Here is a 1,153,433-nt window from a genome sequence, read left to right on the forward strand (position 1 = left end):
GAGGAACACATTTATAAGGAGATTACAGATATGTGTAATAAGCATAAGGTGGTAGCTGTGGGAGATATCAAATTTCTGAATATTATCTGGTAGAGTATTATGAGGTAGAGTTTGTTAAGTGTGTTCAGGAAAGTTTTCTTAACCAATACATAGAAGAACCGACTCGAGAAAGGGCAGTATTGGATCTTTTATTAAGGAATGAGATAGGTCAGGTGACAGAAGTTTGTGTTGGGGAACACTTTGGGTCTAGTGATCACAATACTATTAGTTTTAGGCTAGTAATGGTAAAGAATAGAGATGAGCCAAAGGTTGAGATTCTTCACTGGAAGAAAGCAAATTTTGAGGGGATGAGAAAAGATTTGGAGGGTGTGGATTGGGATATGATATTTTCAGGGAAGAATGTAGCAGATAAATGGAAGATATTCAAAAGAGAAGTTCTGAGAGTTCAGAATTGGTATGCCCCTGTGAGGATTAAAGGAAAGGTTAGAGACTGTAGGGAGCCTTGGTTTTCAAAAGATATTGGAAACTTGGTTCGGAGGAAGATGGATGTGTACAACAGATATAAACAGCAAGGAATGGATGAACTGCTTGAGGAATGTAACAAAATCTTAAGAAAGAAATTAGAAAGGCTAAAAGGAGATAATAGGCTGATTTGGCAGGCAAAGTAAAAACAAATCCAAAAGGTTTCTATAGGTAAATTAAAAGTAACAAAAATAGTGAGGGATAAAATTGGACCCCTTGAAGGTGAGGGGGGTAGGTTCCATGAGAAGCCAGAGGAGATGAGTGAAATTTTAAACATTTTTTTTTCTTAAGTATTCACTAAGGAAAAGAAAATTGAGCCATATAAAGAGAAGAAATATGGTAGGGAGGTCATGGATAATATAAGAATTAATGAGGAGGTAGTGTTGGCTATATTGAGAAAGATCAAGGTGGATAAGTCTCCAGGTCCTGACAAAATATTCCCTAGGACCCTAAGGGAGGTTAGTGAACAAATAGTGGAAGCGTTGACAGAAATATTTATAAGTTAAGGCCACGGGGGAAGTGCCAGAGGACTGGAGGGTGGCTCATGTTGTTCTGCTGTTCAAAAAAGGATCCAAAAGTAAAGCTGGTAATTATAGGCCTGTAAGTCTGATGTTATTAGTGGGTAAGTTAATGGAGAGTGTTCTTAGAGATGGTATATACAACTATTTGGAAATACAGATTGATTAGGAGTAGTCAGCATGTTTTTGTACGTGGTAGATCATGTCTAACAAATCTTATAGAGTTTTTCGAGGAGGTTACTTAAAAGGTTGATGAGGGGAAGGCAGTGGATGCTGTTTATTTGGACTTTACTAAGGCTTTTGACAAGGTTCCCCATAAGAGGTTAGTAAGGAAGGTGGAAACATTAGGTATTAATGATGAAGTAGTGAAATGGATTCAGCAATGGTTGGATGGGAGATGCCAGAGAGAAGTGGTGGAAAATTGTTTGTCGAATTGGAGGACAGTGATGAGTGGAGTGCCTCAGAAATCAGTACTGGGTCCACTGCTGTTTGTCATATATATTAACAATCTAGATGAGAGGGTGGCAAATTGGATTAGTAAATTTGCAGATGATACAAAGGTTGGCGGTGTTGCGGACAGTGAGAAAGATTACTAAAGCTTATAGGATGATATAGGACAATTAGAAGAGTGGGTCGAAAGATGCCAGATGGAGTCTAATACTGATAAATGTGAGGTGCTACATTTTGGTAGGACTAATAAAAGTAGGACATACATGTTAAATGGTGGACAATTGAAGAGTGCAGTCGAACTAAGGGATTTAGGAGTCAAGGTACATAATTCTCTGAAAGTTGAATCACACGTGGATAGGGTGATGAAGAAGGCATTTAGTATGTTGGCTTTCATAAATCAGCGTATAGAACACAGGAGTTGGGATGCTATGTTAAAATTGTATAAGGTATTGGTGAGGCCAAATTTGGAATAATGTGTACAGTTTTGGCTGTTGAATTACAGGAAGGATATAAATAGTAAAGAGAGAGTGTAGAAGAATGTTGTTGGTGGAGGTCATGGATAATATAAGAATTAATGAGGAGGTAGTGTTGGCTATATTGAGAAAGATCAAGGTGGATAAATCTCCAAGTCCTGACAAAATATTCCCTAGGACCCTAAGGGAGGTTAGTGAACAAATAGTGGAGGTGTTGACAGAAATATTTATATTTATAAGTTACAAAACTGTTGTTGGTGTTTCAGGGTTTGAGTGTCAGGGAAAGACAGAGTAGGCTGGAACTTTATTCCCTGGAGTGTAGAAGGTTGAGGGGTGATTTGATAGAGGTATTCAAAATTATAAGGAGAACAGATAGAGTCAATGTGGATAGGCTTTTTTCACTGAGAGTCGGGGAGATTCAAACAAGAGGGCATGGATTCAGAGTAAAAGGGGAAAAGTTTAAGTGAAACATAATGGAAATTTCTTCATGCAGAGGGTGGTGAGGGTGTGGAATTAACTTCTGGCAGTGGTGGTAGAAGCGAGAACAATTTTAATATTCAAGGAAAGGTTGGATAGGTATATGAATGGTAGAGGTGTTGAGGGTTATGGGACAAATGCGGGTCAGTGGGACTAGGTGGGAGAAGATGTTCAGCACAGACTAGTAGGGCTAAATGGCCTATTTCTGTGATGTAAATGGTTACATTGTAATATGGATTTTATTGGGCTTTATTGTCCAATTTTATTGTCACGTATAACAAGATAAAGTGAAAAACTTTGCTTTGCTTGCTATCCAGGTGAGTCAATCCATGCGTAAGTGCAACCAAAAGAACAGAGCATAGAATTACTGAGGAAAAAGTTCAGTTTAAAACGTGTATTATTTTACAAATGAAAGGCCCATTGAAAATAATCCAAAAACAGAAGGGAAGAAGTTGTCCTTAAACTGCTGTATGTTTTATTTTCCACCTGAGGGATGGGGTGAAGGGGTTATGACTGGGGTGAAATGGGTCTTTTAATATGTTGCTTGGTATCCCAAGTTAGCAGGAAGCGTGGATGGAGTCAATGGAGGGGAGGTTGTGTTGTGTGATGGCCTGAGCTTCAGTCACAAGTGGCTGCAATTTCAGAGCCTCCTGGGCAGAGCAGTTCTAGTACCAAGGGGTGATTCATCTGGTCAGGATTCTTTCCGTGGTTCATTGATAAACATTGATAAAAAACATTAGGGACATGCCACATTCCTTTCGGCTTCCAAGGAGGTCGAGGCGATAGTGTGGTTTCTTGGCCTCAATATCAATATGGTTAGACCAGGACAGATTGTTGGTGAAATTTACACCCAAAAACCTCGAGTGCTCTACCATCTTCACTTCAGCACCATCGATACAGAACAGATTCAGAGATCGATGAGTGTTTGTTTGTTTTTTATAAATATATTGTATATTTGATGTTTTGGAGTCCATTTGTCCCTGCATTCCAACACCAGTTGCATGCAACAGTATTGGCACCCTGTATGATGAGCTGAGTGTGGTCAGAGTGGGAAGTAGACAGTTCAAGGCATTGCTGAGGCCAAATTTGGAATACTGTATGCAGTTCTGGTTCCCAAATCATAGGAAAGATATCAATAAGGTAAAGAGGGTGCAGAGAAGATCTTACTAAAATGTTGCTGGATTGCAGGATCAAGAATACGGGGAAAGATTGAGTAGACTGTGTCTTTATTTATTGGAGCAGAGAAGGTTGAGGGAAATTTGATAGAGGTATTTAAAATTATGAGGGGGATTGAAAGAGTAGATGTGAATAGGCTTGAGGGTAGGTGAGATTGGAATGAGGGGTCATAAGTTAAGGGTTAGGGGGAAAAAGTTTAGAAGTAACATGAGAGGAAGCATCTTGACTCAGAGAGTGGTGGCTGAGTGGAATGACCATCCAGAAGGTCATTTAAGAGAACGTTGGATGAGTGCATGGATTTGAGGGGAATGGAGGGTTATAGACAGGTAGCATGTAGGTGGGACTAGAGGAGATCTGTTAAATCGGTGCAGACTAGAGGGGCCGAGATGGCTTGTTTCTGTATTGTAATTGTTATATGGTTAATATTTAATTCTGGTGCCTGATGACAGCTTTCATTATAATGAAAGGAAGTCAAGGGGCTCCCTGCTGAGTACTTTTGCCAGTGCTGCGATAACTGGTTTTCTCTCCTACTTTTCCAAGTTTCTCACCAGCTTATTCTTTGTACTTTCCTTCTCTTTCTGGCAAATAGAGTTGAGAATCCGAAATCAAAACTCGAGTCCTTCCATGTGTGAAACACAAATGATTTGTTCTGCAACAAGTCCACAATTTGTATCTGCATTCTGCTGTAGTGTATTATTATTCCTGCTGACCCTGTGCTGTCAGGCAGCAAACAACACCTAATAAAAATGCAGTGTGGCAGCATGCTCCTTCACTCCGGTTATAAACAAATGTTAATTCTGACTAACATATATTGTTAATCCTACCCAAGTGTCAAGCCACGCAGGCAAAACGTCATTTCGCATCACTTTTTTAAAAAATATGCCATGTAAGAAGAGATTGCAAGGTGACATGTTGATTCACCAAGGAAAAGTTGCTGTAAAATCTTTGTGGTTATGGGGATACTTCTGCACTGGGCTGATGTACTGTGAAGTAGCAGCAAATATGACAGTTTAATGATCTTAAGCATGTGTTTGCTTACCAAAGGGTATAGCAGAGAGTTATAGCCTTAAAAGCATCTCTCATCACTTTGGGATCTGTTACTGCCAATTATCCCTTCAGCATCTATGGGCTTTTGGTAATTTAGAGAAAGGAAGTGAAAATTTGATGAACTATGTTAGCCTTGTTCATCAGTCTAATTTTTCCATTGGACTGTGGAAAATGGGGACTTGACGTGGTGTGTACAAAGTCCCACTCTTTGGCAAACTGTTGGAACTTTAAATTGGCATGGCTGCAATAATAAACCAGGCGATCAGTGAATTATGGCTCCTATAATAACCTTGGTCTTTCATGGCTTGGTTCAGCATCATGCTGAAGAAGATTGAAAAGAGGGTTGGTGCGAGAACACAGCCTTGCTTCACGCCATTGTTAATGGAGAAGGGTTCAGAGAGCTCATTGCTGTATCTGACCCGACCTTGTTGGTTTTCGTGCAGTTGGATAACCATGTTGAGGAACTTTGGGGGGCATCCGATGCGCTCTAGTATTTGCCAAAGCCATTTCCTGCTCACGGTGTCGAAGGCTTTGGTGAGGTCAACAAAGGTGATGTAGAGTCCTTTGTTTTGTTCTCTGCACTTTTCTTGGAGCTGTCTGAGGGCAAAGACCATGTCAGTAGTTCCTCTGTTTGCGCGAAAGCCGCACTTTGATTCTGGGAGAATATTCTCGGCGACACTAGGTATTATTCTATTTAGGAGAATCCTAGCAAAGATTTTGCCTGCAATGGAGAGCAGCGTGATTCCCCTGTAGTTTGAGCAGTCTGATTTCTCACCTTTGTTTTTGTACAGGGTGATGATGGTCGCATCACGAAGGTCCTGAGGCAGTTTTCCTTGGTCCCAACGAAGCTTGAAAAACTCATGCAGTTTGGCATGCAGAGTTTTGCCGCCAATCCAAGAAAGACCTCAACAATGAAGACGCTGTTTACATCCGGTACCGCACGGATGGCAGTCTCTTCAATCTGAGGCGCCTGCAAGCTCACACCAAGACACAAGAGAAACTTGTCCGTGAACTACTCTTTGCAGATGATGCCGCTTTAGTTGCCCATTCTGAGCCAGCTCTTCAGCGCTTGATGTCCTGTTTTGCGGAAACTGCCAAAATGTTTGGCCTGGAAGTCAGCCTGAAGAAAACTGAGGTCCTCCATCAGCCAGCTTCCCACCATGACTACCAGCCCCCCCACATCTCCATCGGGCACACAAAACTCAAAACGGTCAACCAGTTTACCTATCTCGGCTGCACCATTTCATCAGATGCAAGGATCGACAACGAGATAGACAACAGACTCGCCAAGGCAAATAGCGCCTTTGGAAGACTACACAAAAGAGTCTGGAAAAACAACCAACTGAAAAAACTCACAAAGATAAGCGTATACAGAGCCGTTGTCATACCCACACTCCTGTTCGGCTCCGAATCATGGGTCCTCTACCGGCATCACCTACGGCTCCTAGAACGCTTCCATCAGCGTTATCTCCGCTCCATCCTCAACATTCATTGGAGCGCTTTCATCCCTAACGTCGAAGTACTCGAGATGGCAGAGGTCGACAGCATCGAGTCCACGCTGCTGAAGATCCAGCTGCGCTGGGTGGGTCACGTCTCCAGAATGGAGGACCATCGCCTTCCCAAGATCGTGTTATATGGCGAGCTCTCCAATGGCCACCGTGACAGAGGTGCACCAAAGAAAAGGTACAAGGACTGCCAAAAGAAATCTCTTGGTGCCTGCCACATTGACCACCGCCAGTGGGCTGATATCACCTCAAACCGTGCATCTTGGCGCCTCACAGTTTGGTGGGCAGAAACCTCCTTTGAAGAAGACCGCAGAGCCCACCTCACTGACAAAAGGCAAAGGAGGAAAAACCCAACACCCAACCCCAACCCTGCAACCGCTGCAACCGTGTCTGCCTGTCCCGCATCGGACTTGTCAGCCACAAACGAGCCTGCAGCTGACGTGGACATTTACCCCCTCCATAAATCTTCGTCCGCGAAGCCAAGCCAAAGAAAGAAAGAAGAAGAATAACCTTGGAACAACAAAGCTGGAGGAAAGCTGTGTTTGATTCCAAGGATTATCCTAAGAGGAGAACAGAGATCACTTTCTTGGGAGGTAGAATAAAACAACAATAACAACCACAACTCAGGAATGTTGTATCAAAAAAACAAATTCTTGGAGGAAATAGGTGTGTCAGCAAACATCTGTGGTGACATGAGCAGAGCATGCTAGTATACCACACAACGCCGCTCGAGTGTGGCATGTCACCAGCACAATTCTTTATGGGACGTTGGCTAAGATCAAACCTACCCATTCAGGAAAACCACCTAAAAACAAAAGAGGGGGAGAAGGTGAGGAAGTTCAAGGAAAAACAGAAAGAAAAGCAAAAGTATTACTTTGACAGAGGAACAAAAAACCTTCCGGAACTGCACCAAGTAAGGCTAAAAGACAACATTAACTTATAGACTCAGAAGAGAACTGTCCTTAGTGAAGTTCAACCATGACCATACGCCACTCAGACTGATGAAGCTGCTGTTCTGCGAAGAAATCGTCGAGATTTTCAAAAATATAGATGGAAAGATCTATAATAGATGGAAATAGTTGGAAAGATAGATACTGTTGGTGCAGGGATAGTGCACCACGTCAAGTCCCCATTTTCCACAGTCCAATGATCTAATGGAAAAATTAGACTGATGAACAAGGCTAACATAGTGCAACCCAATCAAACCTAACATTACAACATGTGGAAAATGAGTGCTCATCTTAATAATGATGTTGAAATATCAGCTATAATTGTCAATGTGGAGGCCCCGGTCCGGGCAGAAGTGAGGGGGAGACGGCGGCCCCAGCCTCGGTCAAGTGAGGGAGGTGGAGGCCCCGGTCCGGGCAGAAACAAGGGGGAGGCGGTGGCCCCGGCCTCGGTAGAGCAAAGCAGGTGGATCAAACTGCGCTGGGTAAGTCACATCTCCAGAATGGAGGACCATCGCCTTCCCAAGATCGTGTTATATGGCGAGCTCTCCACTGGCCACCGCGACAGAGGTGCACAAAAGAAGAGGTACAAGGACTGCCTAAAGAAAGCTCTTGGTGCCTGCCACATTGACCACCGCCAGTGGGCTGATATCACCTCCAATCGTGCATCTTGGCGCCTCACAGTTCGGCGGGCAGCAACCTCCTTTGAAGAAGACCGCAGAGCCCACCTCACTGTCAAAAGACAAAGGAGGAAAAACCCAACACCCAACCCCAACCAACCAATTTTCCCTTGCAACCGCTGCAACCGTGTCTGCCTGTCCCGCATCAGACTTGTCAGCCACAAACGAGCCTGCAGCTGACGTGGACTTTACCCTTCCATATATCTTCGTCCGTGAATCCAAGCCGAAGAAAGAAAATAAATTGTCAATGTCTCTTTCTTCTAAGTACAACCATGTTTGATCGTAAGAATATTTGTTTTGAAGAGTTTTCATTAAACCTGAAGTTCAGAGCCAAATCTTTCAGAAACATTTAACAATGATTAAAAACCAATAATAGATAAACATTTTTAAAGACTTTAATTTTTAAAAAATTATCACCTGAAAATAGTTAAACAATTACACCAGACAGCATTTTTTTTTCAAACGGTTTGCTTCCTGAAAATAAATGGGAGATTATGATGGACAACTTCAAGCTGAGCACAGACGTCATTTCAGATTGGCTGTATCATGTAAGAAGTTGGAGAAACATTAAATTAACTTTTATTAAATTGAGAATTAAGTGTATACTCACCACAAATGTAACAGAATATATACAGCTGTTGCAACATTGATGAGACATTTCTGCTGTATTGAAGACAATAAATGCTATTGTTAAGTACACTCACTGTGCTATTGATTGAAGAACATGTGCATCAACATGCATTCAATCTATAATCAATGTAATGCACAGCATCTGTATATGTGAGCTGCATCTATCCTGGCTAAGCATGCCCAGTCTAAGACAACATTTGCATAGGACCTGCACTGAGTGCTGGCTTGGACTGACCAAAACACCTTGCTTTATGGACAATATACAAGCAGACTAAAGATATGACAGGAAATAATAAAATAGGTTATATATAAAAAATGGTACATGATAGGAAAATGTTAAGATAATTTTCATGATCAGTAGCCTAAAATCCATAAAATACACCCAAAAGTGTTCAGGAAAAAATATTTTCATTGTCCACTGTTGTCAATGCATAGGCAAATAATTAAAAAATGTAACTCATACTCAAGTCACTATGAAGCTTCCTGTTCTGCTAATCTCTCCCTAATCCCTAGTGCTTTCCACTGAAATTGCAGAGAGTACAACATTTGTTCTTCCACTTTCTCCCTCACCACTACTTAGAGACCCAAATAGATTCACATGTTCCTCCTATAACATTGCCCACTGCTTTCAGAACTCCTGAGGTGGCCTCTACAGTGAGACCCAGTACAGGCTAGATGACCATTTTTCCACCTCAAGCTCCCAGCTGCATTTCATTGCATCTCACTGACCTGTCCATTCTCAATCTTCTATACTGGTATGGTAACACAAAGTGGAGGAACAACACTTCATATTTTGCTTTGATAATCTACAACCCAATGTTAAGGATGTTGAATTTTCCATCTTCAGGTAAACCACATCTCCCTCTGATTCATCACATCTTTCTATTTTGTCCCCTTTCCCCTTACCTCCTACCCTTCAGTTTTCCATCACCGATTTCCAGCCCAAACCCCTTCTTATTTCCATCTACCTACTACCCATGTGTTTTACCATCTGGTTCCATCTGCCCTTCATCCCTTCCAGAGTAGTCCCCAGAATCACATTTCTTACTTAGCAGTTCCAGCACTGGCACCCTTTGTGTTCCTGCTTATTACCTACCAAAACACATACAATACCCTCTGTAATTCTCTGGTTCACACATCCCACCCTGACTGCCCTCCCCCCCTCCCCGATCATTCCATCTATCCCTTTTAACCTTTTTGTTTACTTCTACCAATCACCAACCTGCTTCCATGTCCCAAGTCCCTACCTTCCTGTGACCCCACCTATCACCTGTTGTCCCCTGTTTCTTCATCTACTCTTTATACCGGCCATCATTCCTCTCCACTTTCAGTCCCAATGCAGGATCTCAACCTGAAACATTGATCAGATCACATACTATTTATTGTCATGTACTAAAAGAAAAATGTAATATTACATGAAATTGCCTTAATTAATTTTGGGCTTGTGTGGTGCATTCTTGGTGCTCAAACTCGGTGGACAGTTGGAAGGAGATGCGTAAAATGGCCAGAGATGCTGCTGCTGGTATCACTGCTGGGACGAGATGTATCACAGACTTACGGTTGGAAGAACTCAAATCTGGACTGAACAGCAGGACCTAGATATTAGTGGTGTCAAAAGCGTTCTCGTTGCGATGCTGAAACAGGGATTTGGTTTGGTTGATGGGAATGAAGATCCACTAAAGAAGACGTTGACTGAATTTAAACTCAGCAACTTGGGAAATGGCTGAAAATGTATCACTAAATGGTGGTGGAGGATGAAAAAGCAAAGGATGTGCAATTCATACTGGAGAAAGAGTCAACATCTGACATGCAGGATGAACAACAAACCAGGTAACAGTGTGTCAAATGTGGGAATCAGGAGAAGCAAACAAAATACTTTTGGATCAAGTACCAGAGTTTCCAGTACAACATCTTACACATATAAAGGCTGAAGCCAAAATGGCTGCTCTTGTATATGACAAAAATTGCTTAAGAATAAATATGTCTTGGAAGAGTAGGTGGACCATCTAAGTAGGGAAAAGGAGCAGCTGGAGCTGGAAGCAAACATTGCTGATACTAGGGCCAAAGTGAAGGTACCAGGAGCCTCAAAGGGATCCAGTGTTCATTGTAACTTATCTGAAGTGTCTGATGGTAGGGAGTCAGATCTTGAGAAAGGACAACAGGAAAAGAAAACACAATGCTAAAGCAGATCTTTTTGTACCACATTTACAAGACATATGCACATGGACTAATCCTCTTAAAGCACGGCATTACCAATCCACAAACACCAACAATAACAACTGCCGACAGAGCTGTAGCTCAAATCCAATCTCTCATCACAGCTCCCTTGACACTCCAGTCAAGCATCAGAAATCCGGGTGAACGGGGGACGTGGCAAGATGGCGTAGGGAGTAGACATTGGATTCCACCTCTCCCCAGCTGAATAATTAATACCTGAATTTTAAAAACTGTTTTTACTTTAAAAGTATTCTATAAAGTTTTAAAGAATTCTGATAGCCATAATGAGAAGTACTAAAACCCAAACTTCAATAAAGGCACAGATTAAAAGACCAGAAAGTGCAGAGGAATTGAGGCCGACCTCATTGAAGGATCCACAGAGGTCGATTTTTGAACAGCCGAAGACTCAAAGGATCAGCCAGGCGAAGATATCTTTAACACCTGTGCCCCAACACAAGATTGCGCCGCTATTTGCCTTTCGCTGGAGGAGAGTCGTGCCCGCAACTCAGCGTGTGCTCTCAGGGACAAGGGACCTTCCGCAAGCGGGGACCTGACAGTCGATCATGGTCTCATGCACTTCGGACTAGCTCCTGACATGCTTAGCCCAACTATGGAAATATCTGACCTTCGCCACGGAGCCCAGTTTATACTGGGCACGCGCGAGGATTCGTGCGACGTCCAAACGGGCCCACTCTCTCCCGACAGCCTGAACATGTCAGGCCTGTGTGGGAGGGGATGCTGACCTGGAGTCAGGAGGCCCGGGTAGCAGCTTCCGTTTTAGAAACTGAAGAAGGGGAAGAAGAGGAGTTAGAGGAGCAATCTGAAGAAGACGTGGAATTAATATTGAAAGCAGCGGAACTTCTTCAAGATAGGCCTCAAAAGTTTCAACAACTTACAAAAACACCTGGAACTAAATCTCTCACTTTGCAAACTTTTAAAACAGTACAGGTGGAGGAAGATACCACTTTGTCTGTTTCAGAAGAGTTTATGTGGCCTATGGATAATATGGCAGTTCAAGTTACTCAAGGTTTTCAAGGCTTCAATTTATTGAATTAAGAGGTGAAGTGGCATCGATGTGATGTGATTAAATGTTTAAGAGAAGTAGATCTGGTCCAGGGGGAATTTAAGGATATCAAGCAAAACTGTAGATCGATATACCGAACGAATAGATTATTTGGAACATTGTCTTACAGATTGGAATGTTCAGAAGCGTGAAATTCTTCAGAAGATTGTTTCGTTGGAAAATCAAAGTAGATGTAATAATGTTAAAATAGTGGATTTGCCGGAAGATTTTGAAGGAACGGATCCAGTGAAGTTTTTTCGGAAATGGATTCCTGAGGTGTTGGGAAAGGATGCTTTTCCAGAAGGATTGGAATTGGATAGAGCACATAGGGCATTAAGAAGAAAACCTTTTCCTGATCAACCTCCATGGGCAATTCTTATTCGATGTTTAAGATATCAAGATCATGAGTTAATTTTACAATTGGCAGCCCAGAATCAGGGCCCCTATGATGATTCAGGATGTAGGGATTTTTTTCTATGCAGATTTAAGTCAAGATGTGATATGACATCGGAAGGAATTTAATGCAGCTAAGACTGTGTTATGGAAGAAGGGTTATAGGTTTGCTTTTATGTATCCTGCTGTGCTGAAGGTGTTCTATGGAGACTTTGAGGCTAAGAAGCCTTGTCTTTTGCTAATTCTTTGCCAAATAATTCTCATAGTTCTGAGTTGCAGAAACAACTGAAGGGTTCTCTGAAGCATATTGGCAATGGGAACGGGATAAGCAGGAGAAATGGTCAAGATCAACATTCGACCCGAAAGGGAGAAGAAGATTTATCTGCTGTTGCAACTGGTGCTCAGGATTGATCTGGTGGAGTTGTGGGGGTAGTGGATTGAATTAATACTGTTATTTAGGTGATGTATCGAGATATATGAATATCAGCTGGGGGGGGGGAGCGGGTGGATGGCACTAGTGGTTTAGGCCACACCCGGTCAGAGGAGAGGGGGATACCACTTTCATGGGGTTTTTTTCTTTCTTTTTTTAGAGGGTTTAAAGAGGGGAGGGGAGGTTCTTTTTTCCCCTTTTTTTACTGTTTATTTGTATTTTATTTAGAGTAAGGTAAGGGGGTGGGGTTTTTCTTTAATCAGAGCTTTAGTGTGTCTGTGGGTTGGTTGTGTTGAGAGTTATATGTTAAGATAAAATGTGTAAATTTAATTTTGTGACGTTTAATGTTAAAGGGATGAATCATCCGATAAAGAAGAAGCGGGTCTTGGATTATATCAAGAAGATGAAGGTGGATATTACTTTTCTACAAGAGACACATTTGACAGAAAAAGAACATTTGAAATTGAAGAGAGACTGGGTCGGACCATGTTTTGGCATCTTCTTTTAATTCTAAGGCCAGGGGAGTGGCGATTTTGGTACATATAGGGGTATCTTTTATTTTAGAATCTGTTTTTGAGAATGCTGGAAGTATTTTAAAGGTGAATTATAAATTGTTTTCAGAAGCCTGGACTTTATTGAATTTATATGCACCGAATGAAGATGATGTACAATTTGTAACTGATACTTTTTAAAATTTGAATCAATCAAATGAGAACATAATGGTAGGAGGGGATTTTTATTGTTGTTTGGATCCACTGTTGAATAAATCTCCAAAAATTGTTAAGAAACTAAGATGGCTAAAAGGGTGATAGAATTGATGGAGGAATTAAATTTAGTTGAAATATGGCAACGTATTCATCGAGAAGGATTATTCATTTTATTCTCCTTGTCATGACTCATTTTCTAGAATTGATTTTTTTTTGGTCTCAGCTCATTTACAGGGAAGGGTCAACTATGCAGAATATAAGAGTAGAATATTGTCGGATCATTCTTTATTGTTGATTTCTTGTGAGATTGTGGAGAAGGTTAAAATAACTTACTGTTGGAGGTTTAACGAGATGTTACTTACATCCGGTACCGCACGGATGGCAGTCTCTTCAATCTGAGGTGCCTGCAAGCTCACACCAAGACACAAGAGAAACTTGTCCATGAACTACTCTTTGCAGATGATGCCGCTTTAGTTGCCCATTCAGAGCCAGCTCTTCAGCGCTTGATGTCCTGCTTTGCGGAAACTGCCAAAATGTTTGGCCTGGAAGTCAGCCTGAAGAAAACTGAGGTCCTCCATCAGCCAGCTCCCCACCATGACTACCAGCCCCCCCACATCTCCATCGGGCACACAAAACTCAAAACGGTCAACCAGTTTACCTATCTGGGCTGCACCATTTCATCAGATGCAAGGATCGACAATGAGATAGACAACAGACTCGCCAAGGCAAATAGCGCCTTTGGAAGACTACACAAAAGAGTCTGGAAAAACAACCAACTGAAAAACCTCACAAAGATAAGCGTATACAGAGCCGTTGTCATACCCACACTCCTGTTCGGCTCCGAATCATGGGTCCTCTACCGGCATCATCTACGGCTCCTAGAACGCTTCCACCAGCGTTGTCTCTGCTCCATCCTCAACATCCATTGGAGCGCTTTCATCCCTAACGTTGAAGTACTCGAGATGGCAGAGGTCGACAGCATCGAGTCCACGCTGCTGAAGATCCAGCTGCGTTGGATGGGTCACGTCTCCAGAATGGAGGACCATCGCCTTCCCAAGATGGTGTTATATGGCGAGCTCTCCACTGGCCACCGTGACAGAGGTGCACCAAAGAAAAGGTACAAGGACTGCCTAAAGAAATCTCTTGGTGCCTGCCACATTGACCACCGCCAGTGGGCTGATATCGCCTCAAACCGTGCATCTTGGCGCCTCACAGTTTGGCGGGCAGCAACCTCCTTTGAAGAAGACCGCAGAGCCCACCTCACTGACAAAAGGCAAAGGAGGAAAAACCCAACACCCAACCTCAACCAACCAATTTTCCCCTGCAGCCGCTGCAACCGTGTCTGCCTATCCCGCATCCGACTTGTCAGCCACAAACGAGCCTGCAGCTGACGTGGACTTTTACCCCCTCCTTAAATCTTCGTCCGCGAAGCCAAGCCAAAGAAAAGAAGACTTAGACGATCTAAATTTGTTTTGTTTTTGAGAGATCAGATTTAATTTTTTCTGGAGATGAATGAGAGATCAGTACAAAGTAAATTTACATTGTGGGATGCTTTGAAAGCATATTTGTAAGGTCAAATTATTAGTTATACAGCTAAAGTGAGAAAGCAATATAAGGCGGAAGTTTTGGAGTTAGAGAAAGAGATTGCAGAATTAGAGAAAAAGTTTCAAGAAAACGCAATGGAAGATAAAAACGATACAGTTATCTAATCTGAAACTTCATTACAATACGAAGCAAACTTATAATTATGAGAGATTGCTTTTGAAATCAAAACAGCGTTATTACGAATTAGGGAAAGAGCACGTAATGTATTGGCATGGCAGTTGAAAACTGAACAAACTTCTAGAATAATTAATGCAATACAGGGAAAAGCAGGTGTCACCTATAAACCACAGGAGATTAATGAGGAATTTTGTGATTTTTATCGAGATTTGTATGCATCTGAACGGAACGTAGATACTGAATAGATTGATAAGATTTTGTCTAAGTTGAATTTATCTTCTTTGGAGGAGAATGATATAAAATTGTTAGATGCCTCATTTACGGATTTTGAACTTAAAGAGGCACTATAATCTATGGCAATTGGTAAATTACCTGGTGAGGATGGATTTACAGTAGAGTTTTATAAAGAATTTTATGATTTGTTGTTTCCAGTATATATGGATGTATTGAAACAGGTTACAGATACGGGGTTGTTTCCTGAATCATTTTCAAGAGCATTGATAACAGTCATACCAAAGAAAGATAGAGACCCAATGAAGGTTGCATCTTTATTGAATGTAGATTATAAGATTATAGCAAAAGTTCTACCAGAACTCGATAGACTCAGGATCAGTACCCATGGATTGGAGAGTAGCTAATGTTACCCCACTATTTAAAAAGGGGGGTAGAGAAAAAGCGGGGAATTATCGGCTGGTGAGCCTTACTTCAGTAGTGGGCAAAATGACAGAATCCATTATTAAGGATGTAATAGTGGAGCATACGACTAGCAGAGAAGGGATCGGACAGAGTCAACATGGATTTATCTAAACCTAAGAATTCTTTAGAACCTTTACAGGATTTGTTAAAATTTTATGGATCAATGTCGGGCTATAAGATAAATTGGGACAAAAGTGAAATATCACCTATACCTATGAGGACTATTCAGATTGTATGCAAGTTACGAAATTTAAATGGTCAGACAAGATTAAGTATTTACGTGTAATTATTGATAAGGAGCATAACAATTTATATGGTTTAAATTATTTACCTTTGTTAAATAAGATTAAGTCAGACTTAAATCGATGGAATGATTTACCATTAACATTAATTGGTTAGGTTAATTGTATCAAAATGAATATATATTCAGTATCTGTTTCAATCAATTTTATGTCCTGCACCAGGGAAATTTTTTAAAGAATTAAATAAAGTGATACATTCTTTTTTGTGGAAAGGTAAATGATCTCAAGTATCGATGCAAAAATTGACATGGACGTATTGTGATAGTACAGATTCTATCACCAATGTGTATATGTACAAATTGTAGTGTAGGATGACTGTGATTGGCTTAGAGTGTAGCCACACCTACTGGCAGGTCTTAAAGGATTGCTCCTAGTCAGACCAGGTCATTCTAGACTGGTTGACCTACTTGTGATATGCTCCAGTCTTTTAGTTAATAAAAGCCTTGGTTTGGATCAACAAGTCTTTGGTTCTTTCAACACGGTCTACACATATGCATTGGTAAGTCTCCAGTTACCACATTTTCAAAATTATTACCAGGCAGTGCAGTTGAAATTTACTAGTAGATTGTTTGATATTGATCAACCACTGATGTGGGCTTATGTGGAAATAGATCAGATATGGGAAAGATCAATACATAATTTTATATATAAATGGAATTTATTACTTTTACAAACATATAAGTTACCCGTATTGTGTCATTTGTCTAAAATATGGAGTAAGTGAAACCAATTTATAGGTTCAAAGGACATTTGCTCAATTAAAACTCCGCTTTATCAAAATCAGTTGATTCCCCTTTCTATGCATAATCCTTATTTGAAGGAATGGGACTCAAAGGGTTTGGTATTAATCAAAGATTGTTTTGAGGCAGGTTTATTTCTTTCATTTGATAGGCATAGAGAGAAGTTTGGAATATCACAAAATACATTGTTTACTTATTTTCAAGTACATAATTTTGTAATGAATAGTTCTGGTCGGGAAATGATATTACCAACACAATCAAAATTTGAAATATTACTTATGGATAAGGGAAAGAAAGGTTTTGTTTCTGAAATGTATTCATTGTTACAGGCAAAAATGAAGAAGGTAGGTGTATTGAGAATGGGAACAGGATAAATGGGAACAGGAGTTATCTACTTCTATTTCTAAGGAAGTATGGTCAGATCTATGTTTGCATAGTGTTTCAAAATTAGTTAATGTGCGTTATAGTCTAGTTAATTATAATTTTCTGCATCAGTTATATTTAATTCCTGAAAAATTAGAGATATAGTTTTAGTGACTGGTTTGTGTTTTTGGTGTGGAGATCAGATAGGTACTTTTGATCATTCTGTGTGGAATTGTGTAAAGGTTAAACTTTTTTGGGAAAAGATTATAAAATTTTTGTGAGATTTATTTCAAGTAGATTTGTATGTGGATCCATGGTTGTGTTTATTAGGATATATGAATCCATTAACAGCGCATTCGGTTAAATTTTGGATTGCATTTATTTGATTGAGTTTGGCAATGGCTCGGAAATGTATAGCAGTAACCTGGAAAAATGATGTGGAGTTGAGTATACAGAGATGGCATAATGAAATTCAATCATGTTTACATTTAGAAAAAAAATTACATATAATTTGTGAAGTAATTATACTTTTTTTGAAAAAATGTGGACTCTCCATATTTGAAATGTATGAATTTAGATGTTAAGTAATTTTTCTATTCTTGTTTGGATTGTTGAATTGATGAATTGCAAACTAACCCACTCTGTTTGTTTGTTTATAAACACTTTTCTTTGTGTATGTTAAGCTCTGAAGGGGGGGGGGGTGATAGTAGGGGGTGGGACATTGGGATGGAGGGTGGTGTTGGGGGATATAAGGGGTAGATCTAGATTTTTTTTGTATTTTTGTATTTTACATTTGTATTTTGTAAAATTTTAAATAAACTTTTTTAAAAAATCCTGGTGAACATTCACATGTGACATCTCCAGCGATGTTACCTGCTGCAACAGTGAACAGAGCCAATTCTCAGCCACGGAAAGGCAAAATGAAATCATTGCGCTATTAATCCAGCTACAGGGTCCCTCTTCCATGCCCAAGAAGGAGATTCAACTTTTCAATGGTCACCCACATCAGTACCAAGTGTTCATTAAATCCTTTGAAAATGGTATCGAAAGCAAGAACAAAAACCCTAGAGATTATCTCTATTATCTGGAACTGTACGCAATAGGACAGCCAAAGAGTAAAGAGTAAAACACATGGCCTCGGACAAAGGATACAGGAAGGCTAAGTCTTTACTACAGGAGCATTATGGCCACATCTCCTCCCTCACAAGGGGACCAGGAGACCTCAGGAGTCCAAGGCCCCCCTGTGCTAAGGTGCTTCATTAGGATCTCCAGACCCATGGACTGCTTAAATATGTAAGTAACTGTATATTTTTTACCACTTGTTTCACCCATGTTCTCTGTCTTCATTCACAGAATCTAAATTCAACAGGAAGGGGTGAATGTAGTGAACTGGGATTCACTGGAACTGTGTTGTGCTGATGGCTGGCCCCGCCTCCTGGCCCCGCCCCCATTTGGCCACATATAACCTGGGTTTCTCGCTTAAACCCAGAACCCTACCTTTAGTTATAAGCTAATAAAAACATTTGGTGGCCTGTGATTTCCGGGAAAAACACAATCAAAGAGCTACCTTTAAGGATATGGTGAATTTCCTTGAATGGAAAGTGCAGATTGCAACAGATCCAGTACTTGCAGATACCAAAGACACTCCAAGAGTGAGCAAAGATGTGAGAAGGTCCAAGTCACAGACTTATCCAAGAATAAATGGAAGCATCTTTGCCATCACTGTGACAGTGGCAGATAAGGAAAATGATAAAGGAACTAAGGAAAAAGGGAGTTTGCCTGCTGTGAAGAGCTGTTGGTTCTGTGGAGGTGGACATGGTTTGGAGATGAGTCCACAGTTGGAAAAGAGGCCACATAGGGAGAAAATCGCTTTCCTAAAAGAAAAGGATGTATGTTTTGTCTCTCTGTGTAGAAGGCACAGCAGCAAAAACTGCAGGAAGCAAATCAGGTAAACATATTCGGTTTAAAGCATCCCAGAAAGCTGCATATCCACCAAAGAAAGAAGGAAATGGATGGAAGCAGAAAGAAAGGAAATAGCTAAAAACTGTGTGGTAATTTCTTTTCAGGCAAGTGGTCTTAACGGGGCTGGTGAAGATATCTACATACTCTCAGTAGTGCCTGTACAAGTCAAGGCCATGAAGTGGAATGCAACAGTGCATACTTATGCATTTTTCTTGACCCAGGTAGCACTGCATTATTTTGCACAGTGGGGATAATGAACAAGCTTAATGTTCAGAGAAAAAAGGCAAGTATTCTACTGAGAACTCTGGATGAAAGGAAGGTTGTCAAAACCAGAATTGTTTCAGGCTTAGAGGTTGCTGGACTGGACATCAGTGGTTTTTGTGATTTGCCAGGCATATACAGTCAGAGACAATGCCTGTGCACAAAGGAAACATCCCACGTCAAAACTATATCTGGAACTACAAGATATAATAGAGTGTAGGAGTCGGACCTTGCACTGTCAAAACCATGCTTGGTTGGACGGCTAATGGACCATTAGGGGGAAAAATGATAATGCTCAGGAGCGGTCAGTAACAGGTGTCAAAGGAGATCAGTTGTGAAACTTGAGCTGTGTGAACAGCAGTTCAGGATAGACTTCCCTGAGGGTCTCAGTGATGACCAACAACCTTCGAGAGAAGGCAAGCAGTTCTTGGATTTAGTCTCAAGATCTGCCAAGCTAATCGATGCCTGTTATTGAATTGGATTACCTTTAAAGGAAAGATAAATATGCATGCCTGACAATAGAAATGTTGCCGAACAACATACATTGGATCTAAAGAGAAGATTCAAGTGGGATTCTTCCTTTCATTCAAACAACACCAACTTCTTGTCTGAATTGATATCCAAAGGTTATACAGAGAAAGCAGCTGATGGTATCTTGGAATGTAGTGATGGCAGAAAATGGTATTTACCCCATCAGGGGGATTGGCATCCACAAAAGAAAGTATTTTGAGTGGTGTTTGATGGTGGAGCGACATTTCAGGGTATTTCACTAAATTCTCAACTCTTACAGGGGCTAGAGCTGACCAGTAAATTAATAGGAGTCTTTGCTATATTCCATAAAGAAAACAACTTGCATGCCATTAAGAAACAGAAATAAAATAGAGACAAATTTCTGAACAACCAAATTTGAGGCGGGTGCTCCATCAAAGAAGTGAAAGGTTTTTGTGAGATCCATAAGGCGATGAAGAAAGGTGGTTGACAACACCCTGCATTATCTGGAGGATCACAGCACATTTAAAAGAAACAGATTCCACAATGAGATTGGGGGAACAGCTCTGTAACCAAAGGGAGGTGGCAGCTGAGGAAGAGGCTAATGATGACATTCCGTGTAACACCTCTGCATTTACTGCAATCTGATTGGTTTCCTTTATCTCAACATCTTCTGAAATCCTTTAACATTTCTTCTTCTTTCCACACATCGGAGATGAAATTGTGAATTTGTGACTGAGGTTGTTCTCTGCCAAGCTTCAGAATTTTACCAGGAATGCCATCTGTTTCTGAGGCCTTGTTGTTTCTTAGTTGGTAAATGGCTTTTTTGACATCTTATCAATTAGGGGCAACATTTAAGCTGATCTGAATGGAATCAGTGAATTTATGCCAATGACATTTTATGAAGCCTCAGTCTTTCAAATTGCGAAAAAGAACAAAAAACCTGTCTAATTGTGGGTCTTAAAGGCCAATTTCTTTATTAAATGTAGATGTTAAAATTTTAGCCCACAGATTAGTGAATATCATGTCATCTAACAATTCAGAAGACCAGGCAGGTTATATTGAAAATCGTTACTTTAATATTTTTTATTTCATATTTCCAAGTCCAGAGTATTTACTTTTGAAGCATTATGTCACTTATCTTTAAACATACAATTAAACATTTAATTTCTATGTCAAAACATTTTTAACAACCAAATGAAGTGTCGTGGCGCTGGACATATTAGGTGGCATCCTGCAATTAGGCATGACTTAGGATTCGTAGATGACAGTAGTCCATTCCATGTTGTACAACATTGCCCTGCATTGAATCAAATTAAAAATGTTGGAGCGTGATGGTTGTCATGCAATCTTTCTTCAAGGCCTCCTCCTCACTGACCATCCACACAAGTGTCAGATTGTGTGCTTAGTCTCTGCTCTATTGTCTCTACCCTTATGATCCTTACTAGAGTTTTTGCAGACATTGTTAACCTCTCATTTCCTCCACCTGCTTCAAAATGATATCCATCATATCAGTGCCTAAGTAGAGCAAGGTGACCTGCTTCAACAGCTATCAGCTGATGGCACTTATGTCAACCATGATGAAGTGCTTTCAGAGGTTGGTTATGGAGCAAATCAACTCTTGTCTCGGGAAGGACCTGTTAAGAGAAGATGCCATTTTGCTGGCCCTCCACTCTGTGTTAGATCAGCCAGATCACCTATGTCAGGATGTTCTTCATTGACTACAGCTCGGTGTTCAACACAATCAAACCAGCAAAACTCATGATCAAACATAGGGATCTGGGAGTATATTGTTGCTTCTGTAAATGGATCTTCAATCGTCTCGTCAGCCCCGAATCAATACAGATTGGTGACATCACTTCCTCCTCACTGTCCATCAACGCAGGGGCACCCCAAGGATGCATGCTTAGTCTCCTGCTCTATTCCTTCTGGATTCAAGATAACAACTCAAATTTTGCTTCAGCGTTGGCTACATAATATGTAATAATGAGTCTGAATACAGGACGGCGAAAGAGAATTTGATGTGTGGTGCCAGAATATTAATCTTGCTCTCAAAGTCTATAAGATGAAGGAGCTTGTTGTTGGTTTTAGGGCGGTTGATGGACCATGCACTTTTATTTGTTGATTGGACGGTGATTGAGATAGTTAGTGACTTCAAATCCCTCAGAGTCCACATAGCTGAGGACCTCTCCTTGAGTCATCACATAGAGGCATCCGTGAAGAAGTCTGAAGAGTTTTGACATATTGTCTAATATGTTGGAAAATATAATGACTGGCTACATCATTGCCTGGCTTAGAACGTCTAGTGCCCAGAGATGTAGAAGGCTGCAGAAAATGGCAAACCTAGCTGGGTCTATCATGGGCAACAATATCCTGTTCATTGAAAACACTTATGTGAGATGCTGCCTCGTGAAGTCAGAAAACATCATAAAGGACCCTATCATCCCAAACACAAACTCTTCTTGCAACTAAATGCAGACAGCAGATACAGAAGCCTGAAGTCCAGCACCTCTGAATTCAAGATCAAATTCCATACTGCCCTAATCCTAACCATAAACATCTCTAGGACCAGCAAAAGATTTGTCTGCACTATTGAAATATCACTTTTATTTCTTCACTGACTGCAACTATGAATATCTATCTGTCTATTTATTCATTTATCCAATGATATTATCTCTCTTACTGCAGCCAAACAGGTAAATATATATGCAACTCCAATAGTATAAATTCAGTTATCACAATATGCCAAGACAGAAATGAATTTCAGTGCATCTGTATATACTGATACTTATGTAATGATAATAAGCTCTCAGCTGCACTGTGAGCAGCTCACACAGAAGCTTACAAGCAGTTTGACGAGGTGGTGAACCATTTATCAAACTCTCATGTAGGATTTCTCCATTTAATTAGAAAATATCCCCAGTGCATTAATGTTCCTGCCCACATCCGTGCATCAAATATACATTCACTTCCACACATCATTAATCTCCTAATCAGGTCACTCGTCTGAGTGCTACTGGTACTATGTAACCCAGTACTATCTGTCGCATAGTCGGGTGGTTGGCGACTAAACTGGCTCCCCCACCAGGCTTATCTGGTGCAGAGGGTGGCTAGAGACCCTGCCGGATGAAAAACAAGACCTGTCAAAGGGTGGATAAACCCTCTCATAGGGTTCAACAGTCATCTTTAAAACACATGCTGTAAAGCACAGAAAGAGCATCTCTTGCATCAATGCTTGGTCTGGCCATTCACTGCAACAGAACTTCTTCCAGCCATCTTGGACCTCACTATCCCGCTGGATCCGGGAGGCATTGGCGAGAGGGTGGGTCTGGACATGTGCAACCCCCTACTCACCTAAAATCTATTCATGCACATGCTGTTCCTTTCTGAGGAGTGGGGTATCCTCATATCAAACCCCACAAACTGACTGAAAGGAACCATCATTATCCTATGGAATGGATAGCCAGAAGAACCATATCACCTTGCAATGAATAATCCCAAACCTTTCCATGAACATTATCTGTTAACGCAACAACAGTATCATGCCATATGAATTTTACCTGTTTATTTTGACATTGTTTTCTTTGATGACCATGTATTTTGAGAGATAATATTGTGAAGTGTATAGAATGCTGGAGAGAGTAGTTCTAGTTACACTTTCAGGTCAATGACATTTTATTGAACAAGTTAAAAATAAAGTAGTTTATAACCTGCAGAAAGGGGAAAATGAGAGGAATAAAAGGGGAGATCTTCGGTAGCAAAAAAGATTAATTTTTGAAAGGGTGATAACGCACATTAAAAGTGTTAACAGGACAAGGGAACAATAAGTTAGTCTGGAGCAGAAGTAAGTACAGGGTTACTTTCTGAAGGTACTGTTGAACTCATTATGGAAGGCTGTAATGTAGCCAGTAGGATAACAAGGTGCTATTTCTTAAGCTTAGATAAACTATAAGTGTAGGAGAATTGGGATAAAGATACACAACAGGAGTATTAAATGTTTAGGCAACTGAAAGTTTGGGTCCTTCTTTGTGGACTGAATGGACATGTTCCACACAACAGTCATCTGAGCTTATATTTGTTATCTTCAATGTGCAAGCTAACACTCTAGAATAATTTATAAACACATTGATGGGGTAAGAGGCAAGAAACTATCCAATGACAAATGTCTATGACCAGAGGGCAAAGACTTAAGGCAAGGAGACAGAAGATCGAAGGAGATCGGAAAAGGAATGTTTTCACCCAGATGATGGTTGCAATCTGGAACACACTGCCAGAGAAGATGATGGAAACAGGTATCCTAGCAACATTAAAGAAGCACCTGGACAAGCATTGGAATTGCCAGAGCATGGTAATTTATGGATCAGTATAGATAGATACTTGATAACAAGGACGGGATGGGCTGAAAGGTCTGTTTTGTGCTGTATGGCTGCATAACAAAGGAAATTGTTGCCTCACATGGAAAGCTTGTTTCAGGCCCTGGACTGTTGAATGTGGAAGACCCAAAAAGAACAGGTGTTGTATCTCCTCATTTGCATGAAGGGTCCCATCACTTTCTGAAGAGGATTTACATTTTTGAGATGAGTGCTGGTCTTAATGGTGATACCTTGTTGTCTAAATGAATCAGATGTAAGCAGCCCTGAATAAGACCATATGATGTAAGAGCAGAATTAGGCCATTCAGCCCATCAAATTTTATCTGCCATTCAGCTCATGGCTGATATATTTTTCCTATCATCCCCATTCTCCTGTCAATTTTGAGACTTTTACTAATCAAGAATCAGTCAACTTTCACTTTAAATCTAACGAATATCTTATACATGTCTGAATTAGCAAAAAGCCTCAATGAGTTGGAAGGCAGATGGCATCAGTGAAGGCTTGATGCTACTTTATCTAACACTGCAAGGTCAATGCCTGTTGCATTCTTTAGTGGTGCCTTTACCCCAAGAAAAGTCAAGGCTTGCCAGCCGAACGTTCTCAGTTTCTTTGTTGATTAGGAGGAAGAGCAAGAATGTCCCATAACCCCAGAGTGTCCTCATCTCCTTACCCTTATTTCTGTCACTACACCTTCCACTCACTTCATGTCCCGGATAACTTCCAAGGTGTTTGTTTCAAGTTGCTTGACACTTTTTCACCTGTCTTCTATTATGAATAAGATGCAGATGAGATTCAACCTCATTCAAATGAAATATTGTCATATACATTGTTCAGATGAAATGAAATTCTTACTTTCTGCAGTTTCCCAGGTATCAAAATGACAAGCCCAGTAGGCACTTCAGAGTCCAGGTTATTATAGATGAAAGAGCTGCCAATCAAGAATTCACAAGTGCTTTCAATGGCAAAACTGGATGGAGACACTCTGGCAAGGGTGAAAAGGATTTGGTTTTGGGGTTGAAGTTTCCACTGAGGTGGAATCATTGCCCTAACATCTGAGAGTCAAAGGGCCAGGTAATGCTTTATTGTGCAGATTTATGTGTGCTTGTGAAGTGTCTTACGGTTCTAGCACAGAAATAAGACACACACAAGGAGTGCAGTTGACACTGATTTAATGAACAGGCTGTTCCCTGGCTACCATGTGACTGACGGGCGTAACCATGTCCCTTTTCAGGCTCAGATTGGTGTCCTTATGACCAGCCATCCATGATTGGCTGGATCACCCTATTTTGCTGCAGTGTCATCGATGGATGTGGTTTGTGTCACCCTGGGTGCTAATTGACCCTTTTGCAATCCATTGCCAGCAATTGTTTGGCAGAGCATATTTAGCAGTGGCCTATGGGAACAGGGTGCTGACACCTTGTGCAGCCCGCTCAATTGCTGTGTTTGAACAGCATCTTCTGTGTTGGCCTACAAATACGGTCGCAGGCTGATACATGCTCATGAATATGAGTGTTGGTCAGATCTGATCACCTCAGTATAAATAGGCTAGGAGTGATCCTCTCAAGAGTTAAATCTGGACCAATTCATCCCTCACTGGTAACCTCCATGATGCAAGTCAATGGATTAATTGACTTGTTACCAAATGTTCTCAGAGCAATCAACTTGGCCATTAAGTTTGGTGAGGTGATAAAACAAAATGTTACCTGAAGAAAACTCCAAAGAAATTTGCTGACTATTAATGTGGATAAGATAATTCCCCGACCTCTTATTCTCTGCAGGCCTACACACAGATCTATCCAAGACCTGTGTCAGACTCTAATGGCTGAAGATCCATGTTGAAATCCAATAAGAATGCAAAAACCATACATTGCTAACTTATTCCATAATAGCCTACATAGACCCCAGCAGAAGAAGAATGGAAGACATTGGAAGACCATGGAGTGCACGACTGTGTTGTGGAATGACTCGGATACTAATAGTCATAGTTCCAGAGCATGAAGATCATACATCTCTGCAACAATTATAGAATAGCCCTGATTAGATCAGTGAATAATGAATGATCCAAAGCAAGGTGACTGTGAGACTCAAAGATCTCAGCAGACTTACTGGTAAATTCATCTTCAAAGAACTTCTATGCCTTCATAGATGGCAGGGCATTCCTCATAATATTTTCAATCAAGATGATAAAATACAATAAATCAGAATGACCACCCCTTTATCTGATCCCCTATCCTACCTCCAACACCTCACCTGACACTCCTCCCTACCATCTCTTCCCGACCTACACTCTACTAACCTCTTCCTTTCAGATCACCATAGAGTTCCTTTTTGTTGCTCTTATTTCAAGTGAAACATTAAGCAGCCTGTCCTCTCCTCTTTTATGGGCTACAAGGGTTTTGACTAGGCTGAACTAAGAACTCATAACCTGTCTTCAAAATGGGGGTTTTCCACAAGCTTTCCAGCTTGTCATGTTCCAGTCCCAGCTGCTGTTGTTGAACTGTAGAACTCAATTCTCTTTTTTTTTCTCTCTCTCTCTTTCTCAGAGAAAACCACACAATCCTCTTAGAACACCCAACTGGACTCAGACAGAATGCAAGCTCCAGACCTAATCTTCCGAGTTCGTTCATCTGTTGCTTTCCAAAACAATAATCCATTACTCCACGGCATGTCCAATTAACACCTACTTGTGAAGTCCTTATAGGCATTCTTCAAAATTTGTGCAAAGGCACCCAGAGCCTGGACTGTCTGGCTTGAGCAGAGCTCTGGCATTTTAAATGAGATCTGTTTTGAAGTGTTTGAATGTGACCTACACTGCAAAGCCTGCCACAATTTATCTCCTTTAAAACATATCTATATATAATATAAAGTACAACATAATCTGTCACAGATGCCATTCTTTACTCTCATTTTCTTCATCTCTAATGACATCTGTTTTCAAAATGAGGCTTTCCATTCCGGGATATCAGAAATATCCTGGTCTTTCATGAAGCATGGCTTCCCCTTGACCTTGTTTGATAGAGTCTTCACTTACATTTCCATCATTTCCAGGATATCTGCTCCCAAGCACCTCTCTCCAGACAGAACAGATCGAGTATATTTGAGGCTCACTACACTAGATGCCTCATTCATCATATCTTTCTTTGCCAGACGGAATGTGATTCCATCACCTGTCATATTTTTCACCTCTCCATCCCTTTCTGCTTCCTACAAGAACCATTCTCTCTGTGACTCCCTTGTCTGCTCATCGCTCACTACTTATCCCTCCCTGGCTTCTGAAGTGCAACACTTATCCCTTCCCCTCCTCCGTCACCTCCCTCAGTGATTAAACTGCCATTTCATTCGAGGCAGAGATTCACATACACCTCCTCCAAACTCGTCTATTGCATTCAGTGCTTTAAAATCTGCTTTGGTGAGATTAACTATAGACAAGCAAACATTTTTTAGCACACCTAAACTTTGTCCAGCATGGCCACCTTGAACTTCCAGTTGCACATCATTTCAACTCCTCTTCCCATTCCCACATCGATCTGTCTGACTTAGCCTTCTCCATTGCCAAGATGAGGTCACAAATTAGAAGATCAAAATCTCTTGGTAGCCTACAACCAAATGGTATGTTCAGTGAATTCTCCAATTTCAAGAAATCCACACCCTCTCTTATGTCGTAACCCAGGTAATCTCTCCCTTTGTTTACCTTTTCTAACCCTTCACTGCTGCTTGTTACCTAGACACATTCTGTCTCAACCTGATCCATTTGCTTTAGACCCACATACTAATCCAGCTGAGTTTTTCCTTGGTTCACTTTTCTTAACCCCTCTTCCACACAGTTCTATCTCCCCATCATCCCTCTCTTATCTGGTTCCTCTTATCACTGTAGACCTAGCCCTCCCACTCATTTCTACATACTAAATTCCTCTGTACTCACAGTCCTGATGTAAGGTCTCTATTTGAAATGTCGCAATCCATGTTGTGTCCATAGATACTGCTTGAGCCACTGAATTCATCCAGCTGTTTATTTTTTTACTCCAAGTTCCAACATCTGAAGTCTCTGGTAGCTGTAATAAAGATGATGTATTGATTGCCAGAGCATCTAAGGAAAAACACCTGAAAATGCTTAAATAGTTTCTCCAGTGGCTCCGGTGTTAATCTGTCATAGAGCCATTGTTTTTTTCTGACAAAGAAAGGGCATGCATTTTGTCCTGACAGTTGAATGGGAAAAGAATACAAATGGTCAGACATAAACAAAACAATCTGCAGATCCTGCGATCGATCGAGTGCAGTACACAAAAGTTCTGGAAAAACTCAGCATGCCATGAATTTGTCATGGAGATCTGTGTCCTTCTGATGATGGGCAATCAACAATTTGGGCTCAAGTCCTTCCTGAAGCTGGATGCTGTGTGACCTGCTGAGTTTCTCCAGCATTTTTGCATACTGCACAGGCTGCTGGGGAGAAAGTGGCAGCATACTTAAACATCTACAGGCTGGGAAACATTGCAGGTCTTACACTCTCCCTTGGCATACCAGAATGATATGTTAAGTTCCTACCTTGCCACACCATTAATATTTTTCTGAGCCAGAAGCCATATAATAATCATAATACAGAACAACTCTTGAAGAATCCGCTCAGTGTTTTATGTCTCAAAAGAGATTTTCTTTGCTAATGTTATTCACTCATGACAAATCCATCCTGAAGATATTCCATTCCCATTATCTCGCTATCTCATGACCTTCCAACTGGCAGTAAAGATATTCACCATGTGGCCTGTTACATTCCTGAATTGTTCCCTGAGAGAAACGCTCTCACCTTTAGAATCATTTGCTTCATGTGAGTGGGTAAAATTTGTAAGGCCCATCCTTGCACAAGCGACTGTGGCACACACTTCTAACTGCAAGTTCTCAGTAGTGTTTTTCAGACCAATGTTGGAAAAATCTGTGAAACATTTAACGTAAATTAACATAATTACTCACCATGTGGTCATTTACACTGCCTTAAGTTCCTGTGCTTTTACATGGAGCAATGTCATCAGTTGGACGTCGGATTCATGAGGTGAGTTTTGTGGTGCGATTTATCCTGCAGGTTTCCCCTGAAAAGTAATAGGGGTCCTGCAGGATAAATCGTGGTGTAGGAATTGATTAAAAAGTCCCACACTTTCCTTTTTAGACTGCCCATGCAACGGCAAATTTTGTTGATTGTGCCTTTATATGCCTGCAGTCTATAAACCTGAAGAGTCAAATATTTCAACTTTTTTTTACATTATCCATTATATACACAAAGCAATTGATCAAAAAGCAATCTTCCAACACCCAATCTAAAATGCCTGTAAATTCCATCGTTTTGCTGATATTTTTAACTTGACCACATGTTCTTCAGCCATGTTCTCTGGTCTCTTGTGGCATTTGTCAAATTTGCAGACCTCAATGATCTCTGATGGCATGGAACCAAAATTCCCTTTCTCCATCTTCATGACTTCATGACATTACTCCCATAGTTCATGGTGCATCATTCCATCATCATAAATGTTTCTGACCATATCACCAGCAAAACTATTCCCAGACCCAACATCAAGAAATTAGTTACACGCTTTCATTTCCTTTGGTCAAGCCACATCCTGTGCGTGCCCATCATCAGAAGGACACAGATCTCCATGACAACTTCCTAGGTAACCTTCAGCATGGAGGGTCATCACTAGTCATGGAGGTTGAGTTGGAATGGTTGATCTCTGTGGTTTCTGTGGGAAATAAGGTCTGCAGTAGTAATCCCTTCCATCCCTTTGATGCCCCATCCTTGCCCAAAATCCTTCCAATGTCTACGGTTCAGTTCCAAGTCTTCAAGGAAAAAAAAACAAGAGAAGCACCACTCAAATGCACACTTACCTGTGTTTCCAAGTTCTAAGGTTGTAGTGGAGGTTAATAAAAATCTCAGTCCTGGTTTGTAGCAGGTTTTAGAATGTGTAGGCAGTGAGTTGTACTCCAGTAGATGCAGGAATTGCACAGAAAGGTGCTCTAAGTTGCAGAGCAGCAGAAAAATGGCAATCTGAAAACTTGGGTGGCTTGTGAGGGAAGATTTGGGGGAAAAAATCACTGATTTTACCCAGCAGAACTACAAAACAGTATGTCATGTGAATTGACCTCAATCACTGCACATCTGACCCCAGGAAAATATCACTGAAATAAATGTGATTTAAGTACCTGGTCAACTTTCTGGAATGACTTGAGGCAATTTGGAGATAATCACCGTTGCTTTTTACTCCCCAGAAGATCAACTTTCATCATGTAGTGTTTAACTCAGCTCCACAGATGGCAGGGGAGGCCAAGGCATGGGGTGAATTTAAACCAGTGGTTGACAGGTTCTTGATTAGTAAGGGAATGAAAGGTTATGGAGAAAAGGCAGGAGAATGAGGTTGAATGGAAAAATACACCAGCCATGATTTGAGTGACTGAGCAAACTCAATGGTCAGAATGGCCTAATTCAAATCCTAAGTCTTATGGATTTTCAGATTTCTGATCTGGACCAAAGTAAGCATGGTTTCCTTGTACATAATTGCTGGATTTATGTCTGATAATATTACACAGACCTTACAGCATTTGGCATGATTATATTATGAAAGGAAATAATTTAAATAAGATTAAACTGACACAAAGGGCACGTGAAATCCAGTTGACTTGCAGTACTATGGTTAAAAGGAAGCTGAAATTTTGGACACAAACTCAAGCAACTGTGCATTAACTACAAGACATTAAAACATTCATGTGCATTTAAAACAAACATCATTGCAAAAATAAATGAGAAAAAGAGCAAGATAATGCTGCTTAAAAGTTCATTTTCATTTCAATCAATTATTTGTGAGCAATGACGAACTGGGATCTGAAGCATTAAACCTATGCGTGATTTGTCCTCGGCAAATATTCATCCTAATTTAGTAAGATACTGTATCTTATGGTTGTGGATCACTTGTTCATTAGTCCAAAAATATCACATTAACATGTCATTAACTTATATTTGTAAATGATATCTTACTCCTATTTGCTAAAGGTCAAGCCAATATAAATGCCCACAGTACTGAATAAATTGTGTCTGTATCCTGATAGAGTGCCAATTTGAACTTAGGCATGTGTTTTAACAATAGCAAAGAAAAATCATGAACTGAATTGCCTGTGATAACATATAATTCTACAAAGTTTTTGTACGCAGAAATAATTAAGATGGAAGAATGTTGGTGACTATAACATATGTGGTAATAAGATTTTTCTCCATTCATAATACGAGGAGATACAGAGTGGACAGAACCAGCCAGGATTTCGACAGCAGTAATCAATCAGCTGAATTTGTTCGAGTGCGTGGAATTTTGTTTTATTCTGTTACAAATGACCCTCATGAGAGCTAGTAAACAATATAGTATTTACTTAAGAATGGCATGCTCTTCCTCATAATACATTTTCAGGCTATTATTTCTATGTGCCAGCATTATCATGGAACAGCCATTCTATGTCCACAGCATATTTAAGGGGAGACCACGGACTGAAACCATAAAATATTTTTAATGTTTTTATGTAGTCAATGGAAAGAAGTATGGAAGAAACCAACTAAAGATTCAAGATCTTTTTGTTGTCATGTAATAAAACTGCATGAGGTTTTCATGCTCTGCTGGGACCAAGAAAAGCTGCCTCAGGACCTTCGTGATGCCATCATCATCACCCTGTACAAAAACAAAGGCGAGAAATCAGACTGCTCAAACTACAGGGGAATCACGCTGCTCTCCATTGCAGGCAAAATCTTCACTAGGATTCTCCTTAATAGACTAATACCTAGTGTCGCCAAAAATGTCCTCCCAGAATCACAGTGTGGCTTTCGCGCAAACATAGGAACCACTGACATGGTCTTTGCCCTCAGACAGCTCCAAGAAAAGTGCAGAGAACAAAACAAAGGACTCTACATCACCTTTGTTGATCTCACCAAAGCCTTTGACACCATGAGCTGGAAAGGGATTTGGCAAATACTAGAGCGCCTCGGATGCCCCCCCAAGTTCCTCAACATGGTTATCCAACTGCACGAAAACCAACAAGGTCGGGTCAGATACAGCAATGAGCTCTCCGAACCCTTCTCCATTGACAACGGCGTGAAGCAAGGTTGTGTTCTCGCACCATCCCTTTTTACTAGATTCTTCAGCATGATGCTGAAACAAGTCATGAAAGACCTCAACAATGAAGACACTGTTTACATCCGGTACCCCACGGATGGCAGTCTCTTCAATCTGAGGCGCCTGAAAGCTCACACCAAGACACAAGAGCAACTTGTCCATGAACTACTCTTTGCAGATGATGCCGCTTTAGTTGCCCATTCTGAGCCAGCTCTCCAGTGCATGACATCCTGTTTTGCGGAAACTGCCAAAATGTTTGGACTGGAAGTCAGCCTGAAGAAAACTGAGGTCCTCCATCAGCCAGCACCCCACCATGACTACCAGCCCCCCCACCCCCACATCTCCATTGGGCACACAGAACTCAAAATGGTCAACCAGTTTACCTACCTCGGCTGCACCATTTCATCTGATGCAAGGATTGACAACGAGATAGACAACAGACTCGCCAAGGCAAATAGCGCCTTTGGAAGACTACACAAAAGAGTCTGGAGAAAGAACCATCTGAAGAAACACACAAAGATCAGCGAGTACAGAACCGTTGTCATACCCACGCTCCTATTCAGCTCCAAATCAAGCGTCCTCTACCGGAATCACCTACGGCTCCTAGAACGCTTCCATCAGCGCTGTCTCCGCTCCATCTTCAACATTCATTGGAGTGACTTCATCACCAACATTGAAGTACTCGAGCTGGCAGAGTCTGCAAGCATCGAATCCACACTGCTGAAGACCCAACTGCGCTGGGTGGGTCATGTCTCCAGAATGGAAGACCATCGCCTTCCCAAGATCGTGTTATATGGTGAGTTCTCCACTGGCCACCGAGACAGAGGTGCACCAAAGAAGAGGTACAAGGACTGCTTAAAGAAATCTCTTGGTGCCTGCCACATTGATCCCCGCCAGTGGGCTGATATCACCTCCAATCGTGCATCTTGGCGCCTCACAGTTCGGCGGGCAGCAACCTCCTTTGAAGAAGACCGCAGAGCCCACCTCACTGACAAAAGACAAAGGAGGGAAAACCCAACACCCAACCCCAACCAACCAATTTTCCCTTGCAACCGCTGCAACCGTGCCTGCCTGTCCCGCATCGGATTTGTCAGTCACCAACGAGCCTGCAGCAGATGTGGACATACCCCTCCATGAATCTTCATCCGCGAAGCCAAGCCAAAGAAGAAAAAAATAAAACAGGTGTAATATTACATGAAGTTGCATTTAGTCTGCCATAAGGCAGGTAAAGATTTGCCATCAGAAGAAATTGCTAGATTTCCTTTACAATCCGAGAAAGAGAAGTCAAAGAGAGTCTCTTCAGAGTGTCCATGGATTCGTCCCCAGTGTTCCCATGACACGATCAGGAATCCTTCAGTGCCTGAGGCCCCTCAGGAGCCTCTCCTGCCATTGGCATCCCCTTCAGTCAGTCTCAAGCCAATCTCCAACAGTTCACAGAGTCCTTTGACAACAAACTGCATGGGTTCCTTGCCTTGAGTTACCCACAACCCCTCGCCTGTTTTTTACAGCCGTAGAGCCCCTCATTGGTCCACCACCATGGTCACCGTCCCTCTTTTACAAATGAGGGGTGTCCTCCCTATTTTCTGATGCCCTACGCCAGCCTTCTCTTCCCTAAAGTCTGTGAGTCCCTCAAGGCCGCTGCCAGCACAGGCACTGCCATCTTGGGCACAAATCTTGCCGTTACAAGATCTTAAAATTAAATATCGTTGGTTCCTTGATTGGCTGCTGGTGTTGTCCTCTGACAAGGTAGGGTCAGTGCTGACCACATGACCACAACAGCGCTTCCCAATACAAACCACCCCTCGGAGGTCACACCACTCACCAATCATGAGACAATCAATAAGTCTATGTATATATTTTAAGTAAAAAAAAAAACATTTTTTAAAAGAAACAATACTAATCAAGTGGGTCAATATATACACTAATGCCTTTCAAATGCTGGACAAGGCACATAGTCAAATTTAATGACCACCACCGCCAACCCCTGGCCCAACAGGGTCGTTGTGGGAGCTGCTCCTCAGAGTCGGAGGGGAGGGTAGAAAAAGGAATATGCCCCAAACCCTTCCCAATACAGCGTTAGCATCCCACAGGAGTAAGCTGAGTCTCCGCTCCTTGTTCTCTCCGGGTTCGCACCAGCATCTCCAGCAGCACCGCCATTTTTTTCCTGTTTTTTTGACAGCTTCAAGGGAAGGGGATCCATAAACTTTGAGGAGAGTCCCTCAGGGAGCCATAGACAAAAAAAAAAGTTGAGAAAGGCTGTCAAAGAGTTCTGCAGCTGGTTAGTTAAACATTTTAATAATGAGAAGCTCTTGCATTATTCTTGCAGCAAAGGTATTAAAATGACCCCTGGCAGTATTACAATGGAAATTCCTGAAGATCAGGCTGATATTCCTCCCACAATTCACAAACTTTACAGTTATTATCCCACTGTTAATCCTGGGAAGTGGTGTCTGCTCACACTAATCATCCAAGACTCCTATACGCACAGAACAATATTTATTTATTTATTGCATAGATGAAATACTTGCCCTGCATATGTATGGTTTGTCTATATCTGTGTTATGTATCATTGCGCTGTCTGCATGTTTTTGCACCAAGGACCAGAAAACACTGTTTCGTTAGGTTGTTCATATACAATCAGATAACAAGACTTGAGTGAAATCAACTGCTGTGTTCCCTGCAGTTCACTTCAAAAAAAGCTTCACTTTCACTCTAAAACTGCTGAGAAAGGCATTTTTTACTTGCATCTTTCTCAAAACTGAAATTAACACCATTTCTTGCAAAAAATGTAGAATAAAACATCCATCTAACAAATGTTTTATGCTGAGTTGCAGTCAATTCCCATTAGTCTATTTTGGATTTCTGTGAACCAATTTTCCTTGCAGGAAAATTTACCCATGCTGTTGAGAGGGTTGAAAGCAATATAGCAAGGGAATGAGACACAGGGTACATGTAGCTGGGAGGGAGGTACAATCAAATATAGTAGAATAAGGCATGAGGAGAATGTATAAACTAAATTCCATCCAATGTAATTCAAGGTCCCTTGCTGGGTAAGGAGGATGAAACTTGAATGCTGATTAATACAAAAGATATATACTCAAGGACTGACAAGATGTATCCCTCATTGTTTTAGGAAGCAAAGGTAGAGAGATATTTTTAAAGCAATAGTGAGGTGCCAAAAGATTGGAAACATGACTGAAGGTAGGGCAGGTTTGGCAGCTCAACGTTCCACTCAATGGAATCATCAGGATTGGTGGGGGAATTTAAGAGGAGATGGCATTGCAATGATAATTAAGGACCCCATCACAGTGTTAACGAGGGAGAAAGTCCTTGAAGGGTAGAGATTAGAAACAGTAATGGGACAATCACTTTTTTGGAATTAAGCCATCGGCCTCCCAAAAGACAGAAGAAGAGGACCCTATGATTAAAATTACAGAGATTTTAAAAATGAAATGATGTCAACTTCCCCAATATTAGCAGGGATCGTCTTAACGTTCAAAGATTAGATGTTGTGGAATTTTTTAAGTGAACTCAGGAAAGCATGAGGCAGCTTTTTAACAGCCTTGAGCAAATGAAGAATTGCTGGACAAACACAGCCAGTCAGGTAGCATCCATGGGTAGAAATGGTCAGTCAATGTTTTGGGTCTGAATCATTGATCAAAATTTATGTGGTTTGGCATAGTATTAGACTTAATCCTAAAGTCTAGGGAATGAAGCTGGATAAGTGGTTGAAGTGACAGAGGGGTTTTGGAGAGAGAGACCATAATTCTAAAAAATTTAAAGATAATTATAAAAGTTGGATAGTCAGGAAATTTACCTTCTGAATTGGGCGAAGGCTAATTTCAGTGTTATTGGACAAAGCCTAGCAAACTCAACTAGGAGCTCCAACGTACAAGTCTACACCTGACAATTGAGAGCCTTTTAAAGGTAAAATGTGTTCACATAAGGGTGAAATGCAAGAACAATGAGTTCAGGAAACTCATGTTCCCTGGATGATTAAGAAACATAATAGAGTATATAGTTGGTGTAAAGTACTGAAAACAGGGAAACAGCATGGCCCTTCAGCATTATAGTGTTGGGTGGGTGGGGGAATTAAATTAAGAAAGAAATTGGAAGGGCAAAGAGGGGACATGAGATATCACTACCATTTTAAGACTTTAAAAAATCCCAAAGCATTTTCTAAGATTGGGGCCAATGAGGGATCAAAGGGAAGTGCAGAATGTCATCGAGGTCCAAAATGAATATTTCTCTTCAGTGTTGTTGAGCCCAGAGGACCCCAAAACCCAGCAACAATAGATATTTACTAAGACAAATGGTTACTTAAACAAAAGTTGCTTTTAATTATCTTTAAATATGTAAATAGGATCTTTAACTTATTACTATTAACTTTACCTAACTTAACCCCTTCTAATTCTAAGCATATGTGTATGTAAGTTCCAAAAAAGTTCTTTGATTCACAGTCCAATCTCACTTCTCATTCCTCCAAGTTTACTGGTTGCAGGCAATTCTTATACTGTGCACAGAATTTAACATTTATGAATTTCACCAGGCTTTGGTGCTTTAAAGTTAAATGGTTACCGCTTAGGAAGGTGCTTGTCAGTTTTCAGAGAGAGATTTGTTGTTCGCTGGACAGCAACAACTGATTCCTTTTAATCAGCCATTTCAGTGTCTTGCCAAAGAAACATGACCCATCAGGTTTTCCAGAAGATAACCTCTTTCTTTCAGGTCACCACAGAGTTCCTTTTTGTTTCTCTTATTTTAAGAGAAGCATTAGGCAGCCAGTCCTCTCCTCTTGTATGAACCACAAGGACTTTGACCAGGCTGAACTAAGCACTCACAACCCATCTTCCAAATGGGGTTTTTACACAAGCTTGCCAGCTTGTCCTGTTCCAGTCCCAGCTATTGCTGCTGACTGTAGCACTGCGGAACTGATCTTTCTCTCAGATAAAAGCCTGTTTTTCTCTCTCTGCTTTCAAAACCACATGACCCTCTTAGAACAGCAAGCAGCCCTCAGACAGCCTACTGCTCAGAACCTAATCCTCTGAATTCTTTCATCTGTTGCTTTTCAAAACAATAATTCATTAGTGAAGTTTCTTGGGCACTCTTCAAAGTTTTTGCAAAGGCTCTTGGGGCTGGCCTCTCTAGCATTAGCAGAGTACCAATATTTTAAATAAGATCTGTTTTGAAGTGTTTGTAGGTGATCTACACAAAAAAAAACCTGCCCCAATTCATCTCCCAAAATCATATCTATATACAATACAAGCACAACATATTCTGTTACAGTATTCACTTAGCTGGAGATCTTGGTGAGTGTTGTGGTGGTACTCTGGAACATATTACAATTAAAAAGGTGTAAATATCTTCATGTCCAATAAGGTGGATAAATCCCTAAGGCTTGATAAGATATATCCCATTCTGTTCAGGGAACCAAGGGTAGAGACAAGAGATGTTTTTAAAAAGCTTAATTGAACAAAAGTGGGTCCTAAGAGACAGGAGGACAGCAAGAGTGGTTCATTCATTACAGAAGAAAAGTAGAAAATACTTTTTTCCTATTTTTTCTAAGTAATTCAACCAATATATCTTTATGGTTCAGACCATAACATTGACCATTCTTCTCCCACTGACCTGCTGAGTTCAAGGTCAAGATACCATTATTGTCATGTACACTAAATCTATTTTGTTTGTTTGTTTTCCCTGTAAAATACATAAAGTGATACTATTAGCCTGGTAAGACAAGAAAGAAAAGCAAAAGTGAGTCATTTTGGATACATCATGTGTCCCTAGATTCCACTGCCCCCCTACATCCTAATAACCTTCAGTCACATGGCCTCCTGTCTGGTGCATCAGTGAACTGAAGTTCAAGGGATTTTCCCTTCACCCACTGGATCTGAAACTCAAAGTGATGAGCAAACTGTCAGTGCCCAAGGCCCTTCGGGAACCCTGCTCACCAATGATACCCTCACAAACCATGGTCCCAATACATGGTTCCCAGTAGCCAGTTGCAAGCCTGGTATGAGGCCTTTGACTGCTGAATCCTGGGCTGGAGACTGGTCCACTGTGGTGATTTGCAATTGTGTGGGGTACTTTCCCAGTTTTCTCCTTCCCGGCAGGGGTAGGGGTGGAGAAGGGTGGAGAGGGGTGTTCTCCAACTCTGGTGCTCTGTACTGGTCTGCTGCTTCCTCAAGCCCATTATTCATGAAGTCTGGGCTCCTGAACACTGGATAATGATAATGAGTTTACTCTCATACTAATAAGTACAATATACATAGGCACCAAAGTTCTTACTTGCTGTAGCCAAACAGGTATTTTTGTGAAAAAATAAAAGCAACTCCAATGTTGTACATTAAAAAACTGCTCATAAAGAGATAATAATATTGACAGCAGTCCATCAAGAAAAAGTGGTGTTTTAATAGAGTAGATGGGTGGTGCCCGAGTAGTTTAGGGTTGGGTAGTAAAGGGAAGTTCAAGAGTCTGATAGATTTTGGAAATAAACTGTTCTTGAGCCTTGAGGTGCTGGTTTTCAGGATTCTGTATCTTCTGGTCAAAGGTAACAGTGACAAGGGGTTGTGACCAGAGAGATTTGGATCCTTTATCCTGATGGCTGCCTTCTTGAAGCAGACCCTCAAATACATCTGGGCCTCCAAGGATTTTTGTTGTCAGAAAGCAACCATTGGTCCTGTTCCACCGGCAACTTTGACCTGCTCAGGTCTGTTGGGTGGGACGCCAGAACAGCAGTTCCTCTGGAAAATTGTTATTTTGGATCTCTATGTTATATCCTGATGCTTTATACTTTTGAGTGAAACCAGAGGACATAGGTCAGATATGGGTGCAAACACAGCTTTATTCACACACACACACACACACACACACACACACACACACACACACACACACACACACACACACACACACACACACACACACACACACACACACACACACACACACACACTTTATCATGCAATATGTAATGATTACCTTGAAGAAGGGCCCAGGCTGAAACATCACTTATTCATCTTTGCTTCTATGGATGCTACATGTCCTGTTGAGTTTCTCCAGCATTTGTGTTTTTAACCACAAACCCAGCACCCTGCAGATTCTGGTGTTTCACTCTATACCTAATGATTTGTCTGAATTCTAATCAATATCCCTTGTCACAGAGTTCTGCACCAGGCCACTGAGCTCAGGTTTCTCTGCTCTCCACGAAGGTTGGTCTCCTGCCACATGTGGGGCGATGGCTGTCTTAACTCCCTCTCTGGCTTCAGTGGCTGCTTTGGCAGTTCCTTGCTTCTGCTCACCAGGCTAGAGTTATCACTCTCCATGTCTTGCTGATAGTGGATCTGTTTTGGACTTCTAGAAATGTCTTTCAATTTGTCCAAATGGATGCAAGTTGGCAAGGTACCCTGCCATTAAATTCCCGAGTTTAGGGGGAAGCTTTTAATTCACCTCTCCAAGACTCCATTCAGTCCTCCTCACCACTGTTCAACTCTCTCTAAACTGATGTTTGTGTTAAATATTCAATCTCCAATTAGTGGACCTGTATGTAATCAGTAACACCTATTCTTGCCACAGTATCATTAACCCCAGTTTATGTCTGGCTCAGCTGGTTTTGTGGATTGTTTTTTCCAGGAGTGTTCAAGGACATCTTACCAACCTTGCCATTGATCCCAACCCCGTTTTCTCATGAGCTGCTTCTCCACATGATAAATTATATAGGCCATTTCAGACAGCCCAAAGTTGAGATGTAAAGGCAGATAAACTCCGCCAAAATGCATAATCACCTACCTTTCTGAATGTGCGGAGATAGTCTCCGATCTACATATTTCCAAGCCCTCACCGAGAGGGATAATATCCACAGTGCAGCCCTCCGCTGATCATTCTGAATGTGGGTGGGCTGTTGATGCCGTCAGCTTGCGACCCATCTCCCTACTTACCCCTCTCCCTTCCAAGTCAGGGGTGGCAGGGAGCCCTCAGGGCAGTCGGGACACTGGCAGGACAGCAGAAGCCATCAGACAGCCACACCAGACTGATTTAGCCTTTGGGCCATTCTCTGCAGCTCAAAACGTGGCAGAGCAATGGTTGTCTTCCCTACCCATAATCCCCTATGCAGCTGGAACTGTTCTGGGAACCATAGAGTGGTTTCAGCTGCGTGGGGGATTATGGGTAGGGAAGACAGCCATTGCTCTGTATTTATGACAGGTGGCACTATGGTATATCGAGAAGGGTGGTTTTCTTAGTTGATGTAGTCTACATCAACTTTAGTAAGCCATTTGATAAATCCTAGATACAAGAGCAGTCCAAAGGGTTTGAGCATATTTGATCAAAGGCAAAATGGCAAATTGGATCCAAAGTCGGCATGGTAAATAGGAGACAGAGGGTGATGGTGGAGGGATGTTTTTATGACCAATGTGGTACACAAGGATCAGCTCTGATTCTTATGTAGGCCATGCCCACTTTATGAATGCTTGACTTATAGACACTCCTATATGTGAACAAGCACATATAATACTACAGCAAGTGAATTTTGTGGGTTTTCCAACTTATGGGTTTTCTCCAGGCATTTGGGTGGCACGGGCTTGGGGGCTGGAAGGGCCTGTAAGATACAGATGACGTCAGATAAATGGAATTAGTGTTGAAAGATACTCAATAGATCTAGGTGGCCAAAGACCTTTCTCTGCACCAAAGGCTCCATGACAAGCTAGTGGCCTCAGAGAAAATCTCCTCTGGTCATAACATAACTAAGGATAACTGATACACGATGTATCCAATGCTACTGAGAGTAATTGGCTTCAAAATATTCTCTGCAAAATAGGATGCAGAGGTTAAAACTGCAAATTTAGCATTGAAAGCCAATGAATTCCCATCTTAATCAGCAATGAAAGACCCCTTGCACAACTGACTTTGCATCATGAGATTCATTGAAGCTATTGAACTAGTTGAATAGTCCAAGATGCACAATGGGTAGCTAATGACAGAGGCCACTTAGAAGCACATTGCAGTTATCTATGCACATCAATCAATGACGATTATTCCCATCACATAATGCAGGTTAAGGAATCACTACTGACTTACAGAGTCTCGTTTGCTCAAGTTACTTCTAAGAATAACAGAAGATCAGGTCTGGGCACGTGTTGCATCTGATCATGATGTCTTCTTCAGGTCCTTCATCTCACAGAAATTATTTTTGGTGAAAATTTTATTTTTCCATTTGCATCAAATACAAACATATCTTGAACTTCACCTTGAATAAATCATTATAATAAAAATGGAACAAAATGATACATAGTTTAATTTTTATCCCCCCATCCCTCCCCCTCCCCAAAAGAAAGAAGAAAGAGAACAAAAGAAAAACACCTAAATAATTTTCCATCAATCAATATTTATATTTTCTAACATATTCTATCTTGAACATATTAATTGGGAGGAGAGCAGGTGTAGTGGATGATATGGATGGACTTTTATCAACAGAATCCATATATGATTTCCAAATCTTATAAATTTTTTTCTGGTTGGTTCCTTAAATTATAAGTATTTTTTTTCCTAATGGTATACAATTTTGTATTTCCACATGCCTTCCATCCAACCCTTCAATATTGTCTGATTTCCACGTTACCACCATACACTTCTTAGCTTCTGCTATTGCTACACTCAGAAATGTTCGATGATACTGGTCTAGCTTCAATTTAGTATCTGTTTTATATAATACACCTAGCAAAAATATTCTGGGATCTTTTGGTATTATTCATATCTTCATAATTCATCCCAATAATACACACAAATCTTCCCTAAACTTTCCAACATTTACTGCATGCAGTAAAGTACCTATTTCCTTGTTGCATCTGAAGCACTTGTCAGAGAAATTTGAATGAAGTCTATGTAATTTATATGGAATAATAATGGTGCGAAAAATTATATTGTACCATTTGATATCTAACATTAATTGTATTAGTTACACTCTCTTGACATATTCTTGGCCATACCTCATTTGAATTTTTATGTTTAAATCCTTTTCTCACTTTTGTTTTGATTTGTATAAATCCTTTTTTTGCACTGTATCTTGTAGATTTTATATACATATTAGTAATAAATGCCTTTATAAATTTCTCACAGAAATTCTTCATTCATAGATTTCCATTGAAAATCACCAGAACACATCAAGCAGAGAGAATGACAGGACTGGTAAGTGGCTAGATATTTCACGGTCTGAAATCATACGGGCCTTGCTATGTACTAATTGATCTTCTCATTGTAACACCACACACTATAATGTGCTCCAGCTTTGTACTGCTATAATATTTTAGGTTTGATTTGCTGAACTGCTCATGAAACAAACCAGGTATAAATCAACAAAAAACTTAATTTGAATTGAGATGGGTCAACCTGCTCCCTCTCCATATCACCAAAAAGCTTTCACCCTTGATTCCCTATTGTGCATGATTACTGCTCATTAATGCCCAGTGTCTCTATTCAGAACATAGCTGCCTCGAAACCTCCCTTGAACCCATTTTGCCCTTCCCTCACCCTGTCGATCTCTGAAGAAGCCCATGTGTTTCAATCACAATGACAAATTGTGCTTCACCATTGATCTCTCCATCTGCTCTCTCCATTGCTTGCTCTTACTCCTTTATTTCCTCCTCCCACTTCTGCTCCTTTAGCTCTGAGTTTGATGGGGAGAGGCAGGGACACGTGCCCCTACACTGCAATGAGGACAGAGAAGTGGAGAACATGTAAGCTGTGACCAAGCTTCCTCTATGGAAATGGGACTGCAGATTTGTTAACAAAGATTTTTTTCATTTCAACAGTACAAAGGAGACAGTTCAGGCAATGTGAAACATTGGTAATGAGCATATTCACTAGTTTTTTTTTTCAGTCTTAGTGGTACCTTTGGTGGTGAAGTGTGGGATGATCTCCTCCAGTCTAATGAGGTGCTACACTCCTATAGAAGTGAGGTGGCCTCTTTCTTATTGCTGCCATTTTTGACTAAATGTAGAGAATAAGGGATAGTCAGTGAGTGTGATAGTACAGATCTATCATCAATGTATATAGTGTATATAGTTACAGCATCGAGACTGTGCTTACAGCGATTGGCTGAGAGCTAAGCCACGCCTACTGTCTGGGCCTTAAAGGGTTGTGTCCCTAGCCAGGTCGGATCATTCCGGACTGGTCGGCCACCTGTGAAGAGCTCCTGTCTTTTGCTAATAAAAGCCTTGGTTTGGATCAACAAGTCTTTGGTTCTTTTGACGAGCTCGACAATGATAATCTTAATATTTGATATTTGTAGTTTTTATTTGTGCAGGGGATAATTATGGGTATCAGTGTGGAAGAGGAGATGGGGTTGCTTAAAAAAGGATTAGGATTATGTGGCATTTTTCTGGTATTATTATTTTCTATTTAACATGCCAAATTTTATCCAGGAAAGCTGGATTTTAACCTCAATGTCTCAGAATTTGTTTTAATTGTACATGGCTATAAGAATTTATAAGTGAATGGCTTTGGTTTTAAAAGTCTATCAGACAATAGACAAACTGAAATAAATTAAGCGAGCATAGATTTTCAGCCATAGACTCTGATAAATATTTCTTCACTTTTGTTCCTTCCAAGATTGCTGAACTGTATTCAGGATTGGTCAGTCTACTTTAATAAGTTACCACAATTGTACCCTTCATAATTTATATATATCTCTCTTGTTAAATTATCCTGGAATTGGTATCAATGACACAACATTTCTCTTAATGAATTACTCCCAAGATAAATTCACCCAAGTTCTACTTATATATTTAGTGACTCAGAAATCCCTCCTGGAACACTGGCCATTAAAAAATGGGTCTCACACTCATGCATCTTGACATCGATATGCTTTTCATAAATCTTTCTCTTCCTTTCCTCTTATATTTATGTTTGTATTTTTTAGAGTAGGGAGAGAGAGAGAGAGAGAGAGAGAGAGAGAGAGAGAGAGAGAGAGAGAGAAGCACACCAGCCATATTTCTAAAACTGAACCTAAATTAAGGACAAACATTGTATATTTCTGGATTGCATTTTCAACCATCAGCACTGGCTGACAGAAGAGATGGAATCTGGGGCACAAAGCTGCCTGTTATTTTCCAGGCTTCTTGAAATGTAAGTTTTTGCTGTCTGGTTTGCATGCATTATGCAAATAAATGCACAGCAAATTGTTGGGTGCTCCATTCAACTGAATCTGGCCCCATGGGAGCTGTGCAGATTTAACACATTATTCAGAGTTAAACCAGCATTATGCTATTTCCATCATGTTTTTGATCAATCTCATGATGTTATGCAGGGAAGCAAAATTTGTTGCTTTTTTTTTGCAAGGAAGTTGGAGTTTTAAATGTAAATGAAGTTGTCTTTATAAGGCCCAGCACTGATCCCTGCAGTACACTTCTCATTGTAGATTTTCAGTGAGCAAGCTCAATCTGCCTCCTTATAATGTCCTTATACTAGCTTGCTCACACACCTTGGTCCCTAATGCCTTAATTTCCTGGATAATGTAGCACCTTTCTGAAATACATGTTAACCATTATTCTTTCTTTAATTTTGTGGCTATATCCTCAATAAACTTAATCAGATTTTTGAGACACGATCTTCCTTCACAAAATATACTGACTCCAAATCAGTACCCCCATTTCCAAGTGAATATAAATGCTGCCTTTGAGAATCTTCCCCAGCAACTTCCCTGCGGCTGATGTGAACCTCTGAATGTTCATTTCCACACCTCATTCAGGTTTAAATTTTAAATTTAGACATAAAGTGCTCTAGCAGGCCCTTCTGGGACATGAGCCCGTGCCACCCAAAAGCTCCTAATTGACCTATGACAAAATTGACATTTTGAAGGGTGGGTGCCATGGGAAGCCCAAACAGGCATGGGGAGAAGGTACAAACACCTTACTGACTGCGGCAGACTCAAACTCAGGTCACTGCTGCTATAACAGCATCGAGTTAACCGCTACACTAGCTGTGTCACAAATGTAATGATAGAGATTGTGGTTACAATGAAACTAGCAATGCCTTACCATTTGATTAAACTTGGCTGCCAGCAGGGGGCTGACACAGAGCAAGAGACAGTATGTAAGATCTGTAATGGAGGCTTGCAGCCTCATGGCATGCCTCATGATGCAGTTTACATTCACTTTAAAGTAAAGAACCTTTTCCTTTATCCATGTGTTGTTTAAGAACTCACACATATGAATAAAAGATGAAACATGGTGTCAGAAGTGAGACGAAGGAAATACTTTTAAGGTATAATCTAAAGTCAGTAATTGATCAATGAAGAGAAGCTAACAAAGTGAAAAATGGAAAGATAACATCCACCAGTGAAACTTCAGCTGACAGATAATGTGGTTGAAAATTGGAACAGATTTAAACAGCATTTAGGATTGCATTTAGTGGCAGTTGGAGCTGATGAGAAAAGTGATGAAGTGAAAGCATCAGTTTCCTTACATCTTGTGGGTGATGAAGCTCTGGAGGTCTATAATAACTTCACATTTGTTGCTGAAGGTGACAAAATGAAGCTGAAAAAAAAATGGAAAAGTTTGAGGCATACTGCATACCTAAACATAACATGACATTTGAGAGGCACAGATTTTTCACATGTATACAGAAAATGGAAGAAAGTATTGATCAGTATGTGACTGAATTGAAAAAAAGAGGCAAAACATGTGAATTTGGTGGACTGACTGATTCGCTGATAAAAGACAGACTTGTATTTGGTATTTCAGATAATAGTCTAAGGGAAAGACTGCTAAGAGAGGAAAATCTAGACCTGGAAAAAGCCACAGCACTCTGATGAGCTACAGAAATTGTAAAATTGCAGGCAAAGGAGCTGAGGCAACAACTCAGATTCAAGGACAATCAATCAGGAGATCGTCAAAACACATGAATCCTCCTAAGAGACTGAGTGAGCAAATTTAAAGACTCCTGTTATAGAATGAAGTCATGCTATCTTATTCCCTCTTCAAGTTTTAATGCATGTAAATATGAAAACACAAAATGTTAATGATGCTGATAACAATGACAATGTAAGTTCCTGGTGTTAAAGTTAAAATTGCAGAGTTATACAAAGAAAACATGTTAGTTAAAAGTAAACTACTTTTGTTTTAAGAAAGGGAAATGTAATGATAGAGATCATGGTTGCAATGCAACTAGCAATGCCTTAGATTATACTTGGCTTCCACCAGGGGCTGAAACACAGTATGCAGATCTCTCATGGAGGCTTGCAGCCTCGTGGCCTGCCTCATGGTGCTGTTCACATCAACTTTAAAGTAAAGAACCGTTTTCTTCATCCATGTGTTGTCTAAGAACTCACTCATACGAATACAAATGAAACTGCATATAGCCCTACTTTTGATTCTCAAAAATATTATGATTTTCCATTTTAATATAGAAGAGAGAATTATAATCTTTGTTCAGATAAAATTGTGAGTTTGTAACGTGTTTGAAATAATGGTAAATTTGAATTATTTCAAAGTCATCCATGATGAAAGCAACACGGTGTACATGATTGAATGTTCTTAGTAGGTTTCAAGGGTTTTTAATAATAATTAAGAAAGGAAAGGAGGAATAGATTTTGTTTTGAATAATAATGTATCGGAATCAATTTAACCTGGAAGTGGTAATTTGGAAAAAAGTGTCCATGCACTGTTTTAATTGAAATGTAATAAAAGGAGTCAAATGTTTTTTTTTAACTTGAATTTAGTGGACTGCAAGACCATCTAGCTAAGATTAATTGGATAAAAGAAACCGATCAATCAATAAGTGGAAGATTTCTAAATGTGAAGCTGGGTAAACATATTCTCACGACTGATATAGAGTTACAGATATAAATAAAGAAATAATAATTAATCAAGGAATAACATCAAAATCATATTGATAAAATGAATAAAATTAATGGCTTATGAATGAGTACTGCAAACCAAATAGCAAATATTTTTAAACACAGTAAGAAATTAAAGGATGGTAAAAGGAATAGCATTACCAAAGGCAAAGTGAGGTTTTCTTGGACTGAGAAAAGAATAAAAAAATGCTTTTTACATTATTTCTGTTTTTGGAAAGATGTCAAACTAGGATTGTAGACATACCTGAGTACAGTCTGAAAATTAATATTCAAAAGAAAACTGGCCATATTTCCTCTATGGGATGAATAATATAATGAACTTAGATAATTGCTTGGGCAAAGCAGTGATGATTTTTTTTTCCATGAGAGGCTTGTACACTTCAATGAGGTGTAAAATTAGTCAGGGCGTTTATGATTAATTCTGCAGTCTGACTTACTTAACCATCTTGGATTTTGTATGGGATGATTATTTATGATGACACCTGCACCACTCAATACATTAGAACCCAATAACATATTAAAGTATCTATATCAGCATTCTAGATTGCAAGGAAAGTAATTTATCCAGGAGTATTATATATCAGATACAAACAGCTATCACCATTAATTGAGCTTGATATGGTGATATGTCTTGAGACCATAGCTTACACAGTTCATTACCGTCATGGGAACAATGCTCTCAATATTATTAATGCATAATACCACTCAAGAAGATTGATAATTATGACATAATTAATAAAATATTAAAACAGCAAGGTGAGTATATTCTATTAAAATAAGTAATATGGAATATTGGGCTTGTCACTGATGAAGAGGGTAATAAATTTTTGTGAGCATTCTATTAGCACATTCCTTTATCCTCGAGAAGAATTTTTTTACTATTTGACCCGATAATTATTGAAAATCTAGCAGAATCATCAGTTATAAAAGCCGAATGGTAATGTTTATAATGTGGAACTCTGGAATTTAGTAGGTAAGAAATGCTTCAGTATAGTAAGAATTCAAAATATTATTTGAAAGTAAACACTATCTATTTCTTCCCTAGAAATTGATATGCCAGTCAAATCTTTCTTTTAGGAAGTGTTAAAATATACAACATTTTCTTAGTTTACAAATATTAATTTTCTCTGATTCTTTTTACAGCAATCTTTTTAAATACTGTTACAATTTATTTATAGAGTGGCCCACATCTAATTTGTGTTGACATTAATTCACTTGTTTTATTGCTGTGGTAAAACTTCATTTCGTTACCCTCATTAAATTCAGATTAAGACTAAATTGCTCACTTTTAGAGTAAGTATTTATTCGCCAGTCTCTGTTGTAATTGCATCTATATGGTTTCTGACACATCAAAGATAAGTGAAACACAAAAGTCTGCAGTCTAGGATTGGCCCATTGTGGTCTTCTCTATACAAGATAGACTGGGTGCAGACTGGGAGATCATTTCATTGAGCACCTCGGCTCTGTCCATTGTCAGAGCATGCGTCTCCCAGAGGTCACCCATTTCAATTCCCTAACTCATTCCCTTGATGACATGTCTGTCTATAGTCTTATGTACTGCCAGACTGACATCACCCGCAAATTGGAGAAACAATACCGCATCTTCCATCTGGACACCCTCCAAATGGATGGCATTAACATCAACTCTGGTTTCCATTAGTTCCCCCCCCCCCCCACAATTTTCTTTCCCCTGACTCCTTCCCTCTCTTTCTGTCTCTCTATATTTTCCTTTTACCCCCTGTCTCCTTTCACAGAGCCAAAATCAATTCTCACCTATCCTCTTATCATATCCAATCAACACCTTTTGGCTGCTGGTCTGGACTCCTCCTCCCATTCTTCCCCCCCCCTCTCTCTCTCCAGTCTGATTTAATCGTACCTAATTAACTCGTTATGTGCACGGTTTTATAACTCCAAAGGAAATAGGCCAATGACAATTTTTCTCAAGCAAAATATTTCAGTAACAATTGGGTCTAGAGCAATGATCATCAACCTTCCATTCGCACCCACATACCACCTTAAGCAATCCCTGACTAATCACAAGAGCACCTATGGCATAAGGATTACTTGAAGTGGTATGTGAGTGGAAGGAAAATGTTTGAAAACCACTGCTATAGATCAATACTTGCAGTAGAGCCACAGCTCCCAATGATCAGGGGTCCGGAAGTGTGTGCATACCCATGCTGGTACCGTGTGTACAAGGGCTACTTCCCACCGATCAGGGGTCTGGGAAGGTGTGTATACCCCTGCGTAAAGTGGTACTAGAGCCAGCTCCCAACGATCAGGGATCAAGGAGAGTGTGTATGCATCTGCGTTAAGTGGTACTAGAGCTGCTTCCTATTGATCAGGGGTCAGGCTGGGTTTATAGAAGTCCTGCTTGTGCAAATGTCTACATCATCTGTGTCAATTAGTAATTGTGTACTGTTTAACATTCTCCCCCGTTTTTTTCCCGTAATGATTTCCCCATGCCCTTTTATAAATTGTGCATGTGTGTGTTTTATTCTGGCTATGATTTTCCCATGCTTTTCAATTAATTGTTGTATGTTAATAAAAATTATGTTTGATTGCAAATCCTTGTATCCAGACTCATCCCTCTCGAATCTGACGCAATAATGATCAGTGCGGGGACTGACAATAGGCCTCCAGGAGAGTCTCCCAATAGTCCGCCACCTGCCCCCACACTGATCCCACCACCCCGCTCCCCCCGACAGCCTGTCAACGGCCCCGAACAATAGATAGCGGCGGTGCTAGTGAGCCAGGCAGCATTGATGATCACTGCTGGCATTACTCACTATTATCACCTAATTTCAATGGCGCATATAAGACCCGGGGCATATTGTTGAGCTTTTTTGGGGAAAAATAAGAGCCGCATATAAGAGCCGTCAAATACACTATGTTATATATCACATTAGACGCTGACACTATTGTATTTCACATCCCACCTCATTTGCTCTTGGAATGCCAGCTTGTTGTGTAAAATGCCACACTGGCCCAGCACTATGCCAGTGTTGTTTGGTTCAGTGTAAACAAGCAAAGCCAACTTGATGGCAGGTCTTCTTTACAACAGTATGGAGGGAATCTCTGGGTAAAAAGGGCTAATGTTTCTAGTCAATTAAACTCTCCTCTTCCTGCAAAGGTTCTGCCAGACCTTCTGGTGCTTCCAGAATGTTCTTCTATTTCCAGCATCTGCCACATTGTTTTTTCATCCATCTCCTACAAATTAAACTGAGCATCATTCAGTTAGCTGCGAACTAATTAACAGGGATCATTTCTCACTGTCATTGCAGTCACGCAATCTACTTACCTGCGGCTTGTGAGCAAGGAGTTAGTTGGTTATTGTGATCTTGAAGGATGACCACAAGCAGCAATGGTCAAAGGAAGATCAGCTTCAAACTGTAGCTTCTTGGTATTCTAGCTATAGTCTGGAGAAGCTGTTTGACAGGCAAATCAAGGGTAACTGCTGCAAGCGTTGTTGTGCTGAGAAAGGATAGGAATCTTGTGCCCCATGGAGCTACTGTGGCTACCCTTGGGTAGTACATTCACATTCCTAGCAGTCTGGTGGAATAATGTAGCTTCTGCAAGTTGCTGGTGTATATAGCCTTGCTAGCAGTGGTTCATACCTACCCAGCAGGACTTTGTTCTTTTACCACAACATGAAAATGAATGTTTAGGGTTCAATGGAGGATGAGAACTGGTCATCAGAAATGGCATTATGGCAATGAAGGCATTAGGAAATTTGAGAATATTTTCATCAATTTTCTGGTTTGATGGCATGCATTGAAGGTTGCTGAGGGAAATAGGTGGTGTGATGATCAAGGAAATCATTGATAATTTAATGGAAATGTTTGAACTAATGAAAGATATTCAGCATAATTTTTCCAAAACCAAAATGTTTTTGATAAATCAGACAGATTATTTTTATTAGATCACATCATGTTTTAATGGTAATGCAGTAGATATTGTCTATATATTCACTGAGTGGGCAATAAATGCTGATATTGATTGAGATAAAATTTTCAAGAATTAATACTAATTTAGTTGATAAGAATTAATTAACATTATAAACAGATAAATGGCAGATAAAACGGGGAAAATGTGAGAAATTATTGAAAATGAATTAAAATAATGAGGAATGCACAACTGAAATTTGTGGTGTATGGAGGTGTAATGGAAACACTAATAAATCTGCGAGTCAAGGTATATATATATCTATCTATCTATCTATCTATTTATTTATTTATTTATACAAAAAAAGTATAAGAATTTATGGAGTGAAAGATGAAAGTCTGCAGATGCTGCGATTGTAGTAAAAGCACTGAAATGCGGGAGGAACTCAGCCAGTCTTGCAGTGACTATAGGAAGGCTCATACCTCAGATCTGTTTCTCCTATGGACTCAGTGAGACTGGCTGAGTTCCTCCAGCATTTCTTTATCATAAGAAATTATGGAGCAGTGAGAAATTATAAACCAGTAATGTAGCTTTGATCTCCTAGCTATGGTGGTCTCACACTGCTAAGTATAATACTCTGTGTGTGTGTGTGTGTGTGTGTGTGTGTGTGTGTGTGTGTGTGTGTGTGTGTGTGTGTGTGTGTGTGTGTGTGTGTGTGTGTGTGTGTGTGTGTGTGTGTGTGAGATCATACACACATATTTATTTATTTCACCACAACAGACAACAAAGTATTTTTAATAAATCATCCAAATTAAATTGATTATAAATAATATGTAAAGTCAAAAATTCTAATCAGCATTATTGGTTACAGGAGTCCTTTATTATTGTAAACTATACATTAACAGTAAAAAAAATGCAGCATAGCTTTTCCATTTTGTAACTTAAATCCAGTCTATAAAGGAAAATTAATTAGAATGAGCTACATTATTCACGATTTTCCTCTAGCTCAGATTTTAGGAGAAACATTTAAGACCAACAATCTTATGCTCTAAATAAACAGCACAACAGTATAAAGTTATGTTAGTTACTACAAACAATGTTAACCTTCATTGATAAAGGACTTAAAAGTCTCTACTCCAGTATGCATCAAAGCGGTGGAATTTCAATATATCCATTCAATCAATTAACATGCTAACATAAATACAGGGGAATTTAGTCTATAGCAAGATTGTTAAATGCTACTGCTACACGATACTGGTATATACTTAGTCCATATGACGACTGCCATAACTATTGAAAATTAATTTAAAATTATTTTTCTCTAATGCATGTTTGCAGTTGAAGTAATAATGCTGTGATCAGGTATGCTTAAATATTACCTGAACTCCTATCTTTAATACACAAAGAAAAAATATTTCTATTTTTAATTTGAAAGGCACATCACCATGTGACTTCTATTTTGTTTAAACTAGTGTTCGAAATCATATATACTTTTGAAAAGATCTTTTTTGTTTGTTTGAAGAAACACAAATCACTCGTGTAGTCAAGGCATCCACATTCTTCAACAATATTCAGGTGGAGGCAAGAATGTTCTGATGTCAACTACAGCTGCCTAAAAAAACATTCCAATGGCCTGTACGTTGTGCCAAATAATTCTTAAGAAATATCATATGCTCATATATAAAACCTGATTAATTGTTGTCCAAAGTTAAATTTCTATTTTGATAGCATAAGTTTATTTTAAGCTTCACAGCTGGATCAACCAAAAGTTTTGAAAACAAATACACCTCACTATTATTTTTAGTGTCAGGATCAATGCGCAATCTGGGATAGTCATTAGTGGAAAATGACCCCCGTTCTACTCTGTCACAATGAGACCACGTACGACGACAAAACACATTTCAAAAGAAACCGATCTTTGAACAAAAATAGATGTTTTCTCGCTTGTTCTAATATTTTTTTCTTTTGAAAGAATTGCAATTTTAAATTTGTTTTCAGAAATGATGCAGCTAAAAGGAGAACAGCAACAATTATTTTTAAGAGATGCTGATTTCTTTCTGGAGTAATCTTGTTTGAGAGTACAATTGTACAAAATATACACGCTGATCGAAATATTTTTGATCGTTTTTAATATGACTAGTAACTCATGAGATCTCACTATAGAAACGTGCAAAAGATTAAAGTTCATGACATTTCCAGACTACCATACATCACCACCCGCATCATACTCATCATCGTCGTCTTCATCATCTTCATTGTCAACTCCATCAACTTCTTCATCAATGACATCGTCCTCATCTTCCTCATCATCCGACCATTCACGGAAGTCAGTACTGCCAAAGTCACCTGAACTCTCTTCTTCACCCTCTAGATAATGAGTCAATAATATAATATTTAATTACGGAAACATATATTTGGTTTGCTTTTTGGATAAAAATTAATATTGTGAAGCACAGTAACACAATTTGTAAAAGTCCACTAAAGATTTGCAATTTTCCACTTCAAGCTTCTCAAAACATTGTTGTCAGTTTTTCATTTATACTGATGTATTGTCAGTTTCAATTGTGCTACTTGTTTCATCCCATTGCAAGATTTCATCATTTCCCAGACGGGACTTGCGTCCGTGAGCCAAAGGGTCGGTACTTAAAGTGCACTTGAATAATACAAGCAGAATTCTTCCAACTACTCTATTGGGAAGTGTTGCTTCTCCAAGGAAGGCCCCTGCAATGATGTAAGAATGGAAGTAAATTGTTCTCAGGAATTCAGAGGTCCAGAAGGAGATCAGGCTAGTGGAGACCATTACCAGGTAAAAGCTTGCTCTTTGTGCAAGGGAGTACAGAAGTCTTTCAAGACTGAAATTGATAGGGTGGTCTCCATGGAAATTAATTCTACATGAGTCCACTTTATTAGTGCTTGTTCTTTCAGGAAGCAAATATATTGATTTCACAATGCAAGAGGTAAAAAGGGATTCAACATTTCTATTGAGCCCTCAGTGTGGAGCTACCAGTTGTCATGTCTTTGCTGCACGCACTGAAAGCTATGATGTGAGTCAGCACTGAAAAAATTCTATCAGTGGCAGCCACAGTACTGCCACGGAATTTGATGCCTCTCTGCCATGGAATCATGAAGGCAGAAAGCCTATTCAGCCCACACATACCATATCTGCTCTCCTGAGAGCAATCCAAGCAATCTCCATAACCCTGCAACTATATCTCCTCCTGAAAAGTCCAATTTCCTTTTGAAATCATTCTTCACTACTTCTTGCCTGCAAGTTCCAAATTTTTACCACTTTCTGAATAATACGTTCTTTACCAGACATCTCTTACCCAATTTTTTCCAGTGATTTCGTGTCACCTCGTCATACAATCTGCTAATGGGGATCAGCTTTCCTTTGTCTAACTGATATTAACTGACATTATCTTAAATATTTAAGTTACCTCTTAACCTCCTCTAATCCAAGGATAACTATTTTAGTTTTTTTTCCAATTTAACCTTGTGGCTAAACTCTCTTACTCCTGAAACAATATAAGATATGTTTTCTGCAGCATCTCAAAGGTCTTCATAACCTTCCTAGTGTATGCTGACTAGAACTGAACATAATCAATGTTGTTGTCAAAACAGACCTTTAGAAAGGTTCAACATAACTTCTCTGCTTTTGTACTTAGTTTATCCTTTCATAAAGTCCAGGATCCCACAGGTTTTGTCCAGCCATTTACAAGACCTAGACGCATGAATGCCCAAGCCCCTGTTCCTTCACACCTCTTTAGCATTATGCCATAAGTCTACTTTGCTTCACTCCAATACATCTGTCAAAAAAGCATCAAGCTGCACTTCGTTAAAGAAATTCCCTCTGCCACTTGTTCCTCTCTCCCATTTGGGTTCTGTTGCAGTTGTACCCCACCTTTTAGCACATCTTCAGGTTTGGTACTTGCTGACCATTTTTGAAATTTACCTCTGCTTCCCTGTATCAGAATTGTTTCACTTTCTATAAAGGCAGTTGTCCTGATGGGGAAATACCTTTGGCTATCATCTGGAAAACATTTACTAGGATTTGCTGTTTTCTGTCACCAAAGCCATTTTTTCCAAACCAATTTGAGCATTTCAATTCAATCTATTTTACTACATCATAATTTCTTGCACATCTCTGTAATTTCCTCATCAGAAAATCTGCAGGGAGTTAATCTCAGTGGGGACCTGTGTCAAACAAGTATGATTCACTGCATAATCTTCATAACTAATGGAAAATTCTTTCATAGAAGATAGGAGCAGGAGTAGGTCATTCGACCCTTCGAGCCTGCTCCACCATTCAATGAGATCATGGCTGATCTTAAAGTTCAGTACCCCGTCCCCGCCTTCTCTCCGTAACCTTTAATACCCTTATACTGAAGAAATAGATCTAATTCCCTCTTAAATATATTTACTGAACCTGCCTCTACTGCCCTCTGTGGCAATGAATTCCACAGATTCACCACCCTCTGGGTAAAGAAATTCCTCCTCATCTCGGTCCTAAATGGTTTGCCTATTATCCTCAAACCATGGCCCCCGGGTTCTGGATTTTTCCATCATTGGAAACATCCCATCTGCATCCATTCTGTCCAGTCCTGCCAGAATTTTATATGTCTCTATGAGATCCCCTTTCAATCTTCTAAACTCCAGCGAGTACAATCCCAATTTGCGCAATCTTTCCTCATAAGTCATTCCTGCCATTCCAGGTATCAGCCTGGTGAATCACCTCTGCACTCCCTCCATTGCAAGAACATCCTTCCTTAGATAAGGTGACCAAAGCTGCACACAATACAGGTGGGGTCTCACCAAGGCCCTGTACAGCTGCAGTAAGGTATCCTTGTTCCTATACTCAAACCCTCTTGATATGAAGGCCAACATACCATTTGCCTTTTTAACCACCTGCTGTACCTGCATGCTCACCTTCAGAGACTGGTGTACAAGTACCCCTAGGTCTCTCTGCACTTCCCCATCTCTTAATCTATTGCCATTCAAATAGTAATCTGCCCTCTGGTTTGTATTACCAAAGTGGATAACCTCACATTTATCCACATTGTAGTGCATTTGCCATGTATCTGCCCAGTCCCTCAATTTATCCAAATCACACTGGAGCTTCCTGACCCCCTCTTCCGTGCACACAACCCCTCCTAGCTTAGTGTCATCTGCAAATTTGGAGATATTACATCCAATCCCCTCATCCAGATCATTAATGTAAATTGTGAACAGCTGGGGTCCCAGTACAGATCCCTGTGGCACCCCACTGGTCACCGCCTGCCACTCAGAAAATGAGCCATTTATCCCAACTCTCTGTCTTCTACCTGCCAGCCAGTTCTCAATCCACATCAATACTTTGCCCCCAATCCCATGAGCCTTGATTTTGGAAGCCAGTTGTTTATGCGGGACCTTATTGAAGGCCTTTTGGAAGTCCAGGTACACCACATCCACTGGCTCTCCTCCATCTATTTTACCTGTCACCATCTCAAAGAATACCAATAGATTTGTCAAGCACGATTTACCTTTTGTAAATCCATGTTGACTCCGTCCGATCCCTTCTCTGCTAGTCATATGCTCCGCTATTACATCCTTAATAATGGATTCCGTCATTTTGCCCACTACTGATGTAAGGCTCACGGGCCTATAATTCCCCGCTTTTTCTCTACCCCCCTTTTTAAATAGTGGGGGTAACATTAGCTACCCTCCAATTCATGGGTACTGATCCTGAGTCTATCGAGTTCTAGAAAATAATTCTTAAAGCATCTGCTATCTGAATGGCCACTTCCTTAAGTACCCTAGGATGTAGATTATCAGGCCCTTGGAATTTATTTGCCTTCAATCCCATCAATTTCCCCAAGACCATGTCCTTAGAGATACTGATTTCTTTCAGTTCCTCCCTTGCATTAGTCTCTATGTTTCCCAACATCCTTGGGAGGTTATTTGTATCCTCTCTTGTAAAAACAGAACTAAAGTAAGAATTTAATTGGTCTGCCATTTCCTTATTCCCCATTATATATTCCCCTCATTCCGACTGCAAAGGACCTACTTTGGATTTCACCAATCTTTTCCTCTTGACATATTTATAAAAGCTTTTGTAGTCGGTTTTTACATTTGCCGCAAGCTTACTTTCGTAATTTATTTTTGCTCTCTTGATTAATCCCTTCGTCCTCCTTTGGTGCATCTTGAACTTCTCCCAGTCTTCAGTTGAGGTACTTTTTTTGACAAATTGATATGCTCTCTCTTTGTACTTAATGCTGTGTCTAATTTCCCTTATTATCCACAGTTGAGTCACCTTTTTTGGTTTATTTTTATGCCAAACCGGTATAAATGATTTTTGCAATTTCTCCATTAGATCTATGAATGCTTTCCATTGTCTATCCACAGTCAACTCCCCCATAAACACCACCCGATCAATCTGACTCAACTCCCATCTCATACCATCATAATTCCCTTTATTTAAATTCAGGACCTTAGTCTCGGTTTTAATTTCATCACTCTCCATGTCGAGTGAGAATGCGATCATATTATGATCGCTCCTACCCAAAGGGCCTCGTACAAGATTGTTGATTACTCCCTTATCATTGCATAATACCCAATCTAAAATGGCCTGCTCCCGAGTTGGTTCCTCGACATATTGGTCTAGATAACCGTCCCGTAAACATTCAAGGAATTCCTCCTCCTCAGTATTTTTACTAATTTGGCTAGTCCAATCTATATGCAAATTAAAGTCTCCCATGATGACAGCTGTTCCCTTATTGCACGCTTTTCTAATTTCTCTTTTAATGCCTTCCCTCACCTCTACACTACTATTTGGAGGCCAATATACCACCCCCACTAACAATTTCCGCCCCTTGTTATTCCTCAGTTCTACCCATATAGATTCCGCATCTTCTGAGTTGATATCATTTCTGTCAATTGTGTCGGTCCCTTCTCTCACCATCAATACTACCCCACCCCCTTTTCTTTCTTGCCGATCCCTCCTAAATATCGTATACCCCGTGATGTTAAGTTCCCAGGCTTGCCCACCCTGCAGCCATGTTTCTGTAATCCCAATCAAATCATATTTGTTTATCTCAATTTTCACAGCTAATTCATCGATCTTGTTCCAAATGCTTCTTGCATTAAGATATAAAGCCTTCAGATCTGCTTTTTTCACCCTCCTTGCTCTTTCTGATTTTTTACTTTCGCTGCCTAACCTAACTTTTCCTGTTTTATCTTTTCTGTCCTTTGCCCTATCATACAGGTTCCCACCCCCCCCTGCCAAATTAGTTTAAACCGGACCCGACGGCTGTACCAAACCTAGCTGCCAATATATTGACCCCTTTTGGGTTTAGGTGTAACCCATCCTTCTTGTAGAGGTCATGCCTTCCTTAAAAGAGATCCCAATGTCCAAGAAGCCAAAACCCTGTCCTTTACACCAGCCCCTCAGCCACACATTCATTTTTCTTAACCTTCCATTTTTGTCCTCCGTTGCACTTGGCACAGGTAGCAAATCAGAGATCACCACCCTGGCTGTCCTATTTCTTAGTTTCTGTCCTAGCTCTCTGTAATCCTTTTTCAATACTTCCTCCTTCTTTTTATCTATGTCATTGGTACCCACATGTACTAAGACATCAGGCTGTTCGCCTTCCCCTTTTAGAATACCCTGGACCTGATTTGAGATATCCCGCACCCTTGCACCAGGGAGGCAGCACACCATGTGGGCATACCTATCTGGCTCACAGAATCTCCTGTCTGTATTTCTGACAATGGAGTCCCCAATGACCACTGCATTCCTCTTTACCTTTTGGTCCATCATGCCAGGCTCAGTGCCAGCGACCTGGTCACTGCTGCCAGCTTCTGTCAGGTCATCTCCCTCAACAGCATCCAACAAAATATACCTGTTACTGAGAGGGATATTCACAGGTGTGCTCTCCATTTTCCTGGTATTTTTCTTCCCTCCCCTGACAGTTACCCACTTACCTGACACATCTGGTCTTGGGGTAACTATGTCCCTGAAAGTTGAATCTATCAACTCCTCACTCTCCCTTACCAGCCGTAGTTCCTCAAGTTGCAGCTCCAGTTCCCCAACTCGGTCCTTAAGGAACTGCATCTCGGTGCACCTGATGCAGATGTGGCTATTTGGGAGGGTGGGACTCACCCATGGTTCCCACATCTGACATCCAGTACAAAGCACTAACCCCACAGGCATGACTGAGCTAAAATAATGCCACTTACCTTTCTCCTCACCTGCTTTTGCCTAAGCCTGTTGAGCCAAAGGCTGGAAGTCCCACTCCTTCAGTGCCCCACTCACTCAGTGTGCCGCTCCTCACCAGCCGCTCCCTCCCCTTTTACTCCTTTTACAGGCCCCTTGACCAATTAACCTTTCACCATTGTTGATTGATCAAGGGGTCCTGAAGTAAAGTCAATTTAGCAGTCGCAGTTGAGCTGCAACATGCAGATGGCTCTTGAGATTTTCTGCATGTGCTCTAAGCCACTACTGTCTTACTCACTAAATTATGAGAAGATGAGGCTCACTCTCAACACTAATAAGACAAACAACTTGTACCATCCTTCCCATGGTGCATAACACTGCCTTCTGATGATTAAGGTTCATGCTGAGATCCTGGAAAACATGGCCAATGTATCTTTGAAGTAATTTCTCAACAAAGGCAATTATAGATGATATGACATCTCAGCCTTGGGACAGTGAAGGATATGGGTGTTCAAAAATCAAGATTTCAGATTCTAGCCAATTCTCACGATCTACAGGGTAATGCAGACTCTTGTCGTCCTATGTGCTTTTTGAGACCTTGACTATAAGAGACTTTAGCATCAATGTTGCCTCTATATAATCCACCAAATCCACGGGAAAGATGAGAATCAATATCTCCGTCTTCTCAGAGACCAACATCCCAACATTGAGACCCTGCTTACTCTAAGTTGGCTCCATTGGGCAGGCCATGTTGCCTGACACCAGACTCTCATTACAGACTCTCTACTCTAAAGTCTGCCATGGAAAAGTACTACCAGAAACAAATTCCAAGATATGCTCAAAAACTCCTTGAAGAAATGCATCATTCCTGCTGCCTCCTGGAAATCCCTGACCTATCACTTAGAGTATAAAATGAACATTCAGGATGGCACAGAGAACCTTGAATCTGAGCACGGAATATTTTTACAAACAGTGGAAGGGGTGCACCTCCTCACAAACCACCTGCCTACCTACATCTCCTGCCAACTCTCTCCAAGAATCAGCATTTTTGTTGTTGGCCTCATCAGTCACTTCAGAACTCAGAGAGCTGGAATGGGAAAGACATCTTTATATATCTTTACCTTGTATGAACACAGCGAAACTGGCTGAGTTCCTCCAGCATATCTGTTTTTGCCAGTCCCTATTCCCTTGATCCCTTAAGCCACAAGGGGTCACAACCAACTCCCTTCTGACCATACCAACAAACCAACGTCAACAGCAATCTGGGGCATGGAGTTCCACTAGCTCACAGCTCACTGAGTAAAGAAACTTCTCCTCACCTCAGTCCCCAAATGCTTCTCCCTTCTCCTCACACTCTGGTCCCTTGATCTGGACCTTCCCCCTATATCAAACCTCACACGAGTTTAGCGGAACCTGCAGACCTCTGGTTTTGGTTTCAATTGCACTTAGAAAGCATAGAACATTACAGCACTGTACAGCCCCTCAATGCTGTGCCGACCTATATGTTTCTACCAATAAAAACAGTACTCAACCTTTCCTACCCCCGTAACCCTCTATTTTTCTTTCATCCATGTGCCTATCTAAGAATCTCTTAAATGCCCTTAATGTTCCACTTTCACCACCACCCCTGGCCTGGCAAGGCATTCCAGGCACCAATAACTGCAGGTTTGCTGCTCTTTCTCCAAGTTTATAGAATCTTCTCCCTCAGTGAGATCTACTGCACAGATAAGGATGTTGAAGTGTTCTCCCTTATGAGGGTACCAAGTCATCTTTCATGAGGGCCTCTCAATAACAACCTCACTCATGGCCCACAGCCAGTAATCTCAGACTATTCCTCCAGCAGTCTGAAAATTGGCCCAAATGGATCATCAAGAACATTTCTGACTCAGAGTGGGAGCAGCTTTACAGCAACCACGCAGAGCACACCAACAAAATAATGCTGGGATAATGGCCAACACAAAATGGATTCATGAAGTATTAGTTTTAAAATAAGCATTTGATGATCAGCATGGACCCGGTGGGCCAGAGGGCTTGTCCATGAGATGCATCTCGAGCATTGTTTGGCAAATCACATCCTTCATTTTGCAGAGATAAATTCTCTGGTTTGGCATTGCCATCATGAACATGTACTGCCAGCGGTGACATAATTGAGGCATCCAATGAATGAGAATGACATAATCTAAATGCTGGTGAAAGGAGTCGCTGATAGCTTCAGAATAATCTGGAGTTTGGAAAGGTTAGAACAGGCTTCAGTTAAACTTGACGCTACTCAATTTTTATGAACAAATTAAGTTTATATTCATTAAAACACTCCAGTAACTATTTACCAATGGATCAATGACCTTCAGAAAAGTGACCAGACTCTGTGTAACTCTTTTATGTGGCTATTTATGCTTATTTTCCAAGCAAAAGCTGTTGTCGATTGGCCAGTGCACATTTCCCTCACTCCCAGTGGTAGATGGAATTTCCAGTAGGGGGACACTGACCTGATGTTACAAGAAAATATTGAACATACCACAATCAGATAGTCGACTTGATCTGGATCCTCCCAATTCATTCCCATATCGGTCGACACACCAACATTGTCCCACACTACCATGGCACTGGGTGGGTTTATAATATCCATCTTCATCACAGGTCGGAAGAAAAATACCTGGAGTAGCCAAATTCATATTGTGAGATATACGTGTGAGAAGATTGGAACCTACTTACATTTTTGTATCTTCTGGCATCTGCTCATTTACCATCCTCTTAAAACTACTGTGATAAACTTTTCCAGTCATTTATAATGTCTGTTTTGACATGAATTATTTGTAGAATACTTAAACAGCTAAGCTAGTGGCTGCTACTAGCACTGCAAGGTGTACAAAGCAGTTATGGAGCAAATTTATTCCCAGAAGTAAGGAATTGTCATCTAGAGAGAAAGAAAATGGAAATTGCTATGACTCCCTGTGGCACACTTAAGCTGACTTGAAGCCATACAATTAATTATGATGGCAACGAGGAAATCTTATGCATCTCAATTTCTTCAGCATCCAATACATTTTTATTTTCTCATTCAGTTCAAAACAGATGGCGAAACCTAGAGGCAGGTCTTCCTTATTGCTTAAGAAAGAATTTTTTGCACTAATTATATCAAGAAATGTGCTATGCCTCCATGAATGTGCTCAGATGAACCCGAACCTCAAAAGGCAATTTGGAAGAATGGAGATAATAGAAGAAATGTGATTTCAAGGAAACCTCTAAGGAAATTAGGCAAATGTTGTAAAGGTAACAGTTAATATGGAAGGCTAATGAAATGGTGACCCTCATTTCAAAGTGGTTGGAATATAATGGAAAGCAAACCTTACTGCAACTGTAGTCAGTACGAGTAGGACATCATTTAGGGCACTGCAACACTTGGGTCATTATTTAAGGAAAGATTTCTTTTTTGAGGCGGGCTGGAGAAGGTTAACTGAGATGAAGTTGGGTATGTGGGATATGTCTTGTGAGGTAAGGTGAAGCATAGTCGAATTCTACTCACTGGAGTTCAGAAGAATGAAACATACATGATTTATTGGGAGCTATACAAGATAAGCCCTCACAGGAGAGCAAAGAACCAGACGATCTGCTCTTGGAATGTGACTGCCCATTCAAGACTGTGATAAGAAAGAATCACCTTGCATATGAGCATAAGAAATAGGAGATGGAGTACTCCATCTGACCTGTTGAGCCTACTCTGCCATTCAATAAGATTTTGGCCGATCTGGCTGTGAACTCAGCTCCACCTCCCTGGTTTTTCCCTATAATCCTTAATTCCCTATGATGCAAAAATCTATCCAAATATGTATTAAATATATTTTATGAGTCCACTTCTACCACCTCTTCAGGTGGAGAATTCCTTAGACTCACTACTTTCTGGGAAAAGCAATTCATCTTCATCTCTGTCCTATATCTACGCCCCCCCCCCCAAATATTTATCTTATCTATCTATCTATCTTATGTATTTATTGTCTCGATTAGATTACTATTATAGTATTTTTTTTTAACAAATACGTATTAGGCTTCAGCAAGTAAGAATTTTATGTACACATACATCATACATTGTCTGACAATAAACTCATAATCATTATCAATACCAAATCTTGAAGTCATGATCCCTATTTCTCGTCTCAGCTACCAGTAGAAGCAACTTTTCTACCTCTATCTTACCTGTACCTTTATTCATTTTATATTTCTATCAGATCCTTTCTCGTTCTTCTGATTTCCAGCAAGCATAGTCCCAGCCAACTCAACCTCACTTCATTGGATAAATCCCTGATCCTCGGTCAACTTAGTGAATGTCCTCTGCATTGCCTCCAAAGGCAGGACATTCTTTTTCAAGTAAGGAGACCCAAACTGCCCACAGTATTCCAGGTGTAGCCTCATCAATATCCTTCACAGTTGCAGCAGGAACCCTCTGTTCTTGAGTTCAATCTCTCCAGAATTGAAGGCCAACACTACATTTGCTTTCTTAATTGCTTAATGTTTCTTATCACAGTAAGTCTTGGTTGCAGAATCTTTATGAATACTTAAGACTGAGGAAGAAAGATGTAGAAACATTAAGGAAAACAAGGGAAATGGGGAAAAGGCAGGGGAGTGGACTTGAGGAATGGCAGGGCAGACTCAAGCAGCCGGTTGGTGTACTCCTGCCTCCAAATCTTCTGCTCTGGTGATTGTGCAAAGATATTTAAGGAGTGAGGAACATTACCAAATTATTGATTGACTTCTGCCAATGATGCAGGATCTAAGAGACCTGTCACTTGATGGAATGAGGAATGATTGTGAAAGCTGAAAATATGAAGACAACAATCATAAGGTTGCCTGGCTGGGCTGCACGTATTTGCAAAAAAGATGATGAAGGTGATGTTGTTCAGACAACTTGGTCTTGTTGCCATAAATGATCATAAATTTATGAAAGATGGTGTGGGAGACTAGGGAGGTGACAACTTGAGAGGTGGCAGAAGGTTTTGACAAGTAGCATGCATTTGTGAGATATTGGGGTAATAACCAGAAAACATTATGATAAATGAGCTTTGAGGAACTTTGAAAGAAATGTGTCTTTTTATAGAGACACAAGAAACTGTAGATGCTGAAATTTAAAGTCTAGATGTCTACAGCCCACAACATCACAGGCAAAATCCTCCTCATACATTGAGAACATTTACAGGGAATGCTGCTATCAGAGAGCAGCAGCCATCGTCAAAGATCCACACTACCCAGCACACACCCTGCTGTGACTATTTTAACCATTACGTGCTCTGTTCTCACTGCTACCATCAGGAAGGAGGTAGAGATCCCATAAGACTCACACCACCAAGTTCAGGGACAGCAGCCATCCTGCCACCATCAGACTCTTCAATAACAAACTCAATCAGGGACTCATTTAAGGACTCTTACTTTTGCACTTAATTAATTTATTTCTCTCTGCATTTCTTTATTTGTTTACATGTGTACATTGAGTACAGATTTTTTAGAACTACCAATAAGTGGTAATTCCGCCATGCCTGCACAAAAAAAAAGTCTGAAACCTGAATCGGATACGTCAATCTCGATGTGTCTTTTAATTACTTTCATTACTTTAAGCTCTCATAAGGCATTGTGTCTTTTACATAACATTCTTGAGGTGCAGTTCCTGGCAAAATGCAGGAAAGATGAGGAACCAATAGTAAGAGTTACTAAATTATTTAATTCAGTGCTTCAGTTTGAAGAAATAAGGTCAAGAGGAGGGGAAACAGGGACTCACTGAAGCGACACACAAAATTCTGGATGAACTTTGTGGGATCAGGCAATATCCATCGAAGGCAATTTTTTAAAAAAAAGCTAGTGCTGCCAGAGCTGTTGTAACGGCAGTGCTGCCTGCTGCTGGTGCTGTGGACTAGGGGAGAGTGGGGAGTGCAGACTCAGTGCTCCCCTATGGGGTTCAAACTCTCAGTCTGACTGCCAAAAGAACATATTAATTTTCTCTCAATACCATTACTTGCACTGTTTAGTTTCTCAGTGAGAATCTCTCCAAGAACCTGGCTGGAAGAGGAAATGGTGATATGTAAGAGTAAAGGAGGATGTACAATGTCTTGACTGACCCTGTAAAACCTGCTTCTTTTGGGAAGGAATTGTGGGTAAATTTTCACCCAAAATTCCTAGATGTGGGAATGAAATGGGAAGAACTAACCACTGGGCATTTTTATGCAGCGTGAAGTTCTGCGCATCTCTCTTCTTCATGTTTGCTGGCAACAATCACCACCAGCTTCTTGACTAGTTATATTTCCAGTGAAGATACCTTTATCTCTGATTCAATGCATTACAATGGCAATGATAAGCTCCAGAAAAATCAAATCCATCAAATATTTGTTTTGGGTATTGCCATGACAAATATACAACAGATAGTGCTTTGTTTGATCAGCATACAGATCAGAGCACATTGAAAAATAAATCAAAAATTCCTTTCAAGTTTGTAAATAATCTCATTGCTGATCATTTACATCATTCACATTCTATAATACTAGTTCAAAAAATAATTTAGCTCACCAAGTGGTTTCTTTCCAACATGTTGCCTTTGAATATTGGTGAGTTGCATCAGGCAAGGTGGATCTGGAATGAGTTCAACATGCTATAAAGTTATGCCACACACAGAAACAGGTTATTTGACTCATAACTAGACCAACCATCAGTGAATAAGTAATTGGTGAGTTAGTATAGCTTCCACCACTTCATAGTGCTCTTTGGTCTTTCCTGAGAGTAAATTGAATTGGTGATAGTTAACTGAATTGCTTAATATCATCTGTACTGACAGAGTGAAAGCTTTGTTTTGCATGCAATCCTTTCAAGTCAGCCTATCATTAAGTACAACAGATAGTGCAAAATGAAATAAAAGTGCTGAATATTACAGAGGAAAAAGTTCAATTTAAAACAGTTCAAGGACAGTATCATTTAACTAATGAGAGATCCATTCAGTGGTCTGACAATGAGTGGCAAAAAAATGGAAGGAGTCAAATTTGAATAGTCATGTCTTTTGTGAACAGGATATACCTGAGTAATTTCCCACACTGCTAAGTAGTTGTTAGTATATTAACTGTATTGGAAATGCTTGGCCAGAGGTGCAGCTAACCCCTTAATGCTGATATTTAACACAACATCTGGAATGGTATGTGGTCCCATAGTTTTGAGATATCCATTCATTTTATATCACATGTTTTCAGTATCAGTGGGTTTCTCAGGAGGAAGGACTGAGACATAAACTTATGTCTTTGCTTCCTTCAGTGTTTCTTCCAAGTGATGTTCAATGCGGACATACACAGATCTCATCATCTAAGTTTCCTTGCCCATGTTTGATCTGATGCCTAGAGATTACAGGCAATATTGAGGACTCCAATGGATGATCCATTATGCCTGTAATCCACCATGTTGCCTCCAGTGGGCGTATCTTATAGTTGCGACAGGTGGTACCCAAATCTTGCAATGAATGAATTTGGTGCATTGTCTATAATGTCCATCAGGCTATTGCTTCAAAACCTTGGTGGAAAAGCTCTCCCAATTTACTCCCTCATCTTCAGATATCTGTGAGTAAGGACCCACATAATCTACTAGGAGTGAGTTTGCCATGTCTGAATTTGGTGACTAAACTAATGCTAGTGATCTGTCTTTTTTTCTCTCTCTAGTTCAACATAGTATTTGAACTTATTAAAACAATCGAGTGGCTTTTCAAGCATTTAAGAGTCCACGACGTGGAATGGTTCGGCAGTCACATACTGACAGGGTGGCAGATTTCCTTCCGTAAAGGACATGAATGAGCTGGATGAGATTTTTTTTTACAACAATGAGGTTGGCTCCAGGATTATCACTGCTAAGACTAGTTACTTGGCTAAGAATACTATAATTGCTGGCAGCAGCAGAGCTAAAGCTTTCCTGAGGTATTTTTATGCTGATCTTTGATTAACGACTTTGCACAAGCAGAACTTCACAACATTATAAATACTGCATATATTTTTAAAATTTCTTCAGATCATACTTCAACATGAAGGCTAAAGTGATTGAATGAACATTATTTGAAGCAGCATTATATTCTTTCAAAGACACAGGATTTGCTCCAGTTGAACGGTGCCAGTTTTGAAAGATAAATACAGAATCACATCAGAAACATCCAATTTAAAGTGGCAAATAAATAACAGATGGCATTGCTCATTTCTTGTGAAATGTTTTCCAATTTAAAATCAGCATTCAAGTCTTTGATGAGAAACAAATAACCAAATCATTATATTGCTTACAGCAAGCAGAACACAACTTCTGGTTTCTGTCAATGCAATATGGGGAATATATTGGAAGACCTGTCATGAGTCATCGTTCTCCACTATGCTCCGCAGGTACGTCTCATTGGAAAAAAAAATGAAGTGTACATTTCATATGTTGTCGTGTAAATAAAGGCTTTATTGTTGCCCAATGGATTTTAGATTCTTTTTTCTCTTATCACTCTTTTCATCAATTGTGATTAATCCTCAGATCCAACCCCAGATCAGGGCGAAGTACAAGGCTGTGCTAATTTTGGATCTAATTTCTTGACTTGTGTGTTTATTGGTAATTATTTATGATATAATTCAGTAATGGAAAGGAATTTACGTCTGTTTTAATGAATTATTTAAATAATTGCATGTGAGGTTAGAGGTTCATGTTTCGAGCTGAGGTGGCATGCAAGTGTGAATGATACTTAGCAAGGTTGTTTGCTTTGGTGTGAGAAGAGGACATGTTCGAATTAAGTGATTCATTCTGATTTAGAAAAAGAGGATAGACAGTGGTAATGTTGAAAGGTGTGATCAAATAATATTAAACATAGCCAAGCACTGTGTGGCTATCCAGATGTCCTGAATTGATTATGTGTAAATGAAAGAAAATTTATGAATGTTCCAAACTCACAGGCACTCAAGGTCCAACTGATATTCTGTTATTCACCATGCTAAGCCATCCAGTTTATCTGGGCATAGGCCCAATAAAATGTTCCCTTCAAAATGCCACTCAATTCAAATTGGAACATTTTTTCTGAAGCGACTGATTTCAAAGACAGCACACGATAATTCAGATTCATGACTGCTTAATGACTATTAATTTTAATTGAACATTCATGACATCCATTTTTTTGCCTTTTATTAATAAAATATCCTTATTCATTTATTCTTATCATCCTCTGCTGTCAATTCTTTTTCTCTGCAATCTTCAATTTCAATACTGAGTTTATTCAGCATCCACTATCTGCTTGCTGCTAATTCTATCTTCTCCTGTGAAATTCTACAAGCATTTGAGGCTTTGGATTTATCTTCATCAGCTTGATGGATGCACATAAAATGCCACTGCAGACCTGGACTCACTTGTAGAACAATACAGGCTCTGGTTCTCAAAGGCTGTTGTCATAGTGATTAGTGAAATGTTACACAAAACTTTCAGCTACACTCCCACATCTGGATCACATTCTCCATGTAGGTCAAAGTCACTTTTATTCTCAAATTTCTTGCATTAGGATCATTCCAAGCAGTCACAGAAGATCACAGTCATCTCTACCAATTTATTGCCCACTACACTATTAGTGAGGTCAACAAAGTTGAGTTGTGAATCATGTGACCACAATAATTCATGTTAATAGCTTAGAGAGAATGAATTTCTACCCCTGGAGCAAGGGAGAGAAGTGCAGGGATGATCAGAGGTGGAGTTTTTCATTCAGAAAAATCTTAGATGAACATAATTGAAATAGCCAGGGTACAGTAACTGGTAAGAAGTCCAGAGAGAGTGGGAGATGGAGTAATCAGAGGGTGAAAGGGTAAACTGAAGATCTGGGAAGAGGTGTGGTGGCAGTTAGCTAATTGGAAGTTGGCAGATCAACAAGGAAGGGAAAGAGACCCATTGTAATATAGATGGCTTGAACGTGGTTGGAAAACTTGGATTAGGGACAACACATGAAACATTGTTTCCTCCAGCCATAAGCATTGCTGGAAAGATACTTGTTCATTGAATCCAAATGTTCTTGCCCTCCTTTATCTGCCTAGTTTAATGATGCCTATGAAGTTTTGTCGGTCAAGTGTTATATTTAAAATATAACATATCTGAGCTACACAGCCTTACTTAGTGTATAATATTAAAAAGAGAAATAGAGCAGGTTGGCTTCTCATCTCACTTTTGTTACACATGGATGTGGCCAAGTTTAGTGAGGTGGATTGGGTAAAAGAGGTTGAGGCCCCAGAAAGAACTAATTTAAATGATGAGCTGAAATGCTCTGAAAGAATGTAAAAACTTAGTGTCCACGGCCGTCTAACTGAGGTGGGATGCAGGCTGCTATACATATGGATTTAGAATGTTAAATTCAAAACAACAGCAAAATGGACTAAAGTTTCCCAAGAAATTCACATCATGCATACAGTGTTTGTTTCAAAAGAATTTTCTTGGAGTACAAGTTCCATTGCAGTAATGAGGAACTGTTAGTGATGTGGAAATGCATATAAACTAGGAAGGGGTTCAGCCTTTCAGTTGGTTAAGATTCACTTTATCTGCTTTTGTTGGGTCAATACATTACTTTTAGGAGGACAGAAACACTATTAGTGAGGTCAACAAAGTTGAATTGTGAATCATGTGACCACAATAATTTGTTCTGTTTTGATTTTTTTTTAATATGCATCTGGCCATGAATTTCTGTTCTCAGTGTGTTCTAGCCCACTGACTGGAGTTCTCTAACAGGAGTGTCAACCACTCAAAAAAAAACCAAGCTCAGGAAGCACATCATCCATGATAAAACTTCTGGCAGAAACAAATGGCTTCCTACTTACGATAAGTCAGTGACTGTCTGCTTTGTTTCAACTAAGAGAGGCAAAGGCACAAGTCTCTGGTGTAGTAAGTGTATTATAGTAGTGTACCAAGACAGACCCATGGCTCATTTTGGACTTCAGCTTCTCCTTCAAACTTCCATATTAACCAGGGTCTGTACCACTGATTGATTGTGCACATTTTTCTTACTGTGCCTGCCACTGAGGCCAAAGAAGCGATGTGTTGTGTGTGTGTGTGTGTGTGTGTGTGTGTGTGTGTGTGTGTGTGTGTGTGTGTGTGTGTGTGTGTGTGTGTGTGTGTGTGTGTGTGTGTGTGTGTGTGTGTGTGTGTGTGTGTGTGCGCGTGCGTGCGTGCGTGCGCAGGCATATATGTACTATACTCATATGTGTGTCTGAATGCATCTGTCTCTGTGCACATGTCCATGCCTATTTGTGTGTGTGTGTGTGTGTGTGTGTGTGTGTGTGTGTGTGTGTGTGTGTGTGTGTGTGTGTGTGTGTGTGTGTGTGTGTGTGTGTGTGAGAGCGACAGAGAGAAATGTGATCAGGTGCTTAATAGGGCACTCCTATAACAGTGGAAGGTGGAGGAATGGACTTAAAGAAAGGAAGTAAATAATGGGGTCTGAATAGCATTGGGTTCCAGTCTGTGTGGCACTCATCCCGATAATGACTAATAGTAGCTGGCCCCAGGGCAATATGGAACATTTTTCCTGGCTGTACTTTAATTTTTTTTTCCATGAGTAATGATATCATTTAGAGCACATCTGATTTGGAAATTGCATCTGTTGAGTAATTGAAAATTTTAACCAAAATTGCTCCGTAAAATGAATGGAGTTTGTGATTTGGAAATTAGCACAATCCTGTTCAATGCTGGAAAATAAATCCACCTCGAAACTTGGTGCTCAAAAATACACAACCAAAGGTCTTGGCCAAAGAATGTTAGCATTCTGTTGTATTTCTCATAAACTGTTGCTAACACCAACATGTTATTTTGACTATTCAATTAGCCAGACTTTTCCCCACCACGGATTTATTCTTGGATGGTAAATTTAAATACTGAATCTTGTTCGAGGAATACCTTGGTATCTAACTGGAGTTCAGTGCATAAACATTCCAGAATTACCAACAGTGATTCATTTTTTTCAGGATGTATCCTGGTGAATTAAGCATCATAACCTTCTATTTATGTAATACCAACTTATTCCTCACTGTGATTTCAATAAACTAAAAGATAAGGTAGATTGTGTAAGAAAATGAACTCCTCCTGTTTATTTGCTATTCAAATCTTAAGTTCTGTTCTGCTTGGCATCTTGGTCCAGATTCTGCAGCAAAACTGATGGCAAAGCCATTAATGCTTGTCATTATCATTTTGAGAAATCTTCAGAGTTTCAATGCATGAGCTTAAGTAGGAAATCTCAGTTGTTGAAAGTGATCCTACACTCCTTCACATCAACATTTCTCTTCCCTGCAATTGATTGGCTGGAATTGCAGATATGCATTTACAAATTTGTCGAAATGTGGAAAAAAAACCTTAGTTGCTACTTCTGCTCAAAAAGATCCTCAAAACTGAAGATAAGCAAATTCAATGCAAGCTTTGTTGGTTTTGAAGCGTCTATTGAGGCCATTGTGGGGAGGAGGTGGTTGATCGTTAGGCTTGGGTAGCTTGTGAGATGGTGCATTCCTTTCACTGCTTCTGCAGGAATTTTGATACATGATCTGAAGGTTCTTGATACCATATTGAATGTTGCTTCTCAACTTTGAGAGGTCAGAGGCCAAAGATTCCCAAGAGTGAATGGGAATGCTGCATTTGTTCAAGGAGATTTTAAGCACATCCTTAAATGCTTTCCTAGTTAGCTTTTCACATGACAGAACTCACAGTGGTATGTTTATCACAGAAACCTGAAATCGAATATGTGAATAACATGGCCTACATAACTTTGCAGCTTGAATGTGAAGTGGAAGTGTTAGCTTTGGGAAGCACAGTGACATTGTTCTGTTTATCCCTCCTGTGAATTTATAGATTTTGGATATAGAGCCAATGCCATGAGATACCTACTGTTGTGTCCAAATCTGAGAAGTCAAGTCAAGTTTATTGTTATCTGATGCACAAATACCAATGAAACACTGTTCTTCTGTCCTTGGTGCAAAATATGCAGACCTACAACCAGACATAACACACATACAATACATATGCAGGCCAAGTATTCATCTTTACAAATAAATAAATATTGTTTCATGAATATGAGAGTCTCTGATGTTTTGTGCGAACAGTTCTTCTGGTCGTTCAGCACTTTGAAAGCATAAATCATGAATCTTTGGTCTTGCCTTGTGAACACCTTTCTCCTCATTCAACCAAAGGCTCTGCTGGGCGGATTGAAGGTGGACTGAATTTTATCACCAATGTTTGTCTTCACCTGAGGTGGCTTCTGAGATGTAGATTTCACTTTAGTGATTTGTTAATTAGTATCAAAACATAATTATTGCTCAGTTAATAATCTATGTCCTTATGATTTATTTACATATTTCACAATATAAAGCATTTTAATTCTCAATATATTCATTTCATCTTCCATCTTAATTGATTGTACGCAATCCTTATAATTGAATTTGCTGTAATGGTTGAAATCAATTGAAAATAACTTCCTGATTTCCAGTCATAAGCACATTTATATGTGATTAGTTTTTCAGTTCTCTTGAGGTTGCATCAATTGCTGGATATCATGAGCCACTTGTAATGACATGAACACAAAATAGGCACCAGAAACATGGAAGTTTCTGGCAACAAGACTGTTGTGCCTCTGTGAGAAACTTTTATTGAACTCACTAAGAGCTCTTGGCCCTAGTTCACACTGTTGATGTTTGCAACTTGCTAAATTTGTATGTAATATGATGTGAATGGCAGCTTTTATTCTTCCACTAAATTGACATTAGATCCAATCCAATCCATTACAGATTAGAGTGGAAACATTACAAAATGAAGGATTATTTGGAAACGAAAGAAAAAAAAAGTCTGATCAGTCGACATCCATGGAAACAAAATGCATGCCATCCATCCATTTCAATCAAATCTCATCCATTGGAACTTTCGAAAAACGCAAGGTTCTTAAGAATAATAAAAAAAGGACATAACATATTTTAACTTCAGTCACGCAATGTTTGCTATTTGTTATTAATCTTATTTTACTGCATAATAGCAAAACTGCATTGTGATTTTAATTTAATGGACGATTATCCTTCACATAGCAGCCAATTAAATAGTGATGTAGCAAAGCATCTGTATCATATATAAAATAAAGGACAAAATCTATCTTTTTTACGTTTTGAAATTGAAAATTCTAACTGACTAAACCCAGATTTTACAAATTCTGCTTTACAACATTTTACAAAAAAGGTACAGGTGTTTCAAAATCAGGACTCCCAAGCAGGGAAATAACTTCTTCCTGCAGGCTGTGAGATTGATTAATAGTATCCTGTAACTGAGTTAATCATTCCAAAAAAAAAATATATATATACTTTAAATTATACCTTTATGTATATATGTGATAATCATTATGCACTTGGGTATATGTGTGTGCACTGGGATCGGGAGAAAAGCAGTGTGTCTGGTTGAATATGTACAGTCAGATGATAATAAACTTGAACTTGAAAATTTTAAATTGATTTATTGAAATTAATGTCTATTGACAATTAATTTGCAAGATGGTTAAAAAAAATTGGGAAATGAAAAGATGAATAAAGAAAGCTTTGTGGAGACCAAATAATAAAAGTTCATCTGCAAATTGTGTATTCAAGGAGCACAGCTTGGAAATCTAAAATTACGACCGTTATACAAAACAAATCTTATGAATGCTTACCTTGATGTCTCTGAAAGCAGTAGCACCATTCATTGTTGGAAATACGACCATCTCTGTATGTGTCACATGAGTTGAAAAATGGTCTCATGCATAGATCATAATTATCAAAGTAAATGCTTCCTAGCTCTGACTGGTCAAGTAACAGATCATAGTTTGTGTCCAGTCTGTTAAACATCCACCCAAGTGAGTCCTTGCATATGGGAAGGATGCTAGTATCAAATCCTAAAGAACAGGGGGAAATGCAACTGGTTACTTAGAGAATAGATCATTGTTTGAAAATTAATAGGACAGTTGGATTAGTGATAACTACATATGTTCAACGGATCCCTTGTAATCTGTTGTACAATAAGATTCAACCAAGATCAAATCAAAGTACTTAAGTACTTTGCGGTATTTATATTTACATACATACTTCCAAAGAGGATGAAATCTATAAGCATGACATCTAACCCAACTAAGAAATAATACATTATAATCTTGTGAAATCTATGGCAAATGCACAACATTTTATTCAGCCATTAGCACTTCTGACCAGAAGGTTCAATTTGTCTTAAATCCAAGCATTTAAACAACATTGCATGATGGTTTTAAAAGTGGCCAAGAAATGTTTTGTTTATTAAAATTATTTTAAATAGAGACAGCCATTTACATGTAGCCTTTTGCAGTTTTGAGTATTTCCTGACTTTTAGTTGCTCAGCTACAAGATTAGAGTTAAGGTCTTAAGGAAAACTGCACACACACACACACACACACACACACACACACACACACACACACACACACACACACACACACACAACCTTACAAAAAAAATGGCTTGTAAAAAATCACAGTGAGTCAGGAGAGAAAAGGCCATATTCACAGACAGAGGACTTAAATCATTTGAAAGGTATCCACTCGGGGAGAGAGGTTCCTCGTGCAGGTGTGCTGGTGCTGGCAGAGGATAGAAGGGGCAGCAATGGTGGTGCAGAAAGCCATCAAATTCATTAGCTGCAAGCAGATGGCAGTGGACTCCTCCTGGAGCACAACAGCCCAAAACAATACTTCAAATCATAGAGATCTCTCCACACAAACTTTGCCCTTTTATCAGTCAGTCAGATAAGTGACAGTGAATCCAGAAGTGACTGTTCGTACAGATACTTCAGAATTTAGCAAGACTTGACTAGTTGAAAAGTTTGAGCTTGGAACATATGAACGGTGAATTTGCCAATAACTAATATTGCCATTGTGATTCCATGTAATTAACAATAGACATTATTCTATGTGTTACCACACTGTGGAATATAAATAAAAACACCTATTCCCCAGCAGTGAAGCTGGAGTTGTGACTCAAGCTCATGGATTACTGAAGTCTGTCTCCTGTTCCATGGAAATCTGCAGGGTCGTTTACTTACGCACTATCCATCAACAATGCAGGTTGGTACATTGATGCATTTAGGACAGGAAAACTCAGGGAAAGTAATAAAAGCATATGTGTCATTACTATTGCCATGTGTTGGTATTCACTTACAGCTACATCTTCATCACAGAAGAGAAAATGTATTCTTATTTTTACAACAAAAACGTTCACTGTATATCACTTTTAATCATAAAACTGTTCCAAAGCACAGTACAGGAACATTATCAATAATTTTAACTCAAGAGTTGCACATAAGACATCCAGAATACACTTCAGAAATATAAACTACAGTACTAACTTGATTACAGGTTAGAAACATTATTGTCTAAACAAGTTTAAAATGAGCTTACTGCTAATTGTTTTATATTTTTAAGGGTTACAGTGTGGTAACAGGCCATTCCGGCACACAAGCCATTACTACCCATTAAACCCAGGTGACCAATTAACTCTCCAACCCCACACTTTGGAAGGTGGGTAATGGGGAGATTGTACAAACTCCTTACCAACAGCATCGTATTTGAACCTGGATCCTTGGCACTGTAGTAACATTGCACTACCCTTACACTAACCCGTTCCATATGATTATGAATTATATTAATTCTTCCGTTTGTGGCATAACTGTTCCTTTCTTTTCAGTAAATAAATAAAAAATAACCTGATATTTTTAAAATGAAATAATTAAATTATGTTGGACGTGTTTATTAAATTAATTTATATTCCACAGTCATGCAATAGCATCATGGGTTTTAATGGACTGATCACCTCTGATTTTCCAACTTAAATGTATCTTTTTTCTAGTTTGGTGTTGTTTTCGAAGGTTCTGTTCTGTACACCATACACACATTTTACTCCTAAGAGTTCCTTAATAAGAAAATAACAATGTGTCACCTTCATAGGTTTGAAAGGGGGGATGTTTTCAGTTTCTGTAGCCTCCCTTGATTCACTGGACAAGTATCAAGGGAATTCATTACCATTGAGACACATCCCACTTTTAGTTGGGTGGTGTTATCTAAGGATATGCAATTATTAGTGATAATGCCACTGAATTGTTACTATATTTTTCCACATATTCTAATGCTGTTCACATTACAACTACATCTCTCTTAAAATTATATCTGATTTTTTTCTGCATTGTAATTTTTGAAAATTAAGCAATCTTGATAGCTTATTTCTATCCATTGCACTTTCTATTGCCATCAGCATGCCTTGTATGGAAACAACTTAGGCTTTTTACATTGGTAAACTGAGACAACTCTTCAGGAACACATGACATTTGTGTCTTGTAAGTAATATTCAGTTATAAAATCCCACTTCCAATATTAATGCCCTGTGTTCACTTCTAACATCATTCTCAAGTTTAAAATTCCTTGATGAATATCTCAGTTTTCACAAATGCTCAGGGAATTTTAAATATAATCCAACACCTAAATTTGTGATTTCAACTGTGTTTCTGTTCTCTTTTATGCTGCTTCAAGACTGAACTTGCGTAAAGAACCTGGTGATTATCCTTAATTACCATGTGATAACCATCATCCACAAGATACTCAACTTCTCTTTTACATTCAAAGTCATTAAGTTGCAATCTAAACTTCTGAACATCCATCAAGGGTATAAAGGAGACTGGATAGAAAAACTATGCTAAAGAGCTCATAGGGTATTGCCCAAATTGACATTTCTGGCAGCAAAACAATTCACTGGTGTGATGAGTTGTTGTGCAGGCTGGATCTTCTGCATTTGTCTGTTCCTGCAGTTTCTCTTGCGTTTTCAGCAGGCTCTTTTGATTCCTTCTCAGTATTGACCTCCTTTTGTTCTATCAGTGAAGAATCTTGGATTTACTTCCTTCAGAACAGTAGCCTTTTTGCCCAAGTGTTGGAATCTCTGAGTTTCACTGTGTTATGTTATGCCAGTGGCCCCAAGATTCTTGCTGACCTCTCATAGTTTGTTTTTTTGACTCTCTTGCAGATGTTTTTGTTTCTGTTTGACATCTCAGATCTTGTTTGGGGCTGCAGACTAGGGAAGTGTGGTGTGTAGTCTATGTCCCATCTGAAGCTCAGCATGGGACATGCCATGTTCAAATGGCAAAGCTCTTTAACTCAATAGAGCTTGATATGGATCTGAGGCACTGTCTAGTGCTTTCTTGAGCAACTGTTTAACTATGTGAACTTCTTTCTCTGCTTTACTGTTTGACTGTGGATGCAGAGGACTTGAAGTCACATGTTGGAAATTATATTCTTCTGCAAATTTCTTGAATTCTCGACAGCTGTAGCATTGTCCATTGTCACTGTAGTTAATTTGAAGATTTCCATGTCTTGCAAAGATCGATTTCATGTATATGATCACACAAGCAGCAGACACATTAGGAAGCAGAACAATCTCCAGATAGGTCGATAGATAGTCAATAACCAGCAAATAATTATTTCCATTCATGTGGAACAGATCAGTCCCAACTTTCTGCCATAGTTCTGCTGGTACATCAGTTGCTATCATGGGTTCCTTTGTCTGCTTTGCGTGATGTTTTAAACAGGTCTCATGGCTTGAAACCATCCTGTCAATATCAGCATTTATCCCTGGCCAATAAACAGCAGTTCTCGCCTTGCTCATGTATTTTACAATTCTAAGGTGCCCCTCAAGCTCCCTTTCAGCATCTCTTGTCACAGAGATTGAGGAATGATAATTCTGCTCTAACTGATAGAAGCCCATTGACAACACTCAGCTTAGCTCTAGTATGGCTGACATTCACCTGTAGGCCATCCTTCATTCAGATTCTTGATGACCTTCTGTAGAACTGTGTCCTTTTCAGTTTCAACTTCGACCTGCTTGGATTTCATGTCAGATACAGGAAGAGATTCAATGACCAGGTTCACTTGGAGATTCACATTTTGTGTCTCATTGCCCTGGATAATGCATCAGCTAACACAATAAGTTTCCCTGGTGAGTACACCAGTTCAAAATCATAACTTTGTAGCTTCATCATCGGTCTTTGGATTCTTGGCGACATTTCACTGAGATTTTTCTTGATTATTGGTACTAATGCCTTGTGATCTGTCTCTGCCACGAGTGTTGGTTGACCATACACATAACTGTGGAAATTCTCAAGTTCATAGACCAGACCTAGACACACTTTCTCAATCTGTGTACATTGACATTCAGATGTTGTCATTGTCCTTGATGCGTTTGCGACTGGCCTCCAATCTTCTCCCACTGCCTGAAGTAGTTTGGCACCTATTCCTTCTTTTTGAAGTGTCCATGGATATTTTTGTCCTTTTGGATGCAACAAAGAATGTCAAAAGCACTGGTTCTGTTTAGAATGACCTTCAGTCATCCCCACTCTTCCTTGTGGTTGGCTGTCCACTTGAATTCACATTTGTCCTCTAACAACTTCCTTAGGTACAATGTTTTCAAAGACAGGTTTGATATGAATTTACCAATGGAATTGATCATTCTCAGCACTCTTAATAGGCCTTTTTGTCAGTGGGTCTGGGCATCTCTAAAATTGCTTTCACCTTGCTCTTGTCTACCTCTGACCGTTTATCTCCCAGAAAGGCAATTTTCTTCACACCACTCTGATGTATTTCTCTGTTTAACTTTAGTCCATTCATCTGGATGCATTTTAGCACTTTGATGAGCTTCTTGTGTTGTTCTTGTGTGGATCTCCACAGGATCACATCATTCACTTACACACATACCCCATTTATGCCTTCCATTGGCCCGTGGAACACTTCTGGACCTGAGGAAATGTTTTCGAGGATAAAGCTTAGATGTGGCTTTATACAGGAACATAAATAACACAAAGCTACACAATAAGTTGCTCCTCTTGCTAATTTAGGTAATATTTGTTAATGTGCTTCTCTATATAATTGATTTCTGTCAGACATTAAGAATTATATCTCCAAGGAACACAAGAGCTGTAGATGCCGGAATCGTGAAGGAACAGTAGGTTAAGTCCTATTCATTGATGTAGAGAATGGGGTTGTCCTCCTTGGGCTGCTCAGGAGAATTAGCCAAAGGGAGTCAGGGAGTGATAAGATTTTGAAACATAGTACCTGAGCTACAGACAGTTGACAAGAAATATTTCAATCAATCACGGTAAAGAGAGAGAGATTGGGGAAAAGAAAATCACCGTTCATTGCCATTGCTGGGAACATAGGCAGACCTATGAGTTTTTTGACTCCCAAACCAGTGCAATGATGAAAAGTATAAAATAGTCCTATTGTGCTGGACCTCAGGGCATTCCCTCTTCTTTCTTCTTTGGCTTGGCTTCGCGGATGAAGATTTATGGAGGGGTAATGTCCACGTCAGCTGCAGGCTCGTTTGTGGCTGACAAGTCCGATGCGGGACAGGCAGACACGGTTGCAGTGGTTGCAAGAGAAAATTGGTGGGTTGGGGTTGGGTGTTGGGTTTTTCCTCCTTTATCTTTTGTCAGTGAGGTGGGCTCTGCGGTCTTCTTCAAAGGAGGTTGCTGCCCGCCGAACTGTGAGGCGCCAAGATGCACGGTTTGAGGCGATATCAGCCCACTGGCAGTGGTCAATGTGGCAGGCACCAAGAGATTTCTTTAGGCAGTCCTTGTACCTCTTCTTTGGTGCACCTCTGTCTCAGTGGCCAGTGGAGAGCTCGCCATATAACACGATCTTGGGAAGGCGATGGTCCTCCATTCTGGAGACGTGACCTACCCAGCGCAGTTGGATCAGCGCATTGGTTACTACCAGAATATCAACTATACTTCAGATAATATGATAAAGGATTCCAATCAGGCATGGCATTACTGGGTGGAGAGAGGTGGAACAAAAACTTGAGGAAGGGATAAATGCACCACATCCACGGAGGGCTAAGAAGAAAAAAAATTATATGAGTGGAATAATAGCGGGGAAGCTTCTGGGATTGTCATTAGAACAATATGAATGCAAGAGAGTAAGTGGGAGTCTAGGATTATGTGGAATCAATTAAAGGATATTTTGACAGGAATGAACAAGACAAAGAGAGACACAACTTGAGAATGAAATCAAAATCACCTTAGTGAGGTGCATCTACTTGGATGATTAAAATGAATTCCGTATAAAGTTATGTGGGATAAGGGGCAGCAAAGGCAAATACCTCTAAGGCCACTGAGTGTGCTATTTAATGGAGTCATTCACTTGATTAGAGACACAGTGGCTACAGTGATAGAGAAAACTATTGAATCCTACCTTTTGGAAATGTCAGTATGATTGAAAAGCAGTTTGCTGACAATTGCAATTACAGGGGGAGAGGTGGTTGGAAAGTACAAGGTCATTAGATCAAGGATATCCATACAATTTGATCCCCAACATCTAACCTCTGTTTAAATATGAAAAAAAGTCTGGAAAGATGAATATTAAATACTGAAGAGCGTATCTGAGTGTACTGACAGACAGTCCTCGAGATTCTGACTAGGAGCACCTGATAATGTGTGGTATGTCTGCTTATGCAAGGACAAACACTGTGCCACCACTAAAGCTCAAGTAATGAACCACGGGAACAAGAGGAATCCAAAACCACAAAACCTCATTCAGCTTTTAGCATTTTACATTGCTCCTCATCCAAGCACATAACATCACAAGATTGAAGATCAATGTCCTCAGGAAAGATGAATCCATTGAGGCAGTTATCCCATTTGGCCACCCCATTCCCCCACTTAATCTTCAATGGATTCTAGAAAGAACAAGCACATTTGTGAAACCTATAGTGAGCATGATCCAAAATAATGCAATAGATGAAATTTAGGAGAACACATAGAGTACAAATATACTACACTCATCAGCATTCGTGGTTGTAGATTACATTGTATAGATATTTTGTGTTCTGAATTTTGATGGCTTCAATTCTTCTGATATCGATATTTTGTTTGAGATGTTTAATTATATAAATCATTCAAATGTATTGGAATTCATGAACATACATACTTGAAAGAATATTGGGTAGTGCAGACCCACACCTCGCCATATTTGAACCATTGTAAATGGTAGGCCTGAAAGACAGTGGAGGCAGCACTATGGAGGTATCATCCTGCACGCAAATTGTGAAAGAGGAAAACAAGCTTCAGCTTCAGCTCTGACAAGAACCTTGGATTGTTCAGTGTAATATCAAAATGAGGTAACTTTTGACGTGTTTTTTTATTTGTTCTTCAGTCTCTAGACATCACTGGAAAGGGAAACGTTTATTTCCTCTCCCAAATTATCCTTTTGTGCAATTGAGAATTGTGTTTATCCATTTCAGAGGGCAATTTGCTAGACAAAGCAAGGAAGCCACATTTCCTTTTCTGCAGGATATCAGAAAAATATTTTTTTAATAACAATTCAGTGGCTTTTATAATATCATTTCTAAGATGGGTTGTACAGTTTTTTAAAGTCCTGCCGTGGTGGGATTTGAACTCTGGTCCCTTGATTGTCAGCGCAGGACTCTGGATTACTCATCAGGTAATTTAACTGTTGTGCCGTCATTGTACGCATCACACACACAAAAAAAAACAGGGCATCAGACACAAGAGGATATCACCTCCTGTAGTTTCTCCTGTGAGTTGCTTGCCATCTTAAACTGGAAATTTATTGCAGTTCCTTCTTAATCTAAATCCAACAACAAGGGAGTATGTTGATCAGAAGGTCGACAGCAGTTCAGGAAAGTGATTCATCACCTTTTTCTCATGGGCATTGGGAATTGGCAATTGAAGGATGGCCTTACCATCCCAGAAAAATTAATAAATAGAGAAATGGGGTGAGTATTTGTAGCTTAAAAGTAGAATCAGCATGAGTGCAACATAGCAATTTGTTTTCATATTGTTATAATTTTTTTCCTTATGATGGCTGAAATAGTTTATTTAATTATATTTAAAATGGTCAGCTAGATCTTTTCAAATTGTCCCTTCAATTAAAAAATATATTGAATTCATGGGCCATGAATCTGAGGATTTTGCAATTTGATTTCGAGGTAACACTAGATACCAAACAACCTATTTGATCCATTTAGCACTCTTGCTGTAGTATACCGGTAGTTCCATGTTCAATTCATTACCATTTCATCCACACAGTGGAAATAAGAACAAGTTAATTTTTATGTAAAGAATGACTGGAAACTTCTTGCACATCACATTGCTCCAGGGTTCACATTTAAATTTCATATTTAAACTCATATTTTGCATTAATCATCAAGGCAAATAAGGTCATTTTCAAACTTGGAATTCATTTCAGGTATCCATACACAGCCAATACTTTTTAAAGTGTTTTATACTTGTTGATTAGTTTTGCAAGTAAATATTATGAATATGTTTTAGTTTTTTTTTTAAATAAAGTTGGTTTTAAAAGAATTACATAGACAATTACAAGATATTTTTAAAGTTGTTAAACAAGAAAATCTGCAGATGCTGGGATCGAGTGCTATGCAAATATGCTGGAGAAACTCAGCAGCTCACCCACCATCTAGAGCAGTGGTTCTCAATCTTTTCCTTTCCACTTATATACCTCTTTATGTATTCCCTATGCCATAGGTGCTTAAGGTGGTATGTGGGTGGAAAGAAAAAGTTTGAAAACTACTGTTTTAAACATACCTAATTGACTCATTATGTGCACAGTTTCATAACTCCAAAGGAAACGGACCAATTTTTCTCAAGCAAAGTATTTCAGTAAGCAATCCCTTAACAAACACAGAACACTTATGGCATAGGGATTACTTAAAGTGGGATGTGAATGAAAAGAAAAAGATTGATCTGGAGGAAGGGTCTGAGCCCTTTTTCAGGAATAAAAAGGTGGAGGAATGGGGAGGAGAAGAGGGAGAAAGGGGAAGGGGGAGGATCACAGGCTAAGGGTAAAAGGGAATAGGTGGATACAGGTGGGAGGCTAAAAGAGAAAGAAGCTGAGAAGTGGGGAGAAAGAAGAGGGCTATGAAAGGTAGTTCTCTGATAGAAGGAAGGGAAGGGAGTGGAGAGCAGGAGGAAAGGAGACAGGGAGATAGGAAAAGAGAGAGATGAAGGGGAGGTGTTACCAGAAATTGGAGAATTTGATATTAATGCCAGGAGACTGTTGACACTGAATATAAGCTGTTGTTCCTCCAACTACAGATGGCCTCAGTTGGCAGTGCATAAGGCCACAAATAGATATGTCGGTGTTGAAATGTTGTGTGGAATTAAAATATTTGGCAATAGGGAGGTTTTTGTAATTGCAACGGAAAGAGCGAAGGTGATCAATAATGTAATCTGCCAGTCTGTGTCCCATCTCACTAATGGAGAGAAGGCCACATCTGGAGCACTGGATGACTCCTTCAGATTCACAAGTGAAATGTTGTTGCATTTTGAAGCAGCGTTTGGGGTCCTAAGTGGTGGTGAGGGAGGAGGAGTAAGTGCAATTGTAACACTTGTGGTCATAAATTTATACATGGAGACTTGATTTGTGGGAAGGGATGAGTGTATGAGGGAGTCTCGGATAGGGTGATCCCTGTGTAAAGCAGAGAGGTGGGGGAGAGGGGAGTGGAAGATGTGTCTGCTGGATAACTTGCAGATGATGGAAATTGCAGAGAATAATATGTTGGATGTGGAGGATGGTGGGGAGGTAGATGAGGACAATGGGAATCCTATCCTTGTTATGTCTTGGGGCAGAGGGGGCCAGGGCAGATGTGTGGGAAATAGAGCAGATGTGGGTAAGGGATGCACTGATGGCAGGAGAGGGCAAGCCATTTTTTTGAAGAAGGAGGTTTTCTCAGATGTTCTTGAATGGAAGACCTTATGGAGGAATTGAAGGAAAATAATAGAATCCTTATTGGAGACAGGGTGTGAACAGGTATAGTTGGGGTAACTGTGGGAGTTTATAGATTTATAGAATATATCTGTAGAGAGTTTGCCTTCTGAAATGAAGACAGAGAGCTTAAGAAAGTAAAGAGTATTTGGCAGAGATGAACCAAATGAATTTGAGACTGGGGTGAAAGTTAGCAGCAAAGTGGATAAATTGACATCTTGAGTCCTGGAGGCAGCACCAATGTAGTCCTCGATGTAGCAAAGAAAGAGTTGAGGAGCCTTGCCTGTGTAGGTTTGTTGCATGGATTGCTCCGTACAGCCAACACAAACGTCCTCCCAGTGACCAAATATTTTAATTCTACACACCATTCCTGCAATGATATGCCTATCCTTGTCCTCATGCACTGCCAAACTGAGGGGACCTACATATTGGAGGAACAACATCTTAAATTCCATCTGGGGTCCCTCTAACCAGATAGCATGAGCATCAGCTTCTCCAATTTGTTTTGATTCCCTTTCCCAAGTCTCTCTCTTTCCCTATCCCTCTGTCTCCTTTCCCTTGGCTCCCTCCCCTTTCCCCTTCCCTCTCCTATCAGAGAGCTACCCTCTCTCACATTACTTTTTAGCTTTTTTTTCTTCTATACTCCTACCTGTATCCACTAACATCCCTCTTACCTGTTGGCCTCTGCTCCACCCCTTGGCCATTCCTCCCTCCTCCTCCCACCTTTTTATTCAGATGCCTGTCTGATTATTTGTGATGAAGGACCTAGGCCTGAAACATTAGTTACCCTTTACTTCCTATCGAGACTGCATGACCTGCTGAGTGTCTCCAACACATTTGTGTACTTGATTAATTTTCCAAAAAAAATATTGAGAATAAACCTTCCTATGTTTGAAAAGAATTACATTGCCAAATATAAGGATATTTTTTGTTGGTTATTGGGATTGCTTCATCACTGACTATGATTTATAATACTCACATTTTTCACTGATTTCAAACAGTTTACATCCTGGCACTTAGAATAATGCTATTGTAGTGACCGTAACCTGAGTTTGAACTTGGCACTGTCAGTAAGAAGCTTGTACATTCTCCTTAAGTCTGTGACAGCTTCCAGTGGGTGCTCCGGTTTCCTCCCATGTTCCAAAGATGTATGGATTTGGGTTAATTCGTCATATTGATGTATTTGGACAGCACAGTCTCATGGGCCTGAGGGCCTGTTATCATCATATATCCCTAATGTGAATTAAAAATCTGATTGAAAACACAAGCAAATATTTCTAAAATTGTGGATAACATTGGCTATTATGTGGTTTAACCAGAAATGATTCTTAATGAAATGGATAAATGTGAAAAGCTAAGCCCAAAGAGATGATGAATAATTGAAAAGATATAGAGATGGCTCTGAAATACAAAATAATCTAATCTATTTAATTAATGCTGGCAGAATTAGACATACAATTTTTTATTATTATTGCAGCATTAAAAAAATTTACAATTGCTGGCAGAAACATCGGACCATGTTTTACAGCAATGATTATGGATGGATAACTTGTCACAAGAACAATATCTAACCCAGTGGTTCTCAACCTTTTTCTTTACACTCACATCCCACTTTAAGTAATCCCTATGCCATAGGTGCTCTGTGATGGCTTAAGATGGGATGTGGGTGGGAAGGGAAGGTTGAGAACCATTGCTCTAGACCCAATTGTTACTGAAATATTATGCTTGAGAAAAATTGTCATTGGCCAATTTCCTTTGGAGATATGAAACCGTGCACATAACGAATCAATTAGGGGTGATTAAAACAGTGGTTTTCAACCTTTTTCTTTCCACCCACATCCCACCTTAAGCAATCCCTTACTGATCATAGAGCACATATGGCATAGGGATTACTTAAAGTGGGATGTGAGTGGAAAGGAAAAGATTGAGAACCACTGCTCTAACATAAAGATAAATGTTGCACGTCAGAACTGCCCATGATGTCCGTTGACTTTTTTCATTCTGTTTCTCCACAGGGAATTCCTTATTGGACTCCACTGTGTGGTGAAGGGTATTCAAAAATATCAGTAAAGAATGAAAGGACGGAGGAAGAAGCAAGAGCAGGATTCTGAAGTGGATGATTTGCGATGATATTGCTGAATGTGGAATAGGCCCAAAGATTAGTGATCAATTTTCTCTGCTCCTACTTATCAATATTACATGGGTCAGGGGAATGGACAAGTCAAGCTTGCTCACAAAAACAGCATGGAAAAAAATAAGATTGGCCCATGCTTTCTATGACTTAAATTTTCCAAAAAAAGATTATGCCTTCCTCAATTTCATTTGCAACTCAAAAACAATGACGTCAACTCAAACAATGTAAGAATCTAAATTAAATGACAAGTTAACGATTGCTTGTCACCATCCTCCATTGAAATTAATGGAGAACTGTTGTTCAGTGTGCTGGAGACACACAAGAGACTACAGATGCTGGAATCTGGAGCAACAACCAATCTGCTGGTGAAACCAGGGGTTCTAATCGCTCACTGATATTTGCTTAATCCTCTAAATTCCTGCAGCAGCTTGTTGGTCCTCAATTTATTGGAGGTTGTTCAAGTACATTCCCCACCACCCTCATTAGGGAATTGCTGCAATGTTGAGCAAAAGTGCAGAGTTGGAACTAATTTTTGAAAACATCTGAAAGAAATGACTTCAAGTGGAGGTCTTTAACTTTGCATATTAAATGTACAGGTTATGCTTTAATGAAATTGTCCCACCCTTGCTCTATTTCTAATCCATCACTAAAGAGGTGGGACTGGAAAAGGTTCAGCAAGGTTATTTTTATTTGTATATTTATGTAAGGCAAACATGGAACTTCTGTGGTTAGGCACTTCTTCCTTTATCCTCACAAATGCCAAGGATTCTGATTGCCTGTGATTGGCTTTTGTGAGGAAAGATTCTAATCCTGGCTGTCAAAGGCTTCTGGCCATGACTGTGTGGGAGGCTGACAAAGTCTACTGAAATTTCAACTTTATACAAGTGGCCAGGCTATTCAACATCCATCACATCCAACACCAGTACAAAAATGTTTCAGTCTCTATAGTGAGGTTCAGACCATGATTTTGAGACTCCAAAATCAGAAATGCTGCTATTGACACACACGCAACAATATAATTCTTACAATCCAAAGGCTAAATTCTTTCATTAGGGTAGAGAGCCATAAGTGATCTATCTTGCAAAGATTAATTTGGGGCTTGGAAGATTGGTAAATGAGGGCTGGGAGACCAGCTCAGGTAGCTGGGGAATGTTAGGGGCAGACATGTGAATGGGTATATGGGGGCCAGTGGAGCCTGAAACTGGAGAGCGGGAGACTAGAGAATGACTTGGGAAATTGATACTGGAAAATATTCAAACCAAAAGAGACTGGAAAAATAGTACAAGAGGCAGGAGGCTGGAAAAGGCTCGAGACTTCACAACGTGGAGAATATGAGTTTGTGAGACTGGATGTGGGAGGGACCCAGATAGGGTCAAATTGGGAAAGAGTGACTGAGAATACTTGGAAATGGGGCTTGGAATACAATGTATTTGAAAATTCATAATTAAGTAGCCTAATTTTTTGTTTTGTTTTGTGCATTTTTGTTTGTGTTGGTGTCACAATTATACATTAAATCATTTAAACACAGAATAAGGGAACACAGAAATGAGACTTTAAGACTGAGCTCCTCTATGCTGACCAGGATGCCTGTCTGCATTAATCCTATTTGTCCTTCTTATGACTAGATTCCCTACCTGCGCCTCCATAACCCCCACCCCCCCCCCCCCAACCCCTTTCTTATTGAGGTATCATTTATTTTGCCAGCTTGTACAACCTATCATTGGGTGCAAGTCCATAGCTTTTCAGATCTTTAAAGAACTTTCTCAGTTCTCACTGCTACCATCAGGAAAGAGGTATAGGTGCCTCAACACTTGCACCATAAGATTCAGGGACAGCAGCTACCCCTCTACCATCAGCTCCTCAACAGCAAATTCAACCAGGGACTTATTTAAGGACTCTTACTTTTGCACTTTATTGTTTTTTTTTCTCTCTCTCTCCCTCTGTATTGCACTTTAGTTTACATTTTGTTATTTGTTTACACAAATCATTTTTTTTCACTGCAGTAGTAATTTAAGAATAAGTGTTACTTCTCCCTTGCCTTAATGAAAAATAATCTCAGGGTTGTATGTAACAATAAATCTGAAATCTGATGTGAAATATTTATCCTCCAATCTTACCTTGTGCTTTCTAGCTTTACACTTCCCTAGGGAAAAAATAATATTCTTTCAATCTATGCACCTTATAATTTTACAAACCTCAGCTTTTCACATTTCAGTGCAAATAAACTCAGCCTGTCCAAGCAACATCCTGTTGAACTCTCCCTACTGCGATCATGTTCTTCCTGTAGCCTGGCAACCAGAACTATACTCAATGTGATCTAGCCAAAGTTTTATACAGCTGCAGTATAATGTCTCAACACTTACACTTGGCCTTTACAAGCAATCATACCAAATGGTTTCTTATCTGCTCTATCCACTCACTGACTTGTGCTCCAAGGTCCCTCTGTACATCAATGCTTGTGAGGTCTCTGGCATTTAGACTATATATCCATCAAGAACTTGACTTCCTAAGTGCAGTACCTTGCACTTGTCTGGAATTAATTCCATCTCTCACCACTCCCACCGACTTTCCATCTTATCTATTTCCCAGTCATCTCTACCAATTTTTGTCATACCAGCAATCTTACAAATCAAAACATTTGCATTCTCATCCAAGTCATATCATCACATTACAAATAACAAAGATCCTAACACTGATCCCTGTTGCATATCACTTGTTACAGAATTTGAGTCAGAAAAAAAACACCCTTCCTCCTCATATCACCAGGCCAATTTTGGATCAAATTTGCCAACATTGAAACTTAACCTTATGAACCAACCTAAAAAAGTGGAAGTTAATTCATTCAAAAATAGTCACATGACAACTGGTTATATGTGGTGGAGTTTTTATTACCTTTCTAAACTTTTTGAGGAATTCAATTAAGAAACAATAATGAAAGCACTTACTAATTCGGTCCTTTTCCTGTCTTTGAAACGCACGAGTCTTTTTGTTGTGGTTTCCATTTTCGTGTAGCACTTTGAACCAGTCCTTTAGCCTTGATACAACCTCTCTGAACTCCTTCTCACTGCATTCTGCTACAGAAATAACATGAAATTAATTATTAAAAACACGTAACCAAATTTTCTCAAATATTCTGTTTTTTAAAATTTTCTTCATGTGCTCCAAATGTTTGGTTTCAAGTGGATTTTGGAAATGAAGTACAAAGGACATATTCCAGTTTTGCATGTTTAGCACATGGAACCAAGCACAAATCTATTTTCATGGAGCTGTTAATAAAATGAAACACTTACCCTTTGAGTTTTCTTGGAAGATTAAAAAATCCTTTGTAACAATTTCCAGGGTGAGAACACAATACTTTATGAATGCTATGAAGATGAAATTTACTTTTCACTAATGACCTTTACATTCTTAAATGCTTTATAGCCAATTAAATAACATTTGCTTTATAGTCGCTGCTAATGTACAGAGAAAATACAGCAGGAATCTCCCATAAACCATTAAAATTAACAGATTGCTTGATATAATTTATGTTCATCTGAAATGTCTTACTCAATAAATGTTTCATAAAATGTTGGTTTACTGGCTCAACTAAAGAGTGGATTCAATGATACAGCACACTCTCATTATTGCAGTAAGATGTCAGCATACTTTCTGTGTTCATCCTTTATTTCAGTAAGGATTAGAAGGAATTTCTGGTCAAGACATTTAAGAAGAAGCCAAAAACATCACAGGTATTTCCTCACTTTCTCAGCAACACCTTTAATCTGGAGACTAAATTCATGATCAGGGTTATGTTTTATAATTGCTTAACATTAATCAATTTTCCTGATATTACCAGAAACAAATTATATGTTCACACATTTTTTAGGCAACCCAGTTAAGTATATGTTTAACTGGGCCTTAGAATGGCAAGATTTAACCATATGCTTGTGACACTGTAGATGTATTTTTTAGGTTCAATCAAATGAAAAAAATAAACAAATGAGTTTCAATAACACCAAAGCATTTTTCAATTTAATTCTCACTGCATTATTTTCTATGGCATGTGAACTAATTATAACCCAGCTCTCCAGGTAGTCTTATGTATTTAGTGCTCGAAGGTGCTAATAGGTTTTACACAATGAGCTGCAGTCAAATGTAAAGAAGTAGGCCGGGATTATCCTGTGTCATGAAGTATTACCACCACATTGCTTTAGCAGTGTAATTCTTCTAGAATTAATCCCATTTTCTGAATAATTACTGTCAGTTTGCATTTCTCACAATTAATTAAGCATGGCCTAATAAATTAGCACACAGCAACTAAAACATTAATTAAACCAATTACCAGGGATTTAACTAAGATAACCAGCCATTTTCCACATTAAATATCTATATTAAGTAAGATGCACAGAATATAATCATGCATATTTATGACAACTTGAAAAGCTGGAACCAACTTGGTCTACTATGGATAAAACTTGCTTCACCATTTCCCCCCATTCCCAAGGTCCCAAGTCAAATCCGCAAAAGGTGGCAGGTCATTGTTACAATTAAGATCGTATTAGATGTGGAAACTATATGAAATTTTGATCTTATTTGGTTACATCTGAGTATTTTCCTGCAGTCCACTGTGAAAAAGTAAAAGGCTAGATTTATAACAGGCTGTTTCTTGAAAATCTATCATGTTCAGGGACAGGTAAATAGCCCAAAGATAATTCTGTAAGGCTTTTATTGATGTATTGAGCCTCACCATCTCAGAATACCCTGAAGAAAATTAAAAAAGATATAGCACATGGGTGCCTGCCTGGAATCTGCAGATACTGTGATTGTAGTAAAAACACTCCGAAATGCTGGAGAAACTCAGCCGGTCTTTTCAGGCTCCATAAAAAATAAACAAAGATATATTACTGTCGTTTCAGGCCTGAGCCCTTCTACAAGGAATAAACAGAATGAGCCAGAAGCAGGAATCTCAGAATTCAGATAATGCCGGCTGGGGGAGGAATCCAGACCAATATAAGGTGTTAATTGGATATGATCAGGGCCGAGGAAAGAATTGATCATGTCTGTGCATAAGGAGACAGGAAAGGAAGAGACACAGCTGGGGGAGGGCGACGGGGGGAAGAAGTGAGGGAGCGGGGGGTGGCTCAACGAAAGGTAGAGAAGTCGATATTATTGCCATTTGGATGGAGGGTACCCAGTCAGAAGATGAGGTGTTGTTCCTCCAATTTGCAGGTGGTCTCAGTCTGGCAGAACCTGAGACCATGGACCATGGACCATGTCAGGAAGGGAATGGGATGGGGTCTTGAAATGGATGGCCACTGGGAGATGCACGCTATTGTGACAGACAGAGCCGAGGTCATCAACAAATTGATCTATCAGTCTATGTCAGCATCAGTCTATGTCAGCATCTCCAATGTAGGGGAGACCATAACTGGAGCACCGGATGCAGTAGATGACCCCTGGAGATTCACAAGTGAAATGTTGCTTCATTTGGAAGGACTGTTTTGGGCCCTTGGAACTCCCCATATTTGACCAGGTGTTTTCAATAATTTATGACATTACCCAAGGCTCCTGGGTCTTCTGGGTGATATCGTGATTGGGCCTCACCTCTCCCACAGCAGGCAAAAATTTCACTGAGGATCCCCCACACAGGGAAGCTGAGAGTGAAGAGGATAATTCAGGTACTTGGTGAGTAATGAAAAAGATATTTAAAGGTGTTTAGCAATTCATAATTTTTTTCCAAATTTCAGTTATACTTAAATAAATACACTTAACTTACATAGTTTTTTTTTTCTCTATAGCCATCAGGCTATTCAACCACTCCTTACTATTCTTATCACACTTTCAAATGCAATGAAGCAACATTTCGGGTTCCTTTCATAAGGTATTGCTCACAATAGGCAAACCTAAGAACCAAGTTTTTCCCTAAGGTACAAGCAGCTGAATCTAATTAACAAAGCTACCTCATTGCCTAAGTGTCTTTATACACAAGATTGGAGCTGTTACCTACATCCCCATTGAACAATGCTGGGGTAGAATGTCATCTATTCCTTTTACTTACAACATGACTGCATCAAAGTATGTAGGCCTATGGCTTTCTATACATTGGACATTGATGGATACAATGACTGCCGACTCTATATTCACTTGGCATCGATTAAGAATTGCAAGCTTACCTCCCTAGAGACAATAGCATCTATGACTCTCAACACAGGTCCCCATGTTGGCTCCGACTGCCTGCCTCCAGAGTTCCCTGGTACTCTCACGGTGACACTCACCTGGACCCCTTCCAATCTTGGGCCAGAGCTTCCAACGCAGACTCTCACTATGTGGCTCCTAATGAAGCAGGCACTCACTGCAGTCATGGCCTCGCTGCTGGATCCCACAGGCTTATCATTTCCCCTATTATCATTTCTTAACCTTCCCTATCCCCTACATCTCTCCCTACTTTACCCCCTTTCCCCTCTGGCCTCTCCTTTTCTTCTCTATCCACCAATCCACAGACATTTTCATCTCCCCTCGCTTCAATACTCCCCTACCCTCCACCTCCCTGATGGCCTCTCAAATCCTTCTCCTCCCCCGATCTCCCCTACACTCTCCCTCCCCCTGACCTCCCCTATCCCTTCAATGCCCCCTCTGACCTCCTCAACCCTCTGACTTCCCAAATGCTCCACCTCCCCCTCCTCTGACCTCCCCTACCTTCTGACCCTCTAATCCTCCTGCTCCACCACACTGGCTCCCATTCTGGCAACTGCTTTGTCTTTACAATCCCTCTGACCATCCCCCATGAGACCAAGCGCTCGGTCCTCAGTAGTGACCTTACTTTTGTCCCCCCACATCCACCCCAACCTTAATGAGTTCTGCACACGCCATGATGCCAAACTCTTCTTCCATTGCCTCCATCTCCAGACCTAGTTCCATGACCGTGACTCTCCACCACCCCCCCCCCCGCCCACCGAAGACCACTTCTCCCACTTTAAGCCTTCTTTCTCCTATTGAACACCTTGTCCTGGCCAGCTGCCCGCTCTGGATCTTTTTATTTCTATTTGCTGCCGAGACATCAACCGTCTCAACTTCACCTCTCCCCTCTATTATTCTAATCTTACCTCCATTCTCCCCTCCACTCTCTCTACAACAATCTCATCTTCACCATCAAACCCACAGATAAGGATGTATTGAGCCTCACCATCTCACAATACCCTGAAGAAAATTAATGCTAAAGCCAAACGACACCTCCCAGACATATTCTCTTACTTACCCTTTCCACAGGACCCCACCACATCATATCAAATCACGGTCTGCAACACCATCTCCAACCTCATCACCTCTGGTCACCTCCTTCCCACACCCTCCAACCTCATTGTTTCCCATCTCCGCACACCCCGGTTCTACCTTTTACCCAAGATACATAAACCCAATGATTCATGCAGACCCATTGTTTCCATTTGATCAGGTCCTTCCGAACATGTTTTGTCTAAACTTGACTCTAGCTTTTTTCCCCTGGTTCAATTCCTCCTTAACTACATCTGCAATATCTCCATTCCCTCCATCTCTTTAATTAATTCAAATTCCCTGAACTGGACAGCTTCATTTTTATTATAGACATCCAATTCCTTTATGTCTGCATTCCCCACTCAGAAGGTGTCAAAACACTTGGTTTCTTTCTTGACAAGAGACCCAACCAGTAACCCTCCACCACCACCCTCTTCAGCCTGGCAGAACTTGTTGTCACTCTTAATAACTTCTTTGACTCATCTCACTTCCTTCCAGTCAAAGGAGTAGCCATGTGTACCCGCATGGGTCCTAGCTATACCCACCTGTTTGTGGGGTTTGTGGTGCAATCCATGATGCAAGCCTACACAGGCAAAGCCCCTCAACTCTTTCTCCGCTATATTGATGACTACATCGGGGCTGCCTCGTGAATCCTTGATGAGCTCGTCAACTTCATTCACTTCCAGACTCATCTTCCCCTCTCCTCCCCTCTCTGCTTTCCATAGCCACTCCTCCCCTACCTCCCTCGTGCACTCATCTCTCCACACCAATTTTCCCCTTGGAACCTTCCCCTGTGCCCACAGGAAGTGCCACACTTGTGCCTACACTTCCTCCCCCACCACAATTAGGGGCCAAAAAGAGACCTTTCAAGTGAAGCAACATGGGAATGATCTACTGCATCCAATGCTCCCTTTGTTGCTTTTTTCACATCGGAGAGTTTGGGCGCAGACTGGGAGATCACTTCACTGACCACCTTCACTCTGCATTAGTGACTGTGATCTCCCAGTGGGCAACTAATTCAATTCTGCATCTCACTCCCAAACTCATGTCTGACCATGGCCTCATGCACTATCCATCAAAATCACCCATATGTCAGAGGAACAACACTTGATTTTCCGTCTGGGCACTCTCCAACCAGATGGCATTAACATTGATTTCTCCGGTTTCTGCTAACCTACTCTCCATTCTCCCTCCCATTTGGTTTGGATATTTGGCAACATTTTTCCATACCTTGATGAAGGGCTCATGCCTGAAATGTTGATTATGTATCTATCTTTGCTATATCAAGGACACTGTTCAACCTGCTGAGTTTCTCCAGCATTGTGTTTTTACTTCAGCCACAGTGTCTGCGGACTTTTGTGTTTTACTATGAGTGGATATGAGGAATTTGCTTTAGTTGTGCTATTGACACATCTGGGGAAACAATGACATGACAACTGTGGCTTGTCTTAGAGCACACATGTCAAACTCAGGCCTACTGGCCAAATTTGGCCCGTGATATAATTATATTCGGCCCGCAAGATCATATCAAATATGTATTAGAGCTGGCCCGCTGGCTGCCGCGCCAGTATAGCGCATGCACAGCGAATACTACAAATCCCAGAATGCTTTGCAAATGCATTGGCGCCAGCCCGTCAGCCCGCTAATCGCCCCCACCTCCTCTCTTTACTTTCATTAGCATCTGTGACCTGTCGCCCAACTCACATGTAATAAACCCCTTACGAAAAATGGCCAAACGAACTACAGAAAACAGGACCTTTCAAGACAGGTGGGAGGCAAACTCTGACCCCAGAGTTTGATGAACTTGCATCTAAGAAGAGATGCCAAGTATCTGGTTTAGACCCAGGTGCATCAGAGTAAATCACAGTGTAGCAAGCTAAGCTTGGATTCATATTTTCTTTGGTTAACTTTGAACTGTTCATAGTTGAAAGATTGGATTTTCATTGAAGCAAGTTGTTATTTTTTTGACTTATTGGCTTGTGAAAAAAAATACATTTAAAAGGAGCTTAAAGGCTATAGAGAAATATTATTTATTGAATATTTTATTTCTCATTTGTTAATGCTTCTTCTGGAAAGAGTTTAACCAAAACTTTATTATTAAACATTTATTTTAATAAGAAAAAGTTTAATATTACATATGTTGAAAGAAGAGAAAACATGCAGATGTTGTTGAAAATTTTCAATAAATATTTAGTTTGGCCCACGACTTAGTCCAAGTTTTTAATTTTGGCCCTCTGTGAATTTGAGTTTGGCACCCCTGTCTTAGAGCATAGTCTAGACACTATGTAACAAGTGTGCACCTGAAATAATCTTTGGAAGTTGGTCCTCAGGACCGTAAAGTGGCATAAGCTTCTGGGGTTGAGCTCATTCTCATAATCAACCTGAAATAATGAAGGAATTAATTTTGTATCACATGCCTTGCAGGCATGATTCTCTGATCCATTCCCAGAGTGAAATTCAATAGAAAATTACATTTCAGTATTCCTCTAACATGTTCCCACGTTCAGTCAATGGGAATTAAAGGATTTGCTATTAGAGTGCATCTCAAAGCCTGACCAACATCAAAAAGCGTTATGAAATTGACTTAATTTGAAAATTAAAACACAGTTAATTTGGGATGGAAAGAGCCTTACAACTGGGGAAGTGACAAGTCATTTTACGATCTACTGAGTTACTAAAGCGAGGTGCCCGAGAATTTTATCAGAGGTGAAAAATATACACCAATGTAAAGATGCAATCCTCTGCCATGCTCTGAAGCTTTGGCTGCTCTTTGATGTAGAAGAAATGAAACTAGATTTAGAATCCAGTAAACAATCAGATGATTTCTAGTTCAGTAAAACTGTTCCAATTGCTACAGTGAATGAAAAGCTAATAAAAGTAATCCTGGTATTATTGATTCTTGATCTTTCTGAAGACAAAGAATTAGGGAAAGGAGAAAAAAATATATAATTCTTTAAAATTTTCTTTGCAATTCCAGAAATATTTCTTTGTTCTACTGTGCCACATTTAATGCTTACACACGATTAGAACATCTTTACAATATTCAATGAAGGTAGTAAGTTTGGCTAATCCAAATCAATAGGCTTCAGGTAGGTAGAGTTTCTTATGTCCAGGAAGCAAACTATTAGTGATGAATTGGTTAATAGCCTGGGTGCAATTTTTTCCATTGCATTACAAGATGGTCAGTTAAACAGTACGACAACAACACCATTTACAAATTCAGTTGCAATACTAAGGTAGTGGGTGGTATATAAATGGGTGATGAATCAGCATACAGGAGGGAGATTGAAAACTTTGCTGAATGCTCATCAATTACAACCTCACATTCAATGTCACCCAAATCAATTATTGAATTCAGGAAGGAAAAACCAGTGATGTACGATCATTGGGGGGATAGAGATGGAGAGGGTGAGCAAATTTAAATTCTTGGGGGTCACTATCTTGGAGGATCTTTCTGGACCCAACACATGAATGCTATAATGAAGAAAATGCATCAGCACCTCTACTTCCTCAGGAGTTTGCCAAGGTTTTGTATGACATCAGAAACCCTGGGAAATTTCTACCGAGATATGGTGGAAAGTGTGCTCACCGGCTGCATCACGGTCTGGTATAACCCTGAGGGCTAAAGCCCCTCAAAAGGTAGTAGTGGACACACCTCAGGAGATCGCAGGCAAAACCTTGCCCACATTGAGAACATCGACAGGGAACGCTGCCTCAGAGAGCAGCAGCAATCATCAAAGATCCATACCGCTCAGCACGCTCTGTTCTCATTGCTATCATTAAGAAAGAGGTATAGGTGGCACAAGGCTCACACCACCATGTTCAGGAAAGGCTACTACCTCTCCACAATCAGACTTCACAACAGCAAACTCAATCAGGGACACATTTAAAGACCCTTACTTTTGCACTTTATTGATCTTTATTTTATTTCTAGGACATTTTTCCTTTTTTTTTCTCTACAGAGCGAAACAAAAACAGTCAATCAACGCAAATCCTCCATTACCTGCACATCTGCCCTGGCCCGCTCCACTCACACGTGCTACAAGGACAGGGTTCCTCTTGTCTTCATCTACCACCCAACCAGCTTTGAATCCAACACATTCTCCTCTTCCTTTTCAGCCATTTTCTACAATGATTCCACCACTAGATGCATATTCCCCTCTCTTTCCCTTTCTGCCTTCCGTAGGGACCACTCCCTCCTTGACTCCCTTGTCCACTCTTCCATCCCCACCAATTGTCCCCTTGGGACCTACTCCTGTGACTGCAGGAGATGCTCCACTTATGCCAACACCTACTCCCTTAGCACCATTCGAGGCCCCAAACATTCCTTCCAAGTGAAGCAACATTTCACCTGTGAATCTGTAGGGGTCATCTACTACATCCATTGCTACCACTGTTGTCTTCTCGACATCAGAGAGACTGGACACAGACTGGGAGATCACTTTGTTGTGAACCTCGGTTCTGTCCGCCACAATAGTGTGGATCTCCCAGGGGTCACCCATTTCAATTCTCCATCCCATTCGCTTGCCGACATGTCTGCCAGACTGAGACCACCTGTAAATTGGAGGAACAACATCTCATCTTCCAACAGGGCACCCTCCAACTAGATGACATTAATATTAACTTCTCTGGCTTTCATCAAAACATACACCCCCCATCCCTTACTTCGCTGATGTCTCTCCATTCCCTGATTCCTTTTGTACAGACATGATAAATTCTACCTCGTCCCTTATCACATCCAATTAACACCTTTTGTTGGTCTGGATTCCTCCCACATTGTTTGAAATCTGAGAGTTTCTTCTATATCCTGCTTCTGTCTTTTCTGAATTTTCCTTGAAAAAGGGCTCAGACCCAAAATGTTGTCAATATATCTTTATCTCCTATAGATGCTGAAAAGACCAGCTGAGTTCCTCCAGCATTTTGGTGATTTTCTTGGAGAGAAACAGTTAGTCTATTTACATGTGTACATAGCTTCTTGATTACAGTTTTTTGCACTACCAATAAGTGGCAATTCTGTCTTGCCTGCAGGAAAAAGAATCTCAGTGTTGTATGTGATGTCATGTATGTACTGTGACAATAAATTTGAACTCTGAACAGGTAAGCATGGTATGGAAAGATAGAGAAGAAATATAGCACACTAAAATATAAACATACTCAGAAAAAAAAATTAGAATAAAAACAAAATAGGATATAAATGGCTATGCAATAGCAACTTAAAGAACAGGAGTGTACACAAATGTCAAACTCAAGTGAAGAATGATCATTAAGAATCCAATAAATGGTGCTTACAGAACAATAGACAAAATTATCAGGCAAAAAAACTAGATACGAGAATGCAGCTGGAGTGATTAGTAAGTTTGTGGGTGACATGAAATTTGGCGGAGTCAGAGATCGGCTGGAAAGTTGAATGGAGTGGTGGCAGATGGAATTTAGCTCAGACAAGTGTGTAGTAATTCATTTTAGGATGTCAAATACTGCCAGAACATATACTGTCAATAGCAGGAATGAGGTGCATTTTCATGGTTCTCTGAAAATAGTGATTCAGTAGGATAGAGTATTGATGTCTTTATAGACTGAGTATAAGATTTGAGACATTATGATGCAGTTCTAAAAAATATTTACGAGACAGCACTCGAGGATATTGTGCATAATTCCATTTGCCACAATACAGGAAGGGCAAAATAGCAATAGAATTAGTGCATAAGAGATTTACCTGAATGATGTGTGAAATGGAGAGCTTTAATTACAAGAGAGATTGGATAGACTGGGTTTGTTCTCAGTGGAGTTTAGAAGGATGAGGGATAAAGGAGAGATTGGACAGGCTAGGTCTGTTTAGTGGAGTACAGAAAGTTGAGGGATAACCATAAAGAATTTTATTAGATTCTGAGAGGTATCGATAGAGTAAACAGTCAGTCTTTTTCCAAACAAGAATCTAAAATTCTCCTACCTGAGAAAGGTAAAGCGGGAACATTTAAAGGAGATCTGAAGGGCAAGTATCGCATGCAGAGGACGGTAGTTAGTTGAAATAAGCGGCCAGAAAAATGAAAGAGGCTAATGCAGTTACAACTTTATAAAGCCAATTTGAAAGGGACTTCAATGGCAATGGAATATCAGAATATGGGCCTGATGCTGGCAAATGGGTCTCGCTTGGATGAGTTAAGCCAAAGGGTCAATTTCTATGTTATATAGCTTAATTATTCTAGATAGTAGGGATTACTAAAATAACTAAAGAAGAATAAGGGTTGGTAATTAAATATTGGAGCTATGACAATGGACTTTGAATTTCTATGCAGACTGGGCATAAAGAGAAAACACATAATGCAATTGAACTTAGAGATAACACAATAACAATTAAAACAAAAAAAAACATACTTATCAGAATAACAGACCTAAATATGTTTAAATGTGACTAAATTGGTAGGGTTCTTACTCTCGAGTTATAAAGTTGCAGATTCACATCTCAGTTCTGAAAGTTGAGCATAAAAGTCCAGGACAATTTTTTCAGTAGATTGAGAGGGATCAATATATTATCACTGACGCTATCTTTTATTGAGAATACACTTCAAGCTTTGTCTGGCTGGTGGATATAAAAGGATCCATGATATTATTACAAAGAAAACTAAGGGAGATAAACCTCATTTTCTTTATATCAGCCATTCTCAACTATTTTTTTAGCTATGCCCCCACCCCACCCCAACCCCCCTTCCTCCAGGACTCTGCTCAAGTTTATGGGCCCTCTTCCTTGTGAATCAGTTATGTTTTGGTTTCTTCTGTACTTCTTTTTACTTTTGAAAATTTTATTTATAGTTTTACAGACTTGTATTAACCAAGTGTAATAGGGGAACAATCCTCCCCTTTTACAGATCTTTGTTTGCTGAATCCTTCCTTTTTGCTACCCCATCTTTCACCCTCCCTCCCATTCAACCCAAGCAAAAACATAAAAATCAATTATTAAAAATAGAGATACAAATATACAAAGAAGGAAAGAAAGAAAAAAAAGGAGGGGGTGCTGGCAGGATTTCCAAGTTCTCAGTGCTTGTAAGATCCAATTATTCCTGTTGAGAAAAGCCCTGGGGAGGCTAATCACACAGGTAAGGCTGCCACACCTCAAGGAATGTGCCACATCTCCCCCTTAAGTTGTAAGCAATTTTCTCCAGGGGAACACAGCTCTTGCATCTCCATGTTCCATCTTGCTGTACTTAGCTGAGAGTCAGATTTCCAGCTAATCATTATGAATTTCCTGGCCACCGCCAAAGCAACCTTCACAAATTGAATTTGACGTTTAGACAATCTTGGACACACATCCGCAACGTCTCCTAGCAGGAACGAGGCTGAGTCTTGCGGACATTCCACCCCTGTGGTTTTTTCAAAATGTGCCCTAATTCTACCCAAAAGGATCTCACCCTGGCACATAGCCACATCGAATGCACAAAAGTTCCTGTCTCTATGCCACATCTAAAACACAAGTCTGAGATTTCTAGATTGACCTTATGGGATCTTTGCAGCGTGAGATATAAACTGGTGCATAAAGTTGTATTGGACAAGTCTATTGCTGTCCCAGCAAAGGTCGGACCAGCATCGTCCAGGAATTGTTGTTCCCAAATCCGGCTCCCATCTTTGCCTCGCCTTATGGAGACCCAGTTTTGGGCTCTCATTTTGGAACAGGATTTACATGGCTGAAATAAATTTACGTGTGATCCCCCTTCGAATTAAAGCCTCTCCGTCACTACACAGTGGTAGGACCATAGATGATCCTAATTTGTCCCTCAAAAAAGATCTTAGTTGAAGATAGGAGAAGAAAGTCCTGTTTGATAAATCAAATTAATTTTTTTAGTTGCTCAAATGATGTAAGCTGCCCCTTCTCGTAGCAGTCCTCGGCATACCTGACCCCATTCTGGTGCCAGATGCCCCGGATCTTATTACCCATAGTCATACGGATTAACTACTCTCCTACCAACTACATAAATTTCATAATATTTGTGTTACGTGAGGTGAAAAGAAAACAAGGCTTTAACTTAAACATGTTTTGGTTTCCCAGGTGGGCCATGGGCCCCCGTTGAGAATGACTGTGATTTAAATGGTTAGAGAGGGATGTTTTCGTGAGTTTGACAGTAGGGTTGAACGAAATGCTGCTCCTGGTATATTTGTGAACAGAGATAAAGGCCATTTGCACAGATTGCCATGAAAATGTCTGCTGCCAAGTTGTGCAAATGATTGAGGGAGGTAAATTAAAAACTATCAACAATTTTAGGAGTCTTGGACTGCCAGAAGATTAGTTGTCCAGAAGTTTGTAAAAAGAAACAAGAAAACAGAGTTCTGTAATCTGTCACTTGACCCCTTTTTAACTTAGTTGGAAGAAGCCAGAGAAGGATTTGTATCTGAATGGAGTAATGTGAATAATCCAGGCCAAATAAAACCAATTTAAATTCTGGGGCAGTGAGGTAAAATAATAGTAATTGAGAGGAATGTAAATATAATAAGACCAAAATAATAAATTATAGGAAAGAAAAATTGTAGTGACTGGAAATAGAACCTTGCGAAAATAAAATGTTCAAGAATACTAGCAATAGTGATGTAGAAATGGAGTGAAAAATAAGAAAACAAATTCAATCAAGCACAGGGAAATTATAGCCATCCAAAAAAAGGTGAATACATTGAAAAGTAATTGTATTCTTTCCAGGAATTAAGATACAAATGAATAAAGAAGAAGAGATATTTTAATAGAATGAGCAACATGGGAGAGGATAGGCAAAATATGGAGAAAGCATCAATTAATTTGAAGGAAATGAGCAACTATAAAATTAATTAAGAAATTTGGAAAGAAACTGCAAGTCAATCAGTAATGCAAGGACAGGTTATAAAAGTAAATGATTAAGCAACATCAGAGAAAGTACCTATTGGAGCTAGCTTACTTCAAGAAAATAGATTGCTGTGTTCCCTACATGCTCTTTGAAAACACATTGGGAAGATCTGAAAGGAACAAGTGCCATGAGCCCAGGGACCCCAAAACCCAACAGCAATAGAAATTCACCAAGACAAAATGGTTACTTAAACAAAAGTTGCTTTTAATTATCTTTAAACATGAAAACAGGATCAAACTTTAACTTATTACTATTGACTTAACCTAACTTAACCCCCTTCTAATTCTAAGTGCAAGTATATATAATGTGGGTGTCGGTTCAGAAAAGTTCTTTGATTCACAGTCCAATCTCACTTCTCATTCCTCCAAGTTTACTGGTTGCAGGGAATTCTTATTTTGTGCACAGGAAGTTCACCAAGCTTTGGTGCTTAAAAGGTAAATGGTTACCACTCAGGAAAATTCTTTTCAGTTTTCAGAGAGAGATTTGTGGTTCGTTGGACACCCACAATTGATCCCTTCTGATCAGCCACTTCAATGTCTTGCCAAAGAAACTTGCCCCATCAGGGTTTTCCAGATGATAACCTCTTTCTTTCAGGTCATCACAGAGTTCATTTTTTGTTTCACTTATTTCAAGTGAAACATTATGCAGCCAGCCATCTCCTCTTTTATGGACCACAAGGGCTTTGACCAGACTGAACTAACAACTCACAACCCGTTTTCCATAATGGTGTTTTTCCACAAGTTTGCCACCTTGTCCTGTTCCAGTCCCAGCTGCTGCTGAACTGTAGAACTGAATTCTCTCTCTCTCTCTCTCTCTCTCTCTCTCTCTCTCAGAGAAAACCACATGACCCTCTTAGAACAGCCAACTGCGGCTTTGGACCTAATCTGAGTTCATTCATCTCTTGCTTTGCAAAACAATAATCCATTACTCCACAGCTTGTCGAATTAACACCTACTTGTGAAGTCCTTATAGGCATTCTTCAAAGGTTTTGCAAAGGCACTTGGAGCCTGGAATGTCTGGCTTGAGCAGAGCTCTGGCATTTTAAATGAGTTCTGTTTTGAAGTGTTTGAATGAGACCTACACTAAAAAACCTGCCACAATGTATCTCCTATAAAACATATCTACAGGTACATGATCCTTTATCCGGAGTTCTAAGATCTGGAAAGCTCCAAAATCTGGTAAGTGGGGAGAGAGGTGGCTAGCACTTGGGGGAGGCAGCCAGCATTTGGGGGAGGTGGCTGGGCAGCCAGTGCTTGGGGGAGGCGGCTGGTGCTTGTAGGGGCGGCCAGCGTTTGGGGGAGGTGGCTGAGGGACCAGCGCTTGGGGGAGGCAGCCGGCGTATGGGGAGGCAACCGGGTGGCAGGCGCTTGGGGGAGATGAGGGACTGGTGCGTGGGGGAGGCGGCTGAGGGACTGGCGCTTGGGGGAGACCCAGGTGGCCGAGGGACCAGTGGTTGGGGGAGACGGCCGGGCGACTGAAGGGGGTGGGGGTAGATACCACAGCACAATTCGGGTGGGCTTTCCGAAATCCAGAAAAATCCAAAATTCGGAGCACACTGTCTCCCAAGGGTTTCGGATAAAGGATCGTGTTCCTGTATAAACAATATAAAATATAAAATAATCTATCACACAAGTAAGTCACTCCATAAATCCTGTATTGTTAAGAGGGAGGGGCAGGGTTTCAGCTTCTCATTTGTTACAAAACAGCAGACTTTCTGTGATCATAAATGCAAAATGTTATTGCTACCATGCAGAATCTAAAAAAAAGGTCTGGAACCCAGATCTGCAGGATATCAGCTTCTGTTGTGCTGCATTACTCTGCACACTCACTCCATTTACACCAAATCCCCTGTCTGGTGTTCCATAATCTCATGATGTTTGAGGGAGTGTTCAGTAAATCTCCCTGGTCGTCATAAATCTTGAGCTCACTAACCCCTCCCCCTGATTCTACACCTCTTCAAGCAGCGTGCAGGATCCATTCTGGATTGAAGCAGCTCGCTGAGGTCAAACCATAGACAGCTGCTGATCTCACATTTGCAAACTTTAGACATTTGAGACAGGTAGAAATTATAGGAGAAGGGCGTATGCAGGAGAGCTCAGACCTATGGTTTGATTCTCCTGCTTTATGTGTGAGATTGAGGACACTTTCACTCTCTCTGCTGTCCACATGTGCGGGAAGTGAATACAGCTGCAGCTACTTGTTGAACTCATTACAGAGATACCGATGTAGATGTATTTGCCACAGAATATCCAGGATTGCGAGATGTATGAAGGCCATCGCTGAAGTAAAGTGGCAATTTTGAATGAAGCTAGAGAGAGACAGATACATCCCAACTATGGCAGGGAGTGCAGGCCATTCCAGCCTACAAAGTGAGGGCAAACACTACAGATGGCTGTGATCCTTCATTACCCAATGAGCTGAACACCTTCTATGCCCATTTTGAGAAGAGCCAAACAGTGCCTACTAGAATCCCTGAAAAGGCTGAGGACCCTGTGATATCTGTCTCTGAGGTTGATGTCAGAACATCATTCAAGAGGGTGAACCCTCGCAGCCCTGATGACATATCTGGCAGGGTACTGAAAATCTGTGCTAACCAACTAGCCAGAGACATTTTCGACCTCTTATTGCGGCAGTCGGAGGTTCCCACCAGCTTCAAAAAGGCATCAATCAGAAAATAAAATAAAAGGGATAAAAATAAAAGAGAAGGAGTATAAAATCAGTCTATTTGCAGATGACATCATAGTATACTTAACAGAACCAGAATTATCAATAAAAGAATTACATAAGAAATTGAAGGAATATGGAGAAGTATCAGGGTACAAGATCAACGCAAATAAAAGTGAAGCAATGCCTATGAATAATGCGGATTTCACAAAGTTTAAGAAAGAATCCCATTTAGATGGCAAACACAAGCAATCTGATACCTAGGTATTCGATTAGATAATAATCTAGGCCATCTATACAAATTAAATTAATGAAGAAATTACAAGATTACTTAGAAATTTGGAAAGATTTACCACTAACACTGATAGGAAGGGTAAATTGCATTAAAATGAATATCTTCCCAAGGATACAATACCTATTTCAATCATTATGAATTCCCTTAACAGAGAAATTCTTCAATGAGCTAAAGAAAATAATAAGGAAATTCTTATTGAAAGGGGGAAAACCGAGGATAGCGCAAGATAAATTAACAGAATGGTACAAACAAGGGGGCTTACAGCTACCAAAATTATTATAGAGCAGCACAATTAAGATACCTATCAGTCTTTTATCAAACAAAGGAAAAACCAGTTTGGACCAGATTAGAGCTAGATAAAATAGGGGAGAAGGTACCTGAACATATACCATATAAGTGGGATGACAAGCTGGTGCAATGTAGGAGTTCACCAGTACTGCACCATCTGCTCAACATTTGGAAGAAGATTCACGTAGAAAGGAAAAAAAAAACAAATTACCAACTACCAAAATTATTACTGATGCAAATTCAACTAATCCCTTTCACAATAGATAAGCTTTTCTTTAGAGAATGGGAGAGAAAAGGGATCAAAAGAATAGAAAATTGTTTTTTGGGAAATAATTTATTATCTTTTGAACAAATGAAGTACAAATATGGTATAACTCACAGTATAATGTTTGCATACCACCAACTGAAAACCTACTTGAAGGACAAATTGGGAAGCAAGCTGAGGTTACCAGAAGGAAGCAGGTTTGATAATGTGATTACAGACACAATGATAATTAAAAGATTTATAACAAACATGTACATCAAACTGCAAGAGAAAGAGAACGATGAAATAAGCTGTAAACCCAAACAAAAGTTGGAACAAGATCTAAACATAAAGAAAAAAAATGAAACATGGGAAAAGCTATGCTCCGGAACTAAAATAAACACGAGGTTACGTATGATACAATATAATTGGTTACACAGGCTATACACCACACCCCAAAAGTAAAATAAATGGGACCCAACAGTATCAGATAGATGTTTTCGCTGTAAGAAGGAAATGGGAACAACAATTTGGGCATGTGAGAAAGTGGAAAAGTTTTGGGAAGATCTAAATCAGGTATTAAATAAAATCACAAAAAGCAACATACCAAAAATCCAGAGATATTTCTTCTAAGTAACATAAGAAGTAAAGAACTAGGTCTCGATTTGGATGAAGCACAAAAAAGATTTATTATGATAGCCTTAGCTGTAGCAAAAAATCAGAAGAGAGCCTGAGAGTACAATGGTACATAGAAGTGAATAAATGTATTCCATTGGAAAAAATAACATATAATTTAAGAAATAACGTCAAAGTATTCAAACAAATTTTGGAACCATACATGGAACACAACAGAGAGGGCCTACCGCAGACCTCCACCCCCTAAAATGACAGAATGAGAAGAAGACGAAATGAACTGACCCAGTGTGTAAAAGTAGATGACACAATTTTCTTGTTTATTTTCATTGTGTGATGACATTATTTAATGGGTTTATTGTATTGTATATGTTGAACATCCGGTACCGCACGGATGGCAGTCTCTTCAATCTGAGGCGCCTGCAAGCTCACACCAAGACACAAAAGAAACTTGTCCGTGAACTACTCTTTGCAGAAGATGCTGCTTTAGTTGCCCATTCAGAGCCAGCTCTTCAGCGCTTGACGTCCTGTTTTACGGAAAATGCCAAAATGTTTGGCCTGGAAGTCAGCCTGAAGAAAACGGAGGTCCTCCATCAGCCAGCTCCCCACCATGACTACCAGCCCCCCCACATCTCCATCGGGCACACAAAACTCAAAACGGTCAACCAGTTTACCTATCTCGGCTGCACCATTTCATCAGATGCAAGGATCGACAACGAGATAGACAACAGACTCGCCAAGGCAAATAGCGCCTTTGGAAGACTACACAAAAGAGTCTGGAAAAACAACCAACTGAAAAACCTCACAAAGATAAGCGTATACAGAGCCAATGTCATACCCACACTCCTGTTCGGCTCCGAATCATGGGTCCTCTACCGGCACCACCTACGGCTCCTAGAATGCTTCCACCAGTGTTGTCTCCGCTCCATCCTCAACATCCATTGGAGCGCTTTCATCCCTAACGTCAAAGTACTCGAGATGGCAGAGGTCGACAGCATCGAGTCCATGCTGCTGAAGATCCAGCTGCGCTGGGTGGGTCACGTCTCCAGAATGGAGGACCATCGCCTTCCCAAGATCGTGTTATATGGCGAGCTCTCCACTGGCCACCGTGACAGAGGTGCACCAAAGAAAAGGTAGAAGGACTGCCTAAAGAAATCTCTTGGTGCCTGCCACATTGACCACCGCCAGTGGGCTGATATCGCCTCAAACCATGCATCTTGGCGCCTCACAGTTCGGCGGGCAGCAACCTCCTTTGAAGAAGACCGCAGAGCCCACCTCACTGACAAAAGACTAAGGAGGAAAAACCCAACACCCAACCCCAACCCACCAATTTTCCCTTGCAACCGCTGCAACTGTGTCTGCCTGTCCCGCATCGGACTTGTCAGCCACAAACGAGCTTGCAGCTGACGTGGACATTTACCCCCTCCCTAAATCTTCGTCTGCGAAGCCAAGCCAAAGAATGTTGAACATTTAGTGGGTGTGGAGGGGGTGGGAAGGAGGAAGGGAAAGGAGGGGGGAAAAGGGGAGAAAATGACACTGTGTATATTCAAGAGGGAAATATTTGTGTGTATTTTGGTTAATATGGTTCATAGCGTGAAAAATAAAAAAAAATTAAAAAATGGGCATCAATCATCCTGGTACCCAAGAGAAGCAGTGGGAGCTGCCTCAACAATGACCGCCTAGAAGCACTAACTTCTACTGTGGTCAAATGCTTTGAGAGGGTGGTCATGGCCAGAACTAACATGCACCTAAGCAAGGATTTAGAACCACTGAAATTCAATCATCGTCACAATCGCTCTACAGCAGATCGCCACTCAGCTCGAGATCACCTCGATAACAGCAACTCATACAGCTGCTGTTCATCAACTACAGCTCGGCCTTCAATACCAATATTTCTCAGTGCTGGTGAAGAAGCTACAAACTCTAGGTCTCTGTACCCCACTCTGCAACAGGATCCTTGACTTTCTCATTGGAAGACCACAGTCAGTATGAATTGGAAACAATGTCTCCTCCTCACTGATTATCAACAGGTGCACCATAAGGATGTGTGCTTAGCCTATAGCTCTACTCATCATACACCCATAACTGTGTGGCCAACCACAATTCAAAAGCTATCTATAAGTTTGCCAATGATGCTACAATTGTCGGTAGAATCACAAGCAGCAGTGAGGAAGCATCGAGGAGGAAGATAGATCAGCTCATTCAGTGGCGAAACAACAAAAGCCTTGCGCTCATCGTCAGCAAAACGAAGGAGATGATTGTGGACTTCAGGAGGAAGTCAGGAGAATATGACCCAGACCTCATCTAGGGCTCATTAGTGGAGAGGGTTAAGAACTTGAAATTCTTGGGTGTCAACATCTTCGAGGATCTCTCCTGGAGCCTCCATGTTGATGCAATCATGAAGAAAGCTCACCAGCAGCTATATTTGTGAGGTGTCTGAGGAGATTCACTATGCCACTTAAGGCTCTACAGGAGTACTGTGGAGAGCATTCTGGCTGGTTGCATCACTACCTGGCATGGAGGTACCAACTCTCAGGACAAGAATAAACTCCAGAGGGTTGTTAACTTAGCCTGCGAGATCACAGGCACCAGACTTCACTCCATCGAGGACATCTACATGAGGCGGTGTCTTAAAAAAGCATCTCTATCCTCAAAGACCCCCACCTCCAAGACTATGCCCTCTTCTCTTTGCTACCAATGGGAAAAGAGTACAGGAGCCTGAAGACTAGCACTCAGCAGCACAAGATTAGCTTCTTCCCCACTGCTATTAGATTCCTGGCTGATCAATGAACCAAAGACACTGCCTTACTTTGGTTTTTCATGCACTATTTTTATTTAATTTTGTAAGATGGTTTATATGAATATTTACACTGATGCTGCTGCAAAACAACAAATGGCATAACTTGTTTATGACATTAAATACTGATTCTGGAGTATTCTTTCACCTTCACTGCGGTGACTTAAAGAAAAAGTCATTAAACCCAGCAACAGCCCTTGGAGTACCAAGGTAGAAGTTGTGCGAGGGGGAGAAAAGTCCAGGCTAATAATTGACTATAGCCAAACTATTAATCGCTTCACACTCCTAGATGCAGACCCCCTCCCCTGATTCTCAAAGCATGCAACCTGCCCTTCTCTATTGAAGACATCATGGAGATGACGGGGTCATGCCAGGACTGCACTGAGTGCAAACCACACTTCTACCGCCCCGACAAAGCGCACAAGATAAAGGCTTCCTGCCCATTTGAACGACTCAGCTTCGATTTCAACGGGCCCCTTCCCTCCATTAATGGAAATGTGTACTTTATTAACGTTATTGATGAGTACTCACGTTTTCCATTCGCTAGCCCCTGCCCAGACATCACCACCAGCACAGTCATCAGAGCTCTACACTCCATTTTCACCAAGTTCGGGTTTCTCAGCAACCAAGGCTCATTGTTTATGAGTGAAGAGCTACACCAGTACCTGCTTGCAAGAGGCATTGCCTCCAGCAGGTTGACCAGCTACAACCCCCGGTGGGGGGGGAATAGACAAGTTGAAAAGGAGAACGCAACGGTCTGGAAGGTTATAAAACTGGTCCTCCAGTCTAAAGGTCTTCCAGATTCATGATGGCAAGAGGTTCTGACCACTGTGTTCCAGTCCATAAGGTCACTCCTCTGCACTGCAACCAATGAGACTCCTCATGAGGTAATGCTTACATTCACAAGGAAATCTACATTGGGGATCATTCTTCCAGCATGGCTAACACCACCAGGATCGGTCCTGCTGATGTATCCGCTGGTTGAGAGAGTGCATCTAATGCACTCAAATTCGATGTATGCCTATGTGGCATACCCAGATGGCAAGGAGGACACGGTCTCGATCAGAGATCTGGCATCTTCAGGAACTAAGGTTCCGTCACCTACAGTGGGACTGGAATCTCCAAACACCACGTGCAGGGTTATGGATGACATGGTTCCAGTGGAGCTACCACTAGACCCAGGCCCCCAATCAGGACCTCAAAGTCCCCCTCTGGGCCCCATGATCCAAGAACCACAGGAGGCACTGGAAATTCTGGAAGAGCAAAGTCCACCAGTGCTAAGGCGCTCGACCAGAATAACCAGGCCCCCAGACAGACTCAACTTGTAAATAACTGTAAAAACATTTTTCTCATTCTGTCAGTTCGGTGGATTACATTTCCGCTCTTGTATAGCAGGGTGATATTGTATTTCTGAAGCATGAGCATCATCCTCTGTAACCCCGCTGATTCTGCCTGTATGGGCTTCTTCAATATTGTCACCAGGGGTTGATAATGGGTTTCTATGGACACTGGCTTATCTCAGATGTAGTCATTAAATTTAGAACAGGCAAAAACCACCACCAACAATTATTTTTCAATTTGTGTGTATCTGGTCTCTGTATCAGTGAGTGACCTGGAAGCATAGACCACTGCTTTCTATCTTGCAAGCATGCTGCACAGAGACAATACTGAGAGGCGTCACAGGTCAGCATTACTGGCTTTCGGACATCGTAATATGACAAAACTGGTCAGCATGACGTGCTTCTTTAAAGTGTTAAAACCATTCTGTGCTGCTCATGCCAAGTCCACTCCATATCCTTGTGCGTAAGCAGCTTCAATGGAGCTGTGAGTTCACTTGACTTCGAAATGAACTTTCCCAAGTGGTTAACCATACCAAGAAACCTCTGTAGGACTGCAACATCCCCCAACATCGGCATCTCGCTGACTGCCTTTGTTTTCAAAAGGTCAGCTTTCATGCCTTCACTGGTAAAAACGGCCAACATAGCTGAACCGGTTCAGACGGAACCTACACTTGAAGGGGTTGATCCTCAGGTTCACCTTTCTGGCATGGTCGAGCACCTTTTTTAAATTGGGATTATGTTTCTCTATGTTCTTGCCATCCACAAGTATTCATTGACTATGATGGCACTGGGATACCTGGCAAAAATCAGTTCCATGGATCTCTGGAACACTTCACTGGCCAAATTAATTCCAAATGGCACCTGCAGAAATCTGTACCGACTGAAACAAGTGCTGAATGATGATTTCTGATCGAGTGTGATCTGCCAAAAAAGGAGTTCTTGGTATCTAGGACTGAGAATACGGTTGTGCCAGCCATTTGTGCAGTAACCTTTTCCATGGTGCGCATCGGATGGTGTGGTCTCTTCAGGGCTATGATGAGGTCCTGCAGGTTAATATATATCCAGATTCCTTTCCTGTCTTTCTTGTTGAATGGAGGACATCCATTCACTTGGCTCTGAAACTGGGGTAATTAGATCCAACTCTTGCATTCTGTCCAGCTCGGCCCTGACTTTGTCCTTCATGGCCAAAGGTATGTGATGCACTGGATGAACCACAGCTCTTACTTCCAGATAGAGCCTCATGGAACACGTTACTAGCAGCCTCCAAAGCTTGTCTGAGAAGAGATCACTGTATTCCAAGAAATATTTCTGCGACAAATCGACTTCAGAGAGGCATACTTGGTGAATGTCTCTACTAAACAAGACAAATCCCATGTCTATACTTGCACTTAGGCCAAGCAGAGGCAGAACATCCTTGTGGACAATGAAGAACATCTGTAAATATAACTGTCCTTGTAGGTAGCACCACAGCTTCACCTTGACAATGGTTTTGATCTTGCTGCCCCTGTAAGCCACTAGTCTTGTTGACTTGATGTATGGCTTGATCTGTTCCCCTTTTCTTAGTTGACTGAATGTCTCCTCCAACATGACATTGCCTTGGCTCCTGTGTTGACTTTCATTTCCGCTGCCTTGCCATTGACCTTTATGGTCATGAAAACTTCATTGTTTCCCTGTGTCCATGTCTTCATTGAGTTCACTGCCATCAGCAATGTCAGCCCATCGACAAAATATGTTTCTTCAGTGTTGCTCTCACCCTGTTCAGGCTCTAGTTAGTCAATCGTCCTTCTAGGTCTGGGCCTAGCATTGACCTGCTGTCTGCATCTTTTGAAACAGTTCCACTTTCTGCCGGTTTGTACTGCTGGCCGAAAGCTGGAAATATTTCCTTTCTCGCTGAATGGTCGCCTCCACAGTTGTTGCACTTTGTAATGGATGATGATATGGTTTGGTCTGGCTGGCTCTTTCCCCTGGACTCCAGCCATTGTTTCTTTCAGATCCTGCCTGGACTGCATCAACATTCATGGTAGGCCAGTTTCTTGCTGTTCTCTTCAGTCATTTCATGAATCAGGCAGGTAGAGATGGCCTTCGCTAACGTTAAGTCACTATCAGGCAGAAGAACCTTCCTCGTGCTGTCATTATAAATGCCACAGATTAGCCTGTCTCTGATTAGTTCCTCACAGAGCATTCCAAAGTTGTAGGTCTTGGCTCTTATATTTAAATCACTGACTTATGAATTGATCGATTCGCCAGGCATTTGATCTCTTGTATTAAATTTGTGCCTTTTCATCGTGCTATTCTTCTGTGGATTGCACATTTCTCTATATTTCTTAGGATTCTCTCTTGATTCTGCCAGGCGGAGAATCAACTCCCTTTCACGCACTTCACTTGCATAAACAAATGATCTCTCCCTCTCTATGGCTTCCAGACCTGTCAAATTTAATAAAATGTAGGCTTGTCACTATGTTCCGCTGTAAAAAATATATCATACTCTTGCTCAAGCAAGGATAGTGGGTCAGGTCATCTGAATCCATCCACCATGGTGCTGGTTCCTCATATGCAAGTCGACCAGGAAGCCTCAAGCTCGGGACACTAGCCATCTCACTTCTGACACCTTGTATGTCGATGTGGTAGTAACGACACAACTCAAGAGGAGAGGTTATAACAATAACTATTTACTATCATCTACAGGTAAATGGGAGCTCTGTACATGGTAGCTGTACCGCGCCTGGACTCCGCTGAACTCCAGCCCACCTATCCAGAGCTCGCACAAGCGCAGACTACTACAGTGAGTACGGTGGCTGCAATATGATTGCAGTGGGTCCCGAGTGACTGGTCTACAGTCCCCACAAAATTTCTGTTGTTCCACGTAATAATATAATTTAATAATATGCAATAATGACTGAATGATTCATTCCACTAATGATGAAAGAGAGATAAATATTGACAAGGACATCAAAATTAGTTCTCGGGATCTTCCTTGAAACAGAACTTTAACATCCTCTGTGAGAGATGATGGGGCCAGGGGCAGGTGTATCATCCAAAAGGCAACATATTCACTAATGCCTGATCACTGAACTGGAGCATCTACCAAGCTTTTGTGCTTGAATTCTTAGTCTTCTAACTCAGCCTCTGTCAATTGGTCCACAGTTAACACTAAAATATGTTAACTTAATTTTTAATTCAACTTCAAACTTGCAAATCATATCAAGTAGAAAACAAAACATTATTTAAAAATCACATGGCATAAAATTATAAATACATTCTCAATGCCATCATGTGCCAGTAATTTTGATAAGTATTCCCAACATTTCAAATAAAGCACGGTGAAGATCTTGCTGGCCACCCGCTCAGAATTTTTCTTCTATCCATCACTCTATTATCCAATTTCATGCCTTATATCACATTAGAGATATAATTCCACGTTCCAGTGCTTTCAGGTAGCAGATCTTGAAAAATAATAAGCAGAACTTACTATATTAATTCAGTGAATTACTTTTATCCTTTATTAGTCTAAAGAGAATGACATTTCCTTTCGGGCTTCAACCATCAATTTGCGCGAATTTATTTTCTCATTGGGTCTCTTGATTTGTGAACTAAAAATCAGGAGGCAATCACAAAATTTGGGACTTTTGACAGATCCAAAATTTAAAACATTCGATTGTTTATCAGAAGAGAATTTTGTTGCAATCATTATGGACCAGATCCAAGCTTAGGCTGCAGGGACAAAGAGTGTGGTGAAAAACTTAGCAGAAGTGGCTGTGGGCAACTTAATAGCACAGCTCAGGTGCTCTTGTTGCCTTCCACATCCATAAGCATGCTGTTAAGTTACATGACCACTATAAATTGTCCCTATGAGTAGATGAGTGGTAAAATGTGGGAGAAATTGGTGGGGGAAAAAGGGATTAGTTTCTATGGTTCTGGGCTGTTTAACCTTATAATCCAGCAAAATGCTTTTAGTTAAACAGGAACATAGAACATAGAAGATTACAGCACAGTAAAGACCTTTCGGCCCTCAACATTCTGCCGACCTATATATTCCTCAATATAAAGTACTAAACCCTCCTATCCCATAACCCTCTTCTTTTATTCCATCCATGCCTGTCTAAAAGTCTCTTAAATGCTCCTCATGTTTCAGCCTCCATCACCACCCCTGGGAAGGCATTCCAGGTACCAACAATTCTCTGTAAAAAACCTAGCCTTCATGACTCCACTAAACTTCCATCCCTTCACTTTGTACATATATTCTCTGGTGTTTGCTGATCTTGCCCTTGGAAACAGCTACTGGCTGTGCACCCTATAAATGCCTCTCATAATCTTGTACATCTCTATTAAGTCTCCTCTCACCCTCCTATGCTCCAAAAAGAAAAGTCCCAACTCTGCTAACCTTGCCATATAAGGCTTGTTTTCCAATCCAGGTAACATTTTGGTAAATCTTCTCTGTACCTTCTCCATAGCATCTACATCCTTCCTATAGTGAGGTGTCCAGAACTGAACCCCAGAGATTTATAGATTTATGACTTCTCTACTCTTGAACTCAATCCCTCTATTAATGAATCCCAGCATCCCATAGGCCTTCTTAACTATCCTATCAACCTGTGTGGCGACCTTGAGGGATGTCTGGATTTGCAGTCCAAGGTCCCTCTGTTCATCCACACTCTTAAGTAACTAACCATTAACCTAGTACTCAGCCTTCCGGTTTGTCCTTCCAAAATGCATCATCTCACATTTATCCAGATTGAACTCCATCTGCCACTTCTCTGCCCAACTCTACATCCTGGCTATATCCTCTTGCAACCTTCAACAACCTTCAGCTTCATCCACAACTCCTCCAACCTTTGTGTCATCTACAAACTTACTGACCCATCCTTCCACCTCAACATCCAGGTCATTTATAAAAATCACAAAGAGCAGGGGTCCCAGAACAGATTTGTGCGGTATTTCACTGGTCACTGACATCCAGACAGAATACTTGCCTTCCACTACTACTCTCTGCTTTCTTTCTGCAAGCCATTTTTTAAATTCACACAGCCAAGGTTCCTCTGATCCCATGCCTCATGACTTTCTGAACGAGTCTCTTATGGGCGACCTTGTCAAATGTATTACTAAAATCCATATAGACCACATCTACTGCCCTCATCAATTTCTTTTGTTACCTCTTCCAAAAACTCAATTAGGCTTGTATGGCACAACCTTCCTTTCACAAAGCCATGCTGAGTAGACTGTTCTCCAAATGCTCTCCAATAGTTTGCACACTACTCATGTAAAGATTCACCGGTTTATAATTCCCAGGATTCTATCTTTTACCATTTTTAAACAAAGGGGACTACATTTGCCATTCTCCAATCTTCTGGCACTTCCCCTGTGGCCAAAGAGGACTCAAAGATCATAGCTACTGCCCCAGCTATCTCTTCCCTCAATTCCCACAGCAATCTGGGTATATCATGTCCGGCCCCATGGACGTAATAGTCTTGATGTTTTTAAGACGATCTAACCCTTCTTCCTTAATCTCCACACTGACCAGCACACAGCCTGTTCTATTCTGAGCTCACCCTGATCAAGGTCTTTTTCTCTTGTGAATACTGATGCAAAGTATTCATTTAGGACTTCCCCAACCTCCTCCATCTCCAGGCACATGTCACTTCCGTCATCCTTTAGCTGCCTCACCTTCATTCTCATAGTCCTTCTGTTCTTCACATACGCATAAAACACCTTGGGGCTCTCCTTAATCCTTCATGCCAAGGCATTCTGAATTCCCCTAAGTCCCTTCTTTAGCTCTTACCTGGCTACCAGGAAGCCTGAAGTCACTTTGACGCACAAAAGTGCTACAGGATCTGAGAAAGTCATGCAGCGCCCATAGGAAGCAAAGGTGGATACCCAAACCTTGGGGGCCTGAGCCCAAGTATGAACAGAAATTAGGCCAGCACCTAAATAAAAATGTTGGGGGAAGAGGGAAGAAGGGGAAAGGGGAGGAGCAAAGGCCAATCTGCAAGAGGTTGCAGGTGGATATAGGTGGAGGGCAAAAGATGAGCAGTGCTAGAGGAAAGTGGAAGCTCTCCAAATTGACAAGGAAGGATATGTGAACTGGAGAAAAAGAGACAGAGATGTAGAGTGAAAGACTGGGAAGGGGACTAATAGAATTTGGAGAAATCAATGTTAACGTTAATGGCAACAGGTTGGAAAGTGCCCATGTTATTCTTCCAATTTGTGTGTAGTGCTGGTTTGGCAGTGCATGAGGCCATGGACACAGATATCAGCATGGGACTGGGATGTGGAAATGATTGGCCACTGGGAGGCCCATATTAATATTTCTGGCAGAACAAAGGTCTAGAGTCTGCATCCAGTCTCTCCGATCTGAAGGATGCCACAACACAAGTATCAGATGGAGTACGTGATCGCTACAGATTCACAAGTGAAATGATGCCTCAATTGGAAGGACTGTTTGGTGTGCCAAATGGTGATGAGGGAGTAGGTGTGGGCTCAAGTATGGCATTTCCTGCGGTCGCAGGAGTAGGGACTAAGGGAACAATTGGTGGGAAGGGATGAGTAAATAAGGGAGGGAGAGAGGGAGCATTCCTTGCTAAAGCAGAGAAGAGTGGGGGAGGGAGAAAATGTGTCTGAAGGTGGAATCATGTTGTAGGTGGCAGAAATTGCAGAGGATAATATGTTGAAGGCGGATGTTGATGGTGGGCATGTGGAGTAGGGGAATCCTGACCTTGTTGCGCCTTGGGGCAGATGGAGGGTAAGGTCTGAGATGAAGTCAGTCAAGAGGAAACCACATTGTTTGAAGAATGAGGACATCTTGGATGCTCTGAAATGGCGGATGTCATTTTGGGAGGAATTGAAAGAAAGGAATAGAATTCTTACAGGGGACAGTGTGTGTGACGAGATGTAATCGAGGTAACTGGCAGTTGCTAGGTTTGTAGAAAATGTCCGGAGAGAGTTTGTCTCCCGAGATGGAGACAGAGAGCTCAAGAAAGAGAAGTGTTGCCAGAGGTGGACCAAGTGAATTTGAGGTGAGGGTGAAAGTTAGCAGCAAAGTGGATAAAGTTGAAGATCGCATCATGGATGCAGGAGGCAGCAACAATGTAGTCATCAATGTAGCGCAGAAAGAGTCAAGGGGTCTTTCCTTTGTTGGCTTGTAGCATGGATTGCTCCACGTAGCTGAATCCCATGTGGCTACCCATGGCTACACCTTTGATTTGGAGAAAGCAGAATGAGTCAAAGGAGAAGCTATTGATGGTGGGAACAAGTTTTGCCAGGCGGAGGAGTGGGCTGGTGGAGGGGGACTGGTTGGTTCTGTTATTAACAAAAAAACAAATGGCTTTGAGATGTTTGGTATGGAGGATGGAGGTGTAAAGAGATTGGACATCCATAATGAAAATGAGGTGGTTGAGTCCAGGGAACTGAAAGTGGCTAAAGTAATAGAAGCCATGTGAGGTAATGGAACTGCAAGTAAAGAGTGAATGGACCAAGGGGGGATAAAATGGAGTCAAGGTAAGATTATATCATTTTGGGAGGCAGTGCAGACTGGGAAACAATGAGATTGGAGGTTGTGGGAGGGAGATGACTGGAAGTGATGAAGTTAAAGATGGTCTGTGAGATGGTGGTTTGATGTTTTTTCGTGGGTTCCAGTTCAAGGGGAAATAGGAGGTCTCTGAGACTTGCCTTGGCAATGTAGAGGTCAGAGTGCCACATTAAAACAGCACCTCCCTTGTCTGCAGGTTTGGTAGAGAGTTTGGGATTGGTGTGGAGAGAGTGGACGACAGAACATTCCGAGAGGGTGAGATTGGAATAAGTGAGGTGAGTGGTGAAGTCGAGATGGTGGATATCTCAGTGGCAATTGGAAATAGAAAGATGCTGAGCACGTAGAAGCCAGAAGGAGGTGTCCAAGTCAAGAAAGGGGGTTCAGGTGGAGGATGGGGATGCTAGCAAGGATAGGTAAAGGATTAGGATGGTTAGAGGGAGAAGGTGGAGGGTTGGGGAGGTCAGAGGAGGGAGTTGGAGGGTAGAGTTTCAGAGGGGTGGTGGAAGGTTGGGGAGATCAGGGGGGTTGTAGAGGAATAGGGAGGTCAGAGGAGGAAGGCAGAAGGTAGGGGAGGTCAGAGGGGAAGGTAGAGAATTACAGAGGTTGGATGGGAGCTGGAAAGGACATGAGAGGGTCAGAGGGCTGGGATGCTGGGTAGAAATTGGAAGCTTAAAGGAATAGATGGGGTGAGTATGGTGGGGTGTAAGGAAATGGGAAAGGTAAGGAGTGGTGGTGGAGGAGAAAAGGCCATAGGATCCAGAACTATACACCTTTCCTACTTCTTGGTTCCACCCAGAGAGCCTCAGTAGATGAGCCCTCTCATATGTCCTCTCTGACAGGAATATCCGTCCTTCCCCTTTCATCTCTCTCCCTCTACATCCATCTAAAACAATGGAACCCCAGAACATTGAACTCCCAGTTCTGCCCCACCTGCAACCAAGTTTCACTAATGGCTACAATGTCTTAACTTTACAAATCAATTCACACTCCAAGCTTGTCTGTCTTTCCTACAATACTCCTTGAATTGAAAAAGAGGCAACTCAGGTCAGGATTCCCACCGCATACAAACTTTTAATTTCTATTTATCTATGCAGGCTTAACATCATACTTTTCTGCAACCACTTCAGTCTATATGCTCTAGCTCTCTGGTTCCCATCCCCTGCACCAGTAAATCTTACCTCAGGAATATTAGTTCCCCCTCCAGTTCAGATGCAAACCATCCTGCACCTTTTCTAGAAAAGAGCCCAATGATCAAGAAATCTGAAACCCTCCATCCTGCACAATCTCTTTAGCCACATAGCAAGCTGTATTATTCTCCTGCCTTCCTCCTCCCCCCCACCATTTTGTTCAGACACCTTGCTGAAATTTTTCCATAACTTGATGAAGGGCTCAAGCTATAAGTGTTGATTATGTATCTTTATATTTGCTATATAAAGTATCCTGTTTCATCTGCTGAATTTCTCCAGCATTGTGTTTTTACTTCAACCACAGTCTCTGGAGTCTTTATTCCTTGAAATACCAGTTTCTTGTGATTACTGAGCTCACCAGTACTGTCTTTCTTCACAATAATGTTCCAAACAGTTATTTTTTGTAATCTTAAGGTTTGGGCGATGTCTCTTACTGTTTTATTCTTATTTGTCAGCCTCATAATAGGTTCTTTGACTTTCATTAACACAACTCTGGTCCTCATGTCGAAAAATGGCAACTACATACTCCAAAGGTGAACAGAATCTGAGAAGCAAGCCAAACTCTCATATTCCTGCACCAATGAAGCAATTAAACATACCTGAGTACTCACAAATGACTGTGAAGCCACAAGCCCCAAACATTATGATGGCCTGAAAAGAGAGAACTGTGCTTAAAAAGTGCTGTCATTTCTACGAGGTCAAAAAAAGTGTATACAAATAACCTTGAATAAGATCTGGAATGTGCACTTTAATTAAATGTGAATTGTTTGATTACAACTTTAAAACTGTGGAGCCTGGGGGCAAATGAAGGAAAAAAAAGCGTCTTTGTCCCAAACATTAAGAGGGCACTGTATATCACCTTTTCTCTCTCCTTAGTTCCATCCATATCCAATTACAGTAGAAGCCAGAAATCTAGATGGCAGAAATCCGGACTACCCGAAAATCCAAACTTTTCGTAAACTCTCAAACATTTTAAATTTAGCGGCCTTTTGTGTGCATGTATAAGTGTCACAGATGCACAGCGGCAACAAGTGACTATTTTATTTTATTTTTTTAAATTGTTCATTATGATAAATGAAGCATGCTGCATTGAATAAACCAACAACATTTATCTGTTCATCTTTTCTTTATTCCTCCTTAAATTTCAATTTTAAAACCCAAGAATCCAGAAAGTCTGAAAATCTGGACTGACCCAATCCCCGAGCTGTCTGGGATTTTCAGACTTCTACTCTAACACCTTTTGACTGTTGGTCTGCACTCCTCCCTTGCCCATTCTTCCCTCCCCACCCTTTTAATTCAGTCATCTGAATTACTCATACCCTGAAGAAGGGTTGGGCCCAAAACATCAGTTACATATCTTGACTTCCAATGGATGCTGCGAGACCTGCTGAGTTCCTCTAGCATTTCTGCAATATTATACTACACTAGAGTTAAGTTTCAAGAAAACAGTATACTATAAAAATATAGTTACCTAATTCTATCTTAAATATAAGACTTTGAAAGAATATGGTGCATTGATCAAGAAAGGAAAGCCATTGTGGATTCACAACAATTAAGGCTCATGCCATGATCGAATGGTTCACTGGGGATTCTCCAACAAGGTGAGCCAGAAATCTGTTGTAGCAGTAAAGGCAGCCTGACTGCACGTGGCTGAGAAAATCAACTTAATTATTCCCAAAGTCCTAGAACGCAGTCCGTGTAAAAGGATCGGAATGGAAATGAGTGACTCATTCCCATTCCAAAATTTTACCTGTGGCACGCCAGATCTTTTTTGGGACCTCCTGAAGTCTAAACTGAACTCAGGCAGTCCGCAACGATAGTCTAATGAATACGACACAATGATGATGTGTGATGACGGCTTCAGCTCACGACATGGCAACACGGGAGATCTAAATGTGAATCAGGGAGACACTTACTTACCAGCAACAGTCAGCCACTATGTCAAGTCATTGGAGTGATGCAATGCATTAACAGAATCTGTGGATCAAGAGCAATTTTTCTCTTCTGCTTGGAGGCTTTTTTGGTCATAGGTGAATGACACCACTGACAACGTCGCTGCAGAGACGTTGTGCATCACTTTAAAATTATACATCACAGTGACCCATGCCCAGCCTATGTAAATACCACACCTACTGTACTTTCTCTAAACACGCAGTGATATCCATAAACAGGTCATTCTGTGTGAACGGCCACTCCATGATGGTTTAATAGAGAAAGCTCTGTAATGAATTACTTAAGGCAGGAAAGAAAAACATGTTTGCCACATCCAGAATGTACTGTATATAAATGCCCTCTCTTCCCACCCTCTTCACTTTGCAGGGCTGCTCCACCACATAACCTCTCACACCCAATGGCCTCGCAAGAATCTCACATTTTTATTTGAAGCACTTACTAATTTTCTCATCTCATAATCCACCTTTGCCCATCCGCCTCTTACCTCATAGTTTGTTGAGTAATTGCTCAGAATGAAAATGTGAAAAGTGGATTGGTTCTGGATCAAACACAAAACAGGGATGGAAAGGGCACATTCAGACAACAGTTATCTGCTTTTGGTGAAATGAATGTAACTGAAGAATCGCTTTTTGAGACTTTCAGTCACTTTGCATAATTAATGGAACATTTTTTAGAAATAAATATTACATGTAAATATTGATTAGATATTAATTAATTATACAGCTTTTATATAATGCAGTCCAGAATGAGCCTCATGTCAAATATACATTATCATATATAATCCTCAAAAAAAGTGAAAAATCCTTGAGAATTTCACCTCATATTTAAATAGAGCAATCTCTTCTAATAGTAGAAAAAAAGAACAAAAGAGAAAAGAAAAAAAAGGAAGAAAAAAACCCATACTGATCTACTCCGTCACACGAAACATGGTCACCAGCAAATAAATTCTAAAAACTTGAGTATTGGCTCTTGGACATTGGATAGAAAACCCCCAGAGCACTGCTACCTAAGTAATCACATTACGATCATGGTCCATGAATGGCCCCGTATCTTGTTAAAATCAACCTTGATCCCTTTAACATTGTATCTAATTTTCTCCAAACTCAAGCAAGACATTACATCCTGTAACTATTGCATAAGAGTTGGTGCGACACTGTCCTTCCATCTTATCAAAATTGCTCGTCTGGCCATCAGTGAGATAAAAGCTACCATTCATTTTTTAGTTGAATTCAAGGAAAAGCTCTCTTCTAGAGAATAACCAAACAAAGCAATAAAAGGCACGGTTCAAATTTAATCTGATCAATCTGATTAAAGTTTTAAAGAATTGTTCCCAATATTCTTGTAGTTCTGGACACGCCCAGAACATATGAATCAGAGGCCTCAAAAATTTTACATTTGTCACAGTGGATCCACATCAGGATGAAAATGATATAATCCAACTTTGGACATGTGTATTCTATGTACAAATTTAAATTAAATTAAACAATGTCATGCACAGAATTAAGTTATACTAATCTGATCAAGTGTGTTATCCCAGTCTTCATCTGAAATTGATGTATTCAAATCTCATTCACATTGACACACTTTTATAATGTAGATAGTGCAAGAGAGACCTGAAGGTGAGATTGGATAAAATTGTAACCTATAATGATGTTGGTTGAAGGATCTACTGATGAAGAGGAATTTGAAAACTGCAATGTTTGACATCATAGCAGAAATTGTTAACAGAGTAATGAATGTTCTTTTCATGAACCCAATCAACATTTTCATAATATAGATGAATGTTTCAAATGGAGAAAGTGGCTGAGGTTTACTTATTTTAATTGTAAAAATTATACACTTGACAAAGAATACCAATTACTGAAAAAATTGGCAAAGCTGTGAAAAGAATTTTGAGAAGTGGATAAAATAATTGATTAGTGGAGCATTCAATAAATGATAAATAGGATCACTGGAGTCTCCCTTCCCACCATCGACGTGATCTACCGGGATTGTTGTCTGAAGAGGATGCCCAAAATCACTGATGACCCTTTGCACCTTGCCTACAGCATCTTTCAATTGCTCCCGTCAGGGAAGAGATACAGAAGTATCACAGCCAGCACCAACAGGCTGAGGAACAGCTTTTTCCCATGGGCATTGAAAATGCTGAATGACCAAAGGAACTGCTCACACTAACTATCTGAGACTCTCATATGTACAAAACAATATATATTTATTGTTTAGATGAAACACTTGTCCTGCGCATGTATTGATCTGGAAATTGTGGAAGCACTAGTTGACTTTTTCCAAAGTTCTTTAGATTCCGGGGAAGTGCCTGCAGACTGGAGAGTGGCTGATGTTGTACCATTTTTTAAGAAGGGAGGGAGAGAGAATACGGGAAATTATAGACCGGTCAGCCTGACGTCGGTGGTATTGGAATCCACCGTTAAAGGAGAAATAGCAGAACATGTAGGAAGGAATAATAGTATCGGTGCTCGTCAACATGGGTTCCTTATAGGAAAATCTTGTTTGACTAATCTCCTGGAATTTTTCAAGGACGTAACAAGGAGGGTGGACTCGGGAGAGCCAGTGGGTATGGTGTACTTGGACTTACAGAAAGCCTTCGATAAAGTCCCACACAGGAAGCTAGTTTGCAAAATCAAGGAGCATGGTATCGGGGTAAGGGTGCTGTCATGGATAGATAATTGGTTGAGAAATAGGAAACAAAAGGTTGGGATAAACGGGTCATTTTCTGGATGGCAGGATGTGACAAGTGGGGTCCCGCAGGGGTTGGTGTTAAGCCCTCAGTTGTTTATCATTTATGTAAATGATTTGGATGAGGGGATAAATAACTACATATCCAAATTCGCGGATGACATTAAACTGGGTGGGAGTGTAATGAGCGAGGGGGTTGTCAGGAAATTGCAATGGGACTTGGATAGTTTAGGGGAGTGGGCTAAAAGATGGCAGATGAAGTTTAATGTGAGTAAATGCGAGGTTGTCCAATTTGGAGGCAGAAACCAGAGAGCAGAATGTTATTTAAATGATGTTAAGCTGGGGAGTGGGGTAATGCAAAGGCATCTGGGCCTACTTGTTCACCAGTCATTGAAAACTAGCATGCAGATTCAGCAAGCGGAGAAGAAGACGAATGGTATTTGGCTTTCATAAAGAGGGGATTGGAGTATAGGAGTAGAGAAGCCCTCCTGCAGTTGTACAGGGCCATGGTGAGACCTCACCTGGAGTATTGTGTCCTGTTCTGGTCCCCATATTTAAGAAAGGACATACTTGCTAGAGAGGGAGTGCAGCGCAGGTTTACAAGGTTAGTTCCCGGGATGGGAGGATTGTTATATGCAGATAGGTTAGAAAGACTTGGACTATATGCGATGAAGTTTAGAAGGATGAGGGGAGACATGATTGAGGTATTTAGGATGAACAAAGGGCTTGACAGGGTGAAATCTGAGCACATGTTCCCAATGATGGGTGAGACCAGGACTAGAGGGCATAGTTTAAGTATACAGGGAAGGCCATTTAAGACAGAAATTAGGAGAATTTTTTTTACCCAGAGAGGTGTGGGTCTGTGGAATGCATTGCCTCAGAGGGTAGTGCGGGCAGATTCATTAGATAAATTTAAGAGAGAGTTGGATAAGGCTCTTATGGGTAGGGGAGTTAAGGGTTATGGGGATAAGGCTGGGATTAGTTATTGAAAGGGAAAGATCAGCCATGATCTGATAAATGGCGGTGCTGTCTCAAAGGGCCAATTGGACTACTCTAGCACCTATTGTCTATTGTTTGTCTGTATGTGTTTTACGTCTGGTTGTGGCTCAGATCATCACACACATGGCCCTCCTCACTATCAACCCTATAACTCCAGCTGGCTTGGAAAAGCAGTCAACATATTGAAAGACTCATCTCACCCATACCACACCCTCTTCTGTCAGGAATAAAATCAATGGGAATGAGATCACACACCATCAAGGACAACTTTTTTCCCGCCATTATCAGACTTCTGAATGAACCTCAAAATAATATTATGCTGCAGTTGCTCTGTGTCAACTGATTTCTCTCTGTAACTTTGCACTTCTGTACTGTATCTTACTTGTACTATGTATGAGATGACTAGCTGGTCTGCTCACAAAACTACCTCTATCACTGCATCTTGGAACATGGCATAATAAGCTTGAACATTTCTGAATCTATTCAAACCCTCACCTAACTAGTAATAATCTCAAACAAATGAAACTGCCAAAAAAATGCTCCAGGATTTCCTTTACATAATCTCTAGACTGCAGTGCCACTCTCCTAGTTACAATTCAATTCAAGACAATTCCTCACCATACTTCAATAATATACCCTTATTCTTATTAGAACTTCCAACTCATTGCAATGAATGCCAGCAATTAGCTAGTATTAAAAAGGGAAAATCTATTTTAAAAAATCAATATATCTTAATTTTATATTTCTTTGGCTTGGCTTCGCGGACGAAGATTTATGGAGGGGGTAAAAAGTCCACGTCAGCTGCAGGCTCGTTTGTGGCTGACAAGTCCAATGCGGGACAGGCAGACACGATTGCAGCGGTTGCAGGGGAAAATTGGTTGGTTGGGGTTGGGTGTTGGGTTTTTCCTCCTTTGCCTTTTGTCAGTGAGGTGGGCTCTGCGGTCTTCTTCAAAGGAGGTTGCTGCCCGCCAAACTGTGAGGCGCCAAGATGCATGGTTTGAGGCGATATCAGCCCACTGGCGGTGGTCAATGTGGCAGGCACCAAGAGATTTCTTTAGGCAGTCCTTGTACCTTTTCTTTGGTGCACCTCTGTCACGGTGGCCAGTGGAGAGCTCGCCATATAACACGATCTTGGGAAGGCGATGGTCCTCTATTCTGGAGACGTGACCCATCCAGCGCAGCTGGATCTTCAGCAGCGTGGACTCGATGCTGTCGACCTCTGCCATCTCGAGTACTTCGACGTTAGGGATGTAAGCGCTCCAATGGATGTTGAGGATGGAGCGCAGACAACGCTGGTGGAAGCGTTCTAGGAGCCGTAGGTGGTGCCGGTAGAGGACCCATGATTCGGAGCCGAACAGGAGTGTGGGTATGACAACGGCTCTGTATACGCTTATCTTTGTGAGGTTTTTCAGTTGGTTGTTTTTCCAGACTCTTTTGTGTAGTCTTCCAAAGGCGCTATTTGCCTTGGCGAGTCTGTTGTCTATCTCGTTGTCGATCCTTGCATCTGATGAAATGGTGCAGCCGAGATAGGTAAACTGGTTGACCGTTTTGAGTTTTGTGTGCCCGATGGAGATGTGGGGGGGCTGGTAGTCATGGTGGGGAGCTGGCTGATGGAGGACCTCAGTTTTCTTCAGGCTGACTTCCAGGCCAAACATTTTGGCAGTTTCCGCAAAGCAGGACGTCAAGCGCTGAAGAGCTGGCTCTGAATGGGCAACTAAAGCGGCATCGTCTGCAAAGAGTAGTTCACGGACAAGTTTCTCTTGTGTCTTGGTGTGAGCTTGCAGGCGCCTCAGATTGAAGAGACTGCCATCCGTGCGGTACCAGATGTAAACAGCGTCTTCATTGTTGTGGTCTTTCATGGCTTGGTTCAGCATCATGCTGAAGAAGATTGAAAAGAGGGTTGGTGCGAGAACACAGCCTTGCTTCACGCCATTGTTAATGGAGAAGGGTTCAGAGAGCTCATTGCTGTATCTGACCCGACCTTGTTGGTTTTCGTGCAGTTGGATAATCATGTTGAGGAACTTTGGGGGACATCCGATGCGCTCTAGTATTTGCCAAAGCCCTTTCCTGCTCACGGTGTCGAAGGCTTTGGTGAGGTCAACAAAGGTGATGTAGAGTCCTTTGTTTTGTTCTCTGCACTTTTCTTGGAGCTGTCTGAGGGCAAAGACCATGTCAGTAGTTCCTCTGTTTGCGCGAAAGCCGCACTGTGATTCTGGGAGAATATTCTCGGCGACACTAGGTATTATTCTATTTAGTAGAATCCTAGCGAAGGTTTTGCCTGCAATGGAGAGCAACGTGATTTCCCTGTAGTTTGAGCAGTCTGATTTCTCGCCTTTGTTTTTGTACAGGGTGATGAAGGTGGCATCACGAAGATCCTGAGGCAGTTTACCTTGGTCCCAACAAAGCTTGAAAAACTCATGCAGTTTGGCATGCAGAGTTTTGCCGCCAGCCTTCCAGACTTCTGGGGGGATTCCATCCATACCTGCTGCTTTGCCACTTTTCAGTTGTTCGATTGCCTTAATTTTATATAAGCTTATGTTAAATAAACTATAATTTTGATACAAATCTATATATATTATCAAGTCATTAAGAGGAATATAAATTTATCATCTGTTGTGAAGTTAATTAAATATGCTTATTTAAGCGAATAGTCTCCTTTGATCTCACACACTGTGAAGTCTAGATTTTGTTCTTTCATAATTTTAGGTCTAATTACCAGTGCTGTTCACATTAATCTTCTGACATCAGGGTTCTGGACTTCTGGCCAAATGGAGTTCAAATGGATCTTGGCAGGGGGCCTCCATATTGAGAAATGATGGATAACATGGCTAATTCATTATCCACTCTAATTTCATCAATCGATTCACAAGATTTAGTGGAACATCCATTGGTATTCAGCTAACTTGTATCAGAAGGCTGGAAAAATGAACTCTTGAATACTTTCATTGGCATTTTTGGATATGTGCTGAAAATGCATATGCATATAATTCCACTTAATGTGCTTTATATATGATCACAATGTTCATCTATAACTGAAATTAGTGATTATACTGGGACATAAAGGTCTATTACATTACCATATAAACAGTTCACTTCTGGACAAGTCTATTGATAAGATACAGGCTGATGATGTTAAGTCCATTAGACTTAATTTTCGTGATTCTGAATTGGAAGTTTGTCTAATTCCAGTCCTCCAGAATAAAAGCATCATGCAAACCTTACACAATTAAGATTACGCTGGAAGCTCACTAAATTACCTGATGTCAGGAACTGAAAGTGCCTCATGCTATAGGTTGAATCATTTTCAAGGTTGCACATAGTTACATAACCTTGAATTTATGGTCACATAGATGTGTATGCCATGCATAATTATTTTTAATTTAATCTTGTATCAACAAATTTCATTTGAATTTCTTGGCACTTTTACCATTTTCCTATTATGCAGTCAGTTTTTTAAAAAACCTTTATGTTTTAAAATCACTCTAATGAATGTCATAAATCTCAATCACTCATAAACATTCTCAAGTAAATCACAAAAAATTACAGACTTATTTGGAGGGTCAATGCTAAGGTGCAGGCTCTTGCTGGATTCTATCTTCTCTTCACAGAATTAAGTTGAATTCAAAACTATAATGAACTAATACAACAATGAATGCATGAGTGTAGGAAAATGTGTATGAGAAAAACGTCTCAGGAAATTTGCAGAATGTTGTTTCCTTATTGTGGTGTTATGTAATTACACCACTAGGTCACCAGGGGTTATCCTGGTGACCTTGTATATAAAGCAGTCCAAAGCTACAGTCTAGCCTTCCAGGTTTGTCTTGCAGAGAGACAAGACCTCTTAGTGTACATATTAGTTTATTAAAGCTGTCTTATACTCGCATTGCTGGTGTGGTTATTGTCAGTACACTTATAATACACAAAAGTGCTGGAGCAGCTCACGCAGCATCCATAGAAAGCTGGTGTTTTGGGCCTGTGGTGGAACACGATAATGCAGACGGGGACCTCACTGGACTGTTCAGGCTGGCTCGCCTCTGACTTGGCAACTCCTCCCCACAGTTTCCCAATAAAGGCTGAAAGCCCTAGTCTCCTCCATTAATTCCTGCCTTGGATCTAGGCCAGAAGCATGTAGCTGTATGTTGGAGTTCTCAGGACATTAAACCCTTTGACTGTGTGCTTTGTGTCTGCGTGTGGTTATTGATCATGCTACAGGGCCTGAATCCTTCTTTGCACTTGACTGTCTTTACTGTTGAGTTTCACCAGCATTTTTCTGTACTGCACTAGATCCCAGCATCTGCCAATTTTCTGGTTTATCTCCATGCTTCCTTGTAAGGTATTTCTGTTCAAGTTGAGCAATTCAGGCTTGCTAGGGTTGTGATAGTTAAGCCCTGTCAAGATACAAGAAGTACAACCAAACCACAAAGTACAACACAGAGAATTTATTAAGAGTCACGCCAGCGGGAATGAGGAGTAAATAGGGTTGGGTAGACAAGGTCACCTCCCTAATACTGCTGAACCTCCCTAATACTGCTGAACCTCATTCAAAGTACAAGGTTACAGAGTACAATATTTAAGGCATTTTTATTTTTGATTAGGTAACTATTTCCTTGAGAGTATTGTTACAGGCTGAGGTGTTACAGTCCAGTCAGTATTTGCTCATTTCTAATGGCAGGAAAATGGTTATCATCAATTGGCTTTTTATATGTACACGATATAATTAAAAGATATGAATTTGTGATATGCATGATGAAAGTAGTTTAAAAGGTCCTTTAAGACAGTGCAGAACCGTTAGCCTGGCACTTTGCACGTGTAAATAGTTGCTTCCCCAGCAATCTTAACATTCATTATCTTGAACAAGTTTAGCTGAATTCTAATATGAAACAAATCCTCAGTACCCATCGGTGCCATTGGTCACTTTGCAGGCTTTTGACTTTTCTGTATTCTGCTTGACAAGCTTGTAGTGCCATCAGCTGTTTTTGATGGACCATTTATAAATGGCTGCGTTTAACAGCTCGTTATGTGTAATGGAAGGTAATAGTGCTATTGTGTACAGAGGACCAGGAGATGGCTTTATGGAAGAAGTGATAATGAATTGTTGTTAGTTGCAGCTAACCTGTCTATTGTGGGGATTTCTTGACGAATGCCTATTTCTTAGCACAGTCACAGCAATTGTTTAAATGTCTTCTCTATCTTTACTTTATACAGTTATAATAATTGTTTCAAAGTATCCAACATATTAACTCTATTACACTTGTACAGCACATTTATTTCATGACATTATCAACCAATCTCTTTTTTTTCTCTTTGGCTTGGCTTCGCGGACGAAGATTTATGGAGGGGGTAAAAAGTCCACGTCAGCTGCAGGCTCGTTTCTGGCTGACAAGTCCGATGCGGGACAGGCAGACACGATTGCAGCGGTTGCAAGGGAAAATTGGTTGGTTGGGGTTGGGTGTTGGGTTTTTCCTCCTTTGCCTTTTGTTCGTGAGGTGGGCTCTGCGGTCTTCTTCAAAGGAGGTTGCTGCCCGCCAAACTGTGAGGCGCCAAGATGCACGGTTTGAGGCGTTATCAGCCCACTGGCGGTGGTCAATGTGGCAGGCACCAAGAGATTTCTTTAGGCAGTCCTTGTACCTTTTCTTTGGTGCACCTCTGTCACGGTGGCCAGTGGAGAGCTCGCCATATAACAGGATCTTGGGAAGGCGATGGTCCTCCATTCTGGAGACGTGACCCATCCAGCGCAGCTGGATCTTCAGCAGCGTGGACTCGATGCTGTCGACCTCTGCCATCACGAGTACTTCGACGTTAGGGGTGTAAGCGCTCCAATGGATGTTGAGGATGGAGCGGAGACAACGCTGGTGGAAGCGTTCTAGGAGCCGTAGGTGGTGCCGGTAGATGACCCATGATTCGGAGCCGAACAGGAGTGTGGGTATGACAACGGCTCTGTATACGCTTATCTTTGTGAGGTTTTTCAGTTGGTTGTTTTTCCAGACTCTTTTGTGTAGTCTTCCAAAGGCGCTATTTGCCTTGGCGAGTCTGTTGTCTATCTCATTGTCGATCCTTGCATCTGATGAAATGGTGCAGCCGAGATAGGTAAACTGGTTGACCGTTTTGAGTTTTGTGTGCCCGATGGAGATGTGGGGGGGCTGGTAGTCATGGTGGGGAGCTGGCTGATCCATCGGTCCTCCATCAGCCAGCTCCCCACCATGACTACCAGCCCCCCCACATCTCCATCGGGCACACAAAACTCAAAACGGTCAACCAATACCAAAGGGTAAATACTAAGGTTCAGAAAAATATTAACATGGTGTCTGTGTGTTTTTATTCTTTGGTTTGGCTTCGCGGACGAAGATTTATGGAGGGGGTAAAAGTCCACGTCAGCTGCAGGCTCGTTTGTGGCTGACAAGTCCGATGCGGGACAGGCAGACACGATTGCAGCGGCTGCAGGGGAAAATTGGTTGGTTGGGGTTGGGTGTTGGGTGTTTCCTCCTTTGCTTTTTGTCAGTGAGGTGGGCTCTGCGGTCTTCTTCAAAGGAGGTTGCTGCCCGCCAAACTGTGAGGCGCCAAGATGCACGGTTTGAGGCGATATCAGCCCACTGGCGGTGGTCAATGTGGCAGGCACCAAGAGATTTCTTTAGGCAGTCCTTGTACCTTTTCTTTGGTGCACCTCTGTCACGGTGGCCAGTGGAGAGCTCCCCATATAACACGATCTTGGGAAGGCGATGGTCCTCCATTCTGGAGACGTGACCCACCCAACGCAGCTGGATCTTCAGCAGCGTGGACTCGATGCTGTCGACCTCTGCCATCTCGAGTACTTCGACGTTAGGGATGAAAGCGCTCCAATGGATGTTAAGGATGGAGCGGAGACAACGCTGGTGGAAGTGTTCTAGGAGCCGTAGGTGATGCCGGTAGAGGACCCATGATTCGGAGCCGAACAGGAGTGTGGGTATGACAACGGCTCTGTATACGCTTATCTTTGTGAGGTTTTTCAGTTGGTTGTTTTTCCAGACTCTTTTGTGTAGTCTTCCAAAGGCGCTATTTGCCTTGGCGAGTCTGTTGTCTATCTCATTGTCAATCCTTGCATCTGATGAAATGGTACAGCCGAGATAGGTAAACTGGTTGACCGTTTTGAGTTTTGTGTGCCCGATGGAGATGTGGGGGGGCTGGTAGTCATGGTGGGGTGCTGGTTGATAGAGGACCTCAGTTTTCTTCAGGCTGACTTCCAGGCCAAACATTTTGGCAGTTTCCGCAAAGCAGGACGTCAAGCGCTGAAGAGCTGGCTCTGAATGGGTGATATATACACATAATCTATATATCACTCAGGTCACTCGTCTGAGTGCTACTGGTATCATGTAACTCAGTACCACCTATTGCATGGTTGTGTAGTTGGTGACTAAACTGGAAACCCCTGTGCCCACAACTCCTCCCTCACATCAGTCTGGGGCCCCAAACAGGCCATTCAACTGAAGCAACACTCGTTTGTGTATCAGTAGGACTGATTTACTGCATCCAGTGCTTCCTTTGTGGCCTTCTCTACATTGGAGAGACTAGGGTCCACCCAGCAGTCAATCATTTCAGTTCTGTGTCACATTCCCACATTCAAATGCCTTGTGTACTATTCCAACAAGACCACCTGAAAATTGGAGGAACAACACCTTATTTTCCATCTGGACACTCTCTAGCCACATAGCATTAACTGGCTTTTCTGGTTTCTGCCAACCTGGTGCCTTTTTCCCCCTCCCCCTTTCCAGTTCTCCTCCCTCCCTTCCTCCAGCCATCCCTCCTCCCCTTGAATCTGCTGTCCCCTCCCTCCCTTCTCCACCTATCACATCCTGCCTTGTGACCACTCTCCTCCTCCACTCTTTTGTTCAGACACCTACCGAGATTTTCCCACACCTTGATGAAGGCCTCCAGCTGAAATGTTAGTTGCTATATAAAGGACATTGCTCGACCTGCTGAATTTCTCCAGCTTTGTGTCTTTTTACTGAAAGAATAATCCTTGCACAGTATCAGTTTGAGATCTGACAGCGGTGGGAGGTGGTAGAAATTGTATTAGTACTGAACTAATGAAAGTGGTCAAAGTGTCGCAGGACATGGTTTTGGTGTTTCATAGATAATGAATGCAGGCTCCGATGGCTAATTGTACATGCAAGATTCCTGTTTGAATCCTAGAGGGGGAGAATACACTTTAGCACACTTATACATCGCCTCTCATAATGCTTATCCCATCTAATATTAGGCAATTGTTTCCCCTAGGTACATCTTCCTCTTTTGTGGAAATAGTCATGAAGTATCCATCAGAAGCTTGCTCACATCGCCAGAAATAACCAAACACAGGTTACTTTTCAGTTACTACTTTTTCCTCCTCATCTTCATGCACTTAGAAATATCTTTGAATTTTCTTTGATTTTACCGGCCATAAGGACAGAACAATGGTGCAATCAGTAGAGCTGCTGGCTCAACTCCAGAGACCTGGGCTCATTCCTGACCAAGTATAGAGATTGCACATTCTCTTTCTAAGTGTATGGGTTTTCTCCAGCTTCTTCAGTCCCCCTTCACACCCTAAAACCGTGCAGCTGGTGGGTTAGTTGGTACTCTTTCTTTGGCTTGGCTTCGCGGATGAAGATTTATGGAGGGGGTAAAAGTCCACGTCAGCTGCAGGCTCGTTTGTGGCTGACAAGTCCGATGCGGGACAGGCAGGCACAGTTGCAGCGGCTGCAGGGGAAAATTGGTTGGTTGGGGTTGGGTGTTTGGTTTTTCCTCCTTTGCCTTTTGTCAGTGAGGTGGGCTCTGCGGTCTTCTTCAAAGGAGGTTGCTGCCCGCCAAACTGTGAGGCGCTAAGATGCTCGGTTTGAGGCGATATCAGCCCACTGGCTACTAAATCTGTGGTTAATGGCAATGAAGGGAGAATCAAATGGGTTAGGGGATTATTAGTATTAAAATGAGTACTCAATAGCTAATTCTCATGCAAAATCTCTCATTTTTTTAACCAACTTTAATACTTTTTATATTCTTCAATACTTTCTTATTCTCCTTTCATGTTTACTCCTACACTCTCAATACTATTCTGATCTTTATGTGGTATTGTCTGTAGGTTCTTCCCATGTCAGTGTGGGTTTCCTACGGGTGCTCCGGTTTCCTCCCACCCTTCAAAAATATACCAGGAGTTGTAGGTCAATTAGGTATAATTTGGTGGCACGGGCTAGTGGGCCAAAAGGGTCTGTTACTTTGCTGTATGTCTCAATGTAAATTTTAAAATGTGTTAATCTGGGGAGTCTACAATAGAGATACCACTTTTCTTCTTTGTAATACCATAGTTGGAATAATTCTGAATAATTTTTTTCAAAGCGCTTCTATTGCTTTGAGAACTGGATAGACAAAAGCTTGGCAAGGAAAAGAAGCTTTAGGTACCATGTTTTTTTTTCTGAATCACAATGTGGTGATATGCTATTAATTACACCACTAGGTCACCAGGGGCCACCACCTGACAACCTTGTATATAAAGCCGACTGGAGCTAGGCTCCTCCATTCTGACCTAGGCTTGCACAGAGGCAAGGCCTAGCTGTATATATTAGTCTATTAAAATTAGCTTTTAACTTGCACTCTGTCTCGTGTGGTTGATGTTAGTCACGATACAATTTAATATACTAATATATAACCAGGATGGAAACTACTTCTGTCCTTGCCCACGCTCCCAACTCCACCAAAACTCGATCTAAGGACCTGTAAACGGATGAATCCCACGCACGTGCAACCGAGTACGGACTAGACGGAGAGCTGCATGACCAAAATCACGGTGGAGAGAGGGACTCACCCAGTGACCATGGACTACGAGGGGCGCAGAAGAATCCTGGAGCAGGTAAAGAGCGGCCAAGAGCCCCGCCTGTTAGTTAATTCGTCGGAACTGGGACCAGCCATGCAACCCCCTGGATTCCTGCCTTATAATCAAGGATCGCGACAAGCATGGGTAGAAGGCGTATGGCAAGTCACCTACCTGATCACAATCTACCACCAGGACTGCATTGATGGGTTGCTACCCATGAGAAACCCCCCCGATGCGCCCCCCCCCACCCCCAGCCACTGAATCAGAGACTTAGGTTCAGCCAAGTGCTGGGGCCACACAGGCTGGAACTGGACCCCAGAATCCCCGGAGCAAGCTATCCATAAAAAAGCCACTTGGAGGCTAAGTGAGCTCTTTGATGCATTCAAGGAATTTACAACGAAGTCCAGATGAGTTTTAAAATGGTTTATTAATTAGCACAAAAGGACTCATAACATCCACGGTAATGTTCTTAAACTTGGTAAAGATCAATGTCTAATATGTAACGATCAATCTCCTTAGTAACGTTCAACAGAAAATATTGGAGCCTCACTCACCCACCATCTATTTTGCCACTACATTCAACATGGGCTAACTAACTGGTCCAATCGCATGTGCCAACCCCTAGTCCATTGCGTATGTGCACTGGAAGATACTGAATTTGTGCAGCCTCCGGACTCCTCCGACGCTCGCAGCCGAACCAACAACAGTAAACAGTAATGCAATTTCCCTGCCAGAGGGCCTTGCACAACATGGATGTGGGGGCGGGACTGGGACACATTCCTTGCACAATGACATAAGTTGTCAGACACCATCGACATGGTCAGCAAGGTCACAAAATACTCAAATGCAAGGCAAAGAGCTTCCTCCCAGTGTGAAAATTATTTGTCAAGTTGACATTGATGCAGCATATGTTAATTTACGTTTTTTAAATGAATCCTTACAGTACTACTTTATGTAATGAAAGTAATCAACTTGTTTGAAATTGATGTTCATTAGGATGATTCCATATGGCACCACATTGAGACGTTTAGTCCTTGTTAATCAAACCTCAATCTGTTGATGCCAAAGTGACCTGGCACAGTTTAGATGGTCATTTGAAAGAAAAATCTTTTAGCCTGCTGTTATTAGTTCAAATATCCATTGTCTATTCTGTGACAATTTCTGTGCTGCGTATATTGTGACTAACATCAACCACACAAGGCAGAGTGCAAGTTAAAGGCTAGTTTTAATAGACTAATATATACAGCTAGGATAGCAGTCACGACAAGGATTGTGGGTGGGAGGAGTGGTGGTAGTGAACAGAACACTGGGATGATGGGTCACTGAGGCAGAAAATGCAAAGAACATAAGAAATAAGAGCAAACGTTGGCCATCCAGCCCATTGAGCTTGCTCTGCCATTCTGATGTAGGCTAATTTCCACCAATCTGCCTTTTCCCCATATCCCTTATCCAACCTTGTCTTAAATATATTCACTGAGGTAGCCTGTACTGCTTCAATGGGCAGGAAATTCCACAGATGAGAGTTCCTCCTCATCTCTGCCCTAAATCAACTACCCACAGTCTCAACCCTTGGAGAAGGAATCAGTGATCAGGTCTACAAACAGAAAGTATCAGAACATTAAAAAATGATAATTTCTAATCAGAATTTGCTGACCTGAGAAGTTAGTGCTTTCATTTCTGTTGAGTATTTTCTGAATTTTTTTGATTTGAAAACATCTACATTCTTTTACTATCATTTTGTTGAAAGTATATTCAGTGTATAATCAAGTATAAAAGATTTTCACAAATTTGACGTGTAAATTGTAACACTAATATGTTCAGTTCATATTATTGCCAGGATAATGTAAGATTTATGTAAATTGTTACTTCCTTAAAATGGATCCGAACATGTACATTCATCCACAGAAGTTAATGTTCCTCCTTCTGCAAATGATGGTGAATCAGTGAAAGAGCTGTACAGGGCCATCTGTGAAGCCCAGACATCTTCAACCTGATGGCTATTTGATTGTTGTTGGTGACTTCAATCACATCAACCTCAAAACAGTCCTGCTGAAGTTCCCACAACATGTCAACTTTGCAACCAGAGGACTGAATTATCTCAGATCCAGTCTACACAAAAAACTCTCATACATACAAGGTTGTCTCCCTTCCACCTCCCGCGGCCCACTTTAAATACTCAAACCACAGATCCATTCTGTAAATCCCTGCTTATAAACCTCTGCTAATAACAAGTCAAACCAGTTCACAGAGAGAACAGGATCTGGCCAGAGGATGCCAGGACAGTGTTGCAGGGCTACTTCAAAATCATGGACTGGTTTCTATTCGGGGAGATGGCCACGTATCATCATCACATCAACATGGGCGGCATAGCTGGCGTAGCGGTTAGCACAATGCTGTTGCAGTCCCAGCAGCCAGGACTGTGATTTGAATCCCATGCTCTCTGTAAGGAGTTTGTACATTCTCCCCATGTCTGTGTTGGTTTCCTTTGGGTGCTCCGGTTTCCTCCCATCCTTTATAACGTACTGGAAGTTATGGGCCAATTGGGTGTAATGGGTGACAGGGGCTTGTGGGCCAAAAGGGCCCCTGTTTCTGTGCTGTATGTCTAAATTTTAAAAAAAAAGTTGAGTATTCTAGCTACATAGGCAAGTGCATGGTGGTCAAATGCTACACAGTCAGGGCAAATCAAAAACAATAGGTATTCATGGAGCTCATGATGCTGCTTTCAGGTCAGAAGACAAAACGGCATTAATATCAGTGAGGGCTGAATTGTCCTGTGCAATCAGGAAGCCAACGTGTAGCTACCCATTGAAACTACATATGGCTGTGTGACACCATCAACAAAGGCTCATGTAGCAGGGTATTCAAACCACAACTGTATGTACGTCAACCTTGTGAGTTAGCAACAATGATGCCGCCCTTCCTGACAGGTTGAATATATTCCACGCACTGTTCAATGGGAAAAGAAAGGTGTACCAAACAAAGCCTCACCTTCCCCCAAAGAAGAGGTGAGGAAGATCCTTTCCAGGGTGAACCCAAACAAAGCAGCAGGTCCAGATTACATAACTATTCGGATGCTGAAGGTCTGTGTGGCCTAGCTGACAGAGGTCATAATGGACATAAGCAACATCTTACTGCAGCAGTACACTGCCCCTGCAGGTTTCAAGGCAGCCACTATAACACTGGAGACTAAGAGAGCAATCCTAACCAGACTAACTTAACTCCAGCCAGTGGCACTGTGATTTAAGATCATGAAATATCAGATTTGAAGTTAATATACAGGGTCATTAAAACAGCTGAGAGGATCGCTGAGATCACCCTTTCCTCGACTGACAATATTTACTGGGAGCCCTAAAAAGGGCTCAAAGAATTATCGAAGACCTTTTCAATCCAGCACACGATATCTTTAACCCACTACCATCAAGAAAGAGGTACAGGGCTGCTGGGAGGGCAATAGCTTCTTCCCACAGGCTGTGAGATTGATGAACAATACTCCGTATTGATAGACCCTGACTTATGATGTTCCAACATAATATTTCAAATTTATGATGGTCAGAATCTGTACTTTTGATTTCAAGTTCCGATGTTTCCCCACACTTGCGATATGTGACACAGTGACACTTTTCCCAGCTGCCTGCACATCTGAGCTCCCTGCACATCTGAGCTCCCGACCGCAGGTCCTCTCCCTGGCTGCCCATGCATCCAAGTTTTCAGTGTTTAAGTAAAGTTTAATTTTTTTTTAAATTAGTGTGCATTTCTGTAAAATTATTTCCAGTTTAAATTGTGTGGTATAAAATGTTTTCAGCACTTAAATTAAATTAAATTTTAAAAAATGGTAGCGGGCGCTACAGTTTCAACATATGATGATTTATGATTCAAGCATTAAGGTTATAAGGCCAAAATTACATTTAAATATTTATCAAATTGAATGTGTTAATTGCTTTAGCAGGTTTCTAGGAAATGTATAGCAATATCATGGAAGTCAGAAATAGATTTAGGCATGGAAAGGTGGCATGCAGAACTTCGCAGTTGTATAACATTAGAGGAAATGACTTATAATCTGCAAAATAAATATCATTAAAAAAAATATGGAGCTCAGATTTACAAAATTTTGCTTTGTACGTATGATTAACTCTCTGAAGCCCTAACTTCTTGATAACCTCCAAAAGATTTTTCTGTATAAATGTGCTCTTCATGTTTCTGCTCCTCTCCATTGATCCACTGAGTTTGTAACCCCTTGTGGGACAGGGACCACCACCTTCGGCACAGACCTGTGGTTGTAGTGTTTTAGTTTAAAAACACCTTGACTCATCTTTTTCTTTGGCTTGGCTTCGCGGACGAAGATTTATGGAGGGGGTAAAAAGTCCACGTCAGCTGCAGGCTCGTTTGTGGCTGACCAGTCCGATGCGGGACAGGCAGACACGATTGCAGCGGTTGCAAGGGAAAATTGGTTGGTTGGGGTTGGGTGTTGGGTTTTTCCTCCTTTGCCTTTTGTCAGTGAGGTGGGCTCTGCGGTCTTCTTCAAAGGAGGCTGCTGCCCGCCAAACTGTGAGGCGCCAAGATGCACGGTTTGAGGCGTTATCAGCCCACTGGCGGTGGTCAATGTGGCAGGCACCAAGAGATTTCTTTAGGCAGTCCTTGTACCTTTTCTTTGGTGCACCTCTGTCACGGTGGCCAGTGGAGAGCTCGCCATATAATACGATCTTGGGAAGGCGATGGTCCTCCATTCTGGAGACGTGACCCATCCAGCGCAGCTGGATCTTCAGCAGCGTGGACTCGATGCTGTCGACCTCTGCCATCTCGAGTACCTCGACGTTAGGGGTGTGAGCGCTCCAATGGATGTTGAGGATGGAGCGGAGACAACGCTGGTGGAAGCGTTCTAGGAGCCGTAGGTGGTGCTGGTAGAGGACCCATGATTCGGAGCCGAACAGGAGTGTGGGTATGACAACGGCTCTGTATACGCTTATCTTTGTGAGGTTTTTCAGTTGGTTGTTTTTCCAGACTCTTTTGTGTAGTCTTCCAAAGGCGCTATTTGCCTTGGCGAGTCTGTTGTCTATCTCATTGTCGATCCTTGCATCTGATGAAATGGTGCAGCCGAGATAGGTAAACTGGTTGACCGTTTTGAGTTTTGTGTGCCCGATGGAGATGTGGGGGGGCTGGTAGTCATGGTGGGGAGCTGGCTGATGGAGGACCTCAGTTTTCTTCAGGCTGACTTCCAGGCCAAACATTTTGGCAGTTTCCGCAAAGCAGGACGTCAAGCGCTGAAGAGCTGGCTCTGAATGGGCAACTAAAGCGGCATCATCTGCAAAGAGTAGTTCACGGACAAGTTTCTCTTGTGTCTTGGTGTGAGCTTGCAGGCGCCTCAGATTGACTCATCTAATGGGCCATTTAATGCTGTACAGAGCTGTTAACATTAGGACCGTCCAGTTGAACCCTACAAAGCAGCGCTGTGTCACCGCTGTCCACTTTCCTGGGTCCACAGCAGTGGCAACACTGCCATTACATCACCTCAATTTTTTGAGCCACAATTTTAAAAATAATTTTAGATTTCGGATTTATTGTCAGAGTACATACATGACATCAGGTCAAGTCACCTTTATTTATCGTACATACCATGCTCACACCATAAAGACGAGATAGCATTTCTCCAGGACCAAATAGCATATTTACATAAATATAAGTTAAACACATTGAGATATTACGATGTATACAATAAAAGTCTACAGTACTATCCATATATGTTCTGGGAATTCAGGAGCCTGATGGCTTGGGGGGGGGGGGGGAGCTTTTGCCCAAACTGGACATAAGGGCCTGAGTACTATGGTATCTCCTACCAGATGGCAGAAGGGAGAACAGTTTACGCGAGGGATGTGTGGAGTCCTTCACAATGTTTATTGCCTTTTGTTTCCATCAAGTGTTGTAGATGTCCTTCATGGTAGGAAGAGAGCCCCTAATGATCTTTTCTGCTGATTTCACTATACGCTACAGGGTCTTGTGGTCCAAGGTGGTACAGCTTCCAAACCAGGCAGTGAAGCAGTTGCACAAGAAGCTCTCGGTACATCCTCTTTAGCATGTAGTGAGGATGAAGGGTTGGAGATGGACTTTCTTCAGCCTTCACAGGAAGTGGAGGTGCTGCTGTGCTTTCTTGGCAATGGAGCAGGCATTAAGGGACCAGGTGAGATTCTCCACCATTCACTCCAATGAACATGATTCTCTTGAAAATCTCAATGGTCAGCGGACCATCGTTCCTCCCAGATCCCCCTGAAGTTGACTGCCATCTATTTTGTTTTATTAATGTTCAGACCCAGGTTGTTGGGTCTGCACCAGTCTGTTAGTGACATCACCTCATCCTTGTATGCTGTCTCCTTATTCTTATTAATAAGGCCCACCATGGTCATGTCATCAGCGAACTTGATGATGTATTTTGAGCTGTATTTAACTGCACAGTCATAGGTCAGCAGAGTGAACAGCAGTGGACTAAGCACGCAGCCCTGGGTGGACCCTGTGCTCAGTGTGATCGTCTTGGAAGAGCTGTTACTGATGTGGACTGCTTGAGGTCTCCCCAAAAGGAAGTCAAGAATCTAATTGCAGAGGGAGGTGTTTAATCCCAGCAGGCCCAACTTCCTTATTAGGTATGATTATGTTGAATGCCGAACTGAAGTCAATAAACAGCAGTCAAACTGAGTCCTTATTTTCCAGGTGTGTGAGGGCTAGATGGAGGGCAATGACTGTAAATGTTAAAAACCTTGTGTTTTTGATGTGTAGTTAATTTTATGACTTCCAAACCAGGCAGTGAAGCAGTTGCACAAGAAGCTCTCGGTACATCCTCTTTAGCATGTAGTGAGGATGAAGGGTTGGAGATGGACTTTCTTCAGCCTTCACAGGAAGTGGAGGTGCTGCTGTGCTTTCTTGGCAATGGAGCAGGCATTAAGGGACCAGGTGAGATTCTCCACCATTCACTCCAATGAACATGATTCTCTTGAAAATCTCAATGGTCATCGGACTTGTCAGCCACAAACGAGCCTGCAGCTGACGTGGACTTTTTACCCCCTCCATAAATCTTCGTCCGCGAAGCCAAGCCAAAGAATTTTATGACTATCCCTTTAAGAAAGATTGTTGTTTGTAGTGTTACCATCTTACTATGATGTCATATGTAGTAATATCAGAGCGTACGGTGAGGGGGGGGGGGTGTTATTTCTCATTCTTCGAAGAACCATGGAAGAGACCCAAGCATCGAAATACTTTTATTTGATTTCATCTTATTTCATCTTAATAATTTCTTATCTATTAATCAGCTCTTATTATTCTCTTATATTGTTATGTCTTTTAATTAAGCTGAATGCTGTGTTTATACATCATTATGAAAATCTTGATGCAAACTTATGCAAAAAGTTTATATCAACCAATTAAAACTACTTAGCTACTTGCAGCTGCATCTACAAAGTTTGGTTAATAGGAAATAGATAGTAATATGGAATATCATCGCTTACGTTTCTGTGAAGATGACATGCTTTGAAATAGGGAAATATGAAAGATTGGAGAGTGTCATCTACATTCTTATTCAAAGAAAAGTAAAATTGTGAACTTTGGAAAAAAGAATCATAGAAATTTGTCTGAGAGAATTTACAACCAGATTTAAATAAAAAAGCAGTTTACTGTGAGAAAATGTCTACCAGCTCTGTCTGTTTGGATTGCGTGGTTTAAAATTCAAATTAAGAATGTTTGACTGCAAACACCTGTGGCCTTGGAAAAGATAAGATAGAGCTACCAGCCAGAGAATTGGCAGGAAGCACAGAATTTGTTTTGAAAACAACCAGAGATAAGAAAGCCAGTTTGAGATGATCACAGAGACTTCAGCGAGAGAAATCCTCTTAAAGGGACCACCCAAGATATAAATTTGTTTACAGTTCCCAGGTTGAATCAGGAAGTGGCAAGAAGACAGGCTGCAGTGTGAAGAGCCCAAGATGGATAAGAAGAAGTCTCATCGGGCTAGAGACCTTGAACAAGCAGCTCCTTTCAAAGATCTGTTTGATCATGTGTTGAGCCAGCAAGGCAGACCGAGAACACTTGGAAGGAGATTGGAGCCAGCCACCATAGAAGTGGCTTCAACTACCAAGCAAGAAAAGGACCATGATAATGAACTGCGGAACTTATTCACTGACTTAGAGGTTAGTGGAACTGGAACAGATAAATGTACGTTGCAAGGCCACACTAGTGTTGCATCGAGCAAAATACTGAAGATAGAGATCTGAATGTTCAGATGTGAATCCTGATAATCCAAGGGTTATATGGAAAAGTTATTAGAAGATATCTTGTAACGTAAAGATGGTAGAAAATGGTATTTACCTCATCATGGAGTTATACATCCACAAAAGTAGAAACTACGTGTAGAAGTTGATTGTGGAGCATCAGTTCAAGGCGTTTCATTGCATTCTCAACTTTTACAAGGCCCAGACTTAACCAGTACTTTATAGGTGTTCTGATAAGATTTTGCAAAGAGCCTATTGTAATTGCTGCAGATATTGAAGCAATGTTTCATCAGGTGAAAGTACCATCAGAAGATCGTGTTTTTTTATGATTGTTATGGTGGCCTAATGGCAATTACAGTAAAGATGTAATTGAATACAGAATAACAGTTCATTTATTTGGAGCAACTTTGTCACCAAGTGTGCAAATTTTGCTCTTAGGAAATGTGCTGAAGATAATGAAGAGCAATTTCGTTTTCAAGTTCTAAGGAACATCATCTATATTGATGATTGTCTTACCTTCGAGGGATCATTTGAAGGACATTTGGCTATCCAAGATTGATGCCAAAATCGAGATATTAATTGGATTAGATGTACCAGAAGCTCTCAAACCTCTAGAAGTAATAAGGAGTGAAAACAGCAGACCTTTATGCTGTGAGAACGTTGGTTGGATGGACAATTAACAGACCATTAGGAGGAAAGATGAATTATGATCTGGAGTTGTCAAATGTACATGTCAACAGAATTTTAGTTGTCAAATTTAATGATCTATGGTAACAAAAGTTTAAAATTGATTTCCCTGGATGTCTCACAGATATTCAAAAACCTTCGAAGGAGGACAAGCTGTTTCTGGATTTAGTTTCAAATCCTGTTAAACATGTTGATGGTCATTACTGTATAGCATTACCTTTGAAGAAAAGGGAAATTTGTCTGCCAGGCAATAAAATAATTGCAGAACAGCACATGCTGACTTTGAAAAGAAAATTCAAGAGAAATTCTTCCTTTAATTTGGAATATACCAAAGTCATCTCGGATATGATAACCAAGGGGTATCACCTAACATTCCAGTAGGTCAATGGGTACCGCAGCCACAAGAATCAAGTACACTCGAACAAGGACCCACGGGTGGCGCTGCTCGTGCTTGAATGTCAATGACTAACCCTGTGGAAAGAGCTAGCGACTTTTAATCTTTTCCGAGCGCGCAAGTTATGAATCTTCCCGAAAGGAGAGCATTTCAACCAGGTTCAACCACGCGAGTTGATCATACTCAGCAATTGATGTCTCTTCGTGTTGCTGAAGACTCAGTAACACCTATGGTATCAGTTCAAGTTCAGGCAGATCCATTCACAACAAGACAGCAAGTCGTAAGCCATGGTGGACAAGACAATATATGTTTTGCTATGTTAGCGCAGCAAAAAGGTTCACATGGTTTACCTAAAAAGGAAATTCCAGTTTTTAATGGAGATCCATTACAATATCTGACATTCATAAATTCCTTTGAACATCACATTGAAAGTAATACTAAAAACGCCAAAGATCATCTGTATTACCCGGAACAGTATACTGGAGGACAAGTGAAGGAGTTAGTCAAAAGTTGCCAATATATGGTTCCAGAATAAGGTTTTAAAAGGGCAAAAGAATTATTGCATCAGCATTATGGCAATGAACATAAAATCGCAAGGGCCCACGTGGACAAGATTCTTTCTTGGTCATCAATAAATCAGAGGACACAATGGCTTTACAAGCATATGCACTCTTTCTGAGAGGATGTTGTCATGCAATGGGAAGTAGTGTATATTTGCAAGAGCTGAATTTGCTTGCTAATTTATCAATTATTATAAACAAATTTCCTTATTAGCTTAAGGATTTATAAAGAACCAAAGAAGCAGAGCCTAAAATGAGTTCTGGAAGGGATGCCACTTTTGAGGATGTTGTACAATTCTTGGAATGGCAAGTGCATGTTTACCCAATACCAGTATTAGGAAATATTAAAGATGTTTCAATAGTTCCTAAAGATGTAAAAAAGTCTAAATCATCACCTCAACAGAAATCAAAGGGAAGTACCTTTGTTACTGCTGTGTCAGATACAAGCACAAGAAAGAACAAGGAAACAAAGGAAAAAGAAGATCAGACTGTTCAGGAAAGCTGTTCGTATTGCAAAGATAAGCACGCTTTAGAAAAATGTTCACAATTGGAGAAAAAGTCATATGACGATAAATTAACCTTTTTAAAGAAGAATGGAATATATTTTAATTGCTTGTGTAAAGGACACACCAGCAAAACTTGCAACATGCAATTTAGTTGTGATTTATGCAGTTTAAATCATCTGAAGTTACAGCATACTCAACGAAGTAAAGTTGAGAAGGAAGTCAAACATCTGAATTGAAGACAAAAGACACAGTCAAAGAGTACGGTTCAACTTCATTTCAGACAGTCTTACCGTGGCTGGTGACAAAGTTCTCTCAATAGTTCTTGTACAGGTTAAAGCTAAAAAAAAAAGAAAGCTTCATATTGAAGACTTATGCATTTCTTGATTGAGGAAATATCGCATCATTTTGTACTGCTGAATTGATGAATAAACTTAATCTTAATGGCAAAAAATCACAGATCTTATTGATGACAATGAATGATTAAAAGAACACTGAAACTAATATAGTTTCAGGTTTACAGATTGGTGGATTGAATAGCAATGAATTTTGCGATCTTCCAAGTATATATATGTTCAGAAGACTATGCCTGTGAGTAAAGAGAATATTCCATATCAGGATGATATCAAACAGTGGGAGATGATTATTTTGGTCTTTCGCAATTTTAAAACATGTCATCTTCACAGAAACGTAAGTGACGATATTCTGAATTACTATCTTATTTCCAATAAACCAAACTTTGTAGATGCAGGTGTAAGTAGCTTTAATTGGTTGATATAAACATTTTGCATAACTTTGCATCAAGATTTTCATAATGATGGATAAACAAAGCATTTGAATATATTTAAAGACATTACAATATAAGTCAATAATAAGAGATGATTAATAGATAAGAAATGATTAAGATGAAATAAGATGAATACAAATAAAAGTATTTTGATGGTTGAGCCTCCTTCATGGTTTTTCGAAGAATGAAGAAACAAGCTTCCCTGGATATTATGACATATGACACAATAGTAACTATGGTAACACGACAAACAACAGCAATCTTTCTTAAAGGGATAGCCATAAAATTAACTACAAATCAAAAACACAAGGTTTTGTCCTTTACAACGGTGATGACATCATCCATAGAACAGCTGAATCTATACGGAAACTGCAGGGTATCTAGTGACGGGGCCAGCAGGAGCTTGATGTGCCCCATGGTGAGTCTCTCGACGCACTTCATGATGATGGATGTGAGTGTGACACTGTGGTAGTCATTGAGGCAAGACACAGAAGACTTCTTCGGAATGGGGATAATGGTGGTGGACAATCCCAGGGTTACATGTGACAATGATCACATACTACCCTGCGATTCTTTTTCCTGCTAGCGTGACAGAATTGCCACTAATGGTAGGCAAAAACAAACTACACAGCATAGACATGTAAACAAATAAAGAATTGTAAACAGATAACACATTTACTTCAATCCAGAAAGAATAAAAAAGAAAATCAATAAAGTGCAGGAGTAAGACTCCTTAAATGAGTCTCTGATTGAGTTTGTTGTTGAGGAGTTTGATAGTGGAGGGATAGCAGCTATTCCTGAACCTGGTGGTATGAGTCACATACATATGTATAATCAGATAATAATAACTTGAACTTGAATATGCTTGAATTACAACAATTCTGTTTTATAAGTGGAATATTCTGGCTTCAAAACTTCCTGTAACCAAAAATTACCTGTTGAAATAATTGTTGTCAGTACAGTATTCACAATGTCAAGGGAAAAGGAGATCAAGTTCATCAAGTTTTGAAGAGCAAAAGGCATTTAATTATGATTAATGGTCCATATTTGAAAAAAAAAATCACCTTGCCTTTTCGCAACATAGATGCTGACTGACCTGTTTGGTGTTTCTCACATTTTGATTTCAGAGTTGATTCTGCCCCGAGAAGTACCTTACATTTCAAACACTCCAATTGTCTATCTGAAGCAAGTTGGAATGAAGGGAGAGATCTCAAAATAAAGACTGATTTAACACTGCAAAAATAAATTGGGATTATTTCAGAAGTTGCTACCCTTTGAAAAGGCAATAAAGAACTGTAGTTTGATTTCATAAATACTTAGCAAAACATAATGAATTTGTACTTCATTTATCATGTGGTAAAACATAATTAATAAAAAAAGAGATATGGTATCAGGACACTGCAGCTGCTTTTTCATACTGCCACAAAATTAATGTTCTGTGTATCAGGCTTCTCCTGATTAATGTCTCAGAAAATATGGAATGATTTCATTTAAACTGTTTTTTTTGCATAAGATAAATGTAATCTGTTTCTTTCTGTGCAGAACTTTGTGGCAAATGACCACCAATTGAAGATGATTAATGTAATAGTGTACCTAATGGAAAGTTTTATCTATGTACATTCATAAAATAAAAGCCTTTAGCCGCATCTTAATAAAATATATACACTGAAACCATAGGGAAAAATTCAAACCCTCCAAAAAAATGGGAACAGGATTGCAATATGATAATGACAGTCAATGAACCTACCTTATGTTTTTGGGAAATAGAGGAATTCAGAGCACCGAATGGAAATGCATACAGAAGAATACAAACTCCATATATATAGCATCCAAGGCCATGATTGAACCCAAATTGCTGGATCTGTGGGGTAGCAATGTTAACTGCTGCAAAGCCATGCTGACCAATTGGAAGGAAGCATTGGACCTGGATACAGCATTGCAAGAAGTTCCTTATGTTAGTGAAGAAGAAGAATTAATATATCTTCCTCTCCAATATCATATTAAAAGTAATTGGGCCTAATGAAATGTTCAATTCACCTCCCATTTGCTTACCTACCAAAAAATTTTCTGACTGCACATTTGGTTTGTCTCACCCTCAGGAGAGTCAGCACCATTGCAAGCCTCTAATTTACTTCTTAACACAGTCGGGCAGCATGATTAGCACAGCAGTTAGCGTGATGCTATTACAGCGCCAGCAACCCAGGTTCAAATCCAGCGCAATCTGTAATAAGTCCGTATGTTCTCCTTGTGCCTGCGCGTGTTTCCTCCGGGTGCTCTGGTTTCCTACCACCATCCAAAACATATGCGGTGGTCGGTTAATTTGTGTGTAATTGGGCAGAAAGGGTTTAGATATCCACAATTGGCTTCGACTGGGCTGTAAATAATTTAAAAAATAACATAACTGGCCGTGCAAGCATAAAAACTTCATTATCAAAGAGAATGAAAAACACGAACCAACACTGTCCCTGTTACCTGGCGGATCACTTGAATGATAGTTACAATGCATCAATACACCAATTTCTCGAAACATTAACCATTAAGAGAATGTTGGATATTCAACTCTCATGGAGGCAGTTGCCAGTATCAGCGACAGGCCCATTGCATTAAGCCATAGTCACAAGCAGATCCAAACCATTGATGGACATGGAATCTTCAGAATGAATCCTTCTTCTACCATTCAACCCATCACTTTTCTGATCTAAGACAGTGCAAATAATGTGAAATCGACACAAAAGTGCTGTGTTAACTCAGCATGTTAAGGAGGCAAAGAACCAACATTTCTGGCCTGGACCATTCGTCAAAAAGCAGGGAGGCACCTGAATAAAAAGGTGGGGCGAGCAAGAAAGAAGGTGCAAGGAGTGCCAGGAAAGAGCGCGGGCTCAGGCACGAAATGCCAGCTTTATATATTTTTTGCCTCCTGTGGTTGCTGCAGGACCTGTTGAGTTACTTCAGCACATTTGTGTATTAACTGCAATGCAACGTCTGCAGAATTTCATGTTTCACCTTTTACTTCTGTTGCAACTTTACTTCTTTTCATAGTTATGGAACCGGAAGGTTGTACAAGCATTGAAATGGACCCTTCAGCCCATCACTCCTTGCTCTGCTGCCCATCTACTCTAATCCCATTTACTTGCATAACGTTGATGCTATGCTTTGCCCATTAGAGTACCCGTCCGAATACTTGGACTCCATTTTTTTCCCCCCAGGTCCAGTCCCTCCCAACCGACATGAACAATACCTCACTCGCCCTCCATCACTTCATTAACTTCCAATTCCCTGAACTCGACTGCCTCATTTTCACCACGAACATCCAATTTATATACACCTCCATCCCCCATACCGAAGGACTCAAAGCCTTGCTTTTCTATCACAACAACAGAACCAAACCAGTTCATGGGGTTTCAATGTACTCAGCAAAAGCAACAATGTAGCCAGCAAAATGTGGCAGAGTGCAAAAACAAACACCTCGAGACCATCAGCCATTTACAGGAACCTCTAGCCCACAAGGTCAGTAAACACAGCACCCGGAAGCTGATGGAATATGGTCGCCAAGGTGAGCACCAATTAAGATGACGCCACACATCTTCCCCCATACTCCATCCTCCCTTCCTTTTATCCTTTTAGCCACGTACAGGCTATGGAGAATAAAATTGAGGACCTGAGGGTCAGAGAGTAACATGAGGAATTGCTGTGTACTCTGCTTCACAGAGACATGGTTGATGGCCAAGTCCATAAACGGCCCTTCAGCCCTAAGGTTTCTCCCTATGGTTTCCTTAGGTTAAGGAGAAGGCAGCAGTGTCTGGTTCGTGATTGACTTTGTGTGATGCTCAGATGTAGAGATCCTGTCCCAGGGGTGCTCCTCTCAAATGAAACATCTGGCGCTGAAGTACTAACATTTCCACCTCCTGAGGGAACGCATTTCTGCTGCCCTGATTGCAGTCTACGGCCCTCCACAGGCAGGTGTTAAAGCTAGCACTAGAGGATCTACACACCTGATAAGCCAACAAAGCTTTTCAGATGCAAGAGGGGATTTCAACCAAGCCAGCTTAAAGAAGGTCATCCTAAATTATCACCCGCAGGTCAACTGCAAAAGAAAGAACACATTCGATGCTACACCAAGATCAAGGATGCTGACCACTGCATTTTGACGAATTGAAATACCTGGCTGCATTCCTCCTTCCTGCACACAGTCAGATGCTGAAAAGCATGGAAACAGTGGGTAAGACTGTTCAGACATGGTCTGGAGAGAAAGAAGAGCAGATTTGTGACTGTCTGGAGCCAAGAACCTTCACAAACCCCCACAGCCTCAGTGGTCCCAGTCTCAGATGTGAACAGGACCTGTTGAATTCATCCAGCATGTCAATGTGTTTTTATAGACATATTCCTCACAGTCTCTTTAAAACCTGTGTAATCCAAATGTCTGGAGTTTTTGTGGACATTTTCAACCTCTCCCTACAGCATAATTCTCAAGGTGCAGCATACGCCCCACCGGTGGGGTTTGGGAATATTTTGGTGGGGCGTAGGAATATTTTTGGAAATAATTACAAAGTTGGTTTGAAAAAAATAAACTTGTTATGTTGGTGAAAGGTGTGACTTGGCAACACTGACAGTACAACACAATTGTGGTAACTTTTAAGCAAAATCACTTTGTTCTTTTTATTTTCATAATGTGTTTTTGCTCTTCTGTTGTTTCTCTCTTTTTAAACTGTTGTTATCCTTGGTTAACATTATAATAATATTTTTCTGACCAGTCTTATTATTATCTATTCCAAATTATCTCGACAATCATATCTCTGTCCATACCCCTTTACTTTTTCAGTTTAGTGTGAATGAGACTGTATGTATCTTTGTGCACTAGCGTATTGATGGGGGCCGGGGCGGGAAGGGGGGAGGGATGTCCACCCCAGGTGCCAGCCTGAGGATGACACCACAATCAGATAAAAAATAGGGACCCCAGAAAGTAAAGGAAGAGGCTAGCGCAGTTGTATTGCACTTTCTGCAAGAAAAAATGTCAGAAACCGCGCTAGTGTTTTTTTTCCCATTTTTTTTTGGGTCGGTATTCTTCCTTTGATATAATCATTACTTTTATTACATTTTTCAATTCTAAGACGTAATATTGATTAATCTGTTTCAGAGAGCTCGCGCTGTTGTATTAATCTGTTTCAGGAAGCTCGCGCTGTTGTATGTTCAAAATGAACAGACCAAGCAAGCAAAAGGTTCATTAATATTCAGTGGAGTTCTTGAAATTTGGGTTTCTATTTGCTTATGTGATGAACCTGCACCTTTTTGCCAATTATCCCAACAGTCTTTGACAAATGAACAATGAAAGCAGGCCGTCTTGAAGTTCATTTGAAGGTAAAACATTCTAAGCATGTAAATTCTAAATTGGAATATTTTAAATTACTTTAAGAGATGTTTGAAAATAGATCAATAATCACTCATTATTTGCTGCGTAAACTATAGCCCTTGAAGCTCGCTATGAAATTTCTCTGCTGATAGCAAAATATGGAAGAATCATATGACTGGGGATGAACTGATTAAACCCACAATATCATTGTTTCTCAAAACAGTTCTGCAAAAGGATGACAAAGATGTCCGAGCAATGCCATTGAGTAATATTACTGCCTGCAACAGAATAGATGACATGTCAAGACGTTGAAAAACAGCTTATTGAGAAATTGAAATCACAAAGTTCTCAATGTAACTGGATGAATCTACTGTACATGACAGGGAGGCTCTGTTATTGACCTATGTGAGATTTATTGATCAGGAAGTGTTTCAAGAAGAGATGTTGTTTTGTGAATCATGGAAACAACAACTACTGCAGTTGATATCTACAGCAAGCTCAAAAATTATTTGCATGAAAATGAAATACCAAAAAGAAACATTGTATCTTGTGCTGCAGATGGTGCACCTGCTATGATGGGTAGAAAAAAGGATGCTTAAAATTAATGAAGGGTGAAAATCCAAACCTGTTGGTTGTGCATTGTATTATCCACCGAGAAAACTTCATTGCCAAGAAAGTTTCCCTTGTTCTACACGAGATGTTGCATTCTGTGAACAAGTGTATCAATGCCATCAAAGCTAATGCCAAATGTGAACATCTTTTACAGCAGTTTTGGATCAATAAAAATGCAGAACATGTGAGATTATTACTTCACACTGAAGTAAAGTGGTTGTCAAAAGGAAACTGCTTCAAAAGGTTTAATCACCTCAGCGAGTTTTTGAAGGACAAACCTGAAATAAAGCAAAACTTATGTGAGTTACTTAACGGACAGTTTTGAGAAACTAAGTACATTGAACAAGCAACTCCAAGTAGCAAATATGATGCTCATTGATTCAAAAACAAAGATATTTGGATTCATAACACTTAAAGAATTATGCGAAAGGAATATTTCTGCAAGAAATGTCAGTCAATTCTATTGGTTGAAAAAGAGTGAAGTAACTAATGCTGCTACAAATGTCATTGTTGACCATTTGAAAATATTGGTTACTGACTTCAATGATCGATTTTGTGATTTAAAGGCAATGGCTTTTCCCTCTTGGTTAACTCAGCCATTGCTGTGGACTTATCTGAAGTTTCAGTGCAATACTAAGAGGAGTTATCTGAGTTGTAACATGATGAATCTGTGAAAACTTTGTTCAAAGTGAAAGGAGCCATGATGTGACTAATGAGATTGAAAAGAAATACCCAAACTCGACTACTTTAGCAAGGGAATTATTGATACATTTTCCATCATCTCATTTAGTAGAATGTGGCTTCAGTGAAGTTAGTGATTTGCTGCAAGCTAAGAGAAACCGACTGGAAATTGCAAAACGTGGAGATTTAAGGTTGAAACTAACAACCTCAAATAAAAACAACCTGCTCCAATTTATCTCCAAAAGAAATATCTATATACAAAACAAAACACAACACAATCTGTCACAATATACTTGTGTCTCCATCTCAAGAGAAAAATTTAGCTCTTACTACGCTGATAGCCAGATGAGCAATTTTAATGAAATGGTGAGATGAATCTTTACCCACTCATACACAGTGGTAACATACACAGTGGTTACATGATGTAATGTCCTATTTATGCTTGGAGAAAATTAGATACAATATTATAGATAGAAAGTTTAAATTTGTAAAGATGTGGGACCCATTCATAGAATGCTATCACGATTGGAAGATTTAAGTAATTTGGATGCTCTGTCTGGTTTCTAAAGGTCACTATTTCATCCATATCTTTACCTTTTTTCCCCAGAAGGGAAATTAGAGGTAGATTAGATTTAGTCTTAGTTTTTTTGTTTCCTTTTTTTCTTTTTATTCCTTTAATTTAGATTAATTGATTGTATTCGGGTTTAATTATGGTTGTCTTAGATCATATCATCAAATTAGACAGATATTAATCTGTATTTTGAACAAGGGTTGGTGTAATGTAACTCAATTGGTTTCTATCCAGAATTATTTTGATATAATATGCGATATGACTTACTTATTGTTATATTAGTAGACTTTTTATATAGGATTATTATGTTAAAGTCAATAAAAATATTTTGAAAAGAAAAGGATAATGATTGTATTCAGGAATGAAGTAACTATGTGGGTGGAAAGACCTTATACAACAGTTTATCTTGTGATCTTGGTTAAATGGAAAAATATATTTTACATTGATTCATGTCATGAATAATAGTTATATTTTTGCATAGAATATGTTATACGTTTATTCATGATTTCATTTCAAGGATTAGAAAACTTGTTCTAATAATCCTACCATTAAAATATAATTGTGTAAAATCTGAAATTTTCCCATCTTTAAATTATCACTTTAATTGTTTAATTTTCCAGAACATTACCAAAGAAAATAAGTGAAGCAAAACAATACTCATCTTCCTCATTTAAAGTGAAACTCACACAAATGGGAATTAGATAACATGCTTTTTCTCAATACAGTAGACAAAAACCTGGTGCTGAGATGGGATAAAACCTAATAAAAAATGTGAGAATACAGAAACTGAAAATGTTTTGATGACATGTACTAAAATTTGATACTTGCATGTTATTTTCCTTTTTGATTTACTACCTCATATACTGCCACTCGATCAAACTGTGGAGTAAGTATTACCTGTAATTGCTGTGTTTATTCTGCCTGGTTTTATAATCTCACGAGAGAACAAAGAGAGATTAGCTGTGTGGTTGAATGCATTGTCTGGATGTTGCAGATTTAGTAGGACAACAAATAGTTCACCTTTTGTAATTTTAATTCTAGGTGATTCTAGGTCATTTTAATTCCTGATACAAACTCAACTTTTGTAAAACTCACACAACACACAAACAGTATGAGTTTTCAATACTTTATTTCAAGATTAAGGGACGTTACCAGCAGTAAGTTAGCAGCATATCAGCAGTGTCCTGAGCCTTTTGCAAGACCCTTGGACAACACTGTCACAAAGGCAATGGGTTTAGGAGCAGGCAGGGCATCGATTTTGTTAGATTATGTGTTCAGATTGGGATGATTACGAGATATTCCATACTAATATCATATAAAACAATTGATTTCTCATCTAAATAGAGAACTGGCAACTGTATCTCCTGCTTTCATTCTCTTTTCTCTACCTGCTCGTTCCCTTTCCCTCCTTGCCATCTTCACCAGTTCCTTCTCCCTACCTAACTCCCTTTCCATTCTGCCATTCTTTTCATCCTTTTCTCTCATTTCGCTGCCACCATCTTTCTTTGCCCTCATTGGTTTCCTTCTCTGTCTTCATTTCACTTCTTTTTCTTCCTTCAAATATTTCTGGTTGGCATTCATCTCTTTACATACCATTCCTTCCATTCTTGCTCCCTGTGGTGATATGACCACCAGCCTACTGAAGGGGGTGATCTCTATACCTGCAGGAAGACCAGCTAAGGGGCTGACTCCACCTGGTCTGCTGTCAATCAGCCGACCTGAATATAAACCTGAGCCGGCCCCTCCTGAGCCAGTCACATGGGAGCCGTCAAGGCTTGAACTGGTGTTCAGACTTTTACTGGAATAAAGCCTGTTGTACAGTCTTTTGAGTTTTGTTTTTGCTTGTTGCTACCTCAGTGCACCACACTCTCCACTCTTTTTATTTTACAGTCTCACCCCATAATCTTCCCACCTTTCCAATCTATACTGCTGTGGTTAGTGTGTCTGGGGCTTATTCTACTTGCCTGGATGGAATCCCCTGAGTAGTTTCTGGAACTCTAATGACTACCCCTCCCCCTTTTTCCACCATGTCCACCTCACCTTGGGGTATCTAATTAATTTCTGTGGGCAGTGCCAAGCCAACACTTCAGACTTCGAGTAAGAAAAAATGTTTGTTGTGTTTTTCTCCAGCCTTATGTAGGTTACATTTGGTACGGAAAAATCATCAGGGAAATATGGCAACTTGGACTGATCACATATTTCCCAATTAAGGTCTGTTTGCCCCTTTCCCTTCTCCTGCCAATAACCCCTCCCATCTTTTCCTTTCTACCACCCCCACTTCTCACTTGCTTTTTAAAATGCTTTTTAAAATTCAACACAGGTCAGTTAGTATCCCTAAAAAAAGACAAGTTAACAACAACAAACTTCCATATGCAATCAAAACCACTTCTACATATTCAGCAACTGGGGAAAAATGTGGGAAGATTCAGAACAGTTTAAGGAATGGGTTAGTAATTCTGATTAAGTGTAGTAGAGATGATCAGCTGCCAGCACAAAAAAGGCTGACTCTTCAATGAACTTAATGGTTGCATTTTAATAAAAATATAATTCACCTGCGTATTAATTAATGATCCTGCGTACAATTTTGGTTGAATCAGAGTATACTCATTAGGCACTTATTTGTGATTGTACAAATGCGCCTTTAGTTCACAAGAATGCGGCACAGGATGGTGTACGTTGAACAGTTAGTTTGATAAAACCTCAAGTCAAAGAGAGTCAACATATTCGGCAGAACCAGCCCCAAATATCCATGTCAGAGCCAAGGTGGAATATGGAAGTGTGTAACTCAATCACCGCACCAGTCTCAATGGAAATCTTCCACCTCCTTTTGATTCAATCACATTTAGATAGATGCATAAGTTCACAGAACTCACACATAGTAACCTCAGATTTCCACAGGCTGTTGTAATGATGAGTGGGAAATTCAGATGCAAGAAGAAAATATAATTCACTGAGTATAAGTATAAAATAATTAGTGTGGAAAGCAGGGAGCAAAAAGAGATTTTCCATTCCAATGCTCCTAGAAATGCTGAAACTGCACTGTAGGAAAATCTCTTGCTATGATCAATCATTTTCAGTTCATTAATGATAATGAGTGTAAAATCATGCACCAGGAGTATTTTACTTTGTGTTTTGTGTTCCAGCTGATTTTGTTTTGCAATTATCGGAGTTGTAAAGCAGCCCAAGAAAAGGGTTAATGGAGTAACAATATATTTGCCAGAGCGTCTAATAGGTCATAGTCAATTACTTGTAACTTTAATAGAAAAGAAAATGGGGAGGTGTATAAAATTGTTCATCAAATAATGATCAGCCTTTCTTTATTTTAATGGCAGAGATCAATTTTGTGCCTCTGAGATAAAAGGAGTAATGGTTCTGTTGGGTCTTTAGGAAAGTGCAAAATTGTAAGTAAATAAGTATTCAGTTGCCATAATATGGGAATGGAGTATGGGATTATGTGATCAAAAGAGTTAAGTAGAAATCAAAGTAAATATTGAAGCTGGAGAGAGCTTTGTTCAGTACCTAGTCAAAATGTTCCTGCAGTTCTGATCATTTACCAGTATCCAAAATAATAAAGCAGAAACTCAATAGCATGAGGCCTGTTTTTTTTTTTAGCTGTTCAGTGGTCCAATTTTCATCTTACCCAGAGTAGGTCAGGCTGTAGATTATTTCTGAGTGTTATTATTTGCAAAAGCAGGTTGTGCATTTCTGAATATTATTTGCCTGAGCATGGCTGGCATTTTTCTGGCATTAAATGCAAGCTTACTACACATTTTTATCCATATTACTGGAAATGACAGCAGAAAGCTCTATAATTATTGTTGCTCCTTAGTAAAACTAGAAACACGTTGCACTGGTTTCTTGATTTTCCAATTACATAAAGGAAAATATTCATTTCTTCCATCACTGATGACAGCATGTCATCATCTGAAAAATTCATTTCATAGAACGATACAACCAGAGAGCATTACACCAGAAACAGGTCTCTTCACACCACCTAGTCTGTGCCAAACTATTTTTATGCTGAGTCCTATTGACCTGCACCCAGTCCATAGCCCTCCATACCTCTCCCATCCATGTACCTGTCCAAATTGAATCCGCATTCACCACTTCAGCTGGAAGGTCATTTCACACTCCCTGTGAGAAGAAGTTCCCCCTTATGTTCCCCCTAAACTTTCCACCTTTCACCCTTAAAACATTTCCTCTGTTTTTATATTATTTACCCTTAGTGGAAAAAGCCTACCTACATTTACTTTGTCTGTCCCCCTCATAATTTTAAATACATCTATCAAATCTCCCCTTATTCATCTACACGACAGGGAATTAAGTCCTAACCTGTTTAACCTTTCCCTGTAACTCAGTTCCTGAAGTCCGAGGAATATCCTAGTAAATCTTCTCTGCATTCCTAATAGCCTGAATATGCCTGGGACTGTCTGATCTTGGAAATTTAGCAGGCATAGGAATGGTCAATACTTGGAGGGGAGACCGTCCAGATACACCAGGTGCTGTAGGTTTCTGTGAGGGGCGCTGGACAAAGTGGTGACTCTCTGCCTTAAGGTAGACAAAACTTAAAGAATTCCATTTATGTTACATTGTAAATGTAGTATGTGACAATAATGGAACTTTTACCGTTTTACCTTGACCTTTATATCTTATTGATATCTTTCCTATAGATTCAGATCAGATTTCTGATTTATTGTCAGAGTACATACATGGCCACACATACAACCCTGAGATACTTTTTTTCTGCGGGAAAGGCAGAATTACCACATTGGTAACACAAAATAAAACTACATTACATTCACATATAAAAAAATAAAGAACTGTAAGCAGATAACAAGTGTAAATAAACTGACCGCCAGACAGATATAATAAAATAATCAATAAGGTGCAAAAGTAAGAGTCCTCAAATGAGTCTTTGGTTGACTTTGTTGTTGAGGAGTCTGATGGTGGAGTGGTAGCAGCTGTTCCCGAACCTGGTGGTATGAGTTTTGTGGCACCTATATCTCTTTCCTGATGGCAGCAGCAAGAACAGTGCGTGCTGGGTCGTGAGGATCCTTGATGATTGTTGCTGCTCTCTGTAGATGTGCTAGATGGTGAGAGGATTTGGCCTGTGATGTCCTGGGCTGCATCTACAACCTTTCGAAGGGCTTTATGTTCAGGGATATTGGTGTCTCTAAACCAGACCATGATGTAGCCAGTTAGCACACTTTCCACCACACAACTGTAGAAATTTGCCAGGGTTTCAGATGTTATACCAAACATCCACAAAGACCTGAGAAAGTAGAGGTGCTGATGTGCTTTCTTCGTGATGCCATTGGTGTGTTGGGTCCAGGAAAGATCCTACGAGATAGCGACTCCCAAGAACTTAAATTTGCTCACCATCTCCACCTCTGATCCCCAATTAATCAATGGATCATATACCTCTGGTTTTCCCTTTCTGAATTCAACAATCAACTCCTTGATTTTGGTGACATTGAGTGCAAGGTTGTTGTTGGTGCACCATTTAGCTACATTTTCAATCTCCCACTTGTGTTCTGACTCATCACCTTTCTTTATACAACTTACAACTGTGGTATCGTCGGTAAATTTGTAGATCATGTTATTTCGTACCGAATCATGCAGTCGTATGTGTGAAGTGGGTAAAGCAGGGGGCTAAGAATGCAACCCTGTGATGCTCTGGTACTGATGGAGATAGTGGAGAAGTTCTTATCAATCTTTATTGATTATGATCTGGAGTTGAGGAAATTCAGGATCTAATTGTACAGAACAGTAGAGTATTGAAGTCCAGGTCTTGGAGTTTTGAGGGGATGATGGTGTTAAATGCCAAACTCTAGTCGATAAAGAACATACTGATGAATGCATCTTGACTATTCAGATTTTCCAGATCTTTGTGTAGAGCCAGTGAGATGGCATCTGTCATAGACCTGATAAGCGAACTGGAACGTATCCATGCTGCCACTCAGGCAGGAGCTGATATGCTTAAACACTAGCCTTTCAAAACACTTCATCACTGTTTGTAACCTGTCCTGTCTCATTTCCTAATGGGAGATCCAGTATTGCACTCTCTCTGGTTGGTACCTCTTTATATTGATTTAGAAAGCTTTGCGAAACACAGCTGACAAACTCCAAGCCATCTGGCCCCTTTACGGTATGGGAGTCCCAGTCAATGTGTGAAAAGTTAAAATCCCCTATTATCACTACCTTTATGTTTCCTGCAGCTGTCTGCTATAACTTCATTTGTTCACCAAGGCTACTCTGACAGCATTGCTCAGAACTGTAATCTCCAGGCACAAGGAAGATGATGGGAGAAAACACATGGATATACCACCAAGTGAAAGCTTCCCTTTTAAGTGGCACACCATCCAGATTTAGCAATGTATTGTTGGATCTTCAACACCACAGGGCCTGCATCCCGCAACTCCCTATCCAACAGAAGTAAGTAAAAGTTGATGAAGGTCTCAGCCCAAAACGTTGGTTATGTATCTTTATCATTTCTATATAATGCACATTGTATGACCTGCTGAGTTTCCGCAGCATTGTGTTTTTAACGAATCCCTATCCAACAGAACTGTTGGAATACCTTCAGCTGAAGGACTACAGGGGTTTGTGACTCACCATCAACCTCTCAAGAACAATTAGGGATGTATACTAAATGTTGCCCTACCCTGTGATGCCTCCAATCTATATATTAAAAAATGATAAAACATTAAAAAAAAATCTGCTGTCACCTGGAAACCTGACTGGGCAACTTCAGTATCGACTGCAGGCTGCTCAAAAAACATTCTCAAATCCAAAATGTGCTAACACTAACTAACAAGGGGTTTCTTTCCTGTAGAATTTAGTTGCTGATATACTCAATAAATGGATGGCTCAATAATACCATTACCCTTTCAATTTCCTGGTGCATATACCAAGGTATGCTTCTCTCAAAGCAGCTGAATGAAGATGCAATAAAAGCCACACCAGAGATTTTATGATGACAAGACTATGCTGCCCGCATTAGACCAGACCATCTCGCAGTACATTCCAAGAAAATATGGAGAGTTTACTTTTGTCTGATGCATTCTGCACAGATTTGCCAACCAATGACAGCATCTATTCCTGGAGGACGAAACACGAGAAGACTCACAGCCTGAGGACAGAAGAGGGAGAAGGAAGGAGGCAACTATTGGGAGGGATTTCCATGCTCAGCTTCCACAACTCATTTGTCAGCTTCATGGCAAAAACAGACACTGGTCACAAAAGATGCAAAAGACTCCCTCAAATTAAAATTTCCAAATGCAAACCAAATAACTCTCTCCATACTTCAAACCACGGTACCAAATTTGTATACCAATAATTGAGTGAGGGAAGCATCTGTTTTCATCATGGTTTGCAGGTTCCTCTTCAATGAATGCCACACATAAAGGAATGAATCTCTGTTCCAATTATATTATTGATCTTCCTCCACATATTGGTGTATTCCAACTTGTGGTCGTGTGCTTAAAGAATGTAGACTGTATCGAAAGCATTTTTGTCAGCATCTCTACTTGTCAACAGTGGTGTACAGATCATACCTGGAACTTGTAAATTTATTTGCTTTAGTGTGCAGGGGACTTTTGCTTCTATGGAAACGTTTGAGGTTATCTAAACACAACAGCAATCAGGAATGATACTCAATCGATCTTCAGCACAGATTTTATCTGAATATTTAATATTAAAATTCTTCACATTTGAAGCTTTTGTTTGATTGCATTTATTCCTACATTTTTAACTGCAAAAATTCGTACTTAGTTAAAAGCACAACATATCTTTTTTTTGGCTGGGACCCGGAGGTAATATTGCAAAATTTGTACTGATTGCCTCATCCTATTTGCTTTCAGTGCTGATATTAGACCTTCTTGTATCACTGCAATTGATGTAATGATGAAGCCCTGATATTTGTTTGCATGATAGCCTTGAAAATACTTTACTAAGCACCTTTATCTCAGTCACCACAGAACAGCACAAGTGCTTTGCTTGGCTGAGTACAATGAGTTCACAACATTGGACTTAAGCAGTTACTGCAGGAAATTGGAAGAAATTCTGATTATATAAATCAGAATCATAATTACATGCCTTCCCTGAACAATTACAATCACACCAGTTTACTGTCACCAGAGGGAACACTCTGTGCACAAATAATTCTTTACAAGTTCCTTATTTCAATAAATGAATAGTACAGTAAATCTTAGGGCAATTTGGTATAAAACTATTGCAAAAATAATTCCCTCTTCAAACAACAATCTATATTTTTGAAAACAAATTATACTACACATATTTCCTACCAGAAATACCTCCTTTAACACTTTTTTTTAGTAAGTAGCTCTCCGATAAGTGATGAATGAAACATTATGGAAAAATATTTGCAAAGTAATTTGAACATTATACTTAGAAAAAAATTAATAGATAACTTAAATTGGTCATTGCAAATTTACAGTAATTTACATTAGAATACTTGTACTTGTGAGTCCACTGGTCATATTAGTATATTACATTGCAGATGATTGGACTAATAAGCTAGAATATGGGAGTTCAAATTCCGTTGTACCTATTTGAGGACTTCTATTCGACTATTAAAACATGTTGATGCCAATATCACTAACTAGGGAGGTAATGGATTGGCATTGAAAAAAATTATTAAAAGATGTTCTTTACGGAAGGAAACCTACCATCCTTATCCAATCTAGTTTATACTTAGATCAGTAAAAGCAGTCCAAATTTTTGAGCCTAAATTCTGATGTTTTCCGATTTTATTCTTCTTTTTTCTTTGGCTTGGCTTCGCGGACGAAGATTTATGGAGGGGGTAAAAAGTCCACGTCAGCTGCAGGCTCGTTTGTGGCTGACAAGTCCGATGCGGGACAGGCAGACACGATTGCAGCGGTTGCAGGGGAAAATTGGTTGGTTGGGGTTGGGTGTTGGGTTTTTCCTCCTTTGCCTTTTGTCAGTGAGGTGGGCTCTGCGGTCTTCTTCAAAGGAGGTTGCTGCCCGCCAAACTGTGAGGCGCCAAGATGCACGGTTTGAGGCGTTATCAGCCCACTGGCGGTGGTCAATGTGGCAGGCACCAAGAGATTTCTTTAATAAACTTATTTTATTATGCAGGTCAAGTACCACGTATCTCAAGTTCTGAAAACTGAAAAAATCCAAAAACTGAACTTTTTTCTTAGCACGGACATGATATCACGTGTTGAAAAAAAATCACCATCAAGGGTGGGGCTCTGACGCTCTGTGGTGCCATTTTGATAACAACAGAGCTCTGGTGAACAAAGATAGTGTTGAAAATTGCAAAAAAAGGCCTGCAGATAGCACTATGGATTACAGAGATTACAGTGATAAGAAAAAGAGGAAGCATTTATGTTTATCTAAAGATCCGAATGTCAAGCTGTTCGTGAAGGTGGACAGCGGTGTATGTGTGAGACACCTTACAGAAGAATATGGTATTGTAAAGACCTGAAGAAACAGAAGGATAAACTGTTGAAGTTCTATGCTGTAAGTGATGAACAGGTTAACGAAAATAAAGAAAATGCACTGCATAAAGCTAAAAGTGAAGATCTCGATCATGTATTGATGGCGTGGATCCGTCAGCATCATAATGAACGCATGGCAGTTAATGGTTTGCTGATCATGAAACAAGCAAAGTTTTATCATGATGAACTGAAAATTGAAGGGAACTGTGAATATTCAACAGGCTGGTTGAATATATTTAAGAAAAGGAACAGCGTTAAAATTTTTAAAATATTTATGGTAATAAAGCATCTGCTGATCACGAAGCAGCAGAGAAATTAATTGAGAGCTTGCCAAGATAATCGCTGATGAAAATCTGATGCCAGAACAGTCTATAATGCTGATGGAACATCACTGTTTTGGCCTTATTACCCCAGAAGGACACTGACTACAACTGATTAAGACACCCCCTCCAAGAATTAAGGATGCCAAGTATAGAATAATTGTGCTGGGATATGTTAATGCAGCAGGCATGCATAAGCGTAAGCTTGCTGTGATAGGCAAAAGCTTGCATCTTTGTTGTTTCAAAGGACTGAATTTCTTACCAGCCTATTAATATGCAACCAAAGAGGCATGGGTCACCAAGGATATCTTTTCTGATCGGTTTAACAAAGATTTTGTGCCAGCAAGCTGTGTTCTTTGCAGGGAAGCTGGACTGAATGATGACTGCAAGATTTTGTTTATTCCTTGACAACTGTTCTGCTCATTCTCCAGCTGAAAATCTCATCAAAGGTAATGTTCATGTCATGTACCTTCCCCCAAATATGACTTCATTAATTAAACCATGTGATCAAGGTATCCTCAGACCAATGAAGAATGAATATAAAAACACTTTCTTGAACAATGTGGTGTGAGCAGTGTACAGAGGCTTATGTGTGGTGGGTTTCCAAAGGAGTTTAGCATAAAGAATGCCTTATATGCTGTTTCCGATGCTTGGAACACAGTGAATAAAAACATAGTTGTATATGCCTGGCACAACCTCTGGCCTGCAACTCTGTTGTTCATTGATGGTGATGATCAAGGTCGTAACTTTGAAGGATTCTGTGGCTCAGTTAAGAAAAAAAATGTTGTGTGACCTCTTTAGAGTCCATCAGTAAGATGGAAGAAATTGATATTGAAGTTTTTAACATCAATAATGAGGCTCCAGTTGTTCATTCACTGACCGATGGTGAAATAACCGAAACTATTCTGCATCCAGGTGAGCGCGATGGTTAACACTGCAGAAAAAGTGCCTATAGATGACCTGGTGAAAATGTGTGGCGGACTTATTGAAGGACTAGAGCAGCGTGCACTCATAACAGAACAAGAAATCATGACTTCTAAGATAAAAAACCATTGTTAATGATGCAAATAGCACTGAGAGGAAACATTTGAAAAAGATTGGGGAGAATTTTTAGTGTTTGGTGCTGCATTTATCTTATTTTGTAACCAAAGGTTGTTTTTTGTTTGTTAAGTATTAAAGATTATTGCATGTGAATTTTCCACTTGTGACATGATGCCACCACTCAGAGACCCTGCCGGTGTTCGAGATTGCTGCCTAATCGCTGATACAGGTATTCTGCTGGTGCTACACTGTGTTGCTTAATTCCATTGTTCTGAAAAACCGAAAAAAAAAACCCCAAAACCAAAAAAAACATCTGGTCCTAAGTGTTTCGGATATAGGGTACTGCACTGTAATACAATCCTTGTCCTCCTAGGAATGAAAGGATCAATTTTCTCAAGGATTTTTAAATTTCTCAAAATAAATAATGAATAAATCTTTTTCAATCATCTTTGATGTAAGGTAATTAAAGTGAAGAATTAATTCATTTTCTCTCCATTGATTCTAGCTGACAAATAGACAATTTGCCACATTTTTAGTTTTTATTTCAGTCCCTGTTATCAGTAGTATTCCTGATTGTAGGAACATCTTTTGTTCAAATTGGCCATTAGAAATGCCCACATGATTATAAATGCATGTCATGAGTAAGTTACCGTGCTCTATAAATACAAATACATTACAAATATTTGCCTTCTATATTGAAATTAAATGGCCTTAGAGAAAGTTTCATTTATATTAAATATGAAATAAAATAACAGCAAGGACTTCAAAACAAAGTTCATATTGTTGGTTTATGGACTTAAGATGCATCAATCAGTGAATTGAAACACTTTGCTGTATGAACTAACAAAAAGTTCCAGCAGGCAACACCTGCTATATTTTAAACGAAAACGTACTTGAAAATCTAAACCAGTCAACAAGACTACAAAATTAATAATGGAAGACTATTTGGATTATGGAATGCCAATTCTTGTTATTCCTTGTCATTCGTGGCACTCGTAAATTTAGATCTATTAAGCATCCCTGAAGTTAAAGAGTACAATATAGAATTAGAAGCCATACGTTTACATGCATTGATTTAATCTCTTTCATGCCAAATGACATTGCAAATCAAATCACAGCAAGTACAATGTGCTGATACAGTGAAATTTTTGCTTGTTGCAGCCAAACACGAGCATATGATATAACAATAGTAAAAAATAAATTACCCTGTACCAGAATATGCCAAGACAGAAATGGGGATAATAAATAAAAGGATAGAAAAATATTCACAAATGCAGTTAGTGCAAGAAAGAAAAGTGATTGATTTCAGGCATGCAGACAAATCTTTTGATGGCCCTGGAGTAAGTTATGTTAGGGTAGTATAGGACAGCTGTTAGATAAAAACTGTTCTTGAAACTGAATGTGCTGGACTTCAGACTTCTGCCCCTTCTGTCTGAAGGTAGTAGTGAGAAGAAATTATGACCAGGGTGATGAGGTTCCTCTATAATGTTGGCTGCTTTTCTGTGCCAGCATCCCACATAGATATTTTCAACGGTTGAAATGTCAGTGCCCATGATGGACTTGGCTAGGTTTGCCACTTTCATCAGCTGTCTGTGTTCCCAGGCATTTGAATTCCAAACCAGGCTGTGATGCAACCTCTAGAAATTAGATGGAGTATTTGACAACATGCTTGATTGACATGATGATTGACAATTACTGTAGCCAAAAGACCAGGCCCAACAGCAGAAATGACCTTGTTAAAATAGTCCTTTTTTAAAACAAGGAATTTAACGAGGAATAAAAAAATGCTGAAATCATGAACCATTTGCACAACAACATAGTTTGCAGAAACATAGAACATGGAACAGTACAGCACAGTTCAGGCCCTTTGGCCCTCGATGTTGTGCCGACCTTTATATTCTTTCCTAAAAAAATGACAGAACATGAAATTGATTTTTTTTGTACTCTCTGGTGAATCTGACTTCCAAACTTGAGATTGAAATTTACAATTGATTTTTCTGTTATTAATGTCAGGTTAAATATTTATGTTTAGTATTTATAAGGTAATAAATTTGCGAAAATATATCATTTACAATTTACTATTCTGTGAGTTTGCAGAAAGTTTTCGTACTCTGTGTGAGAGATTAAAATAAAAACCATCTTTCTACTTTCCAAGAAGTCTGAGGAGACTGAATGTCGTCAAATGCTCTATCAAATTTCTACAGGTGTATTTAGGAATTTTACTGGCATTTTGCATCATGCTCTGGTCTGGTAACTCGACTGCCCCAGAACACAGTAGGCTGGAGAAAATGGTGAACCTTGGCAGGTCGATCAATGGACTCTGATCTCCCATCCATTGAAGAAATCTATGTCAGATGCTGGCTATAGAGGGCAGCCAGCATCATAAACCTGATCACCACCTCTTCTCTGGTATAGAAGCCTCAAGTCCAGGTGCTCCAGGTTCATCAGCAATTTTTATGCAAAGGCTGTCAGAATCCTGAATGTCCCTTTTCTACCCTAACTGCAAACAAATTCAGAATGACCAAAAGTTCTGCCTGAACTATTGAAACATTATTTTTTGTTTTGCACTAACTGAAACTGTGAATATCTATCCTTTTACATTTATTATCTCTTTTTATTCCTTGGCATGTTATCATCATTTGGTGTATACTATCGTAGCTGGTGTACTTTATGTACCTGTTTGACTGCAGCAAGTAAGAAGTTCGGTGCATGTTAATAAACTCTCATCACTCAACATTGAAAACCTTAGCTGGGTAACAGTGGGAAAAAAAATTAGACTGGTTCCGACCATTTCAAGTCCCACTCTCCAAGTGAAGGCGTTTAATACTGACCATTATGAACCATCAAAAGATTGAAAATTACTTTTAGCAGTTGATGGCTGCCAGAAGGAAAAACCAGCAGAAGGTGGTTGCTGCCTGCAGACCTCTGAATATGGATCTTTATCCACTGGACCTGGTGTGAATGGGACAGACTGAAAATAGGAGGGCCATCAGAACAGGGTGAACGAGTGGCAGAAGGCTGGCCTTAACAGCCCTGGAGAAGATTGGTAACAAAGTGTAAGACTACAATATCGGAAGTCTGATGGGGTAGAGAAAACCATATTTATTGAATTTGGAGAAAGCTGTTGGCTGTAATAATGTCTTTTGCTTAACGCCTGGGAATGTGAATCATCAAAAGTAAATAGATAAACACAAAATCTGCAAATCCTGGGATATTGAGCAAACAAAAAAGTTGCTCTTAGAACTAACTCAGTGGATAAGGCAACATCCATGGATATAAATGGTTAATAAATGGCACGGACCTGAAACGATGACTGACCATTTCTTCTGCCTGACCTGATGACTTCCTCCAGCAACTCATTGTTTGATCAAAATAAATAGTTAATTTTCAGAGAATGTTAGAATCTAATATGTAATAGATTGGAAGGTTCCTTTACACGATTCTCCCCACAACAAAACCCAGCATCTTATTGCGTTGTCCAACAAGACACATAGTGAAAGGGACAGCTACACAAAATCAGAGATTTCCATCATTGCTGTACTTATTGAAGTGACCAAAGATCTCAGAGTAACTTGCTTTTCTTTATCAGTGAATTTTATCTGAAGGTGATAATATATTCCAGTCTTTTTTTTCTGGAATAGCCTTGAATAAGACACGATGTTCCTGAGCAAACTTTGTGCTGTCCACAATACATAGTCTTATGTGACAAGATGGCAACTGTCAACATTGAAATTGAATGCTGGCACAAAATGTTTGCCTATGATGTAAAAGCTATGCAATCTTTGCAAACAACCATCAGCAAACTGTGATCTGAAAATAGCCAAGATTAGCCAAATGCTTAAATTCACACCATTGGATACAGGACTGTGTGCAGGTAGCCTCAGGTCACACCAGTCTTGCATTCCGGTTTCAAGCAAGCCTGTTTTGGTGCAGGTAATTGTTTAAAAACTCGCATTCTACCTTGTAAGGGGTTGCTTAAGGTGGTACGTGGGTGGAAAGAAAAAGTTTGAAAACCACTGTTTTAATCGTACCTCATTGACTCATTATGTGCATGGTTTCATAACTCCAAAGGAAATGGGCCAATTACCATTTTTCTCAAGCAAAGTATTTCAGTAACAATTGGCTCTAGAGCAGTGATTCTCAACCTTCCCTTCCCACTCACATACCGCCTTAAGCAATCCCTTACTAATCAGAGAGCAACAATGGCATAGGGAATATTTTAGGTGGAAGGTGAGTTTTAAAAATAAGGTTGCCTACCCCTGCTCTAGACCAGTTTGGGGCTCTGATCAGCTTGCATTGTGAAAAGCAGTAGCTATATTTTTTGACACCCGCTTAAATTTGACCCTAAATGTTCTGCTATATTTACTAGGGTTTCTAATTTGTACTTAATGATGCCTTTTTCGAGCCTCCATACAGAAATCTTGCAAGAATGCAAGCCCATTATTATGTTAAAGCCCTGGTAATGCTTTTCATGTAGTCCTGCAAAATAAATAGTATCTACTAAAATTGCAGTGATACCAATTTTTTTTATAGTTCTCCTGATTCATTACTTTTGATCTATCATCAAAATAACTCTTTTAAAACTATTTCCACTCAGCAGACTGCAAAGTTATTATGTTTGCTTGTCCTGATAATCTGTCAAATGGAGGGAGGTAGTGAAGTTTTTAAAGCACCTTATGGTAAATAAATCCAAGAACATTGGGGAAAGCCAGAGAAGAATTGGAGTGGCCCTGTCAGAGGTATTTGCATCCTGTTTAGTTATGGGTATGATAGAAAAAGATTAAGGGTGACTAATGTTGTGCCTTTATTATAAAAAGGGCTGCAAAGTCAAGCCTGGGAACCACAAGTGAGGGAGCCTAACATCAGTGATGGGAATGTTACTCAGGGACAGGATCAGTCAGCATTTGGTAAGTCAGACTGTGTACAAAAACAGGCTTTGTGCCAGGGAAAGCATATCTCACAAATCTGACTGTTTTTTGAAGAGGTCATCAAGTGAATTGACAAGGTTAGTGTGGTGGGCATTGTCTGCTTAGACCTTAGCAAGGCCTTTAACAAGATCCCATTTGGTAGGCTGATCAGGAAGGTCAGATTTCATGGGATCTAGGGTGAGTTAACTAATAGGATATAGAATTGACCTGATGATCAGTCAGGCGATGGGAGTGAGAGATTGTTATTTAGATCGAAGGCCTGAAACTAGTGTTGTGCTGCAGGGATTGGTGCCATCCACTGTTGTTTGTCTTTTATGTTAATGACTAAGATGAGAATGCAATTAGCATAATTAGTGAGTTCAGATGACATCAACGTTGGCAGTAGAGCAGACTGTGAAGAAGGTTATCTGAGATTATAATAGGATCTAGATGAATTGGGCAAGTGGGTAGAAGAATAGCAGATGGAATTAACTCAGGTAAATGAGAGGTGTTGCATTTAGATAGATTAAACAGAGTCTGGTCTTGCACTATTTTCTGGAGAGTGGTGTGGAACAAAGGGACCTCTGGAGTCCTGGAACATATTTATTTGGAAGTGGCAATGCAGGTACAAAACATATTGGCATGGTTTGCATCATTGGTCAGGGTACTGAGTGCAGGAGCTATGTCTTCTTTGGCTTGGCTTCGCGGACGAAGATTTATGGAGGGGGTAAAAAGTCCACGTCAGCTGCAGGCTCGTTTGTGGCTGACCAGTCCGATGCGGGACAGGCAGACACGATTGCAGCGGTTGCAAGGGAAAATTGGTTGGTTGGGGTTGGGTGTTGGGTTTTTCCTCCTTTGCCTTTTGTCAGTGAGGTGGGCTCTGCAGTCTTCTTCAAAGGAGGCTGCTGCCCGCCAAACTGTGAGGCGCCAAGATGCACGGTTTGAGGCGTTATCAGCCCACTGGCGGTGGTCAATGTGGCAGGCACCAAGAGATTTCTTTAGGCAGTCCTTGTACCTTTTCTTTGGTGCACCTCTGTCACGGTGGCCAGTGGAGAGCTCGCCATATAATACGATCTTGGGAAGGCGATGGTCCTCCATTCTGGAGACGTGACCCATCCAGCGCAGCTGGATCTTCAGCAGCGTGGACTCGATGCTGTCGACCTCTGCCATCTCGAGTACCTCGACGTTAGGGGTGTGAGCGCTCCAATGGATGTTGAGGATGGAGCGGAGACAACGCTGGTGGAAGCGTTCTAGGAGCCGTAGGTGGTGCTGGTAGAGGACCCATGATTCGGAGCCGAACAGGAGTGTGGGTATGACAACGGCTCTGTATACGCTTATCTTTGTGAGGTTTTTCAGTTGGTTGTTTTTCCAGACTCTTTTGTGTAGTCTTCCAAAGGCGCTATTTGCCTTGGCGAGTCTGTTGTCTATCTCATTGTCGATCCTTGCATCTGATGAAATGGTGCAGCCGAGATAGGTAAACTGGTTGACCGTTTTGAGTTTTGTGTGCCCGATGGAGATGTGGGGGGGCTGGTAGTCATGGTGGGAAGCTGGCTGATGGAGGACCTCAGTTTTCTTCAGGCTGACTTCCAGGCCAAACATTTTGGCAGTTTCCGCAAAGCAGGACGTCAAGCGCTGAAGAGCTGGCTCTGAATGGGCAACTAAAGCGGCATCATCTGCAAAGAGTAGTTCACGGACAAGTTTCTCTTGTGTCTTGGTGTGAGCTTGCAGGCGCCTCAGATTGAAGAGACTGCCATCCGTGCGGTACCGGATGTAAACAGCGTCTTCATTGTTGGGGTCTTTCATGGCTTGGTTCAGCATCATGCTGAAGAAGATTGAAAAGAGAGTTGGTGCGAGAACACAGCCTTGCTTCACGCCATTGTTAATGGAGAAGGGTTCAGAGAGCTCATTGCTGTATCTGACCCGACCTTGTTGGTTTTCGTGCAGTTGGATAATCATGTTGAGGAACTTTGGGGGACATCCGATGCGCTCTAGTATTTGCCAAAGCCCTTTCCTGCTCACGGTGTCGAAGGCTTTGGTGAGGTCAACAAAGGTGATGTAGAGTCCTTTGTTTTGTTCTCTACACTTTTCTTGGAGCTGTCTGAGGGCAAAGACCATGTCAGTGGTTCCTCTGTTAGCGCGAAAGCCGCACTGTGATTCTGGGAGAATATTCTCAGCGACACTAGGTATTATTCTATTTAGTAGAATCCTAGCGAAGATTTTGCCTGCAATGGAGAGCAACGTGATTCCCCTGTAGTTTGAGCAGTCTGATTTCTCGCCTTTGATTTCTCGCCTATGTAGTCATAATACAAATGTACAAGACTTTGGTAAGACCATATTTGAGTATTTTATGGTCACTCAGTGAGAAGATGCAGAGAAGGCTCATGAGGATGTCAGTGGGATTGGCATGCTTGAGTTATGTGGAAAGAAGGGAAAATCTAGGACTTTTCTCCCAGGATTATTGGAGACTGAGGCATGAGCTTATAGGTGTATATAAAATCCTGAGGGGCACTGTTAAACAGGTAAACAATATCATCATACCTCCACTCTATTTTGTCCCACTTGGTCCAGTTCCTTCCCACCTACATCCGGCTACTTCAAAAGTTCTCCATCACTTTGACAACCTTTCGTTCCCTGGCTGGGCTGCTTCATTTTCACCATGGATGACCTGTCGCTATACATCTCCATCATCCATAAAGATGCCCAAGGCTCTCATCTTCTTACTGGTTAACAGACTTAATCAGTCCCACTCCACCACCACCCTCCTCTGCCTAGAAGAAGTTGTATTTATCCTCAATAACATCTCCTTCAACTCATTCAACTTTCTCCCAATTAAAGGTGTAGTGATGAGTATTTGCATAGGCCCAAACTGTACCCATCTCCGTGATGGATATGTAAAGCAATGCATGCTTCAAGCTAACACAGACATGGTTCTCAACTCTCCCTCTGTTAAACTGATGAAGACGTTAGTGCTGCCAACTTCCACCCTGACCTCAAATTTATTGGTTCATCTCTGATAACCTATCCCATTTATCAATCGATCTATCTTCATTTTGGGAGAAACATATTTTATAAAGCTAGATGTCCTCCTTCTTAAGAAAATGTGGTTTTCCCTCTATAGCCATTAACTCAGCCCTCACCTACATCACCTCTGTGTCCTACACATCTGCCCTGGCCCATTCCACTTCCCTCCAGATATAATACGGACAGCGGTTTCCTTGTCTCAATCAGCCTTCGCATCCCTGATGTCATTCTCTGCAATTTCCGACACCTAAAAATGAGATCCCACCAACAGACACATCTTCCCCTTCCTGCTCTGCTTTCTGTTGTGATTTTTCCCCCTGCAACTCTCTCATCCACTCATTCCTTCCCACCCCTACCCCTCCCCCCCACCACTACCTCCCTTGGTACCTACCCTAGTGATCACAATAAGTGCCACACTTGCACGTACATCTCCTCCCTCAACACTATTAGGGGCAAGTGAAGAAATACCTCACCTATGAATCTGCAAGGGTCATCGACTCCATTCTGGGGTCCTGATGTGGGCACCTCTACATCAGGGAAACTGGACACAGAAAGGAAGATCACTTATTTGAGTACATTTGCTCTGCAATGCAAGGACCTTCCAGTGGCCAAACACTTCATTTCTATGACGTCTGCCATCTTCTCACATACTGCTAAGTTGAAGCCCGCCACTAATTGGAGGAACACGTTTTTCTTCTCATCAATCTCCAATCAGATGGCATTAATATAATCTCCAATTTCTGTTAACCCCTTCTCCGATCTCTCTTGTTCCTTCATCCCTCTGTCTCACTTCCTCCACCTCACTACCATTCTCCTTCTCCTATCTTCGCCCTCTTCCCTCTCTCCTATCAATTCTTGGCTTCTTTCTCTTCTACCCTTCCATTTGATATGACCTATTACCGCTTACCTGTTTCTTCTCTTCCTCCTCCCCTTTGTTCTTCCCCACCCTCCCCTTTTTTATTCAGGCTTCTACCTTATTTGTGATACCCATAAAGACGGACTTAGGCTGAACAGGTTGATTATATTTTACTTTCCATGAATGCTGCATGACCTGCTGAGTTTCTCCAATATTTTTGTGTCCTGCACTGTATAAATGGTTATATTTTATCCACAGGGCACAGACCTAAGATGAGACAGGAAAGATATAAAATGGACCTGATGAGCAACTTATTTTTAGATAGAGGGTGATAGATACATGGAATGAGTTGCACATGCCCACTGCCCTCTGTGTGAGAAGTGGATGAGCCATATACAACTTCTATGTTTAAACATCATTTAGAAAGGAAGATCAATTTGAAAGGTTTGTAGGGATATGGGTGAAATGCAGATAAATGGTAGATCACTTGCCCAGCTTGGACAAGTTGGGGAACACGGCCTTTTCCTGTGATTTAATGGAGATTAGTTCACATGTCTTCATGTATAACAGTGGTTTTCAAACTTCTTCTTTTCACTCACATACCACCTTAAGTAATCCCTATGCTATAGGTGCTCTGTGATTAAAGGATTACTTAAGGTGGTATGCGAGTGGGAAAAAAAATCATTGAAAACCACGGTTCTAGACCCAATTGTTATTGAAACATTTTGCTTGAGAAAAATTGTCATTGGCCCATTTTCTTTGGAGTTATGAAACCGTGCACAAAACGAGTTAATTAGGTATGGTTAGAACAATGGCTTTCAAACTTCACACCGACACACCAAATTAAGCAATCCCTTACTAATCACAGAGGAGTTATGACATAGGGATTGCTTAAGGTGGTATGTGAGTGAAAAGAAAAAGTTTGAATACCACTGAGATATAACATCTCATTCAACTGAATTTGTATCTTTATAATTCCTCAAAACCTTTAGTTTTCCTCAAAAATTATCCCTAAAACTAAATGCTTTTTAGTGGAAATTCATGCTTATCTTTGAATTTATAATTCCAGGTGTGCTTTCTTTTCAGAGGCTTAAGTAATTATTATAATCAAATAACAGTATGTTGACAACTGAGTTCAGCTGTCAGGAAGAATGAGAGAATTTAACTCAGCAAAGAAAATGTTAAATATTTACACCAAAATCAAGTCATCTGAATCTTACAGCATTAGTAACAACCCCTTGTGGCCCATGAGCCCGTGGCACCTAAATACACAAATTAACTGGAGTAACCAGCGGAAACCCACTCAGACATGGGGAGAATGTAGACTCCTTACAGAGAGAACTGGATTCAAACCCGGGTTACTGATGCCGCAATAGCATTGCACTAACCTCGACGCTAAATGTGCCGTCCTAGCTATGCTGTTCAGCACTATTCTGAAAGTCTACCAATTGCTTTTTCTCTATTTCACTCATATATAAAGGAGCTCAGATTAGTTTTACAACCAAATTAACAATTTTACTCCTTAAAAAGTGAAAGATTTCAAAATGGCCATTGGTCAATGACGTTTGAGAAACCTGAAAGCATGCCCTGAATTTATGTGAACTTGGTTTTGCCGTAATATTTTCCTCTCGCTCCAGCTGAATTTGTTTGGGAAAATATTTTCCTACCTCATCCTATTTGTAAAGCAGTGGTCATTGTGCATGATCTTTTTTTAAGATTGACTTATCATGCTGTATTGCAAATCTAAGTCCTTCTTGATTTCCCTTTCCAACTTCTAATACCTCACACTTTGGCTCACTCTGTTTGAACTGCTCTTCACATTTCCCCAATTTTCCACCTTGTTTTATTCTATTTCGTCCTAACATGATTATTTATTGATTGCCCTGCAATCAGAGAATATTTGAATGTCATGAAAAAAATATAAATACTTCACAATTAACAGCAGCATCGTGTATACCGTTGTATAGGATGATCTTGGAATTTTTACCTAAAATGTTGGATTGGAGAGATATCCTTTGAATAAAACCATCCCTCCAAATCTTTCTCTTACCACTGACCTGTGGATGCTGCTAAAGGCAAATCACAATATTTTAATAACAAATGATCATTTAAAGTTTTAAATTTTATTTGGATATTTTAAAATAAGCCACTGTTGGCTCCTGTAACAGACCGTTTAAAACTGTACAGAGCCGAATGCAGTCCGACTGGGCAGATGGACCCCACAGAAGAGCACTGAAACTTCACGAACAACTCATGGAGCGTGCGCAAAGTAAGAAGATTACACTTTTCGAATAGGACAACGTGATTTTAAGATGAAATTTTTAAGTTTTGGATTGTCCTATATACTGAAAGGATATTTATACATATGATCAGAAGAAACATGACAACAGCAGATGCTGAAATCTTGAGTGATCAAAGAAACCAGCTCTACAGGTGTTTTTTGGATGATGTCCATCATTGAGCTGACATTAGACCCAAGAACTTGGCTTTGAGCCAGATCAGCATTTAACTATTTACAATGTAGACATATCAAATCTTTACTTAAACCATCTGCTTTGTGAATAAAGCCACAATGCCAGAGACTGCAGGTAATGTTGATTACTTGTTTTATATTAGCAACCACTGGAAATAGCAATCATTTTGTATGACAGTTCTCTCTTGAACTTATGGAAAATTTACCATCATTTAAAATAAAGATAAAACTTGCTTCTTGACAAATGGTTTTCACAATCTTGACTTTTCTAATCAAGTATTTTCATAGCTTTTATCTGTTAGGTCAAGTTCACATTTACTATCACAAATGAAGATACACTCTGTGGACACCATTTACATCTCCCACTGTCTGGAAATGCCACCAACATATTGATGGTCCTATCTTACCTCAGACACACTTTCTTCTCCCTCTTCCATTAGTGAAAAGGCTCCAAGATGTGAAATCGTGCACAATAGGCTTAAACACAGTTTCTCCCCTGCAACAATCAGGCTCTTGGCTGAACCCCACAACAATGCTCTCATGCTGTCCTTGCTTTCTGCTAATTGATCTGTTTGTCATTGTAACTTGGTATTCTGTAATTGTTCTTCTACTCTATATAGCTGTACGATTGTTAACCTGTCAGACAGTGCACAGAAAAAACTTTTCTCATGGTACAAAGTGTAATGTAACAGATAAACTTCAACTTAAGCTTAGCATCCTTTCTTACAACAACAGATTATTTTTATTTACATCTCCAAATGGGACTAATTTAATCATTCTGTCTGAGGACTTACCCACTATTGTGTGCTGCAGTGTGAACAAACAATGAAAGGCTGCACTAAAGGCTTTAATTAGCTTAAAATTTGCACGCAAGGATCTGTATCCCTTCTGGCTCCATGTGCTCTGCTCATGCCTAAGGGCCAGCATGAGCCTTTATATGGGGCCAGTAATTGGCAGGGAGTAGCCAATTTCCCAGCTTACTTCCTTGCATATACAGTGGGTTGTCCCCTCCAGTAGGCAGTGCAGGAGTGGGGACAGACACAGGCAGTCAACGACAGTTTAGAGATTGTATCACCACACCCACCAACCTAGTTTCTGCAGCAATCGATTTTGTAGATGGCCTATGACTCCCTTCCTTTTACCCATGCGCATATTCTCTATGCAACTATCATTCAATCTGCCAGGTTTCCTATCATTTAATTTTGAATACAATCAATGACTGAGCCTCCACAGATCTCTGAAAACATTTAGCATCCCCTGAATGAAAACATTTCTGTTCATTTCAGATCTAAATGGAATACATACACTTCATTTTGAGTATGCATTACCTAGCATCTGGATAAACGTTATCTTTACCTACACTGTCAAGCTTTCCAGGTGTTTAGACTATTTCTATGAGGTCATCCTTCCATTATTCTGATCTCCTGGACAGACTGTGGTCTTTCGGTCAAGAAGTCCAGAATCTAGTTGCAGAGAGGGGTATTTACTCTAAGCAAGGACAGTTTATCCACCAATCTCTGAGGTATCATTGTGTTGAATGCTGAGTTGAAGTAAATGGACAATAGCCTGGCACATGAGGCATAATTCCCATGGTTGGTCAGAATGGAGTGGAGGGTCAAGGGTATTGCATAATGGTTATACATTATGGGTAGAAACCAAATGTCAGAATTAGAATTTATTGTCATGAACAAGTCACAAAATTCGGTGTTTTGTGGCAGCACCACAGTGCAAACGTTCATATTATAAACCATCTTAAAACAATAAATACAGAAAATGTCACTGTATATGTGTGAAAAGGAAAAAGTGTGTATCATGGCTAATGTGATTTATGGTGTGAAAAATAAAAAATTAAAAAAAAATAAAATCTATGCCAATAAATAGTAAAAAAAAATAATGTAAGGCAGTGGCCTTGATTATTTAGGAATCTGATGGCAGTGGGGAAGAAGCTGCCCTTGTGTCATTGAGTGCCACCTTTTTCCCTATGGTAGCAGAGTGAAGAGGGCTTGACCTAGGTGGTGGGTGTCTTTGAGGATAGAGGCTGCATTTTGAACACCCTTTAATGGAGTGAAGACTAGTGCCTGTGATGTTGCAGACTGAGTTAACAACCCTCTGGAGGTTTTTCTTGTCCTGAAATTTGACACCTCCATACTTGAGAGTGATGCAACAAGTCAGAATGTTCTCCACCGTACATCTATTTTTTGAGTCTTCAGAGATGTACCGAATCTCTCAAACACCTCACAAAATATAGCCACTGGCGAGCCTTCTTCGTGATTTCATCAACATGCAGGCTCCAGGATAGATCCTTGGTGATGGTGACACTCAGAAATTTGAAATTCTTGACCCTCTCTAGAATTGAGCCCTCAATGATGGCTGGGCCATGTTCTCCTGACTTCCTCTTGCAGTCCACAATCATCTCCTTGGTTTTACTTGGTTTTGAGCGCAAGTTTGTAGGTGTGAAATCACTCAAAGTGCTGATCTATCTCCCTCCTGTACGTCTCCTCATTGCTGTTTGTGATTCTGCCGACAACTGTGGCATCATCGGCAAATTTGTAGATAGCATTGGAATTGTGGCTGGATGTATAATGAGTAGAGCAGTAGGCTAAGCACGCATCCTTGGGGTGCACCTGTGTTGGTAATCAGTGAAGAGGAGATGTTCTTTCCAATTCATACTGACTGTGGTTTTCCGATGAGAAAGTCAAGGATCCAGTTGTAGAGGCGGGGTTTGGGGTCCAGAGTTTGTAACTTCTTGACCGGCTCTGAAGGAATAATGGTATTGAAGGCTGAGCTGTAGTTGATGAAGAGAAGCGTAATTATAATTTGCTGTTTTCAAGGTGATCCAGAGCTGAGTGGTGAGCCAGCGATATCACATCTGCTGTGGAGTGATTGATGATAGGTGAATTGCAGTGGGTCCAGAACTTTGCTTATGTTAATTCTGGCCATGACAAACCTTTCAAAGCATCTCATCAAAGAAGAATTTAGTTCTACCAAGTGATAGTCATTGAGGCAGCTCACACAACTCTTCTTGGGTACCGGGATGATTGATGCCCTTTTGAAGCAGGTGGGAACCTCTAACTGCAGCAATGAGAGGTTGAAAATGTCCATGAACAGTCTGGCTAGTTGGATGGTGCATATTTTCAGTACCCTTCCAGGTACCCTGAGAGGATTCAGCCCCTCGAATGATGTTCTGACATCATCCTCAGAGATAGATATCACAGGGTCCTCAGCCTTTGGATGGATTCTAGTTGGCACTGTTTGGTTCTTTTTCTCAAAGGGGGCATAGAAGGTGCTCAGCTCATTGAGTAATTAAGCATCACAGCCATCTGTAGTGTTTGCCCTCACTTTGTAGGCTGGAATATCCTGCACTCCCTACAATAGCTGGCGTGTAAATGTCTCCGTCTCTAGCTTCCTCCAGAATTGCCACTTTGATTCAGAGATGGCCTCCCACAGGTAGTACCTGGTCTTCTTGTAGAGAATGTGCAACATTGTAACATATTTATGTTGAAGCCTATTTGTGAAATTTGGTACCACAGAATTTCAGGGGAGGACATTCAGATCTTATACAGCTTATGGCCTTGCTTTAGGTAGAATAAGTGCTTGTTTTAAAAGAGGCTAGTGCTATGGAGCTGCAGGACCCTGATAACTTTGGAACTTCTCACCTACACATTATTCTGTGATGGGTCCCAGTTGTAGGTTGGAAATGGCTCAAAGAATTAAAAGGGCTTGGTGTGAGGATAGAAGTCCTACTTAAGTGACATTTTCAACTTAATTATCCTTTCAATTTTCTGATTCCTTCTGAGCACTCCAGTCACTTGGACTGAGAGTGTACCTTTTAAAATATGTTTTGTTGCATACCTCACACTGTCTTTTTATTTATTCCGGTTAATTGCACATCATTCCATAATCAATCTGCAACCAGAGTGTGAATTATATCATTCATTTGCATCAAGTAATGTTGGGACATAAAACAAACCGTACTACTAGTTCAGGACATTTGTCAAAGAATAGACCTGTACAAGTGCGGCAAATGAAAATCAAAGCAGCATGCTTACATCCCAAGTTTTTCACACATACGGTACTGCAGAACATGAGCAGCACTGAGGTTTTGATTCTGGTCTCTGCAAGAACTGTCCAAGTCATTAACAGTGATGATCTGCCATCTTCTGCAGTGATACTGCTAATTATTACTAAATGTTGAGCTGAGAAATATGCTCATCATTAACATCACAAGGTTCAAAGTTCAACAGTATTTTACATCTACAATGAATTTATATAGCAATCATAACATGAAAACATGAAGTATAGTTGGATTGCTTGAGAAAAGAGATTAAGTTTAAGTATAGGGAAAAGTAGCAACAAACACTATTTATCAATAGACTTGAAGGCTCTGATATTGTGGGGATTGTTCAAGTATATATTAAATGTTCCCATTTACTTCAATGGTTTCACTTTTGCCTGAAGTGTAAATAAAGATAAATGACTAACACTTGGGTAGGCTGCATTCAAATCTAATACTGACTGATTGATTGCTTTCAGAGGGAAGTGGCGCTTGCTGGGAATACAATGCGAGTTCAACACCATAGGTTTCTGCTCATTCAATTTATTGGATGAAAAAAAAGATTCTGTGACTCGGATGTACAATCAATGCAGCTCTCCACAGGAAGTACAAGATTGAGAAATTGTCCATTATGAAATAAGTAACATGAAATAACATGCAACAAAAATTCAATGGGAGAATTCATTCGATTTTTGGGTTGTTACAAATAAATTCACAATTGTTAAATTTGAATGGAAATAACAAAAAAAAATGGTTTGAGAATATTAAAGATTCTTTCAGCCTTTTCTCTCATCCAAGAAGATTAGGGATGATCTTATCATTCAAATCTGCTTTGCATCTGTTTTCTTTCTCCCAACCTTCCTTTAAGGGCTCAAAAAGGTATCAACCATGGTTCTCTGGGCCAGAGAACTGCCAAGCTGTCCAATTTGCTAAGTAAAAATGTTCTCATCTCAGTCCAAAATAGCAGATGCACGCATGAAAATGACGACCCTGAGCATTTGACTTGCAGAAGGAAACAATTTTCTTAACATAGAGCCCTTTTTACCACCTCTCCTCCTGCAATTAGAACCTTAATCTCCAAACTCACAAAAATACAGCAAAAAGGGAGAGGGACAAAGAAGGAGGGACATAATCAGGGAGATGGTGAAATATGGTGGGGGGCTTTGGCCCAAAAAAACCTGAGTTGCAGAGGTGAAGTGAGAATAACTGGCCTTACGATCAAGGCTGTATTCAAGAGCCGCGGCTAAACTAAAGTCAATGGTAATCGGGGAAATCCTACAGGGTTGATGGTAGATGGTTGTAGTGGGTGCAAGTCAATCACCTCAGTTGCAGGACATCTCTGCAGGAGTTCTACAGGGTGTTGACCTAGGGCCAACTATCTTCAGCTGCTTCATCAATGACCCTCCTTCAATGGGAAGGTGAGAAGTAGGCATGTTTTCTGCACAATATTTGCACATGTTCAGCACCATTCACAACTCCTCAAATAATGATGGCAGCAAGACCTGGACTATATCCAGGACTGGGTTGATGAATGGCAAGCTACGTTGATACCTCACAAATGCAAGGCAATGAAAATATCCAACAAGAGAAAATCCAGCTATCACCCCCCGATATTCAATGGCATTACCATCACTGAATCCTCCACTATAACTATTCTGGGTGACCATCAACCAGGCACCGGATTAGCTATATGCACAGTATGGTTTCAAGCAGGAGGATACTACAAATCCATAAAATAAGTGATAAGACAGTGGAGCAGATCTGGGCCATTCGGTCCATCGAAGCTCTACCATCTGAATCATAACTGATCTTTTTCCTCTCAATCACATTGTCCTGCCTTCTCACCGTAATCCTTGACACACTTATAAATCAAAAACCTATCAACTTCCTCTTTAATATACCCAATGACTTAGCCTCCACAGCCATCCGTGGCATTGTGCTCACTTCCTAACCACCAAAAGCCTTAGCACCATCTATAAGGCACAACTCAGGAGGGTGATGAAATACTCTCTACTTGCCAAGGTGAATGTAGCTTCACCAACACTCAAGAATCTCAACACATAGCAGACTGCTTGATTGGTACCCAATCCACAACCATTCACATGCTGCACATTAGCAGCAATTTTCCCCATTGACAGGATGCACTGCAGTTTTGCAAGAATCCTCAGACAGCAACCCCCCAATAGAAAAAAAAACTCCACCAGCTAGAAGGTATGGGAACACAAAAAATGCAGAGGTTGCAATGCTGATAAAACAACAAGAAGCTGGAAGGTCTCAGAGGGTCAGGTGCCCATGGAGAAAAATGGACAATATGTTGGGTTAAGACTATTATGAAAAGCTGATATTAGCTATAGAAAAGGAGAAAGATCCTGGGGAATGGCCAAAAGGTGACATATTGGACAGAAAGTTTGAGAGATGGAGAAAATGGTAGAGGGCAAGACCATTGTAGGGGTGGGGGGTGGGGGGGAGAGAAATTAGACTGAAAAGTAAGAACCTGTTGAGGTAAATGAGATAGAAACAGTTTACCAGATGGAGGTGGGAAGGGGCGGGGGGAGTTACCCAAAATTTGAAAGATAAACAATGTTCTGGCCATTAGGTTTAAAGCTGTGAATTAAATATATGAAGTGTTGCCCTCAAGTTTATGTTTGCCCTCACACTGACAACTGATGAGGCTAAAGATGAACAAATCTATGTTGGAATGCTTAGGGAGTTGAAATGGTTGGCAATAGGAAGACCAAGCTTAGACCCACAGAGTGTAGATGGATGGCAAAGCAGTCTCTTAATCTGTGTGAGGTCTCACTGATATGGATGGTACCATATCAAGTAAATGAATGTAGTCAATTAAGTCGGATGATGCCCATAGATGGAACCCTTCAGTCCAACAGTCCCACAAGCCTCTGTGAGTCCTTCAGCCATTGAGTCCCTCGTTGGTCCGCTGCCAGTCTTTCCCTTTGTAGTGATGGGGGGGGGGCAGGGGGGGATTATTCTCCATGGCTCTGCTGAATGCCTGGAGTTCACAACCCTCATTGTCTGTTTCCAAGCATGGGCACTGCATTTAATATATCCATGGTTTAACAAATTTCAATAAACTGCCAGCCTCTTCTGCAGGTTGTTTAAAAAACTGTTGGCATCATGACCTGGCAGTAGCACCCTGCAGTAAAACCACTGTGTCTCTGGTACCCGCTCTCCCATTTCCGTTACCGGTGACAGAGCTGCCATTCTAGCTGCTGCAGCTCCTATCTCACTTTAAGAAATTTTGTGTCTCCCATTCTTCTTCCATGCTAAATATTTACCTCCAATCCCATTACCCCAATTAACCTACAAGCGCCTCCCCCCCCCCCAATGTTTTTGATGGGTGGGAGAAAACTGGTGCACCCAGAGGAAACCCATGAAAACACTCTATCAAACTTCAACAGGAGTGTGGTGGAAAGTATACTGACAGATTGCATCACAACCTGCGTCGTGGCCAAAAAGAGCTACTATTGGTTTAATTTGTACACTTACCTTGTTAGGTCAGCATCCTGTTGGTTTCCGTGGCTGTCGAAGGCATCCTGAGTGTGTTCTGGCTGGGCGTGGCCGTCTATAGTTGTGAGCATGCTCAGTGCATTCAGGTGTTAGAATGCCAGTTGGAACATGCACGGTAAGACACGACGCAAAGGGGAGTTCAATACAGTTTTAAAGATGGAGCCACAGAGAAGGATCAGTGAAAAGCCCTTAACTTTAGTTGACCATTAACACTGATATTACTCTATTCACAGAGCATCAGTTCCGATATTTTTAATGAATATTTCATGTTAACATTAAAAAAGATAATTTCAAGTTTATGTGTTGAAATAAAGAATTAAAATACATCTGGATGAATTGAAATTAATTGAAAATTTGTCACTAATGGGTATCTCACTTAGCCTTCAAGGCACTATTTATTGGATCAAAGTTGCTATAGCCTGTTTTGGGAATTCAATTTCCCAGGAAGGTAGAAGTCTCCAAAAGGTAACAAACATAGCCAAGTCCATCACAAGATCCGACCTCCTGTCCACTGAATATATCTATGTGAAATGCTGCCTCACAAAGTCAGTGAACATCATAAAGGACCCCCATCATCCTAGTCAATATCTCTTCTACTGCTTTCAGTCGTAAGGTACAGAAGTCTGATGGTCAGCACCTCTTGTTTCAAGGACGGTTTATTTCCGACAATTATCAGGCTCTTGAACCTCCCTTTGTTACACAAATTAGGGTCTGCTCTGACATCACAAAAGGACTGTTGCATTTTCTTTTGCACTTCTTTTGCACCCAGATGTCTATGAATATTTATGATCTTATTTTTGTGTATTGTTTTGTCATTTTAATTCAATTAAGAATTTAGTTTGTTTTTTTTTAGTGTCTGACAGAGTATTTAGAGGTAGCTTGGGGGGAATTGTTAGAGCAGCTTGCACACAAACATTTTAAAATAGAATCTTTGCAGGACTTTTGCAGAATGCTTTTTGTAGAAAGCAACAAAGTAGCAACATTCATCAGCTTGCTTGGGAATATATGATCTTTGCAGAGGGGGGAGAAGAGTTTTGCTCTCAGAGAGGGAGGGTATGAAACAGAGAGGAGAGAGATAGAAATCCTTTCCAGAGGGACAAGCTGGCAAACTTTGGAAGGCTGCCTGGTCAAAGGAAAAGATTGGCGGTGTGAAAGGTGACCTGAAACAAAGAGAATCACCTGGAGAACCCTGAAGGGGGGCAAGTTTCATCAGCAAGACTGATTGAGAAGGAATCAGTTGCTGATGTCCTGGAAAAGGAACCTCACTTTGAAAACCAGCAAGAACCCTCCTGAGTGGTAACCATTTGCCTGTTAAGCACCAAAGACTGGGAAACTTTGTTAATGCTAACTTCTGTGCACAGAACAAGAATTGCCTGCCACCAGTGAGATTGGATTGTGAACCAAAGAACTTTTCTAATCTTAAATATACATTACACACATCTGTGCTTAGTGTTAGAGTGGGGATTAAGTAGTTAGGTAGGTTAAGTAAGTAAGTTAAGTAATAAGTTCAATTCTGTTTTCTTGTTAAAATATAATTAAAAACTACTTTTGTTTAAGTGACCGTGTGTTGTGATGAATTTCTATTGCTGCTGGATTTTGGGGTCCTCTGGACTCCGTAACAAGTGTCTGTTCAGTTGCAAGAAAGAATCTTGGTGTGAATTGGATATTACAATAAATTCATTACGAGAATAATAATTATGAACTCTTAGGAATTTTGGAAGTTCACCTTTTTTTACAGTTGATTCTTTCAGAACTCTAGAATGTAAGTTGTTAGCTGTAAACTGTTGATATCTGAATAACTGAATCAAAGTGACTGAAATAGTAGGATGAGAACATTTATTTAATGTGTAATTTAACAGAAATATGTCAATATGGAGAATGTATGCTCCTCCATCTTTATAATTCAAATCAAATATTAAAGTTGGGAAAACATCTATAATTAAACCAGTATAATATTTTAAATCTTACCTTTTGGTTCACGCTTTCCTTCATTTTTCAATATGTCTGTTGAGCAAGGGCACTGCCCTTCACATTTCATTGAGATCGGCTTCCCTGAAACACATGCTTGATATTCCAGTTTGCACTATGAATAAAGAAATAAATGACATTGTACAAATCTACAATCAGAGACAAATTGTTCAGTAAAACACTTGACCATAAACATAACATAGTATTTAACATTCAGGACTGGGATGATTCCAGATGGTAATGAAACATAAATATTGTAAAGATGAAGCACCATTTTGGAAATAAGCAAACCTCATTTGGAAATATAAGAATCATTCATGTACCATTTCTTGAGATTGCAGGAACATCTTTCAGCTCTCTTGCAATACCAGAGGATGAAACTCATCCAAAAAAACCCAGTCCCAATGTGAAGTGGATGTCAGATAAAATACATTTTCTGAACTTATCACTGGATTCATAACTGGCTACCAACTTACAATGTACACATTTAATATTATTTCAACAGAGGGGGAGTAATTATAAGACACCACAGTGGTAGTTAGCATTCAAATATAAATGAATGCTATGATGGAAATATATGGATTTCTTTTGTAAATAATTTATTGTGAATAAAGTCCATTTTTGGTTAAAAAAAAACTAAACAAAGTGAAATAATTTCCTGACAACAGTACTCAATTACCTTTGACTCGACTTTTTCTAGTTCTACCCTTTTATCCTGGCAACATGGTTAAAATGCAGTATTCTTTTCCATGTGAACATCATCTGACATTTCATAAAGTTCCCTCTTTTTTGTTGTTGAGACCAAAGATTCTGTTCTGAGAACATAAGGATGGCATTCAATTCAAAAGGTCTCCTTCCCCTCCTTGCTCTTTATCTATAACTCAATTTTTTATTTCCAATTTCCTTTCTAAATTTCTGCGAACTCCAGCCTTAATACAACTAACCATATAACCATATAACCACTTACAGCACAGAACAGGCCAGTTCGGCCCTATTAGTCCATGCTGTAGCAAATCCCCACCCTTCTAGTCCCACTGACCAGCACCAGGTCCATACCCCTCTAGTCCCCTCCTATCCATGTAACGATCCAGTCTTTCCTTAAATGTAACTAATAAATGTAACTCTCGAAATGTCTGTCTGCCTTAATTCCTCCAATTATTTTTAAGAGCATCAGCCATCATTGGTGACTCTTCATTCAATTTCTTCCACAAATGGAATTTCTACTCCTCTTCTCTTCTTCAACCCATCTCTTTGAACAAGATTTTGATCTGTGATTTTATCTCCTTCTGCATCACCGGTGTCAATTTTATGTTTGATTACTCTCCTGTGAAGTATTATCACACATTTTGCCACCTTAAAAAGGTGTTATTTGAATACAAATTGCAGTTATTGTTGTTGAAAAATAGAATTCATCTACTTCACTCTTTGTACTCTAGAAGCTAACAATCTCCCATGAAAATTCTTAGTTCCCTCTGCTTCCTTCACCATTATCTTAAATCATTGTCCTCTTGTTTTGGTTCTCAACCTTTATCAATTTCAATGTACTTATTCTTAGTTTCACAAAACCTTTATCATAAAGGTTTCTAGCTAAGCATCATTATAATTCTTTCCAATATTTTACTACTCAATTGACATTTATAAGCATCTCAAAAACTATTGCCCTAATGTTTTTCATATGATTATGTGGTGCCACAATAATAATCCTGCTGTCAATGTCAGCACACCGATAATCTTATTGTGTGGACTTCAGGAAGGGGAAACCAGTGGACCACACATCTGACATCATTTACAGGACAGTAGTGGAGATAGTTTGTTCGGCACCCATATATCCAAGAATATCTCCTGGAGCCAGCACATCAAAGCAACCTTGAAGCATTCAAAACCAATGTATTTACAATTAAAGAATGACAATCAGATTGTCAGTTACTCCATCAAACATCTGCAGGTGTGCTGGAGAAACTATGCTGACTGGTTGCTCCATATTCGCTTTGGTAACCTTCACATACCCCTGTGGTTGCAGGAAGTGCCACACTAGCACATACACATCCTCCCACACCACAATTTTGGACCCCAAACAGACCTTTCAAGTGAAGAAACACTTCACTTGTTCACCCATGGAAGTGATCTACTGCATCCAGTGCTCACTTTGTGGTTTGCTCCACATCGGTGAGACTGGGCACAGATTGGGAGATCGCTTCGCTGAGCACCTTCGGTCAGTCTGGATCAGTGACAGGGATCTTCTAGTGGACAACTTTTTCAATTTTGTGCCCCACTCTCAGGCTCACATGTCCTTCCATGGCCTCATATACTATCCCACCATACCACACGTAGATTGGAGGAACAACACTTGATTTTCCAACAGGGTGGCATTAACATTGACTTCTTCAGTTTCTGCTACCTACTTTCCATTCTCCCTCCCTTCCCTTTCCATTGGCTTCTTTCCTCTAGCTCTCCACCCCCTTCCCTCTCTATGCACAGAGCCATCCATTCTTCCCCTCCTTGCTGCTTTACCCTTCCTCCCTTATCCACCTAATACCTCCTGCCTTTGGGACCATCCTCATCCCGCTACCCTATCCCCCACTACCTTTTTGTTAGACATCTTCCCACATTTTTCCATGAAGGGCTCAAACTCAAAACTTTGGTTAGCATCTTTATCTTTGTTCTATAAAGTAAACTGTTTGACCTGCTGAATTTCTCTAGCATTCTGTGTTTTACTTTAACCACAATGTCTGCAGATTTTTGTGCTTTATTTCTAAGCTAAACTAGTCCTGGACCACAAAAAGATCTGTTTGCACTGTTAAGACAATCATCTTTTTCTCTTGCACTAACTGCAATTGTGAATATTGATCTCCAAATCCTTTCACATTTATTATCTCTTTTCCTGTATTGGCATATTGTGGTAATGTAATGGATACTTGTTGTAGATGGTGCATCCTCTGTCTCTGTTTGCTGCAGCAAGTAAAAAAAATATGGTGTACCCGTACTTTGTATATGACAATAAACTTTCATCACTCAAAGCATGGTCTATGGAATTTTCAGGTGAATTCAACATGTTAGTTTCATATTTACGTTGATTGTGTGGATGGGGGCAGAAAAGTATGCCATCCAAAAATCTAAGAAGCAATCTTCAAGAGCAAGACAATCTAACAAAATCCTAACTTTGGAAATATGATCCTCATTTATTTTTGTTTTGCTAGTTGCTACTGAATAGATTCATTACATTATCTCTAATTCTCTACCCTTCTAAATCAATTAGCACGTTGCCCCGCATGAAAGGAGCAAGTCAGCACTAAAATAATGATGTAGACTTCACCGTCAAAGTTTTATGCCAGTGAACGACATTGAAACTCACATTAGTAGAACAGGGGGCTAAGTACACAGCCCTGAGGTGCTCCAGTACTGATGGAGATTGTGGAGATGTTCTTGCCTCTCTTCACTGATTTGGGTCTGGAGGTGAGGAAATTCAGGATCCAGTATCACAGTGGGTTATTGAAGTCCAGGTCTTGGAGTTTGCTGTACTATTTTGAGGGGATTATTGTGTTGAATCCCAAACTGTAGTCAATAAAGAGCATCATGATTTATGCAGCTTTGCTGTCCAGGTGTTCCAGGGCTTTGTGGAGACCCAGTGAGATAGTATCTGCCATAAATCTGTTACTGAGGTAGGCAAATTGGAATGATCCATGTCAGCACTCAGACAGGAGTCAACGTCTCAAAACACTTCATCACTGTGGATGTGAATGCCACTGTTTGGTCGTCATTTAGGCAGGTTACTACACTCTTCTTGGGCATTGGTATGATTGAGACCCATTTGAAACATGTGGATACCATGCCCTGTTGGAGCGAGACGTTGAAGATGGCCATGAAAATGTCCAGTAGAAATTTTTAGTATTCAGCCAGATACTCCGTCTCAACTGGATACCTTCCTTGTATTCGCTCTCCTGAAGGCAGCCCCACATCATCTTCGTATATAGACAGTGGAGGATTGGGATATGTTCAGTAGTTCTTCCTTCTTCTGGTGGTCAGATAGGGCATATAAGGCATTGAACTCATCTGGGAGTGAAGTTTTGGTGTCTTCTATTGCACTAGATTTGGTTTTGCAGTAGGGATAGTTAGTTATTTCTGATTGCATGCAACTTGTTTTTGTGCCCATATTCCTAAGGTTGGACATGAAACTACTGTATGTTCAAACTGTGGAATTCTTTCTGTGTGCACAGTTGCATGACAGCTTCTCTTACCGTGAATTACTACACTTATAATAACTTTGGTAATGAACTCCAAATTCCACACAAGTTCACATTGGCAGGTCAAGAATGTGAGTCAAGATGTGGCTGTCTGCTACTTCTCCCATACTTGATTTGGTATTCTATAGAATACAACCCCAATGAGATATGAATCAACTGATACATTTCCCTGCAAGGTAGTTATTTGGCTGACCAATGTTTGGACAATGAAACTACATGCAACAAAAGCTAAAATAATGTCTTGTATGGATTGGCTCAAATTTTATCCTTCTGTTGGAATCTTTGCCATTATCTACACTGAATTCTGTCCTTCAACTGATGAAATCACAACCCTATTTAATTAAGTCTGTGAAAATAATGCATAATGCATGTTATCTTTTATCATTGTTTTATCTTTAGTTTGAAGAAGCCTTTCACAGGTTACTCATGTGAGAAAATATTTATGATAAAACATTAATCTTTTCACATCTGTTATGCTTTTTTCTATAGTTCTTTAATTTAATCTTACAATGTTGCAATTCGCTGCAGAGTCCACTAATTCAATTGAAATGCAATGCAAAAATTAGTGCTCAGAAGATTCATGATGATGTAAGTGTGTTTAACGTGATCAGATAGAACAACATTCAAATGAAAACTGTTTTAAGGTTGAATGATAATAATGAAAATTAATTTGAAATGGTAGAACACTTGAATGAATGCTAACATGTTTAATGTCCATCATAATTTATAATGCTTGACATAACCAATGATCATTCCATATTAAAATAAAAACCAAGTGAAAATTTGTGTGCATTCATTACAGTGATGGTTTCTATACATATTTCCAATCGAAGATAAAACAATGTTCTAGCTTCAGGGCTCATTTGTGAATTGTACTTATCTGGATCAAGTTATCAATGAATTCACTAACTGCTAGGCAGGTTCTTGCTTTGGAAAATGAAGATTATTGTTTAAAGCACCAATCCAATAATATGTTTATAACTCATTAGAATATTGAGGAAATGTGTTAGGGTTATTGCCTGCCATGTGATGAGTTAAATTCTTCTCCCTGTTGAGTAGAAGCTGTCAGTCTAGGTGCCAAGGACAGCAGTGATGAATTACTTGATGAGAGGATATGAGAAATAAATTTTGCAAGTGGCATGGATCCATATTTCAATAATAGCTAGGCATTGTAATAGATGTCAAAGTGACAAAAAGGAATTAAGGTCATAAGGTCATTGTAAAGTTGAGTATGATGATGTGACTGTGGGCATTGCACCTCAAAAATGGAGCTGGTTATGTACAACACCAACATAAACCATTAATTGCTCACTTCATTGTTTTGTGCTATTTGAGGGTTAAGTGTTGAGAATGACATTACGAGGATTCTTGTTTTATTCTATAAACTATGGCTGTCGTAAATTTAAATCATCGCTTGTAACTGGACATCATTAAGTCACTGTCGCTGTTGTAATGTGGATCAACACAGGGGCAATGTGGACTCGACAAGCTGCCTCAAAGAGCAATGTTTCAAAGGACCAGTTGATCTGTTCTCAATTTAGGAAGAAATCCTGGCATGCCACGAAAAGAACACCACTGCTTTTTTTCAAAGTCATATAATGAGATCTTTTGCTTGAGATGCTTGTAAGTACCATTATCGATTTAAGCATCCACCTTTCACTTTTTAAAATTGTCTCACTGTGTATATATACTATTCTCTTAAATGTTAGTTGGGAATTTGTCCAATGGGGCACCAATCAAAATTAATATCCAACATCTAACATCAAATGAGTGTAAAAGCCCTGCAAAAGGTCGTGGACACAGCTTAAGATGTCATGGGTAAAACCCTCCCCACCATTGAGAACATGTCAAGGAAAGGCTGCTGTCGGAAAGCAGTAGCAGTCATCAAGGATCCACACCACCCAACACCACTCTTTTCTCACTGATAGAGGTATCTCACAGCACCAGGTTCAGGAATAGCTGCTACCCCACAACCATCAGAGTCCTCAACAACAAACTCAATCAGGGACTTATTTAAGGATCCTTACTTTTGCACTTATTGATTTATTTTCTCTCTCTCTCTGTATTGCAGTCAGTTTGTTTACATTTCTTTATTTGTTTACATCTGTGGTAATTCTCCCACTCCTGTAGGTAAAAGAATCCCAGGGTTGTTTGTACTATGACAATAAAATCTGAAATCCTTTAATATTATGAACAGGAGGCATCTACATCTATGAGGGTAAGCTAAAATCTTTGATATTGTACCAGAAATGTGCCATCTACGGCAAATGCTAAAGGTTGAGAAAAATATATGGGCAAAATTATTCTGATTCTTTTCATAAAATACAATATTGTAAATCCAGATGAAATAAGATTTGTTGCATGCTTTTCAGCTGTCCAGTCAATGGGAATGTTTTTATTTCATTAGAGATAATCAAAAGTGAAATGCTTGTCTCAAACATAATGTTATACGCTGTCACAAAACTATGGACACAATATTGTTTTGCATTATTTGTGGTCATGTTTCTGGACAATATGAATAAAAAGTATGGTTGTTTTTTGATGTAGATGGTTTTGTTACATAGAAAAAAACTACCAAATTTTATATTTTTTCCTCAAGAACTCACCAGAAAATTCAATGGATTTGATTAGCCAAATACATTGTAAACATCATAGCAAATATTTAATACAGGAAGTAGCACAGCCTGGCTTGAGAGATTACACCTTCAGAATCAATCATTTTTGTTTCTCTTTGACATAGGTTATTCTTTAAGAACTGTTTTCTGGCAATTATTACAATTATTTAATCATATAAAAAACATCAGAGCCACCCCATTAAGCTAATTATACAATTCCAGTGAAATAGTGGGAAGGTCTGGGGAGTAATGAAGTGAGTCACTTACCACAAAATTTCCACTCGGACCTGCATTTGTAACCATTATATTTTTGTGGGTGGTGCAATGGGAGTCTTTTATTAAAAACTTTATTTATTCGTTCAAAATACAGATATTAAGAAACATATATAACAATAAACAAAGCATGAACGTTATATTTTATATATAAAAAAAAGAAAGAAAAAAAGGAAAGAACCCCCCTCCCCCCCTTTCAGCCAACTCTCCTAAGGAGAGCCATAAAGTAAAGAGAAAAAAAATAAAGAAAAGTAAAGCATAGTCAATATAAATCAAAATGTCTTCTTCTTTGGCTTGGCTTTGCAGACGAAGATTAATGGAGGGGTAATGTCCATGTCAACCGCAGGCTCGTTTGTGGCTGACAAGTCAGATGCGGGACAGGCAGACACAGTTGCAGCAGTTGCAATGGAAAATTGGTTGGTTGGGGTTGGGTGTTGGGTTTTTCCTCCTTTGTCTTTTGTCAGTGAGGTGGGCTCTGCGGTCTTTTTCCAAGGAGGTTGCTGCCCACCGAACTGTGAGGCGTGAAGTTGCACGGTTTGAGGCGATATCAGCCCACTGGTGGTGGTCAATGGGGCAGGCACCAAGAGATTTCTTTAGGCAGTCCTTGTACCTCTTCTTTGGTGCACCTCTGTCTCAGTGGCCAGTGGAGAGCTCACCATATAACATGATCTTGGGAAAGCGATGGTCCTCCAATCTGGAGACGTGACCAGCGCAGTTGGATCTTCAGCAGCATGGATTCGATGCTGTCGGCCTCTGCCATCTCAAGCACTTTGATGTTGGTGATGAAGTCGCTCCAATGAATGTTGAGGATGGAGCGGAGACAACGCTGGTGGAAGTGTTCTAGGAGCCGTAGGTGATGCCGGTAGAGGACCCATGATTCGAGCCGAACAGGAGTGTGGGTATGACAATGGCTCTGTATATGCTAATCTTTGTGCGGTTTTTCAGTTGGTTGTTTTTCCAGACTCTTTTGTGTAGTCTTCCAAAGGCGCTATTTGCCTTGGCGAGTCTGTTGTCTATCTCGTTGTCGATCCTTGCATCCGATGAAATGGTACAGCCGAGATAGGTAAATTGGTTGACCGTTTTGAGTTTTGTGTGCCCGATGGAGATGTGGGGGGGCTGATAGTCATGGTGGGGAGTTGGCTGATGGAGGACCTCAGTTTTCTTCAGGCTGACTTCCAGGCCAAACATTTTGGCAGTTTCCACAAAACAGGATGTCAAGCGCTGAAGAGGTGGCTCTGAATAGGCAACTAAAGCGGCATCGTCTGCAAAGAGTAGTTCACGGACAAGTTGCTCTTGTGTCTTGGTGTGAGCTTGCAGGCGCCTCAGATTGAAGAGACTCCCATCCGTGCGGTACCGGATGTAAACAGCGTCTTCATTGTTGAGGTCTTTCATGGCTTGTTTCAGCATCATGCTGAAGAAGATTGAAAAGAGGGTTGGTGTGAGAACGCAGCCTTGCTTCACGACATTGTTAATGGAGAAGGGTTCAGAGAGCTTGTTGCTGTACCTGACCCGACCTTGTTGGTTTTCGTGCAGTTGGATAACCATGTTGAGGAACTTTGGGGGGCATCCGAGGCGCTCTAGTATTTGCCAAAGCCCTTTCCTACTCACGGTGTCGAAGGCTTTGGTGAGGTCAACAAAGGTGATGAAGAGTCCTTTGTTTTGTTCTCTGCACTTTTCTTGGAGCTGTCTGAGGGCAAAGACCATGTCAGTAGTTCCTCTGTTTGCGCGAACGCCGCACTGTGATTCTGGGAGAACATTTTCGGCGACACTAGGTATTATTCTATTTAGGAGAATCCTAGCGAAGATTTTGCCTGCAATGGAGAGCAGCATGATTCCCCTGTAGTTTGAGCAGTCTGATTTCTCGCCTTTGTTTTTGTACAGGGTGATGATGATGGCATCACGAAGGTCCTGAGGCAGCTTTCATTGGTCCCAGCAGAGCTTGAAAAACTCATGCAGTTTGGTATGCAGAGTTTTGCCGCCAGCCTTCCAGACCTCTGGGGGGCATTCCATCCATACCTGCTGCTTTGCCACTTTTCAGTTGTTCAATTGCCTTATATGTCTCTTCCCGGGTGGGGACCTCATCCAGCTCTAGCCCTAAGGGCTGTTGAAGGAGCTGGAGCAGGGCGGATTCTTGGACTGAACAGTTGGCACTGAAAAGAGATTGGAAGTGTTCTGACCATCGGTTGAGGATGGAAATCTTGTCGCTGAGGAGGACTTGTCTGTCTGAGCTGCCCAGTGGGTTTTGGACTTGGGGTGAGGGGCCATACACAACCTTTAGGGCCTCGTAAAAACCCCTGAAGTTGCCAATGTCTGCGCTGAGCTGGGTTCATTTGGCGAGGCTAGTCCACCACTCATTTTGGATCTCCTGGAGTTTGCGCTGAAGATGGCTGCATGCGCGATGGAAGGCTCATTTCTTCTCTGGCCAGGACGGCTTTGCAAGGTGAGCCTGGTGGGCAGCTCGCTTCTTTGCCAGCAGCTCCTGGATCTCCTGGTTGTTTTCGTCGAACCAGTCCTTGCTTTTCCTGAAGGAGAAGCCCAGTACCTCTTCAGTGGATTGCAGTATGGTAGTCTTCAGGCTGTCCCTCTGCTGAAAAAGGGTGTTTGTAATGACAATCCGCTGTTCTGCACAGAGCTCCAACAGGAGGCGCCCATTGTCATTGCACTTGCCCAGGATTCCTGGCCAGGTTTCTGAGTCTTTGCCGACGCGAGCGTTGAAGTCGCCAAGGATGACAACCTTGTCGGCTGTAGGGGTGCGTTGAATGAGGTTGTGCAGATCAATGTATAACTTGTCCTTTTCTGCTGGTTCCGCCTGGAGGGTTGGAGCATAGACACTGATGAGGGTGATGCGACACTTCTTTTGAAGGGGGAGTCGCATGGACATGATCCGGTCCGAGTGGCCTGTTCTTGACCATGAAGCCTACACCAGATAGGCGTCGTTCATCCATAGGCTTGCCAGACCAGTAGAGTGTGTAGCCCGCGTCGCATTCTTGGAGGCTGCCTACATCTGCAAGGCGGACTTCACTGAGAGCGGCTATGTCGAATTCAAGCCTAAGGAGTTCATGTGCGATGAGGGCAGACCGACGTTCAGGTCGGTGGCTGTCAGCCTCGTATAGCATGGTTCTGATGTCTGATGGTCTTGCATGCTGGCTTGAGTTTGTGTGCATCTTTTGAGGGGGAGGACCTGGACATGACCTCGGGCCTGCGCAAAGGAGCTTTTAGGTGGAGTGCAGTGTGCGCAGTACTGGCCCCACCCTTTACACCCATGGTTCGTGTGCTGTGGCCAAGCAAGCTGGGACGTGGCAGCGAGATCCTTGGGTCGTAGGTTTTATATCGGAGTGTCCTTCTCCTATGCAGGTTTCTTACCCGGGCTGGAGGGGCCTGCTTCCCCTCCTAGGTCAGACCATACCTGGTCGCAATCTAACCTGTTGGCCTCCGCCTGCTTCTCAGGGCCTCCGCCTGCTTCACTCTACTGAGGCCAGGGCCACCGCCTCCCCCTCGCTTCTGCCTGGACCGGGGCCTCCACCTGCCTCACTCTACCGAGGCCGGGGTCGCCGTCTCCCCCTCGCTTTTGCCCGGATTGGGGCTGCCACTGCCTACCTTCTGCTCAGACTGGGGCCGGGGCCTCTGTCCGGACCCGTCAAAATGTAAATATTCTGAATATAACAACCACCTATTAATAAAAAAAAACTATAGTTATCCGCGAAACATATGTAATTTTTCCATTATTAAACAATATTTCATCTCATTATGCCATCTACTAATATCAATCATATTTGTATCTTTCCACGTACTAGCAATACATTTTTTTCCGCTACAGATAGCGCTAAATACACAAAGTAAATTGAAGTTTATCTAGTCCCAAACCGTATGAAACAAAAATTCCAACAGCGTTACCAGATCTAAAACACAAATCTGATTCCTAAAGACCATATTTTTTCAATTTTTTAGGTGATAAATATAATTGATGTAAAAAATTGTAATTAATCATCGCATAACGTGCATTTATCAGTCTAGTTACACTATCATAACAAATATCTGACCAATCGTCCTCGGAAAAAATAAAACCAATATCGACTTCCCATTTACCTTTAGATTTATCCCAACCCTTTTATCCATATCATCCTGTAATATTTGATACATAACTAAAATATAACCCTTCTCTGGTACCCTCATAAGAAAAGTCTCAAATTTAATCATATCTCTTCCAAAATCATGTTTTACCAAAGATCGAACTTGATAAAAATATGCTTACACTTAATGGGAGAGCATTGAGGAATATAGAAGAGCAGAAAGATTTAGGAGTAACGGTACATCGTTCCCTGAAGGTAGAAACTCACATGAATAGGGTGGCGAAGAAGGCTTTTAGTATGCTGGCCTTTATCAATCATTGCATGGAATATAGGAGTTGGGAGGTGATGTTGAGATTGTATAAGACGTTGGTGCGGCCTAATTTGGAGTTCTGTGTGCAGTTCTGGTCGCCTAATTATAGGAAGAATATAAACAGAGTGGAAAGAGTGCAGAGAAGGTTTACCAGAATGTTGCCTGGGTTTAAGCATCTGGAGTATGGGGAGAAATTGGACAGATTGGGTCTTTATTCTTTGGAGTGTAGAAGGTTGAGAGGGGATTTGATAGAAGTATTTAAGATTATGAAAGGGATAGACAGAATGGATGTGGATAGACTATTTCTGTTAAGAGGAGGAAAGATTAAAACAAGAGGACATGAGTTAAGAATTAAGGGGCAGTGGTTTAGAGGTAACATGAGGGGGAACTTCTTTACTCAGAGAGTGGTAGCCGTGTGGAATGATCTTCCGGGAGAAATAGTGGCGGCGGAGTCAATTGTATTATTTAAGAAAAGGTTGGACAGGTATATGGATGAGAAGAAGATGGAGGGTTATGGGCATTGTGCAGGGAGGCGGGACTAGAAAGGGGTGTTTGGTTCAGTGCAGACTAGAAGGGCCTAATGGCCTGTTTCCGTGCTGTAATTGTTATGTTATGTTATGTTAATCAGACTGTTTAAACCCCGAACATTAAAAGTAGCAAACTTTAACTTTGACATATCCACTAATATTACTAAAAACTAATAATATCAATATATTAAGACTCAGATCAATGTAAATAGGCCCTCCAATAGGAGAAAAAGAAACCACAAATTAAAGTCTAAATGAAATGAAAATAGAAAAAAAGATGAAAGGAAAAATAAACTCCCCCCCCCAAAAAAAAACTACCAAAAGGTAGTAATCCCTAAACAAAACTTGGGTGTGGATCACCCACCAGTGGCTGATGACTAGTAGAACATAGAGCAAATTTCTCCCTCCCCAGCCAAACAAAGAATAACAACAAGATATCATAATGACATAAAAAGAAAGTAAAAATAAAAAAGTTCTTCTATTCATCCAAGAGATTCCAGACTCGGTGGCCCCATTTCAAGGGAACGGACTCTTTCCATTCCCATTTCTGCCATTTCTTCCATTTCCAGAACAACCAGATTTTTCTTTAGGAGACAATGGTGGGCTACGTCTTTGTCCTCTTACATCTGGCAATGAATCAGCAAAACTCATTGCTTCACGCTCATTCTCAAAAAACCGAGATTGAAAATCTCCACAAAACACCTTCAACACTGCCGGATAGTGAAAAGTAGACTTATAACCTTTACGCCACAAAACTTCTTTAACTGGATTAAATTGATGCTGACGCTGAATAACCTCTTGACTCAAATCAGGATAGAAAAAAATCTACTATTCTGAATCATTAACGGGGCTTGTCGTTGTCTCGCGTTTTGCACTGCTAAACGAAGTATCGTTTCTCTGTCCAAATAATTCAAACATCGAATTATCACGGGTCTCGGTGGTTGACCAGACAGAGGTCTTCTTCTTAAGGCTCTATGAGCTCTTTCCAATACCAGACCTCCAGAGAAAAATTCCTGCCCCAGTATTTGTGGAATCCATTCGGTAAAAAATCAAAGACGATCTTGTTCTTCCATACCTTCTGGCAAGCCAACAATCTTCACATTATTCCTTCTACTTTGATTCTCCAAATAATCTACTTTCCTCTCTCACTCCCTCTCACGTTCTCACAATTCTTTAACGAATTTTTCCACCTCCAACACTTTTTCTGTATTAGAAGCCACTTGTTGCTGACATTTCAAAAAAGCAGCTTGAAATTTTTTAAAATCTTCACAAGATGCTTCCACACGTATTTTAACTGTATCAAGTTCCAAACTGAGCCTTTGAGACATTTCATTCAGCATTGGCTGAATGATAAGGCTTAGCTGTTTACATTGTAATTCAGAAAAGCTCAGCCCTGCTTTCTCTTGCGTAGTGGCAGAACCAGGTAACTGCAGCTCCTATTGCATCTCAACAACAGGCAGTTAAACAGTTTTACTGTGGGTCTGGACTCCCAGCGATGGCACCCAGACTTCCTCAAGGGGCCGACGCTGTTCTCCCCCCGCAACCCGTTGTTGCTTCAAAAACTCACAAAAAAGATCAAAATATTCAGATTGGAGTATTTCCTAGGGTATTTCAAGCAATGGAGTCGTCTTCTTGCGTGCCCCCTCCATTAAAGTCGGCAGGCTACCAGGATCAGGATCCACATCAGGGGCACACGCACCTTCCTTCTGAGAATGGGTAATTCCAGCGAGGTCCTTCTCCTGATGAGTAGTAGTCATTTTTTCAGCTCCCACAGGCAATCTCTGTGGTTTAGGCTTGAAAGAAAGCAAACCTGAAGTTGTAGCAGGCTGTTTAGGCCCTAAATCTTCAACACTCCGAAAATGTAGTTTCTTCTGTACTTGAGGTTTAATCTTTTTACCATTAATAGCCATAACAATTCCTTGATACTTTAAATTAAGTTTTAAAAAATTTAAACCTGAAAACAAAGAGTTAAAAACGGGTTCTTAAAAGTCTGGCCAGAGAGCTCGAGATTACACGTCTAGACTCTACGCCATCTTGCCACGCCCCCTTCGTGCAGTGGGAATCTTGTCAATGCTGATTGATGGCATATTGATTATGGGGACTCAGGGAAGGTAATTCCATTAGATAGGTGATCAGAGACACTCTTGATAAAGATGCTCATTACCTAGCATACATGTTACTTGCTACTTATTAGAGAATAACAGAATGTTGTTTTGAGGTTATAGCATATGGGCAAGGGCTGATGCACCTGCTGAAGAGTTGTGAAAAGAATGGAATATTATGCATTCTCAGTAAACACTGCCACTTCTGGCCTTTGGCTATTGATGAAGCAGCAAAAGATGATTCTGTTCAGGACAGTGGCTTTGAAACAATCTTTAATTTTTTTAATACCACAATTTTGCCAAATTAAAAAAATATATTTTCCATAGAAAATGGAATAAGCCTATTTCAAATAAAGGTGTTCTTCCAGACATTAAACCTCTTCTTCCAATCTCCTTATCAAATGTTCAATTAAATGTTTCGGTATGGGTGTTTCTCTATTTGTTGTTAACAATCTTGTATTCCATTTATAAATAAAATGTTGTGAATAGGTTTCTCCTATTTTATCAATTTCTATATTTACCCATGCTGGAACATTATTTAAATCATACATTAATAAATCTCAACTGTGCTACTTTATAATTATTTATAACATTGAAGACCTGTAAACCTTCTGAATCGCATTTCCACATCAATTTCTCCAAAAAAACCCCAGCCATTTTCCCTTTCGATAACAATTTTCTAATACAAACATTTAATTCGATTGAAATAAATACTGCATTTGAGGAAAAATGTTCATCTTAACACAATTTACTCTACCTATCAAAGTAATAGGTAACGTATCCATTTTTACAAATCCTCTTTATAAACGTATCCTTCTTAGAATAAATTTATTTATAGCCAAATGAATAAAACTGTAGCAGTTTGACAATATTTTGTACAGAAAGAGAAAAAAATGTATTACATTATATTACACTCCTCCATTATATTGATGCAATTGGAAGGTAAATCCTGTAAACAGAAACCTGACCTATAAAATTAATGTAAGCAAAATACAGGTAGTGCATATTAAGCACCATTTGCACCTAACTTTCAGGTATACCCCTTAGTGGAAGCTCTACCCTCCAATGTATAATTACAGCAGATATCAACATACTCAATTATCTAGAAATTGTCTTATGTTGTGGTAAGTGTGGGACAAGTTTATTTAGTACATTACAGCACAGAAAAAAAGTTCTTTGGTCCTTCTAGTGTGTGCCAAACTATTATTCTCCCTAGTTCCACTGACCTGCACCTAGTCCATAGCCCTCTATACCCTTCCAATCCGTGCACCTGCCCAAATTATGCCACAAAATTAAAATTGGGCCTTAAACACCATTTCTGCTGGCAGCTCATTCCACACTCCCACCACTTTCTGTGTGAAGAAGTTCCCCTTTCACCCATAACCATGTCCTCTGGTTTGTATTTCACCTACCCTCAGTGGAAAAAAGTCTACCTACATTTACTCTGTCTAGACCACTCTCAATTTTAGGTACCTATATCAAAACTCCCCTCATTCTTCTATGCTCCAGAGAATTAAGTCCTAACATGTTTAACTTTTCCCTGTCCCTCAGCTTCTGAAGTCCAGGCAACATCCTAGCAAATCTTCTCTGCACTCTATCTTATTGCAATCTTTCATGTAGTTAGGTGACCAAAGCAGCACTCACACACAATACTCCAAACTTGGCCTCACCAATGTCTTAAACAATTTTACTATAACATTCAAACTCCAATAATAAATACTTTGATTTATAAAGGTCAATATGCCAAAAGCTCTCTTTACAACCCTATCTACCTGTGACACGACTTTCAGGGAATTAAGTATCTGTATTTCCCAATCCCTCTGTCCAACTGTACTTCTCAGTGTCCTATCATTTACAGTGTATGTCCTACCTTGGTTTGTCCTTCCAAAGAGCAACACAATTGTCTGCATTAAATTCCACCTGCCATTTTTCATCCCATTTTATCAGCTGGTCCAGAACCCTCTGTAAGCTTTGAAAGCTTTCCTCGCAGTCCACAACACCTCCAACCATTGTGTCATCTGTAAATTTGGTGATCCAATTTACCACATTATCATCCAGATATAAATGCCATTTCGGCCCACAAGTCCATGTCACCCAATTTACACCCCATTCCTACACCCCGGTGTCTTTTTGTTGGCAGGCTATCAATGGGATGGGCTGTGTGTAATACAACTACTTCCTTGGGGTACTAGGCTGTAAATGGATCAGCATGGTGCGGTGATTTCCGAGGGGTGGAATGGAGTGTGGATTGTGGAGGGTCATGTGACCTTTATGTCTGGTCGGAATATGGATTGCCTTGTCATGTGACTTCTTCGGCTGGAACCTAATCAGATGCCATCTCTCCTGCTAGTCAAGGGTTAGATCTGCCCACCTGTGAAGCTGATGTGTGATTGGCTCTTTCAGCTGATATGTGATTGGTCCTCCAGGTTAGATCAGCCCACAGGTGAGGCTCATGCACAATTGGTCTTTGCAAGTCACGTGAATGGGCCCTGCATTGAAAAGCCACATGTCGAGCCTGCTTGTCCTCTCTTTGTTGGCTGCTGCCTCCAAGCCATCACTGTAGTCCAGGCTGCACTGGAGGGCTGACTGCAATAAGCCGATCCTGGATCCCAAGCTGACATCGATGCTGGAAATCAGCACCATTTGATAGATATAATTGGAAGTTGTAATTAATTTACTGGTTATTAGTGTGCTGTGTCAGTGGGGTAGATGGGTACTGTGGAAGTTAAATCCTTGTTTATTTGTTACTGCTATGAGTGCATAGTAACTGGCCCTTTTAGACCATGAGCTTGTGTTGCCCAAATTCTTTTGGACCAATTCTTTGGTCTTCAGAATATGGGAGGAAACTGGAGCGCGCAGAAAACCCATGCAGACACGGGGAGAACATACAAAGTCATTACAGACAGTGCTGATTTTGAACTTGCGTCAACATTGCAGTAATATTGTGTTAATCACTACACTAACTGTGCTGCCCAAGTTTATTGTTAAATACATGATACATATGCAGCAAAACTCTTTGTAGCCAAAGAGGTATTTGTAAAAAAAGAAAAGTAAAATTAGTTTAATTTAAAAAAAAAGACAATAAATACATTAAGGTAGATAATAAATATGCATCATAATCCAAGTGCAAAAAAGTGACTTGTAATAAAAGTTCGTCTTACGTGGCTGAAGGGGTGGAGTAAGGGGCAGGGTTTCAAGTTTCTGGATCACTGGGACCTTTTTTGGGGAAGATGTGACCTTTTCAGTAAGGACGGGTTACACTTAAATCCCAGGGGGACCAGAAATCTGGCAGGGGTATTTGCTAGGGCTACTCAGGATCCTTTAAACTAGAATGGTTGGGGGGGGGAGCAAAATAGTACAGAGCAGTAAGGAGAAGGTTAGAATGCAAGCAAAGAAAGTTTGTAGTAAGTATTTGAAAATGGATGGGCAGGTGATAGAGAAAGGAAATGCTCTGGAAGAAGATGAAGGGCAATTGGCAGGAAAAGGAAATAATGTTGTTATTAAAGATGAGGGAAAACAGGGATTAAGAAATGGGAAATCTCTGAAATTCATATATTTTAATGCCAGGAGTATTGTAAAAATGGTGGATGAGCTGAAGGTGTGGATTGATACTTGGAAGTATGATGTGGTAGCGATTAGTGAGACATGGTTGCAGGAGGGATGTGATTGGCAGCTGAATATCCCTGGGTTTCGTTGCTTTAGGTGTGATAGAGTCGTAGGGGCAAGAGGAGGTGGTGTTGCATTGCTTGTCAGGGAGAATATTACAGCGGTGCTTAGGCAGGATAGATTAGAGGGCTCGTCCACGGAGGCTATTTGGGTGGAACTGAGGAGTGGGAAAGGCGAAGTTACACTTGTAGGGGTGTATTATAGACCACCCGGAGGGGACCGAGACCTAGAGGAGCAAATCTGTAGGGAGATAGTGGATATTTGTGATAAGCACAGGGTTGTAATTATGGGAGATTTTAATTTTCCACATATAGATTGGGAAACACATTTTGTGAAAGGGCTGGATGGGTTAGAGTTTGTGAAATGTGTGCAAGATAGTTTTTTACAACAATATGTAGAGGTGCCGACCGGAGAAGGAGCAGTGTTAGATCTACTGTTGGCAAATGGGATGGGTCAAGTGACGGAGGTTAGTGTTGGCGAGTACTTCGGGTCCAGTGATCATAATGCCATCAGCTTCAATGTCATTATGGAAAGAGAGAAATCAGGGCCAAGGGTTGAGGTTTTTGATTGGGGAAAAGCTAGATTTGAGGAGATGCGAAAGGACTTACAGGGTGTGCATTGGGACAATTTGTTTTATAGGCAGGATGTAGTAGAGAGATGGAAGTCTTTTAAAGATCAGATTTTGAGAGTGCAAAAGCTTTATGTTCCTGTTAGGTTAAAAGGAGGGGCAAAAGGTTTGAGAGAGCCTTGGTTTTCAAGGAATATTGGAAACTTGGTTCGAAGAAAAAGGGAGGCGTACATTAGGTATAAGAAGCATGGAATTAAGGAGATGTTTGAAAAATACATTGAATGTAAGAGGAATTTTAAGAGAGGAATTAGGAAAGCTAAAAGAAGGTATGAGGAGACTATAGCAAGCAGGGTGAAAATTAATCCAAAAGGGTTCTACAAATATGTTAATGGTAAAAGGAAAGCGAGAGACAAAATTGGTCCCTTAGAGAATCAGAGCAGAAAACTGTGTGTGGAGCCTAGAGAAATGGGGGAGATATTGAACAGTTTCTTTTCTTCGGTATTCACCAAGGAGAAGGATATTGGGATATGTGAGATAAAAAAAGCAAATTGGGTAAATATGGAAAATATAGTGATTACGAAAGATGTAGTGTTAGGGCTTTTGAGGAATATAAAGGTGGATAAGTCTCCAGGACCACATGGGATCTTCCCCAGGACATTGAGAGAAGTAAAGAAGGAAATAGCAGAGGCTCTGATTGTAATTTTCCAAATGTCATTAGAGATGGGGATAGTGCCGGAGGATTGGCGTATTGCGCATGTGGTTCCGTTATTTAAAAAGGGTTCAAGGAGGAAGCCTGGCAATTATCGGCCTGTAGGTTTGACGTCTGTGGTAGGTAAATTAATGGAGAAAGTTCTTAGAGATAGTACTTATAAATATCTGGATAGACAGGGTCTGATCAGGAGCACTCAACACGGATTTGTGAGCGGAAGGTCCTGTTTGACCAATCTGATTGAATTTTTTGAAGAGGTGACTAGGAATGTGGATGAGGGTAGCGCGGTGGATGTTGTCTGTATGGACTTCAGTAAGGCCTTCGATAAGGTACCACATGGAAGGTTAGTTAGGAAGGTGCAGTCTTTAGGTATAAATTTTGAGATAGTCAAATGGATTGAACATTGGCTGAAAGGGAGAGGCCAGAGAGTGGTAGTGGAAAATTGTCTGTCAGGTTGGAGGCCGGTGACCAGTGGTGTGCCTCAGGGATCTGTATTGGGCCCATTGTTGTTCGTTATATACATTAATGATCTAGATGATGGGGTGGTGAATTGGATTAGTAAATATGCAGACGATACAAAGATAGGTGGAATAGTGGATAATGAAGAAGGTTTTCAAGGATTGCAGAGGGATTTGGGCTGCTTAGAAAAGTGGGCTGAAAAATGGCAGATGGAATTTAATGCCGATAAGTGTGAGGTGCTTCATTTTGGTAAGAAGAATCAGAACAGGACATGCATAGTAAATGGGAGAGCATTGATGAATACAGAAGAGCAGAAGGATTTAGGAGTAACGGTACATCATTCCCTGAAGGTAGAAACTCATGTGAATAGGGTGGTGAAGAAGGCTTTTAGTATGCTGGCCTTTATCAATCATTGCATGGAATATAGGAATTGGGAAGTGATATTGAGATTGTATAAGGCGTTGGTGCGGCCTAATTTAGAGTTCTGTGTACAGTTCTGGTCACCTAATAATAGGAAGGATATAAACAGAGTGGAGAGAGTGCAGAGAAGATTTACCAGAATGTTACCTGGGTTTAAGCATCTAGAGTACAGGGAGAGATTGGGCAGATTAGGTCTTTATTCTTTGGAGCGTAGAACGTTGAGAGTGGATTTGATAGAGGTATTTAAGATTATGAAAGGGATAGACAGAGTGGATGTGGATAGACTATTTCCGTTAAGAGTAGGAGAGATTGAAACAAGAGGACATGAGTTAAGAGTTAAGGGGCAGAGGTTCAGAGGTAACATGAGGGGGAACTTCTTTACTCAGAGAGTGATAGCGGTGTGGAATGCGCTTCCGGGAGAAATAGTGGCGGCAGAGTCAATTTTATTATTTAAGAAAAAGCTGGACAGGTATATGGATGAGAAGAAGGTGGAGGGTTATGGTCATTGTGCAGGTAGGTGGGACTAGAGAGGAGTGTTTGGTTCGGTGCGGACTAGAAGGGCCTAATGGCCTGTTTCCGTGCTGTAATTGTTATGTTATGTTATGTTACTGAGCAGTGCTTTTGTCCTGTCACACAATCATTGCTTTGACCCAGCTGTTCACTATCTATATCATTAATTTAATGAGGAGATTTATTATACATAATCTATCAAAGTTTGCTGTTGATGCAAAACTATATTTAAACGTAGGTAGTGAGCAGGGTCCAAAAAAGCCTCTCAGGTGTACAGTCTGTCTGGGTTGTAGGTAATTACATGACAACTAGAAAATAAAAAAAATTCTTTGTTTCCCCATGTAGCCTCTTGGAATCTTCCTCACAGCTTACATTACCACCAACTTAGTGTTATCTGCAAATTTATCAATATTTTTACATTCAATTTTTTTCATTTAGTTCATCAGTAATATATTTTAAATAGCTAGGGTGCTGGCAATGACCCTTGTGGTGTGCTATTAGTAACTGCCTGCCAATCTGAAAAGGACCCATTTATTTCCACTCTGCTTCCTGCTTGCCATGTATCCATGTCAGTATTTTAGCTAGTAACATTTTTTGTATTCATGTATAACAGGTTAATCCAACCTCTCAGATATTTTCCAATAACATCACTACCACTGTCATTAGATTCATAGGCTTGTAATCTGCTGATCTTCTTGAATAAAGGCACAAGATTTGCTCTCCTCCAGGCACATAGAACCACATCTGTGGCCAATATCCCTTCTGTATTGATATATTCTCTGTTTAATGGCTTTCTATAATTTCACTGTCCCCCTCCCTGAACTGTCAAACAACAACAAAATTCTCCTCAGTTAATACAATTGAGAAGCATTCACATCTCTTTTGGCTTCATTCCCAGATGCCCCTTTGGTTCATAATGTTTCCTTGACTTTTTCTAGTTATCCTCTTCTTCTTAATACAGGGTATATTTTAAATACTTTGGCATTTTTCTTAACCCCTAACTAGACAGTGATATTTTGTGTTCCTCTTGCCCCTCAACCCCGCCCCCCCCACCCCTACACACTTTATATCCTCCTGTTGAGCCTCCCCATTTACAAATTGCTCTACCCATCAACTGGTCTGCCCTTTTCCTTATTGAACTCTTGCTATGGTTTGATATCAAGTGTTTCTTTCATTTATATAGAAGACATCAATTGAGATATAAAATCAAATATTTTCAATGGCACCATTGAAAAATTGAGGTAGGTTTTTGGTTCGCTAAGAACCCTTGCAAAATTGATGTTGATTGTGAATTCTTTGTAATTTGATCAAACATCTATTGATTCCTCTGTATCATCCTCTTTCCAAGGGGTGTCAGAGACGTCTGTATGTATGTTAAAAGAAGCCATCAAGAAGTAAATATTCTAACCTACTATAGTTCTATGATGTTGCCTGGGTACTCTGGTAGAGTATTATCCCTTTCTAAATGCAAGTAACTTTGAGAGCGGAAATGTAGCAATGCTTTTGAGATAAATAAAAGCAATTTTAACAGAGTGTGAGAGCTATAGCGACCAAACTAAAGAACATCTATGGCACTCAGCAATGAGGCTTCAGTAAAGTACACTGGTACCACTATCCAGCACAGCAGTGATTCTCTATAATGCTCTTGGTCCTGCAGTCTGAACATTCACATTTCAACCACAAGATGTGTTCTGCTTGTGCTGCTGGGCTGAGAAACCAAATGCCAGGAACCTGCCACAAAAGCTTGCCCTCTCTCTTGTTATGAGTTGCAATGTGAGAACTGGCATAAATCCTTGAGCTTTCTGCTGGTGCAATGAATACAAGTTGGTGTGGAGTGGCTGTATTCAGTGGGCAAGGGGTAATGGTGTGGCCACAATATTGAGATGTGCGTCTCATTGGTGAAGCCTGGCTGGCGCCATGAACGTGACCAGTGGTGGGGACTGGCAGCCGCCACACACGGGTCCTCATTTCTGGTTGGAGGTGATGTAGGCGGCTGTCTCCCTGGCCTGTTGACATCTCTATGCAACAAGCTCCATGGTGATTGTTGACAAGTGAGCTTGTTACTGCAGATAAATTTTCAAGCTGAGGAGAACATGGTAACCAAATAAAGAGAGGGAACGACTTGACCCCTCAAAGGCAGCCTCTCCACCATGAGTCATGAGGTGCTTCATTGATCCCAAGGATCAAAATTTGTTTTGGATTCCTGGACAGCAGTATGCATCACCTTCAAGGGCAGAGATGTGCACCAGGTTTCTGCAACAACTTTGATGTCATCAGCAACAATGAGTCGCACTACAGAGAAGAGGTTGAAAATCTTGTGGTGTAGTGCAGGAGTAACAAGTTGGGTCTCAATGTGGACAAGACGCAGAAGATGATCATGGGCTTCAAGCGGACCAGAAATGGCCATCCTCCTCTACACATTAATAACTCTGTGGTGGAGAGTACCAAGTTCCTTGGGAGTCCATTTAACTACTGACCTTATTGTGGACTCGTAACTACTCTTCACTTATCAGGAAGACTCAACAACGACTGCACGTCCTGAGAAGACTGAAGCAGGCAAGGCTACTGGCCACCATCATGATAACCTTCTACAGGAGCTCTATTGAGAGCATCCTTGCTGGCTGCATCACAGAGTGGTATGGTTGCTGCAGAGAAATGGATCGGAGGTCAATCGTCCACAGGACCATATGGATGGCAGAACGGATCACTGGATTCTCCCTCCCCACAATCAATGTGATCTACTAGGATTGTTTATCTGAACAGGGCATGCAAAATCATTGAGGACTCCTTCCATCTTTTAGTTTCTCTGTTTGGAAAGAGATGCAGGATTATCAGAGCCAGGACCACCAGGCTGAGAAATGGCTTTTAGCCATGGGCAGTGAGAATGCTGAACAACCAAAGGAACTGCTCACACTAACCATTTATATCTCATTCTATCATACTATGAAACTATTTATTTGTATATATGAATACTTGTCCTGTACATATATTGTTTGGCAGTAAGTAGTCATGTTTATTGTCATCTGATTTTTCAAGTAAAACATAACAAAACAGTGTTCTCTGGTCCTCGGAGCAAAACATGCAGACACACAACCAGACATAATACACATACAGACAAATAATACATATGCAGGACAAGTATTATATGTATACAAATAAATAAATTAAAAAACATTGTTTTGTACAAATCAGAATCTCGGATGGTTAATGTCATTCTCACTGCCCATAGGAAGAAGCTGTTCCTCGGCCCAGTGGTGCTGCTTCTAATACTCCTGTATCTCTTCCCTGATGGGAGCCACTCTTATGGTTCTGTGCATTGACCTCCGATCCATTTCTCTACAGCAGTCATACCACACTGTGATGCAGCCAGCCAGGACACTCTCAATAGAGCTCCTATAGAAGGTTGGCATAGTGGTACCCAGTATCTTTTTCCGTTTCAATCTTCTCAGGAAGTGCTGTCGTTGTTGCACTTTCCTGACAAGCAAGCAGTTGTTGAGTGCCCATGATAGGTCATTAGTTAAGTGAAATCCAAGTAGTTTGTATGTGTTGTGTCTGGTTTTTCACCGAGGACCAGAGAACGCTGTTTCATCAGATTGAACTTCTGCAATCAGACAATAATAAACTTAGCTCACCTTAACTTGATCAACAGATCATTCTGTACGTAATGCTGTTAAGAACCTTGTTAACACTGATTTCACTTATGTTCTCCTTCCTGGGAATATGCTGTGAGTGCTAAGCAAGGTACCAATGTCATCCTCATCTATAGTTTTAAAAGATTATTGGTTCATATTGAAAATCATGTTAGTATTGATCATGTACACCAAATGATTGCTCTAAAGGTATTCCTTTAAGACTCTAAACTAATGTATGACATTGAGTCTATTTTAATGTTGACTAAAGAGTCAATTACATTTCATATCCAAGGCCAGAATTAAATTAAGAGGTTACAAGTTCCTCAGCATCAAAATCAAGTCCAATGTCACAAACATTATGGAATTAAGAAAGTCAAATTTACCATGAAAGTTGATTGAATCAGAAATAACTATTTTCTTTTAAGAAAGTGAGATGTGCAGTGTTTTTAGGTAGTTATTTCATGTCATGGGGTCAAATGGCTCAGTGACTCCATCATGTGCCTGCTACATTTAATATATGTATGAGGTAAGCCTTCTATTTGATGAGAGTTCCTTGCTGTTATAATTAGAAAAAAAAACACCATTCAGAATGCCAATAGTTTGCAGTTAAAAATGTAAGTAAAAATGACCAGAATCCCAACAGTATTCAAGGTTCACAATGGGATAAAATAAAGTCCTAAATTAAAGTAATTTAAACATGTGTCATGATGGCAGATTGGTGGTTAGGCTGGAATTAAATGCAGCGAACTGACAGAATGAAAGACCCCTGCTCTGGAAGGAAATTTAATATGAAATGAGTTGGGTAATCCCAAATTAATTATTTTTATATTTTAGATATAAAAATAAATATGCATGCCATTAGATTAATCAAAGAAGGAAATGGTCTCTTTTGAGTTGGGATCAACACATTGTAGATACGAAGTTTTAAAAAGGAAACTTAGAGGGATAATTGAGTTTGAAAATGAATAGCTAACTAGGTAATAAACTTCTTAATAGCATAATTAAAACTTGTATGTATTATACATTCAAAATTATTGCATCTCTTCTCTGCTTTCAATTTTTTGGAGCAATTTAATCAATTTTAGTTCTTTCCACAGTACAAAAAGTCAATTCTGATTAGTAGAAATATTGTTCTCCTTCACACAATTCTAGAAATCAACTCATGATAACGGCAAGCTCTTTCCACGTGTAATTTTTTTTAATGAGCTAGAACACTGGCAGCACACAAATACACGCATGAATAGATAGTACTGTAATTTGTGTTTGACTTTTGATATAATTATTCATCAGACCATTGATTTCATGTAATTTTGGTTTCCCTGGATCACTGGCTTGGCTCTAGAACGCTGTTAGAATTATAATTTAGTTCTCTTCACTTTATTCCATTCTAGTGACTGAGGTCATTATAAAAATGCTAGAATAAATAATCATCTAAAAAGTTGCTAAAGAAACTGTGACGTGAAAATACATGGTGCAAATATTAATGGAAGTGATGCGGTGTTCCAGTAAACTACATGCATACTCATTCAATGGAATACTAATATATTGCTATACATCAGATTGTTTCAATGGATATCAGTGGAATTAAATTAAACAGGTTTAAGCTTTGTGGAAGCAATGAAACGAACGCCAACTTTGTTATGATGAGTAGTTAAGCAGGATAATGATCATATGGAGGGATTTAAGCTCTCAGAAACTAAGTTCACAGAAACACTTCCAAGAGTATTATTTGTGAAGAGAGAGAGGTGAGGATGTTTACAATGGAGATAGGTTGTTTTCAGTTGCAAATAATATGACTGATTAAAATGTTTTTAGCCAAGACAACAAGATGCAGAAAAGCTTAATTTTTCATGAGATATACTGCAAATTATTCATTCATGACTCCCAAGCTCCATCTAAGCTACCTACAATGACACACATGGCATTTGAAATCTACATGCTTGAACTTCAAAAATTCAATTTTGGCAATGAAACAGCTGAGAAATCAAATGAGTTTTGTAAGTAATCTCAAACAGGCATCCTTTGAGTGACTTAATGCAGAATTGTAGTGGCACAGTTGATAGAATTGCTGCCTCACAGTTCCAGCAACCCAAGTTTAATCCTGACCTCTCTACCATCTCTGTGGAAATTGTATCTTCTCATGACCATATGGGTTTCCTCCAGGTGTTCTAGTTTCTTCCTACATCTCAGATGTGCAAATTGGCAGATTAAATGCCAATTGTTAATTGACCCCCCTGTGTGGGACAGTGGTAGGAATTGGGGAAGGGGTTTGCTTGTGAGGAACTAATGAGAACAAGGGGAGAATAAAATAAAAGAACATGACTGGTTATGTAATAGTTAGCATGTATTCAGTGAGCTGAAGTGCTTGTCAAGGAGACACTCAGCATAGAAACAGGCCCACCTGTCCATATCGCCATCAAGTACTCATTTACACTAGCCCCATGCAATATTCCAGGTATGGCCTCACCAATATTTTACAAAGCTGTATCATCCTTCCTTTTGCATCCTATGCCCCCATTGATGAAGGCCAGTATTCTGTAAATTTTATTTACCTCCTTACCTACCTGATTTACCAAATTCATTCATTTGCACTAAGTACATCATTGTCTTTATATTATATTTTACTCAAGGGCAACTGTAAATGCCATCCAAACAAACCATGGGAGATGTGGATGCAGGATGCTGTGATTGAGTATATAGATATGTTTTAGGGAGATAAATTTGGAAAGGTTTGTTAGGGTAGGTCACATACAAACACTTTAAAACAGATCTTATTTAAAATATTGGAGCTCTGCCGCATGCTAGACATATTGGCTCCACAGCTTTTGCAAGAGCTTTGAAGAGTGCTCAAGAGACTTCACTAATGGATTATCGTTTACAAAAAGCAACAGATGAAATATCTAGTTGGAGCCACAGATTGTCTGGAAGAGAACTTGTTTGTTCGAAGAGAGTCATGTGGTTTTGCAAGCACAGAGAGTCAAACAGGTTTTCTCTCTCTCTCTTTCTCTCTCTCTGAGAGAGAGAGAGAGAGAGAGAGGGAGAGAGAGGGAGAGAGAGAGAGAGACACATACACACACACACAGAGATCATTTCTGCAGTGTTACAGTGAGCAACAGCAGCTGGGACTGGAACAGAACAGGTGGCAAGCTTGTGGAAAACCCCATTTGGAAGATGGCCTAGCCAAAGCCCTTGTGGTTCATGCAAGAGGAGAGGAGAGGTCTGGCTGTCTAATGTTTCATTTGGAATAAGAGAAACAAAAAGGTACTCTGTGGTGACCTGAAAAAAAGAGGTTATCATCTGGAGAACCCTGAAGAGGCATGTTTAGTCAGCAAGATACTTAAGTGGCTGATGGAAGTACATCAGTTGTGGATGTCCTGGAACAACAACATCTCTCTCTGAAAACCGACAAGAACCTTCCTGAGCAGTAACCATTTACCTTTCAAGCACCAAAGCCTGGTGAACTTTATAAATGTTAAATTCCTTGCAGAGTATAAGAATTCCCTGCAACCAGTGAACTTGGAGGAATGAGAACTGAGATTGGACTGTGAACCAAAGAACATTTCTGAATTCACACACACATTACATACACGTGCACTTAGAATTAGAAGGGGGTTAAATTAGGTTAATTAAGTAAAAGTGTGATACTGTTTTCATGTTTAAAGATAATTAAAAGCAACTTTTGTTTAAGTAACCATTTGTCTTGGTGAATATCTATTGCTGCTGGGTTTTGAGGTCCTCTGGGCTCATAACTATGCACAGAGGAACTTTAAAAATTCTCCACTGCCTGAAAGACGCTGATCAACATGGAATTCACAAATACATAAGAGACAACAGGGCAAAAGGTTACGTGAACTTTTGGTTCAACCATCCAAATTCACAACAATTTTAAACACCTAGGTCAAGAAAATGGCCAATTTTAAGACCAGCTAGTTAAATACTTTAACTTACCACAGTAATTATTACATTGAGGGAATAATTAGAAAAACAAACATATGGAGGATGGAAGCATGCAAGGCATAGATGAAGCTTATAACTGGATTACAGTACAATGTATACAGTAAATCTTAAATGACATGGGGTCAGGTGAAGGGATTAGGATAGTGTGTAAACAACTATAGTTAGATATAGCTTAATATCTATAACATTTCCCAAAGAACATTTTCTTAATATCTTTTTATGCTTTTTTCCCCATAGATTTTGAATTGATACTTTGCAATGTTATTTTCTTATTTTGAAGTAATATTCCAGGTTTACCATATTCCATGTGAAATGTTTTATTAGTAGATGGAATCTTTTCCCAGTAAGACCTGGCATAGCCTAATGAATATTCAGGACTCCACCTTGAAAATAATGCACAAACCAGCAAGTCTGATCAGTTTGTATTTTTTTGGAGGAGGATTGTTGCATTAATTGATTATTATTTAATGTAAAACTGTTTACAATGTGTGCTTTGTGTTTAAATTTAAATTTAGACATACAGCACTGTAACAGGGCAATTCAGACCTTTGAGTCCACACCACCCAATTTACACCCGGTACGTTTTTGAAAGCTGGGAGGAAATCACAGCGCCGGGGAGAACGTACAAGCTCCTTACAGACAGCGTGGGATTCGAACTCAGGTCCAGTCATTATCACTGGTGCTAACTGGTGCCAACCGTACTGTCTGTTTATTATATATCTCAATGAGTGTCTTTCCCTTGATCAAGGAGAGTTGCCACACAACTCTTCATTTTGCCCTCACCGTAAGACATATATTAACAATCTCAAGCTATTTTATGGATTGGTTTGTTAGATGCTAAAAAATAATAGACATTACTATTTCTATTAAAAACCAATGCTACATATCTTAGGATTTTATAATAAATGTATGACAAATTGAGGTAATCACAATAATACATTATATAACATGATTTTATACAGATGAACAAAGACATTTTTCACCAAATACCCCAAATTTATTGTTTTTCTTGTAAATTTATTCTTACCAGAGATGAGTAGACATGGCCATCTGTTCCACATACAGGACAAGGATGAACTGCTGGACATGATTTGCAGTTTGATCCTTTCTCTTGTTTGGTGGCTTTCATTCTGCAGAAAAAAATAAGATATAAAGGGGGGGGATTTCTTTTGGATAAGTAACTTGATGCAGAAACACAGCATAATTTGCATAAATGACCAAAAAAATTATCATCAAGACAATTGAAGCTCATGCATCTTTTAATTTTATTTTAAATCTCCAAATGTATTTGAATAATTATTTATTAGCTCTTCCAATTTACATGGCAAATTTACTTTTTCTTCTATCACTCCTTTTCACAGTTTTAAATCTATGCTTTGGTATCTGAAAGTAATATTCCAAGTTTCCATTATGCAATATTTTATAGACCTTGATAAAATCCCCATGCAAGTGAACAAAATATAATGAAAACATGAAACCATTTCAGAGTTTGCTGTATCAGTGGAGAAACATAGGCCTGCATATTCAGGTATGCTAGACGGCAATTAAAATGGCAAAAAAAAACTAAAAGGCTACTGTGCTTGGCCAATGCTAATACTATTTAAATTGCTTTGCCACTAATCCCCAATATAATTTTGAAGTCCCCCTCCCGTGCCAGAACCCCATCCCCTCTCATTATTTGAAGAATGGAAAGAATCTAATACCTATTCAGCCATTGTTTGTTATATAATATCTCAATGAGTGTCTTACTTCTGGCTGGAGAATTGCACAAATTTCCTTTTTTTGGCCATTTTAAGGAATCATATGATTACTAACAAGTGCAAACATTGCTCCATTACTAAATTTCTATACCACAATTTCCAAACTTTCTATCACAGATTGATTATTATGATTTCCTTAACTCTCCTATTGTGACTCCCTAGAACAGTGGTTCTCAACTCTTTCTTTCCACTCACACACCACTTTAAGTATTCCCTATGCCATAGATGCTCTGTGATTTGTGATTTGTAAAGGATTGCTTAAGGTGGGGTGTGGTTGGAAAGAAAAAAATTTGAAAACCACTGTTTTAATCGAACCTAATTGACTCGTTATGTTCACGGTTTCATAACTCCAAAGGAAATGGGCCAATGACAATTTTTCTCAAGCAAAATATTTCAGTAACAATTGGGTCTAGAGCAGTGATACTCATCCTTCCCTTCCCACTCACAAGGTAGAAGGACTTGGTAAACAAGTCCTGGGATCACAGTGTACAATTAACACATGCCAGTTGATCCAGTACAGAACAGTCACAAAATTCGTACTCTGACTTCAGAAACCTGATTTCAATAACCCGTTAAATTCTAAGCTCACTGTTTGTAGGTGTGGTGCACTTTGTCAATTGCAAAAGCAAGTGGAGAAGTTTAAAGCCACGCCTGCATGTCTTAAATGGAAGTGGTAAAGTATTTCATTATTGTCAACTGAAAGACAAGATTGAAGATGAGCAAGAGGTGGCACCCACCTTTTTTCTTTGGCCCTGGAGCCATTGTTGACTGAGATATTGAAGAAGAGGTAGATCCTTTACACATGGAAGAAAAAAGTTCCTCCTTCAGACAATGGGAGGAGACTTGTAGTGAATTGAATTTGAGATGAAAATCCCAAGTATGTGGGTTCAATGCAAAAAAACAAACCATGAAATGGCTTTGAGCAAGTAACTCGCTGCAGTGAAGGTATCATTAAAGCCATTTCTCAGCAAATACACTACCAACCTCACATCCAATTCCATTCAATACAGCCCCATCACTCACCTACCAATGATCTTCATCAAGGCTGGCAACTAGCTTTCAAAAGCAGCACAGGAACCATAGAACATGATTGTTAAGATCACCCCTAATCAATTTTCTCAGATTTCACATCTCTTATCGTCTTTTTTTTTAAATTGATGAGTTTGAGATTGTGTAAACATACATCTAGTACTTCCCCTTATTCAATTCTCAACCATTCTTGCAGTTTTACCCTTCCTACTTTGCCAGGGAACACCCACTTGGCATCTTAATAATAATAATAATAAAATATGGCACTAGGTCACTCTGAGACATCAATTAGGTCGCTGAGATAGCAACGCTTCACTTTCTTAAACTATTTAGAAGTGGGATCCAAACTGAATCCATGAAACAGTTAAGTACAGCCAAACTACCCAAGGTATCATCTCCCTGTCATGTAATGCCACTTATAAATTCTGCTACGGCAGACTCAGTTGAGGACTTTGCCAGGGAAGTCCACAGATGAAGGTGGCAGGGACTTGCATAATTAAATGCAGGACCTTCAGAAACTATGGATGCATGACCACAGTTTGGAACAATTTACTCTGTCACTATGACATAAAGATAATGCAATCATAATATATTTATTGTCATATACAGTGGACAATGTACACATGCACCAGAATTCTTATTTGCTGTAGCCGAACAGATACTTGTAAAGAAAACTACATTAATAAACTTGATTGAATTAAAAAAGAGAACAAATACATAAAACAGATAGATAATAAATATTCACAGTAATCCTGGTGCAAAATAGTGCAGACAGTCCTTTTCTGCTGTTGGAGGAGTCTACGATTAATGCATCAAGGGGAGATTCAAGAATCTGAAAGCTTTTGGAAAGAAACTGTTCTTGAACCTTGAGGCTCTGGTTTTCAGGTTTCTGCATCTCCTGCCAAAAGTTAGGAGTGAGAAGAGGTTGTGACCAGAGTGTTGGCTACCTTCTTGAGGCACTGCTTCACTTTGATATCTTCAGTGGACCTACATTTGCTATCTTCTGCATTCCTGACCACTTGAATTTCCAAACCAGCTTAGAATGCAACCAGTCAGTATACTTTCCATAGTGCACCTGTCGACGTTTGATAGAGTATATGACCATGTGCCAAATCTCTTCAGAGTCCTTAGAAAGTAGAGGTGTTGGTGTTCTTTCTTGACTGTTGCTTCCATGTTCTAGCTCTAGGAGAGTCTTGTGAAAATCTGGACACCCTGGAACTGGGAGGCTCCTATCTTCTCCACCTCCATCTCATCAATTTAGTCAGGTGGATGCTCCCTCAGGCTCTCCTTCCACAAATCAACATTCACTTCCTGTATCCGACAACATGGAAAATCTCCTCACACTACTTAGAAAGTAGAGATAAAATAAAAACGATGGTTTTTGTGATCTTGATAAAGGGGAGGAGATGTGTTACAGTGACTGAAAAATTTTACCTCCTGAGTTCCTTCAGCAGTTCTTTAACTGCTTAAAAACTATGGATCACTAATTTTCAATTTATCCATAATGTCATAAATACGGAATGGCCGTTGGTCAAAAAAGCTGAAAAATAGGGGAAATTATATTTTCTTTTTTTTTAAATTTTTTTATTTTTCACACCATAAATCACATTAGCCATGATACACACTTTTTCCTTTTCACACATATACAGTGACATTTTCTCCCCCCGCCTCCCTCCTCCCAACCCACCCCCCCACCCTCCCCCTCCCATCCATTTAAGGTATACAATCTAGGATACATTAAACCAGTCAGACAATGTTGTCACTCAACAAAAATACACCAGAAATTCTACTGAGTCCATTCTTTTCTTTCCTTCTCCTTCCATCAACTTAGGTAATGATTGTCCCCGGTAGGTTTTCGCTATTGTATTTAATGTAAGGCTCCCATATTTGTTCGAATATTTCAATATTATTTCTTAAACTATATGTTATTTTTTCCAATGGAATACATTTATTCATTTCTATATACCATTGTTGTACTTTCAGATTATCTTCCAATTTCCAGGTTGACATAATACATTTTTTTGCTACGGCTAGAGCTATCTTAACAAATCTTTTTTGTGCATCCTCCAAATCAATTCCAAATTCTTTATTTTTTATGTTATTTAGGAGAAAGATCTCTGGATTCTTTGGTATATTGTTTTCTGTTATTTTATTTAATATCTGATTGAGATCTTCCCAAAATTTTTCTACTTTCTCACATGTCCAGATCGCATGAATTGTTGTTCCCATTTCTTTTTTACATCGAAAACATCTATCAGATACTGTTGGGTCCCATTTATTTAACTTTTGAGGTGTAATGTATAGTCTGTGTATCCAGTTATATTGTATCATACGTAGCCTCGTATTTATTGTATTTCTCATCGTTCCAGAACATAATTTCTCCCATGTTTCCTTTTTTATCTTTATATTTAAATCTTGTTCCCATTTTTGTTTAGTTTTACCATTTGTTTCCTCATTCTCCTTTTCTTGCAGTTTAATAAACATATTTGTTATAAATCTTTTGATTAACATTGTATCTGTAATCACATATTCAAGGTTACTTCCCTCTGGCAAACTCAAACTGCTTCCTAATTTATCCTTCAAGTAGGATCTCAATTGGTAATATGCCAGCGCTGTATCTCCAGTTATATTGTACTTATCTCTCATTTGTTCAAAGGATAAGAATCTATTTCCTGAAAAACAATTTTCTATTCTTTTAATCCCTTTTTTTTCCCATTCTCTAAAGGAAAGGTTAGCTATTGTAAAAGGGAGTAACTTGTTTTGCGTCAATATTAGTTTTGGTAATTGATAATTTGTTTTATTTCTTTCTACATTAATCTTCTTCCATATATTGAGGAGATGATGTAATACTGGAGAACTTCTATGTTGTACCAATTTTTCATCCCATTTATATAATATGTGTTCAGGTATCTTTTCCCCTATTTTATCTAATTCTAATCTCGTCCAGTCTGGTTTTTCCCTTGTTTGATAAAAATCTGATAGGTATCTTAATTGTGCAGCTCTATAATAATTTTTAAAGTTTGGCAGTTGTAAGCCTCCTTGTTTATACCATTCTGTTAATTTATCTAGTGCTATCCTCGGCTTCCCCCCTCTCCATAAAAATGTCCTTATTATTTTCTTTAACTCCTTGAAGAATTTTTCTGTCAGTTGTATTGGCAATGCCTGAAATAAGTATAATATCCTTGGAAAAATGTTCATTTTAATACAGTTTATCCTTCCTATTAGTGTTAGTGGTAAATCTTTCCAATGCTCTAAATCGTCCTGTAATTTTTTCATTAGTGGATAATAATTGAGTTTATATAGTTGGCCGAGATTTTTGTTTATTTGTACACCTAGGTATCTTATTGCCTGCATTTGCCATCTAAATGGAGATTCCTTCTTAAATTTTGAGAAATCCGCATTATTCATAGGCATTGCTTCACTTTTATTTATGTTTATCTTGTAACCCGACACTTCTCCATATTCCTTCAATTTCTTATATAATTCTTTTATTGATAGTTCTGGTTCTGTTAAGTACACTATAACATCATCCGCAAATAGACTGATTTTATATTCCTTGTCTTTTATTTTTATTCCTTTTATATTATTATCTATTCTTATAAATTCTGCTAGTGGTTCTATAGCTAACGCAAACAATAACGGTGATAGTGGGCATCCCTGCCGCGTTGACCTGCTTAAGTTAAATTGCTTTGATACATGTCCATTTACTGTCACTTTCGCTAACAGTCCCTTATATAATGCTTTAATCCAATTAATATACTTCTCCGGTAAACTGAATTTTTGCAATACTTTGAACAAATAATTCCATTCTACTATGTCAAAGGCCTTCTCTGCGTCTAAATCAAATGCTACTGTAGGTGCTTTATTTCCTTCTACTGCATGAATTAAATTAATAAATTTACAAATATTGTCTGTTGTGCGTCTTTTTTTGATAAATCCAGTTTGGTCTAAATTTACCATTTTCGGTACATGCTCTGCTAATCTGTTTGCTAATAGTTTAGCTATTATCTTATAATCTGTGTTTAGTAATGATATTGGTCTATATGACGCTGGTATGAGTGGATCTTTCCCTTGCTTTAGTATTACTGTAATTATTGCTGTTTTACATGAATCTGGTAAGCTTTGTGTTTCATCAATCTGGTTGATTACATCCAGGAGGGGCGGAATTAATAAGTCTTTAAATGTTTTGTAGAATTCTATTGGGAATCCATCCTCTCCTGGTGTCTTATTATTTGGTAATTTTTTTATTATCTCTTGTATTTCTACTATTCCAAATGGTTCTGTTAATTTATTTTGTTCCTCTATTTGTAGTTTTGGTAGTTCAATTTTAGTCAGAAATTCATCTATTTTCCCTTCTTTCCCTTTGTTTTCAGTTCGGTATAATTGTTCATAGAATTCTCTAAAGTTTTCCTTAATTTCTTTTGGATTATATGTAATTTGTTTGTCTTTTTTCCTTGATGCCAATACCATTTTCTTAGCTTGTTCTGTCTTAAGATACCATGCTAGGATTTTGTGCGTTTTTTCACCCAGTTCATAATATTTCTGTTTTGTCTTCATTATATTCTTCTCCACCTTATATGTTTGTAGTGTTTCATATTTTATTTTTTTATCCGCCAATTCTCTTCTTTTAGTTGTATCTTCCTTCATTGCTAAATTTTTTTCTATATTTACTATTTCCCTTTCCAACTGCTCTGTTTCCTGATTATAGTCCTTCTTCATCTTGGTTACATAACTTATTATTTGCCCTCTAATGAATGCTTTCATTGCATCCCATAGTATAAACTTATCTTCCACTGATTCCGTATTTATTTCAAAATACATTTTTATTTGTTTTTCAATAAATTCTCTAAAATCCTGCCTTTTAAGTAACATGGGGTTTAATCTCCATCTATACATTCTTGGAGGGATGTCCTCTAGCTTTACTGTCAATATTAAGGGTGAATGGTCCGATAGTATTCTAGCTTTATATTCTGTTTTTCTTACTCTATCTTGCATACTAGCTGATAACAAAAATAGGTCTATTCTTGAGTATGTTTTATGTCTAGCCGAGTAATATGAATATTCCTTTTCTTTTGGGTGTTGTTTCCTCCATATATCCAAAAGTTACATTTCTTCCATTGATTTAATTATAAATTTGGTTACTTTGTTCTTTCTGTTAGTTTTTTTCCCAGTTTTATCCATATTTGAATCCAAATTCAGGTTGAAATCCCCTCCTATTAATATGTTCCCTTGCGTATTAGCTACCTTCAAAAAGATATCTTGCATAAACGTTTGATCTTCTTCGTTAGGTGAACATACATTGAGTAGATTCCAAAACTCCGAATATATCTGACATTTTATCATTACATATCTCCCTGCTGGATCTATTATTTCCTCTTCTATTTTAAATGGCACATTTTTACTAATTAATATAGCCACTCCTCTTGCTTTTGAATTATACGATGCTGCTGTTACATGTCCTACCCAATCTCTCTTTAATTTCTTGTGCTCCAATTCAGTTAAGTGTGTTTCTTGCACAAATGCTATATCATTTTTTTCTTTTTTCAGTAAATTTAGCAGTTTCTTCCTTTTAATTTGGTTATGTATTCCATTAATATTTAAAGTCATATAGTTCAACGTAGCCATTTTATACTTTGTTTATCTTCCCTTTCCGTTTTTCCATCATTACCTTTCCTCCTTTTCCATTTCTGTTTTCTTATTTTAAACCCTTTATAAGACAACATTCCTAAAATATCAAACATTTTCCTTATTCTCCTATTTAAAACTTCTTTAGCCCCAATCTCCCCTTCCCCTCCTGAGTTGTCCTTTATCTCTTGTCGGACAACCACATCTCCCCTCTCCATTTGGGTCTGCGAATTCACTCGCAAGCGTCAGCTGATTTTGCAGTGACCGCAACTCCTCCCCACCCAGCCCCCCCCAGAAAAGATTTCACTTTTCATATGTAACAAAGGTCACTCTTTTAGTTCCCTCCTTTTCCCTCTATTCCATTTCCTTCCCTTATTAATTCTTGTCTATACTATCTATATTTTCTATAATATCTATAATATACGGATACATTCACGTATGCACATTATACATATACACTCTTATACCTCTTTACCCACATACATATAAATCGTGGTCATTTTTACTCTCATTACACGTCTTCATCCCTCAGTCTATTTTGTAATTGTTCTGCAAATTTTCGTGCTTCTTCTGGATCCGAGAATAGTCTGTTTTGTTGTCCTGGAATAAATATTTTCAATACCGCTGGATGCTTTCGTATAAATTTATACCCTTTCTTCCATAAAATCGCCTTTGCTGTATTGAACTCCTTTCTCTTCTTTAGGAGTTCAAAACTTATATCTGGATAAATGAAGATTTTTTGCCCTTTATACTCCAGTGGCTTGTTGCCCTCGCTTACTTTTTCCATTGTCTTCTCCAGTACCTTTTCTCTTGTAGTATATCTTAGGAATTTTACTAAAATAGATCTTGGTTTTTGTTGTGGTTGTGGTTTAAAGGCCAATGCTCTATGTGCCCTTTCTATTTCCATTTCTTGCTGTAGTTCTGGACATCCTAGGATCCTAGGGATCCAATCTTTTATAAACTCTCTCATATTCTTGCCTTCTTCATCTTCCTTAAGGCCCACTATCTTTATGTTATTTCTTCTGTTATAGTTTTCCATTATATCTATTTTCTGAGCTAACAGTTCTTGTGTCTCTATAACTTTTTTATTAGATTCCTCTAATTTCTTTTTTAAGTCCTCTACCTCCATTTCTACTGCTGCTTCCCGCTCTTCCATCTTGTCCATTTTCTTTCCCATTTCTGTTAAGGTCATATCTATTTTATTAATTTTCTCTTCTGTGTTGTTTATTCTTCTTCTTAAATCATTAAATTCCTGTGTTTGCCATTCTTTAAATGACTCCATGTATTCTTTAATAAGAGAAAGTATATCCTTTATCTTGCCTTTCCCTTCTTCTTCTATTTCACTGTACTCTTCCTCTTCCTCTTCTTCTTCCTCTGGGTTGGCCATCTGTTGTTTCTTTGTTGCCCTTTTCTTCTCTTCTTTCTTGTTTTCATTGTCTTCTGTGTTCTCTTCTTGCTGCAGGTGTTCTGCAGCTGTCGTTGCCGGCTGTGGAGATCGACTCCTCAGCTGGTCACCCCTCCCGTCGGTGTGTTTTTTTTCATGCGCGGTTGCGCACTTTTACTCGGCTCAACGAGCCATTTTTGTAGTCCACTTTCTACCGACCTGAGGGAGCGGGTTTCTCTCTCCACCGCGGGCCTCTTCGAACAGATAAGGCCTTCTCCTTCTTCCTCCGTTGTCTTCTCTTCCTCTCTTCTTACCGTTGATTTTGATTTTTCTTTTTTTGTTGCCATCTTCTTTCCACCTTTATACTCACTTTTCTTTAACTTTTATTTCTGTGCCTTTGTGTTTTCCTTTGTTTTTTCCGACTTTTCTGGAGAGGGCTGGAGTTCACCGTCCGGCCACTACTCCATCACGTGACTCCCCCGGAAATTATATTTTCAATAATTGACAATAACACCAAAGTTTAACGTTTGCATGGATCTGTTGTCAAAAACTGACCAAATATCAAATTAAAAGACAGTTTTATAAATTATTGGAACACAGAATTTTATTTAATTGTAAAAGAGTGGGGGATTCCAAAATTCATTTACAATAACTGCCCTTTGTAACAGTACCTGTCAAAGATTAGTGAGCTGCCTAAATAAAATGTACATTGCAGCCTCATTACCTGACCAATCAGAGAAAAAATGATGGAAATTATAGATCAGTTTAGAGATACTTTGATTAAAATGAGTAGACATTTCTATGTCTATTTGTCCTGTTAACATTTGACTGCTCCACATGCTTTAATACATTTGTCTCTTCACATGGCTAATACATATTAATATTTCATCCCCTAGGATTTGGTCTGAAAATTACAATTTCACACTTGAATGCAAGTTGGGCTCACTGTCCCATGTTATTGAAACCTGGTCCACAAGAAATGAAAGACTGCATCGATGCGTTTTGAAATGCATGATCTATTAGAGGAACAATTGGTTCTCCACTCAGCTCTGGATCACCTCAAAACTGCAATTCATACATATGGCTGCTCTTCATCGACTACAGTTCAGCTTTCAGTACCATTATTCCCTCAGTGCTGGTCAAGAAGCTACAAACTCTAGGCCTCTGTACAGGCCTCTGGAACTGGACCCTTGACTTTCTCATTGAAGGACAACAGTCAATACAAATAGGAAGCAAAGTCTCCTCATCCCTGATTATCAACACAGGCAGAACCCAAGGATGTGTGCTTAACTCACTGCTCTACTCATTGTACACCCATGACTTTGTGGCCAGGCACAATTCCAATGCCATTCTCAAGTTTGCTGACGACACCACAGTTGTTGGCAGAATACAAATGGCAATGGGGAAGCGTACAGGAAGGAGATGAATCAGCTTGTTAAGTGGTATCTCACCAAAACCTTGTACTCGACATCAGCCAAACCAAGGAGATGATTGTGGACTTCAGGAGAAAGTCAGGGGTACATGAACCAGTCCTCATCGAAAGCTCAGTAGTGGAAAGGGACAGGAACTTGAAATTCCTGGGTGTCAACATCTCTGAGAATCTGTCCTTGAGCCTCCATGTTGATGCAATCACAAAGAAAGCCCGCCAGTGGCTAGACTTTGTGAGATGACAGAAGAGATTCAGTATGGCACTGATGACTCTTGAAAACCTCTACAGGTGTTTTGGAGAGCATTCTGGCTGGTTGCATCTCAGAACAAGAATAAACTCCAGATGTGACATCACAGGCACCGAACTTCACTCCATGGAGGACGTCTACATGAGGCAGTGTCTTAAGAAAGTAGCCTCTATCCTCAAAGACCCCCATCACCCAGGTCATGCCCCTTCACTCTGTTACTATTGGGAAAAGGTATAGGAGCCTAAAGATGAGCAGTCAACAGCACAAGGACAGCTTCTTCCCCACTGCCCTTAGATTCCTGAATAATCAATGAACCAAAGACACTACCTTACTTTTCGTGGACTATTGTTTTAATTTTTTTATATTGTAATGGTTATAATATGAATGTTGTAGATCCAGCTGCGCTGGATGGGTCACGTCTCCAGAATGGAGGACCATCGCCTTCCCAAGATCGTGTTATATGGCGAGCTCTCCACTGGCCACCGTGACAGAGGTGCACCAAAGAAAAGGTACAAGGACTGCCTAAAGAAATCTCTTGGTGCCTGCCACATTGACCACCGCCAGTGGGCTGATAACGTCTCAAACCGTGCATCTTGGTGCCTCACAGTTTGGCGGGCAGCAACCTCCTTTGAAGAAGACCGCAGAGCCCACCTCACTGACAAAAGGCAAAGGAGGAAAAACCCAACACCCAACCCCAACCAACCAATTTTCCCCTGCAACCGCTGCAACCGTGTCTGCCTGTCCCGCATCGGACTTGTCAGCCACAAACGAGCCTGCAGCTGACGTGGACTTTTTACCCCCTCCATAAATCTTCGTCCGCGAAGCCAAGCCAAAGAAAAGAAAATTCAGTTCTACCTTTTGATTTACTGAAAATCATTCAGGAAGGTCAAGAGAATACACTGAATAAGGAAAAAAAACTTTTGTTTGATGATTTGGCAATGTTTCAATCTGATCTTATCCTGAAACTAGTTTCTAATTCAAACTGCTACATATTCAGCCTGCCCTTTACACATCTCACATAAACCTATTTTTTGAATATGCCCTTTGGAAAAGCTCACAGCCTATTTTTTTTTAATGCAAAAAATGTCTTCCCATTCCAAACAACCCCCAATACAAATGCATGTTATTTTTATCTTGGAAGGAAGGGTGGTGGACTCTGTGTGGTGGAGTCAAATGAAATATAATGAGAGGGAAATAAAATAAAATGCCTTCTCTGTTTTTGCAAATAAAAGTATTGGGGGGGGTAGATCAAACTGGTGTTAATGATTGTGAACAAGGGCTGCAGAGGGAATTTCCTTTTTGGATGTTGAAAATGGCAGAAAGGTAAAATGAGCTGGGGATCTGTTGAATATAGAATCTACTGTGGTGATTGTTAAGGGCAAATGAATTTCCATTACAATGGAAAATGGTAGGAATATAAATATGGGAAATGCAGTGGTGATAACTGAAGTTCTGCCAAAGGTGGTTTCATGGTAGAGGAGATATCTTGGTCAAGGAAAAAGGAAGACATTTTGGAAGCAGTGTCTGGAACATTTTCAGAGCAAATGAGATAGACATCGAGAAATTGGATCAATGGTTAAGAATTCAGCAACATTTATAGTCTTTCACAGCACCATACAAATGAATGTTTCCAGATTCACTGCTTTCTGTATCATACATTCTTGTTTTGATGTCATTACTAGTGCAACATTTTGAATGTTTCCAAGAGAAATTAAGTCACACTGATCTAAAGCATGCCCTAATACAAGTCACTTATAACCAGAATACTGTTTGTTCTGAATCTATATGATTGAAGAAAATCATCCTGAGCATGACCCTCTAAAATATTGACTCAGGTAGATCTATCTGAATTTATTCACTGACCACCATTTCTTCATGCACACTCCAATCACCATACACAGTATAAACTTTCGCATCTCCTTGGCTCTTCATCCTCATCCAACTACTGTACCCATTAAATGTCTAACTGCCTTGCCATTGTCTACCAAAATACACGCACAGCATACCCACAGACAAACATACACAACAGATAGAGACCCATTCACAAGCACATACATAATATCAGCCAAATCACACCTCACCCATTTACTAATCTCCTGGCCTGACCCTCCCCAATGCACTGTTTATCTAATTTTCCTCCCAACTTAATGATCGCAAGTCTACATCATCTGATAACTCTCCCTAGCACTGGTGTCTGATTGGAAGCCATGTCAATACATATTTCTGGTATCAACTCTGATCCTGCATCCCTTCAATTGGATCCACCCACTACTCATTACTTCCCACTTCCACCATCTTTCTCTGCAAACCCTGCTGTGGGTCACAACAGCAGCACAACGGTCGTGTTTGTAGTACAGATCGATCATTTGGTTTGTATGTCTTTTTGTGGCACTTTAAAGAAGAGGTTCGGCACTATGTGCCGCAGGAACATGTGAAATTTCAAATGATAATCTGTGCCAAAAAAGGGAACATGTGAAATTTCAAATGGTAATCTGTGCCAAAAAAGGGACACTTGGTGTAACATGCAGAAACGGTTTAAAGTACCTCTACAGCGATCAAACAAATTCTAGGCAAGAGGTTTTCAGGAAAGCAAATTGGAGCAATGTTTATTTGTAGCAAATTGGAGCTGTGTTTATTTGTTGGAGTTGAAATTTAACCTCTCTATATTTTAATCCAAACAATTCTTACTGCACTGAGGACCATAGAAACTGCAGATGCTGGACCCATGAGCAAACAATGAGCTTCTGGAAGAACACAGTGAGTCAGGTAGCCTCCATGGGTAGAAGTGGTCCATCAGTGTCTAGGCTCAGGACCTGGCTGACAGACTTGAATCCCATATGCTTCGCATGTTCCTAGCTTGTTGACATAAGCCCATTTCTAAGTTTTCTGGCAAATACTAGAGCGCCTCGGATGCCCCCCAAAGTTCCTCAACATGGTTATCCAACTGCACAAAAACCAACAAGGTCGGGTCAGATACAGCAATGAGCTCTCTGAACCCTTCTCCATTAACAATTGCGTGAAGCAAGGCTGCGTTCTCGCACAAACCCTCTTTTCAATCTTCTTCAGCATGATGCTGAACCAAGCCATGAAAGACCTCAACAATGAAGACGCTGATTACATCCGGTACCGCAAGGATGGCAGTCTCTTCAATCTGAGGCGCCTGCAAGCTCACACCAAGACACAAGAGCAACTTGTCCATGAACTACTCTTTGCAGACGATGCCGCTTTAGTAGTTGGAAATAACAGGAAAGCCCACCAAGGGTGAAAGCACTTGTGCTTTATTGATAATGAAATATTAATGCCAGCTTTTGACATTTAAAATGTGTACTGTGTTAACTGGGGATTATGTTTGCCTTGTCAATTTTTTATTTTACATTCATTTTAACAATCCCTGTATTTATTACCCATTATCACCCTTGAGAAAGTGATTATCAGTGGGTTTTTTTGGCCACGTTCTCCATCTGGTGAAGATTTACCCACAGTCCTAAAGAGGAGTGAGTGTTATGATTCAATCCAGCAACAACAAAGAAAAAAAATGATACATTTCCAAGTCAGGATTATGCGAGTCTTTGAGAGGTGGAATTGCAGCTGATGTGCCTGAAACCTTCTTTTCTTCATGGCTGTGGAAGTTGTAGATTTCAGAAATTTTGTCAGAGTAGCCATGCTGAAAAGCTACACTACACTAACCTAGATGGAGCCCATTTTAGCTAGTGTGGTGGATGAGGTGCCAATTAAGTAGGGTGCACTTCCTGAAAATCATCAAGCAATGTGAAATGTGTTGGAGTCACATTCATCCAGGCAAGTATTCAGTTCTGCTGTGTTTTGTACTTGGGGGCGGTGCGAGGTGGGGGGGAGTGGGGGGGGGGGGGGGAAGCCCTGGGATGTAAGGAGATGTTGAATCACTATAGTTTATGCAGCTGATAACTTCTTCAGTTCATTTTCTCTTCAAAAGGATACCCTGAACTTTGGCAGAGAGAGCAAAGCAATAATAATGTAATTCTCTCATGTGGCAGATTATCAATATTTGCTACTTTTGTAATATGTATTATTTATCATCCATATCTGAATGCCACCAAGACCTTGCTGCATGCATGTGCTAATTGCTTCACATCTGAGGAAATGAACATTGTACTTTAGGAAATTGATCATTCATGGGTAGCCGGAAACAATCATAATGCAAAATGCCAAACGATGATTATCAAGTCCCTTCAGAACTTTGATAATGTCTCTGCTGTAGTTCATGGGATTAGTACTCTCACCGAAGCCTATACATCTTCAGGCCTGTTACCATCACATTCCTATCTTTGTATACGGTCATGTTCCTCTGCTCTGTGTCCTCCCTCGGACTTTGGCAACATTTTCACTCTCAAGGATATCATCACTTGGCCCATACAGAAGAAATGTTTGAGAGAACTTGTGCTTCCCAAGGTCATCAACACTGCCAGCTTGTTTTTTGCCTGCCCTCATTACTGTACAATCAGAAGAACCCTGTTCTCTTTCACCTCACACTATCTTGCTACTCCCTCAAGGAGCTGCATTCTAAATCCATGACTTTCACCACATGCATCAAAAGGTATAGGGGGTCACCTACACTGAAAGCAGTCAACATTTGACTGACAGTGGTAGAGGGTTCAACAGTGTTTCAAAAGTAAATTCAGGTGGTAATGATAGTTCTTAAGATACCTACAAACCCAATATACAACACTGGAGCTGCTCAGGAGACAGCACTTTTTGAACATTGATATTCTGAGACTGTCCATAAGCAAGCTTATTTACCTGGAATAGCTCTTACGCGATCCATAGTGGTCTGTAGGTTTGCTCTAGGTGATCCATAGAAAAGTTGCCTTTTGTAAAATATGTATTTGAAGGAAGTCTTCAGTTTTTTTTGCATGTCATTGTATTTAGGACTACGGCCAAATATATTTTTTATGGCTCTTGATTCAGACATGACTGAAAATAAAACTGATTGGCATCAATGAGTTGGTGTTTGTTTTAATGGAGCCAGAGCAATGATAGGAACACATTGTGGTAACGATGTCTCACATTTGAGGAATTGTTCCTAATGTAATTTGGGTAAATCTGCAACATTCACAGAGAAGACTTGGCTCATAAACATATGTCAAGTGAATTTAAAGATGTTTTGGATATAGCAGTGATAATAGTAAATTTAATCAAGTGATATAAATAGCTGGTTAATTGCTGGTCTTGTGATGAAATGGGGAGTAAACGCAAATCATTTCTTTTGCATACCAATGTTTGTGGCTTCCAGAGGTAAAATATTGGCAAGATTATTTAAGAATTTCTAAGAAGTAATATTTTGAATGTGTTGTCTGCCATTCAATGAAAAATGGCTCATTAAAATGGCATATTTCTCTGATGTATTTTTGAAATTAAACAGCAATAAAAGGCCAGCAATAACTGTGTAGTGCAAACATGCTGGAGAAATCAGCAGATCAAGCAGGATCCATAGGATGGAAAATATAGTCAATATTTTTTTTATGCCTGAGCCCTTCCTCTGGCATGCCAAAAATCAGGCAGATGTTTAAATAAAAATGAGGGAGGAGGGGGAGGAGCACAGGCTAACGGGTAGGAAGTAATAGGTGGGTGCAGGTGGGAGGGCAAGATACTGCAAAGAGATAGGGGAGAAGGCAGAGAGCTAAAAAAAAACCTCTCTAATTGGAGGAGGGAAGGGAAGGGATGGGGTCCGAGGAGGCGAGAGTGAGGCAATAACTATAATGAATGCAAATGATAAAGTTCAAGATTTTATTCGACAGCTTACTTTGTGGATACAACACATTGAAAAACACAATGCTGAATCTTTCTACAATGAAATCCCTTTGGGATGAAAATAATTTACCGTATTTGATGACATATAGGACCTCCCGCGTTTTTTCCCAAGAAATCACCCCAAAAAACCATACTGAAATACAAAGCGCTCCAATTACTCACCGAGCTTCAAGGAGACCGCAGAGGTGCTGCATCTGTCCAGGTACTGGGCACGCAGTTTTGCGGATCACCTTCCCTTGGGTGGCCCGTGGCTTATGGAGCTGCCGCCACCATTCACTTCCCTCATGAGAAAACTGACCAAGGCAGCCCCCACCAGCTGCAAAACGGCTGTGTTTGTAGCGCACACCGATGGTACGATCGATCATTTGGTCTGAGGGGAGTGCTGGACCTCGATGATCAGGGTCCATGCTGAGCCTTTGTTCGACGAGCACAGCCCCCACCCCTCCCCCAGCAAATTGAATGAGGCCCAGTGGTTGGGCATGGCAGTGATCGAGTGGTCTGTTGAGCTGTGTGGCTTATGTGCTGCTGCTGTTCCTCATGTGTGAGGAGACTTTGGGGCATTGAGGTGAGTGAAGGCACACACACTCACACACACTATCTACAAGAAGCCTTGCAGGAGGATCCCATTCACCAATTTATTGGGTACCCATATATACACAAAAACAAATCTTTCCTAAAATTTCTCAGTTAAAAAAGGTGGAGTCTTATATGCCACTGGGTCCTATATGCTGTCAAATACAGTAACTATTCCTTTGGACACGTGCAAATATCTGCTCTCATTCCTTTCATTCAAGCACAAATTCCAAGATTTCTTTCCCAAAAATCAAGACTGCTATCTGCAATCCATATTTATACAACTCTAAAACGGAACATTTTCCAATCAAATTTAGAGTAAGATTTGCTTGAAATCCATACGGATGGAGACCTAAAACTGAAATTCCAAGTACACTTCAAACTGACTTCTGAAGTCAAATTCAAAGAGTATCCAGAATTATCAGAAATCACACCAAAGAATATTTTTGTATTTGTGCAAAACAGGATTTTCATTTTCAGAAGTAATGAAATATACAGATCTTGACCAGATATAGCATAAAACAGAAATCCACATATAACTCAACTTTTAAAAAGAAAACTGCTGCAAACCTCACATTAGACATATGAATACCTGTAGAGCACTAAGTCAAGCAAGCCTTCTATTTATCTAGTCATTTATTTATTTGTTTCTTTGTTTGTTCAAATAAAAATGCCAAGACTTGTACATTTTGCTTTCTTTTCAAATTACTCATTATTTTTTCCAGTGCTACACCCAGTATATTTTTCTGAGTGTGGGGCTGAATAATATAGGTTTTTAAAAAGTTGTAAATTTGACAATGACAACGCAAAAATACAAAATATTTTCTTTGCATAACAAAGCAGAAGTCCTATTGGTGATCTGGGAAAGGGTTCAGACTCACTTGCCCCCCACCACTCTCACCATTGATGTTTACTGTTGTGTGGACTACAATAAATAATCTATGGCTGAAAAAAGTTTCAGAACCACTTTTCTAAGTGATCATCATCTAGGAACGAGATAATTCCATGCACATCCATCAAGCAAATCAAGTGTCTACAATTTGCAAGTTAAGTGGCTTGTTAATTCAATGTGGAAATCCAATCATGCGCCATTCTGGGAATAGTTTCTAGGAGCACTTTAAAAAAAAAAGCATCACCTGGAGGAATTTCCAGACCAATGTGTTCATTTATTTACCATTAAAGCTGAAAACTAGTGAAGTAAATAAGCATTAGATTGCATTTTAATATATAAATTTACCACTCAATTGACAAACTTACACTATTTACTCAATTGAGGAACTTCTCATGCATTATCACAAATCTCAACTAATTGAAACGTGTTTAGAGGCTCTGAGAATTCAGTGAGGATTGAAATATCAATGTTAATTCCTTCAAATACCTTATTGTTAATGCCCAAAGTAGCTTCATTGAATTAATTGTACATTTATGTGTTGATGATAACAGAAAATCAACAAGGTCAAATATGGACTGGCACACTTTTGTGCATGTTCTGGTTGAACAGAAGCGGAGATCAGATGCAATCCATTACAAAGATTAGGAGTTTATTCAAAAGAATTGGCTTCAGTCTTTTCAATATTTTGCTGGAAAAACATATGGCTCATCTGGGACTGAATCTGGAGAAGCACCATGAAAGGATAGCATCCAAGAAGACCAGTGGTGTGGATGTTGATCAAGAAAAGTATATAGGTGAGGAACAGGAATGTATGCATATACAACGCTAAGATTCTTTTTTTCTGTAGGTGAGGCAGAATGACCACTTATAGGTTGGGCAAAAAAAAAAGACTCAATTTACACGTGTAAACAAATAAATAAATGTAACCAGCTGTGCAATACAGAGAGAAAAAAAAATGAACAAAGTGGAAAAGTAAGGAGTCCTTAATCCCTGATTGAGTTTGTTGTTGAAGTCTGATGGTGGAGGGATAGCAGCTGTTCCTGAAACTGCTGGTGCAAGTCTTGTGGCACTGATACATCTTTCCTGATGGTAGTAGTGAGAACAGAGTGTGTGTATCCTTGATAATTGCTGATGCTCTCCAACAGCAGTGTTCCCTGTAATTTTTCTTGATAGATGGGAGAGTTTTGCCTGTGTCCCCTTTTGGATGGCTTTATGTTCAGTGGTAATTGGTATCTACAGACCAGACCATGATGCAGCCAGTCAGCACACTTTCCACCACACATTTATAGAAATTTGCCAGGTTTCCAATGTCATATCAAACTTCCACAAACTCCTGAGGAAGTAGAGGTGGTGACATGTTTTCTTCACAATGCCATTAGCATGTTAGGTCCAGGAAGGATCTGCTGAGATAGTGACTCCCACATCGTACACCTCTGTTTTTACCTTCCTGAAGTCAACAATTAACTACTTGGTTTTGGTGACAATGAGTGTGAGGTTGTTGTTGGTGCACAATCTCCCTCCTGTATGTTGACTCATCACCCCTTTTCATACAACCCATTACCATGGTATCATCAACAAACTTGTAGATGGTGGTGTTGTCGGACTGAGCCACACAGTCATAGGTGTACAGCAAGTAGAGCAGGGGTCTAAGAATGCAGCCTTGTGGTTCTCCAGTCCTGATGGAGATTTTGAAGGAGATGTTTTTACCAATCCTCACTGTTCTGATCTGGAGGTGAGGAAATCCAGCATCCAATTACATCATAGGATGTTGATTCCCTTTCTTGCATTCAACCTGGTCATGCCCTAAAGTTTGGCCTTTCTGGGAAGATTTGGGTAATCTCCTGGGAAAAAAAAAAATTACTGGAATTCGATAACCTTAGGTACCTGAATTATTTTAATGGGAAATTTAGAAGATTTGAGACCTAAAATGAGGCTGTTGAAAAATCAATTAAAATTTGTTAAGCTTGCTTTAGCAGACAACAGGAAATGCATATCTGATTCCCAACTAGGTTTAGCACGCTGGAAGATAGAAATGCATAATTGTGCTCTCCTGGAGAAAATCACCTATAACCTTAGAAACAGGTATGATGTATTTTCAAGAATATGGAATTTATACCCAAGGTACATTGTGGTAAATCTTTAACGATTCCCCCCTCCTGTCTCTTCCCCAAACCCCCCCACCCAGTGCTCGCAGCACTGAGGACCCTAGATATGTCAGGTGATTTGTCCCTTGATGGGAGTGGGGTTTATCCTAGGTGACACCAATCTTTTCTTTTACCTATTCTTTCTCTTTTCTTACTTTTACTTATTGTGTTTTACTTGGAAGGGGGAGGAGGGAGGGTTCCTCTTATTTTGTTCTTCTTTCCCTCTATTATCTTTTTTTCCCTTTGGTTCAACATGGACATTGAATTTGCATTTTTGTAGAATTATTGTAATTTTTCTTTCTTTATAATAATTGAATCACATGTTGACTTTTTTTCCTCAATTTCTTTAATATTGACATGGGGATTGATATTTCAATTATAGTGCAACTCTGATAATCCAAAATTGGATTCTCCAAAATCATCATTTATGCAAAATTTTTTTCAGAGCTGAACTGACCGGGGACCTTGGGCTGGCAGCAGCAGAAGACCTCGAGCTTCCGGCGGCAGCAGGGACATCAAGGTTCTGGGCAGGAGCGGGAACCTCGGGCTCCTGGCACGAACGAAGCCTTGGTGGGGAGGTGTCGGTGATCAGTGGTGGCCAGTATTTTTTTTGGTGAGAATTAAACATTTTAATGCTTAAGATGCCTTCTGTTGTTGCTTCCTGTATAACCACGGTTACAAATGATTTACTGTTCCTACTGGCTGTTTTTTTTTAAAATGACCAGTTCTCAAAAAAAATTTATCCAAAATAGGCCTGGTTCCGACGATTTCAGATAAACTATTGTACTGTATTTTGTTAATATTATTGATATTGATGTTTTTTAAAATTATTTTTCAATTTGACTGCATGTTAATTGAAAATTCTCAAAATAAAATATTAAACAAAAGAAAGTTTGCAGACTCCCAGGTCTTGGAGTTTGCTGATTAATTTTGAGGGGATGATGATGTTAAATGCCAAACTATCGTCGATGGAGAGCATCTGATGTATGGATGTTTGCTATCTAGTTGTTCTAGGGCTTTGTGAGGTGACATTCGCCATAGACCTGTTGCTACGGTAGGTGAATTGGAACAAATCAATGTTGTGGCTCAGATAGAATCCGATATGCTTTCACATGAGCTTTTCAAAACACTTCATCACTGTGGGTATGAGTGCCACTGGTCAACAGTCATTTAGGCAGGTTACTGCACTGTGAGGCCTTGCAAAGTAACCAAAGAAGAGAATCCAGTGCTTGAAATTCATGTGCAAAACAGAGAGCTAAAAATAAAACCTAGCTGTGTAGAATGGAAGAGAAGCAATACAAAAAAATTCTGTCACTGATTGTGTCTACATTTTTGTGATGAGAGGGAAGTTAATATACCATGGATATAATCACAGCAAACATTGTTTTAAGCTTTGATTGGGATCGATTCCTTTCTATAAAAGGAATGGAACCCTAATAAACATTGAAATATTGAAATAAGGGAAAGGCCATTCACTACGATTGTGGCTGATCATCCAATTTCAGTGTACAGGTTCTATTCCTGCATTCACCTCATTGCAAGTCCCATGTTTCCAGTTGTCATCTTAACTACTTTTGTCCACAAAGTGAATAACCTCATATTTATCCATTATCTGCCGACTATATGCATATTCCCTCAACATGTCCAAATCAATGTGGAGCTTCTATGTGTGTCCTCGAGGCTCATTCTTGTGCCCAGCTTTATAATGTCTGCCCTACTTGGAGATATACATTTAATTCTTTCCTTGAAGAGAGTTATATGGATCATGAATATCAGGGGTTCTAGCATGGCGTCCTCGTGTAACCCATTAGTCATTGTTTGCTGCTCAGAAAAAAAAGCACTGTTTCATTCCTCACCTTTTGTTTCCTGTTTGCCAACCAGTTTCCTATCCTCAATCCTATGTGCTTTAATTTTGGATGGTTTTTTTTGTATGGGATTTTGTCAAAACACACTAGATTCACTAATTTTCTCCAATCCATTGTATCAGTTACATTGTCAAAAAATATACACTTCACTTGTGGCCATGTGTCCTTGTCAACTGTAATGACTGAGGGGCTAAAAGGACAGGGAGATTAGAGTAGGAGATCAAGAAAGTGAAAAGTGCAGAAGATCTAGAAACTAGGAGAATGTAAAGAGCACTGAAATAAGAGGATAAGGGAGTGTAAATAGTGGCAGTCAGAGAGAATCAGGCTAAAGGATGCCCTCACAGGTCAGCAGGTACATGACTGAGCTATTGTGACAGAATCATAGAAATAGACCCTTTGGCCAAATCATCCACATTGACCAGGTTATCTATCTGAACTATTGCCATTTGCCTGAATTTGACCCAAATCGCTTGAAACCTTCTCTATCTATGTACCTACCCAAGTGTCCATCTCCATAACACTAACCTCTTATGTAAATGTGGCTCCTCAGGTGACATTAAAATATTTCTCCTCTCACCTTAAAACCTATGCCCTCTATTTTTAGACTCCCTTACTCTGGGGGAAAAGACTGTACATCCAATTTTTTTTCCTGCTCCTCAAAATTTTATAGACCTCTATAAGGTCAGCCCTCAGCCTCTTGCTCTGCAGGGGGAAAAAAGATCTTAACCTATCCTCATAATCTAAGCCCTGGTGACATGGTGGTATATCTTTATTTGAATCCTTTCCAACTTAATGACATCCTTCCTGTTGCAGGGTGATATGCTGCAAATATGGTCTTACCAATATCTTATACTGCTATAACATGAGATCCCAACACTTTCAATGCATTGACTGAAGGCAAATGCACCAAACACCAAAGAAGTTTCCAGAGGCAGTCATATTCCTTAGATTAATTACCTTGACTTTCAACAATGTCGTGAGTATTTAACTAAAACAAAGAGGTAACTAAGATGATTCCAAGATTAGCCAGAGGAATTTCAACCATCGCCAGTTTCTAACAGGCACAAGATTCTCGTTGCCTGTTTAGAGCATGATACAGATTTCATCGGGAAGGGGCAAATCATGGAGCAGGACGCTACTCAACTGGGGGATAAAACTTTTCAAAATGACCATGAAGGGGAGAGTTTAGTTATGGGAAAATATATTTTTCTCTATTGCAAAGCATAGGGTACAAAAAGGCTCCTGGCAGAAGTATGAAGGGCATTTCTTCTTGGGGGTGGAGAGGAATTGGGAGTGCAAGGGAAAGGTTTTCGCTGTCATGGTTCACATAGGCAGCAAGAATAATGGTAGGAACGAGAAAGGCTTTGCTGAGGGGTTATGAGCTAATATCGGGCAACAGTGGAAAAATTGAAAAAGGGTGATCATTCTTAGTTTATTACCAATGCCATATACAAATGAGATTAGGAAAATCAACACATGGCTCAGACATTAAGTTCCAATTCCTGGGCACTGGGATGTATTGGGAGAGTGCATTAACATGGATTGAGGACTGGTTGTTGTGTAAAAGGCAGTCACAATGAACTATTGTGACTGGTTGGAAAGCTGTAACTCACAGAGTGCCCCAAGGATCAGTACATGACCTTTATTTATTATCGATATAAATGATTTTATTTTGCAGGGACAAAGTGTAAGGTATCCAGTTTCACTGATGACAAAAATAGGTGGGTGTGTGCTGCAATAAGAACATTTGGAATCTGAAATGGCATTATTGATAGGTTGAATGATGGGAGGAAAATTTGGCCAAGGGCATATGAAAAGGTGGTTGTACACTTAAGTTAAAGGAATCAAAGGCACATTATTATCCAAATGTAGAGAAACTGCAAATGAGTAGAGCAATCCAGTTCAAATAGTGAGCATTGGAAGAACTCAGTGGGTCAGGCAGCATCCATGGGTAGAAATGGTCCATGAACGTTTCAAGTCGGGGACCTTTATCGAGACTAAGGTAAAAAGGAGGTGATATTATGTTTATTAAAGGGTAAAGGAACTGGGGAAAGGCCAAAAGTTAGGAGAGGTTGAGAGGCACAAGGAAGGAGAGAACAGAGGGCGAGGGGGTTGGAAGGAGAGGAGTTAGAGAGAAAGGCAAGAACAGTAAGTAGAGATGGAAACAGTGGATCCCAATGAGATAAAGATCAGTGAGATTTAAGACTGTTCAAGCAGAATATTATGTGTTGTTCCTCAAGGATTGGCCTGTTTCCGCTCCGTAAATGGTTATATGGTTTTGATTAGCCTCACCTTGTCAAGGAATTGAAATGGGTGACAATCAAGTTTAGACCCACAGACAGAGTGCAGGGGTTTGGCCACGTAGTCACCCAATCTAATTTGTCTCACTGGCATAGAGGATGTCACACCAAGGACAGTGAATTCAGTAAATAAGATTGGACGATATGCAGTGAAAGCTCTGCCTCACCTGAAAGTCATATTACTATAGTTTACTTGTTTTTTTCAAAACAATGTACATGTTTTGCTGTAACAAATGAGAATTTTTGTGTGTGTATATATGTATGTGTGTGTGTGTGTGTGTGTGTGTGTGTGTGTGTGTGTATATATATATATTGTGCAATATTTATGACCAGAAATTCATTTTGAATGATCATGTTGTGGCCCTGCAAGGAAATGAAGGGGGAGATGCAGGGACAGGTTTTGCACTTTCTTCGATTACAGCTGGAAGTTCCTAAGGGGGTGGATGGGTAGTTGGGAAAGGAAGGGTGGACCAGGATAGTAGAAAAAAGGAGTGGGGAGGGGCAGATGTAGCTGATGATGAGATTGGTGCAAGTATCGGAAGACGATGTTTCGGGTTCGGAGGTTAGTGGATTGGAAAGTGAAAACCAAAGGGATTCCGTCCATGGTGTGCTTGGGTGGGGAGTAGGGTGGAAGTGAGGTGAAGGCAGAAATAGGACAAAGGGAAGAGATATAGTAAGGGCTTTATCAGTAATAGTAGGGAATGGAGGGGGTGGGGAATCCATATTAGTAAAGAATGAGAACTGTTTAGATATCCTGGAGTGGAAGGTTTCATCCAGAGGAATTTATAGAAAAGGATAGCATCTGGGAGAAAAGCATTTCATCCTTACAAGGACAGGATAGGGATATAATCATCTGTAATAAATGTCTATGAATACTTTGTCCCCTAAGATGGAGTCAGGGAGGTCCAGTAAGGGAAGAGAGGTTTCAGAAACAGTCCAGATAAATTTAATGGGTGGGTGGAAGTTAGCAGTGAAGTTAATAAAATTGTCGAGTTCTGCACAGGTATAAAAGTTAGCACCAATGCAGTTGTTGATGTAGTGGAGGAAGCAGTGAGAGGTGGAACCTGAGTAGAATTTGAACAGGGACTGTTCACATAACCGACAAACAAGTAGGCATAGAAGATGTCTATGTGTGGGTCCATGACTATAAGCCTCAATGTGGAAGAAATAGGAGTTGAAGAAGAAGTTACCTAGGGTAAGTTCCACCAAGTGGAGATTAGAGTTAGTGGATAGTTCAAGAATGAAGCAGAGGGTCCTGAGGTCTGCTTGATCAGGATTATATGCTGAAAAAAATTGTGTGTCCAGGATAAAGAAGGTAGTGGTGACCAGAGAAATGGAATTCTTCAAAGAGTTAGAAAGCATGACTGGTGTTCTCGATGAAAGTGGGAAGGTCTAGATGAGTTAAACAAGATGGTATTGAAGTAATAAGGAGATTAGTTTGGTGAGGCAGGAGCAGGTAGAAACAATAGGCATGTCAGCAGTTCTGTTTGTGAATTTTGGGTTGAAGGTTTTGGAAGCAGATGGTGTTGGGTTAGGGAACTATCAGGTTGGAGATAGTGTCAAGAAATCACCTGATGTGATAAGGCCCATGATGGACTGGGATATGACATCCTGATGGATAATGGGATCTGGTCCAAAGGTAGATAATGAAGTGTCTGGGAGCTAATGTCTGCACTCTACATTATGGAGGTCAGTATGCCAGAACACAACAATGGACATCCCTAGTGAGTTTGATAGTTAAACTGGGGTTGGTGCAGAGTGTAAGGAGAGCATCGTATTGGGGGTGGGGTGGGGAAGAGGGGGTTGAGTGGGTTGGATAAATCCAGTTGGTTAATGTCCCTTTGGCAATGAGAAGAAAGGTGAAAAGATCAAGAGCAAACAAGAAGAGGAGGAATGATAGAAATGGAGGAAGGATCATTAGTGGGGAGTTGGAATTCCATGTTAAAAACAGACAGCGAGGAGGATGTAACAGAAAATGCCTTCACAAAGATGTAGGGCACAGAGTTCATTGGAGGGGGCACGGAAGTACAAATGTGAGACCTTTGCTGACGATAAACCATTCAGCATTAGAGAGGGGAGATCTCAAGAGACAGTATAGTCTGAGTTGGAGCCTGGATTAGATGTGAGGTCAAAAGGAGTGTGGAGGGAGATCTCCAGCAGGATAAAGACATGGAGGAGGGGTTGAGGTAATCAGTTGTTCTTGACAAGGAACACAAAAAGCTACTATGCAGAGGCAGGAAGCAACTAAGAAGACAAATGGCAAATGAGTTAGGAGCTGCAGGTTATGAGGCAAGGTTCTCTTTGGAGCATAGAAGGATGAGAAGAGACTTAATAGAGGTCCACAAGATTATGAGGCATTGATAGTGTGGACAGCCACTGCCTGTTTCCCAGAGAAATAGCAAACACTGTATGTAGAAAGTGAAGGGAGGGGGGTTTAGGAGGGTCATCAGGGTAAGTTTTTACAGAGTTGTGGGTGACTGGAATGCCTTGCCAGTGATAGTGGTGGAGGCTGAAACATTAGGGGTACTTAAGATAATCTTAGATAGGTACATGGATGGAAGAAAAATAGAAGGTTACAGGGTAGAGAGGTTTAGTATTTTTTTAGAGAATATATGGGTTGGCACAACATCGAGGGCTGAAGGGCCTGTACTTTGTTGCAATGTTCTGAGTTATATGTTGAATGTACATTTTATTGACACATAATAATACATTAAAAATATAACATACACTATATACTTTAACTTCTGGCTGCCATAAGGCAAACCAAGAGCCGCCGTGAGCTTTGGCTGGTGCTCATAAAAAAAGCAGAAAAAGTGTCACTGAGTGTCCGTGGATTCTCCTCCAGTGCTCCCGCAGCCTCTGCAGCACACAGGCTCCTGTTTGATTCATTGGCACCCTGAGCTTCAGTTACAAGCCTTCTTTGCCCGAGGTGTGTCAAGAGACCTATTTGCCCTCAGCAGTTACTAAAATCATGGCTCCGATAACTGGTTCTCATGAGCAATTCTCCAGCAGCCTGCATCCTGTGTTCATTCCCTGACAGCTGAGCCCATTTGCTGGTCTGCTCCCATGCTCACTGTTCTGCAGGGTCCTTCAGCCGCTGAGCCCCTCCGCTCTCCCCCCTCCTGGGTCTGAACCATAGGCAGCACTGCTATTAGAATAGCTCTGGCAGCGCCACTATTTTTTTTAAAGAAAAGACACAATAGCTTTGAAGACAGTTGGGGGAAAAAAAAAGATGAGAAGATTGTCTAATTGTGAATGGCTAAAAAAGTTTAACTCATCTTCTTTGGAGTTTAGAAAAATGTAGATAGATCTTATTGACGCATTCAAGATCCTACTGAGGCATAATAAAGAAGATGTTGAGGTATTTCCACTAGTGTGAGAGCTTTGTTTTTCTTCTCTCTCTTTGGCTTGGCTTCACGGATGAATATTTATGGAGGGGTATGTCCACGTCTGCTGCAGGCTCGTTAGTGACTGACAAGTCCGATGCGGGACAGCCAGGCACAGTTGCAGTGATTGCAAGGGAAAATTGGTTGGTTGGGGTTGGGTGTTGGGTTTTTCCTCCTTTGTCTTTTGTCAGTGAGGTGGGCTCTAAGGTCATCAAAGGAGGTTGCTGCTCGCCGAACTGTGAGGCGTCAAGATGCACGGTTTGAGGCGATATCAGCCCACTTGCGGGGGTCAATGTGGCAGGCACCAAGAGATTTCTTTAAAAAGTCCTTGTACCTCTTCTTTGGTGCACCTCTGTCTCGGTGGCCAGTGGAGAGCTTGCCATATAACACGATCTTGGAAAGGCGATGGTCCTCCATTCTGGAGACGTGACCCACCCAGCACAGTTGGGTCTTCAACAACGTGGATTCGATGCTTGCAGACTCTGCCAGCTCGAGTACTTCGATATTGGTGATGAAGTCACTCCAATGAATGTTGAGGATGGAGCGGAAACGGCGCTGATGGAAGTGTTCTAGGAGCCGTAGGTGATGCCGGTAGAGGACCCATGATTCGGAGCTGAACAGGAGCATGGGTATGACAACGGCTCTGTATACGCTGATCTTTATGTGTTTCTTCAGGTGGTTGTTTTTCCAGACTCTTTTGTGTAGTCTTCCAAAGGCGCTATTTGCCTTGACGAGTCTGTTGTCTATCTCGGTGTCGATCCTTGCATCAGATGAAATGGTGCAGACAAGGTAGGTAAACTGGTTGACCATTTTGAGTTCTGTGGGGAGGCTAGTAGTCATGGTGGGGAGCTGGCTGATGGAGGACCTCAGTTTTCTTCAGGCTGACTTCCAGGCCAAACATTTTGGCAGTTTCCGCAAAACAGGACATCATGTGCTGGAGAGCTGGCTCTAAATGGGAAACTAAAGCGACATTGTCTGCAAAGAGTAGTTCATGGACAAGTTGCTCTTGTGTCTTGGTGTGAGCTTTCAGGTGCCTCAGACTGAAGAGACTGCCATCCGTGCGGTACCGGATGTAAACAGCGTCTTCATTGTTGAGGTCTTTCATGGCTTGTTTCAGCATCATGCTGAAGAAGATAGTAAAGAGGGTTGGTGCGAGGATGCAGCCTTGCTTCACGCCATTGTCAATGGAGAATGGTTCGGAGAGCTCATTGCTGTATCTGACCTGACCTTGTTGGTTTTCGTGCAGTTGGATAACCATGTTGAGGAACTTGGGGGGCATCCAAGGGGCTCTAGTATTTGCCAAAGCCCTTTCCTGCTCACGGTGTCTAAGGCTTTGGTGAGGTCAACAAAGGTGATGTAGAGTCCTTTGTCCTCTGCACTTTTCTTGGAGCTGTCTGAGGTCAAAGACCATGTCAGTAGTTCCTCTGTTTGCGCGAAAGCTACACTGTGATTCTGGGAGGACATTTTCGGCGACACTAGGTATTAGTCTATTAAGGAGAATCCTAGTGAAGATTCTGCCTGCAATGGAGAGCAGCGTGATTCCCCTGTAGTTTGAGCAGTCTGATTTCTCGCCTTTGTTTTTGTACAGGGTGATGATGATGGCATCACGAAGGTCCTGAGGCAGCTTTCCTTGGTTCCAGCAGAGTTTTGCTGCCAGCCTTCCAGATCTCTGGGGGGGGATTCCATCTATACCTGCTGCTTTGCCTCTTTTCAGTTGTTCAATTGCCTTATATGTCTCTTCCCGGGTAAGGACCTCATCCAGCTCTAGACTCAAGGGCTGTTGAGGGACCTGGAGCAGGGTGGATTCTTGGACTGAGCAGTTGGCACTGAAAAGAGATTGGAAGTGTTCTGACCATCGATTGAGGATGGAGATCTTGTCGCTGAGGAGGACTTCGCCGTCTGAGCTGCGCAGAGGGCTTTGGACTTGCGGTGAGGGGCCGTACACAGCCTTTAGTGTCTCATAAAAACCCCTGAAGTCGCCAATGTTGGCGCTAAGCTGGGTTCATCATTTGGCGAGGCTAGTCCACCACTAATTTTGGAACTCCCGGTGTTTGCGTTGACGATGGCTGCATGTGAGATGGAAGGCTCATTTTTTCTCTGGCCAGGAAGGCTTTGCAAGGTGAGCCTGGTGGACAGATTGCTTCTTTGCCAGCAGCTCCTGGATTTCCTGGTTGTTTTCGTCAAACCAGTCCTTGTTTTCCCTGGAGGAGAAGCCTAGTACCTCTTCAGCGGATTGCAGTATGGCCATTTTCAGTTGATCCCAGAAGGTTTCAGGAGATGTGTCCGTGAGGCAGTTTGGCTTTCCGCACTGGGCATGACCCTGCTGTGGAGCACATCTCATTTGTCTCTTCCTCGCACCAGAACGTAGTCCAGGAGGTGCCAGTGTTTGGATCGGGGATGCATCCAGGTAGTCTTCAGGCTGTCTTTCTGCTGGAAAAGGGTGTTAGTAATGACAAGCCACTGTTCTGCGCAGAACTCCAACAGGAGGCGCCCGTTGTCATTGCACTTGCCGACACCATGCTTGCAAAGGATTCTTTGCCAGGTTTCTGAGTCTTTGCCGACGCGAGGTTGAAGTCGCCAAGGATGACAACCTTGTCGGCTGTAGGGGTGTGTTGGATGAGGTTGCGCAGATCAGTGTAGAACTTGTCCTTTTCTGCTGGTTCCGCCTTGAGGGTTGGAGCACAGACACTGATGAGAGTGATGCGACGCTTGTTTTGAAGGGGGAGTCACATGGACATGATCTAGTCCGAGTGGCCTGTCGGGAAGTTTTCGAGTTTGGAGGCAATGGAGTTCTTGACCATGAAGCCAACACCAGATAGGCATCGTTCAGCCTGAGGCTTGCCAGACCAGTAGAGTGTGTAGCCCGCGCCGTGTTCTTGGAGGCTGCCTACATCTGCAAGGTGGACTTCACTGAGAGCGGCTATGTCGAGTCTGAGGAGTTCATGTGCGATGAGGGCAGACCATCATTCAGGTCGGTGGCTGTCAGCCTTGTCTAGCATGGTCCTAATGTTCCACCATGCTAGCTTGAGTTTGTGTGCATCTTTTGAGGGGGAGGACGTGGACATGTCCTCGGGCCTGCACAAAGGAGCTTTTAGGTGGAGTGCAGTGTGCGCAGTACTGGCCCCACCCTTTACACCCATGGTTCGTGTGCTGTGGCCAAGCAACCTGGGACGTGACAGCGAGGTTCTTGGGTCGTAGGTTTTATATCGGAGTGTCCTTCTCCTATGCAGGTTGCTTAACCGGGCTGAAGAGGCCTGCCTCCCCTTTTAGGTTGAACCATATCTCGAGATCTATGACCGCTGTCCACAGGGCTGTAGAAAGTAGGGAACACGGGGATGAATGGGAGAACGAAGGAGAGAGACTGTCGGAAGGGTGTCCACCATTAACGCGTTGGGGACGGGAACGACTACCCTTCAAGGATGGGGAAACCAGTCGGGCGCCACTCGCCTGCCGGATGGGGGTGAAATCCAGGGCGGCTAGAATCTGCACAATGAAAGAGACACTTCACGGATGATCCGACTGATCCCGGGGCCGCGTTCGCGGACGAGGCCTCCTTGCCCAGGCCACCTGCCTATATGGAGATGGTTAAAAGCCTTTCTGCAGAGGAGCGACCTAGCAACGCCACCTCCTGGCAACCGTCGCAAACTCGGCGGGCAGGACGGAACCAATGGTGCCGACTTGAGTACTAACCGCGCATCCAGTGCTGTGGATGCCGAAGTTAGTCCGGCGTCGATGCTGATGCATCACCGTTCATGAGACCGCGCCGGAGCTTTGTTTTTAATAGTTTACTTAATATAAAACCATTTAGCAAACATCACAATATTTCAAACTTGATCCAAATGCATGTGGTATGTTATAAAAAAGAGAAGAAAATAAAGAAATACAAAAGAAACCAAAACCTCCTCTAAATCCCCCCCCGCCAACCCCCTACAAACTTAAAAAAAGGAAAAAAAAAGAAAAAGAGGGCAAGCAAACCACAACAGAAGCACTTCGCTTTCCGATACCTTTAAACCTATAAATTATTTATATAGACCTATAAGAGAAAGGGAATATTCAAGATTCATTTAAATTTTAACACCAACAGTTTGTAAATATGGGCTTCATATTTCACAAAATGTATGATATTTATCCCTTAAATTATAAGTAATTTTCTCAAGTGGACTACAACTCCGAACTTCTGCATACCATCTATCCATTCCCAGATCAGTATCAGGGCTCCAAGTTATAGCAATACATTTTCTAGCTATTGCCAAAGCAATTTGAACACATTTTACTTGCTACATATTCAGTTTTAATTTAGGTTTAATCCCTCTAACATCTCCTAGTAAAAATAACAATGGATCCTGTGGGAATCTTACTCCAGTTATTTGTTCTAATAAATTACCCATTTCAAGCCGCAAGGTTTAATTGTGGAACACTGCCAAGTTGAATGCAAAAAGAGTACCAGCTTCTCCACATCTAAAACATAAATCTGAATAAATAGAATTCATGTAACTTGTGTGGGGTTATATCTATGATGAATAACATTATATTGTACTATATAGTGTGAGAGCTTTGAACAGAAACAAAATTTTATTTTGGGGCAGACAGTTAAAATGGAGGTCCTTTGAAATTTCATCTTGCAGTGTGTGAATCTCTAGAAATCTCTACTAAAAATGATCCATTCTATTTATGACTGATGTTATGAAAATAATTTTAAGGCAAAAATACCAGTTAATATGAAGCACGTCATTTTGTGCCAAAAGGAAAAGTCATAGGAGAATGGAGTATCTTATTTTGTGAGCTATCAGACTGATTTAGAGACACAAATGATTTTCAGAGAATGACCATAAGGAAGTAAATGGCTATTGTTTTCAAAGACCAACATAATAGATTCAGCACCTAGTGTGAAAGCTGAAGAAGGCTGCCACTTATCATGTACTGCAATACACTCATAAGATGCAGTGCCTTGGACATTCCATTAAATTATGTTCCTGTTACATTCACACTTTCTCAAGTACTGCTGGCTAGTGCTCTAAATTGCAACTCCTGTCACAAGACTGAACACATGAGAAATGTATGAGAGAAAAGGGCAAAAAGGACTGCATTTCATCCATGAGCAAAATATATAAAGAGCAGTTACTTTAAACAGTTTATATGCAATAATAAAAATTATTATTTTTAAAGCCAGCTGCGGAAAGTATTTCAGAATTGAATAATGACATTTGCCTTCTGATAAATTAATCATTAATATTTCAAAAAATCAGCAAGATTGATAAATTCATAGAGAGAGAGAGCGAGAGAGAGAGAGAGAGAGCATGGAATCAGCTCTGTTAGCCCACCTAGTCCTCACTGACCATCATTCACCAATTTACAAGAATCCTATGTTTAATGCCATTATTAACTTGTCCTACATTCTTATTAACTGCCCCAGATTCTAGTACTCAACTACCCACTGCTGACAATAGACAATGGCCAATTAACCAATTGACCTCTATGTCTTCATGATATGGACTGGCATGGGAGAATGCAGAAGAAGCCCACTTGGTCACAGAGAAAACATGCAAATTCCACAGAGAGCAGTCAAGGTCTGGCTTTCTGTTACTGTGAGGTAAAGACTCTACTGTCCGTACCACTGTGCCGCACTAAATAATACCAACAGCATTTCATGATTCTCTCAAATCCTGGTTCTTATAACTAGTTCCCATGAGCTAGTCTCTAGCTGCCTGCAGCCTGTATGAATCATTCAACTGCAAGCCGCAGCTGGCCCAGAGCCTGCATGGATCATTCAGCCACTGAGTCCCTTGCTGGCCGCTGCCGAGATCATCATCCTGTCGGTTTATCTCCTATGCTTCTCCTTCTCAACGGGAGGGTGGGAGGGTGCCTATTCTCCCTGTTTCTGGTGATGTGCTCTCCTGAAGTCTATAACATCGTCTGGTCTGCAGGCCAGAACATATGCTGCCATTTTGGGCACAGGCCCCACGGTTGCAGGATTTCAAGAATATATCTTTGGCTCCTTTAACAGGCCATTTAAGCTTGTATGGAGCCGTCAACATTTAGACTGAGTAGTAGCACCCTGTGGAGCTGCGTTGTATCTCCTCTGGGACTCCACCAGAGGTCGTACTGCTGTTACAGCAGTCCCACTATAATATTTTTTGGAGAACTCTCCATACCTTGGTTACTGCCAGGGTATCTGAAATGCTAATTTTATTCCAAATGGACTCTGCATTTTGTTTTTTGCTGATTACTCCACAAACACCCCTAACCCTCAATGTCAATATCCACTACTTCTCGAATCTACTCTCCCCTCAACACCAACCCTCACCATATCTTCCAGTCCAACTTTGTTCCAGATCTTGGAAGAACAAAAGCCTGTTGTTGTAAGTCACAAGCAGTCCTGACTAGAAACATTTACTGACCAATGCTCTCCATGGATGCTCCCTGACTTGCAGAGTCCCTCCAACCTCTCTTTGTTCATTGTGTTCTAGAGCAAGCACTTCAAGACTGATCCCCGACACCTGATCATCTTATCCATGAACTTCACCTCAATCAATTTGCCAGCTGACGTGCCCTCAATCCTTTACCTGACATTAACTTCCAACTGACCTCTTAAGCTCTCAGGCAATTGTCTCCCCTGTACAACTCCCACAACTACTTCCATGATCTTTTCATCTATGAATTCAACACATAGCAGCAATCTATGTTTCACACAAGATCCTGGCAAACATATCAAAATGTCTGTCCTCTCTCTGAGGTAAGAGGGGGCTTAAGCAGTAGGCATTCAGATTTATAGAACCATAGAACTGATCTTTTTTATGCAGAATTTGTCCAGATTTCCTCAGATGTACATGTGCTCCCCAATTATGATGGTCTAATTTATGATTTTTCAAAATTAAGATGATTCGAATCCGTACTTTCAATTTCGAATTCCGATCTGTTCCCACGCTTGTGATGTGCGGTATGCTACTCTCTCGTGATGTTGGGTGACAGCAGAATCACGCGAGAATATCATACAGCACACTCTCTCATGATGCTGACTCAGCCATGCTCCCAGTCTCTCGCGATCACGCGAGTAAGTGAAGTTGATGACCCTGTCGCTTTAGCATCCTCACCATCCAGCTATGAATTTTAGTTCAAGGATTCAAACATTCCGGGGGTGTAGGTTAATTAAATGTAAATTGGGTGACATGAACTCGAGGGCCAAAATGGCCTGTTTTTGTACTGTATGTCTAAATTTAAATTTAATTTATTTCAGCTGGGTACATTAATGGTTTTCTAGTGTGGAATAAAGGTATTCAAAATGTGATTATAAACAATGGTAGGTGCAGTTTTCCTTTTCGACTTTGCCGGAATGTAACCCCATTGTAGGTTGAGGAGCACCTGTATTTTCATTGTATTTCACTGTAATCATGCTTCCTCTAAATCCAGTGCACAACGTGGTAGACCACCTAAAAAATAATCAGTAGTCGGAGGAAGACAAAGAAGTGGCAGGGAAAATAGATTGTAGGATTTGCTACAAAAGAGATTTCAGAGTGGATGGTACCTGCAAATTTGACCATTCTTATAATAGATGTTTTTTTCCTGAACTCAAGACTATAATTGTTCTCTGTTTTCTTACATATAACTTGCAATGATAATAGAAAAATAACTGCACCCTTGAGGAGGGGTAGCACAGTCGAAAAATGAGGCCCAGTGATGAAACTAACAGAGTTTCTGCCTTATACTTCCAAGGATCCAGGTTCAATCCTGGTCCCCAGTGCCTCTTGTGGGCAGTTTGCACATATTCCCTTTGAATGGGTAGATTTTTTTCTGAATGCAAAAAAGGTCAGGACCGACCCAATCTACCCACATTCCAAAGTCATGAGTTGGTCAGTTAATTCGACAGTAATTTCCCTTGGTTGTGAGTGAGTGATGAAATCTTGGTATTTTATGGGAAGGTGGAGTGATTAAAAAAATCAGATTAATGGAGGACACTGTGTAAACAGGAGCTTGTCGTCAGCATGGACTCAATGAGCTTCAGGGCTTGTTTTATGCCTGACTCTATGAAGTAGGTTGAACAGAGTGTTAGGGAAAGGACAATTGCATTTCTGGAAGTTCCCCAGTCAGAGATGAAAAGGAAAACATGCAAGACAGGCTTTTGAGAAAATCAGAAAAATAGGCAAGAGAGTAAAGGATACCCAGAAAAAAAAGAGGAACAGAGAGCGAATAGTCCTTGAAATACTTTCAAAACTGTTTAAAATCGATCAAAATCAATTGATCAATGCACAACTTCCTCAAGTCGACTGGACTAAGTTTTAAGGAATTAATTTGGGGAACAAATATAGGTGGTAGTGACAGATCATTCTGGGGCAACAGCCATAATCCAATCTAACTGTCACACAGTCCACATCTACATTAACCATTACTTCTACAATATTTGCTTATTTCTAACCAATTGTAGGGACTTTGTGTTCTTCTGGATTTATGAATTATACCCAGATGCATGTCTTCAATCCTTTACATAACTGAAGGTAGATTTGGAAATTGTTTAAAAAGAAGATTCATTTTTATTGTCCTACATCTGTATAGGCTTGATGGTGAAAGATCCATAACAATTTTTGACAATTATTCTATTATAAATCATTTCGGCACCTTTGGGTGAAGAATCTACATTTCCAAATATAAATTCCTCAGTGAAGCCAATTTAATATGCCAGTGAATTAAAGTAATCTTAAGCTTTACACCTGAAATTCTACTGAAAAGATTGATGGGAATTTGGAAGTAGCAAGATTTGGCAGAGCACTAACATAATAATTTTCATATTCTCATGATGTAGAATAAGGCTTCAAAGTAATCAACCCTGACCTGTAATTCTTCAGGCCAACATATAGCTGGTTTTCAAACAGAGGTCCACTACAGCAAAAAAAGTAAATGTCTCGTAGGTTTATTAATAACTGAAGGGCAAATGTTGTCAGGCCTGGAAAATATCCCCATCCATTTGAATAATGAATGGGATATTTAAAGACAATTCAATTAAACAGACAAAACAAAGATCTTGCTTACGAAAGAAAAAATGCAGATGCTGAAAATCTTGAATAAAAATAGAAAATGCTGTAAAGGTTCATCAGGTCAGGCAACAAATATGAAGATAGGGAAAGAGTTAATCTTTCAGGTCAATTATTTTTGATTCTTTCATGTTTATGATGATGACAGGTTATTAACTTGAAATACTAACTAGTTTCTCTTCAACAATTCTACTTGATCAAGTGAGCTCCCACCACTTTCTGCCTTTGAATTTGATCTCTCTTTCAAAGACTGTAGAGTAAAAAATGTGATCTACCAATTCAAATGCTAAGCATGTTTGTTGAGTGGTCCTGTTTAATGGGGTGGAAAAAGGATTGTGATTCATGATTGGTAGCATTACATTCTCTTAGCATAGTAAAAGATTGAGTTATGTGGCAAATGCACAGATACCCAACGATCACCAAATATAGCAGCATGATGCTGATCATTATGTAAAACATTACTGAAATTCTTCCTTCAGACTTATTTGCACGATTACAATTCATTTGGTGCAGTAAAACCCCGTTATCCGGAATTCCAGCTACTGGTAGCCTTAGCAACCAGCAAAAAAATTGCAGAAAATAAACAGGTAAACCATTTCAAATCTCCATCCCATTCCCTTGCTGACATGTTTGCCCATGGTCTCTTGTACTGCCAGAAATGAGACCACCTGTAAATTGGAGGAACAATTCCTCATCTTCTCGCAAACCAGATGACACGAATATAGACTCCTCTGGCTTTTGTTAACCAACCCTCCCCCCATATCCCCTGCTTTCCCCATTGGCTCTCCATCCTCTCTCCCTCCTTTCACACAGACATGATCAATTCGACCTAGTCCCTTATCACATTCAATTAACACTTTTGTTGGTCTGGATTCTTCCCCCATTATTTGAATTCTCAGACTTTCTGATATTTCCTGCTTCTGCCTTTTCTGATTTTCTTTCCTTGAAAAAGAGCTCAGGCCCAAAATGTCAGCAATATATCTTTTTGTCTCCTATAGCTGCTGAATAGTCCAGCTGAGTTCCTCAAGTATTTTGGTGTTTTTAAACACAACATTCCATCTCAAGCAGCCAGAAAATTCATTTATCCTGCCCAGATACCAGGGGTCTTACTTTATAAACAATTAGGATGTCATCACAGATAAGCATGAACAAGTTCTGAAAGGGATGCAAGAATATTAACCAGTTTGTTGCGGCATTGGATGAAGGAAAGGTTGTGGGAGTCAAGCTTTCCACTGACATATATTACAGATTCAGACTTCTTGTCAGAGTTTGTACATGACATCACACACAACTCTGAGATTCTTTTCCACCATCTCCCTTGACAACACTTCCTCACACCTGTCCCTTGCAAGGATTCTATTCCCTTCTCTGAATTTCTCCGTCTCTGCTGCATCTGTTCCCAAGATGTGGTTTTCCAGATCAGATCTTCCAAAATGTCTGTCGCCTTCCACAAATGTGGCTTCACCTCCACCACCATCAACTCAGCCCTCACCCACATCTCCTCCATTTCTTGCTCATCTGCCCCCAGACACAACAAACAACATCCATTCCACATACAACACACCATCCTCTGGAATTTCCAGCACTTAAAACAGGATCCAACTACCAGACATCTTCCCCACTACTCTGTCATCCATAGGGACTACTCCCTCATGCACTTATCCACCCGCCAACATCCCACCCCACCCCCGGCACCTTATCCTGTGGCCACAGGAGGTGCCACACTTATGCCCTCACCATAGACCATGGCCCTAAACAGGCCTTTCAAGTGAAGCAATATACTTCACTTTTGTATCTGTGTATCCGTAGGATTGATTTACTGCATCTCATGCTCTCTATGTGGCCTTCTCTGCATCGGAGATAGTTGATGCATACTGGGAATCGCTTCACTGAGCATCTTCGCTCTGTCTGCATCAGTGTCAGAAACCTCCCAGTGGCCAACCATTTCAGTTCTGCATTGCACTCCCATACTCACAGGTCTGTCCATGGCCATATGTATTGTCCCATCAAGACCACCCGTAAAGTGGAGAAACAACACATGGTTTTCCATCTGGGCACTCTCTAGCCAAATGGCATTAACATAGTTTTCCAGTTTCTGCTTACCTGCTCTCCTTTCCCCCTTTCTTCCCTTCCCCTATCAACTCTCCACCCCCTTTCCTCTCTATTCACCCAGCCATCCCCCACTCCACTTGCTTGCTCCTGGGCTCTCCCTCCCTTATCCCCCATTATCTCCTGCAATTGTGACCCTGCCTCCCCCCCCCCCCCCCCCCTTTACCCATTTATCAGGTCACCTGATGACATTTTTCCATACCTTGTTGAAGGTCTCAAGCCTGAATGGTGGTTATGTATTTTTATCTTTCTATATAAAGGACACTGTTGTCTTGCTGTGTTTCTCCAGCATTGTTTTTACAGGTAGTGGATCAATTGGCCAGAACTTTTAAGTTGCAATAATAAGATTTTTTTTCAAATGTGATGAACTATTCATAGTTTCTCTGGCATCTGCATGATCAGAAACGATAGATAAGGAGCTAAGTCCAGTATTCAATAGCTCAGTGGTTAGAGCACTGGTCTTGTAAACCAGGGGTCATAAGCTTGTTCCTTGCTGGGGCCTCGTTTCTGTGAGGGGTGCTTGACAAAGTGGCAACTTTCTGTCTTCCTTACAGTAGGCAAAAGGTAAAGAATTTCATGTATGTTACATTCTAAATGTAATGTTACGTGACAAGAATGGAAGTTTTATCAGAGGAGGAAGGGGATGAAGGGCTCGAGCCAGATGAGTCTATTTGCCTATCTTCCTGGAGAAACACTCTTATCTCTCTATTTGTCTGAAAAACAACGCATCCAGCAGCTCTTATTCAAAAGTAATGGTGAAATCATTTGTCATCCTTACCATGGCAAGAAATAGGTACTGCATTTCATGGTTTGCGGCTCAATGCCAAATACATGAAGTTACAGAAACACTCGCAATAAGAGGGTGACATGGTTGGCGTAGTGGTTAGTGCAATGTCTTTACAGCATCAGCCATCAGGACCAGTGTTTGAATCCCATCCCGTCTGCAAGACATTTATATGTTCTTTCTGTGTCTGCGTGGGTTTTCCCTGGGGGCTATGGTTTCCTCCCACCATTCAATTAGATTAATTGGGGGGCACAGACTTGAGGCCAAAATGGCCTGTTGCTGTGCTGTATGTCTTAATTTAAAATATAAATTTGGAGAAGGGGATTTATTTTCTTCTCTTTGAGAAAAGAGGGATGTTCAGAATAGACACAGCCAGCTTGTAAAGTTTCAGAAGATTGAATGTGCTCTTTCTGTAACAAGGAAGTATGTTGAAATCTCAGCAAATTTCATCCCCCCCCAATAGCAACATCGTGGAATTCATCATCGACTATTTTTATGCATCAATGCAAATCATGGTTGCAGTAGAGAAATGCAGCTCCACCATTCTCTATATATATCTTTAAGTACAGTTTCATAGACACACAAAATCATTTTCACCAAGTCAGCATGAATCAGCATCCTGTATATTGTGTGCTCAAACTGAAGCTGATCTTGAAGCCTCTGTGCTACACAGCTTGAATCTCTCAACAGGAGTGTGAGTTAGTTGGCTGATGGACATTCAACAATGTTGAAGGATCAATTCTGTCTCCTTGAGAGAAGAGAGTGAATTAATATTTCACAGAACTGGAGCCACGAAACTTATGATCAAAATCAACAATCTTTTTTTTTGTAAGGACAAATCGCTGGAGTACCACAGAATCCTCAAAGCTCTGCTGCATTCGTGTTCTGGGTGGCTTCTTCTTTGCTATAAAAGAAGCTATAACCACAGCCTTTGGATATTTCTCACGTTTGATTACACAGGTGTCACAATGGAATTGGATCCACTGACATTCTGGAAAGGGTGAACTTTGGATTACATAAAAATCTGGGGGCAAGGTTAGACCTGGCCTCCTTCATGCTCCTGGATACATCATATAGACCTTCAGGCAGACAAAGTGATGTTGCAGGCATCTCTAAATAGAAGCACATTAGGCTTTGTACAGGAGCTACTTTATTACAGTTTTCAGCATACTCTCCAAGACAGAAGTGGTATGTGAGCTTGCTATCCAAAGACATTCTTTCAGTAACAGCACTGGAACCAAAACTGGATAGGATCCTATCATAGCAGCACCATTCAGTGTAAATGTCTCTCAGTTATATGCTTTAAGTGCAAGGAGAGGTCTTTGGGCTCAATCAAACATCCACCAACAATTGTGTGAAGGGAAGCTCGGAATGTACTCCTTCCAGTCAATTCATCTTTGAATTGCATGCCTGAACATTGACATTAGCCTCTCTTCCACTGGCACTCTGTCCCAGGAATTAATTGGGAATTTACCTGGACAGGGTCCAGTGGAAAAGGAACATTGTCTGAATGCTGGTGTCAAATGACGTCATTTCACGCCAGGGATTAACCACTTCTACCCCTACTCATATCCCCAGCGTTTACTGATGTCGGCATGCTGATAAAACCAATGGAAATGGGACAACAGAAAGTCACCTGTTTCCAGTTGAAGGTAGAACACTCTGATCCACGGGATGAATGTGTTCAGTGGAAAAGCAATTAGTGTCCCAGTTAAGGGTGGCCCAGTGGAAAAGGGGCTCTGGAATAGCTGGAGATCACATGCCCATGCATTTGACCTCCCACTCTAATGTTTTTAATTAAAATGATAAATGCAGGTGATTTTTTATTTCAACCTATTTTAATGATGTTCAAACACTCGAAGATATTCTGGGTTAATTAGTAATAATAATTGTTATTTTTTAAATTATTTAAGCCAACAAAATGTTGGCCAGATTGTTGGAATATAGTGTGGCAATTATGTCTACCTGCCAGCTATAACTTGATCTGGATGCCGAGGGCTCTCATAGTTTGACTAATAATCAGAGATGTTTCCTGAAGAGGCAGTGTCTCAGCATCTGAAGAGGCAGTGTCTCAGCATCTGCCCCCTGAGGTCCAGATGCTCATGATATATTCTGATTCACTGGAAAGTGGTTGAATACAGTCAAACTCTGAGAACCCTCGGCATCTAGATTAAGTTACTGCTGGCAGGTAGACATAATTGCCATACTATATTTCAACAATTTGGCCTACTTATGGAATGAGACCTGAACTCAAAACTGTCTAACACTGCATGATTATTCATTTTCAAGGTTTTGATTTGACTCTAACTGCAAGTCATGAGAACTAAGTTTTCTCTCTGCCACAACAATCTGATGTAAAATAAGTCAGGAAAATTTAAATCTTACTTGTTTCTACAGGTCATATGCCCATTGTTTTTCTAAAAGTGTCTTAATTAACTGGTCATGTTATTTGACAGCAAAATGTTTCAGGGAATCTTGTAGAACAGGTAAAGAACTTGATGGAAGAAATTAAAATACTTTGATGATGTAGACGATGCAGATTCTTGTATCTGTTCAATATCTGACATGATAACCCTAACTCTAATTTTAATCCTGGCAGCTTTAACAAGGACATAAATATACCAAAATATCTAAATGACCACTGCATTATTCACCCTCCTTATATCAGTATTGAAGTAAAACACAAAATGAGTGTTTTAAACTCAGGAGTTTTCAGAGGTTTGGTATGACATTAGAAACCCTAGCAAATTTCTACAGATGTGCAGTGGAAAGTGTACTGACCTGCTGCATCACGGTCTGATATGGAAGCACTGATTCCCCTGAGCATAAAGTCCTCCAAAAGGTAGTGGACACAGCCCAGGACATTACAAGCAAAATCCTCCCCACTATTGAGAACATCTACACAAAACACTGCCGTTGGAGGGCAGCAGCAATCATCAAAGTCCCCCTCCACCCAGCACAGCCTTTGTTCTTGCTTCTGGCATCGGGAAAGAGGTGTAGGTGCCACAAGACACACAGCACCAGGTCGAGGAACAGCTACTTCCCCTTCACCATCACACTCCTCAATGACAAATTCAATCAGGGAATGTTACTTGGGCACTTTATTGATTTTCTTTGCTCTCCCTGTATTGCACAGATAGTTTCCTTACATTTGTTATCTGTTTACATGTTCACACTGGTGCAGGTTAATTTTTACACTACCAATTAGTGGTAATTCTACTGCACCTGCAAGAAGAAGGAATCTTTAAAAGATATTTTGCAGTTTTACATAATTTACTTTTTGCTGAGAAATTTTGATTGCAGCATTTTGAAAGTACCTGGTGATATTGGCCAATGAAGAAATCATCACCCTATATCATTCTAACCATTAATAAAAATGCAATTCCAGAAGTGATAGAACAAAGAATTGATTCTCTTTGAGAAAACTCATTCACACACACAATGACATTTCGCTGGCAACTTCTTGTCATAAGTTTCCACTGGACAAGGAAGCCACGTCCTGCATGCACTGTTCTTTAGAAGCCTGTGAAAGCTCCTCTCTTCACCTGGGACAACTCTGCCATCACTGAATCAATTTGTAGAGGTGCCAATATTTAGAAAAAGTACTGGCCTCCTTTTGGTAGGTCTATATGCAGTTCTTCCTGAGATAAAAGTTATGAGTAAGTGTGTAACCAGTATGGGGAATTCAACACCCAATATTCCTGAAGCAGGACACAAGTACAAAAAGGTGTCCATAACTATATTCTGAGGAGTGCTGATAAATGTTACGATTGCTTTGCAAAACAATGTTAGGAAGATTGAATTGCATACATTAATTTCTAACCTATGATCTGTTTTATAAGAATATTCCATCAGAATTCCATTAAGTCATGTTTGAACAGACATTTTAATTCCAATAAACTGCAAATTTCTGTTGTTCAGTCTGCTTTACAAAATTAACAATGGAAAGCTTGTGGTGACACCAATACACAAGGAGTAAAAAAAAACTCATTGCACGTGGATTGATTGCAGGGAGATTAGCAGAGAGTATTACAATACAAGAATTTATAAATAATCATCATCATCGTGGCCCATCCCTTCACGAGCGAAGATGAACTCGGTGCCTTGTAGCTCTTCTGCCCTCACAGAACTTTTTGTAGTTGTTGGCACATTGTGATGTGCCACTGTGAATCACGGAATGCCATGCAGTGCAATTTTTTGCATGGTCCTCCCAGTCAGTATGGTTGACATGGAATGACTGGACATCGCGCTTGATTACGTCTTTGTAGCAAAGACGTGAGCGGCCAACAGGGCAGGGAGCATCTGGTAGCACACCATAGAGGATATCTTTGGACAATCAGCAGTCCCCATTGGCCCAAACTCAATGCAGTGAATGGATTTCACCAACAAAAATACCACAGGTTACCAGCCACTGAACAACCATCTTTAACAATATTGCATTGATTTGATTTCAATGAAAAGGAGAAAGAGGTTTGCCAATTGCAACCCCAGGTATTTATGATGGAAATATATTCCAACAATTTTAATCTGCATCAGCCCAGGAAGTGTCATTGAATATACAAGAAAATGCAGTATCTTCCCAAGGCTTAGCCAACGTAGATAAAGACACCATCATGCACAAATATTGATATCTGATGCAGGAATGGGTCCTAATATCTAATGTCCCATCAGTATTATAAACCAGCAAATAGGAATACTGGTCTAATGAATGGGCAGCTCAGGCCATTTTAAAAGTCATATTGTTCATCACAATCTGTCTTGCTGTTCAAATAGAACACATGCATACTCTCATAATAATACCAATAAGCAAACATTTTACCCATACGTAGTGTCTGAAATATATCGCCTGAAAAAATGACTTGGTCTTTCAGAAGGGAATTCGATCAGCAGTTGAAAGAAAAAATCTGGGATGAAGGAGAGTAGAACTCAATACACTGGCAGAGGACTGGTGTAAACTCAGCGGGCCAATATTACCGTTCAATGATCCATAGAAAATCATTGCAAACAAAGATATCCAATTATAGGAGCAACAGCTAATCTTGAAAAACTTTTAAGTAAAAACATGAAGTTTTGTAGCAGATGAAATATTTTATAGTGTTGCTAATAACATTTATCCTTACAATCCTATCCTACATTTGATTTACCATAAGATTGACAGAGTGCTTGTCCCAATATCCAGGCACAGAAAAAAATCTACATTTTCCCCAACTAAATCCTGGAAAGATGGAAACCAGCATCATTTAATCCAATATGATCTCTATACCTTTATGAGTGACTCCAACCCTTTCTAGCCAATTACTATACAGGGTACACTGGATACGCTGATAAATTCCACCATGTGAATGGTGAAAGGGATTCTGAAGTTCACTCAAGCTCAGTCTTGTCTGTCAATATTCATGATTCCAGCACCTATCTCAAGATGGAAAAAATTACAACACAAATATCCCTATACGTAAATTCTCAGCAAAACCACCAAAAAGTTATTTAATATTTTCCACAGCCGCAAAGCTATTAAAAAGATGTAAGGGGCTGTGGAACATATCCAAATCTTGTACATGTTTCAGTGCTAGAATATTAAGTTCGAGTTTATTATCATCCAACTGTACAAGTACAACCCAACAATACAACGTTCTCCAGTCCTCAGTGCAAAATCAGGTAGAGACACAATCAGACAAACGAAACATATGCAGTACATATATCCAAACACACACACACACAAAATATTTAATTAATAATAGAGTCTCAGAGACTTTGTAATAGCAGTTCAGTCAGTCATTCAGAAGTCTCATTGCCTATGAGAAGAATCCATTTCTCAGTCTGGTAGCTCTGGCTTTGATACACCTGTACCTCTTAACTAACAGGAGTAGCTGAAAGTTGCGTATGGGGTGGTAATGGTCCTCAACGATTTTGCGGGCCCTCTTCAAACAATAATCCTGGTAGATCACATTGATGGGGGGGAGGGGTGGGGGGGTAGGAGAAAGGAAGACCCCAGTAATTCTCTCTGCTGGTCTTATATTCCTATGGATTGATCTCTGATCCAGGATACTCTTGACTGCATTAAATGTTAAAACAAGGAGCATTAAGGTTTTTTTTCCATTAATTTGATTGTTTTGTACATATCTGAACAACTCTCAGTGATTCTTCAGTGGAGATTCTTGGATTCATCCTCTCTTTAACTCAATGGGCAATGCTCAATAGATGCACAGAAATCATGGATGATATATCCATCCATTCCACAAATAAAATATGTTGGATGTCCCAGAGTTTGTGAATCTTAAATCATGGAACACCCCACATCAATTACACCTCATTTCTTTGTTTGGGATCTCAGGAAGACAGGTACAGGAGTATATATGTCTCCAATCAAGCCTGTTTCATCATTCAACAGGATCATGTCCATTCACCTTCACCTTCAGCCACCATACCACTCAAAGGTTCAAATGTCCATTCAAATATTCCTTTCTTTCTCCATAATAATACATTAAAATTGTGCTGTATATGATATGCTCCAACTTTTGTCTGCAATAAGGCAAACACAAAGTCGCCATGAGCATTGCTTGGGCCCCAAACAATAGGAGAAAGAGAAGCAAAAGAGAGTCCCTTCCAAAACAGAGTGTCCTTGAATTCACCTTAATCGCTCCAGCAGCTTCTGCAGCTGCACAACAAATACAGAGGATTAGAGTGAAATATTATATTGGTGAGGGTAAATTTGTTGAGAAAGAAAATTTTCCAGAGGATAGATTGGAATTGGAGAAATTGAGGGTGGAAGAAGAAAGAGAAAAAAGGAGGGTGTTGAAGGCTGATAAACAGAGAGAGTAGGAGGCAGACCAAGCTGAAAGGCAAAGAGAAGAGGCAGAAAAAACAGAGGAAATATCAGGCAGAGGAAGCTGAAAAACAGTGGAGATATGAGTTAGAATTAGCTGAAAGACACAGAAAATATGAAAGGGACAGACAGTTTAAATTAGAAATGAATAAAATTGAGAGGGAGAAAAGTAAGAGAGCTGAGGCTGTAACTCCTGCGGAGAGGTTTTTGGCTAGTGGTAACAGTTTACTTTCTTAATACTCCAGGTATGGTCTCAGCAGGGGATGACCATCCTCCTCTCACTCAGTCAGTTAGCCAAACATAAACTGCAATTGAATTCATGCATCACATCACATCAACTTGCCTAATAACAATGTTAACATGCAGATTAATTTCAACAGCAGTTTATTATGATCTATAATACTCATATTTGCTGAAATAAAACCATTATCTCTTAATGAAATTCAAGCCTTTGCCATTTGGAACATGTGGCAATGTGCCAATCTGGTTGAATGTTATAAGTTATTTTAAAGTTACCTTGTTGATCAGTATTAACATTACAGGGTGAGGACATTTACTTTCCACCTGTGATATTGGAGAATTAAGGGCACATATGAAACCAAGGAGTTATATATGAAATGTTAAATACAAAATATGCTCCGGGTACTTATGAAATTGATTTGAATCTTTTGGAATGGGTAGCTTGCTTTATTTGATTCATAAATTCTTTGGAGGAGGTTGCCTAAAAAGACTAATATTTTCAAATAATGAAGAATATTGAACAGCTACTTCATAATGCAATGTAAGTCTCAACATATTGAAATATTCAGAGGCCAAGCGTTCAAAGCAATCATCACCATTTCTACTTCAGACAACGCAAGTTTCTCTTTGAAGGAGTCTGCAGATATTTATCCAGTGGCTCTCATAACACACAAATAGGCTACGAAGGAGGGAAGTCTGACAGGCTAAATCTAAGACACTAATGCACAAAGACTTTGAAGGATGAACTTTATGATCTGCAAACACTGCTGACTGCATTTGACTATTAGATATAAATGATTTCTGCAATTTTCTGACTTGATAATTTCCATTTCATTTCCACAACAAAGATTCTTATTTTTGAACTCTTTTGCTTCAGTTTGAGAAACATTTTTTTCTTGTCCTCATGAAAATTACAGAAGTCTTCAAAGGGTTTACAGAGCAGTAGACATCAAAACAAAATTAACATCCAAAATTTCATATAGCTTCAAATATATAGTAATCAACCTGGCTCTTTGGCAGCACATCCAGTTTGAGCAAAATTTTGTTTTCTTACTTCCAGTGTCAGGAACAAAGGAGTAGCGCTGTTAAAGGTTGAAAAGTAATTCGTCGAAATTACTCAGAAATAACAATAACCCGGGGCAACAGAAGGAGCCCCTGGATTGGCTGAGTTTTCATTGTAAGAGGTTGAGGGGGAGTTTTACAGAGTTTTATATATCATGAGAGGATAGAGTGAATGTTCTCCGTCCTTTTCCAAGGGTGGACAATTCTGGAATAAAGTGGAATCAGTTAAAAGTGAGAGGGGACAGCTTTAAGAGGGACATGGGGGTACTTTTTCATTTGGAAGGTAATTGCCAGAGGAAGTTATGATTTTCAAAGGCATTTTCCCAGACATGGATGGAAGGGGTTTGGAGGGATATGGAAAACTACAGGCGAGAAAGCCAAATTGGTCAGCATGGACACGTTGGGTTAAAGGTCCTGTTCCATGTTACATTTCTCTATGAACTGTTTGAGTAGTATTGTAATAGAATTTATTGTAATTTAAATCCTCACATGTAGCAGATACACCAACAATAGTATAAATTAAGAAGTAAGTCACGAAAATCTGTAAACATAATGGTCGAAGTGAAAAAACACAGAATGTTAGAGAAGCTCAGCTGGTCAGAAAATGTCCTTTATGTAGCAATGTTTTGGACTTGAGCCCATCATCAAGGTATGAGAGAATGCATGCACAGTGCGTTTACTAAGGAGAAGGAGAAGACTGATGGGAGGGGGGCTCAGCTGAGGAGCAGGCAAACGCAACACGACCAGCTGAGGGATCCCCGACACCAGGGCTCTCAGCTGGAAGAAGAAGAAAGTGACAGGAAAGGGAGTGAAAGGAAAGAAGAGCAACAGTGAGAGGTCCAACAGATGAGTAGCCCAGAAGAAGATGACCAACAGCAAAAAGCTAAGCAAGAAGAAGCCCAGCAAAATGAGACAAGCAACTCATCAGGAAAGTCAGAAGAAATACAGATACAAGGAAGAGAAGTAGAAGACACAAACGCAGGTGCGGACAGAAGAAGACCAAGATCAGCACAGAGAAATAGAAGGTAAAACAGATGGACAGAATATAGATAAAGTTTTTTTTCAAGAACAAATGAGAGCATTAAAAGAATGGTTGACATTAGAATTTAGTGAAATGAAAATAAAAATGAAAAGTACAGAAATGAATAGAATAAAGCTGGTCATGACAGAAATAAGGAAAAAAGATTAGAAAATGTGGAAGAATGAGAAATGGCTGTAGAAATGGAAGTGAATGACTTAAGAAAATTGGAAGAAAGTGACAAAAAAGTTAAAGAGTCACAAGAGTTGTTAGCTCAGAAAATTGATATGATGGAAAATTATAGTAGGTGAATCAACATAAAGATAGTGGGCCTAAAGGAAGATGAAGAAGGCACAGATATGAAGGAATTTATAAAAGAATGGATCCCGAAGGTCCTGGGAATATAGAAATGCAGGAAGGAATGGAAATAGAAAGGGCACACAGAACACTAGCTCCGAAACAACAGACACAGCAAAAACCAAGATCCATTTTAGTAAAGTGTTTGAGATATACGACAAGAGAAAATATACTGGAGCGGGCAAGAAATAAAATTAGAGAAGACAAAAAACCATTGGAATACAAGGGTCAAAATACATTTTTTTACCCAGACATAAGTTTTGAACTCTTAAAGAGGAGCAAGGAGTTTAAAACAGGAAAATCGATCCTATGGAAAAAAGGTTATAAATTTATGTTAAGACATCCAGCTGTGCTTAAAATATTTATCCTTGGGGAACAAAACAGACTGATCTCAGATCCAGAGGAAGCACGAGAATTTGCAGAACACTTGCAGGACAGAAGGAGAGATGAATAGATGTAACAAATATGAAGAACGGCGATAAAATACATATAAAGATGTAAAAATAATGTATATGTAAGAACTAAAGAAGGGAAAGAGAAGGGAAGAAAGGAAGTAAGGGGGAAAAAGAGGATGAACTTTGTTATATATGTAAAAAAAGTCTTTTTTGGGGGGGGTTGGGTGGGAGAGAATAACCTTCACTGCGAAATCAGTTGACGCTTGCGAGCAGGTTCGCAATCCAAATGGAGAGGGGAGTTGTGGTTGGCTGGCAAGGGATAAGGGAAACTCAGAGTGGGGGGGGGGACATTTGGGGCTAAGGGAATATTGGATGTGGGAGTTGTTGAAGTATTTTATGTTTTAAATGTATTGTCATACATTGAGTTTAAAAAGGGAAAACTGAGAGATGAAAATGGGGAAAAGGGGGATGGTGGTGGTGAGGAAGCAGAAATTAGGTGCAAACAAGGAATGAGATGGCGATGTTGAATTATATGACTATAAATATTAATGGAATACATAACCAAATTAAAAGGAAGAGGCTATTAAATTTACTGAAAAAAGAAAAAAAATAGACATAGCATTTGTGCAGGAAACGCATCTAACTGAAGTGGAACATAATAAATTAAAGAGAGACTGGGTAGGGCACGTAGCAGCAGCATGATATAATTCAAAAGCTAGAGGTGTAGCTATAATAATTAATAAAAATGTACCCATCAAAATAGAGGAGGAAATAATAGATCCAGCAGGGAGGTATGTAATGATAAGGTGTCAGATATATTCAGAATTTTGGAATTTGCTCAATATATATGCACCTAATGAAGAGGATCAAAAGTTTATGCAAGATGTTTTTTCGAAGATTGTAGATATGCAAGGGAATATATTGATAGGAGGGGATTTTATCCTTAATTTGGATCCAATGTTGGATAAAACTGGACAAAAGATGAGCAAAAAGAATAAAGTGGCCAAATTTACGGTTAAATCAATGCAGGAAATGAAACTTATGGATATATGGAGGAGGCAGTACCCAAGGGAGAAGGAATACTAATATTATTCAAGTAGGCATAAAACATACTCAAGGATTGATATGTTTTTGTTATCGGCCCATATTCAAGGGAGAGTTAGGAAAACTGAATATAAAGCTAGATTATTATCTGATCATTCACCCCTGTTATTAGCAATAGAACTGGAGGACATCCCACCAAGAACATATAGATGGAGGTTAAACTCCTTGCTACTTAAAAGGCAGGAATTTAGATAGGTTATTGAATGGCAAATTAAAATGTACTTTGAAATAAATGCAGAATCAGTGAAAGACAAATTTATATTATGGGATGCAATGAAAGCTTTCATGAGAGGGGAGATGATAAGTTATGTAACTAAGATGAAAAAGGACTACAATTGGGAAATAGAACAGTTGGAAAGGGAGATAGTAAGTACAGAAAAGGAACTAGCAACAAGGGATGATATAACAAGAAGAAGAGAATTGGCAGAAAAAAAATAAAATGCGAAACATCACAAACGTATAAGGTGGAGAAGAACATAATGAAAATAAAGCAAAAGTATTATGAACTAGGAGAAAAAACACACAAAATATTAGCCTCGCAACTTTAAAACAGAACAAGCTAAAAGAACTGTATTGGCATCAAGGAAAATGGACAAACAAATTACATATAATCCAATGGAGATTAATGAGAACTTTAAGGAATTTTATGAACAATTATACCAAACTGAGAACGAGGGGAAAGATGATAAAATAGAAGAGTTTTTAGCTAAAACTGAACTGCCGAAATTGCAAGAAGAGGAACAAAACAAACTGATAAAACCATTTGAAATAGAGGAAGTACAGGATATATTAAAAAAGCTACCGAACAATAAAATGCCTGGAGAGGATGGATTCCCAATAGAATTCTATAAAACATTTCAAAACTTATTAATTCCTCCTCTCCTGGAAGTAATGAACCAGATAGAAGAAACACAAACTTGCCAGATTCATGTAAGACAGCAATAATTACAGTAATACCAAAGACGGGGAAGGATCTGTTACATTTGTGCCCCGAAATGTGAAGTTAATAAAACATTAAACACAAGTTTATCAGGTAAACTTCTTAGTGTCTTTTTATTCTCCGGTTTCCTTTGTTCTCCTGCTTGTGTTCTTATCTCTCTCTCTCATACCATGTGACTTCTGGTATATCTCATACATATTCATTATCATGACATCCCTCCTTTAATCAGAAATAAACTTTACCTTCACTTACCAATATCCCTCGGAAACATACAAACATCGTAACTAATGGTAGTACTATAACTCAACTACATAAAATTTACTTCCTACAGCATCCATACATGCACTTTATGATATAAGATTAAAATACTGTCCCAAAGTTCTTATTAAAACTATGGCACAAAGTCTTCGTATCGTTTGGGCGGTTTCCGGTTTCGTTTCGGCCTGCCTGTGATATTTTCGTCACCTCTCGGTTGTTCACTCTTGGCGTCGGAAATGCTGCTCGCCTCGGCTTGAGTGTTTCTGGCGCTCTAGTCACTTGATCAGGAGTGCTGGTAACTGCCTCTGGAACATCATCAGGTCTCTCAATTTCAGCATCTCGTATTGGCCTTTCAACCTCTTCGCTTGATGTATCTCTGGACTGGTACCTTTTTACACCTGAGACATTTCTCTTATACAGTACTCCAGTCGGAGACTTGACTGTCACCATACTGCCACTTCTGGATACGACAGTATAGGGTAGATGGTAATAATGTGTATCAAACTTTCCACCAGTTTCATGCCTCACTACAACATTATCTCCTGGCATGATGTCTGAGTACTTGGCTCCACGTTTCGAATCTGTGTACAGCTTTGCTGCACCTTTCTTTTCAGCATCGTGGTCCCTCATCTCCTGGTCGTCTCGGATTTCCTTTATTTCTGGCATTTTTGTGCGGATTTTTCTCCCAAAAAATGCTTCTGCAGGACTTTTTCCAGTGGTTGCATGAGGCGTTGCTCAATAGACAGCCACATAAGATAGCAATGCTTCTCGCCAATTTTGTCCTTCTGCGTGTGCAATCCTCAATCGTTTTTCAATGGATTGATTTTGTCTCTCTACTTCTCCATTGGCTTGCGGCCATTTCGGAGTTACTTTATGATGGTGGATACCTGTGGTCCTCATGTATTCCGCAAATGTCTCTGAAATGAATTGTGGACCATTGTCAGAGTATAATGTAACAGGTAATCCATATCTTGCAAATATCTCTGCTAACGCTTGTATTGTTTTTTCAGTGGTTGTGGACTTCAACACCACGTACTCATAGTATCTGCTGTAGTAATCTATCACTACCATAATTGATTCACCCGTCGGTAAAGGTCCAAGAAAATCAACAGCTACGTCGATCCATGGTCCTGTCGGGAGTTGCGTACTCCGGATCAGTTCTGGCGGATTACTCCTACTTGTGATTTGACATCCGTGACAAGTTTTAACAAATTTCTCTGCGTCTTTATCACAACCTGGCCACCATACCTTGGTTCTGAGGTTTTGCTTGGTACCAACAATGCCTAGGTGTCCTTCATGCACTAAGGATACGATCTTCGGTCTCAATCTTTGTGGTATCACCAATCTGCAACCTCTTAATACACACTGTCCGATGCAACAAAGTTCGTCTCTAATGGAAATGTAAGCCTTGTGAGTACACTTGTCCCATTGTCCACTCTGTATGCATTCTCTTACTTTCATGAGTTCTGGATCACGTTCGGATTCTCTCTCGACTTCCTTCGTAGTCACAGCTTTCGGTGTTGCCTGAATAGCTACGAAGCGTACAAAGCTCTCTGATTCTGTTCCCAATTCTGACTTGGAATGTGGACCTCCATCCTTCACCAATCTGGACAGCGGATCAGCAATGTTTGCTTTCCCTGCAATGTGGATTACTTTATATTTGTAGGGTTGTAGTCTGAGTACCCATCTCTCTATTCTGGCACATGGTTTGGATCTAGGTGCATAGATCACCTCTAATGGCTTATGATCTGTGATGAGTTCAAATTCAATGCCGTATAAATATGCATGGAACCTCTCACAGGCCCATACAAGTCCGAGTGCTTCTTTCTCTGTCTGAGAGTATCTTCTTTCCACATCTGATAACGATCTGCTGGCATAGGCAATGATTCTTGGTCCTCCATCATGCATCTGGACCAACACTGTTCCTAAACCAACTGGGCTGGCATCCGCTATGACTTTGGTTGATGCCGCCGGATCGTAATATCCAAGAGTTTTTGCATCTGTCAGGCTTTGCTTCAGTGCTGTGAACGCTTTCTTCTGCTCAGATCCAAAATGAAATGGTACACCTTTCCTGGTTAGTTTCCTTAGTGGTTCTGCCACTGTAGCGAAATTAGGAATGAATTTTGCACAAAAATTGACCAATCCTAGGAAACTCCTCACCTCTGTTGCGTTCTGAGGTGCACGTGCCTCTTCAATAGCTTTCACCTTGGCCTCTGCAGGGTTTAGTCCTTTCCGTGTAAGTCTGTGTCCCATGAAGTCCATTTCTGACACACCGAACTGGCACTTGTTTCCATTCACGGTAAGGCCTGCCTCCTGTAGTCTAGATAGTACATGCCTCAACCGTTTGTCATGCTCTTCCTTCGTTTGTGCATGGACTATGATGTCGTCAGAAATGTTGGCAACTCCAGGAATGCCTTGAATCACTCGACGGATTTCATACTGGTAGATCTCCGAAGCTGCATTAATTCCAAATGATAGTCTCTTATAACGATACAATCCACTGTGAGTCACAAATGTAGTTACATCTCGGGAACCTGGATCCAGCTCTAATTGATAATAGCCCCATTTCAGATCAATTTTTGAGAATACCTTGCTGGTAGTTAGTTCTTGAAGTATTTCTTCCACTGTTGGTATAGGGTGTCGTTCTCTAATTATAGCTTCATTGGCCATTCTCATGTCAACACATAGTCTTATGTCACCCTTTGGTTTGGGCACAATTACTACGGGACTGACCCATTGTGTCGAATGTTCCACTGGTTCAATAATGTCTTGTTCGATCAATTCTTTAATTTTGGCTTCGACTTTCCCACGAAGTTCAAACGGAGTTCGGCGCATTGGTTGTGCCTTGGGTTTGACCGTTTCATCTACCGCTAGCTTCAATTGTTGACCTTTCAGCTTTCCTACTCCTTGGAAGACTGCGGGGAATTCTTGCTTCATATCCTCGTATGACTGAATTGAATTGACACAAGCTCCAATATGAAGTATTGCCAGGTCTTGCGCTGTGCTTCTACTCAGCAATGGTTCTCCCCTCTCTTCTATGACCATAAACTCTGCTTCGGTGTACTTATCTCCAGCTTCAACAGTTGCAGTAAAACATCCAATGGTCTGCAATGGCTTGGTTGCTGTGTAAGGATACAGTTTCTTGGAACACTTCTTTGAGGTACAGATGATCTTTTTCCTTTTCAACTTCTCCCATAAATGTCGATCAATCACATTACTGTCACTGCCTGAGTCTACAATGACCTGCACTGTCACTCCACCAATGATCACTGGGACCTTCTCATGACGTACTTCATTCAATGTAAATTGGTAACAACTCTGTTCCTCCTGGGTATCATCATTGTCACCGTCTATCTGGCGAATGGTATCTTTCTTTCCAGGATACTTTCCTTTCCCCCAGGCTTTGCCTTTGGAAGTTGTACTCTTCCTCTTCTGGTCTGCATTGGACTTGCTTTTGCACTTCTTTGCAAAGTGGTCCTTGCCTCCACACTTTCTGCAAACTTTGCCTTTGGTCGGGCAATATGGGTCTTTTCCAAAGTGACCTCGGTTTCCACATCTATAACACTCCAAATCATGTGTCGCCGTATATCTTGGCTGATTATGGCGATGTGAGAGCCTCTTAATTTGCTGGCTTGAGTTGTCTTTCAGGGTCATGATATGAGATTGCCCTTCAACAGCCTCTAATGCAGCAGCAATGGTTAAAGCATCGGTGAGTTCCAACTCACTCCCTCTTTCCAGTAGACGTCTTCTGAGTTTATCTGATCTGCAGTGCTGTACGACTTGATCCAATAATTGGTTGTCCAAATCAGCTGGCATGTAATTGCATCCAACAGCTAGCTGGCGTAGTCTCGTCACGTACTGAGCAATTGCCTGGCCATCTTCTTGTCTCGTTCTCCGAAACAAATGGCGTTGAAATGTAGCATTCGGTGTCACTACATAGTGTGCATTTAATGCATCTACCGCTTTCCGGTACTCATCCTTTCTTCCAGTATTCAAAAGTGTCTTAAATGTTTCCCGAACTGAGGGTCCTGCAGTGAAAAGAAGTAACGCCCTTCTCTGTGCTTTTTGTTCAACTGTACCGGTATCTAGAAATAGGCCACGACTGTCGGTGTAGGATTAAAATTCTTCCAGCCATGCTTTCCACTTCACACTTACAGTGCTTGCATCACCCGTTGGGTCACAATGAACAATTCCACTATGTGTTAGAAAGTCACCGTCTGCACCAGCCATGAGGAAATATTCCAGCCCCAAACGTACTGAGATAAGAGAAAATTCTTATCACCTTGAAGTTGTCTGTAATCCTCTGTAATCTTGTTTAGTCTTTAATTTTCTTCAAGCTTCTTTCATCCTCGTCGCCAATGTCACATTTGTGGCCCGAAATGTGAAGTTAATAAAACATTAAACACAAGTTTTTCAGGTAAACTTCTTAGTGTCTTTTTATTCTCCGGTTTCCTTTGTTCTCCTGCTTGTGTTCTTATCTCTCTCTCTCATACCACGTGACTTCCGGTATATCTCATACATATTTATTATCATGACAGGATCCACTAACACCAGCATCATATAACCAATATCTCTACTTAATTCAGATTATAAGATAATAGCAAAATTATTAGCAAACAGATTGGCTGATTGTGTACCAAAAATAGTAAAACAAGATCAAACTGGATTTATTGAGAAAAAACGAACAGCGGATAATGTCGGTAAATTTATTAATCTAATTCATGCAGTTCAAGGAAATAAAAAGCTGTTGCTTTAGATGCAGAAAAAGCCTTTGACAGGGTAGAATGGAATTATTTATTCAAAGTATTACAGAGGTTCAATCTACCAGAAAAATACATAAATTGGATTAAAGCATTACATAATGGACCATTGGCCAAGGTAACAGTAAATGGCTAATGTATCGAACCAATTTAAATTAAGTAGGTCAACTAGGCAGGGATATCCATTATCTCCCTCACTGTTCGCTTTAGCAATAGAACCATTGGCAGAACTGATAAGAACAGAAAATAAAATAAAAGGGATATAAAATCAGTTTATTTGCAGATGACATCATAGTATACTTAACAGAACCAGAAATATCAATTAAATAACTACATAAGAAATTGAAGGAATATGGAGAAATATCGGGGTACAAGATCAACGCAAATAAAAGTGAAGTGATGCCAATGAGTAATGCGGATTATAGCGAATTTAAAAATGAATCACCATTTAAATGGCAAACACAAGCAATCTGATACCTAGGTATTAGGTTAGATAATAATTTAAGCCACTTGTACAAATTAAATTATCAGCCACTAATAAAGAAATTGCAGGAAGATTTAGAACATTGGAAAGAATTACCGCTAACGTTGATAGGGAGGGTAAAATGCATTAAAATGAATGTCTTCCCAATTATACAATATTTATTTCAATCGTTACCAATTCCCTTAACAGAGAACTTCTTTAATGAACTAAAGAGAATAATAAGGAATTTTTAATTGGAAAGGGGGAGGAAACCGAGGATAGCGTTAGATAAATTAACAGAGAGGTACAAACAAAGTGGTTTGCAGTTACCAAACTTTAAAAATTATTATAGAGCAGCACAATTAAGATATTAATCAGATTTTTATCAGACAAGGGAAAAACCAGATTGGACTAAGATAGAGCTAGATAAAATAGGGGAGAAGGTACCGGAACATATACTTTAAGAGTGGGATGAAAAGCTGGTACGATATAAAAGCTCATCAGTATTGCATCATTTACTCAATATATAGAAGATTCATTTTGAAAGGAAAAAAAACAAATGACCAAATACCAAAATTATTATTGATGCAAAATCAGCTAATCCCTTTTACATTAGATAACCTTTCCTTTAGAGAATGGGAGAGAAAAGGAATTAAAAGAATAGAAAATTGTTTTTTTGGGAAATAATTTATTAACATTTGAACAAATGAAGTACAAATATGGTATAACTCATGGTACAATGTTTGCATACCATCAACTGAAGGCCTACTTAAAGGATAAATTGGGAAACAGACTGAGATTACCAGAAGGAAGCAGCTTTGAATGTGTGATTACAGACACAATGATAATTAAAAGATTTATAACAAGCATGTACATCAAGCTGCAAGAGAAGGAAAATGATGAAATCAGCTATTAACCCAAACATAAGTGGGAAAAAGATTTAAACATAAAGATAAGAAATGAAACATGGGAAAAGTTATGTTCTGGAACTATGAACAATATAATAAACACAAGGTTATGCATGATACAGTATAATTGGTTACACAGGTTATATATCACGCCCCAAAAGTTTATAAAATGGGATCCAACATTATCAGATCGATGTTTTTGCTGTAAGCAGGAAATGGGAACAACAGTACATCCAATTTGGGCATGTGAGAAAGTGAAAAAGTTTTGGGAAGATCTAAATCAGGTATTAAATAAAATCACAAAAAGCAACATATCAAAAAATCCAGAGATCTTTCTTCTAAGTAATATAAGTGAAGAATTAGGCCTCAAACTGGATGAAGGGCAAAAAATATTTATTATGATAGCCTTAGCTGTAGCAAAAAAATGTATAATGTCAACTTTGAAATCAGAAGAGAGCCTGAGAATACAGCAATGGTACTTGGAAATAAATAAATGTATTCCATTGGAAAAAATAACATATAATTAAAAAAAATAGTCACATTATTTGAACAAATTTGGGAACCGTACATGGAACATTATAGAGAGGGCTTGCCTCGGACCTCCACCCCTAAAACGATAAGAAGACAAAATGACTTGATCCAGTGTGTAAAAGTAGATGACACATTTTTCTTGTTTATTTTCATTGTGTGATAACATTGTTTGATGGTTTTATTGTATTGTATATGTTGAATGTTTATTGGTTTTGGAGAGGGGTTGGGAAGGGGGGAGGGAAGGTGGGGGGGGAAAAGGGGAGAAAAGCCATTGTGTATATTTAAGAGGGAAATGTTTGTATGTATTTTGATTGATATGGTTCACAGTGTGAAAAAAAGTTATTAAAAAAAAATGGTATGAGAGAATGCCGGCAGGCATTCAAATAAAACGGTGGGGGGGGGGGTGTGGGTGGCAAAGGCAGCAGATGATGATAGGTGGATGAAGGGAGGGAGGGGACAACAGCAATGAGGGGGAGGGGGGATGGTTGGGAGTGTAAGGGGGAAGGGAGGAGAGAACTGGAAAGACAGGAAAACATAGAAGATAGGAGATAGGAGCAGGAGTAGGTCATTCGACCCTTTGAGCCTGCTCCGCCATTCAATGAGATCATGGCTGATCTTAAAGTTCAGTACCCCGTCCCCGCCTTCTCTCCGTAACCTTTATACTGAAGAAATATATCTAATTCCCTCTTAAATATATTTAATGAACCTGCCTTTACTGCCCTCTGTGGCAATGAATTCCACAGATTCACCACCCTCTGGGTAAATAAATTCCTCCTCATCTCGGTCCTAAATGGTTTGCCTATTATCCTCAAACCATTGCCCCAGGTTCTGGATTTTCTCATCATTGGAAACATCCCATCTGCTTCCATTCTGTCCAGTCCTGCCAGAATTTTATATGTCTCTATGAGATCCCCTCTCAATCTTCTAAACTCCAGCGAGTACAATCCCAATTTGCGCAATCTTTCCTCATGTCATTTCTGCCATTCCAGGTATCAGCCTGGTGAATCGCCTCTGCACTCCCTCCATTGCATGAACATCCTTCCTTAGATAAGGTGACCAAAACTGCACACAATACTCCAGGTGTGGTCTCACCAAGGCCCTGTACAGCTGCAGTAAGGTATCCTTGTTCCTATACTCAAACCCTCTTGATATGAAGGCCAACATACCATTTGCCTTTTTAACCGCCTGCTGTACCTGCATGCTCGCCTTCAGAGACTGGTGTACAAGTACCCCTAGGTCTCTCTGCACTTCCCCATCTCTTAATCTATTGCCATTCAAATAGTAATCTGCCCTCCGGTTTGTATTACCAAAGTGGATAACCTCACATTTATCCACATTGTAGTGCATTTGCCATGTATCTGCCCAGTCTCTCAATTTATCCAAATCACACTGGAGCTTCCTGACCCCCTCTTCCGTGCTTAGTGTCATCTGCAAATTTGGAGATATTACATCCAATCCCTTCATCCAGATCATTAATGTAAATTGTGAACAGCTGGGGTCCCAGTACAGATCCCTGTGGCACCCCACTGGTTACCGCCTGCCACTCAGAAAACGAGCCATTTATCCCAACTCTCTGTCTTCTACCTGCCAGCCAGTTCTCAATCCACATCAATACTCTTCCCCCAATCCCATGAGCCTTGATTTTGGAAGCCATTCGTTTATGCGGGACCTTATCGAAGGCCTTTTGGAAGTCCAGGTATACCACATCCACTGGCTCTCCCCCATCTATTTTACCTGTCACCATCTCAAAGAATTCCAATAGATTTGTCAAGCACAATTTACCTTTTGTAAATCCACGTTGACTCTGTCCGATCCCTTCTCTGCTAGTCATATGCTTCGCTATTACATCCTTAATAATGGATTCCATCATTTTGCCCACTACTGATGTAAGGCTCACCGGCCTATAATTCCCCGTTTTTTCTCTACCCCCCTTTTTAAATAGTGGGGTAACATTAGCTACCCTCCAATCCATGGGTACTGATCCTGAGTCTATCGAGTTCTGGAAAATAATTCTTAAAGCATCTGCTATCTGAATGGCCACTTCCTTAAGTACCCTAGGATGTAGATTATCAGGCCCTTGGGATTTATCTGCCTTCAATCCCATCAATTTCCCCAAGACCATGTCCTTAGAGATATTGATTTCTTTCAGTTCCTCCCTTGCATTAGTCTCTATGTTTCCCAACATCCTTGGGAGGTTATTTGTATCCTCTCTTGTAAAAACAGAACTAAAGTAAGAATTTAATTGGTCTGCCATTTCCTTATTCCCTATTATATATTCCCCTGATTCCGACTGCAAAGGACCTACTCTGGGGGGTGGGGGAAGAAAAGGAGAGTAAGTTTAGCAGAAAGCAGAGAAATCAATGTTAATATAATTTGGCAGGAGAGGGCCCAGATGGAAAATAAGGTGGCGTTCCTCTAAACTGCAGGTGGTCAGGGTGGGATAGTGCAAGATAGACAGTGCCCAGATGGAAGACAGAAGTTAAGCACTATCCCACTCTGACCTTCCGCAGATTGGAGGAATGCTTATCTTTTATCTGGGCACTCTCCAGCCAGATGGCATTAACATTGATTTCTCTGCTTTCTGCTAACTTGCTCGCCTTTTCTTTCCCCTCATCCCATTCTGTCCTTCCAGTTCTCCCCTCCCTTCCCCTTTATACTCCCAGCCATCCAACCTCCCCTCATTGTTGCTGTCCCCTCCCTCCCCTCTCCTGTCTTTGCCACCCCCCTCTACCCCACCCTTTTGTTTGATGCCTGCCATCATTCTCTAATACTTTGATGAAGGGCTCAAGCCCGAAACGTTGGTTACGTATTTCTATTTTTGCTAGATAAAGAACACTGTTTGACCTGTTGAGTTTCTCCAGCATTTTGTACATTTTTAATAGTATAAATTACATATTTTAACTTGTCAAAATTACCCAAGAAAATATACAGGTTTTCATTAAGAAGCATGTAGTTATTGCAATCAAGTAATTATTAACCTGTTGATAATTACCATTTGATTAGAAAATCGTTGACTATTCTTGCTTACCAGTGGATTTATCTTAATTGATTCCAGGGCAAGAATGCTTTTCAGGGTAACCCAAACCTTTGCATGCTTTCCTGAATTCCTTAACTTCAATATAAAAGCAGGTGCTCATTGACTTAAGTTCTTCCAGTCAATAGGCTTATGGGTCGTATTACAATAGCCAAAGCTCTCAGGCTGCCATGAAAGAATTAATTTTCTCTCTGAAAGACTCGCTCCTCCAATAGGATTAGAAACAACCCATTCATAGGAGTTGTCAAAGACATTCAGCATTTGATCTCATTACAGCCTTGGTCCAATCACGAACAAAAAGCTGAATTTCAGAGATGAAGTGAGGATAACTGCCCTTGACATTAGAGCAGCATTTGGTCGAAGATCATATCAAGGTGTCTTGGCTAAAATGCAATCAATGGGAAGGAAAAAATAAGAGGGTTGTGGTAGATGGACGTCAATCATCACCTCAGCCCAGGATACCTCAACAGAAGTTCCTCAGGGAAGTGTCACAGGCCCAACCATCTTCAGCTGTTTCATCAATGATATTCCTTCAATCACAAGGTCAGAACCAGGGATTTTTTCTGTTGTTTTCAGTGTTCAACACTATGCAGTGAACTGTGATTGAGTTGTGCAGATGGCTGGCTCCTCCCCCAGGCTCCGCTCCCATCTATCCATATTTAACCCAGGTTTCCCGCCTGAATCCAGAGCCCTACAGGAAATCCAAATATACAACATCAGCCTATTCCCCTCTATCTACTGCACCCATCATATCCTCAAAGAACTCCACCATTGCAAGACCCTACCATTTGTTATGAGCTAATAAAAGCGTGTGTTCTCCCTCGAGTCGTGAGAGCTTTTATTCGCAATACACACTATTCGCAACTCCTCAGATAACAAAGCAGTTCACAGTCAAATGCAGCAAGACCTGAACAATATCTAAACCTGGGCCAACAGATGAGAAGTAATATTTGAGCCAGACAAGTGACATGCAATGACAATATCCAAAAACAAAAAGATCCAGTTATCATGCCCTGACATTAAATGGCATTACCTGCATGGTTACTCCTATTAATATCCTTGGGTTTACATTCACCAGAAGCTGCATATACAAGATGTTGTTACAAAAAGAAGTTATAGGCCAGGAATCCTTCAGTGAGTAACTCACTTCCTAGTTCCCCAGAGCATGTCCACCATCTCGAAGGTTCATCAGGAGTCTATTTGCCTAGATGAAGGCAGCTTCAACAATACTGAAGAGACTCAATATTATCCAAGAAATAGCAATCCACTGGATAACTGCCCTTTCCTCAACCACTCATTCCACCACTGAAGCATGGTAGCTGCAGGTTGTACAATCTATAGGATGCACTGCAGCAATTACCAAGGCTCTTAGGCATTACCTTCCAAACCCACAACCTCTACCAGCTAATAAGTATTTAGGCAGCAAAACTATTGGAAAAACAATCACCTGGAAGTTGCCAATCAAGCCACACACCATCCTGACTTGAAATATACTGTATATTAAAGTTCCATCCTCAAACTCCAGCACCCAGATAACCCTCCTAGGACCCATGCACTCACTAGAAGTCCCACCGTAAGTCAAATCGCACAGTTCTAATCGCGGACAGGAAGGATGTACAGATGCTGGCCCTGCATCTATGTGGTGCTATAACAAAGCAGGCAAGGGTTTTGAACTTTGTTGTGAGTTGTACGCTGCAAGCAGTGGAGGAACTACAGCGAATATATTCTGAGCAAATGAAGGGATGGATGGAGGAGGCCGAGGAGGATAGGCAGGCTGAGTTGGTCAGTTGCAGATATAGGCTTATGTGTGCTTCTCTGTACGCATGGCGATGCCTTGGTGACGCAAGCATACAAGCGCTGACATCACCAGATTTACCGGGTAAGCCATTTTGTCCTTTCAAATCAGTGGAGGAGGGTGCCCCGGTAAGTTTTCCTGGGTTCCCAGACTACCTCTGAGGTAGGTAGATTTTGGCTGGGCTCGCTTAGTTAGGACCTCTCAAATTGCCCAATCCCCGAGTCATTAACTGGGTAAATTGCCCCGTTAACCCCATTTTTCAGGGCAACGAAAAGGGTCAAATTCTTGGAATTCCCTCCTAAAAAGATTGTGTATTTACCAATACTTCTGGGACAGCAGTGATTTATAAAGGCAGCTCATCATCTCTTTCTCAAGGGCAATTAAATGTTGGTACAGCCTATCAAACCCAGATCCCTTGAATGAAAAGAAGTATCCCCAAAATTTTGCCAATTCCAGCTCATCTGATAAAAATTCTAACAATTTACTTGCTATGATATAACCATGTGACCGTCATTCAAGAGGATTATGCATTTATTGTCATACACATTGTCATACACATTGTTCAATGTACAGATGTGCTGTAATTCTTCCTTGCAGGTACTTGTAACAAAAAAAAACTACAATAGTAAACTAATTGAATTCAAATACAAGAGACAATATATACATAAGATAGATTCATACTAATACCAATGGAAAAAATAGTGCAGGCATCCTTTGGTATTGCCAGAGGAGTCCATGTTTATTGTATCAAGGCAAGGTTCAAAAGTCTGATTGCTGTTGGAAAGAAAGTGTTCTTGAACCTAGAGACATTTAGAGCAAAGGGGTTCCATCAGGCAGATGCAGTATGGATTCATAAAGGGCAGGTCTAAATTGACAAACTTGCTGGAGTTCTTTGAGGATATGATGGGTGCAGTAGATAGAGGGGAATAGGCTGATGTTGTATATTTGGATTTCCAGAAGGTGTTTGATAAGGTGCCGCACAAGAGACTTATCAATAAGATACAGATGAATGGAGCCGGGTAAATATATTGGCATGGATTGAAGATTGGTTAACTGACAGAAGGCAGATAAATGGGTGTTTTTCTGATGGGCAGACAGTGGTAAGTGGGGTGAAGATGGGGTCGGTGCTGGGCCCACAGTTGTTCACCGTTTACACTGATGATTTGTAAGAGGGAACAGAGTGTAGTGAAGCCAAGTTGGCGGATGAGACTAAATTGAGTGGAAAAGCAAATTGTACAGAGGATGTGGAGAGGCTGCAGAAGGATATTGTTAAGTTAGGTGAGTGGGCAAAGGTCTGGCAGATGGAGTACAATGTTAATAAATGTGAGTCATCCACTTTGGTAGGAAAAATAGAAGAGAAAATTATTATTTAGATGGTCAAAAACTGCAGCATGCTGTAGGGCAAAAGGACTTGCGGGGGTGGTGGGGGCTTGTGCATGAATCGCAAAAAGTTGGGTTGCAGGTACAACAGGTTATTAAGAAGGCAAATGGAATGTTGGTCTTCATCGCTAGAGGAATTGAATTCAAGAGCAGGGAGGTCACACTCCAACTGTACAAGGTACTAGTGAGGCCACACCTGGAGTACTGTGTGCAGATCTGGTCTTGAAACTTGAGGAAGGATATACTGGCCTTGGAGGCAGCACAGAGGTTGGTCACCAGGTTGATTCTGGAGAAGAGGGGTTTGACCTATGAGGAGAGACTAAATTATACTCACTTGAATTCAGAAGAATGAGAGGGGATCTTATAGAAACATATAAAATTATGAAAGTGATAGATAAGATAGAGGCAGGAAAATTGTTTTCACTGCCCAAAGGTAGCAGTGAGAAGAGGTTGTGACCAGGGAGGTGGAGTTCCTATATGATGTTGGCTGCATTTTTAAAAAAATATTTAATTTAAATCAACGCACATGATAATTATAACAATTAATATCAAATCACAATGTTACAGTGTTTACAAACATGTTGATTATAAAAAAGAAAGGAGAAAAAACTAAGATACTACTAATACTAAAACCTAAAAGACTAAATAAAAAAACCCTAGTTCTCCCCCATTAAAAAGTTAAAGCTTTTGTACTAGTTCTATGAATAACTTTGATGTTTCTTTTAAGATAGTTATGAATTTGAAAATCCATTCACAAATACAGATTTGTCAAAAATATTTTTGAATATTTTATTTAAATCAACACATATATGATAAATATAACAATTAGTATCAAATCAGAATATTACAGTGTTTACAAATATATGTTGATAGTATATAAAAGGAAAAGGAAAACCGATTACTAAAGAAACTACTAAAACTATAAAAAAACCCTTAAACCAATGAAACCCTACCCCCCCAACCTAATCTAATCCCAATAACGAAAATCTATATATAAAATACAGACAAACAAAACTGTATATTAATTTGGATTGCTTCAGATAAGGATCCCAAAAATAAAATTTTTCCAAAAATTATTACTCACTCAGGAAAAACTTCACTGGTTAGGAGATTTCAAAATAATAAAAATAATATAATTTTAATCTCATTATTCTAGCTTAGAGATTCCAAATTTGTTATCCCTTAAATTGTAAATATTTTTATCTAGAGGAATACAACTTTGAATCTCTGTATGCCATCTTTCTAATGTTAATCAAACATCTGATGCTCCAATATTGAAGCATTTGCTTAATATTTGAAATAAAGCCAAATTAGAAATTGATGGAAATATTAGTAGAAGATCGTTTTAAAGCAGGTTCCCTTCTTTCGTTCAATAGACTTAGAGAGAAGTTTGGTATATCACAGAATACGTTGTTTGCTTATTATCAAGTACGTGATTTTTTTAATGAAGTGTTATGGCTGAGGAATAATATTGCCAAGTTAATCGAAGTTTGAGAAGTTACTTCTGGAAAAGGGAAAGAAAGGATTTGTTTCAGAAATGTATTAATTGTTGCAGGCAAAAATGAAGAAGACAGGTGTATTGAGGATAAGAGATAAATGGGAACAGGAGTTATCTATTCCTATTTCTGTGGAAGAATGGTCAGATCTGTGTTTGGAGAGTGTTACAAAATTAGTTAATGTACGTTATAGTTTAATTAATTATAATTTTCTACATCACTTATATTTAACTCCTGAAAAATTAAAGAGATATAGTTTTAGTGATTCTGATATGTGTTTTCGATGTGGCAATCAGATAGGTACTTTTGTTCATTCGGTGTGGTATTGTGTGAAAGTCAAACCTTTTTGGGAAAAGATAATTAAATTTTTGTGAGATTTATTTCAAATAGAATTGTATGTGGATCCATGGATATGTTTATTAGGTTATAGGAATCCATTAACAGTGCATTTAGACAAACAGAGAATTGCATTTATTCGATTGAGTCTGGCAGTGGCTAGGAAATGTATAGTAGTAACTTGGAAAAATGATGTGGAGTTAAATGTACAAAGATGGCAACATGAAATTCAATCATGTTTATGCTTAAAGGAAATTACTTATAACTTACAAAATAATTATCCTTTCTTCGAGAAAATGTTGACTCCGTATTTGGAATGTATGAATTTAGATGTTAGGTAATTTTTTTCCATCTGTGTTCTGTGGGGCGAATTGGTATATTGTAATTCAACCCATTATGAATTTACATAAATATTTTTTGTATGTATTTTAAGCTCCGGGGGGAGGGGGGGTGAGTAGTTAGAGGTGGGATAGTGGGGTGGGTGTTAGAGGGGGTAGTTTTTTTTAAATTTTTTCTTTGTATTTTATTTTATTCTGTATGTTATATTTGTACTTTGTAAAATCTTAAATAAACTTAAAAAAAAGAAATTGATGGAAATCTTTTATCATTAAAAGTGCCATTAATTAATCCTCTCTTAATTTTTTCAAAAGATAACCTTTTCTTGAATATTTGGAATAATAAAGGAATTTCAAAATTGAGAGATCATTATTTTGATGATAGACTGATGTCATTTGATCAATTAAAAATTAAATATATTTCTCATAACATGTTATTTTGTTATTTCCAATGAAGTGCCTATTTAAGAGAGAAATTAGAATCTGATGATTCTAAAAAATCTTATAGATTTAGAACAAATCATTGTTGATGGAATGACTAAAAAAATCATTTCAATAGATATATGTTGTTACAAGAACAAACAACTAAGTTAAGTTTGTTTAATTCAAAAGAAAGATGGGAACAAGATTTAAATATAATAATAGATCACTAGGCCTGACAAGATTTATGTAAAGAAATGAAAGGTCTAGGTTACTTCATTATAGTTTTTTACATCAATTATATATAACCTCAGAAATTGAGTGCATGGAGATCGGATACATTGGAACAATGTTTTCGATGTGGAAAAGAAATTGGAACTTTTGTTCATTCGACATGGTCTTGTTCGAAGGTTAAACCTTTCTGGATTTCTGTTAGCAAGTTTCAACAACAAGTTACTGGTGATGCTTTTCTGTTAAATCCTAGATTATTATTGTTAGGAAATTTTAAGAATATAGAGTCTAAATTATTTTTTTTTAAATTTATTTATAGTATCTCCATACATTCATTTCAAATTGACTTAGTATAATATTACATAATAGATACTAAATAATTTTCAAATTTTCACCCCCCCCCCACCTCCCCTAACCCCTTAGGAAACCACCTTGTGGTGGTTAATTCCCAAAAACCCAAATGGGTGTGGTATAAACCACAAGTGGCATGTGACTTTCGGGAGCAGAAGTACCACCCCCTCCCCCCCCCCCCAGGCAGACAAAATACACGTATAAACTGAAAAATCATCATTTTTTATATCCATAAAACCCCGGTCCATCAATTTAACCAATCTTATTCATAAACTCTTTTTTTTGAAAATCCAAACTTGATATTAAATTTTGCACCCTTTCCACCCTCCCAACACTGAGTTAAACATTGTTTACAATCAATAAAAGCTTTTTAAAAATTTTTTTTTTCAAGTCTTCCTGAATTTCATCCACTGAATTAAAACACCTCTGAACATCCCAGTTCAACACCGAATCTTCCATTCTTCTCAGTCTCAAGTTGAATTTGTAGCTTACTTTCAAAAAAAAAGTTTTTTCAAATCTTTTAAAATTTTCTTGAACATAATTCCTTCGGTCTTGATCTTCTAAAGCATCAATGTTATTCATAAGTTCTTTCTTCTATGTTTCCCAATTTAATATCAAATTTTCCACTTTGTCAATCTTCTCAATGTTAAGTTGAAATTATTGTTTATTTTCAAGAAAAACTTATTCAAAATTTTTAACTCTTCTTAGACATTGCTCCTTCAACTTTAATTTTATAAATCATCAATCTTGTTCATAGTTTCTTTCTACTGAGTTTCCAAATTTAATAAAGTTTCCGTTTTTTCCAATTTTCTCAATATTAAACTGATCTTGTTGTTTAGTTTAAAAAAAACCTTTCAGAACTATTAAAATCTGTTTGCAATGTATGCATACTCACAGATAATAAATTCACTCTTCCAATATTCCATCCAAAAAAAAATCACTGATAAACCTTATTGCAGGTCAAGGAGTTCCATATATATGTTTATCTTCAGAAAATATTTCAAATATTTCAAATCAACATTCGTCGCCATCTTTCAAAAAGGAGTCCGAAATCAACTTTAATAAGTTCTGTTCTTGAGAAAATTCCAGCACCAACTCCGGCTCTGTCTGGGCAAATAGGTCAAATTTCTTCCAAAGTCAAAGAATGTAATTTTGTTCTGTATTTATAGATAATAAGTTCATCCTTCCGATATTCCATCCAAAAAAAAATCACTAATAAACTTTAATGTTATCTGGATTTTTAAAACTCACGGGCAACCAATGCCAATTACTGCAATTTATCTTCATAAAACATTTCAAATCAATATTCATCACCATCTTTCAGAGGGGTGTCCAAGGCCAGCTTATCCGACAGTCCCATTAATGAGCTCTGTTCTTAAGAAAATTCCAGCCTGGACTCCGTGGTTCTGTCTGGGCAAGTAGGCCGAGTTTCTTCCAAAGTCGGAGAGTGTAGTTTTGTTCTGTATTTGAACTCTATTTTCCTTAATCTTTGTTGCCATTTTAAACTAAAAACAATTGATAAACAAAACAAAGACTTTTAACAGAAAAGAAATATTCTTAAAACGGGTATTTATATAACTGCCTGGGGGAGACTGGGAAGGCACGTCCGCTCCCTACGCCATCTTGCCACGCACCCCTTGTCTAAATTGTCTTTGACAGATTTTCAATTAAAATTAGTTGTTAGTTTTAGTAATAGCAAGGAAGTGTATTGCTGTTACATGGAAATTGTTTGCTGCCTTCTTGAGTCAACACTTCACAGATATCTGCAATGGATAGAATTGTGTGGAATAGCATCTCTGGATCTCAACACAAAAGACACCATTCTGAGTACTTTTTATGTTGTTTCTGCATTATGGTAATAACTTTTCATTTTCAAATTTCCCTTTCCTCATATGAGTCAATATCTCAGTGAGTATAATCATATAACCAAGACACAAGAGCAACTTGTCCGTGAACTACTCTTTGCAGATGATGGCACTTTAGTTGCCCATTCAGAGCCAGCTCTTCAGCGCTTGATGTCCTGTTTTGCGGACACTGCCAAAATGTTTGGCCTGGAAGTCAGCCTGAAGAAAACTGAGGTCCTCCATCAGCCAGCACCCCCACATCTCCATTGGGCACACAAAACTCAAAACGGTCAACCAGTTTACCTATCTCGGCTGCACCATTTCATCAGATGCAAGGATTGACAACGAGATAGACAACAGACTCGCCAAGGCAAATAGCGCCTTTGGAAGACTACACAAAAGAGTCTGGAAAAACAACCAACTGAAAAACCTCACAAAGATTAGCATATACAGAACCGTTGTTATACCCACACTCCTGTTCGGCTCCGAATCATGGGTCCTCTACCGACATCACCTACGGCTCCTAGAATGTTTCCTCCAGCATTGTCTCCGCTCCATCCTCAACATTCATTGCAGCGACTTCATCACCAATATCGAAGTACTCGAGATGGCAGAGGCCGACAGCATCGAATCCACGCTGCTGAAGATCAAACTGCATTGGGTAGGTCACGTCTCCAGAATGGAGGACCATCGCCTTCCCAAGGTCGTGTTATATGGCGAGCTCTCCATTGGCTACCGAGACAGAGGTGCACCAAAGAAGAGGTACAAGGACTGCCTAAAGAAATCTCTTGGTGCCTGCCACATTGACCACCGCCAGTGGGCTGATATCGCCTCAAACCGTGCATCTTGGCGCCTCACAGTTCGGCGGGCAGCAACCTCCTTTGAAGAAGACCGCAGAGCCCACCTCACTGACAAAAGACAAAGGAGGAAAAACCCAACACCCAACCCCAACCCACCAATTTTCCCTTGCAACCGCTGCAACCATGTCTGCCTGTCCCGCATTGGACTTGTCAGCCACAAATGAGCCTGCAGCTGATGTGGACATTACCCCTCCATAAATCTTCATCCACAAAGCCAAGACAAAGAGATAATCATATTTGATTATGATTACAAGTTGTGGGTTGTGACTGGCAAAAAGTCCAGATTTACCAACAGTACTAGAATGGGTGGCACAGTTAGCATAGCGGTTAGTACAATGCTGTTACAGTGCCAGCGATTGGGACCAGGGTTTGACACCCCGCACTGCCTGTAAGAAGTTGGTACTTTCTGCCCATGTCTATGTGGGTTTCCTCTGAGAGCTCTGGTTTCTGCCCACCATTTGAAACCTACTGTGTTTTGTAGGTCAGTTGGGTATAATTGGGCAGCGCGGGCTCATGGCACAAAAGGGCATGTTACCATACTGTATGTCTAAATTTTTAAAAACATTAAATTTAGAACAACCAGTATTGGTGCCTCACATAAAGTTACAACTACAAATTGAATGTGTTGTCCATTCTTGTACTTCAGAACATAGTCACATGCAGGGGTGCAGTGCTAATTTTTAAGTGCCAGAGCTCACCAAAAATGGCCCCCTGAGGTGCCTGGAGTGGCCCTATAAAGTGCTGAAGAGGTGCTCCAGTGAGCTCCAGCAGCAGTGCACCTCTGGTCACATGCAAGCAATGTTTTTGGCCCGATATTTGCACTCTAATAGAGCAAAAAATATACAGCAACGGTTTGGAGTTCTTTAAAAGTCATAAAGTTCCAACCTGGTCCTCTGTTCATGATGGATAAAACTTCTTTGTCCAATTTTCAATATTGTTTCTCTGCTTTCAAAATATCCTTCAGGCAAAACTATTGCATTCTTTTGAAACCAACACACATTCACCATCACAAGTGGAAGGTTTGCGCATTGTGACAATTCACTGAACACATTAATTATCAAGTAGTATTTATATCTTTACTCAATTCAGTCTCCTGATAAGCAAGGAACATGTCAAGTGTTTGAAGATCTTTCTTCGATCTCGATCAATGATTGATAGAGCATTGTCAGTAAACTCAACCAGTTCAATAGTATTAGCTTCTTGCAATTTCTCTAGTTTCATCCTGAACTTGTCCTTCAGACTGTTGCAAATTGTATTTTTAAGAATCAGGGTGTCGTCTTCCCTTTCAGTTGCATCTTGGCATTCATAGCTTGCATGCTTCCAAAGTCATTATGAAACACATCAATTAAGGCACATCCAGTTTCTTCATTCTCTTGGTCTCTCCAAAATTTACCATAATTTTTGATCGTCAGTTCCAGTTCATCAAAGTTGAGTTTGGATTGGAAACACTTTCAGGACTTCATACACTAGCTTCACATTTCCTCTTCCTTGGTCCTTTCTTCAAAGTGAAGGCGTCACCACATCATCGTCACTTAAATTCCTTGAATTTGCTTAGCTTTCAATCAAATTGCTAATGAATATTCCTTGGCACCTTAATTATAGTAAACAGCCTCTATATCTTTAGGCAGCATGGTTGACATGGTAATTAGCACAATGCCTTTTCAGCACCAGCGATCGGGACCAGGGTTCGAATCCTGTGCTATCTGTAAGGAATTTGTATTTTCTACCAGGAAACTCCAATTTCGTCCCACCATTTGAAATGTGAGGGGTATAGGTTAATTGGGTGTAAGTTGGGCAGCATGGACTAATGGGCCAAGATGGCCTGTTACCGTGCTGTAGGTCTAAATCTAAAAAATAATTAAAAATCTGCACATGTTAGTACTACAGTAACATCTCCTCTTCAGGTAGTTATTTCCTATTTCTGAAGTAGCCCTAAACCTCACCCCTTGTTAATACTCTGAATCTGCATGGTGATGTTTCAAATCCTGTATTTGCATTAGCACTGTCTCCATAATCTGCTTTAAATTTCGTGAACAATCTGCTTGATGTACGTACAGCTAGGATTCCTCAAAATATATGCTCCTGCAATGACTTCTCTAAATATTAATCATAGTTGAAATGTTCATCTCTAATCTGCCACGAAATATGCATTGGGTTGTATTGCCTGGAAGCAGCTTCTTGTTGTTAAGTGAGGAGGGTCATTCATGCTGTTTAACATATTTAAACAAATCCTCAAATCTCTTCACTCCTGGTTTGGCAGCAGCCAGCAAAGGTGTTCTAAAAATAGGTCGGCATTTAAGGATGTGAACAAAGTAGACTTCTTCCACCTCTACATATTCAGTACATTATGAAAAGCAATTGATATTCTTCTTCGAGATTAAGGATGGTTCACTTCCTCTCTAGTTCTGATATAAGTGACGAGACTAACGTGGTAACTATACATTCTTCCGCAAATGAGGCAAGAGGTGGTTAGCGAGGCAGGTGGGTAGGAAGATTTTGAGATAGTGTGCTTCATTGGTCATTCATGCAGGACTTCCATGAGCTTCAAAAGGAGGGAAATGACAGAGACTATGGAAAATCCTTTTCAAATTTGGCTCCTAAAAGCACTATGTCTCTGTTCTACAAGTGCTACACGATAATTGGAGCCAAGGAATGATTCCAGCCAATCGGTCCACGATACACCAATCAATAAAGAAAACAGTCTCAAGCAAGGCCATTCCATCTTCACTTTTAATTTTTCTAAGCACAATATTACAACTCTAATAAGTTTCCCACTGGAGTGGATAATTCACAAGAATAAAAAGGGACACTATTCAACCTGTGTCTCCTTGATTCCAGAACCATGACTATCCCTAGATCAAGGGTTTCCAACATTTTTGTTCCTCTGCACCCCTTGGACATTTTTATAGGTTCCCGTGTACCCCTAAAATGAAGGATAAAAAAACACGACATCATGCAATCTGACTGCAGATTATAACACCACATATTGTACAGTAGTAGTTATTCTCTCAGACCCAATGTACCCCCTGAAAAGTGCAAATGTACCACTGGGGGTACATGTACCCAGGTTGGGAACCCCTGCCCTAGATTCTGCCTCTCTGTGCCACAGTGAGCAGATACCCCATTGGCCTCATCAACTATTTCAGAATGCATAGAACTAGAGTGTTAACCAGTTACCTCAGTCCCAAGAGATAGTTTAAGATGTGTAAACAATATTGATAACCTAAAATATTCACCCTGTTTCTATTTCCTTAAACTGGAGAGTTATAAATTTAACTTCTGTAATAGGGCTGCAGGAGTCAAAACGATGAATGGGATATTGGTTCAAGATGAAAACAGGTGGTGTGATTGATGCAGGTGAATGTTAGAATTGGAAGAATTCAAAGCACATCAGGAAGGCTGATATAGATCATTGATATCTGTAAAGACAGAACGAGGTACAGAAATAAATTCTACTCCCAGGAGGCAGGTTGCATTTTAAATATGCCAGGAGTCTGTCATATCACCAGTTTTGTTAGGTTTGCTATTCTCCCTGGCCTTAAAAACCTGGCATCTGGTAAGGAGCAACACAAGCAAAGACGTCAGTTATTTGGATTTCAAAAGGCCTTTGACAAGGCCGCACACAAAGCTGCCAAACAAGCAATGAGATCATAGTATTACAGGAATGGTACTCGCGTGGAGATAAGAATGACAGATGGTAACGAGTCTTTTAGCTGGCTGGGCTGACTAGGGTAGCTCCTGTGTTCACTATTTTTCACAATGCATGTAAATAATTTAGATGATGAGATTGTTGCCATTGTTGCTAAGTTTGTAGGTGATATGAAGATAGGTGGAAGGACTGGAGTGCTGAGGAAGCAAGTAGTTTGCAAAGGAACTTGGATAGGTCAGGTGAGTGGGCAAAGTGGGCAGATGGAATACAACAAAGAGAAATATCTGGTCCTGTACTGTGGCAGAAGGAAGAACAAAGACTATTTCTAAATGGGGAGAACATTCAGAAATAACTCAGGAGTCCGAGATCAGAATTTCCTAAAGGTTAACTTGCAAATTGAGTTGGTAGCAAGGGTAGCATATTTAATGTTAGCATTCATTTTGAAAGGACGGGAATAAAATAGCAAAGGTGTAATGCTGAGGCTTTCTAAAGGGTTGGTCAAACCACATTTGGAGTATTTGAACAGTTTTGGTTCCCATACCCAAGGATGGATATGCTAGAATTGCAGAGGCCCCAGGTTTAAGAAAATGAACCCAAGATTGAGAGAATTAACATACGAGGAGCATTTGGGCCTGTACTCAGTGCAGTATAGATGGAGGAGGGGTGGGAAAATTTTTGAAACATAACAAATATTAAAAGACAGAGAGAGACTGTACATGGAGAAGATGTTTCCAGTAGTGGGAGAGTCAAGGACCAGAAGGCACAGCCTCAGAATAAAAATATGTCCCTTTAGGACAGAAATGAGGGGAAATATCTTCAGCTAGAGCAAGAGTGCCTAAAGTGGTCGATATCGATCTCTGGGAGTTGATAGGACTATCCAAGGAGTTGATAAATGCCTGGGGGGGGGGGGGGGGGGTCAATAAATACCAGGGTGGTTGATTGAATTTTTGGGGTTGAAAGCTTACATTTGTATAGGAAATAAAAGTACATAAAATAAAACTTGCTGATGCACATTTCTATTGATATATAATTAGTTTTTATTGTCCATTTATTTTATATTCAGTTTACTGAAACAATGATAATAATATAGTTATAATATAGTTGGAATCACAAGACAATGGACCATTTTAATACCTATTTCACATGGATGAAGTGACTTGGATTTTCTTTACTCATTTTTTAAAAACTACTTGATAAAAGTATTAACTATATTAGCATTGTAACATTTTTCTTGTAAATATCACCAGTTTTGACGTTAGTTATTTGGTGATATTACACAGTCTTGTAACATTTTAAAATGTTTTAGCTTAGCTTTAGCTTTATTTTCAAGTTCCAAATGAAAATCTGGGTTGTGGCAAAGCTAAGCTGAGAATCCCATCCATGTCATTTCCCGTCCAACGGCGCCAACTAGTTCAGAGACAGCCAGTGCATACTCAACACCCATAGCTATCGGAGAGATGTCAGTGAACTGAGACCTGTGCATTTACTGTGCAAATTTGCCACATTTCTAGTATGCAAAATGGTGGCCGCTAATATTAAGAATAAGTGCCGACAATATTCCCAAGAGTATTCGAAATCTGGATTCGTACCTTCGTTTACTAATGAAACAATGCCTATGTGCCTGTTATGTGAAGAAACTTTCAGTAAATGTTACCATGAACCTGTGAAGATGAAATACCACCTCAAAAGGATTTATTCTGATAAGAAAAAAAGATCTTGATTTTCTTTAAGGAGCTGAAAGAAAAAAAATCAGAAATCGACCAACTTTAAAGACATTTTTATTTAAAGCACCTGCTAGTGTTGATAATGAAGGAGGACTTAAAGCACCATAGAGTATCTCCCTTAATATAGCAAAGAAAAGAAAATAATATATCATTGGTGAGGAGATCATAATATCAGCAATTAAACCTGTTCTAAAATGCATGCCATTAAGTGCAAATACAGTTCAATGACATATTGGTGAGATGGTGATGATGTGGAGAAAACCTTGGCATCTGAGCTTCAACGTTGCAAGTTTTCAATCCAACTCAATGAAGCAACTTTCAATAGTTCAAGTATCCTCATGTCCTATGTGAGGTATTAAAGTCCAAGCAAAAAGTGCATTGTTGATGAGTTTTTGTTTGTCATGTGCGTTAAAGGTGGTTCGAAAGGTGAGACAATTTCAATGTTTGGAATATTATTTGAAGAAGCACAATGTTCTTCATGGGAAAATGACTTCAGTGGCTACCAACAGTGCATCAGCTCTGCCATTGCAGAGGATTTTTCGCCTTACTCAAGGAAAAGGTTCACAATGTACGTACTGTTCACTGTTTATGAAACAGTCTTCATCTTGTAAGTGAAGAAATTCAATGGTGAACTGCATGATGGCTAAAAAGTGTGTATCAGGTCAATCAATAAAATTAAAGCACGTCCTCTTAATTTGCGACTGCAATAATATGTGAAACAAAAATGATAAAACATTGAATCGATTGCTTTCGCACACTGTGGTTGTCAAGAGGCGATAGCTTGCAAAGACTCGTATGACTCAACTGTGAAGTTTCTTATGGATGTGGATCCATTGCTATGTGATGAGATGAAGTACAAAAACAGTTTTCCTTTTTCTGCCCCAATGTTTCTTGAGAGATATTCAGAGGGGGAAAAGGATACAGAACATCAGTCTCGCAGGGCTTGGTATGCAGTTTCCCTCATTGATGCATACAGAAACTGCATCTCTTCTTAATTATTAACATTTATTTATTTGGTACATGCCTATAGGTCAATGAGGGATCAAAGATTCCATGAGGAGGTCAATGGTCTAATAGGTTGGGGGCCCCTGAGCTAAGGTGTGGTGAATCTATGGAATTAGTTGCCACCAATGGTTTGGAAGCCATCATTGAGTCTATTTAAAGCAGGTTCTTGATTACTAAGGGTGAGCAAAGGCAGAAGAATTCAAAGTTCAGATTTATTGTTAGAGTCTAAACATGACATCACATAAAACTCTGAGATTGTTGTTCCTACAGGTCAGGCAGAATTTCTATTTATCGGTAGTGCAAAACCTGTACTCAAGAAAAGATATGCATACAAATGAGAAATGTAAACAAGAAAGATGTCTACATAACAGAAAATAAATAACATGTATAGAAATGGTCCTTAAATAAATGTGCTTTATAGGTGTCTGTTGGTGGTGCAGCGTCTGTTCCTGAACCTGGTGGTGTGAGTCTTGTGGCAACCTATACCTTCTTCCTGATGGCAGCAGTTAGAACAGATCGTGTCCTGGGTTGTGTGGATCCTTGATGATTGCTGCTGCTCTCCAACGGCAGCATTCCATCTAGATTTTCTTGATGATGGGGAGAGTTTTGCCTGTGGTGTACTGGGTTCTGCCCTCTACAATTTACAAGGATTTCCACTCAGACATATTGGTACCCTCTATCAGGTCATGATGCACCTTGTCAGCACACTTTCCACTACACATCTGTAGAAGTTTGCCAAGGTTGTCAGTGTCATGCCAAACCTCTGCAAACTCCTGAGAAAGTTGAGGGGCTGATGTGCTTTCTTCATGTTGACATTCATGTGTTGGGTCCAGGAAAGGCCCTCTGATATAGTAACTATGAGGAATTTAATTTATTCACACTCTTCTGCTCTGATATCCCGATCATCACTGGATTGTACACATCTGGTTTTCCCCTCATGAAGTCCACAATCAGCTCATTGAATGAGAGATTGTTGTTAGTACATAATTCAGCCAAGTTTTCAATCTCCCTGCTATATGCTGACTCATCACCCCTTTTTATACAGCACATTATTTTTAATTTTTTTTTAAATTTAGACACACAGCACAGTAACAGGCCCTTGCAGCCCACAATCCTGTACCACCCAAATGACCTACGACCCCCAGTATGTTTTGAAGGGTGGGTGGAAATGCAGTCAAAGGGAGAACGTCCAAACTCCTTACAGACAGCGTGGGATTCAAACTCCGGTCCCAATCGGTGCTAACCAGTACACTAAACATGCTGCCCTTCCATGGTATCATCAGTAAATTTGTAGATGGTGGTATTGTTGTACCAATCCACATAGTCAAAGATGTAAAGTAAGTCCAGCATGGAGCTAAGAATACAACAGTGTGGTTCTCCAGAACTGATGGAGATTGCGGCGAAGATATTCCTTCCAATCCTGATTGTGGTCAAGGCTGCCTTCTACTGCACCAGATTTGGTTTTGTTGCAGGATAAGTCATTAAGTGTCTGCCACAGCTGGAGAGTAGCCTTTGTTGTTTCCATTTTTGCCTGGAATCTCCATTTTGCCTGGGAGATGGCTATTCTTAGGTCTTACATGTGAAGTGTTTTGGATATCCAGACTTCAATACCTGTCACCTGGCTCTCAGCAGTTTCCAGATTTGGTTGTTCATCCAAGGTTCCTAATTATGGAAAAACCTGAATGATTTGATGGACTCCACAGCTCGCAACAACCCTGGTTTAATCATTCAGATTCTCAGCTGAGTTCTGGAACACTGCCCAATCCATTGACTTGAGGTAGTGCTGTAACCGTTCTTCAGCCTCCTGCAATCACCTGTTCTGATCTCTGGAGCCTCTCTTGGGTTGAGATGAAAAATACATTAGCCATGATATGAATAGCAGATAGAATGGATGGGCCAAATAGCCTAATTCTGCTCCTACATCTAAATGCGTTATGGTCTTTGTGGAATAAAATGACAGCAGTTTCAGAAAGAGGGTTCCATTGTTGCCATGCTAGTAGACTAGAGGAGTGTAGGAGAGTGTGCATGCACACTATCTTCCAAGATTTTCCCCTTCGACCATTTGAACATCATGCAAACAAAAGGTCCTGCAATCAAATCAGGATGAAATCCCCTCTTCCAGCATGGGATCTCAATAGTCTGAGTCAGATTTCTGACCTACCTCACTCTATATCCTTCTCTGGCAAGCTCTCCAGCAAATAAGTGCAAAAAAATGTTCCAATGTGAATGTAGTGAATTAAAAGATACATTTAAAAGAAACAGTACATTTACAAGGCTATAGCTGTAATAATAAATGCAATATCAGTGGCTATAGTATTGTTGAACATAGTTATTTATCTCCTGATGCAACCACAGAAAGGAATGCATTAATAAAATTATGACATAATAAAGGACCATCGGAGTCAAACTAAGATCTGTATGTAGAGATATTTAACTATTTTACTCTCAACAGACAAAGATTTTGTGCATCATTTGTTGATATTTAAACCTTGACATAGCTTACACATGTTATTTTATATAATTACCATATTTGAATGTTATGAGCCCAAAGGACTCCAAAACCCAACTGCAATAGATATTCACCATGACAAATGGTTACTTAAACAAAGGTTGCTTTTAATTAACTTTAAACATGAAAACAGAATCAAACTTTAACAACTCTATTTTTTAACTTAACCCCCTTGTAATTCTAAGCGCACATGTATGTAATGTGTGTGTAAATATAGAAAAGTTCTTTGGTTCACAGTCCAATCTCTCTTCTCATTCTTCCAAGTTCACTGGTTGCAGGCATTTCTTATACTGTGCACATAATTTAACATGTATAAAGTTCACCAGGCTTTGGTGCTTGAAAGATTCTTGTAGGTTTTGTAGAGAGAGATGTGGTACTCCAGGATTTCCACAAATGAGGCAATATCATTAATCACCTCAGTGTCTTGCTGATGAAACTTGCCCCATCAGGGTTCTCCAGATGATAACCTCTTTCTTTCAGGTTACCACAGAAATCCTTTCTGTTTCTCTTATTCCAAGCGAAACACCAGACAGCTAGTACTTTCAGCCATCCTTCACTCTGGAGCTTGTTTCAGTTCCAACAAGCTTCCTGCATCGGTTTCAGCAAGCTTCTCTGTCTCACCCACACTGGCTGAGACAACTTCTTTCACTCCTCTCTCTCTCTCCCTCTCTCACTCTGACTCGCTCAGAGACTGCTTGCAAAAAACCACCTGACCTTCTCCATCAAACAATAGAAGTCATTCTTCTGGTTTATCTGTTGTTTTTGGGTAAACAAGAACCCATCAGTGACCTCTGAGCACTCATGTCAAAAGCCTTGCAAAAAGGTATCAGGAAACAGTATGTCTCTTGCTGTTGCTTTAAAGACAATAATCCATTATTCCTCAACATCAGTTCAATTATCACCTACTTGTGACGTCTCCATCAGTACTCTCCACAATTTCTGCAAAGTCACTATGGATATGAATTCTCCAGTATTTCAAATAAGATCTGTTTTAAAGTATGTGTATGTAACCTACTCTAACTTTTCCCAATTTAACTCCCAAAAATATTTCTATATATTCTGTCACATGAAAAATTCCAAATAATCCTTTGGTAAGTTGTTAAATCCAAAATAACAATAATAGTGGACAAAAAATAAGATAGTATCTTTGGTTTATTGATTATTCAAGAATCTGATGGCAGTGGGGAAGAAGCTGTCCTTATGCCACTGAGTGTTCATCTTTAGGCTCTTGAATGTTTTTCCTGATGGTAGCAGAGTGAAGAGGGCATAGCCTGAGTGGTAGGGGTCTTTGAGGATAGACACTGCTTTTTTAAGACAGCACCTCATGCAGATGACCTCGATGGAGTGAATTCCAGTGCCTGTGATGTCGCAGGCCGAGTTAACAACCCTCAGGAGTTTATTCTTGATTTAAGAGTTGTGCCACCAGCAGCGATGCAACCAGCCAGAATGCTCTCCACAGTACACTTGTAGAAGTTTACGAGAGTCTTTGGTGACATACCAAATCACCTCACAAAGTATAGCTGCTTGCAATCCTTCTTCATGATTGCATCAACATGAAGGCTCCAGGACAGATCCTCAGGGACGTTGACACCCAGGAATTTGAAGTTCTTGACCCTCTCCACTACTGAGCCCTTGAGGAGAACTTGGTCATGTTGCCCTGACTTCCTCCCAAAGTCCATAATCATCTCCTTGGTTTTGTTGATATTGAGCACAAGGTTGTTGTTATTACACCACTTAACAAGCTGACCTAGCTCATTCCTGTACACTTCCTCATTGCCATTTGTGATTCTGCTGACATCTGTGTTTGTCCTCAGCAAACTTGTAGATTGCATTGGAAATGTACCTGGTCACACAGTGATGGGTGTATAATGAGTAGAGCAGTAGGCTAATCACGCACCCTTGGGATGCACCTGATTTGATGATCAGTGAGGAGGAGGCATAGTTTCCAAATCATACTAACTGTGATCTTCTGATGAGAAAGCCAAGGATACAGAGGCCCAGTATTTGTAGCTTCTTGACCAGCACTGAGGGAACAATGGTATTGAAGTTTGCGTTGTAGTTGATGAAGAGCAGTCGTATGTATGAATTGCTGTTTTCGAGGTGATCCAGAGCTGTGTGGAGAGCCAGTGATATTGCATTTGCTGTGGAGAGATTGTATCATGAGTAACAAATGCCAATCTCAAATATACGATTGAAATGTAGAATTGTACAGGAGAGAGATAGCTCAACTCGTTGAGTGGTGTCACAACAATAACCTTGCATTCAACATTAGCAAAACCAAGGAGATAATTGTGAACTTCAAGAGTTGAGGAGAACATGAATCAGTCCTCATCAAGGGATCAGCAGTGGAGAGGGTCAAGGACTTCAAATTTCTGGGTGTCAACATCTCCGAAGATCTGTCCTGGGATCTCCATGTCGATGTAATCATGAAGAAGGCTCACCAGCAGTTATACTTTGTGAGGCGTTTAAGTAGATTCGGTAGGTCACCAAAGACTCTCGAAAACATCTTCAGGTTTACCATGGAGACCATTCTGGCTGGTTGCATCATTGTCTGGTATGGAGACGCCAATGATAAAGACAAGGAAATAACTCCAGAGTGTTTTAACTCGGCCTGCAACATCACAGGCAACAGTCTTCACTTCATCTAGGAGATCTACAAGATGCTTTGCTTTAAGAAAGCTGCCCCTATCTTCAAGGACTCCCACCACCCAGGTCATGCCTGCTTCCCTCTTCCCTCTGCTACCATAAGGAAAAAAGATACAGGAGCCTGAAGATGAGCACTCAGTGACTCAAGGACAGCTTATTCCCTCTGCCATCAGATTCCTGAATAAACAATGAACCACAGGCACTGCCTTACCTTGACTTTTTCTTGGACTTTAAAAAAAATTTGTAAAGTGGTTTATATAAATGTGACGCTGTCACTAAACCACAAATTTTGTGACTTGATCATGATATTAAATTCTGGTTCTGAGGAACCCAAACTCTACCAATCCCATCTCACCTACTATATTCCCCCCTGTGTCTTAGTAATTGAAACTTGCTTAACTGCCCCTTTTAATCCTTGTCCTGCTAATGTCGAATCCGAAATAATGACTGCTTGCACCTCTTCAGTGGTACATTTCAGTGATGCAAAGTCAAAGTACAGGAATAATTTAGGAATGCATAAAATACTTGCTTTCCCCATTCTACTACACAATAACCCTCATAGGAATGAATGACCTCTTCAATTATAAATGTGGTTCTCTAGATCAAACATTTATTTCTGTCAGGAGTTTCCACAAGGAATCTAGTCATGAAGCATGATGACAGGTGCAATGACATGAGTCACTCAGCAAGTTCCTGATGTACAATGAATCTACTTAAAGCAGTGGTTCTCAACCTTTTCCTTTCTACTCCCATACCACTTTAAGTAATCCCTATGCCATAGGTGCTCTGTGATTAGTAAGGGATTGCTTAAGGTGGTATGTGGGTGGAAATAAGTTTGAAAACCACTGTTTTAATCGTACCTAACTGACTCGTTATGTGCATGGTTTCATAATTCCAAAGGAAATGGGACAATGACAATTTTTCTCAAGCAAAATATTGCAGTGACAAATTAGGTCTAGAGCAGTGATTCTCAACCTTCCTTTCCCACTCACATCCCACCTTAAACAATCCCTTACTAATTACAGAACATTGATGGCATAGGGATTACTAAAAGTGGTATGTGAGGACCACTGATTTAAAGTCTAAAAATGACTAATGTCTAAATGGTCCAACAGTAACAGTTCACTTCACCTGTCACAGTCAGCAATATTTAACCAATTAGACACACCTAAGTGAAGAAATGATCTGGTATGATTGGATTTCCTGTATTGCAGGAACTGAAGATGCCATTTTTAATGCATTCGACAAAAAATGAACTACTTCGATCAACACTGTGAGCACCTAACTCAGAGATAGTTTTGTGTTTTTCACCTAACTTTACTTTTTCTTTCCTCACAGGTCATCATTTTATCTGGCCCTGAGTAAAAATGTGCATTTTAACTGTATAATTCACTTGAATTACTACCTTGGAAATGTCATAAACATAGCCGCCGCTACAACAGAAACATTTATTTACTTACTTATTTTTGTACAAGCCTGGGTGTCTATGAAGAATTAAGGATTCCATGAAGGGGTCGATGATATAAAAGGTTTGGGGACCCCTGAACTAAATGATAATTTAAAGCAAACAATACATATATTTGTTTTGTCCATATGAGAGTCTCGGATGGTTAGTGTGAGCAGTTCTATTGGTCCTTTAGCACTCTCCGTGCCCGTGGGAAGAAGCTGTTTCTCAGTCTGGTGGTGGTAGCTCTGATAATGCTGTATCTCTTCCCTGATCGAAGCAGATGAAAGATGGTGTGTGCAGAGTGGAAGGGGTTCTCTTCAGACAATGATTCCAATAGATCATGTTGATGGGGGGTGGGAAATTCCAGCGATCCCCTCTGCCACTCTTATGCACTTGATGATTGACCTCCAATCAATTTCTCTGCAGAAAGTAACCTATCAGCACATCTTTTGTGTAGTGGGAGGGCTATGAAGTGTACTGAGGAAACCTGCATGGTCACAGGAAGAAGATGCAAACTCCAGACAATTGAAGTCAGTTTCAACCTATGTTCCTGGAGCTGTGAGACACGAGAGTTAACTGCTGTGCAACTATGGTACCCTTTAGATGTTCTTCAATGTCCTTGCCAGAAGAATTAGAAATATATTTAAAATGAAAAAAGAAATACTGAAAAATAATTATAATATTTTAAATATAACAAATTAAAGAAATCTAAAGTAACTAACACCTTGATACTTCCAGCCATCATTCAGCACTGAAATGAACTGTTTTCTTACTTGATGCAGATTTTTCAGGACAAGAAAATACACTAGAGGGTTCTTAACTCAGCCTGCAACATCACAGGCACCAATCTTCACTCCATCAAGGACATCTACAAGAGGCGGTGCCTTAAGAAAACAGGGTCTATTCTCAAAGACCCCCACCACCCAGGCCATCCCTTCTTCACTCTGCTACCATTGGGAAAAAGGTACAAGAGCCTGAAGACAAGCCCTCAACAGCACAAGGACGGCTACTTTCCCTCTGCCGTTAGACTCCTGAATGAATAAGAAACCACAGACACAACCTTTCTTTGACTTTTTCTTGCATTATTTTTATTTAATTTGTCAGGTGGTTTATATAAAAGGTTGCACTGTTATGCCTCTACCACAGAACAATGAATTTCATGACATGTTCATGACAATAAATTCTGATTCTTTAGTGAGAAAATTCTCCCATGATGAATGCTACTGATGAAAGGGCAAAGATATGTCAAGAGTTTCAGCACTCTGCATTTCCTTCAAAGTTCTGATATTTCTGACACATGCAAAGGGGGAAAAAACATCAATCCTACATATTTTGCATGAAAATCAGAATTAGGATGAGACTTTTGAAAAACATGACCATTGTTTTTTTTTCCAATTGGTACCATAAGTAAAATGCACAAAGATATTCTACTGCTAGAAAAAAGGTAAATAATCAGTTAAATAAAGTGCTGGTCATAGCTTCATTGGTGGTGACCTTGTTTTGAATCTGAAGATTGTGGGGTGGACTCAAGTCCTCTCCAGGAGACTGGAGCAAAAGAGTCTGTACTGATCCTTCTGGAGTGGAAGAATCGCACTGTTGGAGATGCTGACTTTCAAATGTTCTCTGAAGTGACCATCAAACATTTAATTGTAGTATTTTGAAGAATAACTGGGTTGGTTTCCTTCATGTCTCAAATATATTTAACCCTTAATCAATGTTATTATAACTAACGTTTTTCATATTACTATTTATGAAATTTTGCTTTGCACATATAGACTGCCACATTTTTAACATTACAACTGTGGTCGTATTTCAGTAAGTTCCCCGTCAGATGGAAAGTGCTTTTAAATGCCCTGAGGTCATGAAATGCATTATTTTAATGTTTTTTTTCTTGAGAACAAAAAAACAGTACAGCACAAGAACAGGCCCTATGGCCCACATCAAACTCTGCTGCTTGCATGACAGACATCTCGCCATCCCCTTCATATTGACGTGTTTAAACTAGAAGCCTCTTAAATACTACAACTTGTAGCTGCTTTAAGCACTACTCCTGGTGGACCATTCCAGGCACCTATTACTCTCTGGGCAAAACAAATGCCCAATATATCTCCCTTAAACTCACCTTAAAACATGCATCCTCTGTCCCGTGATCCTTTTAACCCAGGGAAAAGATTCTGGTTTCTCATGACTTCATAATCCTCTATCAGATCATTTATGCTCCCCCCCACCCCCCCATCTCCCTAACTCCTATCCTCCACAACCTTGATTACTTGAAAATCCTTGAGCAACATGGATACATTTCTCATACTGCTTTGAATCATGAAATGGGAACAACAACATGCAAAGCAGTCAAATTTGACCTTGATTTAAAAACTCCCCCAAAACACAACTTTTCCAATGATACAGAAACTTCTCTGTACTTTAGTGTTCCAGCCTTGACTTTGGCTGAAAGTCCTCTGTGATCCTTCAAAGTCATTCCTGGCTATTGTGTTTAAGCTTTTTTTTATTCTAATGTGAGAATACAAAGATGACATCTACGTGACATTGCAGTAGATTTTTAGCTTCCTTTTTGGAAAGTACAAACTCAAGAGTTCTCTTTGGTATATGAATGTGGACTGAGATCCAAACTTTTATTAATTATTATTTCTTTTTTAAATTCTTATTTAAATCTAAATTATTATAAAATGTCTCGTTGAAATCTAATACAGTGAGAAAATCTCATACATGAATAGTCAAAACAAAAACACAGATTACTTGTTATGTTAATGCTTCCTGTACCATTATCATGTTATCTACCAAACAATAATTTGCCCATAAAGAATGCCTTTAATTTTATTTTGAAGTTTAATTTTATTTTCAATATCTGTCCAGACAAGCTTGTTTAACACTGTATTGATAGGTACAAATGCAGGATAGGCGCCTAACCTTTTATCTGGGATTGACAGGACCGGACACCTGAATCTTCTGGATTTTGGAATCATTTTGATTTCTGTCCCTTTAAGCCTGCCTGAGTTGTGTTTCTGTCTCTTCTTTCACCCCCCCCCCACCCCCACTTCACCTGCACGAGTTGTGCTGCCATCTCCCCTCCCCCTTGGCCACCCAAGCCGCACTGCCATCTCCCCCCTTTCCTCAGTTGCTCAAGTCACACTGTCATCTCACCCTCCCCTTTGTCCATCTGAGTCACGCTGCTGTCTCTCCCCCTCACCTGACCAAGTCATGCTGCTGTTCCTCTTTCTCTTCCACCCCCCCCCCCCCACATTGTACCAGAGCCAGGAGAACGGCCCCCATCTCGGTTCCCCTGTGCTGGCACAATGTGTGGGCGATAATGGGTACTGACAACAGCCATTGAGCCACCGCCAGGTCGACTAAAAGCGCCATGGTGCTGGATGGGCATCATTATAGGTGATTCGGAAGCACTTATAATGTAGCACAATGCAACGGGATACACGGGAGTTGAGCTAGGGTCACATTGGGTTATGTTTGGTGCCAAACTCCATCTTTGATGAGCAGATGTCATCTACCAAAAAAAGTGCTGGCTTTTGGAGATTGTCGGTTTTCAGAATTCCAGATAAATGATTAGGCACCTGTATCACATACTCACATGCATTATTCTAAATAGTTTTCACCAATTGCATGGTGTTTATAGATTGAAAAATATTTTAACAATCTATGCTACACAGGTCTCAATGTTTGTTTTTCTCTTGTAATAAGAATATCTTTGAAAATTGCATTCATCTGATTTTAGTTTACTTCACAATCTCCAAAACCCATGAATTGCAATTAGATGATATGCACTCCAGAGAAACCTGACCAGAGCTGATGTAGCAAGTATCTTTGAGTCAAAGATTTCAGATCTTTTTTGGGAATTGTTGTTCTCTCTTGTTATGACTACTGATCATCTACTGAGTTTCTGTAAACTTTGGTAAACAAGAAATTCTACAGATGCTGGGGTCTAGTGCAATGCACATTAGTGCTGGAGAAACTCAGCAGGTCACACAGCATCCATAGGAAGTAAAAGGCCTGAGCCCTTCTTCAGGAATGTGGAAAACCAGTAGAAGCCTGGATACAATTGTGGGGAAAGGGGGAAAAGGAAAAGAGAGAAGGAAAGAAAGGGAAAAGGGAGGAGCATAGTCTAACAGGGTAGATACAGGTGGGAAGGACAGAAAGGAAAGAAGCTGAGGTGATGGGAGAGAGGGAAGAGGGCTAAGATCTATAAGAGAAGAAAGGGAAGGGGCTGGGAAGCTGGAGGAAAGGAGTCAGAGAGATAAGGGAAGGGAGAGGCTGGAGAGGAAGTCACTTATTTGAAATTGGTGACATCAATATTGATGCAGTCAGGTTAGACCCAACACACAAATAGCCTCATCAAAAAAGTACGTTAGTGCCTCTACTTCCTCAGGAGTTTAACGTGACATCATAAATCCGAGCAAACTTCTACAGATGTGTGGTAGAAAGTGTGCCAACCAGGTGCATCACAGTCTAGTATGGGTCTCACTAAGCCCTCAAAAAGGTAGTGGTCATAGCCTAGGACATCACAGGTAAAACCCTCCTAACCATCAAGAATATCTACAGAGAATGCTGCTATCGGAGAGCAGCAGCAATCATGAAGGATTCTCACCACCCAACACATGCTCTGTTCAAGTAAAACCCTCCCCACATCTACAGGGAATGCTACCGTTGGAGAGCAGTAGCAATCAGTTCTGTTCCTGCTGTAACCATCAGGATCGGATAGGTGCCACAAAACTCGCACCACCAGCTTCAATCCCTCCACCATCAGACGCCTCATCAACAAACTCAACCATCAACCAGGGACATTTAAGGACTCTTATTTTTGAACTTTATTGATTGCTTTTCTCTCTCTCTGTATTGCAATTTCTTACCTTTATTTGTTTACGTGTACGTTGAGTCATTTTTCTTTGAACTATCAATAAGTAGTAGTTCTGCCTCGCCCACGGGAAAAAGAATCTCAGTGTTTTATGTGGAAAATGAGGTGTTGTTCCTCCAATTTGCAGATAGCCTTGATTTAGCCATTTTTGAGGCCACCGACTAATATGCTTGTGTGGGATTAAAATGATTTGCCTTGGGAAATACTTGATGTTGCACCAGAGCGACAAAACAATCTCCCAGTCTGCGTCCAGACTTCCTAATATAGAGGACCCCATGACATGTGCTACAGATACAGTAAATGACCCCTACGTATTCACAACTGAAATGCTGCTTCACTTTGAAGGACTGTTTGGAGCCCTGAATGGTGGTGATGGGGGAAGTGTAATTGCAAATGATGCACTTCATGTGGTCACAGGGATAGGTACCATGGGGATGATTAGTTGGAAAGAAAGAGTGGATGAGAAAGTGATCCCCACAGAAAACAGAGAGGACAGTGGAAGGGAAGATGTCCCTGGCATCGCCAGGCCAAACATGGGTTCTCATCACAGTGCCAGTTGACCTCAGCTGGAGGATCCATTGCCTTAGACATGTGTCCAACCTGGCCCCCAACCTCTCCAAGCCAGTACATCCAACATAGATTCCTACCAAGGCTCCAGCTGCACTTAATCCAGCATTCCTAATAATTCTATCACCCATTCCCATCCTGACTCTGGCCTTTCCCCAGCCAGAACCATGGTTGCCACTGATGCTGGATCCTACTACCCTTCTCCTCAACCATCACTCCTTATCTATCTCTACTCTCTCACTCCCCTTTCCTCCTCTGAACCTCCCCAGCCTTGACTCCCTCCCCCACCCTGACCCGCTCACCACTACCCCCTCTTTCCTCTTCAACCTTCAGCACCCTTTGATCCCATCAACCTTCCCAAACTCTCCACCACCCTCCATGTCCCCCGATTCCCCTCATCTCCCCTTCTGTCTCTGACACCCTCCATCTATCTGACTGCAAACTCTAGACTCTGTTGGGTCTTTAATATCCTTTCCAACCTTCCCCTCTTGGAGACAGACACTGTTCTCAGCAGAGGACTGACCTTCATCCCACTTTACCACACCTCAATGAGTCCAATGCATGAGATTATTCTTCTGTCTTCTCTGCCTCAGAGACTACTTCTTCACTCAGGATTATCCACTGAAAACTCCTTCTCCTACCTTATCCTTTTCCCTCCTCTTGAATATCTCATTCTAGCCATTTGACAGCTCTGGATTTTTTCATTTCCACCTGTTGCCGATACATTAGCCATCTCACCTTGGCCACGACACTCGCTTATTCCAATTTTACCCCCTGTGAACAAACTGCCCTCCACTCTCTCTGCACAAAATCCCAACCTCACTATCAAATCTGCAGACAAGGGTAGTGCCATTGTGGACTAGCACACTGATCTCTCCCTTGTCAAGGCCAGATAATAGCTCTCAGATAACTCCTATCACATACCGTTTGAACTGGACCCCACCAAGAAAAACCAGGCCACTGTATTGCGCATAGTCATTGACCAAATCACTTCTAGTCATCTCCCTTACACAGCCTCAAACCTCATTGTTTCCCAACCCTACACTGCCTAGTTCTACCTCCTATCAATAGACAATAGAAAATAGGTGCTGGAGTGGGCCAAATGATCCTTCGAGCCAGCATCGCCATTTATCGGATCATGGCTGATCTTTCCCTTTCAATAACTAATCCCACCCTTATCCCCATAACCCTTAACTCCCCTGCCCACAAGAGCTTTATCCAACTCTCTCTTAAATCTATCCAATGAATCCACCCCCACTACCCTCTGTGGCAATGCATTCCACAGATCCACAACTTTCTGGGTAAAAAATATTCTCCTCATATCTGTGTTAAATGGCCTTCCCTGTATTCTTCAATTATGCCCTCTAGTCCTAGTCTCTCCCATCATTGGGAACATATGCACTGATTTCAAACTGTCAAGCCCTTTGATAATCCTAAATACCTCAATCATCCTAAACTCCATCACATATCGTCCAAGTCTTTCTAACCTATCTGCATATGACAATCCTGCCATCCCAGGAACTAACCTTGTAAACCTGCACTGCACTCCCTCTATAGCAAGTATGTGCCTTCTTAAATATGGGGACCAGAACTAGATGCAATACTCCAGGTGAGGTCTCACCAGGGCCCTGTACAACTGCAGGAGGGCTTCTCTACTCCTATACTCCAATCCCCTCTTTATGAAAGCCAACATACCATTTGCCATCTTCACCACTTGCTGAACCTGCATGCTAGTTTTCAATGACTGATGAACAAGTAGGCCCAGATCCCTTTGCATTACCCCACCCCCCAGCTTAACATAATTTAAATAATATTCTGCTCTCTGGTTTCTGCCTCCAAAATGGACAACCTCGCATTTACTCACATTAAACTTCATCTGCCATCTTTTAGCCCACTCCCCTAAACTATCCAAGTTCCCATGCAATTTCCTGACATCCTCCTCACTCTTTACACTACCACCCAGTTTAGTGTCATCTGCAAATTTGCATATGTAGTTATTTATCCCCATATTCAAATCATTTACATAAATGATAAACAATTGAGGGCCTAACACCAACCCCTGTGGGACCCCACTCGTCACATCCTGCCATCCAGAAAATAACCCATTTATCCCAACCCTTTGTTTCTTATTTCTCAACCAATTATCTATCCATGACAGCACCCTATCCCCAATACCATGCTCCTTGGTTTTGTGGGACTTTATCGAAGGCTTTCTGAAAGTCCAAGTGCACCACATCCACTGGCTCTCCAGAGTCCACCCTCCTTGTTACGTCCTCGAAAAATTCCAGGAGATTAGTCAAGCAAGATGTTCCTTTAAGGAACCCATGCTGACCAGCACCGATACTATTACTCCTTCCTAAGTGTTCTGCTATTTCTCCTTTAATGATGGATTCCAATATCTTCCCCACCATCGATGTCAGCTGACCGGTCTTTAATTTCCCGTATTATCTCTCCCTCCCTTCTTAAAAAGTGGAACAGCATCATCCACTCTCCAGTCTGCAGGCACTTCCCTGGAATCTAAAGAACTTTGGAAAATATCAACTAGTGCTTCCACAATTTCCAGAGCAACTTCTCTAAGCACCTTGGGATGCAGTCCATCAGGCCCAGGGGACTGATCAGGCCTCAATTCTAACAATTTGCTCACGACCACCTGCTTCTGGATCTGAATATCCATCAAATTCTCTGCTTCCTTCGGTAATTTCACCAAGTCCCTAGATATTGCTTGACCCCTACCCCTATTCTTATCATAACCTATATCCTCCTTGGTGAAAACAGATGCAAAGTAATTGTTAAATTCCTCAGCCATCTCCATGTCCCCATTGATAATTTCATCTTTCTCCATTTTCAAGGGCCCAATTTTGGCCCTAACCAATTACTTCCTTTTAACATTTCTGAAGAAGCTTTTGCTATCCCATTTTATATTACTTGCCAATTTGCCCTCTTACTTCATTTTCCCCTCCTGAATGACTTTCTTAGTTTTTCTCTGTGGTTTTTAAAGGCCTCCTCTGTAATCCTCTAACCTCCCACTCTGCTTTGCCATCTTATACTTATTTCTTTTAGACCTGATACTGCACTTGATCTCCTTTGTCAGCCACGACGGCCATTTGCTCTTCGAAGAGCCTTTCCTCCTCTTTGGGATGAATCTATTCTGAATCCTATGAAAAATGTCTAGAGATACCTGCCATTTTTGCCCTGTTGTCCTCCCAGCTAGAATGTCCTTACATTTTATTTTGGCTAGCTCCTAGCTGTATAGTCACCCTTATTTAGTTGTAGCATTAATGTTTCTGACTTCTTTCTCCTCTCCCTTTCCATTTGCAGATTAAAAGTAATCATATTATGGACACTATTACCTAATGGCACCCCTACCTCAAGGTCCCTTATTACCTCCATGTCGTTGCACAGTATGAAGTCCAGAATCGCTTCCCACCGTTAGGTTCCGTCGCAAGCTGTTCCAAGAATGTATCTCTGAGACATTCAATAAACTCATTCACTAGCTTTCCCACACCTAATTGATTTGCCCAGTTTACTTGTAAGTTGAAGTCACCCATAACTAGTGTATCACTACAGGTACACTATCATTTATCTGGACATCTAAAATCCAGAAAGCTCCAAAAACCAGCAAGTGGGGAGAGAGAAGGCAGCGCGAGTGGGGGAGGGGTGGGAGGGAGAAAGATGGCAGTGCATGTCGGAGGGGGGAAGAGACCGGCAGCGCAAATCGGGCAGGCAGGCATGAGACTGGCAGCTCGACTCAGGAGTGCAGTAGACACCAGCAGAGTGAGTCGGGCGGGCAGGAGACACTGGCAGCGTGAGTCGGGTGGGCTGAGGGGAGACACCGGCAGTGTGAGTCGGGCAGGCGAGGAGGGGGGGGAGACCAGCAGCGCGTCAGGCCGATGAGGGGGGGGAAGACCGGCAGCGCGAGTCGGGTGGGCGAGGGAGGGGGAAGACCGGCAGCAAGAGTCGGTGGATGGGGGAGGGAAGACCGGCAATGCGAGTCGGGTGGGCGGGGGTCTGGCAGCACGAGTTGGGCAGGCGATGGGAGGGTAATACAGTAGCGTGACTAGAAGAGGGGTGGGGGGGGGGGTGGATACGGCAGCACAATTCGGGTGGATTTAATCTGACTTTCTGAAATCTGGAAAAATCCGAAATTCTGAACATACTATCCCCCAAGGGTTCCAGACAAAGGATCGTGTACCTGTACCACTCTGACATGCCATTTTAAATTCTTTATTTATACTAATTCCCACATCAGAGCCACAGTTTGGAGGTGTGTATATAACCCCCATTATGGTTCTTTTGCCTTTGCAATTTCTCAACTCTATCCAAACAGACTCTACTCCACCTGATTCAATGTCTTTCCTTTCCATCACCTGAATTTCATTCTTCACCAACAGAGCCACTCCACCTCCTCTTCCTAACTTTCTGTTTTTTTTAATAGGACGTATATCCTGGAACATTAATTTCCCTATCCTGTCCCTCCTGCAGCCATGTCTCCGTTACTCCGATAACATCATAACCTCCAATGTCCATTTGCGCCTCAAGCTAATCCATTTTATTCCTTATACTCCATGCATTCATATACAATACCTTGAAATTGTTCCACCCTGCTCTCTCCCTGACACCCTCTCTGAAACTCTCCTATCCCTCTTTGCTCCCTCCAGCTTTGAGATTTCACAGTCTATCAGAACTACCCTTATGTTCTCCTTCCTATCAATTTCCCTATTAGTCTGGTTCCCCTCCCCCTGCCAATTCAGTTTAAAACATATCCAACAGCATTATTAAACCTTGTTGCAAGTATATTTGCCCCTTTTGGATTTAGGTGCAACCTATCCTTCCTGTAGAGGTCATGTCTCCCTCAGAAGAGATCCCAATGATCCATGAACCCGAAACCTTGCAACCTGCACCAATCCTCCAGCCATATATTTAACTTGCTGATTTTTTCATTTTTGCTCCTTCCCGCACGCAGCACATGTAGCAACCCTGAGATTATGACCTTGGAGGTCCTGCTTTTTAATCTCCGTCCTAGCTCATGGTACTCCCTCTTCAGGATCTCCTCCCTCAATTTGTCTACGTCATTGGTACCCACATGTACCAGGACATCCGGCTGCTCACACATTCCTCTCAGATACCATGAACCCTGTCCAAGATATCCTACACTCCAGCTCCTGGAAGGCAACATACCATGCGGAAATACTTGTCGCGTGCTCAGAACCTTCTGTCTGTTCCGCGATGATGGAGTCCCCAATGATGACCTTGTCCCTCTTCCTTCCATTCTGCACCTCTGGTTCCCTTGATCCAATCTCAGACTGGCCATCATCATCCAAAACAATAAATTTGTTGCTAAGAGGAGTAGCCACTGGAGTGCTCTCCACTGACTGAGCAACCTTCCTCCCACCCTTGACAGTAGACCACTTATCTGACTCCCCCAGTCTGGGGGTAACTACCTGCTTGAAAGTCATGTCAATAACTTCTTCACTTTCCCTCGCAAGCTTCAGATCATCAAGTTGCAACTCCAGTTCCTTAATTTTATCCTTTAATAGTTGCGTCCCAGGACACCCCTTGAACGCATGCACTCTGGGGAGGGTAAAGGTCCTCTCACTTGTCTCCTCGCTTTCCCTGATGAGCTGTTGGTCACAAACCTGGTTTCTAAGGATCTTTACCTCGTTGCACTTGCACAGACATGGCCATTTGGGAGGGAGGAACTCTCCCATGGTTCCCACATCTGAGTATTAACCCCATAGGCATGGCTCAGCTCTTCAATAGAAAACTGACCTATGAAGGGTAAATAAGAAAGCCCACCTTTCTCCTTGCCTGCTTTAGCCAAAGCCTGAGGAGCCAAAGCTTGGAAGTCCCACTCCTTCACCGTGCCACTCCTTTTATTGGCCCTTGACCAATTGACCTATTAACCAATTAATCAAATAAACCTGGCCCAGTAAAAGCCCTTAGAATAATACCTCTTACCTGCTCACCTCTTTCTTCCTCTACTCCCTCGAGTGTTCGATCAGGACCCGGTCACTGCCTTTTCATAGGCCCTTACCTTCCTAGCAGCCTCTCCTCCTCTAACGGTCACCTTTGACTCCTTCCCCTCTCGATTTAATCAACAGGTCCCTAGCTAAGTGTCTTTAAAAAGACTCCTTACCTTCCATCCTCTTTATACTTTACTCCCTTCCTCTCCCGACTTTACCTTACTTTACTTTACTCTAGGCCCAGTAAAAGCCTTTAGAATAATACCTCTTACCTGCTCACCTCTTCCTTCCTCTGGTCCTTCGAGCAGATTCACAGACCAAATTGCCCTGGTAGACACACTGTTTCTGCAACTTAACTCCATTTTGTCCACTTTGGTGCAGTCTCTTCCTACCGAGTTCCAGGACACCTCACATGCCATCCATCACTTAAATAATTTTCAGCTCCCTGGGCTGGATCCCCTTATTTTAACCACAGACATTCAGTCCCTATCCATCTCCAACACCCATAAAGAATGTCTCAAGGTACCCCGCTTCATCCTTAATAACAAGCCAAAACAGTGCCACTCCACCATCATTCTCCTCCGCCCAGCATAACCGTACTCAGACTCAGTAAGTTCTCCTTCTTTGGCTCATCCCACTTTCTCCAAGTCAAAGGTGTAGCCTGGTGTACTCGCATGGGTCCCAGATAGATGAGTTTTGTTGGATATGTGGATCAACCCATGCTATAAGACTACACAGACAAAGCACCTATACTCTTCCTCCATTATATCGATGACTACATTAGTGCAGCCTTCTGTAACCATGATAAGCTCATCGACTTTATCTACTTTGCTGCCAACTTTTTCCCCGGACCATCTCTGGCAACACACTTACCTTTCTTGGTCTCTCTGTCTTCATCTTGGGACATCTTCCATGAACAAATAACTCCCATGGTTACCTCAACTGCACCTCTTTGAACCCTACCTCCTATAAGGATCCTATTCCCTTCTCTCTATTCCCCTATCTCCATTGCATCTGCTCCCAGGATGAGGTCTTTCATTTCAGGATATCTGAGATGTCCTCCTTCTTCAAAAAACATGTTTTCCCTCTACTAACATTAACTCAGCCCTCACCTGCACCTCCTTTCATTCCCGCCCATCTGCCCTTGTTCCTTCTCCACCAGACAATAACAAGGACAAGATTCCCCTTGTCTCGTACCTACCACCCTACCTACCTCCGGATCCAATATATTATTCTCCACAATTTTCAACACCTACAAATGGGTTGAGCCACCAGATACATCTTCCCTTCCCTCCCCACTTTCCAAAGAGACTGTTCCCACCACAATTCCCTCGTCCACTCATTCCTTCCCAACAATCATCCCTTTGGTGCCTATCTCTGTGATCGCAAGAGATGCTACTTTCCCACTTATACCTCCTCTCTCACCACCATTCAGGGACCCAAATAATCCTTCCAAATGAAGCCACACTTTATCGAGGACACTGGATTCAGTATGAGAGATTGTTTAATTGAGCACCTTTACTCTGACTGCTGCAAAAGCAGGGACCTCCCAGTGGCCAACCATTTTAATTCCATACACCATTGCCACATTGACATTGTTCATGAACTCTTCTACTGCCATATGAAGGCCACCCGTAAATTAGAGGAAAGCACCTTACATTCTGTCTCAGTATCTCCAACCAGATTACCATCGACCTTCAATTTCCATTAACCCCTTCCTCCTTCTCCAGACTCTATCTCTCCCAATCCCTCTATCTCCTTTCCTCCAGCACCCCATGTCCTTTCCTTCCTTCTCCTATCAGAGAGCTACCCTTCTTAGCCCTCTCCCCATCACGTAACAGCTTCTTTTTCTTCTACCTGTATCCAGCTATTATCTGTTACTTTGTGCAGCTCCCCCTACCCCTTTACCCACCTTTTCATTCAGGCATCTACTGTTTATGCACATTACCAATGAAGGGCTCAAACCAAAATGCTGAATGCCTTTTATTTCCCATGGATGTTCTGTGACCCGCTAAGTTTCACAAGCACTTTTGTGAATTTCATTAACCTTTCTGGATATTTTCCTCGGGTCACAAGTCAATTCCTTTTCCATGTACAGTATGTAATTGTTTCTTTCCTTTTTGCAAATCCTTGTGGGTTCTTAAACTTACTACATCCATCTGGATGCAATTGTCAAAGCTTAGACTTGTACCAGACTGCCCCTGGTGCACAGTATCTCAAAACCTCCTGCTTATCCCAGTGATGGAGATAATGGAAGAAAGCATGCACAGTGCTTTAGAGCTGTTAGTGGAAAGTCACTGCAGCAACTTGCCAACACTAACCAGATATCCATATGTCAGTCATGGCCTGACTTCACACCATCCCTTGCTGGTCACATCTCCTTTCCTGGTTTTTTTTCCAATTCCATTCAAACAATGAGTCCAGAGAAAGGCCATAGGACAACTAAAACATGCAGAACTCTCATAGAACACCAAAGACCTTGATCACTTTTTTCTGTTAAGACTTGTGTATTTTAATAATTAATCAAAGCAACTGGGGTTTACCATTTGTAAAAACCCAACAGATATACATAAGGTATAAAATTAGACAAAACTGGAAATAAATAGTGTGCTTAAAATAAATATCCTATTAATTATACAATATGTTCATAACATTAGCGAAACAAACAAATCTTGAAGTTTAAATAAAGATAATATTAATTTGCCAATAAGATAGTAAAAAAGTTGTATCAGTTAATTTACCTGTGTGTTAGTCTTCTGTGACTAATGCAAACCACTCGATGGTTGTCTTGAGCAATACATACTTTGTGCCGGCTGCATTTCACATTTAGACAAGGATCTTTCATAGCATCTAATCCTGGAGAAAGTAATTTGAAAGAAGACATTAAATACAGTACAAAACAAGTCAATTGCTGGTGTTTCCAGATTATTGTCATAATAAATGGCTAAAAAAAATAGAAACTAGAATGTCGGGTGTTAATTCCAGTTCTAATCCGAGTTCAACTTTATAGTTTAACTGGTCAGAAAAAAGGGATGGTTAGACAAAAATTTTGTTTGAAGCAGCATCCATAAATATTTTTTTTTTAAAAATCGATAATTTCAGAAGACAAAAGTTATTTGCAATGTACTTTGCTTCAGACTAGGTAGCTCAAACAGAAAAAAAAATGGTGGAGATTCATTTTGATAAAAGATTAGTTTTGGTCATGTAACGTTTTTGATTTCATATAATTCATATAAATAGACCAAATAATGTGTGAGGTACATAAAGATATGTGCCACAGGCACAGTGAATTAGCTGCAGGAATCAAAAATTTTATGGCACTATTATACTTGATAGATCTCACAGAAGAGAGAGAAGTACATTTGCGTTATTGCTTGCTATATGGTACTGCTATCCCTGTCAAAAATAATTCATTATTGTTTTAGTGTAAGAAACCATCAAAAATTATGCTATTATAATTGAACTTCATGCAGACAATACTGAAAACCATGAAAAATTATTGTATATTGCTCACGATCAGACACTCTGAGAACCTTCAGTAAACATCTTAACAACCTGGCACAAAATATGAGTGGATAACTGTTAACTCGTGCTAATTTAGAAAAAGAACAACAAATTTGATTTAGCTTTGACTTCTGCACCTTAAGGAAGTCTACAAATTTTGCTTTCTTTGGCTATGTTCCAAAGAAAATTAGGTTGTCTGTGATAAGATGAAATTTATTATAACTTCCTGTATTTCCCGCTTGTGGGTATGTAACCTAATTGACCAAACTAACAATAGGAGGAAGAATTAGGGAAGTCCCATTGTGTGTTTTTTGTTCCTTCTCAATTTTGCTGGGGATTGCAATTGATGATACAAGGGTGGATTTTAAATTTTTACAGATATTTGAAGAATTGCTGGAGAGTAATCTTCAGTGTCTAGGACTCTCGATCAATATATTAATCAACATCAATATAAATAATGATAGTAAATGCAAGTGTAATAGTAAAAACACAAGGCTGGAGAACTCAGCAGGTCAAACAGCGTACTTTATATAGCAAAGGTAAAGATACATAACCAATGTTTCTGCCTTGAGCTCTTCACCAAGGTAGGGAAAAATGTTGTCAGGTACCACTAATAGGTCAGTTAGCCCAGTGACTTAGTAGAGCTGATGCTTTACAGTTCCACCAGTCCAAATTCAAACCTGATCTTGTGTGGAATTTGCACATTCTCCCCACAACCCCGTGGGTTTCTGCAGTTCCCAAAGACATTTGGGTTGGTAGGTTAATGGCCATGATAAACAGCCCCTTATGTGGATAGGTGGATGAAGGCGGATGTGCTGAGATGACCAGTGAATCTCAATATGGGAAGAATGGGATGTGAACAGTGTTGAATAAGTGTTTGATGGCCAGAACGGTTTCAGTGCATAAAAGGGTACATTTCAAGATTGGATTCTTTTATCTTGGGGCAGCACAGTTAGCGTACTGGTTAGCACAACATTATTACAACGCAAGTGATCTGGGTTCAAATCCAGTGCTGTCTGTAAGGAGTTTGTACCTTTTTCCCATGTCTGCATGGGTTTCCTCCAGGTGCTCCAGTTTCCTACCACCTTACAAAACATACAAGGGTTGTAAGTTAATTGGATGTATTTGGGGCGACACGGGCTCTTGGGCTAGGAGGCCTGTTACTGTGTTGTACGTATGCTGTATGCCTGCAATTATTGTCATGTCATTATAAAACATGTAATATTACACAAAATTGCTTTATGCCTGCCATAAGGCAGAGTCACCATTAAAGTCACCCAGCGCCTCTTACAGAAAGAGAGAAAGAGAGGCAAAAGAGAGCCTCAAAAGGATTCACCCCCTAGCTGTGGGTGATTGTTTCTCGATTCATCGGCAGACCAAGCACCAGATCCAAACCTCCAACACAATCAGGAAGCCTTCAGTGTGCGAGACCCTTTGGAAGGCCTCTTGCCCTCAGCAATCCCAGATCTGATACCTGGATCCCATTAGCCAATCTCCAGCAGCCTGCAGCATGTCTGGGCTCCCCAACCGCAACTCACCCGCCATCTGTGTGTATTCCTCAGCCACTGAGCCTCTCACTGGTCTGCTGCCATGATCACCGACCCTCTATTAGCTCCCCATGACTTAGTGCATTTTATGAAATCTTGTTATCCATAAATTAGTGAACCTTTCCCCATATCACCGGTCATAAAACATCCAAATGTGTCAAATTGGCTGCAAAATTATTCAATACTTTTTACTCATCAGTCTCAATTCTTTCTCCTCAAGACAAATTGATTACCAATTCAGCCAACTCTCTCCCTTCCCAGAAAAGATTGCTCACAACACCATCCATGATAATTCAATCAAGTAGAAGCTTTGGATAAAAGGAAATATGATCTCTGAACTTCATGGCCATCATAATGGGACTGATTGTCTCTAAAATTGCATCCTGTATCTATGAGTAACCAGTCTTATCAGGTTTCTCTTGCTTGTTTCTGCATAAATGGCCCTTCAAATGTACCAGTCAAATTCACATTTCATCAAAGGGATTGTTGGAAGGATGTCAAAGCAAATAGTGTTATTTTGGAGAATTAGATTAGTATCTCTGTGAGTAATTCCTATACCACCACTACTCCCAACCACAGTTTTAGATATCTGTACCATGCTTGCATCGGCACAATGAGTATAATATGGTCTCATTGCGTAACAAAGTGGAAACAGACCTTTGGCTCAACTGAATCCACATCAACCAGCAAGCACCCATTTATCCCAATCCTACACTTATCCCTTTTTATACTCCTAACACTCTCATGAATTTTCCTTCGATTCGACCACTCATCAGGAGCAATTTGCAGTGGAGAATTAACTGCACCTCTTTGGGATGGCTGGAGGAAACGGGAGCACTTGGTGGAAACTACATTGCCTCAGTGAGAATGGGCATAATTCATACCGACACCACCAGAGGTCAGGGTCCGACTCCAGCTGCTGGAGCTATAAGGCAGCAGCTTGACTCACTGAGGACCTGTGCCGCCAACCTAGCAAGATAGTGGAACTGGTATAACTTGAGGAAAATTTGCTGACAAATAATATGGTCATTTTCACCAAGCCCTTTTCTCACTGCGATTATCAGAGCGGAGGTACAGGAGCCTAAAAATGAACACCTAATACCTGTAGCATAAAAACAACTTATTGCCCTCAGTTTTCAGATTTCTGAATGAGCAATGAACAATGAATATTACCTCACTTTTCTATTTTTTTGGGCATAATTTTTTAAAGTAATTTATCGCAAATTTGCACTTGTAATGTTGGCTCAAAACAACAAAATGTGTAAGACATGATCATGTCAATAAATTGTGATTCTGAATCCTCATTCTGATTCTTAATTTATGCTGTTCATTCAATTGAGTTTTATTATGTATAACATTCCAAAATAGAGAGAAACAACACTGTAACATAGAAACATAGAAGATAGGAGCAGGATTAGGTCATTCGACCCTTCGAGCCTGCTCCGCCATTCAACGAGATCATGGCTGATCTTAAAGTTCAGTACCCCGTCCCCACCTTCTCTCTGTAACCTTTAATACCCTTATACTGAAGAAATATATCTAACTCCCTCTTAAATATATTTAATGAACCTGCCTCTACTGCCCTCTGTGGCAATGAATTCCACAGATTCACCACCCTCTGGGTAAAGAAATTCCTCCTCATCTCGGTCCTAAATGGTTTGCCTATTATCCTCAAACCATGGCCCCGGGTTCTGGATTTTCCCATCATTAGAAACATCCCATCTGCATCCATTCTGTCCAGTCCTGCCAGAATTTTATATGTCTCTATGTGATCCCCTCTCAATCTTCTAAACTCCAGCGAGTACAATCCCAATTTGCGCAATCTTTCCTCATAAGTCATTCCTGCCATTCCAGGTATCAGCCTGGTGAATCGCCTCTGCACTCTCTCCATTGCAAGAACATCCTTCCTTAGATAAGGTGACCAAAACTGCACACAATACTCCAGGTGTGGTCTCAACAAGGCCCTGTACAGCTGCAGTAAGGTATCCTTGTTCCTATACTCAAAACCTCTTGATATGAAGGCCAACATACCATTTGCCTTTTTAACTGCCTGCTGTACCTGCATGCTTGCCTTCAGAGACTGGAGTACACGTACCCCTAGGTCTCTCTGCACTTCCCCATCTCTTAATCTATTGCCATTCAAATAGTAATCTGCCCTCCGGTTTGTATTACCAAAGTGGATAACCTCACATTTATCCACATTGTAGTGCATTTGCCATGTATCTGCCCAGTCTCTCAATTTATCCAAATCACACTGGAGCTTCCTGACCCCCTCTTCCGTGCACACAACCCCCTCCTAGCTTACTGTCATCTGCAAATTTGGAGATATTACATCCAATCCCCTCATCCAGATCATTAATGTAAATTGTGAACAGCTGGGGTCCCAGTACAGATTCCTGTGGCACCCCTCTGGTTACCGCCTGCCACTCAGAAAACGAGCCATTTATCCCAACTCTCTGTCTTCTATTTGCCAGCCAGTTCTCAATCCACATCAATACTTTGACCCCAATCCCATGAGCCTTGATTTTGTAAGCCAGTCGTTTATGCGGGACCTTATTGAAGGCTTTTTGGAAGTCCAGGTACACCACATCCACTGGCTCTCCCCCATCTATTTTACCTGTCTCCATCTCAAAGAATTCCAATAGATTTGTCAAGCACGATTTACCTTTTGTAAATCCATTCTCTGCTAGTAACAAATAACATGCCTAGGCATCGGGAGTGTATTGACTAGCAATGTTTAAAATGACAAGTAAGCGCAAATAAGCATCACATAAACTGGTAACTGATGTTGTTGATATTATTGATAATGATCTCACAGTTCCAGCATCTTGGGTTTGATCTTGACCTCGGGTTATGTCTTACGAGTTTCCTGCATATCCACTAGGTTTCCCCAAAGCATCCTAAAAATGCACTGGTTGGGTCATTAATCGGCTGCTATAAATTATGACAAGTGTAAGTGGGAATGGATAAGCATGTGTGAGAAAATAAGTTTCAAGAAATTAAATAATGGGATGGGATTGTTCTGAGAATTGTTATAAACCTGATGGCCTATAGCTTTCCTTGCTATTGTATAGGCCTTCTATATTGTTTTTTCATTTTCACTCTCTTCTAATTTAGGGAGTATCTTTGATTAAAATCCCAACATGGGTTCTCTAGAATGAGGTGATGGCCTGTAGCATGTAGTGAAGTGGTAACTATGGATTCATCCTGAGAGAGTGTGGAGACAGAAATAATGAAAATAACATGAATAAAATAGAAGTTGAATCTATACCACCTCCATTTATTTTATCAATACATTTAGAAATTTATCCTTGCTCACTTACTGTAAATACATATTTTAAAAAACTGAAGACTTTGCTTTATTTTCCGCTTGTGAAATTCATTTCCATTAAAGTTGATGCAACCACATTTGAAGTGTATAAGAAATTTAGAACCAGCAATTAATGAAGGGTTTCTAACCCAATCTTTATATCTAGCCTGAAGTTAAGCAAGGAAGCCTGCAATTGCAGCTTGAGTGCCATGCACAAATATGCTGGAGAAACTCATAGGAAATAAAGGGTAACTAATGTTTCAGGCCTGTGCTCTTCTTCATCAGGTAACAACCTTGTTAATTCCTCCAGCATGTTTGTGTGTTGCACTTTAATCTAATGACAAAACATGTCAAATTAAAACATAACTCAGGTCTAGCATGATCTGATCCTATCTCACTTTCCGTTTGCTTCCAGACTACCATGGTTCAAATGGAAATGTCTGAATTATTTCAGGAAGAAACCTGATCAGGAAGGCAGAGCAGACTAATTATAACATTCATGTCATCAAATTGTATCCATTCCCATTAATTATTGGTGTTTGTTCTAGAGTAAATGCAAATCAAAAATGACGTATTTAAGTACTTTTTTTTAATGTTTATAACTAACTTCAAGCCAGGAATGGATTAATAACCCTTAAAGAGAGTGTTGAAAACAAAAGGAAAGAGAAATATGAATTTATAAGGAGCTTTTAATGACCTCAATTCATCCCAAGATGCATTGCCACTAGAATTATTTTGTTCTGCAGTTACTGATATTGTAGGAAATGGAAGCTTATTTTTGTAGAGTAAATAGTAGGAATCAAAAACCAATTTTGGTAATGTTAATGGAGGAAATGTCCACCACATCAGCTCTTTGTGGCCAGTAGTATATTTACTTTTCTTCCCCACACTGACGTTAAACCATTCTGTGCCCAATGAGGCAATCACTCTTCATTAGCAGATATTTGACTCCAGCCCCTTGCTTATTGTCTTAGCTCCTGACATCCTCTCAGTGTTACTGAACTTTCACATTGCTCTATGTTTTCAGATTTGGGCATTCTGATTAGTATTTTTCTCCAGTATTCCCAGACTTTTTTGATCTAACATTTAATTTTCACAGACTTCAGAATCAGTGTTATGTCCTTTCCAATTCAAATCCTATTCCACAGTACCCTGACTCGAGAACCTCCTTTCCAGTGTTTACAAACTGTAAAACATTATTTAACATTATGCTGTATTTGCTAGATACTCATGTCCATATGAATACCTTTCCAAAGCTTGAATACTCCAAAACTCCAATACTGCCATTTTCATGAAAGAGAAATTAACAAAAAGCCAGATCATGTGGAGTAATTAACCTGTGCCTAATTAAATTTGGTGAAGGGTGCACAAAAATTTCATGCTACACCTCATTAGAAATCTCTCTCTATCCAGGCAAACCAAACTCTCTTGTTCAAAAGTAAAACATCCTGATTAGCTGCAAGAAATGAAAGTAACTCACACCAATTCAACCAATGTCTACACATACTGTATAAGGTGACGGTATTTTTGCTTGCAATCAGTGGAGGGACTGGTTCTAAAGGTTATACACATCGTCAAAGTCAAGACTATGACGAAGAGCAGAAAGCTGGATATTGAATTCTGGATCTGGGCTTCCCCAGTTGGAGCATCACAGAGACCCAGGAAACAGCAAGCCATGTCAAGAAGCAGGAAAGTGCTAAGAGTGAAGTTTTGAAAATATGAACACGTCGAAATTCATTGATCTCAAAGGCAAGATCAAGGACAGGAAATGCATCATCGAATTTCATTTGCCCCTCCTTGTTCTTCATCAATAATTATGTAGAATCGAAGGAAACGTTCTTTCTGCACCCGTTGGTTTTGAGATGGTTAATAATGCCAATGTGTGACCAGTAGATTCTGCCCCACATGGCTTTGGAAGTGCCTGATATGACAAGTGAGTGAGCAGTCTGGGAGATGGTGCATTCCTAACATTTAGCTGGACTTTTGTGTTCTCCAGATGTTTGGTCTTGAGGCTCTCAATCCTTCTCGACTTGAGCTGACATGGGCTAAATGTCAGTCCCCATGTTATACATTTTCCAAGGGGAGTTTGCAAACAATCTCTGTCCAACTGGTAATCTTTTGCCATGGGAGCTGAGATTTTTTTCAAGGATCTAGGGCAGGCCATGAAAACGGTATAGAATTGGCCCTTGGAGTCAGAAGAGTTCATTATAGCCTCCATGCTTAATATGTTAGTCTGAGAGTGACATAATTAATGTTATCTTTCCAGTGGTTTAGGATATTTGCTATGAGTGTGCCTTTAGGATCAGAATCAATGCTGCCAGTAGAAAATGAGTGTCAATACATACAGTTTTTGCCAGGTTGGAGGTTAATCTTCAAACACCCACTTCCTCAACCAGACAAAGAGTGCCCTGAAGCACTGTAGCTGATTATTGATCTACAGTATATGTTTGCTCACATGGGAATCCTGAAACTTGGGAATGGTCAACTTTTTTCCAGCATCTTGTTGTGGACCTTTAATATAAGAGGTCAATGTTGAGGGATAGGTTGGCAGACAATATTCTTTTGCAGGTATTAAATATAAACCTAAATGTCTCATACAGGTGTTAAATATAAACCAAAATCTCTCATACACTTCAATGACTTGGAAACCAGCGTGGAAACACTCGCCAATGTATGTCATCCATATATCACAGCTTAATGTCATAAATTGGAGTGAAATTGGTTCTGAATAGACCTAAATGAATAGATTCTAATTTCTACTATAGAATATTCAACTGCAGAGGGAAGCTTGTTGGAGAGAAGGTGAGGAATTACAGTTTTGGAGTAATGACACTGCCAGCATTGAAAATTAAAGATTATGCTTTGCATGTCATTACAAAGCAGGCATAAGATGTAGATCAGTGGTTCTCAACCTTTTTCTTTCCACTCATATCCCACTTTAAGTAATCCCTATGCCATCGGTGGTCTGTGATTAGTAAGGGATTACTTAAGGTGGTATGTGAGTGGGAAGGGAAGTTTGATAATCTCTGCTCTAGACCCAATTGTTACTGAAATATTTTGCTGGAGAAAAATTGTCATTGGCCCATTTCCTTTGGAGTTATGAAACTGTACACATAATGATTCAATTAGGTACGATTAAAACAGTGGTTTTCAAACTTTTTCTTTCCACCCACATACCACTTAAGCAATCCCACAGAGCACCTATGGCATAGAGATTATTTAAAGTGATATGTGAGTGGACAGAAAAAAATTAAGAACCACTAATTGTAGACAAATTTCAGAGAAGGTTAAACTTCAGACAGTAGCTTCATGATCTCACTCAAATAATGGTTGAATGGCAGAGGCAATATTGCTCCTCCATTTTTTTCTTGGAACTGCTGCATCATAAAGATCCTGTCTACTGCATGTTTTCATGGAGTGAGTCCGTTCTGTGATTTCTGGAACTCAGTGCAGCCGCCATTCTCAACAGGGTCCATACAACCCCCCACCCCCCGCAACCAGGAGCCACAGCACATTTAAGGCTGGCCACAGATTGGAATATTGAAATATTAAATATTTTTGTTATTAGTCAGTAAGAGAGAAGTATGGGAGAACCCAATTAAATGATGCTTCACATGGAAAGGCACCAATAAACTTTAAGGAGTTCAAAGGGGATAAAAGCCAAATAAAAGTTTCATGCTTGTTCAGAAAGTTATGAGGCAATAGGATTCATGGAACCTTGGCTGTGTGATTCAAAAGAATGGCTTGCATGTAGAAAGCAGAGACTAGCAGTGGAAGAAAAGTGACAAGCGGAGTTCTGCCAGGATCTGTTCTGGGGCCTCTGCAAGGATCTGTTCTGGGACCTCCGCAAGGATCTGTTCTGGGACCTCCGCTAGGATCTGTTCTGGGACCTCCGCTAGGATCTGTTCTGGGACCTCTGCTAGGATCTGTTCTGGGACCTCCGCTAGGATCTGTTCTGGGACCTCTGCTAGGATCTGTTCTGGGACCTCTGCTAGGATCTGTTCTGGGACTTCTGCTCTTTGCGATCTTTATAAATGACCATGATAAAGAGATGGAAGGATGGGTCAGTAAGTTTGCGGATGATACAAAGGTTGGAAGAATTGTGGATGGTATTGAAGGTTGTCATTGGATATGAAAGGATATTGATAGATGCAGAAATGGGCAAAACAGTGGCAGATGGAGTTTAATCTGGATAAGTGTGAGATGATGGAGTTAGGAAGGACAAACCAGAAGGCTGAGTATAGGGTTAATGGTCGGTTACTTAAGTGTGTGGATGAACATAGGGACCTTGGAGTCCAAATCCATTCATCCCTCAATGTCGTTGCACAGGTTGACAGGATAGCTAAGAAGGCCTATGGGATGTTAGGCTTCATCAATAGGGGGATTGAGTTCAAGTCAAGAGCTCATGCTGAAGCTCTACAAATCTCTGGTGAGATCACAATTAGAGCATTGTGTTCAGTTCTGGTCACCTCATTGTAAAAAGGATGTGGAAGCCATGAAGAGGGTGCAGAGGAGATTTATCAGGATGTTGCCTAGATTGAAAAATAAGTCTTATGAGGAAAGGTTACCAGAGTTGGAACTTCTCTCTTTGGCGTATAGAAGGATGAGAGGAGACTGAATAGAGGTGTATAATATTATGAGAGGTATTAGTAAGGTGGACAGACCACAGCTTTTTTCCTATGCAAGAATTGCAAATACCAGAAAATGTGTATACAAAGTGAAGGGAGGGAAGTTTAGTGGAAACATCGGGGGAAGTTTTACTTTTTAAACAGAGTTTTGGGTGCCTGGAATTTCTTGCCAGGGGTGGTGGTGGAGGCAGAAACACTAGAGGTTTTTAAGAGACTCTTAGACAGGCACATGGATGGAAGAAATATAGAGGGTTATGGGGTATGGAGAGTTTAGTATTTTTTAAAGAATATATGGGTCAGCACAACATCGAGGGCTGAAGGGCCTGTACTGTGCTGTAGTGTTCTATGAATGGCTGCTCCACAGACACAGAAATTGATAGCTCAGGAGGGGCATGGCAATAATTTTCCCTGCCTCAGAAATCAGAAAGTCCTCTTATGTAATAGGCAGGGAAAGAAACATAAACATAGTCAGTTGGAGGGTTTGAAATCTCTGGTGAGACCACACAGAGTATTGTATCAATGCAAGGAGTATTGGGAATAAAAGAGATGAACTTAGAGCATGGATCAATGTGTGGAATTATGATGTTGTGGCCATTACACAATTGGTTGGTGAAAGGACAAGATTGGTTGATGCAGGTTCCAGGGTTTAAGTGCTTTAAAAGGGATAGGATTGGAGTTCAGAGAGGGGGAGGGGTAGTAGCATTATTGGTCAGGGGTAGTATATCAACTGTAGAAAAGGGAGGATGGTGTAGAGGGAGTGTCTACTGAGTTGGTGCAGACAGAAGTCAGAAATAGGAAGGGAACAATCACTGTATTGGGAGTGGTCTATAGTAGCCAAAATAGCCCCAGAGACACCGGGGAACAGATAAGAAAGCAGATTTTAGAGTGGTGGAGAAATAACAGGGTTGTTGTCATGGGAGACGTCAACATCCCTAATGTTGACTGGCATCTCCTGACCGCAAGTGGGATAGATGAGGCTGAATTTGTAAGGTGTCCAAGAAAGATTCCTGACACAGATTGTGAAACAACTGACAAAAGGAGGGGCCATACTGGAACTAGTGCTGGGCACTGAACCTGGTTAGGTGGCAGATCTCCCAATGGAGAAACATTTCAGTGAAAGTAACCACAACTCCCTAAATTTAGCATAGCTATGAACAAGATTAAACGCAGACAAAAATGGGAAAATGCTCAATTGGGGAAGAGCTAATTATGATGGGGTGAGGCAGAAACTAGGGAGAGTAAATAGGAAACAGATGTTCAAGGGAGAAAGCACAGAAGTAATGTGAATGATGTTTCAGGGCCACCTGTGCCAGGTTCAAAATAGGTTTGTCCCACTGAAACAGAGACATGATAGTAGGAAAAAGAAACCATGGTGGATAAAACAAGTGATGTAGCTAGTTAAGAGGAAGAAGGAAGCATACATTAGATTTCAGAAGTTGGAAAAGGGAAGGGCTCATGAGAATTGTATGGTAGCCAGGTAGAAACTTAGGAAAGGACTTAGGAGTGCTCGAAAGGGTCATAAGAAGGCCTTGGAGAGTCGGATTAAGGAGAACACCAAGGTGTTCTATGTGTATGTGAAGAACAGAAGGATGACAAAAATGAAAGCGGGGCTACATAAGGATAAAGGAGGCAACATGTGCCTAGACGTGGTGGAAGTTGGATAAGTCCTAAATTAATACTTTGCTTCAATATTCACCAGAGAAAAGGGTGAGGTCAGAATAGAACAGGCTTGTGTGCTGAACAATGTCAGGATTAAAGAAGAGGAATTGTTGGATCTTCTTAAAAAAAAATTCAGATTGATATCCCTGGCTTGCTGTGGGGAGGGAGGGATGGAGGGAAGGAAGAGATAGTTGGTTATGGTCTTTGACCACAAGGAGGTGCTGGAGAATTAGAGAATGGGAAATGAGGTCCCTTGTTTAAAAAAAAGTAATAGGGTGAATCCTGGGAATAATAGACGGGTGAGTCTTACATCAGTGGTGTACAAACTATTGGAGCGGATTCTTTCAGATAGGATTTTTGAGCATTTTGAGAGGTACAGTCGACTCAAGGATTGTCAGCATGGTCGTGTGAGGGGATGGTCGTGCCTCATGAGCCTAATTGATTTTTTTGAGGAGGTAACAAAAGAAATTGATGAAGATAGGGTGGAAGCTGTGGTCTACATGGATTTTAGTAAGACATTTGGCATTATCTCCCATGAAAGATATGTTCAGAAAGTCAAATGGCGGCAGGTGGGGGGGGGAACGTGGCAAGATGGCGTAAAGGCAAGACGTGTATTCCACCTTCTCCCAGCTGGAACATTAAACGCCCGACTTTAAGTTGTTTAAAATTAGTTAAAAATAATATTTTTAATTTTTTTTAAACAATAGTAAATTACTATGGCAACTAATATAAAAAAAATCTAAGACTCAACTCCAAAAGAAATTGCTATTTGAAAGTATGGAAGAATTGAGGCCTACCTGTACAGCGGAATCCTCGGAGTCAATTTCAGCAATTCCCAAGGCCCAGAGGACCCCAGCTCGGCCGATCTTGACACTGGCCCCGACCTTGTTCCTGCAAGATGGCCCCGGCACCCTGGTGAGTTTGGCCGCTGCCGATCCGCATGCATGTGAAGCCGCGCGCGCGGATGACATGGTCGACAGAGGGACTCGCAGCCCCGCGATCTTGCCAGGCGGCCTGGGGACACGCGGAGTAGTGTCGGAAGACGCTCCGACGCACCCGTGGCTTTGCTCAGCTGCGTGGAGTGTCGCGGGTCCGGTAGCTCCTTGACAAGGTGTGGGCTGCGGTGGAGCTCGAACGTTGGCGCCCCGAATAGGACGGGGTGCCGGCGTCGGGTGTCCAGACCCGCAGCCGCACTGTCAAGGCATCTACACCGACTTACCTTTGCACAATATGTCAAGCAGGGGGAGCCAGCAACCTATGAAGGTAAACCTCAAAAAGTGGAACCAGAATCTGCAATGGATCCAGTATTTACAGTTCTGGAAGGGATTGCCTATCAGATGGGTAATATGTCAAAACAAATATCAGATCAAATGAATCAAGGAGTTATGGATGTGAAAATGAAGATGCATACTTTATGTGAAGAAATGTCAAATATGAAGCAAGATATGAATGTAGTCAAAAGTGACATTAATAGATGTATAAAATCTGTTGATACTGTACAAGAAAATTGATACAGCTTTTTCTGAGTGTCAAAGTCAAGTGGAGTGTAATAGAGAAAAAGTAGAAAAGTGGAAGGCTCTTTCGTAGATTGGGGAATTCAAAAAAGAGACTTATTGAAGATTGATTCTTTGAAAAATCAGAGTTGGAGAAATAATGTGTAGATGGTCTTCCAGAAGATGTTGAAGGCTCTGATCCTATAAAATTATTTAAACGTTGGATCCCAGAAGTTTTGGTAAAGAGTTCTTTCCTGAAGGTTTGGAGCTAGATAAGGTTCATAGAGCTCTGAGAAGAAAACCGCTTCCAGGACAACCGCCGAGAGCAGTTTTGATTCGTTGTTTAAAATACCAGGATAGAGAAATTATTTTACGTATGGCAGTACAAAAAGCACGACAAAACCAGTCTCCATTAAAGGTTCAAAACAACAGCGTGCTCTTTTATGCTGACTTGAGTCAGGAAGTTATTTGTAGACGGTGAGAATTCAATATGGCTAAAGATGTTCTGTGGCGAAAAGGTTATAAATTTACTTTTAGTTACCCTGCAATTTTGAAGGTTTTTTATGGAAACTTTCAATCTCAATTTTTTTGAAAATGATCATGATGCTTTAGTTTTTGCGAACTCTCTGCCGGAATTAAGAAGAAATGGTCATTCTCCACCTTTGTCTCCTAAAAGGAGATTAAATGGAAATGGAAAGAAAGGGAAGAATGGAAAAAAATGAAAGAAAGAAGAAATACAGAATCCTCTTGATATTGAAGATCCGGAGCAATCGTTGGGTGTGGAGTTACTGGGTTGAAGATATGGACTATATTTGAATGTGTTTTTCTATATAATAAATATGTATCCAGCTGGGTGGTGGGGACTGGATGACACTGAAAATGTTGTTAGTCATCTTCCACCAGTTGGTTTCCCACACCCAGTTTTTTAGGGTAATACTGCCTTTGGGTGTTTTTTTTTGCGTGTGTGGCTTTTTTTTAATTTTTGTTTTTATTTTTTTAAGAGGGTTTTTTTTTCCTCTTTTTTTAATCTTTGAAGGATTAGGAGAGGAGAATTATAAAGGGGGAGCATTATTTTAAAGAGTTTAATTTTTTAGTGTGTGTATTTAATAAGTTAAAATTATGTCTAGATTGAACTTCACAACTTTTAATGTTCAGGGGTTAAATAACCCAATAAAGAGAAAGAAAGTATTGGCGTATGTAAACAAAAAGATGAAAATTGATCTTGCTTTTTTACAAGAAACACATTTGACTGAGAAAGAACATTTGAAATTGAAAAGAGACTGGGTTGGTCAAGTTTTTTAATTCTTCTTTTAATTCTAAAGCAAAAGGAGTAGCGATTTTAATTCATAAGAACTTACCATTTGAATTGGAATCTACTGAAGGGAATGCCGGTAGAGTTTTAAGAGTTAATTGTAAAATTTTTGTGGAATTTTGGACACTGCTTAATTTATATGCACCCAATATAGATGGTTATTTCAGAAGCTTTTTTCTTGTTAAATCAGGCTAATGAGAATATTTTAGTGAGTGGTGATTTTAATTGTGTTTCGGATCCTTTATTAGATAGAAATCTGAAGAGTATAAGGAAGTCAAAAATGGCAATACAACTTAATGCATTAATGAAAGATTTAAATTTGATAGATATTTGGAGAAAAGTTAATCCTACAGCGAAAGATTTTTCTTTTTATTCTTCAAGGCATGATAAGTTTTCCAGAATTGATTTATTTTTGGTATCAGTACATCTTCAGCGTAGGGTACTGCAAACTGAATATAAAATCAGATCATTCATTATTAATCTTCTCTTGTGAAAGTTCGGAAATAGTATGTTCGACATATAGATGGAGGATTAATGCAATGTTATTTAAAAAAACAGTTTGTTACTTTTGTAAAAGAGCATATTTCTTTATTTTTGACCGAAAAAGCTAATTCTGTAAAGAGTCATTTTATAGTATGGGATGTTTTAAAAGCTTATTTGAGGGGACAGATCATTAGCTATTCTACGAAAGTTAAGAAACAATATATGGCAGAAAGTTTACATTTGGAAAATCAGATTGCTGAACTAGAGAAAAGGACTTTCAGAAAGATATAACAGAAGATTAAATAAAAGCCCTATTAACGAAGCTAAAATTACACTATAATACTTTACAAACTTAACAGTTTGAGCACTTAATTAATAGATCTAAACAACATTATTATGAGTTGGGGAAAGGGCTCACAAGGTACTTGCCTGGCAATTGAAAGCTGAACAGGCATCTCAGACCATTAATGCTGTTAAGAAGAATTCAATAATAACTTATAAGCCTCAGGAAATTAATGACCAGTTTTAATCATTTTATCAAAAATTATATACTTCTGAGGGGGAACAGGATAATGGTTCTATTGATTCTTACTTAACTAAATTAACATTACCGGTACTAGATGAGAAAGATATTCAAGAGTTGAAATCTCCATTTACGGATTTTGAAATCAAGGAAGCTATTCACGTAATGCCTAATGGTAAGTCCCCGGGAGACGATGGGTTTCCTGTGGAATTTTATAATTTTTTTATGATGAATTTTCTAATATATTTGGGGAAGTGTTAAATCAAGTTACTGAAGATCAGAAATTACTGGAAACATGTTTGAGTACTTTAATAACTGTTATTCCAAAGAAAGGCAGAGATCCTTTACAAGTATCTGGATATAGACCCATTTCTTTATTGAATGTAGAATATAAAATTATGGCAAAAGTATTAGCTAACAGACTTGCTAAATATTTACCTAAATTAGTACATATTGATCAAACAGGTTTTATTAAGAATAGAAATGCCTCAGATAATATACTTCAAAAGCTTACTTCGATTGATGTTTATCAGTGGCAACCTAATCATCCTATGGTAGTTGCATTAGATGCTGAAAAAGCTTTTGATAGGGTTGAATGGGACTTTTTATTTAAGGTATTAGAGAAATTTAAATTTTTCCCTTTCTATATTGGTTGGGTTAAGGCTTTATATATGAATCTGATTGCTAGGGTGGTGACAAATGGACAGACATCTTTACCTTTTAAATTTTCTCAATCAACTCATCAGGGCTGCCCATTGTCACCAGCCCTATTTGCATTGGCTATAGAACTGTTAGCACAGGCTATTAGACAAAATGAGGATATTAGAGGGATGAGGATTAAGGATGAAGAATATAAAATTAATCTATTTGCAGATGATGTGTTGATATATTTGACAGAGCCTGAGAGATCATTGAAACAGTTACAGGAGTGTTTATCGAAATTTGGAGAATTGTTGGGATATAAAGTTAATTGGGATAAAAGTAAAATTTTACCAATTGGAGTAGAAGATTATTCTGAATTTAAAAAATATTACAAAATTAAGATGTCCGAATAAAATCAAATACTTAGGTGTGTTTGTGGACAATGACTATCAATCATTACATCAATTAAATTATGTACCTATATTGAGTCGGATTAAAGCAGAATTAAATGGAAAGATCTTTCATTAACTTTAATTGAATGTGTTAATTATATTAAGATGAATATCTTTCCTCGAATTAAATATTTATTTCAGACAATATCTTGCTTGCTTTCAAAGAGTTTTTTCAGGACAAAAGTTTTTGTGGAAAGGTAAATTAGCTCGAGTAGCGTTGAACAAACTTACTTGGAAATATGCATTGGGTGGCTTACAATTGCCACATTTTCAAAATTATTATGAGGCAGCTCAGTTGAAGTTTATTAGTAGATTGATGGATTTGGATCAACCTCCTAGATGGCCTAAGGTGGAGATATCATGTTTACCTAGAATGGAGATACATGAATTTCTATTCTGTTGGAATTTGATTTTATTACAGGAATATGATATGTCAATATTGAAACATTTATTAAAGATTTAGATTTAAAAAAATTAGGGTCGAAAGATAAATTACTAATTTTAACTCCATAATATAATAATCGGCTTATTCCTTTTTCAATGTTTAATAGTTATTTAAAGATTTGGAATTCTAAAGGTATAAAAACAATACAGGACTATTTTGTAGAGGGACAATTTCTTTCTTTTATTCATTTGAGAGAATGATTTGAAATACCTTTAAATTCTTTATTTGTGTATTATCAGCTAAGGGCTTTGGTAAAAGATAATTATGGTAGAGAAATGTATTTACCTACTTTGTCAAAATTTTAATCTTTGACTTCTACTATACCAAAGAAGGGTTATGTTTCAGTTATGTATAATTTATTACAAGACAATATGGATAAGTCACATTGGGAAAAATCTAAACTTAAATGGGATACTAACTTAGAGTTTACTTTCCCTGAAGATGATTGGGCGAACATGTGTCAGGACAAAGTAATTAAATTGACCAATGTAAGATATGGTATGGTCAATTATAATTTTTTACATCAATTGTATTTGACCCCAGAAAATTAAAAAAAAAGGGTTTAGTAATTCAGATTCTTGTTTTAGATGTGGTTTATGTATTGGTACTTTTTTACATGCTGTTTGGACCAGTGTGAAAATCCAACCATTTTGGCAAGAGATTAAAATAGTTTTGGAAAAATTGTATAATTTTAATTACCTTTGGATCTAACGATTTTTTTGTTAGGAGATTTGTATTCATTAAAGATTTGTATTCATTGGATAAAGTTCAAATTGCTTTTGTACGTTTGGTGTTGTTGGTAGCACGTAAATGTGTTGCTTGGAAAGATGATGTCAAAATTATTATAATACGCTGGCATAATGAATTGAAAGCTTGTATCATTATGGAAAAAAGTACTTATAAGTTACATGATAATTATTTTTTTTGTTGTTAAGTGGTCTCTGTATTTGAAATATATGCAATTGGATGTATTTTGAACTGTTAATAACATTTATATATTTTTTTATATATATGATTTATAGTTTTAGCTCCCCTTAAAGGGGGCTAGCTGAAGGGGTGGGTGGGGGGGGAGGGTTTTTTATTGTTTTTTTTACATTTTTTTAATGTTTGTTGTGTTTTTATAAAAATATTTGTAAAATTACTTTGTTTGAAAATTTAGATTGTATGTTATACTTTTTACTTATATTTTAAATAATGGTTTTTTTAAAAAAAGAAAGTCAAATGGCACAGAAGCCACAGAAATGTGACTATGTGGATTAACAATTGGCAGGCATGTAGAAAGAAGAGACTAGTCGTGGATGGAATGTATTCTGTTTGGAGGTCTCTGAGATTTTGTCATTTTCAGATAGATAAGGGTTTTTAGATTTCTTGTTCATCAGATATAATGGTGAGTCTAAATCATGCACTTATGTTTGTGGAATGAAGACAAGGGCAATCACATCAAGGTCAGGATGACAGCTGAAGAATTCCTCAAAATGCAAATTCCAACATACGATAGAATGAGGTGGAGGAGAAATGTGTGGCTGAGAGGGTGGAGCAAGGGACAGGAATTCAAATTTCTGGATCACTGGCACCATTTTTGGGGTAGGTGTGACCTGCACAGAAAGGACAGGATGCACTTGAAACCCAGGGGGACTAGGATCCTGGTGGGGAGATTGCTAAGGTTACTCAGGAGACTTCAAACTAGAGTGGTTGGGGGGGTGGGAACCAAATGGAAGAGAACAGGAGGGAGAAGGTTAGATGGCAAACAGAGGAAGCTTATAGACAGTGTTTGAGGGTGGAGAGGCAGGTGATATAGAAGGGGGATGCTCTGTACAAAGATGGAGGGGAGATGACAGAAAATGAACATAATAGAGTTGCTTGTAATGATAGGGGCAAACAGAGTAACAGTGGAAAATCTCTGAAATGCATACATTTTAATGCTCAGAACATTGTAAGGAAGGTGGATGAGCTGAGGGTATAGATTGACACTTGGCAGTATGATGTGGTAGCAATTAGTGAAACATGGTTGCAAGAGGAATGTGATTGGCAGCTAACTAACTATTCCTGGATTTCATTGCTTTAGGTGTGATAAAATCAGAGCTTGTCAGAGAAAATTTTACAGCAGTGGTTAAGTAGGATAGATTAGAGGGCTCATCAAGGGAGGCTATTTGGGTGGAATTGAGGAATGGGAAAGGGGTAGTTATACTTTTCGGGGTGTATTATTGACAGCCTAATGGGGAACAGCGGAAACTGCCAAAATGTTTGGCCTGGAAGTCAGCCTGAAGAAAACTGAGGTCCTCCATCAGCCAGCTCCCCACCATGACTACCAGCCCCCCCACATCTCCATCGGGCACACAAAACTCAAAACGGTCAACCAGTTTACCTATCTCGGCTACACCATTTCATCAGATGCAAGGATCGACAACGAGATAGACAACAGACTCGCCAAGGCAAATAGTGCCTTTGGAAGACTACACAAAAGAGTCTGGAAAAACAACCAACTGAAAAACCTCACAAAGATTAGCGTATACAGATCCGTTGTCAAACCCACACTCCTGTTTGGCTCCAAATCATGGGTCCTCTACCGGCATCACCTACGGCTCCTAGAACGCTTCCACCAGCGTTGACTCCGCTCCATCCTCAACATTCATTGGAGCGACTTCATCTCCAACATCGAAGTACTCGAGATGGCAGAGGCCGACAGCATCGAATCCACGCTGCTGAAGATCAAACTGCGCTGGGTAGGTCACGTCTCCAGAATGGAGGACCATCGCCTTCCCAAGATCGTGTTATATGGCGAGCTCTCCACTGGCCACCGAGTCAGAGGTGCACCAAAGAAGAGGTACAAGGACTGCCTAAAGAAATCTCTTGGTGCCTGCCACATTGACCACCGCCAGTGGGCTGATATCGCCTCAAACCATGCATCTTGGCGCCTCACAGTTCGGTGGGCAGCAACCTCCTTTGAAGAAGACCGCAGAGCCCACCTCACTGACAAAAGGCAAAGGAGGAAAAACCCAACACCCAACCCCAACCAACCAATTTTCCCTTGCAACCGCTGCAACTGTGTCTGCCTGTCCAGCATCGGACTTGTCAGCCACAAACGAGCCTGCAGCTGTCGTGGACATTACCCCTCCATAAATCTTCGTCCGCGAAGCCAAGACAAAGAGAAAAGAAAAGAGAGAAATGGGGAACAAGAACTAGTGGAGCAAATTTGTAGTGAGATAGCTCTAATAAGCACAGGGTTGTGATTGTGAGAGATTTTAATTTTCCAAATATAGATTGGGAAACCCATTCTGTGAAAGAGGCAGTGTTGGATCTACTGTGGGGGAATGAGATAGGTCAGGTGATGGAGGTATGTGTTAGGGAGCACTTCGTGTCCAGTGATCATAGTGCCATTATGTTTCAATGTAATTATGGAAAGGGATAGGTCAGGGCCTAGAGTTGAGATTTACAACTGGGGAAAAGCTGGATTTGAGGAGATGCAAAAGGATTTACAAGGAGTGGACTGGGACAATTTGTTTTATGGGCAGGATGCAGTAGAGAAATGGAGGTCTTTTAAAGGTGAGATTTTGAGGGTACAAAATCTTTATGTTCCTGTTAGGCTAAAAGGCAGAGTCAAAAGTTTGAGAGAGCCATGGTTTTCAAGGAATATTGGAAACTTGGTTCAAAAAAAGATGGAGACCTACAATAAATATAAGAAACAAAGAATCAAGGAGATGTTTGGAGAAATCATTGAATGTAAAAAGAATCTTAAGAAAAAAAAATTAGAAAAGCTAAAAGGTACAGTGTGGTTATAGCAACCAGGGTGAAAATAAATCCAAAGGGTTTCTACAAATATGTTAATAGCAAAAGAAGAGTGAGGGATAAAATTGATCCCTTACAGCACACATGTCAAACTCAGGCCCGCGGGCCAAATTTGGCCTGTGATATAATTATATTTGGCCCGCAAGATCATATCAAATATGTATTAGAGCTGGCCCGCTGGCCGCCGCGCCAGTATAGCGCATGCACAGCGAATACTACAAATCCCAGAATGCTTTGCAAATGTGTTGTTGCCGGCCCGTCAGCTCGCTAATCGCCCCCACCTCCTCTCTTTACTTTCATTAGCATCTGCGACCTGTCACCCAACTCACATGTAATAAACCCATTACGGAAAATGGCCAAACCAAAGACAGAAAACAGGACCTTTCAAGACAGGTGGGAGGCAAACTCTGACCCCAGAGTTTGATGAACTTGCATCTAAGAAGAGATGCCAAGTATCTGGTTTAGACCCAGGTGCATCAGAGTAAATCACAGTGTAGCAAGCTAAGCTTGGATTCATATTTTCTTTGGTTAACTTTGGACTGTTCATAGTTGAAAGATTGGATTTTCATTGAAGCAAGTTGTTAATTTTTTGACTTGTTGGCTTGTGAAAAAAAATACATTTAAAAGGAGCTTAAAGGCTATAGAGAAATATTATTTATTGAATATTTTATTTCTCATTTGTTAATGCTTCTTCTGGAAAGAGTTTAACCAAAACTATTATTAAACATTTATTTTAATAAGAAAAAGTTTAACATTACATATGTTGAAAGAAGAGAAAACATGCAGATGATGTTGAAAATTTTCAATAAATATTTAGTTTGGCCCACGACTTAGTCCAAGTTTTTAATTTTGGCCCTCTGTGAATTTCTGTTTGACATCCCTGCCTTAGAGAATCAGAGCAGACAACAATGTGTGGAGCCAAAAGAGGTGAAGGAGATCTTGAACAATTTATTTTCTTCAGTATTCATTAAGGATATTGAATTGTGCAGGGTAAAGGAAGCAAAGAGAGTAATTATGGAGACTATAGTGATTAAGAAAGAGGAAGTACTGGAGCTTTTGAAGCATGATTTTCCCCAGGACCTTGAGAGAATTTAGTGAGGAAATAGCAGAGGCTCTGACTGTGGTTTTTCAAATGTTATTAGAGATGGTTATAGTGCTGGAAGATTGGCGTATTGCATGTGATCCCTTTGTTTGAAAAGCTTTTGAGGAGCAAGCCTAGCAATCATCGGCCTGTAAGTTTGAGGTCTGTGGTAAGTAACAATGGAAAGCATTCTTAGAGATAGTATATACAAGTATCAGGAGAGACAGGGTCTGATCAGGAACACTCAACACGGATTTGAGCGTGGGAGGTCATGTTTGACCAATCTTGTTGAACTTTTTGAAGAGGTGACAAAGAATGTTGGTGAGGGTAGGAAGGTCAGGTCATTAGGTACTGATTTTGAGATAGTCAAATGGATTCAACAGTGGCTGGGAGATGCCAGAGAGTCATAGTGGATAACTCTTTGTCAGGCTGGAAGCCGGTGACAAGCAGTGTGCCTCAGAGATCTGTATTGGGTCCATTGCTGTTTGTCATATACATTAATGATCTGGATGATGGGGTGATAAATTGGATTATCAAATATACAGAGGATACTAAAATAGGTGGAATTGTGGATAATGAAGAAGGTTTTCAAAGATTGCAGAGGGATTTAGACTGCTTAGAAGAGTGGGCTGAAAGATGGCAGATGGAGTTTAATGCTGCTAAGTGTTAAGTACTTCATTTTGGTAGGAATAATCAAAACAGGACATACATAGTAAATGGGAGGGCATTGAGGAATGCAGTGGAGCAGAAAGATCTAGGAATAATGCTGCATTGTTCCCTGAATGTAGAATCTCACGTGGATAGGGTGGTGAAGAAGGCTTTTAGTATGCAATGCATAGAATACATGAATTGGGAAGAGATGTTGAGACTGTTCAAGGCATTGGTGAGACAAAATTTAGAGTACTGTGGGCAGTTCTGGTCACCAAATTATAGGAAGGATAGCAACAAGGTAGAGAGAGTGCAGAGAAGATTTACAAAAATGTTACCTGTGTTTTAGCATCTAGATTACAAAGAAAGATTGAGCAAATTAGGGCTTTATTCTTTGCATTATTGAAGGTTGAGATGGGATTTGATTAAAAGTATTTAAGATTATGAGAGGGATAGATAGAGTTGACATGGTTAGGCCTTCCATTGAGAGTAGGAGAGATTGAAACAATAGGTCACGAGTTAAGAGTTAAGGGGCAAAAGTTTAGAAGTAACATGAGAGGGAACCTCTTTACTCCGAGAGTGGTGGCTGTGTGGAATGAGCTTCTGGGAGAAGTAGTGGCGGCAGGGTCCATTTTGTCACTTAAGGAAAAATTGGATAGGTATATGGATGGGACGGGAATGGAGGGTTATGGGCAGGGTGCAGGTAGGTGGGAATAGAGGACTAGAAGAGCCAAAATGGCCTGTATTTGTGTTGTCATTGTTATACAGTTATATGTTGACTACTTTTGCCCTTGATAAATTACATCCATTCTTGCTTCTCATTTTGTCTCACGTGTTTTGACCATAGATGTCCATATCATCACTGAAAATTCCATGCATGTCATGGCTATCAGTGAATGGCTGCACTCTCTGAGCTCTTTCAGTCTCCAGCTATTCTTTAGAACAATTGGGGGCACCAGCAGGAGCTGCCATCCATCGAGACAAATTAAAGTAAATAAATAAAATGAAGAGAAGTGGAGAAATGAACCTGGGTTCAACAGTCTATCATGTTTTTGTCAACAGGAGTGGCTGCCAGTGGCTGATACTGCTGTAGATGACAGCATTCTAATTTAGTGAAACACTCAAATCTGCAGACACTGTGATTGAAGTAAAAACACTCCAAAATGCTGGAGGAACTCAGCCGGTCTTTTCAGCATCAATAAAAAAGCACAAATATATTGCTGACGTTTCAGGCCTGAGCTCTTCTTCAAGCAATAAGCAGAATGAGCCAGGAGCAGGAAATCTCAGAAAGTCTCAGAATTCACACAATGCTGGGTGGGGGAGGAATCCAGACCAACAAAAGGTGTTAATCGGATATGGTAAGGAACGATGTAAGAATTTATCATATCTGTGCGAAAGGAGACAGTGAAGGGAGAGATACAGCTAAGGGGAAGGTGACGGGGGGAGAAGTGGGGTGGGGAGGTTAACAAAAGCCAGAGAAGTCAATATTAATGCCTTCCATTTGGAAGATGCTCAGTCAGAAGGTGAGGTGTTGTTACTCCAATTTACGGGTGGTTTCAGCCTGGCAGTGCATGAGACCATAAATATGTCAGCAAGGGATTGGGAAGGGGATTTGAAATGGGTGGTCACTGGGAGATCCATATAATTGTGGTGAACAGAGCTGAGGTGCTCAACAAAGCAATCTTCCAGTCTGCGCCCAGTTTCTCCGATATAGAGGAGACTACAATGGGAGCACTAGATAGGGTAGATGACCTCTGAAGATTCAAAGTGAAATGCTGCTTCACTTGTTAGGACTGTTTGGGATCCCAAATGCTGCTGAGTGAGAAGGTATGGGTGCAAGTGGAGCATCTCCTGCAGTCACAGGGGTAAGTCCCAAGGCAACAATTGGTGGGGAGGGAGGAGTGGACAAGGGAGTTCATGGAGGGAGCGGTATCTAGTGGTAAGATTACGTATTAGGTGGCAGAAATGGGGGAGGAGGATCTGTTAGATGTGGAAGCTGGTGGGGTTGTAGGTGAGGATGAGGAATCCTGTCCTTGTTGCTTATAAGGGTGGAGGGGCCAGGGCAGATATGCGGGTAATGGAGGATTTGTGGGTGAGCGCCGAGTTGATGGTAGAGAGAAAGCCATGTTGTTTGAATAAGGTGGACATCTCAGAAAATCTAGTGTGAAAGTCCTCATCCTGGGTGCAGATACAATGGAGACAGAGGAATTGAGAGAATGGAATGGAATCCTTACAGGGGGCAGGGTGGGAAGAGGTGTAGTTGAAGGTAGATGTGGGAGTTGGTGGGTTTGTAGAAGATGTCTGTCGAGAATTTGTTTCATGAAATGGACACAGAGAAATCAAGGAAAGGAAAGGTGTTGCTAGAGATGGACCAAGTGAATTTGGGGTCAAGGTGGAAGATGGCAGCAAAGTGGATGAAGTCAATCAGCTCATCATGGGTATGTGAGGCAGCATCAAACTAGTCATCGATTTAGCGGAGCAAGAGTTGAGGGGTCTTGCCTGTGTAGGCTTGTAGCGTGGATTACTCCACATAGCGAACAAAAAGGCAGGTATAGCTGGGGCCCATGTAAGTACACATGATTACTCCTTTAACCTGGAGAAAGTGGGAGGAGTCAAAGGAGAAATTACTGAGGGAGAGGTCAAGTTCTGCCAGCCAGAGGAGGGTGGCGGCGGAGGGGGACTGGTTGGGTCTATTGTCCAGAAAGAAACAAAGGGCTTTTATGCCTTCAGTATGGGGAATGGAGGTGTACAGGGATAGGATGTTGATGGAAAACATCCAGCGATCGAGTTCAAGGAACTGGAAGTTGTTGAAGTGATGGAGGGTGTGTGAAATATCCCGGATGTAGCTGGGGAGGGGGGACAAAACAGACTTGATGTAAGCAAAGACCAAGTTGGTGGGGCAGGAGCACGAGGACTGTGTTTGTGCATCCTGGGTAGGTGGTAGGAGGTGCAAGGTAGGGAAACAATAAGATTAGAGGCTGTGGTAGGGAGGTGACTGGAAGTGGTTTGATGAGTTTTGATGGGATCCTATTGGAGAACTAAGTAAGAGGAGGTGACTGAGAGTTGTCATCTGGCTTCAGCAAGAAAGAAGTCAGTGCGCCAGACCCCAACTATGCCACCCTTGTCTGCAGGGTTGATGGTGAAGTTCGGATTGGTGCAGAGAGAGTGGAGGGCCAGGCATTCTGGGTAGGTGAGATTGGAAGGAATGAGGGGAGTAGTGAAATCGATAATTTGAAATATAAAGGTCCAGAGCAGGTGAACACAGAAACAAGGTGGAAGGTTTAAAGTGGGAGAATGGATCTGTAGTGGGGAAGGGAGGGTGGAGAATTGTAGTTGTGGTAGAGGATACGGTGATGGAGCTGACAGAAGAAGAGTTCAGAATTATGGAACGCATGAAAAATGTTGAGGTGTGGGCGAAGGGGGACGAAGGTAAGGCTTCTACTGAGAACAAAGCGTTCGGTCTCTGAGAGGGGAAGATTAGAGGGGATGATGAAGACCAGGCAGCGTTTGTGGAGGTTTAAAGGGTGGAGGGTGTCAGAGAGGGGAGGAGAATGGGGTGGATCAGGAGGTGGAGGGCAGGAAGGGTCCTAGGGGGTTGTGGAGGGTTGTGAAAGTCAGAGAGTGGAGAGAGAGGGGCCTGTGCATTCCTGGAGCCAGGGTGGGTGTTTGCGACAGAGGTTCGGTCCTGTAGGTCGCAGGTGCCAGGTTGGAAATGAGCGCCTGAAGCTCAGTTCTGTAGGTTGCCGAGTTCAGGGAGAAAGTTCATGTTGGAGGCTTCATCCTCTACGTCACCAAGACCAAGGTGGGCACCCGCATCAGGAGCTCAGATCTGTAAGTCAATGGGGCCAGAGTGGAAACCTATTTGGGAGTTCACTGAGGCAGCAGTCTCCAGGGACACGAGCTTCCAATCCTTGATGGATGTCAGGCTTACGTAGAATCAGCAGTTGAATGTGTGGATCCAGCAGAGGATGCAATTTATTCTAATTTATACTGAATCTCACATCACACTTTCCCTTCATATATTACAATACATTTACAAATAGGCTTCAGTTTAAGTAAGTATCCATCTTTAACCTGCTTCCTCTTTCTATAATCAGATGATCAAGAATTCCCACCTGGCTAAGATGTGACTGTAAGGTAGAAGAGAACAATGATAAAGGCACAGCTAATTTGTAGTTCACCTCTAGTTAGTGTCACATCACCACAGAACAGCAGGCTGGTGCAGATCTGCAGCGCATTTGGGTTACACCAGAAGAACGAATATTCAGGCTTCAATCACCTGATCTGACATTCATTCACCATTTTAGGTGCTGATCATTTCCATCTTGAAGATCACAGAATCAAGTGGCAATTTGATGTGTCATGAAGCAAATGCAATGTCTAAAGATAGGTGCACTTTGTGGAAGAAACAAAGGCACAAGCTATTTTCTAAATAGGTAAGGAGTTCAGAATCAGAGATCCAAAAGGGACTTGGGAATCCTTGTGCAAAGTTCCCTAAAGGTTAACTTGCAGGTGGGTAAGAAAGGCAAATTAATGCTGGCATTCATTTTAAGAGGTATTGAATATAAAAAGAAGGATGTAATGTTGAGGCCTTATAAAACATTGGCCAGACCTCACTTGGAGTATTGTGAGCACTTTAGTGCTCCTTATCAAAGGAAGGATGTGTCGTTATTGGAGAGGTTCTCAAGGAGGTTTACAAGAATGCTCCATAGAACAAAAGGCTTATCTAATGATGAGCATTTGATAGCTCTGGGACTGTACTCACGGAATTTAGAACAAGTTAGAATCTCTTTGAAACTTATCAAATACTGATAAGCCTGGATAAAGTGGATGTGGAAAGGATATCTTCTATAGTGCAGGAGTCTAGGACCAAAGGGCACAGCCTCACAATATAAAAATGTCCTTTTGGAACTGAGATGAGGAGGAACCTTTACCCAAAGTCTGTGGAAATTGTTACTGCAGACAGCTGTTGCGGCCAAATCAAAGGGCGAACGACTTGTTCCCAAATTACAACGTATGCAACTTATGACTATCCGTACATACGTCCAAAAAAAAGTCTGTGTGGGTGTCATAGTCACTGTCCCTAAGTTGCCATTTGTTAAGCACATTAAGCTCAACAAAGACGATGGCGAGCAAAAGGAAAAACCTATACCCTCCTGATCGATCTGCCAAGAAGCCAAGGAAGACGCTGGATTTGGAATTGAAATGACTTGTTTTATGATTTCCGCACGTCATGCTGATATACTTCCGACTTGCGACAATTTCAAGATATGATCTCTGACACATGTTGAGGAATGGCTGTATTTAAGATGAAGGTAGATAGGTTCTTGATTAGGAATAAAATCAAAGGTCACAGGGAGAAGGCAAAGGAATTGGGTCAAAAAGGACAGTAAATCAGTCGCAACAGAATGGGAGTACACACAATGGGCGAAATGGCTTAATTTTGCTCCTGTGTTTTATGTTGTGTGTTTAGGTCAAGATACAGTGGTAGAGTGATTAAGAGACACAATGAAGTGCTGCATCAACATGAATGTTCCTGCCAAAAACATGAATGGTGAAACTAATGAGTTAGAAAATCCATATTATAACATTGTGGCCATTAGTGAAACTTGGTTGCAGGAGGGGCAGGACTGGCAACTCAATGTTCTGGACTTCCACTGCTTTAGATGGTATAGAATGGTGGTGGTGGTGGGAATGAAAGGGATAGGAATGGCATTGATAGTCAGGGAAAATATCACAGCTGTGCTCAGGGAGGACAAACCAGAGGGCTCGTCAACTGAGGCTATATGGGTGCAGCTGAGGAACACTCACAGCATTGTATTATAGCCTACTGAAGAAAGCTCCATTTCACCATAACACTTAATAACTTCAGATTGCACAAATATAACTCGTTACAGCAGTGCTGTGATCCAGCCCCTCCTGAAAATAAAACAACTTAGACCCCATCAAACCCAAAAATTACAGACCTGTTTCTAAATTTCCATTCCAGTCAAAGGTCCTTGAAAAAACTGATCTTAGCCAATTGTTGCCCTAACTACATCAAAACAACATATCTGAAAAAAATCCAGTCAGGTTATAAGGCCCACCACACCACAGAGTTGGGCTTACAAAGAGTATATAATAACCTGCACCTTGCCACTGACTCAGAATGCTCCGCAATTCTAATTCTCCTGGACCTTAGCACAGTGATCAATACTGTGGATCACACTATTTTAATAGATCATTTCCAGCAGAGGGTTGGTTTCATGGCACAGCCCTGAACTGGTTTATATCTTATATTAGTAATAGGACTTTCTCAGCCATCAATGGGAAATTTTCATTCTCCACTGCTACCCTTTCATGAGGGGTCCCACAAGGGTCTATTCTGGGCCCCATTCTCTTCTTATATATGCTTCGCCATGGCCATATAATTCAAAAACACAGCATCTCCTTCCACTGCTACGTTGATGATACTCAGCTCTATCTGCACTTGAAGCCCAACGATCAAACAGAGATAATCAGCCTCAACGACTGTCTGGAGGACAAAGTGCTGGATGGCTCAAAACTTCCTGCAGCTAAATGAAGGCAAATCTGAGATCATCCTATTTGCACCACCCCCCCCCCCCCTCCAATTCCACCAAAATGATCCCCAATACCCTTGGTAACTTACCCACCCTCATTAAACCACACATCAAATCCCTTCATGTGATATTTGATTCCACCTTCAGGTTTAACAAGTCATTGCAGTAGTAAAAGCTAGCTTTTTTGAGCTCCACACTATTGCTAAAATGAAATCATTCCTGTTCCTGAAAGACCTTGAGAAAGTTATCCAAACCCTCATTTTCTCCAGTTTAGACTGCTCTAACTCTCTATATTTGGGAACTAGTCAGTCGTCATTATCCTGTTTGGAACTGGTTCAGAATGCTGCAGCAAGGTTTGTGACAGGAGCCAAGAAGAGGGACCATATCACTCCTATTCTGGCATCCCTCCACTGGTTGTCAGTGTGGCTCAGGATAGATTTTAAAGTTCTCCAGTTTGTTTAAAAAGCCATTAATGGACTCGCCCCCTCCTACATCACCAATCTGCTATCGCCCTACTCCACTGCAAGATTGCTTAGATCAGCCAATTTAGGGTGCTTGGTTGTTCCGCGCTCAAATTCCAAATTCGGGTGAGATCGTGCCTTGTTTTAAATGAGCTACATAAATAGACTAAACATAATGTACAAATGGGCTAAGTTGGGGGGAGGGTTGAGTTGGGAGAAAGAGGCAGGTGAGTAACAGAGGGATGAAGAGGAAACTGAACTCGACTCGGCTGCATTAAGAGAGGACACAATGGGTAGAGATCAGAACTAAGAAAGGTACAATTATTCTAATAGGGTTACTTTAGCTCTTCCAATAGCCTCCAGGAGATGGAGGAACAAATATGTAGCAAGATTATTTAAAGTTGTAAAAAAAATAATATTGCTGAAGTGGAAGACATTAATTTCCTTCATTATTGACTGGGACATTCTTCAAGGCAGGGACTTAGATGGGGCAGAAATTGTTAAGTACATTCAGATGAAACAGCAGATAGATATCTAAATCAGGACGGGGTCCATATTCAGCCTTGAGCCTGGCCAAATGATCAGAGTTTCCATGGGGGGAGCAGTTTGGGAAGAGTGATTACTCTTCTTTAATTGTCAAGATTGTTGTGGACAAGGATAAGCTTGGGGTTTGTTGAAAAATAGTAAATTTGTGGAGGATAAATTATGAAATGATGAAACAGATAGATTGAAGGTAGTTAGTATCAGGCAAGTCAACAACTGACATTTGCAAGTTGTTTAATAACCAATTAATTGGAGTCCAGGAACATTATGTTCCAAAACAAAGGCTGTATACAGATGGCAAGGCAAGAGAACTCGAATGGCAAAAGAACCACAAACTTAGGCAAGACAAAAAGGAGATATATGTAAGGTTCAGGTTGCTACAGTCAGAGGGTCTTGAAGGAACATAAATAAATACAGGAAAGCCCTCAAGCAGGGTATTAGGAAGGTCAAAAGGGCCCATGAAAATGTTCTTGGTGACCAGGATTAAAGAAAATCCTAAGGCATTTATACTTACATTAAAAACAACAGAGGGAGAGTATGGGACCACTTAAGGACAAGGGAGGGAATTTATGCTTGGAGTCAAAGGACATGTGAGGTACAAAATGACTACTTTGCCAACAGTGTTTACCAAGAAAAAGGACATGGATCGTGATGGGAGCACAATGTTGAGAATGCTGATGTGTTAGGGCATTTTAAGATCAAGAGGTGGTGCAGTTGAGGGCCGAACAGGCCTCAAGGGCGATCAATGCAGTACAAACTGGGAATGGCACAACCACGTATAAACCAAAAGAGATCAATGAGACCTTCAGGGAATTTTCAAGTGTCTATCTTTGGCTTGGCTTCGTGGACGAAGATTTATGGAGGGGTAATGTCCACGTCAGCTGCAGGCTCGTTTGTGGCTGACAAGTCCGATGCAGGACAGGCAGACACGGTTGCAGCGGTTGCAAGGGAAAATTGGTTGGGTGTTGGGTTTTTCCTCCTTTGTCTTTTGTCAGTGAGGTGGGCTCTGCGGTCTTCTTCAAAGGAAGTTGCTGCCCGCCGAACTGTGAGGCGCCAAGATGCACGGTTTGAGGCGATATCAGCCCACTGGTGGTGGTCAATGTGGCAGGCACCAAGAGATTTCTTTAGGCAGTCCTTGTACCTCTTCTTTGGTGCATCTCTGTCACGGTGGCCAGTGGAGAGCTCGCCATATAACACGATCTTGGGAAGGCGAAGGTCCTCCATTCTGTAGATGTGACCTACCCAGCGCAGTTTGATCTTCAGCAACGTGGATTCGATGCTGTCGCCCTCTGCCATCTCGAGTACTTCGATGTTAGGGATGAAGTCGCTCCAATGAATGTTGAGGATGGAGCGGAGACATCGCTGGTGGAAATGTTCTAGGAGCCTTAGGTGATGCCGGTAGAGGACCCATGATTTGGAGCCGAACAGGAGTGTGGGTATGACAACGGCTCTGTATACGCTAATCTTTGTGAGGTTTTTCAGTTGGTTGTTTTTCCAGACTCTTTTGTGTAGTCTTCCAAAGGCGCTATTTGCCTTGGCGAGTCTGTTGTCTATCTCGTTGTTGATCCTTGCATCCGATGAAATGCTGCAGCCGAGATAGGTAAACTGGTTGACCGTTTTGAGTTTTGTGTGCCGGATGGAGATGTGGGGGGGCTGGAAGTCATGGTGAGGAGCTGGCTGATGGAGAACCTCAGTTTTCTTCAGGCTGACTTCCAGGCCAAACATTTTGGCAGTTTCCGCAAAACAGGACGTCAAGTGATCAGAGCTAACAGGGGGGTCTGATAAAGTCAATGGGTTCCTGTCCAGTTTAGGATAAAGAAGAACAGGATAGCCAAGATCTTTTCTTCATGGAGGAAGAGATAGGGAAAGCATTAAACTCACTGCAGACTAACAAGTCTCCATGGGAGGATGGGTTTCCACCCGAGTGCTATAAGAAATTTTAAGCGGTGGTAGACCAGGCAATAGAGACCCATATCCTCCCAGAATCTTTTGACAGCAACCATTACAACAATTATTAAAAAAAGACAAAGATCCGCTATTGCCGTCCTCCTAGACCTATTTCACTGTTAAATACAGATTACAAGATACTTGCCAAAGCCCTGGCAAATGGATTGATGAAATATTTGCCAAAACTAATAAACAAAGAACAAGCAGGTTTTGTTCAAAAGAGACAGGCAGCAGATAACATTGGCAGACTGTTGAATATAATGCATCTGGTACAAACCAGAAATGAGTTGGGTGTGGCTGTGGCCCTGGATGCAGAGAAGGCATTTGACAGGCTCAAGTGTGATTTTTTATTCAAAGTACAGGAAAAGTTGGTGTTAGGGCCAACTTTTACATATTAAATAAAGGCACTGTATCATGCGTCCAAGGCTAAAGTTGTGAACAACGGACAAATTTCTCCAGCATTCCCACTGACAAGATCAAGTAGACAAGGATGCCCACTGTCTCCAACCCTGTTCATATTGGCCATTATCTGATTACCAGTGCTGGAGAATAAAACGGCCACAACAGCATTGCACCCAGTAATGGATGGGGAAACCAACAATGTCATAGAGGCTTTCAAAAAGTTCAAGCAGAAGTGCAACCTAGGTTTCCTCAAGGGAGTTTTGGATGGGGAAGCGAGGACTAGACCTGATTAATAGCTGAAGCTGGCTGAAGAGGAAGAAAATAACCCAGAAAGGATATTTGAAAAGTTTTCCTCTCATCTGGAACCACGATCCAACCGTAGAATAAAGTGATACGAGTTCCAGGGATTTAAAAAAGAGCCTGATGAGTCAGGTAGATAATTTCCTCATAAGGCTAAAGAATATTGCTCATCCCAAAGTGCAGAAAGGTCTCATAGGGAAAGATAGCTTTAAACTAGCAGATGCTGTAGATGCAGCTAGGGCCATTGAGGCCACCAAGAGGTAGATGCAATCCTTCTCCATGCAGGCCAACACGCAGCACAGTTGATAGAAGGGTCAATGTCATAAAGCACTCACAGAGAAAGCTGTAGACATCTGAGAACTGTAGGAGGTGTGGCAGACTACACCCCTTCGAGGACTGCAAGAAATGCCCTGTGTATGGTTCGAAGCGCAGGCCCTGTGGGAAGGTCAATCACTGGGATAAGATATGTCGGTCTGACACAAAAAGAGAGAGAAAACAAGAATACAGAAGGAAAGTACATCATGTCAAGGGAAGCAGTGACTCCGACACTGACGCTCGATATCGAACCAATGCTCCTGCATGAGACATCTAAGAAAGGAAAGGGAAGAAAAGGTGAATTGCACACCATGATCCAAGTGAAAAGAAACATCGGAAACAAACCGACAATATTCAACTTGAAAATAAAACTGGACACTGGATCACAAAGCCACGCCCTCTGGCTCAGACTGTATTGTCAGATGTTCTCCGTGAACGTGGTGAATGGGTACCTGGAGGATGGCACACTAGAAGCCATAAATCTCACTCTCACAGCCTATGGTGGCCCCATGATTAAACAACTAAGAAAAGTCCAAATAAAAGGTAGACATAAAGGAGAGAGCATCATATGCACATTCTTCGTGGTTGACGCTGACGGAGCAGCAATCCTAGGCCTGAACAGTTGTCAGGAATTACAGCTAATCTCTGTAAACAATGAGATCAGGGAGAAGAAAGTGTCCAAGAGGATCAATAGTGATATCCCACTTGAGCAACACTCTCCGATCACAAATAAGGCCGAGCTTTTGGACATGTACCCAGAATGCTTTGATGACACAGTCAGGTGCTTTGGAAATTTTGAATACCACATAACCATAGACCCAGAATGCAAACCAACAATGCATGCTCCACGGAAGGTGCCAATAGAGCTGAAACAAAGACGAGAGCAGGAGCTTGAAGAAATGGAAGAAAAACGAGTGATAGCGAAAGTGGTCGAGCCAACCGACTGAGTGAATTCCATTGTAATAAAGGAAAAACTGAATGTATGTCTGCATTCCAAAGATGTAAACCAAGCAAAGGAGGTCACTATCAAACACTAATTCTGGAAGACATCACTTCTGAACTAGTAGGATCCAAAAGCTTTAGCAAACTCGATGCAAAGAATGGATATTGGAATGTGAATCTGGATGAAGAATTGACACTGCTCACCACATTCAATACTCCATTTGGCCAGTACAAGTTCCTGCATCTACCTTTTGGCCTAAAGATGAACCAAGATGTCTTCCAACAAAACAAAGAGGAGATCTACAGGGGAGGAAAAGGCGCTGTCGATGCAGACGTCATTCAGGTCTTTGGTGGAGACGAGAAAACCCACGACCTTCACCTACACAAAGCCATCAAGAGGGGGTCAGGATCAAACTCAATGCAGACAAATGCATCATTAAGGAGAAGGAGTGCCAATTCTTCGCAATGGTGTACACACCTGATGGGGTCAGGCCAAGCCCAGGGAAGGTAACCAGCCATTGCTGAAATGGAACACCCAAAGGATATAAAGGAACTAAGAAGCTTCCTTAGCCTGGTCCAGTACATGAGTTCCTTCACCCCACACATGTCAGACCACACAGCCAACCTCAGAGAGTTGCTGAAAGAGGATGTGGAGTTTTAGTGGTCACCATCGCATCAACAAAATTTCAACATGCTTAAGGAAGTGGTCTGCAGAGAAATAGAACTGAGCTACTGCGACAGAAAAAAAGCCGTCACATTACAAGTAGATGCTTCCATCAGAGGCCTTGGGGCAGCTTTGGTGCAGGAAGGAAACCGATGGCCTTTGCCTCAAGAGCCCTGACAACAGCAGAGACCCGATATGCTAATATTGAAAGAGAGCTGTTGGCAGTCGTATATGGATGTGAAAAATTCCACAAATTCCTCTATGGGAGACAGTATGTGGTAGAGAGTGATCATCGCCTTCTGGAACACATCCAGAAAAATAACCTCAGCAAGGCACCAGCCAGATTACAGAGGCCACTCCTTCGGGTCCAATGTTATGACATCACCTTGAAGTACACGCCAGGGAAGGAAATTGTGCTCGCTGATGCCTTGTCATGTCTTTCCCCAAAAAAAACAAAACGAAAGACATGGAGATCAAGGTACATCACCTTGTCAGTGTGACCAGCAACAAAAAAACTAAACCTGATTAAAGAAGAAAACGCAAAGGACAAGGTGCTACAGCTGCTCTTGCATAGGTGATACAGGGATGGCCAGAAAGGATAAAACAGATACACCCTACAATAAGTCAGTATTGGTCTGTCAGGGACGACATATCCCTGGAGAACAGTGTACTGCTAACAGGGTCTTGGCTGATAAAACCAAAGACAATGCAAAAATAAATTCTCCAAGGCCACATGGAAATGGTGAAATGCAAAGTCAGCAGTTTATTGGACAGGCATGTATAAGGACATTGAAAAATTGGTAGCTACATGTCCAGCAGGCCAGAAATACAAAAACACACAACAAAAGGAAGAGATGATACCTTTTGAAATACCCACCAGGCCTTGGTACACTGTTGGAGCAGATCTAATTGCAGAAAACCAAGAGTGGTATCCATTGTGCCCTGCTACTACTCCAAATTCCCCTTCATCAGGAAAGTGAAGGACCTGAGAGCACCAACCATCATTGCTACAGTACGAGCGCTCTTCACGGAACAAGGATACCCGAACAAGTGCTATGTGACAACGGGACCCAATTCACATCACGTGAATTCAGAGAAATAGCTGTAGAATATGGGTTCACCATCACTACATCATGTCCATTTTACCCCAAGGGCCATGGATTCATTGAGAGGCATGTACAGACAATTAAATGCACTTTCATTAAGTGTCAAGAGACAAAGGAAGACCCTTACCTTGCTCTTCTGTCACTGCAAGCAACACCCTTGAGGGCCGACATGAAGTCCCTGGCAGAGCTACTGAATGGCAGAAAGTACAAGACAACTGTGCCAAGCAAAATCTGCCCACCAGATGGCCAAGAGGAAATAAGAAGAAAGTTGACTAACATGCAAGAGGGAAGTTATCAACATTATAACAAACATGCACAAATATTACCAGAGCTCTTCAAAGGGCAGCATGTGCATGTTCAAGAGCCAGTGATGAAAAACCTGGAGTCCAGAAAAGATTGTTAGAAAAGCTGAGAGCCCAAGATCATACATCAATGAAACAGAATCTAGCAGGCAACTGAGATGAAACAGGACCCACATTCGCCTAAAACCAGATCTGACACAAAAAGCACCAGCAGCTTCTGTAATTCCAACAACTTGTGAGGGAGCACAAGGCAAAACCCCAACCAACAACACCACAATGACTGCAAAGCAAGCAGCAGGGGAACCACAGAACCAAACAGTTGTTACAAGATCTATGAGATGGAGAAGCAACATCCTACCACCAGTCTAATTCTGCTGAAAAGAATATAGAACTGCAAATGTGTGAATAAAATAGTTAATTCTTAATCACCATTGCACATAAAGAAGCAGTAACGGTTTATTTTTAAATGTTAATAAATCTTAAAAATTTTAATAATAATTGTTTTAAGAAGGAGGGATGTTATATACTGAGGAAACCTGAGACTATTTTATGCTAGAACATGAACACTAACGCTGTAAGGTCGCATTACACTTGAGAGTGGTGCATGTGTGCTGAGAGGCATTGTATCCATACGCGACCCCGTAGCTGAATGTGAGTAAAGCAATGTGCTGTTAAACTTACAAGCCTTTCTAGTGTTTATTAAGACCTCCAATGGTACAACCAGGACACAACACCAGGGATTCTTCCAAAATTTGCTCTCGTGAGTAAGAACATTTCCATGGAATGGAAAGGTGGCCAGTGTCTCTAAGGAAAAATTGACCTGGGATTATAGTCTGGGCAGATTACAAATGACAGATGTCAAGAAATACTATTGGGCAGCCCAGTCAAGATGCATCACCTCACCCTTCAAGGGAGATGTACCATCCTGGGCACAAATCGGCCTACACATGGTAGGTGAGAAGATGGCAGAGATCTTTATTTATAATTAGGATGCTAAATTGTTATCTGGAAAAGGAAGCAGCCCTATATTAAAACAAATCATCACTATTTGGAATAAATTTAACCAATATTTAGGTATCAAAGAGGGGCTGTCCCCAAAAACGCCCCTGACTCCGAATAGATTAATACCATTATTGGAAGGTAACCAGGCATCGGAACGGCATCAGGTACATAGAGGACTGTTAGGAGCGGGACGCAACTTATGTCATTCGAACAAATCAGACATAAGTATGGTTTATCAAACAAGACGTTTCACTGCTACCTTCAGATAAGATCTTTTTTACAGGACAAGTTAGGTCCAAACATGGCTCCGCCAAAATGCAGTGACAGAGAGACCATGATTTGAAGGGGAAACACACAAAGGTCCATCTCGGCAATGTATTTGCTGCTCCAAGCGGAAGGACCCAAACCAGGCCTTCACAAATCAAGACAGAGGTGGGAGTCAGACTTAGGAATAGTGATTGATGAGTGGCGTTGGTCCGACCTGTGCTAGACCAACATGACTACAACTATCAATGCAAGGGTACGAGCTGGTGCAGTACAATTTTCTGCACCAGCTATACCTGACTCTGCAAAAATTGAACAGATCTAAACGAGAATTATCAGATCAGTGTTTCAGATGTGGCGTTGAGACCGGGACCTTTGTGCACACAACCTGAAAATGCACCAAGGTGAGGCCCTTTTGGGTGGAGCTAGGTCAAGTCCTAGGAAAAATCATAGACAAAGAATTCCCACAGGACCATGAGTTGTTCCTGTTGGGAAATAAAATGGACATAAGACTTACAATAAAGCTGTCCAAATTCCAAATCCAATTCGTAATGATCGCATTGGCCAGGAAGTGCATAGTAGTTACCTAGAAATCCAACTCCTACCTGAGCATTACGTGTTGGAATACAGAAATGCAAGCTGTGTTCCCCTGGAGAAAATCACTTACAACTTAAGGAAAAAATACAATACTTTCAAAAAAATTTGACAACCATATTTAAATTTCATGGGAGCAGGACTATAGGTAGATCGTCGTGTCTCACTGTCCCACCTTTCCTGCCTACTCCTCAGCCGTTTGTGGGGGGTGGGGGGAGCCTGGGCTCTGGCCGCTGTGCTGTGACAAATCCACAAAATCCTGTCATATGTTCCTTCCCTTTGTTGTGAATGTGTTTAGATACCGAGTGTTGAATAGGGGGGTTGGGGAGGAAGGGAGATAAAAAAAGCTTGAACTCTGAAGAAACTGTATAAAATGGACAATTGTTGATGGTCGTCAATGCTGACTACGTTAACGTTGATACTGATAATGTTGATAACTATTTGAGTTAGAGACTGGAAAACCATAAATAAAATATTCCAAAAAAAAAATCAAGGGGGACAAGTCCCATGGGCCTGATGGTATATGTTCCTGGTTACTGATAGAGGCAAGTGAGGAGATTGCTGGGGCCTTGACAAAGATCTTTGTATCCTCACTAGTGATAGGAGAGGTCCCAGAGGACTAATGTTGTAGCATTGGCCAAGAAGGAATAAAAGGATAATCCAAGAAATGATTGACCAGTTTTTGTGGTGAAAATATGATTGATGACAGTAAGGCAGTGGATGTTATCTACATGGACTTTAATAAAACACTTGACACAGTCTCTTATGGACGGCTGGTTCAGACAGTGCAGCTGTATGGGATCCATGGGGTGTTGATTGTTTGGATACAAAATTGGCTGCCTCAAAGAAGACAGAGAGTAGTGTGCAAGGCTGCTATTCAAGTTGGAGGCCTGAGTTTAGTGGTATTTCACAGGGAATAACGTTGGGAGTCCTGTGGCTTGTGATATATATAATATATATATATGATTTGAATGAAAAGTGGTTGGGTCAGTAAGTTTGCAGATGATATAAAATTGGTGAACTTGTGGGTAGTGTTAGGGCAATCAATGAATACAAGATATAGATTATTAACAGATATGGGCAGAGAAGAGAAAATGGCAGATGGAGTACAGGTAATCTTCGACTTCTGACCTACGCTAGTTACGTCCACCTGCACATATGACCGATTTTTAACAAAATCTTTATTAAAACTTTTGTACAAGTACATATTTTGTATTAAAATTACTGTATACAGTGGACCCCACTTCTGGCGGCAGCCCAAGGTCCCTGCTCCCTGCGGCAGCCTGAGGTCCCCGCTCCCGGCAGCAGTCCAAGGTCCCCACGCTACAACCAACTCATTGGTTCCAATTACAGTCATAAATCAGGATTGGGAGATGAAATGTATATGGTCAATGGTAGAGGTCTTGAAAGTATGGATATGCAGTGGCAAAGAGGGGTCCAGGTCCATTACTCCTTGAAAGTGGTCACACAACTAGATCTTTCTTTGGCTTGGCTTCGCGGACGAAGATTTATGGAGGGGGTAAAAAAGTCCACGTCAGCTGCAGGCTCGTTTGTGGCTGACCAGTCCGATGCGGGACAGGCAGACACGATTGCAGCGGTTGCAAGGGAAAATTGGTTGGTTGGGGTTGGGTGTTGGGTTTTTCCTCCTTTGCCTTTTGTCAGTGAGGTGTGCTCTGCGGTCTTCTTCAAAGGAGGCTGCTGCCCGCCAAACTGTGAGGCGCCAAGATGCACGGTTTGAGGCGTTATCAGCCCACTGGCGGTGGTCAATGTGGCAGGCACCAAGAGATTTCTTTAGGCAGTCCTTGTACCTTTTCTTTGGTGCACCTCTGTCACGGTGGCCAGTGGAGAGCTCGCCATATAATACGATCTTGGGAAGGCGATGGTCCTCCATTCTGGAGACGTGACCCATCCAGCGCAGCTGGATCTTCAGCAGCGTGGACTCGATGCTGTCGACCTCTGCCATCTCGAGTACCTCGACGTTAGGGGTGTGAGCGCTCCAATGGATGTTGAGGATGGAGCGGAGACAACGCTGGTGGAAGCGTTCTAGGAGCCGTAGGTGGTGCCGGTAGAGGACCCATGATTCGGAGCCGAACAGGAGTGTGGGTATGACAACGGCTCTGTATACGCTTATCTTTGTGAGGTTTTTCAGTTGGTTGTTTTTCCAGACTCTTTTGTGTAGTCAACTAGATAGGAAGGTAAGAAATACTAGTTGGCTTGATTGGACGAGGCTTTGAGTACAAAAATAAGGAGGCCATGTTGCAGGTGTAGAAATCTTTTCTTTAGCCACACTCAGAATAGTGTGTGGTTTGAATGCCCCTAACCTGGCCTTCAGCAGAGAGTCGACCATCCAATTCTGGACTGTTGCCAGGAAGGAGGCTGTGGCATGTGGAATTAGTTACATCTCAATACCTTCCAGCTTATCATCCATTCAGAAGCATTTTTAAAAAAAAACAGAATGTGGCCATGCTGGGATTGCCTAACAATATATATTCTGTTTTATGCATCTTGGTCTGAACCAAAACTGAGGTGGTTTCCATTTTTTCAACATATTTCTATTTCAACCAGTAGGATACAAGTATAGAGGTCAATGCGGGGCATGTTTACTAAAATAGAAAGCTTTCATTCCATGGCAGTCTACAAACTCTTCCATTTTCAGCTCTGAACCAAAGACTGACTGAATAATAACCAAGGCTCAGCACTAATGCCACAGCTGATGACTGAATTATGCAACTTAGGCACCTATGCACAGTATACCTTGCAATGAAAATAACAAAGAAAAAAGTAATGCAAAGAACAGACCACACCTCCAGTACTCAGCAGAATAAATCAAAATTCATGGTGGCCTGTCCTGTGCTGTACTTCTGTGTCATTATGAGGACACAATCTTGTCAATGTTGGATAGCAAGCAGCTGAGAATGAAGTGACAAATGGTAAGGAAGGAATGACATTGGAGAAGAGATGCAAAGCAGTTAAACTGTGCAGCCCCTTTCTGCCAGTCTTCCTGTAAAACACTTGTCTATGTATCTCCACTCACTGAACACCACATTCTACATTCACCAAGTTCAGTACCTTGCATCTGTCATTGACCTTCAGTCTTCACAAATTAAATCATCCCAAATTTCTTACAACAGTTATGCATTTCCTTCGTGTCTTTCTTCCATGTTTCTTTGACTGCTTTAATGTTCCACTTCAGTCCCATCCCTCTACTACAGCATAGATGATGGAAAGCTGCTGAATCTCAATGCAAAAGACAGCAAGTGGCTTTTGAGCTTGATTTCAAGTAGCTCTTGGCCCAGAATATTCACCAGCTGCAGACTCCACCATGACACCATATGTGCAGACTGCAATCCATAGCCTGAAAGCAGCAGATTGAAATTGAGTAATAGCAAGCTGTGCATGACAGCAGATTAAGCTTTCTCTGAAACAGCCAGACATTGTCAAAGTGTAAACCTGTGAGATTTTAGAAGTAGCTATATCCATGACTTGTACAGTGGAAGGGATGAACTCGTTCTTGTTCTTAACAGACTCATCCATACTCTTTGAGAAAGAATGGAAACTTTCTAGTCACTTTCCTAATGTACTAAACATTTGAGTATGCATAGCCATTACCCTTTCTCGATGCTCTTCCCCGTCAAATTCTTTAGCTGAGTCCTCTGCAACAAAATTCCAGCAAGATGACAGCTGCATTGTCCCTGAAATAGCAGAAGCTGCTTGTTGGGGAAGTTGAGGACTGGGGAGAATCCTGATAAGCACGACATGATCCGAGGCACTGAAGGTGAGGCACTAAACTACCAGTGCCATTTCTGGGTAATTACATAGGAAGTTTGATGCCTGCTGCTGGTCCAGGTCATGTGCCATGCTCATTGGGACTCAAGGGGGCCTGGGCTCCTAAACTCATCCTTGTTATATTCCAGTATTCGCCTGACGCCTGCCCACCCCAAGTCACTCAATCAAGGCTTGCGCCTTGCAACAGGGTCTCAGGTTCCACCGGTCCAGTCTCAATGCGACTTGTCAATCAATGCTCAAACTGCACATTTTAAAAAAGCATAAGCATGTCTGAGCCTGAGGTCCGTGGCTCCTGCCTCCTGCTGCAGAGCTTAGCTCATCATGTATGCAGCACCAGCGTCACTCACGGAAAAGTTGGGGACAACTAATTCAATTGGACACTCTGCCAGACTGCCAGCCATGGGAACGGAGTAAGTGATCACTTCAATTATCTTATTCATGTTTAAATTATGAATGACAGAACAGTTTCTGGAAATTGTATTGTACCCAGAATTTGGAAATTGCAGTGGTTGCTGAATGATTGAAAAGCGGGGGTATTTCAACTCAAATTATGTGTGGCTTGTTGTTGTACAATGTCCACTGACCACTGCTGGTGTCCCCATACTTTTACTTCCCTAATTGTTCTAATCATGTCTGTTTCTGTGCTGTAGTAGTGTTATGGTTTACTGATTCTATCATCTGGAATACAAAGTCTCTTATAATTGATTCATATAACTTGTCTTTATTATGCATGTTTGGTTACGTACTAGTACTAAGTACCACATTATACATATTAGTATAGTTGTACTTTTCCTCTAGTCACTCAATCAATGCTCAAGTGACACATTTGCAAAAAGCACACACAAGTCTGAGCCTGTGGGGTCTTCCTCCTGCCGCAGAGTTCAGCTCCTCGTGCACATCTTTACAAACTATTACCGACAAAAAGGCACCTCATTACCAGCCCCTCCTTATGCACCCCTCTCCACATTGGGCTATTGCCACCTGGGACATGGTCAATGAAAGCAGCATGGATGAGAGAACTATGTTGGAAGGTGCTCCACTGTTGGCTTCTGGACAAGCTGATGAAGGCAGGATCGTTCTCAGTGTCAGATGTATTTAGATCAGTGGTTCTCCACATTTATTTTTCCACTTGCATACCATCTTAAGTCTTCTTTTTTTCTTTGGCTTGGCTTCGCGGACAAATATTTATGCAGGGGTAAAGTCCACGTCAGCTGCAGGCTCGTTTGTGGCTGACAAGTCCGATGCAGGACAGGTAGACACACTTGCAGCGGTTGCGAGGGATAATTGGTTGGTTGGGGTTGGGTGTTGGGTTTTTCTTCCTTTGTCTTTTAACAGTGAGGTTGGCTCTGCGGTCTTCTTCAAAGGAGGTTGCTGCCCGCCGAACTGTGAGGCACCAAGATGCACGGTTTGAGGCAATATCAGCCCACTGGGGTGGTCAATGTGGCAGGCACCAAAAGCTTTCTTTAAGCAGTCCTTGTACCTCTTCTTTGGTGCACCTCTGTCTCGGTGGCCAATGGAGAGCTCGCCATATAACACGATTTTGGGAAGGCGATGGTCCTCCATTCTGGAGACGTGACCTACCCAGCGCAGTTTGATCTTCAGCAGCGTGGATTCGATGCTGTCGGCCTCTGCCATCTCGAGTACTTAGACATTGGAGATGAAGTCGCTCCAATGAATGTTGAGGATGGAGCGGAGACAACGCTGGTGGAAGCGTTCTAGGAGCCGTAGGTGATGCCGGTAAAGGACCCATGAATTGGAGCCGAACAGGAGTGTGGGTATGACAACGGCCCTGTGTACACTAATCTTTGTGAGGTTTTTCAGTTGGTTGTTTTTCCAGACTCTTTTGTGTAGTCAAGCGTCAAGCGCTGAAGAGCTGGCTCTGAATGGGCAACTAAAGTGGCTCAAACTACAGGGAAATCACGCTGCTCTCCATTGCAAGCAAAATCTTCGCTAGGATTCTCCTAAATAGAATAATACCAAGTGTCGCCGAGAATGTTCTCCCAGAATCACAGTGCGGCTTTCGCACAAACAGAGGAACTACTGACATGGTCTTTGCCCTCAGACAGCTCCAAGAAAAGTGCAGAGAACAAAACAAAGGACTCTACATCACCTTTGTTGGCCTCACCAATGCCTTCGACACTGTGAGTAGGAAAGGGCTTTGGCAAATACTAGAGCGCCTTGGATGCCCCCCAAAGTTCCTCAACATGGTTATCCAACTGCACGAAAACCAAAAAGGTCGGGTCAGATACAGCAATGAGCTCTCTGAACCCTTCTCCATTAACAATGGCGTGAAGCAAGGCTGCGTTCTCGCACCAACCCTCTTTTCAATCTTCTTCAGCATGATGTTGAGACAAGCCATGAAAGACCTCAACAATGAAGACGTTGTTTACATCCGGTACAGCACGGATGGCAGTCTCTTCAATCTGAGGTGCCTGCAAGCTCACACCAAGACACAAGAGCAACTTGTCCATGAACTACTCTTTGCAGATGAACTACCACCTTAAGTAATCCCTTATTAACCACTGAGCATCTATCCAATGCCATAGGATGTCAGAGGTGCTATGTGGTTAGTAAGGGATTATTTAAGGTGGTGTGTGGTTGGAAAAATGTTGAGAGCCACTGTCAGATAAACTCTAGAAATGAGGGCATAACTTGGTCTTCACATAGCACAAATTCAGCAGGTCAAAAGGCCTTCCCTGTGCTGCGGTTTATGTTAAGGATCCTCTGTGTTTCCACTGGAAGCCAGAGGGGGGGCATGCTGTCTGGAGTCAGAGGTTCTTGGCTCATCATGGTGGATCTGAGTAGAGCAGCCAAAGACCCATGGATCAAGGTGAGCAGCCGATGTGCGGGCAGGGAGGGGGAAAGACGGGCTGTGGGGAAAGCCGGAGGGGCCTTGTGGCTCAGGCAGTGTCCACGGAGAACAATAGCATCAACAAAAGACTGAAGGAGAGGGGAGAATAGCAGAGAGTGTGCATTTAGAATTAATTCACCCATTCTCTCCAAAATGAACAGCAAAATCGCAATACTAACCCAAAAGAGTGGTAAAGCATAGAATAAGTTTAAAGATTGAAATTGACATGACCCATATCCACAAATGGTCAAATCTTCCATTTAAAACACAAGCGTTGGAACTACAACTAATTTCAAGTCATCCTCCCACCACCAACCATCCCTATTTTCTTCCAAAATTAAATTTACCACTACAACACACCAATTTGTCTTTAGGTTTATGGAGTCTGAAAAAATTCCACTAAACTAGCCAAATAGCTGTGGGAGAGGGAAGGAGAGAAGAGAGAGAGAGAAAATGAACAAACCTTGGGGGGCCTTACTAAAACTCAGCTGAGGGGCCACTGGGTACCAGATTTCCATACAAGGATATGGAAAAGCATAAGATCAGAATGAATCGCACTGATTAGAAATTGTTATTAGGTGAGTATAGGTGTTTAGTAGATGCAGATATGGAAAATTTCTGTATTTGTCAGCTGATAAATGTATGCCATAATCAGTTTCTTTGTAAGAAGGTTATTTTTTAAAATATTAAATGGAAAAAAAAACTCATCTGCAGGACTCCAGGATAAGGTAACAACACAAGAAAACATTCTTACAGAGATGTTACCTACTTATTATTTCTTTCTGATTTCACTGTAATTCCTCATTGCAAATTAACATTTTAAGTAAAACAGATACATCTTTCTTTGGCTTGGCTTCGCGGACGAAGATTTATGGAGGGGGTAAAAAGTCCACGTCAGCTGCAGGCTCGTTTGTGGCTGACAAGTCCGACGCGGGACAGGCAGACACGGTTGCAGCGGTTGCAGGGGAAAATTGGTTGGTTGGGGTTGGGTGTTGGGTTTTTCCTCCTTTGCCTTTTTTTTTTAAACAGATACATACTCTTTCAAGAAATAACATCTTTAATGATATCAATTTATAATCTCCACTCCAGAAAGAAACTACAACTGAGCACTAGTGACATTTCTTATATTCCCACTGGATGGTACAAATTTTGGGCACAGTCCAGTCATGGTTTTTAATGGTCTAGACATCATGTGGTAACCACAGAGGGGCCTCCACATAGTCTGTCACAGAGCATGACATAACCAGCGTCCTCTCAACCACCTTTCCCTAAGAGCAGTTTCCCTAATCTGGAGATTCTTGGACATGATCCAATTGTAGATGGTTCTTGGACATGATCATCACCAAGTGGAAACTCCAAAATAAATATAAGGAGTAGTGTCAACATTCATGGCCTTTCCATTATTCAGGAAGAACTGTGGAATGCCCACTTCTATTTCCGTTGACCATGGATATTTATAACCATTTTACGTTGGCTTAATGACAGCATGCCAGCTATGATCCGAACAGTGTATTCCTATGGACGGAAACTAATGCATTATTTATTTCTTCAGCGCTTGACATCCTGTTTTGCGGAAACTGCCAAAGTGTTTGACCTGGAAGTCAGCCTGAAGAAAACTGAGGTCCTCCATCAGCCAGCTCCCCATCATGAATACCAGCCCCCCCCCACCCCCCACATCTCCATCAGGCACAAAAAACTCAAAACTCAAAACCAGTTTACCTATCTCAGCTGCACCATTTCATCGGATGCAAGGATCGACAACGAGATATACAACAGACTCGCCAAGGCAAATAGCACCTTTGGAAGACTACACAAGAGTCTGGATAAACAACCAACTGAAAAACCTCACAAAGATTAGCATATACGAGCCAATGTCATACCCACACTCCTGTTCGGCTCCGAATCATGGGTCCTCTATCGGCATCACTTACGGCTCCTAGAACGCTTCCACCAGCGTTGTCTCTGCTCCATCTTCAACATTCATTGGAGCGGCTTCATCTCCAATGTCTAAGTACTCGAGATGGCAGAGGCCGACAGCATCGAATCCACGCTGCTGAAGATCAAACTGCGCTGGGTAGGTCACGTTTCCAGAATGGAGGACCATCGCCTTCCCAAGATCGTGTTATATGGCGAGCTCTCCACTGGCCACCGAGACAGAGGTGCACCAAAGAAGAGGTACAAGGACTGTCTAAAGAAATCTCTTGGTGCTTGCCACATTGACCACCGCCAGTGGGCTGATATCGCCTCAAACCGTGCATCTTGGCGCCTCACAGTTCAGCGGGCAGCAACTTCCTTTGAAGAAGACCACAGAGCCCACCTCACTGACAAAAGGCAAAGGAGGAAAAACCCAACACCCAACCCCAACCAACCAATTTTCCCTTGCAACCGCTGCAACCGTGTCTGCCTGTCCTGCATCGTACTTGTCAGCCACAAACGAGCCTGCAGCTCACGTGGACATTACCCCTCCATAAATCTTCGTCCGTGAAGCCAAGCCAAGGAAAATAAAGAAATAATATCTGTAGATCATAACCATCTACAATTGTTCTCAGGAAAGGCCAAACAAGTTATCTATTTGGACAAAGACGCAAGAAACTGCAAATGTGGGATAGGGAACAAAAAGCAGAGCACTGGAAGAACTCAGCAGCTCAAGAAGTGTATGCTGAGGCAAAAGATATCACTCGACATTTCAGATTGCAACCCTGCATAAGGACTGAAAGAAAAGAGGAAACATAAGCAGTATTAGGTAATATGAGAGGGAGGGAGGGAGAAATTGGTATGGGCTGGTAGGTGATAGGTGAAAACAGTTATGGAGATGATGATGGGCAAATTGATCCATTTGGGAGAGGAGATGGAAAAGATGAACTAATTGAGAAGAAAAGTCAGAGGAAGTGTGTGTGTGTGTGTGTGTGTGTGTGTGTGTGTGTGTGTGTGTGTGTGTGTGTGTGTGTGTGTGTGTGTGTGTGTGTGTGTGTGTGTGTGTGTGTGTGTGTGTGTGTGTGTGTGTGTGTGGGAGGAGAATAAGCAAGTTACCTGAAATAGGAAAAATCAATTATTATTCCCAAGTAGAATGTATGTTGTTCTAATTTGCATTTGGCCACAGCAACTTTCAAACTTGAGGACAGACAGATTGGTGTGAGAGTGGGAAGTAAGTTAAAATGACATACAACCCAAAACTCAAGAAAATCATTGTGAAAAGAATGTAGGTACTCTGCAAAATTATAGTCTAGTCTCTGCTTTATTTCATCAGGGTAGAGGAGGCTACATCATGTATACTGAAATTAGTAGACCAGTTTGGAAGAGGTGCAGATGAACCTCTGCCTCACCTGGAGAGGTTCAGTACCTTTGCAGGAAACCAGGATGTGCAATAAATGCTGCCCTTGTTGCAACTAAATCCTGAATGATACTTTAATAAAAATAAAGCTGTACTCACACAATATGTAGCTACCAAATGTAAGTGGGACTGGAAAGGAAAAATGAAGATGAAGAAAAGGAAAATTGGTGCAATGCAGCAGTATTCCTAAAAAGGAATGCAGAATATTCACCCAGTCAAACACTAACGGCTGGGTTACCTAAAATCAACTAACTCAATCAGGAATCAAATCAAAGATCTTCCTCATGTTTCAGAAGTAGGCTAGGAATAACTTTCAATTTTTCAACAGCATTTTTGGCAGTCAAATCATTTTACTTTGTTGAGAAAAAAATGACAAGGTAAAATATTAAAATGCAGTAAACTTTAGAGCATCCATTATAAAATGTGAAGCAAAATTCCACTGCTATTAAAACAATGTAATTTCAGTCATGAAATGGCCTTGCATGCAAACATAATTTGTTTTTATGTTCTATTTGCAAAGTAATTTTTTCAACTCTTTTGTAAAACAGATCACCCATTTTCTCAGCAGTATCCAAGGTCGGGAAGATATTGGTTCTGCAATTATACCTGAGTTTGGGGCAGTTGGACAGATTTGTGAACCCCATGCAAATTGGTATTGAAAAATGGGATGGACAAGTGAACATCAAGCAATTTATATTATGAACTACATGTGACTGTCAGCAGTACACAGAGTCTCCCATATATTCTGATCAAGTGGTCAAAATGTGTATTTCATTTTGTTTGAAATCACTGTAAACCACAGCCTCAATGTATGTATGTGTATCGACTGGGTTTCAAACTCATTTGAACAGTAAACAAAAAAAAATCACCTGAGCAATTCTGACCCAATAGTATCAGCTGATTTTCATTAGTATTTATCAAATTTGCAGATATGTAAATACAGTAGATAGATAAATGTTGTAATCTGCATATTTCAATTCCCTCTTTTGTATATGTAACTTGAGATTGGTTTTTTGAAAGACTGGTATGTTGAAATTCTGCCACAGGAAAAAGAATCTCAGGGCTGCATGTGATATCATGTATGTTTTTGACAATAAGTCTGAACTTCAAAATTTCCCCAAAATACTTCACGATGGTTCAGGGTACAATTTGATACCATTGTTTTAAGATTATAAAACAAATCTACAAAAATGTACTTTGCAAACGACAAATAAAAATAATTTAATTATTTCAGAAATATTCTACAGCACACCACATCAATGAGGTTACATGGAACTATTCTGTAGGCAAGCATGTTAAAAAAATCTTTTGGGATAATAACCATATCTTATTGTTCCTGTAGATGGTCCTTGATTAAAAGGGAATACATGTTAGATCAAGCAAACAAAATGGAAAAAGATATTAATGGAGCAAAAACTGGATAATTTGAAAATCTGTTTGTTTCCTGCACATGCTCCAATGAAAAACTAAAAGATTTATCAATCCATATATTGCTCATTTCCTATAGTTCAGAATCATCTACATGATTCAAGATTCAATTTATTATCATAGTAATAAAACAATGTCATATTACATGAAATTTCATTTTGCCTGCTGTAAGGCAGACAGATTCACCACTGGCAGGAAATTACCTAAGCACCTCTTACAGTCAGAATTACAACATGATCGGAACTAAGAAGCATTCTTATTCACCGAAGCCAGAAATGAATAAAATCTCTGTGTATAACAGCCATAATGCATTTACTCTATTTATTACAAAGGACATTTACAATTTCACTGAGTAAAGCAAATAGGAAATCTCCATGGACATATTTTCAATGTCACTTCATTTCGCCAGGAAAATGTTATCCTGGAATGAGGAGTGGGAAAAAAATACCAACTAGAGAATGAGATGATCTTCAAAGTTTGAATTATAGCATGGTCTGCAACACAAAGAACTTTGCACTGCAAATACAATCCCACCTGCAGCTTGGAAGAATAACACCTTATTTTCCAGCTGGGCATTCTCCAACCAGATGGCATTAAAATTGAATTTATTGCTTTCCATTAAACCTGCTTGCCTTTTCTTTCCCCTTCCCCTTTCCTGTCTTTCCAGTTCATCTACCCACCCAGCCATCCCTCTTCCCTACTGTTCCTGCCCTCCTTTCTCCACCTATCACTTCCTGCCTTTGCCAACCCCCCCCCGCCCCCCTTTTGTTCGGACATCTGCTGCCATTTTCTCATGCTTTGATGGAGGGCTCAACCCCAAACGTTGGTTCTGTATCTTTACTTTTGAACATAAAGGACACTGTTTGACCTGCTGAGCTTCTCCAGCATTTTGTTTATTTTACATCAAATACAATGAATCTGTGACATTTTCCTCAAAAATTACACTGTTATCAAAGCATGTTATTGATGTGCAAGCTGGCCATGAGGTTCAGAGAATCAAGAAATATGGCATGAACTGGTTGTTGCAAGACTTGCTGATCAATTTTCATTGCCATGTCTGTCTCACACAATGACAGCTTCTCGTTATTTTTGACAACTTGCTGAATTTGCATATTAATTGCACAATGAACTCACCATTCAAGGTTAAATTTGGCAATTAATCTGTAGGTAACTTTTACAATGTGATGATTGTTAATGGAGTGTCAATCAACCTTTGTGGCCACAAATGCAAACACTTTAATATATTCAATCTCATCCCTTTGTGGAGCCAAGGGTAAAAATTTAATTGTTTTAGGGCATTACCTGACTGACTTATTTCATCTTTTCTAAATCCAATCTTTCTTTCCACGGTCACAAAATTAATATAGAACCAATGGGAAGTAATGTAAAAGATCATGGGAAACAAGGAAGAGCTGTAAGTTCACATCAAAACTGGCTGAATGGCAAGAACAAAAATGTAATGGGCAACAGGTAATTTGTTGATTGCAAGCTTGTTCACAGTCAGGGAACTTACTGGCAGGTCCCTTGCTCTTTGCAGTCAACATGAACCATTTAGATCAGTTGTTCTCAACCTTCCCATCCCACACCCATACCACTTTAAGCAATCCCATACTAATCACAGAGCACTGATAGCATAGGGATTACTTAAAATGGTATGTGAGTGGAAAGAAAAAGATTGAGGACCACTGATTTAGATATAGAGCTAGGACGATTAAGTATGTTTCAGATGATACAAAAATTGGTAACGTGGACAGTAAGGAAGAACGTTGCAGACTGCAGGAAGAACAATGGATCGAAATGCGCAGAATCATGGCAAATGAGATTCCATACTGAGAACTATAAAGAAGATTCGAGAGACAGTATGGCCTACTTTTATTTACAAATAGAGGGGCCATTTTGAATTCTGCATGTGTTTCTAATTACTCTCATACAGAAAGATGTGATTATAATGCACAGACATGCAATACTCAGGCCACAGGATCTGCAAAATAAACATTATTTATTATTTTTTTTCCTCTGGGGACTGAGAAACTGTGAGAGAAACTCCACACAGACCCAATCTTTAGGATTCAGTGCAGAAAAAGACAGGGTAGAACATAAAAGTGCTGGAAAAACTCACTAGGTCATAAAGCATCTAGAGCAGTGGTTTTCAAACTGCCGCCCTCTAACTCACATTCCACCTTAAGCAATCCCTATGCCATAAGTGCTCTGTGATTAGTAAGGGATTGCTGAAGGAGGTATTAGAGTGGAAATAAAAAAGGTTTGATAATCACTATACCTAATTGGCTGTTTCATAACTCCAAAGGAAATGGGCCAATGACAATTTTTCTCAAGCTAAGTATTTCAGTAACAATTGGGTCTGGAGCAGTGGTTCTCCATCTTCCCTTTCCACTCACATACCACCTTAAGCTAATCCCTTACTAATCATAGAGCACCAATGGGATAGGGATATGAGTTTAGGGAGACATTTTGAAAACCACTGATGTAGAGGAAGTAAAGGTAATCCAATGTATTAGGCCTGAGCTCTTCATCGAGGTAGGACCAATAAAGGAGGTTGATCCCTGAATAACTGAGTTGGGGTTGGTGAGGGGAGGAGAGGAGGCAGGAAGGGGCAAGGAGAGGAGCACAGGCTTATAGGTAAGAGGTCCGAGGTGGATATAGGTGGAAGGTTAAAAAAATCTGAGGTGATAATAGGGAAGAGTAGCTCTCTGAATGGAAAGAGAAAGTAAGAGGGTGGGGAGCTGGAGGAAAGGAGACAAAGAGAAAAATGAAGCAGGAGTTTCACAGAAACTGGAAAAGTCTATGTGAATGTCGTCCGGTTGGAGAATGCCCAGATGGAATATTAGGTCTTGATCTTCCAATTTGAGGGTAGCCTTGGTATGGAAGTATTAGGCCATGCATAGACATGTCACTGTGGGAATGTGTGCAGAATTAAAATGGTTGGGTACTGGGAGGTCTTTGATACTGCATTAGACAGAGTGAAGGTGGTATCCAAGTCTCATCCAGTCCCCCTACTTAGAGGAGGCTCCAATATAAGCATTGGATACAGTAGATGACCCTTGCAGATTCACAAATTAAGCATTAATTTACTTGGAACGTTCGAGGCCATGAATGGTGGTGAGAGGGAGACGGAGTGGGCATAAGTGTGACATTTCCTGCGAGCACAGATATAGGTATATAGGGGGTGATTAGTGGGAAAGGATAGGTGACTAAGGGAGACTTGGAGGAATGCAAAGAGGGGAGGAAAGGGGAAGGTGTTTGGTGGTGGGATCAAGTTGTAAGTGGCAGAAATTGCAGAGGATACTATGTTGGATGAAGAGGTGGGTGGAGTGGTAGCTGAGTTCAAGGGGAATATGTCCTTGTTGCAGTTTGGAGCAGAGGGGGCCAGGACAGATGTGCAGGTTAGAGAAAAGATGTGGGCAAGGGCTGAGTTGTTGGCAGTAGAATGAAAGCCATCTTGGATGTTCTGGAATGGGAGACATCATCCTGGGAGCAGATGTGACAAAGATGGAGGAATTGAGAGAAAGGAATGGAATCGTTACAGGGGACAAGGTTTGAAGAGGTGAAGTCAAGGTAACTGTGGGAGTTGGTGGGTTTGTAGAATGGTTTGGAGAAAATTTGTCTCCCAAGATAGAGACAGAAAGATCGAGAAAGGGGAGAGTGTTGTCAGAGATGGATCAAGTGAATTTGAGGTTGGGGTGCAAGTTAGCAGCAAAGTGGATAAAGTTGAGGAATTCACGGGTACACAAGGCAGCACCAATGACATTATCAATGAAGTGTAGGAAGAGTTGAGGCTTGTAATATGAATTGCAACTCATCACCAAGAAAAATGCAGACGCAGCTCTTTTTATCTTGTAGTTCTGAAGGCAGTTTTTGTTTTACTTTTAATCATTCCTAATAAGTCAGAACACAAAAAAAATCATCAAACCCTTCTGTGAAAGCTTCAGGGAAGTGTTGCCTTTTCTCTCTCTGAGGCTTTAATTTTCCCCGCACATTTTTCCTAAGCAGACCACTTATGTATTCCCATTAAGAGCTACCTAATGTTATTCATACAGGACCCAATAAATTACAATACCGCTATAGCCAACTTTTCAAATATTCAAATTATGAAAATTCACATTTACAAAGAAAGCTGTGTTTGCTTTTATGAAAGAATTTGAATGGGTTTTTGCTTTTATGAAAATACCCTTCAATAGTAGGGAATTTTGGCTTACGAGAGGTTTCATAGGAACATTCAGGAGGACAAGGAATGACTACCTTCCACTAAACATCAACAACTAAACTTGGAGAGAGCAGAAAGCTCAAAGTTCCTCGAGTTCAATGAACTAGTAACCTAGACACACAACATCTCCTCACTTGTCAGGAAGGCACAACAATGAAAGCATTTCCTGAGAAGATTGAAGCAGGTAAGGCTACTGGCCATCATTATGTCAATATTCTGCACGAGCTTGATTGAGAATGTCCTTGCTGGCTACATCAGAGTGCAGTATGGTTGCTGCAGAGAAATAGACCAGAGGTCAATCCAGAAGACCATAAGAGCAGCAAAGAACATCTGAAAAGTCTCTCCCACCACCACCCCAAATCAACATGATGTACCAGGATCATTGTCTTAAGAATGAAGAGGATGCGCAAAATTTTTGAAGACCCCTTCCAGCATTTTTCAGCTGCTCTCATCAGGAAAGAGATACAGGATTACCAGATGCAGCACCACCAGGCTGAGAAACAGCTTCCTCCAACAGCAGAAAGAATGCTGAACAACCAATGGAACTGCTCACACTAACCATATGAAACTCTCATATTTATGAAACAATATTTATTTATTTGCATATACGAGTACTTGTCTTCCACATGTATTATTTGTCTGTATGTGTGTTGTGTCTGGTTATGTACCTGCATATTTTGAACAGAAGACCAAAGATTGCTGTTTCATTGGGTTGTACTCGTGCAATCCAATGACAATAAACTTGACTAATTAAATGTGCTTTAAAATACTTGGGTTACAGATGACCTGCCTTATGAAAATGCAACATTGTACATGTTCTCCCATATAATTTTAAAGCATTTTTCTAGATATTGATAACAATAATAAAATATTTCATGGCATTTATTAATTACTGGATACAGTATATATTCCATTAATTTACTTATGGATCTTGTTAGTGTGATTATTCAAAGAAATGAAAGAATTATAGGAAGTGTATGTCAAGCGATATGATCTGGGTAGGTATTGAAGTCTGACATTTCTGACAAATATAAATTGGCTGATGTATAGTTCTCATGAATAAAACCCTACAGACCTTCATGTTTCAAAACTCTATGTAACCTGGGGACAACCTGTATTGTGTATTTATCTGGGGTGCCTTTGACAATGGTCATCTTGTATCTGTTGGAAGGTGCTGCGCTACTTAGGTTATAGAATGGTACCCTTGCTTTTTTTCTATCTATTCCTTCCAATGTTGTCAAAATTTCAGTGCATGTGGGCATTATACAATGTATATGACAATAAATTAATTATTATTACCAAATGATTTGTGTTCATGCATTATCTTTTTCTTTAAATTATATCAACTTTTCATGTTACCAGGGCCTGGCTTGTGCAGTGACAGGATTTGGAGAAGGAAACTGCTAAAATTATAAGCATGAAGTTGATGAAAAGAGATAAAGTCTGGCTGCCTACAGTGGTTAGATAAGTGGCAAATCAGATCCTGAACCATCACTCCGATTTGGAGTGACAATACTAGATGATGCAGGCATGCTCCTCCTGGTTCTGAAACTAAAAAAGAAAAAAACACTTTTGAGTCCAGAGTATTTTTTTCCAATGACTGGTCACATAGAATATTCAGTCAGTCATATTATCTAATAATAATTGCAGTTGCAATAATCCCAATGGTTTCAAAACAGGTATGCAGATGTTAGAAGAACTGCTTTGCAAAATAAAAGTAATGTCAAGTCAGTTCCTGACAGCTCCAGAGCTTGCAAGTGACTTGGGCAAATTTACCACGCAGGTGAGTTAGAAGGTACTTCCTGTGAATTATTCAACACAGCATCACTAGAACTCCCTTTGCAATGTAACAGCTCTCAAATAAGATATTAAATTATGCAAACTAATATATCCCTCTTCACTTCTGCACACATCTCTGCAATTAAATAATTGCACCACCTAGGATATTGGCATCAAATAAAGTAGCATTTGGCCTCATTCTGCAGTTAACCCTCACACAAGGTCCAGATTAATTTAGAAGTATAAAACAGGTAAGGCTTCAATTAAATTTTCTACATATATGTTTCAAATGCATCTTACAAATACAATATCATGACTTAATACAGTCAGTACAGCTAAATGAATTATAAAGACTAGTTCACATCTTCTAATAGTTTCAAATGTTCTAGGTAATATTCAAAAGTCATCTTTGACAAGGATATGGTTTCTGAAGTGTGCAATAAAGATATTTTCATGGAACATCTGCTGTGTACCCTGCAGTGAAGAAATTCCCATCTGGTTCAAATGAATTCCAGACTGGAAGAGCATCACCAATTTCATTGAGCAAGCAGTGTGCAATTTTATTGAAAATGAATCCTCCAGCAAATCTTCACAAGTTTTGCAGTAGCTGCTAAAGATTTAAAACAGTAAGAGATTTTGGAAGAAAAAGTATTCTATTAATATTGTTACTTGCAAAGTATGGCATGGAATGAACAGCTCTGAACTATCCCTGAAAACATTTAACATAAATATTTGTGTATAATGCGTTCTGTGTATAATTCAACCCCCCCCCCCATTTTTGAGGGGAAGGGGGAAAAATGTTACCCCCGTGTATAATACGATCCCCCCTCTCCTGCCAGAGTCGCACAGCCATCTCTCTGGCCGCTCGCCCGCCAGCCCGAGTCGCGCTGCCATCTCTCACGATCCCCCCTCACCTGCCCGGGCCAAACTGCTGACTACCGCTCGCCCGCCCGAGCCACACTGTGAGTTGCAGAATTTTTTTTTAAAATTTACTCTCCTGTATAATGCAACCACCCTATTTTTGAGGGGAAAAAGGGGGAAATATTTTTGCATTTTACTCGAATATTTACAGTAGTTCACTTTTCTCAAATTTCAGGGCAAAAATTTTCTCCATTCTGCCACAATAGAGAAAAAAGTTAGAAGGTTCGATATTCAATTACTGTGTACCCAACCATAAGCGATGTGAAGTATTTTTGAAGAGCAACATGGAAGTCCAAACTTCACAGGTTTAGGTACCTTACGTTTTGTGGACCTTTACTGTTCACATAAAGTACCTTAACTGAGTATACACTTATTTTATGGAATGTAATTTCATGTAACAGCCAGACTCAAACATCTGGCATCTTAAGAAAAAAATGTCTTGGTAAAAGCCAGAATATCATTTTTTTCCTGAATATTTTTGATTTTACCGATTCATGCGTTTCAAACAATACAGGAGAACATTCATCTCTTGAGTATATTATATCATTTTCCCCTCCCCCACCCCAAAAGACTAAATCAACAAACACATATTAGTTACAAAAGAAAATACAACACAACAGAATAACAATGGTTACAAACGGGTCACAGAAATAATCCAAAAATAACACAAGACAAGATTTTTTGCTCACCTGATGGCAGACTTTGTGTTGACCATATTGGATATTTAAAACTTAAATATAGCTTTCTACCCTTTCCTTTATGCTATCTTAATAATCTTCATGGATAGAGAGCATCAAAGTGTTCCCCATCAAAATGATGGTCGGTGAGAATGGTCATGTCAGAAGGGAAGGAATCCTGAAGAGGGCTGCTCTATCTTGCACTGGCAGGCAGCATGGCAAATGTCCTGCTGCACAACAGAGAGTTTAAAAAAATCTCTGCTCCACTAATGGCTGATTAGATCATTAGTAAGGTACAATTAAGAGGAGTGTACAATTTTATTGTCCCATCTGACAATTGCACTGGGTAGTAATAGTGACAAATGTTCATCTCACACACATTCTACCTAATCTTCAATTGCCAGCAATAATTGGGTAGTCAGCAGTTAAAAAATATTGTTAATAAATAAGAGATGATGAGGTACAACAGATTAGTCAGTAAATCGTTAGGCACTTGTTCTCACATTCTACCATCGGTGGAGGAGCACTTGTTCTCACATTCTACCATCGGTGGAGGAACACATTCTCACATTCTACCATCGGTAGAGGAACACTTGTTCTCACATTCTACCATCGGTGGAGGAGCACTTGTTCTCAAATTCTACCATCGGTGGAGGAGCACTTGTTCTCACATTCTACCATCGGTGGAGGAACACATTCTCACATTCTACCATCGGTAGTGGAACACTTGTTCTCACATTCTACCATCGGTGGAGGAGCACTTGTTCTCACATTCTACCATCGGTGGAGGAGCATTTGTTCTCACATTCTACCATCGGTGGAGGAGCACTTGTTCTCACATTCTACCATCGGTAGAGGAACACGTTCTCACATTCTACCATCGGTAGAGGAACACTTGTTCTCACATTCTACCATCAGTGGAGGAAATGGGAGATAGAGAGGGGCACTGCCTAAGAGACTTGTATCAGTAGATTACAAAGATCAGGAAATGGGCATGGGTCAAAACCCCGGAGAACAAATCATCATTTGATCTGAAAAACAGAATCAAATTTTTAATAACTTTGAACCAAAATAGATCAGTAAGGATATGTTAGTTGATGATCAGATATTGTATAAGATACCTGGTAATTTTATTTTGGATGAGATAGAAGAAGAAGAAATGCACAGCAAAAGATCATTAGGTCTGTCAGAGATGGTATTGCTGGAGAATGGTGTTTCACTGGCAGGGTCACGACTGATCATACCCGAGGCAATGCAAAAAGACACTCTCCAGAAAATACATCATAGAAATGGAGAAATGCAAACTTCGAGCACAGTCAGTCACATTTGCCAGATGGATCATGAACACACAACAGAGGGAGGAGATGATTCCCACTGAAGTACCTGCCAGGCCATGGCACACAGTGGGAACAAACTTGTTCATTGATGACCAAGAGTGTATCTGATTGAGGATCTGAGCATCTCCCACCACTTCAGTGGGATGGGCACTCTGCAGAACAGGGAATACCTGAGCAAGTGATATGTGATAATGGGACCCAATTCACAACACATGAATTCAGAGAGCTCGTTGCAGAATATGGGTTCACTATCACAACATCATCCCCACACTACCCTAAGGCCCATGGATTCATCAAAAGACATGTGCAGACAGCCAAACGCACACTCACCAAGTGCTGAGAGACAAAGGAGTACCCTTACCTTCCTTTTCTGTCACTACGGGCAACACCCTTGAGGGCTGACGTGAAATTCCTGGCAGAGATTTTGAATGGTAGGAAATACAAAACAACTCTGCCAAGCAAAATCTATCCTCCAAACAATCAGGAGGAAACCAGAGAAAAGCTGGCTGATGTACAGGAGGGAGGACGTCAGTACTACAACAGACATACTCAGTCCTTACCAGAACTCTTCAGAGAGCAGCATGTACATGTTCAAGAGCCAGTAATGAAAATTTGGAGCCCAGCAAAGGTTGTCAGTAAAGCTAAAATGCCAAGGTTCTACATCATCGAGACAGAGTCTGGCAGACGGCTAAGACAGAACAGGGTCCACATCCGCCCGACACCAGATCTGGCAAAGCAGAGAACCGCAACATGAGTGACATCACTAGAAACACAAGCAACTTCTGCCACATCAGCAACTAGCATGGCCATGCATGGTGAAACCTCAACCACCAGCATTGCAATGTCAACACAGCAAGCAGCAGGTGAAACGCGGCAAGCAACACCAGCACCTACACGCGTACCAGCATCGCAGAGTTCAATAATCCCAACAAAATCTACAAAATGGAGAAACAACATCCTGCCACTAGTGGATTTCACTGAAAATATGTGAAATTAGGATTTGTTTTCATAGTTAAAATGTTTTAATATAGTTAAATTGTTTTTATAATTAAAATGTTTAATTCACATTTTAAATAAAGAAGCACTAACAATTTTATTTTGAGAAGGAGTGATATTGCATATTAAAGATATCCATGATTGTTTTATAGCTGGGATCAGGAATACTCCTGACAGCTGTAATGGCCATATCACACTGATGAGTGGCGCATGTGCATAGACACAGTAATGTGCTCTGCACGGCTGAAACATACTGTTATTAAACTGAGTCTCCCTAGAGCTTTATTATCTTCTCCAAGATATGAAGGTGTCTGAATAGCTAGATATCAAAAGTTATGGGGAGAAGACAGGGGAGTTGGACTGAGTGGGAGAATGGATCAGCTCACGATGGAATGGCAGGGCAGACTTGATGGGCCTACTTCAGCTACTACATCTTATGGAGACTGTAAAACAATCCAGAAATGTTAACAGTGTGTAGAATATCGGAATTACAGCAGCTCTTAAAGGGTTGTTGGGTTTTCTTCAACTAAGATGGGATCTTCCTCAGCATCACTATCAGCTTTTAAAATCCTCCTTGTACCCTTTTTGCTACAAGACTGAGAAATCTTCAATTCTGATACTGCATGATCATCAAATATTTACTTGTTCCAAGAAGTATGAATCAAGCAGCATAATAAAAGAAATAGGGAGCCAAGGGATTACACTCCCCAAATTCTAAAAGATAATGCTCCATGTTTTTTTAATATTTTGCTTCAAAGGTTCTCAATGTTCGTGCAATGTATGCTTTGATATCTCCACAATCTTTCAAAGAAATTTGGAGTAGCGTGGAACAAAATTGGTTTTGAAAGCAGCACTGTGAAAACTGTGTTTTCTATTCTGCAGAAATGATTTGTGCTCTTGTACTGCCTTTAAAAAGAAAGACCCTCATGCAAATCGATGGCAAAATGTCATCCGATCCTTACTCCTTCAATGGGGTGTCAGTTCTCAGAACCTAGGGAGCCCTCTTGGAGCTAACCCTCCAGCCACTGTCACTTCCAGATGATCAAATCCAACAGCAATAAGTCAAGCTGACAGGAAAAATAACACCATGTTACTCAGTCTTAATTATGACAGGGGAGGATCTAAAACAGAATGCTTAGGAAAGATCTTTTTTTTTTACTGAGTTAAGAAAACAAATAGCAAGGGAATGTGTCCAGGAGTTAACAGATACATTGCCCAATTAAATGAATGCTTCTATGGTTTATTTGATATAAAAACAATATGTTGAAAACACTCAGCAGGTCAGGCGACATCTATGGAAAGAGAAACAGTGCTAACGGTTTAGGTCAAAAAGCCTTTGTCAGTACTGGGAAGAAAAAATAATTTTGTTACATAACAAGAAGGGGATGTAATCAATGGGGGAAAAAAACAGGGTGGCCATGGGAATAAACTGTAAACAATGTTATCTGTCAATGAGGAAATGGGAGCAGATAGAGAAAAAAACAACATAGACAAAAAGAATTGCAGATCAGGAAGATGTGGCTGGCAGCACAGGCTGCGCATGTTTCCAACAAAGAGAGAGGGAGGAGAAAGAGATGAAGGGGAATTATCTGAAAACTGTCATGGACTGTCGTCCATTTTAATGCTTGCCAAATGATATGCTGTAATAATGGACTTTTATCCATCCTTTCAGATGTTAGAGATTGCAAACTCCATTAGCTCTTGGATTGTTTTCTCCCCTTCACTTTCCGCAGTTCCCCTCTTCCCTCACTTTCTACAGATCCCCTCCTCTCTCCCCATCACCCCACCCCAACACATATTCAGTATGCATTTGATCTCTCCCCCCAGCCCCCATTACGAAAAATCACATCTCAGCAGATGCCTCAGCTTCATCCCCTCATCCTCCCATCCCAATTGAAATGACACTGAAATTTTCTTCCACCACTTTCATCTCTGTGTCAATTTCTTTGGCCAGGAGCCTTCTTCACCCAAGCTATGGATACCTTCACCCATCCTCAGTACTAGCAACCCACCTAGACTTTCCCCCTGGCCAGATCCTCTTCAATATCGATTCACTGCTACTGCAAATGTGACATTGACCATCATGATCCTTTCACTTCCCTCTTGTACTCCAACACATCCCCTCTGAACTTGCAGCACTCCATTCATTAAGAACCAGCCCCGATATCATCATCAAACCCACTGACAAGGATGTGCTGTTGCAGTCTGGTGAACGGACTTCTCTATGCTGACATCATCCATGATCACCCAGCCAGCCATGAATCTTCACTCCTGAGGGGATTTCCCCCAACAGCTTCCAGCCTTGTAGTCTTGCCAGCCTAAACAGCCCACATCTATCTCCAACTCAATTTCTGCAAAAAAAAAACCCAGCTGACCCATAGTTTCATCCTGTTGTTGCTCCACTGAACATATTTCTTGAGTAGCCAAGGAAATTGACAACCAGGAGTAACAGAGTCAAAACCACAGCAGATGGAATTACACAAGAGGTATTTACTAGGTGGGGATTCACACAGTATTGAGACTGATCAAAGCACCCATTTCACTGCCTGGGTCATGTATAATGTAATGTCCTTATCAGGAATAAATCAGAAATTCCACAAAGTGTAACATCCACTGTCAAGAAGAATAGTTGAAAGAATGTATAGAACCCTGAAAATCATGTTTCACAATTCTAAGCCTTACCCAAATAAAGGCAAGGGGTGGCACAGTTGGTGTAGCAATTAGCGCAATGCCTTTACAGCACCAGCGATCAGGACCCGGGTTTGAATCCCACGCTGTCTGTAGGGAGTTTGTACATTCTCCCCGTGTCTGCATGGGATTTCTCTGGGGGCTCCCTCCGGTTTCCTCCCACTGTTCAAAATGTACCAGGGGTGTAGGTTAATTAGGTGTAAATTGGGCAGCACAGATTCATGGGCTGAAATGGCCTGTTATCATACTGTATCTCTAAATTTATTTTTAAACATTTAAAAAGCTAAATGTGGAACTTTACTGGCAGAAGTACAGTAGGGTCACGAAATAAGACAGAAAACAACATATTATAAAATTTGCAAGCAGTATCAACCATGTATTGATAAGATAAATGTTGGGGAAACAATGCTTTATGGTTGTCACAGATAACCATGCTATTTAAACAGCTATGTATTGTTGAAATTAATTGTAACAGAGTGAGGACTTGAAGGACAATGTTGTGTGGGATGACAAGGACAAGGTTCATTGTGATCCAATTTCCTAAACACTCAATGGATAAAAAGGGGAAATGAAACCATGGAAGATATCAAAGATGTCAAATATCCCAACAAGCTTTGTGAAGGCCCCTCTGCTTGAATGTAAAAAGCTGAAAATCTCAGAAGAGTTAGAACAAAGAAGAATTGTTGTCAATATAGGAAAAGAGATGCTTTGCTCAGAGCTCTGAGGACCAAGTTTGAATAAATGGCTTCATTGTCACAAGGGGCCTGAATCTGTGCAAGAACAACGAAGGCACAAGACAATGAAGGAAAAGTATCTTACAGAGAGAATGATGGAGAAAGAGAAAGGGAAAGAATAAAGGAAAGAGAGAGAAAGTGAGGGAGAGAAAGAGAAAAGGAAAGAAAGGAAAAGAGAGAGAGAGAAAGAAAGAAAGAAAAAAGGAAAGAGAAAAAGAAAAAAACCAATAAGCAGCCATCAGAAAAGGAGATCAGAGTTCAGAACTCAGAGAAGATGACAGCCATCTGAAGTAATCCATGGCCAATTCAATTCACACATGTAATATTTTTCAGTCCATGAATTGATTCTTCTAATTTCATACAAGAAGAGGTAGTTAGAACAGCAATTCAAAAATCTAGTTATTGAAAGTGAGCTGTTTTCTGCATACTAATGGAATTGAAGTTCAAATAAAGATATATAAAAGATATAAAACCTTGGTCTAAAGTTTTTTGCTCAGCACATTAGTTGTCACCCTACAGGGTCAACACTTAGCTCCATTAGTTCAATCCCTTCAGACATCCATTCATGATGGCTCTGATACCCTCTGCCACTTTGAGCATTCCAATTCCTTGGTTCCAAAAGACTCACCTTTATCATAGATGTACAATCCCAGTACAATTCCATATCACATCAGAATTGTCTGAGGACCTTCTGCTTCTCCACTGGCAGGAAATCCAAATATACAACATCCACTGCATTTCCCTTATCAAGCCTGCCTGCCACTTCTTCAAAGAATTCAAATAAGTTTGACAAGTAAGATTTTCGCTTGAAACCATGCTGGCTTTGGTCTATCTGGTCATGTGCCTCCAAGTACTCTATAACTTCATCCTTGACAATTGACTCCAGCATCTTCCTAACCACTGATGTCCAGCTAAACAGTCTATAATTTCCTTTCTGCTGCCACAGTCCCTTCTTGAATTGTGGTGTGACATTTGTAATTTTACTCTCCTCCAGGACCACACCAGAATCAATTGATGTCTGAAATATCATTTCCAAGGCCTCCACAATCTCTTCTTTAAGAACCCGAGGGTGCAATCCATCTGGTCGAGGAGAGTTATCCACCCTTGGGCCATTCAGCTTTCTGAGCACCTTCTCCCTTGAAATAGTAACTGCAATCACTGTTAACAGTGTGCCAGATGTCGAAGGGTATCAGGAAAGTGAGGTGATTGCACTTAGCTCCCCTGCTATCTCCTTGTCTCCTATTATTTCTCCAGTGTCATTTTCTAATGGCCCTATCTCAACTCTCATCTCTCTTTTACTATTTCTGAACTTGTTTTTTTGTAACCTCTGATATAATTTGTTCACTTACTTTCATACTTCATATTTTCCCTCCTTATGTTATTAGTTACCTTCTAAAAAAATTTTAAAAGTTTCCCACCCTCTATTTTGCCACTAATTTTTGCTTCCTTGTATGCCCTCTCGTTTGCTTTTACTTTAATGTCCCTTGTTAGCCACATTTGTGACATTTTTCCATTGGAATGTTTCCTCTTTTTTGGTATGCACCTTCCTCATTCCTCATTTCTTGTAGAAAGTCCTTCAACTCAGCCATCCTCCTACTAGTGCACGCTGCCAATCTATTTTGACCAGCTCCTCTCTCATGCCACGGTAAATGCCTTTACTTCATTGAAATATGGACACATCTGACTTTAGTTTCTCCTTGTTAAATCTCACATAGAACTCAATCAGATTGTGAACATTGACCCCTAATGGTTCCTCCACCCTCATTTCTCAAATCTTCTCTGTTGCTTTACACAAGAATCCAGTACAGACGATCCCCCCAGTAGGCTCATCAAGAAGTTGCTTGAGAAAGCCAACTCATCGGCGTTCTACAAATTCTCTCTCGAGGTCCAGTCCCATCATGGTTTTCCAAATCTACTTGCATTAAAATCCCCCTTTTTTTTAAACTTTGTGTCCCTGTTGCATTGCAACTCATCCCCATGACTGTAATTTTGCCCTACCTGCCTGTCTTCCACAAAATTTCCTACCAGCTTTCCCTGATTGTGCACCAACTACCTCTTCAATTTGGTTCCCACCTCCCTGCAAATCTGCTTTAACCCTCTTCCCCCTCTCCCCCCTCATTTGTCTCCACTGTCTTCCTGCTCTGATCTTCCCTCATTCGTTGCACCGAGAGTAATCCAGAGATTACTACTTTGGAGGTCTTGCTTTTCAACCTCTTTCCTGACTCTGTAAACTTTCTTTGCAGAAGCACTACACCAATTCTGCCTATGGCATTGGTACCAATATGTACCACAAAGTCTGGCTACTTATCCTCCCCCTTAAGAATATTCTGCAACTGCTCAGAGGCTTATTGGAGCTGAGCACCTGGGAGGAAACAGGTAATCCTGAAGTCTCTTTCACAGACTCAGAATCTTCTATCTGTTATCCTTACTATGAAGTGCTCTATAACTATCACTCTACCTGATTTCACCTTTCCCTTTCAAGTCTCAGAGCTGACCAGTGTCCGATCTACATAGGTCATTCCCCAAACAGTTTTGCCAAAGGGTATACTCGTTGCTGAGGGGAATTACCACAGATTGACCCTGCACTGACCTCTTTCTCCCCTTACCTGTCAAATCTACAGATGTCTCCATTACACTTCATCTTCCCCTGTCTTGTGAAGAACTTTATCTTATTCTCACAGTTTCCACATCTCTGTTGTACCTGTATTTGCTCTGACAGGAGACTTCCCACATAGGTGCATCTGAAATGTTTTCATTCTTTCCAAACCATGTTTACAAAGTCCTTGACCATATTTTATCCATTTCCCAGGCCTCTTCTCTCATCCTCTCACTCTGGGACAGATTAGAGAGAGAGAGAGGTAATTCCACATACCATTGTCACACCAACATGTCTGTCCATTGCCTCATGTACTGCCAAACCAAGGCCACTCATAAATTGGAGGAAGAATGCCTTATAATATGCTTGAGCACTCTAGTTGGAGTGGCATTAACATCAACTTTCAATGTCTTTTCCTCCAGCTCCCCACTCCTTCCATTTATTCTCTGAGAGATCTACCATTCTTAGCCTTTTCCCCTCTCCCCCATCAATTCTCAGCTTCCTTCTCTGTTATCCTCCCACCTACATCCACCTATTGGCTTGTTTCAGCATCATGCTGAAGAAGATTGAAAAGAGGGTTGGTGCGAGAATGCAGCCTTGCTTCACGCCATTATTAATGGAGAAGGGAAAGACCTCAACAATGAAGACGCTGTTTACCTCCGGTACCGCACGGATGGCAGTCTCTTCAATCTGAGGTGCCTGCAAGCTCACACCAAGACAAAAGAGCAATTTGTCCGTGAACTACTCTTTGCAGACGATGCCGCTTTAGTTGCCCATTCAGAGCCAGCTCTTCAGCGCTTAATGTCCTGTTTTGTGGAAACTGCCAAAATGTTTGGTCTGGAAGTCAGCCTGAAGAAAACTGAGGTCCTCCATCAGCCAGCTCCCCACCATGACTACCAGCCCCCCCACATCTCCATCAGGCACACAAAACTCAAAACGGTCAACCAGTTTACCTATCTCGGCTGCACCATTTCATCGGATGCAAGGATCGACAACGAGATAGACAACAGACTCGCCAAGGCAAGTAGCGCCTTTGGAAGACTACACAAAAGAGTCTGGAAAAACAACCAACTGAAAAACCTCACAAAGATTAGCGTATACAGAGCCGTTGTCATACCCACACTCCTGTTCAGCTCCGAATCTTGGGTCCTCTACCGGCATCACCTACGGCTCCTAGAACACTTCCACCAGCGTTGTCTCCGCTCCATCCTCAACATTCATTGGAGCGACTTCATCTCCAACATCGAAGTACTCGAGATGGCAGAGGCCGACAGCATCGAATCCACGCTGCTGAAGATCAAACTGCGCTGGGTAGGTCACGTCTCCAGAATGGAGGACCATCGCCTTCCCAAGATCGTGTTATGTGGCGAGCTCTCCATTGGCCACCGAGACAGAGGTGCACCAAAGAAGAGGTACAAGGACTGCCTAAAGAAATCTCTTGGTGCCTGCCACATTGACCACCGCCAGTGGGTTGATATCGCCTCAAACCGTGCATCTTGGCACCTCACAGTTCGGCGGGCAACAACCTCCTTTGAAGAAGACCACAGAGCCCACCTCACTGACAAAAGACAAAGGAGGAAAAACCCAACACCCAACCCCAACCAACCAATTTTCCCCTGCAACCGCTACAACCGTGTCTGCCTGTCCGCATCGGACTTGTCAGCCACAAACGAGCCTGCAGCTGACGTGGACATTACCCCTCCATAAATCTTCGTCCATGAAGGCAAGCCAAAGAAAAAAAGAAAATATCCACCTATTGCCTCCTAGCCATTAGATGGTGTCCCTCACTCTTCCCTTTCCTACTTCCTCGCCTCACTTTATAATTCAGGTGTCTACCTGATCTTTTTCTTATTCCTAATGAAGAGCTCAGGCCCAAAACATTGGTTTACTTCACATCGATGCTGCCTGACCTACTAAGTTCTCTGGAAGATTTGTGTTTTACACTTGACCCCAACATCTGCAGATTTATTTTTTAAATTCATTCTACCAGTCAAAACTTTCAAGATATCTTTCATTCAAAATTAATAAAGACTGACTGTATATATAAAATAAGGTAATATGCAAGATGCAAACCACTAGTTACCCACAGAAACAGAACGGCCAAAATAGTTGGCCACAAAGTATTTAGAAGAGTCTGCAGAATCTGAAAAAAGGTCTTGTGAATAGATGAGATCAAGATTAACCTGTATCAGAGTGATGGCAAGAGCAAAGTGTGGAGGTGTAAAGGAATGGACCAAGATCCAAAGCATACCACCTTTGTCATGGTTTGCATCTTGCAATGTCACGTCTGTATTTCTGTTCGTGAAGTCTTCTGCGGACAATAGTCATTGACGTATCTCCATCTGCCTCCTGAAGAGTGTATCTGGTCTACTCTCATGCATTTGGGGAATTTTCTTCATTTTGGTGATAATTTCTCTGTTATCAGTGGTGAAAATCAACCAGTCTCTTTGCAATTATTGAGCTCACTAATACGTTCTTTCTTCTTAATGATGCTCCTAACTGTTGATTTTGGTAATCCTAAGGTTTGGGTGAAGCCTCTTACTGTTTCATTACAGGTATTGTTTTTCAGCTTCATAATGGATTCTTCGACTTTCGTTGGCACAACTCTGGTCCTCATGTTGAAAAATGGCAAGTATAGATTCCAAAGATGATCAACAGCTTAGAAGCAAGCTCTTATACCTGCACTAATGAAACAATTAAACATACTGGAATACATAAAAACCTGTGAAGCCAAATGTCCCAAACATTATGGCACCCAGAAATATGGGAACTATGTCTAAAACGTCTACATGTTAAAACCAAAATATATACAGATAACCTTGAATAAAATCTGGAATGTGCACTTTGAATTGTTTACATACAAATTTAAAACTGTGGAGAAAAAAAATTGTCTTTGTCCCACACAGGATGGGGGTGGGGAGGGTGTGTGTACGTGTGTGTGTGTGTGTGTGTGTGTGTGTGTGTGTGTGTGTGTGTGTGTGTGTGTGTGTGTGTGTGTGTGTGGGCTGCGCAAAGGAGCTTTTAGGTGGAGTGCAGTGTGCGCAGTACTGGCCCCACCCTTTACACCCATGGTCCGTGTGCCATGGCCAAGCAAGCTGGGACGTGGCAGAGAGGTCCTTGGGTCTTAGGTTTTATATCGGAGTGGCCTTCTCCTATGCAGGTTTCTTACCTGGGCTGGAGGGGCCTGCCTCTCCTCCTAGGTCGGACCATACACATATCTATATATACACATATACTGTATGTATATGTGTGATTGTATCTATATATCTATATATATAGACGCACGCACGCACGCACGCACGCACGCACGCACGCACGCACGCACGCACGCACGCACGCACGCACGCACGCACGCACGCACGCACGCACGCGCAAGAGAAAGAGAGAGATTTATAGCAAAAGTTTAAAGACCCTAAACTCAAAAATTGAAAACCATTACACATCAGTGAAGGAGGCCACTTGGGTCATCATATGGGTTGGCTCTTTGACAAGGATAAATAATTAATCCTCTGAACTTTCTATACAGCCTTTTAATGTTTCCCCATTATGTATTTATCCAGTTCCTTTTTGAATTACCTTGTTAAATCTGCTTGCAGGCAAGATTTTGCAAAGTGTGGCTGCCATATGTTGTTAGCAGGGAGCAGAGTCACAGCACTCCCCGTGGGATTCAACCATCCATTCTGACTGCCGTCAGCTCCATACAGGCTTTAAACGGCCTGTAAATGGAGTCGATGGTGGTTCTATTTAAAAATTCTGCTACCATGGAGTATGCGCCAAAGATTGCAGCGCCTATGATTGGCAGCTGCCTCGAGGAGTTGTAGACTCCAGGGTAGCAGAGGGCTGGCGCAGGGCATCACAAGACAGGGAGAACAACCCCCATTGGAGAAGGAGAAGCAGAAGACATAACTCATGGGATGGTGACCATGGCAGCAGACCAGTGAGGGGTTCTGTGGTTGTAGAAACATACAGGTGGCATACTGTTTGGTGACTCAAAGTGAGCAACCCACGATGGCTGGTGGCTGCTGGTGACTGCGTTTGAGGGATTCACACCAGGCTCCAGACTGCCGGAGACCAGCTCGAGACTAGCTGAAGGGGTACTAGGTATTGGAACTGGGATGTGAGAGGGTGCTGAAGGGTTCCTGATCATGTCAGAGGTTCCGATCTAGAGCTTGGGCTGCTGATGGTTTGGATTAGACTGTGTAGTTGTGGGGACTGTGGGAGCGCTGGAGGCAAATCCACAGACACTCGGTGACTCTTAGGGGGCACTCTTTTGCTTCTCTTTCTCTAACTGTGAGATGCACTGCAGGTAATTTCTGCAAATTATAAATCTGTGACAGACGAAAACAAATTCCATGATATATTGCATTCCCTTTATTTCATGACATTAAATTGAATCATGAATCATTAGTTTGCGTGCTTTTGTTACTGATCCTTCTGCTGCCTTGAACATTTTTTCCTAATTTACCTTATCAAAACCATTTGTGATTATTGATGCTTATCAAATATCCTATTAACCTTCTCTGCTTTAAAGAAAACAATTCTTACTTCGAGGCTCTGCATCTAACTAGCATTGTCAATTTCCAGTAAATCTCTTTAACACTAATCCAATTGCTAGTTATCTTTTATAAACTAGAATGTGAAGAATTAAACATGGTTCTCTAAATGAGGCCTCTTGTATCATTTTAACACCTTAGAGTACATTCATGCCAGGGTCCCCGAAATACAATTACAAAACTGAAATCTGAAATAAAAGCAAAAAAATATTGGAATGAGTCAGCGTATCAAGTAGTATCAGTAGATAGAGAAACAACCTTCCCTGTTCTTCTTGAGTCTCAACAGGTATTCCACAACTGTCCAGCAATTTCATTTACAATAAAACCCGTTATCTAGAATTCAAGCAAACGGCAGCCTCAAGCAACTAGAAGAAAAAAAAATTGCAGAAAATAAAAAGGTGAAAAATATGTAAATTTAAAATTGGAGAAGGTCGCTGTTAGTTCTCCAACCTCGCAACAAGCAATCTCAGGCAACTGAAAAATTAATTTATCTGGTATCTACTAATCCCATAGGTTCCGGATACCATGATTTTACTGTATTTATTTCACACCCAGTTCCTGCTGAATTAATAATTTTGCATTGGCTTGTGTATTAGTGAAAAACGACAGCACATTGGTTATAGCACATGTTCAAATTAAAGTTTCCAATCTCATTCACTTCGAGCTGGCTATGATTTCTTGAAATATATCATTCAGCCCTCCAGGAAGTTTAACTGAGCATAAGCCAACTGATTTTTCATAAATGAGAATATTGTTTGATTGATCCTGCGTAAAGTTAGACATATGATGGGATCTCTAAGTACAGTGATTTCAGTGAGTGTTGTAAGCTGTGGGGAAGGAAGTGAAGGTCTTCCTATTGTTTATTTAAATCATTGCCAGGTGCTTTTAAAATGTGCTGAACTCTATCTTTCAATTCTAATAGTTTTGAGATGTTTCCATGTCAGAGTTTCAGCAAGAAAAAACTATAATTTTTGCTGTCCGTTATAAAAGTGGGGCTTGTTCATTGCCTTTAGTCATATGGGGTGCTCACCATGAAAGCAGGTAGATATGGGAGACCAGTAAATGTGGGCAATGATTGCAGGTAGCAAGGTGTTGCAGCAAAATCCAAAATAATTATTCTAAATGTTTCTATCTTACTATCGTGCAATTCCACTACAGCTCTGGACCCCACACTATTGGAACCTTTATAAATTGCATGCACAGAAAGTGTGTATTTACCATCTGATGGGCATTCGTGGGTGTGCTGGTGCATCACCACCTGTGCAGCAATCATCACACTTTCTTCCTAAGACCATCACTTGACTTCAGCACAATCTCCGTGCCAGGCTTAGCTGCTTTGGCCTTTCCATATAGATAATGTGCTACTCATTTCTCATTCTCCAATAGTGTAACTATGTCTGTGAAGCTTTGGACATTTTGCTTGTCTTGAGCCTACCTGCACTGGGATTGCTTTGGGTGGGCCAATGTGCAAGTGGTGTTCCTCAAGATCTCATCACTGTGCAAGGCTGCAATTCTTTGAAATACATAGTCACCTAACCTAGTTCAAGTGACTTGATCCAAACAACAGCAAGGATTGCAGGTGTACTGCTCTGCCCCATCACTAAAAGGTAATTAGACCTATCAATTTCCACTCACAACTCAACAGTCTTTCTTCCCAGTAACTGGAGAGTTTCACCTTACAACAGTTTACCTCAACATAAAAAACATTTGAGATATTTTCAGTACACATCTTTCCCAATTATTCACAAGCTTGTAGTATTAAGAATACACACACAGATCATGTTGTCCTCAACTGGCAACACATTGCCAATGCTCTGTATATGTAGTGTGAATTCTATGTCACAAACTAATTGTACCCTTTTGCTTCCAAATAGCTTAAAATTAATCCATCTCCGTCCTATATAATACTCATGATTGAGACTCCACTTGCCTTTTAGGGTAAGGAATTCCAAAGACTTAGGGTAAGGAATTCCAAAATCTCTTCTCGTGTATACACATTCAAGTCAAAAGAATCTACCGTGTTGAGCACCTTTAGAATTTTATATGCGAAATGAATGATCAACATTCATTTTTAAATTTCCAACAAAAGTTCAGGGGAAATGATGATAGGAAGAATGTTTTCTGCTTTTGAAACATTCAATCAAGCCAGACTCAAAATTGTTATTAAGTTTCACAAAAAAGACTTTTGTCTGACATTCCTTTCTCGACTATTTTAACAACAAATATGGATCATTTTTTAAAAATCTATAAAATCCATTCTGCAATTGTCATTAAGAGCTTTTTTTTTTTGCTTTTCTAACACTTTCAACGATTTTTTATTATATTCACCCAGCAGTAAAATTATCAGGCACAGTATTTATTTTAAAAAGCCCAATGCCCTAATGAATAAAAAATGGTTTGAGACACAGGCATTGAATTTGTATCCATGTGAACATGAATGGCTTCCTCAGTCTTGCTGTTATGGACCATTATTCTTCTATTATTTATTCATGTAATTCCTCATATTTCCCCACAAAAGATTGACTACTTCCATATGCATCACAAGTGTATCGTCTTAGGCCATTGAAATGGTAACAGCAACCCTCCACCGCATATCCACAAACAAAATGTTTCAGGCCTCCAGTGTGAACTACAGCTCACCTGCAAGCTAGTGTACAGCCAACACCAAACAATGCAAAATGCTGTAAAATCCATTTATTGCTTTGTCTAGTTTGTTGTTTAAAATATTTAGATGTAATAAAACGATCATTTAAACAGTAAGAAGAATCTTAAATTTTGGACAAAAATGGACGCTGCATGAGTGAAGAGATAAAGACGATAGAAAGAAAACTGCCATTCAAGACCTCAGACTCTCCAAAGGTTTATAGCAAATGGCATATAATTTAAGAACAGTTAAGATCTCAGGAATTGCAATGAAAGCCCACACAATCTGCTTCAGTGAAACAGGTTTAGACACATAAACCACAGGCAAATTTCTACACTAACCTTTGGGAAAAAAAATGGCGATGCTGCCAGACCTAATGGCAGCAGTGCCACTAGTGTGGTGTACCCATGGAGAACAGAAACATAGTGCTCCCCAGCAGGGACCAATCACCCAGTCTGATTACCATCTGCTCTCCTTCTTTGGCTTGGCTTCGCGGACGAAGATTTATGGAGGGGGTAAAAGTCCACATCAGCTGCAGGCTCGTTTGTGGCTGACAAGTCCGATGCGGGACAGGCAGACACGGTTGCAGCGGTTGCAGGGGAAAATTGGTTGGTTGGGGTTGGGTGTTGGGTTTTTCCTCCTTTGCCTTTTGTCAGTGAGGTGGGCTCTGCGGTCTTCTTCAAAGGAGGTTGCTGCCCGCCAAACTGTGAGGCGCCAAGATGCACAGTTTGAGGCGATATCAGCCCACTGGCGGTGGTCAATGTGGCGGGCACCAAGAGATTTCTTTAGGCAGTCCTTTTACCTCTTCTTTGGTGCACCTCTGTCACGGTGGCCAGTGGAGAGCTCGCCATATTACACGATCTTGGGAAGGCGATGGTCCTCCATTCTGGAGACGTGACCCACCCAGCGCAGCTGGATCTTCAGCAGCGTGGACTCGATGCTGTCGGCCTCTGCTCTATACAGCCTTTATATGGCCTGTTAAAAGAGCCGACAATGGTTTATTTCAAAATCCTGCAGCCCAAGATGATTGTGCCTAATATCAACAGTGGCCATGAGGGGTTGCAGACTTCAAGGAACCAGAGGTCTAGCACAGGGCACCAGAAAATGGGGAAATCAACCCCCCCCTCCTTTTGAGAAGAAGGAGAAGGAGATGACCCATGATATGGTGACCACAGCGGCGGATCAGCGAGAGGCTCTGAGGTCGAAGAACCCACAGGAGGCAGGCTGTGGTGAGGAACCCATGCAGGCTGTGACTGTGATCAAATGACTCACACCAGGCTGCAGACTGCTGGAAGGAGATTGGTTTGAGACTGATCAGGTTTTGGAAACAAGATGCGAGAAGGTGCCAAGAGCGCTAAGGCTTCCTGATCACATCAGAAGTTTGGATCTGCAGCTCGAGTTGCCAATAGTTTTGGACTGAAGGCTGTGTGGTTGTGGAGGCTGCTTGAATGCTGGAGGCATTGTGGGGACTCTTTTTTTTTGCTCTTTCTCTGACTATAAAAGGCACTGGGGAATTTGTGCTAATGGCAAATCTTTGTCTACCTTATGGTAAACTGCAGGAAATTTCATGTAAAATCACATTTTCTTGTTTTATAACATCGCAAGAAAAAAATAATCTTGTATTGTACCACGAATAAATGGGGCTTTGCTATAACACATAACCTGGAAAATGGCATAATTGGCATTGCAGAACTCCCTCAGTACAAAAGTGTCAGAATGATTTGCAGGCTGAAGTATCAGAAATGGGAGTTCAATCTTTGGCCTTTTGAAGCAACTGCATGTTCCATGGTGGCCATGTCATTTGTCCATTTACAGACCCAACTAAAAAGCACTGTCAAATGGCTCAGAGGAAGCAGGCCAATGCCTTGCCCTGCCATTATCTGCAAACTAAAGCAGAATACAGAAGCTTTATGGTGCCTTTTAAGTAATGCTTCAAGAAGTGTCTGGTATTGTGCTTTCAAAAATTGATGACTCCATCAGCTTTTTATTGATTTTCAGTGGAAAATTTCCTATCCCTATCCCATTCCATAACACAACTTTCACAATAGATACAGAAGATATGAGAGTTTTAGAAATAACTCTTTAGAGGAAACAAACAGTGAGAAAGCATACCTATAATTAGCATCAGATTAGCTTCACATTCTTCTGATTCACAATTATTTGTATCAAGTGGCAGAAAGGAACTGATAATGGTTGCTACTGACATGCACCAGTAACATTCTCCAACCAATCTGACAAATTGTCTTCGACCAACTGTAATTTCATCATCCAAACTACTTGATTGGATGTGACAAGCTCCAAATCATTATCTTAAAATAACTTGATTACTAATCTAGTAATGTGATTGATCAGATTGGATGATAGGAAGAGTACCTAATTTATTTGAAATTCTCTCATCTTGTGATTGAATATCGATTGGCATATATGACAATTGCATTCCAGTGTTTTAAAATATACATTTACCTAAAAGAACATTTAAAAGTAAGGTGAACTTCTGTACTTGATTTCAAGAATTTTAGATTGTCAACGTTGCCACATTTTAAAAAAAATGAAAAGTCCATTTTTAGAGTCGGCTTGTTTCTTAATTTGTTCCATAATTACCTTTTTTTCGAAATCTCTTCATCTGTGCAGCCTTCTACCTAGCCATAATCCTTCCCCTCTATTCTTTCTCCATCTTTCCCTTTAACCAAATATTAATGGGGATCATCCCTAACTTTTTACCAGCTCTGGCAAAGGTTATGAAGTGAAAAAGTAACAATCTCATCTGATCTTGACCAACTAGGCATGATCAGTATTTCTCATGCTCTTCATTTTAAATTAAGATACATTGAAATGGCTCCATTATTAATGGAATGCTATTAATGAATATTTGTCAGAACGATTGGTGTAGCAGTTTGCGGAACACTTTTACAGTGCCAGTAATTGGGACCAGGGTTCGAGTCCTGCACTGATGTAAGGAGTTTGTACATTCTCCCTGTGTATGCATGGGTTTTCCCTGGGGGCTCCGGTTTCCTCCCACCATTCAAGATGTTCGAAGGGTGTAGGTTAATTGCGTGAAATTGGGTAGCACGGACTCGTAAGTCAAAATGGCCTATTATCGTGCTGTTTGTCTCAATTTACATGGTAAACTGAAACTTGCAACAGACATTTGCATACAATTGACAATGTTTCAGATTTATATCTTTTATCAAAAATTTAGACATGACTATTGAAAATATTGATATTAAAATTAATTCCATGATTTTCTATCCCTTCCTTGGCAAGTTCTCCTGATCATAGATGCATGCTATGTGTCATGTTTAATCCCTCATTTCTTTGATCACATGTGTAATGTGTGTTGGGGGTGGGTTTTTTCCAGATGAAAATATCAAGACATAGTTGATTGTTTTCACTGCATAATGGCCAAAATATTACAACTAGCACAGATGTTCCTGATTTTGTGTGTGAAATCCAATTCAGTGAAAACAATAACCCCAATAAAAAAATTTCTCATAACCTACCTCACTAAGCCCTTCTATACAAGGAAAAAAGGCAAATGTAAAGACAGAGATTCTCCATCTTTACATCGCTGCACTTACTTCCATAAGAGGTACAAAGGCAGATGGACTTCCATTTGCTTGTGGGGGGGGGGGGGGGGAACGGTAAAGTTAAAGGTAGAGTACAGTAACTCCTTTTTTCTTTGGCTTGGCTTCGCGGACGAAGATTTATGGAGGGGGTAAAATGTCCACGTCAGCTGCAGGCTCGTTGGTGGCTGACAAGTCCGATGCGGGACAGGCAGACACGGTTGCAGGGGAAAATTGGTTGGTTGGGGTTGGGTGTTGGGTTTTTCCTCCTTTGCCTTTTGTCAGTGAGGTGGGCTCTGCGGTCTTCTTCAAAGGAGGTTGCTGCCCGCCAAACTGTGAGGCGCCAAGATGCATGGTTTGAGGTGATATCAGCCCACTGGCGGTGGTCAATGTGGCAGGCACCAAGAGATTTCTTTAGGCAGTCCTTGTACCTTTTCTTTGGTGCACCTCTGTCACGGTGGCCAGTGGAGAGCTCGCCATATAACACGATCTTGGGAAGGCGATGGTCCTCCATTCTGGAGACGTGACCCACCCAGCGCAGCTGGATCTTCAGCAGCGTGGACTCGATGCTGTCGACCTCTGCCATCTCGAGTACTTCGACGTTAGGGATGAAAGCGCTCCAATGAATGTTGAGGATGGAGCAGAGACAACACTGGTGGAAGCGTTCTAGGAGCCGTAGGTGATGCCGGTAGAGGACTCATGATTCGGAGCCGAACAGGAGTGTGGGAATGACAACGGCTCTGTATATGCTTATCTTTGTGAGGTTTTTCAGTTGGTTGTTTTTCCAGACTCTTTTGTGTAGTCTTCCAAAGGCGCTATTTGCCTTGGCGAGTCTGTTGTCTATCTCGTTGTCGATCCTTGCATCTGATGAAATGGTGCAGCCGAGATAGGTAAACTGGTTGACCGTTTTGAGTTTTGTGTGCCCGATGGAGATGTGGGGGGGCTGGTAGTCATGGTGGGCAGCTGGCTGATGGAGGACCTCAGTTTTCTTCAGGCTGACTTCCAGGCCAAACATTTTGGCAGTTTCCGCAAAACAGGACGTCAAGCGCTGAAGAGCTGGCTCTGAATGGGCAACTAAAACTCCACCTCCTCCATAAAAGGAATCCCACTGAAATTGGCTGCAAAGAGGAGATCTGATGATGTAATCAGCCTGCAACCTAAGCACAATTTTTAAAGTGAAAACACAATGTAGGAGAAACTCAGCAGGTCCATAGAGTAAAAAGACACAATGCTGGATCCATCTGCAAAGTCTGTGCTTTCACTTCCCAGCATGTATGTTTGAGGTCACTCCACCTCCTTCCACTTCAGAAGCCGACTCTGCTCTCCATAAAGGCAACCCAGGTTCTGTATTAAAGGTCGTCACCAAAAAGTTAAAAATCGCATTTTTTTTACTTGAGCTGGCTTTAGAGGGGCCTCGTGTGTGTGTGTGTGTGTGTGTGTGTGTGTGTGTGTCTGTGTCTGTATAAAAGGCATTTAATGTTGGACACTGATAAGCAAATTAACATGTTAATAACCTGTACCATAATAGATGGAGCAAAAATGCTAATGTTGGCTTTTCAGTAGAATTCCCTGTAATCTAAAGGCAAGTGATTTTGTGATAAAGAAAATATTGCAGGCAGAAATCAATGGAATGATAATTGACAGGAAATTGGGAACTTCCATATGAGCAGGATTTCTTTTGACAATGAAAATTTAGTGCCTATACCTGTAAATATCTTTACTGTAATGTTATTTAATTGAAGAATTTACAATGATCAAGTCATTGAATTAATTATAACATAATAAGCATGATATTTTGTTTGTAATTCATTTATTAAAATATGTGTGTATGTATATGTAAAGTATAATTATACGTAAATTGTAATTATTTACTCAATATTAAATTCTTTTACAATTTATCCATCTGTAATTATTTACTCAGTTTTTCTCTTTACATTTATGATTTTGTTTGAAATGTTATTTAATTTGGAATCTACTATACAGGTACTTTTAGATTTTTCTCAGCAAAAACATTCTACCTAATTCAAGTTTATGCAATTGCTTTGTAGAGAAAATTGACTGGATCTGTCACACTTACTTTTAAGAATCCAGTAGGAAACATGAACGAGAAAATGTCAATGGTCATCTTGACCAAACCATTTGGTTGTAAAGGCAATTATCAACACACAGTTAAGAACAAACAGATGCCTTTGTTGCCATGTCATAAAGACAATTCGATATTAAATGGAATTTCATTTCCTCTGCTGTAAGGCAGACAGATTCATCTTCGGCAGATATTGCCTGAAGCATCTCTTACAGTCGGAGAAAGAAGCAAAAGAGAGTGTCAATCCCCCCCCACCACCCCACCACAGCCACTGTGTGTCCATGCATTTGCCTCCAGTGCTGCCACAGCCCCTGCAGCCACACAGTCCAATCCAAACCATCAGCAGCCCAAGCTCCAGATCCTTTTCTTTTTAAAATATTTTTATTAAGTTTAACATAAGCATAAGTACAAAATTGACAATTATCGTATATTTCAGTGACAAGTCGACCGACATGTCAACCCACATTGTTCAGCCTAATTTTAAGGGTTTATGGTATATCCAGTGTACAAGTTAACCCCCATTTTTCGGGCTGTCTGGGCCTCCCAGGAACAACCCAATTTTTTTTTTAAAACACCCCAATTGCAAGTAATAAGAACCCAGACAGTAACAGCGATGGCTCACAGAACTGGAGCACCAACATCATGCTCCTGGTGGGAGCAGGAACCTCAACCAATCAGGCAGGAGCAGCGATGAACCATAGATGTGGAGTACCCATACCATGCTCCCAGTGGAAGCAGGAACCTTGGCCTTGGTGGCCTCAGGGTTCCAGGTCAGAGTGGATATCCAGAGTGGATATGGTGGTGCCCAGTGGTGGGGAGATGTCAGAGAGCGGCAGCACTAGTGGTGGGGAGGTGCTTCCAGCATCGATTTATATGCTGAATTGACATAATCTTGTTTCTTCGGTGAATTTAAAAATATATCCAGCATAAAAGTCGACCCTCCCTAACGTTTTTAGAAATATTTTAGGTTTTCATGACTTGACCTATATGCCAAAATAAATGGTACATAATAATTCATTTGTATAGAAGTAAACAAGAAAAAAGGCAATGAAAAAAATTAGATAAAACTACATCAATAATTGCTTGTAATATCTTGAAAACATTTAATTGAAATGATTCATGCAACCATGTTAAACCCTTTTATTGAAATAATGTTTAAAATAAAGTAAAAAGGAAAAAAGAACTATAAACTAGAGCTAACTCTAATCTAACCCATCCCTCTAATCAAGGCTACCCTTGCATTAATGAAAGAAAAATCAATATTGTGGAATCACTGGTGACCCCCAAAGAATAGGTAATGAATGACTGGAACATAGAACAAATTCTAAAAAAATTCTAAGAATAGGTTCCACAATTTCATAAATTGAAACTTTCTATCTTTAATATTATATCTTATTTTCTCTAAACTTAAATAGGACATTATATCATGTAATCACATGATATGGGGATGAATCATCTTTCCATTTCAATAAAATTGCTCACCTGGCTATCAATGTGGTAAAAGCTAAAACTTTTTCCTGAGTCACCGATACAAATTTTTGGAATGACGAGAAAACCCAAACAAAACAGTTAGCAGGCAAGGTTCCAAATTACTTTTATGAATCAATAAAGTTTTGAAAATGTTTTTCCAGAATCTTTCTAAATTTGGGCACTCCCAAAACATATGGATTAGGGAAGCTTCAAAAATTTTACATTTCTCACATAATGGATCAATATCTCCATAAAAACAAGATAATTTAAGTTTGGACACATGAATTCTGTGCACCACCTTAAATTGTAATAGGCAATGCCTTCCACAAAATGAGGAATCATTAATCAAGCTGAGAGTAGAATACCAGTATTAATTTGAAAAAGTTATATTTAAATCACTCTTAATCCCTACCATGTTATCTGAATTTAAATTCAATAAATCATTATAAATACGTTATGTTAATCCAGCATGAAAATAAAACGGTAAATTAAAAAAAAACAGATCAAGAATATTAGTGTTGGAAATTCACAGAAAATCCGAAAGCTTAGACTGAACAAACCGTCTAATTTGTAAATATCTAAAAAGTATCTATTGGAAAAATTAAATTTAGCTGATAATTGTTCGAAAGAGGTATAATTATCTCGAATAAAGAGATCACTAAAACTTTGAATACCTATTCTATGTCATTCTTTAAAACCTGCCTCCAACAAAGACGGTTGAAAAAGATGGTTATCTACAATTGGACTAGCCAATGACAAACTATTAATTCTGAAGAATTTCCTCAATTAAACCCAAATTCTCAATCCATTTATCATTAACGTTTTATTTTAGAAAAGAGAAAATTGATTTTAAAAAACCCTAAAATTGCCAACATAGAAGTTTCCAGATCTGAACCACTGACACGATCAGAAAACCATCAGCGCCTTTGGCACCCTCTCACGTCTTAGTTCCAATACCCCTTCAGACAGTCTCAAGCCAGTCTCCAGCTATCCATTGCCTAGTATGAATCCTTCAACCACAGTCACCAGCAGCCTGCGTGAGTTTCTCACCTCCAGTTGCCAACAGCCCACCGCCTCTGTGTTCTTCTGCTGCAGAATCCTTCAGTGGTCCGCCATCTTGGTCATCATCCCGTGGGTCATCTTCTTTGTTTCTCCTTCTCAAACAAGGGGTGTTCTTCCCACTTTCTGTTGCCTTGCACCAATCTGCTGCTTCCGTGGAGTCTGCAACCCCTCATGGCCGCTACCAGTTATAAGTGCCATTTTTGGTGCCAACACCGTAGTGGCAGAGTTTTTAAATAAAACCACCGTCGGCTCAATTAAAAGGTCATTTTAAAGCCTGTACAAGGCTGTGGCAGTCAGACTGGGTGGTTGGACCCTGAAGGAGAGCTGTGTTCTCCACGTCCTGCTCTCCGCAGGTCCATACCAGCTGCAGCACTGCCATTACAGAAGCTCCAGCAGCGCCACCATTTTATCATGCGAATAAATCACAATAGATCCCAAGAGAATATGAATTCAAAAGGATAATGAATCACAGAGAAATATCAGCACTACACCCATCATTTTGAAATGATCAGAGATACGCCCAATGAAACAGGTAAAATGTTCCAACAAATATTATTAGAAAATTCATCTTTTTTAGTCCTCAATTTGCCCATCTCCCTCACGAAGCACTGCCTCTTAAAATTCTCTTCCCATTTTAGAATGAGTAAGATAAATGGATCAAATATATTCTCACCAGAATGTATTTTGAACCACAACTCCCTTATCCTCAGCACTGGATCCACTGGCTCTGTATAAATTTAATTCCTACCCAATTCAATGAGCCTTTAAATATTGAAAGAGATGCATTTTAGCATTCAAAGAAATCACTTAGTTATACAACACCGGAGGACACAGAGTATAATGTTTTTCTCTCAGCTTTCCAGAGCAACCCCATGAATCCCATTCCCTCATTCCATATTTCCCCTTATTCCTGCAACTCATTCTCTGTCACATACTATCAATTCCCCTTTTATATTTACCGACAATCAAGAATAATTTACTGCAGCTAATTCACTTGCCTTTGTGAGAAGAAAACCAGGCACAAAATAAAATCAACTTGCCTTCAAAATTATTTTACCCTTGATTGCCAATGACAATTCCTATCAATCTTTCCCCATATTTCATTTCCTTACAACCTAATTTTTTTCTTCATTTTTTTTACATCAAAACCCCTAGTATCTGGTATTTAAGGGGACTGGTAGATGCCGGATAAATGTATTTTCAGTTGCTTCAGACTTGCTCTTACAATGCCTTAACTAATAACCTGCATTAAGAATAAACAGTTTAAAAGACAAAATTCTATAGTTACAATGAACAAATTTCACTTGCATGAATATATAAACTTTAAAGCATTTTACTTTATTTTCAGTCACATTCTTTGAAGACATTGAACTGCAGGTTCTTCCCTCTCCAGGGAGCTGCTTGAACAACAATAGAGATAAATAACCACACCCTCCCCCCCAAGATAAAGCTTCTGACCAGGGCAACTCTTACTAAGCATGGTTAAGGAGACACATGAAGAGAGTCACCCTAACATTGCTTTGCTCTTTTAAACAACTTCATTCAAACTACTGCTAAGAGCAAAGCACAACTAAGACATCTTCACCATACATTTATTGTTATCTCAGAAAACATTTATTTCTACAATTTTAAATGTACATTTTTTACTTATTATTTTATTCTTATTTATTTCAATTCTTTAAAATTTATTTTCCTTGATTTTTTTTTGTGCCAGTGGCTTGAATTCCAGATACCAGGGGTTTTACTGTAATTGAATTCATCATATACTTAACTTCTAAAATTCAATTGTATTCCAAACTATCACCTAATTAAAGTACAAATTTTATTTCACTGGAATTGAAACTGAAAATATTGGAAAAATTGGTTTTGACAGGAGGGGAAGTTAAATTTGCTCTTGCTGGGCACATTATTTATTCATAATCTTCACTGTTAAAGTCTATGAATATATTAACATAATTCAGCAAATAATAATAAAAAAAGTTGGGTGTTCTGTTAATTATTAATAAATATTTGGTTAAGGTAATAGAACAAGCCAATATTTTCAAAATAGCTTTCAAACTATTCTGTCCAAGAAGAGCGTAGTAATTGACTTAATGACTATGGCCCAGTACCACTTACATCAACAGTGATGAAGTGTTTGGAAAGGTTTAGTGTTGAAGCATAACAGCTCCTGTCTGAGCAGTGACATGGATCCATTCCAATTCAACTATCGTAGCAACAGGTCTAGAGCAGATGCCATCTCACTGGCTCCACACAAAGCCCTGTGACACCTAGACAGTAAAGATGCATTCATCATGATGCTCTTTATCAACTACGGTTTGGTTTTTAACACTGTAGTGATACACCACCGGCCTACTGCAGGGGGCAACCTCTGTACCTGCATGAGTGTAAGTGGACAGGTCAACATCTGGCCGGCTGTCAGTCAGTCAGCCTGAATGGATCAAGCCCCACCCGGTCGGGTGCATATCACCCTCTGGGATCTAAGCCTACGCCAGCCTCCCGAGGCCTCACTCCGAGTTGCTGCAGCTACAGCCAGCCTGGCTCTGTGGAAGTCTTTGTGGATTTAAGCTTGCTGTACAGTCTTTACCTTGTGTGTGTGTCTGATTCTGGCTAACAGTACTCCATAAACACCATCATCCTCTCAAAACAGATCAGCAAACTCCAAGACCTGGAACTAAATCCCCCACTGTGTAATTGGATGCTTGATTTCCTCACCTCCAGAGCACAATCAGTGAAGATTTGTAGGAACATCTCCTCCACAATCTCCATCAGTGCCACAGCACCGCAGGGCTACATTTTTAGCCCCTCACTTTACACCTATGACTGTGCAGCTCAATATGACAATACCACAATCTACAAATTTGCAGACAATACCATAGAAGTGAGTTGTATAAAAAAAGTGATAAGTCAGCATTCAGGATGTAGAATGAAAACTTGGATGAATGGTGCACCAACAACAACCTTCCACTTTCTTTCTTCTTTTTTTAGCTTGTCTTCGCAGACAAAGATTTATGGAGGGGTAATATCCACGTCAGCTGCAGGCTCGTTTGTGGCTGACAAGTCCGATGCAGGACAGGCAGACACGGTTGCAGCGGTTGCAAGGGAAAATTGGTTTGTTGGGGTTGGGTGTTGGGTTTTCCCTCCTTTGCCTTTTGACAGTGAGGTGGGCTTCCACTTAATGTCACCAAAACTATAGAGCTGATTGTTGACTTCAGTAAAGCCAGAGGTATATGATCCAGTGATCATTGGGGTATCAGAGGTGGAGAGGGTGGGCAAAATGTAGCTCTTGGGAGCCATTATCTCAAGAGGATCTTTCCTGGACCTAACACAAAAACATCGTGAAAAGAGCGCGTCAGCACCTCTACTTACTCAGGAGTATGCAGAGGTTTGGTTTGACACCAGAAACCCTGGCAAATTTCTACAGATGTGTGGTTGAAACTGTGCTGACTGGCTGCATCACGGCCTAGTGTAGGGACAGCAATACCCTTGAATGTAAAGCCCCACTAAAGGTAGTGAAGACACCCAAGGGTATCACAGGCAAAATCCTCAGTCAAACTTCACAAGCTTTTACGTGTTCAGACATATTTTCTTTGAAGCTATAATGAAGCTGGCATCACATGCATTGTATTGATTGCAGGTCATATACATGAAAATTGGACAAATTGTGAACAGAAATGTCTTACAGATTATTTTGATGCACTCTTCCTACTTATCTATGTAAAATGCCAGAATCAAATGACAGATTTTGTAGATTATATATTAGGCCCCATGCCATCCAAAACAAATCAAAGATGCTGGAAAACTGGAATAACAACAGAGAATGCTGTAATACTCAGCAGATTAGGCAGCATCTGTGAAGAAACAGTTAATGTAGAGAAAATACACAAAAGTCTGAAGACAATGTGGACTGTACCCTATAGGACCCCCTCTCCCACCCCACCATCTGCTCTTTCTTTCCTTCTCCCCAGCCTTTTAATTCAGGTGCCTGTCTGCTTTTTACTCATACTTTAAAAGAGGATCAAGGCCTGAAACTCAATTTTACCTCCTATGGACGCTCTGAGACCTGCTGAGTTCCTCCAGCATTTCTGTGTTTTATGACAAGAGTTAATGTTTCAGGTTGACAAGGTTGCCTCAGAAAGAACATGCATCATCAGTAAATGTTTCGCGAAGGAGTTTCTGATGAAATTTTACCTTGTTTCACGGTGTTTACAATTAAATTTCCATGCCGGTTGGTAAAAATGAAGGTGGGCACTTAAAATACAATGCAAAGTTGAAGGGACACAGCAGGTGAAGCAGCATCCATATAGAACCTCTCTCTCTCTCTCTCCCTCCAGTGGATGCAGACCAACTGAGTTCCTTCAGCTTCTCACTGTGTTTGCTTCAGATTCCAGGATTTGCAGTTTTTCTGTTTCTCTAACTTAAATACATGATTTAAGTCAATAACCCATCTTGTGAATGAAAAGGTTACTCAAACAGCAAGATGCCTTCATTAAAAGAATTTTAATGAACTTTAATGTTACATCAGCTTTAAACTTTTCAATCATTCATTGTCATATTTGGAAGGTTCACTTAGAAAATTATTAAATGTTATCAAGCTAACATAACTTTTTTTAAGAAATGAAAACCACATTTTCATATTTGAAATTATTTTTGTGATAGAGTACCTTGGTCCATGTGTCGGCCTGTGTTCCAGCTCCTAAAATAGTCATCCTGAAAGAAAAAGGAAAATGATTACAATACATATGTTCAATCTGTTTGTGGGTGATTAATGTTTTAACCTTGCATTGGCAAGAGATATACAATTGAAAAGTACAAACCTCAACTTCCTGCAAAGGTAAGCATGTGAAAGAAGAGAAAATAATTTAAGTATAGATACAGAAAATTAATTTGGTCAAAAATGCATATGAACCATAACTGTCCCTGTATTGCATTTGTAAATTCAATATCTTTTACTAAGCATAGAAATTATACAACTTTTTATGTCAAATATATTTCAAATGCTTTTTATGTTAAGCAAATGCAATTTCATGTCATCAGATGCATAATTGGAAAACGTTCAGATGCCAGACAAACATGCTCTGATTCTAGAACAAATCTCATAGAAATATTGTTGATTTATTTTTCACAACTTGACAATCGTGAAAACTGCCATGCTTTCAAGAACAATTAAACTGACCAACTCATCAAATAAGGGCATCATTGATTAGAATCTTATAACAAATGGTACAGCATTATTTTATGCCATGACATTTTTTGTTGTTCTGTATTTTAAAATAATTAGGATAGCCTTTTTTAAAAACAGTTCCTCTACTTCCTCAGGAGTTTACACAGGTTTGGTAAGACATCAGAATTTCTACAGCTATGTGGTTGAAACTGTGCTGACTGGCTGCATCACAGCCTAGTGTAGGGAAATCAATACCCTTGATTGTAAAACCCCGCAAAAGGTAGTGAACACACTCCAGGGCATCACAGGCAAAATCCTCCCCACTACTGAGTATATCTACAGGGAACACTGCCATCAGAAAGCAGCAGCAATCATCACAGACCCACACCACCCAGAACACACTCTGTTCTTGCTGCTGCCATCAGGAAAGTGGTATAGATGCCACAAGACTTACAACAGCAGGTTCAGGAACAGCTGCTAACCCTGTACCATCAGATTCATTAATGACAAAGTCAAAGACATATTTATGGGCTCTTACACTTTATTGATTTTCTTTCTGTTCTGTAACGAGCCCAGAGGACCCCAAAACCAAGCAGCAATGGAAATTCACCAAGACCAAATGTTGCTTAAACAAAAGTTGCTTGTAATTATCTTTAAACATGAAAACAGGATCAAACTTTAACTTATCACTATTAACAACAAACCTAACTTAACCCTCTCCTAATTCTAAGTGCACATGTATGTAATGTGTGTGCAAGTATAAGAATTGCCTGTAACCAGTGAACTTGGAGGAATGAGAAGTGAGATTGGACTGTGAATCAAAGAAATTTTCTGAACTTATTTATGAAGTTCACCAGGCTTTGGTAAATGGTTACCACTCAGGAAGGTTCTTGTCAGTTTTCAGAGAGGGATTTGTTGTTCGCTGGACCCCCACCACTCATTCCTTTTAATCAGCATCTTGCTAAAGAAACTGGTCTCCTCAGGGTTCTCCAGATGATAACCTATTTTTTTCAAGTCACCTGAGTTCCTTTTTGTTTCTCTTATTTCAAGTGAAATATTAGGCAGCCAGTACTCTCCACTCATATGAACCACAAGGGGCTTGACCAGGCTGAACTAAGCACTCACAACTTGTCTTCAAAATGGGGTTTTCCACAAGCTTGTCAGCTTATCCTGTTCCAGTCCCAACTGTTGCTGTTGACTGTAAAACTGCAGAACTGATCTCTCTCTCTCTCTCTCTCTCTCTGAGAAAAGCCTGTTTGACTCCCTCTCTGCTTGCAAAAACCTCATGACCCTCTTAGAACAGCAAGCAGCACTCCCAGACAGCCTATGGCTCTGAACATACTCCTCCAAGTTCTTTCATCTGTTGCTATTCAAAACAACAATCTATTAGTGAAGTCAAAGTTTTTGCAAAGGTTCTCGGAGCCGGCCTGTCCAGCTTGAGCAGAGTTCCAGTATTTTAAATGAGATCTGTTTTAAAGAGTTTGTATGTGACCTACACTAAAAAACCTGCCCCAATTTATCTCCCAAAAACATATCTATGTTGTCACAGTTCTCTCTGCAATGAACAGTTTGTTTACATTCATTATCTGCTTACAGTTCTTTGTTTCCATGTTTTACATTGTGTACAGTTTATTTTTTTTAATTCTGTGTGCCTGCAGGAAAAAGGAATCTCAAGGTTGCTTGTGATGTCATGCATGTATTCTGACAATAAATCTGAAATCTGAATAATTTCAATTTTTTTTGTACTGCCAGACTTTGGGATTTGCCTTAATACAGTGATAAAGATTTAAAGTGTCAAAGTCTTGTTAATATATCCAACATAAAACCAAACAAACGCAATGTCCTATTTTCATGAACACATTGTCATCCACAATATTTATTTCGTATTCTTTTTCGTTAAAAATTAACGAAGTACATGCTTGTCTTTTATCTCCATATTTTTTTCATCCACCACTCTCCTGAAGGTACAGGCCTGACAAGTATATCTCCAAGAGAGTTAAATATTTTCATGTTTTTCTAGGCTCAAATCATTTAGCGAGACAAAGAAGACAAAGTATTATCTTATTCTAATCTTCTGTTTGGTTTATTTTCCAAGATGATCAATTCCTCTTTTGGATTACCAAACTAAAATGTAATACTCTGATTTTGGCACAAGTCCGCTGACACACTATAGATCAATGGATTCAGATTTCAGATTTATTGTCATCGTACATGCACGACATCACATACAACCCTGAGATTATTTTGCCTGTGTGCAAGGCAGAATTACACTTTATTGGTAGTGAAAAAAACTGTTCACAAATAAAGAAATGTAAATGGATAAAAAATGCAAACAAACTGTGCAGTATGGAAAGAATTTTTAAAAAATCAATAAAGTGCATAAGTAAGAATCCTTAAATGAAACTTTAATGAGTTTGTTGTTGTTGAGTCTGATGTTGGAGGGGTAGCAGCTGTTTCTGAACCTAGTCTTGTCACACCTATACCTCTTTCCTGATCGTAGCAGCAAGAAAAGAGTTTGTGCTGGGTTGGTGGATCCTTGATGATTCCTGATGCTCTCCAACAGCAGTTTCCCTTGTAGATGTTCTTGATAGTGGGGAGGATTTTGCCTATGATGTCCCAGGCCATGTCCACTACTTTTTGGAGTGTTTTACTCTTATGGGTATTGATGTCCTCCCACCAGACCATGACTGGGACTGTGAATAGGACTGAAAATTTAGCATTCCTGTTCTATATGGTGCAATTATTTACAAAGTCAAAAATTTAACTTGGACAGAACCACTGAAATAAATGCATTCAATAGGATTTGCTCCTGAACAACATGCTTGTTTTCAATTGGCTACTTATCATAGCTGCCTATTAAAATAAAGTCAAACGCTTTGACTGAACAAATTTAATGCAATAAATTCCATGGAGATTAAACAAAGTTTAACCTAGCTTTGAAAGTAATTCATCAAACTTTGTCAAATTCCCCTCTAAAATTACACTGAGATGACCTTTATTTATGTAGTTCAGCCATTCAACAAGTTAATTGACCACTCAAGGTAATTATAGATGGGCAACAAATTTTGTCGTTGCTACCAATGCCCACATTCCAATAAATAAATAAAAGATGAATCAACTTGAATATTGTTTTTAAAATAAATAACATTATAAACATTAAATGGTGTCTTCTTCTTTCTGGTCTTGTTAGAATATGAGGTTTAAGGTTTTGTTTAAAAGCTTGAACAGCTAATAACTGCAAACCATCACTAAGAATTTGGTACATGATTTTTATAATTCAAAGATCAAGTGGTTTCCTCTTCTCTTGCAAAGTCCATTTCATATTTTACTCACTGTTGTAAAACAAATTATTTGTTCAATTGAGCTGATCCACATTGGAAAAAAAAATTGCTAGAATGACTCAGCTTTTCAACATTGCAATGAAAAGTCTTGTAAAACATTAACTTCTTTCTCTTTCTATGGATGCTGTCCGGCTTGCTGTGTTTCCAACACTGTATTTTTTCTAGATTTCAAGTGTCTGCAATTTTTGATTTTCAATTTGTTTTCTAGATTGTTTAAAATAGAACAAAGGAAATTATGGTTGCAATTATGTATCCCACGAATGCCAATACAAAACATTGCATTTGCAATTCCTAATAAAATAAGGCAGCCCATGCCAGCATGCAGTAAGATCGAGACAACAATCAGGCTTGGGCACATCGGTGGCAGGTAATATTTGCATCATGCAAGTGAAAGGAAATAACCAACTTTACCCTAATGTCTTATTGATCAATTATGCCTTGTTGATACAACAGTCTATTTCTCGGAAAATCATTCCTAAGCATGTCACTTTAACTAGCAGTAAAGTGTGGAAAAAAAAAAGTAATTTCACCACTTCACCATCTCTGAGGTGAAGTGGAGTTTCCAGACAAAAATGGAATCCATGAAGGATATGTGACAGCTCTGGCAGGGTATAAATGACATAATCTGCTACAAAACAGAATCTAATGCAGTAGAAGATGGCAAAGCTTCACTCCCTGATGAACTCTAACTTCTATGCCCTATTCAACCACCAAAACAAGAAAGAACCACCACTGTGCACCCCCATGTTCCCGATAAACCTGTCTGTATCTGAGGTTGACATGCATGCTACGTCCAGGAGAGTGAATCCAAGGAAAGCATCCAGCCGGATGGACTACCCAGCCGATTATTAAAAATCTGTGCTGACCAACTTACCAACATATTCATGGAAATCTTCATTGCCTCACTCTTGCAGGGAATGGTACTGTACCCACATGTTTCAAACAGACATCAATCATATCGGTGCCCAAGAAGAGTGTGGTAACCTGTCAAAATGACTATTGACCAGTGGCACTTACATCAACAGTAATGAAGTGTTTTGAAAGCCTGGTAGTGAAGTATATCAGCACCTGTCTGAGTGGCGACATGGATCCATTTCAATACACCTATTGTCGCAACAGGTCTACAGTGGATGTCATTACACTGGCTCTACACAAAGCCCTGGAACACCTGGACAGCAAAGATGCATACATCAGGATGGTTTTTATTACCTATATTTATCAGCATCATCCCCTCAAAGCTGATCAGCAAACTCCATGACCTGGGACTCAACACCCCACTATGTAATTGGATCCTTAATTTCCTCACCTCCGGACCACAAACAGTGAGGATTGTTAAAAACATCTCCTCCACAATCTCCATCAGTACCGGAGCACCACAGGGCTGTGTTCTTAGCCCCCCTGCTCTACTTGCTTTATATCTATGACTGTGTGGCTCAGTACGACCACAACAGCATCTACAAATTCACTGATGATACCATGATAGCAGGTTGAATAAAAAAGCCCCATGAGTCCTCATACAAAGAAGGAGAATGAAAATTTAGCTGAATAGTGCACTAACAACAACCTCACACTGACACCCAAACCAAGGAACTGATTGTTGATTTCAGGCAGGGAAAAACCAGAGGTATACAATCCAGTGATCTTTGGGGGAATCAGAGGTGGAAAGAGTGCAAAAATTTTAATTTTTGGAGGATCTTTCCTAGACTCAACACACTAATGACACCATGAAGAAAGCATGTCAGCACCTCTACTTCCTCGGGAGTTTACGGAGGTTTGGTATGACATCGGAAACCCTGGCAAATTTCTATAGATGTATGGTAGAAAGTGCGCTGATTGGCTACATGACTTCATCACGGTCTGGTATGGGGATACCAATCCACTGAACATAAAGCCCTGTAAAAGCTAGTGGCCACAGCCCAGTTCATCACAGCAAAATCCTCGCCACCATCAAGAACATCTATGGGCCCCAAAATGAATTTTTTTTGGACTAATTAAATAGATTTTCTTCAACAGGTGAGAAAACCTATGCAGTTTCTTTTGGGGGATATATCAAGGATTAGTCCAGATTTAAAATTAAATTGGTTTGAAAAAGAATTTTTAAAGATCGTGCTGGCAGTTGCCAGGAAATGTATCATGGTATTAGATAGATGGCATGGCATACCTTTGAAAAAGATCACATATAATTTAAAGAACAAATATGATCATTTAAAAAAATTTGATTTCTATATATGCAAAAGATTTGTGTTATAACTTTACAATTATTTATAATGTCAATTAGTAGAATTTGGTATGAATTTTGTCACTCCCTGACCTCACCTTAATGTATTGTAGTGAGAGCCCCATGCAAACAACAGAATTGCGCGCAGCCACTGCAGTTTAGCAAGCGCATTACCAGAGCGCATAGCCTCCAACGATGTCCCAGTCCTCCAGCTAAAAGCCAGGCACCAGCAATTAGGAAAAGCACGTGAGTAAGAGCCCCCGCTTTTTATGGCACCCGACACTGGAAAGTGATGTCACTATCGCATCCCAGAAGGCTCAGCGTGAAACGTGCAGAGGAAACTATAAAAGCTGTGGTTAAGCACAATAAAGGTTCTGATTCCTGACTATACTGTCTCCAGTGTCAGTTATTGCCACTACAGTATTTCATTTTATTTTACTTTATTAGATGTTGTTTTTCTGTTTTTTTTTATTTATTCAATTTTGATTAAGTTGTTATGTATTGCACAGTGGTGTTTTAGTTATCTACTTCATATATAAAAGATATAATGGTAGTTCTGAGAGTTAGAATAATTAGGTCAGAGTTTATTCATAAAGTAATATCCAGTATTGTTTAAAAATCAGTCTATTCTTTCACTTTTTCTTTCTTTGTTCTTTTTTCCCTTTTCTTTGCTTTCTTCTTGGGTTTTTTCCATGTGGGAGGGAGTGGGTGGTTTGGGGGGGGGGTGGGTGGGAGAAGAAAATGTTAAAAAAATATAGAATTTTATTGTTCTGTATGCAATTTTATTACAGGTGCTAATAAAATTAAGTTAGGGGAAAAAAAGGACATCTACGGGGAGCGCTGCCGTCAAAGAGTAACAGCAATCATCAAGGATCCTCACCACCCAGCATATGTTCTATTCTCGCTACTGCCATCAGGATTCACACCACAAGGATCAGGATCAGCTGCTACTCCTCCACCATCAAACTCCTCAATAACAAACTCAATCAAGGACTCATTTAAGGACTATTAATTTTTCATTTTATTGTTTGTTTTTTCCCTCTCTATATTGCATGGATGTTTATATTTCTTTATTTTTGTTTACACATGTATATCATGTACAGTTTTTTTTTGCACTACAAATAAGTGGTAATTCTGCCTTGCCTGCAAGAAATAGAAGCTGAGTTGTACGTGATGTCATGTATGTAATCTGACAAAAAACCCAAATCTATAAAGTAAGAAAAAGTAATTTTAACAACCATTTGACTACAGAAAGTAACTTCAGAAGACTATCTGAAGACAATCTACTGTCACACACAAAAGTGCTGGAGAAATTCAGCAGATAATTCAAAAGCACTGGCATTCCATTCTGCATTGTTCTCAAGTTAGGATGCCCATGTTTATAAGACTATGGTATTCCCAACAGAAGAGAGCAACCTGCAAATGATTCTTTTCTGATATGAAATTATAGTACACTATAAATAACTTTAAAAGTAAATTGCACCAACATCATTTCTCATGGCAGTACATTACATTAAGAGATGAAATAATGTAATCACAGTGTCATGAACATGTTGAACAAAAAGTAAAGATAATTAAAAATATTTTAGCAGATGGATGAAAATAAAATCTTAAATTTTGACAGCAGAGTGAATAAAAGCATTTGGTGATGCAAACTGAAGTAAAATGTAGAGTTCCTTAACAGTTTGCCAGGAATTAATAATAATGAGTTTACAATGTATGTATGCACAAAAATTCTTACTTTAACCTTCATTAAAAAAAATAGCAAATTTAATTGAATTAAAAAGAGAGAAAAAAATACAATAGATATATTTGGAATTATCCTAATGCAATGAAGTGTCTTTACAATAGTGCAGACAGTCCTTTTGTGTTGTTTCAACATTCCACGATTAGCGTAATAAGGGGAGGTACAAGACCCTGATAATCTGCACAATTGGCATAGCTATTAGCACAATGCTTTACAATGGCAGCAACCGGGATTGGAGAAAATTAAAAGTAAACAGATGGAATAAGGCAACAGATTAAATAAGATCTGTTCAAAATTTAGTGCATTTTCTCTGAAAAGTGTATATTTTGTACACTTGGATACAAATGGGAACATTGTTTTAATATCTATATTTCCCTATTGATACCTGCATGCTCCTAAAGTTTTTCCTTTTTTGTAAATTTAGAGATACAGCACAATTACAAGCCCTTCTGGCCCATGGGCCCTTGACTCCTGTGATAGTACAGATTCTATCACCAATGTGTATATGTACATATGTACAGATGGTAGTGTAGGTTGGCTGTGATTGGCTGAGAGTGTAGCCACACCTACTGGCAGCTCTTAAAGGATTGCTCCTAGCCAGACCAGGTCATTCTGGACTGGTGACCCACTTGTGATATGCTCCAGTCTTTTAGTTAATAAAAGCCTTGGTTTGGATCAACAAGTCTTTGGTTCTTTCGACGCGCACTACATCTCCCAAATACAACTATGTAATCAATTAACCTTCTAACCTTGTACATCTTTGGAACCCAACCGGGAAAAAACCCACACAGCACCGGGAGAACATCCAAACTTGTTACAGAGAGTACTGGATTTGAACGTGTACTGTCATCATGCTAACTGCAACACTAATTATGCTAGCCTATGAACTGGAAATAATTTTTAATATATTTTGCCTAAAGGATTTTCTTCATAGCCTGTAATCTGATCAAACATGGTTGTCAGCCTTGCTGGTTTCCAGCATTTTTAATTCATTTAGAAGACCATAAAGAGAGCCAGTCATCCTTTAGCTTGCAAACCAAAAAGACAAGAAAATTTGAAATGGAGCCAAGCTTTCAGGCAGTAAGAGAATCATGTAATCCTCACATAATCTCCATAGATCAAACAAATGGAAATTTAGGCAGAATATTTCTCATTGCACTGGTTACTGAAAACAAATGCAGATTTATCACTAAGAACCAAAATTAGAAGTAGGTTTAATGCAGTTAAAAAAACAAAGCATGCAGGTTATTGAACATGGGTAATCTCTTGAAGAGATATTTGAAATGTATTCCTCTGTCAATTAGATGATGTCAATTGGGAATTACAAAGATTTACAAAACAGGAGTAATTTCCTTGGGGATTTCTCTATTTTTCTGTGATCAGACCAGAGTATATTGTTGAAAGATCATTTGCAGAATTTTATTTTAAACTGAGGATTTAACCTATGAGGGAGTATCTTATCTACATTGCCTGCATGAGCATGTAATGATTTAGAATTGTAGTTACAGATATTCAAAGGATGTGCCGTCTACCAAGTCTTCTGGGTGCAGCAATTACTAAGCATTAAAAAGAAATGCAAGAAGAGGCTGTTGTTGCAAGATGCAGCGAATTTCTAGCTGAACTTGTCCTGACATGAAAAGGGCAAGGGAAAAAAAGAGGAGCCTGTACTTCTGAATATAAATGACTGGAAATACCCATAGTTATCAATTGGACTTATCTACTAAATTAGAATTTCATTCATTTGTTTCTTATGAAAATTTAATATAAAAATCCTCAGGAGTTTTCAAAAGTTCAGTATTGTGAAAGAACAAGTTTAACAAATATGCTTAATTTTAAAAAAAAAGCTCGTATATTAGGTGAGAAAATACAATAGTTGCCTTCTAACATGACCTTTCCCGTGCTGCAGTAAGATTGCAACCAACACCACAAATAATGTAGTAAAAGTAAATAAACCAAGAGTAAGGACACCCTGACATTTCCCAGCTGTCTGCACACGCCACAAGGGAACATGCTGTGAAAAACAAGAATCACCAGCTGTGCAAAACTTTTGTGAAACTTGTAGGGTCTCACGCAGATCCATCCCAAAGGTGTATAAAGTGAAGTTAACACTCTGTATGCTTTGAGTGAGGCTCAGTGGAGAGAATGAGTTACTGAACTCTTTCTTTTTTATACCCCTCACTCCCACTAGCGTTAGCAAGGTTGAACAAGCAAACAGTTGTATGCTTAATTGGTGCTGCTGTTTGTTTTATTACAGCACGGGATGACATTCACAGTATGTCATCAGAAATCTTGGCAAACTTCTGCAAACATGGAATGGAAACTGCACTGATGAGCTGCATGGCCTAGCACCAATAACTCTGAGCAGAAAGCACTGCAAAAGGTAGTGGACACAGCCCAGTACATCACACACAAAACTCTCCTCACCACATGGAATGTTGCCATTGAAGACCAACAGCAATCATCAAGGATCCACACCATTTTGGGGGGTGGGGGGTGGGTGAGAGTGCATCATATGATGCCATAGGGTTAGGAGGTACGTACCTGACCCTCCTGGTAAACTAATATAAAGCACCAAATAAGCCATATTAAAATCTTTGAAGCACTTTTTAAACACTGAAAGAACATTTAAAAAATGCCTCCAAAGAAACAAAAACTGCTGTAGCCCTTCCTGAAGCCCAACGTCAAGAAACCAGAAGAGACTTGAAGCCTACTGCAAGCTTGTTTTTAAATTTTTTTCTATTTTTGCACTATCACATCAATAACAACATCCACAAATGATCATCAACTATCTATATATATAGTAACAATTTTTCTTTTCCCCCACTTCCTCTCTCCCCTTCCCCACCCTCATCAAAAATCAATAAATGATAAAATACTTAAAACAAAGAAATAACCAAAAAAAAGGGGAAAAAGTTGTACTGTCTACTTTCACATATTTAAATCTTATTGTGCTCATAATTATGTTGTTTTACGAGATGGAGGTTTGTGGTTGGGATTCTCCGAGATATTTTATGTATGGTTCCCAAATTTGTTCAAATAATGTACAGGTTGTATGTAATTTTTTTCTAATGGAATACTCAGGGAGCTAGCGTTCGAGCTGCTCCCTGGGTGAGTGACCCTGTGGTGGGATCGTCTGCCGACGACGCTCTCCCACAGCGTCACAGAGATGGCGTCAGAGAAGAAGCTGGAAGAGAACCATGCAGAAAAGCCAGGGCCTTCAGCGACATGACCGAAAGAAGAAGAGTCGGGCTTAGAAGGGGTCAGCAGTGAAGAGGAAGACCAGCAAAAGAAGAGTAGACGTTGAAAGAAGCTAAAACTTTTAAAAGGAAAAGAAAACAAAGTAGAAGATATAAACAATATTGATTCACTAATAAGGAAACTTCATGGAATGAAAATTGAAGTCTTGAAGGCAGTTAATAAAATGAAGAGAAAATTAGATAAGTTAGATGAGAAAACAAAGAAAATGAAGGAAGAAATGTAGCAGTTGATGATGGTCACAAGAGTAAAAGACTCTACTACTGTTTTAACTATGGAAAATCAAAAGCTCCAGCAGAAAGTAGCTATACTGGAGAATTTTAGTAGAATAAATATTAAAATGGTTGGTCTTAAAGAAGGAGTGGAGGAACAAGATCCAATTGTCTTTTTACAAAAAAAATTGATTCCTGAAGTGTTGGGAGGTAAGAATTTTCATCACCCTTCTAAGATTAAAAGATCTCTTAGGGAAAAAAGCACTTTCAAATCAGAACCCGTGTTCTGTGCTAATTCAGTTTCTTCAATTTCAAGATAGAGAGAAGATTTTGACTTTAGTGGCAGAGGCGCAAGAGTAAGACCCACTTGAAGAAGAGAATTTAATCCTGATAAGAAGATTCTTTGGGAAAAAGAATACCAATTTGAACTGTGTCACCTGCAACCTTGAAGATTTTTCTGCCTGGAGATGATATTATGTTCTTTTCAAGTTTTTTGTGCAAGGTTTTCCAAGACCTCAGGTGGATTGAAAAATTAGATAATTTTTGTAGGACTGAATAATTCAGAATAACTACTTATTTTTTGTTGGTCTTTGGAAAATTCTTTATGTATGAATTAACTGATTAAAGATTAAATGGTAAATGTACCAGGGGATTGGGGAGGGGAGTTGAGGTTCTAACTCCTACTGAATCATGTGGGCATGTGATCTTGGTCGCAACCCTTAAAATAGAGGGAAGTAGTGTTGTGTATTATTTAAACAACACTTGTTTTACTTTGGGCGCTTTACTTTGCTTACATATAGTTCTAAATGTGGGAATATTTACCTTTTAATTGTAAATTTATTTTTGTTTTTTTTCTTCTTGGATTGCCAGAGGAAGTGTGCACCAACACAATGGATATTGAGTAATGGAGTTGAGGGAGGAGGGTTCGCAGTCAGAGGTGGAGGAAATAATGGTTTATTAAGAGGAGTAATACAATGAGATCAGTAACTTTTAATGTTAATGGGTTAAACGAAGAAGTGAAGAGGAAAAGTGTATTAACATATATTAAGAAAATGGAAGCTGACTTAGCTTTTATTTGCAAGATACTCATCGGATTGAAAGAGTATACTTGAAATTAAAAAGAGATTGGGTTAGATATGTGGCAATGTCTTCATTTAATTCTATGCCTGGAGGAGTGGCAATTCTGATGAAACAAAAATCTTCCAATTAAAATCCAAACTGCAGTACTGTAACAGACTCTGGAGATACGTGGTGGTACATTGTCAAATATATTTGGGCTTATGGACCCTTTTGAATGTGTTTGCACCAAATGTAGATGATGAGAAATTTATACAAGAAGTATTTCTTAACTTAGCAGAGGCACATGAGGATATTCTAATAGGAAGAGATATTAATTTTGGTTTAGATCCATTTTTAGATAGAACTACAAGAGAAATGACAAGAGCTAAAGCAGCAAATACATTGGTATTAATGAAAGATTTGAACTTAATAGATGCTTAGAGAATTCATCCTTGAGAAAGGGATTGCTCTTTTCACTCAAATAAGCATGATTCTTATTCTAGAAATGATTTTTTTTAAATTTCAACAAAAATACAAGCAAGGATTTTTAGAAGCAGAATAATAGTGAGAATTTTGTCATAATTTGGCTTTATTATTGATGATTGTGATGCCTGATAGAGAGAAATCTCATTATAGATGGAGATTTAATTTATTATTATTATTATTATTATTAAAAGAACAGCTTCTTATGATTTTATGAGGAAACAAATTCAATTACTCTGTGACACAGATTTGAACTCTGTGAATGATAAGTTTGTAATATGGGATACTTTAAAAGCATATTCGAGAGGCCAAATTATAAGTTTTACTTCTAAAATTAAGAAGGAATCCATGAAAGAAATAGACCAATTAGAACAAGAAATAATGGCTTTGGAAAAAGATCTTCAAAGTAGAAGTTCTGAAGATAAACGTAGATAACTGAATAGTAAAAAGCTTCAATACAATAGATTACAAGTCTCTGGAACAGAAAACACAATTACAAGAACTAAACAGATATTACATAAATTAAATACATAATTATTACATAATTAAATACGGAACAGGTTTAAAGAATTATTAATATAATTAAAATGATTTGAATGTCATTAGGAATTAACCTCAAGAAATAAATGAATCTTTTAAAAGCTTTTATTCTAAATTATAGAACTCAGACTTTAAAAGATGAAAATAAAAAGATATTTATCTTAGATAAATTTACCCACATTGAGTATGAAAGCACAAATAGAATTGAGTGCCCATTTTACACAGATAGAAGTGAAGGAAGCAATGAGTTCAATACAAACTACTAAATCTCTGGGAGAAATAGTTTCTGCCTAAATTTTATAAAGAATTTATAGATTTATTTATTGTTATTTTTATGGAAATGTTAGATCAAGTATAAACAACTCAGTCTCCTAGAATCCTTTTCAACAGCAATAATTGCTGTGATACCAAAAAAAAGATAAAGTCCCTTTTAAACCTTCTACTTGTAGACCTCTTTCACGATTAAATGCATATTATAAGATTCTTGGCAAAATATTGGTGAATAGAGTCATTAAATTATTATCTAAATTAATAAATATGAATCAAACAGGGTTTGTAAAAAATAAACAATCAACAATGTGGCACAGATTTAAGGGTTGCTGTGGCTTTAGGTGCAAAAACAATGTTTGAAAGATTGGAGTGGGACCTTTTGTTCAAGGTTTTAGATACCCAGTATTAATGGATATATTACTATTAATGTAAGGTGTAGATTAGTTCTTTTTTTTACATCAACTGTATTTCACACCACAAAAATTGAATAGAATAAAATCAGATTTATCAGATCAATGTTTTAGGTGTGGTAAAGAGACAGGAATTTTCTTGCATTCAACTTGGTCATGTCCCAAGGTAAAGCCTTTTTGTGTGAATTTAGATTTAAAATTTTTAGAACAAATTACAGGTATTGCATTTCCTCAAAACCCAGATTATTTTTATTAGGAAATATAGAAGGAACAAGATGCAGTGAACTGGGATTCACAGGTGGTGTGTTGTGATGATGGCTGGCTCCACCACCAACAGCTCACAAACCTGGTAAGCTAATAAAAGTGTTTGTTCTCCCTCCAGTCATGAGAGCTTTTATTCACGATACACAAGACTTAAGTTGAAACTATCATAATACCAAGTGAAATTTGTTAAAATAGCATTAGCGGTGGCAAGAAAATGTATTGCAATGACCTCAGATTCACATTTAGGTATGGGAAGAAGAGTGCAGAAATTCAAAGCTGTATTCCCTTGGAGATAATTACATCTAATATGAGAAATAATTATAGTATATTTTTCCAAATTTGGAGCCCGCATATGCAAATTTTAGGTATAAATATGTAGTGGTGTTCTTCAAACCTCTTGAGAGCTGTGTTAAACTTCTTCCCAAAATTGATCATCTAAATTTTGCTGGAATCTTGTGTGTTGGAAGAAATCCATGAAACTATTTTTTTTTAACTTTATATTATTATATTACTATACATTTTTAAAAAATATATATAAATTTTCTTTGGGGGTGAGGTGCTTAGGGAGGGAAGAGGAGGGGTTATAACTATCATGTAATGATTTAAACTCTCTTAAATTTAAATTCTTATTGCTTTATTTAATTGATTATTAATTACATGTATGGAAAAAATTTAAATAAAATATTTAACAAAAAGGGATCCACACCACCCAGGACATGTTCTGCTCTCACTGCTCCCATCAGGAAGAGGAATAGTTGGCCATAGGACTCATACCTCCAGATTCAGGAATAGTTAACCATCAGACTCCTGAACAACAGTCTCAGAGACTCTTATTTTGCTCATTATCTATTACTGAATATTTATATTTCTGTATTTGCACCATTTGCTTCCATTTCTTTCTCCTTGAGTACAGTTAGTAGTAATTAGAAATTTGCCTGACCTGCAGTAAAAAGAATTTCAGAATTGTATGTGATATCATTTATGTACTCTGATAATACATTTGAACTTTTAAAAATTTGAATTTGAACTTTGCACAGAATCATTGATAATCCAAGTGAAATGATGAGTGATAGCATTTATATATCAAACGCAGAGAAAACATTTATAATCCACTTAAATTACTGGAATTTCTACTAACGTGAAACCACAGTGATTGATCATGAGTGATACTGGTGGAAATATTAAGATTGTGATCTTTATATATTTTTATAATTTTTATTTCAGTATGTCGGCATTGTTGTAAATGGGAGGCATTGATAGCATTAATCTCTAACGGCCTTTGAGAAGCAGGTGGTGAGCTGTTTTCTAGAACCATGAGAGTCCTTCAGATTAAGGTACTTCCACAATATTCTCATGTAAGCAGTTCTAGGATTTAGATTGAGGAACAATTAGGGAATGGCAATATATTTCCAATTCAGGATAGTCTTTGAGTTGGAAAGGACGTTGCATGTGCAACTGCCATTGGGATGGAATTGTAGTCCCAGATTTGAGAGATGCCATCTTAGTCTCCAAGGCAATTAATTGCAGTGCATACAGATGGTATACAATGTAGCCAAGGTTCATAGAATCATCATTTAGGGTTGTGGATGGGATACAGTTCAAGAAGGATGGTTTTTCCTAAGTGGTACTGAGCTTCTTTAAATATATAGACAGCCAAGCAATTTTGGAGGATTTTATTGCTCTCCTGACTTGCACCTTGTCACATCATAGAAGCTTTAGCATATCAGGAATTTACAGGATATACAGTTTCTGATTTGTTTGGGCCAGTTACACCCCCAGGATAATAATGGTGGGGGATTCAATGAGAGCAATGCCATTAAATGCCAAAGGTGGGTAATTAGATTCTTTAAAGGAGATAAAGTCAGAGTGTCATTCACAAAGAATCAGACTTTTCGCCCATCAAGTCCATGTTGTATTTCAAAAATCCATCTGCGGTAATCCTACCTTCGTCTGTTGAAAATACTTATCAGGCTATTGAACAATTCTACAACCAACATATTCATGGTATTTGAATGCAAGGGTAATAAACATATACCTGGAATTAACAAAAATATTGAATTCACCAATCTAGATTCTGGTAGATTCATTAGGGGCACATTTCTGAGGGCCAAGAAGCAGAATGGAAGTTGTGAGGCAGACTGACTGTTTCAAATGTTTCAAAAAGAGGGACCCTGGAGAGGGAAAAAATGTCTATAATATTTTCAGTACAATGATCGTGGAAACAATGGGAAGTGACGCCTACATGTATAAATCCAGATTCATGAAAAAGGAAGATCAGAACATAGAACATGTCTGCGCTGAACACAATGCTCAAATTAAACTAAAACTCTGCTGCTTGCACATGATCCATTTCCCTTTATCCCTGAGTGGATACATGGCACTAAAGCACTATTATAACATTTGCTTGCTTAATTCCTGAAAGCCTGTTCCAGGCACCCACCGCACACTGTAAAAGGTTTGCCCTGCACACCTTTAAACTCTTCTGTGCCCACCTGAAAGCATGACCTCTCATGATGAATTGAGCATAGACAACTTATCATTTTATATACTTCTATTAGATCTCCTCTTATCCTTCTCCTTGTAACAGTGGTCACTCAGCCCTGGAACTATTCATATACATTTTTCTGAACCATCTCTAATTTCTGCATGCCCTTCCGATAATGAGGTAACTGGAAATGAACAGAGTACTTCAGCTGAATCACCAGTTAAATAATCATATAACCATATAACAGTTTATGGCATGGAAACACGCCATCTTGGCCCTTCAAGTCCATGCCGGTTCACTCAAACAACTACACTAGATCCCCCCACCTATTCTCTGCCAATAACCCTCCAATCCACTCTTATCCATGTATATATCCAGCCTCCTCTTAAATGAAAGAATTGATTCTTCCTCAACTATTTCCTCTGGAAGGTTATTCTATTCAACCACCACTCTCTGAGTGAAGAAGAATCCTCTAATGTTTCTCTTAAAATTTTGCCCCATAACCCTCAACTTGTGTCCTCTTCTGCTCTCAAGGGGAAGAGTCTACTTGCATCTAGTCTATCTATTCCCTTCATAATTTTAAACACCTCTATCAAATCCCCTCTCAACTGTCTACGTTTCAATGAATAAATCCTAACTTTTTCAATCTTTCTCTGTACTCTAGGTATTTTAAGCCAAGTAATATCCTTATAAATCTTCTCTGCACCCTTTCCACCTTATCTATATCCTTCCTATAATTTGGAGACTAGAACTGAACACAATGCTCCTCACCTTAAACAGATGCAGCATCACTTCCCAGCTCCTATAAGCTATGCTATGATTTATGAAGGCTAGCATACCAAATGCCTCCTTAACCACCCTGTCAACATGGGAATCCACCTTCAAGGAACTCTACATCGTAACTCCAAGATCTCTTTGTACTTGTGCATTCCTCAAAACATTCTTCACTATATATGCCCTACTTTGATTATTTTTACCAAAATGAAGCACCTCACACTTCTCTACATTAATTCCATCTGCCATCTTTCAGCCCAACTCTCCAGACAAACCAAATTCCTCTGTAATCCCCGAAAACCTTCCTTGCTATCTATCACTCCCCCTATTTTCGTATCGTCTGCGTATTTAATATAAATTAAAAACAACAGGGGACCCAGCACCAATAAGTTGAAACTTTAAACTTGGCAACTAGTTAAGCATGCACATTTGTTCTTGATAGAGTGCATGACAAGTGTTCTTTCCTTTCGGCTGGAGAGTCTAAATCAAGGATTCATGCAATCAAGATCAGAATGTGTCCCTCTAGGAATCAGATAAGAAGAACTTTAATTAAGCAGATGAGTCTGTTGAAGACCAAAATCAAAACATTCTTGGGAATTAAGGAAATAAAAGATTCGGAGACTGAGTGAGAAGTATTGAGAGAAAGCTTCAGTTATGATCTTATGAAATTGCATACTAAGGTCAATGGGTTTATAGGGTGACCCTAGCTCCTAATTTCTATGTGCTTATCTTACACGACCTTACACAGTATTCTGCATGCTTTACATTACATTCCTTCCCTCTCAAATCGGCTATTGAAATGACTGAAAACTTACATCGCTCCAGAAATTCCACACTCTACATGTTTACTTCCTACCCATTTTCCTTTCATTTGGTGGTCTGAGTTCAAATTCAACTCATATATATGTTAATCAAACAAATTTCCTAAATCTAAATGAAGAGAAATATGTGATGTAAGCCTATCATTTTGAAGTAACAGGCTAAGTACAGAGAAGCCATCAAAAAGGTTAGTACAATAAGACTAGAATACATAGGAGCAGAAATAGGCTCTTCAGCCCAACAGATCTTCCCCACCATTCAATATTGAGCTGATCCATTTTTTACCACTCGCTCCTAATGCCCTGGCTAATCAAGAATCTTTCAATCTCTGTCTTTTAGGATGGAATCCCCATTGTCATCATGGAAATAACATATCAGACTCCATAATGTTATACTTATTAAAACAACAGATGTGATGCAAAGGCGAGGTCATCCTTATTGAAGTGGTACTCAACAAAACAAAGAACGTCAAGGTAAGTTTGTCAAACATAAATACAATGTACAGATGCAGCAAAATTTTTATTTCCATCAACCAAGCAAGGATGTAAGGTGCATGAACTACAATGGTTAAATTAAATTACAACAATATACCGAGACAGAAAATGAGACAATAAATATCAAAGAGTAGATAAATACTGTAAATATTCAGTTGCAATTCGTGGAAAAAAAAAATCTTTTAGTATGCAGACAGATCTTTTTGCAGTCCCACAGTGGATTATGGTTAAGATATTACAGGGAGGTCAAGAGCCTAACATCTGTTGAAAAATAAAAGTTCTTTGCCCAGGAAGTGCTGAACTTAAGGCTTTTGCCTGAAGGTAGCAGTGAGAAGAGATTGTAATAAAGGCAATGGTTTTTTTAAATATTTATTTTCATCAAAATTTAATCTATAATGATTGATAAGTATATTTCTAGTAGATTGCAAGTCTGAAGGAGATGCAGTTAGTTAAAGTGTATTCAAAATTAGACCACAGATAAAGAGTAAACAAACTTATGTGAGAACCAAATTCATCAGAGATTGCAGACGCTGGAATCTTGAGGAAAAAAATTAGCTGGAGGAACTCAGCATGTCAGACAGAATCCATGGGTGGAAATGGCAGTGTCTAAACCCTTTATCAAAACTAAAAAGAAAAGGATGGTATTGTGTGTTTAAAGGGGAAAAGAACCTGTGGGAAGGGCTAAGAGCTTAGGAACAAAGGTATGAGAGGAGGAGAGACCACAAGCAGGTGGAGGAGGGGGGTACGCACAGAGAAAAGTTAAAGATAGAAAAGTTTTGGAGTAAGTACAGAAGAAATAGAGGGAGTTAACTAAAGTTGGAAAAATCATCTTCACGTTATTAAGTTTAAGACAGTTGAACATAGGAACAGAGGAAGTAGGAACAGGAGTAGGCCAAAAATGGTCCATCGAGCCTGCTCCGCCATTCAATACAATCATGGTTGAGGAGGAATACAATGTGTTGTTCCTCAAGTTAGCATTAAGTTGACAATGGATGAGGCTGAGGACAGACATTCCATTGTAGTAATGATTGGGTGAAATAGTTGGCTACAGGAAGCTGAAGCTCAAACTCACAACAGAGAGTAGATGCTGGCAGAAAGTCAGAGGATGTTGGATGAGGAGGCTGCAGGGGTGGAAAATTAAGAATGAAAGAATTCTACCCTTGATTTGACTGTGGGGAGGAAGAGTGAGGGTAGAAGTATGTGAAATGGAGGAAATGCAGATCCAGGCTTTATCAATGACAGTCAGGGGGAGGATCTACATTTATTGAAGAAAGAGGACATTTTCAAAATGCTGGAGTTGATGGGATCATCCTGGGGACAAATGCAACCAGACAGAGGGATTGGGAGAAATAGCCGCCTTCCTTAAAAAAAATCTATCTATTTTAGCTTGCCACCAGAGCTAGGAAATATTAAATATAATTTGATGAGATAATCATAGATAATATGGTTTGCTTGTAAAATCTAACGTAAATTGTTTGTGAGAGGGATTTATTTGTAAATGGTTTTATGCTAAAATTTGAACAATGATTCACTACCCAATGAGCTGAACACCTTTTATGCCCACCTTGAAAAAAAGAACCAAACAATGCCTACTAGAATCTCTGAAAAAGCTGAGGACCCTATGATATTGGTCTTTGAGAGCAATGTCAGAACATCATTCAAGAGAGTTAACCCTCACAAGGCATCAGGCCCTGACAGTGTACCTAGCACAGTACTGAAAATCTGCACCAATCAACTAGGTGTAGTATTCACGGACAGTTTCAACTAAAGCCCCATTGCTGCAGTTAGAGGTTCCCACCAGCTTCCAAAGGGCATCATTATCCCAGTACCCAAGAGTAGTGTGGGCTGCCTCAACCACTACCGCCCAGTACCACTAACTTCTACTGTGATGAAATGCTTTGAGAGGCTGGTAATGGCTAGAATTAACACGTACCTAAGTAAAGATCTGGACCCACTGCAATTCGCCTATCATCACAATCGCTCCACAGCAGATGCAATATGGCTGGCTCCCCATCCATATTTGGAGTTCTGGATTACCTCCAAAACAGCAATTCATACATACGGCTGCTCTTCATAGTCTATAGCTCAGCCTTCAATACCATTATTCTCTCAGAGCTGGTCAAGAAACCGCAAACTCTAGGCCTCTGTACCCACCTCTGCAACTTGATCCTTAGATTTCTTATTGGAAGACCACAGTCAGTATGAATTGGAAATAACATCTCCTCTTCACTGATCATCAACACAGATGCACCCCAAGGATGTGTGCTTAACCCACTGCTCTACTTGTTATATACCATGAATATGTGGATAAGCACAATTCCAAAGCCATCTACAAGTTTTCCGATGACACCTCAGCTGTTGGCAGAATCACATACAGCAATGAGGAAACGTACAGGAGGGAGATAGATCAGCTCGTTGAATGATGTAACAATAACATCCTTGCACTCAATGTCAGCAAAACCAAGGAGATGATTGTGGACTCCAGGAGGAAGTCATAGGAACACCACCCAGTCCTCATCGAGGGCTCAGTAGTGGAGAGGGCCAAGAACTTCAAATTCCTGGATGTCAACAACTCCGATGATTTGTGCTGGAGCCTCCACATTAATGCAATCACAAAGAAGGCTCTTCAGTGGCTATACTTTGTGGGGTGTCTGAGGCCGCTCGGTACATCACTGAAGACTCTCATAAATTTCTACAGGTGTACCATGGAGAATATTCTGACTGGATGCATCACTGCCTATTATGGAGGTGCCAACTCTCAGGACAAGAAAAAACTCCAGAGGATTATTAACTTGGTTTGCAACATCACAGGCATTAGACTTCACTCCATCAAAGACATCTACATGAGAATGTGTCTTAAAAAAGCAACCTCTATCCTCAAAGACCCCACCATCCAGGCCATGCCCTCTTCCATTGGGGAAAAGGTACAGGAGCCTAAAGACGAGCATTCAGCGGCACAAGGACAACTTCTTCCTCACTGCCATCAGATTCCTAATAATCAATGAACCAAAAACATTGTCTTTTTTTGCAGTTATTGTTATTATATACTTTGTATATAATGTAAGATGTATTGGGGCGGCGGCCCCAATCCGGGCAGGAGCAAGGGGGAGGCGGCGGCCCCGGCCGCGGTCGAGTGAGGCAGGCGGAGGCCCCGATCCGGGCAGAGAGTGGGAGGCGGCGGCCCCAGTCCGGGCACAGGGAGAGCAGCGGCGGCCCCGGTCCGGGCTGAGGGTAGGCGGCGGCGGCCCCAATCCGGGCAGGAGCAAAGGGGAGGCGGCAGCCCCGGCCTCGGTCGAGTGAGGCAGGCGGAGGCCCCGTCTGGGCAGAGAGTTGGAGGCGGTGGCCCTAGTCAGGGCACATGGAGAGCAGCGGCGGCCTCGGCCCCGGTCCGGGCAATATGGTCCGACCTAGGAGGGGAGGCAGACCCCTCCAGCCCGGGTAAGAAACCTGCATAGGAGAAGGCCACTCCGATATAAAACCTACGACCCAAGGATCTCGCTGCCACGTCCCAGCTTGCTTGGCCACGGCACACGAACCATGGGTGTAAAGGGTGGGGCCAGTACAGCGCACACTGCACTCCACCTAAAAGCTCCTTTGCGCAGGCCCGAGAACAGGTCCACGTACTCCCCCTCCACGTCCTCCCCCTCCACGTCCTCCCCCTCCACGTCCTCCCCCTCCACGTCCTCCCCCTCAAAAGATGCTCACAAACTCAAGCTAGCATGCTGGAACATCAGAACCATGCTAGACAAGGCTGACAGCCACTGACCTGAACGTCGGTCTGCTCTCATTGCACATGAACTCCTCAAACTTGACATCGACATAGCCGCTCTCAGTGAAGTCCGCCTGACAGATGTAGGCAGCCTCCAAGAATGCGGCGCGGGCTACACACTCTACCTGTCTGGCAAGCCTTCGGATGAACGACGCCTATCTGGTGTAGGCTTCATGGTCAAGAACTTCATTGCCTCCAAACTCGAAAACCTTCCGACAGGCCACTCGGACCGAATCATATCCATGCGACTCCCCCTTCAAAACAAGCGTTGCATCAACCTCATCAGTGTCTATGCTCCAACCCTCCAGGCGGAACCAGCAGAAAAGGACAAGTTCTACACTGACCTGCACAACCTCATCCAACGCACCCCTACAGCCGACAAGGTTGTCATCCTTGGCGACTTCAACGCTCGCGTCGGCAAAGACTCAGAAACCTGGCCAGGAATCCTGGGCAAGCATGGCGTCGACAAGTGCAACGACAATGGGCGCCTCCTGTTGGAGCTCTGCACAGAACAGCGGCTTGTCATTACAAACACCCTTTTTCAGCCTTAAGACTAACTGGATGCATCCCCAATACAAACACTGGCACCTCCTGGATTACATCCTGGTGCGAGAAAGTGACAAACGAGATGTGCTCCACACCAGGGTCATGCCCAGCGCGGAATGCCACACTGACCACCGGCTGGATCGCTGCAAGCTCAACCTTCACTTTAAGCCAAAGCCCAGGAACAGTAAAGCCCCCAGAAAGAGGTTCAATGTTGGAAACCTGCAGTCAGACGAAGCGAGAGGAAACTTCCAGGCAAACCTCAAAGCAAAGGTCAATGATGCAATCCGCCTCACGGACGCGTCCCCTGAAACCCTCTGGGATCAGTTGAAGACTACCATACTGCAATCTACTGAAGAGGTACTGGGCTTCTCCTCCAGGAAAAACAAGGACTTGTTCGACGAAAACAGCCAGGAAATCCAGGAGCTGCTAGCAAAGAAGCGAGCTGCCCACCAGGCTCACCTTACAACGCCGTCCTGTCCAGAGAAGAAACAAGCCTTCCGTCGCGCATGCAGCCATCTTCAGCGCAAACTCCGGGAGATCCAAAATGAGTGGTGGACTAGCCTCGCCAAGCGAACCCAGCTCAGCGCGGACATTGGCGACTTCAGGGGTTTCTACGAGGCTCTAAAGGCTGTGTATGGCCCCTCACCCCAAGTCCAAAGCCCGCTGCGTAGCTCAGACGGCAAAGTCCTCCTCAGCGACAAGATCTCCATCCTCAACCGATGGTCAGAACACTTCCAATCTCTTTTCAGTGCCAACCGCTCAGTCCAAGATTCCGCCCTGCTCCAGCTCCCTCAACAGCCCCTAAGGCTAAAGCTGGATGAGGTCCTCACCCAGGATGAGACATATAAGGAAATCGAACAACTGAAAAGTGGCAAAGCAGCAGGTATGGATGGAATCCCCCCAGAGGTCTGGAAGGCTGGTGGCAAAACTCTGCATGTCAAACTGCAGAGTTTTTCAAGCTTTGTTGGGACCAAGGAAAACTGCCTCAGGACCTTCGTGATGCCACCATCATCACCCTGTACAAAAACAAAGGCGAGAAATCAGACTGCTCAAACTACAGGGGAATCACGCTGCTCTCCATTGCAGGCAAAATCTTTGCTAGGATTCCCCTAAATAGAATAATACCTAGTGTCACCGAGAATATTCTCCCAGAATCACAGTGCGGCTTTTGCGCAAACAGAGGAACTACTGACATGGTCTTTACCCTCAGACAGCTCCAAGAAAAGTGCAGAGAACAAAACAAAGGACTCTACATCACCTTTGTTGACCTCACCAAAGCCTTCGACACCGTGAGCAGGAAAGGGCTTTGGCAAATACTAGAGCGCATCGGATGCCCCCCAAAGTTCCTCAACATGATTATCCAACTGCACGAAAACCAACAAGGTCGGGTCAGGTACAGCAATGAGCTCTCTGAACCCTTCTCCATTAACAATGGCATGAAGCAAGGCTGTGTTCTCGCACCAACCCTCTTTTCAATCTTCTTCAACATGATGCTGAACCAAGCCATGAAAGACCTCAACAATGGAGACGCTGTTTACATCCGGTACCGCATGGATGGCAGTCTCTTCAATCTGAGGCGCCTGCAAGCTCACACCAAGACACAAGAGAAACTTGTCCGTGAACTACTCTTTGCAGACGATGCCACTTTAGTTGCCCATTCAGAGCCAGCTCTTCAGCGCTTGACGTCCTGTTTTGCGGAAACTGCCAAAATGTTTGGCCTGGAAGTCAGCCTGAAGAAAACTGAGGTCCTCCATCAGCCAGCTCCCCACCATGACGACCAGCCCCCCCACATCTCCATCGGGCACACAAAACTCAAAACGGTCAACCAGTTTACCTATCTTGGCTGCACCATTTCATCAGATGCAAGGATCGACAACGAGATAGACAACAGACTCGCCAAGGCAAATAGCACCTTTGGAAGACTACACAAAAGAGTCTGGAAAAACAACCAACTGAAAAACCTCACAAAGATAAGCGTATACAGAGCCGTTGTCATACCCACACTCCTGTTCGGCTCCGAATCATGGGTCCTCTACCGGCATCACCTACGACTCCTAGAACGCTTCCACCAGCGTTGTCTCCGCTCCATCCTCAACATTCATTGGAGCGCTTTCATCCCTAACGTCGAAGTACTCGAGATGGCAGAGGTCGACACCATCGAGTCCACGCTGCTGAAGATCCAGCTGTGCTGGGTGGGTCACGTCTCCAGAATGGAGGACCATCGCCTTCCCAAGATCGTGTTATATGGCGAGCTCTCCACTGGCCACCGTGACAGAGGTGCACCAAAGAAAAGGTACAAGGACTGCCCAAAGAAATCTCTTGGTGCCTGCCACATTGACCACCGCCAGTGGGCTCATATCGCCTCAAACCGTGCATCTTGGCGCCTCACAGTTTGGCGGGCAGCAACCTCCTTTGAAGAAGACCGCAGAGCCCACCTCACTGACAAAAGGCAAAGGAGGAAAAACCCAACACCCAACCCCAACCAACCAATTTTCCCCTGCAACCGCTGCAACCGTGACTGCCTGTCCTGCATCGGACTTGTCAGCCACAAACGAGCCTCCAGCTGACATGGACATTTACCCCCTCCATAAATCTTCGTCCGCGAAGCCAAGCCAAAGAAATATAATATGTATGATCACTTTATTATGCTACTACAAAACACCAAATTTCATGACTTGTTCATGACAATAAATTGTGATTTTGATTGTTCTGATTCTGAACTAATGTTGGATTGCAAAATTCCAAACTTATCTTGACTGCTCACTGTTCAACACTCTTCTACATGTTAAAACTGTATTAATCTCTTTTGCATTGGAATTCTATAATAATGTATCACTCCTATCTCCAGCTCAACAGAGGCAGAATCTATAGCAGATAATGATACCACTCCCAGGAGGTTTGCTCCTTGTTTAAATATTTTAGCGAGGCATCTTTTCAGCTCTTTTCCCCTTTGTTCCAGCTTTCATACAACCCAGCTCTCTGCTACACAGCTTCAACTGAAGGAGCTCAGTTTTTGCCACCTGCTAAATATGAAAATATATGTGGAGTGGCAGGGAGGACTGTTGGAAACAAGTGATGATGAACAGGGAAGGAGTTGGGAATTTTTTCTGGACAGATTCCCTTTCACCAGTTTATCTGAATATCCTACCTGTAAGTAATATCTTAATTCTTCAATCAAGGACATTATTAATCTTATCTGCTCAACATCCACTTGACTATACAGCACCAAAATAAATTCTGAATATTTTATATCAAATTATACATTAAACCAAATCTAAATTATATATGCCCTCTGTGTATTCCCTCAGTGCCTGTCTTCTGCTTATCCTCATCTATCTCTGCAGTGCTCCTGAGTATCTCCAGCTTGGATGGATGTAAAAGCTCGTGTAACAACAGTCAAAAACAATTTTAACTTCAGACTATGCCCACTGAAACTATATCATCCATCAAGCTGTAATCACCTGGAAATTAGCTTCACCATCTGTTGCAACCACAATGCTCACAGGGACCTCCCAGCTGATCAGCCAAAGCTGATTAGTATGAGAATTACAAAAAAAACCCTTGCTCTTTCTGATGAGATGTCCATCCACAGTACAACTGGTTACGTCCAGTTGCTGAAATCAAGATTTTTCGCGAGTATTTTTGTTGCAACGTAAATGTATAAAGCTATGTGGAGATGACAGGGGAATAGATCTAGCTGAATTGTTGTGGCATAATGCAGTAAGGACTCAATAGGCAAAATCATCTTCTGTCATGCGGCATGGTGACAGTGCATGAGACTGGGATCGAATTTTTTAAGGAGTTTTAAGCTCGTTCACCTCGAGCTTGTGTGGGTTTCCTCCAGATGCTCCAGTTTCTTCCCATCCTTCAAAACATACAGCGGTTGTATTAGGTGTAATTGGGTGGCACGGGCTTGTGAGCAGAAAGGGCCTGTTACTGTGCTGTATTTCTAAAAAAAATATTCAGTGCTTCTGACTGCAACAAGTTCACCAGGAGCAGGTTAAATGTACATTCCAGTTTCCAAGTTCACTTTCGGGCAAAATCCATTTATTTAAATTAAACTATCTAGATTACAAAGTTCTGCAATATATCAACACATAAAAATGCAATTTTATTGTATTATTGTTACAATCATGTCCACGTCTTTGAGCGTGAGATTCCCTTTTAGCCATTCCCTAACCTCTAATTTCCATTTATGCACACTGCACCTGTGGCCCTCTGCTGAGCCATGGAAAATTGAGCATTCATCTTTATCAAAACAAGTCCGATGAAAAATACTAATGCACACGCTATTTTTCCTACTGTACAAAGCAAAATTCCTAGCTCCTAAAGTCTCTCCGCATGACAGAAATCATTTTAATAAATATTTTCTGCATTCTTTCTAATGCCTCAACTGTTCCCAAAATATGAAGTATATTCAGTTAGACATAATGGGATGGAAGGGACTCAGCTCTGTGTAGCAGGCCCTAAATAGAAATGCAGGTGATGCATTTACATCTCTGACTTCCACAAATGAAACAGAGAGGAAGTGTTCATGTATCCTATCAAGGAGCTGGATGCATTTCACACCTGGCCTTTTTGTTTTATGTCACTCATGGAAAACACAATCCAACCACATTCATGTGAATGGAGTCACCAACCTTGATTTAAAAAGTGCCAAGATCAGTAACTTTTAATTTGCTATCTCTTAGCTTTTTTGCATTCCATTAGTGTAAAATCCATTTTTTAAACTTTGTAATCATTTGTATCCATATGACATTTAAGAACATTTCAAAGCTTTTTGACAGCAAGGTGGGGGCCTCAGGATCTATCATCTAATGTCTAATCACCACTTAATTTCCACTCTACTCAGCAATTAGACTCTGGTAAAAGAGAAGATCTGCATATCCCAGTTAGGTTAAAGGGGCTGGCTCCATGGTTACCGATATTAGGATCCAGTATGATCATTTTAAACTTATAGCATGGTAAGAAGCTCTTTCAGCTCTCGAGCTCTTACCGCCCAATTATTTTCAATTGACCTGCATCCCCAGTACACTTTGAACAGTGGGAGGAAACCAGAGCCCCCAGGGAAAACCCACACAGACACAGGAGAACATATAGACTCCTTAAGGACTGTGCGGGATTCAAACCCCAGTCCCGATCACTGGTGCTGAAACTGTGGTGCGAGCCGCTCCTCTAACTGTTCTGTCCCAAAAAAAAACCAATGTAAGGAATGGGATTCGTACAGACATCTCCAGGGAGACTGTGACCTAAACGGAATGTCTTAGACTGCTTGGCCAGCCTGACGACAATGTCCTGTGTTCTAGATGATAATCATCCGGACGATAACAATTCCTTAATTTAGTACTTGGTATATCTATTTATAAAGTTGATGATCTCAAATACATCTTAGCAATCTACCAGCCACTTTTAGCTCTTTTCTGGTTTCTCTGATATAATTGTGATATTTAGTTTATATCATCTCTACTCACTGTTCCTTCAAAAATGCATAATTTCACTCTGGTAAATATCATCTGTAGTACACTTGACTATCATCATTCTTTCTACATATTTCTGGGGTCTCTTACCATTCTCTACACAACTAGTTTTGTGTCCTATGCAAATTTTGAACTAATGACTTGAGTCATATCTGAGAGCATTCCTCAATGAATACCTCATCACACCTTTCTCCAGTCTTGAAAATAATCATTCATTACTATCCCATCACTTCCACTTGCTCATTTTTTTAATATTGGTCATCTCCTCTAATTCTTCATCCAGATGAAGAGTAGCAAACTAAAATGGGGACTGTTCATTTCCATCTACAGATGCAACTTGGCTTGCTGAGTACCCCCAGCTGCTTGTGTTTTGATTCATCACTGCCCTGTGTTCTTTATCTTTCAGCCAATGGCTTTATTCATACATGACTTTTCATCCTAGGCACTTCAATTAACACAACTTTTATGATATACCAGATAAAATGTTTTTTTTTAAAGAACTCCATGTACACAACACTATTTAACAAGCTAATCTGACCTGATTGCATTGATTAATCCTAATTTTCCTTCCTTAAGATTGATTTTAAGAGCTATCGGCATCAATAAAATACTGTCTGTTTTATCTTGCATTTTCTGAGAATGATTTTCAGAGCTATCGACTTCAATAAAATACTGTACTATTTTATCTTGCATCAAAATTTACCAGGGTTAAATCTGAAAAAAATTAACATGCTGACACCAATAAGGAAGTAGCCTCCAACCATCATTTCCAAAGCAACTTGAAAGAATGAATGGTCACATGCGTTTAAAGGTCTCCAGAATCACATGAGGTTGGCAGCACCAAATATTTGCCTGTATTTATTAATCACATTGCTTCACTATGACTGCAATAGGTAGTGAAAGTTCTATAAATATATATTTAATCTGGAAAATCATGGCACAAGATGGGAAAGGATGAACTCCAAGATTTTCCAATGCTGAATGGGATGGAGAGAGAATGAGCATTATACAATTGTCGGGGGGGGGGGGGGGTTGCGCAGAAAGCCCTCTACAGATAAAGACCATGAAGACAGTGGATCATAAGGTGAAGGTGACCAAGCCACGAGCTATGTCCCAAATTTGTGGGTCTTCTGGGCAATAATAGTTGACAAAATTCAGCCTAGGTATCCCAAAGCCCAACAAACAGCAGTCAGACAATATTCACAGCCATGTCCCACCTACGAGAAATGTTTATCAATCAGGATTCATATCTAGCATTCCTATTAACCTTACCAGAAGTCACCTACTCACAAAGTGCCAGATCTTCAAACAACATTGCAAGGGCTAATCAGAGGCGAGTGCTTGTGAAGCCACATCTTTGGTGAGGGTGAGGTGTATCTCATCTTTCTTCTTGATCCACTACTCCTCTCAAGAGCTACAAACTGGTCAAGCATGTGGAACCGTAAGCTTTCAATAAGATTGAGGAGACACTCATTCTGCCCACTCAAAATCCTTCTGATTAATTCGGAGAATGGCATTGAAGTACCACAAAATTTGGGAAATTGAGTAGAAGTGGCTGGCAGCCAGACCCAAGCGAGCAGTTCTTCATCATGAGCAACAATTTCTGTCAATTTCATGAAGCTCCAAAAAGTTGATTTGTGGCAACTTCCTAAAGAAATCAATTAGAAAATAGAGCATGTTTGCCTTAAATGGAGCTAATATTTACACGGGTGGGATATCCTCATGTATCATCATGCAACAATATTAGTAGGTAATAAGTTCCAAACTAGGAGTGCAGGAGTCAAATGAGTAATGGACACTGATTGATAAAGTGATCTGCCCACTTCTGAAATGGGCTTCATTGCATCTCCAATACTGCATCTTATTCAATTCCCTTCAGCAAATGTGTTACGGCTTTATAACCAGTAAAGCATAAACATATTTATAACATACACAGTGCTTAAAAATTCTTAGCCACGTATCAGCAATGATGTATTCTCAAAGGAGAATCTCATACCACCTGCCTGGTGGCTATTGTTAATTTTCACAAAGTAGTAAACAAGGCAGGTTAGAACTGTTTATTGGTAGACTGTAAACTATTACACAATTAAATAAATATGAATAAGCCTCACCACACATTGAAATCTAGTAATTTTCTTAACTACTAGTAATATTGGCAAAGTCTTTGCTCGTGCAACTTTGGCACGTCTACAAACTCTGGCAGAACAGGTCTACTGAGTCTCAATGTGGTTTCTGCTCAGGGAGGTCAACTGTCGACATGATTTTCTCAATCCGTCAACTCCAGGAGAAGTGCAGCGAACAAAAGAATCCCCTCTATGTCACTTTCATCATCTTGACCAAGGCATTTGACTTTGTCAGCAGGATGGGCTATCCTCCCCAAGATCAGCTAACCCCCAAAACTCCATAGTATCATCAAGTCATTCCATGATAACATGAGGGCTACTGTTCCGTATGATGGCAGTTCATCCGAACCCTTCAATATTCTGTTATGTACCAGACAGCAGCAGTAGAAATTAGCCCAGTGTTATATTGAAAATAACATTTTAATTATTGATAAATAACACGACCTAATTTAACTAACTTATCTAGTGTGTGTGTGTGTGTGTGTGTGTGTGTGAGTGAGAGTGGGGGGGGGGGGGGTTTGGAATACCCCAACCCACAATAGCTCAAGGCACAATTCTCGGAAGGTAGTTCAAAGTTCAGTTTTGAAAATTCACTGTTGACAAAGAGGCTTGAAATTGATGCAACACACAGGGGTTGGCAAAGCGGTCTATATTGACCCCAAGGGGTTGATAAGACTATCCAAGGGATCAATAAATGTCTAGGCTATAGAGAAATTTATTATTGATGATATTTATTTTACATGCTTGGGGGTAGATGACAGATCAAGGATTCCATGATGAGGTCGATGGCTTAAAAAGTTTGCTGACCCCTGCTTCAGTTGGATGCGACTTGCAGGCTTCAGATGAAATTAGCAGTTCATGAAGTAGGTGAAAGGGATTGGAGATGACAGAATGTTGATAACTTACAAAACCCTTATTGAGGTGCTTCCAGCGAAATGTCCTTTTTAGCAAGTGCCAACCAAGACTCCCCCCTTCTTTAGCATAGGAGACACAAACCAAGTGATGTTCACAAGGCTTCCAGAACCCTTTGTGCGTCAACCAAACTCACTTGACCCTCACTCTGGTCACTAACCAAGCACAGTATTTCTTCTGCCTTCAGAACCCTTCTGTGGGTCAGCCACTCTGTGACCTTCACTCGTTTTGTCACAGAATGGTATTCTCTTTCCAGACAGATTGTCTCTAAGCACACAAAGACAATATGGCCCCTGAGCAAAGCTGTGCACTCAGTCTTGAATCTGTAGGTCACATGGTCTCTGCACCTGGGCTTTTTTCCTCTCTGCAAGATGTATCTAATTTAGGAATATGCTGTTCAAATCCTGCTGCCAGTTCACAGTCACTTTCCAAAAGCCTGCAAGGCCGTGCAAAATGTATGCTCTTAAAGTGGCAGTCCCACACAATTTTTTTTAAACCTGAAAAATGGCAGCATGCAACAAATCAAATAAGAATGCATGTTGGCCCCAACATTATTTGGCATCTTTTTCTCTCTACTATTGAAGCACTTGTCTGGGACATCAACAGAAGGCAGCTACACGCACACCAAGTGTGATAGGCAGCTGTTCAATCCTATGTGCCCGAGAGCAAGTACAAAGGTGTGAAAGAACTTACTATGTGATATGCTCTTTGCTGATGACCACACCAAGCAGCAACTGCAAACTCTTATGGACTACTTCTCTAAGGTATGCAAAGACTTCAGACTTACCATCAACCCTCAGAAAACAAATGTCCTTGCCCACAACATAGTGGAGACATGTGACATTTCCATTGACAACTACAACCTGGAGGTGGTCCATGAGTTCACATACTTGGGGTCAACCATTAGCCACACTCTCACCCTTGATGCTGAAATCATTGTTCTTGCTTGACTCTCCTCACAGTCTGGGAGAATTAGAAACTCACTACAAAGACCAAGACTCCTGTGTACAATGCATGTGTTATCAGCACCCTCCTGTATGGTAGTGAGACTTGGACCACCTATGACCACCTACAATGCGAAAAAGAAACTAGACAGTTTTCATCTGTACAGCCTTTGCTGCATCCTCGGCATCACCTGGAGAGATAAAGTCCCAGATTTTGAGGTCCTCTCCCAATCTGTACTTCCCACAATGTTCACACTTTTGAGACAATGCAGACTGTGCTGGTTTGGCCATGTCCATTGTATGAAGGATGCTAGACTGCCTAAGGACATCTTCTGCGGAAAACTAGTGTTAGGGACCATGGACTGACCTTTAGGACTCTGGACTGTTATCATAAAGGATGGAATTCTGCTGGGAATTCTGTGGTTTGTTTGCAGCTGGGTTGAACTATGCAGAGAGAGAGAGAATGGATCATTCATAACAACAGTTGGAGCAGCCATTGGAGCAGCAGAACTGCAGTTGGAGTGGCAGAGACCAACTGGAGAGCTGTGTGAAAAGCACATGCCTCATAATGAAGGGTTTAAAAACCACAATTTGAGAACTGAATGAAGTAATCTAAGGAAGCCTTGAAAAAGGATTTGGAAGCTTCCGGCAACACAAAATCAGTCATTTCTCTCTCAAACATTCAATACGATGTCCTTTTGTTATTCAGGTTAAGAAGTGAATTTGGACACTGAACTTTGAGATCAAATACTATGGACTATGTAATTGGACTTGCTTCCTTGACTGACTGACCTGGATTTTTTTTGGAGCTATTTATCTCTTTGAACAGTAGGCACAGACTATAATGGTCTGGTGTTTTTTTTGACACACACTGTTTATCTACAACATCTGTATACTTGTTATTGATATATATATATAGAAAGATAGTGGGGTTAAGTGCATTAAGACATTATATTGTCAATAATATATTTAGAGTTAAAATTTAACCCTTTTGAATTGTGTTTTCTGTTGTTGATGGTTGATGGTTTGAGGCATAACAGATTGAGAAGTAACAAAATGAGGGGCTCAACCAAGGGATCCAAGCAAATTTGTGAACTTAGTGATCAATTGAATCAAGCTGGAGTTTGGTGATTGAGGAAATTCCAGTCTGTTTTAGGAAATTTCTTTGGTAAAGATAATTAAAAGCTAGAGTGTGTGTGAAATCAATAGTAACAAACCAGCAGCCATGGATATAGAGGGATTCTTGGCATTATCCTGGCTTGAGAATTTGAAAAAGATTATTAAGCATGAGTTGGTGACTATTGTAAAACCACAAATGAAAGAGAATGAGACAGACAGAGGGTAATTAAAGAAAAAGCTCAAAAAGCTTTATTGAATCCTATTGTGGCCAAAAGGGACTTGTTGGATCTCATCATGTTCTAAAGGGACTTGTTGGATCTCATCGTGGCAAAAAAAAGGGACTTGTTGAATTCCATCGTGGAAAAAGGGGACTTGTTTAAGCGCATTGTGGCAAAAAGGGACTCGTTGAATGCCATTGTGGGAAAAGCAGATTTGGCAAAATGGGACTTGTTGAACCCCACCGTGGCTAAAAGAAAAGGACTCTGTTGGCACATTGCCCAAAGCCAAAGGTGGAAATCAGTATTTGTGTGTAACCACAATCTTTCTTGAGGCCATTCCTCTGAGAAATATTAAAGCAAAGACCATTATGAATGCTTTGTTTAAGTTTTTCAACTTGGTTGGCCTGCCGAGAGAAATTCAGTCAGATCAAGGGAGTAATTTTCTGTCAGGCTTATTCCAACAAGTACTTTATGAATTGAGAGTTAAGCAGATACCATACGGAGATTCAAGATGCCTTGGAGAGATTCCATTCGACCCTGAAAAACATGTTAGGAACCTATTGCTTTGAGAAGAAGGATTGGGATGAAGGGGACCACCTGCTTTTATTTGCAGTGAGGGAGTCTGTCACTTTCTTTTAGACCATTCGAGATGGTTTTTGGGCATGAGGTGAGAGGTTCTTTAATGTTATTAAAGGGATAGTGGATTAATAATGATGTGTTACATTTGTTAGATTATATCTTTAAATTTTAGGATTCATTGCATAAAGCTTGTGAAATGACAAAAGGAGAATTTAAAGGCCACTCAAATGGAAGATTAAGGTTTGGTATGATCGCAAGGCAAAGACGAGAAATTTAAAACCTGGTGACAAGATGTTGGTTCTGTTCCCTACACTTTCAAATCTTCTTAGGCCTAGGTTTTCAGGACCCTATAAAGTTAAGTCTAAAATTAATGAGGTCACTTGTATAATTGAAACACCTGATTGCAGACGAGAAACTCAGGTTCATCATGTAAATATGATTAAGCCATAATTTGACCAGGTGCCTTTCACCAGAGGTGATGGTTATCGACCAGGATAATGACGGACATGTAAAATACGTTTCAGAGAAGGTCATAGGACACAAAAATGGTTGGAAAATTTTATGGTTTTGCAGGATAGGAAACAAAGTTAGCATATCTCCACACCTCAGTAAAAAAAGAAATGAGACAGTTACTTATAAAATTTGAGAATTTATTTCAAGACGTACCTCAGAAAATTTCCCAAACTTACCATGATGTTGATATAGTTGATGCCATTAAACAACATCCTTATCGGATAATTATGAAAAAGTGTAGACTAGTAGATTAGAAAATTGACTACATGTTGAAGAATGGTTATTTGATTTTACAAGAGTATGATTTGATGATAACACACACAAGGGGAAAGATAATCTGATTGCTGCTCATCTTTCTAGATGCTAAAATTTGTAAATGAAATTAGTTACTGTGTGTAATTTCATTTACAAAATTTAGCATCTAAATGAACATGGTGTTTTGTTTTATATTGTGACACCTTAATTAATTACTAAAATTTTGTTCTTACAGACCAAAATTTTCTTTGTGGGTGTGAGGTGTTATGGACCAAGGACTGACCTTTTGGACTGTAGACTGTCGACTGTCATGATAAAGGATGGGTTTCTGCTAAGAACTCTGTGCAACTTGTGGTACCGCTGAGTGCTGACACACCAATTGCTTGGAATTTTCAAGAACAAAGGGAGAATCCAGCTGTGAAGCAGAGAGCAGCGGCTGGAGTGGCAGCAAGGCAGAGGGTAGCTGGAAAGCTGTGTGAAATGCACATGCTTCACAAGTGAGGATTTGTAGATTTACTGCAATGCAATATCAATCATTTCTCTTGATATCCTTTGTTATCAGTTAAAGAACTGAACTTGGACATTGAACTTTAAGATTGAATTCTGTGGACTGTTTTTAGGATTGACTTATCTGACTGACTGACCTGGGTTTTGGGGGATTTTTAATTTTTGAATATTGGGCACAGACTGTAATGGTCTGGGTTTTGCACATTCACACTATAAATATATGATATCTGTATATTTGCTATAGATATAGTGGGGTTAATTGTTTTGAGACATTATATTGTTAATAGTCATTAATAAATATAAAGTTAAAATTTAACCTCTTTGAATTGCATCTTCTTTTGTTGCTGGTTTGAGAGTTACAATTTTAAAAAAAATATTTTCCTTGATTTATTTGCCAGTTGCTTCAGGCTGCCAGTTGTTTGAATTCTGAATACCAGGGGTTTTATTGTGTTCATTGTTTGATTTCCATCATGACTAAATTCTTTTCAGAGCATAAAAAAATATATTTTTAAATGTATTCATTTCTTCAAAAACATATTTAAACATAATTTTATACTGTAGGATAATCATGTAACGCACATTGCTGAGAAACTCCCTGCAGGAAGAGCTCAAGTGACTACACAATGAAATATAGCTTTTTTCTGTTGGGAAATTGATTTTTTGACATTGGTGGTCTACAGACATCTTATCGACTGACCAATTGAAGAACTTAGCAATATCATGTAATTGGTTGTCCTAAAATCAGAATTAATATTTGCATTTTTAAAAATGGTTGGAGTTTCAATCTGGTAGATGTGTAAAGGACAGAATGAGTACAGATGACAACCAATTACTACTTAATGTCCTATTCAGACCACAGCAAGAAAACATTTTTAACTGCAGGAACAAACCCAGAACATACATGTTGGTTATTGTCTTGGAGTAAACTCATGGAATTCTGTATGAGTCTCATTGATTTCCGAGATCTGTAGTGAACTGGACTCCTTGAAGACAGTTGGCTTGCTAAAGGAAGAGGCAGCTCTGTCAAGGAGGGTCCAACCCACAAAATACTTCTGAAAGTCTTCCTTCTCCCTCCATCTATCTAAGGAACAGAGCATTCTGAGGTTAGGTTTTTTAATGTGGCAGTGATAGCCATCAGCAAATTTCTACAACAGAGATCACTGTAGCCCTGATCTTCTGTGCCTCTTGTTTATTCCGGACAGCATCAACTAATGTATGCCTTAAATGAGAGTTCATAGCTCACTGTTCAATGTGGATAGACAAGGCTGTTTTTTATTCAAAGACAGGAGATCCATTTTCTTTTAAAAGGGAAACAAAGATCAACAGTGCAAAGAAATGCCAAGGTAACAGGCAAAGTCTAGGTAAATGTGACAAGTTCCATTGCTCTTCTATGAAGTTTCTTGAGGTGAAACCAGGATTCGCAGGAGAAACTCGCTGAGCGCAATTAGGAGAATTGGCAACCCATGGAAAAATCTTGCAAACTCCCAGCAGATCCACTCTTATTGTAAAATATAACCATTCCACTATTTCTCACCTGCATTCTAACATTTCTTGTATCCCTAAATTAATACTGTAATTGAGCTCTTGTTTATATGACTGCATGCATGCTAACCTGTTAGTCTGCACAAAAAAACAACCCTTCTCACTATACTCAGTATATTGAGACAAATACACTTAAAATCTGTTATTCCCTGAATATTAAGAAAACTCTAAATCTGGAAAATCCATATGCCGCTGAAGTCTGTGGTTTCTCAAGGAAAATTATGGAACAGCAATTTAACTGGGAGAAAGGGATGTCAATCTTACAGGAGACAACATGGGAGGAAGTATAGTCTTGGTGGAAAAACCTACACCAGAGGCAATGCAGAAGTTTAAGCCAGCGATGCACACCATTCCCTTCTCAAGGTCAATGAGAAATTGGCAGTAAATACTTACCTAGACAGTGATGCCAAAAACGATGAAAAATCAACATGCAAAATAAAATGTATCACCGTATCTTGAAAGATTTAAATTAAATTAAACATATAGTACTGTTCCAGGCCAATTCAGCCCTATGAGTTAGTGCTGACCAAATTACCCCCCCCCCCATTAACTGACACCCAAGTAAGAGCTTTATGCCCCATCAAAGAGAGCTGTTGATTTGTTACACCTCAAGTTCAAGTAGGACACCAAGCAACACAATATTTTCCCTTTCTCAAGTGTTCATTTCTTTACTATTTTAAAAGATTTAGACATACAGCACCATAATGGGCTCTTCTGGACCTCAAGCAACCAAAATACCAAATTACCTACAACCCCCATATATTTTGGAGGTTGGAAGGAAACCTGTAGTGATGCAACCACCAGCCTACTGCAGGGGGCGATCTCTGTACCTGCAGGAAGACCACCTAAGGGGCTGACTCCACCTGGCCGGCGGTCAATAACCCAATGTGAATAGACCACCTAAGGGGCTGACTCCACCTGGCCGGCTGTCGATCAGCCGACCTGAATATAGACCTGAGCTAGCCTCTCCTGAGCCAGTCACACAGGGAGCCACCAAGGCATGAACTGGTGTTCAGACCTTTACTGGAATAAAGCCTGTTGTACAGTCTTTCGAGTTTTGTGTTTGCTTGCTGCTACCTTAGCGCAGCACAAAACTGGAGCACCCAGAGGAAATCCACACAGGCACAGGGAGAAGGTAGAAACTCCTTACAGACAGAACCAAATTCAATCATGGGCCACTGATGCTGTAATAATGTTGTGCTAACCATGCCTCCCACTATATTTTAGCTGTCCCCATATAACAATGTCAGAGCTTTCTAATCACAAGAAAAACTGCAGCTCCTTTCTTCTATCAACATGAATTAGGTTTGTAACAAATCATAGCTACCCAGCAATGCTTAGAGACAAAGCTGATAACAAATAAATAAAGTCCAAATGACCATTGTGACAACTTTTCCTGTGTTGACAGCATTCCATTACTGCTGATTGAGTTTGACCATTTATTTTTATACATCCAAGTACAATCAAAGGCATATCATACTTGACTAATCACCCTTGCATATTCCCTTTGTCAGTCTTCAGCATGGCCTAATTACCCCATTTTATTACAGGTGACCTCCACCTTGGTCTTATGATCACAGATGGTAACAACGAGCACCTCTCGGCCTAGATTGAAATTTCTTGCCATCAGTGACAGGCATCTGAGCTGTGAGTGCATTCATTATAGCAGGAGGATTATCTCCCTGAAAAAGAGATGAGATTCTTCTTTCCCTGGGGTTGGGCATCAGATGAGCCAGCAATCTGAAGGGAAGGTTCTTGGAATTCCACAATATCTTTGTACTCTCATGCTATAAAGCACCATCATGGCTGAAAGTTGAGCTTGGCTGGTAGAAGGCACAGCTTCCTCTCTTGAACTCACTTTGGGGGTGGGATTCTTACTATACAACATTGATGTGATCTCCACCCTGCAGAATGGTTAGGTATGCGAGGTTTGACATTGATCTGGCCATAATTTTCATGATGGAAAGGATGGGTTACAAGCTCCATATACATCCATCTAAATGTTTGGCACTAGATTTTTAATGCATGACCAATAAAGTGCCAAGGATCATATGCACACACATGTGCCTTCATGTTTTGGATGTCCTAATAAAATGGTATTTTATGGTACAACAGTTAAATGATCTAAATGGTAATCAGGAAGTCTGGTCTAACAATCTAGAGACTAGAGTTCAAATCCTGCTACAATCTTGAACATGAGAATTCATCTCATTTTATGGACTGAAATAACTATCATAAAACCACCGCATTACAAATTATAATCAGCAACTTTAATCAGCCCTGTCTGAAGAAGACCTTTCCAATTATCAGTAGCATGTAACATGCTGTACCAGAGGCTCTGGTATACTCGATCACTTCTACACTGCAATAACGAATTGATATTGCTCTTTCCTGAAACCACATTTTTGCTGTCGCATAATTTGGCTGTGTTTTTGTGACTTGCATGCAAACATAACCTAAAAAGTGAGGCTCCAGAGATCAGGACAAGCAGGAGGTGGTTGTGAGAGGCTGAGGAATATTTTACAGGATAGCTTCTTGTCAGTGGATTAGACTGTGTTGAAGAAATCAGCTGAAGACCTGAATGATTACACCAGGTAATTACAGACTTAATTAAAACACCTGTATCCCCACAAAATCATTTAGGGTTTTCCCCAATTAGAAGCCCTGGGTCTGTTATTATGCATGTAGACAAGAACTACATTTCCCAGAATGCAATGCATGCATCTGTGTGGAAACTGGAAGTGGTATATTTCGGGAGTCACGGGAATTGTTGGTGGAAGTCGGTTGAAGCAGCTCAAGGAAAATAAAGAGAGTTATGTGTTAAACCCATGTTAAGTCATTATTCTTGAAAAAACAAGCATAACATGGTGTCAATAGTGTCTGAATAAGTAAGACAATAATTCGTAAGCATGGCTAAGTCGTCCCACGACGATGCAGTTTACCGGCATTCTAGACAATAATTGGAAATGCTTCAAACAGCGATTCATCATTTATATAGAAGCTGGAGGAATGGGAGAGACAGATGGAAAACAGAGTGTGTCTATGTTTCTGCATGTGATGGGTGAAGATGCCTTGAAAATCTATAACAATTTTCAAATTGATGAGTCAACTTTCACGTTGGACATTCTGATGACAAAATTTGAGTATTTTGTTCCAAGTAAATTATCATATTTGAGAGATTCAAGTTTTTCTCCTGTGACCAGAAACAAGATATGAGTTTTGACTAATATTTAGCTGAACTTCACATACTGATGAAGTCCTGTGAATTTGGAGATTTGAAAAACAAAAATCACTCAGAATAGTTTGCAGAATCCCAGATAATGGACAGAGAAAGACAGTTGCGTGAAAAAGATTTGACTCAGGAAAAAGAATGTGAATAAATGTACGGCAGCAAAGACCACAAGAGCCCAAGTTAAGGAGCTGCTCAGGATAGATACAACCATGTATGCGATGAAAACAGATAAGCAGAGCACCAGACGTTTCCCAAAGCAACAACAAAGCAAAGTAGTAAGCTCAAAAAAAATAAATGCAGCAGGTGCAGAGGTGGACATATTCCAAAGATGTGTCCTGACTAAGGAAAGTCCTGCTGTAAATGTGGTAAGAAGAAGAATTTTGCAAAGTGCTGAAAAAACAGGGGATACCAAGAGAAAGGTATACACCCTGGATGAAGAAATGGAGGAATTCTTCATGGATTCATTATAGACTGTGCTGTCAAAGTGGAATGGATCATTCCAGTGATTGTGAATCAGACACTAATTCCATTTAAGCTCAATATGGAGCCCAGGTGAATCTATTATCTATGGACATTTACAAGACCCTCACCATAAAGGGCAAAAGGTATCCTGTGAAATTAAAAGTGACAGGCTACCCTGGAGAGACCATTCCAGTAAAAGGGGGCTGTATGGTGACCTTCAAACACAAAGGGTGGCAACTAAAGTCACAGCCTCTGATTGTAGAGGGTGCAGTCAATATTAGGACTGCATGCACGTGAAGAGCTCAATCTAGTGAAAAGAGTTTTCATAGTGGCTTCACAGACTAAAGATAAGCACACAACGTTCATGGAAGAGTACATAGATGTCTTTGAGGGGCTTAGATGTTAACCTGGTGTACACAAGATCCATGTAGATGAGACAGTGACTTCTGTTGTTCATGCATGCAGAAAAGCTCAATTTCCATATCTAAACAGGGAGTAAAGCCTGATCCAAGAATGACATTAGCCATTGAGAATTTTGCGAGGGCCTAAAACAAAGAGGAGGTGTGATGTTTCTTGGGGATGATGACTTACCTGGCTAAGTTCATCCCTTGTCTGTCGACTGTGTCAGCACCACTTAGATCACTCCTTGAGCTGAAAAATAAGTGGATCTGGTCTTGTAAGCAAGAGAGCTTCCAGACTCTCAAAAAAGTTCTATAAGTAGAAGCTGTACTAAAATTTTATGATCCGGTTAGATGCACCAGGATCTCAGCTGATGCATCCCAACGTGGCCTTGGAGTAGTACTAGTGACAACAGCATGAGGACACATGGCAACCTGTGGCTTATGCATCAAGGGCATTAACAAGTGCAGAAACAGACTATGCACTGATAGAGAAAGAGCTTCTTGCCAGCACTTATGCACGCGAAAGGTTCCATCAATACATTTTTCGACAAGATTTTGAAGTGGAGACAGACCATAAACCATTGGTCTCAATTATGTCCAAAACACTGGTCTCAATTATGTCCAAACCACTGAATAATCGTCCCATGAGAGTAGAGCGCATGTTGATAAGAAATACATTGTGAGAAGGATCTACACACCAGTAAAATACATGTTTGAAGCTGATGCTCTGTCTTGAGCCGTTGACAAGAAAGAAAGGTGCGACCAAAAGGTTAATGCAGAGATACAGGCCTATATTGACATGATTATCACCTCACTTCCAGTATCCCAGGATAGAACAGAGCAGATCAGGAAAACAACTGAGACAGATAAAACAATGAAAGAACTCAAATATATAATGCAGAAAGGATGGCTGGCAGCTTCGGGATTACTGAGCATGCAGAGATGAACTGTCAGTTGTGAAAGGTATGGTCTTCAAAGGGAACAGGTTTGTAATTCTAGTGTTGCTACACAAGAAAATGCTCCAGAAGATACATGAAGGACATCTTGGTGAGGAAAAATGCAAATGTAGAGCTCGAGAGGTCATGAACTGGCGAAGAATGAACCAAGACATAAGACAGATCACTGTTTCATGTGAAATATGCCTTACCTGTAGACCAAAGCAGCAAGCAGAACCATTTACAAACAAAGGGATGAGCATCTCTGAGAAGGCATCACATGCATCTATGACCACAAGCTCAAACCTAGTCATGACCCGTCATCTGTCAGTAATGCAAAAGAGTCCAGCACAGGAAGGAAAGGAACATGTAGTCCAGAGTCCACAGAAAGACAAAAGTCTAATCCATAAATGCAAGCAAAACATCAGTTGAAACACATGGCAGACCAAAAAGGACTATTAAACTACCTCAAAGACTAATAGAAAGCTGCTGAGTGGAAAGAAACTGGCCACGGAATGTAGATACTTTTGTTATGTAGACTTATATTGTTCTTTTTAAAAAAGGGGAAAGCTGTTTTATTATGCATGTACATATGAACTACATTTCCCAGCATGCAATGCACAGTTGGGCAGAAACTGGAAGTGGTACATGTAGGGAGTCACAGGCATTGTTGCTGGAAGTCAGTTGAAGCAGCTCAAGGAAAATAAGGTCAGTTAATTGTTAAACCCATGTAAAATCATTCTTGTTGAGAGAACAAACATAACACTGGTTGAACAATGAAATCTAGAACCAGCCAAGAGCCAGTTCAGAGCCACAGGCATGACCTACAGAAAGCTATCTCCCATGTGAAATGGAAATTCAGTCTAGAATGGAAACACCAAGGGATACCTGACACCTGCAACAGGGTTTAAATGACAACCTGCTACAAAGCTAAATTGTGTGACACAGGGGACGGGAAAGATTCACTCCTAGATGAACTCAATGCCTTCTATACCCGATTTGACCACCAAAACAAGGTGGAATAATTACCCCCTAGTCATTTGATACTGTCAGTATCTGAAGATGATGTGTAGGTTACCTTCAAGAGAGTGAATCCAAGGAAAACATCTGGTCTGGACAGACTACTTGGCTGTTTACTGAAAACCTGTGGCCGCCAACTGGGAGTTGATGTGCATGCAAGAGAGAAGTTGCAGAGCTGCAGGGAAATAGGACTAATGGGATTGTTTTCTTGGGAGAAATTCTGTCAGTCGCGATAGTTAGTAAGGAAGATATTACATTCTGCAAGCTTTCATTTGCAAATTAAGGATCTAAAAGTGGGTGCATTAGTCCCAATGTTATTGGAATTTCTTGCAGGAATCAGGAGTGAACAATCTTGAGTCCATCAAATTAGTACATTTGATAAAAGAATTGCTTTCAAAGTATAGAAATCCAGAGTCATTGAGCCATAAAATCCAGCTTTATGCATTTCAGATTTGTTGGCATGCTACCAAATTGAACCATGGTAACCCAGCAAAAAGTAGAAGACTACCCTCACTAGAATAACTTTTCCTCATTCCAGCCCACACAATTTACAGGTATTATGAATTATATCTTTGTTGGTGATTGATTGGAAAGACTGTGGTAATTTGCTCATCCAAGTGGGTTTAATGGTATTATGGCTAATTAAATTGTTTAATTTTTGCATTGAGCAAATACAGTCTGACATGGAGTCTTGATCTTTGGTTTTACGGGAAGGCCCCACAGAAGAGGTCACCCTACCACTAGTGGGAAAGAGGTTTGATTTATGATCTAAAACATGCTCTATAAATTTCAAACTCTAGCTTTATCAGGCTTTTGTCAGAGAAACTGTAATATCTAGCCACTTTCATCTCAGGATTACAAACTTCCAAAGATGCAATGGTCCAGAGACTGTATTCAGATAGCATTAAATATTAACTGAAATGGTAAATGTAGGCTCAATTTTAACAACAAAGAAAAATTTGAACAGATAAATGGATGGAAGGGATATGGACTGTGTGCAGGTCAGGGGGACTTGGCAGAATAATAATTCGACACAGACCAAGAGCCTGTTTCTGACCTTTAATGTTCCATGGTCCTAAAAATAAAAACACTGTTGCCTGTGAACTACAAAATCTGTCCTAAACTTAATGATGATGTATCCCCATTTCATGGAATAATTGTTTGTACCCAGTAACTTTCAACCAATGCATCAGATCAAAGGGAGGCCACCTGAGATCAAAATCTGGTTGATCACATCAATACTTCTGCAGAGGAAAAAATCATAATGAAAATGATTCTACCACTTACAAAATTATAAAGCGGGCAGAGTCCACTATCCTTTTGCTGCATGGATTGTTTAGGAGGTGCATTTCAGTGTAATGGAGAATTGTGCCTCATCAATTATTCAGAGACTGGACTTGCTTGAACTAGGTGCAGGTGATAGTGGAGCGTGCATACAGGGAGGAAAGAAGGAAGCAACACTGCCAGTCGCTTTGCAAATGGACAGTTGTGAATAATAAATTAATCTTCTTCGGAATATATTAATCTATGGCTTGGACTACCATTACTTTCTTCCTGGCTCAATACACAAGTTAAAGACTGTACATCGGATATGTTGGCAGATGAGTTTGATGCCTGTGAGTGTCAGAGTGAGTGATGGATTGCCACTTTCATTGATGTCTTGCTACTCCACAGCCACAGAATCAATTACATGCCTTTTTAAAAAGAGAAAGATGTGAACAGTGTGATGGTGAGGACAGGAAAGCAAGCGACAAGTGCACTATTAACACCTACAGGTAAATCATGTTGTTGTGAGATGAGGGAGAAGTACGATCTGAAAAAGACTTAACATCAGTGGTCTCCATGCTGCTTCGGACCATGAATTCAGAGGTACGAAAAATGAAAGTCTGCAGACATGATCGTAGTAAAAACACAAGAGATGATAAAGGAACTTAGCAGGTCTCAGTGTTCCATGGATGAAATCAGTGGTAGACATTTCAATAATCCTTGACCCCGACACGTCGGTGTTGTTGGCATTGATTATCCACAGCCATTTCCTTCAAGAATGATGCACCGGGGGGGGGTGGGGGGGGGGTGCGGGGCAAGATAGTGTAGAGGCAGACGTGCGATCCTAATCCTCCCCAGCCAGTTTTTTAAACACCCATTTTTAAACTTTAATCTAAGTATATAAACGTTTTACTTCTGCTTCTAAGTATATTAGTTGTCTATAATGGTGGCTAATATTAAAAAAACTAAGAATCAACTACAGAAGAAAAACTACTTTTTAAAAGTGTTGAAGAACTGAAGCCTACCTGTCCAGCTGGAATGGCGGAGCCACTGTCTGGAACTCCAAGCCACAGAGAACTCCAGCTAGGCTAAGTATTACGCCAGTGCTGATCTTGTCCCCGCAAGATGGCGCCGGCTTCTTGACGAAATTGGCTGACGTTGAACCTGCGCGTTCATGATGTTGGGCACGCGGGCGACCTGACTGAACAAAGAGTTCTTGGGCCCGCGCTGCCGTCGGGGGAGTTGGGGACACGCAGGAAGATGCTGGAGACTGCCCCTGCACAGCCCCTGGACCTTCCGGGCATGCGTGGTGCTTTCAGGGTCCGCGATTTATCGGAGCGTGTGTGGTCTGTGGGGGGGGGGGGGGCGGGCCCGAGCGGCAGTGCCCCAATGTGGTTGGGGTGCCATCGTCGAATATCCAAACCCGCAGCTGCATGGGAAAAGCCCTGACAACGCTGGAACAAGAAGACGACTTACCTTTCATGGCCAGTTAACAGGAACAATTGAAGGAGGAACTTGTAGAAGGTGGGTCTCAAGATGTGCCACTGGAATCTGGATTGAACTCTATTTTTACTGTGCTGGAGGAGATTGCTTACCATATGGATACTATGTCTCATCAAATGACTCAAATGCAATCTACAATGTTTAATGTCTCTGAAGATCTATCTACACTTAAGAGAGATGTTAATAAATGCCTTACTTCAGTAGATGTAGTACAAGAAAATGTTAAAAAGCTTGAGACAGCTTTCACTGAATGTAAAGTGCAAGTTATACGTAATAAAGATAAAATAGAGAAAGTGAAGATTCGTTTGTGGATTGGGGAATTCAGAAGAGAGATTTATTGAAAAAAATTGATTCATTGGAAAATCAAAGTCGGAGAAATAATGTAAAAATTGTGGGCCCTCCAGAAGATATTAAAGGTGCCGATCCAATAAATTTTTTTAAGAACTGGATCCCTGAGATGTTGGGTAAAGAGTTCTTTCCAGGTGGTTTAGTATTGGAAAGGGAACATAGAGCATTAAGGAGGAAACCGTTACCGGGACAACCATCACGAGCAGTTTAAATTCGGTGCATGAATTATCAGGATAGAGAAATTATTTTACGATTGGTGGTACAGAAGGTAAGACAAAGTCAATCTCCAATGATGAGTCAGAACAATAAGGTCTACTTCTATGCTGATTTGAGTCAAGAAATTATTAGACATCGACGGGAGTTCAATTCGGCTAAAGATGTGTTGTGGCGGAAAGGATATGAATTGGCTTTTCGATACCCTGCAGTGTTGAAGGTTTTTCATAGCAATTATCAGCTCAAATTTTTGAGGATGATCACGATGCATTGGTTTTTGCTAATTCATTACCGGATTTACGTGGTCAGGGAAGAGTCTCGCCACCATCGCCTAAAAGGCCCAATGGAAATGGACAGAATGGGAAAGATAGGAAGAAGGAGGTTTTGACACACAGTCTTATTGATATTGAAGATTCAAATCAATCTTTGGGACTGGAGTCGCAGGGCTGAATATTTCTATGATGTTGAATTACATTATTATATATATTGTATTTCTGGCTGGGGGGAGGTGGTTGGCACTGATATTTTTGATAGTCATCTGCCACCGGTGGGGTTTACCACACCCAGTTTTTTTTTAGGGAATTACTACCTTTGGATGGTTCTTTTTTTTTCTTTTTTTGGGGGAATTAATTGTATTCCTTTTTATATAAACTTTTTCTATCATATTAGGGGAGGGAGAGTGGTTTTTGTTTATTAGTAGAGCAACTTTTTGCATTAAGTGATTATATTGTTAGTTTATTAAAATGTCTAGTTTGAAATTTGCAACTTTTAATGTTCAGGGATTAAATAATCCAATGAAATGAAAGAGAGTTTTAGCTTATAGTAAGAAAATGAAAATTGATATTCCTTTTTTACAAGAAACACATTTGACTGAAAAAGAACATTTGAAATTGAAAAGAGATTAGGTTGGTCATTTTTTTTTTCAAAGGTGTAGCAATTTTAGGTTCATAACAATTTATCTTTTGAGTTACAGACTGTAGAGGGGAATGCTGGGAGGGTTTTAAAAATGGACTGTAAAATCTTTAATGAACTTTGGACTTTACTTAATATCTATGCACCTAATGTAGATGATGAGTGTTTTATTTCAGATTCTTTTTTGTTATTAAGTCAAGCAAATGAAAATATTCTAGTTGGGGGTGATTTCAATTGTATTTTGGATTCTTTAATGGATAAATCCCCAAAATGTATTATAAGATCAAAGATGGGGATACAAATTGGGGCTTTAATGAAAGATTTAAATTTGGTAGATATTTGGAGAAGGATTAATCTGACAGAGAAAGATTTCTCTTTTCATTCTTCCCGACATGATTCCTTTTCTAGAAAAGATTTTTGTTTCATATCGGCACATTTACAAGGAAATGTATTGCAGGCAGATTATAAGAGTAGAGTCATTCTTTTTTTTTCTTATGAAAGTTCAGAGGTAGTACGTTCATCCTATAGATGGAGGTTTAATAAAATGTTGTTGAAAAAACCTGAGTTTGTTGCTTTTGTTAAGGAACAGATTGATTTTTTCTTAATTGAAAATGCTAATTCAGTTAAAAGTCATTTTGTATTATGGGATAAGTTAAAGGCTTATGTAGAAGGACAAATAATTAGTTATACTACTAAAGTTAAGAAAGGGTATATGGCTGAAAGTCTTCAATTAGAAAAGCAGATTGATGAACTGGAGAAGGAATTTCAGAAAAGAGTGACAGAAGATCAGAAAATAGCTTTGACTAAATTGAAACTGCGGTATAATCTGTAACAGACTTATCAATTTGAATGTTTACTTAATCGATCTAAGCAACGATATTATGAGTGGGGTGAGAAGGCACACAAAGTACTTGCATGGCAGTTAAAGAAGGAACAGACCTCAAGGGTTATTAATGCTGTTAAAAAGAATTCAATAGTTACCTATAAACCTCAGGAAATCAATGACCAGTTTTATTCATTTTATAAAAAATTATATACTTCTGAGGGGAGACAGGACAATGGATCTATTGATTATTTTTTATCTACATTAACATTATCAGCATTAGAAGAAGAGGATATTATAGATTTGGAAGCTCCGTTTACAGATTTAGAAATTAAGACAACTATGTTGGAAATGCCTAATGGTAAGTCACCAGGTGATGATGGGTTTTTGGTGGAATTTTATAAATTTTTTTATGAAGACTTACATTTGGTGTTTGGGGAGGTATTACAACAAGTGACTGAACATTACAAGTTACCAGAATCTTGTTCTAGTGCTTTAATTACTGTAATACTAAAGAAAGATAGAGACCCGTTAAAGGTGTCTTCGTATAGACCTTTTTCTTTATTGAATGTGGACTATAAAATAATAGCTAAAATGTTAGCAAATCGGCTTGCTAAATATTTACCTAAATTGATACATGTAGATCAAACAGGTTTTATTAAAAATAGACATGCTTCAGATAACATTCTTTGAATAATTAGTTTAATCAATGCATACCAGCAGCAACCCAACCATCCAATGGATGTTGCACTTGATGCGGAAAAAGCTTTTCGATAGGGTCGAATGGGATTTTTTTTTATTTAAGGTTTTGGAAAAGTTTAAATTTAGCCCCTTTTTTATTGGTTGGGTTAAAGCTTTATATACAAACCCGACTGCTAGGGTGGTGACAAATGGACAAGTTTCATCATCATTTAAACTGACACGTTCTACCCGACAGGGTTGTCCATTGTCACCAGCCCTGTTTGCGTTGGTCATTGAACCGTTAGCTTAATTAATACGACAAAATGAACAGATACAAGTGATGAAAGCTCTGGACAAAGAGTATAAGATTAATTTATTTGCAGATGATGATTTGATAGATTTAACAAATCCAGAACAATCTTTGCCGCACTTACAGGAATGTTTATTACAGTATGGATCATTATCTGGATATAAAGTTAATTAGGATAAAAGTGAAATTTTACCGGTTGGTGAAGGAGATTATTCAGTTTATAAAAATGTTATTAATTTAAAATGGTCAGATAAAATTAAATGTTAGGAATAATAGTGAATACTGAGTATCAATCTTTATATAAATTAAATTATGTTCCATTATTAAAAAAAGATTAAAACTGATTTAATTAAGTGGAAGGACCTTCCGTTAACTCTAATTGTCGGGTTAATTGTATTAAAATGAATATTTTTCCATGTATTCAATATTTGTTTCAATCTATACCATGTTCTCTTACAAGGAACTTCTTTCAGGACTTAAATAAAGTCACTAGGGAATTTTTATGGAAAGGTAAATGACCAAGGGTAGCATTAAATAAATTTCCTTGGAAGTATGCATTAGGTGGATTGCAATTACCTCATTTTCAGAACTATTATGAAGCAGCCCAACTTAAATTTATTAGTGGTTTGATGGATTTGGATTGGCTTCCAAGTTGGGCTAAAGTTGAGATGGCATGTATTTCTGAAACTGCAATACATCAATTTATATTTCAGTGGAATATAAATTTATTATGGGAGTATAATGTGCCGATATTAAAACATCTATTGATGTTATGGACAAAAAATAATGAGATTATAGGATCAAAAGGTAAATTATCTATTTTAACACCATTATATAATAATCAGCTTATTCCTTTTTCATTATTTAATAGTGATTTAAACAATTGGGATTTTAAGAGTATAAAAATATTGCAGGATTGTTTTGTAGAAGGTCAGTTTCTTTCTTTTATTCAATTGAAGGAGCGTTTTGATATTGCTAAAAATTATTTATTTGTTTATTATGAACTTCGATCATTGGTAAAAAATGTGTATGGTAGAGAGATGATTTTACCTGTATTGTTGGAATTCGGTCTTTGATTTCTTCTATACCTAAAAAGTGCTATATTTCTGTTATGTATCAAGTATTACAAGATAATATGGATAAGCCAGAATGGGAGAAATCTAAGCTCAAATGGGAAAATGATTTAACTTTTGTTTTTCTTGAAGAAAATTGGATGGGTATGTGTTATGATAGTGTTACTAGATTGATTAATGTACAAAATGGAATGGTTAATTATAATTTTTTTGCATCAGTTATATTTAACTCCTGAGAAATTGAAAAAATATGGCATTAGTAATTCAGATTCTTGTTTTAGATGTGGTACATGTGTTGGAATCTTCTTACATGCTGTTTGGTCCTGTACATATGTACAACCATTTTGGGAAGAAATTAAGCTAATTTTGGAAAAATTATATAAGTTTAAGTTACCATTAGATCCATCAATTTATTTTTGTTGGGTTACATGATTCCTTTAAAGGGATTCAGGTTGGACAAATTTCAAATTGCATTTGTATATTTAGCATTGTCTGTCGCTCGAAAATGTATAGCAAGTACATGGAAAGATAATACAGTGATTAATATAATGTGATGGTATAATGAAATGAAAGCTTGTATTGTTATGGAAAAAAATTACATATGTTTTGCATGATAATTATTCTTTTTTGGTTAAAAAGTGGTCACTATATTTGGACTATATGCATTTAGATGTACTTTGATTTATTTTATTTTTTAGTTTTTCTTTATATATTTCTTTGGCTCTCCTAAAAAGAGCTGGCTGAAGTGGTGGGGGGGTGGGGATTTAATTTTTTTTCCTCTTTTTTATTATTTTTTTTCTTATATATCTATATAGATAGATAGATATCTATATCTATATCTATATATATAAAATCTTGTTATGGTCTGTATTTTGTATGATTACTAATAATTTTTCAAATAAAAAAAGTTTTAAAAAAAGGATGATGCACGTGCATTAATTATCTGCTTGATATCGTGAAGTAGCACTTTGAGTCTTCATGTGATAATTACATGAAGTGGTGGGATATTTGCATGTTAAGTTTCTGTACAGATTGATGATGTCTTTTGGTAGATGAATGTGACTTATTGCTTAATATCGATTGCGAGCTGAATGATGCAGTGGTGAAAAATGTTAATGCATGTGAAATCAGGTATATTTTCTAAAGCATTCGGTCCATGACCTCAGAGCTCGATTCCTTTTTGCTGACTTAATTTACTGCCTCTTCTCTGCCTCACACTCCCTGGCCTCCTCGCTAGGGTGGCTAGATGTCCAGTTTTAGGCCAGACAATCCAGCTTTTGAGGCCTCCATCTGGCACCACCTTGAGCTGGATGCTAATTTGTCCTCCATTTGGGGGTGTAGGCCCAAGTGGGAGAAAGGACACTTACCTGTTAAATGCAGGTTGCATGGCCACTTTTCTTCTCATGAGCATGCGCGAGTGAAGAGGGGAAAGTTTGATAGCGACATCACCCTCCTGGGAGATTTTCTGACGCTGACCCTGCATGTCCTCTGTTTTGTTAAGTTTGAAATGGCCACTCCTCGCTCCTTTCTTGCTTACTAACAAATATCTCTGCAGTCATGACTGAAAATCAAGATATCTCATTCCATTTCTGGTCTTGTGTACATTCCAATAACCATTATTTGTCCGAACAAAGCACCTACTCTTTGACAATTTTTAATTGTGGGATTCACAGGCTGAACAAGTGCCTGTCTCTAATTGCCCTTGAGAAAGTGGTGGTCAGCTGACTTCTTATATCTCTGCAATTCTTGAAGTGTGAATATGCCCACAATGCTGTTTGGGTGGGAACTTCAGGATTTTGATCTGACAGTGAACGAAGAAACTTCAAAGTTTGTGTGATAGAGTATATAGAAATGTTTTTAGGAGATAGATTTGGGCAGGGTTTATTCGTGTAGGTCACATACAAACACTTTAAAACAGATCTTATTTAAAATACTGGAGCTCTGCCTCATGCTCGACATGCATGGGCCTCAGAGCCTTTGCAAAAGCTTTAGAGAGTGCCAAAGAGACTTCACTAATTGATTGTTGTTTACAAATAGGCAACAGATGAAAGAGCTTGTAGGAGCCACATATTGTCTGTAGTAGAACTTGCTATTCTAAGAGGGTCATGTGGGTTTGCAAGCAGAGAGAGTCAAACAGGCTTTCTATCTGTGTGAGAGAGACACACACACACAGAAATCAGTTCTACTGTGATACAGACAGTAACAACAGCTGGGACTGGAACAGGACAAGCTGCAAGCTTGTGAAAAAAAAAGCCCCATTTGGAAGATGAGTTGCGAGTTCTTCATTCAGCCTGGTCAAAGTCCTTGTGGTTCATGAAGAGGAGAGGACTGCCTGTCTAATGTTTCATTCAAAATAAGAGAAACAAAATGGAACTCAGTCGTGACCTGAATGAAAGAGGTCATCATCTGGATAACCCTGAGGGGGCAAGTTTCTTTGGGAAGACACGGAAGAGGCTGGGTGTCCATCGTATAACAAATCTCTCTCTGAAAACTGACAAGAACCTTCCTGAGTGGTAACCATTTACTTTCAAGCACCAAAGCCTGGTGAATTTTATAAATGTTAAATTCTGTGCACAGTATAAAAATTGCCTACAACCAGTGAACTTGGAGGAATGAGAAGTGAGATTGGACTGTGAACCAAAGAAATTCTCTGAATTTACACACACATTACATACACGTGCGCTTAAAATTAGAAGGGGGCTAAGTTAGGTTAGTTAAGACAATAGCAATAAATTAAAGTATGATTCTGTTTTCATGTTTAAAGATAATTAAAAGCAACTTTTGTTTAAGTAACCATTTGTCTTGATGAATATCTATTGCTACTGGGTTTTGAGATCCTCTGGGCTCATAACAATTGTTAATTAATTGGCTTTACATATATGGTGCAGAACATGTCTTTACCACACATTCACATGGTGTAAACTCAATTTCTCATGCAGGATCAATACCTTAGCTAGAAGTTAGAACTTCGGCCTACTATGTTGTGGCGATTTATATATACCTACTCAGAAAAACCCAAACCCTCCCTGCCTCATAACCCTCTATTTTGTTTTATCAATATGCCTGCCTGACTTCCTTAAATGCACCTATTGTTCCAGCCTCCACCACCATCCTTACCAATGCATTCCATGCAGCAACAACTCTTGCAAAAATGAAAAGTTACCCTTGATGTCTCACCTAAACTTTCCTTCCTTCACTTTGTATAGATGACATCTGGTGTTTGCTACTCCTGTCCTTGGAAAAAGGTGCTGGCTCTCTACCTTATCTATGACTGTCCATCTTGTAGGCCTCAATTAATTCACCTAACTGCAAAGAGAAAAGCACTAGCTCTTTTAACCTTGACTCATAAGATACATTTTCCAATCTAGGCAATATCCTGGTAAATATCCTCTGCACCCTTTCCATAGTTTACATATCATTCCTGCAATGAGGTGGCTAGAACTGAACACAATATCCATGTGGTCTCACTAAAGATTTGTTGAGCTGCAACATTATATCTTGATTTTTGAACTCAAGCCCCTGACTAATGAAACTCAGCATTCCATAGGCCTTCTTAACTATCCTACTAACCTGCACAGAAACCTTGAGAGATCCATGGATTTGGACTTCAAGATCCCTCTGCTCTTTCACATTGTTAAGTATCCTTCCATTAACCATGTAATGTGCCTTCAAATTTGACTTTCCAAAATGCATCACCTCACACTTATCTGGATTGAACTCCATCTGCCACTTTTCCGCCCAACTTTGCATCCTGTATATAAATATATTTTTGATCTCTACATTCCGATACATACCTTTGGAATGGTGTTTCCTTTTTCTTACCAAATTTGAGGCCATTAATTTTAATGTAGTAAATTAGTTTGAAGTATCAAGCTTTCAGTAGAATCAGGACTTTCCAGATATATGGAAATTTAGAAGTTTCTACCATTTAAACCAAAAATTTCTTGCATTTACCACAGAAGTACCAGCATTTCTAAAGTTCATCTCTTTGATATGAAGTCAAAATAATTATTGAACATGGGTAATTATTCAAGTCATTGCATTAACCACTACCCATATATTTTATTTGCGCACTATATTGGAGGATTATATGGTGCAAATTTCAAAATCTGAGATGCAGATTAAACTTAGACAGAGAATCCCATTTTGTGCGAGAACATTTTAACCATCAATTGAATATGTAGACTCTTGTGGACAGTGAACAGTGGACATCTGACAATGAACGAAGAAACTTCAAAGTTTGTGTGACAGAGTATATAGAAATGTTTTTGGGAGATCAATTTGGGCAGGGTTGTCGATTACAACATTGTGGCTAAAAATGAGCAAGATTTTATGGTAGATGCCCAAGTAGATTATACACATTATCAGTTTTGTATTGCTAACTTCTGATTAAAAATGTTTCCTGATATATCTTCATTATAACAGTTAAGTTTGAGAATCTAACAATGAAACACTTGCACATTTTTACCAAATTTGTCTCATGAATTTCAGTCATGGCAAATCATACAGCTGTCAGTTAATGCATCTGCACTCATTCACATCGGAGTCATTTGGGAGAATATTGTAGAATACAAGCTTTGCAGAAGCGACACAAAGTAAACACCATCATGATTACTTCGACATGCAATCGAAAGGACCCATTAAATACTCAGCAGTGTAGTAGTTAACAGCTTAATAGCATAGTAAGGTGCCACAATGTCTGGCTATATTCCCATTCAGTTCGAGTCCCTATTTTCCTAACCACAGATTTATTAGCAGATCCCCTGGTGAAATAAAGTGCACCATTATGGCCAAAATTGCAGATCATTATAAAAGCAGTTAATTCATATGTATCCTCACAAAGGGGAACAGAAGAGAGACAAGCAGGCAGGTTGATTATAAATTATTTGTGCATTAAAACAAGCTAAAATGATGTTCAGAACAGGATCAATGTTGTTTTGGCCCTGTAATGTTAGTGGATGATTTGAGTGTGCACCCTTATGCAAACATTTGTACACTTTGGAGACTGCAGTCACTCAGCTTTCCATTAAGCACGAGTAATTTCAGCACCAGCTGAACCTGAACAGTGTTAATTGTAATCATGCTCCTATATCTTTAAAGGAATGTGTCTACAAGATATAACCACTGCTCGGGACCACGGTGCAACTTGGATAAAGAGTCAAAGTCAATTGTAGTAGAGTCCATGCCCCAAGATACACATTTGGAAATCTTTGTTGAAGAGAATCAAGGTTCAAGATTAGTTGTTATATAATAAAACAGAAAATCTGATGTCACACAAGACTTCCTTTAATCTATCGCAAGCAGCAAAAGATTTGCTATCAGCAGAAATTGCCCAGGACCCATTACAATCAGAGAAGGAGAAGTAAAAGAGAGTCCTCTCAGAGTCATCTGCAGAAAAACCCTGCAGGTGAGGAGCCAAAGAAGCTCTCAATGATATTTCTCCAAACGGTGGCATGATCAATCACTGCCAAAAGTGATGCCCAAGGACTTCATTCCAATATTACAAGAAAACTAAATGAGTTCACATTTATGTAAAAATATAAGTGGAAATCAATAAATCACAACTAAAATGTGTCACAATGCATTATCCAAAGTTCAAACATTGCATGCACTTAGCTTTATCCAGATAGAGCAGCAATCATTGTATACACTGCAATAATCACACATTTCCTGCTCTTTCAAAAGGTTGCTCACAATCAACGAATGCAGCAGCAGACACACAAGATCCCACTGTGCTCATTTGGCAGAAATGATGTTCAGAACAGGATCAATGTTGTTTTGGCCCTGTAACGTTAGTGGATGATTTGAAAGTACACCCTTATGCAAACATTTGTACACTTTGAATGACTGCAGTCATTCAGCTTTCCATTAAGCACGAGTAATTTCAAGGCTTTGGACATGTCGCCACTACAGAACTGGACATTATGGAGAATGATAATATGCTCTTACCGAATCCTCCTTGTGCTGCAGTTCTCCCTCAACGATAGACATCAGCCAGAGCTTTACTCATAAGCAAACCACATTAAGAAGCCTGGAAATCAGTGTTGTGTGACTAGCAAGGTCACTATCTGCATATTTGATGCCAGGAAAAGATCAAATGCATTTGGTGAGTCATACACAAACAACTAGTGCAGTTCCACCAAAATATATTCAACATAATCCTCTTCCAATCAAACAGATTATTGCAAGATTAGTAGTTTAAAAAAAGGGAGCCAAATCGATCCAGTTGCAAGGCTGTCTGACCTTTGGAAACAAATACTCTGCAATTGTAATATCACCATATCCTCCAATAAAACATCCACTAAATTAATGTTGTTTTTTACCTGTGAGAATCAATTTGTATGAGCTGTGAACATGTGGTTTCCCACATCACCTGATCGGATTGCTTTTTTAACTGTAAATACAGAACTAGCTTTCATTTTCTCCATTATGTGCAAATAGCAATAGCTTTGTTTCTTTTCTCCCTTGTAATGAGCTTTATAAAAAAAATTATCATTATTTAATTTGTAATGATTTAAGGATCTTGCTTGTGGATTTGCTGTGGAAAACCATAATTAATGAAGTGTCTTACTTTTTTCATATGGATTTGAAAAAAATGTTTGAAATTTAAAGTTCACCAACTGTCATTTCAGCCACATCTATTTTCATTTGCTTTGCTTTCCAAACATTTTTAAAGTTTTTTTTTTAAAGTTTATGTCACTTGAAATAATTTTGCTTTAAAAAAATGGAGTACAATTTGGATGGTTCATGTTCAAAGTTGATGACCAATTTCAAAACAAATTGTCAATACTCCTGTAAAATGGAGTCATCTTCATTCTACCAAACTTACATCAAAGAAATCTATCAATCTTAGTGAGAAGTTTCTTCAAGAATTTTTATTCAAGGCACATTTTTGCTATTGTTTCATATCCAGGAGACTTAGTTGATATATAGCAAACAGGAAAGATGTGGTAGAAATTCATCTTGGCTGATAAGCACTGACCACCTGCATAATAAAATAGCAGTTGAGCTTTGTGCTCCTCTCCTATAATTCAGTTCCTTGAATTCAACACACTGTTGCTCCTACTGTACAACTCCAAATATCTGAAATCGGATTGTCCAAAATCCTCCGTTACCTGAATTTTTTTTTTGAACCTGGAAGTGACATCTGCTTGGCTTTGAAAATTTTTTTTGATAATTGAGGATTTCATAAAAATCAGAAATTCTCATTTATTCAAAACAAATTGAGGCTGGAATTATGTCATTTCACCTCTGAGAAGTTTAAAATAAGTGAGGATATCCGAAATAATCAGAAATCCTCAGTTATCCAATTTTTTTTTTCCTCCAGACCTGAACTGATGACACAGATTAAAAAGAAATTGGAATTTTGGAAAAAAAACCTCTGAATAGAATTTTGAGTTTTTGGTGTTAGATTTATCTTAATTTGTTCAGGTTGGGTTTTTTTTTGGGGGGGTGAAATGTAAACATTATTTCATGTTTAAAATTTTTTTTCTTTATTGTTTAAACACTGTTACAGTGATTTGCTGTTGCTACTAGGCTGTTTTAAAAAAATGACCAGTTATCAGAAAATATCATTTATCTGAAATACACCCAGTTCCAACCATTTTGGATAATCGGAGTTATAGGGTACATTGACTGATTAGATGAAGCAACCTGTAACAAATTTCTGGACATCACATTTAATATCTGGTACCTTGTCAAATTAATTGAAAACAGTCAAGTAGGCAAATTGGCATTGATTATATTGTTCTGGCTAAGCAGTGTGAGGTGAAACCAAAAAGCTTCTATAGGACACATAACACTGGACAACACTTTTTTCCCCCAAAAGGTTTGCTTCCTATATTAAAAAATGGGGCTTTTGATAGACAACTTCAAGCTGATACAAAGATCATTTCAGATTTGCTCTATCACGTAGGAAGTTTGAGAAACATTAAATTAACTTCAATTGAATTGAGCATGTTTAATGGCATAATGATGTTGGCATATTGCATTAGTCCAACTAACTTAAAAATATTTTGCCACTGATTTTCAAATGTACTCAGCATCTGATGCCTCTCGTATCAGTGTCCAACAATAGTCGCCCAGCATTGATGGATTTCCGTTGCCCTGATAGCGCTTTTCCATGGTCGCAATGTCCTGGAGAAGCTTTTCACCATGTTCATCGCTAACTGCACCAAGATTTGCAGAGTAGAAGTCCAAGTGGGAATGCAGAAAATGAATTTTCATGGTTTTGTATGCTTGACACATGTTGTCAATCAACTGGAGCTTTAGCCTTAAGCATATATTCACCACAAATGTTACAGTATGTATCACAGCTGTTGCAACATTGATGAGACATTTCTGTATTAAATCTTCCTGAAGTCAATAAGGACAATCACTATGCTATTGCCTGAAGAACAAGTGCCACAACATGCAGTCAATATATAATCATCGTAATGCAGAACATCTGTATATTTGAGCTACTTTTATAGTCTGTCTGCATCTATCCTGACTAAGTATGCCCAGGCCTAAGACAACATTTGCATTGAGTGCATGCCCAGGCTTGGACTGACCAAAACAACTTGCTTTTTGGGCAATATACCAGTAGACTTAAAATATGACAGCATAATCAGAAAAAATAGGTTACATCTAAAAAACAGTATGTGATAGGAAAATTCTTAGGTGATTATCAACTGAAAATCCATCCAAAAGTGTTCAGGAAAAAAAAATCTTCATTATCCAGTGTAATCATTAGATCATGAAATAGAAGCAAGAATAGGCCGTTCTAACACTTGCTTGCATTGCCATTCAATGATTGAGGCTGATCACAAGAACCTCTCTAAATCAATCCCACATTCCTTTAAAATGTAAAATTCAGAACTTACTTGAATATACTCAGCGACTGAGCTACCCTAACAATCTTAGTTTTTAAAAAAAAATTAGACATATACCACGGCACATGAGCCCGTGCCATCCAATTGACCTACAGCCCCTGATACTTTTTGAACAGTGGAAGGAAACTGGAGCAGCCAGAGGAAATCCACAAATACCTCAGTTCTGATTGCTGGTTCTGTAATAGCATCGCACTAACCACTACTCCAGAATGATTCAACAGCTTCTGGATGAATATATTTCTCCCTATCTCAGTTCTAAAATGCCAACCTTATTTTGAGTGTGTGACTCTATCCCATCCAGGGAAAACATTAATTCCACACCTACCCTGTCAAGTATCATAAGAATTACATTAACATATCAATGAAACCACCTCTGATTTATCTCAATTCTCTAGAATATCAGGCTAGTCTCTTTCATAGCTTCTCAGATCACAAATCTCCCATCCCAAGAATTAATGTGGTGAAACTTCAATGTACTCCTTTAATTGCAAGCTTATCATTCCTATGGTCGGGAGAACAGATCTGCACACAGATATTGTCTCACTGGGAATATACAAATGGAGAAAGTCACTTTTACTCCAGCAATCAGATATTAGTGGAATAAAAGGCGTCACACAATTTGTCTTCCTAAATACTTCCTATACTCACAACATTAACTTTCAGTGATTCATTTATAGGTCAATCCAACCATGACATCTTTCAACCTTTCATCATTAAAATAATACTCTGCTTTTTCTATTTTTTTCTACCAAATCCAATGGCCTCATATTTTTCAACATTTCATCTGTGATGTACTCTCCCTTAACTAGTCTACATTTCTCTCTAACCTTCTCACAGCTAAAACTGTCACCTCGATTTGTATCATTAAGCAACTGACAATACATTTCACAGAATTTCGTCATCTAAGTCACTGTTAAACTGATTTCTTGGAAATGGTACCATTCACAGCCTCACAACAAAAAGCAGATAAATAAAGCTTCCTTATATTCAATGGAATTTCTAAGATAGAGGTGAGTTTCCACCTGTTTTCATTAAATGGTTTGCTCCAACCCATAACAACCAGTTCTTGAAAATAATTAAACCTTGGTATGAGACGACATTGCCTGTTGCCATGCAGAACACAATGCAAAATTATGTTGTCAAAAACATTAACCAAAATTAAGGTTTATCCTAGCTTGCCATGGGTAGAGTTTCACAAATAACATTTCAAGAGCAACATCTTGACGTCTGAAATGACAAAGTCAAAATGGCTTTTTGTGGTCCATGTGGCATGTAACTTCTTCACATGTATTGGAAAACATGGCCTTTTACTCCACTTTTGAATTCATTCTAGCAATTATCATATAGATAGTTCTAATGTTTACTCCTTTGAGTGATAAGTTAATTTTACCCAAACTCGAGGCTAAATTGATAGGTTTAGACTGCCCGATGATCTTTATATCCCTTTATTTCATGCGGGCATTTCAGTATCCTGGTTTCATTTGAATAGCTTAATGCTGATACAGGGTAATGAAGAACTTCTTATAGTTGCAATCAGTGCAAGATAAAATATCCATTTTTTTTTTACAAGTTTGAGTTCCAATACCTTCTTCAAATTTTCATCTAATTTAAAACTAAACCATTCATTTTATTTTCCATTATGATTTTTCTAACCAAACCAACAAACAAAAAATCAGATGAGGACCATCTTGATCATGGAAATTATCTGAAAAAGTAGAAAAATATAAAGATGTGAAATTCCTATCCAATTACTGCTTCAATGAATAATAAACAAAGTCCTTTACAGAAATGTCAGCAAGATGGTTTCTAGATGCACAAAAGAATAATAAAACAGAATGTCAAAACAGCAATAATTATTGCACAAAGCAGAAGCAAATAAAATAGGCTAAATGTTTCTACTAGAAACAACTTAAATTGCAAAGCCAAGGAATGCCAGATAGAAAATAAGATCTGATGAGACCAGAGGAAAGAACAAAACAACAACCTACAGCCAAGAATAAAATTATACTTTCCCCCCGCCCCCATCCCAAATTGGATATCCTGGACTATATTTAAACCATTTATAACACTGAATTGAAAGACATAATGAATACAAATAACACAGATATTTACCCAAAATAGCAGAAATATCTATGTCCCTAGTTACTACACAAATCAAATTTCCAATTGGTTTAAAATAATTCCAAGAGGACAATGAGATTTCAGGTTTATTGTTAGAGTACATACATAACAACACATATAACCAAGGCCTGTTTTCAAAATTAATCAAAAATTATTCAAAAACAATAAATTGGTTAGGGATGGGGAGTTGGGAAAGTAGATATGGAAGGGATGATACACTCATTTAATACAAGTTTAAAAGATGAGTGTCACAGAATGTTATTTCACTAGAACTGTTGGAAATTTTCAACTATCTACTCATATTTGATATTTTATTGTCTCCCACTTCACTATTTAAGAACACAATGAAAACAGATATTTTGTCAACTCATCCTGATACTATCAATTTACTTCATAACAACCCAATTTCAACACAGTATCAATCATTCCATCATTTCAGCACCTATGTGTGTTTTTTGCCACTCTCTCTGCATTTACCCTCCATACATTTCAACCTGTGTCCAATCCATCTCAGTCATGATCTCACTGAGTTGGCTATTCTCCCGGAAAAAAAAAGTTCATTTTTTTAAAAAAGAAAACAATTAAACTGCCATGAACTGGGATACTACCAATGCAATCCCAGGGCTCAGATTAGGTTTTGGAAATATCTTAAATGCCTGGACTAATTTTGTCCAGAACTTCTGACAGAATAAAACAAAGAAACAAAACACTAATCCAAGCTTTAAAGTTGGGAAATATCTGTCAGTTTGGATTGAGAGTGGTGCTTCATTTAAAGTATCTGACGGCAATTGACTGACAGCTTTGTAGTAAAGAGAAATGAAATACGAAGGAACTCTCTTGAAGAGTTAAGGGTATGAGGAAAAGCTAGATATGCTACTTCTGATCTGATATACACAGAAAAATGATTGATAACCATATAAACAAATGTGCAACAAGCAGAGATGATACAAACAATAACAGTTGTTTGCCATATCTTTCATCCTAACTTTACACAAGATTGCATCCACTACATATGGAACTTATTTTCTTGTTTGTGACATACAATTGTCAGCTAGGCACTCAAGACAACTTAAATATAATTAACTATTATTCTTCCTCTTCAAGGAGTCTCCTTGGAGTGCAGCCTGAATGGTTTCCTCTCCAGTCTTGTGGGTCCTGAAATGGTCACTAATTACAAACTACTAATAGTTCCAGTTAATAATCCTCATATATCAGAGCAAAAGGAATTAATTTGGAGGTGAACAGCTATGCAGTCAGTCATGGGTTAACAAGGTGACTGAGCATGCAGCTTGGGAGTGCTCAGGTTAATGGTCAATGTGAAGGAGGTGATGTTGTGAATCTGCTCTGATTGGGGTCTGCCAATGAAGAAACCAAGGATTCAGTTGGAGTGGGATGGACGGAGCTCCAGATCCTTCAACTTGGTGGTGAGTCTTTCTGGTAAGATGGTGGAACACTGAGCTTCAGTCAGTAAACAACACATTATAGGTGTTCCTGTGTGCCAGGTGATCTAACAAGATGGCATCTGCTGTTCACATGTCATGTAGATGAATTGGAGTAGGTCCAGATCCTTCCTGACACAGAAGTTTACTCAGTCCACAAGCAACCTCTCAAATCACTTCATCACAGTGAACACCAGTGCCATGAGCAAAATCATTGAGGCTTGTCACTTGCTTTCCATGGGGACTAGAATGATGTGACACCCCTTTGAAGCAGGTGCGGACCTCTGACTGCAATAGTGACAAGTTGAAAATGTCTGCAAAAACTCCACCCAAGTGGTACTCATGGGTTTTAAGGACTTGGCCAGGGACACCAGCTGGAGCTCAACAATTTCTGAGGATTTACCCTCCTGAAGGTTCTGCTCACCTCAGACTGAGAGACTGGCAGCACCGAGTCACCATGGGCTGTGGGGACTTGTAAGGTTCCTTAATTGTTTTCTCTAAGGAAGCAAGCACAGAGAGCATTGAGCTCAACCAGAACCATTGTATTGCCGTTAATGATACTGCCCTTGTTTTGCCTGTTTTGGATGTACTGGCATATAACTCTGTCACAGCATTCATTCATTTGTTTGAGGCTCTAACCTGGTCTGAAATTGTCTCTTTGCATTGGTGACTGTTATCTAGAGGTTGTATCTCCTTTATAATGCATCTTTTACATTCGCTGTAGCTTCTGAACAGAAGAGTGCAAAGCTTAATCCTTGGATGCACTACATGTAGTAAGTAATTGGTCTAGACTGTTGTAGTTAATTGACCCCACTCCAAGATATTTGAAGAACTTCCTTGCCCATTATAGTTGGAGGACATTTCCTCTTCACCTTCTCCATAAGCTTCAACCATAAAACACATTCTGTTCAATCAGGTTCTGGCTGCCATTATGTACTACAGGCAGTGTCAGAATGGAAACAAGCCCTTTGTCCTAACATCCATTTCGACCAAGATTTCTATCTAGGCCAGTCCAATTTGCCTTCCTTTAGCCCATGTGCATTTCATATCCACGTATCTGTTTAAATACACTCACCTCTATCAGTTTTTCTGGCAGTTCATTGTCTATATAAAGCAGATGTGCCTTTTAAAGATTTCCCTTCTCACTTCAAACCTTTACCCTCTAGATTTAGAATCCCCTATTCTGCAAAAAAAAAGTATGTACTTTATTTGGCCTCTTTATTTTACATACCTGCAATAACTTTTTACAATTTTGGGTTCCCCTTGCCTGCATACTTCTAGTATGTTGAGATAAATCAGGCCAACTGAAATCCAGAAATTCGACAGTTAAGCTGCCAGTTGTCAACCATTGAGGTTAAATCATCTTAACCATATTATAAAATGATGCACCATGCTCAAGAATATATGAAGTACAATTTCAGACTTGTATGCATGCCTGGTCTGCCACAATATGCTCTATTAATTAGCAGGTGGCACAAAGTTTAAAGTTGGTATGCAGCCTGTACTAGAAGCAGCAGACAGGTGAGAAATGAGACAATTGAATTTTACCCATTGTGCTAGAGATAAACAAACTGCATGGTTTGATGCTTGTAATCCAAATATTTCATCAATTTTGTTCAAAAAAATATGCAATATTTATTTGTAACAGTTCACATTCTGTCAGATCTTCCTCCATTATCTTGTTTCTCAAAAATATTTCTCCTAATAGTGATACTATTTTCTGTGTGATAAAGTTACACATTAACTAACATATATTATTGGAAACAACAGATGAATAAGTAGAAGATTTGAAAACAAGTTTAATCATATACTTGGACCTGCATGGTGTACTTATAATCTCACTCAAAAATAATTCAGGTCAAGTCATTGTTCAATTATCTATTGTTGTATTCATGACTGCAAATTTCAAAGAATAACAAAGTGGGACAATCAGTTTAATAAAAGTGTCGCAGTAAAAGATGGAAAGTGTGGTGTTCATTTGGCCCTCAGTCTATCATGAAACAAAATAAACATGAAAATTTCTTACCAAGGCTTATTCATCCAACAAACAATGATTTAAATCACTATCTATTCCAATATGCTTGGACATTCCAAAGAAAATACCTGCTTGCTGGTAAGTGAGGCTACTGGGAAAGAAGTACATCTGATATATTAGAATTATATAGTACCTGTGATCAGGAATAGAAACATGAAAGTGTATACATTTCTAAATTAACATTTTTTAATTGACATCTGCCATCCATCTAAAAAGTGACTCAGACTTTATTACCAAGCTACCTTTTTAAGACCAGCATTAATTTATTCATAAATCATTTACATCTGCACCATATTGTTCTACAAAATTAACTTTTAGCAAAAAGGTAACATTTCCACCTATTATTTTTGGGAAAAAAAACTTTTGAGCCTTCATTCATAAGTTTCTATTATATAATGAAAATTATCCTTCAGGAATACCTTGTATAACATGGTTAATACATTCCAAACAAGTTCAGTGTTATGGAAAAAAACACTGTTCAAACCATTATTACAATGTACATTAATGTAATATGTTCCAATCCTATAATTATTTATTCTTTTATCTAGAACTCTTATGCAAACATGTGCATAAAATATTTTAAACGGATATACAAAACAGAAAAATGACAAAGATCTTTATTAGCAATAAGTGGACATTGGACAAATATTTTCTTAAATAAAGTAGTTTGCACCTCTTTAGAGGAGAGTGGAGTCCTCCATCTCAATTAAGGGATCAGCTTTCTGGGGCAGGATTTGGTGCAGGTTGGGGAGATAAATTGCCTGGCGGTGTATAAAGATTGCCACGTCTGGCCTAGCCTACGTGGTCAGTTCACTGACTTGGAAACAGTGGTGGGGGAGATGGGGGCTGGGAAGAGTGAGGTGCTGACCCACCCATGGAGTGCACTGGGGCTCACTGTGTCACAGAGGTACGAGGAAGAGGAGTACACCACGTGGGGCAGCGTCTTCACCTATACCAATGCTACCACAGGTGAGTGAAGGGATTTGGTGGGGGGAGGGGGGGGGAAAGAAAGCACATTAAATTATTGTGCCACTGTTGGTAATGCAGCATTAATAAAATTTAACAATTTTTGGTTATTACTATATTAAAATTATAAACCAGCACTGTTCAAAACTGTGTTATACAAGGTATCCCTGCACTCATTCATGAATATTGATTCTCAATCTGTCAGATGCTGAATTTCACAATTTAGTGTTCGGTATGTCATTGAAAACTTTCAAAAACTTCTACAAGTGTATTGTCAAGAGCATTCTGTCTGGTTGCATCACTGCCTGGTATGGAGATGCCAACTCTCAGGACAAGAATAAACACGAGAGGGTCGTTAACTCAGCCTGCGACATCACAGGCACCAGGCTTCACTCTATCGAGAACATCTACACGAGGCGGTGTCTTAAAAAAGCAGCCTCTAACCTCAAAGACCCCCACCACCCAGTCCATGCCCTCTTCACTCTGCTACCATCAGAAAAAAGGTACAAGAGCCTAAAAACAAGCACTCAGTGGCACAAGGATGGCTTCTTCCCCACTGCCATCAGATTCCTGAATGATCAATGAACCAAAGAGACTGCCTTACTTTTCATGCACTATTAAAAAAAAATTGATAGTAATGTCAGATGGTTATAATATGTTTGCGCTATGTTTTTGCTGCTGCCACAAAACACCAAATTTCATTACTCGTTCATGACAATAAATTCTGATTCTGAGGAACAGGCATCCAGTATTTAAAAATATGTTTCCATAATGTTACAAATGATCAAATTTATACACAAAACAAATCAATGGCAAAAAAGACAAACTATTTAATGTGAATAATTTGACTCATTTTATAGTTTATGAAGCTTCCAGACATAAAATATACAAGAAATATTCCACTCACAGATACCTGCTTATAAGGTGGCAAATAATTAATAGATTATCCACTTAAGAATGAAACTTACAATCCTCAAAATTCTAATGGACGCTAAAAGATGCAGTGATACAGCATTAATGGTCCAAGATGCTGTCTCAGATCATATGCAAATATGACCCATGCAATGCACATTTTCATTTTCCAAAATGGTCCTTCTTTCCTAATGTCAGGCATAAACCTCAAATGAGCAGGAGGTAGAGGGAGTGGAGAGAGGAGAATCATTTGCAGTAGGGGGTGGGGGTTTAATTATGTACTTCAAGCAATGACAGTATTTGTGAGACCAAGGCCAGGAAGACTGACATGTAGACACTTTGGAGGTCATCATGGGTTGGGACTTGATGAAGGCAAGGCAGCAATAATCACACTGTGTTGAAAGAGTTAGAGATTGAATCAAAAGACCAATTGTACATTGCGGAGGGAAGGCTTAGGGGCAGAATTGGGGAACAGTGTTGGTGAAGCGCTGAAAAGATTCATTAAATATTTTATCCTCTGCAGGCTGTTTCTGTGATTTAGATCATACAGTACTGTGAAAGAAGTGCTACATGGTGAATTGCATCATTCCCAGATGTGGAAGCGCATTGATGCTAAGTGTATGACTGATGACAGCAAGTCCCTTGTTGAATTTCCTCGCAAGTACAATTAGATCTCAAAAAGGTCAAAACCATAAGTTAGATTAAAATGATTTTCAACTGAAATTGCTTTTAAAAGCTCAGCGATCAACGATCTCAGTAATAAAATTAGCATTTCCTGTTTACACATCTGAACATGTGAGAACATTCACCATGTTTAGGATTCAAATAAACATTGTTATCACTTTGGCTAAATACTTCAGGATCAAGTAGTATAAATTATGAAAAGCAATCACCATTATCACATCCAACTATTTAGATTTGTAGAGTCCAACTTAATGAATTGACAATCTGCAGTTTCATATACAATTAATGAAAACTGAAAACCATCTGCAAAATCCTCAAGCAATTCAAAGAACACAAATATATTAGTGATCTACAGGAAGGAAATGTAAAAACATGGATTAGTTCATTACAGCCATCTTGTATTGATTCATGCAAGTCATTACTCAATAAAATTTAGTTCTTCAATGAAATAGTGGGAAGTGCTGATGAAGATTGTACAGCTGATTACACACATAAACTTTTGTTATGTTGCCACATAATGAACAGCAACAAATTTTAATCACGAGAAGAAAATTGCTTGCATAATTTCAAAGAGACAGAAAGTAACATTAATTGCAGTTTATCACATTAGAGCCAACCGCTGCCATTTTCACATAATGTACAAGTGTAGGGACAGATGAATGTTGGGGCCGAAGGGTATAGGGTAGGTGCAAAAAAATGCAGAAATAAAGGCTCAGGGTTCATATACACGTTAATGAAGCTTTAAAGCAAAATCACAAGCTATGCTTTATAAATAAATATTTTCGACATTAAAAAAGGTCACGTTATCATTCATACATCACATTCATAATCAGTGCTCCACCTGTTGCTTCAATTTCAGGCACTGGCACTTCAGTATAGATTGACAACCTGACAAAAGTCTGACAAGAGAACTTTGCTACAAAATGAAGTGTTTGTAACAACTATCAGGTTACTAGTTTTGCCTGCTTTTGTCAGTTGCATACAGAGGGGATGGAATCCCTCTTTTTTCCCCATCATGCACTGTTGACTGACAATGGCTGCCTGCACCATGATGAAGCTTGAAATTAGAGGAAAGCACTGGTATTCGGTAAGACGAAATGGCTTGCTCCATGAGAGGAAGCATCAGTGATCTCCCTTTGAGGATGAAAATTGAAAGACCTTGCAAGATGTTGGGTGCCAGCCTGATGCACAAAGTCACAGCCATGGGGAGCTTCACTGTCAGTGCCAATGCAACTGTGGCTGTCCTTAGTGAAGCTCATATTTTTCACAGATTGTTTTCGATTTATGCTCAAATAAGTGCAAAGCCACCTAAAGAGAACCTCAAACCTTCTCTTCATGAACTTTCTTCTATCAACACAACTTGTTCTGAATGCTCACACTCACAGTCCTTCACGTTTCCAAAAAGATCCACAACTGCATCATGCGTAAAGGTTAAAACCTTGTGTCTTTTAACTCGTAGTCAATTTTGTGCCTGTCTCTTTAAGAGAACTATTGTTTGCTGTGTTATCATATAGTGACTATAATGTTATACATCATAATATCTGCCCAGACTAATGACTTGCTCATTATTATTCAACGAGATGTAAAGGAAGTGTGAGCACAAGACATTTTTCATTGGAATTTTTGTCTCTGAATACCGTTATGTATTTCTTTAAGCTAGTATCTCTACATATCTTTTGTATCATTTACATATCTTTTGTATCATTATACAGTAAATGATTTGTTATCCATTGTTATGAAAGTCTTAATACGAAGCTATGCAAAATATTTATCTGTTTTAACAATGAATTAAAGTTACATAAAGCCGCGGCCACAGAGTTTGATTTGTTGAATTAAAGAAATCAAAATTCAGAATATTGTAGCTCATGCTTTTAGAAGACACTTTGAATTTAGGATATATTAGAATAAGGAATGTGCCGTCTACATCATGTTTGGAATAAAGAGACTTGCTTAGTTCCAAAATAAATCTGATCTTGAGGTATCAACTCTTGTCAACCATTCATGGAATAATAAAAAAGACTGCAAACTACCATTTTTCCAGCCCTCCAGAGGAGGCAAAAGTTGACCAAAAATGTATGTCTGATTGTATGCGCCATTTACAGAATAAATCAATTCTTGTAGCATGAAAATTCTGAGGGGCATGTAGACAGAGAAAGGGGAATTTGTGGAAATAACTAATTCGAGAGATTGGAGTGAATAGCATCAGGCAAATTCAAGAGGAAACTGCATTAGATCTTGGTAGAGATGCAAATTTATGAGAAACAGAGCATGTGTTTATGTTTTTTTTAAGCTGTCAGTTCTTCAAGTCAATTGCATTCAGAAATATTAAAATAAAATCAGCAATGAATTGTAATGCCAGAATTCGGTGAAACTACAGTCATTGATTTTAATCAAAACAGATGATAAACAATAAAAGTAGAACATTAACAGATTCTATTAATTACTAGAATAGCAAAATGCAGAATCTAGCAGTGTCTTTCAAGAAAGAACTGCTCAGCCACTGAGGCAAGAATAACTTGGGGAAAGAATAGGATTGGTATCAACAAAATTTTCCTTCCATAGCTAGCATAAATTTAATGGGCTCAGTGTCCTTCATCTCCACCATGTTAATTTTTATGCTTCTTTTGTGGTATTAATGACTCTCTCCCAAACTTGGAGAAAATATTAGTCGTACTCCACTGGAGTATGCATATGTCAATCTTCAGTGTAAATAAATGGTCATAAAGTATTTGCGCCAAGATCAATGATATTTACTCAATACTGTAAAGTGTACTGAAAGATATCAGATAGTAGCATCTGTAATGATACTGAATTCAATTATTGGCCATTATCACTACATGAACCTTCTAAGAATTTTATACTGCCTCAACTTCTAGTTGGTGTAGCAAATGACTATCGATAGCAGAATCCATAAAAATGCCCAGCAAATAACTTATTCGCATTGTCTGTTAATTATCAAAATCCCCATATCGCTGCCTTACATGTCAAATAAACAGAATTTCAACATTCGATTCCAAGTGGTGCATGTTTTAGACAACATTAAAATATTCTTCCAAAAATATATTTTCACATTTGTAAACTTAAATCCCTTAATAATTTAATACATAATAAGACACTGAAAATAATCCTAAATTGCTCATTTATCAGCATCAATAGTTGAACAGTGGGATAAAAGTGAAATCTGGTTCTGCTAAGTCTCTACTTTTTCAATTTTTACCTAAATTTATTCAAGCATTTCAAAAGCTGATTTAATTCACAAAAATGTACACTCTGAGCCTCCCTTTCACCTTCTTTAGAGGGGAAATGACTTTGAAATTTAAAAAACTAATGTTGAAACCAGTGCTCCCATTATGTTATTTGATTCATTTTAGAATTTTGTTTTATATCTGAGCACAGAATAAGTGACCCATATTTATCAAGCACCTTGACCATTTTTTATGCACACTGGTCTCAGTAACAGTGCACAATGTATAAATGATGGTTCAACATAGAGATATTCCTTGTTCAATGTGTAGCACATAATCTGTACACCAAACATCAATCCTGGGTAAACTCAATTGCTTGATATCAATATTACTTGATATTTGTAACAGAATTTTTCCTTTATTTCATTAGTAGATTATATTTAATCCTTCATTATATCATTGGAAATTTTTGAGATTGATGAATGTGTCGATTTGTGAAAAAAAAACTTGATTTTTTTTTACGATGTTACCTTCTACATCATAAATTACCTCAATAGCAAAACAAGACCAAACATGGTGGAAAAAACAAAATATGTCAAGCAGCAATAATGGGGAAGGACATTTCAGAACAAAAACCTTTCATTCGAACCCAGAAATATTAAAGAGAGAACTGCCCGGAAATTATTTTGCATAAGACATGATTTGGTGCGCAATGCAAACAAAGTTGTTCAAAAACCCAATGGGAATCAGCCTTCACTCTGTCCACTGCAACAGTGAGAAAATCCCAGTGGAAACCCATTCCCATTTCCAATCCCTGTGCCTTTTCCCTGCCGACATGTCTGTCCATGGTCTCATGCACTGCCAGACTGAGACCAACTCTAAATTAGAAGATCACCTCATATTCCATCTGGGCACCCTTAAACTCAGACTTTGAGTATTCCCTATGCTATAGGTGCTCTCTGATTAGTAAGGGACTGCTTAAGGTGGTATGTCAGTGGAAAGAAAAGGTTTGAAAACCACTGTTTTAATCATACCCAATTGACTCATTATGTGCATGGCTTCATAACTCCAAAGGAAATGGGTCAATGACAATTTTTCTCAAGCAAAATATTTCAATAACAATTGGGTCTAGAGCAGTGGTTCTCAACCTTTTCTTCCCACTCACATACCACCTTAAGTAAACCCATTACTAATCAGAATACCAATAGCAAAGGGATTACTTAAAGTTGTATGTCAGTGGAAAGAAAAAGGTTGAGAGCCATTGCTCCAAGCAGATAGCAGTAACATAGACTTCTCCAGTTTTTGTTATTCCCCCCTTCAGTCATCTCTCCCCTTCCTCATTCCCATTTCTCCCTCTGTCTCCTTTCCTCCAGCTCTGCATTCACAGAGCCACCCCCTCCCCAATCAATTTACATCTTTCCTCTCCTGTCCTCCTAACCATGTCCAATTATCACCTTCTGCCTGTTGGTTCATGCTTCCCCCCCCCCACCCCCTTTTCACTTCTCCTCCAGTTTTTATTCAGGTGCCTGCCTGCTTTTTGCTTATACCTTGAAGGACTCTGGCTGAAACATCAGTAATATATCTTTACATCCTTTTGGCACTGCAAGAACTGCTGAGTTCCTCCTCCAGCATTTTTTTGCTTTTACTAAAACCTGATCTATTGGGTTTCCAAATCTACCCAACTCACTAACCAACTTCAGTAATAAAATATATCACTGGCTGTGTCAAGTTAGAAATCCCCACTGATGATTGCTGAAAAGAGCCATGAATCAAGGGTTCAACATCTCAACTGCATCCGATGCTTACACTGCGGTCTCCTCTGCATTGTAGAGACTGGGCACATGCTGGGATATTACTTTGTCGAGCACCTCAGTTCTGTCCACCACAATAGAATGGATCTCCCTGTGGCCACCTATTTTAATTCCCCATTCTATTGCTGACATATCTGTCCATGGCCTCATGCACTGCCAGACTGAGACCACCTGTAAATTGGAGGAACAACACCTTATCTTCTGACTGGGCACCCTCCAAATGGATGATATTAATGTAAACTTCTCTGTCTTTTGTTAAAAACACCCCCCCCCAACCCTCGACCCCCATCTTCCATTGTCTTTCATTTCCCTGTCTCCTTTTGCAGAGTCCTGATAAATTCTCACCTACCCCCCTTACGATATCAAATTAACACCTTTTGTTGGTCTGGATTCCTCCCCCATTGTTTGAATTCTGAGACTTTCTTCTATATCCTGCTTCTGTCTTTTCTGATTTTTCCTTGAAGAAGGGCTCAGGCCCAAAATGTTGGCAATATATCTTTGTCTCCTATAGATGCTGAAAAGACCGATCGAGTTCCTTGAGCATTTCAGTGTGTTTACTCCAATCACAGCATCTGCAGCCTATCGTGCTTCGTTTCAACAACTCACCACCTAAGCACCAATGAAGAGTTAGTTCAAGTTTGCTATTTGAATAGGAATATCTTCCTCCTATTAGACACTACCTACTGTGCTTTGCTTATTATTCTGTCCAAGCTCAAATTTAAGTGGTATTTAGAAATAAACAATTCCCCCAAAATAAATGAATTCCATTATTTTCAGGACCACCAACCAAGTAAGTAAAAATTTAAAATTTAAATCGCTAAATCTAGTTTGGAAGCTGAGAGTGAACCAAATCTTCAACAGCTTCCAACATCAGTAGCATCCTGTTATGACTGACAGAAGGCAAACTCTCGATGGAATAAAATTAACAGATGGCCTGTCCTTTCTCTAGTGAGACATTTTACTTGGTTGCCAGCTGAAAATTTAATGCAACTCATTATTTATGATGATAGGCAAGTTTCAATCACAGTACCTCAAAGGAACCAAAAGCATGCCATGAAATTTTTGAGACAAATTAATGTTTTTATATAAATGTGACTATCATACTCTTAGGGCAATTTAAAAATGTCAAACTATGCTATCTGATGATTGCTTAGTTCTTAAATAGTGCCACTTAAAAATTACATTAGTATTTTCAACTTTCAGAAATGAATGTCATAAAATATTGCTTTGGAGCATGATTTATTCAGATGATTCTGCCTACTGGGAACAAAAGCCTACAGTGGTGCTAAATGCATCTATCAGTACAGTACTTTTATATTCCTGAATGTAAAGAATGAATGGGAGCATCTTCCAAATTCTCTTTTATAGAAGGCATTTTCCAAAAGCCTGCCAGTGGTTTAGTTTGGCACAAAGACATGATGGGACGTTAAATGAGTACTATGACTTGTCCGTTGGTGTGAGAAAGTGGCCATAAATATGGAGAATTGATGGGCAAGAGAGAATACATTGCAGAGCAACTGGAGAAAAGGGATGGAGATAGATGAAATTACTCAATTAGAACTTGACAAACACCTAAATGGCCTCCATCAGCATCTTAATAAACAAGATGGATAGGATATCAACCCTGTTGCTGCACTTTAAATGCACCGTATACTCAATTAACAGTTCAGCACTTTTATTCCAACCCAGTAATTCTTTATTCATTATTAAATTTTCAGGCTTTATTATTTAAAACAGAAAAAGTGCATTTTAAAAAAAAAACACATTGAGAGATTGGGTAATGTTGAAATAGAAGAGAACCTTGGTATTCTTGTTCACAAGTAACTTACCAACATGCAAGTTCAGCAAATATTTTGTTTATAAATATCTTTGAACAACAATTAATTGAAGTGGATCTTTAATCTTGTGTACAACAGTCATTTGTAGCAGCAATATTCCAAAATGTAACGGCATATCCACCGTCCATCATTTATTTAACATTACTTTCCAGGTACTTAAGAATTTTTAGACCAAGGTCCTTCTGAAAAACTTGTTTAATGTTAATTTACTATTGAAATGGAAGTCTGAGTTTTAAATTAATTCAACATTAAATAGTTGGCCTTGTAACTTTTCAATTCATAGATTAAGGTGCTGTCAAATGAGGTGTTAAATACAATTGCTTATAAATAAATAATGCAATAAAAGGTCAAAACTAATCTGCAATTTAATACAAGATTTAAACATTCAACTATAAATAAAAATGTATTTTGGTGAATGTGTGAATGTGTGAACAATGTAAGAAAGAAACTCTTGATAATAGAGCGTGGAATCCAGCTATCGAGGGAAAATTTTAAGTTTGAAAATTAGAGCAATTGTCATTCACATGATAAATGAGTTCAATACATTTTCCTAACATCCACAAAATACAGTATCTGATGTACAATTTTAATCCATAAATGTACAACTCTTACCAGACACACCAAAACCCATTGAACCAGAACACACTATATTCATGATGGAAACCATTAGTTGAAATAATGGTAATTAATATTATTGAAATCAAACTGTAAAACCAAATTTTATTCAAGGGTTCTTTTTTCCCCAGAAATTAAACTTCCTTTGGCTGTTTATGCACATTAACCTGCAGTGCATTTCAAACAAGTTTGTTGTCAAACCCAGCAGGTTGTTCCTAGCTTCCAGGACAGAGTAAGCATTAGTTATGAGAATTCCAAAGACAGCAATCATTTATCTGCTCTGTCAATAAAGGGTGCTGCTTTGCCTCATCCAAGCTTCAATAGAAGCTTGCCCTCTGAGCTGAGTCCTAACATCACCAAATGTTTCTGTCCCTGCCAGTACCCATGCCCAAACATACCTCTCTTAGCAGAACAGTGAAGACAGAAAAAAGTTTGCAGTCATCAAGACATACATCTCAGAAGCTCTGAGACGAGCATTCAAGATACAGTAGAATAGATTGATACAGATTGTCCGGACACTTGGCAGTACTTGGAGCAGCACAGTTGGCAGAGTGGCTAGCACCATGCCTTTGCAGGGATTTGGATCGGGGTTTGAATCCCCCACTGCCTGTAATGAGTTTATACTTTTAAAATTCAAATTTAAAGAGGAATAAAGAAATGAACAGGTCGTTGTTTATTTATTAGCAAATAGAGCATACTTTTATCAAAAGATGGCACAGTTGGCATAGCCTTTACAGCTCCAGCAATCGGGACTGGACCAGGATTCGAATCCTGCCCTGTCCATAAGGAATTTGTACATTCTCCCCGTATTTGCGTGAGTTTTCTCTGGGGGCTCCAGTTTCCTCCCACCGTTCAGGGAGTAAGTTAATTAGGTGTAAATTGGGCGGCATGGACTCAAGGGCCGAATGTCCTTGTACCATACTGTATGCCTACATTTAAATTTAAAATGAGCAGTTTTAATGAAAAATAAAAATGCCACTGTGCATCTGTGGCACTTACACAAAACCTGCTAAATGTTTTTAAAAATTGAGTTTTTAAAAAGTCTGATTCTTGGGTGGTCCAGATGTTTGGACTTCTATTCTTACAAGTGTTCTGCAAGTTCAGAAAAATATTCCCCATCTCTTTCTACAGATGTGCATTCGGAAACATAAAAGCCAAACACCCTGAAAATACTCAAGTTCCCCCTGTCAGAAGCACCAGCAATGCTACATGAAGCAACCAAGCAGCAGCAGCCAAAGAATCCAAGAACATGACCTGCTGTATTGTGAAGGGACATGTCTGTCACGTGACAGCACTGCCAACTACCTGGTTGGAAGACATAATACATGCCAATCAATGTTTGGCCCCACCTCATCCATTAGTGCACACCTTGCCTTTGGCAAATTTAAATCCCTTTGTGCTTGGCCTTTGTAATCGACAACCTTGCTGGCACTGAGCCACTGAACCCTATAAATTACCTGGGCTGGACCCTCCAGCCCTCCTGTACTTGGCCTTGGGCCATTGGCTGCCATAATCGATTAGGAACCATTGATCACTCTATAAATGGCCTGGGATGGACCCCCCAGCCCTCCAGCACTATAAGGAGTGACATGTGTGCTCGGCTCTCCCTTCTTGCTTGCTTCACTCCAGGCTGAGTACCGTGGAACAGCAGTGGAGAAATCATTGGTGAGGTGTGCACTGTTATAGTGTTGGGAGGGTTTTAAATCATGTCCCTAGTAGGATAAAGCCGTGTCTGCACTGAGTCAAGTGGTAGTGAGCATTGTATTCTTTTTTCCTCGATTCCTGTATGTACCCAGTTGGGGAGGAGGGGGTAGAGAGATTGATCCCCATTGCAATTTTCCCATGCTCATCTTCTATAAATTGTGTGCATACGTGTTTTATTCTTGGTTTGATGTTCCCATACTCATCTATAAATCATTTACTACCAGACAGTGTTTAGAGTCCTTGCCTTTAAGACCCATCGAATCTGTTTTCTCACTCATAACACCTGCAAGTGGAAGATTCTGCAAAATCTGGCAATTAATTCTGTAAAGTTTTAAGCAATTGTTCAGCGGGATTGTGGTCCAGCACGAATCAAATGACATCATGGATAAAAATCCTTATAAAACATAAAATAGCAGTAGAAATTTATTTAGAAAAGACAAAAATTGAAGTTGTGTCTCTTCCCTCCCTCCCCACCACTCACTGGTAAAAGATAAGACATTCATTGCCTACCTCAGCACCATGCCAAAACATTAGCATGAAAGCTGGGCACCCAAGATCAAGACAATTATTGAGCAACTTCAATATATGTTCATAAGGGAGCACCCTCATACTTGGATTCTTTGGCTGCTGCTGCTTGGTTGCTTCATGTAGCATTGCTGGTGCTTTTGACAGGGGGAACATGAGTATTTTCAGGGTGTTTGGCTTTTATGTTTCCAAATGCACATCTGTAGAAAGATTTGGGGAATATATTTCTGAACTTGCAGAACAGTTGTAAGAATAGAAGTCCAAGTCATAACCATATAACCATTTACGGAGCGGAAACAGGCCACGTCGGCCTTTTGAGTCCGCACCAGTTCACTAGAACAACTCCCTTCTGTGTGTTTGAATAAAGAATCAGTTCTCTGGTATTTGGTAATCCTCCCCTGGGAAACAGGTGCTGACTGTCCACCCTATCAATGCATCTCACAATCTTATAGACCTCTATTAATCTACAACCCTGAATCTTGAAAGTGCAGTGTATTGTCGATTTGGAATGAGTGTAATGTAGTCATGTTTTAATAGACTTTTATGATAACTGCTACACTGGTTAAAGATATCTTCATAACAAAAACAGAATATGCTGAACATACTTAGCAGATCAGGCATTAACCCAAGAAGGGAGAGAAAAACAAAGTAATATTTCAGGTCAGAACTGGAAAAATTTGGAAAACAGGCATGTTTCAAGTTGGACAGAAGCAAGAGGGCTGGGGAGAATAAAGAAAATGCCCCCTGAAAGGCTAGAGAGCAAAAGAAAACTAGGGTCACATTTTAGTGTCAAATGTGAGAGAATGAGGCCTCTTGTCAATGGCATCTAATCTGTTGGAGAAGATGCAAGTGCATTTCCAGCATCTACAGCAACTGTTCTGATTTTTGTTATTCCTATTTAGAAGTTTTAGCTTTGATAGAGTTTGGAAACCACAATTATAACACAATCTGGGATTCAAAAATAGAGTATACATTAACTGGATCCCTTGGTTAAAATATACACAATGTCCAAAACTCAGCCAGACGAAAGAACTGTAATAACTTCTCATTTTCCTACTGTTTTGTTAAATTTGTATCTAATTGTGGTGATGTTTCCTCCATTGTATTTAGTTATGACTGACTACTGTATGTATGGAGCTGGCCCACCCACTGATGACTCATACCCTATGACTCCTCCCCCATGGTCCTGGGCCGTAAAGGTCGAGCCATCTCTCCCTTCTCGCCATTCCTATACCTGGATCCGAGCCAGCAAGGTTGTTCTGTACATTAAAGCCAATTGTTCCCTCTGCCTAGTCTTTGTGATTACTGGTAGAGCACAACACTAATGAAGAAAGCACTACTGATTTTCTTCATGCATGCATGGCCTCTAGGCTGTGTTTGGAAAGAACCACAAGTACTGAAATTAATAAAAACAGTGTCCTTTTTTGCATTGACAGTGCTGAGAATACTGTGGGAGTACTTTGCAAACCAGATTGCTGAAAATGGTGCATCTCTCTAACCCTTTTCCACTGGAAAAGTTAATTGGCTGTGCAGTGTCCTGGGATAGGAAGCCCTTTGTGTTGTTTCTACTGGGCCACCCTTAACTGGGACGCTAATTGCTTTTCCATTGAACACAACTGATTCCCAGTGATCAGTGTTCCATCTTCAACTGGAAATGGGTGACTTCCTGCTGTCCCTTTTCCACCGGTTTTGTCAGCAAACACCAGGGATATGAGTAAGGGTAGAGGCGGTTAATCCCGGAGGTGAAATGACATCATTTCACACCAGCATTCGGACAGTGTTCCTTTTCCACTGGACCCTGCCCAGTAAATTCCAGTTAATTTCTGGGACTAGGTGCCAGTGGAGAAGGGGTTTATGACTAGCTCCCTCATGAAACAATTTGTGACAAAAGTGATCTTCAGATGTGACCAAATAGAGATATAGGGATCTGTAAAGAAAGGCAGGCTTATATAATTTTCAGCTTTCACAACTGCTGCATTTGCAAAGCATTTTTCAACCAATGAAGTACAGAACTGCATTTTGCTTTGGTGGGCTGATTAAAGGGTAGAGTGAAACACGAAAGTCTGCAGACACTGTGATTGTAATCAAAACACACAAATGCTGGAAGAACTGGAGGAAGAGCTAAGGCCCTAAATGTTGGTAACAGATCTTCGCTACATCGAGGAAGGGCTCAGGGCCGAAATGTCAGAAAAATATCTTTACCTCCTATGGACGCTACAAGACTGGTTGAGTTCCTCCAGCATTTCTGTGCTTTAGGTATTCATTGGAGCGACTTCATCCCTAACATCGAAGTACTCGAGATGGCAGAGGCCGACAGCATCAAGTCCACGCTGCTGAAGATCCAGCTGCGCTGGGTGGGTCACGTCTCCAGAATGGAGGACCATCGCCTTCCCAAAATCATGCTATATGGCGAGCTCTCCACTGGCCACCGTGACAGAGGTGCACCAAAGAAGAGGTACAAGGACTGCCTAAAGAAATCTCTTGGTGCCTGCCACATTGACCACCGCCAGTGGGCTGATAACGCCTCAAACCGTGCATCTTGGCGCCTCACAGTTCGGCGGGCAGCAACCTCCTTTGAAGAAGACCGCAGAGCCCACCTCACTGACAAAAGACAAAGGAGGAAAAACCTAACACCCAACCCCAACCAACCAATTTTCCCCTGCAACCGCTGCAACCGTGTCTGCCTGTCCCGCATCGGACTTGTCAGCCACAAACGAGCCTGCAGCTGACGTGGACATTTACCCCCTCCATAAATCTTCGTCCGCGAAGCCAAGCCAAAGAAGAGAAGGTATTGGCAAAGGACTCGAGGGATATTTTACCTTTGTTGAAAAGGCAGGGCTTTTGCTCAAAATGTCATCCAAAAGACACAGCTCTGAGTGCAACACTCCTTCAAAACTGCTGTGATACATCAGCTGACATGTTTGTGTTCCATTCACCAGACAGGAGCTTGAACACAAAACTTTCCAATGCAGAGGTAATTGTGCTATCAACTGACATCATGTCCAGCTTGCATGTAACCACTCCATTTTAGTATCCTAACATTTATATTTTTCTTTGAACTCCAGAAGCCATCAATACAAAAAATATTGTGATTTGTTTTAACTATATTGACTAAGGAAGGCATCACCACAACCTAATCCACAGCTTCCACAGGAGCCCAAGATATTTCTTTCTGATGTGAGAATTTCCCGGACATTTTCTTTCCCTTCTGAAAACTGGACTCCCAATAACTTTCACATAATGGTACAATCAAGATAGCAGTTTTTAAATGATAGTTAGTGTTACAGATTTACTGGCCAGGTTTCACCTCACCATTAATTAAATCTGAGAAGTAACATACAAGTATGTCACAAGACTGTTGCCAGGAAGCCCTTTTGATCTTGGTTTAAAAAGTGTACTTGTTCTCAATCATTGAATATAGATACCAAGTCAGTCAGATGGAGTCTTGAAAGCTACTCATAGTAATCAAGCATTCCTTATGGTTTACTCTATTGCAAAGAACAAAATTTCGTTCAAGATGGAAGATTCCCTCATTGTCATGTCATAGGCAAGAACGTAATATTACACTAAACTGCCTTCTGCCTGCCATAAGGCAGGCAAAGAGTTGCCATTGGTGATGCCCAGCATCCCTTGGAGTAGGAGAGAAAGAGAAGCAAAAGAGTCCCTTCAGAATCACTGAGTGGCCATAGATTAAACTCCAGTACTCCTGCAGTCTCTGAAGCTGCAGAGACTCACTTGATCCATCAGCAACCCGAGCTCCAGCTCCAAACCACTGACGTGATCAGGGAACCTTCAGTGCCCAAGGTCTTTCAGGAGCCCTTCCTCGACTTCAGGGCCTGGTCAAATCCTGACTTCCAGTATCTGGTTCCCATGAGCCAGTCTCCAGCAGCCTATGCAGGTCCCCTGACCACAAGTCAGCTGCAGCCTATATAGATATCTCAGCTGCTGAGACTCTCACTGGTCCACTGCAGTGGTTACTGCCCCTTAGGGTCATCTCCTCCGCTTCCACTTCTCAAGCTGCAAGGTTCCTTTTATTGTCAAATAATACATAAAAAGTATGACATACATTTAATTTTTTGTCTGCTGTGAGACAAACAAAGTATCACCATGAGTCTGGCTCCCCTAACAATGGAGCAAAAGAGTCTCCACAGAGTCAGCAAGGGTCTGTGGATTTACCTGCAGCATTCCAACAGCTGCAGACCCTTGTTCAATTCATAAGTAACCCAAGCTCCATATTCAAACCACTGACACAATCAGGAAGCCTTAAGCACCCATGACCCCTTCGGAACCTTTCTTGCCCTCAGCAGCCTCTCAAATCCTGGCTCCGATATCTGGTTCCCGTCAGCTAGTGTCCAGCAGCCTGCAGCGCGTGTAGGTCCCTTAACTGCAAGTTGCCTACAGTCTTTGTGGGTCCCTCAGCTCTGAGCGCCTCGCTAGTCCTCCGCTGTAGTTACCATCCTGTAGGGTCATCTCCTCTGCTTCTAAACAAGTGGTGGGGGAGGGAGGGTACTCCCTGCACCAGTCTGCTGCTTCCTCCAGAGTCTGCAACCCCTCATGGCCACTGCCGAGCACAGGTATCATCATCTTGTCCATGGACCCATTAGCTCCTGTAACAAGCCATTTAATGCCTATATGGATGGCCAGCATTTGGCCTGGGTGGTTGATCCCTTCAGAGAAGTGCTCAGGTCTCCCAGGTCTCCACCAGGAGAAGAGCCACCAAACATCTTGTCATCTACCCATGACCAACATATGCTTAATCATAATATAGATATCTATTCCAATTTGGTTTCCACAATAATTTTAAAGTTGACACCACTATCAATAAAGGTTACTGCTTTTCTCCCTCCCAACTTAGTCTCAAGATAAAGCTTGGACCAAAAACAAAGATGTTGCATGACTTTGCGAGTACTTTTAACTCTTCATTGTTCATTTTAATACAGCATCTTTCACTCTAATAATCTGTTTGCTGCAACCAGTGATTGAAATGTGTCAAGCACGCTCAACAATTTTTTTTGCTTCAACAATTTCTAAAGGTGCTCTTGGAAAATGGGAATTTTCCCAGATCTAAATATTTTCATTAAACTAAATAGACAATAGACAATAGACAATAGGAGCTGGAGTAGGCCATTTTGCCCGTCGGGCCAGCACCGCCATTTTAGATCATGGCTGATCATTACCATCAGTACCCCTTTCCAGCCTTATCCCCATAACCCTTAACTCCGTTACCCACAAGAGTCTTATCTAACTCTCTTTTGAACATAGTCAGCGAATCCGCCTCTACCACCCTCTGTGGCAGAGCATTCCACAGATTCACACTTCTCTGGGTAAAAAAAATGCTTTCTCATCTCCGTCCTAAAGGGCCTACCCTGTATTCTTAAACTATGCCCTCTAGTCCTCGTCTCCCCCATCATTGGGAACAAGTAATCAGACTTCACCTTGTCTATCCCCCTGATGATTTTGTATACCTCAATCATGTCCCCCCTCATCCTTCTAAACTCCAATGGATACAAGTCCAGTTTTTCTAGCCTTGCTGCATATGACAACCCTGCCATCCCTGGAACTAACCTTGTAAATCTGCGCTGCACACCCTCTATAGCTAGTATGTCCTTCCTCAAGTTTGGAGACCAGAACTGGACGCAATACTCCAGGTGGGGTCTCACCAGGGCCCTGTATAACTGCAGAAGGGCGTCTCTGTTCCTATACTCCAATCCCCTCTTTATGAAAGCCAACATTCCATTTGCCTTCTTCACAGCTTTCTGAACCTGCATGCTAGCCTTCAGTGACCGGTGAACAAGTACACCCAGATCCATTTGCACTTCCCCACAAACAATAAAAGCTAAGCTAATGAAAAGTCAAGCTTTGAACTGATTTATTTCACTCAAATTAGAATATATCACCTATCTAGCACATTCATTTAAAAAAAAACATTCATTTAAAAAAAAAATTCATTTACTTCCATATAACCACATTTTCTAACTACTGAATCTTCTAAAAGGGCAACATTAAACAATGAATCTTATTTCATGACCAGTGCACACAATATACCAAAGTAATTGTTCAGTGTTACCATTTGGAATGTTTCAGAGCAATTCTTGAAGTCACAGGTTGTGACCATAATGAAAACACATCTAATCACAGTAAACAGGAATTAGGAAAGAAACAAAATGATGCAGTTCCATAAATAGGTTTTCATATGCTAATTGACAGATTTCTCATAAACAAGTTTTGTTTCCTGTAACTGCTTCCTGTTGCACTCATTTCACATTATCCAATAAATTATGGTCCTTTAAATCAACTTAGTAAAAGTTCAAGTTTATTATTAGAATACATACTGCACATCACATCCAACCCTAAGATTCTTTTTCATGCAGGCCAGACAGAGTTTCTAAATACTGATAACTGTACTCAAGGAGAGAGAAATGGAAACAAAGAAAGAAATGTAAACTAATTGACTGTGCAATACATAAATAAGGATTCAATAATAAATAACATGAAAGGAAGAGTCCTTAAATTAGTCTCTGAATTGAGTTTATGGTGGAGTTTATGATGGTGGAGATTATGCTACGAGTCTTATGTCACCTACACCTCGGGAAAGCTGGGAGTGTTGGGAACCAGCTTGAAGTGATAGGAATTTAAAAGCAAGCAGAGGGCAAGTTAAGGATTAACCGATTGCAGGATGTGAGAAATCGGAGACAACACAATTGTCCCTGATGACTATACCTACAAGAGGTGCATCCAGCTGCAGCTCTTGGGAGACGGAGTTAGGAAAATGGAGCTGGAGCAACTCCAGATCACTCGGGAGGCAGAGGCAGTGATAGAGAGGAGCTTAAGGGAGATAGTCACCCCCAAAGTCAGGAGGCAGGTAACTGGTTAACTGTTAGGAGAGGGAAGGGGAATAAAAGACAGTGCAGAGCACCCCTGTAGCCGTTCCCCTCAACAATAAGTATACTGTTTCTGATACTGTGGGGGGGGGGGGGGGGGGAGAAACAATCTATTAGGGACAAGTTGTGATGGTCTCGTCTCTGGCACAAAGGCTGGCCCCTCCACTCAGAAGGGAAGGGGAAAAGAGGAAAGCTATGGTGATTGGGGACTTGTTGGTTAGGAGAGCAGATAGGAGGTTTTGTGATCAAGATTGAGGCTCCCAGATGGTAAGTTGCCTCCCAGGTGCCAGGGATGTCTTTGAGTTCACAGCATTCTGGAGGGGGAGCAGCCAGATTTTGTGGTCCACATGGGGACCAATGATATAGATAGGAATAGTGATGACATCCTGAAAAATGAATATAGGAAGTTAGGATGTCAAACATGATAATCTCAGGACCACTGCCTGTGCCACAAGCTGATGAACATGTGGCTGAAGAGTTGGTACAGGGGGCAGTGGTTCAGATTTGTGAATCATTGAGAATCTCTTCTAGGGAAAGTCTAACCTGTACAAAAATGGTGGGCTGGACCTGAACTGGAAAGAGACCAATATCCTGGCAGGAAGGTTTGCTAGAGCTGTTGGGAAGAGTTTAAACTAGTTTGGCAAGGGAAGGAACCAGAATGCGCCTGCAGAGAATAGGGCGGAAGGTCAAAAGCATGAAGCCATGTGTTCTAAATTTGTTAGGAAAGAGAGACAGGGGACAAAACAATATGCTGTCAGTTAGAAGGTTTGAAACGTGTATTTCAATACTAGAAGTATTAGGAATAAAGGGGATGAACTTAGAGCATGGATCAGTACGTGGGACTACGATGTTGTAGCTGTTACAGAGACTTGGCTGGAGGAAGGGCAGGATTGGCTGATGCAGGTATCAGGGTTTAGGTGTTTTAAAAAGAATAAGATGGGAGATAGCATTATTGGTCAGGGATAGGATCACAGCAATAGAAAGGGAGGATGTTGCAGAGGGAGTATCCACTGAGTCTGTTTAAGTGAGTCAGAAATAGAAAGGGAGCAACCACTGTTCTGGGAGTAATCTATAGGCCTCCAAATAGCCCTCAGTACACCAAGGAGCAGATAAGCAGACAGATTTTGAAATGGTGCAGGAAATACAGGGTTGTAGTTAGGGTGATTTCAACTTCCCTAATATAGACTGGCACTGCCTGACTGCAAGAGGGACAGATGGGGCTGAATTTTTCAGGTGTGTCCAAGAAAAATTCCTGACAAAGTATGTGGACCAGCTGACAAGAGGAGAGGCCATACTGGTCAGGTGGCAGACCTCTTGGTGAGACTGACCACAACTTCCTGAGCTTTAGCATGGACATGGAAAAGGATAAAAGTAGACAAAATGGGAAAGTGCTTAATTTTTTTTATTTTTCACACTATCAACCATACTAACCAAAATACACACAAACATTTCCCTCTTGAATATAGACAGTGTCATTTTCTCCCCTTCTTCCCCCCTCCCTCCTTCACCCCCCCTCCCCACCCACTCAACGTTCAACCTATATGATACATTTAACCCATTAAACAATGTCATCGTACAATGAAAATAAACAAGAAATTTGTGTCTTCTACTTTTGCACACTAGGTCAGTTCATTTCGGATTCTTCTCCTTCTGTCATTTTAGGTGGTGGAGGTCCACAGTAGTGCTTCTCTTTTGTGTTCCATGTATGGTTCCCAAATTTTTTCGAATACTGTGATGTTATTTCTTAAATCATATGTTATTTTTTCCAATGGAATACATTTATTCATTTCCATGTACCATTGCTGTATTCTCAGGCTATCTTTTAATTTCCAGGTTGACATAATACATTTTTTTGCTACAGCTAAGGCTATCATAATAAATCTTTTTTTTGGGCTCCATCCAAATGGAGTCCAAGTTCTTTACTTCTTATATTACTTAGAAGAAAGATCTCTGGATTTTTTGGTATGTTGCTTTTTGTGATTTTATTTAATACCTGGTTTAGATCTTCCCAAAACTTTTCCACTTTCTCACATGCCCAAATTGCATATACTATTGTTCCCATTTCCTTCTTACAACTAAAAGATCTGTTTGATACTGTTGGGTCCCATTTATTTAACTTTTGGGGCGTGGTGTATAGCCTGTGTAACCAATTATATTGCATCATGCGTAACCTCGTGTTTATTGTATTTCTCATAGTTCTGGAGCATAGCTTTTCCCATGTTTCAAGGAAAAAGGACAAACAAATTACATATAACCTAACGGAGATCAATGAAAACTTCAAGGAATTCTACGAGCAACTATATCGAACTGAGAACGAAAGGAAAGAAGACAAAATAGATGAGTTTCTAGCTAAAATTGAACTATCAAAATTGCAAGAAGAGGAGCAAAATAAATTAATAAAACTATTTGAAATAGAGGAAATACAGGATATATTAAAATAAATTACCGAACAATAAAACACCAGGAGAGGATGGACTCCCAATAGAATTCTATAAAACATTTAAAGACTTATTAATTCCTCCTCTCCTGGAAGTAATGAACCAGATTGAAGAAACACAAAACATGCAAGATTCATGCAAAACAGCAATAATTACAGTAATACCAAAGACGGGGAAAGATCCACTAACACCAGCATCGTATAGACCAATATCTCTACTTAACACAGATTATAAGATAATAGCTAAACTATTAGCAAACAGATTGGCCGACTGTGTACCAAAGATAGTAAAACTAGATCAAACTGTATTTATTAGGAAAAGACGAACAACGGACAATATCTGTAAGTTCATTAACTTTATCCATGCAGTATAAGGAAAAAGACGCAGTTGCCTTAGACGCAGAGAAAGCCTTTGACAGAGTAGAATGGAATTATTTATTCAAAGTAGTAGAGGTTCAACCTACCAGAGAAATATATTAATTGGATTAAAGCATTATATAAGGGACCATTGGCGAAGGTGACAGCAAATGGATATATATCAAGCCAATTTATATTAAGCAGATCAACTAGGCAGGGATGCCCACTATCTCCCTCACTGTTCGCGTTAGCTATAGAACCATTGGCAGAACTGATAAGAACAGAAAATAAAATAAGTGGGATAAAAATAAAAGTGAAGGAATATAAAATCAGTCTATTTGCAGATGACATCATAGTATACTTAACAGAACCAGAAATATCAATAAAGGAATTACATAAAAAATTGAATGTATATGGAGAAGTATCGGGGTACAAGATCAATGCAAATAAAAGTGCCAATGAATAATGTGGATTTCACAAAGTTTAAGAAAGAATCACCATTTAGATGACAAACACAAGCAATTCGATACCTAGGTATACAAGTAGATAATAATCTAGGCCATCTATACAACTAAATTATCAGCCATTAATGAAGAAATTACAAGGCGACATAGAACATTGGAAAGACTTACCACTAACACTGATAGGAATGGTAAATTGCATTAAAATGAATATCTTCCCAAGGATACAATACATATTTCAATCGTTACCAATTCACCTAACAGAGAAATTCTTCAAGGAGCTAAAGAAAATAATAAGGAAATTCTTATGGAAAGGGGAGAATCCGAGGATAGCCCTAGATAAATTAACAGAAAGGTACAAACAAGGGGGCTTACTGCTATCAAACTTTAAGAATTATTATAGACCTGCACAATTAAGATACCTATCAGATTTTTATCAAACAAGGGAAAAACCAGATTGGACCAGATTAGAGCTAGATAAAATAGAGGAGAAGGTACCCGAACATATACTATATAAGTGGGATGAAAAGCTGGTGCAACATAGGAATTCACAGTACTGTACAATCTGCTCAACATTTGGAAGAAGATTCATGTAGAAAGGAATAAAACAAATGATCAACTACCAAAATTAATATTGATGCAAAATCAACTAATCCCTTTCTTCAGAATGGGAGAGAAAAGGGATCAAAAGAACAGAAAATTATTTTTCGGGAAATAAATTATCTTTTGAACAAATGAAGGACAAATATGGTATAACTCACAGTACAATGTTTGCAAACCACCAACTGAAAACCTACTTGAAGGACAAATTGGGAAGCAGACTGAGGTTACCAGAAGGAAGCAATTTTGAATATGTGATTACAGACACAATGATAATTAAAAGATTTATAACAAACATGTACATCAAACTGCAAGAGAAAGAGAACGAGGAAACAAGCTGTAAACCCAAACAAAAATGGGAACAAGATCTAAACATAAAGATAAGGAAAGTGCTTAATTGAGGAAGGTATAATTATGATGGGATGAGGCAGGAACTAGCGAGATTAAATTAGAAATAGATGTTCAAGGGAGAAAGCACAGAACTAATGTGAAGGAAGTTTAGGGACCACTTGGTCTGGGCTCAGAATATGTTTGTCTCACTGGGACAAGGGAAAGATGTTAGGAAAATTGAACCTTTGTTGACAAAACAGGTCAGGCAACTAGTCAAGAGGAAGAAGGAAGCATAGAGTAGATATAGAAATCAGGAAACAGGAAGGGCTCATGAGAAGTAAATGGTAGCAAGGAAGGAACTTAAAAAAGGACTTGGGAGAGCTCGAAGAGGGAAGAGGGAACCCCAAGGAGTTCTATGCATATGTGAAGAACAGAAGGATGATAAGAATGAAGGTGGAGCCGCTAAAGGATGAAGGAGGCAACATGTGCCTGGAGATGGAAGAGATTGGGGAGGTCCTAAATAAATACTTTGCTTCAGTATTCACAAGAGAAAAGGACATTGATCTTCTTAAAAAGATTAAGATTGGTAAGTCTCCAGGGCTGGACATGATATACCCCATGTTGCTGTGGGAAATGAGGGAAGAGAAAGTTGGAGCAGTAGCAATGAGTCCTCTTTGGCCAAAGGGAAGGTGCCAGAGGATTGGAGAATGGCAAATCTAAGCCACTTGTTTAAAAAAAGTAATAGGGAGAATTCTGGGAATTATAGAATGGTGTCAGTGTGTGCAAACTATTGGAGAGGATTCTTAAGGATAGGATCTATAAGCATTTGGAGAACAACAGTCTGCTCAATGATAGCATGGCTTTGTGAAAGGAGGTTTGTGCATCATGCGCCTAATTGAATTTTTTGAGGAGGTAACAAAATAAATTGATGAGGATAGGGTGGTAGATGTGGTCTACATGGATTATAGTAAGGCATTTGACAAGGTTCCCCATGAGGGACTCTCAGAAACTCTTGAGGCGTGGGATCAACGGAACCTTGGCTGTGTGGATTTTTTTTAAATTGGCTTGGAGGAAGAAAGCAGAGAGTAGTAGCGGAAGGAAAGTATTCTTCCTGGAGGTCAATAACTAGTGGAGTACCACAAGGATCTGTTCTGGGATCCCTGCTCTTTGCAATCTTTATAATTGACCATAATGAAGAGGCGGAAGAATGGGTCAGTAAGTTCGCAGATGATACGAAGGTTAGTGGAGTTGTGGATGGAGCTGAAGTTTCTTGAAGGTTACAAGAAGGTATAGACAGGATGCAGATTTGGGCAGAAAAGTGGCAGATGGAGTTCAATCCGGAAGAGTGTGAGGTGATGCATTTTGGAAGGACAAACCAGAACGCTGAGTACAGGATACAGGATTAATGGTCAGTCTCTTGAGTGTGGATGAACAAAGGGACCTTGGGGTCCAAATTTATACATCCCTCAAGGTCATCACACAGGATGATAGGATAATTAAGAAGGTCTACGGGATGCTGGGCTTCATTAATAGGGGGATTGAGTTCAGGAGAAGAAAGGCCATGTTGCAACTCTAGCCCTTTTCCACTGGCATCCAAGATAATTAGCTGTGCTGTGTCCCAGGATAGGAAGCCCTTTGTGCCATTTCCACTGGGCCACCCTTAACTGGGACACTAATTGTTTTTCCACTGACACAACTCATTGCTGAGGACCAGAGTCTTCTACCTTCAGCTGGAAATGGGTGACTTTCTGTTGTCCCATTTCCACTGGTTTTATCAGCTCACAGATGTCAGCAAACACTGGGAATAAAAGTAGGGTAGAGGTGGTTAATCCCCGGTGTGAGATGACACCATTCCTTTGCCACTGAATCCTGTTCCAGTAAATTCCCAGTTAATTCTGGGACAGGTTGCCAATAGAAAAGGTGCTTCTTGTGAGACCACACTTAGTGTTCAGCTCCAATCACTTCATTACAGGAAGGATGTGCAAGCTATGGAGAGGGTGCAGAGGAGATTTACCAGGATGTTACCTGGATTGAAAAATAAGTCTCATGAGGCAATGTTAGCAGAGCAGGAACTCGTTTTTTGGAATATAGAAGGATAAGATGAGAAGTAATAGAGGTCCACAAGATTATAAGAAGCATAGACAGGGTGTAGAGGCTGTGTTCGTTTCCCAGAGCAGGAATAGCAAACATCAGAGGGCATGAGTACAAAGTGAAGGGAGGGAAGCTTAGGGGAGACATCAGATGAAAGTTTTTAAAAAACCACAGAGTTGTGGGTGCCTGGAATGCCTTGCCAGGGATAGTGGTAGAGGTTGAAACATTATGTGCATTGAAGAGACTCCAAGACAGGCACATGGATGGAAGAAAAATAAGAGGGTTTAGTTTTTTTTAAAGGAAGATATGGGTCAGCACAACATCAAGGGCTAAAGAGCCTGTACTGTGCTGTAGCATTCTATGTTCCACCTCTGTCCTGGGTGGTATGGACCCTTGATAGCTGCTGCTCTCTAACGTCAGCATTCCTTGTAGATTTTCTTGTTGTTGGGGAGAGTTTTGCCTGTGATGTACTGGGCTGTGTCCTCCACCTTTTGCAGGGCTTGTTTAGAGAGACTGGTGGCCCTATAGCAGGCCTTAGTGCAGCTGGTCAGCACACTGGCATTTTCTGACATTGCAAAGCTTCAGTTAAGAGTTATTATGGCAAGTATGATAAAAATCACATCTATGAACGTAATGCTACCTAACTTCCATCCTGAAATCTGTTATATAGTATTTATTACCCCTGAACCTAAAACAACTCTGGTAAATAGAATGTCCTGAAGCATTAGTTAGTATTTTTCATACAAATTTATAGAAAGGCTCCCAAAACCGATGCTATGTTTTTCCACCTAAAGAGGTGAAGCCCATTCTGCAAAATGTATTTTCTATTGTGATCACATCTGCCATTCAATGGATTGCATCAACTCCTGCCCTCAATAGAAACACAATGGCAATATCTTTGAGATAGTGTTAGTTACTTCCCCAGAAGTGGTTTGTAAACTTTTAACTCAATTTATATTGTTGCTGCAGCCATAGGTCGAAAGAAGGCATTTGAAAATTACAGGTCAAAAATGACTGAATTTATTTAAATGAGTATGTAGGTAAATGACACAAACTTGAAAGAAAACAAACCAAGTTTAATAACCAAAGGTGTATTCACTGAAATAATTCACCACTCAAACAATTAAAGTGAAACTTACTCCCACAGATCCTTCTCTTAGCTTCTTCTCGGTCAGACACGAGACAACTGATGTAACATATTGCTGGTATCCATAGAGGTGATGCAAAAAAACATTATGCACAAGTACATTATACGATAAGAAACTAAGTGAAAACGGTGATTTACATGTGCCAATTAAATCTGATAAGTGTAATGATATTTGAGCCTTAATTATTTCACATTCTTCTTTATCAAATGACATTTTGTGTCAACCATGTCCCTGCTGAAAAGGGTAAGGAAGTACTTATTATTTATTGGGTCAAACACTAATCAGCTGCTTCACTAACAGAAATACTCATCCCTTTCAATAAGTTGCACCCAATATGCCCTCCAGTCTATGATGTATTTTTGAGGAGATGGCTGCACAAGATTCATGGCACTACTTGAAGTATAGCTGTGAATTAGTCAGGGTTTTGATCAATATTTATCTAACACATTATCCATTAAACTGATTTACCTCATTGCTACCTTTAGAAGTTCACGACATGTTTTCTAAAGTTTGAAGTGGCTAAAAGTATAATATTCAATATTAAATGCTTTCCATTATCCTGATGTAAAATACTTCATAAATACTTTATAAATACTTATTATTTCTTCATGATGCAGATGAATTGATCCATGAAGTGTCAATACAATTAGTATGTGAGCACTAACCCTTAATTTTCATGGGCAATACAATTAACAGATAAGCGCTCTGATGCAATCAGTGCCAGTCATTAATGTTGTAACAGAAAGAAAAAAAATTGCTTCAATTTACAAAACAGTAAAATGCTAGCTTGTTCTTTAACTCTATAAATGGAAAGATAGTATAAAATGAATTTTCTGTAATCAATCATGTAATCACTTGCTTCCACACAATAGGTGAGATTTAATAGTTGAACCGGAATTATAAAATTAATGCAAAGACTGGCAGGTAATACAGGTGAGGGGTGGGGGGGGGGGGGGAAGAGGAGCAAAAGGCTGAGAGAACTGTACTCTGATAGGAAGAAAGAAATGAAGGGCTGGGGTAGAGGAAGGATGGTGTAGGTGATAGGTGTGCAAGGAAATTGGGGAGACGAAAGAGAAGAACAATTGAAAACTATTCTAGAACGTTGTGGTGGCCTCTATGTAAGGCAAAAGGCACATTCACCAAAAATCTAAGATTCCAAACTTTGCCCGATTGCAGAAAAAGGCAAAACTTGCAATAAATGCCAAGTGAGACATATGCCATAAATTGGATGAATCTTGAGACAAAATTTCCAAAAGGAAAGATGATACTAACCTTAAAAGCAGTGGAGTTACTTGTCTGAGACTGTAGTTATAGTTGTAAGAGCAAAAGACAAATCGTATGTAAATGGATAATTTTGACGGTATTGTTCAGTGGTCCTGGAAGGATAATTCCCAAGTTCAGAGATGCAAGGAAAGACCTTTGATGCCATCTTTTTGGTCATCTTGATTATCCTTATCCTTTTTCAAACCAGAGCAAAATCTCAACTGATAATGTCCCTTTTGACAGAACATCACAATTACTGAGGAGGGAGGGTGGAAAGACTGCACATGTCAGAAAACCATTTACAGTATATTTTAAACCAATTAGAGAAAGTTAATTACAGATATGGCTGTGAATATAGTGGACTGTTCCCCAGAGACTATATGGATAAACTTTTATCAGGCTACTAATCACATCTGAGAAGCCATCTGCAACACAAGGTGAAATTAATGCACAGATATGTGCTATGGTAAAATACTGCTTCATGATAAAACAATTGAACAATCTCAAAAGACTTTGCCCATGGCACAAATTGACATGATATTGAGCGCAAAGGATTGGTTTGTTTAAAAAGTAGAAACAAACTTGGTAGGTAACTGTGGCTCAACTTGCGAGGCACAAGGTTGAGTAATTCATCTTGTATGATTATGGATGCTACATCAGGGTTACAGCAATTAAGAGGATTTCACAGAAACATACTATAAAACTCAAGCAATCATCTTCCTGATTTAGTGAAAAATAAAGTGATGGTTTAATTTACTTTGAATTTTTTTTAAAATTTAGACATGCAGTAGAGCTCAGGACACCCAATTAACCCACAACACCCGGTACGTTTCGAACTGTGGGAGCAAACCAGAGCCCCAGGGGAAAACCCACTTAGACACTGGGAAATGTACAAACTACTTAGAGACAGTGAGGGATTCCAGTCCCAGCCCCAATTGCTGGCGCAGTAAAGGCGTTGTACTAACTGCTCTGATAACCATGCCGCCTCCATTAGAATCTGGTTCAGCAATCTGCAGTCTCATTAAACTCATCAGGGTCATAATTCTAAACCTCCTTTTAAATGTAATCAAAATCGCTTTTCCCCTCAACCTCACCGGGTCGCCGAACCCCCCCCCCCCACTCCCCTCAACCTCACCGGGTCGCCAAACCACCCCCCCCCACTCCCCTCAACCTCACCGGGTCGCCAAACCCCCCCCCCACTCCCCTCAACCTCACCGGGTCGCCAAACCACCCCCCCCCACTCCCCTCAACCTCACCGGGTCGCCAAACCCCCCCCCCACTCCCCTCAACCTCACCGGGTCGCCGAACCCCCCCCCACTCCCCTCAACCTCACCGGGTCGCCAAACCACCCCCCCCACTCCCCTCAACCTCACCGGGTCGCCAAACCCCCCCCCCACTCCCCTCAACCTCACCGGGTCGCCGAACCCCCCCCCCACTCCCCTCAACCTCACCGGGTTGCCAAACCCCCCCCCCACTCCCCTCAACCTCACCGGGTCACCAAACCCCCCCCCACTCCCCTCAACCTCACTGGGCCCCCTCCCCTCTCATTATGCCGACCCTGCTGGAAGTTTAATAAATACAACCATGAAATGTGCAAAATAACAGTTTGTTCATCTATCAGTAAGAGTAACATTCACGAGTCTGGAAAATCTGTTGGTCCAAATTCCCCAGAGTTCTGGATTATTGGAATTTTACAATATCTTGCTTTATACAGAAAAAGACTTTATAATAATAAATCATGGTATGTCAGTATCACAAAACAATAGAACAAAAAAGATATCTAGCCAACTGTGCCTGTACTGGGACACTGAACAATCATCCAATTAATCTCATTTGTCTGCTCTTTCCTATGTACTGTGAAGACAAGAATCATCTAAACCTTTTCCTTAATATATCATATTGTCTGTAGTTCTTTAGTCAATTATATTGTGTCTTTGATCATTGGACACTTTTTTTCTCAACCTACTTTTTTTTCCCCGAGAAAACTTCAGCATTTTCAGCTTAGTCATGCAAATAAAACTCATGTGTTCTTGTGTACCTATCCACACAGTTTCTTACTTACCTTCTCAAAGGCCTTGACATCCTTTCTAAATTGCAGTGACAAGAATTGGTCTTTATATTCTTGCTGGGACATAACAGAAGTTTACACAAGCACCTTTCCCATCACCAACCCTCCCAGGAAGCAAGTAAATTTACCAGGCATGCTGCACCCAGGGAGCCTTTTCTACTGCACCAGGATTTACCTGGTTCAATGGCAACCTGGGATTTTAAGGGGGGGGGTGGGGTCCCACCTCCAGCGGTGATGTCGTGAGTGACTGCATAGTTATATTTCACAGCCCGGCCAGAAGTAACATCAATGTGGCCGGCCACATTGTGAAATATAACTGTGCAGTCAGCAGAGCTGTCAAACTGCAGCCGGCCACACTGTGAAATATAACTATGCAGTCAGACACAAGCACGCAGAAACTAATGGTACCTGGTAAGTAGAGTAGACCATTGACATGGCCAGAATTAACTCGGCCAGGGTCTGACACTTGCCCCCACCAAGAGTCAGAGCCCAGTTGATTTTCACTCATCTTACCCAGTTGGGATCTCTCACATCACAAGATTACCCACTATGGACCCGCAAAATTGGCCGGTTCAACCCACATGTACTTGGTAGCATCAAAGGTGCTAAAGATTTACAAAGGCTTAGCATTACCTCCTATTTTGCACTATATAAAATTATGTTTTTTTTTAAACAGCATTAGCTTTTCCTTTCTTCAAAGAACCACATTTTAGTTCTCTTTGTCACTGCTCTGTAACTCTTTTTTGGTTTATTTTACTTCTCAATTTCCAACCAAACCAAATCACACTTATTTTCATTATTTTTAATCTGCTGTGTGTGTGTGTGTGAGAAATTCACCAAGGTGCTTTTCTTCTCCTCCATCAAGTCTTTCAAGGAAAATATTGCTACACCCACACAAATGATATTTCCCCACCGATCAGCAACTTGGGATTTCTGCACAAATGCTTCGCCAAAAATGGCAGTAACCAATGTACTGCTCTTTGCTTGACTGATGCTAGATTTTTTTTGTAGAGGGCAGTAATTGGGCTGGATATAATCACGTGGAAACCTGCAGGCATTCTGCCTCCTTTAGTTCAATAAATGAGAAACACAGAACTGAGATAAATATTATTTAATTCATTCATTTTAAATTCTTTTAAGTGTTTTAGGTCTCTTAATTCACATTATTTTTATTTAAAATTAAGGTTTCAGAGTTGATAAATGTTTTCAAGTGTCTGCAAAATTCAAAAACTGATATTTTGCTATAATAATAATTTGGTTTTCAGCTGGGAGCATTTATTTTCCCAATTTTTGAGGGTTGGACTTGTTCAATCCATCCCAATGTGACTGCACTAAACAATGGTTGCCAACATGCAAGTCATTAGTGCAAGGATACAATCTGAACTGTGCTACAAATACTGGAAATCCAAATTAAAAACAAAATTGTTCAAATACTCAGCAGGTCAGTTAGCATCTACTGAAAGAAATAAAGTTCATGATTGTTTTCATTGGAAATTGAGAAGTAACAAACTAAAAAAATATAGAAACCAGCACAACAACTAAGAAAGAAAACAAGTAGGTTTTATTTGCAGAAGGCGGGGAGAAGGTCAAGTTTGGAAAGAATGAGGCCAATGTTGCCTTAGTAAAATATTAATTTATTTACCAATTATAAATAGTGAGAGCAAGTAGAGAGACAAAACAGAAAGGATATGTAAGAGAAAAAGGCTGATTTATAATTTACATCAGCAATTATGTGCATGATAATTTACCGCATATTTTAGTGTACATGTCGACCCCCTTTTTCAGCCTCATTTTAAGGGCTTGATGGTGTATCTGGCATACAAGTCGACCCCTATTTTATGGCTGCCTGAGGTGCCCTGTTGACCAGCATATACATTGACGCCAAATCTCACGATGCCTAAGATGAGCCGTTGACCTGCATATATGTTGACCCCCCATAGATTGCGCTGATAGAGCTGCTGGGTGTTGGCTGGAGGTGATTTATAGCATAGAGAGTCCATCAACACAGTGCCACATGAGACAAAAATATGAAGCGAGCTTTAAGTTGAAAGTGATTGAAATGGCCGAAAAAGCCAACCATTGCGCTGCTGCAAGGACATTTGATGTGCATGAGAAGTTGGTTCGAGATTGGAGGGAGAAAGGAAAGACTTGAGGAAAAATAATAAAAAAGGCAATGTTCTTTGAGAAATGAAATCACTCGTTGGTCAGAGTTGGAAAAATCACATTGCAGAATGGATGCGTGAATGGAGGCAAGATTGCTACATCGTCACTCGAAAGAAGAACATTTGCACTGCGGGGGGCGGGGGGGCGGTCAAGTCGCATCCAGACTTCAGTGATAATTTTGAGGCTATGGTAGGCTGGTGGAATCATTTCATGAACAGGAAAAATCTGGTATTACACCACAAAAACAAAAATTGTGCAGAAATTACCAAAAGATCTTGATCATAAATTTTCACCAGTTTATTCTACTAAACCAGCAGAAACACCAGTTTTCATTGGGAAATATCACAAGCATGGATGAAACCCCCATGAATTTTAATAGTAATAGAAGAGTGGAATGGAAAGGTGTTACAACTGTGCAAACCTGAAGTACAGGCCACAAAAGGACCAAGTTTACCATGGTGTTATCGCACATGGCCAACAGGACAAATACCCACAGTAATCTTCAAATGCAAAATTTCAACCAAAAATGGAATCCCTGAAGGTATTTTTGTACATTTTCATGAAAAAGGATGAAAATGGTGTAAAACTACTTGTGGAGCAGGCGGCCAGGCAGTTTACACAAAGAACAGAGTTTGCTGGTCTGGGATATGTTTTGTAGCCACTTAAATGAGAACACTAAAAGTCGATTACCACTACATGTGTGAGGAATAGAATACATGGATGTCAGGAGCAGAAAAGTAGTTTACAAAAGGCAGAGCGATGCATGCTGTATCACTTAATATGTTGAGTAACTTCATGCTCAAGGCATGGGAGAAAGTTAAAGTAGAAACTGTTATAAAATCATTTAAAAAGTGTGGTATCTCTTGTGCAATTGACGGCACAGAAGATGATTTATTGTGGGACACTGATGACAAAGCTGAACTCGCCTCATCAGATACAGACTGTTGACTGTTTAAATAGTGAATTATGGATATGCTTGATGTCATCTTTGCTTCAGAGGATGATAGCAAGAGTGATTTTGAAGGGCGCTAATCGCGTTGCTGTTTTCAATCAGAATCTTAATGAAAATCTGTCACAGTTGGGTTTTTAGTGGTTTATCAAAGGATTGGATTTTGATCTGAATTTAAGGCCTCAAAAGTGTAACTGACATATAAATTGACTCTCCCCCTTTTTTGTTTTTTGGGGTTTCACAACTCAGCCAATACACTGAAATATACAGTAAATTAAAGTTTATTTTTAATTTTGTTTCAATGGCTGTAAGGTTCCCAGATTGAAAAGGAGGTGCTGTTCCTCAAGTTCAAATTGGTCCATTATAATTATCACACACAATTAGTTCAGATTAGGAATGGTGTGGAGAATTTGTACAGTTGGCAGCAATAAATTCAAGGTTGTCCCTGGGAGCTGAACAAAGGTTCTCCTGCAAAGAAGTCCAATATACTTGCATTTGGTTCTTTGCATTCCAAAATTATACACACCATATTTAATGTTTCTAATTCACCCTTAGAAACTGTAAGAACAATTCTTTCATGCCATTATCCTAACATCCTGGAAGCAGCACATCAGCAAGATTCACAAATACAACTGCATAAGATTTAGGAAACTCTCAGCCTTTCATCTCCCTAAAGTCATTCTACTCATTTCTCCAGGTTGTAACAGTTGACCATTCAAGTAATTGGTGGCACCTCATCTGAGGCACCGAATGGCACCAGAGCATAGGATAGTAGTACATGGATCTCAGCTGTCCCAACACTGTGTTGAAATGAGTTTGTTTTCAGTTTTGCACACTCTTCTTATGTTTTAAGAATATCCAAATTTGTTGGATGTAATGTACAACCCTTTAAATGTTGGAATCCGCTGTGTGGTTAATTGAGATCTATTTGCAGTAAAACTGACAATCTGCATTTATAATCTCAGAAATCCAATTACTTTGGCATCTGGTTTACCAGTAATGTTTGCAACATTGCTTTCCACTCACTGGAGCCCTGATTTCTGTACTTCCTTCCAACTTGCTTGGGCCTCAGTTCTTGCACTGCCTTCCACTCTCTGGGATCCTGATTTCCATGCTCTTTAAATTGACCAGGGTCCTGTTTGCTTTCTTTAATATTTTGAGCTCCTGTTTCATTTAGTGTGAGTATCACTTTAAGGGGTAGTACTAGCTGCAACCATTCATAGCTGTGGAGAGACTGGGTAGCATCAACTAGTACAGATTACACCCAAAGTTGATTCAATGGAGGAAAAGACAAAGGTGATGAGAGAGTTATATGAGTGGGACTCTTGAAGAAACAGATTATTGACCAGTCATTTCAAGAAGCACTGACCTGGAGTGACAGTGTGTGAAATGGATAATTCAGATGATTCTCCCTGTCAGGGAGATTATGGAACCACACCTTGACCAAAGGAAAGGTCACTTCAACTGACCCTTACCTGGGTTTTGGAAGCAGAATTGCTACATCAGATTGAGAGCAATGTAATGGTCATTTTGATTGACCTGTAACTGGGCTGTGGAAGCATCATGGAAGTCATGTTTCATTTCCCCTATGCAAAGAAAAGGGGAGCTTCCCCTTTAGTCCAAAGGGATATTTCTCAGCAAGAAACTCAACAAGGATTTGTGAGTTTTCAGCAGTCTTGCCACTTAGTCTCTCTTAACTCCTTCATGACTACTTCTGGGCATCAGTTTAAAAGTCTGCATTTCGACACAAGATTTCTTTGGAATGACTCCAGAATTGTGCCCAAATTGCAATGGTTTGGGTATCATACACACACACTTGCACATAGTTGGGGTTAATTTGACTAATGTGTTAAATTAGTAGTTATTAATAAATATATTGTTTTAAAAGAAAAACAACAAGACTGTCTTGGTGAATTTCTATTACTTCTGGTTTGTCGTGGAACAATAAACTTACCAGATTTACTGAGAATGTTAACAACATACATGTAAAAAAATCAATTAAAATGCATTGGGATATTAAAAGGGAATAACATTCTACTGTCCATAAAAATCAGTTAATTTAGCATTATCCAATTCTGGAGCATGCCACAGAGTTTTACTTTTTTTCCTAATCTGAATCATCTATTTGCTTGACTTTAAATGGCTCCATACTTCCTTCACTGAGTGTAATAATATTTTTTAAAATAATTTCAGATAGAACAGCATACAAAACAGTACATAAAACAATGCAACAGATTGTATTGTTCTTTATAACATAATCCAGGCTGGCACGTTGGTTTAAGACAGATTTGTTCTACAAAAATAAACTTTATTCACAATAAATCATTTATAAATGAACCCATTCATATTTCACACGCACGGTGCCATATCCATACATTTCTATCTATGCACCATGGCCCCTTGTATTTATTCTCCCCTGTTGTTTGAAGGACTTCCCCTCATTCTCAGCCCCCAGTGAATGGAAGGATTCAGTATTGTGGTCCTTCCCGACAGCATTCACATTGACAAGCCTCAGCGTGTCCCTCAACACATATTCCTGCAGCCTGGAATATGCCATTTGGCAGCATTCCATCATTTTGCTGGAGGATCAACAAGTTTTGGGCAAACTAAACACCCTTCAGCAGTTCTGGAAGCACCCCATAAATCAGAGTCTTCTGTCACTTTGATGCTGGGGATGAATTGTGACAAGAACCCTTGCATCCTTTTCCCACACTCTCCCAGCAAACCCGTAGTCTTCCAAAGGGTGAGTGGCTGTCTTCACTTTCCATAACTTAAAGAATGGCTCAGGCCTGAAATGTGGGTAATATTCCTTTACTTTTTAATGGACATTAAGAGACCTGTTGAGTTCCTCCAGCATTTCCATCCTTTGCAACACCTGGGATGGGTAAAACATCAGCAAACAGCAGCCCTTGTTGCCTTTCAAGCACAGCCTGATGTCACCACACTCAAAGGTGGTCATCAGGATGAGGGCGACATTGGGTACACCTTTGCCCCCACTATCTGGTGATGTGTACATGGTGATCCTTCACACTTCTTCCCTTTTGGATCCCAATATGAACCGGAAGACTGCTCTGCTAACCATCAGGGAGGTGGTTCAGTAGCTGTACCAGGAGCAACTGGCACCTGATGAAAAGGTTCCTCCCCATTATTAGAAGGGACCAAAATGTCCACAGACCCAATTTCTTAAGGATAAGATCTGTGATCATTTTCAGAAATATAGTCTACTCAAGGATAATCAGCATGAATTTGTGAAGGGAAGATCACAAACCTTACTGAATTTTTTGAGGAGGTAACAAAATGATGAGGATAAGGAGGTAGATGTGGTTTATATGGATTTTAGTAAGGCATTTTACAAGGTTCCCCACAAGAGACTCATTCAGAAAGTCTTGAGGCATGGGATCCATGGAACCTTGGCTGTGTGGACAAACATTTGGTTTGCAGAAAGAAAGCTGAGAGTAGCAGTAGAAGGCAAGTATTTTTCTTGGAGGTCAGTGACTAGTGTAGTACTGCAAGGATCTATTCTAGGACCCCTGTTCTTTGTGATCTTTAGAAATGACCAAGATGAAAAAGCAGAAGGATGGATACATTTGCAGATGATATGAAGGTTGGAGGAGTTGTGGATGAATCTGAAGGTTGCTGTAGGTTACAAAAGGATATAGACAGAATGCAGAGTTGGGCATAAAAGTCCAGATAAGTGTGAGATGATGCATTTTGAAGGTCAAACTAAAGGCTGAGTGCAGGGTTAATGGTCAGGTAGTTAACAATGTGGAGGAACAGAGGTCCAAACTCGTGCATCTCTCAAGGTTGCTGCGCAGGTTAACAGGATAGTTAAGGCATCGAATGAGATGTCGGGCTTCATAATAGGGGAATTGAATTGAAGAGTCAATCGCAACTCTATAAATCTCTAGTGAGACCACACCTAGAGCATTGTGTTCAGTTCTGATCACCTCATTATAGAAAGGATGTGGAAGCTATGGAGAGGTTGCAGAGGAGATTTACCAGGATGCTGCTTGGATTGGAAAATGTCTTATGAGGCAAGGTTAGTAGAGCTGGGCCTTTCTTTCCTCTTTGGAGCACAGTAGGATGTGAGGAGACCTGATAGAAATCTACAAGATCATGAGATGCATAAATAAGGTGGACAGCCAACACCTTTTTCCCAGGGCAAGAATAACAAACACCAGGCGACATTTCTACAAAGTGAAGGGAGGGAAGTTTAGGGGAAAACATCAGAGGTGTTTTTTTTTTAAATTATACAAATAGGCTGTGGGTGCTGGAATGCCTGGTGGTGGAGGATTAAATATTAGGGGCATTTAAGAGACTCAGACACACACAGAGAAAAACAGAGTTACGAGGTAAGAAGTTTTTTTGTACATTTTTTTTGGTAGAAATATATAGGTCAGCACAACATCAAGGGCCAAAGGGCCAATACCGTGCTGTAATGTTCTATGTTCTGGTGGACCTTTGCAAATGCTCCAACCAATTTTTGTGGCACACCTCAGCCCCTCTGAACCAGATCCTCAGCATCCTCTAGTAGATCGGACAATGAATGGGAAGGCAGACTGGTCATACCAGTTACTGAAGAGCATTCCCTCACACTTCTTCCATTTACCCTGACGTTGAATGCTGACTGAAACTGGTCGCAGATGCTGATCAGTCTGCAGACCAAACATCTGTCAGAACAGAAGACAGCGACATCATCCATGTACTGGGAGGCTTTGACCCGAGTGCCTTCACTGCCTGGAAAGTCTCCCCTCTTATGCCCTCGTCCTTCCTGAAAGATTCAGCAAAGGTTCAAATGTTCCTCTTATCGTCAAGTAATAATATATTAAAAATGTTATCTGCATGATCTGTTGTAAGGCAAACAAAGAGTTGCCATGAGCATTGCCCGGTGCCCCTATCAATAGGAGAAAGAAGCAAAAGAGAGCCCATTTAGAAGCACTGAGTGTCTGTGGATTGCCTTCCAGCACTTTAGCTATACAGACTCCAATACAGTGCCTGAGGCCCTTCTGAGGACCTTCTTGCCCTCGAATCGCTGTTCAAATACGTAGATCGCATGAGCCAGTCTCCAGCAATCCCCAGCCTATGCAGATCCTTTGACCATATCACTAGCAGCCCACAGACAGTCTGAGTCCTTTGACTGCTGAGATCCTACAAGGCAGGAGAGAGAGAGAGAGGACAACCCTGCCCAACTACTCCAAATTTTGTTGGGGAAGCAAATTGATTTGTTGCAGTATCGCCAGAGATTCTTTTCAGTAAATGTTAAATTGAGACACCTTCTGCAGTTGCAGAAGTTGTCATTTGAAAAGATGCAGGGGAGTGGTCATATTAGAAAGGAAGCAGGGAAGTTCTCCTGGTGCCCTGTTTTGCCCTCACAAAACCGAGTCATTTCACTCCACTATTTCTGGAACATTATTGTGTACAGATAGGATGGTAATTCTGTTTTTGTCACTCTTTAATTTACTACTTATGAAACAGTAAAAGTAGCTCTGCGTCATGAATGATGATATATTACATCATAATAAAATAGAATTAATCAAGTAAGAACTGGATTTAACCATATACAACCATATAACCACTTACAGCACAAAACAGGCCAGTTCGGCCCTACTAGTCCATGCCGTAACAAATCCCCACCCTCCTCGTCCCACTGACCAGCACCCGGTCCATACCCCTCCAGTCCTCTCCTCTCCATGTAACGATCCAGTCTTTCCTTAAATGTAACCAATGATCCCGCCTCAACCACGTCTGCCGGAAGCTTATTCCACATCCCTACCACCCTTTGCGTAAAGAAATTTCCCCTCATGTTCCCCTTATAATTTTTCCCCTTCAATCTTAAACCATGCCCTCTAGTTTGAATCTCCCCCACTCTTAATTGAAAAAGCCTATCCACATTTACTCTGTCTGTCCCTTTTAAAATCTTAAACACCTCTATAAAATCCCCCCTCAATCTTCTACGCTCCAGAGAAAAAAAGCCCCAGTCTGCAGAACCTTTCCCTGTAACTCAAACCTTGAAATCCTGTCAACATTCTCGTGAACCTTCTCTGTACTCTCTCTATTTTGTTTACATCTTTCCTATAATTTGGTGACCAAAATTGTACACAGTACTCCAAATTTGGCCTCACCAATGCCTTGTACAATTTTATCATAACCTCCCTACTCTTGAATTCAATACTCCGATTTATGAAGGCCAACATTCCAAATGCCTTCTTCACCACACCATCTACCTGAGTATCAGCCCTGAGGGTACTATTTACTACAACTCCTAAATCCCTTTGTTGCTCTGCACATCTCAATAGCCTACCATTTAATGCATATGACCTATTTAGATTTGCCTTCCCAAAAATGTAATGACTTTAAATAAAACAAAATTGGGTGCTCATAAATTGAACCTGAACAAAACCCATATGAAGTTCTTTCTCATGGTTTTGAAACAATGTGACCTTACCATGCTTGTATGCTCTGCATTTACACTGCAGATCTCATTTACTGCTCTGGCCTGACATTAAAGAACAGCTATTGACATTCAAAATTCACTGAACAACTCTATAGTCTTGAGTTGGTGAACAGAAAGGTAGCTACCAAAAGAGACAAGAGACTTTACTAGGAAAGGAATACATCATCAAGGTTCATTCCTGCCTCCCACCTTATCCACTGTTTAGTATGTTTTTATTTAAACTTTATTTATTCGTTCAAAAAAACAAATATATGACATATGCAACAATTAACCATAAACATGAATGATTTTTTATTATAGGAAAAAAAGAAAAGAACCATTTCAGACAACTACTGTTTAGTATGTTGATGTCAACGCTGAAAAATTAAAAATAAACTGAAAATTCAATAAGTCTATAGCCAGGCATCTTTTTGACAAAAACTCTTTATTTATCATTCAATTCCACATTTGACAATGTGGTGATCAGGATTCTCATAAGCACCAAAACCCATTTTTTTAAGATCACTGCCACTCATTCAGTGACCAGACAATATCTCACAATTTAGATAATTCAAGGGAAAAGTGATCATTCAATAACTGATGGGAAAATGGGAGTCCTGATTTTCTATGAAGAGCATCTTAAAATCTAATAATCCTGTTCTTCTCACAAATTGTTCTACTTCTGAAAACATTGAATGATATGGTTGATTTCTTTTGGTATGTGTCAACTGTAGCAGTTAATTACTTGTTGGCTCAAGGCCCACATCTCAGACCACTTCTTCAAAGCATTCCTTCCAATAGCCTACCTTTGCAATGTACAGCAGAAAAAAAGGCAGCAGGTGTCTCTGACCCAATTTAAATTCCAACGTCTGCCTCAGGTGAAACAATACTGCTTTCTCCCAAAACCCCAGAAACTGCACTGCAACACTAAAGACCAGTACGACAATGACATACCAGGGCACACCAAAAATGGCAACAATAGATCCAGATTTATACATACTTACCCTTCACTCTCTCATTTATCTGCAATAGAAATAAATGCAGTATAGTCTTTCTCTCAAGTACAATAAAATGTTTCGGGAGCACATCATCATTTCTCAAAAGCCTGGAATAATTTCACGATAGTCAATAAAAGGGTACAAACTTCTCAGACACCAGCACAGAGTTACTAAATGAAAAACAATTCCAACAGCAAATCTTGTGCTTGTCACTATTCAGTGAATATTATCCATGTCATAAATGTTGAAGTCTCATGCCTGTCACCAAAATTAACAATTGTTCTCTTATTGTCAGCAATGTAAACAATGTCCAGAAGTAGAACTGTTCTCTTTCCATCTGTGCCAATCACTTGTGCTTGCTTTTGAAGCAGTGCTATCCATTATTTCAGCTTGTTATAACAGCAACTGTGCCTATTTAATGTTAGGCAGTAACAATGTGATTCATTGGAAATCTTAAATGAACGTTCACTTGTATTTTTAATTTTATAAAAAAAACATTTTATTGATAGACCACAGTAACAAGCCCTGCTGGCCCATCAGCCAGTGCCAATTAACCTACAATCCCCATACGTTTTGAAGGGAGGTAAGAAACCAGAGGAAACCCAGTAAGATGCAGGGAGAACATACAAACTTCTTTCAGAGAGTGCTGGATCCTTACCCAGGTTATTTGTTCTTTATTAGCGTTGCGCTAACCACTAAGCTTCCCAAGCCAGCCCAGCATTTTGTCATGCTTACATTCTGATATCACATTTGGTTAATTAACTCATCCCCAAATCAGCTAAAGAGAATAAAATAACTGAAAAGAAAAAAAATGTAGATCAAAAGCTGCCAATATAAAAATCACTTTAAACTTTAAAACCACCAATTCTGAACACCAGGTAGAAAAAGCAACACATTTCCAGTTCTTTGAAAAGTTTTGCATTGCACAAAACACATCATAGAATATTTTACTCCAAATCATATTCTAATTCTAACTGAATTTTTTTTATATATCAAGGTTCATCATTTGTTAATCTTATGGAAGATGCATCAAATAAAGCTTTGGGAAGTTCAACTATTTTTTTTCCCCCTCAATGTAATTTGGAAAAAATAAATTAATGAAGCTCACAGCAGGAGTAGAGATGCTTTAAAAATCTATTACAGAAGACTTTTTTTTCTTTGAACAATTAAAATGAGCTAACTCACATTAATGAGTTAACTGCATGGAATACTTGTTAAATATTCAGATTTTTCTTTAAATAAAGCATTAAATCATTTTATCATTTGGTATCCTGAAGTCATACTGCTTCACGCAAACTTAAAACGATTAAGATCACATTTTCAAGGTTCAATTTTTAAAAATGTAAATGTTGCTAACTTTCTATAATTAGAAAAAAAACTGTAATTTGCTTCACTTCTCAAAATTGAATATTCACTCAGTGTAAGATTTAAGAGATATTATTGTTTTTATTTAAACATGCTTTTCAGCATGTTTCAGTGGTGAATGTTTGCCAAGCTGCCTGTCTCCCCTCTGGCGAGCCTTGCTGGACTAACATTGGCTGTGCATTATCTCTACTGTTAAGGACACAACCCTTGCATATAACTGTATATGCCCCTATTGTCTTTCATTATTGCACCATGAGTTTCTGCTAGTAAAAGCCATGATTATTGTTTGACCACATCGTCTTTGTCTAGTTCATCAACTGGCACTTCAGTTTCAAAACTGTTACATCAGTGATTGAGTTGGGACAAGCTCCAAACATTCTTACTGAGTTCATTGCAAAACAAATCTACTGAGACAAGTGATTTTGAAGCTTCATTAATTTCAGTCAAAAACTGTGTTAATAATAGTTAATAAACCATTTTCCTTTCTTTAAATAGACAATTGCTATTTTTTTTAAGATTGTAAAATATCTCATTAAATTTTACTCTAAATCATAATTAACCTTAACCACTAAATTGCAGGGTTTCTCTTAAACCCTCGAGTTGGAATATCACAAATTCATTATGTTTACACAAGTTGCATGAAATGCTGCAAGTTTAATTTGGTTCAAAATTATTTTAGAATAACCAAAGCTGAAACAAAACTATATTTCAAATGCAGAACATTAAAAGTGAAACAAGCTGATAATGGAAAGTGTAGTCTGATGATGTAAAATATGATGACATATTTGCTAGATCTCAAATTATTCAGAACCTGATTTCCCCAGAGTTTCCAGATTTTCTTCATCTCCTCATCCTAAGACTCTTTTAGAAGCAGTCTGCTTTCCAAACAAAGATATTATTTCTTTAAGTATCCACAAACCATCAGAATATTCTCACTAGCCTCAGGATCCTATGGCAAAATCTCATGAACCAAAACTTACTCACACACTCTCAAGGAACCATTGCACATTCTGATCTCTTCCATGGCCAAAGGTATATTTGGTGAAAGTTTCTCATTTCAATCATAAGGACACTCTCATGAGCCAGACTTCAAAGTTTAAAAAAGGTTTAAACTGCTTTGTCATCATTACATGTTTATTCAGAATAATGTGGTACTGATAAAATGAATATTTATTGCAAATAATTTCAGATAGTGTTATGGGCCCAGAGGACCCCAAAATCCAGTAGCAACAGAAATTCACCAAGACAAATGGTTACTTAAACAAAAGTAGTTTTTACTTTTCTTTAAACATATAAAAAGGTATCAAACTTTAACTTACTACTATTACCTTAATTTAACCCCGCTTCTAATTCTAAGGGCACGTGTATGTAATGTGTACAAGTTCAGAAAAGTTTTTTGATTCACAGACCAATCTCACTTCTCACTCTTCCAAGTTCACCAGTATCGAGCAATTCTTATACCGTGCACAGAATTTAACATTTATTAATTTTCAACAAGCTCTGGTGTTTAAAAGTAATTGGTTACTGCTCAGGCAGTTTCTCGTTGGTTTCGGAGAGAGATTGGTTGCTCATTGGACACACACAAACTGATACAGTGTCTTGACGAAGAAACTTGCCCCATCAAGGTTTTTTCCAAATGATGATCTTTTCTTCTGCAGGTCACCACAGAGTTCCTATTTGTTTCCCTTATTTCAGGTGAAACACTATTACCTGTTAGGATAATAGCCCTATCACTCTATTAGGAGTGTCCATTTCCTCTTGTATGGACCACATTGTTTTTTTTCACAGGCTGAACTCAGAACTCACAACCTGTCTTCAAAATGGGGTTTTAAAAAGCTTTCAGCTTGTCATGCTGAAGAAACCAGTTCTCTCTTGCTCTTAGAAAAAGCCTGATTCGTTTTCTCTCTCTCCCTCTCTCTCCCCCTCCCCCCCTCCCCCCCTCCCCCCCTCTCCCCCTCTCCCTCTCCCCCTCTCCCCCTCTCCCTGCAAAACCACAAGACCTTCTTAGAACAGTAAACTGCATTCAGACAGATTGTGGCACCCTACCCAATCTTCTGAGTCCATTCAACTGTTGCTTTCAAAATAATAATTCATTACTCCACAGTATGTCCAATTAATACTTTCGTGTGAAGTCTCTATAGGCATTATTCAAAGTTTTTGTAAAGGCACTCGGAGCCTGGACTACCTGGCTTCAGCAGAGCTTTGGCATTTTAAATGAGATCTGTCACAATCTATCTCCTTCAAAAACTTATCTATATACAATATAAAATGATATAATCCATCACAATCTTTAATCCAAGAAGGGGAGAAGATAAAAGAAACTTATTAGCACTCAGAAGATTCCTTTTTAATATAAATGAATGAACTGCATGGTAGGGCAGTGGTTTGTGCCAGTGACTGACTCTCAGTTCTAGGATCCGTGTTTGCTGCCTGCATGGAGTTTTCATTTTTGGGTTCTCTGGTTTCTGCTTATTGCCCAAAAGTTGTTTGGCTTCTGTAAATTGTTCCTGGTGCTCGTGGATGAGAAGAGAGCAGGATGGGCACGTGCAGGAGAACAGATTAATAGGAAATAACTGGGAGATAAGATAGAATGGATTGTACTAATAGCTACCATAGATTCAAAGAGGTGGTGCCTTCATTCTAAGTTGTGAGAAATAGGAAAATTCCAACAGACAACCAAGTTTCTACTCTCAAATTTATATGCATTTTAAAAGATGAAGAATTTGGCTGCAATTTTTCATAATGTTGAACCCCTGATACTGCAACTTCTCATCAATTACAACAGTAAAACCCCTGGTATCTGACACCTATGAGGATTGGTAGGTGCCAGATAAGTGATTTTTCCAGTTGCTTGAAATTCACTCTTCCAATGCCTAGCTAATATACCTGCATTGAGAATAAACCATTTAAAAAACAAAAATACTCTCCTGTACTTACATTGAACAAAACACATTTGCATGAATATGTAAACCTTAAATAATTTTAACTTTATTTTCAGTCACATTCTTTGAAAACATTTCATCATCACTGTATCTGCAGGTTCATTCCCCTCCACAGAGTTTCTTGAAAGACGAACAATAATATTATAAATAATTAACCCTCCCCACCCCAAGTTTACAGATAAAACATTACTAATATGCTTAGTCCTTTATTAATGAAGTCTCTTACTAAGTGTGGCTAAGGAGACAATTTGAGAGTCACCCCTACAATGAGCGGCATCAAGTTGCTCTTCATCCTGGCCTATGCCATTTTATTCAAACAGCTGCTATTAGCGAACCACAATGGTGTGCAGAATTTAAGGGATTGGCCACTGGGAGGTCCCTGTTTTGTGCAACTTCATAGAGAGAGAGAGAGAGAGAGAGAGAGAGAGAGAGAGAGAGAGAGAGAGAGAAGCAGAGGAGATGACCCATGGAGATGGTAACCACAGAGGTGGACCTGTGAGAGGACTCTGCAGTTGAGGACCAGTGCATGTGGGTGGGCTGCTAGCGACTTCAGGCGAGGAACCCGTGGGCTGCTGGAGAGTGCTGTCGACAGACTTGCTGACTGGCTCAAGCTGGCTGGAGGGACACCAGGTATCGAAATTGGAATGCCAAGGGTATTGGAGGGCTCCTGACCATGTCGGAAGTTCAGGTCTGGAGCTCAGGTTGCCAATGGTTAGGATTGGACTCCGTGTGGCTACGGGGGCTGCGGAAGCGCTGGAGGTGAATCTACGGACATTTGGTGAATGGGGGGGTGTGGGGAGGACCCTCTTTTGCTTCTCTCTCTCTCTGACTGTAAGAGGTGCTTGGGTAATTCCTGCCGGTGGCGAATCTGTCTGCCTTGCAGCAGGCGAAAAGGAATTTCATGTAGTATAACCGTTTTATTACTATGACAATAAATTGAATCTTGAATATACGTACAATTTTAAACTTGTATTTTTTTTTACATTTTGCCGGTAGTTTGAGGTTGCAAGTTGCTTGAATTCCAGATAACAGGATTTTAATTTAATTTTTATTTTAATTAATTTTAATTTAACAGGATATTAAATTTGGAAATCACTGATTTCTAGCTAATGTACAATTTTAATTCACCATCATATAATCAATTTTAAATTTGAATACTTTAAATTTGAACTGATGAATGAATCACAAATTCAGCTTTTGTTGATCAAGGTTCAATGTCTTTGCTTACCTAGTGGGAACGTGACATACAAGCTGTGGTTGTTCATCTCCATGGCAGACTCTCTGCCTTAAGGGTTAAAAGAGGTCAATGAAAAAATGCACCAAACTACACAGCAATCTTAGAATGTGAAGATGCCAAATGTATCTATGTTACTTCTTGCTTAGGCTACATTTTTTTTTTTAAGTGAGTGAAGGCATTTTTCAAATTACTTCTGGTGGGCACTCATGCAGAAGATCTCTTTATGGCCATTAATAGAGAAGTTCTCTGTTCAACTTACGTAAATTAATGTGCATATTTCCATTTAAAATTGAATCAAAACACTGAATATTGACTGAAGAACAATGATAAAGAATTATTTTTATAAAAGGTACCCTTATACTCTCTTGAGGCACACATTCTAAAGTGATCACTCTCCATTGAAAGCAATCTGCTTTTTAAACAAGAATTTTAATAATGTTTTTGTTGCAATAATCAGCCTGCATTGATGTTCAAAAAAGTGACATATAATAAATGCAGCATCAAATTATTATGCAAATTGCTGCCATTGGAGCAAAGGGATAGGAGTAGCTTCTTTCAGGTTTGATACTCAAAAGTGCTGGAGAAATTCTGCAAGACACACAGCATCTCTAGAAAGTAAAGAGTAACCAAAGTTTCGGGCCTGGGCCTTGCATCAAGTTATGAACAAAAAAGCAGGCAGGTGCCTGAATAAAATGATGGGGGGGGGGGATTGTGGCACAGGAGCGGACAAAAGGGAGGAGCACAGGCTCACAGGTAAGAAGTCATAGGTGGATATAGGTAAGAGAGTAGAAGAGAGAAGCTGAGAAGTAATGCGGGAGAGGGTTGGCTTCAGAATGGAGAGGGAATAGAATGGGGTGAGGATCTGGAGGAAAAGAGTGAAACAGAGGAGGCGTTAAACAGGAACTAAAGTCTATATTAATGCCGTGTGATTGGAGACAGCCCAATTTGCGTGTAGCCATGGATTGGCAATGGATGATGCCAATGTGAGAATGGTTTGTGGAATTAAAGGCAATGGCAACTGGGAGGTCCCTGTTATTAGAGAGAAGGTGCTCAAAAACAGTCTCTCAAATGTTTATGAATTGGATTAAGACACTGTACAATGATCCTAATGCCAAAGTAGTGACAAAGGGGCAAGTGTCTGCACCAGTCCAGTTGACAAGATCTAGTAGACAAGGATGTCCTCTATCTCTGGCTCTTCTCATTCTAGCTATAGAACCACTTGCAGAAGTAATTTGCCAAGATCCAGACATTAAGGTATTCAGGGCCAACCAGGAGGAATACAAGATAAATTTATTTGCTGATGACATATTGATATATTTGACAAAGCTAGTAACTTTGTTACAGAAACTGTACTCAAAACTGGAATATTATGGGTAAGTATCAGGTTACAAAATAAAGTGGGATAAGAGCCAAATGATGCTACTTATAGAAGGGGATTATACTCAGTGCCAAAGAGACACCAAATTTTAGTGGCTGTTAAATGGGATAAAATATTTAGGAATACGTACAGATACCAATTTAAAGAATTAATATAAAATAAATTACTCAATGTATTTCTTATTTAAAATAGGAGCCCCTCAACAGGGGCTTCATAAGCCTAGACAGATGGGAATCAGACTTAAATGCAAGTATTGATGAGCAAACCTGCTCTAATTTCTATGTACAGTATAACAAATATAATAAATGTAAGGTACAGATAAGTACAATACAATTTTTTGCAGAAATTAAATGTTAAAGTCAGACTTATCAATAAATGTTTTAGATATGGTGAGGAGATGGGAACTTCGACTTGAACCTTTTTGGGTGGATTTAGGATTAAAGAAAAACAGATTATTGGAATTCCATTTCCACAAAACTCAATTGTTTTCACTGAGAAATATAATGGGGATAAGACCAAAATTGAAATTATCCAAATATCAAGTTGAATTTGTTATAATTACATTTGCAGTAGCCAGAAAGTGTATTGCAGTTACTTTGAAGTCTGACTCCCATCTAGGTATGGCACGTTGGAATACAGAACTGCATCACTCTGATCCCCTTGAGAAAATTACTTACAATCCACAAAATAAGTATGACACATTTCAGCAAATATGGATACCATATTTACAGATCTCAGGTGCAAATCTTTAGTTGAGTTTCTTTGAGTCCACATTAACTTTCTCCAAAGAAAACGACTAGTTAAATAATGAATTGAAATCCATGGAGTGAATGGCACTTTTCAGCATTTATTTTTCCACCATCTTTTTCTTTTTCTTCTCTCACACACTTTTTGCAGGGTCTTTTGGATGGGTGAGAGATTGAAGGGTCTGAGTTATGCAATATAAATTTGTCTATTTATGTATTCATTTATTTTTTAATTTTGTATTTGACTACATGTTTGGTCTAAAAAATTTTAAATAAAATGTAAGAGAAAAAAGGTCTCACAGTCTGTGTCCAGTCTCTCAGTTGTAGAGAAGGACATAATGAAGGATACTTGATGTAGTAGATGGTTCCTTAGATACAGAAGCTTTGATTCACTTGGAAGACTATTTTGGGCCCCAAATGGTGGTGAAGGAACATGTGTGATGCAAATACAGCATTTCTTGTTGTCAGAGGTGTAGGTACCAATGAGGCAATTACTGGGAAAGGATCATTAGTGAGGAAGTCCCAGAGGGACCAGTGGCTGTAGAAAGCAAAGAGGGAGATCACTTTGTAGTGGTGGAAATTGTGGAGGATGAGAGGAGTTCGAGTGGAGTGGGAATTATGGGTAAAGAAGATGGCATCTGCTCCCGCATTGAGCTGTTATGGCAGCAATCTCTCCCCCATCCCCAATCATGGCAGCAACCCCCATCTCAATTGCACCAGCAATACATCATAGTGGGGGGGGGGGGTGCAACTGATGGCGAGGCACTAAGGAGAACCCCATTGCTGCCACAGCAGCAGCATGCTGAGGCAGCACTGAGACAGCGCCCTACATTGAGCCAGCCAGGTATTTACCTGTGACACATGCATGCAAATGCTGACATCACCTGATTAACCAGTTCGGCCGTTTCCCCTTTCAAATCGCCAGAGGAAGAAGCTCGGGTAAGTTTTACTGCGATCCCTGACCACCTCTGAGGTAGGTCAGTGACCTGGGTGGGGTTTTGACTGGGTTGACTCAGTTGGATCCTTTCAAATCACCATGTATCTGGTCATTAACAAAACAAATTTCCCGGTTAACCCCATTTTACATGGCAAATTGAAAAGGCCTATGGACTGTTTCTTCCCCCCCCCACCCCCCCACCCCAATACTGCCTGAGCAATAGAGTATTTCAAGCATTTTCCTTTTCAATCTCAGATTTCCAGCACCTACAAGTTTTTTTTATATATCTTAAACAATTGCTTTACTGTCTCACTGAGATTAATAATTGGAGATAAACTATTAAAAGTTTCTTAATTGACATTTTTCCACATAATTTTGAAAAAGAAACCCAAAATGATCAACCAGAGAACAAAGATTATGTGATATCACACAATGATATTTAAAAAAAACTTTTGAGCTTACCAGAGATCAGGAGATAGTGCATCGGAATAGAGATAATAATGGCAAAGAAGCCACACAGGTGTCTGCACAGAAGTAACTAGTTTTTTTTCAATTATTTTTTTTAAAATAATCTGATGCCAAAAGTCACTAGTGATCAAAAATTATATTAAACTAATGAAAATGGTTACAGCAAATCTGATCCAGTTCACCAAAGGAGCAATTGAATATACTTAGAAATAGATTAAATTCACAACACAGCAAGTTGAAATGGTGGTAAAAAACTTGCAAGGGGACAAGTAGAAATGAAAATAATGACATCAGATATTAATGATCTGAGAATCTTGAGTGTCTATAAAATAAAGCCATAAAATCAGATGCTGGGCTATATTAAAAAGATTAACATTGAGTTGAAATTTTCAGGCCCTGATACAGATGTTCTTAGAACGTTTGTGCAGATTCTTGATCAGCATCTTATTAAACGAACTGTAGACATTACAATGTAAATTTAACTATAATGAAACAATTGGATAATAAGGAGCCAATAAATACTTGAGTTGACTCTCAACAAGAATCAAAAGAGTAATTATCATTTTCTGAATGGCTTGATCAACGGCAACATAATTAGTTCTTTTACCTTGTCCAATAGTATGGCATGACCTGTGCTTGAATGAGGTAACTAATAGTGAGTGGTCAATCACTGGGTTAACGTTCTATTCAAATAGTAAAGGAAAAATTATTGGTGGGCTTGTTGTAGTTTCTGGTATGAACAACATTTGGGACAGACAACTTTCTTTTCAGATCTAGGAAGTCCCACACAAAACAGTACTATAATGGCCAAGGAATCAATTCACTCTATCACAAATGCAATTTGAAATATGGGGCTTCTGCTGCAGTATGTAGCATAGTTGGAATAAAAAAAACTGAGTTTTTAATTATTTCTGCAAAAGTCCCCATTCCCATTTTACACCAAGAGATCAATTGTACACCAAGAGATAAATTACTCTATATCACAAATAACTCCATTATCCTATCAGTAGTTCACAAAACATTTCTACAATTCAATGGGGTAGAATTACTCGAGCATTGATTGCGAAGATGAAATTCCTCATAATTGGGTGACATTATGAAACTATGTTCCCTAGTTTCAGATACACTACAAAAATGTAACATTCTATCAGTACCCTGCCAATTCTTTTCTGAATCTTATATCTTAGATCACTTTCATTCTTCCAATGTTTTAGATACCATTGGGGGAATGACCTTTCAGGAGACAGCAGTGAGGCCAGTGTCATAATGACAGGCTTTGAGGCACTGCAGAGAAAGGTGGAGTCAGACAGAGCTATAAGGATAGGTGATTCCTTTATCAGAAGAGCAGATACAGAAGGTTCTATGGCTGCTAGAGAGATATGAGGATGATGTGTTGCCTCCCAGGTCCCATGGTCAAGATGGTCTCTGAGCCATTGCAGAACACTCTGCCCTGGGGAGGAGGAGTGGAGGGGGGATGTGGGAGCCACTAGAGGCTGTTCTGCACCTTGGTATCAATTACATTGGTTAAAAAAAAAAATCCTTCAGTACAAATTTTGGGAGCTTGGAAGGAGTCTAAAATGCAGGTCTTCTGTAAAGAATTATGGGGCTTCTGCTATAGTAAGTAGACTAACAAAGAGTTAATGCTTTAGTATTGTATGCAGCTAAGCAGTTTTCAGTTGCAGAGACATCGTAGCCTTGGACAGGTTGGGAATATGAAGCATGAGATAATAGCATATCAGAATGTCTCTGGGAAAGAGAAAGAATGAATAATCACAAAGTGTGGAGAGGAGTAGCAAATCATTAGATCTTTTTCTTTGGCTTGGCTTCGCGGACGAAGATTTATGGAGGGGGTAAAAAGTCCACGTCAGCTGCAGGCTCGTTTGTGGCTGACAAGTCCGATGCGGGACAGGCAGACACGATTGCAGCGGTTGCAAGGGAAAATTGGTTGGTTGGGGTTGGGTGTTGGGTTTTTCCTCCTTTGCCTTTTGTCAGTGAGGTGGGCTCTGCGGTCTTCTTCAAAGGAGGTTGCTGCCCGCCAAACTGTGAGGCGCCAAGATGCACGGTTTGAGGCGTTATCAGCCCACTGGCGGTGGTCAATGTGGCAGGCACCAAGAGATTTCTTTAGGCAGTCCTTGTACCTTTTCTTTGGTGCACCTCTGTCACGGTGGCCAGTGGAGAGCTCGCCATATAACAGGATCTTGGGAAGGCGATGGTCCTCCATTCTGGAGACGTGACCCACCCAGCGCAGCTGGATCTTCAGCAGCGTGGACTCGATGCTGTCGACCTCTGCCATCTCGAGTACTTCAACGTTAGGGGTGTAAGCGCTCCAATGGATGTTGAGGATGGAGCGGAGACAACGCTGGTGGAAGCGTTCTAGGAGCCGTAGGTGGTGCCGGTAGATGACCCATGATTCGGAGCCGAACAGGAGTGTGGGTATGACAACGGCTCTGTATACGCTTATCTTTGTGAGGTTTTTCAGTTGGTTGTTTTTCCAGACTCTTTTGTGTAGTCTTCCAAAGGCGCTATTTGCCTTGGCGAATCATTAGATACCAATTAATGAAAAACAGGCAAAACTGCACACTGGGTATCGGTCTAAAGGACTATACAAGTTGTACATAAAAGAATGTGAAACAAGAGTGTCAAATATTACAGGAAAGGGGCCTCCTGTATGTGTGTAGATTAATGAAGATTTGCTAGCCTTACAGATAAAGAATCCCAATTAGGCAATAGAATGACAAAAGGTTGCATCTGGATATATTTGATAACAAAATCACAAGACAGGCCTCAATCAATATAGAATAAGCAAAGATGAATCTGTCTAAAGTTAATTAAGTTGCATATCTGTAAAAACCACAAGGATGGATGTTGATAAAAAACTGGAACAATCAGTTGTAACAAATCTATACCATTAACTTTTTAAACAGCACTTTTCCCCTGACAAAAGACTATACAAAATGTACCAAAAGGCTGTATGAGTTGAGTAAGGTTAGGTGCAGGGAATGAGTTACAATTTTTTAAAACTCATTCTTTGTACTTCTCACTCCCACTAGCATAATGCAATAAAGTTGATTGTATGCTCATTGGCTTTGCTGTGTTCTGATGTTTGTTTTATTACAGTGTGGGTCTACTTCGAGGGTAGCAATCTCTAGATTTTTAAATTTAGACAAACAGCACCTTAATAGGTCATTTCGGTCCATTAAGTCTGTGTGCCCAATTTACACCCAATTAACCTACACCCCTGGTAATTTTGAATGGTGGCAGGAAACCGGATCCCCTGGAGAAAACCCAGAGACAAAAGGACAATGTACAAACTTCAGTCCCGATCACTGATGCTGTAAGGCGTTGCACTAATAGCTACACCAACTATTTGACCCGAAACCATATGCAAATTATATTAGGAATAGAAAGATAGGACAGATAAATGCATGGCTGAGGATCAGGTGAGGAGGTCAGGGAGGAAGGTTCTCTTCTGGGGAAGGTGACCTGCACAAGGAAGATTTCAGATTTATTGTCAGAGTACATGCATGACATCGCATGCAATCCTGATATTCTTTTTCTGCACGTAAGGCAGAATTACTACTACTTGGGAGTGCAAAAAAAGTATACATGTAAACAAAAAGATCTGTAAACAAATAATGAATGAAAACAAACTGACTGCAGTTTGCAGAGAGGTTTAAAAAAAAGTGCACAAAAAGTTGCCAAGCTGCTATAATGGCAGCGCGGTTACTAGTGCAGACCAGGGAGAGCGGAGTTATAGCACTGCCACAAAGGCTCCAACCACTCAGTTCCAATGCCAGCAGCTCTATATTAGCTGTTAAAGGAGCTAATGGAGCTTCTAAGTAAAATCCTGCAACCGTGGGATCTCTGCCCAAGATGGAGGTGTCTGTGCTTGGCAGCAGCCACAAAGGGTAGCAGTATCCAGGGGAGAAATGGACTGGTGCAGAGCACCAAAAACAGGGAGAAAAACCACCGTCAAGCAGCAGCATGGGAGACATGACATACAGGACAGCGACCATGAGAGCGGACCAGCAAGGGGCTTAGCAGTTGAAGCCCCAACAGCTGTGGGTGACTTGCATTTGGGGGACCCACATGGGCTGCAGGTGACTGGCTCAGGGGACCAAGGTATTGGAGTCAAGAGGTTGCCAAGGGCAAGAAGGACTCCCCAAGGGCCTCGAGCAGTGAAGGCTTGCTGAGAGCGTTGGAGGTTTTGATCTGGAGTTCAGATTACCGATAGATCAAACAGGAGTCTGACTGGCTGCAGAGGCTTCAGGACCACTAGAGACGAATCCCCAGACACTCAGTGACTATGAAGGGACTCTGCTTTGCTCCTCTTATTGATAGAAGCACCAGGCAATGCTCATGGTGACTCTTTGCTTGCCTTATTGCAGATAAAAATTAAAGTATATCATGAATGTGACATTTTTAGTGTATTATTATGAGACAATAAAAGGAAACTTGAACCTTTTAATATTACTGTGAGACTTTGAATTCCAAAATATTAACTAGCACACATAGACCCAGGGGGCGGGAGACAAAATTGAGGAGGAATTTGTTATATGTGGCCAAGAGAGCTTCCTTAATCAAAATATTTAAGACCCTACATAAGAGGATGCAATATTGGATCTCCTCTTAAAGAACAGAAGTGACTGAAGTGACAGTGAGAAATATTTTGGGTCTTATGACCACAACTCCATGAGTTTTAAGATAGTCCTGGAGAAAGATTCGACTGGTCTGAAAGTTGAAGTCTATTATCAGGGCAAGATTGATTTTGGAGCTATTAGGCAGGGACTTGCAGAAATTAGTGGAGGATATTTGCAGGCAAGGGGACAGATGGAAAATGGGACATTTTTAAATACAAGTTAGCAAGGGTTCAGGCACTGCATAGTCCACCAAATTGGAATTTCTCCAATTTTGAATGTCAACTCCAGGACCAGACTTATCCCACTCCATAAGCAACTTGAACCTAATGATATTATGGTCACTGGACCGAAAATGCTCATCGACACATACTTCTGCCACCTGATCTGCCTGGCTCCCTAACAGAAGATCAAGTATTGCACCCTCTCTCATTGGTACCTCTACATAATGATTTAGAAAACTTTCCTGTACACACATTGTTTTTAAATTTTATTTTATATCAAAACATACACAGTATTTATCCATAACATAAAAATAATAACTACAACACAAAAGTAATACAGTTTTTATGCATTTCTCCCCCCCCCCCAAAAAAAAGTAGAAAGAAAGAAAATGGGATTTGCTACGGCATGGACTAGTAGGGCCGAACTGGCCTGTTCTGTGCTGTAAGTGGTTATATGGAAAGCTTGTCTAATAAACCTATACGTTTTAATTAATTAATTGCAGTGTACATAACAATCTTAAACCATAACTAATTAGGGCAGGTTTCTTGGGAGTGTGGTAGATGCTGCAGGTAAAGTTGTGGCAATAAAATCCATGTAGGGTTTCCAAATCTTATCAAATTTTTCTGGTTGATTTAATAAATTATACGTTATTCTCTCCAATGGTATACAATTTAATAATTCCATTTGCCATCTATTCAACCCCACAATATCACCAGATTTCCTTGTTACAGCTATAGATACTTTGCTATTGCTATTGCCACACTTAAAAACTTCTTTTGATGAATATCTAACTTCAATTGGGAAATATTTCCCAATCACAATACTCTATGTCCCCAGTTGTACCATCAGAGGTCTTAATAAACACTCAGAGAAGCTTGTAAGTTTACAGCACAAACCTTTACTCACATCTCAGGCTGCCGGTCATGTATGAATACACTGTTGCACTGAGCATGCTCACCTCTCAGTGTGATGTGGCTCGTACAATGTGTCTCACTAAGCACACTCACCACTCAAGTGTGATGCGGCACTACGGTCTTGTAGTGTTCATGCTCCAACATAAAATAGTCCCAAGTTTCCAAACTATATAACATCCCTCCTTTAAAAATGTCTAGAAATTAAAAGATTTATTGAGATTTAAATTTCTTAAAAATAAATTGTTACTGCTTCTTTACCTGCACTTGCCATTAAGAATTAATTATTCTAATTACACAATTGCAGTTCTATATTCTTCTCAGCGGAATCGCACTGGAGGAAGGATGTTGCTTCTCCACCTCGTAGACCTTGTTGTGTCTGATTGCTTCGGTGGTGTTAGTACGGTTGTGGGTGGTGGTGTTGTTTCCCTCGATTCTCCTGTTGCCTGCTGTCTTCAAAATTCAGCTTAATAAAAACTTATCTACCTTTTCACATTTCCAGACTGCATGCAGGAAAGATTCTACTTTATTACATCTAAAACATTGATCAGAACAATTCAAATTAAGTGCATGCAATTTATATGGAGTATAATATAAATTATGTTAAAAATTAAATTGTACCATTTGATATCTAACATTAATTGTATTAGTTACACCTTCATAGCATAATTTTGACCATACTTCTTGAATCTGTATCTTTAAATCTTTCTCCCATCTGAATTTGGATTTGAATAAATCCTTTTTCTGAAAAGTCTCTTGTAATTTAAGATACATATTAGTAATAAATCCTTCAATACACGTATCCATTATTCGATATTCAAATGGACTTAGTTCTGGTAATTTAAAATTCCTCCATAATTTTCTTTTTAAACATGATTTAAGTTGATAATAAGAAAAAAATAATATTGTATGGTATATTGTAGTGGCTACTACGGTAGAGCTACTTAAGTAATAGAAAAAACATACGCCAGGGTAGTCAACTCAAGACTGATTTATTCAGGGTTTACAGGCTTCTTTTAAATACTGTGTGTCCCGGGTTCCACAGGACAAGGTGGGACATCACTATGAGATTTATGCTGATCCACGGGACCAGCAGGTTTGAATTTAGCCTTGTAAGTGTCCCGCACCTTCCGGCAGGAGACTCAACAGCTCAACATGCCGTTATTTGGCACTTGGTATCTCTCGCGTGCGGGCCATTAGGTGAGTATGCAGATGTCCATATTATGATTCCGCACGCCGGCGGCAATTCACATTGCAATGGTGTGCATCCACTCGGACCGCACACAGCTGCTACATCATGCCCCCCAGAATTGTCACCGGAAATTAAAACACCAGTGGCGTGTGCCTTAGGCCCCCACGGCGTCTGAGCTGGAAGCATTGAATGGGTGCAGTGGGATCCACATGGACAGTCTATACTAAACAGCTGTGAATGCCCCCTAATGTCCAAAGTAAACATAACTCTGTCCCTCTTAATCACACGGAAAGGGCCCTCATATGGTCATAGCACTCCTGGGACCTATGTGCGTACAAAAACAAAATCAGCGTCCAGGAGCTGTGGGGGCACATGTTGTTTAGGGGTTCCATGCCAGCTGATAGGAACACATTTCCTGCTAGTGATACTGTGTCGAAGTTGCTGAAGGATATGCAGGTCGGAGTTGGTTGCGAAATGAATGTCCCCTGGAACTGTAAGTACCGTACCATAAACCATCTCTGCCGATGATGCAGACAAATCTTCCTTTGGGGCTGTGCGAACTCCCAGTAGAACCCATGGCAAATCATTGACCCAATTGGGATTGGTGAGTCGGGTCTTAAGTGCAGACTTTAGTTGCCGGTGAAAATGTTCTACAATGCCATTGGACTGTGGATGGTATGCCATAGTGTGGTGCAGGTGTGTGCCACAAAAGCACGCAAAGGCAGACCATAATGCAAAGGTGAATTGCGCTCCGTGGTCTGAAGTTTATGTGTATTGGGACACCAAATTTAGCAATCCAATTGACGATGATTGCCCTAGCACATGTTTCAGTGTCACTGGATGGCAACGGGACGGCCTCTGGCCAGCATGTGGAACTGTCCTACCGTTAAAATGTATCTTATGTTTTGAGATACTGGCAATGGTCCAACCAAATCCACATGCACATGTTCAAACTGCTGGAAAAGGATGAAGAGGTACCTGGTGGGCCGCTGAATTTTGGCCGTCTGGCAGGAGGCGCATGTACGTGCCCATTGAGCGACATCTTTTCTTAGTCCATGGCATACTTATTTATTTGACATGAGCTTGACTGATATTCTGATGGATGGATGAGACAAGCCGTGTATCAGGTCGAAAAGGCGTCACCTCCATGATGTCGGAATCAATGGTCTAGGGTAGCCCAAAGACACATCATAAAAAGGGTTGGGCCGCCCTGTTGTGGTGTCACCCATTATATGTCCAGGTTAGTAATGGCCATACTGTACGCCTGAACATTGAGGTTTATGGCCTATGCACTGGCCAATTCAGGAATATCGATTCCACTGAATACGATATACAGTCGGTTTGGACAGCATATCTGCGACAAGGTTGCCTTTCCCTGAAATATGGCACATGCCTGTCATGAATTCTGAAATGTACAATAAGTAACGCTGCTGTCTTGTCAACCATGGATCTGCTATTTTGCTGAAGGCAAAAATGATTGGCTTATGATCCATAAACACAGTGAAATGGCAACCTTCCAAAATATATCGGAAGTGCCGTGTGGCTAGAAACAATGCCAACAGTTCCCAATCAAACATACTATATTTCACTTCCGCTGGCCTTTAATGCCTGCTGAAGAAAGCGAGGGGTCAATAATGGCCATTGACGTACTGCTCGAGAACCGCAACCACGGCCGTACTCGAGGTGTCAGTGATAAGACCCAAGGTAGCCTCAGGGTTGGGATGGGTGAGCATCGCTGTTTTGGCCAATGCCTCTTTGGCAGTCCGATATGCAACCTCTGCCTCTCATGTCCAGTTAACGTCCCTATGCTTGATGGAGACGATCTGAAACAGTGGCCGAAGAACGTGAGCAGCTGCAGGAATAAACCGGTGATAGAAGTTTATCAGGCCCAGAAATTTCTGCAGTCCCTTAACCATGGTAGGTTTGGAAAAGCACGGACTGCATCTACCTTGCAGGACAAAGGAAACATACCGTCGGCCATGATTTTGTGTCCTAGGAAGTTGATGGTGGATCTACCAAACTGACATTTGCCAGGGTTGATGGTAAGAATGAATTTCTCTGCCATTGGAAAAGATGGCACTAATGCAGGTGGTGATCTTGTTCAGTTTGACTGGCTACGAGGATATCATCCAAGTAAATGTAGGCAAACTCCAAATCCCCGCCTAAAGCGTCCATCAGCCACTGGAAGGTTTGAGCAACGTTTTTCAATCTAAACGGCACTCTGAGGAATTCAAAAAGCCCAAAAGGGGTAATAATTGTTGTTTTAGCAATATCATCCTTATGGATAGGTATCTGATAAAATCCCTTGACCAGATCAACCTTGAAATAAATGTGGCAACAGTGAGACAGGCAGCGAAATCCTGTATATGAGGAATTGGGTACCTGACGGGTGTACAGGTACACTAACTTTTATCCGGAAAGCTCCAAAATCCGGCAAGTGGGGACCACCGGTCAGGGCAGGCGGCTGGGGGACCGCTGTCAGGGAAGATGGCAGCACAATTCGGGTGGGCTTACCGAAATCTGGAAAATCCAAAATTCGTTACAGACTGTTCCCCAAGGGTTCTGATAAAGGATCGTATACCTGTAGTAACAATGTTAAGCCTATGGTAATCGCCATAGAGTCTTTATCCACCTGTTTTCTTGGGTACCATATGTGATGGTGATGTCCAAGGACTGTTGGAGCGTCAAATGATACCCAACTCTTCCATTGCCGTAAACTCCACCTTTGCTTGCAGCAGTTTATCTGATGGAAGACGACGAGCTGTAACATGAATTGGTGGGCATGAAGTGCCTATGTAATGAGGCAAACCATGGGCTGTTTTTGAGGCATTGAAATTAGCAGTGAGAATATGGGGAAATTCGTTGAGCAGGGCAGCATAGGCATTCTTGTGCAGCATATGTACCCCGAGCTGGGAAACTCTCCCTTTGCTGCATGCCAGTGGGTATGTCTGAAAAGTGGTGGCATGAACCAATTTCTTCCATTTCACGTCATGGGATCATAAAAATTCTGCACCCAAAATTGGCTGAGCAACAGAAGCTAAGACACAATTCCAATTGAATGTGGTCCCACCGATTCCAATTGAGATCCGTCTTGTGCCAAAGCTGGGAATGGTAGTTCCATTTGCTGCTCGAAGAGCCAGGTGTTGTCTTTTATGAGTTCTTTCAAAATAGGTAGGCGGGAGTAGACGGACCTCAGCACCTGTGTCTACAAGAAACTTGTGCTTACCTGCGTCATCTTGAAGATATAATTGGCCCATATTTGCGCCAGCTGCCGAGGCCATTACTGGCAGCCAGCTCTTTCGTTTCCCCCCTTTTTCCTGTAATAGGTATGTGGCTGGACACATTTATGGGCATTTTCTCCCCCAACAGCGGTGTTAAAAAAAAACACCAATCTCGACGCATGTCAGCATGTTCCTCCTTCTTTGATTGAGCTGCAGGTACAGGAGGCTCGTAGGACATGGGAGATGTATCTGCTGCCAAAACAGACTATTTGAGCAGACTCTTGTGTAGGAGTACAATAGATCCTGTCAACCTACCGTGCTGTCATGAGGATGGTGGAAATCCATGCTAGCGATGGACATGGCGACATGAGCTGGGAGCTTTGAGAGGAATAGGGTTTCAAAGAGTAGGCAATGAGAATGATCATCCGCCATTGCAATCATTTCATTCATATGGTCCGATGGATTCCTTTCACCCAGGCCTTCATATTCAAAAGCTGCACGCTGCGCTCATGCCTTGTCAATTCCAATCTATCCAGGAGAAACTGGCGGAACCTAGTGTACTGGTTTTCCACTGAGGGATTGGCAATAAATTTGCTTACTTGAGATGTGGTAGAGGAACTTTGTGTCCTCTGCTGTTATGCCCCGAAGATGAAACTGGGTTTCAGCCAGAATAAGCCATACCCGAAGGTGATGGGTCCAGAAAGGAGGCAAGTGAAGTCCAACTGCGTTAACTGCCATCGTGGTGGCAGCTGCCGCTACTGCGGTAGCTGCGTCCATTATAACTGTAGACTCAGACTTGGGCCGAATCTTGCAGTCAGGGTCACCAATTGTAGCGGCCACTACAGTAGAACTACTGAAGTAATACAAAAAGCACAGACTAGACTAGTCAACTGAAGACTGATTTATTCAGGGCTTACAGGCTTCTTTTATATACCACATGTCCTGGGCTCCACAGGACAATGTGGGACGTCACATTGTACAAATAGAAATGAATAAGACAGGAGAAAGTAATTCTGAACACATTTTATATAAATGAGGGATTATTAAAAGTAAAATCAGATACACCAATTTTGAAACATATATTTAAAGTATGGAATGGAGTACATGTAGAAAGAGGAATGAAGAATTATCAGTTGGCTAAAATGATATTAAATCAAAATCTTTTAATTCCTTTTACGGTTGATAACTATTATTTTGATGTTTGGTATAATTGGTAAAGATTGAAAAAGGTATTGTATTCTAGGAAAGATATTCATCTTCATACAATTAATCCTTCCTATTAAAGAAATTGGCAAATATTTCCATTGTGGTGGCATGCTGGCGGGGCAGCTGCAGAAGATGGCGCCATCAGGGTTTACCTATTGCCTCATAGCTTAGGCCACTGTTTGCACCCCAGGCCACGTGATGACATCACCACTGTGTGGGGTGGAACTCCCGTTGGCCTTAAAGGGGAACGCGTGAAATTCAAATACACAATTCTACTGGAAAGCCCACCGAGTTCAATGGTGTGTTTCCTATGCTGTAGCAGCCGCTACATAATCGCAGAGCATAGACGTTATCTGGTCTCAAAACATGGATCTATTGGCATCAGTACTGTTACTGTGAAACTTCCCCCCCCCCCGCTGCTTTGGACCCATCGGCCCCGCACATGGTTTAGGCAGGTGGAGGCACAGCTTCAACTTCAGCGGATCACCTCGGACTCCACCATGTTCCACCATGTGGTGAACATCCTCGATGAAGAAACGGCAGCCAGAGTGGATGACCTGATCCACAATCCTCCTGAGGAGGGCAAGTATATCACTCTCAAGACCCTCCTCCTTGGCACCTTCGGACTCTCCTGTCGGTAGCACACGGGCAGGCTGATGCACCTTGATGGCCTGGGGGACAGAGCCCCATCTGCCTTAATGGATGAGATGCTTGCACTGGCAGGTTACAAACCCTGCCTAATGTTTGAGCAAGCCTTCCTCAAACAAATGCCAGAGGACATCCAGCTCCTGCTAGCGGACGAGGACTACTCAGATCCCAAGAAGGTCACAGTCTGCACCAACGTGCTGTGGTGGATGAAGTGAGAGAATGAAGCTACCATGAACCAGATCACCCACCCTTTAACCAGCTGACCACAACCCGACCCCAGACAGAAGGCAGAGCACCAGTCAACCTGGTGCTTCTATCACCAATGCTGGGAAGCACAACCCTGCAAATGCCACCAACCCTGCTTGTATCAGGGAAACGACCGGGCCATCTGCCGCTGATAGCTGGCCATACAAACAGCCTCTTACACGTGGTGGACAAGACCAAAGGACGGCATTTCTTGGTGGACACCAAAGCAGGTGGACACCAAAGCAGAGTTGAGCGTACTGCCCCCGACCACCATTGAGACCCACACGAGACCCGATCCTGCCTGGCATTCGAACAGTTGCGAAAAAAGACCTCCAGGTTTCATCCGTGGAACTCGTCTATGGTGCACTGCTGTCACTACTGGGGGAGTTTCTCATAGCAGACGCCATGCCCAGAGGTGAGACACCGACCCTACTTGTGGACATCCGCAACAAGCTCGCCTCGTTAGCACCCCCACCGCCTTCCCACCACGGCAAGCATCCCCAAAGAGTTGGACTCAGCAGAGTTAGTGTTCGTCCGGCATGGCCCGCACCCGGCCCCCCCCTGCAGCGCCCGTATGAGGGCCCATACAAAGTCCTTTAGCGATTGAGAAAAGCTTTTACTCTGGACATTGGGGGCAGGAACTTTTCAGTCGACCTACTAAAGCCGGCACATGTGGACGGACTTAAACCAGCCCATGCAGACTGCCCAACGTAAATCAAGGAGCCAACCGTCCAACATTTGGATAGTGGAGGACTGGTTGGAAGTACTCAGTAAGCATTTGTGGATTCTGTCAAATTACAATATTGCAATATTATAATATTTTGTAACCTTACTTGTAAATATTTTGGTTTTCCTTTTTGCTTCCTAAGTAGATATTCTCACATTGTTTTCCACCTGCTAACTTTGTTCCCACTCAATTTATCTACCTCTATTCATTTCAGACGTATTAGGCTCTCCTCGCAGTACAAGTACACTCAGGCCATTCATCCAAAACATTAATCTTGGTAATGAATAATTAAGATATAAAACTGACTCCTGTGTGCTCAGCTAATTACTGATAACATTTGATCCTGTTTGTATCAAGTCAAATTCCTGTTCTGTCTAATACTGCTTAGAGACACAATAAATTACTTTGTAAGACATAGATTAATTAATTCTTTATTTTATTCTGATTGGCCACCCAAGATTAACTGGATTATGAAATATTTAGTGTTTCTCACTAGGAAGATTTTTCATACTTCACATTTATATTTTTCAAGACTGTTCTCTTCTACAGAATAGAACAGGTTTCTGCCCCAACTAGTCCATGCCAGTCAATTTGGCATTCTAGTCTAATCCCATTTGTTCAGATTTGGTCCCTATCCATCTAAGCCCCTCCTGTCCATAAATTTTCCCATATGTATTTTGTTATTGTACCCATTTCTACTGTTTCCTCTGGTTTTTACATTATGGCAATAAAATTGCATGACAAACAAGATAAGGTATGTGCTGTATCTGTTAAAATCAGGCCATGCTTTAATAAAACAAACTTTACAAACACTTTAAAACAGATTTATTTAAAATACTGGAACTCTGCTCATGCTAGTCATGCCAGCTCCAAGAGCCTTTGCAAAAGCTTTGGAGAGTGCCCAAGAGACTTCACTAATGGATTGTTGTTTACCAAAAGGCAACAGATGAAAGAACTCGTCAGTGCCACAGGATGTCTGGAGTGGAACTTTCTGTTCTAAGAGGGTCATATGGTTTTGCAAGCAGAGAGAGAAACAAACAGGCATTTTTTCTGAGAGAGAGCGAGAGCAGTTTTGAAGTGTTACAGTCAGCAGCAGCAGCAGCGGGGACTGGAACAGGACAAGCTGGCAAGCTTGTGGAAAAACCCCATTTGGAAGACAGGTAGTGAATGCTTAGTTCAGCCTGGTCAAAGCCCTTGTGGTTCATACAAGAGGAGAGGACTGGCTGCCTTATGTTTTATTTGAAATAAGAGAAACAAAAGGAACTCTGTGGTGACCTGAAAGAAAGAGGTTATCATCTGGAAAACCCTGAGGGGGCAAGTTTCTTCAGCAAGACACTGACGTGGCTGATTAAAAGGGACCAGTTTGTGTCCAGGAACAACAAATCTCTATCTAAGAAAACAGACAAGAACCTTTCTGAGTGGTAATCATTTACCTTTCAAGCACCAAAGCCTGATGGAATTCATAAATGTTAAATTCTGTGCACAGAATAAGAATTGCCTAATACTGGCGAACATGGAGGAATGAAAAGTGAGATTGGACTGTGAATCAAAGAACTTTTCTGAACTTATACACACATTACATACATGTGCGCTTAGAATTAGAAGGGGGTTAAGTTTGGTTAGTTAACTTAATAGTGATAAGTTAAAGTGTGATTTTATTTTCATGTTTAAAGATAATTAAAAGCAACTTTTGTTTAAGTAACCATTTGTCTTGGTGAATATCTATTGCTAATGGGTTTATGGGTCCTCTGGACTTGTAACAGTACTTTTATACAACTTTGGGCAGGGATCTGCATGAAATCCTTACATGTTTCACACATCTGGCAATTTTATGTTTACAATAATATTACTGTGTCTAGAAATGCCTGGGAAATGTCAGAGTTTCCTTTATTCAAGGTATAGTGACATTCTTGTGGAGTTAGCTACTATCTCACTATGGCACATAGAAGGTCATATTAGGAAGGCAATTATATTCCCTCCATCCTAAAGGCAGCTACTGTATTTTAATCACCTAATCCATAAATTTTGTTTAGCTTATTCTTTCACATATCCAAGAATTTTGATGCACTTAAGTGCACATAAATGGATCTTAATTGTACAGCACTGTGAACCAATTTACCTTTGACCCAGAGAAGGCAGCACATGAGATTCATATTTCTTTCATACTTTTCTAAACCAATCTACCTGCACCCCCGTCCCCACCGACCAGACAGTGTCTTAAAGCTTAAAAACACTGTAAATCTCTACACTTGAAAGATAATATTTGTCTCCTCGCATTTCTTACTCATTTCTAGCCTTTCAAACTACGAACCACACAAACCTCCTGTGATCCTCCCTGGTTTGGAAACCAATGCCCAGATGGCTTCAGAAAGTGGCAGACAGGGCAAAGTCCACCATGGGTATCAAGTTCTCATCTGCTGAAGACACAAGCATGAGGTGTTGCTTCGAGAAGGCAACCATCATCGTAAAAAACCACTTCATCCTGGCCATGTTTCACTTATCAGTACTACCTTCAGGCAAAAGGTTCAGAAGCCTGAAGTTCAGCACTTTTCAGTTCAAGAACAGATTTAGTTTCCAACAGCAGTCAGGCTCTTGAACACCCTTCTCCCACTCCATGACCATAATCATAACACTACTCCAAGAGCCTAAAGATCTGCTTGCAACTGTAACATAGCACATTTTTTGCACTACTGGCCAACTGTGAACATCTATTATTGTTTTCTCTTCCTTTTATATTTTTCTCTTGTGTTAATTATAATTAAATTATTGTTGGTGTGTTTTATGCACTGGGGAATCTGCAGCAAGTAAGACTTTCATGGCATTTTTTTTTGTATACAGAATACACTCTTCATTCATTCATCCAATGATGTGATTCCATGGATTTACTGCCACTAAAATTATTTCAGAAGTATTCTCTTCACAAGCCCTCACTGTTATCAATAGCATTCTGCAAGGACATATCCTTAACTATTTCTCTGACAAAAGCTCCTGTGATGCTCCTGGCAGAAACAAGAACTAAGATCAGACAGAATTTTCATTGGTGAGCCTTTATCAACCTTCAATTAAATAAAAGCAATAATCAAATTAAACAGAATTGATGCTAATACCAATACCAAAAATCACTAACTTTTGCTCAATTTCAATCTTTCATACTCATTTCCCAATGTACGACTCTAAGAGTCATACAGTGCAGAAACAGACCTTTTGGCCCACTGAATCTGTGCTGCTCTTGAAATACCTAATAAGAGTTCAGAAATCCTGCTCAGAGAACGGGACAGAGCGCACATAACTAGTGCATTATTGAGTGTAGACTTTTCAAAATATGTCTACTTCAATTAATTTGTAAACTTGTAAATATTTGTAATGTGAATTCATGCATCTTTAAGTCTGAGTGCATTTAAAAAAAAAGATATTCCAAAATCTGAAGCACTTCTGGTCTTGAGCATTTTGAATAAGGGGGCAGTCAACCTGGATTCCCAAATGAATTCACCTCTACCATTCCTCCAACTTCTCAAACACAAGGTGCCTTTCAGCATCACTTTCTGAATGCATCTGGACTGGACAACTACAGCGCCCTCTTACTGGCACTGCTTTCTCTACAACCCACTATTTCAATACTGCTTGACCAACATTGCTTGAGCGGATGAGCAGAACTTTCCTCCAGCTAAATATTTGGAAGGTAGAACTACAATTCCCAACGCATCCTAAAAAACCCCATCTCTTTTCAGTCTGAAGCTGAGCCACAAAACTTGCTGTCACACTTATATAAGAAATGAAAGTGGTGGGAGGCTAATTGGCCCTGCAAGTCTGTTCTCCATTTGGTAAGGTTACAGTTGATCCAGTCTTCATCCCAGCACCTCTTTTCAAACATTCTCCTCCATACTTATTGGCTTGCTTGTAGCTTAAGCTGTCAATCTCTATTTTAAATAAATCCATAACTTCACATTCTCACCACTCAATGTAGTCAGTGTCACAAGTGTAGCAAGTCAGTAGTTCCAATGGTGTCATAACCATTTGAAAGGAGAAATTCCTCCCAAATGGGAGAGCCTTTATTCTAAACCTCTGACCTAGTTACAGCTGTTCCCACCAAGGACAACATTCTCTCTGCATCTACCTTGCCAAACTCCCTTAGAATCTTAAAATAAAGATTATACCATTAATTTAGTTTTTATTAAATTCCAATGAGCTTGAGCACAGCTGGCTAGATTTTTCTTCACCAAATCACCCCAGGAATAAATCCAATGAAATTTCCAAGCACTACCTTCAAAGCAAGGCATCCTTCCTTAAAGAAAGCCATGGACTAAGGAAGCATTTCAAGGCTCTGTCTCTCTGGAAGCACAGTGGTGGTGCAAACCAGAGCATCAACATTGGATCCTGAGTATCACATGGTCAACGGTGTAGTGGCTGAGTACAATGGATCGGCTCCAGGCTTGGCCATGTAGCACCAATCGGCGTTTCTGCCTCCCACTGAATCCATCCGGGGATCACGGCAAGAGCACAGTGGTGTTTGTGGAGGAGAACAAGAAGATTGGTTTAGGAGCTGAACAGGAAGAGCCCAATAACAAGGAGAGGCAGACCAAAGCCAGGACAGTAACAGGACAATGACAGGAGAGATTCCCATTAGGAAGCCACTGCTATTTTTAATTTAAATTTTAAATTTGATTTTTGCTTGGAATGTCAAAATTGAATAATACCATTGTCATGGATTAATTTTGTAACCATTTGATGTGAACTTATTTTTGTGGATGCAGAATGTTGCTGGAGTGTGAAGCCTTTTTGCAAGCTGGATGGCATACAAAGGCAAGCTTTTTACTGTATCTCTGTACATGACAAATAAATCAATAAATTTGAGTTCAAAAATGCCTGCAGTCATCTCATCCATATCCAGCTGCAGCAAATCCTCCCTATTTTGTAAGGCATACATTTATAATGCCCAAAATTCCATTAACTTTCTAAATTTCTTATCATACCTGCATGCCAACATTATTTTGTTCAACAATGCCCTTTTATATTACATTATTTATGTAATAATTTACTCTTTCTCTCTTCCTTCCAAAGTGGGCAAACTCATTTTTTTCCTCAACATCATACTTCATCTGCTAAATTCTTGCCAACTCACCTAACCCATCTCTTTGCATGTTCTTATGTTCCAATCATAAACTATCTATTTTTGCATTTGTGAGATGAAAGAGAGACTTCCTGGTGAATTTCAAACCATCAAAAACTACACAATTAAAAGTAAAAACAAAATGCAGATGCTGAAAATAAGTGTTCAGACAAGGGGTTTTCCACCTGATAACAGCACGTCTGTTCCTCATCCTACAAATGTGGCCTCTCCCGAGTATTTCCACCATTTTCTGTATTTGTAACTGCACAAGTGCTGATTTTTACTGTTTCGAATGTTCAGTGGGTCTGCTCTTCATTTGTATTGATATATTATGAATGTCAAATATTAGAAATACATTGATTGAACAAGTTACTGTTTTTTAAATTCATCAATATGGAGGCATGTGAGTGAGGTCAAAAAAGAGCTGAGTGTGTGAAGTGAACAGCGGGGGTCAAGGGGGCACACCTCTCCTGGGGGGGGGATTGTTTGAGGGACACGCCCCCCCCCCCAATTTGGAAAATTTACATACAAAATTACCAGTTTCAAGCCTCTTATCGCATTTCAATGTAAAAAAAATTACAAAATAATGTCAATATGTCACTGTACACTAATAACATTTTTATTCCTTTATTGAGTTTGAAAATGTTTATCCTTAGAGATTTTTCAATTTATTCTTTCTTTCCCTGTGCCTTTTTGTTACCTTCATGATGTGTTCACTACTTTATTCCACCTTGTTATTGACTTTCAAAAAAATGCTGGCCACTAATGATACCATCCCACTGAGGCCCTGCGGTTCCCACCGGGAGCCTGTGGGGTCCGCTGCACTTCTGATCAAAGGTAGCAGTGTGAAGACTGATAGGCCCTGCTCTGAGCTCCTGAACACAGAAATCATTGAAAATCGCGGAAATAGACTTTAACAATGCGGAAACGTGGAAAATTCACATGCCCAAATAGGAATCACAGTCAGATGCAAAATTTCTCAATAATAAGACAACAGAGAAGAAATAAGCTATTCAGCCCATCGAGTTGGCTTCACCATTTAATCATGAGCTGATCCATTTTCCCCACTCAGCCCCACTGCCCACCCTTCTCCCAATATCCTTTGATGCTCTGGCTAATCAAGGACCTATCCTTCTCAGCCTTAAAAACTAATAACCTGGCCTACACAACCACTAATGGCAACAAATTCCTCAGATGTATCAGAAATATGAATATTCATGCAAAACTATTTGTGAAAAAACTGAATCTGAGATTTTGATTACTATTGAATATTGATTTTAAACAGTGGCTCACTATTTATTTTAAATTTAGAGATCCTGCATGGTAATTGGCCCTTCCAGCCCACAAGTCTGTGACACTCAAATGCAGCCATGTGACCAATTAACCTATCAACCACTTACATCTTTGGAACATGGTTGGAAACCAAAGCAGTCATGTGGAGAACATACAAACTCCTTTCAGACAGCACTGGATTCGAACCAGGGTTGCTGCCATGTAATAGTGTTCTGTTACCTGCTTCACTAACTATGCCACCTTACCAACCCATATACGCAGAGAGGAAACCGTACCATCAAGAAGAAACTAATGAAGTCTCAGGGAGAAAGTGCAAGCTCCCCAAGGTTAGGATTCAACTGCATTGTTGGTAGGGAGAGGCTGCAGCTCTACACTGCACCACTGTGCCGCTCACCAGACTAACTAAATAAAAATATTTAGATTAAATAAAACAATTATTTATGAAAAATTGTAGGCTCTCATTAGAGATGCTAATATATACAAAGAAATTAGCATCAAAATCAACACATTACCTACGATAAATACACAAAGTGCTGGAAAAACTCTGCAGGATCCGCAACATCCACAAGAAGCTCAGATAATATAACCAATGTTTCAGGTCCAAGTCTTTTGTCAGGTATAAGGAAAAAACCAGGCAGGCATCTAAATAAAAAGGTTAGGAGAGAAATGCGGTGCATAATTCACTTAGGAATCAGTAGGGGTTGTCTACTATATCCAGTACTCCCATTGTGGCCTCCTCTATTTCAGAGGAGACTGGACACAGACAGGAAGATTGCATTGTTAAGAACCTTTGCTTTGTCTGCTACAATAGCAGGGGTCTCCCAGTGGCAACCTATTTCAATTCCCCATCCCATTCCCATGCTGACATATCAGTCTATGGTCTCAGGCACTGCCCAACTGAGACCACCTACAAATTGGAGGAACACACCCTCCAACCAGATGGCATTAATATCAATGGGTATTTGTTGGTGGGACTTGTAAGGGATGTGACTAAATGGTTTAAAATTATTAAATATGAAACCAATATGCATGCAAACAATTTATTTGAAATTACATGTCTGGGAAGTACCAAGGCCATTTCTGTAAATTAGGAAAATGACAAGACACTGAATGTTCCTTCTTTTCAGTTTTCAAAGAGGGTCATCAAGTATTAAAGATGTATTCAACTACAGTACCCGAGTCCCATTTTACATGACCTCAAGTGGAAAAAAAATATTTACAGTTCAACACTTCCAGCTCCATTTTGTATATCTGAGAAATAAACTGTTATCAATTAATTGTGTAACAAAGGATGTAGTGAGAAAGAGAGCAATTGCTTGAAGTAAATTGGGGCAACTTGAAAGTCAACTTGGAATTGAAGGTGATGTGTTGAGAATAAAGCCTGATGCCAGAATATGGGTTCAGGAATGGAGAGAATCCTGATGTGTGTTTGTTCAACAGAAGATAAAAGGAATTGGGTCACTTTTTAATGTTATTTCAATGGATGCATTCCAATCTTGGTGCAGCTCCACATTATGGTTTCACTTTGCTGACACTGCACTGTATTTTTCATTTGGGACTTAAACCGTTTTTCTTTGCTTGAGCAAACTCGCTTAAGCAAGCAGCTTGGATTGAAAATGTTTCTCACAGAACTGGCATTGATCACAATCAGAATCGCTAGTAGTGTATTCTGAATGTACCATTAACGATCTATTACTTAAAATATCTACAGAAAATACTCGAGCAGTTTTAAATATAGTAACCCACATTTACAATGCTTGTGCAATTTAAAATAAATGATAAAGCTGAGTGTGGCTACACATTGGTCATTGCCCAAAGCATACAAGAGTACCCTCATGGAGGATGAGGTCAATAGTTACATTCTCATCAACATACAGATAAACAATTCAGGAAAAGTTCCTGAAGATTAGGAACTCCATCTATATTCACTTTTATTCATTCAATTGCTGGAATATTGTATCTTGCAAGTGAACATATGAAGGTGGCACTTGAGTGGGATCTGTACCAGTTTTATCCAGGGCGACAGAAAAGTAATTTTCATGGAATGTGCCTCGTGTGCATAATTTAGAAGTATTTTCCATAGTTATATATTTTAACTAAACGCTACAGTAAAATCCCCGTTATCCAGCACCTTATAGATATCACAGATGCCGGAAATGCAAATTTTCCAGTTGACCAAGACACACTCTTATAATGCCCGACTAATACACCTGCATTAAGAAGACATCACTTAAAAGACAAAAGACAGTGTGGAATGTAAAAGTGATTTGAAAAAAAAAAAGTACTGTAGTCTTTAATTATGAAAAGTTCACTTTAATCAAGGAATTCCTATAACTTAAAAAATTTAAATTTGAACTCCAGGTCACTGGTGCTATAAGTGTTATGCTCGATGTTAGGCTAACTTTGCCTCCGTCATAATTAACTTTACTAATATAATTAATACTAATAAAGATATAGACTCTTACTAGGCAGTGATAGGAGACACCTTGAGAGAGTTGCCCCAGTGGCAAGTGGCATCAACCAGTTTTTCCATCCTGGTGTCCTAGTCAGGCCCTCAACGCCAGTATCCCTGAAGGACCTTGGCTCACCTTCCTTGTACTGACAACCCACCTCACCTCCACACAAATGTTCTAGGCAGGCCCTCAGCGCAACCAGACTCACCTCCAAGCAAATACCCTAGTAAGGCCCTTGGCGCAACCCAACTCATCTCCACGCATGTCGCAGTCACCTTCCCATAATTTCCAACTCCACATGAGAGCACTATATCAGTGTTGCACTAGCCACTTCACTAAATGTGCCACCATCACAATTAACCCCCTCCCCAAGTTTACAGATAAAGCTTTACTAATATACTTAATAGAATAATAAAGATAAAGGCTCTTCCTAAGCAGGATTAGGGAGACACTTTGGGAGAGTCAGCCCTGCAGCAAGCAGCACTGGCTGGCTCTTTATCAAGGGCACTGCCATTCTATTCAAACTTTATTGAAGCTTTAATCAAACAACAGCTGCAGGTGGGGCATGACCGGGGCGCTCTGCTAGCTGAATGTTTACTCCCAGGGGTATGTCCTGCACAGAACATTTACTTTTATAGTTTCAAACATTCAAAAGTTTATTTATTCTTTTTTTTAAATATTTATTTCCTCAATCTTATGAGCCGCTTGTTTGAATTTCCGGTTGAATTGTATGCCAGATAATGGGGATTTTACTGTACTTAAAATCAAAGTACAAAGCATGACATTACCTGCACAATGTTTTATCATAACCAAATTCCACAAAGCAATGGTTTTTAACTGAACTGATGGTGATTTTGGTGAACTACTGCAAGTGTGCAGGAAGGAAAATAAGCTGGATTTTCCACTTTTCTGATGCTTTATAATTAATGTTTGGGACTATACTGTGTTGAATCTGTCAACATATGTTGTGAACTCTCCAATAATAGAGCAGAACAGTCCATCTCTTAACAAGTGCTGAAGAGAACTAACTTCCTTCCACACAGACCTGCTTTCCCGGCCAAGGCTCACACCACTCTATAATTGTACTATCTTATAGCAGAAATATCAAACATGCACTTCATTCTGATCTGCATCACTATGTATGCCTTGGTGTTCATGTTCAGAAGTGCACAATTCTTATTTGCATTAAATTATACTGGGTTTAAGTACAATACTCAAAAGTGCTGGAGAAAATTAGCTAGACACAACATAGGAAGTAAAGAATATCCAATGTTTTGGGACTGAGCCATTTGTATCAAATTTGCATTCTGCTCTGCTGAGAAACTTCAATTATATTTCATAAACACCTTTACATTTAACTATGTACGAGATGAGGAGATTACACAAGTGAATCTCTATAAAAATATGCCTCTTTTACTCTCTGAGACATTTGTAAATTAATGGCTGCTCTGGACTTTTGCCTTAATGTGACCATACCCATTTTTTTTTGCCAGTTAGTACAATTCTGAAATTAAAGCAATATTTTGAGATTCACCCATACAAATAGTAAAGGGATGGATATATTTGTGTGAAGCACATAATTCCTGTATCCCAAGTCTGATTGTGACTTGAACAAATTTCATTTGAAAGTCATCATCTGTTGAATTTCACTCAACTGTAATGGATCAATTTGCCAACTGACTAATTCCTTTGCAAAGGTAGTTCAGAATCTCTTCAAAGCTTTCTTACAAATGTCCAACTTTGCACCTGAATGTGGAGAACTAAAAACACTCCCACTCTAATTTCTCCCACACCAGGCAAGTAATCTGAACTCAAAGTGCTCGATTTTCCCCACTGATAATTTAAGTTGGGAAACCTTGTGGACCACTCATTCCATTTTCAAATGGCTTTAGTTGATGAAACTCCTTTCCAAAAGAAGCATAAAGACCTAGACACTGGTCTAGGACAAATAGGGCTCTTAATTGAAACAGTGCATGGTGGGCCAGTGTATGTTTTATTCAGAACCCACTAGTGCAAAATTCAGCCATGCACAAAGTCCATAGCTCAATAGATCTCGTATGGTTTTAGCCTCTACCAGTACAGCACAAACAAAACTGGATATATATCCCAACCTGCCTATGTTGCAACTCAATAAGATTTTCATATAATAGTTTCATCATGGTGGGTCTAGATGGCACTGTCTTCTCGTATACTACACAAAGGTGCTGGAGAAACTCAGAGGGTCACACATCATCCATATTTCAGGCCTGAAGTCTTCTGAAGAGTGCCGAAGATCAGACGTATGCCATAATAATTGGTTTGTGGGGTGGGGGGGGGGGGGGGGGGGGTAGAAACACAGGCTGACAAGCAAGAAGTAATCGGTCAATACATGTGGGAGGATAGAAGAGTAAAAAAGCTGAGAAGTGATGGGGAGAGGGCAGAGGGTGAAGAAGGATAGCTCTCAGATAGAATGAAAGGGGATGAGGTAAAGAGAGACCAGGATTTGGGTTAACATAAACTAGAGAAGTCTACATTGATAATAGCTGGTTGGAAACTGCCAAGACGAAATACAAGGTGCGTTCTTCCAATTTGCAGGTGGCCTCAGCTCGGCAGTGCACGAGACCATGAACAGTCAGTGTGGCAATGGTGTGCAGAATTAAAATGGTTTGCCAATAGGAGGCCCTTGCTGTTGCAGCAGACAAGAACATCTTTGCTCAAAAAGCAATTTCCCATTCTGTGTCCAGTCTCCCAGGTGTAGAAGTGGCCACATCGGGAGCACTGATGCAATAAGTGACCCCTAAAGATTCACAGTGCTTTGTCTCCAACCATGTCATTCATATTAACATTTTTGAAGAAGCACCAAGGCTCAAAAAGTTGACTACTTTTTACTTTCTATGTATGCTCTGTGGCCTGCAGTTTCTCCAGCACTTTTGCGTAGTGAATCTGCAGATTTTCTTGTTTATCTGCTGTATTCTCACACATCAGCACAAAAACATTTGACTGTAGTACATTTTAAGCCTGCAGGCTTTCTTGAGATTGCTGCATATATGAACATGTGCTAGGTGAACATTAGATATTGCTCTTTAATTGCATGTTAATTACAGTTTAGGAATGTGAACATCTAATTATATATCTTTTTAATTGAAAGAAACATTTTTCAACTACGCATTGGTGTTTGTCATTTCCTACATTATGGATTTCTTTCTCTACTTCAAACATTTCCAAGAAGCGGAAATGACTCTTCACCTGAAAATACCAATCTAGTGTGGCTGTACAAAAGATCATTTCCCAATGTTACCATGGTTTCTGCTCCCAGTGGTCCTATCATTTGCAAATAATAAAATGACTTCTTCCACCTCTTCTTAATATTGAAATACAATAACTTGTCCATAAAAACCGACTCCTGACTAAAACTGTTCAATACAAAAGAATGATTGCACTCAATCCAGCCACAACTGTGTTGGGAAAAGAATCTACTGAAACATGGGGTAGAGGTTCACAAGTCCATTTTTGTTCTGCTCAGTTACAGTTCAGGGAAATTTTAATGTCCTTTGAATTAAGAGCATGGATTAAAAGCTTTTGTTTTTAAATAAATGCGCACAACTCGAAATTCACAACCCTGTCCTTCAGTTATACTACTGTTAAATATTGCATGTAGACAAAAATCCTAAAAATTGTGAGCACAGAAACAAGAAATTCATTAGCTATTTAAAGCAGGATATAATGCACTGCACTGAAAAAGAAATGTGAGTGATGGGAAAAAATTATTCACTGACATGAAGTACCCAAGTTAATTTGGAATGGGTGGTCATACAGAAAATTACAAATTGTTAAAAATCAACATGCTTTAGATAGAGATCAGGAAACCCAGCAGAAGCAACACAGGACCTGCTCCACACTGAATCAGGAGGAAATGAGAATGAAAGCTCATTCACCAGTGGAAAGAGATTCTACATGTTTGGAGTGAAAGAACAAGAACAAAAACTATCATTGGAAAAGACAAATATTTACTGAAACAGATTAAGGGTGAAGGAATTAGTAGATTCCTTCCCTCTTGTTGCTAGCATTTTATTTCATAAATATGGAATAGGTTGTGGGGGTTGTTTGACTTGCCAGGAAGGATTCCATTTGCCCAGAAGATCCTGGGTTATTAAATCTGACATCTCATTCTGCCCTGGGATTGAATCCTTGTAGATCCCTCTCTCCCTCCAAGTTCCTTCCATTTCTTCCCTCCTGAACAAAGTGCATCTGATAGCTAAATGTCAGACTTCACCACCTTCTTCTTCTTTGACTTGGCTTCGCGGACGAAGATTTATGGAGGGGGTAAATGTCCACGTCAGCTGCAGGCTCGTTTGTGGCTGACAAGTCCGATGCGGAACAGGCAGACACGGTTGCAGCGGAAAATTGGTTGGTTGGGGTTGGGTGTTGGGTTTTTCCTCCTTTGTCTTTTGTCAGTGAGGTGGGCTCTGCGGTCTTCTTCAAAGGAGGTTGCTGCCTGCCGAACTGTGAGGCGCCAAGATGCACGGTTTGAGGCGATATCAGCCCACTGGCGGTGGTCAATGTGGCAGGCACCAAGAGATTTCTTTAGGCAGTCCTTGTACCTCTTCTTTGGTGCACCTCTGTCACGGTGGCCAGTGGAGAGCTCGCCATATAGCATGATTTTGGGAAGGCGATGGTCCTCCATTCTGGAGACGTGACCCACCCAGCGCAGCTGGATCTTCAGCAACGTGGACTCGATGCTGTCGGCCTCTGCCATCTCGAGTACTTCGACGTTAGGGATGAAACTAAACTTGTAAAAGAGACTAATTGTGAATGGGCTTATGAATCAATATGTTGGAAGGTCTTGATCATTCCAAGATTTGTTTATTGTTGCCGTTAGAATGGAACCAGAAGTTCTTACTGCCAAATCCTGGCCATAGGATAAGATCTTTTCTGGTCTGGAAAAAGACTTCTTTCAGTCAGGAGCCAGATCTTGAAAATTATAAAGACAAAGCAAGCATTGCTTCATAATCTCAAGGTCAACTTAATTTCCTTTCAAATAAATGGATGTCGTGTATATGTGACCATTTACTGACCTGCCAGTCAGTGTTAAATCTACTCTATTTTTTTTTTAAAACAAGACATACAAATCCCACTGAATACCTCACACGGATCCTATTCTAGTGCAACTGTAAAAGAAAAATTACAGTGATGGGTTTTTAAAAAGTCATGGTAGAGAACAGCACCACCTACGAGTCGAGATTGTGGATTGCAGGTTAGGAGCATTTAGGAAAGAGAATATAAGTGTGACTCTCATTGTACAGGGGCAGGGATAGAAGGACCATTTCACAAAAATCAATAGAAGACATTACCAGAAATTCCAAACAGGAAGGTCACACAGGAAAGACTCTCAATACATGCTTTTTAAAAAAAAGTATTGCACTATTTTATAAAAACGTTACAATTATTTTACTGAGATATTTCGGAAAGACACTTTCATGGTTAGAGAACACAGTAACAGACCTACGCTGACTATAAAGTTTCCATTTATATCAATCCCATTTAGTAGCACTTGATCCATGGCTTATTTGGACTCAGCAATTCAAATGCTCATCCAGACACTTCTTAAATGGTGTTAAGAGTAGCTGACTCCACCAACAAGTGAAAGAAAAATGTTCTCACCTCCTCTCTAAACCATGTATTCCTGGCCTTGCACCTATGCCCTCTGGCCTTGTACACCACTGACATGGGGAAAAATTCTTATAATCTTTCATCCCTCAAATTAGGTCCCCTCTCAGCCTCTTCTCCTCAAATAAATATTTCACCATAGACAACATCCTAGCAAATTTTCTTTGCACCCTCCCCTGTGCACTTGTGTCCTTCCTACAATGTTGTGACCAGAACGGCACAACACATTCAAACAATGGCCCAACTAATACATCGCCATTACCTTCCAGCACATATTTTCTATACCCCTACTAATAAAGGTAACCATTCCATGTAGGTCTTCACCACTAGATCTAACTGTTCAGCCAACATCTCACCAAGGACTCTTTATTCCAGCATTACTCCCAGAGCCTTTTCATCTATGGTCTATGCAGTATGTCCTCTCCATACTAGTCCTCCCAAAATGCATCACCTCAGACCTACCAGGATTAAATTCCATTGGCCCAATTTATCAGCTGATCAATATCATTCTGTGGCACAAGACTATCCTCGTAACAACACCAATTTTCATGTCATTTGCAAACACACCAATTACATCTCTTTCATTCACATCCAAGTCATTAAGCATTCACCAATCTCCAAGGTACATCACTGGTCACAACCTTCCAGGACTCATCCTTATACCATTGAATTGGCAAAAGAAAAAAACATTTCACTACCCAATATTTCAGATTATTTATCCTCATAGAATCAAAGTGAAAAAAATTACATAAAACAGAAAAATTATTTTGTTTTCAAGTTAGCAGGCTTTGATGCATATCGATGAAATCACTTTGCATGATGGGAGAAAAAAAATCATAAGGACCGTTTTCCAGAAATAGAATCCCCACTTAACATTGGGTCACCTGTACTCTGGTTCGGTGGGTTCAAGCCAATAGGAGACCTGCAGACTCTGAAGCAGGGGGTGTGTGTCAGAACAGTCAGGTGGGTAGTTTGGGAGGGGTGTGCTTCTGCTGTGTACCCTGAGCTACTGTATGGTCCCAACAAATACTCAATGAAAAATAAAAATATTTAAAGGTACAATAAATTTGAAACAAAAATAATAAATTCAGCAGGCCAGGCGGCATCTATGGAGTGAGAATCGAAGTTTTATGGTTCTGACCAAGATCACCAATCCAGAACCATGACAGTTTCTCTTTTCTCCATATGCTGCATAACCTGCTGAGATTTTCCATCGTTTTCTGTTTTTGTTCAAGCTTTTCAAAGCCATTCTATATGTTCTTCCTCTATTTTGGACAGTCTCAGGCCAGGGCTTTGTGGTTTCTTAACGACCAAAGGGAAATCCAAGAGGAAAGGAATGACTGCTGCCCAACAGACTACGAGCACCAATCTTCAAACACCCTCCTTCTCAGATGGCCAAAAGCCATCCTGGTATACCAAAAGTGACAACAAATTTCATCAATGCCTGGGTTCACTGGGTTATGGCACATCAAATATGAGATGCCGTCCAACAGTGAAAAGGTCCAAGATTTTGTGATGCTTTCTGTCAGTAGGCCAGAAAACATTGCTTGCATCTAATTTATGAACTAACCGTGATCCCGATCATGCAAATTATAAGATTCCACACAGAAGATCAATTCTGAACACTAATTTGTATTTTTTCAGCTATTATTATTATTATTATTTACAGGATGATAAATCAGTTCACTGAATAGTGCCAAAGCTGAAAACCTATTTTTCCATAAAGTTATATATTTGATACACTGTGCCTCCTTTTTCAAAAGTGAAACAAGGATGTAGTGAATTGGTATAGTGTCATCAATACATCACCATTAGTGAGAGCATGCTGCATTGAAGTTTGTTGCCATGCTTCCTACACTAAAAACAGTAATCTCAGTTCCAACCACAATTCAGTGGGCATTTAAATTGTTTAGGGTATTCTGGAAAAAAAAAGTACAAAATCAATACAAACCTTTTTTTTGGCTATGGGGCAGAAAATGAAGTTATTCCCTACAGCTATTAAAGTTATCAAATAAGAAGCAAGCTCAGCAAGAGGCACAGAGAATAGTGAAAAGCTGGAGCTGGCCTGGGAGGAAACAGAACTGTGCCAAAATATTAAGATGGGTTTAACATGGTGAAGAGCATGTGGGATTGTTTCAGGGAAAAATCAATAGGTGAATAATGTGCTAGAAAACATGTTGAAATGTTATAGTCACATCAATTGTCAGATTGATAATGGTCTGAATATGCACCACAAGAAACATTTCTAGATTGATGCAAACAAAATTAGAGAACAAAAGAGGTGCATAACAACCAAATGAGGAAAAAAAATAAAGCTGTGAAAAGGTGGACTTAAACGCAACTTGAAGATGAAAATTCTTCAAAACGCTCTTGGCATCTCAGAGGTCTGTACAGTCAATGATGTACTTTGTGGCTCTGCACTCACAATAAAACTTGAATATGGGATCCACAGGGGCCAATTTATTCACCAAGTCCCAAAGGCACTCATGTTAATTTGGCACGTTTTGTTTTAGTGTTGTTTGAGATTTCCCACCTCCATCTTGTGTATTGCAGAGGATTGTTTACACTCAAATGGACATACCATATAACCATTTACGGAGCGGAAACAGGCCATGTTGGCCTTTCGAGTCTGCACCGGTTCACTGATTTTGTGCGCCCTCTTCAGGCAATGGTCCCAGTAGATCACGTCGATGGGGGAGGGGGCAAAGGGAGACTCCATTGATCCTCTCTGCCAGTCTTTACAATGGAGTCTCTTATTTCAAACCCTATGCCGAAAGGGAATCATTGACAATGATGACTTTCTAGTTTGTGTATTGAAACTTCAATATCAATTACATATTCAGTCCCTGGAGTGCTGAACAATTTTGCAATCAAGATAATCACCAGCATGCCAAGTGCAGACATATGAAGGAAAGTAGGGCAAGACCCAAAACTCCAATGGTAAACTGGCAGAACCATGTGCCACAAAGGCCAGGATCTAAGTGGAACTTTTATTGGGAAGTTCCTGCAGGTGTAACAGGGGTTGGATTTAATGTTGCTCCTTATAAAGGCATCACATCACAAGGAAAGATTCTTGCAAGAACACAAGATCAAGTAAAAAGCCATTCAGACCCGAGTTTTCTCCATCATTCAATAAAAATTATTTATAAAAACAGCTTTATAAATCAAAACTTCATTGTTCAACTCCCTTAAAAGGCCCCAAAGTGACACAGGAGATTATTTTCCAGAATGAGTGGCCTCACAATGATTTCTGGATAGGCAGTAGTATTTTCTGAAAGGTGAAGTGAATTCAGGCCAGAAGAAAAGAAATCCAAGTGCATTGTGATTAGGTGAAGTTTATAAAATGAGCTCTCACTCTATCCTTCCATCCCATCCACCTTATACTCAAGCAAAGTTCTGTGCATGGAGAGGGGTGAGATGTGTGATACAGGCACCAGATGCATGTGATACAAATAGTTGCCAGTTAAATGGCCCCCACAACTACAGACAACTAGTTCTGTCAATGTTGGAGTACATTGCTAGAATCATGAGCAAACAATGAGGGACTCAACAGGTCAAGCAGCATTCAAGGGTTAAAATAGTCCATCAATATTTTGGGCCGAGTCCTGACCCATTTCAATGCATGGATGATCCATGACCCCAAGACCATCAGCATCTGCAGTTTCCATGGTTACCTGCTGGAATCATAGCTTGCTTTGCCTTTCTCAGCAATACTTTTCAAACCCAAGAACTCTACCAAGAACAAAGATAACATGGAATCTCTACCACCTATACAAGAACTTTAAAATACCTTTGGTCTTTCATTGACATTGTCTAAATCTTGGAACTTCTTAAACAACATGGTGGGGTTACCTTCAAGGAAGCTGCAACGCCAGTAAAATTTCCAAATGTCAATGTTATTGTAGTTTAAGAATCTAGTCAGGCTTTGTCTGCAGCAGAAATTTAAGGAACACATTATTGCCCTCAGCAAAAGCACAAAGCAACTAGACAGCAGTGTCAGGTGACAAATGAAGGAACACTGCTATGCCAAACAAAAACACTTTGGCAATGCTCTTTCATACATTTGTACAGAAATTAGCTTTGTCCAATGCAAGCTGGATTTATAATGGAGGTAATGAATTAAGCCAACAGCATTTTGACCTAGGGAAGGTCCCATTAATTATTGTTTTCCAGCTGGTAACCCATTCTCAGACCATACTGGTATAATATTCCCAATTCCACATGCTCAGATTCAAGTTTATTACCATCTGATTGGTCATACACAATCTGACAAAACAGTGTCGCCCCAGGCCACAGTGCACGTACAAAAAACACACAATAGTATGGGTTTTCCACTGATTCCATTTGCAGGAACAAAGAATGAGAAGCTGGAAGGACTCAAAAGGACAGACTACAGGTGGATATAGACAATCAACATTTTGGGTCACACTTATCTATCAAGACTGCAATTTGCTTGCTCAAGATTCCTGCATCCTTGCACTAACTGCAAATGTGAATAATTATTTATTATTTTATATAATCTCTTTTACAGTCTTGGCGCATTGTAGTAATGTTCGCGCTTGGTGTATGTTATGTGCCTGTTTGGCTGAACCAATAAGAGTTCTGGTGCATCAGTACATTGTACTCATGTGTATGACAATAAACACTCATTACCCATTTCTTCATGGTAATCATTGCCAGTCATACCTATTAATGTAGCTCCTCCGCCTACCATGGCAAACCTTTGCAACGCTCATTGTTTTGTTTTAGATTGAAAATTTCAGGTTGAACTACAGTACTTCAATTTTGAACTTTATTCTTCAACGTTATCTTCACTTTTTCCTTTTATAAGATTACTAACATTGCAGAGTTCAAGATTTCAAATAACCAAGTTGGTTCTTTAACTATGATTTTGAAATCTATAAAGCTTACATTCTTGCTACTTTATGTTCTTAGTACTGGTTTGATTCATGCAGTCTTTATACAAGCCCCTCTAATGCACTAATTTTGAAAATAAATAAATGATAATATAGAAACATAAAACCAAAGCACAATTTAGTTACCAATAGCTTTAAAAATTACAAAAATTTTAAAATTAAAAAAATCAATGATTTGAAATATTAAATTGCTCTTCCATCACACATATTGTCTCACCCTTGAAGATTCTTCCCCCACCAACAAAAAAAAACACACTTTCAGGGTTATTCTAATGTTTCCCACATCCAATAATTTGATTTGTTTTATTGTATTTTTTTACTGGTTTATTAACCATGCTATTTTTTCATATTTAGCAACAGCCGAGAAATGGCAATTTAAAATCAAGATAAACAAACTTCCGAATCATTTCACCTTGAAATAAACTTTGTTTTGGTCCAAACAACCTCTATCGAGGTATTTTCTGAAAGACATACATTTTGTCACTGGAAGCAAGTTGACAGAAAGTAACAAGCAGCCGAGACATGATACCCTTCTGTGGATGCGGGCAGTCCTGGATCTTCCCTAAATGGAATGCGCCGATGTGGATTTAGATCATTAAACCCTCCAGCAACCGAAGTGGCCGCCTTTACGCACCCATGCTACTCCCAAGAAATCACTGCAGTGATTTCTGCACGACAACTGCCCTTCGAAAGCCTGATGCCCATCTCCCTCGTACACGTTTCTGCCTTTCACCTGACACATAACTAATCGGCAAAGAGCAAGATTGCCCTGTGGAAATAGCTCATGCAGCCTTGCGGCGCAGATGATCGCAGCGCAGCTGAATTTCTTTCAACGCCAGTGCACTTCAGCGAAAACCATCCCGCGACTTGAGCGAAGCGTTCTCCAGACCACTTTATTAATCTCAGCCCAAGTGTCGAGAGAGTACTAATGGCAGACAAATCAATCGATTGAAATGGGTGAAAAGCGTCCAGGATGCGGAGGGAGGGAGCACCGTGGATATTGAATGGTCTCGGTCCGGCCAGTCTACTCAGTCCCAATGCCTACTCTTTCCCTTCGAGTTCACATCGGTTGCAACCACCGCCGACAAACAACATTCCGGGGCTCCCGTTGCAGTGGGACACTGCACAGGGAAACTATTCGTTCCCCCCCCAACCCCTGCTCCCCTCCTCACTCTGATGTCAAAATCCAACGCTCTCGCTCGCAGAGAAGGGAAAGTTGAATGAAAAGAAAGGCGTCAGCACAGCTTCAACCCGACTCCACATCTCCACGCCTCCGACTTCCCGAAGTGTTTTGGAGTTTGCAAACAGGGCAGCCAGGTGATTATAGCAAGGGTTGGAGGGGAGGGTAAGTGCGCTGCGCCCGGAGTTCAGCCCAGGCTCGGCAGGAGGGGGCGGGCGCCTGGAGCCGCTGCCGCTCCAACCATCCCGGGGCTGCGCTCAGAGATAGAGCGAGAGAAAATAAAATACGCGAGAAACAGGTACATACGTCTCGAAATTTGTTCCAATGCCCGGGCTCCTTGTCATACTGCGAGACGGTGGTCAGCCATTGTTTATCATCCAGAAAATTGCCGCTGTCCGCTGTTGCTCGCTGCCTGCCTTCTATTTGCAGAAAGGCTACAGCTACAACACAGAGCAGAACCTTTAACATCTGCAAACGAGAGAGAGAGAATTTGTTTTAAACACGCATCAGTTCGGTGGGAGAGTACGTGACCGTGCGAGAGTAAGTATGAACCATAGAGAGTGAATGCAACGCTTTATAGGTCTATACATATAGATCTATAAAGACATTCTCTATCACTAAAGCCGTGACTGTTGTCGATGGACGTGTGCGCTTCACCTTGCCCCTTCGCTGCAGCTGCTGCCAGCTCGGTGCAGCCTCGAGCTTCTCTCGCCGCGTGCCCGCGACTGGCGGGCACGCGCTGCTCGCGCACGTGAGCGGCGGCAGCCAGGCGCGCTCCGCATATTTGCTAGATTGTGTGTGTCTTAAACGATTGGGCGGAATCCTAGCCCCCGTGAGCACAGAGCGCTTGGTCGTCCTCTGCTCAACATGCGCAGCGGCCGACGAACTCCCCCCCTTCGTTCGGTTCAGGAGGAAAGGGCAGGGTCCTGCAAACATTTCGTCCACAGGATATCTGAATAGTTTGCACCTTCTCCGTCACGAAAAGGACATGAGTTGACTTTGATCGCCATATAGTATCACTTCCCCCCCCACCCCCCCCGAGGGCGCACAGCTGTAATGTTTGGAATTTAAAATGAATAATAAGGGCACAAAATAACACCCAACTTTCCTTCATCGCCTCTTCAAGTAGGCGTTAGTTCGGATCGGGAAAGCAAGCTGGATGATGGAGTGGCGGATGTATGAGCTCTGTGTACATTCCAGTTACTTCTACATTATGACACGCCTTGTTACTCATGTTTTAAAATCCATTGTACAGCTGCGAAAGATGAGGTTTTGAAGCAGGGCCCGATAATAGGTGGGCATCTATTGAGATTGGGAAGCAAGGAAGTTCCTCTTGATCTTTCGGTCATGATGTGCCATCAGGATGAGCAGCCGCTCGCCCGGCGCTTGAGCCCATCGTCCAGGACTTTGCTGCCCACTTCCACCTGAGATTCACTTGGTCCGACCATCTCCAGCAATGCTCTCCGCTGCCCTGCATCTCTCTGCCCCCTATTAAGCTCCTATTAATTTTTTTTTAAATTTCCAAACTGTCCGGCGAAGCATTCCCACTCACTCAGCTCATCTTAAATAATAACCAGATTTAATTGTCGTTGGTGGTGCCTCATTTGTACCATGAATGGTTGGCTAAATTAAACTTTTAGCTTAATTAATTACAAGAGTGGAGCTGGGTTCTCCCTTTCAAGGAACCAGTTCGTGGCTCCTTAGACAGCAGCTGCATATTTGGGACCACCTGCAGCGTGGCCTCATTTCCAAAGTGGCACCCAACCCACCGTCCAACTCCCGCTCCTCCAGAACTTTAATCGAGGTTGACAAGACCCGCAAATAAAGGAATCCAGTCATGGATAAGACCATAACATAATAGAATCAAGAATAAGCCCCCCTGTGGCCTCTCCAGCCTAACGATGATAATAGCGAATTCGCTCTGAGCCTGAGCTCCACTGTGAGCCTGTTGCCGATAACCTTGACTGCTCGAGAGATCACGCCTGTCGATCTCAACCTTGAGATTCAACCACCGCGGCCCCAACGTCATTTCCAAAGGTTCACGGCCTTTTTGGGCAAATTCCATCCTATACAAATGTGCCCTTATCCCGCTCTATTCGAGATTCTCCCAAGAAATGCGAGTACGAAAATGAACAGGCTGAAATTTGTTTGAAATGCGGTGCAGTGGTACAGTTCACATTTTTGCGTGGTCTCAAACAATTGACTGGGGAAAAGAAAATGAGCATTGACACTGGCGTACTTGAGTTAAAAATAAATTGTAGTCTTTTCAAGGTACAAATTAGCCACTGAAGACTGTTCGTGACATTTTTAAACACTGGGGAATGTGTTGTAGATTTCCGGGAATGATACCTGTTGATGAATAAATAGTGACTGCAAATGTGCAGTGTTTCTGCCTTAACAAATACTCAGGGAAGAAAAAAACAAAATCCCGCTTGGATTTTTTAATGCGAAACCATGTTCCGTAATAACATTGCAAACCTTATGGATGTGATGAATTCACTTGAAGTAAATAGCGATTCGTGTTTGCCCAAGAATTAGATTAAACGTGCCCTTAAACAGCGCCTTGTATTAATAGGATTGTAGTTTCCAATGGTAAACTAACGATTGATTCCTGGGTTTGTCAACATCCACATTGCAAAGGAGCTGGGCTTTTTAAAACGTATTTTGTTAAACAAAGCTTCCAAAGGCGTGTTGACAGAGCGAAAATTCATGACCCATGCTGGAAATCTTCGTGACTGCAAGGGTTTGTCCTGCCACATCACTCAGCCCCCCGAAGTTGTTCAATCGGCCTGTCGGCAGCCAAGCGCCGCCTCCCGCCGCTCATTCGGGCACACCAAGCAGAGCAGGGTCCATGAGATCCTCCCATACAACGACCCGACCGCTAACTCCACCACGAATGCTTATCATAAATACACAACAGCTCAAACTTCGACCCTCGTAAAGGAGTTCAAAGGGGGCACTTGCTACTTTAATTGTCCAAATTGATGACCAAAAATCGTGAACACGGTAATAAAAACAGACGAATATCAAAACCCCGAGAGGGGCCTCGCTGGTTTCTCAATCCACCGGGTGCTTCGGAATCGCCACGGCGGAGCCAAGGTCCATCAGCGCCTCCCTGCGGCTCACCACTCGGCAGTACTGCGGCTTGTTTCCAGTCTCAAATCGGACGGTTTCAATTTATTTCTATTTATAAAGTATGGCATTAACTTTTCTTAAAACATGCAAAATGGTTGCAACGTCTGCTTCTCACGGTGACCCTTATTGCCAGAGGGAGCAGATTAATTCCATAACTTCAAAAGAACCGATCGTAATGTTTGTAATGTGTGATGCTTCATGAATATCGGATTCAATGCTTATTATTCGCATGGCAAACAATCTTGATGTTTCAAAATCTATCGCGATTAAGAGTTTGCATTCCTTAAAGGAACATTGAAGGGCGTTGGAATAATCGAGTGTTATCTTAAACTCTTTGCTTCCCTCCCAAAATAAACTCACTCAATCTGCATTCATGAAAAAAGCTAAACAAACAAAGTTCTTCTAATCCTATAACTGTCGTTTAATTTGGTAAATTACTTATTTAGGTTGAATGTAAATTAAAGGCAATAACTGAAGGTAACTTCTGTGATTAAATGCTTTGAGAGGCTGGGCCTCGCCAGAATTAACATGCCTAAGATATGGACCCACTGCAATTGGCCTACAATCACAATCACTCCACAGCAGATGCCATTGCTCTGGATGACCTCGAAAACAGCAAGTCACTGGCTGCAGCTCACTCTTCAATACCATCACTCCCTCAGTGCTGGTCAAGAAGCTACAAACTCTGAGCCTGCGTACCTACTCCCCTCTGCAACTGGATCATTGACTTTCTCATTGGAAGATCGCAGTTCTGTGTACAAATTGGAAACAACATCTCCTCACTGATAATCAATACAGGCACACCCGCACGGATGTGTGCTTAGCTCACTGCTCTAGTCATTATACACCCATGACTGTGTGACCAGGCACAATTTCAATGCCATCTACAAGTTTGCCAATGACACCACAGTTGTCAGCAGAATCACAAACGACAATGAGGAAGTACAGTTCAGCTCTGAGTGGTACCACACCAACCCCTAGCAAAACCAAGGGGATGATTGTGGACTTCAGGAAGGAGTCAGGGGAAGATGACCCAGTCCTCATTGAGGTCACAGTAGTGGAAAGGCAGGGTTCCTTTTATTGTCATATTATAATAACATACTATGCAATATAAATTATATACTTCAATTTTTGTATGCCACAAGGCGAAAAAAGAATTGCTATAGACATTATCTGGTGCCTCTAACAATAAGAGAAAGAGAAGTGACAGAGAGAACCATAGAGATACTGAGTGTCTGTGGATTTGTCTCCAGTGCTCCCACAGTTTCTGCAACCACATAGACTCCTGTTTAAAGAGGCAGCCCAAGCTCCAGGTCTAAACCTCCAATACAATCAGGAAACCTGCAGTTCCCAAGACCCTTTAGGATCCCTTCCTGCCCTCAACACATTCTCAAATCCTAGTTCAGATACCTGTTCCCATGAGACAGTCTCTAGCAGCCTACAGCCCATATAGGTCCTTTGACCACAAGTTGGCAGCAGACTGCAGCCTTGCCAACTGCTGATCCCCTTGCTGGTCTGCTGCCATGGTTAGTTTAGCTGTAGGCTCATCTCCCATACTTTTACTTCTCAACAGGTATCTCCCCATTTCCTGGTGCCCTGCATCAGTCAGCTGCTCCCCCAGAAACTGCAACCCTTCATGGTACTCTGCCCAACACAGGCTCTGCTATCTTGGTCACAGTCCTCCACAGTCACAGGATTTTTAGAAAAAACAGTTGAATCCTTTAATAGTCCATTGAAAGCCTGTATGGAGCCCTCAGCATCACCACCGAACAGCAGGAGCCTGCATAGTCGCACTCTGTTTCCGCTCCCTGCTCTCCCGGATCTGCATCAGCTGCAATGATGCCATTTTATCAGCTCCAACAGTGCCGCCATTTTTGTACCCCCCTACTTTCTGCTCCTACTTTGACGAAGGCCTCAGGTCCAAAACATTGGCTATCCTTTATTCCTATGGATTCTGCATTACCTGCTGAGTTTCTCCAGCATATTTGTACATTGCACTTGATGCCAGCATCTGCAGATATTCTTGTTTAACATCTCCTAAATCTACTTCCCCAAATTTTGGAGGCTATGTCCCCTTGCTCTAGTGTCACCTGCTTTTATCTTATCTCTTTTATAAATTTCAGATGTCTCTATAAGGATCGCACACATCCTTTTAAACTCCAATAAGTGTAGTTCCAAGCTATTCAATCTCTCCACGTAAGATAACCCTTTCATTTCTGGAATAATATTTGTATTCACTGCCTCCAAAGCTAGTATATCCTTTCTTAAATAAGAAGACCAGATTGTTACACAGTAATTCCAGGTATGGCCCCACCAGTAGCCTGTAAAGTTGCATCAGAACCCTGGTCTTAAATTCAATTCCTTTACCAATGAAGGTAAACATTCTATTTGTCTTCTTGATTATCTGTTGTGCCTTCATCCACAAATACTTCTAGGCCTCTCTGCAAAACAGCACGCTGCAAAGTTTTCACTTTTACACTTTTCATGCTGATTTTCCGTTTGGGTATATGTGAAACCTATTTTTACTCTTTTGCTAAATTATTCATGCCTTTAAATTTAAACGTAAATGTAAATTTAGACATACAGCATGGTAACAGGCCATTTCAGCCCACAAGTCCATGCTGCCCAATTACACCCAAACGTACCTACACCCCCAGTACTTTTTGAACTGTGGGAGGAAACCGAAGCTCCCAGGGAAAACCCAATGCAGACACAGAGAGAACATGCCAACTCCTTACAGACAGCGTGGGATTCGAACCCTTGTCTCTATTGCTGGTGGTGTAACGGCAATGCGCTAATCACTACACCAACTATGCCTTTATGTCATGTCAAATTAACCTTTGCAATGCTTTTGTGTCTGAGCTTTCCCCAAGAATAGGAGCTTATCTGGAGATTTGTTATCTACATCCCAACTCACACCGAGGCCGTTCACACCCATACTGACTAACCTACTGCACCAACGCATTCCAGTAACTCTTCCGTTTGGAATTTTTCATCATTGTCCTCAAACTCTTCCAACTATTCATCCTTAGAACCATTATAATTTCCTGAAATCTATATCTCTACACCTCTGATTTGGACTTCCCCTGTGCCCTCATCTTTCATTGTGGCCATACCTTTGCCCAAAGTTCAGGAATACACTCTCGATTTATTCCATCCTTTTAACCAGTGGTTTTCAAAAGCACCCCCGCCCCCCCACTCATATTTTGCCGAAGCAATCCCTATGCCATAAGTGCTCCGTGATTAGTAAGGGATTGCTTAAGAAGGTATTAGAGTGGAAAGAAAAAGGTTTGATAATCACTGTACCTAATTGGCTGTTTCATAACTCCAAAGGAAATTGGCCAATGACATTTTTTCTCAAGCAAAATATTCCAGTAACAGTTGAGTCTAGTGCAGTAATTCTCACCTTACCCTTCCCACTCACTTACTACCTTAAGCAATTCCTTACCAAATTATAGAGCACTTATGGCATTGGGATTGCTTAAGGCAGAATATGTGTTTGGGGTGGGGGGGGGGGTCAGTTTGAAAAACCACAGCTCTAAACATTCCTTAACCCTTTGGACTCTGTCCATTTTTAACCTTTCATAATATATAGACACACATTCTGGAATGGGTCCATGGGTCCACCTTTACAGTATGAACACCAGTACGAACCAGGGTATAAAACCCATCACAGAAAACCAGAACTCATAGCATATGCGCTTGTTAGTAGGCCCGTAAATTTGGCACATAGATTACATGCGCTTCCTGAAATCTGGAACAAAGTGTTAAAACATAGCTACTTGACCAGTGTTTTAATTATCTGTATTAATATAGGATTAAATAGATCAATGCAACATCTTGTACAAAATAAATGCTTTGGAACATCTTGCAATGAAATACATACCATGTAAATACAAAATGTCACTTATGTCATTTGCATGAGTTTAACTCATGCATTATCTCACTGTTCAAAATCAAGCATGGTGAATCAAGATGGCTGTAGCACATGTATTCTGAAGTTAGTTTTGTCAGTTTTAACTGAATTGAAGCATTCATAATCCAACATAATCTACAGTTGTATATGGTGATTATAGATTCAGAAAAAAACTGAAGGATATTACAGGAAAGACGTGGAAGCTCTGGAGAGGGTACAGAACAGATTTACCAGGATGTTGCCTGGATTGGAGAACTTGTCTTAGAGGCTAGCAGAGCTATGGCTTTTCTCTTGGAGTGAAAAAGGATGAGAGGTGATTTAATAGCGGTGTACAAGATTATGAGAGGGGTGGACAGCCATCATCTTTTCCCTAGGGTGAGTAGCAGCAAACACCAAAGAACACGTGTACAAATGAGGAGAGAAAAGTTTAAGAGAGATGTCAGGAGTAAGTTTTTTTTTAAACATCGAGAGTGGTGGATGCTTGGAATGAGTAACCAAGAGCAGCAGTGGACTCTGGTACAATAGGGACATTTAAGACTTACACAGGCACATGGGTGAAAGAAAAAAAAAGTTAAGGGTTAGTTTTTCCAGTAGGTTAATATAGATAAGTACAACATCATGGACCAAAAGGCCTGTACTGTGCTGTAATGTTCTATATTAGGACAGCAGGGAAATTAACCAGTTCTCTCCGACCTGGTAAATAATGATTTGTTAAAAATAATGGTAATTATTTCTAAGCAAAAGGAGACTCCCTGTGTTTCTGATGTATGGATTAAATTCTCTTTCTTGTGGACAACTGAGGAACATAATGAGACCCATAAATACACTGTTGAAACCACTGTTGTTGGCTGAATAATAAGTAATGGTAAGTCAGAATTTTAGATGAAGATTGATGATCTGGGTGGGTGGTGCCAGAGTAACAAAGCTGTTCTCAATGTCAGCAAGATTAAGGAAATTATTATAGACTTTAGGAAGGGAAAGAAAAGGGACCACATGCCTGCCTTCACTGTGGAAATTCAGTGGAAAAAAGTTAGAAGCTTTCAATTTCTGGGAGACCACATATCAGAGGGCCTCTCCTGAAGCCAGGACAACTGTGAAGAAGGCACACCAACACCTCTACTTTCTAAGAACCTCTGAGGAGATTCAGCATGTCATCAAATACTTGTATCAAACTTTGACAGGTCACCTGTGAAAAATACACTGACTGGGTTCGCCATGGCCTGATTTGGAAACTCAGGTGCTCAGGATTACAGAAGGCTGCAGAAAATGGTAAGACCTTACCAAATCCATCATGGGCGTTGGGCTCCCATTCATTAAAAGCATATGTGCAAGACAGTGCCTCAAGAAGGAAGTGAATATCATTAAAAATCTCCAGTACCCCTTCTTGCCACCATCTTACACAGAAGAAATTCAGCATCTCCAGATTCAACAGGAACTTTTTATCCAATAACTATAAGGTTCTTGAATCTCCTTGTAATAACATTTCTTCAAGACCACCAAGATCTGTCTGCATTATTGAAACGTCACTTTTGTTTTCTTGTACTAACTGCAATTGTGAATATTTGCATATCCATCCTTTTAAATTTGTTACCTGTTTCTGTCTCATGGAACACTGTGGTAATTAATTTATACCAGGGTAATTGGTATATCTCACTGCACTTCTAAACATGACAATGTCCTTCTACTTGAACGAACAATCTTGCAAAATTTGACCAAATTGGCCAAAAATTGATACAGTTCTGAGGTAAGGACAAGTAAAACTCTGGAAACAGTATGCTGTGGGGCACACAATAATTCTCTGTGCTCCAACTGAAGGATGCTGGTCTCCTTGCAACAGTCTGAAGCTACGGGACTGCTGCTAGCATGAGTCCCAGAGTAACATTCAACTACACTCTCCCAGACCAGGCCACCTGGCATGAGAAGCGAGCTCCATCATTGGAAGGATGTTTTAGAGATAATTCGGGGCAAAAATTCCAAGTCAATTATGTCATTTAATAGAAAATATAAATATACAGCAACATAAACCATAAAGCAAGATGTGAATATTTACCTGCAATAATATACACCACATGTTAAATATTTTAAATCATGGTTCTGAAATAACTGCTAGACCATTTGCATCTTGATAGGTCAAAATGTTCCTTCTCATCATGTGGCTCTTTTGGAATGGACATAAATCTGTATTCTTTGGTTATGAACCTTCGTACCAATCCTGTTTTTCCTTATTTACGTCATCACTGTAATAATATTTTACCCTTAGTTGCTCAAAAGAATCAGACCATTATTCTTGCATGTAGGTTGTGGTACTATCTCAGTAGTTGGCCAGGAATCAAATGAAGAGACAGAATATAGGAAAGAGATTGAAAGTCTAATGGCACAGTGCCAAGATAACAGCTTCTCAACATCAATAAGATGAAGGAGACGATCATTGATTTCTGCAGAGGTCAAGGAGATTACACTCCTGTCCACATTAATGGCACTGAAGTGGAAATGGAAGATAGCCTCAAATCCTGAGACGCAAACATATTCAGTTTCCTGACTGGAGGTAAACACACACAACCCAGCAGCAATAGAAATTCACCAAGACAATGGTTACTTAAACAAAAGTTACTTTTAATTTTATTTAAACATAAAAACAGGATCAAACTTTTACATATTACTATTAACTTAACTTAACCTAACCCCCTTCTAATTCTAAGTGCACATGTATGTAATGTGTACAAGTTCAGAAAAGTTCTTTGATTCACAGTCCAATCTCACTTTGCACCCCTCCAAGTTCACCAAATTCAGGCAATTCTTATATCGTGCACAGAATTTAACATTTATGAATTTTCACTGAGCTCTGGTGCTTAAATGGTTACCACTCAGGAAGGTTCTTTTTTAAAAAAAATATTTAATTGTTTGCATCATTACAGGAAGAAAAATGAATAAAGCATTAATCAAATATCCATAGCTAATGACACAAAAAAACCTATATTTTTCTCCCCATCCCCCCCACCCAAAAATAAGAAAAAGAAACACATACCATTTAACATAGAATAATATTAGCATATACAATCATTAATTGTTATTAAAAAATTACTAATTAAGAGGAATGGATAAGATAGAAGTGATGGATGGAAAATTATCCATAAAAGGTTTCCAAATACTATGAAAGTTTTCAACCCGACTCCTTAAACTATATGTAATTTTTTCCAAAGGTATACAATTTTGCTTCTTATTATACCATCTACTTAATAACGCTTCTCTATCATCTTTCCATGATATCACTATACATTTTGTTGCAGTTGCTATTGCAGTACTTCAAAATTTTTCTTGGTATTTGTCCAAATTCAATTTTATATCCTTTTCATAAATATCACCAAGTAAAAATATTCTTGGATCCTTTGGTATCTTTATCTTCATAATTTGCCCTAATAAAAAAATCAGTTCATTCCTAAACCTTTCCACAAGACCACACTGAAAACAAAAACTATTTCTTTCGTGCATCGAAAACACTTATTTGAATAATTAGGATTGTCCACTTAACTTATGTGGAATATAATACAATTGATGAAAAAAATTATATCGAACCATTTGATATCTAACATTTACTGTATTCGTAGCACTTTCATAATATAATTTTGACCAAATCTCCTCCTGAATTTGTATATTCAAATCTTTCTTCCTCGGATTTTTGATTTATATAAACCTTTTTTCTTTATAGTCTCTTGTAATTTTATATACATATTAGTATATACATATTTCTTAACAACAAATGTCTCTGTTATTATATATTCAAATTGACTTTGTTTAGGGTTACTCCTCATGAAGGTGCTTGTCGGTTTCAGAGAGATTTGTTGCTTGTTGGACACACACAAACTGATTCCCTCCAATCAGCCACTTCAATGTCTTGCCGAAGAAACATGCCCTTTCAGGGTTTTCCAAATGATAATCTCTTCTTCTGCAGGTCACCACAGAGAACCACTCTAGTCAGCCATTTCCTCTTCCATGGACCACAAAGGTTTTCAACAGGCTGAACTCAGAACTCACAACCCATCTTCAAAATGGAGTTTCAATAAGCTGCTAGCCAAAAGCCACTGCAGAAACCAGTTCTCTCTCTCTCTCTCTGTCTCTCTCTCTGTCTCTGTCTCTCTCTCTCTCTCTCTCTCTCTCTCAGAGAACGCTTGTTTGGTCTCTTCTCTCTCTGCTTGCCAAACCACATGACCCTCTTTGAACAGCAAACTGCAACCAGACAGATTGTGGTACCGGACCCAAAATTGACTCCATTCATCTGTTGCTATTACTCCACAAAATGTCCAATTAACACCTACTTGTGATGTCTCTGTAGACATTCTTCAAAGTTTGTGCAAAGGCATTTGGAGCCTGGACTGTCTGGCTTGAGGCAGAGCTCTGGCATTTTAAATGAGATCTGTTTTGTGAAGTGTTTATGTTTGTTTGTGGCCTACACAACCCCCACAATCTATCTCCTTCAAAACATATCTATATACAATATAAAATTATATAATCCATCACTGCCCATCGACATGACAGATATGAAAGTGCATCAACACCTCAACTTTCTTAAAAGACTGAGGAAGTTTGGAATGTTTCGCTATGCCTCAACAACTTTCACTTGAAAGCATACTTGCTGGATGCATCATGGCATGCGGTGGGAGGTACTCTGCTCAAGATAAGAAGGCAGTGAATGCAGCTCTGAACATAACCCAAATTTCCCTCTCCTTCATAGACTCCATCTACATCTCCTGCTACCTAGGAAAGCCAGCTATCACACCCCAGCCACAGTCTCTTCTTCTTCTTCCTCACATCAGGGAGAAGGCTTAAGAATGTGAAAGCATGTACCAAACAGGCATAAAGATAGGTTCTTCTATACAATCATCAGGCTCCTGAAGGAAACTCACAGAAGTGCAATCATGCTGCCTTTGCTTGTCAATAGTTTATCCATCTTTTCATTGTAATTCTATACACTAAATATTTGTATAAAGGTTAAATGTTAGTGATAACCCATTGGACTGCTTGCAGAAGGATCACTCTCTCTCTCTCTCTGTATGTGACAAATAAACTTAAATTAACTGGTCTTATCAGAAAGGATTTAAACTAGCTTGGCAGTGGAATATGGACCTGAGAAGATAAAATTGAATGTAGAAGGTAAAGATTTAATAAATTAGTTTGGACAGCTGAAAAAATAATTTAGAAAGCAGAGAAAGCAAAGGCTATAATTAAGGAATGAAAGATGACTGACTGTGCTTTATTACTTACACTGAAAAAATAACCCCCTATATAATTTATTTATGTTACAAATAATAAATGTCCCAGCAATGACCCCTGTTGAACATCACTTTGTACAGGCTTCTAGTTTTAAAAAAACCACCCATCACCACTACTATCTGCTTCTTATTTGGATCCACTTTGCCAACACACCTCCAATTCCATGTGCCTTAACCTTGTGAACCAGCTGACAGTGCAGTACTTGTCAAAAGCCTTGTCCACAGCTCAGCTCCCATCAATTTTCCTCGTAATTTCTTCAAAAAACTCAGATTTGTTGGGCATGATTTACCCGGTAACAAACCATATTGTCGCCCTCTAATCACATCCTGCTTTTTCACGTGAACATGAATATGTCTGACAGAATCTTTGCCAATAATTTCACTGTTACTGATATAAGTCTCAACAGCCTGGAGTTAGTTATACTACCATTTTAAAATCTTTTTTATTTGTTTTTGTAATAAATACAGCACAATGAAGAAAAAAGAACGAAAATACACCATCACATATGTATATATCAAAGTAAAATTCAAGAAGCATAAGCTCGGTCATCCCTCCACTTCACTTGATGAAGACAGAAAAGACATCAAAATATTATATATTAACCCCACTTAACCTAATCTTTAAAAAAAGAAAACTAACCAAAATAAAACATCTGAGCAGCTTATCCATGAATCAAAAAACAAAGGTAAAACTATATCTTATCTGGAAGAGTGAGTACATCTAATCACATTAAAACATTTACATCAAATGAAAATAAGACAAAAGGTCACCATGTATCTTCAAATTTCACTGATAAATCAAATATATGATAACTATTTTTTTTTTCTGCACTTAGGACACAATATGAATGAGATGGCTCTTCTGGCCAACAATGTAGAGAAGGCCACAACCTGTTGCTCAAGTACAGAAAAAACTCCCTAAGTCTGGTTCAATAATCCCAAAAAGAGTAGTTACTGCATTGGGTCATGGTTCCACCTGAAATACAGTTGAAAAGATATTAAAAATTCATTTCCATTAGATTTCTAAGAATGGACAAGACCAAAACATATGTGTCCATATAGCAATATCAGATTTGCATCTGTCACAAGTAGGATAAATATTAGAAAAGATAGATGCCCTGGTAAGGGGAAGAGAGTGAGTCTGGGGAAAGCTAGCTGCCCTAGAGAATTACAGTAGGAACAACATTAAACTTGTTGGGCTGAGGGGAGCAACCAAGCGGACTTCATCCAGAAATGGATCCCAGAAGTACTGGGAAAGGATATACTGGGGGTAAAGATAAAGGTGGAGAGGAGAAAATTGTTCAAACCAGTTAAAAGACTAATAAAGCAAAAAGGATACGAGTGTGACTTGAGGTACCCTGCCACCCTACCAGAGGGATGTTACAAGATCAAACCAGCAACCACAAAGAAAGCATATCACCACACAGGGGTAAAGATGAACTTTATTAACAAAAATTCACCTTCAAATTTTAATTCAAAATCCTCTCCCCCCCTCCCCCCCCACACTTTTATAACAATGACCCCTGGTTACTATGCAAATTTCTATAACAGTGTTAAACTAATAAATTCCCCAGCCTAAATATTACATATGTAACTAAAGTCTAAGTTATATTTCCAACTAGCCCACAAAAAAACTTGAGACACAAAACACGCAGGACTCACAAAACTTCGATCTCAACTGAAGCAAAGATCAAACAAAATTCAGTTTGTTTGGTAAACTGAAGCCAAAATATCTTTGAGAGAGAGAGGGAGAGAGAGGGAGAGAGAGAGCGCACAAAATTTGAAGTTGTCATCTTGTGTTGCTTGCAGAGGGAGGAATAATGACTTAGTCCAGATCTTTCTGGCTGCTTTCAGAATGTTCATCCCTTTTAAAATGCCAAACATTCTAAACTGCCTCCCACTCAATGACTCTGCTTGGGCCTCCTTCCACTTCACATCACACCCAGTGGTGGTTTGTCTTCCAAAAATTTCTAGATCATCTTCTGCACATGCCCAGTCTGTCTCCCACCCTCTCAGCAGTCCACCTTCATCTTGGCTCTCTAAGGCAAGCTGTCACTTTCCAACACAAAATCACACAACACATAGGTCAATACACAACACAGAACTTGGTAACACCTCCCCTGCTAAAAGAAATTGGTCCACAAGAACAATTTTTTAACAATTAATGGAAGTATTACATAAATAAAATAAAATAAACACTCCATTTTTTTACAGTAAGTATGTGATTAGATTCATATCTACCCAGATTAACATATTGACAATCTGCTATTATGTTATCCATCCCCTTTATGTGTGTAATAATTAAATCATACTCTTGTCAACATTAAGCTCCAGTTCAATAAATATCTGTTCTTATTTTTCATTTTAGACAGAAAAACTAATGGATTATGATCAGTATATATTATTAATAGTTTTTGAGCAGTACAAATAAACACATCAAAATGTTGCAACACTAAAACAAGTGCTAATAACTCCTTCTCAATGGATGAATAATTTTGTTGATGGCTGTTAAACTTTTTCGAGGTACAAAATAGGATGTTCTACTCCATCACCATCCTTCTTCTGTAACAGTACACCACCAACTGCTTTGTCACTGGGGTCCACCGCTAAAGAGAATGGCTTTTTAAAGTTAGGGGACACAAGTACAGGCTGATGGCATAAAATGGCCTTTAACTTCAGAAACGCTTCCTGGCATGCATCTAACCAGATAAATTTTTCTTTCTTTCCAAGTAGTTTTGTTAATGGGAATGCAATTTCTGCAAAGATTTTACAAATTCTACGATAATAGCAAATCATACCTAAAAATCTCTGAAGAGCTTTCTTATTATCGGGGATAGAGAACACAGTGATAGCCAATACATTCGCTCAAACCGGTGCCACCTGTCCTTGTCCTACCACATAAACCAGATAAATTACAGTGGCATATCCAAACTCACTCTTGTGCAAATTCACTGTGAAGTGTGCTTCACCAGTCTCTGAAATAACTGCTCTAATTCAAGCATGTGTTCTTCCCATGTATCCGTACTAATTACTAAATCATTGATATAGACTCCTGTATGCTCTAAACCTTGAATTACTGCACAATTATTCTCTGAAATGTGCCAGGTGCATTTTTCATCCTGAAAGGCATAACATTATACTCAATACAATCCCAAAGGTGTAACAAATGCAGAAATCTCCCTCCCTTTCTCTGTCAAAGAAACACACCAGTATCCTTTTAAGAGATCAATCTTTGTAAGAAATTTAGCCTTCCCCACCTTATCTATACAATCATCTATTCTGGGAATAGGGAACGCATCAGTCTTTGTCACCATGTTTACCTTTCAATAATCTGTACAAAACCTAATTGAGCCATCTGGCTTAGGCACCAGAAGACAGGGTGAACTCCAATTCGAACTTGATTTTCGGATGATGTCATTTTTGAGCATATAATTCACATCTTGATCCAACAATCTGCTCTTTTTCTTATTAACTTGGAAAGGACACTACTTAATAGGCTTAGCATCACTGATCTCCACATCATGACAAGCCACAGTAGTTCTTCTTGGAACATCTGGGAATATATCCTTAAATTTCATAAGTAATATCTTCAATTCTTCCCTTTCTGATTTAGTCAAATGCATTAACTTTGTGTCTAAGTTTTGCAAAACTATAGAATTTTCCAGTCTGAGGCTTATCACTTTCTGTGCTCCATGACCTTCCACAAAACTTATCTCCTCCTTACTTTCCTCTATAACTAGCACCTTGGTTGGAATCCTAGTCTCCTCCTCAGTCATTTTCTCAAAGTAAGGTTTAAGCATATTCACATGACAGACCTGTGTCTCTCTTCGACGATCAGGTGTCTCAATGACATAGGTGACCTGGTTAATTTTTGGTTTCACCTTACATGGTCCTGAAAACTGAGCTCTCAAAGGGTTTGACTGCATTGGAAACAAAACCAATACTTTGTCGCCAGGTTTAATGTCCCTAATTTTTGCTTTTTGATCATACCGAATTTTCATTTTTTCCTGAGCAGTTTTTAAATTTTTCCTTGCCATCTCGCAAGCCTGATGTAATCGGTTTTTAAATTTGAAAACATAATTCAACAGATTTGATTGTATATCATTATGTATACGCTGTCCCTTCAACAATAGTAATGGACCCCTGACTTCATGACCAAACACCAACTCAAATGGACTAAAGCCAAGAGACTCCTGAGTTGCCTCTGTAACAGCAAACAATAACAAATGGATTCCTTCATCCCAATCCTTTTTATTTTCCATGCAATAAGCCCCCCTCATATTTTTCACAGTTAAATGGAACCTTTCCAAGCTCCCTTGACTTTCAAGATGATAGGCAGATGACACAATTTGATGGGCTCCCAATTCATACACCACCTGTTGAAATATTCCAGGCATAAAATTGCTCCCTTGGTCTGATTGAATTTCCCTTTGTTAGCCAAACATTGTGAAAAACTTTAGCATAGCCTTCACAATTGTCTTTGCTTTAATGTTTCTCAGGGGAATAGCCTCTGGAAACCTTGAAGCTGTGCACATGAGTGTTAACAAATATTCATTTCCTGCTTTGGTTTTTGGCAATGGGCCAACACAATCCACTATCACTTTTGAGAAGGGCTTGCCCACCAGTTGACAAGTGTAACAGGTTCTACAAAAGTTCACAACATCCTTTCTTAATTTTGGCCAATAAAACTGTTTCCTTATTTTTCTACCGTCTTCTTCACTTCAAGATGACCTCCCAAAGGTGTACTATGAGTCAACTTTAATATTTAATTCCTGTAAGTTTTGGGAATTACAATTTGCCTTATTACCGCCTGATTTTGACTGGCAGGTATTACTTGTGGTCTCTACTTTCTCATCAATATTCGATCTTGAACAAAGTAACCTACTGGCACAGTTTCAATTTCCTGGTTAGACAGAATCTTATCTCTTATCCCAGCAAGATCAGGATCATACTTTTGTCTGGCTTTTAATTCTTCTCTTGACAACAGCAAAGCTGGATCCTTATGTTTGTCCTCAATGCTTGTCTCCACTACAGGATCAGCACAGACTTTCTCTACCTCTACCTTTTTTCTAGACGTGGCTCTAGTAATGGCACACCCAGAGTAGATTTCCAAATCCTTTTTGGACTCATAAACCAATGGCTTACTTGTGAGTTTCACCGCAGGTATGACTTTACCCTCTGTTAAATCATTTCCTCACAAAAGAGAAACTCCATCCACCGACAGACTTGATCTTATCCCTATCATAACTGGCCCATTAACTAAGTCTGATTTCATTACTATTCTATGCAAATGTATAGGCTCTGCTTCACCACCAATGCCTTTAATTAAATTCACATCTCCAGTATCGGTCTCCTCACCAAAATTCAAAATGTTGCTTAATACAAACAATTGGGCTGCTCCAGTATCCCGCAAGATTTTAACTGACACTTGATTGGATCCTTCTTTAACGGAAATGAAACCTTCAGTCATGAATGGTTTAAAAATATCCCTAACTTTCTCACTCTGAACACAGGCAGTTGGTACCACCCCTTTCTCTTTCTTCCTTTTCAGTACAGGACAATTTGTTATAACGTGCGCAGGCTTTTTACAATAGTGGCAAATAACACTTGAAATTTTTTCCTTCATCCATTTCTCCTTCTCTCTTCCTTTCACTTCACTTCTAAATTTTCTTTCTCCTCTATTTGGTTTATCAGAAGTATTCCTTTGAAAGGTTTTTCCTGGTGTCCACAAAGGCTTTTGGGTTAAAACATATTTCTCTGCGAATTTAGCCAATTCTTCCCAAGTTTTTATATTTTTCTCTGCCAAGTACACTTGAATATTGTCAGGAACACAATTTTTAATCTCCTCAATCAGAATGATTTCCCTCAATAAATCAAAGTTATTTTCTACTTTCATTGCGGCACACCACTGATCAAAACACATAACCTTCCTATAAGCAAAATCCAGGTAAGATTGGGTTGCTGCTTTTTTTAAACTCCTGAACTTTTGTCTATAAGCCTCTGGGACTAGTTCATAAGATCGGAGTATTGCCTGATTTATGAATTTGTAATCAGCTGCTTGTTGTACAGTGAGAAACGAATACACCTGTTGGGCTTTCCCTTTAAGAGCACTGTAGCAGGAGTGACCATTGGTCTGGTGGCCATTTTAAATTTACAGCTACTTTCTCAAAATGCTGAAAATACTGGTCTATTTCATCTTCCTCAAATGGAGGAACTAACCTCACTTCTCTACTAACCAGAAACCTCTCCTCCTGACCAGCACATGGGTTTTGGACTTCTCCCTCTCCTTGGGTTAGGGTCAGCTTTAAGTTAGCTAGTTCTTGCTCATGCTTCCATTCTTTCTCTCTCCCCTCCCTTGCGGCTGCCCTTTCCTCCATTTCTGCCTGCCTTACTGCTTCCTATTTGGCTTTCCTTTTTGCCTCTATTTTTTCCTCTAGTTTTCTCAAAGTAAAATTTACTTCCTCTGAAGTTTTCTCCTTTGGAAACTGTTCTAATGCAGCTTCTTCAAATACCCCCTTTCCTACAGAGTGCTTGACAATCTTTCGGGCAATTTCCTTCTTTTTCATCCCAGTTTTTACTGTAAGAAGTTTTAACTTGCCAACTATAACAATCAGTTCTGACTTTTTAAATTAACCACTGAAGGGTTCGCTATGATCTGGTCAATATTCATAGTTGCTGGTTTTTCTGCTGGTGATTTATACACTCACCATTTATTTTTAATTTCAAGCTGGAGGTTGAGTCAAACTCAGACAACTGATAACTAAGCACAAGTCAATCTCCCCTAAAGCTTCCAAATTGGTTTGATCCCGGACAATGTCCTCAAATTGTGTTACAAGATCAAACCAGCAACCACAAAGAAGGCATATCACACAGGGGTAAAGATGAACAATTACTTTATTAACAAAAATTCACCTTCAAACTTTAATTCAAAATCTCCCCCTTTTATAACAATGCCCACTGGTTACTATGCAAATCTCTATAACAGTGTAAAACTAATAAATTCCCCAGCCTAAATATAACATATGTAATTAAAGTCTAAGTTATATTTCCAACCATCCCACAAAAAAAAGACACAAAACACACAAGACTCACAAAACTTCAATCTCAACCGAAGCAAAGATCATAAACAAAATTCAGTTTTTTTGTTAAACTGAAGCCAAAAGATCTTTGAGAGAGAGAGAGAGAGAGTGCAGAAAATTGGAAGTTGTCTTCTTGTGTTGCTTGCAGAGAGAGGAACAATAGCTTGGTCCGGATCCTTCTGGCTGCCTTCAGAATGTTCATCCCTTTTAAAATGCCCAACATTCTAAACTGTCTTCCAGGCAATGACTCATGTTTTGGGCCTCCTTCCACTCCACAGCACCACCCAGTGGTGGTTTGTTGTCCAACTCCAGAAATTTTTAGATCATTTTCTGCACATGCCCAGTCTGTCTCCCATTCTCTCAGCAGTGCACCTTCACCTTGGCTCTTAAAGGCAAACTATCACTTTTTAACATAAAACCACACAACACATAGGTCAATACACAACACAGAACTCTGTAACAGGGGGAAATATTTTTAAAAAAAATCAGAGCTGAGTAAGGCACAATGGTTCACTAGTGCTGCTGGTGCTTGGGGGAGATAAGAAAAAGAAAAGCAAGACCAAACATGGAGACTAACCCAAGATATTGTACATAGTTGTTGTAATCTTAAATATTTGGGTGTGAATGGAGGCTTTAAAAAATGGTATGTGTGAAATGAGAATGGGAGAAGAGATCTGAGATAATTCTGGGGTGGTGGTAGGGGAGGAAGATGGAAGAGAGTCGCCGATCATCCAGTATGGAGGGACATGGCAGCGGCAGGAAGAAGCGATCGCCAGGGGGGAGAAGTAGGAGGAGGGATAGGATAAGGGAATATGATGATGGGCTGGGGATTGCGATAATGCCACAGGTTATTGTTGTTGTTTTTCCCCTTTTTCTTTTCTTGTTGGATATTTTCTTTCTTACTTGTCTTTTTGGTATGGTTTTCTTTGTATTTGTTTAACTTTCCCAGGGTTTGTCCTGGGCACAATGTGCAGGAACCACAGGCTGAAGAAAGAAGGTTGGACGGAGGGCAAACTTGGAGAGGTGGAGGTATGGTGGAGACACGGGTCTGGGAGTCCTGGGGGCAATGGTTAAGAGTTTGAAATACATTAGCTTTAATGTTAACAGCTTGAATGTAAGAGTTAAGAGGAAGGGAGTCTTGGCACGTATTATAAAAATGGGGGTGGATCTGGTCTTTCTCTTTCTCCAAGAAACACATTTGACAGAGTGAGAGCACCAAAAGATAAAAAGGAGATGGGGTGGGACAGGTAATAGCCTCCTCGTTCAGTTCAAAGTCGGTGGGGGGGGGGGGTGGTTTGGAAATCCTGATAGGCAGGAATGTTCCAGTTAGAATGCAGCATGTGGTCACAGATAAAGCAGGGAGATTTGTAATGGTACACTTTGATGATGGCAAATTGATACAAAGATACCTTTCTAAAATTGGCAGAGGGAAGGGAGGAATTTTGGTTTGGGTTGGTGGGGGGGGGTTGTACAGTGAACTTTAACATTTGTCTGGACCCTATTTTAGATAAATCAACTAAAATAAAAGCTGCAAGGGCTACCATTGGCTCTATGAAGGAGCTGAATTTGATAGATGTATGGAGGTGGAAGCATCCCAGGGAGAGGGACTATTCTTTCTACACTAAACAACATGAGTCCTAGTCTAGAATAGATTTTTTTCTGGCTTATGCAAAATAGAGCATAGGATCATGGAGGCTGAGTACACAGCGAGGCTTCTCTCAGACCATTCACCCAATAAGTAGGATACGGTATATAGGCAGCGTCTTAATACATTGCTGTTAAAGAAGCTGGAGTTTTGAAGTTGTGTAAGAGCACATGTTCTGAAGACCAACACTACTTCTACTCCAGATAAATTTATTTTATGGGATACTCTCAAGGCATACTTGAGAGGCCAGATAATTGGGTATACCAAAACAATTAAAATGGAATATGAAGGAAGTTGATTAATTAGAACAGATTACTTGCCTAGAAAAAGGCTTCCAAATATCAGGTTCAGGACTCTAACAAGTAAGAAATTGAAGTACAGTACGTTACAAACGTATAGTATGGAAAAGACCATAATGCAGTCAAAACAAAAATATTATAAATTGGGAGAAAAAGCCCACAAAGTCCTCTCTTGGCAGCTGAGGATAGAGCAGGCCTTAAGGACAATCAATGCAATACAAACTGTGAGAGGCAGGATCTCGTATAAACCAAAAGAGATTAACGAGACCTTCAGGAATTTTATGAAGGTCTATATAAATCAAAGGTGATGGGAGGGTCTGCTAAAACAGCCAAGTTTAGACCCAGAAGAAAAGATGGGTTAGATCTTCTCTTTACAGAGGAAGAGATAGGTAATCTTATAGACCTGGTATTATAATCTGGGCAGATTGTAAATGTCAGATTTTAAAAAAATACTACTGGGCAGCCCAGTCTAGAAGGTGTACCATCCTGGACACAAATTGACCTGCACGTGATAGGCGACCAGGTAGCAGAGGATTTTATTTATAAATGGGACACTAAATTGCTATCGGAAAAGAAAAGCAGCCCCATATTAAAACAAATAATCCTCATTTGAAACAAAATTAACCAATATGTAGGAATCAAAGAGGGGCTGTCTCCAAAAACACCCTTGACTTCAAAGAGATTAGTACCATTCATGGTGGTTAACAAGATCCTAGACATCTGCATTGTAATGGCATCAGGTCCATAGAGGAATGTTACCAGCAGGTGCTGTTTGAGCAATTTAGGAATAAGTATAATTTATCAAATAAGACATTTCACAGTTACCTTCAGATAGGATCTTTTCTATAGGACAAATTAGGTCCAACTATGGCCCTTCCCACATGCAGTGACAAAGACCATGATTCAAAGGGGGAGTACACGCAGTTGATTTCGGCAATACATTTCTTGCTCCAAATGGATGCCCCCAAACCAGGGCTTGATAAGTCGAGACAGGGGTGGGAATCAGACTTAGGAATTACAATTGATGAGCTGTGCTGGTCCAATTTGTATCAGATCAGCATGACTGCAGTCATCAATGCGCAGTACATGCTAGTGAAATAGAATTTTATGCACCAGTTGTACCTGATGCCACAAAGACTGAACAGATCTAAACCAGAATTATCAGACCAATGTTTTAGATGTGGCATTGTGACAGAGACTTTTGTACACACAACCTGGACGTGCCAAGGTGAGACCCTTCTAGGAGGAATTGGGCCAAGTCTCGGAAAAGAAATAGGCAAAGAATTTCCACAGGACCAAGAGATGCACCTGTTGGGAAACATAATGGATACAATGAAGCTATTCAAATTTCAAATTCAGTTTGTCCTGATCACATTGGCAGTGGCCAAGAAGTGCATAGTAGTTGCTTGGGAGTCTGACTCCTACTTGGGCATTGAACATTGGAACACAGAAATGCAGAGCTGTGTTTTAGAAAATTACCTACAATCTAAGGTACTTTTTTGAAGGTCTGGTAACCTTACTTAAACTACATAGGGGTGCAATTGTAGTGAGCCTTGCCGCCTTGCTCTACCCTCCTAATTCGCCCATCCATTGGTGAGGGAATGGAGGGACTCCATCCTACTCTAACCAGTGAAAGTTGCAGTAAAAGATAGGCAGATTATGTGCTGGCTGCTGCGATGTGACATGACAAAACCATAAATCTCCAAATCTAAGTTTCATATCTTTGTTATGAGCGTTTTGGTTATTGTCTGTAAGTATAATTAGTTGAGTGTTAAGTGTTCAATGTGGGGGGGGAGGGGCTAAAAAGAAATACTTAAACTGCATGAGAAGAATGAACAAATATGAAATGTAAATAATGTTGATATGTTGATAACGATATTGACAATTGTTGGAGTTTTAAAAATTATAAATAAAATATTCAAAAATATTAGAAAAGATACAAGCCAGCTTATCTTTGGACATGTGAACATGTTGGCCATACATTGAAGATACATCTTGCCCCATATATCCTCCAATAAGGGTCTTGCAAGCCTTAGCCTTTTTAGTCTCATCATGAAGTACTGGACAGAATTTCAGTAATCTATCATATATAATTACAATTAATCCTTTCTGAGAAGGATTCAATTGAAAAATATTGTCAACTAGATCTGGTAATATACAAATGGAATATGTTTTTTAAAAGAAATTTCTAATCTTTAAATATCTTTTTTTTAAAATTGGTAAATAATATTTACTTGCCAGCTGTTCAAAAGACAATAAATAACTTTTCTTAAACAAATTTGCAAAATAAATAAGACCTTTGATTTTCCATGGTCATTTTGATGGTCAAAAAAATGAGAAATAGCATTAGATAAAAACAAAAATTTTAAGTTAAAAAATAATTCCTAAATTGAATCCAGATTTGCGATACATGTTTGAGAATTGGATTAGATGCATTCTTATTCATCTCGGAAAAAAAAACTAAATGGAAGAGAGGTACCCAACAAATAGGCCACTGAATACTGTTGTATAGATTTCAATTCTAAATCTGTCCATAATGAATGGTCCAATTTGTCATAATAAAAAATCCAAAAAGTTAGATAATGAATATTAACAGCCCAGTAATGAAATCTAAAATTGGCTAGAGTACTATTTTTGAACAAGGGGATAACATTAGCTACTCCTCTCTCTTTTGATATGCCACTGTGGTTATCAAAGAAGCATACATCTTTGTCAGAGCCCTAGTAATCTTCTCCTCTTAGAACCCTGGGATAGATTTCATTAGCCATTCAATCTAATGTGCTGCAGTATTTCCAGCACTTCCATCTGCCTAACATATTCCAGTATATCAGCTTCCCTGGATTAATTTCAGATGTCACACATATTGTCTGGTTGCATGTAAGATTCACTCTATGGTCCCAGATGGGATCTATTTCTTCTTTGGTTCCCTATTGCTTCTAATATTATTATAACATTGAGGATTTCCCCTTTATCCTTCTTGCCTTTTCAGTTACAGATTTGTTCTAAACATGGTCCAAATAGCTGATCTCCAGAGGCGTGGTGAGAGCAATTGACTTAATATTAAGGCAGCATTTGACCAAATGCAGAATCAAAGAACCATAAAGTTAATGGACATTAAGGATAAAAAAACACTCAAATGGTTGGATTTTGAGCACAAGAGGAATAGTGATTATGTTTTTTTGAAGTGGCAGGCATAACTGCTGGTTTGAGAGTTCAGAGCAGTGTCTGAGGCCTATATATTTTCAGTTTGTTATGGGACATGTTAGAATAGTTATGGATAAAATATGTCTTTAAAAGAGATAGATTGTGGGGGTTTAGTGTAGGTTATACTTCACAGAGTAAAACTTCACAAAAGATATCTCATTTCAAATGCAAGAGCATTGCTGAAGCTAAACATTGAGGCTCTGGTTAACTTTGCAGAAACAATGAAAAATGCTGATTTATTGTGTATGGACAATAATATCCAGGCTCAGAGAGGCTGATAAGATCTTTCAAAGATTGGGTTTGGAGCCCTGTAAGAAGTCATATGGTTTTTACAAGCAGAGAGAGGAAAAACAAACAGATGATTTCTCTTTTGGAGAGAGAGAAGTCAGTTTTACAGTAGCAGTTAAAGCTGCAAAATGACAAGCTGGTAGGCTTGTTGAAAACCCCATTTTGAAGATGGATTGTGAGTTCAGCCTGTTAAAAACTATTGTAGTCCTTTCAAAAGGAAATGGCTGACTATAGTGTTTCTCCTGAAATAAGGAAAACAAGTGGAACTCTCTGGTGATCTGGAAGAAGAGGTTATCATTTGGGAAACCCATGATAGGGCAAGTTTCTTCAGCAAGATATGAAGTGACTGATTGGAAGAAATCAGTTTGTGTGTGTCCAACGAGTAACAAATTTATCTCTGAAACCAGCAAGAACCTTCTTTTTTTTTTATTTTTTTTTTAATTTTTAATTTTTTTATTTTTCACACCATAAATCACAATAGCCATGATATACACTTTTTCTTTTTCACACATTTACAGTGACTTTTTCTCCCCCCCCCCCCCTCCTCCCAAGCCATCTCCCCACCCCACCCCCCCCCTCATCCATTTTAGGTATACAATCTAGGTTGCATTAATTCAGTCAGACAATGTTGTCATTCAACAAAAATACACCAGAAATTCTACAGAGTCCATTCTTTTCTTTCCTTCTCCTTCCATCAACTTAGGTAATGTTTGTCCCCGGTAGGTTTTTGCTATTGTATTTAATGTAAGGGTCCCATACTTGTTTGAATATTTAAATATTATTTCTTAAACTATATGTTATTTTTTCTAATGGAATACATTTATTCATTTCTATATACCATTGTTGTATTTTCAAATTATCTTCCAATTTCCAGGTTGATATAATATATTTTTTTGCTACGGCTAGGGCTATCTTAACAAATCTTTTTTGTGGTAACCATTTAACATTAAGCACCAGAGCCTAGTGAAAATTATAAACGTTGAATTCTGTGCCCAGTATAAGAATTGCCTGATACCAATGAACATGGAGAAGTGAAAAATGGACTGAAACAGAACTTTCCTGAGCATACACACATTATATACACGTACACTTAGAATTACAAAGGTGCTAATTTAGGTTAAGTTAATAATAAGTTAAAGATTGATCTTTAAAGAAAATTAAAAACAACTTTTGTTTAAATAAACATTGTCTTTGTGAATTTCTATTGCTGCCGGGTTTTGGAGTCCTCTGGGCTCGTGACGTTGCATTTTTCCACTTTTCCATCAGATGTTCAGAAGTGCTGAAGTTTCCTGACAATTATACAATATTCTAATCTTTTTGCCTTTCATCACCAAATGAAATAGTTCATACATGCATGGAGTAAGTCTTGGTCACCCTTCAGGCATAGCCTAATAAATAACAAATGATGTGCTAAATACTGACTCTCAAAATAGAGTCTGGACTCTTTCCCTTGATATTCAATGTCATTACAGGTCCTTATCCCTTTATCCATGATTCTGAAAACCTCTGAAAAATGAACATTTTATATTTTTAATGTTCCAGAGAGCGTGAGGAGAGAACACAGCTCGGGTGGCGAGCGACGAGAGAGCGAGGAGAGAACGCAGCTCGGGTGACGAGCGACGAGAGAGAGCGGCTTGGGCGGCAACTGAGGAGAGAGCAGCAGCCTGTCTTGGGTGGCAAATGGGGAAAAAGCAGCAGTCTGACTCAGGTGGGTGAGCAGGGAGAGACTGAATAGAGAACGTGGCTCAAAGATCATGGAGGGCTGGCGGGGGCAAGGAGAGTTGGAGCCTATCCAGCTGCCAGGGCCAGAGGGCGAAGGGACCTGGTGCTGAGCTTCATTGCCCTGGAGGAAGGGATAAAAAAGTGAGCTGGGACTGAGGAGAAGGTGGTGACAGAGGGGCCGCTGGGGAGCAGCTGAACCCAAGCAGCAGCAAGAGCCAGTCCAAAGGGAGGAGCTGGTGATGGGAAGCCCCTCAGCAGTTGAGCTTGTACAGAGAGACCAGATGATAGGAAGCAGCCAACAGGAGCCAGGCTGGAAGGGGGCAGACAAGGGTGCAGCAGAGCCCAGCAGGGTTTGTTTTAATATAGGATCAATGGCTGTATTCATTACCCATCATCCCCCATGCATCTAGAACTACTCTGCATTTCCCAGACCAGTTCCAGCAGCGTGGGAGATTATAAGTAATGAAGATGGCCATTGCTCGTTGAGCCAATGTCATTGTGGTGTCGCTCCATAAAAAAGGCTTATGTTTTGTGCAAATCTCTAGCGTCACCATTTTAATTCCATAATCCAGAATAATCCTATTACCAAGAAGTACCCAGTCCCAAAGATCTTGGCTAAAAGAACAACTACTGTCTCTTACCTCTGCTCCATTAATAGCTTGGAAGTCTCTAAAGACCTCAAGCTCAATGACTGTAGCTACACTACAGTGATGACTAGAGCAGGTCCAAGCCACTGATTTGTAGTGAGTTAAGGTGTGTTTCCACCAATAATAAGGAATATCAGGAGTGAAATGTATATTTCATACCTGCCTGCCGCTCCAACAGCTCCTGTGGCAACTACTGTAAAAAAAAAGTTAGCTTGGAGACTAAGTCGGTTATTTACTGAGACATTATGGAACATATCAAAGTCCAGATGTGTTTTAAAACTGTTTATTAGTGAACCCAAAAGGACTGATAATGTGGTAACGATTAAGAACTTGGTAACAATAACATATAATGATAACATTCCTAATAATATCATAACATCCTTGCTAACATGACTAATGGTCAACAGAAGATATATGTCTTCCTTCTGAAACAGCCCTGGTAGCATCAACGGCATAGTTGTAATGAGCAGAAGATGGTTTAGGGTAAGTGTTTTAAGGTCATTTGGATCTGTAGAAACCTTGGTGATTGTACAACTGTTAAGAATAGCTTCAGCTTCACATAAAACTGTGTGGAGACACTTCCATCAATATTTTGCACATTAGGGATGAAATTGAGAACTTTTTGCACTGATCTAATTAATCTTTCCCAAACACCTCCATGGTGTGAGCCAGCAGGGGGATGAAAGATCCAATAGATGGCTTTCTGGAGTAGTATATTATGGATTTGACCCTGATTCCAGCTTTCAATTGCTTCTTCTACTCATGATGAGTTACCACAAAATTGCTGCCATTGTCAGATCAAAGTTCATTCACTTGACCATATCTGGCTGTAAAGCACCGAAGGGCATTGATGTAAGAGTCTGTATCAAGTGATGATGTCTCTTCGATGTGAATTGCTCTTACAGCTAAATATGTGAAAATAACACCAAAGCGCTTCACAGCACTCCCTCCACACTTCACTTCAAAGGGTCCGAAGTTATTGGCTCCAACATAAGTGAAGGGAAATTCATCAGGAGAAACTCTGTCCATGGGCAAATCTGCATCTACTGTTGTCCAGGAGTGGCATTTAAACACTGACAAACAACACATTTCGACACAATTTTTCTGATTAACACAGTGGCACTAGGAAAGCAATATTTCTGGCATAGACTGGATACCATATGGTTGCGATCACCATGACCCACCTCTTCATGAACATGTTGAAGAATTAGATCAAAATTCTGTATGAAAGGATGTTTTAACTCTTCTGGCATTGCTTCCCTGTGAAGTCACCCACCAACTCTTAATATGTCATTTTCCAAATGGGGTTGAGATACGAATGTGGCTAGTCCTCTTAACATTCATTCCTTCTCTCAGACTTGAGATTCCATCTGCAAATCTCTTCTTCTGACAAAGGCAGATTATCTCCATCTCAGCATTTGTCATTTCTTCAACTTTGAGACCATTGTTTTCCCAAGACTCAAGATTTCCTGTCTCCTTCTGTGGCAGATTTCTCTGATGGATGTTAACTGGATGAAGCTGAACAAGAGCACTGCTTATACAGGGCCCCAGTGAGACCTCACCTGGAGTATTGCATCCAATTCTGGTCCCCATATTTAAGAAAGGACATACTTACTATAGAGGGAGTGCAGCGCAGTTTTACAAGGTTAGTTCCCGGGATGGCAGGATTGATGTATGCGGATAGGTTAGAAAGACTGGGATTATTTGCGATGGACTTTAGAAGGATGAGGGGAGACATGATTGAGGTACCTAGGATTATCAAAGAGCTTGACAGGGTGAAATCAGAGCACATGTTCCCAATGATGGGAAAGACTAGGACTTGAGGGCATAGTTTAAGAATACAGGGAAGTCCATTTAAGACAGAATTGAGGAGAATTTTTTTTTACCCAGAGAGTTGTGGATCTGTGAAATGCTTTGCCACAGAGGGTGGTGGGGGCAGATTCACTGAATAGATTTAAAAGAGAGTTGGATAAGGCTCTTGTGGTCAGGGGAGTTAAGGGTTATGGGGATAAAGCTGGGATTAGTTATTGAGAAAGATCAGCCATGATTCGATAAATGACGATGCTGGCTCGACGGGCCAATTGGCCTCCTCCAGCACCTATTGTCTATTGTCTATTTCCTCTTTCTGTTATGATACAGAAAGAATCCTGTACATCTGAACATTCATGCTATGGCCTTATTCAAACAAGCCCAGGATGAAAAGTAATGGATTAAGTGGGTAACTGAATCCACTTCTTCAGATGTTATCTGAGCAGCATTTACAATTATGCAACTGATTTTAGAGTCCTTTGGTGAGATTTTTTCTAATTCATCAGGACTTTGAAACCATTCTTCCTGAGGCCAAAGAAGAAACTGGGGCCTGGACACACATATTTCTTTCTTCAGAAAAGATTTGACTTTCAAAGCTTGGGAAGCCATTTCTGCTGGATTGTTAACTGTGTTAACATATCTCCATTGTAGGGCATGTGAGACTTTGTCAATTTCAGCAACTCTGTTGACTGCAAAAGTTTGGAATCTTTTGTTGATGTATTTGAATGCAGGGGTGCTATTGGTCCAAAATATGGAGTCTGCTAGCTTCATCTGTAGATCTTTTCTCCCCACTTATACGATGGATAGTGGATGGCTTTAACAGAGCAACTCTTGCTTTTCCCATCACAAACTCACAGTGCTTGACTATGGTTATTATGCAGTAACTGGTAACTAACTAACAGTTCCATAACCATCCTCACACGTATCAGCAAAATGATGTGGTTGAGCAGATGCTACCATTCCAAATTTTGTGGGTTTGAAGTGTCTGTCAACCATAAAGTGTTCCAGTTTATGAAGATCCTGAATCCAACACATCCATTCCCGTACAATCGAGTCTGGTATCGTATCATCCCAACCAATCTATTTCCTACACAAATCTTTCAGGATCGTTTTGGTAGTCAAGACTGTTGGTGCCAATTTTCCTAGGGGATCATATATAGAGCTGACTTAAAAGAATGTGAGGGGTCAGCCTTTCAAGATGACTTTGAACTTGAAAATGTCAGACTGAACACACCATTGTACACCTAACATCCTCTCTACAGAAGGGTTGTCATGGTCCAAGTCCAGATTCTTCATCTCATTTGCTCTCTCTAATTCAGGTATGACAGCCCACACATGACGACTGTTACTTATCCACTTGGTAAGAAGAAAACCTCCCTTGAAACAATTCGCTCATAGCTCATGATAAAGAGTAATTGCGTCTTCTCTGAAGCTGCTAAAGTGAGGCAGACAGCCACATGGAAGTTGTTCATGATCATGCTTAAAGGCTTTCCCTTCTTTAGTTCTTACTTATACATTATTTTTACATCTTTATATGTAGTTTGTCGTCGTTCTTCATTTTTGTTACATCTTTTCATCTCTCCTTCTGTCCTGCAGGTGTTCTGCAAATTCTCATGCTTTCTCTGGGATAAATATTTTAAGCACAGCTGGATATCTTAATATAAATTTATAGCCTTTATTCCATAGGATCGATTTTTCTGTGTTAAACTCCTTCCTCTTCTTTAGGAGTTCAAAACTTATGTTTGGGTAAAAATAATATTTTTTGACCATTGTATTCCAATGGTTTTTTATCTTCTCTAATTTTATTCCTGGTCTCCTCCAGTATATTTTCTCTTGTCGTGTAGCTCAGAAATTTTACTAAAACGGATCTTGGTTTTTGTTGTGTCTGTGGTTTCATGGCTAGTGTTCTGTGTGCCCTTTCTATTTCCATTCCTTCCTGTATTTTTGGCATTCCCAGGACCTTTGGGTTCCATTCTTTTATAAATTCTTTCATATTTTTGTACCTTCATCTCCCTTTAGGCCCATTATCTTTATGTTGTTTCGCCTACTATAGTTTTCCATAATATCCATCTTCTGAGCGGACACCTCCTGTGACTCTTTAACCTTTTTGTCACTTCCTTCCAATTTTCTTTTTAAGTCGTTCACTTCCATTTCTACAGCCATTTCTCGATCTTCCACATTTTCTAATCTTTTCCCTATTTCTGTCATGACCAGCTCTATTCTACTTACTTTTTCTTCTGTACTTTTCATTTTTCTTTTCATTTCATTAAATTCTAGTGTCAACCATTCTTTCAATGCTCTCGTTTGTTCTTGAAATTTTTTTTATCTATATACTGTCCATCTATTTTACCTTCTATTCCTCTGTGCAGAGCTTGGTCTTCTTCTTCCTCTTCTTCTGTGCCTGCACCTGTGTTTGTGTCTTCTACTTCTCTTCCTTGTATCTGTATCTCTTTTGACTTTCTTGTTGAGCTGCTTGCCTCACTTTGCCGGGTGTTTTTTTGCATGGCTTCTTGCTGTTGGTCCTCCTCTTCTGGGCTAGTTATCTGTTGGGCCTCCTGTTGCTGTTCTTCTTTCCTATTACTCCCTTTCCTTTTCTTCCAGCTGAGAGCTCTGAAGTCAGGTGTCTCTCAGCTGGTCGCGCTGTGTTAGTTCGCTCCTCAGCTGGGCTGTCCTCCCGACAGTGTTTTCTTTTTTCTTAGTGTGCGCATTGCGGATGCACGACTCCTTGCGGTTGGGAGGTCGCAACTCTGTGGGGTCGTCACCAACCTTGGGGAGCGGGCTCTTTTCTCCATGATGGCTCCCAGTTTCTTCATGCAGGTAAGGCATTATCCTTTCTCTTCCATCATCTTTTCTTCTTCATTTTCCCCTGTTGTTTTTACTTTTTCCTTCCTGGGTGCCATTTTCTTTCTTTTCTCCACAACTTTATCTTTTATTTGTTGTGTTTTGTGTTTCTTGAACTTTGTGTTTTCTTCACTTTATTTCTTCTTTTCTGGAGAGGGCTGGTATTCTCCTACCAGCCAATACTCCATCACGTGACTCCCATCATGCTTAAAGCCTGAGGGCTAAACTGTTTCATTTAGTCCTCAGCATATTTCCTAAGGGCAAAGTTCACTCAGCTTGAAGAGGAAGTAACTCCAAATAGATGCCCTGCCATTCTGTATTCCACCACGTTCTGACTGTAATCACCATCAGGCCACCAGAGGAAACATAACAAGTCATGGTCTTCATTTGGTACTTTCACCTGGTGGAACATTGCTTCGACGTCTGTAGTGACGACAACAGAGTCTTTACGGAATGTAGTCAAGACTCCTATCAATGTACTGGTCACGTCTGACTCCTGTAAGAGATGAGAATTTAGTGAAATTTCCCGAAATGTCACTCCACAGTTAAACACCACTCAAAGTTTTTTCTTTTGTAGATATGAAACCCCATGGCGGGGTAGATACCATTTTCTGCCATCACTACATTCTTAGACACCATCTGGTACTTTCTTTGTATAACATTTGGATATTGCGTCAGACAAGTTGGTGTTGTCCAAATAAAAGGAAGAACCCCTCTTGAATATTCTCTTAGGTCCAGTGTATGTTGTTTGGCAACATTTCTATTGTCAGGCATGGATATTTTCCTTTCCTTTAAAGGTAATCCAATGAAATAATGGCTATCGATTAGCTTGACAGATCTTGAGACTAAATCCAAGAACTGCTTGCCTTCTCTTGAAGGTTGTTGGTCATCATTGAGACCCTCAGGAAAGTCCGTCCTGAACTGCTGTTCACACAGCTCAAGTTTCACAACTGATATCCCTGCTGACACTTGTCACTAACTGTTCCTGAGCAGTTGTCTGAGACCACTTGTCTGAACAGAGACTACAGCACTGTTTTCAGCTAATTCCATTCTTTCTGTTTCCTTCTTTCTTTGGTGGATATGGAGCTTTCGGAGATGCTTTAAACCGAATATGTGGCAGCTGAGTCGCTTCTTGCAGTCTTTGCTGCTGTGCCCTCTACACAGAGAGACAAAACATACTCCCTTTTCTTTCAGGAAAGCGATTTTCTCCCTATTGTTAGGTCTGCTTTGTTCATGAATGAGTGAGACAAACACCAGGCTGAGTCGAAATCAGGGTTCTTTGTTCTTTATTACCGGATTGTAACACTTGCGACCAACCAGGTTAGTCGGAGAATGCATTCTGCCGTTATCAGCAAAATGGTGATTTTTTATACCCTTGGATACATGCTTAGAACATCATCATATCATTACTTGTCCAATGACTAAAACTGTTGCTATCCTTTCCCTGCTAGCTTCCTGCCTCTCAATCCATCAATGTCTCTCTTATCTTGTAAGTACAAGGATGCATTTACATCTTGTTACAGCCCTGTACATTCCCATCTCATGATGTTTTACCTAACAGGAGTACAAGGACACCTCCCCTTCTTGTTACTGCCCTGTACAGGGTAACTCCCTACACATTCCCATCTCATGATGTTTTACCTTACACTATGTGCCCTCTTTTCCAACTGTGGACTCATCTCCAAACCATGTCCACGTCCACAGAACAAACAGCTCTTCACAGCAGGAAAACTCTCCTTTTCCTTAGTTCCTTTATCATTTTCCTTATCTGCTACTGTCACGTGGTGGCAAAGATGCTTCCATTTATTCCTGGATGAGGCTGTGACTTGGACCTTCTCACATCTTTGCTCACTCTTGGAGTGTCTTTGGTATCTCAAAATACTAGATCTGTTGCAATCTGCACTTTCCATTCAAGGGAAATCCACCAAATCCTTAAAGGTAGCTCTTTGATTGTGTTTTTTTCTGGAAATCACAGACCACAGTTTTCCATGTATCCCTCAGCCATTAACTTCCTTATTACATATTAGCAGGCATGTCAAGCTCATGCATGTAGTTGATACCTTCAATGGCATTACAACATCCCCTTAGAAAGCGGGTATATGCTTGTAGAGATTTTGTCATCCAGTTTTATCGACGACCAGGAAAGAACCTTCTCCATATCAACTGTAGCAGTTTCATGCTCATGTTCCTATAGTAAGGACTTAGCCTTCCTGAATCCTCTGTCCGAGGCCACATGTAGGCAACTCCTTACATTTCCCTTGGCAGTCCTATTGTATACAGTTCCAGATAATAGACACAATCTCTGGGGGTTTTGTTCTTACTTTCAATACCATGTTCAAAGGATTTAATGAATGCTTGGTACTGAAGTGGGTCACCATCAATAGTGCAGTGATATCATTTTGTCTTTCATTGGCTGAGAATTGCTGTTCTTTGTTGCTTGTAGCAGGTAACATCGCTGGGGATGTCACATGTGCATGTTCACCTGGATTTCTGATCCTTGACTGGATTGTTAAAGGAGCTGTGGTGAGATTTTGGATTTGAGCTACTGCTCTGTCTGCTATTGTTATTATTTGTGTTTGTGGATTGAAAACTGAGGTCCTCCATCAGCCAGCTCCCCACCATGACTACCAGCCCCCCCACATCTCCATCGGGCACACAAAACTCAAAACGGTCAACCAGTTTACCTATCTCGGCTGCACCATTTCATCAGATGCAAGGATCGACAATGAGATAGACAACAGACTCGCCAAGGCAAATAGCGCCTTTGGAAGACTACACAAAAGAGTCTGGAAAAACAACCAACTGAAAAACCTCACAAAGATAAGCGTATACAGAGCCGTTGTCATACCCACACTCCTGTTCGGCTCCGAATCATGGGTCCTCTACCGGCACCACCTACGGCTCCTAGAACGCTTCCACCAGCGTTGTCTCCGCTCCATCCTCAACATCCATTGGAGCGCTCACACCCCTAACGTCGAGGTACTCGAGATGGCAGAGGTCGACAGCATCGCGTCCACGCTGCTGAAGATCCAGCTGCGCTGGATGGGTCACGTCTCCAGAATGGAGGACCATCGCCTTCCCAAGATCGTATTATATGGCGAGCTCTCCACTGGCCACCGTGACAGAGGTGCACCAAAGAAAAGGTACAAGGACTGCCTAAAGAAATCTCTTGGTGCCTGCCACATTGACCACCGCCAGTGGGCTGATAACGCCTCAAACCGTGCATCTTGGCGCCTCACAGTTTGGCGGGCAGCAGCCTCCTTTGAAGAAGACCGCAGAGCCCACCTCACTGACAAAAGGCAAAGGAGGAAAAACCCAACACCCAACCCCAACCAACCAATTTTCCCTTGCAACCGCTGCAATCGTGTCTGCCTGTCCCGCATCGGACTGGTCAGCCACAAACGAGCCTGCAGCTGACGTGGACTTTTTACCCCCTCCATAAATCTTCGTCCGCGAAGCCAAGCCAAAGAAAGAGAAAAGAAGGATTGGTAATGCCGTGCTTTGGGAGGATTGGTCCATGTGTGTACTGACAATAACCACAACAGCAGTGCGAGTATAAGACAGCTTTAATAAACTAATATGTACACCAAGGGGTCTTGTCCCTGCAAGACAAACCTGGAAGGCTAGACTGTCGCTCTGGACTACTTTATATACAAGGTCACCAGGATGACCCCTGGTGACCTAGACCTAGTGGTGTAATTACATAACCCCACATTGTATATACACGTCTTGTAACTATAGTTCCAAAGGATCTGCTTTAGCATTAAGTGTTTTCTTTTCCCAAGATCTGGCTCCCTACCATCAGACACTTCAGATAAGTTACGGCGAAGTCCGGATCCCTTTGAGGCTTCTGGTACCTTTGCGTTGGCCCTAGTAGCAGCAATGTTTGCATCCAGCTCTAGCTGCTCCTTTTCCCTACTTAACTGCTCCTTCTGTTCTTCCAAAGCATGTTTATCCTCAAGCAAATTTGTTGTATAAGAGAATCTACTTCAGCCTCAGCTTTTATACATGCAGGTGTTGTACTGGAAACTCTGGAGCTTGATCCAAAAGAAGTTTGTTTGATTCTCCTGATTCCAACATTTGGCACACTGTCACCTGGTTGTATTTCATCCTGCATGTCAGATGTTGCCTTTCTCCAGTTGGAATTGTACATCCTTTGCATTTTCATCCTTTTCACCACCATTTTGTGACACAGCATCAGCCATTTCCAAGTTGTTGTCTTTAAATTAAGTCTAAATCTTCTGCAATGGTGTTAATCGTGCCTCAGTAGTGATGCTGGCAGCAGTGGTGGTGGCCATTTTACGTGTCTCCATCCAAACGTCTGCTGAGCTCATGCCCCATGCATGCACAGCTTGAGTCCAAAATCAACAGTCCCCAGTGGACAAGCAGCAGCACCACCACCAAATAAATACACGAAAGGAATCCACCAACGTTATCCTATCGCCTCTGATGGCTGTGATACACTGCAGAAGCTCTCAATAATATCGCTGTGAATCTCAGCAAATAACTCTACCGATATACATTGGACATTCTGCTCTAGGATTAGAACCCCTGAACCCCTCTGTGGCTAATGCTCAGACCGATGGAGGCTGATTGTTCATGGCCTGCGCATTTCCAACATGGCCACTATATTTTTTTCAGTATCACTCCAAACCAAAGAGGGATGTTTGAACAATTTCCAATTCAATCCTGTTCAATATTTTCTGTTGTTTAAAATATAGCAACTACTATCCATAAAAAAGCCACTCGGAAGCTAAGTAAGCTCTTACCTGTGACGTGTTAGAACAAATTCATATCGGAGTCCAGATGCATTTTAAAACTGTTTATTCGTGAACCTAAAAGGACTCATAACATGGTAATGATAATGAACTTGGTAATGATAATGTCTAACGATGACCTTCCTGATAATATCATAACATCATTTCCAACGTGACTAATGTTCCACAGAAAATATTGCAGCTCTGCTCACTCACCATCTCTATCCTGCCATTGCAGTCAACACAGGCTAATGATTCTGCAAGCCCGTGAAACCCCCACACACACGCACCAACCACCATAGTGAATAGCGCATGTGCACCTATAGAGACAGAACACAAGCACCCTCCAGACACGGGAACTCCCACTGACACCCGTGACTACTATCAACAATAAACTACATGATCAGATGAATTCTGGCTCCTACAGGACTCAAAAAGCCTTATATCAGTGGTTTTCAAACTGCCCCCTTAAATTCACAATCCACCTTAAATAATCCCTATGTCACAAGTGCTCTGTGATTAGTAAGGGATTGCTTAAAGTGGGATGTGAGTGGGAAGGGAAGGTTGAGAACCACTGCTCCAGACACAATAGTTAATGAAATATTTTGCTTGAGAAAAATTGACATTGGCCCATTTCCTTTGGAGTTATGAAACCGTGCACATAACTAGTCAATTAGGTACGGTTAAAACAGTGGTTTTCAAACTTTTTCTTTCCACCTAAGTCCCACCTTAAGCAATCCCTTACTAATCACAGAGCACCTGTGGCACAGGGAATACTTAAGGTGGATTTTGAGTTTAGGGGGCATTTTGAAACCACTGCCTTATACCATCCAGGAAAATGTTGTCCTTAAATTGATACCCCATTTACCCCTCTAAATATTAATTTAATCTCTTATTGACTCACAGTGATTGCAATGTATACTATCTGACAAATGCACTACATTTGCTTGCTCAGACTACTCTGGCAACACCTCCAAAATCTGCCACCAAAAAGGACAAGGGCAGCACAAGTATGGGAATATTGTCATCTGTAGGTTCCCCTCCAAGGCACTCACCTTCCTGACTTCAAGAAATATTACTGCTCCTTCATCATACCTGGATTTACACTTTGAACTTACAGCGCAACATTCTTCTGGAAGAACATTCAACAAAAGGACACAATGGATCAAGAAGGGACTCAATACTATCTTCTCAATGGCAATTAGGGCTGAGGAATAAATGTTGGCTTTGCAGATAAATCTGGATTCTAAAAAAATGAGTGAGAAACAAATTTCTATTGGCTCTCTTATTTATGCAAAATTTACCAAAGGACTACAGTATTAATATTTTTTTCCAATTATGTTTTATAAGAGATTCCATGCAAGATAAAACATAGAAGTCTGTTGTGGCAACTTATTGATCAAACATATTATATTTGTGTTTTCCGGTACCTCACAGATCCCTTGAATGATGCAATTATTGGAATATTTTAGCAAGCCCTTTGCAATTTTTGCTCTGAGCTTCTTGAACAGCCTAAAATGTACCCTGAGCAGCAGTATAAATCAGTATTCATCACTCACAGGTTTATCTAGAGCAGTCTGTATGAATTTATTGAGGAAAGGTCATGTCTGACTAACAACTGAATTTTTCAAAGAGGTAAGGGTTGACTAATCTGGTACAGTTAATAAAATCAATGCCAGTTTCAGAAAAGGCTTTTCCAAATGCTAAATAATCAGGAAAGTTAAAGCTTGTGGGATCCAAAGGAAAGTGGATTACAATTTGGCACAGTGAGAGAAAGCAAACGGTCATGTTTAATGTGATTTTTAATGAAGGAAATGCAAAATGGTTTTCAATATGATTAAGAACTTAGCAAATTATAACAAAAGGGCTATTGACAGTGAGAAAGCAAAGTTTTAGGCTCATGGAAGGCTTCAAAGGACTGGTTTGCAGTGTCAGCAAAGTGACACGTGGAATTCAATTTGGAAAAGAGTGGTGTGATGTCTTTTGAGAACAAATGAAATGCGGGAATATGCAATGAACAGTTGGATACAGTAAAACTCTGATAATCTGCTATCTTACAATTCTGAAGTTCTAATGGCTTAGGATCGGGCTCACCAGGTTATGTTTTGCTCGCTCTGTTCCCATTCACCAGGTCCCATTTCACATGCTCTCCACTCACTAAGGCCCCCATTGTTCTCATGCTCCCTTTCCACTCAACAGAATCCCTGTTCCCACACTCCATTTTTATATACTGGGCCCACAGTTGGCACGCTGCATTTGAACTTGCCTAGTGACATATAATTTTTACCCATTGCATAATATTTAAGAATTGATCAATTTTAAACACGTTGGAATATTAATACAAATGACATCCATTAGTCCAGAAAATCCATAGCTTGGCAGATTATCAGAGAGGTACTAAACTAAGCAATGCAAAGAACAGAGGGATTTTAAATTATAGTATTGCATGATCTGCAAAAATAAACCTGATAGATCATAGGTGAAGGAAATCCATTGTTGAGATCATCATGTTATTGGAATAATGTGGCTTGAAAGGGTGCAGATGAGATTAACCAGGATGTTGCCAAGGTTACAGAATTGTACTTAATTGGAGAAGTTAATTAGGTTTGTAAGAATAACGGAAATTGTAGGGTGATATCATCGATGTATATAAAATATGACTGGTTTAAGTAGTATGAGCAGGAATCCCATATTTCCTTTGAGAAAAAAGTTAATAACTAGATGACATAGGTTTATGTTTATTCGTCAAAAGATTAGAGGAAAGTTGAGGGAATAGAAGTCACTTAAATAATAGTGGAGATATGGAACAGCCTCCTGTTCAATGGCTGCTCTGTTTAATGTGAAAACCAATGTGATGGATTGAAGAAATTAAAATCATTATTGTTGTTGCAAAGAAAAAAATGATCATTGAACAGTTTTGAAATCCCTTGGAATCAGCAGGACGCAGTAAAATTAATGTCCTTTAAACATTAACAATCAAGCCTATATTCAATGTATTTCAGAATGTGTCAAGTATCAGAACAAAAACTTGTCAAAATTAAATTAAAAACAATACATCAATATTTTTTGTGTTCTCTGCTTTATCCTAGTGTGTCATCCACTGGACAGAGTTTCATTTGTCCACTTGCTTCAGGGCATATATCTTTCAGAACCACTTCCTGCCGAAGTTATGTTCTCAACTGAAGTACTATTGCTCTACAATCTGATTCTGCTTACACAACTATTGCATTTCCACTGAGACTTTGATCTCTTTATTGGACTGCTCTTTGTAGTTGGTGTTTTTCTTTGGATTTTGCTTTGCATTTTCTTCCAGAAGAATACTTTATAAATAGAATATCCTTTAAGAACCTAAGAACAAAAATAAATGAACAAGAATAGTTCTAAGAATAAGGGGAGATTTGATCGAGAAATACAAAATTATGAGGGGTATAGATAGAACAAATACAAGTAGGCTTTTTCTTATTGACGTTAAGTGAGATACAAACCAAAAGACACAGGTTAAGGGTAAAAGGCGAAAAGTTTGGAGAAACATTAGGGAAAACGTGTTCACATAGAGAGTGGTAGGGGTGCCGAACTGGTGAATGGGGGTTCAATTTTCACATGTAAGATAAATTTGGACAGGTACATGGATATGAATGGTATGGAAAGCTATGAACTGGTAGAGGTCAGTGCGACCAGGCAGAATGATAATTCAGCACAGTCTAGAAGGGCCAAAGCTCCATCAAGTTTGTATTTTGCTATTCAACAAGATCATGGCTCTACTTACCCACCTTTTCTCCATAACCCTTAAAAACAATGCAAAAATTCTCTGCGTCTTACATATACAGTATTTAATATTTAAAATTTTAACATTGATACATACAGATACAAAACAGACCTTTCTAGCCCACAAGCCCATGCCACACAATTACACCCAGTTAACCTCCAATCCCCATATGTTTTTGAAGGGTGGGAGGAAGCCGAAGCACCCAGAGGAAACCCATGCAGACATGGGGAGAATATACAAACTCCTTACAGACAATCCCGGATTTAAACCCGGGTCACTGGCACTGTAACAGCATCGCGCAAACTGCTACGCTAACCGTGACACCCAAGATGGGGGATACATTCCTCTCTTTCTTTAGAAAGTTTTACCTTGGAGGGTTATGAATGCTCAGTTACTGACTACATTCAAAGCAGAGATCAGTAGATTATCATATTGATAGGGAATTAAGTTGCACAACTCAAGTGCAGGAAGACAGAGATGGTAGAAATAAATATACACAGAAATGATGGATTAACTCAGCTGGTCTCAGTGTCCACAGGAGTGGACATACTTTCATTTCTTGACTCAAAGTGCTGATTGGCTTCCTTCTACAATTGTTTCTTATGTTATTGTCACATGTAATCAACTTAAGCTTGAGAGCTACATTATAAATTGAGAAAAATTGAATTTAATTGTTAATTACCTCCAGGCACCAAATCTCGCAGCAAGCAATGCATTCCTATTATGAGGGATTAAGTGACATGAACCAGGTTATAAAGTGAAAATTTTACACAGCAAAAAGCTCATTATTGTTATTATACATAACAAAATAATTGCTTGGTAGGATTATGGCAGAAGGCATATCTTATTTGAGCTGATGTTAACTTTAGTATGGAAAAGTAAAATAATTCAGTCATAAATTCCTTGCTGTATTACGAAAATTCAGAAGATTTCTTTTACTTTAGTACCTTTGGAACAGACATCATTTAATCCATTCATTTTCCCCTTCAAATATAAAACAAAACTGGTTATTTAAAAGGAATGATTTTCATTCATACCATTGTCATTGACCAGTTTCCTTAAAGACTTACACAGAGTTATATGTAAGAATCTTACATTGTTCATCATTTAATCAGCGCAAACAATGAAAACGATTTTCAATTGCAAAAGAAAAAATCTTGAAATTTCGACTATTCTATTCCTTTTAATGATAAAACAGAGATGATTTCAATATATATTTTTTTTAAATAGAAATGTATTTGCCGGACTCTACTTCCAAAAGATTTGTACTTAACTCTAATTCTAAATATTCAACACTTGCTCAATAATTACACTCATTCCCTAAGTTCACCACTTGCTTGTAAAGAAGTTCACTCCCAGCACTAAACTGAAAAGAATTAAAATAAAATTTGGAAAATATTGTGAGAAGAAATATACATGTGTGGTGAATATTTGCAACTATAGTCAATCAATTCAGAAACCTATTGGAAATTTGAATTCTAATTTTCTTGAAACTTTTGTTTTATTGAATGTACTAGCAGTAGTAACAAGTTTACAGATTTATTAAAATTAAAGTTATTTGCTTTTTACAGGGATACAGTGACATTTGCTGATGCTGTGGTATCAATGGCAATAATCCCTCAAAACCGTTATTGTTTTTAGGAAAAAGATTTTTTGTTCTGTTGGTAAACACAAAGCTGCCTTTAAAGTATTGCTCTTTAGTGGTGTGATATAAACTCTTGCCTACCAGTTCACAGTGTAAACAGCAATATGTTATCTTAGCTGGCGATCTCAATTTAGCCATATATGCAGGAGAGGATCATAATGACTTGTGTCATTCAGCTGATTTTTTATACTTTAAAATCTTTACTCAATGGCAGTTCAATTATAGCTCAAGAAGCTTTTTATTATTTCTACGGAAGTAAAAGCAGCATTTCTAGTTAGTTGCAAATTATATTTCCTTTCAATTCTGCCAGCCATCATTTACAATGAGTAGAGGCAGGACAAATTGGAAATGTGAATACAAAGGAAGAGGGAATTAGGAGAAAAGTAATAAGCAGATGAAAACTATATGTGCCAGGGATGATAATTTAGTATTTACTGCACAACAATATTCAAAATGATATAATCCATTCAGGGATTCATAGGTAGCAATCAAATGCTACCTTTAATTCTTCCAGCTATTCTAATAATCAAGCAACAATAGCAGCTATCAAATGCTTTTGAACTGGGCCTTTCCAGATAAGTGCAGAATGTGCCCTTTTTGCATCACAGCAACTTCAATTTGTCATTAAGGCTTCTATATCAAACTTGCCAAACTTTACGTAAGAAAATTTGAAATAGAAACACGAGTTGGCCATCTGACCCTTCAAGCCTGCTTTGCCATTCAATAAGATTATGGCTGATCTGGCCATGATTTCAGCTCCTCCTACCTGCTTTTTCCCCAATATCCTAAGTTTCTCCTACTATGCAAAATCTGTCTACATGTGTCTTATATGAGGCAGCCTTTGAGAACAGAATCCCAGAGATTCACTACTCTCTGGAAAGAGGTGTTCCTCTTCATCTCCATTCTTAATCTACTCCCCAAATCTTTGTTATCTATCTATCTTATGTATTTATTGTCTCTTTTAATTTCAATCAATGTGTTTACTATAATAGTTTTTCTTTACCTGTTCCTGTTTACCTATAGCAAGTAAGAATTTTGGTCCATATGTATATAGAACAATGTGTATGACAATAAACTCATTATGATTTCTACATCTTGAGGCTATGATGCCAAGTTCTAATTTCAGCTACCAGTGGAAACAACTTTCCTGCATCTCTTTTTTCTATCCTTTACATAATTTTATAAGATCCCCTCTCATCTCGCATTCTTCTGAATTCCAGAAAGTATTGTCCTTGATAACTAAATCTCTCCTCAAAGGCTAACTCGCTCATCTCTGGAATCAACTTGGTGAACCTCCTCTGGATCACCTTCGAAGCAAGTATATTTCTTCTCAAGTAAAGAGACCCAAATTTCACACAATGCTCTAGGTGTGGTCTCACCAGTACCCTATACAGTTTCAGCATTACCTCCCTGCTTTTCAATTCAATCCCTCCAGCAATGAAGGCCAACATTTCATTTGCCTTCTTACTTGCTTGTTGCACCTACAAACCAATCTTTTGCAATTCATGCACAAGCACGCCATTGTCTCTCTGCACAACAGCATGCTGCAAACCTTTCACGATTGAAATAATAATCTGGTTTCTATTTTTTCACCTTTCAAATTGGTTGACCTCACATTTATCAACATTGTACTCCATCTGCCATACACTTTCCCACTCACTTATGCTTTCTATATCTTTGCATTTTCCTCTCAATTTGATGTCATCAGTAAACTTAGGTATGCTACACTTGGGCCCCTCATTATGGGCCTAGCACCAACAGTTTTTAAATTTTAAATTTAGACAAACAGCATGATAGCAGGCCCTTTTGATCCACAAGTCCATGCCTCACAAATACACCTCTTGTACATTTTTAAAGGATGGACAGCAGCTGGAGCCCCAGAGGAAACTCATGCAAACATGGGGAGAATATACAAACCCTTTACAGACAGGATGGAATTTGTACCCCAGTCCCAATCACTGGTGTTGTAACAGCGTTGCGCTAAACGCTACGCGAACTCTGCTTACTACTGATTGCCAACCAGAGAAACACACGCTTACCCCAACTCTCCGCCTTCTATTGGCTAATTAATCATCTATCAACGCTAGTGCAATAAATATCCTCAACTCCATGCACTCTTATATTGTGATGTCTTTTAGGTGGTATCTTATCGAATGCCTTCTGGAAATCTGAGTATACAACTTTCACCTGTTTCCCTCTCTCCACTGTGCTCATTATATCCTCAAAGAACTCCAGTAAATTTGTCAAACATGACGTGCCTTTCATGAATCCATATAGCATCTGCCTGATGGAACAGTTTCTATCCAAATGACTCACTATTTCTTCCTTAATGATAGCTTCAAGCATTTTCCTGACTACAGATTTTAAGCAAACTGGCCTAGGTACCTGACTATTGTCTGTATTATTTTTAAACACTGGCATGACATTAGCAACCTTCTAATCCTCTGGGGTCTGATCAAAATATGGAGAATTTTGGTAAATTATCACAAATGCCTTTATGATAACTTTCATCATTGGTTTCATTTCATTCATGCATTCCATCAGGACCATTAAAAATATAAAACAAAACTTCAAGTGTGGTATGTATAGGGGAATGCACAGAAGAGGCAGATTGCATGAAATTCAATTGATTTCACATATAAACTTAAGCTAATCAAATGGCAAAAGAACAATATGTTGGGTATCAACATATGTCCAGACTTGCATTCAATCCACATTTTATTAACAAATTAAATAAATATGCTAAAATGTCATTTTTAATTTTTTTTAACTAAGTGTGCACTATATTATCCTGTGAAACCAACCAATTAATTCAAATTGAACATTTTGTTTGTATGTATGTTACCTATGAAAATAATGCTTGCCATCAAAACTCATTTATAGAGAATATTGCATGATCCAAAGATGTCCAGAAATGGTCCATGGATAATTAAGTATTTTATAGGATTGCAATAATAATAATGTTGGCAGAGGTTAATACCATTAAAGATCTGTTCATTCTTATTCAACTTGGGTTGTGGCATTAGAAAGGATCAATATTTCAAATTAAGCTTCTCCACCAAGACAAAAAATAAAATTGAGCTATTGTCTAGAAAGCTTCAGAAGTGGTAAATATCATTTCAGACTGATCAATCACTCAAAAGTAATTTGCTATTTTTGAAGGGCCCAGTTTATGTCCATTGTTGCTTGCGGCTGTTGAAAAGAATTCAAAATGAATAGAAGTCATCACTTTGATCAACATGTTGACTGCAATCTCTACTAGAGTTCTGCAATCCCCATTCCTCAGAAAAGTGACACCATGTCTGATTCAATTGGTCATGAATTTTTGAAACTTCATGTTACTGGATTATATTCTGTCAGATAATATTTGAAATGCATTCCTAAAAGGTTTCAATGGAAAATTGTGCAATTACACAATACCCAAGTATCCATTGATAGAATGTCCATTCTGATTGACAGAATGCTATGGAGTGTAAATAAAACTTAACGTATTTGTTGTTAGGATTTGCTTTGTGGGCTTTCCCTTAAAATCATGACCCATTGGCCTATTTCAAGTGTATGATATCTGCAAGAAGAACTGGATTGACTCATAGTCTAACACTTACACTAATATTGATTTTCAAGCACTGCTTTTCTCAGACACCCAAAGATAAAGGCTGGCACACTAAGGCATGGATGACTTTTATCATTGCTGTCTTCCATTTTTAGCGAGGCAGGTCCTGAGCTATGGAATGTGATCCAAGTTTTCCAGGGTCTCAGTATGAAAACTTTTGCTGGAGGGTAGTGTTGTGCACCATTTTCTTGGACACTCCAATAAATAAATTGATTCTGGCCTGGACCATGGTCTCCCATGTGCATCATCTGTGAACACCAGTTCAGCCAGGGAAGCTGGTGAACTTTGGCTTTGAGGTGGAAGTGATGAATGTTGAACCATCTTTCACTCATTCCAATGAAGCTAGCTGAAATATTACAAGATGAAGTAGAATAGGGCAATGAAGCATTCTTCCTTGACCCAACCTGCACTGAAGTTGGGTCTATGGTGGACACATTGGCTACAATCGTGGCTTGTATGTCATCATACAGCAGATTTAGAAGTTTCTGAGGGCAACCAAATTTGGAAATAAATTCTCCACAGTACCTGTTGATTGATGGGAAATAAAATTTTTATAATGTCAACACCATGAGTGATGGTGATTGCTGTCTTTTCTACATACTGGCAATCTGGGGTTTGGAGAGATACAACCAATGCCAAATCTTCTAAATACACGAGGTAAGCAAATCATAGTTAACATCCTTCCCAGTCTCCACACACCCCTTTTTTCCAAATCTCACCCCTAGCCCCTCGATACACAGTTTCTTTGCCACCTGTCCCCAACTTGTTCTATCTTTCTGTCACCCACATATTCTTCCCACTGGGAAACTAACCCCTCCCCCCACTTTTCCCATCTTCCCACCATCCTTTCTCATTTGGCCCTAATATTCACATCCATTCAAGATTCAACATTCAATTTATTGTCATGTATTAAAAAAGTGTCATATTACACAAAATTGCCTTTTGTCTGCTGTAAGGCAGAAGTTGGTTGAAATGCCTCTTACAGTCAGAGAAAGAGAAGCAATAGAGAGTTCCTCCCCAAAGTCACTGAGTGTCCATGAATTCACCTCCAGTGCTTCCACAGCCTCTGCTGCCACACCAGTCCAGTTCAAACCATCAGAAACCTGAGGTCCAGATCCAAACTTCCAATACGATTAGGAACCCTTCGTAATCACAATGTATATCTCAGTATTAGAATATGAGGTGAAATTCTCATAAGTATTTTTCACTTTTTTCAAGAATTATATGTATAAGACAATGTATAATTGATGTGATACATATTCTGTATTGCATTATATAAGTTATATAATTAATATCTAAACAATATCTACATGTAATATTTCTCTATAAAATTAATAAAAATATTTTTAAAAGAGAAAGAAACCCTTCAGTGCCATCTCCCAGTTTTGATACCTGCCACCTCCTTCAGCCAGTTTCTGTAGTACTTTGTTGTTACCCCCACGTCAGCTCCCTTCCTGCTACAACCTCTACATTATTCCATAAATTAATCTACAACATCAGAAAGATCCACTTATCATTCACTAGTTCTTTCCCCACCCCACCCCCTCACCTTTTTATACTGACTATCTTTCCTCAATGCTTTCAGTCCAGATGAAGGGGCTCAACAAGAAACACTTACTGTCCAATTCCCTCCATAGATGCTGCCTCAATGGTGAGTTCCTTCAGTAGCCTTTCTCTTTGCTTTAGATGCCAGCATCTACAATCTTTTGCATAAGTCCATGTGAATGGGGCTATCCATTATTTCCACAATGGAAAGTGGGTTCCAAGTTCTGTGCACAGGCTTACAAAATTGCTGCCAGACACTTTCTTCCTTCATGGTTCAGCTATCCTTACTCTCTATTCTCGATGGTGCATCATATTTTATTTAAACCAACAGCTTTCTTCTGTAGGCTGCCCAAAGTAAGTTCTCATCTGAGGCCTCTGATGTAGAATTCATGAGTATTCTGGCCTCAGGTGAGCTTGAACTTCTTTTTCCTTTCCAAACTTGCAGATCACTTGTGGCAGGACATGAAGACCCACAGATCTCACCTCAAATCTAACTTCTCTCTGTTTGTATGAAATTAGAAGACAGTGAGAATGCATAATCACTTTCATTTTAATTTTCCACCTATTCCCCTTTAACCACTACCTGGCCACTTTTGAGTTTCTGTCCATTTAAAAGAGGAAGTGAAAATGTGAGAGGAAGAGGAAGTAGAGAGAGGAAGTAGTTGGTTAAGGGGAAGTCGCATTGGTGGAAAGAATACAATTAGACAATCAGTAGATTGGAGATCAAGAAACTAATTGGCGAAGTGGATTGGAAAAATAAGCATCGATGTCCTCACGGGTTTACTGTAACCCTGCATCAATTCATCCCCAACTCAAGCTACAGCCTCAGCATAGTCTGTTCCTGTGATGGCATGTATTATATATGGGAGATTCATGCAGTTATACTTATCCCATGCAAATTAGCTGTTGTGGTCTCTTGTTGCTTGCCACCTTTTTGCAAATTAGGCGAGTGTGTTAGAATCAGGTAATGTGCTTGTATGATGTAGTTGAGCAGCTGACATTATGTGAAAACTGTGAGATGAAACAGATGCGAGGTTTGCAGAGGTGGAGGCTTGTCATTCATTATACGGGCACCCTGCTGAATCATGCTTTGAATGAACAATCGAGTTGCACGGTGCACAGAGTAATCGTGTTGATTGGTTGGCAATGCAAAGATGATATTCTGTCCATAGTAGATGCAACATATATTATACAGAGTGATCCTAATGCCTTTTTCCGTGGGAATTGAATTTTAAATCCCATAGTGATTTATTTACCAATGCTTGAGAGGGTAAATATCACAATTATACTCGAAGATTTCTGAATGTTATATGGGAAAACTTTGCCTTTTTTCCTTCTGCAATAGATAAGTATTGATGCAGCATCTTTCAATAAATGTTCTAAAGTCATGTCACTATTTACAATGCGAAAAATACCATTTCATCCTCCCTGAACTTGCTAGGAGTGTTTATGAAAAATTCTTGTTCCTCAGTTATCAGGAAAAATGTATGTGGAAGCTGTTGGTTTAACTTTGCTATGACCTTCATTATTTGAAAAAAAAATGATTTAGGCAAGTTCCACTTCAATGTTTAAATATTTTAAATGGAGCATTCTGTTCTCAGTAATTTTTCATCTATATCGAATTGAAAATGGGACAGAACTTTCGACAACGGATTTATTACATTTCAAATTAAACTTTATTCACAATAAAAATAAATATATAGTGTAAGATCTTTTTGCAATCATAGTATATTTGTTTGTATGTTCTGTTATTGTACATTGTAGCGTTAACCCTGCATAGCCCCTGGGTTACTCTCCCTTCTGTTATTTGAGGTGCTTCCCCAGCATTTTCAATCCCTCAATGGCTGGTAGCAGAAGCATCCTAGACTGTGGTCCTTCCCCACAGAACTCTCGTGTTGCCTACACCATGCTTTAGTCTATCCCTCAGCATTTACTCCAGAAAGCCTGGAACGTACTAATCAGCAGCCTTCCCTTATTGATATCTCACTGTGCTGGAAGGCCAAAAATTTTGCCAAGTCCAAAGAGCTTCCTTCACTGAGTCGACAATCTTCCAGCAGCTTTGAATGTTTATTTCAGTACGCGTTCACAGTTCCGAAATCAGTCATCTCTTATGCTGCTGCTGGGAATGAACTGTGATGAGCACCCTTGCATCATTCTCCACACACTCTTAGCAAATCCACTGTCTGCAAAGAGGTGGGCAACGGCCTGCACTCCATTGCTATTCTCCAGAGGCCAACGTGCACTGGGGACAATATTCCATTGGCACAGGAAAGATCGGACCAGGAGGACGCCAGCCAGGCCAAGTCCTGGTGCTTGTTGGTGAGTTCTGATAATGAGGGATTCTGCCAAATGACTGGTCAATCTACTCAGAGAATAATCTAATATTATCCATTGAGTCCTTGTCCCTCGGTGTCTGCTGGATGTTCCATACAGACCACGTGGTCAAAAGTGTTTTTCTGGAAAAAACTTTTCCATGATGGATTAATATGTGGCAATGTCCAACTAACCAGAGCATTGCCTGGTAATAGGGCCAGATCTTTCCTTCACAGGTCCTGGGACAGGAAGAACCTGAGGACCTAGCTGCACTTTGTGCCCTCATATCTTGGTTCTACACTGTTGCGTTCATAGTAGGTTCGGCAGGTTCAAAGAAAATCAAGGCTGGACACGGGAATTCACAAAGGACGTGCACTCACACAGACTAACATACACAGCAACAATACACAAATAACTACACATTGGATGCAAATAAATCACTGCTAAACATTCTCAATTCCCAGTTGGGAATGCAAGGGTTAAACTCATTATACCCACCCACCCACAGGCACAGCACACTAATGAACAATAAATTAATTACAACTAAAAAATGTATCAAATGAACCTTGTCTCCACCATCGATTGCAGCATGGGATCCAGGACAGATCCATTGCAGTTGGCCCTGTGGGGCAGCCCGAGGCCTGCAGCCTGGACTTCAGTGATCGCCTCAAGGCAGCAGCAAAAAAAGAGGTGAAGCAGGTGCCACGTGGCTTTTCAATGCAGGGTCTAGTCACGTGACCTGCTCGGACCAATCATGCGTCAGCCTCACCTGTGGGCAGATCTAACCATTGATTGACACCTGGAGGACCAATCACATCAGATGCAAAGACCAATCATGCATTAGCCTCACAGGTGAGCAGATCTAAACCTTGACTGGCAGGTGAGGTTCCAGCCAGAGACATCAAATGACTCTCTGCAATCCACATTCTGATGTGGTTCCAAACAGAGGGGACATGATCCACACTGCACATGCACAGCCTGAGGAAGCCACATGAAGTTGGTCATCAAGATAAGGGCCATATTGGGTACACTTTTGTCCCTGTTCTCAAGTGACATGTACATGGTCACCCATTGGAGCTCTTCCATTTTGATACACTAGATAAAACAGAAGTTAACTCAGGTGACAGGGCAGGAATGCAGGGGATGGGCCACACCTGTGCCAGGTATAGCAGTACTGAGAGCATCTTGCACCTGACAACTAGGATCTTCCTTGTTATTGAGAGGGAGTGCTGCTCCCACCGACCCAATTTCTGGTGGACCATTGTGATCCATTCCAACCAATTTTTCTTGCACATCTTGGCCCCTCCAAACCAGAACCCTAGCACCTTCAGGTGGTCAGATCTGATTGTGAAGATGCTGGTTAAGACCAGTTAACAAAGAGAATTGCCTCACCTTTTTTTCTGTTGACACTGGTGCCTGATGCTGGTCAGTCTGCAGTCCCATCGTGTATCTGAACAGAAGATGGCAGCATCATCCATGTACAAGGAATCCTGAGTGCCTCCACTGCTTGGCAACATTGCACCTCTTAAGCTTCCATCCATCCTGGAGGATTCAACCAAATGTCTATGCAGCACACAAGCAAGACATGAGAAAGCGGACAACCCTGCCTGACTCCAGACAACGAGAAAGCTATCCACTTCATGCTCATTGATTTGGACTGTGCTATGGATGTACATGTCCAATTTCTGATTCCCTCCCCGAAGCCCATTTTGGAGAACAAGCCCACCATGTCACTAACACAAAAGACTGCAGATAGCGGAGAGCTGGAGCAATGCATAAATGCTGGAGGAATTCAGTACATCAGACAGAATTCATGGAAGGCAATGGACAGTCAATATTTCAGGATGTAATGCTTTATCAGGAATAGCAAGAAAGATGCTAGAAACCCCAATGAAAGGGTGGGAAATTAGGTCATTATTTTGAAGATGTGCTGAAGAAAAAGTTATTTTGTCTCTTTTTAAGATTCATCTCTCAGTCAAGGGTCACAAGTGATAAGACATTATAGGCCAACACCACAGGGGTGATCAAAACATACTGAAATCAGAACATAATTACATAAGAACATGAGTGTGGTGCGCTGTTAGACAGAATCAGACACACACAAGGTAAAGACTGTACGACAGGCTTTAATCGACAAAGACTTCCACAGAGACAGGCTGGCTGTGGCTGCAGCAACTCTGTGTGAGGCCTCGGGAGACCGGCATAGCCTTATATCCTGGAAGGTGATTGACACCTGACAGGGTGGTGCTTGATCCATTCAGGCTGACAGATTGATAGCTGGCCAGGTGTTGTCCTGTCCCCTTACACTCCTGCAGGTACAGAGGTTTCCCTCTGCAGTAGGCCAGTGGTGTACCACCACAATAAGAAATAAGAGAAGGCCATCCGACCCGTCGAAACTACTCCGCCATTCAATAAGATCATGGCTGATCTGATCACTGACTCAACTCCACCTTCCTGCCTTTTCCCCATATCCCTTAATTTATTTTTAATGTAAAAATCTAACTAACTGAACCTTAAAAATGTTTAAAGAAGTAGCCTCAACAACTTCCCTGGCTAGAGAATTCCACAGATTCATTACACTCTCGGAAAAACAGTTTTTCCTCATCTCCGTCTTAAATCTACTCCCCTGAATCTTGAGGCTGTGTCCCCTAGTTCTGTTCTCAACTACCAGTGAAAACAATTTTTATGCCTCTATCTTATCTATCACTTTCATAATTTTATATGTTTCTATAAGATCCCCTCTTATTCTTCTGAATTTGAGTGAACATAATCCCAGGTGATTTAGACTCTCCTCATAGATCAACCCTCTCTTCTCCAGGATCAATCTGGTGAACCTCCTCTGGACTGCCTCCAAGGCCAGTATATCCTTCCTCAAGTATGGAGACCAGAACTGCACACACTACTCCAGGTGCAGCCTCACCAGTACCTTGTATAGATGCAGCATGACCTCCCTCCTTTTGAATTCAATTCCTCTAGCGATGAAGACCAACATTCCATTTGCCTTCTTAATAACCTGTTGTACCTGCCACCCAACTTTATGTGATTCATGCACAAACATTCCTTCTGCACTACAGCATGCTGCAGTTTTTCTCCATTTAAATAATAATCTGCGCTTCTATTTTTCCTACCAAAGTGGATGACCTCACATTTACTATCATTGTACTCCATCTGCCAGATATTTGCCCACTCACCTAATTTAACTATATCCTTCTGCAGCCTCTCCACATCCTCTGTACAATTAGCTTTTCCACTCAATTTAGGATAATCTGCAAACTTGGCTTCACTACACTCTGTCCCGTCCTCCAAATCATCAGTGTAAATGGTGAACAGCCACAGGCCGAGCACCGACCCCTGCGGCCCCCCCACTGTCTGCCAATCAGAAGAACACCCATTTATCCTGACTATTTGCCTTGGGTCAGTTAACCAATCCTCAATCCATGCCAATATACTTCCCCCAACTCCATTCATCTGTATCTTATTGAAAAGTCTTTTGTGCAGCACTTTATCAAATGTCTTCTGGAAATCCAAATATACAACATCAACTTGTTCTCCTCTATCTACCACATCAATTATATCCTCAAAGAACTCCACCATTAGTCAAACAAGACCTACCCTTCCTGAATCCATGCTGTGTCTGCCTGATGGAACCCCTTCATTCTAAATGCCTCACTATTTTATCCTTAACGACAACTTCAAGCATTTTTCCTGACTACAGACATTAAGCTAACTGGCTGACAGTTACTTCTCTTCTGCCCACATCCCTTTTTAAAAAGGTGTGAGACCTGCCCAGAATTCAGAGAATTTTGGTAAATGACTACCAACGCATCGACTATAACTCCTGTCATTTCCCTCAGTACCCTGGGATGCAACCCAATAAGACCAGAGGATTTGTCCACCTTCAGTCCCATTCATTTGCTCATGACTATCTCTTTTGTAATAATTATTTTACTGAGGCCCTCCTCACCCCCTTTGGCATGCTGGATGTGTCTTCCACTGTGAAGACTGACACAAAATATCTGTTCAAAGGCTTCACCATTTCCTCATTACTCCATATCTATCTCCCTTTCTCATCTTCCAAGGGACCTATGTTGACTCTAGCCACTCTCTTCCATTTTATATATTTATAAAATATTTTTGCAACCTGTTTTTATACTTTGTGCTAATTTACCTTCATAATTCTTCTTCCCTTTCCTTATTTCGTGTTTATTTTGCCTTTTATTGCCTTTTAAAGTTTTCCTAATCCTTCAGTTTCCCACGACACTTCGCGACTTAGTACACATTTTAATTTTAATTTTATACTTTCTTTTATTTCTTTAGTTAAAAGGCTGGCTCTTCCCTCTCTTATTCCCCTTATTTTAACGGGAATATATTTTTGTTGAGCTCTGTGAAAAATCTCTGAAAGTCTTCCACTGTTCCTCAACTGCTCTGCGAACTAGCCTGTATTCCCAATCCACATTGACCAATTTCTCCCTCATCCTGTTGTAGTCTCCCCTGTTCAAGCATAATACACAAATTTTAGATCTAACTATTACATGCTCCATCTGTGTGAGAAATTCAATCATACTATGATCGCTTTCTCCAAAAGGGTCCCTAAATAATAGATCATTAATTTTACCTATCTCATTGCTCAATATTAGATCTAAAATAGTATTCTCCCTTGTTGGTTCCTTAACATGCTGCTCAAAAAAGCTATCACAGATGCATTCTATGAAGTCATCCTCCAGACTACCTTGACCAACTTGATTTTCCCAATCTACGTGAATTTAAAGTCCCCCACGACAAATGCCGTTCTGTACTTACATGTCTCAGTTATCTCTCGGTTAATTGCCTGTGCCACTGTGCTATTATATTTTTTGGTGTGTGATAGACAACTCCCATCAGTGATTTTTTTTTACCTTTACTATTCTTAATCTCAACCTAGATGGATTCAACATTCTGCTCCTTAGATCTTATATCATCTCTCACTAGTGCCCTGATCTCATTACCCCACCTCCTTTACCTTCCTATCTTTTTGTATTACCCAATAGCCTTGAATATTTAATTATCAATTATGATGTTTGGTTTAGAAGGTTATAACATTTAAAACTTAAATGTGTGATCCTTCCTAACTGTGACATGCAGGTATTGTTTTAACAGTGTAGCATCACATAACCAATGTGGGTAGTTCAAAGAAACAAGACATCTGATGAAAAGATGAAAAAGATTCAGCAATTTAGGATGTCCCATCAAGTTAAAATTGCACCATTAATCAATAGGAAAGGAACTGGCTGCAGATTTTGTTTAATCAAGAGTATAAAAAGGGGCTATTCCTTTTGTCGTTGGGACTTCATCCTTGGAATCATACGGTAAGTGCTTAGAGTCAGTGCTAAGAGGCTGACAAATGAAGAAGATATGGGAAAATAATAGCAATACGGCAAGATTGTTTTCTTTGTAACAATGGAAAATGAGGGACAATGTAATTTTGTTTGATAAAATGATTTGAAGCCCAGACAGATGAACAAGAAGGATCCATTTCCTTGACGAGAGAGAACATGATCTTTCGACATAAATTTAAGTAAATTAGTGTCAGGATTAAAGTTGATTGAAAATGTTTTCACTCAAAGAGTGGTGGAAGTTTAGTTTGTTTAATTGTCTACTGGGGTAGAGGAGGCTGAAACCTTCATCACATTGAAAAGCAATGTCAAGATGACAATTTGAAGAGCTTTAACTGATGAAGTGGAGCAACCTCAAAAGGACTATCTTTAGTTGGCATGCATGCAACAAGTTACATATCCTGTATTACCTGGGAGCTCATGATTTGCAAACATGATTGCTTATACTTTCTGTCAAATAAACCCATGAGGATTAAACAGAATAGTTTCATGAGAATTATAATATGCTTTTAACCTAAACACATATGGTGCAACATTGAAATCACGTAGGCTTTATTTTTCCTGATTATTATAATAAGTTATGCAAGCAGTCAGTGCTTTGTGTTGATGTTCTTTGGATACATGCATCAGCTGGTGTATAATATTGTTAACAGCTGACATCAGTAGAAGGGAAAATGCTAAAATCTAACACTCAAAAGCAGTTACAAGGCATTTGGAAAATAATAAGGGTCAATATGGATTTATGAAAAGGAAAGCACATTTGATAAATTTTCATGGAACTTTATGAATTTCTGACCAGTTGAATAGATAAGGAGTTCATTGATAAGCTGCTGCACAAGGGTTTACCAAACAAAATTAAAGCACATGGTATTGAGGACTGCTTAATGGAATAAAGAAGTCATTTTTGGATTTGGATACTATCAAAAGCAGGGTACTACCAGAAATAGTACCAGAACTCCAAGGTTGTGACAGGATTCCATTCCTGAGAACTGCTCATAACTTGAATTGTTCAGAAGTTGCATTTGGAAATGAACAAAAACAATATGTGGGAGAGGATCTCAGAAACAGCTGTGATAGAGACCGAGCAAGAATTGGGAAAAAGCAGCTGCCAGCCAGCCTCGTAAGTGAGTAAATGAGTCTGCTCAGCATTTTCAGCTCGACTCGGTTTGACCTCATACCTAATAGCTGCGGCACAGGAGGGGATGGGGGAGGGAAGTGGAAATCCTCATTCTCTCCTGGCACTATCTCGGAAGAGCTTTACTAATATAATCTTAAAGAAAGTACGTTGGTGTCTCTACTTCCTCAAGAGTTTGTGGAGGTTCAGTATGACATCAAAAACCTTGGCAAGTTTCCACAGATGTGAAATGGAAAGTGTGCTAACCAGCTGCATCATGATCTTGTATGGGAGTACCAGTAACGGAATGGAAAGCCCTGCAAAAGGTGGGGAACGCTGCAATTGGAGAGCAGCAGCAATCATCAAGAATTCACATCACCCAGGACATGCCACCACAGTAAAGAGGTATAGGTATCATAAGACTCATACCACCACTGACAAATAGATTGGCAAAATATTTGCTGAAACTAACAAATATAGACAAAATGGGCTTTGTACAAAAGAGGCAAACCTCAGACAACATCAGTAGGCTACTCAGTATAATACATCTGGCGCAGTCAAGGGATGACAAAAGTATAGCGGTATCTCTAGATGCAGAGAAAGCATTTGACACATAAGAGTGGGACTTTTTATTCAAAGTACTGGAAAAATTAGAGATGGGGCCAACTTTTATAAATTAGATAAGGATGCTATATCAAATACCAAGGCTAAAGTTGTGATCAATGGACCCACTATCTAGATCTAATAGGCAGGGGTGTCCACTATTATCAGCTCTATTCATTTTCTCTATTGAACTGTTGGCTGAGGCCATTCAGTAGAATCCAGACATTAAGGGATGCAGGGTGGGCCAGGAAGAGCATAAAATCAATTTATATTCCGATGACATGCTGGTATGTCCGACAGACCCAACAAACTTGCTGGCTAAACCACACTCTATTCTGGAAGATTATGGGGAGGTTTCTGGATATGATCAACTGGGATAAAAGTGAGATTATACCACTTAATAAAGGGGATTACAGCCAGTACCACCAAAATAGTCAACTGAAGTGGCTGCAAGATGGAATCAAATACCTAGGAGATATACTTGACAACAACTTGAATAATTTATATGTTAAATTACACCCCCTTGATTAGAAAGATTGAGGAAGATTTTATAGGCTTTGCCTATCACACTGGTAGTCAGGGTCAAATGAACGTGTCGCTGAGACTTCGATACCTCTTCCAGACTTTGTCCGTGGTGTTGCCCCAAGGATTCTTTCAAAACCTACATTCACATATTAGAAGATTTCTTTGGAACAGTAAAGTAGCCAGGGTGTCCAAGGAGAAATTAATATGGGAATATAGTCTGGGTGGTTTAAAATTACCAGTCTTTAAAAAATACTATTGGGCAGTCCATTCGAGGTATATCATCTCTCTGTTTGAGAGGAAAGGTGTACCATACTGGATACAAATTGGTCTGTACATGGTGGGCGAGAGAGTAGCAGGGAATTTTATTGATAAATGGAATATTAAATTGTTATCTGGCAAAAAAGACAGCCCCATACTAAAATATGTAATTGTTATTTAGAATAAAATTAACCAGTGTATAGGAGTAAAAGTGGGGCTGTCTCCAAACATGCACCTCACTCCGAATAGGTTAATCCCATTGATAATAGATAACAAGATCCTGGACACCTGTGCCGAAATGGGATCAGGTGTATCGAGGACTGTTATGAGCAGAGGAAACTAGTGTCATGTGAACAGCTTGGGAATAAATACAATTTATCAAATAAGATGTTCCTCTGCTACCTTCAGATAAGATCTTTCTTCAGGGACAAATTAGATCCACTGATGACCTTACTGATGTGCAGTGACATGGAGACCCAGATTCAAAAGGAGAACAAATGAAAATTTATTTCAGCAATGTATTTCCTGCTCCAAACAGAAAGTCCTAAACCAGGCCTCTATAAATCGAGGCAAAGGTGGGAGTTGGATTTAGCTTTAACAATTAATGAGCAGTGCTTGTCAGACCTCTGTGGGTCAACATGACACCAATTATAAATGCAAGATATAGGCTGGTACAGTACAATTTCCTTCACCAGTTATATTTTACACTTTAGAAATTGAACACGGTTAAACCAGAAATTTCAGACCAATGCATTAGGTGCGACGTAACAACTTTTGTGCACACAACCTGGACATGTAACAAAGTGAGGCCCTTTTGAGTATATCTAGGCCAAGTCCTGGAAAGAATTAAAGGCAAAGAGTTGCCACAGGATCCAGAGTTGTTGCTGCTAGTTAACATACTGAGCTTAAGACTTATGATGAAGCTGTCCCAATTTCAAATACAATTCATAATGATCGCATTGGCAGTGGCCAGGAAGTGCATACTGGTTACCTTGAAATCCAAATCCCATCTAGACATTGCGCATTGATACACAGAAATATGGAGCTGTGTTCCCCTAGAGAAAATTAACTATGATCTGAGGAAAAAAAAAGTACGTTCCTTAAAATTTGGCAACCATATTTAAATTACATTGGTACGCAGGTACAGTGTGGGCCTACGTACCTCCACCCCATACTCCACCTATCTATCCTTCCAGTGGGGGGGGTGGGACTAAGGAGGTTGTTCCATCATACCACAATTGACAGCCCGGGTGCCAATTGCTGAGATGTGGTGATTCCTCTAATCTTATTTATTGTTTAATTTCTTTTCCATTTTCTCAATTGTTCCTCTTAGTCTGGGTATAGTGTGCAAATGTGGATGCCCAATATGTTTCTGCCCCTAAACAGATTAGTATGTATAGAAAGAGCCCTGGAGCTAAGAAGCTAATTGAAAGGAATAAGGGGCAGGGCCGATTCCACTGCTGATACCTATGTTGTAGGGTTGGAGGAAGGGGATGTGGGGGAATGACTTGAACTCGGTGATTGATTTTGTACATAGCTCTAATTATATTGGTAAATATTTGAATATGGAACAGTTTGAGTTTGTTTGAAAAATTATAAATAAAATATTCAAAAGCACCAGGTTCAGGAACAGTGGCTGCCCCTCCATCATCTGGTTCCTAAATAACAAACTCAATCAGAGATTCATTTAAAGACTCTTGGACTTTAATGATTTTATATTTCTCTCTCACAGTTCACAGTTTTTTTATATTAGTTTGTGCATTATTTATTACTGTGTAGTGGCTGTGTAGCAGGCCAAGCGGGCGCACAGAACTGCAATGCGTACTGTCACCAGCACAGTTCTGAGGGCGTGCAGAACCCAAATGAGGATGTCTGCCTGCTCACCTAATGGACCGCACGCGAGGGATACTGAGTGCCAAGGAACGGCACGTTGAGCTGTTGAGTGTCCTGCCGGAAGGTGCGGGACATTCACAAGGCTAGATTTAAACCTGCCAGACCCGTGGATCAGCAGTAATCTCATAGTGATGTCCCATCTTGTCCCGTGGAACCCGGGACACACAGTATATAAAAGAAGCCTGTAAACCCTGAATAAATCAATCTTGAGTTGACTACTCTGGCATGGTATTTGTATTACTTTAGTAGCTCTACTGTAGAAGCCACTACAATTGGTGAACCCAACTGCAAGATTCAGCCGAAGCATGAGTCTACAGTCATAATGGACACAGCAGCAGCGGCAGCCACCGCCACGGCAGCAGTTGGTCTTTACTTGTCTCCTTTCTGGACCCATCAACCTTGGGTTTGGCTTATTCAGGCTGAAACCCAGTTTCATCTTCGGGGCATAACGGTGGAAGACATGAAATTCTGGCATGTCATAGGTGCGTTGGACGTCGCTACTGCATCTCAAGTAAGCAAATGTATTGCCAATCCCCCGATGGAAAACTAGTACACCAGTTTCCAGCAGTTTCGTATCAAAGCTCCCAGCTTATGTCGCCATACACATTGCTAACATGGATTTCCGCCATCCCCATGACATAGCACGGGAGGCTGACAGGATCTATCATACTCCTACAAAAGAGTCTGCTCAAATAAATCCTGTTTTGGTGGCAGGTACATCTTCCACATCCTACGAGCCTCCAGTATCTGCAGTCCAAACAAAGAAAGAGGAATGTGCTGACATACGTCGAGAGTAGTGTTTTTACCATCGCCATTGGGGGAAAAATGCCAATAAATGCATCCAGCCACATACCTATTACAGGAAAAAGGCGGGAAGCAAAAGAGCCGGCTGCCAGTAGTTGGCAAATACAGGCCTATTGTATCTTCAAGACGACGCAGGTAAGCGCGGTTTCTTGTAGACACAGGTGCTGAGCTCAGTTTACTCCCACCGATCTATTTTGAAAGGACGTATAAACAACAACACTTGGCTCTTTGAGTGGCGAATGAAACTATCATTCCCAGCTTTGGCACACGATGAATCTCAGTTGGAATAGGGGGGACTACATTCCATTGGAATTGGATCTTAGCTTCTGTTGCTCAACCTATTCTGGGTGCGGATTTTTTACAATCCCATGACTTACTGGTGGACGTGAAATGGAGGAAATTGGTTCATGCCACCACCTTTCAGACATACCCATTGGCATGCGACAAAGGGAGAGTTTCCCAGCTCAGGGTATATATGCTGCACAAGAATGCCTATGCTGTCCTGCTCAACGAATTTCCCCGTATTCTCACTCCTAAATTCAATGCCTCAAAAACAGCCCATGGTATGTCTCATTACATAGACCCTTCAGGCCCACCAATTCATGCCAGAGCACATTGTTTTCACCTGATAAACTGCTGCAAGCAAAGGCGGAGTTTACAGCAATGAAAGAGTTGGGTATCATTCAACACTCCAACAGTCCTTGCGCATCACCATTGCACATGATTCCCAAGAAGATGGGTGGATGGAGATCCTGCGGCAATTACCATAGGCTTAATGATGTTACTACACCCAACAGGTACCCAGTTCCTCAAATACAGGATTTTGCTGCCCATCTGCACCATTGCGACATTTTTTCAAAGGTTGATCTGGTCAAGGGATTTCATCAGATACCTATCCATAAGGACGATATTGCTAAAACAACAATTATTACCCCTTTGGGGCTTTTTGAATTCCTCAGAATAACATTTGGATTGAAAAAACGCTGCTCAAACCTTCCAGCAGCTGATGGACGCTTTAGGCAGGGATTTGGAGTTTGCATACATTTACTTGGATGACATCCTCATAGCCTGATAAACTTCTATCACCAGTTTATTCCTGGAGCTGCTGATATTCTTCGACCACTGTTTCAGATCGTCTCCATCAAGCTCAGGGACATTAACTGGACATGGGAGGCAGAGGTTGCATATCGGACTGCCAAAGAGGCATTGGCCAAAGCAGCAATGCTCACCCATCCCAACCCTGAGGCTACCTTGGTACTGAGCACTGACGCCTCGAGTACGGCTGAGGGTGCGGTTCTCGAGCAGTACATCAATGGCCATTATCAACCCCTTGCTTTCTTCCACAGGCATTTAAGGCCAGCGGAAATTAAATATAGTACGTTTGATTGGGAACTGTTGGCATTGTACCTGGTCACATGACGCTTCCAATATATTTTGGTAGGATGCTATTTCACTGTGTTTACGGATCATAAGCCAATCTTTTTTACCTTCAGCAAAATAACAGATCCACGCTGAGCAAGACAGCAGCGTCACTTATCCTACATTTCAGAATTCACAACGGACGTGTGCCATGTTTCAGGGAAAGAAAATCTTGTTGCAGATATGCTGTCCAGACCGATTGTATATCATATTCAGGGTGGAATCAATATTCAGGCCATAGACCTCAATATTCAGGCATACAGTATGGCCATTACTAACCTGGACATATAACAGGTGGCACCACAACAGGGTGGCCCAACCCTTCTTTGTGACGTGTCTTTGGGCTACCCTAGACCATTGATTCCGGCATCATGGAGGTGACACCTTTTCGACCAGATACACGGCTTGTCTCATCCATCCATCAGAATGTCAGTCAAGCTCATGTCAAATAAATAAGTATGGCATGGACTAAGAAAAGACGTCGCTCAATGGGCACGTACATGAGCCTCCTGCCAGACGGCCAAAATTCAACAGCCCACCAGGTACCTCTTCTGCCTTTTCCAGCAGTATGCAGGAAGTTTGAACACGGGCCTGTGGACCTGGTCGGGCCATTGCCAGTATCTGAAAACATGAGATACATTTTAACAGTGCTGGACTGTTCCACACGCTTGCCATCCAGTGACACTGAAACATGTGCTAAGACATTCATCGTCAATTGGATTGCTAGATTTGGTGTCCCAATGCACATAAACTTGAGACTGTGGAGCACAATTTACTTTTGCATTATGGTCTGCCTTTGTGTGCTTTTGTGGGTCACACCTGCACCACACTACGGCATACCATACACAGTCCAACGGCCTTGTGGAACGTTTCCACCGGCAACTAAAGTCCGTGCTTAAGGCCTGACTCACCGGTACTAATTGGGTTGATGAATTGCCATGGGTTCTACTGGGAGTTTGCACGGCCCCAAAGGAAGATTTGCCTGCATCATCGGCAGAGATGGTTTATGGCCCGGTCTTTACAGTTCCAGGGGACATTCATTTCGCAACCAACTCCGACCTGCATGTCCTTCAGCAACTTCGACACAGTATCACTAGCAGGAAATGTGTTCCTACCAGCTGGCATGGAACCCCTAAACAACATGTGCCCCCACAGCTCCTTGATGCTGATTTTGTTTTTGTATGCAGACAGGTCCCAGGAGCGCCATTGCAATGACCATATGAGGGTCCTTTCTGCATGATTAAGAGGGACAGAGTTATGTTTACTTTGGACATTTGCAGCTGGTTAGTGTAGACAGACTCAAGCTTGCCCATTTGGATCCCATTTCACCCATTCAATGTCCCCAGCCCAGACGGCGTGAGCATCTTCCTAAGGTACACGCAACTGTTATTTTAATTTCCAGCGACAATGGTTCTGCGGGCATGCAGAACCCTAATGCAGATGTCTGCCTACTCACCTAATGGACTGCACGCGAGGATACTGAGTGCCAAGGAATGGCACGTTGAGATGTCGAGTCTCCTGCCGGAAGGCGCAGGAGACTTACAAGGCTAGATTTAAACCTGCCGGTCCCATGGATGGGCAGCAATCTCATAGTGACGTCCCACCTTATCCCGTGGAACCCGGGACACACAGTATATAAAAGAAGCCTGTAAACTCTGAATAAATCAGCTTTTTTTTTAAACTTTATTTAAAGATTTTATCACATGAATAAAACAGAAAAAATTACATTTAAAGAAAAATGAAAAATAAAGTAATTATTACAACACAACATTAATGACCTAACTTAGATTAGTCTAAACCCCCCCCCCCCCATATATACGGCCACTAAAAAAAATTATATATATTTAAAAAAACACCCCTCCCCCCAAAATAAAGAGTGAAGAATTAATAAAGTTAATAATATTATATATTAAAAAAAACTCACAGACAAACAAAAAGAAAAATAACAAGTAAAAATACTAATAAAAAAAGTTATCAAATCTAAAATATTACACATAAAACATATTTAAGTCAAACTTAATTACATGTACTTAACAAATGGAGTCCACTTCAGCTAAAAGACATCCTATCTTAAATTGAAAAGAATATCTTTTCCATAATTAAACAAGACTTCATCTTTAAATACCACCTATCTAAGATTAGTATATTTCTATCTTTCCAAATAAGCGCTATACATTTCTTGGCCACCACTAAGGCTAAATAAATACAAAAAATCTAATAATCAATTAAGCCTAAATCAATTAATGATTGCATATTCCCTAATAAAAATATATCAGGATCTAATACAACATAAATATTATATAAACTATTAAAAATAGATTGAATATCTTTCCAAAACTGTTGCAATCAATCACAAATCCAAACAGTATGTGTAAAAATAAAACAAGTTGATTATTATATAATGGCTTAATTACTCTTGAATACTTGTCCAATAGAGGCTCCAAAACCACATTTAAATCTCCCCCAATCATCACATTAGAATTTACTTATCCAAATAATAAAGACATATCCACAACAAAAGCTATATCCTCAACATTTGGAGGATATACATCAAGCAAAGTCCAAGCCTCGTTAAAGATTGTACAATTCAGTTTTAATAATCTTCCACCATCTTTCTCTTAATTCTGTAACTGAAATAGTAGATTTTTGTACATCAAAATTGCCACTCCTTTTGCCTTTGAATTAAATGAAGAGTAATAAAAAAAACTTATCCAATCTATTCACGTTTAAGTTTCACATGTTCCTTATCTGTTAATTAAGTTTCCTGCAAAAAAAAGCCACATCAACTTTTAATTTTTTTAAGTAAACAAGTATTTTCTTACACTTAATAAGATTATTTAAACCCTGGACATTAAAAAAAACAAACTTTAGTTTAGACCTTTCTTACAACAACACAACAAGAAAAAAAAGAAAAAAAAAGAAAAAAAAACCACCAAGAAAAGAAAAAAAAGACCCCCTTCCCTTATCCCCTCTTAAAACTAAAACAAAAAAAAGGATTTTTTTTTTTAAATAATAAAAAGAAACTTCACTCCTTAATCCAAAAATTAATAAAAAAAACAGGTAAGAGTTTACAGCTACCTCCTCCTGTCTAAACCGCACAATGCGGTAACTCCCACAAAATATTGGGTGTGAGATAACTCACACATAGCTGACGACTTCTGGAAAATAATGCCCACTCAGTTCCCTCTCCTAACTCCCATTTCACATTAAACTATCATCATTATTTAAATCTTCTTGAAAAAAAAATTCTTTTTTTTAAAATCAGCTTTGTCACTCCGACCACCATTGCTTTCATTTCTTCTTGAAATTCGATTCCCATCTTGTGTCTCTACTCTCTTTGGAGACCGTGGAGGACTACGTCGTTCCTGGAATTGCGTGATTGGTAACAATTAAGCAAAGTCCATAGCTTCTTTAGGGTTATCAAAAAATTTTGGCTGACATCCATCCTGGAAAATATTCAATACTGCAGGGTATCGAAATGTTGCTTTATATCCTTTTTTCCATAACACTTCTTTCACAAGATTAAATTCACGTCATTGAGACATAACTTCTTGACTCAAATCTGGATAAAAAAAACATGATTGTTCTGGACCATCAAAGGAGATCTACTTTGTTGCACATTTCTAATAGCCACACGTAAAATTGTCTCTCTATCATAATAGTTTAAACAACGAACCAGAACAGGTCTTGGATTCTGTCCTGAAAAAGGCTTTCTTCTCAAAGCTCTACGAGCACTTTCCAATATTAAGCCCTCCGGGAACTTATCTTGTCCTAACACTTGTGGAATCCATTCGGTAAAAAATTTTCTTGGGTCTGGTCCTTCTATATCTTCTGGCAAACCAACAATTTTTACATTGTTCCATATAGACTGATTCTCCAAATAGTCAACCTTTGTCGCTAAATTTTTATTCTGGATTTGTAAAGTTTCAATTGTTTTATTTACGTCTTGTATTTGATCTTGTACCTCAACTATCTTCTTTTCTTTCTTTGGCTTGGCTTCGCGGACGAAGATTTATGGAGGGGGTAAAAAGTCCACGTCAGCTGCAGGCTCGTTTGTGGCTGACCAGTCCGATGCGGGACAGGCAGACACGATTGCAGCGGTTGCAAGGGAAAATTGGTTGGTTGGGGTTGGGTGTTGGGTTTTTCCTCCTTTGCCTTTTGTCAGTGAGGTGGGCTCTGCGGTCTTCTTCAAAGGAGGCTGCTGCCCGCCAAACTATGAGGCGCCAAGATGCACGGTTTGAGGCGTTATCAGCCCACTGGCGGTGGTCAATGTGGCAGGCACCAAGAGATTTCTTTAGGCAGTCCTTGTACCTTTTCTTTGGTGCACCTCTGTCACGGTGGCCAGTGGAGAGCTCGCCATATAATACGATCTTGGGAAGGCGATGGTCCTCCATTCTGGAGACGTGACCCATCCAGCGCAGCTGGATCTTCAGCAGTGTGGACTCGATGCTGTCGACCTCTGCCATCTCGAGTACCTCGACGTTAGGGGTGTGAGCGCTCCAATGGATGTTGAGGATGGAGCGGAGACAACGCTGGTGGAAGCGTTCTAGGAGCCGTAGGTGGTGCCGGTAGAGGACCCATGATTCGGAGCCGAACAGGAGTGTGGGTATGACAACGGCTCTGTATACGCTTATCTTTGTGAGTTTTTTCAGTTGGTTGTTTTTCCAGACTCTTTTGTGTAGTCTTCCAAAGGCGCTATTTGCCTTGGCGAGTCTGTTGTCTATCTCATTGTCGATCCTTGCATCTGATGAAATGGTGCAGCCGAGATAGGTAAACTGGTTGACCGTTTTGAGTTTTGTGTGCCCGATGGAGATGTGGGGGGGCTGGTAGTCATGACATCAAGTCTTTCATTCATTTCAGCTTAAAAGCTCCATAATCAACCATCTGTTGAGTATTAATATCCACCAAGGTATTAAGCTTAGTATTAACTTGAACCAAAAATTTACCTATCTCTTTGATTGAAGTAGATAACTTAAATTCAAGATTCTTGATAAGCATATCAACTGGAATAGATTCAGGCAAAATAGGATCCTGCTGTTTCTGGGTAACCAAAAGATCATCTTTTCCTTCCCTTAGTTTTAACTGCTTTTCTTGCAGTATGACTACGTGTAGAAACCCCTGCCACAACCTCCTCAGCAGTATCAGAAGACTGATAGTCAGGGTTATCCTTAACCCATATTACATCAAAAGCCTTCATTACATCAAGATCTGTTGAAGTCTTCATAACTGGTGGTGCATTTCGCAGCGCCACCGCTACATCAATTGGCGGACGTCTCTTTAAAGTCGGGTCTTCAGCTGGCGGCGTCCCAGCTGTTTCAAGTGTATAAAGTTCAGTGACAGCGCTCATACCGGGCGTTGATTGAAATACACGCGCCTGGCTAGCCCTTTGTTCCAAAGGCTGCCGGGCGCCATTTTTAAAGAGCCCTACCGGTACAGAGCGGAACTCCTTTGCCGAATCCTGCACTTCTCCTCTTGGATTCATTCCACGCTGAATCCTGGCTTCTTGTAAACAGGTAGGCTCAGATAACTTCGGAAAATGTAATTTCTTAGCGATCTGTTGCCGTTTTCTTTTACTTTTTTTCAACAATTGTACCATTAGAAGCTAGTTCAACACCTCTACCTATTTATAATTTTTTTAGAAAATTTTAACGGGCACTTATAGACAAAACAATAACAAAGAGTCAGGAGAGGACTGGAAGGCACGTCTATTCCTTACGCCATCTTGCCACGCCCCCTGAATAAATCAGCTTTGAGTTGACTACTCTGGCATGTGTTTGCATTTCTTTAGTAGCTCTACCGTAGTAGCCGCTACAAATGAGTATTTATTTCTGTATTTGCATCATCAGTTTGTTTACATTTCCTTCATTGTTTATATTTCTCTTTTGTGTAAGTTTCTTTTTCTTGAGTACAGTTTACTCTACTGATAAGGAGAAATTTTGCCTGGCCTACAGGAAAAAGAATCTTAGGGTTGTATGTGATGAAATTTTTATATTTTAAAAAAAATTTAGACATACAGCAGGGTAACAGGGCATTTCGACCCAGGAGTCCATGCAACCCAATTTACACCCAATTAACCTACAACCCCTGGTATGTTTCAAAAGGTGAGAAGAAATCAGAGCCCTTGGGGAAAACCCACTCAAACACAGCAAGAACATACAAACTCCTGACAGACAGCATGGGATTCAATCCCTGGTGCTGATCACTGGTGCTCTAAAAGTGTTGCACTAACCACTACGCCAACTGTGGTGCCCTACGCTGACAATAAATTTGAACTTTGAACTTTGAAGAAGATGCCTGCAAGTCCATCCCCATCCATCCTACAGTCTCCTAAATGCTCACTCAAATGTATAGGGCGCCCTCAAGACAGGCTTTTATATTCGGGAAGGACTTGTAATGATGCCTCAGATATTATGAATAGATGAATGGATTAAGTGTAATATAATCTAATTTGTTGATGATATAAACATGGGTGTCAGCATCTGCCATGGAGGGAATCCAGGGAGGCTTCAGGCTGATGTAGAGAGATTAATTAAATAGGGAAGTGTTATGTGTGAGAAAACAGATTCGATGGGTCTCAAAAGTAAGGTCTCTGAACGCATCTTGTAATAAATGATTTTATTTATAAAAGGCAGGCATGGGAAAATGGAAATGGGGATAACAGTCACATGCACACAGTTTATCATGAGTGGGGGAAGTGGTAGCAGAAATAAAACACATAAGCAGACAATTTATAGTGAGTGTAGGAAAGTCACACTGACAATAAAATGCATGTGCACAATTTATAGCGAGCATGGGAAAATCACACCAGCAATGAAACACAAGTGTACAATTTATAGATGAATGTGGGAAAAATGCAGTGGGCCTACCACCCCTTGACTCAGTGCAGACAAGGCTCTATGCTACTAAGGACACTAATTAAACATGTTGTCATGGCCGATACCCTGCTCCTGCAATAATACACACAACCAGACGGGTTGAGCTCAGTGAGCAGACTAGTTTATTGCAAGCGCTGGGCTGCACTTATACTCCCAGCCCGGACCTGGCTGAGAACCGCGCTGGAGGGCTCTGATGTCACCTGGGCGTCACGTGGTCCCCCAGCGTGGGTTTCTGAGTCCCGTGCTGGAAGGAAGGGAAACCCCTGATGGTGCCATTTTGGCCAGCTGCCCCGCCCCATGGCTTACAAGTGGGGCAGATTCGCCTGCCTTGTGGTGAGCCACCACAATGCTTCCAATCCTATAAGAATGCACATATTAGATACAATTATCCAGTGCTGTTTCACAGTTCTAAGCCTTAAGTGAAGCAGGGTGGTCCAAAGATCACAAAGAGAAAGAACCAAGCACACGTGGTGACTTTTTTAGTGCTGGAGGGCTGGGTAGATCCACCCCAGGTCATTTACAGGGTTTGCCAGCAAGGTTAAACTGATTATAAAGGCCAAAGGTCCAAGGCCATGTACAAAGGAATTTAAATTGGCCAATGACAAGGTGTGGACTAATGGGTGGAGCCAACCCTTGATTTGCAGGTGGTGTGTCCTCCGACCAGGTAGTTGGCAGTGCTGTCACGACCATTCACAATGCAGCAAGGTTGTAGAAAATGGAATACAAAGTGAAAAGATATGACGCTATTGACTTCTGTGACAAAATAAGAGGAAATTATTTTTAAAATTCAAATTTGAAAGGTATTAATATTTAGAGAGACCCATCTTCCCTATACACAGATAACTGAAAGTTGCACATATATACAACAAGCAATTAGGAAGAAAGCCTTCTTGCACAAAACTCAGTGCAAGAATAGATATCTTGACACAATTATATAGGAACTTAATAAGACACTCAGGGACCTGAATTCAGTGGCAGAAGAAATGTAAATTTTTCAAACTGATCAGATTCAGTGAATACAAATTTAAATGAGATACCAGTGGTCATGGGTACTGTTCAATTCACAACACCATGTCATTCACACACCAATAGTCTCTATTGGTCAGTTCTCATTACAAATATTCATGAGTTCTGCTATTTTTGCATTGTGACTAGGAGGATACATTATCTTCAACAAGATTATTAGTATCACTCTTGAATTAGTTTTGAACAAAAGAGCTGACAAGGTTCCACTCTTCCTGTTTTCTCCATATTCTAGGATCTTCTCTTCCTCATTCTCTCCTTTCATATCCTTTTTGTGTTCCTTTTCCTTTCCTTCTCACCAAACTGATGGGGACATCTGTAATTTTCTCATATGTGCACTTTGCCACATCCAAGCCCAATTCTACTGAAATACTGTTCCAAATATTTCAATCTCTAAGTAGAGCACAGTTGCAATCTAACAACTGAGAAATCAAATATCACCTTCAAATTCAGATTTTCTAACAATCCAAATTTACTGTTCTCTGACAGTAAGGATGAAAGTCTATCTAATAACACTGAAGAACAAATTTTCTCAAAAGGTTTGCTTCCTAAGAAAGAAATTATGCAAAGATAATTTCAGATTTGCTGTATCAAGTTGGAGAAACATTACATTAACTTTTATGCAATTTAGCAAGTTTAATTGCATAATGATGCTGACACCGTGTGTTAGTTCAACTGACCATATAACCATATAACCATTTACAGAGTGGAAACAGGCCATGTTGGCCTTTCGAGTCCGCACCGGTTCACTGATTTTGTGCGCCCTCTTCAGGCATTGGTCCCGGTCGATCTTCATTGAATAATGATGAGCGAATTCAATGCAGGTGGAATCAGTCGTAGAAATGTTTGTGAAACGTGCAGTTCAATACTTCTGGGCACATTCAATACAGGGTCAACTCCTAAAATATTTTGGTGTTGATTTTCATTTGTATTCAGGATCTGATGCCTCTCCTGTCAGTATCCAGCATTGATGGATTCCAATGACCCTGATACCGCTTTTCCATGATCGTAATGTCCTGGTGAAGCCCTTCACCATGTTCGTCACTGGCTGCACCAAGATCAGCAGGGAAGACGTCCAAGTGAAAGGCAGAAAATGAATTTTCAATGACATTGCACTTCATGGTTTCGTCGGCTTGAAGCTGACTTAAAATATGACAGGAAGTCACAAAAATAGGTTACATCTAAACAATGGTTTGTGATAGGAAAATTTTAAGATGATTTTTGTGATCAGCAGCCCAGAATCCATAAAATACACCCAAAAGTGTTCAGGAAGCAAAATCTTCATTGTCCTGTGTAATTTATGGAAAGTTTAGCCAAAATGCAAAAAATGGACCTCTCTACATATAAATGGTTTATATTACTGGCTATATTTCAATGATCATTCTCTTATGTCAATTTGTATTACTTTTTAAATATTGTTTTATCCCACGGATGAGGTACTGATTGATGACCGATTGATATATATTTTAGGAAGAACCAAGTGCACCTTATACATTATTCATGTCTCATCCAATTAGCCCATGCTTCACATGAACTACTATCCCCAGAGTACCTGATAATATATTAAAGTTAAATAGAGCTAAAATAAATCAAAAACCTAAGAAAAAGCCTTTTTAATATTCTAGTCTTGACTGCACAGGCTGATAGTTCTTCTTGGAACTAAATTAATATGTAAAAGTAACATAGTTGGTATTGATTCACCTTCATGCAGGCCTCTTTATAGCTTGGAAATTGCATTTTGCTTAATTTCCTACACCATTGGCAATCCATGTAGGGAGAGACAATACAGTTCCTGACCTCGTACCTCTTTCCTGCTGCATTTAATGCTGAAAATTCGAATCAGGTTTGCTTGTCGGTGATGCAGCTTGACACACAGACTGTGAACTCACTTGATTATCAGTTCAAATATGTTTATGGATATTAGTTAATGGAATTTACTGTCTGCAATTTTCCTGCTGCATCACCAAGCCTTGCTATTTCATGCTGAGAATTAAATTCTAACAGGGTTAAGGAATGAAGTATGAAAGTCTGCAGACGCTGTGATTGTTGCAAAAACATAAAAATGCTGGAGGATTTTTTTGTGTTTTTCTTAACGGGGTTAATTTGTTTTATCTAGCAAACATATGTAAGAAGCAGAGATTATTGCAAGTATTCCCAGTACCTGAAAAGGGATAAAGAAGAATAAAAAGGAAATAATACCAAAGGTTTAAGGTGGCACTGGACAGAATCTTGCAAATCCTTTGAATAGATAATTACCCACTGACGAAAGGGGTAATTTTGCCTTTGCAATGAGCGATGGCAAAACAGAGATGCTCAAAAACTGCAGATGCTGGAATCTTGAACAAACAATGAAAAACCTGGAGGTACTCAGCAAACTAGGCAGATTCCATGGGTTCAAATGGTCAACCAACCTTTTGGAGTAAAACATGAATGTCTGCAGACTCCGTGATTGAAGTAAAAACATAACGCTGGAGAAACTCAGCAAATCAAACATTGTAGTTTATATAGCAAAGATAAAGATACATAACCAACCATCTGGGCTTGAGCCCTTCATCATTCAACCTTTTGCGTTGAGATCCATTATCAGGACACTTAGTCCATTTCATGACCACTGATTTTTAATTCCTACGCTTTTCTCTCATATTTGAGTAACTTGCTTCGAAGAGCAGTAAGCAATGCATGAAACAATTTGAGAGAGCAAGCAACACAGTGCCACCTACTAGAATAAAATTTGCAGTCCACTTTTTCTTAGGAATGACATCTGTGGTCTCGAAGTTCATCATGACCCCGAACATTCTCAGTGGCAGCCAGACTGCAGGGGAAAGGGAGTCCATTCTCAGATTTATTCAGAGGGAATAATAGAAACCTGGTCATTGAGTTACGAAGCAGGGACTAGATGTGTGTGCCATGAGATTACCTCACAACCAATGTCAAGGTGAGTTACACATGTAAAATATTGCTAGTTCATGCAGATACTTATCTCCATAAGAGCATGTATGTATCAACGCACGCAGTTACTACATGCATATCCCAACAGCATATTTCATCTTTCCTTAACCATCCTCAACTCTCAACACGCTAGTGATATTCAAACCAATCCAGCGTTCAAAAAGCTCATGAGTCCAAAGATAGGAAAATTAGTTAAATGCCCTGCATCTTCTTCATTTAAGAGAAGACAGAGAGTAATCTGAGGGAAGCCTCCTTTATGTGAGATGGGAACTATTGTGATTGCAGCACCTTCTAATGGAGGAATCCATCTCATTATCATGGTCATAGAATCATAGGACATCAAACCACTTCACGAGTAGAAAGTTTATGGAAGTGTGGAGGGTAGCAGACAGAGATGCTGTCTCATAGTGCTTGAGTCCCTAGTTCAATCCTGGCCTCGGATGCAGTCTTTATGGAGTTTGCATGTTCTTCCCGTGGCCATGTGGTTTCCCTGCAGGTTATCTGGTTTCCTCCCACGTACCAAAGACATATGGGTTGGTAGGTTAATTGGTCATTATAAATTACTGCTTGTGAATCTTGGAGGAACTGATAAGAATATGGTGAAAATTTAAAAAAAGATCAGTGCAGGATTAGTATAAATGGATGGTTGATGGTCAGAATGGCCAAAGGATCTGTTTCTGTGCTGGACTTCTCTCTGACTATAATCTGCTTGAGAAGTTCCTAATCATGTCCCATTGTAATGTTACTATCCACTTGGTTTAATTAATAGCAACATTACCTTCTGCACTACTAATTATCATGAAGATGTGTTAGGTACAGCTTTAGTGTGCAGTTTTTACCTATTTTGTTTTTGCTTCCCTATCAGTATGTGTGTGTGTGTGTGTGTGTGTGTGTGTGTGTGTGTGTGTGTGTGTGTGTGTGTGTGTGTGTGTGTGTGCATTTTTGCCTGTCTATGTGTGCATATATATTATTATATTTGTGTCTGTCTTGTGTTTTGTGTGTGTGTGTGTGTGTGTGTGTGTGTGTGTGTGTGTGTGTGTGTGTGTGTGTGTGTGTGTGTGTGTGTGTGTGTGTGTGTGTGAGAGAGAGAGAAAGAGAGGGAGAGGTGTAGGTGTGTGTGTTGGGTCATTTGTGTATATGTGTTTATATGTGCGGGCATGGCTTTTGTGTAGGGGTGTCTGCATCTGCCTATTGTCTTTATGTGCATGCATGTGTGTGTCTGTGTGTCTATATGTGTTAATGTGTGTTATTACATTTGTGTCTGTCTTGTATTATTGTGTGTGTATGTGTGTGTGTGTGTGTGTGTGCATTTTTGCCTGTCTATGTGTGCATATATATTATTATATTTGTGTCTGTCTTGTGTTTTGTGTGTGTGTGTGTGTGTGAGAGAGAGAGAGAGAGAAAGAGAGGGAGAGGTGTAGGTTTGTGTGTAGGGTCATTTGTGTATATGTGTTTATATGTGCGGGCATGGCTTTTGTGTAGGGGTGTCTGCATCTGCCTATTGTCTTTATTTGCATGCATGTTTGTGTGTGTGTGTGTGTGTGTGTGTGTGTGTGTGTGTGTGTGTGTGTGTGTGTGTGTGAGAGAGAGAGAGAGAGATACCCAAACCATTACAGCTTAGGCACAATTCTGGAAAGTCCTTCCAATGGATTAGAAATCCATTGTCAAAACGCAGATTTTAAACTCTTGCACAGAATTAATCATGAAGGAGATTGGAGAGACTGAGTGACTAAACTGCTGAAAACTCACAAATCCTTGTCGAGTTTCTTCCAGAGAAATATCCTTTTGTATGAACAGTTGTCACAGATTCCCTTTTCTTTATGTAGGGAAAACTAAACATGTAGCTTCCACAATGCTTCCAAAACCCAGGTATGGCTCAATCAAAGTGATCTTTCCTTTGGTCATGGTGGGGTTCAGTATTTCCCCAAACATGGAAAATCAGCTGAATTGTCCATTGCCACACAGAGTAATTCCTGCTCCGTGTTCGATGAGATGGCTGCTAGACATTTTTCCAGTGATACTAAATTTGAAGCCGAATGTTCCTGTCAATGTTCAACCCCCTGTTCCTGTCTCAGAGATGCTTGTCCCAGAGAAGTTAATGTGTCCAAATTCCCCAAAATCAGAAAAAAAATGTCCTTTGGCATCTGGTATATCACTCCCTGAATACTTTTGGAACTGCAGTGAACTCCAGAGACCACCAAATAAATGCGGAAATGTAACAACAGCCAAATTTTAAAAATCAGCAATTAATCTGATGGTTGCAAGTCTTTTTGACTAGATCTGCAGAGGTGCAGGGACAATTGCTTCCTGGCTGTGCTGTGTGGCATAGGAGTTAGAAGGGACATAGCTCTATTCTAGTGATCATAAAGCATGTTAAGAATGTTTGCATATGATGAAAGAATCAATTGGTGTGTGCAAGTCAGAGTTCTGTTTGAATTTGCATTCCACACAAAAGTGATGGTGTTTCCATAATCTTGTTGCCTTCATTATTCCTTGTGGTAAGAAGAATATAATTTCAAAATATCGACCAACTAAATCAGCAAGTTTCTGTAAAAATATTCTGTCGTAAATCCAGAATGCAGCCATATTCCTTTGGCATTGAGTGGCAGTAGCACAAAATTGGCAGATTGTTCTCTCCTTAATGCCATGACAAACCAGAGAAACAGCTATATTGTTTAAGATGACAGAACTACTTGAATTTTAATGAACCTTCAGCCTATCTGGCTATTCTATCACAGTTTATCTTGAAGTTTATAGATAGTGCAGAGGAATTGATGAGCAGAACGTTCAGTTTTTAACCTGAACTGTCTTGAAGATATGATAGGTTCTTAATCTTTTGATGATTGGTGGCATCAGGTTATTGATGACATTGTGAGTATCTCAAATCATGATATTGTTGAAAGCCATGAAAGTGGTCTGACCATTTGATATGAGATATGACATTTGTCTGGTATGTTTCCAATATTTCAGCCAAATCCATGCCTTTGCCAGTTGTGGAGTGCTCTATCAATGTGTCCACCGATGAAATATTACATAGCAAAAGAGCAAAAAAAACCTGCTGGAGGAACTCAGCAGATCAAGCAAGCTCAGTGGGAGAAAAAGAATGGATGATATTTAGGGGAGGAATCCTCCATCAAAACTCTTTCTTTGACACCCAGTGCTGCTGTTCAACCTGCTGATTTTTTTTGGACTACATTACAGTTCCTAGTGTGTCTCCAGGTAGGAGGTTGTGAAGACCTTCCTCAGGGCATGTTGATCCTGAACAATATTACAATTCAAAGCTGACAATCTTCAAAACAGCCAACTCTATGTTCACAAAATATACTTTAACTAGGATCTAAATTGGAACCATTGATATAACTTCCATACTTTATCACTGCAGAGATGTGAAGAGCATACTTGGGAACATAACAAGAGAATTGCACTTACAAGCTGGGTTCGTTATATTCCAGAAAGTTATTAACTTTGAGGAGATTTGATTGCCTGTTTTTTTAAAAATTTTGAAATAATTACTTCTAAGATGACAATATAAAAATTGCAAAGTGTGTTCTTGTTAGAATGGTCCTGATGTGTGCTTTTGTAATAAGGCCTCAAGGAAATTAATTGAGGTTGTAAAATCCTGATCTGGAGAGAGTTTGAGCAGGAATTACACAAGGAAATGTGAAACTGTGTTGAATTAATTTAAGTTTTAACACAAATGAGAATACTTGTATTGATTTGGCACCTCATCAGCTCAAAATAGTTCACAGATAATGACCGAATAATAACCACTTTTAAACAGATAAATATGGTAGTGGTTTCTGCAGCTCACACAACAATGATGTGATATTTTTGGTTGAAGTAATAATAATCACCTGTGAAATGGGAACATTTCCTGTACTCACCATAATAGTGGCATAGAATCCTGTATATTCACTTGAAGCAGGAAGTGTGGGGACAGACAGGAAGACATTCGCCTTTGTTTGTTGGAGTGTGAGTGAGAATGGGCCACTGGTTATATTCATGTCAGCTCCTGGCACCTTTGTTCAATGGATCTGAATCTGTGGAGGTGAAGATAACCTATATGTGATGAGAATTACAGCCATAAAAACCCATGGAACTCATAAAAAGGGTTGCATTTTTTTTCCCAACACCACATTGGCATGTCAGCTACAATCTGAAAGTTAAAGAATTGTTGAGGACAGAAATCTGAATAAAAACTGAAAGTGCTCAACCAGCCAGGTAAACAATATCAACCTGAAACATCAACTCTGCTTTTTTTTCTCCACAGATAATATGAGCGATCCCAGTATGGGCAACAACTGTGTGACCTTCTGGTGCAAAGACAAACATGTAGGAACTGAACTAAGGAGTAGGTGCAAGTTTATAATAAAAGTGAAAGCAGAAAGTTCACAAGTGAATTATGGTGACTGACCCGTTCCCTAAATTTTGAAATTTTGTCATACCTCTCCCAGTAAATGTTAAAGTTAATGAATTGTCAGATTTACTATTGGTTTGTCATGAATTATGTAGATTCGACAGTTTGAGAAAGGTTAATTTAATTATGAACAGCAGGGATTAATATTCTCAAATGCAGCTATGATCTTTTAAGCTGTAATTCATTACTTAATTAATTAAGCAAACGTTGTGCTGCAATACTAAACAAAATAGTTGTTTCCACTGAGCACTCCTAGTTATCTTGTATGAGCTGTTGACCATTATTATCTGTATTTTGCAATCTCCTAATTGGGTTCCACATCATTGGCAAGAGCCGCAAATGAGAAACCTTTCTTCATTCCACCCAGGTGTGTTCCAATTTAATGGAAATAAGCTCTTCTTACAGCTTGGGCATGTAGCAAAATTATTAACATGCACAGAATGCTCCTTACCACATTCACTAAGTTCACATTTCTTTTTCTAAACTTATACTTTAGAGGATACCAACACAATTTAAATCAAAATATATTCCACTTGATTTGATAGCTTGAATTGTAGAAGCTTCCTGTTCCAAGTGCAATCTTAGGATGTGTGCTTATATTCTATTTGAGATAAATTTAATCTACACGAGGTAGCGATTGAGATTGTTTTACTCTCATCTCTCCTTCATAGAATTAAGACATAAATAGATTGCTAGTGTTGATATTTGCACCTTTGTAACAGTTCTACAAGTCTTAAGCCCCTTTCACACTTACAACCCAGTAAATTGGCAGTTCAGTGTCTCGGGATAGGAATGGGGCTATGGCTTTTCACGCTAGACCACTTCTAACTGGGACACTGAACGCTTTCACACTTGCAAGGGTTTATCCCCGATATTTGGTCTGTTCTACCTTTAATAGTAATTGCCTGCCATGCCATTGCCCATTTCACACTTGCCTGATCTCAATGTCGGCATCTGCAGATGCTGGGGATTGCACTAGGGGTCGAGGCTGGCAATACTCGGTGTGAGATGACGTTATCAGATGCTGGCATTGAGCAGGTTTTGCTTTCACACTTGCCACTTTAAACGCTGATTGGCATTCGATTCTAGGGCTATTAATGATCCAAGCAGATAAGGCACACCAATACAACAGAAAAGAGTACAATTTTCTAGAAATAGTAGACCATGCATAAACTTGTACGACTGTAATTTAAACATTATATCCAAAAATAAAGCAAACACTCACAAGCTTTAGCATCCATAAAATGGGGTATCTGTCTTGCTTTATTTCGCTCTTCCAACTGTTTTTAATGGTCCCATTTCCTCCTCCCAGCTCTCCCCTTGCACCACTTACCTTGCCTACATTTTAGGCTTATTCACATGCACATCATCACAACTTCTCGCTCTGACTATGCATGCATGTTACTGACAGCAGCTGACTTGTGTATGCACACCACCTCCCGCTTTCATCACTCCAAACGAATACATGCGGCGCCAGGTCCAGGTAGGTACATGACCGTGACAGCCACACCCTCCCCTCTGAGCCTCTGAATCATGTGAGGAGGTGACCGACTGGATATACCTTGCTCAAAACAGTCTGGTAGGTAGACAATGCATCCTGATCTACTCCAGTATTGCCAGGCAGGCATTGGAGTATCCGACAGTCAGGGGTTCAAATGTCTCTCCCATGTTGACAGTCTCAAAGTGAATGGGGCATTGATATATGCAGGCTTTAAACTAGCGATGGAAACAACCAGCATTAACATTTCACCGGATCATAAAATATTTAGGATGTCATTCCATGACCTCATAGGGGCCTTTACATACTGGCTGGAGTGGCTTGAGAACCCTGTCATTTGTGTGTAGATTTGCAAATCATGCGGTACATAAACCGTGGTTGACGAACATCAGGTAGGAGTTGGTCTTAAGGCCCTCATATTCTCCCGAAGACAGTGGGCATAACTTGATGGTCCATACAATGGAATCTCAATGCATGGCTCCACAAATTCACCAGGTAGAGTTAGTGTGGTTTCATACACTAATTCTGCAGACAAACACCCAAAGTCCTCTTTTATAGCTGTTTGCACGCCAAGGAGAACAATGGGCAAACACTCGCTCCAAAGAGACACATTGCCCCCTGCCATTAATATAGCCTTCAACTGTCAGTGGATGGCAGATGGTAGGGCTGTAGTACGAATGTGGGTGGTGTCCAACAAATATATAAGAGCTCAAGAATGCACTGATTCAAACTGAGTCCCTCAAACTGTGGAAATAATGTCTGTGACACTGAAAGAAGGAACCCAATAATTAGCGAAAGCCTGAGCCAGAATCTCCGCAGAGATGTTGGTAATAGGAATGGCCAGCTGCCTTGTGGTACTTTGGCCTTCTTATGTGAGAATATAAGTCAATCTTCTGAATGGAGGGAGAGGACTGACCAAATCCGTGCTCATGAGCAAAACGACCATCTGGAACAGAAAAGTCCCCAAGTTTAGACTCAAGATTTCCTTGCCCATACTCTAATATCCTGCTTGACAAGAGGTCAAGAATAGTGATCCATAATCATCCTTATCGATGCTTTTATGTCTGGGTGGGACATGTTATGGAGGGTCACAAAAACCTCCTGCTGCATTGCAGCAGGTACAAAAAGCCTTGGTTGATCTGTGGAAAAGTCACAGGCCAGTGTCTCACTAGAATCGTCTAGTTGCACATCTTTTAGGCGCAGACTTGTGTTGACCTGTTGGTATTGAATGAGATTGAGATCATTGCACCGCACCTCAACCATTTTCATAAAATAAATGACCGCCATTGTCTCGTCTCAATGTATTGTCTGGCCAGCGCAACAGCCATTGAATTTGCCTTCCCTTTAATGTGCTGAATGTCCGATGATAATTGCAGAATGAAACCCAAATGCTGTACCTCAAGGGGGAGTTAGTGGTGCTTCCTGATAAGCGTAGTTTTGTAATAGTCGGTGGTCGGTATAAATGAAAAAGAAACCTCGTTCTTCCAACCAAAAATAGAAATTCTGCACTTCAAGGTAGATCACCAGGAGATCATGCCTGAAAGAACTGTATTTTGGCTAAAGAGAACACCAGCAGCTCCAATGTCTGACCGATATTTTGGTCTAAAGCAGCTCCTGTTGCACTCTCAGGATGTCCATGGTGGGAGAGAGGACAGCATTGGGCTTCTGATGGACCTGCATTGTAGGTATTGCCTGGGCAGTTTTCACCTCAGTGAAAGCCCGGGCGGCCCTGTTGCCCAAATGCAATGGCCTTTTAGAAAATGCCTTATCAGACCCCTTAAGTAGGTTGGTCAGGGGCAAGAGGGATGCAGCCGCTTTAAGAACCAGCAGTAGAAATTAACCATATCTGAAAACCGCCACAGCTGGTCCAACGTAACAGGTGTAAGAACATCTTGAATCTCCTGTACCTTCACTTCCTCTGGCAAAACACCTTCTTTTGTAAACGTGCCCAAAAAAAATGTAATCTCAGTGGCCCCAAAAATGCACATGGATGGACTGATGGACTTATTAAGTCTCTGGAATAGTTTCAGAAGATGATCCTTGTGTTCCTGTTCATTGACACTCGCCACAAGGATATCATCAATCTAAGTAAACACAAAATTGAAACCGGAGAGGATGTGATCCATAAGTCGCTGAAACCTTTGAGCTACAATCCATAACCGGAACGGCATTCAGAGAAACTTGAATGTCCTGTAAGGAGTATTCACCACCATCTGGGCAATATCTGAAGGTTCCACTGGAATCTGCTAGTAAGCACGCACCGTCTATTTTAGTGAATACCCATTTATCATGCAGGTTGGCTGAGAAATTTTTCACATTCGGAATATTATGCTGATTGGGGATGGTGGCATTATTCAGCACATGGTAATCAACACATGTTGCCAATCTCTCAGAGACTTCTTCAGGACCATATGCATTAGTGATGTCCAACAGCTACAGGACGTACAAACAATTCCCAGCTTCTGAATATGATCGAATTCCATTTTTGCTATCATGAAGCAGTCCGGGGGGAAACTATGTGCATGCACTGAAACTGGGGAACTATGGGTTTCAATATGTTATGTTTTATATTCCTGTGCCAAAATGATGTGGTTACCATATGAGGGAAATACTTGAGCAATCTCTGAAATGGGCAGCTAGATGGTTGGAGATGTGAGATGGGTGGCGACCTTTGATGGATGAGAAAGGCAGCTCATTTGCAAACAAGAATGGGGGCCCACTACACAGCTATTTTTTTAATCTATGAGGAGGGAAAAATGTGATAGAAAATCCACTCCTAAAATGGTATTTGCTTCTTCTTCAACTCTGAAAACCCAACAGAAACCCAAAATTCACCTTAAATAACCACTGGCCACAGGGCCGGATTAAGCTAGTGCAGGGCTTGTAGCATATGTTATAAAGGGACTCTAAATTAAAAAAAATACACATAAATATTAAAACACATACATTTTTTACTTGAATAATAAAGTTTTTTTTCATTTGCTATGCAGCTAAATAATATAACAAATATGTAATAGTATTACTTACATGTGAACTTCAGGAAATGAAAAGGTATGATTTGGCAAGTGGCAAGCCAAGACCACATCAACAGTTTATATTCCAAAATCTAAGTAGCAGTATTAGCGAAGATTCGTGAACAATGACAAGTTTGTGACTAGGAGCGCGTATGAATCACATGCACTCAAAAAACAACTAGGAACAGTGTTCTGAAAATTATCTGAATAGTTGCTTATTGAAACTCATTTAAATTGGGAAATAGAGGATGAACCTTTAATCTGAATGGTTCCTGAGCTGGTTCGGACTACTGAAAATCAAGGAGAATAACAAGGAAATGAAAATATCATGAACTGGGTCTTACAATATAAAACTGTTGAAACATCCACAAAACCTTCTCATCATTAACCACATCCACACCACTCTCTCACATCACACCAACATTTACGTTACACTCATCAGTCTAGACCAGGGGTTCCCAAAATCTTTAGCTCACAGACCCCTTTTGGGGAGCACTTGGAAATCTCAGAACCCCGTAGTTAAGAACCAAAAGCCGGCCTTCAGCTTTGAGTATGGTTGAGTCTAATTTAAATTATTTTTCTTAAATAATGATGCAGTGCTTACAAAATTCCACTTCTTCAGAATTTGATTATTTTGTTTCAATTGAATATTAACCAAATTGCAAGTACAAATTTCACTGACCTCCCAGAACTCCCACCATCACTGACCTTCCTGAAATGTGTTTCCAACCTGTCCCTATCCATCCACAGGACGGATCTCTGAACGCCTCTGATGTGGATATCCAGCTCGGTCCCAGCTGCCCGCAGGTGGAGATTCTGATGCCTCCGACATGGGTTTGCAACCTGGCCCCTGCTGCCCACAGGCCTGAGGTTCCAACACCTCCATCTCTAAGCCCTTCATCCCCGCCAACAAGGTGCTGGAGCCACCGTCACCTCTTCCCGTGATCCCAACAACAAACATACTGTAGCTCCCGATGCCTCTATCGACGCAGGTCCTGGTCCCGACCAACACCATTATGGCGCACATGCCGACTCTGTTACCAGTTCCCACATCAACCTCAGTGAGAGGGAGCTAGTGAGCAAGTGAGCAAGAGGGATGGAGGGGGAACACAAAACACAGAAAATCAGCAAAAGCCATTCCTGTTAGACTGCATATCTTTCAGTTTAATTTTTTTACACTTCACACTCAAAGAAATCCAAGGCTCATTGATTGAAAATGGTGACTTGCTGATATCAGGCCTCAAGATGCCATTTTGTTTTGTTAGGGTCGAAGCAACTGTTTACTGCCATTGCATAAACACAGAGATTTAAAGACACAGGTAAAAACAAATTTAATAAAAAACAGGTCGAATGATAGATAGTTATTACTTCCCATTTCTTCCGCTGAACACCTATGGCTTTCCGCAGTTTTGGAAACACTGGTCTAGAACTAGCTCAGTAAAATTAAATTTGAATAAAATTATTTATTCGTATCATGTTACTAATATCGTTCGTAATGATTACGTACCTTGCAGCATGCAGCTCCCCCGACATGTAAACAAGCCAGCCAGCTGATTGAGGGCCTGAGGCATTTTCACTGTTCAGTTAGGTGCATTTTCATTTTCATTTTCTCCTTTGTATTTATTCGTCATATATGCATCACATAGAGACAACATTCCCATTAATTAGTGTTAAAATAATAACCCTGATTAAAGTGGATAATTGGCCAAAATCGCTAACCTTAAACACCCAGTCATTCATTAAAGTTGAAGGCTGTAGAATACTGTAGTAATAGAGCAAGTGTAGAATCAGTGAAACTGAACTGATAGCTTGCAAACAATTAGCGTGGGGTCCTTGAAAATGTGGGGTTCGTAGCATATGCTACTTTTGCTTCTAAGTTAATGGTTAAATCAGCTTTGGTTGACCCTACATCTGAATATGGGAGTTATTTGTGGTGGATGGAGTGCGTGACATGTTAAGGTGCCTTCATTTTTGAGACATGATCGCCCATGCCAAACGGCAAGGCATCTAAACAATTCTTGAGAAGTAGGTGGGACCACAGAGACTGCATCAGAATCCACCAGTAATTGAGTACCCGAGAGATGGTCTTTGAGGAACAGATGGCGGCTGATGTGCCCATAAGCAATAATCACCTCTACCGGTGGACTTCTTCATTTTCCAGGCATTGTTTATAGAAGTTACAAGGTGCTGGCATGACTAAGCTGCAGTTTCAAATCTACGGTGTCTCTAACAAATAAGCTGTCCGTTGCCTCTTCCTCATTCCCATCCAGAACGATTCCAATTAGACTGGAAATGAGGAGAACATCACTGTGTTGATAAAGCTCGTGCCTGCACAATGAGTGCTGCCACTAGCTGCTGGAGTTCCATTTGCCTCTTTTAAATTGGTGTGGTAGCCTGTTGCCCTAATGCTGCTTGGTGACTTGCTTGAGGCAGCTGCTGAAGATTCTACCTGCATTACAGTGGTCATGGCCATCACAAGATCAACAAGTTGATCCAGAGTGGAGATTTGATTGACTCCTAACAGGTGTCCTTGAATTTGGGAAGGCAAACAATGGAGAAATCTCTGCTTCTAATCATCTCCGACTTCACCAGCCAGTATGCCTCATTTTCTGAGCATCTGCGCTGGCTTCCCGTCACTGAGTTTGTCATTGGCTAGAAGCTTTGCAAAGCGAGACACCTACAACATGATCCCACTACCAGATACATCTTCCCCTCTCTGTCTTCCATAGGGATTGTTCCCTCTGTGACTCCTTCGTGCACTCATCCCTCCCCACCAATCGCCTGCCTGACACCTTCACCTGTGGCTGCAGTAAGTGCAACACTTGTGCCCACATCTCCTCCCTCATGACAATTCAAGGCCCCAAACAGGCCTTTAAAGTGAAGCAAAACGCAAGTTGTGCATCTGGGGGCATGATCTACTGCATTCGGTGCACTCTTTGTGGCCTTCTCTATATCGGAGAGACTGGGTGCAGACTGGGAGGTTCCTTCACTGAGGACCTTCTCTCTCTTCGCTTCAGTGACAGGGATCTCCCAGTGGCCAACCATTTCAATTCTGCATCCCACTCCCATACCCATGTGCTTGTCCATGGCCTCATGTGCTATCCCACCAAGACCACTCATAAATTGGAGGAACACACTTGATTTTACACCTGGGCACTCTCCAATCAGATGACATTAACACTGAGTTCTTTATTTTGTGCTACCTACTTTCCATTTTTCCTCCCTTCCCTTTCCCCTTCTTTCCTTTAGCTCTCCACCAGCTTGCCTCTCTATTCCCTCTGTCCCCAACTTGCTTCTGTCCCCTCCCTCCCTTATCCACCTGTCTTGGGTAAACTTGTACCTTTCACTTTGTTCGTTTTAGATTGGTCACAGTGTTTGAGCTATGGAAAGAAAATAGAGACACACACCGAGAGCAGTTCAGTCTACACAAATGTTTATTACAAATATAAAGCAGGTTTCAAACTACAATATGCAAGCCTGCCTAATCATACTTAACAACGCCTGGACTGGTCCCAACTGCCGAAGCGAGGCAATGACGGCACACTTGTAGAAGGCTGCCGGGGCGCCGGTAGCAGCTCCTTCACCTCCCCCGACCGGGACGTTGCTCGGACTCTAGCTGTTCTTCCTTCTTGACAAGGGATGTTCCCATCCCTCGGAGAGTCTAAACTTCAGCAGCAGGACCACAGACTTTTATACCCCAAAAACAATTAATCATGCACCCACTCCCTCTAACATTTGTCAGTCAAAATCAAAGCTGAGCATACTATTCTACAATTTAGAAGATTAATTATTATGAACCAGGATGCTATGATTTCCTGGTTTATCTCGTAGATACAAGGACTCATTAAAACTTCTTGAGCAAGACAGGTTGTGACCAATACGTCAATTTCAGAGTGTCGTATTTGACAACTGGAGGAGAAGCTTCTCCTCCAGGAAAAACAAGGACTGGTTTGACGAAAACAGCCAGGAAATCCAGGAGCTGCTGGCAAAGAAGCGAGCTGCCCACCAGGCTCACCTTACAAAGCCGTCCTGTCCAGAGAAGAAACAAGCCTTCCGTCGCGCATGCAGCCATTTTCAGCGCAAACTCCGGGAGATCCAAAATGAGTGGTGGACTAGCCTCGCCAAACGAACCCAGCTCAGCGCGGACATTGGCGACTTCAGGGGTTTCTATGAGGCTCTAAAGGCTGTGTACGGCCCCTCACCCCAAGTCCAAAGCCCGCTGCGCAGCTCAGACGGCAAAGTCCTCCTCAGCGACAAGATCTCCATCCTCAACCGATGGTCAGAACACTTCCAATCTCTTTTCAGTGCCAACCGCTCAGTCCAAGATTCCGCCCTGCTCCAGCTCCATCAACAGCCCCTAAGGCTAGAGCTGGATGAGGTTCTCACCCTGGATGAGACATATAAGGCAATCGAACAACTGAAAAGTGGCAAAGCAGCAGGTATGGATGGAATCCCCCCAGAGGTCTGGAAGGCTGGCGGCAAAACTCTGCATGCCAAACTGCATGAGTTTTTCAAGCTTTGTTGGGACCAAGGAAAACTGCCTCAGGATCTTCGTGATGCCACCATCATCACCCTGTACAAAAACAAAGGCGAGAAATCAGACTGCTCAAACTACAGGGGAATCACATTGCTCTCCATTGCAGGCAAAATCTTCGCTAGGATTCTACTAAATAGAATAATATCTAGTGTCGCCGAGAATATTCTCCCAGAATCACAGTGCGGCTTTCGCGCAAACAGAGGAACTACTGACATGGTCTTTGCCCTCAGACAGCTCCAAGAAAAGTGCAGAGAACAAAACAAAGGACTCTACATCACCTTTGTTGACCTCACCAAAGCCTTTGACACCGTGAGCAGGAAAGGGCTTTGGCAAATACTAGAGCGCATCGGATGTCCCCCAAAGTTCTTCAACATGATTATCCAACTGCACGAAAACCAACAAGGTCGGGTCAGATACAGCAATGAGCTCTCTGAACCCTTCTCCATTAACAATGGCGTGAAGCAAGGCTGTGTTCTCGCACCAACCCTCTTTTCAATCTTCTTCAGCATGATGCTGAACCAAGCCATGAAAGACCCCAACAATGAAGACGCTGTTTACATCCGGTACCGCACGGATGGCAGTCTCTTCAATCTGAGGCGCCTGCAAGCTCACACCAAGACACAAGAGAAACTTGTCCGTGAACTACTCTTTGCAGACGATGCCGCTTTAGTTGCCCATTCAGAGCCAGCTCTTCAGCGCTTGACGTCCTGCTTTGCGGAAACTGCCAAAATGTTTGGCCTGGAAGTCAGCCTGAAGAAAACTGAGGTCCTCCATCAGCCAGCTCCCCACCATGACTACCAGCCCCCCGACATCTCCATCGGGCACACAAAACTCAAAATGGTCAACCAATTTACCTATCTCGGCTGCACCATTTCATCGGATGCAAGGATCGACAATGAGATAGACAACAGACTCGCCAAGGCAAATAGCGCCTTTGGAAGACTACACAAAAGAGTCTGGAAAAACAACCAACTGAAAAACCTCACAAAGATAAGCGTATACAGAGCCGTTGTCATACCCACACTCCTGTTCGGCTCCGAATCATGGGTCCTCTACCGGCACCACCTACGGCTCCTAGAACGCTTCCACCAGCGTTGTCTCCGCTCCATCCTCAACATCCATTGGAGCGCTTTCATCCCTAGCGTCGAGGTGCTCGAGATGGCAGAGGTCGACAGCATCGAGTCCACGCTGCTGAAGATCCAGCTGCGCTGGATGGGTCACGTCTCCAGAATGGAGGACCATCGCCTTCCCAAGATCGTGTTATATGGCGAGCTCTCCACTGGCTACCGTGACAGAGGTGCACCAAAGAAAAGGTACAAGGACTGCCTAAAGAAATCTCTTGGTGCCTGCCACATTGACCACCGCCAGTGGGCTGATAACGCCTCAAACCGTGCATCTTGGCGCCTCACAGTTTGGCGGGCAGCAACCTCCTTTGAAGAAGACCGCAGAGCCCACCTCACTGACAAAAGGCAAAGGAGGAAAAACCCAACACCCAACCCCAACCAACCAATTTTCCCCTGCAACCGCTGCAACCGTGTCTGCCTGTCCCGCATCGGACTTGTCAGCCACAAACGAGCCTGCAGTTGACGTGGACTTTTTACCCCCTCCATAAATTTTCGTCCGCGAAGCCAAGCCAAAGAAAAAAGAAAATTTGACAACTGCTTTCCCTGGGCCTCACGGTGGAATTCCATTTCAAAGTGTCTCTTCAGATAAATCCCCATGGCTGAGTTTAATTACATCTGCTAATTCTGAAAGTAAGGTGACCTGAGTGTGGCCCCAGTGTTGTCAGTTTCACATAAGCAAGGAAGCATCTGAGCACATGGTTTTAACCCTCCATTACATTCCACCCCTTGGTCACAATCTGTCATTTGCGAGGCCCAACCAGTATTCGAGTACAGAGGGAGCGAAAAAGAGAAATTAAAACAACAACAATTACAAAGATAAGCAATGATGCGAGCAACCATCGGAGGATAGTGTGGTCCACTCCCCCAAGTGTAGCAGTCAGCCATGAGAAAGGATTCCACCCGAAGCTCATACTGTCCTTATGGGCCACAGTACCCAGACGCTGAAGCTCACGAACAGATTTGGAAACATGCTGAACAATATTAGAAACATTACTAGATACATCAGGGACATATGAGCAACATTCAGAGCCGACAACGGTGCATGTGGCACCTTGTTTTGCTAAAAGAAAATCCAGGGCCATACGGTTCTGTAAGGCCACCGTCCTAACTGCAGAGAGTTCGTGATTAAGGTCATCCAGGCCCCGGTTGACAGATGAAAGGGCAAAGGATGTCTCATTGGCAATAGAGCTCATTAGATTATATAATTTATGAACCTCTCGGGAAAGGCGAACAACGCCGTAACCTGGGATCAGGGTGCCAAAGAAAAGTTCGGCACCTGAAAGGGCACGCCTATGCCGCAGGACAGAGGACACACACATAAGGGAGGGATGGTTCTGTAAACGGGAAATATGATGCATGTAGGGCACAGCATATGCCAGGTAGCAGCAACCACCCCAGGTAAGGGGTAGCCATGCGTAGGCGCGGGACCCACACACCCAATATGTTCCATTCATCGGGTGCTTGGAAATAAAAGAGGAATATGCTGGACAATCGCTGTATCCCAAAGCATCAGCAGACCTGTTAGGGAACTTACAGAACTCACATGTTTAGAAACGGTAAAATGGGGGGGTACCATATTATAAGGAGGGGTCGGAATATGCCATCCTTGAAAAATACCCAAAATGTCACGTATATTAAAAAACTGGGCCTCCTCAAGCGCAGGCTCAGTTTCATCAATTTCAACCCTGCCTGTGGAGGGATCAAAATATTTCCATGCAGCAACCTCCTTCCGGGTGAAAGGGATGGGGATCATGGGAATACCTGAACCGGAATGCAAAGGGCCTATGGTACAAACCCAACAATCAGAAACATTCAATCGGTGAGCGTACGCATAGGAAACAAGAAGAAAGGAATTGTCGGACAAATTTGGAGGAATGTTAATGTTTGATGATGAAGGCCACCAATCCTTCACGGACCCGGAATCTGCCCACCATTTAGTTACAGACGGTGCAGAGGTATTACAGGATGCAAAGTGGATACATACACGATCATCACAGAAGTAGGGGGCGACTCCATCAGTCGGTCCATCCACAAACAAAACAAAGGAACCGTGATCGGCAATAACATATTTATACAAGCTGCACTTGAGGCGGGTGACCGAGGACTTCTTTGGTGTAACGCATTGGGCCGTGTCCCCCACAGGCAATTCCTTGGGAACGTCTTCCACATTGCAAATCCAATTGCTGGCACCAAAGCAGCTGTTAAGCCAGATCAACAAGAACACAGGACAGAGAACCTGGAACAAAGAATTCTGACACAAGTCACTCACGACGCCGTAAGCGTTCAGTATTTGAACACATCAAGTCATCCTGTCCCGCAATAGCAACCCACCGAGTGTTACCCTGGGCCGGTGTCACTATTTCCCCTTTTACGGGAGGGCCACTAACTGCTGGTGCCACCCATACCTTTTGTCCAGCATTCTCTTGTTCTGGAATGGGGGAAGGAGGCACTGACCGTTCCTCTGGAATAGGCTGTAGTTCAGAAGCGTGAAGAAGTCGGTGGAAAGGTGTACCTCCCTTTAAAGGGCGATGATTCAAATTATCGACTGCCTGCTGCAGCACATGGTACCATCCCTTCAGAGTTCCCTGTGGTGTTAACAAACGAATTTGTTCCTTCAATAAGCCGTTCATCCGTTCAACTAAACCTGCAGCCTGTGGGTAATAAGGAATATGATGAACCCATAGGATACTGTTGTCATTTGCCCAATCACAGATTGTCTTCCCGGAGAAGTGCGAGCCATTATCAGACTGAATTTCCTCTGGTACATCATAACGAGAAAGTAGATGGTTTAGTCCTTGAATAGTGCTAGCTTGGTCAGCTGTCTTGGTGGGAAAAGTAAAGACCAAGCCCGAAAAGGTGTCAACCATTACCAGGACGTAACGCTTACCCATACATTCTGGCAGGGGACCGATATAGTCAATTTGCCAGACTGCAGCAGAGCGAGCTCCCCTACTTATTCGGCCATGCGGACCAGGCGGAACGGTGCGGGACTTTGCTAGCTGGCAGGCTGGGCATGTACGTACGACCTCGCGGACATCATCCTGATGGACGGATAAGGCATGGGTACCGGCCCACATAGCTGATCCCTTCTCCCCCAGGTGGCCACTCTGTTCATGTGCCCATCGAGCCAGGGGAACAGTATCGGTGCGACTGATCGTGGCAAGCTGATCTGCCACCGCATTATGTTGGGCCATGTTTATCATTGCAGTAGTATGGGCGTCAACGTGGTATACAGTTATCTCCCGATGGTGGGAAGCATCCCACAACAGCTGCCACAGTTGTTTGCCCCATACAGGACGGTCATGTATCAGCCAGTCATTCTGCTGCCAATCAGACATCCATACCACAAATCCATTGGCCACAGCCCAGGAATCGGTATACAGGTGGAGAGGGTGATCATGGGGGTCTAGTGGTAGGGTGACCGCCTTCAACTCGGCATACTGGCTAGAGCCACCATCCCCCTCCTCTGATAAGTGAGTTCCTGACTTGGGGTGGTATGCTACTGCCTTCCACTTCTGCTTTCCTTGCACCCACCGGCTGCTACCATCAGTAAACCAGGCATCCTCTTGTTCAGCTGGAGTGAGTGAATCATATGGTTTACCCCATTGAACTGGTGAAGGGGGTAAAGGAGGGGGCAGGGCGGGTTCAATGTCCTCACGAAGAGACGGAAGTTCAGCCACCTGTTCGTGTATGCGGCTCACCCCTTCAGGCCCACTGGTGGCGCGACTCTGAATGTACCATTTCCATTTAACAATAGAAGACTGCTGAGCCCGTCCAATCTTTAAATTAGCATCATTAGCCAGGACCCAGTTCATTATGGGGAGCACAGGTCGCAACTGAATACCTGCATCGCCCATCATTCTTTCCGTCTCCAGCAGGGCCCAGTAACAGGCTAGTAGCTGTTGTTCAAAAGCAGAATAACGAGTGGCAGCCTTGGGCATAGTTCGTGACCAGAATCCCAGCGGGACTCGGCGACCCTCTTGTTTCTGCCAGAGGCTCCAGGATGCCACCCGATCAGTGACGGAGACCTGTAATTCAGAGGGGGTATTTGGGATGCGGGGGGAGATGGGCAGGGCCTGAAGAATAGCCTGCTTGGCGGACTGGAATGCCCTCTCCTGATCGTCACCCCATACAAAGTCTGTTTTCTTTCGGGTAACCTTATACAGGGGACGTAAAAGCAATGCCAAGTGTGGAATATGACGTCGCCAGTATCCCAATAACCCCAGGAAACGCTGGGTCTCCTTTTTATTCGCAGGCCTGGCTAGGACTGCGATCTTATTGCGAACCTTATCAGGAATCACCTGTTCTCCAGCATGCCACTGAATCCCAAGGAAAATAACCGTCTGGGACGGGCCCTGTATCTTGGCGGGGTTAATGGCCCACCCCCTCTGCATCAGGGCACCTTGGACATTCTCCATACCTTCTCGTACCATCTCTTCTGAGGCGCCTTGGATCATCACATCATCAATGTAGTGGTGGATCGAGAGGGAGGGCGGCACTGGTACTGCCTCCAAATCACGAGCAATTAGGCCGTGGCAAATAGTGGGAGAGTGTACGTAGCCCTGAGGGAGGCGGGTGAAGGTTTACTGGCGCCCCTTCCAGGTAAAGGCGAACTGATCCTGTGAGACTTCGTCTATAAGAATACTGAACAAGGCGTTAGCGAGATCAATGACAGCATACCATGTTCCTGAGTTCCCAGTAGCAATGTTTTCAATAAGGGTAACAATGTCCAGAACTGCCGAAGCAAGTGGTGGGGCATGTTTATTTAAAAAACGATAATCAACCGTCATTCTCCAGGAGCCGTCCGGCTTCTGGACAGGCCAAACAGGGCTATTGAAGGGCGACGTTGCAGGCCTCACTACCCCTTCTTCTTTCAAAGCATCAATGGTGGCGGTAATCTCCTCCTGCCCTCCAGGGAGGCGATATTGCGGAATGCATACAGGTTTTGAGGGGGGTGGCACCACCACGGGATCCCACTTGGCCTGACCCACCACTAATCTTTTTGTAATAGTCCGAATTCCGAATGCAAACCCCCCTTGGCTAGTATTAAGGGCTGTACCGGCCAACATATTAATACCCAGAATACACTCGTCAGTGGCAGCTACCAACGCATGTAACCATATGGGGGAAGGGCCATCACCCACCGTGGCACGGACTTTTATTTCCTTCGCCAGGGTGATTGCCCCTCCCATTCCTTCTATTCGAAATGTGGGTCCTTTCCAGAGGTCGGGGTTACCAGGAATCACCGAGTGTTCTGCACCGGTGTCAACCAAAGCCAAGTATTGGCGATCATTACCCCCACCCCAGTGAATTGTTAACGGTATGTAGGGCCGCGGATCCCCGTGTGTGCGCCGTGTCTCGATGGAATAGACACGGGAATCCTGCCCACACCTTCAGGCTTCAGAAGGGTTCGGGGGCTTCCAGGACCACATGCTATTGTTATCCTTAAGAGCCTGTTTAACCCATTGTTGTACCTCATCACGGGTGACTGGGGCAGGAGAAGCTGACTCAATAGAAGCAGCAGTGGGAGCAGAAGGCACAGCTGGGCCGGGAGGACCCAGCATCTGGGGATGATGTTCCCCTGCCTTCCTCTTATAAAGGGCATACAGGACTGCAGTAGGTTTCCCATCAATATCACTTTTAGGTACGCCTAACTTTAACAAAGTTAGAAAAAGGTCTTTTCTGGTCAGTCCATTATTAACAGCAGCCCCTCTCCTTTCATCCTGCCTGTCTGCTTTAACCTGGGTTGTACGTGAGTGGATTTTACCTCCCAACTCCAGTTCTTTGAGCCCAGATAGGGCGTGCACCGTCTCAGACACGAGGTGCCCAATTAGCGGACTAGTTACGGACAGGACCAGTCCCCGTATAGTAGGTTGGGCTGAACGAACCAATCGGGTATGCATTCCAGCTGTGAATAATTCTTCATCAGGGCTCCCCCCATGCATCCACAGCCTCAGGCGCCCCGCATACAAAGCAGAGGCCACGGCCTGTTGGCGAATCACTGCTATACCCTCCTCTGGTGTGCCCCAATGGTTCTGCAAATGCAAATCCCAATCTACTGGTGACGGGTACACCCGTAACAGGGCTTCTCCTAGAGTAGCAAGTAAATAGTCTACATCTCTCCTTCTGCCACGTAATTCGGCAGTGACTCGAATATCAGTAGTTAATGATCCTAACCACAACAATTCCTCAGGGGTCAGATATATGCTACCTCCCCCTTGCTCCCAAACCCGCAGAAGCCAGGCCGCCAAAGTTTCTCCTGTCTTTTGCCTAAAACGATCTCCAATGGCGGCCAGCTCTTTTATAGTGAAGTCACGTATTGTTGTTGACTGTTCCCGAACCCTGTTACCACTCTGGCACATAGGGCCCTCTACCCAATGGACGGGAGTCTGCTGAGACCATCCCATTGAGGGGGGAGCCCACCTAGCATAAGCAGGGGTTTGGGAGCCTTCGCCTGGGTCCGCTTGGGAGATCGGGGCACCTGTCCCTTCAGTTTCTACACTTACATCATCCCCCCTTTCGCCTTCATCTGCTTGGACAGTCCGCTGCCTTATGGGGCGGGCTTGAACAGCGGAGAGAGAGGGGAGTATGCCAGGCACATGCCGGGGGGTATCTGCATTATTACCATTATCATCATACCAGATATTCCTGTCCCAATCATCAATTACATCAGAATCATTGCCATTCCTTATCATGGCACGAATACGATGTGGATCAGGTTCTACCCCTTGCTTTTCCTTATTCGCACAGAGCTGCTGCCTGAGTTTAATATTACGGCAAATTGTTTGAACATGCTTATCCTCCCATTCTTTGGCTCGATCCTGACTGGTGCTAACAATTTCGCTCATCATCGAGCAGCGCTGTCGCAGAGTCTCTACTTCCTCCTCTAGTTGTTTTCTCTTATGTTCAGACTTCACTTGCTGCTGAACTAATTCAACTTCACGCTGAACGGAGTGGCGTAAGGCTGTGGCCAGAGGCCAAAAACCGTCCGTCAGCGTCCCCCGTTTTTTTGGAAATTTACTTTCTCGAAGGAGAGTGGCAACCCACTCTCCCAGAGGCACACTTAAGGGTTCTAACCTTTCATCCCAACTGATGGGTGGTCCCAACAAAGACAGGGTATTAGCCAGCATGCCAAACCCATCATCTTTGGAAGTCCATCCCGGAATCAAAAACTGCTCAGGGCTCACCTCTTTCTTTCGGCGGAACATCTTGAGACCAACCCTGCTCGCAGCGCCAATTGTCTTGGGTAAACTTGTACCTTTCACTTTGTTCGTTTTAGATTGGTCACAGTGTTTGAGCTACCGAAAGAAAATAGAGACACACACCGAGAGCAGTTCAGTCTACACAAATGTTTATTACAAATATAAAGCAGGTTTCAAACTACAATATGCAAGCCTGCCTAATCATACTTAACAACGCCTGGACTGGTCCCAACTGCCGAAGCGAGGCAATGACGGCACACTTGTAGTAGGCTGCCGGGGCGCCGGTAGCAGCTCCTTCACCTCCCCCGACCGGGACATTGCTCGGACTCTAGCTGTTCTTCCTTCTTGACAAGGGATGTTCCCATCCCTCGGAGAGTCTAAACTTCAGCAGCAGGACCACAGACTTTTATACCCCAAAAACAATTAATCATGCACCCACTCCCTCTAACATTTGTCAGTCAAAATCAAAGGTGAGCATACTATTCTACAATTTAGAAGATTAATTATTATGGAGCAGGATGCTATGATATCCTGGTTTATCTCATAGATACAAAGACTTATTGAAACTTCTAAGGCTTTAGCAATACCGTGCCATCCTGCATTTAGGAAAGAACAATTAATCATGCACCCACTCCTTCTAACATTTGTCAGTCAAAATCAAAGCTGAGCATACTATTCTACAATTTAGAAGATTGATTATAATGGAACCAGGATGCTATGATTTCCTGGTTTATCTCGTAGATACAAGGACTCATTAAAACTTCTTGAGCAAGACAGGTTGTGACCAATATGTCAATTTCAGAGTGTCGTATTTGACAACTGCTTTCCCTGGGCCTCACGGTGGAATTCCATTTCAAAGTGTATCTTCAGATAAATCCCCATGGCTGAGTTTAATTACATCTGCTAATTCTGAAAGTAAGGTGACCTGAGTGTGGCCCCAGTGTTGTCAGTTTCACATAAGCAAGGAAGCATCTGAGCACATGGTTTTAACCCTCCATCACACCACCTACTACCTTCTGCCCTTGGGTCTATGCTACTCCTCCCACCCCTCCCCCCTACTATTTTGTTCGGACGCCTGCCTACGTTTTTCTGTACCCTGATGAAGGGCCCAAGCCTGAAACGTTGGTTATGTATCTTTATCTTTGCTACTGTTTGACCTGCTGAGTTTCTTCAACATTGTGTTTATACTTCAACCACGGTGTCCACAGATTTTCATAATTTACTAATGATCTACAAGGCTTCTTTTCTACTTGCTGCTCATAAAATATCGGCAGACTGAAGATTTAAGGTTAAGATATCTGAGATCCCATATGTGTCTATTATCATCCATTTTGGCTTTATTATCAATTCTTAGTGTATTCAAATTTCTACATACATCATCCTCTGTGTTGTGATGGTGGCCCAGATCTTGCTCAATCCAGCCCATGATTCACATTGCCCTTCCTATATAATCCCCATAGATGCATTAACCTTTTGCAGTTACATGGATTTATGAAAAATAAACCAAAACTAAAGTACAGGATAAAGCAAGTAAGATATTTAAAAATAACAATAATGGTTTCTATGGATATTTTAAACAAGAAAAAAGTTAGCAGAGCATTGTTCCGAAAAAGAAAGTGGAGAACTAATCATGGAAAACAAGGAGATAGCAGATAAATTAAACATGTATTTTCCATTTGTCTTCAGTTCAGAGGATATAGAAAATGTTCCAGAAATAGTCGTATGCTAAGAATTAGAAGAAAGGGAGCCACTCAAGAAAATTTTGGGAAAGCTAAACCAAATGCTTTTTTTTTGGAGCCGTGGTGTAACGAGTCTTTTGAGAACAGGAATTAATTTTAGGGTCTTAATATAAGTAGCTCATGAGTTGGTGAAAGCATTGTTTTTAATTTTCAAGAATTCCCTAGATTTGAGGAACTTTCCATCAGTTTGGAAAGTACCAGACATTCAAAAAGAGACAGAGACAGACAGAAAGCAGGAAACTACAACCCTATTAGTTCAATAGCAGTAATGGGATAAATATTGGAAGTTATTAGTAAAGATGTTATAATATGGAAGTTAGAAAAAAAATCAAGGTTAATAGGCAAAGTTAATGTGATTGGACATTAAAGGATTGTGTTTAACCATTTTTAGAGTTCTTTGAAAAAAAAAGACCTACTGTGAATCATCCCAGAAGGCATTTGATAAGGTGGCTATATCAAAAATTTATGTAGGAAATAAAAGCACCTTGTGTAGGTGGTAACGTACCGATATGGATAGAAAGTGGCTAAAAGGAAACAAAAATTGCCATAAAAATGTGTCTGCCTAGTTCGCAAGCGGTGTTCAACAAGGATCCATAATCGGAGTTAAACTATTTCCAATTCATATAAATAACTGTCAAAGATATGGTTGTTAAATTTGTTGCCAACATACAAAGAAGAAATTAAATAGTGAAGAGGATATAGAGAGGCTACAAAGGGTTGGTTACAGATAGATTGAGTAGGCAAAGTTCTGGTAAATAGCAAATACCATGAGAACATGTGACTGGCTGGAAAAATTAAGTAAAAATAATGCAGATTATCAAAATGGTGAGAGATTATAGTGTGAAATGCAAAGGGAACTGAGTGCTCAAGTGCAAATCTTATAATGGCATTTGTACAGGCGCGGCAAGTACTTACTAAAGGCAGTTATTGTTTATTGCTGATTGATTTGAATGTATGAGTGTGGAGAGTATAGCATGCATGAGTGAAACCATGTTTTGGGAACCATATATTGTATTGGAAGCAAACAGAAAATTCTGCAAAAGACTCAAAAAGTCAAGCTGAATTTGTGGGAGAAACAATTAATATTCTGCGGGGAGTTCAGAGGAAAAGTGTTGGAGGCCCACAACGTTAACTTATTCTCTTTCCACAAATACTTCTTTACATTTCTAAAAATAATTGCTTTGTTACAGATTTACAGCATCTGCAGTTTATTTTTTTTTAAACATTTCCTGTACTGAATGGGCTTCCATATTTGTAGGAAGATGTTAAGGCATTGGAAACAGTTGAGATAAAGTTTAGTAGGCTAACTACTGGGAAAGTCAGGTTATCATATATGGAAATAGTTGAACAGATGAGACTTTAGTTTAGAAGAATGAGAAGGGCCTTGACTGAAACATACAAGCTCCTGAGTGGTTTTGACAAGGTGAGTATAGAGTGTCTCTATTTACAAATGATCAGTTGCTATTTCAAGGCAGAGATGAATCAAATTGTCTGTTGGGTTGGGAGTCATAGAGTCACACAATGTGAAAACAGGCCTTTGTCCCAATATGTTCATGTCAACCAGAAGTCCCACATTCCTCTGTAGCCCATATCCATCTAAACCCACCCTATCCATGTATCTGTCCATTTTTTGCTTAAACATTGCAATAGTACCTGCCCCAACCATTTCCTCCAGTAGCCAACTCCATCCACTCACCACCCTCTGTGTTCCTCATTTACCTCATATTAAACTTAAAGACTCTCTGCATTCACCTTGATCTATTCCTCTCATGGTTTTATATGCTTGTGTCAATGTAAATTTCTTCCTCAAAGAGTAAGCCTTATCAGTGAGCATTTTTAAGACAGAGGTAGATGGATTTTTGATAAGCATGGAAATGAACAGATACCAAGAAGTGAACAGAGAAGGGGAAAATGAGTTGGTTACAATCAAATCAACCACAATATTATTAAATGATGGAGGAACACATTAGAAGGGCCAAATGTTCAAAATAAAGGTACTATTTAGTCTCTTGATTCAAATTCATAGAACTTTTCATCTCCATTGAGTGCTCAGTCAGCCAATAGAATAGATCAGATGCATGAGCACCTGACCTTCAAAATATTACTGACCTCCAAAGGTCAGAATGGAGTCAGAAATGTGCCAAACCATCCTGGACACTTTGCACCATAAGGGTATCAAGTGTATTGAGGATTTTTATGAACAAGGACAATTTATGTCATTTGAACAGATAAAAGATATATATGATTTATCAAATAGAACTGTCTTCTGCTATCTTCAATTAAGATAGTTTTTAAGAGATAGTTTAGAACAAGCCATGACCTGCCAATGTAGTGACATGGAAGCTCTTCTTTGAAAGGGGATCACAAGTCAATGTAGATGTATTTCCTATTGCAGAGCAATAGCCCAAAACTGGGCTTGCACAAATCGAGGGAAAGGTGGGAGATGGACTTGGGGCAAAGTAGCCAAGATTAATATTGGTCAAAATTGTGCTCTGATAATATGACATCATATATTAAATGTCAAATATAGATTGGTTCAATACAATTTTATGCAACACATGATTACATGGTTTAAAATCTGAAATTCCGGACTTGTGTTTGAGGTGTGGAATAGAGGTTGGAACATTTATACATTCAACCTGGCTATGCATGAAATTAAGATCCTTTTGGTATGACTTGGCTGAAATTTTGACAAAAATTATAGAAGTGGACTTTCTATTGGAACCAGAACTGTATTTATTGAGCAATCTTATGGTTATTAGCACAAAAGTTATTAAAATATCACTATAGAAGGCTATGATGCTTCACTACCCAATGAGCTGAATACCTTCTATGCCCGGTTTGAGAAGAAGAACCAAACAATGCCTACTAGAATCCATGAAAAGGCTGAGGACCCTGTGATATCTGTCTCTGAGGGTGACGTCAGAACATTATTCAAGAGTGTGAACCCTTGCAAGGTGTCAGACCCTGATGGCGTACTTAGCAGGGTACTGAAAATTGGTGCCAACCAACTAGCTGGAGTGTTCACAGACATTTTCAACCTCTCATTGAACAGCCATAGGTTCCCACAGGCTTCAATCATCGCGGTGCCAAAGAAGAGTAGCGTGAGCTGCCTCAATGACTACCGCCCAGTAACACTGACTTCTACTGTGATGAAATACTTTGAGATGCTGGTCATGGCCAGAATTAAAATTTATATAAATAAAGATCTGGACCCACTGCAATTCACCTATTGACACAATCCTCCACAGCAGATGCAATATCACTGGCTCTCCACTCAGCTCTGGATCACCTCGAAAACAGCATTCATACATACGGCTGCATTTCATAGACTACAGCTCGGCCTTCAATACCATTATTCCCTCAGTGCTGGTCAAGAAGATACAAACTCTAAGTCTCTGTAGCCCCCTCTGCAACTGGATTCTTGACTTTCTCATTAGAAGGTCTGTCAATACAAATTGGAAACAATTTCTTTCCTCACTGATCATCAAAACAGGCACACTTCAAGGATGCATGCGTAGCCCACTGCTCTACTCATTATACACCCAGGCACAATTCCAATGCCATCTACAAGTTTTCTGATGACACCACAGTTGTCGGCAGACAAATAAATGGTAATGAGGAAGCGTACAGGAGGGAGATAAATCAGCTCGTTGAATGGTGTAACAAAAACAACCTTGTGCTTAATGTTAGCAAAACCAAGGAGATGATTGCAGCCTTCAGGAGAAAATCAGGGGAACATGACCCAGTCCTCATTGAGGGCTTAGTAGTAGACAGAGTCAAGAGCTTCAAATTCCTGGGTGTCAACATTTCCGAGGATCTGTTCTGGAGTGGAATCACAAAGAAGGCTTGCCAGTGGTTATAATTTGTGATATGTCTGAGGGCGGTTCGGTCTGCCACCGAAATCCTTGTAATCTTCTAAAGGTGTACCCTGGAGAGCATTCTGGCTGGTTGCATCACTGCCTGGTATGGAGGCGCCAACTCTCAGGACAAGAATAAACTCCTAAGGGTTGTTAATTCAGCCTGTAAAATCACAGGTTCCAGACTTTACTCCTTCGAGGACATCTAAATGAGGTGGTGTCTTAAAAAAGAAGCCTCTATCCTCAAAGACACCAACCACCCAGGGCATGCCTTCTTCATCCTGCTACCCTCGAGGAAAGGTACAGGAGCCTAAAGACGAATACTCAGTGGCACAAGGACAGCTTCTACCCCGCTGCCATCAGATTCCTGAATAATCAATGAACCAAAGGCACTGCCTTACTTTTCGTGCATTATTAATGTTATTATTATTAATTTATTTTCATAGTAGTGTCGTAAGATGGTTATATGTTTGCTCTAGATGCTGCCGCAAAACACCAAATATCAAGACTTGTTCATGACAATAAATCCTGACTCTGATTCCGAAATACAGTTTGTGAGGAGATATACATACAGCTGTTAAATGGAAGTCCGACTCCCCCCTACTTATTACTTGTTGGAATACGGAAATACAAAGTTGTGCCCCCTGGAAAGGATAACCTATGATCTTATAAAGAAATATGATGTGTTTGTTAAAATATGGCAAACTTATTTGAATCAAACTGGTTTAAGGATATGATTAACTTCCAAGAAAAGTTTTAAATAATATAGTTAGGTTAATAGCATTGAATTCCTGAAGATCTAGATACGAACTAATTAATGAGGGCATGCTCAAACACCCCTTCTTTTTTGTTTTATGTTTTTCTTTATGTTAGCACTTGGGAAGGGGGTTGAGATTTGGGGAATCATATGAGACTCAACAATTTAAAAATACTATTTATATGATGTATGTAATTATGTTCTATATGATTCTTGAAAAAATTAAAATAAAATATTTTAAAAAAAAGAAAGTGCTAAACCATCCTCCAAAGATGAGTATATTTCTGTGTTCATGCACAGAAACAATCTTAAAATTGTAATTGGAAAGGGACTCTTCTTCCACATTTCCTAAGGAATCTATCAAACATTCTTTTTTATATGAAGTTACTATATAACTAAGTTCTGGGTTCAATAAATGTGCCTGAAATAGATCTCAAGTAGATATTGCAAGAATTAAAGGAAGATTTTCAGTAACATCTTTTAAGACTCTTCCACTGTGAGCCTATGACATCAATATTTAGATTCGACAGTCCTTATATTTGTTATTTAATTTAATTTGACAAATTGTGTTAAAATAATATAAAATGTCACTGCAATTAAAAATGAAGTGGCATTATTGTCTCTATTTTTTGAGGAGAACTTTTCTCTTTTACTCTTTTAATTAATGAAAATGTTGAACATAATTTTGTCATAGGGCACTATTGTACAAAAGGAGATGACTATGGAAAGTTGACAATCAGCTATTGTGAACCCATTATGATATCACAAATATGGCTTCCACTTTATCCTTGAATCTTCTTATTCATTGCTGAATCTTTGCACTACAACAGCAGATAGATTGTTTTGAAATTCCTTGGATGACTTTTATGCCCCTAAGCTCTCTTCCCCTTCTGCTGCAGCAGCCAATAATGGCTATTACACACATACTATTGCAGAAAGCTCTTATATGCTATTCATGTTTGGTCAGTGTTATGACATTTCAAAATGTTGCCCTTCACTTTCTTGAATAATACCACCAAATGTTACGGGATTGTTATCAGTTTCTATTCTTTTTTTCTTCCCTTCCTAGCCACCTGCACATACCTTATTAGCAATGAGGGGAAAAAAAGCACTCTCACCCGAGGCTCAACATTTATTGCCATACATCTATTTTTACAATATCTCTATGTGCTCTGTTTTCAATTTGCAGAAAATAAGTAGACTGACGTGAAGTTATCAGTGAAATTGATTGGGCCTAAGTATATGTTCTTAGTCACTCATAAAACTGATTGGCCAGTAATTTACAATATGAATTGATTTGCAGCTTGAGTGAATGGGTGGATTTCCTGGGATTTTTTTTTGATTTTGTAAACTGCCCATTTATATGTTGACATAAGACTGTAAATTCATAATTATTACAAAAAATGATGCATGACATATTGCCATGGAATTAGTCTTTTACATTGTTACATCCACTTATTTGGCTTGAATTTTACGTATGATATGTAATCATATATTGAGTACATGCTGCATTCTGAGTCTGTCATCCCTAGAAAGGCATGTGCAAGCTCATGCAACCCAGAAACAAGAAGACCAAGACATTAATCCTCATTTGATACTGGCTTGACAACAGCTCTGCCAAATTGGTCCTTGTGGCTGTATTAAAGTATCTGACTAAACCTTGTTACAAGCCCAGAGGACCCCAAAACACACTAGCAATATATATTCACCAAGACAAATGGTTACTTAAACAAAAGTTACTTTTAATTATTTTTAAACATGAAAACAGAATCGCACTTTAACTTATCACTATTGACTTATCTAACCTAACTTAACTTACTTCTAATTCTAAGCGCAAGTGTATGCAATGTGTGTGTAAGTTCAGAAAAATTCTTTGATTCACAGTCCAATCTCACTTTTCATTCCTCCAAGTTCACTGGTTGCAGGCAATTTTTATACTGTGCACCAAATTTAACATTTATAAAGTTCACCAGGCTTTGGTGCTTGAAAGGTAAATGGTTACCATTCAGGAAGATTCTTGTCAGCTTTCAGAGAGAGATTTGTTGTACGATGGACACCCAGCCATTTCAGTGTCTTTCCAAAGAAATGTGCCCCCTCAAGGTTCTCCAGATGATGACCTTTTTCTTTCAGGACACCACAGAGTGCCTTTTTGTTTCTCTTATTCCAAGTGAAACATTAGACAGCCAGTCCTCTCCTCTTGCATGAACCACAAGGGCTTTGACCAGGCTGAACTAAACACTCAGAAACTGTCTTCCAAAATGGGGTTTTCCTCAAGTTGCCAGCTTTTCCTGTTCCAGTCCCAGCTACTGTTACTGACTGTAACACTGTAGAACTGATCTCTCTCTCTCTCTCTCTCTCTCTCTCTCTCTCTCTCTCTCTCTCTCTCTCTCTCTCTCTGAGCCAAAGCCTGTTTGACTCTCTCTGCTTGCTAAACCACATGGCCCTCTAAGAACAGCAAGTTCCACTGCAGACAATCTGTGGCTCCAACAAGCTCTTTCATCTGTTGCCTTTTCGTAAACAATCCATTAGTGATGTCTCTTGGGCTTTTGCAAAGGCTCTAAGGCTCTGATATGTCTACCATTAGCAGAGCTCCAATATTTTAAATAAGATCTTCCCCAATTTATCTCCCCAAAGCATATCTATATACTCTGTCACAACCTATTTACCACATCCCCACCCCAGCTGCAGTATTGGTTTTCTGGATTTGTTAGTATTGGATATTTGGATAAAATTATATTTTGAGTTTTGTCGAACAGAGCTATCTGGAGAATTGAGAAAGGGAGAAGCTACAATTTTAATAAGAGTCGCTGAGCACGTTGGTATGTCTAAATTAAAATTTTTATTTATAACAATTTGTTTTTTTCAATATTTTTATCAGTTTCATCATATAAATGTTACATAGGTACATAAGAACAAAATAGAATATTAACAAATGTTATAGAATAAAATGGATGGTATTGTAACCTATGTTACATTAAAAAAAAGTGGAAAAAATTAAACTACTATTTTATTTATCTAACCCCACCCTAAGGAGGCTATTGGGTTAACATGAATAGATCACTACTGATAATTTTTAAAAAAAAGGTAGCCCATGGGGTCATAAACCCATGGGGTTTTTGAGGTTCTCTGGGCTCATAACTAAGTATAGCTAAATTATTTCAATTAGCGATCAAGCCAACAGTTTAAGTCACTGCCTACTATCAAAGAATATTAATCCAAATCCAGTAAAAGAGAGAAGAGATATTCAAAAAATTTGGATCATCAGTATTAGGATCATAAAGTTTATTATATAGTTTACCAGTCAATATAAAAAAATGACCCATTTGGGTTGTTGATAACCTCATTTAATAAATAGCACTGATTTAGCCAAAAATGCTGAGTGAAATTTCTGTCCCTTCTAAAAATTCAGAAATTGTGAGGTATCAGGTAAACAAAATTGTGTTTCTTGTAAGAGAATTATCTCAGGTTATACATTCTAATATGAGAAAATACTTTATGGAATTTAACTGGATGGTTGAACCCTGCAATATTCCATGATAAAACTGAAATATCTATAGCCACCAAAGAAATTAGACAATTAAAAAAGTTATGAGTAATGTTTCTCAATTTTAAATGAATGGTCCATAAAGGACAGCCACAATAAAATCCTTTCTACTGAGTAGAAAGCAACAGGTAGAGTAAGCAGATTGGTTCTTTTGCATCCACATCAGAAAAACAAGAGAAATGTACAGATTCTGCAAGGTATTTCAATCCCGATGCATAACTTGTCTTTGCCCATTTGCTAAACATTTTGACTGTCCCTTTACTTGGGAAGTAGCCAATATTTGTTTATGTTGGAATAGTATATTTTTAAACCATTTTGGCAACTAAAGAGTGAACTACCTGATTGATGGATAACCCCAAACACCTGCATCTGTGGCTAACAAATGCTGTAAAGCAGGCCATCATGCAGTATTTCTGGTCTGCTCTCATAGTATTTTACAGTTAATTGCTGAAGATGCTTTAAGATGCCTTGTGAGATGTTGAATCCTTTGGATCCCACTGCACAGCGTTTTTATTACCATCAACATTTGTAGGCATTTAAGAAGGAGATAGTGAGGGTTCAACTTCAGACCAAATCTTGTCCAAAAGGCAAAAAAAGAAAACTCCTAAATCTATGTTCCATGGGTATGACGGTCATAGGGGAGAGGATAAGATGAAAAAGGGAAGCACGAGCAATCTGGAGCTCAATTCTGGAGAAGGTAGGAAGGACATAGATGGAAGTTTAGAGGTCAAGGCACAGAATGAAAAGGATTGAGAGATGAAATCAAGGAAAACCCAAAAATGTTTATGAAAATGTGAAGGAAAGAGGATAACAAAGGAAAAAGTATTAGAGGTGGCAATGCATTTAATGTGATTGCTCTCACACAGGGGAGAGGACACAAAGTTTGATGATAAGGATAAAAAATATGAAATAATAGAAATGATAAACAGAGAAAGAGGAAGAGAGAAGACATAGCAAAGGTAATAGTAGCATTAAATTACTGGACATGGGGGAAATGTTTTGAGAAACAGAACGTATTGACCTTTAGTGAGGTTCTGAATGGTGAAGGGCATTTAGAAAAGATTGTTCCTGAATAGTTTTTTGAAGTTATTGAGGAAATTCCCATTTATATCTGCACGGATTTTCAGATGCGTTTGACAAAATCCCACAATGCAAAATCGTTAGAGAAGTAGAAGGCCAAGGGACCTGAAGGAAAGTGGTAAGCTGAATTTTAAAAATTAGCCAAGTGGAAGGAAGCAAAATTTATGGTTAACAGGAGTTTAAGGAACTGGTGACATTATTTGCAGTGTGGCAACATAAATTAATTGTAGAGTTCAAACATTTTATGGTGTATCCATGGACTTAAAATAGAGCTGCACGATTCAAAGTCTGTGGATTAAATCAAATCTGGTTATATGATACATAGAGAGCAAAACAGTTGAAGGTTGCGATGAGATACCATTGGACTGGCTAAGTGGACACAAAAAAAGGTTACAAATAAAATTCAATTGGATGAAGTTTGAGGCAATACATTCGACCAAAGCAAACATAGCAATGATTTTCACAAATTATCAATGGATACTGATTGAGATAAAGGAATAGAAGGATCTAGGAGAGAATGTCCATAAATCCCTGAGAATAACAGGGATTAAGAAGGTATATGGAATACTATCATTTATTTTCATCCTTAATCGTTCACAAACTAGCATTTACTCCCCTTTACCTTTTGCCCCTGAGCCAATGAAGGTGAGCTGCCTTCTTGAGCTACTGCAATTATCCTGGTGAATCTACTCATGGTGAATCTACTCAAAGGCTGTTCTAAGATTTGAACCCAGTGGTGATATATTTCTGAATCCGAATGATGTGCATTCCCATGCACCTGCCTCCCTTTTTATTCTTGATGATAGAGATTGCAGGTTGGAGTACTGCTGCTGTAGTGGGTTAGGTGAGTAACTGTAGTGTAGTTATGAGAATACATAAAGACATTAATTCTCTTGAGTTTACTGTATCATCTATTAGGATTAGGCCAGATCTGATTGTAACTTCAACTCTGCATTCCAGTGTACCTGTGACAGCCTTTCACTCCTACTTTGTGAAGGTACAGATGGCATTCTCTATGATAGAGGAGTGGATGGTTTGTCAATCAAACAGATGCCTTTGTCATGGATGGTTTCAAGCTTCTTGAGAGTTGCTGGAGTCATCCAGACAAATGAAAATTACTCCATGATTCTCCTTATGTTTATTGGAGATTATGGATAGCTTTGGAGTGCGAAAGAGGAGAGTCACTCACTCCAGGATACCCAGTCTCTGACCCACTTTTGTAGCCACACTATTCATATGCCTCCCCTCATCCACCTATTATCCCTTGCATTTGTCATCCCCCTCCCTCCACCATTTTGTTCGGATGCCTATCAGCATTCTCTCATACCTTGATGAAGGGTTCAAGCCTGAAATGTTGGTTATGTATTTCCATATTTGCTACATAAAGGACACTGTTTGACCTGCTGAGCTTCTCCAGCATTTTGTGTTTTTACTTCGACCACGGTGTTTTCAAATTTTCATGATTTACTATTCTACTGATCTATTTGAATTTCATCTGCAGGACTTTGATGGTGGGGCACACAGTGATGTCAATTCCATGTGTTTCAACTCTTTCTGGCGATGGTCATTGTTTCTTAGTTGATGGATATGGTGTAAGAATGGAAAAGTCATGTTAGAACTGCATAAAGCATTAATTAGGCAGCAATTAGTGGATTGGTTACAGTTTTGGTACAATTCTACAAGAAATTTGTAATACATTGGAGAGGGTGAATGGAGGTGTAAAAAGATTTTAACAGGGCTGGGGATTTAGTATGATGTCAACAAACTGACCAGGCTGGGACTTTAACCCTAAGAACAAAGAAAACCAAAGACAGATTTAATTTAGGTATTTAAAGTTACCAGAGGTATAAATGGGGTAAGAAAGAAAAGTTTGTTTTACTTAGCAAAGTGGTCCATATCCAGAAATATCAAGGATTTTTTAAAAATCTACAAGACCACAGAGAGTGGGGAGTGAAATGAACCCAAATACTCCTTGGCTGACTTGCAAGGATCCCATCAGGTCAATGACCTTCATCTCTGTCATAAAGGTTTCTATGGCTTTACCAAATGCTAATTATCTAAGCATTCACCCGTACCGAATATGGATCATTATTTCACAGCATGTACACATCAAATCATCATCGGAACCTTTGACCAATCAGCTTTTTATAGTCGGAATAGTCAGCACTGTATTTCTAATAAGACTACTAATGGAAGACAAGGCTTGCCTAACATAATTACAAGGAAATCATTCCTGTGTTTCCTTGAAGTTCCAGCTTTAAGAATTGCTTTGAAGTGAGGTTAATTTTTTTTTAAATTAGATGTACAGCACAATAACAGTCCACTCTGGCCCATGAACCTATATTGCCCAAATATCCCAATTAACTTACAACCCCTATACAGGTGGAAGGAAACCAAGCACTCAGAGGAAACCCATGCAGTCACAGGCAAAACGTGTAAACTCCTTACAGGCGCCACCGGATTTAAACCTGGGTTGTTGGTGCTCTAAGCTATTGCACTAACAGCTACATTAAATTTTCGCAAAACATAGAAGGTAGCAAGTTAGCCCAATGAGTTAACGGTGCATTTTCAGACTATTTCCATCAGTGCCCTTCCCCCTCTTATTTCCCTATAAACTATTTTCTCACTTGCCAATAAACTCCTGCCTAGCCTTTTGCCATTAGGAGTAATTTAGAATGCAGGAAGAAACCAGGACACTTGGGGGAAAATCCCATGCAGTTATAGGAAAATTGGGTAAAATCCACATCAAGGTCAGGGATAAATTTGGGTCACTGGAAATGTGAACGTGAAAACAAATTTCTTTTGTCAACTAAGGGCAATACTTGCAAATGAACACAAAATTCTGGCTCTTTCCTCTGTCAAATAATACTGGGACAAACAGTGTCTGCTTGAAACTGGCCAAATAGTTGACATTCATGAGCTGGATGCAATAGTTGAGGAAATTATATCAGAAAAGATGCATAAAGTATTAATATTGTGTGAGATAGCCAATTTCCTATTTAAATATTCACTGCTGGACTTTTGGCATTTATCCATGTATTCTCTCAATGTCTGTCCACCAGATGAATTTGCCTTTCTAGTGATAATTGAAGTACTTCCCATTATGATTGTACATATCTGGTTACTGAGTTTCAGTATAGGATGGTGCTGTCAGCATTGCAAGATGGCCTCAGGCAGCTCTATATTTTGAATGCTCATTTAGGGTCTGTGCCACTAGCTATGAATGACACTGACTGAGAGCCAGAGCAAGAGCACTGCTAGTGGGAGAGGGATGAGAGCCCAGACACTATCAACCTGAGACTCCATTAAGTATTTAGAGACACAGTGGAAACAATCTGAGCTTGGATGGCTGGAAACTGAGGATGTGAGAAGAAGCATATGCCATCATTGTCAACAGTCTTTGTTCCGATGCAGACCATGGACACTGACCAGTACTCTGACAATGGCCTCCAGGCCATCCTAGTTAGGGTGTGAGCTTTTGGAGTTGCCCTTCTGGTTTGCTGTTGCTGTTACAAATTAAGTGTTGCCTCTGCCTGCAACAAGGTACGAAGTATATTAGTGATGCCTTGCAATTTTTTTTACTGGATGGGATTGGTTGCGCGTAGAAGATGTGAGATGTGGGAGTGAGACTTGGTGTACAATTTATTATGTGAGAGTATGGAGGGCATTTGAATGTTGTACACACCTGTAATTGAAAGAAATTTTAGTTTGGTGAGTATAGGAAATATACTGCACATAGCATACGTTATGAAAGGTGTGATTTAATGAGATCGCCAATGACATTGACCATTTGCATGAGCTTATTACATTTGTTATGGCACTATCTTTTTGTTCTTATATGTGTGATCATTTAGTGCTTAACCTCTCAGGTAGCCCATTGAAACATAGACATGAAACACAATGAAATCACAGAGGATGCAAATTATTCAAAGGCTCTTCACAGGTGACTTTAGAACTTTCCATAACATTTGTTGAAATCCAAGAGAAGTTAGACATGGCACAATCATTAAAGAGGGGAAGGTCTTAAAGTAACACCAATTAAATTACAAATATGGTAAAAGCTCAATTATCCAGGACACTCTTGAAATTTGCATTTCAGATGATGGAGTAAGAGAGCATGCACCCAGAGCAAAGAAATGGCTGAGCTGATCGAAGGGTTGTACATAGAGAGCTGACAAAGGATCTGTATTGAGCTGACTTTTAATTTTTGATTAACTGGCAACAACCAAATCCCAAATAGTATTGATAACAGAGCTTTAACAGTACCACACTGTGAACCTTATCTGTTAGATCCTCCCATTGTCCTTGATTTTGGGTCTTCTGTTGTCCTTCCACTTCATCTCATTCACTAAGTCCTCCAGGGCCCACTCTCACCACTGGTCTTCCATGAAACTCCTGAGTGACCTGTGACAGGTGCAGAGCACTTCCCCTTTTACAGCTCCTGTCAGAGCTTTGATCTGCGAAATTGGTGTTGGATGTTCTCAAAATTGGCCTCAGTGCTGATGTGCAAAGACCAGCAACAAAACTGTTAGTGTTGGCTTGTTACTGAAGGCATATTAACAATATGGGAACCCATTTTTTAACATTGCCTGCACTGGGTTAAGTGAGCATGATTAATTTTGCATGGAAATCTCAGCATCCATTCTCAGGATTATCTAGTGAAATCACAAAATTAATAAACTGGCACTTTTGCCAGTCAAGTCAACAATTACCATGTCATTAAAATGTCAATAAGCATGGACTGTTGAATGCAGAGGTCTGAGAATGACTATGAACAATTTTATATCTGTCACTTTTGCTTGACTCCAAATTGTATGCAACAGTCTTGCTGAAGAATCCCCACCCAGATCTCACCCTGGTGAAACCTGGTGCAGGGCCAGAGACCCATGAGATTTCCAAGGTTTTTCTCAACTGTAGGCATGGGTGTATCTGTGGCTGCAAACACAAGACAAAGTTATTAAAAATTATTTCACTTTAGCATTTCTAAGTGCCCTTGTATGTTTTAATTAATCATTTTTTACATTTTTTTGATTAATAGCATTCTTTTTATATTTACTTCAACTTTAATTGTTTTTATTAGAGATCCTCACAACTTCTTGGAAGAAAAAGCTTTGCCCTCTGCTGTGCCTTCTTTTAAAATCCAATGGATCCTCATTAGTCCACAACCTGAGGTCATCAGCTGGTCCTTGCCATTTGATCAGAAAGTTTGGAGGACCAACAAATGTCCCTCTATATCTAGATCAGATGACTGCAAATGGGTAGGGAATGTGATGACAATGCTGGATACCAATAGCAGTCAGCACAACTTGGCCCATTGCAAGAACATTTGTCCAATGGAAGTATAATTTTAAACCTCATTTTATTAATAATTATAAATGTGTTTATTTATGCAATAATAAAGTCTACATGTATAAAATTTAAAACTCATGTTCCATTGTGTAATTTATAATCAGCTAAACCATGCTGCAGTTGTGAGACAAATGCAAATTTGAATTCTTTTTGCTGACATTTTATTGGCTGGCTAGTTTCAGGCAAAGAAGGAGAATAAACAAGATTATGTGCTTAATAATTTACATGAATTTAGTTGAATGCTACCTCAGATGTCATGACTGTTATTTAAAATGCATATCCTCAGCAATTTGAACTGTCTGATTACACAGCTGCAAAGCAGTAGAAGAACAAAATCCTTGGCAGGGATATTTTTGGTTCTATGAGGAAATTAAATTTGTGCCCTCCAAGTAAACCCAGTACTGTCTTGGGAAAATTGTTGGCATGGATTCAGTTTTAAAGTAATGATCCATTTTTGGTGCTTTCCTTTTACAATCTGTAGATTTTAATTATGTCAAAAATTGATTTTTATCACATCTTACTAGCTAATGTAAATATGTGCATAACACTACCACATTGCAACAGAGGTTTGCTCTTCTTTGATTCACTTTCATGTCTCACTCAAGCATCTCTAATGTTCTTTCAGCGAGGCGATTTGTAAACATCGATGGACTAAGATGGATTTTGCTTATGTAAGAACTGACGTCCATTCTAATATGGATATCATGCATTAAAATTTGCACAATTCTGAAAGAATTTAATCAAATCCATCTGCTGAATATCAATATATTTCATGGATCCAAGTATACAAAGCAAAGGAAAGAAAGTCAATGACAAAAATTGAAACATGGACAAGATTATGATTAACTCACATCGATTGAGAGTGAGAGAAGCCACACATTAACTGTGCTGTTCAATGGCTGAGCACTTCAGCAAGCAATTTCATGAGTGGTGAGGATCAGTCGGGGATAATTCACATTGTTTCAAGCTAGTCTATCTCTACTAAAGTGGACCCTCAATTTGTGGGTGGGCAAAACTAAAAATGTATCTAAGCTTATCATAAGGAACAGCAATGAGATGATGTTTAAGAAGTTGTGTTTGGAGAGATTGATTCTAAAGTACATGACAGCAATGTGCAGAAAGTGGAATTAGAATATGCTATTGGACTCGAGTTGGATAAATCTTTACGAAAGTCTAAGAAGAAACATCTTTCTAGTTGCCTCCATTCTTCTTCTTTCATTTCTTTCTTCAAATTTTCATCTCGTTCCAGCACCTCATTATTCCAGAGCACCTACTCTATAGATGCCTCAATATAACTAGTGGTAAGAACTGAGCATTCATGATAATTAGATTGTACAAAATACAGTAGACTTCTACAGGGATTAATCAACTAGAAAAGACCCACTTACAGAATAGCCAGGTAGTGGAAACATTGCTTAAACATGCCAATTATGTGCCCTATACCATTTCATGAGGCACAGGTGGAGTGCTGGAATCAAAAATCTTTTTTGGCCAATTGTCATCTCATTTGACTCAAATAGAGCAGGTGCAATGAACTCTCATAGAATAAAGAAATCATAACTGAGTTCAGGATTCTGGAAATTTTCTGAGATTATTTTCTGCTTAAATTCACATAACATCCAGTAACTGACTGAGTAGACTTCTTGGTTTTTGCGTTGGACGTGGTTGTCATGTGAGATTTATAAAGCAATCTGCCCACAGCCAATGAAACCCTGTACCACGTGAATTTTACGATGCTTGTCTCACTATCTTTTAAGTTCCAGAAAGAAAGAATCAAACCTCGTCAGCTCTCTTTGATTGGATGGTAAACTGCAAAATGTGGCTAATATTTCTAGCTGTAACATGGAATTAGCCAGACACAGAGATTCATTGCCCCGCAGCACCAGTCACTGCCCGTGCACTACCATTACATCCACACCACACTATGTCACAGTTGTGCCTCTTATATATGGATAACTTTGGTGAGAAAGTCTTTACTGCCCTGTTGAAAAGCCATTCTTTACCTTCCCCCCCCTCAATCAGCTGCTTGTTCTGCTCTACATATCCTCTGCTCTATGCCTCAGACACATGGTTTTGCAAGAGGAATGACCAACACACTCAGAAGTCAGGTAAAGACTTTGCCATGTCTCATCTTGTGATCTCTGCAATTTACTACAGCTTGAAAGATCATCAAATGCATGTGAAATCATGGCAAAAGTCGACAGAATAAATATATGACTGACTTATGTGGCTAACATCTTTAAATACGATTGTTTTGGCTGCAACCCTACCTGGTTGGTGCTAAAGCATTTTTCATCCAGTAAATGTTGTTAGGTTGGCCATTCTGCAGTCAATTTGTAGAAATCAAACTCCCATAGGCCGCGAATGAAAAACAAACTGCTGGAGGAATTCAACATGTCAGGCGGCACCTGTGGAGGCAAAAAGATGGTCAACATTTCAGGTCTGCCTGACTGACTGATATTCTCCAGCAGTTTGTTTTTCTTCTCTATTCCAACAACTTCTGTGTCTCCCACAAGCAATGAAATGATCATCATTGCACAATTTGCCTAAGTTGTGGTGACTGATTGATGCATTAAAAAAAATTGGCCAGGATGCCAGGAAGAAATCCTTTGTTCCTTTTCAAAGCAATGCCATGCAGACGATTGGAGTATTCTGTATAATATCCCTCCTTATAGTTTAAGAATGATGTTGCATCACAAACAGTTCACAGAACTTTTATTAGATAAAACCTGGAATGGGTGAGGATATCCCATGAGGAAATGTTGGGCAGACTGAGAGTGAAACCCAAAAGTTTAAACAAGTGAGAGGTGATTTGATTGAAACATATAAGATCCTTAGTGAAATTTATTTTTAAATGCAAATGTTGGAGATTTGAAACAGACTGAAAATGCTGGGGAAAAAAAAAACCTCCTCAGTAAGGCAGGCAACATCTCTGAAAGACAAGCAGTCAATGTGCAAATAGGAACAATTGGTTACTGATGAAATAGAACATTGGCTGTTTCATTTTTCACGGATACAGGATAAAAGTGGATGGAGAGGGTGTTTCCTCTTCTGGGAGAATCAAGAAATAGGGGTAGCACTTTTATGTTCAGATGACTCCACCAGCCTCTGGTCTTCCTGTAAGATACTGTCAGGCAGAAAGAGGTGAGATTATCACCTGCATGATGTCAGTGGATGTGGCCATGAGAGCTTGGAGCACAAAGAACAAATCAAGATCCACCAATCTCCATCATGTTATATTGTTTTGCAGGGATATGGAGTATGATGCCATCTTTTACAATTTCATTTAGGAATTCATCAACTCTGCTAGGACATCCATTTGCTTCAATTATACAGTTGAAATCACCATTTTACACAACTGGTCTGGGCTTTGCCTACGTCAATGGGAGCTGGAGAGAAGAATGTTTTTTTTTAAGTTACAAGTATAATGAGGAGCCAGCCACCTCTTTGACCAGGGATGGTGAAGTTGTGTGCTCACAGAGAACAGCAGAGTAGCCTGGGTAGGGCATTAGCAAGAATTGCCTCCTGAGAATATAAATTACCCATTGAGCCACCATCAAGAACACACTCATTAGTTGCTGAGTTGCCACAAACTGCACTCATGCTTTGACCACAATCGCAAGGTCACATGTGCATGTTAATGGGGTAAAGATGCTGAAGGAACTCGACAGGACTCACAAAGTGCATGGAGATAAAGCTATATTACCTATGTTTTGGGCCTGAGCCCTTCTTTGATATGAATAAAAAGCATGTAGGCACCTGAATTAAAAGGCTGGGAGAAAAGGAGAATGGGGAGTCGGAGGAATACAGACCAACAGACAAAAGGTGTTAATGGAAATGGATAGGAGACAGGAGAGAATTGACTGGAGGAGGAGGTATATTTGGCTCTGTGAAAGCAGAGTTGGGGGGAAGATATAAGGTGTTTTATGCTGGGCTTCTGCATTGGGGCTGGTCCAACCACAGAGAAAAACTCACCTTTTTATGAAGCAGCCCTAAGAGGCTGCTCCTGCACCACTTTTATAAAGAGGAATGCCTCATAGCACCCTCCGGAGCATATGGAGGTGGGACCAGTGGTCCAGTAGTGCCCCCCCCCGTCGCTGTGAGGTCGAAAGTACGCACCGAACAATGGCCATCTTCATTACCCACAATCCCCCATGCAGCTGGAACTGCTCTGGGAAACAGAGAGTGGTTCCAGCTGTGTAGGGGATTATGAGTATCAAAGACAGCCATTGATCATTAATCCTTCTTCCAGCTCTATAGTGATTTTTATTGATACAAGTTTGGAGAAAATTAGATGCAATATTAAAGATTGAAATTTCAATTTGTAAAGATTTGGGGCCCATTCATAGAATATTATCATGATTGGAAGATTTAAGATGTTTGGATGCTTCAGCGATTTTCTGTCTGGTGCCTGAAGGTCGCTATTTGATCCATTTCCTTTTCTACAAGGTAACCTTGATTAGAGGGAAGCGATTGATTAGATTTAGTTTTAGGTTTTTTTTCTGTTTTTTTAGATTAACTTGTTAAATATGGGTTTAATTCTGGTTGTCCTGGTGATATCATTAGAGAGAACCTACCCTTTTAGATCAAGGGATAGTCTAATGTAGTTTTATTTATTTTCTATCCATATGTATACGATATGACCTGTTACTTTGTATGTAGGATTTATATGTTAAACTCAATAAAATATTTTATAAAGAAAGAAAAGAAACTAAAGGATGAAAGTCATTCTGCAGTACTCAGCTACTCTGTCCCTGTGTGCACTTGTTGAGATGCATTCCAATCTTCCTCAGGAGCTGAATTCTTCTGCAATGAAGCAAGTGGTATTACTAAAGTTTGTTGTTCCAGGAGTAGCCAGAGGGGTTGCTCCAATTCTTCAATCAATTCTTCTGCAATCTCAAACCACGTTCAGTCTCACAATGAGCCATTATTTTCTCCTATCTTCCACTTACTTCATAAAGACCATCTTCCTCCATCCCTCTGTTGTGTATGTCTCCCTTACAATATCTGGCTCTGACCTTCACTATGCTCCCCATCCCCACTGCCCCCACTCCCATCATTACCATCCTATTTCAAGTGATGAACTTGCCACCTAATTTCTCTGCTCACTTCTCATTCTGCTCCTCCATGGCGACTCCACCCACTTGTTCACTGCTCCAAATTTGACCCTAGTTCACCTTTTTTAATGTTCTGTACTCTCAAACTTTATTCAATGAGAAGATCAAATATTCATAGAGTAGGAAAATAGGTACTGTGGCTCATTGAGACTGCTCTGAACGTTAAAGACCCAAAAATCATCCTACAATTCATTATGACCTCAGATGCTCAACAACCTTGTAGCTGGATGACCACATTCAACAGAAAAGGCATGTCCTGGGATGCCATTTGCTGGTCCACTACTGTGGCACTGTGTCATTTTATTAATCACAGGTCTACAAAAGTTCATGGTGTTTTCTCCAAGCTGTATACATTCAACTTGTTCCTGGTAGCTATTACAAATTTATTTATCTGGAACAGAATTTTGAAATTCAAGAATGCATGTAAATAGAACAAGAAGGTTAGAGAGTCCTGAAAAATAATGAATGGAAAATTCTGCAGAATCGACTGACTTCCAATTTCCAGAACTGTTTCCAGTAAAACAGTTTCATACTCTGAGTTTTAATTGGTAAAATCCACTGTGTTGTACTGACATCCACATTTACCTCGTAGTAAAATAATAACATAAGAATGATGTAACGGAGAGGGCAATTGAAGAACTATGAATTTGTCATGTCATCATTACCATTACGTGGTCTAATCAGGGGGAGAGTTTAATTTCAATGCAGAAAAATTAATGTAGGTTCATTAGATCCTTGACTGACAACATTTAAGGTATGGGGCAAATTCCTTCTTGGATTTCTGTATTCTTCTTGGTTCTGGGACGAATGAAATTATCTGAGACACTCTTCATTTCTGGAATGATTGATTTTTGTGTGACTGTATTTACTAAAGCCACTCTATTAGAACATAGAACATTACAGCACATAATGTGTCAACCTATATACACCTAAAATAACTAAACCCTCCCTACTGCATAACCATCTATTTTTCTTTCATTCATGTGCTTGTCGAAGGGTCTCTTAAATGTCCCTATTCTTCCAACCTCCACCACCCCTGGCAATGCATTCCAGGCACCCACAACTCTCTGTAAAATAAAACTTAACCTGAAGTCACCCCTAAACTTTCCTCCCTTCACTTTGTAGAGATGATTGTTACTCCTGTCCTGGGGAAAAGGTGCTGGCTGTCTACCTTATCTTTGCCTCAACATTGTTTAAGAAAATATATTTAACACAGGTATTTAATATGTTGTAAATTTCATATACCATTTGTTTAATTAATTAACTTAAATACCACATACTACTTAATTGGAATAAGTTAAATATATTTGTAATTCCTCTTACAGATACTAAAGGCAAATTTCCAGATATTATCTTGTCTTTGTGGTGAGATCTGCTGTCTGATTCAAGCTATTTGTGTCATCATTAATGTTGACTGTTTATATGATTGGCAGTTATATTTGATCTCTTTATAAGAAAACTTTCATTGCTGTTGAATTTTCAATATTAAAGCATTTTGCAAAAAAAAAAGAGAAATAAAGGGAAACCATTAAAAAAATTGATATCAAGATAATGATTTTCAAAGGCTAGAGCTTGCAGCAAAATTCATCATGTTAAACAGTCTTCATATACTACTTTCAAAATTAATATTTTTGATCTAAAATATATTGTATTTCAAATGAAAATGATATGTTTTCATTATGTTGCTAAAATTTATTTCAACATCATAAATCTTAATCTTTCCTTTTCCAGGACTGATCTATCTATCAAAAATATTCCAGTTGAAAAAAAATCATTATTACTCTAGGAAAAAAATACATGATATTTTTATGTATTATTCTCAGTCAGCATGCAATAAATAATAATGAATTGAAAGCATGAATAAAACAGACATTAAAAAAGTAGACCTGGATTATTAGAGTTAAAGTCTGCAGATACTGTGATTATAGTGCAGTGCACAAAAGTGCTGGAGAAACTGAGCAGACATGTAGAATTTATAAGAAGTAAATGGTAACCAACATTTCGGGCCTGAGCTCTTTGTCAAGTCAAGTTTATTGTCATCTGATTGTACAAGAACAACCTGATGAAACAGCGTTCTCCGGTCCTCAGTGCAAAAACATGCAGACACACAACCAGACATACTGTATATTTTAGTGTATAAATCAAGTCGTAAAACCCTCAAAAAATCACTGAAAAAAAGACATATGCCAGATATACTTTTGAGAACTTAAATTCACCAAAAAAAAAACAGATTAACGTCGATTTGGCGTATAAGTTGGAAGCACCTCTTCACCGCTGGCACCACCACTCCCCAACACCTCCCCACTCCAGGGTACCACCATAACTGGCTCCTACCTGGGACCCTGACGTTGCTGTCATTGCTCCTGCCTTGTAGGATGAGGTTATTTTTCACTTGCTTAATTTACAACTTTGTTACTTGCGACTGGGGTTGTTTTTGGGAAGCTCAGACAGCCTGAAAAATGGGGATCGACATGTGGCAGATATATCATAAAACCATTAAAATGAGGCTAAAAAAGGGGGATTGCCCTATCTGCCAGTAGATTTGTTTGCCAAATATATCTGGAAACACATATATAGACAAGTAATACATATGCAGGACAAGTATTATAACTAGTAAATAATATATTGCTTTGTACAAATGAGAGTCTCGGATGGTTAGTGTGAGCAGTTCTTTTGGTCATTCAGCATTCTCCCTGCCTGTGGGAAGAAGCTGTTCCTCAGATTGGTGGAGCTGGCTCTGTTACTCCTTCATCTCTTCCCTGTCAAGAGCAGCTGAAAGATGCAGTGTTCAGGGTGGAAGGGGTCCTCAATAATTTTGCCCACCCTCCAGACAACGATCCTGATAGATCATTTCAATGCAGGGGGTGGGGGGGGGGGGAGGAGACTCCAGTGATCCTTTCTGCCATTCTTATGGTCCTGTGGATTAACCTCCAATCCATTTCTCTACATCAACCATACCACACTGTGATGCAGCCAGACAAGATGTTCTCAAAGAGAGCTCCTATAGAATGTTAACATAATTGTGGCTGGTAGCTTTGCCCGCTTACATCTTCTCCGGAATTGCCTTTGCTGTTGCACCTTCCTGATAAGTGAGGAGATGTTGAGTGTCTAAAATAGGTCACTAGTTAAGTGAACTCCAAGGAACTTTGTGCCCTCCACTCTCTCAGTTGTTGATGTATAGTGGAGGATGGTCATTCCTGGTCCTTCTAAAGTCTATGATTCTCTACTTTGTCTTATCCATGATGAGACTTGGGTTGTTGCTCTTGCACCATTTCACGAGATTTTCCACCTCTTCTCTGTAGTGTGACTCATCATTGTTGCTGATGAGGCCAAGTCCAGTTGTGTCATCTGCAAACTTGATGACACTGTTGGAGCTGGATTTGGTGATGCAGTCATGAGTCAGTAGTAAGATAGGAGCAGGCTGACTACACAGCCCTGAGGCGTGCCAGTGCTCAGCACAATGGTGCTTGATATTCTGTTATCAACCAAGACAGGCTGTGGTCTTTCCTTTAAGAAGTCCAGGATCGAATTACAGAGAGGGGTGTTGAGTCCTAGTGAGGACCAGCATTTGGGGAATTATCATATTAAATGCCGAGTTGAAATGTTGAACAGCCAAGTGTATGAGGCGTTGAAGTCAGGGTATGAGTTAAAACCAGGCAGGTACCAGAATAAAAAGTTGGGGGGGTGGGGGGGAAGGGAGGGTAAAAGAGGAATGGGCATGGAACACAGGATAACATGTAAGAGGTTAGAAATGGATACAGGTGGGAGGGTAGAAGAGAAGAAAACTGAGGTGATGGGGTGAAGGCATAGCTCTCTGAATGAAGACGGAAGGAAATGGGGTGGGGAGCTGCAGAAAATGAGTTAGAGGGATAGATAAAGAGAGAGACTCATAGGAGATTAAGGGAGACTGGAGAAGTCTATGTTAAAGCCATCTGTTTGGAGAGTGCCAGACAAAATTCTAAGTGTTGTTTCTCCAATTTTCAGGTAGCGTTGGTTTGGCAGTCATGAGACCGTGGACAGACATGTAAGTGTGGGATGGTATGTGATATTAAAATTGTTGGTCACTGGGCAGCCCTTGTTATTGGAGCGAACAGAGTGAAGGTGCTCACTGGTCTGCATCCAGTCTCTCTGATAAAAAGGAGGCCACAACAAGAGAACTGGATATAGTAGAAGATGGCCCTGTTGATTCACAAGTGAAGTCTTGATTCACTTGGAAGGACTGTTGGCCCTGAATGGTGGTGAGGGAGGAAGGGATGCATTTGTTGTCCTTTACATCCATATAAATTACTATCATAGTTCTTTTCTTTCACAAGTAGAGTAGAATCCCCATTATCCGGAATATTCAATCAACCAGAAACCCAAACAATTGGCAAAAAAAAGGAAGAAATAAATAAACAGGCAAATAGACAAATAATTAAATAATCAAGTAGATGGATCGAGAAATAAATAAATAAATAAATAGATAGATGGAATTAAAAATGAATAAGGATAAATAAAATTTTAAATAAATTTTTATAATTGTCAAAGTAAATGTTCTCTGAAGCAAGAACACAACCCCTTGGTAAAGATGTGAGCAAACATTCATCCAGCGAAGCACCCCTGTCATTCCCCACCCGCAGCAGCTGTTTGAATAAAGTTGTATTTGAATAAAATGGTGGTGCTCATGATGAAGAACTGGCCAATGCTGCTCACCGCAGGTTCGACTCTCCCAATGTGTCTCCCTCTCCCTGCCTAGTAAGGTTTTTTACTTTTATTCAAATTAGATATATACTTGGGGGAAGATCAGTTAATTATGATGGAGGTACAGTTAGCATAGCGGCTAGCGCAACACCGTTACTGCGTCAGTGAACGGTGTTCAAACTTAAAATTTGGAGTTTATGGGTATTACCTGATTAAAGTGAACTTTACATAATTAAAACAATAAAGATTTTTTTTTTAATTACTTTACATTTTTTGTCTTTTAAACTGTGTATTCTTAATGCAGGTGTATTAGTTAGGCATTGTAAAAGTGTGTGTCAGTTAACCGGAAAATTCTCATATGCGGCATCCACGATCCCCACAGGTGCCGGATAATGGGGATTCTACTGTACCTGTTTAGCTTCAGCAAGTAAAAATTTTAATGATAATATACATATTACAATGCATATGGCAATAAAGTTATTGTCAGTATCATTAGAATGTAAGTTGAAATACCTCATACCTTGAATCACTGAATTGCTAATATCCTCTTGATAAGTGAATCAAAGACCATATATTATAATATTTCCTGGATTCAGTACAATCATTCTTATACAAGCATGAAGTCAGTTGGAATGTATAATCTCCTATTAACCATTTCAACTGGTTTTGACTATCATCTTTTGTGACTCAATGAGCCAGCCACAGTATTGTCTGAATAATTCCATGTTGACGGCATTAGATGTGAACACACTTATAGATAAATTGGGCAGTGTTCGGGATGGATGATGAACACAAAACTAGGACAACATCCAGATTTTAAAATATCTCATTGGAATTAATATCAATGAACTTACAAGCAGGAGGGTAGTCTTCACTGAAGTCAGAGAAAAATCACAAGGAGAAGTTATGGTTGGAAGTATAAGCAGAATGGTGGAAGGATTGTTGTTTACAAATCATGTACACAATGTGAGAATTGTTTAATAATCCAATCAAGAGAGGGTAAAGTGAACACATTTGCTGATGCAGCATATCTCACTAAGGCCCCAGCCTTCAACTTGAATACATTTCATCACCTATCTACCCCACACAACACACAGAAATTCTGTGTAACGGTCAAAAAGGAACACACCACCTCACAAATCACACCTGCTCAGACTGACAGATACCCTCAGCCCTAACTGTGGAACAATCCCATTGACCTGATCAATCATTTCAGAAACCAGAAAAGCAGAGTGGAAGCAAGTCATCCTCAATCTCAAGGGGCTGCCTCAGAAAAAGAGGATTTGCACATAATCATTAGCCCCTTTCACACTTGCAAGCCATCCCAGGAATCAAATACCATTCAGCCTTTAAAGTGCTAAGTGTGAAAGCAAAATCAACTCAACGCCGGTGTCAGATGATGTCATCTCACGTCGGGGATTTCTGGCCTCAACCCCTAGTACAATCCCCAGCATCTGCAGACACCAGTGTTGCAATCAGGCAAATGTGAAATGGGTAATTGCACCAATAGAGTGTAGAACAGTTCTAACCCAGGGGATGGCTTCTTGCAAATGTGAAAGTGTTCAGTGTCCCAGTTAGGAGTGGTCAACTGTGAAAAGTCAACCCCCCATTCCTATCCCAGGATACTGAACGCCCGATCTAGTGGGATGCAAGTGTGAAAGGGGCTATTGATACTTCTCTCAATCCTGATGTAAAGGGGCGTATGTGTTTCACAGTGTCCTCACTGGGCACACTGCAGAAATCTGAGTACTTAGCTCAGTTACCCACAGCATTGTTTTTGTTACCTTTTGTAAGAAAGGAGAGCATCAACCAGTGGTGTGGTTGAGAGGATTAGAAGTGGACCTTGGGGATTATGTGGCCCACTGACACAAAAAAGGCGCTCGCTGGGGCAGTTTGTGTAGAAGGGTTTGAAAGATAATAGGTGGCTCAAAAGGAGAAAGTTATTAAGGTGAGTTTTTCCAGTTCAGAATATATGAAAATTCCTCCTTTTTCAGGAAAGTGGCTACCCCTTGACTCTAGTTGATGCTGACATCTCCATCTTCTTCATTTTCCACAGCTCTGCTCTCACTGTGAATGCCTCAGTCAGAGTAAAGATGGAGATCCCTTGGTCCTCACCTGTCACCCTAATTTAGAATGGATTATAATAAGGCCAGTCAGAAAAAATGTTAACCAAGGATAACAACAGTTAAAATAAAAGAAACAACAGAGAAACATCGGAAGAGCAAAAATACGTTATGAAAATAGGCCTGTATTCATTGGAATTTAGGAGAATGAAGGGGGATCTCATTGAAACGTTTTAACTGATGAAAGGCATAGGCAGAAAAGAGATGCAAAGGTTGTTTCTCATGCTGGGAGAGTCTAAGACAGTGGTTCTCAACTTTTGTTGTTCTAGGCCTCACTTTAACTTTTCCAAAAAAAATCTATGCCCCACCATTAACACTGAAGCCACACTCTACTAAATAAGATGATGGAAAATGTATCAAGAGTTTCCTTGCTAAAGTAGTCGAGTTTGGGTATTTCTTTTTGATCTTGTTAGACAGCCACATCATGATTTCTTTCACTTTGAACAGAGTTTTCACGGATACATCATGTTGCAACTCAGATAACTCCTCTTGGTATTGCATTGGAACTTCAGATAAGTCCACCAGCAATGGCGGAGTTAACCAAAAGAGAAAATCCGTTGCCTTTAAATCACAAAATCGATCATTGAAGTTTATAACTAATATTTTCAAATGGTCAACGATGACATTTGTAGCAGCATTAGTTACTTCACACTTTTTCAACCAATAGAATTGACTGACATTTCTTGTGTTAGCCTCATGCTTTACTTTCTGGGGTCTCTATTTATTTTTCTGATTTTGGCATCCCCCTTAGACTGGGGCCTGGGACAGACCCCCCCATCAAAACACTAGTGCTCAAAGATACATACAGATACACTCACTACTAAACTGAAAAAGGGGTATTGGCGGAGACATGATTATTGAGGTAATTTGGAATGGATGATAATAAGGCCAGTCAGAAAAAATGTTAACCAAGGATAACAACAGTTAAAATAAAAGAAACAACAGAGAAACATCGGAAGAGCAAAAACACGTTATGAAAATAAAAAGAACAAAGTGATTTTACTTGGAGGTTACCATGATTGTGTTGTACTGACAGAGTTGTCACATCTTTCAAACCAAGATAACAAGTGAATTTTCTTCAACCAACGTATTAATTATTTCTCCAAATATTTCTACGTCCTACTAAAATATTCTTAAGCCCCACCAAAATATTCTCATGTCCCACCTTGAGAATTTATGGTCTAGGACAAGGGGACAAACTTCAAGATTAAAGAGTATCCACTTAGAACAGAGGTGTGTCGGAATTTCTTCAGCCAGTGGGTGATAAATCTGTGGAATTTGTTGCCACAGGCAATTATGGAGGCCACATTATTGATTGTATTTAAGACAGAGATTGATAGATCCTTGATTAGCCAGGGCATCAAAGGTTATGGGGAGAAGGCAGGGCAGTGGGAATGAGTGGGAAAATGGCTCATGATTAAATGGCAGGGCAGACTTGATGGACTGAATAGCCTATTTCTGCTCCTATGGCTTATGGTCTGGACAGCTGTCTGGAGTGTACCAATTTCCAGTTGTTGATTATATAGAGAACCACGTGTGTCTGTTTCTGACTTCTATGCCTGAGCATTGTAAAGCAAAGATTTAAAGGTTCCTTCTATTGTCATGTAATATATTAAAATATATTAAAAATGTAATATAGATGATAAACTTGTAGTGGAAGAAGTTGCTTGCTGTAAGGCAAAGAGTCACCATGAGTATGGCCCAGTGCCATGAACAATGAGAAAGAGAAGCAAAAGAGAGTCCCTTCAGACTCACAGAGAGTGTCTGGATTTGTCTCCAGTCCTTCCACAGCTTCTGTAGCTGCACAGACTCTAATTCAATGTGTTGGAAACCCAAGTTCCAGATTCAAATCTCTGATACAAACAGAAAACCTTCAATGCCTGAGGCCAATCATGACCCTTCTTTCCTTCAGCACCCTCTCGACTCCCTGTTCCAATACCTGGATCCCATGCACCAGTCTGCAGCAGCTCGTCGCATGTGTGAGTCCTTCGACCATGTCACCAACAGCACACAGCTGTGTGGGTCCTTCAGCCACTGAGTTCCTCACTGGTCTTCAGCCATGCTCACTGTCCTGCAGAGTGGCTCCTATGCTTCTCCTTCGCAATGGTAGGTGTTTTCTCCAATTCTAATGCCTGCACCAGTCCACTGCTCTCTTGAAGTCTGCAACCCATCATAGTAACTTTCCCAGTACAATCATTGCCATCTTGGGTACGGTCCCTGTGGTTGTAGTATTTATTTTAAAAACGGCCATTTAAAGCCTGTAATGAGACATGGGTATTAGGTCTGGGCGGTATTAGTGCCTGAAGTGGATGCTTCAGAGATGTCAAGTGCAGCTTGCAGTGAAGAGTTCAGTGAACAAGTAGAAGAAGAATTAACTTTTTAAAATATTGCAGAGAAATGCCGTGTCTCTGCTCTCCAATTTCATGGGTCTACACCAGTGGCAGGATTGCTGATACACCAGCTCTAGCAGCGACACCATTGCTTTTTGGATGAAATCAGAGGTAAACCGGAGGTCAGTTGCTTATGCATTGGACTATCCACTCTAATACTGGACTCAATACATTCAAATGAATGTGAGTGCCTGCATTAAGTGAAAAATTAAATCCAGAAAATCATTTGTTTTATTTATTTTACATAATGCTTTTGATTAAGTACTATTTTTAAGTTTTTTAACATTATTTACACTTCTCTCAACTGAATATAAATATTTCTGTACCAGTGAACTGTCAAATGGTTATGAGGGCAATCAAGGGATGGGATCTTAGACAATTGGGATTGATGGGATTATTCTGAAAACTGCAAGGACTTGATGGACCAAATGCCCTCCTTCCATGTCATATGGGAGATCTTACAGTCTAGCACCTGAGGCCAAGTCACTATCCATATTTTGCTCCACCTCATGGCATAACTGTGGCAGAATGAGTTCAAAAATGTTATGCCGAAAGAATATAATTCTATCAAACTAGTATCCAGGATGACTGATGAAAAGCTTGAAAAGACCATCTTAATAAAGGAGTATTCCTCTTGTGGATCTCGCTAAACTTGTAGTGGAAGAAGGTAGACGGGAAGTAAGAAGATGGTGGAATGCTGTTGTAAGTGTGGAAAAGAGATTTGGCTTTGTGCCATGTTGTCATCACAAATCATTTATTAAGTAGTAATAAAATAACACTTAGGGGAAATATATGGAACTAAATTGTTGAAATAAAATTATTTGTTGGGATATTTAATATTTTAATGAATATTTGTTTTGTTAGGTAATCATTTATTGCAGGCAAATTTTAATAGCTAGTTTCTGAATTTTTTTTCAAGGTTTATTTAAAACCAGCAGTCACACAGAACACCAATATTAAACATGCTGTCCTGACATACCCTGCAGACAGAATAAAACATAATTGTGTGTGATCTAAACATTGTGGGAAATTATGCTGATATTAAACGACGTGTGCACTTACTTGTCTTTACGTACTTTTGTTATCTGAACAGGGAAAATCAGTCACTAGACAAAGAACACATTACTTTTATTTCAAGGGGAAAAAATAATAATTGAAGCAGGTTCTCTGGGATTTTGGAATTCTTTGTGTACAGTATCACAATCATTTATGGGTACTTCATGTTGCATTTGGTATTGTGCACTGAAATTCAGGAGTTTAAATTAATTGTGAAGGATGACCAGCTGGGTTAAAGGATTAAATAATGAGAAGAGATTGGATAAATGAGATATTATGTTCTAGTGCTTAAAAAATTGAAGAGTTGCCTGATCAAATGTTTTTTCAAATGATAAAGGTATTTAACAGAGTAGATACAAAAAAGCAATTTTCAAGAATCTCCTGAAAAAAAAAGTTCCAGTACGAGACCAAATCAATTGAGGGATAGAATGTAAAATCTCATTTGAATGCAAGGTTAAGTTAAAATCTGGAATTATTACCCCTGATTGATCATTGACATTTTAAATATTGAGATTAATAGACTTTTGGTAGAGAAACAAAAATTGCAGATGCTGGAATTTGCAAAATGAAGCTGGGGCAGGGGATGGGTGCTCAACATGTGAGCTAGCATCCTTGGAGAGTAATCCACAGTTAACATTTTGGGTCTAGATGCTTTTTTTTGAGACTTTTGTTAGGTAACATTATCAAGGAATAAAGAGAAAAGGTAAAGAAGAATATATAGTAGCTGTGGTCAAATTGCAGAAAAGGCCCTGGAAACTAACTTAAGAGGATGTGAAGACAGATGAGGTCTATCTGGGAAAATGATCCATGGGAATTGTTAGTGCCTGAAGTGGATGCTTCAGAGATGTCGAGTGCAGCTTGCAGTGAAGAGTTCAGTGAACAAGTAGAAGAAGAATTAACTTTTTAAAATATTTTTTCTGTTTTCCGCATTTCACTTTACAAAGATAATCTCAACAGTCCTGGAATTCTTTAGGTAATACACCTCACTTAAAAGTACTCTGATAATGGTATTCAAAGTTTACTAACAGTCATTTGTAAAAATAATTGGTTCCTTATATTGTTTGCAGGCTTAAGTGTATAGCTGTTTGCATAACCATGTGAACAAAGATAGAGCTATAAAAAGAATATCTTTCACGAAAGGCAGTAATTTTCAGCAAAACAGGTAGAAAAATATATCAAAGTCATTCTGCAAGGTGTATTTTGTTCTTAAAGATGTAACATACATGGATACACTACATCTTTTTTTAAAAAAGGAATGCATCCATACAAAATATGCATGCAAAATTGGACAATTGGGTGATGCCATTTTAGGGCGATGGAAACCTTGCACCTGAACATGAATTAAGTTGGATGGCACTTTTGCACAGACACAATGGGATGAATGTCCTTCTTCTACTTCATAAATGTTCAGTGATCATCTGTAATCGACTGAGACTAGGGAGGCCAACTGGGGAAGTGAAAGGGATACAAGGAATTCCAGGGATGGGATGGTTCCAATCACAAGAGACACATCCATTGGTGAGGGGGAGGTCTACTTAGGTCGAAGATTTTTTGTACCCAAGGACACTGTTTCATTGGGTTGTACTTGTACAATCGAATGTTAATAAACCTGAAGATAAAGTCGAACCCAAGTTATAAGGAGGGATCCAATGGAGGATGAGAGAAACTTCTTGTAATTAGAGGAAGGACTTCCACTCCATTTGATGCAGAAGCAGTGATAGAAGGTTGGTTTCATGAGGCCATAGAAGTCATGACTTAGAATTTGTTCCTTGTCAATATAGGCTCAAAGTGGCATTGCATATGAGGTGCATAAGGAAGCATCTGTCATTGGGGATGGACACTGATTTCAAGAGGTGAGGATGAGAGATAACTGCAGGCTGCCAGAACTGGGTGGGTGAATGGATTGAACATGAGGAGATTATGTATGATAAAGAGGGAAGCTCATCAGAGAATTCTCCCCTGGAAAGAAAATGGGAAAAGCAATAAAAGACTCTCACAGGTTCAAGAAAGGGTTGATATTTGGCATGAAGGCTCAAAGGAATCTAGGATCATCAGGACTTCAAAAAAGTGGTACTTTGGGCATCAGGGCCTTGCAGTACCATTTAACCATTTGTGCTCCGATCAATGTCCTCTGCCTCTGCAAGTAGGTTTTCAATATTATCAAAGCCCATGGATCTGTTGAAATTAAGAGAAAGGAAGGAGCATGAGATGAGATGAATCTGGCAGTTTAAGGTGGTGAATCTTTATTAAGGTGGTGAATATTTATTACAGGCAGAAGAGTATCCAGGGAGACAATAGGGAAGGTTTAATAAATATGTGTGTGTGTGTGTGTGTGTGTGTGTGTGTGTGTGTGTGTGTGTGTGTGTGTGTGTGTGTGTGTGTGTGTGTGTGTGTGTGTGTGTGTGTGTGTGTGTGTGTGTGTGTGTGTGTGTGTCTATAGAACCAGATGAGATGGATGAGGTCCAAAATGAATACTTCTCACCATACTTACTGTAGAGAAAAACATGAAAGCTAGGCAACATACAGAAGTAAAGCGTGACATCTTGAAGTGAGTCTATGTGAAAGGTAATGCTGGAGGTCTTAAACCCATGGGTACTGGTTAAGTGTGTTTTAGGACATTCTGAAAATCTAGGGAAGAAATTGCAGCATCTCTGATATTTGCAACATTATTAGACATGAGGTCAAGTTCTGGAAGGGGATTACAACACGTGAACATCACATCCGTTCTAAGAGATAGGTTCTACTTGTATTGGATAGGGACGGACTGATAGTCAACATGAAGTGTATTTGTGCGTAGCAAATCATGATAAAATTTGATTGAATTTTATGAAGAAATAACCAAGAAGATAGATGAGTGCAAAGACAGAGCCCTGGAGAGTGTCACAGAACAGAGAGACGTGGGTATATAATTCCATGAAAGTGGTGATACAAGCAGTTAGGGTAATGAAGAAGGCATTTGGAACAACTTGGCTTCAAGGTCTGAGCCTTGTGTACAACAACAGGAACATTATGATATAACTGTACAGGCATTGGTGAAACCACACATGAATATTGTTCTCAGCTATCGAAAAACTATTATTAAGCTGGAAACAGAGAAAAAAAAAATCACAACCACGTTACCTGGACTAGTGGGCTTGGATATAAAGAGAGGCTGGATAGGCTGGGACATTTCTCCCCAGAACCTTACAAAATTTTATAAAATCATGAGGTTTATAGATAATAGTCATTGTATTTTCCCCAGGGGTGGGAAATCTAAAATGAGAAGGCATAGATTTAAAAGGCACATGATGGGGAAACATCTTCAAATAAAGGATATGGGTACATGAAAGGAGTTACCAGAGGAAGTGGAAACAATTGTTACATTTAACAAACATTTAGACAAGTACATGCATGGGAAAAGTTTAGAGGTATATGGGCCAAATGCAGTCAAATGGGACCAGCTTCCTCAGTCTGGACAAGTTGGACTAAAGGGTCTGTTTCCATGCTGTAAAACTTTATGACTACAACTCTGAGAGCTCAGTTAAAACTCCCCTTAAACGCCATTGTTCTGAGAGCAACCCCAGGCTTTCTAGGAGCACACATCCCAGAAATCTTTCTGGCATCAGTTAGGTTCCTTTTATTGACATGTAATATACAGTAAAACCTCTGGTATCCGGCACCTATGGGCGTTGGTAGATGCTGGATAAGTGAATGTCCTGGTTCCTTGAGATTACTTGTTGCGTGAATGGCGAACGAGCGGCGAGACGCACCATTTCTAAACTTTCATATTTTTTATCTAATTATTTTCCGCAATTTGTTTTGCCTGTTGATTGAATTCCAGATAACTGGGGTTATACTTTAACATTTGTCTACTATAGGGCAAACAAAGAGTTACCATGAGTATTGCCCAGTGCCCCTAACAATGGGAGAAAGAGAACCAAAAGACTATCCCTTCAGTGACATTGAGTGTTCGTGAATTCACCTCCAGCACTCCAGCAGCGTCATTGCATTTGAGGATGGGATGCAAGCAGTAGGGCCTTTTCAGACATAATGGATCAATAACTAAAAATGTTGTGTTATGAATAGTGTGAAAGTTGTGGGTTCAAGTCCCATCAAAGAGGATATGTTTTTAACAATGTAGGGTTTCAGTGTTTGCAGTTCATTTTATTGTTCAATACACTCAACTTTTATGCAAATCCTTACATCACATTGCAAACACCCATAGAGCTAATTTATAGTCTACATAAGTTTTCATAATGGCACAGTTCCAGCAAGCCAGGATTAGTCCTTACCTCTGGTTTGTTCTGTATGACTTGTGCATGTTTTCCCTGTGACCACAAGGGTTTCCGAAGGGTGCTCCAGTATCCACCCATCTCCCAAAGCCATTCCAGTTGTAGATCAATAACTCTTTGTGAACTATCCATAGGTTGGGAAAGCAGAATGGAATTGATGGTCATGTGAGGGAGAAAAGGTCACAGAAATAATTGGGAAAATGTGATACATGGCATTTGTACCCACATTATACATTAGGTACTGAAAGTTGGACCACAAGAGGTATCAAAAGATCATAATACGATGACTGATTTCACTTTGTTTGCAATGATGAGAAACATAATAATTGTTGTTTTTTAATATGTGCATGATGTGCCATAATATACATTTGGCATTTAATAATGTGCTAGTATTTTGTTTATTGAGGGTGGTGAATCTATGAAATTTGTTGCCACAGATGGCTGTGGATGCCAAATCATTGGGTAGATTTAAAGCAGAGGTTGATACATTCTTGATTAATCAGGGTATCAAAGGTTATGGAGAGATGGCAGGAGAGTGAAGTGGAGGGGAAAAATCATCAGTCATTATTTGAATGGCGGAGCAGGCCTAATTCTGGTTCTACGTCTTGTGGTCAATTACATTTCAGCTGGATGGAGACCTTAAAATCGCTCTCCTAATAACACCTAAAAGAAAATCGATAGCTGGTTGTTGGAATAGGGATAAAGCGATTTAGAAGAGCAGGCACAAGGGACTTGGTCTCAAGAACAAGTTATATAAGGTGCTTGATTTTATTAAGTTGTTCTAAAGTGGTATATAGCCGGTGATTATTTTCATTGGATGTGATACTCAAAGTCTGAATTACAAAGTTCCTCCAGCAGTGCGGAGTAAATGACAAGATAATCGGTTTTAAATGTTGTTTGTTGATTAATTCTGTCTGTTCCAGTGAGAATTCACCTGCTTTTCTCAAGCAGTGAAATGAGAAGATTTAAATAGCAGGAAGTTGTAAGAGATGCTTTATATGATCATTTCATGGACTCAGCACACCTGAACACCTATATATAAAAAAAAACTTTACTTCACATACGACAGAAAAGTTCTCCTGCATGTCTGGCTTTATAGATAGCACCTCTATTGTGTGCGTCGAAAGAACCAAAGACTTGTTGATCCAAACCAAGGCTTTTATTAACTAAAAGACTGGAGCATATCACAAGTAGGTCAACCAGTCCAGAATGACTTGTTCTGGCTAGGAGCAATCCTTTAAGACCTGCCAGTAGGTGTGGCTACACTCTCAGCAAATCACAGTCATCCTACACTACCATCTGTACATATGTACACATTCACATTGGTGATAGAATCTGTACTATCACAACCTCAAAGCCCACAGAACCACAGTGGAAGCTCAATCCCCAGAGGATATCTGAGAGAGAAATATTGTACAATAGCAGAAACAATGCCAGTCAGTGACTCCTTGTCTTGTAGCTACCTCATCATTGCTTCAGTTCCAGTCAATCAGCCTTCTCATTCTACAGTAGATATCAGATGTTATAGCGACAAAAGATATGTTGGATTCCTTTGGAGCAGAGGAAAGTGGAAAATTGTACCAAAGCAAGCTGCAGATCATGATTCCTCTTCTTTGGCTTGGCTTCGCGGACGAAGATTTATGGAGGGGGTAAAAAGTCCACGTCAGCTGCAGGCTCGTTTGTGGCTGACCAGTCCGATGCGGGACAGGCAGACACGATTGCAGCGGTTGCAAGGGAAAATTGGTTGGTTGGGGTTGGGTGTTGGGTTTTTCCTCCTTTGCCTTTTGTCAGTGAGGTGGGCTCTGCGGTCTTCTTCAAAGGAGGCTGCTGCCCGCCAAACTGTGAGGCGCCAAGATGCACGGTTTGAGGCGTTATCAGCCCACTGGCGGTGGTCAATGTGGCAGGCACCAAGAGATTTCTTTAGGCAGTCCTTGTACCTTTTCTTTGGTGCACCTCTGTCACGGTGGCCAGTGGAGAGCTCGCCATATAATACGATCTTGGGAAGGCGATGGTCCTCCATTCTGGAGACGTGACCCATCCAGCGCAGCTGGATCTTCAGCAGCGTGGACTCGATGCTGTCGACCTCTGCCATCTCGAGTACCTCGACGTTAGGGGTGTGAGCGCTCCAATGGATGTTGAGGATGGAGCGGAGACAACGCTGGTGGAAGCGTTCTAGGAGCCGTAGGTGGTGCCGGTAGAGGACCCATGATTCGGAGCCGAACAGGAGTGTGGGTATGACAACGGCTCTGTATACGCTTATCTTTGTGAGGTTTTTCAGTTGGTTGTTTTTCCAGACTCTTTTGTGTAGTCTTCCAAAGGCGCTATTTGCCTTGGCGAGTCTGTTGTCTATCTCATTGTCGATCCTTGCATCTGATGAAATGGTGCAGCCGAGATAGGTAAACTGGTTGACCGTTTTGAGTTTTGTGTGCCCGATGGAGATGTGGGGGGGCTGGTAGTCATGGTGGGGAGCTGGCTGATGGAGGACCTCAGTTTTCTTCAGGCTGACTTCCAGGCCAAACATTTTGGCAGTTTCCGCAAAGCAGGACGTCAAGCGCTGAAGAGCTGGCTCTGAATGGGCAACTAAAGCGGCATCATCTGCAAAGAGTAGTTCACGGACAAGTTTCTCTTGTGTCTTGGTGTGAGCTTGCAGGCGCCTCAGATTGAAGAGACTGCCATCCGTGCGGTACCGGATGTAAACAGCGTCTTCATTGTTGGGGTCTTTCATGGCTTGGTTCAGCATCATGCTGAAGAAGATTGAAAAGAGGGTTGGTGCGAGAACACAGCCTTGCTTCACGCCATTGTTAATGGAGAAGGGTTCAGAGAGCTCATTGCTGTATCTGACCCGACCTTGTTGGTTTTCGTGCAGTTGGATAATCATGTTGAGGAACTTTGGGGGACATCCGATGCGCTCTAGTATTTGCCAAAGCCCTTTCCTGCTCACGGTGTCGAAGGCTTTGGTGAGGTCAACAAAGGTGATGTAGAGTCCTTTGTTTTGTTCTCTGCACTTTTCTTGGAGCTGTCTGAGGGCAAAGACCATGTCAGTGGTTCCTCTGTTTGCGCAAAAGCCGCACTGTGATTCTGGGAGAATATTCTCGGCGACACTAGGTATTATTCTATTTAGTAGAATCCTAGCGAAGATTTTGCCTGCAATGGAGAGCAACGTGATTCAGTTCCAGTCAATCAGCCTTCTCATTCTACAATAGATATCAGATGTTATAGCGACAAAAGATATGTTGGATTCCTTTGGAGCAGAGGAAAGTGGAAAATTGTACCAAAGCAAGCTGCAGATCATGATTAGAAACCACATTAAAGCCTGAGGTTGGGAAGATTGACCTTAAAAGTCTCTTGTTTATCAAGGTGCACAACATGAGCAGCAGCGCTTCCAATAATTTAAGAGAGCTCAACAACTAATTGGAAGAAGCAGTTTGTTCCTACTGAAAGAAAACCATGATGCACTAAAGCTGTGAGCGGCTGTGACCTCTGGCCCTAACATAAGTAGCAGGACTTCACTGCCTCTGGCTGTGAAGTGGATAATACCCCTATTCACTCATCCACCCAAATGCTGGAGGCTGCAATGCTTTCCAGAAGTCAAAAGTGGGCAAGAAAGTCATTCATCCAGGAGTCAGAGCTTACTTTGTTCAACAACTTGTGAAGGGATTCACTCTGGTGGTTAAATTCATTGAAAGAGTGAAACATTCCAAGGGAGGAATGATGTGCAGAAATATCATTGTAGAGTCTTGGCCTGAAGCGCACTACGCTTGCACGGTGATGACATTGGGGTGGGTGAGCTATCAGCGACAAGTTGCGGAGGCAGTGGCATCTGGTTGGAGTCAGCGGTGAGCTGCGGAGGGGTGGTGCAGGCAGGCCGACAGGGTCTGCCGGTGCAGGGACCCGGTTGGAGTCAGTGGCGAGCTGCGGAGGTAGCGGCAGACGTGGTGCAGGTGGTCCAATGGGGCCTGCTGGCGTGAAAGTCCTGATGGGCAGGGGGGCTGAGTCAGGGAGCAGCGTCACAGCGGCGGGTGTCGGTGGTGGCGTAAGGGCCAAAGGTGGCTGCGTGCCATTGGAGAGCAGCTAGGGTGGAGCATTGCATGGGCGGTGCCTCCTGAGTGCGGCGCTTGCGTCGCGACGTCAAGCGTTGCCGTGCGATCGGTTCCTCGCTCTCATTGGATGAGAGTTCTGAGGATGAGTAATTTGAATTTAGGGAAGGCGGTTGGGCCTCGTACGAGGCACTGTTCTTTGTGGTGGCCATTTTGGACTGGCAGACAGTGGCGAAGTGGCCATTCTTTTGGCTCTTCTGGCATCAGGCCTTCCTCGTAGGGCACAGGGATTGGCTGTGCTTCTCCATCCCACAGAAGTAGCACTTCGGGGCCGCGTCGGGTAGTGTGGTGGCGGCAGTGAGGCCATCGACAGGGTGTGGGGAGGCTGGGTTAAAAGCAGACGTTTTACTCACATTGTAACGGGGGGCCCTGCCCTGTGTGTGGGCATTCATGCTTAGGGCTGCAGCCTCCATAGTTTCAGCGATTTGTTCAGTTTCCTCTAGACTGTCTTACCCATGCTCCAATAGTCATTGCCTCATGTAATTGGACCAAATCCCAGCCGCATAAGTGTCCTATATGAGGTTGTTAGTGATCCCGACTACAGTTTTGTCAGTGCACGCACAAGCTCTACCCAGTAACCTTAGTGCCTGGAGGTAGGCTCTGTAAGACTCACCCAGCTGCTGCGTCCTGGTCGCCAGCATGTGCCTGGCATAGACTTTATTCACAGGCTGCTCGTAGAATCCCTTCAGCACATTCATGGCAGCCATGTAGGAGGTCGCGTCCTGGATGTTTTCAATGTGGACACATTGGACATCAGGACTAGCAGTCTATCAGGACATCATGATTATCTCTGTATTGCTCCACGATGGGGTCTGAGCGCTGCAGGTATGCCTCAAAACACCTCATCCAGTGCCTGAAATCCCTCTGAGCAGTAGCTGACTGTGGGTCGATGCTGAGGCGATCTGATTGCAACATTTGTTCCATTCGTTGAAACTTTTTGTTAATAAAATTGAAGCGCATCGAATGACCCAAAGACTTGTTGTCTCAAACCAAGTCTTTTATTAACAAAAGACTGGAGCGTAGTACATCGAGGTCGACCAGTCCAGACTGACCTGGGTTCTGGCTAGGAGCAGCCCTTTATGACCTGCCAGTAGGCGTGGCTATGGCTCTCAGCCAATCACTATTGCTATATGTAAATATATACAAATATATACAGTGGTGATAGGATCCCATACTATGACACACTCATCATTGCTTTCACTTTTTCCCGGACAGGTCCCTGCCCAGTGTTGTTAATGTTAAATCACAAAAACACAAGTTCAGGCTGTATAAATATGTCCTTGTTTGCTTTTGCCTGATATTTTGTTTCTCTAACTCACTGAGCATATTACAGGATGGCAAAGAGGATATCTACATGGCCTGTTTCCGTGCTGTAAACAGTTATATGGTTATATGGTTACTGTATAGACACGCAGGATGTTTTGTAGGCCCTGGCCCATTGAAAAAAACTGGCTTCATCCCGCATTGAAACTAAGTGTAAACATTAAAGCCCTTTGTGTGTATTAATTCCATAAATAATAAAATAATGGATAACTAAATTTCCAGGGACTTTAATTGAGTGTGACTCAGATCTCAAATATATTTAGTGAAAACTAATCCCATGAACAAATCTTGCAAGGCAGGCAGCAGGTGGAATCAAGGATTCTGTTTCGGGTTACCATGGTGTGTAGAGGCTTGAGGTAACAGCTTCAAAGCATTTGAGGAGTTTCAACCCTGGATATGTGTTAGTATCAAAATACAAATTTTCTTAACAAGCAAACACAAAACCAGAGACAGAATGCCTACAATCGAATTGATTTTGTGATTGTGCAATTCATTAAACCATAAATACCCAGAGAAGGTATTTAGATCTACTGAGGGTTAAAACAGAAATACCTTCTACATTTCTCCTGATATATATACATGGTACACAGATTTAAGAAGTTATCGAACTATAGATTCAAATGTACTATTACAAGCTCATGTTTCAGTAAAATGGGATTATCACTGTAAGGGGTAGTATAATCAGTAGGAACTGAATGGTTACAGTTAACATTTAACATTTCACACAAGTACCATCACAACACAAGTCACAATTTGATACATTGGAAGAACTGAGGGAAGGTCTGTCACAGTCTGTTCTAGAATTCGATATGTTTGCAAAGACATTGTGATTTTGCAGAGGGAGAACCATTCTGGCTACTGAAGAGAAAACAACTTTTGAAACAGCTCTTGTGGCCAGCCATTTTTGTGGAATTCAGAAAGTCACTTGGAGAGACCAGTGTCAGGGTTTTGGAAACTTTGTGGAGGCCGCCCAGTTCGAGTCTCATTTACAAAAGGACCAGGAGTGTTATGACTACAGCTCATGTGGATGGATGTTTCTTCAAAGGTAACGCATCCACAACTCCAGTCTTCCATCAGTTCATCATTAATTCTGGCCATAAAATTTTAAAGGCCTACACTTCAACACTGAATTTAAAAATCTGAACTTTGAAAGTAACTTTCTAGATTTTGGCCTAGACTGTAAAGATTTGGGTATCTTTTTCTCTCACACACAGACAGACAGACAGACAGACAGACAGACAGACACACACACACACACACACACACACACACACACACACACACACACACACACACACACACACACACACACAATCACACACACACACACACACACCTCCCTGGAACCTAGGAGGGTAAGGGGCATGGATAAAGTTAATGCTTATTGCCTTATCCACAAGGTAGATGATACTAGAACTAGTTGGCATTGATTCAAGATGAGAGGGAAAGTCTTAAGAGGGACCTGAGGGGCAACCATTTCATTCAGAAGGCTACTCCAAATGTAGAAAAAGTTGGGAGAGCAGCAAGTACAGTATCTGCTACTACAATGGCTCATTATCATAATGTGTGGTAATCACTGTTCTTCAAGGTGCCCTAAAGCTTGCATTTTTTTTCTTAGAGTGGGGTTGGGGAGTTTGGGGTTCCAATAATTAGACATTTTCAGCAGTCTGGGAGAGAAAACATTAGTGATTAGTAGCGTTGGAGACATTGATAGTTAGGGATTTGGGAATTTAGTAAGTTGGGGGGGGTAATGGCATAGGGGAGATGGGAAGTGGTGTGGATGATTGAGGTGTGTGTGAAAGGTCAGATATGGGTTTGTTAAGAGATAGAGCACATAGAAGCTCAGACGTGTTTGTGTCTTCATAATGACATATGTGATCTGTTTTTGGGCATCACCTCTTCTTTTTCCCAGAAAAGCTGACCCACATCTTCTGGTGGCACTGGTTCAGGTATATGCATCCTTGCTTCTTAATCAAAACTAATTTTCTGTCCCTCTATCAGTACTGCACCTCCTTGCTCTCTTAGCTTTCCTTGGCATTGTACTGTAAGCAGTTGTTCACAATCAAATTAAAATCTTCCTCAAATTGGTCAAATGCCCGATATTAATAGCTTTCAAGCTGTTTCTTTGGTGCAGTTTTTCTCCTCAATTCTCTTCTGCATTTCTGCTGTACAAGTTAGTAACTGAGATTGCAAGTAGGACTGTAAACGCCAAAGGAGAGGAACACCATTTCTTCACTGTCACCTTAATGTCCAATAGATATGGGTTTGCTAAGAGATAGAGCACATAGAAGCTCAGACGTGTTTGTGTCTTCATAATGACATATGTGATCTGTTTTTGGGGACCACTTCTTCTTTTTCCCTGAAAAGCTGACCCGCATCTTCTGGTGGCACTGGTTCAGGTATATGCATCCTTGCTTCTTAATCAAAACTAATTTTCTGTCCCTCTATCAGTACTGCACCTCCTTGCTCTCTTAGCTTTGCAAGAATATGGTCGCCATGCCTATCATTGGGTCCCTGGGGTCTTCTTTTATCACCTTCTGTTTGTTAACCATTTGGTACCTCACTCTACTCTCATCCTCTCTCCATTTTTTATCCTGATTGTCATGCTACTCACACTCAGCCTGTAAGACTTCCCAATCTTTGGGTGCACCTTCCTTTGTACTCAACACTTTCTCTCTATGACTTGTATTTCTTTCCTACAACTTTTTTCCATAGTAGTTGTTCTGCTTTTTCTATCTCTCATGGACCATATTCCTCCAACTAGCCATGCCTTTTTTCCTAGTCATTAATGCTGCTGACAACTTTCAAAATTATTTGCCATATTTCAGATACAAATAACACACTTGGGGATTCTCATCAGTTTTATCCATATTTTTTTTCTCATGCCTGCCTTACAAATTGACTTTTTATCCAAGCCTCTCTGGCCAACCAATCAAATTAATATTTAACCTCAAGCAATTCTGTATCCATTTATCCGTATAACCACTGCAGTCACAAAACCTTAAAAATTATACCATATCTTCCACTGACATGTACACTTTGTCTATCCTGGTTCTTTTCTGGATCTCGGCAGGGAGCCAAATCAACCTTGGACGAGGAACCACAGTGTTCCCAGAAACTGGGGTTGGAGTCAGATACAATGGATCTGAAGGCGCCTCTTCCTCCTTCCCACATCCAAAATGCTGATATCTTCCTACTCTGTCTAAAGTGCTGTCCTGGTGAGTTCCTGCCGACTATACCAATGTTAAAGTCAGCCCACGTTGTAATAAAACAGAACACAGCAGAACCAATCAAGCATACAACAGTTTTCTTTATTCAACCTTTATAATGCTAGTGGAAGGAATACAAAGAAAAAGTTCATTAACTCATTCTCCACACTGAGCACCACTCAAAGCATGCAGAGTGTTCATTCCACTTTTATAAACCTTTTGGGTAGGGGTCTGTGTGAGATCCTACAAGTTTCATGAGTTTCCACAGCTAGTGTTCCCTGTTTTTGCACAACATGTTCCCTTGTGGTGTCTGCAGATAGCTGGGAAATGTCAGGGTCTACTTATTCTTAGTTTTGTTTACTTATTATATTCTTTGTGATGTAAGTAACTATCTCACAACAGCACAGGAAAGGTCATGTTAAAAAGCAATTATATTCCCACCATATTACAAGGCAACTACTGTATTTACTCAACTAATTCATTAACCCTTTGTTAAGCATATTCATTAAACTTATTCTTTCACATGTTGACCTCTGGAGAGTTGAGCAATCAAGTCATTGGGACCATAGGAAATTAGTGGAGCTGTGTTAGTGGACATATGACATCATGGAGGAAAGATGACTACAGTTATTTTGGGAGTCATGAAATCAGGGGTTGAGGCTGAGGAATTGTGAACTCTTGTAAATTTGGGAGAGAGGGAGGAAGACAGGACTGGTGGGTTCAGAACTGAGGCACTTGGATGGAGAAAGCCAGTGGTAGTTAGGCAGTTGGACAATCAAGTAAAAACACAAAATGGTGGAAACACTCATTATAGCAGGACACATCAATGGAAAGAGAAACTGTTCACTTTTCAGAGAAAAAAATCAAGTTTGCTTTTAATTTCTGTGTAGGGCGATTAGGGGTATTGGGGCTCAGCCATTGGAGGGTTGGGCATGAGGTAGTTACAGATTCATATGAGTTGGGGTTAGTTTGTGGCCCGAAATGTGAAGTTAATAAAACATTAAACACAAGTTTTATCAGGTAAACTTCTCATGGTCTTTATTTTCCAGTTTCCTTTGTTCTCCTGCTTGTGCTCTTATCTCTCTCTCATACCACGTGACTTCCGGTACATCTAATACATATTCATTATCATGACAGGGGCAGGAATTGCTAATGACTCAATCAAAAGTATTGGGCACCAGCAATTGGAGAGGTGAACCAATGCAATCAAAGAGTCCGAGTTTGGGACCAGGATAATCGAGGAGGATGGAATAGAAGGAGTTTCGATTTTGTAGGGTGATGTTGGTGGGAGGGAAAAGATTGAGCATTATAAGCCAAACAGTGGGATTTTTATAGTCTTGCATCATGTTAAAATTATTTGTTGCCCTGGGAGTGTCCAACAATTACACACCGAAGTCTAGTTTTCCCAACACCTCAGCTCCTGGCTGTACTTTGCTGGAAATCATATCCCTGTGGCTTTTAGAAATAATATACTGATTTAATGTTTCAATGTATATTTCAACCAATTCACTTGCTGCCGCTTTCCTCTTAAGACCATAAGTGTAGCTGATTGAGACTGAATTTTGATTTCGAGGCTGCAGAGCAATTTACTAAAAAGTTGGATCTTGTAGTCTCCTTTACATGTGAGTACACTGGGCACCAGTTATCTTTCCACGCTCCCTCAAGCAACCATATTCTCCCTTGCCTCAATTGTTAACTATACCTCTTGTGCTCCACCTTCTTGAAAACTTGAGGCAATTCATATGAAGAAATGGCTTATGGTTAGTCAGAACCCAAGGGAGATAAGGGAATGCAGGTGTTGAAATGGAACATGGTATAGTTGAGGGATTTGGTAGGCATTACCCACTGACTGCAGAGCAAACAAACGTCAAACATCTTCTCGTGAAGGGAAGGACATTAGGTGCACATGTATGTTCTGTGTGACTTCTCCCAAGATGTACAGAAACGTTTGCCCCCTATGGTGCATCATCATTTTATAGGGGTTAAATTGAATACAGAGAAACTTGGAGAAAAGAGGGAGAACATCTTCAAGCCTACTTTGTGAAAGATTTAGACCAACCACTTCCACTTGGAGGCACTGAATGAAGGAGTCCTGGTCTAAGGAGACCACTGCCATGTTCAGTGTGAGGACAGAATGCATTTCTGCACGCTATATTTGATTGCAAAATATGTTCTGATTGAAAGATAGTTGACTAAATATTTCTAAAGGATAATAAGTTATTAAGTTTATTGTCATATACTGTACATTATACAATGTACATATGTGCTGACATTCTTGGAGAAGCTGAACTGGTAAAGATAAGTTATAGTAGTAAACTAATTGAATTAAATTAAAAGAGACAATGAGTACACAAGATAGATAATGAATATTAATAGGAATCCTAGTGCAAAAAAACTGATTTATAAACCTTTCTGTTTCTATTGGAATATATTTTCTACATTATGGAAGAATTGACAGGTTGTGTAAAAGATGGAATTGGCAACTGTTTTATGTTATAAACAAATTGTCTGACCTGCAGCTTCTCAGAGGGAGTATATTTCTTTTTACCTTGTGAGCAGTAGTGAGCTGCCCAATCCCATTGAGGATACAATAAGCTGCTGGAGAAACTCAATAGCAATAGGTAGAAATAGTCAGACAATGTCAGGACTGTCAAGGCTAAAGTAAAAAGGGAGTGACTATACAGAATGTATATATTTCTGGAGAAATGCTGGGGAAAGATAAGAGGTAATAGGATATTGGTCAGATGGTGTGGGAGAGGTGGCACAAGTAGAGAAAAAGGCCACTGTGAAAGGGGAGGAGGGAGTTAGAGAGAAAAGTATGAAGAGGAGCAGGTACTGAAGATACAAAAACAGTGGAATTAGATGCAGGTGGGAGTTACTTAAAATTAGAAAAAAAATATGTGCATGTAAGGCTTTTATGGAGAAATATGATGTGTTCTTCCTCAGCTTATGTTGGACTTCATCCTGACAATAGATGATTCTGACGGCAGACATACCTGTGTGAAAATGATTGAGAAGTTGAAATGGCCAGCTGCAGGAAGTTCAAGCTTAAATCCATAAATAGAATGTAGATGTTCAGCAAAGCAGTCACTCAATGTGGGTTTGATCTCATTGACGTAGAGGAGGTCACAAATAGACCATAAGACCACAAGACATGAGTAAAATTAGGCAATTTGGCACATCGAGCCTGCTCTGTCATTCATATCAGGCCTGATTTATTTTTCCTCTCAACCCCATTCTCCTGCCTTCTCTCCATAACCTTTGATGCCCTCACTAATCAACAACCTATCAAATGCAGTAGGTTAGATTGGACAACGTGCATACAAAGCTCTCTCTCACCTGGAAGGTCACTTTGTGACCCCGGATGGAGGTGAGGGAGGAGATTATTGCATGGGAAGGGAAATAAGTTTGGTGGGTTCACAGAGCAAAAGTTGAACACAGGAAAGATATTTATTGAAACACATGTAAAGGGATTGCAACAAGGATAACACATGCTAGTATTCTCAATCACACAGCACAGTATAATCAGTCACATCGGACTCAACACTACCGATATAAGCAACTGCTTGCACTCATACAAGCACAGTACAAACCAGTCACATCGGATACAATTGCTGATATTAGCAACTGTTCATACAGACTTATCACAACAAGGACTACAATACACTACCCACCATTCATCATCTAGCTCATATACTATCTCAGCACTAATGTACAACAGCACTGATCCCTATGTAGTGCATACCTTACCAATGAATCCTCTAGCCTTGTCCACAATTAGCAAGCTGGACTGGAGCAGGATTTGACCCAGGGCCGAAAAGCAAAAGAGGAAGAGCAGGTCCACGTTGACCTTATAGTACAGTAAGCTGGAGGGACTGGCCCAGGTAATCACTGGGTGACTAAAGGGGCCAATGACCAGATATGCACTGATGGGTGGGTGGAGTCCAACTTTGAATGGCAGATATTGTGACCTCCGACTAGATATTCTCCAGTAAGGTCACGTGACAGTCTAGATTCTCAACACCACATTCCACCCCTCAGAAGTCACACCACTCGGCAATCATTAAAAATGTAAATACGCTATTACAAAAAAAATACATGGTTACAAAAGGTTAATACATTGTTCCAGTGCACTTGGCCTTGTGGATAAATGGATAGGCATAACAGAAGGGTGAAGGTATTGATTCAGGTATTGATTCAGGTACTGACAAAAGCCTACCAACTCCCCACAGATCGAAAGAGTAGCTGTTTTCTGTTCTCCCTATGGAGTATTGTGCTGCGGGAACTGGCCCCCTCTATGTTATGGATGTGTCTGCTATTTTTAATCTGTTACTGACTCTCACATGTGGTCTCGTAAACTTGCCCAGGATGTTTGTGCAGTCAAAACTACAATGGGTGGAGTAACATGGTACTCGGTGACATAAGTTGTTGCCAGTAGCCTAAGAGGCAAACAAAAATCTGTGCTTTTAACTTTATTGGTGGCTACCGCCATGTTAAGGATTTTATTTCTGGCGGTGCCTGCGATGTCTCTTTGGCCTGAATGGCATTATATACTCAGGCACAGGACTGTCTGACTGGGGCCTGCTCTTGCTCAGCGTTAATGGTCCAGCCATGTGTATGAAGTACAGTTATTAAAGTGTGCAGGTCTTGTGTCACAGTGTTTTCTGAGAGGCTTTGGAGGAAGATATCATGAATATAATGTGTGGTATCGATGTCCAGGGGAAGGCTTATCTTTTTTAAATCTTGGTCATTTAGGCGTTGGCATAATGTGGTGCTTTGAACATAGCTCTGGGGTAGGTGACAGAAGGTTTATTGGCTGCCCTCCCAAGTAAAAGCGAATTGGTCTTGTGACTCTGAATGGAAAAGAAAGCATTAGAGAGGTCGATTACTGCATACCAGTGTTTGGTGTCTCTCCAACCATTATCTTCTAGCAAGGTGACCACATCAGGGACAACGGCAGTGAAGGGGGGGGGGTGGGCAATTTTATTTAATTTCCTATAGTCAATAGACATGTCGCATGTACCAATTTTCTTGTGTATGGGCCAGATTGATCTATTAAAGGGGTAAACGGTGTGCCAGAAGACTTCTTATTGTAACAAAGCATCGATGGCCTCAGCGATCTATTTTTGCCTACCTCCTGGCACCCGGTATTGTCGGGAACTGATTACGTTGTAGGGTGGGGGGGATGGGGAAGGGAAATTACAATTTGTGCTCATTTAGCAGCTACAACCACAATGGTTGACTGAGCGACCCCAGAGGTGGGTCTCCCTTTATTGGTAGAGAGTGACTGCCCCTTGAGGACATTTATGCTGGAATGCACTCACGGGAGGCTGCGACTAAAATGGGCACGGGTTTGGGTCGTACATTGCCTATGGAGAGGTGGAGGGTAAACTCTCTGGTGGGAATAATGAATCCTCTAAACCCCTCTACATAAATATGTGGTTCCCTCCAACCTGTGGGATTATTGGGGATGATGGTGTGTTCAGCACTAGTATCTACCAGTCCTTTTTTCCAGTGTACGGCTACTGGGGTATATGGCCTCGAGACACCTGAGTGGGACTGGAAGAAAACTGAATTTTTAACCTATTATTTCACATTCAGCACTTATTGAGTCTTAATGTCTTGTCAGGTAGACAATGGAAGGTCAAGGAGGACTATTGCTGGGCTGTGCTTAGGTCATCAGTTGGCCTTAATCCAAACCTGCACCAAGGCACCAATCACCCTTGTGTTCTCAGGAAAGAGGAGCTTGCAGGTGCTCTCGTTTCTGCCATGATTAGTGCCATCCCTAATTACCCTTGTCCCTTTGCTAATGGTTTGCCACTGCAGCCAGCCATGTTCGGCCCATTCCAGAAGGGTAAGGATCCTGGCCTACACCGCTATCACCACCTGTTTCCTTTGTGTAGTGTCACACGACACCTTCTGGTGGTGCCCGCAAGTCATTGTTAATCATCTGTGGTTCATTCAGGCTGCCTAGGGCACTTTCTTCCCAATGAGAGAGGTGGATACTGGGGCCCCCTTCATCCTGCAGCTCTAGCAAACATGCAGCTAAGTGTTTGCCTGGCTGCTGGTGGTATTGATCCCCTTGATTAGCTCCTCGATAGAGTAGTCCCAGGTCTCTGGAATTTCAAAGTGATCGCAGGCATGCCCACCTGAGGACCCCCAATTTCGGCTAACTCCCTGTTTTGATGGTTGGTGGGATGCCCTTATGGCAGGTCTGCAACCACGTGGTCACTGGTCGGGCTTGAAAAGGCTTGGGCACACAGGGTGGAAGATGTGTGTGGTTGGTTCAGTGGGTTCACAGAGAGATGAGTCTCGACACAAATATTACAATCCAAAGTAATGATTGAACTCATGGGAGATATACAGGGGAAGATTTCAAATGATACTTAATTTTTCTTTTTCTTCTTTGGCTTGGCTTTGTGAACGAAGATTTATGGAGGGGGTAAATGTCCACGTCAGCTGCAGGCTCGTTTGTGGCTGACAAGTCCGATGCGGGACAGGCAGACACGGTTGCAGCGGTTGCAAGGGAAAATTGGTTGGTTGGGGTTGGATGTAAGGTTTTTCCCCCTTTGTCTTTTGTCAGTGAGGTGGGCTCTGCGGTCTTCTTCAAAGGAGGTTGCTGCCCGCCGAACTGTGAGGCGCCAAGATGCACGGATTGAGGCGATATCAGCCCACTGGCGGTGGTCAATGTGGCAGGCACCAAGAGATTTCTTCAGGCAGTCCTTGTACCTCTTCTTTGGTGCACCTCTGGCTCGGTGGCCAGTGGAGAGCTCGCCATATAACACGATCTTGGGAAGGCGATGGTCCTCCATTCTGGAGACGTGACCTACCCAGCGCAGTTGGATCTTCAGCAGCGTGGATTACTCTACTACTAAACAACTATATAGACATTCATATCGGACCCAGGTTAGACTCTGATACCAATGCCCGCCTATCTTCTACACGCCCCTCATGTGTGCACACTTTGCAGACAGGGACTTTCAAACAAACTCCCGATTCCCTGTACCAAGAGAAGTGTGGTTCTCTGCAATCACTGATCTATCACAGCACAATGGCTCAACTCAGGGTAGTGCACACCTTACCCATGAGTCTTTTCTGGCATGGAGTGAAGTCTGGGTTTTTGGACCAAGAGGCAGAGAGAAAGAAATTGTCCTTCCACACATGCCCATACCCTGACCATGTGTCGACCCCTTCCCCCACGGGACAGGGATTCAATTTGGTCCAGCTCTCGTTTCCAAGATGACCCTATGCCTTTCATCTCCAGATTGGTCACTTGAATTGGGCAGTCTGCGCTGCTTCCTGTCACGCACAATAGCGATGCTGAGGGATTCTAACTTCCTACCTTTCGGGGCACTTTGTTGGCCTAATTCACCCATAATTGCCCATTAGTGTATCAGGAGAGATGCCATAAGCCAAAGGGACCTGCCATAGTCTCAGGAAATCCCGACTTCTCAAAGAGAGGCACCACATGGTGGCCAATTTTCTCCCTCGCAAGTCCAAACTGTCAGCCGGTCTACTCGTCTTCTCTGGTCTGCCAGAGATGTGGGGACAAATTTTACACCTATGGTGGTACACCACTGGCCTACTGCAGGGGGTAACCTCTGTACCTGCAGGAGTGTAAGGGAACATGACAACACCTGGCCGGCTGTCAATCAGTCAGCCTGAATGGATCAAGCCCCACCCAGTCATGTGTCATTCACCCTCTGGGATATAAGCCTGCATCGGCCTCCCGAGGCCTCACTCAGAGTTGCTGCGGCCACAGCCAGCCTGGCTCTGTGGAAGTCTTTGTGGATTAAAGCCTGTTGTACAGTCTTTATCTTTGTGTGTGTCTGATGCTGGCTAACAGTGCACCACAATTTAATCCACAAAATTTTCCCACGACGGCTATGGAAAAATTCCTGTGCGCAGGGAGTCTTGAAGTTGACCCTCGCCACCCTGAAGCCTAGACACGCTTCGAGATCTGGCAGCACGCGGTCGAGGCAATCATCGAGGCACATGAGGGTGACATCCTAGACTCCGATCGGAAGAGGTTGGTCCTACTCTGGTCAAAGCTGGGTACCTGCGCCTTCCAGGTAACCAAAGGCTCTCCACGTACAAGAGCACAATGGACACTCTCGAGAACTTGTACAAGCCCCCAATGAATGTGGTCTGTGCAAGGTACCTCTTCAACACCTGAGCCCAGTAACCTCTGGGAGATGGCTGAGTCTTACCTGGGACATTTGCGAGAGTTTACCCGACCGTGTCTGGCTGAACCTGGAGTAGGTGTAGAGGAGGTCGAGAGACTGATCCAGGATGCCTTTATCCAAGGGCTACATTTGAGGGCTGTCCGGAAGAAGCTGCTGGAAGACAACATCTATGCTCTAACCAGGACTGTGGAAGTGGTCCAAACCCTGGAAGCAGCAGCCCTTCACATCGAAGCCTTCGATTTTAGGTTCCACGAGGCTCCCTCATGGCCCTCTCACACTGCAGCTGCAGCTCCAGGCCGAACTGGGGAGGAGAACATTGCTGTGGCAGGCGCCAGGCGCCCCTGTAAGTTCTGTGGGTCCTGGTGTGGGTCAGATCGACAATCGCGGCGAAACTGCCCAGCTAGGAACCAGTATTGATCCCAGTGCGGCAAGAAAGGCCACTTTGCAAAAGTGTGCCTCTCTAAAGCTGCCGGCAGCTCAGAGGCCCTCTATGAGCTCCCCACCTCCCCCACGGATCCCCCCACGTGTGCTTGCCGGGTGGCGCCATTGTCCCCGTGATGACTTCCCCCTTCCCCAACTTCAACCGGGCAACATCCGGCACCACCAGCGAACATCACAGCGTGTGCCCTGAGCATCTGTACCAGGCCCCGCCCTTGCTGGCGCTGCTCACTGAGAACTGCAGCGACTTCACTTCCGGCTCACGGTGTGACGTCACTTCCGGCTGACATAATGACATCACTGCCGCCGGTGAATGTGGTGGTACACCACCGACCTACTGCAGGGGGCAACCTCTGTACCTGCAGGAGTGTAAGGGGACAGGACAACACCTGGCTGGCTGTCAATCAGTCGGCCTGAATGGATCAAGCCCCACCCAGTCGGGTGTCAATCACCCTCCAGGATATAAGCCTGCGCCGGCCTCCCGAGCCCTCACTCAGAGTTGCTGCAGCCACAGCCAGCCTGGCTCTGTGGAAGTCTTTGTGGATTAAAGCCTGTTGTATAATCTTTATCTTTGTGTGTCTGATTCTGGCTAACAGTGCACCACAACACCTTCTTGGATTGCAATGGGAAGTAACTAAGGGGATTACAATCATCCCAACAGGTTTTGGAGATGCCAATCCATGCTATTATGGGCTTTATTAATGAGAATATGGGGAACCAATTTATTAAAAATAGATGATACATTCAGAGAAATGGGTTTTAAATCAGTCATGTGATAGCGAGCAGGAATGGTGTAGGGCAGATTTCTGAGATGTTATGCTAAGTTTTTTCAGAAAACTAATTTGAGTCAATCTTTTCCCGTTTCTTAATTTCTTCCTCTTTCTTCCAACATATGGGACCTGAATAATTAAACTAATTTTGCATATTGACCTGTGATCCTGGCTCAATAATTATTTCAATATACAGTGTTTCAAGAATATTAAAGTATTTAGCAACTAAGAAACATCTAATGCCTTCAATAATTTCCAAAATATAACCTAACGTACTCACAAACAGCTTTGTTTTAACAATTTCAGCTGTGACTGAATACAGGCCAACTCCAATTGTACGCAGCAGCACACATTCATTTGGTCAGAGAGGGAAAAGTTTATGGAATTGAACATTGGTGACACCATCCTACATTAACTCTATTTTTTGTAAATTATCAAGAGTGGGAACTTTCCCAGCATGCCCTGGAACTTCACAGAATCTAAACTAGTCATTTCTCAACCAGAGCTCCTGAATACTTAAATTAAGTTGTCACTTTCTGATTCCTGACACATTCCTCCCTCCACTCTACTCTCACCTACTGATAAACATGCAGCCTCCAGCCTTCCAGAGGCTTCAGCAACTATGCTTTTTTTTCACACTGTTCCCCTTTCTTCTTCATTTGTTATTCTCTTCATATATAGTCGACAGCAGTATAATATTTTTCAATTATTATTGGATTTATAGATCAATAATGCAATTGTGAGCAGATGTCTTCAACATTTCACGGTGTAGGTCAGCTTTCTGAGAAGTTATGAGAAGTGGGCTAAGAAAACTCACCTGAGTCAATATTTTCCACTGGATGAGAATGTCAAGATACTCTCGGTCTTTATCCCTTTCCTTAGAGCTTCCTGGTTCTTCATTTCTTCCTCTTTCTACCAACATATGGGACCTGAATTGTGAAATCCATCTCGCTATTGACTTGTGATCCTTTTTATCTGTTCAGATTGATGTTCACAGATGTAGATTCGTTCAGCAAGGAGAATGGCCCACTGAGTGTGCACTGACCATTGACCATCCATTTAAACTAATCTTACACTAATTCCATTTTATTTGCCCCACACTCCCATTAATTCCCCTCGATTCTGCCAAGAACCTAGACATTCAGGGTGACTTGCAGAGGCCTTTTGACCTACCAGGCTAAATGCCTTTGGGATGATGGAAGAAACTGAAGCACCAGGAGGAATCTTACAGTCTCAGAGAGAACCTTGGAACTCCATACAGGTAGAACCAGAAGTCATGACTGAACCCAGGTCACTGGCGTTTTGAGATAGAGTATTTTATTTTTGGTCTCCCTGATTCCAATCACTCTCAAGCAAGACTCTTTCAAAGAAGGATGCACTAGGCCATCACTGTGATTCTCATAATTTTGCTGCCTGAAAAATTGGCTGTTATCTTTGCCCACATAAAATTCATTGCATTTTGAAATGATTCATTATGTACATTGATTTAAAGTGTCAGCAAGAGTGATAAGCCTTTTGAAAAAGGTAAACGGATCTTTGGAAGGGATGACTGTCTTCTTTTTTCTCTGAATTTTGCTCAGGTTAAATAAAGGAACTGCAATAACTTCCAAAAATTATATTTACAGCATGAATATTGTTTTCAGCAAGTTATTCAGTAAAGAACATAGTGTGGCGGCCCCTCATGGCCCCCTTGGGGTGCCTCACAAAAGGAAGGATGAACACGATGATCCAGCAGGTTGTATGAGGCCCGCAGCTCTGTCCTCCACTTGGCCACAACTAAAGGAGCCTAACTGGCCTAGCAAGGAAAGTGGATCGCAGATGCACCAATCAGCGTTGAGGGGGCTTTTACCATGCCCCTTAGCTTGAGAATAAATGGAGGGCTGTGAGCCCAATAAAGCTCAGTGTTAACTACACTTAACTGATGATCCAGCAGGCTGTACGAGGCCCGCAGCTCTGTCCTCCACTTGGCCACAACTAAAGGAGCCTAAATGACCTAGCAAGGAAAGTGGATCGCAGATGCACCCATCACGTTGAGGGGGCTTTTACCATGCCCCTCAGCTTGAGAATAAAGGAAGGGCTGTGAGCCCAATAAAGCTCAGTGTTAACTACACTTAACTGAGGTTCATGCCATTCTTTCTGGGAATAGCATGTTCTTTCTGAGCTAACCTGCATGCAGCTATAACCTCTCCTGTGCTATAGGCTCAACAGAGCCTTAGCTTGTAGCAGCCAACCACAATAGCCTGGGGTTTTTTTTCTGAAATCATCCTGGATTCATGGTAAGTCTGACTTTGTCCACCTTTTATCACCTTGACCCCAATGTTCCTGTGATCCTACCTATGGAGAACTTCCTGTAGTAGTTGTGTGCTGCTCCTTCACCATTTTTGAAGGAGGAACAGAAAATGCCGTAGATTTTCAAAGACACCCCCCCCCCCACCCCATTTTAAAATTTCCAAAATGGTGTTAAATGCCTCCATTGTCTTAATATGGACTATAATATTAATGAAGACCATTGCAGGAATGTCTTAAGGGTGCCTGCCATTTCCTCACACGAGCAACTAAATAGGATCTAATGTTAGCTGAGTAGGAAAAGTAATTGCTGACTTCTGTCAGAATTTTTATGCTATGAATACCTGGCACTTGGCACAAAAGATTGAGTACGAATATGTTTCTTTGTGCTAATAAATGTTATTGAAGTGACAGAGTCAGTGGGACTGCAGGCACTTTGGAATATAATTGGTTTGATAATATGCAAATGGCGTGCAGCCCTGCATTAGTTTCAATTGAACTCTTCGAAAGGTGGTGTAGTATCTCAAAGAATGTGAAGAGTGATTATAAGGTCTCAGCATCATGTCAGTGGGATGGTTATGGGATTGTACAAATCAGCATTGATGTGTGGCAAATTGCCTGAGTGCCATCACTATATTTAGAGTGCAATGTTGCACATTTCAAACTGAGAATATCGAGAACACAATACATCTTCCATGACCTAGCCCGTTATGAAAAAAAAAGTTTAAGTGGTATAGCCATTCGAAGCTGTGCTTGGTGCCCCATCTCCATTAGTCACATTAATTTTGGGTCCTTAAATACTCAGCTCATAGTCATGGATGCAGTGCTGCCGGACGAGGCTCACTGGAGCGCTGCTCTGGCACCTCTGTTAAAAAAAAGGCAAAATAAGCAAGCAAGGAATTTTAACTAGTAGGGAATTTAACAGCAGCCGCATATTAAATGGAGGGGATTCAATGGAAATGGGTGTTGGGGTGGGAGGTGGGGGGTGGCGAAAGAGGGTGGTGGCTGGTGGTGGAAAAATACCACTAATAACATTAGGATATTTGATTGTTTTTGGTGAAATCCCGGAGCTGTGTCTGTCTTTTTGGCATTTGTGAAATTCCTCCTCATTCGACCCATTGTGCTGGGAAGCTGTGAATTACAAAAGTATGAGGATTTTTCCGCTCTTTCCAAAGGTTACCACTGGATTCCCTGTCAGAGTTCTATTAAGCAAAGTTAAAAGTCAAAAATAATGAAAGGAAAATTCACTCCTCACTTATCTTCAGCCTGATTTTGATGAAATATTCAAAAGTAATTGTCCAAAATCAACTTCTACACCTGGATAAATGTAGGTTTTTTTACAAGTCAAATGAGGAAAAAAAATAATTCTCAGGTATAAGCTGGCTTTACATCATTTCAACTACCATTAATAGCAGATAAACCCCTTGGCTGAGCTCCACCAACTATCATTAATAGTGGATCAACCCCTTGGCTGAGCTCCACCAACTATCATTAATAGCGGATCAACCCCTTGGTTGAGCTCTACCAATTATCATTAATAGCGGATCAACCCCTTGGCTGAGCTCCACTAACTATAGTTGATTGAAAAGAGTCTTTTTTTCTCTTTGTGTTGATAGGAAAAAGAATAATTTCGTGAGGCAATGAACAAGATCAAATGCATTTCCAAACCTCCCAAATGGTTGCTCTCCTTCACTATTAATATTTATCACTTCCAAAATACAATATTTTTTATTCATATAGATACGATAATAATTCATGTAAAGATCCAAACTTCTTTAACTTTCTATGTATTTAAAGACTATATGGGATTTGTATTGGTCTAAATCATGTAATACCCGACAGTGAGGATATCATGAGTATCAACACTCACAGGTACAGTTCCTGTCTAACCATTTCTGCGGGAGAAACCGTACGATGCAGAGTTGCCAACCTACCACTTTTGATATTGATATTCAGCGATATTCGTGGCTTTACCAATAGTTCATTAGATGTTCTTTTATAATATCACTTAGTTCCAAATTAGGTGGCCACAAATGCAAAAAAATTATTTGCTTTATTTCTGTTATTTTTATACCTGCTTAGGAACATTGCTAAGCGCTATGGGCCCTGCTGTCTGCTCTGAATCAGTCGCATTAGTAAGGCTACATCTGTGTCTGTGGATTACTCACTAATATAAAAGCACATTTATCTCACTAACAACCCTATGGCTTCTAAGCAACAATGTTAACTTCTTTCTTTCATAAATAAGTTGAGGAGTGTAACAAGAAAAGCTTACAAGATATTGATAGTGTTAACAGTAAAAGTGACAAAAGTTATGTCTCGCTTGCCTCTAGTTCAAATTTGCTAACTGGGTCCAAATGCAGTTCTGAAAGTAATGGTGCTTCGAAGTCAGGCTTGCATCCCTGTTCAGGTGTTTGGACTAAAGAAATGTGAAAGAAAAAGAAGGAAACTTATCCCTGGTTAAAAGACTTTAATGATGATAAACTTGGGTGTGAAGTATGTGCAAACATAAGCAATCTGACACTTTGCACTTCTAATGGTTTGAGGCTGTCAGATGAATGACAGATGTACGAAGTATCCTATAATGGAGCTAATCAAAGTACATGCTTGACATCTCTCAGAGAAAAAAAATTGTTGATCACAAACTATCAAAAGTTACGTGTTGAAAATATAGCTAATGAAAATGCTCTTGGAAAATTATGTGACACCATCTAAAGGCAACTTGTTCAATTTTTCATTCTGGATATTATTTAGTTCGGAATGACAGATCCTATTCTGATCACTTTGGCTTACTGGAACTTCAAAAACAAATGGTATTGACATTGGAATTAGACTGCATTCCCGCACTATTGTTACAGAGATATTAATCACATATCCAAACAAAAAACAAAATTTACCAGCATATCAAGCAGATAAATGGCAAAATTTCTGTCCTCATTGATGAATCAACAAGACCGCCCTAATAGTTTATTTAAATGTATTTAGATCTACTTGAACTATCTGATCAGAATTCTGCAACTACTGCTAAGCATCTTTTGAATTGTCTCAATAACCATGGATATGATGACTCTTACTTGAAACAGAACTTTGAAGCATTGGCTAGTGATGGGGCGAGCGTAATGCTTGCTGTCAAATCTGACGTTGCTGCAATTCTCAAGGAACATTACCCTGATGTGATCATTTGGAACTGTGTTAATCACAGATTAGAACTTGCAATAGGTGATTTGGTGAGCGAAGTTCATGAAATTAATCATTTTGAATCATTTATGGACAAATTGTACTCTGTTTGCAGTAGATCATCTCTAAATCAAAAGGAACTCTCTGGATAAGCCTCTCAACTCGAAAAACAAATTTGAAAAATAGGCCGTGTTCTGGGTTAGCTCGTTTCGAAGTTTCAGCAGTGCGGCAAAATTATGAAGCACTGTGTTTTCATTTTGAAAAAAAGCAATGAAGGATGAAACAAGATCTGGGATTGACAGAAAAAAAAACGATGACGGTCTGTTGAAAAGACTCTCTTCAGAACAGTTTCTATTGGACTTCATTCCAATGTATGACACATTGCAAGAACTTGGTTTCCTGTCAGAGTGTTTACAGAAATGCACTACTGCGATGGTTTATGCAAAGTGACCCAATGGAGTACAAGATCACTGCATGTACTGAAAGAGCAACCTGGTAAAAAAAAATCTAGAAGCTCAAGAGGCAGCTAAAAAAGGGAAGTCTGGAGAAATTACCTTAACAAGCAACCACAAAATTTTCTCCACTAATTACCTACAGTTTCTTACTAGTCCGATAAACAATTTGCAGCACTGTATGTTTTCGACAACATCCTTGTAATGTTCTCAAACTTCTGAACCTCAAAGTATGTATAGATCCCTGCTAAATGAAATGTGTGTCCTTGATAAAGGCTTCCGGCCTGCTGAAGTATTGCCTAATTATGGAGAAGCTACAACATCATCTCTTTGTAAGATGTTTAAGCTTTCTTTTTCCTCTGTAATTAATGTGTTCAGAGATTATGTGAAGGATCATGGATGCTGCATCCCAAGATTTACGCCCATTAATGAGTTGTTCACAAGTTATTCTTATTAGTACTGCTGAGTGTGAAATAATAACAACACACTCAAGAAGTCTCATAAATCATGTATCAGCACTTAACTCTTCTAGTTCAGTGGAATCCTGAGCCATACGCTATATTATGGCAGCGGTACCACAGATCAGCAGATGACACCAGGACAAGAGTTGCTTCAGATCCCCCAAAACATATTACGCCTGACCCTGTGTGGAAACTATTGTGAAACTTCTCATTGGTGACATTTGATAAGTAGGTAATTGTTTCAAATTGGTAAAACACATGATTGCTGTCTTCTTCTTTATTTGTTGATCATTATATTTTATGATAATTAGTGAGTTCAACTGTGCAATAGTTTGTTATATTATTGATTTAGTTATATATTTTTGTACTGTACACTAAAATGTAGTGATAGGCTATCATTTTATTAATGTCTTAACCATATTTATATATAAATATATCACACTATTTCTGTGGAGCTCTGGAATTCATATGTTTCTTTCATCTTGGTTTAGTGCTTGACATAAGAAACCCTATTCATTCATATAAATATGTGTGTGTGTGTGTGTGTGTGTGTGTGTGTGGTGTGTGTGTGTGTGTGTGCGCGCACATTACACCCAATTTATGCACCTGCTTATTTCATGTACTTGCCAACTTCATTGCCTCATTCATGTAATGAACATGTGCACAAATTGGATGTGACATATATAGAGAGAGAGAGGATGTAGGAAATGGCAGGCATTTGGTCAGCTCTGGCTCCTAAAATTTAACATTGCACCCCTGCTCATACTAGATGCACATAGGAGATGAATGGACAAATTGCAATTGCAATTGAATGGCTTTGTGACTCACATAGCAGGGACTGAGTAGCCTTTAGAAGCCAATAACAAAAATGTCATGCTTGACACGCTTCAGATGGCACAATTGCATCATCATTTGTTTAAAGCTCTCCATACAAACTTTAAAGTCCATTCCAGCACTGGCTTGTTTTATCCTACAGTGTTTGGCAGATGAGTGTTTATAGATAAGCTGCCAATTATCAATGCTGCCAATTCATCCTTTTCATTGAAGTCAAGCTGAACCATTAATCCATTGTCACCATTTTTAAGATAGATGGTTACGCTCTACTTTTATTTGTGAATCTTTGCTGTAGAATTGCTAAGAGGTTTAGTTGTGCTCATTCAAAATTAGATCCGATATTATAAATTTAATTGCTTCTTTGAAGGAAAAAATATGAAGCAGAAATAGAAACAGGACTATAAGAGAAGAACATGGTGAGATTAACTATGAGGAAAGGTTAACATGTGAACATGGTACTGGTGTTGATTAATCTGCTTTGAGTTTTCATTTTTAGTTGTGGGTTTTTTATTACACACCAGCAGCATCAATGGTCATTTTTGTTGTCACAGAAGTGTTATTTTTGAATTGTTTCATCAAAAGCTGGTATAGATACCATGGGTAAATGGACATTTTCAATCTGTGAAGATCTAGTAAAAAAAAATCTTGAAAGTTTTACCATGGAGGCAGCATGAAACTCACTTGAATCGATCTATCAGTAATTTAATGAAATACAAGCACCATTTATGGAATCACTTGACATACAATAACTAGATAATAATATGAAATGTTCTTCCTATCATTTTATATCTCCAACATATAATAATTAATTAATTTGGAGGTAAAATATGCAGTTTAATGATTTGGGAATAAAATATGCTGTTAATGAAATAAATTAAATAAATTATGCCATATCCATACGATTGTATGATTTGCATATGTAGGGATATAGGTAGATAGATTGATGGGTACTTTATCTTTGCCTATCTGTCAGTCTATTTAAATTCTTTCTAGAAACACTTGATCTGTTATGCGAATCAGAGCAGCTTCTTCATTAACTTTTCATCAATATTTTAAGATCTTCAAAAGAGGATTTATCACCTGAAATTAAGGCTACAATTTCATTCCAACCCTCCCAGCAATGAATGAACGGATGAACGGTTTGTAACCCAGGTTATTTAGCTGCTGCCCAGGATCATAAGCATGGGATTTTGACCTAGACTTCTGGAGGGGTGGTTAAACTATCTGCTCTCAGTTGTGGATCTTCATGGACAGATGAATATCAAAGTCTCATTATTCTGTGTAAGTCTGACAACTTCTTTGAAGCAAGCTGACTGTGAAGTCCCAGTTGATGGCATTAAACTGAAAAGCACACCACCCATGAAAGATTTTTGACTTGAGCATTTTCAGAAGGAAAAGAAATTGTCAACCAAATTTGACTGAACACCCATCAGCCCATGGTAATATTCCCTCTCACAGACTCTAAATCTTCCAATTCACTGAAGGTGACATGTTCATCTAGTGCCTTTTTCTGTAAATAATTTAATTGGGGGATTGATGGTCGTTTCTGAAAGCTTTCTTCCTTCTTTATAATCCCTTGACTTTAGAAATGATGAAGTTCTTCATAAAAATCCTTAAATAGCGGTCCCCTGAGGCAATACGATATGTTAAGCACTTTATCTGCAATTTTGAGACAGTCCAGTCTTCACATTTTTCTCTTGCATTTACTGCTTCTGTAATATATTTTTTTTTACCATTTCCATGCAATTTGGGTAAATCTATGTTGTGCTGTCCAAGGTACATTCATCTGTTTCAGTTGTGATGCAATAATTGCTCCTTCCATCTTTCCATTACTGCTTTTCATTCCAGCCATGAATATATTCTTCCCCCTGCAACCACTCACATCCATTGAACGCTGACAGCATTTTAGTTAATTGATGGGATTCAGCTTATCAGATTCCAATCACAAGGTGATAAGATAAGAAACAAGGATTTTTTTCCAAATGTTTGTACCATAATTATTATGGAGGAACACCTGCAGAAATCCTTCTCTTGTCCTTATCTCTTATCTTTTGTTATCACTACTCTAAACATTCTTTTAAATTACAGTTAGGTTTCTTTAATATTCCGTGCATCAACATCAATCTGACTCAAGGGACTGATTTACATTTGTCAGGACCATATATGAATGTGAGTAAAATAGCAATCCCTCTATGATTGAAAGTGAAATAAATAAAAGATCATCCAGCACATCAGCAAAAAGTACAAGACACATGAGAAAGGGAAAACACCTTGGTCTCTGGAGCTTAGTCAATCATTCATATGATCATGGCTGAACTTCCACCTCAGAGCCCCATTCACTGCCTTATCCTCATCTCCAATGATTTCTTTAATTTTCAAAACCTATCAATTAGGTTGGAATTAAAACAGCCCTTCAGTGTAGAAAATATCAGATTCAAAATACCTTGTGAGAAGAAATTTCTCTTCATTTCAGACCTAAATGGCCTGTCCCTTATTTAAAGCCCACTGTCTGGATTCCTGAACCAGAGGAAACATTCTTTCTGTGAACCCTCTAAGAGGGTTTCAATGAGGTCGGCTCTCCTGCTTCTAAACTATCAATGGATATCTACCCTATTCTGTTCAATCCATTAAGAGTTGTCCAAAGTGCATTTGCTTGAAGCATTTCAAATGAAATGAATACATCATGTTGTGTGGCAAGTTCCTTTGTTTCTTCATTGCTCCACAGCAATGCAGTTTTGTACTCAAAATAAAATATGAATTTAATTATATTTTTCATATTTGACATACTGATCATTGTAAAATGCCTTGTTTCTTTTGGTTTTACAGAAACTAGAACATTATGGCACAGTACAGACCCTTCAGCCGTTGATATTGTGCCGACTCATATATTTGTTTAAAAAAACTAAACTCCCTACCTGTGACCCTCTATTTTTCTTCCATTCATGTGCCTCAAGAGTCTCTTAAGTGCCCCTAATGTTTCATCCTCCACCATCATCTCTGGAAGGGTATTCCACGCACTGACTACTCTCTGTGTATAAAAAAACCTACCCCATAAGTCTCCCCTAAACTCACCTTCCTTTGCTTTTTACATATGTCCTCTGGTATTTGCTATTCCTACCCTAGGAAAAAGGCACTGGCCGTCCACCTTATCTATGCCTCTCATTATCCCTAAGACCTCTATTAAGTCTCCTCTCATCCTTCTTCACTCAAAAGAGAAGAGTTCCAGCTCTGCTAAACTTGCCTCATAAGACTTATTTTCCAGTCCAGGTGTGGTGCAACCACTATATAGGTATTAGCACTGTCTGTATGTATGTACTGTATGAACTGGCCTACCCCCTGAAGCTGTGACTTGTCCCTCCTGGAAATCCCCATAAAGGCTGTTAATGCCCCAACTCCTCCCTCAGTACCTGCCTTGGAACCGGGTCAGCAACATGTGAAATGGTTAATGTCTTAAGTTGATTAAAGCCTATTAATCATGACTCTTTAATGTGGTTGATCAATAGTGCTACAATTTAATCATCTTAATTTTGGGCCAGGAACAAGGCAATATGCATGGATAAACTGGACACCGACCCGAAAGATCCGGAGGCTTCCATCAAATTCGATCAATGGCTGCAGTGTCTCAACGCTTTCATGAGATGCAACGACGTGCAGAGTGAAGAAGACAAATGAGATCCACTCTTCACTCAGGTCAGCCATCACATTTTTCAGATGATAAGGGACTGTACTATTTACTCAGCTGCAATGGAGCTCCTGCAGAAACAATATCGGACCTCGACAAATGTTATCTATGCCAGGTACCTTCTGAGCAGTCGTAGACAAGCATCTGGTGAGTCAGTGGATGAGTATATGCATGTCTTGTGGGAGCTGGGGCGAACCTACGACTGCAGAGAAATCTCTGCTGCTGCCCATCTAGAAGACCTGATATGCAATGTATGCTGGATTCAAGTCTGGTCATGTCAGACAGAGAGTCTTGGAAAAGGGCGATCGAAGCCTGCAAGAAGTAGTTGAGCTGGCTAAAGAGCCCGAGACAGTGCAGCTGAGCGCAAAGGTCTTCTCCTCAGGAAATTCAGCCACCATGTGGGGAGCACAGGCGCTGTCATCTTGGGATGCTGGGTCCAAAGCACCTAAAGTACTACTTCTGCTGCCATGCGAAGCATCCCAGAAACACTACATGCTCTGCCTGCGGGAAGGTATGTAGGTCCCAATCCTACTCCAGCAGCGCCATGTATGGTGCCACTTCCAGCTTCATCTCCAGCGTCACTTCCAGTCACGGGGAAATGGCTCAATGGCTTGATAGGACCACGGTGGTGACAAACCGGGATGCACGACTTCTGGTTGCAAGGAACAGCAGAGTGTGTGTGGCATGGAGGCAGCCATCTTGGAGGGCACCCCCAAACCAGTACCACAACAGTGATCCAGACAGTGACCAGACATTGGCCTTGATTACCCTGGGTCAAGACAGCCCATATCAACTGGCCATGGCCAGGATGGACATCGAGATAAACAGTCACATCATTCACCTGGGCACAGTGCAGCGCTACTCCCTTGCAGAATCCCTGATAAAGTGTAAAGTCTCCCTGGCCTCCAAACCCCACTTGAGTGAGATGCAGGGCAGCTGCACCGTTGCATTGACTGGGGCACAGAGTATAAGAACTTTATGCTCCTCGTCATGCCACAGCTCTGTGGACCAGTCATATTGGGACTGCTCTTCAAGTGCCATCTCAAGAGCATTCAAATGCAGTTTGAGGGGCCACACCCACCCCCCACACTCTGCAACTACCAATTTTTAAACCACATGATTCCCCTCCACTCCAAACATGACCTGTGGTCTGTCCACCCTCTGGGTCCCACCACTACCCCTGTTCGAGAACCTCACCCCCGACTGCAAGCAGGTCACCACCAAGAGCAGGCGATACAGCCCCAGGGATAGAGCCTTCATCAAAGCAGAAGTCAAATGGCTTCTGGCAGAGGGGATCATAGAACCCAGCACCAGCTCCTGGAGGGCACAGGTGGTGGTTGTTAAGAGCAGAGAGAAACACCGCATGGTCACTGACTACAGTCAGACCATAAACTGTTTTACCAGCAGGATGCCTACACACTTCCCCACATCACCGACATGGTAAACGAGATCACCCAGTACCAGGCCTTCTCAACCATTGACCTCAGGTCAGCCTACCACCAACTCTCGATCCACCCAGAGGACGGTCCATACACTGCCTTCAAGGAGGACAGATACCTCTACCCTTCCTCTGAGTCCCTTTCGGGGTCACCAATGAGGTCTCTGGCTTCCAGAGAGAGATTGACCAGATAGTGGATGACTGCGGGCTAAAGGCCACATTTCTCTATTTAGACAATGTGACCATCTGCGGCCATGACCATGGCCAAAAGCCTCAACCTCACATATAACCAAAATAAGTTCATGTTCAGCTGGTCATACTCGGTTGCGTGATGGAGAATGGAGTCATTGGGCCAGACCCTGACCACATGCGCCCCCTGTTGGAACTCCCATTACCCCATACCCTCAAGGCCCTGAAAAGGTGCTTTGAGGTTTTTTTTGTATAACGCCCAGTGGGTGCTGAATTACATGGACAAAGCGTAAGCAGCGTTCACACACATCAAGTGCGACATCGCCAAGGCAGCGATGTCTGCTGTAAATGAATCCATTGTTACAAGCCCAGAAGTCCCCAAAACCCAGCAGCAATAGATATTCACCAAGACAAATGGTTACTTCAATAAAAGTTGCATTTAATTCTTTAAACATGAAAACAGAAATCACACTTTAACTTATCACTATTGACTTAACTAACCTAACTTAACCCCCTTCTCACTCTAAGCGCACGTGTATGTAATGTGTGTGTAAGTTCAGAAAAGTTCTTTGATTCACAGTCCAATCTCACTTCTCATTCCTCCAAGTTCACTGGTTGCAAGCAATTCTTGTACTGTGCACAGAATTCAACACATAAAGTTTTCCAGGCTTTGGTGCCTGAAAGGTGAATGGTTACTGCTCAGGAAAGTTCATGTCAGTTTTCAGGGAGAGATTTGTTGCTCCATGACATCCACAACTGATGTACTTCCATCAGCCACTCCAATGTCTTGCTAACGAAACTTGCTCCTTCAGGGTTCTCCAGATGATGACCTCTTTCTTTCAGGTCACCAGTGAGTTCCTTTTTGTTTCTCTTATTCCAAGCAAAACATTAGACAGCCAGTCCTCTCCTCTTGCATAAACCACAAGGGCTTTGACCAAGCCATCTTCCAAATAGGCTTGCCAGCTTGTCGTGATCCAGTCCCAGCTGCTGTTTGCTGTAACACTGTAAAAGTAATCTCTGTGTGTCCCTTTCTTTCTTTCTGCTTGCAAAACCACTGACCCTCTTAGAACAGCAAGTTCCCCTGCAGACAGAAGGCAGCTTCGACAAGTTCTTTCATCTGTTGCCTTTTTGTAAACAACAACCCATTAGTGAAGTCTCTTGGCACTCTCCAAAGCTTTTGCAAAGATTGTTGGCCCCGACACGTCTAGCATTAGCAGAGCTCCAGTATTTTAAATAAGATCTGTTTTAAAGTGTTTGTATGTTTGTATATGACCTACACTAACAAACCTTTCCCCAATTTATCTCCCAAAAACATATCTATATTCTGTCACACCATCCTCTTCCAGGTGGAGAGTGATGCGTCTGACTTTTCGCTGGCTGCCACACTCAATGTGGGGTGGGGGGGGGGGGTGGGGCAGGCCCGTGACATTTTTTTCCAGAACCTTCCAGGGCCCCAAACTCTAGCACTCAGTCATCGAGAAGGCAGCCCAGGCCAAAGTGGAAGCTGTGAGCTACCTGGCCGGAATACTGTTAACCCTGCTGACTGACCAATGTGCAGTCACTTTTATGTTTAACAACAAACAGCAAGGAGAAATTAAGAAGAACAAGATCCTGAGGTGGAAAATTAAGCTATCCACCTACAACTATGTGTACTTGTACTGGCCCGAGAAGCTCAACAAGCCTCCCGATGCCCTGTCCTGGGAGATGTGCCTACATGCAGCTGAATCACCTCTAAGTCTTCCACAACAACATCAGCCATCCCGGTGTCACCAGGCTATACCACTTTGTTAGAACCCATAACCTCCCCTACTTGGTTGAGAATATCAGGGAGCTGACCCGGAGCTGCCCAGTCTGTGCCGACTGTACACCCTAATTCTATCAGCCAGACAAAACCCACCTGATTTAAACCACCTGCCTTTTCAAATGCTTGAGTATGGACTTCAGGGGCCCCTCTCTTCCACTAACAGGAATGTATACTTCCTAAATATCATTGACAAATACTCCAGTTTCCCCTCCCAGACATGAGCACGGCCACAGTCACTGCGCTGCATAGTCACTCTGTTCAGATACCACTGTTATATCCATAGCGACCAGGGATCCTTGTTTATGAGTGATGAGCTGCAACAGTACCTGATGTCCAAGGGCATAGCCACGAGCAGGACCACGGGTTATAACACCCAAGGGAATTGCCAGATAGAAAGGGAGACCACCACCATCTGGAAGGAGGTCCTCCTAGCCCTCAGGTAAAAAGGCCTACCCAACTCCTGGTGGCCACGACCTCTCTGAGGCACTCCATGCCATCAGATCCCTCCTCTGTTCCACTACTTGCATGACCCCACATGAATGGCCCTTTTCCTTCCCCAGGAAGTCGGTGTCGAGAACCATACTGCAATCCTGGCTGAAGACCCCTGGACCCATCCTGCTCCAGAGGAATATCAGATGCCACAAGACTGACCTTCTGGTCAAGAAGGTCCACCTCCTCCATGCAAACCTCCAATATGCTTACGTGGAGTACCAGGATGGGCGGCAGGACATGGTTTACATCCGAGAGCTGGCACATGCAGGGGACTGCCCCCCCAACCAACCAATCAACATCCACCCCCCCCCATGGTAACCCCAGCCAACTGGCCCCACTGATTATCCCTGGTGTCCCACCCCAGCCACAGACTGAGCAACCCCCATGGTCCTACTAACCACCCTCAGCCACTATAGACACAGCCTGTGACACAAAACACTGCTCAGGAACCAGCAGCTGAACCACAGCAAACCCTACGATGATCACAATGACAGACAAGACCAACGGATAGGCTGAGCCTGTAATGAACATTGACTCACTTCACGCCGCCAGACTTTGTTTCAAATGAAGGGGGGAATGTGGTGCAACCACTATATAGCTATTAGCACTGTCTGACTGTATGAGCTGTCCCACCCCGAACCTGTAACTCCTCCCCCCAGAAATCCCCATAAAGGATGCTATGAACTCCCTCAGTATCTGCCTTGGAATCGAGCCTGCAACATGCGAGTTGTGTTGCTATCTTAAGGTGATTAAAGCCTATTAATCATAACTCTCTGTCTGATGTGGTTGATTGATAGCGCGACACCAGGCAACATCCTGGCAAATCTCCTCTGCATGGTCTCCATAGTTTCCACATCCTTCCTATAATGTGGTGACTAGAACTGAACACAATACTCTAAGTGTGGTCTTACCAGAGATTTGTAGAGTTGCAACATGACCTCACGATTCTTGAACTCAATCCCGCATTAATGAAGCCCAACATCCAATACACCTTCTTAACTATCCTATCAACTTGTATGGTGACCTTGAGGGATGTATGGATTTGGACTCCAAGGTCCAACCTTCAGCACCATCCACAACTCCTCCAACCTTCATGTCATCTGCAAACTTACTGACCCAGCCATCCACTTCCTCAACTAGGTTATTTATAAAGATGACAAAGAGAAGGGGTTCCAGAACAGATCATTGTGGAACTCCACTAGTCACTAGATATTCATTTTCTACAACTTTCTTATTTGAAGCTTGGATAATTATTTTTCATGAGACTTGTGCATTCCATTCAGGGTAATGGAACCCTTCCACACACATTTCACAAGTATGCAAAGTAGGGACATTGTTACATCAATCTTTTCCCAATACTGACTTGATGTCAGTTTTTACAAATTAGTCAATGATGATCCAGTTAGTGCTGGAGATCCACTGATGGGAAGAGTTTCTTTTGTAATGGACTCCTCAAGGATTTACGGTGATTGACTCAAATTCTTGATGGAACATTAATTTTCATAATTGGAAACTATTGGAGAATTCATAAAGAAGACTTGATTTTGTTTTTTTTTCACTTGTACCTGCTTCAGTCTGCCTGAAATGTCAACAGGTAATATTGGCAACACCACTCAGCCTTCAGAATGAAATGGAAGGGGTGCTAGGGACACTTCCCTACAACAATAACAAAGGAAGCCAAGTTTCTGCCTCTTCAGGGTGATCCTCAGAGAGATTTGCCACATGATGCATCCAGGCTTGTAACTGTTTGACAAGAAGAGCACCGCTCTGTCTGTGTTAATCAATGTTTTGGTTAATGTCAAGTTTTATGTCCAATTCCTTACCAGCTGCTCCAGAATAGGTGGGATAGGAGGCCTTGAATAGGTAAGAGGGTGGGTGGTGTGGAAGGGGTGAGGATATTTCTGATGGCCTGCTCTCTACTCCCATAAGTCAGAGGGACTGTTGCATTTTTTCACAGAGGGTTTATGAATATCCTTGAAATGTCTCCTTTGTCCACTTTCAAATCTCTTGTCATGACAGTTCAGAGTAGAGATTGTTTAGAGAACTTGATGTTTGGTATGTGAACAACGTTTCCTGACAAGCAAAGCCAACTGAGTGTAATTGGATCATCAATACTGGGGCTGGGGAGAGAATACAAATATTGGTTTGGTTATTCTGCAGTTGTTTTGGAGGGTTCTGCAGAGACTGTATAGGTGGGCATCTTGAAGTGTCTGCTGTAGGTAATGTAAGTTTCAGAGGCATGAGGGATTGGAACAGCCTGGTGGACCCTAAGTGCTGGGCACAACTAAGGGCTTGATCTTTTCCTCAGATGCCTCAGAGTGTGTTGGTCCAGTTGAATTATGTAATTGTGAATCTCCTCATAAATAGCTGCCTTCATTGAGAGCTGAGGAATGGGAAGTGCTCCTTGTTTTCCACGATCATTTATTGTTGCAAGCAGCAGAAGGATAGGTTCAGATTGAGGACAGTTGCTAAGTGTCAGAGGATTTATGAATACAAAAGCTTCTGCAGATTTACAAAAGAAGCTGATTCTTACTGTATATCAGGAAACTTTTACCATTTCTCTGAAGAGTTATAATTATGGAGACTTTAAAAGCATTACACTTTTCAATAGAACTTGCAATTGAAGAACTGTACCAGTTTGGTCAATGATTTAGCCTGAATGCATAAAATGACTTAACAAGGCAATGCTAATGGTTTAAACACACAGAAATCCTTCAACCAAACTCACACAAGTGATATATTAAAATGACGGGCAGCTGTGACATGGTGCTAATTAGACCAATGGTGCTTCCATTTTCTAAATGGCAAGATCATCAATATTTCATCAGTGTGACTGGTGAAAAAAAATTAACAACTGACAGTTCGAGCTCAGCAAATGATCTGATAATGATGTGTGTCTGCCGGCTGACATCAGTATCCTTCAGTTTATAGAAGAAAATGTGAAAATGCTATTCACCTTTTTATGGCAGCAAAATTAGAAGGATCAGAATTAATGTTGTAAAAGTTTATCAGTATTCTAATACTGTAAATGGTCATCAGCACGAGATATTAATTCATAGATGCTGCCTAACCTCAAATCTCTGGTAACTTTTTTATTTTCATTTCATCTTTCCAACATCTTTCCATATTTCTCTATTTTGCTTTTGTTTTATCTTTTATCTTCCTATGAAATGTTTTCCTCACTGATATATTAATTAACTCATTTATTCATCTATTTGCACCTTGAACTGTTTTAATCCATGAATATGTGGCCTAATATTTTTTCCGAAATACATTTTGATTCGGTATATTCTTTTGGACATCTCACTGCTCGCAGAACTGCAAGCAGATCTCATTTTAGTATTAGAAAGAAAATATTCAAAACAGGTGAAAAAAAACAGAATCAGGATAAGCTAAGGATTTTTCTCTATTCAGTGTAAGAACAGAAGAAGAACAATTAGTTATTTATAATTTTCAATCTCTAGAAAGTTTTCTTGGAAAAGCTGATAAATTTGTAAAAGGGTGGAACTTGAATTGTTGGGCTGGTCATGGGTGACTTTATCTTCGATAAATATATTGATTTCCCTTCTTTGAGCCTGTCGCATTCTCATGTTCGTTTAGTGGAAGTTATATTTATCAGGAAGGATTGAAAGGCTAGTGGACAGAACAGAAAAGGCCAAAGGATGACCTAACTGAGGTCATTAAAATAATAATAAGTTTTAAGCTGGCAAATACTCAGAATTATAAATGTTATTTGTACAATATCTACAGTGCAGCAAAACATTAAATGCAACTCTGTGCATCACAAGGAGATATTAGAGCAGATAACCAAAGGCTTGGCTGCAAAGAGACAGGTTTTAAGGAACACTTTAAAGGAGGGGGAAAAAATTACAGAAAAGGGAAAGGGTTTTAAGGATTGAATTCTTGAATTTTGGCCACTGAGGAGAATAACCTGTCAATGATGAGGCAGTTAAAAGTGAAAATGTTCAACGTGTGAATACTCAGGGGTTAGGGTTCAAGTGGTGAAAGACGTTACAGAGATATGATGGGACCTGGCTATGGAGCAGGTCGAAACCAAGGCTGAGTATTTTAAAATCAAGATCCCAAAATATTGGAACCATTAATCGCCCCTCAGAAGATTTGTTAAGAATCAAAACAAATTCAAGAAGGAAGATCTTAGCATGAAATAAGTTAGAAGGCACAGAATAAGGTACGTTCACTGGCATGAATTTGGTGATAGCACAAATAAATGTACAAAAGTCATATTGAGATTTTTTTTAAAACTAGCCAGCAAACAATCTGATTTAATCTCAGGCAGTTCCTGGGGCAGGAATGGCAGTGGCCAGGGACAGAGGTTGTGGCGGGACAGATAAAATCATGAGGCTTGCATCTTTGAAAATATGTGAGGGATTTTCTTCTGTAGAGTATAAGAATAAGAACTGAGCTTGGTGTTCTCTGCATTTGTAAATCTCTTGAAAATATTTTCCTGGAAAAGATGGAGGCTGGACAAACTGTGATAATCAAGTGAGTGGATGAGATTTCACAGAGAGGTAGACCTTGTTCTTGTCAGTGCATATTTATCACTCTTCTTTAATTTCTCCTAAATTATGTTCTGCGCAAGTTAACTCCAAGCTTTTCTCATTAACATGACAGCCAGAATTCATTCGTTGTAGACACCACACTTCAAAATTTCACTCTACTCTGATCTTGTGAAACATCTTCTATAGAGGACACATGAGGATACTATCCATATCTTGGCTCGTCTCTCCAACTTGGCTTTTAATTGCTCCTTTGAGCTAATGGAACATGATTTGATTGATATACAGTCTGTTGCTCCATCTGATTGAGGAAATTATTGTATTTGCATTCTTGTTTCCTTGAAGTGATTTCCTGAATAGTATTAATGAGTTAGAACAACATTGTTAGAGTGCCAGCGAGCTGGACCGGTGTTTGAATCCTGTACTGTCTGTAAAGAGTTGGTAATTTCTCTCCGTGTCTTCATGAGCTTTCCCCGGGGGCTCTAGTCTCCTCTCACCTTTCGAAAAGTGTCAGGGTTGTAGGCTAACTGGGTGTAATTGGGCAGGACAGGCGCGTGAGCCAAAATGGCCTGTTACCGTGCTCTGTCTAAATTTAAAAAAATTAAATTTAAAATTTCTGATGTTGATATGTGCACCTTTAGCAAGCCTAGCTACTGTACTGTAATTCCAAGAATAGATGTGACATATTTTCCATTAACTGCAATTAAATCCACAGCTTAGTTTCCTTGTTTCTTTGGGTTAACCACTTTAAGACTGCATCTCCCAGCCAGCTTAATTTTCATCTTGTACTTTGAAAGTACATGACCAGCTAGTTTTAAAGACACCAATTTTATCAATAAAATTGATGACTTGGTTCAGTAAGATATTTCAGATTGCTACTAAATCAAGCTGAAATCTAATTTCTTATCTTTGCACCTGTACCTCAGGTACCTATGGCTCCTATGGGTATTTTTTAAAATAAAACTGATATCCTTTGACACTAGGTACATTGTGCTCATCTGAATCTGACACTTGCACAGCTGGTTTCATCCACTCCATGAATTTTTGAGTCTCAGTCATTGGTATTGTTCAATATTTGTAAAAAGTAATTTTCCAATCCATACCATACATACTTTCTCCTTGTATCCAAGTTATTTATTTCTTAAGCTCTTATGCTGTCATTCACCATATTTGATCAAAGCCACCCATTATTTCCTGATTCTGCTTTTTCTCTTGCTCTTCACCAGAGGTTCTTCCTTCTGTTTGGTATTCTACATTTCGAGTTGGTCATTTGATAGCCTAATGCTCTGCTTGACTGAATGCAATTTACTAGCATCAATGTTGTTTCACATTGGAGTTGTTACTCCAGCTGGCGTTCCAGATTCCATAATCTGATTTCCGTAAGGGAGCCTGACAAACCTGAGAAAACTGGAGATATATGCCAACTGTCAGAAGATTATCAAAAGTTGTTCTCTGGTCCTCATTGACTGCACCAAGAAGTTGCTGCAAAGACTGGACACAGGAGCAAGGAATGTTCAACTGTTTTATTTTTAGATGTGTCACAATGTGCATGAAATACATTCTTTAGAGTCTCACTTCAGGGTTTTATGGTATGAAACAGCTCTATGACCTTGTACCAATGAAAACTAATAGCACATTTCAGTTTTTTTTTTCAGTAAAAGTAAAGTTTTCTTTAAATTCTTTCCATACTTTAGACAGGTTACTTGAATGGAAATCCTCCCTTTATTCCATAGATAGCATCTTGCCTCAGTCACACAACCTGCTGTTTCTTATTGTGCACCCATGACAGTTTTCGTGCATAGAGTCTGAACTTCAAAGTTTCATTCACCAGCACTTCTGAAACCAAAAATAATGAATGAAGATTGCCATTAAGTTAAGCAAAGAGAGTTTTATTCAACAAGATAATGTACAGAGAAAGATAGAACATTTTCTTTGTTGTGCCTTTTATTTTAATTCACTTTTCTGGTTGTGAATGGCGGGCATTTCTTGTTCATCTATAATTGCTCTCGAGAACAGCATGTTGAACTGAGTCACCTTGAACCACTAGAGTGGTTCTGACAACACAGTCACAGAAATAGAGAGCTGCAGAATTTTGTCACAGTGATATATTAAGGAACAGCAATGCATTTCCAAATCAGAATATGTTTAATTTGGAGTATACTTCCGAGATACCTGCTGTCTTTGCCGTTTTTGGACACAGAAGTCGTGAGATGGGATACTCCATCAGAAAGCGTCAGAGGAAAATCTGTGGTGCGCTTTGTACCATGGTGAGAGAAGCAATTGGTTCAAGTAATTTAATTACCCACACTGTAACTAGATTCCCAAAGGAAGAAGATGATGATGATACAATTTTTAAAGGGCCATACATCTAATACCTTTGGCTGTGGAAGGTGAAGTAATGTTCATTAAGGCTTTCCTTTGGCAGATCACCATAGGTTTCAAGTCTGCATTCCTTGAATGAGAGGGGATTAGGGTGAGGGTTGTACCAGGATGGGTGAGGTTCAAAATGAGTAATAATCTTAATGCAGGCTAGAGCAACCAAAGTGCAGGGTTTAGAACCAGTTTTTCAATGGTTTGTGGATTCAATAGTGACTAATTTGATGAACGTGGGAATGAAGACTCTCTCACAATTGGAACAGCAGCTATATGGGTGGGTAATTTGTGAAATGGTGTGCTGTGGATCCAAGATCTCTGTATGTACCTGAAGTGTGACCTCGAGATTCAAAATTCCATCATTCAAGACAGCCACCATCATCCCAGTACCCAAATGGGCGACAATAAAAGGCCTCATTGATTATTGCCCCGTGTCATTGTTCTCCATTATGAAGTGCTTAGAGCATCTGTTGATGTAACACATCAAAGCACACCTCACAGAGACACTAGGTCCATTTCAATTTAGCTGTAGAAGAACCGTTTCACAGACGATGTTATAGCCTTGTCACTTCGATCTGCCCTGGCCCAGCTGGAGGACAATGCCTCATTTACCAGGCTGTTGTTCATTGACTTCAGCTTGGCATTTAATACAATCATTCCTTAGAGACTGGTGGAGAAGCTGTCCTTGCTGGGACTTAACACCCCTCTCTATAACTGGATTCCCTATCTGAAAGATCACAGTCTGTCTGGGTCGGTAGAAGAATATCAAACACTGTTTCACTAAGCAGTGGCGCACCTAAGGGCTGTGTTCTCAGCCACTCCTGTTCACGTTATTGATCCACAGCTGCATCACCAGATCCAGCTCCAACAGTGTCATCAAGTTTGCAGATGTTGGCCTCATCAACAACAACAATAAATTGCACCAAAGGGGTGGAAAATTTCATTACATGGTGAGAAAGTAACAACCTGAGTCTCAACATGCACAAGATGAAGGAGATAATCGTAGACTTCAGCAGAAACAGGAACATTCACCCTCACTAACATCAACAACTCTGTAGTAGAGAGAGTGGAGAGCACGAAGTTCCTTGGAGTTCACTTAACTAGTAACCTGTCGTGGACACTTAACATCTCCTCTCTTATCACGAAGGTGCAACAGCGACGGCAATTTCTGAGAAGACTGAAGTGGGCAAGGCTACCGGCCACCATTATGTTGACCTTCTATAGGAGCTCTAGCGAGAGCATCTTGGCTGGCTGCATCACAGAATGGTATGATTGCTGCAGACAAATGCATCGGAGGTCAATCCTCAGGACCATAAGTGTGGCAGAGAGGATCACCAGAGTCTCCCTCCCAACCACCCACCACCCGCCATTGATGTGATCTACAGAAAATGCACAAAATCATTGAGGACCCCTTCCACCCTGCACACAGCATCTTTCACCTGCTCCCTTTAGGGAAAGAGATGGGAGTATCAGAATCAGCACCACCAGGCTGAGGAACAGCTTCTTCCCATGGGCAGTGAGAATACTGAATGACCAAATGAACAGCTCGCACTAACCATCCGAGACTGTCACTTGTGCAAAGCAATATTTATTTATTAAGTTATAATATTGCTCTGTATATGCATTATTTGTCTGTATGTGTGTTATGTCTGGTTGTGTAATTGAATGTTTTTGCACCGCGTACTGGAGAATGCAGTTTTGACAGGTTGTATTTGTACAATCAGATGACAATAAACTTGACTTAATCAACAGTGATGAAGTGTTTTGAAAGGCTGGTATTGAAGCATATCAGCTCCAGTCTGAGAGGTGACATAAATACATTCCAGTTCGCTTATTGTACCAACAGAAATACAGTAGATGTATGCTCACTGCCTCTATACCAGTAGTTCTCAACCTTTTTCTTTCTACTCACATACCACTTTAAGTCATCCCTATGCTATTGGTGCTCTGTGATTAGTAAGGGATCATTTAAGGTGGTATGTGAGTGGGTAGTGCTCTAGACCCAATTGTACTGAAATATTTTGCTTGAGAAAAATTGTCATTGGCCCATTTCCTTTGGAGTTATGAAATATTGCACATAACGAATCAATTAGGTATGATGAAAAGTGGTTTTCAAACTTTTTTCTTTTCACCCACATACCACCTTAAGCAATCCCTTACTAATCACAGAGCACATATGGCATAGCGAATACTTAAAGAAAAAAGTTGAGAACCATGGCTCTACTTAAAGCCTTGGAACACCTGGACAGTAAAGATGCATTCATTAGGATGCTTTTTATTGATTACAATTCAGCATTGAACACCATTATCCCCTCAAAACTGATCAGCAAATTCCAAGACCTGGGACTGAACACCCCACTTTGTAATTGGATCCTTGATTTCCTCATCTCCAGACCACAATCAGTGAGGATTGGTAAGAACATCTCCTCCACAATCTCCATCAGTACTGGAGCACCACAGGGCTGCATTCTTAGCCCCTGCTCTCCTCATTTTATATATATGACTATGTAGTTCTGTTCAACAATATCATCTACATATTTGCTGACAATACCACGATAGTGGGTTATATAAAGAAAGGTGATGAGTCAGCATATTGGCAGGAGATTGAAAATTTGGCTGAATGGTGCACCATTGACAACCTTGCATTTAATGTCATCAAAACTAAGGAGCTGATTGTTGACTTCAGGAAGGGAAAACCAGAGGTCTACAATCCAGTGATCATTGGGGGATCAGAGGTAGAGAGGGTGAGCAAATTTAAGTTCTTGGGAGTCTCGGAGTATCTCTCCTGGACCAAACATATTAATGGCATCAAGAAGAAAGCACATCAGTTCCTCGAATTCCTCAGCAGTTTACGGAGGTTTGGTATGACACCAGAAACCCTTGCAAATTTCTACAGTGGTAAGTGTGTTGACCAGTTGCACCACAGTCTGGTATGGGGACACCAGTACCCCTAAGCATAAAGCCCTTGAAAATTTAAAGTGGGCGCAGTCCTGGACATCACACGCAAAACCCTCTGCACCATCGACAACATCTCCAGGGAGCACTACCATCAAAGAGCAGCAGCAATCATCAAGGATCCACACCACCTAGCACATGCTCTGTTTTACCTGTTGCCATCAGGAAAGATGTATAGGTGCCACAAGGCTCACATCACCAGGTTCAGGAACAGATGTTACCCCTCCACCATCAATTCTATCAGGGACTCATTTAAGGACTTTTAAATTAAAAAAAATACATTTAGACATACAGCACTGGAATAGGCCAATTCAGCCCTACAAGTCCATGCCGCCCAATTTATACACTATTAACCTACACCCTGATATGTTTTTGAAGGATGGGAGGAAACCAGAGTCCCCAGAAAAAACCCATGCAGATACAGGGAGAACATACAGACAGCATGGGATTAGAATCAGTTCCGGTCCTGATTGCTAGCACTGCAAAGGTGTTGCGCTAACCGCTATGACAACCGTGCTGCCCTAAAGTACTTGTGCATTTTATTGATTTTTAAAAAAATTCTCTCTGTATTGCACAATCAGTTTGTTTACATTCATTATCTATTTATAGTTCTTTTGTTTGTTTACATGTATACAAGCAGTCCCCAGGTTGTGAATGTCCAGGTAACGAACAACTTGTACTTATGAACAGGCTGTTCCCCATTTCACTCATGTGCATAAATGCACATGCATATTGTGTGAACATTATGCCCCAATTGATGCAGGTGAATACAATGTTACCTCACGAACACTAAATAAGAACTGTAAGCACCTGTTTCACCTTACATACAAATTTGGCGTATGGACAGACTCAGGTGACACAACTCGATCGTAACCTAAGGACTGACTGCATGTACACTGCGTATAGTCTTTTCCACTACCAATAAGTGGTAATTCTGACTCTCCTGTAAGAAAAAGAATCTCAGGATTGTATGTGATATCATGTATGATACCTGATTTGGAAATCTGGAAGGGTGATATTGTGTGGGCATTATGATTGATTCATGGAATGTTAAATTGTCCTAGCCTCCTTACCTATGGACAGAAATTATCAGTAAAACTGGTACAAAGGATTCTAACACTAATCCCGGGAATAAAGGTGTTTGGTGAAAGAGGGAAATTTGAATAGAATGGCCTAAAACCTTTGGAGTTTTGAAGACCAAGTTTCACAATTGAAGTATATAATATTTTAGAACAAAATAGGTGCGGAGAGACTATTTTCTCTGGTCAGAGACTTGAGGTATAATTTTAGGAAAAGGGGATTAGGGCTGAGGATATTTTGTTAAAAATGCATCTGGTCGATAATTTAATTGTGCAAATAGAGAGAGGTAACAGGAACAAGGGAACATGGAATCTCTGAAATTAGAGCTGATAATGGTAACTCTGGTCTCACACTATCAGAGATATTTCCATTGTCCTATCCATCCTCCACTGACCCTCTCTTCTGATTAAACTTGTGTCCTCTTTTTCTCATACTGAAATCTTACTCTACAACTTTTCACAGATATGGCTTAAGTTTTTGATCAACCAATTGATTGTTTCCAGCTTTTTCTGCTTTTATTCAAGGAATATGAAGATAAGGATCAGGCTTGAGGATCACTTGGTCTCCTCCTGCAATGAATTGTAATCCTGCTATAAATATTGGAAGTCAACTCAGTCATTCAGATTTGTAATTCCAACATATTTAAAGCAAACAACAAACTGATCAGAGTTAAACATGAAAGTCTGTAGAGGCTGGGGTTGAGTGCAGTACACCAGTGTGCTGGAGAAAATCAGGTCACACAGCATCCATAAAAAGAAAACGGTAACCAATCATCAGGTATGACTGATGAAATAAATGGGAGGGCAGTGCCTGTGAAGGACCTTGCCATATTTGCTACTTTTACAGTCATTTGCATGCTGGGCACTCAAACCAGGCCACGATAATTAGTATACTTTCCACAATGTACCTGTCGAGGTTCAATAGATTATTGGACAGCATGCCAAATCTATTTGGACTTTTGAGAAGTAGGGGCATTAGTGAGTCTTCTTAATTGTTGCCTCAGTACACTGGCTCAAAGAGAATACCTCTGATATCTGAATTCTCAGAATTTGAAGGTTCAAACCCTCTCCAACTCCATCCCATCAATGTGGACAGATGTATAGACTCTTGCTCTCCCCTTCCTAAAATCCACAATAAGCTCTTGGGCCTTGTTAATGTTGAGAGTAAGATTGTTTTGGCACCATCCAACTAAAATCCCATTATCCATCCTGTATTCAGACTCATTATCTCCTTTTACCTGGCTAACAATTGTATTGCCATTGAAGTTGTATTTAGAAGGAACCAATGTCTGTCACTATGAAAGCACTTTCTGAGATCAATGAAGGTTCTGATCCAGATCACGGACTCAGTGCATTAGGTCATCCTGACCCAAACAAGAAAGGGAAAGCAAACAGAGCTAAGATAAGCTGGAGGAACTCAGCAGGTCAGGCAGCATCCAGAGTTTCATATCAGAACCCTTTATACTTGTTGGCACATATCTTTAGGCTCAGGTCAACCATCTCCCAGGAAGTAGGTCTATTTAGAAATGATACAGAAATAGGTTTAAACTAGATTCACCATGTTCTCCACACCCCATAATACCCAATCACTCAGAGGGGATGAAGAATGATTCCAAGGAAAAGAATAATGAGCTGCTTTTCTTTTTGCCAGCTCTGTTGCACAATACCACCATCATTCTGGTGGTCACTGAAGGACAGCCCCAAAACTATCTCAAGATACTGCCATCTTCCTTGACACAACTGATGCACACATAGCTCTCATTAAGTTGTTTCTACAGATCAATTGTGTCATCATCAACATCATGAATCAAGCAGGGAGTTCAATTTCTAGTGTGGAGAACACATCTGCTAAATATTGGGAGAAGAATTGCAGACTCCGGGAAGCAGCAGATTAGGGCACCAGAAATTGGGAGAGCACACCCCATTGAGAAGGAGAAGCAGAGGAGATTACCCTAGAAGATGGTGACCACAGCAGTGAACCATCAAGGGGCTCAGCGGCTGAGGGACTCACACTGCTGCAGGCGACTTGCGGTCGGGGAACCAGTACGGGCTGTGGGCTGCTGGCTGATGGGTACTAACTATGAGTGCTGGCATTCAAGAAGGTCTTGGGTGCTGCGTATGTCCCAGAAACCTCACAATCAATCCAATTTGATCTGCTACACTGATACCTGAATTTAATTTATTATTACAGAATGTTAGAGAACCAAGATGAAAATTTCCTCACTGAGAGTCCTTTTAAAATGTTGATTTTATAAACCTAACAAACTGCTTTCTAACTTACATTATGAATCTTAATGTGAATAATGCAATATTAAATCCAATTACTTATTTTGATGCCTTGAGGAATTAAGTTGTTTTGAAGAAAGTTCTTTGGGATTTGGGAAGATGGTAAATAAATCACATTTACGCTGAACTAAGGTGGGTAAAAGGGCAAGCAGCATTTTAATGAGACTGTCAATATTTGATTTAGATTGCATAGCTTGCTGAAAGGAGGTGAACAACTTTTTGGAGAGAGGATGATTGATTTTATCTGTCCCACCACATTGTTTCCTTAGACTGCCCAGAACCCTTCCCCAGATCAAAACTCTAAATCCAGTATCTACTGGGTTGGAGATTGGAAGTTTCTCCTGCCAAACTACCCCAATCTCATCAGTTTGGGGATTAGACAATAGCAGCCAACTTGAACTGTCAGCTGAAACTAAAGCCTGTTTTAGTCCGGCTGATCTTCAGGTGAAGATGTGACCCACATATGCACTCCAAGTTCAAGTTTATTATCATCTGACTGTACATATACTATCTTTGTTCTCTTTGGTTTGGCTTCTTGGACGAAGATTTATGGAGGGGTATGTCCACGTCAGCTGCAGGCTCGTTGGTGACTGACAAGTCTGATGCGGGACAGGCAGGCACGATTGTAGCGGTTGCAAGGGAAAATTAGTTGGTTGGGGTTGGGTGTTGGGTTTTTCCTCCTTTGTCTTTTGTCAGTGAGGTGGGCTCTGCGGTCTTCTTCAAAGGAAGTTGCTGCCCGCCGAACTGTGAGGCGCCAAGATGCATGGTTGGAGGCAAGATCAGCCCACTGGCGGGGGTCAATGTGGCAGGCACCAAGAGATTTCTTTAAGCAGTCTTTGTACCTCTTCTTTGGAGCACCTCTGACTCGGTGGCCAGTGGAGAGCTTGCCATATAACACGATCTTGGGAAGGCAATTGTCCTCTATTCTGGAGATGTGACCCACCCAGCACAGTTGGGTCTTCAGCAGCGTGGATTCGATGCTTGCGGACTCTGCCAGCTCGAGTACTTTATGTTGGTGATGAAGTCACTCCAATGAAGGTTGAGGATGGAGCAGAGACAGCGCTGATGGAAGTGTTCTAGGAGCCGTAGGTGATGCCGGTAGAGGACCCATGATTCGGAGCCGAACAGGAGCGTGGGTATGACAACGGCTCTGTACATGCTGATCTTTGTGTGTTTCTTCAGGTGGTTGTTTTTCCAGACTCTTTTGTGTAGTCTTCCAAAGGCGCTATTTGCCTTGGCGAGTCTGTTGTCTATCTCGTTGTCAATCCTTGCATCAGATGAAATGGTGCAGCCGAGGTAGGTAAACTGGTTGACCGTTTTGAGTTCAGTGTGCCCGATGGAGATGTGGGGGGGCTGGTGGTCATGGTGGGGATCTGGCTGATGGAGGACCTCAGTTTTCTTCAGGCTGACTTTCAGGCCAAACATTTTGGCAGTTTCCGCAAAACAGGACGTCATATGCTGGAGAGCTGGCTCTGAATGGGCAACGAAAGCAGCATTGACTGCAAAGACGATGTACTATAGGTTGTATATACTATACTATACAACCTGACAAAACGGCTCTTCTCCAGACCATGGTGCACACACACACATAATAGACAGGACATCATGCAGGAAAATACATCTGGGCTCTCTGATGAAAACTCTGGCATCTTTGCCAAAGCAACCGTAACCCTAACCCTAATCCTTGCCTCACATCAAGATATCAACCTGGTTATTACACTGTCAATTTGACACTTTATCAGATATTCTCACTTTAGATTTATATTCTAACAAATGGGTAAATGAACATCAAAACAAATAATTCTTCAGAATCAGAACTTATTGTCATGAACATATCACATGTGTGGCTTCTTCTTCTACTTCATGAAAATTAATTTATTTTACTATTAAGTGATTGGCAACTTTTTGTTTCAGTGCTTCAGTGAACTAGAATTTACCATGTATTGTTCAGATGGCTGGCTCCTCCCCTACCCCAATATAAACCCTGGTTTTCCCATCTTACTTCAGATTCACCTGAGGCCTATTGTGTCTACTGACCATTGATTGTAAGCTATTAAAAGAGTGTTTGTACTCCTCACTTGTCTCTGAGTGCATTTGGTCACGTTACAATTTTAATAGCTTAACTTTGAAACAGGGTGGAAGACCTGTTGAAGCCAGGCATGCTCCAGATCGACCCTTTGTCCCCTGAGCTCCCGGAGGAATTCGTCTACTGACTGGAGTACTTCCAGTCCTAACTGATGGCCACACAAGACTTCTTCAACTCAGATGGTCTCTGGAGATTGGCACTTCTCTCTCAAGTCAGCCCCAAAGAGTACGCTATCAGAGACTCTGCTACCTATGAGTTGGCCATAGAAGGCTTGCTACATGAGGTCCCAGAATGATGTGCTGGTGAGGCACAAACTCTCTCAATGTTGGCAGCATCGGGTGAGTTGCTGGGCCTTGACCAGAAAGTGCCACTATGAAGTGCCCACAGCCCGCGTGAGAGAGGAAGAACAAATCTGGGACACCCGCGTGGCAGGAGTGAGGTCAAGGTACATGAGGCAGTGACTGCAGAAACTGATGAAGAAAGACTTAGCCAGCACCCTGGAGCTGACAAAATGCTTGAGTGGACCCAACTTGGAGCTGACAACCTCACAGGCAAAAGCAACGTCCTTTCAGAGGACCAGGTCGTAAGGGCAGCTGTGACCCTAGCAGCCCCAGCGTCAACTGTTGCTGCACATGCAACCAGGGATGCTACTTCTGTGGGTAGGCACAGCATCCCCGCGCCTGATGCCCCGTGAAGGACTCCGTGTGCACTGGATGCGGTAAGCGAGGGCACTAGGTGAAGGTCTGCCAGGTTCAAGGGAATCCAAAGAGGGTGACCGCATGTGCAACCCCTGAATCATTGCTCGACCCATGCCCGAGCCCCAAGGGACTGGCCCCCGCCTCTCCGTGCTGTTTGCCGCCATTGTCATCTTGCTGTGGCTCGTGGCAGGACCTACCATCTGAAGCAAAGCATCACGGGAAGCTACGGCAGCCATATAGTGGTGTCTCGAGGTCGGCACCACCTAGTCTGTCATCGGATCAAGATGGAGGGTGGCCATCTTGCTGCGCCTCGTGGTCAACACCACCTAGTCCTTCATTGGATCAAGGTGAAGGATGGCCATTTTGCTGTGCCTCGTGGGCCAAGAGGAGAGTGTTTACATCAGCAAAGGGAGCGATGGGAATTCCAGAGAACTGGCATCGGTGGTCCTGGATCAGGCAATACCTCACCAATTGAATAACTCAATGATGGAGGTGAGGGTAAACCGACATTTGACTGATTGCTTAGTAGGCACTGGCTCCACTGAGAGCTTTATAAATTCTGCAACTGCTCTGCAGTACAAGTTAAGAGTGTACCCGATGGACTACCATATGCTCCTAGCTTTGCACTCGCACTCTGCGATGATCCAGGGATATTGTATAGTACATCTAACTGTAAAAGGGATGGAATTTTGTAAGCTCCTATTGTATGTACTGAAGGATTTGTCTGTTTCTGTGTCACGTTAAAAACATGACCATGAAGTACTCTGGCCCACTCTGATTACTGTGCAGAATGGAATGTCCCAAAAGCCGGACACGATATGCGGTTTCTCCACCGTAAAGATTGATCCCTCCCGTAACGCAAGACTTCTGAGGAGCACAAATGCACTTTTATTAGCTTACAACTAACGGCCAGTATTTACAATGGTCTTCAGGTAAATTTGAGCTGAGGCAGGAAAACAGGGTTTATGTTGGGACTGACGGGGGCGTAACCAAGAGAAGGGTTGACCGTCTAATCTATACATAGACAGTGAATTCCAGTTCACTACACCCCCTTCCCCCCACTATTTTGAATCTGATTCCCGATTGCAAGCCAATAGCTACAAAGAACAAGCGATACACTGTCGGGGAAATCGGGAATTTATCAGAGCCGAGACACAGCGGCTACTCAAAGAAAACATAATTGAACCTAGCAATAGCCCTTGGAGAGCCCAGACGGTAGTCTTGAAAGGGGAAGAAATGTCCAGGCTAGTGATTGACTACAGCCAAATAATTTATAATTTCACATTGCTGGACACGTGTTGTGTATGCACTCACACAATTAAGATTCGGAGACATGATGCAACCCAACAGAACTAATGTTTGGCCACACCCTGAGGACCAGGCCATCCACAGTTCATTCAGATCTGGGTCTCCAATTGCAAAAAAAAAGCAGCATTACCACAGACCTCACCTCGAACATTGGAAGTGGGCAAGAGTGTTCTGGTACAAGATTATAGACAATATAAAGACACATGGGTGGTAGGAGTCATCTTAGAAAAATGGAATCCCTGCCCATATTCTGTTCAAGTGGGGGGATGATTGTAGAAGCGACACATTGACCAATTATGAGCATTGACTGATACTAAGGTCCATGAACTGCCTCATGAACTGGAGGAGGTGGAACCAGACATGCTGTGGCCGCCCCAACCATCCCACACCAAGTAAGGGTGGGGGGGGGGGGGGCAGAGATGTTCACGGAGCCAAGCAGTCCAGTGAGGAGTCCAGTAACTGAGACACACAGACAGGAGGGCAGCGAAGATGGGCAGTCACTGCCTATGGTCAGAGAAGGCGGGCAGTTGCCGCCGACACGACTGCCGACCCGAATGTCGACAGGTCCTGAGCAAAGACCGGCACAGCAAACCACGCTGAGGTGGTCCAAAGGAGAAAGAAGACCACCTGAATGCTTAAAGGACTATGTCTCCTGATAATTATTAAATATTTTCCCTTTTATAATTATAATTACTCATGAGATGTATTCTAATTCTCACGTAGTCCTGGGCCCGATGTAATTTTATTCGTTCAAAGGGCCCCAGTCAGCATTTACTGCATGGGGGGTGGGGGGGGAGAGTGTTGGGTACAAGTCCGCCCTCCATTTATTGCTAGGAACAATTCTTCTGCCTTGGGCATGGGGTGTTCAGGTATTTTGAGTGATGGATTGATAGTGACTTTATAATTGCCGCAAATCTGAATCTCACTGCTTTTCATACGGGTACAATGGGTGCTGCCCAATCACTATATTGTATTGGTTCTAATATGCCTTCATGCTTTAGTCTGTTTAATTCAGCCTCAGTTTTCCCTTTCATAGCAAATAGGACTCTCTGGCTTTGAAGAATTTTGTTTCTGCATTGTCTTGTAATTGCAGTTTGGCTTGAACACCTTTGGTTTTCCCCAATTTTTGTGGGAAAACCATTGCGTGGTTGTTGAAGATTTGATTGAGTTCTGGCTGGGAGGTGGCCATGTGATTTACATTAAGCATTGATCCGATTTCCAGCCAGTCTAGGGAAATGTGTTGTAGCCTTTTCCTTCTGAAAAGTGCTTGTCTCTGGGTATCTACAATGTAGAGAGAGTATGTTTTTGGTTGCTGTTGTTTGTGTTGTACTTGGACTGTACATTTTCCAAACACTTTGATTCAGTTTCCTGTAACAGCTCTTACAGCTATTTCAGTTGTTTAACTGGGAGGCATGGTAGCAAGCATTCCTTTACATGTAATGGCATTGGGGACACCTCTGCCCCAGAGTCTAACTCCATCTTCACGGGGTGTTCATTTATTTTTAGCTGTATAAAGATTACAGTGTTTCCTCCATTTATTCCATGGATGTGTAATATCTCAGGAGCTGAAATTTCAGGAGCTTGAAGGTCAGCCGTTGGGCTGTAATCATCATTGTTGCTAGGTTGCCTCTCTCTCTCTGCAATTGTTTTGACTTTAGCTGCCTGTTTATTTGCAGGCCACCTGCACATTAGAAGCAGAAATTTAGCTTTGATATGTCCTTCTGTAATGATTAACAAGTCCTGTAATTCCGATTTTTTGGTTGGAAGACTTCCCGACCTGGTTGACCCACATTCAAGTTTTTAACTTCCCATTATACTGAGAAAGAGACCACGCTTGCAGTTTACTGGACCTTCCACAATATTGTGGGCTACACAGTAGTGGTTAAACCATTCTATGTAGTTATCCCAACTTTCTTCTACTTTATTGAATTCCCCAAACTTTCCCTCTGCCACCTTGGCGTATTTTCACCTTGATCTTTTGACAGAAATTTGTTAGGGTTGTTAGGTAGTCATTTCCTAATTTTCTTCTGTTGTTTTCCCTCTCATGGTTGGTACATGGGGTATGTGTAGAGTTCGTTTCATTATTCCATCCTTGTCGCCACTGTTGTGTATGCACTCACACAATTAAGACTCAGAGACGTGATGCTTTCTCATGCTTTATTTCTATTAGACTAACATGGCTACTGACGCACAGGATATATGGAAGGTGCAGTACTGGATCTATTCGACCATCAACCAGAAAGCTGTCTATCACCAGTTACCGATCCATTCTGAGGACTGCCCCTACACACCATTTGAGGCAGGCAGACAGCTCTATGAATATAGGGCAGGTCCCTTTTTATATCACCAATGGGGTCTCAGATCTTCCAGAGACAGATGGAAAAAATGGTCAACAAGTATGGGTTGAAGGCCACCTTTCCTTATCTCAACAATGTCATCATTTGTAGACACTCTCTGGAAGACCATAATGCCAACCTCCAACGGTTTCTCCACACAGCCAAGGCCCTGAAACTCATATACAACTCCAGTAAGTGCACATTCCAAATGAAACATCTAGCGATCCTGGGCTGTGTTGGAGAATGGCATAATTGGCCCTGACCCTGATTGAATGCGCCCCCGTTAGTCCTCCTGATCCTGAGGACCATGAAGACTTTCAGGAGGTGACTGGGCTTATTCTACTACACCCAGTGGGCCTCACATTACGCGGATAAGATCTGCTCCCTCTTAAAGTCCACCTCCTTCCAATTGTTGGCCGAACCCCAGCTGGCTTTTGACTACGTTCGGAGCTACATTGCAAAGGTCACCATGCATGCAGTGGATGAGAATGTAACCTTCCAGGCGGAAAGCGATGCCTCTGACATAGCTCTGGCCACGACCCTTAACCTGCCGGGCAGGCCAGTTCCCTTTTTCTCCCGCATCCCACAAGGCCATAAGGTTCAGAACCCATTTGTGGAGAAAGAGGGACAAGCCATTGTAGTGGCCATCAGGTACTGGAGGCATTACCTGGCCAGCAGAATATTTATACTGCTTACTAACCAGTGATCAGAGGCATTTATGTTTAATAATGAAAAAAGTGGCAAAATAAAGAATGATAATATTTCTAGATGGAGGATTGAACTCTCCACCTATAATTATGACATAGCATACAGGCCAGGTACTCTCAATGAACCTCCAGATGCTCTGTCAAGAGGAAGCAGTGCCTCTGCACAAACTAGCCAGTTGCAGTCACTGGATGAGCTTTGCCACCGAGGCATCACCTACATGACTCATTCTTTCAAGGCACGCAACCTGCCCTACTCCATTGAGGACATCAGGGAGATGGCCAGGTCTGTGCTGAGTGCAAGCTGCACTTCTACCACCCTAACAAAGCACACCTGCTAAAGGCATCCTGCCCCTTCAACCAACTCAGTGTCAATTTCAAGGGTCCCCTTCCTTCCACCAATGGAAGAGTATTCACATTTTCCCTGTGCCATCCCATGCCCAAACATGACCACCATCACAGTCATCAAAGCCTTGCACTCTTTTCCCCCTGTTCAGGTATCCCAGGTATATCCATAGCGACTGGGGCTCATCATTTATGAGTGAAGAGCTAAACCAGTACCTGCTCGTAAGGGGCATTGTCTCAAGCAGGATGACTAGCTAAAATCCCTGTGGGAATGGACAAGTTGAAAAGAGAACGCGACTGTATAGAAGGCAGTAAAATTGGGTCTCCAGTCCAAAGGCCTACCAGACTCATGCTGTCAAGAAGTGCGACCAACAGCGCTCCACTCCATGAGGTCGCTCCTCTGCACGGTGATCAACGCAACTCCTCATAAGCTTATGTTTACATTCCAGAAGAAATCCATGCCTGGAACTACTCTCCTGGCTTGGCTGATGGCACCAGGGCCAGTCCTGATGAGAAAGCACGTGAGGAGGAGCAAGACAGACCCCTTGATCAAGAAGGTACAACTGATGCATGCCAATCCAACATATGCTTCTGTGGCATACCCTGATGACAGAGAGGACATTGACTCAATCAGAGACCTGGCCCCTACTGGAATGGAGAGTCCAATGCCTCAAGTGCACCAGTAACTACCGAGTACCCCACTCAGGGTGCCGCAGGACACTTCTCGGGAAGAGGACCAATTCACCCCATGAGTTGAGCCAGAGCCCTCGAGACCCACTGATCCTGTACCACAGGGGTTCCAGGAGGTTCAGGAAGCCCAAAGTCCTCCAGTACTGCAGCGCTCCACCAGCATTACCAGACAACCGACCGTCTTAACGTAAATATTTGTAAAGTGTTAAGTTTTTTTATAATGAATTGTCTCTGTTTTTCACACACAGGGTCAATTCTGAAGGAAAGGGTGAATGCAGTGAACTGGAATTCACTGTCTATGTATTGTTCAGATGGCTGGCTCCTCCCCTGGCTCCACCCTCACCTTCCCCAATATAAACCCTGGTTTTCCCGCCTTACCTCAGATTCACCTGAGGACTAATGTGCCTACCGGCCATTGATTGTAAGCTATTAAAAGTGTGTTTGTACTCCTCCCTTGTCTCTGAGTGCATTTAGTCATGTTAAAAGTGCATAAACCTTGCTTTATATTACGTTCTTCATTTTCTTCCAAATTCTGCTGTGAACTGGACACTCCACTTCAATGAATCCCATGGGAATGGCAGCACTTGAGTGGTCATGCACCTTCCTTTCATTGCCTTAAATTAAGGTTTCAACAGACTCATTACCATGGGTGATGAAGTCAGATTTACTCAAGGAATGGGTGCTGTAGGCACAACTCAATAAAGAGCAGAAAGAACAAGACTGTTCACATTGGCAGAAAGGGTCAAGGATATTGTGAAATAGAATGGAGGTAAAGTGATGCCAGGATTTTCCCACACTTCAGAATCAGAATTTATTGTTATTAGCAAGTCATGAAAATTGTTGTTTTGTGGCAGCATTCACAGTGCAAATCTTTGTATAAACCACCTTACAAACAAATAAAAATAGTGCACAAAAAGTCAAAGAGAGGCAGTACCTTTGTTTCACTGATCAGACAGCTATCCTTGAGCTGCTGAATGCTGGGGACTGCAGGGCTCTGCAAGGGTAGTTCTGAAGCCAGATTCAATGGCAGAAATCATCTAATGGATAAACACCTGAAATGAAAAAAAAAGTCATGCAGGGCTTTGAGGGGAGCATGGATAGTTGAGATATTCTGAATTGCTTTGATATAGAGCTGTTAGAGACATGGCTGAATGATTTAATTCTGTGTTGTGGCATTTATGTGATCCCATGAATGCGAACATATTTATCCACAAGCTGACAGTGGAAAGGAAGGAGATTTTATACAAATGCTTCTGAATTCTGTGTGTGACAGGAGGCTGCTCTTCTCTGGTCCCCAAAATTAAACGCTGAAGGACTCTGAACCCCAGGATCCATATTTAGATCCAGAACTTCCACTCCTACCTGGGCTTTGACTGTCATCTCCAGTCACCAAAAAAAAATACCCCAAACTATTGATTCAATTTGGGATTTAGCTTCACTGAAAATATGCAAATTGAGGAGTCTTATGACACAAAGACTGGCTTTAATGAACCATTTAGTTTATTATCCCAGCTATTACTCCATAACTCTCTGAAAATTAGTCCTCTTTAGCTGGATGTCAAATTACAAAGTTCCTCGAGTATTTGAATCGAGCAGCCACATTTTCATCAACCTTCAGTGTGAATCCATTTCTCATTTCCCATTAGTGCTTCTGCAGATAATTTTGCAAGGGTGATCTCTGATTTCCAGTCATTTACCAAAGAAGCAGATAACTGCAGCAGTAAGATTGGAGAGTGTCGAATTATGCATTTTAAAACAAAAGTGATTTAATGGGAACTTCCTGGTAGCATTCAAGATTATGACAGATTTAGCAGGACAAGGCATGAGAAACTAGATGCTTTCAAACTGCTCTGTAAAATGGGGTTAACTGGGCAAATTGTCTGGTTAGCACCCCATTTACAGGGCAGTTTGAAAGGATCTGACATGGTTATTAACATGAGAAATCAACCAGGTCCCTGCCCTATCTCGGAGGTAGTCAGAGAACCCAGTAATACTCACCAAGGTCATGTCCTCCTGCGGCTTGAAACTGAAAATGGCCAACTCGGTTGTTCTGGTGAAGTCAACGCTTATGCACTGGCATCACAGGAGAGCCCCTGGTGAAGTGCCTACCACGTTCGAGAGAGGAGAGAGACGTCATTGCTGCGGGGCCGAGGATTTGCCATGATCAAAGGGAGAGGGGTTGTTACTGCAGTGAAGAGGTGAGGGGTCGGCTATCATGGGGAAGGAGTGAGGGGTTGTCTGCACAGGGAAGGGGGGGTAGGGTGATTGATAATGGGAGGGAGACTGACAGCCGGTAGGGGAGCGACTGGGGAGTCTCGTTTGTGTGATGTGTCACTTACTGTGTCATCACGGGGGCAGGATCCCCCTTAAATTGCCAGGTTGGCAATTTACTGGGGCGATCCAGCCCCAGGTTGAAAGGTGCTGGGAGTACCTTTTTTGCAACCTCCTCATTTTTGTGTCTTTTGCTCCAATTTACAAAGCTAAGAATCTCACACACTTTCACACAAACATCAATGTTTGTGAACTTTGAGCTTGCAGCCCCCTCAATATACAACTATTTAGATTGTATTCTCTTTTCATGCTATTCCTCAAAAGGACATCATGCTTCCCTGACCTCCATTAAATTGTAACACCACTTTGTTTATCTCCTGAAGCTTACTGTAATCTGGCTCAGTGTTTGGCTCATTTTACTTTTATATTATCTGCATACTTTCAATTGGGTTCTCTATGCCAACTTGACGTCAAACACAGAAAAATAGAAAATAGGAGCTGAATTAAATCATTCAGCCCTTTGAAACGACTCCACCATTCAACACAATGATGGCTAAATCATGTATCAATAAAATATTCTCACTCTCCTATGTTTTGATGCCTTTGTGTCTGGAAATTTATCATTCTTTCTGCAAAATATTAAATAATTTGGTATCAACAGTCATCTGTGGATCAATTTGTCTTTTCTCTTGCCTGTAACCTGAGACTGACATCCTTCCCACATCATGTCCATCGAGCCTTGGCAGAATACTATACGTTTCAATTAGATCTCTCCTCATTCTTCTCAGCTCAAGTGAATGCAAAACTAGTTCACGTGCAATTCTCCTTATAATGGCAGTTCTGTGTCAGAAGTTGGTTTGATGAACCTTTGTTGTACAGGTACACGATCCTTTATCCGGAACCCTTGGGGAACAGTGTGTTCCAAATTTCGGATTTTTCCAGATTTCAGAAAGCCAGATTTAAGCCCACCTGAATTGTGCTGCCATATCCACCCTGCCAGTCGCCCTGCTGTCTCCCCCCACCCTCCCTTGCCTACCCGACTTGCGCTGCCGGACTCTCCTCCCTCCCCCACCCCCAATCGCCCACCCAACTCGCTCTGCCAGTCTCTTGGCCTCCTGACTTCACTCTACCGGTCTCCCCCTCCTCACCCGCCCGACTCGCACTGCCGGTTCCCCCTCCTTGCCCACTGGACTCGCGCTGCCGCCTCTCTCTCCACTTGCCAGATTTTGGAGCTTTCCATATTTTAGATGTCCGGATAAAGGATTGTGTACCTGTACTCCTTTTATGGTAAGTATTTTTTTGAGGTAAGGAGACCAAAATTGCACATAATTCACCAAACGTGTTCCACCAAGACTTTGTATAATTGTAGAAAAAATTAAAATAACTAAAAGTTAAAACACCTCTATTAGTAATACCATTCAACTAATGTTAACTTTCTTACAAGAAAGGGTCGAGGAGTCAAATTGAAATGAAAAAGGGTAGCAGATTTTGAGCCAGCTCTAACGTTGTTCAGGGTTCCAACATAAAATATTGTGGGTAATTCCCCAGTGTGACCTTTGGGGAATCTCTCCAACTTACAGCTCTGGTTCTGATGTGAATGTGGATAAACTGACAGATTCAGTGGTCTATATCTGTCAGTAAGTTCTGATTTTCTGTCCTCGACAATGTGATGTAGGTGAAGAAGCCCTCAAGTTGCTTCCATTGAAAAAGATCAATGCTTACAGTTCCATTTGAAGACACTGACATGTCCCAACAAAATCCAAAGTCTGTCATTGTAATTCTGACCTGAGGCAGAACCCACTGCTCAGCTAACATTCTCTGCCTCTTATCCCATAGATAATGTTTCCAAGTTATCATTGAGCCCTTACATACCAGTTTTAATTTTCAAAAAATAAATCTATTGTAACACTTTATGAACGGACTTTTGAAAGTTTATTTTTAAAATGTCTTCTATATGTCCTTCATTGACCTTCTCCTTTAACTTATCAAATGATTCAGATTTTAAAATAGATCAAGCCTCATAAAAGCACAAGCAAGGTACCATCACTGCATATTTTAAATGAACATACAGTAAAACCTCTGTTATTCAGAATTGAAGCAACCATAACTCAAACAACTGGCAAAAAATTGCTGAAAAAAAATAGGTAAAAAATGCAGACTTTTAATATAGGCAAGACTCACTGTTAGTTCTCCAATCACACAGCACACAATCTCAAGCAAATGGAAAATTCACTTATCCAGCATCTACCAATCTCCATAGGTGCCAATACAAAAGTATTGCTCAATTTATTATTCTTAACCATGTTGTCAACCATCATTTTCTATTACTGTAAACTTGTCAGTGATATCTTTGATAATATACCGAATAATTATTTTTTAAATTTACGTTTAAACAATAGTAAGTGAGAAATTCAAGATCAATGTAGATAACAATCTTGGATATACGTGATCCCTTTCTGACACCAGATGCCAGGATTTCATTATCCATAGTAAAATGTATTAAATTATTTTGGGTTCTAATACATTGATTTTTTTTCCCAAATTTCTTGTATATTTTTTAGCATAGGGCTATTTGATTTCTTTGAAACTAATTTAGTATTCCATTTGTAAATAAATTCTCCTGATATCTTTTCATCTATCAGATATAGCCCAATTTGTGCCTAGGACGGGATAGTCCCTTAATAGTTTTTTTTAATTGGGTAATTTTAGCCTCCTTAAATTATAATCCTACGTAAATTTCTCCATGGAGAATCTAGCCATCTTATCATCTCATAGCAACCTCCTGACACCATTGTTAAGTACCTTAACAAAAAAGCTCTGGGATAATGAAATAGGCAATGATTGAAAAAAATACTAAAGTCTTGGCATCACCTTCATTTTGACACAGTTAACCCTCCCTGACAGTCTTATAGGCAGAGCATTCCATCTAGCTAGGTTTATGACAGTTTATGACATTTGAACAATTAAGAAATAAATATGACTTGTCTACTAGGACATTCTTCTGTTATCTGCAACTAAAATCTTTTTTAAGAGGAAAATTAGGACCAGATATGCTGTCACTGCAGTGCTGCCGCTGTTGCAGACCTGTAGGGAGCGAGGGAGCAGAGATAGAGCATAGGAACATAGGAAGTAGGAACAGGAGTAGGCCAAAAATGGCCCATCGAGCCTGCTCCGCCATTCAATACGATCATGGCTGATCTAATTTATGACCTAACTCCACCTACCTGCCTTCTCCCCATATCCCCTAATTCCTCTATCATGTAAAAATTTATCTAACCAAATTTTAAATATGTTTAATGAGGCAGCCTCAACCACTTCCCTGGTTAGAGAATTCCAAACATTCACTACTCTCTGGGAAAAACTATTTTTCCTCATCTCTGTCCTAAATCTACACCCCCGAATCTTGAGACTGTGTCCTCTCGTTTTAGTTTTCCGGCCAGCTCAAAAAACCTTCCTACACCTATCCTATCCATACCCTTCATAATCCTATATGTTTCTATAAGATCTCCTCTCATTCTTCTGAATTCGAGCGAATACAATCCTAGATGATTTAATCTTTCATCATAAGTCAACCCCTTCATCCCAGGGATCAACCTAGTAAACCTCCTCTGGACCATCTCCAAAGCCAGTATATCCTTCCTCAAATATGGAGACCAGAACTGGACACAGTACTCCAGGTGCAGTCTTACCAGAACCTTATACAGTTGCAACATTATCTCCCTACTCCTGAATTCAATTCCTCTAGCGATGAAGGCCAACATTCCATTTGCCTTCTTAATAACCTGCTGCACCTGCAACCTAACTTTTTGCGATTCATGCACAAGCACTCCCAAGTCCCTCTGCACAACAGCATGCTGTAGTTTTTCACGCTTTAAATAATATTCAGCTCTATTATTTTTCTTGCCAAAGTGGATAACCTCACACTTACTAATATTGTACTCCATCTGCCAGACCTTTGCCCACTCATCCAGCTTAACTCTATCCCTCTGCAGACTCTCCACATCCTCATTACAATTTGCTCTTCCACTCAATTTGGTGTCATCCGCAAACTGGGCTACACGACATTTTGTCCCTTCCTCCAAGTCATCAATGTAAATGATGAACAGTTGTGAGCCTAACATTGACCCCTGCAGCACCCCACTTACCACTCTCTGCCAACCTGAAAAACTCCCATTTATCCAGACTCTCTGCCTCCTGTCAGACAACCAATTTTCAACCCATGCCAATATACTTCCCCGGACTCCACTTTCCTGTAACTTACTGATAAGTCTCTTGTGTGGCACCTTATCAAACGCTTTCTGGAAATCCAAATATACAACATCAACCTATTCTCCTCTATCCACCGCACCCATTATATCCTCAAAGAATCCTAACAAGTTTGTCAAACAAGATCTTCCCTTTCTAAAACCATGCTGCGTCTGCCTGACTGAACCCTTACTATTTCACTATTTCATCTTTAATGATGGCTTCAAGCATTTTTTCCAACCACAGACATCAAGCTAATTGGCCGATAATTTCCAGTCTTCTGCCTACATCCCTTCTTAAAAAGTGGCGTGACATTTGCTGTCTTGCACTCCCGTGAGCTACAGCTATCCAGTCGACTGCTGTCAGCTCTCAATGGGCTTTGAATAGTCCATTGAGGGAGCTGACTGTGGTTCTTTGCCCAAAATGGCAGTGCCTAGTGATCAACAGCAGCCACGAGGGGCTGCAGACTCTGGGAGGCAGAGGACCGGAGCAGGGTACCAGATGATGGGAAGATCATCCCTATCTGAAAGGGAAAAGCAGAGGAGATTACTCGCGGGGCCATTAACCACGGTGGCGGACCAGTGAGGGGGCTCTGCAGCTGAGGGGACAGTGCACGTGACAGGCTGCTGGAGACAAGGCGAGGAACCCGTGGAAGCTCTGGCCTGCTAGAGATTGCTGTCGAGAGATTGTGCTAAGCTATGGACAGCTGGAGACTGGCTAGAGGGGTATCAGGTATTGGAACTGGGATGCGAAGAGGTGCCATAGGCGCTGAAGGGTTCCTGACTGTGTCGCTGGAGCTCAGGTTGCCAATGGATTGGATTGGATTCTATATAACTGCAGGGGCTGCGGAAGCACTGGAGTGGAGGTTAATCTATGGACACTCAGTGACTCTGGGGAGACTCTCTTTTCTCTCTCTCTCTTTCTCTCTCTCTCTCTCTCTCTCTCTCTCTCTCTCTCTCTCTCTGACTGTAAGAGGTCCTTAGGCAATACCTGCAGGTGGTGAATCCATCTGCCTTGCAGCAGGCAAAAAGAAATTTCATGTATTATGACACTGTTTTATTACTATGACAATAAGTTTAATCTTGAACAACACGGAGTCTAATTCAACAGGGGAATGGATATAAATTTATATCTAGAATCTATTATATATTCCAAAGTGAGAGTCTGAAATCAAACTTGCATAGATCTAGGGAGAGATGGGAGTCAGACTTAGAAACAAAAATTAGCAAAGAGGAGTGGCAAGACCTCTATATGAATAGTATGACTGGAATCATTAATACCAGATATAAATTGGTTCAATATAATTTCTTACATCACAAAAATTACATAAATTAAAATCTGATTTTTCAGAAATCTGCTGTAGAGGTTGGAACTTTCATCCACTCCACCTGGCTATGTACAAAGGAATGGCCTTTTTGGGTGAATTTGGGGGACATGCTTCAGAAAATTACAAAAGTGGATTTTCCAAAAGATCCAGAGGTGTATCTTTTGGGAGACATTGGCAACATGAATTTTAAGCTGTCAAAACACCAAATTACTTTTGCGAAGATGGCCTTAGCTGTAGCTAGGAAGTATATAGCGGTTTCATGGAAGTCCAACTCCCAATTAACCATCTCACGATGGAATATGGAAATACAGGGTTGCATTCCCCTCGAGAAGATCACTCAAAATACAAGGTAGAATTATGCACATTTGTTAAATATGGAAACCTTATTTGAGTTATATTGCCACTCAGTTTGATTATTTCCCTCGCTTCCAAAGAAGACGCGCATGTGTATGTTTTACAGGAAAGGGTAATTAATTGATTCTGTATTAATATAAGTTTATTGATTGCTTTATATCAACTTTTTATATATGTATATCTCTCAAGTTGATATGTTTATGGTTTGTTGAGTCTGTAAAAATCAAAAATAGAATATTCAAAACAAAAGAAATTCCAGATCAATCTCAAAATCTTAAAGAGCAGCTTCAGCAATGAGTTTCTAAATGCATATAAATCCTAAAACTGCATTATGTTGATAATTTGAGACATTTAAACTGAAACAGATATCTATCTTCTTATTTTCAAATTTCATCCGAGATGAGAATTTATTGTCAATGTACAGATGGATTGAAATTCTTACTTGTTGCACCCACACAGGTATGTAGGATGCAACAAATACAGTAGTATAGAATAAACTACCACAATATACAAGACTGAAGAAAATAATAAATATGAAAGGAAAGTTAAATAAATATATTATACACTGTTGCAGTTGGTGCAAGAAAAAAAAAATTGCCGTTTTAAATAGGGCAAACAAATTTTTGGTGGTCCTGCAGTCAATTAGAGTTAGGGTAGTGGGGAGGTTCAAAGACCTGATAACCGTTGGAAAAAAAACTGTTGTTGTGCTGGTATAAAGTTTCTTCCTGAGGACACAGCAAGAAAAGGTTGTGATCAGGGTGGAGATCCATTTTGATGCTGGCTGCCTTCTTGAGGCAACATAAATGTCTTCAATGGACAAGAGGTCAGTGTTCATGATATATTAAAAACACAAAATGCTGGAGAAACTCAGCAGGTCAAGCTGTGTCATTTATGTAGCAAACCTTTGACTTGCTGAGTTTCTCCAGCATTTTGTGTTTTTACTTCAACTACAGTGTCTACAGAATTTTGTGATTTACGAGTGACCATGATACACCTAGCCAGGTTTGCAACTTCTGCAGCTTTCTGGATTTCTATGGACTTTAGTTTCCAACCAGGTCATGATGCAACCAGTCAATATACTTTGTATAGTGCACTTGTTAAAGTTCAATAGAGTATTCAACAACATGTCAAATCTCCTATGATTTCTTAAAAATTAAAGGCATTGGTGTGTCTTCTTCATGGTTGCCTTCAATGTGTTGGCTCCAGGAATAGTCTGCTGTCATGTGAACTCCCAGGAACTTGATGTTACTCACCTTCTCTACCACCATCCATCAATGAAGACAGGTGTGTGGTCTCTTGGCTTCTCCTTCCTAAAATCCACAATAATCTTTTTTGTCTTGCTGATGTTGAGAGCAAGATTGTTGTTCTGGAACCACACAACAGATTGTTGATGTCCAACCTATATTCTCACTTATCATGACATATTATTTTGGCCAACAACTCTGGTGGCAGCACATTTATGGATTGTATCGGAGCTGTCTTTGGCAGTGCAGTCGTGAGTAGGGGACTAAATATGTAGCTTTGAGCTGCCTCTATGCTGAGGGTCAGCAATGGTATAAAAAGTCATGAGAGGAATATATCGGATGAACAGAGTCTTTTGCCCAAAGTAAGGGAATTGTTAACCAGAAAACATGGGTTTAAGTTTGGCGGGGGGTGGGGGGGTGGGGTGGAGGGAGTAGAGAGATTTATCAGGAATCTGAGGAATTACATTTTTACACAGCATGTGGTGGGTATATGGAATGGACTTCCCAAGGAGATAGTAGAGGCAGGTACCATTGCAATGTTCAAGAAGAAATTAGAGAGATGCATGGATAGAATGGGTTGAAAGCGATATGGGCTATTCACAGGCAGGTATGTCTAGTATGGGTGGGACATTTTGGTTGATATGGTTGGACTGAAAGGCCTGTTTCCATGCTGTATGACTCTATGACTCTCAGGAGGAGGTGATGTTGCTCATCCAGACTCATTGAGAAAATCAAAGATCGATTTGCAAAGGAATGAACAATCACAGATTCATGAATATGATTATTAGTTAAGGTGGTATGGTGGAGTTAAATGCCATGCTGTCACCAATGAACAACATCCTGTTGGTGATGCTCTTGTATTCCAAATGATCTACTGCAGAATGGAGGACCAGTGAGCTAGCAACCACTGTTGTCCTGTTGTGGGTCCAGGTTCTTCCTGAAACAAGAGTAGCTCCATAACCAGCCTCTCAGACCATTCATCACAGGAGCCATGTGCCACCCACCAAAAGTAATTGAAGTAGGTCACCTTGCTCTTCTGGGTCACCAGTAGGAAGATGTCATTTTGAACTGGGTGAGGACCTCAAACTGCAGATGGGAACTGAATGAATTCAATGAATAGTTTTGATGTGGTGAATGCTAAGGCATTAAACTCTGATCCTCCAACTTACATTTCAGAGCAGCCAATTAGAGGCTTCTCGTGTTAATTTCTGTGACTTCTAATGAACCTTCACCACAGAATTTGCAAACCCAAGACACAGATTGAATCACTCTAGTGGTAAATAGTGGATCAGGGTCAGACACAGTCACAGACCTGACAGACTTAGTATGACATATATTACATTGTGACAAAATTATGCTAATACCACAAGGCTCAAGAATTTTCCTTTTGCCTTCATCAGCTTAGAAAATAAATAATTTATCAACTGAAATGAAGCATGGTAAAAAGTGGAATTAAATTTTTTTCTTCAAATAATGACTTCTTGGCTCAAAATCAATAAGAAAAAATAGCAAACAAAAGTTGCAAACTTCTCTTGGAGTAAAAAATCTGCTGGTGAGGAGGACGTGAAAGAGACAGAAAATGCTAGAAGCACACAACAGGTCAAGTGACATCAATGGGGAGAGAAACAGGGTTGACATTTTGGTTCAATGACCCTTGTGTGGAATTGGAGAAGTGAGAGGACAAGTTTGTTTTAAGAAGCAGAGATGTCAAGGCAGTATTTTCAAAATGGGTAGCTGCAGAAAAAAAGAAAAGTGCATATCTATGAAAGGGAAGGAAGGTGGTGGGGGGGGGGAGGGGGCTACTTTAAACTGTCAAATTCCTTCAGTGCTGTAACAAAATTTAATGAGAAGTTGTTCCTTGAGCTGATGTTGGCGATCATTGAGAGTACGCAGGGAGCTGAGAACAGAGAGAGCAAAGTAGAATGGGATGGATAATCCAAGTTCCAGGAGACAGAAAGCTTAGAGTCACGCTTAACAGAACTGACCGAAGGTGTTCTGCAAAGTGAATAGCCAGGCTACAGTTGGTTTTTCAATGTGAGTCCCGGTGGCAGTACTAGAAAAGGCAAGTGAAATGAACTTTTACATGGAAGAATTATTTGTGGACCTTGACAGTGGAAAGGGGCAAGGGGAAAGTGCTGTGAGAACACTTGCCTCAAAAGAGGTGAGAAGAGGATTTTCATCTTTCAGCTGGAAGTTGGGAACTCTCAAAACTTTTCTCTTATTAGATGTGCATTCCACATGGGGCACAGTTAGCATAGAGGTTAGTTCAACACTATTACAGCACCAGCCACTCAGGTTTGAATCCAGTGCTGTCTGTTTCCCCAGTAACCTGCATGGGTTTTCTTCATGTGCTCCAGTTTCTTCTCACCCTACAAAAACACACAGGGTTGGCAGGTTGATTGGCTGAACAGGTTTAAATGGCTAGGAAGGCTTATATCAAGTTGTATTGTTAAAATACATTTTAAAATATTTAATTGACAATATGTTTAAGCACAGAACTTATTACCTTTGTTTATATCAATGTATGTATTTGTATGATGACTATAGAACAGCAAAGTCATTCGTGTATGACCTCCTCAAGGCCATAGGAGATGTCAAGATGCAGTATGAATCAACCAAACATGTTTTAGGTGAACCTCATGGCTATCAGATGACAGTGGCAGGATATGCATGCTATCAGTGGCTACAAAGTGAAGCTAGCAAGCCGTGGTGCAACCCTCCTGTACTGGAGAATTTAAACCATGCTTTTGCTCCTGCAAGGCTGAGAATCAGTAACCTGGTTGAGACTCAGCAGACATAAGCTAAATTCCACCATGGGGCCCAGAGATGCAGTTATCTGACAAAAAGACATCTGTGTACCAAGAACATTTAATCTTCCTGCTTGTTTTGGTCACAGTCTTTCAGGCAGAGATCTCACCTTGACGCAAAATAAACCATTGTATTCAAAGTGATAAATTGAAAAGTTGTGTTATTCGATAGAAGCCTGGGCATGCTAGCTTGCTCACTTATCTTTTTGTGCTGGGAATAGGTGGTTTGATAAGCAGTTTTTGGGTAATATAAGCCATGGCCCCGCTGCTGAAGTTTGAGACTCTCCGAGAGGTGGCAACATCTCTCAGCAAGAAGAAGAACTTCTAGAGTCCAGCCAAAGTCCCGGTCGGGGGAGGTGGAGAAGCTGCTACCGGCGCCCCGACAACCTACTACAAGTGTGCGGTCGTTGCCTCGCTTCGGCAGTTGGGACCAGTCCAGGCGTTGATAAGTATAGTTGGGAAGGGCTAGCATACTGTAGTTTGAAATCAGCTGATGTCTTGGTCTGTATCCATACCTTTTGGAGGATTTTATTCTCAGGGTATTGGTGTTCCCATACCAGGCTGTGATGCAGCCAGTTAGCACACTTTCCACCACACCTCTATAGAAATTTGCCAGTGTCATATCAAACTCCTGAGGAAGTAGAGATGCTGATGTGCTTTCTTCATGATGCCATTGGTGTGTTGAGTCCAGAAAAGATCCTCCAAGATAGTGACTCCCAATAACTTAAATCTGCTCACCTTCTCTATCTTTGACCACTCCCAATAATCACTGGATTGTATAACTTTGGCATTTTTTTTTCCTAAAGTCAACAACTTTTCTCCTGTCACTTTTAACCCATGTCCTCTGGTTTATATCTCACCTACCCTCAGTGGAAGAAAGTCCTAACCTGTTTAACCTTTCCCTGTAACTCAGTTCCTGAAGTTGGGCAACATCCTAGTAAATATTCTCTGCACTCATTTTATGTTATTGATATCTTTCCTGTAGTTAAGTGACCAAAACTGCACACAGTACAGTATTTGGCCTCACCAATGTCTTATACAATTTTGCTATAACATCCCAACTCCTATAATCAATACTTTGATTTATGAAGGCCAAAACTTCTCTTTACAACCCTATCCACCTGTGATGCCACTTTCAGGGAATTGTGTATCCATATTCCCAGATTCCTCTGTTCTACTCCACTCCTAAGAGCCCTACCATTCACAGTGTTTGTCCTTTCATGGTTTGTCCTTCCAAAATGCAACATCTCATTCTTCTTTGCATTAAATTCCATCTGCCATTTTTCAGCCCACTTTTCCAGCTGGTCCAGATCCCTCTCCAATCTTTGAAAACCTTCTTCACTGTCCACAATGCTTCCACTCCTAATATCACCTGCAAACTTGCTGATCCAATTTAATACATTTTTTATCATCCAGATCATTGATATAGATTACAGATAACAATGGTCTCAGTATCAATCCCTGAGGCACACCACTAATCACAGGTATTCAGTCTGAGAAGCAATCATCCACCACTACTCTCTGGCTTCTCTTATCCAACCATTGTTGAATTCAGTTCTCTACTTCACCTTGAATATCTCGCATCTGAACCTTCCTGACTATTCTTCCATGTGGGACCCTGTCAAAGGCCTTTCTGAAGTCCTTTATAGACAATATCAAAAGCCTTTCTTTTACCAACTTTCCTGGTAACCTCCTTGAAAAACTCTTTAAGATAGATTAAACACAAAATACCAGGCACAAAGCTATGTTGACTATCCCTAATCAGTTTCTGGCTATCAATATAATTGTATAATCTGATTTCTTAGAACACCTTCCAATGATTTACCTACTATTGATGTCAGGCTCACTCACCTATAATTTCCAGGGTTACTTTTTGAGCAATTTTTAAACAACAGAATAACATGAGCTACCCTCCAATCCTCCGGCACCACACCTGTGGCGAAGGACATTTTGAATATTTCTGCCAGAGCCTCTACAATTTCTACACTAGCCTCCCTTAATGTTGGAGGGAATATCTTGTCAGTCCTGGGGATTTATCCACCCTTATTTGCTTTAAGACAGCAAGCACTCCTCCTTTTTAATCTGTATAGGTTCCATTAACTCAGTGCTTATTTTCCTTACTTCCCATGATTCTGTGCCATTTCCTGAGTGAATACTTATGTAAAAAAAATCTAACTCTGATGAAAAAAAGATAAAAAAACACAAAAACATAAAAAAAAGTCAATCCATTCTGAGACTAATTTCAAAGTAAGTAGAAAAGATATTGTTCATGAGTAAACACAGCACTTTGGAGAGAAAATTGGTTCAATATTGTTTATTAGTTTGAGTCACATGAAAATATTGAATAAATGGTCACCAGGTTTTCAAAGTTAAAAGGTGTTTTCAAATATCCAAATTTTTTTATATTTCTAAATTAATTTAAAGACTCTAAATGACATAATTTAAGCATGATGTAAAGTAGGCAGATTGCAATCTTTCCATTTGCCATCAACATTGAAAAGGCCACTGGGCTGAAGCAGGTGCAAAGCCTGATCCCAAAACTGTAATTCCCAAAATAGCTGTAAGTAAGTTTGGCTGTAAATCTAGGCCCAACACTTTAGCTAAAGTTTCATAAATTCCTTGGCAAAACTTTGTACTGGACCAAACCACGAGTCAAAATGGCCTCTATGTACTTATACCGATCACAAATGGGAAAAAAAAATACAAACCAATCTGTCCTTAGACGTATGTGCCCTATGTGCCACCTTGAATTGAATCAGAGGGACGGGCACAAGTTGAAGAAATATTGACAAGTTGAATAATTCTTTCCTGTGTATCATCAGAAAGTAGCTGCTCAAATTCCAGCTCCCAAACATGCAAATTAAGTAACCTGTAATAAATATTACCCACCAATCCTTTTTGGAAAGAATTTAATTGAAGAAGAGATTCAATCAAATTAGTTGAAAGGGCAAATAGAAGATTTGGCAGAAAAGAATAAAGAAAACTCCTAATTTGAAAATATCTAAGAAGATGTGTTTTATCCAAATGGAACATTTCAGAACATTTAAGTTCTCTCCCTCCCTCTTTTGGCTTCATAGAAACCCGACTACTCTGATCTTCAAGCGGACCAAATTTATCCCTTTTGCTCTTATGTACCTGTAGAAACCCTTAGGATTTTCATTCACATTATCTGCCAAAGTCACCTCATGTCTAGCTGTTGCCTTCCTGATATCTTTCTTGAGGTTTTCTTTTTTTATACTCCTCAAGTACCTCATTTGCTCCATGTTATACACCTCTCTTCTTTTGAATCTGATACCCAATATTCCTCAAAAACCAAGATTCCCTATGCCGACTAACCTTGCTTTTAATTCTGAAAAGAACATACAAACTCTGTACTCTAAAAATTTCACCTTTGAAGGTCCTCCACTTAACTTACACATTCTTGCCAGAAAACAACTTATACCAACCAACACATTCTAGATCCTTTCTCATTTCCTCAAAATTAGCCTTTCTCCAATTTGGAATTTCAACCCGAGGCCCAGACTTGTCCTTCTCCAAATTAATTTGAAACTAAAGGCATCATGATCATTGGACCCAAAATGTTCCCCTACACATACTTCTGTCACTTGTCCTCATTCCCTAATAGAAGATCCAGTATTGCACTCAATCTGGTTGGTACCGCTATCCGCCATATATTAATTTAGAAAACTTTTCTGAACAGTATGGGAGTCCTAGACAATATGTGGAAAATTAAAATCCCTACCATCTTATTGACTATTGGGCAGTCTATAATAGAACCTCATGAATGTGGTCATACCTTTTCCATTCCTCAGTTGCACTCATTGAGCCTTAATAGATGAGCCCTTTGGTCTGTCCAGCCTAAGCACAGTTGTGATATTTTCGCTGATGAGCAATGCCACTCCTCCCCCTTTCATTTCCTGTTCTATCATGTCTAAAGCAACAGAGCTGCCTGTCCTGCCGCACCTACAACTAAGTTTCACTAATAGTCACAGTGCATTAATTCCATATGCCAATCCATGCTCTAAGATTGTCTGCCTTTCTTGCAAAAGAACATCTGGTATAGTCAATCTCTTCCACAGAACCTCTTATCTGTTCCCTCTAATCATAGAATCCCCTATTACTACAGCTCACCTCTTCTCCTCCTTTCCCTTCTTAGCTACAGGACCACTCTCTGTGCCAGAGACCTGATTGCCATGGCTCATGCCTGGTAGGTGCCCCCCTCCCACAGCAGTATCCAAAATGAATTACTTGTTATTAAGGGGAACAGCCACTGCCTGCCTATTTCCTTCCCTCTCCTGGCTGTCACTATCTATCCTCCTCTTCCCTTATAGGCATGGTAGTGTCCCCATAACTCCTGTTATCACCCCTCTGCCTCCTGAATGATCCGGAGTTCATCTAACTCGAGCTCCAGTTCCTTAACTCAGCTTCTCAGGAGATGCTGCTGGATGCACTTCTCGCAAATGAAGTTAGCAGGGATACTGCTGGCTTCCCTGATGACCCACATTCTGCAGGAGGGACATTCCCCTGCCTTGGCTGCCATTCCCTCTGTTTGCAACTATAGGAACAAAATATATGATATATAAAACCTGCCCTTACTTGTGTCTATGTGATGAATCTTTTTTGTTCCTTGAAAAAGGTGGGTCTTTCATACTTCAACTCCTACTATTCTTCACCTCTTACCTGTTCTCACTAAAGCCTGTTGAGCCAAGCTTTACCCCTCTGATTCAGTTCACTCTGACGATGACCACTCCTTCCATAACAAGATGGAATGTACAATGTGCTGGAATTATCTAGTGGTCTGGGGCTAGGACAACAACCTCTCCTTCAATGTCAGCAGGAGAAATGAGTTTGTTTTAGACTTATGGAAGGATGATGGTGCTCAGTTCCCGCTCTGGACCTGTGATGAAGAGGTGGAGAGATTTGTCAGGTTTATGTTGTTAGGCATAAGTATCTCCAACATGGTTTGCTGGCCCAACCACGTGGAATCAATAGCTAAGAAAGGACCGCCATTCACTTCTACTGTCTCAGAAGCTGGAAGAAATTCACCACAACCTCTGTGTCTCTCAACAACTTTCTTAGATGCACCATAGAAGGTTTCCTGTCAAGGTGAATCACTGTGTGATATGGGAACTGTTCTGCTTAAGACTGCGAGGAACTGCAGTGAATGCGGCTCAGACCATCATACCAACTTCACTTCTCTCTATCAACTACATCCACTGTTCCTGCTGCCTTGGATGAGCAATCAGCATCCCAACCCAGTCACACTCTCTCCTCACTGTGGGAAGAAGTGTGAGATCATGCACAGATTCAAGGACATTTTTATTCCCATTGCTATCAGACTCCTTAATGAACTTCATATTAGTAAAGTGACCCTTGCTCCATTCCAATGAATCTCTCTTGGTAACTCTGCACTCTCTACTGTGTTTCATTTGCTGTGTTACGAGCCCAAAGGACCCCAAACCCCAGCAGCAATAGACATTCACCAAGACAAGTGATTTTTAAAACAAAAGTTATTTTCAATTAACTTTAAACATGAAAATAGAATCAAACTTTAACTTAACTCTATAGTTAACTAACCCAAATTAACCCCCTTCTAATTCTAAGCTCATGTGTATGATGTGTGTGTGTAAATTTAAGAAAAGTTATTTGATTCACAGTTCAATCTCACTTCCAAGTTCTCTGGATGCAGGCCATTCTTATACTGTGCACAGAATTTAGCATGTATAAAATTCACCAGGCTTTGGTGCACAAAGGGTAAATGTTTACCACTCAGGTAGGTTCTTGTAGGGTTTGCAGAGAGAGATTTGTTGTTGCAGGATTAGCACAACTGAGGTATAACAATTATATCAGACAGATAGCACTTCCAGCTATCCATTGCTCTGGAATTTTTCATCACACAAACACACACACACACACATACACACACACACTCTCTTGCAAAACCCCTGCCTTCTTCAGCAAACAATATGAGTTCTTTCTTCTGCTCAAGCTGTTGATAGATAAATAAAACCCAGGAATGACCTTTCTCTGAGCACTTTGCAGAAAGGGTACTTGTAGCCAGCCTGTCTCCAGTTCCAAACAATGGTCATTCATTTTATGATGTCATTTCAATTAACACCTACTTGTGAAATGTGCTTACATTCTCCATTCTTCAGTCTTTCAAATAAGATCGGTTTAAAAATGTGTGTATATGTAACCCACTAATCCATTACAGCTGCATTTGTGTATGGATTGACTTGCTGGATAGCATACAAAATAAAGTTTTCTCAGAACCTCTGTGCACATGATAATAAATTTGAACTTCAACTGTGCTTTCTTTTCAAATAAGGCAACCGTTTCTCAAATGTTTGATTTTACAGTAAATGCTTAATGATTTACATGTAAACAGAGTCGTGTTTTGCAAAGAATTATCTCTTTGGATATATATTTTCTGTTTCTCACTGCATTGTAAAGATACATTACATGTTCAGATGGGTGCTTTGATTAATGTAAACCAAAGCTTGTTTCAACTGACCGGTTTTATACTTCATGGATCACATTTACTACAGGGGCTTCAGTTAGTTGATAATTTATTACTACAAGGAAACAACAAATTATTTTCATTATTTCCCATAAGAATTTACTTTTTTTTGCCTTGGATATCTACTCCAATTAAGTGATCCCTTATTTTTACATACTCATTAATATACAAATATTTTTAGAACCTTTCCCATGTTACCATTCATTATAATTGAGCTCTATAAAATGTACATCTTCAAGATTTAATTCACCCTATTTTTTTTCAAATGAGGAAAGCTTTGTTTTGATCCATCATAATGATATTTTTTTCAACTGTAGGACTATTTTATTAATTCATAAAGTTTTTTTCCAATGGTCAAGCAATATTTTTATTAACCAAAGAAATTAAACTTACAACATTTTTAATTTGATTGCAAAAGTTATAAATATTCAGGTCAATATTCTGGGGTTGAAAATGCTCTTCTACAAAAGTACCAGCCAGATAATACTGAATTGCCATCTTGTATTTCTTTTTAAAATATTTTTATTAAGTTTAACATATAGACATAAATACAAAATTGACAATTACATAATAATTCATTTATATGCAAATACAGGAAAAAAAGCCAATGGATAAAACTAGATAAACCATTATCAATTATTGCTTGTAAAACTTCAAAAATATTTAATTTAAATGATCCATGCAACCATGTGAACCCTTTTATTGAAATATCTTGTATAAAATAAACAAACTAAAAACTGAAAACTAAAGCTAACTTTAAACTAACCCATCCCTCTAATCAAATTTACCTTTTGAATTAATAAAAGAAAAATCAATAATGTGCAACGACTGGTGACTCTCAGAGAACAGGCAATGAATGACAGGAACATAGAATTTTATTTATGATTGGAGGAATTAACAAATGTTCTAAGAATGGGCCCCAAAATTTCATAAATTGAAACTTTCTATCTTTGATATTATATTTAATTTTGTCTAAACTTAAATAGGACATTATATCATATAACCACACTGTATGAGTAGGGGATAAATCATCTTTCTATTTCAATATAATTGCTCGTCTGGCTATCAACGTGGTAAAAGCTAAAACTTTTTCCTGAGACGCTGATATAATTTTATCTTAATCGCGAGAAAATCCAAACAAAGCAATTAGTGGACAAGGTTCCAAATTAATCTCAAGAATTATTGATAAAATTTTGAAAATGTATTTCCAGAATCTCTCTAAATTTGGGCAGTCCCAAAAAATATGGATCAAGGAAACTTCAAAGATTTTACATTTCTCACATAATGGATCAATATCTGCATTAAAATGAGATAATTTAAGTTTTGACATATGATTTTGGTGTACCAAATTGTAATAAGAAGAGTCTTACACAAAATGAGGATTCATTAATTAAGCTGAGAGGAAAGTACAAATCTCCATCTGGAAATGTTAAGTTCAAATCTCATTCTCAATCTCTCTTAAACCCTGCCATGGGGGGAGCCAAATTTGAATCCAACAAATTATTATAAATACACGATGCTAATCCACCAGGAAAATAAAACTGTAAATTAAAGAAAAACATATCATGAATATTAGTGTTGTATTAATATGAAGAATATTAGTATTTCTTCATATCTGCTCTTCGATATTTGGATAAGTTTCACCACTTGTACATCTTACAATATTATTTGTGGTAAATCTTTTAGGGATTTTTAAACAAGGACCTCTACTTCATGGCCAGCTCTGAAGGAGTTTCATGCACTTGGCATAATCGACTCAATTATTTTCTTTTGCCTGTAGCCTAAGCAGATTTCAATGCTGTTTATTGAGACCTTGTTCGATTCTTTCTGAACTCATTATCCGTACTTCCACTAACAAAATTTGAAAGTGCATGTAACTTTTAACAGCAGAGCAAAGGATTTCTGTAATTTGGGAGAATTGTTAATATCATTATATCAATGTTCTTTATTTGGTGGACATACTTTTCAGTCTTACCTTGAGGAAAACAACTGCAAGGCGGTGGTCACTACCATTATCTGTTCTCCTTTTCACTTTTACATTTGTTAACACGTGTGCCATTTCCATCATCACCTTATCTCTCCTATCTGGAGAATCCATGTCAACTTGTTAATTTCAGCATGTTGAACTAATATTTCATGCATTCATGTCGTAGAGATCAGCAAGCTTCTCTCTATTTTTATTAATGATGTCACACACATATCATCGATTTACTCTGTTGTTCTTATTGACCCTGGTATCTAGGTTTCCTCTTGTGATAGTTGAGACACAATATGTTCCAACTTGAGATAGAATTTACCCCCTGCCTCTTCTTCACTGTCATTTGTCACATTAGAGCACTGAATCAATTGTGATGTTGTAGTGTAGTCTTTTCAGTCTGGTTATCAGAAGACAGCTGATGATGGGCTTCTAATCAAGCAGTAACCATTTAATTTCCTTCTTCTCAAACACTATAACACTTTCATCCTGTCCTGAAATAAATAGTTTTCCCCAAGTCTACTGCTAATCTTCCTGATACTATCCATATACAGTATTTTTCTCCTTGACACCCTAGTCTTAATAACTCTAGTGGCTCATCGCTGCTAAGAATTGAATTAGGATTCCTGGCTTGTACACTCTCTGTAAATCCCATTGTACTTCTGTAAAGCTGAAATGCTGTCAATTTCTCTTCCTACACATTTGGCCTGACCTGTTGAGGATTTACAGCATTTTTTTTTAAAGATCACCCAATTTTAATTGTTTACTTGCTGCTTGTCACTTCAATTGTCACACCAACGGCTTCTTTTTGAAGTTCACCACAAGCACTCTTCAAGCCCTGAAGACCATCACACCCAGAACAGGAAATAAAGGAACAGGTATAAAGCCATGGAGTTCTATAGCACAGATTGTCCACCTGCAGTGAATTGGGATTCACTGGTAGTGTGTTGTGGTGATGGCTGGCTCCACCCCGATCTGCTTACATATAACCCTGGTTTCCCGCCTAAGCCTAGAATCTTACCCATATTTAAAAGCTAATAAAAGCGTTTGTTCTCCCTCCAATCACAAGGGCTTTTATTCGCGCTACACCGCCTTACCAAGCTAGTCCTATTTGGCCCATGTCGCTCTAAATCTTTCCTGTCCATATACCTGTCCAAACATCTTTTGAACATGACCATTTTTACAACAACTACCTCTTTCTCTGGCAATTCATTCTATATATTTAATATATTTACCACCCTTTGTGTGAAGAAGGTACTCCTCAGTTCCCTTTTAAATATTTCACTTCTCATCTAAATTTATGCCCTCCAGCCCCCAAACTTGAGAAAAAGGCCATGACTATTTACCTTATCTATACTCCTCACGACTTAATAAACTTCTATATGGGTTCCTGCCCCCCCCCCCCCGACTCCTCCTAATATTAAATGCTTCAGGGAGAAAATCCAAACTCTCCTTTTAAGTTAAACCGACCAGGCTCAGTAATGCTGTATTTTTACTGTACCTTTTCCGGATTATTGATTTCTTTCCTATAGCTGGTGACCAAAACTGCACAATACTCCAAGTGCAGTCTCACCAATGTCTTGCACAGTTGTAACATAACGTTGCTGCTTTTGTACTCAATGCTCAGGATGATGAAGACAAGAGAACCAAATGCCTTCATCACTCTTCTGGCTACCTGCATTGCATTTTCATGGGACAATACCCACAAGTCCCTTTGTTCTACAATATTCTCCTGAGCACTATTATTCACTGTGTAAGTCCTGTCCTAGTTTAACCTATCAGAGTGTAAGATCTGGTCCTCTGTCCCAATTCAATTAGATATTGTTGTTTTCTTGGATAATCTTTCTCACTGTCTACCAAACCACTATTTCTGATTTACAATTGGAAATTTACAATTCATGTTAACTACATTATCATAGAAGTTATTAATATAGATGACAAACCATTGTGGACCCAGCACCATGATCTATGCCACATCACTGCTCCAATCTCAATAACAATCTCTTGCTACCACCCAGTATCTCCTATGATCAAGCCAATTCTGTAAATATCTGGGCAAGTCACATTGAATATAAAAATCAAAAGGGTAAAACAAATGAGGATTTAAACTTCCCCAATATTGGGATTGAATGGCTGTGAAATGGTTGAAAGATGCAGAAGTTTTAAAGTGTGCCCAGGAGAGAACATTTTGAGTCACTCCATAGCTGGATAGGGGATAGTGGTGGAGCTAATATTTGGGAATATGACCAGGCCCTGAGAATGCTAGTGGAACAGTGCTACAGAGACAGTGATCATAACTTGGTAAGTTTAACAATTATTCAGAAGGACAAGGATGAACAGGAAATTAAATACCCAAATTGGAAGAAAGACTGATTTCAATATGATGAGACAGGAACAGGTAAAAGTGAACTAGGAATAGCTGCTTGCAAGCAATTAAGGTCATTCAAGGCAAATTAATCCTCAAGTGAAAGCAGTTAATAAATTCAAGAATTCCTAGATATCAAGTACTAGTGGGGGTGCAACAATATTAATTAGGTCATATACATTCACACATTTTAAAACATGTCTTATTTGAAAGACTGAAGAATTCACATTGCAGGATCTCTGGAGAATGTAAGCACCTTTCACAAGTAGGTGTTAATTGAACTGACTTCATAAAATGCTTGACCATTGTCTTGTTGGATTCATGCTGTCTATCAGTACCCTTTCTGCAAAGGGCTCATAGAAAGGTCAATTCTGGATATATCTAACAACAGATGGGAGCAGAAGAAAGAACTCCTGTTGTTTTGGTGGAGAAGGTGGGGGTTTTGCAAGACATGAGTCACATGTTCTTTTGGAGTTTCAGTTGGAAAAGAGAGTTATCAGCTCAGTCAGTCAGTCAGTGTGTGGGACACTGACAAGTAACTGAAAAGTCTAATCCAGGTAAAACTGTTTGAAATTGATGAAAGCAAGTTCAAGAGCAGGAGATAGCTGGAAGAGCTATCTGTCTGATGTTTCTCTTGAAATAGAGGAAAGAATTGAACTCTGGTAGCTTGAAGAAAGAGGTTACCATCTAGAAGACCCTGATGGGGCAAGTGAAGTGCCAGTTGATGAAGTAGACAAAGATGATGTGGTCAAACAATAATCATGGCTTTTATTAGCAGAAACTCATGGTACAATAATGAAAGACAATAGATGCATATAGTTATATTCAAGGGGAATGTCCTTGACAGTAGAGATAATGCACAGCCAATGTTAGTATAGCAAGGCTCGCCAGAGGTGGGAGACAGGCAGCTTGGCAGACATTCACCACAATCTCCCCCCAGCAGAAGAAGGGCTAAAATCAAAAGGACAGCTGCTAGGAAAGACTGAAGCAAGCAATACATGGATACCATGTTTGGCCTTGAGATACTCCAACAGCCAAAAATACACCAGTATCTAGCAAGCAATTGAAATATAATGAGATGTTTTATGAATATGGCAGCTTATCAGATTGTTTACGAATTCTGGTGCTTTGTCTTAAAACAGGTGGCTCCTTTGCAACCTTGGGAACTGGTACAGGTCCTGGGACTGTAGTGTGGGAAGGAATGACTTCTGGACCTGCTCCAGAATCGCCAGCATGAGGCAGTGGAGCCTCAGCATGGCCATATGAAAGCTTACTAGGGGTCACAGGCTGGGGGGGGGGAGGTGAGTCCAACCTCTCAGACTCCCTCTGAGTAGGGGTGCGAGGAAGGGGAAAACCAGGCAAGGCCAGATCTCTTAGGGGTACAGTGTCAGTACTCCCGTTTGGGAATCTAACATGTGCGTAGTTGGGGTTAATATGTAGTAGCTGAACTGGTTGGACTAGGGAAGAGCGTGGCTCTTCAGCAGCACGGTTCCAGGCTCAGATAAACAGGCTGGCCAGTCCATCACAGTTCCTGATTTCATAGGAAAGGCAAATATACATTCATGAGGTGTTTGATTTGTTGCAGTACACAATAAAGACCAATTAGAATGTAGTGTCTCAGGCAGGACCTCCTGCCACCGGGTTACAGGGTAACCATGTGTTTTTAAAGCAAGATTACCAGTCTTCCAGACTGTAGCATTAGCCCTTTCAACCTGCCCATTGCCCTGCGGGTTGTAGCTCGTGGTACGGCTGGTGGCAATTCCTTTTAGTAGCAGGGCTTGGTGCAGTTCAGCGCTCATGAATGCTGAGCTTCTATCAGTATGAATGTAATTGGGAAAACCAAAAATGCTGAAAATTCTGTCAAGTGATTCAATGACAGACGCTGACGAGACGTCAGGGCAGGGTATCGCAAAGGGAAACATGGAATATTCATCGATTACAGTAAGGAAATATACATTTTTGTTGTTGGAAGGTAACAGCCCTTTAAAATTTAAGCTAATCTTCTCAAAAGGTCAGGTTGCCTTGATGAGAGTGGCCTCCGGAGCTTTGAAGTATTGGGGTTTGCATTCTGCGCAAACAGGACAGCTTTTCGTCAGTTTCCTGACTTCTTCCAGAGAGTAAGGAAGGTTGTTAGCCCTTATGTAGTGGAAGAATCTCATGACTCCTGGGTGCCACAGTCTGCTATGGATCTCTTTTAGCCTCTCCAGCTGAGCACCAGCAGCAGATCGTGACAATGCGTAAGAGGGATCATTTAACCTGCCCGGTCTGTACTGGATCTCATAATTAAAAGTTGAGAGTTTTATTCGCCAGTGTGCCATCTTATCGTTCTTGATTTTACTTTTGTGTTTAGTACTGAACATGTAGGCTACAGATTTCTGATCAGTGACAAGAGTAAATTTTCAGCCGGCTAGAAAGTGTCTCCAGTAGTGAACAGCTTCAGTAATAGCCTGGGGTTCATTTCCAATGGCAGGATATTTAAGTTCAGGTCCGCATAACGTGTAGGAAAAAATGCCACAGGTCTGCCCTTTTGATTAAGGGTTCCTGCCAAGGCACAATCTGAGGTATCAGTTTCCACTTGGAATGGGACATCCTCGTCAATGGACAAGAGTGCAGCTTTGGCAATATCTGCTTTAATTCTCTTGAAAGCCTTCAAGGCCATTGGAGAGAGAGGAAAAGATTTAGTGTCAAACAGAGGGCGTGCCTTTGTGGCGTAGTCCCGAACCCATATGCAGTCTTAGGAAAAGAATCCCATACACCTTTTAAGGGCTTTTGCTGAGTTTGGAGGTGTAACTTCTTAAGAGGGACCATTCTTTCCGGGTTGGGGTGGATTTCATCCTTGGGGACAATGTAGACCAGAATGGGTAGCTATGTTGCACGAAAAACACATTTGCCCTCGTTTAATGTAAGGTTGAGTTCTTCAGCTGTTGCCAAAAATTTATTTAAGTTGTTGTCGTGCTCAGCCTGTGTTTTCCCACAGATAGTGACATTATCCAGATAGGGAAACGTACCCTGTAACTCATACGTCCTAACAATCTTATCCATTTCCCTTGAAACACCATTAGTGACTCCAAAAGGTATCCTTTTAAACTGGTATGACCCCCATCAGCCTCAAAGGTTGTATAGGGTCATTCCTTTTTTTTTAAATGGGGATTTGGTGGTAAGCTGCTTTGAGATTGATAGTGGAGTACACTTTGAATTGCGCTATCTGATTAACTATTTCATTGATGCGTGGCAAGAGGTAGGCATCCAGGTTAGTGTAACGGTTGATTGTCTGGCTGTAGTCAATAGCCAGTTGTTTCTTAGTGTGAGTTTTCACAACTACCAACTGGGCTTGCCACAGACTCTTACTGGGTTCAATTACTCCCTCTTTAAGCAATCTCTGGGTCTCAGCTTTGATAAACTCACGATCCTCTTTGCTGAAACAAACGGCTCTTAGTGGCAATTGGCCGACACTCAGGGGATAAATCACTGAAAAGGGAGGGAGCTTTGATCTTTAATGTGGACAGACTGCAGTAACTAGTGTAGGGGATGGTAAGGGTAGGTAGTGGCCCACCAAAATTTAACACTACACTGTTCATCTGAGATTAGATATCTAACCCCAGTACCACAGGGGTGCAGAGCTATGGCATAATAAAGAGCCACACATCAGCCAGGCAATGTCCCTGCAAATTTAAAGTAACTTTACACTTGTCCCATACAGTTTTTGTAAGTACACTACAAGCCATCAATATCTTTCAGTTCATTGGATAGCTCCGCAAATTTAAGGCTCTGGCAACTCTGTCGTGGATGTAGCTGTCAGCACTCCCTGAATCTATTAGACAATCAAGAGTCTCACCATTCACCTCCTCCTTCATAGTTGACTGTTCCAGTCTGTAACATCCCCCAAGCTTTACAATCAATTGAGCTATCACAGGGGATCTCACCTCGCCGTCACTTGAAGTGGATTCAGCCTGCTCGTCTGAAGATTCCCCCTTTTCACAGTTGTCTTCCATTCCTGTAGCTCCAGAATGCATTTTCTTGGTGCTTCTCTTCTTCTTATCAGTGGGAGTACTTTTCGCCTTACACGCTTTAGCAAAGTGGCCGAGTTTCCCATAATAGTTGCAGGTAGCAAATCGAGCCAGGCACTTCTGTCTGGAGTGCCAGCTATTATCACAGAAGTAGCATTTTTTCTTTCCTTTGGGGTTCCAGCACTCCTGGATGTTTACTTTTCAGTTTCTAGCATTTCACTGGAACACATGCCACTTCTCAGTGTTTTGGCTAGAGTGACTGCCCAGTCGTAGGTTAACTGCCCTGACATCACATTTATTTGCCAGTGAGTCGCGAGCCAGTACATAGGCAGCATCACTTTCCCCGGGTTTCTGTCGTCTGGTCAGCAACTGGTGTCGAGCAAGCACCACGTTCCGTGGCACCGCATAGTAAGCAGTCAGACGTTCCCGGGCTATAGCCAGAGTGGTAGTTCCTTGTGTTATGGCGAAAGGGACCTCACCCAGCAGAGAGTTCAGGTGGCCCCACTGTATCGCCTCATTGACCAAGTTGTTTTGAGCCATGTAGTAATTGAAATAAGTAATCCAGTGGTTGAATATTTCTCTGGCCCTCAGGGCAGACTGGTTGATTATCAGCCGCTCTGGCTTGAGTGCTGCATCCATTTAACATAACAATTACAGCACGGAAACAGGCCATTAGGCCCTTCTAGTCCGCACCGAACCAAACACCCCTTTCTAGTCCCACCTCCCTGCACAATGCCCATAACCCTCCATCTTCTTCTCATCCATATACCTGTCCAACCTTTTCTTAAATAATACAATTGACTCCGCTGCCACTATTTCTCCCGGAAGATGATTCCACACAGCTACCACTCTCTGAGTAAAGAAGTTCCCCCTCATGTTACCTCTAAACCTCTGCCCCTTAATTCTTAACTCATGTCCTCTTGTTTTAATCTTTCCTCCTCTTAACAGAAATAGTCTATCCACATCCATTCTGTCTATCCCTTTCATAATCTTAAATACTTCTATCAAATCCCCTCTCAACCTTCTACGCTCCAAAGAATAAAGACCCAATCTGTCCAATCTCTCCCCATACTCAAGATGCTTAAACCCAGGCAACATTCTGGTAAACCTTCTCTGCACTCTCTCCACTCTGTTTATATCCTTCCTATAATTAGGCGACCAGAACTGCACACAGAACTCCAAATTAGGCCGCACCAACGTCTTATACAATCTCAACATCACCTCCCAACTCCTATATTCCATGCAATGATTGATAAAGGCCAGCATACTAAAAGCCTTCTTCACCACCCTATTCACGTGAGTTTCTACCTTCAGGGAACGATGTACCGTTACTCCTAAATCTTTCTGCTCTTCTGTATTCATCTATGCTCTCCCATTTACCACGTATGTCCTATTCTGATTCTTCTTACCAAAATGAAGCACCTCACACTTATCAGCATTAAATTCCATCTGCCATTTTTCAGCCCATTTTTCTAAGCAGCCCAAATCCCTCTGCAATCCTTGAAAACCTTCTTCATTATCCACTATTCCACCTATCTTAGTATCGTCTGCATATTTACTAATCCAATTCACCACCCCATCATCTAGATCATTAATGTATATAACGAACAACAATGGGCCCAATACAGATCCTTGAGGCACACCACTGGTCACCGGCCTCCAACCTGACAGACAATTATCCACTACCACTCTCTGGCCTCTCCCTTTCAGCCAATGTTAAATCCATTTGACTATCTTAAAATTTATACCTAAAGACTGCACCTTCCTAACTAACCTTCCATGTGGTACTTTATTGAAGGCCTTACTGAAGTCCATATAGATAACATCCACTGCGCTACCCTCATCCACATTCCTAGTCACCTCTTCAAAAAATTCAATCAGATTGGTCAAACATGACCTTCCTCCCACAAATCCATGTTGAGTGCTCCTGATCAGACCCTGTCTATCCAGATGTTTATAAGTACTATCTCTAAGAATTTTCTCCATTAATTTACCTACCACAGATGTTAAACTTACAGACCGATAGTTGCCAGGCTTCCTCCTTGAACCCTTTTTAAATAACGGAACCACATGCGCAATGCGCCAATCCTCCGGCACTATCCCCATATCTAATGACATTTGGAAAATTACCGCCAGAGCCTCTGCTATTTCCTCCTTCACTTCTCTCAATGTCCTGGGGAAGATCCCGTCTGGTCCCGGAGACTTATCCACCTTTATATTCTTCAAAAGCCTTAAAACTACACCTTTTGTAATCTCTATATTCCCCATATTTACCCAATTTGCTTTTTTTATCTCACATCTCCCAATATCCTTCTCCTTAGTGAATACCGAAGAAAAGAAACTGTTCAATATCTCCCCCATTTCTCTAGGCTCCACACACAGTTTTCCACTCTGATTTTCTAAGGGACCAATTTTGTCTCTAGCTTTCCTCTTACCATTAACATATTTGTAGAACTCTTTTGGATTAGTTTTCACCCTGCTTGCCATAGTTTTCTCGTAACTTCTTTTAGCTTTCCTAATTCCTCTCTTAAGATTCCTCTTACATTCAATATATCTTTCAAACATCCCCTTAACTCCATGCTTCTTATATCTAATGTACACCTCCCTTTTTCTTCGAACCAAGTTTCCAATATTCCTTGAAAACCACGGCTCTCTCAAACCTTTTGCCCCTCCTTTTAACCTAACAGGAACATAAAGCTTTTGCACTCTCAAAATCTGATCTTTAAAAGACTTCCATCTCTCTACTACATCCTGCCCATAAAACAAATTGTCCCAATGCACACCCTGCAAGTCCTTTCACATCTCCTCAAATCTAGCTTTTCCCCAATCAAAAACCTCAATCCTTGGCCCTGATTTCTCTCTTTCCATAATGACATTGAAGCTGATGGCATTATGATCACTGGACCCGAAGTGCTCGCCAACACTAACCTCCGTCACTTGACCCATCCCATTTGCCAACAGTAGATCTAACACTGCTCCTTCTCTGGTCGGCACCTCTACATATTGTTGTAAAAAACTATCTTGCACACATTTCACAAACTCTAACCCATCCAGTTCTTTCACAGAATGTGTTTCCCAATCTATATGTGGAAAATTAAAATCTCCCATAATTACAACCCTGTGCTTATCACAAATATCTACTATCTCCCTACAGATTTGCTCCTCTAGGTCTCGGTCCCCTCCGGGTGGTCTATAATACACCCCTACAAGTGTAACCTCTCCTTTCCTACTCCTCAGTTCCACCCAAATAGCCTCCGTGGATGTGCCCTCTAATCTATCCTTCCTAGGCACCGCTGTAATATTTTCCCTGACAAGCAATGCAACCCCACCTCCTCTTGCCCCTCCGACTCTATCACACCTAAAACAACGAAACCCAGGGATATTCAGTTGCCAATCACATCCCTCCTGCAACCATGTCTCACTAATCGCTACCACATCATACTTCCAAGTATCAATCCACACCTTCAGCTCATCCACCTTTTTTACAATACTCCTGGCATTAAAATATATGAATTTCAGGGATTTCCCAATTTTTAATCCCTGTTTTCCCTCATCTTTAAGAACAACATTATTTACTTTTCCTGCCAATTGCCCTTCATCTTCTTCCAGAACATTTCCCTTCTCTATCTCCTGCCCATCCATATTCAAATACTTACTACAAACTTTCTTTGTTTGCATTCTAACCTTCTCCTTACTGCTCTGTACTATTTTGTTCCCTCCCCCCAACCATTCTAGTTTAAAGGATCCTGAGTAGCCCTAGCAAATACCTCTGCCAGGATTCTGGTCCCCCTGGGATTTAAGTGTAACCCGTCCTTACTGTACAGGTCACATCTCCCCCAAAAAAGGTCCCAGTTATCCAGACACTTAAAACTCTGCCCCTTACTCCACCCCTTCAGCCACGTGTTAATCCTCCACCTCATTCTATTTCTATCCACACTGTCACGTGGCACAGGGAGTAATCCAGAGATTACCCCCTTTGCGGTCCTTCTTTTTAACTCCCTACCTAACTGCCTATACTCTCTTTTTAGGACCTCTTCTCTAATTCTCCCTATGTCATTGGTACCTACATGTACCACGACCTCTGGCTCCTGTCCCTCCCACTTTAGGATATCTGGGACACGAGCAGCAACATCTCGGACCCTGGCACCAGGGAGGCAAACCACCATCCGGTTCTCCTTGCTGCGTCCGCAGAATCCCCTATCCGTCCTCTTAACTATGGAGTCTCCTACCACAATTGCCCTCCTCTTCCTTTCCCTCCCTTTCTGAGCTACAGGGGCCGACCTCGTGCCGGAGGCACAGCCACTGTCACTCCCCCCAACCTTGATGTCCCTCTCAACAGTGCTCAAAGAGGCGTACTTATTGCTGAGGGTTACATTCACAGGGCTCGTCTCTGGCACCTTACGTTCTTTTGTCCCTCTCCTAACAGTTACCCACCTTTCATCCTCCCGTGGCCCTGGCGTGACCACCTGGCTGTAACTCCTGTCTATGACTACCTCTGTTTCCCTAACCAGCCTGAGGTCATCGAGCTGCAGCTCTAGTTCCCTAACACGGTCCCTGACAATCTGCAGCTCGACACACCTAGTGCAGATATGGACTGCTAATAAAACTGAAGTGCCAGTTGATGAAGTAGACAAAGACGATGTGGTCAAACAATAATCATGGCTTTTATTAGCAGAAACTCATGGTACAATAATGAAAGACAATAGATGCATATACAGTTATATCCAAGGGGAATGTCCTTAATGCACAACCAATGTTAGTTCAGCAAGGCTCGCCAGAGGGGGGAGACAGGCAGCTTGGCAGACATTCACCACAGCAAGTTTCATCAGCGAGACCCTGAGGTGACTAGTGGTGGTACCTCAGTTGTGGTGGAAATCCTGGAGCAACAAATTTCTCTCTCTGCAAACCCTACAAGAGTCTTCCCGAGCGGTAAACATTTACCTTTCAAGCACCAATCCTGGTGAACTTTATACATGTTAAATTCTGTTCACAGTATGGTGATTGCCTGCAACCAGAGAACTTGAAAGAAGGAGAAGTGAAATTGAACTGTGAACCAAATAACTTTTCTTGAATTTACACACACATTACATACACGTGTACTTAGAATTAGAAGGGGGTTAATTTGGGTTAGTTAAGTATAGAGGTAAGGTAATGTTTGATTCTATTTTCATTTTTTGAAGTTGATTAAAAATAACTTTTGTTTTGAAAGCCACTTGGTGAATGTCTATTGCTGCTGGGTTTTGGGGTCCTTTGGGTTCGTAACAGTTGTTAGATAAAGAATTAAAGATGATATAAAGGATTGCAAATAGGAGAGAGTGAAACACAAATGTCTGTAGAAACCTTTATTGTAGCAAAAACACAAAGATGCTGGAGGAACTCAGCAGGTCTCGTAGTGTCCATAGGAGGTAAAGACATATAACCAACATCTCAGGCTTGAGCCCAACACCTGGAGGAATGGGTCAGGCCTGAAAAGTTGGTAATATATCTTTAACTCCTATGGAAATTTTAGGATGTATTGAAAATATTAGTTAGATGGGCAAAGGAAGGGGAGAGCTGAATAAATAGTTTTTTCAGGCAAGATTAGAAAAATCAGAAAACATTTTGCAGCAATATTAAATGCAAGAGGTAACCAGAGAAAGAATAATTGGGACCAAGGTGCCAATTTATGCGTGAAACTGGAGGATATGGCTGAGATCTTAATTGAATAATTCTTATGTATATTGACTGCAGAAGAATATTGATCCAGAGAATTTAGGAAGGAATAGTGGAATCCCAGAACAAATAACCAAGAAAAGGGAGGTATTATATACCTTAGCAAGCTTAAAGGCGAATAGATCTAAGGCTGCTCTGGGAAATAAGGGAGGCGATTGCTGGGGTTTTGACAGAAATATTAAATCTTCTCTGGTCACAGAAGAGTTAGATGACTGTAAGAGTACAAAAGTAATACCTTTATTTAAGAAGGGCAGAAAGGATAAATAGGTAATTGTAGACCAATGTGTCCAATATCAATGGGAGAAATATTCTGAAGGATAAGATTAATCATCCTCAGGCTTTTTCCACTGAGGATAGGTGATATAAAAACTAGAGGTCATGGGTAAATGGTAAAAGGGGGAAAAATTAAAGGGAAAATTAGGAGGAACTTAACACAGAGTGGTGGGAGTGTAGAATGAGCCAAGAGTTGTATTAGTGATTGCAGGTTCCAACTTACCATTTAAGAAAAATTTAGATAGGTACATGAATGGGAGGGTCATGGAGGTATATGGTCCATATGCAGGTTAGTGCGACTGGGCAGAATAATAGAAGGGCCAAAGGTCTGTTTCTGCTCTGTGCTGCATTGTTCTATGGTTCTATTTTTCTCATCAGCTTCTTCAAGGGTGCTATTGTATGTAGTTTGGCTGCCATAGGTTTTTGATTCGAACTTCTTGTGCTGCCTGTGTGGAGTGTGCGCACTATCCATGCGACAAAATGAGTTTTCGCTGGGTGCTCTAGTTTCCTCCCACATACCCTAAGATATGCTTGTTAGCCACTATTAATTACAGTTTACAATTGCAGAACATATTTATGTTCACTTTTTATGTCTAATAACATAGTGGTAATGTAATTTGTACTATTCTCGTTGGTGTTTCTTATGTACTTGCATGACTGAGGCAAGCAAGAATTTTAATACATCTGTGCACCGCATATGAAAATATATATGACATGGTTAATGTAGTAGTTAGCATAATTCTTTTTTTAATTTTTTAAAATAAATACAGTACAATGAAGAAAAGGGGACAAAAGTGAAAATACAATATTGTATGTATATCTATCAAGATAAAACTTTAAACCAGTATAAACTCGATCCCACCTCCACTGCACTGGGTGAAGATAGAAAAGACAACAAAAATATTATATATAAGTTTAATGTATCATGTAGGTTGAATGTTGAGTGAGTGGGGAGGGGGGTGAAGGAGGGAGGGAAGGGAGGGGGGAAAAGGGGAGACAATTACACTGTGTATATACAAGAGGGAAATGTCTGTGTGTATTTTGGTCAGTATGATTCATAGTGTGAAAAATAAAAAAAAATTTAAAAAATATATTATATATATTAGAGTGAGTACATCTAATCATATTAAAACATTTACATCAAATGAAAATAAGACATCAAAGCTTTCCATGTATTCAAATTTCTCCAATGAATCAAATACATTATATCTATTTTTTTCTGAACTTAAACAGGACATAATGAGAGAACACTGTTGGAGGTCTGGAGTCTTTCCATTTGAATAAGATGGCTCTTCTAGCCAACAATGTAGAAGGCCACAACCCATTGAACAGGTACAGAAAAAACTCCTTATATCTGGTTCAATAACCCTAAAAAAAATTATTGGATTGGATCATAGCTCCACCTGAAACAGTTGAAAAAAATATTAAAAAAAAAACTTTCCAATAGATTTCTAAGGATGAACAAGACAGTGCAATTATTTTACACCACTAGCCAACCAGTTCAAATCCGACTTTCTCTGTAAAGAGTTTGTATGTTCTTTCTGTGACTGCATGGATTTCCACTGGATGCTCCAGTTTCCGGTCAGGCTCCAGAAAATATATGGGGTTTGTAGGTTAAATGGTGTATTTGAGCAACATGGGCCAGTGGACTGGAAGGACCTGTTACTTTGCCGAATCTCTTAATGAACAACAAATCCCTCATAGCACGTCATAGCATAAACCCTGAGCTGTAGAACCAGGCTGCTTGTTTTCTTTGGGTCTACTAGTAATAAAAATCCAAGCAAATGCAGATCATGGAGTTCATTAGCTATAGTCTGTCTCACCACAGCAATGCACATACAGCATGAGAACCTTGCATTACAATGGTGAGTTTAACACTTATAATCACCACAGGGGTTTTTAAGATGGTCTGTAATAGCAATCCAAGTGAAATAAAAATAATAACTTCATGATTTTTTTTTTGGTTTGATTTTTAAATTTTTTTTATTTTTCACACTATAAACCACATTGATCAAGATACATACATTTTCCTTTTCAAATATATACAGTGATTTTGAGGAAATATTTCTCTATTAGATGCTGAAATTTTTAATTACCTATTGGAGTAGTACCAAATGGAAGTAAGTATTGATTTTGAATGTCAGGTTGGCCTTGATTTTTGGCAAAGTAATGGCATCACAATTATTGATGTTTTTTTAAAAATTACACAGTGAAGTACAGCAAATTTGTTGTTAATGATATAGTGCACCTGTACTTGATGAATTTGCAAATTTTTTTCTAATGCAAATGGGGTTGATAAATGTTTTATTTTAAAAGATACTTCTGAATGATTGCTGCTGGTAAATGCCTTGAAAAATATTTACTTTGTTACATGAGCTTTGAGTTAGTTTTAACTGGTGTTTGAGGTAGCAATTGTTGCTTAGCAAACTATCTTCCTTAAAATAAACATGATATTTCAAAATTTAAAAAAAAAGGTTGATTTATGTTGTTTCAGTTTTTATCTTGTGTGTCAATCTAGATTTAGCACTGAGTATAACGTTGAAAGCTTTCATTAAACATGATCTTTGTTTCCTGGTTCGTTATCATAGAGTCATATAGCATTGAAACAGGGTTTTTGGCCCAACTTGCCCATGCCCATCAAAATATCCCACCCACATGGATTTAGCCCATAACCCTCTTAACCTATTCTGTCTATATATCCAATCAATTTTTTTTCTTGAACATTATCTGTGAGAAATATTTTGCGTGATTCGCAGCTCAATCTAGTTAAGGTTATCAGAGTTGCTAGGTGGCAGGAATCCCTCTGAACTGACAACTGGCAGAAGATGGTATTGGGAAAGGAGAAATTAGTCATTCGGTTTACATAAAGATCCTAAAGACAGGGTAGCACAGTGCCATAGCTAGCAGAGCGACCGTTGCACAACTTCAACTATCCAGTTTCAATTCTCCCCTTTAATGCTGTCTGTTTGGGGGGCTGCATGTTCTCTCTGTGACCATTTGGATTTTCTCCGGCAATACACACAAATGCCGAGTTATTTTCCACAGACACAAAAGTCTGGAGTAATATGTAGTCACAAAAGCACTGGAGTTATGTGCTCTTGCCTTTTCCTGTTTACTTGGTTTTCTCTAGATACTCTGGCTTCCTCTTGCATTCCAAAAATATGTAGATTGACGTTAATTAGCAACTTTGTAGACAAGTGGGAGAACAGAGTTGTTGAGAATGTGGGGAGACGAAATGGGTAAGGGTGCTTGATCATTGACAATTAACATTGTGGGCTGCAGATGCAATTTCTGTACCATATCTCTCTTTGACTTATTTTGTTCAAGGACAGTGATAAATGTGCAATACACAAAAATGCTGGGGAAATTCAGCAGGTCATGCAGCATCTGAAGGAAGGAAAAGGGTGTTATGTCTTTGGTTGTACCATCGGAGGTTTTAATAAACACTCAAAGAAGCTTGTAAATTTACAGTACAAATTTTACTCACATCTCAGGCTGCCGGTCATGTATGAATACACTATTGCACGGAGCACGCTCACCACTCAAATGTGATGCGGCTCTTGCAGTCTTCCAGTGCTCCTGCTCCAGCATAAAATAGACCTGTTTCCACTGTATATAACATCCCCCCTTCTTTAAAAAAAGTCTAAAAATTAAAAGATTTATTAAGATGTAAATTTCTTAAAAATACATTCTATATGGTTAACTGCTTCTTTACCTGCATTTCCCATTAACCATACAACCATTTACAGCACGGAAACTCCATTACAATGTCTGAGAATTTGTTCAGCATTAACCATAGATCACTGTCTTTGTGTACCAAGAGCACACATACAACAGCAAAAGTGTTTCTAGATCAGATTAGGATTTCAAATTGGCTTCCTTGAACTTTTCCTTAATGACTTGATTGTTTTATTGTCATCAATAGAGGATGAGCAAATGTAGGTTCTTGGGAGTCACTATCTCGGAAGATCTTTCCTTGAGCCACACACCAATGGCATCATGAAGAAAGCCTCTACTTCCTCAGGAGTTTGCGGAGGAAAATTAAATATTCTAATTATACAGTTGCAGTTCTCAGCGGTATTGCACTGGTGGTAGGATGTTGCTTCGCCACCTTGAAGACCTTGTGTCTGTTTGCTTCGATGGTGTTGGTATGGTTGTGGGTGTTTGCCTCGGTTCTTCTGTTGCCTGCTGTTCAGTTGTTAAGGTGTTGTTGGTTGGGGTTTCTACTCGCATTCCTTCACAAGTTTCTAGATTATTAGAAGCTGCTGGTGCTTCTGGTGCTTTCCATGTCAGATCTGGGGTTGGGCGAATGTGGATTCTGTTTCATCTCAGCTGCCTGCCAGATTCTGTCTCAATGATGTATGACCTTGGCATCTCAGCTTCTCTAACAATCTTTGGTGGACTCCAGGTTTTTAATCTCTGCCTCTTGAACATGCACATGCTGCCCTCTGAAGAGTTCTGGTAGTGTCTGTGCATGTTTATTGTAATGTTGATGACTTTCCTCTTGTATGTTAGTCAACTTTCCTCTTGTTTCCTCTTGGGCATCTAGTGGATGGATTTTGCTTGGCAGGGTTGTCTTGTACTTCCTGCCATTCAGAAGCTCTGCTGGGGATTTCATGTCGGCCCTCAAAGGCGTGGCTCACAGTGACAGAAGGGTGAGATAGGGATCATCCTCTGTCTCTCGACACTTTGTGAGAGTGCGCTTGATTGTCTGTACATGCCTCTCAATGAATCCATTGACCTTTGGGGTGATGTGGTGATGAAGTAGAGATGGTGAACCCATATTCTGCAGCCATTTCTCTGAATTCACGCGATGTGAATTGGGTCCCATTGTCACATATCACTTGTTCGGATATCCCCTGTTCTATGATGAGCACGTGTGCTGCAGCAGTGATGGTCGATGCTTTCAGGTCCTTCATTTTCCTGATTAAGGGGAATTTGGAGTAGTAGCAGGACACAATCAGATACCATTCTTGGTTTTCTGTGAACAGGTCTGCTCCCACAGTGTGCCATGGCCTGGCGGGTATTTCCACAGCTATCATCTCTTCTTTTCGTTGTGTATTTCTGGCATGCCGGACATGTAGCCACCATTTTTTCGATGTCCTTTACATGCCTATCCAGTAAACTGCTGACTTTGCTCTGTTTGCATTTCTCCATTCCCATGTGGCCTTGGTGTATTTTCTGGAGAGTATTTTTCATCGTCTCTGGTATTATCAGCCAAGACCCTGCCAGCAGAACACCGTTCTCCAGGGATATGTCATCCCTGACAGACCAATACTGATCTATTGTAGGTTGTACCAGTTTATCCTTTCTGGCCATCCCTGTATCACCTGTTAGGAGAGCAGCTGCAGCTCCTCATCCTTTGCGGTTTCTTTTTTAATCAGGTTTAGTTTGTTATTATTTACCCTGATGAGGTGATGTATCTTGATTTCCATGTCTTTGATTTGGTATTTTTCATTTGGGGAAAGACGTGACAAAGCATCAGCAAGCACCATTTTCTTCCCTGGCCTATACTTCAAGGTAAAGTCGTAACATTGGAGCCGGAGGAGTAGCCTCTCTAATCTGGCTGGTGCCTTGCTGAGGTTATTTTTCTGAATGTGTTCCAGTGGGCGATGATCACTCTCTACCACAAACTATCTCCCATAGAGGAATTTGTGGAACTTTTCACATCCATATACAACTGCCAACAGCTCCCTTTCAATATTGGCATATTGGGTCTCTGTTGTTGTCAGGGGTTTTGAGGTTTTCCTTCCTGCACCAGTGCTGCCCCGATGCCTCTGGTGGAAGCATCTATTTGCAATGTGACAGTTTTTTTCCTCAGTTCTATTTCTCTGCAGACCACTTTATTTAGCTTGTCAAAATGTTGCTGATGCGATGGTGACCACTGAAACTCCACATCCTCTTTCAGCAACTCTCTGAGGTTGGCTATGTAGTCTGACATATGTGGGGTGAAGAAACTCATATATTGGACCAGGCTGAGGAAGCTTCATAGTTCCTTTATGCCCTTTGGGTGGTCCATTTCCAATGGCTGTTATCTTCTCTGGGCTTGGCCTGACCCCTTCAGGTGTGTGCACCATTCCAAAGAACTGGCTCTCCTCCACCTTGACGATGCATTTGTCTGCATTGAGTTTGATGCCAGCCCCTCTTGTTCTCTCCATGGCCTCATGTAGGAGGAGATCATGGGTTTTCCCGTCTCTGCCAAAAATCTGGATGTAATCTGTGATGCCGACAGCGCCCTTGCATCCCATGTAGGTCTCATCTATTTTTCGCTGGAAGATGTCTTGGCTCACCCTCACGCCAAAAGGTAAGCGCAGGAACTTGTATCGGCCGAATAGAGTGTTGAAAATTGTTAGCAATGTCAATTCTTCATCCATCTTCATATTCCAATATGCATTCTTGGCATCTAGCTTACTGAAGATTTTGGATCCCGGTAGTTCAGAAGTGTTGTCCTCCAGCATTGCTATTGGATAGGGCCTTCTTTGGATTGCTTGGTTTAGGTCTTTGGGGTCCAGACATATTCTTAGGTGGCCATTCGGTTTTTCTTTTACTACTATAGAATTTACCCAGTCAGTTGGCTCTACAACTTTTGCTATTACTCGTTTTTCTTCCATTTCTTCCAGCTCCTGCTTTAGCTTTTGTTTCAGCTCTATTGGCACCTTCCGTGGAGCATGGATTATTGGTTTGTATTTTGGGTCTATAGCAATGTGGTATTCAAAGTACCGCACAGATGGCAGTGTCTTCAATCTTGAAGCTCACACCAAGACACAAGAGCGACTTGTCCGTGAACTACTCTTTGCAGACGATGCTGCTTTAGTTGCCCATTCAGAGCCAGCTCTTCAGCGCTTGACGTCCTGTTTTGCGTAAACTGCCAAAATATTTGGCCTGAAAGTTAGCCTGAAGAAAACTGAGGTCATCCATCAGCCAGCTCCCCACCATGACCACCAGCTCCCCCACATCTCCATCAGGCACACAAAACTCAAAACGGTCAACCAGTTTACCTATTTCGGCTGCACCATTTAATCGGATGCAAGGATCGACAACGAGATAGACAACAGACTCGCCAAGGCAAATAGAGCCTTTGGAAGACTACACAATAGAGTCTGGAAAAACAACCAACTGAAAAACCTCACAAAGATTAGCGTATACAGAGCCGTTGTCATACCCACACTCCTGTTCGGCTCTGAATCATGGGTCCTTTACCGGCATCACCTACGGCTCCTAGAACTCTTCAACCAGCGTTGTCTCCGCTCCATCCTCAACATTCATTGGAGCGACTTCATCACCAACATCGAAGTACTCGAGATGGCAGAGGCCGACAGCATCGAATCCACACTGCTGAAGATCAAACTGGGTAGGTCACGTCTCCAGAATGGAGGACCATCGCCTTCCCAAGATCATGTTATATGGCGAGCTCTCCACTGGCCATCGAGACTGAGGTGCACCAAAGAAGAGGTACAAGGACTGCCTAAAGAAAGCTCTTGGTGCCTGCCACATTGACCACCGCCAGTGGGCTGATATCACCTCAAACCGTGCATCTTGGCGCCTCACAGTTCGGCAGGCAGCAACCTCCTTTGAAGAAGACCGCAGAGTCCACCTCACTGTCAAAAGACAAAGGAGGAAAAACCCAACACCCAACCCCAACCAACCAATTTTCCCTTGCAACCGCTGCAACCGTGTCTGCCTGTCCCGCATCGGACTTGTCAGCCACAAACGAGCCTGCAGCTGACGTGGACTTTACCCCTCCATAAATCTTTGTCCGCGAAGCCAAGCCAAAGAAAATTCAAAGTTCCCAAAGCACTCGACTGTGTCATCAAAGCATTCAGGGTACATGTCCATGAGCTCGGCCTTATTTGTGATCAGAGGCCGTTGCTCAAGTTGGGTGTCGCTATTGATCCTCTTGGACATTTTCTTCTCCCTGATCTCATTGTTTACAGAGATTAGCTGTAATTTTTGACAACTATTCAGGTCAAGGATTGCTGGTCCATCGGCGTCAACCACAAAGAATTCTATTATGTTTGCCTTTTATTTGGACTTTTCCTATTTGTTTAATCACGGCGCCAGCACAGGCTTTGAGCATGTTATTTGCAGCTTCTACTGTGCCTTCCTCTGGATACCCATTCTTTATGTACTCAGGGAACGTTTGGCAGTACAGTCAAAGTGGGAGGATGTTGCTTTGTGATCCAGTATCCAACTTTATTTTCAAGTTGAATGTTGGTTTGTTTCTGATCTTTCTTTTAACTTGGATCATAGTGTGCAATTCATCTTTTTCTCCCTTCCCTTTCTTGGACATCTTATGAAGGAGTATTGTTTCGATGCCGAGTGCCAGTGAGTCAGTGTCACTGCTCTCACTTCCCTTGACGTGGTGTACCTTCCTTCTGTATTCTCTCTTTCAATGTCAGATCTACACATCTTTTTCCCAATGATTGACCTTCCCACAGGTCCTGCACTTCGTATCATACGCAGGGCATTTCTTGCGGTCATTGAAGGGGTGCATTCTGCCACACTTTGTGTGGTTCTCGGATGTCTGCGACTTTCTCTGCATGCATTTTATGGCATCAACCCCTCTATCTCTGTGCTGCATGTTGGCCTGCACAGAGAGGGATTGCATTTGCCTCTTAGTGCCCTTGAAAGCTCTAGCTGCATCTACGGCATCTGCTAGTTTCAAGCTGTCTTTTCCTATGAGAGCTTTCTGCACTTTAGGATGAGCCCTTCCCCAGATTAGTTGGTCAACTATCCTCTCTTCTATTTTTTTTGAACTTGCATTTTGCTGCCATGTTCTTTAGCCTTGTAAGGAAATTATCTACTGACTCATCAGGCTCTTGTTTTAATCCCTGGAACTCGTATTGCTTTATTTTGTGTTTGGATTTCGGTTCAAGATGAGAAGAAAATTTTTCTAATATCCTTCCTGGGTTATTTTCTTCCCCTTCAGCCAGCTCCCAGCTATAAACAGGTCTAGTCCTCGCTCCCCCATCCAAAGAAGGATGTAACTAACCTTTTCCTCTGGTGTAGCTCCCGAGGAGACTGTTAAATGCTAGGTTGCACTTCTGCTTGAACTTTTTAAAAGCCTCTATGACACCATCAGCTTCCCAGTCCATGACTGGGTGTAATGCTGCTGCGGCCATCTTCTCCAGCTCTGGTAGTTAGGTAATGCTGCTTTTTTTTCCTTTGTTCCTTCTCTTCCTGTTTATTTTAGTTTATAGGGATTTTTTCCTTATCTGATATGGGTTTCTGTCAATCCCACTGCTGCCATCATGTTATGTACTTGGTTGTACCATCGGAAGTCTGAATAAACACCCAGAGAAGCTTGTAAGTTTAAAGCACAAACTTTTACTCACATCTCAGGCTGCTGGTCATGTATGAATACACTGTTGCACTGAGCATGCTCACCACTCAGTGTGATGTGGCTCTTGTAGTGCTCCTGCTGCAGCATAAAATAGTCCCAAGTTTCCATTGTATATAACAGGGTAACCAATGTTTCGGGCCTGAGACCTTTGTCAATGTATGAGCAAAAAGCTGGCAGGTGTTTGAATTAAAAAAAAAACATGGTGGAGAGGAGAGGAGGTAGGAAGGAGCAAGCAGAGGAGCACAATTTCTCCTCTTGGAAACAGATGTGATGGAGGCAGAGGAATTGAGAGGAAGTCCTCTCCCTCCTCTCCTCCCTGCTTCCTCTCACTTTTTTATTCAGGTGCTTCCCGCTTTTTGTTAATTCTTTGACGAAGGGATCAGGCCCAAAACATTGCTTACCCTTTACTTCCTCAAGATGCTATGTGACCGGCTGAGTTTCTCCAGAACTTTTGGGTATTATACTGGGATCCCAGCATCTGCAGTCTTTCCTTTTTAAGTCTGTGATTAAAAAAATGTTGCTGCTTCAGGAGATTGACCAGAAATTCTCAGCTGCTATATGCTATAAGCATTGTAGATATCCTGATGTGGAGGCTTTGGAAAGATTTCCAACAACATTAACAACTGTACTTACTTGAGATGTTGGTCCTCTGAGCGATCTGTCCAATCTTCTAAGGAGTGATCAAGTTTCAGGAGAAAGTAAAAGCAGCCAATTTTTGTAAGTTGTACAGCCAAAGGGCAGGGATGGAGCTGGGGTAGGAATTCTGCTGATCTTTAGCGGAATTCATTTAAAACTATATCAAGAAGTATGAAGCTGATAATCCTGCATCAGAGGATAAAGCCATTGGATACTATAGCAGGGAAGATGTTTTCTTGCTGGTTAGGTGCTTTGAGTTGGGCAGAATGGCCTAATTATAGTGTGAAAAGGATTTATATTATAAGAATATATTTTTAAAAGGAGTTAAACAAACTGCAGATGCTTGGTCGAATGGAATATACAAGAGTGCTGGGCAAACTCATCATCAACAGGAAGTAAAGGGCAACCAATGTTTTGTGTCTGTCTGGGCCCTTCAATGTATGACCTGCTGAGCTTTTCCAGCTCTTTCGTGTATTGCTTTTTTTTAAAAAAGGGATTGTCTTGGACAAGAAGGTCACCTCTGACTTCTCCAGCTTGTACTGCCAGCTGTAGGAGCAAATCTCCATTTAATGCAGACCCTTTGCTCAAAAGGAAGTAACACTGGCGATCCAGGTGACTTTCTTGGGCTGCAGAACCCCTGATAAGTACTCCTTTAAAATATTTTTATCTACCATAAGTGTTCTCATCAGAGATTCTCACTGGAGCTTATGTCCCTCATGATGCTGATTAGAAACAAGCATTTGCAGAGCTTCATGATGTGGTCAGTAAACAAGAGACTATCATAGTTGTGACTTTAACCAGGTCTATCTTAAGAAAACATCATGGAAAGTGTGCTGCCCAGGTGCATCATGGCCTGAAATGGGGTATCAATATCTCTGAGCAGAAAGCCTTGCAAAAGGTAGTGAACACATCAGAGTACATCTCAACCAAAACTCTCCCCACCAATGAGAACATCTGCCTGGAATGCTGCTGCCAGAGAGCAGCATCAATCATCAAAGATCCACACGAGCCAGGCCATGCTCTATACTCACTGTTGCCATCAGGAAAGAGGTAGAGGTGCCACAAGACTAGTACCACCAGGTTCAGGAACAGTTGCTACCCCTCTACCATCAGAGTCCGAAACAAAAAAAACTCAGACACTCATTTAAGCTCTCTTCCTTTGCACAGTATTTATTTTTGAATGTTTATTTTGTGTACTGCACAGTTTATTTGCACTTTTTGCATTTCCATCTTTTGTATGCATTTTTTTTTCTTGAGTACATTTTTTGTACTACAGTCCAATGAATTCCCACCTTAACCACTTTGCATTGTATTATTTAAAATCCACCTGTGGCTAAATAATAGACAATGTAATTATAGACATTGGAAAAAATACAAAATAATAAAACTACTAAAATAACAGGCATGCAGTAAAATCAGCCGATGCAGTAAAATCTAACAGAAAATGTGAAAAATGCGGGCCACCACATTTCTAGAACAACAAGGTATATTTAAAATGGCAGAACCTGAATCCCCATTTTTCACATTTTACATGAAGTGTATCGCATGACTTGGTTCAAAATATTTTGGTAAAGCTCTAAGCTTTGTGGATGGATGGCTTTGGATGACGCAAGAATATAAATATGTCATAAGTTATAGCAAAAACCAATGACAGTTTTGCATTTAGCCATCATGGATTGTGTTGAAATCAAGATCCTTTCTATGATATGGGGGCATGGTGGTTAAGTAACAACAGTTTTATCCAGAGGAATGGATTATTGATTATTGATCAGTGATAGGAATATGAATCTCAAGAGGGAAATGAGGCTGCACAGATTTCATCCGCCAGGAGTGAAACACAAAAGTCTGCAGACAGTGTGATTGTAGTGAAAACACAGAAGTAATTGGAGTAACTCAGCCGATGTAGAGGAGTACTCGATGCAACGTTAAAGATATTTCCTATGATGTTGCGAGACTGGTTGAGTACCTCCAGAATTTCTGTGTTTTCACTTTGGCCAGAAAGGCCTTACACTGTGCTGTATTGTCATAATTTAAAATAAATTAAATTTGCATCTCAAAATCAATGTCATTAATTGAATTAGATTTACTGTCATCAGTATACAAGTGTTTATAGTGGGAATAACACCTCATTTGAAAATATTATTTTGTTTTAGGCTCCCCCCTCCCCCCTCCCCCCCCCCCCCACCCCACCATAAGCATTGATGCCCTGGCTAATCAAGAACCTTTCAATCAGTCTTAAATACACCTGACCTCCACAACTGCCTGTGGCAACAAATTTCACAGATTTACAACCTTGAGAATATCTGGTTTAGAGGTCTTATAACCACATAAATGAAGTTTATTTTACTGTTGCAGAGCTTACTCTAATAATTAAGTGGAGTAATGTGACATTTAGTTTAATGTCCATCTTGAAGCCCATATGTAAACATATGAAGAATCCAACTTTTCTCATGTGCTTCACAGTCCTTTCCTCCTTAGTCCTGTTAGTCCATTGGTTTGCAAACATTTCCTGTGATCAGGCACATGTTGTGATAGTGTAGATTCTGAACATTTCTCTACAGCCCTTAGGTGTTTGCCCTCAAGTCCCTCATACAAGCATTGAGGATACTGGCACATTCATCCAGTGCAGTCAGGATGACTTTAGAGCAGATGTGGCCTACTGAGCAACATCATGTTGACATGAAACTCCCTGAGAAGTGTCAATTATTCCTGAAACACCTGATCTATATTCATTTGACTATTCACGTGTGATAGGTTCAGCTTCCTGAAAATTCCAGCTCCTCAAGTTAGTCCTGGGATGAAAGCAATCAGTTTTTATAATTGTCACCAGTTTTGCATCAGGGTGTTTGCTTAATAATTATAGAATCTTTCATAAGATCATGTACTGTGCTGATCCTTAACCAACATTGCATGGTCCTCCACCTGGACCTGAAAGACACCAGCCAAGCTTGGCAAAAAATTGTGTGTGTGGACTTTATGACCATTAAGGCCACTATATAAATTTTTGAATAAGTCAACATATGATCATTAAAATCCATCTGCTCCTGAATGTGTTGTATATAACAGAAAGTTTAAGGAAAGTTTGCAGCCTGTCCCAGCTCTGTAACATCTGAAAGTGTATAATCTGCAAAACTCAACAGCAATTGAAATTCATCGGTTTCTTGAAAAAGCATACATGTAATTTTTTTTGGCTATCAGTGGTTTCCAAATGTATTCATAACATTGCTACCAGTCACTAGTGTGGGTCTACAGATAATGCAATAGTCTCACTGCTCTAGTGAATCAAGTATAATTCTGAGCTCAGGTATTGTTTGTGCAGAGTTTACATAACCTCCCAGTGAGAGCACAAGTTCCATCTGGATGCCCTGGTTTCTATCCACCAAACAACAGTTTGTTGACCATTAAATCAATTACTACTGTAATTTACTCCAAATTCAGGGAAATGATTGTGGAAACAGGTAGAAATTGATGGGCGTATGTGAGGGAATAACTTACAGGGAAATAAGTGGGAGAATGAGATTCCTAAAATTGTTGTGAGCTGGTATGAACGAGGGACTGCAGATTTCTTTCCAAATCATAGTGGACTATCACTATTTCTAAACTGTTTCCGTGATGGTTAAAAAAATTAGACCGGTCTTCTCCTTTGTTCAGAACTATCAAGAACACATTTTAGTCCTAGATCATTGTATTCGGGGCATTTCCACAAAAAGATTTCTTCAATTTTTTTTTTTAAAAAGCCCAGTTTTCTCTTTTTGAATCTTGTGATTATCATATCCATTTGTGGCCAATAAGGGGGGCTATTCTGGAAGAACTTTATGTGGCTTACTAGTTTCACTGCAATTAGTGCAAGGCCTCCCACACTTTACTTCCAAGGTACCAGGAATTTCATGGCACTATCCTTATGAGATTCATAGGGTGTTCGAGCAGCAATGTTGTTGGAACTTAACCTTTCTTCAAACCTTTGCCACATTCTTTCAGTTCTACATGCTGTTTCACATTCAAGCTCTGATTCATGGAGAACAAGTGCACAGACAAGTATGGATCAATTTATAATGGTACAATAGGCTTCCTTTATTGGCTTCTGCCTCTTGGCCCTATGCTCACTTCTTACAGCCACAACAAAATGACTTAATCTTTTCCTTACCTCAGTGTAACGTAGAACATCCCATATGACAACATCCACTTCTGCCATTGGTAATGCACTCATCTGGATTAAATCTGTTCATGGAATGTTTTGCTTAACAAGGTTTAACATTTACCTGCCTCCATCTTCTGCATGTATTCAATTGTTTGAGTTGAATGTGTGACTTATCGTGGGACAAAGACTCTGATCACATCATCTACACACTTCATGAATGAACGGTTGAGTATATTGTCATACATGGAGGGAATGAAAGTCTTTTTTGCTGCATTTTCCCAGTTATGCAAAACACAATAACAAGAATTTAAGTACAATTAACACAAAAGATGCGACAAATAAAAAGATGGGTAATAACTATAAAAGGAAAATAACTCAGTAATAAATAATAAGTATTCCTACTTGCTTGATTGTGCAAAAAATATGTGTTGTGCCAGAAGTGGCAACAGATCTTTAGTAGTCCTGGAGGTGAGTTAGGGTTAGAATTACATAACGAGTTATCTCCCATTCAGTGAGTCCATGGACTCAGCTCCACCTGCCTGATTTTGTCGTGTGACCCTTAGAATCAAATCTTGCAAACTATCTTAAATATAGTTTACAAGGCAGCTCCTACTGCTTCGTTGGACAGAGAATTGCAGAAATGCACTGATTCATTACTCTCTGGGAAAAGCAATCCTTCCTCATCTCTAATGTAAATCTAGTCCCCTAAATCTTGAGGCTTTGCCTCTGGTTCTAGTCTCGACCACTAGTAGAAAAAAAAGTTCTTGTCTCGATCTTTCATAATTTGCATGTTTCCATATGATCCCTCCTCATCATTCCAAATTTCAGTGGGTATCTGCCCAAGCTATTAAATTCTTCTAAGCTAACTCCCCTCATTTCTGAAATAACCTGGTGAATCTCCCCTGTATCGCCTCCAAAGCCAGTATATCCTTTCTTAAATAAGGAAACTAGAACTGCACACAGTACTCCAGGGGTGGCCTACAAGTACCCTGCGCGGCTACAACAAAACCTCCAGCAATGAATGCCAACATTCCATTTATTTTCTTGATTGCCTATTGCATTTGCAATCCAACTTTTTGTGACTCATGCACAATCACTCCCATATCCCTTTGCAATTTTTAACCATTTAAAAATAATTTGATGTATTATTATTATAGTGTATCAACTCATATTTACATGTGGCCAACCCTTGATCACATACTTAAATTTTCTCTGCAGATTCTCCACAACCACTGTACAATTTGCTTTTCCATTCAGTTTAGTGTCATCAACAAACTTAGGAATGCTAAACTTAGTCCCTTCTTCCACATCAATAATGTTTATTGCAGGCCTAGTATCACCCTTGTGCCATTCTGCTCACCACTGATTGTCAACCAGAGAAACACCCATTGAACCCAATGCTCTGCCTTCTGTTGGTTAACCAATCCTCTATCCATGTTCATACAATATCCCTCAACTCCATAAACCTTTAGTTTGGGGATGTCTTTTATGTGACACCTTATCCAATGCCTTCTGGAAATCCAAGTATACAACATCCACCTGTTCTGCTTTATCCACTGCACTCATTATATCTTGAAAAATCTCAAGTAAATATGTCAAACATGATTTGCCCTTCCTGAATTCATGCTGTGTCTGCCTGATGGAATAGTTTCTATCCAGATGTCTTGTTCTTTCTTCGTCTATGACAGATTCAAGCAATTTTATAACTACAGATCTGAAGTTAACTGGCCTGTAGTTGTCTACTTATTGCCTACATCCTTATTGAAATAGCAGTGCGACATTTGCTTTCTTCCAATAGCCAGGAATTGATCAGATAACTCTGACACTGGAATGCACTCTTTCAGGAGTTATCTACCTTTAGACCCACTATTTTGCTCAGCAGATTTTTGGGTGATAGCAATTGTTTCAAAGCCCTCGTCTCCCAACACATCCTTAACATCTCTCTTTGGCATCTTCCTCTTTGAAGATTGATGCAAAATAGTTGTTCAAGACTTCCGCCATTTCCAGTATTAACGCTCCTTTCTTGTCTTCCAAGGGATGAGAATTCACTTCTGCCAGCCCATTCAGCTTAATTTAATTATAAAATCTTTTACTATCCATTTTTATATTTGTGCTGATTTACTTTCATACCCTTTTTCCCTTTCTGTATTGCTAGCTAAGATTGTCAATGTTGCTTTTCAATGATTTCCCAATCGTCCAATTACCTTCCATTCTTGAAGACTTTGTAAACATGTGCTTTAAATTTAATGCTTCCTTTGTTTCCACAGTTATCCAGAGCTGGCTTTCCCTACTTCTATTGTCCTTGCTTTTAACTGGAATATGTTTTTTTTTTATTGTGCACCAAATTCTTACTTGCTGCTGCTAAACAAGTACAAAGGATACATCAATAACAATAGCATCCATGAAATTACCCCAGTATGGAAGCGATAATAAACATAAAGAACAAATAGAAAATAAATGTTCAGTTTCATTTTGCGCAAGGGGAAGAAAGTGGTATTTCAATAGTGCAGGCAGACAGTAGTTTATAACTCTGGTTGTAAGGGAATTGCCTTAGTCTTGTTATGCTAGCATGTCCACAAAGCCTGATCCTCAGAATTGTAAAGCCTTTTTTTGCCTTGGACAAAAACAGAAAATGTTGGAAATTCTCAGGCCAAGCTGAGAAGAGAAACAGAATCAATGTTTCAGTTCAGCGACCCTTTATCAGAACTGACAATGAGGACCCATCAAAGTTGTTGCCTCTACCCAGTGGCTTCCATCCACATGTACTGATGACATGAAATCACTTAGGGTTTTTAGACTGCAGACATCTCAAGACACAATCAATGAAATTTGCCATTACATAGGCAGTCTAAAAAGGAAAAAGGAGGAATTTTTTTTTAAGTCATTTCCTGCATTGCGATTTATCCTGCAGGACCCCTACTACTTTTTGGGGGAAGCCTGCAGTCTAAATCGCACCACAAAACTCACATTATGAATTCAACATCAAGCTAATGTTGCACCACGTAAAAGCACCGGGACTAATGCGCACAGGAACTTGAGGTGCAGTGTAAATTAAGATAATTATTCACCCTGTGGTTGTTTATGTTAAATGTTTTCACAGATTTTTCCAACATTGCTGTGTAGAAACCACTAATGTCTGGTAGTGAGCTGGATGCACACAAGTATCAGAAAGCATTTGGAGATTAAGGGTTTTGATAATATTTCCATGTATGGAATTTCTTGGTCTGTACCCTAACCTGACCAAAGGCATCGTAGAATGTTGATAGGAAACAGGAAAGAAATTGCAAAGACTCTCGCAAAGATTTTTGTATTTTCTTTTGCCTTAGGAGAGATGCTGGAATACTGGAGCCTGCCTAATGTTGTTCCTTCATTTAAGAAGGGCTGCAAGGACAAGTTAGGGAACTGGAATCTAGTGAGTCTAATATCCGTGATGGAAAAGTTCCTGCAGGGAATTCTGAAAGACAGGATTAATCTGCATTTGGAAAAACAATGATAGTCAGCATGAATTTATGAAAAATAAATCATGTCTCAAATTTAATTGAGTTTTTAAAAATAAAATATCTGCATATCATATAAAATGCTGTTACAGGATTACTGTGACAGAAATTGTACTCGAATGATGCGATGCAAAAATCAAAGGAAAGACACAAATCCCAGAATGACATGGTTGGAGTAATCTTGTTGGTTTATCTTCTGATTCTTTACTTCCTGCAGCCACATTAATGCATTGCATTAATACAGGTTAATTTGTTTATAATGGCTCCAAATGAAAGAGGAACAATGGAGGTGATTATACACTGGGGCAAAAAGAAATGGGGCAGAAATGAACCAAGACACAAAATCTAAAAAAAGTGCATGGATCTCACTGCGAGTGTGCCAGCAACAATGCTCATTCAGGTCCTGAATAATCAGCCAGCCTTTTTTAACATGCAACAGAGAACATGTGCTGAGCATCCAAAGTCTTTTCCACTTCACCTCAATTTTAGATGAAGCATCAGTTGTGCATGAGGATGATGAATGAGTATGTTACAAGGACTGAAAAATTGTAGTCAAGAGGAATGTTTGAATAAATCGAAGGCATTTTATCACACCATGTAGGCTGAGTGGAGACTTAATTAGAAGGAATAACATAATGAGGGAGGCAAAGAGATTAAACTGGAAGAACCATTGTCAAAAACAAAGAAGCACAGATTTAAGATAATTGGTAGAAGGATTAGAGAACTGGTTTAGATGTATTGTTTTCTACCTGAAAGGATGGAAGACAAAAAGCATCTCCACATTTGATAGGTACTTGATTATATACTTAGAGACCTCTCACCTGAGAGCTATAGACATGCTGCTGGCAGGCAGGATTGGATTGAGTTGCTAATTTTCAACTGGCACAGTCACAATGGGCTGAATGAGCTCCTTCTACATCATTATTTTTCCATCATTTGTGTAACTTTACCTTCTTCGACACCCCACCCTTGGCACTACTCAACAAACTTTAAATGTTAAAAACTATTATTCTGGAAATATATAATTAAATCCTATTATGAGCCTTTGTGCATGGGAAATCATGTCTTGTGAATTCGAATGAATTTTTTTGAAGTTACTGAGATTAATGAGGATAAAGCAGTAGACATTGTCTACATAGAGTTTAGCAAGGTCATTGACAAGGTCCAGTAGGATAGATCACAGGGGATACAAATGAACACAAACCACAAACATGACATGTGAGAGAGAGTGGTAGTGGAGTATGGATATGTATTGTGACTGGTCTCCTCATCCACATTAATAGCTATATATTATGAACACCTAGATCCCTGCATTGATCTCTGCAGGGCCCAACTACTATTAGCCTGAAAATAACCCATTTATGTCCCTTAGCCAATATTCAATGCCGCAGATCCCATGTGCACTAAATCGGTTTACTGAAGACCTTCAAAAAGCTTAAATAAACCAGTGCATTCATTCCCCACCCTAAATAGTTACAGCGTCACAAGATTCAGTCCAATGGTCAAACTTGCTTTCCCTTTCAAGAATCCATTTTGGCTCTGTTCATTTCAAATCAAGAGATCCTGTGGCAGACCACTCTCTCATGGCGAACCGGCCCCGTGTAACACCACATGGTGGGGCAGCCATAGGAAGATGGCGCTGTCAGGGTTTTCTCCCTGCCTCAAGTCTCCTCCCCAGCGTGTGCCTGGGGCAGTGATTATGATGTCACAATGCACGAGGTGATTGAGTTCATACTGCCCTTAAAAGGGCGTGTGCTGAATTTGAATAAAAACAGTCATTAATGGCTTTCAATGTGGTGGCTGTGTCCAGTACTACATTGGTGATCCCGTTGAGCCCAGACGCATCTCTGGTCTCAAGAACATGGATCCGGCAGAGATCAACGCCATTGCCATCAAACTGACCGCTTCTGGACCCATCGTCCGCGTACGTGGTTCGAGCAGGCGGAGGCGCAGTTTCAACTGAGGAACATTTCAGCAGATGCCATGATGTTCTACCACGTCGTGAGTGTGCTGGACGAAGAAATGGCAGCCGGTAGGGTGGACGACCTAATGCACAACCCACTAGCCGAGGGTAAATATCCTGCCCTCAAGAACCTGTTCCTTGGCACTTTCGTTTTTTCCCCTCAGCAGCGTGTCTCCAGGCTCCTGCACCTCGATGGGCTTGGGGACCGCACACCATCAAACCTAATGGACGAGATCCTGGCACTGGCGGAGGATCACAAACCTTATTTCCTATTCCTTCAGATCTTCCTCGAGCAGATGCCTGGGGACATCCAACTACTCCTGGCTGAGTTGCAGCCCGAGCAGACACCCTCTGGCGCACCCAGAGGGAAAATGAAGCAGCTCTCAGTCAGGTTGCGCGACCAAGAGCCAGCCGGCCGCAACACTCCGCCAAGCACAAGCCGGAGCACCACCATTGCACCTGGTGCTTTTACCATCAGGGCTGGGGTGCGCAAGCTCTTAAGTGCCGACAACCGTGTGACTACCAGGTGAAACAACCCAGCCAGCCACCATTGATACCTGCGACGGCTGGCCACGTGGACAGCCTCCTTCACGTTATCGAAAATTCCACCGGCCGATGTTTCCTGGTGGACACAGGAGCAGAGCTGAGTGTCCTGCCCCCTCATTGCCCTTGAAACGCGCACCCAATCTCAAGGTCCCACCCTGTGGACAGCCAATGGTTCCACCATCAAGACCTTTGGTACCCGCAGGGCACAGATCAGGAAAGAGAAATTCCACTGGAAGTTTGTGTGAGCCTCAGCAGGTACTGCATTGTTTGGGGGCCGCCTTCCTAAGGGCGGACAGACTGTTGGTCGACATGAAGGGTAAGAGGCTGGTCAACGCTTGCACCTTCCATTTGGTGCACCTGGATGCCACGAGTGCCTGCAGACCCAAGATCGCAGCCATCGCCACTTCCAGGGATGAATATTTGAACCTACTCCATGAGTTCTCCGCCATCCTTCAACCACGATTCAGCACCACTTTACCCCAGCATGGAGTATACCACCATGCCTCCATGCCGGGCCCCCTTGACTTCCGCCCAAGAAGCTGCAGCTGGCAAAGGAGGTGTTTTCCTGGCTGCAGGAGTTGGGGATCGTCCGTCGCTCGGACAGCGCCTGGGCATCCCCTCTCCACATGGTCCCAGGATTTGAACGACACGACCACACTAGACAGGTACTCAGTTCCACCATTCAAGATTTCTCGGCTAATCTCCATTGCGCGCAAGTCTTCTCCAAGGTCGATCTGGTGCGGGAATATCATCAGATCCCGAACCACCTCCAAGGACATCAGCAAGATGGCGATCATCACCCCCTTTGGCCTCTGAATTCCTGCATATGTCCTTCAGCCTCAAGAACATGGCCCAGACTTTTCAGCGGCTCCTGGATGCAGTGGATAGGGACATGTATTTGTGTTTATCTTCCTGGACGATATCCTTATCGCCAGCTGCAACTGCGAAGAGCACAAGGCCCACCTCCATACCCTGTTTGCCCGACTGGCGGAGTTTGGCCTCACGGTCAACATGGCCAAGTGCCAGTTCAGCAAGCAGACACTGCAGTTCCTGGGACACACGATCTTGGCAGCAGATGCTGTCCCGGCGCCAGAAAAGGTCGCAGCCGTCCAGTGGTTCTCCAAGCCAACCACCCTCAAGAGCCTGAAGGAGTTCGTGGGGATGGTGAATTTTTATCATCGGATCATTCCCGGTGCCGCCCACACCATGCAACCGTTGATTGCCACTAAGGAGAAAGTCCTGACCTGGTTGGAGGAGGCAGAGACCACTTTTGCCACAACAAAGGAGACCCTCGCGCCAATGCAACTCTATTGGTGCAACCACGTCCGGAGGCACACACGGCGCTCTTGGTGGATGCCTCAGCCATGCCAGTAGGGGGTGTACTTGATCAGTGGTGCCCACTGGCCTTCTTTAGCAAACAGCTGTGCCCGCTGGACCTTTTGACCAGGAGTTCCTGGCACTGTACGTGGCCATCCAGCACTTTCGATACTTTCTGGCGGGCAGGCCCTTCACAGTGTTCACAGACCACAAGCCCCTCACGATGGCCAAAGATCTGTGGTCAGCTCGCCAGCAATGCCAACTCCTATGTGTTGAAGTTCACCACCGACATCCGACACAGGGCAGGCAAAGACAACGTCATGACAGATGCGCTCTCTCATCCGGTGATCAACACTCTCGCCCCCAGCCTTGACTACACACAGTTGGCCCAGGGCCAGAAGCTAGACAGAGAGACACAGGCTCTCCGAACCACCATCTCTGGCCTCGAGCTCCAGGTCATTCAGTTGCCCAACAGCCTGGACATACTGCTCAGCAAAGTTACCACTGGCTCGCCATGCCCAGTAGTCCCATTGCAGTGGAGATCAAGGGTTTTCAGCTTAGTCCACGACCTGGCCCACCCCTCGTTGAAGACTTTGGTGCTAATGGTATCAGAGTGGTTTGTGTGGCATGGGCTCAAAAAGAAGGTGGCTGAGATGGCGAGGAACTGCACCAGGTGCCAGGCCTCCAAGGTCCACCAGCATACGCAGGCCCTCATCCAGCAATTCAACCAGGCAGTGCAGAGATTTCAGCATAATAGTGTCGACATCGTTGGCCCCCTGCCGGTGTCCAGAGAAGCACGTTACCTTCTCACAATAGTCAATCGGACCACGAGATGGCTGGAGGCCGTTCCCATCAAAGAGGCTTCCACAGAGACTTGCGCCAGGAACCTAGTCAGTCATTCGATCGCTAGGTTCAGAGTCCCGGTGCACATCACCAGTGACAGGGGCGCTCAGTTCACTTCCACACTCTGGGCTCAGCTGGTGAACCTCCTGGGGGTTAAACTCCACCACACAACAGCCTACCACCCGCAAGCAAATGGTTTGGTGGAGAGGTTTCATCATCATATGAAATCTGCCCTCATGGCTCGCCTCACCAGCCCAGGCTGGGCAGACAAACTGGCCTGAGTCCTCCTCGGCATCAGAACAGCACCCAAGGAGGACCTACGGGCATCTTCCGCGTAACTGGTCTACGGCGCGCTGCTCTCACTGCCCGGTGACTTCAACGTCACATCCGAGCACACAAACCTTTTGGCAGATCTCCATAAGAAACTATCCTCACTAGCCCCTCGCCTCCCTCATATCATGGCGACTGGCCGACACATCATCCCAATGAGCTGGACTCAGCGGAATTCGTATTTGTTCGGCGCAGCCCACATACGGCACCTTTACAACTCTCATACGAAGGTCCATAAAGGTCCTCCAGCGGTCCAGCAGGACTTTCACTTTGGACATAGGGGGTAAAGTCGAACTTTGCATGATGGACCGTTTGAAAGTGGCGCACTTAGACCTATCATGGACGGTGCAGACAGCCATGTCCAAACACCGGGGCTGCCCACCCAAGCGGCAGGATGCATAGCCGGCTCTGTGGGGGGGGGGGGGGGTTGTGTGGCGGCACATGCTCTCAAGGTGAACCAGCCCCACATGTAATGCCACACGATGGGGCAGCCATGGGAAGATGGCGCTGTCAAGGTTTTCTCCCTGCCTAGTCTCCTGCCCAGTGCGCGCCTGGGGCAGCGATTATGATGTCACAATGCACGAGGTGACTGAGCTTATGCTGCCCTTAAAAGGGCACGCACTGAATTTGAATAAAAACAAACAGTCATTACGACTTTCATTGTGGTGGCTGAGTCTTTCTTGGCTGTGTCCCACCCTAAATAGTTACAGTATCACAAGATCCAGTCCAATTGTCAAACTTGCTTTCCCTTTCATGAATCAATTTTGGCTCTGTTCATTTCAAAATAAGAGATCCCAGCATTTTCCCTACCGCTGATGCCATGCTGACTAGTCTGAATTTTTTTTTCAGTCATACAGAATAGTAACAGGCCCTTTTGGCCCACTAGCCCATGCCGTCCAATTTCACCCAATTAACCTACATTTTAAAGGTTGGGAGGAAACCGGAGTCCCCAGGAAAAACCCACGCAGACAGAACATACAAACTTCTTAAGAACAGCATGGGATTCGAACCCTGGATCCTGATCATTGGCATTGTAATAGTGTAGCATGAACCGCTATGCTAAACATGAACCCTGTAATTTGCTTTATTCTTTCTTCTTCCTATCTTAAATGGAAGAGTTACTTTTGCTTTCTGTAAGTCTGTGAGAATCATTCCTGTACAGTTACTTCTTTAAAATCCATAAGACCAAAGATACCAAGTTCTGTTTTTTTATGGCTCTCAGACCTATTCCTCTATCCAATATATTTTAATTAATGCTAATTTATTCATGCTCCTCAATCATTCTCGACCTATTGTTCTCCATGATTATATTGAGGTTTATTGTGTTTAATATAAAGCCAGGCACAAAATATTTGTGAAACTCTTCTTTTATTTCTTTATTCCCTAGCATCCCTAGTACAAAAATTGTTGTCTCAGACTGCAAGGGATTAACAATGGTCCTTTTTACATATGGACAAAAGCTCTTAGTCTTTTTCTATGGTTCTTGCTAGAATGGTCTCATATTCTACTTTCTTAATCCTTATTAAAGTTTTGCTCCTCCCTTGTTGAAAAAAAAAATCCAGTTAAACTCTTTTTGGCAATGTCATAGCACTTCTTTTCAGATCTACCATTGTTATTCTCATGGTTATTATCTGGGTTATTCTGCTTTCTTTTCCATTTTGTCTATCTCATGATAGATAAGCATATTGGTCTATTTAATTCCTAACCTTCATGATTATGAGACCATGTTTTAGCTGGAGCTATCAAGTCATTCCAATTTATTTCTAGCTTCCCATCAATTCATTCAAATAAAGAGGATCATATTTTGTCTCTTTACCATTTTCTTGACTCTGGCACCAACTGCAACTATTGTTTATATGACCTTCCTCTATGAAACTGTTGGAATGTCATTAGTTATTTTGCCATCCTGCACTTTTGCCTTTTACTTTCTCTTAACTTTTGAAAATTTTCCTTCACTGAACCCACTCATCCCCACCCCAACTATTTATTTTAAAGCTTTATCTACATTCAGTGTTAGGTGTTCAATCAGTGAGGATGTTTATTCCAACTTAAGAAACCTGTCCCAATGAGAGGACATTCTCTTTCCACTGCAGGCATGGATACCAATGTCCCATGAATTGAAAGTTATTACTCCCATACTAATAAATGAACCGTTCACTGAACTCTCTGATCTTATTTACCATTCACCAATTTGTATGTGGCTCGGGTAATAATCCAGCAATTGTTTTTGTAGTTTTGCTTTTTATTTGGAATCTAATGACTTGAACTATTTCTGCAGAACCTCCATCTTAGACCTAATGCAGCCATCAGCTCCTTCATAAAACAGGGCAACAGTCCGAGAAGAGTACTTTTAAACCTAGAACCAGGCAAGCAATATAATCTTTGACACAGCTAGAATGAACATACTTAATAGGCACAAAATAATTTCATATATCTTTACAATATTTTTTTGGTAATTTTCTTTTGATGCCTTTTAAATGTAGGCAGCACTTTCTGAACCTCCTGCTGATTCACCGGTAAAGTCTCCCAACTTGCATCCTCCACATCAGGAAGGTCAAAGTGTATGTGCATAGAAATACCATCCCCAAGACCCACATCTCTCCTAACTTGATTATATTTTGCTTTTCCTTCATTGCTACTGGATCTAAAGCTTGGGATCACTATTCCACAGCACTCCAGCAGAAGGTTTGAAAGAGTTCAAGAAGACAGCTCAACACAATCAATGCAAGGATAATGGTGAATAGGTAAAAATACTTTTCTGCTCCCAGGATGAGATCTTCCATGCCAGATCATCAGTGATGCCTTGCTGCCAGCGCATACTTACCTGAATTGGAAGCGGTGCTGGTCGCTGCTGATGACGCAACTAAAGTGACGTGCAGGAGTATTAGTGTGCATGTTTGGGTGTGTTAAGTGTTAGTATATGGGAGATTGATCTCAGGAGGAGGAGAGTGAGAGTGTCAGGATGACCCATGTGGTGGTGAGCCAATGAGAAAGTCAAAGGGGTTACGAAAGTAAGTTTGCGGCAAATATAAAAACCGACTGCAAAAGCTTTTATAAATATGTTAAGAGGAAAAGATTGGTGAAATCCAGAGTAGGTCCTTTGCAGTCAGAATCAGGGGAATATATAATGGGGAATAAGGAAATGGCAGACCAATTAAATTCTTACTTTAGTTCTGTTTTTACAAGAGAGGATGTTCCCAAGGATGTTGGGAAACATAGAGACTAATGCAAGGGAGGAACTGAAAGAAATCAGTATCTCTAAGGACATGGTCTTAGGGAAATTGATGGGATTGAAGGCAGATAAATCCCAAGGGCCTGATAATCTACATCCTAGGGTACTCAAGGAAGTGGCCATTCAGATAGCAGATGCTTTAAGAATTATTTTCCAGAACTCGATAGACTCAGGATCAGTACACATGGATTGGAGGGTAGCTAATGTTACCCCACTATTTAAAAAGGGGGGGGGGTAGAGAAAAAGCGGGGAATTATCGGCCGGTGAGCCTTACATCAGTAGTGGGCAAAATGATGGAATAATGACTAGCAGAGAAGGGATCGGACGGAGTCAACATGGATTTACAAAAGGTAAATCGTGCTTGACAAATCTATTGGAATTCTTTGAGATGGTGACAGGTAAAATAGATGGGGGAGAGCCAGTGGATGTGGTGTACCTGGACTTCCAAAAGGCCTTCGATAAGGTCCCGCATAAACGACTGGCTTACAAAATCAAGGCTCATGGGATTGGGGGCAAAGTATTGATGTGGATTGAGAACTGGCTGGCAGGTAGAAGACAGAGAGTTGGGATAAATGGCTCGTTTTCTGAGTGGCAGGCGGTGACCAGTGGGGTACCACAGGGATCTGTACTGGGACCCCAGCTGTTCACAATTTACATTAATGATCTGGATGAGGGGATTGGCTGTAATATCTCCAAATTTGCAGATGACACTAAGCTAGGAGGGGTTGTGTGCACGGAAGAGGGGGTCAGGAAGATCCAGTGTGATTTGAATAAATTGAGGGACTGGGCAGATACATGGCAAATGCACTGCAATGTGGATAAATGTGAGGTTATCCACTTTGGTAATACAAACCGGAGGACAGATTACTATTTGAATGGCAATAGATTAAGAGATGGGGAAGTGCAGAGAGACCTAGGGGTACTTGTACACCAGCCTCTGAAGGTGAGCATGTAGGTACAGCAGGCTGCTAAAAAGGCAAATGGTATGTTGGCCTTCATATCAAGAGGGTTTGAGTATAGGAACAAGGATACCTTACTGCAGCTGTACAGGGCCTTGGTGAGACCCCACCTGGAGTATTGTGTGCAGTTTTGGTCACCTTATCTAAGGAAGGATGTTCTTGTAATGGAGGGAGTGCAGAGGCGATTCACCAGGCTGATACCTGGAATGGCAGGAATGACTTGTGAGGAAAGATTGCGCAAATTGGGATTGTACTCCCTGGAATTTAGAAGATTGAGAGGAGATCTCAGAGACATATAAAATTCTGACAGGACTGGACAGAATGGATGCAGATGGGATGTTTCCAATGATGGGAAAATCCAGAACCCGGGGCCATGGTTTGAGGATAATAGGCAAACCATTTAGGACCGAGATGAGGAGGAATTTCTATACCCAGAGGGTGGTGAATCTGTGGAATTCATTGCCACAGAGGGCAGTAGAGGCAGGTTCAGTAAATATATTTAAGAGGGAATTAGATCTATTTCTTCAGTATAAGGGTATTAAAGGTTACGGAGAGAAGGTGGGGACGGGGTACTGAACTTTAAGATCAGCCATGATCTCGTTGAATGGCGGAGCAGGCTCGAAGGGTCAAATGACCTACTTCTGCTCCTATCTTCTATGTTTCTATGGCTGGGTTGTGTTTGGGGATTGACGAATGCAATATTGTATCTAGTAAATAATAAAGAAAGTTAACTTTATGGTGCGCTGAAAGAAATGAGTGAGTATATTCTTTATTTGTTTGTAAATTGGGGTAAATCAGGGCCAGTGCATCCTCCTTCAAATGACTTGGCTTTCCCTCTACCAACCATCAACACAGCTGCCACCTACATAGTCCCCTCCACCCCATCAATATGACAGGATTCCCCTTATCCTGAGCTGCCATCCCACCAGCCTCCGTATCCAACATATCATGCTCTGCCATTCTGCCACCTACTACATGATCACATCACTGGACACATATTCCCCTTTCGTCCCCTCTGTGTCAGCTGTTAAAATATAGCCCCATCTAAACTCTCAGGTCTGAAAGATCACATCGCAATATCTTTTGAAGAGCAAAAAAGTTATTCTCAGAGGTATTATGGCCACATGCAACAAAATCTCAACATCATCCAGGCTTATGATAGCAAGTAATATTCACATATCACACGTGCATAGATCTACTTTCTCCACCTTCTTCAAAGAGCAAGTCCTGTATGTCATGGAGTACTTCACACTTGCCTAGATGGTTGCACGACAGCAATATCCTAGAAGCTATAAACCATCCAGAATAAACTAACCTGTGTGAATAGCACCCCACCCATCATGTCAAATGCAGAAACAACAGTAACACCACAGCTGTAATGTGCACTATTCACCGAGTTCATAGTTGAAAGTCGGCAAGGCTTCTTCTACAACACCAGCCAAACTTTTGATTGTTACTACCTTGAAGCACAGGTGCATTAGAGTTATGGGAACACCATCACTTCACCTTCTGTTTAAAAGACATTCATGTGGAGATACAATTCGATTCTTTCATCTTTCCCTGAAGTTCTCAAACTACTTTCACTCTGGGTTTATATTTACTGTGGAAACCACAGTGCCTCAACGTTATTTTCTCAAAGACAGCTGGTGATAGGTTGGAAATGCTAGTCCACTCAGCACTGCTCATTTCCTGTGAATTGATTAAATAATATTGTTTAATCATTATCACGTTGGTATCACACAATGCAGAATCAGATCCTTTGGTACATTCTCTCCCTATGCCAACCATTAAGCACCTATTTAAACAAATCCCATTTTATTCCCATTACAATCTCATTGATTTCCTCCAGGTTTTACCACTCATTAGCAAACTCAGGTTAATGTACATTGGCCAATTAACCTAACAGTCTGCATGCTTTTGGGATATGAGAGGAAACCTGAGCTCCAGGGGAAGCCCATGTTTCCACAGGGAGAACATTCAGGATCCAGATCATTAGCACTCAAGGTCAGGATTTGTCCGTCTGCATCTAGAGCTTCAACTTTCTCATCGGCAGACCAATCAGTGCAAATTGGGAACATCACCTCATCCACACTGACCAGCAACACAGGGGCACATCAAGGCTGCATGCTTCAACTGCTCCTTGTACACTCAGAATTGTATGGCCAATTTCAGCTCCAACTCAATCTACAAACTTACTGACAACACCACTGTTATTGGTTGAATAATTGGAAATGATGAGTCAGAACACAGGATGGATATTGAGAATCATGTTGGGTGGTGCCCAACCACAATCTTGATCTTAACATCACCAAGGATCTTATTGTTGATTTTAAGAAAGAGAGGACAAGGAACCACACATACGGAAAACCACCACATAGTTGGGATGGAGATTGAGAGGGCTATAACCTTCAAGTTCCTGGGATTCCATATTTCAGAAAATCCCTCCTAGGACCATCACACTGAGGTGAATTCAAGACACACCACTGCCTCTATTTTCCAAGGAGTTGACGTCCCATCCTCTGAATGCATCTACGTGAGGCATTGTCTCAAGAAGGCAGCTGACATAAAGGACCCCCATCACCATGGCCACAACCTCTTCTCACTGCTACCTTCCGGCAGAAAATACAGAAGCCTGATTACCAACACCTCCAGGTTCAATAATAGTCCAATGGCGATCAATCTTTTGAACTTCCCCTTGTTACACTTTTCATAAATTGCTCTGACATCACAAAATGATTATTTGCATGATTGTAAAGTCAATTTTTTTGTACCAGGACAATTGTGAATATTTATTATCTATTTTTGCTGTACTTATTGTCTTCTTTTGATTTAAATAATTTTATACTATTGCAATTATTCTTAGTTTTTTTTTTTAACAACAACGTTTTCAGCTGCAACAAGGAAGAATTTAGGTGCATGTGGACATTGAACAATGTATATGACAATATCATTTAAGCTAGGTTACTGGAGTTGTAAGCTCTCCCAATTGCACCACTCCCACTAGAATTTTTCCAAAGTAGTTCCTTGTGTATTTGTGAGTCAATTATAAAATGGGAAAATATCATTAAACTATCTTCCACATATAAATAAAAGTAAGTAGGATACCTATAGTTTTTTTTCTGGACGTAAAGGTATTAGAGAGAAATATGCTTCTTAAAACTGCTGCTAATTTTAAATATAGAATTAATTTTCTGAAGGGTGGGATTGCTTTCAAGTTTAATGTCCTAATTAATTCTTCCACTGTCAATTTGACATATTACTTCATTAATTATGTCAAACAAACCTTGTTGGACACTAATATTAAGTAGGTAGTTAATGCGAGTCCATCAGACCCATCAACAGAATGCCATAATTGAAGAGTTCAATAAGGATTTATGTGCTTGGAACATCTGGCTGTATTAAATGTTTCTCATTCTCCCAAAGTGACAAACTTTTCTATACTTTGCTTCCACTTCTTTAATGATAAAACAGTTTTAGCTGTTGTACATCTATTTCATCATTTAATTCATCAGATTTTAGTTTGTGAACCTTTGTCAATCATGTTGTTGAACAGACACAAGCATAAAGTTCTTATCCATTTCAGATTCTGTTCTGTTATATACATTCCTCACTGCAGATGAAGTGAACTATTTAAAAATTTAAACTGGTATTGTCAGTTGACTCAAGATGTAATGTATTTAGACTTGAACTTTGGACCCAATCTTTTTATAGAAAGAAGGGCGACTTGATGAGGTTAGTTAGAACAATGCAGAAGATTTCAAGAGGCTTGAAATTGACCTTGGATGAATTCTGCATGGGGGTTTGCACACTTTCCTGTAATTGCATGGGTTTCCTGTCCTGGGTGCTCTAGTTTCTCCCACAGGTCAAACAATTTACTGGTTGCTAGATTTAGCTTATTATTGTGAATTGCCCATAGTATGTAGATGGGTGACAAGAAGCTTGCTGGAGGAGGATGGGTAGTTGGTTAGGATGGGAGTTGCTTGATTGCCATTGTGGACATGCCAAGGTGAAGAGTCTGTTTCTGAGTGATAAGATTCCGTGACTCCACGCTACAAGTTGTAATTTAACATATAATGCACATGTTAACCTTTATTTTGAAAGCAAATATATAAACCTTAAAAGTTTTCCATTTGATGATTATAGGGATTGGAAATACACCAGATTCAAGAAACCAAACAACATGGTTTTGCCAATTATCTTTGCTTTTATTAAGACATAGCGATGACTGGTAGCCATCGGCTAATTCTGGCACTGGTCACTATTTGGGTATTTCAAAAGGCATTACATCCACTTTAGATAGTACCGTAGCCTTGCTTGATTGAAATGTTAGGCAGTTTCTGTCAAGATTATTTACTTCTCAGCTATTTATTCCCCAAGTCTTATTACATGAATGAGTGGCTGATGTATTCTGCCTTTTCAATAGCCTTTTCTTCAAAACAAAAAGACGACATGATTTTGTTACACACATTTCACAAGTCATCACCAGTGTCCTGTATCATTATAGGGGTAACAGTGTTTCGATGCTTGTAAATAATTCTAAAGAGAAACCACTTACTCATTGCGAATCCTATAAATGGTGGCAAGCTGGCTTTTCAATTCTACATTGGTGGATGAAACTGGTCATTGACTGTCAACAGATACAAATAAAGTCAGAGGCATAGAGCATGGAATAGGCCCTTTGACCAGACTTGCCCATAACAATTGAGATGCTCATTGATGTTACTCCCACTTTCTTGCCTAGATCACTCAATTCCTTTTCTAGCAAGTGCTTGTCCAAATGATTTTTTTTTTTTTTTTAATTCCTGCATCTTGCCCTGCCACTGGCACCTTTTGCCATTATATTTGTCATCCTCAGTGATAAAAAGTTTCCCTCATTGATCTCTTTTGGATATTTCTCCTCTCACTTTCTCTAGTTTTACATACCCCTCCATTTTTTTCCCCAAATAAGAAAAGGATTGTGACTACCTGGTTTATATGCCCTACATAATTTTGTAAACCTCTTCAAGGTCACCCCTCAGCTTCCTGCTGTGATGAGAACAATCCCAGCTATCCAATCTTTTCTTCCATTCTAGTAAAATGAACACAATATTACAAATATGTTCAAATCAATGTCTTATACAACTGCAGCATCATGTCCTAACTCTTATACTCAATAACCTTGCCCGTGACAGCAAACAAGATAAATGATTTCTTCACTATCCAATCTAACTGTGCTTGCCATTTTCAGAGAGCCACAAACTTGCACCCAAGGTTCCTCTATACAGCAACACTTCTATGGTCTCATCTGTTTCCTGTACATGTTCAGCCAGTATTAGACAATACAAAATGCATTACCTTACACTTCTCTTGATTAACATCCATCTGCCTAACTTTCCAGTTGATCAATATTCCTCTGCATTCTCAGACAAGCAAACCTGCTATTTACAACTCCACCAATCTTCATATCAGAAAAACCTACTTAGATCACTAACATTCCTATGCAAGACATATGAACACTGTATAAGAAAATGGAGCAGGAACAGTCTCATTGAGCCTGCCATTCAATAGAATTACAGGTGCTCTGAGTCTACACCTCCCTGTACCCCAAAACCCTCAATTCCTCTACAATTTAAAAATCAATTTAACTTAAGTACATTTAATGAGGCAGCCTTCACTACTTTATTGGGTGGCTAATTCTACAGACCTCTTACTCTGAGAAAAGAAGTTCCTCATCTCTTTCTTGAATAGTAGGGAAGTGGATTTAATAGGTTGGAGGGTGGATAAAGTAAAAGCAAAAGTTAAAAAAAGAGAAAAGTCAAGTGCAAAAGAGGCAAAGATTACAGATTTTTAAAAGCACAACGAGTATTAGGGCACTTTATCTGAATGCCCCTTGTATTTAAAATGTCAGTGAACTTGTGGAACAAATCAGCAAAAATGGGTGTGATTCAGTGGCCATTACACAAATTGCAGGGTGGAGATTATTGGGAATTAAGTAACCAAAGATTATCAGGTGATAAGGAAGGACAGATGGGGAAGTGAGGGTGGTGGGGAAGTGAGGGTGGTGGGGAAGTGAGGGTGGTGGGGAAGTGAGGGTGGTGGGGAAGTGAGGGTGGTGGGGAAGTGAGGGTGGTGGGGAAGTGAGGGTGGTGGGGAAGTGAGGGTGGTGGGGAAGTGAGGGTGGTGGGGAAGTGAGGGTGGTGGGGAAGTGAGGGTGGTGGGGAAGTGAGGGTGGTGGGGAAGTGAGGGTGGTGGGGAAGTGAGGGTGGTGGGGAAGTGAGGGTGGTGGGGAAGTGAGGGTGGTGGGGAAGTGAGGGTGGTGGGGAAGTGAGGGTGGTGGGGAAGTGAGGGTGGTGGGGAAGTGAGGGTGATGGGGAAGTGAGGGTGATGGGGAAGTGAGGGTGATGGGGAAGTGAGGGTGATGGGGAAGTGAGGGTGATGGGGAAGTGAGGGTGATGGGGAAGTGAGGGTGATGGGGAAGTGAGGGTGATGGGGAAGTGAGGGTGATGGGGAAGTGAGGGTGATGGGGAAGTGAGGGTGATGGGGAAGTGAGGGTGATGGGGAAGTGAGGGTGATGGGGAAGTGAGGGTGATGGGGAAGTGAGGGTGATGGGGAAGTGAGGGTGATGGGGAAGTGAGGGTGATGGGGAAGTGAGGGTGATGGGGAAGTGAGGGTGATGGGGAAGTGAGGGTGATGGGGAAGTGAGGGTGATGGGGAAGTGAGGGTGATGGGGAAGTGAGGGTGATGGGGAAGTGAGGGTGATGGGGAAGTGAGGGTGATGGGGAAGTGAGGGTGATGGGGAAGTGAGGGTGATGGGGAAGTGAGGGTGATGGGGAAGTGAGGGTGATGGGGAAGTGAGGGTGATGGGGAAGTGAGGGTGATGGGGAAGTGAGGGTGATGGGGAAGTGAGGGTGATGGGGAAGTGAGGGTGATGGGGAAGTGAGGGTGATGGGGAAGTGAGGGTTATGTTAAGGATGAGATCAGAGTAATAGAGAGAAATGATGAAAGATCTAAGGAGCAAAATATTGAATTCATCTGGGGAGAGATTAGGAATAGTAAAAGGGATCAAAAAAATAATCACTGGCGGAGTTGCTATAGGCCATCCAGTAATAACATTACAGTGGCACAGGCAATAAACCAAGAAATATCGGAGGCATGTAAAGATGGAACAGAAGTTATCTTGGGGAATTTCAACATCCACTAAGACTGGGTGAATTAAGTTGGTCGAGGCAATCTTGAGGAGGACTTCATAGAATGCATACATTATGACTTAATTGAACAGCTTGTTACTGAACCTACAAGGGAACATATTATCTTTGATCTGTGCAGTGAGGATAAAATTAACGATCTTGTTGTTAGGGATCCTCTTAGAAAGAGTGATCACAGCAGGATTGAATTTAATCACACAAATGGAGGGTACAATTGTTGGGTCTAAAACCCAGTGTGTTATGCCGAAACAAGGGAAACTACAATGGGGATGAGGGAGGAGCAGGCCAGGGTAGACTGAAAACACTATGGAGGGACAGTTGACGAACAGTGGGAAAAGTTTCAAAGAAATTTTTCACAGTACTCAACAAAAGTCTTTCTTTGGCTTGGCTTCGCGGACGAAGATTTATGGAGGGGGTAAAAAGTCCACGTCAGCTGCAGACTCGTTTGTGGCTGACAAGTCTGATGCGGGACAGGCAGACACGATTGCAGCGGTTGCAGGGGAAAATTGGTTGGTTGGGGATGGGTGTTGGGTTTTTCCTCCTTTGCCTTTTGTCAGTGAGGTAGGCTCTGCGGTCTTCTTCAAAGGAGGTTGCTGCCCGCCAAACTGTGAGGCGCCAAGATGCACGGTTTGAGGCGATATCAGCCCACTGGCGGTGGTCAATGTGGCAGGCACCAAGAGATTTCTTTAGGCAGTCCTTGTACCTTTTCTTTGGTGCACCTCTGTCACGGTGGCCAGTGGAGAGCTCGCCATATAACACGATCTTGGGAAGGCGATGGTCCTCCATTCTGGAGACGTGACCCATCCAGCGCAGCTGGATCTTCAGCAGCGTGGACTCGATGCTGTCGACCTCTGCCATCTCGAGTACTTCGACGTTAGGGATGTAAGCGCTCCAATGGATGTTGAGGATGGAGCGGAGACAACGCTGGTGGAAGCGTTCTAGGAGCCGTAGGTGGTGCCGGTAGAGGACCCATGATTCGGAGCCGAACAGGAGTGTGGGTATGACAACGGCTCTGTATACGCTTATCTTTGTGAGGTTTTTCAGTTAAGTATATTCCATTTAAAAGCAAGGACATTAAGGATGGGGACAACCAGCCGTGGATAACTTAGAAAATAAGGGAAGGCATCAAACTAAAAGCTCATGTGTACAAAGTCGCCAAGAGCAATGAGAAACTAGAAGATTGGAAAAACTTTAAGAAGCAACAAAGAACCACAAAGCCAGAACTAAATAGAGGGAAAGTAAACTATGAGAAAAGATTAGCACAAAATATAAAAATGGATAGTAAACATTTTTATAATTATATAAAGTATAAAAGGGTGGTTCAAGTGAGGGTTGGTATGAAGGAAGGTGAGAAAGGGAAATTGATATTAAGTAATGAAGAAATGACTAGACCTTGAATGATTGTTTTGTGTCAGTTTTCATGGATGTGATGGGTGCTAACACTAAAGAGGTAGAACTGAGAAAATTTGCAAGTCTAAAGATAGATAAGTCTCCTGGCCCTGATGGCATGCATCCCAAGGTACTGAAAGAAATGGCAAAAGTTATAGTCAAGGCTTTGGCGATAATTTACCGAAATTCCCTGGACTCTGCACAGGTCCTGATGTCAAGCCACTATTCCGAAAAGGATGTAGGCAAAAGGTAACGGACTATAGGCCAGTTAGTTTAACATCTGTAGTTGGGAAAATGCTTAAAGATATCACTAAAGAAGAAATAATGAGGAATCAGTAGCAAAATGAATCTATCAGGTAGATGAAGATGGAGTCAGCAAAGACGGGTCCTGTTTAACAAACGTACTGGAGGTTTGTTTTGAGGATATAATGAGCATGGTAGATAGAGGGGAGCAAATGGACAATGTATACTTAAATTTCCAGAAAGCATTTGATAAGGTGCCACATTAAAGACTTACATAAGATAAAGATGCATAAAGTTGAGGGTGATGCATTAGAATGGAGAGGATTGGGTAGGTCATAAAAGCAGAAATTTGGGATACAGGGATGTTTTTCTGGTTGACAATCAGTGGTGAGCACAGCCCACAACTGTCCACAATATACATCAATGGTATGGAAAAAGGGGACACAGAGTAGTGTATCTAAGTTTGAAACTAAATTGAGTACAAAAGTAAATTTTGCAGAGGATACGGATATATGTTAATTGAACGAGCAAGGATCTGGCAGATGGAGTACATTGTTGGTAAATGTGAGGTTATCCACTCTGGAAGGAAAAATGGAAGATTGGATTATTACTTAAATGGAAAGCGATTGCAGCGCACTGCTGCGCAGAAGGACTTGGGAGTGCTTGTGCAAGATTAACAAAAGGTTGGTTTGAAAGTACAGAGGGCTGTCAAGAAGGCAAATGGAATGTTGGCCATTGCTAGAGGGATTGAGAAGCAAATCCAGGACACCCTTGTGGCAGGAGTGAGGTTGTGTGGTTAAGGTATGTGAGGCAGCGATGCTGGAGTTGGGGAAGAAAATTTAGTTTATGTTCACATTCCAGAGGAAATCCATGTCCGGGACTACTCTGCCGGCTTGGCTAATGGCACTAGGGCCAGTCCTACTGAGAAAGCTCATGAGCAAGAGCAGGACAGACCCCCTGATTGAGAGGGTGCACCTGCTGCACACCAACCTGGCATATGCATACACAGAATACCCTGATGGCAGAGAGGACATTGTCTCAATCAGAGACCAGAAACCCACCAGAACTGATGCCTCAAATGAGCTGGGAACTACTGAGTAACCCACCCAGGGTTCCAGACATCACTGCTTAGGAAGTGGTCCTATCCACTCTGCGACTCTGGTGTTGAGCTGCCGCCAGTTAGTGGACTAAAGGCTACCGCGAAGAGTGAGGACCTTGGGCTGAAGTGAGGAGAGGGGACTTTGATCTGACGCAAGGAGGGGGGAAATTTAGGGTGCCACAGGGAGCAGGGATCTCAGCTACCGCAGGGAGCGGGGATAGTTGTTTTACTAAAAATTAATTTCCCTTAATTGGATCTGTAACTACAACAATTTATTGAAACCCCGATTTAACGTGACCCTGCTTTTTTTCCACAGTGTGATTTTTTTTTTTTTACCCAAACCATTCCATTAGAATGACATTTTACAGTACTAGTTTTGGAGGTAGTGCAAAAGAGATTCACCAGTTGATTCGAGAGATGAGGGGGTTAGCTGATTATTGAACAGCCTGGGTCTATACTTATTGGAGTTTATAAGATTGAGGAGGGACCTTATAGAAACATATAAAATTATGAAAGCAATATATAAGATTGCAGGAAGGTTGTTTCCACAGGCAGATGAGACTAGAATGAGGGGGCATAGCCTCAAGATTTAGCAGAGTATATTCCTGAACCTTTAATTTCTGATGTTAAATTGGTTAGGTATGTGGTAAGAAGTTTATATAATTTCAGCAAAGATTGAGTGAGGATGCCATTTTCACTTTGTGTTAATTAAGGTAATGTTTTTCTGTGTTTCAATTCATTCGGATATCTGGCACCTTCATTTTCCCTGTTATGAGTCTCATCATGAAGTAGCTAATCCCTTTAAAAGATTAATGCTGTGGTAATTGCAAAATATATGCTCCTTGACTTGAAAGCTGCTGCCCATTTTATTGGTAGGAAATTTAAACCTAATGAATGACAGATCTTTGTTAATACTACACAAGAGGCTGAGATTAACCTGGGATAGCTCACCTCTTAATATCTGTAGAAATTCACGAATTTCACTGGAACAGTTTGAAGTCTTGATCAAAGCAGTCGGTGACCTGCAAAATGTAGAGAAGAGTGCTGCATATTTTGCATAAGATCTCAGATCTTTAAAATAACCTTTCTGGCAATGTTTCATTTCTCAAACATTCTAAATTATTCAAAACTCGCTTCAAAATATTTTCCTCCATTCTAGCACTTGACCTTCAAAGAGGTCATTCAGTTATTAAAGGTTGGAAACCTCTTTAAGGTCTTTTTATGGGTTAGACAATTAATTCATGCTTGCATGATGCCTACATTTCCCCCCAGATTTTCAGAAACTGTTAAATTCACCACAGAAAAGCAAAAGAATTTGTTACCTTCAGTTTTATTTTCTTTTATTAGGGGTGCCTAATTTCACTGTCTTAATTTTAGTTATTAATATCAGGGAAAAGTGCAAAACATTTATAATGGCAATATTATCAAAATGTCCAAGCACCTTCGAACATTGAAGTAATTGTAAAATTTGCATTCCATTGTTACCATTTATAATATAATATAATATATAATATCCCAGGGATTTTCAAAGTGCCACAGTATCCTGTGTTGATGAATTGCTTGAATAATTTTAAGCAATCAACAAAGATCAGAGTGCCCATGGATCATGGCCCCTTCTCCAATGCCACTGTCTCCTGCGCACCCTTAACTTCCTTAGCCGGATGACTTCTTGTCTGTTCCAGCATTGAACCAGATCTCTAGATATCCAAGTCACATTCCTTGTCCATGGTTCCAAACCCTCAATACGATTGGGAACCAATCAATGGCTGAGGCCCTTCGGGAGTCCTGCTTGCCATTGGCACCCCCATGAATTCTGTTCCCAGCAACCCTCAGCCTAGTCCTTTGACCATTGAGCCCCTCTCTTGTCCACTGTTATGATCTGCTATCCTATGGGGTCTTCTCCCAGACTTTTTGGTGGGATGGGGTTGTACTCTACTGTGGTGCCTGCAATGTTCTGCTGCTTCCCTTGAGTTTTGGTCTGGGCTGCCAACTTTGGGCACCAACATTTTGGACATGGACCTCTATTAAAAATAAAGAAAATGCTAGGTCTGCTCTTCAGGTGGTTTAAAGCTGTTCAGGGCCATTAGCATCATGATGGGGCTGTAGGACCCTGCAGAGGAGTGCCGGGAGTTGTATCTGCACTCCCCACACCTCCTAGGTCCCCACCAGTGGCACAGTGCTATGTTATTTTCATTTCAAAGCAAATTGAAACACTTTGGAGGCCAATTAAGAAGCAACAACATTGAGATTGGTCTGGAATTACTTTGAGACTGAACTGAGTAAAATTACAGGTTTCCTTTGCAATGGACTTTAGTGAATCTAGTATGCTTTCATTACAACTCAACCAGCAGAAGGAGGTGGTTTTGCTGTCAGCAATATTCTTAGCATAGGCTGGACCAGTCTCAGGAACAAAGCTGTGAATTAAGTGTATGCACCGACCTCCTCCTTCTTCATAAAGCCCCAACCACCTTACATGCTGGTCTTTAGCCAACACGATTAATTCCACGATTCTAAGTGCAATGATGTGACAAAGATCTGACTGACAATCTGACTTGTGCAGAATCAGAATCGGCTTATCTCCAGGCGAACTGCTGCAGTGGCAGTGACTCCACAGAGTGAAATGTTACTGAGCTCTCTCCATTATGAAGTTCCGAATAAAGATATTTATGATTATAATTGCACAATGTTAAGTTTGATTAACAATGCCTCACTGCAAGTTCCAATGACTTGCAAGGATATCAACCATCATATTCAGGCCTCTCCTCTGCCCCAGTTCCACACCGTTCCAGAATATGTGGCTATATCTGTTCCATCAATGCAATGAAATCCTGTTGTTTGATTGATTTCCCTTCTAGAGCTGTCACAGTTCATGGGGCAAGAATACTTACAGTGGAAGTAGTCTTGCTTCATGAATTGCAGCAGCTGTAGAAGGGAGTTAAGATTGCTCTATATATAAAAAAATCAATAGTAACAACAAGAATAGGGGAAAATGAAAAAGAATGATGATTAATTATTTCTCTATCTTTTGTAGAAAGAAAGACTAAACTGAGGGAGCATTGGCATTTGGCTATGTTACTCCATATTCCACTCAATCCTGTCGTGAGAGCCCACACTCAATTAATGATGGCACATGTTCAGAATGTGTAAATTTGACGAACTTTCACAAACAGCACCGTGATAATAAACCAAATAAAGCTCCTGTGGCAATTTTGTCCTGTAACTTGATGGTTACAGCAGAAAAAGTCTGGTGCACAATTTCACAGTCTTTAACCTTCTCCCTGATGGGAGGAGGGGGCAGAGTGCATCCAAGGTGTGATGCATCCTTAACTGTGCTGTTTACCTTTAATAGACAGCAGGAGACATACATGGAGTTTATGGGGAGGAAGGGATTGTGTTGTTCTAAGCTGTATTTATTACTTTCAGAGGCTTCTTCTGGCCACGGGCAGAGCGGCTCCCAGACCATGCTGTGATGCATTAAGCAAGTATACTTTTGATGAAGCTTCAAAGGTTTTTCTGGGACATGGAGGATATGCCAAGCTTCCTTTGTCTTTCAAGAAAGTAGAAGCGTTGGTGTGTTTTCTTTACGATGGTCACGGCTCTGATTACACTTGACAATGAAGATTTTGTTTACTGAACACTTTCTGGGTGTATTTTTTGGATTTTGCACTGCTGATTATAAAAAAATCACCTTAAACATTCAGGTATTAGGTTCAAGTTGTTTAGATACAACCTATTTTTGTGATTTCTGTCATATTTGTAACATGCTTCAAGCATACAAAACCACAAAGTGCAATATGTCAATGCAAATTCATTTTCTGCATTCGCACTTGGACGTCTTTCCTGCTGATCTTGATGCAATCAGTAACAAACGTGGTGAAAGATGACCATGGAACCATTGAAAAGCAGTATCAGGACAAAACATAGAACACTACAGCATAGTACAGGCCCTTTGGCCCACAATATTGTGCCTACACAAACTGAAAAACTAAATCCTTCCTCCCTCATTACCCTCTATTTTTCTTTTATCCATGGAACTAAGAGTCTCAAAGGTTGGTGTTGAAGCAGATCAGCTCCTATCTGAGAAGTGATATGGATCCATTCCAATCTACCTACCGTAGCAACAGGTCTAGAGTGGATGCCATTTCTCTGGCTCTACAAAAGGCCTTGGAACACCTGGAGAGTAAAGATGCACATGTCAGGATGCTCTTTATTACCTGCAGTTCAACATTTAACACCATCATCACCTCAATTGATCAGCAAACTCCAAGACCAGGGACTCAACACCCACTACGATCATGAATTTCCTCATCTCCAGTCCACAATCAGTGAGGATTGGTAAGAACATATCCTCTTCAATCTCCATTAGCACTGGAGCACCACAGGACTGCATTCTTAACCTCCTACTATACACCTATGACTGTGTGGGCTGATACATCAACAACACCATCTACATATTCACTGATGATACTAGAGTAGTGGGTGGCATGAAAAAGGGGTGATGAGTCAGCATAAGGAAGGGAGACTGAAAACTTGGCTGAATGATTCACCAACAACAGCCTCGCATTCAATATCACCAAACCCAAGGAGCTGACTTTTGACTTCAGGAAGGGAAACCAGAAGTATACAATCCAGTGATCATTGGGGGATCATAGGGGGAGAGGGCGAGCAAGTTTGTTCTTGAGAGTCGCAATCTTGGAGGATCTTTCCTGGATGCAACACACTAATAACATTATGAAGAAAGCATGTCAGAACTACCCAGTCAGACGTTTGGTCTGACATCGGAAACCCTGGCAAATTTCTGTGTATTGTAAAGTGTGCTAACTGGCTGCATCATGGTCTGGTATGGTGACACCACTGCCTTGAACGTAAACCCTGCAAAAGGTAATGGACATATCCAAGGACATTACAGGTAAAACCATTGAGAATATTTAAAGGGAACACTGCCATCAGAGAGTTGCAGCAATGATCAAGGATCCACACCACCCAGCAAATGCTCTGTTCTTGCTGCTACCATCAGGAAAGAGGTGTAGGTGTCACAAGACTCACACCACCAGGATCAGGAACAGCTGCTACCCCTCCACCATCAGCCTCCTCACTGACAAAATCAATCAGAGATTCATTTAAGGAATTTTACTTCTGCTATTAATTTTTTTTCTCTCTGTAGTGTACAGTTTGTTTAGATTTCTGTATTTGGTTTGTAGTCATTTGAGATTTTTACAAACATTGAGTTTAATTGTTGAACAATTTGGTTCAAACATTAAGTTTAATAAATCAACAGTTCAGTACAGATGTTGCTGTCCACGGTCGAAAACAAGAGTCCACCTGCCAACTCAGAGAGAGGAAAAGCAACTGGCAAACCTCATGCTGCCAGTCCACTGCTTGGACCCCATCATGCATGGACTCCCCCTCTTGAGAGAGTCTGAACCCTTGAACGATGGTTCGAGAATTAAGTAGCGTGAACCACCACAGGTTACATGTGTACATTGAGTCAGTTTTTTTTTGGCGCTACCAAACAGTGGTAATTCTTCCTCACCCACAAGAAAAAGAATCTCAGCGTTGTGTTCAATATCATGACGTTAAATGTGAAGTTTGAAAAATAAGGAAACAAATTCAAGAGATCCTACTGAATCTCATTCGTCAAGAACCTTCTCCTGTTCTATCCAATAATGTTAAAACTTGCAGATTAATTGCACATTGTGTAAATAGAAACTTGATCAACTAATGACTTGCAATAAATAGATAAGATTTAAAAATAAATAAAATAATAATTGTGATGGGCTGTTGAGCCCATTGCTTTGCTATATAACTCTATGATGCTCTGACCGACCTGTTTTGCACGATTGCAGTGCCACACAAAATGATGGTTAGTATCCAGAGGCAAAGATACAACCTTTCCTCTGTAAGGACCATGAGAAATTAATATTTGAAGCAGCTGTTCTGGGAACAGCAGTGCTTGAGGTGTTAAGTGCTGCGATTGAAAATAGTTGCTAAGGCTTTGGCTCATGAAGCTGAGAAGAGTTGATGGTAAGAACAGGTACGGTTTTTATTTTATCTTTACAAACGGAGCATAATGAGATGTCTGTGTATCAGTTAAGGCAGAGGGTTATTTTTGCCTCTGCAGGATGTGGAACATCAGAGATTTCCTGTGTCCCTGCTGTCTGCACCTGCAGGGAGTAGTCTGCAGTAGCTCCTGACTGAGTCCAGGATTGGAGCTGATGTTGGATGAACTCAGGGTCAGAAAAGAGGCAGAGATGGCAATGCATTGCAGCTATAATGATATGGTGATACCAAGGCTGCAGGCAGTTAAAGGGAGTAGAAAAAGAGTGCAATTTTCCTCATGTTGCCATGCTCCTTAGTAATAATACCATTTTGGATACTGTTGGTAGGTTGATGATATTGGAGAAAGGAGCAGCAGGCATAGCTTTAATGATATGTGACTCCATAGTTAGAGGGGCAGACAGATGTGCCAATGGCTGTAAGCGAGTGTGATAGTACAAGATACTATCACCAATGTATATATTTGTATATATTTACATATATTAGTAGTGATTGGCTGAGAGCCATAGCCACGCCTACTGGCAGGTCACAAAGGGCTCCTCCTAACCAGACCCAGGTCAGTCTGGTCGACCTCGATGTACAGTCTTTTGTTAATAAAAGCCTTGATTTGAGTCATTCGACACACTACAACAAGACATCAGGATGCTTTGTTTTGACGATCAGCAGAAGAACATTCTTGAGGGGGAAGGGGAGCAGCTAGACGTCGTAGTGCACAATGGCATCAATGATATAGGTAAGAAAAGGGGTGAGATCTTGTAGAGTGAATTTAGGGTGCTTCGGAAGAAGACTAAAAAGCCTCAAGGGTTATCATTTCTGGATTACTTCCAAACCCATACTCTAGTGAAGTGTGGAACAGAAAGATAGGCCAGGTAAATGCATGGGTGAGGATCTGGTGCAGGGAGAATATCTTACAAAAGTGCCTACAGAGCAGAGATCATCCAGTGAAGCTACATGGGTAGAACTTAAAAACAAGAAGGGAATGAACACATTGATGGAGATGTCTTCTGTGGCCCAAAATGATGAACATGAAAGGAAAGATCAAATGTGTAGGGAAGTTGCAGACTACTCCAAAAAAAAAAAATAGGGTAGTATTATTGAAAGCCTTTAAATTCCCAAATATACATGCTTTAAATGCAAATGATACAGCATGGTAAAAGGTCACCCTGTTACACCCAATTACTCTAACAACCCATACATTTGAGAGAGACACATATAGTACAAGGTGTTTGGATGGGATGGAATATGTTAAGTGCATTCAAGACAGCTTCCTCAATCAAGATGCTGATAATCAAGACCCTAATAGAGAAGGCACAACATTGGGCATCTCAGGAAATGAGGATGAGCAAGTAACTGAAGTGACAGTGAAGGAACACCTTGGGCCCAGTGAGCATAACCATGAATTTTCTTTAATAGTTATGGAGAAATATGGGATTGGTCTACACGTTAAAGTCCTAAATTGGGGGAAGGGAGATTTTGGTACAATTAGACAGCAATTTGAAGAAATTGATTGGGATAGATATTTGAAAATATGAAGAGGGTTGGAAAGTAGAATAACTTTAAAGGTGAGGTAGTAAGAGTTCAGGCACTGCATGTTTCTGTTTGGGTAAAGGGCAAGGCTGGTAAGTTGTAACCCTGGTTGGTGAGAGTCATTGAGGCTCTGGTTAACAAAAAAAAGTATATATCAGATTTAAGAAGTCCAATCAAACAAATTCCTTGATGAATACAAGTGCAGGGGTATGCTTAAGAAGGAAGGACAGTGAATGTTTATTACTCCACCAATTTTAGTGTCACTCGCAAATATACTAATCATGTTAACTACATCTAAATCTTTGATAAATATAATACCAGAGGACCTACTGTGGACTCCTACTGCACCCCACTGGTCACAGGCCTCCAATCAGAAAAGCATCCCTCCACTACTACCCTCTGCATCCTTCCATTAAGCCAGATTTAATTCCAATGGGCCAGTTCACCTGAATCCCATGTGATTTAACCTTCCAGACCAACCTGCTATGTGGGGCCCCATCAAAGTCCATGAATACAAAGACCACTGCTCTGCGCTCAGCTATCCTCCATCCTCTTTTTTTAAAAAAAAAGATTGTAAGTGAGGAAGAATATCTAAGTTTACAACAGGGAAACAGTAGGGAAAGTGGGCCAAAGAGTGGTCAATGGAATTTAATCCTGACTAATGTGAGATATTGCATTTTGGTAAATCAAACCAGGGGAGGACTTACACAGGCTCTGGCGAGTGTTAAAGAGCAGAGACCTGGGGTTCAGGTGGATAGTTTCATAAAAGTGACAAGACAAGTGGACTAGTTTGCAGCTCAACGTGACGGTGGCATGTTCTCATCACGAGGCTGTGTCCAACAGAAATTTGTAAAATAGCGTTGAAGTACTCGTTTGTATTCTGCATGTTTGTCAGATTTAACAGTGCCTATAACAGCTACAGAAGTTTATCAGTGCTGGAGCAATGCAGGTTGGATTCATTCATGGAGATCATTTAAATTTGATCAAATCCCCCCCCCCCTGGAATTGGAACGGACACCGCAGACATGTGTTTGACTCATCCTGACCAGAAGGATTCTGCATTGGTGACGACACTGTAAGCAATAATGGGGAAAGCGGGGAGTCCTGTGTGCCAGGCTACAACTAAAACTGCCCAGCCCAGCACTACCAAGTACTTTTCTTGTTAATGCTCGGTCTCTGGTGAACAAAGTAGATGAATTGAAGACCTGGGTCCTCACACAGGAAAGGCTCACAGACTGTAATGCAATGGTTTTTATGGAGACACGACTCAATAGTGGGATACAAAATAACATGGAATTGGAAGGTCGAACGATGTTCAGATCTGACAGAATAACGGCAGCCACAGGAAAAAGTAAGGGAGGTGGATTGTGCATCTATATAAATCAACTATGGTGCACTAACTCGAATATTGCTGACACCACTGCCCTGCAGATCTGGAGTGTCTGATTATCAAGTGCAGACCTTTTTATCTACCAAGAGAATTTACTTGTATCATCGCTTAGCAGTATATGTACACCTCCGGATGTGAATCCTAAAGCAGCCATGAAAATCCTTAGTGCTGCTGATATCAAGTTGCAGACATTATTTCCAGATGGTGCTTTTATTGTGTCTGGAGATTTTAATCACTGTAATTTACACTCTGTGTTCCCACGATTTCATCTAAATTTGGCATGTAATACGAGAGGGAATAAAACCTTGGATCAGGTTTACACAAATGTGGCTGATGTATACAAACCAATACCCTCCCTCATTTGGGTCAGTCTGACCATCTTTTACTGTTTATGATTCCCAAGTACAGCCCAGTCATCAAACAGGTTAAACCCGTAACTAAGACTGTAAAGATGTGGCTGCAAGAGCTGACTCTGTTCTTCAGCAACATTTTCAAAATACAGACTGGAGTGTGTTTGCTGCTCGTGCACAGTCGGCAATGTCAATGTAGACGCAAACACTAACCTGGTTATTGAATATACAAATAGTTGTGTGAATGGAGTAACATCACAGAAGAAAATGAAAAATACTTGTGAACCAAAAACCACAGATGAACAATAAGGTTTGCTGTTTGATCAAAGATAGAGATTCAGCCTTCAGATCTGGAGACCAGGAGTTATATGGAATAGCCAGGACCAACTTAGAGGGGAATCTCTTGAGCAAAACATATATACAAAGAGAAGACCGAAGAGCACTTCATATCCTCAGATTCACGGCATATGTGGCAGGGAATACAGATTATCACGGATTATAAATCATCTGGTATAGCTCCTCTTTCTAGCTGTGACCCCCTAAAATTCTCTGAGGATCTTCATTGTTTTTATGCTTGTTTTGAGCATGTTGACATACAGTATTTCAGTGTGGTACAGGAATTATACTGTACAAGGTCATAAGGAACTCCAGCGGTTAGTGAAAACTGCCCAAAGGATTGTTAGATTGCAATTGCCTACCATCAAATCTATCTATAGGGGACGACATTTGGACAGGGCGAGAAATACAGAACACACACTAACCATGAACTATTTTCTCTCCTACCATCAGGCAGATGCTATAGGAGCCTTCCCTCATGCACCACTCGGCTTAAAAAGAGCTTTTTTATGAAGTCATGTGTGGTGAATGTCTGTCAAGCTGCCTGTCTCACCTCTGGCAAGCCTCGCTGTACTAATATTGGCTGTGCATTATCTCTACTGTTAAGGACACTCCACTTGGGTATAACTGTGAATGCACCTATTGTCTTTCATTATTGTACCATGAGTTTCTGCTAATAAAAGCCATGATATTGTTTGACCGCATCGTCTTTGTCTACTTTATCAACTGGCACTTCACCGTGATGAGGTTAAACACCAATTCATGGAGCTGAGTAGTACTGCCCTTGTATTTTATAATCAGTAATTGTGAACAATTCATTTTAGAATGGTACGGTTTTAATTGCATATGGTTTATTGTATGTTGTATGTTTTTTTTATTGTAATGTATGTAACTATATTTTAAATTCTGGTCAATACTGATTGTGTTTCATTGGCTGGTTTACCAGCACAATATCAATAAAGCACATCATCATACCATCAAGAAGGAGTTTAGCAAGCTTGCCATCATTGGGCGGGGTATAGAGTACGAAAGTTTGGATCTCGTGATTCAGCTGTTCAAGTCACTTGTGAGACCGCACATAGAGTACTATGTGCGTTACTGTTTGTCCACTTGTAGAAAGGAGATTGACAATTGGTAGGGGTGCAGACGAGATTCACCAGGATAATGGCTGGGACTGGAGAGATTGAATTTTAGGGACAGTTGGATAGGAAGGTGCTTTATTCCCAAGAGTGAAGGGGGATCTGATAGAGATTTATAAATTCATGAGGAGCATGGATAAAAGTTTCCCATGGCAGAGAATTCTCAAACTAGAGTGCATATGTTTAAGGCGTAAGGGAAAAGATTTAAGAGGGACATACAAAGCAACTTTTTCATTGAACCTGTGGTCTGTATCTTCTGGGAGCTGCAGGAAGAAACTGTAAAAGTGGGCACAATTACAGCAGTCTAAAGCTATTTGGAATTATTTATGGATAGTAGAGAATTAGAAGGATATTGTCCTTGTGCAAGCAAATGGGACAAGTCCAGTAGGAGTTAGGCTGAAGGGTGTGTTCCAAATTGTATGACTCTAAAGTCATTTTGATCAAATGTACTTGAGATCAAGTTTATCCCTCATGTTGATCAGTGATGATTAACTGCAGTAGAAGTCTGGCAGCCATGCCCTTTGGTTCTCAGAATACTCAGCTGACAAATCTACTCATGCTTTCTTTTTCTCCAGTTATTGAAGTTGTTGAATATGGAGCAGTGCCGATTCATCAGCTGGGGAAGGACAAAATAAGGTAATCAGGAGGTTCCTTGCCCATCTCAATCCAGAAGCTATGATATTTCATGGAGTTTGATTTCAATGTTGATGACTCCAAGGTCACCTTCTTCCTCCCACCTGCCATTGTCTGCTGACAATGGGTCAGACAAACACTGAAGTTCCCTGACGTCTGAAAGATATAATGCTCATGGCATGTTAATTTCAGGTTGTTGCTGGTCTGGGCTCTCCCAGTTCAGATGCCAGTCACCAGATGATTGTGAAAAGAGCTTTGCAGCAGCAAATTTGAATTTGGGAGTTTATACTTAGTACCAAGATTAATGCCAAGTGGTCAGTTTCATTTCATTCACAACTTAAAAAAAAACCTCATACTTCCTCAAACCAGCCAAGTGTTGTCCAACTCACAATGCCCAAATCTCATCTACTCTATCAACTACCCATTATTCACTAGACAACTCAATGCCTACTACACTTCACAATGCAACACTACCCATCACTCACTCTTTCTTCTTAAGCTGCCCATAACTTTGTAATGTTATCTTCTCGTGTTCATCTTGTGCTAAGGCTTATATTTACAGCTTGAACGCTACATCTATGCTAGATCAGATAAGGATGAAGCCACCAGAGAAAGTTTTTTGCTTGTAACTTGCAACTTATGACTTCAGTCAGTGTTTTTTTTTATATATAGTGCCTAAGAGGTAACAAAAGTAATGGAACCTTCAAAGTATATAATGAAATATTTTAACAATGGATTTTTTTTCCAGGATTACTCTGTGGCAGGGAATTTGAACAATAAGGTTTGCCATCATTGCACTACCTGATTATCCCATTGGTAATAAGTGAATAGAGGTGGAGGTGGAAGACAAGAAACACTGTCCAAGGAGTTTGTACGTTCTCCCCATTTCTGCATGGGTTTTCTATGGAGCTCCAGTTTCCAACCGCCGTACCAGGGTTGTAGGTTAATTGGGCAGCATGGACTCATGGGCTGATATGGCCTGTTTCCGTGCTGTTTGTCTAAATTATTTTTTAAAAAGTACTCCAAACAGGAGTCTGTAGAACCTCTTGGAAATGGGGGTAGAACTTGAGTTTTCCAATATAGTGAAAGGACATTTTTGCATCTCCAACTCACTCTCTTTTAGACAGAGATCTGAAGCAGTCAGTGGGTACTTAGCTGAAATATTCAGGTGGATTTTGGTCTTCTGCTATTACTTAATATTAGTGGCCTAAATATTATGTCTTTCTCCAAACAGCAGGAATTAATTAGAAAGATCTCTAGTGAGTCCAAACAATAATTGGCGTTGATTGGATTTGGGAGTATGGGAGGATGGGTGTAATGGAGTCTAATCTGAAGCAGTGTATGGTGGAAATTATTGGTGTTAATTTATGGTGCATATTTTAATATATTTATGACAAATGCAATTCTATGTTTTAACCTAAACATTATTGTAGGTTTAGAAATTTGGCATAGGTACCTATGTTGACTGACAAAATTATTAGAAGAGGATTTTTTAAGCAGTTAGCTGTTATGATTTGGACTGTTCTGCCAGTAAGTGTTGTAGAAACAGATTCAACCATGACCTGGAAAAGAGAACAGAAAGAATAAACCTGCAGAATTAAGGGTCAATGTGCAAGACTGGAACTAATTTGTTAAGTTCTATAAATTGTTCCTTTATGATTTAATACAGGCCGGAGTTCACAATGATCTTTCTTTCCTTTCTCAAGTTTAGATACACACAAACTATCACCATGATTGCCCATTATCTTCTCCTCTCTTAAGCTTTGAAACCAAGATAAATGCTCTAGAAATATCCTGTGATTTCCTGAACATTAATATAGGCCACCAAACAATTATTATAAAACATTTAAAATGCACAAATGAAATGCACTGTATATTTTGGTGTTTAAGACAACCCTTGAAGCACCCAAAACACACCAAAAACAGGGCCAAATGCAAGAACGTGACCTTAAAATTCTACTCAAAGTACCACTCGATTAGTTCCATACCCCACTCAAACCTAATTTTTAAGCTTCCGGCATACTAGAAATAAGTTTCTTTGTCAAAAATACACATCTAAAATACTTCAAAATCTCCATTATGATTAGAGGCAAAGAACTCAGCAAGCTCATCCGGAGTTCCCCTGTTTACACCGTCATCACAAAGGTCCTAGTCTGAATCTAATGAGTTAGCTTCCGCTTTGTCATCAGTGTCCCACAGTAAATCCTCCTCCATACCATCCATTGCACGAGATACACTGTAATGGTAGCTACGAGCAATGAGACTCGCAACCACAACATTGGGGGTTTCAACAGTTTAATTCAAAACCCGTGCGTGCCCCTTTATGGGCAGCATGAGCTCCGCCCCTGCGTGGGCAGTGATGTCCTCACGCTGACTGAGATGCGTGCTCAGTTCAAATAATGAGGCAGGGAGGTCCCCCGACGCCGGCGCGGCGGTACAAGCGGGGCCAGTTCGCTACAAGTATGTGCAGTGCCACAACACCACACTTTTTGAAAGATTTCATTGCAGTCTCTACTTTCACTTTATCCCGTGCTTTGATCACAAAAAAAATCACATAGCACATCAAATTATGTCTTTTGTAAAGGATTTTTCAGCACTCATCATCCAATTATTCCATTCTTCAAGCACATTATCTTTGAATGGCCTGTTCAAGCAGACATCCAGTGGTTACAATAGAGAAGTCAAATCACCTGGTATAGCAGCAATTTCAGTATTATTTAGTGCTTATCTATTTTTAGTGTTATCAGCCAAATGGCTGTGAAACATATCCCAGACAAACAAACTCCGTTCCTTGCATATACCACCTGGGCGCCTGTTCCACATATCCATAGTTTTACACCACTTTCATTCATCCATCCTTTTTCACAAAAAATGTACAAAAACACCTACTGTGAATTTTATTTTGGGTTTAATTTTGCACTTGAACGTGACCGAGTTTTAACTTTGCACCATTGGCCATGCATGATGACACCATGGTAAACCAGGTCAGTTCATGGCTTGCACAGCTTTAACACTTTTACATTCCACCAATTTATTGCCTATCATGTCAAAATTCATGTGGGTCTCATCCATGTTTAAAATATTTGACAATGGAAACTAGTGTATCTGCTGCTGAAGTATAATTTCTTTGGCTTGGCTTCGCGGACGAAGATTTATGGAGGGGGTAAAAAGTCCACGTCAGCTGCAGGCTCGTTTGTGGCTGACAAGTCCGATGTGGGACAGGCAGATACGGTTGCAGCGGCTGCAGGGGAAAATTGGTTGGTTGGGGTTGGGTGTTGGGTTTTTCCTCCTTTGCCTTTTGTCAGTGAGGTAGGCTCTGCGGTCTTCTTCAAAGGAGGTTGCTGCCCGCCAAACTGTGAGGCGCCAAGATGCACGGTTTGAGGCGATATCAGCCCACTGGCGGTGGTCAATGTGGCAGGCACCAAGAGATTTCTTTAGGCAGTCCTTGTACCTTTTCTTTGGTGCACCTCTGTCACGGTGGCCAGTGGAGAGCTCGCCATATAACACGATCTTGGGAAGGCGATGGTCCTCCATTCTGGAGACGTGACCCATCCAGCGCAGCTGGATCTTCAGCAGCGTGGACTCGATGCTGTCGACCTCTGCCATCTCGAGTACTTCGACGTTAGGGATGTAAGCGCTCCAATGGACGTTGAGGATGGAGCGGAGACAACGCTGGTGGAAGTATAATAAACTGCTACAAACTGACGTGTTTATGATCAAGATCTTTTGGTAGTATCCAAGCAATTTTTGTTTTTTGTCACATTGCCCGATTTTTCCTGTTTATGAAATGGCTGATCCAGCCTATTGTACCCATGTTCTGGGTTTGACCTCTTCCACTTCAGTGCATATGCCCGGATTTTATTTCTGCAACGTGATTTTACAACTCTGGCCATTGAATGATTTCTCTACTCATCGAACATGGTTTCTTTGGTATTTGTCATAAAAAATCTTCATTCCTTTTCCACTCTCTTACCATCTTCTCAGTTATGTCAAATGTCCTCGAAGCAGCCTAGTTGGTGGATTCCTTGGCCACTTCACTCAAAACTTGCTTCATACTTTCCTCATTTTGCGGGAGGCTCCATGAAAATAACCACCTCCTGGCCACACCCAACAACTCAATCAACACGACACCAGCTCAGTCAACACACATATTTTGAGGGGGTTGTCTCATACCCCAATATATGATAAAACCATGAAATTCAGCCTGAAACTGGGGACCCGTCTTATTTGAAGGTCGTCTTATATGCTGACATAATACGGTATTCATTGTTTGATTGTAATGTGATAAAATATGTGATTCAAAGATAACAAACCAAATTCTAAATAACTGAGGCTGAGTGAACACAAATATTCAGTTCTTGTTCTGGCACCAGAGATATTTTGCTCCAGGAATCATCTTTACATGCTACATTTTACTCCCACAAAACAATATACAGGTGAAAGTTCCATTATTGTCACTTAATACTACATTTAGAATGTAACCTACATTAACTTTGTCTACTGTAAGAGAGTCACCACTTTGTCCAATGCCCCTCATAGAAATGAGACCCCAGCGAGGAACAAACTCACCAAGGCCAGCGCTCTGACACTAAGCTATTGGAGCCTCAGGAAGCTTTAGCTTGAATTTCTACTTATCTATTCACTCTCAATTGAACATGGATGCCTGTGATTATTAAACACTACTGACATTTTCATGGAAGTGATCCAACATTCTTCTTTGAATTAAATTTATATTCCTTACAACAGATTTTACAACTCTGGCCATTGAATGATTTCTCATCGAACATGGTTTCTTTGGTATTTGTCATAAAAAATCTTCATTCCTTTTCCACTCTCTTACCATCTTCTCAGTTATGTCAAATGTCCTCGAAGCAGCCTAGTTGGTGGATTCCTTGGCCACCTCAATGACTTTTCACTCAAAACTTGCTTCATACTTTCCTCATCTTGCGGGAGGCTCCATGATAATAACCACCTTCTGGCCACACCCAACAACTCAATCAACGCGACACCAGCTCAGTCAAGTTTCTGGGAGGATAGCATATCACCTCTTAATCCATCCCCAAAGCTAAATTTCCATCAGTGAAAGGATGTAATCAGTTATGACATCAGAGTCCGAACAGGGAGCAGATAATTTACTGAAAATAGACAACCTCTTGAAATAAAATATCCAAATGAGATGTATTCGGTGAGATGAGACACACGAGAGAATTAAATCTTGCACTTATTCCGAGTGGAAGTTATCAAAACAGTTTTCAGAAAATCAATGGATAATACTGATAAGGGAGTCCATAATGTTGGATGACTGAAGTATCCAGAGCAGGCATAATGACCATAGTGTTGGATGACTGAAGTATCCAGAGCAGGCATAATGACCATAGTGTTGGATGACTGAAGTATCCAGAGCAGGCATAATGACCATAGTATTGGATGACTGAAGTATCCAGAGCAGGCATAATGATCATAGTGTTGGATGACTGAAGTATCCAGAGCAGGCATAATGACCATAGTATTGGATGACTGAAGTATCCAGAGCAGGCATAATGATCATAGTGTTGGATGACTGAAGTATCCAGAGCAGGCATAATGACCATAGTGTTGGATGACTGAAGTATCCAGAGCAGGCATAATGACCATAGTGTTGGAGGACTGAAGTATCCAGAGGAGGCAGATCATCACAAGAAATAGCATGTGCCATTTTGAAATCAGACACTCAATTAACATCACTCCAGTACACAGGACTAAATGAGTAAGAGCCAACAGAGTGGTCCTCTGTGCCATTTTAAGGGTCCATTTACTACTTAGCAGTTCATTGCTGACTTATTTGTCATGTGATCTTTGCACTTCCATATGTATTTGGTGTTCTCCACAGTTGCAGCGGTCTTCCGATAGTGATGAGGTTGTTGATATTTTCAGCTGAATTTAAAGCTTTGTGCAAAGACATTTCTCTCAGTTGTGGATGCTGTTTAAAAAAAGCAGATCAAACTCCAAAAAGATGGAGAAAGAAGTGGGAGAGACCGACTCTCCACTGGAACCTGATATCTGTCCATTTTGTTTAGGAGCAATGATTTTACCTCAGCCTCAAAAAGGAACAGAGGAGAGGATTTCTATGCTTCAGTAAGGTTACAAAGAACATAGAAGGCTTTTCTATTTGGAGTGTAGAAGGATGAGAGATTCTGAGGGACATAGATAAGGTGGACAGCCAGCACCTTTTTCGCAGGGTGGGAGTATCAAACACCAGAGGATAGCTGTACAAACTGAAGGGAGGAAGGTTTGAGGAGACATCAGGGGTAAGTGTTTTTCACAGAGAGCTGCAGGTGACTGGAATACCTTTGGTGGAGGCTGAAACATTAGGGGCAATTAAGTGATTCTTGGACAAGCATGTGGATGAAAGAAAAAATGAGGGGTATGAGCTAGGGAGGATATTGTATTTATTTTGGTTGGAATATATAGGTTGGCACAACATTGAGGGCTGCAGGGCTTGTACTTTGCTGTAGTGTTCTTCTGTTCTATAGCACATTATAACATAGTACTGGCCTTTTGGCCCATGATGTTATGCCGACCTATATAAACCTTTGCCAACTCAATTTTTCTTGCATCCATGTGCTGCATAAGGGTCTTTTAAATGACCCTATTGTATTATCCCCCACCACTACCCCCAGAAATGCATTCCATCTACCCACTACTCTAAGAAAAAACTTAACCGAATTTTCTCTTAAATGCCAGGCTGTTGTTCATTGACTTCAGGTCAGAATTCAACACAATTGTACCTCACAGACTGGTGGATAAACTCTCCTCGCTGGGACTCATCACCCCTCTCTGCAAATGGATCCTGGATTTCTTGATTCTGGTTTGGCAGCAAAACCTCAAACCCCACCACATTGCACCTCAGGGATGAGTGCTCATCCCACTACTATTCATGCAGTTAACTCATGACTGTACTGTCAGGTTCATTTCCAATAGTATCATCAAGTTTGTGGATGATAGTACAGTAGTTGACCTCATTGGCAACAATGATGAGTCAGCTTAAGGAGAGGATGTTGAAAAACTTGAATGGTGGCGGAAGTGCAACAACCTGAGTCTCAACGTGGACACGACATATTATTTTGTTATTTGTACAATCAAATGACAATAAACTTGAACTTAAACTTTCCTCCCCTCATGTTATACAGATGCCTTCTGGTATTTGTTACTGTCACCCTGGGTAAAAGGCACTGGCTGTCCACCCTTTCTATGCCTCTCATAATCTTGTAGATCAGCTTCTACCATTTCTTCTGGCAGCTCGCTCCAAAATAGAAACCACACATTGCATGAATAAGATGCTCAACTCCACCCCCATGTCTCTTAAATCTTTCCCCTCTCATCTTAAATCTATGCCTCCTAGCTTCAGACTCTCCTACCCGGGAAAAAAAAATTACTATTTACTTTATCTATATCCCTCATGATTTTATAAACCTCTATTAGATCCTCCCTTAGCTTCCAATGCTCCAGGGAGAAAATTCCCAGTCTATCCAACATCTCCTTGTTATTCATGCCTGCCATTCTTGATGTAATTCTTGTGAATCCTTTCTGCACCCTTAATTCTGTCTTCCCTATAGATGGATGGCCAGAATTGTGCACAGTATTCCAAGTTTGGTCTCAACAATGGCTTGAACTGTTGTTCCAGCTTCTGTACTCATTGGTAAGCATATCAAATGCATTCTTCATCAGTCTGTCTACCCATGTCACCCTTTTTAATAGAACTATATCTGTGTTCAAGGTTCTTTTGTTGTCATGAAATAATACGTAAAAATGTAATATACTTGAAATGCATCAACTTTTGCCTGCCGCAAGGCCAACAAACCATTGCCTGGCATTCCTAATGATGAGAAATAGAAACAAAAGAGCCTCTTCAGAGATGCTGAGTATCTGTGGATTTGCCTCTAGCACTTCTGTGCAATCTTCAACTGCACAGAATCCTCTTCAAACCATCATGAACCGGAGATCCAGGTCCAAACCTCTGATACAATCTGGAAGCCTTCAGCGTCCAAGGCCTGTGGCAGCAGCTTCGTCAGTGCAGCCAGCTCCCCCTGTCTCTGGTTTTCAAATATTCCTTGTGCAGTGCCACTTACTGAACAAGTTCTATTCTGGTTTAATTGACCAAAATTGCAACATGTCACGTTCAAGTTAAAATCCATCTGACATTTCTTGACCCACTTTCCCAGCTCATTCAGATCCTTTTATGTTCCTAGATAACCTTCTTAACTGTTCACTACACTTCCAATTCCTGTGTCATTTGCAAATTTTACTGACCATACTAACTACTTTTTCATCCAAGTCTTGAATATAGATGACAAATAATAGCAAATTCTGCACTGAACCCTATGGCACAACACTGGTTACAGACTTTTAATCTGAATAATAACCACACTCGGACTTCTACCATCAAGAAAATTCTGAATCCAGTTGAATGGTTCATGCTGGATCTCATGCAATCTGTCTTTCTGGACCAGCCTACCATGCAGGACCCTGTCAAAAGCTTAGCGACAGTCCATGTGGACAATGCATTCAAACCCTTGCCCTCTTCACTCTTTCTGGTCACCTCTTCAAAATTTTTAATCATAGCAGTGAGACTCAATGACGATCCCTGCTGACTATCCCTAATCAGATCTCACCTTTCAAATGCAAGCCATCCCTCAGAATCCTCTTCAGTAGTTTACCTATGGCTGACATTAAACTCACCAGCTTGATTTGTCCTCAAAAATTTTTTTTTTGGGTCACGTACACAAATATAGACACAATTTGTCAACTTCTTTTTGACATAAAAATACACAAAGAGCTACCACTAGCCTGGTGACCCCATCAATAAAAGAAACTAAGGACCGCCCTTCAGAAACACAGAGTATCTGTGGATTTGCCTCCTGTGCTTCCACAACCTCTGCTGGTGCATGGCCTCCTGTCCATTCCAGCAGCAAACCAGAGCTCCTTGTTCCACTATTTTTTTTTTTAAAAAAAACAGACTTAGCAGCCATTCTTAAATAAACAGGCTCATTTGAATGTGGAGGCAGGCCTGATCATGTTATTTTCTTCTGTTGTTGCGGCAACATGTCTGATGATTGTAGGCATGCCTTGTTTTGAAAATATTGCCCCTTAATGAATTGACAGACCAGATCACTGAAGTTATGAAATAACAGGTCTTGCTCTTGAGTTACCATTATGTTTAGAATAGGTTCCATAGGTTCAAAGAGAATCAAGGCTGGACATGTGTTAGTATTCAACTGCAGTCTTTCTTTACATACAGGGGAATTCACAAAAGTACACACACTCACTCATACAAACTCACACAGCAATAACACACAAATAAGTACACTTTGGGTGAAACCATTAAACAATCTCAACTCCAGATTGTAAAACAAAGGTTAAACTTACAGTGCCTACCACCCACAGGCACAGTATGCTTCATAAATTAAATGAGTACATACACATGAACCTGGTTTCCAGTGTTGCCACAGCTCAAGATCTGAGATAGGCCCATCAGAGACAGCTCCTCGCGCTGCCCATGGCATGCAGCATATAGCTCAGCAATGGCCTAAAGGGACCAGCAGAAAAGAGACAGGAGGCTCCACTGTGGGATTTTTCAATGTAGGGCCCAGTAACAAGGACCAATCACATGTTAGCCTCACCTGTGGGCAGATCTAACATTTGATTAGCACCTGGAGAACCAATCACATGCCAGCTGCAAGGGCCAATCATGCATTAACCTCACAGGTGAGCAGATCAAATACTTGATTGGCAGGTGAAGGAACTTCTAATCTTTTGCTTGTTGGAGAGTCATGTGACCCTCCCATTACAGCTACCATATATATATATTCATGCAATAGTTGAGTTTTTGGGACCAATTTTTAGGGTAAAATTTAGGGTGTTGGGAGCTTGGATGGGCAGAAGAGGGTGAGGATCTGTGGTTGGAGCATCAAGAACACAGGTGGTGGGTGGCCGGGGCCTGGATGAGAGTTGGCAGTTGGGGCCTGTGCAAAAGACAACATTCAGGATGTTGAGAGCTTGGATAGGTGGATGGCCAGGTACTTGGTGAGAGACAGCAGTCAGGTTGTTGAGAGTTCCAGTGGCAGACGGCTGTGGCCAAAAATAGATGTGTCAACTTTTATTAATGATATATGGAAAATACCAAAGTTTTGGCCAAAAATAGAGGGTCGACTTTTACACAGTATTGACTATGATACACGTGTATATGGTACTTGAGAGAAACTCTGATGAACTCAGCAAGATTAATAGTTTATAGAAGTGACCTATGGTCACTGTAAGGCAAGAGAATGGACACAGGATGATGAGGCGAAGGGATGGGAAGAAGTGGAGAAGGACAATAGAAGAAAGCCACAGAGACCATTACTTTATGCAGGACATTTTTGTAATGGGAAATCACTTGGGTTTGATTTGAGCAACACAAATATTAATTTTCCACTCAGAAACATTTGCAGTTTAATTATTAATTATCATTACAGTGACTTCCACCACAGCTCTCAGAAACTGGGTGTTTTATATTTGGGAAGAGGGTGAGGGCCAACAACATTGAGGCATTTGCCAACAATTTGTATATTGCTGCCCAATTTCTCATTCATCAACACCACCCATTTGCAACTTCAACACAATGTTGGTCCAAATGTGGTCCAGCAATAAGAATTGCAGAATTAAATTGAGTGACTCTTCTTATCATCAGGGCAGCATAAGTGTGGCATCTGGAGTTGTCTCTAAGGAGATTGAATGTTTTCCTGTGACTTGCATGGGTTTTCTCCTGATCTTCTGGTTTTCTCTCATCCTCCAAAAACATCAACAGCTTGTTGATGGTCATTATTGAAGGCATGTTGGAAGGCATCACGAAGGCATCCGATCAATACCACATGGGCCAAAACATGTATACCAGCTTCATCGATAACATTAATTCCCTCACAAGGTCTGAAGTGGAAATGTTCATTAATGATTACCCAATAATCAGTTCCATTCATAATTCCTCTGTAAATGAAGCAGCACAAGTCCTAGTTAAAATACAGGCACGGATTAATAAGTATCAAGTAATATTTGCATCATAGAAGTACCAGGCAGTAGCCTTTTCCCACAAACAAGAGTTTAAACAACTATCCTTGGCATCCTATGGAATTACCATTGCCACGTTCTTGGTCATCAACATCTGGGGATCATCACTGACCAGAAACTCAACTTGACCAGTCATACAAATACTATGGTGATGAGAACTAAAGCAGGGAGTGGTTCACTTTCTGACTCTCCATTAACTAAAAGACACCGTCAAGAATGAATTGGAATACTCCATACTTGCGACTCTAACAACACTCATGAAACTGGATATAATCCAGGACAAGGCAACTCAATTACTGATATCCAATCCATATCTTGAAACATTAATTCCCAGTACCATCAACACACATTAGCTTCAAGAGTTCTGCAGAATCGACTGCAGTTATTTATTGAGAAAATCTGAAACCATCTGACAAGCCTGAAAACTCTGCCACCAAAATAAACTGAACCTGACAGAGACACATAAGAACACCACTGTGTGGTTGTTCCACTCCAAAATTTGAGCCATCCTTTGTCAGACATTTGTTATCACTGACTCCTGGAACTCACAAGCTCTCCAATGGTTCAAAGAGGCAAATCACCACCACCAACTCAATAGCAATTAAGAACCAGCAGTGCATGTTAATCTGTCAGCATCACTTGGATCATGAAACATGAATGAATTAGAAAAGATTCAGCCTTCTTCTTTAGATTCCCCCCATAAATTTGTTAATCCAAATGCTCTGTGGTTGAGTTTACATGTGACCTGTAGTTACCTGAGACCTGTGCTATCCTGGCCCCCTGTCCTGGCTGCATCACATGCAGATCTTGCCTTTATCATCAGTTCTAGTTGTGCACATTGTCATTATAATTGTAAATTTATGTGAGGTACTGCTGCATGATCTGGCTGGATGTAACCCATGGATCTTTGAAATAAGACTGTGCATCAGAGGGGATGAAAGGAAGAGGTGCTTGGATAATCACTTTCAGGTTGTCAACAAGACCAGAATGTGGTTTAAGGAAAAGGCGGACTATGGGAGGTGGAAGAGGAGAAGGTTCATCTTTCACACTTTCGGCACCATCGCAGCCTCAGCAACTCTGGGAATTCTGAACATTCATCCATCTTTATTTGCTCCCTATTAGCTCCTGCTGAAGGAGGTAGTGGTGTGTATTGGTGAGTTGGTTGTCAAGGTTGAAGGCTGTATTTGCAAGGAGTGAGTTGTGGGTATGAAAGTTGCAGCATGACTCCATGATAAAGGTTGGACATTTTCAGCGAGTGACTGAGAGGGATACAATCGATTGAGGCTAGTTGGGCAGGTGGTCAGAAATGGCTTTCATTCATCTGACCATGTGTGAAGTCATTGAATGCTTTGTGGCATTGCTTCTAGCTCCTTATGGTCTGCTCTCACTTCCTTCTGATCATATATGTATTGGCTTCCTGACTTCTTATGGATTTAAGCCATCTGTGCTCCTTGATCTCTAGTAGTGGAACACCCATACACCAGGAGTCTGCTCTCTCACATGTCTAAGCTTCCCTTGTCAAGATGTCTCCCATGATGTACCACCCCTTTAGCTAGCATAAGGCAGGATGGACTAAGTTTATGGAATAGGGATGACTTGATTTTGTGCATCTTGTCACAGGTTGGACATGACAATGGAGAAAGCCAGCAAAAGCAAAATAATCAGTTCCATTCATAATTCCTCTGTAAATGAAGCTGCACAAGTCCTAGTTAAAATACAGGCATGGATTAATAAGTATCAAGTAATGTTTGCATCATAGAAGTACCAGGCAGTAGCCCTTTCCCGCAAACAAGAGTTTAAACAACTATCCTTGGCATCCTATGGCATTACTATTGCCACGTCCTTGGTCATCAACATCTGGGGATCATCACTGATCAGAACCTCAACTTGACCAGTCATACAAATACTATGGTGACAAGAGCTAAAGCTGGGAGTGGTTCACTTTCTGACTCTCCATTAACTAAAAGACACCATCAAGAATCAATTGGAATACTCCACACTTGCGACTCTAACAACACTCATGCAACTGAATATAATCCAGGACAAGGCAACTCAATTGACTGATAACCAATCCGTATCTTGAAACATTCATTCCTGGTACCATCAGCACACATTAGCTTCAAGAGTTCTGCAAAATCGACTGCAGTTATTTATTAAGAAAATCTGAAACCATCTGACAAGCCTGCAAATTTATCATGCACCAAGATCACAGTTCCTATTCTCAACAGCCATTGAAAAGAGCACATAATGGTTTGTTTTAAAAAAGACCAGTAGATTACAGTACAATCAAAAAAATGGGGAAAAAAGATGGAGAAGTTTATTGATCAGTTCTTCCTTGAAAAATGTATTCTAGATTTTATCAAAACATAGATTAATGCACACAGGAGATTGCAGATGCTGGAATCTGAAACTAAACATGATTTGCTGGAGGAACTCATCAGGTGGGAGAAAAAGATTGGTCAACATTTTGAGCCAACACTCTTCAAGAGCTGAGATCCTCTGGTAAATCTTGTTTAGCCATGAATTGAGGAATTCTTTTTATCAATCCAAATATCCTTTGCACTTGTTTGATTTGACCCTGAGTGAATCCAAAATGAAGTAATATATTTGTTTACTCTATGTGCACAATATTCACTCTATTCACTCTAATTGTATAGTTGAATAATTAAACAGTACTGCTGCATAAAACTTTCTTTCTTTCCCAGTTCTGATGAAAGGTTAAAGACCTGAAGCATTAACTGTTCCCCTTTCCACAGGTAAATGCTGGCCAACAGAGTGTTCCCAGCATTTTTTGCTTCTATTGAAAGAAACAAATGATCTTGTCAGTAATATCATTTATGCCTACAAGGATCTGTTTGCATTTGCCGAGCCAGCAATAGGTACTACATTAGTCAAAAATCATGTCAGATTTCCTGAAAGATGCTATACAAATTATTTCTTTCACAACTACACAAAAAATCTGGATAATAGTAAAATTCTGTAAGCAGTAGAGTGCCTTGTCTCCTTGGACACATATAAAAATGTGTGTACTCAATTTATTGAATATTTAAAATCATGTGGTAACATTACCGTTAAAATGCCCATTACGAATTCAACATAATCGCTGAACAAAGAATGAGTTACGACAGTTTTCTTGATTACCTGCCATTTGTTGGAGATTGATCACTGGAAATTATGTAATAATAATGCAACCCTGCAAAGGTATTTCATTTTCTTCAATATAAAAGAATGATAAACTACTTGATAAACTCATGCTGACAATATTATTTTGAAAATAAAATGCTTATAATTTGAGTGCATCTACTGGTAGTCAGCCATTTGTTTTTCCAGGGTGCTTTACATTATCCATTGTGAGTAATGTACATCACTGAATTCACACTGAAGTGACCTGTTCCTGAGTTCTCCCTGAGATGAATTGGTAATGGTTTGGGTTCACTATTAAACTATTTTGCAAGCTGCCAACTGTACAAAAGGACACTTTGATGCATGTTGCCAGGGAATACCTCAGGCAACAAACAGGTTCATTAATTGTGGGGACACTGTCAGTAGGCCTTAATTCAGAGCTCAGTAGTGACCCAGTATTGCTACAGGCACCACTGTAATGGAAGAACAAGATTATGGTGACATTTTCCAGCAGTTCTGATGAGAACTGCCAATTTGCAGCCAGTGAATTTGAAATAAGTCCTAGACTTCCACATGTACTGTGAATCATGGAAGTCAACAAATTTGGCAAAATTTATGTAAGGATGCAATTAATGTAAGATATAGACTACTTCAGTATAATTTTTACATCAGTTATACCTTATGCCTCAAAAATTGAATAGTTGGAAATCAGACATATTAGACCAATGTTTTAGATGTGGTGAATAAATTGGAACTTTTCTTCATTCGACTTGGTCTTGTTTAAAAATTAAACCTTTTTGTATTTCCATTAATAAATTTTTGCAACAAGTTACAGGCATTGTTTTTCTGTTGAATCTTGAGCTATTTTTGTTGGGGAACTTTGAGCTTATAATTCCTAAATTAGATTTATCAGATTCTCAATTGAAAATTGTTAAATTAGCTCTGGTGATAATGAGGAAGTGTATTGCTGTTATTTGGAAGTCAGATATTTCTTTAACATTAGGAAGGTGGCAAAAAGAAATTCAAAGTTGTATTTCATTAGAAAAAAAATTACATATAATTTGAGAGGCAAATATCCTATCTTTTGTTTTGCAGATTTGGAGCCCATATGTTCAAACATTAGGATTGAATTTATGAATAATTCTTTTGATTCTTCTGGCTCCCTGAAGTCTTTCCTCAATAAATTATGTTTTTTGTGAAAATGTTTTCATGTAGGATCTTCGAGAGTTTCCAATAACATCCAACTTAATATATATATCCATTATATTTCTTTTATTTTTTTTTCCTTTAGTATTTTTAGTTTTTTTTTCATTTTATATATTCTTAGATTTTTTTGGTAGATGTTGGGTGGTTTGAGGGGAGTAAGGGTTGGGAGGGTGTGTTAGATTGTTTTTTCTTTTTTCTTTTTCTCTTTATATAAAATTAACACACATCTAATTAATTTTTTTTGTAACATTGATAAAGGAAAACTGTATTTTTGTATGTGTTTATGTATATAAAATATTCAAAGAAAATCATGGAAGTCGATGGTTTGTCATAAGAGCATAAGCGAAGGGAGTAAGAGTATGCCATCTGGCCCATTAAGCTTGCTCTGTCATTCAATGTGATCACGTCTGATCTAATAATCATCTCCATCTACCCACATTTTCCTCATTTCCCTTAATTCATTTTACGTGTAAAAATCGATCCAATCTTGCCTCAAATATATTTTCTGAGGTCACCTCCACTGCTTCAATGGGCAATAAATTGTACAGATTCACCACCCTCTAAATCTACTATCCTTAACCTTGAGGCTATATCCCCTAGTACCAGTCTCCCCTACAAATGGAAATGTTTTACCAACCTATCTTATCTATGACTTTCATAATTTTATGTGGTTCTATAAGATCCTTTCTTATTCTTCTAAATTCTAGTGAGTACAGTTCCAGTGACTTAATTTCTCTCGATAGGCTAACCCTTTCATCCCTGAAGTCAACCTGGTGAACCTCCTCTGCACCACCTCTAAAGCCAGTACATTCTTCCACAAATAAGGAGACCAGAACCCCACGAATTACTCCAGATACTCTCACCATGACATTCTGCAGTTGCAGAATAACCTCCCTGCTTTTAAATTTAATCCATCTAGCAATAAATGCCAACATTCCATTTGCCTTCTTGTTTGACTGCTGTACCTGCAAACCAGCCTTTTGCAATTCATGCACAAGCACTGCCAAATCTTTCTGCATGGCAGCATGCTGCAATCGCTTGCAATTTAAATAACATTCTGATCTTCCATTTTTCCTTCCAAAGTGAACAATCTCACATTTGCCAACATTGTACTCCATCTTCCAGACCCTTGCTATCTTACTTTCTCTCTGAAGACTCGTCACATCTTCTGCAAAATGTGCTTTTCCACTCATTTTAGTGTAATCAGTACACTTAGATACACTACACTCTGTCCCCTCTTCCAAATCATTTATGTGTATTGAGAATAGTTGTCGATCCAGTATCGACCCCTACGGCACACCACTCACCACCGATAGCCAACCAGAAAAATACCCCTATACCTCAACTCTCTGTTTCTATTGGTTAACCAATCCTCTATCCATGATAATATATCACACCCAACTCCATGCATCCATTTTCTGCATGCATTTTATGTGGCACCATATCGAATGCCTTCTGGAAATTCAGGTAAATAATGTCTACCTGCTTCCTCCTATCTACCATGCTCATGATATCCTCAAAGAACTCCAGTAAATTTTTGAAACAGGATCTCCTTTGATGATTCCATGCTGCATCTGCCTGTTAGATGTCTTTCGCTCCAGATGCCTCGCTATTTCTTCTTTAATAATAGCTTCAAGTATTTTCCCAAATATAAATGTTAAGCTAACTGCCTTTTGCCTACATCCTTTTTAGAATAATGGCATTCATCATTTTCCAATCCATGGGGACCTGTCTAAATTCTAGACAATTTTGGTAAATTATTGTCAAAACTTCGACCATAACTTCTGCCATTTCTTTCAGTGGCCTGGGATGCATTCTATCAGGACCAGGGAATTTATCAACAAATTTTCTGAGTACAACCTCTTTAGTGATAGCTATTACATCCAGGTCCTCACCTCCCATCACTTCCATAACATCTGTCTTTGCCATGTTCAATGTGTCCTCCACCATGAACAATTACACAAAATAGTCATTCAAAGCCTCACTCATTTCCTCATTACCCAATATCAATTCCCCCTTCTCATCTTCCAAAGGACCAACCTTCACTTGAACCACCCTTTTCTATAATTTTAATTTTTTTTACTATCCATTTTTATATTTTGTGCTGATCTTTTTACATAGTCTATCTTCCCTCCCTTTATTGCTTGCTTCGTAGTTCTTTGTTGCTTCATAAAGTTTTCCCAATCTTCTAGTTTCCCTGCTCTTGGCAACTTTGCACACATGAGCTTTTAGTTTGATGTCTTACTTGATTTACTCAGTTATCTATGGCTGGTTGTCCCACCTTTACTGTCCTTGCTTTTCACTGGAATAAACTTTTGTCAACATATTTGAAAAATAAACCTATCAGCCCACTGCTGAGCTCTTGATTAGTTCAATAGACCCAGGTTTGCTGGGTTTCATGCTGTCCAGGACTCCAGCTCTATGGATTTCAATGTAGATGCAAATGGGTGGGTAAATTATTTTACTTGGGTTTAATACTTTTGATTATTTAAAATGTCTTCACTTGTTTTAATTCATTTTTCAGATTTTAATTATTTTTGATTTTTAAATCATTTATTACAGTTTTAAAGCTGTCTCTGAATGTCAGAGAATTTTTTCGTAATAACTATCACAATCGATATGTTTTACAATCAAGAAAGCTCATCTTCCACTTTGTCAGTTATCAAAGACTATCAGATGCTATTTGAAGTGGGGGTTCTGCCCTGTACATCCCAGGACCCAGCAAACATCAGGAATTCTGCCCTTCTCCTATGGAATAGTTGGTCTTTAGATTACAAACACTTACTCGTGTCACCCTAACAGTTTGTTCACATTCAATCTTCTAAGCTGGGTTTATAGCAACCTGTCCTCATAATTATCTATCCTACGAATACAAATAAGTCAATGCAACAGACCAAATCAAATGAATCACAATGCATTACTTTTTTCTGTACTGTGGAATTCAGTTTTGATTTTGGCTAATCATTATTAACAAATTCCCTGGTGATTGTCAATGTCTATTGATGTCAAGATTCACAAACTCTATCTATGAAAAAAGTGCCCCTCAGCTCTCTTACAAATCTTTCCCTTCTCATCATATATCTATGCCTTCCAGTTTTATATTTCCTACTCCTGGGAAATAGACTATGTCTACTTACCCTATCTATTTACCTCATGATTTTATGAACCTCTATAAATTCTCTCCTTGATCTCCCATGCTCCAGAGAAAAAAGAACCAGCCTATCCATCTCTCCTTATAAATCAACCCCTCCAGTCCCAGTAATATTTTCAAGAACTGTTCTGCATCCTTTCCAATTTAATGATATCTTTCCCATAGTTGGGTGACCAGAAATGCACAAAGTACTTCAAGAACGGTCTCACTAATGTCTTATAGGTTGAACCTGCTTTGGTAGCCAATGCCTCAACCCATGAAGGCAAGCAAGACAAATATATTTTCATCATATTGTCTACTTTTATCACCACTTTCATGGAAACGTCCATATTTCACTCAAAGTTGGGGAACAGCTCATTGGTTTGTAACTTTGATTGCTCTCTACCCTCTATTTTGGCCACAGAAGGAAGATGATAATGAAAACATAGATGATAAGGAAGAGTTCTGACACAACTGACAGAAGGCGGCACCTTCATTTTCCTATCTGTCAACAGCTTTTCCCTCCCCAGCAGTAGTTTAATGGAATTTGTTCAAATACAATGAGACAAAATTTATTGGAACATTTAAATCAGAATTATGTGTTTGGAGACATGGTGGATGACTAGACTGAGTGCAGTGAACTGAGATTCACTGCTGATGGGTTGTGTAGATGGCTGGATCCTCCCCCAGGCTCTGTCCCCATCTACCCATATATAACCCAGGTTTCCTGCCTAAACCCAGAGCCCTACTGAAGACCATTGTAAGATCCTATCCTCTGTTGTAAGCTAATAAAAGTGTGTGTTCTCCATCCAGATGTGAGAGCTTTTATTCATGTTACAATTTTATTAGTTTATTAACAAGAAGATGGAGGTGCTGCTCAAGCCGAGTTTGCTCCTGATCGACCCTCTGTCCCCTGATGTTGCCGAGGAGTTTGTTTACTGGCTGGACTTCTTCCAGGCCTACCTGAATGCTACCAGGGACATGTTTAACATGGATGAACTCAAGAGGTTGGCCCTCATTTCCAAGGTATGGACTAAAGGGTATCCAGTTATTTGGAACTGTGCAACCTATGACGGCTTTGAAGACTCAGTATCAGAAGTCGCAAAACGAGGTCCTAGCGAGGCATCGACTCGCTCTACGTTGGCACCAGCCTGGAGAGACCATCGATGACTATCTGCTTGACCTGTGGGCTCTTGCCAAGAAGTGCCAGTATGAAACGGCTTCCGGCCATGTTCGTGAGGAAGAGCAGATCTGGGACACTTTAGTCATGATGGTCCACTCGAGATACGTGAGGCAGTGACTACTTGAGTCAGGTAAGAAAGACTTGGCCAGCCACGTTGAACTGGCCAAGTCCTTTGAACAAGCCCAGCTCGAGACCGACGATCTCGAAGCCAATGACAACACTGTCCCCAGCTAACTGTTCCCAGAACCAGCAGCCCCCACTTCCACAGCCACCTCCATGCTAGAGAGCACTCCCATGCTTGGGAGTGCTGCTTCTGCGGTTGAAGCCAGCATCCTCGTTCTCGATGCCAAGCTAATGACTGTCTGCTCCAGCTGCGGTAAGAGGCAACACTGGGCAAGGGTCTGCCATGCGAAGGGAACCCCTAGCCTTCACAGTTCCCAACTCTGACTCCAGCTCTAAGGCATCATCCTCAGCTCCAAACTCACCAAATCCTACCTGCTGTGCTACTCACCAAAGGAGAGTGGTAATTGGAATACGGCACCAAAAGCCTCAGTGGCTGTAGACAGCTGCTTCTTTTGGCTGTCTGCACCCTCTGCAGCCACTGACGACATTGCGCATGCGCGAGTCCCAGCAAAGCACATTAGTTAAAAAAAGGAGATGGAGCTTGGCTGGTGGTGGATGCCATTTCCAGGGGCTCCCGTTATACATTGTATTGTTGAATTTTTCTTTCTTTGGCTTGGCTTCGCGGACGAAGATTTATGGAGGGGGTAAAAAAGTCCACGTCAGCTGCAGGCTCGTTTGTGGCTGACCAGTCCGATGCGGGACAGGCAGACACGATTGCAGTGGTTGCAAGGGAAAATTGGTTGGTTGGGGTTGGGTGTTGGGTTTTTCCTCCTTTGCCTTTTGTCAGTGAGGTGGGCTCTGCGGTCTTCTTCAAAGGAGGCTGCTGCCCGCCAAACTGTGAGGCGCCAAGATGCACGGTTTGAGGCGTTATCAGCCCACTGGCGGTGGTCAATGTGGCAGGCACCAAGAGATTTCTTTAGGCAGTCCTTGTACCTTTTCTTTGGTGCACCTCTGTCACGGTGGCCAGTGGAGAGCTCGCCATATAATACGATCTTGGGAAGGCGATGGTCCTCCATTCTGGAGACGTGACCCATCCAGCGCAGCTGGATCTTCAGCAGCGTGGACTCGATGCTGTCGACCTCTGCCATCTCGAGTACCTCGACGTTAGGGGTGTGAGCGCTCCAATGGATGTTGAGGATGGAGCGGAGACAACGCTGGTGGAAGCGTTCTAGGAGCCGTAGGTGGTGCCGGTAGAGGACCCATGATTCGGAGCCGAACAGGAGTGTGGGTATGACAACGGCTCTGTATACGCTTATCTTTGTGAGGTTTTTCAGTTGGTTGTTTTTCCAGACTCTTTTGTGTAGTCTTCCAAAGGCGCTATTTGCCTTGGCGAGTCTGTTGTCTATCTCATTGTCGATCCTTGCATCTGATGAAATGGTGCAGCCGAGATAGGTAAACTGGTTGACCGTTTTGAGTTTTGTGTGCCCGATGGAGATGTGGGGGGGCTGGTAGTCATGTTGGGGAGCTGGCTGATGGAGGACCTCAGTTTTCTTCAGGCTGACTTCCAGGCCAAACATTTTGGCAGTTTCCGCAAAGCAGGACGTCAAGCGCTGAAGAGCTGGCTCTGAATGGGCAACTAAAGCGGCATCATCTGCAAAGAGTAGTTCACGGACAAGTTTCTCTTGTGTCTTGGTGTGAGCTTGCAGGCGCCTCAGATTGAAGAGACTGCCATCCGTGCGGTACCGGATGTAAACAGCGTCTTCATTGTTGGGGTCTTTCATGGCTTGGTTCAGCATCATGCTGAAGAAGATTGAAAAGAGGGTTGGTGCGAGAACACAGCCTTGCTTCACGCCATTGTTAATGGAGAAGGGTTCAGAGAGCTCATTGCTGTATCTGACCCGACCTTGTTGGTTTTCGTGCAGTTGGATAATCATGTTGAGGAACTTTGGGGGACATCCGATGCGCTCTAGTATTTGCCAATTGTTAAATTGTTGAATTTAACAGTAAAGCATTCGTCAGAGGTTGCCACTTTGTGTTGTTTGCTTATTCAATGCATCAACAAACATGGTGTCAGAAGTCTTAACCTGAAGCCTTCAAGTGAAAATTGAGTAACCAATGCCATGTTTGCAACACATTTGTGACTGCGCCATAATGGCAGATGGATTCAGAAGGCCTGACCCCTTCGTGTTTGAAGGCAATGTGGCCGAGAATTGGCACATATTCAAACAAGAATATGACATTTTCATTGTGGCAGCACATAGTGACAATTCTGCCTGAGTCAAAGCATACATTTTACTAAATTTAGCGGGCTCTGAGGCCATCGAAAGGGAAAGGTCATTCATATATTTAAACGATATGCATGAAGGGGCTACCGTTATCAGCCCTGGTGAGTCAAGAGAGGACCCCAAGTGTTTAAAAAGAAAATGTTGGGAAATGCGCAATTCACAAAAGAACTTAACGATGGAAAGGCACAGATTAAACCAGAGGCCTGGTGAGATGATACAGTCGTATGTCAGCATCCTAAAAATCAGAGCAAGGACCTGTGACTTTGGAGCGCTCTGTGAAGAGTTGATTAAAGGCAGGATAGTCTGTAGCATCTGCGACAAAGGCAAGAGAAAGGCACTGCTGCGTGACAATGAACTTATGCTCGGAAAGGCCATCTCCACATGTCTGGTTGATGAAACCACGGAAGAGAACAGCAGAAAGCTACCCCTCCACAGCAGCAAGGCGCGACCACAGACGCAGTCCAGGCAGGACCTACGAATAGGCAGTGGCCTGAAGTCAGAAGAGGACGAAGCCAACCAAGCCCTGCTACACTCTCATCCAGGACAGAGTGTGGTATTTGTAGCGGCGACCATGTAGCAAGAGGAGAGATGTGCCTGGAGTTCGGCCAGCAGTGCAAAGCCTGCCGGAAGTGGAACCATTTCAACAGATGCTGCAGAGCTAGGCAGCAACTCACCCCGAGATACAGATACAGAAGGATGATTAACCAGTTGGAACCTGAGCAAGGACAAACCAACTCGGAGGATGAGTATTACGTTGATGGATTGACTCTACAGGTGGCAAGAGACCCAACAAGAATCAGAAGGAATAATGAAGCATTTGTAACAATGAAGATCAATGGTAAAGCAACAGACATGAAAGTTGACACCGGAACCAAGTGCAACGTCAGATCACGAAGAACGTTCAACCTACCGAAGAAGTGGGGGGGGGGGGGGCGTGGCAAGATGGCGTAGAAGGAGGACATGTAGTCCCACCTCTCCCAGTTGGACTTATAAATACTCGATTTTAAAAGTTGAGAAAGTGGTGAAAAATAGTATTTACAGACTTCTGAACAGTGCAGAATCAAAATGGCTGCAAATGCGAAGAAATCAAAAGCTCAGTTACAAAAGAAATTACCTTATAAAAATGTTGAAGAACTGAGGCCTACCTACCAAGCTGAAGCCATGGAATTGTCGACAGGAGCTCCCAAGTCTCAACAGACCCCTGCTCGGCTGAGTATAACACTGGTGCCGATCGCGCATTCGCAAGATGGTGCCAGATTTGTTCTGAGCTCAGTCAGCCCTGATTCACGCTCCCGTGAGCCCAGGTGTGTGGGCGGATCAACCGAGTGGGGTCAATCGCGCGAGCCCACAGTACTGCCTGGTTTAGGGGCGCGCAGTGCAGTGTCGGAAGACATGCCTGTGCGGTCGATGACCTTCCCGGTCATGTGGGGTGCGTCGTATGTTAGGGAATTGCTGGAGAAGGTGTGGGCTTTGGGGGAACCCGAACGACAGTGGGCTCATGAGGTCAGCATGCTGTCGACGGGGATACAGACCCGCAGCCACACTGGAAGAGGTACAATTGTGAATTATTAATGCTGTTAAAAGAATTCAATAGTTACCTATAAACCTCAGGAAATTAATTAGCAGTTTTATTCATTTTATCATAAATTGTATATTTCTGAAGGAAAGCAGGATGCTGGTTCTATTGAATCTTACTTATCCAAGTTAAAGATACCTGTTTTAGGTGAGGATGAGGTTAAGGAATTAGAAGCTCTGTTTACAGATTTTGAGATTAAAGAAGCTATACAAGAGATGCCAAATGGAAATTCGCCAGGGGACGATGTATTTTCAGTTGAATTTTATAATGTATTTTATGAAGACTTATCCTCAGTATTTAGAGATGTATTGCAACAAGTCATTACCGGAATCTTGTACAAGTGCTATAATCACTGTGATTCCAAAGAAAGATAGAGATCCATTAAAAGTATCCTCGTATTGACCTATTTCTTTATTAAATGTGGATTATAAAATTATAGCTAAAGTACTAGACTTGCTAAATATTTACCTCAGTTGATACATATTGATCAAACAGGTTTTATTAAGCACAGAAATGCATCTGACAATATCCTTAGATTGATAACATTGGTCAATGCATCGAGACATCACCCTAACCTGTGATTATGTTGGGTGGAAAAAGCTTTTGATAGGGTTGAATGGAATTTTTTATTTAAGGTGTTAGAAAATTTTAATTTCAGCCCTTTTTTTATTGGTTGGGTTAAGGCTTTATATAAAATTCCAATTGCCAGGGTGGTGACAAATGGTCAAACTTCTTTACCATTTAAATTAACACGATTGACTCGGCAAGGTTGTCCATTATCACCAGCCTTGTTTGCATTGTTTATTGAACCATTAGCTCAGACAATACGGCAGAACGATAAGATTAAAAGGATGAGAATTCCAGATGTTGAATATAAGATTAATTTATATGCAGATGATGTGTTGGTGTATTTGACAGACCCAGAACAATCTTTGAAATATTTACAATATTGTTTGTTGAAATTTGGGGAGTTATCTGGATATAAATTGGGATAAGAGTGAGATATTGCCAGTTGGGGAAGGAGATTATTCAGAATGTAAAAATATTTATAACATTAAAATGGTTTGATAGAATTAAATATTTAGGAGTAATTGTAAATTAAGATTATCAATCTTTATACAATTTAAATTATGTTCCTCTATTAAAAAAGATTAAAATGGATTTGATTAAATGGAAAGATCTTCCATTAACATTAATTGGTCAAGTAAATTGTATTAAAATGAATATTTTTCCCCGTATCGAATACTTATTTCAGTCAATACCATGTATATGTTCAAAGGGCTTTTTTTTCAGGATTTGAATAAGGCAGTAAAGGAATTTTTATGGAAGAGAAAGTTAGCTCGAGTAGCTTTGCAGAAACTTGCATGGAAATATGCACTAGGTGGACTTCAATTACCTCATTTTCAAAATTACTATGAAGCTGCACAATTTAAATTTATCAGTAGAATGATGGATCTTGACCAACCCCCTAGTTGGGAAAAGGTGGAATTGGCTTGTATTTCTGAAGTTGATATACATCAGTTTATATATAAGTGGAATATGAATTTATTGCAGGAATGTAATATGCCAGTATTAAAACATTTGTTCAAGATATGGGTTAAAAGAAATGTGGTTCTAGGAATGAAAGATAAATTATCAATTCGAACTCTGTTATATCAAAATCAGCTTATTACTTTTTCAATGTTTAATAACCATTTGAAGAGATGGAATTCTCAGGGTATAAAAATGGTTCAAGATTGTTTTGAAGAAGGACAGTTTCTTTCTTTCAATCAATTGAAGGAGAAATTTGATATATCGGTAAATTCTTTATTTGTATATTATCAACTCGGAGCTTTGAAAAAAGATAATTATGGTAAAGAGATTAATTGGCCTAAGTTAATAAAATTTGAATCTTTGATTTCTTCTATACCAAAGAGAGGTTATATTTCAGATATATATCAATTGTTACATGGATAAACCAGACTGGGAGAAATCTAGAAATAAATGGGAAAGTGATTTAACTTATATTATCCCTCAAGAGAATTGGGAAATTATGGGTCATGAAGATATGGATTGGTTGATTATAATTTTTTACATCAGTTATATTTGACTCCGGAGAAATTGAAAAAATATGGATTGAGTAATTCAGATTCCTGTTTTAGATGTGGATTAAGTACTGGAACTTTTTTACATGCAATTAGAAAAAACCTACCGAAGAAGTCAAAACAGGTCATACCATGCTCCAACTCCACAAGTCTGGTGGCAGACGTGGGCAGCAAAATTGGAACTGACGGCACAGTGCGACTGCGGTGCTACGTTCAAGGACAGCTGCACATATTAACTTTTCTCATGGTCAAAAAAAACGTCCTGCCTCTGCTGGGCCTGAGCACAAGCATGGACGTAGATCTTGTTTGATTCAGCAGAGAGGTACACCGGATAAGTTCAGCCAAAGATGATCTGGCACACAGAATCTTTTCTGAGTACAGTAACCTTTTTAAGGAGGAATTGGGAAAACTCCCAGTGACATACTCTATGCAGAGTGACCCAGAAGTGAGGCCTGTGGTTTGTCCGACATGCCATATACCGATAGCAATGAAGGATAGGGTTAAGTTGAGCTGGACAGGATGCAGGGCCTTGGCTTGATTACCCCAGTCTTCACGACCACCGAGTGGGCGTCCTCCATGGTGGCTACTAAGGAAAAAGATGGACAGGAGAACTGGATCTGGATCAACCCGAGAGACCTCAATACAGGTTTCAGCTGAACCAGGTCAGTTATATGGGCCATGTTTTCACAGGAGAAGGCCTGAAGGTGGACCCTTCAAAGACCAGAGCAATCAGTGAAATGCTGGTACCGAAAGACGTGACAGCACTACAATGTTTCCTGAGCATGGTCAACTACGTGAGCAAGTTCATTCTGAACATCAGTGATCTCACTGCCCACTCAGGCAGTTGACACATAAAGACGTAGTTTGGTCCTGGCAGGAACAACAAAAAACTCATTCCACGTGTTAAAAATGCATATGTCATGCCCACCTGTTCTATCATCATGCCAACCTATGATGTATCATTGTATGGTTTCGGTGCAGCATGCCTGCAGGATGGAAAACCAGTGACCTCTGCATCCAGGTCATTCACCACCAGGGAGACCAGATACACCCAAATAGAGAAAAAGTTGTTCGCCTGATCAAAATTCAACGACTGCATTTATGACAAACCAGTGACCATAGAGACTGACCACTGACCTCTGGTCACAATTCTGAAAAAGCCAATCCATGCGGCCCCTGCAATGATGACAGAGAATGATATTCAGGCATCTGAAATACAGCGTAACTTTAGTTTACAAGTGCGGAAAAGAAATGCACTTAGCTGATGCGCTATCTCATGCTCCCAGAAAATGCACGATCCAACAAGCTGAGGAAGAGGACACGTTTGATATAATGACAGTAATGCACATCTCCTCTTCCCGAATGGATGAACTGAGACAGCACACGGCTCAAGATACACCTTTGAGGACCCTGAGCACTTTTATCAAGGGCGGCTGGGCTGACAAGCAGTACAATCCTACTTCCCATTCTGGGACGAATTACTCATCGATGATGGAATCATAATGAAAGGCCTGAGAGCAGTTGTTCCGAGTTCACTGCACAACATTTATGTCAACATCTTACACAGAGGGCACCCGGGTACAGAAGCATCCAAAAGCAGGGTTAGAGATGAAATTTTTTGGCCAGGGATGACCGAGGACATAGACCAGGAGGTACAAGTTTCTCAGTGTGCAATAGCACCAAACCGCACCAAAGAAAGATCCGCTGCAGCTTCACATGGTGCCAGACCTCCCCTGATCAACCGTGACAACAAACATCTTCAAATGGCACAGTTAACAGTATTTGGTTCTTGTTGATTCATTCTCTAGATGGCTTGAGATAGACCTTTTACCCAACGTCACCTCGTTGGTAGACATTATCAAATTAAAAGGACACTTTTCAGTTCATGGGGCACCCCACACTCTGTTATTGGACAACGGCACACAGTTCACCAGTGAGAAATTCAGACACTGTAATGGAAGATTCTAACCTGTTTTTTTAAACTTGTAGCTCTGGGTTCTGCAAGGCTGAGAACCTGCTTGTGTTTTAGAATCAGCAGACATAAGCTAAATTCCACCAAGGGGCCAGAGATGCTGTTATCTGACGAAAGAACAGCTGTGTACCAAGAACATTTAATCTTCCTGCTTGTTTTGGTCACAGACTGTCAGAGGCCTAGCCTTGATGCAAAATAAACCATTGTATTCAAAGTGATAAGCTGAAAATTATGTTATTCGTTAGAAGCCTAGCATGCTAGCTTGCTTCCTTATCTTTCTTGCTGCGCTGGGAATAGGTGCTTGGGTAAGCAGTTTTTGGGTAATATAAGCCATGGTCCCGCTGCTGAAGTTTGAGACTTTCCGAGAGGTGGCAACATCTCTCAGCAAGAAGAAGAACTTCTGGAGTCCAGCCAACGACCTGGTCAGGGGAGGTGGAGAAGCTGCTACCGGCGCCCTGACAACCTACTACAAGTGTGCAGTCATTGCCTCGTTTCGGCAGTTGGGACCAGTCCAAGCGTTGATAAGTATAGTTGGGAAGGGCTTGCATATTGTAGTGTGAAATCAGCTTGTGAATTTGTAATAAACATTTGTATAAACTGAACTGCTCTCAGTGTGTGTGTGTCTATTTTCTTTCAGTAGCTCAAACACTGTGACCAATCTAAAATGAACAAAATGAGAGGTATAGGTTTACCCAAGACAGAAACTTTGCAACAACGTGGGATTTCAACCACATCACCAGCAGCCCGGAGTACCCATAGTCAAATGGGTTGGCTGAAAGAGCCATGAGGAGAGCGAAGCAACTCATGGAGAAGTCCCACAGTGAAAATACGGATGTGTTCCTAAACCTGCTGGACCTAAGGAACATCCCCGGCGATGCCAGATTGGGGTCTCCAGCACAACGACTCATGTCCAGGCAGAAACTAATGCCTCTGCCTGTGGCAAGGAGACTTGTGGAGTCTCAGCTAAAGAACCCACAAGAAATTAAATCCCAACTGCTGAACAGGAGGTTAATGCAGAAAAGGTGCTATGACAGAAACAGCTGACTGCTTGTGCCATTAGCAGAAGGGCAAGTCATAAGGATGCAGACTCCACAGGGCTATAACCATATTGACATAGTCGAAAGGAGCTGCCAGGAGGCCAGGTCATACCTGGTGAAATCATAAGGAAGGGTCTATCAAAGAAACCGTCGACACATCCTACTTGTAAGGAAGCCACCCCCATCCCAAACCATTCCTGACTATAAATCAGGATCTGGAGCATGAACCAAGGGTAGGTGGAGCTCCCTCAGTAACAATCCATGAAACAAATGGCCGCAACCCTGAAACCACGGATGGCACATCCTTTCAAGCTGAAGCACCCCAAGTATCTGCTTCCACCAATGGCTTCGGGTGCACTTGTAAGCCCAAACCAAAATATTGGGATTAAACTGGACCAAACTATAATTATTTTTGTAATGTATGACATCTACATGATTGTGGTATGTTGAAGGGGTTGCTCAAGAAAGGGCATGTAGACAGCCGCTTATATTGGCTGTCTGCACCCGCTGCAGCCACTGTACTCACCACAACGCTATTGTGCATGCGTGAGTCCCCGCGAAGTGCGCTAGTTAAAAAAAAGGAGACGAAGCTTGGCTGGTACTGGATGCCATTTCCAGGGTCTCCTGTTATACATTGTGTGGTGGTACACCACTGGCCTACTGCAGGGGGCAACCTCTGTACTTGCAGAAGAGCATGGGGACAAGACAACACCTGGCTGGCTGTCAATCAGCCGACCTGAATGGACCAAGCCCCACCCGGTCAGGTGTCAATCACCCTCCGGGATATAAGCCGAGCCGGCCCTTTGAAGTCACACTCTCAGAGCTCACAGCAGCACAATCTCACAGCTGGCACTGTGGAGTTTTATGTCGAATAATGCCTGTTGTACAGTCTTTTGGTTTTGTGGGTTTGCTTCTGACCGACAGCGCGCCACACATAGTATTTTTGAATTTAACATTAAAGCATTCATCAGATGTTGCCACTTTGTGTTGTCTGGTTATTTGATGCCATCTTGCCGTGATTCAAATTTAGCGCCACCTCTTCAGAGGAGAAAGAAGGACAGCCATCTTGCCTGCCAGTGCATCACGAAGGAGGGGGCTACTCGAGCGAGGAGGAATATAGAGTCCCCGGGGTCCTAGCATCGATGATTCTGGACCAAGAAAGACCACATCGACTCAGCAACTCTATAGTGACTGTCAAGGTAAATTGGACACTCAGCTAGATGTTTAATTGACACTGGCTCTACTGAACGTTTCATAGACTCTCAGACTGTTCAGGAATACAAAGTTAAATGCTATCCTTCTAATTACCATATATTTCTAGTGTCTCATTCACACTCTACTCGTATTCAAGAACATTGTACTGTACGTTTGTCTTTTGAAGGAGGAGAATTTTGTAAACTTCAGTTCTATGTGCTTAATGTTCTGGTGTTGTTGAGTCTTGACTTCTTGTATCACCTTAAAAGTGTGACCTTGGAGTATTCTGGTCCCCTCTCTCCCATAATGGCTTGGAATGGAGGGCCATTAAAATTGGAACGCACATGCAGCCTCTCCACACTTAATATCAACCCTCCCACCCCTCTTCTCAAACCTGTCTCCAGAACGCAAGCCGTTCGCTATGAAGAGCAGGCGGTTCAGTGCTGCTGATTGGGATCCATAAAATCAGAGACTCAACGCCTGCTCAAGGAGAAAATAACTGGAGAGCGCAAGTGCTGATAGTAAAAGGGGAAAATAAGTCCAGGCTAGTAATTGACTATAGCCAAACTGTTAATCGGTACACACTCATGGATGCATACCCCCTCCCTCGAATTTTGGACACGGTGAATTATATTGTGCAGTATCAAGTCTATTTGACCATCGATCTGAAGACTGCCCATCGCCAGCTTCCAATCCATTCTGAGGACTGTCCCTTTATTGCTTTTGAGGCAAACAGCTGACTTTATCAATTCCAGGGGGCTCCTTTCCTTTTGGTATTACCAGTGGGGTTTCTATCTTCCAGAGGCAGGTAGACAGGATGGTGGATGAGTGCAGGTTGAAGGCTACCTTACCTTACCTTAATAACATCACCATCTATGGCCATAACTTGGAAGACCATAGCGCCAACCTTCAGAGTTTTCTCCACACAGTGAAAACCATGAACCTCACTTATAACTCTAACAAGTGCGTGTTCAGGACTAAACGTCTGGCTATCCTTGTTAGAGCTCCATTTTCCAAGGACCATGAAAGCTTTAAGGAGATACTTGGGATTTTTCTCATATTATGCCCAGAGGTTGGTTCCCTCAATACGTTGATAAGGTTAACCCTCTTAAAATCCACTAATTTTCTCCTCTTGGCTGAATCCCAAACACCTTTTACCTATGTCTGAAGCCACCAAGTAGATGGACAAGAATGTACCTTTCCAAGTGAAAATTGATGCTTTGGACATGGCTCTGGCCGCTACCCTTAACAAGGCGGGCAGGCCAGTTGAATTTTTCTCCCAGACCATGCAAAGCCACGAGCTCCAGAATCCCTCTGTGGAGAACGAGGCTTAAGCCATTGTAGATGCCATCAGGCACTGGAGACACCATCTAGCTGGTAGAAAATTTACACTCCTCACTGAACAATGCTCTTGTTGCATTTATGTTCAATAACATCAAGAGGGGAAAAATTTAAAAAGACAAAATTGCTAGGTGGAGGATCGAACTCTCCATCTATAATTATGACATCACCCTTCAGCAAGGTGCTCTTAATGACACTCCAGGTGCCTTATCCAGAGGAAGCTGTGCCTCAGCACACACTGGCCGATTGCAGTCTCTATATAATGAGCTTTGCCATCCAGGGGTTACCTGCATGACTCACTTTGTCAAGGCACACAATCTGCCCTACTCATATGGAATATATCAGGGAAATGACCAGGTCCTGCCAGGTCTGTGCGGAGTGCAAGCCGCACTTGTACCGGCCCGCTAACACACATCTGATCAAGACATTCCAGCCCTTTGAGTGGCTCAGTGTCAATTTTAAGGGACCTCTCCCCTCCACGAACAGGAACATTCTTTCTCTCCATCATTGATGAGTAGTCCCACTTCCCATTCACTATCCCACTTCCAGACACTTCCACCTCCTCAATTATGAAGGCCCTAGATTCTATTTTTGCCCTGTTCAGGTATCCCGGCTATATCCATAGGGACCAGGGCTCATCATTTTTGAGCAAGGAGCTACATCAGTACCTGCTGGCAAGGGGCATCACATCCAGCAGGATGACTAGCTACAACCTCCGGGGGAATGGGCGGGTTGAAAAATATTGCCACGGTCTGGAAAGCCGTCAGATTGGCCCTCAAGTCAAGAGGCTTTCCAGATTCATGCTGGTAGGATGTCCTACCTATGGTGCTCCACTCCATTCAGTCACTACTCTGTAAAGCTAGCAATGCAACTCCTCACGAGCTTTTAATCAATTGTGAACAGAGATCGGTATCAGGAACCATACTCCCAACCTGGCTCACTGCACCAGGTCTGATCCTAAGAAGCAAATCAACCAATTACCTTGTGGAGAGGGTGCGAATAATCCATGCCAATCCAACATAAGCCTATATGGAGTACATGGATGGCAGGAAAGACACCATCTCTATCAGGGACCTGGCACCCACCAGAACAGAGTATCCATTGCCTCAGATGACCCATGAGTTCCATAACTCTTTCTCACAACCTCCATTCAGGGTATCAGGAGATTCAGTTCAGGAGGAAAAGTCATCTCCCTCCGTTATAGAACCAGAGACCCTACCACTCACTGTACCTCCCCTACAAGGGGACCAGGACACCCAAGGAGCCCAAGGCCCACTGGTGCTGAGGCACTCCTCCAGGATTTCCAGATCCCTGGATCATTCAAATCTGTAAATAATTGTATATATTCTGATATTTTTTTTCATTGAGTCTGTGTTCTCTGTCTTTGTCCTCAGACCCTAATTCTATAGGAAGGGGTGAACGCAGTGAACTGAGATTTACTGGTGATGGGTTGTGCAGATGGCTGTCTCCTCCCCCAGGCTCCACCCCCATCTACCCATATATAACTCAGGTTTCCTGCACAAACTCAGACCCCTACTGAAGACCATTGTAAGACCCTACCCTTTATTATGTTAATAAAGCATGTGTTCTCCCTCCAGTCGTGAGAGCTTTTATTTGCGCTACACTGAGGTAGTTTTATCAGGTTGAGAATGGCTAGTATCTTGAATTACATTGTCTTGAAAGTGAAATGATTCAAGTGAGCCATTTTCACCTCACCATATTTCTGCCCCAGAACAATGGATAAGGGTTCCTTAGCACTTGCAGAAGTTTCGAGCATGGAAAAGCTAGAGAGATGATCAACTCGTATGTAAGGAAGTGGCTTGGACTTCTCAGATGCCTCAGCAGCATGAAGCTCAATGGTAAAGGAGTCCTAGAGCTACCCATTTCCAGTCTTTCAAAAGAATACAAGTATGGCAAAGTAAGACTGGAGATTATATTAACAGAGTCGAGTGATCCATTTGTAGCTTAAGCTCCTGTCATCCTGGATACTGGGAGGAAATAGATTCCATCAGAAGCAAATAAAGGCAGCATTCAGGCATATGTATATCATGGGCTGAGTGCAGCAAGGGAGGAATGGCCTTGGTCTTGGGGCCAGTACTCCAGCCTGGAATAAGGCTGCTCTGTCTCAGAGATGCAGGCTTGAGATGGAGGAGATACATCAGCAGGAGGAGATGGCAAGGTATGCAAAGGCCATCACTTAGGCAAAGCAAGGGCAATGAATAAGTGTGGGGAAAAGGAAGATCTCCTGGAAGGAGCTGTGGGAGATGGAGACTTTCAGAGCTAACTTCACCATCAGGGCTGCATACGATGTCTTGCCTTCTGCCATGAACCTCAGCCAGTGGTATAGAGAGGACACCACATGTTTCCTCTGCTCAACTTCAGCAACTCTAAAACATATTTTGGTGGGCTGCAAGACCAGCCTCATTAAAGGCCAATGCACCTGGCAGCATAACAAGGTCCTACAGTGTCTTGCAGCAGTGCTGGAAAAATCAAGGGATGAGTGTTGACGCTCCACCTCCCTCTTCACCCCACTGACCATTTACAGCATTTGTCTGAGAAGGTGAGGAGTCGGAATCACCACATCAAGATCAGATTCTGGGCAGCTAGGTGGTGCATGTGATTGAAAAATGATGGCAGACTTAGGCCAGAGGCTCTGCTTCTCAAATGAAATCGTAGAAACTTACCTCAGATCAGACCTTCGCCTGTGGTCGGTCTCACTCCATCTCATTTATATAATTGAGGTTACAGTGCCCTGGGAGAATGGAGAGGAGAAAGCCTATGAATACAAAAAACTGAGGTACACTGACCTTGCAGCTGAGGTGCAGCAATGTGGCTGGAAGACAAAGGTCTGACAGGTTGGAGTAGGCTGTAGAGGATTTGTAGCCACATCAACATCAAGGCTACTCCCCGCGGGAGCTGGGAGTGTGAGGAAAGATACACTGACAAGCAGTCGAAGATCTCTCCAGAGCTGCTGAAGAGGGTAGTTAATGGCTCTGGATGAGGAGACAGGATTCCACCTGGGCACCCAAGTGATTGAATGGCATCTAGGGGATGAGCCCAGGACTCCGGGATTCACTGTGAACCCTCTGGAGGTATCGTGGGTCTATCAGCGAAACACTGAGGAAGGAGGGTGCCCATTTGATAACCCAGAAGATGCTACCACTCTCTTGGATACCCCACAGAGTCTAGGCAGCAAGACTCAGGAGTGTAATGAGGGATATTAACATCTAGTCCTACATACATAACATAATAAATTTGCAAAACTACACTGCGAGACATGGTAAATATTTAGGGAAAATATTCAGCTTAGAAAGACAAATGACAGAGTTGCTTTATGACATCAAAGGAGGCTATTTATTCTATGCATTCTCATCTGTTGTCTCCAGATTGCTACACTTTAGGGAAACTTATCATGGCCAACCAACCTTCTGTCCTGTGCATCTTTTAGATGTGGGAGAAACAAGCATCTGGGAGAAACCAACAGAGGAAAATGGTAGAAATGTGCTCATCATTGCTCATTTTAAACCTCCCATCTGCCTCCATTTATGCTGGTCTTGCACCATTCCATCTTAGTAAGTTGAAACTCTGATTTATTCAGGGTTGGGGCAAGAGACTGATGGAAGTCCCTTCCACAGTGCAGCTATCCCCTTGGAAAGGTTTCCATACTTCCTGATTCAAGCAATTACATGGAATTCAGGGTAAAAGGACAATTTACTCACATCTCTGCCATATACATAGATACTCATGCAATATATGTCAAATCAATTCATTTTCAAGACAATGTTAATTCAAAGTAGTGGCCATATGCCATATATGCTCATGTTTTGGTCTTTTCTACATTGAGAAGATCAAATACATATTTAATAAATGTGTTACAGAACATCTCCATTCGATCTACAAGAATGACTCTAAACTTCCAGTTGCCTTTTACTTTAATTGGCCATCCCATTCTCAATCTTATCACTCTGACTTTGGTCTCTTGCACTGTTCTAACAAAATTTAAAGTCAGGTCTAAAAGCAGAAACTCCACCTCTTCAGTAGCAGTACATGATAGCATTTGGAGGTCAACAGAAAATTTAACTATCAGCCATTCCAGACTTATTTCTCATGTTCCTAGTATTCATTTTTTTTGTTTCTTTCTTTCTTATTTACACATTCTTCAATATATTGTTACGACCCCAAAGGACCCCAAAACCCAGCAGCAATAGACATTCACCAAGACAAGTGGTTTTTTAAACAAAAGTTATTTTTAATCAACTTCAAACATGAAAATAAAATCAAACTTTAACTTACCTCTATACTTAACTAACCCAAATAACCCCCTTCTAATTCAAAGTGCATGTATATATAATGTGTGTGTAAATTTAAGAAAAGTTCTTTGGTTCACAGTTCAATCTCACTTCTCCTTCTTCCAAGTTCTCTGAATGCAGGCCATTCTTATACTGTGCACAGAATTTAACATGTATAAAGTTCACCAGGCTTTGGTGCTTGAAAGATAAATGTTTACCGCCCAGGAAAGTTCTTGTAGGGTTTGCAGAGAGAGATTTGTTGTTCCAGGATTTCCACAACCATTAGTCACCTCAAGGTCTTGCTGATAAAACATGCCCCATCAGGGTTTTCCAGATGGTAACCTCCTCCTCTAGGCCACCACAGAGTTCCACTCTGGTCCTCTTATTCGAAGAGAAACATCAGACAGATAGCACTTCCAGCCATCCACTGCTTTGGAATTTTTCATCAGTTCTCCCTGGATTCCTGTTCAGATGCCTTTCAGTGTCACACACACACTGACAGAGAGAGCTTGTGTCCTCTATCTCTCTCCAACTGAAACTCCAGAAAAAGCATGTGACTCTCACTTGCAAAACCCCCACCTTCTCCAGCAAACAACAGGAGTTCTTCCTTCTGCTCAAGTTGTTATCTTAAGTATAAACAAAATCCAGAAGTGACCTTTCTGCGAGCACTTTGCAGAAAGGGTACTTATAGTCAGCCTGACTCCAGCAAGACAATGGTCATGCATTTTATGAGCCATTTCCATTAGCACCTACTTGTGAAATGTGAATTCTTCAGTCTTTCAAATAAGATCTTGTTTTAAAATGTGTGTATATATGTAACCGACTCTAAATTTTACCAAAATCTCACCAAATATTACCAAATTCTCCCAAATTATTTATACTATTACAATATACATTAACCATAACTGGAGTTCATGTCCATTCTGGTCTTCACACCAACATCCCACACCAGCCACATTCTCTTCACCACCCATCCCCCACTCCTATCAGGAAGAAGAATCACAAATGTGTGATGTTATCAGATTCCTGATATTAAAATTATGTTGCCTTTACTCTGCACCAAATGACCTCTTCCTTCCACCTTGCATTTTGTACTCTTGTACTGTATGCCTTCATTGTTCACTATGTATTGAGATGCCTGCTAGTTTGATCACAAAACAACCTCATCACCTCATTTTTGATACACGTGACAATAAACTTGAACTCTATGTTCGCTATGCTCCTCACCCTTTCTCTTCAACTTAAAATATGTTTCATTTCTAAATTTTCACAGTTTTGATTGAAACATTAACTCTGTTCTCTCCATTGATATCACCCGACCTGCTGAGAATTTACACTTTTTATTGTGATTTCAGCTCGACAACATCTGCAGTATTTTCCCTCTGGACATGAATGGGTCAGATCTCTGGTGGTTTTGAGATATGAAATGGGTGAAGGAAATTGGAAACTGATGGATAACCTTTCTTTATTCTTTCAGGATCATTGTTGCTGGATGACAGAAATGTCTGTCCAAAAAACAGGTGGATGTGATTTATTAAGGTTTTAAGTACTGTAGCATAATAAATAAAAAAAATTCAGTTATATTGGGAAATCTTCCCATAGAACCATTTGTATATAGTGTTCCAAATGTAATTCATTATTTTTTTAAAGTACATGAAACAAAAGATAAATGCCAACACAGACAGTGGAAATTACCATAGGGCACCATACTTGATTACGCAGATGCTCAACATATTCCTAGGTTTGGAGGAGATTAAATTGATTTAGTCACAAGAGTCTTGGCATGGTATTCATTGTCTTCAGCTGGCCTCCCAATGCAGTTGAAAAATTAACACATACAGTATAATTACAATCCAATTCAATCACAATTCTGGGGTGCTTGGCATCACAGAAAATAATTAAGTCTAACTAAATTCATGAGAATTGATGTGATTTTTTAAAAATCCTTCTTTATTGGACAATCATCTAAAGGCACAATCCACACAGGCATGCCAAGTTATATCTTGCAGTAGTCTATATCGTAAACCTCCTGACATTTGCGGGATCAACATATACATGAGGTAAGTGCATCTGTCTTTTCCATCCTGGGGAAAACAATGGATATAAAATTCTGCCAAGTGTCACCTGTTGTTTGGGCACCTTCAGAGGGAAATTGGTTCCAAGATAATATGAGACAAATGAAGCAGATCATGAGGCCAAGCAATGTAAATGCTGCTTTATTTCTCGAGCTACCTAATTAAATTTTCATACTGAGTTCCATTATCAGGGGATGAGCTAGAATTAAGCAGCAGGAAGAACACACACAATGGAGCACATTAAAGCTATCACCATTTGGTTGTAGTCTATTTGTGATAGATGCATGAAGTGTTGGAATAAAGCTCAGTTTGATGTTTCTAGTCCCTGTTACAGAGGGATGTGGCAGAGGCAATTACTGTATGTTTTCAGTTGAAGGGTTTCATCAAAGCCTGCAGAACTAGAACAGAATTAGAAGAAGTTGCTAAGATCAAGATCCCATATGTGTGACATGAACTCCAATGAGCAAAATTTCAAAAGTTTCTCTTCCCTGAATATAAATCTCTTTATCTAGTGCTGCCTGGAATCCAAGAAGCAGTCATTACCTGTTTCATCTGTATCTATAATTCAGCCTTTCATATTTGAGCTAAAGGACTACAAAAAAAAGAGAAGCATTTAATATCAGTGCTCCATTTGCATTGGTGAGGGCAGTGAATGGACAGCAGAAGATGTTCCGTAAGCCATTATTATTACATTTTAGACCAAGCAAACTTCATAATGTCAAGATCACCTTATGGAGTGGATCTGAAAATCAGTTGCAATCTGAAGCATGTTACATGGCCTTTCAGACAAAGAATATCTTTGTTGACAGCAGTGCTTGAAGAAGAGAAGAAAATGGAAGAGATGGGATGTGGGAGGAGACAATGTAGAGATATCTTTATATGTCATGATGTGATCTCCTTGGCATCATTTATATTGTTTTGTAGATTTCAGACATCATACATTTAATTGTGCATACTAATCATCCTGTTTCTTGATTAAAGTTCCCAGTGAGGCATTTTACAGCAAACTTTGTCAGAAACCTTGCTGTCCAGGAGAAGCACCTGAGTTATTTATTCCTCTGATCCTGGATGCAATAGGCCATTTGTCCATAATGAGTCACTATCTCCAACGCATATTGGCTAGACTGCTTCCCGTCCTACCTGAACGCGACCAGGGATGCCTTCCACATGGATGAGCTCCGGAGGTCGGCGCTCATCTCAAGGGTAGGGATGAAGAGGTACACAGTCATCTGAGACTGTCTGACATATGAGCCCACTGTTGAGGCATTGAAGGTTGGCTACATGAAGGCCCTGAATGAGGTCCTAGAGAGGCACTGGCTCACCTTACGCCACCAACGGTCCGGAGAGTCGATTGATAAATGGATCTCCGGATGCTTGGTAAGAAGTGCAGGTATGAGGCCACTTTGGCCAGCGTCCAGGAAAATGAACAGATCTGGGAAACTCTGGTCACGAGTCTGCTCGAGGTACGTGAGGCAGCGATTGCTCGAATCAGGAAGGAAGGACCTCGCTAGCAACATTGAGTTGACCAAATCACTGGAGAAGGCCAGTCTTGAGAACAATGACTGGAGGCCAGCGAACTCGCAGTCTCGAGTGAGAACCTCCAAGGACTGACTGCTCCCACTATGGCGACCCCTGCTCTAATGGCTACTGCTTCCTGAGCAGCAGATGACAGCATACTTATGCCCGTTGTCCAGCCAAAGGCTTGGGGTGCTCCAGCTGCAGGATAAAGGGACGAGGGTCTGCTGCACAAAGGGAGGTCTGGGAAAGTCCACAGCCTGTGTCACTCCTGGATCAGATTTCAGCCCCAAGCCGTCTGCCCCGGACTTGCCCAAGGTCGCCTGCTGCGCAACCCACCACCTATGGAAGCGGCTCAGCAGCTATCTTGCAGTGTCCTGATTTCAAATTCATCACCATCAACAGAGGAGAAAGGAGAGCAGACATTTTGCCACGCCATGAGTTCGGCACCATCCTACCTGCACAGGTCAACTCAGGATGGAAGGGGCCACTCCAGGGAAGAACACGGTGTCTCTGGCGACCTGGCATCGCTGGTCCTCAACCAGAATAGACCTCACCAGCTCAGCAACTCGATGGTGACATTCGACCAAGTGCCTGATTGACACAGGCTCCATGGAAACTTTCATAGACTCACGGATTGTGCAAAAATATAACTTTAAACTGTACCCATCTAATTACCGAATCTTCCTAGCATCCTAGTTTCATCGGCGCGTGTACAGAAACATTGTATAGTTCATCTGCCATTGGAAGGGGTGGGGGGGGGGCATCTTGTAAATTTCTCATGTACATTTTAGATGAATTGTGTGCTCCAGTATTGTTGGGTCTGAACTTCTTGTGTCACCTTAAAAGTGTGACCTTGGATTTTCTGGTCCTCTTCCCCCGGTAATAGTTCAGAACAGAGGGCCCTCAAAATAAGGACCCACAGCCTCTCCATGCTGAACATCAATCCACCCCCCACTCCTGTTCCCAAACCTGTCTGCCGACTGCAAGCCCGTCACCACCAAAAGCAGGAGGTACAGCAGGGCAGACTGAGAGTTTATAAAGACGGAGACCCAGTGCCTGCTGGAGGAGAGGATCATCAAACCCAGCACCACAACGTGGAGAGCGCAAGTGGTGGTAGTAGAGGGAGAAAACAAGTCCAGGTTAATGATTGACAATAGCCAAACAATGAACAAATACACACTCCTGGACACATTTTGAATATAGTGAACGATATTGTGCAGTATTGGGACTATTTGACCATCGACCTGAAAGTAGCCTATCACCAACTGCCGATCCGAACTGAGGACCGCCCATACGCAACATTTGAAACTAACAGTCAACTATCCTTTCCAGAGGGTCCCTTTCGGTATTATTAATGGAGTGTCTCTTTTCCAGCAGCAGATGGACAAGATGGTGGATGAGTATGGATTTAAGTCTACTTTCCCCTACCTCAACAATATCACCATCTGTGGCCACACCCTGGAAGATCATGATGCCAATATCCAGAGCTCTCTCCACACATCGAGAGCCATGAATCTCACCTACAATTCTGTCAAATGTGTATTCAAGACTATACGACTAGCTGTCCTTGGCTATGTGGTGGAGAATGGCGTCATTGGCCCCGATCCTGATAGGATGCACCCACTGTTAGAGCTTCCCCTCCCTGGAACGACTTTGAGGAGATTCCTCGGGTTTTCTCATATTATGCCCAGTGGGTCCTTCAATACATCAACAAGGTTTTTCCCCTCTTAAAGGCCACCACTTTACCCCTTCTGGCCGAAGCCCAGATGACTTTTAATTACATCCAATGTTACATTGCAAAAGCTGCCATGCATGCGGTGGACGAGAATGTACCTTTCCAAGTGGAAAGTGACACTTCAGACATAGCCCTGGCCACTGCATTCAATCAGGCGGGCAGGCCAGTTGCATTTTTTCTCACAGATGCTTCAAGGCCACGAGCTCCAGAACCCATCTGTGAAAAGAAATCTCAGACCATTGTGGAAGCTGTAAGGTACTGGAGGCACTACCTGGTTGGTCGAAGATTTATGCTCCTCACAGACCAGCTCTCTGTCACATTCATGTTTAGCAACACCAAGAGGGGAAAAAAATCAAGAGTGATGAAATTGCTAGGTGGAGATCCCTCCAGATGCCTTGTCCAGGGGATGTTGTGCCTCTGCACACACTGGTCAACTGCAGACCATACACAATGAGCTCTGCCATCCAGGGGTCACCCGCATGGCTCATTTTGTCAAGTCTCGCATCTTGCCCTACTCAGTAGAAGACGTCAGGGAAATGATCAGGTCATACCAGGACTGCGCTGAGTGCAAGCTGCACTTTTCTCACCTCATGAGAGCGCACATGATTAAGTCATCCAGGCCCTTTGAACGGCTCAGTGTCGATTTTAAGGGACCTTTCCCCTCCATGAACAGGAACATCTACTTTCTCTCGGACATTCATGAGTACTCCCGCTTCCCATTCGCCATCCCGTTCCCAGACACGTCCACCTTGTCTGTTATGAAGGCCCTTGACTCTATTTTCACCCTGTTCAGGTATCCCGGCTATATTTATAATGACCGGAGCTCAGCCTTCATGAGCGACGAGCTGAGTCTGCAGCTGATGGTGAGGGGCATTGGGTCCAGCAGGACTACCAGTTACAATCCCCGAGGGAACGGACAGGTTAAAAAAGAGAATGCCCCAATCTGAAAGGCTGTCAAACTTTTTCTGAAGCAAAAAGGCTTTCCAGACTCACAATGGCAGAACGTCCTCCCCATCGCGCTCCACTCAATTCGGTCGCTATTCTGCACTGCAACCAATGCTACTCCTCATGAGCTCATGTTTACATTCGACAGAAGTTCGGCATCAGGGACTACACTCCCAGCCTGGCTCACTAGTCCTGGTCCAGTCCTTCTCAAGAAGCATGTGAGGAGAAACAAGACCGACCCCCTGGTGAAGAGGGTGAAATTGCTCCTTGCCAACCCCATGTATGGCTACATGGAGTACCCAGATTGCAGGGAGGACACCGTCTCCATCAGGGACCTGGCACCCACCGGAACAGAGGATCTGTTGTCTCAGGTGTCCCATGAGCTACCGCCTCTTTCCATCCAAGGCCTCAAGGAACCCAATTCAGCAGGAGAGTGAACCCCCTTTTATCATTGAGCCAGAGCCCCAGCCCACTACTCTTCCATCGCAGGCGGACCAGGAGTCTCAAGGAGCCCAAGCCCCATTGGTGTTAAGGTGCTTCACCAGGATCTCCAGACCACCTAAATCTGTAAATACTATTGTAAATATTTCTCTTCTGTGTCTATTACCGGTTTCTGATCCTAGTTCTCTTCATCTACAGTCCTTTAATTCTGAAGGAAGGAGTGAATGTAGTCAACTGGGATTCACTAGAAGTGTGATGTACTGACAACTGGTCCTGCCTCTCAGCTCCTCCTCCTGGGGCACATATATAACCCTGGACTCCCGCCTAAACTCAGAACCCAACTGAAGGCTATTCATGAACCCTACCTGTGTTGTAAGCTAATTAAAGCTTTCTTTCTCCCTCCATTTTAGTGTGAGCTTTTATCTACGCCACATTCAGCAGCGGTGTTTTGTTGGAGGAGAGGGGTGTGGAGTTTTGTGATAAGAGGGCACATGTTTGCTTATCCATTTGCAATTTGTAAATAACTGGAGAGGGCAGGATAATGAGATCTGGGATGCTGGGAGGATGACTGGATGAAAACATGCTGTTACCTTCAATGGCTTCAGTCCCACTATTGGACAAGAACTCTTCATAGTCTTTCAAATTCTGGCTGGTCTTCTCTCCCCAATGAAGGGAGATGTTAGGACCAAAAACTGTTTTCATTAAACACAGTCCTAATTCCACTCTCTCACCTTATCTGCTAACTCTTAACAACAGCTTCAAAATGAAATCAATCCCAAATTAACATTTTACATCTTATTATACACTAAATCATGGCAGGAATCACATATCCTGCCCAGTATAATTGCCCAGTATATTTTTGCCTGATGCTGAGTTATACAAAGTTCCAAAACTGCAGATTGTGTTGGAGGGCATTTATCTCAAGTTCATTAAGGCTCAAGAAGAGCTGTCCCATCAGCATCTTCAAGATTCCTTGAGGTCCAGTTTTGCTGGGGTTTATCTGATTCCCTTTCTCTTTCCACCAGCTTTAACTGGATGTGAGACAGATTAGGTGAAGGATTTCACTCAGCATTTTGTTGCTATTGGTGCTGATTGTACGTCACCATGACCTGCAAGAGAGAGGAAAGTATGGTCATAATCATTGCATGATGTGTTTATATTCACTGCGGTTGTGAAGAGTTTCAGCCAGTTGCCAAAAAGAGGGATGGGGTTGATGGCTAAGGATGGAGTTTCTGAAAGAGACTCTAAATAATGGCTTCAATCTTCCATCTCTTTAACAGGAGGAAACTTTTCCTCATCTAATAATAGATGCCAGATAAAAATTCTGGCAATAAAAAAAAACGATGGAAAAAGCAAGAGTGCTGGTAATAAGAATGAAGAAACTGCAGCTATGTTTTTTGAATGATGTCGCCAAGTCGAAGCTTGTCATTGAGTTGAAAAGAACTAAGGAAAGGTAAAGCAAGTGGAAAGAGGAGAATTTCTGTTGAGTCTCTGGTTGGAACTGAAGAGATCAGATAGAAAATATATAAAAAAAAAACCATATATTAGAAATACGAAATGAAACGAAAGTCCTGACTCAACAGGTCAGGTCACATCTGTGGAAAGAGAAGCAAAAGTTAATGTGATGTAATTTATATTGCTGCAGATTCAATAACATTATGGTTTTGGAATTACTTCCAGTCCAGGTATTCTTCAATAATGTGAAAATCTTTCTTAATGCCAAAGAAACCCCTGGACACACAAAACTAACCATATGATGTCCCATTCCTACAGATTTTAATTTCTGTTCAAAATTAAAACAGAATAAAAAATATACAATTTCATAAATGCAATTTGGCAGCAATTTTTTAAAAATCATATCAGTTAAAGGGATATAGAGCTGTTTGCTGAGGATATTTGGTTCTTTTTTGAGGGTGAAATATTTATTACTGTGCAATATACAATAAAGTTTTGCACGAAAACCCCACAAAAGGATTTTTCCATTAACCATAAAACTCAGCGCATTGCTTTTTCTAAAATTTTCAGAGCAGTATCCAACTGAAATAATAGTGTTCTTTCTGTGTTATAAAAGTATATATTTCTATTTCAAAAACACTATTTTCAAATTCCACCTGACTAAGCAACAATTCCATGCCCTCCATGTCAGATATGTGATATTTGGATCATCCCGATCAGAGATCCCAGAAATTTTGCCACAATTTCATCTGTGCTGGAGGACACCAAATTCATCACTTAGCTTGTACTTTCTAATTAATATTGGCAGAAGTCAGTCACAGGTTATTTGCCCGTCTTAATAGTCATGAAATAACTTGTAGCATGTTGTCAGCTATTTGATGATAATGCTGTAGTGTATTTCAGCTCTCCTGGATAAGTCAACATCAGCCAAAATCAAGATTGTCATTTTATATTTCTGCATTCTTATTTTTTCCTCTTTTTCTTTTCTGTTTTATATATCTTCACTATTTTGGGTCAGTAAATCAAATCAAAGTTCTCTGTCCATTTTAACACAGGTAATATTGTGAACAAAGCAGATGACCTTAGACCGTGAATCAATACTTGGAGCTATGATACAGTGGCCATTACAGAGACTTGGATGGCTCAAGGACAGAAATGGTTACTTCAAGTGTCGCATTTTAGATGTTTCAGGAAGGAGAGCGAAGCAAGCAAAAGATGTGGGTGCATGGCACTGTTGATCAGAGATAGTGTCACATTTGCAGAAAAGGTGGATGTCATGGAGGGATTGTCCAGAGAGTCTCTGTGGGTGGAGGTTAGGAACAGGAAGGGGTGTTTTTTATAGGACTCCTAATAGGAACAGAGATAGTGAGGAGCAGATAGCGAAACAGATCCTGGAAATGTGTAATAATAACAAAGTTGTTGTGATGGGAGATTTTAATTTCCCAAATATCGATTGGCATCTCCCTAGAACAGGGGTGGACAACTTTTTAAAAAAAATCATATTTCACTTTAAGTATTCCCCATGCTATAGGAGCTCTGTGACTAGTAAGGGATTGCTTAAAGTGGTATATAAGTGGGAAGAAAAAGTTTGAAAAACCACTGTTTTTATCATTTCTAATTGACTCATTATGTGCAGAGTTTCAAAACTCCAAAGGAAATGGGCCAATGACAATTTTTCTCAAGCAAAATATTTCAGTAACAATTGGGTCTAGACCAGTGATTCTCAACCTTCCCTTCCCACTCACATCCCACCTTAAGCAACCCGTTACTAATCACAGAGCTCTTATGGCATAGGGATTACTTAAGGTGGAATTTGAGTTTCAAAACAAGGTTGCCTACCCCTGCCCTAGAGCAAGGGGTTTAGATGAGATGGAGTTGGTTAGGCATGTTCAGGAAGTTTTCTGGACACAATATGTCGGACATTACTGAAAAGAAATGGCTGGAACAACAGCAGTTCACCCAATGATGGACGGGGAGGCTGAAGACATTGTTGAATCATTTAAAAAGTTTGAACAGAAGCGCAATTTAGCATTTTTGTAAATGACCTGGATGAGGAAGTGAAGTGATGGGTTAGTAAGTTTTCTGATGACACAAAGTTTGAGGGTGCTGTAGATAGTGTGGAGGGCTGTCAAAGAATACACTACAAGAGGAGAGGCATTCTTGATTTGGTATTGGGAAATGAACCTGGTCAGGTGTCACATCTCTCAGTGGGAGAGCATTTTTGGAGATAATGATCATAATTCTATTTCTGTTACAATGGGATTGGAGAATGAGAGGAACAGACTAGTTAGGAAAGCATTAAGTGGAGTACGAGGAATTATGACGCAATCAGGCAGGAAATTGGAAGCTTAAATTGGGAACAGATATTATCAGGGGTAAGTACAGAAGAAATGTGGCAAATGTTCAGGGATATTTGTGTGGGGTACATTCCAATGACTCAGGGAAGTTATGGTAGGGTACAAGAACCGTGGTGGACAAAGGCTGTAATAAATCTAGTCAAGAATAGCTTACAAAAGCTTCACAGAGCTAGGTAATGCGAGATGATTATAAGACTAACAGGAAGGATCTTAAAAAGGAAATTAGGAGAGCCAGAATGGGCCATAAGAAGGCCTTAGCATGCAGGATTAAGGAAAAGGTATTCTACGTCTTTGAAGAGCAAGAGGATAAGACGGATAGGACCTATCAAGTGTGGCAGTGGGAAAATGTGCATGGAACCAGAGGAAATAGCAGAGGTACTTAATGAACACTTTACTTCAGTATTCAGTACGGAGAAGGATCTTGGTGATTGGAATGATGACTTTCAGCAGACTAAAAATCTTGACCATGTAGATATTAAGAGAGAAGATGAGCTGGAGCTTTTGAAAACCAGCAAGTTGGATATGTTGCTGGGACCAGAGGAGATGTACCCCAGCTACTACGGGAGGTGAGGGTGGAGATTGCTGAGATCTTTGAATCATCAACGTGGACAGGAGAGGTTCCAGAGGATTAGAGAGTTGCAGCTGTTGTTTCTGTATTCAAGAACAGGAGTAGTGATAGCCCAGGAAATATAGACCAGTGAGTCTTACTTCAGTGGTTGGTAAGTTGATGGAGGTAGATCCTGAGAGGCAGGATTTATGAACATTTGGAGAGGTGTAATAATCTCTTGGTGCCTGCCACATTGACCACCGCCAGTGGGCTGATATCGCCTCAAACCGTGCATCTTGGCGCCTCACAGTTTGGCGGGCAGCAACCTCCTTTGAAGAAGACCGCAGAGCCCACCACACTGACAAAAGACAAAGGAGGATGAACCCAACACCCAACCCCAACCAACCAATTTTCCCTTGCAACCGCTGCAACCGTGTCTGCCTGTCCCGCATCGGACTTGTCAGCCACAAACGAGCCTGCAGCTGACATGGACATTACCCCTCCATAAATCTTCGTCCGCGAAGCCAAGCCAAAGGAAAACAAAAGAAGAATATGATTAGGAATAATCTGTGTTATATCGTCAGGATAATGTGAACTATTTTGTAACCATGTAAAAATACACTCTTCTCTCTGTAGTGCAGCACTGTGGTGTGTGTGTGTGTGTGTGTGTGTGTGTGTGTGTGTGTGTGTGTGTGTGTGTGTGTGTGTGTGTGTGTGTGTGTGTGTGTGTTTGTTTGTGTGTGTTTGTGTGTGTGTGAACAGTTTCCTGAGAAGATGGAAGGCATCAGTAAATAAAGTCACTTTTGTTATTTGAATCTTGCATCTCTAAGTTATTTAAGAAGCTTCCCAAGAAACACAGAGACATAACATGGTGACAACAAGACTAAAGCCATACAATTGATTGTAAGTCACTGAAATACAAAGGAGAAGAAGAGAGAAAACATTACTGAAAAAAAATGGCTGGAGCAACAGCAGTTCACCCAGTGATGGACGGGGGAGGCTAAAGACATTGTTGAATCATTTAAAAAGTTTCAGCAGAAGCGCAATTTAGCATTTTTATAAATGACCTGGATGAGGAAGTGGAGAGATGGGTTAGTAAGTTTTCTGATGACACAAAGTTTGAGGATGTTGTGGATAGTGTGGAGGGCTGTCAGAGATTATAACAGGACATTGATAGGATGCAAAACTGGGCTGAGAAGTGACAGATGGAATTCAACCCAGATAAGTGTGAAGTGGTTAATATCGGTAGGTCAAATATGATGGCAGAATCTAGTATTAATGGTAAGACTATTGGCAATGTGGAGATCAGATGGATCCATCGGATGCTCAGAGTATCTGAGCAGGTTGATTCTATGTTTAAAAAGGCATGCAGTGTATTGGTTTTCATTAATTGTGGAATTGAATTTAGGAGCCAAGAGGAAATGTTGCAGCTATATAGGAACCTGATCAGACCCCACTTGGAGTATTGTGTTCAGTTCTGGTTGCTTCACTACTGGAAGGATGTGGAAACCATAAAAAGGGTGCAGAGGAGATTTACAAAAATGTTGCCTGGATTAGGAAGCATGCCTTATGAAAACAGGTTGAGTGAACTTTGACTTTTCTCCTTGGAGTGACGGAGGATGATGTGACCTGATAGAGTTGTACAAGATGATGTGCATTGATGGTGTGGATAGTCAGAGGCTTTTTCCCAGGGCTGAAATGGTTGCCACAAGAGAACACAGGTTTAAGATTCCGGGAAGTAGGTACAGTAGGTCAGGGGTAAGTTTTTTTTTTCAACTGAGAGAGTGGTGGGTGTGTGGAATGGGCTGCCAGCAATGGTGGTGGAGGTGGAATTGACACGGTCTTTAAAGAGACTTTTGGATAGGTACAAGGAGCTTAGAAAAAAATAGAGGGCTAAGGGTAAGCCTAGTCATTTCTATTGTGGGAACTTGTTTCAACACAACATTGTCAGGTGAAGGGCTGTATGGTGCTGCAGATTTTCTATGTTTCTCTTTTTCTTTGGCTTGGCTTCGCGGATGAAGATTTATGGAGGGGGTAAAAGTCCACGTCAGCTGCAGGCTCGTTTGTGGCTGACAAGTCCGATGCGGGACAGGCAGACACGGTTGCAGCGGCTGCAGGGGAAAAATGGTTGGTTGGGGTTGGGTGTTGGGTTTTTCCTCCTTTGCCTTTTATCAGTGAGGTGGGCTCTGCGGTCTTCTTCAAAGGAGGTTGCTGCCCGCCAAACTGTGAGGCGCCAAGATGCACGGTTTGAGGCGATATCAGCCCACTGGCGGTGGTCAATGTGGCAGGCACCAAGAGATTTCTTTAGGCAGTCCTTGTACCTTTTCTTTGGTACACCTCTGTCATGGTGGCCAGTGGAGAGCTCGCCATATAACACGATCTTGGGAAGGCGATGGTCCTCCATTCTGGAGGCGTGACCCACCCAGCGCAGCTGGATCTTCAGCAGCGTGGACTCGATGCTGTCGACCTCTGCCATCTCGAGTACTTCGACGTTAGGGATGAAAGTGCTAGCTTGAATGATTCAACTGATTTTTAGATGTTGCCTTGTTAACCAAACAAAACTAAAAACAAGTGGGTATTAATAGTAATCCATAGTATTAATGGTGGTTGACATGTTCCACGACAATAGACTGGATTTTTATCAGAAACAGACCATGTAATTGTGGTCGGCAGTCATTACTCTCCTATATTCATTCAATCCAGATGTGCAGAGCCCACTTTGCACACCAGGAATATTCTAAATTCAAAGAAAAGACCGTAAATGGTGCCAGTGCTCCATCGATGCAGGGAAGACATTTGCCCTTGCTGAGGAGTCTGGAGCCAGATGTCGCACTCTCAGAATAAGGGGTGGGCTATTAAAAGCTGAGATGATGAGAGATATTTTCATCTTGTGCAAAGTGAATCTGGGATTTTCTTCCTTGCTGGAATATGAAAATACAAGCACTGAATTCATTCAAAGCACAGATAAAAATATTTCAGAATATTAAAGGAATCAAGGAAAATTAGTAAAGTGGTGTGGTGGGGGGGAGATCAAACATGATCTTGATGGACTGAGTCAATAGGCTAAACCTATACTGCTCATATTTATTCTGTTAAAGCAATGTTATGAAAAAACGTCTTCACTTCCCAAACCTTTCATGAAAGCTTTGACAGCAGGTCAATTCTATATCTCAATGCCATTTTCCAACTCTCTCCCCATTTCCCTTGACAATTTTTGTGTTAAGAGATCTATTTTTCAAGAGACCTTTTTTGCTTTATACGACAAAGAATTCCCCAGGTTCACTGTTCTCTGAGAGAAGAAATTACTCTTCTTCTCTGTACCCATATCTTAGGCCTATGATTCCCAACTGTAGAGTTGTCATTCTGTTTCCATTTAGGCTGCAGAGACCTTTCAGCATTTTGTATGATTCAACTAGATATCCTCCCATTCTTCTGAAATCTAGTGTATGCAGACTCAGTCAATGTCAAAGTGTCCTATATGACAGGAATCAGCACAGGAATCATCCTGGTGAACCTCCATGCACTCTATGGCCAGTCAATTTTTTCTCAGATGTGGAAACTGAAGTTCCACAGAATGCTAAAGAAAACTTCCTTGTGCCTGCACTCAAATTTTCTTGTTACGAAAACTGACTTACCACCTGTCTTCTTAAATGTTTGTTACGTCTGTATATTTACTTTTAGAGGCCTCTTTTAGAAGGCAGGTAGATCCCTTTGTACATCGCCAATTGCTAATCTATCATTATTTAAGTACAAAAATAGATTTCTTCACATTCATTACACTGCATTTGTCATGTACTTTCCCACTCACTTAAAATGGCACAGTTAGTATAGCTGTAAGCACAACGCTGTACAGCGCCAGCAATGGGAAGTGGGGTTCGAATCCCATGCTTAAGGAGTTTGCACATTCTCCCTGTGTCTGCGTGGTTTTCGCCGGGGGCTCTGGTTTACTCCCACTGTTCAAAACATACCGGGGGTTGTAAGTCAGTTGGATGTAATTGGGTGGCACGGGCTTGTGGGCTTAAAGTGCTTATCACTGTGCTGTCTAAATTTTAAATCAATCAGATTGTCCAAATTACCTTTAAACCTTGCACTATCCTCATCCTATATCATAATCCCATCTAATTTGGCAATATCTGCCAATTTAGAAATACAATGTTTGGTTCACAAATCGAAATGAGTGATGCATTTGGTGCAGAGCTTGCACCCAAACCATGATTCCTGCATTGCCCCCTCTCCATTTTATGTCTCTAAACCCATTTTCAATTAATATTTGCTCCACCTCTGGTGACATTCTGTCTCCATCTTGGGTGATAAACTCTCTACTAATATTTTCTTCAATCCAACCCACTCACACAGTTAACTTGACGACACTTCTTCACATTCTGTCTACTGCAAGGATTCTATTCCTTTCTCAGAATTCCTCTGCCTCTGTCGCATCTGCTGCCAAGATGAGGTCTTCCATTCCAGAACATTTGAGATGTCTTCATTCTTCAAAAAATGTGGCTTCCTCTCTACTGTAATCAACTCAGCCCTTGCCCATATCTCCCCTAATTCGTGCACATCTGCCTTCGCTCCCTCTGCCCTGAGACACAACAAGGACAGGATTCCCTTACATCTCCTACACTCCATCAGGCTCCACATCCATTATATCATCCTCTGAAATTTCTTCCACTTACAATGTGATCTCACAACCAGACACATCTTTCCCTCCCATCCCCTATCCACTTTCTTCCAGGACTCCCGCATCCACTCATCCCTTTTCACTAATTTGGTACCTACCCCTGTATCCACAAGAGATTCTTCACGTGCCACATGCAGGGGTCATCTACTGCTTTTTTGTGCTCCCGTTCTGCCCTCCTCTACATTTAGAGAGACTAGACACAGGCTGGGAGACTGTTTCATTGAGCACCTTCGCTCTGAGTGCCGCAATAACAGAGACCTTCCAGTGGCCAGACATTTTAATTACTCACAACATTCCCACACTGATGGTCTATCCATGGCCTCATTCTCTGCAGGAAAGATTTCATCATTACACTGCAGCATTAGGTATCCCTAGTTCCCTGTGATATGTCCTCAATATTTCTGCCCAATGTACTATTTCCTGTTTTGTTTTGTTGACTAAAGTTTGCATCTTTTCTTTGATGTCTTTCTTGTATTATTTATTCCCTGGTTAGTAAATATTGCTGCCACCTTCCAAGCAGTGCATAGACTGGCTGGCATAATTAATTTTTTTTTTAAAAGGGAAGGAAAGTCATAGTTAAAATGATTGCGAATATATTTGAAATAACTGAAACATTAAACATTAATATAATAACTTACATCTCTTACTTTCTGGCTCTTAATCTGCAGGTTGAAAATCCCCATTGATTGAATGGAGTCTCCAACCCAGTGTCATGTCTGGTATTGGATTGGAAAGGTGACGATTAGCATAATGCTGGTGAATCTAAGACTGGACTCTGTCAGTGGATAATCTGGACTACACTGCACCAGTTGCTTAGCAAGTCTGCAATGTGTAGGAGGCCTGCAAAATAATCTAATATTTATTTCTGTGGAATACCTGAACATCAACTGTTCTCTTGGGGTCACCAACCACAGTTGGGAAGATCTGTCACATTAACAATCCCATTCTAGTCAATTAAAAACTGTTGTAAAAGCCATGCAAACATTAAAAGCCCTATCAAACTGCATTTCCAGATATTCAGCATTGCAGCATTTTGCTTTTGGATTCCAATTTCTATGTGGTATCTAAATGTGCAAAGATGCTTTACTGACTATTCTCTGTGAACAGAATTCTTTCTCCAGTGGAGCCATGGGGACAGGTGGAAATATGCAGTAGCTCCAGGAATACTGATCATCCGAAACCAATAATCATCCATCTGTTCTTTAGTTTAAAGCATCAGCCATTTATTGAGCTCCTCTTTCTTGCCAAAGACCCCAAATGATAATAAGGGCATTTTAGCTGATAACCATTATCCTGAAAGCAATCAATCTTTTTTTTTCGATTCACAATGAATGGTTGCCTGAAGGAACAATTTAAATCCAACCATGAATACTGTGTGTTCCCATTTGAAATCACTTATTTGGATCTGATTGTCATTTACTTAGGCTGTAAAGTCCTGTTATATGTCACTCCTCTTGACAGGCTTTGTGTTTAGATCAATTCTATGTTATAAATAAATATTTCACTACCTGATTCCAAATTTATGTAAAATTGACGGGGCTTCAACTGAATTCAGATTTTTCAAATTAAAGGAACATTCCTTTTTGAAATAAATAGTTGGTGAACTACTTTAGTGCTCAAGTTATAACATGGTTGACTTATATTTGATAAATGAACAACCTTTCAATGCATCTTTCCTGACTTTTAAAAAAAAATTCTAGCACTGACAGCTGTGTGTGCATCTGCCTTGGCTCTGCTTTGGAATTCCCTCCTTGAACTTTTCCACTTCTCAATTTCTCTCCTTTATTCAATTATCTCGTTATCTTCTGAATAAGCAGCTCCAAATTTTTCTTCACACAATTTTCTCAAATAAAGACATTTACCTATGAGGTCCCTACCACATAGTTTTGTATCCTATGCCACACAACGTTTACAAAAACCTGGCTGATAAATGCAATAGGCTCTTACTAGATTCTTAATAGGTTCTGCCATTCATGAGATCTGCTTAAGCGAGGATGCATTCGGACTTGGGAAATGATGTAAAAGGCAGTTCAATGCATGTTTTAATGTTATTTACCCAAAATACTTGTGTATTTGAAAGGCCATAAATGAAAAGAAGCTCTTTAACAGGGAGATTACAGACCACACCCAGAAGGATGCTTTTACATACCACATTAAATTATCCCAAAGTAAGTCTTTTAATGATAATAAGTTTATCATGATTATGCATGAGCCCTCCACGTTTGTATGGTTTACCTGGTTTATAACCACATTAGAATGTTCACATGATCCTTTTAAGATTTTAATTTCCCTCTAATCTCTCCCCAACAGCCCCTCTTGAATATTTTCAGCCTCCTATTGCACCCTAACTGATCTTGTCCCTAGTGCAACCAACAGCCAACCAAGCCATTGGCACACTCACAGCACAATGCTGCCTTTCTTAAGTCCCATGCATAATACCAATACCTCCCTGCCTTTCAAACTGAATCTATGACATAACTTACCCTGCCATGTGCTTCATCCATTATTGACTCTTATTGCCACCAGGAACCTACTAACCCAAGAACTCACTTGCTTTTTTTTACCAGCTCTGTTTGAGAAGGAGGGGTAGAGGAGACAACTTATGGAATGGTGACTATGGTGACAGATTAGTGAGGGGCCTGAGGCTGAAGAACGCAAAAGAGGGTGATTGATTACTCAAGGCAAGAAACCCACGTAGGCTTTGGGCTGTTGTTAACTGCGATCAAAAGACTCACTTGAGACTGCTGATTGCTGGAGACTGGCAATCAGGTATGAGAACCGAGATGGAAGAGGGTGCCAAGAGTGCTGGAGGCTTCCTGATCATGTCAGAGGTGTGTATCTGGAGCTTGGGTTGCTGATGGTTTAGACTGAAGGCTATGTGGTTGTGGAGGATGTGGGAGCACTGGAGGTAAAACCATGGACATTCAATGAATCGGGGGGAGGGTGTGGTCATCTCTTTTCCTTCGCTTTCTCTGGCTGTAAGGAGCACTGGACAATTTCTGCTGATAGCAAATCTTTGCATGCCTTATGGGAGACTAAAGAAAATGTTGTGTCATATCACATTTTCTGTTTTATTATATGACAATAAAAACATCTTGAATTATGAAGGTAGGTTAGACGAAAGCCTTTGCACTCCTTGCTCTATGTGCATAATACATTGGGTGTTATATAGACTAGAATAGAATATAGCAACAGGGCAGAGAGTCACACACAAAATTAGCACTGAGTCACCACGTACACTGGTTTATCAGCCTTTGCTGGTATCGAAGTTATTAATGTGCTATTGCGCATTCGGTGACTTACTGAATGCTTGATTGATCCTGAAGCTGTTAGATATGATGGGCCATAGTGCCCTCCAAACATGAGAAAAAAAGTACTCTCCAATGTCTGCACTAATTTCTCCCTAAAAATTTATGTGCTATCTTCTATTTTCTTGAAACAAATGAGTGCAAATAAAGAACATTACCGAGACACGTAATAAACTAGTTGTGCCTAGTAGCAGTACCTGCAGATTGGGTATATGATATTAAGCAGAAGAAACGGGGTACATTTGTATGGAAGTATATTGCTACATATACACAACTAGACCTGGAGCATCATAGGCTGTGTAGATGATGAATCCTGGCCATTTTAAACTGAAGATAGCAGCAATATAAATGGCATGTACTTTTGTTTAAATGGCACATAACTCCCACATAATATAATTATCACTGTCACCTTTGGCACTGTTTGTACCATGCTAGAGTGTAGGTTCTCTCATAGCACTCAAAAGATACACCGTATCTCCTGGGTCAATAATAACAGTCCCTCACAGCACCAAAGCTGTACTGGCAGACAAAGCTGTACTCTTTAACTTCATAACCATGTCAAATTGCCCACTATAATCAATATTTTCCACAAACTAGTTGGATAAGCAGTTGTGGCAAACAGTTGTGGCAAGTAGTCATGGCAAATTGCCCACTATATCAATATTTTCCACAAACTAGTTGGAGAAACAGTTGTGGCAAGTAGTCATTGACTTGCTTTTCTCACTGTTTGATGTTAATTCTGTTTGCCCACTGTAAGAACAGGTTCCTTTTGAAGTCACAAAACTGTTGTCTTGGCTATTAGTTTCAACATTGCATTGCCCCAGAATCATCAAATAACTCCAGCAATAACAATATCAGTTGCTGCACACTGATCTCAACAGTGCTATTCATTGCAATTTACCCACAGATAGTAATATCTTTTGAGCACTAATTCATGGTTGTGGTTTCAATATTTGAGGGAAATTTGGATATGTGTGAGTGGGAGGGGTATGGACAGGGATGATCTGGGATTAGATTGATGGGACAAGGCAAATAAAAAGTGTGGTATGGACTGGATGCATTGAATACCCTGTTTCTGTACTGTTGTATTTTATAATTCTCTGATTTTATTTTGAAAGGATGATTTTCCAAGTTCTTGGACAACATGAAGGGCAAAGATGAGAGTCGAAACATTTCAGTTGATCTCTATTTCTTATCTTCTCATGGTGTTTGAGCTTCTGAGATCTTCTAGCATTTTGCTTTTTCTTTTGGATTCCAACATCTGCCATTGCTTTTGTCTTCCCTTCTCACCCCTCTGTATTCATCATTCTGTGAGATGAAGGTCCATCTGTGGTGAACACAGTCAACTGCAGAAGAAGCCCCTTTTGTGCTGTAAATATTGACAATTTTATGATTCTAGGAAATACAATAGAAGTGACAAATAGCATGTTTCTGATGTCAAGGAACCCTCTGGTGGAAAGAGCAGAGCCCCCAAAAAAAGTAGTTGCAGCAAATTTGTTGCAGATAGAATAGAAGACTGGAGTCTCCCTTCCCCCATCGACGCGATCTATTAGGATGATTATCTGAAGAGGGCAGGAAAAATCATTGAGGACTCCTTCCACCCTGGACACAGCATTTTTCAGCTGCTCCTGTCAGAGAAGAGATACAGGAGTATCAGAGCCAGCACCACCAGGCTGAGGAACAGCTTCTTCCCACAGGCAGTGAGAACGCTGAACGACCAAAGGAACTGCTCACACTAACCACCTGAGACACTCATTTGTACAAAACATTATTTATTTATTTTAGATAAAATACTTTTCCTGCATATGTATTATATGTTAGTATATGTGTTATGTCTGGTTGAATGTCTGCATATATTTGCACCGAGAACCAGAGAACACTGTTTTGTCGGGTTGTATTTGTACAATCAGATGACATGAAACATGACTTGACAATAAGGAACCTTAAAACAATCAAACATTGCTGAAGAAACACAGAGGGTCAGGCGGCATCCATGGGATCTTAATAGTTCCTAAATGCAAAGCTGAGAGTCCTGGAACAGACTGGAAGAGTTTGCAACTGCTACGAGGCACAGCTGTTATCATACAAATGATAACTTTGACGAATAAATGTGAGAAAGAAGGAAAGCAGGTTATTTCACATGTGTTATGTCTCAGCTTTAGTTTGTATGTGATGTATGTTGCTGCTGGGAGGAGAGGAAAGGAAATTCCTAATGGAGAAAAGAGAGCAGTGAAATAACATTCTGCAGTGAAAATGAGTCTGATTTGTCAAATTATCCCTTTCCCACTTTTTATTTCCTTGGCTCATGGTAGATCAGAAATAATTATCATATTGTAAAAACACATTGCTGGGGAAACTCAGCAGGTCAAACCGTGTACTTTATATAGTAAAGATAAAGATATATAACCAATGTTTCAGGCTTGTATAATTGTCAAATACATAAGTAAAACATATGGATGCACCAAACACTTGCTCCAGCTGCACAATATGGATAAGATAAGAGACTGCAACCACAACAGAATACGTTAAATTCCCACAATATGCCAAGGCAGTAAGAGAGATCATAAATATTTTTTAAAAAAATTAAGTACTTACAATTGCAATTAATACAAGAATGAAGTGAAGTTTCAATGGTGAAGATAGATCATTTAGTGTTCCTGGGGTAGTTCATGGTTAGCAATTGTATAGCACTGGAAGGTAGCTGCTGGGGAAAAAAAAACTGTTGCAGACCCGAGAGGTGCTGGACTTGAGGCTTTCGTTCTCTCTGCCTCAAGGTACCTGTAAGAAGGATGTTGAAGGATCTTTTGTATTGTTGGCTGCGGTCTTGGTTGGTGCCCATGATGGACTTGGCTAGATTTGTACTTTCTGCAATTTTAACATTTCTGAGCACTCAATTTTCCAAACCAGAGCGTGATGCAACTGGCCAGGTTAAATATTATAAATAATATAGCACTGAAAAGTATGAATACTATAAGTAATATAAAGACTGGCAACTTAATTATAATTAAATTGCCATTTAAAAACATTAAGGAGCTGCATATTATAAAAATATTGCTTTACTTGCATTTTTTCCTGTTGTCCTTACAATTATTTGTTCACATCTACTTCATTAACTATGTGTTTTCTAAACAGATCTGGCTCACAAACTCAGTTGCTGCTTCTGCTGTGAGATCGTTGAATGGAATCAAATGAGAATAATAGAATTCAGGAGATAATCATTAGTCAGAGAGTAATTATTTGTGCTTAAGGGAAAGTGAGATAAACACATGAGGAAAAAGTGAATACAGACTAAGTGAAGATGAGAAGAGGCTCTATTGATGCAGAGATGTGAATACATCATTTGGGCCAAATAACCTTCAGTACTGTGGATTATAAATAATCTTATGTACATGTAAATTTTGTACACTCACTGGTGTAAAAACAGACTGATCTTTCAGAGGAAGAATAGAATTCTTCACACATTCTGATGAAAATATAGTTTGCATGTTCGCCTGAAAGTTGCTATCAAACTTTATATCACCCAAACCCATCAATGAACATTAAGTATTTAAAACAAGCTATTATCAACCCGCACACTCATGACTGTCAAGAGGCACGGTGAATGATGGGAGCAGTCCTAATCAGGTGAACTGGCCAAAGTACGCAAATATCATACAGAATCTGTCCTGAAGCAAGGACTGCTGAGGTAGCGGCAACAGAAAAAGGACAGTAGCTCCATTATCTCACAGGAATTCTTTCTGTCTTTACCTCTCCATCAAGAAGAAGATTACAAAATAAGAAATAGAACATGCCTGCTCTGCCATTCAATAGGATCATACAGAGCTCACTGACCACAGCTTTACTCTCCTGCTTGTTCCTCCTCAACTACTGGATGGTCACATTCAGCAGTTTCTCCATTTAAAAAAAAAATTCCCCTTTTCAAATTTTTCATCATTTCTTTCTCACAATAAAGTACCTTTCTTATATTTTCCCACTTTGTACCATGTATGCAATTTTTTTTGTCATCTGCAGGAACACTACAATAATCCACCAGCCAACATTTTGCGAATTCCATTGAGAAACAAATGCTGGAATCTTGAGCAAATAATGAGATCTGGAAAGAGTCAACAGGTTTGCCAGCATTTATGGATAGAAATGGTCAATCAATATTTTGGGTCAGGACCTCAAATTGAGAATAAAGTCTCAATAAAGGGTTTGAACCTGAAAATGGGAAAGTGTTTTAATGGGGAAGGGCTAATCACATGGGATATTGGGAGAGTAAATTGGGATAGATGTTCTTGGAGGTAATGCAGAGTAGAATGTGGAGGATGTGTGGGGACCACATCCATGGAGCCTTGATTAGGTTTATCCCAATGAGACAGAAAAGGAATGGCCGAGAAAAGGGACCATGAATGACAAGACATGAGGATGACACAGGAAGTCAAATTTAGGAAGAGCTCTTGAGAATGATATGGTAGTCAGGAAGGAGCTTATAAAGTCTTAAGAGAGTTAGAAGGGACTTGAGAAGACCTTATCAGGTAGGATTAAGGAAAACCTAATCCATTCTACATGTACATGAAGAACAAATGAACGATTAGAGTGAGGTTAGGACTGATTAGGGAAAATGGGGAAATGTGTCTGGAGGTAGTGGAGGTAAAGGAGGTCCATAATAAATGTGTTGAGTCTGTGTTCACGAGGGAGATGGACCTTGGTGAATGTGCTAGATCAAGTCGAGATAAAGAACAAGGTGGATCTTCTGAAAAATGTGTGGGATCAGATGGGATATATCTCCGGTTATTAGAGGAAGTGAGGGAAGAGATTTGTGGAACATTTGTAATGATTTTTGTGTCCTGCCTGGCCACAGGAGAGATACCAAAGGATTGAGAATGCCAAATGCAGGCCCCTTGTGTAAGAAAAGTAAAATAATGAATCTTGGGAATTGTGGTGGTACACCACTGGCCTACTGCAGGGGGAAACCTCTGTACCTGTAGGAGTGTAAGGGGACACGACAACACCTGGCTGGCTGGCAATGGATCAAGCCCCACCCGGTCGGGTATCAATCACCCTCCGGGATATAAGCCCACGCCGGCCTCACACTGAGTTGCTGCAGCCACAGCCAGCCTGGCTCTGTGGAGGTCTTTGTAGATTAAAGCCTGTTGTTCAGTCTTTACCTGGTGTGTGTCTGATTCTGTCTAACAACACAATTTAATCCACAAAATGTTCCCACAGCTGCCATGGAAAAACTCCTGAGCGCAGGGAGCCTTGAGGTCGACCCACGCCACCTAGAACCCCAGACACACTTCGGGATCTGGCAGCATGCGGTCGAGGCAATCATCGAGGCACACGAGGATGACATCCTGGACTCCGATCGGAAGAGGTTGGTCCTACTCCGGTCAAAGCTGGGTCCCCGCGCCTTCCAGGTAACCAAAGGCTGCTCCACATACAAGAGAGCAATGGACACTCTTGAAAAGTTGTACAAGTTCCCATGAATGTGGTTTGCGCAAGGTACCTCCTCAACACCCGAACCCAGCAACCCGGGGAGACGGCTGAATCTTAATTGGAACAATTGTGAGAGTTGCCCGACCGAGTCTGGCTGAACCCGGGGTAGGTGTAGAAAAGGTTGAGAGGCTGATCCGGGATGCCTTTGTCCAAGGGCTACGCTTGAGGGCCATCTGGCAGAAGCTGCTGGAAGACAACATCGATGCCCTAACCAGGACTGTGGAAATGGTCCAAACCCTGGAAGCAGCAGCCCTGCACGTCAAAGCCTTCGATTCCTGGTTCCCCCAGGCTCCGTCATGGCCCTCTCACACTGTAGCCGCAGTGCCAGGCCGAGCTGGGGAGGAGAACGTCGCTATGGCAGGTGCCCGGCACCCCTGTAAATACTGTGGATTCTGGTGTGGGTCAGATCGATGGTCGTGCCAAAACTGCCCAGTATTGTTCCCAAAGCAGCAACAAAGGCCACTTTGCAAAAGTGTGCCTCTCTAAACGTGCCGGCAGCTCAGCGGCCCTCTATAATCTCCCTTCCTTCCCCGTGGACCCCCCAGATGAGTGCGTGCCAGGCGGAGGCATTGTCCCCGTGATGATTTCCGCCTTCCCCCACTTCGACCGCGCAACTTCCGGCCCCGGCAGCAACCATTGCAGCGTGTGCCCTGAGCATCTGCACCAGCCCTCACCCTCGCTGCTTGCTGAGAACTACAAGGATGCCACTTCCAGCTCGTGATGTGACGTCACGTCCGGCTGACATGATGACGTCACTTCTCCTGGTGCAGAGGACACGGCTGGGGAAAGAGGCCAGCCAGGCAGTGGCTCCCAAAGTGCCACCACCATCTTGGGCCGGGCAGCGCCCGGATGGCCCCCGACGATGTTGAGAATGACGTGGTCAACACGGGCGATGACCAGGCCACCCTATCGATGCTCCCCATGCCTCCGGAGGTCATCAGCTACCGCATGCTGCACCTCACAACTGATGTCGATGTGGTCAACATGGGCGATGACCAGGCCGCCCTACCGACACTCCCCACGCCTCCGGAGACCATCAGCTACCGCATGCTGCACCTCACAACCGATGCCGATGTGGTCAACACAGGCAATGACTAGGCCCCCCTATTGACGCTCCCCATCCCTCCGGATAGCGACATCTCAAACTCTGAGATGGTCCTGGCCGCCACCACACTGACCAGGGACATTTCCCACCATCTCAGGCGCTCGATGATGGACGTGCAAGTCAACGGGCAGGTAACAAAGTGCCTGTTGGATAGTGGCAGCACTGAGAGCTTCATTCAACTGAACATGGCCCACTCCCTAAGATTAAAGGTCCACCCCACCACCTGCTCGATCGCTCTCGCCGCCAAGGATAAGACTGTTGGTACCCTTGGGCGCTGCTTGGCTGATATAACTGTAAGAGGGGAGACTTACACGGGGTTCAGGCTCCTGGTCATGCCCAAACTCTACATACCACTCCTTCTGGGCCTGGATTTCCAGTGCCACCTGCAGAATGTCATCTTTGCCTTCGGGGGACCCCAACCTCCACTCACATTGCACAGCACGCCAACCTACCAGCCCCGGCCAACCAGCGGCCTCTCCAAATTGCACATCACATCACCAGTGCTCTTTTCACATCTTGTGCAAGGCTGCAAGATGATCACCGCCAGAAGTAGGCGCTATTGTGCTGCAAGAGACTTCATCAAGGCTGAGGTGCGGCAACTCCTGGCGGAAGGCGTTAAAGAGCCCAGTAACAGCCTTTGGAGAGCCCAAGTCCTGGTGGTCAAAGGGGGAAGTAAGCCAATGATGGTCGTGGATTACAGCCAGACCTTTAATCGGTACACCCAGCTGGATGTCTACCCCCTGCTGAGGATCACCAACATGGTCAATGAGATTGCCCACTACCGGGTTTTCTCCAGGATTGACCTGAGGTCAACGAATCACAAAATCTCTATCCATCCGAAGGATAAGCCCTACGCCACCTTTGAGGCGGACGGTCGCCTGTACCAGTTCCGCCGGTTTCCTTTTGGGGTCATGAGCGGGGTCTCCGTCTTCCAGTGGGAGATGGATCGCATGATAGACCGGCACAAGCTGAAGGCCACATTCCCATATCTGGATAACGTCACTATCTGCAGCCATGACCAGCAGGACCATGATGCTAACCTGGAAAAATTCATCCAGACGGCCGCGGAGCTGAACCTCACTTACAACAAGGAGAAGTGTGTGTTCAGCACCACCTGCCTCGCCATCCTGGGGTATATCATGGCCCATGGAGTCGTCGGCCCAGATCCGGAAATGATGAACCCATTAATGGAGTTACCCCTCCCCCTAACGCTAAAGGCCCTCTGCAGGTGCCTGGGCCTGTTCTCTTATTACTCACAGTGGGACCCTTTGAAGGACAAGGTCCGCCCACTGGCCCAAGTCACAACTTTTCCCCTCCTACCTGAGGTGCAGGCAGCCTTCACCCGCATCAGGCAAGACATCGCGGACGCTACGATGCAGGCTGTGGATGAGGACTCCCCCTTCCAGGTGGAGAGCGATGCCTCCGTGGTGGCCTTCGCTGCTACCCTCAACTAAGGGGAGGGGGGTGCCTTGTCACCTTCTTCTCCAGGACCTCCATGGCTCTGAGCTAGGGCACTCTGCCATTGAAAAGGAGGCCCAGGCAATTGTGCAAGCGGTCCGCCACTGGCGCCACTACCTGGCCGGCAGGAGATTCACACTCTTCACAGACCAGCAGGCCATGGCATTCATTTTTAATACTACCCACATGAGCAAGATAAAGAACGAATGGAAGTCTTTTAAAGATCAGATATTGAGAGTGCAAAAGCTTTATGTTCCTGTTAGGTTAAAAGGAGGGGCAAAAGGTTTGAGAGAGCCATGGTTTTCAAGGAATATTGGAAACTTGGTTCGAAGAAAAAGGGAGGTGTACATTAGATATAAGAAGCATGGAGTTAAGGAGATGTTTGAAAGATACATTGAATGTAAGAAGAATCTTAAGAGAGGAATTAGGAAAGCTAAAAGAAGGTACGAGGAAACTATGGAAAGCAGGGTGAAAACTAATCCAAAAGAGTTCTACAAATATGTTAATGGTAAGAGGAAAGCTAGAGACAATATTGGTCCCTTAGAAAATCAGAGCGGAAAACTGTGTGTGGAGCCTAGAGAAATGGGGGAGATATTGAACAGTTTCTTTTCTTCGGTATTCACTAAGGAGAAGGATATTGGAAGATGTGAGATAAAAAAGCAAATTGGGTAAATATGGGGAATATAGAGATTACAAAAGGTGTAGTTTTAAGGCTTTTGAAGAATATAAAGGTGGATAAGTCTCCGGGACCAGACGGGATCTTCTCCAGGACATTGAGAGAAGTGAAGGAGGAAATAGCAGAGGCTCTGGCGGTAATTTTCCAAATGTCATTAGATATGGGGATAGTGCCGGAGGATTGGCGCATTGCGCATGTGGTTCCGTTATTTAAAAAGGGTTCAAGGAGGAAGCCTGGCAACTATCGGCCTGTAAGTTTGACGTCTGTGGTAGGTAAATTAATGGAGAAAATTCTTAGAGATAGTACTTATAAACATCTGGATAGACAGGGTCTGATCAGGAGCACTCAACATGGATTTGTGGGAGGAAGGTTATGTTTGACCAATCTGATTGAATTTTCTGAAGAGGTGACTAGGAATGTGGATGAGGGTAGCGCAGTGGATGTTGTCTATATGGACTTCAGTAAGGCCTTCGATAAGGTACCACATGGAAGGTTAGTTAGGAAGGTGCAGTCTTTAGGTATAAATTTTGAGATAGTCAAATGGATTGAACATTGGCTGAAAGGGAGAGACCAGAGAGTGGTAGTGGATAATTGTCTGTCAGGTTGGAGGCCGGTGACCAGTGGTGTGCCTCAAGGATCTGTATTGGGCCCATTGTTGTTCGTTATATACATTAATGATCTAGATGATGGGGTGGTGAATTGGATTAGTAAATATGCAGACGATACTAAGATAGGTGGAATAGTGGATAATGAAGAAGGTTTTCAAGGATTGCAGAGGGATTTGGGCTGCTTAGAAAAGTGGGCTGAAAAATGGCAGATGGAATTTAATGCTGATAAGTGTGAGGTGCTTCATTTTGGTAAGAAGAATCAGAATAGGACATACGTGGTAAATGGGAGAGCATAGATGAATACAGAAGAGCAGAAAGATTTAGGAGTAACGGTACATCGTTCCCTGAAGGTAGAAACTCATGTGAATAGGGTGGTGAAGAAGGCTTTTAGTATGCTGGCCTTTATCAATCATTGCATGGAATATAGGAGTTGGGAGGTGATGTTGAGATTGTATAAGACGTTGGTGCGGCCTAATTTGGAGTTCTGTGTGCAGTTCTGGTCGCCTAATTATAGGAAGGATAAACAGAGTGGAGAGAGTGCAGAGAAGGTTTACCAGAATGTTACCTGGGTTTAAGCATCTAGAGTATAGGGAGAGATTGGACAGATTAGGTCTTTATTCTTTGGAGCGTAGAAGGTTGAGAGGGGTTTTGATAGAAGTATTTAAGATTATGAAAGGGATAGACAGAGTGGATGTGGATAGACTATTTCCGTTAAGAGGAGGAAAGATTAAAACAAGAGGACATGAGTTAAGAATTAAGGGGCAGAGGTTTAGAGGTAACATGAGGGGGAACTTCTTTACTCAGAGAGTGGTAGCCGTGTGGAATGAGCTTCCGGGAGAAATAGTGGCGGCGGAGTCAATTGTATTATTTAAGAAAAGGTTGGACAGGTATATGGATGAGAAGAAGATGGAGGGTTATGGGCATTGTGCAGGGAGGTGGGACTAGAAAGGGGTGTTTGGTTCGGTGCGGACTAGAAGGGCCTAATGGCCTGTTTCCGTGCTGTAATTGTTATGTTATGTTATGTTATATGTTATGAAGCTCCACATTGATTCAAAAGTGAGATAATATGGCAGGTGTATAGGGGATTGCAAGGTGTTGCTAAATTTGGTTTGAAATATTGTGTTGGTCATAATTTTTGCATTGTGGTCAAGTTGTTGTTGAGACATTCAAAGAGATGAGGAGGGACTTTGGGGGAATTGTGGTTGCAGTTATTGGTATATCACTTGGATGAGATTTTTATGGCATCTGAAACTAAAAGGAGGCTGCCAAGCTTCCCTGCATCTCTCCTTCCTCCTCTTCCACCTTGAATCTCCTTCACATCCACCTGCTTTGACCCCTTAGAAGTTCCTCTCGTAATAGTTGTAAAATAAATGGAAGGCCAATCATGGACCCACCCTAGGATCAATAGATTTCTGCGGAGGATGTAAAGTTCTTCCATATCTATATCATTCCCTGCAGACTTTAGCAACTTAAATTAATGAAAATTAGAACTGAATAATGAAGGAACTGTAGCAATATCCAGAGATATTATTTAGGAAATAATCAGTAATAGTGGATGACCTCTTTACATAGTGCTGGTGGGCTGTTCTGCTGGTTGCCATACAGAAAGTTAAGAGATTGCATTCCCTGGTGTGTTGACTAAAGTCACATTTACAATTTCTGTGAGCTAATCTGACGCTCACAGCTGAAGTATAAATTATTTGTACAGAAAGCCTTGAGCAGGCAAATCTGAAAAATATGTCAAGTTCTGTCTATAAAAAAAGGAAGCATAATCTCAACAGAAATAATATTCAGTAGATTGCAAGTTCAGCATAACAGTTTTTTTGTACTTACATTGTTCATTTTACCCCAGCTATTTTATCCTCGGCCTCAATATGAAAGCTGGAAAGATTCCCAATGATATTACAGAAATTGGAGGGGTTGAATTCAAGGGAGAGGATAGATATGCAGGTACTTTTTTTTTTCCCCTGAACATAGGAAGCTGATCTTACAGTAGTATAGAAAATCGTGAGAGGCATTGATAAGGTGATTAGTCATCATCTTTTCCCTAAGGTAGTAGAGTCTGAAGCTAGAGAGTAAAGGTTTAAACTGAGATGAGAAACATTTAAAAGGGATCTGAGGAGTATTTTTTTTCATACAAGAGATGTTGGATATATGGAATGAGCTGCCAGAAGAAACTATAGAGGGAGTATAATTACAACATTTAGACAGGTATGTGGTTAAGGAAGGTATAGCAGGTTATGGACCAAATGCCAGCAATAAAACAATCTCAGAAAGGCAACTCAAGTCCCTCATCACAATTATGGTCCTTAACAGTTCTTCCAAGTGAAGTAGTGCATCACTTGTGAATCTGCAGGGGTCATCTACTGCATCTGGTACTCCCATTGTGGTCTCCTCTACATCGGAGAGATTGCGTGCAGACTGGGAGATTGCTTTTGTGGCCTCCCACTTCAATTCCCATTCCATCCCCTTGCTGACATGGTCTCATGCACTGCCAGACTGAAACCATATGCAAATTGGAGGAACATCTTCCGTCTGGGCAGCCTCCAACCAGCTGGCTTTAATATCAACTTCTCTGGTTTCTATTAAAACTGCCCCCCCCCCCACCACCATCTTCTGTCTCTCTTCCCTTTTCCCTCTTCTCCTTTCACAAAACCAAAATCAATAATCATGTGCCGATACCCAATTAACACTTTTGTTTGTTGGTCTGGACTCCTCCCCCTCTTTCTTCCATCTTTCACTCTCAGTGTTTATTGAGATGCCTGCCTACATTTTGCATGGAGCTTGAAGAAGTGTTCAGGCCAGAAATGTTGGAAATATATCTTTACCTCCTATGGCCACTGCGAGATAGGCTGAGTTCCTCCAGCATTTACTGTGTGTTTTTACTACAGTCACAGTGTCCGCTGACTTCTCTGTTTAACTCAAGACCAAATTCAAGTATATTTTTACTTCATACCTGGTGCAGTGAGAAGGGTGTGTTTATAAGCAGTCTGGCAAGCCAATTCTACCATGCATGCAATGGTATAAATTAGAGCAAGAACACATTGCAGTGGGTACTGTTAGAGTGAAACAATCAATTAATACCTGAAACTTGCTCTACATGGATGAGTTGGACAGAAGGGCCTGTTTCCATGCTGAATAGCTCTGCGTTAATGCTCTATAAAACTCAATGTAGGTCAAAGAACAACACTTCACCCTCTTATAGGCACGTTATCACTTTTCACATGCAATACTGAGTGGACATTCAATCTTGGAAATAACTATTAGCTCCATTTTGCTGAACATCAGTGACCAGATACTTAGTGGTAAAAACAATCCAAAACTATTAATGTAAATGAAACAATTTAAAAAAAGACTGAATAATATTTAACACCCAATGTAAATATAGAACAACTGAAACACATTAAATCATCTTAAAACAACGAAAGAAACTCAAACAGTTCACACAAACTGAAAAAACACATTTATCTCCCACAACCATTCTCCTCTAACGAAATCTTTCAGAGAGTATTTTCTTTTTCTGGTAAAATGGGTTGCATGTAAGTTCATCTTTAGATCATAATGAACAACTGCAAAGGTCTCAGCAAAAGCAGCAGGTTGTTGCTCAACTATCTGCACAGAGTTTCCTATGTCTTTATAAGCAATGTCACACCAGGTGAGGGTGAAAGTTATTTGCCCCATATTGTAATCTATCATAACATAATATCTTGGTGGCTTTTGTCAAAGTGACCACTCCTCTTACCTTCACCAAAGGCTTAGCTAGGATGTTGTTGTCACAGCATTAGGAAGATTATTAATGCCCTGTTTCACAGAGTGAAGTATTACTTGAACTTCAACACTGATAAGGCCAGTTGTCATGAATGATGCTGAGGTCTGTGGTTCTGGATTGGATTCCCAGTCACCAATTAAATACACACAATGATGAAATACCCTCAAGCTGCCTTACTGCTCTTATTAACAAGAAGGATTCCAGTCTGTAACCACTCTTTTGCAAATGAATGCAATTCTTGGGCAGCTGCCAAAATGTCTTTGTCCCACAACAGTCTACTCTCCTTCAAACCTTCAAATGGACACCATTTTGCTGCTCAAGAGAGAACAAACACCCACTTAAGAAATAGATGTGGAACCAAAGCAAAGAGATTCAGCATTAACATAGTAACATATCTGACTGAGTAAGACACTGTCATGGTGAATATCCTAAATAGATACACCATACTTTTCTAATTTTCCATAAGTCAGTCCCATAACATCACTTAAAACACAATGCTCCTAATGCAGCTGAATATTCACTGCCTCACATTCCCAATTGTTCAGTCACTACCAACATTCAAATTTATCCTTTTGCTATATCATGTCTTTATCTCAATGTCAATATCATGAAGTGTTTATACCATCCATTCCTTCAACGTTTGCCACTACTCTAACTGGTGATGCAAAACTACCTGGTCATTGAATTTTATTTAACTAGACAAACTACATAAAAGATATGTGGAGGCTTTAATTCAGCAGTGGATGATAACATGAGTGACAGTTTTCTCCTTTAAGTCACCAATGTGTAGATGTACAGATTGTAGTGTAGGATGACTTGGATTGGCTGTAAGTGTAGCCACACCTACTGGCAGGTCTTAAAGGATTGCTCCTAGCCAGACCAGGTCATTCTGGACTGGTCAACCTACATGTAATATACTCCAGTCTTTTAGTTAATAAAAGCCTTGGTTTGGATCAACAAGTCTTTGGTTCTTTCGACGCACTCTACAGTCATGAAGTTCAGGCCTACTACAGGCTATGTGTCTGGTGTCTAAATCAGGGATGGGCAACCTTTTTTAAAAAAAAATCTCACATTCCATCTTAAATATTCCCTGTGCCATAAGTGTTCTGTCATTGTAAGGGATTGCTTAAGGCGGTATGTGAGTGGGAAAGGAAGGTTGAGAACCATTTCTCTAGACCCAATTGTTACTGAAATATTTTGCATGAGAAAAATGGTCACTGGCCCATTTCCTTTGGAGCTAATGAAACCGTTCACCTAACGAGTCAATTAGATACAAGTCAATAAGTGGTTTTCATACTTTTTCTTTCCACTCACATACCCCTTGGTAATCCCTTACTAATCACAGAGCATTAGGGAATATTTAAGGTGGAATGCGAGTTTTTTTTTAAATGGCTGCCCACCCCTGGTCTATATGCATATTGTAGTGGTACACCGCCGGCCTACTGCAGGAGGCAACCTCTGTACCTGCAGGTGAGTAAGGGGACAGGGCAACACCTGGCTGGCTGCCAATCAGTCGGCCTGAATGGATCAAGCCCCACCCGATCAGTTGTCAATCACCCTCCGCGATATAAGCCTGCGCCGGCCTCCTGAGGCCTCACACTGAGTTGCTGAAGCCACAGCCAGCTTGGCTCTGTGGAGGTTTTTGTGGATTAAAGCTTGTTGTTCAGTCTTTACCTTGTGTGTGTCTGATTCTGGCTAACAGCGCACCACACTTGTATCCAAACATATACTGCAAGTTGTAGGCACATCTTTGTGCATTAGTGCATCAGGCCCATGGTGGACTTGTGAGACTCACTGAATGAACAATTATCCCATGATATTCCTTTGTGTTTGATTGTTGATTGAAAATTAATTGCACTTTGCAAAAAGCATGGTGCAATGCAATCCTTTTTTCTAAGACCCTGCTCTTTCTGAAATTGCTTTGCTTTGTTTATAATGAAAAAGTTATCAGACTGAAGAAAAAAAACAAAATATACATATATTGATTGTTTGTACGATAACAGCATCAATGATAATTGCCAGGTTAAAATGAATTGGGGCAGAGACAAAGTTCATCATAGATCTTTGGCTTTTGAATGCTGATGTGTTGACTTTGGGGCTGCATTTCCCTCAGCTTAAGTGAAACGTGTTTCAAAATCTGAGCACAGGATGTGTCCAGCAGTCATTTGAGGAATTCAGTCTCAGGAATGATGTCTCATTTGATCAGGTGTTCCAGATGGCACCACTTACCTCCCTCTGGCTGCAGTGATATACAATATTGCTCAGAAAGTGAGATATCTTATATCCATGTGGTTGGTGCTTAGCTGTCTCCGCAGAGTTTGCAAAAGGAGATTGAATTCTGAGTACACAAATTATCCATCTCTGCCAAGGGAGTAAAAACTGTTATTCATCATCTAACTTCAGTTCCCTACAGCAATATACACAATTTTAGTCCCAGCCCTGGTATTGGGAAGAAAATCTTTATTTATTATTTAAATGAAGCTACTGTTACAGATGTGAGTTCAGCACCTATCTAAAGCTTAAACTGCAGACATCTTACTCATGCAGTTTCTCCAGTAAAGGGTAACTCAAGTACACATGAAAACTATGACATAAATTTACGATAAGCTTTAGTATATTCAGGAAAATGACCATGAGAACAATATCTCATCAAAGTTGAAATATATTTTTGAATAACCACAAATTCTCCCAATTAATTTGCAATAACAATTCAGACATATAAACCAAAGTGATTGAAATTGTTCACATAGTAGAAATATTATTTTGATGTACTTCCCAGGAATTCGATTGTTGTGCCAGAAAATTTCCTGATAAGTCATTTGTGTAAATAAGTTAATGTAAAGGTATTACTAATTTAAAAATGTAGTCCTGGGTCATTCTAGCAATTTAAGGGTTGTAATTGGCTTTCCCCAATGATGGATTGCATGCAAATCTGAGCTGAGCAACAATTAAAAATACTTTAGGAGTTAAAGTAAATAGGGTCTGAAAATGTGGATAAGCATTGTGATATAATATTGAACTATTACCTTCTAAATGAGAAAATGCAGCTCTACAAATGTGTCCAGCCTATTCAATATCTAAACTTCCATATCCATTTAGTACCAGCACCATTGTCAACTACTCTCATGCATGAACAATTTCAGGTTATCTTACGGCATGAAGTTAGCATCGATTTTTTAAAGGGGAGGTGAGTTGTGGTGGAAATCATTTTGAAGGGAAAAAGTTCAACCGTGGGGATCATAGGTAATTTTTTTTCTCTACATTCAAACAATGTCCCAGATTTGCATATTCCTTTCATGGTCACAGGACTATCACTCACAGGCCATACTACAAAATTAATGTGACTATATCTAAATTTCTGTGCATTTTATAAGCAGATTTATTTAGTAAAAGATACAAATGCACTGGAAGCAGTTGAGAACAGGAGACTAATACCTGGAGTGGTTGGATTTCACAATAAAGAAAAAAATGAACAGTCGGTTTGTATTTACTGGAGTTTAGAACAGTGGTGGATGAAGGAAATGCCTGAAGTATATCAGAGCTTGAGAGGTCTTGGCAGAGTTGATTTGGGCTGGATATTTTCTCACTTAGGAAGATCAACTGATTAAAGATATGGGACCACCAATTTAATTCAGAGATAAACCATTTTCCTCTCAAATGGTTGTGTCCTTGTCTTTGACAAGGAAGAGATAGGTCAATACTTAATTGCCAAGTAGTAAAAGATTATCATGGAGCAGATATGAATGCAGAATTGAGATAAGAATCAATCAGCAACTAATCTGTCAATACTGGATCAGTGATGATATAAAGCTTGGGGATAATTCATCTTCCCCTGAATTCTTTAGATTCCAGGTGAGCTAAACACTAAAGATTAACTGCATCATTGAAACTCTATTTGGCAGCACCTATAATGCAGACTGAAATTTGGCTGTATCCTTACTTCTAGAGGCTTATAGTATTGCATTGAGAAGATGACGGCCACTTAACTCACCTACAAACTGGCACATGCATGTTTGACTCCAAGTTTAAAGTCAAATGAGAACTGTTAATGTGGTCCTTGAGTTGGCTGCCCAAACGGTCATGAATTTTGTATTTTGAATGTTACTATTGAATCTGCTTCGTTCCTTCAATTCAATGTGTTCTTGGTCACAACCACTCACTGGATAAAACAATTTCAATGTAACATGTCACCCAAAATGTACTCCTTCTCCTACCATCAACTTGGCCCTCAGCTGCATATCTGCCCTGGTCCCCTTTACCTCCATGCATAACAATCATAGGTTTTCCCTTGTCCTCACCAACTACCCCTCTAGCCTCTAGATCCAATATATTACCCCCTGCCATTTCCACCACCTACTACATGATCCCACCACCAGACACATCTTCTCCTCCTCTCCCCTCTCCATATTCTACAAGGACTGCTCCTTCTGTGACCCTTGCCCACTCCTCTCTTCCCACTAATCATGGCACATACTCCTGTGAAGGTAAGAAATGCCACATTTGCACCCACACCTCCACCTTCACCACCATTCAGGGCCCAAACAGTCCTTCCAAATGAAGCAAAATTTCACTTGTGAATCTGCAAGGGTTATCTACTGCATCTGGTCCTCCCGTTGTGATTTCATCAATGGACCCAAACTGGGAGATCACTTCCTTCAACACCTTTGCTCTGTCTGCTGAAATAGCAGGGAACTCCCAGTGGCAACCCATTTCAATTCTTCTCCCAATTTCCATGCCGACATGGTCTCATGCACTACCAGACTGAAACCAACCACAAACTGGAGGATCGACACCTCATATTCTGTCTGGGCAAACTCTGACCGGAGAGCGTTAACATCTACTTCTCCAGTTTCCTTTAGCGTTAGCATCAGCCTCCCCCTCCCCCCAGCACAAACCGTCGTCTATCCCCTTCCTCTAGCTCTGTCTCTCACTTTCCCTTTCCCTCTGGCTCCTTTCCTCCAGCTCTGTATTCAAGCCATTCCTCCTTCCACAATAAATTCACTCTTTTCTTCCTATTCATGTTCAATGATCACCTTTTGTCTTTTGGCCTGTGCACACCCCGCTGCCCTTTCTTTTCTTCTTCCCAAACCTTTTTATGCAGGCCCTTGTCTGAATTTTGCTCAGACCTTAAGAAGGGTTCAGGTCCGAAACATCATATATCTTTACTTCCAAAGGAGATTGTGAGACCTATTGATTTCCTCCAGCATTCCTGTGTTTCGACTGGTTCTGCAGACTTTTGTGCTTCACTCAATGTAACATTTAGTTTTCTGCTGACCCTCTTAAATCAATATCCTCCATTAGTTAACAGCTTTGGCACTGTAATGATTTCTAATTGTTTACTGTCAGAATAACCCATGGCTTCAAATATTTCACTTAACCTGACATGTAAACTTTCTGCTCTAAGGAGGACATCTCTTCTTCAATATTCTGTCCATGTATTAAATTCTTTTTCTCTTCTAAGACCATGAAAATAAATCTTTCCTGACCCTTCCTGAAACTATCAAGTAATTTTGACACTTAATGGAGAAAATTAATGACAAGAAAACAGTGTTTGTTTTAAACTGCCTTCACAGTGGTATATCAATATAATACCCTCTGTATGTTCTTCTCTTGCTGTCAACATTCATAATTTTATATTTTGTATTTAAATACTGCAGCCAAATAGCACAGAGAAGGTGCCTCTGAGAGCAATTAGATGAATGACCAATTAATTGATACTGATAAAATTCACTGACAGCATATTTTCTGATTATCACAGCAACTTCCTACTCTTTTTTTTCCAAAAGATGTCATCTTTTAAATCCAAATAGGCAGGTTTACCATTAGACATCTTTTCTACAAGAAGGCACCTTCAGTGTGAGATGCAGCATATACGATATTGTCAAATTTGGGAGAAAATGTTGCATTGGCAATGCTCTCCATCAGCAAAATAACCAGGCCCTAGTGCACCCTACATATCTTGCTGCCGTTCCCAACAGAAGCATTGGATGTTGGGATTTAGGAACAATGCAATCTATTGCAGTGCTTCAACAACTTGGGTCTAAAGGAAATTGGAGAAAATATCACACTAAAACGTTGAGTGTCATCTTCAAAAGTTCTATCTGATCTGTGCTTTACAGAATGGGAATCTTTGAAATTGACAAATATTGTGACATGTTCCAGTTCTCAGAAACCAAAGCACCCTTGTCTTGTGAAGCAGGAAGTCTCATTTCGTACCAAGGTGGGAAATGGCGAAACTATTTTTGACACTTGGAGCAAAATGTTGAATCTAGAGATTATGCATTATATTCTAGCCTGTGGCACTGAAGCAAAAAGAACATTAGCATTCACCCAAAGTAGAACTTTGAATTGAGCTTTGCATGTTTCTAATATCTAATGGAAAAAAGAGATCTTAAAAAAAAGTCCAATTCCATACAACTGTTTTCAAATATTTAATTGTTTAGGCCAGAGCAGATTTATAAAACGAGTCTGACAGAGTATCCCTGACTGAAGAAAAACAAATAGAAGACTTTGTTCAATGAATCTGATCTTGAAGAATTGTTTATTTCTCTACTTATGAATAAAATTTCTTTTCCTAGAATGAAACATAATAACAACCATTTTTTTGTTGTTTCAAGTCACTTCAGAATCCTGGTGATGGGATAAAACAGATGGACATTCAATGTGTCTCGAGACTAAGGGTCCCGACCTTAAACTAAGACTTGAAACCATAGTTGTGGAATTGAAATTCAATTAATAGTCTGGAATTTAAACAAAGATCCAACTAGTCATAAGGAATGATGTTCACCAAACAACTGGACTGTTTGTAAAACCATTTAATTCAAATATGCCCTTCAAAGGAAGGAAATTCACCTCAACAGAAGGAGGAAGCTCTAAATCACATCCTTGTTCTCAATGGCGGCAGGCCCAGCATATGTGTACGAAAGGCAAGGCTGATGCATTTACAATCATAGAATGAATAATTCACTGTGGCTTTCTCTCAGGACATCCAAGAGTCCGGTCTTCAGACAACTTGATTGACTCAACAAGTCCAATCACTGGTCAATAATCAGCAAACTGATAGAACAGGTCATTAGCAGGTGGTACTTGACTGTCTAATATTCTGATCACATGTAGTGTGTGAATTTTTATAGGGCTGGATCATGCTGCTGGATTCCTTGGTGAAATTGAAGTCAATGCAAGTCTTCCAATGGTGGGTGTAGAATTTAGGATACAAAATGGCTGTCATTGTCAGTCAACCATCTCAACACCTAGACATAGTTCCACAGGGAAGTGACCTGGGATGAATCAGCCTCAATTATTTCATGCCAAAAATGAGAACAATAATCGTTGTTCCAAAATATTAAATTAATTTACAATTGTTCATCTAATGAAACAGCTCATGCTTGCGTGCAACAAGATCAAGAGAACATTCAGACAGGAGATGGTTCTTAACCTTTTTCTTTCCACTCTCATACTACTTTCAGTGTCCCCTATGCCATAGGCACTCTGTGATTGGTAAGGGATTGCTTAAGATGGTATGTGGGTGGAAAGTAAAAGTTTAAAAACCACTGTTTTAATCAGACCTAGTTGACTCGTTATGTTCACGGTTCCATAACACCAAATGAAATGGGCCAGTGACAATTTTTCTTAAGCAAAATATTTCATATAACCATATAACAATTTAGGTACGGAAACAGGCCATCTTTCCCCTTTAGTCCATACCGATTTAACTCCTTCAGTCCCATCTACCTTCATTTTGCCCATAACCCTCCAATCCCCTCTCATCCATATACCTATTCAACCTTTCCTTAAGTGACAAAATTGACTTTGCTGCAACCATCTCTTTGGAAGGTCATTCTCTGAGTGAAAAAGTTCCCTCTCATGTTACTTTTAAACCTTTTCCCCCTAACTCTTAACTCGTGACCTCTTTTTGAATCTCACTGACCCTCAAGGGGAAGAGCCTATTCATATCTACTCTATCCATCCCTCTCATTAAATTTAAATACCTCTATCAAATCCCACCTCAAACTTCTATGTTCCAATGAATAAAGACCCAATCTACTCAATCTTTCTTTGTAATCTAGATTCTGAAATCCAAGCAACATTTTTGTAAATCTCCTCTGCAGCCCCTCTACCTTATTGATATCCTTCCTATAATTTGGTGACCAGATCTGTACACAGCATTCTAAATTTGGCCTCACCAGTGCCTTGAATCGTCTCAACATCACTTCCCAACTCCTAAATTATATGCTTTGATTCATAAAGGCTAGCATATCAAAAGCCTTCTTCACTATTTTATCCATATGAGATTCCACCTTCAAAGAACAATGAACCATTATTCCTAGATCTTTATGTTCTTCTCCATTCTTCAATGCCCTCCCCTTCACTGCATATGTCCTGATTTGATTATTCTTCCCAAAATGAAGCACTTCACACTTATCTACGTTAAACTCCATCTGCCACCTTTCACCCCACTATTCTAACCAGTCCAAATCCTTCTGCTATCTCTGAAAACCTACTTCACTATCCACAATTCCACCCATCTTTGTATCATCTGCATATTTACTAATCCAGTTTACCACTCCATCATCCAAATCGTTAATGTAAATGACAAATAACAAGGGACCCAATACCAATCCCTGAGGCACACTGCTTGTAACCGACCTCCATCCTGACAGACATTTATCCACCATGACTCTCTGGCATCTACCTTCTAGCCACTGTTGAACCCATTTGATTCTCTAAATTAATACCTGGCACCTGAACCTTCTTTACCATTATATATATATGTGTAGGCCTCCATTTTTATTCAAATCAAATTTCTAATATCCATTGAAAACCATAGGACTCTCAAACTTTTGACTTTGCCTTTTATCCTAACAGGAACATAGATTCTGTACCCTCAAAATCTCACTTTTAAAAGACCTTCAATTCTCCTCTACATCCTTCCCATAAAACAAATCGTCCCAATTCATTCCTTATAAATATTTTCTCATCTCTTCAAATCTGGCTTTTCCCCACTCAAAAACCTCAATCTCTGGACCAAACCTATCCCTTTCCATAATTATATTGAAGCTAATGGTACTAGGATCACTTGATACGAAATGCTCCCCAACACACACCTCAATCACCTGTCCTATCTCATTCCCCAACAGTAGATCCAACACTTCCTCTTTAGTTGGCACCTCAATGTATTGCCGCAAAAAACTATCCTGCACACATTTCACAAATTCTAATCCATCCAGCCCTTTCACAGAATGTGTTTCCCAATCAATATTAGGAAAATTAAAATCCCCCACTAACATAACCCTGAGCTTATTACAAATATCTGCAATTTCCTAACAAATTTGCTCCTCTGTTTCTCGCTCCCCACTAGGTGGTCTATAATACACCCCTATAAGTGTAAATTCTCCTTTCCCATTTCTCAATTCCACCCATACCGCCTCCCTTGACGCACCCTTCAATCTATCTCGTCTAAGCACCACGATAATATTTTTCCTGACAAGCAATGCCACGCCACGCCCTCTTGCCCCTCCAATTCTATCACACCGAAAGTAGTGAAATCCAAGAATATTTAGCTGCCAGTCACAACCCTTCTGTAACCACATCTCAATAATGACCACCATGTCATACTACCAAGTGTCTATCCACTCCTTCAGCTCATCCACCTACCTTACAATACTCGTAGCATTTAACTAAATGCATTTCAGAGATTTCATACATCTTTTTCTCTGTTGGTCCCTATATTTACAGTCAACTCTGTTATTTCTTTCCATCATCTCCCCTCCATTACAGTATTGATCATTTTCCTTCTCAATCTATGGACCCCCAAACTTTGTCTACAAACCTTCACTGTTTGCAGTCTCACGTTCTCCTTGCTGTTCTCCTTTATTTGGTTCCCTTTCCCCAACCATTCTAGTTTAAAGCCTTCTGAGTAGCCCTAGCAAATGCTCCTGCCTGGTCCTCCTGGGATTCAGATGCAACCCATTCATTTGGTACAGGCCCCACCACCTCCAAAAACGATCCCAGTGATCCAAAAACTTGAATCCCTGTCCCTTGCTCCACACCTCTGTCATGCATTCATCCTCCACCTGATATATTCTTGCCCTCACTGTCGCATGGCACAGGTAGCAATCCAGAGATTACTCCCTTTGCGGTCCTTCTTTTTAGCTCCCTACCTAATCCCTATACTCATTTTTTAGGATCTCTTCACTCTTCCTCCCTATGTCATTTGTACCAACATGTACCATGACCTCTGGCTCAATTCCATCCCACCTTAGGATGTTTTGGACACAGGAAGCTACATCCTGAATCCTGGCACCAGGGAGGAGAACCACCATCCTGTTCTCCTTAATGTGTCCACAGAATCCCATATCTTTCCCCCTGTAACTACTGCCCTCCTCTTCCTTTCCATATTCTTCTGAGCTACAGAGGCCGACCTTGTGCCAGAGGTACAGCCACTGATGCTTTCCCCAGTTTGGCTGTATCCCCCCCCCCCCCCCCCCCCAACAATACTCAAGGAGGATTACCTATTATTGTGGGTTACAGGTACAGGGATCCTCTCTAGTACATTACTCTTCCCCTTCTCTCTCCTAACCATCACTTACTTATCCTCCTCATGTGTCCCTGGTGTGACCACCTGGCTGTAACTCCTCCTATCTATGTCTTCCTCATTCTCTCTGACCAGGGCAAGGTCGTCGAGCTGCAGCTCCAGTTCCCCAACATTGTCCCTGAGAAGCTGCAGCTCAGCACACTTAGTGCAGACATGGATGTCCGGGAGGCTATAAGACTCCATTACCTCCCGCATCTGGCACTGAGAACAGCAAACTGCTCTCACACTCAATTCCTCTCAGTCCCTCACCTCAAAAAGAGAAAAAAAAGAGAATAAAGAGACAAATATACAGGTCTACCTTAATCCAGATGAGCTTGACCTCAGCCTCAGCTCACTGAAGACTCTCGAGCCAAAGCCTCAATACTGTGCCACTCACTCGCTGGGCTGCTCCTTGCTGGCCAGTCCTTTACCTTACCCTCTTTTTATTGGCCCTCAACCAATTAACTCAGTCACTCGCTCCTCATCCCTCCTCCTCTAAACATGGCCAAAAGTCCGACGCCAGCTCCTCCTTCAAACCACTAGGCCTGAGCCTGGGTAAGTTATTGAGTTTTAAGCACTTACACCTCACTCCTTGCCCCTCCTCCTCTGAATGCCACTGAAAGTCTGATGCTGACTCCTTGCTTGAACCACAGTAACAATTGGGTCTAGAGTAGTGATTCTTAACCTTTGCTTCCCACTCACTTAGCAATCTCTTACTAATCACAGAGCACCGAAGGCATAGTGATTATTTAAGGTGGTATGTGAGTGGAAAGAGCACTACTGTGTACTAGACAATAATCATCACAAACAAAAGGACAGCTTTAAAAAAAAAACACCATTACCATTCAATTGCATTATTGTTGCTATGTCTTCATCCAATAGCATTGGGGCCACCAATGACCAAAAACTCAACTCAACCACCCATAGAGATGATGTAGCTAGAAGAGCAGATTAGAGGCTGGGTATTCTGAAGAGAGTGAATCCAAAGGTCTTCCAACCATCTGCAAGGTGCAGGTCAGAAGTGTGTTGGAGCATTCTCCATTTGCCTGGATGAGTGCAGTTCAAATATCATTCAGGATGCTCATTACTGTCAAGGACACTGCTTGATTGGCACTTCATCCTCCGCTCTAAACATTATTCCCACCACTTAAACGGTCTCTGCACTATGCATCATCTGCAAAACACACTACAGTTACTCATTCTTCTTTCTTTGGCTTGGCTTCGCGGACGAAGATTTATGGAGGGGGTAAAAAGTCCACGTCAGCTGCAGGCTCGTTTGTGGCTGACAAGTCCGATGCGGGACAGGCAGACACGGTTGCAGTGGCTGCAGGGGAAAATTGGTTGGTTGGGGTTGGGTGTTGGGTTTTTCCTCCTTTGCCTTTTGTCAGTGAGGTTGACTCTGCAGTCTTCTTCAAAGGAGGTTGCTGCCCACCAAACTGTGAGGCGCCAAGATGCACGGTTTGAGGCGATATCAGCCCACTGGCGGTGGTCAATGTGGCAGGCACCAAGAGATTTCTTTAGGCAGTCCTTGTACCTTTTCTTTGGTGCACCTCTGTCACGGTGGCCAGTGGAGAGCTCGCCATATAACACGATCTTGGGAAGGCGATGGTCCTCCATTCTGGAGACGTGACCCACCCAGCGCAGCTGGATCTTCAGCAGCGTGGACTCGATGCTGTCGACCTCTGCCATCTCGAGTACTTCGACGTTAGGGATGAAAGCGCTCCAATGGATGTTGAGGATGGAGCAGAGACAACGCTGGTGGAAGCGTTCTAGGAGCCGTAGGTGATGCCGGTAGAGGACCCATGATTCGGAGCCGAACAGGAGTGTGGGTATGACAACGGCTCTGTATACGCTTATCTTTGTGAGGTTTTTCAGTTGGTTGTTTTTCCAGACTCTTTTGTGTAGTCTTCCAAAGGCGCTATTTGCCTTGGCGAGTCTGTTGTCTATCTCATTGTCGATCCTTGCATCTGATGAAATGGTGCAGTTACTCATTACAGCTACTCCAAGTCACACACTACCCTGACTTGGAAATATATTGCCAGTCTTACATCGTCATTGGGTCTAAACCCGAGAACTCACAACTCCACAACACCGTGGGAGTAGCTTCACCAGAGGCACTGCAATGGTTCAAGAGGCCACGCACTACCTGCTTAATCAAGGGCTCTTGGTTAAATCCAGATCCTGAAAAACTGAATAAAAAAATCTCTCAATTTCTTCTTCTCTTTGAAGACTGCATGTTCAATCTAAAACCAATAATTAATCAATGAGCTCCACTGCCAGTTTAGTACTTGCACAGTTCTGGCAAGGGGCTCATGTATGGTACTCTCCAGTGTTATTCCAAAGGAATCACCACTTTATTACCTCACTTAGTTAATGGCATAGTAGTGGATACATGCATAGTCTCTTAGTGGATGGAGTCCAGCAAACAGTCAGAAATGTTTAGACCTAAAGTTCAAGAGAGTGTATCAATTAAGGAGAGAATGATTTGAAAGGAGCAACCAAAGAGAATGACAATTTACTCCATGGATCCCAGTGATCTCAGAGCAGCCTTATTCTGAGCCTGTGGAGCAAATGTACAAAGTGGCCTGATTAATGAACATTTTCTTCTCTAGATTGCCAGTGCATACAAGGGAGGGAAGAAGTAGATGGCTTAGTCTAGATATAAGATGGAGTGGAGGTAAGAACTGATTCCTCAAGTGATTGTGGTATATCAAGCTCTCATCATTGCATTTTTTTTTAACATTATTGCTACATTTGCTAGATATCTTCTCTGGGGAACCAGTTTGGTTGAAACTTCTTGCACTTGGCTGTTACCCTGGCTCAAAGTCTGCATGTTCCCTCCACTAAAATTTTAATGCCGTACTCAGTGAAGTATAGGGTTCGCTCTTTCCATAATCCATCCATTTTTGTATTCTACTGTGGGTAATTACTAATTGCAGATCTCGTCAATGTTCGTTGTTCTGTCACTTGAGTGGGTGAAGCCCCAAAGTCACAGCTGTGGGGATAAGTGTTGACAGCTGCACAAAATTCAACTGATGATTCTATTAAGCTATGCCTGGAAAACATTCGTATAAAAATATGCCTAAAATGTTGAGCTAGACCCTGTTTCAAATCAGCTCAAGGACAAGATGAAATGCTGCTTCAACAGTGTTCATTATTTCGCAGATTCATACTTCAGACAACAGGTTTTCGTTTACACTATGAATATATTCAACATTACTCCCACTATGGAAAAGAGGAACATGTGCATTATACTGAAAGAAATAACTTTAAAGCCATATAAGCCCCAATTTCAATCTAATCAATATACCTAGCTAAAATACAGCATCCTCATCTAGGATCCCTATTTTACACCACATCTGATTTTGCGCTTCATTAACCTAAAAGGAATGTAAAATTGAAATGGTGTTTAAGGCTACCAAGCTGAGCCCACTTTATTCCTGTTGAGTGAGAATGGAATCAGACTTACAATTTAAATAAAATGGAAAGACAGCTTAAAAGTTGCTGTTCTTTAATATTCTTATGTGGTACTCTGAGTTATTATACTCCATACTCAATCTATGACTGGTGCTTTCTGGAATAGGCAAATATTTGGCTGACTCTAGAGGGTTAAGTTACTATTTAATGTTTTACTTGATCCAAGAAACAATGCACACATGGTCAGATCCAATATTTTTTTAAAAATTAAGGTAATCTTGATTAGCGGGAGTGAATAGATTAAATTTAGTTTTTAGTGTTTTTTTTCTTTTTATCAATTTTTATTTGGATTAATTTGACAAATATGGGTTTAGCATGGTTTTCATAGACTAATTCAATAACTTGTTTCTCATGTGGATTAAGGGACAGTCTAATATAGTTACATCCCTGTTTTGTACTTGTGCAATATGTACAATATTTTGTACAATATGATATGACTTGTTATGTGTTTTCCTTAAAATTTTGCATACAAGTTTATATGTTAAACCCAATAAAAATATTTTAAAAAGAAAGAAAAATTAGGACTTTAAAAAAAACCTCATCAGAGGGGAGGCAGAGGTTTACCAAAATCTTGTCTTGTCTTGTATTTACAATCTAAAAATGGACATCACATTTAGAGAAAGATGTCAGCTGATCGCAAGTTGTGCTAGAAATAAATTACTGTATTTTATAACAGGACTTCTGGAAATGATCGCTGTGCCTTTGGTTTGAAATTTTGACTCACCGTCGTTCATTGCAAATAGCATTCCAAATGTGTTGGCTTTGACCATGTAAAGAATTCTGAATTTAAAAAAAGGCATGTGAACTAATTTTAATATAATTTATGGGTAAGAAATCTAAGGGACCTGGTTTGATGCTACACTCAAATCCATTCTTTTGTGATATTCAGCCAGACTGACTATTAGAGTGGAACCAAAAGTAACCATGGTATTCATAAAATAACATAATAACTAGAAAAAGAATAAAAGGAATTAGCTTTTCAAGCTAATTCAGGTAGATCATAATTGATCCGTTATGCCATCCACACATTCCATATGATCTCCTTGTCTTTTTTGTTCATTTAATGTTCAGAAATATATAAATATATTGATTTCCACTTTGAATATACTGTAAATTGAGACTCAAAATATCACAAGCATTTAGAAAAATAAATTTCTACCCATCTCAATACCTGACAACATTCTGAGAAAATGGACTATAACCATATAACCATTTACGGAGCGGAAACTGGCCATGTTGGCCTTTTGAGTCCACACCAGTTCATGTTTTAATGTCTGTGCAAAATTATTTCCAGTGCTGTTTTATCTAACTCGTTAACCTATTGGTGTGTACATCCTTTCATTTCAGATAACAAATGTACTTGTGTAATTGTTGACACGCACTTTTATTGGCCCAAAATAAACGGCGTGTTTTCCATACATCCTGTGTAAATGTCAGCCCTCCTATTTTTCACTCCGCCCATCTGAGTTCCCAATGCCCCAACAGCGAACCCTCGCCTTGGCCACCTACCCATCCGAGTTTCTGACTGCGATGCTTGTGCAAGAATCAGAGTTACAGAATCATACAGTGGTAAAGCACAGAAATAGGCCCTTCATGTCGACCAGTCCACACCTGTATTTGTCCAATTTATCTGCTTCTGCCACGGTGCTTATATACAGTAGAAGCTTCTTTCGTATTGTACATGTTCTTGCTCCACCACCTACTCAGGTAGTACATTCCAGGGTTCCAACTACTCAACATATAATTCTTATTCAAATCCTGTCTAAACCTTATTCATTTTGTGTTGAGGACTTCTCCAACTATTAGAAAAAGATACTTATTATCTCTCCTATATATGCCGCTCATAATTTTGTATGCCTCTATAGATCACCCCAGACTTTTCCTACTCAACAATACAACATTCTAGTAAATCTACTCTGCATGTGCAATTACACCTTTCCTGTAATGTGCTGACCAGAAATGCACATTATAGGGGTTAACATATCCACTTGTGCTGCAGTCATGCCTTAAATTCAGTCAACTATTTAACCTTTGTGAGAAGAACACTGGGTAAAGTTTACACTTTCCTTTTTAAGTAACAGTTTATATTTCTATTTTACTGTAGACTTTCCAAAGCTACACAAGAAATCCTAAAAGGAACTCTTTTATTTCTTATTATTGGTTGTGCTTCTAAACAAAGTTGAACATTGCTTCAGGAGTTTTGAGTGCATTTCAAACAACAATAATGGAGCTGAAGATGGTGTTATGCAGCACAGGAAGAGTTTTTTTGGGTGAAAAATTAATGTCTTAAAGGCAAACCAATGACATGCCTGCTCTTAAATTTTCTGCCATGATTATTAAAGACAAGCATGATATGGCTTTTTCACCATCCTATAAACAATGCTACCAGTTTCAGAGATCTACAGATATACCCCATGATCCTTCTGTTCATCAACACTGCTCAGAGCTTTACCATTTACTGAATATATTGTACATTTACAGTAAAACCCCTGTATCCAGCACTTAATGAGGTTGGTAGATGCTGGATAAGTGAATTTTCCAGTTGCTTGAGATTATGTGTTGTGTGATTGGCAAACTGACAGTGAATCGTGCCAATTTTAAACCCATTTTTTTTTAGTTATTTATAATCCATTACTTTTTTTTTTGGTTGTTTGAGGCTGCTGGTTGCTTGAATTCTGGATAACAGGCGTTTTACTGTATTTAACTTTCTAAACTACATCACTTTGCAATTGTCAGGATTAGATTCCTTCTGCTGGTGTTCAACACAATTTCCAACTGATCAATATCATTTTGTAGCCTAAGACAATACCCTGTCCACAGCACTACCATTCCTATGCCATCCATAAAATTATTAATCACACCTTCTATAATCACATTCAAGTCATAATGTTTGTCTCGGCAGCAATCCATGTGGTACCACAGACTTAAATTCAGAAAAGCAACCCTCCACCACCAATCTCTGCCAACCCAATTTTGGATCAAATTAGTTACCATGCTTTGGACCTCATGAGCTTCAACCTGTTAATAACCTAGATGCTACAGCTTCCTGTTGGCAGCATTATGGAGTAGAAGCAACAAATAAGTGCTCCTGCCTACTTTCTATTTTTTTTCACTCCTTCATCTCTTTATTTCACAACCAAAGTGTTTCATATTTTGCTTGTTTTCCTTCTTTTATTCATGTCTGCCTCAAAATGGCTTCAAAAAGTTACAAATCTTGGAAACAAGATGATATGGCAACTAGCCTAACAATGGAGGCTATCATCTGTGCTACTGGACCAACACAGACAGCTGACTTCAAAACTACTTTTAGCTTGCTGGAAATTAAATTTGACCAAGTCTGGTCTATAGTGGATGAGCATAGTCAACGTCTATCATCTCTTATGCTTGCTTTGGATGACCTGAGCTAGCGTGTCAGTGAACTAGAAAATATTCGCTCCAGTCTGTGTGAAAGCAATTTGAAGCTCGGATTTTGGCCAGTGTCTTGTTTTGGGGTGGGAGAGTGGTGGGTGGAATTTTCAACACCACTAATGTTCTCGGACCCTATACAAGCCCTTGCCATGCAGGGTTTATCTCCAATCTAGTAGTTGCTTTATTTTTTTATCTCAAGGCTGAGACCTGGAGTTTTGATACAATTTATGCTTAACAACCTACATTTTCAGTTAAGGATAATGGATAGCCTCTTAAATTTTGTTAGCTGGAATGTTAAGGGTTTAAATCACCCTGTTTAAAAAAAAAGGAAAGTATTCTCACACATCAAACAATTTAAAACATCAATTGCTTTTTTTTTTAATATAAGAAACACACATTTGTAGTTATGAGAAATCTCATGGTGGGGGAGGAGCAGCATTTTCATTCCACTTTCCAGGCAAATGCCGGGGGTCAGGGTTCAATTATTAACCAAAATATTCCTTTTATACATCACAATGTAATATCAGATACAAATAGTCATTATATCATCATTTCAGGGAATATAATAAAATGGTAGTTTTTGCCAACATATATGTCCCTATCACAAATGATGTGGGCGTTTTTTGAACATTATTTTTCTTCCTGATTAGATCTGAGCTCATACTCTCTTATACTCAGTGGAGATTTTAATTGCTGGTCGGATCCTGCGCTGGATTGATCTTCTCCCAACCCTGCCATAATGAATGTCTGCCTCACTTATTCAGTCCTTTCTATCAAATTATTGTATTTCTGATGTGTGCCGCATTCTCCATCCATAAAGGCGAGAGTATTCTTCTCACATGTTCACCATAACTTTTCTAGGATTGATTATATTCTTATTGATAATCAACTGATCCCATTGTCCCGCACTTATGATTATCAGAGTATAGTGATATCAGACCATGCTCTTATTGTATTATTCATTACCCTTCCTAGCCTTGCGCAAATAAAAAAACATTGGCATTTAGATTCGACCCTACTGTCAGATAATGGTTTTGTGAAATTTATGGATGAGCGGATAACATTTTTTTTGTACAAATACCTCATTAGAACCTCCGGCCTGATTGTTTGGGATGCTTTGAAAGCCTACCTTAGGGGGGGAATTATTTCTTATACCATGATATGAAAAGGAGGGCCAATGAAGAAAGATTAGAACTAATCAATCAAATTAAAGCATTAGATCAGCAATGCGCTGAAGTTAAAAATCCAGAACTATATAAAAAGCAAGTGGAACTCTAAACTAAATTTGACCTCCTCTCGACACATCCAGTTGAATGCCAACATTTGAAGAGTAAGATTCTGTTCTATATCCATGGTGATAAATCTGGTAAGCTGTTAGCTAATCAGATGAGAGGATTCAAAGCAAAATGGCAAATTACAAAAATTCAAATGGATGATGGCAACCTTACTTCAGATCACTTTAAGATTAATGGCACATTCAGGAATTTTTATTCTTGACTTTACACTTTTGAATTTCCTAATGATAACACTTTGATGGAGAAATTCTTAAAGCATTTAAATATCCCCATGCTTTCCCCTGATAACAAAATTAAATTAAGACGAACCTATATTGCAAGCTGCAGCTATGTCTTCATTTCAATCTGGAAAATCTCTAGGACCTGACAGGTTTCCTGTGGATTTTTAAAAATTTTTTTCTTCATTGCTTTCACCTCATCTAAGTTCTGTGCTGTCTGAATCGTTTAAGCAAAGTAAACTTCCAGCATCATTCAGAAGCATGTATTACAATTGTTTCAAAGGTAAAGATTTAACAGAGTGCTCCACCTATAGGCCAATCTCTTTATTAAATGTTGATGTCAAAATGTTGGCGAAAGTTTTGGCCCATAGTTTGGAGAACATTTTACAATCAATTATACCTGAAGATCAAACACGTTTTGTTAAAAACCATGACTCCTATTTTAATGTGCACTATCTATTTAATATTTTGTACTCACCCTCAGATGCGGTTCCTCAATGTGTTCTTTCTCTAAACATGGAGTGTGTTTGACTGTATGGAGTGAAAATATTTATTTGTGATTTTCGAAAATTACATTTTGGCCTAAGTTTTATTACATGGATAAGATTACTGTACTTGTGCCCTACTGCTTTAATCCTCAACAACTTTCAAAAGCCACAACCTTTCAATCTCCAATGGGGAACCAGTGAAAGATGCCCTTTAAACCCATTACTTTTTGATTTGGCCAGAGAGCAATTAGCAATTGTGTTCCAAAGTTGCGAGGATATCTCAGGGATTTGGAGGAAATGAGTTAAACATAAAGTTTCTCTTTATGTGGATGGATCTCTTGCTTTTCATATCAAGCCCTGATACCTCCCTGCACCACCCACCACCCCCCCCCGCGTCAGTTTTCAAGATACAAACTAAATTTACACAAAAGTGAACTTTTCCATATGAATACACTCACATCAGTATAAAGTAACCTTCCTTTTAAGATTGTGAAAAATCAATTTACTTACCTTGGTATTTAAAGAAAATTTCCTCACTTTGTTAAAACATGTAAAACCATGCTTATTGCAGTGATCACCCTTGTCTACATCCCTGGTGGGCTGAATTTACTCTATCAAAATGAATATTCAACCTAATTTTTTTATATTGTGAGAGTATTTAGAGGTGGTTTGGGAGGAATTGTTAGAGCAGCTTGCACACACCCATTTTAAAACACAGAATATTTGCAGGACTTTTGCAGAATGCTTTTTGCAGGAGGCAACAAAATATCGACAGCAGCTTGCCTGGGAGAGCATGTGATCTTTGCAGGCAGAAGAGAAGAATTTTGCTCTCAGAGAGGAATGGTGTGAAACAGAGAGAGAGGAGACAGAAATCAGTTCCAGAAGGACAAGCTGACAAACTTTGTAAGGCTGCCTGGTCAAAGGAGGAGATTGGCAGTCTGAAAGGTGACCTGAAAGAAAGAGGATCATCTGCATTTCAAGAATGGCATAGAACAAGTATTGAATGCTTTAAAGATATTTTTATCAATAACAATTTTGCAACATTTGAACAACTTTCTGAAAAGTTCAACCTACCAAATACCCATCTTTTCAGATATCTGAAAATCAGGCACTTTCTCCGCTCTCAGAAACCAAATTTCCCTGTGGTACCTGATAGGAACAAGCCTGATGCAAAGGTTTGATATCCATTATCTATGATAAGATGGTAGGTATAAGATGTTACCCTCTTGACAAAATCAAAACTATCTGGGAACAAGATTTAAACCATTCACTGTTGGATAAGGTATGGGATTCAATCTTTAAGCTGGTTAATTTAACATCCCTCTGTGCCTATCACTGTTTGTTGAAATTTAAAGTCATGCACAAGGCCCTTAGGTCTAAAGTGAAATGAACTCGTATTTACCTAAATGTGAATCCCTGCTGTGACAAATGTAGGAAAGGTGAGGCTTTCCTTACTCCATATACTTTGGATGCGTCCTAGCCTCCAAACCTTATCCCTAATATTCAATTTCTATCTCGACCCCAACCCTTTGGTTGCCTTTTTTTGTACCACTGGAGAGGGTGAAGTTTGCCTGACTCCAATCCAATTTCACATTCTGTCCTGTGACTCTCTTTTGGCCAGACACGAGATATTATTAAGATGAAGGTTTGCTGCCCTGCCCACACGTGCCCAGTGGCTGAGAGATATTATATCCTGTCTAACTCTTGAAAAGATTCATTACTCAATTTATAACTCAAACAAATTTCCAAAAGGTGTGGTGATCTCTCCTGAATTATTTTCAGAACCTTTTGTTAAACTAAGGACTTATTTCTTCACTTGCTTTTTGTCTCGTTTCTTTGCTGATTCCCATCAGAAATGTAATCTGTACAGGCTTAACAGTTGCTTAACCCCTTATTTTATATATTAGCTATCTATTTATTTATTTGTTTATGTATTTTTTCCTTTATTAAATAATAAAACCCAACTTCCAGCACCTTATTGTATTACTCCATGTATGAAGTACACATTTAAATATAGAACTCTGACTTGTTGAAGGGGTTGAAGAGGTGAGGGGTGATTGGGATAAGATTGTATGATGAATTTTTATCATGGATGTGCTCTATAAGTATGATCATTTTTGTTGGACTCTTTAAATTTGGCATCTATGTTGTGTACTTGACATATTTTATGTAAAATTTAATTTAAAATATTCTTGAGAAAAACATTGCCATTACATCAAACTTATGAAGCACCTGATGATCTACATTGTAGGTGTCTTGCCCTCAGGTTTGAATCGGCTAGCATTGTATCAGTTAAACAACAAGTGATGCCTCTTCAACGTTAAATGGCAATCTTCATTCCATATATAATATCCTGAATCCTGTGAAAATTAGGGAATTTTATTTTTTTCTGTCAGATGTGGAATTTTGATTAAATAGAAAGAATATACTCCACCAACACATACACAATGGTTGAGTGTTAATATGTCTTGTTTACATTTAGCAAAAAAAATGAAATGCCATTAAAGAGTCAAATATTAACCTCTAAAAGACATGGGCCCATTTATGTACTATTATCATAATCTAATGAATTAGTGTTGTTCTGAAGCTTTGGTGCCATGCTGTCCATCTCCAGGACGATGTCACTTGATTCCTACATGTCAGCTTTTAACCTTGCTTAATGATGGGAGTCCTGAATTATATATTTTTTCTTCTCTTGAATTATACAATGCAATATAACTGTATTGTTCATTTGTGCATAACATAAAGATCAATAAAAATATTTTAAAAAGAGAATTTTTCTGTGAAAATCAAAGACATACTTAAATATAACACAAGAACATAACTGGGAGAATTTTCCTCCAACATTGCAATGACTTCATTGGATGTACATCAGACACCCCACTTTCAGACATAAACATTACATCCTGTCTGCATATAGCAAGAGCAGGAGTAATTCATGGGCCGATATCCGTTCCTCCATTCTTCCTTTTTCGTTCAAAATTCTCTGACCAGCATGTTAATTTCCACCATGATCCAAATTTCTGCAAGATGTGTTCTGATGGGCATCATAGAACATAGAGTACCCTCCATAATGTTTGGGACAAAGACACAGTTTTCCTTTATTTGCCTCTGTGCTCCACGGTTTTAAATTTGTAATCAAACAATTCACATGTGATTAAAGTGTACATTCCAGCTTTTATTAAAGGTTATTTGTGTACATTTTAGTTCGACCATGAAAAAATTACAGCACTTTTTATGCGCAGTTCCCCCATTTCAGGGCATAATAATGTTTGGACTTTTGGTTTTTATGATTCTCACATATGTTTAGTTGCTTTATTGGTGCAGGTATAAGAGGGCTAGAAAAAGAAAGACTGTACTGGTGAGCTTAGTAATCACCAAGGGACTGGTAGGCCAAAGAAGGCCTCCACTGCTGATGAGAGAAGCATTCTCATCATAATGAAGAAAAATCCCCAAGCGCCGCCGGTCCAACAGATCAGAAACACTCTTCAGGAGGCAATGACTATTGTCTGCAGAAGACTTCATGAACAGAAATTCACAGGCTACACTGCAAGATGAAAACCACTAGTTAGCCACAGAAACAGGATGGCCAGATTATAGTTTGCCAAGAAGTATTTAAAGGAGCCTGCAGAATTCTGGAAAAAAGATCTCATGGACAGATAAGACTAAGATTAACCCATATCAGAGGAAATTATGGAGGTGCCAAGGAACTGCCCAAGATCCAAAGCATACCACTTCATCTATAAAACATGGTGGTGGGGGTGTTATGGCCTGGGCTTGTAAGGCTGCCACAGTTTCTGGTGCACTTAACTTTACTGATGATGTAACTGCTGATGGCAATTAAAAAATGAATTCTTAGGTGTTTAGAAAGATCTTATCTGCTCACATTCATGCAAATGCATCCAAACTCATTGGATGGTGTTTAATTCTACAGCAAAAGCATGATCTCCAACATACTGGTAAAGCAACAATGGAGTTTTTCAAAGCTAAACACTGGAAAATTTTTGAATGGCCATTTCAGTTACCTGATCTAAATATCTAAATTCATTTGAGCAGGTCTTCCATATGCTGAAGAGCAAACCTAAGGGGACAAGCAAGAGCTGAAAATGGCTGCAGTAGAGGCCTGGTGATGACTATGAATCACAAACTTCAAGCACTCATTGCATACAAGGGATTTGCAGCAAAGTACTACACATGACTACTTTAATATATACCATTGCTATGTCCCAAATATTATGGTGTCCTGAAATGAGGCGACTATGTACCTTATAAAAAATGTAATTTCCACATGGTGAAATGAAAATGTATACAAATAACCTTGAATAAATTCTGGAATGTGCACTTTAATCACATGGGAATTGTTTGATGACAAATTTAAAACTGTGGAGCAGAGGGACAAATGAAGGAAAAAAAAGTGTCATTATGGAGGGCGCTGTAGTTTCAACAAGATTTTACCACTATTCTACCTCATTCTTCTTTGCGCAGAGATAATATACCATTTACCTTCCTGATTGCTGAAATAACGCACCAACTTTCTGTGTTTCATGCATGAGAAAAGGTTGATCCTCCATATTGCAGCATTCTGTGTCTCTTTTTACTGAAAATATATTCTGCTTTTGTTTTTTTTCTATCAATGACAATAATCCCCCATTTTCTTAAGATTGTTAAGTCCCCAGGACTGGTTGAGATATACTCCAGGTTACTACAGGAAGCGAGGGAAGAGATTGCTAGGGCATCAACAATGATCTAGTATCTTCCCTGGCCATGGGGTGGGGGGGGAGGTCCTGGAGGACTGGAGAATGGCAAATGTGGTGCCCTTGTTTAAAAAAGGAAATAGGGAGCATCCTGTGAATTATAGAGCAGTGAATCTTATGTCCGTGGTGGGCAAACTATTGGATCTGATTCTGAAGGACAGTATTTACAAGCATTTAGAGAAATATAATCTTCTCAGGGATAGTCAGTAGGGCTTTGTAAGTCAAACTTCAAGAGCCAAATTGAGTTCTTTGAGGAAGTAACAAAATTAATCAATGAAAGTAGAGTCATCAATGTGGTGTACAGTATATTGATTATAGTAAAACATTTGACGAAGTCTACATGGTAGACTCATTCAAAAGTCATGAGATCAATGGAACCTTGGGCTGTATTGATTCAGAATTGGCTTGCCTGCAGAAAACAGAGGGTAGTAGTAGATGGAATGTATTCTGTAGGCATCTGTTCTTGCTCTACTGCTTTGAGATTTTTATAAGTGACCTGGATGAAGAATTATAGGGATGGGTCAGTAAGTTTGCAGATGATACGAGGTTGGAGATGTTGTGGATAGTGTAGAAGGTTGTCATATGTTACAACATGATTTAGACAGGATACAGGGTTGGGCAGAAACATGGCAGATGGAGTTCAATCCAGATCAGTGTGAAGTGAGGCATTTTGGAAGGTTAATTGAAGTCAGTACATGGTTAACGGTAGGATTTTTAACAGTGTTGGAGAAGAGAGGGACTGTTATGTCCTTGTTGTACCATTGGAGGTCTTAATAAACACTCAGAGAAGCTTGTAAGTTTACATCACAAACTTTTATTTACATCAGTACTGGTCAGGCTGATGGTCATGTATGAATACACTGTTGTACTGAGCATGCTCACCACTTAAGTGTGATGTGGCTCTTACAGCCTTACAGTGTTCATGTCCAGCATAAAATAGTCCCAAATTTCCACTGTATATAACATCTCCCCTTCTTTTAAAAAAATGACTAAAAATTAAAAGATTTATTAAGATTTAAATTTCTTAAAAATAAATTTTTACTGCTTCATACCTGCACTTGCCATTAAGAATTAAATATTCTAATTATACAATTGCAGTGCTATATTCTTCTCAGCGGAATCGCACAGCTGGTAAGATGTTGCTTCTCCACCTCGTAGACCTTGTTGTGTCTGTTTGCTTTGGTGGTCTTGGTGGGTGTTTGCCTCAGTTCTCCTGTTGCCTGCTGTTCAGTTGTTACGGTGTTGTTGATTGGGGTTTCTATTCCCATTCCTTCACAAATTGTAGGATTTTTGGAAGCTGCTGGTGCTTCTGGCATTTTCTGTGTCAGATCTGGGGTTGGGTGAATGTGGATCCTGTTTCGTCTCAGCTGACTACCAGATCCTGTCTCAATGATGTATGATCTTGGCATCTCAGCTTCTCTAACAATCTTTGCTGGACTCCAGGTTTTTATCTCTGGCTCTTGAACATGCACATGCTGCCCTCTGAAGAGTTCTGGTAGTGTTTGTGCATGTTTATTATAATATTGACGACTTTCCTCTTGTATGTTAATCACCTTTCTTCTTGTTTCCTTGGTCATCTGGTGGATGGATTTTGCTTGGCAAGGTTGCCTTGTACTTTCTGCCATTCAAAAGCTATACTGGCGATTTCATGTCAGCCCTCAAAGATGTGGCTCGCAGTTGACAGAAGGGCAAGATAAGGATCATCCTTTGTCTCTCAACACTTTGTGAGAGTGCGGTTAATTGTCTGTACATGCCTCTCATTGAATCCATGGCCTTTGGGGTAATGTGGTGATGAAGTAGTGATGGTAAACCCATATTCTGCAGCTATTTCTCTTAATTCATGCAATAGGAATTGGGTCCCTGTGGTGAATCTCAGCTAAGCTGCCTATCTCCCCTCTGGCAAGCCTTGCTGTACTAACATTGGCTGTGCATTATCTCTACTGTTAAGGACACTCCCCTTGGATATAACTGTATATGCACCATTGTCTTTCATTATTGTTCCATAAGTTTCTGCTAATAAAAACCATGAATATTGTTTGACCGCATCGTCTTTGTCTACTTCATCAACTGGTGTAATGGAAGATTTAAACTGTGTCTTTTGCAGTCTTTGATTCTGTAAGGCTGAGAACCTGTTTGGAATCAGCAGACATAATCTAAATCCCACCATGAGCCCAGGATGCATATTTAGTAAACACCTACCATGGGGCCCAGGATGCAGTTGAAGAGGAAGACATTATCTAATTTACACTTATGAGGCCCAGAGCAGTTTACATTTGTTGGTCGCAGACTGTCAGGAGACCTTGATTTGAGGTAAACAACTTTTGGGGTGATTTGAGCCATGGTCCCACTGCTGAAGTGAGAGACTCTGGAAGAGGTGCCCATATCTCTCAGCAAGAAGAAGAACTTCAAGAGTCCAGCTAACGTCCCGGTCAAGGGAGGTAGAGAAGCTGCTACCGGCGCCCTGACAACCTACTACAAGTGTGCAGTTGTTGCCTCGCTTCGGCAGTTGGGTCCAGTCCAGGCTTTGATAAGTATAATTGGGAAGGGCTTGCATATTGTAGTGTGAATTCAGCTTTAGATTTAGTAATAAAGATTTGTATAAACTGAACTGCTCTCGGTGTGTGTGTCTATTTTCTTTCAGTAGCTCGAACACTGTGACCAATCTAAAACGAACAAAATGAGAGGTATAAGTTTACCCAAGACAACTGGCACTTCAATTTTATTAGCAGAAATGGATGCAGCCCTCAGGCCAGAGCAGCTGATAATTGACCAGTCTGCCCCAAGGGCCAGAGAAATTTTCCATCACTGGATTGCTTGTTTCGATAACAGCATGGCTCGAAACAACATGGTCGATGAGGCGATACAGTGGGGCAACCTGGATTCCCTGCTGGGTGAGGTCCCTTTTGCCGTAATGAAAAGAACTACCACTCTGGCTATAGCCTGGGAATGTCTGATTGCTTACTATGCGGTGCCACGGAACGTGGTGCTAGCTCGACACCAGTTGCTGACTAGACGCCAGAAACCCGGGGAAAGTGATGCTGCCTATGCACTACCCTTGACTCACTGGCAAACAAATGTGATGCCAGGGCAGTCAATGTGCAGCAACACCGCAATGCCTTGAAGCTGGATGCTTTTGTCAATGGAATCGATTCCAGTTACATCTGTCAGAGGCTGCTGGAGATGGAGCCCTTAACCTACGACTGGGTAGTCACTCTAGCCAAATCCCTGAGAAGTGCTATGCGGTCCAGTAAAATGCTAGAACCCGAAAGGGGAACATCCTGGAGTGCTGGAACCCCGAAGGAAAGAAAAGGGTGAACCCCTGGCAAATGCTACTTCTGTGGTAACAGCTGGCACCCCAGACAGAAGTGCCTGACTCGATTTGCTACCTGCAGCTATTGTGGGAAACTCAGCCACTTTACTAAAGCGTGTAAGGTGAAAAGTACTCCCACTGATAAGAAGAAGAGAAACACCAAGAAAATTTATCCTGGGGCTGCGGGAATGGAAGACAACTGTGAAAAGGAGAAATCTTCAGACGAGCTGACTGAATCGACTTCAAGTGAGGGCGAGGTGAGATCCGCACAAAGTTCCCCTGTGATAGCTCAATCGATTGTAAAGCTTGGGGGATATTATGGACTGGAACGGTCGACTATGAAGGGGAGGTGAATGATGAGACTTTCGATTGCCTAATAGACTCAGGGAATACTGACAGCTACATCCACGAGAAGGTCGCCAAAGCCTTAAATTTGCAGAGATATCCAGTGAACTGAAAGATATCGATGGCTTGTAGTGAACTTACAAAAACTGTATGGGACAAGTGTAAAGTAACTTTAAATTTCCAGGGACATTGCCTTGCTGATGTTTGGCTTTTTGTAATGCCTGAGCTTTTGTTCCTCTGTTACTGGGGTTGGATATTCAATCTCAGATGAAAAGTGTAGTGTTAAATTTCGATGGGCCACTACCCCCACTTACCATCCCCTGAACTAGTTACTGCGGTCTGTCCACATTAAAGATTAAAGCTCCCTCCCTTTTCAGTGATTTGTCCCCTGAGTGTCGGCCAATTGCCACTCAGAGCCGTTGTTACAGCAAAGAGGATCGTGAGTTTATCAAAGCTGAGACCCAGAGATTGCTTAAAGAGGGAGTAATTGAACCCAGTAAGAGTCCTTGGCGAGCCCAGGTGGTAGTTCTGAAAAATCACACTAAGAAACGACTGGCTATTGACTACAGACAGACAATCAACCATTACACTAACATGAATGCCTATCCCCCTGCCACGCATCAATGAAATGATTAATCAGATAGCGCAATTCAAAGTGTACACCACTATCGACCTCAAAGCAGCTTACCACCAAATCCCCATTTAAAAAAGGGAACGACCCTATAAGGCCTTTGAGGCTGATGGGGGTTATACCAGTTTAAAAGGTTACCTTTTGGAGTCACTAATGGTGTGTCAGTGTTTCAGAGGGAGATGTATAAGATGGTTAGAATATGAGTTACGGGGTACATTACCCTATCTAGATAATGTCACTATCTGTGGGAAAACACAGACTACTTAAAATAATTTTTTTAGTAATAGGTAAAGAACATAACTTTACATTTAACGAGGGTAAATATGTTTTCAATGTGACAGAGCTGCCCATTCTGGGCTACATTGTCCACAAGGGTGAAATCTGCACGATCCGGAAAGAATGGCTCCCCTTAAGAAGTTACCATCCTAGACTCAGCAAAAGCCCTTAAAAGGTGTATGGGATTCCTTTCCTACTCCTGTAAATGGATACGTGACTACGTTATGAAAGGACGCCCTCAGTTTGACACAAAATCTTTTCCTCTCTCTGCTATGGCCTTGAAGGCTTTCGAGAGAATTAAAGCTGATATTGCCAAAGCTGCATTCTCATCCATTGATGGGAATGTTCTGTTCCAAGTGGAAACTGATGTCTCAGATTGTGCTTTGGCAGGAACCCTTAATCAAAAGGGCGCACTGGTGGCATTCTTCTCCCGCACATTATGCGGACCTCAATTAAAACATCCTCCCGTAGATAAAGAATCCCAGGCTATAATTGAAGCTGTTCGCTACTGGAGACACTTTCTAGCCAGCAAAAAATTTACCTTGGTCACTGATCAAAAATCTGTAGCCTACATGTTCAGTACTAAACACAAAAGTAAAATCAACAATGATAAGATGGCACGCTGGCGAATAGAACTCTCAACTTACAATTATGAGATCCAGTACAGACCGGGCAGGTTAAATGATCCCTCTGACGCATTGTCACAAGCTGCTGCCGGTGCTCAGCTTGAGGGGCTAAAAGAGATCCATAGTAGACCGTGGCACCCAGGGGTCACGAGATTCTTCCACTACATAAGGGCTAACAACCTTCCTTACTCCCTAGAAGAAGTCAGAAAACTAACTAAAAGCTATCCTGTTTGCACAGAATGCAAACCGCAATTCTTCAAAGCTCCGGAGGCCACTCTCATCAAGGCAACCCGACCTTTTGAGAGGATTAGCTTAGATTTTAAAAGACTGTTACCTTCCAACAACAAAAATGTATATTTCCTTACAGCAATCGATGAACATTCAAGGTTTTCCTTTGAGATACCCTGCCCTGATATCTCGTCAGCGTCTGTCATTAAGGCACTTGACAGAATTTTCAGCATTTTTGGTTTTCCCAATTACATTCCAACAGATACAGGCTCAGCATTCATGAGCGCTGAGCTGCGCCAAGCCCTGCTACGAAAGGGGATTGCCACCAGTTGTACCATGAGCTACAACCCACAGGGCAATGGGCAGATCGAAAGGGCTAACACTGCAGTCTGGAAGACTGTTAACCTTGCATTAAAGGCACATGGTTACCGTTACCCAGTGGGAGATGGTGCTGCCTGAGGCACTACATCCTATTCGCTCTTTATTGTGTACTGCAACAAATCAAACACCTCAAGAAGGTATGTTTGCTTTTCCTAGGAAATCAGGAACTGTGATGGACTGGCCAGCCTGTTTATCTGAGCCTGGAACCGTGCTGCTGAAGAGCCACGCTCGGACGCATAAAACGGACCCGCTTGTTCTTGTGCATACTAACCCCAACTATGCTCATGTTAAATTCCCAGACGGGAGCACTGACACATCCCTACTCAGAGTGAGCCTGAGAGATTGGACTTACCCCCCCCCCCCCCCCCCCCAGCCTGTGACCCCTAGTAAGCATTCAGATGGCCATGCTGAGGCTCCACTGCCTCACGCTGGCGATTCTAGAGCAGGTCTAGAAGTCCAACCTTCCCACACTACAGACTCAGAACCTGTATCAGTTCCCAAGGTTGCAAAGCCGGCAAGGCCTGCACCTGTTCCTCTGAGAAAATCAACTAGAATTCGTAAACAACCTGAGAGGCTACAGTATTTATAAAACATCTCATTATATTTTGATTGCTTTGCTAGTTACTGGCGTATTTTGGCTGTCAGAGAATTCTCAATGCCAAATATGGTATCCATGTATTTCTTGATTAAGTTTTACCTAGCAGCTGACCTTTTGATTTTAACCCTTCTGCTGGGGGGAGACTGTGGTGAATCTCTGCAAAGCTGCCTGTCTTCCCCTCTGGCAAACCTTGCTATATTAACATTGGCTGTGCATTATCTCTACCGTTAAAGACGGGTATAACTGTGTATGCACCCATTGTCTTTCATTATTGTACTATAAGTTTCTGCTAATAAAAGCCATGAATATTGTTTGACCGCATCGTCTTTGTCTACTTCATCAACTGGCACTACGGTCCTATTGTCGCATATCACTTGTTCGGGTATCACCTGTTCTGTGAAGAGCGCATGTGCTGCAGCAATGATGGTTGATGCTTTCAGGTCCTTCACTTTCCTGATGAAGGGGAATTTGGAGTAGTAGCAGGACACAATCAGATGCCATTCTTGGTTTTCTGTGAACTGGTCTGCTCCCACTGTATGCCATGTCCTGGCGGGTATTTCCACAGGTTTCATCTCTTCTTTTTGTTGTGTATTTCTATATTTCTGGCATGCCGGACATGTAGCCACATGGTGTACTTTCCTTCTGTATTCTTGGTTTCTTTCTCTTTCTTGTCAGACCTACACATCTTTTCCCAATGATTGACCTTCCCACAGGTCCTGCACTTCAAACCATACGCAAGGCATTTCTTGCAGTCATCAAAGTGGTGTATTCTGCCGCACTTCCTACAGTTCTTGGATGTCTGTGACTTTCGCTGTGTGTGCTTTATGGCATCCACTCTTCTATCTCTGCGCTGCATGTTGGCCTGCATGGAGAGGGACTGTATTTACCTCCTCGAAGGCCTTAGCTACGTCTACGGCATCTGCTAGTTTTAAGATGTCTTTTCCTATGAGAGCTCTCTGTACTTCAGGATGAGAACTTCCCCAGATTAGTTGGTTGACTATTCTTTCCTCTATTTCTTTGAACTTGCATTTTGCTGCCATGTTCTTTAGCCTTGTGAGGAAATTATCGACTGACTCGTCAGGCTCTTGTTTTAATCCCTGTGGTTGGATTTTGGTTCCAGATGAGGAAAATTATTCTAATATCCTTTCTGGATTATTTTCTTCCTCTTCACCTCCCAGCTATAAACAGGTCTAGTCCTTGCTCCCCCATCCAAAGAAGGATGTAACTAACCTTTTCCTCTGTTGTGATTCCCTTGAGGAGACTGCTGAATGCCAGGTTGCACTTCTGCTTGAACTTTTTAAAAGCCTCTATGATGTCGTCAGGTTCCCAGTCTATGACTGGGTGTAATGTGGCTGTTGTGGCCATCTTCTTCCCCAGCTCTGGTAGTCAGGTATTGGTGTTTTTTCTTTGTTTCCTTCTCTTCATGTTTATTTTGGTTAATAGGGATTTTTTTTCCTATATGATGTGGGTTTCTGTCAATCCCACCACTATCACCATGTTATGTCCTCGGTTGTATCATCGGAGGTCTTTATAAACACTCAGAGAAGCTTGTAAGTTTACAGCACAAACTTTTACACACATCTCAGGTTGCTGGTCATGTATGAATACATTGTTTTACTGGGCACGCTCACCACAATCGTCCCAAGTTTCCACTGTATATAACAGGGACCTTCGGGTCCAAATCCATAGATTTCTTAAGGTTGCCATGCAGATTGTTTGGGTAGTCAAGAAGGCTATGGTATGTGGGGCTTCATTCATCTGGAGATTGAGTTCAAGAGTTGCAACTCTATAAAACTCTGTTTAGACCAGAATTGGAATATTGTGTTCAGTTCTGGTCACCTCATTACAGGAAGGATATGGAGAACTATGGAGAGAGTGCAGAGGAGATTTACAAGGAAGTTGCTACTTTTGGAGTTTAACTCTTTGGAACACAGAAGAATGAGAGGTGACTTAATAGAAGTCTACAAGATTATGAGAAGCAATCAGAATGGACAGCCGGCACCTATTTCCCTGTGTGAGATTAAAAAACACTATAGGACCTCTGTACAAGGTGAGGGGAGATGTTAGGTACATTTTATTGAGCAGAGAATAGTGGGTGCCTAGAATGCATTGCCTGGAGACTGGTACAATAGGGATATGTAAAAAGTTCATAGACAGGCATTTGGTTGCAATAAAAATAGATGGTTATGAGTGTGAAACATAGAAGGTTTAGATTGTTGAGCAGCTTTATATCAGTTGTCACAACATTGTGGGCCAAAGGGTCTGTACTGTACTGTTTTATATTAGTTTGCAGCTTTACCAAATCATTGCCTACTGAATGAAACAATATCTGCAAGGTGTTTTAGATATGTTATCTTTTCCTGAAAGATTTGGCATCAGAGTAGTTGATCTTTTCAATAAGTCATTCATATTAATAATAAATTATTGAAACCCCAGTGCTGATCCCTGGTTCTTGCCACTTATTCTAGTTTTCCAACAGTTACCCCAATCTTACTTTCTCTTGGTAAACTAATATTCTCCATGCTAATATATTGCCTCCAATTCTGTGAACTTTCTTATCTATATCATTTAGCATTACCTTCTATTTAAAGTATTTGTACTTTTTCATCATTCCCATTCTTTGTCATCTCTTCCAGTCACATTATCCTTCGATATCTCTGCGCTCTTATGATTCTGGGCGCCTTTCCCTTCTCTCTACGGCCTTTCATTTCATTGCGTTTTCAGCTGGAAAAGCTCTTGATTTTAAGGTAACAACCTTGCTTCCCTAAAGACAAACCCAAAAATGTACTCACTTGACCTGCCCTTTGATTGGCTGTTCTAAAATTCCTTCATGTGGCTCAATGTCTCAATTTGTCTGCTTTGGATATTTTAATGACCTTAAAAATGTTCTATACATGCAAGCTGATGTTGTTGCAGATGGATGGATGCAATGGGAAAATAATGAGCGTTAAGTGTCATCGCTGAAGGAAGTTCAGCAGATTCTGGAGTGCAAACTCTCAAGCAAAACTCGAGCTATCAAAATCTTTGTGACATGATTGACAGTTGATATTTTTATGCTATAATCTATGTAATAAATAAGGATTTCCATGTGATTATTTTCTTTTTAAAATATCTTTATTGATTTTATACACAAAAAACCCACTAAACCAGTACGCAGTTCGTATGGAATGCAATACATAAGTAAGAAATGACACAAATCAACATAGTAAATCATAACATGGCCACTGGAATTGCAGTGGACACAATGAAATAACTACACAAGGTGTTGCTAGAGTGAATCGAATGGATTAACTCTTCATCACCCGCGCAACCTTTTAAAAGCCAGAATTATAGGCTCGGCCTTCACTGACATCATCATGCACTGAGGTCACATGGTCAGTATGATGCCTCCTGGGAGTTGCAGTGCTGCCATAGCACCGCTACATGCCCCCAACCCCCGCCAGAACTGGCAGAAAGGTTTTTTTGTCTTTCAGTTTATCAACCTCTGCGATGGACGGCTGCTGCAGTGGGGAAGACTTGTCCTCATGAGATAGTTTAAGCCTGTCAGTAATGAAAGACTGTGGCTTCCCTCCAATGACCAAAATACTGGTCAATTTAGTTTGTCTGCGTATCCTATAAGGTCCTTCGTAGGGCGTCTGTAAAGGTTGACCAAGTGTTCCCCTTCGGACGAAGACATAATTGCAGTTTGTAAGGTCTTCAGGCACAAAAGAAGAGTGTTCTCCATGTGGCAATGGTGGTATAGGGGTCAATTTTTCTACAGTCTCCCTTAGCTTGCTCAACAGTTCCTTAGAATCATCGCTGGAGTTGCAATGGTAGGGGATGTACTCCCTGGAACCACCAACGGTGCGCCATACACGAACTCCACAGATGAAGCTTGGAGGTCCTCCTTTGTTCTAATGCCCAGTAATATCTAGGGCAGCTCATCAACCCAGTTTGGGCCCTCTAACCGAGCCATCAAGGCTGATTTGAGGTGTCAATGAAATATTTCCACCATTCCATTGACCTAGGGATGATAGGCATTCGTATGATGAATTATTGTACCAAGCAAGTGAAACGAGGCCATCCACAGCAAGGAAGTAAATTGTGGTCCTCTATCCAAAGTAATATGTGCTGGTAAACCAAAATGATATCCCCAGAAACTGAGGAACGCTTGAGTACAAGTATCTATAGTAGCATCCACCATAGGCAAGGCATCTGGCCACCGTGTAAACCTCTCTAATAGTGTAAAAAGATAATGGTATCCTCTTCAAACAGGAGGTGGATCAATGATGTCCACATGTACATGAGCAAAATGCTGAGTAACTGCTGGGAAGGACTGTAGTGGTGCCTTAGTATGCCACTGAAACTTTGCTTTCTAGCAGGCAATACAGATCCTCACCATTTGTGCAACATCTTCTTTAAGACTGTGCAACACAAACCTGTTAGAAACCATAGAAACAGTTGATCTAATCAATGGATGTAAGAGACCATACATAGAGTCAAATACTCAACATTTCCTTGATGCTGAACTACTGGGCATGGGTGTCCCATTGATATATCATGGAGGAGTAGTTTGCCATTAACTCTAAACTGGACATCTTTTAATTGCATGTTCATGATTGCAGTCCGATAAGCATTCGTCTCATGGTCATGTTCTTGGGCCACAGCAAAAGCTATGTAGTCAATACATTGATCTACAGATGAAACCTTGAGTAGAGCAGAGTAGGAAAGTGCATCTTTTCCAGAAATATGTAGCATTTTTGTGTAGAATTTTGAAATGAATGATAATTGCCATTGTTGCCATACTGACCAGGGCTCTGCGACTTTGAAAAATGCAAATGTTAAGAGCTTTTGTTCAGTGTACATAGTAAAATTTCTCCACTTCAAATAATAATGGAAATGTCGAATAGACAAGTAAATGGCCAAAAGCTCCTTATCAAAAGCACTGTATTTCTTCTCTGCTTCACCAAAATGGTGGCTAAAGAATACTAATGGTTTCCATTGTCATTGACCTATTGATGAAGTGCACCTCCTTCAGCCATACTGGAAGCATCTGTAGAAAGGGCAATGGCTGCATTTAAAGCTGGGTAGCTGAGCATAGTTTGGCCTGAGTCAGCAATTCTTTTGTCTTCAAGAAGGCATTGTTTCCCTCTTCAGTCCAATGGATATTTCTGGCATTTCTGGACAGTAAATAAAAAAGAGGCTTCATGATATGAACTGCTCCTGGAAGAAACCAATAGTAAAATTTACCATTCCCAAGAATTCCTGCAGGCTTTTAACTGTAGCAGGTCTTGAGTATTTGATAATGGGCTCAACTTTGGATGGCAGCAGAGTCGCATCTTCCCAAGTAATTCTATGCCTCAAGAAATCAATCATTTCTTTTCCAAAAATGCATTAATCTGGATTGATGGTCAGTCCAAATTCTTGAAGATGAATAAAAAATGTACGAAGATGTTCCAAATGTTCTTCTTTAGTTGCACGAAAATGTTGTCAAGGTAAATGAAGACATTGCTCATACCACATCCGAAAGCCATTGAAATGATTGAGTAGTATTTGTAAAAATTCAAAACATCTAAACAGGGTAATTATTACTGTTTGTGGAATGTCTTCTAGCTCTACTGGTACTTGGTGATAGCCACACACCAAGTCTATTTTGGAGAAGGTCTTCACTCCATGCAAATTAGCTGAGAAATCCTGAATATGAGGTATCAGATAATGATTCGGAATGGTGGTGTCATTAAGCTGCCTGTAATCTCCACAATGTCACCAATCATTAGTAACAGGAAAGTGGAGTCCAGAGAAGTATACTGGCCTGGATTGAAAATTGGTTGTCTGACAGGAGGCAGAGAGTCGGGATAAATGGGAGTTTTTCAGGTTGGCAGAGAGTGGTAAGTGGGGTGCCGCAGGGGTCAGTGTTAGGCCCACAACTGTTCATCATTTACATTGATGACTTGGAGGAGGGGACAAAATGTGGTGTAGCCAAGTTTGCAGATGACACCAAATTGAGTGGAAGAGCAAATTGTAATGAGGATGTGGAGAGTCTGCAGAGGGATATAGTTAAGCTGGATGAGTGGGCAAAGGTCTGGCAGATGGAGTACAATGTTAGTAAGTGTGAGGTTATCCACTTTGGCAGGAAAAATAATAGAGCAGAATATTATTTAAAGGGTGAAAAACTACAGCATGCTGTTGTGCAGAGGGACTTGGGAGTGCTTGTCCATGAATTGCAAAAAGTTAGGTTGCAGGTGCAGCAGGTTATTAAGAAGGCAAATGGAATTTTGGCCTTCATCACTAGAGGAATTGAATTCAGGAGTAGGGAGGTAATGTTGCCATGAAGGGGTTGACTTATGATGAAGGGGTTGACTTATGATGAAAGATTAAATCATCTAGGATTGTATTTGCTCGAGTTCAGAAGAATGAGAGATCTTATAGAAACATATGGGATTATGAAGGGTATGGATAGGATAGATGTAGGAATGTTTTTTGAGCTGGCCGGGGAAACTAAAACGAGAGGACACAGTCTCAAGATTCAGGGGAGTAGATTTAGGACAGAGATGAGGAAAAATAGTTTTTCCCTGAGAGTAGTGAATGTTTGGAATTCTCTAACCAGGGAAGTGGTTGAGGCTGTCTCATTAAACATATTTAAAATTTGGTTAGATAAATTTTTACATGATAGAGGAATTAGGGGATATGGGGAGAAGGCAGGTAGGTGGAGTTCGGTCATAAATTAGATTAGCCATGATCGTATTGAATGGCGGAGCAGGCTCGATGGGCCATTTTTGGCCTACTCCTGTTCCTACTTCCTATGTTCCTATGTTCCTAAACTCCATTGTGTTTTGGAACCATATGTAATGGAGATGCATAGGAGACTGTCGGACCTATGAATTATTCTTGATTCCTCTATCTTGTACAATGCTTGGAATCTTATGCTAGAATTATTAATTAAATATCAAATCTTTTCAAAACTTAAACAAAACATAATGTCTTTCAACCACTGAGCATGAGGAGGCAGGGCTGCGTCCTTCTATCAGAGTACTAGAGCACGTTTAGCCAAATGAGAAGTAAAAGACAAGATACGACATTTATTTGAAGTCAACAAAACATCATCTTCTCCCATTTTACTGAAAAGAGCTACCAAAGGATTTGGTTCTGACTTCATAATCAAATATTAAAAATAAAGTTTGGAAAACTTCCTTTCAGTACTTTTCAAGATAGGACAAAAATATGTGAATTAAAAAGGCCTCATCTCTTGCATTTATCATGACACAAAGTTTCCTCTGGATAGATATGAGATAATTTGGCTTTGGAAATATGGGCTCTGTGTACAGTTTTAAGTAGCGACATAGTATTGATTAACCCAAAAATTGAATCCCAGATCTCTTCCAATATGGATAAATTTAAATCCTGTTCCCAGGCATTTTTAATTTTAAGAATCAGGGCATACCTTAAGTCAGCCATTTCATTATAAATAAAGGATATTAAATGTTTACGTGAAGGTTGTAAACTAAAAAATGCATCTGGAACCAGGTATTTGAAATTGGAAAAAAAAATGCCTGATTTGCAAATATATTAAAAACTGAATATTCGGTAAATTGTACTTCTCAGAGTTGTTGAAATGATGCAAAACTATTATTAAAAAAATCTCCAAAATGTTCTCCTTTCTGTGCCAAATTTGAAAAGCAGTTTCTTGCAAAGCTGGTTGGAAAAGGTGATTGAATAAAATTGGACTTGTGACAGAGTATAGATAGGTTTTTGGGAGATAAATTGGAAAATGCTTGTTAGAGTAGGTCACATACAAACCCTTTAAAACAGATCTTATTTAAAATACAGGAGCTCTGCCCCATGCTAGACAGGTCAGGGCCAACAGTCTTTGCATGAGCTTTGGAGAGTGCCCAAGAGACTTCACTAATGGATTGTTGTTTACAAAAAGGCAACAGATGAAAAAGCGTGTTAGAGCTGCCTTCTGTCTGGAGCTGTTCTAAGAGGGTCATTTGGTTTTGCAAGCAGAGGGAATAAACAGGCTTTTTACCCTCTGTCAGAGACAGAGACAGACAGAGATCACTGCTACAGTGATACAGCCAGTAACAGCAGCTGGGACTGGAACAGGATAAGCTGGCAAGCTTGTGGAAAGCTCCATTTCAAAGTCAGCCTGGTCAAAGCCCTTGTGGTTCATGCAAGAGGAGAGGACTGGCTGTCTCATGTTTCACTTGGAATAAGAGAAACAAAAAGGAACTCTGTGGTGACCTGATAGAACACGGTTATCATCTGGAGAACCCTGAGGGGGAAAGTTTCATCAGCAAGACACTGAAGTGGCTGATAGAAGTACATCAGTTATGGATGTTCTGGAACAACAATTCTCCCTCTGAAAACAGACAAGAACCTTCCTGATCATTAACTATTTACTTTTCAAGCACCAAAGCCTGATGAACATAATAAATGTTAAATTCTGTGCACAGTATAAGAATTGCCTGCAACCAGTGAACTTGGAGGAGTGAGAAGTGAGATTGGACTGTGAACCAAAGAACTTTTCTTAACTTACAAACACATTACATATACATGTGCTTAGAATTAGAAAGGAGTTAAGTTAGGTTAAGTAAGTCAATAGTGATAAGTTAAAGTTTGATTCTATTTTCATGTTTAAAGATTATTAAAAACAACTTTTGTTTAAGTAACCATTTGTCTTGGTGAATGTCTATTGCTGCTGGGTTTTGGGGTCCTCTGGGCCCATCACAGTTTCTCCTATTAAACGTTACTTTCCATTGTAATATTTCTCTAAACTTGCATTTTAGGCATACGGGTCCTCCCTTGTTTTGGCTGGAAGGGTCATGAGATTCCCCTCACACACCTCACCTACGTAAACAAATGACCTCTCTGTCTCTCTCAATGGCTTCCGAGTCTGCCAAATTCAACAGAATGTACACTCTGGTACAGGCAGGCTTATAACTATGTGCAGCCACTATAAAAATGTCATACTCCTATTTGAACATGCACCAGTTCTCAGCCATGTTTCCTTCGAACACCATGGGGTCGGGCCATCTGAACACATCAGCCATTTTGAGGTTTCACAAATGTGGTTTTAATTACTCACTGTGGTAGTTCTTCAGTTGAGAGGTTTCACTTCTGACACCATGTTCGTTATTGTGTCTGAAATAATGACTGGAGCTGGCGGGTACAATGAACCAAAGAGTGACCTTTAAGTATAAATCAAACACATTAACATGGTAGGGAGAGAGCCTGCAGCTTGGTGTCTGCTGCCTTCACAGTACACCACTCTAATGACCTCGTAGTACCTGCACATGCACAGTGCACACTTGTAGGTACGGAGACTGCAGTGCAATTGCAGTGGGAGTAGGACCGCTGATAGCAGCGGCTGTCTACACAGATCTTCTGTCCTATCACTTCTAGGCCCCTCCCCCAGCTTCTTTCCCCCTTTATAGTCAGACCATTCTGACTGCTTGCATCCTTGTCTGGTATGAAGGTGCCAATGTACAAAGAAAATTCTTTAGAGGGTTGTAGCTCAGTCAGCGCCATCATGGGCATTAGTCTGCACTCCATAAAGAACATCTTTAAGAGGTACTGTCTCAAGAAAGCAGCCTCCATCATCAGAGACCCTCACCACCCACGTCATGCCCTTTTCTCACTGCTTCTATCAGGAAAGAGGTACAGGAGCCTGAAGATGAATGCCCAGTGGTACAAAAACAGCTTCTTATCTCTACCATCAGATTTTTGAATGGACAATGGATCACAGGCGCTACCATTTATTTTTTCTTTTGCACTAATAATGTATTTTTAAATAATGAATTTACAGAAATGTAAATTATAGCAATTTTTGTACCCAGTAGGCATAATACTGCTGCTACAAAACAACAAATTCTGCGATACACATTCATGAACCTGAATCATATGTGATATCGTGTAATATCATCCTTTTCCTTTCGTCTTGATGAAGGGTCCACGCTCCAAAGGTTGACAGACCATTTCTCCCCATGGATTTCAGATTTATTGTCATAGTACATACATGAAATCACATACAACCCTGAAATTCATTTTTCCTGCTGGCACGGCAGAATTACCACTAATAGTGCAAAAAGTAAACATTTCACCGTGTAAACATGTAAACAAATAAAAGGATGTAAACAAACTGACTGTGCAATGCAGAAAGAACAAAGAAAATCAATAAAGTGCACAAATCTTTAATGAGTCCCTGATTGACTTTGTCATTGAGGGTTTTGATGGTGGAGGGGTAGCAGCTGTTCCTGAACCTGGTGGTGTGAGTTTTGTGGCTGATAGCAGCAGCGAGAATAAAGTGTGTGCTGGGTGGCATGGGTCTTTGATGATTGCTGCTGCAGTGTTCCCTGTAGATGTACTCAGTAGCGGGGAGGGTTTTAGCCTGTGATGTTCACTGCCTTTTGGAGGGGTATTGGTGCTCCCATACCAGACCATGATGCAGCCAGTCAGCACACTTTCCGCCACACAGCTGTCAAAATTTGCCAAGGTTTCTGGTGTCATACCAAACTTCCACAAACTCCTGAGGAAGTCAAGGCACTGATGTGCTTTCATCATGATGCTGTGGTGTGTTGGGTCTCTGATCTGTTGAGTTCCTCCAGCTACTTTTGTATGATCATGGGGATATTTGCTTTGGTTTACTGTATATCCAGAGTGAGCTGTTCTAATACATTTGAGTGTCTGGATTCTCTCTCTTCAAAGCTTCCAGACCATCCTTGTGATTACTTTTTCTCAGCAAAGTATTAACATTCAAGGATAATGTTACTTATAGTGTGCTCCCATTATAAACATGCACTTTATAGGAATAATTTCTCCAACTAAAGTATTGAAATAAACAACGTCATAGTTATTGAAACTTTATTGAATAACCTGCTGTAATCTTCATTTTTGCATGTGTAAAAACTTGCTCTACTTTGAGATTGGAGGATCCAAGAGACTGTCTCCAAGGCAATGAAAGTCTTTTTGCATCTTTACCAGCTTCAATCTCCTCACCCTCCTGCATTCATTTGCAGCTTATCTCCATGCAATCACTAATTTTCTCCTCTCGAGATCATCATCCACAAAGGTGAAGCTGCTGTACTAATTTTTCTTCCTGATTATAAAATTGACCTTGTGGCAACCAGAAAATGCATTTAAAATATAATAAATGTCTTAAGTCTCTGTTCTTAGGTTTACTGAGTTCTTTATTTTGTCTATCCCCCTCATCTCCCATCCTCCTTTCTCTACTTTAAGAACAGAGGGTGATATTGCCAGGCTACAACATTAACAAATATTTTTTCTTCCTATTCCCATTTTATCAAATAGAGACAATTCTAATTTTTAACTCTTGCTCAGATTTTGACTGACACTTTTTCAATACTGAGAATTGGTATTGATTTGACCTGCTAAGGTCCATAATTTAAAGTGAAAGACTCACTTTTCATTCAGATTATTAATTGTCAGAAAGTTGTACTTTTCTTGTCAGTAAAACTCGTTAATAATTGCCCAGAGATACCAATCTAGACACTGTAGATTTGATTACAAAGTCGCAAAGAAAGTGCACGAAAAATCATCGGGAAGTAAAATGAAGAAAGTTGCAAAGATATTTTAAAAATGTATGAAGAGAAATGAATAATTCAGGGAGAATCTTAGCTTTATGGACAGCACCATGTGGAGGCAGAGAAGTAGATATAATCAATTGTTGGATCATCGTAGAAAAAGAGCGAATGATTTTTTTAAAAAGCAGAAATCTGAAATGTTAGTTGAATGGACATAGTGAGAAAAATTAATAATGGTTTTAGCATCTCTGAAAATAATAATATGCTTGAATAAAATTAAGTGATGCTGACAGAATCAAGGGAACAAAGAGCAGCACCTATAATCATTATTTTCTAATTCTCTCTTGCTAATGTAGTGTTGATAAAGAGTGATTGCAATGAAAGTAGTAAAATTGTTCAGAAAACTCTTGAGGGGTCGTATTAATTGTAATGAGCCAAGCAAAATAAGCCTAATATTATTCATAGGAAGCAGTGTCTGATTAATAATTACATGTGAGCACAAAATAGAGAGATCATTTGCAGGATCCGCCATTTGGACTTTTGAGTCTGATCTGCTGTTAAATAGGATCGTGGCTGAAATGCCAGTAGTCTTAAGCATCCTCCATTATATTTCATTCTCTTTCTTTACAAATATCTCTAACTCTGTGTGGCACGATCATTGACCACTCACGGACACAAAGCAGGCAGTCAAAGGCTTTATTGATCAGAAGACCCAGACATGCTTCTACATGCTGCTGGCTCACGTCCAAGGCAGGTGCAAGGGAGGATCTTATGAGGAGGGGGCTACAGGTACAGAAGGTGGGCCAGCCTGCCCAGCCCAGTGAAGACATACCCGGACATGTCCATAGTACCATGTTCCACCACACTCTGCCTTTAGAATATTTAAAAATCCTGCTTCCACCTGCCTTTGAGGAGAATTCTAAAGGTTCAATCCTCTAAGCGGGAAAATAACATTTTAGTCATATTTGCTTAAATGGTTGACTCATTTAATTTTTAAACACTTACTTGTTTGAGTTTCTCCCACAGCAGTAAACATTCTCTTCGCATCCACCCTGTCAAGACCTCTTTGCCTCTTATACATTTCATTCAGGTCTCTTCCCACTCTTCTAAACTCCAGCAGATGCAAACCTTATCAAACCAACCATTCTTCTTCAGGAAACCCATGACTTTTTTTTTAACCCCTGAATTACATTCATTGCACTCAAATAAGAACAAGATTGCTCATAATGTAAACTTATCAATGCCCTGAAAACTGAAACGTAAGTTGACGACTTCAATATTCAATTTTCCTTGCAATAGCCAATAATATTTAATGACATTCCCAAATACTTGCTGAACAAGAATATTAATCTCTTTTTCAATGTATTTATTGAATTTTATAGAACAAGCACACGATGTATAGAGAACACAAGGTTACCAAATATAAAGAATGTAAGTACATTTCCAATCTACCTCTTCCCCATACAATGTTGTCAGAATAATAAAAGAAAACCCCCTGCTGAAAGAAAATATCCTGGGATGTTTTGACATAAAATTAAAGATCTTATAGTTCTGTCGAATCTATAAAACATTACTAACTGAAGGAAAAACCATGTACATAAATAAATAAAATCAATATTCAAGACAAACAAATATAATGACCACAAAATTAGTCCATAAAAGGACTCCAAATTTTATGAAAATTAATGTTAGCATACAATGCAGAACACCTGAGCTTTTCTAAATTAAGGAAAGACATGTCATGACATAACCACCAAGTACTAATGGGTGGAACATGATCTTTTCATGTAAGTAGGATAGCTCTTCATGCGTTATGAGTTGGAAATAGTATGACCTGATGGTCAGAAGAAGAAAATAGCTCATTAATATCATCTCACATTCCAAAGAAAGCCATTAAAGGATTAGATTAAAGATTAACACGTAATATTATTGACAAAATGCGAAAAATCACCCTTCAGTAAGGTTCAAGTGCTCAGCAAGACTAGAACATTTGTATCCCCGCCATTACATTTGTCACATCAGGGATTCAGATCAGGAAATGTACAGGATAATTTGTCCTTTGGCACACAAGTCTGACATGGAACTTTGAACTGAATAAGAGAATGTTGAGCACCTAGTGAAGAAGTGTTAACTAATTTAAGAGTTAAATGCCAATTTTTGTCTGAGGTAGAAAACTGTAGACCATGCTCTTATAATCTTAATTGAGGAAAACCTGATGCAATTTAGAAAGCATATCATATATAAAGTTAATTAAACCTTTCTGGGAGGGTTGTAATTTGAAAATTACATCCAGCATGTTAGATTCACAACCCATGGGAAAATTTGAGAATTGAACCTGTAAAAAACTTTTGATCTGCAAGTATCTAAAAAAAATGAATTTGGTAAAGTAAACCACTGATAACTGTTCAAAAGACAACTGTCAACAAACAAATCTTGAAAACACTGAATACCATTATCTTACCAATTACCAAACATTGAATCATATAGAGGAGGAGGAAATATATCATTAGATGATATAAAACTTGATAAGGAACAACCTTTTAAATTAAAAAATTCCTGACGTGAAACCAGATACGCAAGGAATGTTTTCCCACAGGGTTATATATCATTCTTTTAACATCAGCTAAAGAAAAAGGAAGTGCTACTTCTAAAAAGGATAAAAACAGAAAACCTCTCAGCAGACCTCGATTGCAAAGAGACCCAAACTGGGATGTCCAATCTATTGAATCCAAAACAAGATAAAAACATATTGATTGCCCAGTAATAGTATCTAAAATTCAGCAATGCCAAGCCTCCATTGCTTTTGGATCTCTGCAAATGAAACTTATTCAGCTGAGGTTGTTTGTTTTGCCAAATATAGGAAGATATAGTAGAGTCAAGGAAATCAAAAAATGACTTGAGGATGAAGACTGGAATTGCATAAAAAATTCATAGAAGTTTGGGTAAAATAATCATAATTAGTAGAGTTAATATGACCAACCAATGAAATAGAGAAAAGTGACTATCCAGACAATGTCTGCTTAAATTGTTTTAATAAATTAAGAAAATTGTCTTTAAATAAATGTTTAAATTCTTAATTCTTTGATATAATTCTTTGATAAGTAAACTGATTCTTAACAACCTTAAAAGGGATACAGGTACACAATCCTTTAACTGGAAACCTTGGGGGACAGTGTGTTCCAAATATTGGATTTTTCCATGTTTCGGAAAGCCAGATTTAGGACCACCCAAATTGTGCTGCCATATCACTATTGTATCCACCCCCACACCCTTCCAGTTGCGCTGCCAGTCTCCCCTCCACCCACCCGTCCGACCCGTGCTGCCAGTCTCCCCCCCCCCACCTGCTCGACTTGTGCTGTCAGGTTCCATCTCTCGCCTGCCCGACTCGCACTGCCGTCTCCCCCCTCGCTCGCCCAACTCGCGCTGCTAGTCTCCATCTCTTGCCCGCCTGACTCGCACTGCTGTCTCTTCCCTTCACCTGCCCGACTTGCATTGCTGGTCTCCATCTCTCGCCCGCCCGACTCGCATTGCCATCTCTCCCCCTCGCCCGCCCAACTCACGCTGTCGGTCTCTCTCCCCACTTGCTGGATTTTGGAACTTTCTGGATTTTAGATGTCCGGATAAAGGATTGTGTATCTGTATTAGCATAGATAGGCACCACAGTATTCAGGGAAAAATGTTCAATCTTTTGTAAGTTTAGTTTATACCCTGAAAAGTGGCTGAATTGTCATGGTAATGACCACATAAAAGGAATAGATACTTCTGGATTTGAGACAGATAACAGAAGGTTGTCTGCATATAAGAAGACCTTATAAACCCTACCCTCTCTCGAAATCCCCAAGTTGTCCTCAGAAACATAAAAAGCAATAGCTAATGGTTCTAAAGTAAATCAAACAAGAGTGGCCTGAGAGGACATCCCTGCATAGTTCCGCGATGCAAGTTAAATAGATTGTTGATTATTTGTAACAGATGCAGAACAGCATATTAATCATCTGCAAATTACACTGGAACCATTGCATTCTTCTGTATCTCAGATCTCTGTAATCTCTCCTGCTTCAAATTGATGTCTTTTGTGGACTGGGTTAGGAGAGTTGGTGATATTAGTGCATTTTATGTAGCTTATAACAATTTTAGCAGTGTTTGATGAGATCCCATATGACAAATCAGTCATAAAACAATATCACCCTTATCCAGCTAGAATTTAAAATTAGCCTGTTGGCCAGGAATCAAAGGATGCTTGTCAAGGACCAACTTTGGAACTGGAAATTTTTTTTGAAGTGAAGTTTCCTAGGAGAAGTCAGTAACAGGGCTCTTGCTATTTAAGAAATACAAGACCAAATACTGTATAGGAGACATCATTAAAATGATATCAAATATTGCCATTGAGGGTGAGAAAGAAAGTGTGCATTGCCTGAAGCATTCAAGTGGCTGGTCCGATGGGCAGAAGAAGGGAGGACAACTGATCATGAGAATGATTTTATTGTTATATACATTGCACAACTGAAAAACCTCACAAAGATAAGCGTATACAGAGCCGTTGTCATACACACACTCCTGTTCGGCTCCGAATCATGGGTCCTCTACCGGCACCACCTACGGCTCCTAGAACGCTTCCACCAGCGTTGTCTCCGCTCCATCCTCAACATCCATTGGAGCGCTTACATCCCTAACGTCGAAGTACTCGAGATGGCAGAGGTCGACAGCATCGAGTCCACGCTGCTGAAGATCCAGCTGCGCTGGATGGGTCACGTCTCCAGAATGGAGGACCATCGCCTTCCCAAGATCGTGTTATATGGCGAGCTCTCCACTGGCCACCGTGACAGAGGTGCACCAAAGAAAAGGTACAAGGACTGCCTAAAGAAATCTCTTGGTGCCTGCCACATTGACCACCACCAGTGGGCTGATAACGCCTCAAACCGTGCATCTTGGCGCCTCACAGTTTGGCGGGCAGCAACCTCCTTTGAAGAAGACCGCAGAGCCCACCTCACTGACAAAAGGCAAAGGAGGAAAAACCCAACACCCAACCCCAACCAACCAATTTTCCCCTGCAACCGCTGCAATCGTGTCTGCCTGTCCCGCATCGGACTTGTCAGCCACAAACGAGCCTGCAGCTGACGTGGACTTTTTACCCCCTCCATAAATCTTCGTCCGCGAAGCCAAGCCAAAGAAGAATTGCACAATGCAACAAACAGTTATATATGCTGCCTGCTGCAGCTAAACAGGTACTTTGAAAATAAAAGAAACTACAGTAGTGTATATTAGATTAAATTAAAGATAATAAATGCAAAAAAAATCAGTTACCATAATGCAAGGAAAACAGTGGGATTACAATTGTGTAGATTGTCCTTTTTGTTGAGTCAGAGTAGTCCAAAAGCCTAATGTCCATTGGGTGTTTAAAGTACTGTCTTCCACCATGTTTTCTTAGTTCCTCCAGCAGGGTCGAGGATATGCAGGTGACCGTCATAACATCAAAACTGTCTCCTTCAATCTGCTGGACCTTGAATTTTCTGGGGCAGGCGTTATTGCATTGGCTAAGAGCATCTCCTTACTGCACTTGTGCACCAGAGTGACATTGTCCTTCTAGAGTCTGAGAATCATACGCTGTAGTCTCGCCAACGGTTTTTTGTATTGGTTTGTAATCAGCCTACTATAGACATAGTCATTAAACTTAAAGCAGGCAAAATCTGCTAATAGTTCTTTTTCAATTTGTGCATACTTCGTTTCCGTGACAGTGAGTGACCTTGAAGCAAATGTCACCAGCATGTTGCACCTAGGTCATACTGCAAGACGTCACAAGTCAGCATCACCAGTCTTTGTATGTAGGAGAGGACTGGTGGGCATGATATGTGACTCTTAAGCGTCGACAGCATTCTGGTGCATTTTGTGCCAGGTCCATTCTACATCTGTGTGTCAGTTGGCTCAGTGGGGCTGTGAGTTTGCTCAAGTTGGGGATAAATTTGCCCAGGTAGTTTACCATGCCAAGGAATCTGCAGGTCTGCCACATCCATTGGCACCAGCATTTCACTAATGGCCCTTGTTTTGGAGGGGTCTGCCTTCAGGCCTCTGCTGGTGAACACGTGGCCTACATAGTTGACTTGGTTTAGGCAGAACTTGCACTTACAGATGTTGACTCTCAGTTTTATCTTCTGTGCTCAGTCAAGCACCTTCTTTAAGTCTGTGTCATTTTCCTTTTGAATCTTGTTGCCTACCAATATATTATCGAATATGATGACATAAGGGCACCCTGCAAAAATTTGCTCCATTCACCTTTGGAATACTTTGCTAGGCAAAACGATTTCAAATAGCATCCACAGGAACTTGTACCGACCAAATGCAGTGTTGAATGCAGTCAGTACCGAAGTGTTATAGTCGAGTGAGGCTTGCCAGAATGAGTTTATCGCACCTAGCACCGAGAATACGGTTGTGTCGGCAACTTCTTCTATGGTTAGCATGGGATGACGCAGTCTCTCAAAGCTGTGTTGAGGTCTTATGGGTTTATGCAGATCCGGATCTCCTTTCCGTCTTTCTTCTTGGTGGCCATCATGGCAGACACCCAATTGGTTGGCTCTGAAAATGGGGTGATTATGCCCATTCCTGCATTCTGTCCAGCTCAACCTGTATGGGATGCACCAGACAAACCACAAATCTTACCTCCAGGTTGAGCCGCATGGAGTATGTCACCAGCCACCTCCCCAGCTCGTCTGTGAAAACCTCACCATGTTGGAAAAAAATTCTCTGTGATGGGTCTTCTTCGGAGAGGCTTATCTGGTGTACCTCTCTGTTGAACAAAACGAGTCCCATGTCCATTCATGCACTCAGGCCTAACAGAGGTATGACATCTTTGTGGACCATGAAGAATGGTAATACATGTAACCGTCCATGTATATAGCACCGTAGCTGCACTGTGCCATTAATTTGGATTCTGCAACCTCAGCTTTGTTGTTTCCTCTGATCTGGGTTTCTGTTGGGTTGCTTGGTGTCCATGGGGTCAACCCCTTGACATATTCCAGCTCCAAATGGTTGATCATCCTTCTGGGTCTGGTCTATGTGTTGGTTTGCTGCCTGGATCTGTAACATCTGCTGAAATAGTTCCTTTCTGCAGGTTCTGCACTGTTGGCTGATCGCTGGACACATTTCTCTTCTTGGCATGTGATTGCCTCCTCAGTTACTGCACCCTGTTGAGTGTATTGGATGGCCTGGCCTCCATCCATTGTCTGTTCACCGGTCCCTCCTGGATCATGTCGATGCTTGTGGTCTGCTGTTGTGAAGGAGCCAGTTTTTTACTGTTTTCCCTCAATATTTAAGTAAGCCAGACAGATAGAAATGGCTTTTGTTAGCGTTAGCTCGCTGTCGCACAGAAGCGCTTTCTGCATACTGTCATTACAATTGCCGCAAACCATTCTGTCTTTAATTAATTCTTCACAGAGCATTCCAGAGTTACAAGTCTTCACCCCGATTTTCGAATCCCTGATCTATGAGTGGATTGACTCACTAGGCGTTTGGTCTCTAGTATTAAACATGCCTTTCCATCATCACATTTCTCTGTGGATTTCACAGTTCCCTGAATTATCATTTTAAACATTTGGGGGCCCCTCTAGACTCAGTTGGGCTCGCAACGAATTCCCCTTCATGCATTTTGTCTGCATTTATGAATGACCTCTCTTCCAATGGCTGCTTCTCAGCCCATCAAATTTAACAAAATGTACACTCTGCTGTGGGCAGGCTTGTCACTGTGTGCTGCCACAATAAACATGTCATTTTTCTATGGCTTGGCTTCGCGGACGAAGATTTATGGAGGGGGTAAAAAGTCCACGTCAGCTGCAGGCTCGTTTGTGGCTGACAAGTCCGATGCGGGACAGGCAGACACGATTGCAGCGGTTGCAGGGGAAAATTGGTTGGTTGGGGTTGGGTGTTGGGTTTTTCCTCCTTTGCCTTTTGTCAGTGAGGTGGGCTCTGCGGTCTTCTTCAAAGGAGGTTGCTGCCCGCAAAACTGTGAGGCGCCAAGATGCACGGTTTGAGGCGTTATCAGCCCACTGGCGGTGGTCAATGTGGCAGGCACCAAGAGATTTCTTTAGGCAGTCCTTGTACCTTTTCTTTGGTGCACCTCTGTCACGGTGGCCAGTGGAGAGCTCACCATATAACACGATCTTGGGAAGGCGATGGTCCTCCATTCTGGAGACGTGACCCATCCAGCGAAGCTGGATCTTCATCAGCGTGGACTCGATGCTGTCGACCTCTGCCATCTCGAGTACTTCGACGTTAGGGATGTAAGCGCTCCAATGGATGTTGAGGATGGAGCGGAGACAATGCTGGTGGAAGCGTTCTAGGAGCCGTAGGTGGTGCCGGTAGAGGACCCATGATTCGGAGCCGAACAGGGGTGTGGGTATGACAATGGCTCTGTATACGCTTATCTTTGTGAGGTTTTTCAGTTGGTTGTTTTTCCAGACTCTTTTGTGTAGTCTTCCAAAGGCGCTATTTGCCTTGGCGAGTCTGTTGTCTATCTCATTGTCGATCCTTGCATCTGATGAAATGGTGCAGCCATTTGCTCAAAAATACGCCAGTTCTCCATTACACTTCCTTTAAACATGAGTGGGTCAGGCCATCTAAATCCATTTGGCATTATGGCGACTGTTGCAAACACGATTCTGATTACTCACTGTGACCGATTGGAAGGCCTTAGGCTTGGGACCCTCTCAATCCAACTTCTGACACCATGATGAGTCAGCAGGTGAGGTGAACCAAATTACTTTACTGTACACAATCAAAGAGAGAGCGAGAGAGCTCATCACATGGCATCTCCTTCCTCAATTCAACTAACACACCCTTGTGGTGCTTGCAAGTACAGTGGCTGCAATACAATTACAACAGGTGCATAACAGCCGATGACAGCAGCTGTCTACAGGAGTGGGAGCCATGGTTGATAAGCAAATTGGAACAGTTAGTCAAGAGGAAGAAGGATAACAAAATGTAGGCCTGGCTCTGGAGAATTTATGAGTTAGGTAGGAAGAAATGGTAGAAGAGATTTAAGAGGGTTAGAATCGGACACGAGAAGGCCTTGGCAAACAGGATCAAGGGAAAGTCCAAAACTCCAAGTATTCCATACATATGTGGGGAATAGGAGAATGACAAAAATGAGACAGGGAAAAACGGGTGAAAACATGCCTGGAGGGAAAGTCCTCAATGAATAATTTAATTTTGTGCTTACCAGCAAGAGGGTTAGTGATAAATGTGAGGTAGTGTAGAACAGGATAAAGTGCTGGAGCAGATTTAAAAAGTGGTAGCGTTGGCACTTCTGAAAAACATTAGGATAGATTAGTGCTTGTGGTCAGATACAATAGATCATGATGAGAAGCAAGAGATGAAATGGGTGTTGATGATCCTTCCTGGAAGATTGCAAATGTTGTTCTGTTATTCAAGAAAGGTCGAAGAGCTAATTCTGGGAAAAATTGATAGGTGAGTTCCACATCAGTGGTGGGCAAACCAGTGGAGAAGATTATTGGGGACAGGATTTATGAGGATTTGGGGAAGCAAAATCTTTTTAGGGCTAGTCAGCATGGGTTTGTGAGCAGCAGGTTGTACCTCATGAACTTAAGTTTTTCAAGGTAGGCCAGAGGATGTAGTGTATGTGGATTTTAGAAAGGCATTTGATAAGATTCCCCATGATTGACTCATTCAGAAAATCATGAGACATGATCCATGGAACCTTGGCTGTAAGAATTCAGCATTGTCTGTAGAAAGCAGAGAGTAGTAGAGGTCAATGACTAGTAGAGTTCCACAGGGATCTCCTCTGGGACCCCTGCTCTTTGTAATTTTTTATAAATAACCAAGATGAATAAATCAAGGGATGGGTCAGAAAGTTTGCAGATGGCATGACAGTGAGATATGTTGTGGATAGCGTAAAAGGATGTCGTAAGTTACAACAGGATGTAGAGTTAGGCAGAAAAGTGGCAGATGAAATTCAATCTGGATGAGTGTGAAATGATAGATTTTGGAAGATCAAACTTGAAGGTAGTATACACAATTAATGGCAGGATTCTAAAAAGTGAAAACAGAGGGACTTTCAAGGCCTATGGAATGCTGGCCTTCATTTGTTGGGAGATTGAGTTCAAGAGTTGAGTAATATTGTAGCTCTATAAAACTCAAGTGATACCCTACTTGGAATGCTGTGTTCAGTTTTTGGTAGCTTACAGGAAGGATGTGGAAGCTATGGAGAGGGTGCAGAGGAGATTTACCAGGATGTTGCCTGTTTTGGAGAAGGTGTCTTTGAGGTGAGTTTAGCATAGCTTGGGCTTTTTCTCTATGAAGTTAAGATGAAAGGTGATGTTTAAAAAACTCTTGAAAGAAAAATGAAGGTAAGGGAAGGTTTTGTTTTTTTGAGTAGGTTTATATAGGTCAGCACAAAGTTTTGGGCCAGTATTTTGTGTAATGTTCTATGTTCTCACCAGGTGCTATAGACTTAAACTCATTGGTGTAAGTAATAGAGAAAAGATGGAGATTTTTAAATTTCATCCAGCGGGTGTATGAGACCAAAGCTCACTGATTGAAGATGGTTGGGGCAGAGGAGGAAACTTGCTGAAATATATGCAGAACATGCAAGGTTATCGACCAAAGCTGGAAAATGAGATTAGCCAGGATGGCTGTCATAAAATGGACTGAATAGACAATTTCTACATTGTAAATGAATCCATGAATGTGGACACCACAATGGGAATACTGCTATAGAACTGTCCTATCTCATAATTGACAGAAACAACACAGGACAATTATCTCAAGAACAGAAACATGCCTAGAAATGATCATAAATCATTAGATGTTGATTAACTAATCCAAACCCTTAATAACCAAGCACCTCTACAACTGAAAAGCTTGTGGAGGTTAGTAATCTGAAACATACAAAAAAATGACTCAGCAGATCAGTCAGTATCTCTGGACATAAAAATGGAGTTCAAGATATAGCAGAGTTCATTTCAGAGCAGGAAATCAGAGAGCAGAGGAAAATGTTAAGTGAGGCAGGAGAGATTAATGACATTAAGGATGACAGAACACAAAGACAAAGAGAACAAAGAAAGAAACATGTCTCGATGACATGGCCTGGAATTGTTAAATTCAAGTTGAGTCTGAAAGGCTAAAAATGGCTTGAGCATTATGATAAGGTGTATGGTCATTGCCTTTTTCCCATGGTTGGGAGTGTATAACTGGATGTTGTTGGTTTAAGGTAAGAAGTGAAAGATTTTAAAGGGACCTGATGGACACACTTTTGCACACATTGTGGAATGAACTACAAAAGGAAAGTGTGGAGATTGGCACAATTGCAAGGCTTAAAATATATTCACAGAGGTACAGATAGGAAAGGATAAAAGTAGTATGACATAAACGCAGGCAAAAGGGACGAGCTCAGGTAAACAACTTGGTTGGCATGGACAAGTTGGGCTGAATAGCCTGTTTCTGTGTTGTATAGTTCTACGACTCAATGAAGAGTCTTATTAGAAGGTGTTAGTTCTTCATTTCTGCTGACCTTTACTAGCCCAGAACACCAGTTCCAACAAGTCAGAGTTCAGAAATTAAATGGCCAGAGATCAGAAACTTTGAACTATTTTTGTGGGACTGCACAACTATTGGAAATTGTAGCTGTAATCAAATGAAACAGAAAACTTTTGATTGAGTCACAAGCCTTTATTTTAATAATGAACTGAGTTCATGATTAAACAAATGCAAGAGTTATCCATTGTGTATTTGGATCACTTTTATGGCATTTTACTCCTGAAAATGTATTGGTTATGAGTTACAGTGATTCAGAATCACACCCCCCAACTTCTGTGGTACATTCAAATCAAGATCCATTTGAGTAAATTCTCAGCTGCAAGAATGTTATCCAAGATAGCAAAGTTCACATTGTTCAGAAAATATCACACTAGCATAATACACATTAATTCACAAGATCTTAGCAGTATAAAATTATCCAGCTATGTGCAAAAAGGAGTTTCACTCCATATTCAATCTGGAGCATTCTAAGAAGAATGCTGAGAAATATTTTTATTTTTACACAAAGTATCTTATGACTTGCCCAAATACTTAATTTTGCTCGTATGAATCATTTGCAATTTGTTGAGACATGCTTATTATCTATGCTATAAAACTGTCTGAGTTATACTAAGTAAGATGAGCTGCGAAGTGAATGAATAACATACAGCTTTAGGGAGATAATTGGAAGCCATCAGTGACTTCAGATTAACCAGTTATGACATTTTCTGCTTGGTTTCACTAGTGAGATTAAAGCATGACCTTAGTTGCCTTTTAATTGCCACGGTGCTTTTCATGACATAATGCATTAATTACTTGGTGATTGTGCAGGAAGTTTTTATTAATACATTAGCAAAACCAAAAAAAGACATTTTACAGAAGTTGATCAGATCTGCTTCTTTCAAAGTTTCCTTCAAAATGTTTCAAAGCAAACTCTAAGCATTTAATTGCAAATGGCAGCCTATGCAAATTGTATTTTTTTAAATTGCAATTTTAAACAAGGTTCATGCTAAATTAGCGTCATAGAATATCACCTTCCTGTTTTGCGTGTGAAGGCTGCATTATTTTGTAAGTTTGATCTCCACTGACATACGAACTTTGTGAGAAGGTCCTCGAAACAATCAGAAAGCTAAGCAATTCCAGTTAAGTTACAAATCTACCTGATTATTTTTTTTAAGGTAGATGGTGTTCTGAACATGTGCACCATTGGATTTCTCAAATGAGAGCTGAGACTATCCACTTAATCCCTAATCATGAAGGTGTCCATGACACTCAATTCAATTTTTCCCCAAGGAATGGTCAATGCAATCAGCAAGATCCAGGCTTCAGATGTCATGAGGGTTAGACAGTTTGGACTTGGATTTACTTCAGAATACATGCATGGCATCACATACAACCCTGAGATTCTTTTCTCTGTGGGCCAGACAGGCTTTCTACTTATCGGTAGTGCAAACTGTACTAAAGGAAATGGTTAATATACAAAAGAGGAATTTAAATAAAGAAAGAATTGTAAACTGTGCAAAACAGAAAAAAGTGAATATTCAGTAATAGGACAATTTACATTGGTCATTTAACCTCCCAACCCAAGCATCTTTGTGGGAGGAAATGCATTTGGTGGCAGGGAGAACATGGAAACTCTATTGACGCATCACCAGAGGTCAGTCCTTAACCAAAGTCACTGGAACTCCATGAGCTGCATCACTATTGCCCATTTCCCAACAATTATATTCAATCTAACCGATTCCATAAAGGATAAACTATCTATTTCAAAATATTACCAACCCAGTTGTAATTCAAAATAATCTCCTTGTGGATATTTCTCTGGGATAGAAATGTCAAATTATCCAAGGTGATATTTTTAACCCTTTGTACCAACTCCCTCTAATATCCTTCCTCAGCAAGGCTACTTTTGTGAGGACCATTTGTTGGACTACAGCAAGATGGCTAAAAAGTCAAATTCCAGCTGCTGTTGACACATGGGAATTCTTGGCTGGGATGTCTGCATTTCATTCCATTCCTTTATCTTTCAAAACAGAAGCTCTGCCCCTTAGGGCAATGTCTGGATTGTTATTCCTGCCTCTACAGCTTACCCTATTATTTTCCTATTTCATACAGCCAAAATCTTTAGCTGACCAGCACCCAACATCACTCAATCTCATAGTCATAGACATCAGTTCAAATGCTGAGACTCCATACAAAGTAGAATTAGCTCCAGAGGCTCTGCATAGTGAGAGTCATTGGGCATGAGAGAGTCCAGGCACTAATTCACCTGTGGGTGAGAGAACTTGGTACATGCAGCCCCAATTACCCGTTTATTGGAAAGTATGGACTCCTTCCGGAATCACATTCTACATCACAATAACCAGGAATTCAAATGAATTCAAAGAAGTATTTTCACGATTTGCAGAAACAGTTACAAAAGAGACTGGTGAGTGGCTGCCAGTAATTCTTCCCACTTTGATTGAACTGCTCAGCAGTTAGTTTAGATGTCTACAAAAGCATGTTCTGGGCATGGAACATAAAGGTTGAAAGGATATTAAATCTAAATTGCTGCCTGGCAGTGAAAAATAAATATCAGATAGCAACATAAATAATTAATGAACACCATCTTGCCACAATATGTGAGCAAGCGATTATCACAGATGTACAAGAGAAGCTGATGTTTACCTATTAAAAGGGCCAGCTGACATAACTCATTTGTTCAGAGCCATTCACATGGTCTCAGAATGTAAGGCTTTAAACAGAATATGCTGCCTCGTTATATTAAAATAAAATCACACATAAAAGTTGATGTGTGAAAAAGTTATTTATGATGTTTATGTTAATCAATGTCTATTTTTTCCCTCAGTGAATCTTGAAACCTTGTCATTAAATTTCGAGGTGGCTGTACTTTCAATAATGATACCACCAGAGCTCTTTGGATTAACACAGTCGTGTTGCATATATCCTTGAATACTTCAGCAAAATTTGACTTTAAATGCTGTTGCAGGAATTGGTTGATTCAAGACTATTGCCATTCAAACATTTATGGCACTTTCTCCTCTGGTTGATATCATTATGTTTTAATATCATTCACACCTGCGTGCAGCTTTGGAGTTGCAGATGCTGGGGTTGAGTGCAGTACACAACAGAAACTCAGCAGGTCAGACAGCATCCATATGAATTAAATAGTAGAGTCACTCCTGAGAAAGGGCTCCGACCCAAAATGTCGACCAACTTTTATTTACAATGTATATTGTGAGACCTGATGAGTTTCTCCAGCACATTTGTACACTGCAAATGCTTGAAAATGTTGTGTGAGTTAAGTGGTTAGCCAAAATAGGGTTTTAAAAAGCTATTAAAAAAATAAGTAGAGCTTCTCCCAGACACATCCTGTACTCAATAATTCCTCACTTTCCACAGGGAAAGATCAAAGATTGCGGCAATTAGTCTGAAATATTCCCTTGGAGAATGATAACTAAGCATGCCATTTCAGAGAGTGCTCAACTATTAGTCAGCCAGTTAAAGGCATTCAATCCTCCAGTATTTTACATTATTTGATAACCAATAATATTTACAAATAAGACTAATAGAAAAATACATTTAAAAAAGGAGAAAAGGCCAGACAGGGAGAATTTTGTCTCTTCGTCTAATTACTTTACCTAAAGTTTTAACCTGAACAAAATGTGGATTATTGTCCTTTCAGCAATATTATTAAAAAGCAGAGAATGGATGATATAACCTTGGCACTATATACCCGAGGCTTGTAAAGTGACATTGGACAATAATTTCATGTCAGCTGATTGAACTATTAGTGAATTATCTCTGGTACTTTGAGGGTGATATTTTGGGAGAGGCTGCCTATGTTTATGTTAATTGGATTGCATTTTCTCCTTGTGAATGATTCACTGCTATTGCACTGTCTTCATCTCCTTTAAGACCTTGTGGCTGTTTTTATTCTGGTTATGATGAATAATATTCCAAGACCAATTCTGGACAGAAGGTAAATGTTAGTCATTTGGTTTGAGATGTACAAGTCAGGGGCTTCATGTTGACTGTGAAAGGATTGGACTCTATTACATGTGGATGAACCTCATTATCAAATAAAACTGAGCTCTCCTATTTCAGATCGTGACCTGATGCAGGTTCTCAACCCAAAGTGCTGGCCATCCTTTCATCTTGACAGATGTTGCTTGATCTGCTGAGTTCCTCCACAATTAGTTTTTTTGTTTTAGATCATTTCTCCTCCACTGCAGAGAATCAACAAGCACCCACATGGAAGTTCAAGGAGTAGAATCTGAATATTGTCCCAGGTGATGGGTTCCTCTTTCACAAAGCTACCAAAAGAGCCATTTATTATGAAGTGGTAATATCTATTGGCCTCGATATTTATACAATATGATCTTGATTGGCTTCCTTGCTGCCACAATTGGTGCTCAGGTCTTGTTTCCAGATCTCTTGACATTTTTGTTAACTAATTTATTGCAAGGACATTATCAGGTTTCCTGTGCTGATTTTTTGTCATAGAAGTGTGGATGGTGCCCAGGGTAGACAAATGCTTTACAGGTGTTTACAACAAAGGAAGTATTATGTAATAGCTCAGGATGTATCAAATAAAGAGATAGAATATTAATTGAATTGGCAGAGTGTACTCTATTAGCTGAAAAATTAAAGATTATAATGTTGCACCTTTGTTTGGGATCCATTATTAAGTGATTACATAAATATATTTGAGAGAAATGTTACTGAAATCTCCACACGATTAGATTAGGAAGAGTCAAATGACCATGTGGATTTTCAGTGGCATAGATCTCCAACAGACTTTGAATCATTCCTTTTACATACTAGAAAGATTGACCATTGAAAGAGAATTTCCAATCAAGTCTCTGCTGTTGAGTCATCAGCAGAATTACAGAGGCAATGACGAAGTGTACTGGAGGGAGATAGATCAGCTGGTTGAGTAGCGTCACAACAACAACCTTGCACTCAACTTCTCAACTTTGGTAAAAATAGGGAATTGATTGCTGACTTCAGGAAGGGGAAAGCAGGAGAGCTCACCAAGGGTTCAGCAGTGGAAAAGATTAAGAACTTCCAAATCCTAGATGTCATTACCTCTGAAGATCTATCCTGGACCCTCCTTGTCGATGCAATCATGACAAAGTCCTACCAATGGCTATACTTCATTAGGGGTTTGAGGAGATTTGGTATGTCACCAAAACTCTTGCAAATTTCCACAGATGTTCTGTGTAGAGTATTCATATTGGTTGCATTACTCTCCGGTATGTAGGTGCCAAGGCACAGAACTAGAAAAGGCTACAGAGAGGCATGAACATGGCCAGTGCCATCATGGGCATTAGTTTCCACTCTATTAAGGATATCTAAAAGAGGCAGTGTCTCAAGAAAGTAGCCTCTATTATCAAGAATCCTCACCACTCCCAGCCATGCCATGCCCTCTTCTTACTGCTACTATCAGGTAGGAGGTACAGGTGCATGAATCTGAACACACAACGCTACAAAAAGCAGTTGGGAACTCTATAGAACATGGGGTCAAGTGCAAGCACAAATGAGCTTCAGAAATTCAGCAGGTCGTGCAGAATCCACAGAAAGCAAATGGCAACCAATATTGTGGGCCTGTCCCCTTAGTTAAGGAAAAATACAGGGAGGAAAGGGAGATGTGGACAGGCTAACATGTAAGAGGTGGATAGAGATTAGTTAGTAAATGATAATAAAATCTGAGAAATTAAAAGACAAGAGGGCAGTGGGCTAAAAAAGGGTAGCTCTCCAATCAGTGAAGTAAGGGAAATGGCAATGGTGTGTGGAATTAAAATGGTTGGACAGAGGGAGGTCCTTGCTCCAAGTGAAGTGTTGCATCACTGAGCATCACTGAGAAGGATGATTTGGGTCCCTAAATAGTGGTGAGGGAGGAGTTGTGGGTGCAAGGGCAGCATTTCTTGCAGTCATAGGGATTTGAGGGTGGCCTTGATTTGGATTGGGGATGATGTGCAGATGGAACAAGGTTAGGAGGTGTATTGACAGACTGCAGCTTCCACAGGTTGAAGCCTATGGGGTGTGAATGATAGGCCAATGGAAGCAGATTGGAAAGGGATTGTTGGACAGAGCCCAGCATCTACATATGGAGTGGAAATAATGGACAGATGGAACTAGGTTGGGAAGTGGTTTTAGATATTGCTCAGCTTCTACAGGTGGACCATATGGAGTGGAAGGGATATGCAGATGGAACCAGGTTGGGACTATGGGAAAGGAGAATAAAATGAAGTGGAGACGTGAGTGTGTGTGGGAGGTGAACACTGAGGATGTGGGTATCCTAAAATCATAAAATTCAATATTTACACTGTAAACTATCCAAGTGAAATATAAAATGTTCTTCCAGTTTGCATTTAGTCTCTTTGTAGCAATAGAAAAAGCCAAGAATAGACATGAGAGTGAGAAGTTAAATATCGTGACCAGAAGCTCAAGTAATCCATAGGTAACAGTGAATAGATGTTCTACAAATGGTCACTGTCTATGTTTCATTTCACTAAAGTAAAGGAGGCCACATCGTGAGTATTGAATGAGGTAGATCAGGTCCAAAGAAGTCTCATTTGAAAGAGCTGTTTGTCTCCTTGGACAGTAGAGAGGGAGGAGTTGAACAGGCAAGAACAGAACCTCCTCCAGTTGCAGGGGAGCGTGGGGAAGAAGGGAATGATGCAAGTGGAAAACAGCAGGAGGAAGAAGTGAAGATGTGACTGGTGGGGAGATTATGTTGGAGCTAGTAGAAATGGCAGACGATCATGTGTTAGATGCAGAGGCTGATTAATAGGCAAGGTGGGTGAGATCAGATGCACTGGAAATAAAAGAAATGCATGTCAAGGTTCATTCAACTATGCCAGAGGGGAAAATTCTGGAAGTAGGAGGACATTTCAGAAGTTCTAGAGTAATAAGCTTCAAATCAAGACAGAGAAAATTAGAAACGGGAATGAAATCTTTGCAGGAGGCAGGGCAAGTGATGGTCTAGCTGAGGCTGATGTCAGAGCCAGTGATTTTATAGTGGATATCAGCAGCAAGTCTGTCTCCTGAGATGGAGAGGTCCAGAAAAAGATAAATACCATGGTGTCAGAGATATATTCCATCTACTCATAATCCCCTCCCCATCCGGTTCCACTTCTGACAAGGTTCCATACAAATGACTCCCCACCCTTTTATCTAAATCACAGACATCAGTAATAGTCATCTCTAAACAATTCCAGCTCTCTCGACTTTCCACAAAAACCTGTGCCTTGTTCTTAACGGTGATAGTTTCAACAATTTTAATAAATTTGTAATCAACTAATAACCATGGATGAGTTGGAATTTAGAAAACATACAGAGAACACAGATTGATTGAAGAATTGAACAAGTAGATTTTTTTAAAAATTTCTATTGGTCCAGCTGGTATTTCTGAGCTAAAGCCAATCTATTTAAATTTGTATATTATTTGTAGAAGTGACATAATAAGAATATGCATCTAATCATGTGATGTTCCATCACACTAATGTCACCATCATATGTTGATCAAAAACAAATATAGTCTTTAAAATATTCCAGTAGACACACTGTAAGTTAATAGGAAGGAGCATGGCATCGAGAGCAGTTCAGAGGTAAAAAACAACTCACTTCTTGATACACCAAAGCTGATTCAGTGTCAACAAGGCACAGGTGCAATGGAACACTATCCACTTGCCAGGGTGAATAAAGTTTTGACCGCACTCAGAAACTAGACATCATCCAAGGTAAACAACTCCTTTGATGGGACCCCCTCACCTTCAAGGTTCAAATGTATTGTCAGAGTACATGCACAACATTACATACAATCCTGAGGTTCCTTTTCCAGCAGGCCAACCAGAACTTCCACTTATCAATAGCTGTAAACTGTGCATAAGAAGAAAGATATGTATACAAAAGGTAGAAATGTAAACAAAAAAGAAATGTAATCAAACTGATTGTAGAATGCGAAAAAAAGTAAATATTCAGTAATAAATAATATGCAAAATAAGAGTCCTTAAAAGAGTCTCTGATTGAATTTGATTCTTTAGGTGGAGAGGTAGCAACTGTTCCTGGACCGAATGGTACGAGTCTTATGCCACATATACCTGATGACAGCTTTGATAACAAAGCAGGCCTCGGGTATTATGGATCCCTGATGATTGCTGCTGCTCTCCGATGGCAGCATTCCATGTAGATTTTCTCATTGGGGAGAGTTACATCTGTGATGCACTGGGCTCTATCCACTTCCTTTTGCAGGGATTTTCACTCAGAGTTATTGGTGGCCTCATACCAGGCTGATGCAGTTGGTCAGCACACATTCCACAATACATCTGTAAAAGTTTGCCAAAGTTTTCAATTCCATTCTGAACCCCCACAAACTCCTGAGAAAGTAGAAGTGCTAACATGCTGTCTTCACAATGACATTAGTCTATTGGGCCCAGCATTAACTACATATATCAGTGGCATAGAGTAAGAGGGCAAATGATGAAAGAGTTGCTTCATGCTATCTTCTCAAAGTCTATTAGGGGTATGCATTAAATGTTGTCCTTTCCAATTACATGCAAAATCAAGGATTCATTTTTACCCTGCCACAGAAATACAGTGTCATTAACTTATAGGAATGAACCTTTATCTCACTGTATCCATGCTGACCATTTTGCCTATCTCCAACTTTGTCCAAGGATTGCACAATCTTGTATTCTTGTGTCAACTCAGCCTTCAGCCAAGAGAAAACAATACTAACTTAACCAATCTCTCCCCTTAACTAAAGTTCTCAAATCAAGGCAATGTCCTGTCGAGTCTCCTCTGGAGCAAGCAGATCCATCTTATAGTGCAGTAATCAGAACTGCACACAATACTCCAAATGTGGCTCAACCAGTGTTTGTGAAGTTACAATGTAACATCCTAACTTTTATATTCAACTTCCCCTGTGCCCTCAGGAGGTGCAATGCTTGCACTCACACTTCCTCCTTCACCATGCTCCAGGGCCCAAAACAGGCCTTTCACATGAAGGCAAATATATCTTGTGTCTTCTTCAACATCCTACCAATCTGCGTTGCCTCTTTCAGGAAAACCTACCACATGTTATTCAACCAAAAATTAGATTGGGCTTTGAATATGTTGATTATCAGCCTTTCTGGAATGTGATTTTGAAGATGATTGTCCAATCTTGATTGAATAATGATGAGAAGCAGCCAGCATAATCACTTGACTTCATGTATGTCGTACCTTTTGCAGCCTAATACTTGACCTGTGCTGGTATTGGTCAAGAGACTAAGCTTATTTACTCAGCATGAAATTAATTCACACACCCACTTCTGCACCAAACATGCCCATATCAGTATTCATACCCAATCACCAATGATTTGTCTCATTCCTTCATACACATTTTTTAATAAATTCATGAGAGTACTAGAATACATCGTTTGTAAATTAACTCTATTAGGTACAAGTCCCTTGAACAATTTTTCACATGTTCAGCATCCCAGATACAACTGCTGAAGTTAAATAGACCTGATTTCCCTGTTGCAAATAACTGCAAGCATGGGAGGTCAAATTTCTTCAACGATGCACTGTCCCTGAACCTTCAGTGCCTACATTTATTTGGATCAAGTAAGATGATAGAGTGTCATTAATGATGATGAACATAACAAAGAACGTAGAGCATATCTCGAGAGAAAATAAATTTGAAAGATAATTGCAATCTAAAATCAAATTGGAAATGATTTGGCAAGGTCCAATGTTAATTTTTCATATTTACTCATTTAAGTAGCTACCTTAATGAGAAATTTCATTAAATATTTAAAACAATTTTGTTTGTTTATACTTCAAGGGCTAATATAATATTAATCCCTTTATTATGGGAGGGAAATATATTAAAAACATACCTTATAATCATCCTTTTTCATTCTGTTCTTCTTTTGCATCCCAGAGATTTAATTTGGGATATATGTGCAATAAATAAAATGACACATGGGCTTTAATTACACTGTGCTCATGGGAGGAAAGAACAAAATGCTTCTATTTCTTAAATGCAGTCTGGGGACATGCAACAACTTAAAAATATTTTAGTTCCTCTCATTCTTACAAATAAACTCTGTTTAAAAAACAAATCTCACAATTCTCATCATTAACCTAAATTGGTGTTTATTGGACATATTTTGTTACTGGACAATCCCTTTGAGCTCTGCCTACCACCATCAAGATATTATCGACTCATTATTTATAATTTTTGAGCCATTAACAAGACTGGAAAGAAAATGGTGAAGAGTATTCCCATGAGCTCGTGATCTCTGGTTGTGCTGAGTGACAATCTCTCAGGTGGATCATCAAATCATTTTCTTGAGTTGCAAATTCAAATATAACAACAACTGTTTAAATTATTATTAGGATGTAATCATTCGGTGGCTTTTGGTGATGCTATAAAGGTAAAAGTAAACTTCAAATAAGGTATATACCCGAGATAACAGCTTTATAAAATGATCAATAACTAAAGTTAGCACCATTGCAACAAAACATTTTATGATTTGTTTCTCTACTCTGTAGATTTTGATCCCTCTAAAACTATATTGTATGACATAATATTTTCTGGTTTGCCACAATCATTAAAGATAATTTGGCAACTTTAACAGATTTTAAATGCAATAGAAAGAGAGCAGTGTAACAAGACTGATGCCGTACACTTTCAATTGTATCACCATCATCTGACGACTAAATTTACAGAGGTTTAAATTAGGCAACATGTCATTATAGGTTCAAAGGGAAGTCGAAAGACAGAATTAGAAGATTACCAAATTTTAATAAAAACAAAACACGAAAGTCGAGTAGCTATACATAATTCACATTTGCATTTCCAATTTGATAGAGAATATCTAGACCAATTCAGTGATCCCACCATCCCAGAAAGTTGCTTTAGTTGAAGGAAATCCAAATGAAATTGCAACAGACAGAGAATCCCCCTCATCCTCATCTTCTACCCCACCAGCCTCTGTATCCCACACATAACACTCTGGAATTTCCGACACTTATTCCACCACCAGACACATCTTTTCCGCTCCACTTCTCTCATCCTTCTGCAGGGTCTGCTCCCTCTGCAATTCCCTCGTGCACTCATCCCTCCCCACCCATCACACCACCGGCACTTTCCCCTGTGCCCTCAGGAGGTGCAACGCTTGCACCCACACTTCCTCCCTCACCATGGTCCAGGGCCCAAAACAGGCCTTTCACATGAAGCAACACTTCACTTGTACCTTCAGAGGACTTATTTACTGCATCCGGTGCACCTTTTGTGGCCTTCTTTACTTCGGTGAGTCCGGTCGCAGTCTGGGAGATCCCCGCTTAGCACCTCTGCTCTGTTCACAACCACAGCGACCTCCCAGTGGCTAACCATTTCAATTCCGAGTCACTCTCCCCACGCTTACGCCTGTCCATGGCCTTGTATGCTGTCCCACCCTGACCACCCGCAGATTGAAGGAACCACACCTTATTTTCCATGGCCAGATAGCATTAACCATGACTTTATTGCCTTCCACTAAACCTGCTTGCCTTTTTCTCCCACTCCTCCTTTTCCTGTCTTTCCAATTCCTCCATCCACCCAATCATCCTTCCTCCCCTTCATTTCTGCTGTTCCATCCCTTTCTCCACATCACCTCCTGCCTTTGCTACCCCCTTCCATTCCCCCTTCATCTTTTGTTTGGACACACCAGCATTTGCTCATACTTTGAGGAAGGGTTCAAGCCCAAAATATTGGTTATGTATCTTTACCTTTAACCTGCTGAGCTTCTCCAGCATTGTGTATGTGTGGTTTTTTTAAAGTTAAATACAATTATGCTTTGCCAGTTTTAAAACCTGTTTTTCCTTTGGGAACAGTATATTTTTGGCATTGAAAGATCATTGAATTGGCTTTTTAATGCACTCGGGTGGAAATTGCAACAGCAGACAAAGTATTAACAAGTTCATATACTAATATGGCAATACATTTTATTGACTGGAATAGCTTTCAGACAGCAGAATTTTCATTGCTGTATGTGAAGGCCATGCTGGAGAAATCAGTAATCAATATATCAGTTCTGTGGACAGGCAGTTAATAGATTAGATGAGTTTACTTTTCTTATTGGAATAAAAGATATGTTGAAGAATTGACATTTATTGCAATAATTTTTGATATTTAGATTTTTTGTTCAATATTGTTTTGTGGATGGTCCAACCTTTCTGAGCAGAATCTGAACAATAAAGTTTGATCTAATATGATTGAAAGTAGAAGAACAATTAAAGAGATTTAATTTAAACATCTGCTGATCAATTGGGGAATATTTCCTCTCTGCAAAATATGTCACACATTTTATATATATGCATAAGCAAAGAGTTTACAATTTATTTGCTCATCAGTGGAAGACAGTTTTCATTTTATGTTTAGGGAATGAAGCATAGAAAAATAGCTACATATTCCATAAAATACAATCAAATGCATCTTAATACACATCTTACTTTTTGAATATTCTCCTTGCAACACTCAAGGAATCTGTCTATCCCAAGCTTTGAAAATACTTTCTAATTAGACTCATTCCCTAGGTTTCTTCTTTATTCTAATCATTTTCTCTTCAAGTATGTATCCTATTCCATTCTGAAAGTTCGTATTGATTTTTCCCATCGTCATTTAATCCTTTCCCTTTAGAGTCATAACTCAATGCATCTCTCTTCATTGCATTAGTTCCTTGGCCAATAATTTTAAATCTTTATATTCTAGTTAACAGCATTCCTATAAGTGCAAATACATTTCTTCTTATTTACTCATTCAAATTATTTATTTCTTTGGCCATTACTGTCTAACATGCCTTAATTTCCTTAAGCAGAATAATTCAAACTTCTCTACACGTATCTAATTTAGTGATTCCCAAAGTAGGCGCTGCTGATCCCCACCCCTGCCCTAGAGGGCAGTGGAAAGATCCAAGGGTCGGTGAGCAGAAAGGAGGCAGTGAATGACATGCTCTGGACAGGACACGTACCACATTCATGCCTGGAAAGGCCAAAGCTCCAGGTTTGTAAGAATTTCAAATTATCTTCAGGTTTTAAGGTATATTTAAATTGCACTGACCCCCCTCCTCTCTTATTTTGGCCCCAACCATCCATCCATCAAGCTCCTGATGGCCCGATTGTAGATCCTTGCCCCAATCACCCTCCCATCAAGCACCTGACGGTTGATCTTCGCCCCGACCGCCCATCCAGCTCCCAACGGCTGATCCTCGACCCAGCCACCCGCCCTTCCAGCTCAAGATGGCCCAATCATGAATCCTCATCCCAGTCGCCCATCGAGCTCCCAATAGTCGAATAACGGATCCTCATCCTGGCTGCCCACCCGTCAAGCTCCAGACGCTCAATTGCAGATCCTCACTTCAGCTGCCCTCCTATACAGCACCCAATGGCTGATCTTCACCCTGACCTCCCACCCATTGAGCTCCCGACGGCACAAAAACAATGTAGTTACCATTTCATATTGCTAAATGAATTGGTTTATGAAATTTTTTTCTGTGAAATACATATGCTTGTATATAGTGTTAGATTAATTGTTGTTTGAAATTTGTAGTAGACCTAATACCAAGAAAGGGTGTATGTTCATTGTATGTGTGTAGTGGAGTGGAGGGGGGGCACTAGGGATGTGGCCTGGAGGCTAAGGGGATGGCAGCCCCAAAAAGTTTGGGAATCACTGATATAATTTAATTTAATTTAGATATGGTAACAGGCCCTTTCAGCCCACAAGCCCATGCCGCCCAATTACACCCAATTGACCTACAATCCCTGGTACATTTTGAATGATGGGAGGAAATCAGAGCCCCAGGAAAAACACATGCAAACATGGGGAGAATGGATTCAAACCCTGGTCCCAATCGCTGGTACTTTAACAGCATTGCGCTAACCGCTACATTAATTGATGCAATCACATCAACCATGATTTCCCTCTGATAAATCTCTCCTCTCAAAGGTCCTTACAACTTTCTAAATTCTATCATTCAAAATCATAGGAAGTGGCCATTCGGTACAGTGTGTCTATGGTGACCAAGTTATCTACCAAGCTGGTTCCATTTTTCTGTGCTTTCTCCATATCCTGCCAAATCTTTCTGATCCATATTCCTGTCTAAATGTATTTTAAACTTTGCCATTGTACTGAACTTTATCATTTCTTCCATTCTATATACCCACCAACATCTGTGTAAAAAAAAAGATGCTCCTCGCATTCCTTTAAACTCTTTCCCCTCTCACTTTAAATCCATGACCCTCAACTTAATTCCCTTACTCTGGTGTAAAAAAAAGTGATTATTTATCTTATCCATGCTCATCATAATGTTACAAAGCTCTATAAGGACTCTCTTCAGTGATCTTTGCCTCAGGAAGAAAAGTTCCAGCCTATGCAGCATCTCATTATAATTTAAATCCAATGGTCCTGATAACATTTCAGTGAATCTTTTTTAATGCTTTCCAGCTTCTGATGCATAATGCTCCGTGTGGTCTAACCGGTATATTACACACCAATGTTTTGTATTCAATGTCTTGTCCAATGAAAGCAAGTGTACCTTCTTCATCCCCATGTTGCCATTTTCAAGAATTTATTAGTCTCTTTGTTCACTGCATTCTCCTGGGCCCAGCTATTCATTGCACATCCTATCCGCATTCAACCTAACAAAGTGTAATGCCTCACATTTGTCTAGGTTAAATTCCATCTGCCATTCCTTGGCCCACTTTACCAATACATCGAGATCCTGTTGTAATCTCAAATAACCTTCTAATAGACAACTCATTTTGGTGTCCTCTGCAAATTTATTATGCATGAAAACGACACTGTCATCCAAGTTCTTCATCTAGATGATGAACATCAGTGAACCCAATACTGTTCCCGCAGCACACAGGTCACAGGCCTCCAAGCTAAATAACAACCCTCCACTATCACCCTCTGATTTCTACTGCCAAGCCAGTTCTGCCTCCAATTAGTCAGTTCATTCTGGATCCCATGCAATCTGTCATTGAGGAGCAGCCTGAATTTTGACCTTGTCAAAAACCTTGCAAAAGTCCATGCTAAAAACATCGACCATCCTGCCCTCATCTCTCTGGGCCAATTAAGTCCATGCTATTGTTGTACTCTTCCTTCTCACTCTATGCTTGAATCTTCAGCAAGTCAACTTGAAATTTCCATGTTTAGATTGAGCTTGGACAAATCAGCAATCCTTTTTCCGCAATCATTACTCCTTCCCATCACAATTCAATACCATATCATCATTGCTTTCTTTTTTGCCTAAGTGGTGGTTTCCACCAGGATCTCCTAGTCTTGCAATCCCTACTGCATTAACATTGGATTCCACTGCCCTCCCACACCACTGTCAAATGTCATCTAATCACATTTTGGAAAACTCAACAAAATCTACTTTACCACCCACTCACTCCCCATTTCTTCAAAAAGCTCTTAAAAGCTTAATACAATTATAATGCACTCAGCTCTCTCTCCAATGCATTTTATTGTGGTCTGGTGCTCTGGGACCTTCTTTTATGTGAAGGAAGCTATCCTGCAGCAATATTCATTTCAAATCATTTTTATGACATCCTTTTAAGTGAGTTTTGATATTTCACATCAAATAAATGCAAAACTAAGTGGTGTAAACAAGAAAAATAAGTGACCCAAATCAGTTTGGAATGGAATAAACTATGGGAATGAATGTCCAACAATTTCAGTGCTATATACCGATTCGCTCTTCATGGTTCGCTGCAAATGGTGGTGGCTGTGGGGTGGTGCGGTGCATGCTTCAAGCATGTTGGTAAAACAGGTGGTTATGGGAGTCCTTGTGCAGTGCTAATTGGATGTTAGCTTTTCCATGTTGAGCAAGGAGTGACCAACTAATACATATTGATCATGCACAGGAAACCTGGCAATTAGTAGCAAGAGGAACTATAAGCCTCAGTCCTGCCACCCATTACTAGATTACTAGTTATTTAATTGGAGGTAAAGAATCATCTCACAAATCATTGGAGAAAGGTTAATTTCTGGAGTTTCTGCCATTGTGATGTTTCAACTGAAATATTCAGCCCCATCAATAAAGAAGAATGAGATGACCCAAAGACCAGAACAAGCTATCAGGAAAGGCAGGAAGTTCAGGGAAGAGAAAAGGGTCCATCCCATCAGGATCTTCAGGGGAGTGCAGGGATTTGTGCACTTCTCAGAAAAGCAATGCATGACAGGGAACTTTTTCTGACAGTCAGTGATTGAGACTTGGCACCTACTGCAAGCAGAGATACAGCCTCGAGCCCAGACTTTAACTGTGAAATTCACAAGGGCTTGTTCTACCTTCTGCTCTTTTCAAGGTGAAGAAGAATTTTGTTTTATTTGTTCCTTTTTTCTCTTTTTTCTTTTTTTCTTTATATTTTGTTATTATCTCTTTTTTATATAAAAATATAAAGTACTTGGAATACAAATTATGGATATGATTTACAGCTTGTGTATGTTTTTGATAAACTGAATATTTATTAACTTTGTGTAACTATCCTTATCATTTTATTGAATTGTATTATTCATACATTCTTTATTAAAATCAATAAAACATTTTAATAAGAAAAAGAATATTGTTGACATCCCTCAAAGTGATAGCTGCACTGCAATGGGGGGATTCTCTGCTCAAAGAGAGGCCAGTTCATCTTCTGTGCTTCTCAGGTCCAGGACATGACTGTCAGGTGGCTTTCCCATAGCATAGGACTATATATATAGAGGGAAAGGAAGATGGAGAAATGAGTGGCTTTGGGCAGCACGGTTAGTGCAGCACCAGGGACCCAAGGTTGAATCCATCTGTAAGGAGTATGTACATTCGCCCTGTGTCTGTGTGGTGTTCTGGTTTCCTCCCACTCCAAAATGTATGGGGTTGTAGGTTAATTGGGTGGAACTGAATTAAATGGCTGGAATCGGCTTCTTCTGTGCTGTTAATAAAATGTAAAGAACTATACAATGACCACCTGCACCCAGAGTCATCCAGACAGTTACCATTAATTGTCATTTGTATTGGTGATACATCATAAGTTACCATCAGCAATCACCATTACTGGTTGGGTAATTTATGGCAAATTATGCAACAATCCCTGACCTCATAAAGACCTTACACAGTTTAAAATGAACAAATTAGGAGTGTGAAGGGATATTGCCCATTTGCTGAAATCCATTCAACTCCCACAACACTCCAGAAGTTCAACACTACAAAGGACAAAGCAATGCACTTGACTGACACCCCATTCACCACTAGGCACAGTGCATAGGAAATGGCATTATCCCAGCTAATGGACAAAATGTTTACTTGCCTGGGTCTCGAAGCAAAGTTGGGCTACCAATTGAATGTCACAAAGGCTTTCATAGCAGGTTCTGCTATGAAAGAGGAAGAGATTTCTGGATCTACAGACCTATCAGCTTTTTCTCAATTGACTGTCCCACTGAGGACTTTCTGGCAGCTGGCAACTTGACTAGGGTGTAATCCCTTAGGGAAGCACAAGAACTGAAAATGCTGAAATCTTGAGTGAAAATAAAAGAAAAGCTGGGAAGGGCTGAACAGGTCAGGCAGCATCCATAGACAGAAATGGTCAGTCAAGGTTTCTGGTCAGGATCCTTTCTGGAGATTAGATTAGGGAGGAGTTATATCAAGTATATTAATGGGGAAATAGAGAGGGGAGAGATGGAAAATCAGATAGATGGAGAGACCACTGGGAGGAGGGAATATTAAAAAGAAAAGTAAGAACAGGAGTAGGAAAAGAAGAAATGGAAAGAGTGGAACCAAATAATAGTGGGGGTTACCTCCAATTGGTAAACCTAATCAACTGCATTTGGTGCACTCCGCGTGGCTTCCTTTACATTGTTGGTATCAAACATAGATTGGGTGACTGTTTCACTGAGCACCAGCACTCAGTCTGTGGGTCCAAAATAGAACTCACAGATATTAATGATTATAATTCCCCGAACCATTCCCACATCGACATGTCTAGCCTCGGCCTCATCCAATGCCAGCACGAGGCTAACAGCAAACCTGAGGGACGACACTTCATGTCCCATCTGAACAGGCATAAACAAAAATCAAATGTTTTGTCATGGGGTTTAATTCAGGCAACCCCCACCGGTTATATGGTTCCCTTGCTTCCATTTCCTTCTTTTCTTATCTGATGTTTTATTTCTCATCTTCTCCTCCACCCCTTCCAGTGATCTCTCCCTCTACCTGCCTCTCCACCTTTCTCAGCTTCTGTCCCAATACTTCTTAGCCACTCCCCACCTTCTTCCCCACCCAGCCACTTATTCCCATCCATATAAGTTGCCTGAAAGTTAATGCCTTGGTACATGATTCATGTTCTCAAACCTCTTCATTAGCTCAACACAAGGAATATTTAAAAAAATACATCCAGGATTAGTTGGAATAATTTTTTTTTAATTCATAACACCTATGGCAAGGTTGCCAACATCTTGTGCACCAACCGTAGATTTATAGATCCATTCGTTGATAAAGAAATCAAAAGCTTCTCCTTCAACAATGTTTATAGCGGACACTCATATGCTGAAGAATGCCCTACGAGTAATCAACATCGTTTGACACAGGTCAGAGGAAGGTAATGGGACTTTTGCGCAATTCTTCAATGGGAAGACTTCTTTCTTCTTGTGCAGCGTCAGGGATTTTTCTCACACTTTAGTAGATTGATGAACTATTATGGCAGACAGTTGTGACCCATTTTGCTCCTTCCTATAATTTAAATAAAGGAGTTTGAGTATTTAAATGCACTTGCTTGTCCTTCAGTTTGGCGTAAATTATTAAAATGAACAAATTTTACTTCATTTTTCTCATAATTTTCACATACAGACAGGGTATCAGGTAATATGAAAAGATAGACAAGATGGTAAGGAAGGTGGGGTGATGCTCTAAATTAAGGATGAGATCAGGGCAATAGTGAGAGATAATATAAGATCTAAGGAGCAGAATGTTGAGACCATCTGGATAGAAATTAAGAATAGTAAAAGAAAAAAATTACTGGTGGGAGTTGTCTATTGCCCACCAAATAACAAGAGCACAGTGGCACGGGCAATTAACTGAGAGATAACTGAAACATGTTAGAACAGAACACCAGTTGTCGTGAGGGACTTTAACTTCCAAGTAGATTGGGAAAATCAAGTCGGTTGAGATAGCTTTCTTGAGCAGCATGTTAAGGAATCAACAAGGGAGAATGCTACTTTAGATCTAATATTGTGCAATGAGGTAGGTAAAATTAACGATCTAGTATTTAGGGACCCTTCTGGAAAAAGCGATCATAGTACGATTGAATTTCTCACACAGATGGAGGGTGCAAGAGTTAGATCTAAAATGAGTGTATTATACTTGAACAGGAGAGACTACAACAGGATGAGGGAGGAATTGGTCAGTGTGGACTGGGAGCACTGGCTAGTTAACAGAACAGTTGAGGAACAGTGGAAGACTTTCAGAGATTTTTTCACAGTGCTCTACAAAAATATAATCCAGTTAAAATAAGGGCAGTAAGAGAGGAAAGAGTCTGCCTTGGTTAACTATGGAAATGAAGGAAAGTATTAAATTAAAAGCTCACGTGTACAAAGTCGGCAAGAGTAGTGGGAAACTGAAGGATTGGGAAAACTTTAAAAGGCAACAAAGGACAACAAATGAGAAATAAGGTAAGGGAAGAAGGATTATGAAGGTAAATTAGCACCAAATGAAAAAATAAATAGCAAAAAATTTAAATATATATATATATATATATATATATATAAAACAGAAGAGGGTGGCTGGAGTCAACATCGGTCCCTTGGAAGATGAGAAAGGGAGATTGATATTGAGTAATGAGAAGAAGGCCAAGGCATTGAACAGATATTTTGTGTTAGTCTTCACGGTGGTAGACATGTCAAGCATCCAAAGAGTGGTGCTGGGGATGCAAAGAGATAGTGATGAGCAAACTAATGGGACTGAAGGTGGACAAATCCCCTGGTCCTGATGGGTTGCATACCAGGGTACTGAAGGAAATAGTGGGAGCTATAGTCGAAGCGTTGGTAGTCATCTCTAAAATTCTCTGGACAGGTCCTGGCAGATTGGAAGACAGCAAAAGTCACGTCACTTTTTTTTAAAAAAAAGGATTTAGACAGAAGACAGTTAACTATCAGCCAGATAGCTTAATGTCTGTAGTCGGGAAGATGCTTGAAGCTGTCATTAAGGATGAAATAGTGAGAAATTTAGAAGGAAGGGGTTCCATCAGGTAGACGCAGCATGGATTCAGAAAAGGCAGATATTTTTTGTCAAACTTGCTGGATATAATGGGTGCAGTAGATAGAGGGAAACAGTTGATGTATATTTGGATTTCCAGAAGGCATTTGATAAGGTGCCTCACAAGAGACGTCAATAAGAAACAATAAGAAATGAATGGAGTCGGGGGAAGTATATCGGCATGGATTGAGAATTGGTTAACTGACAGAAGACAGAGAGTCGGGATAAAGGATGTTTTTCTGATGGGCAGTGTTAAGTGGGGGGCTGCAGGGGTCGGTGCTCGGCCCTTGGCTGTTCACCATTTACATTGATTTGGAAGAGGGGACAGAGTGTAGTGAAGCCAAGTTTGTGGATGATACTAAAATGAGTGTATTATACTTGAATAGACGATACTACAACAGGATGAGAGAGGAGTTGGTCAGTGTGGGCTGGGAGCACTGGCTAGTTGCCAGAACAGTTGAGGAACAGTGGAAGACTTTCAGAGATTTTTTCACAGTGCTCCACAAAAATATATTCCTGTTAAAAATAAGGGCAGTAAAAGAGGGAAGAGTCTGCCTTGGCTAACTAAGGAAATGATGGAAAGAAAGTATTAAATTAAAAGTTCATGTGTACAAAGTGGCCAATGAGTTGAAAGGAGATTTTAGAGTATGTAGAGAGGCTGCAGAAGGATATAGTTAAGTTAGGTGAGTGGATAAAGGTCTGATAGATGGAGTACAATGTTAGTAAATGTGAGGTCATCCACATCAGTAGGAAAAATAGAAGAGCAGATTATTATTTAAATGGTGAAAAACTGTAGCATGCTGTTGTGCAGAAGGACTTTGGAGTGTTTGTGCACAAATCGCAAAACATTGGGCTGCAGATACAACAGGTTATTAAGGCAAATGGAATATGGCCTTCATCACTATAGGAATTGAATTCAAGAGCAGGGAGGTCACACTCCAACTATACATGGTACTAGTGAGGCTGCACCTGGAGTACTGTGTGCAATTCTGGACTCCATAATTGAGGATGTACTGGCCCTGGAGGCAGTCCAGAGGAGGTTCACCAGATTGAGCCTGTAGATGAGGAAGTTGACCTACAAGGAGAGATTAAATCATCTGGGATTATACTTGCTCGAATATAGAAGAATGAGATCTGATAGAAACATAGAAAATTATATAAGAGATAGATAAGAGAGGCAGGAAAATTGTTTGCACTGCTAGATGAGAACAGAACTTGGGGACACCGCCTCAAGATTCAGGGGAGTAGATTTAAGAGTGAGATGAGGAAAAACTTCCCCCCCCCCACCCGCCCAAAGAGTAGTGAATCTGTGGAATTCTTTACACAGGGATACAGTTGAGGCTACTTCATTAAACATATTTAAAGTTCAGTTGGATAGATTTTTACATAAAAAAAGTAATTAAGAGATATGGGGGAAAAGGCAGGAAGGTGGAGTTGAGTCAATCATCAGATCAGCCATGATCTTATTGAATGGCGGAGCAGACACGATGGGCCAGATGGCCGACTCCTGCTCCTATTTCTTATATTCTCATAGAACTGTGCTTTGCCCAGTTATCTAGATAATGCAGGATCAAAAAGATGTGCTTTCGCAGAACCATTTAGGAATATGAAAGTACTGGATAATAAATGACGATCTTTCTTCATGTTCTTAACAATTTAATGTACATAAACTAAATTGTAGATGTGAGCTCTAGTGCCAAGATATTTGCATTCCTTAGCAAATATAACATGCTGGATAAACTTAGTGGGTCAAGCAGCATTAGTGGGATAAACTGAACAGTCAGTAATATTAACATATAACATATAACAATTACAGCACGGAAACAGGCCATTAGGCCCTTCTAGTCTGCACTGAACCAAACACTCCTCTCTGGTCCCACCTCCCTGCACAATGACCATAACCCTCCACCTTCTTCTCATCCATATACCCGTCCATTTTTTTCTTAAATAATAAAATTGACTCTGCCGCCACTATTTCTCCCGGAAGCTCATTCCACACGGCTACCACTCTCTGAGTAAAGAAGTTCCCCCTCATGTTACCTCTGAACCTCTGCCCCTTAACTCTTAACTCATGTCCTCTTCTTTCAATCTCTCCTACTCTTAACGGAAATAGTCTATCCACATCCACTCTGTCTATCCCTTTCATAATCTTAAATACCTCTATCAAATGCCCTCTCAACTTTCTACGCTCCAAAGAATAAAGACCTAATCTGCCCAATCTCTCCCTGTACTCCAGTCTGCCTCCTCAGTTTTGATGAATGTTTCAAACTGAACTAATCACCATTCTTTTACTCCAGTGCATTCTTAGCGCAGTGGAAAGGACAACAATATTACAGTGCAGTGACCCAGGTTCACATCTGGCGCTGTCTGTAAGGAGTTGGTACACACTCCCTGGACCGATATGGGTTTTCTCCTTGTGTCCTTGTGTCCCATTTTCCTCTTACCCTCCAAAATGTACGGGTTGGTAGTTTAATTGGGTGTAATTAGCTGGCATGTGTTTCATGGGCTGGAAAGCCTTTCTGCATGCTGTATCAATAAAATTAAAAATACAGTAAAACCTCTGATATCCAGCACCCATGAGGATCGATAGCTACCAGATAAATTAATTTTACGATTGCATGTTGCGTGATTGGTGAATTAACAGCGAGGTGCACCAATTTTAAACTTCTGCTATTTTTTGCCTGTTACTTGAGGCTGCTATCTGGATTACGGGTTTACGGCATTATTTTACTCTACATTCAAGCATGTGGAATATTTTGTGTCTCCTTCTTACTCTCCATATTAATCTAGTTGGTTTTATCTGGCTGAACTGCAAATAATGTAAATAAGGCTACATTTTGTGGGGAGTTCTCTCAGTTCTCTCATATAATTGATTAAAGGTCACTATATATATATATATATATATATAATATATGTTCAGTGAGAATTAATGAAAAGTAGGTGTGTAAATTTCAGTTTTGAGTTCAACTAGGTTTTACAATTGTGTAGCAACATTAAAGTCATCATATTTCATGAAAAACATCTAATATCCTGTTTTATTGAATAAAAAATATTGGTTTTGCTTGGTCTTTCAGAATGGATTATGAGAGATAAGACTACAGTGTATAGTCATGAGATGCAATTATTCTAAGGTCACAAATCTGACTTCTCGATTACTTCTCTGAAGCCTACTTAAAACCAGCCACCAAAGGATCGACTAAATGGCAAATTCTGTCTATAAATGCTGCACACATATGCTGAATGCAACACTTCACAAAGCAAATTATGTGACAGAACACCCACAACCTGACCCAGGCACAATTGCTGAGGGAACAGTAGATCTATGAAAAATGCCAGAAGCATGCTCTACTCCCTCCAGGGCACGTCACTCAAAGATACAACATCCATGTGTTGCTAGGTAATGATTCAAACTTGTGTGCTATTGCTATGCATGACGTTTCCTTCAGTTACTCGCGTGCTTCTCATTCAGTTGTGCAGGTCACAAAAACATAAGCAAATTTTATTTAATTTGTATGGGATGCTCTGCTGGTTTTAAAAATATTTCGCCTCATTAAACAGAATCAATATTAGGGAGAGGGAGGTTACCGCTGCATATTTATCCCTACAGCTTTGTTTAAGATGGACTTGCTTGCTTATTTATCAGAATGTGGTTAAATACCACAATTTTATGACATATACTATCTGACTGGTGCTTCAGCAAGCCAGTCAAATCCATTGGGATCAACACTTGCATATGCTGATTGGGATCCAATATTTTCTCTATTAAATGCCAGAGGCATCTGAACATTGGATTCTTAACCAGACGGAAAATATTTCTTATAATTCTCAGAAAAAGTTAACTAATTATTCTACAAACCATATTTTTTCCTTCTCTGGCCTCCAAAAATATCTGATCTCCCTGCAATTATCTGAGCTCTCAGCAATCTCCTTGGATACTTCCACCCAGCAAAAGATGCCCTTTGACTAGTTACTTTGACCAAGCTTGCTACTTACTTGGACAAGAGATCTTTGGTTCTACCTTAGATCAAGAGCTCCTTTCAGTGTAACTATTGAAGGTATTTTAACATTTGGACTGGAATATCTGTCAGAGTTTATTGCTCCGTCATGACTCTGCAAAAGGAATCTAATTGTTTGCTTGATGAGTAACAAATTGTTCATCTCGAAGATTCTGGTCAAAGATTAAAATGGATGACACAGGCAAGAGCACATAAGGAGTTCAGGGCACTCTTGGGGAGCTTGGCATGGCTAGCACCAGACATGTTATGTCACATCCATATCCCCATCTCAGGTACAAAATGTTCTTGAACACCATAGTGAAATTAAGTCACTTGGGCCACTCAGTGTGAGTGAAGGGGTGGTACTGATGCAGAGTGTACTGAATTTGATCAATTTATGCTTGGATTTTGATGTAGATACCATTTCTTTTTGTTTTCTTCCAATCAATATCAAATTAGTGTGCATCACCTTAGATTCTGACACAGTTAACATAAGAACTGAAGAAATAGGAGTATTTTTTTTTCCCAAAAGGTAAAATTAGAACCATGCCCTAATTGCTCTATTTGTTTTTTTTTCCCCCAAGAAGAGGAAATATTATCAACTTCATCTCAGAAGCAAATTTTAGCTTTTACCTCATTGATAGACGGGCAATTCTAATGAAATGGAAAGTATTCCACCTACTCACACTCAATGGTTACAGGAGGTCATGTCTTTCCCAAGTTTAGAAATAAAAGTCAGACATTATGTCAAAAATGTAAAGGTGAACTTTTATAAGCTGTTCGACCTGTTCATGACCAAAATTTAATGAATTAGAGTGTTTAGATGCTCCTGAACAGTGCTGCCTGGTCTCCGAGCGTCAGCCTTCATTTCCTATTTTTGTTAGATATACAAGTTTGCCTTGTTTAGAGGGAGGAGTTTGATTATTAGGGCTTTTTTTTAAATCTTTTTCCTTTTTTTGTTTTCTTTTTTAATATTTTTTATATAGTGGGTTTGATCTGAAAGGGTGCACACAATTCATGCTATGTATAATCAAGGATAATTTGAAATGTTCAAATTTTGTCTTTTCCTATACTCTAGTAAATGTATTAGATTTATATGTGTATTTTTTATTAACTCAATATATTTTAAAAAGAAAAGAAATAGGAGCAGGAGTGGGCCATCTGGCCCATTGAGCCTGCTTGGCCATTCTGGCTGTGGCTGATCTGGCTGTGAACTCAGCTCAATCCTCCGCCTTTTTAATCATAACCCTTAATTCCCTTATGATGCAAATATCTATCCAACTCTGTCTTAAGTACATTTAATAAGGCAGCATCTACTACTTCCTTGGGCAGAGAATTCCACAGATTTGCTACTCTCTGGGAAAAACAAGTCATCTCCATCCTAAATCTATTCCTCTGAGTCTTGGGTTATTGTTCACTCGTTCCAGTCTCACCTACTAGTGGAAACAACGTTCTGTCTTCAATCTCATCTATCCCTTCCACAGACTTTGACCTCTCCATCTATTGCAGATAGTTAGGTGAGGCACTGCCTCCAGAAGGCAACCAGCATCTAAAGAACCCTAATCACCTTGGTCATAACCTCTTCTCACTGCTATTATTCGGCAGAAGCTACAGAAGCCTGAAAACCAGCACCTTTAGGTTCAAGATCTGCTTTTTTCCAACAGCTATCAGACTCTTGAACCCTCCCCCACCTTGCAACACTAACAATGAACTGCTTCAAAAGACTGTCAGCATGACGTGGACATTACCCCTCCATAAATCTTCGTCTGCGAAGCCAAGCCAAAGAAGAAGAAATCACTATTCTCCCACTAGGATTACTGCGAATATCCATTATCTATATTTATTGTCTCTTTCAATTCAATTAGTCTACTAATAACTTGTTTTTTTTACAAATATCTGTTTGGCTGCATCAAGGAAGCATTTTGATATATGTGTACATTATATAATATATGACAATAAATTTAATAGCATTTTTCTATGTTCCTCTCTCATTTTTCTGAATTCCAGCAAACTCATTCTCTACTCATTGACTAACCTCATTTTCTCCAGCATAAAACTATTAAACCTCTTCTACTCTGTCTCAAAGCTAGTACATCCTTTCACAAGTCAGGAGACCAGAACTACATGCAATACTCCAGGTGAGGCCTCACCAGTACAGATGGAGATGCAGCAGAGCCTCCCTGCTCTTAAATTCAATCCCTCCAGCAATAAAGGCCAACATTCCTTTTGCCTTCTTGATTAACTTTATTCTTGTACATACACTCCTAAGACCCTCTATAAGATATCATGCTGCAATAACTGACCAATCACAATAATCTGATCCACTATTTTTCCTTCAAAAGTGGATCACCTCACATTTACCAACATTGTACTCTATCGGCCAGACCTTTGTCCACTCAATAAATTGAAATCTCCCTTCAGCCTCTGCTTCTTTGCCGCAGTGGTTTTTCTTCAGTTTAGTATCATCAGTAAAATTAAATATGCTACACTCCAGCCCCTCTTCTGAATCATTAATGTCCATCGTGGGCTTAGCACAGACCCCTGCAGCAATCAGTTTACAGCAGATGACCAGAGAAACACTCACTTATCCCAACTCTTTGCCTTCTATTGGTTAATGCATCCTCTATTCATGCTAACATATTATCCTCCACTTCATGTATCCTTCTCTTAGGATAAGAGATAATATGTGTCTTTTGCACAGGACTTAATTGAACATTTGCCAGAAATCCCAGTATATAGCATCTGCTTGTTCCCCTCTATCCACTGCACTCATATCCACTCAGAACTCTAGTAAATCAGTTAAACATCTTCCTGAATACAAGCCGTGTCTGCCTGATTAAACAATTCCTATCCAAATGTCTCACTTGTGGCGGTTGCAGGAGCTGAAGGAAATCACTGCTACCACACCGATGGTCGTTAATGACTTTTTATTTAAATTCAGTGCGCCCCTTTTAGGGCAGCATGAGCTCAGTCATCTGGTACATTGTGACATCATAATCGCTGCCTAGGGCGTGCGCTGGAAGGGATACTGGAGTCAGAGAGAAACCTCTGACGCCATTTCCCCAAGGCTGCCCCACCATGTGGCGATACAAGTGGGGCCAGTTTGCCATGAGGATGTGCGCCACCCACAAACCCACCAGAATCGGCTACGCGTCCTGTCACTTTGGCGGCTGGCCCCGGTGCTTGGGCGCAACCATCTGCACCGGCTGTGATAAGTCTAAATGAGCAGCTTTTAAGTGGTCCACAGTAAACAGTTCTTCCCTGCTCCCTACATCTAAAGTAAAAGTCCCACCTGACTGCCGGAGAACCTTTTATAGCCCTTCGTATAGGTGCTGAAGTGAGGCCCACTGTGGTCCTCTTTGGACGAACACAAATTGTGCCACATCCAGATCTTTTGATCAATGGGATGGTCGGGTGCCGTGGTGCGATGGGGGTGGCAGGGTTAGGCTGTCCAGTCATTTACAGAGGTCCACGAGCCACTCACCTTCGTTGTGCGTAGTCTCGGCCTCTGGGCTGAAGAATTCACTTGGAAGGGAGAATGCATGCTGTAAACCATTTCTGCTGATGAGAATATTTGAATGCCGTAATTACCACAAATATATGTGGTAACTTCTGCCATTTCTTTCATATTCTGGGACAGATTCCATCAAGATCATGGAACTATCTTTAGACCTATTAATTTGTTCAGCACTACCTCAAGTAAGAGTGAAAATTTCAAAGGTCATCACCTCGCATTGCAACTTTAACATTACCCTTCAACTAGTTAAACATGTCTTTCTCTGTGAAGATTAACGCAATATCAATCCTTCAAAGCTTCAGCCATTTCCCCATTATCCAATATTAATTCCTCTACTCATCCTCCAGGAGACCAATGTTCAGTCTAGCCATCCATTTTCTACCTCATAATTATAAAAACATTTAATTTCTTTAGGTGCTAGTTTATTTTCATAATCTATCCTTCCTATCTTTGCTTCACAATCTTTGATATTTTTAAATTTTTAATCTTTAATTTCCCAATATTCCAGTTTCCCACTATTTTTGAAGACTTTGTATTTATGAGCTTTTAATTTGATGCCTTCCTTTATTTCCTTAGATATCCTTGGCTGGCTTTCCCTTCCTTTTGTTTGTAACTGGAATATACTTTCATTGAGCACTGAAAAATGTCTTTGAAAAATTTCAAATGTCTTTCTCAAATTTGTCACCAGCTTGTGTTCCCAGTTTACCTTAGTCAAATCTCCCATCATCCCACTGAAATCTCCCTTGTTTAGGCATAATACATTGGTTTTAGATTGAATTCTTGCACACTCCATGTGTATGAGTGATACAATCACACTGTAATCACTCTGAGAGGATCCCCAACTACAAAATCATTAATTTTACTTATCTCAGAGGACAAGACCAGATCCAAGGTACCATTTTCCCTTGTTGGTTTGGTCACATGCTACCCAGATGGATTCACCATTTTGTTCCTTAGATTTCATGTAGCCTCTCACTATTGTCCTGAAATCATCATTCATTAAGAACACTACCACATCTCCCTTACCTTCCTGCCCATCCTTACGAATTATCTGATACCTGTAATATTGAATTCCCATTTCTCCCCACCCTGCCACCAACTTTCAATGATGGCCACTACATCATATTCCTTTTCTCCAATTTGTGGCACATGTTCATTGTCCTCATTTTCAGCAAGAGAAAAAGAACACTGTAGGATGGTAAATTTGAAGAGTTTAACAGAAGGTTTGGGACTTCAATATACCATAATGATGTTCAGTTAAACAAGCAACAATAACAGACTTTTATCTTAGTACCAGAACAATGCATCGAAAATCAAAATGTATAACCAACATAGTCTTTTTTGATAACAAACCCTTAACAAAAGCTATTATATTTGATACATTTCTATCAATTTATTTATACACAACATAAAACTATACAACAGATCATTTATTACACATAAATGGCTACCAACCATAAATTTAGCTTAACTGAAACCAGTCATTTTCTAATCCCCTAAACCATCAAAATACCGCAATATAGTCCAGACTTAATTCTGCAATATATTCACCTTATATTGACAAAGCTAGTGCATAACATCACTTTAGTTATAGAAATATCAAAATATAGAATCAAAGAAAATTGGTGAAGGGCATTGGGCCCTTTATGTCCATTAGGTAATGAATTTGACAGGCTCACCAGTGAAGAGTGAAGAAATTTCTCCTTAGTTCTGTCATAAATCTTTACCCTGTAAACTGAACATAAAATTCTTTAAAGTTTTCCCAATTAAATTTCTGCCTGCACCTCTGGTCATGCCCTGATTTGAAATAATTTGTCATTGACCACAATTAACAATAGTGATTATCTCTTTCTCTTTGGCTTGGCTTCACGGATGAAGATTTATGGAGGGGTAATGTCCACGTCAGCTGCAGACTCGTTTGTGGCTGACAAGTCCAATGCGGGACAGGCAGACACGGTTGCAGCGGTTGCAAGGGAAAATTGGTTGGTTGGGGTTGGGTGCTGGGTTTTTCCTCCTTTGTCTTTTGTCGGTGAGGTGGGCTCTGTGGTCTTCTTCAAAGGAGGTTGCTGCCCGCCGAACTGTGAGGCGCCAAGATGCACGGTTTGAGGCGATATCAGCCCACTGGCGGTGGTCAATGTGGCAGGCACCAAGAGATTTCTTTAGTATTATATATATATATACCCCAGAGGTCTGGAAGGCTGGCGGCAAAACTCTGCATGAGTGTTTCAAGCTCTGCTGGGACCAAGGAAAGCTGCCTCAGGACCTTCATGATGCCATCATCATCACCCTGTACAAAAAGAAAGGCGAGAAATCAGACTGCTCAAACTACAGGGGAATCACGCTGCTCTCCTTTGCAGGCAAAATCTTCGCTAGGATTCTCCAAAAATAGAATAATACCTAGAGTCGCCGAAAATGTTCTCCCAGAATCATAGTGCAGCTTTCGTGCAAACAGAGGAACTACTGACATGGTCTTTGACCTCAGACAGCGCCAAGAAAAGTGCAGAGAACAAAACAAAGGACTCTACATCACCTTTGTTGACCTCACCAAAGCCTTCGACACCGTGAGCAGGAAAGGGCTTTGGCAAATACTAGAGCGCCTCGGATACCCCCCAAAGTTCCTCAACATGGTTATCCAACTGCACGAAAACCAACAAGGTCGGGTCAGATACAGCAATGAGCTCTCTGAACCCTTCTCCATTAACAATGGCGTGAAGCAAGGCTGCGTTCTCGCACCAACCCTCTTTTCAATCTTCTTCAGCATGATGCTGAAACAAGCCATGAAAGACTTCAACAATGAAGACGCTGTTTACATCCGGTACCGCACGGATAGCAGTCTCTTCAATCTGAGGCGCCTGCAAGCTCACACCAAGACACAAGAGCAACTTGTATTAAAGTGACTGTCAGAAGTACAAATTCTCACACATGAGTCTCTTTAAAGTTGGTGACACGACAAGCTTTATTTACAAGTCTGCAGAGTTGGACTCAACCGGCTTTTTGCCAAGTCAAGCCCTGATACATACAGTGCATTGATTTTTATACCTTTTTTGCTTGTCCTTCCCCTCCTCTTTAACACTGTTTTAATTGGTTAGTTTTTGCAAAATCATTCTAAGTACACTTGCATTTGTAATTATCATGTTAGTCACGTACACTACAAACTCTGCACACACTAAATTCTGTTTTTCACTCTTTTATCAATCTTTGGCTCCTACATGTCTCTTTGTGACCATGAAAGATCTCTGTTTGTTATAACATTGTCCAGCTGAACTTTTATGGTAAGCTCCCTGTCTATTCTGGCTTCCCCTTTTATGATTAATCATCACATTTTAACTTAAGCCCTTTTTAACCTAAATTCTCTATCTATAACAGTAACTATAAACCAGACCTTGCCCTGTCAAGGTTGTGGCTTGTAGAGCATGATGCGAGTTATTTACCTGCTGTGACTCGTGCAAAAATTCTCATCGCCTGTGTCCACTGAGATCAATCCTTTGCATCCTGTTCAGGCTTATTCAGGCTATTCAGGAGTTCTAATTTGTCCCTTTGATAGCTTGTCCTCCTCACTCTTGAACTTCAATTTCTTGGTGGTTTGAAGCCCTTAACTCCACACCCTTTCCCTCCAAGAAATCACTTTCTTATACTTTCCTTACTTTGCAAGGTTTTTGCTCAATTTGCACCAATTTGTTGATACAATCTTGAGCCCTCTTTCCTGTGCCAATTTACTTTACAGCTTTCATTTTATGCAGAAAGCAGATCTAAGTCCATCTATTTCCCATTGCAATTCCTTGTCATCCACAGAAATCTCTATTTTGCCATACATTGATGTTGCTCATCTTCAAATGATCAGCTTGGAGCATTTTGTTTCAACTTAATTCATTTTGTTACTAAACAAAGTCAGTTAATTCCTGTTGAGTCAAGGTTGCTTCTTATATGATGAAAGAGGAAGCCATAAAAGTTGAAGACATTTTCATCCCCTCAGAGGATAATATTGTTTCCGGTTATATTATATTTTATATTATATATAAATAGTTTTTTTAAGAGCGGGATTATGGGGGGTTTAGTGTTGGTCACCACAAACAGAGGAACACTTCACATCTTATTTAAAATGCAAGAACTTGGCTGAAGCCAGACATGCAGGCACCAGTGATTTTGCAAAGACAATGGGACTGTTTTGAAAGGAATTTTTAAAAGCAGGTGCAAATAAATGGTCCAAGCTCAAAGTGCTAATAAAGATTTTTCAAGGATTGGGTTAGGCCTGTAAAAGGTTCTAGTTTTTACTAGCAGAGAGGTAAAATCCAAACAGGATTTCTGTTTGGGAGAGAGAGTGAGAAAGAATTCTGCAGTGGCCTTTGAGGCTGCAAAATGACAAGCTGCAGCCTTGTTGAAAACCCCATTTTGAAGGCAGGTTGTGAGTTCTGAGTTCAGCCTGTTGAAAAACCCTTTAGTCCTTAAAGAGGAAATGGCTGGCTAGAATGTTTCTCCTGAAATAAGGGAAGCAAGAGGAACTCTGTGGTGATCTGAAGAGCTTATCATTTGGAAAACTCATGATGGGGCAAGTTTCTTTGGCAAGACATTGAAGTGGCTGATTGAAGCAAATCAGTTTGTGTGTGTGTCCAACAAGCAACAAATCTGTCTATGAAACCAACAAGAACCTTCCTGAGCAGTAACCATTTTAGCACCAGAGCCTGGTCAAATTTCATAAATGTTAAATTCTGTGGGCAGTTTCAGAATTGCCTGATGCCAATGAACTTGCAGGAGTGAGAAGTGAGATTGGACTATTAAAGCAAACTTACATAAACATATATACATTACATACACGGGTTCTAGAATTACAAGGGGGTTAAGTTGGGTTAAGTTAATGGTAAATGTTAAATTTTGATCCTGTTTTATGTTTAAAGAAAATTAAAAACAACTTTGAAGTAACCATTTGACTTGGTGAATTTCTATTGCTGCTGGGTTTTAGACTTTTAGCAGCATGAAAACTAGTTGGAAAATTTTTCCAAGATTTAATAAATAAATTGTAAATCTGATAGTGAATTATTAAAAATCCTTGCAAAAAGTCCAAGAGCCTTGTTAACTTTAGGGGAGCAAGAATCATATTTCAAGCACTTACTCAGATGTATGAAGGTCAAAGGACAAGTTTAATTCAAATCAAAGCAGAAAATGAGCACTCATTTTCCAAGGAAGAATGCTAATGCTGCCCAAATAAATGAAAGGGACCTTAATGTAATTATCCAGAATGGAAACAAGAGCATGCTCATTAGTACACTGACCACAGCGACTCAAGAAAACATTTCATCATAACCAAGGGTCATTTCTGTCGTTGCTGGTGACCACTACATCCTTTAAATTAATAATCAAAAAGGATGCTTTAAGTTGAGTACTGCCAAATTCAAATAACTCTTCCTTGCAAAATTTAGTTGCATGAATCAATTATTCCCAACTTTGCTGCTAACCAGGTGATGGATTTTAATACTCAGGGCAATCTGAGGAGATGCAATAAAATATTAAAAACAAAAATGTTGTCCAACATTATATTTAATTTCTAGTTTAAAGAGAGTTGTTGAAGGCGACTGGAAGGGTAGTCATGACACATCGCACTCCACCATTCGGATTCAAAGATGTTTTCAGTTGCATCCAAATGGACCTGTTGCTAAAGCCTTTCCCACTTTCAGAAAGTTTTGTCAATTTCCCTGCTAGCTCCACTTGTGATAGATTGGCAGAGTCAAGTTCAGCACCAACTCATTCTACAAATTCACTGATGACACCACATTTGTTGGCCGAATAACTGGAAATGGTCAGTCAGAATACAGGATGGAGATCGAGAACCTTGAACAACAATCACATAAACCAAGGAGTCGATTGTTGGTCTCAGGAAGGAGAGGCCAAAGGACCATGCACCTGTCCACATTGATGACAAAGAGAGTCAGAACCTCAAGTTCATGGTCATTGGTAATTCAAAACTTTCTTGGAGCCAGAACATTGAAGCAACTATGAAGGAGGCACACCAATGCATTCTGTGGAGTTTGAGAACCTTTGACATGTTGTCAAATACTCTATCAAAATTCTGTAATTGTTACACTGTGGAAAGTATACTAACTGGTTGTATCACAGCTTGGTCTGGTAACTAAAGTACTGAAGAATGCAGATGGTAGCCAACATAGCTAGGTCCATCACAGGCTTTGGCCACCCATTTATTGCTCTGATCTATGTAAGGCATAGTTTCAAGAAGGCAGTCAACATCATAAAATACCTCATCACACCTCTTTTCACTACTCTCTTTGAGCAGAAGGTACAGGAACCAGAAAAAATGCACCTCTCATTTCAAAAATAGTTTATTTCAACGAGCCTCTTAAACCACCCTTGGTATATAAACCATAGACTGCTAAACAGCACCAAAGAGCTGACTGTTTTTTTCTGGAAGACAATTTTTACACCAGGTCATCTGTGACTATTTATTATCCTTCTTATTTATTTTGCCTCTTAATTGGATTCAATTAGTTTACGATTCTAGTATTTCCATGCAAGTACCTGTTCAACTCCAGCCAATACTAATTTTGGTGCACATCTTCATTATGCAATGTGTGCAACAGTAAACTCAATATTATCATCATATTTTCACTTCTCAGCATCTTTCTTCCTCTCTCCATCCTCAACCTAGCCCTGAGACATTTGTATCTCATAGGAACTCACTCTGGCCCATTGCCTGCTGTTAACTGGAGTCAGGGACTTAGGACATGTCCTGCTGTACAATTCTTCAGGATCATTGGGAAACTTGCATTTGTGGATTTTGAAACCACTCTCCCTCCCTCCCCCACCTCCTTTTGCAAGATTGCTTCCTCTTCTTTTCCACTGCTATCATATATATGTGAAACTGTTTTATCTATTGGGGTGGTCTCAGGTACGTTGACCAAGGGAGATTCACTTCTATAGTTTCTGTAGTGAATGCTCATTGGTTTCTGGTGATATTTTGGAGACGAGTTCATTATGTGATGACATTTATGTTGTACTTTCTCTGCAGAAAATTGAAAGTCCGTTTGCCCATTTTAGGTGTTTTAATATTTCTGCTCAACTTTTGCTTCCACAGTGGTTCAATAAGCTGCAGATTTGCGATTGTCTTGTTGGCACTGTGAGAGATGGGAAAATTGATCTAAAATTATGAACATGGAAGAAACTAAAGTTCATCAGTAAAATGGCTGTAACCAGTTCAAACAGGATAAGCTTGGGGGTTAGGATGCAGGAAAGCAGAGTCAGAACGATTAACATAAGAATCTTCTAGTCTTTGTGACAAGACCATAAGACTAAGATAAGGAATGGTAAGGTACAATAGAATGTAGGAAGTTGAGGTAGTCTGGATCAGATAAGGGTCTCCTAGCCCTGGACAGAAGTACCAAGTCCTACATATCTAATTAGCTTACCATACACAGATTTATACATATGAAATTAGCCAACCCTAGATAGAATGAGTCAACTCCGCATACCAAGAGATTGTAGCCCCGAGAATCAGGAAGGTGTGAATAAGGACAATGACATGATGGGACACCCACAGGATACCCCCTGGTCCTCCAAGTGTACTGAAACTGCACGTAGGCAGGAAGGATTGCCTATGCCAAACCCATCCAGGGGGCAGAAGAATGTAAGGGGGAGGGCACTCTGATACTGAAATTGACTGTATAAAAGTTGGGTGAGCCCCAGTATGTGTGTGTATTCCCAGGGTAAGGGGAAGCACCCAACTTTGCATTGTTGTAGTAATAAATGTTCTTTGTTCTCAATTTTTGTCTCAAGCAATTTCTTTAAAGGTACTTTAATTTCTAACAGCACAATTACCCAAGGTGAATCGATACAGCAAATATGTTCAATGTGTACTTTAAAGGAAAAAGCTAAAGGCTGTCATTCAACTGAGGTTTCATTCATAAAGTCTGCATAGGCCAGCTTTCAGCAAGGAAATTAGAATATAATGTATTATTTTATTCACAAACTATTGGTACTTCTGGGTTTGGAAATTAATATTTCTAATTACTATTTGCATTTTACATTTTAGTAGTCAACTCCAGCACCAGGTTAATTCATAAAGAAATGCTTCTGGAAGCATTCTTCTGTAGTGATTCTTAAGGCATCAAGCATTACGTATTTTATGAATATAAGCCTTGACATCTCTACTGGTTTAACATCCAAATCAAACCAGCAATCGTGGTACTTTTTGTTAATCTTCCTGTTCTAAACATTTGAAATTAATAAAATATTGCTTTTTAAAACTAATTGTTAATGAAAATTGATAATTTAAAACATTCTCCACCCTATAATTTACCTTGACTGAACCAGGAAAGACTAAAGGCAATTTTAAAAAGGCCAAACTTTTTTTTTTAAATCGAAGCCTATGAAGAAGCAGTAGGGCACTTCATATAAAATACAAATCTGGAGATGCTGGAAATCTGAGATAAATAGAGAAAGTGCTGGAAACTCTCAACAGCACAGACAGCATATAGCAAAGGAGAAACAGAGTAAATGTTTGAGGGTGAGGACCTGGGGAGGAGGGCATAGGTTCTTAGCAGCACCTCAAGAAAGAAAAAGAAATGGAGAAATTTATAAATTTAGACATGTAACAGACCCTTTTGACCAATGAGCTTATGCCCTCCCTCCCCACCCCCCCCCACCCCCCCCACCCCCCCAAATACATCAATTAACCTACAATTCCTGCTTGTTTTTGAAGGGTGGGAGTAAACCACAGTACCCGGAGGAAACCTTTGCAGACTTGGAGAGAATAAACAAACTTTACAGATAGAGCCGGATTTGAACCCAGATTACTGGCGCTGTAAAAGTATTGCACTCAGTGCAATCAAGTAATTGCTGAATCATTTCTCCATAAGACACAGGATCAGAAAAAAGCTATTCAGCCCATTGAGTCTGGATGGTCAATTTTACATTCAGGGCTATAGTTCATGAGCTGAAACCCATTGGCATGTACTCAGAGCAGTGTAATGTCTTTGTGTCATACATTTACATGCATGGTCAACCATGAATGAGTGTGCCTTGACAACAGCACTGAAGCAATATTTATTACAATCTCAGGATTCCATTTCAAACTGACTGACACATTCAGCCACATTCTTCAAGTTCCATGGCAAATTAACAAAACATAAATCAAAAATATTCATGCTATCATCATTTTGTTTGTTTTTAAGCCTATTCCCACACAAGACCTGAAATTGCCCATTGATGGCCTTACCAGGAACCTGTGCTTGAGATTGGTAACTTTAGGCATGACATCTATCAACGCAAGGCATTTTGCCCTACAGTCAAACATTTAAATTCATGGTGCTATGGCCTTCTAGATAAGTAATAACTTGTTGGAAATGTCTGCTGTGTGCAAATGTGGGGAATGCATGTGGTGGGAGATAAGGAATGTATTGAAATTAGAAATAGTTATATCTTACCCAGCAGAGTGTTTTCCTTGGAGGTTTTTAAAATGATTTTTTCTACCTTTCAGTTTTGATAAAGTGGATTCTATTGTATAAGGAGTCTTGTGATGATTGGACTGCCACCACTTTACTGTGTCTTTAATATGCCACTGACAGTCTCTTTGAATTGCAGCCATGCAGCTTCCCTTTATAAGCTGTAAAACTCTCCAGGACAACACCAACAAATCAGCAATAAAAACACGGAAGAGGAATTCAACGTGTCAGACAGTATCTGTGGAGAGGTAGTGATGGTCAACAGTTCAGGTCGAGATCCTACATCAGGACTGAAAATGTAAAGGCGTATCGCATATCTTTATATGAGGTAGATGCTGGCAAAAAAAATTGGTGGACCCAGGTGAGAAGAGGTTGACAGACAGATGGAGCCAGGTGGGGGAAGGGTGGGTTGAGATAGGGGCAGAGCAGAGAGAGGCAGATAATGGAATCTGAAAAGAAAGGAACCTAATGAGAATCCAGATAAAGGAGGAATGGAAACTGGACAAGAACAGTGGAGGGAGGGAATAGTGGAGCCAGTGGGAGGAATTCATGGATGATAGCCAAATGGGGAGGGAGGGGGAAAGTACCTCAGTGGATCAGAAGGAGAGAGAAAGGTACTGTGAGAGTGTAGGTTACCTGATATTTGAGCATTCAATTTTCACTCCACTGGATTGTAGACTGTCTAGGGAGAATATAAAGTGATGTACTCTTTGTTTGCTTTTGATCTTTCACTGGCAGTGGAGAAAAGAGTGAACAAGAGTGCAAGTGCTTGGAAAATTACTCACCAAGTCTGCTTTTGGTTTAGTCAATCTAAGGAGTCCAAATGCAATAGTCAACGTTGGAGCTGGTGCATGTGCATCTTTGCCTCACCTAAAGGGGCTGTTTAGGTCCCCCCTCATTCTGTTGGAGGGGGGAATTGGTGGGGAGAGAGGGAGGGATAAGCAACTAGGGAATCACAGAAAGGGGGATCCCTGTGGAAGGGATGGGGAGAGGAAAGTATGACTGGTGACTGGTGGTGGGATCACCATGTATCTGGTAGAATTGTCAAAGAATGATTCAAGATTCCTTTAATGTCAGATATACTAAAAACTGAAAGCTTGTTTTCCTTTATTTGCCCTGTAAAGGCACACACAGAGGTTCCATTAGTCCAGGATGAGAAAGACAAACATTCAGAGGAGACCAACCAGCATGTTGCCTGGATTGGAGAATGTGTCTTATGACGCAAGGTTGACAGGGCTTTTGTCTTCGCAGCGATGAAGGATGAGAGGTGACTTAGAGGTATACAGTATAAGATTATGAACAGCTTAGAAAGAATGGCAGCCAGCATGCCTTTCATGGGGTGACAATAGCAAATACCAGAGGTGTTAAGATGAGTAGAGGAAAGTTTGGGGGAGATGTCATGTGTAACTTGTTTCTATAGAGTGGTGGTGCCCTGAAATGCATTGCTGGGGATGATGGTTGAGGCTGGTACATTGGAACATTCATATGGCTCTTAGAAGTGCACATTGATTTAAAAAAAAATAGATGGTTGTGAGTGTGTGGCAGGGAAAAGTTAGGTTGTTTTGTGGTAGGTTTCCAATGACTGGCACAACATTGTGGGCTTTAAGGCAATGCACTCTGCTGTAATGTGCTATGTTTTCAAAGAGAGTTCATTCAAAGACATCAGAAATCCACTGATCCCACCACTTCCTCTGATGTCACTGCCTCCAGTTCTCCCATAACCTCTGTAGCTATATGACCTCCTGTCTATTTCAACGGTGAATCTGAGCTCAGGCAACAAGTCACCCTTCTCAGCCACTGATTCAAAGCCCTGATGCAATTAACAATCTGTCAGTGCTCAAGGACCATCAGTAACCTTGTTCTCCTTTGAAATCCTCACAAATCCTGATCCTGATACCTGGTTGTCAAAAGTCAGTTGCTAAAAGCCCATGGACTAGAATTGGTCATACAGCCACTAATCTATACTGGACCACTACTGTGGTCTCCTGACATGTAGAGTCATCTCTCAGGCTTCTATTCCTCAGTAGAAAAGGGTGTTCTCCTGCTCTGGTCAACTGCGCCAGTCACTGCTCCACTGGAGGCTGCAACCTCATGGCCCACACTGCCAAGATCACCTTGGGCTCAGACTTTCATGGCTGTCGATATTTAAAAACAACCACAGTCCTATTCTTGAGACTATTAGATGGGAAAAATCAGGAAGTAGAACCCTGTGGATAAGCTCTGGAAGATGCTTTTCCTCTTCCCACTCCTCCTTGGTCCACATTAACGACAACACTGCCATTATAATGGCTGCAGAAGCTGCCATCTTGACACTTCTGTGATACGGGGGAGGGGGGGGTCGGGTAAAATTTTAGGAGCAAGGAAAGTAACTCGGTACATTCTTGCAGAGGCAGGGCAAAAACAAAAGGATCAGAGCTGGAAATAACTGAGTAATTCAAAGGGCTTATGACAATCAGCATCTTGAGAGGTAGATGAAAGGGTCGAGATCTAACCAGTTCCCCTCCATTAACATTCTCTTCCCTATCCTTTCCCTGTTGGTCTTCTGCACCACTGCCTTGATAAGGCCAAATGCAAATCTGGGGAACAGCACCTCATATTCTATTTGTCTACATCTGGATAAGTTGAAACTTGAATTCACCAAACCTCCACTGTTTCTTTCCCTCTCTTTCTGATCCCTCACATACACATACATTTATTTCTAATTCTCCTGGTGTTGTGCCCCCCTCCCCCTCGTGTTCCCCTCCTCCTCGATCAGGTTCCACGTCACAACTTTTAAATTAGATGCCATGATCAGCAGCCCTTTTGCTTCATCATCTCCCAGCTCCTCTATTATTCCCACTCTTTTCTTCCCTCACTTGATCACCTGCCAATCAACCCCTCCTCACTAGAGGCAGTACCACTCACCAACTCCTGCCTCACCCCTCCCTCTCACCTCATTATACTGATCATCTTCCTTTTACACTCTGTATCCTGATGCAGGGTCTTGTCCCAAATTATTGTCTGTCCATTTCCCTTTAGTGATGCTGCCTGACCTGGTGAGATCCCTCAGCAATTTCTTTTTTGCCCCACTTTCCAGCATCCGCAGTCTAAGGTACCTCAACCAAAGCAAACCAAATTGCCTTATATTTTTGCATATGTATGATAGCAATCTTGAAATCTAGCTAATAGACATCAAAATCTTTGCATTTCTAAAGGGTGTAGCACAGACCTGATTAAAATGAACCATTTTGAGAAATGGGTCTTCAGAGGCTTTTCCGAGGAGTAAAATATAGGTTGTAATACATGTAGTTTGTAATTCTCAAAAGGTTTCAACACCAGCTGAGCATTCAGCTAAGAGATGCCTGCAGCTACAAGTATAAAAAAAACAAATTAAAGACCTGGCTGAGAATTTATTTTCCAGTTATATGTCTATTAGAGTGTTATTTCTTAATTTACAGACCATTTGACAACTAGATTGAAACACTATTAATACAACATTGTGTTTATACACAAGATTAATGAAGCATTCAACATGCAATTAATTTTTCCTTACATGTTTATTATCGAGTATTTCAATTGACTCTCAGGTAAACAATGACAAAATGGCATGGATTTATAGACTGCAGTTTCAAATAGATATAAAACAGCGTGCTATATTCTATAATTATTAAACAAAACTTAGATGAAAATTTTTAGGTATCTGCCTATTTTTGGAATTGAACCAAGAATGTGATTAGAATACAAACAAATGATAATACAAATGCATGAAATAGAAGTCTCAATTGTGGGGGGTGGGGGGGGGCGGTGTTGGCCCTGGTGCCAGCCTGAGGGTTACACCAGACATTGGGGCTAAAAATAGGGACCCCAGAAAATAAATCACAAGGCTAGGGCAGTTTTGATCCACTCTCTGCAAGAAAAAATGTCAAACTGGGCTAGCATTTTTTTGGGGTCAGTATTCTTCCTTTGATTCAATCATTACTTTTATCACATTTTTCAATTCTAAGACATAAAATATTGATTAATTTGTTACAGAGATCTCACGCTATTGTATTAATCTGTTTCAGAAAGCTCGTGCTGCTGTATATTCAAAATGAGCAGACCAAGCAAGCAAAAGGTTCATCAATATTCAGTGGAGTTCTTGAAGTTTGGGTTTCTACCTGCTGTAAACAACAAAAGTGCACCTTTTGCCTATTATGCCAACAGACTTTGACAAACGAATCAATGAAAGCAGGCTATCTTGAAGTTCATTTGAGGGTAAAACATCACTGAAAGAAAAGTTTGAAAATAGATCAAAAATAGCTTATTAAAAGTTGAAATCATGAAAGTGCTCAATACAACTGGATGAATCTACCGTAGAGGACAGTGAGGCTCTGTTATTGACCTATGTGAGATATATTGATCAGGAAGAGTTTCAAGAGATGTTGTTTTGTGAATCATTGGAAACAACAACTACTGAAGTTGATATCTACAGCAAGCTCAAATTATTTGGATGAAAATGCAATACCAAAAGGTATTGCTATGCTGCAGATGGTACACCTGCTATGATGGGATTTAAAAAAAAAACAGGACGTTTAAAATTAATGAAGGATGAAAATCCAAACATGCTGGTTGTGCATTGTGTTATCCACCAAGAAAACTTTGTTGCCAAGAAAATTTCCCCTGTTCTACATGAGATACTGCATTCTGTGATCAAGTGTATCAACACCATCAAAGCTAATGCCAAATGTGAATGTCTGTTTAAGCAGTTTTGTGTCAATAAAAATGCAGAACATGTGAGATTATTGCTTTACACTGAAGTGAGGTGGTTGTCAAAGGGAAACTGCTTCAAAAAGTTTATGGAACTGCTTGATCTCAGTGAGTTTTTGAAGGACAAACCCGAAATGAAGTGCTTGCTAACAACAGATGGCAAAACTTGTGCGTTTCTTGATGGACATTGTTGAGAAACTAAGTACATTGAACAACCAACTCCAAGTAGCAAATATGATGTTCATTGATGCAAAAATAAAGATATTTGGATTCATGACACTTCTAGAACTATGCCAAAGGAATATTTTTGCAAGAAATTTCAGTCAATCCTATTGGTTGAATAAGTGTGAGGTAACTAAGGCTGCTACAAACATCATTGTTGACCATTTGAAAATGTTGGTTACCGACTTCAATGATAGATTTTGTGATTTAAATGCAATGGATTTTCCCTCGTGGTTAACTCAGCCATTGCTGGTGAACTTATCTGAAGTTCCAAGAGGAGTTATCTGAGTTGCAACATGATGAATCTATTAAAACTCTGTTCAAAGTGAAAGGAACCATGATGTGGCTGTCTAGTGAGATTGAAAAGAAATACCCAAACTCGACCAATTTAGCAAGGGAACTATTGATACATTTTCCATAGTCTAATTTATTAGAATGTGGCTTCAGTGAAGTTAGTGATTTGCTACAAGTTATGAGAAACCAACTGGAAATTATAAAACGTGAAGATTTAAGGGTGAAACTAACAAAAATTAGTCCCTCAAATAAAAAAAATATCTGCAGTCAACGTCAGGGACAAGGATCCCACTGAAGTGACAACAATTGTTAAATGTGTGTTTAAGAAGGTTGACATATTGAAGTAGTAGTTGAATATGAAATATGTGTTCCAGTGTATTCCTGACCTTAATTGGATTGAAATAGACTTGCAGTAAATTATTTAATTAAAACTTCTTTTGTATTAGACTTTTTTCACTAATGGTGGGACATACGTTTTTTAAAATAAAGTGGCGCCTAGGGCAAAAAAGGTTGAGAACCATTGCGTTAGAACATAGTCTCAAACAATAAATTGCAGTCTGTACATTGCACTTCTTAGTTTCAACACTAGATGTCACTGCCATTTTAAACAACTATGAGACCAACCGTTGTAATGTTACTCATTGATTAAAACATTTACCGCAGTTAACTTTTTTTTAACCTCAGTTGATTAAACACTGTGGAAGCAAAAGGACAAAAAATAGCAAAAGGGTGCTGTAACTTTCAGATAGTGGTAAACTAAATACTTTTTCACGGAAGTTAAGAGGAAGTATATTTGATTTGCAAAGAATCTGTCAACTCTAATAGTCTATCTACAAATTTATACTTTTCATCATAATTATTACAGTGGACACTTGGGCCATGAAATGTATTCACTGATAGTTATGAGAAAATGTTGGAGACTGACTTCTTCCTTTATCTTTTCTCCTGTTATTATTTTGCTCCCTACTTTTTACTTTGCACTGCCTTTGAATGAGAGTTTTAAAGTTTTATTGTATACATTTAAACTAAAGAGCAGCAGACACAGAAATGCCCACTGCAATATGTGAGCACATCAAAAAACTACTTTAATGCTAACAGTTAAACTGCTCAATCGTGTTGTATAGTTATTTTGATAGACAATTTTCAATGGCACAGGGGTTTTCTGGTCTTGTAGTGGAACTGGCTGAAAACTCTTGGTCTTAATATTGTTTGGCCCATGTATCCTTATATTTTTATCTTTGTGGCCCACAGCCAAAACATTTGGCCACGTCTGGTGTAGAGGTTTGGTCACCTTGCTTATAAAAGGTTTTAATAACATACTTAGAGCGGGAGAACTTATTTCCTCTCTCTGTCTCCACTTTAAGAAATTATTCTCTTTTATTTGTTGTCTTTGATGCCAGTCATTATATATAGGTTAATGTCTGTAAAAATAGAACCTGTTTGTGTTATTATTTTCATTTAGAGATACAGCACGGTAACAGGCCAGTTTGGCCCATAAGCCAGCAATGCTGGCTTATACCCAACTGGCCAATTAACCAACCAGGCCTCTATGTCTTTGGAGCATGGAAGGAGACTGTTGCACCTGGTGGAAACCCATATGGCAACAGTGAGAACAAACTCCTTACAGAAAGCAGTGAATTTGAGCCTTGGTTGCTGGTGCTGTGATAGTATTGTGCTAACCATGCACTATCCAGGTGCAACCTATGCTCTTTTCAACACTAGATGCCACTGCCATTTTAAACAACTATGAGACCAACCATTACAATGTTACTAACCTGAGCTCATGGATGGGTTTTCATTTGCAGTTAAGTTTTAGCAGAAACAATATTGATGATTTCATTTGACATCAATTCAATCAGAATGAATCCATGGCAGGATCTCACTACCAGATTGTGAGGTAACACCAGCATGTTTGGGCACTGGAAAGAGTCTGGCAAAGGTTATAATGACCAGTAGTTGCCATGGTCTAATTTTGTAGAGGATTTATTGAATCCTTTCTGAATGCCCAAAGGAAGGGAAAGGATGTACTAAGGACAGAAGCTCTGGAATTCTTAAAGCAATAGACAGAAGTCAGTGACCCTAGCAGCATCCAAGGAAGGCAATAGATCAGTGGTTCTCAATCTTTTTCTTTCAACTCACATACCACTTTAAGTAATCCCTATCCCATAGGTGCTCTCTGATTAGTAAGGGAATTGCTTAAGGTCATATGTGGTGTTGTGGGTTATACTATGTATAAATATGTTTTTAAAGGAAGTAAATTGTGAGGATTTAATGGAGGTCACTTTACAAACAGATACTTACACTTCACCTCATTTAAAATGCAAGGGCTTTGTTGAAGCAAGACAAGCAGGCACCAATGATTTTGCAAAGACAATGGAATGGCTTTGGAAAGAATTTCAAAAGCAGGTACAAATGGAAAAGTCCAGGCTCAAGTGCTGATTAAGATCCTTCAAGGATTGGGTTAGGAGCCTTGGAAGGGGTTCTGGTTTTTACAAGCAGAGAGAGGAAAGAAAAATAGGATTCTTCAGCATGAGAGTGAAGCGAATTCAACATTGGCAAGCTGGCAGGCTTGTTGAAAACCTCATTTTGAAGACAGGTTGTGAGTTCTGAGTTCAGCCTGTTGAAAAACCCTTGTAATCCTTATAAGATGAAATGGCTGGCAAGAGTGTTTTTTTCCTGAAATAAGGAAAAAAAGAGGAACTCTATGGTGACCTAGAAGAAGAGGTTTTAATTTGGAAAACCCATGATGACCAAGTTTCTTCAGCAAGACACTGAAGTGACTGATTGGAGGAAATCAGTTTGTGTGTGTCCAACAAGCAACAAATCTCTCCCTGCAAGCAAGAACCTTCCTGAGCAGTAACCATTTACCTTTAAGCACAAGAGCCTGCTGAAAATTCATACATGTTAAATTCAGTGCGCAGTATAAGAATTGGCTTATACAAGTGAACTTGAAGAAGTGAGATTGGACTGTGAATCAAAGAACTTTCATGAACTTATATACACATTACATACACGTGCACTTAATTAGAATTAGGTTAAATTAATAATAATGTTAAAGTATGATGCTGTTTCTATGTTTAAAGAAAATTAAAAGCAACTTTTGTTTAAGTAACTATTTGTCTTGGCGAATTTCTATTGCTGCTGTGTTTTGGGGACCTTGTAACATTTTGTGGAAAGAAAGTGTTTGAAAATCACTGTTTTAACTAGAACTTAATTGACTCATTATGTGCATGGTTTCACAACTCCAAAGGAAATGGGCCAATGACAATTTTTCTCAAGCAAAATATTTCAATGACAATTGGGTCTAGAGCAGTGATTCTCAACCATACCACCTTATTAATCACAGAGCACCAATGGCAGAGGGAATACTTAAAGTGGTATGTGAGTGGGGGAAAAAGGTTGAGAACCACTGTAATATTGTTGATATTTTGGACCATAACCTTAGTTTATCTATGTTTGTTGGATGGGATTAATTGAGAAGTGAAGTAAATGCTCATGCCCAACTGGAGCAGCCTTGTGATTTCGAGTACACTGAGACACTGAAGGAAAAGAATAGTTTACATAATTCTCATGTGCTTGTATTTCCTGCTGGATTTGTTATTGACAGATTGAAGTTACGAGGTCTTTAGTCAGAACCCGAGCTAAAATGGCAACAGAAAATATCTGTGCCGATTTACCACTGCTCTCGGCCAGTGACCTGTGTCTTAAGTAAAAAAAAACATCAGTATGGAATTTCTTTCTGTACAATGTTAATTATTACCTCCCAAAGTGACAGGTAATAAATCCTTGTGAAGATATGCAGCATCTCAACAGGCCATTCTACCCAAACTATCCATGACACAGAATGCTGGGCTTGATGGGAGCATAAACTTTTTATCTAACTTTAAATTCTTCCTCCCTCATGTACTTACCTAGCCTTTCCTCATGAATGCACCCTTACAAATTACCTCAACAACCCCCCACCCCAGGGTTGAGAATTCCCACTGTCCTCTTTGATTGCTTGGTGACTGAAGTCCCCTCATTTATCTCTCTTCAAACTTCTCTACTAATCTGAGATGCATTCCCACTGAACCTGGTGACGTTTTTTTTAAAATCTATTTACATTTAAAATATATATATATATATATATATATATATATATATACACATATATATATATTTGTTGCTGAAATGATGAAAGGAAAAAGATCAGAAACATTGGAAGAGCATGAAGTTGTCAAAATGAAATTTTGATTAAGGTGCTGTTTTCAACTGAGAGAAGGTGAGTAGCAAAGACAATGCAGAAGTGCTTTGAAACAATTAATAAGCAAGAAGATGAAAAGGGCAATGCAGTATCTGAAGAGAATGTAGGAAATTGATAATTGAAGGTAAATGCTCAACAATACATCGGCACAGGTTTCGACCACTGACACTTACCTGCATGCACATCAGCATCATTGGGAACTTCACATGAGCAAGGAATTCCCAAAGCTGAGTTCATTTCTGCAGTTATTTTCTCTATAGAGTTCATGTAGAGTTCAGTGGGGTAGTGCAAAGTTGCAGAGAATTATCAACCATGCCCAGTTAAGAAATAAACTGGACATCTTTTGCTGGGTTCTATCGAAAAGAGGATTTTTTTTTCCATTCATTTCAATGAAGGGAAGTGTTTGCATTTATTTAATTATTATTACTCCTTAATAATTTAGATATTTTAAAAAAATATTTTTAAAAATTTTCATGGTAATTTCCTGCATGTTTCAGAAAAATCAGAAAGATTACAAATTTTGACATTAACTATTAATAAATCAATTTTGAAAGCTCTTCTCAGGTGTTTTATGGATGAAGTGGGTAATCTCATTGCATTGCTGAAAGCCCAGCTGTTTCTCAAGATTTTTTTGCAGGGGATGAAAATGGCTGAGGAGCACAGTTTTCACCAGGGGAGCTGTAAGATGGATGCTAATCCCCATCTCCCTTCATTGCAATCTGGAAGATAGAAAGTCTAGGATCCATTTGCAGAGGGGGTTGCTGAGGACTAGTTGCCAAAGTTTGGGAATGTGCTTGCTTGGGACAATTACAGTATCTGGCTCTCATGGGGATTGGTAGATGCAGATAAGTGTGTTTTCTGGTTGCTTGAAATTGCATGTTGTGTGGATTGGCAATCTAATGGTGAGGCGTGCCAATTTTAAATTTCTGGATTTTTAAAATCTATTTATTTTTATACATTTTTTTTGCCGGTTGCTTAATTTTCAGATAACAGACTTTTTTCAGTATTTATATATTTTAATTTTAACAGCAGATGTGAGATTTCTTTTGAGAAAACTCTGGTCTTAAGTATAAAATTAAATTTTCTAAAAGGGGCTCTTCAAATTAAAGTAAAATATTATTGTAACCTCTTCCTTCAATACAGCAGATTAAACATGACGTTAATTACAAGTCATACTTCTATTTTCAGAGAATCTCTGTATCAATCTGTATCAATCAAATTTCAAAGTTTTCACAAGAACATTACTGAAAAATTGATTTTTATCAAAAAATTAATGTGTTTTGAGCTTTCAAAAGGATTAGTCTTGCTGGGAGCAAAGATCATCTGACTTGCAGTTTGCAACATTATAGGAAATCTAAGTGATTGTTCTAAATCAAGGTGAAAGCATATTAAGGCGGCACAAGAAGCCTGATGTTCAAGTGTAGGCTCTTTTGAAAGCACTGTTCAGTTATATAATCTTGAAGGAAAGTTTGCTAAACATTACAATGCCAATAAAGTTTCTCATTCGTGTAATTCCAGTCTTCTACTGCAAGATTGAACTATAAATTGTTCTGTGCCTCCTCATCATGTTTTTTAAAAATTATTTTCTCTCTCTCTCTATCTAGATCTATCTATCTATATAAATAAATAGATATATCTATCTGATATAGATATAGATATTTATATCTATCTATATATATAGCTATATATCTATATAGATATCTATATAGATATATAGATATAGATAGATATAGATTTATATATATATATATATATATATATATATCTATATCTCTATATATATAACCCCTAACCCCTCACTCCCCACCCTTATACAAGAAAAAAGGGAAAGTAGTAAGGAGAATGCCAGAAAAAATATAATTTCACATAATACTGGAGCTAAGGGTTACCAATGTGGCGAGTTTTCAGAGAGTCCTTCAAATTTTCAAACCAACGCATTGTAAGTATGGGCTCCATATTTTCAAAAATAAATTATGTAAATTATAAGTTACTTTCTCAAGTTTAATACAAGAAACAATTCAGTGTGCCATCTCTCCATTCCTAAATCTGTACTTGATTTCCAAGTAATGGCTATGCACTTTCGAGAAACAGCTAAAGCAGATTCATAAAAATTCAGTTTGATACATAGTTAATTTTAATCTAGGACTAAGCATTTTAATACCACCCAACAAAAATAACATTGGATCTGGTGGCTTCTTCATCATGTTGAGATAAAATTGTGAAAGAGATAAATTGATGAATGTGGGGATCCTGAGCCTTACTTTCATGTCCTCATCACACAGGATATTATGGTGCCTGTATATCCTGCTCTGGATAAAAGTCAGACAAGAAATTCTGATGAATGATTTTTATCGAGAGATCATCGATATGAATGCTAAATATAAGGAGAAATGCTTGAAGGACTCAAAAGATTAAGAAACTCCTGTGGAGGAAAAAAAAATCAGAATTAATATTTCAAGCCAGTGATCTTCCATTAGTTCTCGACCAACCAGGGATCTGAGCTTCTTTTCTGCTGACTCTACCTTTGGACTTATTCCTTTGGGAAAAAGTCCACATTGCCCATCAATAGCTCATTCTCATGTTTCCACCACTCCCCTTTCTCTTGGATAACCTCCATCTAATATCCATTCTCAACTTTTAATTGTTGATGTGACATCAGCTACCTTGAATTCTCCACACCCATCCTAACCTCACCGCCTCTGAACATGCAGCCGTCTACTTGCTTTTCATCAACCCTAACTTTGTCGTCAAACCCCCAGACAAGGGTAATGCCACAAGTGGTCTGTCAAACTTCCCTCCACCTTTCAGAGATCAGATGCCAGTTCTAGATACCTCCTCATACCTAGCCCTGGACCACAACCCCACCAACCAACATGAGGCCACCTTCTGCCACACTGTTTTAGATCTTCTTTCTTTCGCATGATTGTGACCCAACCCCACATTTTCCACTTCTCTTTTACCCAAGATCCACAAACAGGACTGTCCAGGCAGGCCCACCTGCTCTTACCCCTCCAAGCTTATTTCCTCATACCTTGACTCCATCCTTTCCTCCTTGTCTAGACCCTTCCCATCCGGGATAACTCACATGCCCTCCACCATTATATGAACTTCTGACCCCCTGGCCCTCACCATCTCATCTTTATCATGATGAACCAATCTCCATACACCTCCAACTCTCATCAGGAAGGCTTGCTCGGTTTCTGCCAGGAACAATGTTCCAGCCAGTTCTCTCCTCCAATACTCTCATCTTCCTGGCAAAATTTGTTCCCACTCTGAATTGCTTCTCTTTTAATGCTTCTTATATCCTGCAATCAAAGGTGTAGCCATGGCAACTTTCAGTTATGCCTGACTTTAGGTTGACAACATGGAATAGTTCTTGTTCCAAACCTATCCTATCAACCCCTCTCCCCCCCAAAAAAACTGTTACATTGATAACTACAGTAGGGCAGATATCCACTTTTTCTCAGTTTTATAATCTTTCATATTAACCTCCACCCTGCACTCAAAATTACTTGGATAATTTCTGACGCTTCACTTCCCTTTATAGATATCGTTTTCTGTCTCAGGAGATAAGCTATCGAATGACCAAATAATGAACTGTTGGAGGAATGCAGCAGGTCAGCCAACACTCATGGGTAGAAATGGACAGTAAACATTTCGTGTCAGGACCCTTTATTAAGAGTGTGCGGAGAGGAACAATGGAGAGACACAAAATCTACAGATGCTGAAACTTTGTGCAAACAAGGAACTGCTGGAGGAAGTCATGGAGTGAAGCTCCATTCACAAGTAAAAATGGTTAATCAACATGTTTCATGTCTCAAAAAAGCAGACCCAACATGAAACATTGATTCACCACTTCAACCATGGATGCTGTCTTACCCATCAAGTTCCTCCAGCAACTTCTTGTCTGCTCAGGATTCCAGAACTTGCAGCTTTTATGTTTCTCTGTTCAATTATCTACTCTAATTCATTCTAAACCCACCGACTCCCACAGCTTCCTCCTCCCCACCCTATCACCTCCACCACATCAGCTCTCAAGGTGAAGACTTCTATTCCCAGGTGACTGAAATGTCTTTTATCAGGGAATGCAACTTCCTCTCGGTCAGATAATAGGGAAGAGTTGAAGGACACATGAGACCATCTGAAACAAAGGGGAGTGGAACCCTGTTGGTGAAATGTGTGTGGAAGTGGAACTGGAAGGGAGAGGGAAATAGCAATGGGTGAAGGTAGATGGAAAGAGGGTAGGGGAAGAACCAAAGTAGATTGAATGAGGAAAGAGGGGACTCGTGATGTGAAATAAAGAAATTCTATGTTTATGCCAATGGGCTATAGACTGTGAAGGTGGAATATAGATTGTTCCTATTATACAGAAATGTGGACTGTTTTGCAGAGCATCTGTTCCTTGTCTGCAAGGTCAATGCGAGCTCATACTTGTTTGCCTGCCATTCCTAAACTGAACTGTTCTACCTTCTTTACTGGTACAGTGGGGCCTAATGTAAACAGGAGGAATAACCTATTATATTCCACCTTCGCAGTCTACAGCCCATTGGCATAAACATTGAATTTCTTAATTTCACATCATGAGTCCCCTCTTTCCTCATTCAATCTACTTTGGTTCTTCCCCTACCCTCTTTCCATCTACCTTCACCCATTGCTATTTCCCTCTCCCTTCCAGTTCCACTTCCAATCACCACATTTCCTCCACCTCTTGGAATTCTCCTCTTACCACCCCTCCTTCTTAACAGAAAAGGCAAAAGGATTTCCTTGTCCTTACCTTTCATCTAACCAGCTTCCACATTCAGTGCATCAACCTCAATCATTTCCACCAGCTGCAACTAGACCCCACCACTAGGCATATCCATCTTTCCACCTTCCACAGGGATCACCATTTCCGTGATCGTCTTGTCTGCTCATCCTTCCCTACCAAACACTCCATGATTCCTGGTACTTACCCATGCAATCACAAATAGTGCATCATTTTCTCTTACACCTCCTCCCTCAGTCCATTCAGGGATACAAACAGCCCTTCAGTGACCCAAAAGTTCACATGCACCTCCTACATTTGGTGCTTCCAAATTAGCATCCTCTGTATCAGTGAGACCAAACACAGAAATGTGGACTGTTTTGCAGAGCATCTGTGCCTTGTCTGCAAGGTCAACGTGGGCTCATACTTGTTTGCCTGCCATTCCTAAACTGAACTGTTCTTCCTTCTTTACAGGTACAGTGGGGCCTAATGTAAACAGGAGGAACAACCTATTATATTCCACCTTCGCAGTCTACAGCCCATTGGCATAAACATTGAATTTCTTAATTTCACATCATGAGTCCCCTCTTTCCTCATTCAATCTACTTTGGTTCTTCCCCTACCCTCTTTCCATCTACCTTCACCCATTGCTATTTCCCTCTCCCTTCCAGTTCCACTTCCACACACATTTCACCAACAGGATTCCACTCCCCTTTGTTTCAGATAGTCTCATGTGTCCTTCAACTCTTCCCTATTATATCTCATTCTATCTCTACTTGTCAGATTGTCTTAATTTCTCAGCTCTCCCATCCATATCCAACCCCAACCTTCTCATCCTACTCCCCCTGACCCCCATTTTTATCTTGCCATTCAACTACCTCAGACAATCATCCTTCAGAACTCCCTGATTCACCAGTCACCTATCGGCCCCTCTCCTACCACACCCACCCTGTCTTCATTGGACTGGTTTTCACCCCTCTATACTCAGTCCTCGATGAAGGGTTATGGCCTGAAAAATCCATCATTCTTCTCCCACTGATGCTGCTCGACCCAAAGAGTTCCTCCACCAGATTGTCTATTGCTCCAAATTCCAGCATCTGTTATCTTTCATACATCTCCAGCTTTCTTCAGGTTTTTAATACATTATCATTAAACTACAGCATTAAATCGGTTTCTCACTCCATAGCGACTACCAAACTGAGTATTTCCAGAAGGTTCTGTTTGTAGATAATTATCAGTATTCTGCTATTTTTCTGCGGAGTGTCCATAATTCTTTGATTTGACAATTCCATCTCAATCCTCCCCCTTGTCGCGAGTCCGCTCCAGCCATAGCTTCTTATTTTGGCCATGCTAACCTTCATCTGCAGCTATGAAAGATGACCTTTCTTCCATTCTTACTTAATGAAGCAGAACGCCCTGATGGGACTCAATGAACTTGAGAGCCGACCTTCATCTCTTCATGGGTGTAATCCTTAGTTTACTTCCTTTACTACCCTCATCATCAATTTTCAGAGAATGTTGTCATTGTGAATTGAAAGCTTAAACGCGGTGATGAATTGACATCATATCTTTTTTTTTTCTTTCTTTGGCTTGGCTTCGCGGACGAAGATTTATGGAGGGGTAATGTCCACGTCAGCTGCAGGTTCGTTTGTGGCTGACAAGTCCGATGCGGGAAAGGCAGACACGGTTGCAGCGGTGGCAAGAGAAAATTGGTTGGTTGGGGTTGGGTGTTGGGTTTTTCCTCCTTTGGCTTTTGACAGTGAGGTGGGCTCTGCGGTCTTCTTCAAAGGAGGTTGGTGCCCACCGAACTGTGAGGTGTCAAGATGCACATTTTGAGGCGATATTAGCCCACTGGTGATGGTCAATGTGGCAGGCACCAAGAGCTTTCTTTAGGCAGTCCTTGTACCTCTTCTTTGGTGCACATCTGTCTCGGTGGCCAGTGGAGAGCTCGCCATATATCACGATCTTGGGAAGGTGATGGTCCTCCATTCTGGAGACGTGACCTACCCAGCGCAGTTGGATATAATAACTAAAACAATAACATCCATATTGGACATAGCCACACTTATTATATTTACACTCACTAAAAGGCACCAAAGTCATCTGTTTCTCCTTTTCAACAACTTGTTCAACATAAGACATTTGTTTTGGTCTTAATAACAAGAGGAATAAAAACAAATCCAGCTGAGTTCAATGGTCAATTTTATTAGTTAAACTGCAACAGCACATAAAGTCAACTAAAACTACCGCCATCCATATTGTTCTATTTATTCCTTGATAGTCTAATGTAAATTTTAAATTAACATGGCCTAATTAAGTACCTGTAATGTATTCATATCTGCTGTATGGTTTACTCAAAAGGAACTCAAATGTACCTAATTGCAGCCTGAACCTGAAATGAGGTAGGCATACGTTTTCTGAGATTGACTGTTCAATGTGAGTTTATCACATACATAATTTATATACATAAATACAATGTACAAATGCATCAAATAATTATTTGCTGCAGCCAAATAGGTACATGGATATACCAACTAAAATAGAACCACAAATATAACACAGATACAATAAAATAAATATCAAAGGATCGATAATATTCATGGTTGCAGATCATCCAATAAAAACGAAGCAACATTTGAGGAGTATGGACAGATCTTTTGGCAGCCCAAGGTTTTTTATGGTAAAGTTGAGAGTAGTACAAGGATGTTCAAAAGCCTGACAGTTGTTAAATCAAAGCTGTTCTTGAAGCTGCAAGTGCTGGACTTCAGGTTTCTGTACCTTCTGCCTGAAGGAAACAGTGAGAAGAAGATGCGACCAGGGTGACGGGGTCTTTTTTAACCTTGGCCTTCATTTTGAGGCAGCCCCTCACATAGATGCTTTCAATGGATGGAAGTCAGTGTCCATGGACTTGGCTGGGTCTGCCACTTTCTCCAATTATGTGTTCCTGGGCGCCACTCAATTTTCCAAACCAGGCCAAGACAATAACTCTCCACAGTATACCTGTAGGAGTTCAGTAAATTTGAGATGTTTATGTGCCGCCTTCTTTCTTCCCTTGATGTACTGACTTCAGGAGAGGTCGTGTGCTATGTGGACTCTCAGGAATTTGAAGATACAAACCCTCTCCACCACCATCCCATCAATGAAGACAAGTTCCCCAGCCTCCCCTTCCAAAAGCCCACAGTAAGCTCTTTGGTCTTTCTGAAGTTGAGAGCAAGATTGTTCCTATGGTATAACCCAACCAGGACTTTATCTCCATCCAATATACTGAATCATCATTTCCCATTAATTGGCCAACAATGGTAGTGTCATCAGTGAATGTATAGATTGCACTGGAGTTGAATCTGACTGCACAATTGTGAATGTAGAGGAGATAGAGTAGGGAAATAAGCAAGCAACCTGGAGGTGGTCCTCTGTTGAGGACAAGCAAGGAGGAGGTAACTTGACCAATCCACACTTAGAATCCCCCAATAGAAAATTGGGAATCCAGAGAGATGAACAAAGTCTCAGGTCCCTTAGTTTACTTGTATGTTGGTGTTAAACACTAAGCTGTAGTCATGGTGTTAAACACTAAGCTGTAGTCAATGAACAACAGCCTAATGTTGCTGTTCTTGTGGACCAGGTGATCTAATGCAGAGTGGAAGACCAGCAAGATTGACCTGTGTGATGCAAAAACTACAGCCAATTGGTGTAAGCAGGTTTTAAGAAAACAACTAGGTATACATTTTTCAAGGATTCACTTTCTTTAAGTTTCTGTTCATGTCAACCTCAAACCAGGAGCACAGAGTAACCTGGGGCTGTGGGGGCTCCTGAAGTTGCATCATTATTTCCCCTTTCAAAGCAAGCATTGAGGTTGTCCTGACGAGATAACCATATAACAATTTACAGTACGGAAACAGGCCATATCGACCCTTCTAATCCGCACCGATTTATGTGAAACTCCACTAGTTCACCTACCCATTCCCATGCCCATAACCCTCCAATCCCCTCACATCCATGTACTCATTTAGCCTCTGCCGCAACTACCTCTTCCGGTAGATCATTCCACTCAGTCACCACTCTCTGAGTGAAGAAGCATCCTCTTATACTACTCCTAAAGTGTTGCCCCCTAACCCTCAACTTAAGATCCCTTGCACCAAACTCCCCTACCCTCAGGGGAAAGAGCCTATTCACATCTACTCTATTCTTTTCATAATTTTAAATACCTTGTTATAGTTTGTCAAATCCAACATAATCCATGTAAACTTTATATTTTTTTCTTTATTTTAAAAAAATTCAGTCATATGTGTAGATGGACACAAGTCGGGAGTACCTGTGAATGATTTTTGTTGACTGTCCCCAGTCTCCTCACTGAGGCCATCAGTATAATTCACCCCCTCCCCATATCATTAGTGTAGGATGACTGTGATTTGCTGAGAGTGTAGCCACACCTACTGGCAGGTCTTAAAGGATTGCTCCTAGCCAGAACAAGTCATTCTGGACTGGTTGACCTACTTGTGATATGCTCCAGTCTTTTAGTTAATAAAAGCCTTGGTTTGGATCAACAAGTCTTTGGTTCTTTCAACACACTCTACAATTTTATTAACTGAAATAAATTTTGAAGAGATGGAGCATACAAGCCCTGCTGCAGTTGCTTAGTGTTCAACTAAAATATGAGGTTAGCCTGGAATTGCGGAATATTTACAGTGATAATAGCCTTACGGAAGTTGTACCCGTGCTTCTTGTACAGCATTAGGACAAAGGAAATAGAAGCAGAAGTTGGTTATCAATGATCCTGTTCACTTTGTCAGTAAATTAAAGTCTGTTTCACTCTTCAATAAAATCACAGCTGATCACAAGTCCATATCTTTGAATCATTCCTACTTTCTTTGATCCCCTTAGGCATCTAAATCTGAATATTGTCCATTGCTGAGCATACATAGTTCTCCTAGGGTGGGGAATAATAATACCCACATCAAAATATTTCTACATATCTCAATCCTAAATGGCTAAACCCTCCCCTTGAAAATATTCTCCACATTCAGGATTCTCCACCAATTCAGTAAGCCTCTCAAAATCTCATACGTCTCAATGAAATTATTTCATGTTCTTCGTAATGCATTGAATAGGGATCAATCCTAGTTTCTCCCCATAGAATAACCTCTTATTGCAGGAATCAATCAAAAGAGTCTGTTCCAGGGTAAGAAAGCATTTCCTTTCAAACAGAAATTAAAATACTCGACTCATGTACCAGTATCACTGAAAATGTGCATCTTCACGTGAACATTTTCCTCACTGTGTACGCCAACCATTACATATTAAAGCGACCACTGCAGCTCCTTATTCTTTGCTGCATCTACATGTTTACTATGTTTCATGAATTATCATATCATAATCCCACCATGTTTTGTGCAGTTAAAAATAATTTCCTTTTATTTTTCCTCTCTTGTATTTTCCCATATCTCAGCCTTTCTGCCTGCTCATTTAAGCTATCTTTAACCTTTAATTTTAACCTTCCCAACTCATGGTCATTCATATTTTTTCGATGTGCATAGATGTGTCGCACAAGCCCAGTGTAGAACTCATACTTCCATCCCATGAAATGCAAACTGCCATGAACAGTTTTATTTGAATATTGATCATGTTCTTTGCTCTAATAGACCACTGCAGTGAATTTTGAAAGACATTTAAATATTACTTGGAAAGGCAATTCTCAAGAAAGGTAAATACCCAGAAAGTGAATATTATTAGTCAAGGAAAATGAAGAATAAGCCATATTTCTTCCAGCTATACAAGAGTTGAAACCCATGAGGACAGAATAAGTGTAATGATGTGAAATACTTCAGAAAGGTCATATTAACTACTATAAGATGATCAGCATTATCTTATTTGTAAATTCACTGGATGACAAGCGATTCAATGTCAGCCCTCTCCAAGGTTGGCAATTTTTAGTCATACCAAATTCCAGTAACACTATCTTTGAGCTCTGTCATTGGGGGAGATTACAGGGCAGAGAGAAACCCATTCACACTGGCATTTTAGCCCAGTAAATTAACTGCCAATCTATCGGTTAATATGCCAGTGTGAACGCTCATGAACCAGTACGCAGGTGTCAGATCACCCTGTATATGAACCACCTGGGGAAGGAGTATTGAATCGGCATACTGGTTAGCCCAGTTTGAAAGGGATGGGGGTATACGGAATGTCACTGCTCAAGGATAGGTACCCTTTTGCTCTGGGATGCTGAGTGGTGAGTGTAAAAGGGCGCAGAAAACCAGTTAATATTGGTCCAGTGTGAACAGAAAAAAAGTTCTTTTGTACCGGTTCAGTGAACTGCCAATTTACTGGTTAGCCAATGTGAAAAGGGCAAGAGAAAAGGAGTCAAGAATGAGCTCAAAACATCCTTGAAGAAGCCATTATCACCACTGGCTCCTGGAAATCTCTGGTAAAAGGACCATTCGAAATGGAGAAGAATTCAGGAAGATTTTAAGATTTCAAAGGTCATCTTTTCACCAACGCACAGAAGCTGTCTGTTGGCAGTTTAAGGAACACATGTCGTCCCTGTCACCCACCTTGTCAGGTGCCTCCTACCCTTTGTACAGAAGAATTTGAATTAATTTAGCCTCATTAGACACATGACAAATTATAAAACATGTCACCAATGCATTGCAAAAAAAGACAGTTATCCTTCAATTCTCACACATTAGTTTGCCACTATACTGTCAATTACATGTCAAGATTTGGTCTCCAATATAAAGGATATATTGGCAAAGAAGACAGTCCAAACAAAACCAGAGTCAAATTCCTGGGATGAAAGTTGTTTCACCAATAGTTAATAACTTAGAACAGTACACTTTGAAATTTAGAAGAATGAAGGATGATCTTTTGAAGTATATAAGACAGGTATGGCAGGATAGATGTTGCAATGTTTAAACCAAAATGGGGATGGGGTCATAGTTACAATATTAGGAGGCAGTTATTTAAAACAGGTGTGTCACATTTGTGGCCCGAAATGTGAAGTGAATGAAACATTAAACACAACTTTTATCAGGTAAACTTCTCTGTGGCTTTATTCTCCCGTTTCCTTTGTTCTCTTGCTTGTGTTCTTATCTCTCTCTCTCATACCACGTGACTTCCAGTACATCTCATACATATTCATTATCATGACATCCCTCCTTTAATCAGAAATAAACTTTACCTTCACTTACTAATATCCCTCGGAAACTTACAAACATCGTAACTAATGGTAATACTATAACTCAACTAACTACATAAAATTTACTTCCTACAGCACTCATACATGCACTTTATGATATAATATTAAAATACTGTCCCAAAGTTCTTATTAAAACTATGCCACAAAGTCTTCGTATCGTTTGGGCGCTTTCCGGTTTCGTTTCGGCCTGCCTGCGATATTGTCGTCGCTTCTCGGTTGTTCACTCTCAGCGTCGGAAATACTGCTCGCCACGACTTCGGGTGTTTCTGGCGCTCTAGTCACTTCATCAGGAGTGCTGGTAACTGCCTCTGGAACATCATCAGGTCTCTCAGATTCAACATCTCGTATTGGCCTTTCAACCTCTTCACTCGATATATCTCTGGACTGGTACCTTTTTACACCTGATACATTTCTCTTATACAGGACTCCAGTCGGAGACTTGACTGTCACCATACTGCCACTTCTGCATACGACAGTATAGGGTTGATGGTAATAAGGTGTGTCTAGCTTACCACCAGTTTCATGCCTCACTAGAACATTACGTCCTGGCATGATGTCTGAGTACTTGGCTCCACGTTTCGAATCTCTGTACAGCTTTGCTGCACCTTTCTTTTCAGCATTGTGGTCCCTCATCTCCTGGTCGTCTCGGATTTCCTTTATTTCTGGCATTTTGTGTGGATCTTTCTCCCAAAAAATGCTTCTGCAGGACTTTTTCCAGTGGTTGCATGAGGCGTTGCTCGATAGACAGCCACATAAGATAGCAATGCTTCTCGCCAATTTTGTCCTTCTGCATGTGCAATCCTCAATCGTTTTTCAATGGACTGATTTTGTCTCTCTACTTCTCCATTGGCTTGCGGCCATTTCGGAGTTACTTTATGATGGTGGATACCTGTGGTCCTCATGTATTCCGTAAATGTCTCTGAAATGAATTGTGGACCATTGTCAGAGTATAATGTAACAGGTAATCCATATCTTGCGAATATCTCTGCTAATGCTTGTATTGTTTTTTCAGTGGTTGTGGACTTCAACACCACGTACTCATAGTATCTGCTGTAGTAATCTATCACTACCATAATTGATTCACCCGTCGGTAAAGGTCCAAGAAAATCAACAGCTACGTCGATCCATGGTCCTGTCGGGAGTTGCGTACTCCGGATCGGTTCTGGCAGATTACTCCTACTTGTGATTTGACATCCGTGACAAGTTTTAACAAATTTCTCTGCGTATTTATCACAACTTGGCTACCATGCCTTGGTCCTGAGGTTTTGCTTGGTACCAACAATATCTAGGTGTCCTTCATGCGCTAAGGATACAATCTTCGGTCTCAATCTTTGTGGTATCACCAATCCGCAACCTCTTAATACACACTGTCCGATGCAACAAAGTTCGTCTCTAATGGTAATGTAAGCCTTGTGAGTACACTTGTCCCATTGTCCACTCTGTATGCATTCTCTTACTTCCATGAGTTCTGGATCATGTTCGGATTCTCTCTCGACCTCCTTCGTAGTCACAGCTTTCGGTGTCAACTGAATAGCTACGAAGCGTACAAAGCTCTCTGTTTCTGTTCCCAATTCTGACTTGGATTGTGGACCTCCATCCTTCACCAATCTGGACAGCGGATCAGCAATGTTTGCTTTCCCTGCAATGTGGATTACTTTATATTCGTAGGGTTGCAGTCTGAGTACCCATCTCTCTATTCTGGGACATGGTTTGGATCTAGGTGCATAGATCACCTCTAATGGCTTATGATCTGTGATGAGTTCAAATTCAATGCCATATAAATATGCATGGAACCTCTCACAGGCCCATACAAGTCCGAGTGCTTCTTTCTCTGTCTGAGAGTATCTTCTTTCCACATCTGCTAACGATCTGCTGGCATAGGCAATGATTCTTGGTCCTCCATCATGCATCTGGACCAACACAGCTCCTAAACCAACTGGGCTGGCATCCGCTATGACTTTGGTTGATGCCGCCGGATCGTAATATCCAAGAGTTTTTGCATCTGTCAGGCTTTGCTTCAGCGCTGTGAACGCTTTCTTCTGCTCAGATCCAAAATGAAATGGTACACCTTTCCTGGTTAGTTTCCTTAGTGGTTCTGCCACTGTAGCGAAATTAGGAATGAACTTTGCACAAAAATTGACTAATCCCAGGAAACTCCTCACCTCTGTTGCGTTCTGAGGTGCACGTGCTTCTGCAATAGCTTTCACCTTGGCCTCTGCAGGGTTTAGTCCTTTCCGTGCAAGTCTGTGTTCCATGAAGTCCATTTCTGACACACCGAACTGGCACTTGTTTCCATTCACGGTAAGGCCTGCCTCCTGTAGTCTAGATAGTACACGCCTCAACCGTTTGTCATGCTCTTCCTTCGTTGGTGCATGGACTATGTCGTCGTCAGAAATGTTGGCAACTCCAGGAATGCCTTGAATCACTCGATGGATTTCATACTGGTAGATCTCCGAAGCTGCATTAATTCCAAATGATAGTCTCTTGTAACGATACAATCCACAGTGAGTCACAAATGTAGTTACATCTTGGGAACCTGGATCCAGCTCTAATTGATGATAGCCCCATTTCAGATTAATTTTTGAGAATACCTTGCTGGTAGTTAGTTCTTGAAGTATTTCCTCCACCATTGGTATAGGATGTCGTTCTCTAATTATAGCTTAATTGGCCATTCTCATGTCAACACATAGTCTTATGTCACCCTTTGGTTTGGGCACAATCACTACAGGACTGACCCATTGTGTCAAATGTTCCACCGGTTCAATAATGTCTTGCTCAATCAACTCTTTAATTTTGGCTTCGACTTTCCCACGAAGTCCAAACGGAGTTCGGCGCATTGGTTGTGCCTTGGGTTTGACCGTTTCATCTAACGCTAGCTTCAATTGTCGACTTTTCAGCTTTCCTACTCCTGGAAGACTGCTGGGAATTCTTGCTTCATATCCTCGTATGACTGAATTGAATTGACACAAGCTCCAATATGAAGTATTGCCAGGTCTTGCGCTGTGCTTCTACTCAACAATGGTTCTCCCCTCTCTTCTATGACCATAAACTCTGCTTCGGTGTACTTATCTCCAGCTTCAACAGTTGCAGTAAAATATCCAATGGTCTGCAATGGCTTGGTTGCTATGTATGGATATAGTTTCTTGGAACACTTCTTTGAGGTACAGATGATCTTTTTCCTTTTCAACTTCTCCCATAAATGTCGATCAATCACATTACCGTCACTGCCTGAGTCTACAATGACCTGCACTGTCACTCCACCAATGATCACTGGGACCTTCTCATGATGTACTTCATTCAACGTAAGTTGATAACAACTCTGTCCCTCCTGGGTATCATCATCGTCACCGTCTATCTGGCGAATGGTATCTTTCTTTCCAGGATACTTTCCTTTCCCCAGGCTTTGCCTTTGGAAGTTGTACTCTTCCTCTTCTGGTCTGCATTGGACTTGCTTTTGCACTTCTTTGCAAAGTGGTCCTTACCTCCACACTTTCTGCAAACTTTGCCTTTGGCCCGGCAATATGGGTCTTTTCCAAAGTGACCTTGGTTTCCACATCGATAACACTCCACGTCCTGTGTCGGCGTATATCTTGGCTGATTATGGCGATGTGAGAGCCTCTTAATTTGCTGGCTTGAGTTGTCTTTCAGGGTCATGGTATGAAATTGCCCTTCAACAGCCTCTAATGCAGCAGCAATAGCTAAAGCATCGGTGAGTTCCAACTCACTTGCTCTTTCCAGTAGACGTCTTCTGAGTTTATCTGATCTGCAGTGCTGTACAACTTGATCCAATAATTGGTTGTCCAAATCAGCTGGCATGTAATTGCATCCAACAGCTAGCTGGCGTAGTCTCTTCACGTACTGAGCAATTGTCTGGCCATCTTCTTGTCTCGTTTCCGAAACAAATGGCGTTGAAATGTAGCATTCGGTGTCACTACATAGTGTGCATTTAATGCATTTACCGCTTTCATGTACTCATCCTTTCTTCCAGTATTCAAAAGTGTCTTAAATGTTGCCCGAACTGAGGGTCCTGCAGTGAAAAGAAGTAACACCCTTTGCGCTTTTTGTTCAACTGTACCGGTATCTAGAAATAGGCCACGACTGTCGGCGTAGGATTCAAATTCTTCCAGCCATGCCTTCCACTTCACACTTACAATGCTTGCATTACTCATTGGGTCAAAATGAGCAATTCCACTATGTATTAGAAAGTCTGCCCCAGCCATGAGGAAATATTCCAGCCCCAAAAGTACTGAGCCAAAGAGAAAATTCTTATCACCTTGAAGTTGTCTGTAAACCTCTGTAATCTTGTTTAGTCTTTAATTTTCTTCAAGCTTCTTTCATCCTCGTCGCCAATGTCACATTTGTGGCCTGAAATGTGAAGTTAATGAAACATTAAACACAACTTTTATCAGGTAAACTTCTTAGTGTCTTTTTATTCTCCCATTTCCTTTGTTCTCTTGCTTGTGTTCTTATCTCTCTCTCTCATACCATGTGACTTCCGGTACATCTCATACATATTCATTATCATGACAAGGTGTACAAGGACTTCTGCAAGATGAATGAACAAGGGTTTATTATCATATCCACAGTACAATGTACAGGTTTTTGTGATGAACTAGAATATTCTACCCCTGAGGGTTGTGGAAGCCAGATCAATCTGGGCATCCAAAAAACAAATACAGAATGGGAATTGAAGACTGTGGGGAAGCTGGCAGAGGAGATGAGGCCAGAGGCAGATCAACCATAATCTTGCTGTATGGAGGGGTAGACAAGGGGCTGAGTGGCCTGCTCCAGTTCTTTTTTCTTGCATTCTTATGCAATGCAAAATATGTGGAGCATAATAATGGAATTGCTTCTTTGTGGCGTTTGGTCAGTTAAAATAGATTCCTTTGAAAGTAACTCAAACGGACAACTTTGCAGTGTAACCGACAAACATCTTCCCTCAGAAGTCTCAGCACATTGTAAAAAGCATTCTAAATCATACCATTGGATGGATTATAGCTTTACTAACTGTGTTCTGAGAATAGTCAGGTGAACATTATTGATAGAGAAAAGTCTTAAGATGATAATTTTAACTCAGGCCTCCCATTGGGAATTGTTGAGAGCAGATTAGCTGCTTGATTCACTTTACCTTTCATTGATTTCAGCTGCATTTATTGATGTGCCCCTGGGTGTATGTTAATTCTCATATAACTGCTAACTAAGGCAAATATGCAACAATTATTAATGCAAATAAGGACTACCATTTTTTTTGGGAGGGGCTCAAACAATATCATGGGTTCTGTACAAAAACAATTTGAAAAATAAAATATAATAATTTCACAGAAATATGAAATGGTCCAGGACCATATCATGTATTGAAATACCAAAACTAGTCTGTTCTTAGTCATTACAATTCTACAGCACCGACTTAAAATTCTTGGATTAAAATACGTTCGCTGCTTAAAATCCATCAGATGGAATGCAAGCTGAACATTTCAGTAAGAATAATAGTGGATAGGATTTAATGTCAAATAGTCAACAAATGTAATCAATGCAATATTTTTAAGCACCTTTTGGGACAGGAGAATGTTACATTTATAAAAGATTGGCTAAACCTCTCTTAATTGGAAGTAAAATCTCAAAATCAAAAGCTTTCCTGAGATTCTACATAATACAAGATATAGTGCATAAATAGCTTTCACACTTCTCTTTGGTGATGTTGAAGCTGGACTCACCCTGGAAAGTGGAGAGTATTTCATCACACACCCGATTTGAGTTTTGTCATCAGGAAAATGCTTGAAGCTATCATTAAGGAAGATACCTGAATAGAAATTATTCAATTAGACAGACACAGCATGGATTCAGGAAAGGCAAGTCATGTTTGATAAATTTACTGGAGTTTTTGGAGGATAGAATGAGCACTACAGATAATAGGAAATAGGTGGATATTGTGCACTTAGATTATCAAAAGGCATTGATACAGTGCCACACAAAAGATATAAGGAAACATGGGGTGGGGGGGGGGGGGTGGTAATGTATTAGCATGGACAGAGGTCCTGTCATGGACCCACAACACCTCATTATTAAGGAATGCTCAGCAGAATCTACACTCTAGAGGAGGGCAAAGCTGCCAGCCTCCATCTTTCCAGTCTTGGGGGGTGGGGGGGAGGGGAAAGAGGGGGGGGTGGCACTGAACACAACCAGAGACTGTAAACTTCAGCCAGCAATTCATCTTTCCACTAGAAATCACCAGCGCCAACCCGAGACCAGATTTGGTCTTCTAGTCCAGCTCTCGGCAGACTGACTTCATCATCGCGTTGATGTTCCCTTGGGAGGGTGCCATGGACGAGGTGCAAGAAGAGAAACCACTATGTTACTCTAATCATGCTGTAAAAGCACAAGAGAGAGGTTGGAAAGTTAACTCCTGTTTGAAGTGGGTTTTAGAGGATTTGTTACCAACTTGGCAGAGTGTGTCTTGTATTTAAAAGGCCAAAACACCCAGTGATGTCAGGGAATACAAGTGAAGATGTGTCCTACACCAGATAACATCTCCTAGTGTTCATCCTTGTGTTGGAAGGGCAACAATTTCAATTGATTCAAAGAAGAGAGTCTAGACATCGGCTCAATGCAGAAATAATCTTGTTTGAAACACATGTAAGAGTATCACAACAGGGATAATATATGCAAGTATTCTCGATCACACAACACGGTATAATCAGTCACATCAGACTTAACACTACTGAAAATAGCATCTATTCATACAGACTTATCACAACCAAGGACTACCCACCATTTCTTGTCTAACATGACTCAGATACTAGCTACAACAGTTCCAATCCCTATGTAGTGTGCACCTTAGCAATAACTCCTCCTTTGTTATTCAAAACAGGATTCATCTCAAGGCTGAAGAGCAAAAAAAAAAGCTACTGCACGTGGTAGACCTTATAGTGCAGTAAGCTGGAGGGTCTGGCTCAGCTAATCACAAAGTGATTAAACGGGCCAAAGTCACCTGTGCACTAATGGGTATGCAGAGTCCAAACTTAATTGGCAGGTGATGCAACTTCCAACTAGTTTCCAGACAGATAAATCATGTGACCCTCTACAATCCACATTCCTTCCAGGTTCTGGACAGAGAGGTCACATGACCCTCCACTATCTACACTACTATTCTCCAATAAGAGGGGATCAATTAAACAATAATAAAATGTCAGAAACTGTTACACCTAATCCTCCAAATTAATAGCAGCACAATTTAGAGTGTCTTGTCTAGCTTCATCATTGTATGGTATGATAGTTGTAAAGTATTGGACTGGAAGTCAATACGGAGTTTCATCAAAGCAGCCAAGAAGTTGTCTTTCCTCTATTGACAACATTTACTGGGAGCATTACTTAAATAGGGCTCAAAGAATTATTGCAGACCCTTTCCATCCAGCACACAGTATCTTTGACCCACTACCATCAAGCAGGAGGTACAGAAGCATCAAAGTCCCAACTTTTAGGGTGGAAAACAGCTTCACTCAGGCTGTGAGATTGATGATTGGTTTCTTGCAATCAAGAAAAAAATGGAAATATTTATATGCATTTATTTTATATTATATATTTATGGAAATATGTGATCATTATGTGCTGTGTATTATGTGTGCACTATAGTCCAGAGAAATGCTTTTACATCTATTTGTACAGAATATGTAATCAGATGATAATCAATTTGAACTTAACAGAAGGTAGGCAGAGGGGAATAAATGTGTCTTTCTCTGGAGGGTCACAGGGGACAGCACTCAGCCCACAAGACATTAATGGCATGGAAGTGGGGATGCAGAGTAGTGTGTAAGTTTGCTGATGACACTAAATTGAGTGGAAAAACAAATTGTGCAGAGGGGATGCAGTGAATCTGCTGACAGGTGAGATGAGAAAGCAAGGGTCTGGAATATGGTGCAAAATGTTGGTAAATGTGAGGTCGTTCACTTTGATCGGGAAAAATAAAAGATCAATTTATTATTTTCATCTTAAAAGATTACATCATGCTGTTGGGTAGAAGGATTTGGGAGTGCCTGTGCAGGAATCACAAAAGGCTGGTTTGCAGGTGCAACAAGGCAAATGAAATGTTGGGCTTCATTGCTAAAGGGATTGAATGTAAGAACAGGGTAGTTCTGCTGCAACTGTATAGGTGAGGCCACACTCAGAGCACTGTGTGCAGTTCAGATCCCCTGACTTGAGAAAGGATTTAATGGACTTGGAAGCTGTGCAGAGGAGGCTTACCAGGTTCATTCCTGAAATGGCCGAAGAAACCAGATTAAGTTGCCGAGGGCTATATTCACTGAAATTCAGTCAATGAGAGGGGATCTCATGGAAACATCAAATTTCTGATTGCAATAGATAAGATAAAGGAAGTGGTTTCCATTGGTAGGTGAGACTAGAACTAAAGGACGTAGGCTTTAGGAAACAGTAGAGGCTGTCTCATGAAATATACTTTAGACACAGTTCAATAGATATTTGCATAGTTTTGGAAATATTTATGTTCTGGGGGAAAAAAAGCAGACAAGTGGGGCTGAGTCCATGGTGAGATCATGATCTTGTCTCAGTGATGAGTCATTCACTGCGGAATTCCTTGCATCTGACCCATTCTTATTGTCACATTCATTCTGTTCAGTTATTTTCAACCTCTATTTTGTTGTTAGTGGGGGAATTCAATGATGTTAATGCCATTGAATGTCAGGTTTGACAGCTGAATTTTCTTTGGTGGGATATCATCTTCACTTGATATTGTGTGGTGCAAGTGCAACATGCCACTGATCAGCCCTGGTTTTGTTGCATTTAGATGTGGATTGCTCTAGAGTGGAGCCACCAGCAGCACTGAACATTGTGCAGTTATCGGGAACATCCTTAATGATGACATTATGTCTGAAGGAAGGTCATTCGTGAAGTAGCTGGAAGTGATGGGGCCTAGAGCACCATCCAGAGGAACTCTGACAGAGATGCTCTGTGGTTGAGATGATTGACTTCCAACCAACACAGGCAACCGCCTTTGTGCTGGATGCGATTCCAATTAGCAAAAGGTTTTCCCCAGATTCTCATTGACTCCAGTGTAGCTAGAGATCCTTGATGCCAACCAAGTGCTACTTTGATGTCAATGGCAGTTATTCTCACTTTACCTCTGGATTCAGCTCTTTTGTCCATGCTTGGACCAATGCTCTAATAGATCAGGAGCACAATGACTTTGGCAGAAGTGTATCTGCCCCCTCCCCATTTTTACCTTTGTCTGCTTCCACCAATTGCCAGCTACAAACTCTCCCCTCACCTGTCTCAAAATGTCTGTCATCCTCCAAGCTACCCTGGCCATCTATCATCCACTGACCTGCACTGCCTTTCCTTTCCTTCATCAGTCCTGAAGCAGTGTTTCAAACTGAAACATGAACTATCCATTTTCCTCCATGGCTGCTTCCTGACTACGGACGTCCTGCAGCAGTTTAAACAGTTGCCCTTACTTGTATCTCCATAACAAAGTCCCTCTATCAAGCAGGATTGAAATCAGCAACACAAAAATGTTTTGTTTAATGGAAGGATTTGGCGATGGACCAAATGAATATGTGAAAGGGAAGAAATATGAAGGTGATGATATTTCCAATTTCCTGAATAAAGCTTAACTTACAGCCTTGTTTGTCAATTACTATTGGATTAGTCATCTTCCAGGGGACTGTGAATGGGGAATTCAGGTTACAAATAGTAAAAAGATGAAAAAAAAATCACTGTGGCTGCTCGATCCGCAGAGTTCCTTTAGCAGATTGTACTTGATTTCAGATTACAGCTTCTGAAACTTCTGTATGTTTCCAGGATGAATTATTCACTGATTTTCCAAGTTTAGGATTCTTCTTCTTCCTCAGATGGAGTGTTGAATCAGACGAGGGAAAATCTGAGGAGGAAATAAAATCTAGAGGTTCAGATTAAGAGACATTACAATAATGCAAGGCAGAGAAAGTGAATGATAAAAGAGTTTAAAAAAAGTACAATAAAATTAAAGGTTAATTTTCTGAATGCATCGATGTTCATGACAAGATAAATGAGTTGAAAGCAGAAATAGATATATATGATCTAATAGCAATCACAGAGAAGTGGTTGGAAAGTAACCAAGGCTGAGATAAAGGCAGAAGAATAGGCAGGATGAAAAGATTATGCTATTAATATGAATTAGATTATTGTAGTGGTAGGGACTTATTGGATCAGAAGCTCAAGGTGTGGACTCAGTTTGGGTGGAGGCAAGGAACTCACTATTGGGACTGATATCTGCATCACCTAACAGTAGCTGTAAATCAAAATAGTATAATGATAAAAACACTAGGATTATGGGTTGTATTTAAGGTGGCACAGTTAGCACATGGCTGTTAAAGGATCAGCAATTGGGACCAGGGTTCAAATCCTGCACTGTAACATTCTCCCTGTGTCTGTGTGGGTTTTCTCAGAGGGCTCCGGTTTCCTTCCGCCATTCAATATGTACTGGGGATATAATTGGGCAGGCACAGGCTTGTGGGCCAAAAGGGCCTGTTACTATGCTGTATGTCTAAAAATTAAATAGATTTTGTACGGATTGAACAATTCAAATAGGCTTGAAGATGAATTAACAAGGAGTATTCAGGAAGTTTTCTTAAAACAATAGGAACCAACCAGTGAACAGTCTTTTATAGATCAGTATTCTGTAATGAGACAGGATTTTTAATTACTTCAAAGTAAATCCATTTGGAAATTGTAATCATCGTATGGCAGAAATCAAGTTTACTTTGATAGCAAGATATTTGAAGGAATGTCTGCATTCAATAAAGGTTCTTGCAATGTTGACACATTTGGTTAAAACAGACTGGAAACATGAAGAAAATAAGATTGCAGATCAATAGCAGCAAATGTCAAGGAGATATTTCATAAAACACTGAAAAGGTATATTGAAAGAATATACCACCATCTTTGGCTATCTTGGAGAGTTTAGAATCAATTGAAACAAAAATAATGCATGCAGTATTGCAAAGGTTAGTTGTTGGCCAAAACATTGGGAAAGTATGAGCAAGTAGCATGCCTAAAACATTTAAAAAAGGAAAAATAGTGTGAGAATAACCCAACATATTATAAACCTAGTCAGAACATCTGCACATCTATAAAATGGAATAGAGCAGCTAAAGTCAAGACTTGAAGTGTTTACCGGCTGAGCTAACATTCTATTGCCCCTCACTAATTGCCTGAGATGGTAGGGGTGAGTTGCTGCCTTGAATTACCGCAGTCCTGGAGGTGTGGGTATGTCCACAATGCTAATGGGGAAAAAGTTCCCAGATTTTGACCCAGCGATAGTGAGGGAATGACAATATATGGGGTTCCCACCTATTTGCTGGCCTTGTTTCATCTTGTTATCGTATGTGTGAGTTTTTACACATGAAGGAAAAGGATGAAGGAAAAGGTTCTTTTCTTTAAAGTTGATATGAACAGCACCATGAGGCTGTATGACTCCATTACAGATCTGCATAATGCAGTCCCCTGCTCTGTGTCAGCCAAGTATAATCAAACAGTACAGCATTGCTAGTTGCATTACAACCATGATCTATATCATTATATCTCCCTTTCTTAAAGCAAAAGTAGCTTACATTTAACTAACATTTTCTTTGTATAACTCTGTAATTTTAACTTTATCACCAACAACTTGCATTTTCATTATTATCAACATTGTTAACTTTTTTAAAACTGGTTTTGTGTTCACATTTCCATACACTAAAACTTGAAGAACGAATAAGATAGCACTATTTAATTCCATAACAGGAGTCTTTAAATTCTGAGTTTCTTAGGAGGATTCATGTGTCTTGACAATCTCCTGACTGATTGTCCTTGAATCCAAGTTGTTGCCTCAGACGATATCTTTTCAGCTGTGTATTCAGGTTGTTCAACAATATCTGTCCTTTGATCTACTGTGGTTGGTCCCATTTGAAGATCGACCATTTCTTCACAGAAGAGCATCTTCTGTCTGAATGATACATGATCTTGGTTGGACTTCACTAAGGACAGTCCCCTTTTGAGTGCATAGGTTTGTTTTGTCTTTTAGTGTTACTTGGTCACCAGGGTAGATTTCCAGAAGAGTTTTTGTTCCTCTGTCAAAGTAATACTTTTGCTTTTCTTTCTGTTGTTCTTTGAACTTCCTCACTTTCTCCCCCCTTTTGTTTTTAGGAAGTTCTCCTGAATGGGTAGGTTGGATCTTAGCCTACATCCCATAAGGAGTTGTGCTTGTGACATACCACACTCAAGCAATGTTGTGCGGTATACTAGCATGGTCTGGTAGAAATCTGTTCCACTGTCTTTTGCTTTGTTCAGATTTTTCACTGTCTGTTGATTTTTCCACGAGGGCATTGGAATGTGAAAAATGAGGACTTGAAGTGGTGTGTACAAAGTCCAATTCTTTGACAAAGTATCTGAATTTTAAATTGCAAAACTGGCATCCATTGTCTGTGAAGACCTTGCTTGCCACACCATGTCTGGAGAATATGGCTTTCATACCTGTTATTACAGCATCTGCAGTGGTGGTGTTCAGTCTACACACCTCTGGATACAGAGTGTAATAGTCTGCGACTACAAGATAGTCCTTCCCTTGGCATTCGAATAGGTCAGCACTTACCTATGGGTAAGGTCTGTATAGTGCTGGGTGTAGCTTTAGTGGTTCTGCAGGATTGCTTGCTTGCTTGATGTTTCTGGCATATTGTACAGTTTGACACTGAATTTTATATCATTGCTGATTCTTTGCCAGTACATCACCTCTCATGCACTTTTTGATTCCAAGATGTCCTCCACGGATCCTTTTTAGCATCTCTTTACTCAGACACTTTGGGATATGGATTTTGCTTCCTTTGCAGATGATGTCTTCAACCACTGATAGTACCACCCTGTAGTTCCAGTACTCAAACATCAGGTGGTGAGCAGTCCTGCTTCATGTTGGGCCATCCATCCAAGATGGTTTTTCTCAGCTGTCTCAGTGTTTCATCTTTGTTTGTCTCTGACTTTGAGCTGCATTTTTGCAGTGCACTTGTGATCATGTCCACAAAGGTCTTCCTGTCTTCTTCCATTTTGGTGTTTGCAGGCTCTCTTGTGTCAACATCTCTAGACATGTCTGCTGTGTACATTCGCTTGCCCGAAGTGTACGCCACATTCCGTGTATAGTGTTGCAGCCTAATTATCTTTTTTTGTATTCTAAGTGGACATTCATTGAATGGCTTTTGGAAAAATGCAATCAAGGGCTTATGGTCATTGATTGCTTGTCCTGACAAACTGTTGAAATCTTTAACAAGCATATATGATGCTGAGCAGCTCCTTTTCAATTTGAGTGTATTGCATTTCTGCGTCTGTCATTGAGCTTGATGCATATGCAATGGGTTGCATGTTATTATATACTTGCAGAAGAACTGCACCAAGCCCACTATGATGCATCTGATGACATCTTGATGGGTCTCGCTGGGTCATAAAACCTCAGAACTGGTTCCTCCGTGAGCAATTTCTTTAGTTCACTCCTTGACTTTTCCTGCTCATGATTCCACTCCCATTCAATGTTCATTTCTGTTTGTCTTCTCAATGGAGCCTTCTTTTCTGAGAGGTTGGATATGAATTTACTTATATAGTTGACCATTCTATGTCCTTTTTGCATTGTGGCCTTGACAGCTTTCTGGGATCTGGCCTGATGCCCTCACTGCCAATAACATCTCCTACAAATGTTAGTTCTGTCACCCCGAGCTGGTATTTCTCTCTATTCAGCTTCAGGTTTGTTTTCTTTGTTGCTTCTAGCACTTTCATTAGTCTCTCATTAAGCTCCATTCTCATAGTTCCCTGTACTATGATGTCATCTATTGAGGTATCAATTGCATCCAGGTGCACATAGACCATATGAATATTTTTGTGATACACCTCAGGAGCTGAGGCAATTCCAAATGGTCACTTTAGGAATCTATATCTGTCAAATGGACTATTGAACTTGTAGTCTTGAACTTGATTCATCCAGTTTTAACTGCTAAAATCCTGATGCATCTAACTTGCTAAAAACATTGCATTTGCAAACTGTGACATGATTTCTTCATGTGTCGGAAACTTAAAGGGTTCTCTCTTTATTGCTCTGTTTAGATCTCTGGATCCAAGCAAATTCTAATTTTCCATTCTTTTTGTCCACAACAATGAGTGAACTCACCCACTCCATTGGCTCATCTATCTTCTGAATCACATTCAGGTTTTCAATCCTATCCAACTCTGCTTTTAGTTGCTTTTGAAGCGCAAATGGAACTTTCCTGCATGGATATATTATTGGTGGTTCAACTTTATCCATTCTGATAGTGTGTTCTCTTGGAGGCAGCCTAGACCTTGAAATAGGTCATTGTACTTTTTCATGAGTTCATTATAGACTCCTTTGCTTTCCACAACAAGGACTCTTTTTACTAGGTTCAATTTCTCACAGGCTGTTAAACCTTGTATGGCCTGTACATCCTTTGATACCACGATGAATGTTTGCATATGCTCTTTGTCCTTGTGTTTCACTTTGACCATGCATTCTCCTTGCATTGGTATATTGGTACCTGAACATCTTGACACTTTTACTTTTGTTCCATACATCTTTGGTCAGGGTCTAATCTTCTTAAAAATCAGTTTCTGATATTACATTAATTTGTACTCCAGTATCTAATTTAACTGAAATGTAAATGTCATTCACTTTTAATCTCGACATCCAATCTCTGTTTTCTTTCTTGTTTTCAGTCACAACATCGACATAGAATTCCTCTATCTCCCTTTCATCTACTACATGAACCTTGCTTTGTTGCATTTGGTTCCTACAGCAACAGGCATAATGTACACATACAGAAAATTTTAAAAAAAGCACCACTTACACAAAAATCAGTACTATTCCCCTCTATTATAAGGGAAGCGACCAACACCATCAAGTGGCTGACAACTTTGGAAGGAAATATAAACAAGCCCACCTGCCCTGAACAAAATACATAAAAAAACAGAAATCATCAAATGTGATGAGCTGCCTCCAGATCCCTATTGACCCAGTTGTCATCAATATCAATTTCAGTTAGTTAATGACACTCCACCTTCTGTGAGCCATTTCTTTTCTTCTCTTAGCTGATCTTAAATTGTTGGGAAGACTGATCTTGATTCCCATTCTACTTATTATTAGGAAATGAATTGGCAAAGAATCAGCAAAGAATTGCGATTGATATTCTGCATTAAAGACCTTGAGTGTAGCAGAATATCTAAAGGCAAATTTGCACCTTTTTTCCCCCCATAAAATAGCATTTACAGATTAAATTTCTTGTAATGTTTAACAATAACTTGACTCAAATATGTATAAAAGTATACCTTGTTATTTCCACCCAGTAATAGGATTTGATGCTTTCTGGCATTCTGATCTGCAATTCTCAATGCCATTTCCTTATCTTGATGTCATAGACATTTAATTAGAATAAAGCATGGCAGTTATCCCAGAAAGGATTTCCTCCTAATAGCTCTAGGAGCTGTGGTGGTACACCACCGGCCTACTGCAGGGGGCAACCTCTGTACCTGCAGGAGTGTAAGGGGACAGGACAACACCTGGCTGGCTGTCAATCAGTCAGCCTGAATGGATCAAGTCCCACCCGGTCAGGTGTCAATCACCCTCTGGGATATAAGCCTGCGCTGGCCTCCCGAGGCCTCACAGAGTTGCTGCAGCCACAGCCAGCTTGGCTCTGTGGAAGTCTTTGTGGATTAAAGCCTGTTGTACAGTCTTTATCTTTGTGTGTGTCTGATTCTGGCTAACAGTGCACTACAGGAGCTTTATCCAACTCCAACCCATTTGGAAAATGTTCAGTTCCCAAGACTTCAGGAAACCATTTCTGAAAATACTATCAGATCTGAACCTTCAAAATCTTCAGGCAAACCCACAATTTTCACATTATTTCTATGGCTTTGATTTTCCAGAACATCAATTCTTTGCTGCAACTCTTCTCTGTACTTCCCAAGCAGGGCAACAACAATATTCCAATTTACCAACCATATCTTTACATTGTTCTACTTCATGACAATCCTAAAAATCTTCAATTTTTTGAATTTTGTCCACCATTTTAGCACGTCTTGAAACATCAGTCTTTATAGTAATTATTTCTTCCTTCATACTATTAAATTGTGATTCAAATTGATCTTTAATTGACATAAATCCTTGATTCATTTGGGTCGACAATATTTGAATTTTTTTGACAATATATCCAATTGACCTGATGGATCCACATATCAAGTAACTGTAGAAATTCCAGCTTTACCTTCCTGGTCAGCATATTGAGATAAGGGCCTTCCCTGTTGTATCAGTGTCTCTTCTCCCTCTGTTACTTGTAAAGTATCTTCTTTAGTTCTGACGTCTTCCTCCTCTTCCTCTGTCCGTTGATCCTGCCGACTCGATTTCAGCTTCCCCTCAATAGTCCAGGAATGCTGGGCTGCAAGGGTTCAACTTGATCCGCAGGCAGAGTCGCAGCTTGCATTAGTGCATGCGTGCTTGGTCTTGAGGCTCTGGCAGCTGAACAAGTAATTTGCTGACTCCAGAGCCATCTTCCTTGGATCCCCAGGGAGGTGGCACTGGAGTCACCTAGAATTTCACTGGGACTTGGTGACTCGATCTCAGAGTGAGAAACAATGAGTGTCCAGGATCCACTTCTGAGGTAGGCCCCATTGATTAAGCAACAGTTGTTACTTTAGGAGTCATATTTTTCTGTTGTCTGTGTTTTAGATTTCTTTATGACTGTAATTATAATATCTTTAGAAAAAGATTTAAAGCTTTTGCTTCATAAAAATTTCTAACAAAATAGGTTTTAATTAATTCTTTTGGGAGAAGCGTCTTCCTCACATCTCCCACCTACACCCCCCCCCCCCCCCCACCACCACCCCGTTGCTGTCTTGACCTGACATTGGCACAACAATTTTTCAATCAAAGGAGCAAAGGGATGTGGTATCTGAAGATGAACACATTCACCTTGATAGATCATGTCTGATCATTGATCTGCTTCCTGTCTAGAACATATATTCCCAATATTGATCTTCACCATTACTTCCTGGTCCTTGATGAGCATCTGCCTCAAAGCCTTCCACTCTCCCCTGCTGGATAATGCATGTCTTACTTTCTTTCTGCATCTTGCAAGAAGACCTCTTGAGCACTGCCAGACACATGTGATTTTGTTCACATGCATGTTTAACTATTTCTATGATATTATACTCCAAGAATATCTTTTCAAAAGATTTCCATTGTTGCTTGGAACCATGGTCCATGCTGGCCACTCAAGAGTGTAGGCTTCATGCAGTCTGCTATTTCACACAGTTTGTTAATGGTAGGTAAATACTGGCTTCATGCAGAAATAATTTAACACAGCCACAGCGCCCTTGCCATTATGCTACCAACAACTTGAGTGAGTCCAAGTTAATTATGTACCACAATCCCCATTCTTGACAGGTAACAGGACTGCAGGAGCCTCTAATCCACATAACCTGTCTCAAACCCTTTGACACCTATTTGATTAATGAATGTTATGCATAAAGACTGTCATTGGCAAGCAACCAAAACGTTATCATATTCACATCTTTGGCATTCAATCCTCTGTAGATAAACTCCTTTCTAAATCTATTTGCATAAGGATGATTATGTTTATTTGAATAATATACATGGAACTGGACTGACAATTTTTTGGAGGAGTCAATGGAAAGAAATAATTGATTGAGTTTCAATGGGCTATCTTGTTCAACATAGCCATTTCTTGACAGGAAATAGAATTTGTTCTTTTATTTAATTGAATAATGAGGGTTTATTTTGAGAAAATACTAAAATATGTGCTAAATGTGTGTTGTGCTAATGAGATGTTGCAGCTTAAAATTTCTCTTGCAGTTTGTAGCATTGTTGATGGCTGTAATTTAAAGTCCCTGGAGATATTGAAACCTATGCCTATATATTTACCACTCATGTCATAGAGAAACTATTTTCCTGGAGCATTATACAGTTGAAGCCCCCGGTATCCGACACCCATGGGGATTAGTAAATGCTGTATAAGTGAATTTGCCAGATGCTTGAGATTGCCTGCCCCTTGATTGGCAAACTAACTACTAGGGGGTATCAATGTTCTCTTTCAATGTTTTCATTGAGTTTTATAGAACAAGCACACTTTGTACAGAGAACAAATGTGAAGAATGCAAGGACATTTCCAAACAAAACAATAGCGATAAACCCATTCCCCATACAATGTTGTCAGAATAATAAAAAAGAAAAAAAAAACCAAAAAGAACTCTAACCCCCTGCCGATAAAACATCTGGGATGTTTTGACATAAAATTAAAGATTGTGTAGTTCTGAATCTGAAACATTAACTGAAGGAAAAACCATCTATATAAATAAATACATTAAATGATCAAGACAAATAGATATAATGAGCACATAAAAGGACTCCAAATTTTATGAAAATTAGTGTTAGCACACAACACCTGATCTTTTCTAAATTAAGGCATGTCATGACACAACATAACCACTGAATACTAGTGGGTAGACAGGATCTTTCCATACAAATAGGAAAACTCTGTGCCTTAAGAGTTGTAAATAATATGACTTGATCAGATGAAGAAAATAGCTTAATATCATCTAACACTCCAAACAAAGCTGTTAAAGGATGAGATTCAAGATTAACACATATTATTGACAAAACATGAAAAATCTCCTTCCAATAACAACATTTGTATCAAAGTTGCTTCCCCGTCGTTACATCATCGGAAATTTAGATCAGGAAATATGCATGATAATCTGTCCTTTGACGTGCAAATCCGATGTAGAACTTTGAACTGAATAAGAGAAGGTTGAGCACATAGTGAAGAAATGTTAACTAATTTAAGAATCAAATCCCAATTTTTGTCTGAGATAGAAAACTATGGACCACGCTCTTTTCTTATTGAGGGAAACATGATGCGATTTGGAAAGCATATCATATATAAAGGTTATTAAATCTTTCTGGTTCTAAATAATTTGAAAATTACATCCAGCATATTAGATTCACAACCCATGGGAAAATTTTGGAATTGAACCTGTAAAAAAGTGTTTTATCTGCAAGTATAAAAAAAATTAAATTTGGTAAATTAAACCACTGACATAAAACAACTGTCAAAAATAAAATTTTCAAAAAAATTGTTTGATCGTATCAATACAAAAAAAATCAATACAACATTAATCATTTAGTCATGCATAATGCTACAATAAAAAGGACTTTTAAATTTTCACCAAACAAAGCAATCTTGAAAACACTGAATACCATTACCATACCAATTGACAAACATTGATTCATATAGAGGAGGAAATATATCATTAGATGATATAAAATTTGATAAGGAAAACCCTTTTATATTAAAAAATTCCTGAATTGAAACCAGATACACAAGGAATGTTTTCCCACAGGGTTGTATATCATTCTTTTAACATCAGCTAAAGAAAAAGTGCTACATCTAAAATAGATAAAACATCTCAGCTAACCTCAATTGCGAAGTGACCCAAACTGGGTGGTCCAATCTATTAAAGTATTGTATCCAAAACAAGATAAAACATTGATTGCCCAGCAATAGATTGCCCAGCAATAGTATCCACCAGCATTGTCTCCGCTCTATCCTCAACATTAATAGGAGCGACTTCATCCCTAACATCGAAGTACTCGAAATGGCAGAGGCCGACAGCATCGAGTCCACGCTGCTGAAGATCCAGCTGCGCTGGGTGGGTCACGTCTCCAGAATGGAGGACCATCGCCTTCCCAAGATCGTGTTATATGGCGAGCTCTCCACTGGCCACCGTGACAGAGGAGCACCAAAGAAGAGGTACAAGGACTGCCTAAAGAAATCTCTTGGTGCCTGCCCCATTGACCACCACCAGTGGGCTGATATCGCCTCAAACCGTGCATCTTGGCGCCTCAGTTCGGCGGGCAGCAACCTCCTTTGAAGAAGACCGCAGAGCCCACCTCACTGACAAAAGACAAAGGAGGAAAAACCCAACACCCAACCCCAACCCACCAATTTTCTCCTGCAACCGAGTCTGCCTGTCCCGCATCGGACTTGTCAGCCACAAACAAGCCTGCAGCTGACGTGGACATTTACCCCCTCCATAAATCTTCGTCCGCGAAGCCAAGCCAAAGAAAAAAAAGAAGTATCCAAAATTCAACAATGCCCAGCCTCCATTGCTTTTAGATCTCTGCAAATAAATCTTATTCAGCCGACGTTTTGCCAAATGTAGGAAGACTCAAGGGAATCAAAAAAATAACTTGTGGATGAAAACTGGAATTGTATAAAAAAAGTACAAGTTTGGGCAGAGGTGTACCAATTTTAAACTTTCGTAATTTTTACCTATTTTCCACAATTTTTTTTTGCCTGTTGGTTGAGGCTACCAGTTGCTTGAATTCTGGATAATGAGGATTTTACTGCATCTCGCCTTTACATGAGCAGAAATCAGCAGGGTGGCTCAGTGATGGGGAAACAGGGGGTTCAGTTGCCAGAAGATGCAAATGGGCAAAGGATAACAGAGGTGCAATTTCTTGAGCCCATAGTGTGAGAAATCAGATGCAGAAGGAGATTACTATGGATACCACAATCAGCAACTTTGTCCCCAAGCACACTGGCTCCAAAGCTGCAAAATGTTTTTTTTTTTTTTTTTTTTTTTTTTTTACAACCTCACTGGAGGATTCAATCTCACATCATTAAAAAAAAAACACCAGAGGGATTATAATATACATTTTACAAAAATTTTTCACCTTTCCTAATTTCAGAAACATGATAGGTACAAACCTGCTAATACACATATTCACAGGCATTTTTTTTTCCTTTTGTGCAAATGACAAGGCATTTTGCTCATTCTTTTTTGAATGAATTAACAATTTATTGATCTACCAAGTGTAATATAAAACAAGATAAATAAATTCCAAAATATGATATGGAACATGAATTTGCTGAGAAATTAGATCAGGCCTTAAACTAAATATGGAGTGGAAATTTATGAAGTTAAAGTGAAAGGAAAAGGTGATATGGGAGTAACAATATGTTCTGGAGTTGGCCAATTGGCCCTTCGAGCCAGCACCACCATTTATTGGATCATGGCTGATCTTTCCCTTTCTATAACCAATCCCAGCCTTATCCGCATAACCCTCAACTCCCCTGCCCACAAGAGCCTTATCCAACTCTCTCTTAAATCTATCCAATAAATCCACCCTCTGTGGCAATGCATTCCAAAGACCCACAACTCTCTGGGTAAAAAAATTCATTTCTGTCTTAAACTATCCTCTCTAGTCCTAGTCTTGCCCATCATTGAGAACATGTGCTCTGATTTCACCCTGTCAAGCCCTTTGATAATCCTAAATACCTCAATCATGTCTCCCCTCATCCTTCTAAACTCCATCACAGATAATCCAAGTCTTTCTAACCTATCTGCATATGACAATCCTGCCATCTCATGAACTAACTTTGTAAACCTGCGCTGCACTCCCCCTATAGCAAGTATGTCCTTTCTTAAATATGGGGACCAGGACATTGGCGCAATACTCCAGGTGAGGTCTTACCAGGGCCATGTACAACTGCAGGAGGGCTTCTCTACTCCTATACTCCAATCCCCTCTTTATGAAAGCCAACATACCATTCGTCGTCTTCACCGCTTGCTGAACCTGCACACTAGTTTTCAATGACTGGTTAACAAGCATGCCCAGATCCCCTTGCATTACCCCACTCCCTAGCTTAACACCATTTAAATAATATTCTGCTCTTTTGTTTCTGCCTCCAAAATGGAGGCACACACCCACTCCCCTAAACTATCCAAGAACCCCTTGCAATTTCTTGACATCCTCCTTGCTCTTTATACTCCCACCCAATTTAGTATCATCTGTGAATTTGCATATGTAATTACGTATTCCTTCATCCAAATCATCTACATAAATGATAAACAACTGAGGGCCCAACACCGACCCCTGCAGGACCCCACTTGTCACATCCTGCCATCCAGAAAATGACCCGTTTATCCCAACCCTTTGTTTCCTATTTCTCAACCAATTATCTATCCATGACAGCACCCTATCCCCAATACCATGCTCCTCGACTTTGCAAACTAGCCTCCTGTGTGGGACTTTATCGAAGGCTTTCTGAAAGTCCAAGTACACCATAGCCACTGGCTCTCCTGAGTCCACCCTCCTTGTTACATCTTCGAAAAATTCCAGGAGATTAGTCAAGCAAGATGTTCCTTTAAGGAACCCATGCTGACTAGCTCCGACACTATTACTCCTTCCTAAGTGTTCTGCTATTTCTCCTTTAATGATGGATTCCAACATCTTCCCCGCCACCGACATCATGTTGACCAGTCTATAATTTCCCGTATTCTCTCTCCCTCCCTTCTTAAAAAGTGGTACAACATCGGCCACTCTCCAGTCTGCAGGCACTTCTCCAGAATCTAAAGAACTTTGGAAAATGTCAACTAGTGCCTCCACATTTTCCAGAGCAACCTCTCTAAGCACCCTGGGATGCAGCCCATCAGGTCCAGGAGACTTATCAGGCCTCACTTCTAAAAATTTGCTCACAACCACCTACTTCTGGATTTGAATATCCATCAAATTCTCTGCTTCCTTTAGTAATTTCACCAAGTCCCTAGATACTGCTTGACACCTACCTCTATTCTAATCATAACCTATATCCTCCTTGGTGAAAACAGATGCAAAGTAATTGTTAAATTCCTCAGCCATCTCCATGTCCCCATTGATAACTTCACCTTTCTCCATTTTCAAGGGCCCAATTTTGGCCCAACCAATTTTCTTCTTTTTAACATATCTGAAGAAGCTTTTGCTATCCAATTTTATATTACTTGCCAATTTGCCCTCTTTCTTCATTTCCCCTCCAGAATGACTTTCTTAGTTTCTCTGTTGGTTTTTAAAGGCCTCCCAATCCTCTAACCTTCCACTCTGCTTTGCCATCTTATACTCATTTCTTTTAGACCTGATCCTCATTTGATCTCCTTTGTCAGCCACGGCTACCATTTGCTTTTCGAAGAGCATTTCCTCCTCTTTGGAATGACTATATTCTGAATCTTGTGAAAAATGGCTAGAAATACCTACCATTTTTGCCCTGTTGTCCTCCCAACTAGAATGTTCTTCCATTTTATTTCGGCTAACTCCTCCCTCATTGCTGTATAGTCATGCTCATTTAGCTGTAGCGCTAATGTTTCTGACTGTCTTCTCTCCCTTTCTATTTGCAGATTAAAAGTAATCATATTATGGTCACTATTACCTATTGACACCCCTACCTCAAGATCCCTTATTAACTCCACGTCATTGCACAGTATCAAGTCCAGAATAGACTTCCCCCAGTAGGTTCCATCACAAGCTGCTCCAAGAAAGTATCTCGGAGACATTCAATAAACTCATTTCCTAGGTTTCCCACACCTACTTGATTTTCAAAGTCTACTTGAAAGTTGAACTCACCCATAACTACTGTATCACTACCACTCTGACATGCCATTTTAAATTCTTTATTTATACTGATTCCCATATCAGAGCCACTGTTTGGAGGTCTATATATAACCCCCATTATCGTTCTTTTGCCTTTGCAATTTCTCAACTCTATCCAAACAGACTTTACTCCACCTGCATCAATGTCTTTCCTTTCCATTGCCTGAATTTCATTCTTCACCAACAGAGCCATTCCACCTCCTCTACCCAACTCTGTCTTTTCAATAGGACATATACCCTGGAATATTAATTTTCCAATCCTGTCCCTCCTGCAGTCATGTCTCTATTACTCCATTAACATCATATCCTCCGATATCTATTTGCGCCTCAAACTCATCCATTTTAATTCCTTATACTCTGTGCATTCATATGCAATACCTTGAAACTGTACCACCCTGCTCTCTCCAGTTTGCTACCAGACACCCTCACTGAAACTCTCTTATACCTCTTTGCTCCTTCCGGCTTTGAGATTTCACAGACTATTGGAACTACCCCCATGTTCTCCTTCCTACCCATTTCCCCATCAGTCTGGTTCCCCTCCCCCTGCCAATTCAGTTTTAAACATATCCAACAACATTATTAAACCTTATTGGAAGTATATTTGCCCCCTTTGGATTTAGGTACAACCCATCCTTCCTGAGGTCATGTCTCCCCCAGAAGAGATCCCAATGATCCATTAACCTGAAACCTTGCACCCTGCACCAATCCTCCAGCCATACATTTAACTTTGATTTTTTTCATTTTTTCTCCTTCCCGCACACAGCACATGTAGCAACCCTGAGATTATGACCTTGGAGGACCTGCTTTTTAATCTCCATCCTAGCTCATGGTACTCCCTCTTCACAATCTCCTCTCAATTTGTCAATGTTATTGGTACCCATGTGTACCAGGACGTCTGGCTGCTCACACATTCCTCTCAGAATACCATGAACCCTGTCCGAGATATCCCACACCCTGTCTCTTGGGAGGCAATATACCATGTGGGAATACTTGTCGGGTGCACAGAACATTCTGTCTGTTCCCCTGATGGAGTCCCCAATGACCACCTTGTCGCTCCTCCTTCCATTCTGCACCACTGGCTCCCTTGATCCAATCTCAGACTGGTCATCTTCCCCAACATCATCCAAAACAATGTATTTGTTGCTAAGTGGAGTAGCCACTGGAGTGCTCTCCACTGACTGAGCAACCTTCCTCCCATCCTTGATACTAGTCCACTTACCTGACCCCCCCCCCCCACCCAGTCTGTGGGTAACCACCTGCTTGAAAGTCATGTCAATAACTTCCTCATTTTCCCTCATAAGCCTCAGATCATCAAGTTGCAGCTCCAGTTCTTTAATTTTATCATTTAATAGTTGCATCCCAGTACACCCTTTGAACGCATGCACTCTGGGGAGGGTTAAAGTCCTCTCACTTGCCTCCTCGCATTCCCTGATGAGCTATTGGTCCAGGGACTGGAGCTCCAGATCACTAACCCGGTTTCTAAGGAACTTCACCTCATTGCACTTGGCACAGACATGGCCATTTGGGAGGGAGGAACTCTCCCATGGTTCCCACATCTGGCAACTTGAGCAGAGTATTAACCCCATAGGCATGTTTCAGCTCTTTAATGGAAACTGATCTATGAAGGGTAAATAAGAAAGCCCACTTTTCTCCTCACCTGCTTTTGCCAAATCCTGGGTCCTACTCCTTCACCAGGCTGGTCCCTAATACCTACCCTCCTTTTATTGGCCCTTGACCAATTGACCTATTAACCAATTAATTAAATAAATCTAGCCCAGTAAAAGCCCTTAGAATAACACCTCTGACCTGCTCACCTCTTCATAGCCAGAACCTGTCAGGGAGAGACAGAACATTCAAGCACACACAGAATCCTTTCAGTTATGCTCAGAAGGAGAAAAGTGGTTAACAGGGGAAACTGAAAGTTCTTTATCCTAGAGCACATATGAATTGCAAAAGAGAAGAGTTATTATTGAAACATAAATGAATGGGTATTTTTTTCTTAGGTATGACAGAGACACGGTTGCAAAATTAGTTTAATTGGGTGCTTGCATCTGGAAAAAATGACAATGACAGGGAAATAAAGATTTTTTGCCTTTGCTTTTGGCACAGATTAATACACAAAAAAGCATCTTAGAAATAGAAGTGAACAACAGGTTTAGATTCAATGAGATGGAATAAATTAGCATTACTTTTAAAATATTAAGTTAATGGGAATGAGAAATGATCAATCCCCGTGACCTGATTATTGCATCTCTCAGGGGTTTGAAAAAGGTGACAATCTTTCAAATTTCTGCAGATTCTTAAGTGCTTCCTGCAGAAGGGGAAAGTTGTAGAGTCTGCTAATACATGATGGGGGAACAACAAAGGGGACATGACCAATTGTCTTCGGGACAAAGCTTGTGTTGACATTTAATTTTTCAGCATCAACCTTCTTTTTCCCAGAAGTCTCCCTAACCACCCATTTGCCTATCCCATTTGCTCTAGACCCGCAGGTAATCATGAAACAAATTTTATCTCCTTCTTCTGAGGCTTGCACATGCACTTGAACCACTATGCTCTTCCTCCTCTCAGTTCAGGCCCGTGCCTAAGCGTAACATTCCCCCCCCCCCACCTCACCAGCCTCCGAGTCATGTGAGGAGATGACTGTCTGGACCTGTCCCACTACATAGTGGTCTGGCGGGTTGATATTCTGGCCTGATTTAGTCTGGTACTGCAACACAGGCGATAGATGATCAGACTGGCAGGGATCCTACAATTTCTTCGGTGGTCGCATGTCATGTTGGCGTTGGTCTATAGCTGGTTGTAGTTGGTTGACATAACTAGTTGGGTCAAACAACTTAGTCACAGTAGCCGGCTCATCAAATTCGCCAGGCAGAGTCAATGTGGTGTCTTATACCAGTTCCGCAGCTGAACCACCGAAGTCCCCTTTTATGGCAGCACGAATGCCAAGGAGGACAAAGGGAAAATGTTCACTCCATAGAAATGCTTTAAGGATATTGTATGGAAGATTGTCGTCTCGATTAATTAGCACGTCTTCCACTTGGCAAGCAATCTTCTCTGAGAGGTGCGCTGTGAGGAAACTGATCTTTGGCTTTTGACTTGTTACATTCAATGAGGAGAAAGATGCATCGAGGATCCAAAACCATGCCTGCGCATTGTTGGTAAAAAAAGGAAAACCCCGACTGCCCCCGCAATGCTCTTATCATCAAGTAATTCCATCCTCACCCAGAAGGAGATGTGAACCAAGGTTTGGGGTGGGGGGGGGGGGGGTGGTCATCATTTGTAGAAACAGTTGGTTACACGATACATGGATAATGAAGAGGAAACATTCTATTGTCTTCAGCCCAAAATCTGTTGGTACACCATCAGTAACTTCAAAGGACTGGAAGTTACCAAACAACAGGCTTTTATTCCCATAAGATTGAACATGCACTCATGTTACTAGCCCAGTTCTAGGGTTTGTACTGGAGGAGGGGCTTGGGCGTAACCACCTTTATTAGGGAATTCAAAGAGGAAGAGACACAGGGTTAATCAGCAAGGAGGCAGGCCAGTCATACACACAGAGACAGTACAAATGGAACAAATAGCATAACCATGGAATCACCACACCTGTGTTGATATTTTATTTTTCAGCATCACCTTTCTTCTTCCCAGAAGTATCCCTAGACAACCCTCTGCCTTTCCCATTCACTCTAGACCCACAGGTGACTGCAACACAACCTTTCTCTTCTCCTTCCAAGCCCCATGCATGTGCTTGGACCATTATGCTCTTTCTGCTCCCTGTTGCAGTTCGTGCATTCATATTAAATTTCCTCAGCTTTGCCACGGATGCATCACCTGCGGCGACTGGTCCTACTCAAGGCCCACATAAATAAACCACCATGACAAAGTACAAGAGCAGTGTGGACAGAGATCAGTACACTGCAAGGTGGAGGAACAGAAACGTAGACAGCATGCAGAAAGTTGAAGAAGTAACAGTGTTGTTATAGTGGGAGACTTTAATTTCCCCAATATTGACTGAGACATCTACAATGGCAGGGGCTCAAATGGTTCAGATGATTCATACAAGAGGGGTCCTTGAAGCAGGAAGATGAGTGTTGTGAGAGATAATAGAATATAGGAAGTAAAACTAGTATGAATGAAATAAGGAATACTAGACTAGACAAGAGGAAGTTAAGCAAGTGCTGAGTAGGGATGAATTCCGATAAGAGTGTGAGGAAGGGTTACGCAAGTATAATAGAATAAGGGTCTTATAGTGATAGACAGAATTAGCAAGTTCTGCAATATAGAATTAGTAAGTCCTGGTGGTTGAGATGAGTGAATAAGGACAAAGGCAGATTCATGAATAAAGACAATGACAATGACATACAGAAACTGCACCTAGACAGACAGAATTACCAAATGCCAAACCAAACCAGGAGGCAGAAGAATGTTTGGGGGGGGAGGGTACGTATACACTGAAATGAACTGCATAAAAGTTGGGTGAGCCCCAGTATGTGTATGTATTCCCAGGGTAAGGGGCAGCACCAACTTTGCATTGTTGTACAATAAATGTTCTTTGTTCTCATTTTTTGTCTCGAGCGAAATCTGTGAAGGTACTTCTGTTTCTCACAGTATCCAACTAGGAAGACGGCCATGCTAGACCTTGTGTTTGCAAATGAGCATGGCCAAGTGATCAGTGGGAGAGAATTTTAGGAATAATGATGACTATTCCTTAAGTTTCAAGATAGTTATGGACAAGCGTGGGACTTACAGAAAACAACTAAATTATGATATTATTAGGCAAGATCTGGAGGCAATTAATTGGGAGTAGTTGTTATCAGCTAAACCCAAACTGACCTGTCCAAGCTTCTTAAGGGCCAATGAGTTCAAATCCAGAACCGACATGTTCCAGTGTGAAGGGACAACATGAAGATCTGGCGCTGTCTGTAAAGAGTTTGTTCATTCTCCCCATGTTTGAACAGATTTTGTCTGGGTGCTCCAGTTTCCTTACTGTTTTCAAAGACATAGGGGGATTGCAGAGAATTTGGTATATTTGGGTGGCAGGAGCTCATGGGCCAAGAAGGAGCTGTTACCATGCTGCATGTCTAAATTTAAAGGATTGGGGTCAGGGTCAGAACGGTTGTGAATTTAGATTAAAAAAAAGAGGCATATGAGAGGTTCAGAGAGCTGCAATCAGACAGCCCCCTGGATGAATATAATGGCTGCAGGTAAGTGCTTGTGGGTAGACCGAACAGGGCCATGAAATGTCCTTGATGAACAGGATCAAAGAAAATCCCAAGGCATTTTATATTTACATTAAAAAGAAGAGCATGATTAGGGATAGGATAGAACCAATCAAAGACAAAGGAGGCAATTTATGCTTGGAGTTAGAGGAAGTGTGTAAATCCTAAGTGAGATCTTAGCATTGGCATTTACCATGGAGAAAGCCATGGATAATAGGGAGCATGATGTTATGAATGCTCATGTATTGACACCATTTTGGGATCAAGACAGATGTGGTGCTGGGTCTTTTAAGAAGCATTAAAGTGGATGTCCTCAGGGCCTGATGGAATATATCCCAGTTTATTGATAGAGACAGGTGAAGAGATTGCTGGGACCTCACCAATAGACTTTTGCATCTTTTTAAATGACTCCCGAAGTCCCAGCAGACTGGAGAGTATTTCTTGGATAATCCAGGAAATTACAAGATGTTGTACCTTTTATCAGTGGGAAAGAAAATATTGAACAGGAAAATTAGGAATTGGAAAGTTATGGGCAGATTAGAGACGGTCAAAAGGGGTTTTGAGGGGCAAATCATGTTTCAAATTTGTTTGATATTTTTGAGGCATTGACAAAGGTAGGGCAGTAGATGTTGTCTAAATGGATTTTCATAAGGCATTTGACACAGTCCCTCATGGTAGGCTGATTCAGAATGTACAGATCAATGGAATCAACAGTGAATTCATGGTTTGGATACAGACTTGGCTAGTTCTGGGAAAACTATTACCCTCTCAGTAGTGGAAGGGTGTTATTCTGAGTGAAAGCCTGTGAACCAATCATCATAATTGTTTCACAGCAGATGCAATATTCAACACCATTATTCCCTCAGTTCTGGTCAAGAGGCTACAAACTCTGGGCCTCTATATCCCTCTCTGCAACTGATCCTTGACTTTCTGATTGGAAGACTGCAGTCAGTATGAATTGGAAACAAAATCTCCTCCTCACAGGCGCACCCCAAAGATGCATGTTTATCTCACTGCACTGCTCATTATACAACTATGACTGTGTGGCCAGACACAATTCCAATAATATCTAAAAATTTGCCGATGTCACCACAGTTATTGGTAGAATCACAAACAGCAATGAGGAAGCGTACAGGAGGGGGATAGGTCATCACTTTGAGTGGCGCCACATCAACAACCTTGCATTCGATGTTAGCAAAATCAAGGAGATGATTATGGAATTCAGGAGGAAGTCAGGGGAACATGATCTAGTCCTCATTGAGGGCTCAATAGTGGAGAGGGTCAAAATTATCAAGTTTCTGGGTGTCAACATCTCCAAGGATCTGTTTTGGAGCCTCCATGTTGATGCAATCACAAAGAAGGCTCGCCAGTGGCTACATAGGTGTCTGAGGAGATTCGGTGTGTCACCGAAGACTCTCGTAAACTTCTACAAGTGTACAATGGAGAGAATGCTCGCTGATTGCATCACTACCTGGTATGGAGGCACCAACTCTCAGGATAAGAAAAAGCTCCTGATGGTTGTTAACTCGGCCTGCGATATCATAGGCACCAGACTTCACTCCATCGAGGACATGTACAAGAGGCGGTGTCTTAAAAAAACCCCAGCATCTACCCTCAAAGACCCCCACCACCCAAACCATACCCTCCTCAGTCTGCTACCATTGAGAAAATGGTACAGGAGCCTAAAGACAAGCACTCAGTGGCACAGGGACAGCTTCTTCCCCACTGCCATCAGATTCCTGAATAATCAATGAACCAAAGACTCTCCCTTAATTTTCATGCACTATTAATTTTATATATTTTTTATATTTAAAGTTGGTTTATAATATGAACGTTTGCACTATGATGCGGCCACAAAACACCAAATTTCGTGACTTGTTCATGACAATAAATTCTGATTCTGATTCTGACCAGGTGTTTTCCATTATTAGATATTGGGATGTTTGTTGCTTATTGTATAAATAAATGATTGGATGAAAAAATGGCTCCATGGGTTAATATACTTGCACATGAAGCTAAGGTGGAGGTATGGGCAGAGTTGAGGGCTATCAAAGAGTACAGCAAGTCTTCGATCAGTTACTGATACATGCAGATAAATGTAAGTTGGAGTTTGCTCCAGATAAGTGTGTGGCTTGCACTTCGAAAGGTCAAATGCAAGAAAACGTACACATGCAATTCTGGTCACCCCATTATAGATTAGACAATAGGAGATAGAAGGAGAGCTTGGAAAAATCTTGGGTTGTTTGTTCTGGCATGTCGAAGCCTGAGGGAATGACTAATAGAAGGTGACAAAAGCATGAGAGGCATTGTTATGGTAGACAGATTTTTTTCCCCCTGGGGTAAAAATGTTACATACAAGAGAACATAAAGGGAGTGTTGGGTGCCTGGAATGGGCTACCAGAAGCCATACTAAAAGAAGATATAATTGTACTATTGAAGAGGCTTCTAAATAGATATCATATGAAGGAGGTGGAGGGATATCTATCAGGTGCTAGCAGTTTAATTAGGAGATGATTTTCAGCACAAAAATGTATCTTAACCATTTAAGCATAGAGAGAGAAAATGGATAATCATAGAGCAGTTAAGCCTGATGTCAGGAGTAGGGAGAATGCTGCAATTTATTAGTAAAGAGGGATTACAAGGCACTTTGGAAATAATAATAGCACTGGGCAGAGACAGCACTGATTTATAGAAGGGAAATTACATTAAACTTTTAAAAATTTCTTGTCACTAAATCTAGAGGAACTAGCTGATGTGCTCTCTTAGAACTTTCAAAAGGCCTTCCATTTGATGCTAACAAATATTTGCTGAATAAAATTAAGAGCAGATGAGTTTGAGGTTAATATATGGGCATGTATTGAGGATTGGTTGATAGGTAGAAAACAGAGAGTGTGAATAAAGAGGTAATTTTTGGCAGGGAGGCCGTGACTCATGTGGTGGCCCCAGGGTTATGGATGCATTCGGTTCTCACCTAGGTTGAAGAATGTGGTTATATTGCAGAAAGTTATTGTTGAATCACAGTGCTTTTAAACGGGGGTGCAGTGCAAAATTTTTAGGTGCCGAAGCTCAGCAAAAATTACGACAAGGAGGTCTTGCAAGACCTGGCCTCGGTGGCCGCCATGTTGTATTTGGCATTGTATAATTGACAGTTAACTGTAGGACTATTGTGAGAGATAACGGAATATGGGAAGTCAAGCAAGTGCTAAATAGGAATGAATTATGATGGGTTGAATAAGGGTGGAGTAAGAATGGAATGTGAGGAAGGGTTAAGCAAGTATAATAGAAAAGAGGTCTTATAGCAAGTAGATAGATTTACAAGTCCTGGGGGTTGAGGTTTATGAATAAGAACAAAGACATGACACTTCCTGGTAAACAAGTTTACAGAAAGGCACATAAACCATGTAGGCAGAATTACCTAATGCTAAACCAATCCAGGAGGCAGAAGAATGTTAAGGGGGGAGGTACCTCTGTACTGAAATAGAATGTATAAAAAGTTGGGTAAGCCCCACTATGTATGTGTATTCCCAGGGTAAGGGGAAGCACCCAACTTTGCACTGTTGTAAAATAAATGTTCTTTGTTCTCAATTTTTGTTTCAAGTGAAATCTGTGAAGGCACCTCTGCTTCTCACAACTATGAAGTAGGATGACCAGTCAGAGTAGATAATAGTGCTCAGCAAAATGGGGCGGGGGGTGGTGGAATGCGACCGCTGCCCTGAATGGACCTGTGAGTTGCCTGAGCAGCCCCGAAGCAGCCCGATGAGGTGCCGGAGTGGCACTCAGGTGTGCTCCGGCTGCACTGCATCACTGCTTTCAAATTAATTCTCTGTTCCACTCCCACCCTTATTTCTCAACACTGTTTCAAGAATGTCTCTCAAGCTTGAGGGACAGAACCTCATTTTCTGCCTGGATATATTGCAGCTTGATACATCATATTAAATGCAACAATTTTATTTATCCACCTCAGTGATATATCTATACCTTTCTGTTCAAATAATTTTCTTTTTCTCTATTCTTTCTCCAATTTTTTTTTTTAAGCTACCTTGAGAACTCAGGTCCTCACCTGATCATGGGCATTCTTCCTGTTGCCTCTATACCCCCCCCCCCCCACCAACCTTCCCCACCCCTACTTCTCTGCAATGTACTTGTTTTCTCACTTTGCCATTTCAGCTGAAGAGTCCTTTATCTGAAACATCAGCTGTTTCACGTCCTATGGATGTTAATTGATCCATCATAGGACTTTTTGTTTGGATTTCATCTGCAGTGTTTCATTCTCATTCACTTCACACATGAGCGGCACAATTATCATAGCAGTTAGCACAATGCTATTAAAGCACCAATGGCCCGGGTTTGAATCTGGTGCTGTCTTTATGTATGTTCTCCCTGTATCTGCCCACATTTCCTCTGAGGGTTCTGGTTTCTTTCCATCCTTCAAAAATGTACAGGAGTTGTAGGGTAATTGGTGTATCTGGTGGGCATGGGCTTATAAGTCAGAAAGGTCCGTTACCATGCTGTACATCTAAATTTAAATGTCATTATCTCTAAGTAGAACCAAGAAGTAAAGAGCATTTTTTCAGGTTTTCAAATGTATGAAATGCCATTTTGTTTTATATTCATTATTGAAATGTGAACTTTTGTTGCATGCCCATGTTAATGCTTGAACTGATTGGTTAAATGCTGCAGATTTGGAGTCACAGAAGGGTAAACCCAAAATTTACAAACTCACTGTAACTAATATTAACTTTATATTTTAGATTTCATTCCATTAACTGAACTTAAATTCCTAAATACCTTATTCAAGTCTCTTTTTTTTCAAACTTTATTTAAAGATTTAATAAAACATAACATACAGTCCAATAATCATCAAAAATTGATTTTACAAAGATAAACCCCAAACACACCCTCCCACCTCTTCCGCCAGCTCCCTTAAGGGGAGCCAAAAAATATAAATTATATATATAAATTATAAATGTTGAGAACAATTCAAAGTATATCTAAATATCTAAGTACTTCAAATACAGAGACCATTTACTAACAAAAAGGGAATAATTATCAGTATATTTTTCCATTACAATACAAGCTTCCAATTCATTATGCCAACGTAATATATTAATCTCTGTATTGTCTTTCCAAGTACTTGCAACACATTTACGTACTACTTATAATACCAAACGTACAAAAGCAATTTGAATTTTATCCAAACCTAATCCCCTCAATGAAATCAAATTACCCAACAAAAAAATTGTTGGGTCTAATGGTAATGTAATACAACTTTTCCAAAGCTACTTTAATTCCTTGCCAAAATTATTGAAGTTTAACACATCCAAACAGCATGTAAAACAGTTCCAATACATGAATCACATCTAAAACATAAATATGAATTACTAAATCCATATTTTTTCAGTTTCTCCAGAGTCAAATATAATTGATATAAAAAATTATAATTAACTATTCCATATCTTACATTAGTCAATTTGATTACCTTGTCCTGACACATATTCGCCCAACCATCTTCAAGAAAAATAAACACTAAATCACTCTCCCATTTAAGTTTTGATTTTTCCCAATCTGGTTTATCCATATTATCTTGTAACAATATTGTACATAAACAAAATATAACCCTTCTTTGGTGCAGAGAAAATCAAAGTTTCAAATCTCGACAAATTAGGTAAATTCATCTCTCTACCATTATTATCCTTTACCAAGGCTCTAAGTTGGTAATACACAAACAAAGAATTTACAGATATATCAAAACTCTCTCTCTTCAAAACAATCCTGTATTGTCTTTATACCCTTAAAATCCCAACTCTTTAAATAATTATTAAACATTGAAAAAGGAATAAGCTGATTATTATACAATGGAGTTAAAATTGATAATTTATCTTTTGATCCAAAAACCCTATTTTTTAAATCCAGATCTTTAACAAAATATTCCAATAATGGCATATTATATTCCTGTAGCAAATTCAACTTCGAACGAAATATAAATTCGTGTTCCTCAACCTCAGAAATACACGCCATTTTCACCTTAGTCCAGCAAGGAGGATAATCTAAATCCATCAACCTGCTAATAAACTTCAACTGGGCCACTTCATAATAATTTTGAAAATGTGGTAACCGAAGTCCACCTAACACTTATTTCCATGTAAGTTTATACAATGCCACTCGAGCTAATTTACCTTTCCATAAAAACTTCTGCACTACCTTATTTAAATCCTGAAAAAAAACCTTTTGAAAGTAAACAAGGTATTGACTGAAATAAATATTGAATTTGTGGGAAAATATTCATTTTAATACAATTGACTGTACCAATCAAAGTTAATGGAAGATCTTTCCACTTATTCAAATCTGCTTTAATCTGTTTTAATATAGGCACATAATTTAACTGATACAATGCCTGATAATTAATGTCTACAAACACACCTAAATCTTTAATTTTATTTGTCCACCTTAATTTTGTAATAATTATAAATTCTGAATAATCTCTTATTCCAACTGGTAAAATTTCATTTTTATCCCAATTTACTTTATATTCTGACAATTCTCCAAATTTTGACAACACTCTTGTAACTGCTTCAACAACCATTCCAGTTCTGTCAAATATATCAATACATCATCTGCAAATAAATTAATCTTATATTCTTCATTCATAGCCTTCATCCCTCTAATTTCATCATTTTGCCTTATAGCCTGAGCTAATGGTTCAATCACCAATGCAAATAAGGCTGGTGACAATGGGCAGCCCTGCTGAGTTGAACGAGTCAACCTAAATTGTAAAGAAATCTGGCCATTTGTTACCACCTTAGCAATCGGGTTCATATATAAAGTCTTAACCCAACCAATAAAAAGGGGCCGAATTTAAACTTTTCTAACACCTTAAATAAAAAATCCAACTCAACCATATCAAAAACTTTTTCTGCATCTAGTGCAACCACCATAAGATGGTTTAAATACTTTGGGTATGCATTGACCAAAGTAATGAATCGAAGAATATTATCAGATGCATTTCTATTCTTAATAAATCCTGTTTGATCAGTATGTATCAGCTTAGGTAAGTACGTAGCAAGTCTATTAGCTAGTACCTTGGCTGCAATTTTATAATCTGCATTTAAAGAAATAGGTCTATTTAAAGACACTTTTAATGGATCTCCATTTTTTTTTGGAAAAACAGTTATTAGAGCACTTGAACAAGATTCCTGCAACTTCTGTTCTTCAGTAACTTGTTTTAACACATCTCCAAATATATTAGATAAATCATCATTAAAAAATTTATAAAATTCCACAGGAAATCCATCGTCCCCTGGGGACTTTCCATTTGGTATTTCCGGTATAGTTTTCTTGATTTCAAAATCTGTAAATGGACATTCCAATTCCTGAATATCTTTCTCATCTAATACCGGTAACCTTAATTTAGATAAATAAGATCCAATAGAACCATTATCCTGCTTCCGCTCAGAAGTATATAATTTTTGATAGAATGAATAAAACTGATTATTAATTTCCTAGGCTTATAGGTAATTATTGAATTCTTTTTAATGGTATTAATAGTCTGAGATGCCCGTTCAGCTTTCAATTGCCAAGCATGTACCTTAAGAGCTCTTTCTCTCAACTCATAATAACATTGTTTAGTTTGATTAATTAAACGCTCAAACTGATAAGTTTGTAAAGTATTATAGCGTTATTTCAATTTCACTGATGTAGCTTATTTGTCTTCAGTCACATCCTTCTGAAAGTCTTTCTCTAACTCAGCAATCTGATCTTGCATCATTAAACTTTCTGCCATATACTGTTTCTTAACTTTTGAAGAATAACTAATAACCTGTCCCCTCAAATAAGCTTTTAACACATCCCATACTACAAAATGACTATCCACAGAGTTAATACTCTCAGTCAAGAATAAAGGGATATGCTCTTTAACAAAAGTAACAAACTCTGTTTTTTCAATAACATTGCATTAAACCTCCATCTATACGACGAACATACCACTTCTGAACTTTCAAAAGAAAAAAAAATAATGAATGGTCTGATAGAACTCTACTTTTATATTCAGCTTGCAATACTCTACCCTGTAGGTGTGCTTATCCAAAAAAAATCAATCCTAGAAAACGAATCATGTTGTGTTGAATAAAAAGAAAAATCTTTCTCTGTAGGATTAACCTTTCTCGAAATATCTACCAGATTTAAATCTTTCAATATTTTGATCTGTATTGCTGTCTTTGATTTCCTTATTCTCTTTAGGGTTTCTGTCCAATAAAGGTTCCAAAACACAATTAAAATCTCCCCCAACTAAAATATTTTCATTAGCTTGAGTTAACAATAAAAAAGCTTCTGAAATAAACCACTCATCATCTACATTAGGTGTATAAAGATTGAGCAAAATCCAAGATTCAGCAAAGATTTTACAATTCACCCATAAAACTACATATATTTCCCTCTGAAGATTCCAATTAAAATGATAAAGTTTTATGAATCAAAATCGCCACCCCTCTTGCCATAGAATTAAAAGAAGGAAAAAAAACACATGTCCAACCCAATCTCTTTTCAATTTCTAATGTTCCTTTTTGGTCAAATGTGTTTCTTGTAAAAAGGCAATATCAATTTTATTTCTTTTAATATAAGCCAATATTTGGCTTAATTGGATTATTTAATCTCTGAACATTAAAAGTTGCAAAATTCAAAGTAGACATTTTAAGTAACTACTAATATACTTACACTCCATAAAATAATGCTCCCCTTTATAATTCTTCAAAAACACAAAAAAAACCCCACCCCTCAATAATTAAAAGAAATTAAAAAAAATTTAAAAATTAAAAAAAAATTAAAAAAATATAAAACCACCCAAAGGTAGTAACACCCTAAAAATCTGGGTGTGGTAAATCCACTAGTGGCAGATGAGAGTCAAAACTTTCAGTGTCATCCAACCCCCACCCCCCATTCAGATGCCTATTCATTATGTAATTAAGAACATTCAAATATAGTAAATATATTCAACCCAATCATTCCAAGTCCAATGATTGTTCCAGATCTTCAATGTCAAGATGACTTTGTGTCAGCTTTTCTTTCTTTCCATTCTTTCCATTCTTTTCAAACACATCCCGTTCCCATTTCCATTTCCGTTTACCCTCCTCTTAGGAGACAATGGTGAAGACCGCCCATTTCTTTGCAATTCTGGAAATTCAAGGCATCGTGATCATTCTCAAAAAATTGAGATTGAAAGTTTCCATAAAAAACCTTCAAAATTACAGGATAACGAAAAGCAAAGTTATAGCTCTTTCGCTATAAGGCATCTTTAGCCGAATTAAATTCTCATTGTCTTCTAATAACCTCTTGACTCAAATCGGCATAAAAAAACCACTCTATTGTTTTGAATCATCAACGGGGATTGACTCTGCCACCCTTTCTGTACCGCCATTCATAAAATTATTTCTCTATCTTGATACTTCAAACAATGAATCAAGACCACCCTCGGTGTTTGTCCAGGAAGTGGTTTTTTTCCTCAATGCTCTCTGGGCCCGATCCAGTTCCAAACCTATAGGAAAAAACTCTTTACCCAATACCTCTGGGATCCAATGTTTAATTTTTTTTTGGATCAGAACCTTCAAAGTTCTCTGGAAGACCAACTATTTTCACATTATTTCTCCAGCTTTGATTTTCCAATGAATCAATCTTCTTCAATAAATCCCTTCTTTGAATCCCCCAATCGACAAAAGAACCTTCCACTTTTTCCATTTTTTCTTTATTGCATGCCACCTGATTTTGACATTCAGAAACCGCTGTTTCAATTTTTAAAAATTATCTTGTACAATATCAACATATTTTATACATCTGTTAATATCACTCTTAACTACAATCATTTCTTGTTTCATAGTTGACATTTCTTCACACAAAATATTCATTTTTGTTTTCACATCCATAAATCCTTGGGTTATTTGAGTTGACATTTGTTTTGACATATTATCCATTTGGAAAGCAATCCCTTCCAAAAGAGTGAACGCTGAGTCCAATCCAGATTGCATAGCCACTTTTTGAGGTCTACTTTCTTTAACTGTAGGCTCCTCCACCTGGCCAAATTCCAATAAGGTAAGTTCCTCTTCACCTTCAGTCACCATAGGTCCTCTGAATGTGCGGGCTGTGGGTTTGGACACCCGACACCGGCACCCCAACTTCATTGGGCTCCCCCACAGCCCACATTTTCTCCAAAAGGTCCTGGACCTGGGATGCTCTGCGCATGTCCAACAGATCTGTCAGATGAGCAGGGGCATCCTCTGACGCTACACTGCGCGTCCCCAGACCACCCAGCAATGTCGCGGGCTCACGGGCCCATTTTTCGGTCGGGCCACCCACGTGCATGGCTTCATGTGCATGCGGGTCAGCTATGAACGAACTCACTGAAGTGCCAGCACCATTTTGCAACTGCAGGATCGGCGCCGAAGTCAAGCTTGAACGGGTAGGAGGCTTCTGAGGTTTGGAGACTCCCAACAACAACTCCGTGGATTCAACTGTGCAGGTAGGCCTCAGATCGTCTACACTTTTATATGGTAATTTCTTCTGAAGTTGAGTTTTAGATTTCTTCACATTGGTAGCCATGATGAATCACTGTTATTCAAAAAAACTGTAAATATTATTTTTAACCACTTTTATACTTTTTAAAATCCAGTATTTAATAATCCAGCTGGGCAAAGGTGGAACACAAGTCTTTCTTCTACGCCATCTTGCCACGCCACCCTTATTCAAGTTTAAAGATATAACCAGCATGCTACCCTCTCATAAATATGTATAGTTAATGAGGTTACAGTACACAGAACTTCCAACCATTAGAAAGAAAGTGAATTTATATCCAAGTGCAGAATTCATGATACTTTCCTTTGTGGTATCACCTATAATGGTGCAGTGTTACCTGAATTTGACTTTTCATGATATTCCAAAGGGGGTTTCCAGTCAATAAGGGGATGCCTACTGACAAAATGGACAACATAGCAGAGAGAAACCCATGTGCATATGGCGAGCTGAAGCCATGCATTCCCAATTTGGATCACTCTGATCCAACCTTGCAGTATTCAGAAGAGTAAGTGGCAATGCCAACGGTGCAATTTCCCCACTTTTTTGCTACTAACCAAGCAAAGGCCAGAAATCTTATGGACAAAAGTGAAAAAGAGGAAGAAGAAATGAGAAGTAAAATCAAGGCAGTACCAAAACTAAAGCTATTGAAAGAACAAATTTCTGAGCCAAGGCTGAAAATGAAATCCTACCATTATATTTTCCAAAATCAACTAGCCGCCCTTGTGCTTCCACAGATGTACCCACATCATCCTGTTCAAATTGTTATTTTTTTCTACTCTGTCTCCACCTACCCTCCTGTCTTCCCTACACCTATACCTGTTCCAGTACTACCACAGTGGGCCCAGCATAGCTGTTCCAGTACTACCACAGTGAGTCCAGCATAGCTGTTCCAGTACTACCACAGTGGGCCCAGCATAGCTGTTCCAGTACTACCACAGTGGGTCCAGCATAGCTGTTCCAGTACTACCACAGTGGGCCCAGCATAGCTGATCCAGTACTACCACAGTGGGCCCAGCATAGCTGTTCCAGTACTACCACAGTGGGCCCAGCATAGCTGTTCCAGTACTACCACAGTGGGCCCAGCATAGCTGTTCCAGTACTACCACAGTGGGCCCAGCATAGCTGTTCCAGTACTACCACAGTGGGCCCAGCATAGCTGTTCCAGTACTACCACAGTGGGCCCAGCATAGCTGTTCCAGTACTACCACAGTGGGCCCAGCATAGCTGTTCCAGTACTACCACAGTGGGCCCAGCATAGCTGTTCCAGTACTACCACAGTGGGCCCAGCATAGCTGTTCCTGTACTACCACAGTGGGCCCAGCATAGCTGTTCCAGTACTACCACAGTGGGCCCAGCATAGCTGTTCCAGTACTACCACAGTGGGCCCAGCATAGCTGTTCCAGTACTACCACAGTGGGCCCAGCATAGCTGTTCCAGTACTACCACAGTGGGCCCAGCATAGCTGTTCCAGTACTACCACAGTGGGCCCAGCATAGCTGTTCCAGTACTACCACAGTGGGCCCAGCATAGCTGTTCCAGTACTACCACAGTGGGCCCAGCATAGCTGTTCCAGTACTACCACAGTGGGCCCAGCATAGCTGTTCCAGTACTACCACAGTGGGCCCAGCATAGCTGTTCCAGTACTACCACAGTGGGCCCAGCATAGCTGTTCCAGTATTACCACAGTGGGCCCAGCATAGCTGTTCCAGTACTACCACAGTGGGCCCAGCATAGCTGTTCCAGTACTACCACAGTGGGCCCAGCATAGTTGTTCCAGTACTACCACAGTGGGCCCAGCATAGCTGTTCCTGTACTACCGCAGTGGGCCCAGCATAGCTGTTCCAGTACTACCACAGTGGGCCCAGCATAGCTGTTCCAGTACTACCACAGTGGGCCCAGCATAGGTGTTCCAGTACTACCACAGTGGGCCCAGCATAGCTGTTCCAGTACTACCACAGTGGGCCCAGCATAGCTGTTCCAGTACTACCACAGTGGGCCCAGCATAGCTGTTCCAGTACTACCACAGTGGGCCCAGCATAGCTGTTCCAGTACTACTACAGTGGGCCCAGCATAGCTGTTCCAGTACTACCACAGTGGGCCCAGCATAGTTGTTCCAGTACTACCACAGTGGGCCCAGCATAGCTGTTCCTGTACTACCACAGTGGGCCCAGCATAGCTGTTCCAGTACTACCACAGTGGGCCCAGCATAGCTGTTCCAGTACTACCACAGTGGGCCCAGCATAGCTGTTCCAGTACTACCACAGTGGGCCCAGCATAGCTGTTCCAGTACTACCACAGTGGGACCAGCATAGCTGTTCCAGTACTACCACAGTGGGCCCAGCATAGCTGCTGCTGATTGTTCACAATCTGCTCCACTCAAGCCCTGTCACTCTATGTACAGAATTGGAAGTAAAGACATTCAATCGTGGTTAACATCCTTTTATAATCATGAACACTAAATTTCAAAATATAATTTCTTCTAATCTGATTCCCATCTACCACTGTGGCAAAATATGTTAGGATACTCCATGCTCTCCTTGTGATTGGTCACAAGGATAATATTTTGCAAATTATTTTCCATTATCCATTTGCTCAAGACTCCACTTTAAACCGTCTGAGCTGGCAAAAACCAAAATGGTCTTGTTGTATCCTGGTCCTTCAGCTGATGGTGAAAGAAGGGGTGTAAGAATAAAAGCTGCTTGAAAAAAATTGTTGTGTATGTTCTCCTGATGATGCTGCTTGGAAGGGATCAACGTGGCAATTTGGAAACTTTGTCTAAGTTTCACTGGACAGATATTCTCCATTGTGTAATACTGTGTTGTGTAAGATAGATTAGGAACGGATATGAAAGCTCAAAAATGGGCACCTGAAACGGAACATTCAACTCCTTCATTAACATCAAGTTTGGCGATCTACACTGGTTCAATGGGTTATGGAAAATAAAATGTTTGAAAATAATGATAAATATTAGGATAGAGACAGATATTCATCCAGCATGCTCTCAGTTCAAACCTTTATGGTTCTGGAACATCCAGTGAAAATTGTGCATCTGATTGCCGGAAGCTTCATGATTATTCACTCCCTCAATGGAGCACAGTAATTGAATATCAAATATGAGGTTGAATGCTCACAATCACATTCAATCAGAACAGGGAAGTGAATGAAATATCTCAACATTCTCTTGACATCCTTGTGAAATGCTAGTCTTCAATTAGTTCATTTAATTTCATGTGATATCAAGTCATTTCTGAATGGACAGAACTGAACAGGAGAATGAGCAATGTCAACCTTCTAGTTATAACACTGAAGAACAATGCTTCAGAACTAAAGCATCTCTAATGAAGTTGTTCCTTCACAGCTGCAACACTGGCATTCACTTGACAACAGGGAAGATGGATTAGATGCATCCTCTCCCCACAAACGGGAACACAAACACAACACAGTATTCTGCCATCCTGTCAGCATGCATCCAATTAATATTTTCTCAAATGATGAATCAGTTTGCCCACAGTGCATTTACTTCACACAATGAATGTCCGTTTGCAACAACTAAGGACTGTGATGTTTCTTTTATTTCAAATCTAGTTGTTTTAAAAAGAACAGAAATAGAGGAAACACCTGTGCTAGACAGTAGTGGGCCAGCAGAGGCGACACCAACACCAGTGTTAAGAAGATCCACACGAGTTGTCAAAGCACCTGACAGGCTAAATCTATAAAGGAAAGAGAACTGCAGACTTTACATTTTATTTGGGTTCTTATTAAAACAACTAGATTTATTAACCAATGCTAAGGACAGAACATATACGTACCTCATGTGGAGGGATTCATCTTGAATCGCCTAAAGATGCAGCAGCATTCCCCAAATGCAGAATTTCCCAGATGCTGCACACTCCATCTCGGACTCTTCCTGGTGGTAGCACTCTATCATTACATCCCATTTCCTTGAGATGTTTAGCACATTAATACAGTATTTTTTCAATTTAAAGTTCAACCCAAATGTAACATGAACATCAGCAGCACAAACTTTAAAGTCTGCAGTTCTTTTTCCTTTATAGATTTAGCTTGTCAGGTGCTTTGACAACTCGTGTGGATCTTCTTAACACTGGTGTTTGTGTTGCCTCTGCTGGCCCACTACTGTCTAGCACAGGTGTTTCCTCTATTTCTGTGCAGACTGAATCCTCTACATTTATCTGGTCCTGGAGTATCTCTGGCGTTTTCAGCAGGCTCCTTCAATTCCTCTTCAGTATTTGACTGTCCTCTGATCTGACAGTGTAGGATCTTGGATTTCCTTCTCCCAGAACAGTAGACTTTTTGTCCCAAGTGTTGGAATCTCTGAGTCTCACTGTGTCATGTGGTGCCAGTGGCCCTAAGCTTCTTGCTGACTTGTGATAGTTTGCCTTTTGCCGCCCTTGCAGATGCTTTTGTTTTCGTTTGACATAGTGCTTTCTTGAGGAATTGTTTAACAATGGGAAGACCTTTCTCTGCTTTGCTGTTTGACTGTGGAAGCAGAGGACTTGAAGTCACATTGAAAATCATATTCTGCAAAGTTATGGAATTCTCTACCACTGTAGCATGGTCCATTGTCACTGTAGACAATCTGAGGAATTCTGTGTCTTGCAAAGATCGATTTCATATATTGCATCACACAAGCACCAGACATGCTAGGAAGCAGTGCAATTAATAATTAGAAAGTAATTCTTTCTATCCATGTGCAACAGATTCATCCCAACTTTCTGCCATGGTTCTGGTTATATGTCAGTTATAATCATGGGTTCCCTTGTCTGCTTTGTTTTAAACAGGTCTCACAGCTTGAAATCATCCTGTCAATGTCAGCATGTGTCTCTGGCCAATAAACAGCAGTTTGGCCCTCCTCTTGTATTTTTTCCATTCCAAGGAGCCCCTCATGCACCCTTTTCAGCATCTGTTGTTGCAGTGATTAAGGAATAACAATTCTGCTCTGTCTGAATAGAAGCCCATTGACAAAATTCAGCTCAGCTCTAATGTTGCAGTATGGCTGACATTTACCTCTAAGCCATCCTTCATTCAGATTCTTGATGATCTTCTATAAGAACTGTGTCCTTTTCAGTTTCAGCTGCGATCTGCTTGGATTTCTTTTCAGATACAGGAAGAGATTCAGTGATCAGGTTCACATGGAAATTCACATCTGTCTCTATGGAACTTTCACTGTGAGCTTTGCTCTGCGTCATTGCCCTGGATAACACATCAACTAACACAATAAGTTTCCCTGGTGTGTACACCAGTTCAAAGTCATAATGTTGTAGCTTCATCATCAGTCTTTGGATTCACACAGTCATTTCACTGAGATTTTTCTTGATGATGGCTATTAATGGCTTGAGGTCTGTCTCTGTCATGGATGTTGGCAGACTGTGGAATTTGCTGAATCCATAGACCAGATCTAGACACTCTTTCTCAATCTATGCATATTGATATTTTCAGGTGTTGTCATCGTCCTTGATGCATATGCGACTGGCGTCCAATCTTCTACTATAGCCTGAAGTAGTTTGGCACCTATTTCATCTTTTGAAGTGTCTAAAGATATTTTCATCCATCTGAATGCATCAAAAAATGCCAAAAGCACTGGTTCTGTAGTTAGAGTGGTCTTCAGTTGTCTCCATTCTTCCTCGTGGTTGGCTGTCCACCTGAATTCACATTCGTCCTGTAACATCTTCCTTAGGTACATTATTTTGGAAGACAGGTTTGGTATGAATTTACCAATGAAATTGATCATTCCTAGCACTCTCAATATGGATGTGATGGTACAGATTCTATCACCAATGTGTATATGTACATATGTACAGATGGTAGTGTAGGATGACTGTGATTGGCTGAGAGTGTAGCCACACCTACTGGCAGGTCTTAAAGGATTTCTCCTAGCCAGACCAGGTCATTCTGGACTGGTCGACCTACTTGTGATATGCTCCAGTCTTTTAGTTAATAAAAGCCTTGGTTTGGATCAACAAGTCTTTGGTTCTTTCGACGCGCATTACAATGGATTTTTCGCATTACAATGGATTTTTTGTCAGTGTGTCTGGGCATCTCTAAAATTGCTTTCACCTTGCTCTTCTCTGGCTCTACACCTGCCTCTGACAGTTTATCTCCCAGAAAGTTGATTTCCCTCACACTAAACTGACATTTTTCTTTGTTTAACTTTAATCCATACTTCTGGATGTGTTGTAGCACTTTGATGAGCCTCTTGTTGTGTTGTTCTTGTGTGGATCCTCATAGGATCATATCATCCATGTACACACGTACCCCATTTATGCCTTCTATGATGTGCTGCATTGTCCTGTGGATCACTTCCAGAGCTGAGGAAATTCCAAAAGGCATCCTCAGACAGGAGTATCAGCCAAATGGTGTATTAAATGTACAGTATTTTGTGCATTCATCATACAGTTTTATTTGCCAGAAGCCCTGGGATGCATCCAATTTAGTGAAAAACTTTAGAATCTTTATATATCCCTCTTTATATTGGCATTCAAGTCTTTTGGGTCCCCTGCATACCCACACACACACACACACACACACACACACACACACACACACACACACACACACACACACACACACACACACACACACACACGCACACGCGCATGCTTTGTTGAAATTCCAATATTTGGATGTTGGAACCCACCTTGGGACATGCATTACTGGCTGTGCATCCTCTTTGAACTGTATTTCATGGGTGAATAGTAGAACTCCAAACCCCTTGAAGATCTTTTTATTTCCTCTATGCTGTTCTGTGCCATGGTCACTGTTAATTTAATTCACCCCTTTGACTAGGTTTTCCCATGCTTTGTCACCAAGCAGTGAATAAGGTCCATCTGGGACTATTGTGAACCTGAGGTGGTGCTCTTTATCTTTAACTTTCACCTTGAGTTTACATGTACATTTCATGTCGATGTTCTGTTCATTGCTTTGAGCAGTACAGGATTTCCATGGATGTATGGCTTTATCTTCTTTGCCCTGATGTCATTCTTGTAGATCAAATTGACCTTTGCTCCTGTGTCCAGCTTGAAAGGAATATTTGTATCATTTGTATGCAATGACACAGTGCACTTATCTTGTTCGACACAGTTCACTTCTTGCACCACCATGCCCATAAATAGTGTATCACTGAGAATAGTTTCTTCTATAGTGTGAAAACTGTTTTTTCTGTTTAGTTTCCCTTTGGAAAATCATTGCTTTGCATAGTGATTCTACCTTTACACCTATTACAGGCTTTCCTATAAGCTGGGCTTTCGTTTGGTGCATGTTTAGTGCTGCATCATTTACAATTGAATGTCTCTCCATCTTTCTGTTGTTTCCTATATCGCATGTATTGATTGTGTGTGTGTGTCCAGACACTGTGGCTATGACTATGCGATCAGTTTCACTGGCTTTTACACTAACACCTTTTTTTTTCACGTGCTGCAGAGCTAATTCACTGGCATGGCATATCTTCTTAGCTCCAGCTAAGTTAAGCTCTGTCTCTCATAGCAACCTCTCTCTCACTTTCTTATCATTAATTCCAAAGAAAATTTGATCACAGATCATTGAATCCTGTAGTGATCCAAAATTGCATGTTCTTGCTTTTAAGTCTGATAAGAAAGTATCAAAGCTTTCTCCCAGCGGCTGCATGCACGAGTGAAACACATACCTCTCAAAGGTTTCATTTTTCATTGATGAACAGTATTCATCAAATATCTCGATAACCTTGTCAAATTTGCTCTGGTCTTTTTCCTCGGCAAAAATAAATGTGTTGAAAACATTTAGTGCTTGAGGTCCTGTCATCAGAAGTAGCAGCGTAATCTTCCATGTATCTGGTTTGCTATCAATTCCAATGGCTTGCAGGTGCAGCATAAAGCTTTGTTTAAATAGCCTCCTCTCATAGTCGACATTTACAGTCCATTTTACAGCATTAGGATTTTTAAACTCTCCATATGTTCACTGCTGATGTCGACTGTCACTCACTATGCACACTGTGTGTTTCTTTTTTCTTTCACTCCTGTGCATAGCAGAAATTTGCTGTTTCTTCCAGTCCTGGTACTATGTAATTGTTATATAGTTAGGATAATGTAAAATATTTTGTAACCCTGTCACATTAACTGTACTACACCACTGTGGGGCATATGTATATGAGTGTGTGAATGGTTTCCTGAGATGGTGGAAGACATCAGTAAGTAAAATCACTTCCGTTGTTTGAATCTTGCATCTCTAAGTTATTTAAGAAGCCTCCCAAGTAACACAGGAATAACATGGTGGCGCAGTACAAGAGAACAAGATTAAAGCCATACAATTGATTGTAAGTCACTGAAATTCAAAGAAGAAGAGATAAAAACATTATTTAAAAAAATGGCTGGGGCAACAGCAGTTCACCCAGTGATGGACGGGGAGGCTGAAGACATTGTTGAATCATTTAAAATGTTTCAGCAGAAGTGCAATTTAGCATTTAAAAGCTATTTTCAAAATGCAACAGCAGAGGAGAAGGTCATTTATCTACTTCTCTGGACAGGGGAGTGAGGCCTTGACTTATTTAATGGCTGGGAGCTTATAGAGATGGAGAAAAATGATCCAGAGAAGATATTTGCAAAGTTTGCTTCTTACCTTGAGCGCAGGTCTAATCATAGAATTAAATGCTATGAATTTCAAGGCTTAATGCGAGAAACTGATGAAACTGTTGATAACTTCCTCACTAGTCTAAAAATTGTTGTTGCAAAATGCAGATTTAAAGATATAGAGGAAAGATTAGTTGATCAACTAATATGGGGGAGTGTCCATCCCAAAGTGCAAATCTCTTATAAGGAAGGATAACTTGAAGCTGGCCAAAGCTATAAACATAGTCAGAGCATTCAAAGCCACAAGTGAAATCCCTATCTATTTAGACCCACCCACAGCAAAGAGAAGGAAGGGTTGATGTTATAAAGAACACAATCAGAAAAGTGCAAACCCCCTAAGACCTTCAGGAAGTGTGGTAGACAACACTCCTTCGATGACTGAAACAAATGCCCCACATACAATTCTGAATGTAGAAACCACTTGTTGAAGATGTGCAAGTCTGGTATGAAGAAAACTGTAATACCAATGAAGAAAAAAGACAAGGAGAAGATCCAGCGCATAAAAGGAATCAACAATGATGATTCCGCTATCCAGATACTGGACATAGAATCCATACACCTTCATGAGATGTCGGGTGAGATGAAAGAAGGAAGTGAGTTGCACACAAGGATACAAATGCAGAGGTCAATCCAGAACAAGCCTATGATATTTAACCCAAAAGTGAAGCTGGATACTGGATCACAAAGCAACATCCTTCCAGTTAGATTTTACTGCCAAATGTTCCAAGATAACATAATAAAAGGTTATCCGAAAGGCAGTGCTATGGAAACACCAAATGTCACATTAACAGCATATGGTGGACCCATGATCAAGCAGCTAGGATCAATGGCTGCCATAAGGAAAAGACCATCCTCTGTTCACTCTATGTGGTATACACAGATGGAGCAGCATTTCTAGGTCTGGATAGCTGCCAGGAGTTGCAATTGATCTCTGTCAATTATGAGATCCAGACGAAGAAGATATCCAAAAGGATCAACAGAAACACACAACAAAAAGAGGAAATGATTTCCACAGAAGTACCTGCGAGGCCATGGCACACAGTGGGAGCAGACTTGTTCACCGAGAATCAAGAGTGGTATTTAATAGTAACCTGTTACTACTCTAAGTTTCCATTCATCAAAAGGGTAAAAGACCTAAGACTGTCAACTAACACTTCAGAAATAAGAGTGCTCTTTGCTGAATGAGGAATACCCGAGCAAGTAACATGTGATAATGGAACACAGTCCACATCACAGAATTCAGAAAGCTGACTGCAGAGTATGGGTTTGTAATCACTAAATCATCGCCATAGGTCATGAGTTCATTGAAAGACAAATGCAAACTGTGAACCACACACTTGTTAAGTGTCATGAAATAAAAGAAGCCCCATACCTCACTCATCTATCATTACGAGCAACACCTTTAAGAGCTGACATGAAGTCCCCAATAGAACTTCTAAATGGCAGGAGATATAAAACAACTCTCCCAAGTAAAATACACCCTCCAGAAGACCAAGAGGAAACCAGAAGAAGACTGGCTGCTGCGCAGCATTATAACAAACATGCACAAACATTGCCAGAACACTTCAGAGGGCAGCCTGTGCATATTCAAGAGCCGATGTTGAAAGCATGGACCCCAGCAAAAGTCATCAGAAAAGCTAAGACACAAAGGACATACATTGTCGAGACAGACTCTGGCAATCAGCTGAGAAGGAATAGAATTCACCTCCAGCCGACACAAGATGTGACGTAGCAGAAACTTTAATACCAACAAAGCCTGCAACACCAATATCAAGTGAGGTATCGAGTGAAGAGACCACAACCACTAATCCAAAACATCAACACAACAGTTGTCAGGTGTGTACTGACAATAACCACACCAGCAGTGCAAGTATAAGACAGCTTTAATAAACTAATATGTACACTAAGAGGTCTTGTCTCTCTGCAAGACAAACCTGGAAGGCTTAGACTGTAGCTCTGGACTGCTTTATATACAAGGTCACTGGGATGACCCCTGGTGACCTAGAGGTGTAATTACATATCACCACATTCACCCCCCACTTAAAAAATTGTTATCCCCACCACCACCGTCCCCCCCATCCTCCTTCCCTTGTTTGTAAGTTCATGTCCAAACTTTTTCATGGCTTTGTTGCCTTCTGGACCTCCCCAGTAGTGGTATAGGGGTGGGGTGTGCGGTCTGCCTTTCAGCCTTTCTTGGTGGAGGTGTGGGAGTGGGAACTACTAGATGGCCATGTGGCTGTGTGGGCTGGGGACCCTCTTGTATGGGATTAGGTCCTGCCATCAAGTCTAGGGTAGTGATATTTTGTGGGGCGGGTGTACCCATGGTCCTGATTTCCAAGGTGGGTGGTATAGTTCTCTGGAGTGACTCGATGGACAGCTGTTCTAGTGACTGCTGCTGCGGTCCTTGTTGATCCGTAGACATCTGTGTTTCCTCCACGTTGTTGGCACATCTGGCTGGTGTGAGATCCCTGGTGGCCACCAAGTCTTCTCTTCCATCTGGGAATGTGACGAAGGCATACTGAGGGTTTGCGTGCCTCAGCTCCACTTGATCCACCAGTGGGTCTGCTTTGTGGGGTCAGCAGTGCTTCCAGAGGAGAACAGGTCCCGGTGTCATCATCCATTTAGACAGCATTGTGCCCGTCGTGGCTTTCCTTGTGAAAGAAAAGATACGGTCATGTGGTGTCACGTTAGTGGCAGTACACAACAAAGAACATATAGAGTGTAGGGCTTTTGACAACACTTCTTGCCATCTAGTAACAGGCAGGTCTTTTGCTTTTAAGGTAAAGAGGACCGTTTTCCAGATAGTGGCATTTTCCCTTTCGGCTTGTCCATTCCCCCAGGGATTGTAACTTGTAGTGTGGCTGGTAGCAATCCCTCTCTTGTGCAGGTACTGCTGTACTTCTGCGCTCATGAATACCAGCACCCCTGTCTATGTGTATGTAGTTCGGGTGCCCAAATATGCTGAAGATGGTTGGAGGCATTTTATAACAGTGGCTGCTGATACATCAGAACATGGGATTGCGAAGGGGAAACGGGATATTTCATCTATTCATCTATTACGTTTAGGAAATAGATATTATTGGATGGGAGCGGGCCTTTAAAATCGAGGCTGATGCACTCAAAAGGTTTGGTAGCTTTTATCAGGGTGGCTTTGTCTGGCCGATAAAATTGCGGTTTGGATTCCACACAGATGGGGCAGCTCTTGTTCACTGACCTCACTTCCTCTACCGAAAATGGGAGGTTTTGGGTTTTAATAAAGTGAAACAGTCTAGCGACCCCTCAGGTGGCCCAGCTCATTGTGCAAGCTCTGCAACTGGGACATGTGGTTAATGATGGCTCATGTGCCTCTGGACAGCATGTCCGGGGGCTCGTGGAGTCTCCTGGGGTGGTATAGAATGTCGTAATTAAATGTAGACAATTCTATCCGCCAGAGCAGGATTTTGTCGTTCTTAATTCTTCCGCTGTTCTGGTTATCAAACATAAAAGCCACAAACCGTTGGTCCGTGATGAGGGTGAAGTGTTTGCATGTCAGATAATGTGGCCAGTGCCTTACTGTTTCCACAATGGCTAGGGCCTCCTTCTCTACTGCTGAGTGTCTTACCTCTGACCCCTGTAGGGTTCGCGAGAAAAAGGCCACTGGTCGTCCATCTTGGTTTAGGTTGGCTGCCAGAGCCAGATCGGATGTATCCGTTTCTACTTGAAACGGGATCAACTCATCTATGGACCGCATGATAGCTTTAGCGATATGGTCCCTAATGTCCCTGAATGCTCTGGTGGCGCTGGGCACAGTGAGAAAACTGAGACTTTTATAAGTGGGCGGGCCCTGTCAGTGTAGTTGGGGACCCATTAGATGTAGTAAGCGAACAGTCCCAAACACCTTTTTAGTGCTTTCAGTGTGTGTGGCACTAGGAGGTCTAGGAGAGGGCACATACGGGCTGGGTCTGGGCTGATTTCCCCGTTCTGCACTATGTAGCCCAGGATTGGCAACTTCCTGGCACTAAAGACGCATTTGTCCCTGTTGTACATTAGGTTCCTTTCCTCGGCTGTCTGGAAGAAGCATTTTAAATTCATGTCATGATCCTCCTGAGCGTGGCCACAGATTGTCACGTTGTCTAAGTAGGGGAACACCACTTGCAGTTGGAACTCATCTACTATTCGGACCATTTCTCTTTGAAACAGGGACACTCCATTGGTGACACCGAAGGGGAGTCACAGAAATTGATACAGCCTGCCGACTGCCTCAAATGCCATGTAAATGCAATCGCTGTTTCTAATGGGCAGTTGGTGGTATGCTGCCTTCAGGTCTATGGCAGAGAACACCTTATACTGCGCAATGTTGTTGACCATGTCTGCTATGCGTGGCAGGGGTTAAGCATCTAGTTGTGTAAATTTGTTGATTGTCTGGCTGTAATCCACTACCATGCGCAGTTTTTCTCCTGACTTTACTATAACCACCTGGGCTCTCCAGGGGGTGGTATTTTGCTCTATGATGCCCTCCTGCAGTAGCCTGCGGACCTCTGTCCTAATGAAGGCTCTGTCCTTCAGGCTATACCTCCTGCTCTTTGTGGATATTGGTGTGCATTCTGGGGTCAGGTATGTGAACAGTGGAGAGGATTCTATGTTCAGGACAGAAAGGCTGCAGTGTTGTTTCTTCGTAAGCCGTAGTGGGGGGTGAGGTCCGTTGTGCACTATTGTAATACTTTCTAACTGCACTGAAAATCTAACCCAAATAGTACTGCGGCACAGAGGTGACGGAGTACTAGTAATTTGAACCCTTCATATTTTGTGCTCTGGATTTACAGAGTAACCCTGCAAAACCGTTTTACCTCAGCCACAAGGCTGCTGGTGTCGGACTCTGGCTTTACCCTACCCTCAATTTAGTCTATGTGTCATCTGAGTCCAGCGTGCTCGTTGAATGAAGTAATAGGAGAAGGTATTTGGTTTCACAATCAGTTTATTACGTAGCACAATAATAAAGCTTAACAGAGCTCTGGTTCAGTCGTTAGTTCATAGGTCACCTGCTCAGTGAGCTATTCCCCAAGACTGACCCCTATTGTCCAGTCTCTTCTGTTTATATAGATCAACCTTATTACATTGACCAAGAGTTGGCTTTCTTTGCTAGATTCCTTGCATAAGATTTATCTCAAGCAATTTCCTGCTCTGCAGTTATCTAGGGTGTAGACCTCCTATCTTAATCCTCAAGGTCAGAACATTCTGTTGTCTTGATCAGAAATCCCAGATATTTCTAATTATTTCTTTGTTCTCGTCTGGCCATAGTCTTCTGTTCTACTCAACACCTCCTTATGACTTAACATTCCTACTAAATTGGTTTATCCATTTTCTTTCTTTTGTATTTGGAGGCAGCAAATTCTACACGTACTTTCATCAGCCAACTTTTCTACATATTATGTCTGTTACTTAATTGCATTACTATTTCCATTAAATGGTATAATTGAAGTAAATAGTAAATTGTTACATAGTAATGGATTAATTAACACATAATGAATAGTACATAGGCATATTTTCCATGATTACTTAACCCCTTGGTTCCAACAAGTTCCCCTTTTGGTCTCATGAAAATGAGACCAACCAATTAAACTTCTCCCTCATATTTTAAAGCGAGTAATTCGGATCGAATTACTACTAACTTAGTACGATCCTCTACTTCAGTAATCAAACCTGTTTCTGTGGCAATCAGCCTTCTAACTCTAATTCCCAATATAAATCGTTCTCCCGCTGCACACATAAAATTTCACTGCGTTCTATTCGTATTCCATTTGGCCCACCCGAATCTGGACGTGAGCCGACTTAGGGTCGGTGTCAGCGTCGTGGCTCTGACTAGGATTGTTGTTATCAGGACCAACGTTATTACAATCACCCGCGTCATTCTATCAGCTACATATATCAATATCCAATAGACAATCGCAGTAATTCAATAATGTCCTTCATAAAATCCATAGAAGTTCTTAGTTCAAAGTCTCTTTAATGGGTCTCAGCCATCTCCGTTCGAGTCTGTTCCAGGGTCCGAGTAGGTGGGTCCATTGCTGCACACTGACTCCAGTGATACCAAGTCTCTCCTTTTCCTTGTAGTCGAACTGCATGGGACGTTATTTCCACCACTCTTTAGGGCCCTGTCCACCTGGGCTCCGACCACTTTCTCTTCAGCAGAACCCACTTAGCAACGGATGGTATTGGGGTTTCATCATTTCGTTCGGTACTTGCAACCTGTTGTGAAAAAGCTGATACCGGAGCCATTAGTTTATCATAATAAAGCTTACATCTCATTGGGTTTACCTCTTCCTTCGTGGTCTGAATCCCGGCTCCAGGTCCCGGAAACTGGTGCCCCGTTTATAGTTCATACGGAGTAAATCCTGTCACGGAACTTACCGAACTGCTTAATGACATCAATGCCAGGGGCAGCGCATCCACCCAATTTAATTTGGTCCGTGCCTGCACTTTCCCGATCTTACCTTTTATTGTTTGGTTCATCCTCTCCACTTTCCCTTGGGATTGTGGATGATACACCGTTCCAAAGGCATGTTTTAACCCCAACATCGCTTCTACCTCCTGTAAATCTTTACTCTTAAAATGACTCCCATTATCTGACCTGATCTTCCTAGGAAATCCGTGTATAGGAATATATTGGTTGATTAGGAACTTAATTACTGTCTTTACATCTTCTCTTTTGGCAGGGATTGCCTCCGGCCAACCTGTGTACACATCTACTGCTACTAAGATGTATCGATATTCCCTTGCCCCCTCTATCGTGTCCGTGTAATCAATTACAATTTCCTGCCCTGGTAACTTAGGAACGGAAACTGTCCTTCGTGAGGTTTCACAGTCGCCTTGACATTATATGTCATACATACCTTACACTCTCTGATATGATTCACCACCATCGCCGGCAGGAAGGGATGCCACCAATGTATCAAATACCTTATCATCTGTTTCTTCCCACAGTGGGTTAACCCATGCGCCTCCTCCAGGAGGGGTTTCATGAGTCCAGATGGTAATACTGGCCTACCGTCCATTGATCTCCACAGTCCTTGATCTTCAGTTGTCCCCCTTTCTTTCCATACAATCATTTCCTAGGGTGATGCCTTCGCTTGTTCCTGAATTATTAGTCCTACCTCACAAGGTGGCAATAAGTCATGTGCCGTTCTATTTGCCTGCATCATAATAAACTGAGGGCCATACTCTGCTGCCCTTTTTGCGGCCGTGTCTGCTTCCTGATTTCCCCGAGCTACCATCATATCTGTTTTATCATGGCCCTTACATTTAATAACTGCTAATGCCCTTGGTTTCAGGAGGGCCTCAGCCAATTTCCTAACATCCTTCTCGTGTTTACTTGGGGTTCTTGCTGCTGTTAAAAACCCATTTCTAATCCATTGACTAAGCTCAACCTGTATTGTCCCTACCACATATGCCGAATCTGTATATATATTTACCTCCTTTCCTTCTGCCCATTCTAATGCTGCTATCATTCCCTGTAGTTCGGCCAGTTGTGCTGACTCCTTTCAACTCACTGTCCCTGTAATAATTTCTTCAAATTCTTCTGTAGCTTTTCGTACTACCGCATAGGTGGCTTTTAATCCATCCGTGGGGTATCTGTAACAACAACCATCTGTAAATAAGGTTTCATCTGGTTCTCTCAAGGGTGTAGCCTGTAAATCAGGTCTTATTTTAATATCCCTTAGAACCCTCTTTTCACAACAGTGTGGCTCTCCCTCTCCCATATTGTCTGCCATGTTAATGACTTCATGGGTAAACATAATATTTGGAGCATTCATGATCTTCTCCAGTCTCGTCTGCCTCAGTGATGTCATTGTAAACGCTGTCGAGCTCACAAATGCTACAATACTGTGTGTTAATACCGTCAGGGCATGTCCCATCACTATGTGTGCCACCTTTAGTAAATTTTTGCTACCCCCGCTGCATGTCTCGTACATGGTGGGTGTCTGTCTTCAGTCGGATCCAGTGTGATACTCACATACATGAGCACACATCTTCCACCCACTTTTTTCTGAAAAAGGACACCATTAATTGTGTGTGCTTTTTCAGAAACATGCAAAAAGAAAGGGTCTCTATAATTTGGAATTGCCATATCTATGGCAGTTGTAAGAGCTTGCTTAAGTAGAATAAAACTCATCTCAGCCTGTGCAGTCCAATCAAGTGTATCCCCCAGATTCCTCATCCCCTGCTCATTCACCAAAGTTCGCAGTGGATGTGTCAACTCACCATACGATGGGATAAACTGCCTACTATAACCCGTCAAGCCCAAAAACAAAAGCATTTCCTTAACTGTCTTTGGTTTTGGATGATGTAGTATCACTGTTCGATGCACAGGGGATATTCCTGTACCTTTTGCTGAGACCATTCTTCCTAAAAAGGAGACCACTTGTCTGCAACATTGCAACTTTAAACGAGAGACTTGCCTTGAACAGCTGCATTAACAGGAGCATTGTGGCCTCCAAACAGGAGACAGGCTCAGGTGCTGCCAATAAGATGTCATCTATGTACTGGATCAGAACTACCTCACCTGGCAGTACTAGCCCCCCTAGCTGTTCTTTCAAAACCTGATTGAAAATCCCTGGGGATAAGATAAAGCCCTGCGGGAGTCAAGTATAACGTAACTTTATACCTCTATACGTAAAGGAAAACACATCTCTAAACTGTTCTGCCAGCGGCAAACAAAAGAAAGCATTTGCTAAATCTATACAAGAGAACCTCTTGTGGTCCAGAGTTAAAGCAGTCATGGCGGTTTATGGGTTTGGTACCGAAACTGTGGGTGTTCGCACAATACTATTGATGTGCCTTAAGTCACGGGCCATCCGATATTTGCCCGTGTCCTGTTTCAGAACAGGTAAGATGGGCATATTCCTACTCGAACACAAATGTTCCAACACCCCTGAATGCATTAGACCATCAATAGTATCTGCCAGACCCACTTCAGCCTCGGGTTTATGGGGATACTGTGTCTGCCAAATGGGAGTATAATCTGAAAGTTCAAAGGTTATGGGATCAACCTGCTGGCAAATACCCACATCTGCTGGTCCCACTGACCAAAGGTCCTCAGGGAGAGAATCTAACATAGGGGCAGAGTTGGGATGATCCATCTTTTCTCTACCATGAAAGCGTTCAATCTGTCTATGCTCAAGGAGGACCCAATCATTTGAAGGGTACAAAATCCTGTATGCCTGACCAGATGGAGAGAACTGCACTGTTGGTATTTGAGTATCAGACCAGTCCCTCAAGGACATCAAGTTCCGACACATCAGTCCCAAATCTTTTGCCTGGTGATTAGTGCCAATTGCAAGAGTGACATGAGGAATGGCCTCATCGGCCATCACATACCACTCCAGCTGCTCAGATGTCAGTGCAACCGTAGCGGCCACTCCCTCCTTTCCTAACACTATATAGTCCAAATTAATTTCCCATTGCATGCCCTCTACCTCTTCATAAAAGGCATGCTGATAAATTTCATCCCCATCTCTATCGTAAAAGATGGTAACATGGAGGGGGTCCGAGGGAGGGGTATTCGGGTGTAACACCTGGATCCATGGCTTCCATAGATTATAAAGCTTTAGCAGCCCTCCCTTCTGTTGGTCCTCCGGTTCCAGCAGCCCCCAGTAAACGTCGGCCCATAGTCCCTCAGACGCGGATCCTCCAGCGACTGACAACAACATCTGAGAACCGGAACGAAGTGTAGTTAACGAACAGTTCACTGAATATCCATTTGGAAAGGTGACCTCTATTCCGCTGGGTCTGCAAAGGACCGAAGCTCCACACCTGACCAGCAGATCTCTGCCCAAAAGATTAGTAGGGCACATTGCCGACAGAATATATTGATGTGCGAAAGTCTGTCCTGCCACAGAAGTGACTAGTGGTGTAGAAAACGGCAGATTTTCTGGAGTATCCGAGAACCCTATCAATTGGACGCTAGAGGATGATTTTTTAGATTGAAACTCAGCGCCGGTAAGTGTTGAAAATCTGGCACCCGTATCTACTAAAAAGGATACTTCCATGTCCATCACTTTTATCTGCAGGAAGGGGTCTGCCAACCCAACCTGCTCTTGGGTGCTCGGGCCCCGTCACTGCTGGTAACATTGCTCCTCCTCCGTCAGCAATGGGAATTGTCCTGTTGGAGCAAGAGTCGCATGGGGTGCCTGATATACCGGGGGTGGCACTGACGATCTCTGGGGCTGGACCCAAGGCTCATCTTGTGGTGGTCCATATCCCCTTCCCCCAGTGCCCTGAAGACCCCATGCTAGGGGGCACTCTCTCTTACAGTGTCCTGGTTGACCACATCCAAAACATACAAATGGCGGCATTTGTGGAACACCCTGACCTCTCCCTCTTACTCGGAATCCCCCCATTGGACCCCCAGTCCTGCCCCCATAGGTGGGACTCGGTGCCCAATTTGGGGCCGGGTGCCAATTCGTATTATTCCCTTGTGGTGGCTGCGGTGGCTGCTGAATCATCTGGTTTGCACACTTTGAGGGATTCTTTTTTTGCCTCATTTGCCTTTTTCCTAGCCTCTTCCAATTGAAGCTTAAGGAGTTGGACTTGTGCAGACTCCATACTTTGTTTGTCCTCCTCTTGCTTAGCCCTATAACGCTTCATGTGATGGGTCAAATGTTTTTCCCATTGCTCAGTCGAGCAACCAGGAATATCAGGGTTATTCTCTAACTCCTCCCTGACTACAGCTGGCAACCCGTTCGTTACGGCAGACCTAAATAGTGTAGTTTGCAAGGGTCCTGTGACCGGGTGTACTCCGGCTTTATCCATCCAACTCTCTTTACACTGACTCAAAAAGGTTGAGATCTCCTCATCCTCCTTAATGGAAAATGTCAAGGACTGCATGACACCAGGGCGAACGGGAAACTTATCCCGCATTGCACCTCCTAGTGCCATAGCATATTTTGCAAATGGTTCGGCATCAGGGCACCTAGTGGTTCCTGCGACCATTTCTACTTGCTGTATTTTCCACAGTCCAAGCTGTTTGCCTAATAATGCCCTCCAGTCTCCCATTGCTATCTTATGTCCCATCATATGTTGGCAGAACTTTCCCATCCACGCTCCGCCTCCCTCAGTAGGAGGTGGCATTTTATCCAAAACACAATTCATATCGATGAACGAGAAGGGTTGATACCTTTCCCCAACTTGCGGTCCCTTATAAATTAGCGGCATCTGTCTATCCCTTTCTGGGAGACGTAATTACTCCCGGCCTCGCAACTCATATCCCGAATGGGAGCGAGCACTTCCCTGACCCTGTCTTTTGTGTGTGATAATTCTTCCCCTAATAGTGACCGGCTGTTCATCATCCTTGCTCTCCACACTTACACTCGCTATCTCACTTTCCTTGTCCTGAACTCTCTCCAGCTGCCATCTTACACTCACTGGGTCACCTCCCCTCATTGCCTCCTCTTCTTCCTGTTGTCTATTGTGAGGAGTGGGGGTGGAGTGATCCTCTGACATTCCTAACGAGAAGGCATTCTCAAGGGTTTGTACTTGCTCTCCCTCATTTGTTTTTTTCCAGTCACATATTAGTTTCCCTTACTTTACATACATCGTTCTGTATTTCCTTCGTTAACTCCTTCATTTCCTCCACCCTTTCCTGCATAACTCTCTTAAGTCTCTCCTTCGCCCTCTGGAGTTCGTGACCTGCTAATTCAGTGACATTCACTATTCCCTCATTTATCTGCATCGCTGGCATCTGGGGAATCATATAAGGTGGTGGCCACGTCCCTGGTAACTTTGGATAGAGCGGAGCTGATGGCTTAACTTCCCCTGTCACCTCCTCCCCCTTCTTCTCCTTTGTGATAGGAGATCCCTTTTTAGTAACATGCTGAAGGTTTATTTCCACAGCCATGCAAGCCAATGTCATGTTATATAAATTTGCCCTTCTCTGTTCCTTCGCTCCCTTCTGTTGTTTAAATTTTCTTCTATTCAAGATAGATCCTTGTCCCTTATTCTCATGTTCCTGTACCTCCTTTGCTGATTCCCTTTTGGCTTCTCCTAGATACAATACAAGCCTGACTTTTTCCAATCCTAGCGGCACCTTTCCCTGACTCTGCAGCTCTTTCCACATCTGATCATACCGTTTCATAACCTTTCCTTCCTCCTCCTTTCGCAGTCCTCCCACCAATTGACTCCTTGTTTTTTCCCACTGCTGGTTCACAGATGGAGGAATCCATTCACATCCCCCATACTCTTGACATTCATCCCCAAATTCTCCTTCCATTTTTCGTTCCTATCTTTTTCCCTTCAGACCTCGTAATTCAATGAGTCTCACATGGTAGAATTTCGCCGCCTGTCAACCTACTGTGAACCTTCACGCTTTCTCGTAAACACAAAAGAAAAACTTAGCACAATACTCAAACAAATAACTCTTATACCATATGTTAACTAAATGACCAAGACCTTTAACTTTTATGTCTATGTCTTTACTAGGGTACTCTAACCCTTATTCCTCTAGACCACACATGTCAAACTCTGGCCCGCAGGCCAAATTTGGCCCGCGATATAATTATATTTGGCCCGCAAGATCATATCAAAAATGTATTAGAGGTGGGCCGCTGGCCGCCACGCCAGTATAGCACATGCAGAGTAACCGCTGTGTCCCAGGGTGAAAGAGAGAGAGAGAAAAATCCTGGTCCTTGAAAAGTAGTGGTGGGTGGTTTTATAAACACGCTGTCGTGTCCCCCCGCCCACCCCCCCCACCGCTGCACGGCCTGGCCGGTGTCAGGGGAAGCCAAGGCCGCTTCCCAGCGCCCAGAACCCCAGTGGCACAGCGATCCTTGGAGCTGCAGATGGAGTCGGGACGCCGGAGGGAAGATTAGGGCTTCCCGCCGAGTGATGGGGGCGTTCCCACTGGACCAGCGGCGGGTGCCCGGAGTACACGTGGAGAGCGAGGCTGGTCGGGCAGGTAGGGTGGAACCCACCCCACCAATCTTGGGAGTGGCGTGGGCTGGATCGGGATTAGCCGCGCTCACCTGCTCCTCCACCGCTGACCGGGATCCCAGCACGGTCCTGAGTTGACTGCCCTGGAAAGGTCCTTGGACACCGGCACGGAAAGAAGAGCTGGGTCCGTAGAACATTACAGATCAGAAACAGGCCCTTCGGCCCTTTGACTCTACCTCGTGAAAACCCAACACTGGAGAAACTCAGCGGGTTAAACCGTATCCTTTATCCAGCAGAGAGGTACCTGACAATGTTTGGCCCTTGATCCCCCTCATCAATGTATGAGCGAAAGTCTGTGGTTCTCGTAAAAACACCAGAAGGGAGAAACTCAGCAGGTCAAAGGGGGATCCGGGAGAAACTCAGCAGGTCAAAGGGGGGTCCAAGAGAAACTCAGCAGGTCAAGGGGGAGGGGTCCGGGAGAAACTCAGCAAGTCAAGGGGGGTCCGGGAGAAACTCAGCAGGTCAAGGGGGGTCCGGCAGAAACTCAGCAGGTCAAGGGGGGTCCGGGAGATACTTAGCAGGTCAAGGGGGGTCCGGCAGAAACTCAGGGGGGCCTGACCTCACCAGGACCGTTGCCCACTCCCCCTCCCTGCCGCAGGCCGACCCATGACTCACGGTGACGGGGCCGCTGATCCGCAGAGATGCCGCCCTGCAGCGAGAGCCGATGCCCCCACACTGTCGTTGTCCAACCTGATCGCCCGCAAACCCCGCCCTCCCGCACACAGGCCTGAGTAAGTATTGTGAACTTTAATCTCAGGATAAAACGATCTTCCAATAGTTTCATGTCACAGTGATAAATATGGTTAAAAATGGTACTGCACCTGGATACAAGCTCATTAGGTATAAAACTTGAAAAGTGTGTAAACCAAAGGATATCTGTACCAATGAAAAAAGGGCATGGCAAATAACCCTGCTAGAGTTCATGCCCACAATCAGTCACCCATTTGATTGTTTCAGGAATCATGTTATTCTCCCACATTCTCAATAGCCCTCAAATTTTACTATTCGACAGCACACTAGCAACATTTGACAAATCCTCTATAGAGAAATATTATTTATTGAATATTTTATTTCTCATTTGTTAATGCTTCTGGAAAGAATTTATCCAAAACTATTATTAAACATTTATTTTAATAAGAAAAAGTTTAACATTACATATGTTGAAAGAAGAGAAAACATGCAGATGTTGTTGAAAATTTTCAATAAATATTTAGTTCGGCCCTCGACTTAGTCCAAGTTTTTAACTTTGGCCCTCCGTGAATTTGAATTTGACACCCCTGCTCTAGGGGGACTCTAACCCCCATTTTTTTTCCAGGGGACTCTAACCCCTGTTTTCCTTCCAGGGGACTCTAACCCCTGTTTTTTTAAGCTTTATTCCTTGGCTTCTACTAGGACTTTTGCAGAGTAGTGACAACATACAATTTTATTGTTGCCAATAGCAGACCTTCGTTTAAACAGGCGTCTGCTTACCTCCTTTTGTTGAGTGGCCACTTGTTGTTTTCACCACACCACAATCGACCGGTGTTTTGTCTCTTTCTCTTCCATCACTTCTCCATCTTCATCACGTCGGGGTCACCAAATTGTCGGACTCTGGCTTTACCCTACCCTTAATTTAGTCTATGTGTCGTCTGAGTCCAGCGTGCTCCTTGAATGAACTGATAGGAGAAGGTATTCGGTTCAACAATCAGTTTATTACACAGCACAAGAATAAAGCTTAACAGAGCTCAGGTTTAGTCGTTACTTCATAGGTCACCTGCTTAGTAAGTTATTCCCCAAGACTGACCCCTATTGTCCAGTCTCTTCTGTTTATATAGATCAACCTTATTACATTGACCAAGAGTTGGCTTTCTTTGCTAGATTTATCTCAAGCAATTTCCTGCTCTGCAGTTATCTAGGGTGTAGACCTCCTATCTTAATCCTCAAGGTCAGAACATTCTGTTGTCTTGATCAGAAATCCCAGATATTTCTAATTATTTCTTTGTTCTCGTCTGGCCATGGTCTTCTGTTCTACTCAACACCTCCTTATGACTTAGCATTCCTACTAAATTGGTTTATCCATTTTCTTTCTTTTGTATTTGGAGGCAGCAAATTCTACACATACTATAATCAGCCAACTTTGCTACATACTGTGGCTGTTACTTAATTGCATTCCTATTTCCCTTAAACAGTATAATTGAAGTAAATAGTCAATTGTTATATAGTAATGGATTAATGAATACTACATAGGCATATTTTCCATGATTACTTAACCCCTTGGTTCCAACACTGGCTACTAACAGGATCCAGTACTCACTCGGGCGTGTGGGGAGGGCAAGGCAGTTGACTAATCCCTGGTCAATAAAACTTTCAGTGCTTCCACTATCTATTATGCAATTTATCCTCACATCATTAATTTTGATGCACACAGTGGCATCAGATAAATTGTGTGGACTCGCCTGATTCATGCGTAAGGAAGCAAGTCTGCGGTGTCTTTCGTGTCCTATCCGATAGTACTCAGCGTCATATTCGTCTCCTGAAGACTGTGTCCTCTGCTCTGTAGCGTTTGTCCAAGATGGCCGACTGCACATGTCATTCTTCTTCTGTTTGTCTGTGGAGAAAGAGCTTCCCCCCCCACCTCATTAGCATGAGAATGGGCCTTGGCTGTGTCCTTGGGGCTTCTGCAGACTTTTGCATAATGCCCACGTTTTATACAGTTGGAACAGAAGTTTTCTTTTGCAGGGCAGAGGGCTCTGGGGTACTTTCTTTGTCCACAGAAAAAACACTTGGGACCCTCAAGGTGCTGATGCTGCTGTGGATTCCTGTGAGGCAACATACTTTTCTTTTCGTGGGGCTAGAGAGTCCAGCTGTGTGATGTTTGTCCCAGCCCCAGGGTCCTGTGAATACTCCTCCATTTCTTTGTTGGTGCTTTCTAAAGCTTCTGCAATAGTCTCTGCCTCATCTAGCTCCACCATTCCTTTCTCCAGCAATCGATGTCTCATTGTTGTTGTATGCCCGCAACAATTCTGTCCCTAATAAGGTCCTCCGCATACGTCTGAGCTGATACTGCTTTATAGTTGCAGCCTCTCGCCAGGTCTTCAGAGAGAGTATAAAGTCTCTGGCAGACTCCCCTACTTGTTGAGACCTGGTCATGACCCTGTACTGGGAGTGGAGTTCACTATGACCCTTACTGAAATGCCTCTGTAAAATTCTCATTGCCTCTTGGTAGGACCTGGCATCCTGTATAAGGGAGTAAGGGTGGTCTCCCAGCTGCACTCTTTGTATTTTTCTTTGGCTTGGCTTCGCAGATGAAGATTTATGGAGGGGGTAAAAGTCCACGTCAGCTGCAGGCTCGTTTGTGGCTGACAAGTCCGATGCGGGACAGGCAGACACGGTTGCAGTGGCTGCAGGGGAAAAATGGTTGGTTGGGGTTGGGTGTTGGGTTTTTCCTCCTTTGCCTTTTGTCAGTGAGGTGGGCTAACACAGCTGCACTAACAGAAGCATTAATAGCTCTATATCTGATGCCTCAGCACCCTCCACGTAATTCAGAAAGCATTTCTGTCAGCGGCCGAAGTGCGTACCGGCTCCAAGATTTCTGGGGTCAAGTTCCAGCCTGTCTGTTTGCAGCACATGGCTTTGCCGCAGTCTCTGGTCCCTTAGGTAAAGTGGAGGCACCCCAGGGTTTGTTTCCTGTCTCCACGTGGTCTCTGGGTCTAGGTGTAGTAAGGGCGGACCCTGGGGTACTCGGAGTTGCTGGTAGAGCCTCTGTGGGGCTTGTGTCTGCTGGAGGAGTAACCTGGGTGCTTGAGTCTCTGGCTTTGGGATATTTGCAGCGGGCTTAGGGGGATCCCAGTGGTTACGTCAGGTCTCTGTGGTAATGTGGAAACTGCTGCTGGGGGAGTGACGATAGCAGTGTCTGCTTTCCCTGTCTCTGGAGTGGTCAAGAATTCTGCACATATGTGGTGATTGGGAGCACGAATTGTGGAGATCCTTCCACCCATGCTTGTAGTGGCCTCTTTCTGATTGGACCGGCATTTAGTGTTGGCAGTGCCTGTACCAGCGAACCCACAAGCAGGCAGGACTCTTGGCCCTTTCTTACCTGCCCTATCATACTTCTGTGGTCTTCCCCGCATTCCACCACGATTCCAGTACAGTGGTCCTTCGCCATCTCTGTCCTCAGATGCACGTGCATGCTGGTCGTCCCCAGATTCCATTCCTCAGGAAGAGTCTGCAGGTAGTCAGGAATGCGCGTTGGAGTATCCTAGTAGCTATGATATTAATTTATTAAATTGTACTGACAATAACCACACCAGCAGTGTGAGTATAAGACAGCTTTAATAAACTAATATGTACACTAAGAAGTTTTGTCTCTCTGCAAGGCGAACCTGGAAGGCTAGACTGTAACTCTGGACTGCTTTATACACAAGGTCACTGGGATGACCGCTGGTGACCTAGTGGTGTAATTACATATCACCACAAGGTGAAGTACAACAAGCTACCTTACCTACATGTGTACCAGCAACACAAAGCCCAATGGTCGCAGTCAAATCCACATACTGCCGCCAGTGTGATATCGATAGAACTATTTAAAAGTAGTTGTGTAAATTAACTAGTGTACAAGTTCAATTACTTATGTTGCTCTGGAAAGAAAGTGATAAAGAGCACTAATTTTTTATTTATCTTGAGAAGGAAGGATGTTATGTAGTCAGGATAATGTGAACTATTTTGTAACCATGTAAGAATACACCCTTCTCATTGTAGTAACTGAAGTGCGCCTCTGTGGGGCCTATGAATATATATATGAATGTGTGAACAGTTTCCTGAGATGGTGGAAGACATCAGTAAGTAAAATCACTTCTGCATTTTGATTCTTGCATCTCTAAGTTATTTAAGAAGCCTCCCAAGTAACACAGAGGCATAATAGTGATGTTTCCTTTATTATAATAAACAAACTTGGGTTCTTTTAACAACAACTAGATTTATTAACTAAGCAACCAGCACTAAGGACAGAACATACACATGCCCGACCTCATGGGGAGGCATTCATCTTGAATCTCCTAAAGATGTAACATCATTCCCAAGATAAAACATTCCCCAGATGTACACACTCCATCACTACCAGGACCTCACCTTGAAATTCAATGGCACAGTCAGTGCTTGTTGTCTCATATCAACAATCTGTTGCTCACTGTTGAATAAAACCAGCTTTGTGAATTATGTGAATCCTCAAGCAGATCAGATGCTGGGTTTTCCATAGTGATTCACTTATTTCTGTCTTTCATACTCCCTCTACTATCCACAATGCACAGGCCAGAATTATGTTTAAATTCTCTCTAATTAACTTTCCATTAAAACTGACATCCTGTTATATTAGTGGACACTGATTGCCATCTTGGTTCTGAAATGATGACCATTCTAACTAATTCCATGAACAATGGAAAAGAAACTACTTTGCAGTTCAGATATTCCCTGAGCAGTTGTCATACCATAATGAATGTTATGGTGGAGTTCCAGTCTCACAGTCCAACTGGGAACATTCCTGTTTCACATAAAAAATACAATCAAAGCCAACCTTAAAAATAGCAGGAGAAACTCCACAATCAGGATTAGGAACTCCTCAATCAAGATGTCAAAATGTCCAAACCAATGTTATTCCAGTCCATTTTTCACTCTCCCCTGTCTTCAATTGCTCGTTATCTTCCACAATATTGATCTCACTATTTCTCAGCCTTGTGTTCAAATCATGCAGTTGCCTTAGCTAGCTCATGACAATGCACTTCTGACCCTGAAGATGTTCTGCACTATTTTAGCACCACAGTTCTCCACACTATACACTGTCTATTCTGTTAAAAGTGCCATTCGTTTTGTTCTCTGTTATTGTCTAATGCTTCTATCATTCTTCATTAACTGCCTCCTTGGAATGAAAAATATTTTCAACCTTTACCTTTAGCTGTGTCTTCAACTGGCCATCTGGACTTTCAGCTTATTTCCTTTTCCCTCATGATTGATGACTGTACAATTGTTTTCCCCCATATGAATTATCTTTAGGAGATAAGGTGTGCTAAGTAAATGCAAATCATTGTTTCTTGGCTTTATTGCCAGTAAGTCATTGCAGGAAAGGAGATTAAAACCAATAGTAGAATGTGCATGAAAGCATTACTTTGATTAATTTGGATTGTTGAAACAAATGATTGCCAACTAGCTTGTAAAACTAGCACTATTGAGTGCCAAAATATAAATCTTACAAATACTTTTATAAATCTGATGGGTTTTAAGATATTTATTGTTATAATTGATAATTTTTAATAAGACTGTAATTATTATTTTTGTGTGAGTTGATATAGAATCAGAAATTATTTCTATGAACATGTCATGAAATTTATTGTTTTGCATCATCGTAGAGCAAAATTGCAATTTTCAAAAAAAAAATTAGTGCAAGAGAAAATGAGGTTCATTGTCCATTCTGAAATCGGATGGCAGAGAGGAAGAAGCTGTTTTTGTGCCACTGAGTGTTTGTCTTCAGGCTCCTGTACCTCCTTCCTGTTAGTGGGACTGAGAAGAGGGCATGGCCTGGGTGGTGAGGATTCTTGAGGGTAGGAGCTGCTTTCTTAAGACACCACCTCTTTTAGATGTCCTTGATGGATTGAAGACTGATGCCTGTGATGGCGCTGGCCGAGTTCACAACTCTCCAATGTTTTCACCAGTCCTGTGCATTGGCACCTCCATAACAGAAAGTAATCCAACCTGTTGGAATTCTCTCTACACCTACAAAAATTGGCAAGAGTCTTTGAGGGCATATCAATTCTCCTCAAATTCCTCTGAAGTATAGCCGCTGGGAATCTTCTTTGTGATTGCATTGACATGTCTGAGTTTACCGATTTTTGGTGTGCACAAGTGAGTGATTAATTTTTTTTTCCCACTTTTGTTTGGGTTTATAGCTTATTTCATCATTTTCCTTCTCTTGCAGCTTGATGTACATCTTCGTTATAAATCTTTTTATTATCATTTTTCTCCAATCACATATTCAAAGCTGCTTCCTTGTGGTAATCTCAGTCTGTTTCCCAGTTTATCCTTTAAGTAGGCTTTCAGTTGATGGTATGCAAACATTGTACCATGAGTTATTCCATATTTGTACTTCATTTGTTCAAATGTTAATAAATTATTTCCCAAAAAAAACTATTTTCTATTCTTTTAATTCCTTTTCTCCCATTCTCTAAAGGAAAGGTTATCTATTGTAAAATGGATTAGCTGATTTTGCGTCAATAATAATTTTGGTAGTTGGTAATTTGTTTTTTTCCTTTCAAAGTGAATCTTCTTCCATATATTGAGTAAATGATGCAATACTGGTGAGCTTTTATATCGTATCAGCTTTTCATCCCACTTATAAAGTATATATTCCAGTACCTTCTCCCCTATTTTATCTAGCTCTATCTTAGTCCAATCTGGTTTTTCCCTTGTCTGATAAAAATCTGATAAATACCTTAATTGTGCTGCTCTATAATAATTTTTAAAGTTTGGTAACTGCAAAATGTCATGATAATGAATATGTATGAGATGTACCGGAAGTCACGTGGTATGAGAGAGAGATAAGAGCACAAGCAGGAGAACAAAGGAAACTGGAGAATAAAGACTCGGAGAAGTTTACCTGATAAAACTTGTGTTTGATGTTTTATTAACTTCACATTTCAGGCCACAAATGTGACATTGGCGACGAGGATGAAAGAAGCTTGAAGAAAATTGAAGACTAAAGAAGATTAAAGAGGATTAAAGAGAACTTCAAGGTGATAAGAATTTTCTCTGTGTCTCAGTACTTTTGGGGCTGAAATATTTCCTTATGGCTGGGGCAGACGGTGACTTTCTTACACATAGTGGAATTGCTCATTTTGACCCAACGGGTGATGCAAGCACTGCAAGTGTGAAGTGGAAGGCATGGCTGGAAAAATTTGAATCCTACGCCGACAGTCGTGGCCTATTTCTAGGTACCGGTACGGTTGAACAAAAAGTGCAGAGAAGAGCGTTACTTCTTTTCACGGTTGGACCCGCAGTTCGGGAAACATTTAAGACACTTTTGAATACTGGAAGGAAGGATGAGTACCGGAAAGCGGTAGATGCATTAAATGCACACTATGTAGTGACACCGAATGCTACATTTCAACGCCATTTGTTTCGGAGAACGAGACAAGAAGATGGCCAGACAATTGCTCAGTACGTGACGAGACTACGCCAGCTAGCTGTTGGATGCAATTACATGCCAGCTGATTTGGACAACCAATTATTGGATCAAGTCGTACAGCACTGCAGATCAGATAAACTCAAAAGACGTCTACTGGAAAGAGGGAGTGAGTTGGAACTCACCAATGCTTTAACCATTGCTGCTGCATTAGAGGCTGTTGAAGGGCAATTTAATACCATGACCCTGAAAGACAACTCAAGCCAGCAAATTAAGAGGCTCTCACATCGCCATAACCAGCCAAGATATATGTCGACATAGGTCGTGGAGTGTTATCGATGTGGAAACCAAGGTCACTTTGGAAAAGACCCATATTGCCGGGCCAAAGGCAAAGTTTGCAGAAAGTGTGGAGGTAAGGACCACTTTGCAAAGAAGTGCAAAAGGAAATCCAATGCAGACCAGAAGAGGAAGAGTACAACTTCCAAAGGCAAAGCCTGGGGGAAAGGAAAGTATCCTGGAAAGAAAGATACCATTCGCCAGATAGACGGTGACGATGATGATACCCAGGAGGAACAGAGTTGTTACCAATTTACGTTGAATGAAGTACATCATGAGCAGGTCCCAGTGATCATTGGTGGAGTGACAGTGCAGGTCATTGTAGACTCAGGCAGTGACAGTAATGTGATTGATCGACATTTATGGGAGAAGTTGAAAAGGAAAAAGATCATCTGTACCTCAAAGAAGTGTTCCAAGAAACTGTATCCATTCACAGCAACCAAGCCATTGCAGACCATTGGATGTTTTACTGCAACTGTTGAAGCTGGAGATAAGTACACCGAAGCAGAGTTTATGGTCATAGAAGAGAGGGGAGAACCATTGTTGAGTAGAAGCACAGCGCAAGACCTGGCAATGCTTCATATTGGAGCTTGTGTCAATTCAATTCAGTCATACGAGGATATGAAGCAAGAATTCCCCGCAGTCTTCCAAGGAGTAGGAAAGCTGAAGCTAGCGGTAGATGAAACGGTCAAACCCAAGGCACAACCAATGCGCCGAACTCCGTTTGGACTTCGTGGGAAAGTCGAAGCCAAAATTAAAGAATTGATCGAACAAGACATTATTGAACCGGTGGAACATTCGACACAATGGGTCAGTCCTGTAGTGATTTTGCCCAAACCAAAGGCTGACATAAGACTATGTGTTGACATGAGAATGGCCAATGAAGCTATAATTAGAGAATGACACCCTATGCCAACAGTGGAGGAAATACTTCAAGAACTAACTACCAGCAAGTTATTCTCAAAAATTGATCTGAAATGGGGCTATCATCAATTAGAGCTGGATCCAGGTTCCCGAGATGTAACTCACTGTGGATTGTATCGTTACAAGAGACTATCATTTGGAATTAATGCAGCTTCAGAGATCTACCAGTATGAAATCCATCGAGTGATTCAAGGCATTCCTGGAGTTGCCAACATTTCTGACGACATCATAGTCCATGCACCAACGAAGGAAGAGCATGACAGACGGTTGAGGCGTGTACTATCTAGCCTACAGGAGGCAGGCCATACCGTGAATGGAAACAAGTGCCAGTTCGGTGTGTCAGAAATGGACTTCATGGGACACAGACTTACACGGGAAGGACTAAACCCAGCAGAGGCCAAGGTGAAAGCTATTGCAGAGGCACGTGCACCTCAGAACGCAACAGAGGTGAGGAGTTTCCTGGGATTGGTCAATTTTTGTGCAAAGTTCATTCCTAATTTCGCTACAGTGGCAGAACCACTAAGGAAACTAACCAGGAAAGGTGTACCATTTCATTTTGGATCTGAGCAGAAGAAAGCGTTCACAGCGCTGAAGCAAAGCCTGACAGATGCAAAAACTCTTGGATATTACGATCCGGCGGCATCAACCAAAGTCATAGCGGATGCCAGCCCTGTTGGTTTAGGAGCCGTGTTGGTCCAGATGCATGATGGAGGACCAAGAATCATTGCCTATGCCAGCAGATCGTTAGCAGATGTGGAGAGAAGATACTCTCAGACAGAGAAAGAAGCACTCGGACTTGTATGGGCCTGTGAGAGGTTCCATGCATATTTATATGGCATTGAATTTGAACTCATCACAGATCATAAGCCATTAGAGGTGATCTATACACCTTGATCCAAATCATGTGCCAGAATAGAGAGATGGGTACTCAGACTACAACCCTACAAATATAAAGTAATCCACATTGCAGGGAAAACAAACATTGCTGATCCGCTGTCCAGATTGGTGAAGGATGGATGTCCACAATCCAAGTCAGAATTGGGAACAGAAACAGAGAGCTTTGTACGCTTCGTAGCTATTCAGTCGACACCGAAAGCTGTGACTACGAAGGAAGTTGAGAGAGAATCCAAACGTGATCCAGAACTCAGGGAAGTAAGAGAATGCATACAGAGTGGACAATGGGACAAGTGTACTCACAAGGCTTACATTCCCATTAGAGATGAGCTTTGTTGCATCGGACAGTGTGTATTAAGAGGTTGCAGATTGGTGATACCACAAAGATTGAGACCGAAAATCGTATCCTTAGCGCATGAAGGACAGCTAGGCATTGTTGGTACCAAGCAAAACCTCAGGACCAAGGTATGGTGGCCAGGTTGTGATAAAGACGCAGAGAAATTTGTTAAAACTTGTCATGGATGTCAAATCACAAGTAGGAGTAATCCGCCAGAGTACGCAACTCCCGACAGGACCATGGATCGACGTAGCTGTTGATTTTCTTGGACCTTTACCGACGGGTGAATCAATTATGGTAGTGATAGATTACTACAGCAGATACTATGAGTACGTGGTGCTGAAGTCCACAACCACTGAAAAAACAATACAAGCGTTAGCAGAGATATTCGCAAGATATGGATTACCTATTACATTATACTCTGACAATGGTCCACAATTCATTTCAGAGACATTTACGGAATACATGAGGACCACAGGTATCTATCATCATAAAGTTACTCCGAAATGGCCGCAAGCCAACGGAGAAGTAGAGAGACAAAATCAGTCCATTGAAAAACGATTGAGGATTGCACACGCAGAAGGACAAAATTGGCGAGAAGCATTGCTATCTTATGTGGCTGTCTATCAAGCAACGCCTCATGCAACCACTGGAAAAAGTCCTGCAGAAGCATTTTTTGGGAGACAAATCCGCACAAAAATGCCAGAAATAAAGGAAATCCGAGACGACCAGGAGATGTTAAGGGAATTGGTAATGATTGAAATAAATATTGTACCTTGGGAATACATTCATTTTATTGCAATTTACCCTCCCTATTTACGTTAGTGGTAATTTTTTTCCAATCTTCTAAGTCTTCCTGCAATTTCTTTGTTAGTGGCTGATAATTTAGTTTGTACAGGTGGCTTAAATTATTATCTAATCTAATACCGAGGTATCGGATTACTTCTGTTTGCCATAATGGTAATTCTTTTTAAAATTCGGTATAATCTGCATCGCTTCACTTTTATTTGCATTGATCTTGTACCCCGCTATTTCTCAATTTTCCTTCAATTTCTTATGTAGTTCTTAAACATAAAGATAAAAAAAATGAAACAAAAGTTATGCTCTGGAACTATGAAGAATATAATAAACACAAGGTTATGTATGATACAGTATAATTGGTTACACAGGTTATATATCACACCCTAAAAGTTAATAAAATGGGATCCAACATTATCAGATCGATGTTTTTGCTGTAAGAAGGAAATGGGAACAACAGTACATACAATTTGGGCATGAGAGAAAGTGAAAAAGTTTTGGGAAGATCTAAATCAGGTATTAAACAAAAGCACAAAAAGCAACATACCAAAAAATCCAGAGATCTTTCTTCTAAGAAATATAAGAAGTAAAGAATTAGGCCTCAAACTGGATGAAGTGCAAAAAAATTTTATTATGATAGCCTTAGCTGTAGCAAATAAATGTATGATGTCAACTTGGAAATCAGAAGAGAGCCTGAGAGTACAGCAATGGTACATGGAAATGAATAAATGTATTCCATTGGAAAAAAATAACATATAATGTAAAAAATAAAGTCACATAATTTGAACGAATTTTGGAACTGTACATGGAACATAACAGAGAGGGCTTGCCTCGAACCTCAACCCCCTAAAATGATAAAATGATAAGAAGACAAAATGACTTGATCCAGTGTGTAAAAGTTGATGACACAATTTTCTTGTTATTTTCATTGTGTGATGACATTGTTTAATGATTTTATTGTATTGTATATGTTGAATGTTTAATGGGTTTGGAGGGGGTGGGAAGGGGGGAGGGAAGGTAGAGGGAATAAAGGGGAGAAAATGCCACTGTGTATATTTAAGAGGGAAATGTTTGTATGTATTTTGATTGATATGGTTCACAGTGTGAAAAATTAAAAAAAAATAAAAAAGAGAGTGATTAAATTGACAATGGCTATAACCGTGATTTACAGCCACTGACTGATTTAAGGTGCTCTGCTATGATTGGAAATTGGCTTAAATAAGTATTATAAGCCAAAAGTGAATTTTTGACACGAAAACTTGAATTGGACAATTTTGGTTGAGATTGAACTGATTGCTATGGCAAGATAAAGATAAAAAATGTAAAGTTCCCTTTCATGATCTGTGTTCATGAGGAATGACCTTTGTATACTAGGTGGTCTGTCAGTGAAGGAGCTTGAATAACAAAACATTGTGGAATTTGTACAATTCCTTTCTGAGTACTGTTATCCAACAGTCACTAGAGCAGAATATCCAATAAGTTTCAGACTGTAACATGGGCTAGATACTATGGAGTTATGTTCTTTTATATATCTGACCCAGGTTTTGGTCAAAAAGCCTACACAAAGACCTTTCTTAATATTGGCGCAAGGTAGCTTCAATGGTTACATGTTGTGTGTGTGAAACTTGTTCCATGGGTCTCAAGGGCAATGAATCTAAACATGAGCTGGTTGAACAGTAGTTTTTATTTACTCATGAAGGGATGTCACGACAGGGCTAAAAGACACACACTTGCAACTACTCATTATATAATTAAGTTATGACATACGACACCTGCCACCCCTTGATATCTGTAGCAGGCATGGTTCTTGACTGATCTAAACTAGGGACTGTAATTTCTAGACACACTAGAGCTCTCAACACTTTGTCTGGGCACACCTTACCAACAACTCTCCAGCATTGCCTATGGTTCCCAACCAGAAGAAGAGACAAATGGCTCACATGTGGTGAGCTTTATGGTACCATCAGCTGGATAGTCTGGCCCAGATATCAATGAGGTAATTAAAGGGGCCACCGACCAGGTGTGTGCTGACCCATGGGCAAGGCTTGATCTTGATTGGCAGATGAGGTGACTTCCGACTAGATGGAGAAGTGACATGCCCCTGCACAATCCATGTTCCCACCATATTACAGACAGAGTGGGTCACATGACCCTCCACAATCTACATTACACTACAACTGGACACATGCAATCCTGACAACAAAAACAACTTCTTGGCATAAATAGAACATTTGGTGCAATATTTTAAAAAAAACCTCGAAGAAGGACATAAATGACAATAAGCGGAAAGAAATCCAGAAAGGAAGATCTGTTGAAAATGGAGGAAATAAACACAATGAATAATTTACTTTCCAGAAGTAGTTGCTGAGTAGTAGCAGTAGGTGACAAACAAGGATGTTTGGGTCCAAAGTGTCCTCTATTTTATGGTGATTTTGTTTCTTTTGAAGATAAGGAGAATAGCCAAATGAGCTGAAGTTCAGGTTGGTTCTATAATGATAAATGATTTCTGCCAAATGGTGAGGTGAAAACATGACTCCATGCGAAAATTCCCTTTCAATTACCTAATTTTTCTCAGGTCCCATAGACTGTGCCTCAGGTGACATCCTTTGAAAACCCTTCTCCATCCAGGAAGATATCTGGGTTCGACTTTAAAGTATCTATATTGTTCCTGGGATAACAGTGATCTTCCTCAAACTTTTATTTCACAAGCATCTTTAGACTTGTGCACAATGGTGGGAATTTGGACCTCACTGAGTAATGAACTCTGGGAGACAATGATAGAATTAAATAAATCACCTAAACACAATCTGCTGAAGGAAGTCAGATGGTTAAGCAGAATCAGTGGGCATAAAAGGATGGATGACTCCATGGAAATTGCTTGATACATTGAATTCCTCCCATAGATTGTGCTAAGCTTCAGATTCCAGCATCTGCAGTCTTCTGTGTATCTCTCAAATAAATACATTGATTAACTCCAAGGTAGGCATGGAGGGGAAGGTGGTCTTGCAGCTCTAGTTGGAGGCAATGGAAACCAATGGACCCATGGTGACCACACCCGTAAATGTCTGCACCGGCAGGAAATGTAATTTGGGATGAATGCACTGGAGTCCAATATTCAGCCAAACCAAAGCATTGTACAGGGGAAAATTTGCCATGAACACTTTGTTCCAGGAGGCAGTCACACCTCTAAGGTTCAGCATTATAAAATTCGACAGGCAAGAGCAAGTGGAGGGTATGACTGTGTGAGACAGACATGGGGATCAAGAAGATTACTCCGGTCTGAGTTTCTATTTGATGAGAGGGGAGACTCCAGTGTGCATGTGCAAGCTCGAGTCAGGTTAGAAGAATGGAAAGGAGCGGAATGGGACGAATGGAGAGTTTAGTGAGGAGATTTACACTGTTCCCTGCCATTGTGAGCATGAGTCCCAAAGGGAATTGAGCATGTTAGAATATTTTGCTACAGCTAGACATTGGTGTGACTGCACCTGGAATATTATGGGCAATTCTGGTCACCACACAATAAAAAGGATGTGATTGTATCAGAGAGGTGTAGAAAAGATTCACAAGAATGTTTCTGGTACTGGAGGGTGTAAGTTATAAGAAGAGACTGGATTGGCTAGAACGGTTTTCCCTGGAGAAGGCATTGTGGACAAGGTGAATTGTCACTGTCCTTTGCTCAGGGTATGGGAGTCAAATACTAGAAAGCATAAAGATGAAGTGAGATGGGAAAGACTAAAATGATAACTTTTTTTTTACACAAAGAATGAGCTGTTAGAGAAAGTGATATAGATGGATGCAATTATAATAAGTTTAATAGAAATTATAAAAGGCACACAGATAGGAGAAGTTTGGAAGTATAGAGCCAAATGCAGGCAAATGGGACTAGCTCAAGAAAACATCTTAGTCAGCCTAAATGACCTGAGCTGAAAGTCATTTTCCATGTTGTTTTAATCTCTGACACTATGGCTGTGGTACCTGTCTAGTGCAAGGGTTAAAGTTCCTATTGCATAGCTGGGGGAGAATATAAAGTGGGAAAGGAGAAGTCCAGTTGCCACAATCTGTGTTGGAATCACAGCATGGAGAGGACAAAGGTAAAGGTTCCACTGAAGGACTATTGACAATTGTGTCCAAGCTAAAAGACGGGCACATAAAAGTAATAATCATCTGGATTGTTACTTAACCAAATGCAAATTGGTACAGAGTGAATAGGATCAAAAATTGAATGTGTGGCTTGAAGATTAGTGTGGGAGGATGTGGGTTTCAATGGATAGGCCATTGACAGCATTTGGGGGAAATGGGTCTTTTCCATTAGACTAGACCACCTGAATTGGGCTTGAATCTGTTTCTTGGTGAATCAATTAATTAATAAGTGGGTGGTAAGTTAGAGTAGGTGATAACAGGTAACTATAACCAGAGTCCGTCAATACAGGGCCAAACCTCTGATTTGAATCACAGCAAGGAATATTACAAAGTTGAATGTTTTTCATCTGCATGCAAAGATAACATAATAAGATGGACTGTCAATGAAGGAGGCTCAAATGTCAAATCAGTGAGGAATTGATACAGTACCTTTCGTAGAACTGTCCGCCAATGGTCCCTGGAGAGTTTATGAAAAGTTGTTTGTTGTTAATGCAATCTAATATATCATTGCTGTTTTAGCCAACAATTTTATTGTTTATCTGTTTCAAAATAGATCCTACATTTGGTATGAAACAATGTTCCAGATTCATTTCATCACCTGACACTGATTTTCAAATACAGAATCTGCTCTTCAAAAGATTGTGAAGTACAATTTGAGACTAAGAGGTGAGACAAGTTGCAGCTTCCTTTATTTGAAGTGACAAGAATCAAATATTATTCCTTCAGGAATTCATCCATGAATTATTATGGAATCAGATGATCTAACAGTACAAAAGGAGGCCCCTATGATCTATTATGTCCCGTCTGGTTTCTTCAGAATCAGAATCAAAATCAGAATCAGGATTTATTGTCATGAACAAGTCATGAAGTTCGGTGTTCTGCGGCAGCATCAGAGTGGAAACATTCATATTATAACCATCTTACAACATCACTCCATATAAAACAAAGTGCACAAAAAGTAAGGCAGTGTCTTGATTATTGATTATTGACATTGATTATTCAGGAATCTGATGGCAGCGGGGAAGAAGCTGTCCTTGTGCTGTTGAGGGCTCATCTTTAGGCTTCTGTACCTTTTTCCTGATGTTAGCAGAGTGAAGAGGACATGACCTGGGTAGTAAAGGTCTTTGAGGATAGAAGCCACTTTTTTAAGACACTGCCTCATGTAGATGTCGTGGATGGAGTGAAGTAACATAACATAACATAACAATTACAGCACGGAAACAGGCCATTAGGCCCTTCTAGTCCGCACCGAACCAAACACCCCTTTCTAATCCCACCTCCCTGCACAATGCCCATAACCCTCCATCTTCTTCTCATCCATATACCTGTCCAACCTTTTCTTAAATAATACAATTGACTCCGCCGCCACTATTTCTCCCGGAAGATCATTCCACACAGCTACCACTCTCTGAGTAAAGAAGTTCCCCCTCATGTTACCTCTAAACCTCTGCCCCTTAATTCTTAACTCATGTCCTCTTGTTTTAAACTTTCCTCCTCTTAACGGAAATAGTCTATCCACATCCATTCTGTCTATCCCTTTCATAATCTTAAATACTTCTATCAAATCCCCTCTCAACCTTCTACGCTCCAAAGAATAAAGACCCAATCTGTCCAATCTCTCCCCATACTCCAGATGCTTAAACCCAGGCAACATTCTGGTAAACCTTCTCTGCACTCTCTCCACTCTGTTTATATCCTTCCTATAATTAGGCGACCAGAACTGCACACAGAACTCCAAATTAGGCCGCACCAACGTCTTATACAATCTCAACATCACCTCCCAACTCCTATATTCCATGCAATGATTGATAAAGGCCAGCATACTAAAAGCCTTCTTCACCACCCTATTCACGTGAGTTTCTACCTTCAGGGAACGATGTACCGTCACTCCTAAATCTTTCTGCTCTTCTGTATCCCTCAATGCTCTCCCATTTACCACATATGTCCTATTCTGATTCTTCTTACCAAAATGAAGCACCTCACACTTATCAGCATTAAATTCCATCTGCCATTTTTCAGCCCACTTTTCTAAGCAGCCCAAATCCCTCTGCAATCCTTGAAAACCTTCTTCTTTATCCACTATTCCACCTATCTTAGTATCGTCTGCATATTTACTAATCCAATTCACCACCCCATCATCTAGATCATTAATGTATATAACGAACAACAATGGGCCCAATACAGATCCTTGAGGCACACCACTGGTCACCGGCCTCCAACCTGACAGACAATTATCCACTACCACTCTCTAGCCTCTCCCTTTCAGCCAATGTTCAATCCATTTGACTATCTCAAAATTTATACCTAAAGACTGCACCTTCCTAACTAACCTTTCATGTGGTACCTTATCGAAGGCCTTACTGAAGTCCATATAGACAACATCCACTGCGCTACCCTCATCCACATTCCTAGTCACCTCTTCAAAAAATTCAATCAGATTGGTCAAACATGACCTTCCTCCCACAAATCCATGTTGAGTGCTCCTGATCAGACCCTGTCTATCCAGATGTTTATAAGTACTATCTCTAAGAATTTTCTCCATTAATTTACCTACCACAGACGTCAAACTTACAGGCCAATAGTTGCCAGGCTTCCTCCTTGAACCCTTTTTAAATAACGGAACCACATGCGCAATGCGCCAATCCTCCGGCACTATCCCCATATCTAATGACATTTGAAAAATTACCGCCAGAGCCTCTGCTATTTCCTCATTCACTTCTCTCAATGTCCTGGGGAAGATCCCGTCTGGTCCCGGAGACTTATCCACCTTTATATTCTTCAAAAGCCTTAAAACTACACCTTTTGTAATCTCTATATTCCCCATATTTACCCAATTTGCTTTTTTTATCCCACATCTCCCAATATCCTTCTCCTTAGTGAATACCGAAGAAAATAAACTGTTCAATATCTCCCCCATTTCTCTAGGTTCCACACACAGTTTTCCACTCTGATTTTCTAAGGGACCAATTTTGTCTCTAGCTTTCCTCTTACCATTAACATATTTGTAGAACTCTTTTGGATTAGTTTTCACCCTGCTTGCCATAGTTTTCTCGTACCTTCTTTTAGCTTTCCTAATTCCTCTCTGGTGCCTGTGGTGTCACAGGCTGTGTTAACAACCCTCTGAACTTTATTCTTATCCTGAGAGTTGGTGCCTCCATACCAGACAGTGATGCAACCAGCAAGAATGTTCTCCTCAGTATGCCTGTAGAAATTTTTAAGAGTCTTTGATGTGTTACGAGTCCAGAGGACCACAAAACACAGTGGCAATAGATATTCACCAATACAAATGGTTACTTATTTTTTAAACTTTATTTATTCATTCAAAAAACAAATAATATATGACATATACAGCAATTGAACACGAATATGAACTTTTTTATATATATATAGAAAAAAAAGAAAAAAAAAGAAAAGAACTGCCCCCGCCCCCCTTCAGCCATCTCTCCTAAGGAGAGCCATAAAAAAAGAAAAAAGAAAGAATATTAAAGAAAAAGTTAAATATACATATTAAAATCTAATCAATATAAATTGAAATGTAAACAAATGGTTACTTGAACAAAAGTTGTTAATTATCTTTAAACGTGAAAATAGGATCACATGTAAACTTATTTCTATTAACTTAACTAACCTAACTTAGCCCCCTTCTAATTCTAAGCACACATGTATGTAATGTGTGTGTGTAAGTTCAGAAAAGTTATTTGATTCACAGTCCAATCTCACTTCTCATTTCTCTACATTCACTGGTTGAAGGCAATTCTTGTACTGTGCACAGAATTTAACATTTATGACGTTCACCAGGCTTTGGTGCTTGAAAGGTAAATGGTTAGCACTCAGGAAGGTTCTTGTCAGTTTTCAGAGTGAAATTTGTTATAGTCCTCTCCTCTTGCATGAACCACAAGGGCTTTGACCAGGCTGAACTAAGCACTCACAAGCTTGCCAGCTTGTTCTGTTCCAGTCCCAGCAGCAGCTACTGATGGTAAAACTGCAGAACTGATCTCTCTCTCTCAGAGAAAAAACAGTTCAACTCTCTCTGCTTGCGAAACCACATGGTCCTCTTAGAACAGCAAGCTGCACTCCCACAAATTCTGTGGCTCCAAACTACAACTCCGATCTCTTTCATCTGCTGTTTTTCAAAACAACAATCCATTAGTGAAGTCTCTTGGGCACTCCCCAAAGTTTTTGCAAAGGCCCCCAGGAGCAACCTTAACTGGCTTGAGCAGAGCTCCAGTTTTGAAGTGTTTGCATGTGACCTATACTAAAAAAAACTGCCCAAATGTATCTCCCAAAATCATATCTATATAAAATACAAACACAACATAATCTGTCACATGTGACATACAGAATCTCCTCAGACACCTCACAAAGTATAGCCATTGATGAAACTTCTTGTGATTGCATCAACATAGAGGCTCCAGGGCAGATCCTCGGAGATGTTGATCCCCAGGAATTTGTTACTTTTGACCCTCTCCACTTCTGAGCCCTTGATGAGGACTGGGTCATGTTCCCCTGACTTCCTTCTGAGTCCACGATCACCTCCTTGGTTTTACTAATGTTGAGCACAAGGTTGTTGTCATTACACCATTCACTGAGCTGATCTATGCTTCTTTATTGCCATTTGTGATTCTGCCAAATGTGCTATCCAGTTTAATCTCATTTCATAATTTTTCCACATAACTCATAAATTTGAACACCTCAAGTCCATACCTATTTTCTTATTTGTAGTTGAATCCAGAAGATAGGAGGAACAGAAGTCTGAAGTCCAGCATCTCTATGTTCAAGAACAGCATTTTTTTTTCCCTCGATATCTATCAAGCTCTTGAGCCTCCCCTCATTGGCAATTGAAATGTCACTTTTTTTCTGGCACTAACTGCAACTGTGAATATTTATTCATCTACCATATTCCATATTCCTAACCTCTCGCATCCGTCTTGATGCCTTTTGCATCTAGAAACATATTTATGTCCTTCCTAACTATATTCAGTGACTGGCCTCTTCAGCCCTCTGCATGAGTAAATTGCACTGGTTTAGCACAGTGTGTATGAAGAAATGTCTCCTTATCTGAGTCCCAAATGGAAACACCTTTGCATTTCCAAGCTGACCAACCCTGTCAAATTTTTTATGAGTTTCAATTGGAACTGTTTCCATTTTTCCACACTTGAGCCAACCAATATTTTTCCATGTGCCAGTCATAATTTCACACTGGAGTTTTTATTGTCCTGAGTGTTGGCGCCTCCATACCAGGCAGTGATGCAACCAGCCTCAATGCTCTCTACAGTACAATAGAAGTTTATGAGAGTCTTTGGTGACATAATGAATCTCCTCAAACACCTCACAAAGTATAGCCACTGGCGAGACTTCTTTGCGATTGTATCAACATGGAGGGTCCAGGATAGATCCTCAGAGATGTCGACAATCAAGAATTTTATGTTCTTTACCTTCTCCAGTATTGAGCCCTCGATGAGGACTGGGATGTGTTCCCCTGACTTCCTCCTGAAGTCTACAGTCATCTGCTTGGTTTTGCTAATGTTGATCGCAAAGTTGTAGGTGTGACACCACTGAATGAGTTGATCTATTTCCCTCCTGGACGCTTCCTCATTGCTGTTTGTGATTCTGTTGATAACTGTGTGTCATCAGCAAACTTGTAGATAGCTTTGGAATTGTGCCTGGCCACATAGTAGTGGGTGTATAATAAGTAGAGCAGTGGGCTAAGCACACATCGTTGAGGTGTGGCAGTGTTGATAATCAGAGAGGAAGAGATATTGTTTCCATTTCATACTGACTGTGGTCTTCCGATAAGGAAGTCAAGGATCCAGTTGCAGAGTGGGGTGCATAGGCCCAGAATTTGTAGCTTCTTGACCGGCACTGAGTTGAAGGCTGAGGTGATCCAGAGGTGAGTGGAGAGCCAGTGAAATTGCATCTGCTGTGGAGTGATTGTGACAATAGGCAAATTGCAGTGAAGATCAATATATCACTTGCCTTCTTAAATACTTACTCTCACTGCACATTTGGTCTCAGTGAGGTGTACAAGGGTATCTGAGTCTTGTTACATATATGAATACTTACCAAATTACTATTAATTAAATAATACATATACTTGTTTCTTTTCTCTCAATGTGGATAGCTTTACGTTTATTTGTTTGCTACATCTGCTAAGATATTTTTCTCACTTTCTTCTTTTGTCTGTCACCTTGAACTCTCTTCAAATTCACAAATCCATTATTTTGTGTCACAAACAAATCTTGAAATATTGTCTTTCTTACTTTGGTCCAGATCATTGATATATATGTGTGTGTGTGTGTGTGTGTGTGTGTGTGTGTGTGTGTGTGTGTGTGTGTGTGTGTGTGTGTGTGTGTGTGTGTGTGTGTGTGTGTGTGTGTGTGTGTGTGTGTGTGTGTGTGTGTGTGTGTGTGTATAATATACATATATATAGATATACATATATATATAGATATATATATATATCTATATATATATATGACATATGTATGTATTATGAACAGTTGAGGCCCAGACAAGGGCACCCTTTAATCTACTAGCTGATAACTTCTAAAGTATAATATGTTTCACCTTTCTTCATTCTTTCCACTAGCTGTGAAAAGATTGTGAATGGAGCTCAGACCATTGCATAATCCTCCCTCCCCTCCATCAACTCGATTTACACTTACTGCCTCCTCGAAAAAGCAGTCAACATATTGTGTCTCATCCTGTATAGACTCTCCATTCATGTAGAAGATTCACAAATATAAGATCACACACCACGAGATTCAAGGACAATTTCTTTGCCACCATTATCAGGCTCCTGAACAAACTTCAAACTAGTGAGATAATGCTACTTTTGCTCTATTCTGACTGATCTCTCCATGCAACTCTGCCCTCTGTACTATCTTTATTCATGCATAGGTATGAGATGACTAACCAGTTTGCATGTAAAGCAAACTCACTCCTGTACCTTCTTAACAAGACAATAAACTGGTGCTTGAATGCTTGGTACATTAAATGTTTGGATCCAGTCATTCCTGATGAAGGACCCAGGCCTAAAATGTTCATTACCTTTCATTTCATATTGATGTCACAAGACCTGCTGAGTTGACCTCAGTATCTGAAAATTTCTTGTTTAACTTAAAGTTTAAATTTAACTTTAGGCAAACAGCATGGTAACAGGCCATTTCGGCAAATGAGTCCATGCCACCCGATTTATATCCCCGGTACGTTTTGAATGGTGGGAGTAAACTGGAGCACCAGGAAAAACCCAGGTAGACATTGGGAGAATGTACCAACTCCTTACAGACACCGTGGTATTCGAAACTTGGTCCCAATCGTTGGAGCTGTAAAGGTGTTGTAGTAACCACTATGCCAAATGTGCCACCCTTGGATCCATTCAATTTGTTTGAGTCAATATTTTATTGGTTAAATCAAAAGTACACACAAAGGTTTGGTCAGAATGGAACTACTGAAATGAGAAAATTCATATATCATGCATTAAATTGTACTTGTCAGGTGTCTTTTGAAATTTGTTAAGATTCTCTTCTCTATTCAGTATTTTATTTTTTGCTGTCTGTGACTTGAAAATTATGCCTGATATGCAAAATCCAAGGATTTAAAAAGTAACAAAAAAAGCTGTGTTTCAAACTAAAACGCCACCCGGCATCATTGTGCCACATTCCTTCAGCCTAGAAGATAATTATTCACTATTATTCTGTCTTCCTTCTTATCCATTTTCCTGACAACACACTTCAAATTTCAGATAATATAAGGAAGAAGATAATGCATTAAATCTGTACAATAGGAAGAATTGGTTTTCAGTGCACTTCTGGTATTCCCAGAATTGTTTTTCTGGAAATTAGTAACAAGGCGAGCATTTATTGTCCATTCCTAATTTCCCTTAAAATAGAATCATTTGCTGGACTATTTGGAGGGCAGTTTAAACTATAATGTTTATGCAGTTTTTTAAAAAACTTTATTTATTCGTTCAAAAATCAAATAATATATGACATGTACAACAATTAACCATAAACATGAATGTTATTTTTATAGAAAGAAAAGAAAAGAAAAGAACCCCCCCCCTTTCAGCCAACTCTCCTAAGGAGAGCGATAAAGAAAGAAAAAAGAAAAAAATTAAGGAAAAATTAAATATACATATTAAGATCTAATCAATGTAAATTGAAATGTAAATATTTTGAATATAACAACCACTTATTAATAAAAAAATTATAATTATCATGCAAAACATATGTAATTTTTCCATTATTAAACAATATTTCATCTCATTATGCCATCTATTAATATCAATTATATTTGTATCTTTCCACATACTAGCAATACATTTTTTTCGCTACAGATAAAGCTAAATATACAAAAGCAAACTGAAACTTATCTAATCCCAAGCCTTTCAGAGGTTGCAAACTACCCAATAAAAATACTGTCGGATCTAAAGGTATTTTAATCTTATACAGGTATTCTAAAAACGACTGAATTTTCTTCCAAAAAGATTGTATATGTATACATGAGCAAAAAGCATGAAAAAAAGTTCCAACCGTATCACCACATCTAAAACACAAATCTGATTTATAAAAACCATACTTTTTAAATTTTTCAGGTGTTAAGTATAATTGATGTAAAAAATTATAGTTAATCATTACATAACATGCATTTATCAATCTAGTTACATTATCATAACAGATATCTCACCAATCATCTTCGGAAAAAATAAAACCGGTATCCGCTTCCCATTTACTTTTAAATCTATCCCAACGTTTATGCAGTTGATCTAAAGTCCACTTGTGCCGTTTCAGGATTCCTGGCTCATGCTATGCATTCCCATCTAGAAGACACAAAGCAGTCTCTTCAGGAAATCAGAGCTATTATTTCTGGAAAAAAAAACTGCTGTTTGCAAACATTTATTACTGAGTTATTTATATGTATGAAATGTTTTGATTTTTTTTCTAAGTTTGAGAAATATCAGATTGTTGTGAAAGTTATTGTCTCATATACATTTGTCCATTGTATTCACATAGGAAGTTACTTAGCAACTTAGATTTCTTGGCCTTATTCACTACTTAGGTCTCCAAAGAAACTTTAACTTGAGCTGCAACCATGACTAAAGAGCAAAGTCAACCGTTGGTAGAGAGGATATCGTCCAATAAACAAGTGTGGAATTTCATAAGAGCTACCTTCATGGAGAGAGACTATGTGCATTAATAATTAAAGTCAAGGGTGTATCTTCCTGCCAATGTCCTGCTTGAGCCTTGCTGTGTCAGATCTTAATCTTCTCCTGAACTGATGGCAAATATACTTTCTATAGTTGATAATATGAATATTTTTAAACAATTTATATTTGGTGGCCTTCTTCTTTGTGTATTTTCTGATTGATTGCATACTTCTTAGTAGAAGGTGGTGTGTTTCTTTATGAGGATAAACAGGAAAATCTGCAGTTGTTATGGATGTAGTGCAATACATAACAGTGCTGCAAAATTCAGCAGGTCACTCGACATCTTGAGGAAATAAAGAGTAACCAATGTTTCAAGCCTGAGCTTTTCTTAATTTCTTTACAATCTGTGTAGGTCGTGTTGTGCTTTTCAATTGAAGGCAGGCTTCTCTTATGAGCTATGTGCTTCCTCAGAGCTGCTATTGTGCATCTTTGGAGTTTCTAGGTAATGCTTTATGGTGTTGTCATGCCTGTAATCATAAAGCAGATGTGAGAAACACATTTCTAGAGGCAGCCAGATTTGAGAAGGATGTGCTAGTCCCTCTCATTTAATGGACCCAAAGGCTTTAGAGAGTAAACAAGGACTTCTATAGTGGTTGCTCCCTACATTGAAGTTGTGTTGTCCACTGAGCCTTAAAGGGACAGAGCCCATATCACAATTCTGGGTCAATGACAGAGACATTACCTGCAGAAGAAAACAAGAACACTCTTTTTGAATTACCATATGTCCTCTTTCTAGAAGATATCCATGATTATGGTAGCTCTAAAGTCCATTGGCCTATCTATCCTTATATGTGGGAGATCAGATTAGAAATTTGTGACTGAAGTTCATTGCTGCAATGATGCACCCACTTCCATTGGCTCCCCACTGCAGTGAAAGCTGCAGGATAAAATTGGAGACTGTGAAACATACATTCTCTCCATTCCAGAATCAAGGCTATGCTAGCTTCAGCTCCTGATCTATAGTTCAAAGACAATGCATGCATATGGACATTTCATGAGACCTTGTGCCAACTCAGTATTGAATTGTGATGGAAGATGCATGACATCTGAAAACAAATAGTCCTCCACCAACCTGTTCCTGCCATACAATGCTGCTTTCCAATCATGTAGATCCACAGTGAGACCCTGTAAGGAGTGGTTCACACTTACCTTCACAATCACCTTCAATATACTGGCGTGGCCTTTTCCCATATGAATATTTGTATATCAATACTTCAAACCTTATCCAAAAACTCATGGCCTGTGGAAAAGCAGTTGCTCTCAAAGTTACCATAGCTTAAGGCATTGCAAAGGTATAGCAAATGCTGTTTCCACAAAATCCTGAAAACCAAGTGACAGGATATGTGAACCTCTCCCAAACACTGAAAACCTGATTGTACATAGACAGCTCTGAAGGGCAAGCCAAACTGATTCTGTACCCAACACATGACACTGAAAGAACACAACTGTTCCAAAAAGAGAAAATCACACAACTGCAGATGCTGGAAATCCAAACTCAAAACAGAAAATGGTGAAACAAGTCAGGGAAAACAGCGATGGTTTCAACTTGAAACCTCTTCATCAAACAAGTTGAAGGAGAGATGGAGAGTTACGTGGATGGGACAAAGGGAATGTTTCTGATAGGGTGAAATATGGTTGTTTTCGGGATAGGCTGTTTGTAAGGCCATTAAGCTGATGGGATAATAGGACAAAGACATGCAAAAGTTATGAGTACAGAACTGCCAGAAGCATCCAGAGGATCAGGCCATGATCATGGAGAAGGAATGCTAAGCCAAAGTTCCTCTGAGTCAATGGAGCTGAAGGCTTTAATGAGGAAAATACAACTTCTGCAGCATTGCTCCCTTCATTTCTCTTGATCATGTGGGAGCTCAAGGTCACCCAGTGGATCAAGCACTGTTTCACTGCAAAGCTGACCCTCCATTGGCTCTTGGTTTTGCCATCCTGGAGCCGAATCACCTGTGAGTATGGAATGCATTGAATGTTGCTTGTCCTCAATAAATGATATCTGTTTAAAATCTCAATCTTGTAACTTGCTTTGTTAAATTGAAATATTGAAAAGAAGCTCTGAACGTTACAGAAGGAAAAAAATCAAAGGACTTGGATTTATATTGCATCTTTCTCTCTTTAATATTTAATATTTTTTATTAGTTTTACACAAATAAGCATATGTGTACAAAACATTTATGGAATGCACAATAAAAGTAACAAATTACATAGTTCAGAATTACTGAATGGTGGGAAGGGAGGGTGTAATATGGCAGCTGATGCATCTCCTGTGTTTACACAATAAATTGACATGAAAGGGGTATAGCAACGTGAGTAAGTTATGAATAGTGTGATACCTTTGTCACTTCAGCTTTTGCCAATGCATCCGCATGAGAAAGAAATTGGGTGGTGGAGCATTTTATTTCTGGATATACCTTTCAGAGCTACGTGCACTATATAGAACAATTTTTTTTGGCATGCGTTGAATGTTGTTTGTCATCAATAAATGATGTCTGTTAAAATCTCAGTCTTGTAACTTGCTTTGTTAAATTGAAATATTGAAAAGAAGCTCTGAACATTGCAGAAGGGAAAAAATCAAAGAACTTGGATTTATATAGCATCTTTCTCTCTTTAATATTTAATCGTTTTTTATTAGTTTTACACAAATAAGCATATGTGTACAAAACATTTATGGAATGCACAATAAAAGTAACAAATTACATAGCTCAGCAAAATACATAGGTGCATAGAGCGCATCCATAATACAAAAGCACATCTGATAATGATTTTATCACAGATAGCTGCGTCTCAAAACTCCATCCCCATACCAATGTTGTATAACTAAAAAAATCTTTGTTCCTGTAGTAAAACAGCAAATTATTGAAATTCAGGATTTATGTTATGCCTAGAGGTTGTGGAAATAATTCAAGAATTGTCCCCACTACATTTGAAACCTTATAGTTGAGTAATTAATTGAGTAACAATTTTTTCTAAATTTAAGCAGGTCATAATATCCCTCAGCCATCAAGCATGAGTGGATGGGGCAGCATCCTTCCATCTAAGCTGTATTGCACATCTGGCCAAAAGAGAGGCAAAAGACATTTGATTGGAGTTAAATGAACATCCTTTCCAGTTGTACCAAAAAGAGCAACCAAAGGGTTAGACTCTAGATTTACATTAAGGATTAAGAATAAAGTTTGAAACACATCCCTCCAGTATTTTTCAAGGATAGGACATGTCCAGAACATATGAATTAAAGAAGCCTCTCTTCTCCTACATTTATCACAACAAGAATTTACATCTGGATAGATATAAGATAATTTAACTTTAGAAATATGGGTCCTACGTACAACCTTAAATTGCAACAAACAATGATGGGCACGTAAGAATGTAGTATTAACCATTTAAAAAATTTAATACCAAACCTCATCCAATAATGAAAGGCCTAAATCCTGTTCCCAGGCATTTTGAATTTTAACTAGAGGGCCATGTCTCAAGCCCACAAAATTATCATAGATAATGGATATTAAACCTTTACGAGAATGTTGTAAACTAAAACTGACATCAACAATGTTTATGTCAGGTGCCCCAGGGAAATCATGGATCTGAGATTGAAGAAATGCCTAATCTGTTGCAAATATCTGAAGAAATAAGTATTTGGAAAATTGAACTTTTCAAAAACCTGTTCAAGTAACTCAAAACTGTTATCAATGAAATCTTTGAAATGTTCAATACCTAATCTGTACCAATCATGAAAAGCAAAATCATGTAAAGAAGGTTGAAAAAGATGATTGGATAAAATAAGACTTGAACGAGATAAACCATTAAATCTAAAATGTTTTCTGAACTGCACCCAGACTCCCACAGTGCGTCTGACAACAGGATTGCTAATTGATTTTGTTACGAGCCCAAAGGACCCCAAAACCCAGCAGCAATAGACATTCACCAAGACAAGTAGTTACTTAAACAAAAGTAGTTTTTAATTATCTTTAAACATGAAAACAGAATCAAACTTCAACTTATCGCTATTAACTTCACTTTTATGCAGATTTAATTTATATCCAGAAAACTAACTAAATTATGAAAATAATGACAACGTGGAAGGTCAGGATGTATCAGGGCTTGATATGAAAAGCAAGAGATCATCTGCATAAAGGGAATCTTTTTATGTTCAATTCCCTTCCTACAAATCCCTGAAATATCCTCACACTCTCGAAATGCAATCGCTAATGGCTCTATGGCCAAATCAAAAAGTATTTATTTCAAGACCTCAGAATATCTCAAGGCATTTTACAAAAAAAAGTGATGCTTTCTGAAGTGTAGTCATTTTCATAATGTAGTGTGGGTGGAATTCAGAGCCAGAATTATAATGACCTCACTTGGCCCCAGTTTTGATGGGAGTTTTGTTCATGAGGGATCGATGAACCTTGAATAAGAATCCAATTGTAAAAACGTCAATAAATGTTGAGGAGGGACAGAAGTTTAATGTTCTGATTTCTACTACCTAGTTTATGAGCTCAATGTTTATTTTTTATTCATACAAAGGCCACAAGTAAGGTCATTGCTTGATCCCCTCTCTAATGGTCCTTGAGAGGATGCAGTGGCTTATATTCTGAATGGGTGCAGTTCTTGTGGTGAAGCGAAGAATTCCAAGACTTTAACACAGCACAATGTAAAAACTAGTAAACCATGTCAGGATGCTGCGGTCTGTGAGTGTGCAGATTATGTTCCCACCTACCTCCTATAACACCGGATAATGAAGATTTTGCATTCTGAAGATTTTTGGGTGTATTTTATGGATTTTGGACAGCTGATCCACGAAAATCGTCTTAACATTTTCCTACAACATACTGTTTCTTTAAATATAACCTATTTTTGTGATGTCCTGTCATATTTCAAGTCTACTTCAAGCTTACAAAACCAAAGTCCAATATGTAATTGAAAATTAATTTTCTGTATTTGCCCTTTGACTTCTTCCTTACTGACCTTGACAAACATGGTGAAAGGTTTCACTAGGACATCGCAACCATGGGAAAGCAGTATCAGGGCAACTGGAATCCATCAGTGCTGGATGACTAATGTTGGACACTGACACAAGAGGCATTAAATACTGAGTACAAACGAAAATTAGCAGCAGAATATTTTTTGGTTCGTTGAATCAACACAAAGTGTCAGCATCATTTTGCAATTAAACATGCTAAATTCAATTAAACTTAATTTAATGTATCTCCAACATCCTGCATGATAGCAAATCTGAAATTATCTTTGTGTTCAGTTTGAAGTTGTCTATTTTAATCCCCTTTTTTTTTCAGGAAGAAAGCCTTTCAAAAAATATTGTTGTCCAGTGCAATTATCCTTCTGAATGATAGAAGTCGCAGTTTTGGAAGGTGCAGTCAACAAAATCTTGATAAGTTGTGGCTATGTGTTGCATAAAGGTGACATATTTTGTCTTCAGGGAATCAATATACAGGTTTGTGGATAGGATTGAAATAAAATAAAGTTGGACTGATGGTTTTGGAAAAGATTGTTTATTTAATTTTGTTGTTATGGTAATCATTGAGCTGGAGAAAATATTCCATCGCACCACTGATTGGTTCCTGGTCAATGATGACTATGTTTCTGGGAGTAGGAGGGTAAGTCAGTCACAACAGAATGCTCAGTATTTAATCTTCCATAGTAATTACACGCTGGCTGCAATTAACTTTAATGACCTCTTAGATATCGATTGAGGTTTACTGATCGCAATGACACTGAAAGTCACAGGAATCTGACTCAATTTTCTTTCATCTTGACAGGTATAATTTAGATGTGAATATGTTACTTCAGATTTCAGATTTATTGTCAGAGTACATACATGACATTCGATGCAATCCTGAGATCCTTCTTTCTGTGGGTGAGGTAGAATTAGCACTTATTGGTAGTGCAAAAAAAAACTACACAATGTACATGTGTAAACGAATAATTAACTGTAAAAAGATAATGAAATATAAACAAACTGACTGTGAAATAGAGAGAGAATTTTTTAAAATGTGCAAAAGTAAGACTCCTTAAGTGAGTCCCTAATTGAGTTTGTTGTTGAGGAGTCTGATGGTGGTGGGTAGCACCTGCTCCTGAATCTCACGGTGTGAGTCTTGTGGCACCTCTTTCCTGATGGTAGGAGCATGTGCTAGGTGATGTGGATCCTTGATTGCTGCTGCTCTCTGATGGCAGCATTCCCTGGAGATGTTCTCAGTGTTGGGGAGGGTTTTGCCTGAGATATCCTGGGCTGTGTCCTCTACCTTTTGAAAGGCTTTACACTCAGGGATATTGCTGTCCCCATACCCAACTGTGATGCAGCTGGTCAGCACATTTTCCATCACATATCTATAGAACTCCTGAGGAATCAGAGGCACCGATGTGCTTTCTTCACCATCCCATTAGTGTGTTGAGTCCAGAAAGATTCTCCAAGATTGTGACTCCCATGAATTTAAATGTGCTCATCCTCTCTACCTTTGATCTCCCGATGATAACTGGATTGTATATCTTTGGCCTTCCCTTCCTGAAGTCAACAATCAGCTCCTTGGTTTTGGTGACATTGTTGCTGGTGCACCATTCAGCCAAGTTTTCAATCTCATCACCTTTTTTATGCAACTCACTACCGTGGTCTCATTGGCATATTTTTACATGGTGTTATTGTACAACCAAGCCACACAGTTATAGGTGTAAAGTAAGTAGAGCAGGGGGCTAAGAACACAGCCCTGTGATGTTCCAGAAATGATCAAAATTGTGGAAGAGAGGTTCTTACCAATCCTCGCTGATTGCGATCTGGGGTTGAGGAAACCCATGATCCAGTTACACAGTGGGGGGCTAACTCACAGGTCTTGGAGTTTGCTGATCAGTTTTGATGGGATGATGATGTTCAATACCTAACTGCAGTCGATAAAGAGCATCCTGATCAATGTATTTTTGCTGTTCAGGTAATCCAGGGCTTTGTGTAAAGCCAGTGAGATGGCATCCACAGACCTGTTGCTATGATAGGCAAATTGGAACGTATCTATGTAATTTCTCAGACAGGAGCTGATATGCTTCAACACCAGCCTTTCAAAACACTTCATTGTTGATGCAAGTGCTACTGGTCGATAGTCATTAGTCAAGTCTATTGTCATCTGTCTGTTCAAGTACAACCCAAAGAAACAGCGTTTTCCAGTCCTCAGTCCAAAATATGCAGACACACAACCAGATATAACATACTTACAGACAAATAATACATGTGCAGGACAAGTATTTTATATATAAACTAATTAAATAAATGTTGCTTTCTACAAATGAGTCTTGGACAGTTAGTGTGAGCAGTTTCTTTAGTCCTTCAGGATTCTCACTGCCTGTGGGAAGAAGCTGATACTCTTGTATCAGTTTCTTGATGGGAGCAGCTGAAAGATGCTGTGTGCAGGGTGGAAGGGGTCTTCAATGATTTTGCACACCCTCTTTAGACAACGATCAAGTTAATGGGAGGGGGGAAGGGAAGCTCCAGTGACCCTCTCAGCCACTCTTATGGACCTGTAGAATGACCTCCAATCCATTTCTCTGCAGCAATTGTACCACACAGAGATGAAGCTGGCCAGGATGCTCTTGATAGAGCTCTTATAGAAGGTTGACATAATGGTGGCCAGTAGCTTGGCCCAATTCAGTCTTCTCAGGAAGTGAAGTCACTGTTGTGCTTTCTTGACAGGTGAGAAGATGTTGAATGTCTACAATAGGTCACTAATTAAGTGAAATCCAAGAAACTTGGTGCTCTCCACTCTCTCTCTACTACAGAGTTGTTGATGTGTGATGAAGGGTGGTCATTCCTGGTCCTCCTGAAGTCCACGATCATCTCTTTAATCTTGATTACATTGAGACTCAGGTGGTTACTCTTGCACCATTTCAAGAGATTTTCCTCCTCTTCTTTGTAGTGCAACTCATTGTTGTTGATGAGGCAAACGACTGTTGTGTCACCTGCAAACTTGAGGCTATTGTCGAAGCTGGATCTGGTGATGCATTCATGGGTCAGTAGTGTGAATGGGAGCAGGTTGAGTGCACAGCTCTGAGATGCACCCGGCAGTGCTGACCATTCTGTTACCAAACCGGATAGGCTGTGGTGTTTCCATTAGGAAGTCCAGAATCCAGTTACAGAGAGAGGTGTTGAGTCCCAGCGAGGACAGTTTCCCCACCAGCGTCTGATCATATTAAACACTGAGCTGAAGTCAATGAACACCAGCCTGGCATATGAGGTGTCATTCTCCAGGTGGGCCAGATCAGAGTGAAGCGACAAGGCTATAGCATCGTCTGTGGAATGGTTTCTTCAATAGATGAATTGAAATGAATCCAGAGTCTCTGGGAGGCAGGTATGATTAATGGCTGCTTGAAGCAGGTGGGTACCACACCTTGCTGGAGTGAGATGTTCATGAATATATTGGTAAGTTGGTCAGCAAAGATTTTTTAATACTGCGTCGCGTTCTTCTGTGGATCAAATTATTTCCTCAGATTCACTCTCCTGATTAGCTACTTATTAGCTCAAATTTGGTTTCCAAATTGTGGTGCATACACCCAAAACTGTTTTGTTCCATGGACTTGCAGATGAAACTGTGCCTTTTGCAGTCATCAGCAAATATTCTCACTTCTGCCTTTTGATGGAAAAAGTTTGACAAGAAACAACTGTTCATGGTTGAGCATAAAACAGTGGGACTGCAAGTTAACTTTTTAAAAAACTTTTAAACATGGAGCGCAATAACAGGTCCTTCTGGCCCACAAACTTACTCCTGTTCATGCTGTTGACCCACAGCTGCATCCCCATATCTAATTCCAACGGCGTCATCAATGAGTCGCACTGCAGAGAAGAGTTGGAAAATCTTGGGATATGGTGTGAAAGTAACAACCCAAGTTTCGTCATGGACAAGACGAAGGAGATGATTATGTCGTCAGGAATACAGGAATGATCATCCTCCTCTACACATCAATAACTCTGTAGTAGAGAGAATGGAGAACACTAAGTTCCTTAGAGTTCATTTAACTAGTGACCTCTCTTGGACACACATCTCTTCACTTGTCAGAAAAGCACCATAGCAGTTGCACTTCCTGAAAAGACTGAAGGAATAAATGAGCTCTATCGAGACCGTTCTGGCCAGCTGCATCATAGTTGCTGTCGAGCATTGGATTGGAAATCAATCCACAGGCCACAAACATGCATAGAGGATCACTGGGATCTCCCTCTCTCCACCAACACACCCCCTCCCCTCCCTGCCCCATAATGACATGATCTACTGGGATCATTGAAGAGGGTACACAAAATCATTGAGGAACCTTTCCCTCTAGCATACAGCATCATTTAGCTGCTCCCATCAGGAAAGAGATACAGGAGTATCAGAGCCAGCACCAACAGGTTGAGAAACAGCTTCTTCCCACAGGGACTAAGAATGCTGAACGACCAAAGGAACTGCTCACACTGACCATCTCTCATATTTATGAAACAATGCTTATTTATTTATTTGTATACATGAATACTTCTCCTGCATGTTTATTGTTTGTCTGTATGTGTGTTATGTCTGGTTGTAGGTCTGGGTGTTTTACACCGACAACCGGAGAAGGCTGTTTCATAGGGTTGTACTTGTGCAATCAGATGACAGAAAAGTGGACTTGACTTGATTTGACAACCCCATAATGTTCAAATACATCAATTTTACTTAACAAAGCCCATACATTTTTTTGGAAGGTGAGAGGAAACCGGAGCACCCAAAGGAAACCCATGCAGACAGGGGTAGAATGTACAAACTCCTTACAGACAGTATCAGATTTGTACCCAGGTCACTGGTAATGTAATAGTATTGCACCTAATGGCTACATTAACTGGTGCAATAAAATTGGGGGATCTAGATAATTCGCCTCCAGCCAGTGGAGAGTTTCCCCTTAATTACCGTGTCATTCACTTACCCTAAGGCCCCCTGATGCCACACTCATTCAATGTTATTTTAAAGACAGGAGCGACCACTTTCAGTTTATCCTGTCAATTCAGCTCTATTGCCAATAATCAGAGCAAGGCTGCAATATATAGAGATCATGGCTGATCAATTCTCCCAATGACATTTTGCTGTTCTATTCCCAGTTCCTTTGATTCACTTAATATCCAGAAATATGTCCATCTCTGTTTTCTATCAACCTCAGTTGCTGCTTCCCACAGACCTCTGAGGTAGAAACTTCAAAAGAATCACTAGGAAAGAAATAGAGATTCACTAGGAAAGAAATAGGTGGAGGAGTCGGCCATCTGGCCTGTTGAGTCTGCTCTGCCATTCAATAAGATCATGGTTGATCTGGCCATGGACTCAACTTCACCCACTTCTCCATTACCCTTAAATTTCCCAACTATGCAAAAGATTCCCCTACTGTGCAAAAGATTCCTCTAATACACAAAAAAATTCCTATTTTATCCTCTGCTTGAAGAAATTTCTCCTCATCTCAGTCCTGAATCGCCTTCCCTTAATTCTGATAGTGTGAAACACAGGGTTGGGAAAACATTCTCCTTGTCTCCACCCTGCCAGGCCCTTCCAAGATTTTATAAGGAAACAATGAGAAGCTGGAGGGATTCAGCGGGTCAGTCAGCATCCACGGAGAGCAACGGTGGTCAACATTCCAGGCCTTGAGTGAGTCCTGACCCTCAAGCTTTACTGACCATTTCTCTCCATAAACTGGCCTGTGAGACCCTCCAACTTCTCAATGTTTGCTCATGATTTCAGAATTTCCAGTTCTTGTGATTCTCTAAGGTTTTTTAAATTTCAATGAGATCACCTCTCCAACTTCTGTCCTCTGGAGTAGCCATTCTCCTCAGTTTAAGGGCCCACTTCCTGTGACACAGTTGAGTTTTGGTTTCTTTCATACTTCTCTCCTACTGGCAACATGAGGTGAAAATAAAACGAGACTTTTTACTTAAATGTGCTGTGGGCTCTGTTGAAAATGGCTCCCCCAGCAAAAGCCCAGCCTCAATCTACCCTCCCTCTCTCAGTCTGTATTCCATTTATGGAAAGTATATCTTTTTTTCAGACAAGGAAGCAAAAACTCTACCATATGTGCTCTCTGCATGTTTGTAATTGCAGTTACACTTCTTTAATCCTGTCTGAATTCCTCTTGCAATAAAGACCAATATTTATCCTTCTAATTATTTGCTGTGCCTGCATCTAGCTCTTTATAAATTGTGCAGAAGGACAACGATATCCCTCAAACCATTTTAAACAATATACTGCTTCTCGGCTTTATACATCCTGACCACATTTCTCCGCATTACATTTCATCTGTCATGTTCATGCCTGTGTCTCTCTATACTCTTGAAACCTCTTTAAATCACCCTCACTATTCACAATCCTGCCTAGATTTGTGCTTAGAAATTATAACATTTGTTCTCCTCAGTCAAATCTTGATCGTGAACAGATGAAGCTTAAATACTAATTCTTATGGTACCTTAGCCATCATAGCCTGCATGTGGTGGTACACCACCGGCCTACTGCAGGGGGCAACCTCTGTACCTGCAGGAGAGTAAGGAGACAGGACAACACCTGGCTGGCTGCCAATCAGTTGGTATAAATGGATCAAGCCCCACCCGGTCAGGTGTCAATCACCCTCTGGGATATAAGCCTGCACTGGCCTCCCGAGGCCTCACACTGAGTTGCTGCAGCCACAGCCAGCCTGGCTCTGTGGAGATTTTTGTGGATTAAAGCCTGTTGTTCAGTCTTTACCTTGTGCGTGTCTGATTCTGTCTAACAGCGCACCACACTGCGAACTGGAGAAAAGATGGATTTTTCCCATTTGTTGTTTACTGTCAATTAAGCAGTTTTCAATTCACGCCAAAACATTACCCCAAGAGCCACAAGCTCCAAGTCTGCTGACCAGTAACTAGGGTAGGTCTGAAAATCTAAATACACCATGTCAACTGGTTTGCATTTATTTGTTCAACTACTCATGACTTCATAGAATAACAATAAATCAGTCAAATATGATTTCCTTTTATAAATCCATGTTGTCTTTTTATCTCTGCTTCACTTAAATTTTGGAGAGGGTTCAGAAGAGGTTCATAAGAGTGATTCAGGGAAAGAAAGGATTATCATATGAAGAGCATTTGACAGCTCTTGCCTGTACTCATTGGAATTTAGGAAAATGAGAGGAATTTCATTGAAAAAAATTTAAATGTTGAAAGACATGGATAGAGTAGATGTAGACTGTTTGCTTCCCATGGTGGGAGAGTCAAGGACAAGAGGGCACAACTTTATGATTGAAGGGCATCTTCTTGCAATAGAGATGTGGAAGAATTTCAAGGGTGGTAAATCTATGGAATTTGACACCAGGTTATTGGGTGTATTTAATGCAGAGATTGATTAGCCAGGGCATCAAAGGTTATGGGGAGAAGGCCGGGCAGTGGGGCTGAGGGGGAAAATGGATCAACTCATGATTAAATAGCAGGGTAGACTCAAGGGGGTCTCCTATATGTTCTTATGCTCCTATATGTTCTTATGGTCTTAAGCATTCAAAATTCTTATAGGGCTTGTCTGGGATGTTAAGAATAAAAGATCTCTATCTCCAAATAAGATGACTGTATTCAGGACAGAGATGAGAAGAAAATTCTTGGCCAGCAAGATACTGAATAGTTGAAATTCTTTACCCACGAGCATTGTAGATGCTCATTCACTGAGTATATTCAAGATAGAGATCAATGGATTTTTCTGTATTAGGGGCTCAGGGGTCAATGCAGGAAAAGAACATTGATGTGGAAGATTAATTGTGATCCTATTGAATGGCAGAGAAAGAATGAAGTTCAAATTATTCTTGATATTTCCTGCTTCTTAGAAATTATGAACATATCATTGAGGTGATTCACCATGTCATTTTACTTTTGCTGTTTATGAAAAAATCACACCATTGATAAACATTACATCAATCACCTCTCTGATGGTAAAAGGCAGCAGCTAAGCTCTAGCGCAGGCCTATCATGGAAGCTACTGCAGCAAATAAATGCTGAAAACTTAGGTCCTTTTAACTATGACCATCAATGTTGTTATTTGTGGTGAAGAATGCTTGTCGTCCTAATGAGGCAGCCAATACAACTGTGTAAGGGGCTCTGAGAGAACCTAGCCTGCCACAGTCTGGTGAACTATGCACAAGGCATTTCTTCTGTGTTCATTTTCCACTGCCACCAGTCCACCTGAGGTCTCTTTCTCCCTTTGTTCACCTTTATTCATCCCACTCCTCACTTTCTACCCAGACATCTCCTTCCCCGCTTGGTCCCAACAGCTCATCAATCACATAGCCATTCATCTGGGTACCTTCTCCCTTGGTTTACCTTCCTTACCCCATCATGTGCTTTAAACCGAGATTACCTGCAAATTGCAGGAACATCTCATATTCCACCTGGGAACCCTCCAACCACTCAGCATTAGCATTGATCTCCAGTTACCATTACACCCCTGCCCCAAATCTCACTCTTCTCTATCCCTCTGTCTCCTTTCCTCCATTTCAACACCACTTTCTCTTCCCTCTCCATTCAGAGCTACCCTCTCCCCCCTCTCACCTCATATTTTTCTCTTCTACCCTCTCACCTGTATCCACTCTGACTTCTTACCTGTTAACCTCTAGTGCCCTTGCCTACCCACTCATCCTCCCCTGCCCCCACCTTTTTATTCATGTGCCCATCTGCTTTTTGCTCATACCTTGATGAACAGCTCAGTCCTGAAACTTTAGTTGCCCTTTATTTCATGTGCTACCTGCTGAGTTTCTCCAGCACTTTTGTACATTGTATTACAATCACAGTGTCTGCAGACTTTCCTGTTTAACTGCTTTTTAATCACTTCCCTCATCCCTCGCTCATTTGGTTTTTCCTATCACCTACCAGCTGTTGTCTCAACAGTACCCCTTCCCCACCTGCTTCCATCTGTCAATCAGTCCCACACCCCCTCCCCCCCACTTGTCTGAGCCACCTATCAAACATTAGCTTCTGCCTCACCCCTCCCTTTCACATCTATATGCTGGTCATGATTCTATATACTTAAAATGGTGACGAATCTTTTACCTTCACAGATGCTTTGTGATTTGGTGAGATTTTTCCAGCAGTTCATCTTTACTTCAAATGATCTGAGAAAGGTACAAGCTCTCAGAGAGTAGCAGCCCCTTTTAAAGGCAGGTAAGTGCCAGGAGTTTGCTTTGTTTACATTTGTTAGAAATTGAGCAGATCACAGGAGTTGGGACTTAGTGAGTAGTGAATAAAAGGAAGGGAAACAATAATTGGAGCAGGATTCAGCATGAAGGCACAGGGAAGGGCAGATAAGATTTATTTTCCTTATTTCACAGAGAGGGCAGTGATAATGGCAGCCAGAGCTGAAATATGCTCCTCTTGCAGAATGTGGATAATTGGGGAAGTCATCAATGTCTCTGGCAACTTCATCTGCACCCAGCTGCAGCTCCTTACAGATCATGTTAACAAACTGGGGCTGGATGAACCCCAAGATGATTCAGGATGCAGAGGAAGTGAAAGACAGGAGTTGCAGGGAGACAGCCACACCAAGGAGGAAGGATGAAGGTAGCTGGGTGACTGTCAGGAGAGGGAAAGGTAACAGTCCATTCAGGATATCCCGTGGTTGTTCCCCCAATAATGCAAATACTATTTTGGATACTATTGAGTGGGATGAATGACCAAGGACAAGCCATGGCAGTCAGATCTCTAGCATCGAGTCTGGATCTATGGCTCAGAAGGGAAAAGGGATAAGAGGCAGGTTTTAGTAGTAGGGATTTGATAGTTCAGGGAACAGATAAGAGGTTTTATTGTCGAGATCGAGACTCCCAGGTGGTATGTGCCTCCCAGATGCTCTCAGATCATGTTCACAACATTTTCAAGAGGAAGGATGAGCAAGCCAATGCCGTGATCCATGTAGGGATCAATGACATGCGTAGAAAGGGTAATGAGGTCCTGCAAAGAGAGTTCAGGAAGTTAAATGCTAAGTTAGAGGACAGGATCTCCACGATTGTGATCTCAGGATTGGTACCCATGCCACAAGATAGTGAGGTTAGAAATAGTAGAATAATGCAGCTTAATATATGGTTATAATATATGGCTAAAGGGAAGTCTTTGAATTTCTGAATCATTGGGCTCTCCCAGGAAAGGTGGGACCTGTACCAGTGGGATAGTTTGTGTGTGAACTGAAGGGGAACTAATATCCTTGCAGGAAGGTTGACTAGTGTTACTCAGGGGGGAGGGGGGGGGGCTCAAAGTAGATTTCCAGGGGTATATAAACCAGTATCCTAAAGCAGATAGTGGAATGTACATGGAAAAGTATAATGCTAAACCCGCATTCAAAGAAGGCCGACAACATCATAAAGGATCCCCATCCCTTATGGCAGAAGGTAAAGCCAGCTGAAGTCCAGCACATCAAGGTTCAAGAATGGTTTCTTTCCAATAGCTACCAGGTTCTTGAACCTCCCCATGTTATAATAATCTGCTCCAACACCACAAAAGGATTTTTTGCACTTCTGCTGTCTTTTGCACTGGGATAAATGTGAATATTGATTATAATTTTTTTTTTTACATTCATTGTCTCTTTTTAATATGATTAAGTATTACTATTCAAGTTACTTTCTGGTTGTTTTATAGTTATTGTTTTTACAAATGCATTTGTTAGCAGCAGCAAATAAAAATTTTGGAATGATTTATCATTATTATCTGCCTTCATAAATTGACATAAATTTACCCATAACATTATTTAAGAAAGTGAAGGGAATTATCCTAGGGTCCAGGTTGACATTTATCTCCCAACGAATGCATCTAACCTACCGGGTATTTAACTGGTTATTAATTTCACAGATCTTACTTTCACGGATTTCTTATATCACATTTTCCTGGCAGTCCTTCATTGGATATTAGGCAGCCTGGGGCATCCTGGGCTCAGGAACTATCTTATATCAGCACAAGATTTTTTTTGTTATATGCTATTAATTTACAAGGGTAGAAAAGTATCAGATTCTTATTTCAACCCACTTCACTACCAGGATCTTCACAAGGCTGGAAGCTTTAATGAAGCTTAATGTGCTTTCACATCCAGACAACCAGAGATTAAACAAAAATCACCCGTAAGTAAATGTCATTGACTGTCACTGTAGCTTTAGTCATATTTGAAAATATTCATGATATTAAGGAAATTGATGATAGAACTGGAAGAATGCCAACACTATTATTAATGTCACAAAGTATCTGTTATTTAGAATTGATTTCTTATTAGTGAAAGTAACAAGGAACCTGTCTGAACTTGCAAATTACACGCTGCTTCATCTTTTTATTTACTGATCTGTACCTCTCTGTAATCTTGCACATGACAATGTTTATAAATGCATTGTGTAGTTTATAGGTCAACTAAGGAATTGGCTGGATACCCAGTTTAAATTAGAGTTACGGATCTAGAGGATCCCAAAACCCAGCAGCAATAGAAATTCACCAAGGCAAATGGTTACTTAAACAAAAGTTGTTTTTAATTTTCTTTAAACACAAAAACAGGATCAACTTTAATATTACTATTAACTTAACTTAACCCCCTTCTAATTCTAAGCGCACATGTATGTAATGTGTGTATCAGTTCAGAAAAGTTCTTTAATTCACAGTCCAATCTCACTTCTCACTTCTCCAAGTTCACTGGTATCAGGCAATTCTTATACTGTGCACAGAATTGAATATTTATGAATTTTCATCAGACTCTGGTGCTTACTGGTCAGGAAGTTTCTTGATGGTTTCAGAGAGAGTTTTGTTGCTCATTGGACACACACAAACTGATTTACTTCTATCAGCCATGTCAGTGTCTTGCCAAAGAAACTTGTACCATCATGGGTCTTCCAAATGATAACTTCTTCCAGGTCACCACAGAGTTCCTCTTGTTTCTCTTATTTCAGATGAAACACTCTATCCAGCCATTTCCTCTTGTAAGGACTACAAGGGCTTTTCAACCAGCTGAACTCAGAACTCTCAACCCATCTTCAAAGTCAGGTTTCAACAACTTGTCATGTTTTAGTCTCAAAAGCCACTGCAGAACTGAATTCTCTTGCTTCAAAGAATCACGTTTTCCTCCCTCTCTGCCTGAAAAATCACATGAAACCCACCCCCCAAGCTTCAGACCCAATCTTATCAGCCTCTTGAGCCCGGACTCTTCCATTTGCATCTGCTTTTGAAATTATTCAGCAAAGCAGTCTCATTGTCTTTGCAAAAGTACTGGTGCCTGAGTAACCAGCATGAGGAAAGTTCTTGCATTTTAAATGTGATCCCTTTTGTGAAGTGCTACTGTCTATTTGTGAAGTGACCTACACACTAAACCCCCACAATCTATCTCTTTTAAAAACATATTTCTATATAATATAAAATATAATAACTCATCACATTAGATATTGCAGCATAAAAAAATAGTTTATTCACAGGTTTATGAAGTATTTCAAGCCTATTTAAAATGAGGATGAGAAAGTAAAAGTTTTAAGTAGTATTATAGCTTCTGATAATGAGCTGCTGGAGGAACTTAACAGGCCAGGCAGTATCCATGGGTAAAAAATGATCAGTTAATGTTTATGGCCAGAATTAAAACTTGATAAACAGGCCCGACATGAAGCCTTAATTGACCATTTCTACCCAAGCTGCCTGACCCACTGAGTTCCCCCAGCAGCTCACAACTTATTCAAGCTCACAGCATCTACAGACTTTGTGCTTAGCCCCCTGCTCTATTCACTTTACACCTATGATTGTGTGGTTCGGTGTGACCATAAAATGATTTACAAATTTACTGATGATACCATGGTAGTGGGTTGAATAAAAAGAAGTGATAAGTCAGAATACAGGAGGGAGATTGAAAACTTGGTTGAATGGTGCACCAACGACAACCCTGCACTCAATGTTTCCAAAATCAAGGAGCTGATTGTTGACTTCAGGAAAGGAAAACCAGATATGTATGATCCAGTGATCATTGGGCGGTAAGAGATTCCTGAGCATCACTCTCTCAGATGATCTTTGGTGGAGCTAACACATTAAAGGCATCATGAAGAAAGTGAAACACAAAAGTCTGCAGATGCTGTGATTGTAGTAAAAACACACAGAAATGCAGGAGGGACTCATCTTGTCTTTTCAGCGTCCATAGGAAACAAAGATATATTGCCGACCATTTGGGCCTGAACCCTTCTTTAAGGAATGAGCCAGAAGTAGGAAATCTCAGAAACTCTCAGAATTCAGACATTGCTGGCTGGGGGAGGTATCCAGACCAACAAAAGGTGTTAATTGGACATGATAAGGGACAAGGTAAGTATTTATCATGTTTGTGTGAAAGGAGATGGAATGGAGAGACAGAGATAGGTAAAGGCGATGAGGGAAGAAAGGGGGTGGGTGTTTATATGAAAGCTAGAATAGTCGATATTAATCCCATCCAGTTGGAGGGAGCCCAGTCAGAAGATGAGGTGTTTGGTCCTCCAATTTGCCGGTAGTCTCAATCTGGCAAGCACATGAAGAAAACATGTCAGCACCTCTACTTCCTCAAGAGTTTGCGGAGGTTTGGTCTGACATCGGAAACCCTGGCAAATTTCTACAGATATGTGGTGGAAAGTGTGCAGACTGGCTGCATCACGGTCTGGTATCCCTGAGTGTAAAGCCCTGCAAAAGGTAATGTACACAGCCTTTGTCATCTCAGGCCTATGGAGAATGCTGCCGTCTGAGAGCAACACCAATCATCAAGGTTCCACAGCACCCAGCACACACTCTGATCATGCTGCTACCGTCACAAAAGAGGTCTAGATGCCACAAGACTTGCACCACCAGGTTCAGGAACAGCTGCTACCCTCCACCATCAGGCCCCTCAACAACAAACTCAATCAGGGACTCATTTAAGGACTCTTTCTTTTGCACTTTATTGATGCTGCTGCAAAACAACAAATCTAAATTTTGATCCTTTGTTCTTTTTCCTCTCTGTATTTCACAGTTGGTTGTTCACATTTGTTTCTTTGTTTACATGTGTACATTGTTTACAGCTTTCTTGCACTACCAATAAATAGTAATTCTGCATGGCCTGCAGGACAAAAGAATCTCATGTTGTCATGTGTATACTCTGACAATAAACCTGAAATCTTTGCACTTGTTGACAATGGGCACAGGAACAGCTTCAATAATAATACATGAAGTGAAAACAACAGTGACTGTATGGGTCAATATAGTCAAGATAGGTGGTTAATTTGGATGAAGTAAATTAAAGTTATATCTGCAAAGTACAGAACATTTACAATGCATAGTATTACAGAAATTTGAGATGTGAGATGGAGAAGCAGAGAGTTTATTAGTTACTGGTGCTAGTTCAGTTTTGAACACTATTTATCTATTGCATCAAAGGAAAACATTCCAAACCTCCACAGATCTAAATGGCTAAATCCCTGCTGATTTGTGATTGACAATTCATCAAGAACCACTGGCTATATTCAGTACACCTGCTAATATATAGTGGACTTCTGGGTCTGCTTAGTGGGGAAATTGAAATGCAAGAAATTGAATAAATATCAGTCTGCCTGAAATTAATGGGTTACCATTGTGTTAAAAGCAGAGAATCTTGGGATCGCCAATGCTTCATTAAAAATGTGAAGTAGTGACATTTTTAAATTAATATTAAAGTGTTCAATTAATTTACATATGAATACTTTTAAATAAATGGATTACTTCTTAAACTCTTAACTATAAAAGATATTTTAATAAATATTTTCAATTTCAGTCATTTTTATGTTTCTTTGATCAGCAATGATGTTTAGAAAAGGTGGAAAAGGGCAAGCTGTCAGAAGCTGCTAAGGTGGGGTCTGGTACTGCAGCCAACTCCTGGATCCCATTGCTGCAAAACTCTCCCCACCATTGAGAAAATGTGTATGGAATCTACATACTACCAGGTTCAGGAACAGTTGCTACCCCTCCACTATCAAACTCCTAAACAACAAACTCAATCAGAGATTCATTTAAGGACTCTTACTTTGCAAATTATTTATTATTGAACATTTGTTTTTTTCTGCATTGAACAGTCAGTTTATTTGTTTACATTTCTCTCTTTTATCTATGTATCTTTTTGTAAGTACTGCTTTTTGCATGACCAATGCCTAGAGATTCTGCCTGTCCCACAGGAAAAAAATATCTCAGGGTTGTGTGTGGTGTCAATAAATCCAATAAATCTGACAATAAATCCGAACTATTAACTTTTAATTTAGAACTTTAGAGGTCTACTTGACACTTGCAGATCAGTTCATCTCTCAGAATGGCCACAGCAGTTGACATCTCCAGAACACTGACAGCCACAAAAGGTTAGTGCATCTGTGGGGAATTGAATGAGATGTGAACTCAAGGTACATCCAGGAGCAATCATGATCCAGCTATCATCAAAACCAATTTAAATTTGAGCCATCCGAACACATATCAGGAAAGATGACAGAGATTAATGTCCACCTGGCATTGTGATTAAGTTACGGTGACCACCAACCAGAGCTTGAATTCTTCTTGAGTTATGACCTCAAATCCTTCACAGCTGGGCAAATATGAAATCAAGAAACTAATTTTTAAAAAAAATGAACTTAAGTATTGAACCATTGCAAATTGTTGCCGAGATCCTCCTTGGTCAGTGTAGTGAACTGGGATTCACTGGTAATGTGTTGTACTGATGACTGGCCCCACCTCCTGGCTCCACCCCCATCTGCCCACAAATAGCCCTGGTTTTCCACCTAAACCCAGAACCCTTTTGAAGACTACTGTTGAACCCTACCTTTAGTTATAAGGAAATAAAAGTGTTTGTCTCCCTCCAATTGTGAGAGCGTTTATTCATGCTACAATTTTATTAGCTTATTCCCTAATGATGGAAGTGCTACTCAAGCCAGGTATGTTACTGATAAACACTCTGTCCCCCAACACAGCTGAGGAGTTCACATACTGACTAGATGGCTTCCAGGTCTACCTGAACGTGATCAGAGGTGTCTTCCACACCAATGAAGTCAGGAGGTCCGCACTCGTTTCGAGGGTAGGAACAAAAGGGTATGCACTCATCAGGGACTGTGCTCTATGTATGGCAGTGCTATCGATACATTAAAGGCTAGGTACATGAAGTCACAAAATGAGGTCCAAGCAAGGCACTGACTCGCTCTACGTCGCCAGCAGCCAGGAGAGACAATCAACTATCTGCTAGATCTGTGGACATTCCATTAAATGCCTAATTGACATGGGCTCTACTAAAAGCTTCATAGACTCACAGACTGTGCAAAAATATAACCTGAAAATGTATCCTTCTAATTACTGCATATTTCTTGTGTCCCATTCACATTCTACACGTATTCAACAACATTTTATAGTACATCTCTTGTTTGAGGGAGGGGAATTCTGTAAATTTTGCTTGTATATTCTTGATGAACTGTGTACTCCTGTTTGTTGGGTCTGGCCTTCTTGTGTCACCTTAAAAGTGTGACCTTGGAGTATTCTGGTCCCCTCCCCCTGTAATAGTTCAGAACGGAAGGCCCCTCAAATCAGAACCCACATGTAGCCTCTCCAATCTGAATATTGACCCCCCTCCTCTCTTCTCAAATCTGTCCCCAGACTGCAAACCCATTATTACCAAGAGCAGGACTACAGTACAACAGACAAGTGCGTATTCAGGATGAAACAGCTGGATATCCTTGGCTACATGGTGGAGAATAGCATCATTGCCCCGATCCTGATAGGATGCACCCCCTGTTAGAACTCCCCATTCCCAGAACCACAAAGGCTTTGAGGGTTTTTCTCATATTATGCTCAGTGGATCCTTCAATGCACTGATAAGGTTTGACCTTTCTTAAAAGTCACTAATTTCCTTCTCTTGGCTGAAGCCAAAACGGCTTTTAACTACCTCCAGAACCACATTGTGAAAGCCACCATGCACATGGTGAATGAGAATGTACCTTTCCAAGTGGAAAGCAATGCTTCGGACGTAGCCCTGGCCGCTACCCTCAGCCAGGCGGGCAGACCGGTTGCATTTTTTTTGGACATTATAAGGCCATGAGCTCTGGAACCCATCAGTGGAAAAGGAGGTTCAAGCCATTGTAGAAGCCATGAGGCACTGGAGACACTACCTAGCTGGTAGAAAATTTATGCTCCTCACTGACCAACGCTTGGTTGCATTCATGCTTAATAATGTCAAGAGGGACAAAATCAAGAATGACAGAATTGCTCAGTGAAGGATCAAGCTCTCCACCTAAAATTATGACGTTGCCTATCAGCCAGAAGCCCTTAATGACCCTCCAGATGCCTTATCCAGAGGAAGCTGTGCCTCTGCACACCCCACTCAGCTGTGGTTTCTGCATTATGAGCTCTGCCATCCAGGGGTCACCTGCATGGCTCATTTTGTCAAGGTGCACAATCTTCCCTACTCCATGGAAGACATGGGGGAAATGCCCAGGTCTTGCCAGGTCTGTGCGGAGTGCAAGCCACACTTCTATCGCCTGGATGACTTAATCAGGTGCACCCTGATTAAGTCATCTAGGTCCTTCGAATGGCTCAGCATTGATTTTAAGGGATCTCTCCCCACCACGAACAAGAACACCTTCTTCCTTTCTGCCATTGATGAGTTCTCCCACTTCTCGTTCACCATTCCATATCCAGATACATCCAAGTCATAAGTTATGAAGGCCCGAGACTCCATTTTCACTCTGTGTATCCCAGCTATATTCATAGCGACCATAGCTCATCCTTTGAGTGACGAGCTACGTCAATACCTGTTGGTGAGGGGCATCATGTCCAGCAGAACTACTAGCTACAAACCCTGGGGGAACAGGCAGGTTGAAAAGTAGAATGCCTTGGTCTGGAAGACTGTCAAACTGGTTCTGAAGTCAAAAGGCCTTCCAGACTCATTCTGGCAGGAAGTCTTCCCTATAGCACTCCATTCCATCTGGTTGCTACTATGTACCATGACCATTGCTACTCCTCATGAGCTCCTATTCACTTCTGAAAGAAGATCTGCCATCCAGGAACTACACTCCCAGTCTGGCTCACTACTCCTGATCCACTCCTTCTCAGGAAGAATGTGAGGAGAAGCAAGACCGACCCCACGGGTGGAAAGGGTGAAACTTTTCAACACCAATCCCACATGTGCCTATGAGGAGTACCCCAATTGCAGTGAAGACACCATCTCCATCAGGGACCTGGCACCCAGCAGAATAAAGGTTCCCTTACCTCATCTGCCTTGCGAGCCATGATGCTCATTCTCACCGCCCCCTGTCAGGGCCTCTTGGGATCTGGTTCAGGAGGTAAGTGCACCCCCCTCTTTCACCAAGCCAGAGACCGAGCCCACCCCTCCTCCCTCACAAGGGGACCAAAAGACCCAAGGAGTCCAAGGCCCCCTAATTCTCCAGAATTCCCATACCCCCAGACTGCTTAAATTTGTAAATTTGTAAATAACTGTATTTTTTTAACCACTTGTTTCTGAACCCATGTTCTCTGTCTTCATTCACAAACACTAAAGGGGTGAATGCAGTGAACTGGGATTCACTGGTAGGATGTTGAGCTGATGGCAGGCCCCACCTCCCAGCTCCGCCCCCATCTGCCCACATATAATCTTCATTTCCCGCCTAAACCCAGAACCCTCCTGAAGACTACTGATGAACGCTACCCATAGTTATAAGCTAATAAAGCATTTGTTCTCCCTCCACTTGTGAGAGCTACAATCAGCAAAGCAGAAGGATACTTACCATCCTCACCCAGTTTGGTGAAATTTTCATGCCAGATTCAACGATGTGGTTTCCTTATGTTTGAAATGGATCCATTCACGAATAGTCAAAAACATAAACTTCATTTCATGCTCTGAATGAAGGAATAGGTTTAGGAAAGTAAATTGAATAGATTTAAGGAGAATCTTCAAGGGGTGCAATTCTGTAACAGTAAGAAGCGACATCAAATTTTGCAAAGACAATTTAAGAGAACAGGGTGAAAGTTGAAAAGTAGGACATTTGAATGTTAATTTGGAGATTACTCCTTGTGTCACTGCTATAGGAAAAGGAGTGTACAAATGGGAACATAGGAAAGCTGAAGGAGTCGCTCAAGAACTTCAAGTATTTGGATCAAATGAGAGGGCTGGCACAAAGGTGATATGTTCAAGAAGGATAGGCTTCACCTGAACTGGAGGGGAAGTTTGCAAGTGTAGCTTCAGAAGGTTCAAACAAATGAAGAAGGGGGGTGGGGTGGGACCCAAAATGACAGTGCAGTATTTGAGGAGGCTGACTCATATGTAGAAAATAGAATGGAGATGTCTAGTAGCCAAAGATAAAGGTAGGGCTGTTCAAGAGGACTAGTGGGGTTAACTCCACTTACTCTGGAAAGACTAGAATCAGACAGAAGATTTGGCCAGGAGTCCCTGTGTCAGCTCGAGCTGCATATTTAATTATCCTGAATGTTCAAGATTATTTGTATAATTTTAACAATCTGTTAATTCTTAGTGCATGTTGATCAAACATTTGGGGGAAAAACGTGGCAATTTCAATTGTTTAAACTCACTCTTGATGTCAATTGTTGTCAAAGATTTTTAATAAGTAAAATTTGTTACATTTATGCTGAATTTTCATTTTTGGCTTTGTTCATTCAATCTCATTTTTGTAATTTGTTGCCTATGTTCATTTACATGTCTGAAAAGGACTGAATTCCATTTCACCAGCCTTCTCAGTGAAGATGGCAAAAACCTGAAAAGTGTAATGGAAGCTTGCTTAATCAGTTCATATCTAGCCCAATGAGAACTGATGCAGCTCTGTATCTTATATAAAGAACAAGCAGATTTTATTTCAGTGGACAAATATCTAGGTACCAGGAATTACACTGGCTGTGAATTTCCTAACGATCAAATGCTTGCCCATATCCCCCATTCCCTTTGCTTCTCATCAGGAAGGCTAATCTTTTTTTTTATAATTTTTTTATTTTTCACACTGTGAACCATATCAACCAAAATACATACAAACATTTCCCTCTTAAATAGTGGCATTTTCTCAACTTTTTCCCCCCTACCTTCTCTCCCCCCTTCCCAACACCCTCCAAAACCAATAAACATTCAACATATACAATACAATAAACCATTAAACAATGTCATCACACAATGAAAATAAACAAGTTGTCAGCATTATCACAAAGGTTGATAGATCAGCTCGTTGAGAGGTGTCACACCAAAACCTTGCACTCAATGTTAGCAAAACCAAGGAGATGATTGTGGACTTCAGGAGGAAGTCAGGAGAACATGATCCAGTCTTACCCGGAGGTTCAGTAGTGAAGAGGGTTAAGAACTTCAAATTCCTGGGTGTCAACATCTCTGAGAATCCATCCTGAAACATCTATGCCAATGCAAACATGAAGAAAGCTCACCAGCAGCTATACTTTGTGAGATGTTTGAGGAGATTCGGTGACACTGAAGATTCTTGAAAACTTCTACAGGTGTACCACAGAGAGCAGTTTAGCTGGTTGCATCACAGTCTCGTATGGAGGTGCCAACGCTCAGGAAAAGAAACTCAAAGGGGTCATTAACTTGCCTGTGACATCTTCATCTTGGACACCAGACCACTCCATCAAGGACATCTAAGCAGCCTCTATCCTCAAAGACCCCCACCACTCAGGCCATGCCCTTATCAATCTGCTACCATTGGAAAAAAGATAAAAGAGCCTAAAGACGAGCCCTCAGTGGCACAAGGACAGCTTCTTACCTGCTGCCATCAGATTTCTAAATGATCATTGAACCAAAGATACTGCCTTACTTCGACTTTTTGTGCATTATTTTTATTTATTTCTTGTAAGGTGGATTATATAAGTTTATGTACTGTGATGCAGTGGCAAGACAAATTTTGTGACTTGTTCATGACATTAAATTCTAATAGAGAGCAAGCCATTTCCATAATTATTCTGACAACTCCATCACTGACAGTGTCACTGTAGGAAACTAGGGAGGAAACATGGAACATAGAGGAAATTGAAAAGACGTCCAAAAAAAACAAAGAGAAGACTGAGCAAGACAATTTCTGTTGGTTGTTCCTGCTCAGTTTCATTGATTGCCTGATGTTTATAATTTGAACTTGTAAATCTCATGCACCTGCAAAGAGACAGGGCCAAAATCAACATGCTTGTGGATGTCTCGGATTGACACATCCCCAGAACACATACATGATTGTGCATTTATAACTGATTGCGCAATAGTCCTCTGCTGTTTCGTCACCAGCAGTACATACCAGCTTCATATCATGCACTGCTGCCCAGCCTGACCGTAGGAAGCTGCTAAAGTCTGACCCCAATCTATTTGATACTGTTTGATGACTTCAGGGCCTTGGTAACAAGCTTGACCAGAATCTTCTAAACTGCCTTCAATATGAAAGCAGTGCAAAACTGGATGACTGGAAATATGACAGTCTTGGAAAAGGCAAAGGAATTTTTAAAAATATATAAAAATGAAAAAGTGAGAATCAAAGAAATAAATGGATATTGTGAAAGATATTAGATATTTATGATGTTTTATTGAAGCATTGTTAATGCAATGTGTTCAAGGTGACGGAGATAATGAAAACACAAAGATGAGGGAGGGATTCAGCAGGTCTCACAGCATCCATAGGAGAGAAAAATATATAACTAACATTTCATGCCTGAGCTATTCTTCACGGTGTGTGCAAAAAGCAGGCAGGGACTGCAATGATAGTGATCATGGTTGCAATGCAACTAGCAATGTTTTAAGGTTTATCTTCTTTGGCTTGGCTTCGCGGACGAAGATTTATGGAGGGGGTAAAAAGTCCACGTCAGCTGCAGGCTCGTTTGTGGCTGACCAGTCCGATGCGGGACAGGCAGACACGATTGCAGCGGTTGCAAGGGAAAATTGGTTGGTTGGGGTTGGGTGTTGGGTTTTTCCTCCTTTGCCTTTTGTCAGTGAGGTGGGCTCTGCGGTCTTCTTCAAAGGAGGCTGCTGCCCGCCAAACTGTGAGGCGCCAAGATGCACGGTTTGAGGCGTTATCAGCCCACTGGCGGTGGTTTATAGCTCCCATTTGATTATACCTGGTTGCCAGCAGGGGCCGACACAGAGCAGGAGACACAGCATGCAAGATCTGTAATGGAGGCTTGCAGTCTCATGGTGCTTTTTATATAATCTTTAAAGTAAAAAAACATTTCTTTCATCCATGTGTTGTCTTAGAAATCACACACACGAATACAAGATGAAACATGGTGTCAGAAGTGGGATGAAGGAAATTAAAAGGAAATACTTTAAAAGGTAAAATCTAAAGTCACCAACTGATCAATGAGGAGAAGCTAATACAGTGAAAAATGGAAGGATTACATTCACCAGTGAAACTTCAGTTGACAGGTAATGTGGCTGAAAATTTGAACAGATTTAAACAGCATTTTGGATTATATTTAGCGGCAGTCAGAGCTGATGAGAAAAGTGATAAAGTGAAAGCATCAGTTTTCTTACATGTCATGGGTGATGAAGCCCTGGAGGTGTATAATAAATTCACATTTTCCGCTGAAGGAGGCAAAATGAAACTGGAAAAAATAATGGAACAGTTTGAGTAACGTGATGTTTGAGGGGCACAGATTTTTCACATGTAAACAGAAAATGGAAGAAAAAATTGATCAGTATGTGACTGAATTGAAAAACAGAAGCAAAACATGTGAATTTGGTGGACTGACCGATTCACTGATAAAAGACAAATTTGTGTGTGATATTCCAGATAATAGTCTAAGGGAAAGACTGCTAAAAGAGCAAAATCTAGACCTGGAAAAAGCCATAGCATTCTGTAGATCTACAGAAACTGTAAAAACGCAGGCAAAACAGCTGTTCAGTGAAACTAGCTGCAACATGGATGCAGTGAGCAAAGACAGACATAACCATTTAACAAAAAGAGCATCAAAGTGGAAAGAGAGGTGTGACCAGCGAACAAAAATGAAAGGGTCAATCGAAAGCCATGTCGTTGATGCAGTACACAACACCTACCAAAAATGTGTGCAGCATGTGGTAAAGCATGTTATATGTGCAACAAAAGCAACCATTTTGCCTGTTACTATAGGATCCAAGTGTAACAAAGCAAGGTTCATGCAGTAGATGAAAGTGAGATAGAGGAATACTATGTAGATTTTGTGACTGAATACAGGAAAGAAAACAGAGATTCGATGTTGGGATTAAAACTGAATGACATATACATTTCAGTTAAATTAGATACTGGAGCACAAATTAATGTAATATCAGAGATTGATTTTAAGATTAGACTGAGACAAAAGATGTATGGAACAAAAGTGAAGGTGACAGGATATTCAGGTACCGATACACCAGTGCAAGGAGAATGCATTGTCAAAGTGAAATATAAGGACAAAGAGCACATGCTAGCATTCATCGTGGTACCAAAGGATATACAGGCCATACTCGATTTAACAGCCTGTGAGAAACTGAAGCTGGTGAAAAGAGTCCTCATTGTGGAAAGCGAAGGAGAGTCAGTCTATGATGAACTCATGAAAGAGTACAATGACCTATTTCAGGATCTAGGCTGCCTTCCAGGAGAACTAATTTGGCAGGGGTATGGGAACCAGAGTAATAGCAAAAAGGGTAGGGAAGATAAAGTAATGGCCAGGAAAAGTAAAATAGGAAAAATAATGTTGGGAGGAGAAAGTAAAAAATCAGATGGTGCAGTAAGTTTTTGGGTCAATGATAGTGTTAAAAAAATTACAAAGAAAAATAGTGGGCAGAAAAATCAAAAGAAAAGGTTACAGAAGTCATTAGATATTAAAAGGACAAAGAGCATAAGGGCACTTTATCTGAATGCCCGCAGTATTAGAAATAAGGTTAGTGAACTTGAGGCGCAAATCGGTACCCATGCCTATGATTTGGTAGCCATCACGGAAACATGGCTACAAGGTGACCCTAAATGGGAATTAAACTTTCAAGGGTATCAGGTGGTGCAAAGAGATAGACAGGATGGTAAGGGAGGTGGAGTTGAACTCTTTATCAAAGATGAGCTCCAGGTAGTGAGGGATGATATAAGATCTAAAGAGCATAATGTTGAGTCCATTTGGGTAGAGATAAAGAATAACAAAGGGAAAAAATTATTGGTGGGTATTATCTCTCATCCACCAAATAACAATCGTTTAGTGGCACAGGAAATAATTAGAGAGATAAGTGAGGCATGTAATAATGATACGGCAGTAGTCAAGGGGGACTTCAACTTCCACATAGATTGGGAAAATCAAGTTGGTCGTGGGAATCTGGAAGAGGACTTCATAGAATGCATCCGCGATAGCTTTCTTGAGTAGTATGTTAAGGAACCCACAAGAGAAAATGCTCTCCTGGATCTAGTGTTGTGCAATGAGATAGGTAGAGTAAATGATGTAATAGTCAGAGACCATCTGGGAAATAGCGATCATAGTATGATTAAATTTCTCATTCAGATGGAAGGGGAAATAGATCTAAAACTAATATATTATGCTTAAACAGGGGTGACTACCATAGGATGAGGGAGGAATTGGGCAGAATGGACTGCGATCATAGGCTAATTGATGAAACAGTTGAGGAACAGTGGAAGATTTTCAAAGAAATATTTTGTAATGCTCAACAAAAATATATTCTGGTCAGGAAAAAGGGCAGCAAGAGAGGAAAAAATCAACCGTGGTTAACAAAGGAAATAAAGGAGAGTATAAAATTGAAGGCGCAGGTGTACAAAGCTGCAAAGAGCAGTGGGAAACTGGAAGATTGGGATAACTTTAAGAGACAACAAGGGGTTAAAAAGCGAGTAATAAGAAATGGGGAAAAAGGATTATGAAAGTAAATTGGCACAAAATATAAAAACAGAAAGGAAAACATTTTATAAATATATAAAACAGAAGAGGGTGGCCAGAGTTAACATAGGATCCTTGGAGGATGAGAAAGGAAAATTGGTAGCAAAAAATGAGGAAATGGCCGAGGCATTGAACAAATATTTTGTGTCAGTCTTCACCGTGGAAGACACGTCCAGCATGCCCAAGTGCGGAGTTAAGGATGCGAATGTTGGGGTGGGCCTTGATAAAATAGTTGTTACAAAGGAAGTTGTGATGGAGAAACTAATGGTACTAAAGCCAGACAAATCACCTGGTCCTGATGATATGCATCCAAGGGTTCTGAAGAAAATGGCAGAAGTTATAGTTGATGCATTGGTGGTCATATACCAAAATTCCTTTGATTCTGGGCATGTCCCGCCAGTCTGGAAAACAGCAAATGTCACATCATTTTTTAAGAAAGGATGCAGGCAAAAGACTGGAAATTATCAGCCAATTAGCTTGTTGTCTGTAGTTGGAAAAATGCTTGAAGCCGTCATTAAAGATGAAATAGTGAAACTTTTGCAACGTAAGGGTTCAATCAGGCAGATGCAGCATGGTTTTAGAAAGGGAAGATCTTGTTTGACAAACTTATTAGGATTCTTTGAGGATATAATGGGTGCGGTGGATAGAGGGGAACAGGTTGATGTTGTATATTTGGATTTCCAGAAAACGTTTGATAAGGTGCTGCACAATAGACTTATCAGTAAGTTACAGGAAAGTGGAGTCCGGGGAAGTATATTGGCCTGGATTGAAAATTGGTTGTCTGACTGGAGGCAGAGAGTCGGGATAAGTGGGAGTTTTTCAGGTTGGCAGAGAGTGGTAAGTGGGGTGCCGCAGGGGTCAGTGTTAGGCCCACAACTGTTCATCATTTACATTTATGACTTGGAGGAGGGGACAAAATGTGGTGTAGCCAAGTATGCGGATGACACCAAATTGAGTGGAAGAGCAAATTGTAATGAGGATGTGGAGAGTCTGCAGAGGGATATAGTTAAGCTGGATGAGTGGGCAAAGGTCTGGCAGATAGAGTACAATATTAGTAAGTGTGAGGTTATCCACTTTGGCAAGAAAAATAAAAGAGCTGAATATTATTTAAAGGGTGAAAAACTACAGCATGCTGTTGCGCAGAGGGACTTGGGAGTGCTTGTTCATGAATCGCAAAAAGTTAGGTTGCAGGTGCAGCAGGTTATTAAGAAGGTAAATGGAATGTTGGCCTTCATCGCTAGAGGAATTGAATTCAGGAGTAGGGAGGTAATGTTGCAACTGTATAAAGTACTGATGAGACTGTACCTGGAGTACTGTGTCCAGTTCTGGTCTCCATATTTGAAGAAGGATATACTGGCTTTGGAGACGGTCCAGAGGAGGTTTACGAGGTTGATCCCTGGGATGAAGGGGTTGACTTATTAAATCGTCTAGGATTGTATTCGCTCAAGTTCAGAAGAATGAGAGGAAATCTTATAGAAACATATAGGATTATGAAGGGTATGGATAGGATAGATGTAGGAAGGTTTTTTGAGCTGGCCGGGGAAACTAAAACGAGAGGACACAGCCTCAAGATTCGGGGGAGTAGATTTAGGACAGAGATGAGGAAAAATAGTTTTTCCCAGAGAGTAGTGAATGTTTGGAATTATCTTACCAAGGAAGTGGTTGAGGCTGCTTCATTAAACATATTTAAAATTCGGTTAGATAAATTTTTACATGATAGAGGAATTAGGGGATATGGGGAGAAGGCAGGTAGGTGGAGTTAGGTCATAAATTAGATCAGCCATGATCATATTGAATGGCGGAGCAGGTTCGATGGGCCATTTTTGGCCTACTCCTGTTCCTACTTCCTATGTTCCTATCTAACCCACAATCAGAGTGGATAAACGTGTGCCACCGATAATACATCCATGCAGAAAAGTTCGATTTGCACTTCAAAATCAATTAAAAGCAGAGTTGGACACGATGGAAAACCTGAACATGATTCAGAAGATAGATGAGTCAACGGAGTTGGCAGTGAGGGCATCAGTCAAGATCCCAGAAAGGTGTCCGCTATTGGGAACATGCCAAGGCCACAATGTAAAAAGGACTTACAGATGTTTAATGGAATAGTCAACTATATGGGTAAATTCATATCCAACCTCTCAGAAAAAGTGGCTCCATTGAAAAGACGAACAGAAAAGAACATTGAATGGGAGTGGAATCATGAGCAGGAAATGTCATGGAGGGATCTAAAGAAACTGCTCACAGAGGAACCAGTTCTGAGGTTTTACAACCCAGCGAGACCCATCAAGATATCATCAGATGCATCACAGTGCAGTTCTTCTGCAAAAATATGATGACTGGCAATCAATTGTGTATGGATCACACTCAATGACAGATGCGATAAGCTCAAATTGAAAAGGAGCTGCTCAGCATCACATACACCTGTGAAAGATTTCCATTAGTTTGTGTCAGGACAAGCAATCTGTGTAGAGACTGACCATAGGCCCTTGATTGCATTTTCCAAAAGCCATTAAATGAATGTCCACTGAGAATACAAAGAATGATGATTAGGCTGCAACACTATACACTGAATGTAGCAGACACTCCAGGTAAGCTAATGTACACAGCAGACACGTTGTCTGGAGCTGCTGACATGAGAGAGCCCGCAAACACCAAAATGGATGACGACATGAAGGTCTTCATGGATATGATCACAAGTGCGCTGCCCATATCAGATTCAAAACTGGAGCTCATAAAGTCAGAGACAAATAAAGATGAAATACCGAGATAACTGAGAAAAAACATCTTGGATGGATGGCCCAACATGAAGCAGGACTGCTCACCTGACGTTGCAGAATACTGGAACTGCAGGGTGGAACTATCAGTGATTGAAGACATAATCTACAAAGGAAGCAAAATCCTTATCCCAAAGAGTAACTTGGGTAGATAATTAATTAAAACAACATTGTGGCAGAGGTATGTTTCTTGACAGAGATTAAGGCTCTTGCTACATTGGAGCCAGGCATAAGGAATACAATTTCTTGGGGGTGGCACGGTTAGCGCAAAGCTGTTAAAGCACCAGCAACCGGGGTTCAAATCCGGCACGGTCTGTAAGGAGATTGTACATTCTTCCTGTGTTTGTGTGGGATTCCTCTGGGGGCTCTGGTTTCCTCCCACCCTTCAAAATGTACTGGGAGCTGTAGGTTAATTGGATGTAATTGGGTGGCATGGGCTCAAGGGCCAGAAAGTTACCATGTTACCATGTTGTATGTCTAAATTTGTCACTAGCTGTAAAAGTAACAGTCACAACGTCAGCTATTGCTTGTAGTCACCTCCCACGTGTTTATTTCCAGGATCACAGTGACTTTGAATTTCTGTATGGTTAGTTGCATTAAGTATAGCTTTAATGTCATGGAATTTTAATCAGGAAGTTTGCAAATTCAGTGTCAGAATCAGAATTTATTGTCATGAACATTTCATGAAATGTTGTTTTGTGGCAGCATTTCAGTGCAAATATTGCTATAAATTACATTTCAAAAACAAATAGGGCAAGAAAATAGGAGAAAGTGAGGTAGTGTCTATGGTTCATTGTCCATTCAGAAATCTGATGGCAGAGGGGAAGAAGCTGTCCTTGTGCTGCTGGGTGCTCGTCTTCAGACTCCAGTACCATTTTCCTGATGGTAGCAGGATAGAGGCTGCTTTCTTAAGACTGTCTCTTGTAGATATCCTCGATGGAGTGAAGACTGGTGCCCATTTTGTTGCTGGCCGGGTTAACAACTCTCTGGATTTTTTTCCAGATCTGTGCATTGGTACCTCCATACCAGACAGTGATGCAGCCAGGCAGAATGCTTTCCACGATGCATCTGTAGAAAATTTCGAGACTCTTTGGTGACGTACAGAATCTCTTCAAACTCCTCACAAAGTGTTACTGCCAGCAAGTCTACTTCATGATTGCAAATTTTGAATGATACATAAGAACATTAGAAATAGGAGCAGGAGTCGGCCATCTGGTTCATTGAGCCAGCTCCTCCATTCAATAAGATCATGGGTGATTTGATCATTAACTCAACTCCACCTACCTGCCTTTTCTCCATACCCCTTAATTCCTTTGTTAGGTAAAATTCTATTTAACTGAACCTTAAATCTGTTTAATGAAATGGCCTCAACCACTTCCCTGGACAGAGAATTCCACAGATTCATCTTCATCTTAAATCTATTCCCTGAACCTTGAGGCTGTGACTCCTAGTTCTGGTCTCACCTAACAGTGAAAACAATTTTCCTGCCTCTATCTTATCTATCCCTTTCATAATTTTATACATTTCTGAATTCTTCTGAATTCGAGTGAGTATAATCCCAGGCGATTTTGTCTCTCCTCATTGGTCAACCCCCTCATCTCTGGGATCAACCTGGTGAACCTCCTCTGTGCTGCCTCCAAGGCCAGTATATCCTACCTCAAGTTTGAAGACCAGAATTACACACACTACTCCGGATGCAGCCTCACCACTACCTTGTACAGTTGGAGCATGACCTCCCTGTTCTTGAATTCAATTCCTTTAACGAATTCCATTTGCCTTCTTAATAACCTGTTGTACCTTCAACCCAATTTTTTGCACCTAATGAACAAACACTCCCAAGTCCTTCTACACAACAGCATCTTGCTGTTTTTCACCATTTAAATAATATTCTGCTCTTCTATTTTTCCTACCAAAGTTGATGACCTCACATTTTCTATCATTGTACTCCATCTCCCAGACCTTTGCCCACTCACCTAACTTAACTATATCCTTCTGCAGCCTCTCCATATTCTCTGTACAATTTGCTTTTCCACTCAATTTAGTCTCATCCGCCAACTTGGCTTCACTACACTCTGTTCCCTCTTCCAAATCATCAGTGTAAACGGTGAACAGCTGTGGGCCCAGCACCGACCCCATCTTCACCCCACTTACCGCTGACTGCCAATCAGAAAAACACCTATTTATCCCAACTCTCTCCCTTCTGTCAGTTAACCAATCCTCAGTCCATGCCAATATACTTCCCCGACTCCATTCATTTGTATATTATTGATAAGTCTCTTGTACGGCACTTTATCAAACGGCATCTGGAAATCCAAATATATAACATCGGCCTGTGCCCCTCTATCTATTATATCCTCAAAGAATTTTAGCAAGTTTATCAAACAAGTCCTGCTTTTTCTGAATGCATGCTGCATCTGCCTGATGGAACCCCTTTATTCTAAATGTCTCACTATTTCATCCTTAATAACAGCTTCTAGCATTTTCCTGACTATAGATGTTAAGGTAACTGGCCGATAGTTACTCATCTTCTCCCTACATCCCTCTTTAAAAAGTGACGTGGCATTTGCTGTCTTCCAATCTGCCGGGACCTGCCCAGAATTCAGAAAATTTTGGTAAATAACTACCAAAACATCGACTATAACTTCTGCCATTTCCTTCAGTATCCTGGGATGCATCCTATCAGGACCAGGGGATTTGTCCCATTAGTTTACTCATCACTATCTCTTTTGTGACAATTATTTTACTGAGGCCCTCCTCACCTCCCTTCGTATCCCTAGCACCCTCCTTTGGCATGCTGGACGTGACTTCCACTGTGAACACAAAATATCTGTTCAGTGGCTTGACCACTTTCTCATTACTCAATATCAACCTCCCTTTCTCATCTCCCAAGGGAGATGTTGACTCTAGCCATCCTCTTCCATTTTATATATTTATAAAAAGTTTTTGTGACCTGTTTTTATACTTTGTGCTAATTTACCTTCATAATCCTTCTTCCCTTTCCTTATTTCTCATTTAGTTGTCCTTTGTTGCCTTTTGAAGTTTTCCCAATCATTTAGCTTCTCACTACTCTTGGCAACCTTGTACACATGAGCATTTAATTTTGTACTTTCTTTTATTTCCAAGGCTGGCTCTTCCCTCTCTTACTTCCCTTATTTTTAAAGGGAATATATATTTTGTTGGCTCTGTGAAAAATCTCTTTGAAAGTCTTTTACTGTTCCTCAACTATTCTGCCAACTAGCCTGTGCTCCCAGTCCACACTGATCATTTCCTCCCTCATCGTGTTGTAGTCTCCCCTGTTCAAGTACAATATACTTGTTTTAGATCTAACTATTACACCCTCTATCTGTGTGAGAAATTCATTCATACTATGAATGTTCTTTCCAAGAGGGTCCCTAAATACTAGATCGTTAATTTTACCTATCTCATTGCACAATACTAGATCTAAAATAGCATTCTCCCTTGTTAGTTCCTTTACATGCTGCTCAAGAAAGCTATCAGGATGTGTTCTATGAAGTCATCCTCAACACTACCTTGACCAACTTGATTTTCTCAGTCTACGTGGAAGTTAAATTCCCCCACGACAACTGCCATTCCATTCTATATGCCTCAGTTATCCCTTGGTTAAATGCCTGTGCCACTGTGCTATTGTTATTTGGTGGGTGATAGACAACTCCCACCAGTAATTTTTTTCCCCTTTACTATTCTTAATCTCTACTCAGATGAACTCAATATTCTGATCCTTAGATCTTATATTATCTCTCACTATTGCCCTGATCTCATCCTTTACCTTCCTGCCTTTTTGTATTACTTGATAACCTTGAATATTTAATTTCCAATCATGCCTCCCTTGCAACCATGTTTCTGTGATGGCCACTAATTCATATGCCTGGGTACTGATTTGTGCCTCAAGTTCACTAACCTTGTTTCTAATACTATGGGCATTCAGATAAAGTGCCCTTATGCTCATTGTCCTTTTAGAATCTAGTGACCTCTGCATCCTTTGCTTTTCTGCCCACTATTTTTCTCTTTCCTAACTCTAGCTTTGGTCTCTATACCTCCTTCCTCATTCTTTCTTTGTAGGTTCCCATCCCCCTGCCCCATTAGTTTAAATCTTCCCCAACAGTACTAGCAAACCATCTCCCTAGGACATTGATCCCGGCCCTGCCCAGATAGAGACCATTTGGTTTGTACTGGTCCTATCTGCCCTTGAACTGGTTCCAATGCCCCAAGAAAATGAAACCCTCCCTCCTGCACCTTCGTTTAAGCCACATATTCATTCTAACTATCCTGCTATTTCTACTCTGGCGAGCTCGTGGCACCAGTAATAATCCTGAGATTATTACTTTTGAGGTCCTACTCCTTAATTTATCTCCTAGTTCCCTAAATTCAACTTGTAGGACCTCATCCCACTTTCTTCCTATATCATTGGTACCAATATAGATCACTACAGCTGACTGTTCACCCTTCCTTTTCAGAATGTTAATTCAAATTATTAAAATATACAATTATAGGAAGCAAACATCAGTAAATGCAAGACATTTATCAGAATCTCTAATTGATTTTTTTTTCTCAGTGACTCATATTTAGTTGTTTGCAGAACTAAACAGTGTTCCTAACAGAAGACCGATGATTAATGCTTAACTTGAAATTGGGGCTGCATCATTTCCAGGAGAATCAATAGCAAATCTAGCCTAATAGTGTTCATTAAATGATGTCATACCTATTGCTATGTGAGTAGACAACCTTTTTCTTTGCTGAGTACTTAACACACTTGACTTCATCAATTTAAAACAAGAGAAGATTAATGTACTCTTTGGAGCATTAGACTTAGTAGTACATCAGCTTTCTAATACTGATCATTGGGGAGAGTGAATTTCTTCTTGTAATGACCTTGACTATAATGATACAAACAATTCATTTACTCTGGTTCCCCTTGTCAACATTCCAGATATTGTGGAAGGTAACAGTACATATCTTCTTGACTTGATAATTTATTAATATATCACATAGATCATTCTCTGTAGCTGTGCCCTTCAGAGTTCAAATAGGTGTTGGTTATTTCACATATTTTGTCAATTCTCTCCATATATTCAAATGAATCAAATGTTCCTGGAAGAGATTTTACAAAAAAGCATGTCCTCTATTAAGAAGGTCATGTAAATTTAGATTCACTTCAAAATATTGTCACAGTTATATTACACAATGGGTTTTCCATATTATTGGTTCACATTTTATCCAAGACGGATGTACCACCATGAATTCTGAAACAAAGTAAATGTCAATCATTTAGTGTTCACTATTATTGCAGAGAATATATTGTTATTCTGTATTTTGTTGATAAATCAGTCATGATGTACTTCATCAGCTTCAATCTCCATATAAAAATAATGTGACTTGAAGGAGAATTGTTCAACAGCAGCAAATCGCTACACCTTCCAGTTCAATAGAGCTATCAAAATGATATGCATGATTCCACCAAATATTTTTAGGAAATAAAAGTACTTTCCAACAGTTAATCCTTGTATCCTTGTATCCTAGCAACATCAATGTGATACAAGACAAATTCCCTTTAGTTCCCTGTGGAATAAATTCAACAATTTCATTCTTGAGTATAGTTCCTTTGACTAGTACCTTTCCAAAGAGGCCATCATCAAATTTCAGGAGGGCATTGAGTCAGTAAATCAGTGATCATGGAAGAGCCAACAAGGTCCTGTCCTCAACTGCGAGCTAGATAGATTTAGTTTCACAAGAAAGCTTAGGGTAGTGATAAGTAGTAGGGAAACAAAAATTTCATTTGCTCCTAAATATAAAGATCAGTTTTAATTCCAATTATTCTTGTAGAAATTATCTAACTTCAAAATAAATGGACAAATGCCTATTGGGTACAAATGTTACATTAAGTTCCTTCATTCGCATTAGACCCATGGTGACATTTTCAAAATGCCTCATGCTTGAGACATCTAAATATATGACCTTATGTATGTAAGCAAAATGCAGCAAAAGTACAAAAATTGAATGCAGTTAGCCTAAAGGATGTTGATTTGATTTCTATTTTATGTTAATTTCTATGCCTTAAATTCAACCAATGTGACTAGATGCTAATTCTTTCATGTAATTGACAACATAACACTTCATTATGGTAGACTTCATTTCATCTGGCTCCAGAAACTCAGCATCCCCATATATTAAAAAAAATGTTCTGTTTCCCTCTTGTTTAGTCACCAATCTCTTCCCTAGGGACAGAAGTGGTTATTGAGTGGAAAGCCCAAGTTTTGCATGTGTGGGTGCATCTCTCCAGCTGATTGACACTTAAAAGGGAAATTTTGTGATGAAATCTCTTGAATTGTTCTTGTATCTTTTATGACTGAAGTCAGAAATTCATGCAAGAGTAAAGCACTGTGAATGAAGTAAAAACACAAAGCTGAAGAAAATCAGCAGGTAAGACAGTGTACTTTATGTAGCAAAGATAAAGATACATGACCAACATTTTGGGCTTGAGCCCTTCGTCAAGGTATGGACAAATGTGGGCAGATGCCTGAACAAAATGGTGGAGGCAAAAGGCAGGGAGGCAAGAGCTGTCCCACAGGTGGGAGGTAATAGATGGATAAAGGAGGAGAGCATAATAACAAACAAGGGGAGGGGGGATGGATTTCAATAGAGGAGGGAGGGAGTGGAGAGCTGGAGGAAATAAGTTATAGGGATGGGGAAAGGGAGGCAGAATGGGGAGAGGTCATTGTTAATACCATCCAGCTGGAGAGTGCCCAGATGCCCAGAATTAGATGCTGCTCCTCCAATTTATGGGTGCTCTTGGTTTGACAGTACACGAGGCCATGGAGAGACATGTCAGTGGAGTGCAGAATTGAAATAGTTGTTCACTAGGAGATTCCTGTCACTGATGCAGATAGAGCGAAGGTGCTCAGCTAAGCGATCTCCCAGTCTGCATCCAGTCTCTCCAATGTAGAGAAGGCCACAAAAAGAACACCAAATGAAGTCTACCATAGTGTTGCTTCACTAGGAAAGACTGTTTGGGGCACTGAATAATGATGAGGGAGGAGGTGTGGGTGTAAGTGTAGCACTTCCTGCAGCTACAGGGGAAGGTGGCAAGGGGGTGATTTATGGGAGGGGATGAGCGGTCGAGGGCATAACAGAGGGAGCTGTTCCTACAGAAGGCAGGGAGGGGAGGAGAGAAGAAAATGTGTCTGGTGGTGGGGATCATTGTATGTGATGGAAATTATGCAGGATAATCATTTGGATGCAGAGGCAGATGGGATGGTAGGAGTGGATAAGGGGAATCGTATTTTTGTTGAGTCTGTGGGCAGAGGGGGTCTAGGCAGATGAGCGGGTAATGGAGGAGATACAGGTAAGGGCTGTTGATCATGGTGGAGGGGAAGCTATGATTTTAGACGAAGGAGGATATTTCAGATTATCTGGACTGTTAGACCTTATCTTGGGAGCAGATATGACAGAGATGGAGGAATTGAGAGAAAGGAATAGAATCCTTGCAGGGACTGGGTGTGAAGAAGTGTAGTCAGAGTAGTTATGAGAGTTGGTAGGTTTGTTAAAAAAATGTCTGTAGAAACTTGTCTCCTGAGATGGAGACAGAGAGATCAAGAAAGAGGAGAGTGTTGCTGAGGTGGACCAGGTGAATTTAAGGTCGGGGTGAAATTTAAATGCATGCAATGTTTGGAGAGTGGGTGCATGTAAAAGTCAATAGATTTTGTTGAGGGTTTGTTGAATGCTAAGTCTGCACCCTGATTGATGGAAGTTAATGGAAGAATGAACATTAAGGAATATTTGAAGTTCATTGTGCAGTTGGGGGAAGATGGTATTCACTAACTTTGATAATACATGTGAATTTTCTTGAAATGTTGCATTCATGCATTTGATGATGTTCCTGGCATGGATATTGAAAAAGTCCTCTGATGTAGCCCCCTTTAGAATTTGCCTGGTTGCAGGTAGAGGACCCTTTTTCTCTGCTCAACCTCATTTGCAAAACTAAGAATATTTGCTTGAATATTGGATTGTGTGTACTTGCTGTGTTAAGCATAGTTTATAACTGTGAGTTTTTTTTACCCATCAATTACTACTCTTTTAATAATAGGGATTGACTTAACTTCGCAGTAACAATATGGGGCTGATGATCACCAATTCTGACACTGGACCTTGTGGATATCTCAACACCAATAAACAGCACTAATATATATGGCTTAAATAATGATTATGGAGAGGGAGCAGAATTTTTTGTATGGAGTCTGCAAAGAATCAAACATAAATTGCATATCATAATCCCAGTACTTATTTCCCATGCTATCCAATTTAGCCCCCAGAGTATATGAATCAGAATGGGTTTTTCATTTTCAGTTTAGTCACTCAGAATAAGGTTCTGTGCTCATCCGTGTCTGAGAGTCATAACCTATTTAAATGAAAGACAAGTGGTGAAAAATCAAATAACCAGAATGATACACAAAGTTATTGAGGGAATAGAATGTGACTGACACTGGGAAAAGGGAACGTGGATTGGTCATAAATCTTCCATCGCATCCAATTATTATTTGTAAATTTAATTTAAAATAATTGAAGTGGGAATTGTAACTCTGAATCTTCAACACCAGGAGGGATCTGAAATGAGTAGGAGTAATGAGAAACATGAATAAGCACTGAGCAGCCATGAGCTACAAACAGAACAAAGCAGGAGAGAGCCTGCTACATATCAAGAAAATGATCAATTTCAAGGCAGTCTGCCCTAAATGCAAAAGAGCTTAAGCTGACAGATTTGCATAGTTCCAGTATGAAAAATAAAAATAGGGAAGGTGGGATGAAATGTGACATGGCAATAGTGCAAATAGTGCAAAATCCAGCAGAATGCAATATGGAGCTTTATTCTCTATCACCATTTTGTTTTTCCATTGGCTGTGAATTTAATTGACAGAGCTGATTGTTGACATCTTATACATTTAAAAGGTGCCAGTACGATTTTTTGCAATATATTATTTGTTAGCAATTCACTGGGATGAGGAATATATGGAGTCAGATCATCTGATTCCCACTATTGCCTTATCAGTACTCATTGATTTTTTAGGTCAGAGGGTGGGGTCTTTTAAAAGTAGCTGTTTTACTGAGCTTCTAAAGGTATCTCAGACATCCTCAGTGAGGCTGAAGAATGAAACTGGATCTCTGGCTCTTCTGAGATTCTGGGGATCAAGAATATGAGAGAGAAAAGGTTACTCTATCATCAGTAGCTAAACAATAATCCATATTTTTGATGATTAGTTTATCATTTTCTTTCTTTGGCTTGGCTTCGCGGATGAAGATTTATGGAGGGGGTAAAAAGTCCACGTCAGCTGCAGGCTCGTTTGTGGCTGACCAGTCCGATGCGGGACAGGCAGACACGATTGCAGCGGTTGCAAGGGAAAATTGGTTGGTTGGGGTTGGGTGTTGGGTTTTTCCTCCTTTGCCTTTTGTCAGTGAGGTGGGCTCTGCGGTCTTCTTCAAAGGAGGCTGCTGCCCGCCAAACTGTGAGGCGCCAAGATGCACGGTTTGAGGCGTTATCAGCCCACTGGCGGTGGTCAATGTGGCAGGCACCAAGAGATTTCTTTAGGCAGTCCTTGTACCTTTTCTTTGGTGCACCTCTGTCACGGTGGCCAGTGGAGAGCTCGCCATATAATACGATCTTGGGAAGGCGATGGTCCTCCATTCTGGAGACGTGACCCATCCAGCGCAGCTGGATCTTCAGCAGCGTGGACTCGATGCTGTCGACCTCTGCCATCTCGAGTACCTCGACGTTAGGGGTGTGAGCGCTCCAATGGATGTTGAGGATGGAGCGGAGACAACGCTGGTGGAAGCGTTCTAGGAGCCGTAGGTGGTGCCGGTAGAGGACCCATGATTCGGAGCCGAACAGGAGTGTGGGTATGACAACGGCTCTGTATACGCTTATCTTTGTGAGGTTTTTCAGTTGGTTGTTTTTCCAGACTCTTTTGTGTAGTCTTCCAAAGGCGCTATTTGCCTTGGCGAGTCTGTTGTCTATCTCATTGTCGATCCTTGCATCTGATGAAATGGTGCAGCCGAGATAGGTAAACTGGTTGACCGTTTTGAGTTTTGTGTGCCCGATGGAGATGTGGGGGGGCTGGTAGTCATGGTGGGGAGCTGGCTGATGGAGGACCTCAGTTTTCTTCAGGCTGACTTCCAGGCCAAACATTTTGGCAGTTTCCGCAAAGCAGGACGTCAAGCGCTGAAGAGCTGGCTCTGAATGGGCAACTAAAGCGGCATCATCTGCAAAGAGTAGTTCACGGACAAGTTTCTCTTGTGTCTTGGTGTGAGCCTGCAGGCGCCTCAGATTGAAGAGACTGCCATCCGTGCGGTACCGGATGTAAACAGCGTCTTCATTGTTGGGGTCTTTCATGGCTTGGTTCAGCATCATGCTGAAGAAGATTGAAAAGAGGGTTGGTGCGAGAACACAGCCTTGCTTCACGCCATTGTTAATGGAGAAGGGTTCAGAGAGCTCATTGCTGTATCTGACCCGACCTTGTTGGTTTTCGTGCAGTTGGATAATCATGTTGAGGAACTTTGGGGGACATCCGATGCTCTCTAGTATTTGCCAAAGCCCTTTCCTGCTCACGGTGTCGAAGGCTTTGGTGAGGTCAACAAAGGTGATGTAGAGTCCTTTGTTTTGTTCTCTGCACTTTTCTTGGAGCTGTCTGAGGGCAAAGACCACGTACATATTTTTGATTATTAGTTTATCATACACTCAAGTAAAATGCACATACAGTATGTGCCAAAATTCTTACTTGCTCCATTAAAAAGGTACTTCTTTAAAAAATAAGAAACTACAATAGATTAAATTACCCCTCTATGGAAAGAGATAACACATATTAAAGATAGAAAAATAAATAAATATTTAGAGTTGGTGCAAAAAAAGTAGCATTTCAATTGTGCAGACTGGCCTTTCTATGGTGCCATAGTAGTTCATCGTTGGGGTAGAAAGGGGAGGTTCAAGAGCCTGATAGCTGTTGGAAACAACTGTTCTTGAATTGAGAGGTACTGGGCTTTAAACCTCTATACCTTCTGTCTCAAGGTAGCAGCGAGAAGAGGCTAGGACTGTGAGAGGTGGTTTTTATGATGTTGGCTGCCTTATTGAGGCAATGGCTCATATAAATAGCTTCAATGGAAGAGAGTTCAGATACTGTGATAGATTTGGCTATGTTTGTTACTTTCTGTAGTTGTGATGCAAAGAGTTAATGCACTTTCCAGATTTTACCTGTTGAAATTTGATAACATATTCAAGACAAATCTCCATAGACTTGGTGGAAAATATAGCATTGGTGTGCTTCCTTTATGATTGCATTGATTTGTTGGATCTGGAAGAGGTCCTCCGATATATGTGGACTCTCATGAACTTGAAGATACTAACCCTATCCATCACTATCTCATTAATGCATGGTTCCTTGGCCTCCCTTCCTAAAAACCACTTTTAACTCTTTGGTCTTGTTGAAGTTGAAGCAAAATTGTTGTTGTGGCACCACCCAACCAGATTCTCAATCTCCCTCCTATATTCTGCCTCATCATTTCCTGTTATGGGTGGAGAATTGAATTTAGGGGTGGAGAATTGGATAAGCAAGTTTGCGGATGATACAAAGATTGGTGGTGTTGTGGACAGTGAGGAAGATTAACGTAGATTAAAAAGTGATTTAGGAAGGCTGGAGGTGTGGGCTGAGAAATGGCTGATGGAATTTAATACAGTTAAGTGTTACATTTTGGAAAGGCAAATCTATATAGGTCAAATGCATTAAATGGTAGGCTATTGAGATGTGCAGAGCAACAAAGGGATTTAGGAGTTGTGGTAAATAGTACTCTCAGGGCTGATACTCAGGTAGATGGTGTGGTGAAGAAGGCATTTGGAATGTTGGCCTTCATAAATTGGAGTATTGAATTCAAGAGTAGGGAGGTTATGATGAAATTGTACAAGGCAGTGGTGAGGCCAAATTTGGAGTACTGTGTACAGTTTTGGTCACCAAATTATAGGAAAGATATAAACAAAATAGAGAGAGTGCAGAGAAGGTTCACGAGAATATTGACAGGATTTCAAGGTTTGAGTAACAGGGAAAGGTTGTGCAGACTGGGGCTTTTTTTCTCTGGAGCGTAAAAGATTGAGAGGGGACTTGATAGAGGTGTTTAAGATTTTAAAAGGGACAGACAGAGTAAACGTGGATAGGCTTTTTCAATTAAGAGTGGGGGAGATTCAAACTAGAGGGCATGGTTTAAGATTGAAGGGGGAAAATTATAAGGGGAACATGAGGGGAAATTTCTTTACGCAAAGGGTGATAGGGATGTGGAATGAGCTTCCAACAGACGTGGTTGAGGCGGGATCATTGGTTACATTTAAGGAAAGACTGGATAGTTACATGGAAAGGAGAAGACTGGAGGGGTATGGACCGGGGGCTGGTCACTGGGACTAGGAGGGTGGAGATTTGTTATGGCATGGACTAGTAAGGCCGAAATGGCCTTTTCTGTGCTGTAAGTGGTTATATGGTTATACAATCACTGTGCGGCTTTTGCGCAAACAGAGGAACTATTGACATGGTCTTTGCCCTGAGACAGCTCCAAGAAAAGTGCAGAGAACAAAACAAAGGACTCTACATCACCTTTATTGACCTCACCAAAGCCTTCGACACCGTGAGCAGGAAAGAGCTTTGGTAAATACTAGAGCGCCTCGGATGCCCCCGAAAGTTCCTCAACATGGTTATCCAACTGCACGAAAACCAACAAGGTCGGGTCAGATACAGCAATGAGCTCTCTGAACCCTTCCCCATTAACAATGGCGTGAAGCAAGGCTGCGTTCTCGCACCAACCCTCTTTTCAATCTTCTTCAGCATGATGCTGAACCAAGCCATGAAAGACCTCAACAATGAAGACGCTGTTTACATCCGGTACCGCTTGGATGGCAGTCTCTTCAATCTGAGGCGCCTGCAAGCTCACACCAAGACACAAGAGAAACTTGTCCGTGAACTACTCTTTGCAGACGATGCCGCTTTAGTTGCCCATTCAGAGCCAGCACTTCAGCACTTGACGTCGTGTTTTGCGGAAACTGCCAAAATGTTTGGCCTGGAAGTCAGCCTGAAGAAAACTGAGGTCCTCCATCAGCCAGTTCCCCACCATGACTACCAGCCCCCCCACATCTCCATTGGCACACAAAACTCAAAACGGTCAACCAGTTTACCTATCTCGGCTGCACCATTTCATAGATGCAAGGATCGACAACGAGATAGACAACGGACTCGCCAAGGCAAATAGCGCCTTTGGAAGACTACACAAAAGAGTCTGGAAAAACAACCAACTGAAAAACCTCACAAAGATAAGCGTATACAGAGCCGTTGTTATACCCACACTCCTGTTCGGCTCCAAATCAAGGGTCCTCTACCGGCATCACCTACGGCTCCTAGAACGCTTCCACTAGCGTTGTCTCCGCTCCATCCTCAACATTCATTGGAGCAACTTCATCCCTAACATCGAAGTACTTGAGATGGCAGAGGCCGACAGCATCGAATCCATGCTGTTGAAGATCCAACTGCGCTGGGTAGGTCACGTCTCCAGAATGGAGGACCATCGCCTTCCCAAGATCGTGTTATATTGCGAGCTCTCCATTGGCCATCATGTCAGAGGTGCACCAAAGAAGAGGTACAAGGACTGCCTAAAGAAATCTCTTGGTGCCTGCCACATTGACCACCGCCAGTGGGCTGATATCGCCTCAAACCGTGCATCTTGGTGCCTCACAGTGCAGCGGGCAGCAACCTCCTTTGAAGAAGACCGCAGAGCCCACCTCACTGACAAAAGACAAAGGAGGAAAAACCCAACACCCAACCCCAACCAAACAATTTTCCCCTGCAACCGTTGCAACCGTGTCTGCCTGTCCCGCATCGGACTTGTCAGCCACAAACGTGCCTGCAGCTGACGTGGACATTTACCCCTCCATAAATCTTCATCCGCGAAGCCAAGCCAATAAAGAAAAGAAGGTTATATGGTTATAACTTTGCTTTTTTTTAAAAAGAATGGTGTTCTTATTGAAACATGCAAGATCTGTAGTGGCAATGCAGGACAGACGTCGAGATATTTAGTAGGAGAAACTCAAATGGGGTAAGATAATTACAAGACTAGAGACCAGCATTTCAAACTGGGTTGGGAACTACTTTGTGCAGAGAATGGATCTCTGGCATTCTGCACCATGAAGTGTTTTGAGGCCAGGTAATTGGACATGGGGAAACAGATACATTTCTTAAAGATCATGGAATGCAGGGCTAAGAGGAACAGATTTCTGTAGGCCATCTCAAATCTTAGTAACTTTAATGAGACTTTCAAGAAGATGATTTAGATGTAACAACTTTACAAATCTTTGATAAGACTACAGTTAGAGTATTGTGTTCAGTTCTGGTCACCTCATTATGGAAAGGATGTGGAAGGCATGGAGGGGTTGCAGTGGAGATATATACCAGGATGTTGCCTAGATTGAGAAGCATGTCTTATGAAGCAAGGTTAGCAGAGCTGGAATTTTTCACTTTGGAGCATAGAAGTATGAGAGGAGTCTTGATAGAGGTCTACAAGAATATGGGAGGCATAGTTAAGGTAGACATCCAGCACTTTTTCCCTAGGAGAGGAATAGCAATCACCAGAGGACAAATGTACAAAGTGAGGGGAGGAAATTTTAGGGCAGACATCAGGGTAAGCTTTTTACACAGCAAGCTGTAGGTGCCTAGAATGCCTTGCCAGGGGTGGTGATGGAGTCTGAACTATAAGGGGCATTTAAGACACTCTTAGATAAGCACATGAATGAAAGAAAAATAGAGGGTTATGAGGTAGAAAGGGTTTAGTGCAGTGGTTCTCAACCTTTTTTCTTTCCACTCACATACCACTTTAAGTAATCCCCATGCTATCGGTGCTCTGTGATTAGTCAGGGATTGCCTAAGGTGATATGTGAGTGGGAAGGGAAGGTTGAGAATCATTGCTCAAGACTCAATTGTTACTGAAATATTTTGCTTGAGAAAAATTGACATTGGCCCATTTCCTTTGGAGTTATGAAACCGTGCACATAATGAGTCAATTAGGTATGATTAAAATAGTGGTTTTCAAACTTTTTCTTTCCACTCACATGCCCCCTTAAGCAATTGCTTACTAATCATAGGGCACCTATGGCATTGGGAATACCTAAAGTGGTATGCAAGTGGAAAGATAATGGTTGAGAACCATTGATCTAGAGTTTATTTTTCAGTGGGAATATTTTGGCTGGCACCACATTGAGGGCTGAAGAGCCTATATTTTGCTGTAGTGTTCTATGTTCAAAAATGTGCTCTCTCCCGAGACAATGACGGATTAGTACAGCGAGTAGAGTTGCTGTCTCCCATCTGCAATATTTAGATTAAATCATGATTTCTGATGCTGTCTTTGAGAAAATTGCACATTGTTCCTCTGCAAGTATAGGTCTCCTTCAGTTTCTTCCTCTATTCCAAAGAAGTGTAGGCTGGTAGGTTCATCATTCACTGAAAATTACCCCGAGCGTGCAGATGAATGGTAGAACCCAAGAGGGGATGGTGGTGGGGAGGGGGTGGTGGGGGGTGAAATTGATAGCAATATTGAGGGAATAAAATGGTATTAGTGTAAAGTATTATTTATCAGTCAGCTTGATGGTTGACAGCACTGTTTTCATGCTGAATTACTTCAATAACAAATATTCTACTGGAGCACAATTAATTGAGCTGCATCATTGTGTAAGTGCAGTAGCAGCAAAGCTTCAAATCAGAAGTCAATGCAAAGGATTATTAAAATAGAGAAGAAGGTCACTGGGTTCTCCCTTCCTCTGTTGAAGACATTCACCAGGAGTGTAGCTTAAATAGGGCTCAAAGAATAAAGTACCTATAACATCCATCACATTGGATCTTTGACCTCCTACAATCAGGAAGGAGGTACAAGAGTATTAAAATCAAGACTGCCCGGCTGGGTAAGAATTTCTTCTCACAGGCTAAGTTGATGAATTATATCCTGTAACCTTGGGTCTCTTAGAAATGAAATAAATAAATTTATTCCAAAATCTTTATATTGTGGCGAAGCACAAATCTGCCGCGACGAATCGGCCCCGCTGGGTTCCACATGATCAGCGAGCAGTCGCGGCTGCAGAGATGGCGACACTCTTCCACTCCACGACAGAAGTTGGTGTGCGCGCTTGTGTCCGCGTGACGCAAGCGGCAGAGCGTATGCGCGGTCCGACCACTCCGCTGAAAAGCAAGTGCGCCAAGTTTAAATAAGCATTCCTACTGAGACTTCAGAGCTCACAGTCTGTGTCTCCAGTCTGTTCACTCGCTCGCATCCAGCACGCTACAATATTATATCTTAATACATACATGGGATTATTATTTGCCCTGCATTCGTGTGTTTGAGTGCACAGTGGTCCAGGGAAACACTATTTCCACTGGTTGTATACGCAGTCAAATAATGATAAACAAACTTAAAATCAAGAAGCAGGATTGGATGAGCAACATCCTATTTCTTAACAATGTTGATTGTTTTTTGGATGTTCATCTTGAATGTTGCTGTTACAGTAAAAGTTATTAGCCTTCTGAAAGATGAAAGGGATAGGGTTAATAAGAGAATGGGTGAGAAATTAAATCATGCGTCGTGGACATTAAAAGATTATGAGATGACAGGCATGAAGGCTGTGAGGAGGAAGAGACTGTATAATAATAGGATCAGTTTCAATGATTTTTGATGTCCTTTGCCATCCCTACTGGTTTAGTTTATTTACAGTCCCATTGCAATGTTGTTGATTCTAAATTGCTTTCTGAATCAAACTACCAAGCCATTCTATTGCACTGTCCAGAAACAGAAAAATGATAAAACCATCCATGCTACCCAGTATTGACCTCAGCATCAAATTGAGGTAAACCAAGTCCCTCAGCCAGTCAACCTGTAACATTTTTGAATATAAACGTCTGAGAATAGGGGGTTATCCCACAGGCCAGTCATGCAAGCCTAACAATGATCATGGAAGTATACTGTAGAGATTATGTGCTTGATTTCTCCATCACAAACTTGGTACTTCATACGCCATTGGTACGTCAGCTCGACGGAGAGTCAATGCGGTGGCCGACGCAGAATGTGATCCTGTATAACTTCATGATTGATATGGACTCCATGAAATCTCATGCATCTCGTCAAATATGGCAAAGAAATCTCTTCCCGATTACGATTTGCAGTCCTCCCTCTGCTGATGAATCAGGGCTGCCGTGCCGAAGAACACCTGGGGAAAAAATCATAAGGATATAGAATGTACATTCTTACCAACAAAGCAATCTATTCTCAGTCAGCCATGGGCACTGATAACATTCCATCAATAGTACTGCAGATGTCCACTCTAGAACCTTTTACACCCATGACAAAGCTGACCTTGTGCAGCTCCAACACTGGGATATATCTGATAATAGAGCTGAATTACAGACATGAAATGAAAGTAAATGCTCTTGACATAAAGGAAGAATTTGATTGAGAGTGGCACCAAGGATCTCAGGCTAAATGGGAGTCGATGAGAATCTTCTGTTGGTTGGAATCCTACCTAGCACAAATAAAGATGGTTGTGTTGGTTGGGCATCACACATTTCAGCCATGGGACATCTTGGCAGCAATGTCCAAGAGCAATTTCTTTGGCCCAAATATCTTAAATTGTTTCATAATAATGTTCCGTCATTCATGAGGGTAAAAAGTAGGGATGTTCACTGATAATTGTACAATATACCTTACTATTTGAGACTTCTCAGATAATGAAGAAATCCACTTCCAAATGCAGCAAGACCTGGACAATATCCATGCCCAGGTTGAGAGGTGGCAAGTAATATTCACACCACACAAGTGCCAGGAGATGACGACATACTACAAGAGAAAATACATCTATCACTTCCTGACATGCCATGGCATTACCATCACTAAATCACCCACTATCAATATCCTGGAAGAGACTACTGATCAGAAACTGAACTGGAGCAGCTATAAACATAATGTGGCTACAAGAGCAGACCAGAGGGCTAGGAATCCTTCATTGAGTAACCCACCCCATAACTCCCCAAAGCCTGTCTACCATGTCTAAGATGTCAAGTCAGGAAAGTGAGAGAATCCTCTCCACTTGTCTGGAGGAGTGAAGATTCAACAACACTCAAGAAGCTTAATACCACATAGGATATAGCAGGTTACATAACAATCACCTTATCAACAACCATTCACTCGTATTACTACAAAGGTACAGTCGCAGCAGTTTGTAGCAGGTACAGTATGCACTGCAACAACTCACAAAGACTCCTTGAACAGCACCTTTCAAGGTCACAATCTCTGCCAGGTAAAAGGACAAGGACAGCAAATATATGCAAATGCAACCATCCAGAATTTTACCTCCAAGCCACTCACCATCCTGACTTGGAAATATATCGTCATTTCTTCACTGATGCTGAATCAAGATCTGGGAACTCCTTCTCCAACAGTATGGTCGACATATCCACACCTCCAGGACTGCAATAATTCAAGGGGCAACTCACCACCCCTTCTCAGGTAATTAGTGAGGGGCAATAGAATGTTAGATCAGCCTGTCAACACCACATCCCTTGAATGAATAACAAAATTAGCAGGTAATAGGTCCTACCATCTGAAACTCACTTACGAAAAGCCTGCTTCCCTGCAATCCATTATTATCCTTAATTTTGGAAATCTTGTGATGTTACTACCATCAAGACCAATTAAGAATAAATATTACAAATTTTTCCTGTCATTAAATCCCAGACTCATCCTCCAAGAGGCTAACAATTTCTTCAGTTGTTCTGTTCCATTGTATAGATGTGCAGAAGTTCTAACTGGTTTTATCATATGCCCTCACATTGGCCTCTCACTTTTTAAATGTTTTAGTTTCTTGTTGATTGCTCATTATTTCCCAAATCTTTGGCCTATGACAAACACTCGCAACACAGCATGCAATTTCTTTCAATTTCAGGACATTCTTAACTTCCTGGGGTGGCCTTGAATTATATATATTTTTTTCCCATTGCAGTCTTTTTCTAACTTCAATGTTCCTTTTGAATGATTTAGGAAATATCTCCTTAATAGCTGCAACTGATTTTCTGTAATCTTATCATTTAGTTCATTTTCCCCAGTCTGCTTTAACCAAATTTGCCACATGTCATTGTCATTACCTTTATTTGAGTGCAGGACACCCCTTTAAGACAAAATATCTTGCTCTCAAAATGAACAGTTTCCTAATGGGCTCACCTTGATGTCATTAAAAAAAAATCATTACATAATTTCTTATCTTATATTACATAATACCAATCTGAAAAAGACTGGTTGGTTCATATTAATCTGAGAAACAATCCTGAATACTTCTTGGAAATTAATCCTCAAGGAGATCTTTAGCTATGTGAATTGTTCAATCTATACAACTAAAAATCATCCATGATTGTAGTGGGTTTATTGTAATACTTTTTTGATTTACAGCTATTGATCATGGGCCAAGATACAAGTCCCACTAGTGACTTCTCAAACTTGTATTTCCTTATCTCCACCCAGTCTGATTTCACATCTTGAGCTTCATTTTTTCCAAACTTTATTTAAAGAGAGAAAAAATCATAACATACAGTCTAGTCATCATCAAAAATTGATTTTACAAAGATATATATATATAAAAAACAAGAAAAAAAGTAAAAAAACCCTCAGAAAAATAAAATTTAAAAAACCCCAAGCCCACCCTCCCACCTCTTCAGCCAGTTCCCTTAAGGGGAGCCAAAAATATAAATTATATATTTTTTAAAATTATAAATGTTAAGATCAATTCAAAGTAAATCTAAATGTATATATTCCAAATACGGAGACCATTTGCTAACAAAAAAGGAATAATTATCATGTAAATTATAGGTAATTTTTTTCCATTACAATACAAGCTTTCAATTCATTATGCCAATGTAGTATGTTAATCTCTGTATTGTCTTTCCAAGAACTCGCAACACATTTACGCGCTATTGATAACACCAAACATACCAAAGCAATTTGAATTTTATCCAAACCCAATCCCCTCAACAACATCAAATTACCCAACAAGAAAATTGTTGGGTCTAATGGTAATGTAAAGTTATACAATTTTTCCAAAACTACTTTATTTCCTTGCCAGAATGATTGAACTTTAACACCTTCAAACAGCATGTAAAAAATTCCAATACATGAATCACATCTAAAACATGAACCTGAATTACTAAACCCATGTTTTTTCAGTTTCTCCAGAGTCAAATATAATTGATGTAAAAAATTATAATTAACCATTCCATATCTTACATTAGTCAATTTGATTACATTGTCCTGGCACATATCTGCCCAATCATCTTCAGGAAAAATAAACACTAAATCACTCTCCCGTTTAAGTTTCGATTTTTCCCAATCTGGTTTATACATATTACCTTGTAACAAATTATATAAAACCAAAATATAACCCTTCTTTGGTACAGAGCAAATCAAAGACTCAAATCTTGACAAAGTAGGTAAATTCATTTCTCTACCATTATTATCCTTTACCAAGGCTCTAAGTTGGTAATACATAAACAAAGAATTTACAGATATATCAAATCTCTCTCTCAATTGATTAAAGGAAAGAAATTGTCCCTCTTTAAAACAATCCTGTATTGTTTTTATACCCTTAAAATCCCAACTCTTTAAATAATTATTAAACATTGAAAAAGAAATAAGCTGATTATTATACAATGGAGTTAAAATTGATAATTTATCTTTTGATCCTAAAACCCTATTTTTTTAAATCCAGATCTTTAACAAATGATTCAATACTAGCATATTATATTCCTGTAACAAATTCAAGTTCCAATTAAATATAAATTCATGTACCTTGACCTCAGAAATACACACCATTTCCACCTTAGCCTAGCTATGAGGTTGATCTAGATCCATCAATCTGCTAATAAACTTCAACTGGGTCACTTCATAATAATTTTGAAAATGTGCTAACTGAAGTTCACCTAAAGCATATTTCCATGTAAGTTTATACAATGCCACTCGAGCTAATTTACCTTTCCATAAAAACTCCTGTACTACCTTATTTAAATCCTAAAAAAAACCTTTTGAAAGTAACAAAGTATTGACTGAAATAAATATTGAATTCGTGGAAAAGTATTCATTTTAATACAATTGACTTTACCAATCAAAGTTAATGGAAGATCTTTCCACTTAATCAAATATGCTTCAATGCATTTTAATATAGTCACATAATTTAACTGATACAATGACTGATAATTAACATCTACAAATACATCTAAATATTTAATTTTATTTGTCCACCTTGATTTTGTAATAATTTTAAATTCTTAATAATCTCCTATTCTAACTGGTAAAAATTTTACTTTTATCCCAATTTACTTTATATCCTGACAATTCTCCAAATTTCGACAAACACTCTTGTAACTGCTTCAACGACCATTCCGGTTCCATCAAATATATCAATACATCATCTGCAAATAAATTAATGTTATATTCTTCATTCATAACCTTCATCCCGCTAATTTGATCATTTTGTCTAATAGTCTGAGCTAATGGTTCAATGGCCAATGCAAATAAAGCTGGTGACAATGGGCATCCCTGCTGATTTGAATGAGTCAAACTAAATGGTAAAGAAATCTGACCATTTGTCACTACCCTAACAATCTATTTCATATATAAAGCTTTAACCCAACCAATAAAAAAAGGGCCAAATTTAAACTTTTATAACACCTTAAATAAAAAATCCCACTCAACCCTATCAAAAGCCTTTTCTGCATGTAGTGAAACCACCATAGGATGGTTAGGCTGCTTTTGGTATTGATTGACCAAAGTAATTAATCGAAGAATATTATCTAATACATTTCTGTTCTTAATAAAACCTGTTTGATCATTAGGTATCAACTTAGATAAGTACGTAGCAAGTCTATTAGCTAATACTTTGGCTATAATTTTATAATCTACATTTAATAAAGAAATAGGTTTTTTTAAGACACTTTTAATGGATCTCTATCTTTTTTTTGAGTAACAGTTATTAAAGCACTTGAACAAGATTCCAGAAACTTCTGTTCTTCAGTAACTTGTTTTAATACATCTGCAAATACATTAAACAAATACATTAAATTTATAGAATTCCACAGGACATCCATCGTCCGCTGGGGACTTTCCATTTGGTATTTCCTGTATAGCTTCCTTGATTTCAAAATCTGTAAATGGACATTCCAATTCCTGAATATCTTTCTCATCTAATACCAGTAACTTTAATTTAGATAAATAAGATCCAATAGAACCATTATCCTGCTTCCCCTCAGAAGTATATAATTTTTGACAGAATGATTAAAACTGATCATTAATTTCCTGAGGCTTATAGGTAATTATTGAATTCTTTTTAATGGCATTAATAATCTGAGATGCCTGTTCAGCTTTCAAATGCCAAGCAAGTACCTTGTGAGCTCTTTCTCCCAATTCATAATAACATTGTTTAGATCGATTAATTAAACACTCAAACTGATAAGTTTGTAAAGTATTATAGCGTAATTTCAATTCACTAATGTAGCTTTTTTATCTTCAGTCACATCCTTCTGAAAGTCCTTTTCTCTAAGTCAGCAATCTGATTTTCCAACATTAAACTTTCTGCCATATATTGTTTCTTAACTTTCGTAGAATAACTAATAACCTGTCCCCTCAAATAATCTTCTAACACGTCCCATACTACAGAGTGACTATCCATAGAATTAATGTTCTCAGTCAAAAATAAAGAGATATGCTCTTTAACAAAAGTAACAAACTCTGTTTTTTTCAATAACATTGCATTAAATCTCCATCTATACGACGAATGTCCAATTCTGAACATCTTGAGCTTCTAAGCCAATATCTCATTCCCCACCATTGTGGTAACATGATTATGTATCAATAGAGTCATCTTTTCTCTCCTGTCTATTCTTCTGCCTACATTTTTATCTTGGCTACCTTCCAGCAATTTCTCTGTGATAGCTATTAGATAATAAGTATTTATTTCTTTTTATGCCTTCAATTCATTTATCTTGTGTGCACAGCTACAATCAGATAATGTCTTGAATTTTATTTCATATTTTTAACTTTAATTTTATCTGTCTCTGCCTTGCACTATTGCCTTTTCCTTTCTCTTTGCCTAATATCCCTTAATCTGAAGCTTTTGTAGAATAAAAAACTAATAGCTGTAAATTTCCTATTTACTGCTGCATGTACTTTGTGGAACTGGAGTCAATAATACCATCTCCCTAGACTGCTCAGTTGAAGTAAATTAATACCACCCTGTATCACAAGATCACTTGATCTCTATTGCCCAATCAGCTTCCTGCTGATCTGAGCTTTTCAAATCCTTCTGCCTGAGTCACCTGACTCCAATTGCCAGGTCCAGCCTTCAGATAAAATCCCTGTTGAAGCCTACTACCTCTTTGTTTCCTGCTCAGATTTTCCCTCTTCTGATTCAACACTCCGTCTGCCCTCTCCCCAGCTAAGGAAGAAGAGGAAATATAAACTTGGGAAATCAGGGAAGAATTCATCCTGGAGACACACAGGAGGCTGCAGATGTTGTAATCTGAAGTTAAACACAATTTGCTAGAGAAACTCAACAGGATCAGTAAGATTTTTCATCTTGTAGTGTTTTCATAGTCACCTTGAAAATGACTAATCCAATAGTAATCAACACATAATCAACACACGTAAGTCAAATTTAATTTAGGCAATTGTATTTTCACTCTCATGTTTCTTCCAGTTCATATTCATTTAGCCCATGAAGCACTTTATTTGAAACATAACATCTTTGTGCTGCTGTTTCACAAATCTTCCCATGCTACTTCATAAAAGGTCATTATTTTATGAAGATAAGAGAGAGGGCAGTTGAAATCAAAAGCAAAGAAATACAAATGGCTGCCGAAGTTCAGTGGTCAGGCAGCATCCATGGATGAAAATGATGTCAAGGTTTCAGGTTGGAATACTACTTCAAGATTTCTAAGTAATATAAGAAGTAAAGAACTTGGACTCGATTTGGATGGAGCACAAAAAAGATTTATTATGATAGCCTTAGCTGTAGCAAAAAAATGTTTTATGTCAACCTTGAAATCAGAAGATAGCCTGAGAATACAGCAATGGTACATAGAAATGAATAAATGTATTCCATTGGAAAAAATAACATATAAGAAATAACATCACAGTATTCGAACAAATTTGGGAACCGTACATGGAACACAACAGAGAAGTCCTACCGCGGACCTCCACCGCCTAAAATGACAGAAGGAGAAGAAGACAAAATGAACTGACCCAGTATGTAAAAGTAGATGACACAATTTTCTTGTTTATTTTCATTGTGTGATTACATCGTTTAATGGATTTAATGTATCATATAGGTTGAATGTTGAGTGGCTGGGGAGTGGGGCGGGTGAAGGAGGGAGGGAAGGGAGGGGGAAAAGGGGAGAAAATGACACTGTGTATATTCAAGAGGGAAATGTTTGTGTGTATTTTGGTCAGTACGGTTCATAGTGTGAAAAATTAAAACAATTTAAAAAGATTGAGAAAGGAAAGGAAAGACGAGTTGTATTAAAGGGAGGGGTGAGTCAGTGGGTGATGGATGCCCAAAATAGTGTGGAGGATGGCAGACAGTTGGAGAAAGATGAGGTTGAGTTGGAGGATAGTGATTGGTGTAAGCAAATAAAGGGTAAAAAGGGGGAAAGGTAAGGGAGGCTGAAAGGTAAGGGAGGCTGAAAGGTGCAGAAGAAAGGAAATTGGTTGAACCATAGAACAGAGGGATGGTGTCCTGTTGGAACTTTGAAGGAGAGGATATGGGGGGAGGAAAGTTTGTGTAGTAAGTAAGTGTAGAAGGTGGGGATGGTGTAAGAAACTGGATACCAGGAAAACAGAAACACGATGAATTTGCTTCTCTTCACCCTCACACCTATCATGCTGTACATTCAATTGATTATTCTCAGCCAGACCATGAAAATATGCAGGGAATTGTGAATGTAACTCAGGCCATCACATAAATCAACTTCTGCTCCATTAACTCCATCTAGATTTCTTCTTGCCTCAGGAAACCTGCCACATACTAAAGACTGATCCCAGCCCATACATAAAATTGAAAAACACATACCTCCAGATTCAAGGACAGTTCTTTGCTGCTGTTATCAGGCAATTAAATAGACCTCTCTTTGGCAAAAGATGATGGCCCTGCACTGTTTTAACTGTACTCTTCTCTATGCTTTGCACTTTGTCTTTATTGATAGAGATTTATAAGTATTTGCATAAGTAGGGGCTGATTGGGGATAGTAAACATGACTTTGTGCATGGTTGGACATGTTTAGTCAACCTTATAGAATTTTTCAGAGGTTACCAGGAAAGTTGATCAAGAAAGGTTATGGGTGTTGTCTACATGGACTTCAGTAAGGTACCATATTGGAGGTTAGTCAGGAATGTTCAGTTACATGTTATTCATGGATTTGACATTGGTTTACAGGAGAAGCCAGGGAGTGGTAGTGGATGATTGCCTCTCTGACTGGATGCCTGTGATGTGACTAGTGGCGTGCCTCAGCGAACAGTGCTGCGCCCATTGTTGTTTGTCATCTCTATCAATGATCTGTAAATAATGTGATAAATTGGATCAGCAGATAAAACAAAGAATGGAGGTGGAGTGGACAGCGATAATAGGTTTAAAAGCTTGCTGAGGAATCTGGACCACATGGAGAAATTGCCTGCAAAGTGGCAGGTGGAATTTAATGCAGAAAAATCTAAGGTATTACATTTTGGAAGGACCAACCAAGGTACGACACACAGAGTAAACAGAAGGGCACTGAAGGGTGCAGAAGAATCATGGATACAGATAAAGGTACTCCCTGATTTACAACCATAATTTCGACCCAAGGGTCGGTGGTAATTTGAAATGGACGCAAGTTGGAATTTTGCCCAAGCACGAGGAGTACCGAAGTCTTAAAGCAAACTTTTTAGTCAAACCTTTTTTGCATCATTGACAATATCAACTTAAAACTTCCTAAATTTGTCAATCAGTCTTGGCCAATCTTTCAAATTCTGGTCCAAACATACATTGTAATTCAGCTTTATGAGGTCTGTAGGGTTGGCGCAGCCATCTTGATTTCTGTGCACACGGTTGACGCATGTGCAGTGCATTCATGTAGTGGAGTTCAGTTGATGCATGTGAAAGAGTTAAGGGTGCAAATTCGACATCATCAGGCTGATTAACTACCACACACACACCAACTGAACACCAATCCACGAACCCAATATGTGTGCACCTCACGAAGACTTGCGCATGCACACAGAAATCAAGATGGCCGTGCCCAACCTATGAACATCAGGATGCTGACTGACAAAGTAAATATGCACATTTTGGCTCTTACCTGGCCTATATCCTTGCTATAGTTTGTCAAATACAACATAAACCACGTAATTTTTATATTTTTTTTATATTTAAAAAAAAATGTGGTCATATGTGTGGATGGACATAAGTTGCATAGGTCGCAAGTCAGTGAGTACCTGTACATAATTCCCTGAAAGTGAAGTCACAGGTAGATAGGGTTGAAAAGAGATTATATGGCACATTGGCCTTCATAAATCAAAGTATTGAGTTGGGATGTTGCGGTAAAGTTGTGTAAGACATTGTTGAGGCCAAATTTGGAGTATTGTGTGCAGTTTTGGTCATCTAACTACAGGAAGGATATCAGTTAGATCAAAAGAGTGGAGAATAGATTTACTGGCATGTGCAAAGATTAATGTGGGCTTGATGAACTGAGTTACAGGGAAAGGTTAAACAGGTTAGGACTTTATTCCCTTGAGCATAGATGAATGAGGGAAGATTTTATAGAGGTATACAAATTTATGTTGGGTAGAGATAAATTCAAGTATGTTTTTTCCACTGAGATTAGGTGAGATATAAACCAGAGGACATGGCTGAAGGATGACAGGGTGTGACGCACGGCTGAAGCAGTAAGCAGACACAAAACTTGAGAGACTGTACAACAGGCTTTATTCAGTTAGAAGACTCTGCTCAGTGGTAGCTGTACTAGAGACTCCTGAGTGATTGGCTCGGGAGGAGCCAGCTCAGGATTATATCCCGGGCGGTTGATTGACAGCTGGCTGGGTGGAGTTAGGTCTATCCAGGTCAGCTGATTGACAGAGAGCCAGGTGTGATCTGTCCTCTGATGATCTTCCTGCAGGTACAGAGATCGCCCCCTGCAGTAGGCTAGTGGTGAATCACCACAAAGGAGAAAAGTTTAAGGGTAACATGGGGTGGACCTTCTTTACACAGAGACTAGTGTGCTGAACGAGCTGTCAGCTGAAGTGATGAATGAGCCTCAATTTTAACATTTAAGAAAAAATTGGACAGGTACATAAATGGGAGGGGTATGGAGGGCTATACACTAGGTGCAGGCCACTGGGACTAGTTTGGCAGATACTAGAAGGGCCGACAGACCTAATTCTGTACTGTAATGTTCTATGGTTATATGGTAACAATATACTCTGTATTTTATGACTGATGGTATCACAGCACCATTAATTTTTGTTTCATTATTGCACTGCATGTTGTACTTAAGTATGTGTTGATTTCCCTGGATAGTTAGCAAAACAAATCTTTTCACTGTGTCTTAACACGTGACAATAATCAATTAAATTGAATTCACTTCCAATGTAATGTCTTCAGCGAAAAAGAATGATTTGCAACAGTGTAGTCCACACTTGAGACCTTGCAGTGTCCCCCCTCTTTTGAAAGAGATTTCCCATGCAAACACAAAAGATATAACACCTGCCCTTCCACCTCATCCTATTGTCTACAGTGACGAGCAGTTCAAACATGCTTTATTGCTGAATGTGAATTACTGTAACTCTCTAAATCTTCTGATAATAAAGTCCTCTATAGAATGAGGAGACTGCAGGTGGTCAGTGCCTCAGTTAGTAGAGCAGCTGTCTCAATGCTCCAGTAGCCTATGTTCAAATCTGACTTGTGCTGCAGTCCGTCTGGAGTTTGCATGTACTCCCTGTGACCAGATCAGCTTTTCTCAAGTGCCTGGGCATCCTCTCATACACTAAAGCCAGATGTGTTGTCATCTAAATCAGCTAATGTAAATTACTGTGATGTATAGGTGAGTGGTAGAATCTGGAGTTGGGAATGGGTGTCAATGGGAATGTGGGGAAAATTGGTTTCAATGAAAGTAGCAAAAAAATGGAGTTGCTCTGTGAGTTGGCACAAATTTAATCCCCTCGTTCAATATTGTAAGGAAATATGGAAATTCCAATTGACTGACCAGTAGAAATATGATATGTTGATCCTCAAGTTGATTCTTAACCTCACTCTTACAATGTATGAGGCCAAGGCAAACATGTCACTGTATTTTATGTGGGGAGTTAAAATGGTTGGTTAAGCAGAACCTTTGGACTCTGGGCATTTTTAACCTTTCACAATATATACTCTGATCTGGATCCATAAGTAAACTGCAGTATGAACACATATAAACTAACTGGTGGTTGGGTATAAAATCTGTCCTGAAAATCAGTGACATAGAGTATATGCGGTTGTTGGTTGACCCTGAAAACAGTGACACGGAGTCCAAAGGGTTAATACACTGTCCCAATCCCACTCTAACTTCTTGTTTTTAGATTTCTAAGCCATTCCAATGAAATTTAGCAGAAGATCAAGGAACAATTCATCTTGTAATTGAATGTCATTTGCCTTGAACATTGAATAGAATATCAGATTAAAACCACCATCTTCTTGTTTCATAGATCCTGATGTCACTTACACCCTCCTCTTAACCTGATTCTTATTTGATAAATGATCCTATCACCATCCTCTTTTGTCTTCTACCTCCATCACTTTTGCTAATTTATCTCACTCCAAATGCTCCCTGAGCATTTCAATTCTCAGGTAAAAAAAAAATTAGTCATATGTAATCAGCTTTGAAACTTCGCACAAAATATCTTCTTGATTAAAGTTACATGAAGGAACAGAACTATTGCAGATACTGGAGATGCACTGTCTATTTCAGAAATACATTCCCCAACAAGGAGATTGAGGTCTGGCAACCTCAATTAGATTTCTTTGCTGCATCCAATACCCACACATTATTGGTCTGGGGATGTAAATTTGAATTCCTCATTATAATGTGATGAATTTAAAATAAAATAATGAAATAAATCTTTAATTAAAGATCTAATCTCATCAATGGTCACCAAGAAACTTTGTTTAAAGTATGCACCTGATACTGCAATGTTCTTTGAAGAATGGAATCTGTAGTCCAGATCCAGTGTGCTGTGGTTGACTATCCCCTGAAATGGCCCAGAAAATCTTCCATTACAACTTGGTGCAGAACGCAAGATGTTGGCTTTATCAACATCTGCCTCCTATGTCCAAATTATAATAAAAAGATGATCACAGAGCCAATTGCATTTGAATACATATCAGTATGTCTCCAGGCAAATGACACAATGGCAGCAATTTTGATATAGAGTTTTATACTGTGGCTCAACTAATAAAGGTAAGAATCCTTCATGCCTTCTTAACCACCTTATTTACCTGCGCCGTTATCTCCAGGGATTCTTGGACTTTTTCCCCAAGGACCTTCTGTTTCTCAATTAACCCTGGTGCCTACCATTCATTATTCATGTCCTACCATTATTAATAGAACATGGAACATGAAAGAATATATGACAGGAACAGGCCATCAGCCCACAATGTCTATACAAACCATAATGCCAAATTAAAATAATCCTGTTTTCCTACACATGGTCCATATCACTCTATTTCCTGCTTATTCATATGCCTATCTAAATCCCCCTTAAAAGTTGCTCTTGTATTTGGTTCACCACCTCCCTGGGCAGCACATTCTAGGTATTTGTTTTACATGCCACATTTAAAAATATGCTTTGTGAATCTCCTTCAAATTTTCTCCCTTTTACTGTAAAACAGTGTTCTCCAATATTTAATATTTCTACTCTGGGATAAAGGCTCTGACTACCTACCTAAGCTATGCCTCTCATTATTTTAGATGTTTTTATTGGGTTGCTCATCTCATCCCAGTGAGACTTGGAGAGACTAATCCCTGTGAGAAACTCCTGGGATGAAAGAAAACGTGGCTGATTGTGGGATCACGCTGAAGTTGGAGAATGATGTGACAGATGAGGAGGTTGGTGGGGTGGAAAGTAAGGAGAGGGATATGTCTCCTCAAGACTCACTAAACCTTTTTTCCCTCCCCACACACCTTTCCACCCCCATAGAAACTTCCCATGCAACTGCAGAAAATGCAGAACTTGTCCCAAATCTTCTCTGTCACCTCTATCTAGGACTACATTTGTCTTTCTAGATGAAGCAGAGATTTACATGCACATTGTCCAACTAAATCTACTGCACTTGGTGTACTCATGTGGTCCTCCGTTACATTGGTAAGACCAAATCCAGATCAGGTCACTGCTTCACCAAACACCCACGCTTTGTGGGTCTAAATGAGCTGCCTGTAGCCAACCATTTTAACTCCCCGATAACATACAATGACATGTTTGTCCTTTGCTTCATCCATTGTCAGGGTGAGGTTATACATCAACTTGAGGATCAAAACTTCGTATTCCTCCTGGACAGCCTGAAAGCTAATGGCATGTATATTTATTTTTCTCACTTGGGTAACAAAATCTTCTCCCATCTGATTCCAGTTTCCATCTTTTCTCGACACTCTCCTGTATATATTCTCTCTCTTTAACTTTTACACCCACCTCCTTTCCTAATGGTTTCTGCATCTACCAGTCACAAACACTGTCTCTCCACATCTCTTAACTGTCCTTCTTTATCATCTCTGCACCCTCCCCAATTTCTTTCACCTTTATGTATGTAATTCCATCTCTCTGTCTTAATCTTGAAAATAAGGCTCACTCCTGAAACGTTGACTGTTCCTTTCTATCCATGAAAGTTGTATGACTTGCTGAGGGCTTCCTGTAATTCTTTGTTTTGTATCACTGGGAAGATACAGAAAGTAAGACCTTCTTTGCATCTGTATGTTTAAATTATGTACATAACACACTTCTTATACATTCATTCATATGAGTAGCTGCCTTAGGAATATACATTTATGGCAATTTTCATTTTCCTCATTTTAATCATAAATAAACAAAATTGGTTTTACAGCAGAGAGAATTTAAGTAGTTTATATTTAATATGTACTCCAATCCTCCCACCTGCACAGCAGAAAAACCATGAAACAACAAAAAGGGCAGGACAGTGGCACAGCTAGTGGAGCCGATGCCTCCCAGCTCCAATTCTGTCTACATTGTGCACGCATTCTCCCTGGGACCACGTGGTGTTTCTCAGGTGCTGCAGTTTCCTCCCACGTCTCAAAAATGTCATGTGTGGGATGTAAAATGTGGGATATTTGGTCACTCAAAATTTCCTTGTGGAAGGGGAACAAATGGAAGAACCTGGGAGGAATGGAAGCAAGGTAATTAATGTCAGGTCTCTGAAATGCATTAGTGTAAAAAAAATTGTTCTCAAAATATATTACAGAATTATATTCATGACCACAGGAAGCTTTTTTCAATGTTGACTTTAAATGATTTGCATGCCCTTATTGAAAGGTGTAAAACTATTATTATCCTCAAGACCTTTAAAGCTGATTTATTTGTTTTCTGTAATTGTGTCATGCTAGTATTGTTTCATTATGTATTCAATTCCAACAAAATCTTCAGCTTGTTCACTATTTTTATCTCGATATTTTGAATTTGTTCAGTTAAAGTTCATTCTGTTCTAGATTGTCTTTTTTTTACAGGTTGTTGATTGGTTCAGAAGATGTTAATGATACAAATTAAAGCAGAAAGCATCGATGCAATTACATTGTTTCGTTGCCACAATGTGAACACTGCACAGTAGGAACGCCTCTCATCATAGATCACAACAGTTTGCATATTTTTATGTACTTAGCAGCGGGAAATGTTAATTGCCAATAATCACTGGGTTATCCAGTTATTGGAGTTGAATTCAATTAAACTAAGTGACTACAGATTTGATTTTTTAAAAAGTCCCATCCAACTTTGGCTGCATTTTATGCAAGATGTAATAGATTAGTAAACTTAAACCAAGGAAAACATTTTCTGCCTGGTTTTCTGGCAGGAAGTTTCTGCATTCAAGTATATATCTAAAATTAATAAATACCCCTGACAGAAATCTAATCATTTAAATTAATTATTGGATAATGACTTGCAATACAATTCCATATTTCCAATATGGAGAGAAGACCTAATATAAATGGCACTGAAAATGTGCAGACAATTATTTATGTTGCATATAAATCACCAGTTTTGCGTTTCATTTCGTCATTCCATATTTGCTTTGCAGTCAATTGTTTATTGGCTACTGACAGTGGATTGAGTTGCTGGAGATGGGGGCAGGGTCTTTTCTTGCTGGATGCATGTTCAGTTCTGTAAGGTTTAGAGAGGATGTTAGAATGTTCAGTTCTAAAACAGGAGCATGAGTTAAAAAGTAACACTGGTGCAAAACACAAGAAATGGATACTTAATAGTTAGGTTATCTTCTGTGGTCACTTCCTTCAATAATATGTGTATCATTTAGGATACTGTTGTGGGGAGTGACCTTTCAGGGGAGAGCAGCATTAGCCAGGTCTGTGGTACCACAACAGGCTTTGAGGCACAGTAGGAAGGATGAAGTCAAGGAGAGAGATAGTGATAGGAGACTTGATAAGTAATGAAACAGCCAGGAGATTTTGAGGCCATAAGCAAGACTCAAGGATGGTGGGTTGCCTCTCTGGTGCTAGAGCCAAGTGTAGTACATTCCCAAGGGGGAGGGAGAGCAACCAGAAGTCATAGCATTCATGGATACCAAAGAACTACATTACCCCTCCATAAATCTTCGTTCGCGAAGCCAAGCCAAAGAAAAGAATATAGATAGTTGGGCAAATGGTTAAAAAGCAGGACCTCAAAGAAGTCAACTTTGGATTACCCCCAGTGCCACATGAAAGTGAGAATAAAAGGAAAGGACAGATGAATATATGGCCGAGATGGTGCTTGAGAGAGGAATTCATAACCAATGAAATCGCTTCATGGGCTGAGGTGACCTTTACAAGAGGATAGATTGAACTGGAGGACAAATATCCTGGAGGGGAGGATTTGCTATTCTACTCAGAAAGGTTTAAACTAGCTTGCAGAGGGGTAGGATCCACAGCAGTAGTGTGGCACATGAGAAGCCTGAGGCAATGCTAAAGTTAAGTTCAGTAGGTAATGAGTTTATTGACATATACATTGTACAATGTGCATATGCACTGAGATTTTTACTTGTTGCAGTCAAACAGATACTTCATTAAAAAAAATTAATGACAATACCATGCATTAGATTAAATTGAAAAGGATAATAAATGGAAACGATAGCTAAATAATAAATATTCACAGTTAACACAGTGCATGAAAAAAAGTGGTGTTACAACAGAGCAGTCAGTTCTCTTGTGGTGTTGGAGCCTTCAATCATTAGTCCCACAAGGGGAGGTACAAGATCCTGAGAGCTGATAGAAAAGAAAATGTTCTTGAATTCTGACATGTTACTCTTCAGGCTTCTGTACTTCTACTGAAAGGGCCCATTGAGGAGTGGTGTGACCATACAAAAGGTAGTGGTGTAGGACCGTCAGACCTTGAGTTTGTGCAACCGGTCAGATCTTCCTACTCCTTGAGTAGGTGAGAGTGGGGGTTGTAGGAAAGATGAGCAACCTGACTGTGACCCAAAGATTTGAGGAGCCATTTAAAAAGGGGAGAGAAGAGAAATCTAGTGGCAATAGGGAATAGTGTAGTCAGGTGAATAGACATTGCTCTTTGTAACAACAGAGTCCCAAAAGTCATATTGCCCTCCCTCCCACCCCCCTCTCCGCCCGGGTTTGGGACTTCTCAACAGACCTGCAGAGGAATTTGGACATTGATGGGACTGAGGAGAAAGATCAGTTGTCATTGTCCATGTGGATTCAAACAACATAGATAGCACTATGAAAGGGGTTTTGCTGAGAAAATTTGTGTAGCTTGGAATTAAATTAAAAAAGAAGCAAAAAGGTAATGATCTCTGATTTCAACTTGAGCCAAGTGCAAATTGACACAGGGTTAATTGTATCAGGAAGTTAAATGTTTGGCTCAATGACTGGTATGGAAAAAGTAGGTTGGAATTTGTGGGACATTTGTGGTGAAGAAGGGAGCAGTTTGGATGAAACAGGCTGCACCTGAGCATTACTAGGACCAGGGTCCTAGAGATTCACATAAATATGTCTGTAGATAGGATTTTAAACTAAATCACAGGGTTCGATTCAATAGATTGGAAGAATATGAATAAATTTAAAGTGAAGGAGATTGCAGGACAGGTTTTTGAAGTCTCCTGAATAAAGAGGACTGAAAGTTTAGAAAAGAATAAGAATTTAAACTTGGGTAAAATGGAGACAAATGTGAGAAGGGTAGTGAACATGGAATGAAGTTTGGATCAGTTAAATGCTTGCAGTGTATGAAACAAGGTCGATGATTTTAAAGCACAGTTAGAGATTGGTAGAGTCGACATTGTAGGCAGAATAGAGATGTGGGACATAATGGAGGAAATGTAGGTGAGGATGGTAGTAGAGGGGAAGCCACATTTTTTGAAGGAGGAAGTCTTGGATGATAGGGCATGGAAGACCTGGGAGCAGATGTTATGGAGATGGAAGAATTGGGAGAAAAAAATGAAATCCTTACAAGGGACAGGGTGTGAGGAGCTGTAGTCGAGGTAGCTTTGGGAGTTGGTGGTTAGTAGAAAATGTCTATCAAGAGTTTGTCTCCCAAGATGGAGTCAGAGAGATCAAGAAAGGGAGAGTGTTGCAAGAGATGGACCAAGTGAATTTGAGGTCAGGGTAGAAGTTGGCAGCAAGGTGGATGAAGTCAACGAGGTCATCATGGGTACATAAGGCAGCACCAAAGTAGGAGCGATGTAATGGAGGAAGAGTTGAGGAGCCTTGCCTGTGTAGAATTATAGCATGGATTGCTCCACATAACTAACACCAATGCAGACATAGCAGGGAAATATGACATGGAGATAGAGGGATAGTCAAAAATGATTATTGATGGTGAGGACAAGTTCTATCTGCCAGGGTGGTGAGGAGGGTGGAGGGGGAGGGGGATTGACTTGGTCTGTTATTGAGTACGTAACAAAGGGCTTTGAGGCCTACAGGTGTCTAATGATCAGCTGTCCATCTGTAAAGATGAGGCTATTGAGTTCAGGGAACTGAAAATTGCTGAGGAGATGGAGGGCATGTGAAGTATCACAGATGTAGGTGCGGAGGGACTGGATCAAGTTGTCAAAATGGAGTTGAGGTAAGTGGATACCAGTTCAGTAATGGGTCTGCCAAGACAATTGGATTGGTGGATCTTGGGTAAGAGGTAGAACCATTGTTGTGGCAACAATGATGTTAGAGACTGTTGGAAGAAGATGACTGGAAGTGATGAGTTCAGAAATAATGGGTGAGACAGTGGTTGGATTAGTTTTAGTGGGGTCCTGATGGAGGGGTAAGTAAGAGGAGGTGTATGAGAGTTGTCGTCTGGCTTCAGCCAGATAGAGTTCAATGCACTGGACCACAACAGCACCTGCCCTTGTCTTCAGGTTTGCTGGTGAGGTTGCAATTAGTGCAGTGAGAGGGCGAGGCATTCCGAGGTGGTGAGATTGGAATGAGGAACGAAGTGGTGAAGTTGAGACAGTTGACTTCTCAGTGGCAGTTGGAAATATAAAAGTCCAGGGCAGACAGAAGACTGGATTGTGGGGTCCAAGAAGAGGAAGAAGATTTGAGGCAAGAGAAGGGGTTTGTAGTGGGGGGATAGAGAATCCTGGTTGAAGAATTAGGCATGGAGGAAGAAGAGTTAGGCATGATAGTGTGTGCCAAACCCATTGAGGTGTGGGGGAAGAGGGAAAAGGTGATGTCCTCGCTGAGGGCAGAGGAGGGTGAGGCAAACATGGAAAGTCAGACAGCTTGAAAGCAAAAGAGAGGGTTAGGTAGTTTTTAACAACAAGAAGGCAACAAAAGAAGACAATGAAGAGAGAAAAGATTAAATATGAAGGAAGTGAGTCAGTAACATAAAAGAGGACATGAGATGATTTCTCGGAATAGAGAGGCAAGAGTGGACATCAAACATTGATGCTGGAGAAGTGTACTATGGACCCCCTCCACCTCCAACCCCCCCCCCCCCCCACCTCCACCCATGGTCTACAAGAGAAAATATGTAAGAAGATCACAGAACAGCAACAAAAACAAAAGAGTTATAATGGAAACACATTTTAACTTTTCAAATATTGACTAGAATTGCCATAGTACTCAGGGATTAAGTGGAGTAGAATTTGTTGTCTCTTCAGGAAAGTTTTCTCTGGCAATATCTGCAGTGAACTGGGATTTACTGGTAAGGTGTTGTGGTGATGACTGGCTCCGCCTCCCAGCTCCACTCCCATCTGCCCACATATAACCCTGGTATCTCACCTAAACCCAGAACCCTTCTGAAGACTACTATGAGACCCTACACTCAGTTATAAGCTAATAAAAGCATTTGTTTTCCCTCCATTCGTGACAGCTTTTATTCACACCACAATTTTATTAGCTTATTCCCTAAACGATGGAAATCCTACTCAGGCCAGGCATGCTGCTGATAGACCCTTTGTCCCCTGATGCAGCTGAGGAGTTCACAAACTGGCTAGACAGCTTCCAGGCCAACTTGAATGCGACCAACAACATCTTCCACACTGATGAACTCAGGAGGTCCGCACTCGTTTTGAAGGTTGGAACGAAAGGGTATGCAGTCATCAGGGACTGCACTACATATGATGCTGCTATCGAGGCACTGAAGGGAGCTGTTCTGATTGGAGCTGTTCTGATGGAACAGACTGCACCTGAGCATTACTAGGCATTAAGTCGCAAAACAAGGAAGACTTCAGGGAAATGACCAGGTCTTGCCAGGTCTGTGCAGAGTGCAAGCCACACTTCTACTGCCCCGCAAAGACGCACTTGATCTTGTCATCCAGGCCCTTCGAACGGCTCAGTGTCGATTTTAAGGGATCTCTCTCTTCCTCAAATGGGAACACTTTCTACTCCCACTTCCTCTTTGCCATTCCATGTCCAGACACTTTCATTTCATCATTCATAAAGGCCCTAGATTCCATTTTCATTCTGTTCGGGTATCCCAGCTATATTCATAGTGACCAGGGCTCATCCTTAGAGTGAAGAGTTACGTCAGTACTTGCTGGTGAGGGGAATCACATCCAGCAGGTCTACTAGCTACAACCCATGGGGGAACAGCAGGTTGAAAAGAAAAACACCACCGTCTGGAAGGCTGTCAAACAGGCCCTGAAGTCAAAAGGCCTTCCAGGAACTTTGTGCTCCCCTCTTCCTCTACGATGAGCCATTGGAGAATCAAGCTTGAATGCAGGAAGTTCCTAATTATTTTTCATTTAACAGAATAGAAACTTTTTAGATTGTGTAATTGTTTTTAATATTTGGAGGAAAATAATTAAAAGTGTGATATTTGCAAAGGGTACATATTGTAATTGACAAGATAGCAGTGGATAGTCAAACAGTATGTTGCGACAAAATAGTTCACATGGAAGGTCTGTGGAATCGACAGATGAGGGTGGTGGTAGAGGTTGACTGGTCGGGTCTCTGGTCTAGAAATAAGCAGTGCTTTAAGACCTTCTATCTAGGGGATGGATCTATAAAGGGATTGGACATACATTGTGAAGATGAGGTGATCCAGTTTCTGGAATCTGAAGTAATTGAAGAGACGGAGGGCATGTGAGGTATCGTGGAGGTAGGTGGGAAGGGATTGGACCAGGGGAGGAATGCCACATGGATGGTCTGAAGGCTTCTGAGGGCAGAAACCACAGCCATCCAAAATTAGTATTGTGACGGTTAACACTGTGGTGCACAAATATTCCAATAAGTGATAGATGGAGAAAATATTTGTTTGATTAGGTTTAATGTGTAAAGTAACAAAATAATTTTGGTTTGACTAGAGAGGGGTTCGGTGCGGACTAGAAGGGCCTAATGGCCTGTTTCCGTGCTGTAAATTGTTATATATGTTATTATTATTAAATCTTCCATGATCTTTCTCATAATTATTCAAAATAACATAGATGAAGATGCCTGGTTTGATGTCAGCCAATTAATACAGTGCAATTGTCTGATGTTAGCTTGATGCATGCAATAATATCCCATAGTCATATCAGATTACAAATCATATCTCTTGTGCAGCCACCTATGCTCTGCAGACAGTGCTGTTTGTTTTCAAAGCTATTTCTTTACTTTAAAAACTAGTTATGCTTGTGGTCTACAGTAAAAGAGATTTTTCTTGAAAACTGGTTTTTGTTTGCATACAATGTCAATAATCCTGAGGATGTCACAAATAATTCTGAACAGAGTCCTTTTTTGCAGGTGTGAAATTGCATTGTGCAAGTCATGAGGACACAAGATGCATCTATAACAGGAAGCAAAGTATAAGCTTCAGTAATGAAAGCAGTGAATAATCATGGCAATTTGCCATTTTCAGTTAACTAAAATATGAAAACAGAAGCTTCACAGGTGCATTATTTTAAAGTGAAGTTGCAAAACCATGATTTCACTAAAATAAATGCCAATTGTGTGAAGTAGCTTGTGATAGACCAGGTAGGTTTGAATGACCTAATTTCCAGAACATTTAATGAGAAGCATAATAATATATCGGAAGAATGGCTTTTGTGGCCATCTAACTGAGACTTACTCAGGAAATTCAATGATTAGTTCTGTTTTCCCTAACACCTGCAGTAGAACAATCTGTGCTATTCTATAATACCATATAAGATTTCACAGGATGTTTTCCTCTCCTCATATGATTTTGTCAGTCAGTTAAATAATAGAAGCATTCCACTGCACAAACACAATGGACAAAAATTTTTGGGCCCAGTTTTCTGGCTCCCATTTGTTTACCTGGAACAGATTATTGTGGATATTTTTTCACTTATTCTTAATAGTTCAAATTGACTGAAACCACCAGCTTCAGGTGAGAAAGGAAATAAGCGGCACTGAAATGTGACACTCCCCATCACCATTGTAATTGCAATTCTGATCTCCATGTTGAGGTTAATTAATTTTAGCTGACTGGACGAGAGGTGTATGAGTGTGTAGAATGGGAGGCAAGGAACGTACAGTGAATTTTTAAAAACACAATTGTTCTTAGAATGCTATTATCTCAGAGTGAAGGGTATTATGTGATGATGGTCTATGCAATCTTCTCAATGCTAACTTTTGTTTGGACAGCTTGACATTGGTACCAGTCAGGAAGGAAGTAAAGCAAACATTCTCATCTCCTTGTGGTTCAAATAAAGACAGGATTAGATTTTAAGGGGCTCTCGCTAAATGCAAATTCTGGCAGGTAATCTTGATCCTGTGTTTTTTACAGTTTATTTACCACATATTGGAATTCCAAGATGCCTGCTATGGTCCGGACAATTACATCTGTAGTCATTGCTTTGTGCATGGTCTACAAGGTTTCAGAGCTTAAGCACCATTTAGAGGCACAGCACAGTATCCACGAGGCAGAAACCTACATGTAGCTTTTTTAGATATAGTGCCCCTGCAGTTGAAAGAAAGAAGGAATGATGACCACCCAGCAGAGGAAGCATGACAAGCAATTCATCAGGAAAACTTCCTGGTGGCTATCACTCCAAATCAGTTTATTTGTATTAGAAAACATTGGAGGCTAGGGTCTAATTCTGCCAATCAAGGTAATGGGACTATAAGTGGTGAACTGTTCAAGGATGAGGAACAAGAGTCCAAGCGCAACAATGGCAGGAGGTTCAATGGTGAAAGGAATAGACAGGTACTTCTGTAGTCTTGAATGGAAATCCATGAAAAGCAGTCCAACAGAAGCTCAGACTCTTCAGCCCATAATGGCTGCACCAACCATGATGTCAGTCTAAACTAATTCCATCAGCCTGCACAAGGTCCATATCCTTCCATTCCCAGCCTGTTCATGTGTCTGTCAGAATGGTTCTTAAATGTTGCTTGTATATCTGAAGGCAGAGAATAGAAGGATATAAACCATTTTCAGACAGATGTAGAGTTTAAATTGGAGCCCTGCTTGGAACAGACATCGTCAGTTGAAGGGCATGTTCCTGCGCTGTTCTATGTTCTGTGTATCCACTTCCACCATCTCCCCTGCTGGCACATTCAGACATCTATTAATGTCTGTGTAGTGTAAAAAAAAAACTTGCCTGGTACATCTCCTTTAAACTTTTATTTATTCACTTTAAACCTATGTCCTCTAGTATTTGGCATTTCTATCCTGGGGGAAGAATAATCATCTACCTATCTATCTATGTCTCTTATGAATTAATATATTTCTATTAGATCTCCCCACAACCTTTGATAATGCAGAGAAAAGAATCTAAGTTTGTCCAGCCCCTTACAGTTAATACTCTCCAATTAAAGCTTGTACAGTGAAGAAGGGTTCTCCTGTGAGCAATCTAACGGGTCAACTCCAACATTCATAGTAGAAGAACAAGATTGCAATTACACAATATAGGAATGCAATGAAAAGAAAAATCAATTAACACAAAACAAGGGTAGGATGGAGCACTGTTGTGGGGTTCATTCAGTAATTGAGGGATTTGGTCTGTGACCAGTGATGTTTAAAAGGATTGATGCCATGGACCCTGCTGTTTGTAATATTTATAAATTATTTGGATGAAATTGGTTAATGTGAAGATGAAATTGTGGATGGTGAGGAAGGTTGTCAAAGGATGTAGGAAGCTATAGATCATTTGGAATTTAGCATGGAGAAATTATGGATGGACTTGCATCCAGATGAATGTGAAATTTTGCAGCTCATATGCAAAAGTTAAGAATAAAGTAGAAGGCAGGATCCTGAGGGATCTTGGGTTACACAATTTTTAACATTTTATTTAATATTCCATATATGTAGTAACTAGAATTATTGTAAATAATGCAGATATAAATATAAAATGAGTAAATGCATGAGGTTTTCACTCCACCCCAAAACCCCTCCCCCCCAAAAAAACAATATACATATTGAAAAAAGTTTATAAAAGATATAAAAAATAAGAAGAAAGAAAAGAAAAAGAAATCTTTAGATTGCAGAGAGACATCATGCAGTACAATTCAACAGTTCTAACATAAACATACAGAGGAGAATTCTTTAGGGCTAAAGAGATAGAAAGGATATCACCACAAATTGAATTCCATTATTTGAGTATATGGGTGCCAGATTTGTAAGAACATACAATATTTATTTCTTAAATTATAAGTAATTTTTTTCTAAAGGAATATAATTTTGAATTTCAGTGTGCTACTTTGGCCTAGTTATAGATGTAACTGATTTCCAAGTAATTGCAATACATTTTCTTGCCTTCCCTAATGTTAATTTTTTTAAAAATCAATTGATAAATTTATAATCTCAATTTAGGAGTTGTACCTTCAATATTTCCTAGTTAAAATATATCAAGATTTAACAGAAAATCAATTTCTGTAACTTGTTCCAAAAAATTACCTATAGTCACCCAAAAGGGTCTCATTTTGGGATAAGGCCATATCGAATGTATAAAAGATCCTACATCTTTACCACACCTAAAACACTGATCTGATAAATCTGATTTCAATCTATTCAATTTCTGTGCTGTAAGACATAATTGATGTAAAACAATTGTATTGAACTAATCTGTATTTTACATTGATAGTATTAGTCATACAAATCCCTACATAAATTTTTCAACATCTGTTGGTCTATTGTAATATTCAAATCTGTTTCCCATCTCTGCCTAGATCTATATAATCCTAATTTAGGATATATCCAAAGAAATATTTTTATTTTACAATCACTCTCCTAATAAGTTGTACCTCAGTACAGATAGACAGAAGCATTATTGGTACCACTTTATCTTTCAAGTATGTTCTTAACTGAAAGTACCAAAAAAAGGTATTATGTGGTTTAGGCATGTTTGGTTCTCAATTGCTCAAATGACATTAATTGACCCTTTTCATAACAATCTTCCATATTAACAATCGTTTTATGGTACCATATATTTAAAAAACTGATTCTCTCTTGAAAAGATCAAAAGAGGATTAATCAATGGCATTTTAGGTGATATAGACCCTCCTCCTATATCCTGCTTTATTTTATTCCAAACTAAGTAAATGCTTCAATAATGGGGTCTCCTTATCAGCAACCAACACTTTTAATTCCCACATATATAAATTCTCTGCTTTCTTTTCTCATGTTTTATTCCATTCTATATTAATCCATGCTGGTTTTATTTTTTTCAAAAAAGAGGTCAAAAATCTCATTTGTGTTACTCGATAATCATTCCTAAAATTAGAAAGCTGTAATTCTCCTTTTTTTTTAAAGACTTTATTTAAAATTTTTATAACATGAATACAATAAAGAATTGCATTTAAAGAAAAATAGAAAAAAAAATTTAAAAAGTTATGATTACAATATTACATCAGAAAACTACACAAAATAACCCCCCCCCGTTAATTGTAACACAATATTAATAGTCTAACTTAAAATTAGTCCAACCCTCCCCCCAAAATAAAGAGTGAAGAGTTAATAAAATTGACAATATTATATATGAAAAAAATACCCACTTACAAAAAAAGAGATAAAACTTAACCTAAAAAAATTCTAACAACAACAAAAAAAATTGTCAATACTAAAATATCAAACTTAAACATATATTTAAATCAAACTTAAATGCATATAATTAGCAAACGGAGTCCACTTTAACTTATAAAAAGACATCTTATCCTGAATTGAAAAAGATATCCTTTCCATAGTCAAACAAAATTTCATTTCCAAATCTTCTTTGGCTTGGCTTCGCGGACGAAGATTTATGGAGGGGGTAAAAAGTCCACGTCAGCTGCAGGCTCGTTTGTGGCTGACCAGTCCGATGCGGGACAGGCAGACACGATTGCAGCGGTTGCAAGGGAAAATTGGTTGGTTGGGGTTGGGTGTTGGGTTTTTCCTCCTTTGCCTTTTGTCAGTGAGGTGGGCTCTGCGGTCTTCTTCAAAGGAGGCTGCTGCCCGCCAAACTGTGAGGCGCCAAGATGCACGGTTTGAGGCGTTATCAGCCCACTGGCGGTGGTCAATGTGGCAGGCACCAAGAGATTTCTTTAGGCAGTCCTTGTACCTTTTCTTTGGTGCACCTCTGTCACGGTGGCCAGTGGAGAGCTCACCATATAATACGATCTTGGGAAGGCGATGGTCCTCCATTCTGGAGACGTGACCCATCCAGCGCAGCTGGATCTTCAGCAGCGTGGACTCGATGCTGTCGACCTCTGCCATCTCGAGTACCTCGACGTTAGGGGTGTGAGCGCTCCAATGGATGTTGAGGATGGAGCGGAGACAACGCTGGTGGAAGCGTTCTAGGAGCCGTAGGTGGTGCCGGTAGAGGACCCATGATTCGGAGCCGAACAGGAGTGTGGGTATGACAACGGCTCTGTATACGCTTATCTTTGTGAGGTTTTTCAGTTGGTTGTTTTTCCAGACTCTTTTGTGTAGTCTTCCAAAGGCGCTATTTGCCTTGGCGAGTCTGTTGTCTATCTCATTGTCGATCCTTGCATCTGATGAAATGGTGCAGCCGAGATAGGTAAACTGGTTGACCGTTTTGAGTTTTGTGTGCCCGATGGAGATGTGGGGGGGCTGGTAGTCATGGTGGGGAGCTGGCTGATGGAGGACCTCAGTTTTCTTCAGGCTGACTTCCAGGCCAAACATTTTGGCAGTTTCCGCAAAGCAGGACGTCAAGCGCTGAAGAGCTGGCTCTGAATGGGCAACTAAAGCGGCATCATCTGCAAAGAGTAGTTCACGGACAAGTTTCTCTTGTGTCTTGGTGTGAGCTTGCAGGCGCCTCAGATTGAAGAGACTGCCATCCGTGCGGTACCGGATGTAAACAGCGTCTTCATTGTTGGGGTCTTTCATGGCTTGGTTCAGCATCATGCTGAAGAAGATTGAAAAGAGGGTTGGTGCGAGAACACAGCCTTGCTTCACGCCATTGTTAATGGAGAAGGGTTCAGAGAGCTCATTGCTGTATCTGACCCGACCTTGTTGGTTTTCGTGCAGTTGGATAATCATGTTGAGGAACTTTGGGGGACATCCGATGCGCTCTAGTATTTGCCAAAGCCCTTTCCTGCTCACGGTGTCGAAGGCTTTGGTTAGGTCAACAAAGGTGATGTAGAGTCCTTTGTTTTGTTCTCTACACTTTTCTTGGAGCTGTCTGAGGGCAAAGACCATGTCAGTGGTTCCTCTGTTAGCGCGAAAGCTGCACTGTGATTCTGGGAGAATATTCTCAGCGACACTAGGTATTATTCTATTTAGTAGAATCCTAGCGAAGATTTTGCCTGCAATGGAGAGCAACGTGATTCCCCTGTAGTTTGAGCAGTCTGATTTCTCGCCTTTGTTTTTGTACAGGGTGATGATGGTGGCATCACGAAGATCCTGAGGCAGTTTACCTTGGTCCCAACAAAGCTTGAAAAACTCATGCAGTTTGGCATGCAGAGTTTTGCCGCCAGCCTTCCAGACTTCTGGGGGGATTCCATCCATACCTGCTGCTTTGCCACTTTTCAGTTGTTCGATTGCCTTATATGTCTCATCCAGGGTGGGAACCTCATCCAGCTCTAGCCTTAGGGGCTGTTGAGGGAGCTGGAGCAGGGCGGAATCTTG

General features: G+C 40.6%; 1 protein-coding gene and 1 long non-coding RNA gene across 3 annotated transcripts; both read right to left on the bottom strand.

Annotated features, from left to right (window-relative positions):
* Nucleotides 1-51,869: 51,869 nt before the first annotated feature.
* Nucleotides 51,870-545,600, bottom strand: spock3 (SPARC (osteonectin), cwcv and kazal like domains proteoglycan 3). 2 transcript variants are annotated; one of them, XM_069926142.1, is made up of 11 exons: nt 545,530-545,600; nt 545,179-545,340; nt 396,751-396,796; nt 311,192-311,306; nt 213,808-213,910; nt 184,722-184,836; nt 89,084-89,209; nt 73,871-74,092; nt 65,749-65,811; nt 61,718-61,855; nt 51,870-53,378 (listed from the first exon to the last, which is right to left on the bottom strand). In XM_069926142.1, exons 2-11 carry the CDS (start codon nt 545,338-545,340, stop codon nt 53,212-53,214), a joined length of 1,257 nt encoding a protein of 418 aa, XP_069782243.1. In that variant the 5' UTR covers nt 545,530-545,600; the 3' UTR covers nt 51,870-53,211. The 2 variants fall into 2 exon arrangements, with proteins under 2 accessions (XP_069782243.1, XP_069782242.1); XM_069926141.1 differs by having other exon boundaries at nt 89,084-89,212.
* A 168,219-nt stretch (nt 545,601-713,819) lies between these two features.
* Nucleotides 713,820-715,101, bottom strand: LOC138756333 (uncharacterized). The gene is made up of 2 exons (XR_011352996.1): nt 715,013-715,101; nt 713,820-714,147 (listed from the first exon to the last, which is right to left on the bottom strand). It is a non-coding gene; the product is annotated as an uncharacterized lncRNA (long non-coding RNA).
* Nucleotides 715,102-1,153,433: the final 438,332 nt, after the last annotated feature.

This window comes from Narcine bancroftii, chromosome 3 (assembly GCF_036971445.1).
Source record: "Narcine bancroftii isolate sNarBan1 chromosome 3, sNarBan1.hap1, whole genome shotgun sequence".
In the NCBI taxonomy this organism is placed as follows: domain Eukaryota; kingdom Metazoa; phylum Chordata; class Chondrichthyes; order Torpediniformes; family Narcinidae; genus Narcine; species Narcine bancroftii.

Excerpts from the sequence above, each read along its gene's own strand:
- spock3 (XM_069926141.1), bottom strand. The coding sequence starts at position 545,340 with ATGTTAAAGGTTCTGCTCTGTGTTGTAGCTGTAGCCTTTCTGCAAATA. Across the intron at positions 65,812-73,870 it reads CTGCTTTCAGAGACATCAAG|ATCCACCTTGCCTGATGCAA; the intron begins GTAAGCATTCAT and ends AACTCATTCCAG. Across the intron at positions 53,379-61,717 it reads AAGTCGACTATCTGATTGTG|AGGGTGAAGAAGAGAGTTCA; the intron begins GTATGTTCAATA and ends CTCATTATCTAG.